The 1,140,078-nt window shown below is 50.8% G+C and overlaps 8 protein-coding genes, 1 long non-coding RNA gene, 1 other non-coding gene and 1 pseudogene across 53 annotated transcripts; 7 read left to right on the top strand and 4 right to left on the bottom strand.

The window, feature by feature from the left end:
• The first annotated feature begins 55,753 nt into the window (after positions 1-55,753).
• Positions 55,754-316,577, top strand: SDK2 (sidekick cell adhesion molecule 2). 9 transcript variants are annotated; one of them, XR_010408765.1, is made up of 47 exons: positions 55,755-56,162; positions 173,361-173,520; positions 201,116-201,222; positions 212,410-212,557; positions 218,255-218,388; positions 224,953-225,064; positions 227,210-227,400; positions 228,753-228,836; positions 230,742-230,936; positions 232,158-232,274; positions 233,961-234,128; positions 235,007-235,109; positions 241,141-241,317; positions 241,653-241,789; positions 242,394-242,541; positions 244,661-244,801; positions 246,768-246,949; positions 247,467-247,582; positions 257,191-257,386; positions 257,593-257,691; positions 258,087-258,278; positions 259,601-259,722; positions 260,522-260,631; positions 260,729-260,879; positions 263,301-263,538; positions 264,307-264,422; positions 265,088-265,277; positions 266,609-266,707; positions 267,391-267,585; positions 268,712-268,913; positions 269,815-269,918; positions 270,400-270,470; positions 272,168-272,303; positions 273,770-273,826; positions 275,089-275,190; positions 275,344-275,459; positions 280,653-280,839; positions 283,098-283,235; positions 285,593-285,754; positions 288,603-288,728; positions 292,447-292,611; positions 293,909-294,049; positions 294,327-294,465; positions 297,176-297,302; positions 306,805-307,811; positions 312,434-312,614; positions 316,034-316,577. XR_010408765.1 is itself a non-coding variant. In XM_064583643.1 (45 exons), exons 1-45 carry the CDS (start codon positions 56,099-56,101, stop codon positions 307,156-307,158), a joined length of 6,519 nt encoding a protein of 2,172 aa, XP_064439713.1. In that variant the 5' UTR covers positions 55,755-56,098; the 3' UTR covers positions 307,159-310,616. The 9 variants fall into 9 exon arrangements, 6 of the variants coding, with proteins under 6 accessions (XP_064439715.1, XP_064439713.1, XP_064439714.1 ...); XR_010408764.1 differs by lacking the exon at positions 316,034-316,577 and adding an exon at positions 313,307-314,718; XR_010408763.1 differs by lacking the exon at positions 316,034-316,577 and having other exon boundaries at positions 312,434-314,719.
• Positions 316,578-323,005: 6,428 nt separating this feature from the next.
• Positions 323,006-342,811, top strand: CDC42EP4 (CDC42 effector protein 4). Of its 2 annotated transcripts, none has more exons than XM_045888541.3 (2): positions 323,006-323,414; positions 340,829-342,811. In XM_045888541.3, the coding sequence occupies exon 2, from the start codon at positions 340,926-340,928 to the stop codon at positions 341,973-341,975; it is 1,050 nt and encodes a 349-aa protein (XP_045744497.2). In that variant the 5' UTR covers positions 323,006-323,414; positions 340,829-340,925; the 3' UTR covers positions 341,976-342,811. The 2 variants fall into 2 exon arrangements, with proteins under 2 accessions (XP_045744497.2, XP_054366699.2); XM_054510724.2 differs by lacking the exon at positions 323,006-323,414 and adding an exon at positions 324,013-324,430.
• Positions 342,812-356,381: 13,570 nt separating this feature from the next.
• CPSF4L (cleavage and polyadenylation specific factor 4 like) lies at positions 356,382-363,962 on the top strand. Of its 2 annotated transcripts, XM_045888012.3 has the most exons (5): positions 356,382-356,697; positions 357,261-357,311; positions 359,219-359,374; positions 362,287-362,382; positions 363,290-363,962. In XM_045888012.3, the coding sequence occupies exons 1-5, from the start codon at positions 356,595-356,597 to the stop codon at positions 363,385-363,387; spliced, it is 504 nt and encodes a 167-aa protein (XP_045743968.2). In that variant the 5' UTR covers positions 356,382-356,594; the 3' UTR covers positions 363,388-363,962. The 2 variants fall into 2 exon arrangements, 1 of the variants encoding a protein (XP_045743968.2); XR_010408739.1 differs by lacking the exons at positions 356,382-356,697; positions 357,261-357,311; positions 359,219-359,374; positions 363,290-363,962 and adding an exon at positions 361,716-361,922 and having other exon boundaries at positions 362,287-362,929.
• A 3,303-nt stretch (positions 363,963-367,265) lies between these two features.
• On the bottom strand, positions 367,266-381,808 carry MTNAP1 (mitochondrial nucleoid associated protein 1). Of its 9 annotated transcripts, XR_010408736.1 has the most exons (7): positions 381,571-381,777; positions 380,870-381,004; positions 377,710-379,224; positions 373,241-373,348; positions 372,566-372,670; positions 370,450-370,585; positions 367,266-369,046 (listed from the first exon to the last, which is right to left on the bottom strand). XR_010408736.1 is itself a non-coding variant. In XM_064583517.1 (6 exons), the coding sequence occupies exons 3-6, from the start codon at positions 379,196-379,198 to the stop codon at positions 370,551-370,553; spliced, it is 1,737 nt and encodes a 578-aa protein (XP_064439587.1). In that variant the 5' UTR covers positions 379,199-379,224; positions 380,870-381,004; positions 381,784-381,808; the 3' UTR covers positions 370,132-370,550. The 9 variants fall into 9 exon arrangements, 6 of the variants coding, with proteins under 6 accessions (XP_064439587.1, XP_064439585.1, XP_064439588.1 ...); XM_064583517.1 differs by lacking the exons at positions 367,266-369,046; positions 381,571-381,777 and adding an exon at positions 381,784-381,808 and having other exon boundaries at positions 370,132-370,585; XM_064583515.1 differs by lacking the exon at positions 367,266-369,046 and having other exon boundaries at positions 370,132-370,585.
• A 22-nt stretch (positions 381,809-381,830) lies between these two features.
• Positions 381,831-401,963, top strand: VCF1 (VCP nuclear cofactor family member 1). 2 transcript variants are annotated; one of them, XM_045890182.2, is made up of 4 exons: positions 381,831-382,209; positions 386,903-387,002; positions 397,316-397,378; positions 399,579-401,963. In XM_045890182.2, the coding sequence occupies exons 1-4, from the start codon at positions 381,989-381,991 to the stop codon at positions 399,810-399,812; spliced, it is 618 nt and encodes a 205-aa protein (XP_045746138.2). In that variant the 5' UTR covers positions 381,831-381,988; the 3' UTR covers positions 399,813-401,963. The 2 variants fall into 2 exon arrangements, with proteins under 2 accessions (XP_045746138.2, XP_064439598.1); XM_064583528.1 differs by lacking the exon at positions 397,316-397,378.
• LOC123854848 (U4 spliceosomal RNA) lies at positions 396,756-396,886 on the top strand (annotated as a pseudogene).
• COG1 (component of oligomeric golgi complex 1) lies at positions 400,824-413,694 on the bottom strand. Of its 2 annotated transcripts, none has more exons than XR_010408735.1 (14): positions 413,338-413,694; positions 410,855-411,099; positions 410,522-410,703; positions 410,209-410,379; positions 407,957-408,113; positions 407,024-407,234; positions 405,858-406,649; positions 404,895-405,041; positions 404,267-404,428; positions 403,361-403,488; positions 402,783-402,891; positions 402,230-402,383; positions 402,073-402,151; positions 400,824-401,013 (listed from the first exon to the last, which is right to left on the bottom strand). XR_010408735.1 is itself a non-coding variant. In XM_045888548.2 (14 exons), the coding sequence occupies exons 1-14, from the start codon at positions 413,650-413,652 to the stop codon at positions 400,876-400,878; spliced, it is 2,946 nt and encodes a 981-aa protein (XP_045744504.1). In that variant the 5' UTR covers positions 413,653-413,693; the 3' UTR covers positions 400,824-400,875. The 2 variants fall into 2 exon arrangements, 1 of the variants encoding a protein (XP_045744504.1); XM_045888548.2 differs by having other exon boundaries at positions 402,230-402,339; positions 413,338-413,693.
• Positions 412,923-816,516, top strand: SLC39A11 (solute carrier family 39 member 11). 10 transcript variants are annotated; one of them, XM_064583526.1, is made up of 11 exons: positions 413,117-413,255; positions 442,701-442,859; positions 491,300-491,418; positions 496,319-496,357; positions 534,654-534,812; positions 578,630-578,771; positions 667,434-667,604; positions 745,987-746,056; positions 811,259-811,357; positions 813,848-814,006; positions 814,817-816,516. In XM_064583526.1, the coding sequence occupies exons 2-11, from the start codon at positions 442,847-442,849 to the stop codon at positions 814,893-814,895; spliced, it is 1,050 nt and encodes a 349-aa protein (XP_064439596.1). In that variant the 5' UTR covers positions 413,117-413,255; positions 442,701-442,846; the 3' UTR covers positions 814,896-816,516. The 10 variants fall into 10 exon arrangements, with proteins under 10 accessions (XP_064439594.1, XP_064439595.1, XP_064439593.1 ...); XM_064583527.1 differs by lacking the exon at positions 413,117-413,255 and adding an exon at positions 441,715-441,861; XM_064583521.1 differs by lacking the exon at positions 442,701-442,859 and having other exon boundaries at positions 412,927-413,255; positions 578,630-578,750.
• SSTR2 (somatostatin receptor 2) lies at positions 433,505-439,994 on the bottom strand. The gene is made up of 2 exons (XM_045888552.3): positions 439,720-439,994; positions 433,505-435,779 (listed from the first exon to the last, which is right to left on the bottom strand). The coding sequence occupies exon 2, from the start codon at positions 435,686-435,688 to the stop codon at positions 434,579-434,581; it is 1,110 nt and encodes a 369-aa protein (XP_045744508.1). The 5' UTR covers positions 435,689-435,779; positions 439,720-439,994; the 3' UTR covers positions 433,505-434,578.
• Positions 646,959-647,063, bottom strand: LOC135363057 (U6 spliceosomal RNA). Its single transcript, XR_010408781.1, has one exon. It is a non-coding gene; the product is annotated as a U6 spliceosomal RNA (small nuclear RNA).
• Positions 816,517-854,027: 37,511 nt separating the features above from the next.
• Positions 854,028-1,065,888, top strand: LOC123853820 (uncharacterized). Of its 15 annotated transcripts, none has more exons than XR_006793209.2 (9): positions 854,028-854,578; positions 982,928-982,995; positions 999,220-999,282; positions 1,002,274-1,007,383; positions 1,012,994-1,013,223; positions 1,013,304-1,013,454; positions 1,050,207-1,050,483; positions 1,063,540-1,063,788; positions 1,064,238-1,065,611. It is a non-coding gene; the product is annotated as an uncharacterized LOC123853820 (long non-coding RNA). The 15 variants fall into 15 exon arrangements; XR_010408637.1 differs by lacking the exon at positions 999,220-999,282 and adding an exon at positions 1,065,748-1,065,888 and having other exon boundaries at positions 854,034-854,578; positions 1,064,238-1,064,870; XR_010408635.1 differs by lacking the exon at positions 999,220-999,282 and adding an exon at positions 1,050,829-1,051,038 and having other exon boundaries at positions 854,034-854,578.
• Positions 1,065,889-1,140,078: the final 74,190 nt, after the last annotated feature.

Here is a 1,140,078-nt window from a genome sequence, read left to right as displayed (position 1 = left end):
TTTTCTGTCCCCCCTATGTTTTTTCTTTATTAAAATATCTAATATTGGGCATAGTGTTTTCTAGCTTGCTTCCCTGCCAGCCCACTAACGGTTATATTGTGACCGTCCGGCCCCATCACTGTCTTTTCCGCAGCATGATTTTTAATAGTCACATTAATTTTCTTGGTCAGTCCCCTTTATTGGACTTTGGTTTGCTTCCAGTTCTCTAGGAGTATAAAGATGCCACGAAGAACATATTGTAGGTAGATCTTTGTGCAAATCAGATTATTTCCTTAAGATAAATGCATAGGAGTGAAATTATGCTGGATCAAAGAACATGGATATTGTTTAAGTCTTCTGGCACTTTCTACACTAGCTCTCCTTGTGTTCCACGTCTTTAGGAACAGCCAGATGTTTTTAGAATAACTTTAACCAATGATGGCTCTAGAGTAATAGCAGAGCAAGGAAAGTGACTTACTGTCCGTCATAGGCAGGATGGAATGATGCGTCTCTCTGCTTACACAGGCTGCTTCCAGACTCATGGTTTATTTCCTTTGGCTACAGAAGATCTGAAGACACAATTCTGGTTGGGAAGAATGATTCCTCTTAGAAAATGAACTCTGAGCCTCCAAACTCCTTCTAACTTTGTTGGATCTTTAGAATTTACTTACTTAAAAGGTAACATCAGACCTGCTCTTTGTTCTCCAAGACTATGGCTATGCTTAATTGTGTGATCTGGGGAGGGAGCTGGTCTGATCGAGTGTGAGAGGGAGAGGAATTGGCTTTGCTGGGGAAGACCCATAGAAGAGTTAAGAAGAGCAATTAGATGGGAAAGGGTTTGCAATTCCCTGGGACCAGAGAGAACACAGAAGCCTCTTTCCTGTTGCTGAGAAGTATGCAAGTTTGTGTGCACAGGCCAGTGATTGAAAGCTTAGGGTCTGCGTGGGTGGTCCATTTAAATGCACCTACAAAGTCAGGGCTGGAGGGAAACAGAGCAACTTCCCTCTGCCCTTTGCAATTTACTATCCATCCATCCATTCCTTGTTAAAGAAGTTTCCCTTGAGAGCTACACGTCAGGGCCCCCAGGGCCAGGAACAACCTTCTGGAAAATTGTAAATAGGTACAAAATTATCTTTGAGGTCCTCCAACCTTCTTGGTGGTGCCTTCCACACCCCCTCCCCCATGTCCCTCTAGCCCCCAGCCAAACCACCTGCTGCTGGCCTTTACAGGCAAGAACACAGACTTCCAGGCCAGAGAGACCTGAACCCAGAACTCCAGCTCTTGCTTCACTGTGCAACCTCAGAGAAGTTACTAAACCCTTCTGATCGCCAGTTTCCTCATCTGTACAACAGGAAAACAATCCTTGCCTGCTTCCTGTTGCTGTTGTGGGGTTAAACAAGATGCCTGATCAATGCGGAAGGGTCCAGCACACTGCTTGGCATGTAATAAATGCTCAGTGAACATTCTGTACCGTTCTTTTCCAATCTCCTAATCCAGGGCTGCCATTCCCAGGAGGGCTCTGAGCCCTGCATGGTGGCTTTGGCTCCAGCCTGCCTGCTCTAATCACTTTGGAAAACGATTAGATCCGCTACATGATGCTAAATGTTGATGATCCTTCCAGGAATTCATCTTAAGCAAATAATCATGGATTTGCTACAAAATTGTTCTTGACAACATTATTTATAATACCGAGAACCAGATGCGATCTAAATATCAAGATACGGAGGACTAAATATAATATAAAACATCCACAAAATAAACACAATTTAGTATAAATTTCAGTCTTCAAAGTAAAAAGATGGTAACCCCATTTTTGATATCCATTTGCATTTCCTTAATTATTTAGTGGATTGCTGAGCATCTTTTTTTTCATTCGTTTATTGTATTTCTTTTCGTGTGCACTGCTTACCCATGTCCTGTTACTTCTTTAGCTTTGGTTATTCAATATTTTTTTTTCTTTATGGGAGTCTGAGCTCTGAGTACATGAATAAATCAGCTTCTTGTCTTTGGATTTGGGTTCTCATTATTTTTCCCAGTTTGCCCTTTGTGTTTTGACCTCAGTTTGTCCCTTGCCTTTATTTTCCCTACGTTAAAGTTTTAGTTTTTCTGTACTAGTTTGATCAATCTTTTCCTAGATGGCTCCTGGATTTTGTGCCCCACTTTGAAAACTGGTTTCCATCACCAAGGTTGTAAATATATTTACTCAAATTTTATCCATTAGCTTTCATTACATCATTTTTTCTCTTTAACACTGAAATCCTTGATCCATCTGGGATGTATTTTGGTAGAAGCAGTTAGGTGGGGATCCAGCTTTATTTTTTTTTTCCTCAAAAGGTAGCCAATTATCCCAATAGCATTTATTGGATAATCCTCCTTTCAGACAAATTCTTTAAATAAATCCTTTTTCAAGGGGGTCACAGAATCCTTTGAGAATCTGATGAAAGCTACAAACCCTCTACCCAGGGAAAGAAAATGTACATATAATAGAACGCTAAATTTCACAAACAATTTCAGTGGAGCCCATGAACCTTCCAAAGCACATTCACTGACTCCCGGGCAGTCTGTAATCTCGGGCTAAAACCCCTTACTTTCAATGGAAGAAATAGTGCCTCCTTGGTGGGATTCCAGGCCCCAGTGCAGGTCAGTGAGAGAGCATTCCGCTTGGAGAATGTCTAGAAGAACAGCCTCAGGACCTCCTCCGGGCAGAAGTCTCCTTGGCCTATCCGCAGGTCTGTGGGTCAACGCCAGGATGCCACCCTCCCTTGTCCTTGGAGCTCAAACACTTCACTGTCTAGTCTCCTGGCTCAAAGCATCCAACAGATCCCATCAATAGCTGGGCAACCTTCTTTCCTGGAGGGCAAGAGGCTCTGGTCAAGCAACTTTCTCCTGAGCCCACGGGCAGGTGCAGGTATGTTGCTTCACGTGACTCAGTTTCCCTTGATTTGGCTTAAAACTCAGCTCATTTGAGACTTTTTTTTTACCCCAATCTGCCTACTAGTCCCAAGGCCTGCTCTTTGTGGTCAACTACACCATTTTTCACATGCTCACCCTTAATTCTCCCCTCTGCTGAAGGTCAGCACTTGTCCTTGGCTATCTGGTCTCCTGAAGAATAAAGGTTGGTGCTGAGCTTCCCTTGGTGCGCCCCCTCAAGCTCTGACTCCGTGGCCCCTCTGACCAGGCCACGGAGCTTGTCTGAATGGCCTTTCCTCTCTGATCCCATGGTGCTGCTCAGCCCCGGCTCAGAGGAGTCTCCAAATTCGCCCCTGGGAGCTTGTCAGGGATGCAGATTCTCTGGCCCCACCCAGACCCTCTGAGGCAGAAATTCTGGGGCGGGGGCTCAGCAACGTGGATTTTGACAAGCCCCTCAGGGAGAACCTGCCCCATCACTTGCAGGGCCCAGCACAAAATGAAAACACAGCGGCCCCATGTTCAAAAATTATGGAGAATCTCACGATGGCGACAGCAGCCCATGAAACCCTTCTGAGAGTGGGGTCTTTCCGGGCTCCCCGTGGGACTGCTCCAGTCACAGGTCCACATGACACTAACGCACACGCCAGGTTGGGGACCACATTCCCGGCCAGCACTGAGGCTCACCACTCCGTGTGCTTCTCACCTGGCTCCAGGGATAGTGCCAGCCCTGGACAGGGTCTGTCCTCTCATAGGGACCCCATTGTGGGGACCCAACGCACTCTGGAAGGCTCTTCTCTAGTCCTCCCTCCCGGTGCCGGCCTGTCACACACATGTCAACACTCATTCGCATCACTACTGTCAACTATGAGGATCCTATTCCTACCTCTGCTGGACTAAAGAAAATCTCAGATCCAGCTTACCTACTGGGAGAGAGAGATGTCTTCCTTCCACACACACACACGTATACATACACGTTCAAGGTGGATCCAGCGTGATCAGCGTGACAGCCAAGTTGTCAGCTGCCTGGCGTGTCAGCCCCTCGGCTTGTTTTGCAAGTGTCCGGTAGGGTGACGGGCCCAGGCACCTGATACCGTGGTCTGAACCTGTCCTCGTCACCCACTCTCCAGAAGCTTCCTCCTGCCGGTGCCCAGAGGCCTCTGTTGCCCCTGACAGCCCACGTCCAGGCCTGAGCCCAGGCCCCTTCCTAGCCCCGCTTCTGTCTCTTCCTTCTCTTCCTGTTTGGTGAACCTCAGGACAGGGACCTGAGCCTCTCAGACAGCGTCCAACTGAGGGGAGAAGAAGAGAGGCAGTGTCCTGGGGAGGGAGTTCTGATCAGGCGACCTTCTAGCTCAGAAACCCGTCTCATTGCAACAAACCTTAATTTAGTATCTACTTAGCTCCAGTGTGGGGGTCCTTAGTCTCAGGGCTGGGCGCCAGGGGACAGCGTTAGTAAAAGCCAGTCCGACTCTTCAGCAGCCCGCAGCCTGGTTCCTGCAGAAGGAGAATGAGGTCAGTCACACACACCAGAACTGGCTCGTACCGGCTCCTACCAGCTCACACTCCCCCGAACCAGCTTGTATGAACCAATCACCGAATTTTCAGGAATAATGTGAGACCATGGTTAAAGTGCTGATAGTGTGAAATTGCCATTATTGGAATATTTATTATTAGAATGTTTACACCATGGAAATTGGCAAATGCCACCAATCAGCCTTTCTTTTTTCTTTTTCTTTTCTTTTCTTTCTTTCTCTCTCTCTCTCTCTCTCTCTCTCTCTCTTTCTTTCTTTCTTTCTTTCTTTCTTTCTTTCTTTCTTTCTTTCTTTCTTTCTTTCTTTCTTTCTTTCTTTCTTTCTTCATTTTTGGAGGACCAGTGTGGCTGCAGGATGGTGGGCAGTTCATCAATCCTTTCTGAGCCCCCGTTGTCACCAGGCTGTTGTGAGGATACCGTGACAGCAACCACAGGCAAGCCGACAGTTTACAGCCGACACCCACGCCGTGCGCTCAGCCCCGGAACGCAGTGTTGCGGGCGCATAGACGAGGAAGGGGTACCCCTGCTTGGGGAAGCCCTGCAGGACAATGTGGCCAGGAAGAGCAGGTAGACCAGGAAAGGAGAGGCTTCCTACGGAGGGGATGGCACGCACAGAAGCAAGGAGGCGTGGAAGGGCTTGCAGACCGATCAGAAGCAGCCAGCACATGGACGGGCAGGGGAGTGGCAGGAGACAGGATGCCTCAGGCCCCACCCTGTCAGCCTTCAGGATGACTCACTCCCTCCAGAGACCGCAGGGAGGGTCCCCAGGAGATCACTGGCAGATGGAGCATGGGGAAACGTCCCTGCTGAGCTGCTACGCCAAGTCTTAAAAGTCGAAGGAGCACCAACCACTCTCTAAGATTCTCGAAGGCATCCCCTGTTATTATCCCAAGGCTTCTGATGCTGGCCCCCACCCCACCCCTCCCCAACCCACCCCCGCAGGCCCTTCTGAGATGTTCACTGTCTCGCTCACACCCTCCCTACACACTACATACTTCGAGTCTGCATACTTCCCTCTAAGAGCTGGGACATGTTGTTACTGCCACTGGGGGAATGACTCAGGAGACGAGTCATGATAGACATTCTCTCATCTGTCCACCCTCCCCCCGCCGTGACCCTCTGCCCCTGGCAGGACATCCCCCAAGAGCGAGCCCATGTCATTCCCACGGGCCAGAAGGGGCTACTGCTTCCATGCGCCCATAAACTGCCTGGGTAACAGGGCTTCTCTCCAGCCCACCTCCTTCCTCCATCTTCCAGCAGAGAGCCCACACCTCTGCACCCCGCCAACTGTGACGTCACCTTCAGAGAGACTCTCCTCTGAATTTCAGCAAGCAAGGATGGCTGAGGGGGCTCCATGCCAACTATGTTCTCATTCTATAAGCCAAACAATTGCCCTTTTGCTAGGTAGTGGTCAAGGTCTGCAGTTGGAGCTCGGCCATTGTCACGGCTATTAAAAAACATTTAAATAATATTATGTGATCATCTTTAATGCCACCACGATAGCCACTTAACACAGGGGGGACATGGGGCCAATTTTGTCCGTCTCCTATACCTTCAACATTCTAAGGAGTGCTCAAACCGAGATGGGTTGAACCCGGCTTCTGTTCTTCTGCCAGCAGGAAAGATCTGGGTGAGGATGTGTAAATATGTATAAATAAATGCCAAGCATGTCGACAATCCCCACTCCTGTGCCTGTGGCAGGCATAACTAATGGAGCCCTGATATTGTTCCCCAAGTCCAGATGCAGCCTCACGTCCTTTTCAACACAGCAGCTCCTTGAGCCACTACTGGTTTCTTCATGCCCGGATTTGAGATTACTTCTCTATCCTAGGTCAAGGTTTTGGACTCTGAACACAACTGTGGAAGAATGGTTTTCAAACCACTAATCTGGGCACAAAGCACAGAGAAGCATATGATAATCCGTGCGGAACACTGTGATTGAGTGGATTTAACTCTGTGACTTTGTGCTAAATCTTATCCTGTCTTATATGAGATCCAGTATTGATAGGGTGCCAAAAGACTGAAAAGATTTAGAGAAAAACTGAACAATTGAAGAAATTATGTATACTAACATGTTGTAATGCAAACTGAGAAAAGATCCTCTTTGTCCTACTTCACCAGAACAACAATCCAGTGTTTAGACCCTGACTACTCAGAGCAGGGACCAGGGACTGCAGCACCAAGGAAAGAACACAGGTTTGAAGCCAGGGGTAGGATTCTGGCCCAGGCTGCGCTGGAAATGCTGTGTGACCTTGGGCAAGATGCTTTACATCTCTGGGGCTCAGTTCCCTCATCTGTGAAATGGAGACCGTGACGTCTACTTTGCTTGGCTACTGTGGATTTTGAGAGTAGCAATGCACAGAAAGTGCTGTCTGAGTCCTGAATTGCTGCTTCTGGGACCTGGCTGGGTTGGGGTAGCAAACCTGAGCTGAAGCAGAGAAGACGGGTGACTTCGTAGTGCTGATCAGAAATCCCAGTGGGCACACGCTAGGTTGATTGGAGCACCTGCCTTCAGTGCAGTGGGGGAACAAAGCCCTGCATGCTCCCCCAGGGACAGGCTGGGTCTGCTCAGAAAGAGTCCCATCCATCTGCTTAACATTTCCATCCTTGCAAATCTTCTTTCTTCTCCTTCCTTTACCCCTTTAGTTCCCTCCTCCAGCTTCCGAGGGCAGCAGAATCTCAGGCCAGATCAGATCAGCGTATATGGGTCGAAGGTATCTAGGAAAGTGGTGGGGGGTCTGGTCTATGGGCCAGTCCATCAGCCAGGGCTGGCAAGGGACAGATGCATGCTCAGAGAGGGCTCTCAGGGAGAGTTTGAGAAAGGGCACACCTATGGAAGACCCAAAGGGATGGTGTGGTACCCCAGCACCCCATGTCTGGTCGGCGAGGGGAGGAAGCAGGTAGGGGCATCTTGGCGGGAGTAGCTGTGGCAGAGGGCAGTCCTGCAGGAGCTGTGGCCTCCGTAGAGGGACAAGGACAACCCCGGCAACTTCATGGAGGAAGCTGGGAAAACAAACACCCCACTTGCCTCTCCACTCGCCTCTGATCTCCAGTGTGCCTCCCACCCGCCTGTCCCACCTTGCAGACAGAAAGCAAAGTTGCGCCTTGACATCTCTGGGACAGCCAGGCCCTGGAGCACAGAGGAAGGTGGAGAAGGTGAGAGGAGATTGAGAACAGTGGACAGAGAATATCCAGCATAGCCAGGCACTAGAGAAATGCCAAAGCAGAGCAAGCAAACCTGGGGGCGGCTAGCAGATAAGGGTCCAAGAGAATCACAGATGCCTGGACAATGGAGAGAGAAACCTGTTTCAGGGGAGCAAAGGGAGCCTGGGAACCACCATTCACATCCACGAGGCTCACATTCCTGCCTCCCTTAGCGTTAGCTTGAGCACATACACCACCTGTGGCCAGTGGGACCTGAAGGGAAACCTTTTGGAGCTTATAGAAAAGGTTTTACCTCCTGATACAATGAGATGTGGGAGTACAAACTAACTCTGGCTGTGTGAGGTCAAGATGTTTGGAGCTATGGCAGCCTTTTTGCCACCATGAGGAGCCAAGCATCACACTGAGAGGGCAGAGCATGAATATGGAAAGAACCTGGGTCCGTGATAACATGGCTGAATCGTTACACAATTCTGGAACCACTTTGCCTCTAGGCTTTCTGTTAGGTGAAAAAAGAAATACCCCTGGCTTTTCGGCCACCGGCAGCTGGGTCTCCTGAGATGCAGTTGCAAGTATCCGAGCTGATATGTTAAAGAGGTGGGACTCTCGAGCAAATGGACTATATTTGTTTGCGGGTTGTTCACCACTATGTCCCGAGGACCCAGCAGAATGCTTGACACATAGTAGGTGTCGGTTGAATGTTGAGTGAATCAGCAATGATTGGACAGACTCCTGACATGTGAGTGTCACCAGGTGTCACCTCCCCCTTTTCTGTCTGCCTCTCCCAACAGCTCGGAGAAATTGCCTCTCCCCGTGGGAGGAGAAGGTCGGGGACAGCCAGAGTGTCTTCGGGGGTGGGTGCAGGAAGGCCATGCAACTACATACATACAGATGACTCATAAAGATGTATTTTTACCCCCTTCAAATGGTGATGTTCCTGTAATAAAGAATTTAATAACCTGCTGTGCCTGTGCGCAGAGAAAACTCATTTGTTTAATAGGCAGCAGTTTGGCTTTGTCATGTTCATTTAGTGTTTAATGACACACAGTTGTGCCAATATTGATTTTAGCTTATAGGGACTCAAAAAATTTATTGTCTAGATGGATCCAAGACTCAACCATTTCATCTTGCCTGCTCTGAAGACACATTGCCCCCTCCCCAGCCCCGGCCTGGGAGGGGCCCTGTGGCCGCGGGGCCAGCAGGGTGGCTGGAGGATTGATCACCTCTTCGTTGGCAACACCCCCCCCCCCCCCCCGCTCTCTGCCAGCCTCACCACTTGCCCTCATCAGATGGGAGTGAGGCTGCTGCCGTGGGAGGTGATATGTCTTTCATCTTGGAAAGCAGAGCAGGACTGTGTCAAGGAAACGGGAGTTAATTTTCCAGGCACAATCTCAGCAGCGAGTTATCAGTGCGTGTGTGTGCGCATGCGTGTGCACTTAACACCAGCTCAAGCCCAAAGCGTGCATCCCAAATAGGGACAGAGCCCTGCTGGTTATTCAGACTGCAAATGTCATGGGGGCCCAGTGGGCCTGGTCACCTCTCCTGAACGTTGCTTGCAATGTTGTTTTGTTTTTATTTTTAACTTGGGACGGTATAAAAATAGCAAAAGGGATTACGGAGAGAGCTGAACCTACTTTGTGTTTTCTGAACAGTCAATTTAAGCATAAATACATACAGTAGACCCTTGGTATTTGTGGGTTTGACATTTGTAATCTCAACCGTGGGTAGCTTCAGTTGTCCAAGAACAGCACTGAAGAATGGGGTGGGATAACCACATTCAGTCCATCCCATGAGCCAGGCACATAGCATATTGCAATTTACAGGATTTATGTCATTTAATCTCTACATCACCCATCTATGGCAAGTGGGTAGGTAGGGCTTTTTCACTCCATTTTAGAGGAAATCGCTGCTTGCAGAGGTAAGGCGATGGGGCCAAAGTCACAGAGAATAAAGGACACGAAATCTGGGTGCTCTGCTGTTCCGTGCACTTTTTTTAAAAATGATTTCTTTATTTTAGAGAGAGAGAGAGCTTGAAAGTGGGGGAAGGGGTAGAGGGAGAGGAGAGAGAGAATCTCAAGCAGACCCCGCTGAGCAGATGCCTGATAAAGGGCTCGATCGCACGACCCTGAGATCATGACCTAAGCCAAAATTAAGAGTCGGACGCTTAACCGTTTGAGCCACCCAGGCGCCCCCTTGCACTTTCAGTGGTACTGAGTTCAAGTCTTCACTGAGTGCTGTAAACTGGTGTCCAGAGTGTGTCCCTTGCCCGGCGAGCAAACCTAACTGACCAGGCAGTGTCCGCACCTGGGGGCGAGTGAGTGGGTGGACCAGGCCACGGCTCCACATCCAGGCCACGGCCACACACATAACATTTGCTTTTCTGCCGCAGCTTGAAATGGCCAGACTTCCCCCGGGGAGCCACGGGATATTTGCTCAGTGGTTGCCTTTCCTAACCCTTGTGTTGCCATAAAAGTAAGGCAGGCATTAGGGAGAAAAGAGATAGCTCTGTATATAGCACATTATGATAATGAATCATATTAAATATAATTTCATGTCATTGGCCTATTTAATCTATTTATGTAAGTTTTAGCGAGTGCTTTATTCATGACGGGAGAGTCATTGAGAATTGATTCTTAGATTTGCAGAATTTGAAAGGACCTATAAATCATCCATACGAGTCCTGTCCCCAGAGAGGTAAAGTGACCTCCCCAAGGTCATGCAATTAAATTTGAAGTCATGGCCTTTCTTAGGAAAGGTGGGCATCAGACCCCTCAGCAGGAATGCAACCCCACAAGAACCTTGGTCCTATCCGGTAATTGGTTTTTGCATGCGTCATTTCAACTTAGAACACCATTGCTAGGAGAGTGCTCACCATGCTCATTAACCACCCACCCACCACCCACAGCTGCTGCTTCCATGCCCTGCCACGGCTGGCTTCCATCACTCTCCTTCTGAACGTCTAGACCCTTAGCACCACACGCAAGGTGGCCCTGTAGGGTCCGGGCCCTGTGTTCCTCTCTGGCCACCCCCTGCTCCCCACCCTGCAGCTTCCTTGGCCTTTTTTCAGTGTCTCCTTCCTGCCACAAGACTTTTGCTCATGCCAGAACACTCCTCCTCTCACTCCCTGTGAAATTCCTCACTGCCTTCAGATCTCAGTCAACCACCCCTCCTCAGGGCAGCTTCCCTGACCTCTCTGGACTAATGCACTCTCATGGTTTTTCAATGTAGCACTGACCTCAAGCATCATTTTATGTTAGTTTGGAAGCGACTTTAATATCTGTCTCTCCTAGCAGAGTGTAAATTCCATGAAACATGTTCTAGTCACCTACTGCTGTATAGCAAATTACCTTCAAATTGATTGGTTTAAAACGACCACTGCATTTTGCTTATGCTTTTGTGGGTGAGGAATTTGGAGAAGGCTCGGCCAGGCAGCTCTCACTTGGATGTCAGATGTCAGCCGGGGCTGGGTCCTGCGGAGGCTTACCTAAGCTGGACATCCGAGATGGGGCACTCACGCACCCTGCAGGTGATCGCTGCCGTCTGGAAGCTCAGCCCAGCTGTCCACTGCAGTCTCCATGTCCCAGCATGGTAGTCCTGGGGTTCTTGAACTCCTTACAGCCCCAAGTGTGGGCTGTGTGGCTTTTCCTGATCCAGCCTTAGAAGTCATTCATGCTACTTGTCTTCACCTCCATGCTGCTAGTTACAAGCGAGTCACCAAAGCCACTCAGATTCAAACAGAGGGCTGTGGACCCCACCTCCTGGTGGGGGAGAGGCAAGACCCCCACTGCAGAAGAGCACACGGGATAGGAAGGGTTTCTTGCAGTCATCTTTGACAAATGCAACTTACCACCAGAAGCACAAAGCCATTTTCCCTCCCACCTTTGACTCCCTAGTGCCCAGCACAAGTCTTCCAAAATTATTTGATAAATAAGTAGATATGGATGCATGGATGGATTCATATACATATATATATATATTTATAGTACCATAGTCTGAATGTTTGTATCTCTCCAAAATTCACAGATTGAAACCTAATGCACAAGGTGATGGTATGAGGTGGGACCTTTGGGAGGTGATCAGGCCATAATGATGGAACTCTCAGAAATAGGATTAGTGCCCTCATAAATGGGGCTTCGGAGAGCTCCTTCACCTCTTCCACCATGTGTAATAAGAAGTCTGCAACCCGGACGAGGGCCCTGGGCTGACCGTGCTGACCCCTGATCGTGAACTTCCAGCCTCCAAAACTCTAAGAAGTAAGTTTCTGTTGTCTATAACTCCCCTGGTCTGTGGCATTTTGTTCTAACAGCCCCAGACAGACTAATTATGCGGAAGAAACCTGGACAGACTAACTATGCAGAAGAAAAGGCAGGCTCGGGAAGCGTAGTGAGGAAGGAGGTATAACCTAGCATGAGGGCAGTGGAAATACCCGTGGCCTGCAGGAAGACTCAGCCTCTTTAGCAATCGACTTCCCATGTTCCTGCTCAAGAGATGGCTCTCCTCCAGCCCCACCCAACACACTTGAGGATGAGGGCTTCTCGATGTGCGGGTATGAACTCAGGACGGTAACCTCATTTCCATATTATTCAGAGAAAGATAAAATCAGGGAAACAAATCTGCTGGAAAAAACACACACGACAACGAGAAACCAAAAAGCCTCCTGGTGCATTTCAAGGCCCAGCAGAAATATAATTTAATTATCTAAGCATCCTGGTTTGGCACCTGTCACAGCTGAGGGGTGACTGGGTCTGACACCGCGTCACAGAGCCGGGGGGCACTTGGAGCAGAGACAACGTATATGTTCCTAAGGCCAATGGTTCAACCACGGGGACTTCTTGGATTTACTCCCCGTGGTGGGTGGCACGTTAGTAAAACCTCAGGCAACTTGGTAAATGGCCCATCCCGGTGCTCATGGCAGAGTGGGGCTCCTGTGGAAATCGCAGCCTGAAGTTTGGTGTCGGCTTGGCCTCTCTCTCGACAGAGAGGGAGCGTCTCCCGGGGCCTGCGTCATTGTCCCCAGAGCCCCTCACAGGCTCCTGGGTGCTGGGGGTTGCGTGGGCAGCTGGGAACAGGCTCTGACCAGCGCACAGCCCCGCTGTGGGCGCAGCCTCTGCACCCCGCTCAGGCCACTGCCACGAGTGGGACGACAGGAGGCTGCAGAGCCCACCCGTTCACAGGTCAGGAGCCCCATCACTTGCACCCAGGCTGGCCCCCCACCTGCAGCAGGCACCGCCACTGTCAGAGACCCCGCGGCCCCTGGGTCAATTGTCCCACCCCTGGGACCCAGTGACAATTGACAGAAAATTACATTGACAGGCTGTTATTGAATATAATTACCGAACAGGAGCCATCCTGAATCCATCGGCTAGAGGGGAACTGAGCGGTGATTCCACGGGACTAAGGAACATGCCGGGTCAATAATTGTGTAGCACTGCTTGAAAAGGCTCGCAGCCTGGAAAATCCAAAAAGCACATTCTCTGTGCTGGTGTACGTCTTACTTACTTTAATAAATAGCAATCAACAAATAGCTCTTCTCTATTTGTAATTATTAGATACTTAAACTTCGATTTCATCCTTACAAGGCGCCTGGTATCACCTTTTACTTCCTGACGAGGAGAGTCAAGTTCAGAGAGATGCAAGGCGGTGGCATGGCTAGTGAGTGTCAGGAAGGAGACTGCCCGCCCCACCCCCCGACCCAGGGGTTGGGATTTGCAAACTGGAGCTCCCCCAAGGCGGCTTCCTGCTGAGGGAGGGCTCACCCTCCTCCTGGGGACCAGGGCGTCCTGTCCTGCCGTGCAGAGGCTCACCGAGCGCTTCCCTGGTGTGAATGGACCCAGGCCACAGTCCATTGGGGCTGGGGGCCTCCAAATGCTTTTCTGTGTTTCGAAAGTGGTCCTTGACCTTCACAGAGGCTCACCCTGGGATGGGAAGAGCCTCCAGCCTGAGCATTCAGAACCTGCTGGTATCAGCTAATGCCAGGGACAGGGACTGCCTGGGGATGGGACAGTTGTCCCAGGCACTGAGTGTCCCTGCTCTACATCCTAGTAACCACCCTGGGAGGTGGATGCTGTCGGTGTCGCATTTTACAGATGAGCAAACTGAGGCACAAGGAAAGCAGGGAACTTGCCCGGGGCCATGTGGTGTTGGACGGTGCAGACACTTAACTGATTCCCCCGCCCCCACAGTCACCCCTGCCGTCTCACCCCGGGGGCTGGCAAACAGAAGTCTCACCTGGTGTCTGCTGGGCCTGCCACGACAGAGTATTGCAGGCTGGCCCCTTAGACAACAGGAATTTATTTTCTCAAATGTCTGGAGGCTGCAAGTCCAAGATCAAGGTGTCCACAGGGTTGGTTTCTTCTGAGGCCTCAGTCCTTGGCTTGCAGGTGGCGCCGTGGTGTCCCTGCGTGCCCAAATGTCCTCTTCTTAGAAGGACAGCAGTCAGACGGGACTAGGGCCACCCTAACGGCCTCATTTTAGCTCCGTTACCTCTGGAAAGCCTCTGTCTCCAAAGACGTCACACTCTGAGGTCCTGGGACTTAGGGCCACAACATACAAATTTTGAGGGGACACAAGTCAGCCCACGGCATCTAGGAATTGGGGAGTGACTAGGACTGGGGACAGAAACAAGAGTTGAAAACATTGAAAATGCACGGGATTGTTTTCTGTCTTTCCAGAAGCTGGAATAGGTTTTCTTTTTCCTAAAAAAAAGGACAGTGGGAAAAAGAGCCCGCAAGGGTGGTCCCTGTGCAAGTGACTTAGGCAGACAGTGATCTTAAGGGGAGTGCACGAGGCTGGGAAGGAAGAGGGATGGGGGGAGGGCAGGAGGGCCAAGACAATGCAGGGTCTCGCCTCCGCCCGATCCCACTGGGAGCTCTAGAATGTGAATAGCACCACCGATGTCTTCTTTCCCCAGGGACAAGGAGCTGGGGACGTTGCGCCCGACATCAGGGGATCACTGGCTGTGGGCCACCCCACAGGGCATCTCAAAGAGAACAGCCCTCCGCAGAAGGTCACAGGTGAGTCTTCCTATCAGACCTGAGCGTCTGGGGGCACCGCCTGACTCAGGAGACCCAGCTGGGGCCTCAAGAGCATCTCCTGCAGGAGGGCAATCTGCTGGGTCCTCAGGCTGCAGCACCTGGTCAGTCCCCTGGGCAGTGAGAGAGAAACTGCCGCATCCCCCCCGGCCCCCGCCGCCCTTCCCCCAGAGGAACCCGCAGGGTCCGCCAGGAAGCAGCTGGAGAATGGCCCGGGGAGTATCTGCCCTCTGGGGACCAGCCTCCAGCATCGGCCAGCCCCCTCCTTCTACCGGGCTCTCCCCTCTAAGCCCAGACTCACTTTTGTGGCCACACGTAATCACAGACTCAGACCCGGACTCCACCCTCACTCCGCACAGACGGCCCCCCTCCCAGGGGCCGTGCGGACACTGGCTGGCAGGCCTCAGAGGTGATGAAAAGCCGGAGGGAGAGGGAGAAATGCCTTCGGAGCATTTCTTGTCACGTAGGGACAGGCAGCTGGAGTGTCTGCCGGCCTCTCAGACCCAGAGGGCCCTGCCGGCTGGGCACCAGGGGCCAGGCCCATGCAGGCTCCGTGAGAGCATGGCCCCGATGCCCAGTGCTGGGGGAGCAGTGCCCCCCTGCATCTCCACCTCCAGAAACAGACCGGAGGAACCACCTCGCTGGCTGGCCTCACCCGCCAGCAGCCGGCCCCGCTACAATGGTGAGCACTGGTATTGGCTGGGGTGAGCTCAGTGCAGACAGCCTGGCTGGCGCCGTGCAGGACCCTTCAGAGACAAAGCCCCTCCGTTAGGGCTGATGGTCCGGCCCGACAAGCAGCTGGGCCGCAAATGCTCGCTGAGACCCAGGTGGATTCTCCGCCGGGTGCAGACTGACTCCGTGTGGAAAGAGAGGGGAACCCGGCCTGCGTCTCTGGCTGGGCTCGGAAGTGCCACCCCTCACTCGGTCCTCCGCCTTGCTTCCCAAACTCCCAGTCCTCTCTCCTCAGCATCTCAGGGGGCTTCCTCACCGCGAGGACAGGGCTGAACAGAAGGATCCTCCACCAAGATCAGAACAAGAGAATTCAGTTCCAGGGCGAGGGGGGCCAGGCTGGGCCAACGGGGGACTTCCAATGGGCTTGGAATCACACAGAAAAGACTGCAAATCTTACCAACCACTGCTCACCAGCACAACAAGGAATGCATCTAAATCTTTCTATACCCCCCCCCCCCAGCCGTGGTGGAATGGGGGTAAAACATAGAGCAGTCAGTAGGCCTGGAAACAGAGGTGAATATACAATGTTCAGATGGATTATTGATAGTGCAATGATTGATAAATGTAGGTTTCCAGACTCAATGGCCACCCTGTACCACCCACTTCCCAGGCTCGTCGGAAAGCTGACACCACGAAGCAGCTCACGTCGAGTGCTCCCTGAGCATCAGACACTGTTCTGTGGGCTTTACTCTCGTTAGCTCATTCAATTCTCAAAAGAAGACTAGGGGACAGGGGCTACTTTGTCCTAAGGGATAGATGAGGACATCAAAGCATAAAGATGCTGCGTAATTCAACCAAGGTGACACAGCTGGGAAGTGGAGGGACGAGAATGTGAGTGGCAGCAATGAGGTCTCAGGGCCCACCCTCTTCTTGACCATCGATCGTGTTGGGGATCAGTTCGGCCATCTCCGACAAGGACATAACCAATGCCCCACACGTTGTGACCTGGGGGGGGTTGTCATGGACCCCAGAACAGAGCAGGTGTCTCTGATAGAACAGCGAAGCCTCCCAACTGACTTTCAGTCCCGTGTGTGCCTGTGCATGAGTGTGCATGCGAATGTGCATGTAGAGTTTGGGACCTATTGGAAAATCAGGTAACACTTGAACCGGACAGAGCGTGCACGGTTGTTCCCCCCGCTTATGCTTCCCAACCATTTCTGCGATGCCACAGGGCCCCAGCCAAGGGAAGGAGACAGACACGTTGTCACAGGACCGCGAGCCACGCTGTACTCAAGGCCCTTCGTATCCCCTGGTTTCACAAAGTACAAAAATAGGAGGCAAGCTCCAGACAGCTCAGATGCCGGGCTCAGACAATCGCAGCCAAGACAGAGGAGGGGAGGGAGGAGAGGAGGAATACAAGGAGAGGGAGAAAGGAAGGAAAATCGGCCACTTAAGGTCAAAGCAGTGAGAATAACATGAAAACACTGCCAACGGAACGGAAGCAAGACGCCTTCGAGGTTGGAAATGTGACAACAGAACTGTTGTTGCCTCTGGGCCAGTGTCACCGAGGATGGGAGGTTGGACAGAGGGCTGGGTGGGGGAGGCCGGCCGGTCTCGGGCACTCAGACAGGGGTGCCAGGGTCTTCCTAAGGTGGGGTGAGATGGTGCCATGTGGGCCTCGTCCATTCTGGAAGGCTGATGGCATAGAGCTGTGATGGATGGCATTGATGGGATGGCATGCAAATGTATGCAAACGAGGCCTCGGAGAACCGGTGGTGCTTTTCTTTATTTGTTTATTTAGTTGAGACAGAAGAAATATATGCTCATTGTAAACGAATCGGAAAAGACAGATACGCACAAAGAAAGAAATCAAAATCCCTCGTTAGCCCACCACCTAGAAAAAACAAAAAGCATTGCTAACATTCGGGTGTATATTCTTCCAGATAATTTCCTGCCCATACATATATAGTTGAGGGTTTTTTTTTCCCCTAACCAAAATAGGTTCTTACTTTACATACTGTTTTGCAACCTACTTTTTTTGCATTGAAAATACATCATAAATGTGCTCATGGCACTATAATTTATTTAACAAACTCCCTATTGTTAGAAATACAGATCGTGTTCAGCTTTCTTAGCCAAGGTTAAAAGACCCTGTGATTCAATGGCAGGAGGCAGGCTGAGCATTACAAGATTCAGGGAGCACCGCCCTTTAGAAAATTGTGTGTGTGTGGCAGGGATTGGGGTGCTCCGAAGAAGCTCAGACCATACAGTTATGGAAATAGAATTATTTTTAATCTCTCAGGGGCACAGGGAAGAAAAGTGCTGCCCAAAGCTCAGGCCTGAAGATCAGAAGCAAGTCACCTAGAGCCCTTTTACTCTTGCAAATAGGTCTCTCAGAGGTCCACCCAGCTGGAGGCATGGTTAGGCAGCTTCCCAGGGACAAGGGGAAAGGAGACACATCCCCGTAATTCACCCACCTCTCTTATATCAAGAATTTGGCAGACCCAGCACCAGAGCCCTATCCCAGTTCTCATAAGGAAGGACAAATAGAAGGACAAATACCCCCAGTCTGAGGAAGAAGGAACATACTGCAGTGTGAGAATACAGTGTTCCGTGCAAACTGTGTGTCCCAGAGGTAAAGGAACAGGTTGGAGGTTGGCTCAGTTAGCTTTGGTTGAACACCTCCTACTCCTCTGACTCTGTTCTAGACCCTTCTGCATACAATATCTCGTTTAATCCTAGGAACGCAGCTATGAGGAAGCCGACTTTCTGCGGATGGGGATGCTGAGGACCAGAGAGAGGGTCACGTGGGTCATTCAAGGGCAGAGTTCAAGTGTGGAGCCACATCCTCCAAGAACCCAGAGAGGCCCCACGTGGAGGAACGGGTGATCTGCAAAGGGTGGGATGCAGGAGGACAGGCTGCCGGGGAAGGTGACTTTGGAGAGCTGCTTTGCCCAAAGGAAGGGGTACAGAGGGGGGGAGAAAGGGACAGGTGTTAGGGGAGGGAGGGCAGCAAGGTGCAAAGGGGACAAGCAAACCCAGTGGGAGGGAAGGCAGCCGGGCGGGGGCTCTGAGGATGGGGCGAAGAAGACATGCATTCCTGAGCTTGGCTTGAGCAAGGGCGAACTGTCCCGGGAGCCCCGGAGGGCAAGTCAGAGCTGGATCAGAATGGTAGGAGAGAAGCAGCTGAGGTGCCTGCCCTCCACTGGGGGACTCAGGGATCAGCACTCAGAGCCAAGGCAAAGAATGTGAGGTCTTCCAGAGCCTGGCTCCTTGCTGCCTCCTCCCCCTAATCACAGCTTAGGGCCCCAAGTGAAAGCCGCTTTGGGCAAGATTTATTAGGCTTCTCTTTTGCACTTGAGCTTCATTTGTTTTGCTGCGTATTTGATGGTGGCTCTGACCCAGTATTAATGGCCTGTTTGGAGTCCACGATCCTCTCGTGTTCTCTCTGAGGCTGGAGGCGGTATCCGGGCTTTTTATTTGCCTGTGTAGCTTGCCTTTTAATTACGCCGAGTGGGCAGACCAGGGGCTCTGGGCAGAGCAGAGGGCCGCAGCAAATATTTATCATTATTGTTAGTATTTTCACTAATAATCCTAGCAAACGAGAAACTGTAATCCAGAGGATCAGGGTTGTTAATTGAAAAATAATGCTGAGACAAAAATACAACGTGGATAGAGCTGCAGAGGGAAACAGAGATGCAAGCTCACCCCGTCCTCGTGGTGGGGTTGGGATGTGCCAGGGTTCTTCCTGCCCAGCAGAGAGGGCTGAGCCATGCCTTGGGAATCCAAGAGAACATCATGGGTTTTCTCTTCCTAAATTCTGGAAAATGGGAAATGGGTTTGGGAGTATCTGTGAGCTGCAGCGACTCTTTAGGGAGGGGGAGGGGGGGGAGGCAAAGTTGGGCAGAGCTCAGAGGAGGCATACAGAGACTGCCTTCAGCATCGCCTCCTTAATGACCCACCCCCAAACCCCAGACTGGAGAAGGCCAAAGAAAAGATAACACACAATGTCAGTGAGGATAAGGGGCAATGACTCTCCACCCCGCTCACTGCAGTGGGAGAAAACACTGGTAGACCTTTTCAGGAAGCAACTTGAAAATAGGAATCAAAAACTCTTGTAAGTGTGTGTTCCTTTGACCCAGCAAATCTCAACCAGCCTCCTAGTGAGACAAGAGATAAGAGCAAAGGTAGAGTTATCAACAGGACTTGGGGACAAGAGAGAAGGATCCAGAGCTGTGCTGTCCAATAGGCTGGCCACTAGCCACAGGGGGCTATTTAAATTTATATTCATTAGCCACACTCAGTCCCTCAGGTGTGCTGGTCACATTTTAGGCACTTCACAGTCACGTGTGATGAATGGCCACCATATTGGACAATGCATAGATGGTGCCATCACCCAAGAAAGTTTTATTGGACAGCACCAGTCAGGAAGTCTACCTCCAATCCTGGTCTCCACTCAGCAATGCAGAAGGGTATTTGTTACAATGTAAATGTTATCATTCATTAACATATTGAAAATTCTGCAGTTCCTCCACATTGCCCTGAGAATAGGGACCCAAATCTTCTCAAGGGGTCCTCTCTGACCTCACACTGGGCCAATCTCTACCTTGTCAGAGTTCAGCAACACTGACCTCCCTTAGGCCCAGAACATGCAAACCCTTTACAACCCCAGGGCCTTTGCACCGGCCATTCCCTAAACCCACAACCTTCCCTCACTTCTCAGTCCTGGCAGGAAGAGGTGGGTGCAAATCTGGAAAACACGCCCAGAAGCAAATATAGTTAACCAGATCCTGGCAAGCAGGAGTCTGGTGAGTCTACCTACCACTCCCTTGGTAGGTCCGCTCTAGAAATTGGGGCCTTCCAGGGTGTCATCCTGGCTTTTATTCACCAAGGGGAAGGTTTAGGCTCGGAAGCAATTTTTGCTGGTTTGAAGACAGTGAATGTGATAAGAGAGAAGAGTCCAGAACTGTGCCCGCCCACCCCCCCCAACACATGTTTCTCCACCTTCCAATCTTGAATTTCAGTCATTATATCCATGTTTCCACAGTCATCATCCCGGGCAGTACCAATGAGTGTTAGCTATGGTTTTTATCAGCCAGTCTGGGTTCCAGGCCCCCTGGAGCTAGAACAAGCTGTCCTTCCCTCCTCTGAGTCCCCAGCACTTGGCCCCCACCCTGAGCAATCACTAACCACTCCCAGGACTGTCTCCCCGATAAAAGGCAAGCCCCTTGAGGACAGGGCCCTGTCATATTCCTCTGTACATTCCCAGGCCAGGTTGAGGGTGTGGCATTCAGCAGGTGCTCAATAAATGCTTAGTTTTGGGGGGTTTTTTTGTTTTTTGTTTTTTAATTAGAGAGAGAATGAATCTTAAGTAGGCTCCACGCCAGCAGACAAGCCCAACACAGGGCTCGATCTCACGACCCTGAGATCACGACCTGAGCCGAAATTCAGAGTCGGACGCTTAACCGACTGAGCCCCCCAGGCACCCCAAAAAAGTTTACTTTAAATGGTAAGCCCTCAAATTCAGCTTTACAAACCAGGCTGTTAAATTCAGCCTCACCAGGGGCGCCTGGGTGGCTCAGTTGGTTAAGTGACTGCCTTCGGCTCAGGTCATGATCCTGGAGTCCCTGGATCGAGTCCCGCATCGGGCTCCCTGCTAGGTGGGGAGCCTGCTTCTCCCTCTGCCTCTGCCTCTCTCTCTCTCTCTGACTCTCATGAATAAATAAATAAAACATTAAAAAAAAAAAATTCAGCCTCACCAGTCTGAATAAGACGGTCCTGTGAAAAGCTACAAGAAGTTTACAGCTGGGATACTAAATCAAGTGGAGGTGTTTCTAATGATCTTAATGGGTATTGTTTTAAATTAACTAATTAATCTGATTTTAACGTACTCCAACAACGTAGGCCCATCATCACCATTATCGTGATTTTATAGCTCTGACGAATCAAGCCTTCCGTGATAAAAGCATCGTCTCTGTTCACCTGGCGTCCTACCCTCATTGCCTATTTGTATACAAACTTCCAGGTTGCATTACAGACACTAATGTATATTAATAGCCATTGGACTACCATGTAAGTAATGCTATTATTCAAATCCCAGTGTCTGGAACATCATCAAAACGTCACTCCCCAGAGGGTAAGAGGAAGCCATGCACGGGGGATGGTGGGATGTTCGCGGGAAGGGTGCAAGCTCTCCGTGAGGTCCCTCTCCTGCCTCCTTTCTTCTTCACTCTTCCTGTGCATGATCAGGGCAAGCCCCCGTCCTCCACGCCGGGGCTGATGGCATCTTTCCTAGTTGACCTTCGGGCCCCCAGTTCTCCTGGAAACTATCTCAACAGCACAGCAAGATACGCTGTCCCAGATCCCAGCTCCAATCTGGCCCAGTCCTCTCTTCGGCCTACCCCCCCTTGCAGCCAAACTCCTTGGTGGCAGCCCTGGGCTGGGCACTGACATAAGGCTCGCCATGCCCTGAGGGCATGCACGGTGTCTCGGAGCAGACGGGTGTATAAATAGAGATAGAACACGATGGGACGAGTGCCAATTGTCGTGGATGTGAGGAGCCGTGGCACCCAGAGGAAGGGGCCTTGCAAGTCTTGGTGAAGGGAGGAAAGTCAGGGAGGACTTCTCAGAGGAGGTGGTGTTGGTGCTAAGTCTTGAGGATGAACTGTCGTCATCCAAGTCACGTGTCTACACCCACTCTGAGTCTTTGGGGGTCACCATTCTCTCCGCACACGCTTGCCCCTCTCCTCTCCACATACATGAGGTCTCCATCAGCTGCGACACACAGTCAGCTCAGTCCTACCACCCTGTAGGGGACCCCGGACACCCAGCCACGGTCATCTCTCCCCTGCCCCCCATGTCTCAGTCACAAGCCGCCTGCTGCACTTACAGCTTACCCATTTAGGGATTTGATCTTTCCAGAAAGCTGCAAACCCTTTGCTAAGTTCCCCTTGTCTGGGCTGTTCTTCCCCAACTGTCTCACCTCTTCGCCTCCTTCAGGTCTCCACTGCAGGCTTCCCTACACCAGGGCCTTTCCTGACCACCCTATTAAATGACCCCCACCCCACTGTGCACTCTCCATCCCCCTTCCTCAATAAAAAAAATATAAATAAATCTTTCCTGACTTACTTTGCTCCCTAGCTCTTATTGTCATGTAGTATAGTACGTATTTCATCTGCTTATTGTTTGTCTCTTTCGGCCCGTTCCAAAGCCTGTGCATTCTGCAACTGGTTGATTGACTGATTATCTAAGTGACCCTAGCGGTCTATATGAAATCAGTCTTCAGAAATGTTAATGTGCATAAGAACCACCTGGAGATCTTGTTAAAATACAGATTCTGATCAGTAGGTCTGGAGTGAGCCTGAGGTCCTGCATTTCTAACAAGCTCCCAGGAGACGCTCCTGATGCAGGTCCAGGGACCCCCCTCAGCAGGGGATAGTGCAGGGTGCTGATCTCTGAACAGAGGACCCTGGAGATCCCCAGAATTGCACCAGGAGTGGGAGGCAAGGCAGCAGGCTATGAATCCATGAAGGGAGCCAAATATTGCCTGAAATCGGAATCAATTACATGCCTTTCAGATATATGTATCAGTATTCCTCATGCTGTGGAGGATGAATAAAATACGTTCATTTAAAAGCATTACTGAATCCGTAGTTACTTTTCATTGTTGTGCATTTTCTCAACTGATAGATGCTATACATATGGGGGGTAGTGGAAAGGAGATCTAGGGGATCTTCTAATTAAAAAAAAAAAAAGGTTTTAAGCCTATCTGGAAGATTCAGTAGCCTTGTGTCCTGCTCTTTTCAGAGGCTGGTTGGCAGGAAGCAGGTGTTACAAAGGTGTACCCCCTGAGGGTACTGGTGGGAGACACACACACACACACACGCGTGCGTGCACAGAGGCAGGGCGTGGAGAGGCTGAAGGAGCAGCTTCTCCTGGAGCAGGGCAAAGGACGCCGTCACCCCAGAATGCTCTCTGGTTGGCATGGCAACAGTTGTCATTCACGTAAGTAGCTGACCCATATTTAATCAACAACAAGAAAACAAGGAGAGTGGATGGCGAGGGAGAGGGACAGACTGGCCAGCTCCTTGCCTAGCCTGGAGAGCTAGCGCCCACTCCCCCCAGTGGGACAGGGCTTCCTTCAGATGAGTGTGGCCAGGCAAGACTCTGGGGGGTGAACCGGGCAGGGCAGGGGCTCAGGGAACATATCTCTGCAGCAACAAAAGCAGCCACAGTGACAAGAGCTTTGGTGATGATTAACATTACCAGTGCCGGGCACTCTCACACTCTTCCCACCTATCACTTTATGCAGCCCAGACGGGGACACTGAGGTCAGTGCTAGTGGGATCCCCATTTTAAAGATGAGAAAACTAGGGGCGCCTGGGTGGCTCAGTTGGTTAAGCGACTGCCTTCGGCTCAGGTCATGATCCCGGAGTCCCGGGATCGAGTCCCGCATCGGGCTCCCTGCTCGGCAGGGAGTCTGCTTCTCCCTCTGACCCTCCTCCCTCCCTCTCATGCTGTCTCTCATTCTCTCTCTCACAAATAAATAAAATCTTAAAAAGTAAATAAATAAATAAATAAATAAAGATGAGAAAACTGAGCATGCAACGTTCAATGACTTGCCCAAAGTCACACGGCTAGTGAGTGGCTGCAGTGATCTGTGCATCAGTCACCCCTGTGTGGTGACTTTAATCCAGGTTGGCCATGGGACATATTTTAACCAATACAGGATAGGATAGTCAATGCAGCATTGATACAACATGGCGGCACCCAGCCTAAGCTTAAGAAAGCTTATAGCGCCTGCTCTGTACTCTCAAGAGCCCTGCGCTGCCATGGAAAGGGTCCAACTATCCTGCTGAAGAAACCACCCAGAGAAGGGGAGTCTTCGATGGCACGTGAAGAGAAGAGCCCAGTCAAGCCAGTGTCCCAGCTGAGCCTGGAGCCCAGCCAACCTACCACTGAAGACTGTCAGCAAAGCCAGAAGAAGACTCGCCCAGCAGAGCCCGGTCTGGATTGCAAAACCACGAGCTAACAGAATGGCTAATCCTTTAAGTCACTGAATTTGGGGGTTATCTGCTTCACAGCAATAGATAACGAACCCGAATAGTTTTCTCTGAGTGATCCATAGGACCCGCCCTACCCCTCTGGCCAGGCTCACCGCCAGCCACATTCCTTATCCCTCCTTCTTTCAGGGTGCACAGACCCACCACCACCTCCAGCCACAAAGGATCTCTCGTTTCTCCATCTTGTTGCAATACACATTTCACTAAACACAACTTTACCTCCACAAGGTGAATCAGATACTCTTTCCCCTCCACCCCTCATCCTAGCCCAGCCCCTGCCGTTTCTCACCTGGATGACTGTAAAACCTTCCAGCAGGTCTCACCACACTCCCTCTTGCCCTCTCCAGTCCGTTCTCCATGTCACCCTTTTTGTTTCTTCTTACCTGACCTATGAGACCCAGTCCCACTCTGCCCCATCTGCTGCCCCCTCTCCTTGCCCCCCAGACACATTGGGCTCCTCTCTCTTTCCCACCCCAACGGTGTCCCGAACGAGTTTCCTTCTGCCTGGAATGCTGCTCTCCTCCTCCTCTCCAAGGCCAATTTCTGCTCATTCTTCAGGACTTAGGTTTTTGAGGGGACAGGCAAGGTATATTTTACACACAGTAAAATACACAGGGCTTAAGTGTATATAGCTTGATGAGTTTTGACAAAAAAATGCACCTATGGAAGCACCACCCAAATTGAGATCTGTAGAGCATTTCCATCAACCGTCACGCAAATTAGGATATACAGAGCATTTCCCTTACAGCAGAAAGTTCCCTCATGCCCCTTCCTGGTTGTTTCTCCTTTATGATTATGGGTACAATCGCTATGAGCATTTGTGTACAAGGCCTTTTTGTGGACACACCTTTTCATTTCTCTTGCATAAATTCCTACGAATGGACTGATAAGTAGAAGAGTAGGTATACCTTAAGTGTATTAGAAACCAACAGTTTTCCAAAGTGATTGGACCATGTCACTTTCCCACAGGCGGTGTGAGTTCTGTTCTCCCCATACATGTGCCAACACTGGGTAGTGTCAGTCCTTTTAGTTAGTTTGTTTGTTTTTAAAGATTTTATTTATTTATTTGACACAGAGAGAGACAGCAAGAGAGGGAACACCAACGGGGGAGTGGGAGAGGGGAAGCAGGCTTCCCGTGGAGCAGGGAGCCCGATGCGGGGCTCAATCCCAGGACCCTGGGATCATGACCTGAGCCGAAAGCAGATGCTCAACAACTGAGCCACCCAGGCGCCCCAGTCCTTTTAGTTTGTATGCAGTGATATTGCATTGTGGTTCAATTTGAATTTCCCCGTTGGCTAATGACCTTGAGCATTCTTTGCTTTTATGGGTCACTCGAATATGCCCTGATGTGAAGTATCTGTTCAGGTAATTTACCCACTTTGAATCCTACTGTTTGTCTTCTTATTATCATTTTTTTTTAAAGTAAGCTCCACATGGGGCTCGAATTCATGACCCCGAGATCAAGAGTCATGTGCTCTACCAACTGAGCCAACCAGGTGCCCACGTCTTTTTATTATTGATTTGTAGATATCTGTTTTCATACTGTCTCAGAGTTCTCTCTGAGGGCATCTGTCACCCTGCCTCCTCACCGCCCCCCCCCCCCCCCACCACACACACACTCAGAGTTACGTCCCTCATTTATAGGCTCTCACAGGACCTCATGCTGGCCTTGAGACCTTGGTTATGCTTTGCACAAGTGACATAATCTATTACATGGTTATATGTTAGGCTCCTTGAAGACCCAGCTCCACAAGGGTCTGGACCACATCTTCCCTGGTTACTATTGAATCTCCGGTTCTGAGCATGGTTCTAGGCACAAAGGAGGCCCTCGATAATTTTTTTCACTCAACCAAGTTTTACTGAGTGTCTACTATGTGCCAAGCAACATTGCACTAGAGTAGAACAGTGAACAAGACAGGTGAACTCACAGGGCTGCCATTCTGAGATGGGGGACAGGAGTAAGAGAGGGCCAGTAAACAACTACACCCATAGATATAGGGGGCCAAGTGGTAGTGTTTTGAACTAAATAATAAAACTGCAGGAGACTAGAGAGTGACATTGCATACTCTGATCGAGGGTGCGGGGTAGTGGAATCTCTCTGATAAAGTACCATTTGAGCAGATACTTGAAGATGAGGAAGGGAGCCATGGGGGTGCCCAGGGTAGAGCGTGGCATAAGGGATGCACAGCAAGGTTTATATGGGAGGAGGGGAGTGAGGGGTGGGGAGTAAGGCAGAGAGATATGAGGTGGGGGGATATCACCTAGGGCTCTGTGTTTTAAACCTTTTTCACCACAATCTGCTGGAAAAAAAAAAAAATCCCTGCATATACACGCACACAAGCACACACTCAAACAAGTTTCCAGAAGTCAATTCTTATCTTTACTAGACATAGTATGCTCTCTGGTATTTTTTCTTCTTTGCTCTTCTGTTCCATTTTGTTCTATTTCATATAATCAAAATGCTGATCATGACCCACTACATTGATTTCATGACCTATTAATAGATTTCTATGTACATGGAGAAGAATCTCGATGAAAAGCTGCTGGAAGATTTTGAACAGAAATGTGATGTGACCTAACTTGCAGTTAATTTTTTTCATTAAGTTTTGTATTTTAACATTTTTATGGAAAAGTGTAAACAGACACAAAGGTATAGGGCATCTGGAATAATGCGTCCCACATATACTCTCACTCAGCTTTGACAACTACCAACATTTACTATCTCCCCTTCCATAACCTCTAACCACTCTTTTGCTGAAGCATATTAAAGCAAATCTCAGATATAGTATAATTTGCCCTTAGATATACCCATATATATTTCTAGCAAATAACAATCCAATTTTCATACCCAGCAATAATTTAATACTTTACCCAGCTCATGATCAATTTTGATTGTCTAAAAAACTGGTTTTTACAACTGGTTGGCTTGAATCAGCTTCCAAACGAGGTCCATATATCGCATTTGGTTGGGATTTTTCTTAAGTTCCTCTTCTCATTCCCTTCCCCTCTCTCTCTGATATTGAGGCTTATGCTACATAAAGTGAAATGAACAATTTGATGGGGTTTGACAATTGTACACAGTCATGCAGCCACCACCCTAATCAAAATTTGGAACATTTTGTCACCTCAGAAATGTCCTTGTTGTTCCTTACTAGTCAACCCACACTACCCTTACCCAAAGGCAACTGCGTTTCAGATTTCTAACATCACAGTTTGCTTTGCCTGCTCTTGAAGGTCGTAGAAATGGAATCACGCAGTGTGTTGCCTGGCCTCATTTGCTCACATGTCTGTGAGATTTATCCCTGTTGTTGTGTGTATTGGTATGGAGCTCATTTCTCCCTATTACGGAGTTGTATCCCATTGCATAGATGTACTATAATTTAATTATCTATTCTCCTGTTGATAGACATTTGAATTGTTTTCAGTTGTTGGCTACTAAAAATAGGCTGCTTTGAACACTCTTATTTACGTTTTTGTGGTTCCTGAGTAAAATTTTGTTGTTATTTTTAAGACTGTCTTGGTTCTTCTGAATCCTATTTTCATGTAAATTTTAGAAACAGCTTGTCAATTTCTATTAAGAAGCCTGTTGGGAGTTAGATTGGAGTTGTATTGAACATTGAATGTATGGATCAGTGTGGGAAGAATGGCCCTTTTAAAAATGTTGATTCTAGGGGTGCCTGGGTGACTCAGTCGGTTAAGCATTTGACTCTTGATTTCAGCTCAGGTCATGATCTCAGGGTTGTGGGATTGAGCCCTGCATCGAGTCCCATGTCAGGCTCTGCACTCAGCATAGCGTCTGCTTGTTCTTCACCCCCTGCTCCTCCTCCCATTCGTGTTCTCTCTCTCTCTCTCAACTAAATAAATAAAATCTTTTTTTAAAAATGTTGATTCTTCTAATCCATAAGCAGGGCATAGCTCTCCACTTAGTTCTTTTTAAATTTCTCTAAGAAATGGTTTGAGTTTTCAATGTGGAGGTCTTACACATCCTTTGTTAAATTTATTCCTAGGTATTTGAATGTTTCCCCCTATGTTATTTGAAGTCTTGTGGCTTTTTAAAAAATTTTATTCTCTGATTGTTCATTGCTGGTACATAGAATACAACTGAGTTTTGTATATCAACCTCGTATCCTGCTAAATTCACCTGCTAATTCTAGGAATTTTCTATGTTTGCAATCATATCATCTGTAAATAACAATAATTTCCTGTTTTCTTTCCAATTTTTATAGCTTGCATTTATTTTCTTACCTTATTACACTGGCCAGGTTTCTAGTACAAGCCTTAATAGAAATGGCAAGAATAGACATCTTTGCCTTCTTTCCAATCTAAGGGGGAAAGCATTAACTATGATTTGAGGGTATAGATGGCTATAGATATCACTATATAACCTATATAGATAGGTTGTAAATCATAGACGCCCATCATTAAGTTGAAAAAATTTGTTGCATTCTATTTTTTAGTATAGTGAGATGTTTTTTTATTATGCATAAGGGTTATATTTTGTCAAATGCTTTTCCTGCATCTACTAATATGACCAAGTAGGTTTTTTTCTTTTTTATTCTGCTATATGATCAATTACATTAATTGATGTCTAAATGGGAAATCAGTCTTGCATTCTTAGAATAAACCTATTTGGTCACAATACATTATTCTTTTTAAGTATTGTTGAATTGGATTTGATAATGTTTTCTAGAGATTTTTGCATCTAAATTCATGAAGGGTATTGATCTTTAATTTTTTTTTCTTGAAAAAGTCTTTTCAGAATTTGGTATCCGGGGTACACTAACCTTATGAATTGAGTTAGGAAGTATTCTCTTATCATTAAGTAGGAGTGATATTAATTCTGCCTTAAAAGTTTAAGAGAATTCACCAACAAAACTCTGCAACTTTTGTTTTCTTTGTGAGAAGAGTTTATTTTTCAGATTCAATTTCTACAATTGATATAAGGCTATGCAGATTTTCTATGTCTTCTTGTAAAAGATTGTGTTTTTCAAGGAATTTCCCTATTTCACTGAAGTTGTCAAATATATTGACATACAATTTTTGTATCATTATCTTTTTAATGTCCATGGGATCTATAGTGATGATGCCTCTTTAATTCCCAATACTGGCAATTTGTCTCATTTACCTTTTTCCTTTTTTTTTTTTTTAATTTAACAATCTTGCTGGGGTTTATCAGTTTTATTAATCTTTTAAAGGACCAACTTCTTGTTTGTTGGCCATCCTTATTGATTTCATCTACTGTTTTTCTATTTTATATACTACGGATTTCTGCTTTTTAATATTCGCATCCTTATAGCTTGAGGTTTAATTTGCTTTTTTCCCTAGCTTCTTAAAGGTGGATTTTATTTTTTTATTTTTATTTTTATTTTTAAGTAGGTTCCACACCCAGCATGGAGCCCAATTCAGGGCTTGAACTCCACTGAAATCATGATCTGAGCTGAGATCAAGAGTCAGACGCTTAACCAACTGAACCATCCCCTTAAAGTGGATTTTAAATCTTTCTTCTTTTCTATTATAAGCATTTAAAGCTATAAATTTCCTTAGAATACTACATTAGCTTCATTCACAACTTTTGATCTACTGTGTTTTACATTCAATTTTAAATATTTTCTAATTATTTTTGTGATTCTTCTCTTTGACCAGTGGATTATTTAGAAGCGTATTGCTCAAATTCCAAGTATTTACAGATTTTCTAGAATCCTGTTGTTACTGATTTGTACTCTAATTATGTATGCTTACAGTACCTACTCTGTGAGGTTTCATGTTTTTAGTCTTCGAGATTTAAAAAAAAAAAAACAGCTCATGGCCAATCTTGGTGAATATTCATGTACATTTGAAAAGTATGTGTATTCTACAATTGTGTGTAACTGTGATGTATAAATATCAGCTATATGTTGATTGTGAGTATTGTTCAGCTCTAAGTTGTTTGGTAGCATTGCTCAAACCCTATATGGCTATTATTCATGTTTTGCCTATTTGTTGTGTCAATTAATCAAGGAGCATTAACATCCTCAGCTATGATTGTGTATTTGCCTATTTCCTCCTTAGTTCTGTTTACTTTTGCTCCATGTGTTTTTAAGTCCTGTTGTTAGGTATATACAAATGTAAGGCTATTTGGTCTTCTTGACAAATTCATCCTTTTATCAATATGAAATGTAATGTGATAAAATACTAGCAATACTCCTCATTTTGAAGTCTAATTTGTCTGATAATCTCTAGGCACACCAGTTTTCTCATGCTTGGTGTTTGCATTGGGATGGCTTTTACTCTTCTCAGCTTACGCAGGACTTTAAGTTTTCTTATAAACATCACATAGTCATACCTTGCTTTTATCCATTTTGACTATCTGTCTTTAAATTTGAGAGCTAGATCCTTTTGTAGTTTTAAAAATTATTTATATGGTTGAATTTAAGTCTATTTTCAATATTTGCTATTTGTCCTGTTTCTTCTATATGTCTATTCTTCTTGTTACTTTCTGTTCTTCTATTCTCCATTCCTTGCTTTCTTTTTAGAATACTTTTCAACATCCCATTTTATCTCTTTTATTGATTTTTTTAAAGTAATCCCTTTTTGTGTTAGTTTTTAGTGGTTACTCTAGGTTATGATATGCATCTTCAACATAACATAATTTACCTCGAAGTCATTTTGTACTGCCTTACAAACAATGTAAAAATCTTGCTACCTACATAATGCATTCTTGCTGTTGCATATTTTACTTCTATGTAAGGTATACAACCACAATACATTGTTATATCTTTTACTTTAGTCAGTAGTCTTTTACAGAAATCTTAAAAATATTTTTTCATAAAATATGAAAATAATTTGTAATTATCCTCAGGTTTACACATTTTGGTGCTCTTCATTTCTTCCCAGATACAGGCTTTCATGTAGAATTATTTCCCTTAGTCTAAAAAACTTCTTTTAGCATTTCTTGTGGTGCAGTTCTGCTGGAGAAAACCTGCTCAGCTTGTCATCCGAAAATGTTTCTGCTTCATTTTTATTTTTGAAGAATACTTTCACTGGGCATAAAATTCTAGATTGACAGTTTGATGTTTTTCTTTTTAACACTTTAAACATATCATTCCATTATCTGCTGTCTTCCATTTCTTTTATAAGAGGTCACTTATTTTTCTAATTATTATCTTTAATGCGTTGCATATTTTTTAGGTGGTAGCTTTAAAAAGTTTCTCTGCATCTTTGGTCTTCATAGTTTGACTATTGTATGGCTAGGTATGTTCTTTTCTTTTTAATATTTACACTGATTGACGGGCACTTCGGTGGCTCAGTCAGTTAGGCATCCAACTCTTGATTTTGGTTCAGGTCATGATCTCAGGGTTGTGAGATCAAGCCCTGTGTTGGGCTCCACACTCAGCAGGGAGTCTGCTTGAGATTCTCTCTTTCTCCCTCCCCCTCTGCCCCTCCCCCCACTTGCACACTCTCTCTAAATGAACAAATAAAATCTTTTAGGGACGCCTGGATGGCTTAGTCAGTGAAGCGTCTGCCTTCGGCTCAGGTCATGATCCCAGGGTCCTGGGATCAAGTCCTGCATCAGGCTCCCTGCTTCTTCCTCTCCCACTCCCCCTGCTTGTTTTCCCTCTCTCGCTGTGTCTCTCTCTGTCAAATAAATAAAATCTTTAAAAAAATAAAAAATAAATAAAATCTTTTAAAAAAAATTTATGCTGATTAGCTTGTTAAACTTTTTGGACATGTGGATATCCTTGATCAATTTTAGAATACTCTTGACTATGCCTGTCCAAATACTTCTTCTGCTGCATTTTACTCCTCTTCTGGGATTCTAATTACACATACGTTAGATCATACTGATACCCCATAGGCTCAGATGATCTGTTCAATTTGTTGTTTTCTCTTTCTGCTTAATCAGATGATTTCTATTGACCTGTCTTCAAGTTCACTGATTATTTCTTTCATAATGTCCAGTCTGATATTAAGCCCATTTAGTAAATTCTTTATTTCTGACTCAGTAGTTTTCAGTTTCAGAAAAACCATTTGGTTCTTTTTTATAGTTTGACGCTGAAATTCGCCATCTGTTCACATATGTCATTCGCTTCTCACACTGGATCCATTAAAATATATTAAATTATTATTTTAAAGTTCTTGTTTGCTCATTTCAACATCTGGAATACATTAGTTCTGCTTCAATGACTTTTTTCCCCTTTTGATTATAGATCACATTTTTCTGCTTCATCAAGTGTTTTGTAATTTTTAATTATATTTCAGACATTATATATAAAGGAATGGTAGAGACTAAAGTACATAATAATTACTCACTAAAGTGGGAGGCTGAGTCAATTTAATTTGTGGTTGAGTTGAGTTGAGTCTGGGCTTCATTGCACCTTTAGTTACCTACTGGTCCACCACTGACTTTAAATGTTTGGAGGGTTGAACAGGACTTTTCCCCGCAGCTTGGGATCTGAATACCAGAAAGTCTTCTGAACCACAGGCAATCTCTGTGCTTCAGAGACCAAATGTTTTAGATCTCCTTGGGAGTCCTTTTTCTGTCCAGCTCCACTCCTGGCTTTCTTCCTTAAACGATCTCTCTCCACCTTGCTTCCCTGCCCATATACTTTGGCTGGATGTTGTCTTGGTGAAGGCCTGGTACACTGGTAGCATCTCTCAGCTCTCTTATCCTGTCTTCAGCCACCTCCATACTCTTGGGAAAGAATTAGAAGGTGTGATGGGGCTCCAAGGGATATAGATCTGTCATGTCGGTCTCCACACACCCATTAAAAGTTACTAAAGTTAGGCCTGATTCTTTTTCCTGCCATCTGTGGTGGGTTTAGTCTTTCCTCCTGCCATGCCCACAGTCATGGGTCTCTTCTATCCTAGGAACGACTTGTAAATTCCTACAATTTGTGTCCTCAGTTCTCTGATGGGTTTTCCAAGATGTGATTATGTGTTTTATCCAGCTTGTTCTCATTTTTAGGATGAAAAAGCAGAGTGAGGGGGATCTCTTAAAACTTTCTACATTCTAACTGATAGCATATCACCTTTCTAACCAGAAGCAGATGTCTTAATAAATCATTATTAAATGAATGAATGTTCCTGCTGCCTGGGCAGCTCTGTGCCCCTTGTCTGTCTGGAACATGCTCCTCCAGCCTTTGCCTTCCTCCTTGAAGTCTTTGCCAACTTCCCCAGTAGCCTTGGGCACTTCTTATTCTAGTCTCCTCTGTTCTTTGATCCTGCCTACATGAATGCTATTTTTCTTACTATGTCATAATTGTTTGCATGTCTGTCTTCTCTACTGAACTTTGAGTTCCTTGAGGGCAAGAACCCCATGGTTAATTAATTGCATACACACACACACACACACACAGATACAGTAATTACTAAACCAATATATGCTTACTGTAACAACACATGAATTTTTATCTTTTGTGTCCAAGTCCAGGTCCTAGTGTCCTGTATGACACACAGAAAGCATAAAATACATATTTGTGGATTAATGAATAAATAAATAAGTGAACAAACTCCCTGATTTTTGTTCTGAAGCTGCATCAACGTAAGATATGGTTACCACCTGCTCACATGTGATCTTTTACTTTCTGCTTGGCTGGGGAAAGGAGTGTGTGTGTGGGCAAGTATTGATTGGCATGTAAAAATCTGTAATTCAGCCTGAGTATTCTGAGTTTGTGGTGTTTGCTTTGAAGATTAAATTTTTGGCAGCACAAACCAGTGTCCAGTGATGGCAATAGGTGAAGGATTTTGGAAGATGCCCAAAGCCAGCCCATGGACAGTGAAATCTACTCTGAAAGGGAAACTGGGCTTTGAAGGTGAGATGCTGTGCCAGAATAGTCTTCAGCAAAGCAGGCGTTCCCTATTTCTATTCTTAGAATTTCAGATCCAGGGAAGGATAAGAGCACCAAGGACATCTATTCTAACCCCTTAACCAAATCCTCCTATCTCTCCTCTGCCCCCAGAATTCCTCCTTCTGACACAGCTGCTCAGTTATGCATGGGATTTGTAGTCAAACAGATCTGAATTCCAATCTCAACTCTCAAACTCTCTGAGATTGTTTCTTCGTCTGTAAATTGCGAATGTTGAAGCCTACCACTTTGGAGTACTCAGGGAAGTCCTGTTTGTAAATGCCTGCACTGAGTTTCTTCTCTTTCCCAGCATCCTCTGCCCACCTCAGTCTAAGCATCTCTCTGTTGTCACGAGAACAAATCCTGCCAAGGTAGGTTACCATGCTGTCTAGAAGGTCACCTTCACACCTTCCTTTCTCCATCATTACCAGTGCTACCTCATAGTCCAAGGCCACTCTGGGCAGGGCATGACCTAGGGAGAAAGATGCTGGGAAACTTCTATCATCAGGCTGCTGGGAACTCTGAAGTGACCAGGGAGAAAGAAAAGAAGAGAAAGAAAGTAGATAGAGATGATGAGTCGCAACATGCACACTAGAGGGAATGGAGTCAGGGCTGCCCAGTGGAGGGCACAGACAGTGCTTGCCCTTGCCCTGGGTGCAGAGACCCCTGCCCAGGTTCAGCCCTGTTACCCATGGAGCCTCCAAGCCAGGCTAAGCACACTAAGGTGGACAAAGAAGTGGGCCAATAGCTAAAAGCATGGCCAATAAAGACAGACAGACACATCATTTGATGGTGAAAGAGTCCTTACCCTCCAGCCACATGTTCATTTTTTTTTTTTTTGTCTTTCTTGGAAAGAGAATAGAGTGGAGAGTGTCTGGAAATGAAAGCTGGGAGTTCAGGTGGCGAGTCCTGACCCCTCCTGACCCAGCCTAGCAAGAACAAGCACAACGAAGCAAGAGGAACTGGGATTTATGGAACACCTGCTAGGTAGGAGCCAGGCATGCATGGACAGCATCTCTGATCTTCACAAAAGGCAGGTAATATCCCCATTGTACAGATGAGAAAGCTATAACCTGTCAGTAATAAAACCTGGATTTACTTCGAGGAATGTCAGATGCCAAAGCCTGAGCTGTTTCCACTATACCAGCCTGGTATGTGTGAATTGGGTTTGTACATGCAGGAAGGGATGAGCTCACAATAGCTGCTTCAGTCACCAGGCATCTCATTCCAAAGTGTTTTAGATCTTATGGCACTGAGTGTGACACTGTGTGTGTGCGTGTGTTTATGTATGTGTGTGTGTGTGTGAGAGAGAGAGAGAGAGAGAGAGAGAGGATAGAACACACATGGGTGTTTCTCTTCTTTCATAATAATGGATAGCAATTCTGAGAAAGTCCCCTTTGCAGGATTCTGGCTATGTTGGGGAGTTTGTTTTCCCAACTCCCTGCAGAAAAGTTAATCAATTTTAGAGCCAGCCCCTTCTGTGCCAAGACAACAACTGGGAGAAAAGGGACTGGTTTTTTAGCTGCTGGGTTTGCTGGGTAGCCCCCCTCCCACTTCCATGGGGCCACTTATTGACATTGAAATATCTCAACAATAAGCAGCTATTGATGGCCCCCAAGGTCAATACCAAGATTCATTGACTCAGGCTGCAAATATGGAAGGCGGCAAGTCCAAGGTCACTGTTTACCTGAAGGGATGAAAAATAAATCTTGATAAGAACCAAAAATAGAAATCAATATGCGTATTGTGGTGTGCATTGCATTACTTCTTTCCAGCAGGAGGCTATTTTAGGAGGCTTCAGGGGCCCCTCTGCCATCAGAAGCTGAATTCAGGACTGAAGAGGAAGTAGGAAGAGAAAATGATCCCTTCTCTGGGTTGCCTTGGCCAAGGAGAATGGGCAACCTACACCACTGGGGATGAGCTCAGTCTCCACAGAGAATCTCAGCTTCTGTGACTCCGCCCACTCTGGCCATGTCCTTAAGAAAGAGCAGAGTAGAATTTCCAAACCACATGAGCTGTGATGGGTGTGGCAAGATGGTGATCTCCCTAAAGCATATTTCATTGAACAGTGCCAAGAGAAGCACCAATCAGAGTGATTAGCATGACCTTCACCTTTCAGGAAAACCTATGCTTCTACCCTGGTGGGGAAGGAGAGAACAAGGTCTAATTAGTTGCTAGATGCAGGGTAAAGCAGGATTTAGATGGCCAGTTGTGGTGAATGCATCTTCCTTTTTAAGCATTCTAAAGCTTTAAGTTGCTGTGGTGTGGCATTTCCTCTCTTTCAAGGCTATTTTTATTACAATTATTTGTTTAGGCTTAATTAACTTTTTCCCAATTACAAAAGAAATTCATGTTCTTTGTAGAAAATGTGAAGCCTATTTATGATGATCCTTTTAATCTCACCCAGAATGCTCAGGCTCACCTATGCAATGAGGAAAGTATGGGTTTTGAATTCAGATAGATCCGGGTTCGAGTATCAATTCTACAACTTAGTGGTCTCAGGCATGGAAAGGAATGATTTTCTGCTTCCATTTCCTGATACATAAACCTCTTCTGTGATGTCGATATGAAGATTAAATCAGGGTTTCTGTAACATACCCAGCAAAATACTAAAAATACAGTAGACAAACATCTGACAAGTTTGATCACAAAATAAACATACACGCAATAAACAACTGTAGAAACAGAAATGAGAACATAAGCACTGAAGTGGATTGATTTTTTAAATTTTTAGAAAAGAAGCACAAGGAATAGCGCCCTGCCCTATTAGGTAGAAAAACATACAACATAGGCATTTGTTAAGATAACTTAGTAATAATGCAAGAATAGACAAGCAGACCAAATGAGCAAAATAGAGGCCATACACTCATGCAAAAACAGATACATTATGCAAGCTGATTTAGTTTGAGATTTAGCTGACATTGCAGCAGGAAAAGGTCAGTATAGGCAGTCAATATCCATCCCCTTCAGGGGTGCCTGGGTGGCTCAGTCGGTTAAGCATCTGACTTGGGCTCAGGTCATGATCTCAGGGTCCTGGGATCTAGCCCTGCATCATCAGGCTCCCTGCTCAGCAGGGAGTCTGCTTCTTCCTCTCCCTCTGCCCTCCCCCCACTCATACTTTCTCACTCTCTCAAATAAATAAATAAAATCTTTTTAAAAATTTAAACACCAGACCATTCTCATGGTAGAGAGAGTTTTCCTAAGAAAAAACATAGAACCTAGTAGTCATAAAGGAAAAAAAAGTAATACAACAAATGTTAAAACAAAAACAGAACAAAAAACAGACCCAGAACTAAAGTGCCAGTCTGGGAGAAAATATTTACAACAGAGTTAACCAATGAAGGAAGAATTCATACAACAGATAGAAAGCACCTACAAGTCAGTACAAGGAGCCAAAATACTCAATTTGAAAAATGGGAGAAAAGACGCAAGCAATTCGCAATCTTAAAGAACAAGAAAAGAGCTAATAAGTCTTTTTCAGACTACTTGCTATTAACTGGGAATCAGAAAAATGCAAATGAGGATGGGAAGCTATTTTTTTATTTGCTAGTTTCATTAAACGAAAACTGTAGAGTGCTGGGTACGCCCACTCACCTTCTGCAAGCCCTAGGTTAGGGCAACTCTGCCTCCTTCTTCCCTTTGGTTTCCAGGCTCCTAGGAGGGGCTGCCGTTTCCCACAGTGACTGGAGTAGGGTGACCTCAGCCCCCGGTGCACATTAATACCTGTGTTACCTCACTGTCCCCTTCTGCTCTTTCTACCCCCACCAAAACACCTCTATAATTAATTCTCTCAGTTAAATTCCTTCAACTTGAAATCTTTAATGTTGCTCTGTCTTCCCACAGGGGACTAATTCAATAAATGGTAGTATATTGGTACTATGCAAGGCTATTATGGCCATTTAAAAAAAAAAAAGGCAGACGTAGAGGTATTGTCATGGAAGGATTCCTGAGACATACCATCAAGTGCAACAAGTCACAGAAACATATGTATAGAATGATCCAATTTACTTAAAGTGTGCATACACACACACGCATGCGCACACACACAAGGTGACAAAATTGATACACCATCGAACTGCTGTCAGTGAGACCCCCTAGAAAAGGCAGAGAGGCTGAAAATAAATAATGGGAGAGATGCACTTTTTTTTTTTTTCTATTTCCTGCTAGCTGAAACGTGAGACATATTTTCTAAGAGATAAAGACGAGCATCTTCTGTTGTGTTTCCCAGAAGCAGAACCCCGGACACGGAGCCCGGTGCACATGATTTTTGGATAGAGTGCTCCTGGAGGGAGACACTGTGAGCAAATGGGGGACACGGAATAAGGAAGGGGAAGGACTTTCAGCACGAACATGGGTTTTGCTGAGGTCTAACCTCAGACGATGCCATGAGGTTCTCTGGAGCATGAATGATACCACAGAGCTGGCCCTTCCTGAAGCAGGGGAGTCAGTTTTTTGTTGTTTTTTTTTTTAATTTTTTATTGTTATGTTAATCACCATACATTACATCATTAGTTTTTGATGTAGTGTTCCATGATTCATTGTTTGTGCATAACACCCAGTGCTCCATGCAGAATACCCATCACCCATCACCCATCATTAATACCCATCACCAGGCTAACCCATCCTCCCACCCCCTTCCCCTCTAGAACCCTCAGTTTGTTTTTCAGAGTCCATCGTCTCTCATGGTTCGTCTCCCCCTCCGATTCCCCCCCTTCATTCTTCCCCTCCTGCTATCTTTTTTTTTTCTTAACATATATTGCATTATTTGTTTCAGAGGTACAGATCTGTGATTCAACAGTCTTGCACAATTCACAGCGCTCACCATAGCACATACCCTCCCCAATGTCTATCACCCAGCCACCCCATCCCTCCCACTGCCCCCACTCCAGCAACCCTCAGTTTGTTTCCTGAGATTAAGAATTCCTCATATCAGTGAGGTCATATGATACATGTATTTCTCTGATTGACTTATTTCGCTCAGCATAACACCCTCCAGTTCCATCCACGTCATTGCAAATGGCAAGATCTCATTCTTTTTGATGGCTGCATAATATTCCATTGTATATATATACCACATCTTCTTTATGCATTCAACTGTTGATGGACATCTTGGCTCTTTCCACAGTTTGGCTATTGTGGACATTGCTGCTATAAACATCAGGGTGCACATATACCTTTGGATCCCTACATTTGTATCTTTGGGGTAAATACCCAGTAGTGCAATTGCTGGATCGTATGGTAGCTCTATTTTCAACTTTTTGAGGAACCTCCATACTGGTTTCCAGAGTGGTTGCACCAGCTTGCATTCCCACTGATAGTGTAGGAGGGTTCCCCTTTCTCCGCATAGGGGAGTCAGGTTTTGTGCCCCAATATTAGAGTCAGCAGTTGCAGGCTTCCTCTGAGTGGAGAGTGTACATGACCTACTCCACCCACCCCCAGTGTCTCCAGACAAGGCAATTCCTGCTGGCCATGGTCTCAAGGTCCATCTCAAGGTCAGTTTTCTGGACAAGGACATAGCCATGACCTGTAGCCATCAATACAACTGGGGAATTAGTGCATCTTCCTGGTAAAAGGATTAAGGGCAGGACACTGGCAGTGGCCACAATTTCTGGGGAAACTTACAAGAGGAAGGTTGGTAGGACATATACTTTCCTTGCAATTAGTCCTGAAGCCATAAGTAATGCTCACCATCTCCCTCCTCTGGCGCCTACTCTAGATTACTCACCACTGCCTGCCCATTTAGGTGGCTTGCCTAGGAACTTGGAGCCCTTGGATGCCATGGTTATTAGGCCATGGTTGTATTTGCCCACTTTCAATTAAAAATATCCACGAGAGTGCCGAGAGCTGCCCAGGTTGGTCACCGAAGTGTCAATATATTCCTCCCTGCTCCCGTTATAGAACAGCTCTCCTCATGATGATCAGGAGGAAAACTACTTACCTTGCTGAACTAGTGGGAGGAAGATCCTCAAGGGAAGGGGCAACAGCCATAGCTTTAAATCACGAGACTTTCCTGTGTCCCCCGCTGGAATCATCCTCCCTCCGGGAGCTGTACTCTCGACTCACAGGCTGAGGGAGGCAAACGATGGGAAAGGAATTACTACCCAAGTGAGTGCCTGGGAGGAACAGTGACTACAGCAACTCCTACGTCCACCTCACGGTTTCTGAGCCCATGCATTCCGTCTACCGGAGAGGTGGCTCTATGTGACGATCGATGGCTTGAGGTGCATGCCATATCCTTCCCCATCCTCCCCGGCTGTCATCTCAAATCTGCACTTGGACCTCAGCTGCCCTTTTCAGAGGTCATCCCACAGCTCCATCACATCTCAGCTTTGGGGTGGTGCTGTGTGCAGAAGGAGGTCCCAAATGCAGCATTATTTTTTCTTTACTTTGGAGGGAATTTCCTAGCATGTGCCAGATCACTAGACTCCTAAAAACGTCACTGATGTCACAGACTCGTAAATTTTTACTGGGTTATTTCCTACCCCCTGGAGAACATATGTTCCTCCAAGGTGTCCTGAGCACTTGCCTTTCCTGCTTATGAGGTCCAATGATCATGCTACCACCCACATAGTGACCAGTGTAATGTCTGTAGGATGTCCAGACATCCAGATCCCCTTGAGACAGAGCAGAAGACCTCACGTAGCCCTGAGCCAAGACTGTGAATGTTGACTGTTGTCTGTCCCAGATTTATGTGAAATGTTTCAAATCCTCTTTCTTGAGGAGTATTGAAAAGAATGCAGTTGCCAGATCAGTAGCTGTGTATCATATACCAGAAGCTGGGTCATTTGTTCTATTAAAGATATTGCATTAAGCACAGCAGCCACGGTTGGAGACTGCTTAAGTTTGTAGAAGTGCCCTGGCATCTGCCATGGCCCATCAGGTTTGACAGGGTCAGACGACACAAATATGATGACGACACGAATACGATGAGGACTGCCACCCCGCATCCTGTAGGTCTCTGAGGCACTGATCTCTGCCATTCTCAGTCTGCAATATAGTTTTTGATTTATGACCTTGGTTGGGTGGGGGGTGGGATGGTCAGTTTCAAGGACTTCCACTTGGCCTTTTCCACCAGACTAGCTGTTTCCTACCACAATAGCATGAATTCCGTAGGCCGAGGAATAAGGTGAGGACCATGCCAGCTTCTAAGTATGTTAATTCTGGTTACATGTTCATGAACCAAGACGATGACCACCAGTTGGGTCCATGAACCTGGTGGAGTCACCGTGAGATGATCCTGGGCCAGAATTCCATTTATTGCTTTCTCCCACATATGCCTCTAACAGGGGAACAATGGCAATACTTTGGGTCCCTGGATATCACTGTCAACTTATTTCCAACCCTTGGAAGGCCTGGATACTCTTTTCCTGGTGTACAGTTGCCTGAGCTAATGGACCATCTTCTAACAAGGGGGACTGGGCCACTTCTCCAGGATTCCCATTTATAGCTACATGGGTATCGCATTCCTAGATTCTCAGACCCTACCCTGTTCTGTTCAGGGCCCTGACTCTGGCGTAGGAGACTTGTTGAGGCTGAGAATTCAAACTTTTCTGAAGTTCTGCACCTCTTAATAGTAGACACGGAGCCTGGATTTCAGCGCGGCCAGTCCTTCAGCTGCAGGAGATAAGGACCTCACTGACAAAGAGGTCCTACGACTTTCATACATTGCTCTGAATTGGTGACTAATTGACTTGATTAATGATTTTCTTTCTTTGATGCAATGATAGCTGTCAGAAACAGCCTCTCATTGCACAATCCTTATAATTACTCTCTCTGCTATACTGATCAAATGTCAGAAATATTGCAAAAGCTAGTGCATCCCCTTCCATCTGTAAGCTGTCACAGAAATTATACCACATGCTAGGAACTATTAATATCCCCTACCAGGACGCCTGGGTGGCTCAGTAGGTTAAGCATCTGTCTTTGGCTCAGGTCATGATCCCAGGGTTCTGGGATCCCAGGGTCCCCGCATTGGGCTCCTTGCTCAGCAGGGAGTCTACTTCTCCCTCTACCTGCCACTACCCCTGCTTGTGCTCACTCTCTCCCTCTGGCAAATAAAATCTTAAAAAAAAAAAATAATCCCCCCTACCATCACCGCCAATGTTAGGGTCCTCATTACCAGCAGGTCATCCAACTCCAGATCCCATCCTTAAAGTCTGCTTCTCCTGGCACCAACTGCTTTAGATCAGGTCCCCTAGACTGGTGGTTCTCAAAGTACAGTCCCTGGACCAGCAGCATCAGCATCACCTGGCTGGGAATCCATCAGAAATGCAAATTCTTGGGCCCCACCCCAGATCAACTGAAACAGAAACTCTGGGTGTGGGGCCCAGCAGTCTGTGCTTTAAGGCTGAGAAACACTGCCCTGGAAGCAGCGCCTGAGACAGGATTCTTGTGCAAATGATTTCTCGAAGGAAGGCTCTCAGGAGGAAGGAAGTGAGAAAAGCAAAATAAGGCGGAGGAAGAAGCCAAGCCCAGATAGGAGTTCTGCTGAAATTCTACCCCAACCCGATTCCACAGGAAGCTCTGAGCAAAAATAGTACCACGGAGTTGCCCCTCCCACCCGCCCCCAAGGCAATGAGGCCCAGCTTGGTACACCTGTGCTGCTAGCCATTGACCAAGTAACCACCCCACCCCCATCCCAGAGAGATTGAAGAAAATCTCCAGGCATCTCCAAGTAAGGCTGCTCCAGATGGCTGTGGGCAATTCTCTGAAGAAGGGACAGCTGTGAACTGTTAGCAGCCAACGCTTACAGCTCTTGAGGCATGAATACAAGGCTTGGTGAAGGGCATCTGGTTGGGGCACCAACAGCATCCACTACAAGGTGCCCAGCGCTTGTTAATTGTCTTCATAGCACAAAAACAGTGAGACAGAGTGGGGCAATAGAAACCGCCCTAGGCAAAACTGGGCAAAAAAGCGACACAAGTGGGATTTGATCCTCATACCAGGCTACGGCTGTGTGTCCTTGAGTTTGTCCTCAGCGCTCTCATTGATAATATGGGGCTAATACCACTTTCCCACGGTGGTGAATGTCATGTCAGTTAAAATATGTGAACATGCATTGCAAACGTTAAGCCATAAAGGAATATTGTATATTTTATGCTTTCTGTTGAGTAGAAAAGAAATTCACAGTTTACCTTTGGCGGTAAGGATTTATTAGTGAGGCAGAAGTGTCGGGCCACAGGGTTGAGTGTTTTCATCCTAAGTAGATATTGCCAAATTGCTCTGAAACGATATCAGTTTCTACTCCCACCAGCAGCAGTACGTGAGAATTCCCATCTCCTTCCAACCTGGCCAGTTCTCTCTCATTCATTTTAGCCAGTCTAATGGGGACAAGGGGCACGTGCATAGGGAGACACAAGTTCAAGTACACCCTTTCCAGCATTTTGTCAGAGATAAAATTGGAGATAAGCCAGATGCACCTCATTAAGGGAATGAATAAATCAATTGTGATGTATTCATACAGTGCATTGCTTTGTAACAGTTACAATGGATGAACTAATATATAATATGTATGCAGACCCACATATATATGATAATGTTGAATGGAAAACATAAGTTGTACAACATTATGTAGCATATTATGGCATTTACGTACATTTTTAAAAACACATAAAACAATACCATGTATTGTTTATGGATGCACACATTTGTAATAAAAATATTAAAAATATGCACTGGATACGTACCAAACTCATCGTAGTAGTTACTTATGGGGAAGGAAAGGGAGGCGCCTGGGGAGGGAAACACAGGAGACTTTTCTCTTTCCTCTAAATTTATTCCTTAATGAAAGAGATATGATCATGACAAATAATATGAAAAAAAAAAAAACCCTCACATGTGTGTATCTGGCATAGCAGATACATGGTTCTTGCATCTTTGGCACTTTATTTTTCATTTTAATTATTGTTTTAAGTGCCAAGGGCAAATTTCTTCAGAAAGGGACCAAGGGTGTGGTGGCCACCTCGTTTCACTTCACAACAGCATGCTGGGCGTTGGTATACACGCAAGTGGACAAAATAGCCATGAACTTGGCCCTCATGGAATGTATGGCCTCAGGGGGAAGACAGACCAAAATTGTGGTGAGGGCAAAGATGCAAGATTACAGGGTGCAGTGATAAAGTAAATTAGGGAGGTTAAAAGTAAATTGGAGCACTGGAAAGAGCATTTCTGGAACACTGGTTTTAAATTGAGGCCTGAGGGTTAGCAGGAAGTGGCCAGCGGGCACTAGGGAGAGCACATTGACTTCTGGGCCTCGGGAATGACACGGGAGAAGCCCCCAGGGAAGTCAGAGCATGAGGTCCTGGGGGGGGGGGGGGATGAAAGGAGCTCCTGGGGTAGGGAGTGGGGGAGGGAGTGTTGCATGGTGAAGACTCGAGGAGGGGTAAGTGGATGGCAGGACAGGAGGCCAGAAGCGTTGGCAAGGCAGGTTCAGGTTGGAACTTGCAAGCTGTGGTGAGGATGTTTGTTTTTGTTTTTTTGTTTTTTTGTTTTTAATTTTATGAGTAATGGAGTAGCTCTACTCCATTAGTTTATTCTGTAATCTGTTGAGTAATAAAGTATCCCTACAACTTGTTTTTTTAACTTTTTCACTATAAAGTTTTTTAAAGGTGTACAGAGGCAGAATAGTACGGTGAACCCCTGTGTACCCAGCTTCATCGTGACCAAGCTCACTTTCCTGGTCCACCCTGTATTATCTGGGTGAGAATGCAACACATCACATCACTTCACATAGAAATAGTGCAGGATGTACCTTTGAAAGAGAAGCACTCTCTTTTGGGGAAAAAATTCTCAAAATACAATATCACACCTGAAAAACAAATAGTAATTTCTGAATAGCATCAAATATTTGAAGAATTTTAAACAGGAGAATCATTATATGATTTACTTTTAATAAAGCATCCTGGTTTCCCTGTGCAGGGTGGACCTGGGGACTGGCAGTGGAGGCAGGGACTTAGGGGGCCATGGTAGAAGTCCAGGCAGGACTTGGAGGCTGGCCCAGGGCAGTGGCAGAGGAAGGAATGGAGAAAAATGTAGATGTCAGGTCTATTTGGGAGGTAGATGAATGGACTTGGTGATGGATGGAATGTGGAGAATGAGACAGGGACATGCCAAGGATTGCCCTTAGGCTCCGTCTGGAGCATGAGGGAGAGTGGAAGTCCCAATTGCTGAGACCAGGACAGGACCCTGGGTAAACAGTGGTTGGGCCTGCCACCCCTTGCCCCTCCTCCTCTTTCTCCTTTACACCCATGCAGGCTTGCAGCACATCCTGGGAGTAGGAGGCCTGGTATAAGTGGTGTGCAGGCTGAGGTTTTAGACCAGGGGAGCAAAGAAGCTGTACAGCTTTCCAGAAGGGCTGTGGATTGTCTGTGAACAGGGAGGGGCTTCACTCTCATTGGAGGAGTGAGTTTTGTCCTCTCAAACCCCCGGGATGTCTCCACACCCTGGCCCTGAGCAGTCATCTCTGAAGTATTTTCATGTCATGAGTATGAAAGGAGAATGGTGAGTTTTTCAAGCATTAAGGGAATCATACTGCTAAGATGCCCCCAAACTGGCATAAGTATTACAGAGAACATAGGAGATGTATAAGACTGCCAGGGGAGCTGCAAGCCCAAGCAATGCCTTTGAGTGAATTAGAAGAAAGTGTCTCCTCTGGCAAATGTAGCCTCCAGGCACATGATTTTGAGAGTGGACAGTATCCTTGTGAAATGAAGAAAAGGTGTTCCTTTTGGGGGTGCTGCAGCCCCTTGTCCAGCCGCCCTTGGGCAATGGAAGCAACCAAAGCAATTGTTCACAATGGCACTAGACTTTATCCTTGCCTAGAGTAGCTTTTAATCTGGTCGGTGAGATGAGGCACATGTTGCAATAATTCTATTATCTTAAACTTTGTCTTGGATTTCAGTGTGCACCGAAAGGAGGGTCTTGGTCAGGAACTGGATGAATTCAGTAGATCAGCACGGAACAGAATAGTCAGGAAAGACTCACAGAAGTGATCAGATTTGAACTGAAAATTTAGGGAAGATTGGGGGAGGGTATTCCCACTCCTTCTTCCATGGGATAAGGCAACACCACGGTGTCATGAAAGTCGAGGGAATAGCACAATCCAGAAAGGCCACAATGGTCAGTCACAGCCAGTGACACTGAAAGGCCCAGAGAAGACCTTTCATAAAACTTTTTACGAGCAGTGAGACAAAAGCCAGACAGATTTCAAGGGGTTAAGGAAAAGAGGTATATAAAGAAACAGAAGTAGAACCTGTTTTTCATGAATTCAAGAAATTTGGCAGGAAAAGCCAATTGAGAAATGAGATGGTAGCTGGAAGAGGCAAAAGGGTCAAGTGAAGCTTTTTCAAGTTGGGAATACCTGCTTCTATTTAAAGGTGTTATGAAAAATGTTAGTGCAAAGCAAAAGACTGAACACACCCGAGAGGCACAAGTTCACAAAGGAGGAGAATCCCTTGGGACTTAGAAAGTTTCTCATCTCAGACAGGAGGGACACCTGATTTCTAAGCCTGGAAAGATGAGAGGATGGCTCTGGGGACCAATGTGGTAAGTGACATTTCTTCAGAAGTGTATCTTTAATCATTTAAATCAAATATGAAGCGAGAGTGTATTAAAGCAGCATGTCTCCCAATGTACTGTGCATACATATTGCCCAGGGATCTTGTCAAAATACAAATTCTGATTCAGTAGGTCTGGGGTGAAGCCTGGGAATCTACATTGCCAGCAAGTACCCAGCTGGTGCCCATGCTGCCCATGCTGCCCATCTTCAGGTACAATATTCAACCCCTAAGAGTCTTAGGATGTGGGAACAGAGAGCGTGGAGAAAAAGCAATGATCAAAAACTCTAATCAAAGGAAAGTTCCTTGAGGAGAATGAACATCTCCAGAAAGAATGGGCTCCCTAATGAAAAAAGACCAACACAGCGATACATCCCAGTAAAATTTCAGAACCAGGGCCAAAAGAAGTTCTCGCTGGAGATAACTAACAGGTTGTCTGCAGAGCCATGAGAATAAAACTGGTATCATACATTTCATGAGAAATGCAAAGGCTCAAATACCTACAGTGTTCTCAGGGAAGGCTACTTTGAACCTAGAATTTTATATACCCAGCCAAACTATCACTCCAATGAGCTGCTACTCTGATGGAAAGCACAACTTACTCAGCAAGAACCTTATGGATTCTCTTTCTCATATCATCTTTCCATCAGCCTACTGGCAGAATGGCAATGTGAAATTCAGTAAAAGTAATGAAGTCCAGGGATACAGATCTGATTTTCTGACTTTATCCAGAGGAAGTCGAGAGTTGAACAAAAAAGAAAGAAAAATGAGGTAAGGAGAGGCCGATGGCAGAGACTGGAGGTGTTGAACTAGAAGTCGAGGCAGGATGGTGGGTGCTCAGTATTGAAGAGGCCTGCCCCCCTCCGGCACGGAGAAGCAGGAGTGGGAAGGAGAGGTGAGCCTGGTCTTTGGAATCATCTTTAGGGGAAATTCGGAGTTCCGTTAAGATACAGAAGCAGGGGCGCCTGGGTGGCTCAGTCGTTAAACGTCTGCCTTCGGCTGAGGTCATGACCTCAGGGTCCTGGGATCGATCCCCATATGGGGCTCCCTGCTCGGCGGGGAGCCTGCTTCTCCCTCTCCCACTTCCCCTGCTTGTGTTCCTGCTCTCACTGTGTCTCTCTCTGTCAAATAAATAAATAAAATCTTTAAAAAAATAAAAATAAATAAAATAAAACAATAAAATAAAAAAAAGATACAAAAGCAAACTCAAGTGGCAAAGAAATTGCTTTAGGGTAAAGGAAATGCATGCCCAGAAGGGAATGGAGTTCCACAGAATGCAGTAAATAACCAGGTTGTAGAAAGATCGATTTGCAGGGGATGAGGTGGGGACAAGACAGCAAGGACAGCATAGCCTTGGAGGAGGCAGTTAAGGTCAATCAGGACAAGGGAAACAGGGGGTTCCAGGGAACCCTTAAACTTTTTAAGTTTATAAGAATCGTGGAGATTTAGCCCTGAATAGCATACATGACAGAGATAAAAGGAAAGGGAAAGGGATCCACCTCCATGTTCCCAACTGAATTTCCTGGTTGTGTTGATGAGAATGACCCCCAGCAGGGCTTCACTGGCCACGGGCAGACCCAATCAGGGCCGACCTCCGCCAAGACCTTTTATATGTTGGGGTCTAGCGGGGGAGGGGGAGACACCTGATGAGGCCATGAGCACAAGCCAGCAAAGACAGGCATGGGGAGGAGAGAGTGTGAATGAAAGCAGAGGAAAGAGCAAATCCAGAGAGGTCTGTTAGGGCAGAGAGCATAGACCTGGAGTCTGCAGGGCCCTAGGGCAAAGAAAGTGGTATTTCTGTTCCCTGGCCCACTTCTTATATTGCATAAATTCCTGCTGGGTGTGATTTCTAGCCAGATAAAAGTCAGGTGACAGGAAGCTAGGATCATCTCCCATCCTTGAACTGCTGCCCTCAGATGGCTTCAGGTAAGTATGGATGGGCAGGCTGGTACTTGTACCTGCAAGATAATAGTATGAGCAGGTCCGAACGGGGTGCACGCTGTCAGAATCCGAGAGCCTAAGATGTGTGTGGGACCCCTTGCCTTCGTTTTCTTTGAGAGCAAGAGTTAGCACACTTTTTCTGGAAAGAGCCAGATAGCTAATATTTAAAATCTCTCTGATGCCACACATCAGTTCTCATCCACGCTTTCATTTTTCCCTTCTAAAAAAAATGCCTCCTCCATCTTATCCCAAGCATGGATAGATTTTGGTCTTAGAATGTAAATTGAATCACATTTTATTTTCTTTTATTTTTTAAAGATTTATTTATTTATTCCAGAGAGAGTGTGAGTGGGGGGAGGGGCAGAGGGAGAGGGACAAGCAGACTCTGTGCTGAGCATGGAGCCCAATGTGGAGCTCGATCCCACAACCCTGAGATCATGACCCGAGCTGAAATCAAGAGTTGGCTGCCCAACCAACTGTGCCATCCAGGCACCCCTTGACTCACATTTTATATGCGGTGGCTTTTAAGAAGTCTGTAGCGTAAAAATTTTTTTATAAAGTTAAGAGTCCCTTTCAGAAACTAAGGAAGCAGGCCTAACTCCACCACAGAACACCTTAGAATATGAATTGCATGGTTCATGAGAAGTACCCGCATGCCTAAAACTCACGCTACCTTTCAACTTAGTTCTGCAAAACCTTACTTCTTAAAAGTTAAATGAATGCATGCATTTGTATATGTTACAGATATTAGTCAGGGACTGGGTTAATCTTCAGGAAGTAGTGAATGTTTGCTGTAAATATAAATATCAGAAAATACACATTTGAGGTGTAAATAGCTTCATTTGCAAGGTCAAGGGAAGTAAAGACACAGTAATGAAATCGAAAGGCTGTTCACACTTCATAGACATTTTCCTGTTGTTTTGATTTCATGGAACATAGATCATCGCTTGATCTGATTTTGATTATTTTATACGCACAGAGCAAAACAGGCAAACATCCCTGCCTTCAAGGTGCTTACATTCAAATGGGGAAAGATGGGTAATAAATACAACTAAAATCAGTAGTATATCAGATGGGGGGCAAAGTGCTCAAGAGAAAACTGTAGGAAGAGAGAAAGAGAGAGGCCTGTCCTGGGTGGGGCATGGCTTTGGAACAACCAGGTGAGTGTGGCTGACTTGGACGGCACCCGGTCAAAGGTATGCACCCCTTTAGTTGTGAGATCTTGCCTTTGATGACTCTGAAAGGCAGATCCAGTTTCCTCTTGTACTGAGCAGATGAAGTAAACCCTGCTCAAGTTAGAGTTCCTTGCTCTGTGATTTTGAACGGCCCTAAATGATTCTAAATCTTTGTCCAATTTAAAGATCAATGTCCCGGCCACCCAGGAGCAGGCTTCTCCATGGTGCTTTTATTGTAGACGCATTAAAGACATTCGTGAGTAAAATGTGTGCTGGTTTCATTTCTGAAACTACCACAAAGTACACATTCTGCCCCTTCCAACTTCCTCCTTCCTGGACCTTCCAGCCATGTGTGTTTACAGCGCCCCCTCCTGGCTGGCATTAGCACCATGCTGCTGGACCAGATTTGGCTGCACCCCTCACATGCCCAGTCAGGGCCTCAGAGTGGCTGAAACTGGCCTAGATATAGAAGATGTCTATGTTTCCTCGTGCGTTCACTTTCTTCCCCAGCCTAGCCTACATTTAGCAGCTTTATTGTTTAAAAATGCTGTCTCCTGTGGTCTGTTAACCTCTGTTCTCTCCTGCTTGCATCTGGCTGCCGACCAGCAAGCTGCTGCACATTTCTACACCAGTATTGGTGGGTTTCTGCTCCATCTCTTCATGTCTCCTTTCCTCCTTTCCTGGAGAATTGGTGGGCGCGAGCAGGAAGGAACGTGGCAGATGGAACCCCAGATCCCAGGTCTTAGAGGTCAGGAGCTGTGTGCGTGGGGGCTCTGACCTTAGCACATAGGAGCTGAAGATGCAGGCTGCCCCCCAGCCTAGCCCATGACGTGCCTTGTCCTCTTAGGCTCTTCCTCCCACGGGAGTAAAAGCAAATTATAACAGGGAATTGAGGATGGGGGTCCAAAATCACATGTTGAATCCCTGCCTCTCCCCCACTGTGACATTTGGAGATCGGGTCATTGAGAGGTAATTGGGTTTAGATGAGGTCATGAGGGTGGGGCCTTTAGGATGGGACTAGGGTCCTCATAAGAAGAGAAGAGAGAGGGGCACCTGGGTGGCTCGGTTAAGCGTCTGCCTTCAGCTCAGATCATGATTCCAGGGTCCTGGGATCAAGCCCCACGTTGGGCTCCCTGCTCAGTGGGGAGCCTGCTTCTTCCTCTCCCCCCACCCCGTTCATGCTCTCTCTATCTTTCTCTCCCTCAAATAAATAAATAAAATCTTTTTTAAAAAAGTAACAAAAGAAGAGAAGAGAGAGTTCTGGTCTCTCTCTCTGCCATGTGTGGACACAGCAAGAAAGCAGCCATCTACCAGCCAGAAAGAGAGCCTTCCCTAAGAACTAAATCGGCCAGCACCTTGATCTTGGACTTCCCAGCCTCTGGAACTGTGAGAAATAAATTTCCATTGTGTGAGCCTGCAGTGTGTGGTGTTCTGTTAGGGCGGCCCGAGCTGACTCAGACGGGGACCCAGGGCCTCTCTCTTCTCCAATGGAGATTAATGAACCACTTCTAACCGTTCGACTCCTTCCCCTTCTCCATCTTCAAAACAGAACAAAATGAAGAAAAAAGAATGCCATTAATTATTTACTGGAAGACGTGTTTCAAGGCAATTAGTTGTCTGAGTTCCCTTCAGGTAGAGCAGGGATGGTTCTCGTGAGTCCCTGCTAGGGGATGGTGGGGGGGAACTCTTGCCCAGCCCTTGTGCTTGACAGCCCTGAGAGCAGCCTGGAATGGGATTCTGGAAAGGGTGGGGTTAGGAGGGAGGCACGGGTGTGGGACACACTCAGGCCCTGAAACCCCATCGTTTAAAGGCCATGTCCACCCTGACTCTCCTCTGGCCACTCAGTCATTTTCCTTCTAGGCTGAGTGCTTTTCCCCTCTTCCTGGTGCTCACTCTTTTCTGCAAAATAACCATAGGGGTGGACTTCTTGGCTGAGGGTGGCACCCAGTGCAACTTGGGAAGTGGGGATCAGGGGGTGAGGGAGTAGGGAGGAGGTGTGGGTAAGGAGCAGACACAGTGCCTCTCCCTGTCCCTGTCCGGTGTCACTGGGGCCTGCCTGGTCCCCGGGGGGAGAGGATGTGCCTGACCCTGTGATTGAATACTTTGTTCTCATTGCTGTTACATTTGAGATGGAAAATAGAAAAAAATATATACAATAATCATATTAAGAAGTTGACTCTGCCCTGCCTGCCCTTCAGTTGGTGTGTGTGAGATGGGGCAGAGGATGGGTTTGATGCCGAGGGGTAGTGGGGTGAGGCGGGTCTTGGGCTTCTGTGATGTCGAACAGCTCCATCTGACCTTCCTGGGCTCTGTCTCTACCCTTTGTTGGTGCATGGTGGGATGCGCCTCCCACCCAGAGCTCCCTGGCCAAGTTCTGTAGCAATGCTCTCTCCTTGACTCTACGTGCAGAATGAGAGGCTAAGAAAGTGGTCCCACTTGGGGTCCAATGAAGGTTTTCTTAAAAGGAAGGTAACGTTTTAAACACCCGTCATCAACCGGAAGGGGGATGGGAAAAGTGTGAAGCGACGCAGGTCTTTCCCTCTGTTTTGAAGTGAATCATGTTACTCTCTGCTGCTGTGCCCCCCCCCCCCCCCCCGTTTACAGAGTGAAATGTATGGGGGAGAGAGCCTTTTGAAAATAAAGCGCCTTCTACCAGTGCTGGCTCTGGGGGTGGAGGGAGGTGGGATACACATGAGGGACAAGCCCCAGATCCTGTCCCGAGTTCTCCAGGAGAGCTGAACACACAGAATCAAATTGCAAGAGGCAGGACTGCAAGGACAAGGCAGAGCGGAGCCTGGGAAAGCCGCGCAGCCCCCTCCTGATGGGGCACCCACTATAACTGCACAGTCTGCAACCTCTCATTACTCTGCTGGTGGCAAGAATGAGGTCATGGTGTCTGCAAGTGACTTTCCCAGTAACGAGCCCCTCTCAAAGGGCCAGGCTCCCTCCTCAGCCTCCTCCTGGGCCGGTAAAACTCGGGCAAGAAGCAAAATCAGATGGTTCTCTTCCTGGGGGTGTGCGTCCAGGCTGAGGCCAGACAGGATCCTCTTCTCCATCCCAGATGGCTGGAGATAGAGATTGCTAGACGAGCTGCAGGTAGGGTACCGTGCTCTCTGCTCTCTACCGTGCAGACATGCCTGGAGACCCAACCCCGGAGGAAACCTCCCTGACTTCCGCCCCCAGTTGGTGCCCTGCCCTGGCCTTTGGGGATTCAACTCCCAGAAGAAGGTACACAGGGCTACACATGGTTGTGCAACCATGTGCCTCTTCTCACAGAGCAAATGCCATCCAGAGCCCCAGAAGCTCCCCCGGAAGACTGGGCACCAAGAGGGTAGAATCCACCAAGGTTTTAGACCGTTGCGCTGATGTGGGCTCCCACCCTCGGAGAACTGAGATACAGCCTTCCTGCTGTCTCCTGGCTGGCTGAGGAGGAGTTTCCAGCAAATCCAGCTCTCAGGCCCCCTCTGTGAGCGAGGAGTGTAACAGCACCCTGCTCACCAACCTGCTCACGGGCTTCGCTCCATGGTCTGCGAAGGGCCTGAGCTCCAGGTGGGGGAGGTAAGAGCACGCAGGTGGCCTGTGAGGACACAGCTGGGCATCCCCAATAAGCCGGCAGTGGCGTGGCCACCAAGGGAAGGGAAGGCTGGCCATCCTTAGGCCGCCTGTCCTGGAAGCCCTCCCATCTACAGATCAGCTAGCCATAAGGGCTTCGGCCTGGGATGCAGCACGAGTCGCCAGGAGAAAAAGTAGTGAAATGTTTGAATCAGGCACTTGGAAGGGCTGTAAGGAAGGCAGGCTAGCTTCTCAGCCATTTTCAGAAAATGCCCACAGTTCTTTTCCCAAGGCAGGTGAAATGAGAATATAAAAGTAATGAAATGTTTGTGGGGGGACTGTGTCCACACCTCAGCAATCAATAAGGGGCTGCCCTCTGGGGTGGTGCGGGCCCTAAGAAAGGAGAGGCATCCGGTGAGGTACCAGGAAAGGCGAGAGCACTAGGGAGAGAGGAGAAAAGTGGCCTGGGAAAACCTGGAGGGTCTCAAGGGCTCTTAGCTCCCCAGCAGAAACCCAACAACGCAGGCAGGACAAGGTTGTCCATGTGGCTCGGCAGGCTCCAGGCCAAGGAGCACCATCTTTTCTTCGGGGCCCATGAAAATGTTGTAATTTCTTTTAAAATCAGAATACAATGAACTTTTAAGTTGAAAAAAATGTTTTAATATGTAATATTAATGTTTGTCTTTATGCCAACACAGTCTTAAAATATTATTTTTACATATATATAGAATTATTATTTTTTTAATGGAGAAAGGAGTCCACGGAGGCAAAGCTGTCTAGTGCCCAGGAAACTTTAACTGGGTCCTGCAAACACTAACCGCTTCTTCCATGGTGGGTGCTGGTCCTGCTCACTCCTCCGGGCCACAAGGGAGGAAACCTCCCACCCCTCTTCTCTGGAGCTCCCTCACCAATTTTCCGTTCTTCTACCCTTAGCAAACAGAGCTCAAAAGAAAAAAAAGAAGAAGAAGAAGGAACAAAGAATGCATACGCCTTGGCACCAATTTCACTTTCTCAGCCATCTGTGAGTCCCAGGCCTCTCTTTTGTCTTGCTCTCGGCCCTGAGCGTTTCCAGACTCTTGCAAGCCTGACCTGGGAGGGGAAACGGGAATCAACCAGTTGACCGACCCCCTCTCCCCAACACACCCTCCACCCGTGCCACAGGAAGGGTGGTGGGGGTCCGGGCTGTGGGAGAGACTGGGAATCGGACGGGGCCTGCCAAAGAGGCGGGGGGGTGGGGGGGGAGGGCGGTGCGCGGCGCGGGCTGGAAGCAAAAGCTGGCCGAGAGGGCGGAGGGGCCCGGTGCGCATCTCTCCCCCGCGCGGCGCGGGCTGGCACTGCTGCCCCCGGGCGGGTCCGGCGGCCGCGCTGCCCGGCCGTGCTTCTGCGGGGCTCGCTCCCGGGCCTGGCTCGGGGCCGCCGCCGCCCCCCCCCGCCCCCGCCTCCCCGCGCGCAGGCTGTCTCCAGTCGCGGCCACGGGGTAGCGCTCGGCCCCCCTCTCCGCGTCTCCGCCTCCGCCGCGCTCGTCCCCGGCTCACGCGGCCCCCGCAGCTCCGGCTCGGCGCAGGCAGGAGCGGTTCTCTGGACGCCGAGCCCGGGAAGCGGAGGGCGGCGGGCTCGGCGAGCGGCGGCGGCTGCGGAGGCGGACGGCGGCGGCGCGGCCCAGGCGCCGGGGCGGGCGCGGCGGCCGCTGCTCCTCGGGCCCCGGGCGGCCGGCGAGCGCCGGGCGTCCGAGGAGGCGCCGCGCACCCGCAGCCGGGGCTGCCCGCCGGGCTCTCCGTGCGTCTCGCCGAGAGCTCCGGCCAGGGCGCGGCGGAGGGCAGCGCCGCCGGGCTCCATCCTCGGCCGGCAGGAGGCTCCGTGCCCGGGCGCCGGCGACAGCCCGGGGCCGCCGAGCCCAGCAGCCGTCCCCGCCGCTCCGCAGCCGGCGCGGACATGGGCGCGCGAGGCTGCGCGCCGGGCCGCGGGACCCGCAAAGTTTGCTAGCCCGCTGGGCGCGGAGCCGAGGGCGCGCCCGGGCCCGGCGCCGCCGGGAGGGACCGAGCGGCCCCGGATTGGGCGCCAGGGCGGTGGAGCCGAGAGGGGCGGCTCGGCCCCGCCAGATGCCGCCTGCAAAGTTAGAGAGAAGAAAACTTCAGCTCCAGGGAGATTCGGCCCGCTATGCTAACCGCGCCCCCCGAAGCCCGCGCCCCTGAAAGAAGCCCCGCGCCCGAGTCTGCCGCCGCGCTCGCTTCCCGCCCGGCGCCGGGGGCCCGACGCCTGGAACGGCGGTGACTGCGTCCGCCGGGAGAACCCAACCAGGGGGCGGGGAGGGGGCGGGGGGCGGGCAACGTGGCCACGGGAGGAAGTTTCCTGAAGTTGCCGGTTTATTCCAGAGCCCGGCCCGCGACCCGGCGGGATCGCGGAGGCCGCCCCGCCAGGGCGAAGTCGGAGTTGGGGTGCTAGGGGAGGGAGGAGCCCCGAAGCCGAGAGCGGGCTTTTCCTCTTTCTCTTCGCTCGCCCCTCGCCTTCCGGGCGCGCCGCCGGGATCGGACTTGGACAGCTGACGAGAAGGAAGGGTTGGGGTCGCTAGCGTTGCCCCTCCCGGGCATATACCGGCCCGGGCCGGAGCCGCGTGGACAGTCTCCCGGGACGAAGCCGCGGGGTCCCAGGACCACCCCTCCGGATTATAAAACAGTGCGGAGGACACCCCCCCCCCAAGGCTGGTCACCATGTGGGGGCTGCTGATGTGGACTCTGCTGGCCCTGCACCGGATCCGTGCGACCGGAGCCCAAGGTACGGAGGGCCACCCCCACGTGGGGTTGGGGAGGGGGCTGGAGGAGGGGGGGCTCGCTGGCCTCACGGTGGCCTCCTGGACACCGGGCTTAGCCTGGGCAGAGTTCTCTCCAGGGAGTTTCGAGACCCTCTCCTCGAGTTTGGGGGGCTCTTTTTCGGGGGGTGGGGCCGTCTTTCTGAGACTTGTGGCTTCCTGAGGAGGGAAGGCGGGGGTCCGTGTTGGGAGGCGTCGTCCGGGGTGAGGTGAGGGGTAGCGACCCCCACCCGCCGCTCGGTGCCCGCCTGCCCGAGCTCCTCAGGCCGGGCTCCGGGTCCCCGCCCGGGGTCCGCGGGAAGGGCCAGGCCCTGCCGGGCAGGCGCTGGCCGCCCCGGGCCGAGGGCGGGGGGCGGGAGGGCGGCGGGCAGGAGCCCGAGTCGGGCGCAGGGAGCCGGGTTGGTCGCCCCGGGAGGGCAGCTGCCGGGCCTGGCCACGTACGGGAGCCCGCGCCTGGCCGTCTGGCCGCCGCCGGGGCTGGGGGTGCTCGGCGGAGGGGGGCCTCGAGCCCAGGTCGCGCGTACAACCCCGGACCCGGCGCGGGTGGTGCGCAGGGAGGGTCTGAGGCGTCGCCCCTCCCGCCCCCAGACGCACGCAGCATCGTGCCTTTGCGCCCCCTCCCCACCGGCCGCTCCTGTCTCTGACCTGTAGCTGCCTGGAGCAGCCTCGCGGTGGAGAAGGGCTGCTTTGGGGGGTGGGAGCGTTAGGAGGGATGAGGAGGCGTGATCGGCGCTGCCCCCCTCCAGAGGGCGGATGCCTAGACATCCCCCCCCTCCCAGTCCTCGGGCAGGTCCCAGCGGGGAAGGGCGGCTGCACCCGGCGCTTCCTTGCCTTTGGGGTTCGCAGATCCAGACAGTGGTGCGAGCGGTGTCCGAGCGGCGCCTGCTGGGGCGGAGGGAGACGAAGCCTGGACCGAGCTTCAGGACTCGGGGGGCTTGGCCTCCCCCTTCCAGGCTCGGGAGCATGCCTGGACCCACGGGGAGGAGGGGGTGCTCCGGAATGCGGAGGCTGCATCTCGAACCCGCCCCACCCCAGCTCGGGTCTCGGAGCAGCGGGGGTGAAGGGACCCCACTGCGCCCAGCGTCAGGCAGTCCAGAGAGCCAAGATCAAAGGGATGAGAATAATCCAGCTCTCACTCACAGGGTTGAGGGGGGGATTTTACAAGGCAATTTACGTTAAAGCACTTAGAAATTTTGTAAGGGGTCCTGTAAACGTAAGGTAATAAAAGTTATTAGTTTTATGGTCATCATAAAATCTTCCAGCAGGCGTGAACCTTAGAGGTTGGCTTACTCTAGCAACCATTTAACAGATAGGAAAACTGAGGTCCAGAGGCATTAAATGACTTGCCCAAGGCCGTTGGGTGATCTGGCGGCAGAGTCAGGGACCAGGTGAGTTCTGGGCCCTTGTCTCCCTTGGAACCAGGACCATCCGCAGCTGGAGTGGGTTTACTAGGGGCGGGCCCTTCTTCTGAGGGTCCTGAGAGGACCTTGAGGCTGACAGAATAGGCACGGGGTGTAGCCTGCCCTGGGGCACCTCACAGATTTGCTCTGAGGTGCCTGTGGGGCTACTAGCTGAAAGCCAGGAGACAAGGAGGGCTCTGGGGCTATCAGCCCGTGTCTGGAGGCATCTGACTTAATTACTCTTTGGACTCTGGTGTGATTTCCCTGGGGGCAGGTGGCTCACTACTTCTTGCCCATGCAAGCCCAGGCCCAGAAGGAGTCCCCGGGGCATGGGAAGGTCCTTCTTTCTGGGTCATCAAGCCTCTTCCATGTCCCAGCCAACATTGTCCCATCCACCTGAGGCCAAGACCGACCAGTCCAGCTGAAGTTAAGGTCTGGCCACCTCCTGTCTCTGTCCTCTTGCTGGAGGGGCTCACCCTGTCGTCATCGCTGAAGGTCTCTGATTGATTCCCTCCCTCTCTGGTTCTCATGTTTGCTGCCTTTCGGAGTGAGGCTGCCCAGGTCCCCTGCTGCTCAGTTTGTGTTCTCTGGCTCTGAGAGTGTTTTCCAGCGGCCATGGGTACTCTCCGTTTGTCTCCTGGCGGCAAACCATGCAGGGGATGGTGGGAACTTGGTCTCGCCCGGACATGGGGGCAGTGCTGGTTGTATGTAGGGGGCCGGGGGGGGTGGGGCAGGGACAGGCCACAGGGGCTCGGGGGGTCCTTTCCTGTCTGCTTTGGGGTTAGAGGGTGGAGTTTCTCCTTAGCGTCTGAGTTTGAGGCCATGCTCTTCACCCTTGGGGGTAGGTGAAGCCCCTGGCACTGTTTGTCCCTTCTGAGCCCATGAGCCCCGTTCTCCAGTCAGGACACAGAGTGAGGGAACAGGCGGCGTTCCTCCCTGGCACAGACCTCACCTTGGCCACCGCTGGATTTTGTCTAGGCTTTGGCGAGTGTTTTCAGCTCCCGGACCCGGGCAACATCACCTGCTTATACTGAAAGCCACCGTTGGACCATTTCCCCCGAAATTCACACGCATTTCCTAAACTAAGTGCAGTGATGTTGTAGAAAAGGGCGATTCCAGGTATTTGGGGGAGCCCTCAGCAAGTGCCCGGCACTTAGAAAGTGCTTAATAAAGGGTAAATGTTTTTACGATGACGGTGATGATTGTTTTTACACCATAAGCCAGAGGACCGTGAGGAATAGCCCTGGCCACCCACCAAAAAGGCCTTGCATGCCTTTTCCTCATCCAAGACGCTTCCTTTACTTCCTACTTCTTCCGAGGCTACATTGCTCTGTCTGCCATGGCCCTCCCGGGGTGTTGGGCTCCACTCCCAGGTACTCCGCCTGGAAATGTCTGGGTGAGCCTGGATGTCTGCAGTTTAGCCAGCTTCTCGAAAGATTTTTCAGGTGCCACGAAAATTAGTTGCTGGTGGACATCCCAAGGAGGCCCAGGGGCTGGAAGGAGGGCAGTAGCAGCCCAGCCAGCTGGTCCAGAAGGTTCTTTCGAGAGAACGGTGCCTGGGGGGAGGGACAGAAGGGAGTGTGAGTGGAGTAGAACAGGCAGTGTTGAGAAGCCCAGCTTTGGACGCTCCTGAAGCCTCCAAAGGGAGAAAGTTTAGTGCTGGGAGCTAATCACAATAAAAGCCAAACAGCACGCGAGGGAGCGGGATGAAAGTTTAATTACATGGTGTGGCTAAGCTGTAATTATTAATTACTGACAGCAAAAAATAACTTATTGATCAGGGCCTCTTGCTAATTACCACAAGGCCGAGTGTCGTTCTTGCCTGGGGCTTAGCGGGTACGTGTCAAAGCCCCACACAAGAGGGGGCCAGGGGGCATCCCTGCTCCCTTCCTGCCTCGTCGCCCTGCACCCCTCTCTCCCTCACCCTGTGCACCCCTTAGCTTCACCTGCGGAGTCTGGAACATTCTGGCTGTGGCCAGATGGGTGACACAGTTTGCTGTTTCTCCTGCCTATGGGATATGGCCCCTGCATGGGAAGAGAAAACTCAGGACCCCTACCCAGAGGCCCAATCACGCTGGCAGCCTGACACCTGCCTCCGAAACCCTCCCTCTCATGCATTTGTTCGGCAAATAGTTATCGACCGCTCTCTCCCTTGTGTCCTCTACTGGAAGGCCAGAGCAGGGGCCAGGAACCTTGTTCCATCAGGGAAGGGCGGCTGGGAAAGAGGCCAAATCCTTTACAGCAGTTCTCTGTTTAAACAGTGCCTGAACGGCTGACTTTAAAATGATGTGTTAAACTGCATATTGGTATGCATTTGACTTTGTACCATAGGACGCAGTCGGGCTGTAAGTTAAACAGTAAGGGAATGAACTTGTGTTCTGTCCTGAAGACTAGAATGAATCAGTGCCTCGGACTTGAAAGAAACACGAGAAGTCATCTAGTGTTGTCCTCTGCCCATAAACCTGGGACAAGTGGCCATCTGGTGTCTGCTTGTATACCCTTGGTGATGGAGGACTCACTACCTTACAAAACAAGCTGGTGGTTAGTCTCCCGGTGGCTGATGATCCTGAGATTTGGCTGCGGTTCAGGAAGCCCTCTGATTGGCTGGACCACCTCCTCCCCAATCCTTCTGCCTCCCTACCCCTCGGGGAGTCAGGAGCCTGAGCTGGAACTGATGTTGGCTGTTATGGCGCTGCCTGTGGGATTTCCACCCCGGCTCCTGGAGCACAATGCCACAGAGGGCCCCGGAGCTGCCTGAAACGGTGGGAATTCGTCATCATAATTCGGGGCCTTGGGATGCCAATAGCAACAAATGGGCCAGAGCGACTGCCGGCGGCAGCCCCGCTGCCTGTAATGGAAAAGAAAACAAGCCGGTTGCTGAGGCATCTCGGTTGCTCCTCGTGGCCGCCCCCTCTGCTGTCCGCACGCTGGGCAGAAGGCAGGGCCAGTGTCCAGCAAGGGGCCATCCGGGGCTGCTCTAGGTCCTTGCGGGGGGAGAGGGGCGCTGCATAGCTGGTCTCATCAGACTCCCCAGCTGGGTGTCTGGTCCAGAAAGCCCCACTCTGAGCCCTGGGAGCCCTGCGGGGGCCCCTCTCCTGCAGGTATTGGCAGGGACCTGGTTGGAGGGGGTGCTCCTGGCCCCTGCCTCCACCACCGAGTGACCCTGAGCTGAGACTCTTCTCATCTGTGGAATGTGGAGATGGTTAAAAATCACTATATCTACCTAGTAGGGTGGTTTTTTGTGGGGTTTTTTTGGATGTTAAATGAGATGATCCTAAATCACTTTAAACTCCTCTCAATAACTGTTAAGTGCTTATAATGCATTGGCCACAAGGCTGGGAGGATGTCCTAACCCACACCTCCTGGCTCTCCCCTCCTCCAACAACTCCACCCACTCTGTCCACTGCTCTGACCACCTCCTTGTTCCCAGAACTGCGCAGTCGCTCTCTGGCCTCCCACCTGGCACCTACCATCCCTGTGGCCACGCCCAGTCCTCCCAGATGTCTGCAAGGCCCACTTCTTGTTTCCTTCAGGATTTTCTCCTAATGTCCCTAATCCATCCCTAAGCCTGTGAAAACATGGCATCTCCAGTCACGAAACACCCCCCCCCCCCCCCGCAGTTTACCTTCTCTGTGGCACTCAGCTTCACCTGACATTTATTGACTTGTTTATTTGTTTACCGTTGGTCTCTCTCATGGGGCCAGGGGCTTTATTCACTGCTGTATCCCCAGTTGCAAGGGCAGCGCCTAGCATGGAGAAGGAGCTCGAGGAATGGGAAAGAGGGAATGAAGAATTAGTGAATGAACACTTAGCTAAGGAATAAAGCCCTTTGTCTTCTGGCCTCTCCCTCCTCCTCCAGCTTTCTCTCGGACCAGTTACCCAGTCTCATGGCTCCTCTGTACATCAGATAAGCCCCGTGCCATGGGGCCCTCACTGCACTGAGCTAAGCACCCTGAGGATGGGAGCCCTGGCCTGCAGAGATCCCAGCCTAGGCTCACTTAGAATGGGGTCGTGTTGTTCTTGAGCCTGGAGCCCACCTGCTCTGACTCACCTTCACTCCCCTGCCTCTGGTCCTACAGGTGAAGCTGCTTCTGGCCGTCTGGCCTCTGGCTAGGGTGACCCTTGGGTCCTTATTGAATCCCTTCTAGCTGCACTGAACCTTTATGAAATTGGGAGGACAGGTAGGGGGGTTTGGGGAGTAATGCCCACACGTGCGTGGAGGCCTCACTTGATATGCATAAGAGAGGGAGGAAGACTTCCACCAACAATTAAATGTTGTGGCCTTGATCACTTCCCCTTGCAACCCATTGGTCAGAACCGAACACATGGTCCCACCCCGTGGCAAGGGGGCTGGGAGGCGCAGGCTTCTGTGTGCTGGAAAATAGACCGGCATCTCGAGGCACACCGGTGATGTCCAGCATTCCTTCCTAACTGCGGAGATGACTCTGCGGTCTCTCCAGAAGGGCATTTCATACAGAGAATTACTTTACCTGGACGGGGCCATCCCTAAAGCATTCCCAAGTTAGCCCCAGCTCGGGGCTGCTACTTCCCTGCTTTCTGGGGCTTTTCCTTAAGCTGTCGAGTAGCATCCAGTATCTCGGTCGGTGCCTTGGAATTGGGGTGGCCCGGGTTCAAGCTCTGTCACTCTGTGCTGCCCTGGGCCACTTTGTGAGTTGTGCCTCACTTTCTTCATCTGCAGAGTGGGGAGAACAGGAATCCTTACCTTGTGGGGTCGTGACGGAGTTTAATAAGATCTGCTGCGTGCTCAGTATTCAGTGTATAGTGAACACTGAGGGAGTGCTTGTCATTGTCATTATTATCACCATCTCGGCCTTGGGGACGCAGAGTCAGCTTTGGGCCTGTGATTTGTTTGACACGTGCCCTGCCCCCAAATGCCTCTGCTGTCTTTAACTCTCACAGACCTGCCGGGGAGTCAAAACGTATGCTTTTAGGGGTTTATTTATTCGGTTAAGTTTTATGACTCCAACTTAAAATGCAAGTACACCACGGAGAACCCACATGTTAGCTGTTCTTAGCTGTTCAGGCCTTAAGGTGAATGTTTTTATTGGCTCCTTTCATAAAACCTCAAATTTCTGTGTGTAGCTTTCACAGACAACTGATTTTGCTTCTCTTCCCAATCTTCGAAGGGGTTTGGTCGGAAAGCATTCACGTTATTAACATTGTTCACATTGAAGTTCAGAAACATTCACTTGCCAAGGTCACTGGATGCGTAAGAAAGGGGCAATGAATGTGGGTCAGCTGCTTCCTAGGCTGCTGCCTTTGGTCTGGTCCAGAGCAGCTCACCATACTACTTGGTTGGACCACAAACTGGGCTGCAGCTTGCGGGGGGGACGGGGGGAAGGGGTAGGGCACAGGGCTCAGCCTGCAGTGGCCTCTCCTCTCTGTGAAGGAAGTCAGACCCCTCCTGGATACCCCATCTGCTCTAACACAGGGTCTTAGCTATAGGGTCTAGATGCTGAGACTGTAAGGTCAGCCCCTACGGATAGGCCCTTGCTTCCGTGGCTTTGCCACTGCTGTGGTATTTGCACCAAGCCCCCCACAGTCTGGCCCTACACACGGCCCCAGTCTCCCCTCCCCCACAGCCCTCCACATGCTCAGCTGCCCTCACCACCCCGAATCCCTCAGCACCCTGCCCCTCTCTCCCCTGCTCTGCACCCCTTGTTCTCCCCCAAGGTCTGACGGCTAGAACACATCCTCCCAAATACCTCTGAGCTCTCAGGATGCCGACAGTCTAGATGTCTCATTTGGTACTTTGGCCTTATTGGTTCTGAATTCTCTTTTCATGTGTGTGTGTGTGTGTGTGTGTGTGACTGATTTCTTTAATTATAAACTCCTTAAATTTAGATAATAACCTCCATCAGCAAGGGTAGAGGCATTAGACATAAATTATTGTTCCCAATTAATGAACTTAACTCTTTGAAGAGGGGCGCAGGGGGTAATCGTAACGTCAGGGGGATGGTAACACGCGTGATGCTGTGCGGGCCTTAGGAACCGAGACCGATTCTCACTGGGTCCCTCTGGGCCTCCCTGTCCTCACTGGGAAACGTGGTGTCATAAACACAGGGTGTCCCAGCTGTAGAGTGATGGACTTCAGTGGTAGAGGAGGATGGACACGTTCCCTGGGGGAGCTGGCCACGAGCCTGACGCGCCCACTAGCCACGTGACCTTTTCTTCCTTTATGTGTTCTGTTTTAAATATATGAAAATTTGCATTCCATTCCATAGTCTGTCTGAATTCTATTTTAACACACAAAGGGTATTTTAAAGCCAATTGGTGCTGCTGGGAGAGGTGGTATATCTGCCCCATGGCTTCCTGGACCCCCTGGGATCTATGTCAAAACTTGGCTTTGAAAAACTTGAATGAGATGTTCTCTTGGGTCACATCATCTGTTAGATTCCAAGATGCTTTACGTATTTCAACCGTTTGTGTTTAAACTTTTCTATAATGTTTTCTAGACATACGTACCTCCTAAAGTAATTGTGCCCCAAACATAATTGAACCTGGGCTACCATAACCACCCGCCGTGAGTGGTCTGTGGCTGTACCTTCAAGGGTATGGGTGGGAGTGTAAGGCCGTCAGCCCCTCCCTCGGTGACCCTGTTGCTTGGGTGGTCAGAGTTTTCGGGGGCCTGTCTCCTGGCCTCTCCCTGGACTGTCCCCCCACCGCCCCCCCTTTTCGTTGCCAGCCACCCCAGCCCATGAGCCCATTGTGGGGCAGGGCACTGACTGAATGTTCCCCTTGAGATCTCTCTTGAGGCTCTTGGGCTTCTGGAAGCTGAAAGCATCCATGCACTCCGAGGCTCCGTTGGGCAGCCCACCGTCCCCATCGCCGTTCACATGTCCCGCTGCCCTGGCTCAGGCACTCGACGCCTAGAATGGGGGAAGCGTTACTGCCCTGAGACCGTGCCCAGCACTCAGGCCTTCTTGCTCAGTCAACCTCAAAGTCTCCTCCCCCCCGGGCAGCATACTTTTGGCTTCACACAGCTCTGGCTGGCTCGGCCCAGTGGCCCTTGACCTTCCCACTCAGAGCCCCTTCTCCCTGGCCTGGCAGAGCCAATGGAGGCAGGGGGCAGGTTGGGGGCTGGCCGTTGTGAGGCCTGGAGCTGCCAGGGAGGGTCGAGGGGAGTTCCTCATTAGCTCTGCTCCAAGCTCATTACAGGGCTGAGCATCACTGGGTGAAAAATGGCTGTCATCGGGGCAGTAATAAATACACTGCTGTCAGTGTTGATCTGATTGCACTAATGAATAGACATCAGCCAGGGCGAGGCGAGGGGAGATGCTTCTGGCTGTGACTCTGGGTGGCTGGAGAGCTCTGCCCACTGCTTGCTGTCCCTGGCTGCAGCAAGACAGAGCCTGGGCATGAGTGGGAAGAAGAGAGGTGTTGGCATTTAACCCCTTTCTCCGAAGGCTTTGGTGGGTGATGAACCTAGAAGGTGCTGGAAGCCTCCAGGCAAAAGGACCATTGTTCGGCCCCAGGGAGTGAGGTGGGTGTGATAAGGGCCCCGGCCTCAGCCTGGGCCTGGGGAAGAGGCAAGCAGGGCCAGTCGGGTGGGCCTCTGTGCTTTTGATGGCTCAGCCTCCCTTGGAGCCCGGGTTGAGAGCACCCGCAGGGAGGCGTGGGGAGAAACACAAGGCCCATTGTCAGCGCGCCTCGCCTGCCACCTCGCCTGGAATGTTAGGACTTACTGTCTGTCCAGGAACTTGGAATGTCCAGCCCCAGGGTGCAGGGAGCAGGCCCCCAACTCCAGCTACTCTAGCACATCTGCTGGGGAAGAGCTCAGGGAGGCCTGGCTCCTCTGAACCCAGGCTCAGTGTCAGAGCTGAAGCAAAGACATGCCTCTGAGATACGGACACACACATGGGGGAAGGCGGTGGCCCCGTTTAGGGCCGGGCCTCGGGGCACCTGAGGATTGAGGGAAGGCCAAATGCATGAGGGGCGCCCTTGCAGCTGGGGCCCCAGGAGCACCTTCTTGGAGCTCAGGTGTAGCCTGCCTCGCGATGGAGGTGAGAGGGTGGTCCAGAGCAGTGGGGCTCACACCGGAGCCTGCATTCAGTCCCCTGGAGGGCTTGCCGGAATGCAGATTCCCGGGCTGCACCCCAGAGCTTCTGATGGGGCAAGTCTGGGGTGGGGCCAGGAGTCCAGGGGCCACACTTTGAGGAGGTCTAGCCTAGAGGTTGGAGGAGAAGTCGGGGTGCTTTGGTGGCGACTGCGTTGAGCCACTTCTGCTCTGGTGGGCTCTGCCTGCTGCTAGAGAACCGTGGGCAGCCCCCTGCTCGGCCTCGCACACGAGAGGGGCGCGACCACCGCTCCTTCCTTTCTTCCTTCCTTACCACCAGAAGCTGCTCTCAGCGTCCTTCCTTAAAAGAAAACAGCAACAAAAAGCCAGCCCAGGGGCCTCCTTCCCGGGAGAGGAAGGGCGGGCAGTGAACTTATCAGTGGCTAAAGCAGCTTTTTCTGGAAGCTCCAAAGTAACCCTACTCTGTGGGTAACAGAAGCCTCGAGCCTCAGTTTGCTCATCGAGCATTTTCTAAGCACCCGCTGTGCGCCAGGCACAGTGCCTGAGATCCAGTGAAGGCCACGGCAGGTCCCTGCTCTCTAGACTGTTCACGGTCAAGGGAGGCATCAAGCCTGTGGCTGCTCTTATGGGACAGTGTGGAAGGCGCCAAGTGCAGGTGCGACCAGGTGATCTGGGGCCCAGCGGGGTGACCCGAGAATGCTGCCCCAGAGGAGGTGACCTTGAAGCCTAGGTCTTGCAGGGTGGGAGGAGCCCCCATCTTCCTTGGGGGGCCCCAGGGGCTTTGATTTTGTTTTGACATCATAAACTGCACATACATAAAAAGTATATAACTGGATCATTTTGACACATGTATGACTTGTAAAGTCACCACCAAAATCAAAATAACAGATGCATCATCACCCAAAGTTTCCTTGTGCTCTTAGCAATCCCTCCATGCCCGGTAGAGATCTTTTTTCCTCCCAAACGTGTATCTAATTGTTTGGGGGTCATTTTTTGAGAACTTTCCATTCAGCACCGAGTTATTCCTGCATCTTTGTTGAAAATCAGTCACCCATAGACCTGCAAATCTGTTTCTGGACACTGTATTCTGGTTTATTTCTCTGTTTATCTTTATACTAATAGTACACTATCGTGCTTACTATTGCTTTAGGATAAGTCTTGAAACCTGGAAGTGTCCATTCTCTGACTTTGTTCTTTCTCAGAATTGTTTTGGTTATTCTAGATCCTGGACGGTTCCATATGAATTTTTGAATCAGCTTATCTGTCATTAGAATCAGTTTGTATTTCCCTATGCTTTTTAGAATCATATTTTTTTTTTTCCCCAAAAAACCCACTGGGATTTCTGATGGGGATCGCATTGATGAAATAGACCAGTGTGAAGAGTGTTGACTCCCTGACCATGTGAGTCTCCTGGCCTGTGAACATGGGATTTTCACTCTGTTCTGTAGCACTTTGGTGTCTCTCAGCAGCGTTTTATGGATTTCAGAGAACAGGTTTTGTACATTGTTGGTCAGATTTCTCCTTAAGTATTTCCTGGTTTTGATGCGATTGTAAATGTTATTTTTTATTATAAACTCACAGTTGTCTCCAGGATAGAGAAAGGCAGTTGATTTGGACGTGTTGATCTTGCACTCTGTGACTTGGTCCGACTGAAAGATTAGTTCTAGGAACTTTTTTGTAGACTCCATTGGATTTTCTACATAGATGACTGGGTTTTCTCTGAATGCAGACTGTGTAACTTCTTGTCCAGCCTGGATCCCTCCTTTTCTCTTCTTCTTCTTGACCCGGTGCACTGACCAGAGCCTCCATTTTCATCCTTTTCTGTTGCTAAGCCGGCTCACAGGCAGCAGGTACAACCGTAGTGGTTGCTGACCACTGAGGTCGAGCTGTGCTCAGCCACATTCTCCAGTGGCCTCCTCCCACGTGGCCCCAGCCCCGAGGGTGCTTCCACTCAAGGGCACACGCACTCTTTGGCATCGTCCATCTCGCAGAAGTTGTGGAAGCTCCAGCAGGGGAGCAGCAGACAAAAGCACAGTGACTCTCCCACCTGTTCACATCGGGGATGAGCGCATGCATTTGGGGTTTGTGGTCTTCCTCCCCATACGCCTCCTCAGCCCTTGGTCCTGGAGCTCCCTAAGGGGCAGTTGGTGAGCTACAACTGTAGGGGAACTCAGAGAACCACTAAGGTCAGATTATAAAGGGCTCCTCATTTTTTGTAGAGGAGGACATGGGGCCAAGAGAGCCAAGTGAGGTGTCCCAAGCCACAGAGCTTGGGAGCTCGGGATTTCACACCCCCTTCGCAGGCTCCATCCTGCTGCATTTGGTGGCCCTTTGGTTTTCACCTGAGCTAAGAGCAAGCCAGTGGCAGGGCTGTGATTTCTCCGACCCTGCTTTCTTTTTTTTTTTTTTTAAAGATTTTATTTATTTATTTGAGACAGAGTGAGAGAGAGAGAGCACATGAGAGGGGGGAGGGTCAGAGGGAGAAGCAGACTCCCTGCCAAGCAGGGAGCCCGATGCGGGACTCGATCTAGGGACTCCAGGATCATGACCTGAGCCGAAGGCAGTCGCTTAACCAACTGAGCCACCCAGGCCCCCCTCACCCTGCTTTCTCAGCTCCATTGGAGACATGGGGATGGGCACATCAGCTGGATTGGCAGCTGAGAGGACTGCTGTGCCTTGAGCCAGAGGAACAAGCAGCTGGGGTGCTGCGAGTCAGCCACAGAGTGGCCAGGGCCTTTGCTGGGGAAGGGAGGGTGGGCCAAGAGTCAGCCCCTGGGCTGTGGATTTGGAAGAGGGGCCATCTGCTCACCTTTCCTCTATGTGCCCCAGGGTCGCTCCGGAGTTTGGGTGTTTGAATAGCCCTTTGCAGGGTTGGGACCCCAGGAGGCAGTACGGATGGCCACTGCCAGGCCCTTCCCTCTCCTTTCCTTACAGGGGCAGCCGATCGCTAGTTTAGGCACCAAGCTCCCGGGCCCACCCCCAAGAGGTTTGACTTAGGCTCCCCTCTGCTACCCCAACTTCTAGCCCAGACACTTTGGGGTCATGAGTGTGGTGGGGGGAGCTTGCCCCCTAACTCTGGACAATTAGCTTTTGTGTAATAAGAGCTCCCAGGGACCGAGCCTTTTTCTGGAGCCAGACGTCCTTCTAAATGCCTTACATGGATTATCTGGCCCTCTCAACAACCCTGTGAGGAAGTATACTTTCCCCATCATATGGATTAGGAAACAAGCCCAGAGAGTACAAGCAGCTTGCCCGGAGTGGTATAGCTTATCAGTGGTGGACTCAGGAGCAGGCCTAGACCCAGAGCCTACGTTCTCAACCACCGCGCCATGCTGGGAGGCTGAGGCCCTGTCTGAGAGCCTTCTCTCTGTCTCCTGCTTCCCCTCTAACTGGGGATGAACAGAATAGCTTGGCCCCCTTTCCACGGTGGGCCCCTAATTTGGCCTCGATTGGGCCCCTTTCGGCTAAATGAATTTGGCCAAATTACTTTTCTGAGCCTCGTTTTCCTCTTCTGTTAAGTGTGGACTTAATACAAACAAAACTCCCTCACACTCACTGGGCTGTGGGAGGATCTTCTGAGATAGTACGTGGGAGCAGACCTGACACAGAGCCCGGAGGTTGGAGGATTACTGTGTGAGTCACAGGGGCTCCTGCAGGATCCCTGTCTCCCCCTCCCCACCCTGGCCACCACTGCCGCGTGCCTGCCCCATGGGCCAAAGACTATGCCAGCCTGTCACAGCTCTGCCCATGACTTTGCGTTCGTCCCCCTGCAGCATCCTCCCCGGGGAACCCAGGTGCTTGCCCCATCCAGCAGCTGGAGATCTCCAGGCCTTTTCCCACAGAACAGGGTGCTCAAGAGCACCCCAGAACTCCACTCACATGGAGGGAGGTGTGGCTAGAAGAGATGTAGTCCTTCCTATGTGTATGCTCATTGTCCTCATTGTCCCATGTTTGATTGACCTTAAGACATCAATTACGAGACACATCATTATTTTATGCGCTAATAAGAAAAAATACTGTCATTTAATCTGCAATAAAATACCTTCTGACTCCAGAGATGTAAAAGTGCATTTGGAATCCGGAGAGTGGCTAATAGCACCGTTTATATAGCGCTCAGCCCTTGCCAGGCCCCGTTCAGAGGGTCCTGTGTTTATGAACACATTTGTTTAACCCCCACAAGTTTGGATTTGACCATCCCCTCTGCCACAAAACAGGCTGGTGGAGTTGATTCAGAAAACGCCCACATGTCACAGACATTCCCTGGAGATCCCCAGTCCCTGGCCAGTGCTGACTCTTGTTGGTTGGGCCCAGGAAGGGCAAGTCAGAGAAAGGCTGAGGGGTTAAGGGGCCTCCCTGAACACTGCCCTTCTGTCCCCAGTCCCGGGACCACCGCAGAGCGGCCTCTGGGGCTTAGGCTTAGACCCCTGGGTGTGCCCCCAGCAACCCCCAGCACTCTCCCCTCCCCTATCCCTGTCTTCCTGGAATGTGCCGGGCCTATGGAAGCCTCTCTGCCTGTCCTGCCCCAGGCCCCACATTCCTTCCTCAGCTATGCCTGATGCCAACACCTGTCTCCGGGGGGACAGTGGCCCCAGAGGAATGAATGTCTGGCGTTGGTTCCTCACCAGGCCTCCCCTCTGAGCTGGGACTTCCGGGCCAGGCCAGAGCTTCTGAATCAACTCTGCTTGGCTTTTCTCTTCTTTGGCCAACCCTGAAAAGCCAAGCCAAGGGCTTGCCTCTAATTACTTGGAGACCCTGCGACAGGCTGGCAGAGCGGAGCACCCTGCATCCGCCCAGCCCTCAGGGTTTGGGCGCTGTTGGTGGTGGTTGCCTTGGAGAGGCCAAGGCCCTAAAGACAGCTGGCCTCTCTCCTCCCTCTCCTCCTGTCCCCAGCGCCGGCCAAGTCATTCGTCTGTCACCACAGACAGGGAGGACATGGAAGCTATTCTAGGCCCCCCTCAGGCACCGTTCTGGGCTGTTACTTTCTTGGCCCTCAGAAGGTCCTGCCTCTCCGGAAGTCTCTGTGTGCCCCAGGCCTTCAGGCCCCGGCCTGCCCTGCCACACGGAGCTCCGTCTCGCTCCTCACTGCCCAGTTACCACACCATAGAGAGCCCGGGCATGATCTCTAACCCACTGGCAGGATGGGTAACATAATTTGTGGGGCCCAGTGAGAAATGAAAATGGGGATCACTTGTTAACACATTAAAAATTCCACGATGGTGACAGCAGAGTGTCAAACGAGGGACGGGGGGAGGGGAGGTGGTATAACCCTCTAAGCATGAGTTACTCACCCAGGAGGCCGGCCCTGCCCGCTGGTGAGACCCCTCCTTCTCCTGGCCTCGGTTTCCCGGTCTGTAACAGCAGAGTCCAGCCACCTAGGATCCTTTTTCCCTCCTGCTGTCTTCCCTGAGCCCCCACTACCTCTCCTTGGGCCAAAAAGGCCAGGGCTCCCTTGTCTCAGGTCCTGGGGGTAAGACAGGGTGAGGCAGAATGGTGAGCAAGCGCAGAAATTTCCTCTGTGAAGTTCGCCAGCTTTGTCTGGGAGATTGTCTCCATCATCGTGGGCAGGCAGGGCAGAGAGAATGGAGGGGAGGGCTCTGGAACTCAGCCCGGTATCTCAGGGGCCTGCTTGTCTGGTCCTGCCTGGTATGTACGTTCTTGCTGCTTCTATCTCCTCATCCCAGAGAAGTCATGTACAAAATCCCACGGTCTTCAGAGCCCGGAGCATACGTTGGCTAGAGTCCTGGCCCTGCTGCTTGTGAGCCGTAGGACCTCAGTAAGCTACCAAAGCTCTCCCAGCCTCAGTTCCCCATCTGTAAAATGGGGCAGTCATATGTATGGCCCAGAAGACGTCAATCCCCCAAGTCCATTTTCCTCCTTCTCTGTCGACTCTTTGAGGGAGATCAGGAAAATCCTTCTGCAACACTGGATAGGTGCTCCTTCCTCGGTCGGCGGTGGCCTGGATCACCTGGCACATAGTAGGTGCTCAGTAAACACTGGTGACTGTTAACAGCATTAGCATCACCACCGCTGTTGGGGTTGTGTCTTCCCCAGAGTAAAGCCAGGTTCATTCGGGGCTTTTGGATGCAGCTCTGCTTTGAGGGGACCTTCCACCACTCGGAGTTGGTTAGAAATGCAGAATCTCAGGCCCTGCCTCAGAGCCGACAGATCAGAATCCCCTGGTAAGATCCCCTGGTAACGTGTACAAACGTTAAAGTTTGGGACGCACTGGTGCTCCTTTGCGGCCGATGCTGTCTCAGGTCAATCTTAAGAGGACAGAGGTCCTCCCAAAATACGTGCTGTGGGTTCCATCCGCTTTCATGGCATGTGTGTGGAGAAGTTGCTGGTTGCCTGAAGCTGGTCACATTGGAATCCCCATTCTCCCCGCTCAGAGGGCAGACGTCCTCCCAGCCCCCAGCGGCAGACGGGCCTGGGGAGGATCTGGGGCTTGAGCTGGCCCACCCAGCCCTCCTCCTGGAGGGACAACCCAGAGGCCTGACTTTGTGAATGGTCCGTCTGTTCAGGAAGGAGAGCATGGAATCACCCCCTTATAGAAACGAAACAGACTTCTCCAGGGGACAAGTACGGGAGCTCCCCTGGGGGAGCTCATCACTTATTTAAGGGTTAGTCCCTACCTGGCATGGATTCATTAAACTTCATGGAAGAGCACGGAGCACCTGGCCCACAGGCGAGAGGGAGCTAAGAACATCGGGGTCTGGGAGGAGGTGGGGTGCCCTGGAGTTGACCCTGCAAAGCCCTCTCTACTCATCCCTGCTTTTACGGAACAGAGAGGGACTGACCTGGGTGAGGGTATGATCTTACTTCTATAGCCCCTCCTCCCACTCGAGCTCTGTGGTTCGCCAGGGGGATGGCAAGGCCTCCTCCCTCCTTCCTGCCTTGTCCTCAGTTTCCCTATCTGTAAATTGGGGGGTGCCAGTACTTCTTGACGCTGTTCCAAGTGTTACACAAGTTATTTTTTGTAAAGCTCTTGGAAGAGCTTCTGGCGTAGAGTTGATAGCACGTAAGTGTTTGTGAAATAAATCAAAATGAAATAGGAAGCAATAATCAAGTGGGGAAGAGACACCTTCTCCCTGAGGGAGTCAGGAAGGATTTTGCGGGAGAGGGAGCATTTGCACTGGGAGCATCAAGAAGCATGCTTATTGGGAGCTGGTCTTTCTGGGGCCCTTGTCCCTGGGAGGAGAGGGTGAGGCATGGGAAGAAAGGATCGCCTCTCCCTACTTTGTCTAGGTGTCCTTTGCAAGTCACCATCCCCCCACCCCCCTCCCCCGCCAGGTGATGTAATGGCAGGATTTCAGCCTCGGCACCTGTCACAGGGCTCTCTGCCTCCCTCCACTCAAGGGAAGAAGAGGAAAAAGACCAAGGACTATTACTTCCCTCCCTGAGCTAAGAGGACTTGTCCTAGCCATAGACACAGGCCCAGTTCTATAATCCAGAGGGTCGTGCTGCAGGTCAAGAGGGAACCACGGAAGGAGTAGAGACCTCTGCATCTGGCTGGGGGAGTCAGCATCAGTGTGCACGTGGAGACAGTGGGGGCATGAGGGAGGGTCCTGGGTCCCCTTTCCAATGCAGTGCTGACTTTTGGGTATCCCAGTGATAAAAGGCTTTTCCCCCCTGTAGTTGACCTCTCTGTTCAGAGAGAAAAGCACTTACTGGCCATGGCTGAGCAGAAATGAAACTGGGAAAAGCTTTTTGAAGTTTGGAAATTTGGAGCAGAGCATCCCCTGCATACTATAGGACGAGGGCAGTGGGAGGCTGACTCCAGAGGACATGTGGCTTGATCCACCAGGGCTGTGCTGAGTCCTCCTTGTTCCATTTCTGGGACACACAAACCGGCATAGCCGAGAAGGGGACATGAAATCCTCTGCCCCCTTATCTTTATCTTTGGTTTTCAGAAGCTTGACTATACTGTGTCTAGGCCTGGTTTTATTTTCTTTGTATTTAGCCTGCTTGGTGTTCACTGACCCTCTTGAATCGGTACATTTGTCTTTCACCAAATCTGGGGAAACATCTGCCACTCTTTGTTCAAATATTTTTGTTCAGCCCCACTCTCTCTTTTCTCTCCTTCTGGGACTTGAGTAACACTTACGTGAGATGTGTTGATATTGCCCCACATGTCCTTGAGGCTCTGTTCAGTTTTTTCCATCTTTTTTCTTTCTGTTCTTCAGATTGAATAAGGAGCTGTTTTCAAGCTCACTATTTCCTCTGTTGTCTCCATTCCACTGCCAAGTCCATCCATTTTTAAATTTCATATATTTTATTTTTTTAAGATTTTATTTATTTAGGATGCCTGGGTGGCTCAGTTCGTTAAGCGACTGCCTTTGGCTCAGGTCATGATCCTGGAGTCCCGGGATCAAGTCCCCTCTCGGGCTCCCTGCTCAGCGGGTAGTCTGCTTCTGCCTCTCCCTCTGCCCCTCTTCCCTGCTCATGCTCTCTCTCTCAAATAAACAAAATCTTTTTTAAAAAAGATTTTTATTTATTTATTTGAGAGAAAGTGAGAGTGAGCACAAGAGGGGGGAGGGTCAGGGAGCCCAAAGTGGGACTTGATCCCGGGACCCTGGGATCATGATCTGAGCTGAAGGCAGCCGCTTAACCAACTGAGCCACCCAGGTGCCCATCATATATTTTATTTTTTGGTTCCAAGATTTCCATATGGCTTTATACATTCTAAAAAAATACTGTATTCTAGCTCTCTAAAGATTTACAGTCTCTTCATTCACTAAGAGCATATTGTCATGTAGCTCATTGAGAATTGTTCTAGTAGCTACTTTACAACCAATGCCAGCTAATTGCAACATCTGGTCATTTCAGGGTCAGTCTCTGTTGAGTATTTTTTATCTTGAGGATAGGTCGTATTTTCCTGGTTCTTTGTATGTATAGTAATTTTGGAATGTATCCTGGACATTGTGATTGTTAAGTAATGAAGAACCTGGACTCTGTTCTATTTCTTCAAAGAGTGTTGATTGTATTTTTGCTTTGTTGGGAATGAACTTAGTCGATTCAAACAACAAACTCTCCCTCTCGGGGCAGCAGCTCAAATATCCATTCAGTTCTTCTGTCTTCAGCTGGGTTACTTGCAATCTGCCCTGGGCATGCATGGCTAAAGGGTCAGAGACTTGGGCAGAGTCTCTACACAGAATTTGGGGGTTCTTCCCTTGGCTCTCTCCTTTCCAGGATTCACCCCTCACTTTTCATTCGCTGTCTTTGCCCCTTATTCTCTATACTTCGGACCAAAAAGACCCTGAGTTTTCTACTAGAGTTCACATGACATAAAATTAACCATTTTAAAGTGAATAATTTAGTGGCATTTTAGTACCTTCACAGTGTTGTGCAACTACCACCTCTAAGTTTCAAAAGACTGTCATGAGCCCAAAAGGAAACCCCGTACCCACCAAGCGTTGTCCCCCATTTCCCCTCCCTCCATCCCGTGGCATCCGTCAGTCAGCAATCTGTATCTAGAGGTCTCCCTATTCTGGGTATTTCATGTAAATGGAGTCATACAATATTGATCTTTTGTGTCTGGCTTCTTTCACTGGGCCTAATGTTTTTCAGGTTCATCCACGTTGTAGTATGTACTCGAACTTCATCCCTGTCTATGTCTGAATAATGTTCGACCGTATGTATACACATTTGTTTATCCATTTGTTAATGGACACGTGGGCTGTTTTCACTTTTAGCTATTGTGAACAGTGCTGCTACGAACCTGTGCGTACATGTATTTGTTGGGGTATCTGTTCTCAATTCTTTAGGTGGAGTGGAATTGCCGGGTCATATGGTAATTCTATGTTTAACTTTTTAAGAAACTGATAAACTGTTTTCCATTTTCCACCCTCACCAGCAATGTACAGGGGTTCCAATTTCTCCACATCCTTACCAACAATTACATTCTGTTTGTTTAATTATTTGTTTCATTTGTTTAATTAATTTATTTACAGCTCTCTTAGTAAAGTGGCACCTCACTGTAGTTTTAATTGGCATTTCCCTGATGAGTAACGATGTTGACCATCATTGTATGTGCTTGTTGGCCATTTGTGTGTCTTCTCTGGAGAAATTTCTCTTCAAGTTCTTTGTGCATTTTTAAAAATATTTTATTGATTTTTTTAGAGAGAGAGAGAACATGCATGAGTGGTGGGAGGGTCAGAGGGAGAGAAAGAGAATCTTAAGCAGGCTTCTCACTGAGCAGCCCCTACACGGGGCTTGATCTCACAACCCTGAGACCATGACCTGAGCCAAAAACAGGAGTCAGACGCTTAATTGACTGAGCCACCTAGGCGACCCCCATTGTGTATTTTTTAATCATATTGCTGGGTTGTAAGTATTCTTTATATATTCTGCATACTAGACCCTTGTTAGATAAATGATTTGCAAATATTTTCTCCCATTCTATTAGACTGCCTTTCCACTTCCTTGATAATATCCTTTGATTTTGATGAAGTTCAACCTATTTTTCCTTTTGGTGTCACATCTAAGAATCTACTGCTAAATCCAAGATTATGAAAATTTAACTGTGCTTTTTCCTAAGAGTTTTATGGTTTGGCTCTTATATTTAGGTCTTATATTTTAGGCTCTTATATTTAAAGGTTGTGTCAATTTTGGTATACGGTGTGGTGTAGGAGTTCAACTTCATTCTTTTGCTTGTGAATATCTAATTGCCTTGACACCATTTGTCGAAGAGACATTTTTTCCCATTGAGTGTTCTCCGCAGTCTTGTCCCTGGGCCATAGACGTACGGATTTAATTCTTACCACCTCAGTTCCTTTGGTCTCCGTGTCTGTCCTTACTGTTTTGATGACTGTAGCTTTGTTCTGTGGGGGCTTGAGCTCTCTGTGAGGTGCTGACGTCAGCCTGCTCTCAAGTTAAAAGCCATAAAAAACCCCAGGAAACTCATTGGGCCATGTGCTTCTTCCATGTATCACGTCCTCTCCAGAATCTGCCCACTTTGGTTCACTCTCCAGGGCCTTCAGGTAGTCGGTTTCTATGGATGCATTCCAGAGTTTGTCATTAGCTGTGGGATGGTTGCTCTGGCCACAGTCTACTTGGCTGGTTCCAGAAGTAGCTTTTAGTGACAATGGCAGAAGTGATAAAGAATGGGAAGGTACCTGCCCAGGAGAAGATTTCTTGCTTGGCCCATGCCCCCTGGAACATGAGTATAGAGGCGAGGGGCGGGGGCTGCTTTCCTTACACACCTGCTGCCCCATTCCTGGGCATGAAGTGGGTTGTAGATTTTGGAGAGAAATGCCCTTTGTGTTCAGAGGACAGAGGTGAAGGCTCCTTCTTGTTCCCTTCCTCTCTCAGCACTGTGCTATACACACAGTAGACTTTCAGGAGCCCCTCACTGTAAAATTAAGTGTCTGCAACCCCAGCAAGGGCAAAGGAGCGATGCTTCCATGATTCCAGCTGGCTCTGCAGCCCCCGAGATTGGCCTACTGCTGCCCCCCCAGGAGGATCTTGTTTTGGCAATTGGAAATGAACCAGCAGACGCATGGATGGCCATTTCTGCCCCCAGCCAGAAGCAAACCTTTGAATGTGGCCCAGCAAAGGTAGGGGGCTAATTAAGAGGGGCATACCTAAGTATCTGAACTGCGTCGTTTGCAGACTAATGAGTAGGTCTCCTTAGCAAATTACCATTTTCCCTACTTGCAGGTGAGGAAACCTGCTTGTTGGATCACGGTCTCCCTGGTTTGCCGTCGATTAAACTAACCACCGCTGTGTCCCTTAGCGGGCTTCGCTCCCTGACCCACCACATTCCACGGGCCTCTCTGGCTTCTTGGCATGCTGGGCTCCGTCTAGCGGTTAACTCATCAGAGAGCAGCTTGCCCTGGTTAGGACTTGTTTCTCTTTGTTCTGTGTTGTCCTGGCCATTTCGATCTTGATGGTTTCTCTAAACAGGGTTGTTTGTTAGCTTGTTTTATGTCCTTCATACAATCCTGCCCAGAGTCAGGGGGATGGAAGAGATGACTTCCAGAGGTCTTTTCAGGCTCCCTCTCCTTTTCTCCTGGAGACACATCAAGAATTCTTTAGTTAATGGGCCTAAAGTGCTTTGAAAACACAAACTGTTAAGTGGCATCGAGGATGGGCTCACTAATTATTTATGATTTCAGAAGAGCCAGTTAATTCAACAGGAGGAGGGGTTACATTACCAGGGATGGTAAGTCATTCAGAAGAACAACGCAAATAGCAGAGACGACCCCCCCCAAGCCCAGTGTCCCCCGGAGACCAGCCAAGCTGGACATGGGGAGCCCTCTGCAGCTGGGTAGACAAGGTCTCCAGGCGGCATTACCCGGGACCTTCGTCCCCACTTGGCCTGGACTTTGAAATCAGAGCCACGAGCTGGAAGGGACCCCAGGGTCCCTTCTCTGGGTTCATCCACTTGCCTTAGAGCAAGACTGAGTTGAAATGATCCTGGTCCCCTGAAAACTCCCCAGAGGAAAGCCCCTTTAGCGGCTCCCAGGGCAAGGATCAGAAAGGCGACTGGGTCCCTCGTGTGTCCCTGAGATTCACTCCTGAGCCCTCTCCGTGCTCTCTGCTGCCCTCCACCTCCTCCTCTGGGTGGGAGGCCAGCTGTCTTGCCCACCCCTGCCCGCAAGGCTGCTCGGGCTCTGGGCATCCATGCCTGCCTTCCATAACTGTGCAAACCCCTTTTCTCTCCACTCTGCCCGCCCTGCCCACCCCCTCCATTCTCAGCTGTCCCCACTTGAAAAGGGGCCTCACTGTCCTGAGCCTTGGAATCTGAGCCCTTCCCGGGGTGCCCCATCCCATCCCCTTGGAGACCTGGAAGGACACTGCCCTGCCTGCGCCCCAGCTGAGCACCGCCCACCATCTCTCGGGCACCTTTTAAGGACTGGATCGAGGAAGAAAGGAGCTTCGTATCCTTGTGACTCCTATTTTTCTGCCCAAAGTAGCTGTACTTCAAGGCTAGTTAGTTTCTTATCTTCCTTCTTTTATACCATCTTGGAACGTTAATTTTTCCCAGCACCAAACACCCACGACTAAGACTCCATTACTCTTAGAAAAAGGATGGACTGCCACGTGGTAACTCAGCCTGGAGAACAAAACCAAACCAAAGCAAACCAAGACACATATACATGCTCAGGGCTAAAAATTACAGGCCAGGGCCCAGGAGGCAGCCGGTCAGCCTGCCCAAGTGAAATGAAGTCATGCTGGCCAACCTCTTTCCTGCTCGTTCTCCTTCCTGAGCTGGCGTGTGCGCACCCCCTGAGCCGGCCCGAGAGAGCTGAGTGCCAGGGCATGGGGAGGCTGCCCAGCCCAGGAGAGAGGGGGCCGCACGAGGCAGGGAAGCAGCGCCGGGAAGCCTGGGGCAGCAGAGTGCGGGGTTTGCGGTGTCCTGGCCGTGCTTTGCAAGGGAACATCCAAGTGGCTTGCCCTTCTGGTCCCTTCGTGGTATTCCCAGAAGTGCCTGCTCCACGCAGCCCGGCAGGCGGGGATGCAGAGGGAAGAAGTGTGTGTGTACCTGTGTGTACGTGTGTAGGTATGTGGGGGGCATGGGTGTACATCGCGTGCGTGGGCATGTCTGTGTATGCAGGTTTATGTGCATGCATATGTGTGTTTGTGTGTGTGTGTCTATGTGTTGCTCATTTCACATGACCATGGCTTAGAAATGTGGCTTCTGAAGGGCGGCCTGACCACCTTGCCCACTACCCTGTCTTCTCCCATCCTGGTGTCACTGAGCTGCTGTGCTGGGAGCACAGCCACTGATGAGGCCCTGGGGTCACGGGTGGTGGACAGAGTGACGTGGAGAAAGGAACAGAGCCTGGGGAGAGTGTGTGTTTTCCCTCTGCCCTCGGTGAGTAGCACAGATGCAGTGGGTCTGCCTCGTCCCTTAACACGCTCTGAGTGTTCCACCGAGGACCGAGTTCTGCAAAGACACCTGTAAAGATTTTGTCCTGTAGGAGCATGTGGTCTGCGTGGACTTTGGCTTATGTAGAGGGGGGCATCCGGGCAGTGGGCATTGGTGGGACTCGAGGCTCTAGGCTCTTGGCTCAGCTCTGCCAGAGACCAACTCAGGGGCCTTGGACAAGTGACTTTGTCATTTACAACAGAGGTGTTCCATCAGTGATTTTTAAGGCTTTCTTCTTGCTTTATCTTTCTAAGATTCTGAATAGAAGCCCACGCTACAGGGTCAACAGTTCTAATATTTGTCAAGTATGTACTCAGGGTGTGCCAGGCATGGTTTCAGGAGCTGGATAAATAAAGATGAGAACAAGAATCATAGCAATGAGAGAGGTGGCCAGTACATAATCGAGCACTCATCCCATGTCAGGTAAGATTTGAACAGTCGACGTCCCGCCTCTATGAACCCTGTTTCCGTGATGCTACGACAGGTCATGTGGTCCCTGAGTTTGTCTGGTCTCAACACGTTGTCTAGTCTGGGGAGGACCAGGTACACCCAGTTAAATCCCATAGGATGTTTCATTCAGGTGGTAGGAAAGATGCATCAGTGGATCCTTTAGGAGAACCCTGTGACCCATCGTCGGGTCCAGAAAGCTTTCTGGAGGCATGAGACCTGTGCTGGGTTATGAGGTGGGGGGGGAACCAGACCATCAGGGGAAGGCGGCCGGGCACGCCAGGCTGAGCAGAGGCCTGGAGGCTGGGGTGGCCATGGCTCCCTGACTTGGGAAACCACACGCAGTTGAATTTTTAAAGCACAGGGCGGAGGGGTGGGAGGGAAGGGTGGGGAAGGACAGAGGCCGGCCTGGAGGCTTTATCTTCTGCGCTTGTGTGCCAAGGGGCTGGGGGCAGTGGTTTTTCTTTTGTTTTGGTTTTAGTAGTTGGATCTCTGTGCTGCACTGGGGAGAGTAAATTGAGTACAGGTCCCTTTGCTTCTCAGAGATCCCTTCCCGCTGCCCTCACTCTCAGAAGGTAGCTGAAACTCAGTTAATTCCTTCCCTGGGGAATCGGAGGTTTTCCACCCCCACCTCCAGGGTCCCCCCCCCCTCCTTTCAGGGGGCCCTGTCCTGCTGTGGGCCCCAAATAGAAGGAAAGGTGGGGCAGCTGTCAGAGGGACGAGGCCCGAGATGCCAGTGGATGGGGCTGGGCTGGCCAACAAAAGGGTCCAGGACAGCGTGATGGATGGAGGATCATTTGCCATCGGGGCAGGGGCGGGCGGGTGGGGGTGGGGCCTCACAATGGCTCCGATTTCAGAAACCTGCCTCCCAAATGCCTGCAAACAGCTGACAGCCATGGAAAGCGGATGAAATGGGATTAGAACATCCTTTCCAAAGAGAGCACGGACTGCGGAGCGTGACAATGCGGTCCCTGTCCTGCTGGCTTGGCGGCTAATTCCTCCAGCCTGGAACCATCTCTCTCCAGGGGCCTGGGGCCAGGGGCAGGGGGAGGTGAGCAGGAGACTCGCTGGCGTCTCCAGGGAGACAGGCTGGGAGGGTGGGTTCCTCCAAAGGTCAGCCTGTGCATCTCCCTGCCCAGCCACAGGATTATGGAGATCTTCTGGGGGGAAAACTAGTCTTGCTGTCTTTCACCCAGTCCTCACTTAACTCAGCAGGAGAGTCTCCTGGGTATCTAAGTCTTTTATGCCACTGCGTAAGCCACGCTCAGGACTGTGAGTGGGTCTGGGGGGTTCCCTAGAGGCAGAGTCTGGGAGCCTGGATGGTGCTGTCAGCTGGCTTGCACCGCCTGCTCCCCAGCATGACCTTGAGTGGGAGAAAGGACTCTCTGTGCCTCAGTGTTTCATCTATAAAATGGCTTTCACCTAGAAAAATATTTCCTACCCCATAGGGTTAGTGGAAGATCAGAGAACATGGAGCACAGAGCCTGATCTATAACAAGCATCCAGTGTCCACTGCTTCTCTTACTGTTTGTCTAGCTAGTCCTCTGGGCTCCCCCCCCCCTTGTGCATACATCTGCACCCCCAGCTCAGGAGTCAGGCTGGAGAGTGGGGCTTGACCCCCGTGATGGGTGGTGGGGTCCCGCCTGGGCCAGCTCCCAGCCGTGTTAAGGCTAGTGGATACTTGTGTTGATCTTCCCTGCTTGAAGAGCCTGCAGCAGGGGTGAAAGGCATTGATGTTTATTTTGATAACGACTCTTCAGTGCGTTTGCAAACTAATAAAATCAACTCATTAGGGCTGCATGTTTAATTCACAACTGTACTGTGGGGAGACTTCCCTGGTGGCTGATGGGTAACACTGGCTCCCTCCTGAGATGGGGAAAGTGTGTGGTATTTAAACTCTCCATGACAGGCAGCATGTGTCGGGGTCCTGTTCCCCGCTTCCCCTGAGAGGGGCAGTGGAGACCGGGTCCTGCAGACCCCGGAGTCCTGCCTGGGGGGCGCCTTCATCTTCACCCGGTGCTCTGGGGCTGCTCTGGGGCTGGAGCAAGCAAGGACTTGATCCCAGCGAGAGGGGTGTGGAATCATGGATCCCACAGAGCTGAAGTAGGCACAGGAGACCCCCTTTCTGAGCTACAACAACATTCAGACCGTTGCTGGGGTCTTTCCAGTCCTGCACCTTGGGGGAAGCAGCAGACAGCCCAGTGAGGGGTGGTACGGGGACCATTGCTTTATAGATGGGGAAACTGAGGCTCAGCTTTGGCAGTTCACACAAGCTCTCACAACTGCTTGGTACACAACAGGGCCAGATCTCAGACTCAGGCCTCAGTAACTCCGTGCTTGTTCCACTGACCACCTGAGCAGTGGCCTCGGAGGGACTGGTGTTGGGTCCCTCGAAGGCACCTGTCCCAGCTGGGGGGGGGGGGGGGCGGGCAGGGTGCAGGGGCTGTCCGCAGCACAGGAAGCTTTGTCTGGAGCTTTGTCTAGATGGCTCTGAGGAGCACCCGTGGTGGTCCGAGCAGGCCCTGACCAGGCCAGAGAGGGAACTTTGCCTTCATCATGGTCCCTCTGGAGAGTATTGGGTGCCAACGTGGGCTAGACTTTCTGAAGGTGGCACTCCTGCCCAGAGGGAGGTTCGGGGGCAGCGGGGGTCACAGCCCAATGCCAGGAAAGGGAGGGACAGAGCCCGGAAGCCTGAACCCCGGTGAGGGGTTCTTTGCCCTTCCACAGTGTCGGAGGGGCAGAGAGAGAGAGAAAGAGAGATGAGCTGTATCCCCCTCCTCGGGCACTGAGTCCGGGGAGGAAGGGGCTGGGAGAGAGCCCGAAGTTCAACCCCGTTCCTACCCATCTGCCTCCAACCTGTGACCTTGAGCCACATGATAGCTACTCTGAGCCACCACGTTTGTTGGAGCGTGATTACTTGGATTTCTAGTAAAATGTAATTTCTCTCTGTGCAAAACATACAGAATTGAGACCCATAGCTGATTTCACCTCTTCGGAGAGTTTTCCCATGATTCTGACAGATCCTCATGCTCATCCTGAGGGGGTTGCATCTCCCCTCCATGCCCTGTTGATCTCCACACTCCAGCCCCCCCATCCTCTAACACACACACCCTCTAGTCCTTCCTGGACACACATCACACACATAGTCACACGCTGTTTACCCAAATAGCATCACACACAGAAACACATCACACACACCAGTTGCATGCACACACACATTTGTGCATAAACACATACATTCGTACACACGCCTACTTTCCTCACAGCTGCTCTGGGGAGAATTAGCAATGCCATCAGCTCTCCTGGCTGTCAGCGTCCTAATTGCACCAAAGCAGCCCTGTGAGTCACAGAGACCCAGAGAGTGGCCCAGATAGTGAGAATCACACTGTCCCTGGGATTTGCAGCTGCTTAGCACATGTGATGGGACAAAATTCGGGCTGGTAGCAGAAGAGCCAATTGATTACCTTTCCCCTTTCTGCAGTGGCCGGGAAGGAGCAAGCAGCTTCTGGGCTTGGAGTGGGGGGATGGGGCGCATTTCGGGGTCCTTCAAATTCCTGGCTGGGCCTCTCTTTCTCTCCAGGGGACGTGGCCAACTTTGCAGAGCTGCTGAAGCCTGTGGTGGCGGGGGCGGGGGGTGCGGTTCAAACTCCTGTCTGGAGATCCCTGGATGGCAGTGGGTCCAAAGCATCCTAAGCTTGCAGTGCCCGCCAGAGACCAGTGTCCTTCCCCAGGACGTGGAGGAGGGAGATGGGGTGTCTTCCCATATCTCAGGGCTGGGGAGGTGCCCGGGGATATGGGGCACCCCCTTCTGCTCATGCCCGGGCATACGTGGGCACCCCCTTCTGCTCATGCCCGGGCATACGCGGGCACCCCCTTCTGCTCATGCCCGGGCATAGGCGGGCACCCCCTTCTGCTCATGCCCGGGCATACGCGGGCACCCCCTTCTGCTCATGCCCGGGCATACGCGGGCACCCCCTTCTGCTCATGCCCGGGCATACGTGGGCACCCCCTCTGCTCATGCCCGGGCATACGCGGGCACCCCCTTCTGCTCATGCCCGGGCATACGTGGGCACCCCCTTCTGCTCATGCCCAGGCATATGCGGGCACCCCCTTCTGCTCATGCCCGGGCATATGCGGGCACCCCTTTCTGCCTGGCCGAGCTGTGTGCGTCCTGTCACACCGGCCCCAGCCCTGCCGGCGGCCTTTGGAGACTCTTGGAGCTCCTAACAGCTGCCAGTTGATGGCTGGAATGGGCCACATGCCCCGCCAGTAGGGGCTTCGTCTCCTGTGCCCTGAGAGGTTCTCAGGTTTCCAGGGGGATGTCCGTGGTGTTGGTCCCTTTGGGATGTGGAGAGCTTCTGGCGCATAGAGATGAGAGGGCCCGTCACCTCTCTCTCTCAGGTCATCCCCATTAGCCGAGAAGCATGATTTCTTCCACCTCGGAAAACAAACCCCTTATACCGACATCTAATCCAGTAGAATAATCTAATTAACGGGATCTGTCTTATCAATGTGTGTAGGATCCTGCTGCTTCTCTCCATTTCCTCTGCTGTTGGCCGGCCGGGCCACCATCATGTGCGCCCTGGGCTCACCTCCAGTACTAAACAGTAGCTAGCCACAGTGATCCTTGCAAAATAAAAGTGATCCCTCTCCGGGCATTTTAAAAATAACTTTATAGAGGAGAAATCTGGTAAACACGCCCCTTGCCCTGCCCTCAGCCAGGTGATCAAGGTCAATGTCATTAGGGAGAAGTCAAATTGATAATGCATCCTCTTGATACGATGTGTTGATAATAGCACTTTACCTCTGTGGTCTTCCTCCCCCAAACCCATAACCACAGCCTAACCATGAGAAAAAACTTCAGATGAACCCGCATTTGGCAAACACTCTACAAAATACCTGACCAGCAGCGCTCCTCGACACTGTCAAGGTCATCAGGAAAAAGGAATGTCTGAAACTGTCAGAGTCTAGAGGGGCCTGAGGAGACATGACAACTAAATCCTGGATGGGGTCCTGGAACAGGAAAGGGACATTAGGGGAAAATGAGTGAAATCTGCATACACGGGAGTGAAGTTAATAGTAACATACCAGGCTGGTTCCTTAGCTGTAACCAATGTGCCGTAGCGTGTAAGATGCCAGGAATAGGAGACGCTGGGTGATGGGGCGGCTGGGGACTCTCTGTTCTAACTGTGCAACTGCTCTGTAATCTAAAACTGTCCCAAAGTCAAATATCATTTTAAAAACAAAAACAAAACACAACAACAGAAGCCAGAGCCCAAAGCCAAATAGTGTAAATAAAAGCCCCAGAGGAGGGGCGCCTGGGTGGCTCAGTCGGTGAAGCGTCTGCCTTCAGCTCAGGTGATGATCCCAGGGTCCTGGGATGGAGTCTCACGTCTGGCTCCCTGCTCCTCGGGGAGTCTGCTTCTCCCTCTCCCTCTGCCCCTCCTCCTGCTTGTGCGCGCGCTCTCTCTCTCGTTCTGGCAAATAAATAAATAAAATTTTTTTAAAAAGCCCCAGAGGAAAGCCATCGTCCTTACTGTGGCTTGTGAGGCCATGAGATCTGACACACTGTTGCTTCTTGAGCCCCTCAGCATCAGCCGAGTGGCCTCCATCCTGTTCTGTGTGCCCCACGCACCATGCAGCCCCCACGGGAGCACCTTTGGGCCAACTGGTCTGGCTTCCCTGAACACTCCTCCCCCCGAAAGCTGTTTGGTTCTATCCTATGTGCTTGCCCAGGTGTCCCCTTCCCAGCAAGCTCTAGCCTAGCTGTCACCTGTCCCCAACCCCTGCTGTCACACCCCCAGACCCCTCACTGGCTGCTTGATTTCTTTCTTGTTTCACATCATGTATCCCCTTGCAACACATTCGATCACTTGCAAATGTAGCGTGTGTATTGTTTACTCTGGTCCCTGTCACCAAAGTGTGAGCCTCTCAAGGGCAGGGACATTTTCTCAGGGTCCCTGTGTGAATCCCAAATGTCCGGAACAGCACCTGGTACATGGTAGGCACTGGACAGATGCATATCTGTTGAACAAATAAATGAATGAGTGTGACCCTCCCCTGCTTTCAGGCCAGGGAATAATTAAGATAGTTAACAGTTGGGGGCGCCTGGGTGGCTCAGTTGGTTAAGCGACTGCCTTCGGCTCAGGTCATGATCCTCGAGTCCCGGGATCGAGTCCCGCATCGGGCTCCCTGCTCGGCAGGGAGTCTGCTTCTCCCTCTGACCCTCCTCCCTCTCATGCTCTCTGTCTCTCATTCTCTCTGTCTCAAATAAATAAATAAAATCTTAAAAAAAAAAAAAAAGATAGTTAACAGTTGGTTAGTAAGTTAGTTAATAGCCACTCAGAGTGGGCACCTGTGACCCTGGGATTTATAGTAAGAAAATGTATTTGTTCTTCTTCTCCATTTCTGGCACAGGGCTCCTAAACCCCTTGGAATTTCTGAAGGGATGAGAGCAATACAGGTGTCTTCTGCTGTGTTGATGAGGTGCCTTTGGGACTGCACCTAAGCATGGGGTGGGTGCCAGGGGAGCCGGCCTTGTGATTGGAAGGTTCGAACTTTCAGTCCCACCCTTGACCTCTGGGGAAGGGGAGAGGGGCCGGAAGCTGAATCTGTCACCAAGAGGCTGATGATTTAATCAGTCATCCTATGTAATGAAGCCTCCATAAAAGCCCAAAAGGACAAAGGATGAGGTTCTGAGAGCTTCCAGGTTGGTGAATACGTGGCTATTTTGGGGAGAGTGGGTGCTTGGAGAGGGCACGGGAGCTCTGCATCCTAGTAATCTGGTAACTAAAATGTTTCCCTGAATTCTATAAGGTATCAAACCCAAGGCAGGGGGTCATTAGAACCGCCAATCATAGCCAGTGGGTCAGAAACAGGGTGGGGACAACCTGGTCTCGGGATTGGCATCTGAGGGAGGGGCAGGGGACAATCTCATAGGACTGAGCCTTTAACCTGTGGGCTTGGACACTGTCTCCGGGTAGATAGTGCCAGGATTGAGCTGAATTGCAGGAGAAAAACCCCACACTGACATGGGGCAGAAGAGTCCTTAGCACCTCCCCTGTGCTCACCTGCAGCCCTGCCTTCCTGCTTGGGTCTGTTCATGTCAGGACTGTTCTGGTGGGGAGGACAGCTTTTCCCTCCCTTCCTGAAGATCTGGAGGATCCTACTAAGCACTCTTGACCACTCCTGTCTACATCTCTTATTTGGCACTTGAATTAGTGGTGGCTCTTAGGGATGAACCTTCTCTCCCAGGGTAAGTGGGACAAGAGGCTACTCAAGGGAGAGTGTTGAACGAGTAAGGCAGTCAGGGACCGTCCTCCTTATGCTCTAGCTCAGAGCCCCCAAATACTGGAGACCCTCAAAAACATGGGCTATTGAGCTAGCCCAGTGCTTCTCATTGCGGCATCCTTAACTCCGTCTTGGTCCAGTTGCCGCTCCGTTGGACTTGACCTTGAGAACCTTCCCCTTAACTTCGTCTTCACCAGCTCCTTAGACTCTCAGCCTCAGGGCTTTCATAACGAAGAGTACCAGTGTTCTTTACTGATAGACTATATTGTCTCTTTCTTTGATTTCCCCTTTCTCTCCCCATTCTCTGGACTGAAAATCCGGATTCTCCATGGGGAGTAGATAGTGGCTTTCCAAAAGGAAATGAGCTCTGGGGTGAGCCAAACCGGGGTTAGAAACCTAATTTGACCGTTGGCTAGCCACATCACGTGAGTCAATTTACGGTACCCCATTGAGCCTCGTTGGCAAAATGAAAACAGCCATCCCCGCCTTCGCGGTTGGTGTAAGGGCTGGAAGTGATGTGTGGATGGGGGCCGCACGGCAGGTGGAAACCCTGACATTCATCATTCCCCGCCCCGCACCCAGAGACCCTCTCAGCTCTCTGCTCCCGGCCCCTCACCCGCAAGCAGTTCCCCTGGCCCTACCTCAGAAGAGGGGCTCAGCGGGCTACCCCTCACCCCCTGCCATGTCCCCTGCCATGTCTCACTTCCCCAGGGGGCTGCCTCCACCGGCTTCCTGGGCTCCGGCTTCCTGGGCTCCAGCTACTGCCTCTGAGAGCCAGTCTTTCATCACAAGTGCGTCTGTGGTAGTCGAGGCGTGAAGCAAAGTAATAATAAGAAACAAGCATGACGTGCCCCCCCAAGCGCCCCACAAATAAATAGGATGTTTGCAAAGGAAAACCAACACAGCCCCATCTCTGCTAATTAGACCTCATCAGCACTTCACCAGGGCCGCCTCATTTTGTTTGTTTGGTGTGAGTGGATTTTTTTTGTCTTGTTTTCCTTAAAACACAGGAACTAAAAAAAGCAAACTCTACAATTTTCTGTGGTCTCGCTGGGTTGGCAAGGAAATGGGGTGTCAGCTTTCTTAGACTTGGTGAATCCTGGGAGTCTGAGTCTCTAGATGGAGAGAAGAGGCGGTGGTCTGTAAGTCACTCAACAAGCATTTTGAGCACCTGTCACACGCCACGTGTGCCACGACGGGCTGGTGATGTGGGTGGGACCTGTCAGCACGTGCTGAGTGGTAGTGAGGCACCCAGATGCCCAAACAGAACTGCGGGCAGGGTGGGGGTGTGTGCGGGGCATTATTGGAACTTAGGGGAGTCACCGGAAACCCACCCAGGACTAGGTAGCCAGGAAACCTTCCCAGGGGAGGTGATGCTGGGCTGATGCAGGAAGGGAGAGAAGGGAAATCTGGGACAGGGTTGGGAGTCACTCTTACTCCCTCTGCCACCTTCTCCACTCCTTAGCTTGTGGCCCCACTTGCCTTCTCCAAGAGAAGAGAATGCACTTGACTCCTGGCAAACCTCTTCTACTCCCCATGTCTCTCTTCCACTCCCCTTTCCTGGGTTCCCGCCCAGGCCCTGCCCCTGAGCGTGGATCCCACCCCTCCCCTGCTCAGGTGCCCCCTGTCATCTCTACCTCCATCCTTTCCCTCTCTCTGATGGGTCCCTCCCAGCAGGGCACACCTGCTAATAAGTCTCTCACATCTTAGCAATTTCTCCTGACTGCTTTGGCCCCTTCTCTCTGTCTTTGCTTCATGCCAAGCCCTCTCCATCTGCCCGCCTCCCTCACTGCCTGCCCACCTTCACCCCTGCCCAGCCCCCTTGGAGCTTCCCAGGCAAGGTTGCCTGTGATCCCACGTCACTAAGACCAATGGACCCTTTTACAGACTTGCCCTCTTGGCCTGTAGTTGACCTTGCCCAAAGGGGACCTCTCCCTTCTTGGTTTTGACAACATTATGGTCCCCCCTGGGAGGGGGGGTCCTCCTGCCTCTCTAATTCCCCTTCCCAGGCCCATTTGGGGGCCTCCTCTTCCTGCGGCGGTCCCCTAAATGTGGGTCACCCCTCACCCTTACCCCTTGGCTTCGGTGGCCATTGCTGGGCTGACAGCTCCTGCCCAAATGTCTGAGCCAAAATGTGATGAGCCCCAGACCACCTGGACATCTCCATTTGAATGTCTCCTGGGTCTTCTCTTAGTACCACCCCTAAACTGAGCCCCCAGGAGCTCTACATCCGTGTGCCTGCTGTCTCAGTGAGAGACCCACCTGTCACCCAGTGGCTTGGGCCAGTCGCCTGGCCCCTCCCTTGGAACAGCTCATCCTGTCCTGCCCATTCTGCTGGATTTCTGCACCAGTCAGCTAGCTGCCCCGGCCTTCAGCCTCAGACTCAGCAGAGCTAGGAAAAAGGGGTATCAGTAGGAATCCCAAAGCCCTCGCTTGCTCCTTCAAGCCCAGCACCCACTGGGCCCTTGGGATGCTGTGTGTTGTGCGTGCATGTGTGTTACTGTGACACTTGTCAGTGGCCAGTGACTCCCCCGGAGCCAGCCAGGTCCCTTTCCGGCACTCTGTGTTCGCTTTGTCCTCCTGGGGAGGCTGGGAAGGATGTGGCGAAGGCGGAGTGGGGATGGCTCCGACAGGAGCGGGTGTGCATCTTGGAATGGACTTTTCCACCCTTCCCAGAATGCGGGCTGTGAGCCACGCAGGCGGGTTCACTGGACACGCTGAATGGGGCTCTGTTCCTGATGAACAGCCGAGGGCAGCTTGAAAGAGAGTGTGTGTGAGCACGCTCTTTCCACGGACCCCCACCTGGAAACCGCTCCCTGGCTCGCCCTGGAAATAAACACCGCCACGGCCAAGGAGGCTGACGTGTCGGCGCCCGTGGCCAGGAGCCGGCCGGGCCGGGCACTCCCCGCACATGGCAGTCTCGGACGGACCCGCTGCCCGTTCGGCCAGCCATTCTGAGACTGCTAGGTGACACTGTTGGTAGGTTCTGGGCCTCCCTCCTGGTCCCCATCCTCCTCTTTGACACCTCTTTCCCAAGGCTCCTGTTGGAAGGAGGCTCCCTGTGACCACCCCAGGAGGTGGCCCGAGGGGGGAGGGATGTCGTCCGAGGGTCTTGGGTGTGCTGGGGCCTGCATCGAAGGAGCCAGACAGACCCAGCTGGGAAGCCTGGCTCTACCCCTCACATGCTATGTGGCCTCCGGCAACTTTCTTTACTTCTCTGAGCCTTGATTTTCTCTTCTTTAAAGTGTGCTAATAATACTTCTTTAATAGGGTCATTTTAAGGAGTCAAGATAATGAGATAGTGTTTGGAAAGTAGGTAGCACAGAGCCATGCAGCAGAGCTGGGGGGCGGGAAGGGTCCCAGGGGCCCAAGCTCCCGGATACTCTGGGAAGGCCATCCTGCCTGGTGTGACGTCTTGGACGTCCCCGCATGCTGAGCATCTTGGGGCCCAGCGGTGGCTTCATTTCAGGGGAGAAAGGTGTTATTCCACTGTCTCATCAGCAGGCTAGCTGCTCAGAGCATTTTAGCATCTTCAGGGGGAAGAGTGAACCCTCCCTTCCAGAGCAGGAATCCCTTCTCCAGCAGAGGGTGGTCCAACCTCTGCCTGGACAGGCCCTCAGACAGGAAGCTTCTCCTTTGCAAGGCAGGTCCCTAGATCATCGGGCAGCAAGGATCTCCCCTCTTCCAGGATGCACGTCCACTGTTCTGCACAGATGGGGAGGCCTCCGAGTCTGTACCCACTGGGACCAACGCAAGGTGGCCTCATCCCAGGGTAACTTGACCCTCCCCCCCCAGGGACATGGGACAATGTCCACATTTTTGGTTGTCCTAGGTTGGCATGGGTACTCCCGGCATCTAGTGGGTTGGGTGGAGGTCAGGGATGCTGCTGACCACCCTACAGTGCACGGGACAGCCCCCACCATAAAGAGTGATCCAGCCTCAGCTGTCAGGAGAGGCTCACATCAACATCCCTGGTGAGGGGCCGTGCCCAGACCCAAACACAAAGCAACTTGTGTGGGTCGCTGGGATTTAAGAGATGAGAATGGGAAGAAAATCATCCAGCTTCATTTCCAGTTGGCATCCAAAAGGAGAAGTCTGCAAAGGAATGTCATTAAAAAGATTGTAGCCCTTTTTCTTCCCTATATTCACTTATTAGTGCCCTGTGGTGTGCTAGGGAATCCGAGATCCTCACTCAGAGTCTAGGAACTTTGGTGGAGGCCCGCTTCCAGAGGCTGGACTTGAGGCTGGGGATACAGTATGGGGGGAATGGTCTCCACTCTTCCCATGCTCGGCCTTCCAGCCCTGGCCACCTTCCTAACAGCGTGGCTGGAATGTGGGCCCCGTGTTCCTTGTTCCTTCTCCGTCTCCGGGACACATAGAAGGATTCTTGGAGGGAGTTTGGGGGGTGGGCTTTAAACTCCAGGCTCCATGCTCTTGCTGTCTTGTTCTTGTGACCTCAGGGTGAACCACTCCAGCTTCTGGGCCTCAGTTTCCCAAACCCACCTGTATCAGTCAGCATTCTCCAGGGAAACAGAATCACTAGAATATACAGACACGTATATTTATTGAGAGGAACTGGCTTATGTGACGATGGAGGCTGAGGAGTCCCGCAGTCTGCTGTGTGTAAGCTCAGATGCAGGGATGCCAGTGGTGTGTTTCCAGTTCCAAATGCAAAGGCCCGAGAACCAAGAGCGCTGATGTCCAAGAACGGGAGAAGATGCATCTCCCAGTTCAGCAGAGCAAATTCACCCTTCCTCTGCCTTTTTGTGCTGCTGGGGCCCTCAATGGATGGGATGGTGCCCACCCTGTCAGTAAGGGCCATCTGCTTTACTCAGTTCACCAGTTCAAATCCTGATATCTTCCAGGAAGGCCCTCATGGACACACCCAGATATAATGCTTCCCCAGCTGTCTGGGCATCCCTTAGCGCGGTCAAGTTGACACAGAAAACTAACCAGCCCACTGCCCGACCCACGACCCACCTGTAGGCGTTTCCTGTGGCAGCCACAGCAAAGTACCACAAACTGGGTGCCCAGAAGTGCACAATCATGGTGTGGGCAGGGTTGGTTCCTTTTGGAGGCCCTGAGGGAGAATCCGTCCCCTGCCTCTCTCTTGGCTTCAGGAGGCTCCTGGCAGCCCTCCGTTTTCTTGGCTTAGAGAAGCCTGCCTTCCGTCTCTGCCTGCATGCCACGTGGCCTCCTTCCCTGCATCCCTGCATCTCTGTGTCTCTGTGTTCAAATTCCCCTCTTCTTAGAAGGACACCGTCAGAAGCCCCACCTCATCCAGGACCTCATCTCAACCTGATTACAAATGCAACAACCCCATTTCCAAGTAAGGTCCCATTCTGAGCTTCTGGGAGAACAAGGATTCTGGGGACACTAACCCAGTACAACACCTCCAGGGATCGATGTGGTTAAACTCAGGTCGCTACTAAAGGGACAGGGTCTGAAGGCGTGGAGGCCTCTCTCTGGCCTGTTACCATGCACAAGACCCTCCCTCCTGTCTTGTCCCCTGGTGGCGCCAGCCTGGCTCGGACAGAGATTGGAATGCACAGGGGTGAGTGGCCCTGGATGCGTGGTTTTGAGCTGCTGCAAGGGCAGGTGCAGGATACCCCTGGGGTGGGGGGGGCGGGGGGAAAGGCGGAATGGGCCCGCTGCTGGGGGAGGAGACCCGTTTGTTTTCAGGACAATAAATGACTCTTGATGGCCTGTGGTTTGCACAGGGACTCCGTGCCAGATCAAGTTGTCCGCATTGATTGGATGGCCACAAAGCCCTGTCATGGAGCGGGAGAGGAGCTGCCCCCAGACTGTCCCAGGGCATCCTTGGAGTCACTGGCCGAGTGGCCAGAGCGGGTGGGGCTCTGCCCTGGAGAGGCCCTTTGTGGAACCCCGGGACGGAGGCCACTCTGCCTCCCCTCCTCCCTCCCCGAGGGCAGGTGGCAGCCTGTTGGGAAGGCGGCCCATTTTTAATGAACAAATTACTGTCCTTGTTAACAGCACGAACAGGGCTTTGGGGGATCAAGGGAGCCAGAGCTTGGGAAACAGCCCCTAATTTAATGAAGAGAATGGATTCCAGATGTGGCCTCTGGCCCAGCAGACAGCTGCCATCCTTGGATTCCTGGATGGGATGGAGGATGAGGTGGGGGCAGGGATGGCAAAAAGGGGGTCAGGCCGTGTGGGACCCATGGCGCTCCTTTTCCAGCACAAAGACCCACTTCCAGAGAAAGTCCGGGAACCCTGCTTGCTTGTGGCTGTTCATTTAGCAGCCGCTCTTTGAGGAAACACACGACAAAGGGCTGCTATGAATTCTGTATCACTTGTAAATGGATTTTTACCTTATTAATCACACCAGCCACGCACTTCTGACAAATGGCCGGTGGTGTGTGAGGCGTGTCGATTCTGCCAGCAGACAGGGCTTGGGGTGTGCGTGCGCTGGAAGCCTCCCCCCATAGGGGCTCAGGGGCCCTTGGGCCCCCATGTTGGAGACCCCAGGCTTAGCTCGCCGGATCCTGGAGCAGGCTGGGTTCCTCGGGGAAGGAGAGGGGCTGCCAGTGTTATTCTGGGCCCCATGAGGTAGAGGATGGCTCAGGGTGGAGGAACAGTTTTGAGCTGTGTTTGAAACTCGAGAAAGAAAGATTAATGTGTGTTCCCTCCCTCGTCCTCCCTCCCTCCGTCCCTCCTCTCTCCCCTCCTCCTTCCATACACACACACACACACACACACACACACGTATTAAGCACAGCTGGGGACACACCACTGGGCCAAGCTCATTGTGCAGGATACCACAAAGCTAAAGGCCCACTTGTAGCCTTCCAGAAGCTCCTAGACTTCAACTGGAAAAACAGGAAAAGGGTAATTCATCCAAAAGGAGGAGTCTGTCATTCCCACTTGCTCTGTAGCCAGAAAAGTCTCTTCTTAGCTGTCTTGTCTACTGGGATCTTATAAGATGTCATCTGAAGCAAGAGTCCACTACTTCAAAAAATCAAAGATGCAGAAGCCACGAATGCTGGGTCCCTTTCCTTTACTGTGTAAAATGAAGATAGACACCCACCCGGGTCTTACAGCTCAGAGTCCATGGCAGGCCCAGGCCAGGACCCAGCTCTGCTCACCACCTCGTGTGGGCCCCTCCCAGCCTCCCCGGCTGGGGTGGGGGGGGCCACCCATGTTGGCTGGGGGGCTGTCCTTGGCAGGGTCGGCTGCTCCCTGGAGGACCATTTGAGTCCCTTATAAAGACAGAGGCCAGTGATGCCTGTTATGTACCCAGAGCTTCACACTTCACTTGCAGCTTCTTCTCTGGGAGGGTCGTTTACTGACAATGACGGCTTTAAAGTGGGTCCAGTTCAGCAAGTGGTTTCTACAAAGAGCAGAGCCGCATCCCCAGGGAGTGCGAGCCAGGCAGGGGGGTGGGGTGGGGGCGGGGGAGCAGGCCCTATCTGTGTTAGGGATTTTATCGCCTCGTAAACAAGGCTGGAGAACAAACAATTAAAACTAGCTGATGCATGGGGCTGCCTCGCTGCCGGCTGGCCATCCGAGAGGCCCATGCCACCCGAGTTGCCCCACCCAGCCCCGTGCAGCTGAGCCGCCTGCCCCAGGAGGGCTGGGGGTTCGATTCTGGGGCTCCCCGCCTCCCCTCCCCGCACCCAGCGGAGCAGCCTCTGAGCGCCAGAGGACCCTTCCGCTCTGCGGGTGCTTGGGTGGCTCCCACACAGTGACGGGGGTGAGGCTGGGGCAGGGCCTTCACTGGCACCCCCCCTCCGGGGGTCTGCGACATTCGGCTGCCAGCTGGCCGTGTGATCTCAGAGGAACAAGGGCGTTTGCGCATGGGTGAGGCTGGATGGAGAATATTTAGCCCGGTAGGGATACGATCAAAATGAGGTGAAATAATAGGCACAAAGTGCAGGTAAAAAACACTCCTATGAAAACGTACCTCTGAGGATTATGTCTGAGGGAGACTGCAAGGGGGCGGACGCTGGAGGAGAGGCATGGCCGGTGAGCCCGTGGTTCCAGAAATTCTGTACCTTCCACGTGCCCTGTGTCCGCCAGCTACATGGCTAATCCCAGAAAGTCCTGTAAGCCAAGTGCTATGGTACCCTGGTTGACAAAACTGAGCTCACAGAAGTTAAATACTTTCCCCACGGCCTGACAGTTGCAAATGGCCGGGCTGAGATTTGATCATGGGTGTCCTGTGTCCTGAGTCCAGAAATCTTACTGCATCAGGCTTTCACCCTCCGCCCTGGTTGGCTTTCCCTCTGGTGGCAGCAGTGAGAGAGGCCGGAGGCCCATACCAGGCAAGGGGGGGGACCAGGGAGCTAGAACCGGGGGAGGCCCCACCCTGCAAGCCCCACCCCCACCCCCCGTGAGATGGGGGAGAGTGGGAAGTACTCAAAAGTTGGGAGAGTAAGTGTTCAAGGAAAGGGTGAGATGAGGAGCAGCCGGCTATTGGTAGGAATGAGCACAGGTGTAAAGCAGGTGAGCTGAGACCAGGTGCACCGGGCACAGCGTGGGTTAGGAGACGGTCCCTGGGACCCCCACTGCCCACCAGGGGCCCAGGAAGAAATTGGGCAGGGTCCTGCCTGTGCTTTTCTGGGCAAGGAGTGGATTGAGGCAAGTGGCCAGCCTCTGATGATAAGGTCAGCCTCCCTCGCCCCAAACCTGTCTCTGCTTCCTTTGATCAGGTGTAGCGAGGCTGTGACGAGACTCTGGAGGCTCTGGAGGGAGGATTAGGGTTGAAGACTCCCCAGATCCGCGTGGTGGCAGGAGGGTCTGTGGAGGCTGACACCAGCCTGTCCCTGTTCCTCATCACCCTGTGGGGGTGGGGGTAGCAGAATCAGCTGAGTGCCGGGCCCCCAGACACTGTGCCATAAGAACCAGGTTCACGGTCAGTGAGAGCCCTGCACTCAGAGGCCAGGACGTGGGACAGGGAGGAGATGCAGGAATATGAAACTGCATACACGTAAAAACAAATGCAGTGCATCAGGACAGGTGCTTTTGTTACAGGTGACCTCACTTCATATTCCTACTCACCCATTTCACAGATAAGGAAACTGAGGCTCAAGGGGGTTGAGTGAAGTGACCCACCCAAGGTCTCCAGATCAGGTGTGGCCTCCCCTGCGCTTTCATACCATGCAAGCTCTCCAGGTCACCCAGCTTGATGGAGTCAGAGTGGGGACGCAACCAGGTGTGCTGAGCCCCGTTCTGATCCCTTATCACCGTGCCAAGATGCCTTCTCTCGTGGGGACCCCCCCTTCCCTGTACACCCACACCATGGGCCCTTGCTCTGCCCTTCCTGCTGCTCCACGTGGTCTGATGGTTCTGCTCCAAAAGACCCGTCTTGGCAAACCTCTCACTGCCTCTGGCTGGGCCACCTCACCTGTGCGTCTCTGCCCAGAACAGCCCAGGTGTGTTGGCACTGACGGGCTGGTGGGAGGCCTGCCTGGAACACGAAGCCGGGAGGGCCTCTGATTCGGTGGGCTCCCTCTATCCCCGCAAAGGCCGGGGCCTGTGATTTCTTCAATACCATGTCCCAAGGGCTTCCTGCACCTGGGCCGTGTCCCTCATGCCCCCGGGCTGCTTGGCGGCTGGTCCTGAGCGGCAGGGAGCCGGACAGGATGGGGCCTGTCCGCAGCTCCCCCAGCTCCTCTCTCGTGGCTGCATCCATGCATTCCGGGGCAGACGAGCCCTTGCGGGGCCTTTGGGAGAGCTGGGGGACATCAGGCCCTCACTGACACTGCACCCCAGCTTCCTGCCAGTCCCTGGGGCGATGATGAGCAGCTGGGGCCATCAGGGGCTGATCCCTTGACTCCACACCTCATTAAGAAGCAGCTTGGGGTGCTGGCCATTTCGCTGACCCTGCTAGGCTACCCTGGCAATGTCCTTGTAGCAGGCAGCGGCCAGGGGCCCAGTCACACGCAGAGCTGAGAGCCACACGTGCAGCTGCTGATGCGGGTGTCTGGCAGCCGCGGGGGCCACGCCGGCACCAGGGAGGCCCCTCCATTCCAGCAGGTCCTACTACTTACGTTCCTGGAGCCTCGTGGTGGCCCCCAGACTGGGCCCCAGCGTCCACGGGCCCACCCTCGGTCAGGAGCCGAGGGCGAGAGAATCGCACCGCCCACAGTGTTAACCCACTGCCCCAGGCCCTCAGCACCCACCACTCTCAGGAGCTTGGTTGCATTCTCGTTCATTCCGCAAATGCTAATTGAACATCTGCTAGACTCCAGGCACTGTTCTAGCAATTGAGGATGCAGCCGTAGAAGAAGCAGAAATGGGCAAATAGCCCTGTTCTCATGGCCACTACATTCTGGCTGGGGAAATTACTAGCAGAATAGTTAGGTACAATTTCTCTATGCTAGATACTGGTAAGTGCAGGGGGGTGGGAATAAAGCAGGAAGGAGGAGTGGGCCTGTTGGGTGTGTGCCTGTGTGTGTGTGTGTGTGCGTCCATCTGTGTGTGTGTGCATGCATGTGTCTTCCTGTGTATGTCTGCATGGGTGTGTGTGGGTGTGTGCATGGGTGTGCATGGCTGCCTTGAGGTATCTGACCTAGGACAGCCTGAGGACATGTGACTCAGGCCTCAGATGCCCCACAGGGAAGGCAGCGCCCCAGCCCACTGTGGGTCAGGATCAGCTGGGTTTGGGGAGGGGGGTCCTCACGCGTCTTGACCCGTTTACCGAAGCCCACAGATCCACACCAACACTGCCTCCCCCTACCCAACATTCAGCCTCAGATGCTGGCAAGTGGGGATAGGCCACAGCTGGACCCAGAAGTTGGGGGAATTGGCCAAGACTAGGTTTGGGGGGACAGTTTTTGAGATGGAAATAATATCAAACAGATCTGGATTGGAATCCCAAATTTATTTCTTAACCATGAATCATGGGGCAATTCTTTTAACCTCTAAGCTTCTGTTTTTCCTTCTGTTCAATGGAGATGCTGAAATTGACCTTGTAAGTTTTCTATGAGGTTAAAGGTTAAAATGCAACATGTCTAACACAGAGCTGGCCATGTGGTCCATGCTCTTAAGAAGGAAGGACACTGAGGTAGGGCTGGGGTGGGTATGTGAGGGGATGGGGACAAGTTAGGAGGCAGCTGAGGACCCAGGAGGCCCAGCCCGCCCCCCCCCCGAGCACCCTGTCACCCTGCTTCGCCCCAGGAGGGAAGGGATTGGAAGCCAGCCCTTGTCACATGCCCAGGCCCCCATGCTTGCTTATTGACTAGCCACTCCTAGCCAGCGTCCCTTGGAAGCCGTCTGCTTAATCCAGTTAACGCCTCCTGTGATCTGATTATTTCGTGTAAGAAACCCCAAATCTGATCAGAAGGCACCATGTGAATGGTATGAGTTGGGGGCGCACTGCAGAGAAGGGGTTCAAGTTTGGGTGCCGCCTCCTCCTCCCCTGAGGCCTCCAATCCCTCCACACTGGGTGTCCACCTTTGGCAGGCCAGGCAGGTGCCACCTCTGTCCTTGCCCAGGCCCCCAGAAAGCACGTGCTGCCCCGGTTACCCCTAGTCCCCGAACACATGCCCAGCTTCCCTCAACAGCTCAGCCCTCCAGAGCCATCCCCATCGCCCACCCTGTGTCCTTAGAGTGGCGAGCATGCTGTTGGCTCAGTCAGGAGGAGAGTCCCCATCTGGAAGGAGGGGTTGGGGTGGGTCCTGAGGCTCCTTTGCCCTGCCTTCCCTAGAGTTTTGGGCATCAGGGTTGCCCAGAAACTTGAAGAATGTGGGTGTTTGGGTTTGAAGAACATAGGTATTTGGGCCCTTGCCCTGCATGGACCCTTGGGAGCAGCTCTGGATCCAGGGCTGGTGGAAGGACCCACAGAGCCCCACCTTTACCTGGGGAGTCAGGGATGTGGGCCTAGCAGGAGGATGAGGATGGAGCCCACCAGCCCATTCAGGGAAGATCTGGGCTGGCAGCTCTGTTACAGCTTCGGGGCCCCTGCTGCCTTAGGTAGAATGAGCAGATTGGAGCAGCTGAGCTGCGAGCCCTCCCCACACCACCCTGTGTGAACCTGTGAATCCACGCTTCTGTGGATAGCCCCGTGTGCTGCCAATATAGCACTCCTGGGGTGAGCTGAGGATTTTAGTGCCCCACAGTGTGCTTGGGAGGAAGGCATGTGGACGAGGCATGAATCTGTGACCCTTTGATTCTGTGCCTCCCCCAGAGCTCGTGGCATCAGGCAGTGCTTAAAAGAAGCCCTCCGTGGACGTTCCTTCTCACCCGTGCGTCCTTGGCAAGCTCCTTGGTCTGGGCAAGCTCCTTGGTCTGGGCAAGCCCCTTGGTCTGGGCCCGCCTGGAGCAGGACTCCTCCTGAAGGCTCCTGGTGTGTCCCGTTAGACTCTAGACCGCCATGTTTCTGGAAGCAAGCTAGCCAGGCAGGGAGCTGGCGGGGACAGATGGCTGGAGGTGTTGGCGGGGGGCATAGGGAGGAGGTCAGCCCATCCTCCACATGGCTGGCCTGCTTCACAAATCAAAAAGCCTCCAACCCTTTCCCTCCAATGCTCCCTCTTTGGCTGGGTTCCGACTCCATTTTGATCATTTTTATTTTTATTATCCCGATAAAATCTGCTCTTACACATTCTAATCATACAGGTTATAATCCTGATGGCAGGGCCAGGGCATCAGCGTGTCGCCAGCCTCTAAGTCCCACATGATGGGAGCAGAGTGGCCTCATTCCAAGGGGAAGGTGGTGCCAAGCTCATCGAGGCTTGGCCGTGGGCTGCAGGACATGGTCCTTTCCTCGGGCTGCGGATTTACCTTTCTCCTTTTGTGTTGAGGGGGCCATTGGTAGGACAAGTTGCAATTCTGTGAACACGTTCTTCGTGACGGATCCAGGCAGGTGCCCAGAATCATCATTAGGTTTTTAAGTTGAAAGGGGCCAACGCCCTCCTCTTACCCATGAGAAACCAAGGCTGGGCATGTTGGCAACGCCCACACTGTGTCCTTAGAGTGGCGAGCATGCTGTTGGCAGTCTCTGATCCCTAATTAAATGTCAGCTACGTTACCCCCGCCCTCTTGTCCCCGGATATTATCCCCATTTTGCAGATGAGCTGCCCCAGCCCTGCGGAGAACCAGAGGAGGCCCCAGCTGTCCTGGAGTCCAGCACACTTCGTTCTGTGCTGGGTTTTAGTTCTCGTGCACCTGGTATCTCCAGGTGGATAGGGGACCAGGTTGGTTACAGGAAGCCCAGGTAGATTTAAGTTGCAGATAAACATGAACTGCCCCGGACCTTGCATTGCCTGCAGGTGTGGAGTGCAGCCCCAGCTCTGCCGGTCCAGGGGCTGAAAGTTCACATTCAGTGGGGCATCTGGCGTTTTGCCTAATCTGGCAACCCCAGCATGGGGCCCAGGAAGAGTGTGCTGGTGAGCTAGGGAAGCAGAGACGGCGCTGGGTGACCAGAGCCCCAGCTGTGTCTCTCCAGGCACCAGGCACCAACCGTCCATAGTCACTCCCCTGACCTGACCTCAGTGGACCCCTCGCCTGCCCTCCAGATGTGACCCGAGACCAGGAGGAATAAGAACCCGCTGTCACCGGGCAAGGAAGCGGTGGGCATGGTGGTCGTGCCCAGGAAGGGCAGAGTTGGTCACGCCCTCCAGCCCCTGGGGTTTAGAGCCTTTGGTCCATATTTTCCCCAAGTTTGGACTGGTGAAAATCTCAAGTCACAGACCGAGGTCTGAGGGGGCAGAGTGCTCATCGTCTTCCGTGGATGGTCTGGGTTTTGGCACCTGTTCTCTGTGATAGGCAAGGCTGTTTTCGAGTCCTTGGTGGGGGCGGGGGGGGGTGTGAATGCCTGCGAGGGAGAACTCGCTTGCCAGGCCCATCCGTTCTCCCGTGATCCTGGTGCCTAGCCGCATTAGCTCACACCCAGATGATGGTAATAACCTCCTAGCTGAGCGCTCGGATCCAGCTTCTCGTCACCCCCCGTCCTGCAGACAGCTGTCTGATTCATCTTGATAAATGTCCTCTTGCATCGAACGCCTTCCCCTTCTCAGAGGACCCCACTGGCTCCCTGTTTCCTCTTGAGCCAAGACTTCTGTTGCCTCTGCTTTGAAGTCTAATCAGCTGATCCTTCCTGTCCCCTTGGCTTCCCCCAGCCCTCAGGCCATCTGAGAGCGGCCCCGTTCTGGAGAAGGGTGAGCTCCTGTGTAGATGTGCCCGCCAGCAGCAGCCTGCTCCCCTTTAAGGCTGTCCCCTTGGCAGTCCCTTTCCGGAGCACCTGATTAAGGCAAGGACAAAGGCGTAATTAGGTGCTAATGGCACTTAGCATCTTGTGACACCTGCTCATCTGCAGGGGCTCTTCGGGACCCCGCTCAGAAGAAATGAGCTGCTCTGCCCTGCTGGCCGGGAATGGGGCTCTGTTGTTGCCCAGACACACGTACTCTTGTTCACCTTGCCCAGTCTCACAGCCTGAGCAGGGTTCCAGGCTCCGGCGCCCAGACCAGAATCATCCGGGCCTCAGGAGCTGCCAGCACTGACTTGGGAGCAGCCTGGCAAACAGGGTGAGCGTCGAGTGCTTTGCTGTGACTTCCTGTTTCCTCCCCTGCCAGCGCTGTGTGGCAGGTAGCAACGTCCCCACATTGCAGGTTAGGAAACTGAGGCTTGAAGAGTAAGTGACTTGCCCGAGAGTCACACCACTGGTAAGTGGTGCAGCGGGACTCAGAGCCGCATCCCGCTGCGGAGCCACACGGCGTTACCCTGTGCTCTTCCTTCTGCTTTACTGGCCTCCCCTCCCCAGCTTGCAAATCTGACCCACTTCTCAAGGCCTAGCTCTTGCAGGGGCCTCCCTCGCCCCCATTTTATTTCTCTTAATGCGCGGAGCGCCTACAACTGCACTGTGTGTGTGTGTGTGTGTGTGTGCGTGCTCGTCTCTCCCAGCTGGAGTGTGAGTTCTTGTGTTGTGGAATTGCACTGCCATACCATAGAGCAGCTAGCTTAGGGAGAAGCATACAGTAGGCACTCAGTAATGACTCCTAGACTAAGTGAGCAAGAGGTTGCAATGCCTGCATTTTCCCTTTTTGCTTAAATAGATGGCCTAACAACATCCCAGCATCTCTAGTTAAAGGGACCATGCGTGGCGTCATGGTGAGGACACCGCTTCCGGGCTCCTGTGTCTGCCCTGTCACTCACAACTGAGACCTGCGCTGTAGGCTCCCCGTCTGGAAAATGGGTCCCCAGGGGAGGGCCCCACTCTAAGGGCTGCTCCTTGCACACATGTTCGCTGTGATCGTCCAGAGCTCTTGGGTTTGGGAGTCTGCCCCGGAATTATATTACTCTGGCCCTGGGAATGCTGGGGGACACTGTGACATCCCCTCACCCTTCTCAGATGCTCTGGCAGGATAATCCTAGCCTCGGTGGGTCTAGAGCAAGATTTTTCAGCCTCTGCATGGAGGCACTTTGGGCCGGATCGCTGTTCTGGGAGGCCGTCCTGTGCCGTGTAGGGTGTTTAGCAGCATCTCTGGTCTCTACTGTTAGATGCCCCTTGTGACAACCAAAATGTCTCCAGAAATGGCCACATGTCTCCTGGGGGGCACTCCTGGTTGAAAACCACTCACCTAGCGCATCAGCTCTTGCCCTTGAGCGTGGGTCAAAGTCCCCTGGAGGGCTTGCCGAATACAGACCGGTCAGCCCCACCTGCAGAATTTCTGCCTCCTCAAGTGGGGAGAAATGTAGGGTCCAGAACCTGCATTTCTACCAAGTTCCCAGGTGCTGCTGTTTCAGCTGTTCTGGGGACCCCCACTTTGAGAACCACTGGGTGAGCATACCCTACCCGGTCAGGCTTTAGAGACGGCGTGGTTAGAAGCTACCGTGATGCTGAGAAGAGGTAGGACAGGAGAGGCATTTCTTAGATGCCTCCCTGTGGGCATGAGGGATTATGAACACACTTGATTGTATAGAAAAAAATAATAATAATAATAACAACAGCTTCCATAGCGGTGAGAAGGCTTTAAAGGGAGAGCAGCTGCATGCTTAGGAAGGGAGAAGCTCATGACACGGAAATTCTGTGAGCAAGATCCAGAGAAGTCCGCCGGAGCATTTGGTGGGCAGAAGGAGGGCTGTTTGCCCGGGAGCCCGGACTGGGGAAGCCGGGACCCAGACGGAAAGGCCCATTTCCCGAAGGGCCCGCGGAGCCCTGAGTGGGGAAAGCAGCTCTAGGAGCTGCTCCCGAGTCCTGTCTCATCTATGAACGAGCTCCCACCAGGATGGCATGTGCCGTTCAAGGCTTCCCACGGCCAAATGGAAATTGCTGGAGACTCTCAGCTACTTAAGTGGAGCAGTGAGGGGGTGTCAGCAGGGCGCCCTGGGGTGGTTGCCGCTCAGAGTAGCTTTAGCACTACAAGTAAGCTGGCCCACGCTGGCCCCCCCCCCCCCGTGGCATGGGCAGCGCCTGGCTCCACCTCTGTCCTGGGGCTTGTGGACACACACTGGAGCGGGCCAGGGGCAGGGAACAGGTCAGGCTGAGCCTGCTCGAGGGACCTAGCCCAGTGACCCCAGGCACCAGAAACTCAGGATGGAATTCTGTGTCCAGGCTCCTCCGTTTGTAGCTGGAAGAATGGTCTTGGGTCCCTGAGAAGAAGAGCTCTGTCCTGTGCAGCATCTACCGCCAGGCACTGGCCTGGGCCCTTTCCATGTGACATTGTATCCCATCTCACATCAAAGCTGCAGGGGCCATTATCTTACCCCTTTGGACAGATGAAGATACTGAAGGTCAGAGGGACAGCTAGAAAGTGGCAGGGCAAGAATCCCATGCCGATCTGACTGTAAAGAACGTGTTGGACTTAGTTTTCCCATCTCTGAAAGGAGGTCCAGCCCCTCATAGAGCTGTCACGAGAACCAGATGGGGTAGAACAATTCAAAGGCGTTCTAGTGTCAGAGATGATAATCATGATGATTAAACTTCTGAACCTTTTGGTTTCAAGAGTAAGGCATGCTCTGCCTCCTGACATCGGGGGAGGCAGCTCAGTAAACCCACTTGGTCAACCAGGGATCTGATGCTGGGACTCAAGGTGGGCAGCCCCCCAGATAGGTACCCACCCACCCCACCAAGCCTGCTAAAGCATCAGAAATTAAATGTCACGGTTGGGTGCACAGACATACCAAGTCGAGCTCCATGTGTTTATGGCTCGAGGAGGAGATAAGATTTGATTAAGAAGACCGCTATTAATTTATGGCAAGTACACTCGAGCTAAGGGAGAGGCTGCTTTTAATTAATAGCCAGAAGGAATTTACGCTCTTGGTCTCAGCGAGGGGGAGAAGGGGTGGAAAGAGGGAGGCAGTTGAGCAAAGTGAGTGATGCAGATGAATTGATCCAGCCACACACACCCCTTCCTTTTGAAGACATATAAATAAATAAAGGGCAACGGAAAGACGAGCAGCATTCCGGTTCAGGAGACTGGCAGGTGGGCCGAGAGAGCCAGCCAGCTGGAGAGGGATAAGAAGGAGGAGAAGCGGCACTGACAATTTTTCGAGTACTTACTATATGCCAGGTATTATACTAAAACCCTTTATGTGGATCACCTTACCACAGCCCCATAAGCAGGTAGAAAATCTCTTTTAGAAGCATAATAGCATGCGGTAAGAAATGCAAACATTCCCAAAGAGTATCCAGTGACTGATAAATCCTTTCCCACACCCCCACTCCCAACCCTCCTCACCCAGCCCTACCATTGACCTTAATTTCCCTCTATAGATCCAACTGGCCATTTCTTCTACCTTTCCAGTGACATCCTGCATATGCCCGAGCCTAAATGGATGCATGTGGGTGAATGTGGATGGTAGTTTCCACTCTATCCTTTATTTTAGAGATAAGGAAATAGGGACTCAGAGGGGTCTAGTAACTTTCCCAGGGTTACACAGCTCCTAAGGGGAGAAGCCCCATTTCCAAGCTGCAGTGCATGGCTCCTAAGCCCTTTCTTGTCACTGCTGTCCCACTGTGGGCTCACACTGAGAGCTGCATTCAGGATGTGGCAGAGGGGGGCTCCCTATGGAGCCTGGTGGGGTGGGGGAGTCAGCCCTGGTGGAGGGCAGGAGGTGGTGAGGATGGGAACATCCTGATTGATGGGAGACTTGAGATTTTTGCCCAGAGCATGCCCTGATTCATGTCTTGGCCTCCTACTCAGCATTCCCTCATCCCGGGCTTCTAATAGTCATTACATTTTGAGATCCAAAAGGACCCCAAGTGTTCGGTGCTACTCAAGAGTACGGTCCATAGACCAGCAGCATCAGCATCATGCTGCTCTCGATCAACTGAATCAGAGCATTTGGGAGGTGGGCCCAGGAGTCTGTACTTTTATACCTGCCTCCCCCCCCCCCAGGTGATTCCTGTTCACATTAGTTCGAGAAGTACTGCATCATCCAGTTTACAGATAGTGCAATTGGACCCAGAAAGAGACCCTGTGTTGTCCAAGAGCGCACGGCTTGTTTATAGTGGTTGAGGTGGGGGGAGGCTAGCCTTGGACAGGCTCCTGATTCCCAGTCCCATGCCCTTTTCACTGAAGCACCCTAGACCCTCACTGCAGACCCTGGTACCTGGCATGGAGGGAAAGAGTACGTAGGGAAAGACAGATGTAGGTTCAGATCCTGGCTCTACCACTAGCTGTGTGGCCTTGGGCACGTTACTTAACCTCTCTGGGCTTCACTTCTTCACATCTCCAACGAGAATAGCACCACCTTCCTTGCTCGCTGGCTGGGCAGACTCAGTGGACTGTGCCAGTCAGCATGCTGGACACGGAGACTGTGAGAAGCCAGTGTTGGGTCCCTGCTCCCTGACCTCTCCGTGCCCGAGAGCTGGACCAGACCCCTGAGCAGAGGGTGGAGACGTTGACCATGCAGCTGGCTCTTTGGTCATGCTGTCTCTTTTCTGCCCCCTTCACCCCCACCCTTTTATCTTCCCTCGGAGACTGGTTTCTGATCAGTAGTGAGCACAGATGAGTAGCCACCAGCATCCATCACCTGTAACAAATGAACAGGCTCTGCGATCTTTGAACCCTCCTTTTTTAAATCACCCTCTCCTCCTCTTCTGTGGAGGCCCGAAGGCCAGATGGGGTGGCGGGAGGGGCAGCAAAGTCCCTCAAGCAGGAGGGAGTCAGAGAGGGTGAAGCACCCCTAGAAGGTCAGATCTGGGGGACCCCATTGGTATATGGAGTATGATCCTCAGATTTTACAGCTGAGGCCGCAGGCTCAGAGGGGGACATGTTCTGTCCCAAAGCACTCTGCAGGTTGGTGGCAGAGCAGAGTAAAGCCCCGGCTCCCTGGAGCCTGGGTCTGGAGCTCAGGGTCCTCGGGCCAGCACCTGGCAGGCACACAGAGGGTGCCCGGTGAGTACCTGCTGGTACTTTCCAAAGCCTCGTGCACGCCGGCGAGCAGGACAACACAGAGGTGGCACGCTTCTCCTGAGTGTTGGCTGTTGCCCTCTTTTGGGAGGAGGGGGGCAGGTCCTGCAGCTGGACATTTGAGTCTACAAAGTGGTGCCCTTTTTCTCCTGAAGATGACAACTTGTTTGGAAAAGATGGCTACTGAGGAGGCTTCCTATCTCCCTAGGCCTGGGCAGCCCTGCCCGACCCCCACTCCCGCCCACAACCCAAGCATCCCACTGTCCTGTCCTGGAGCTGGGAGAAGTCTGAGGCTGGGTCCTCATGCCCAACTGCCAGTTCTCCAGGTTGGCCCGTGTGCAGTACACAGCTGGGGAATAAGGGCTTTGCATGCTTGGGGTGCAGCTGGGGGCGCCCCCTCCCACACCAGCCTGGAGGTAGGAGTCCTACTGGACTGAATGGGCAGATCCTTCTGGGTGGCATCTCCACAAGCCCAGGAACTGACTTGTTTGTGAGCAGGTTCCAGGGTCGGGGACTCTCCCCACAGCCAGGACACACCACACAGGGTGGCCCATCTAACTTTTCCTCCCAGCCTTTGAGGTCTAGGGGGACAGCAACCTGCTGGGTGGGGGCGGCTGTTCAGATCCCTCCCTCTTCTGCTTTGGGGGGCTGAGCATGTCTTAGAACAGGGATGGGATGTGGTACCGGGATGCAGGGACTATTCCAGAAGAAGGGGTCATTCCATCCCCATGTCAGAGCCTAGTGCACCAGCAGCCCAAGTGCCCGCTTGAGTAGGGGGAGATGGGTCACTGCTGCTGTACAAGGTAAAGCCTGCGTGCATCAGAGCTGCTCCTGGGACACCCGCTCATTCTTCCCAGGAATATTTATTAAGTGACTACTGTCACTGATCCCTAAAGGATGTGTAGGAGTTATTAGGCAAAGAGGTGCGGGGTGAATGTCCTGGAAGAGGAGATAGCATGTGTCAAGGTCCTGGGGCAGGTGGGAGGGAGCTTGCTGTGTTTGAGGGACTGAAAAGATGCTGATGGAGAAGAGACTGTCTCAGCCCCAAGGAGCTCAGAAAGCGAGTAGGCTGATGATACACAAGCCTTCACCCCAATGCCCCCCCACAACTTCTATACATAAAGATGAGAGTGCAGTGCTATGGAGGGAACAGAATCTTCTAGAAGCTTCCTAGGTGTATGACTCTAAAGCCTATATATGAAGGATGACAGAAGCACCCAGGAGGAGAGGGAACTCTCTCTGGCCTGGAGGGGCCACTGACTTAGAGGAGCAGGGGCTGGATGCCCAGTCAAGGGTGTGTGCAGAGCCTGTCCCTCCACCGAGGCCACCAGGCAGGGTCACAGGTGAATGGGCAGGTGAGCAGGGCCCAGGCCCTGGCAGGAGCAGTGAAAACCCTTTCCGGCCCCTTGGTTGTCATGCTCTCTGCTTCTGGATAGGAGGCTGGGGGGGCTTCTGCATTATTAATAGTGACACGTAGTAAACATTTTGGTAATTGTCACAGCCACAGACTCCAAGATACAGCACCAGCTATTGCCAGCATGAGAAGAAAAGGCAAAACGCCTGCGCCTCCATGGCACACACCTCCAGACGTGCCTGTGCGCCCTGCTCTCCACCTTGTGTTTTCTCTGCCCCCCAACCCCAGAGATCAGACACTGCTGGGGTTTGGCCTGATGTGGGGTGCAAAAGAGGGGCTCAACCCATCAGAGCCCCAAGTTAGGGTTCCTGCACTGAGCCCTCCGCCCAGTGTGGGCCAGGCAGTACCCCAAATAACCCAATCTGCTCAGGCCAGGCCCCGCCCAATCCCACTGCACTCAAGAGGGGACTGGCCTGTCTGCAGGATCCTGAGTCAGGCTGGGGATGGACTGGAAAGGCGGTTTTCCCGTGGGAGACGAGGAGGGGCACATTCCTTGAGGCCCCCAGCAAGGCTGGAATTCGGGGAGTGGTGCAGGTGGATGCTTCTCCGGGGGCGGGGGAGGGGGGGCGGTGGCTGATGACCGGATGTGCGTCTGGAGAGAGCGAGGTCCAGCATGGTTGTGGGGGCCACCGTCCTTGGCTCTGCCTGTTCACCATTTCCGTCAGCCATCAGAGGAACACATAGGAGGGGTGCTATCTGAGCTGGGGTTCGGGGGACTTCAGATCAGAAACTAGGTTTCTCCCAGAGCTAAGGTGGTATGGAGGTGCAGGAGTGGATGTAAGTGCCCCCTGCCCCCCTCCCCCCCCCCACCCTGGGAGGCTCAAGAAACCAATGAGGAAGAGACTTACCTTACCAGTAGTGTTGGGGGAAATGACTTGGTGCCTGGCTACATAATTTGCAAGTCCCAGTGCAAAATGAAAACAGGGGCCCTTGTTTGAAAAGCAAGCAAAAAAGTGCCATTCAGGTTACTAAAATCCCAAGCTTTTCCTTTCTTCTGCATACCTCTTCTGCTCTCATGTGTGGGGCCATTGTCCCAATGCTCTTCCCTGACAAGGCACAAGTTTGAACATGACATTACTGAGCATTTTAGGACAGCGATGGCAGAGCTTCAGACTGCGTGCGGGGCCTCGTGTGACTCCAGGTCTTGGCCCCGCGGAGCTGGCCCTGGTTCCACGTGAGCCTTGCAGAGAAGTGAGTACAGCTGTGGCCCAGAAGACTGGCCCTACGAGGACAGCCTGTGACACCTTGCTCGGGATGGAGTACAGGATGCTGAGGGACACTGACCCCTGGGAGTGGGGGTGACAGGTTTCAGCACAGGGGACAAACCCTGTCCTAAGAGGGGCAGTGGAAGAAAATGGGGCTTTGCAGTCTGGCCAAGAAGACCGTGCGAGGACAAATCTGTACCCACCAAGAGGGAGAAGGACAGGGTGGGGCTGGAGGGTGATAGGAAGAGCCCAGCTGGTCCAGGGGTCAGGGAGGGGGAGGGCTGCTCGATCTCTGTGCTTAAGCTGCTGTCCTCATGCCACGGGCAGGGCGGCTTGACCACACACATGGATTGTTGCATGGTTCGGAGGGCCGGAAGTCTGAGGCCAAGGTGTCGGCGAGGTTGGCTTCTTCTGAGACCCCCGTCCTTGGCTTGTAGTTGCCATCTGCCTCCCCTCTGTGCCTTCACATGGTCTTCCCCCATGCGCATCTGTGTCCTAATCTCTCCTTATGAGGACACCAGTCATGTTGGGTTAGAGCCCACACAGATGATCTCATTTTACCTTAATTACCTCTGCCAAGACCCTATCACCAAATGCAGCCATGTGCTGAGGTCCTGGGGGTTAGGACTTCAACGTCCGAATTCTGGGGGTGGGGGGATGGGTGTTGAGGACACACGATTCAGCCCAGAATGGCTTCCCTGAGGAAGTGCTGTTTGAGTTCACATCTAAATGATGGCTGAAAGGTATTCAGTCTCAAGAGCGAAGTGGGAGACTTTCCAGACAGGGGGCATCATCTGGGAAGCCCCAGTGAGAGCATGCTGGGCACTGCCCAGGGCTGCTGGAGAAGATTCTAGCAATGACGCCTGGTGAGGTTGCAGAGTTGCAGGGGCCCGACCCGCAGACCCCGTAAGAACCAAGGTCTCTATTCTGGGAAAGTGGTAGGATTTGATCTTGGGAAACTCATTGCGATGTTTGCCTGTGTCGAGGACAATGGACAGTGTTTTAGTCTGGATTCTCCAGGAGAAGAGAGCCAACAGATCTCTATCTGTATGTACACATGCAAAAGGACAAAGACCAACATCCCTGCTCCAACAGGCAGGCAGGAAGAAAAGGGGGCAGCAAGGGGCAAATTCCTCCTCGCTCTGCCTTTTGTTCTACTCTTGCCCTCAGCAGGTGGGAGGACACCTGCCCACACTGGGATTCAAACACTAATCTGATCTGGAAACGCCCTCCCAGACACACCAAGATTTAGTCTTTCATCTGGGCAGCCCATGGTGCAGTCAGGTGACACAGAATTAACCTTCACCGCCTGCAAAGGTTGCAAGGATACATGGGGCCAAGAAAGAGATCTGGAGGGAGCCAGGCAAGAGATGGTGGCCGTGTGGGTCGGGCCATGGCAGCTGGGGTGCCAACCTGAGATGCATTCGCACTGTGCGCTTAGGCCCTCAATTTGCACAACCACCCTCGGAGGTGGGCACTGCTGCGGTGCACTTTCCTGTAGCTGTTGTAGCCAATTACCACAAGCGTGGTGTCTTCAAACAATACAGATTGGTTATCTCACCTTTTGGGAAGTCAGAAGTCCAAAATGGTCTCACTGGGCTAAACTCAAGAAGGCGGTGGGGCTCGAGGGGAGAATGCATTCCCTCGCCTTTTCCCGAGGCCGCCTGCATTTCCCTTACAGGGGTCTTCTACAGTTAAAAACCCCTGTAATTACCCTGGGCCCGCCTGATAAGTCAGGGTCATCTCCCTATTTTAAAGTCAGCTGATTAGCAAACTTCATTCCATCTTTGCCATGTAACAGGACGTATTCACGGGCTCTAGGGATTAGGACGTAGACATCCTCAGGCGTGTTAGTCTGCAGACCACCTATGATCCCCATCCCTCCTTTACAAGTGAGGAAGTCGAGGGAGGCATAAGATCAAGGAGTTACTCGGTGTCACCTGGTGAGTAGGAGAGGAGCCAGGATTTGCCCCCAGGTAGGTTGGCTGCCCAGCTATGTGCCAACCACCCCTCCCCATCCCCGTCTCTCCCAGGGAGGCCTAGATGCAGAACTGGGGTAACTGGCCTCTTGAGAAACAGCCCTGTAGAGTGGGGACCACCACCCTCAGTCTGCCCACCAGCTGCAGGGGCCTCCCCCCCCGCCCCCACTAAATGCCTGCATCTTGAGGGCAGGGGCTGTGTTTCTTTATCCCTGGCAGGCAGCCCAGCGCCTGGGATGTGGCAGGTTTTTCGTACAGGTTTGTTAGGTAAATGAAAACGTGAAAAACTAGGCCTAGCTCTGGGACTTTGGTGCTGACAGATGGCATTTAACAGTCTTTTGGATAAACTCAGCTGCAGACTTTATAGGTCTCTGAAAAGCCCTAAACCACTTGTGGACATTATTCTTTCATGCCCCTCGGTGCGTCTCTGGACCTGGATTCCAGCCCCAAGGAGCCACTCTCGGGCGGGTCATTCCAAGGCTCCATAACCAGGCTATCCTGTCCCCTAAGCTGGCCCTTACTGGGGGGGGGCGCTGCTTCCCAGAGGGAGAGAACAGAGGGGATGGTGTTCTCTCCTTGGGCATCATCCTCCACATGCTCTGTCATGGGAAAGGGGGTGGGAGTGCAGGTGGGGCTCGAGGGGCCTGCAGAAATGGGACCAGGGCCCCACTGCACTCAAAAGTCCAGGACACCAAGGGGGTGGCATTAGTGGTACCCCAGGGGTGTCGGCCACAGCCCAGCGGGGTAGTTACGGCCACAGGGTTTATGGCACTGGCTGTAAGAACTGACTGTTGGAGAGGGTGGGGGTGGGGAGGACCTGCAGGTGCTCGTGGCCTTGTCAGGAGGAAAGGAGAGGGGAGGAGGGGGACGTGTCCCAGGGAGCCCACAGCCCCATGCCGGCTGGCATCTCCATGGCCTCTGAGAGCTGGGAGGGGCTTTGGGGATCACGTCCATTCTCTTCCTTTAACCCAGAGGAACTGGGTCCCAGAGGGGTGGCCCGGGGCCTAGACTTGGACCTGGGTCTCCTGACTGCAGCGCAGGGCTCTCCTATGAACAGCCCAACAGTTTCCAGATGACAGAAGCAAGGTTCTGACCCCCTTGCAGTGCCGTGGACCCCTCCTGGGTGGTTCGGACCCATTCCAGGGAAGCCAGGTCCCTGCGCAGAGGCTGCCATCTGGAGGGGGTCAAGCAGGGTGGACCTCACCAGCGCCCCCCCCCCCCCCCCCAGCCCTGAGCCTCTGTCCTCGAGAGTCTTTCCTGCCTGGGGTCTCCTGGGCTGATCGAACCCTCTGTGGCCTGGCCTGGCCAGGGCTGCCAGCAGGGAAGGAGCCCGAACCTCAGGGAACATCAGCCCGCTTCCTGTCTACCCAGAGAAGAGGAGAGGCCTGCAGCCTCGTGCTCTCTGATGCTACGTTTTCCACAACCTTTGCCCCACACATCCCAGGAGGCCCCTTTGCCTTGGGATTTGGCTGCTGTTGGGTTCTAAGAGCCCGGCCCTGCTGTGGTCCTTGGTGCAAGCTTTTTCATCCTCCCAGGCCCCCGGTTCGGTGCCTGGCACACGGTGGGCACACACTATTCTTCACTGTGTGTCTCCTCTCTGGGCATCTGCAGCCCCTTGGAGCAGAGCCCACCTCCTCGTGAGCACCACAGTGCCAGGCTGGTCCTCATGTTTCTTCCGTCCCGGCGTCGCGGCAACCGGCAGGGTATGCGCGCTCTGGGTCCCACACCGGCCCGAGCGCCTTGAGCGTAGAGCTTGTCTATTCATCCTTAATTCCATAATTACAAAGGCAACACTCATCTAGTACTCACCAAGTGCCAGACACAATCCTAAATGCTCAACACACATTAACTCGTCTAATCCTTAGCACAACCCCGCGAGATGGATGCGGTGGCCGCCCAGTTCTGCAGGGACGGTCACGTGGCACAGATGGCTTATGTGTTCGCCCCAGGCTGCGAGACTAGCGGGAGGCAGAGCTTCACCCAGACGGGCGTGCGCCAGCATCCAGGCTCATGCCCACGTCACCACGCCGCCTTCTGTGCTCTCAGGCAGGGCCTGGCCCTCGGCAGGGGTCCGGGAAATGATGGATGGATGGATGGATGGATGGATGGATGGATGGATGGAATACTTGGTTTGGAGTGGCTTCTCCTGAGCGCCCTGGGGTGGCCAGGGCAGGTGCAGAGTCCACGAGGAGGGGAGACCTATCGATTGCCACAATTACCTGTGTGGCCAGGGCAGGTCAGAACTCAGCTGCTGCTGTGGTCTTTGCAGCCAGCACGAGAGGAAGGGACCATGAGCCCCTTCCGCGTGGCAGAGCCTGCAGCCCCGAGAGCATCAGTGGTTTGCCCGGGTCATCCGGGGTGAGTGGCCAAGCCACCAGGTTCCCAGCCTGGGTAGAGCCCAGCCTCCCACTCCAGGAGCTCAGGGAAGGCCAATGATCAGAGACTGTGGGAGCAGTTTATCAGCTAACCCCCCACGGAAACCTTGAGCGGAGAGGACCGACCGCTTCCCGAGGCCTCTGGCTGGGGCCTGCCAGGTGTGGGACCTGCGCTCCTCATCTGGTGGTATTTCCTCCCGTCCAGCCGCTTCTCGGGGTGTGCTGTTGGGTTCCCACTGGAGAGCTGTACTCCTCCAGAGTCGCGACTTGCCCTCTTGGTTAAGTGTTCCTTGGGTCATTACTGGAAGCATCTGATCTTCGGCACAAGCTGTGCTCATGGAGTGTCCGGAGCCGGGCAGAGAGTCAGGGGAGGTGCGCTCGGCACACAGGTTCATTGCCAGGGCAGGGACTTAGCACATCGCTTGGGTCTGAAGGGGAGGTAGGAGCACCGCGTTCATGGGGACATTGACCCCTGGCTGATAGCTGGGCCTGGCCACTCTCCCCCAACACACAGGTGACTGCCCAGAGCTGGTGCTGCTGGTAAAGGGAGAGAAAGGAGAACGGAGGTTCATAACCACCATGGCTCTAAGGGGTGAAGGTACAAATGGGAGAGCTGAAGGAAGGGAGGGGAGAACGATCAGCAGGCAGACTGTGTGTGTGTGTGTGTGTGATCACAGGGGTGATCTGGGCTGGGATCGGATGTGCCCCTCCAGACAAACTTGGCCAAGGGGGACTGATTGATTAATCAGTTAATTGACCCAAAAAATAATTCATGCATGTAATAAATATTTATTGAGCACCTTCTGTGTACAGGGGCTTGTTGTAGTCACTCTGGATGTAGGAGTGAAACGGTACAGACAAAATCCCTTGTCTCTGTGGGGCTCACATCCCCCAGGGAAGGGCAGAGACTATGGAAGTATGGAGATGGAAGACATAGTGTCCCGAAGGGACGAGACCCAGCCAGTGGGGGTGGGGAGTGGCATTAGGTTGCTGTGGCATTGGGGCGGGTCTGAGAGGGCCTCTGGTGTTTGGACAGGGACCCCGATGAAGGGAGGAAGAATGCGGAGGGGGCTGGGATTGGCATGTGCTGCGACAGAAAGGCCCAGGGCGGCCTGTGTGAGTGGGACATGGGAGGTGCTGTCCAGTCCTCATGGGGCCTTACGGGTCATGGTACAGACAGACTTTGGATTTTATTCTGCATGGGAGTGGGGCCACTGGAGGCTTTAAACAGGGCAGTAGGGTGATCCAGTTTATGCGTTAAATTGATCCCTGTGGGTGCCACGTGGGGCAGAGTGCAGGGATTGGGCACACCAGTAAGGAGGCTGTGGTCCAGGCCAGGGGCTTGCGGCAGGGTGGCAAGAAATGGTCGGATCCTAGGTTCATGTTGGAGGTAGAGCTGGTGGGATGCTGAGCCGATGGCTTGGATGTGAGGGAAAGATCAGAGTCAAAGACAGCTCCAAGCTTTGGGATCCTAGCATCCAGGTGAGTGGTGGAGGTGACCCAGAGTGACCTGTGGGGCACTGGGGAAGGCAGGGAACTTGCCGTCCACTGGCCCTGGGGTTGCTGTCGCCCGGTACCAGTGCCCCCGTCTTGGTGAAGGGGGGATGTAGGAATGTGGTGGTTGGGCCTCCAGCCCACGATGCCCCAGGGGCTCCTCTGTCACCTTCCTTAGCTGCATCACTGTCTTGTCATAAAGAGAGACCCTGGCCACTTGCTGTACCCACTTCCCATTGTCCCGCTCATCCCTCCTGGCCTGGAACATGTTCTCTGGAGAGTTCTGCTCAGGCTCTGGGAAGGTGTCAAGGGGGTGGCTGACTGGGAGGAAGCCAGAGGATGGAGAAGGGCCATCCCATGGCCAGGTCATCAGCCCAGAGCAGGTGGTGCTGCCTGATAGCGGCAGGGCCATAGTGTCCGTTCATTCATCCAGCACACCTGCACTGGACACCTGGGCAGGTGTGGATGCTAAAGAGGCCACACCTCTCCCAACGGGCTCATAAGCCAGAGAGGACACCACTAGGGACCATCACTTGTGAACATGTTGGACATTTGAGGGGGCTGGGCAGCTTCCTGGGGGAAAATGTCTCAACTGAAAGGTGAGGGACAGATAGGAACTAATCAGATTTGGGGTGCGGGGCAGATGGAAGAAATGTTGGCCATGAGGATTGGGGAATGGGGAAGGTCATTGACAATAAGATGTAGATAACCCTTCAGAAGGCTTTAAAGCAAGCTAGACATCGTCTGCTTGGACCATTCATTCATTCATTCATCAGACCTTTACTGAGCTCCCACTGTGTGCACGCACCAGGCTAACACCGAAGATGACAAAATGGACATGGTACCTCTCCCTGGGCAGCTCAGAGAAAAGTAGGGCAGCAGATAGGAGGCAAATAGAACTCTGATTGGAGAACGTGGTATGCTAAGAAGAAGAACTGGGTGATGAGAGAGAGGGAGTGGTGGGGAAGGGGCGCTCCTGCAGGGGGTGCCCCCAGGGTCAGGAGGCGGATGGGGGTTGGCCACAAAGAGTGGGCTTGGGTGCCCCTGGCAGAGAAAACAGCACGTGGGGTAGGTCAGTGGTTATTTTTATTTATTTATTTTTTAAAGATTTCACTTATTTATTTGACAGAGAGATAGCAAGAGCAGGAACACAGGCAGGGGGAGTGGGAGAGGGAGAAGCAGGCTTCCCGCCGAGCAGGGAGCCCGATGTGGGGCTTGATCCCAGGACCCTGGGATCATGACCTGAGCCGAAGGCAGATGCTTAACGACTGAGCCACCCAGGCGCCCTAGGTCAGTGGTTATTAAACAGTCTCCCAAGGAACCCAGAGCTCACAGAGGTGGCTCCACCCTCCTGGCAGGTATGGGAGGGGGGCAAGGGAGGGAATGAGGGGACAGCAAAACAGGTAGGCCTTGGGCCCCCCCTCCCTCACCCTAACCAGGATGAAGTATTTGCCCTTTGCTCTGTTTTATCTATTGGAGCCCAGAGAGGATTTTATTAGGATCAAGTTGAAGACAGTTTGAAAGCTCTGATTTGGAAGAGACAGAACATCTGGACCAAGCACCAGCCACGGTCTCACCTGCCTGAAGTTTAGGCCCCAGAAACATACCTCTTCCCCAACGATGATCAGAATACCCCCCCAAAGAAGGAAGGGAGTCTATCCAGGGACAGCCAGTGTTTCCAGGGTGTCGGGTGCCCCCCAGGGCAGTCTGTCCAGCTGGCTGTCCTCCTGGTAGGATGTCAGGCCAGCCCGGAATGTGAAAATCCCGGCTCGTGTTGTCACAGGGACAGCTGGGGTTCTGCCCCAGGGAGTAGAGAACCACTTGTGGTGGGAGACCCTGGTCGGAGAGGGCAGGGCAGCTGGCCAGGCCCCAGCCATCTTCCCCTTTCCTGGAAGGCAGGCCGGCAGGAAGCCGCGTTTCCAGTAAGAAGGCACAGCCCGCACTTGCTTGGCTCACACACCCCCTCGCTCCAAGAGGAGTGTGCTCTGAGCTCCTCGGTGGCCCTAATGAGTGCTGTGGAGAGCTGTTTACAGCTAAGTGAGCTGTAATGGCTTTCTGCGGTCATTAGACACAGGCTGTTGGGAGCGCCTGAGGGACCCCACGGGCTGGGCTCCTGCGTGCTTCCCCCCGGACCCGGATCAATAAGCTGGGAATGGGCCTGGGTGGGCCACCTGAGCATGCGCAGCCAATGTGGACTATGTTGGGGCTCACAGTACCCGCCCTTGCCACCCAGGCCATGAGCTGGCACAGAGTGGGGAGCTGCTGGGAGCAGGAACCCCAAAGGGGGCACAGAGCACATGGGCTCCCCCACATTGCTGGAGGCCTGGTCCTGGTCAGGGGCGGGGGGCATTTAGGATTGAATTTGATTCAGTCCAGCAGGGGTTTTGAGAAACATGGGAACAGGAGAATAGGGCTACTCCTGAGAGCTCTGCCGTTAGAGACAGATCTGGCTTTGGTCTCAGGGGGAAGCAGGATTATCTCCACGAGCCTCAGTTTCCCCATCTATAAAATGAAGCTAAAAGCACACTTGGTGGGGTGGTTCTGAGAATGCAATGAGTCATGTATGTGAAGTGCCTCACATGTAGTAAGTGCTCAGTGCAGGGTGTCTGCCGTGTCATCAGTGCCATCGTCAATGAATTATCACCACCACCACCACCACCACCATCACCATCACCATCATCACCACCATCACTGTCATCACCACCATCACCACTGTCATCACCACCACCGCCACCATCATCACCATCACCACTATTATCATCATCACCACCATCACCACTGCCATCACCATCATCACCACCATCACCATTACCGCTGTAATAACCACCACCACGACCATCACCATCACTACCACCATCACCATCATCATCACCACCATCACCACCACCACCATCATCATCATTGTCACCACTGTCACCATCATCACCATCACCACTATCATCATCGTCACCATCATCACCACCACCATCATCACCACCATCACCATTACCACTATAATCACCACCACCACGACCATCACCATCACTACTACCATCACCAGTACCACTGTCATTACCACCATCATCACCACCATCACCACTGTCATCACCACCACCATAATCATCGTTGTCACCATCACCATCACCACTGTCATCACCACCACCATCATCATCATTGTCACCATCACCATCACTACTGTCATCACCACCACCACCACCATCATTGTCACCACTGTCACCATCATCACCACCATCACCACTATCATTGTCACCATCATTACCACCACCATCATCATCACCACCATCACCATTACCACTATAATCACCACCACCACGACCATCACCATCACTACTACCATCACCAGTACCACTGTCATTACCACCATCATCACCACTGTCACCTCACTATCACCACCGTCACCATCACCACCACCATCACAGTCACTGCCACCATCATCACAACCATCATCTCATCACCACCACCATCCCACCACCACCATCCCACCACCACCACCATCACCGTCACATTATCACCATCACCACCACCACCACCATCACCATCACCACCACCACCACCATCACCATCACCACCACCACCACCATTACCATCATCAACATCATCACCACCATGACCACCATCACCACCACCATCACAATCATCATCACCACCCCCATCACCACAATCACCACCACCATCATGAGATGCTCAGTGAGTCTCATGGTCTTGTTTTTGTTTTTGTGTTTCTGGATAATCTAGTGTCAGGTGACAACGCTGAGCCAGACAGCAATGGGACCCCTGCCTCATTCATACTTACATGCATTCAGAGACTATTTATTGAGCAGCTGCTCTGCACTGGGCTTTGGGGAAACAGGGCAAGGGGCTCACAGTTGATGGGTCACATGGATTCAGGGCTGGGTGCACGGGGTGGTAGGGGCAGTGTCCTGAGCTGGGTTGGGTTTGGGAGGCAGGGTGTGAGCAGTGGCCGGGAGGAGAGATGGGTGTGGCAAGGCTGCACCCATGGGGGACTTACCCCATGTCTGCCTCGCCCAGTGCAGGCAGGACTGTGGATCGGTTCTGAGGGGCTCAGAGAGAGTAATGGGGGTGTCTGATGCTCTGCCTTCCTCAGCGAAAGCCTGGAAGAATTAGGGTTCTGAGGTCTTACTGCTCATTCTTCACCCAGAGTAAGTGTCCTGTGTCTGCTCCTATAGCTTTCCATAACTCAGGCCATGCTGTAGAGAGTCTCTTTGGACACTTTTACTGCCCCCGTATCTGCTGGAGCTGAGAGCTGGGGACAGCTGTGCACTTCCTAGAAATCTGGGGAAAAGACCAGGGGTGGAGGGTTACAGACTTACAGGTCTGGGTTAGAGCTTTGTCCCAAGGGCCTTTCCCAAGACTTCTAACTGCCCACCCAGCGGCGCAAGCAGCTCTGACCCAGTTCTCTTTCCCTGGTATTTTCCAGGTTGCAGCCTAGTGTACGTGAGGGTTCTCAACCCATGCTGCACCTTCCAATCATCTGGAGGGGCTTTAAAATTTTCCAGTGCCTGGACCCAATCCCCATTTGATTCTGATTTAATTCTCGGGTGGGAGTTATTTTCAACCCCCCCCCCCCAATACCCATGGATCCAGTGTACAACCATAGTTAATAGGCAGTTATATAAAGGGAAGAGAATGGGCTTTGGAGTTGGCCTTCCAACCCTGGCTCCACCACTTACTGTGTGATCTTAGGTGAGTTGCTCAACGTCTCTGAACCTTATTGTTCATTTCCATTTTTTAAGTAATTAAGAAATTAATAAGCAAAACAAAATGGAGACAAGAGTTCCTGGTTCTTAAGGAGGTAGCTGTGAATGTCAATTAAGAAAATGTATGCAAAGGCACTTAGCTCCGGCTAGGTGCTTTTGTAGCCTCAGCCCCCTTTTTGTGCACTTTTAAGACAGGATATTGTCATATATAATGTGCACGTTGTCTGCAGAGAGGTAGGCCCTGCTGCCCAGTGGTTTTTGAGGCAAAGTAGGAGCAATGGTCACTCCTGCAGTTTTTGGGTTAATGGCTCTAATGCTTTGTATTTATCCTACTTGGGATTCATTCAGCATCTTGAACTTGCAATTTGTCTGTATCCAAATTTGGGAGATTTTCAGCCCTTATTTCTTCAAATGCTTTTTCTACCCCTATTCTCTCTCCTCTCCTTCTAGGACTCCATTTATATGTATGTTAGACCTTTAGTCCCTGAGGCTCTGGGTGTTTCATTTTGTTTTGTTAGTCTTTTTTCTGTCCCTTCTTCAGGTTGGATATTTTCTATTGGTCTGTCTTCACATTCGCTGGCTCTCTCTTCTGTTCTCTTCAAGGCACTGTTAAGCCTATCCAGTGAATTTTTAATATCAGATATTGTATTTTTCAATTCTAGAATTCTTACTTGGTTCTTTTTAATAGTTTTTGTTTCTCTGAGAGATTTCCGGTTTGTTCACTCATTACAAGTATATTTTCCTTTATATCTTTCAGGACAGTTATAATAGTTGTTTTAAAACAGTCTGTATTGATTTCTGTTGTGCAGAGGTCACATTTCCCTCTTTCTTCAGGTGCCTAGAAGTTTGGGGCTATGTCCTAGACATTGTGGATGATATGTTGTAGAGACTCTGGATTTTGTTATGTTACCCTGAAATGCACTGATATCAAACAAACAAACAGTTACCTTGGCTGGACTCAGACTCCAACCTTTGCCTCCCCTGTGGTGACCAGTAGCAGATATCTCTGTGCAGCCCCTCCAGCCTGTGTTGGGGGGCTTAAAGCAGCCCTTGTGTGCATATTTCAAAGGTCAGCCTAAGATTTGGGAAGAGTTTATATACAGATTTTGAACCTTCTCCCTCTGGCTCCTGATTTGCTGATAATCCCACCCTGACTCTCCAGTTGCCTTGGTCACTTCAAACTCTGGACTGTAGTTCTGTAAGCCAGTGTGGGTTTTCTCTCCGGAGTTTAGCTGCCCCACTTAGCAGAGGCTGGAGCCTGCCCTCAAACAAAACCCCATAAACATGGGAAATTTACCTGAGTGCAATTTCTGTCTTCTGAGTGTTGAATCCCCTCTAGTGTTACCTGCTTCTGGTTTTTCTCCAATGCCTCAGGCGGTTGTTTATAATTGTTATCTGCAGGGCGGGGGGTGGAGTGGGGGGTGGGCAGAGAGCAGCTACCCCACCCTTACCCGAAGCCCAAGCCCAGATGTTTGGCTTCTTAAGGCCATGGGCAGGGAGGACACTCAGCATCCCTGTGGGTCACACCTGCATCCATTGCACAAGTTAAAACAGTTGTGCACAACGACCATAGAGCCCAGAGGCTCAGGCCCAGAGAGAATGCAGACGAGCCTCATTTTAAGTGGAAACTGACTCAGATAGACTTCGCACTCAAAGCCAGCACAGTCCAGTAGAACTTCCTTTGGTCATAGACGTGCTCTCTCTTCTGCAGGGCCCAACACGGTAGCCACTAACCACGTGTGACCGGTGCAGCTGAGAAACTGAATTTTTCATTTTATTTCATGTTTATTATGTTAAGTTAAAATTTAAACAGCTACTTGGGGCCAGAGTCTGCTGTATTGGATAATGCAGATCAAAGCAAATCTAAGAACTCGATGTCTGGATTTATGGAAAAAGAGGAAACAGGATAACTGCAGAAAGTTTAGAAAAAGATATACTGTAAGACTATAGAAGGAAAAAGAAAACTCACCTAGGGCATTTAGGGAATAGGATTTTATTTATTCTCCTCCTCCTCCCTAACCCCCCCAAAAATGAATACCTAAAATAGACCCTTTCAATGCAAAGTGCCTCATGGTATTTGAAACTGAGAGGTGTATTAGGAAGTAATTACAAAGGAACACAAAAGAAATGTTTTAAGTTGCAAATTCCCCTAGGATACCTGAGATATGACGTGATTTATAAAAATTAGATTTGCCTGTTACTTAGGGGGAGCACATTTCTGGCTCAATGCTAAGTTGCCCAGCACTGGCTTTGTCTCAGCCCAGCCTTGCTGAAAGCCATGAGGCTCCTGAGTGGAGGGCGCCTGCCCAAACCTACCCACCAACAGTGAGCTGAGCACCAGGATGGGGCTTGGCCTCCCTCCCACCCTCCTTTCTCCCTTCACGGGTGGTAAGAGAATTCAGGTCCAGGTCAGACCACCTGAGTTGGTATTCTGCTTCCACAGGGCTCTACGGCCCTCCGTGCTTCTGTGTGCCTTGATTTTCACATCTGTAAAATGGGGAACGTAAGTGGACCCACCTCCTTGGGCTGTTTTAGAATGAAATGGGTGAGCCTCTGTTAAGGCATATAGAACATGGATGCACCATTTACAACAGCCCTTGGCACGGGGTAACCTGCTCAGTATATCTTGGCGATATCTTTCCTTCTTTCTTACTCTGTCCTCTGTGCTCAGGTTCTGTCTCCCTCTCACCACTGTCTCTGACTGCCCCAGTCCCCAAGGCTCACCCCTTGTGTCCCCAGCCCTCGTCCAGGACTCTGGGGACAGACCCTGGGACCTGCCCCCGGCCCTCCCCCCTGCCTGCCCGTTTCTCCTGCTCTGATTCTGTTTCTCCTTTGGAGGCTTCTGGCCTCATGTTGCATCCGAGTCTACATATCTGCTGTTCTCCCATATTTTCGCCTTCCCTGATCCTTGGAGGGGTGTGGGCAGAACAAGTGAACTAATTGGATGTAAAAACAGAACAGAGCAAGAGCAGGGGGAGGGGAGGGGAGGGAATAGGGTGGGGTAAGTAAGGCCACTGTCTTCAAGTGCAAAATGGAAAGGGTGCCTGGAAGTTTGGGAATCAAGATAAATTACGTTTCAGTGCAATATTTTTAAAAACCCAAACTAATACCACAATTCCACAACGAACAAGATATCAAAATGTTCAATGAAGAGGAGATCTGACCCTGCACTTGCACGGCTGCCCGTCCTCGCCTCCCCCACTCTTGGCCCTGCCGGAGCCCGACTTTATGTAACATTTTGATTATTTTGTTCATTGTGAAATTTCTTATGTTAATTTGTGTTTTGTGAAATGTCGCATTAAAATATTATTTATCTGGATGACTAAGATTTTCGGCACCCCTCCCTTAAATGTGCACCCCTTCCTTACTTTCCTCACCCTGATCCCGGCCCTGGAAGAGAGAGCCTTAATGAGCAGAGACTCAGTCCAGAAGCAGCCAGCCCAGGGGTCTTGACAATCTCCAGGTGGCCTTCTGGCTCCCACCTCTCAGGCCAGTTGCTCCTAGTCCAGCCTTGTGGCCATTGGAGGCAGGCCCTGAGCCCTACACACAGGAAGAAGGTCCCTGTGGCACAATGATCCCCGAGTGCTCCCAAATGACCCCTGTGACATGCCCTCTAGGGCCTATGACAACAACCACACAGTACAGCCTGAGGAAGGAAGCTGACTTTTCCATGGCAGCCCAGAGAACCATGTCTCCCTGGCTGTTTCTCTGTAGCCACCTCACCCTCTGGGGACCTCCCAGGCCCTGGCTTGACTTCTCCTATCCCTACCCCAGCCCCTGTTTTGGTCTCTCTTCTCCACCTCTTACTTGCCCCTCGGTTTCTTCTTCATTTATGCTGAGGCCAGACTGGGGACTGACCGCAGGCAGGGTGGCTCCTGTGGGTGGAAGGAGCCAGAAGGAGGGCCCCCGCCCTGCCAGTCCCCTTCTTGCCTCCCTTGCATGCCTACCACAGTCCTCTTTCCAGACCCCAAATAGTTCTTCAGCCCCTCCCTTGGCTTCATCTCAGGGGTGGCTAGAAATGCCCAAGCCATGGGAGTCCGGGACGGAGCACTCACCAGATCCCCCCCCCCCCCAAATCTGGGCCAGTGGAGTCTCCACTCTTCCCGACCTGTGGGCAGTGCAGGGAGGCAGGGGTGCCTGACATGCTACTGTGCCTGCCTGGTCCATAGTCACCGTCCCACACAGCCCGCTTCCTGACCCCCAGGGGTGTCCTGGCTCCTGCAACAAGACCTCGTGGGCAGATGGGAGCTTTGGCCCAGATGCGGTCCCCTGGTGGAGGAGCCTGGGCGTTCCTGAATCAGAGCCAGGGAAGGAGTGGGAGCCAGCCCCTCGAGAGCGGCAGCTCCGCACAAGGCAGCGCGTGTGTGCCCGAGAGCAGCCACGCACGGTCACCCTGTTAGCAGGGCGCGTGGCCGCCCAGAGCCCCCCACCAACGTGCCGGATGTTCTTCTCTATTCACACAGCCAGGAAACAGCTGCTGTCCTGACATCTCCGGGACACCCCATGTTCCAGCGGCTAAAGGGGGAACCCGAGGCACAGACGCCTCTCAGGGGCACCCAGCCCCCTCCACCCTGTCGCCCGTGGCATTCCGGTGGAGTGGCGCCCGCCTGTTTCCGGTTATTAGCTATTCTCAGGGCACCTGTCTGTGGTTTATCGTCATGCCTTGGGGCAGGGCGGACTGGGAGGGGCTGTGTCCTGCAGAGGAGGACACCGAGGTTCTCTGGGTCTGAGCCATTTGCTGCAGGCTGGATTCGAACCTCGAACCTTGCTCTGCGTGGCTCCGGAGCCCGTGCTTGGGCTCAGTGTTACGCTGCCTTTCAAGCAGGGCTAAGGCAGGACTCCGGGGCATAGATCCACCTCCCCCGCATGACAACCTCGAGGACCCCCCCTCCCCCACCGTCCATGCTGACGAAAGACCAAGAGGAAATGCTCGTGAAGGGGCCATGGCGGTTAGCGGTGCCCAGCCTTTGGGGGAATCAGGCCCATGACTGAAGGGCCTGAGCTGTCTTGCCTTCTCTAGTGTTCCCTCTAGGCAAAGTCTTTGTGGCACCATGACTCGAGCACAGACATTTAGGGACACCTGTCTCTAGTAGGGCAGGGAGGTGTGCACAGAAAGAAGGGCCGAGAGGCTGACCTTAACCCGACCATCCCCCTGGGTCCACCCACCGGGCCATGGGGAGGCCCTTGGCAAGTGGGAAAGCAGCTAGGCTAACGCGTAGTTTCTAGAATAGAGAGGAGGAAGGGCAAGGGGGGGCAAGCAGTGCTGGCAGAGGACAGGGAACCTGCCTCCCTGCCACCTTCCTGCGATCCCGCTCAGGACTTTGAGCTGCAGCTCCTCCCACCCACCCCTTCCCCTCCTCCTATGTCAGCAGAACGTTCTCAAGCTCAAGAACCCACACGAAGAACTATAACGCATGTTATAACCCAATATATTATATGGTGTTGCATTATATTATATCATATTAAATTATATTATTTTCCATTTATCAGCTCCTTGCTTTGTGCCAGACACTGTGCCAACTGCCTTACATACGTTACCCCATCTGGTCCTCAGAGGCACCCCAGGGTCCTCAGTGTGTGCGCTTCAGGGGCATACTGTTGTCTTGCCGGGGTCCCTCTGTCTCCCGTCAGCCTTGGCCTCTGCGCCCCCAGCCTCTGCCCCTCTTTGCACGTCGAAGATGTTGCTACCGTGGCTCAGATGCTCGCAGATTAAACAACCAGCCACGCCCCTCAAGTCCCCTTTGGACTGGGACACGTACGTCCTGGGCATGGCCTTTGCATGCGGAGCCCGGGGGCAGGTGGGAGATTCCCGTTGAGCCGCAGACCAAAGCACCATTTGACTTCTCTGTCTCCCCACAGAGAAGGGGAGCAGCTCGCACTGAACTTCCCACGGGTGTTTTCCTGTCTCCCTTGGTTTCTTGGCTGAGTTTCTGTTCTTTGAAATGAGACCCCCGTCCCGGGAGCCAGGCCACAGGCTGGAAGAGTCAGGAGGCAGGCCAGCCTGGTCTCATCTCTTAGGACCCACAGCTTCTGGAGTCGGGGTCAGGAACCCCCATTGTGGGGAGGGTCAAGACCCCAACCAGCAGCCTTCCCTCCGGGGTCTTGGTAGTTCAACTACCCTTTAAATAAAGGCTTCCCTTTATTTAAAAAAAAAAAAAGAAAAGCTAGCATGGTGAAAGCTCGCAGCCCTCTTGGCATTATTCGTACTATTTAACTAAAGCTCTGTGCTGTTTTGCTCTGTTGATCTGTTTATTTGGAAAGAACCTGCCGCTTCTCATCCGCTGATCCACCTCAGTGACTGTGCCTTCATTCCTAGGGTCTGGCGTCATTAAGAGGGAGAGGAATAGGGCCTCCCCCCACCCCCCAGGATGGCTCGGTCGTTAAGCATCAGACTCTGGATCTCAGCTCAGGTCTTGATCTCAGGGTTGTGAGTTCAAGCCCCGCGTTGGGCTCCATGCTGGACGTGGGGCCTACTTTAGAAGTCCAATGCGCTATCCATTGCACCACGGAGCCACCCTGCCTACTTTAAAAATAAAAAAAGAGGGAGAGGAATGGAGCCTGAATGCGTCACTTCCTGGACGGGATGTCTGCTGAGTGCCATCACTCTGCCAACCGTCTGCCCCATGCCCAGGCCCCACGGGCAGCGGCCTTGTGTCTTAGAGCCCTGGGCGTTTCCCTGGAGCCTCTGAAGCTCGGGGTCCTCGGCACCTCCACAGCCTCCCTCCCTGTGGGGACTGCCCGCTGCTTCCGGCCGCCAAGAGGGCTGAGCCCCCCTTCTCCCCTTGCCCTATGCCTCATTCCCTGGACCCCCTTCCCGAGGTGCGAGGTGCAAGGCTCCAGCCCTCCCCAGGTGTTTGGAGTCTGCAGCATTTCAGTGTTTGCTTTTTATGAACGGGAAGCAGTTCTGTCTGCAGAATATTAAGTGGCTCGGGCAGCTTTGGGAAGCAGAGCCACTAATCCGCCGACATCTGCTGCTTATGTGATCTTGGCGCCTGGCGGCCCCACTCCCCTCTTCCTTGCGCTTGCACCCCTCCTTGCCCCAGGGTTTTAGGCAGAGGGGAGGGGGATGGAGATTGGGGCAAGCCCAGCCATGCCCACCTGATGGCAGGGGCTGGAATAGTGACCTCCAAGTGCTCTCTGAGGCCCAGGGCACTGGCCTGGCCGAGCCCAGTGACTTTGGGCGAGCTCCTTCCTCTGGGGGGCTTTAGCACCCTCAGGAGACAGAGGAGGGGACCGGCTGTGTGGAGCCCAAGGTCCGACGTGCCACTCCCAACGTGCACCTCCTCTGTCCCTGTGCCACGCCTTCACAGAAGCTGCTCTCCTCCCCCCGGGATGGGCTTCCTCCCTCCCTCACCCAGTTCAGGTCCCACCTCCTTCAAGGCCAGGTTAACACTGGTGTCCGCCATGGGACCCTCCCTGGCTCGTGTCTGCAGACCCAGCTGCTGCCGCTTCTACTCCCTCTGTCCCCACGGTGTCACCTGCTGCATGCAGATCTTCTGGGGGGCAAGACTGTGTGCCGGCAACCCCTAAGTGAGGGCCGGCACACAGCTACCTAATAAATGCTCTTGTGTTAACTCGGGGTCGAGAGGGCATTGGCGCTGTCCGGGGGACAAACCAAGAAAAGCTCCCCATTCCTTTTTCCTCCCAGCCTGGATCCCCAGCCAGTCTCGGGGCTCAGCCCCCGGCTGAGTTCAAAGCACATGGAGGGGCTCCTGAAGATGGAAGAGACACAGGCCTGGCAGGAGAAAGCTCACAGCTTCAATCTTGTACTAAAACCCACACCCAACCGACTTAGTAACACGTACAGAACAACCCAGGAAGAAGTGTAAATCCATCCCCCACAAACAGGACGCTGAGAGCCCCACAGAGTTACAGGGGAAAGAGTGGCTGTAATCAGGGCAGCCTTCCTGGAAAGGGTGGGCTTTGAGTCAGGCCTGGACATATAGAGGCCCTGTTTGCCAAGAAGGAAGAAGACAAATTCCAAGGAAGGGAAGAGATAGGTACAAAAGTGTGTGTAATTGTTGGCCAGAGATGCTGTAACATCAGCAGAAATTTATTTTCTCCCAGTTTCAGAAGATCAAGGTGTCAGCAGGGTTGGTTCCTTCTGGGGGCCAGTAGGGAAGGATCTATCCCAGGCCTCTCTCTTTGGTGTGTAGATGTCCATCTTCTCCCCATGTCTCCACGTGGCCTTCCCTCCATGCGTGTCTTTGTTCCAGTCTCCTCTTCTTATAGGACATTGATCATATTGGATCAGGGTCCATGTCAATGACCTCATTTAACCTTAATCACTGCTTTAAAGGCCCTGTCTCCAAATACGGTCATAATCCGAGATGCTGGGGGTTAGAGCTTCAACATATGACTGGTGGGGGGGACCTAATTCAGCACATTCCAGCATGGAAGTTGTTGTGCCCTGCTGTTGTGTGGAGTACTGATTAACTGCTCCTACATGCCTAGCATCTTGCAAAAGCATGCAGCTTCCAAGGGCAAGGACAATTTGGTCCTGTCCAAGGTCATGGGGAGAGCCCCCTTGGGAAGAACAGAAGACCTGAGAGGGGGCATCAGCAAGATCAGCCTGATGAGAGCCACAGGCTGGCATGTGAGTCCTCAGGGCATTTTTTTTTTAAGATTTTGTTTTTATTTATTTATTTGAGAGCAAGAGAGAGAGCATGCAGGAAGGGGGAAAGGGCCAGAAGGGGAGGGAGAGAGATCCCAAGCAGACTCCCCGCTGAGTGCAGAGCCCGATAGGGGGCTTGATCCCAGGACCCTGAGATCATGACCTGAGCCAAAACCAAGAGTCAACACACTGAGGACCAGCAGGAGGCCTGGAGTCAAAGGCTGTGAGGAAGTAAGGAGCAGTGTGGCTGCTCTGGAGGGAGGCATAGGGGTCCCAGCCCTACATGAAGGATGTAAAACCTCTCCCCACATGAGTTCAGGGCTCCAGTACTCCTAGGAACCCACTGTCTGCCCTGCCATCCCTCCCCCACTGGAGGACGTGCCCCCACTGAGAAGGAGCCGGGGTTCTAGGAGGACATGTGGAGACCCCCAAATGTCTCCCCCCCAAAGAGGGCCTCTGGAGACTAGACCGCACTTAGGGTAGGAGTCGGGAGCCATCCTGAGAAGCCACCACTCCTGCCTCCCTGTATTGGGAACTTCCTAAAGGGCTCAAGGAAAACTGAGGCTTCAGGCCAGAACGGGACATGCCCCTGCACCTGCACCACTCAGGAAGGGGGTGATTGGTGCCCCTGGGTCAAGGCCTGTGCTGTAAGGAGCCAGAGGGCTGGGGCTGCACCTGCAGGGGAGTGGCAAGCAGGGGGCACAGGAAGGAGGTCACAGGTGTGATGGGTGGTGTGGCCAGTGCATTGGCTTCGGGGTGAGCCGCCGCCCTCCCCTCTGTCCTCTCCTGTCCATCCTCCGGCCATCCTGTCTTTTTGGAGGGCAGCTCCTTGGGGGCTCCACAAGGTATGGAGGGTGTGCACCCAGCAAAGGCTTGGGGATGATCCCCACTAGGCTGTTCACTAGCTCAGTGACCTTGGACAAGACTCATTTGAACTTTTGGGGCCTCACTTTCCTCATCTTTGTCAGGAGAATAATAATATCCACTTTCCAGGGTGGCCATGGGGATTAACTAGGTAATGTATGCATAAAGCCCTTGACACGGAAAAGTGTGCACCGTTATCAGTTTCCCTACTGAAGGCAGCCTCGGTTCCCACGCTGGGCCCCAGTGGCCTGTCTCTCCCCTCTTGACTCTTATGAGTTCGGGATGAACAGACACCACAGAGTGAGCCCAGTGCTCAGCATCACCTCTGTGCCCAGAGCAGGGTACCCTCTGACCCTTCACTCCCAGCCTCTGCATCTGTCCATCCACAGGAGCAGCAAGGTGCTGGGACCATCAGCCGTGGCCTGGGAGCTGGCACCAAACCCCACGGGCTGGATTTGGGACACTCCCAAGAACCCAGGATGCAGACAGCCCTGAGTTTCTCCTGTAGAGCTATTCTCCAGACAGGCTATCTCTCTGAGTGCCAGCCAGAGGCTCAGGGTGAGGGCTCTTGAGTTGAGAGCTTGCCAAGGGGAGAACTTGGAGAACAATGTAAACAAAGCCAGAGTGAGAAGTGCACACGAGGCGACTCTCTGAGAAGCAACAGACCCCGAGGCCAGCCCATGGCACTGGATGCTGCCCATGGCTGCATCCTCCAAGGCTCTGGGGTCAGGGCAGCCTGGCTGGGTGCAGATCCTGTACGCCATGTCCTGTTGGTGAGATCTGGGACAAGTTGCTTAATCTGTTTGAGCCACAGCCTCTCCTGTCCAAAGTGGGTGGGACCACATTGCCTGCTCTGTTGGGTGCTGGGCAGCTAGTCCAGGGGACAGAGGATAGGCACCAGTAAGTGTTGGTCATCATAATTGGCTGGTTGGTGGGAGGGCAGGGACAGAGGCCCAGGGGTCCTTAAGTAAAGCCTGCTCTCAGCTCTGTAGCAACAGGCTGTCCTCTGCATGCGGTCTCGCCCACCTTTAATCCCTCCTCCAGGTGGCCCTGGGCTTTGGTTGTGTTACAGTGTAGCAGGATGATTTTGTTGGAGAATCTAAGCTTCTGCTTCCCTCCACGGGTGCAGAAGGAGCTGCATCTCTAGCCTCCCCTTCCCAGTGGCCATGGGGAACTCAGCCGAGCGGGCGCTGGATGCTGGCAGGAGGGGTTGGAGGAGTCTGGCAAAGTGAAGAGGATTGCACTTCTGGAAGGTTCTCTGGGGGCACAAGTTGGTGCCCTGGCAGAGCGCTCTCGGTCATCGCCTGGCCAGGTGGACGGCCACCTCCTCGCGTCCCTTGCCCCCTCTGATTTTCACTCATGACACAGATGTCCTGAGTCCTCTCCAAGCTGCCTTAACATGAGGGAATTCTATCTCAAATATGTTGCACAAATGAATAATAAAAACAAAGGAAAATTACCCTCTTTATTGAAACTCATTTTATGAATAAAACAATTATTCTGGTAATTGAAAAAATGTGTCGTTAAATTAAATGCAGTGGTTCCTATTAAAATTTTAGTGCGTTTTTGCTGCTGCCGGCTAGAGGCTGGTAATTATAGTCGAGAGTTTCGCTTTCTCTTTATTGTTTTTTAATCTCTCTGTGCTACAGCTCTCCGACGATATTTTATGTCAGAGAGATTTAGAGCCCCGCTCCCACCGGCGACTGGCTGGGGGGGGGCGGGGGGGCACCTACTCCGCAGCTGCCTCTGACACCGGACTGGCAGGCACTCTGGCTGCCCAGCGGCCTCGATTGGTCTCCTCGGTCATCTGTCAGCCTAGTGGCAGCCAATCACAGCCCTCCGAATCTAGTGCCCTCCCACCTGCTCTCCTCTCTGATCCCCTCCTCACTTGGAAGGGGTTGGGGGAGATGGGAAGCCTGGAGGTGGGTCTGGGGATGCCTGGGCCTCAGCTCCTTCCTGGAAACCCGAGTTTGGCAAGCAGCAGGGCGGGCAGACCTCCTGAAGTTCTTCCTGCCCTCGTGGGGGCAACCGAGGAAGGTTTGGGGCTGTGCGTGCAAGCACCATGAGGGCAGGGACCATCCCTGGCTTGCTCCCTATTGCATCCATAGCTTCCAGTGTAATCGGTGGTGCATTGGAGCTTTTTAACTCGTGTTGAGGAAGGGTGGGAGGGAGAAAGGTAAGGCTCTGGTGGGGTTAGGTAGGGAGTAACAGGACCGGAGAGTGGAGAACAGCCTGGAAAAGCTGGGAGTTTCCTTAACAGGCGCCCGCCCCGTACCAGGGATGGTAGGAAGGGAGCAAACCAAAGACGGCTCCATCTCCGTTCCTGGCAGGAGCTGCAAGGCTCCTCGGCTGACTCAGACAGTTGGTACCTGCCCTTGATGTGTTATATGTTTCCCTGGCTCAGGCTGCATTTCTGTTCTTTGTCTGGGAGATTAAGCTCCTGGTGGGCAAGGTTTCTGGCAGTGCAACTTGCCACTGGGAGCCTGATGAACGGGGCTGGGGCTGGAAGCTTCGGAGCATTTATCACCAGGGCACCAGGAGCTGGGAAGGAGCCAAATGCATTGTCCAGCGTTGTCAGATGAGCCCTTGGCACGGGGCAGAAAGGAAAGCAGGAGAGCATCTCTCAGACCCTGGCTTGCATGCTCTGTGGCTTAAGGTGACCATCTTGACTGTGCCATTTCTATGCCATTCTGGTCCTTCCTCTGTTCTGTTCTGTCCTGTATCACAGGGGGCTGTCTTGCTGGTTTCCCAGGCTCCCAGGTCAGCTGGCTCAGGCTGGCTTTGGCCAGTGGGAGGCTCGGGCAAGAGATAGCAGGTGCAAGGAAGGGAAGCCAGGATGCACGCCCTTCTCTCTGCCTCCCCTGGCATCCCTCAAAGCAGCTGTGTTTCATTCATGACTCCAGCTCCTGGTGGACAGAGTGCCCTGTCCTAGCTGCCCATGGTGATTTGCTGTGGGCTCAAATAATCCCCCCTTTTCTCCTGGACCCTTCAGCCCAGGATGGTAGAGTTTTCCTGGGTTGCTACTCTCTGGGTTGCTCACTGGTTCCCATTTGCCTTCTCCACTGTCCTGTCACCTGTAACCAGCTCCCTGTAGCAAATTCCTTCTGTGCTAATACATCAAGTCATTTCTGCTTTCCTGGTTGGACTCTGGCTATCCACCTGCCCTACGAATGTCCCAGGAAAAGAGACAGGTGGCGGAGGCATCACAGGGATGAGGGTGGGAGAGATTGCTGCCCAGGAGAGGTTGCTGTGTCCAGCCGCTCTCTGCACTGTGCCTTTCTGTCTCTCCAGACAAGTGGCAGCTCCTGTCCCGCCCACTCTGTTGATCATTTTATGCTGGTCCATCCACATGGGACAGTACCTCATTTTGTAATAATTGAGCTATTTTCCCAGCTGGGCAAAGGGTAGAAGGTTAGGGCCCTTTCCTGGGAATGCAGCATCCAGCAGAATAAATTACAGAACCATTAACCCTAGAGCAGAGTGGCTGGAAGGCCAGGGACAGCCCTGGCCCCCCACCCCTTCAGCCTGCCACCTCCCTTCCCCCATCCCCTTCTGTGTTGGTTTCAGCTTGAGTCACTTTAGCCACATCTCCACCAGTCATATTTTTAAGCCAGTCTGGCTCACCTTGATAGAGAAATAACCAGGGCACTAGACCAGAAAAGAGCTCGGGCAGGTCGTGGAGGAAAGGAGCCGTGGCGAGAGGGGCCAGATGGCGCAGCGAAATGCCAGCTGACCCGGCACCCGGGAAACAGAGGGCACGGTCCCACAGTGATGCCATGCAGAACAGCAGAAGGGCAGGCGTCAGCTGAGCACCTACTAGGTGCTGGGGACTTTCACCTTATCCTATTTAATTCTCTCCACCCTGAGAAGTAGGCATCACCATCCGCATTTGATAGATTAACAAAACTGAGGCTCAGAGACATTCAGTAGTTTGCCCAAGGTCACACAGCGAGGACCCTTGTCCTGCCTTTCTTCACTTAATCCTCTTCCTGAGCATCTCCCAGAAGACTTACTGAGTAGCCTGCGCTGGCCCCTTGCTCTGTCAAGTCATAGGATTCTGCGTACATAGAGTCTAAGACAGCCCACCCACAGAGGGGCACAGGTGCACGCCTCTATGTCATTCATTCACTCGTTCATTTATTCATTCACTCGTTCATTCATTCGCCAAACATTCACTGAGTAGCTCCTGTTTGCCCAGCACTGTCAGGGCACTGGGGGTAGAGCCGTGAGTTAGACACTCGTTTCCATCCTCAGAGAGCTTGCAGTTGAGTAAGGAAAGCTCACCCTGGAAGGCACATGCCTGGCGAGTCATGATGATAAAGCATGGTGAGGGTTAGGAGGGGTGAGGCTTCGCCAGCCATCCCCAACAGTCCGCTAGTTGGCCCCTGGCAGAGGCTGGGATCCTTTAGGGCTCAAGCCTCAGACTCTCCTTCCCAAACCTCTCCCGACTCCCCAGGTGGCTCATCTCCTGCCATCACTACACTGTATTTCTGCTCTCTTTCTCTGTCTCCCTAAAAAAAAAAAAAAAAAAGGTTAGGGGGGCACCTGGGTGGCTCAGTCGGCTGAGCATCTGACTCTTGATTTTGGCTCAGGTCATGATCTCAGGGTCATGAGGTTGGGCTCCGCACTGGGCATGGAGTCTGCTTAAGATTCTCACCCTCTCCTTCTGTCCCTCCCCAACCATTTCTCTCTCCCTCTTTAAAATAAGAACAGTAACAATAATAATAATAATAATAAAATAAGCCCTGTCTAGCCCAGCTTACCCTCCTGAGCACAGAGCCATCGTCCACCTTCCCACTCCCTTCCTTCCGCTTGAAGGTAGAGTGGAGGGAACGGGCCATGCTGTGCTGCTGAATGTCAACAGTGGGCTCCAGGCGTAAGTGCCCCACCATGGCCGACTTCAGGCCGCTACCCTGAGCACAGAGCTGGGAAGAGGCATGCAGGGTGAGTTTTGGAGAGCCGGTACAAGCTGGACAAGAGCACGTGGACTTGCTGCCTCCCTCCCCGGGCAGGCACCTTCTCCAGGGTTCCCGGTCTCGTTGGTACCAGCAGCTGCTGGTCAAGCCAGAAGCCCGGGAGACGTTCCCCCCTCCTCTGTCTTGGGCCACTTCCAACCAGCCACCAAACGCCGTCAGTTCTACCTGCTTCACCTCCCAGGTGTCGTGAATTCATAAGCCTCTCTCTGTCCTCTCCGTGCTTACCCACCACCTCCCTGCCTGGTCGTTGTCAGAGTGGCCCAGCTGGCCTCCCCTGTCCAGTCTCCACATTGCTGCCGGAATGATCTTTCCGGTGCAGGAATCTGGTCTGTCACCTGCTAAAACCTTTATTGCTTTCCCATTACCTCGCCTACCTCCTGGGCCTCTCTTCCCCCCACTGTCCCTTAATCCCTGCCCGCCACTCTCCCCCACCGCACACCCCAGCAACTGGGACCTGCCATGTTCCCTCTGGCATCTGGGTCATTGTGCGTGTCTGCCCCCGCTCTAGAGCATGCTCCCGTCTTTACTTGGCTGACTCCCATCTGTCCTTCAGGGCTTGGATACCCTCTCTTCCAGGAAGCCTTCCCTGATGCCTCCAGGCTGATTTAACCTGCTTGCCCCCCAGTAGCACTTCAGGGTGTCTTATCCAGATACTGTTTATGTTCACCCTCTTCCCCTGGTCCATGAACAAATTGAGGGCAGGGGCTTAACCTTTGCTCACAGTGCCCTGCACTTGCTAGGCTCCCAGAAAATGGTTTTTGGGTGAACAAATGAAGGATCAAAATACTTAAGTAAAAATTAATTAATCAAGTACAAACTAAAGGGCAAAGAGCACCTACAGAGTCCTGAGTGATGATGTTGCAGGAAGCTTTCTCAGTAAGCGACCCCAGGTGGCTGGCCCCCTGCTCTGCAGTAATCAAAGAAGGCTGCCTGGTGGAGGGGGCCACCTCCTCTCTTCCCATTCTCTCTTCTTTACCCCCTTCCTGCTCCCTACTCCACTTCTCCTGTCAGCCTCAGAGCTTCCTCACAGAGGAAGACGGCTGCTTGCTGGTTTTTCCCTGTGGCAGGGAAATCATTCCTTGATCAGCCGGCAGCAGGGCCTGGGCAAGGGCTCCTGGTGCCCAGCGTCTCCGCGAACAATGAGAAGGCCGATGGCATCACGGCGACAGGAGTCCTTGACTCGTCTCTTAAGGAGGCAACTGGGGTCTCATTGAAAGCCGGGTGCTGAGAAGGGAAAAGCAGACAGCAGCTGCTGGTGTGTGTGGTACACCCCGGGGCATCTGGGCCCGTCACCGAGGCCAGGGGGAGGCTGCTGGGCGGGCGGTGGGGGAACCACCTGCCGGATGCCCATCCTTCCTTGGGACAGCAGCAGGGCCAAGTGTACGGGCCAGAGGCTTCAGTCACACGAAGGCTGAATTCTGGCTTGGTGAGAGGGAAGCCTGAGTTCCCTCCGCGCTGGGTCCCCCGGACAGGGCCGGGCCCTGGGCCGTGTCCACCGCAGCCACGTCCTCCCCAGGGAGCAGGCACTGCCCTCTGGGCACAGTGAGGCAGCCGCCGGGAGGGCGGTGGACAAAGCCCAGCACTCCTGGGCCACTCCACGTGGACCTTGGGCATCAGTTTCAGTACTCCAAAATATTCCACAATAGGATGGCAATTCCGTGCCCACGCTAGGGGCTGTGAGCGCCCCGTACTGAGGAGGCTGCTGGGAAGCCAGGCGCGATGCTGCGCTGGCAGGGGGCGCCGCTCGGGGGACAGGTGGGAAACCAAGGCCACGCAGCGGGGCCCTCTGCCTCCCGGCAGGAGCATCACTGGAATCCTGCGAACTTTGGGGTAGCAGAAGGGCGCGGGCCCCGGGCCTGAATATCACCATTGCCATTTCCTCTCTCTGAGACACCGGACAGGTGACCTAAGCGCTCTTAGCCTCCGTTTCCTCATTCTATAGGATGGGCCAATAATACTTCAACTTTTCTGGTTAATTGAGATTAAAAAAAAATGTAAACAGCAAACAGCACAGTCTCTGGCATGCTGAACGGCTCAAAACACATGTGTTCTTTTCTTTTTCTCCCTTCTGACCAAGAGCCTGAAGGAGACCAGTGAGCCTTTAGGGACGTCTTCATGGCCTCTGCCCTCCCTCCGGCCTGGAGGGGAACGGGATGTAGGTCCTCGCTGAGCTCCATCCCCCCATCGGCACTCTTTAGGGGCTCCCCTCACTGCAGACCTGTCCTCTCTGAGCCCATGTCATACAATCAGCATAGACAGGATTGTGCTCCCTGCCCCCCCCACCCCGGTTTAATGGTCGGTGTAGCTTCAGAGCCTTTTACCCAACCAAGCCCAGAGTCTGCCACCTGTCCAGGCCTCCAGGGGTTGATACTGAGGGTCTGGCTGCTTCACTCAGCAGCCGTGTCCAAAAGAGGACCCTGGGCCAAAGCCAGGCTTGGTCCCCTAAGAGGGAGGAGACCAGCACAGCCAGATAGACTCTCCAGGAAATGCATCCAGGAGGGGGTGGGGAGGTGAGCACCTGGGCCCCAGGAGACAGCCCAGGGAGGTGGCTCCGTGTAAGCTGTGGGAGCGGGGGACTGGGTTTGCATCCCAGCTGTGCCCCTGATAGCCTGTGTGACCAGAGATAATAGGATGCCTGCCCCTCTGAGCAGTCCTGTTCTCTGGCACGAGACACTTTGAGTGGTTGGGTGTTTGAAAACAATCTAGGGGCTCCTGGGGGGCTCAGTCGGTTTAGCGTTCAACTCTGCATTTCAGTTCAGGTCATGAACTCAGGGTCGTGGGATGGAGCCCCATGTCGGGCTCCACGCTCAGCATAGAGTCTGCTTCTCCCTCTCCCCCGACTCTCTCCCGTGCACTGTCTCTCTCTCTCTCATACATACATAAATAAAATCTTTAAAAGAAAACAACCCACATGTGAATTCCACTCAAAATCACAGATCCTAGAATATCAGAACTGAAAGGCAAGGCCCTTCCACAGACCCACAAGGGCCCTAAGGTTCAGAGGCTGGAAGCGGGTCTCCCCACCAACACTGACCTGCTCCCCTCTGGTCACCCAGGGACAGACAGAGGAAATGTGTCCTGAGTCATGACCTAGGAGGCGGCCAGCCCTTCCCTGGCCCAACGATGGGCACCTGGCCTTGTCTTCCCGCTCAGCCTCTGCCCCTCTTCCTTGGGGGGCCGACCCCACTGTGCCTCCCTACAGCTTTAAGCATGTCTCATGCCATGGAAGAAGCAGCTGGCCCAGGTGTCATTTCAGAGCAAAAGGGCCCATTAAACCACGACCGGCTGCCAGGCCCGTCGAGTCCCAGGAGCGATGTTCGCAGACATGTCAGCCTAATGAGTTAATTGATTCTTTCCTCTCTGAGAGCCCAACACCTCAGCCTGCCCCCTGCCTGAGTCTGGGGAGGGGAGGGTGAGGACCCAGGCTTCCCCTTATCCCACCCTCTCCCTTCCCTTAGGACTCCCCCTGCCCCTTGCCTGAAACCTTTTCTTGGCCACTTTTCCCCAACCTGTCTCCAGTTGGCATCTTTTTTAAATTAAGACTTTATTTTAGAGAGGTTTTAGGTTCACAGCAAAATGGAGCAGAAAGTACAGAGTTCCCATGGGCCCTGTGCCCCCACACGTGCATAGTCTCCCCACTATCAACATCCCGAGTCAGGGCGTGCACTGGTTATAATCCATGAACCTCCATGGACACGCCATTATCACCCAGAAGCCCTAGTTCACAGTAAGGTTCATAGTTGGTCTTGTCCATCCTATGGGTTTGGACAAATGTCTCATGGCATTTATCTACCATGACGGTATCACACAGAACAGTTTGCCCTCAGAATCCTCTGTGCTCCACCTGTTCATCCCTCCCTCTCCCTCCCCCCTGGAAACCATTGATCTTTTTACTGTCTCCATAGTTTTGCCTTTTCCAGAATGTCATACAGATAGAATCATATACAGGCTGTAGCCTTTTCAGATTGGCTTCTTTCATGTAGTGATATGCATTTAAGATTCCTCCATATCTTTTCATGGCTAAATAGCTCATTTCTTTTTAGCCTTGAGTAATCTTCCGTTGTCTGGATGGATCACGGTGTATTTGTCTTTTCGCCTACTGAAGGGCATCTTGGTTGCTTCTAAGTTTTGGTGATTATGAATAAAGCTGCTATAATAAACACCACTTGCAGGTTTTGGTTGGACCTAAGTTTTCCACTCCTTTAGCTAAATACCAAGGAGCATTTCTGCTGGATCGAATGCTAAGAGTATGTTGAGTTTAGTAAAAAACGGCCCAGCTGGCTTCCAAGGTGGCCCTGCCATTTTGCATTCCCACCAGCCACCGGTGAGCTCCCAGCTGCTCCACGTCCCCTCCAGCATGTGGTGAGGGTCAGTGTTCCAGATTTTGGTCATTCTAAAAACAACAATCTCATTGTCATTTTAATTTGCATTTCCCTGATAACAAAGGATGTGGAGCATCTTTCCATGTGCTTATCCGCCATCCGTCTGTCTTTGGTGGGGTGTCTGTGAAGGTCTTTAGCCCATTTTTTTAATTAGGTTGTTAGTTTCCCCGTTGTTGAGTTTTAAGAGTTTTTTGTATAATTTGGATCACAGTCCTTCAGCAGATGTGTCTTTTGCAGACACTTCCTCCCAGTCTGCAGCCTGTCTGTTCGTTGACAGTTGTCATCTTTTGAGGTGGGTCCAGGTCCCTGGCAGGGGCCCCGCCTCGTCTAAGCCTGGGGTCACCCGAGCTCCACACACTGCAGCCTGTCACCTCCAGAACCCTTGTCTGAGCCAGCCCAATCCTGACAGGCAGAAGGGTGCGACCCCCGGCCCCTCTCAGAGACCCCCTCCTCACCCTGAGGCTGTTCCCTCAGCCTGCTCAGGTCCACCACATGAGAATCCCTTTGGGGCCTCTCCCTGATGTGGTTTTAAGAAAGCCCTAGCTTTAGGGAAGGGATGGGGGCAGCCTAGAGGCTACAGGGGCCCACCAGAAAGGGGAGCGAGGCCCTGGAAGAATGAGGCCAGAACCAGTCCAGAGAGCCGGGCTGGTGTCCATGGGGCAGCCCTGCAGAGCCAAGGGACACCCCTCGCCCCCCCCTCCGAGACCAGCTGGTGGTCACATTATCCTGTTCAGCGGGGCTTGCCATTAATCAGCCCTAATCAGGTTGGGGGAGCAGCGGGAAGTGGCAATGCTGTCCCCTGACCACCTCCCAGTGGGATATGCATCAGCCTCTGGGGCTTGGGACTGGGGTGATGGTGTGTGGCGGAGAGGGATTCTCTGCTTCTAGGGCTTTTGCCCACTTGAAGCAAGAGCCTCTTTAGCTCAGTGTCCTAGTGCCCTCGGTCCCTTCCCTGGTCCTTGTTCCTCCCTGCCCTCCATATTCCCAGTAGCCCCCCACATACACATTCATGAATTACAGAGAAAGTCTTCTGGAGAGAGGATGACAGAGTCAGCTCTCCGGAGCCCCCCTCCCCCTACCCCCGGGGCTGGCACAACCAACACAAGCGGGGGTGGGTGGGCCGCTGGGGAAGAAAGGGCGGGAAGTTTGGGGACTCCAGTAGGGGTGCACTCTCTGCATCTCACTCCCTGAAGTCAGAGGTGTCTTGGGGAGGGGAACCCCAACCAGACATAGAGGGTGTGACATCCAGCCTTGAGAAGAGGATGTGGGCTTCGGAGACCTTTCTCTGCAGGAGGACAAGGAGGGAGAATGGGTGAACTGTTCCAGTGGCTGTGACCTTGACTCACTCCTGCCTGCTAGAGACCTGCTGCCCCTGCGTCCTGGGCAACTGATAGGCCCTGGCATGGGCACCCGGGCTCCGACTCTGGCTGGTCCCCCAATCTGCCCAAAGGTCTCACGTGAGCCATCCCCCCAGCTCTCTCCTCACCCCCCTCCCCTCCGGTGAGCCTCTGTTAGCTACCTGTGAGATGAGGGGCTTGGGTTAGATGGTATCTGAGATGGTTCTTGGAATGATTCTCGGCAGAGTGTGACATGATGATTCTGGGGCTGTAGGTGTCTCCATGCATGCATGAATCATCTATCCACCCCTCTATCTGTCCATCCATCCATCCATTTACCCACTCATCTGACCATCCGTATATACATCCATCTGTCCATCAGTTCAAACGTGCATGCATACATCATCTATCTACCCCTCTATCTGTCCGTATATCCATCCATCCATCCATCCATCCATCCATCCATCCATCCATCCATTATTCTCTCTTCTGCCCATCCATTTATCCATCCATCATCCACTCTTCTGCCCATCCATTTATCCATCCATCCATCCATCCGTCCATTATCCACTCTTCTGCCCATCCATTTACCCATCCATCCATCCATCCATCTGTTCATCTGTTTGTCCATCCATTAGCTTGTCCATTCATCTCCCTACATACCTGTCCATCCATCCATCCATCCCTCTATCCATCCTTCCCTCCACCCTCCCTCCATCCTCCCTCCCTCCATCCAGTAGAGAAGCACCTGCTCCATACCAGATCCTATTGCAGACTCTGGCGATGACACAGTGATGTGTGAAGAGAGGAAGCTATGTGAACACACAGGACAGGTCCCAACCCACCTGCTGGGGAGTAGTAGGAGAGGCTTTGAAGGAAGTCAGCGAAGCTTCAGCCTGAAGGATGAGGGTGCCAGGCAGGCCTCAAAGTTTGTTGTGTGAATTTAAATGAGTACAGGGAGAGCAAAGGAAGTGGAGCGCCTCTCCATAAGTGCAGGTGACCATCATCATGGGACAGACCTCCCGCATCTCCTGGTCTCCAGGTGCCCTGACCTCCAGCTGCATCAAAGGACCTCCCGTTCTCCAAACACACCACATGCATTTCTCTCCTTTGCTCACCTTTCTGTTCCTCTTTAAGACCATGCTGAAGTGTGACTTCCTCCATGGAGCTTTCCTTGTGTCCCCAGAGGGTTCTACCTACTTGCAACTTCAAAGCCCTTGTGTGTGGCTTTGAGCCTCGGCAGGCAGGTGAGCCATGCCAGTCACATGGGTCCCATGAGGGCCTCACCCAGGAGGCGCCCAGTCCATGCTTGCTGAAGGAGGGCAGTGCCCAGGGTCCAGAGGCTGCCTCCCTCCTTATGCCCTGGGGCTTCTGGAGGATGGGCCTGGCTCTTGTACCCCCACCCTCCACTGGAAGCTGGCTAGGCTGGACTCTGGAAGGGGGGGGAGGCCGGCTAACCCCATCCCCAGCCTCCGTGACGGAAGGCAGGGGAGCAGGCCGAGTGTGGCCCCTCACACTGGCCTGAATCAATGGCTCTTTCTGGGGTCAGGTGCATGGGTGCCTCTGTGACCAGATGTGCTTCCTGGCCCACGTCATCTTCCGGAATAGTAACTCCTGCATGGACGGGGGAAAGGTTTGGGGAAGCTGCTCCTTACCTCTACAGGGCGGTTCCCTGTGTAGTGGGAGCAGAGAGGGAGAATCTGGCTGACGGTTGCTGAACCAGGGCTCTGGTTCTACACTCCAGGGTTGGGGGTGGGGTGGGGAAAGGATTGTGCGGGGAATCTGTCCTCGGAGTGTGAAAACTTTCCCGAGTGGTGGGTGTCTGCTGACCTCTGCACCCCTCCAGCATTCTCCCTGGGGACATAGGAAGGACACCCCCCATACCATACCTGAGAGGGAAGGTGAGAGCTGGCTCAGGTCAGGCAGCGTCACTGCCCTTGACCCCGAGCTTGCCCTCCCCCTCCATCCCTCCCTGCTCAACCCTTCTGGAGTCCCGAGTCCTAGACAGGAGGACAGGGAAAAGCAGGGGCTCCCTCCTCACCAGTGCCCCCTCAGAACCGATTAAACGTATTCATAAAATCTCAGAAGCAATAAAAACTTCTAGGAAGGATCACCAGGCCCCTCCTCGTTTGCAGATGAGGAGGCTAAGCCCTAGAAAGGAGACGTGCTTGTCCTGTCCTGGGATGGGTGGCCCGATGGACTGCCCACCCGGAGCTCAAGTCAGCCCCACTGCACTCGCAGGCCAGGGACCCCCGGGGCTGTGCATTCTAGGGGCACAGAGCGAGTGCAGTTTCTAATGAGTGGCATGACTTCTGAGCATGCGTGGGAGCACAGTCACCTCCGGGCACCTCCTGCGGTCGTAGGCAAATTCCTACCAAGCTAATGAGGCTTCAGGGCCCCTCAGCTGCACACCCCTCGGAGGCTTTTATACATAATTTTATTTGATATTTTATATCTTAAAGAGAATCACCAAATCATGGCTCTGCAAGCCTCAGGCCCCTTGCAGGCTTGGGGGTGGAGGCCGAGTGTCCAGAGGCCCAGACCCCAAGACCCCTCCACGGGGTCTCAGTCTCCCCGGCTGCTGAGAATCCAAACATACACCCTCCCAACTGTACGACACTTGACAGTTTGCAAGGGGCTTCACAGTCTCACGATACCCCTAAAAGAGATGCATTTGTCACCATTTAGTCGCAGAAGCTCCGAGAAGTTAGGGGCTGTCCTAAGGGTACATAGTAAAAACAGGCCAGGACTTGCACCCCAGATCTGAGACTCCAAGCCCCACTTGATCTCCACCAAACCACAAGCCCCCGTTGACTAGGCTCTCACTCTCATATCTAAACACAGCCCAAGTGTTCCGTGGGTGGATTCGTTAGTGACAGTCTGCTTTGAATTTGACGTCCGCGCCTTCCTGCCACTCAGCATGGGGCCGCCCTGCACTCCCTTCCCTCTGCAGCTCTGCATTCTGGGCAAGCTCATTTTCCTATCAAATCAAACAAAAGCAGACTAAATCAGAAGGTACGTCCACCAGGAGAAACGCACAGCCAGCAGGGAGAGACAGGGAGGGCAGGGTGAGGGACGGAGCTGGCCTCTGTCCCCTCGTGTGTGAAATGGGGGTGGTGGGCACCTCCTGCCGATACGGGTGGGATGCCGAAGGCGGTGAGCGTGAGACAGTCAGCAGCGTGCCCCACCTGCTAAGTGCGCGGTCAGGGTTCACTCGGGTCCTTCCGGTGTCATCTGCAAAGTGGGGACTGTCCGTGCCTCTGCATCCGTTCTGCCGGCGGGAGAGCTGGTGTCTTCGGGCAGGACACAGAGCCCTGGGCAGTAGTCTCTGCACGTGCTGCAGCCCACCCCTCCTGATCCCCTTCCCTGGCGCCCCCCACCCTCCGGCCCAGTGGCCTGTCCCCAACCAGTGCTGCCCTCATGGATGCTCTGAGCGTGCCCACACCACCCTGGCCAGGAGCAGGGAGGGGACATCAAGGAGGGGGCTTTCCCACAGCAAGGGCTGGGCCCCTGGTGGCTGTCCATTGACGGCTTGCTCAGCCGACACCACCCAGCCGACACCACCCATCGGGGTGGTGCGATGGGTGGGGCGGGGGGCCCAGGGGGCGGGCCTGGGGCGTGAACTGGCAACCAGAGCTTGGCTCCTCCAGCTGTGGCTGGGGCAGGGGCTCAGAGGGATGACCCTTCCCCCTGCTCTGGTGAAGATGCAGGACTCTGGCCTCCCAGGATCTTGCTCATCCCCTGCCTCCCGGACCAGGCTTGACTTGAGGGGTAGGTGAAGTCCCATGGAGCGGAGAGGCACAAGGAAGGACCCTGGCCTGGGGCCCAAGTCGGGGACTCTGCTACCAGGGATGAGTGTCTTCAAGCATAACCTTGCCAGCTAGCATCCGCGTCCTCGTTTATAAAGTGGGCGCTATACTAAATGTCATACCTAGTGCCACATTCTGTGAGGGACATCAGAGAAGTTATCAAAGATAAAACCCCATTGACACTACAGTGGTATCATGGCTGCAGCAGGAGAGATTGAAGTTAGACACAAAGAAGCGTGTTTATTTGGTATGTGGTATGCATGTGTGTGTGCACGTGTGTGTGTGCATATGGGCACATGTGTGTCAAATGTTCCTTCCCACTGGTCTTTAAAGATTACAACAAACCAGGCCACCCTCGCTGAGGGACCTTCTGCAAATACCTGAGGTCATGGAAATTATCAGCTCATCAAAAAAGAGGAAGTCTGAGAAATTGTCACAGTCTATACAAGCCTAAGGAGACGTGACGACCAAGCATAATGAGGCATCCTGGACGGGATCCTGGAACCCAAAAAGGATGTGCGGGAAACCCTAGAAAAGAAGCTTATAGATTATGCGGATGACATCGTGTACTTAATAAAAGAGATGTCAGTATTTGTCCCTTAGTCTCGACAAATATACCATCGTGATGTAAGATGTGAGCCCTGGGGGCGGCTGGGTGTGGGCTCAGTGGGAACCCTCTTTGTAACTCTTCTGTAAATCTAGAGCTATCCTGCCCCAAAATAAGAGGTTCCTTCAGCACCACCACCACCTAATGCTCGCTTCTATCAGGACTGAATGAGAGGTTTCTCTATTTCCTGTCTCAGATTTGTATATGACTTAACCTGTGTTAAACCACAGGGGGTCACAATAATGTTTCCCCAGACCTTGCTTCCATGTCATGTCTGTGTAATCCCCCCAAGGCCTGCCCACCAGAGGGGGTCCTGAAGGGCTTGGTCAGAGTTTTCCGGCGGCTGCAGGCAGCCCAGCCCCGTGCCAGAGAAGTAGCCGAGAAACTCCTTCCCTTGCTATAATTCAACAGCTGGGCTGTTGCTGGGCACCTGCCTGCTGCCTTGGGTCCCTCCTTCCACCCTTCTATCCTTCAGTGGAATGCTTCACCCATCTGTCCATCCATCTGTCCATTCGTCCGCCTGTCTGTCCATCCATCTGTCCATCCATCCGTCTATCCATTGTCCATTGTCCATCCATCCGTCTGTCCATCCATCCATCCATCCATTCATCCATCCATCTTTCCATCCATCCGTCTATCTATCCATTTGTCTGTCTATCCACCCATCCATCCATCCACCTGTCTGTCTATCCGTCCATCCATCTATCCATCCATCCATCCATCCGTCTGTCCATCTGTCCTTCCGTCCATCCACCTATCTATCCATTTGTCTGTCTATCCATCCATCCACTTCACTCCTTTGTTCACTGGGCACCTTCTCTGTGCCAGACCACAGAAAGAGGTTCTGGTTTTACTCCAAGGGCAGCAGGGAGCCATGGAAATGCGGGGTTTTTGGGGAAAAAAAAAGACTCCTTGTGGGGTAAAAATATACATAACATAAAGTTTACCATTTTTATCATTTTTTTCCCAATTGGAGTAGACCTGCCATGTGATATTATATTAGCTTTAGGCATACAACACAGTGGTTTGACAATCGCACGTCGTGCAGAAGCTCGCCACGATAAGCATAGTTGCCATTTTAACCACTTGTTACGTGGACAGGTCAGAGGCATTGAGTACGCTCACAGCGTCGTGCAGACCGTTCCCGCCATCACCCCCGGAGCTGTGCTCGTCTTCCCTAGCCGAGACTCTGTCCCCATCAACACGAGCTCCCCGTTCCCTTCCCTGCAGCCCCGGGCATCCACCGCTCTCCTCTCGGTCTCCATGGGTGTTTCGGCTCTAGCCACCTCATGTGAGCGGACTCACACAGTTCTCATCCTTCGGGCGTGGGCTTACTTCACTAGGCATGATGTCATCCTCAAGCAGCTGTCACAGTTTCCTTCCTTTTTGGGGCTGAATAATATCCCACCATACGGACAGACCATGTTTGGTTTATCCACTTATCCATCGATGAACATTTGGGTTGCTGGCCCCTCTCGGGTGTGAACGTGGGTGTGCACATACCTCCTAGACACCCCTGCTTTCGGGTCTTCAGAGCACACCCCCAGAGGTGGAGTTGCGGGACCATGTGGGAATTGGGATGGTGTGAAACAGGGGAGTGGACTGGGCTTGTTTGCTAACTTGTTACTGGGCTCGGAGTTTATTGGAGGAATCGGGTCGGGGACAGACTATGCTCTTGGGACTTGTAGGAGTTTCCTGGGGCTGCCGTAACAAAGTACCACAAGCTGGGTGGCTTAAAGTACAAGAAATTTCTTGTGTCACGGTCCCAAAAGCCAGAAGTCTGAACTCAAGGTGTCAGCAGGGCCACAGTCCCCCAAGACATGGAGAGAATCCTTTTTCACCTCTTCCCCGCTTCTGGGCAGCCCTTGGCATTCCTTGGCTCGCAGCTGCATCTCCCCCAGACTCTGCCCATGGCCTCCACCCTGCGTGTCTGGGTCCACATTCCCCTCTTCTTATAAGGGCACCAGTCATACTGGATGAGGGCCCACCTCAGTGATCTCATTTTTATTTGGTTACATCTGCAGAGGCCTTATTTCCAAATAAGGTCACAGTCATAGGTACCAGGGGTGCAGCCTTGAGGATATCTGTCTCCTGGGACACATTCAACCCCTAACAGGACTCTTGCTCCCACCCAGGCAAATGGCTTTATAACCCGGGGGCTGTGACCTGAGGCCCAGCCATCCCATTTGTGCCCCCTGCAGCTAGCACCCACCCGGTTCCCAGCTTCTGCGGCCTCCCCTCCCCCATGCACGGCCCCAGCACCCTCTCCCTGAGGCAGTGGTGCTCAGTAGAGCACGGCTGATCTATGGCAGGCGGGCAGGCTGAGTGTTTAATCTGCCTTCCTTCCCGTTGACCCTGCCCGGCCCTCAGGGGGCTGCCTCCCTTAGACTTGACTTCCCTTCTATGACAAACGAGTGATTTCTCACTCTCCCATTTATGGTTGTTTTTCCCCCGTAAGAGGCCTGCTCAGCCTGTCCAGTGAGTGATGGCCAGACAAATTTCAAGCGACAAGGAAATGTCCCCGAGGCTTCTCCTTAGTTCTTGGGGAGATTTGGAGGGGAAGGGGTAGAAGCGGAACTCCTGTCCCCTTTGGGGCTGAGGAGGAAAGGAGGCAGGGAAGCGCGGATGGTGCTCGGGACAGTGGGGGCCACCCCAACTGTCCTCTCTCTGGCCTTCTTCTGGGGTCACCTGCCCCTTTGTTCTTGGGGGGGTCGCTTTGCTCCAGAGAGCACATCCGGGGTGTGCAGCGAAACCAGAATGGTGGCTGATGGATGGGAAGGCAAGCCCTCTGGAGGTTAGGGCAGCAATGGGGTGGCCGCCAGAGCACGGTAGGGGTGGGGGTGCGGGCAAAGGGGTGGCCTGGAGGCCCAGCGTCTAGCCCCACTCTGCTTCTCCTGGTTGGTTCCCCCATCCAGGAGATGGGAACGCCATGACCAAAGTCCTCCCCTGCCAAGTCGTTTATGTTTGAGAAGAGGCAGCCCCAGTGGGGCCCACTCAGGCCTGGCTGTCCCTGAGCATGACCTTGTTTGACATTATTCATTAGGAGGCCAGAAGGTGGTTCGCTCGGCTACTCATCATCTCACGTGTCACCGTGCACATTGACTTATTTATGTATTTATTGAAAAAGCTATCCTTGCACATTTTAGAACCAGAATCCTGGTTTGAGGTCCCAAGGCCCCAGGATCACATGATGAGTTTCTGGCAGCAGGCCCTCAGTGATCCTTCTCCAAGGGGGCAGAGCGACGAAGGGGGAAGGGGGGGGTGTCAGCAAAGGAGAAACGCGAGGAGCCTGGTGCAGGGGCTTCCAACTTGGGAGCCCGACAGGCTGCTCTGCCGATTATTAGCTGTGACTTCGGGAAGCTGCTTCACCTGTCTGTGCCTCAGTTTCTCCAAGTATAACATGGGCACCGTCATGGTACCTACTTGAGACGAGTCTGTCTGGCATCTGAGCATGTGCTGTACTCCCAGCGCTCACTGACCCCTTCCTGCCAGCCCAGCATCCCCGGGTGTCACGAGTCTTCATCATCCGGGTACCAGTCAGTTGCCCCCGGGACAAGGTACCTGCCTCCGCGCCTGTCACCTCCGGGGTGGGAATAAGCCACGCCACCTGCAGGGTTCAATGGTGCTGCTGCTGACCCAGCAACAGGTACCCTGTGCCAGGCAGGGCTGAGCCGGCCAGGCCCACGTCTTCATTCCCTTCCCTGCAGCCAGTGGCATGTTCGTGGATGGACATGCTGGATTTTTCTCCTGATTCAGGGTCATTTGTACTTGTAAGAATGGGTTTAGGTGCTTCCTGGCAAGACAGTAGAGAGGGGCGGAGGGAATTTAAAGAGGGAAACTGAGGGCACCTGGGTGGCTCAGTTGGTTAAGCGACTGCCTTCGGCTCAGGTCATGATCCTGGAGTCCCGGGATCGAGTCCCGCATCGGGCTCCCTGCTCGGCAGGGAGTCTGCTTCTCCCTCTGACCCTCCCCCCTCTCATGTGCTCTCTCTCATTCTCTCTCTCTCAAATAAATAAATAAAATCTTTGAAAAAAATAAAAAATAAAAACAAAATAAAGAGGGAAATGAGTCAGTGCACCAGGGAAAGATGCCATAGGGAGAAGGCCCTTCTCCCCCCAAAAACAAACCTCCCTTTCTCTCCCAGCCTCTACCCTCCAGGCCCCATGGCCACCCTCTCTGCCCCTTCCACCCCCACCTCCTGCTCTCCGTTATCAGATCTGGAGCCAATCAAAGGAGCCCTTATGAGTCGGGTCAATAGATCCAACTTGGGCAGATAAAAGCATGGGGGTTGGGGAACAAAGTGGAGAACGAACGGAAGGCAGAGAGGCAGCAGTTGGGGCAGGAGGAGGGGAGCCATGGAGTTCTGAAGGCCCCAGAGCGAAATCACGGGCAGATTGAAAATCTGCTTTGATGGCCTCTCCGTTTATCTCCCTCGTTAACAGGCGGGTCCATTTGGCAGGGGTGAGGGAAGCAGGGCAGGAGGCTGGCCGAGTTTCAGTTTGATTTCTCAGGGCTTACAACCCATTGTCTCTTTGCATAAAAAGGGATTAATATCTGGAGCTGAGTATTAACTGAACATCCAGACACACGCGTGCACATGCACACACACACACATGCACACACACGCACACGCCTCACTGTCCCAGGCTGCCAACTCAGGCGGGCACCCATCCAAGATCCAGCCCCTATCTGCAAAGCTTCAGGGTAGGCCGGTGCTCCTGCACCCCAGATTTCACTCCTGCCCCCACCCCAGCTGCCCTCCAAGCTCTCTGGAGGCCTCCCCATCCCCATTATGTAAATAAAGTGCAGGGCAGTCTTGATCCCTTTGGGAGGGATTAGGGTGTCAGGAAGGGGGAGGTAGGGACCAAGGAGAGGAGGAGGGCTGGGCTGCAGTTACCTGTAGGCTGTTCCATAGTCTTCCAACATCAAAGAGGCCCCAGCAGCCCCTTGTCACCTGCCCCCAACGAGGGCGGGGGTAGGAGCTGGGAACTAGCTTTGTGCCCCCGAGTTCCCCCACTTGTTTGCTCCTGGAAAGGACACCCCTGTAGGCCTTGGGTGGGAGGAAGCAGAGAGGAAGTGATGAGTGATTCTGTGACCCCCTCATTAGTTTGGAGGGGGGGTGTCTGTCTCTCTGTGGCCTACCTAGGCCATTCTCCCCTTGTCCGAACAGACGTCAGCACGCCTGGCCCTGTTGCAGAGAGAGGTGGGGTGCCCGGGTGGCACACACCACCCAGGGGGCTTAGAAAGCACGGAGGGGAGAGGTGGGAGGCGGGACCCATACACCCAAGGCCTGTAATTGTCTCTTAACTAGAATGGGGGGAGCTTGGCGGTGGAAGGCAAACAAGAAATCAAGTCATAGCTTTTCCTGGGCTTGGCGAAGGGCCTCTGAACTCCGCAGCCCCCCGAGTCCTCCCCAGCCCAGCGCTGCTTACCTTCCCTGGGTGGAGATCGCCTGCTTGCTTCTCTGGCTCTCCCCCCAGGCCAGTGCTGCTCAAAGTGTGGTCCCTGGACCAGTGGCAACAGCGTCACCTGGGAACTTGTCAGAAAGGCAGATTCTTCCTGCTGAATCAGGTACTCTGGATGGGGCTCAGCATATCTTTTTCTAACAAGCCCTCCAGGGCATTCAGATGCTGCTCAGGTCCATAAACTCTGTGGGGCCAGGATTGGGGCCTGTTGGCTGGGTCAGCAGAGCACCTAGAACATGGTATGAGGTTAAAAGATGTGTACATCCTGTGTGTACAAAGGGAAGGAGTCAGGATAGAAGGGGAGGAATTAGGAAGAAAGGGTGTGTCTGGTGGATGGTATAGTCCTTACAGGGGGCGTCCATCCTCTAATCCCTCCCAAAGGGATCAAGACTGCCCTGCACTTCATTTACCTAATGGGTACGGGGAGGCCTCCAGAGCTTGAAGGGCAGCTGGGGTGGGAGCAGGAGTGAAATCTGGGGTGCAGCCCCCCTCCTCTCCCCTTCTGTGCCACACAGAGGCCTAAGTCCACTCATGGACAGTAGCCACCTATGGACAAAGCAGCCTTGTGTGTCAGGGACTCACCTGGCCTGGCCCAGGTTCCGGGACAGCCCCCTACCAGTTACACCCACCGGCAGAGAGATTTCTGCTCCCGAGTCCTACTTCGGTGAGACGCAGGCGCTGGTGGCCAGGGTTGGTGCTCGTCGTCGTCGTCGTCTGCCTCTCTTCCCGATCGCTGTTTAGGGGTGTCCCATCAAGAGCTTGGAATTGGCCGCGCTGGGAGTGTTTAGAGCGTGGAAATTTGGCAAACATGACAAATCGAGGCTTTTCTCTTTTTCCCGGAGAGAGGGCTGTGAACCGGACTGCACGCAAGGGACGGCAGGGGAAGAAGGAAACGGTCTGCTCGCTCCCGGAGGCAGCCAGCCTGGAGAACGCCCCCACCCCCTGCCCTCAGTCCGGTTCATATCTGCTACCAAGCACCGTGCTAAAAAGAGGAAACCGTCATCTTTGTCCTCACAGCCACCCCGTGAGCAAGGCGTTGACATCCCCATTTCACAGATGGGTAAAGAAGCTCAGAGAAGTTATGCAGTGTACCTTAAGCCACACAGTAAGAAAGCGGCAGAGGGGCGGTTTAGGCCCAGGCTGTGGGGTCTCCTGGAACCCTCCCTCAAGGAAGACACGCATACGGCTCGTACACCAGTGAGAGCAAGCCCATGTGTTTGTCACGGTGAGGGTTTTCAGTTGAGGTGACCTTTGGTTCCCTGGCCAGGGCTACAAGGGTTGGCTGCATCTTTGGGGATGTCACCAGGAGAGGGGTAGAGATGAGGTTCCACTCTTTCCCCTCCAGACCCCAGGCTGCCCTGCAGCTTCCCTCGCAGGAGCCCCAGCTCATCACCCCAGGGCCTGGGCAGGAGACCCTGCATCTCGGAGGCTCCTGGGCCCCGGGCCGGCAGCCAGCTGATCTCCTGGGGTGGCCATCCCTAGGGAGGCCCAGAGGATGCAAAGGAGTCAGGCAGCTGGCCCTGCGGCCCCGCAGCCCCCAGCGTAGGAGAAGGGAACTTGGGGGAATAGCAGCTTTTTTCTCTGAGATGAGAAAAAGGGAGGTCAGGGCCCAGGCTCTGCGCTCCCGGCTGTCTTGCAAATGGATGGTTTCAGTTGAGGCTGCCTTGGGCCACAGAGATTTCTCTCAGATGCAATCCCATCTCCTCACCCCGAGCCAGGGAGCCAGCACCAAGACTCCTTCCCTCCACCCGCCTGCCGCCCTGCCTCCCTGGTGCTCCTCTTTCTGCCCCTGGCTTCGTGCCTTCATCTTCCCACATGCTCCTTCCTGTCTGTCTTTTCCCCGTCTCGCTCTGCGCCTGCACCCCCTCACCCAGTACCCCAAAGGCCTTGCCGAGGTGCGGTCTCTGGCCTGCCCCTCAGGAACCCACCCCTCCCCAGCTATCCCCACTGAGTCATGGGCAGCTGCTGGTCCCGCCCTCCTCCCCCCAGCCACACACCTGGTCCCATCAACGCTTTGGTCGTCATTCGTGCGCTAGCCCGAATGAGTCCTTACCCTGAGCCGTTTGGGGGTACCGAATCAAAGGGCAGATTTGGGGAAGAGTGGGAGGGAGGAGGAAGAGGGGGAGGTGGGGAAGGAGGAGGAGGAGGAGGAGGAGAGGGGAGGGGCGGGGGAGGAGGAGGAGCCCAGTGCACCTTGTCTTCGGGCTCCAAGCAGAGGTGCAGATGTTGCCCAATCGCTGTGCTCCTCAAGCTGCCGTGTTGTGTTTGGAAAGTGATGAATTTCAGCACCAGCTAATTAGTCTCTAATTAGCAAGTGGAGTGTAAACAATCACAACAGATGGGGGAGAAAAGGCATTAGCAATGATGACCCTTCTTCTGGGGTGCAGCCTCAGGCACCTCCTTGAAGGTGCTGGAGGGCAGGCTGGAGGCGGGGCCGGGCGGTCCGTGCTGGCGGCAGGTGCCCAGGGATCCGAGGGGCCTGTGGAGGAGGTGCTGGCCGGTGTCTGTTACGGAGGGCAGGTCTGTGGCTCCAGTGCATCTATAGCTGGGGGAGCCCACAGAGCAGCACAGAGCATCCTGGGACGCGAGCTGCTGAATGGAGGGAGCTGCTATGGTTATGACGATGGCCAAGAATGTTAATTCGGAGCCGGGCGTGGCTCTTAGAGGCTTGTGTCCAGGGACTTGGGGTTTCCTAGACCTTTTACACTCTTGCTGGGGACACAAACCTGCGTCGCTGGCCACTGCCCAGGGACCAGACAGACTGCCAGGAGATGAGCTCGCCTGCTCTGGGGATGTCATCCTTCTGGGCTCGGCAGCCTGCCTGGAGCCAGGCCAGGCCACCGTGCCAGTGGGCCCAAGTTGGCCATGGGGCCCCAGAGCGTGCCCTGGCTACACGCCTCACTGGGTCCCAGAGCCGCATGGCCGGGGAAGCTGAGGAACCGGGCTGGGATGTGGTGGCTGGCACAGCCCCGTCAGCACTGCCAATGGAAGGGGATACTGAAGGAGGACTGGTCTGTGCCTTGCTCGGTGGAGGGCAGTTCTGCCTGGGTCCGGTGGGGGCACCAGGGTCACCCTGAGGGCTGGAGGGAGTGGCTCGGGCTCTGAGAGAGGTGACAGCAATGTGGGACATCCAGGGAGATGGCAAGAAGGACCAACACAGAACCCGAAAGGGGAGAGAGGGCCCTTTGATGTTTATTCTCCTCTTTATTAAATGCCTTTATCAAGGGCCTGTCTGGGCAAAGTGTGGTGCTGAGGGCTTACGAGAGCTAACTGGTCTACCCCCTGCCCTCGGGGAGCCTGGGGCTGACAACGGAGCGTCTGACCCACCCCCGCACCCGCACCCCCACCCCAGGCTGTGACAGTCTTCTTCCTCCTCTGGAAAGTGACAGAGCCCAGCCTCAGCCTCTGTCTCTGGTGGGACAGGGGAGAGGCCCCAGCCCTCTCTTTCCTTGGAAGAATTGTCCTCTCTGCGGCTGCCATTAGGGGCCTAATTAACAGCCTTGTTGTCTCATCAGCCTGGCAGTCAATGTTGGTAAGAAGGGCGGTTTCATTGTATGGCAACATTATCACAGCCCTGGCAACTTGTTAGCTGAATTGGTCACGTCCACCCTGGGCTCCTGGAGGAAGCTGCTTCTCTCTGAAGGGCTGCCTCCTACCCCGAAGCCTGATTCTCGGGGCCGAGAGACAGCGGCAGCCTTTCTTTGTGGCCTAGGCCTCACGCTTGGAGATGTCACTGGGTGTCACTCGGATTGGGGCACCATGCGGTGATGTTCCCTCAGCCAACATGTGTTGAGGGCTTACAACACGGCGGGCATGGGGGCGGGCTCTGGAGTGGGGACATGGGCAGATGTGGACCCGATGCGTCTCTAGACCAGGGGTTCTCAACCTTGGGATTGCTGACATTTGAGCTGGGTCCTTCTTTGTCATGGGGCCCTCCTGTGCGATGTAGGATGTAGGCAGCATCCCCACCCTCACCTCACGGGATACCAAGAGGACACCCCTGCCAGTGTGACAACCAAAAATATCTGGAGACATTGCCACGTGTCCCCTGGGTGTGGGACCCCTGCTTGAGAACCGCTGGTCTAGAGAGAGAGACAGATGTATAAGGAGATCATCCCGAGGCCACGCAGTGGAGGTAATAACATTGAGCTGGAGACGGGCACCCTCTGGGGGGCTGGGGCAGTGGTGCCCAGCGGAGGTGGGCGGGGAGGAGTCAGGCAGTGGGTTAATAGGAGCAAAGACCCAGTGGTAAGGATGTGTGGTTTGGTAAGAAACCACAAGTTGCTGAGTTCTTCCATTTAACCAGTATTTCCAGAACACCCACCATGTGTCTGGCATGACAAAAAGGCCTTGTGTTCCTTGTAAAGGAGTATTTTATCCTATATGCAGTGGGTACCACTGAAGGGATTGAAGCAGGAAGCACATGGTTAGAAATCCCCTTAATTAAGTAGATCAGGCTAATGACTGATGGCCAGGAGGCCAGTAAGGGCTCAGCAGACGAAACCTAGATTGGAGATGAAAGGAGATGGGACAGGGTGTCTGGGTGGGTGACAGGATGGGGGACACGGAGGCGAGGAAAGCAAAGATGGCCACCATTGCTTCCGGCTTGGACCACTCAAACACTACTACTCATAGTACTAGAGCATTAGAACACTACACGCTCGTGGAGATCTGAGTTCAGCTTTGGATATGTGAAACATTTGAACCTGGAGGTCATCAGAATACAGCTCGTTCATTCGGGCATCCGCCGCACGAGCATCCAAGCAGTAGCTGCTGCCAGAAGGAAAAAAAGTAGGTGTTTTCACCAAAAGAGGAGAGGAGAGGAATGGCAAGGCCAGAACAGAGACCCGGGAACTCCAACTCTTCAGAGCCCGAGGAAGAAAAAGAACAAAAAAGCAAGGAGGCAGGGAAGTCAGAGGAGAACCAGAAGAAGGCCATGGAAACCCAGGTTTGCAGAGTTTTGGGGAGGGAGTGGCAGGCATGGCCAGATGCTGTAGGCGGGTCCAGTGGGACTCCAGGGATGGTGAGAAGGAGGAATTGATGCCCCTGGTCAGAGAAGACAGGCGGGGCTCCCTTTACCCCTGGGTGGTTGTTAGCCAGAAGCTTTCCCGGGAGTTACCAGGGTTGTGGTTGTTTCCATTAGCACTTGACAAACACGGTTCTGTTCTGAAGATGAACATGGCGCCATGACATTTGGTAAGAGTCTGATGGGGGAGGGGTCCAAGGCAGCTATGTGAGAACAGGACTGTGACACAGAGAGAAAGGCGGGCAGATGGTGGTGCCCTTTTCACACCATTCTTCCCATCCAACCTGCAGTGTAGGCCCCGCCCCCCCCGCCCTCCAGCCCCTCCCCCAGTTTCCGGGTTACGGGGGGGGGGTATTCCCCGGATGCTGGAGACAAGAGTATGGATCCAGAGAGGAGGGGAGAAGCTGGAGCAAAGCATAAAGAAACCCGTTCCTACCTCTCTTCAAGTGTTGGTCCGAGCTCGAATGGGGCACCATGGAAGATGGTGCTGCCCCCTCCCTGTCCGCCTCTGCACGCCAGCTCGGCAGGAACGGGTCCAGTGCTTGTGGCTGCCATAACAGACTGCCACGCGTTTGCTGGCTTGAAACAACAGAGATGGATTGCCTCACAGTTCCGGAGCCAGCTGTCCAAGAGCAAGGTTGGTTCCTTCTGGAGTTTCTGAGATAACCTGTTCCATGCGTCTCCTCAATTCTGGTCCATTGCCAGCCATCTTTAACGTTCTGTGGCTTGAGAAGGCTCAAGTGGACAAAATGGTATAGGAGGACTCATGCAAGAGAGAAGAGGGAAATAGACAGCAAGGCGCAGGAGAGCTACCTGAGGGAGAGTTCAGGGACCCCCCCAAAGGAAGGCACAGGTGCATGGGGTAGGGCTGCTCCATCAGCTCCCTCCCTCTGTGCCTGGGTGCAGAGGGGAACGGAGGCACTGATTGGTCTGTGAGTTATCTGGGACAGGGCACGGCCAGAGGGGCTCTCCTCTCACCCAGAAACAAAAGCTTCGACCTTGAGGGGGATGGCTGAGTGTGGTGTGCATGGGTGAGCCACGGAGAGATTGATCCGCAGCTGCTGCTGTGCGTGATGACTCTGCAGCGTCCGAGAGCCAGCAGACGGTGGGTGGGAGAGGGATAGAGGATGGGAGGACTCAGCCATGGAGGGACAAGGAGCAGAAATGCAGGGCTGGGGGCGGTGAGCCCCCTGCTGTCCCCCTTGGGGCTCTTCCTCTGCCTGCCCCTGTGGGGTTTTCCCAGGAGCAGTGGGGTGCTGCCATATGCACCCACAGCCAGGGAGCTGCTGGGAATGTGGTCACCGTAGCCCTGCCCTCTGTGGGGGCTGGCGTGGGAGGCACCCTCCCAATTCTGGAACTGTCTTGGGAGAACACAGTTCAGGCAGCTGTCCCGGTTCCCCTGGGACTTAAGGAGGCAGTAGGTCTCCTTGGGATGAGAGCCTGGGCCGTGGACTTGGCCAGACGTGGGTGTGGATCCCTCCTTCGCTGCTCAGTCTTGCGTGATCTTGGGCAGATCCCAGCCTCACTGCACTGCTGCTTCCCCATCTGTTAGAGGGGCAATAATGACCTTGAAGGGTGATTGCGTCGATTTGGTGAGATGTGCGCCTAGAACACCTGGGACGACCTGGCAGGACGCGAGCACTTCCACGTGCGGGCGCGTGCACATTAGTTCTTCCCCTGTGCTGTGTTCTGCCTGCCTGCGAAGGGTCCACGGCGCCCAGAGCTGGTGACACTGGAGCTCCACTCGGCAGAGGCCACACAGCTCCCTCCCCACTGCTCCCCTCCTGCCTCTCGGAGGCATGCCAGCCCTGGCTACACTCCCCCTGCTCCAGCCCTGGGTTCCAGCGCTGGACACCCCACCTGGACATCCGGCAGGCCACAACACGCATAGGTTAGGGTCTTTCCACCCACCTGGCTTCTCCTCCTGCGTGTGGCTCTCAGGAGGTGGCACCATCGCCGCTGACCCTCTCCTTCAGACAAAGCCATTCTACCTCCCAAATAGCTCCCCAGTCCCCATACTTCCCTCCGCCCGCACTGCTGGCACCAGGGTCCAAGCTGAATCCCCTGTTCTCTGCTCCACATCTAATCTCTCTCTGGGCAGAAAATATTCTGCCCCCAGGCCTGAAAGAAAGCTGAGTCCCCCAAAGGAGGCATTTCTCCATAGAGATCATCTCTCTGGACGTGGGCCCCTTGCATGGCTGGTGCCGTGCCCACACATTCCCTTCACTCCATTTCCCTCTCCTCTTCTCCTCGCCTCCGGGGTGCTGGCCACAGGAGCCCCCTTCCTAATCCTAGCCTGACTTGAACGGGCCAGGCTGTCTGTCCCTTCAAACTCTGGCACACCTGTTCTCCCTTGTGCTGGCTTCAGTCTTGGCCGGCACGTCACCTTTGGGGAGGTCTCTGCTTTGTGTTCTGTGTGCCCACCACCCCCTACACCTTGCTTTCACGAACCTTCATTCTTGTAGTCCCTGGTTTAACACCTGCATGTCTTGGTAGAATCTAAGCTTCGTAAGCTCAAAGGCAGCCTGGCCTTGCTCCCCACTGTGTCCCGGCGCGTCCCAGGGTGGCCAGTGCAGAGCTAAGGGTCCAGTGCCTCTGGATTCATCAACAAGCGAATGACTCACGTGATGCTTCCCTCCTCCATGGAGCTCCCTGATTGCCCACCCAAACCTGGCCCCCACCCCCTCCGTCCCCATTCTGTGCCACATGCCCATCGCACCTGGTTCTCGCATCCACAGGTGCTGGATTCCTTGATGCCTCACGCCATTAGTCATCGCTGCCCCTCTGAATCCTATCTCCCCAGCCAGCCTGCAGGGCCTCACAGGGCCTGCCCATAGTCAGTGCTCACTGAGCGGGAGAGGGCAGCATGATGAGTCATGACCTTGAGACTGCCTACGCTGAGAAGGCGAGGGTCCTTCCTCCATCCCCATCAAGGGTCATTCAGCACCACCTGCCCCTTCTCTGTCTTCACCAGCTGGGTCTATTCTCCTCTGGGAAATTGGGAACAAAACAGACTAGAATTGGGAGAGCAGCACCCAAGTGGGTCCCCAGTGCCGACGTACACATGCACGGAGTCTCCCGTGCCCCTCCGCCACCCTCAGGGTGACACCCAAACTCCTCAGCACGCTGTATAAGCCCCTCGTTCTCTGGGACCCTGGCCCTCACCATTCAATCATTCACAACCCAGCAGTTGTGCCGGGAGCCAGCTCTGCATTCTCTCATTCTTCCCTCGCCACAGTTCTGTGAGGCAGGGGCTATTATCCCGTATCACTCGCCTCAAACGAGGAAGGCAGCTCCGAGGGGCTAAGTGGTTTGCCCAAGGTCATGCAGCTCCACATTGGAGAAGCCAGGGCTCGAGTCCAGGTTTGTCCCCCCGGGCCCCCTCGGCGGCCGCTATGCCAGCCAATCTCCTCTCCCGCCTCACAGCCCACACCCCCTGCACCCTCTCTCCCCGTCATGCCAAAACACCCCAAGTTCCCAGAAGCCACCATTCCTCGATCACTTGACGGCTGGTACAAATGGCACCCTCTGCCCGTGAGTTTGCCTGCCGCCCACCTCCCCCCCCGCCCGGTGCACGTCCTGCCTTCAGAGCACTGCGGGGGGCACCTGCCCTGATGGTCCACTGAGGCCTGGGGGCTGCGTGGGAGGCCTGATGCATCGCGGGCTTTGCTTGTTGTGTCTGGTGGCTCGTCCTCCCATGTGCCTCCGGGCAGGTGGAGGGCAGGCAGAGGTTTTCCCCTTGCTCTCCGTGACCTCTCCTGGCACATGGTAGGTGTCCGGACGGCATCTGCAGAACGAGTGGATGAGCGAAATGCACGCTGTGCATTGTGGCGGAGGCCAAGAGCATTTGGGCGAGGTGGGCACGAAGGGCAGCAAGAACCTAGGGAGGAGGTGGGGAGGATGGAGCCGGGGGAGCAGAGGAGGGGATGGAGGGGAGGGGAGGGGATGGCAGGAGGGTCAGGAGCCCCCCACCGTGCCACGCCACCCCAAAGGCCGCCTCCTCCTCCCTCCCCCTGCTCCTGGCTCTGTGAGCACCTTTCCCGCTGTTTCCCCCTCCATCTTGCCTTCTCATTCATCCTTGTGACCATCTTGCATGGGGCTTTTTTGGACCACATGTCTTATCCCTTGTCACCAGCCAAACAGCCCTGTTATCTTAATTTATTGTCCTTTCCGGTAACGTGAAGCCTTCCTGGAAACCCCTCCTTTCCCATGCTGGGTTTACCCATTGCCAAACCACAGCCCCCAGCGCGCCCTCCTGCTCCCCGAGCCCGGGCATGGCTGGACAGCGGGCAGAGGTCTCCTGCGACCCTCCTGGCCTCAGCCCTTCAACGGCGGCTTCTGGGGCCCACCCACTCCTTGTATCAGCTCCCCCCTGGGAGCCTGTCTTGGGTCTCACCCTGCTGGTGACAAGACCTTCACCCCTCCTGGTTTCCTGCCTCAACTGCCATCTCTCACTTACTCCTGAGCTCCCTGGAGAGGAATGGGCAAAGATGAGCCTGGTCATGACCTACTGGGAAATTGAGGCCTGGAGAACCAGCCTGGCCCACCCAGGGTCACACAGGTCCTGGGGAAAGTGAGTCTCTTGGCAGCCCCAACAATGTGCTGTGTGTCATGCTTTGACCTCCGCTGGAGACCTGGCCCTGCCCTTTTCCCTGTGACCCCAGGCCAGCCCACACCCATGGGAACTTTGTGCTTTATCATAGAAGATGGAACACTTGCCCCTGTTTCTGAGATTTGTGCCTGACAATGAGTGCCCACAAGTGGCTCTGTCACCTTTCGAACCCACTTTCCGTGTTCTAGCAGAAGGCGCATGGACTTGGGAGAGGGACAGCCCTGCACGCAAATCCCAGTGCCCACCCTGGCCTTCGCTGTAGCCAAGTAGCCAAGGCTAAAACGCTTCATGTCTCAGAGCATCTGTCTTCCTATCTGTACAATGGGACAGTCGTACCAACCTGGGCTCAGGGACCACCCACAGAGTGCACAGAGACACTGGTCCTCATAACCACAGACAGAGACTGGCCCTGGGGGTGCGGGACCCTGGCCAGGGGTCTCTAGCCAAGCCAGAAAGGAGAGGACAGTAAGTGTGTGACTCCCAGATCACCCTCTCTGGATGGGGGTGTCCCTGCAGGAAAAGGGGGACACAAGGAACATCTCTTCCACTTTCTGAGCCCGTGAAAGCTAAGCATCCTACCCACCGCCATGCCCCCATCATCAGGGGAAGGAGGGGAGACCAGGCAGCAAGCAGGGAGGCGGCTCCCATGCGCAGGTGGGTGGTGCAGGGGTCGTGCTGCTCTCCTTCCCAGAAAGGCTTGGTTTCCGGGGAGTGAATTGGAAATGGCCACGCAGGGCCATCAATCACGACGGCGCCTCCTGCCAACATGCCAATCCTGGCACTCGGGGCATCGTCAGTCATCCTTAGCGGAGCTCGGCCCTGCGACAGAGTGGCTGGCGCGACGTTGCTGGGGGGCCAGGGAGGGCACGCAGAGGCCTGGCATTGAAGTGATCAGAGAGAAGGGGACGTGACAGGTTGGGGGCAAGGTGGGTTAGGGATCAGAACAGAGCCCCTGGAAATAAGGTTCCCTTTCGTTCATTCCTTCATTCCTTCATTCTGTGTCGCATGCCCCGTCTGTGCACGAAGCCAGGTTAGGGACTGAAGGCACCATGGTGGCCATTATGAGATGCGTCCTCTAACCGCTTCGAGCCCCGTGGGGCTTTCTGATGGGTGGGGGTACCACAGGGGTCACTGGCGTGACAATGGTCGTGTACGTGGCTCAGTGAGCACGGGGGGGGGGGCTCCCTTCTGCTGGGGGAGGGGCATCTGTGAAACCCTCAGAGAGGATGGGCTCCGAGTCATGCTGGCTTTTTTCTGGGGAGGTGGTGGGCGATGGTGGGGGTGGGTGAGTTGCCCGGGGCTCATACACAGTGCTACCAGCCAGGTGGCTCAACAACAGAAACGTCTCGTCTCACGCTCTTGGAGGCCAAGTCCAAAGTCAGGGTGCTGGCCAAGCTGTGAGAGAGAGGGAGGGAGAACCCTTCTTCCCCTCTTCCACGTCCTGGTGTTGCCCGCAATCCTCTCTCCCTTGGCTGGAGCTGCATCCCACCCTTTGTGCTCACGTGGCATCTCTTCTCCGTCCGTGTCTCTGTCTGTGTCAGTCAGATCAGGGCCCACTCGTACGTAATGACTTCATCTTAACTTGATCACGTCTGCAAAGACCTCATTTTACAGCAGGGACACAGGCCAACAGGCAATAGGGATACAGCAGGAGTCCATGAGGAACATTCCAAAGCACCCCGACCTCATTCCATCGAGAGGGGCAGCTGGGACTCCCTTGGGGAAAAGAGGCCCTCCTAGCATCAGCCAGTCTTCCCCAGGAAAGCCCAGCTGTGGAAGCTAGATGTGGAAAAGCCCTCAGCCCATTTTATAGAAGGGAAAAATGAGGCCAAGAGCTTATCAAGTGAGATGGGGTGACCTGGTATCAGAAAGGCTGGGCTCAAGTCTTCCCTTAAACTTTTCTGCCTCAGTTTCCCCATTGACCAAGCAGAGGGGTTGGACTAGGTGAGTTCTACAAATGCTTCTTGTTTGAAATACTTGGAGCCCGTGGGGGGCCACAGCAACCAGGGTCTTGCCTGGTGTCTAGACCTCGCACCCAGAAAGGGTGACGCCCGAGGTCGGGAACACAGACCCCATGTCCGTGTGAGCCACGGTGCCATGGACATGCTCTTGGTTTATCGTGGCCTGTCTCTCGTTAGTATGAATCCTGTCTGTCTCTCTCATTTGTCCTGCGGTATTTGCTGCCAGGCCCAGGCTCCAGAGAGGGCTGGAGCCCCATTAGCTCTGGGGAACACGGTGTCGAGCCAGGGAAGCCAGGGGTGCTACTGGCCAGAGAGGAAACCACCTGACCTCCCAGGTGGACAACTGGCAGGGGATCAACAGCAGGGCGCCGATGCCATCACCTCCTCCTGCAGCCTTGGCTTTGGCCACCATGACTCACAAAAGAGAAGCTCTAGGTTTTCAAAGCAACCGAGCGAAGAGGCAGGGCGGGGAACCTGGCTGCTTCTGGGGCAGGGGTAAATTACAGGGAGGCCTGCCCCTTTTCCTCTGCCCCTTCCCTCCACCTCCCCTGTGTTCCACAGGCTCCCTCTGCTCCCCCAAGCAGGACCTCCGGGTGCTGCCCGGAAAAGCCACCTGCCACCAGGCCATGTGGGCCCAGCAGCCAGGGCAGTGGGGGCTCGGATAGCCTATAGTTGAACCTGATGCCCCTTGAGCTGTGCCTACCCCCTGTCTTTCACATCCTCAGAGTTCACACTCTGGGCTGCGTTCTATGGGAGGAGCAAGGGAAGGAGATCCTAGTGGCCGCCCACTTGTCCACCCAGGCCACTGACCGTAACAGTGACTCAGCTCCCCCAGCCTCCATGGCATGGACAGTAGTCCACGCCCAGGGCGATGCTGTGTGGCAGAAATAAGAGGATGCACAGTAGCAGTGCAGAGGCCCCACGTGTGGCCAGCACTTGGCCAGACCTTTGTGTTCCCTGTGTCTAGTGGATCCTAAAGAACCCCGGGCAAGGAGGGTGTTGCAGGACCCCTCCCTAGTGCAAGGGAGGAAGGGACAGCTCAGGAGACCCAGGTGCTGCCTCAGTGCCCACAGCCTGTAGCACAGAGATGGGGCTCACACCCCATCATCCACCTGCTAAGCCAGAGCTTCCAGTCTTCACTCCAGATGTCCTGTCAGCTTGGGCAGCTGCGAGGGAGGGGGCTTCTAGCCCCGTGCCCATGACACTGCTTGCAAACCCAGCCCCACCCTCCGCATCCCGGAGAGGTCCCAGCCGCTGACAAGGAAGTTGCCCCTGAGTGTCATGGCAGGTGAGAGAAGACCGAAGGGAAGGGAGGGAGCCAGGTGACCTCGGGACAGGAAGGAGCACGTACAACCTCTTGATCTTCTGATCTTCCTCCTAAACACTGGCTGGGGCTGGGGAGGCAGAAGGCGCAGTGGGAGCCCTGGAGGGGGGGTAAGCAGATGGGGGGGACGGGGAAAGACCTTTTGTACCAGATTTCCTTGTTTGTTCGTAACTGAGATCAGACTCATGGAATATAAAATCAGCCACTTTAAAGCGAACAATTCACTTGCCTTTAGTACTTTCACGGTGGCTTGCAAGCACCACCTCTGCTTAATTCTGGAACACTTTCATTGCCCCAAAAGGAGACCCCGTACTCATTAAGCATCCACTCTCCACTCCTCTCTCCCAGCCACCTGGCCGCCACCAGTCTCTGTCCCGTCTGTGGATTTACCCATTCTGGATATTTCACATATGTGCAATCCTACAACTCATGACCTCATTTTACTCTTCCGGCCTGGAGGAGAAGCCACGGCCGGAGCCCCTCTTCCTGGGCAATCTCTGGGCCTGCTCAGAGGAAGCTGCCCGGTCTGCCCCAGCGCCCCAGTGGGCCTCCCCCAAGTAGCTCCCGACGTGGAGCCCCCAGGCGAATGGCTGCCCCTCACGCAAGGGGCCCCAGTTACTACTGCACCCCCACAGCCCCCATGAAGTTTGGAGGAGAGAAACAGGGCTGCTCTTGGAGACAAAGGCACACTGCGGATCCAAGGAGATCCAGAACCCTTTCTAAAACAGGAGGGACTGTCGCACCCACACTGGGGGGCAGCAAGGGCTCGGTCTCTGCCAGGCCCCGGGGCTCTCTAATAGCGAGTGCCAGCGGAGGGGGCAAGGAAGACTTCGGGGCAGGAGCTGAACCCAGCGTCCAGGGGTGGGCGAGGGCCTGTCTCCCTCCAGATCGGGCCGCGCGCCCACGGGAGGGGCCGGGGAGGGGCAGGCACATGTGGCCTCTGCGTGTAACGCCTGTGTGGACTTCTTCGGCGGCGGCGGGTTCCAGCTCTCAGCCTCTGCCGTGGAGGCGGACCCGCCGCTCTGGTTTTCCCTTCCCCCGGGGCCCAGGCTCGGCCTCCTTTCCTGTGGTCTAAACACCGTGCTGACCTCCACGGAGATCGGAGGCCTCGCAGAGAGGCAGGCGGCCATGGGTTCGAAACCCCAGTGACCTCGCGCCGCTCTCCTCTGAGCGTCATCGATGAGAGAAATACAGGGTGGTAATGATGCTCTCCCCCAGGGTTGTCGGGGGCTAAATGAGAAAACACGGGGAGGTCAGTGTGGATGAAGTCTTCGGCAAACCCCTTTCTTTCCCTTCTCCCCGGGCTGAGCTGCTCGCTGTGAAGCCAGTGAAGGGAAGGCGAGGAGAAGCCCCTAAATTTGGGTGGCAGGCACCCATCTGGGGATGTTGAGGCCAAGGGGGAGCCCCCAATGTGCCCGCCGTGTGCCTTAGCTCTGGTGGGTATTAGGAAGTCGATGGCCAGCGCTAAGTCAGACCCCCACTTCTGTCTTCTCTCCTCTCCTGTCCTCCCTTCTTCAGGGACAATGGACCATCTCCTTTAGGTGATGACCTTTCTCAAAGGCAAGAAACAGGAGGGGAGGGGATTGCCCTTGGAGAGCATGCTAGCCAGAGCTTGGGACCGCTTGCCCACTGCTCCTGGCACCCAGGCCTCGCTGCCCTGTGTCTGGTGGTGCCATCACTGGGCAAGCTGGGCCCTGGAGACCCCCAGGCTGTGGGCTCCTGGAAGCATCCGTACCTCGGCTTCTTGAGGCCCGTGGGATGTGGATGTTTTTCCCTCACCAGAGCTTAGGAGACAGGCTGATAGTGGTATCCTTGTGACAGAGAGAGGTCACCCCAGGAATCTTCGAGACAGTCCCCTTGTGGGAGTGCCAGATGCCAGTGGGACGAGTCTCCGTGGAGTCACCCAGGCCTGGCCAGGCAGCTGACCCCCAAAGCTGAGCTGTGGCAGTCCCTTCATGGCCCGGGGTCTCCAGTCCCAGCTGTAAAACCAGAGAATTGCTCCAAATACATGTCCCGTCCTCGGGGGTCACCGAGGGGAAGACAAGCATCATCCACACAGCATAATGGAGCTTCTTGGGAGGAATTCCAGGAGTTAGTGAAAATTTTACTATCGCTGCTTTTATAGCTCAAGTGAATCTGAATACAGTAAAAGGATAATAGCACCGTTAGGCAAAAACATTCTAATCAATGGTATAAGTTTAATCTCTTAACCCTCCTGCTGAAATGTAAGAAAAGGCTCCCTTCCCCTCTGTTGCTTGCAAGATAAACCCATCAGAAATGAGAACCCTCTTTTTTCCGCATGAGGCTGGGGATGCTTTGGCGTTATCTACTGGTGTGGTCCCACGGGAGGCCCTGGCTTGCAAAGGTCACACCAAGTAAAGATGAGGATGGCCATTTGTGCCTGGCGCCAGTCTAAGCGCTTAGCCTTCTCACAAGGCCCAGGAGGCAGCCACTATCCGTACCCCAATTTTCAGGTTAGGAAACTGAGATGCAGAGGGGTTTCAGAGCTGCCAGGGGTCATGCAGCTAGTGAGTGGCTGAGCGGAGTTTGAATCCAAGGAATCCCACTCCAGGGCCCAACAAGGTCATAACCTACACCACTACTCAGATCTTGCAACCTTCAAGCCTGAAGGGAACGTAAAGATCACCCAGCGGTGTCAGCCGACAAGAGGGAGGTGACCTGGCCACGTTCAACGGCAGGTTCATTGTCCACTTTTTCACTCACGGATCTGGGCTCTCCTGCGTGCCAGATGCACTGCCAGGCTCTGGGACCGGGGAGGCGAGGGGACTGCTGTCCCTGTCTTCCAGTGGAGACTAGCCTGGGTGCCACCACACCTGGGACTATGATGTGCAGCTTCCAGGCTGTAAGGGAGGTAACCTCAAAAGTCTGAGAAATATGGAAGAGGACATCAGGAGAAAAGTGACAGAGGACAGGACATTTGAACTTAGAAGGGACAAAGGGCAGAAACTAACACAGATTTAATACCTCCATTTTCCCAGCAAAGAAGGAAAGAAGGGGCTCTCCAGGGAAAGTGAATGGCATAAGCAAAGGCCCTGGGGCATGGCGGACGTGGTGTGTCTGAAGAAGGTCGTGGTCCAGACCAGCAGGACTCAGGGCTCCAGACTCACTTGCCTAGTGCTCTTTGTTCTCCGGCAGGCTGACTTATGTGGAATGAGCAGACAAAAGTCTCTGTAAGGCGTAGTATTAGTTCCCTAGGGCTGCCATAACAAAATGCCATAAACGGAGTGACTCAAACAATTGTGGAGGCCAGCAGTCTGAAACCAAGGTGTTGGCAAGGCCACACTCCCTCTGAAGGCTGGAGAGAAGAATCCTTCCTTGCCTCTTCCAGCTTCTGGCGGCTCCCAGCAATCCTTGGCATTCCTGGGCTTGTAGAGGCACCACCCCAGTCTCTGCCCCCTCCACCCTATGGCTGTCTTCTCCCTGTGTTTCTATTCCCATGTCTCTCCTCCTATAAAGACACCAGTCATATAGGGCCCACCCTACTCCCTTTGGACCTCATCTTAATTAAGGACAGCTGCAATATCCCGTTTCTAAATAGGGTCTCATTCTGGGGTTCCAGCTAAGACATGAATTTTGGGGTGACACCATTCAACCCAGTTCAGGCATCAACTCGTCTTACCCTGGAAGTGACAAGATTGGCATCCCTTGGCTTCCATGTTGGGTCTCATCATCATTCATTCTCTACTCATGAGTTCATTCTTTCAGTTCCTGAGCATCTTCTTTGCCCTGGGTTCTGTGCCTAGTGCTGGAGCATAGAAAAACAGGAGGCACCTGCCCAGCCCTGGTGGCCTCTCCACGGTTCATATTCTCTGCGACTTTTTGGCTGAACGTACCATGGGCCAAGCTGGTTGGGTGGTGGGCTTGGGGCCCACGCCCTTCCTTCCCCACACGGGGCCCCTCCACCCCACTTACGGTTCCCCAGGGCCATGTCGGGGCCCAGTCACACTGGCTGCCCTGGTGTCTAGGCCCCCCCTAATCAGATTAGATGTGTATTCAAACGAATTGATGATCCGTTCCATTAGATGCTTTTTGAACATGCTTTTCTGAGCGAGAAATCCATTCGGCAGCAGTTGTGGAGACCGAGGCATAATTGATTGTCCCACCCTCCCAGGCCCCGGCATCAGAAAGTGCCTGGCTCCTGAAGGTCACTGGCGAGGATTAGATTAAGGAGGGCGAGAGCCTTCTTTCCTGGCTAATGAAGCACTTGGCATGCAGGCAGCACTGGGGCTGAGCTGGGCCAGGCAGCTGCCAGGAGACAGTGGAGGGGCATAAATTAACATCTCATTTGTGGGAGGCAGAAGGGAAGCCAGAAGGGAGGGCCTGCCGGGCCGGGGTACTGCTGCCCTGGCTGGATGGGGTAGGAGCAGGCTTGGCCTGGGGAGCATCTGTGGGTCCTGTGGTCTTTATCAGGCATTCAGGGAGTGCCTGCCAGCACCTGCCACTGGGCGTGCCCCCCAGACATCTCTGGAGGGCAGGGCCTCCAACAGGAGCATGCATGGCAGCCTCTCCGTGTGCCCACAGCACTGTATTCCGGAACCTTCTCTGGCCCGGCAGTTCCAGGCTTTGCACCTCCCCACCTGGATTTGGGTGGAAGAGGGACATCCAGGAATTTCTGACATTGTGCAGAACATCCTGCAGTTCCCACGTTTCTACCTCGTCCTGAGCCTTTGCTCAAGACCTTACAAGCCATCCTGGGCAAGACTCAGTTCTTGAGCCAGCTTGCCGTGGCCATGAGGCAGCTGAATTTGGACAGCTCAGATTTGAGAGATCTCTAAGATGCAGGAAATGGGGAGGGGGTGGTGATCATAGCACCCCCCCCGCCCCATTTCTCCACCTCCTCCCCGTTTGATCACCTCCAAAGGTCTGTTCTGCAGAGGGAACACCCTGGAGGTGCCAAGCATGGTACTCCAAACATGGTGTGCGTTGGCTCACTTGGCCTTCCCAGCAGCCTCTGGGTTTTACTGGCAGGCATTAGAAGCTGTTTTACTGGGCGCCTGGGTGGCTCAGTTGGTTAAGCGTCTGCCTTCGGCTCAGGTCATGATCCCAGGGTCCCGGGATCGAGTCCCACATCGGGCTCCCGGCTCAGCGGGGAGCCTGCTTCTCCCTCTGACCCTCTCCTCTCTCGTGCTGTTTCTCGCTCGCTCGCTCTCTAATAAGTAAATAAATAAATAAAATCTTTAGAAAAAAAAAAAAAAGCTGTTTTACTGGCAAGACAAGTAAGGCTCTGGAGTTAGTCTGCTCAGGGTCAAATTTTAGTTAGCACAGGAACTGGGACTGAAACCCAGATTCTCTTCTCCCGCCGGGACCTTCCAGCCAGACACCTGGGAAAGGTTGGCACCCAGAGGCTTGAGTGGTGAGCAGAGCTGTGGGGCGGGCGCCCAGTGAGCTCTAACCCCTGCTCTTCTTACTTGATCCTTCACACCTGCATCTGTTCATCCTCTGCACCATTTGGCCTCCCTTATTCCCAGGCTTCACTCCTTGCATCCTACTAGCTCGTGCCGCCCCCCCCATCCCGCAGACCCCACCCCGAGGAGGTAGCCAGTCTCCCCTGGGATGTTCTGTTCCCGACACATTCCCAGCCAGCATGCCTCTCATCCCTGGATCTCATTCTGGGGCCATGCCATTCGAAGCTGGTGTAGGAATGCCCCCGCCACACAACCAGTATGACCCCTGCTTGTGGCTTCGAAACCAGTGCCCAGAGACAGGCACCATCCCCCACTCACCACCCATGAGTCCACAGGTCCAGGTATGAAGAGCATGACAGCTGAGCATCAGCTATGGAAAGATCCGGAGCTCTGGAATCCACCAGATCTGACTCCATGTCTGGGAGGCAGAGTCAAACAACTGAACCTTCTCGAGGCTCAGTCTTCTCATCTGTAAACAGGGGGTAATGATAGCACCTTCCTTGGAAGTTCTCAGCACTCTTAACGGAGGTGATGGACATAAAATGTTCCCCGTATGGAAAGTTCCAGGAGAAGCACGAAATAAAGGCAGTGGGACTAGAAGTGAGGCTTGGTGATGGCGGGGGGGTGGGGGGGGGCTGCCCTGAGTCCCTGCTTCCTATGACCCAGGGCCTGGGCAGCTCCAGGGAACACAGGCTTTCCAGCTGGGACCAGCTAGGAGGTCAACCCAGACAAAGATGACGGTGCAGAGACCAGGGGATGGTGAGGAGAGAGGTTTGCAAGAATCCCAAGCTCCCCCCGGTTCCCGCGCATTCCAGAGACGCCCCATGAGTGAGCAGTTAGAGTTCCTGTGCGCCCAGAGAGGAGCTGCCAAGAGACAGGCCTTGGCGCGTTTCAGAGGCAGGAGGGGATTTGCCCCTGGAAGCCGGCTCCGGAGGGCGATAGGCATCTCCTGGCCATCCGGGTGGTGGGCGGAGGTCTTCACCCTGGCCGCCCAGACCCTGGCTCCAGGGGACGTGGGAGTCCCAGGCCTGGGCTGGCTTGGGAAGTCAAATCCCAGGAGCAATGGAGGGACTCCAGAGAAAGAAGGCATTATGTTGCTGGGGGGCAGGAGGGAGGGGAGAGGTTGGAGTTGAGATAAGCTTCTCTACGGGCCATGGAGCCTGGAGCCTGGAGTGGAAGGATGACAATGGGGGTATTTAGTGGGAATATCAAGGGCAAGGCAGTCAGGGGCCGCCGAGCTGTTACGGGAAACGAGAAGGAAGCCCAAGACTCTGAGGCCTCTTGTCCGCCTCTGAAGGCGGCTCTTCCTTCAAGGATCTCACACTCTTGGTGGTCAGGGACCCCCAGCCGTGCTACACCCCGTGTCCCATGCACACACAGGGCCTGCCCTTTCCTCTGTCCCTGGCAGGACCGGCCCGTGACTGCTCACCCTGCGAGCTCACATACGTAGATGCAGATGTGGGCATAGATCTGATTATAAATAAGTGACCCATCCCTGTGTGACACAACAGAAGTTAGCAGAAGGTACAGAGCGAAAAGTGAGTCCCCTCCCACCCAGTTCTTCTTCCTAAAGCCTCACTGAGCTCAGTCTCTTATGTAACCCCCTAGAAAAAGCCTCTGCCTAGACAAGCAAATATATTTTTATGCTTCAGTGAAAAAGAACACAAATGGTGGCAGATTACATGTCCGTTCCATACCTTGCTTATTTTCACGTAACGGTAGTTCTCTAAAACCGTCCCAAGCCTGATGCTGTGGAAGGTCCTCGAGTGTGGAAGTGGGAGCATTTCTGTAGCCAGTACCGGCTTGATGGACATATAGGTCATTTTTGAGTGTTCTCTGTTACAAAACATAATGCCGCTATGAAGTGCTGTCCCTTCGCCCATGCACGGGTGTGTGTGTGAAGGAGAAGTCTCTAGAAGAGCTGGCTGATAGGGGAGGGGGAACGCATGTGTAATTTTGATGGCCCCACCAGACTGCTCTCTGCAGAACTGCAGTCCCACAAAGCCGTATGCGCTCACGCCTGGGTCCCCGCGGGCTGCCTGGCACCGGGCGCTATCTCGCTTTCAGATCATGGCCCAAGTGATAGGAAAAAACGCTATCTTACTGAGTCTCGTTTGCCTTTCTCTTATCATGAGGTTCAGCATCTTTGTCTGTGTTTCGGAGTTATTTGTAATTCTTTTCTGTGAACCATTCATATCCTTTGCCCATTTTTCCGTTGGTTTGCTCATGTTTTTCCTTACTGATTTATGGGAATATTTTTTATATCGGGAAAGTGAACTCTTTGTCCATGATAGAAGTTGCAGATATTTTCCCCGAGTTCGTCATTTGTTGCTCTCTTGTTTATGGGTATTTTTTTTTCCATGTAGAATTTTTATATAGCTGAAGGTATCAATCTGTTTTATGACTTCCTGGAGTTTGTGTAGTACTTAGAAAGTACTTGGCAAATACCTCACCTCCTCGAGATTATATATTTTTAAACCTCTGTGACTTTTTTCTACTTCTTTTAGAATTTCATTTTTCATGCTTAAAACATTGATCCATCTAGCATTTATTTTGAGGAAAAGTGTGAGGAAGAGATTGAACTGTTTTTTTTTTTACCCCCAAATGGCTCCCTAGCTGTTTCAAAGTCGTTTGGCGAATAATTGATCATTTCCCCACTGCCTTGAAATTCTGCTTTCATCATATATCAAATAATCCCATATGTATTGGGGTCTATTTCTAGATTCTGAGTCTGTCATTCCATCAGACTATGTGTACGAGAACGCACTGTTTTAATTATTGCAACTTTATAATATAGTTCGGTATCTGGGCTAATCTTCTCTACCTACCATACTTTTTCAGAATTTCTTGGTTATTCTTTTGTTATTTTTTTAAATGTGAACTTTAGGATCACTTTGTCTAATTTTAAAAAATCTGTCTTTCGTGTGTGTGTGTGTTTTCAAAGTGAATATGGCTTGTTGTGTACAGTTATCCAAGTTGTATACTGCACAAAGGAGCAGCTGGTGCCCGCCAACAGGGCATGAGCTCTTCTCTCCCGTAGTCTGCCCATCTGCACATACATTCAATGGTAACAGTAGCCACGCCTCCTGTAGTGTGTTCCAGGCGCCGTTCTAACCTCTTTATGTTTTTAAATTTATTTAATCTACACCACAAACGTATCCCCCAATTTACAACTAGGAAATTAAAGTGCAAAAAGGTTGTAGGTAAGTTGCCCAAGGCCAATGATTTGTGTTACCCCCCGTGCATTCACGGCACAGAAACCTGTTCCTGCAGGTAAACACATACACAACACATGCACCCAGACACACACTTGAACACACAGACGCATAGATACACACATATGAAAACACACCTACACACATACACACAGACACTCAGGGGCATGTACACAACACGCACATGGGTACGCACATGCACACACACACACACACGGCTGTCCCCTGCCCCAGTATCCTTTCCCTATCAGGGTCTTGCCCCCTAGAGCCCCCACATGCCCTGCTATGCCCTGCTTTTGGAAGACAGCAGGCCTATCCAGGAAAACCAGCTAGCTGGACTCCTGCCATTGCTCAGGGCCTAGTAGGGCCTCCCTCCCAAATCCTTGTATCAGATGGCGGGGGCGGGGCGGGGGGCACCACACGGCAGGCCCTGGGGGAGGGGAGCCTGAGCCCCTCCCAGGCCTCCTTGTGAGGATAGCGTGAGATGAGGGATGCAGGGATGCTCCAGGCTCGGTGGTACCCAGCAGGTTCTCTGGGGAAAGGGCAGCCCCGCCCTCCTCTTCCCAGCGTCATTATCTCGGCAGCTGCTGGAATCAGCCCATCCCTGCGCGCATCGCTGGCCTCCTCCACGCTGGTGCCCGGAGAGCCGGAGGAATGAGCTGGCACATGCGGACCTGGGTGCAGGTTGCCCAGTGAGCCGCTGTACGGAGGCGAGGGGGTCTGGGTGCAGAGCGCGTGTGCACGTGTGCGTGTGCAAGCGCCCGCCCCGCCCACCCGCCCCTCTGATGTTCTGGCTCTGAGTCAGCCCTGCATCCCAGGGACTGAATCACTGGGGGCTGGGAGTGTTATTGTTTTAAAACAAACGGGTGATGACAGGAACTAACAGAGGGTTTTTAAAAATGAGATTCAAAGGGCTCTTGAACGCTGCTGGGGAATAGGAATGTGCCTTTGAAGTGCGAATGTGCCCATTTGTCAAATGGGGAGCAGAGCGGCTGCCTCAGCAGAGCGTGCTCCCAGCTCCCCGCAAATGGGTGCTTGCTGGCCTCTCTGCCCTCCGCTGCCACCAGAGGCGGGCGAAGGACCCGGGCCAGGGTGGGCGCTGCTCCCCCAGCCCACTCCCCAGAGAGGGCCTTCTGATGGGTTTTGTAAGGCCGTGAGCTCTGTGACTGTTATTAGGAGCCATGCAGAGGGTCAGGAGCAGGGATGGGGTGGGCTTCCAGGAAGACTCTCCCCAGTAGTCACAAGTTATCCACTCATGAGATTGAGACCAGGGGTGTGGGGTGGGGGCGCGATGCAGTCCAGCCAGTTGACCGGGCCCCAGACGTACATCACGGGTGCTGAGTCGTCAGACTGTGCTTGGGGCCAGGGTGAGGCCTTGACATGAATGTGAAGCCGCCTGCAGACCACAGACGCCCAATTCTGGCCAAATCTGAGCGTTAGAGGACAGAAGGATCAAGCAGCCTGGTGGTGGAGGGGGCCCACCGGATGGACTCTGCCCTTGATGTCTTTGAGGGGCTCCCCCAGCCTCGGGGGCAGGACCCAGGATACCTGTCACCTGCCACTGTGTCAACCCACCCCCCTGTTTTCCTTGTGACATTTATATTCCCTTTGACTGAAGTGCAGCAGGTTCCTCCCCCTTCCTTCTGTCCTGGAGGGAGAAATCCAGAAGCACAGGGTATCCAGTGGTTGGGGATCCAGAGGGGAGAGAGACAGAAAGTACCGGAAAGAGGGAAGGGGTGGCAGCAGAAGGAGTGAGCCTGGTGTGGTCTAGGAGGAGGGAGGCGGGGAACTGGTTGGTAGGCGTGGAGGAGTCACTCTGAAGATCAAGCTCTGAAGTCGGACCGACCCAGGTTCAAGTCCTCCCCGGCCACGTGACCTTGAGCAAGTGACCTGGATGCACCTGCTCTGTCTGCCCAGGGGCGTTAGGGCACTACGTGAGCAACCACCCGAAGGCAAGCAGGTGATAACTGGTGGCTTTGTGTGTCTGTTTCCCACAGATGACGTGGCCCCCTATTTCAAGACGGAGCCTGTGCGGACGCAGGTGCACCTGGAGGGGAACCGCCTGGTGCTCACGTGCATGGCCGAGGGCAGCTGGCCACTGGAGTTCAAGTGGCTCCACAACAACAGAGAGCTGACCAAGTTCTCCCTGGAGTACAGGCAAGCCTCGCCTCCCCTCCTCTCCCCTCCCCTCTCCTCCCTCCTGGCTGCCAGGGGAACCAGGATGGGGGCCTGCCTGGCAGTTTGGGGGCAAGAGTTCCCATGCCAGCGCTCCTGGGAGGCTGGGGTGGTGGAAGTTGGGGGGCAAAGACAGCCCTGCCCGAGGAGTAAGAGGCCCCTGCCCTGCTGAGCCCAACAGAGGATGTCTAGGGGGCGGGCCAGGGGTGCTACCCAGACGGAGTAGACCATGCAATAGGGAACAGAGCAGAGGCGATGGTCGGGGTAGGGGACTCCACCACCAGCCGCTGGGCTGTGGTCGTGCCTGTGACCAGAGCCCCTCCTCCCCAACCCCTGAGAACTCTGCTATCTCCTGGGGGCACTGGAGGGGTCTGGGTCCGACACACGGGTGGGGGGCATGTGGCAACGTGGGTTCAGTGAGAGAATATCTTGTATTTGGGGGCAGTGCAGGTGTGACATGGAGGTGGCCTGCCCAGGGCCTTGGGGCTTGTCCCCACTCCATGTTCATGCCCATGCCCGGAGCTCTGGACTGGCCCTTCCCTCCCCAGGACACCGCCAAGTGGGGAGAAAGTGGAGGAGGAATGGCACAGGGTCTCAGTGAAGCGCGTTGTTGCTCCTGGAAGCCCGAGCTACCCCCCAAGCCCAGCCGGGCCTCCAGCATTTTCCTCCTGGCAGTCCCCCCCTCCGGCTCCTATCTCCCATCTCATCTCTGCCTGTTTTTATTGGCTCCCAATCCTGTGGATGGTGATTAATCCCCAGGCCTGATGTGCATAATCGGGTTTGTTGGGGATACAAGATTGTCTTGCCCTGGGGATGTTGATACAGATCTGCGCCAGGGACCAGAAGGCAAATGAGAGGAGGGTGTTTAATTGCTTGAGGATCTGTCCTTTCTGGAGAACCATCCTTTTCTTAGCTGAGCGGGGAGGCCAGAGTTTGGGATGCCCCCCCATCCCCAGGCCCAGGTTCCTTGTGCCCCAACCCTGGACTGCATTGGCTGGTAGGTGTGGCCACTTTGTCAGAGAAGGGAACGGGAGGGTCCGGGACAGGAGGACCACCTTCCTCTCTAGATGTTGAGAGTCCAGGAAGCAGGAGGCCCTCCAGTGCTGGCCACTCTGGGGGTTGGGTCTCCAGGGAGCCCATGAGGGAGACTAGGGGTGCCCCCGTGAGCAGCCCCTATGGCGGTTTTCAGTTGGAGGCCCAGAGCTCTCCTAGCTGCTGCCTGGCGTCCCTTGGGCAGTTTTGACAGCCTCCGTGAAGAGCCGCACCCTTTGGATGGGGGACATGCCTGCATGGGAACGCCGGGAGCATGTAGAGCACGCCACAGGTGTAAGTGGTGTCAGGGCCTCCCAGCCTGCCCCTGACTTCTGCCTGCAGGGAGCCGGGCCAGGATCCGGGAGGAGGAGGAGGAGGAGGGTTGGTTCTTCATCATTCAGTCCTGCCAGCAACCCTATGAGTAGGTTCAATTAGTTGTCCCATTTGACAGACGGGCAGACTGCAGCTCAGAGACATTAAACACTTCACCCAAGGTCAGATTGTTGAGCTGGGCTTCATATACAAGTCGTCTGGCTCCAGGGCTGGAAATCCTTTACATCCAGCGTCTCATCAAGGAAGGACCGCTTCCTTAATATGCATCCCAAGCAACCTCCGCTCACCGTGCCCTGCGGGTTCTAGAAAACAGAGCAGAGTGGGGAATGCAGACACCGTTGACCCTTGAACAACATGGGTTGAGCTGCATGGGTCCGCTGACGTGGGGATGTTTTTGATAAATACAGAACGGCGCCATAAATGTGTTTTCTCTTCCTTATGGCTTTCTTAATAACATTTTCTTTTCTCTAGCCTACTTTCTTGGAAGAATACAGTACGTAATGCATATAACATAGAAAATCCGTGAGAACTGACTGGTTATGGTCCCGGTCAGGCTTCTGGCCAACAGTAGGCTATTAGTAGTTAAGTTTGGGGAGTCCAAAGTCATACATGGATTTTCGACCACATGGGGGTCGGCACCTGGCTCTTTAGGTTACTCAAAGGTCAGTTGGGTGGTTGGGTGGCAATTTCAGGGGGACACAAAGAAGCTTCCACTGGGGAAACTCCTCTCCCTACACTGCCTTCGGAGCTCTTCAGGGTTGCTCCTGATGGCACGCACCTTACCCCCTGCTGCTCCCATCTGAGGTGATACACCGAGACCAAACAGGACCCTCCCATCCCGGGCCCCATGGCAGCCCCCTGCCCGTGCCCTCTGCACTGCCTTTGTTCAAACCATCCTGTCCCCTCTACTTGCAATATTGAGTCTTCTAGAACCTTCTTTCTCTCTCCTGCAGGATCCCAGCTCCTTCAGAAAGCCTTTCCTCATAGTACACACGTGTGTTCTCAATCAATATCTCTCTGTCTCTGTCTCACAACACGTACACACTCACGTCTGCCTCTCTCTGCCCTTTGTGATCGTCCACAATACATCCCATTATACATTTTGCCTTCTCACCATTTATACGCAATGCTACAAGTAAGCCACAGACTGAGGTCAGGGCTTCAGGAGCCTTGGCATTTCCGGGGGTCTCGGGGCTCAGAACTAAGAACTTGGTTCTGCCGGGCGCTCTGTCTCCCCTGGGCTGCTCAGCGGCACCACCTCTGGGTGCAGACTTCATTCTCATGTGGTTAGTGACACTGAGAAGTTTGCGGTCACAGGCTTACAGTCCCATGATTTCAGGGCAGAAGGAGCGTCCCTGGAAGTTCCACATGGGAAGCCCTGGGGAAAGATTCTGATCAATCCAGCTTGGGTCATCCCACTTATTTTTGCTAAGTTATTTAAGAATTTGCAGACATCATGTCACTTCACCCCTAAGTAGAATTTCCCAAGAACAAGGCATTCTCCTACAGAACCACAACACAATGTTCACGCTGGGGAAATGTCCCATCGATATGGTACCCCTGTCTCATATGCGGCCCATATTCACGTATCTCTGTCCCAGTGATGTTCTTTGTAGCTATTTTTACTATTGTTTGATACAAGATCTAATCAAGGACCGCACAGTAAACTTAGTTGTCAGGACTCTTGGACTCCTTCAATCTAGAACCATCCCTCGTTTTTCTCCCATCTTTCATGGCATTGACATTTCTGAGACCTCAGCCAGCTTTGCAGAATGTCCCCCAGTATAGATTTGTCCAGTTCTAGCCTCATGATTAGACTCATGTTAAACCTTTTGGGCAAGAGTATTACCCAGATGTGTGTCCTTCTCAGCGCTTCGTACATGAAGGCACTCAGTATCATCTTACCCCATTATTGGTGATTTGGGTTTGATGAATTGGTCAAGGTGAGGTGCACCAGATTTCTCCATTGTCAAGGTATGGAGATATCCCCTTGCCTTTAGGGGATAACTGGAAACTGTGAATAGTCTCCTCCCCAGGAATCCCTCACCCGGTGGTTGAGTATCCATGGATGAGTCTAACCTGAATCCATTATTACCATTGTGGTGGTGATAAGCGGATTTTCTACTTCTATCATTTTTTTTAACTTATATTTGTCATTCTTTTGTAAAAGAGATCTTCCCTTTCTCATCTTCTTTAAAATAATATAGCATCAGTATGAACTGATGGATAATTTTTCCTATTCAATGTGTCTTGATCTATCCCTGTCATTATTCATTTTGATGCTCAGTAGTAACCCATAATTGGCCAGTGGAGCTTCTTCTAGCTGCATCCTGGGTCTTTTGGACATGTCCCCCCCCGGATTTCCAGCACTCTCTTGCCTTTTGGCTCAATAAAATGTTCCAGATTTGCCTTTGAAATACATGCACACCAAAAATTGCATCCCAGAGGAGGGTGGCCAGCTTCTCATCCCGTGGTTCTCTGAGCACTGCTTTCTACTTCCTAGTCTCTTGCAAACCCCAGGCTCTGAGTTGGGTGATAATATCCAATTTTCAGGCAAAAAGATGGCTGAATTTACTCAGCAAGTCAAGAGAAAATAAGATTCGAAGTGCCGCCATAAATTTCACTGTTTCCTACCCCGTCTCCAAAGGAAGAAGTTTGCATTCACATCCAGTTTCCACTGGCCTTTATTCTCAGTGGGATCTGTAGCCAAATGGGCGTGACGCACGTACACGCACGTGTGTGTGTGTGCACGCGTGCGTGTAACATCTACACAAAGGGAAGCCTGTGCATCCTTCTGAGCATGAGTGTCTGGGATGAATCTGTGGGGCCATATCCATCCCGGGGGGCAGAGTACAAATAGCATGGACTTCGGAGTTAGGGCCACCTGAATATAATCACGCTCCTATCACTTCCTGGCTCTGTGACCTCGGGCAGAATTAGCCACCGTGCACTTGTTTTCTTTTCCTGGAATCAGGCACGTGCCTACTTTAGAAGGTTACAGTAAGAATTAAATGAGATTCTATGGGACGAGGTCCGTCGCTGATGTCATGGAATAGATGGCACCTGCTAGGATTATACGGGGTGTTTGTCTCGACAGAATAACAGCACAGGTCTGGTAACAAACCTACCAGATCTCACGTGCAAGTGAGCACATCTCTGAGGTGGTCGCGGGGACCCTCTCCACCCATTCCAATGCCACTGTTATGGTCCGGGACCCTTCTTAGAACTCTTTTTGTCTTATCAAGTGCTGTGAGAGCCCCTTGTTGGTGACCTATCTTACCTGTTTTGTAAACCAGCCTTGAACCCCCAGTTTGAGAAATAAAGTGGCTGTAACAGTTTACAGGCTGTAAAGTGGGGGGTACCACTTGGGTACAAAGCACTATCGGACTCTAAGGAAATGAGATCTCTTTTCCCATGTGGGTGGGACAATGCATGGGAAGACCCTCCCAAAGCTTTGGGCGCCGTCCCCCTGCCCACTTCTGTCAGTCGAACAGGTGCACGGCTTCCCACAGTGACTCTCGGAGTGTGTGTTAGGGGTGGGTGGGAGGGGTGGGAGGAAGCTGAACACAATACTTAGTTGGAGGCCTAAGGTCTAATGTGTTTTTAACCTCTGTGCATGAGTGTGCGCATGGGGGTGGGTAAGTGGGGGGGTGTGATTCCTTCATGCTCTTGTATGCATGTGTAACCGTTGGGAGTCCGTGTCTGTGCAAAACACATTGGCGTGTTAGCCTAACTTCCTGACCAGGTGGGATGCTAACTCATGAAAGGTCGGGGCCTCCTGTGTTGCCCCTGGAGCCTCTTCCATCAGATCATTCCCCTCTACTCCCTCCCCTCAGCCCCCCTCCTCTGCCCTCCCTCCTCCTCCCCTCCCCTCCCCTCCCCCTGCCCCAGGCCATCTCCCCAGGCTGCATCCATTCTGCCTCCCTTTGCTTCCGCTAAACCAGCCAGGGCTGCATGGCTGGGGACAACCCACCAGCTCAGGAGCAATGGGGGAGGAGGGAGGGGGATGGCCCAGAACCGCCTGTCCTTGTGACCACATCCTGGCAAAGCCATCCACCAGATTCTGCTGTCCTGCCCTGCTTGTGCTGTCTCCCATAATTTTGCTCACCCTTAAAATCGAATCAGAAAAACAAAGCAGCTGGGTGGATCGCGCGCGCGCACACACACAGATTCCCACGCATGGTTAACTTAACATACACTTTCTCACAGCGTTATTACCCTCCTTTTGCAAACGAGGAGCCTGGAGCTCAGAGGGCTTCTGGATCTTGCCTGCGGGGTCATGAAGAGAGCAAGAGGCAGATTCAGGAGGTCTGTTTCCCAGAGTGTGTTCTTGTCCCACCTGTAGAGATGCACACGGGGTCCAGATCGGGCTCCTCCTGCCACACTCCTGTCCCTGTACGTCATTCTTCTGCCCTGAGAGGCAAGAAGCCAGAGGCCCCCTCAGGCCCCCTGACACGCAAGCGAGAGGGAGTGAGACCAGCAGAGGCCGAGTCCCGCCCCTGAGGCCACAGCTGGCCCCTGGCTGGCGTGGAGAAGAGCAGGTGTGTGGAGGGGAACCTCCGGTGAGCCAGGCAGGGCATCTGGCTGGCCCCAGGCTGGGTCCCCAGCCCCACTGCCAGGCTGATGTGCCTTGTGGGGGGAGCATGGTGTTGGGGCTCTGCACGCGGGCTCAGCGGCAGAGACAGTAAAGCCCCGCAGTAGAGGCAGAGACCCAGGCATGCCACAGCCTTTGAAATTCTTCAGAGGAGAGGATGAAGTGAAACTCTCCGCACCAGCTGCTTTGTCTCTGGCTTGTCCTCTGGCCTCCCCTTAGAAGTGAGAGCAGGTGGCAGAGGCTGGGGACGCAGAGGCCAGCGGGCTTCCCAGAGGGCACTGGAGCACCTACCACGTGGGTGCCCGAAACGGAGCCGAGCTCTTACCAACAGCAGTTCTGGGAGATTGGTGCTATTATTATCTCTGCCTCATAGCTAGGAGTCACAGCTCAGAGAGATTCAGCAACATGCCCAGGGTCACACAGCCAGACCTGGGGAGTCAGGTTTACCCAGGATCTTTTGGGCCCCAAGCCTGCATTCCACCCCCTGCCACTCCAAGCTGGCTGTCTGGCCTTGTTTGTCCTCTCCCAGGACAGTGGCACTGCTAGGACCCGCTTTCTGGGGATGGCCCCAGTCAGCCTTCTAAACCAGCAAAGGAGAGCCAGTCACGGCTAACACGGACACTTACATGGGCCCAGCCCTGTTTGAAGGGTTTCACATATGTTAACTCTTGAAAACGAGCACTCCAAATGACCAGCCACCTTGGGCCGGGCCCCGTGCTGGGCCCTTTCCCTTTGGCTCTGTTCTCCATCCCTGAACATCAGCAGCTCCTGCAGGAGAGGCATCTTGGTAGTGAGGGACGTGAGGCTCCGTGGCTTAGTTCCCTGAAGTCGTGGAAGATCTTCTCCCTCCCAGCCTGATGGATGAACGTCAGGAGAGGCCTACCTTTGCTCAGTCACGAGGCACAGATTTGGGACCTTCTACCCGCCGGGCACGGAGCTAGACCAGGAGGACAATAAGGAAGGGCAGGCCAGCCGTGCCCATCCCTCTGCCCTTTGCAAACCTTTGTTCTAGCCGAAGAGCAAGAGCCGTAAGGGCCTGGACTAGGGAGGGACGGCAGGTGTAAAGACCAAGAGAGGGTCCCAGAGAAGATTGGGGCCACCTGTGGAAGATGTTGAACTTGAACCGAGAGGGGAAGGGGCATTGGTGTGGATGCTCCCCCACCCCCGGCGCGCTGACACTGGGCGCTGAGTGAGCCCAGAGAGCCCTTGCCCCCATGGAGCTCGAAGTCTGGAATGGAAGCAGAACGCAGTCATTCTGCGCACGTATTAATGGACCCCAGTTTCAACGCGTGCTATCGAGGGAAACCACAGGTCGGACGTGTCACCGGGGACACTGAGACCTAGAGAATGGGTAGAGTTAGCAGGGGTGGAAGGGGGCTTGCAGACAGAGCCGTGCACACAGATTCTGAGGCTGGAGGAGCTGAAAGATGACCAGCTCGGACAGGAGGTCAGGACCCTGGAGGAACGGATGGGGTCAGTTAGGTCAGGGCTTGCTGGCTCTCTTAGGGGGCTCTTATCTCAAGCCAACAGCGACGTGGGGCCCCTGACTCATTTGTCACAAGGAAGGGACACCATCAGATGTCTGCTTTCAAACCGTATAGCCAGGCAGCTGGGTGGGGAGTGGGCTGGAGGAGAGCAGGTGGGAGCCGGGCTGGGCCGTCGAGGCAGGAGGTGGGTGGCCGGGCCATCTTGGAGACAGCGGGGATCAGAGGAATGGATGGGTCCGAGACCTACCTCAGAGGCTGAACTGACAGGCCTCGACGATGGGCTGAATGTGCAGGGGAGGGAGGGAGGCAGGTGGAGAGGCAGGTGGTGGGGGAAAAGCTGGAAGGGACACTGTGGGAGGTCTCCGTGCTCCCTTTGGGTGTTCGGTGAGACTTCAGGCAGCCTCGTCCAGCAGGCAGGAAGGAATGAAGAAAAGCCCACGCTGAAGGTCACCATGACAGCTGATGCCGTGGGAATGAGCGGGATGAGAGAGTGGACACGGCACAGGGGGAAGAGCCTCAGAACCCCAGGAGGCAGATAAACAAAAGCAGTGAAAACCTGCCCAGCAGCACGAAGCCAGGAGGCCACGATGGCGATCGGGGTGTCACAGAAGTGGGGGGCTTTAGAGAAGGACCAAGTGGCCAGCTGTGTCAGCTGCTGTGGGACACTTAACAACGGTCAGCTAGATTTAGGGACAGAGGTGACCTCAGGGAGAGAGAGGAGGGCTGGATGAGGGGCCTGTAGGGGGGACGATGTGGAGGCAGGGGTGAGCATGAGAACATTCTGGGCTGTATCCTGCAGGTGGTGGGTGGTCTCTGGAGGATTTGGGTCAAGGGAGCCTCAAGACCCTGTGTGTCCTGGTCCTGCCCTCTGTCCAGTCTCCTCTCTCACCAACACCCTTGGCTCAAGGGCAGAAGGAGCCCTTTTCCGATGGTCTCTGCTGTTCAGTACACCCTGCTTTTACCTCTCCCTGACCTGTCCTGTCCATACGCACCTTTGCTGCCTGATCTCTCTAAACTCAGCACCGGCGTCCCCCCAGTATGAATCCCAGTCCGGACCCTCAATGGGACCCCTGCCTCAGTTGCCCAATCTGTCAAATGGGAATAATGGCACCAGTCGCTACTTCCCAGAGGGTCGTGAGCGTCACGTGAGGTTAAGGGTACAGAAGGGTGTCTGGTCATCGGTGGCTGTGTGAGTGGAAACCGTGGCCTGGAAGCCAACCCGTAAACACCACCCACCCCCGTCCACCCCCCAGGCCAGGCTGTCCCCACTCCTCCTGCCTGGCCAGGGTCTCATTCCGGTGCTCCTAGGAGGTCCAGCCTCCTCTTCCACGACAAAGCCGGACCCACCCACCCCTTGCCGGCCTCTTTGGAGATGGACTCTGATTTGGCCATGAGTTTGGGCATCTTGTCTGAAAATTGAAGGCTGCCAGTGAGAAAGCCAGAGTGTAGGAATTAGTTATGATGGGCATAAATTGAATTTTAATAGAGATGTACGTGGCACAGAGCCAGTGTACTCAGGCAGAGGGAAGGTAGTAATTAAAAGTTAACGAGTTTAGAAATGTTGTAATCCTTAGGGAGGGATGGGGGAAGTGGGCTGGGAGGAGGAAGAGGCCCCCAGCCAAGCGTGCTGTCCTTCCCCTGACCCAGAGGCCCTCCTCCGGCTCCTGACGAGCCCAGGAGGGGAGGAGGGCTGCGGGGAGCCCAGCAGGCCCCGCATCCACACACACAGGGCAGGCTTCCAGCGACGGGCGAGGTAGCAGAGTTAGAAGGACCCCCAGAAAATGCTCACGTCGCCCACGAGGAAGACCACGAGAGCAGGGTTTCTCGGCCTGGGCACTGTTAGCATTTGGGGGCAGAGCATTTCTTGTTGTGGGGGCTGCCTCGTGCCCTGCACCATGTTTCCCAGCATCCCTGGCCTCCGCCCACCACATGCCAGTAGCTCCCTCCCCCCTCAAATGGGACATCCAAAATGTCTGCAGAACTGCCCAATGTGCCTTGGGGGGCCACATCCGCCCCATTGAGAACCAGTGGTCAAGAGCGAGGCACCCGTGCCCCCCAGACCCTCCCAGCTGGAGCCAGGGCTGCCCCTGTGTGTGCAGGCGTCCTGCCATGCTCGAGTCAGCGGCTGGCTTGGCCTGAGCACAACTGGCCGGGCATTAGAGGACCCGAGGGCAGAACGGGCTGGCCACCCTCGTGGGGGGCTCTCCTGCCCCCCTTCTTTGTCTTTTCCCGACAATCCAAGTAGCAACGAGCTGAGTCCCTTTGATGCTTTATTTGTTCCCAGGCATGGGATGAATGGGTGGGTAGGACAAATCCATGGCACGGATGAGAAGACAGAGGCTCGGAGAGACCCAGAGCCTGGCCCAAGTTCACTCACCCAGCAGCAGGAGGGTCCGGCTCCCCCGTGTCACTAAGGCACCCTCATCGGCTTTGGTAATCCTGCTGGGAGAGAACACGGCCTCTCTGTTACGGATGGCAGCCCCGACCCCGTCCCCACAGGTGCCCAGGAACACTGGGGTGCAGGCCTGCCCCCGCTTTAGGACAGGTTCTTCCTGGACCTGAGGGGGCCAGCCGTGACCTTGGGGTTTGCTGGTGAGTGACAGAAGCTGGGAGAGAGGCGACAGGGAGAGCCCTGGAAGGTCAGGGCAGGTGGTAGGCGGCGAGGGGCACCGCTGGCTCCCTGTGCCTCAGGCTGACATTGCAATAATTATGTCAATTAAGATGAATAAGTTCAAAATGTAAGGGGAAAAAGGGAAACAAGAAGCAAAAGTCTCTGAAGCATTGGCTGTCTCGGTTTCCATAGCAACCCGGCTCTCACATTCTCATTACTGGGTCCTGGCTGGGGGAAAAAGTGGGCCCCCCACTCCCGTGGAGGCCAGAGATGAATGGTGAGTGTCACCCTGCCGGCCCCTGAGCTGAGGGCGCGGAGCCTAGGGGCACACGCTCATGGCCTTGATGGACTCACACCAGGCCCTGCTGGTATGGCTGAGCCCTCGGTCCTACAGCTGGGACACCCTGTAGCCCAGAGGGGAAAGTGGCTTTGCTCCGAGACCAGACAGGGTGTGAGGGTCAGAACGGCCACTCAGACCCGGACCCCCTGCGCCCCCCGGCAGTCGTGCAGTGCTCTGGCATGATCGAAGGCAGAGACTCCTCGGTCCAGGTTGATTTGGTGACCTTTTCCCCATCAGGCAGGCTGAACCCCTCAGGAGGCGGGAGGGATGCGCTGTGTTGGGGGAGGAGGTGCTGGCCTCGCCTCTCTGTCCCCTTGGATGTCTGCTGAGTTCTCCTGGTGTCCCTGTGGGTTCACATGGGTTCCCAGCATCGCTCCGAGGTGTCATGACCCTGAGGGCTCTTGCAGGTGGGGCAGGGAGGACATGCCCATGCACCGTGGGCCCCCCTCAAGCTGGAGCAGGCAGGGAGGCTGCGGTGTTTCTTCTGCTGATGCGCTCCGTAGACACAGCTCTGGGTGTCCATCCACAGCCCACACGTGGGCACCCTGCAGGACCCATCACACGGGCGCGGACGCTGTGTACCCACGCGGTTCACTCTCACAGGCGGCCCGAGGAATCCACAAAGCAGTCACTAGGCTTCCCGTTTTATAGACGCAGAAACTAATGCCCAAGGGATAAAGTGACACGTCCAGGGTTGCACTGCAAATTAGGGATGGGGCGAGGGATGTGCACCGGCTGCCAGCTTCACTGCTAGAACATTCTAGAACACATAGATGTGCACACACAAGCCACACTCTCTCTTCTCCCTCTTCCCCTCCTCCCATTTTGTGGTGACTGACAGACTCTGGAGCCAGTCCCAGAAGCCCTGGGATGGGGAGCCGAGGTACCCAGACTCCCCAGAGTGCAAAATAGAACACGCGGGCAAAGCACTCGCTGCCACTTTAATGAAAGGCTCCCAAAGAAAGCTCCTCTGATGAACGGAGCCTATTTCTTTCTACCACTAGGAAACTTAACATGCAAATGAGGAAGGGCTTGATCATTCAGCACCTGAAATTGACAGACTTAAATCTGGCCCTAATCCCTGGGAACCAATGCACACAGAGGGGCGCAAGGTGGGCATGTGTGGCCCGAGGTCCTTGGGGAGGCAGGGAGAGGTGGTCTCCATCAGAGGCACATAGGTTTTTTATCTGGGATAGTCCAATATATGGAAATGAGATGTTCTTTCTTCCCACACAGCTGGCCTGGAGACCCCAGCGTGGCCTAAGAACTCCCCTTCCCCAGATCTTCCTGTGGGCCTCCCCTTCTCTGGCTTTCAGCCAGGACACAGAAACTAATTAGACCTTGACTTAGTTAGCACTCAGGCAGGCAAATGGTCTAGACAGATGCCTGGGGAGTTGGTAATGACCTCTGCTTCCTGGAGGCTGCCTTAGTGCCTGACTCCCTTCCCCCCACCCATACCCCTCAGAGCCCCTGCATGGGATATCGCTACGTGGGAGGGTTCAAGTGGTCTCTGCCCTGTGTCTTTGTCCTCCCAAGAGGAGTCTCTGCCGTGGCCTGCTTTTCTGCTCTCTGACTAATGGGGTGCCGAAGTGTTTGTGACTTTGAATTTCCCACCCTGGCCAAGGAAGAGACGTGCTCCCAGCCAGCTGCGCAAGTCAGCCACACAGAGCCTCTCGGAAGTGGGAGGAGGGGTGGGGGTTGGGAGCAGGGGTCTCAGCTCCAACTGGCAACCTCTGGGGGCTCAGTGTCAGCAGGGAGCAGGTGGGGGCTCATGGAGGGCTTAGGGAAGGGAGAGGCCATGCTTCCTGCAGAATGGAGTATAGTAACCAAGAAACACAATCTCACCGGAGATGGGGCACAGACCCTAGAGGTCAACCTGCAACACGTCCAGAAACTCCAACCATTGCACCCGCTCCTTTACTTTTGACCCCTAAGGAACGTACAGAGATGGGGGGTCCCCCGCGCACAGGAGCATGCTCAGCCTGACCTCGGCCACAGCCTCCGGTCAGATACTTATTGCTGCCCCGAAGAACATTCCAGAACTTCATGACTAAACAACCACGATTTCTCATTTTTCTGCTGGGCACACATGAAGGTACGTTCTGCTGGCCGTCTGCTGGGCTGGACTGGACAGCTGCGGTGCTGGTCTTTCTTCCTGTGGTTTACCATCCTTCATGGCCTAGTAGTCTCGGGGCCTGGTAGTCTGAGAGGGGAATGCAGAAGCTACAAGGCTTTTAAGGCCTGGGCTTCAGAATGTTCCACCAGATTCTATTGGTGGAAGCAAGTCACAGGGTCAACCGTGATTTAGCAGGAGGAATAGACCCCACACTTGACTGGAGCTGTTGCAAAATATTAGAGCCCTGCTCTTCAGGCTCCTAGCCTCAGATCTGGCTGGTGCCTGGCTGTGCACACGGATTGCCTTTTCCAGATGGCAGCTCACAGGCGGGTCCTCAGGGCCTCATTAACGCCGTTCTGGCCTGGTTCCCCCACCACATTTCCCTGAAGTCACTTCTGAGGGTGACTTTAGAAAACCCAAAGAGAATGGGCAGAGGTGGCAGTGAGTCATGCTGGACAGAGGCCAGGAAGTCAGGGCCGCTGGGATTGCGTTCGGAGCCAGCTGCCTGGGGCCTGAGCAGGTGTTTAGAAGGCTGGGGAGGGGAGGCGACTCTGGGCCGCCGGGGCTCAGGGCAACTACCATCACAGCTCCTAACACAAGCTGCCATGGTTTGAGGGTAGTGCTCCCTCCTCACAGGATGGATGACTAAGTGAAATATAGTAACATTAATAATCCTAGTGGCGGCTCATTCTCAGCGAGTGCTTTCCACACGCCTCACACTGGCCCTGTCTTAAGCCCATCACATGTGCCCCGTCATGACATCCTCACCACCTCACCCTCACCTTCAGGGAAGGACTAGAGCCTGGTGGTTAAGAGCACAAAATCTAGAGGCAGCCCCCTGGGGCTCTGCCACCTACTGGCTGTGTGAGCTCGGGCAAGTTACGTAACCTCTCTGTGCCTTGGTTTCCTCAGCTTCTTCATCCACCAACTTTGGATAAAATTAATTCTGACCTCACAGAGTAGTTAATGAGGAATAAATACTTTCGCATAATATAAGGTGCTTAAGATAGTACTTGGCTTAGGTTATTATTTATTATTATTATATTTCTATTTTATAGATGAGGATATGGAGGCCCAGAGAGATCAGACAACTTGCCCGAGGTCACACAAACGCTGACAGTCAGAAACCCTCCTTCTCCAGTGCCCACCGCCCCTTAGAGCATTTGCCCCCACAGCCCCTGGCATAGCACTTGATGCCGCTGGTACCTGGGGGCATGTTTCTGACCTCAGTGGAAGGGCAGCCAGGACTCTCGCGAGGGGAGATACACCGCAGAGCCAGGAGCACCCTGCCTGGGTGCCTGGCCTTGGAACTCTGGGAAGAGAAGCGCACTGACACCTGAAGCCTGGCCGCAGGTAGAGCGGAAGAACATCGGCCCTGACCTTGAGCCAGGTCTCCCCGAGGACCGAGGAACAGAGCGGGCATCTCATCACATGCCCCTCTCAGGATGGCTGGGGATGCCTCTTCCCAGCGTCCCTCCACCTGACCTGCCCGGGCCAGCTGGGGGGCCCCCGGGGGAGACTGGGGTGCATCCTGCAGCCTCATCAACGTTCATTAATGCCACAAACATCTGGCCTGGGAAAATCAGGAGCCTGCTGAAGCCCAGAGAGCAGGACTCGGCTGGGCAGGGCCTGACAGGGTCCACACCATCACCTGCCCTCTGTACCCACCCAGGGCTCCCCCCCAAGTGAATGCTGCCCACGCGCCCCCACCCCTTTAGTGTGGATTAGCCATTATCCTTAGTGGTGGTTGAAGGGGATGTAACAGAGTCCTTCCTGTTCAGAGATGAGCAAGTCCCTCCTCCCTTCTGTTCTCTGGGACTCGGAGATGCCCAGGGGCCAATGTTTAGCTCCAGGGGGGCAGCACGTTGTCTAGGCGGGGATAGCAATAGGAACGGAATGGACTGGAGGCGGAGCTGGGGAGCAGTGCGTTTCTAGGCAGGGGACAGCAGTGGCAATAACATCTCCTAAACACAAGGCAGCCCAGCACCGTGGACGCGTGGCCTTGCTATTCCGACTGTTGCTGCTGATCCTCAGCGCCTAATCCAGTGCCTGACACCTCGTGGGCCCGCCAGTTCGGGCCTAATGATTAATAATAATAGTACACGCAAGGACACATTTCTTGAGTGCTTCCCAAGTGTCAAGACACCGTGCTAAGCGCTTTGCAGTCAGTTCTGCTAGAATGTAAAAACCACCACGCTATGCAAAATCACGCAATAAAAACCACAGGGCTAATGGGGGAAATGGGGTGAGGGAACAGCATTCAGAAACTTCATTAGGGGCACATAAAAAAAAGAGAGCAACCCTCTAAAGACAGTCACACAGGCTCCCGCATGTTCGGTGGGTGAGAAATGTGTAAATACTACAATAAATCTGACACTCAACCTGGGAAAGGGCCCTTGGTCCGCTTGGGGAAGTGGGAGGCAGAGGGCTACAGCTGCCGAGTTATTGCGAGCTGGGGGAGGGAGCGGTGTCTGAGATGGAAAGGAGAGTTGTAAGACCAGACCCCGGGGAGCTGAGGATGCTTGGGGGACCCGTGGGGTGCATGGCTCTGCGTGTGAGTCAGCTGCATGCGGTTTTGTGCATTTACCTGGGGTTTCTTGCGGACGAATCACGCACAGGCAAATGCAGAACTCAGGCTGTGCTCACATTGTTCCCTGATGTGTCCCTGCAGAGTGGAGGGAGAAGGGTTCCCCCCCCCAACCCCCCCGCCCCGGCCCTCCCTCCAGCCCTCCCTTCAGCGGGTCTAATTAGGAGGCCGCTTCTCTGCCAGGGGCCCAGAGAGGCCATAAATGCAACCTCTCCCCCGTGCACCTGGGAGGCTGGGGAGGCTGGGAGAGAGCAAAGCAGGTCGGTTAGGTTACTCCGCCAGGCCTTCCACGATTTGGCCACGAAGCACAAACAGCTTGGCTCCTGGAGGCCGGATTTCCATGCAGCCTGTTACTAGGTGTAAGAAAAAAAAAAAGCCCCTGAGGAATCTCAGCTGGGTGTGGACAGCCCAGGACAAAGAGCTGCTTTGCTGCCCCAGAGGTGGAGGAAGCAGGGCGCCCTGGGGAAAATTCCTGAGCATCACTGCGAGCAGAAGACAGGCCCCACTTCTTGCCTCTCTGTTCTTCCTTTCTCTTTCCTTTCTAAAAAATAAATAAATAAATAACCACACAGCCGACCCCCGACCCCCGACCCCCTCAAACCTCAGGATTCCTTCTGTCCCAGTCATGTTTTGAAAATCCACCCTGAAACATCTGCAGGTTTGAACTCCTTGAGCCCAGACAGGTCTTGCGTCTCTCTGCTCCCGGAATAAAACCTGGTGTCCTGTCCCATTCTGCGCTTTGCAAAATGACCCCAGATCTTGTGACTACTGGCTCTTGGGTGATTCTGTCTGTGGGGCTCCTGGGTCAGGACAGGTTCCGGCACCTCCCAGCAGCTCCCGGGAGGCATTTCTCTCTGGGGTGTGCCCGCTGACCACAAGGGCACCAGGTCAGGGGCAGGCGTGGGGCGGGGCGGGTATGGGTTCAAATGGACCTGACATTTAATGTCGCTTTGCTGCCCTCTGGCTGGGTGACCTAAGGCAACTTGCTCAATCATTCTGAGCCCAGGGCCCTGGCTATAAAAGGCGGAAGAATCCCTTCCCTCCTTCCCTCTGCAGTGAGCGTGGAGGTGAACCAGATAATGTACTTTAGGTGTTTGTTCGGAACTGGATGCTCTTATCGTTGTTCAAGAGAGTGGGGGCAGTCCCCGCTTCCTTTCGCCACAGTGACGGTCCCACCTGTGCCTGCTGAGTGGCCACGTTGGGCCTCCCTCCCCCACCCACCTGTCTTCTTGCTCCGAGTCTGGGGGGACCACCCTGCTGATGGCAGCCCTTAATGAAGTCCTTTCCCTTGTTCATTGAGAGCAGTTAATTGGCCCAGAAGGTCACAGGGCGGACAGATGCGCTCCCCAGCCAACTCTAGCCTGGGCTGTCACGGTGTCAGCAGCCTCCAGTCGATAATGCCACCATCCCTCTCATTGACCACAGGCCCCAGGATAAATCCGGGCGTTGCGGCTTCTCCCAGGGGGAGCAGGGATGCTCAGAGCCACACACAGGGCTCCCGGGGTAGCGTGGAGGCTGGGACAGGGAGGGGAGGCCCTGCAGAGGGTCCTGAGCTGCCCAAACGAACCATCCATCAGAAGGTGGTTGTCCAAGCTCAGGAGGCTGTGTCTTGTCTGAGTAGCTGCCTCAGGCAGTTCTGCATCCAGCCCAGCTCAGCCCTCCACTGCCTGCTTCTTAGGGGTCTGCAGAGAATGGACAGCGTCCAGCGTCATCCCCCCCCCCCCGCCCCCCTCCACATTGTCCAAGAGACCTTCCTGGCCCCACCTCCATCCCCGGGCTGGAGGGGATCTGGCTGCATGAGTTTCCCACCGTCGCTGTAACAAATAACCATGCTTAGTGACTTAAAGCACATTCATTCTCCCACAGTTCCAGCGGTCAGAAGTCCTAAAATCCAGGTGGTGACAGGGCAGCCTTCCTGCTGGAGGTAGGAGGGGAGAAAACCCCTTACCTCCTCCCCTTTCCCAGCTTCTAGAGGCCGCCTGCATCCCGTGGCTCTTGCCCCACATCCCTCCAGCCTCTTCTTTTCTCCTCACATCACCCTTTTCTGCAGGATGCTTGGGATCACTTGGGCCCCGCGGAGTCATCCAGCATCATGCCCGCATCTTGGGTCTGTAGCTAAATCACAGCTGCGGAGTCCCTGCTGCGTCTGTGTGAGTTCTTTAGAGCTGCCGTCACAAAATGCCACAAACTGGGGGGGGCTTAAAGCAATAGACCTGGATTCTCTCTCAGTTCTGGAGGCCGGAGGTTGGAAATCAAGGTGTCCACAGGGCCCCTCTCTCTGAAGGCTCCCAAGCCCCTGTGCCCAGGCTCCATCATATGGCTCTCCTCTAGCTTCTGGTGTGGTCGGCCCTCCTTGGCCTGTGGCCCCGTCACTCCAGTCTCTGCCTCCAGGGACCCATGGCCTTCTTTCTCCCTGTGTGTCTGTGTCTGCCTCTCTTCTTACAACATCACCAGACATCTTGGATTAGGACCCACCCTAATCACCTCATCTTAACTCATTACATCTGCTAAGACCCTGTTTTCAAATAAGGGCACATTTACACGTTTTGGGGTTAGGATATTACCATATCTTTTTGGAGGACCCAATTCAACCATCATTTCCTATAAGGTGACACCCTCACAGGCTTTGGGAATTCGGATGTGGACATCTCTAGGGGGCATTCTGTGGCCTTCTACACTGGCCATCTCATCCACTCATCCAGAGAATGTTCATTAAGCATGTGTTGTTTCAGGCACGGTGCATGGGGACATGGGACCGTGTACTAGACATGAGCTCAGGGAGACCCCTACGGGTACATAGGACATTACATTCACTTGTGACAAATGCACCAGCTCTGGCAGGAGGGAATTCTGGGACAACACAGGGGGTATTCAGGAAGGCTTCCTGGAGGGGACATCCTGTTACCGAAACCCCAGTTCCCAGTTTGGCTGCCCGTCGCTCAAAAAGCCACTACTCAAGAGACGAGTTTTGATGGGAAAGGAATGTGAGCTTTATTCAGGAGGCCAGCCACCTGGGGAGAAGGTAGCCTCTTGTCCAAAGGCCAGCTCCGAGGTTTCTGCCTGGCCCAGAGATGTTTAATGGGGTTTAATCAGTTAAGGGAGTAGAGTGCTCTGTGATGTTTCTTGATTACATGCAGACTTGATGATGCCATGTGCAGAGTTGTGTCGGTGCTCGGGGGTTGTGGAAGAAGTTCTAGTTCCTTGATACCTGGGGAGGGGAGGGGTGTGTGTGCAAGCGAGCTTGGTGATGTGCACAAATGGTCTGTTACTTTCTGCAAAGGAGGGCAAGGTCTCCAGATGTGCCAGGGGAGGTCAGTAAAGTCATGGTGTGACCTTAAAAAAGAAAAGCATTTTGCTCAAAGATCGCTGGACTAATCAGAGAGCCCAGGCAGCTTCAACAGACTTGCTGGCCTCTGTGGCCTAGGAAAGTTCTGGTCCTTCATTCTCCAAGGCCAGTGGTCTGCAAATCTCGAAAGAAAGCAAATGAGCTCTGTGACAGATCAAGGGCTTTAGGTCAGCAGGCAAGGAGTATGTTAACCAGCCCAAGGGTGCTTACAGTCCTAGCGAAAGCGGAGAGGGACCCTGTGGGCTGAGGGGCCACCCATGGAGAGGTGAGGGGCAGCTTGTTTTCATCAGAAAGCACCAGAAGTCGGGTAAAGCTGGACAGTGGGGCCAGCGGGGATCTTCCCACTTCCTGGAGGCAGGGGTCTTCCCAAGCCCACCTGCCCAGCCCGGTCCCTGCAGGCTGCAGGTGCCGCAGACGCCTGCAGATGTGAGCGAGTCCCGGCTGCTCCCGCATCTCTGTCCTTTGCCTGCACCCAGAGGGGGGCCCGGCGCTCCCGAGGTTCCAGCCACCCCTGTGTGGCCGCAGGGGAAGCGCTGAGGCAGGAGAAGGGATGAGTGCGTAGGCCTAACACCTGTGGCCCAGCGTCCATCTCCCCCCATATTCTGTACTCAGAATTAGGGGTCCTCCTGCTGTCTGTTGTGGCACCCTCCACCCTGCAGCCCTCCAGGTGGGTGGGGGGGACACCCACTGTACCCAAGTCCTCCACTCTCCAAATGTCCGCGGTCTGTGAGGGGTGAGCCCATGACCATCTCACGTCTTCCGAGGTCCCTGGGGACAACGATGCTCACCTGGCCTGGGCCTCAGTGCCACCTGTCCTACTTCTGCTCCAGAGGACCCTCAGGCCTCACTCAAACCTCCCACCTGCCCCCCAGGCTGCCACCTCCCTTCCAAGGGCGACCCCTCCCCGGGTCGGAGCACAGCGGCTCCCTTCCTTCCCCAAAGCACCATTAGCACAAGCCAGTTGGGAGCTTAACACTCTTCGCGAAGGTGTGGGAGGGGAATTACAGCACAGGACAGAAACTGCTGAAAATAGACGAACAGCCATCAAGGTTCCTGAATCGCCCTGCCGGCCCTCACCACGGGGGGATCTTCCTGACATCCTCCTCCCGGGACCAGCCTCCCGGGACCAGCCGCCCTCGAGACCCGTCTGCTTCCTTTGTGGGGGCAGCTTGTGCTTCTGTGTGTCTGTCTGTCTGTCTCGCCCTGTCCCTCTCTCACTGTCTCTCCCTGGGTCTCTATCTCTCTCTGATTCTCTGGTTCTCTCTGTCTGCCCCTGTGTGTGTGTGTCTCTGTGTTTCTCCCCATCCCACCATCTCTCTGTCTCTCTCTGTCTCTCTCTCTCTCCCCCGCCCCCTACCCGCCTATGAATTCAGGATCCCTCAGGCTGCTACCCGAGGGAAAAATGCCACCAGTGATTGCATGTTCCCAATGCCTCTCCTACCGGATCCCCTTCCATCACCAAAAGTCCCACCAAAGAGTTTCCCTGGGCAGTCACGCCCCGGGCCCCTGCATCCCCACAGTGGCCAGCACTGGGCACCAGCTTTCTCTGCAGCTTGCCGCAGACCAAATCCTTAGGTCCTGCCCAGAAGCCCCTCCTGTCCCTCCATCAACAGTCTCTCTGTGTATAAGGGGAAATAATATAGATAGTCAGCACTTCCTGCTTCCAAACCAGCCCCAGAAAGGAGAGACCCCAAACGATTGGGTACACGTCCCCGTGAGGTCCATCCTCTCTGCATACCAGGTGGCCCCTCTGTGCGAGGTACTCGTTCGCTGTGTGACCTAGGGCAGGTTACTTAATTACTCTGGGCCCAGTTTTCTCATCTGTAAACTGAGCTTCCGTTAGCATGAGCCTCCTCCAGGATCGCGAGCATTAGCTGAGTTGATCTATGTTAGATACATGACGCTTTTTATCCTAGTGCTAATTACCTTAATTATATAATGGTACATTACTATTATCTATTTTCTGGTACATGTACTTTCCTCTTTAAATCACACTGGATGGAGTCTTGCTTTCTTTCCTGAGGAATCTTTGCAAATGCAAACCCACGAGGTGGGGCCCTTGTCCAGCCTGCCGCCACCCCGGTGACCTGCTGCAGGAAGAAGGGGTGCGGGGCGTGTGTCCGCAGGTCTGGGAGGACACCCACACACACACCAGGACTCGTTGTGTCTCCCATTGCCCAAAAGCCCGTGGGAAGAGGGGAGGAAGCCTGGTCCCCGGAGCTCAGCCACCTGCCGCTGTCCCCACAGCCTGTCAGCCTCGGACATCTGTGGTGACACCCACAGGCAGCAGGCCCAGAGCCCCTTGTGACACCCCCCCCAGTGGATGTAGAGGCTCAGCTGCTCCCCCACCCCCCTCTCTCTGAGCACAGCTCACTTGAGGAAAAGCAGCCTAGCGGGTGAGTCACGGAGAGCCCACACCTTAGTGAGGGAGCCCAGGGAAGGGGCACAGCTGGGGGGATCTGTTGGCCCCAAACCTCAGTTCCCTCCCTGTCCAGCTTCCCTCCTCCCCACACACAGCGCCTCTGGAGAGAAAAGCCCTAGCACCAAGGGGTCAGTCCCCGGGGGCTCCCTTGTCCCTGGAAGATGTGGTTTGGTGGGAGAGAATGTGTGTGTCTGTGACCGGACATCCGTGTGCCCTGAGTGCATCTGAATATGGCAGCCCACAGTGCCCGGGGCCTCAGTGTGAGTGGAAGAGTGCCTGTACCCGAGCAGGGTGGATTGGGGTGCCCTGGGTGACCTCAGATGGGAGTGGCTGGACATGGGGTCACCCCGGGATTGTTACCCGTGTGCATGAGTGTGTTTGCATGAGTGTGGGTGGGTGTACCCTGTTGTGTGCCCACATGCATGTGTGAGCATGTGAGTGTATGTCCATGTGGGAGTGCGTGCACGTGTGTACGCGTGAGTATGTGCCCGGGCTGTGAGTGTGGTGTGTACATGTGCTTATACACTGTGCACCGTGCGTGAGCGTGCGTGGGTGTGCGGGACCGTGGGCACAGTGTGTGCATGAGTGTGCGCGGGTGTGCAGGACCGTGGGCACAGTGTGCGCGTGAGCGTGCGCAGGTGTGCAGGACCGTGTGCACAGTGTGTGCGTGAGCATGCACAGGTATGCATGACCATAGGCACAGTGTGTGTGTGAGCGTGCGCGGGTATGCAGGACCGTGGGCACAGTGTGTGCATGAGTGCTCATGTGCTAGGTGTGTGTGCACACGTGTGTGTGTGTGGAGTAGCATGAGTGCACTTGTGGGTACACAACTGTGTGCGTATATGCATGAATGTGCATGCACGTGGGTGTAAGTGTGCACATGGGTGCAAACACATGAATGTGCATGGGTGGGCGTGCAATGGTGCATGCGTGTACACACGTGTGCACGTGCACACACACACCCTTCCTCTGTGTCAGCATCAGCACGTGCATCTCCAGGCGTCTGATTTATTAACGAGGACAATACAAGGAGAGTGTGCCTATTATTTCTGGTGTCCGCATCAGCTCCTGACAGCTTTGTGGAATTGAAATATCTTATTTAATGCGAGTAAGAATCATTTTAAATATCAACTGTGACACTCAAGGACTCGAACCAGAAAGGGCACTGTGTGTTTCCTCGTGTGCCAGAGAAGATGCCACATTTGTTAGGTCCTCATTTGCTCCCTGCCCAGCTCGTGTCTCTGAAAGTCCATTTATCTGTCCTGGCTCCTCCCCGCCTCACCGTGCGCCCTGCACCCTGAGCTCATCTCTCCATCTCGAGGAGTGGACTGAGCCGGCAGCTCCTGCCGGCCAAATCAGGACACTCTGAGGGGGCAGGGAGAACCGTGTGGATCCTTAGTGCATCTTCCTTTCTTTCCACCCTGGCCAAGCCCTGCCCCAAGGCTCTCCCCCCCACCAGCCCCCCACCCCTGCCTGCTCCATTTGACAGCCTGACGGGGACGAAGCAAGGCTTCCTCACCACTGGCCACTCAGCCACTGTTAGGAAGCCTGAGGAAGTTAGTTACATGCACACACGTGCAGTTATGGAAAGATCTCCTTGTCACATGCACAAAGCAAGGACCAGAACAGCCGACAGGAGGCCCCGAGTCTCCTGCTGAAAAGGGGAGGGATCGTGAACTTGCGTTTGCTTGTGTTTGCATTGAGAAGTTCTGAAAAGCTACTCAGGAAACTAGTCGCCGTGGTTGTGTGTGCGTGTGGAGCTGGGAGTGACCGGGCAGCTGGGGCAGAGGGATGGGAGAGACGTTTCCTGTGTGCCTTTTCTTTTAGTCTTTGCATCCTGTGAATATGTTTCCTAGAAGAAATCAATAAATAAGTGATCCTTCGAGGGGGCCTCGAGGTGGGTGATTCCGGGTGTCCCCCAGTCCCTCGAGCCATGACCTGTGACTCTTTGTCATTGGAGGGAGAATAAAGTTTCAGGTCAGCCAGGAAGAGGTGCCCCTTACCCACCGTCGCTGCTCCTCATCCCCAGAGAAGCCAGGGTCAGGCTCTGCACCCAGAGGACACAAATTGAGGTGACCAGGAGGTTGGGAGGTCAGGCGGGTGGTGGGAAGTTCACTGGGGTCAGGAAGCCGAGAGGAGCAGCCTTTGGAAGGGGCTCTGTCATTTTCACTGTCCTCAGTGTCCCCGAGGAGGCAGAAGAGGAGGACACCTCCCGTACTGGCTGCTGAGGGACTGAGGTGAATCCCCTCTACCAGTGAAGAGGATTGGGTAACCAAGGGGGCATGGCAGGTCCTTCGCTGGTGGCTGGGGACAGTTGGGGTTCACACGTCCATGGGGAAGCTGAAGAATTTGCCAGGCAAGGGACTCTGATGCTTGGTGTGGAGCCCCTCATGGATCCCCCCTCCGGTGGGGGGTTTCTGCCACACCCCGCTTGTCCTCCTCTCTGAATCTCCCCACCTCACCCCATACCTTCCACTCCCCGCCAGTGACTCATACACCTGCTCCCTCATTTGTCAGGCATTTGTGTGGCACCTGCTGTATGCCTGGCAATTATGTCTGGGGCCTCTTATAATGAGCCCATCAAAGACATCCATCATTGTCCCCATTTTACAGATAGCAAAACTGAGGCTTGCAAGGTTCCATAACATGCCCAGCCCACATTCCTAAGAAAGAGTAGAGAGGAAAGTTAAGCCTAATTTTCAGAGTCAGAAGCTCCAGTACTTTCTTCAATGGCATGCTCCCGCCTTGGGCAGATCAGGTGTGGGCCCTGCTGTGCAGGGCATTCCGTCCATCCCCCTGCCCCTGGAGGGGACCCAGACAGGGCTGGGCTCATCCACTTCCCTGCCAGGCCAGCAGCCGCAGGTGGGTGAGGCAGACGGAGCTGTGGGCTGAGTGTGTCCAGAGGGCCCAGAAGGGAGCATTTCAGGGATAATGAGCGCTGCTACTCTCATTATCAAGGTTGCGTACAGCCCACTAGATTTGCAAGCTGAGATGCTGGCCAGCTGCCTTGTCCACCCGCCTCGGAGGCAGGGAGACTCCAGCAATTGGGGCGGAGTGAAGCGGGCTTCCCTGGTAGGAAAGGCAGCGGGCGGAACTGTTACTTTAAATAATGTTGCCATCCAGCCAGAAATAGGTCTCCCAGGCGGGGAGGAGAGGGAGGCTGGAGGATGGAGAGGAGGCTGCACCCCACTCTGCCAGGCCAGGGAGCGCCTGGCCTCAACTGCAGGGGGACCAAAGGGAGGCCCAAGACCAGCGGTCCTCTTCTGGCCTTGGAGGGGGGGCCGGCCTGCAGCCAGTTGACCTTCCCCGGGGCCCCGGGGGTTCCAGGCTGAAGCAAACAGACCTAGAGCCTTCTGCAGAAATCTACTTTTATTAAAGTTTAAATTTCACCACGCATCACTGACATCAGCAAACAAATCCGCATCCAGTGAGTCCCTGGTGTCTGTTTTATAATGTATACTTAAATTATATGCTTAAAGTGCATTTTTACATTTTATTTTTAAAATAAAAGCAATATATGCATACGATAAAAGAAATTCTGGGGCATAAAAAGACGTAAAATGTAGACGTTTCCCTCCCTCCCCACCCAGCACTTCTCCCGAAAGGGAGGTAACAGGTATCCATCGAGTATCCCCATTTGGAAGAGGTTTTATGTATGTGTATCACGTATATGCAAATATATACATTTTAGGTACTTGTATCATATGCAAATATACACATTTTACATACGTGTGATCTGTGTATGCAAATATATACAAATGTGTATACTATTTCATTTACCCACATGGTATCATACCATTTACTCTTTTTTTACTGGTTTTTTTTTGGTCCACAAACTGAAGTTATTTTTATTGGGTCGATTTGCATGGTACTAAACATCAAACGAAGGGTTTGGTAGCCTGTGTGGGTACACAGCACCTTACTGAGAGCCATAACCGTCCGTCATCACTCTGGTCCCTGACGCCCAGCCGCGATACTGCTTGGCTTCTTCCTTCCTCGTGTTGTTATTTCCATAAGTATCTCCCCTTCTCCAGCTTCGACTTCCTTCCCATGCTTTGTGTGTCTCGGAGACCATTCTGTCTCAAACAGACAGGTGCTCCTCGTTCATCCTGCGGCTGCAGCATCTGTAACTGACCCAGTTGCATTCTTGACGGACGTCTAGGTTGTTTCCAGTTGCATGTTTATCTCTGCCATTCGAAGCAATGCCACCTTGAGCATCCTTACACCTGCTGTTTTGGGGGTTTTTTGTTTTTTGTTTTTGGGGGTTTTTTTGCCACATTATTGCAGTGTATCTAAGAGGCTAGCTCGCAGGCGTGCAGCCTCTGGGTCAAAAGGCTTACCTATTATCATTTTGATAGATTTTGCCCCAGAGGCTGGACCACTCTGCACTTCTACCAGCTGATCTGAGGGCCCGCCTCCCCGCCCCCACTCTGGCCAGCACTGCATGTGATCAAACATGAAAGTCTTCGGCATCTGATATGTGAACATTGTCTTGTTTTGATTGGCCTTTCATTGTGATGGAGGTTGAGCATCTTTTTGTTAGTTTGGGGGGCCATTTCTGTTCATATTCCTCTCCCTGCACCTTTTTAATAGTTTTCTGATTCCATTTTCAAAGATAGAGAGCCGTTCTAGCCAATCTTACCTTCCATCTCTCCTCTCAGGTCACCCCATCGTTTTCGAGGCCCAAACCATTTCCCTAAAGCTATCTCCTCTCCCTGCAGCCGAGGCAAGCGAGAGTGGTAATGGGCTTGCGGATGGGGTGGGAGGAGAACGGGAAATTTGCCAGAGCCTGGGCGCCTGCTATCTCCCCTCCATCACACCGTGCGCAGTAGCAAGGGACAGATAAGAACTGCAGCTGGTGGCAGAGATAAGAGGCTCGGACAGCCAGAAGGTTCTGAATCATGCTGCAGAGCCAGGGCATCTGTGAGTCCCAGGATGGAAGGGGGGTGCTTTGGAATATGACGTCGGTGTTTAACTGGTTAGCAGCTGAGCTTGGGGTCAGGCGGGCTCTGTAGAACCCTGGCCCTGCCTATGAGACCACCTATGAGACTGGCAGTGAGGAACATTTCTGAACCTCAGTCTCCCCACCTCTAAAATGGGGGTGCTGATAAATGTACCCTCTCCAAGGATTATGTGAAGGACTCTCATATATAGCCCCACAGCAGTTTGCCCTCGTTCACCTATGACAAGGAAAATGAAGCTAGTGTAGTGGGTTTGCATAAAATTTAAGTTTAAAATTTGTTAAAATTGCTTTTATGCTGAGGTTACATTTCTCTATGACCTCAAAATGTCCTTTTTAGATAAAATGCTGACCATTTCTGTTTATTTTTCTCTCCCTGCCTAGCACTTTTTAATATTATCTTTTTTAAGTTTTTGGTAGCTAGATTGTTTTTCTGTTTGCTTTTTGGTTGGTTGGTTTTAATGATCTTACTTGGCAAAGTAAAAAGTTGACAGTCTTATGTCAAGCCCCATTTTTTTGAGTGTTACTGGTCCATGATATCCAATAGTCTGCGAACTGCTGTGTGAAATGAAAAAATGAAGGGAAAGTACTTAAGACCAGGCCAGAGGAATAGCTAGTGCTCAGAAAGTGGTAGTTGTTGTTTCACGGTCGTGAGATGGTGACAATGGTGGGATGGTGGTGATGGAGGTGGTGGTGGTGAGCCCCGGCTGGAACTTGTGTAAAAGAAAACTTAGCAACTCTTGAGAATAAGGTTGCTCTGTCCCAGGGTTGGCATAGCCTAGAGGCAGGTGGCAATGAGCTTGTCCACCAACTCAGCTGGGCAAACACTTGGACACCCAAGGATGGGGGGGTGTCCTAGGCACAAGCCCCTTGATCCTCTGAGGTTCCTACTGGGCCATCCACTGGCCAGGGACAGGAAAGGTGATCACAGAGGGGCTACCAGGGGAACTAGCCCCCTCCATACCAGAGAGCACCACCTGCCCGTGTCTTACCTGCCAGAAGCCCCTCTCCCTGATTTGGCCTGGCCTCCTCCCTGCCTCTCAGCCAGCTCAGTGCCCCACACACCTGCTCTCCAGCTACCTTTCCCCCAACACCAGACTCTGCTGCCCTTTGGGCCAGTCACGTGCTCCCAGAGCAGGCTCCCAAGCGTCCTCCTCGGGTTTGTGCATCCTGGCCTCAGGGCCCACATGTACAGAAAGCCAACCTGTCCTGCTCGGAAGGCTCTGCCTTTTTCCTCCATAAAGCTGCAGTGGAACTGTCTCGAATGTTAAGGGTGAGATGATGCAAAGCATTTGGGGAAGCATGTGAACATTCCTGCCTCTGCCACCCCCATCCATTTCAATTAGTATTTACAGTACAGTCCTGGGCCTGGCCAAAATAGAATGCCCCCACCTTTTCCAGTCATGCGAGTCGCAGGCAAGGGAAGACAGCAACCTCCAGCGGAGGACCAGCAGAAGAGGCCTGGTCACAGCCAGGATCAAGGGCTCAGGCATAGCACTTCCCATCCACGGGAAAATGCAGGCTACTCCCTAGGCACCTGAGCTAAAGCCTGGTTGCCCTTGGGAGGGATATGTCTATTGATAGGGACCTTCCTGTGACTCCAAGACGTGGCCAGAGAATCCAGAACTCCCTGGTGCTCTCCATTCAGGAAGAGGGTGACCTGGCCACCTTCGCCCTCTGGTCCCAGTCTGACATGTGCATCCCTGCACCTGCCTGCCTTGCTCACTGGCTCTCTCGTCTGCACCCCAGGTACATGATCACCAGCCTGGACCGCACTCACGCAGGCTTCTACCGCTGCATCGTGCGGAACCGGATGGGCGCCCTGCTGCAGCGACAAACCGAGGTCCAGGTGGCCTGTGAGTAGGACGATGGGCGACTTGGGGGCAAGGAGGGTCTGTGCAGCGGGAGAGGGTCTGCAGGGTCCCCACCCACCGCCGTGCTCTGGGCAGAGCCAAATCCCAGCCGTAGCCTTCCATGCTCATTGGGTGCTGACAGTGGCCCTTTCTGCCTATCACGGGAGTGCCCTCGTTTTGTGGTGGACAGGTGCTCTCAAGGCTACACCGCTGATAAGTGACACACACATCTGCCAGCTCAGAGGTCAGCACTCTTTCCATGGGACCAGCTGCTTCTCTTTTTTTTTTTTTTTAATTTTATTTGTTTTTATTCTTATGTTAATCCCCATACATTACATCATTAGTTTTAGATGTAGTGTTCCATGATTCATTGTTTGTGCATAACACCCAGTGCTCCATGCAGAATGTGCCCTCCTCAATACCCACCACCAGGCTAACCCATCCTCCCACCCCCCTCCCCTCTAGAACCCTCAGTTTGTTTTTCAGAGTCCCTCGTCTCTCATGGTTCGTCCACCCCTCCGATTTCCCCCGCTTCATTCTTCCCCTCCCGCTACCTTCTTCTTCTTCTTCTTTTTTTTTCTTAACATATATTGCATTATTTGTTTCAGAGGTACAGATCTGAGATTCAACAGTCTTGCACAATTCACAGCGCTTACCAAAGCACATACCCTCCCCAGTGTCTATCACCCAGTCACCCCATCCCTCCCACCCCACCCCCCACTCCAGCAACCCTCAGTTTGTTTCCTGCGATTAAGAATTCCTCATATCAGTGAGGTCATATGATACATGTCTTTCTCTGTTTGACTTATTTTGCTCCAGCTGCTTCTCTTTTAAAAGGGGGCCCTATCACCCGGTTCAAGGGCCTCCTCTGGGGTTGGCTGGGCCTCACAGTTGGGGGTCTTCATGATGGCCCACCTGAATCTCTCCAGCTATGACACTCTTCTCCGCAGACTTCCTGGTGCCCCCCATGACCTTAACCTTTCCATCCTCCAACTCGCTCAGTGCTGGAGCAGTAACAGCAAGCGGGTCCCCTGATCTGCGGAGTCGTTGGGAGATGCCTCATGGTGGCACCATGACCCTAAGAGGGAGGGGCAGGGGTGACGAGTCTGGGTTCCTGGAGGAGCCAGGTGAGCAGACAGTTAAGTGTAGGCCCCTGTAAGTCCCTCCCCCGGTCCCCGGAAGGACTTTCTCAAATGGAAGGAGGGAAGGCAGCTTCAGAAGATCCCAAGTGCATCTCAGGGGCCAGGGCCCCAGAGCACCAATCAACACCCTCCCCCTGAGACTCAGCATCCCCTTCTCAGTCCTACCTCCCATCCTAAAATAGCTGCTGTGTGCTAGAAATGAGCCTCATTATGGGCTGTTTCATTCTGGGTTCTTCCAGGGGCAGAGGTCCAAGGTGGCACAGTGGGACATGGGAGTGTGGAAAGCTTTAGTGAGCCTTGAAATTTAAGAGAAAAAAAAAAAAAAGACACCTTCTCATCCAGAGCCTACAGGGGCTCGCCTCTGAATTAGCACAGGAGAGAGCTTGTAACTTGAACAGAAGTAGGGGAGAGAAATCTAAAAGGAAACCTCAAGCGAGGCAAAGAGTGTTGATAATAATTATGGAAAACAACTGTAATCAAAAGTGGAGGACGGATTGTCTCCATAAATCAGCGTTAAAGGCAACTCAGCTCACTCAGAGGAGCAGAAAAGCCCTGAATTAAAATGATGGATCAGGGCACTGTCAGCCGCTGGAGAGCTCCCGGGGAGCTTCATTTAGCCAGTGCCCAGAGTCCCGCGGGGCAGGGGCAGAGCCACGGGCCAGCCTCCAGAGACTGTGCGTGCATGCGTATGCCCGTGTGCGTGCAAGTGTGCGTGCGTGAGTGTGGGTTCATGCGCGCGCGTGTGTGTGTGTGCATGTCTGCTGCTTTGTCCCCTGCATGTGGGAGAGAACACGTGTGCACGTGTGTGCATATGCACGTATCCACAGATGTGTGTGCTTGTATGCATGCAAATGTGCATGCCTAGGTTGGTCTGCCTTCTTTGCTCACCGTGGCGCTGGTGGTAACATAGGTGCGTATGTCGGTGTGCATGCAGTTGGAAATGCCATCCAGGACACAATGTCCCCGACAGTCTAGGCTCGTCCAGAGAATTCCTTGAGCTCGTGTGCCCAACGCACCTAGCCAGTGCCTGCCCAGTCAGTGAGAGTTACTGCTGCAATTAATAGTCTGTAGCATCGTGCTAAGGCCAGAAGAAACAGGCCACAGAACGGAAGGGCTCCTGGCACACACTGTTCTGGCCAAATGCAGAGCAGTGAGCTGACAGTCACACCTAGGCCTTGCAGTCAGCCCAGTATCTGCCCCTCACCTGCCTCTCACAGGGGCGTCCCTACCCCCTCAAAGCCACGTGTCAGCCCGGGCTTCAGGAGCCTCTGGACATGGTCACAACCATCACTGCCACCAGGTTCTGTGGGGCTGCTGCTTAGCTGTGCCCATGTGGCTACAGGTGGTCCCTGGCAGAGAGCAGGGGCGTACCTGGAAGGGCCCGAAGGACCGAACGCAGTGGGGAGGCCCAGGTTCACCCCATTCCTGACCACCAGCTGCAGCCCCCAGGCCAGCCCCGAGAACCGCTCCTCAAACCGCACCGAGACGCCTTGCTCCATAGCATCCGAAAGCAGAAGTCACTACTTGCAGCCCTTTGGACCTCAAGCCAGAGGAGTGAGGGGAGCCCTGGGACTCCAGTGGGCAGTTGAGAAAAACACTCATCCTGACAAGTTAATGATGGTTTCACCCCACTCCGGTGGCCATGGCGGGATGGAGAAGGGGAACTCACCTCCCCATCCCCTCCCTTGCTGGACACGCTTGTCTCATCTGAGGGGGTCTCTCTCTCTAGTTACGGAAGTTGAAGAATTTGCTGTCCAACCTGTCCCCCAACCCCTCAAAACACCTTCCAGGATCCTGGGTTTGGGGAAAGGGGGACCTAGCAAAACCACCCCCACCCACCTCGCTCTTTCCCACCTGTTGCTGGGCAGTGCGCACCATTCTCTCCCGTCCTTATCCCACAAGGCTGCCTAAGTCACACAGTGATGAAGTACCAGAGCAGGAGTTGAACCCACAGCTGCCTGATTCCAAAACACCCCCCTTGCCACACTGCCATCTAAGGTCAGGAATAGAAAAATCAAAATGGGGTGGGGGTGGGGAGAGAGGGGGTTAGCTGCTGAGGTCAGGGTTCCCAGGGAACCCGGTGGGTGCTCTGGACTGGACTGTCCCATGTCCAGATAACGCCGCAAACGGATGCTGTGTCTACCTAGGATGGACGCCATCTCCCACCACGGGGTGGGGGTGACGTGCTCTTCTTGGCTGTCCGCAGAGGCGAGTAGATGAAAATGCTTACAAGGAATTCCTGGGTTCTTTTGTGCCTAAAACATGGCCATGCCATGGCGGGGAAAGGGGCTCAGGAGGTGTGGCTTCCAGCCCCAGCCTCGGCACTGAGTAGCTTAGGACTCTGGGCACCTGGTGTATGCGTGCAGGGGGGTGGGAGGGGGGCAGACAAAGGAAGAAGTATGGCCTCCATCCTCCCGGAAAGGTGAGCACGTGCCCCAAGACCTTTTGGAACAGACGCAGATTCCCTCAGGAGATGCCAAAGGAGATACGGCAGAGCCTCCAGAAGGATCCCTCCTTCAGTGTAATTGTGTGCCTGTCTTTCCTCCGTGGGTTCCCAGGACAAGTCTGAGAGGCAGGAAGGCATGTGGTACAAACCACATCTCGAGATGGGGAAATTGAGCCTCAGAGAAGGTAGAGGACAGCCCAAGGTCCCACAGCCAGCATTTCTACCTTCCACCTTCTCCTGCCTCGCTGTCAGGACACTGTAGGGTCTAGCCGTGAACCGTCCCCCCCGCCCCCCTCCCATTCAAATTCAGGCTCACCTCTCCCTACCTGTGTGACCTTGGGCAAGTTGCTTAACTTCTCTGTGCTTTCGCTTCCTCTCCCCTCTGCGTCCTGGAATAAACTCACCTTTCTCACTCTGGCCTAGCCACCATGTCTGCTCTCCGGAGCTGGGGCTAGGGTAAGGCAGGTGAGGCATGGAGGATGCAAAAGTGAAGGAGGCACTCCCCCTCAGGTACTCAACGTGCACTCACAGGACACCGATAGCAGCGTCTCCATAAACCTTCCATCTTGCTCACCCAGTCCCAGTCCAGGGGCTCTCCCCGCTGTGTGCCCACAGACCTGCATCTGTCTGTCTGGCCACCTGTCTCTTGTACAGTCACACAGATGCCCACAGGTCTAATGATGGGAGGGCAATGGCTGCTTCTCTGGACCCCTCCATCTCTCCTGGTGGGTTTCTGCATCCCGGGGTGGGGGGCAGAAGGCTTTGCCCTGGGGGCTCCAGGCAGCCGGTTCCCAGTGATGCTGCCCTTCCAGGCCCCTTCTGGGACTGGGCCAGGCAAGACCCACCTCTGGCTCCCACCCCCCTTCCCAAAGAGGACTGTGAATTGGGTTCTAACGAGAAATTAATAAGGCAGCTGTGCTAACAACTAAGATAATGGCAAAGTCGTTACAAAAAGATTCTTTACATGTTTTTAATTACAGCAATTAAGAGGAAGTCAATAAAACGTCCACCCCCCTCCTTTGCCACCAAAGCTCCCTTTCTGCCTGCACTCCCCACCCCACCCCCACCCCCGGTCTCTTCTTTGTTTCTTTAAAGTTGCCATACATTTCTGGCTTGCAGCAAGCTGGCTGAATGGCTGAGGGGTTTAGGAGAGCCTTCCTGGGTCAAGGAGCCTTCCCGGCTGTCCACATCCACATTCTGGGGGCAGCAAGCCCACCCATAGGCCACAGGGCAAAGGGTCCCTGCCCCGTGTGGAAGCCACCTGTACAAGATGGGACATGAAGATGGGGTGTCTGGGTGGCTCAGTCGTTAAGCGTCTGCCTTCTGCTCAGGTCATGATCCCAGGGTCCTGGGATCCCCACATTGTGTTCCCTGCTTGGCAGGAAGCCTACTTCTCCCTCTCCCACTCCCCCTGCTTGTGTTCCCTCTCTCACTGTCTCTCTCTGTGTCAAATAAATAAATAAAATCTTAAAAAAAAAAAAAAAAAAGATGGGACATGAGGGCATCGAGCCCGTTGCTGGGACTGACGCCCAAGATGCCACCAATGAGCCCGTTTTTCTTAATTCTTAACCTGAGTGTGAGCATTGAATGTGGACTATTTAGGGGCCATCTACAGTTCTAGAGAACATGATGGTGTCTTTTTGCCTGACTGTTTCATTCGCTCATGCAGCAACTATTGTTGTAGGCCCACTGCGTGCTGAGCTCTGTTCTAGGCGGTAAGGACACAGGCGACAAAACGGGGACACCTGTTCCTGCCCTCAGGAAAGTAGTAGGGTGCCATAAAAGTTAAAAGGTGAATATATGATAGAATGCAGAACATAGAAGGCCCATGGAGAAAAATAAAGTGCTCTAAGGAAAAATGAAGCCAAGTTAAGAGGGATGGAGGCTGGGGCAGGGGTCCTATTTGATATAGTGGCTGAGAGAGGCCATCTGGGGAGGAGACATTGACCAGAGTCTCAAAGGAAGCAAGAGGATGAGTCACACAAAGGGATAAGGTCTTTCCAGCCAGGGAACAGCAAGTGCAAAGGCCCTGTGGTAGGCTTGGGTGTCTGAGGCCAAGGTAGCTGGAGCAGAGTGAGGGAAGGAGAGAGTGGAAGGAGATGTAGCTGAGGAAGTGGGGCAGTAGGGACAGATGGTAGCATTCAAGAAGTGGTCGGCACTTTTGATGTTACTCACAGTGCACTGGAAATAAATATGCCTGGTGGGGGAAGAGGCATCATACGATCTGATTGGAGGGAGAAAGCACTGTTTCTCTAATAAACAAAACCACAATGAAACACCATCTCGTGTCCACCAGACTGGCAAAAAACGAGTCTGGCAAGACCAAGAGTTGCCAGAAACTCCCATCAGTGCTGGCGGGAGTGTGAAGTGGTAAATTGGTGCAGATTTGGAAACAGTTTGGCATTATCTCGTAAAATTAATGTGTGCATACCCTGCGACCCAGCAGTTCCATGCTTAGGCTCATGTTCTAGAGACTGTCTTAGCCCTGTGCTCCAGAAGATCTGCATGAGACTGTTCTTAGCAGGACAGCAAAACGCTGGAAACAGACCCATTTTGCAGGTGCACTGTGTTACCTCATCATGTGGACACCCAGGCAGCCGTGACAATGACTGAACTAAGTGTAAGCACATAGCTGGAGCTCAAAAAAAAAAAGCACCAAAAAAAACCCCCAAATCATGGTAAACGACATACAAAATAATTCCAGGCATATAAGGGCTTGGAACCAAACTATATTAACCCTAAATTGTTTAGGGATGCATCTCTGTGTGGCAAAACTTGGGGGGAAAGCCATGCATGATTGCCACAGCATTTGGGGCAACAGTTACCTCGGTGGGGGAGGGGGGAATGCCTGGGGTGGGGGACACCTTGCGGGGAGGCGGCAGGTTTGTTAATGTTCTGTTCCCTAAGCTGGGTGGTGGGTATGGGAGTGTTCTAGTCTTCTGTAAAGTATACATATAATTATATTCATTCTTTTGTATGCATGACATATTTCATGATTTAAAAAAATGTTTTAGAAATAAATAAAAGCAATGAGTGTATTCTGAAGTGGGATGTATACTTCACAAGACCTTTTAAGATGTAACAAAGACATCAGGAATTTCGAGGCCACTTCCAGCTGTGCCCCAGGCTTACATTTCTTTGCTCTTCGGGGAATTCGTTGGGAAAGGTAGATCAGCGCTGCAGGCATAACATGGTGTGTTAACAAGTGTGTGCCTCGGGGAGCGAAATAAGCGAAAACCCTTATCTGTTTCCGCCTTAGTGTGCTTGAGTTTTCCCAGGGGTTCCTGGCTCCCCAGGCTCTGCCAGTGTGTGGCCTTCCTCCTTCTAGCCTCCCTTTTGCACTGACCGGCTGAGTGGACGCCCCCTTGGCCCCTTGCTGCTGCTGGTCAGTGTGTGCATGCCTGTGCCTTGGGGCCCGTGAGCAGAGCTGGGGGCTCCTTGAGCAGGTCCCAGAAGCCCACTTGACTCAGTGCAGTGGAGAGACTGGGAGGGTTCTGGGGGGCCTGAGAGCCATGGTGAGGCAGGGAGATTGTGGGATGGAAACGTGGAGGAGAACATCAGCTGCAAAACTTGGACCAAGACCAGCTGTGCCCTTCCTTCCATCCCTCTCACCGTTCATACCTACATACCTGCACCCGTGTATAGTCATTTCATCCTCCTGCCCGCCTTTCCTCCATCCATCCCCTCCTTCTCCATCCATTCATCTCTTCCTCTCTTCCTCCAACCCTCCATTCATCCATCCCACAGTAGGGGCTCAGTAAGAGTCATTGCACGATGGCATTGGGTGAATTTAGAAGGAACCTACTGGGTGCAGAGTCCAGGGCTAGGTGCTTTGTAGGGACTTGCTGATGAACGCAACTGCCTCTTGAAGCTTACAGTATGGTAGGGAGAGATAAAGAATGTGTGTGAAGCACGTTAATGTAGGGGATGAGTTATGAAAGAAGCAGAGAGGAAATGCGGGGGGCGGGGGGGCAGATTTGAATGCTGGCCCTGCCCAGCCCTGACTGCTTAACATTGGATAAGCCACTCTATCTCCATGAGCTTTAATTTCCTCACTGACGAAATGGAGCTAATAAAACTCAAGAGGGGAGAAAGAAACACTATTACCATGAAATTGCTTTAAATTGTTCAAATATATCTTCAGAGTTCTGTGAAAAGTTTTTTAAATAGATAAAATTATTGTGAGAACTGAAATCAATGTGATTTATTGACATAATGTTTTATAGACAGAGCCAAGTAATGGAAATTAATAAATAAGTAAAAATGTGTATTTATTAGAGTCAAGCTAGCCGTGGTAGCATGAGGATTACATGCATGTGAAGTCCACCTAGGAAGAAATCCAATGGAGGGTCAGCGTGCAGCAATCTCTGTTCTTTAATTCTGTTTGGTGGCATGGGGTAATCTTTGCTGAAGAGGTCGATGTTTCAGCTAAGCTGTGAAAAACGTATACGATTCTAATATTTTAATACTACAAATATTAGATATAATTTTTAGCACTTTAATATATTCTTCCAGTTTCTGTGTCTGCATAAGAGATTACCCCAAAGCATAGTGGTGTATAGCAATCATTTATTAGGCTCACCGAGTATGTGAGCCTTGGATCTAGACAAGGCACAGTAGGGATGGCTCGTCTCCACTCCATATGACTGAGGTCTCCGCTGGAAGACTTAAAGGCTGGGGACTGAAATTATGTGAGGCGTCGAGGCACACATCAATTCACATGTCCAGTGTGGGTTCTGGCTGTCCTCTGGGGACCTCAGCTCCTCCTTTCATGCACCCTTCCCATGTCTGTGTGGGCCAGATTGAGCTTCCTTACAACATGGTGGCTGGATTCCAAGTAGATGTGTCTGGACAGAGAGATGGATCCAAGGGGAAGCTGCATCCTTTTGATGACCTAGCCTTGAAAGTTACACACCATCACTGCCAGCACATTCATAAGAAGGGCGTGTTGGATGGGAGATAAATATTGATGCAGCCGTCTGTGGAAAGATAGATCCTGACACACACACATGTAGTATCTCACCGAATCCTAACTACAACCTATGAGGAACATACTCTTCATAACTCCATTTTACAGAAGAGGAAATTAAAGCTCAGCAAGGTCAAAATTTTGCCCAAGGTCATGCCTAATAAGTGACAGAAGTAGGATTTGAACTCAAGTCTCAGAGTTGACTCCAAAGCCATTACCATGACATTTACTGCCTGCCAAATGTAGAACAAGGATGCCAAGAGCACATTCTCTTTCTTGAGATCCTTAATTGGCTGGATCCCTCGGAGATGCTGTTGAATCATGGCTTGGTGAATCATGGCTTGTTCTGGAGACTTTCTAGGAAGGGGCCCCACACAAGGACAGGCCTGAGATGGGAAGCAGGATGTAATTCAGCGTGGCAGGAAGGCACATGATGTGGTGTGGGCGTTAAGACAGGAAAGGTTGATTGGGGTCAGATTAGGAAGGGATCTTGAATCAAGCAAGGAGATTTAGACTTTCCTGGGACAATGAGGAGATCCCAAAGTTTCTGAGCAAGTCAGCCATATGTCCAGAAAAAATTAATTAGGAAGAGTGTGAGATGATGGGGGGGGGGAGCCTATGGAGACCCTGTTGGGGGGTGGTCAGAGCGGCTGGAATAACGGGGTTCGCTTGGTGGTGGGCCAGTGGGAACTAGGGTCGGGGGGCTTGGTAAATGAGAGAGCTATACCAGAGGAAGAGTCAGAGGACTTTGTGGGTACAGGGAAGGGAAGCAAAGCACCACAAAAGGCTCCAGGGCAGGTGCAAGCGGGAGCTATTTGCAGGCAGGTGCAGGTGGGAGCTATTGACAGAAGAAAGCAAGAAGGAGGTAAGAAATGCCAACATTTCTGTTGGAAATCGAGTTTTGGGTGTTGGAGCTCAGAGAAGAGCCAGAGCAGATATGAGAGTCTTTGTAGAGAGACTATGGTCAAAATGTTTAGATGAAGGGAGGCCTCCCAGGGGGCAGTGGGGCCAGGAGGAGAACAGAACCCAGGACTTTGGAAAAAGAGAGGATAGGCCCGTGGTTTTCAAACTTTGGCATGCAGCAGTGTCCTAGAGAGAGCGAATCAAGAACTCAGAGATCCAGGTGCATCAAATCAGGGCCTTTCCATGCCCTGGGGAGGAGCAAAGGATGAGAACAAATCTATGGGCTTACCGAGTTCCCAGGGGATTCTGAGACCCACCAAAGTACTATGAGCTGCTAGCTTGAGCCCAGACGGTCATTCTCCACCTTGGCTCATGTAGGAACTACCTGAGCAGCTTTAGAAATACCCACATCTGAGTCCCGCCCACCCTTTCGGGGGATTCTGACGTTTAGCCAGGCTGGGGGATGCCTGGTTGAAGGAAAGAGAGAAGAGGCAGCGATATTCAAGGGGTTGAGAAATAACGGTGAAAGCAGCAGGAGACCAGGTGGCTTGGGACGTGGCCGCCTTGGCCAGGGAGGGGACAGTGGGCAGTGGGGACATGCAGCTCAGTTTTCGGTGGTCGGAACCTGATTGCACATGGGAATGCTGATGGCCAGCTCACACACCCCATAGCGGTGGAAACAGAAGTCTGCAGGTGAGTTCTTGAACTTAGCATCAGCACTTTTTCTAACTGGTATGTGGCCAAGTTGGGGACAGTGATGCTTGTCACACTTGAATATGGGCACCCTTCACTGGGGGTCTGGTGAAGATGCAGGTTCTGATTCAGTAGGTCGGGGTGGGGCTTGAGACTCTGTATTTCTAACAGGCTCCCAGGTGATGCCCATGCTGCTGGCCTATGGACCACACTTTGAGTAGCAAGGATGTACATTAATGTTCAAAAGTCATGACGTTCAGCGCAGACCCCTTCCCGTGCCCCGTTGTAACCCTCTGCTACTAGAATCAAACCCCACCCCGATTCCAGCCGGCAGGTGGGCCACCAGAAGTTTCCTGCCTGCATCTCTGCTGCTCTCTTCCCCTCCGGGCCGGCATAGCAGAGCCGGGACAAATGTTCCCCTCCTTATCTGCCAGCAGGGTAGGCATGTTTTTAAAAGAGCAATATGGTGTTTCCATTCACACGTGCATGCAGCCCCATACGCTTCCCACCCAAGGCAGAGGAGGAAAATCATATCCATACTCTATGAGCATCCAAGACCCCACCGTCCCCAGTGTACCCAACCTTGCCTCCACCAAGAACCTAGGAAACCAGCCCCAAGATGTGCCCTTCTCCTCACGCCGAAACCCCGACTGCCCTACAGGGAGTGCCCTCCAGACTCCAGACTCAGATCTGAGTTCAAATCCTGGCTCTACCCCCTTCCTAGCCACGTGCCCTTGGACAAGTCAAGGAACCTCTCGGAGCCTGTTTGGGCAGTTTTTCCCTTTGTAAAATGTGTGAAATAATGACCAACCTCTTCGTGGTTGCTGGATGCATCGATTGGTTCATGGATGTATGGATGGAAACCCCCAAAGCACAAAGCAGGGCATGTCATGATGATGGGCTTAGAGGGGGGGGTGATGGGGTCGGGTGGGTGGTCTGAGCCCAGCGGCCTCCTTCCCCACGGCCATCCTGCTGCCACCACTCCCAGCACGGGATCTGGGCAGTCTGACCCACACGTACGCTCTTCCCTCCCGCAGACATGGGCAGCTTTGAGGAAGGCGAGAAGCACCAGAGTGTCTCCCATGGAGAAGCAGCTGTAATCCGTGCCCCACGCATCGCCAGCTTCCCACGGCCACAGGTGACCTGGTTCCGGGACGGCCGCAAGATCCCGCCCAGCAGCCGCATGTGAGGCCCTGCTCTGGAGGGGGACGCAGGGGGCTCGCCCTGTGGGAGAGGGGATCTGGGACCTCCCGGATGACAAGAGAAGGGTGGCCAACAAGGAGGGGCTTTCTGGGAACACGCGTGTGAAGACTTGGGGATACAGCTGCTCGGTGGCGTTCCTGGGGAGCCCCAGGGCGTCGGCCCCACTCTCAGCTGCCTCCCAAAGCACTGAAACCCACAACAGGCAGTGACAGAAGCCATCCCCATCCATGGGAGGGTGCTGGCATGTCCCTGGCAGGGTGGCCACCCGGCTGTTTCCCATGTGGGGTGAGGGTGTGGCTATGTGTGTTTTGGAGGAGGGGAAGCCAGGGAGGCCCGGCAGGGAGAGAAACACATGGCCCTTTCAGCATTAACAAGGACCCCTCTGTGTGGCCCAGGGCGTGGGTTGTGGCAGCCGGGCTTGTGGGCAGGAGCCATGGAGCCAACACCTCACAGAGGGCGAGGGGCAGAGCATTTCCTCCAGGGATGCTCCCGGCCCTCCCGATCCTGCCTCGGGGTCTGGAGCCAGCCCCAGCTCTCTCCTTTTGGACTCCAGCTCTCCCCCCTCAACCCCACTCCCCAGAAAACAAGAAAGACCACCTTTGTCCTGGTCCCCTCAGGCCACAGGTCAGCTGTGGGCGGGGCCCATCCTGGTCTCTGAGGGAAGCGGGAGCCAAGATGGACAGTTCTTGCCTCTGGGGTGAGAGAGGCCTCACAAGAATAACATGGTAACGTCCCGGCATGAACAGCAGCTGTCGTTCCTTGAGTGGCCGCTGTGGCCTCGAGCCTGGGCTAAGCACACTGCCCACATCGTCCTCTCCTCTGCGATGGGTGTGCACCTCCACGAGGGAGACGCTCTGTCTCGTTCCCCTTTCAATCCCCAGAGCACACACTCAAATAGTGGCCATTGGAGGAACGACCCTCACAATAGTCCTATGAAGGGGCTGGTTTTGTCTCCACTTTCTGGACGGTAGAGCCCCCCCAACCCCCGGAGTTGAACCACGTTGCCCGGTCTCACACAGCTGGTTCCAGCCTGGGCGACTTCAGAGTCAGGGTCCTTAATTCTGTCTTATGTGGAAATTATGTGCCAACAGGGACACAGACAAGGAGAGAAGAAGGATAAAGTGATTGCTCTCATAGAGAATTGGTCCTGGGACAGTGATTCGCAACCTGACTACCTGTTAAAATCGTTTGGACAATTTAAAATGCATTGATCTTTAGATCCTCCCGCCTGCACATTCTGAGTTTGTTGAAATGGGGTGTACCCTGGCACTTGGGGGGGCGGTTAAAGCTCCGCAGTGACTCTGACATGCAGACACAATTGAGAACCACTGTCCTAGACTATATCCGTTACCCACAGATACAGAAATGCTGCATAACAAAAAGTCCCAGGGACCAGAAGCAGTAAGCATTTATGAGTCATATGAATGTGCAGATCGGGACCTGGGCTGGGCTCTCTGATTTGCCTGGGGTCGGCTGGCTATTGACGGGTTAGCTTAGCGGGGGGACTCTGCTCCGCATGTCCCATCCCCCAGCCAGCTAGCCCCGGCTTCTTCTGGCCATTGCAGAGGAGCAGGAAGGAAGCAGAAACATGGATCTGCCAAGCCTCTGCTAACATCCCGATGCTCAAAGCGAGTCATGTGGTAGAACTCAGCCTCCAGAAGCAGGGGATGAACTCTGTCTCTTGAGTGAGAAGAGCTGCGAAGTCACATGGCAAAGGGTGTGGCTACAGAGCCAGGGAAGGATTGGAGTGGCCCCCCCAGGTTAACAGGTGGACAGGCTCATGCTGTATGAGTCGGCTCAGGCTTCCTCGCGCCTCATTAAGGGTCAGTAAAGCCAGCAGAGCCTGGTTTACCATTAACACAGACAGGCTGAACTGCAGAAGGGGGGGTGCTCCCCCACACAGGTACTGAGACAGGTGAGTCCTGAGCCCTCCCTAACTCCCTTCTCTGAGGTTATCACGCAGCTCCAGGTATATCCATGATGGCAGCCTGCAGGCCAGTTGGTTGGCAGAGGCTGCCTGGAATACTGTGTTGAGAAGGATGCTGAGGCCCCATCCAGACTCAGAGGCAAGAGCAGCTCCATGATAGTTCACAGCAGGTGCCGCGGCTGCAGGAGGGCTCGTGGACACGTCTCTACCGTGTTCGCTGTGGGGGATGAGAACCTCTCTCCACCCTCACTTGCATCACCCCTCGCCTAACACCCCTTGCCACCCCCTTTTCTCACTCCCGCCCTCTGTCCTCACCCCCTTTCCATTGCCAACAGCCTCTGGCACCGGGACAGAATGATCTTGGCGTGCAGACACATGCCCGCCTGCGTGGTCACACCCGCCGCCTTCCCACCCGCTCCAACACTCCAGCCAAACACATGAGACAAGGCTGTGGAGATTGTATCTCCGCAATTACAGCGGATTAATATTCATGGCTGAGAGGAAAGGTCCCTGGAAGCAAATTCTCCGGCGTCTGTTTGCCAGAGATACGTATCTGCTGAGCGCTATCAGCCGGCGGGGCGTGCGGGGCGCCGACGGGGGCGCGCTATCTCCGCAAGGCTGTTCTCACTGCCGGGGCAGGGACGCCGATTAGCCACACTTTGCCGTGGCCCTGGGGCTCGCTGTTGAAAAGGAGACAAGCTGCCCAACAAAGACACATGCTGGGGGCTTTGGGCAGGTTCTAGGATGATTTCTTTTATTCTTAATTAAATTATCAATTGGGCCCCCGTGGACCCAAGGGGAAAAAAGGACTGGCTTAATAGGAATAGATGGAAGGTGGGGTGGGAGCTGGGCCAGTGAGGGAAGTGGGAAAGATCTAGTCAACTGGAGCCCGAAGAGTGTGGCTGGAAAATGTACCCCCGCCCCTGTCCGAGAGTTGAACCCTGACCTCCGTGCCCCGAGAGCATTCCAGCAGCTTCTTTCAGAGTGGGTGGATCTGGGGTGCAGCAGGCCAGAAGCCCTTCTGAGTGCCAGAAACAGCTCTGTGTGCTTGGGAAGTGAGGTACAGGGTCATTCCAGAACCATCTATCGAGGGGGTGGTCATCCTGCAGAAGGCCGGAAGCCCAGGGACCTTCCGTAACCACCTGCTGAGGGCAGAGGGAGGGCCGGTCAAAGGCCATGAGGGCTTCGAAGTCCCTCTGCCACATTCGGAGCTCCATCCCTGGTCCTGAGGGCCCCAGTCCAGAGTGTCCTCCTTGCCTCTAGCGCAAGTTAAGGCAACACCAGCTGCCGTTACAGACAAGACCCCCAAACGCCAGGGACTTAGCACCGGAGAAGTGTATTTTTTTTTTTTTGCTCATTTAAAGTCCCAGCAGAGGCGAGGGAGGGGAAGGACGCTCCTCCACAGTCATCCGAGGGCCCTGGCTGGTAGGAGCTCTGCCGTCCTCAACCCTGGGCTTCAGAGTTGCCCAGCTCTGACAGAGGGGAGAACCTAGGAGTTGCACGGGGGGTCCTTAGGGTCTGAGCCTGGAGATGGTGCACATACCTTCTGCCATATCCCACCAGCCCAGCCCTGCTGCCCCACCTGGCTTCCCACCTGCTTACGTGGATGAACTGCCACCCGCTATGCCATCTCACCCAGGACAGGGCATCTCCACCACGGCACAGTCCACGCTTGGGGCCCGATAAATCATTGTGCGGGCTGTCCGGTGCTTTGTAGGACACTTAGCAACATCCCCGACCTCTGCCCACTAGTTCCTATCACAGCCCCACAGCTGTGATACTAACACTTGTCCAGACATTATCAAATGTCCCCTGGAGGGTGAAGCCCCCCTCCCCCGCACCCCCCGGTTGAGAACCACTGACCTAGAAGGATCCGTCGTAATGTGGATAAAATAGAGCAAAAGGAGGGGTTGGGGGATGAGGTGGTCTCTTCCTGGTTAAGGAGAGAAAACACTGGAGATGGGAACCCTCCCTGGAGGCAAGAGGGGGTTCAGGGCAGGCAGGTGCCCTGGGGAGTGGGGCCCGGCCATGCCCAGTGTGCCCACCCTCCAGAGACTTCATTCAGCCGGCTTGTCCAGGGCCGCCGTGTTGGAGAGGGTGGGGAGCTCCCGTCAAGTGGTCCAGGTGCACTGCTGCCCATCACATTAGTCCTGACCTTGGACTGTGGGCCAGGTGAGGGCTGCAGGAGAGGGAGGGTGACAGCCTCAGGCCAGATGCAGATAGGACCGAAGCAGTGGCAGGAATCAGAATCCCTCAACCTCAGGGCTGGGAGGGATCTTCACAAGCATTTCTTCTACCCCCTTCACAGATGTGGAGACTGAGGCTCAGCATGGAGGAGGATGTGTGCTCCTTAGAGGCTGTGGCCGGAGCTCATTCCAGAGCTGCGCCCGGCCCTTGACATGGCCCAGCCTTCCTCCCCGACCCTGGCCTGCCCCACAAGCTGCACTAAAGGACAAGGACCTCTGCAGGAGACTTCCTTGTAGGGAAACGGTCCCTGTTCCTGTCCCAGCTTGTCACTTTTAAAATATTTTAGCCTGGCTTTATCTTACTTTCCATCAGCTCATTAGCTGGAGAGGGGTTTTCCTCCAGAAAAAAACAAAAAATATCATTAGGATACCCAAGAATTGGGGGGAGAGGGCTTTCCCTTCCTACTTCCCAGAGCTCCACTGACGGTGTGAGACTCAGCCCATGAACCCCCCAAAACCAGGAAAGAGGGGACACCAGCACAGCCCAGCTAGAGAGGCATCAGAGGGGATGTTTATTTGAGAGCCTGTTTAAACTCTAACATTCCCCTAATGGGAAAATTTGAAAAGAATTCAACTGGGTCTGTCCTTGTTAAACTAACATTAAGGATGTTTAACAGCTGTCTCGGGCACATCACATTAGAATCCGAGATAGACTTGACAAACTAATGGTTTTGTTTGTCATCGAGAGAATGGGTGAGAGGGGGAGCCGGGCAGAGTGGGCGTGGGCAGCGCTCCTGGGGCTGTCTCCCCCGCATCAGATGGGGTCCTCAGCTTCCCGCCTGGACCGGCCCCTTTCCCTGCCTGCAGACCAGGTGCTGCGGGGCTGCATGGTGGGACCCCAGCAGAGGGGACCTGCACCCCACCGCCCAGCTGGCCTCCTTCCTCCTGCTCCCTCAGCCCACAGCCAGTCTCCATCCTTGTTGACCAGCTTCGGGAAGGGAGCACCTGACACCCTGAGAGGGGGCTGGGGCACAGAGGAACCCCCGTCATCGGTGTTACAGGCCACCTATGGCTTTGGAATCAATCCCAACAAACGTAGAATTAGGTTAAGGCATTGATTCTGGAATGATCCTCTTCATTTCTAAATTCATGATCATTGCTCATCATCCGTTCCTCGTTCATTCATTCCATTGAATGGATTTCTTTAGCGCTGGACCCTCCTGGTGTAGAGAGGGTCACACTCAGCATTGAAGGCGTGATGTGGGAGAGGACGGAAGGCTGTGGGGGCTCGGACGCCCGGGGCCAGGTGTGGGGTGGGGGCTGGGAAGCTTCAACGGGGACGGTCTCGGACCTATGTGCACATGCTGGGTTTGCGTCTGACCCCAGCCCTGGCAGCGTGTTGGGATTCTCGGCAAACAGAGCATGCTGAAGTTGAGGCAGTCAGTGGTCCTGGGAGCTGGGCTGGAGGAGGGGCTCCGGGGGCCACCAGCTTCTTGTCCCCGCGCCCATCCTCCGATGGTCAGAGCCCCTGGGCCCCTGTCAGACAGATCCTTTTCCTCTTCGCAGAGCCATCACCCTGGAGAACACCCTCGTCATCCTGTCAACAGTGGCTCCCGACGCAGGCCGCTACTACGTGCAGGCTGTTAATGACAAGAACGGGGATAACAAGACCAGCCAGCCCATCACTCTTGCCGTGGAGAGTAAGTAAGCGGCTGGGCCTGGGACGGATGGAGGAGCGCGTCATTAAATCTTGGGAACGGGGCTCCAGGGGGTCGTTGGGAAGATGGAGTGGTGGCAGAGGTGGGAGGCTAGAGTAGGGCAGCAGAGGGGCCTCCGAGGAATAGGAGGAGGAGCCCCAGCACTGGGAGTGTGAGGGTAGAAGCAAGGAGGGAGCTGAGTGCTGGACCCCGTTCCCATGACAAAGCTGAGTTCCTGCATCAGGGGAGGGGACGCTGAGCTGGCTGTGAGCAGGGCTGCTGGAGGCCCAGAGACGGGCGTGGGATGCGGAAGAGAGTATGCATGTGTGGGTTACGGCCACCTCTGGGGCTCAGGTGCCGACAGGGAGAGCATGCAGGAGATGGGGAGCTTGTTTCAAGAGAACTGCACTCACAGCTTCTACTCAGCTGGTCCATCAAAGCACTACTCAGAGCAAGGCTGTCTCCACTCGTGGGAACACAGGCTCTCCGCCCAGGCTCCTGCCTAAAATTGCCTCTCTGCCCATCCCAGAAACCACCCAGCACGCTGGAAGAGATGGGCCAAGCTCTCCCCAGGGGCAGAGAACAGATGTTAGCGAATGGAAAGGGGTGGCTCCTTGGGTCTCCTTTGGCAAAGAGGTATTTATTCGTCTAGCCGAGACTGAAGGCAGGTTTCTGATCCCTGATGGAAATGCTGGGATGCCCTCCCTGGCCTGATTCTTGCCAGCCAGCCTGGCCCCCTCCCTCTGCGCTCCATCCCTGGGTGAGAGATGGCGGGTGGGGTTGCTCCAGCAGCCGGCCCAGGCCCAGAAGCCTCGCCGAGTACGTGGTTACCCGAGCTTGCCGTAGCAGCCGAACAACCACACAAGCTGGGGGGCCAGATGTTCACGTCCCTCCACATCTGTACCACTCCTGCCCCAAAAGCAAGTCTCATTTATCATCCATGGTCGCGTGGGGACACAGACGCCTGCAGCAAGACCTGGGTGTGGGTCTGCATGGGGCCTTCCCTTGTCCTTCCCCTGATCCCTGCCTCTGTCTGCCGGTGTCTGGAAAGCCCAGAACATTCCTCAGCCCTACCGTGTCCATTCCTAGGCCTTCTGAGCACCAGCAGAACCCCTTCCCATATCCCCGGAATTAATCCCCTTCCCCAGCCCCAAGTTCCAGTTGGCCTAGAAAGACACCTGAATGCCCAGAGGAGGGTTCCATTCAGGATACTGACCTATCAGGGTCACAAGGGTGACCTCTGACATTGACCTGGGCCCCCCTATATTCTCCAGTGATCAGATACCTGGAGTCTAATAGAATTCAGTCACTGGGGAAGAGGCAAAGTTCACGGTCTGAGTCAGGGTGACTCAATTTACCCTGGGACCAGAGGTTGGAGCCCCCCACTCTGTGCTCCTCCCCAACACCTGACCTCCTCCTCATGGGCCTTAAGCCAGCAACCCTGCGGGCGGACTGTGGATGTCATTCACTCTGTGCTCCATCTCAGCTCCCCACCCGAACCCTCCATCTGGCCCGAGGGAGGCGGGTAGGACCCTTCCGGACGCCTGTGTCTACCCAAGCCTCCTCCGGTTGTCTGTTTCTCCCACCCCATCGCCCCTTGTCTTCTGTTCTCACGCGGCGATTTGTGCTGGATTAAGAGCAGAATCAGCTGATTCTCAGCTAATTTCTCCTCCCACGAGTGATTGCACTTCAAAACCCTGTTCATGTCACTGACACAAAATCCCCCAGCCCGCCTGCCTGCCAGCCAGGAGCATTTGCCCCTTTACCGACCACCAGCTCCAGCCCCCCTCCCTGATCTCGGGGAGGCTGGCCCCTCCCTCTGTTCCCCCCCCATCTCTGCCCTCCCCCCCCCCCGCCTCTGCCCTCGGGGCAATTCTATTTCTTAGAGGCCCTGGGGCGGGGAGGTGGGGTGGAGGGATGCCCATGCTCTTCAGAAATGCAGAAGTTAAGAACAAAGCCAGTGCCCACCCTGGAGTTGGGAGCTGACCCCTGCCCAGGGGTCACCCTGATGACCTCACACAGACTGTCAAGCCTGGACCGTGGCCCCACACTCAGGAATGGGGTAATTTACAATTTGCCAGTAGCCTCATTTTTAAAAAAGGAAAAAGCAACAGGAAATTAATTTTATTAACGTATTTTATTTGCCCCAACATATCCAAAACATTACCATTTTCACATATAATCGACGGAAAATATTAAGGAGGTACTTTATGCTGGGCTTCTCTTTCCTACTAAGTCTTCGAAATCTCTGTGTATTTTATACTTGGAGCGCATCTTTTGGTTGCTCACTTTTCATCTGAAATACGTGATCTGCATTTAGACTTCATCAAATTTACAGCTGGAAAGGTGATGTTGGATACCCGAGTTGTTCTACACATACTTAAAAGTGTTCTAATAACTGATTTGGGGATCTGTTTTTAATTAAATGTAAATTAGATCAAATTAAATCCCATTAAATCAAAGGGGCGCCAGTCACATTTTAAGAGCTCCTAGCCACCTGTGGTTCATGGCCCCCATGTTGGATGCCTACCCAGGAGAGGGGAGCAGCTCACCTCCCTGCTCCACCCCCCCACACGCTTGACCTGTGGCCCAGATGAGTTACCTGGTCCTTGAGTCTGTTTCCTGGTACCTCTGGCAAAAGTGTAGTTGGGAGGATTCGATGAGATGACCCCAGGAGAATGCATCACAGTGGTGTCTCCTCCTGGTGCCTGTTACCAGAATCACCCCAGGGCAGCAGGATCCAACTTTGTCTCTGTGTGGAGAGCCTCTGTGCTTTCTCAGCCCTGGGTCCTGTCCATGGCAGGCACTCACATGGAAGATAACTCTCCTCCTTGCTCTGCTTTCCATGTGATTTTCTGGCTTGACCTTTGGGCCCCATTCACCCCACTGCCCAGAGCATGAGTCCGATGAGGCAGATGTCCTACATTCCATCCCCAAGCATGGTCCGCTGTCCTCCTCACCCCAGCTGGTCATCCGAAGACCTGGCGAGCAAGGAGCTGCCAGCACAGGGCCCCCAACAGAGAGCACCTGTCAGCAAGGTGTGTCCTGCTTGGAGCCAAGTCTGTGCCACCCAGGCCCGTCTTGACGTCCCCAGTCCACCCCGAGCTGTCCTTCTCTACCTTCACACCACACCAGAATAGGAGGCTGGTGAGATCAGGGGGAGCCAGGGAACTGGGGGTGAGGGTGGGAGGGACAAGGACCATTGGCTTCTTCACTTCCGGAGACCAGAGCCGGGGAGAACTGTGTGAGGCACAGTGTAGTTGGTGGGTCCTGGAAGCTCAGGGAAAGGGGTGTTGGAGAAAGGGGTCCACAGAGCTAAATGTCCAGAGCAATCAAAGAGAATCAGAGTGGAGAAAAGGGGACTTGCAACCAGGAGGTCACGGGTGGCAGGGAAAGGAGAAGGCGTGCATGGGGGCCAGGGGGAAAGGGACCAGGGCTGAGGGGCTGCTCAGAGGTAGTTCAGACAACTTCTAGCAGAGCGGACCTCAGCCAAAAGGGAGATTTGTTTCCCTCTGCGCCCGAGCAAGGACTGAGCCAGAGAGATGATCTGGGGAGTGGTTAATGGCGCGGGTTTGCAGCCCCGGAGACATGGTCCCATTCCTGGTTTTGTCCCTCATTAGCGACTGTCACTGGGAAGTAAACTACTTAATGTCTCTGGCTTTCTCATCTGTAAATTGTGGATGACAATCATGACCAGCGTCCGGTGGCTGGTAGCCGTTGTGATGAGGGAGTAAAGTTCAGCAGAGTGCAGAGAAGGGGCCGGATGGGTGGGAACTCTTACCCTCAGTTGGAAGGCCCTGGAGGGTCTGTGGACTCTCACCTGCTGGTGGTCTCTGGGTCCATCACATGGTTTGGGCAGGTGGAGGGTGGGAGACAAGGAAGCTGTCCCCGAGCATAGGCAGGTACACCCCAAGGAGGACAGACTATGATTTACTGAGTACTTACTCAGCACCGGGTACTCTGCGCTCACCCCAGACAAGCTTGGCCACCCCCACCGAGGCCCTTCTTCCCAGCATCCATCCCATCAGCTCTAATCCGATAAATGTCTAAGCACTGATCTGAGATCCAGACCGTGCGCTCCATGATGACAGACCCCTATCCGCCTCACTCAGTGGGGAATCCCTGGTACCAGGCACAGTCTGGAAGGGACTGAGCCCTCACCCAGAGAAGATCTGTTGAGCAAGGGGCTGAACTCACAGAACCCTGTGATGCGGTCATTTTTATCCCCATATTGCCCCGGAGAAAATCAAGACCCAGCTGAGACACCCCCAATCCCCCCACCACCCCCTCACTGCACCACTGCAGGATGGCTGGGGCGGAGCAAGGTTTTGAACCAGGTCTTCCTGACCCCCCAGCCCTCCATCACTGGGTCCAGGGGTCCCCAACCACGGCTGGTCCCTACCCTCGAGCCCCAGGGCCGCTGCCAGGACCAAGGCATGACCTCCAGGGTCCCCGGATGGGTGTCAGTCTCCCCTCCACCCAACGAGTTGCCCTGAGGTCCTGGGGTGGCCCTCCTATTTTTAAACCCTGAGGGCTCTGTTTACCTGGCTCCACAGTGGGGCATGTCGCTTGGGCTCTAACTGTCTGTCTCCTCCTCCTGCCCCGTTAATCTGGGCTGTGGTACCTGTGCGCCCTGGCGTGTAATAAACAACTTAGAGCACACTTTTATGGATTCAGCTATATCAGCAGCTTTCAATCCGATCGCTCTTTATGGCACCTACATGAGGCTTTTATATTGTTGCAATTATTTTGCTTTATATGCTTCCTTTCTTCCTTCTTCATTTTACTTTATTTTTTAAATTTTTTTCACTTTTCTAGCAAAGCCTGAAGTCCAGGCAAGAAAACCTGCCCAGGGCTGAACGGGGTGGCCCAGAGCGGCAGTGGGGCCGTGACATGCTCTCCCCATAAAGGATGTCCTGTCACTGTTCCCCACCGCGCCCCCCCCCCCCCCGCCCCAGGGCCGTGCAGGTCATTATAGTCGGCTGCCTCCAGAACCTCCTGGGAAGGAGCCAACTGGATGGATTTTTCGTGAGAGAAAAAGCCCTCTGTGGCTCTACTTCCAGGAGCCCTGGAGCAGGTGCATGGAGAATATTGGAGTTTCTGCCAATATCGGGCCTGTGCTGACCCACCAAGAGCCTGGCCACTTCTTAAAGAACTCAAAAAAATACAAAAGGCGAAGCTACTGCCTCTGTTAGAGGAGTTCGGGGGATTGTGTTGACAAAGCCCACTCGTGATATGTTCTCTTGCATTTCAGTCACCGATCCTGAACTGGTGCAGGGCTAGCCCTGGGCCATTCGTGCCTTCACCGAACAAATATACGTGAGCCCCTGCTATGTGCCAGAAGTCTCCCTGGTGCTGGAGAAGGAGGCGGGAGCAAGGCTGTCTCAGCGCGGGCTGCCGTAACAGGCTACCCGACCAGGGGCTTCAGCACAGTGGTGACCTCTCTCAGTTCGGGGAGTCCAAGGTCAAGGGACCAGCATGGTTGGGTTATGCTGAGGCCTCTCTTCCTGCCTCGCAGACAGCTGCCTTCTTGCTGTGTCCTCGCGTAGGCAGAGACAGAGTTGTGGTGTGTCTTTCTCTCCTGATCAGAGCACTGGCCCTGTTGGATTAAGGCCCCACCCTTATGACCTCACTTAAGCCGATGACCGACAAAAGACCCCAACTCCAAATAGTCACATGGAGGTTAGGGCTTCAACATACGAATTTGGAGGAGACCTAATTCAGCCCAAGGCAAGGATTCGTGAGGTTCCTGCCCCGGGGAATGTATTATCTTCCTTGGGCTGCTGTAACAAAATTCTACAAACTGGGGGGGCTTGTGGCGACAGAAATGTACTCTCTAACAGTTTTAGAGGCCAGACGTCTGAAATCGAGGTGTCGGGAGGCCTGTGTGCTCCCGGAAGGCTCTAGGGGATGATCCTTTCTTGCCTCTCAGCTTCTAGTGGTGGCTGGCAATCCTTTGCATTCCTCCTTGCCTTGGAGATGCATCACTCCAGGTCTCTGCCTCCGTGCTCACCTGGCCTCCCCTGTATGTCCATGTGTCTGTGTCTCCATTTCACTCCTCTTGTAAGGATATGTCGTATCGGCCTTAGGGCCCACCCGGATACAGAAGGACCTCATCTTGACTTGATCACACCTGCAAAGACCCGATTTCCAAAGAAAGTCACATCCACAGCTGCCGTGGACATGAATTTGGGGGGATTACTATTCAACCCAGTACCGGGAGTTTGCATTCGGGTGGAAGAGGGGGCCAGTGAAGAAGTAAGCTAATAAGATAAATGTGGATGGAGGGAAGGATTTTGAAGGCACGGACAGGACAAGGGACTAAGGGGGAGGGTATGTTATGTGACAGGAAGGTGGGGAGGGCTCTGGAGGTCTCCAGTGGGCGCTCGCTGGACACTGCAGATGCCCATGACCAGAGGGAGGAGGAGAGGTGAGAGGGACCCCGGGGTCATGCTGCTTGGGTTGGTGCCCCGTGGTCACCTGTCCCACTCCATGAGGACCAAGGTCTCCTGAGTGGAGACAGGATTTCCGCCCTCTGTCTCCAGCTATCCCCTGACCTCTCCCCAGATGTCGGGGGGCCTGCAGACCCCATCGCCCCAACCATCGTCATTCCTCCCAAGAACACCAGCGTGGTGGCCGGGACCTCGGAGGTGACCATGGAGTGTGTGGCCAATGCCAGGTGGGTAGCACGGCCCCCGCCCCCGCTCCCCTGCACCTTTAACTCCAGCCAGCGCTCCTGACCTATGGGCTCCAAGGGGACCAGCCCGAGTTCAGGGAGGTCTGCAAGTGTCACGTGAGGACCCAGGAAAGGAGATGGGGCGTTTACCCTGGAGGAGGGGTGACCCATGGACGGGCTGGCTCGTTCTCCGTGGCCTGAGGGGAGAGACCGGGCCTGGGGGGGCGGGGGAAGTTACGGGGCAGCAGATCTCAGCTCGGGGTATCGACGCCTCAGTTATGGCCCTGAGGGCGATCTGGAAGGGGCAGTTTTGGTCCTTGTGTGCAGGCAGTCATGACAGGGACGCAGGGCTGGGAGAGGGCTCGTGTGGGGGCCTTGGCAGGAGGGAAGACCTGGGGTCAGACCCATCTGCAGCCCCTTCCTGGCCACACACGACCCTCACTTCCCTTACGCAGGAAACAGTTCAGTAATTACCGAGCCTCATCACATGTGGGCGCTGTACTGTACTTCCCGCATGATTTCTGTTCCTCCCACAACTACCCCGAAGCCCAGAGAGGGCAAGCAACCTGCCCAAGGTCACCCAGCCAACAGCAGGGTAGCAATAGAATAGGTCACCCCCCTGAGGCCCAGGCCCATTGCCATGATCTGGGCCTCAGTCTCCTCGGCTGTAAAATGGGAATGATTCGAGCACGCACCTCCCCGGTAAGGCGTGTAGGTGGAGTGCTGAACCCACCTTGTAAGTACTCAAGAAAGGTGCTCGCATGTGATAGGTGGGGAGTCAGACCAAGGGCCCCGAGGTCACCTCCTGCTGAAGAGTCCCAGAGAGCAGCCCTGTAGCAGCATTCCTATGCATGCGCTCCTGGAGACACAGGTTCCCCATGAGGGTGGGAAAGGCCTTGGTGTGGAGCTCGCTAAGGGCGCGGAGAAGACCTGCAGCCCAGAACCTGCCTAATGGCCCTCAAGCCAGTGTGGCCCACACATACTCAACCACGGGACCCTTTTCCACGGGACCCCTCTGCACACCTTGTGCAGCTAACACAGACCGCTTGAGGATGCGCCCAGCGCTAAACAGGAGAGCAGGCCATGGGGCACCTGGGTGGCTCAGTCGGATAAGCGTCCAGTTAAGCCTCCAGCTCTCGGTTTCGGCTCAGGTTGTGATCTCAGGGTCGTGAGATCGACACCTGCATTGGGCTCCACACTCAGTGCAGAGTCTGCTGGAGATTCTTCCTCTCCCTCTTCCCGCCCCCCACCCCTTGCTCGTGCTCACGCATGAGTGCTCTCTCTCTCTCAAATAAATAAATCTTTTAAAAATATAAAACTAAGATGAGGGACGCCTGGGTGGCTCAGTCAGTTAAGCGTCTGCCTTCAGTTCAGGTCATGATCCCAGAGTCCTGGGATCGAGTCCCGCATCGGGCCCCCTGCTCCGCGGGGAGCCTGCTTCTCCCTCTCCCTCTGCCTCTGCCTCTCTCTCTATCTCTCATAAAGAAAGAAAGAAAGAAAGAGAGAGAGAAAGAAAAGAAAGAAAGAAAAGAAAAGAAAAGAAAAGAAAGAAAGAAAGAAAGAAAGAAAGAAAGAAAGAAAGAAAGAAAGAAAGAAAGAAAGAAAGAAAGAAAGAAAGAAAAGAAAGAAGAAAGAAAAACTAAGATGAACAGGAGAGCAGGCCAAACCCAGTCTCGGGGTCTTGAAGGGCTGGGGTCGGTGATGGGGGTGGCGACTCACCCTCTAAGTTGGGGGGCAGGTATGTCCGTCTGCCTGCCTTTCCCTCTTCAGACCTTGGGTGTTCGTCTCGCGCTCCTCCTCGTCATGTCACCGCGCCTGAAACGCTGCGCTGCCCGCTGGCTCCCGTTCGGACGGGGCGCCGCGCCAGGCGACAGAAGAGCGAGACGCACGGCTCCGGCAGCTCCTGTCCTCGGGGGCCCCGCGCACCAAGTTAGTGCCGGCCTGGCCTCCCGGTGCCTCCCCTGCATTAGAGCATCCGGCCGCAGCACAAGCCCCCGGGGGCACAGCTGTCCCATTTTGTAGACGAGGAAACCGAGGTCCGGAGTGCTGTACCTCGAAGGGGCGGGGGCTGAGGCCCTGGCCTGCGCTCCCAGCCACCCCTGTCCTGGGCCCCTGTGGCTGAGAGCCCGCTTCGCTCTCACCCTCCAGGCCCCTGATCAAGCTGCACATCATTTGGAAGAAAGATGGGGTGCCGCTGTCGGGCGGCCTCAGCGACTACAACCGGCGGCTGACCGTCCCCAGCCCCACGGGCAGCGACGCCGGCTACTATGAGTGCGAGGCTCTCCTGCGCAGCAGTAGCATCCCCTCCGTCGTCCGAGGAGCCTACTTGTCTGTGCTGGGTGAGATGGGCAGGGCTGCTGGGGGTCCCCGCCCAGGGGGAAGGGGCCGTAGGGCTGGGGTCGTCTTCTTTTCTTTTTTTAATTAATTTTTTTTTTATTTTTAATTTTATTTTATTATGTTATGTTAGTCACCATACATTACATCATTAGTTTTTGATGTAGGGTTCCATGGTTCATTGCATTGCTCCATGCAGAACGTGCCCTCTTTAATCGCCATCACCAGGCTAACCCATCCCCCCACCCCCTCCCCTCTAGAACCCTCAGCTTGTTTCTCAGAGTCCATCGTCTCTCATGGTTCGTCTCCCCCTCTGATTTCCCCCCTTCATTTTTCTCTTCCTGCTATCTTCTTTTTTTTTTCTTAACATATATTGCATTACTTGTTTCAGAGGTATAGATCTGAGATTCAACAGTCTTGCACAATTCACAGCGCTCACCATAGCACATAACCTCCCCAGGGTCTATCACCCAGCCACCTCATCCCTCCCATCCCACCCCCCACTCCAGCAACCCTCAGTTTGTTTCCTGAGATTAAGAGTCTATTATGGTTTGTCTCTCTCTCTGGTTTCATCTTGTTTCATTTTTTCCTCCCTTCCCCTATGATCCTCTGTCTTGTTTCTCAAATTCTTCATATCATTGAGATCGTATGATAGTTGTCTTTCTCTGATTGACTTATTTTGCTTAGCATAACACCCTCCAGTTCCATCCACATCATTGCAAATGGCAAGATTTCCTTCCTTTTGATGGCTGCATAATATTCCATTGTATATATATACATACCACATCTTCTTTATCCATTCATCTGTCGATGGACATCTTGGCTCTTTCCATAGTTTGGCTATTGTGGACATTGCTGCTATAAACATCGGGGTGCACATGCCCCTTCGGATCACTACATTTATATCTTTGGGTAAATACCTAGTAGTACAATTGCTTGGTTGTAGGGTAGCTCTATTTTCAACTTTTCGAGGAACCTCCACACTGTTTTTCAGAGTGGCTGCATCAGCTTCCATTCCCACCAACAGCGTAGGAGGGTTCCCCTTTCTCCGCATCCCCGCCAACATCTGTCCTTTCCTGACTTGTTAATTTTAGCCATTCTGACTGGTGTGAGGTGGTATCCCATTGTGGTTTTAATTTGGATTTCCCTGATGCTGAGTGATGTTGAGCACTTTTTCATGTGTCTGTTGGCCATTTGGATGTCGTCTGTTCATGTCTTCTGCCCATTTCTTGATTGGATTACTTGTTCTTTGGGTGTTGAGTTTGATGGGCTGGGGCCTTCTTAAGGGTGACCCGAGCAGTGGTTGTATCAAGAGGAGCATGGCACTGAGCCCCTCCCCTGGTCCTTCCTCCTGCAGAACCGCCTCAGTTTGTCAAGGAGCCAGAGAGACACATCACAGCGGAGATGGAGAAAGTGGTGGACATTCCCTGTCGGGCCAAAGGTAACACAGTGGCAGAGTCAAAGGGGAACAAGGACCCCCCGCCCCAGACCTCTAGCCCTCCCTGTCCCTGCCCAAAACTTTTCTAAATTCCACTTCCTTCTCCAGGGAGCATCACTGAGCAGGAAGCCAGTCTGGCAGTGAGCAGAAACCCCAGGAAACAAACAGGCCAAATTACCATAATCTCAGGACTGGAAATCAACCCACGTTACCATAACTCGAGGGTTACAAATGAATCCAAATTACCATAATTTCAGGATAGGTGACAGACTGAAATTGCCCATAATTTGGGAGTTGTAGACAATGCCAAATTACCGTAATGTCAGAACTGCTAGAACTTGGGTACATCTCGCCTGAGATGGGTCTCATGAGCTCCGCCTGGTTTCTGGGTCATTTTGCTCCATTTCCTCCCCTACTCTCTCTACTTAACCCCCCTTTGTCAGAATTCCTGAAGAATTTCCTCTTTCCCCACCCCCAGCCTCCCTCTTTCTGGCCCAGCTGAGCTACAGGACAGCCTGAAACCAGGGTGAAGTCTGGGGTGATCGCATGGGAGGTAGAGAGCATGCACCATGGCCCGTGGTCTGATTGTGAGCAAAGGGGCAGAATGTAGCTCAGGCAGGAGGAGAGTGTCCGTGGAGGGCGTGAGTAAGGACTCCCTTTCTGAGACCACACAAAGGGAAGGGAAAGCTCCATTCATTCACCCAACAAACGTTTTTTGGAGGCTTTACCAAAGTGCGGATACTCCTCTCGGGCTAGGAAGGTGTAGACTGAACCAAACAGCCAAATCCTTGCTGTTACAGAACTTACATTCTTTTTTTAAAAAAACATTTTATTTTATTTGACAGAGAGAGTGAGCACAAGCAGGGGGAGCAGCAGAGGGAGAGGGAGAAGCAGGCTCTCCGCTGAGCAGGGAGCCCGATACAGGGCTCGATCCCAGGACCCTGGGATCATGACCTGAGCCAAAGGCAGCTGCTTAACGACTGAGCCACCCAGGCAACCCCAAAACTTACATTCTTAAGAGGAAGGCAGACGAACCAATAAACAAAGATACCTTATTTCATTTCATCGAAAATGGGTTGTGAGGTGCCCCATGATTTTATGTGCCACTAAGAAAGAAAAAAGACTGTCAATGAAATTATGACATGCTTTCGATAGTAAGACATGTCCTGATCACAGAGGTGTTACGTGGAAGAGTGTGCCCCGTGGAATAGTGAAATGCAGTGTCCTAGAATGTCAGCGTGGAGAAGGGCTGGGAAGAAGAAGGGAGAAGCGAGCAGGCTTAGGGGACTTGGAACGACGGGGTGCTCTTTTGAATGGAGAGCGGGAGCTCCTCTGGGGAAGTCGCCTTTGAGCGGAGCCCCGGGGCAGGGGGAGGTTGGAGGTACCTGCAGGAAGACCATGCTGGGCCAAGGGTGTATGACTTGGGCAAGGCTGAGAGACAGGGAGCCCCCATTCACCTCCCTCTGCAGACCAGGTAGGAGGGGGCTCCCAAGGGCCGCCTGAGGAACACTACCCCCTTCTTCATGCTCTTTGACATGGGACTCTGTGGTCATGTGAGTTTGGGAAACGAACCCCCAGTTGGAGGTTCCCAGAACATACCACAAGTTCTGCTAAATTAAATGGCAGTTAAAAAAAAAAATTAATGTGTCCTGTCCAGCATTTCCAAGCTAAACTAATCAAGCTAAATTTTCTTGGAACCCCTGCTGTTATAAAGAACTTAAGAAATGCCATGCTGAGAACATCTTTCACCTCTTCCAAGACCATTAAGCGGCACCTCTGAGAAGGTTCTAGAAACCAAGACACACTGGGACCCCCCCCACACACACCCCTTGCCGACTTCCAGGCTCAGAGGCAGGATGGAGGGAGCCAGGAGGTGGGCTAACTGTGGGCCCATGTCTGTCCCCCCAGGCGTACCTCCGCCCTCCATCAGCTGGTACAAGGACGCGGCCGTGGTGGAGGTGGAGAGGCTGAGCCGCTTCCGGCGGCTCGGTGACGGGGGCCTGCAGATCAGCGGGCTGCTCCCCGACGACACCGGCATGTTCCAGTGCTTTGCCCGCAACGGAGCCGGCGAGGTGCAGACCTCCACCTACCTGGCTGTCACCAGTAAGCTGGCCCTGCCCTGCCCCTGTGTCCCTCCCACCCAGGACGCCGCTTTCCTCCAAGCCAGCAGCCTCTTGAGAAAAGATGCTGCATTTTGCAGGGAGAGGATATGCCAGAAGACCGTCCCTGGGCAGCCGGGGTGGCTGTCCCCGGCTTTCACAGCCCCAGTCTGGTGCTTCGGAACCGTGAGCCAAGGGCGACTTCGCCGGCTCTTTGAGAGAAGCAGCTGTGAAACCCCAGGCCCCGCTCTGTCATCCAAGCTGTCCCTGGCTTCCCGGGCAGGGCTGAAGCCGCCCCGTCCCAGCGTCCCAGCAGAGAGACTTAATTCCCAAAGGGAGCCAGAACTTGAATCTCAGTCCCCACTTCGGACTTTTTGCCCTCTTGGAGTCTCTTTTGGTGGTTATAATAGTTCTCCTGCCCTCTTAATGGAGTTGCATGAGCTCGAAATGCTCCGTGAGTGGTCACACTGTAGACAGCCGGGCTCTGGGCGCGTGCAGAGCGACGCTGGGCTCCCTGTCTCAGCCACCAAAGGCAGGACGTATGGTCATGGGCCTCCTTGAGCCCCTCCAGGCTCATCACCCAGACCCACAGAGGCCCCCAAACAGGGCAGCCACGGAGCAGAGGGCGAGAGTCAGGGCAGAAGGGCTGCCATCTTGCTTCTTGCTTCTGATGAGTGCCGGGGAAGCTGGTGCTCGTCCCTCCCTAAGCTCCGCCCCCATGCACGACCGACCAGACGGTTCCCTGAGGGCTGGACTAGGGAAGGCAAGCCCAGAGCAAGAAGGCTGCGCTTAGCCTTGAAGAACCACAGCTCAGCCGGGCTGTGGACTCTCCAGGGCCAAGGCTTGTGCAGAGTGGGTCATGTTCTTCTATTGGCCATAACCACTTTTCCTCTTAAGAAACTGGAGCCTCGACGCCTCGACGTCATGTTTGGTGAAGGACGGATCCCATTTACCTTGTCATGGAGGGTGGGAGCTGCCCTCAGGGTCCTCGGTTTCCCCCAAACAGAGGCCTAAGAACCAAGGCTGGGGGAGTAGTGTAGCCTGGGTCCTCCCACAGGGCAGGGGGTACAGGGAGCCCTCAGGGGCCCCATCAGGACACCTGCGACCTTGTTTGCGGTGGGACCCACAGCAGCCAGGGTAGCAGGGGCAGGACAAGGACCTGGCCCTCTGGCTGTGGGGGCTCCTCCAGGGTGTAGCTAAGAGGCTCCACTGTCTCCTTTTGCAGGCATCGCCCCCAACATCACCAGGGGCCCCTCGGACAGCACAGTGATCGATGGCATGTCAGTGGTCCTGGCTTGTGAGACTTCGGGGGCGCCCCGGCCGGCCATCACTTGGCAGAAAGGTAGAGGGCTGATCTCCTTTGGAGGGTGTGACCCTGTGACCATCTAGGGCAGTCCTCAGAGCTCCGTTCTGGAGCCAGCCAGGTCGGGTTCCCTGTGTACGGTTGTGAAGGTCGTGCACTGCACACTCCAGGAGGGCATCCATCTCTCACACCACAGGATGCACCGCATGCCACCCTGCTGGGCTCAAGGCCCAGCTCTGCATCTTCTGACACCTGTGGACCTCGGGTGAATTATTTACTCACTCCGAGCCTTAGGGTCCCCATCTGTAAACCGAGGACTGTAGTACACATACCCCGGGCTGGCATGAGGACGAAACAGGAGCATGCGCGTGAGGAGCCTGCACCGTGCCCAGGCAGCAGGGAAGCCCGATGAATGACAGCTGCTTGATCATATTGTGGTGGTGGCCGCGACTGCAGGTGGCGGGGTTGGGGGGTTGGCGTCCATCCTCCCCGGCGACACAGGGCTCCAGAGGGCTCTGCACCAGCAGAGCTGAAGCGGTCCTGCCCCATGTGCCCTCTCCACTCCTGTGTCCAAAACTTGCCTTCCCCGCTCTCCCCATGTACACAGGCCTCCCCATGACCCGTCCCCCTCCCCCCGCCGCTTTACTTCTCCACCTTCTAATACACAAGATTACCTGCCTATCATGCCACCTACTGCCTGACCCCCCCGCCCCCCAAAGTCAGGGGTTTCAGCTTTGTCCGCGGCTGTCTCCCTGGGCCTAGGACAGGGTCTGGCACATGGCCGTGGCTCGGTGAGTGTGGAATGAGTGTAAGCACAGCCAGCACACAGATGGACACAGGCACCATCACCTGCCACACTCACTAGTTTGGTATTCCTGGCCATGTGTGCGGATGGACACACCCACAGGCTTGCACATGGAAACGCCCCTCTGTACAGACAAGGGGGAGTTTCTTTAAAATAGCTATCGGGGCACCTGGGTGGCTCAGTCGATTAAGCATCTGCCTTCGGCTCAGGTCATGATCTTAGGGTCCTGGGATCCAGCCCTGAGTCCAGCTGTGTGCTCAGCGGGGAGCCTGCTTCTCCCTCTCCCTCTGTGTCCCGCCCCCCCAAATAAACAAAACCTTAAAAAAAAAGAAATAGAATAAAATAGATACAGTGACCAAAACCTGCACTCTGGGGCTCCTCCACGGGGCACATCCCCACACCCCAGCCCCAGGCACCAGGCCTCCCCAGGTCCCACCGCAAGGGAATGCTGCCCCCGCCCCCGTCCCTCCCACCCCCGCTCCTGTCACTTTCTTCTGCTCTCCTGAAGGTGACTCTCCAGAAGCATCCTGCGGCAGGATGCCCGTCACCACCTTGTTAGAGCTGTCTGCCCCCCCTACCCCCCCGGCCCGGGACCAGCTGTCTCCAAGAGCTGTGCCTGGCTGCATCAGGAGACAGTCCCTGGCCTTCTCGGGTGAAGGGCAGACGGCACGGTGTGGGGAGAGACGCCAGGAGACCCGGGCTCTGTGACCGAGTGCCCTTGTGCCCATCTCCATGTCAGAGACCTAGCTGGGCCTCAGCCCCGACCCCGGCCTGGCCCTCCCGGCATTTCTAAAGCTGGGGGCCCACCCGAGAGCGCCGGCCCAGAGCCGCCCGGGGACGGGAGACGCGAGGTCTCAGAGAGCCAGGGGCTGCGTGCCGCGGCCTGAGCCCACCCCGAGCGCACCCCGTGTCGCCTCCAGGGGAGCGCGTCCTGGCCAGTGGCTCTGTCCAGCTGCCTCGATTCACACTGCTGGAGTCCGGCAGCCTGCTCGTCAGCCCCACGCACATCTCCGATGCCGGGACCTACACCTGCTTGGCCACCAACTCTCGGGGGGTCGACGAAGCCTCGGCTGACCTGGTCGTGTGGGGTGAGTGTGCAGAGTGGGAACACTTCACACGTCCGTGCGTGCGTGTGTGCTGAGCACGGGCTCTCACCACCAGTGCCTCCTCATCGGCACGGCTGTCTCACCAGGGCGCCTCTTGTAAGAAGGACAGGGCCAAATGAATCCAGAGGAGCGGGGCCACGGGAAGGCCAGGGTTCTGCAGACGGTGCCACGTGGAGGCCCAGATAGTAACTATTTTTGGCTTTGAGGGCTAGATGGCCTCGGTCCCAACTCCTCGACTGACTTGTCTCTTTCATCAAAAAAGCAGCAGTGGATAATACGTCAGCCGACGGACACGGCCGTGTTCCACTGCAAGTGTAATTTACCCGGACAGGCTACCAGCCAGACTTGACCCCAGACGCTAGGGTGCTGAGCCCAGCTTTCAGGAAACTTCTCAAGCCCCTAGCATCGTTAGATTGCACCACTTGGGCTCCGCACCCAAGATAGACACGCCCATGGGCCCCCTGGGGAGGCTGAGCACCGGTGGGCTGGCATGCGACGCAGCAGACGGGGAATCAGACGATCCTATTTTTACCCTGGCTGGACCACTCTTGTGCTGGTCATCCTCTGATTTCCATTTCTTCATCCCTCCCAAGGGTCTCTGGGGGAAGATTAAATGAGTCCCCACTCTGAACGTGGCTTCCAAGAATGCGAGTACCACAGAGGCACGTTGTTCTTGTTAGCATTCTGGGTCACCCACCGCGGTAGAGCCATCCACGTGCTGGGTCTGCCTTCCCCTGCCCATAGAATTCAGCCACACGGGCCCGGGTCACCTGAAGATGCCTTTTGCACACACCTGCATCTCACCTGTTCCTCTGCATCTACTCCCCTTCTCACCACCCTGTTTCCCTGTTGTCTTTCAGCCCGGACCCGCATCACCAAGCCTCCCCAGGACCAGAGTGTCATCAAGGGTACGCAGGCCTCCATGGTGTGTGGAGTGACCCACGACCCCCGAGTGACCGTCAGGTACTCCCTCTGCTATGGCCCCACAGAGGCAAAAGGGGAGGGCAGCTTTAGGGATAGCTGGTCAAGTATGGATGCCAAGCCACGGCCTTGGGGGGACCACCTGCAGAGCTAGTGCAGGGCTGAGCTAGCTTGAACTGAATTGGGCCGAGTCGGGGGGGGGGGGGCGGGGGGTCAATATGGAAAAACGGAGGAGGGAGGGATGCAGGAGGGAGCGGAGGAGAAGAAAGAGGCATTTTGGTTGGTGACATGTGGAGACTCTGAGGTGCTCTTGCTGTGACGTAGGACCCCACTCTAGCGCAATCTTCGACCCAGATCTTAGACCCTCTGCCCACCGGGTGGACAGCAGACGGGTCTGGGTAAACAGGCGTGGGAGCAGATATAGGCCAAGGCAGGAGACACGTGTGAGAGGAAAGCGCCCCAAAATGGAGCCACCCCCCCCACCCCGGGAGCTGGGACCTTGGTGAGCTACTCGGCTTGAAGGGAACCCGGTCCCCCTGGGGAAGCCACTGGAGACAGGTCAGAAGCAGCCAAGAAGGGTGTAAAAGCCAGAACCCCTCCCAAGCTTGGGCTGCGGACACCTGGACCCACCCCAGGAAAGGCTTCGGGGACTAAGACCAGGAGAAAATTGTCCCTTCGGGGCTCTCCCTTGCTCCGGGATGCTGAGTAAAAAAAAAATGCAACTGCTTCCTTAGAAACAAATATCCCCTCCATGTTGCTTCTGTGTTTTATGGCCAATATCTCACTGACAGAGCAACTGGCTTCGAGGCTGGAAGGGGCCGGGCACTGATGGCACTTGGGAGGCTGGGCCCCCACCGCTCCGGAGGCAGCTGTAGCCTGGGGCGCCATCTGGTGGCCGTTAGGCACATGACAGTCTATGCCGCCACACTGAATGGGCTTCCCCCGGAAGCCAGGGTTGGCATAAAGAGGACTAACTAGACTTTTAGACCCACACCCATTCTCCGAGAATCCATTACGGGCCCCCAGTTTGAGAAACACCTCCTTGCACATTAAACATTGACCCGTCAGGACAGTCATCATGTGGTGCCAGCATAAATGCAAGCAGGAGCCTTGAAATCACGTAGATGTCATTAAAATACTCTCAACATGAGAAATAGAATATGCTTATTCCTGGGATTATTAAATTTTGTAAAAAAAAAAATATATCGACTATAAAAATGTTCTCCAAGAGAACCCCCGCCTATCCCCCCCACCACCAGAGAATATCGCTGTGGGTTGCCGACCCACACCTAAGTGGTAGCTATAATTTTAGCACCTATTAATTGAAAAACTTCATAATAATAAAAAGCTATATTAATTCAGCAACACTTTAAAATAAATTGGTGTTTTATTTATTAAAATATTATCCAGCTAGCATTTGGAGAATATTTGCACGTTTTATTCATTCTCTAGACAATTCTTAATGAGCAAAGGGATTCAGGGACCTCTTGCAATATAGCTGCAGACCCACCTCCCAAGGACCCCTAGGGACCCACAGATGGGAAAACCCTATTCCAGTTCACTGAGGGGTCCTCGCCTTAGAATGGCACTCCCCATCTAGGGCAATCTTTACTCGGTGGGGAGAGAGAACAGAATTGGTCCCTCAGGCCCCAAAATTGTCAGTCTGGGGCCAAAGGCACCTGCATATCTCGCACTCCTTCCTTGGACTTGAAAATTCTGCTGGAGTTTTAGGAACAGACCAGGGGTTCCCTGAGCAGACAGGCTAGAAGGGACCCAACAAACAACCCAGTCAGATTCAAGTGATGGCCACTTAATTCTGTGCTCTGTGCCATCCTCAAAAATCAAGCCAGGGTCCAGGGGTCATGGCCTGAGCAGGTGCAGGTTGCCTGCCCAGAAAGCTTCCAGAACTGCCTTAGGAGAAACTCTTCTGTTTGGATTTGAGCCCAGATCTAGACCCACTCTGAGCAATCCACTTGTGGCCACTGTTAATACTAATCAATATTTCCATTGGCTTTCTTTGTTACACAGCTAATAGATATCCTTTTTAAGAGGGAAATATTGAAAATTTAGATAAGCCTCAAAAAATGGGGAAGGAAAGAGAGAGAGAGAAAGAAGAAAAGTAGGTTTATCTGTTTCTCTCAGTTAGAGATAATAATACTCGAGTGTCATTTATAAAAAACCTAGAAACACAGTTTCTTTGTCTGCTTTTTCCCTTAAGAACCCATTGTGAATCTCTTCCCCTGTCAATAAATATTCTTGTATACATCCACACACTCATCCATTGTGTGGATGTAACAATTTCTGTTACCAATTCCCTAATGCCGGATATTTGGATGGTTTCTCAATTTTTTGCTAATATTAAGAAACATCATGGGCTGCCTGGGTGGCTCAGTTGGGCATCTGACTCTTGATCTCAGGGTCATGGGTTCAAGCCCCATGTTGAGCTCCATGCTGGGCGTGGAGCCTACTTTAAAAAAAAAAAAAGAAACATCATGATGAATGTCCTTGCAACTAAATATTTTTGCACTTCTTTGATTTCCTGAGGACTATCTAATATTATTTAAAACTGAAAGGAGGCCTGAAAATTGCTCATCAAAATTGTTTAATAGCCAACTATATAGTTACAGATGATTTTGGAAAATTTCTACCCTGAATTAAATGGACTCATGAGTTGTTTCTTTCTTTTTTTTTTTTTTTTATAAATTTCTACGTGGAAATTTTCAAACATAGCCCAGAGTAGAGAGACCCAGATCATCAAGCCTTACATATCCATCTCTTTTTTTTATTTAAATTCAATGAATTAATGTTTAGTGTATTATTAGCTTCAGAGGTAGAGTTCAGTGATTCATCAGTCTTATATAACACCCAGTGCTCATTACATCACGTGCCTTCCTTAATGTCCATCACCCAGTTACCCCATCCCCCCATGTCCCTCCCCTCCAGCAACCCTCAGTGTGTTTCCTATGATTAAGAGTCTCTTATGGTTTGTCTCCCTCTCTGACTTTATCTTGTTTTATTTTTCCTTCCCTTCCCCTATGATCCTCTGTTTGGTTTCTTAAGTTCCACATATGAGTGAAATCATATGATAATTGTCTTTCTCTGACTGACTTATTTTGCTTAGCATAATACCCTCTAGTTCCATCCACATCATTGCAAATGGCAAGATTTCATTTGTTGATGGCTGAGTAATATTCCATTGTATATATATACCACATCTTCTTTATCCATTCATCTGTCGATGGACATCTGGGTTCTTTCCACAGTTTGGCTACTGAGGACATTGCTGCTATAAACATCGGGGTGCAGGTGCCCCTTCAGATCACTGCATTTGTATCTTTGGTTCTGTACCCATCTCTTGGCCTCAGCAATTGTCAGCATTTGGCTCACCTGGTTCCTCCTATACATGCCCTGCCCCCCCCACACACAGACACTTTTTTCACTGCACTATTTTAAAAGCAAATCTCAAGCATGACATTTCACCTTTAAATATGTCAATGTGCATTTCTTACTTAAAAGGACTTTTCTTTAAACATAACAACCATGTCCCTGTCACATGGAACACAATGAACCATCCCTTGATGTCTGCTAATACCATATTACAACATCCCTGATAGTCTGAGAGGTGTCTTTTTAAAAGTTGGTTGGTTTAACTCGGGGCCCAAACAAGGTCCACACGTGGCGTTTGGTTGGTGTCTCCTTAGCTCTACACAGTCCCCTCCCCCTCCTTTTTATTTTCGGTTTCATTGCTGCTTTGTTTACGTGCGTTTAATTAGTTGGAGAAACCAGGTTTTACAGGACAAAGGTCCAGCTAACTTTTTTTTATAAAGGGACAGAGAGTAAATATTTTAGGCTTTGAGGGCTAGATAGCTTTTGTCACGGCTCTCCAAGTCTGCCTGTCTGTGTTCCAATAAAACTTTATTTACACAAACAGGCAGGGGGCCACAGTTTGCTGACCCCTACTCTGGAAGACCCCACATTCCGGGTTTGGCCAGCTACTCTTTCACAGTGCAGTACACTTGTTCTTCTATCCCTTGTATTTCTAGTTAGATTCAAGGAACTGGCTGATTAGATTCGGGCTTAGTTGTTTGGGCGCAAACACTTTACAGCTGGTGATACACCCTTCCTAAAACACCACGTCCTGGGGCAAAGAATGTCTGCTTGCCATAGGCTGTTTCTTAAGCAGGAATTACTCTCTGCCCCTCCATTTGCTTTTAAGTAAAATTCTACACATGCATCAGCGCTGGCAAGGATGATTCTTCCCTAGCTACGGAGATGAATTGAAGGTGATTACTTCTGACAATTTGTAAATGTATATAAAAAGCCTTAAAATTTAACTCAGCAATTTCTCTGCTGAGAATTTATCCTTGAGGCAATGATTTAGAATGTATGAAAATATGCTGCAAGGATGTTCCTCGCAGCATTAACTATAATATCAGACAACAAGGAGCTACCCCGGCCGTCCAACGTGGCGGGAATAGTTGCAGAGTGACTATATGTGACGCGGTGTGCCACCGATAAAAACCAGGGCGTGGAAGTGTCACATTACAAAGAGTTTATGATACTCTGTTGGGTGGGGAAAGCAGCTTTAAAATCAGGACAGGGGCACCTGGGTGGCTCAGTCGTTAAGCGTCTGCCTTCGGCTCAGGTCCCGATCCCAGGGTCCTGGGATCGAGCCCCGCATTGGGCTCCCTGCTCAACGGGAAGCCTGCTTCTCCCTCTCCCGCTCCCCCTGCTTGTGTTCCCTCTCTCGCTGTGTCTCTCTCTGTCAAATAAATAAAATCTTTAAAAAAAAAAAAAAAAAACAAACATAAAATCAGGACGGATGGCTAGCTAGCTAGCTGTTGTTTACCTACATGTGCTCTGAGAGTCGAAATACATAATGATGACTAACTTCTATTGATCCCTTACTACCAGAAGCATTTTACATGAACTCACACCATCCTTATAACAGCCCAAAAGGTGGGTGGTATTATTTTTCTCGCAGGACACATGAGGAAACAAAGGCATAGGGAGGCCAAATAAACATACCCAGGATCACAAAGCTGGTAAGTGGCCAAGGTTAACACTTGCCCAGGGAATCTGAATCCAGAACACAGCACCACTGTGGTACCATGCCCCTTGGGGCAGGAGAGAAAAGTCTGGAAGGGAGATGCTCCCATCGCATCATGTTACCCATGATGGGAAAGCTTTTCAGTTTTCTTGCCCTGCATTTTTTTTTCCTATTTGTAATTGCAATTTTCTGATTTTTTTTTTTTTAACTTAAAAATATTACAGGCTCATCCTCCCTAGCAGCCTTAGATTCTCTAACACAGATAGTTCTCACACCTCGTGGCTCAGGCCACACAGTCCCCAGCTGAGTGAGTGACGGGTCATGTGCAAAGCCGCTCAGCCCCCCTCCTGCTCCCTGCCCTGGCTCCCGGCGCCCTGGCCAACCTTGCCAGGGGGGCGGGCATGAGCATGGCATGCCCCCTAGAGCTGCCACCCCCCATTACATGGATGACGGTAATATTGTATTTCCTCTGGGATCATTCCAGAGGAGATACTTCTTATTGTCAGGCACGGGCATATGTGTAATTTCTCAAGTCCCCCTTTGTACCAACTGACCGAAGCTAAAGTGATTTTTTGGACACTAAAGTCAATTTGTCACAGTGATGCATTGATCTAATGATTCCCCTCATAAAACTAATTCCAAAATGCAGTCTGTCCGGAAACTTGCTTTTTCCAGCTGTAATCTTTTAACATCTTTGGAAGATTACCTTTTGCCGTCTCTTTCATGCTGGCTGCTTGGCAAAGGAAACAGGGCTCTGACCGAGACCTGAGCTGGAGGTATAATGGCTTCGTGGGCTAACCCGTCCTGGACAGAGCACCCTGCGACAGCGATGGGGGGCTGCCGGCTGCGCGGGTGCTCCCCTCCCCACTGTGTTCCTGCCCAGGACCGGCCCTGGGGGCCCCACATCTCCTGGGGAGTGCCCTGCCACCCTTGGAGCTCTCCTGCAGACCAGCCCCAGGCTGAGCCCCAGCAGCCCCCCTACTTCCCGACCTCTCTTTACCCACTGCTGCTTCTTACCCTTAGGTACGTCTGGGAGAAGGATGGGGCCGCCCTGGGCACCGAGAGCAACCCCCGCATCCGTCTCGACAAGAACGGCTCCCTGCACATCTCGCAGACGTGGTCGGGGGACATCGGCACGTACACCTGCCGGGTGCTGTCCGCCGGAGGCAATGACTCTCGCAGTGCCCACCTGCGTGTCAGGTAAGGGCAGCCCCCCCCCCCCCGCAAAGGGGGGCCTAGGCCGCAACAGGAGGCTTATGTTGGCAGATGCCCGGGCCACATGTGACCTGGGACCACTCCCCTCTGGGAACATACCCAAGCCTCCTCCAAGGCCTTCCCTGCCCCAGCTCAGGCCCTCTGTCAAGAGCAGCGGAGTCTGGGTATGGCTTTGGGCAGGGGGGCCCCCGACCCAGAGAGAAGAGCCTCCAGGTAGATGGCCGTACGGCAGAGCACGAGGTTCAGGCTGAGCCCTGGGCGCCCGTGTGTCCCCTGACTGCAGGCCTCACAGGTGGCCCCACCACATCTCTCTCCTCCAGGCAGCTGCCTCATGCCCCCGAGCACCCCATGGCGACCCTCAGCACCGCGGAGAGGCGGGCCATCAACCTGACGTGGGCCAAGCCCTTCGACGGCAACAGCCCCCTGCTCCGCTATGTCCTGGAGATGTCAGAGAACAGTAAGCCTCCCCGCCCCGGCCGGCTGGGAGCATGGACTCGGGGAGTCGGCCCGGGGCCCCGGCTCTGGCTCCGCCCTCTTCCAAGTCCCGTGCCTTGGAGCAAACCTTCTGGAAGCTCCCGCTTCTCTGCAAAAGGAGCGTTGGCATGTGCCTCCCCGGTCGTTGTAACAGTTGCACACGATCAGGTGTGTGAGGGGCGGGACGCAGGGCCTGCCACTCCAGAGCCTCCCAGGTGATGGTGACTTTTTTGCTTTTTATCCTCCAAGACCCCAAGCTGTGAACTCCAAAATTAGCAGCCTCCTTTGAACGGTGTTTTAAATACAGTTTGCCTGGAGCTCATCAATTTGAGGGGGGAAAAAATAAAACCTAGAAAAGACATGTGCATCTCAGTTCCCGTGAGCCCTTGCTTCCTTCGCCAGGACGCTCCAGCCCCCTCGGACCAGTGGGCTAAGGGGACCCAGAAAAATGACGTGACCAGCCTCTACTGGACCGAGTGGGGGAGGGTCTCTGCTGGCCCAAACAGCACTGGGCCTCTGCTGGAATGGGGGTAAGGAGCGTGGCCTCCCGGGATGCCCACCTCCGCCTCCACCCTCTGTCCTGGTAGATGCACCCTGGACCGTGCTCCTGGCCAGTGTGGACCCTGAGGCTACCTCGGTGATGGTCAAGGGCTTGGTGCCTGCGCGCTCCTACCAGTTCCGCCTTTGTGCAGTCAACGACGTGGGGAAGGGACAGTTCAGCAAGGACACAGAGAGGTGAGGGGAGCAGGTGTTCTTCCAGAAGGGGTGTGGGTGACTCCATCGGAGGGAGGGGCTGAGGGGACGTCCAGCAGAGTCCCATGTGGCAGCGTGAGGCCTGTGGGCTTCGGTGTCTGAGTCTGTGGAATGGGGCAGCATCACTCACGCCTGCCTCACGGGGACGCCGTAAGGATGACAAGGGGGTGACACGGGAGGTGCCGTAAGCAGTGCCTGATGTGGGATAAGCACCCACCGGAGTTAGTGGTCCCTCTCACTGGGAGCTGGGCAAGTTCAGACTTAGCTCATTTCCACTCTCCCTCCTCATGGGCGCCGTTACTCTCATGTGGACGTGAGGTGTAAGGGACCACGGGACCCACACAGCTCTCTGTATCCAGTGACTTGCATGATGTCAGGGTCCATTAAGCTTTCAACAGAGCTTTTACAAAATGATGAAAATTAAGTAAAAACAGAGAGTCATCCATTTTCAAACACCACCCGGTAAGACCCACTTATGTAGGAGGCGATTCTGGGCCACCTCAGGCCTGTAGGATGAAAGATCAGAATGACAGCGACACAAATCCCATGCCCCCAAGCTGTGTGCTCCCCTTTCCTTTTCTATGTTTCTTTTTAATTCTTTCAGATTTATTGAGATGCAGTTAACACATAACATGGTGTGAGTTTAAGGTGGACAGTGTGGCGATTTGATACACTTAGAGAATGTAGTAGGATTACCACCATGGTGTTGGCTAAGCCCTCTATCCCATCACAAAATTACCATTTCTTTTTTGTGGTGAGGACATTTAAGATCTATTTTGTGGACACTAAAGTCAATTTAGACACTAAGACCAATGGAACAGAATAGAGAGCCCAGAAATAAACACTCATATATATAGTCAACTGATATTTTTACAAAGAAACCAAGAATGTACTTGGCTCTTTAAAAGATTCTCTTAGGTGTGTGTACGCAGACCTCTGGCTTAAATCGATTATTTGGTTCTGCCACAGTTCCAGTGAGCTTAAGTCTTTGTGGCTCTCGCGAGGGGGAATGCCACAGGGGTCGTGACACCCTAACCGGAAAGCGAGGTGGCAGGTAACAGCCTGGCAGGGAGGGTAACTACAGGAGGATTTATTCCCTCGCTGTTCGTTGAACACCTACTATGTGCTGGGCTGTGTGTAGACCATGAGGGGTACGGGGAACAAAGTGGATGCAGCCCCAGCCCTCCAGAACTACAAAATCCCAACAACAGAAATCCTCCAAGTGCCGGGAAGACCACCCCACTTTCTCCAGGTCTTTGGGCTTCACTTCAAGCCCCGATTCATCTTTCCTGATGAATCCTACTAATAGCCTTGAGTCACGAAGAAAAAGGTTAAATCACCCTCGCTCGCAGGCTTTACAAAGACATGGGAGTGTGCAGTACATTTTGGAAAGCTAGCCATCAGAAAGCAAAAACATAAAAATAAACTGAAAGGGAGAGACATCCATCAAAAATAATTAACTTCTGTTTTTAATGGATGCATGTCAGTTAGGCGAACAATACACCGCAATGGAACACTGCGTCCCCTAGCAATGCCAGAGAAAGAAATGCAGTGACGCTCGCTTCCGGAAGCGGGGGATGGGCCCCCCCCTCCACGTGCCTCCCCAGCCCCACCTGGCCTGCCCTGCTCACAGCCTGGGGCTCAGCTGGGCAGGAAAGGAAGCCTCGTCACGGGGCACCACCAGCCTGCAAGTGGGAAGTGACTGTTGAACACTCCTGCTTCTGAAATGCCTGAGGACTTATGACATCATCAGCCCCCACAGCAGCTTCTCTGACATCCGGGAAACTGAGGCACATGTCCCTCAACAGCACAGACAACACACACATCTGGGGCTTTGTGGTGTTGTAAAAGGATTCATCCATACATGGTGTTCCTTGAGCCTCAACCAGTCTTAGAAAGCAGCAAGTGGAGCTTTATTACACTCCTTTAAAAGATAAAAGAACAAGCTCAGAGAGGTTAAGCGACTTGCCCAAAAGCACACAGCAGCTGTACAGAGTCATCCAGAAACAGAGCAGCCTCCTCGTATCCCATCAAACTCCTGTATTTGCCCTCAAGGCTAAGAGTGGAAAGGCCCACCCACGCTTGATGTTTTCATATCCAGGGTCTCCCTCCCTGAGGAGCCCCCCACAGCCCCCCCACAGAATGTCATCGCCAGCGGCCGGACCAATCAGTCCATCATGATCCAGTGGCAGCCGCCTCCCGAGAGCCACCAGAATGGCCTTCTCAAGGGCTACATCATCAGGTAGGTGCCCCCTGCCTCCCCGGGGAAAGGAGGGGCAGCCCCCACCCAAGGGAAGGGTTGGGAGTGGATCGGAAAACAGCCAAGTCACGGCAGGTCCTTCTCCATCTCACAAGGACCAGGCAACAAGAAATGACTTCGCCCTGGTAGGAAGGACTCAGGTTAGACGTACAGAGGGACTTCCAGAAGGCAGAGTCTTGGAAAACAACGTGAAGGCTTGAGAGAGGAGGTACAGGGTAATGTCCTCGAGGCTGTGTGGATCGGCAGGTCGGCCACATGTCAGGGCTCCACAGGATAGGGCATAGGGAGATGGGTAACTATCTGAGGGGCCAACCATCCGGGAAACCAGGAATGCTCCATCTGAGCCTCCTGGGCCAAGGACAGTCAAACAGTGGACCTCCTTTTGTTGGTCCTCATTGTAAAATGAAGCCCAGTTAAGGAGACTTTTATGTCTACACTTGACCAAGGGTACTTCACCAGTAACCTCAAACTGAGTTATTAAGTGCTACTAATTTGGTGTCGTAAATTCAAATTAGCATAAGACTAAAGTTACTGAGCGTCCATCAGTATTCCGAATTCTGGCTGGCTGCAGAATGCACGTCTCTTTCCTGTATGTGTATACTCTCCCAGCACTGCTCTGCCCAGATCTGGAGGGAGTTATTGTTGACTTGACTGCTCCATGATCCGCTAATTTTGTGGTGGGTTTTTGGTGAACCCTAATGGGGAGTGGCCCTCGAAGGGTGGTCCCTAGACCAACAGTGGCCTCAGTTTGAATGCAAACTCTCAAGTCCTACCCCTGATCGTGGGAAACTTTGGGGTGGGCCCAGCAACCCGGGTTTCAACAAGCCCCCTGGGTATATCTGATGCATGGTAAGTCTCTGAGAACCACTGCTATGGGGTCTTGTAACACATCAAAATAATCTGGGGCCTCTAATTTTCCAATAACGTGTGTGTTGTGGTTCTCCTATGAGCTATCCGTCCCCCCATATTTTGCCCATACAGACCCCACTTCTGTATTACCACGTGTTCTTTTTCCAGTGGAAGGTAGAAATTGATAAAGTAGGTAGCTCAAGTTTGTTCTTTCCCCCTAAGTGAGTGACTGTCAAAAGAGGGAGCCACTCCTTTGGAGGGACAAAGAAAATGGGCCCAACCTTCGGACGTGGCTCTCCATCAATGACCCCTCCAAGGTGAGACCGATGTGATCTGCCCAGAAACTCTTAGTGCCCATGGTTAGCCAATCTCTCCAATGTCCAACTCCATCAAAAAGAACAGACACATCCTCTAGACCTGTGGTTATTTAAAACTATTTTTTTTTATTTTTTTATTCTTATATTAATCCCCATACATTACATCATTAGTTTTAGATGTAGTGTTCCATGATTCATTGTTTGTGCACAACACCCAGTGCTCCATGCAGAACGTGCCCTCCTCAATACCCACCACCAGGCTAACCCATCCTCCCACCCCCCTCCCCTCTAGAACCCCGTTTGTTTTTCAGAGTCCACCGTCTCTCATGGTTCGTCTACCCCTCCGATTTCCCCCGCTTCATTCTTCCCCTCCCGCTACCTTCTTCTTCTTTTTTTTTCTTAACATATATTGCATTATTTGTTTCAGAGGTACAGATCTGAGATTCAACAGTCTTGCGCAATTCACAGCGCTCACCAGAGCACATACCCAGTGTCTATCACCCAGTCACCCCATCCCTCCCACCCCACCCCCCACTCCAGCAACCCTCAGTTTGATTCCTGCGATTAAGAATTCCTCATATCAGTGAGATCATATGATACATTAGACCTGGGGTTATTTAATTTAAAATAAATAGAAGTACACGTTCCCAGCTGCACCAACCACATTTCAGGTGCTCGGCAGCCTTGCGTGCGCGTGGCTGCCATGTTGGACGGTCCGGGTGTGGAACGTTTGCAGCGTCACACGCGGCTTCCTGGGCCACGTCCTGCCTTCCTCCCCTCAGGTACTGCCTGGCCGGGCTGCCCGTCGGGTACCAGTTTAAGAACATCACGGACGCTGACATCAACAACCTGTTGCTGGAGGACCTCATCATCTGGACCAACTATGAGATCGAGGTGGCCGCCTACAACGGCGCTGGGCTGGGTGTCTACAGTAGGAAAGTCACCGAGTGGACACTGCAGGGAGGTGGGTGGGGATCGTGACCGCGGGGGAGCTGGCGCTTCTCTCTCTCCCTCCCCGGCCCGCATCTGTCGGGCCTGTACCTGTTTCCCCCAGTCCTGAGCTATTGCCCGCTGTGCCTGGCTACCCCGTAGGGCAGGAGGGTGCTAAGGGGCAGAGGAGTTGTGGGGGGGAGCATGATGAGGGCAGAGGCTTCAGGGGTATGGGGACCTTCTTCGGAGTCCGTGTTAATTGAATCATGAAACGGCTCGTGTCCAGGATTGTGCGTAACAACCTCCCCCAAGCACGTTCCTATCCACCACTTCTGTTTATTGGTACCTTGTGAAATGGGTCAGGCAAGTGTTATTACACCCAAACTAATCGAGAGAAAGAGGGTGCCTCAAGTCCACAAAGCAAAGGGGGGAGGGGGCGGCACAAAGCAGGAGCTGCAGACCCCATGCCTGTGTTTTCTCTACTTAACTGGGCAAGACTGACTTCGCTCCCTGCGCCGCCCCCCTCACCCCATCCCTCTGCTCTCCTCCAGTCCCCACCGTCCCTCCTGGCAATGTGCACGCGGAGGCCACCAACTCCACGACCATCCGCTTCACCTGGAATGCCCCCAGCCCCCAGTTCATCAATGGCATCAACCAGGGCTACAAGGTACGTGAGGCCTCGCCCTGCCCCAGGAGAAAGGCTGGGGATTCTCTGAGGGAGGCTGCAGGCCGAGGAGTGGGGAGGAGGTGAGGGACCCCCTGTGCTTCTGAAATCATTGGTTCAAGCCAAGCAGAGGACACGTGATCAAGGTGAAAGGCATGCAGGCTCTCTCTCAGGCCCCTTCCAGGCTGGGGGGGCGGGGGGACCGAGGGGGGTCTGGACACTGCCCAGCCTGTGACCCAGTGCAGAGGAACTTTCTCGGAGAGATTGGGTTATAAGCAAAACCAGGTTTGTTTCAGGCTCAGGAATACTTGGGCATAGCCGTGGCCTCAGAAAAATCCAGAACCCACTTCTTCCTGCCAAGCTGTGGCTCTTTTAGAACCACACATGTCCGTGGGCTGCCCTTGACCCCACAGAGAGTGTGGTTAAGGGCACGGGACTGGGACCCTGACAGATGTGGGTTTGAATCCTGGCTCTGGTTCTGCCCCTCGCTGGCTCCCTGGACACGTCCTACAGTCTGTCTGAGCCTTGCTCCTTCGATAAACGCTGATTGAGCCCTCCTGTGTGTACCGTTCTAGCTGCCGGAAAACCAGACTAAACTCCCATTCCCTCATTTGCGAGTGAGGGTAATAAGAACGCCGATTCCTTAGGGTTGCGTGAGGATCAAATGAGAGAATGTTCGTAACTCGTTGAACACAGTGATAGACACGTAAGTGCTCTGTGAGCCATCGTAGCCAGAGTTAGGGATGCGTTCGCCCGATCAGGCGGCCCTAACCAGGTGCCACCGTCTGGGCGCCTCCAGCAACAAAAATCTATTTCCTCCCACTCCCAGAGGCTGGCAGTCTGAGATCCAGGTTTGGGCAGGGCTGGTTCCCTCCGAGGCCTCCATCCTTGGTGCACAGGTGCCCCCTTCTCCCCGTGCCCACGCGTGGTCCCTCCTCTGCGCGCGTCCCGATCTCCTCTTCTAAGCATGCCAGGACTACGGCCCACCTTACTGACCTCATTTTAACTTCACTGCCTCTTTAAAGACGCTCTTTCCAAATACAGTCACATCCTGAGGCCCTGGGCGTTAGGACTTCAACATGTGAGTTTGCAGGGGGGACGCAGATCAGTCCATGACAACTAGCATAGCAATAATAGTAGCAGGTGTCGTTCAGCTGCTGGTATTGGTAACGGGGGCAGCGGCGGTGGTAAATCTATCGTTGTAACCGCGCTGCAAGTCAGGCCTTCCCAGCCATACCCTCTGAGATCCCAGACCTTCCTCCCATGTCTGGGTCTCTGCTCTCACCCCACAGGGAGCACCCTGCCAAGCTCCCCTAAGAGAACAGGAGACAGATTGCACAGCGTGCGGGGTGTGCAGCTGGGGCAGGAGGGAGGATGCGGTCGGCCCCCTCCAGATGTGGGAGGGCAAGCAGTGCATTGAGGGGTGTGCCCTGGGGAAGCAGGCCGTGAGAGAGAAACACCACAAGCTCTGGCTTTGAGCCCAGGGATCTGGTGACCTTGTGATGACCGCCGACACTTCCAGAAGGCTCCTGCTCTCGCTCTGGTCCATGTGTGCACGTGCGGGACAAGCGAGATGATTTCTAGGACTCGCAGCCTTAGCCGTTATTCCTGCGAGTGGGGGTGAGGAGGCTTGGGCAGAAAGGGACTGAGATTAAATCACCAGGAGAATTTTCTGCTGGTGTTGCAAAGAAAGGAGGGACGGTCTAGAGCTGGGTACGGCCCTGCCACAGCCCTCTCGCTCCCAGGAAGGCAGGGCACCAGGCCGAGCGGGGCTGTTCTGGGGCAGGGGGCTGCAGCTGACTGGCTGGCCAGAAAAGCCTCCTAATTGGGACTCTGGGGGAGGCAGGGGAGGGAAGGCAAGGCTTGCATAGCTCTGAGAGGCAGAGGAGCTGAGCTGGGAACAATTAGCTTCTTGCTGCCAATTCTGAGTTTTCTTTCACAAATTGGGGGTGGGGAGGATGGGGCTGGGCTGCAGACTTCTAAGGCAGATGGCTCCTGGCAGGCCAAGTGGCCAGGACCGTCAGGGCAACGACCCAGACAGAGCAGGAGGAGGCTGCAGAGGTCCACCTGACTGCCAGGTCTGCTTGGCGCCTAGCACCGTGGCTGCCCTGCAGACCTCCACGGGATGAACTGCCCAGATATGTTGAGCGCAGGAGGGCACTTTCACACTTGGCAGGGCACTCTGTGCAAGCCTGGCAGGAGGCTGAGGCTTGACTCACATTCTTCTCCCAGAAGAAGGAAGTCTTTTATCCTCACCCCATTTCACAGAGGAGGAAACTGAGGCACGAGAGGCAAGTAACTTGTTCAAAGTCAGAGTAACTGCAAAGCTCAGATTCAAACTTCAGAGTCTACACCTTTTCTTGCATTAAAAAGAAAATGCGTCGGGCGCCTGGGTGGCTCAGTTGGTTGATTGTTGTACTCTTGATTTTGGCTCAGGTCATGATCTCAGGGTCTTGGGATCAGCAGGGAGTCTGCTTAAAGGATTCTCTCTCTTCCTCTCCTCTGTCCCTCCCCCTGCTCACGCACTCTTTCTGTCTCTGTCTCTCTAAATAGGTAAATAGATAACATTAAAAAAAAGAAAATGTGTCCTGTGATTTAACTGTAAAATAATAACTGTGCCTTGATTTTTTTTTTCTAAGTACAAATGGATTCAAGCAGGGATTTTGTTTCTTGCTGCTTTGGGCTTCAGCATCACAGGGAGAAAACACCAGTGCATGGTCTTTGCGTTCCTCCAATGAGAATGGACCCCCCACCCCCTTGTAATTGTTAAAAATTTTCAAACATCTACCAAAGTAGAGCGAAAACAATAATAACTTTAGAAGACCTAATGTATCCCAGCTTCAACAATTACCAGCTCATGGCCAAATGTGTTCCATTCCCCAACCCTCTGACTCTGCCCTCGAATATTGTTGAGCAAATCCCAGGCCATCGTATCATTTCATCTGTAAATACTTCTGCCAAGAAGTATTGTAAAGCCTCTGTTTCAAACACAGCCACAGTACCCACACTGTCATCATCGTGCCTAAAAATATCATCAGCCCCCTTGATGTCATCAGATATGCAGTCAGCACTCACATTTCTTTGACTAGTTGTTTTATTTGCTTCAGGATCCCAATGAAGTCCACACGACTGCAATTGATTGGGTATTTTTTAGGTCTCAGCTGATCTATAGATTCTCTCTCTCTCTCCCTCCCTCCCTCCCTCCTTTCTCTCTCTCTCTTTCTTGTAATTTTTTTTTTAAAGATTTTATTTGATACAGAGAGTGAGAGAGCACAAGCAGGGGGAACAGTAGAGGGAGAGGGAGAAGCAGACTCCCCGCCAAGCAGGGAGCTCGATGCGGGGCTCTATCCCAGGACCCTGGGATCATGACCTGAGCCGAAGGCAGACGCTTAACCATCTGAGCCACCCAGGCGCCCCTCTCTTTCTTGTAATTTATTGAGTCAAGAAACTTAATCATTTGCCCTATAGAATTTTCCACAGCCTAGATTTTGCTGATTGCCTCTCTGTGGGGTCATTTAACACATGCCTCTGAATGCTATATTCGCAGTAAATTGGAACTTAGAACTAGAGCCTTGATCAGATTCAGGTTTGATGATTTTGTGGTTTTTTCCCAAATATTATTTCCTAGATGGTGCTGTGCATTTACATCAGAAAGCATAAAGTCTGGCTGTCTCTCTTACTATCGTGTGGTGACCATTGACCACCCTGTGTGATCTATTATTTCAATAGGGTTGCAAAATGGGGACAGTCAAATATTATAATTTCTCCTTGGTGTATTAGCAGAAACGTTTTCCAATAAAAAGAATTTCCCCCTTACCAACTCTTTGGTTACCTGAAGGTTCATTTCGTCTAGGAAAAGCATGGTCAAAACTCAGTCCTTTTCCATCACTTACCAATTTTCAGAGTAATGAATGTCATTCCTTAGCATCTTCTAAAGTGACAGATGAGTTTGGGTGGGGGAGGGGGGACATCTTTTTGTTTTATTCTTGATGTATTATTATGTACTCGAGGATTTTTAACTCATCTGGTATGTTTCAACCCATGGCTGTTATTATTCGTGTTGATGTCAGATTGACCCATCGTTGGCCTCTTTGGTTGCTGAGTCCTTTTGACAGGGCCCCTGTAGGCCGATAGCTTCCTTATAGTCTGACAGGATGGTCCAAGCTGTGACCAGTTCCTGCGCCGTCCCTGGGATCAGCCATGTCTTCAGGGAATCTTGTTCTTTTCAGTCGGAAATAATAATTGGACACTGCAATCCAGGCACAGGGGGTGCTCCTTATACCAGCACTGGAGGCTGTTTCTGGGCTCTGTTAATGGACAGCTCATAAATGCTTCTCCTTCTCCTTCTCCTTCTTTTCAGGTAAGACACATAGGGATTCTTCCAACTCAATTTCAGGGCTATAAGCTCTTTAATCATCTTATTGGTCTTTTGTCTCTCTTTTCTCCATACTGAAAATCCAGTTCCTACAACACCAATGTAATCACCTGCTTCCTTTATCCCAAAAACACCCACAACAGTTTCAGAACAGTCATCCCACCACGGTGACAACCGAAGATCGTGTCAGATTATTTACAGGGCTTTCCGTTCCTAGGGTGTATCCCCACGACGGATGTCCTCCCCCTGGCTGGGCTACAAAGTCTCTTGAAATAGTTTCTCTCTGTGTAAGTTTGCTACAGCTCAATCCACCATTAGGTTCATTTCTTTCATTTTGGTTTTGAATTTTAGGGATTGATTTTTTAATTTAATTTTGTTCTATAATTATGGAACATATTTACATGGTTCCAAATTAAACATACAAAGTAAATTCACAGAAAATCAGCCTGAATTCTGGTCCTTTCCCTCCCCCGTAGGTTTGGTTTCTTTTTGGTTTTTTTTGTTTTTTTTGTTTTTTAAATATTTTATTTATTTATTCATGAAAGACAGAGAGAGAGAGAGAGAGAGGCAGAGGGAGAAGCAGGCTCCCAAGGAGCAGAGAGCCCGATGCGGGACTCGATCCCAGGACCCTGGGATCATGACCTGAGCTGAAGGCAGACACTTAACCATCTGAGCCACCCAGGCGCCCGGTTTCTTTTTGTTTGCTTGGTTTGGTTTTTTCCTTTCATTTCTTTAATATAAGCAAATGCAAACGTATATAAATGTGTGTCGTCCCCTTCTTCCATAAATGACAACCCACTCTATACACTTTCTCCATCTTGCTTCTTCTTTTTTTCTTTTTTAAAGATTTCACTTATTTATTTGACAGAGAGATAGCGAGAGCAGGAACACAGGCAGGGGGAGTGGGAGAGGGAGGAGCAGGCTTCCCGCTGAGCAGGGAGCCCGATGTGGGGCTCGATCCCAGGACCCTGGGATCATGACCTGAGCTGAAGGCAGACGCTTAACCGACTGAGCCACCCAGGCGCCCCTCTCCATCTTGCTTCTTTATTTGCATTATATCCTGGGGATCACTCCATAGGAATATAGAGATTCCCGGTTCCCTTTTTGACATCTATACTGGACTCCATTATGTGGCTTTCCCATAGTTTGGTCAGTCAGCTTCCCAGCGATGACATTTGGGTTGTTTCCAGCCTTTTACTATAATAAACATTTCTACAGTGAATAGCTTTGTGCATATATTTTTTCATATTTTTCACATTTCACTCTAGAATAGATTCGTAGAAAGGAGATTGCTGGATCAACGGATAAATGTATATATAATTTTCCTACTACTGCCAAATCCTTCCATTATTTTTAAGGTCTTTTAATTTAATTTTTTAACAGGAAACGTATTTACATGATTCAAAAACCAATGAAAGTAAAAAGATAAACGTGTAGCAGAAATCATCCCACTCCAGTTCCTTATCTGCCTGGTTCTGTCCCACCCACCCAACCCCGAAACTCTCCCCACTCCTGGTAACCACTGTTGTTAATGTCCTGCATATCCTTCCAGAATGTTCTATGTGAATCCGTACACATGCAAAGAGATAGACAGGGAGAGAGGGAAAGACAAAAGGAGAAGGAAAGAGGGAATTTCCTCTATTTTTTGTTAACTCCAGCAGCTAGCAGGCTGTGTATACCCCCCACCCTCTCATCCCCATAACACACTGCCCCCTCCAGAAACAAAAGGCACGTCACTTCATCCCTCCTCCTGGCAGCCAGCAAGGCAGCCATCACTGTCCCCTATAATAGCCTGAGGCTCAGAGAGGCTGAGTGACTTTCCCAGGGTCACATAGCAAGGAGCAGAGCTGGGTTCTGTTCTTCTTCCTCTCCTCTGCTTTCCAAGGCAGAGTTGCCTGGCCCAGGAACCTCGATCTGGCGCTGCTCCTCAAGCCCACAGGCACCCGCATCCCCCAACCATGCTCACACCGGCCCAGTCTGCTTAGACTCTGAGACTGAGGGCCTGATAGAGTAAATCAGTGCTGAGCCTGGCTAACGAGAGCAGGCATGCAGACAGCAGAGAGAAACTCCGATGCTCACCTAGCAGCTGTGTGTACCTCGGGGGGCAGAGGCCTTCATCCAGGATCTGCGGGGCAGAGGGGGGGTCCACAGATCTGAAGCCAGCCCCTGGCAGGCCCATGTGCACCAGCCAGGCTTCAACCTTTGTGGTCCTCCGTTCCCTTCCTGCAACAGCATAGGGCAGTGATGCCCACATCCAGTCCTCACTATGATCATGCAGTGGGACTGCTCAGCGACGGGCTCACCCCAGTGCCCGACGCAGAGCACGAGCACATCAGACGGCAGCCCTGGGGTGCATTCACTCAAGCACAGATTCTATCCCAGGCCTGCCCAGAGCCCACCTCCTTTCAGGGAACGGAAGGTGCAGAAGGCAAGTCTGTAGTCTTCCTGGCCTGGGGGAGAAAGCTCTGAACCCTAAGCTTCCTCCTCTTTAGACGCAGCTAGAGAATGACAAGTGGATGACATCCCAGAGTAAATACTTTGAAGCTACCTCAATCCTGCTGCCATCGTAGGCTTGGAGCCGTAAGACAAAGTCGTTACGCAGAAAACCACAGCCCTGTGCACTTCTGGGTCTTTTTTTTTTTTTTTAAGATTTTTTTATTGGGCGCCTGGGTGGCTCAGTTGGTTAAGCGATTGCCTTCGGCTCAGGTCATGATCCTGGAGTCCCGGGATCGAGTCCCGCATCGGGCTCCCTGTTCAGCGGGGGGTCTGCTTCTCCCTCTGGCCCTCTTCCCTCTCATGCTCTCTGTCTCAAGTAAATAAATAAAATCTTAAAAAAAAAAAAAGATTATTTATTTATTTATTTGACAAAGAGAGACACAGTGAGAGAGGGAACACAAGCAGGGGGAGCGGGAGAGGGAGAAGCAGGCTCCCCACCGAGCAGGGAGCCCGATGCGGGGCTCGATCCCAGGACCCTGGGATCATGACCTGAGCCGAAGGCAGACGCTTAACGACTGAGCTACCCAGGCGCCCGGTTTCTTTTTGTTTGCTTGGTTTGTTTTTTTTCCTTTCATTTCTTTAATATAAGCAAATGCAAACGTATATAAATGTGTGTCGTCCCCTTCTTCCATAAATGACAGCCCACTCTATACACTTTCTCCATCTTGCTTCTTTTTTTCTTTTTTAAAGATTTCACTTATTTATTTGACAGAGAGATAGCAAGAGCAGGAACACAGGCAGGGGGAGTGGGAGAGGGAGAAGCAGGCTTCCCGCCGAGCAGGGAGCCCGATGCGGGGCTCGATCCCAGGACCCTGGGATCATGACCTGAGCCGAAGGCAGACGCTTAACCGACTGAGCCACCCAGGCGCCCCTTTTTTAAAATCTTTTTTTTTTTAAGATTTTATTTATTTATTTGAGAGAGAGAGAATGAGAGACAGAGAGCATGAGAGGGAAGAGGGCAGAGGGAGAAGCAGACCCCCTGCTGAGCAGGGAGCCCGATGTGGGACTCGATCCCGGGACTCCAGGATCATGACCTGAGCCGAAGGTAGACGCTTAACGACTGAGCCACCCAGGTGCCCCTTCTGGGTCATTTTTGAAGCCAATTGCCAGTGATATTCTTTTAGGGCACCTGTAAAGATATTCTTTGTCCTTTATTCCTACAATAATGGTAGTGATTATAATTGGCCTAAACCCAATAAAATAATATATTTTTTTAAAGATTTATTTATTTATTTGAGAGAGCGAGAATGAGAGAGAGAGAGAGAGTACATGAGAGGGGAGAGGGTTAGAGGGAGAAGCAGACTCCCCGCCGAGCAGGGAGCCCGATGCGGGACTCGATCCCGGGACTCCAGGATCATGACCTGAGCCGAAGGCAGTCGCTCAACCAACTGAGCCACCCAGGCGCCCCCCCAATAAAATAATATTTACCCAGATTTTGCACTTGCTGGGGAACACACCACACAATTATTTCTATTGGCGTAATTAATTCAAATTTACATTAATTAAATTAAATTAAAACATTAAACTTGTTTCTTTATCTATTCCAAAGAAGTTCAGCAATTTAATTGCTCTGAAACAAGATAACCAAAATAAGGAGAATATTTAACATACTTATTAAATGCCACTTAGTATTTCTGATTAGTATTTTTAGGGTCTAATTAGTGTCTAATTAACTTGCTATAGGCTATCTTTTCACAATACCAATTAAATCTCCAAACATCCTTTATAAACACACAGCTCCGAAAAGGAGAAGATGAAGCATTGTTATAGGGGCGAGTTAATCAGGAGACATCAGCATGCTATTGTTTTATATCTATAAATACCCGTACTTATTAAAACTCATCAAGTGTTGCTTTTCACCATTAATTGCTAGTTAATCAACTTCAAATGAACGAGGAAGTCTCTGAGACCAGCTGTCATTGTCGGAGACAGATGAAGGGCCCAGAAAGCAGGAGTGTGGGGTGACAGATCAAGAGGCAAGGAGAGAAGGAAGGGGAGGCAGGAAGGGCGTGGGTTACAGGTGCAGAGCGGAAGTCAGGAAAGCCCTGCTGCGTTTCCAGACGGGCTCTTCTCGCCGACACCCTGCCTCCAGGTTGGGTCACAGACTGAAATCCCAGCTTGGAACAAGTTGAAAAGTCTAGCGGGAGTGGCAGCTCTAAGGGGAAACTCCGAGGGAGACCCTGCCCAGCCTAGACAGAGAAAGCTGTAGGAGCCCCTCAGCTTCGCACTAGCTGTGTGGATAGTGGGAGTCGCTGAGCCTCTCTGAGCCTGGGTCCTCATCTGTAACACACAGGGCGGGCTCTGCGCTCAGAGGGACCCCCCCAACCAGCACCACCACCACCACCCCGTTCCGTTCAATGCTCGGCTGCCGTCACCTTGCATTTCTTAAAAATTTTTGAACAAGGGGACCCTCCATTTTCATTTTGCACTGAACCTGCAAATTATGCAGCCAATCTTGGTAGAAAACCTCCCTGGTGAGAGACCCCTCATGGAGCACAATGAGCCCGGTGCCTCGCTCTCAGTAAGTTGCTCAATGAACAGCCAGCACACCAAAGGGAACACCTAGGACGGACGCTCGTGGCTTGGAGGTGTGCGTGCACCCATCCCTTTCCTAGGAGGAGGGACCCTAGGGAGCTGGGCTCCTAGACGCTCTCTGTCCGTTGGCCCAGACTGTGGGAGAGCGCTCGGCCTCTTCTGGAACATTCTTGCTGCCCTGCCTGAATTGCTGGCCTCTCCCCAGCTGATTGCCTGGGAGCCAGAGCAGGAAGAGGAGGTTACCATGGTGACTGCCCGGCCCAACTTTCAAGACAGCATCCACGTGGGCTTCGTGTCCGGCCTGAAGAAGTTCACCGAGTACTTCACCTCCGTGCTGTGCTTCACCACTCCTGGCGATGGGCCTCGAAGCACCCCCCAGCTGGTGCGCACCCATGAGGATGGTAGGCACCACCCAGCCCCTGCCATCCCTGCCCCCCTCACCACCCACCCACCCAAGAGCCAGACTGAGCGTTCCAGATATGGGGCGATCCCAGCCTTGTCTCCCATCCTGGGGTGCCCCTGGAGCACCGCGGGCTGTCTTGCAGACAGTGGTCTCTCTCTGGCTCTAACATGCATTGGGTGGGGTGGGGGCCCTTTTGGGGTACAGTGCCTGGTCCTGTGGGACACCTGAGCTTCAGTGAAATCCTGGACACCTCGCTGAAGGTCAGCTGGCAAGAGCCAGGAGAGAAGAATGGCATCCTCACAGGTAAGGGTGATGGGTGGGCGTTCCTGAGCCCGGGGGCGAGACAGGGTCGTCCAGTCCATCCTGTTGACTGATGTTCATCCAAAGCCTCCCAGCAGGCCACTCTTTCTTAGAACATACTCAGAGGAGGTTCTCAGCCCCTCTGCTCTGTAGCACATCCCAGGTCCTCCACCACAGGCCTCAAGCACCCACCATAATGACTTGCTCCCTCCTACAGTCCCCACCCAACAGGGGCATCCCACCCAAGTTATACCTGGGGCCCCAGGCACGAGGTTCCCAGCTCCCTCGGCCCCATTGCTCCCAACCCAGACTAGTGAAAAAGGGAGAAGCAGAACAGAAGGGCCAAAGCCAGCATTTGGTCACAGCTAAGCTCATGCACAACTGGGGGCTCCCCCCAGGGTACCGGATCTCCTGGGAGGAGTATAACCGAACCAACACCCGCGTGACCCACTACCTGCCCAACGTGACCCTGGAGTACCGCGTCACGGGCCTCACTGCGCTTACCACCTACACCATCGAGGTGGCCGCCATGACCGCCAAGGGCCAGGGCCAGGTGTCCGCGTCAACCATCTCCTCCGGCGTGCCTCCAGGTGGGTGCCCACTCGCAGGGCAAGACTCCTGGCCTCTTGTGGTCTTCCTCCTGACCAAGAAGCTTACCTTTTTCTCAGGAATACTGGCTTTCTTCCCCCCCGAGCTCTCCCCTGCCTTGGGTCCATGGTCCCTTGAGCTTCCCCCAGAGCAGGCTTACGTCTCATAATCCCAGGTCTCTGTTTGGAGGCTCAGTGGACCCACTGCTGCCTCCTCCCATGGCTCTCAGAAAAGCAGAGTCCCCCAGAGGACTCTCCCCCGCCCCCGTCTCATCCACCCCCATGCCACACCAGGTTCTGCATCGAGCAATAGTATCTCTGATTCAGGGGAAGAATTCTCACTGTCTCCCAGAAAGTCCAAATGGGATTCCAGCCAGTGGAAGTGTTGGTTGGGAAAGGGTAGAGTAAGGTGGGAATCATCTTAAATCTGGTATAAAGAGCAAGCTGAGACCTACTCTCAGCCCTGCTTCTGCCAAGCTCTGCAACCTCAAGCAAGTCAAGTGTCCCTTCTGTGCCTCAGTTTCCCCATCTGTATCTATGGGAGGTCGATTAGACAACCACATGGTCCTGGCTGGGTCTATAAGTCTATGCTTACGGGACCCAGCTAGAATCCCTTGACCTGCGCCCCCCACTCTGCTCCCGAGATGGCTGAGACACCCCAGCTGACTCAACCACAGCTGATAACACCAACACATATTTGTGCCTGAAGCTAAGTGCTGTATCTACATCAATTCAGTGAGTCTTCACAACGACCCTGAGGTTGGTGATACTACCGTCACCGTTTGACCAAGGAGGACACTGTGGCACAGAAAGGTTAGGTGACTTGCCCACAGACACACAGCATGGAAACAGTGGGGTTAGATTCCAGCTCAAGACAGTCCGACTTCTAGACTCTATACTCTTTCTGTTCATCCTGAATCCCAAGGTTCCTGGTCAGAAATTAGGGGCTCCCTCCCCCCCCCCAGCTCTCCTTCTGATCTTCCTCAGCCATGATTGGGTTTGGGAGGGCTGAAAGGAGCTATGTGTGTGGACGGAGAGGAAGATTCTTTTGGGAAGCCCTTGCATGCCCAGCCCCTGTTCCCTGTTCCAACCTCCCTGTGGCCCTGGGAGGCCCTCCCAGCCCCCGACCCTGCCCCTCAGGCCCCTGGTCTGGACACAGAGAGCTGTGGATGCAGGAAGAAGACTGAGTTGGAGGGCGGAAGCCTCAGCCCAGCTCCTCCTACCAAACTTCTAGAAGAGTGACATAGCCCCCCACCCAGAGGCCTAGTCTATGTGGAAGGAGGACCTTGTCCTCAACGGATCTCCTCTCCCATCCTGTTTTCCAGAACTCCCAGGGGCCCCCACCAACCTGGGCATTTCCAACATCGGCCCCCGCTCCGTGACCTTGCAGTTCAGGCCAGGCTATGATGGGAAAACCTCCATCTCCCGCTGGCTGGTGGAGGCTCAGGTAAACCCTGCTGCCGGGGGGGCCCGCAGCCCATGCAGCCTGCTTCCTAGACATGGGCGCACGGCCACGCACTTGAGAGCAAACCATACGTGTGTTCACACCTGTGGGGATTTTCATATGCAACTGTCATGTGGCCAAATACCCCAAAATGCCCACCGTTCCCAGTTCTGCCTCCACTTCACCTGACCACTGTGTGCGTGCATGGACACACATATGCACGCGCACATGCATACACACACGCGTGAACACACGTGTGCACATGCACACACGTGCGGAAACACACACACACACAGCAGTCCCCGTGGGTCGGGCAGGAACTGGCCAGCCTGGAGAAATACACAGCTGCCGCCCACAGCCCCTAAAGTGGCGAGTCTGCTTTGGCTGCCCCCGGGGAGCATCCATCAGTTCCAACACCTGGGCCACACCCCCAGAAATTCAGATTCTGATGAAGCTGGGGTTTGAGAAGCATGCCAGGGTGTTCAGAATCCCCTGGGGAGCTTGGTAAATAGCCAGATTCCCGGGTACCACCCCCAGGGATTCTGATGGGCTCGGTCTAGGGCAGGGCCCTGGCATGGGTTTCTAGCAAGCATTCCACCAGATTCTACGCAAGACGGCTCGGGGTCATGCTTGAAGTCATTTTCAGGGCCTGGAAAGGTGGTGACCCCATGTGGGGCTCTCCAGGTGAGCCCCAGGATGGAATCAAGATCTTCATGGGCAGGGCTTTACCCCTGAGAACCTGGGGCACAGGACATCTCAGCCCCACAAGCTGAGCGGGTCTAAGAGCGTCTCCCTTTTCCAGGTGGGCGTGGTTGGGGAGGGAGAGGAGTGGCTTCTGGTTCACCAGCTCACCAACGAGCCCGACGCCCGCTCCATGGAGGTGCCCGAGCTCAACCCCTTCACCTACTACAGGTAACAGGGCAGAATGCGGGGGGCTGCCCAGACCCAGACGGGCATTGGCCTGGGGTCCTGCCCTCATCACCTTGCTCACTCCCTTCCCCCACTCCAGCTTCCGAATGCGCCAAGTGAACATCGTGGGCACCAGCCCACCCAGCCAGCCTTCTAGAAAGATCCAGACCCTCCAGGCACCCCCTGACATGGCCCCTGCCAACGTGACCCTGCGCACAGCCAGTGAGACCAGCCTGTGGCTCCGCTGGATGGTGAGGCTCCCACGAGGGCAATGGGGGTGGAATGGCTCCTTGGTCCTTGTCACCCTACCACGGTCATTGCCTCCGAGAGGGCCACATCAAGGAGGGGGGTCACCAGAATACCCACAGCTCCCTTCTCTTTTCCTTACACCTAGCACCTTTAAGGTGCCTGATAATTCATCTTAGCCAAATGAACAAATGCCTTCTGTAAGAAGGAACTAGAAAACGCTGTTTAGTGAGCATTGCCAGGTGCCAAGCATTTTACATGTTTTCTTCCATTTAATCCTCCCGGTCATCCTGCAAAGGGCACATTGCGACCCCAATTTACAGCTAAGGAAACTGAGGATCAGAGAAGTTAGGAACTCGCCCATGTCCACACAGCTCCCAAGTGGCGGGCCTGGGGTTCAGATGTAAGTCATCCCTTGCACCAAGTCAGAGAGTGAAGGGTTGTTTCTGAGGTTGTGGGGCAGGTGCGGGAGACCACCCCTCCAGGTCAGGGTTGCATGTCAAGGGCCATTACCCCAGGTAAGGCCCAGAACCCTCTCCACAGGCTTGTGACAGCAGAGTGATCCTGATCCCTACTTTACAGATGGGGAAACTGAGGCAGAAAGCGGTCAAATCACTGGCCCAAATCCCACCCACCCGCCCCTGCCAACATCCTCTAGTTAACAGCAGGGCTGGGTTTCCCAACCCGGGGAGTCTATTCCCCCAGAATCCACAGCCCTAACCACGGAGCACACTGCAGCCCCATCTTCCGGGGATCGGGAGAAAATGTGTCTGCCTGATGCCGTTCCCCCCAGGACAGTGTTTTCCCGACTACTGCTCCACACAGCAGCCATCCAAGAGGAGCTAGGCGCGTACAGGACTTCTGAGACAAACGAATGTGGGGGACAGCACCCCGCAGCCTGGCTCCTCTCCTTAGTGCTGGGAAGAGCCTGCCTGACCCCGCTTCACTGGCCGGTCTGGCCATGCGCGACTTGGTTTTGTTTCCACGTGAGACCTCTTACTACTTGCACAAAACACAATTTGCAAAACACCATGCTGTGGGATTGACTGGAAAGCCCTTTCCCCCTTTCATTTAGCTGGATGCCTGGTAGAAGGAGCTCATGGACATACGGTAGTTCGTGATTATGAGTCCCCTCCCAGGGGACCGGCACTGAGCAGAGCTGTCTTTCCCTCCAGCTCAGGGGCCCCACGCCCCATGGGCAGGCCCCCCCCCCCCCAGGGCGTGTGCAGCCCCAGTTACTGCTCGCTTGGCCCCTTCCTGCCTAAGCTCTGGCCCCCTCCGGGCCGGCTCCCTGCCTTCCTCCTGTAGCTCACTTTAAGGTTTCCAAACACTAAAAGACTAGAGACTGACTGATGCCCAGGGGGGCTGGAGGAGGAATAAAAAGGCAATTGATGCACCGCACAGGGCCCCAGGCACCTCCAGTCCCGCGTAATGGTGCACGGCCTGTTACCTTTCCCTAGCAGGTAAGGAAGCGTGCACTCCGGGCCCATTGATTAACTGTCTTAATGGTCTCTGGTCGGCTTCACTAAGTGTCTGAGCTAACAGGAGGCAGTGAGTATGCAGGGAGTGAGGCAGAGGCCGAGGAACGGGAGGAAGTGGGTCAGAATGTGAGGAGCCTGTGAACCGTGCCCGGGGACGCAGAACGGCAGGGAGGTGAGGGCCCAGGGTGCCTCTTCTTTGGAGAGAATCCTAAGGCGGAGTCCTCAGCTCACACCTACTCCGGATCACAGGTCCCCCCAACATGCACACACCCCCACTGCTTACCAACACTGCCCAGGTTCATCCAAATGACCTTGAGCCAGCAGCCACAGCCCCAGCCGCCTAGGAAAGGGATCTGTCTTTTCTGTCGGCTGAAACTCCCCAGAAGGAGGCGGCTGAACATGTGGCAGGAGAGATTCAGGCCTCCTGCTGGAAGGACTGCTGCCAGTGACTGGTACTCACTCCATCCATGCCCGAGACACTTGCTTCTCCAAGGGCGGCGGGCGTGAGCTGGGAGCAGGCATGTTAGAGGCAATTAAGTGTGTGTTGGCAGCCTAAGCGAGGGAGTTAAGTGGTAGAGACAGCCGAGGCCAGGGGTGCTGTGCTCATCTGCCTGTTGGACAGACAGGTTTGTGGGTCTCCTCTCCAGTCTCAGTGCCCCGGCCGGGTACTGAGTTTGCCCCGTGTGCGAGAATGGATGCCATCTCTCCTGGGAGCTTGGCACAGACAGAGAGGAGATGGGGCAGTGGGGGGGAAGCCTCCAGAAATATAGACTCACACATTCTAAGCCCCACCTGGCGAGAGCACCTCACATGGGCACGGACAGCTTGGACGGTGGGTATGATAATCCTGTAGGGCTCCCTGGAAGAGGGTGCACAAGCCAGATAGTCCCCCGCACGGGGTAGGCCTGGCCTCACAGCCGCTCTGCCACCCCCACCTTCCTGCAGCCTCTCCCGGAGATGGAATACAACGGGAACCCCGAGTCGGTGGGCTACAAGATCAAATACAGCCGGGCAGACGGCCACGGCAAGACGCTGAGCCACGTGGTCCAGGACCGCGTGGAGCGTGACTACACCATCGAAGACCTGGAGGAGTGGACAGAGTACCACGTCCAGGTCCAGGCCTTCAACGCCATCGGGAGCGGGCCCTGGAGCCAGATGGTGACGGGCAGGACCCGGGAGTCAGGTACTGTGGCCCTTGTACCAGCCCCCCCCGGGCCCCGCAGCCTGTGGCGGGGACCCCCCCCCCCACCTTGGTCTCTCTGCCCTCACAGCCTTCCAAGGGTACAAAGGCTGGAGCCATTGTTCAGAATAAGCCCAGACTCACTTTCCCGCTCATGCTCAACATCCCGGCAGAGTGCCCGACCTTGTTGCCGTGTCCCCCAGCGTATTCCCACTGCTCCCAAAATCGGGGGGTTGGGGGGATCCCCACCCCTGCAGGTTAGCCAGGAGGTCTTTCCCTACAAACTGCCCATGTCTCTGTGCCCTCACCTTTAACCCTGATACCCAGTAGTGCCTAAAAGAACCGGAGATGAGGAGGTTGGATCAGTTCTCAGAACATTCCAGAAGCAGAACCAGCAGCTCACGGGACCCTGGCAAGGGGTCACCCACAGAACATGAGCCCCCAGCCTTCAGGCAGCCCTCGTGCATCCACATGTGGTTCACCACTCTGAGGCTTTTTCCTGGCCCCTTTTGAAGGAGGTCCCCTCCCATCCCGGCCCCTCCCCAGCCCTCACTGCTGCACAGACAGGAAAGGGGGATTCATCCTCCCATTGGCCCAAGCAGAGGATAACGGGGAGGCTCCTCTGAAACCAGAAGCAGCATCTGCGATGTTCCAGAGCCACCAGGAATCACTGCAGGATAATCTGCTGCTGGGGACAGGGTGTCACACCCCCTTCCTCTGTAGGGCCGACTGGGTCCTAAGCTCCTCCTCTCTGCTCCCTCTCCCCCTCAGTGCCGTCCTCTGGCCCCACCAACGTGTCTGCACTGGCCACGACCTCCAGCAGCATGCTAGTGCGCTGGGACGAGATCCCTGAGGCCGACCGCAATGGGCTCGTGCTGGGCTACAAGGTGAGTCCTGGCTCCAAGGTCGCCCGCGTCCCCATCCAAGGTGCCTTGTCCTCATGACCCCTGGGGCCCATGTCTCCGCCTTCTGGAATGGATGCCCAAGAGCTCCCGGCGTCTCTGCTCTGGGTGGCACGGCAACCAAGGAGTCCTCCCTCAGGGCTGGAGGCTTCCAGGGGGGCCCAGGTCCTTGGGGAAGCCCCCAGGAGGCCCCACTGGCTGCCCCAGCCTCGCTCAGCCCACGGGCCCAGTTCCCATCATCTTCCAGAACTGCTCCCAAAGCTGCGCCTAACCGCAGGGTTCAGCCTTGGCCCACAGGTTGGGAGACGTGGCTTGATGTCCGTGCCCCCCCATTACTGGCTGTGTGACCTCGTGCCAGTCATGCCCCTTCTCTGGGCCTGTTTTCCTAGCTGAATGCTCTCTAAGGAACCTTCCAGCTCCCTGGCCCGGTGCATCTTTGTGTCCCCTGCTCTCCCAGAGCCCAAGCTCCACCGTATCCCATGCCCCTCAGGTTCACTTTGAGTAAAGCTCTGTGCAGGGAGCCACTCCAAGGAGCCCAGGGTCCAGCAGCTCTATCCCGCCTGCCTCGCTCCGGGGATGAGACGTGGGGAAGGTGCTGGCACGCAGGACCCAGACCCCAGGCCCTCACCCCCTGCACTGTGCTCTGGCAGGTGATGTATAAGGAGAAGGACTCGGATTCCCAGCCCCGGTTCTGGCTGGTGGAGGGGAACTCGTCACGCAGTGCCCAGCTCACAGGGTTGGGCAAATACGTGCTCTATGAGGTCCAGGTGCTAGCCTTCACGCGCATCGGGGATGGCAGCCCCAGCCACCCTCCCATCCTGGAGCGGACGCTGGATGATGGTGAGTTTGAATCCCTGCGCGCCTGAAGAGGCTGGGAGCTCCCCTCCCTCCTGCCTGCCCGGCCCTGCCCCTCCGGGCTCGCACTTTGCCCCAAAGGGAACCGTGGCGTCAGGCTTCTCCTGTGGGGGACAGGTCACCGAGGGCCACCAACCCACTGCGAGGGGATACACAACCCAGACTGTGCGTCCCTGAGGAAGAAGTGGAAGGCAAGGACAGTTTGACATCGGATTCAGTCTCTTGTGCACTCTCTGGGACAAGTGCACAGAATAGAGACTTGGCACCCATTTTGATTTGGGTTTTGCCTGGGGCAGGTGCACTTGGAGTAAAGGTCTGTGCAAGGAAGAGGCTTGCTTTTTCCTGGGCATGAGCCTCCTGGTCCCATTTGCAAAAGAGCGATGCCAGCAGGGCTCCAGGCATTCATCCCTGCAGCAGAACTTTCCGTCAAAGGCTGACCGACAGGTCCTTGGCTCCCTCCCCTCTCCCCACACGCGTACTCTGACTGCCCACCACAAACATTGCTGGGGTCCAGACAAGAGTGCAAAAGGAAGCATAAACACCGTGTGTCCATGTATTCTAAAGTTATAAATCAAGCAATTGATCTGTTAAATTCAGTATGTTTGACCCTCTTGCCTTGACCTGGAAGGCCAAGTTCAAGTCTAGAAATCTCAGACTTTGGGGGATTATCTGTTGGGATGAGGCCGCACGGGAAGTGTTGCCCACCCCCAGCCATCCTCCCCTCTGCCCTGTTCCCTTCCCCTTCTCTCCCCTGACACATGGTACTCAGTCTCCGTCCACATACCCCAAACAGCTGCCCCACCACCACCACCACCGCCCCGGCCATCCCTCAGTCCGGACGTGCAAGTCTGGAGGGTGGGCCTGGGGAACTGGCCCATGCAGACCCTGGAAAAGGAGTGTTTCAGGCTCAGGGTGGGCCCTGTGGCCACCTCACCCTATGGGTGGAAGGAAGTCAGAGTGGTGCCTTCTAAAGCACAGACCCAGGACAAGGCCCCGTTGCCCAGTTCTGAGGGCAGCCCTGCATGTACGTATATGTGCACACGGACATGGACACTGAGCCAAAGGAACTGGAGCCTGGTCCCTTCTGGTTCCTGCCAAATAATGCCCTTTTTTTGAGGACAGAAACCTCCCTGATAGCATCTTTGTGTCCCGTGTTGGATCGCAGCATCAGGCACAGAGCCGCACTCCACAGATCACTGAGCTCAGTGTGCCCTTCCCCGCAGCCTGCCTGCGTGCTCTCCCGGAGCCGGACCTGGGGTGGGGCTGGGGCTGAGCAGTAGCTGGGCGGCCACCTGCTTCTCCTTTGTCCCCTGCAGTCCCGGGGCCGCCCATGGGCATCCTGTTCCCAGAGGTGAGGACCACGTCCGTGCGACTGATCTGGCAGCCCCCCACCGCCCCCAACGGCATCATTCTTGGTAAGCCTCTACCCTCTCCGGTGCCCGGAGGCTGCAGGTAGGAGGAGGAGGCCAGAGGGAGACTGGGCCCAGGAAGTGTCCACATCTCCTCAAGAAGCACCATTTCACATTCAAGGATCCTCCCCTAACACACGCATAGACACGCATGCACACACGCAGCCCCTCGGGGGAAGGCTCACGGGGTTGAACTGGAGCAAGCGGGCTCTCTCACAGCCTCAGCCCCCTCACCCGTGAAACCGTGGCGGGCACTCCCTGTGCCTAGTGCGGGCTCTCAGAGCTGGCAGCCCGCAGTGCCTGCCCCAGAGGAAGGCCGCTCCTCAGAAGGCAGAGTGGAGGCCGGGAGGGGCCGGCGCCTTGGACTTAGACAGACGGGCTGGGATTCCAGCTCAGGCACTTCCTAGCAGGTGCTCTGGCCCCTCTGAGCCCCTGTCCCCCTCACCTGAGGCTGCCATGGGGGTCACGGACTCTGTGACCCCCATGGAGGGAGTGCCCCCCACAGCCACACTCCCCACGTGGCAGCTGAGGACACAAGAATGACCAAGAGGGCTCTAAGCTGACGAACCACAGCCAGGGGAGCTCAAGTGCAGACACTGCGGTGGCCCGGGAAGGATTCAACCCTTTCCCCGGGCACCGAGGGCAACTGCCCTGCCCCCCAGCACAGCCCATGTCCTTCCTTCCCGCAGCCTACCAGGTCACACACCGGCTCAACGCCACCACGGCCAACACGGCCACCGTGGAGGTGCTGACACCCAGCACCCGCCAGTACACCGTGACCGGCCTCAAGCCGGAGTCCGTCTACCTGTTCCGCATCACGGCCCAGACCCGCAAGGGCTGGGGAGAGGCCGCCGAGGCCCTGGTGGTGACCACCGAGAAGAGAGGTGACTGCCCACTGGGGCTGGGGAGGCCTGGGGGCAGCCGAGGCGGGGGCGGGGGTCCCGGCCAACGCAGGTGCCCCCACCTGACCTCGCAGGTGCCTGGGAATCAGCCAGTTAAGAGCCGCGTTGCCCTGACCTGGAGTGGCAGGTGGGCTGAGATCTCTGGGGTCAGGGTCAGCAAGGGCTCCAGTGGACTTCCAGAAGCTGGGCTGCGAGTCCCCCTCCCAAGGAGCCTGCTTTGCCTCAGCTACTGGTTTTCCGAAGAGGGAGGGTTGGTGAGACCAGCTTCCTTCCCTTCTCCCCTGCCCTCAGTGAAGATGGTGTCCGTTTGGGTGGTGGGTGGGGCTGCAGCGTGGAGCCCTGGGTGCCAAGGGCCTGTGGCCCTGAGCCGGTGACTCACCGGAGGTCGGGCTCCCCTGAAGCAGGCTGACACCCCGATTCCTATGAAAGTGGTTCGTTAGACAGTGTTCCCAGGAAAAACCAGTAGGACAGCGGTTCTCAACCGGGAGCTGCTTCGCCCCCCGGGGAACATTGGGCAGCGTCTGGAGACCCATTTGAGTTGTCGCAACTAAGAGGGAGCTATGACTGGCATCTAGGGGGTGGAGGCCAGGATGCTGCTAACACCCTACAGCACGTAGGACGGCCCCATAACACGGAATCGGCCGCCCCAAGTGCCGGAGTGCTGAGGCTGAGAACTCCTGCAGGAGGGCCTGGGGCAGCGAGAAGGAGGCCAGGCGTGGGCAGGGCATCCGGCAGAGCCCCACCGAGGGAAGCGTGGGCTCCATCCCACTCAAGCAGGGACGGCGCAGGCCCCATCTCAGCGCTGGGGCAGGCGGGGGACAAAGGAGCCGGGTGTTCGGACCTCCTCCCTGCCGGTCCCTGGTCGGGCTGCCCGCGGGAGATCTAAGTTCCCAGGTACCTGGGCCTCTAATGGCCTGAGCACAGGTCGTGGACCAGGAGCCACGGAGCCACGGGTGCTCGCTGTCGGGACCTGTGTGCACAGAGAGGGGATGGGGCCGCGGGCATCAGGCCTGAGCCCAGAGCATCTCCTTCTCTTCCTTGAAAAAGCTCACCCCCACCCCCTTCCCGGCTGACTTCCCTGCTCCTGTCCCCCTCCGCCACCTCCCAGACCGCCCCCAGCCCCCCAGCAAGCCGGTGGTGCAGCAGGAGGACGTGAAGGCTCGCAGCGTGCTACTGTGTTGGGAGCCGGGAAGCGATGGCCTGTCCCCCGTGCGCTACTACACGGTCCAGACCCGCGAGCTGCCCAGCGGCCGGTGGGCGCTGCACTCGGCCTCCGTGAGCCACAACGCGTCTGCCTTCGTGGTGGACAGGTGAGGCCCGGGTGGTGGACAGGTGAGGCCCGGGTGGTGGACAGGTGAGGCCCGGGCCGCCAGCAGCTCCGCCCCAGCCCTGCCAGCCCAGGCAGCACCAATGGGGCTCCCGGTTTGGGGGGCCGGGGCCGGGGGGCGCGGGGGGGCTCTGGAGCACGCTCCTGGAGCCTGCCCACCCCCGGACCCCCGCCTCCGGCTCTGTCCTAACCTCCCTCCCTGCTCTCCGGAGCCCTGTGAGGGCTGCCTCTTGATTATCTATTTCTGGAGCCTGGAGGCCCCCGCAGCGAGGCGCTTGCCCTTCCTCACTAGCAGTCCCTCCCAGCCAGACGGCATCTCCCTCTCCGTCTGGAACAGGGGAGCGGAGCTTGCTCCGAAATTCTGGCTTCAGTTTAATTCCTAGAGGGTCATCTTTTTTTATATTCCGGTTGACGTGACCGAGAGTTTTGAGTAATACTTTCCTCCTCACCCCCCACCCCCAACAAATCAAAAGGGAAGACGTTTGCCTGGAGAGGAACAAGGCTTATAGAGGTGAAGTGGTGGTTGACTCTTGAGAACCGGGACCCTTCCTAAGTTTACTAAATTCTAGAAAGGGGTGGCATTTCTGGGGGGAGGCGTTTGCTCAGAGGGAGAGTTATCCGTGCTCTCATAGCAGCTCGCCCCTGTGAGGCGGGAGACCTGTAGACAGGGCCACCTGGGGGCTGAAGGTGGGGCCACACCCAGACAGGCATCAGGACCCAGAGGGCCTGGGCCCCGTGTGCCCTCTGGAACATACCTTGTTGAGCCTTGGTGTTCCCATCTGTGTAACGGGTCAGCACACTCTGCCCCCACCTTTCCCAGGCAGAGGTGGTGGGGTGAGGCATTAGGGGATACCCCTGCTCATTGAACCCGATCGTGCCCATAGGCTCAAGCCCTTCACGTCCTACAAGTTCCGCGTGAAGGCGACCAATGACATTGGGGACAGCGAGTTCAGCGAGGAGTCAGAGCCACTGACCACTCTGCAGGCCGGTCAGTGCTGCCCTCCGACTCGGATCTTTCTCTTGGCCCACTGGCGCTTCCTGGGCACTGGGCATTCTCTTCAGAGGGGAGGGGCCCCCAAAGGTGGGAGGGGCAGAGGGCCCGCCGGGCCCTGTGTCTGGCTCCCTGGGCAGAGTCCCAAGGAGGTTTGGGCCAGAGGGGCCTTTGCCATGATTCGGGCACCGATGCCAAGCCCGGCATCCCAGTGTGTTCCTTCTCTGCTGTCCCCAAGCTCGTGGCGAACCCCAGAAAACCAGTGAAAGGGCGTGTGGGGGGGGCCTCAGCAGCAGCAACATCAAAAACCTGTGGCTCCAGGGACAAAGAGGAGGGGGGCTCTGGGCTCTTGGGTGCAGACTGGGGTCAGGGCTCCGGGCCCCCTCCCTCCACACTTGCAGAAGAATCTGCTCCCTGTGGCCTGCCAGGGGGCCTAAGGCCCAGTCCCCAGAGCTCACCTGTCTGTCTCTCTCCCCAGCACCCGACGAAGCACCCACCATTGTGTCGGTGACACCCCACACCACCACCTCCGTGCTGATTCGATGGCAGGTACGGGCCAGCAGCCAGCAGGCGGGGAGGGGCCCATGTCCTAGGAGGACTTAGACACACCCTGTGCAGGGACCAGAAAGGCAACAGCCCCCAGCAAGGCTGGAACATCATACACACATGCCCTCACTCTGCTCTCCAGATAATCCCTTCGGGCAGGCGCTGTTCCAATCCCCTCCTGCAGACGAGAACCCAGTCCTCAGGGAAGTGACATGAACGGGCCTGGTTACACAGCTAGTAAGTGGCAGGGTCAGGCTTAGTGCCCTCCGAGCTGCCAATCCTGGGACAGAAAAGTGCATGGGGCTTTTAGGGCCCCCTGAGTCCCCATGAATCCTGGCCCACCATCAGTGAAGGGATTCCTGATCAAACCAAACACAGGTGTACATACCTGGCCGGAACCCCAAGTGGGAACCCATCGTCCGGGGACAGAGAACCCCCTTCCTCTGCACACCCCACCCCCTCCCCCCGTTGCCTGCTCTCTGGTGGGCACTTTTTTTTTTAAGATTTTATTTCTTTATTTATTTGAGAGAGAGAGCCAGCACAAGCAGGGGAGAGGGGCAGAGGGAGAGGGAGAAGCAGGCTCCCGGCTGAGCAGGGAGCCTGATGCGGGGCTTGAGCCCAGGACCCTGGGATCCTGACCCTAAGCCAAAGGCAGATGCTTAACTGACTGAGCTCCCCAAGCGTCCCTTGGTGGGCACTGTTGTCCTGCCATGGTCTGAGGAAGACCACCAGACGCATCTGAGACCAGGCTGCCGGTCTCTGCCTGCGGGACCCTCCTGTACGCTCTCAAGTCCAGCCTCTGGACTCGGCAGGTCACCCACACGGGCCCCAAAGCAGCAAACCCTTGTCTCGCTTTTTGGCATCAGAGGGGCGGGCATTTGTCCACCACAGCGTCCCCAACGGGAGACCCCTTAAGAGGAAACAGGAAGGGGCCCCGCAGCCCCTCCCCAACCCGAGGCCGCACTGCAACAGGACCCTCCCTGGAGTGAAAGTGACCTTGTGCGGCCCGAAGCCAGGACCAGGCCGGCAGAGCCCCGGGCCATCCTGGCGAAGGGGCAGGGAGGTGTCAGTAGCCAGGGAGACAGTGAAGGATCTAATAAAAGGGTGAAGCACTTCAGCGGGATTTTAAAAAGAGGTATCCTAAAAAGTAGTTTTCACCTTCCCCTAAAGCCTGTTCTCCCACTGGGCTGTGGATGGGAGCAGAAAGCGAAGAAGTAGTAAAAGGTAGAGCAGGGGCAGTGCATTCAGGGATAGGGAACGGCCTCGCAGAAACCCCAGGAGACGCTGGTCTGGTGGGAGGTGGCGGGATCACCAGGCCCAGGGAGGCTGGTGCTGTGTGAAGGTATCCCTGGGCAAGGAATGGTCTAGGAGGAGAGCCCAATGGTGCTGTGTGTCCTTGGGCATATGCCTTACCCTCTCTGAGCCTCACCTTCCTGCTCTGGGAATGGGAATGGCATGGAGATTCCAGTCCTTCCCTGCCCCACAGAGAATGTTGCAGAGCTGAAATAACCTCACTGGATGTGCTTCTTAAGTTAAAAATGCTCAGTGTCATTTTGATTTCTTTCCCTGGTGGATGCTCAGGCTCTGCCCTATGGTCACAGGAGGCAGGATGGGGAGGGAGGAAGGGAGAGGGGCGGAGTGGAAGCGGGTGAGCCTCGGGGTTTCCTGCCCCTCCCCATTCTCCACTCCCTTCCCTGCAGCCCCCAGCAGAGGACAAGATCAACGGCATCCTCCTGGGCTTCCGGATCCGGTACCGGGAGCTGCTCTACGAGGGGCTGAGGGGCTTCACACTGCGTGGCATCAACAACCCGGGGGCCAAGTGGGCTGAGCTTACCTGTGAGTGGCATCCACAGGGGTCAGGGGACAGTGGGGCCGGGGACACTCCCCTCCCTGCCTGGGAGCTCTCAGCTTCCTGGAGGCACCCTGACCTGAAACCCGCCGCCCTGTCCTGAGTGCACCTCTCCCGAGTGCACCCCTCCCCGCCACCCCCGTTCCATTCAGTCACTGGGTGTTTATTGAGCACCTTCTACATGCCCTCGGACACTGGGGCACACCAGTGAACAAGACAGACGGCCCCTGCCCTCTCAGAGCTTGTGGGCTCAAGGAGGAACCTGCACTCAAGAAGTAAACTAACAATAAATGTCTAAGACAGTTGGCATGACGGCCTTGGGGGCCTTTTTCAGGGGAGTCAGTGTCAGGGAAGGCCTCCCTGAAGATGGCCTTGGCCATGACCCTGATGGATGATCCCAAGTCAACCCATTCAAAGCTAAGGGGAAAGCCCAGCAAAGGGCCTGAGGTGGAAAGGGCCAAGAGTCAAGCCTGCTCACCCCAATAACCTGCTGGCTGGAGGTCACTGTTCTGTCCCAGGGTCCTTGGAATCTGGCCTGCCTGTGGTGGCCGGAAGGAAAGAGCCAGGAGCCTGGTGGGAATCCCAGGGAGAGTCACAGCCAAGGAGGATGACGTGCTTGCCCTTTGGGGCAGGAGGGCGATGGCTGGCGGGGCAGGACCAGAGGCAGGGGTTCCAGTTAGAGGCTCCTGCGGTCACCGAAAGCAGGCGGCTGGGGCCAAGGCGGCGGCTCGGGTTGGACTTGAGGGCCAGGATGGGAGAGGCCGTGGGCTCCGTGACCAGCTCACGCAGGGGCGGGGAGTGGGCAGGAGAGAGGAGCCCAGGGGCCTGGGGTCCCCGGGTGGGTGGGAGACGAAGAGTATGCAAAGTGCTGTCCCGTAATTCTTCTAAGGCTTTCGTGCCTTGGCTTCTAACGAATACTAGCAGACAACAAAATGAGTGAACGCAGAGCAAGGGAATATTCACAGAACAACTCGGATGTAGCTGATCCAGCAGCTTGCACTATTTTTTTTATTTTTTGGCAGACATGTGCTTGTGGTTGTGATTTTATCTGCCTCTGGATAATGCCGGCCTATTTCCTGGAAGTAAAAGGGTTTCTTTTAAGAGGGGAAAATTAACACCCCACAGTTTCAGGATGGTTCTATCGAAGTCCCAGCTCAGACAAGGGAGCGACTGGGGACCGAGGGTCCCCCAGAGCTGCCCTCAGGGGTGCTGGGCTCCAGGGGGCTCGCGGTGCCCTGTGTCCCCCCGGCCTCATGGGCACCCTCTCTCACTCCTGCCCGGGACCCCTAACTCAGCGTCGGACACCCGGACACCCCTTCCGTCTGCATGTGCACTGCCAGGCCCCTCCCCCATCCCGCCCCTCTCCTCGGGGTCCCAGCAGAGCAGGGTGTGTGTGTACTAACCTCCTCTGTCTGCTGTCTCCCTCTGGCCCCCTCGGCCTCCCGCCCCGTAGCCATGTACTCCATGCGGAACCTGAGCCGGCCCAGCCTCACCCAGTACGAGCTGGACAGTAAGTCTCCCTGCATGGCGGCTCCCGAGTCGGGCCCAGGCCTTCCACAGGGATGGGGAGTGTGGGGCCTCTGAGGACACCGGAGTCCGGGCTGAGGGGCGTGCCCGCCTCAGGCCACTTGAAGAATGGGATCACCCAAAGCACACGTGACTTTCTGGAAACACACAGAAATGTAGAGGGTGACCAGGGAAGCGTGCATCCATCGGGTACAGAACGGAAGAGGGAGCAGCTCCGGTCTTGTGCTCTGTGGGGTGGCTGGGGGGATGACAGGAGGTCCGTGGGAGGAGCTCTGGGTCTGCTGCTTGGAAGGGCAGGCGTCCACGACACCGCCACTCCCCTCGTCCCGTTGAAGGCACTTTTCTGCATGGCTCTGTATTCCAGGCCAACCCCCCCCTCCAGAGTGAGCAGGACCCCCTCTGTCCCCCCAGGGACCTGGGAATGTTCCTGATGGGTGCCTGGCCCAAGTCTCGCTCTCCTTCTAAAGTCTGTGATTCTCGGAAGGGCAAAGGGGCCCCATTCTCTGTACGAAGCAGAAGCAAAGTGTGAGACCATGTTGTCCTTCTCCTTCCTTCATCGGCCAGTGGCCCACATGGTCTGTGTGGCCGGTTAAATGAGGGTGACTCCCCCATCCACATTCCAGCTGAGTGGCAGAACTCCCCCCGAGGAAGGAGAGAAGGGCAGGGTGCCCAGGGAGAACGGTGGGAGAACCTTCTAGCCTCCCCCGACCAAGCAGGGATGGCAACTCCCATCCAAGGTTTCGCGGCCCATTTTCCTGCAGCTGCCCTTTGTCTCTCAGCTTCTGTCCAGGTATCTCCACCCAGGACCCCCAAACTTGGCAAAAACATAGCGTTTCTTAGCCCAGAATTCACATCCAATAAGCCCCTTCCCTGAGGGGTGAGCCCCCTGTGTGAAGAGCTGGTTGATGGGGCCTGGGCAGCTGGGAACTTCAAGCATCTGCCATGGTGGGGACAGGGTGACCCGTGCGTGACCTGTGTGCCCGGGAGGACAGTATTGGTTCACACTAGCTGTCCCTGCATAAATATGCATAGTGTCTCTTTCAGTTTCCAAAGTGTCTAGTATGCTCTCCCTTGGCCGGGAAGCCAACCACAGGCATCCCGATTCCCGGCCACCCCACTCCTTACCTCTTCTTCCCTGAACTTCTGGCAGGAACTAGAATCCCGGGCGCATCATCACAGCCTCCGCCCCCCATGCTGGTTCTGCCCCTGCAGGCCAGTGACCTCTCTGTGCCCCCCCTCCCCCAGATCTGAACAAACACCGGCGGTATGAGATACGGATGAGCGTGTACAACGCCGTGGGGGAGGGGCCCTCAAGCCCCCCCCAGGAAGTCTTCGTCGGGGAGGCAGGTGAGCCTGCCCGCCCTTGCAGCCTCAGCCTTCCCCACCCAGAAGTCCAGCTAGAGGACGTACGGGATTCGGGGGCCCCACACCATCCCAACCCACCTCCTCCTCCCTGAAGCCCACTTGTGCCCCTCGCTCACGACCTCTCACTCCCTCCAGTGCCCACCGCAACGCCCCGTAACGTGGCTGTCCATGGCGCCACGGCCACACAGCTTGATGTGACCTGGGAGCCACCACCACTGGAGAGCCAGAACGGAGACATCCAGGGCTACAAGGTATGGGGCGCTCCGGCAGAGAAGAGGGTCCGGGGGTCAAAGGGCCAGCTTGGGGGTGGGAGTGACCCCTGGGTGGTAGGAGGGAGAGGTCGGCAGGTCTGCACCTGCTCCCTCGGCTGCTTGCACCCAATGCATCGGAATATTGTGCAGTGATACAAAACTACACCTGTCCTCTGCAGCATCCTAGCCAGGCTGAGCTCAGATGCAAGAAGCTCAGGCCTTGCTTCAGGCAAAACCCTCCACCCCAGTCCCCCAGCTCCCAGTGCCAGCAAAAGACCCCTCGAAGTGGTCATTTGGCCAACTCTAATTACACCGTTGATTTGGCCAAGCGGCAAAGGACCCCTGGCTAAGGATGTGGACATCTCTGTTTAAAATTATTTCCAGATCTTAGAGGATCTCACATGTTTGAACAGAATTCAGTTCATCTCCAGTATTCTCACAGTCCTGTAGAACTCCTTCATGCTCTTGAATGCTCTGTGAAGCGGGCAGATTAGAAACGTTTGCACCCATTGTACAGATGAGGAAACCGAGACCCGGTTTAGGTGGTCTGGCAAGATCACAAAGATAGCAGAGCGTCGGACGCCAGGTCTGCTAGCCCTCACCCTGTGCAGGGCAGGGGGGAGGCACGGAACACAATCCCCAGAGGAGGTGGTAGACAGAACAGTAATACTGTGTCTCCTTGGTCGGAGCCGTTGGCTGTGGGGGGTTGTTATTCCAGAGAGAAGCCCAGCGCAGTGACGGGGTGGGGAGTGTGGGGCCTCGTAGTTTACCTGCCTCAGCCCCGTCATTCCACAGGCAGAAACCGAGTTCCCACAAAAGCCAGGGGCTTGCCGGGGTCACATAGCTTGGTAACAGAGGTGGCCCCAGTTGAAGACAGAAACCCACATAGGAGTTTCTTTCCACCTGGGGTGAAGGAGGCAGGAGAGAGGAGGAAAGGCATCTTGCCAAGGGAGCTTAAAGAGGGATGACACCCCGCAAGCCTGCCCAGGAGTGCCCGCTGGGAAGAGCTAAGTACTGCACCCCTAGCATATGCCTCCCATGGGAAGGAGGAGGAGCCCGGGCGGAGCCTGCAACAGTTAGGTAGCCACCAGACTGTCAAGGTGTGGAAGTGTCCAGCAAACGTGCAGCCCCAGGAAACGTGCGGATGCCTGGACCGCGTGTATCCCAGGGCTGGTGTCTGCGTGCTTGGAAAACGTGGAGACTGTGGGCATTCTTAGCTGGGGACACGGGATGGCTGCATCCCAGACGTGCATTAACCTGCACGGTAATTAGCACGGACATTAATGGTGGGCAGACGTCACCAGCCAGTGAGCACAGCTCCAGTGAGCTTGATTTGGATCGGACTGAGCTGTGACGTGTGCACGGGCAGGCACGCCCATGCAGCTAGTCATTCAGGGACGTGTGTGTTTATTGAGCTGTTATTTTGTGCCCAGTGGTGTTTCTCAGTTTGGACATAAAGCTGTGAACAGAGAGGCAACTTGAGCTTAAATTTTAGGGGAAGAAGACCAGTAATGTACAAAACAAGTAGCCCCTCCAGAGGGTGGCAAAGGACACAGATGAAGGGCATAGAGAAAGCAAGCCAGGGCGAGGTTTGGCATTTTAATAGGGAATAGGGTCGTTAGGAAAGGATTAAAGCGAAGCAGACACCTGAGCAAAAATGAAGAACACGGTGAGAATCACATGTTCTTCTGGGAGGAGAACATTCCAGAAAGAGGGAAAGAAGAGCAAAGGTCCTGGGGTCAGTGGGTGCTTGGCGTTTACAAAGCTCAACAAAGAGCCAGTGCGTCTGAGTGTGTGTGGAGGGCAGTATGATGGGAGATGGGTCCAAGCAGTGACCTGGGCTATATCACCCAGGGCCCTCAAGGACTGGCTGTCACTCAGAATGAGAGGACAGCTGTGGACGGTTTGGGGCAAAGGAGGGCCACAGGTGACTTGGGTTTTTAAAGGGCTGTGCTGAGAGCAACCTGAAATGGGGAAAGCACAAAACCACAAGTAGGGGACTGAAACAACTAGGTGAGGCATGGTGGTGCTTAGGCCAGGCGATATCAGCAGGGAGAAGTGTTTGCTCTCTGGCTCCATTTGAATGGTGGAGCTGGTAGAATTTGCTGAATCGAATGTGGAGTGTGAGAGAGGATTTACAAGCAATTCGATGACGGAGCTTCCAGACACAGAGCAGGAAAAGACAAAAGAGTGTGGAAGGAGGAGGCTTGTTGGGGGAGAGCTGGAGTCAGCTCAAGACGTCTGTTGGACCCCCAAGGGGAGACACCAAATGTAGCTGGGTTTACATGTCTGGAGTTCAAGAGAGAGGGTCTAAGCTGGAGATGTGAATTGTGAGTCCTCAGTATATAGATGAAAGACCAGAGATTAGACACGTATAGACAGAAACCACAAGAAGACTGAAAACTGAGACCTAGGACCAAAAAAAAAGGGGGGGGGGGACTGAAGTCCCAGAACCTACATTAAGAATGTGCTCCTGGAGGAAGGAGGACTCTGATGTACCAAATACTACTGAGAGCTCAAGTAAGATGAAATCTAGGAAGCAACTGTGCAGGAATTGTCAGACTACAGCCCAAGGGCTCAATCTGGCCCCCCACTTGTCTTTGTAAATAAAGTTTTATTGGAACACAGCCACATTCATTTGTTTATAAATTGCCCGAGGCTGCTTTTGAGTTACCACAGAGATGTGTGGCCTGTAAAACCTGAGATATTTATTACCTGGCCCTTTACAGAGAGCTTGCTGAGCCCCAAATTATTGCATTAGCTAGCTCAAGTTTACAGGTGACTCTGACAAGGGTTGGGGGCCGGGGATGCCGGCTTGGAGGGATTCAAGAAAGAATGAGGGGAGGCAGCGAGTACAGATACCCCTTTTAAGGAGTGTTGCTTTAAAGGGAAAAGAAAAACAGGAATTAGAAACAGTCAACAGAGGGAGTTTTAAGACAGAAGAAATGACAGCTAGTGGATGTGCTGATAATGATCCCAGGAAGAGGAGAAATGTGATTCTAGGAAGAGCGGAAGCTGTGGGGGGGTGGGGGATGAGGTCCTGGAGGAAGTGAGAGGGCTGGGATTTCGTGCTCGAATGTAACATAGTCTTATGGAGGAGCCGACAGTGCAGACGTGGTGGAGGGAGGCAGGCAGAGGAGTGGACACAGAGACCCGGGGAGGTATAGGAGACGCCCGGAGATTGTGGAGAAAATCTCATCTGATTGCTTCTCGGTGAAGGAGCCTCAGCTAGGAGTGAGGAGGGGAGGGGCAGTGGGGGAGGAGTGGATGAGACCCGGATGCAGGAGATGCGCGCAGGGGAAGTGGACCAGGGCGGTGTAGCACGGTGAAAATTGAAAGTGTGAATTCCCAGTCGGCTGCGGCGTGTGGCTGTGGACCTGATTTAACTGAGGCTGCAATTGGCCTGTTGGATCCGATGAAGCCCGAAGGGCAGGGGATTGGAATCCTCCACCAGCTCCAGCCTGCATGAGGTGCTTATTCATTAGCAAGCCTCTGTGGAGCCCCAGCAGTGTGCCAGGCACGATTCTAGGTGCTTGAGACGCCAGGGAGCCCGACCCACCAGGACGGCAGCCCTCTGCGGAGTGCACTTCCTAGTAGACACCTGGCTACCTGTTGGTGTGCACCATGACGGCCGCGTGCCCCTTGGGCTGGCAGCCGTGTCTCTGGTTGGTCCCTTTATGGCAGAAATCCTCCAAACAATCTTCTGGGCCCGCCACCTCCAATCCCTGTCCTCCCAGGATCTCTTCAACCAGCTCCAAGTAGCTTCTCACCCCCGACGAAAGCCCTTCCTGTCCAGGCCTCAGTGATTACTAAGTTCGGTGGAAGTCAGAGGCAAGCCTCACCCTACCTGGCTCAGCACCCCAGTTTGACCTGGCAGACCTGTCCCTCCTCCAAGAAATGCTTTCTTCTCTCCGCTTCCCATGCTAGCTGTCCCAGCCTCTCCCCAACCCCTGAACATCGAAGCCCCCAGGTCCCCTTGCGACTTTCTACATTCATTGTCTCCATGTGCACTCAAAAAGTCCCATCTGTGTGCTGATGACACCCAGATCTCGGACGTTCACCTTGGCCTTTCCCCCCACGCCCCAAATTCAGCAGGAGCTTTGTCCACTGTTGTGTGCCCATCCCTGTGAACAGTACTTAATGAACAACCTTATCAGCTTTCTCTCTGATATCTACTCGTATCAGAAGAATGTTTTCCAAAGTGGGCGGGGTTAGATGAAAGCAAGGATTTCTGGGTGACAAGATGTCCTGAGTGCCAGGTGGGGACCCTTGTATTTAGCAGAGGAAGCTAAATTGAGAAATTGACGGCCTTCGCGCGCAGAAACCTCCTCCTTGGCCAGCAGGTGGCGCCAAATACTCGCTGCTCGTCCCCGGGGGCTTGCGGCTCGCAGCTTCCCCACGGGTTTCCCAAAGTTCCGGACACCAGTGAGGAATCTGAGCTTCGCTGCCCCTGAACACTAAGTAATCAGAACCATGTGGAGCGCAGCAGGTGGACTAAAACCTTCTTCGCTCCTTACCACCTAGCTCCTCCTCACCTTGGTCCTGGAAAGTGGGGTGTCTTAAGCCCCACTAGTCAGCCGACAAATCCATGGCTCAGGGGTGTCACCTGGTGAAGTCACCGTGCTCGTGAATGGCGCGCTGGGGTTCAGCCCCAGGCTGGCCTGCAGGTGAATTCCCGGGCAGGTGAATCACCAGGGGCCTTAACCGGCAGGCGCTTCGCAGCAGGTGCCGGGTGGGCCTGACATTCCCCATCCCTAACCAGCTCCCAGGTGATGCCATGAGCTGGTCCTTGCACTCTCCTCTTGGTTGGGGAGGAGTCTACCCACCCTGCACTTCCCTCCCCGGCTCAGGGTCCGGAGGGGCAGAATTGGCTTCTTCCTCCGCTAACCGTATTCCGAGGGCCGATGGGCCCGTGCTGTGCTAAACCCTCCAGGCCCATGGCAGACAGCTACGTGGGGTCTGTGCTCTCCTGGGGTTTAGTCTGGCAGAGACTGAAGTACTCGCTGTGAAAAGGAAGGCTCTGGAAGGGTTTCTAAAACCGCTCTTAAATACTTCTGTTCCTTGCGTGACTCACGCCCGTTGTGGGGGGTGTGGACGGTATGAGCGAAGGTGCCTCTGCGACCCTGGGGCTGGCGGGGGCAGGAGGAGAGTCAAGTGTGTCCCCCTCGCTCCCACAACTGGCTGTGCCCACAGATCTATTTCTGGGAAGCCCAGCGGCGCAACCTCACGGAGCGGGTGAAGACGCTCTTCCTGGCGGAGAACGGCGTGAAGCTCAAGAACCTGACGGGCTATACCACCTACATGGTCAGCGTGGCTGCCTTCAACGCCGCGGGGGATGGGCCTCGGAGCCCCCCGACCCGGGGCCAGACCCAGCAAGCAGGTGGGGGAGAGAGGCAGGAGGGGAGGGCGGTGGGGGGCCCCTGTGCTCCTGGGGCGGGGGGTGTGGTGGGAGTAGCTGTCTTATCGGCTGAGATGTCTGGGCTGGACACCCAGGCCCCACGAGACGGCCTCCAGAGGTGGGGAGCACAGCCCAAAAAGAGGGGCCTACATGAGAGGGCTAGGAAGACAGAGGCTGTCCCCAGAGAGCCTTGGAGGGAGCCCCCAGATGTCCCCAGCCCTCCCCACATCTTGTAGCCCGCCAGCCCAGGTCTGCCCATACCTTGTTCCTACCCAGCTTTCTTATACGGTGCCGGCTTTGTTCCTTCTACAAGTATTTACTGAGCATCTTCTAGGGACCCGCACTGTGCTAGATGCTGGGAACACAACAGTCAAGGTCCCCACCCTAGGGAGTGGGACAGATCATAAACACATATCTAGGTGAATCGGCCTCAGGTGGCGGTGAGTGCGAGCAGTAGAAGGACGGGGGCAGGGGTGGACACGTGGCCTTGGACAGATCTGCCTGCAGCGGCCTCTGAGGTTTGACAGCTGAGACCTGAGTGGGAAGAGACCAGCGTGGGAAGCTCTGGAGGAAAGGTTCCGGGCAGAGGGAGCAGCAGGTGCAAAGGCCTCGAGGCCGGAGGGGATTAAAGGAACAGCCGTGTGGCTTGAGAGGAAATGGCCCAAGAGGGTCAGGGACCCTTGGAAGAAAGTCTGGGATGGATTCTCAGAGCACTGGGGGATCATTGGTGGGTTTAAGCAGTTGGGCAACAGGATCCGGCTTATGTTTTTAAAAACTTGCTTGACAGCCGTGTGGGAGACAGACCAACAGAGGAGGGAGGCAGGGAGGCCGGTTAGAAGGCTGGATGGTGATGGTCAGAACCCTGCTGCCCGCACGTGCAGAGCTGGGCCTATATACAGAGTCCGAAGACACTTTTCGGGCAGTGATACGCTAGCTCCTTCCAGAAGCCCTGGCATGGGCAGGGCAGGTGTCACCCGTTTCAGTGAGTAGGGGTGGACTGGGCAGTGATGCTTCTTGCCCAGGACCCCCCGGCCCGCCAGTCGGGGAGCAGAGGTTGGAGGCCAGGGCAGGTGAGCTGGTCCTGGGCTGTCTTCACTGAACGGCAACTCCTTCGCCTGTCATGGAGCTCCCTCCTGGTGCATTAAATGCAAGCCTTTTGTCCTGAGCACCCCCACCCCCCCAGCATCCTTCCCAGCCTGCTGCTTCCCAGCCTGTAAATTAGCTTCTCTCTTAAAGAGAAGACCAGACCGTGGAGTCAGTTCTTAAGCATTGTTCTCTTTGGGGCCAAGCCATGGCTCTAGGGCAGCCCTTTTCCTCCACTGGCTCCCGAGGGTCTGATCTGTCTGTCTGCCTGCTTGTCCAGACCACTCTCCGTCAGTGTCATGGGGCGGATGTGAGCCCCTGGGAGCCTGGAAGCTTCCGGCAGCAGGACAAAGTGTTCTGACCCATGTCCCTCTTGCTTAGGGGAGGCAGGAAAGGCCCCTGGAGCTCGCCTCCCTCCTTCAAAGACTGCGGGCTGGGGCTGCCTCCCAGAGCTGGAGCGGAAGCAGGGTCCAGATTAGCTTCGGCTCAGTGCGGGGGGCGGCACCGGACAATAATAATAGCGTGGTCATCCCGCCTGAAGCCAGCTCTGCGCTTCCTTCCCTTCCTCTCTGTCCTCCCCATCCGAGTCCCCCACGGCCCCCAGGCTTTCAGGGTCATTCCAGGCTTCTCGGCCAAGAAAGCATCTCTTCCAGATGGTTTGACCGTCCCTATTATGGGCTGCTTCTGACAAGCGTGGTCTCTCCGTGACAAGCCCTGGAGCCCCAGGGACCGGAGAAAGGCCACACGGCTGCAGTTCCGTCATCTTCTTGTTCACCACCCGCCTCATGCTCTGAGGCCCAGGCGGCCCTGCCTTCTCCACCAGGGAAGGCCAAAGACAAGCCCTACAAAGCTAGGACCTCGCCTGGCCCCACAGCGACCCTGGAGGTTCAGGACCACTTAGCAGGAAGAAACTGAGTTTCCTAACTTTAGGGAAAAGGCCGTTCTCTTTCCTCCTCGTTCTTGGACTCTGGTATTGGAAAGAGAGGCTAGCAGTGTCAGTGGGGGAGGGGAGGGGCACGGATGACCTCTGACGACCCCCTGTCCTCGCTCTCTTCCCTGGGGCCCAGACCCAACCACCCCTGCTGGTTTCTGGAAGCCGAGCAGGGCTTTGAATGTCCATGTGAGAACAAAACAAACCCTTTGCTGTCTCCCTGCAGCCCCCAGTGCTCCCGGCTCGGTCAAGTTCAGTGAGCTGACCACAACCTCGGTGAACGTGTCCTGGGAGGCCCCGCAGTTCCCCAACGGTGTCCTGGAAGGTTACCGGCTGGTGTACGAGCCCTGCACCCCAGTGGACGGTGAGTGGGGCCCTCCTAGCCCGGCTCCCAAGGCCTTTCTCTCGCCGGGGTCACTGCACAGAGTCAGATGCAGTGAGCGTCTCCCTGGCTCGTAAAGGGAGACACGGGGGCCAGACGAGAAAGGAGCATTTCCCCACCAGCGAGCGGGGGGCAAAGCTGAGCAGCACCCTAGGTCTCCCAAATCCGGCCGAAGTGAGGAGGAAAGGAAGGGAGCCTGCAGGAGTTATGGCGCCGCCTGGTGGCCAGGCTGCTGTCAGGCCCAGGAAGATGGGGGAGCCCCGATGGCCCCTCCCGTGCCTGCCCCCCAAAATTTAGGGTGTCAGCCTTATTCTGGATAGGTCTTTGCCTCTCGTGGGGTCAGGAACTTGTTTGAGCCTCTCCCCAGAAAGCACAAGTTGGGGGGAGTCGCTGCACCCCTGTTCCCTTGTGAACCTCCGATCAAGAACCCCGATGTGCAAGTCACCTTCCTCTCAGCGGGAGCCCCATTCGTCTATCTGTCCTTAGAGCCCCCAGTGGCCCCTGCCCCACCCCTTCCTCCAGGCCCCTGGGGGGACCCTTCCCCACTCCCAGGCGCCCAGGCCAGGCTGTGCTAACCCTGACCGTGGATGTTAGACGCTTGCCAGCGCTCCGGCCCCACGCTGACGTGAGCGAGCCCAGGGCGAGCCCAGAAAGCACGGCCATCGACTTAGAGGGGCTTCTGGCTGCCTGGGTCCAGTTTCAGAGCCCAGCGAGGACTCGGGGGGTGTGGCTGGCTCACAGGTGGTGGCCTGATGGCCTGAGGTCACCTCCTCACTCTCACCTTTCCCTGACTACAGAGCCTGGCCAGAACGAGGGGCGGAGCCCTGGGAGAGCCACAGGGGCCAGCAGTCCCGGGCCAGCCGAGGGAACAATGGCCCTCAGTCTTCCCACCGTCACCTGCCTACCAGCAGCTAGTTCATTCTGCAAAGCGGCACTGTGTTCTGGGCCTCTGGCGGGGGGGGCGGGCCAGGAGATGTGGTCAGGTGCAGGCCCCGGGAAAGGGGCCGTCTCTCCCTCGGACAGGAAGGAGAGGGCAGAGGTCACGGGCACAAGATGCAGGCGGACAGGACAGGCTCTCCTCACAGTGGCCTCTGCCTGACCTACCCAGGGGGCTCCCAGCCCTTGAGAGGTGTGAGCACCTGGCCTTCCCGTTCCTCGGTCCGGCACGGTCTGGCCGCCTAACTAACTTCATGCGCTCGCCTAGTCCCATCCACTCTGCGATGGCCCCTGATGAGACCGTCAGGCCCTGGGTGTCACTGTGCCATGCCTCAGCCCAGGGTTCAAGTCAGCAGCAAACAGGCCTCACAAGAACCCAGCGATGACCCCCGCCCCTTTCCTGCTGGGAAAACCACGGCCCAGACTGATGAGGGATTTGCTCAGAAATGTCAAGGAACAGGTACCCAGCGCTGCTGTTCTGGGTGCCCCGCGGTGACTTCCTTCCTTCAGAAGGACCCCTCGAGCAGCCATCGCTCTGTCGTTGGGTACTTATTTATTCGTAAGATAGTCTGGGCAGATGCCAGGTGCCAGGTGCTCTTTTATTTAGCCTCATAACATCCTGTCTGTGATGCTATCCATACCCTCATTCAGTAGAACAACAAACCAAAGCTATGGCAGGGGAGGGCCCGCACTGGGCTGTGACCTGCAAAGCCCAGCTCCTAGGGGCCACCACCGTGCTTGGGAGGACAAGGGAGATCACCCCCAGTCCCGACCCCTGGGGAGGCTGGTGGTCGGGAGGATTTGAGCCATGAAGCATGGAGCACAAACCTCGACCTCCTGAAAACCATCCCAGCCTCCCCTCTAGTTGCTGTGATTTGGGGTGCAGTTGATGGAGGGCCCGCTGTGAGCCCCCAGCCCTTGCTGACGGACCCGAGGCTGTCCTCAGCTGTAGGGACTGGCTGCAGGTGTCTCCCCTCCAACTCTGGACTCAGGGCTTCTGTAGAAGAAGGTGATCCTTGGGATTCCAGTTCTGTGGAATTCGGGGGGCAGAATACATTTGGGGTACAATGGTTCAGTGAAACAGGTGGGGGGGTCATTTCCCACCAGATGCTGAAGGACCCTGTGATCCTTGGGATTCCAGTTCTGTGGAATTCGGGGGGCAGAATACATTTGGGGTACAATGGTTCAGTGAAACAGGTGGGGGGGGGGTCATGTCCCACCAGATTCTGAAGGACCCTGTGCGTCCTCCCCAGACAGATCGTCCCTGGCTCTTCTCAAACTTCTCCTGCCAAGGAGCCCTTTCTCCCGAGAACGGCCTGCAGGACTGCATGTTTGGGAAACACGGCTGCGTGGCCTGACTTGAAGGCCCCCCACAGCCACCACATGCTGTGCTTCCTTCCCAGGCGTCAGTAAGATCGTGACAGTGGACGTGAAGGGTAGCAGCCCTCTGTGGTTGAAGGTGAAGGACCTGGCCGAGGGGATGACCTACAGGTTCCGCATCAGAGCCAAGACCTTCACCTATGGGCCAGAGATCGAGGCCAACGTCACCACCGGCCCAGGAGAAGGTAGGGGAGCGCAGGACGGACAAGGGGGCCGCTGCCGTCCACACACCGCGTTCAGCCCCTGAGTCAGAAGGGGTTATCCAGAGCTGTGCTAGATCCTGGAGGTGCAGAGATGAGGGAGACGGGGTCTAGAGGGGACAGAGCCACAGCCTGAGAGAGTACAGGGGTGGGGCCTGGGGGGGGAGGAAGGGGGACGAGGGAGGCATTTAAAGGAGGTGATTAAGGAGGACTTCATCGGGGGGTGGCGTTCAGACAGACACACCAAAACACAAGCCAGCATTGGGAGTATCCTAAGGCAGCTCTGGCAGAGGAGAAGGGGGAGGGCTGGGCGGCCAGGTGCAAGGGAAGGCGGGCCTGGGCCCTGGAGGATCACCTGTCATCAGAGGGTTTCTTGAGGTGCCACATAAGTCAGAGCCCTCCAGGGTTCTGGGCCCTGAGCCCCAGGAAATCGGAATCTCCAACCATTCACCCTGGGAACGTGCATTTGAACCAGAGCTGGGGTGGCTCTTTGCCCAGTGCTCTGAGCACCCCTGCTCCCGGGGGTGGGGGCGGGCATCCAGGCCACAGGCAGGGGGACCTGCCAGGTTGCGTCCTCCCTAGACAGAGGTGACAGAGGGAAGAAAGGAGCAGGGCAGTTAGAGATCAGGCAGCGCACTGGGCCCGAGGGGGATGGGGAGGGGGACGCTGGGGACCAGGACCGCAGAGGGTTCTGTCTGAGCTTGTGACACTTCTTGGGGTCAGCCTTGAGCTGGGGGACTTGTTCAGCCGCCTGCTGTGGTTGAGGTTTGTTCTCCGAAGTCCTTGTCACCCAGGCAGGATGTCCTCTGCTGAACACAACCAACCTCTGCTCCCTTCTTCCCTGAGAAAGGACACAGCCCATCTCAGACTTTCCCTGAAATCCCTCCTCCTCCTCCTCCTCCTCCTCCTCCTCCTCCTCCTCCGCCTCCTCCTCCTCCTCCTCCTCCTCTTCCTCCTCCTCCTACTCCCTGCCCTGTGGGCCGAAGTGCAGCTTAGCTAGGCCTGTGGGAGATGAGCAGGGGGCCTGTCCTTGCCGCTCACCTGTGGGCAGATGCGTTCTCCCCTGCTGGGCTGGGCTGGCCACCCTGCACTTTCTCTTTGTGGGCACTTTCTGTTCTCCGCCCCGGGTTCTACAGAGAAGCCGGCTGGTTTCTAGGTTCCTGCGGAACGGAGCCTGCAGGGCCGCCGGAGGAAGCCGCCCCCCTGCCCTGCACCTGCCCCCAGCCCTCCTGTGCCGCCTCTTCACCTGAGCCAACTTCCCTGGGAAACAAAAGCAGGAAGCGAGCTGGCAGGGACAAAGGGAGGCAGAGTGGCGGGGACAGGAGAAGGCTGGAGGACTGGTTGTTCTAACCTGAGGCTTCTAGTGTCCCAGGCGGGGCGTGGGAAGGGGGCAGGCAGGAAGTTCGGAGGAGGCGGTGGGGGTCCCTCTGAAACAGAGCAGAGCTGTGCCCGGTGAGCGTGGGCGAGGAAAGGACGTGCCATCACGCATCCTCTTCCATCCAGACCAGGCAGTCGCCAGAAGTGCTAGAAGCTTCTAGTCCAGGAGTCGATGACAGCTCTCAGCCTTGAGTTCTGTCCTGTGCGGAATGAGAACTCGGGGTCCTGAGAGCACCCCCCACCCTTCACACCCCGCTTGGGCTCTGTCCCACACCCCCTGACCCCTCAGCCGCCTTTGCCCTGAGCTGTAGGCAGGATGTACATTGGGGAAGGAAGGAAGGAAGGAAGATGAGGCTCTCTGAGGTCACGGGTCGGGACTGGACACGGGCCGGGCGGTGGGCAGCCAAGCTCTGGTCGTGAGTCCCCGGCCTGCTGTCCAGCCTGCCAACTGCCCTGGGCCTGGAGGATCTTCAGTCTGGAGCTGGATTCCAGGCCCTTTGCCGTAGGCGTCCGTAGCCGACACTCGGCGCTCACTTGGCCCAGCGATCACCCCCCCACTCACTCACCAGCTTGTTCCCCTCGTCCCACAAGTGCCCAGCTCTGCAGGTGCAAGGCTTAAGGTCCAGTGATGAACAGGCATATAGGAGATGGACCGCAGGGTCAGGGCTCTGGGGACGGTCAGAGCCCAGGGGACGGGCAGCCCCAGAGAGGCGGGGCTCTGGACCCTCCAGAGCTAGAACTGGCTCACGCCTCGGGCTACGCAAGTGAGCTCTCCCCTGCTCCGGCTCCTGGGGCTGGTGTCCAGGTGGCTGACGTGACAGGCGGCCACTCTGACGGACCCGCCAGGACAGCCAGCGGCAGAGCCCACTCCACCCTCCTCCTGTACTCCTAGCCTCCTCCTTGGCCCAGTGAGGGTGGGCGTATTTCAGGCAGCAAGTAGGGAGGACATTGCCATCCTAGGCCAGGAGACAAGATGTCAGGGAGCCCTGCAGCCCCCCAAAAACCAACCCCCCACTTATCCTAGGCCCACTCCACCATCATCACACCCACCTCTACCACCATCCCCCCAGGACACATCCCTTCAAGCCTTACATTCCAAAAGGGTCTCACAGATGGGGAAACTGAGGCACTGGCGGGCTATGTGACTTGATCAAATTCACCCATCTAGTGAGTTCGGGTCTCCTGACTTTGCTCCAGGGATCTTCCTGGCATTACCCTATATACTTCTCCTGGCCTTGAATTTGGAACAAGGGGGTGTAGGTGACCCAGAGAACACAGTTGCATCAGCAGGCCCGGCCTAAAACCCCCTCCTCGGGCCTTGGCGCTCGCAGGGTTTTCGGAGACTCTGGCCGGGCTCGGAGCGGGGGGTGTTGTTTGGCTGCCCAGCCCCCCTGCTAGAGCACAGGGAGCTGGGCTGGGGGGCCGTACCTCCTCTTGCCCACCATGTGCTTTGCAGGTGCCCCCGGGCCGCCTGGAGTGCCCATCATCGTGCGGTACAGCTCTGCTATCGCCATCCACTGGTCCAGCGGAGACCCTGGCAAAGGGCCCATCACCCGCTACGTAATAGAGGCCAGGCCATCAGGTATGCGCTGCCCCAGGCTGAGTGCCTCCCTCTGGAGCGGGTTCCGGGTCTCGCGTTCTCCCGCTGGAGTCCCTCCACCTGGCGGCCTTGTGTCCTCCTGAGAAGGCACCTCCAGGTGAAGCTTCACCCCAGGTGAAGCTAGAGGGGGCCCTGGGGCGAGTGGGAAATGGAGAGTCGCACCCTCAGGTGGGGGACACCCCGGGGTTCCCTGGAGAATGGCACTTAGCACCAGGTGAGGACCAACTCGGATGGAAGATCATTCCAGAAACCAGAGGAGCAAAGTTTGCCCCCACCCCCCACCCCGATGAACCGCCAAGTCTTTCATGAAACCCCCCTGACCAGTGTCCCGTCGGGAGGCCGGCTGTCCCCCGGGGATGCTGGCCGCCTCCTTGAGGTCCGCCTCTGCCATCCTGATGATCTCAGCAGTTCCGGTAACGGTATCAGGGGGTGGTCAAGCCTGAAATCGAATCACAAGAGCTTCCAGAGCCATCAGGAGACCAGCGACTGATGAGTCGCTCCAGGGGGCTGCTCCCCGCGCTCCCCGCTTCATCCTTGTCGGTCGCCGTGACGCCCGCTTCTCCCTGCCAGCTAGGTTTCCCAGTTCACCAGAGGCGCCAGAGCCCACGGAGAGCTGGAGGCTTGTTCTTGGTACCCCACGGTCCTGTGATTAGCCGGCTGAAGTGGAGAAAGGCAAACAGCACGAATAGCAAGTAATAATCAGAATGGGAGGTAGTCAGGCATATCAGTAGCTAATACTTCTAATGAGAGCATCGAAGGATCCCGAAGGCAAGCTTAATACCTCAGGTATGAGCGCTAATATCTTAATAGCCGAGAGTTAATGCCGGCCATTCCAGGAAGCAGCCACCACCCCCCGCCCCCATTGCCCTCATCTTATGCTAATAATTGCAGCGCGAACAGCTATTTCATCTAGCAACTCCCATCCAGTGTGTAGCTGGAAGGTGTGTGCGGGGTTGGCTCCCCCCCCCACCCCAGATGGTCCCTCCCCGGCCCTCCGGTGCGGGCTGCTGAGTTGGCCAGGAGAGCGCCCCGTGCTTCTTCCCACCAGGGCCCATGCCTCTGCTCTCCATCCACGTCGGCAGGCCGGGATGCCCGGCTGTGGAATGTTGGCTCCAGACTCCGGGCCTGCTGATTTTCCAGCATGGGACCTGGGGCTGTGCCTTGGTGCGCACAGATGGATTCAAGGCAGGACCCCCTAAAGGGTCGGGATGGGGAGCAGTGCCCGAGAGCTGTGACAGAGATCGAAGGCTGTGAGGATGGAGTGAGTGGAGGGCAAGGGGAAAGCCGGGCCTCTCCCTGGGGCTGCTGGAGACATCTCCCCTCCTCTGTGCCCCCGGGCTGTACATCCTCCTCATCTCCAAGATGAAACTGCTCTTGTCCCATGCCAGCCCCGCCCCGGCATTGCCAGATAGCATCGCCAAACCTGCCCGCCTTCTACACACCGGGAACCGCCGGCCCCCGCAGGGCAAGGAGGGGGAGGGGCTCACTCTAGGTTTCCGGCCCCGTGGAACCCGCCGTGCGCATCAGCCCACTCCTGGGGCTGGAGGCCAGGGCCCCAGCATGACATTCCAGCAGCTTCGGGCCTGGCCCCGTTGCCGGGGCCCCACCGTTTGTTTCTGCACAGGGCAGAGCAAGGTGGGTCAGACAGCCGGCCGGAGGCCCCATCTTCTGCCAGGCAGCAGGGTCCTGGACGAGCCCGCCCAGCCAACACTGAATCCGCTGCGGATCTCGAAGGGCACCATCCTGGACACCCAGCTGGCGTTCGGTGCTGGGGGGAGCCCGACAGCTCTAGGCTGAAGCACCACCTCTGCCACTTAGGGCTGCCGGAGCCTGGGAGGACAGGTTCTCTCTCTCTCTCTGATCTGTAACATGGGCACAGTGGTTCTTCCTTTTCCCCGGCACTGCCATGGGTGTGGAAAGTAAAGCCCTTAGAACCACAGTGCTCAACGAGGGAGTGTCGTCACCATGATTGTTGTTGTCACTGTGACTGTCATTGAAAGGGAATGAGAGCTTGCAGGGGCATGGGAGGAGAATGGATTTGCACCCCAAAACTCGGATCTCGGGGCATGCAGTGCTGAAATCGGAGCACGTGATGTTCGGAGAAGGTCGGGGAAGAAGGTTTTCGTTCAGCCATCCCACCAGCACTTAGGGGACGCCTGGGCTGGGTGCTGGGCGCTGGGTGCTGGGCTGCAGAGGTGAATCGGGCACAGTCCTCGCCCTGGAGAGACGGCACAGCCTAGCAGGGGAGAGTCACAGGGTGCATGAGGCAGATGCCCAAAACAAAGACGTGAGATGGAAGCTGAGGCCAAGCTCAGGACCCCAAGCCTTTGTGAGGACTTCAGGACATAGACGGGGCCCCACGGCTGCCTTCCAGTTGGAGGGATCTGGACGGGTAGGACAACGTTCGGAAGGTGCCGGCACACTCTTGGTCCACAGTTCAGAGGTGACGAGGGGGGTGATGGTGCCTCCGCTAGAGTTCCTGACGTGAGTGGGCCGGTAACAAGCGTGGTGAAGGAAACCGAATCCATCAGCCCCTGGAAGAGGCTGGAAGGGCCAAGCTGGAGTTAGGGGGTAGCCCGTGGACCCGCAGGCGGCTCTTCCCAGAAGGAGCTCAGGAACGGATGAGGAGGAATAGTGCCTTGCTGAGGCTGAGGCAGGAGCTCGTCTGGGGCCCCAAGGTGACCTTCCTAGATGCACAGTATGGAGGACCTAGGAGCCCAGCCCACCGAGGTCCTTCTAAGATCTCTGGTCACCTGGGCCATGTGAAAAGGGTGGCCTGACGCTTTAGTTGCCAAATCAGCCTTTCCCCAGCACAGGCAGGGGGACTCACCGTCTTTCCAAGGGCCATGCCATCCCCGCTGGCCCCGCATGGAGCCTCTGGCCGGGGCCCCCACCCAGCCTCCCCATCACAGGGCCCTGCAGGTGCTTGCACTTCTCTTGTGTGGGGCAGCATGCTCGCCGCTCCTTCTGAATGAGGTGGAAATGAATTAGGCCCCAAGGAGGCAAGACCCAGAGAGCCGGAGAGCCGCGGACAAAGGAGCAGGCCTGAAAGGAAAGTCAGGAGCTCAAAGGGTGGGGGTGGTCGGGGACAACGTGGGTGGAGAACAGATGGGAGACCCCTCTAGGCTTGTCTGAGCTCTTTCTCCTCAGATCTCTGCTGCTCAGCAAGGAGACCACTGAGGATGGGCCCCGTAGGTCCACGTACTCACAGGCGAGCCCAGCCCCTCCTGCAGCTATTTAAAAAAAGGATCTTCTTTTTATCTGATGCCACCATCGTGTATATTTTGAATAGGAAGGGGGATGAGAAAAAGAGGGGCCCAGTTAAGGAAAGGAGGGTATACCCATGTGCTACAATCATAGGAAGCCTGGGGAAGTCACGTTGACCAGCACTTTTTAAGGATGCGAAAACAGGTGACTTGCCTACTTTTACATGGCTGCCAAAATGCTGAGTCTCCTCCTGCGGGTGGTGGCATGGGGTTGGTACTGTACTTTCTGCAAACTACAGGGTTTTTTAATATTTTACAGGCATTTTAATAAAGGGAACAAAGGGTCAGAGACTCCAAAAGGGATCTTTCGAAAACTCTCTGCTGAGATTCAGTGTTGACAGGGCAGACCAGATAGGCTCTGCTCTCAGGGGGCAACGGGCGGGATTGGAGGGGGCCCCCCCTCATGGGGCATCTCCCTCTCGACACTCTTGCAGACGAGGGGCTATGGGACATCCTCATCAAAGACATCCCCAAGGAGGTGACGTCCTACACGTTCAGCATGGACATCCTGAAGCCAGGCGTGAGCTATGACTTCCGGGTCATCGCCGTCAATGACTATGGCTTCGGTACCCCCAGCAGCCCCTCCCAGTCTGTGCCAGGTACCGCCAGTGGGGGGGGGGGGCACCCCATGGAAGACCCTGTGGCAGAGGCTGGTGGCAGGCAAGGAAGACCGAGGCAGACAGCAGGGCAGCAGATGCATTGGGGTGGGGACCAAAATGTATTGTCCTCTCAGTTCTCCAGGCAGTGAACTCTGGGCCAGGGCCTGGGTCAGCTTTGAGCTCCAGAAGAAGCTGGGGGCGGTCCATCTTTGGGGTTCCTTTGCAAGGATTCCAGAAACCCTGGACGGGGGGCTTAGTGGGGCTTGCTTGTGGACAAATCAGTGGGCCCAAGGTGAGCACTTCTGTGAGCTCATCACCCAAGAGATTCACCCAGGCCATAAACTACATGTTTCTATGGAAATCGCCCCAAAAAACAGAGTCAGTGGCCTATGAAGCAGTGTCCGGGGCTGGAGGGGATAGGACTGCCATCCCTCCCCTTTTTCCTCTCATCCTTCCCATCCAGCATGTCTTGGAGGACTCACAGAGGACTCTAATGCCAAAACCCATGACCCCAAATCCAATCACTAACCAACTTTTAATACCAATGCCCCTCCCCTCAAGACAGAAACATAGCTCAGAATTGTAACCCACTGGGTGAGTCTTGGAAACCTGACTGCCTCCCTCCTCCTACACACATTCTCCCTTGTCCCAGTTGATCGAACAACATCATGAGAGAGAGAAGAGCCAGCCCCTCGTCAGGTAGCCCCCTGGATTAGTAGTGGTTACGTGCAAAAAGCATGGTACTGAGGGCTTTGAAGGAAGGAGAGGCCTGGCTGGAGGAAGCATTCTAAAGAACCACTCACGTCCACCCTCCTGGCTCCCCTCGCTCTCAGCTACCGGAGAAAGATTGAATCCTATCCCTGGGGAGAAATTCTCCCAGACCTACCATGGGCCCGACGGGTACTTTTCCAATACAAATCTGGGGCCTGCCTGTCAAGGTAGCCCCTCGGCCATGGGTGGCAAGAAGGGGCGGGGGGGGGACGAAAAATAGCACGCACACTGCGGCTTCTCCGTCCTGTGTCTTTGGCGGACATCACTAATCAATCCCTGCACTCTTTCCTGGTGAGTCCAGAAGCAACCTCAGAACTCCAAGCAGCCCTCCAGGCATCCCTTTACTGAAGGATGAGAGCCGGCGCTTGAGAGTAAACTGTCCCTGCCAACCTTGTCTTAGGCTCTACCTCGTTGAGATGGCCCAGACCTTGCCTGGGGTCTGTGGTAGGGTCCCAGCTAGAGTGGGAGGTGTGGAGGCAGGAGGCGGCTGAGCAGCCTGGACCTGACACCCCCACTCCTGTTCCAGCCCAGAAAGCCAACCCTTTCTACGAGGAGTGGTGGTTCTTGGTGGTCATTGCCCTCGTCGGCCTCATCTTCATCCTCCTTCTGGTCTTTGTGCTCATCATCCGAGGCCAGAGCAAGAAATATGCCAAGAAGACAGACTCTGGTGAGCTGGCCCCAAGCCCAACCAGCTAGACGGGTCTGCCTCCCTTTCGGCAAGGTGGGGGTCGGGGGTTCCCTCTCTCTCCTAGGAAGGCACCTGCTCTGCTAGGTGGGGCAGCCCGGGGTCCCGGCATACAACCTCCATCTCCTGTTTGGTCTCAACCTGTAAGAGGAGAAAGAGAGCAGCTCGGCCAGGGCGGGAGGGGAGGCCAGAGGTCTGAAGGGATGGCATGAGTGACTGGATTCTGTCTCCACGTCCCCCACCCCCTGCCCCAACCCAGGGAACAATGCCAAGTCTGGTGCCCTTGGCCATGCGGAGATGATGAGCTTGGATGAAAGCAGTTTCCCTGCTCTGGAACTCAACAACCGGAGGCTCTCCGTCAAGAATTCCTTCTGCCGGAAGAATGGCCTGTATACCAGGTAGAGAGCTCTCTGCACGGGCGGGGGAGCAGAGGATGGAGGCTTGGGGGCCAGCAGTGCCCGGGGTGTGGAGGACTCCTGGCAAAGGCCACAGAACCAGTGCCCACTTGGTCTCAGTGTCCCAGCGATGGCATTCGGGCTCGGGCTGGGGACAGTCAGCAGGGCCCAAGCAGCACAACCAGGCTGGGAAGTCACAAGGAGGTGAGGACACAGGGCTTCTGCCAATGGCAGCCAAATGCAAAGACCTTGTACAATTTTGCGACCCAGCCTACTATTGTTGGGAGCTAGCCGCTTGGAGGGGCAGGCCTGAAGCATGGAGCGCCGCCCGCCCCAACAGTGGGGGGGCCGGCCAAGGTAGGCGAGGCCGACACACTTGAGTGACAGGTGCCAGGAGCCCCCCCCCCGCCCCCATCATGGATTATGCCTTAACCTGTCTCCTCCCCATTCTGGAAAGAAAGGGCACTCAGAGTGTGGACACCCTCTCCCCTGGGTCCTTAAGCACCCCTCTTATAGAGCAGTTTTCTCCTACTCACCCCACAAGTCTGTGCTTCCAGCGTTGTCCTCAAAGGGCAACATCTGAGAACAGCCAACCAGGAAAGGTCCTGGCTGGTGGTGCCTGCGACTCCTATTTCTTCCTGACTTCTCTTCAACCCTAGGTTCCCCCCCACACACATACACCCCGCCCCGCTCCCTGGGGCGGGCTGGGCTGCCCATTTCCAAGGGCAAGGGCAGCTGCTGGGGCCCACCTGACCCTCCCCTGATGTGACCTGGCAGTTTTATGCTCTGGGGAGCTCAGGAGAGCTCGGGAGGGCTTGCAGCCCGGGAGCGCCTGTCTGTTTGGCCTCAGCCCTATTAACATTCCCAGTTCATCGGAGGGGCACGGTGGCCAGGCACAGCTCACAAAGCTTCTCTCTGTCTCGTCCTGGAGGGAGGAGGCGATGTGTGTGTTTGTCAGGAGGACAGAGGGAGGGGCACGCAGGCCGGCAGGCCCCCCTCTCATCCCCCGCCAAAGCTAGCTTTCCAAAGAAAGAGCCATTTGAGGCCGAGGTGGTGGGCCCAGCAGGTCCGCCGCAGCCCCGCCGGGCTGGCTCCGGGGCCCTGCCACATGGAACAAGGGGGCGCTTCACGGATGGCCCGGCCTCGCCTGCCTCTCACGCCCCCAGAGTACACACACAGCGGCCCCCCACGTGTCCCCCACCCTGCTGTGTACACACAGAAACCCTGTTTGCAACAAACCAGCCCCAGACTCCGGGAGTCTGACCCAGCCCTGGTGACACCCTCAGCCCCCCACTCACCCTGCTTGTGGCCAAGACGGCCTGAGCCTGACACCCCGTTTCCTCCCTGCTCCCGGCGTCACGTTTTTGCCCATCTTGTCTACACGAGGCTACTGCCACTATTGTTATGGTTTTATTTTTAAGTAGTTAAGGATGCAGCTTTGTTATTTGGAATCAAATCAGTGCAGAATATAGTCCCAAGAGGTCGGAGGTGGCGGGGAGGTTGCTGGTGACATGCTCCCAGGCCGTGGGATTGTTCCCAGAACAGCATTTCTGTAGCAAAGCACTGCTGGCCCCAAGTGGGGCCAGCTGGCGTTCAGAGCCGCGGTCCCAGAGCCTCTTCCTAGAGCAGGCTGGGCAGACCTCAGGGCGCCAGGCCCTGGGCAGTGCCCCCCCTTGAGCCCGGTCCCGAGGAAGCAGGAACCAGGCAGGGTCATGAAAGACCCCAGCCACCTGCTCGGTGCCCCCAGGAGCCTGCCCAGCCCGCTCTCCGCAGCCTCAGCTCAGGTGGTGCCAAGAATGCACAGCCCTTGCCTCCAGCCTGCGGGCACCCCTGGCAGGTGGAGGGCTGAGGCGCCCTGTCCTGCGTGTTTGTGCAGGTAACACAGAGCGGGTGTCTAACTCAGTGGGAAATGTGCTTTCTCCAAGGCTAATTTTCAAAGGTAGGGCAGGACTCCGCGCCAGATTCCAGATTCGTTTCTGGTCTCTGAGCAGATCTGGAGGGAGGAGGCAGTGGTTTGCCTTTTTCACTTAACCCTTTGCGTTAACCCTCTAAAGCTCCCTTGGTGAGTTCAAGAATGATGTGGGGGTTTTGTCAAGAATGACAGTGCCGGGGGCGCCTGGGTGGCTCAGTTGTTGAGCAACTGCTTTTGGCTCAGCTCATGATCCCAGGGTCCTGGGATCGAGCCCCGCATCGGGCTCTCTGCTCAGTGGGAAGCCTGCTTCTCCCTCTCCCACTCCCCCTGCTTGTGTTCCCTCTCTCGCTGTGTCTCTCTCTGTCAAATAAATAAATAAAATCTTTAAAAAAAAAAAAAAAAAAGAATGACAGTGCGGGTATGCGGGCGTCCCCTGTGATTCTGACTCAGGAGGTCTCAGGGGGGCTCAAAGGGGCTTTGTAACATTCCCTGCCAAGTGATCCCGGTGCCTGAGGCCTTAAAACCACGAGTGGAGAATCCAGTGGGACGTGGCTTGCTGCCCCCCATTTCCCTGAAGCTGATTCAGGAGGTTGGTCCAGCTGAGCCTCTCCCACCCCTGAGGGGCCCCCCGCCCAAGGCTCCGCTGCTCAAGGCCCAGGCCTGTGGGGACCAGACAGAGAGGAGGGCTGTAGAACGGAGGCACCGAGGGTCGGTGCCCTTCCAGGCCCCGCTGCGGCCTCCCCAGTCAGGCCGGCCGCTGTGGGGGAGGCCACCACTCAGCCGCACCCCCACTCCCTCTAGGTCGCCTCCCCGGCCCAGCCCAGGCAGCCTCCACTACTCCGACGAGGATGTCACCAAGTATAACGACCTCATCCCGGCAGAGAACAGCAGCCTGACCGAGAAGCCCTCAGAAATCTCCGACTCTCAGGTGAGGGGCGGGAGGGCCAAGCGTCTTGGAGAGGGGACCAGAGCAGCCCCTTGCCAGAGTGCAGGCCTGCGTGGTGGCCCATCACCTGGGCTTCCTTGCCTCCTGGCCTTTATCAGGCCCAGGAAACTAGCCGGGAGTCATATGGGGACCCGCCGTGCCCTCCTAAGCTCTGCTCAGAGTTTGCTTCAGGGCTCATGGGGGCCCTGTAACCTTGACCAGAGAAGAGCCCCCAACAGCTCAGTCCTCTAGAGTGTCCGGAGTCTCCCCACATGCCCTGGCCTGCAGAGGAGCTCGTGAAGGTGAGGACAAGGAGGCCTGCATTGCCACGGCTGAGCTTAGCTAGTTCGGGTCAGAGTGAGCTCCAGAAACTGGGAGCTGTGAGTCCTGGAGCCCCAAGGATGGGGGGAGTAGTACCGACGAGCGAGGCCTTAAGCTTTGGAGGCTCCGGCCTGAGTTTGAATCCCGGCTCTGCTGCCTGTAGGCCAGGGCATCCTGGGTGGGGTAGGCAACCTCTTTGAGCCTGTTTGTCCATCTGCAGAAGAGGCAGGGACAGTAAGAGGCTCTGTCATGGGGCAGTGGGATTGCTGAGATGAGGCACAGAGAAGCTTAGCAAGCACACACAGCAACTATCCGATAAATGTCAGCCTTTATGTGAAGAAGGAGATGGTGCCTCTGGGCGACACAGAGCTTTAGAGAGGCTGCCATTAGGTGGGCCACACGGGGACACTGTCCCAGGCAATGGGGAGAGGGGGTTGAGCACATTCCAATGAAGTAACGTCATGGCCTCCCACCCAGCCCTCCTGGCCTTAGCCAAGCCTGGTGGTTGCCCAGGAAGGGGCCAAGAAAGGCCACTGCGTCCCACGCCCTAGACCTTTCTGCCCAGTGTGGGGAGAGGACAAGAGCCAAGGGATGCCAGCAGGGAGGCTGTCAGCTGGGTAGGAGGTGCCAGCATGCCGGGATCCGGTCGTGGGCCCGGTGGAGCCCGGGCCTCTGGCTCACTACTGTTTTGTTCAGCTCCAGGGTTACTGATGGGCTTGGCAGAGCCTGCAAGCCTGGAGCTAGCAACACCCCAGCTCAGACAGACCTGGCAGGGACAGAGACCCCAACTTAGCCTGGCTAACACAGGAACTCACATGACTCAGGTTATGGCTTCCTGTTTTAAGTACTTAACTCTTCGCAGCCATATACGTACTGGGACTTCCAAGGCCATGCTTCACTGAAACATGATTTTTCTTTCTTTCTCCCCAAAGAGGGCAATGAGCATTTAGGTTCGAGGAACTCAAGGGAAAGTTCAAAGAAAGTAAAGGGACTCCCTGTGCTCGTGAGGCTATGACAAGGGGCTCCTTAAGCCACGCTGCCGTCTATGGAGAGCAGAAGCAGTGGCCAGCAGAAGGGACTCCCCGTGCGGCTCCGATCAGCCCCCTTCAACCTTCCACAGAGGGCCTTACTCCTGCACACTCATTGGCTGGGCACTGACCTTCCGGGGACGGAGCCCTCTGAGTGCAGGAGATCCTGCCCAGGTGTCCTCAGATGGCCCGTGGCCATCTCCACATAAGTCAGGAGGAACCTCCTGCAGGACGCAGAGCTGGTCCCTGAGACCAGGCCAGGACCCCAGCCTTGAGAAAGCACTGAGAGAAGAATGCTCATCCTGAGACCATCCTATTTCAGTCACCACCAAGGCGGGCAGAGTCCCTGGAATCCCCCGCTTTGCCCCTAGTGTCTTTTGTCCAAAACAAGCCCATCACTTGAATGCCGTTTCCATAGCAATCTGGAACCAGGCACCTACGGGGAACACATGCCCTGGGGAGGGGAGGCCTCCTGGTTCCAGAAGCCAGTTGTCACAGCAGAACTCCCACGTCCCCTTTCAGGGGGCGCGGGGGAGCCCAGCCCAGGCCTAGAGCCCCACCTGCGGGCTTGGGGATGGTTTGAGGTTTGATTTGGAGCTCGGGTGGGTTTATTTATTTTAAGCTAAGTTCCATGAAGACCGTCCTGTCTTGTGACAGTCCTGAGGTCAGTCACCTCCCCAGTGTCCGTCTTGGCCCGTGGTGCGTGGCATTCTGTACGCTGTCGTTAAAGCACGGAAGGGTCGGTCATGGGAGAAGCTGGTCAAGCTAGTCAAGACCAAGCAGGTTAGCAGGAGAGACAAACAAATGTTCACGGTTGTCAAGCCATTCCTTTTGGACCAAGGTCAGAACACACACTTTCGGAGAGGCGTGGCCCTTCACAGTAACTCCGATGGCCATGGTCACGCCCTGGGGGCTGCACTCACCGTCCCACGTGCCTTACCACTTTATAATCACAGTGACCCTCCGAGCGCCCTTAGTGTCCTCTCTTTTGTACAGATGGGGAACTGAGGCTCAAAGAGCTTTACCGAGTTGGCTCAGGCCCTAGAGCCAAGAAGTGCAGCATACAGACCCTGCCCACGGGCCCTTCCGACCCAGAGCCCAGCTGGGCTCCTTGCCCTCCCCTGTCCCAAAGCCCGTGATGCCACCCTCACAGCAGACCTTTCTGGAAAGGCCTTCAGAACCAGCCAGTGAGACACTCTCGAGAACAAGTGACTGTGGGTTTTCTTGAAAGAAAAACAAAAAAAACAAAACCCAAGCTCGTCTTCAAAGGATGAAGACGCACGCTCAGAGCAAAGTGCCGTAGGCATTAAGGTCGTCCCCAAGAAGGGTGCCCTAGGAGCTTTGCCCAGCGGGTCACTCAGGTGATCAGCCGGCCCTGTCGGAGGGTGGCTCTGAGCAGGGAGACACTCGTTTGAAAAGCGGCGGCGCGTAGTTGTGGCTGGGTCCGGCGCTGGGCTTGAATCCCGGCCCCTCCCCTCCCTGACTACGGGATGGGGAGGGGTCCTTCGCAGCCCACCCCCCCACCCCCCCACCCCCGCTCAGCACCGTGGCACCCGGTCCAAGCGGCTGTTCTCGGAGTCCGTGGCGGGGGATGGAGTCGGGCCCGTGCGGTGCCAGGCTCGTCACGGGGCCCCGGGACAAGGCAGGCAGGATCGTTTGGGTCTGTTCGCTCTGGACTGGTTCCTGAAAGCCAGGCAGGTGGCTTTGGGGCCACTGCAGGAGGTCTGGGACCCAGGAGGCCATTGCCGGGGCACTGGCACCTTCAGAGGTGCACGGCTCAGGGGTCACTCAACACTCGTTCCTTGAGCGTAGACTCTGTAGGGACACAGGGGTGACGGACACATGACCCTGCCTCCAAGGAGCTCCTGGTGGGCTGGAGGGGACAGACTTGGAGACAGAGCAGCTGGTCTCCCTCGGATGCCCTTGTTGAAGACCTAAAGAAGCAGATCCTATTACTCCTCACTGGCCCCCGTGGGAGGCAGCAGAGCGACATGCCAGCCTCTGGCATGGAGAGCATCCGCCATCGCAGCCTGCGTTTGGGGCTCATGGCGGATGCCCCGCAAGCCCCCCGCCCGGGATGGCGTCTGCAGCGGCATATCCCTGGGGGTCAGCAGCGGGGTCCCCAGCTTTTCAGCGGCTCTGGAGAATGATGGCCTGACTTTGTGGAAGTACCCCTCCCCCTAGGTCCTCTGAGAGCGAATTCTGCATGGGCTGCCTGGTTTCTATTCCAAGTCAGACCACCCAAAACGGACTCTCCAAAATTGGCAGAAATCTGCCCAGCCCTTTTCCTGTGATATGGTAATAAACAAGAGTCCACGTTGCTTATAAACAAACACACATGATAAGATGTGAGCAAGGCCATAACGGGGCTGTGGGAAGACTGAGGGGGGGCGGGCGGTCCCCAGAGGGGTGCTGGTGAAGGAGGTTCCAGGCAGGGGACACACAAAGGCTGAGGTTTGAAGAGCCCAGGGCTTGTTTGATGCAACTTTTGAAAACGAAGTATGGCTGCATTCCAAGGTCATTTTCAAAGTAAGAGCCCAAGTATGGGAGAAAAATTACATAGTGCACAAGCAAATCTCAATGGAAAATGAATTCCCAGCCAATGGCACGTCTCTACGAATAAGTATTCAGTCTTTGTGATTTCCTGGGAAGCCCTGGGAAGCTCATTGTAATGAAATTAAGCCTATGTGGAAAAGTAAAATACACCGGACAAATTAGGCTTTCTTGAGCACCCCGTCATAAGGGTGAACATTTATGAGCCCTTATGGGCGGCCAGGAATGACCCTAAGGATTGTTCAAGAATGGTACGGCTTGGCCCTCAGAGCGCTCTGGGAAGCCTGAGTCAGGCTTCTGTTGCAGGAGTCAGGGAGCCTCCGACGACGACGAGGCCAGGCCCACCCACCTTAGCCCCCTGTACCCCTACTGTATGTCATGCTCGGATCAGGTGCTGGGCAGCACCTGGCTGGTTTTGTCCTCCCTGGAACCTGTTCATTCCTTTCTCGGTGCATTTATTCAACAACTATTTTTTCTGCACCCGCTAAACAGAACCGAGCATGGCTTACACATGGCAGCCCCATTAGTGAGCAAGACCGGCTCTTAATGAATGTTGCATTATGGTATGTTAGGACCCATTAGGGAAGACCACATGTTTCAAATAACCCCGTGTTTTCATCTCTCATTAAAATTTTATGGCACCACAGTATCTAACTTTAGGAGAAAAATGGGGAGCAGAAGGCTTCCTGTTTCTCATGGCACATGGATAGAAAGCCCTGTGAGGAATCTTGGGGGAAGGTCCCAGGGGGCTGCCTGGAGGAGGTGGCATTTCAGCTGGGCCTCCAAGTGTGAACAGGACTGGGTCATGCATAGAAGGGAGTGGTAAGGGTTTATAGGTTCGTGTTTGGCTGAGTGGTTCTGTCATCCCCTCCGAGTGTCTGGTTTTGTGTTCGTGTTTGCCTCTTGTCCATTGAGCTGGGCCATGAGTCTAAGAGATTCACTGAGGCCCGTCTCCTGCTTCTCCTTAGGCTGACCCATACAGGCTGAGGAAGCCCGAGCTTGTGCCAAACTAGAAATACACTCCGGGCAGGGCAGAGGGAGTCCGGGAGGAAGGAGGCAAAGCTACCTCTTGGGCCCTGCACTGTCCACATTCTCATTTAAAATCTAACCGTCCCATCATGCAAGTTGCAGGACGCCTGGTTAACAGTTGGGGGAAACTGAGGCTCAGAGAAGTCCAGCACCGTGCCCCTGATCACAGGGCTCAGAAGTGCAGGCAGTGGGGATTCAAATCTGGGTCTGGCCGGCTCCGACAGCCTGGCCTTGCCCAGATGCCTGGCACAGAAGGGAGATGGAAGGAGAGAGAGGTCTTCACTGACCCCAACACCTCCCATCCTGGTGACCTCCCATGAGGCCCCCAAATGCAAGCATGTCTGACAGCGGGGTGGGTGGGGGACATGTTGACTGTCACTTCACCTGTCAGGGGCACAGGTAACCTTGTGTCTGAGCTGACACTTTTTAAAGATTTATTTATTTATTTGAGAGAGAGAGCAAGAAGGGGGAGCAGAGGGAGAAAGAGAAGCAGACTTCCCGCTGAGCCCGACACGGGGCTCGATCCCAGGACCCCAGGATCATGACCTGAGCCGAAGGCAGACGCTCAACTGACTCAGCCAGCCAGGCACCCCTGAGCTGACATTTTTAAAAGGACATTCCTGGGAGAAGATTTCTAGCTGTTTTAGTACAAGAAGCCCAGATCCCTAACAAAATTGTGCGTAAAGGGGGCTTCCAGGGAGGGAGAATCAGCACATCCTCACCCCCACCTCTAATGCCCAGGAGAGGCCCACTGGCTCAAGGGCAAGGGTGCAGGGCTGGCCTCTCTGCCTAGACCCCCGCGGAGAGCCCCTGGGCCATAGGTGAGGGAGGGGCTCCAGCTTCCAGCCTCCAAAGGAGCGGGTACAGGGGACCTCCTGTCAACCGGGGCAACACATTCCTGCCAGACCTCAGGAGCCTCAACAAGATGAGGGCACCCTGCCTGGGCCCCGGGTCCCACGCCCATCGCCTCCTGAGTCTGGTGCAGGATCCCCACCCCCCCCCACCCCATGCTGGCAGCAGCAGGAGAACAAGAGGCTCTCCTTTGCCCCCCCTCTTTTGTTGCGGGCTCTTGTCGGGGTCCCCCCTCCCACTGGCCCCCTCCCCGCGCCCCTCCCCAAGCCTGGTAATTGCTGAGTGAGTGGCTTTGAGGAGCTGTTAAGAGGCCCAGAGCTGGAGCAGTCCCCTGATTGCCTGGCGGCCTGGCGGGACTGCCCCGTGAAAGGTCTCCTTTGTGCTGGGTCGGTTACTGGGAAGCTGCATTCAATTACCGAGGCCCACGTGAGAGTTGAAAGCTGGAATGGGCGCCCTGGGTCCCCCCTTGCCTGCTTTCTCCCCTTCTCACCCCACCCCCATGCAGAAAAGAAACAGATGTTGGAGGAGGTGGCGGCAGAAGAGCAGTCGCTGAGGCAAAGCACCCCCCTCTCCCGAAGGCTTCGGAGAGCTGGGGGTGGGGCAGGCCCATCTCTAAGCCCCTGCTCCTCCCCCCCCCCCCCCCGCGCAACTCTTGCTTCCCCCGCTTTTCCGTGCGCATCAGGAAGGCCGCCCCACAGTGTCCCACACACAGTAGGTGCTCAGCAGTTGGTAGCCGTCAGACCCGTGATGATGTGCATGAATGGGCTTTGGGGTTGGGGCCCCCGGGAGGGCCAGAGAGGCCCATCGCCACTCTAGTGATGCTTTACTTTTGGAGGGGAGGGCAGAAGCTGAACATCCTTCCCCTTTCCCGGCCGCCTGAGCACTGAGTCACCCTCTGTGACCCCAGCTCCTTCTGATCCCTCCTGGGGGGCCGCTTCCAAGCCTTTTTCACCCTGTGAATTGCAGGTATCTACCCATTTGACAGACAAGGATACTGAGGCTGGGAGAGGCCAGGTGATGGGTCCAAACTTAATCTAGCTAGCAAGGGACAGAGTCAGAACTTGGCCACACAGCAGTCACCTCCTAGATGGGGCTGCAGTGATGGGGACTCCCCTGCGGGGCTAGCCAGAGTTCTAGAACCTCTAACAAGGATGCTAGCAGCTATTCAGGCCAGCTGGTGGAGGCCCTTCTGGAAAGACCTGACCCATAGGCAGAACTGTGAGGTGGCCCTCTCCCATGTCCCGCACTTACAGACCCTTGCTGCTCCTGGACCAGGGCCTCCCCTCTCCGGCCCCCTGCCTCATGGCATCTACCACAGCCTGCTCAGACTTCTCCTGCCTCTGGGCCGCCACCTCGAAGCCCCAGGCCTCAGGTGCCCAGTCCTCAGCCCCCTCCCCACGTTTGGCATATGGAGCCCCTGTCTGTATGGCCCCTTTGTTCCCTCCTGGGCCAGCAGCTGGGCAGTAGGCAAGGAAAGGGGCTCGCATTGTGCTGTTCTGCGTCATGGGACGAGCGAGGGACTTTCCATTGTCTCTGGCAGCCAGTTCCGCTGCCAAGAGGACTGAGGTCCTGGGAGGGTGTGCAGGGTGGTGGTAAGGAGAGCAGCCAGGACTGTGGAGGGGTGAGGTGGAGGAGGGGAGGGGCCAGACAACAGGAATTTGCAGATCCAGGAGGGAGTACGCAATCCCTGCTGGGAGGGCAGAAGGGCTCTCGTTCCGTCTCCAGACAGGAGGGGGTTTGTTCAGAGCACGCGTGGGCTTTGGAACATCCGGCAGACCCGAGTCCCTCGGTTCTGTGTGTCTCGGGGCGAACCCTCACCCTCTCTGCACAGGAGAGAGAACTGGGGTTCTCCGTACTCGCGGAGTGGTAGCCGCCACCACCCCGAGGTGTGAAAGTTGACCACAGGTTCCTGCCGCCTGGCAGAGGGCCTGCTCCCCGACCTGGCATTGCCGCAGTTCTGTCCTTGGAGCTCTTTGCCGAGAGGGGCTCGACGCCCTACGGGCCTTCGGGCTCCTGAGGGCAGGTGCACCTTGCACTCCCCGTGGCTCCGACACCTTGCAGCAAGGTCAGCAGCTCTCCGTCTGCTCTACCTGTCAAGAAGGACACACACGCGTTCACTTTGGGCCCACTGGGCTCTCTTGCTGTTTTTATCCGAAGTAGGTTGATGGCGTTTACTGTCTCCGTGTATTCGGGCCGGGACGTGGTAACCTGACGCAGGCCTTCGGAGCTGCATTGCCCTGAGAGTGTACTGTTCGCTCAAATCAGAGCATGTCTCTTCCAGAGCATTCTAAGGGTGTTCCCATCTGTCCTCTTCTTGGTTCTCAAAACAGTGCTGGGAGCCGGGCGTGGGGGAGGGGCGCTTGATATTTTTAGCTCCACGATGCAGATCCGACCCAACGAGCGAAGGCTGTTTTACTTCACAACCCAGCCTGACTCTTGTCTCCTGCTGATTCCCCCATAGGCAGATGAAGCAACGGTGGGACATGGAAGTAGTGACAGTTTTAGGAATAATTTAATGTTTTGCGTTTAGGAGAAAAAGCCACAGGGCAGTCATCGTGTGAAATTCGGACCTTCTGTTGCTATTTTTCGCATGCTCGTTTTATAACTGAGGGTTGCTTTTATCCTGGGTCACACATGGGTGGGCACCAGCATCTCTCTTCGGAGCCAGGAGCCTCTGCAGGTCTGGCCCTGGCTCGGTCCCCAGTCACACCGTAAGTCAGAGGTAGACCAAGGGTGGAACTCAGTATATCATGCACGAACGGATCAGGAGATGACCGCCCTTGAAAAATCGAATTATTCACAGTTCCCAAGTAGAGGGGACATATCACACCATGCAGGGCCATTTTGGGGAGGCACCGGGGTCCCCAGGAATCAGAGGGAACAGGAGGGACATGTGGGCAGGAGCCTTCATTGTGGGAGCAGGCTTGGGTTTGTTTGACTAAATTCAGTGGGCTTTGGGGTAGAGGGGCTGTCCCTTGGTTGTCTGGTACCCGGCCCTGGGGTGACGAGGGGCAGGGGAGAGTGAGTCAGTGTGATAGGAAAAGGCATCGCTAGCTGCAGGGACCGACCAGCCCCGGGAGCCCATTTCCTCTCCAGAGTCAGCAAGGCCTCAGGTGCCAGAGCATCAGAAATACAGCAAATGAAAAGGCAGGATGAATTCAATCTCGAAAACATTACGCTAAGTGAAAGAAGCCAGGCCCATGAGCCACATACTGTACGATCCCATCTGTATGAAATGCCCAGAGTAGGTAGATCCCCGGAAATAGAAAGCGGGTCAGTGGTCACCCGGAGTGGGGGCGGGGAAGGAACGGGGAATGAGGGCAGAGGCTGATGAAACTGTTCTGGAACCACACAGAACAATGGCTGCACAACATTGTGAATGGACTAAAAGCCACGGAACCTTACGCTTTAAAACGGTTAACTTTATGTTCTATGAATTTCCCCTCAATTGGAAAAAAAAAAAAAAAGGATTAGAACTCAGGTCTTCCGAGTTCAGATTCACGTCAGGTGCCTGCAGGCCGTGTGCCAGCCCCACGGTAGACCCTTCGGCCCCACGATCCACTCCAAAGGCAGGGGAGGTGGGCCCAACTTTGCATCGGGCCCCCTTGGTGGTGAGGGGACGGTGGTGGCCCCTCGTCCAGGGCTTGGGAGATTCAGACTGGGGCACCTGCTGCAAGCTGGCCCCTCGGGGCCCCTGACTCCCCGATTCTCTGTCCTCCCAGGGAAGCGACAGTGAGTACGAGGCTGACTCGACCCACCAGAAGGCCCACTCTTTTGTCAACCACTACATCAGCGACCCCACATACTATAACTCATGGCGGCGGCAGCAGAAGGGGATCTCGCGGGCGCAGGCCTACAGCTACACGGAGAGCGACTCGGGCGAGCCGGACCCCAACACCGTGGCCAACAGCAACAGCGCCCAGCAGGGCAGCCTCTTCCGGCCCAAGGCCAGTCGGACCCCAACGCCCCAGAACCCCCCGAACCCCCCGAGTCAGCAGAGCACCCTCTACCGCCCCCCCAGCAGCCTCACCCCCGGCTCCCGGGCTCCTATAGCAGGATTTTCCTCATTTGTTTGACGTCGGAAGGGGGAAAGGAAAGAAAAAAAAAAAACGGCACCAAACTCCCCGTCCGCCCCTCCCCGCACTGCCTGCCAGAAAACAAAAACACCAAGAAACCAAGTCAACTTTTCACCTCCTGAGTTTATTTTTCCAGAGATTCCAGGGCCAGCAAAGCCGGTGTTGAGAAGGAGGAGAAGGAAGCCATGAGGGAGGCTCTGCGTGGCCGACGGTTGGTCGGCTCCAGATTGTGGGGTTCTCTGATCCCTTTGCAGACTGTGCTCAGAGTCGGGGCTGCTGGACCGGGCCTGAGAGAGGTGGCAGGGCGGCGAGAAAGCTGAGGCCAGGAGAGCTGTAGGGCAGCGTGCTGAGGGGACGAGAAGCTTCTGGAAGTCCTGACAGCTGCCCCTTCCATATGTGCTGGGGCCCTGGGCCCACGGCTGACTGCTGGTGTGCAAGGCTGGTGTGCAAGGCTGGGCATCCCTGTGGGAGGGCAAAGCTCACCTTCTCTCTCTGCACCCGCCCACCCCTCCCCATGCATCACTGGCAGGCCTCGGACAGACGGATGGACGGCCCGGCCCCCTGGCCTGCTCCTCACACTCTGCTGTCCCCTCCCTGGCTCAACGTCTCCACCAAGCATCTGGTTTATTTAGAAAAAGGAAACTAACAAAGGGGTGAGAGTCTGCCTAGCTAGCTCTTTGTTTCTTATACACTCTTTTTGTGGTGAATCCAAGGAAGAGGGGCCTGGGGGTGGGGAGGGTGGGGAGAGCCCCCCCCCCAGCACCACTGAACCCAGCTATGGCTTTACTTGAATTCACTTTCCTGAGCGCAGACCAGGAGAGGTGAACCCGGGGGGCAGAGGTACAGGGCACTGGCCAGGCATCACTGGGATAACTGGGCCCTAAGGCAGGAAATGAAGAACGTTAAGAAAGAAGCTTGACTTCTCTCTTTCTTCCCTCCTGAAAGGAAGCTTCTTAGACAAGGAAGTTCGGCAGGCACAGGACTGGGGAGCTAGGCAGGGTGAGGAATGGCCATCTAGGCAGACACACCCCTGTCCCTAGATAGATCCCTTCCTCCTGAGACACACACACAGGTCCCCCATGCACTTGGCAGGGAGAAGGGTCTAGAGATCCTCTCCAAGACAAATCCCTGTGGGTCCTAGCCAAACGGGACACTCACTCCACACACGGGATGTGTGGTCCCTCTCACTCTCACCCCAGAGCGATCCACATCTAAAACACATCCCCCCCCCACCCCGCCAAGCACAGGGGTACAGAAGCCCCGAGGGGTGGGCCAAGCCCCTGGTCTAGAAACCAGAGCTCCCAGAATTTGCCTGGTCAGCCCAGCACCCGGTTTACAAAGAGTCAAGTGCCCCCAGCAGGCCCAGCGCCGCGGGTTTGGGTGGACGGCTGCCTCCAGGAGAGGAGAGGGTCCTGCAGGGACCTGTTCGGTTCCGCGTGGGGCCCTCCGTGGGACAGGGCTCTCTGGGGGTGCCACACATAGGCCCCATCTCGGGGGCTGAGGGGAACGGTTAGGGGAGGCCTGAGAGGGGGATTTGGGGAGCAAGCCAAGGAAAGCGAGGGTCTGCACCCAGCCCCACAGGCCGACACCAGCTGAGGGGGCTCTGGGGAGGGAAGTTCACTGGCCCGGGCTGTGAGGACACAGGCCCGAGCTCTGCCCTGTACACACAGCTCATGTCTCCATGGTAGCACATCGGCTGGCGTGTGATCTCCCGCTTCCTCCTCCTTTTTCATCTCATCTTTTTTTAACAACCTCATCCTTTTCCTTATCTGCTGTGTGTTTAGCCATTTATGGAAGTTCCCAGTTTGCACTGGGGAATGAATTGAGCCCAGCGCAGGGGGGGCTCTGGGTGTGTGTGTGGGGTGGGGGGAGGTGGGACGAGTGAAGCCCTGTGTGTGTGTGTGTGTGTGTGTGTTTGTGCACGCGCATGTGTGTACTGCACACGAGGCCACATTTCCTTTGCCTTTCATGGATCGCCTGGGGCACTGAGATGTGCACCCTCCCCTCCCCACACGCTCCTTCACGCCCACACTGACACACCCATGCACACTCAGCAAGGTGCCCGTGCACGCCTGGGCTCACGCACACACACGCACACACACACACATCCAGGCGTGTGTTCACAAAGAGGCTTGCGATTCCTTCTGATGGCCGAAGCTGTCTGTGCCCCGTGAGGCCCGGGCAGCCGGGGTCCCTGCCCCCGAAGCCAGCCGGGATCGGTTGTCTCAGGCGAGGACACTGCGCAAGCCGGAAGGCAGACACGGCCCAAGGTGAACATCCAAGCCCTCAGTCCACATCCACCCACCCAAAATGTTGCCCCGCTGCCCCACCCACATCGGGAAGCCCAGGTCTCCCGCCGTGGAGCTCTAGAGTTCTTAGAGGACATCTCTGCCCTCGTTTACATATCTGCTGGGGCAGTGGAGGCCCTCCACCCCCCGGCCAGACCCCCGGCCGCATGAGAACGGTGTGCTGGGTGGGCACTGCCCGTGGGTAACAGGGAACTTCCCTGGGCCGATGATGCCGGGGCCCCTGTCTGCGTGATCACCTGCAGCAGGTTCACAGCAGGACCCCTCTGTGTCCTTGGCTCTGCCTCACCGTGCCCCTGGGGAAACCTGGGGTCCACCCGGCAACCTGCGCTTGGCCCCCCAGCGCCGCCCTTCCCCCTCGCGGCCACGCCTCCAGCGTGCAAGCCGTTCAGCACCCAGGCTGCCAAGACGAACCAGAAAGCGGCTCCGGTTCCAGAAGCACCTTTCTCCCAGGGCCCCGGGGAGCTTGCAAACCCAGGCCGCCTGTCTCGTCCCCTCACCTGACACTGCCGTGACTCAGAAGGAACAAGGACACTTCTGGCTGCCCCCGCCCAGAGCACCGCTGGCTCGAGGCCTTCTGTCTCTGCCCACACCTCCCTGGGCAGAGCTTTTAAAGGTGCCAGAGCCTCCCAGAGCCCACTTGGGGCAGGGGCTCCCCTCACCTTCCCATGGTGCCCATGGCGTGAGGGGCCGGAGGACAGGAACGGGGGCGATCTCCCCCCCCACCCCAACCCTAGCAGCAGTCGCCCGATCCGAGTGCCTCTGCATGGTCCTGCCCAGGTCCTGCCCCTCTCTTGGGACCACCCCCTTCTCTTTGTTTCCGTAAGAATAACCAAAAGCATTCAAACCTGTTACCTTTCTTCATACACATAGACTCCAAAAACAAAAACCCAACACAAATCTTTATTTTTTGATTTAAAAGATATAATAAATTATGGGGAGAGTATTCATTGTGGCAGGTGTCTCTATCTGTAAGAAAAAATATATATATCTATACGTCACATAGCTTGTTAGCGGGTTTATTTTTTAAATGAAAGGTAAGAACGAAATTGATTTGAAATATATACTACGAGATGTCCCATGGCCTGTCAAACTTGTCAGTATTTTATAAATAAACTTTTTTTTTTTTTTTTTTTTTTTTTTTTGGAGTTCTGAAGTGACATTTATTTATTCTTCTCCTCCCTGGAGGGTTAAGTGGGGACTGCTACCCTCGCATCATGCTGAAGCAATCCAGTGTTAGCCAGGCTGTGTTTTTGTAGCAACAGGGGTCCCACTCACTTGCCTTCTCAATTCGTAGGTGAGTGGCCATCCATGCCTTCAAATGAAGCGCGCTATTTTATTTATTTTACGCTTTGAGGATAAGAGCCACCCAGATCACAACAAATGAGAGGCAACACGGCACTGATGGATGACATTAGCTAACACTTGTGTGCCATTCACTGTCGGCCAGACACTGTTCTTACCGCTTTACACTGATTACCTCGGGGAGTCCTGACAGTACCTTCCGGAGGGAAACCGGATCAGGGAGAATTTAAGTGGCTTCCTTGAGAATTGGAAAAGCCGGGGTTTGCCCTAAAGCCGTCTGGCCCCAGAGGTGTTGGCTGCCTCTGTGATATTTTAAGGCCAGTTCCTTGCCCATGTTCATCTTCATTCCTACCAAGCCAGCACCGCAGACCCTGATGTGGGTGTTTCAGGAGCCACCGTGGTACTTGGTGGAATTAACCTAGTTAGTCCCCCTGGGTTGAGAGGGAGGGCTTGAATGGCTGAGTTTCTGAGTACCGTGGTGTTGGTATTACACGATCCCACATTTCTCCCACATATAGTCAGATTCAAATAGAAAGGGAACTAAGGACAAACGATGGGAATATTCATGGAAGGCCACTCGATGAGCAGACTTATTTTACAAAGTCGACTGTGTAATGTACATCAGACACTCCCACAGAGACTGCTCAACTAATCCAAACAAAGCAGGGAATTTAAAAATCTACATATATACACCCTTGCGCGCTATTTTTTCTTAAAACACACATGTAAATTCATTCACCAATCTGTTCATGTTGGGCCGTGGCGTTTTTCTTTTCCCAAGAATGCGCTCCATAGATACAGTTCTTTGTTGCTTTTCTTACATAAATCACATCTATCATGGATCATCAGTGAATTCCAGTCTGTTTCTTTAAAAGAAAGCAAAAATGTATAGAAATTATGGATTGAGGACTTGCAGTGTCCAGTTCCACATGCAGGGAGCTTGGAAGTCACCTAGCTGGAAAACGCATCAGTAGAAAACTCCTGAATCTTAGACATTGGGTGGAGGGGGGCGTCCCTGGGAGGAGAGTGAAGCCTGCTTTTCAGAGTGTATCACTCATGCTGGAAACCAACAGGATCCTCTAATTAGGGCCATTTAAGGAAAATGTTGCAAAATTGCAGTAAAGCGCCGGGGAGCTCAAGGAACACCACGGGACCCAAAGTCAAGATCACCTGGTGCCATTACCCGCCCAGGCCTGCAGAGGACGGAAGAGGAAGTTACTGGAACCTGCAGACAGAGGAGGCTGGATGGAGAGAGAGATGCCGCACAGGGGCCAGTTGGGAGCCGGAGAAGCACCACCTCCCAACCTGGGCCTGGCTCGCCTTCCGTCCGTCCTCCAGCCTCCCTTTTGGGCTCCTTATGATCCAAATTCAGCAGGAAGTCAGAGGGCGATGGGATGCAGTCCATGTGGGCCGGCCTCCCCCCGGGGGTGCAGAGAAAGGTGGACAGGAAGGTCACCCAGTGGCTGGCGGGCCCACAGCAGCGCTTAGGTGTGTCTTCTGATGCTCATGTCCCCGTGGAAGTTCCACCCTTCCACTCAATTCTCTTACTCTTTTTTCAACGTTGAAGAGTGGAATTAGACCCAAATAGGCTTGCTGGGAGCTTCCGCCAGAATAGGTGGGATTTTCTGGCATATTCTAGAATTTAAAAGGTCTTTGACTTTCAGTTGGCTGCAATCGCCTGCACTAGCCGGAGGAGCAGTTGACCTTTACTGACCGCATCCCACCCCCGAGCACTGTGCTGAAGGCCCCTTTCTGCACTCCATTAATCCTCACAGCGGCCCCATGATGCAGGAATTCGCCTCTTGCTCATTTACCAGAGAAGGACACCCAGACGTGGAAAGCCAGGTAAGTGTGAGAGCCAGAACTGGACCCCAGGCCTGCCTGGCTTCCCTGCGCACGACCCCTCTCCCCCCACCGTCCCTTAACCACCAAGCAGCCTCCAGCCAGGGGTCAGACACTGCTCGACCTAGACGTCTGGGGAGGCCTCCACATTCTGGAAGGATGCAGGCCAGGCAGGAAACATTGTTTCAAGATAGCGACCTTCACAGGGGTGGACAAACGTTTTCCCTAAAAGGCCAGGTGGTAAATATTTCAGGCTTTTCGGGCCACATGGTCCGTGTCCTAGCAAGGAAGCAGCCAGAGAAGGTAAATACATGAATGGGTAGCTGTGTTCCCATCAAGTTTTATTTAGGGACACTGAAATTAGAATTTTCTGTAATTCTCACGTGTACTGCAATATCATTCTGGTTTTTATTTTTTCTGGATCATTTAAAAAATGTAAAAATCATTCTTAGCGCATGGGTCATATAAAAACAAGTGGCGTTTGCTGACCCCTGTTCTAAAGTGGCTTCTGGTCAAGTCCATGTTTGCTGGAAGCTCTGTGGCATGACCCCCAGATAAGGGAGTCAAAGGTACCATAGTAGGTTGACTTATGAACCCCTGAAATCCATGTCCACCTGGAACCGCAGAACATGACCTTATTTGGAGGTAGGTTCTTTGCAGATACAATTATTTAAGATGAGGTCATACTGGCGTAGGGTGGGCCCTAAATCCAACAAGTGGTGTCCTTATAAGAAGAGGAGAGGACACAGAGAGACACACACGCGGGAAAGCCCATGTGAACACAGATGCAGAGATGGGAGTGGCGTGTCTACAAGGCAAGGAACGCCAAGGACTGCAAGAGCCACCAGAAGCTGGAGGAGGCCAGGAAGGAGGCTCCCCTAGAACCTTCAGAGCGAGTGTGGTCCTGCGGACACCTTGATTTTGGACTTCCAGCCACCAGAACCGGAGAGAATAAAATTGTGTTGGTCTCAGCCAACGCCCGTCTACAGTACTTGGTTACGGCAGCCCTGGAGAACGCATCATCGGCTCTCCCTGGAGCTCCAGTGTGTGCCTTTTATCTTGGAGGGTTTAGGTTCAACAGACTCACATAGGCTGGCAGTGTCCCAGGACCAGGCACCTCCCAGACCTCAGGCCTCCCTTCCGCTCCCACCCCCAGCTGTCTTAGCTTTCTGTAGAAGAGCACCAGCCAGCCCTGAATTAAATTGGCAACTATGGGATGCTTGTTTTCCTGTTTCTCCCCAACCTCCCCCCTTCTTAAATTGTTTCCACCTCTCAGTAAGAGCCAAATAACAGTCATTCCCTGAGGTCAGGAAAAACCCTCACCCGCCACCAATCTGCAAAATATTAATCACAGACGCCGGTGACCAGAATTCTTTGGCGGGGAGGCTCTCTCCCTCTGTGGCCATTGCTGGGTAAGTGCAGAGGGAGTGGCAGGACCTACCTGCTTGTTTGGGTCTGGCACAGTGCCTGGTAGGTGGGGACACCGCATACCCTCACAAAGCAAGGCTCCACATTCCCCAACTTCTGCTAGGACCCAACAGTACATCACCAGATGGAAGACACCCGGATGTGGTCAAGGACATGGGTACATACGAACAAGAGCTCACCCTTGGCCAAACGCTTTCCTAGCCACTTTGCACAAATTAACTCATTCTGTGTCACAAAGGCAGGAACTGAAACACAGAGGGTCCAAGTAACCCGCCTGAAGTGACAGGGCCAGGGCCCCCAGGGATGCCCCCCATGCCTGGGGACTGCCCCAGCCAAAACACCAGGGGTTCCAGCTTGAAGACAGCCCCTGGGGGTGAAGGGAGCTGCCCACACTCCTGCCTGAGACCCGGAGCTAGAGCCTGTCCCCTAACTCCCAGTGCTGGCCTGCTTCCCATCCATGGTCCCTTCTGCAGAGAAAAATCACTGGTCTAGTTCAAGGCTCCCAGGATGACCCTGAACTACAGTTGGCGATCTTGGATTGTTTACTTTGGTGGCATGGGTTGTAAAGGGATTTGGCCAATAGCAGGGAAGATCCGGAGGGCTCTAGAAAACGGATGGGAATGGTGGGAAGTCAGAGAAGCCACCTCAGAAGTGGTCCCCACGTCATTTCTTGGAAGGAAATCGGTGGGGCGGGGCCGAAGGAGGCGGAGGGTGGGCGGGGTGACCCGTGGGGGCGGGGCCGGGCGAATGACCACATCTGTTTGCAGTTTTCCAGCTCACCTCCCCACTCCTCCTCACCCTGCCCTCTGCAATCAGCCAGCTGTCTGTGCTTGTCCGGCCTTGTCCTCCTGCCTAGACCCATCCTGCATACACTGGGCCCTGAATCAGAGGCCGGCTCCTTTCCGTGGCCTTCTGTCACCTCTTGGGGTGGGGGGTGGAATTGTTTCCGTCCTGACACCGTGACTGCACCTGAGGGGGAGTTCCTGGGGTCCTGCCCCAGGGAGTTTCCTCTGCACAGCCTGGACCAGGGCTGCAAGGCCATACAGGAGAGAAGCAGGCTGAGTGTAAGGGACACACAGCGATGCACGGTGACAAGATGACAACTGACATTGGACCTCAGAGAAGGGAGACTCAGGAAGTGGGTCAGCGGCAGAACCCGCTGCCCTCCGGAAAGGGGCAGGTCTCCCTGACTGCTGCCACTGGGAGGGGGTGAGGTGGGGTGAGAGGCCCATGTTCCAGGCTTTTCTGATTCTTCAAGAACCAGAAACCCAAACTTTATGTGAATTTCCCTTATGCCTAAATGTTAACAACTATAGGTACATATATATATAGTAAGCTTTGTTGTGGCAGATCAAATCTTCCCCAAATGATTGCAAAAGATCTCCCATCTCATGTGCTCTTCTTATAATGTAACTCTGACACCCCTCCATCCAAAAATGGAGCCGATGTTCCCTCTCTGTGAACCTGGTTGAGGGGGGCATAGGACTAGAGCAGAAATGAGGCTATGTGACTTTCAGGGTCGTCGTTATGGGATGAACTGTGTCACCCCAAAAGATGTCTGAGTCCTAACCCCCAGGACCTGTGAATGTGACCTTCTTTAAAAATAGAGTCTTTACAGATGATCAAGTTAAGATGAGGTGGGTTCTAATCCAAGATGATTGGCGTCCTTATAAAAAGGGGAAATGGGACACGGAGAGAGAGATGCACAGAAGGAAGACAGTGTGGAGATGCAGGAAGAGGGCCAGGGGAAGACAGAGGATTAGGGGTGATGGATCTATAAGCCAAGGGATGCCTGAGTCCACCAGAAGCTAAGAGAGAGCATGGAACAGCTTCCCCCTCACAGCCTCAGAAAGAACCAACTGGGTTGGCAGCTTGATTTTGAACTTCTTTGAGAGAATTAATTTCTGTTAAATCACCTGTGTAGTTTGTTATGACAGCCCTAGGAGACCAATACAGTCATGAAAGACCATATAGTTTCTGTCTGGTTCTTTCAGGATGCTTGAGCTTTGGCACTTGGCCGCCATCTTGTGAGGAAGCCCAAATTACCCCACGTGGAAAAGCCATACATAGGAGTTCTGGCTGTTAGCCAGAATTAACCACCAGAGTGAAGGTGAGCCAGTCTGATTCTGGACCCCAACCACTGAGTCACACTACCCATACTCACCCACTTCTACCTGCCCCCCCCCAACCCTGTCTTCAGTCTTCCCAGCTGATACCTCTTACATCATGAAACAGAAACAAGCCACTCTTTCTGTGCTTAGTCTCAATTCCCGGGACCCATAGAATCTAGAAGCATAATAAAACGACTGCTTGAAAGGGGTTTGTTTTGCAATAATAGTAACCAGAACAGCTGTGCATGCAAACAGACTATATCTTCAGGCTGCATCCAACCCACAGGACACCAGTTTGCCTTTGGATCAGATCACAAGGTTGTCGTGGGCTCCGCAAGCCTAAAAAGTTGCCCAACCTGGAGCCATGCCTTCTCCATACCTTTGGGGAAAGGGGGCCACGAAATGAAATGAAAAGGGTAGAAAAGAATGGGGATGAGCTGGGTTGCTAGGACAGGGTCATCCAGGTGGGGACAGAGTGTGTGTGTGCAAGAAGTCACCCTCAACTAGCAATGATCCCATGTCAAGATCCCAGATTCCAACAGATGCTGCTTGCCTGGTTGTGTAGAAGACAGAGCTCTGCAAAGCACCTGCAGCCCCCATTGGGGTATGGGCTCACAGGGCTTTCTGGAGATCCAATGAACTAATATATGCAAAACCCCCAGAGAAGTGCCTGGAACCTTGTGGAAACTGACCTGTCCCGAGCGCTTACTATGGTTAGGATTGGTGTTGTAAATTTCAGTGTCCTGAAGCCTTGGGATCTCCCAGAAGACCCTCAAGAGGTAAAGCAGGTGGGGCTCTGGGAGCCTCAACCCACTGCAAATTCAGTAGGAGGACCACCTCGATCTGTTTTAGATCATGTACAGTTTCACTTGGGTCGAGAGGAGTCCCTACTTACAAAAACAAAATCTTTGAAAACCACCCATGCAGCAGGACAAGTGCTGGCCCAGGGTTAGAAGAACTCATGCATTGCCCCAGGTTCTGCTAGTAGAGGGCTGTGTGACCTTGGAAAAGTCCGTTCACTTCTCTGGATTTTATTTTCTGTTCTGTACAGTGGGTGGCCTAGGTGATTGCTAGCATTCTAATCATTAGCCCTAAAGTAGCCAAACTACGTGCTTGGAAAGAAGGGGAAAATATTCTCTCGTGCAAATTTCCATGCAATTATTTTATTAGAGATTTAATTACAAGGCTCATATGCCTCCTCATCCCGCTCTCTCTTTCGGTTATCTTATGGCCTTTGCATGAGCGAAGTTTGCTTTGCTGGAGGAATCCCTGCTTGCCACTCCGCCAAGACTTCATTTGTTACCCCAGAAACTCCACTGGTCTGGGCCTGGGGCTATCAGCTGCCTGAAACCCAGTCCTCATTGCTGGCTTACCTAACATGTCCACTGTCTTCGGCCACAACTGGCTTGTGAACGTGACAGAAGACTTGGGGAGAGGAGAAAACTAGCATCCTGTGGCATCAGGCCGGGAAGTGTAAATAAATTAGCCTTGACATCAGGCTGAGTTATTGTTATGACTCAAAGGCTTTGCAGGACCCGAGGAAAGACACACATACACATACACACACACATGCAAGACAACACTTATAGGAAACGGAAAACTCTAGAGAGAACCAACCCCGTAGCCACAATGAGGGGCTTTGACAATTACGCCCAGCCCAGAAACACGTTTTCTGGCACCTCTGCCTCATTCTCCCCACAAGAAGGGACACCAAAATGCCAGACCCTTTTCCACTCCTGCAGCTTCTTTGCAGTCACTGGCTGAAGACATAGTCACATCAGCTTGAATGTGGGGACAGAGGACAGAGGAGAGACAGATCTTTTACAACCTGTTTGTTCCAGAGGAACCTCCCTCCGGGTGCCCATGGGGGCTAGGAAAGTATAGGGAAATCCCGGGGTCAGAAAGAAGTATACAAGCCTCAGGTCAACCCAAGGATCTGGGATCTGGGGGGCTCCATGCAAAGGGAGGGAAGGAGGTAGGAGGGCCCCAACCAGAGGCATAAGCACAAGGACCTCCTGATTTGACGGGGCTGTTCCTTTAAGCGCTTGGAACATGTGGGCCCACGTGTCACATCACATAGGGGCAGAGAAGATGCTGAGTGACGCCTTTGGTTCTGGGTACCCTCCTCTTCACCCCTGGGCCATGCACTGAGCTCCAGGAAGGAATTTAATTGGGGTCTCTGGTGTGGATGTGGGCTGGTAGAGACAGGGTATGGGAGGTGGAAGAGGACATGGCTGGGGCCTCCCAAGAACCGCCTGGAGTCAAGGAGTGTCAGTTCTCCTTAACGATGTAGAACCTTCCTGGGCTTGATAGGGATTTGTGTCTGCTTGGATGGGTGCCCAGTCTCCCCTAGCGACTTTCACTTGCCCACTGTGACCCAGTATAGTCACAGGACCATTCATGCTTCAGCTGGAATCTGTCTCCTTTCCTGCTGTCGTGTGGTTTTGTGGCTGGAACCCTGGGCTCCAAGGCTTGACTGCTTAGGCTTTTTTCCAGTCTAGGATCCGGACTTACTAGCAGTGGGACCTTGGGCAGGTTGCTTAGCCTTTTCGGTTTTTAATCTGATACATGGGAGTAATAGCAACTACTCCATAGGACAGAGATGTAGAATTCTTAACTCAGAGTAAACTACTCGACAGGTGACAGCGACCTTGTCTTTTCTAAGTGCCCCCTTTAGGCTAGTTTGCCTCTGATCTGGGCTCTTGAGGCAGAGACAAGCCTTTTCTGGGCACAGACAAAAGCTCTTTCCTTCCCCCCAGTTGCTTTTCTTTCCACCTTTTCAGGGGCCCAGGAGGGTTTCTGGTTATCAGGGGCTGCCCTCCAGCAGAGCTGGGTGTCTGCCCACCCCTCTCCAGAGACAATTAGAGAAAGCTCTGGGAGAGCCCCTCCCCGGCCACCCCGAGCCCGACCGACTCCTTTATCAGAAGTCCAAGACTGCCTCTTATAGATAATGTCATTCATTCTCTTTCTGTTAGCTCGATTCTGGGAAACACTGATGGAATGGGCCCACTCTCTGCTCAAGGGGGAAGACGCTCAGGAACAAACTTAGTCCCAGAGGTCTAACTTGAGCCCTGCATTTTGAGACCAGCCAGCGTCCACATTGGGAGCCCTCGTGGGGCCCCAGCCTGATGCTGAACACTGGCCTGCATTATCTACCAACCTCATGCCAACTCCAAGTGACTCAAGTGACTTCTTTCAGGTCATACAGTGACATTTGGGATCTGAACCCACATGGGCCTCAGGCATCTGCTTTCCCAATCGGGACCTGCAGGTCCTCGGAGCGCCAAGAGAGGAGCCCTCCGTTTCTTGCTTTTCCCCGGGGGTGGAGGGGGGGGTTGTCATTGGTGGTTGAAGCGCTGGGCTTCAGAAATCTGGAGACCACATGAAACATTCCTTCCAGGGTCCCTGCTTCTGAGACTCACTGTCTTTAGCTGAAGTCTATGCTCATTTTCTGAAGAACCGGCAACCCTGACTGTATCTTTTTTGCCCATCCTTTTCTCCCTCCCAGATAAACAAGGTATTTCATATCATCTCCCACCTCCCTGGAAATGTCCCAGCTCAGTGGTCAGGGGCAGCATGTTAATAACCGGACAATGCACAGTGACATACAAAACCCCTAGTAGGGGGAGGGGGGCGCTCTCTGTCTTTTCCCGTGGCAGGATAGAGGAGGGGACCCAGAGGCTAAAGTCTGACTTAACAACAATAAGAGAAACCAGGGTCCCTTACTTTGGACTTGACAGTTCACAAAGCAAGGTCACATGCTTTATCTCCTTCCATCCTTCTGATAAACTCCTGAGGTCGGACTGTTGTTGTCCCCTCCTTACAGATATGACTCAAAGAGACTAAGTGACTCCCCCAAGGTCACACAACCCTGATGTTCTGACCCCACATCTGGACTCATTTCCAGTAAATTCCATGGCCTCTCTGCTCTGTCCCCACCCCTTGACCGCACCTCATCACCTTCTTCAGGTCCAGCTCAAGCCGACTGCCACCTCGTGCCTCCAGAGAGTCCCCAGCCTGGTGAGCAGCGTGTCTCCCTCACCAAGGAGGGCCAGGGGGCCTCTGAGATACAGCGCCTCCCTCAGCCCCTGAGCCCTGGGACCTGCCATCCTGGGAGGATCCCTGACCCTGGGGATGGCCCAGCGAGGTCACCGTGGGGTCACCAGCCAGAGCTCAGTTCAAGGCTGGGGTTGCAGGTGGGAGAAGAGAGGGATACAGGGCTCTGGACTCTGCTCATCCATGCATCTGCCCAATGTACGTATGCCAACCCACAATGGAGATTCCAACACCTACCAGACACCATCCTGTCCCCAAGAGCCTGTGGGGATGAATTGCTGGTTTCCTCTCTGGGTACACTGGCTGCCCCAAAGCCCGGATGTGGGTTAAATCCCTCAGAAGGGGGTTTATGCCCCTGGAGCCTGGGGCAAAAGAGCCCCCACCCCAGAGGCAGACTTTCCCCCAAGGTGGTGAAGGGCCTTGCCCTGACGGCAGGCTCTCTGCCAGTAGCCTGGTATCCTGGGGATCTTGCCAGGTTGCATGGCAGAGTTTCCCCCCGGCCCTGTGAAAGGGCTCCAGGTGGTTCCCTAGCGCAGGGAACCAAGGCATGAAAGAGCCCCGGCCCAGCCAGGTGGGCAGGAATAGCCAAGGGTGGGCAGGGTCTCAGATCACCAAGGCTCCAAGCTGTGATGCGCTGAGGGGTCCACCCTGGACCACCTCAGGCCCTGGTGATGCGCTGAGGGGTCCACCCTGGACCACCTTGGCTAACCTCAGTGGGGGGAAAATGGTGAGGGGACTCAGGATATAGATGGGAGGCCATAGGTCAGGTCCCTCCAGAAAGTAAAATGACCTGCCCAGAGTCATACTTTAGGGCAAACCTGACTAGAGTAACAGAAGTAGGATTAAGCAACCTAATGTAACGTACTCTCTTGAAAGCTGGGGCAAAAGAATATGAACTGTGGGCGCCTGGGTGGCTCAGTTGGTTAAGCGACTGCCTTTGGCTCAGGTCATGATCCTGGAGTCCTGGGATGGAGCGGGCTCCTTGCTCAGCAGGGGGTCTGCTTCTCCCTCTGACCCTCCCCCCTCTCATGTGCTCTCTCTCTCTCATTCTCTCTCTCAAATAATAAATAAAATCTTTAAAAAAAAAATTAAAAAAAAAAAAGAATATGAACTGAGATGCCCAGAACCCAATGTTAATAAAGCACGGAGGTGTGTGTTTGGGATGGGTGGGTGCCTTGGGAGGCGGCGGTGGGGCAGGCCCATGCAGTTTAAGGAGCACGTGAACACAAACCCTCAGCGCAGGTCCCAGCAGCTCCAACAGGCAGAGACACACGCCCAGGCCTAAAAGCTTATAGGTCAAGTTACAGCGAAGGTGCAGTTAAGACCTCAAATCCCTCTCCAAAGTCAGGGGCTTAGAGCTTGCCAGAAATTTCAAGGTAGCTATTCAAGCTTCAAGTTCCTCATTTTGCTAACTTCCTCCTCACACGCACCCCGTGTCCGAGCCGATCGGGCTGTGCGCACGGATTATCAGTAGACAGCTCTGGTCTGAAAGGTTGGAGCAAAACTTAGCCTCAGTAGATACTTAGGAGGCAAAGGCCCCTAGAAATTCACAGGTCTGGGACCATGAACATCAGGGACAATTAACACTGTCTTTCAATCAAGCCTCCCCACCAGGGTCCTGGCAGTGCAGTGGGGACCACCGTCTAGCAGCACCTACCACGCTCCTGGGGTGGGGGGTGGGGGGCAGGCGGAGAGACAGCCTACATCCCCTGTGGGCATCCTGAAGGCAGGGTTGGGTTTTACACATCTTTGCCCCAAAGGCAAACCACAATGAATGGCAAATGCTTGAGGAAGGAGCCTCCCCGGCACCGCACGCACTGAATTCTGATAAGGAGGGCAGAATTACAAAGGGGTGAGGACTTTGTCCTGGAGGTATGCTTAATTGCTGTGTAATCTAACTGGGAAGGGCAAACCCCAGACACCTGTAAAAAGGACAACAAATTGCTGAACAGCTGACCCTAAAAGACAAAATAATGTGTTAAAAATGGAGGGAAGGAGGGGGCGGGGGCGGTGCCCCAGCGAATCAGGTAAGTTTTCTCCAGACAGAGAAGACTAAGCTGTGGTTTCAGGACCGCCAGTAGCGGGGCTGAAGAGCTTACAGCTGTCAGCAGTGTGGGGTAAGGCACCAGCCCAAAGGGGCCCACGGCAGGATCCCACGGCAGGATCCCACGGAAAGCCACGTGGGCTGGGAGCGGAGGGAGTCTGCAGCCCTCACACTACCACGGCCTGACTTGCTTTATTTATTTTTACTTTTTTAAAAAGTATTTTTAAGTAACCTCTACACCCAAGGTGGAACCCCGGGATCAAGAGTCGCATGCCACCCTCCCCCCCCTCCCCCGCCGCCACTCCTGACTTGCTTTAAAACCCAGGGAAGCTAGCTGCCACAGCAAGGGAACTGCCACAATGCGCCTCGTCCACTTTCCTGGGCAGCACCTCCCCACTGGCGTTTATTACTTTGGTAATAACCATTTACAAGGGGAAGCTATTCCTCGGTGAATCGAGCCCAAGGCCTGCTCCTCTGGGACTCAGGAGTTCATCGTCCTACAGGTTCACTCCGAGCAGAACTTAGTCTCCGCGGATGCTCAGGAGGCCCAGGACTCAGGCCTCCGGAAAGCTGGCCGATCAAAGCCAGGTGACCCCGCCCAAAGCCCCTGTTACACCGGCTCCGGGGCTGGCCTGGGGCCGCCCCCTCCCCGGCCCTCTCGCTTCCAGTAAGAGTCCGGGACCGAATCCACGGCCTGGGCGCCGCAGACCGCCGGGCTCCGCTCTCCCGTCGGTGCCGGGCCGGCAGGCAGGGGGCGGGGGGCACTGGTTCCTGGCCACCGCCGGGTCTCCCCGGGACCCCACCGGCCCGGCTCCGGCCGCCCTCCCTCCCCACCCCGGCCCGGCCGCCCCGGCCGCCCCACTCGGAGCTCCGACGGTCTCACACTGGCCGATTTGAACCGCGGAGGCCGAGCGGCCGGGCGGGGGTTCGCAGCCGCCATTGGCTGCGGCGGCGCCGTGACTTCAGCGCGGAGGGCGCGGGAGGGAGGGCGCGGGAGGAGCCTGGGAGGGGAGTGTCCGGGAGGCTCGCCGCCCAGAAAGCCCGAGAGCCAGAGGGAAACCGACGCCGGCGCTGACATGGGCCTCCAGCCCCGGTGCCGCCCGGAGCCCACGGAGGGGACAGCGCAGCCGCGCCGGCCGGGCGCTCGCGTCTCTGGGGACCCAGGTAGGCGACAGCCGCCTGCGCCCTGCGAGGCCTGGGTGGGCTTGAAGCCCCCAGAGGGGCGGAGAGGATGGAAAACGCCTCGAGAGGGGGCCGAGGGGCGGGGAGGAGGGCTCAGAGACCCCCCCCACACACACACTCCTGCGCCCGCCCCCGAGTGGAAGGGTCGGGCCGGGGCGCGTGCGGGGCGGCCCGGGTGCTTGGGACCCGGAGCCGCGCACCCCGTGTCCGAGCCGATCGGGCTTTGGGGAGGAGGGGCGGCCGAGAGCCGGGGAAGCCGCGCTCCGCCTCGATTTCCTCTGCGCAGACTGGGATTCGGCGTCCGGCCCCAGGCGCTGCTGGAGCGGGTGACACGGGGCGGGGGGGGGGTCCCCGGCTTTAAAGATCTGCCCGCTGCCGGGGAGTGGGGTGTGCGCCGGGGTGGGCAGGGGCACCACCATCGCGGCGCGCCGCCCGCAGTTTCCGCGAGGGGGGGCGTGTGTGCGCACGGAGTTCTCCGTGAATAAGAACCGAATTCTTCGCCTGTAGTGGCGGAGGCGTGCACACACGCGCTCGCTCTCGTACACACACTGCAGCACACGCCACCCAGTGTCACCGGGCGGGGAGAAAAGAAGGAAGGAGCTGCTTGGAAGGGACCGGCCGAGGAAACAAATACTCCCCCGCCCCCGCCCGCCCCCGCCCGCCTCCTCGGAAGACCTGGAGGCCGCGGCGGGAGAGGCCCGGGCTGGAGAGGCCGCGGCGCCTCCGGGCGGGGTGGGGCGCAGCCGAGCCAGCGGCCCCGGGAAAGGGGCTACGCGCGGGGCTGGCGCGCCGGGTGCGCCCGGGGCCAAGCGCTGCTGGCGAGGCCGGCGGCCGCGAGCGGTCGGTTAATGATTTAATCACCCGCCGGGGGCGGTGGAGCCGCGGTCGGCCGTCTCTGGCTCCGCCCCCTCCCCGGAGCGCCCCCAGCCGGGGGTACAAAACTGCCCCTGTCCCCGGTGCGTCCCCCACCAGCTGCCCTGCGGCCTGGGCCGCCGCGGGTGAGTGCGGGACCGGGAGAGCCGGGCTGGAACCCGGAGCCGGGGTTGGAGGGCTGGCTGTAGCTGGGCGGGCTTCCTGGGAGAGGACTGAGCCGGAGCGGGGTGTGTGTGTGTGCGTGCGTGTGTGCGTGTGTGTGTGTGGCTGGGGGAGGGGTGCTCTGCTAACTCAAACCAGATTCCTGGTGTTTCCCGTAGAGATACTGCAGCCCCGGCTTGGGCAGTTTTCTTTCTGTCCCTGGGAGAATGGAGGGGAAATACAATGCTTTCTCTTTTCTTGTCACCCTTTGCAATCTGACTGGCTCCCACGCCCTCCGCTGAGTCCACGGCGCCCATTCTTTGCCCGTGTGTATCGGAGCGGTTGAAAGCGGAAGGGGTCCCCGAGCCGCTGAAGCCTGCTGCTCCGCTCTTGAGGGTTTGTGGTGCTGGAGGGAGGCTCTCCCTCATCCTTACCCTCAGCAGCCATCTGGACCAGGGAAAGCTTCCCCCCTGCAGCCAGCGTAAACAATGAGGGGCCCGGGTGCGGGAGGGCCTCCTATAATGCAACTTCTTCGAACAGTCTGGCTTTCTAATAACTCCCCGCCGCCTCCGCCCCCTTTCTGAGGCTGGGGTGGAGGAGGGGACCACCAGCAGGATGGACTGAATTTTAAGAGAACAAAGAACAGGGCACAAAGGAAGGGGAAGCCGAGCTGTGGATTTCCCCCAGAAATGGGGAGTTTGCGGGCCCAAGGCTGGGCCCATCCAGGCCTCTAGGTGGCTCCGAGGCTCCCAGAACAAGAATGGGGCATCCTCTGGAGTCTTGGGAGGCTCCATCCCTGTGCGGTAGCTAGGACCCTGCCCCGAGTGTGGGGGTGCCATGTGGGCTCCAGTGTTCACCAGCTGCCCTGTGTGAGCTGCCCATGTGACTAACTGATTAGGGTGGTTTATCTCCTCCAAATGTGGACTTCGCCCCTCTCCTCCTTGAGCACAGCAGCTGCTTTCCACAGCGGGGGGCTTCGGTGAACCTAGGGGAGATATCCCAGTGGGTTCTGGTCTTCCCAGGGGTCTCTGGTGACCCACGCAGGGACTGGGAGTGGGTTGGTGTGATAAAGTGAGTCTGCTCCCAAGAGGTGGCGATTTGGGGTGAATCCCAGCCCCCCTGATGTCTCCCTGAGATCACAGACCCTTGCTCGTTGATGAGCCAGGGTTCATATTAAACTCCCTAGCTCATGCCTCTGCTTGGAACATTCTTTCCATTATCTGAGGTTTCTGCCCTTTTTTCTCTTGACTCCTCTTTTTCTCTTTCATTTCTCTCTTACACGTGCCCACCCACTGATGCTCCTCCCAATCGAGTGTGCAGACCCCAAATGACTTCTGTCCCTGCTGCCTCTTAGAGACTGACCGTCCAGCCCTCAACAGGACTGGAGCCCACGGAGTCCCAAGCGAAGGAGAGTCTTATTTACAAAATGGGCTGGATCCGCCACCCCCACCCCGGGCGGATGTCAACCTGGGAGAGGAATCTTAGACCCTTCTTGACAAGTCAGGCGCTTTCCCAGAAGGGCCCCGGATTGGCTCTGCTTCAAGGATTCCAACCCCCTCCACCTTTGGAGGGGCTGATTGATTTCTGTGGGCCGGGACAGGCTGTGCCCCGGTGTGGCAGGCAAGGTGTTTGATATTGGCCGGGCTCCCTCGTCTGCTTTCTCTTTCTCATTCTCCCCCTCCCCCACTCTCCCACCCAGTCTTTCTTCCCTTCGCTGGTTTGGGTTGGTGGGAGTGGAGAGCCCAGGACTCCTGCCGGGCAGCGTGTCCAGCTTCCTTTGGCTGGACGTTCCACAGGCTCAGAGGAGCTTGGCCCTAGGTGGGGAGGGAGGAGTCTGTCCCTTGGAGGAGCAGGATCTGGGTTGATGCCAGAGATAAGGAAGGCTCGGGGGCGGAGGGACGGGGCTTGTGCAATCTTGCCCTGGAAGCTGAGAGAGGGCTGACCCAAGCTTAGGTCTTCTGACCTATGTACTGGAGGCTTTTCCTCCTCCCTCAACCTTGGGAAAAGGAACCAGACTTTGAAGCCAGCTGGCAGAGTCCTGCTCTAGTAAAGACTTCTGGGGTGCTCAGGGGAGGACAGACCCGTGCCAGCCCTCTCTGGACAGGGAGCTGGATGGTCGCGCCGGGAGGGACTGGTGTGTGGCTGGATGTGGCCCTTGTCTGCTCGCGGTGAGCGGCCAAGGAAGTTGAAGCTGTTACTTTCCCACATTCCCACTCAGTGTGTCCTCGAAGCTCCAGTTTAAAATACACCGCTTGTGGAGCCTTGGGCTCCCTTCCAGAAACGTACATCAGAGTCTCCCCTAGGCACTGCCCGCTTGCAGCTCGGCAAGGCAGCAGTGCCTGAGTGTGTCTTCGGGAACAGCCTCTCTCGCTCAGCCAGGTCCGCTCAGGCTACCGCCTTCTGCCCTGGCCATGGGGTGGGCGGCTGGGGCCAGCCTCCGGCTTCCCTGGGGGAGTCTCCAGGTTCTCCATACACCTGTGTCTACCCTGTTCTTGCAGTGACTGAAGGTGGGCTGCCCACCGGACCCCAGCTTCAGGTCTTCCCGGGCTGACCGTGAAGCCAGGCTCTGCCCTCCACCTTCTGCTCCTTGCCCCTCCTTCGTACCCTCAGGGGCCCACTGCCTGCAACCCTTCTCTATTCCTTACACTGTTGCCTTGACCCCGGGAGAACACAAAAGGAGCCTTCTCTGGGCTCCACTGCAGCTTCTACACCTCTGTTGAGAGTTGGATTAGGTCCAAAGAACCAGGCGGTGTTTTATCGGGGCTGGAGGGTGTGGAGGGTTTGCGCCTTATTTGTTGCTGGTAGCACCCAGAGCGCCCCAGATTCCTGAGTTATCCAGCCCTCATCCTAGAGAGGAAGGGCAGGGGGCTCTTTTGTCCCACCTTCGCTTCATTCCCTCCCCCCCCCAATCAAGCTGAAATCAGAAAGAGTATAAGTCCTGTCTGAGAGAAGCTGGGCTCTTCCCTCCTGCATCACGAAAGATCTGGAAGGAGGAAGTCAGATGGGCTTAGAAACCAAGTCTCAGGTTGCTGGACCCGCGGTTGGTGGGGGTACTACAGTCTGCCCCTGGGCCTCAGAAGCTTGGAGGACCCCTCCCCCCTGCAACGCCTCATCCCAGGGACCCTCCAAGGACTTTGAAAAGGGTCAGCCCTAGAGCCTTTTGGATGGGGTATCCTCAGGTGGCACTGATGTAGGTGTCCCAGGTTAATCATGGGTCGTCCTGAACTTGGCCAGGATGTGTGTCACTGGGGCTGCTGGAATTTTCCTCCTACGTCTCCAGGTACAGACAGGGGGTGTCCACTGAGAGCCAGAGGACACGTCTCAGCACCTTCATAGCACATAGGTGAGCGGCCACCTTGTGTGTGGTGCCAAGGGCTTGGCCTGTGGGAGCGTATTTAAACCTCGCAGTGACGCTGGGAAGTACGTAAAGCTAGAAGCTCTTGAGGGCCAGGCCCGGGGGAGGGCTGGGGTGGGGTGGGGGTCGCGTATGGCTCTGGGGTCCATGCTCTTCACCTCTGCCCCGCATGCCCCGGCAAGGCCAAGACCATTTGGAGTGAGTCCAGATCCGCCCGCTCCCTCTGGGGAGCCTGGAGTGTCCTCTCCGTCCCCACTCCTCCACTGAGCACCCCACTCTCAGGAGAAGGGAAGTGAAACCAAACAGGGCCTGGCAGATCTGATTTCAAGCCCAGCTGCTTGCTTTCTGAGGCAGAAGCTCTGGGCAGGAGGGAGGAGCAAGAGGGCCACTCCCAGGTGAGGGGGACCTGCCCCGTGCTGGGCCCCCACTCCACCTCACACCCCCCCGCCCCCCCGCACCTCTTCCTCTCTCCCAGCTCTTCCCTCTGCCATGGCAGCCGGGTGCTTGTGTCTGTCCGTCTGTCTGTCCGGTGGCAGGCTAGGGGAAACACGTCTCCAGGAAGAGCGCTGTAAACAAGCAAAGTTGCTAAATACCCTTGAGTCACCGGCTCTTGATCTTCTTGACTCCCTTGTAGTTTCCTGTCCACCCCCCCCCCGCAAAGGGTCACGGGTCATGCCTTCTCCTTCTTTCCAGGGCTGTTTTAACTCCCAGGAGGTGAGGAGGCTTTCTCCTCCCCACTCCCACTGCCTTCACCGCCTCCCTCCCCGGGCCCAGAGCACACAGTTCTGGGATTAGGAAGGAGGTGAATGCAGAGATAAAGGTGAGGCAGCTGCTGGGGAGAGTGGCGTGTACCCAGCCCTGGGGGAGCAGGACAGGGGTTCTGGTGGCAGGCTGTGGTCTGTGTTTCCCAGGATTTATCTGTACTTTTCCCTGGAGTGGTGGGGAATGGAGTGCCCAGGCTAGAGACATTTTAACCTGAAATCCTGTGTAGAACTGTGTATCCTGGGGTGCCTGGGTGGCTCAGATGGTTAAGCGTCTGCCCTCCGCTCAGGTCATGATCTCCTGGTCCTGGGGTCGAGCCCCGTGTTGACTGCATGTCAGTCTCCCAGCGCAGTCGGGAATCTGCTTCTCCCTCTCCCTCTGTGTCTCCCTCCTGCTTGTGATCTCTCTCTCTCAAATGAATTAAAAAAAAAAAAAAAAAGAACTGTGTATCCTTTGGGTGTTCATGCATCCAGAATCTTCAGATCTCAGAGGCCGGGATCCCAGCATGGCTTCTGACCCTCCCTGGTACCCCTTCTGGTGGAGGGGGGAAAAGCCCAGGGTTCAAAATCAGGCGGATCCTGAGACCCTTCTCTCTGCTCTGTCCCTAGCAAGTGTGTGTGGCTTGGTGAGGCACTGCTGTCTCTTAGCCTCAGTCTTCTTTTTTTTTTTTACTCTTTATTTTTTTATTATGTTATGTTAATCACCATACATTACATCATTTGTTTTTGATGTAGTGCTCCATGATTCATTGTTTGTGTATAACACCCAGTGCTCCCTTCAGTACGTGCCCTCCTTAATACCTACCACCAGGCTAACCCATCCTCCCATCCCCCTCCCCTCTAGAACCCTCAGTTTGTTTTTTAGAGTCCGTAGTCTCTCATGGTTCGTCTCCCCCTCAGATTCCCCCCCTCCATTCTTCCCCTCCTGCTATCTTCTTTTTTTTTTTAACATATAATGTATTATTTGCTTCAGAGGTACAGATCTGTGATTCAACAGTCTTGCACACTTCACAGTGCTCACCATATTAGCCTCAGTCTTCTTATCTGCAAGATGGGGATGATGATAACTCAATGGGATTGTGGGGAAGAAGACAGGATGGTGTTATTACTTGTTTTATTTATTTTTTTTTTTAAAGGCACTGTGGTCAAGATAAAGCAGCTGGTTGGTGCAGAATAAAAGCTCAGGGAATGTGAGTTCCCTTTCTCATACCATGGTCCAGGAAGGGCCTGTCCACCTGAGATCCACAGGTTGGGGCTAGGATATCCCTGCCCAGAGTAGGTTCCTAGGCACCGGCCTGAGAGCTGGCACAGCCCACTCTTGAGACATGTTATTCCACAGTTCCCTTGATCACAAGTCGCTGAGCAAGGTTGGACAGCTGCTTCTATGTTTTCCAGCCATTAAAGGGTAAATTAAGCTGTAGTGAGTTTTCCCTGGCTGGCTACGTTACTGGCTTCATTTTCTTATAAACTCTTAAGAACTATAAATTCTCTAAAATGAACAAGAATGAATCCGGTGGTGAGCATCACGATTAGCAGAGATCCCTCGAGAACAGCACTGCCCGTGGAGTACCCTGCTTGCCACGTATTTAACCTTCCGTCCTCCGGTAGCCACATTTTAAAAACTAAAGACGGGGGGTACCTGGGTGGCTCAGTCGTTAAGCGTCTGCTTTTGGCTCGAGTCATGATCCCAGGGTCCTGGGATCGAGCCCCGCGTCGGGCTCCCTGCTCCGCGGGAAGCCTGCTTCTCCCTCTCCCGCTCCCCCTCCCCTGCTTGTGTTCCTGCTCTCGCTATCTCGCTCTCTGTCAAATAAATAAAATCTTTTAAAAAATAATAATATAATAAAAACTAAAGATGGGTGAGATTAATTTTAATGTTTTATTTAACATAGTACATATCCAAAAGATTGCCATCTCACCACATAGTCATAAAAAATGAATGAGATGTGTTACATTATTTTATCATAGAAAGTCTTCAAAATCCAGTGTGTATTTTATTCCTGTAGCACATCCTCATTTGGATGCTAAATTGCACAGATATTTAATCTGAATCTGAGTCTCCGAAAATTCAGAGTTGAAAAAGCAGATTCATAAACTCAAGTGTGTTTTAAACATAAGTTTTTCCAAAAACTGCATCTAGCATCAATTTTTAAGTTTAAATATTTAAAATAAAGGATTGAGTCCCTTGGTGACATTAGCCACATTTCAAGCTCTCAGCAGCCCTCTGTGGCCAGTGGCTACTGTATCCGATGCCGGAGGTTGAGTATATTACGGTCAAGTGCCAAGAACAGAGGTGCTTTGTGTCAGCAGTGTTATTCGATATTATATTGGCAATTGTAGCAGATGTAATAAGATAAGATTAAGAAATAAATGAGACAGAATTATTATCAGTTGCAGATGATGGGCTTGTCTACTTACAAGGCCCAAATGTTCAACGGTAACGATTCAAGTGTGGGAGACAGTACAAGTTTAGTAGGGTGGACATTAAATATATATAAATCAAGATTGTAACCTCCCTGTTTACCAGCTATAATGGTCAGAAACTACAGCTATGGAGAAACAGGAGGAGACAGAACCCACTTACAACAACAAGACCCAAGACAACAATGACCCAGAATAAACATGACCAAGACCGTGTACGACTTGTAGGAAGAAAACCCACCACATTTAATGGAGGGTATCCAGAAGACTTAAATAAATGGCCTGATGATTTGATGTGGTGATCAAGTCTATTCTTCGCAAATGAATTTCTTACTTCCTTTCAGTTCCAACATAATCCCACCAGGATTTCTTTTTGGACTGATTGTTTTTAAAGTCCATCTGGAAGAGTAACAACATTAGAAAAAAAAAATTTGGAAAAAAAGTTTAGGGATGTTACACTACTAGATGCTCACACATGTTTTACAGAGGGGCAGTGTAGACCTGGTTTAGGAATCAACAGACCCGTGAACACAAAGGGGAGTCTGGAGATAGAGTCGTGAGTGGGAAGTATCTGTATATAAAGAATTTTGCTATCCGATGAAGGTAACATTTAATGCTTTACCCACATTTTATAACAATCCTATATGGAATCAGGAACGTTATTGTTATATTTTAATTGTTTTTCTATTTTAAATAATCCACAATCTTCTTTACTTTGTTGTATTTTCTTCTAGCATTTTTCTCTATGAATAGTTGTTCATTAATACCTGGTAGCTTTAGAAGAAGTGAATATTTTCATACTCTTAGAAGTGGGAAAGGTCTTTGCTTCATATTTCGAAAGCCACAAACCATGAAACAAATTTGGCTACGTAAAAATTAATAAGCACTCTGGAAAAGAAAACAAAATCATCCCAGTGTAAACGGGTATATGAGAAATGTGCAGAAATATTTGAAAAATATGATGGTAAAAAATGTAATTGCTTTAATATTTTAAAAAGTCCTACAAATCCATTGGAAAAGGTGAAGCCCCTTCCCCAGAAAAACGGGCAAATGATTTCAACAAGCAATTCCCAAGAGAAAGGATGCAGAAGCCAATGATAACAGGCTTTAAATGCTCACCGTCCTTAATAATGAAAGAAATACAAATCACAAGTTTGCAAGTGTGCTGGTTACTGTGTTTTTTGTGTTTCTAACTAAAGAAGGTGTAACACCTGGTACTGGACACCATCGTCCTGCGTTAGTGGGACTAACTTGGTTGAAATTTCTGGAGAATAAGTTAACAGTAAGAAACAAAAGTTATTTAATTCACATGTATCCTCTGGAATAAGGACTTGCGCCAATTTAGCTCGGAAGGATTTTTGTTACAGAGTTCAGACAAAACGGAAACAACCTGGCATTCCTTCGTGGCCCACTGGGTGTAAAATTTAGAGATTTAGTACTTAATTTAAAAGAACTTTAAAGGTTATTAACATGTAAATATTTTCGCCCAAATGTGAACAGTGGGTTGCTTTATTTATCTACCTGCCGTGGAAGGTACTGCAAGTTCCATATATCATTTCCATTTTTAATAACCACATTTTAAAAAGTAAGAAGAGATAGGTGAGATTAACATATTAGCCCAATACATTCAAAATATGTGGGTTTTTTTTGAGGCCGGGGGGGTGTGCGGGGTGGGCAGGCAGGGACAGAGGGAGGGGGGAGAGGGAGAATCCCAAGCAGGCTCCACACCCAGCATGGAGCCCAGTACGGGGCTCGATCCCACAACCCTGAGATCACAACCTGAGCCGAAATCAAGAGTTGGACTCTCAACCAGTTGAACCACCCAGGCGCCCCAAAATATTATCATCTTAACATGTAATCAATAGCAAAATATAATGAGCTATTTTACATTTTCTTTTTCGTCCTAAATCTTTGAAGTCCTTTTGTATATTTCACCCCTTAGCATGTGTTGATTTGGACTCCCCACATTTCAGATGCTCTGTAGCCACATAAGGCTGGTGCTGCCACGTTGGACAGTGTAGCTCTAAATTATTTAATAACCCCCAGAGAGGCAACAGAAGGCAGAAGTCACGGAGAAGGCGTGGTGCAAAGTATGTGGAGTTCACCCTGTGAGCCCTGCTCTGGCAAGAGCCTGGTGTCCTGATGAGCTGGGTCGGGCTCACCCTGCTCCCCACTACCCCATCAGGGATCCCCAGGGGAAGCAGGTCTTGGAACAGGGCCTTGTTCACTTTCCCTTTCTTCCAGGAAGCAGGGAGTGTCCATCTGCAGGACGTGGGATCTGGCCGGGCGTGGCTGGGCAGTGGCACCCTTGGGTCAGTGAGCCTGGTCGGGATGGGCAGGAAGGCAGGGGTGGTGGAGCAAGTACAGGGCGCCCAGCTTGGGTCAAGGTTCTGGTCTTCCTTCTTGGTGGCTGGAACAACCATGAAACACAAGATGGGGCCTAGAGCGGGGCAGGCATGAGAAACGTTGGAGGCAGGGCCTCCTGAGCCCACTCCTAAACATGCCAGGGGAGTCCTTCTGGGTGGTCCTCCCTACCCCCCACCTCTCCCCTCCCAGGGAATCCGAACATGGGGAGGTTCCTCCGAGCAGGAAGCTGGAATGAGATCCTGAGTAAGGAAGAGCCCATTTGAGCCATCCCTGAGAGCAGATCTCTGATGGGAAGTCCATCCAAGGGAGTCTTGATTCCAAGGGTTTTCCAGAAGCAGCCTCCCCAGTGCCATCCCACCCCCACAGGGACATTCTCGGCTGGGGACATCTGAATGGGCCGGGAGACATCACCTCATTCAGAAAACCGTGTGTCTGAGGTCGGCCAGAAGTTGGCTCAAGTCAGCATTGAGTAGTGGTGAGAGTGATCTGTGTGGGGTGAGGCTCACGCCATCTGAGCCTCAGTTTCCCTTTCTGTAAAATGGGGGCCATCTCGACACCCTCCTTGCAGGGAGAGGGGCACAAGTTTCCCCTGTCCTAGCACGATGCCTGGCATGCGGCAGACCCCGGTAAATGACAGGATTGCTCTGTCTGTACAGGACTTGATGGTTGGCTAACTGTGGGAGCATTGTGGTGCTGGTGGTCCTGCAGGACCTCAGCCTTTTTCTCTGCTCCCTTGCAGCCTCCAGAAGAGCTGAGCTAGGACTGTAGAAACAGCAGAAGCAGAAGCTTCACCTGCCCAGGGCATCTTGGATAGGATCCCACTGTGGGATCACCCACGTGGGAGGCTGGCCTCCAACTGGAGCTTTAGTGGCACCAGAAAATTGGCCTGTCTCCAGTGGACGGTGTGGAGGGGATGACTGTTATCTTCTCCTGCTCAGTTGAAGAGGCTCAGGCGTCAGGAAGCAGCTGTTGGGGAGTGAGTTCTTTCGGGGGAGTCCTAATCTCCGTATCTCCCCTTGATTCCAGGTTGCTATAGATTGCCCACTTTCTCCTCCCACACGACTTAGAATAAAATGCATCCAGCTTGGGGGGAGGGATAGAGGGAGGGAGAACAGACATCCATGGGGGGTGCATATTGGCACAGAGAGTGGACCCAAGACCCAAGGTGGGAGCCTTGCACTGAGCCTGAGAACCAGACTGTTCTAAGGTGGTGTTGAAATTAATGTCTTTTCCTTAAGCCTTTGATGCTTTGGGATATTATTATTATTATTATTATTATTACTATTACTAAAACAACATTACCACATTAAAGGAAACAAACAAAATACCTCTGTCCTCTCCAGCCTGACCTAACTCCTTTAAGCCTTTATTCATGTAGACTTGTGATCACTCTGTATAAACGAGCGGAAGCCCTGCCGGTTTTTTTCACCCCATGTGATGACATGTGGCCACCAGTGGTCCATGTGGCAGCCTGGTCTTCGTAAGCCCCCACTCCTCGTGGCAGCATGTCCGTCAGTTAACAGCTCGTCGTCCTCTCAACTAGTTCCTTATTCCTCGCTGTTAGGTGGTTTCCAGCCTTTTGAGATGATAAAGAAGGCTGCTGTGAATATCTGGGTATGTGACTTTTTCCCCTGCTTTGACATCGTTCCTGCTGGAGAAGTTGCTAAATCCTACTCACTTGAATGCCGTTATTTACAGAAACCACCGTGGTGGCTAGTGCCCCAAGACCACACTTCGGGTCGTGTGTGGCTAACTTATTGGCTGGAGCCCTGGTGTGGGGACAGAGGCCTGGCTCCCATCCATGACCTCAGGCGAGTCCCTCTCTGGCTTCAGCATCTCTGAGGCAGTGGTCGCTCCATACCCAGGATTTTAAGGAGATTACTTGACACAGAAACACACGTGGTACGGGAGGGGTCATGAAAGCTCATCTTCCCATCCTGCACTTTTTTTTTTTTTTTTTTTTGGGTGGCCGTTCAGGCTCAGATTATTTTAAGACCGCGCGTCTTAATCACCCAGTGCAAACAGCACACTTTCAAACCCAAGGGCTTTTGGCAACGCGCATGAAGGAAGTAGAAGGTTCCAAGTAGTACGAAAGTCAGCTAAAACGGCAGCGCAGCCCCCGTTGAGGTTCCTCCCGCAATGTAACAGTGTGGATCGAAGCGTCCACGGCTCGCTCCCATTCACGGCAGCCCTTGTCCCACGGCTGGAGGGAAGCTCTCTCCGGCCTTCGCCAGCACTTCTTATCTTTGCAGGGTAAGGCTGCCAAGTGTTCCAGAAAGCACCGAATCTTTCTCCCGCCACAAAAGCCAGAGCCCCCTAACCTCTTCCGGAGGGGAGCGGCCCCCGGAGGGGTGCGGCCCGCGTTTCCCAGAGCTTCTTGCACAAGCCCTTCTCCGTGTGACTCCAGCAGGCGGACGCTGGGCTGCAGGGTGCCTCCCCCGTTTCGGCCAAGTGAAGCTCTTCCTGGGTGGTGGGATGTTGGTTGCATGCCTGGGACAAAGGCCCATAGCCCACCAGGTGAGACCTGCCACTGCAGAAGCCCTGTGGGGCTTGGCGTGGGGTCTGGAAGGCCTGGCGTCCCCTTTGATTCTGCCCTTTCTGTTCCCCCACCCCCACCCCCCGCCCTGGGCCTCAGCAGCTCCTGATGTCCCTACCTCCAAAACATGCCCTGAATGGGCACCCCCCATCATCCGTCTCCTGGCCTCCATCCTCTTTGCCCTGAGCTCCTGCTTGCCCTCGTCCATGGCTGCAACCCCAGCTGCTATGGAAACCTCCAGACGCACAGATTGGATGACTTCCCTGCTCGGGAGCTGCCGTTGATTTCCTTTCATACCTAGAATGCCGTCTGAACGCCTACCTCGTCTTCCAGGGAGGGCCTGTGGGACCTGGCCCCCAGCCCCTGGGTTTTCGTTCTGTTCCTCAAACTCCACCAGCTTCTTCCCACCTCTGGGTGTTCACATTTGCTGTTCCGTCCTGGATTGCCCTTGACCTGCCTGGTTCCTTCGCATCATCCACTTCTTGGCTCGCAGAGCCCCTTCCTCGCACCCACATTCACACTACAGATGTGCCCCCGGAAGGCAGGGGAGCTTATCCACCTTGTGATTCTCACTGCCCCCCTGTCTTTAGGGCCTAAAAGAGTATGGAAAAATTGGTGGGTGTGCAGGAAGTCGATGAATGAATGAATGAGTAAATGAACAAGCCTCCGGTAGCCATTCCTAGCCATGACTGAGGTTGTCCTTCACCACATACCCCCTTCTGTTCAGCCACGTTGCTTGGGGCTGGCCCGGATGGGTGTTAGAACAGCTCAGCAGAGCTGATGGAGGGGCAGTTCCCCAGTGGCCGTGCAGGGGAGCGTTGAAGCGTGCGTCCTCTGAAGCAGGGTGAGCTGCAGGTCAGCTGCAGAGTGGGAAGCCTGCCCTGCCCCGGGAGAGCCCAGTTCTCTCTCCTGCCTTGGTCAGGCTGTCAGCCACCGGCCACTGCCTGGGGCTTTGGGAGTGCTTTTGTCCAGCCTGTCTTTCTGTCCGTCCAACTGCCGCTGGACTGGCTGATCTGGGAGGCCGGTGCTCTGTGTGCAGCATGCCAGCAAGCATGGGTGAGGGGTCCAGGCAAGGGCTGTCCCCTGGAGTCCCAGGAACAGAGCGGAGCTGAGGGTGTGGTCGGGCTCAACCAACCGGGGGCCTGGCCTTCCAGGGAGGGCTCACTGCGCCTGCCTTAAAGGAATGTTCTGTGGTTGGTGGGGTCAAGGGTAGAGGAGTCCAGTTCCATCAGAGGCTGGGGAGAGTGAGGGAGAGCCATGAGTTCCTGCTCGGTTTTCCTTTGCTCTGCCAGGAAAGTGGGATATGATGCTTCCGGGGTGGGGTGGGGAGTGGCCGCCCTGTCATCGGGCAGCCTATTTTAGCCACTTCCCCAGAGCTGAGTCATTGCACTTAGCAACGCCCCCTGCCAAAGACACAGCTCTCTTTGGCACGATCCCCTTCCTGGTGGGCTCTTAGGTCTCCTGACCTGCCCCCAGGACTGGCCCCGGGCCACCTGCTGGTCCTTAATCTTGGTATTTATCACCCCCACATTGTTCTGTGTTCAAAGCTTAGTGTTCTCACCAGCCCTGAAGCCTGCCCCATCTGGTCTGAGCTCTAGGATTCCAGAGACCCAGACCTTGGCCCGGCTCCAGGACTCCTTGCTGGACAAGTGAGATGCGTAGGTGACTCCATACAGGCCCCAACTCTCTCGAGACTTTTTCATGCTGGGTATTGGAGATGGTTTGGTTTTTTATAAGCCAGAAAGCCTCATTCCTACCCCCGGGGAGTGAGACCACAAGCAGCAGATAGCATTGGCTAGACTTTCGCTTTCTTTCTGGGGTGTAGGGCCAAGCCGGGTACTGGGGCCCTGGGGGCTGGCCTGCGGATTTCCCTGCTGGCCTCTCTTACCTCTTCTTCTGTTTTACCCGCCAGGATAGAAGTGGGGGCTGATGGGACCCTTCTGTCCCGTAGTTACGATGGCCAGAGTACCAGGTCCCTGTGAGTGGCCACAGGGCTCTTCACCAGGTCTGCTGAGGCCCTGGCAGTTGGGTCTGTGGTTCGTATTTCTCTTCTCTGTGAGGCCCACTTCAGATCGGGAAACCACAGTGCTGGATGGAAGCTGCTCAGTGGGTCTGGGGATTCCTGCTGTTACATCAAAACCCTTAACGCAGCTCTGGAAATTCATGTCATGTGTTCCCACGATTCTAGCCCTTTATGTCCCCTGCCCTGCCTCCCCTCTTTTTTTTTGTTTACCTGGTAAATAGCATAAGCTTTAGTTTCATAGCTGTGTTCTCGACCCGGGGCAATTTTGCACCCCCCTCAGTATACCTGTTTTCTGGGGCTGCCCTGGGTGTCCCTTTCCTCCCAGCTCTTTGAGATCCCAGGACTCTGTGACCAGAGGCAGGCGCTAGACTACAGGCAGGTTGCAGACATGAGCCCTTTCCATTCTTGCCTGGTGCCCACAGAAGCCTGAGGGATTCCCTAGTATCAAGATGTCGTTAGAAACCTGGTTTGGTTTCCTTCTGCTCCTAGCAAGTCTGAGGCCAACTGCAGACTCCCTTTCTCTTTTTTAGCCAAAGAAAGTTTTCCCCCAAAAGTTGGCCTGTGAACTCATGGTCACATAGGGTGACCCTCTTCTGAGAAGTGGCGAGGGGATGAGCCTGAGGCCAGTAGTTTCCATGAGTGTAAGAGTCAGCAAACTATGGCCCATGGGCCAAATCTGGCCCACAACTTGTTTTTATATATAAAGTTTTATTGGGACACAGCCATACCCTTTGTTTACATAGGGTCTGTTGCTGCTTTCCTACTAACTACAAAGACGGTATCTTCCACGAAGCCAGAAATCTTGAGTCTCTGGCCCTTTATAGAAAATGTTGGCCAATTGGTCTAGCTGATGCATGTCTAATTATTTAGAGGTTAGATCCCAGGACGTGGTCTGGAGGGAGGATTCAGGTTAGGGGTAAGGGAAGCTAAGTCGCCTGAGGGTTTGGTGGGGAGAAAGAGGAACATGAGGAGGGAGAGCTGACTGGCCATAGTGGGTCATCTCAAGGCCATCCAGGAGAGTCCTCCCCTGGCTCGGAGCCCAGCCCAGGTCACTGGTGTGGCAGGTCTGCCCCAGTGCCTGGCTCCCGCCTCACGTCCTACAGGACTTTGTTTGCCGGAGTGACGAGCATAGGTCTGCCTGGGGCAGGCACGGGGTTGGGAGCCATCAGACTGGGTGTCAGCAGCTCTCTCACAAGGAGTGAGAGCACTGGGGCTGGTGGGGGGGTGGTGGTGGTTGGAGGACACAGAGAGGTTGGGCCAGGAACCCCAGAGTGGTCTGTAGGCTGAAGTGAAGCCCGGAGGGCAGGATGGAGGTGCTGCCTTTCAACAAGGTCTGCTAGATGGGCTTCAGCGGTGAGCAGGCCCCTTGGAACCCCCTCTGGAAGCTCAGAGTCCAGTGGGCAGATTACAGCCCCGTGGGTGGGAATAGAAGGAGGGAGCAGTGCCTGCGAGAGAGGGGGCATCTGGAGTGCTGGGTGGCTGAGAGGGCGTTTCCCAGAAGTGACGTCTCCACTGAGCCCGGAAGGACGTTGGGTGAGCCAGGTGACAGGGTACTCTAGCAGGGACCTGCATTTGTCCAGTCCTGGAGTCCAGAAGGCAGACGCTCAGGGGCTGGGGCCGAGTGCAGAGGTAGGGGGGCAGCAAGGAATGGCATTGAGGAGGGAGGGAGGGAGGGAGGCGAGGACTGGTGGCCAGATCCAGGGGTCTGCACTGGGGAGTCCTGGATGGGTTTTGTTTTAGATAAAAGGTGATGAATGGTCTGGAGAGGGACAGAAGGGGAAAAATGGGGATCTGCTGGGCTGGTGTCAGGGGCCAGGCAGGATGTGGTGGGCTAGTGGGAGGCAGCCTTAGGGGTGAGGAAGAAACCAATGGGGTTCCCATAGGTTGTGCTTTGCAGTGGGAAGGGTGGGCCTGCCGTGAAGGTAGAGTTGAGAATCGTTAGCAAGACTGGTGGCCGACACCACGTCTCCCCACCCTGCTCAGCCCTGCACTACTGGGTTTAGCATTTGGGGCAGGTCGCTCCGGAAGGGGAAGGGGCTGGTTTGGCTCCAACACGGGACCTCATTTCGGTGCTTGCCAGGAGCTGTGTGTGTGGTACCTCAAACTTTCAGACGGCCCAGGCTCTCCTGGGGTCCCCTCTGCTGATCTTCTGTTCTGGTTAGCTTCCCCCCCCTGGCCTGGGTCTGCAGATCTCGGGGGCCAGACCACCTAGTCCCTGCCTTCCCACACCCTTAATGATTAAAGAAATCAGGAGGCAGTCCTCTTCATCCCCAAGAGGCACAGAGTGAGTCTTCGGCAAAGAGCTTGGCCCCACAGTAGAGAAGTCATAGGCGGGGTCCTCATTTATGGGACACCCAGCAAGGACTGGAAGGCTGGGGAGCTGGTTCTGTGGGTCCCAGCAACCCCACCCCAATTCTGATTCAGAAGGTGAGCCTGGCCACCCACATCTGTGGAGATGCTGGGCAGCATCTCTGGGGCCCGTCCTGTTGGCTCCCTCCTCTGAGGGCTGTGACTCAGGTTAAGGTGTCCACTGACTTCAGAGATTGAGGTCAGACGGCAGGAAGAACTTACAGCATGTGTCCAACCCTGAGCTGCCGCATGGACTCGCTTGTGTACCTCCACATCCTTCAATGTGGTTGTGTTTGCTCTGGCAGCATCTTGGTTGGGGGGAGATGACATCCTTCTCCCGGGTTCAGGGAGAGCGTGTCTGACCTCCACCCGGATTTGTAGAAAGCGCTCCCCTAACCCGAGTGCCTGAGCGTGAAGAAGGACGCAGGGTTATGACACCAACTGCCGGCTTATTTCACGGTGGTTCGTTTTGGTGGGAGAGCTGAGGTTTGAGTAGCAGCCACTAGGCCGGTGGGCTTTGGTGCTGTGTGGCCAGCCAGGGTTAACCCTTTGCCTGCTCTTCTCTCCTTGCAGCCCTATGATCTCCTCCTTGTCACCCCCTCCACCCGCCGGACTTCAGATCTGACCCCCGACCCGCCTGCCGCCCTCGGGAGGCCCGCCCCCCAGCACGATGCCTATCCTCAAGCAGCTCGTGTCCAGCTCGGTGCACTCCAAGCGCCGCTCCCGCGTGGACCTCACGGCCGAGATGATCAGCGCCCCCCTGGGCGACTTCCGGCACACCATGCACGTGGGCCGGGCGGGGGATGCCTTTGGGGACACCTCCTTCCTCAACAGCAAGGCCGGCGAGCTGGACGGTGAGTCCCTGGATGAGCAGGCCTCCTCCTCGTCCTCCAAACGCAGCCTCCTGTCGCGGAAGTTCCGGGGCAGCAAGCGGTCGCAGTCGGTGACCCGGGGGGACCGGGAGCAGAGGGACATGCTGGGCTCCTTGCGGGACTCGGCTCTGTTCGTCAAGAACGCCATGTCCCTGCCCCAGCTGAACGAGAAGGAGGCGGCCGAGAAGGGCTCTGGCAAGCTGCCCAAGAGCCTGTCGTCCAGCCCCGTGAAGAAGGCGAGCGCCGGGGAGGGCGGCCAGGAGGAGGCGGGCGAGGGCGAGTTTGGGCCTCGGCGGAACGGGGCCGCCGCCCCCCACTCCCCGGACCCCCTCCTGGACGAGCAGGCCTTCGGGGACCTGACGGAGCTGCCCGTCGTGCCCAAGGCCGGCTTGGGGCTCAAGCACGCCGAGTCCATCATGTCCTTCCACATTGACCTGGGGCCGTCCATGCTGGGCGACGTCCTCAGCATCATGGACAAGGAGGAGTGGGAACCGGAGGAGGAGGATGGCGGTTACCTCGACGACGGGGCCGCGGCCCGCCGCGGCGCCCTGCAGGCTCCCGCGGTGGCCGGGGCGGCCCCTCCCCGGGCCAGGCAGGAGGGCGCGGCCGGCGGGGACCTGCCCCAGGACGAGGGGTGGGCGGCGGCCCCCAGCCCGGCCTCGGCCCGCAGCGAGGGCAGCCACACCCCGCGGGACAGCAGCTCCCTGTCCAGCTGCACCTCGGGCGTCCTGGACGAGCGCAGCCCGGCCTCCCGCGGCCCCGACAGGGCCCGGGCCCCACTGGCCCGGCAGCCCGACAAGGAGTTCTCCTTCATGGACGAGGAGGAGGATGAGGAGATCCGAGTGTGAGTGAGGGGCTCCCGCGGGGCTCCGTCTCCTCCCTGCCCCCGGGGCCGCCGCCCCCTTCCCTGCCCCGTCCCGTGCAGGGCAGCCAAGAACCCTGGACTCTCCCGGGCGCGGGGAGCTGGCGGCGGCTGCAGGGTGGGCGCAGCCCTGCTGAGCGCTGCGGGACAGGAACCGGCCGTCCCTTTCCTCCACCCCGGCCTCAGTGGATGCCACTGGCGGCCAAGTTCCTGCCTCGTCTGGCCGCCGCAGCTCAGCCCCGGGGTGGCCGGGGGCCACGGCTAAGGACGCTCGGCTCACCTTCCCTCTCCTGGCGTCTCTGCTGCGACTGGTGGCGTGTGGCAGGAGGAAGGGTGGTCACGGCCCCCGGCCCCTCCGTCCTTCATCCCCAGCTCCTGCACCACAAGCCTGGAGCCCCTCGGAGCAAAGCCGGACCAGATGTGTGCACTAAACGCAGCCCCTTCCAGGGGACAAGAACGGGACGGGGAACGAAAGGAGGCCCCGGGCTTCTTGAATTTTCTAGAAGGGGCTCTTTCCAGGATGACACTAGGAACAGGCTGGGCGCTCACTAGCTCGGCCCCTGTTGATTTGTTTGTTCTTCTTGTTCTTCTTGTTTAAATCCTTCCAGAGCGGTATCTGGAACAGTGTTAGCAGGTCTGCCGCCAGAAGGAAAATCGATCCTTTTAGAAAACCTTTATACTAAGTGCTTCCAAACTTTATTTAGAACTGTATGGGGTGGGTGTCCGTGCATGTCTGTCCCTCCTCCCACCCCATAGCTACTAACAATTGAAGGCAGCCGGTGTAGAAAATTTCTGGAAGATGATTTTTTTTTTTTTTAAATATATCATTCCTATGGAGGGATAAAAAGCTTTTTTGACTGGATTACCCCGCCCATACACACACACACACACACACACCCTCTTCCTTCAGGCCTTTTCTGCCGGCAGGACCCCCTCCCCCACTCCTGAGGGCCCTGAGGGTATAGAGTTGCCAGATTTAACAACAGAACAAAACTAGAATGCTGACATAAATTAGAATATCGGGCATACAGAGGATAATTTTTTAGTATCCAAGTATGCCCTGTGCCACGTTTGGAACATACTTATGCTAAAAAAAAAAATGATCGGTTCTTTTGAAATTCGAATTTCACTCTGGCCCTTATCACCCTGCGCCAGGGGATTGAGTGGGAGCTTGGGTGTGTGGCCCAGGGTTAACGGATGCTGATTTTCCTGTCCCCGGAATAAGCTAACCCACCTTCTCCTGTCCCCTTGTAGCGGTGTGGGGAGGGGACAGACACAAGTACCACGGGCCCCAGGCCGGGGCCGGCGGGCGTAGCTGCTCTGGTCTGCCGTGTTTTGTCAGATCCTGATCCAGACACTAACTTAGTTCCTGATTCCAGCGCTGTTTCTAGTTGCGCAGCTCCCACTAGGGGAGGAATGAGAAGGGGCCGTGCAGCCCCAGCCAGCTACCCTTGAACCCCATGCAGACCCAGTGGTCAGTTCCAGATTCTAAACTGTATATTTTTTTCATGGTATTGTTAAAACAGTGAGGAAACATTAAAAAAAAAAAAAAGCCCTGTGGCACGCCGGGTGTCTGTCTCTGCTTCTGGGGAGAGCTGTTTCGAGAGGTGGGTGGGTGGGGGTGAGGGTGCTGGAGGGGGGGTCCTGGGCTACCTGTGTTTTCATGGCACTCGGGGCCTGAGGTGGCTTCTCTCCCTGTCCCTTTGGGGCCCTCCCCTCCTGCGCTGCTCCCCAGCCTCTGGAAGCACAGGGCTCATGTGCCCGTCTGCCTGGGCAGGCCCTGGGGGCTCTGGGATTGTGGTGCCCACCCCCTGCCACTTCCCAGTTGGGGGACCTTGGCTACCTAGTCCCTTAGCTGCTCATCTGTGATACAGGAATCCTGCCTCTCTTAACAGGGCTGGGCTGCAGACCTAGTCACTGCAATGGGGTTGGCAAAGTTGTTACTAAACCAGGGGAGGCTGTGTGCCCCCCCAAGCCCCCAGGTGCCCACATACATGGGAGTGGTCACCCCCGGGGCACAGCGGGTGCCACGGCCGGGAAAGGGGCTGCCGTCCCTTCTTTCCCGGCCTTGTACTGTCTGACCTGGAGAATGACCTTCCAGGCAGCCTGTTCTCTGTCCAGCCTCGTGGCCTTCGAGGTGGACTGTTGTCCCTGTTTTATAGAAGGAATGTGCTCGAGAGGCTGCGTGGCCACCTTCCCCAAGACACGAAGTAGTAGAATCCGAACATCATGGACTTAAAACCCTGTACCTCGCTGCTCACAGGCACCTCGAAGCTTCATTCCTTCCGGAAGTGAGGTTGGGGAGTGAGTCTGTCCTGGGTGGGGATCTCGTGACCCCTCCGGCATGCTGGCCCAGCTCCTGCCTTACCACCTTCCCTTGCCCACACCCACGTTCCCCCCGCCTTCCCCCCGTGTTCCCCTCCACTCACCCTCCTTCCCACCTGGGGGCCAGTATGGCTGAGTTCCTGGAAACCCTGCCTCTCCCCTCGAGCAGCCACAGAGAGATTTGGGCTTGTGCTCATCCTCCCTGGGAAGCAATTAGAAGCATAATTAAAGTGTCTCCCGGGTCCCTTTGCCCCTTCGGGGGCTCACTCTCAGCTATTGAGGGATGTGGCTGAGGGTGGGGGTTAGAAGCAGGGTGGGGTGGGGGGACAGGGTCCCTGGGGGCTGCAGTCCAGCCGCAGGACTACTAGGGAGAGGAATGTGCTGTTCACTGAAGCCAGGCAGGTGCCTCCCAGACCGTGGAAACCCCCTGGGCCCACCCGCAACCCGTCACCCAGGATTCTTGAGGGCCTGAGAGAAGCCAGCCACCCTGAGGCCACAGACCTGCTTTTGGACTCTTAGAACAGTGCCTGCCAGGCAGGAAGACCCAGGGGCCTATGGAGAGAGCTGGCTGGACCCACACCTTTAGGAGCACGCTTTCTAGCTGGGGCTCCGTGGACCCACCAGAGGATGGGATAACCGGGCAGAACCAGCCTAGCCACACCAGCTCTAATCCCAGTTTGCTGTGTGGCGTTGGGCCACTGATTTTTCCCTCTGGGTGGCTTCAGTTTCTCCATTTTAAAGTTAGTCAACAGCTCGGTTGTGTTCAACTTTCTACCGGAAACTTGACAATGAGATCGTGTGTTGAACCCCTATCCATAAACAGACTGAGCCAGAGACTCCCCAGATGGGTTTGGGGTGGGGGGGCGTCCTTACTCTCTCCCCTTTGATCTCTGAGGCTCACCTGAGAACCCCAGGTCCCCTGCAGAGCATTTCTCCCCTTAAAGATGTGCTGTGGGGTCCCTTCTACCGCCAGGAACCCAAAGCAGGGGCCAGGAACTGCGTCCGGGCAATAATTTCGTCATTTTAATTCAGGTCACAGCTAACATTTCCAAAAATGTGGTGGGCCCCCAAAGTCTCCTGCTCTGGGCAGGGCTGTAATCCTAGCCTAAGGCGCATGAGCACCAGCCCACCCTGGTCTGGCCATCATTGGGGTGTTTCCCCTCCACCCCTGTGCCCTGCATCTTCTCAGGCACACGCTGTTCTGTCCCATTACTGCGGTGAGGGCTGGGTGTCAACCATTAGGACCGCCCTGTGCCCAGCATGGGCCTTTGTATTGGCCCTATTTATCCTCATGACAACTCTGGGAGGCCCATTCTGTCTGTATTACCCCCATTCTACAGACGAGAACACGAAGGCGACTGGGCACAGACCTGGGCACAGTCTCCAAAGCCCCTCTTCCCCACCACTGTCCCAACCTGATGAGTTGCACTCCGGGACCCGGGATGACCAGTGGGGCCAGTGAGCTGGCTGAGCAGAGCGGCGCAGGGAGACGCCGAGCTGGTCGGGGTGTGCCTGGCTCGCCTGGGCTGCGTGCCCCAGGGAAAGGGGGTGCTGCTTGCTGCCGGGTTAGGAGCTGGCGGCTGCTGATTCACGTCATCCAAAGGGCCCGCCAGGAAGTGCGTAGGTCCTTCCTGGGGCCCCTCAGGGCTGGCCTCTGTCTCAGCTGGGCAGGACCAGGCCTCACAAGCCTGCAGCCTCGGGCCTGGGTTCTTGCTGGTGTTCAAGCTCACCTTTGACTCCGTTCTCCCATGTGCACAAGCCATTCCCCCCCTACACCATGCTTCCAGAAGAAAGAAAGTGGACGAAAGGAATAGAGCGTGTCAGAACACATGAGGGAGGAGTTCTTAAGATCTTTGAATTGTAGGGCCTGGTTCCCTCTCCACCCACCTCCGCCCGGCATTTTACAGATGGGCAGACAGAGGCTGCAGGGAAGAAAGCTGGCTGTGTCCCGTGAGCAAAGCAGAGCAGAGACTGAGGTGGACTGGACTGGACGGGCTCTGGCACAGCAGACGAGGGGCAAGCCGAGCTGGTGCATCGTGTGGGCGCAGGTGCTCAGTGTCCGGAGTGTGTTAGTGGTGGGGGTGGCTGGGGGGGGGCTGAACTTTTCAGGTGTAGGTGGCACACCCCACCCATCCCTGGCTCACCCCAGCCCTCACAACAGCCTCCCAAAGGGCCCCGCCTTTGCATACTGGGGCAGCCCCCACCCCCACCCCCCCCCAACCCCGCCCCCGCCCCTGGACGGCACTGATGCAGAGTATCCCGGGACCCTGAAGGCCCCCACCGAAGATGTGGGAAAGGCAAGTTAGGAAGAGTGATGGGAGAGCTTGTCTAGCTGTTTCCCCTTGGCAACAGCCAGATGGGAGATTGGAAAGAGCGTTGGGAGGGGGAGGTATTTGCAGGCAGATGGATATCAGCGGCTCTCGCTCTAAAACCTGTTGCTGTAATCCACAGAACTGCTGTTCTCCAAGAAGGGAAACTCCCAGGAGGGGACCAGCAGAGCCCGGGATAGCTGCCTTCCCCAGCAGGACTCTAGCCTTGAAATGACCACTTGGCACATTATAAAATACCCGCCAAGGCCACAGGGCTCTGCTGAATTTTGTTTTGTTTTTCTGCTTTGTTGCCAAAAGGATTGGAGGCAGCTTACAAAAATATGTAAAATACAATAGGGTAAAAATAGATCAGAGCGAAAACAGGGCTGGAACAAACAGTACAGTGAACCAAGGGGGTGGTATGCAGAAATGTTCTCCGGGTGGGGCTCCACAGTTCTCAAAGGTGGGCTGCACATTGGACCCTGAGCTTCCCGTCAGTCAGAGTGAAAAGGGAAATCCACCCATTACAAAACTCACAAGTCCACAAGGTTAAAGGGATCCCAGAAACGACTCTGCTTTTTCTAAGGTCTGAGAGGGATTCTTGTGAGATCATTGAAGAAGCCAGGAACACCGTCTCGGGCAATGTCCTCATCAAGAGTCTCCTACCCCATACACTCACACAAGCCCCATCAGGCTGCCTTTCTGTTCAGTGTCAATTGAGCGCTTGATGCCGAGGTGCAGATCAATAAAATCAAGTCTATGGAGAGGACCAGACCTAAGTGATCCAAGTGATTCATCCAAGACATATTACTGAGATTCTTCTAAAGCAGGGGTTCTCAACCTCAGCACTGTTGACGTTTGGGGCCTGACCGTTCTTTGTTATTAGGAACTGTCCTGTAGGACACTGAGCAGCATCCCTGGTCTCCACCCCCTAGGTGCCAGCCGCATCCCCCCAGCTGACTATGTCAATCCAAAATGTCCCCAGACATTGCCACAAGTCCCGTCGGGGACTGAAAATCCCTGCTCCTACAGGAATGCTGAGACACCTTTTTCTTTTCTTTTTTTCCTTAATGGCCAATTTAAGACAAAACTGTTTTCAGGTCTTGTGTTTTTTATTCAAAGCGGAAAAAGGTTTATGGAGTCCCGTGGGGAACAAAATGTATCTACTTGCATCTTAAATTACCCACGTTCCTGAGCAGCCTGGCAGGTCTCTAGCCAGCAGATCGTTACTCTAAAGGTTGTATCTGAGAAGTACCATACAGCTTTCTGGTCTCTCTCCCCCGTGGGGCCAGACCGAGCAATGCACTGGGAAGGTGGCTGCGGCCGGGGCGGCTCTCCACGGATCTAGGGTGGCGAGTGGACCGTGTCGCCTCCCAGCTGACTTGGAAAATGCTCCTTCAGTGTAATTTCTCGCAACCGGGGCTCCTGCCGGCCCCCAGAAAGTCAAATCAGGGCTGCCTGCAAGGCTGAGGTGGTGTTCTCTGAAGACGGAAATGGGCGGCATGGATTCTTCCAGCCATTACTGAGCACCTGCTGTATGCCTAGCACTGTGAGAGGTACAGGGACGGTGAGAGTATGCAAGGCAGTGGACAATCGGACACAGTCCCAGGACGGCACTACGGCTTTCCTGGGCCTCTCCGCCATAGACATGGTTTGAATTAGATTTATGACTGCGTTAGGAAAAAGATGCATGCATTAATATTATATATTGAAACTTTTCTTTGACCTAAGAGATTTTCACAGATTTTCTTCTGATTTTAAGGAAATTAAAACATGTTCATGGGCCTCTGGAGGTCCCGAGGGCCCAGGCACCGCACCTGCTGGGTCTGATGGAGAAGTCCCACAGTGGGAACATGGGCTTGGGGTGAGGCGGAGGGGCGGGGGGGGGGCGGTCAGGGGTACTAAATAGAGCACCAGCAAGCAAGAAAATAAGCCCAACAGTGCACTTGGCACCAAGGGCTTTGCAGGGATAAACTGGTGGGTAGTGAGACAGAGGATGACCTGGGTCTTACTTTAGAAAAGGCAATAGGGAGCTCTCCCTGAGAGAAGAGAGTTCGAATCAGACCCAGGGATGAGAGGAACCTATGATGTGAGGAGAGGGAGCTGCATGTTTGGGAAAGTGAGCTCGCTTTGGCCTGAGCATCTGGTGGTGGTGACATTCCTGAGAGGAGATGGAAAGTGGCAACAATTTCAGGAAAGCTAGGGTTGGTCTCAGACATATGGAAGCCCGTGCCCTGATCTTGGACTTCCAACCTCCAGAAACTGTGAGAAATTCAGCCCAAGCTGACTGAGATGGTGGGCAACCCCCCATGTATCAGCAGTTGCTCATCTAGATGGAGGCGTGGCCCAGAGATGCAATTCAAAGCCAAACCAAGAAGTTAGACCAAGGACAGAGCTATGGGTTTGATGAACCCCAGACCGGAGGCAAGGTCAGGACTGGTGAGCTTCTCCCCTCCAGCACCACTGAGTCTCCCAGCAGCCCCCGCACCCAGGGGTGGGGTGGTTCGTCCAGGCTGGGAGTGAGGCTGGGCTGTCCTCTGCTTGGCCTCTCCTGCCACCCACACCCCCTGGGCTTGGACACAAAGTGAGCACAATTGACTCCTCCTCATCAATAGTTGGGGCCTGGAGGGTTTTTCCATCCGTAATCTGTCTGTCTGCCTTGTGACCCAAGAATCATTTAGAAGTAACAGACTGGAGGGCAGTCTGCCGGGATGGAAATGGAGTTTTTCTTCCAGACTCAACTGACCCAGAGGCAGATCAAACCCATGACCTTGCACCCCCCACCCCCATCCATCAAAGTAAGTGCCCCAGGCCGCGGCTGGGAGAATTAATCCATCATGGTGTCAACAGTCAGTGGGCAGTTCTGTGTCCTAGAGAAACCTACCTCACCCTCCTGCAAGCGGGGAACAAGGGGGCGCATCCACCCCAGGAGGCACACAAAACCATCTCCTGGGATGCAGGAAGAGATAGGAGAACTTTGCTAATAATTATGGTTGATCCTGACCGTGGACGTTTTTCTCCTTTACAAAGCATAGTCGGCTTTAGGGCTGTGGGGAAGAGGACCCCCTTTCCTGGGACTGCTGGATTCTGGCATCCAGGCTGATGCAAGGCCTTCTTCCGGCCCTTCCTCGGAGAGTGGCCCCAGAGCTTTGCAGCCGAGGCTCTTTCTAAAATCAGACCAGGGGTGCCTGGCTGGCTCAGTCGGTAGACTCTTGATCTCGGGATCATGAGTTCAAGGCTCAGGTTGGGGGTAGAATAATAAAAATAAATAATGGGGGGGGCGCCTGGGTGATTCAGTTGGTTAAGTGTCTGCCTTCCGCTCAGGTCATGATCTCAGGGTCCTGGGATCAAGCCCCACATCGGGCTCCCTGCTCAGCGGGAAGCCTGCTTCTCCTTCTGCCTCTCCCTCTGCTGCTCCCCCTGCTTGTTCTCTCTCTCTCTCTCACACAGATAAATAAACAAACAAACAAATAAATAAATAAGGGGCGCCTGGGTGGCTCAGTCAGTTAAGCATCTGCCTTTTGATTTCAGCTCAGGTCATGATCTCAGGGTCGTGAGATTGAGCCCCTCATTGGGCTCCCCACTCAGCGAGGAGTCTCCTGGAGATTCTCTCTCTCCCTTTCTCTCTCCCCTCCCCCGTTCATGCGCACGTTCATGCGCACGCACATGCGCGCTCTCTCTCTCTCCCTAAAATAAATATTTTTAAAATCTATTAAAAAGAATAATGATAAATGAATGAAAGAATAAATAAATAAAATGCAGGTCAGACCCAGTGCTGTGAGGCTGGCTCCTTCAGTGGCCTCCCTGAGGCCGGGCTCCACGCTGCCCCTTACCACCTGATGACACTCTACCTGTCCGTAGCTTTGCTGCACGTCCTCCCTGAAGCCTTTCCTCACCACCCACCAGAGAGCTAGGTGTTTCTGTGGTAGCTTTGTAATTGCCTTGTTGGCCACCTGGCAGGGTTCCACTGCCTGTTTATGGGTGACTTCTCCCTGTCTTCGTGTCCTCTTTGGTACTAAATTGCTACGATTTTAGTAGCTTAAACCACCACACGTTTATTCTCTTAACAATCCTGGAGGTGAGAAGGCCGAAGTGGCTTTCACTGAGCTAAAACCAAGGTGTGAGCAAGTCTGCATTTCTCCCGGAGGTACGAGGGGAGAATGTTTCCTCCCATCTTCCAGCTTCTAGAGGCCACCGGCCCTCCTTGGCTCATGGCCCTTCCTCCATCCTCAAAGCCAGCAAAGTAACATCTTCATCTTCAAATCTCTCTCTCTCTCTTTTCCTCCCTCCCTCTGGCTCTCCTACCTCCCACTTATAAGGCCCCAGGTCATGACACTGGATCCGCCCAGAGAATCCAAGATAATCTCCCCATTTCAGGATACTCAACCACCTCCCCAAAGTCCCCTTTGCAACATAAGTAACATGTCCATAGGGTTCAGAGATTAGGACGTGGGCATCTTTGGGGGCCATTATTCTGCTTGCTATTCTGCTCAGAAAAGCTGTGTCTTATTCATTCTGTGTCCTTTGGCATGAATGGAAGTTCAACGATACTTCTGAGTGAGTACGTGAGTGAATGAATGAACGGCTCCCTAGAGGCTGGGCGGGGGCAGAAGCCATTGAGCGAAGCTGGAGGGGCTGTGAGTAAGTAGGAAGAAACCAGAGTGTAGCCTGAGCCGGCCCCCTTCCTGCCTCTTCTGCTAACTCAGAGTTGCTGGTGGTCTGGGCCTCTGCTCAGCCCAGAGGCGCTCTGGGTGCAGAAGCAGAGGACAGGGAGGCCTGACGACCAGGACACATGAAGGCGGCAACAGCAGAGGAAGAAAGCTTTCAGGACACCCCTGGGCCCCAAATGTCCTGTCTCCTTGACTCTCAGGCCAAAAGTGCAGCCTCCCGTGGCCCGAGCACGCCCTCTTCTTTCCAGCCCCGGGGCTGGGTGCTTTTCTGCACTGTGGCCAGGTGGACTGGCTGTGGGCCCTGCAGACTGAGCCTGGGATCTCTGGGAAGCTCACGTAAGTAAGCCTGTGAGCCTGTTTTCTTTTTCTTTTTTTTTTTTTTTTTAAGATTTTATTTATTTATTTGAGAGAGAGAGACAGAGAGAGAGCATGAGAGGGGGGAGGGTCGGGAGGGTCAGAGGGAGAAGCAGACTCCCTGCTGAGCAGGGAGCCCGATGCGGGACTTGATCCCAGGACTCCAGGATCACGACCTGAGCCGAAGGCAGTCGCTTAACCAACTGAGCCACCCAGGCGCCCGAGCCTGTTTTCTTAACTGTAGAAGATAATAATAATAATAATAATAATAATAATAATAATAATAATAATAATAATGGCTCTCTTTCTGGGGTTTTGTGGGAATTAGAGAAAAGATGGTGTACACGGTGGACCTCAACCGGTTAAGTCCTAGGAACTGCTAGTGAAGGTCCGGAGTCTCGTCCCATTCCGACATCTACCAGTTCTGTCGGCTTAGGCAGTCCTTCGCCCCTCTCAGCCTTGGTTTCTTAATCTGTAAAATGGGTAGAAGCAACTCAAACATTTGCAAGTGAGGATAGGAGGAGGCGCTGATGAGAAGTGTGGGTGGGTCGTTAGTCCCATTACTGTGCCCAGGCCCCTGGGGGAGAGAGATGCTTTCCCCAGTGTAGCGTTCCCAGAACCACCAGACTCGCAGAGACCAAGTTCTCAGGCAAGGTCACAGCGGGACCATCCCGGCTGCTGGACCTCCCTGCCCTGCACTCCAAGTGGCTATTGTGAGGCCAACAGCTGTCTCCGCCAAGTGGCATCTCTGGGGCACAAAGAGCAGTGGAGAGGGCAGAGCACACTGGCTCATTGTCCTTGGGGCTGAGCAGCCGCAGCTGGGGGCCACGGGGGGTTCCTCTGACCTCCACCCCATCCCGACACCATGGCTGTCCTGCCACCCAGCCCCGCCCTACTGGACTCAGAGCTTCCCCTCCGGCAGCACCTGAGCAGCATGAAGCCCCCTGTCTCCCCCAGCGCTTTTATCAGGGGCCCTTAGGAACAATAAGCTTGAGGAGGGTGACCTCGGACCTGGGGGCAGGACACTGGTCCTCGTTCCTTACGGCACCGACCTGGGAGGACGACTCTGATACAGCTGCCCCCTGGTAGCAGGCACCCACATGCGCTTCTCGCGGCTGGCACCCCCGGTGAGGTCACGCTGGGGGGTCCCGTTTCACTGGTGCAGAATCTGGGGCTCAGAGGGGTGATTAAATGACTGGCCCAGGGGGGCGCCTGGGTGGCTCAGTTGGTTAAGCGACTGCCTTCGGCTCAGGTCATGATCCTGGAGTCCCTGGATCGAGTCCCGCATCGGGCTCCCTGCTCGGCAGGGAGTCTGCTTCTCCCTCTGACCCTCCTCCCTCTCATGCTCTCTGTCTCTCATTCTCTCTCTCTCAAATTAAAAAAAAAAAAAAAAAAAAAAAAACCTTAAATGACTGGCCCAGGATCACAGGCTGGGGGCCAGCAGAGTCCAGATTTGAACCCAATGCCCTGTGCACAGACTCAGGGTGCCCGAGTGGGGCGTGGGGCAGATGTACAGACACCAGGGAGGAGGACCTGGCCACACTCAGCCCAGAAAAGCACGGGCTGCCATTGGCCAAATGGGTCGTTACTGCTAACTCATAGTTGCTGGCGGTCTGGGCCTCTGCTCAGCCTAGGAGGGGCTCTGGGTGCAGAAGCAATAACAACTGTACTAACGTTAGTACAAACTAACGAACAGGCACGAGGACCTCCCCCAGTTCCCAGCAGCCAGAGAATTCTAGAGCTCCCCGCACTCCCGCTTTTCAGAGCAGTGCATTTATAGAGGAAAAGGGGCAGGGTGATGATGATTCAGGAAATCTGCAGCCGGAGTTAAATGAGCGTCTCATAATGATGGTGATTAAAAATTAACACCACTGTTTGCAGAGCGATGCACGTCCACTCCGCAGCCATGAATTAATGAAACGATGTAAACACGGGCGCTGGGGATATGCTCCAGGGCACAGAGAGAGGACTAGGAGGTTCGAGAGGGGGACCTCCCAGAGCTGGGGCACCCGGCTCCCCACTCCAGCCCCTTCTCCGGGGTATCACCAGGGATTCTGTGGCTTGGGGCTTGATTTTTATCTTTGCACAATGGGAGTGCTGGTCCACTTGGGGAGCCTGGTTGCATACATGGGGGACAGCCCCCCGGTCTGACTGACAAGGAGACGAGGAAAGGACTTATGAGGTGGGAGACCCAGACCACCCCCAGTTGACACCAATTAGCTGTGGGACCTTGGCGGTCACCCACTTCCCTGTGTGTTTATTCGCTCTTCTGTTTGCTGGGGCCACCACAGCAAATTACCACAGAGGTGGTGGCTTGAGACAACAGACACGTACTCTCTCCCATCGCCACAAGTCTGAGACGGTGGTGTGGGCAGGGCAGGCTCCTTCGGGAGCCTCTGTGGGAGAACTGTCTCCTGCCTCTGTCTGGGCCTCTGGGAGTGGCTGGCCAACCTCGGTGCCCCATGGCAGCTGCCAAAATCCCGCCTCCTCCTCTGTCTTCATACAGCTCCTTCTCCACCTCTCTGCCAACCCTGCGTGTCCTAAACCCCCTCTCTTCTCTTGGGAGCACCCTAATTGCAGGCTGATCTCCTTGAGATCCTTCACTTAATTACCTCTGCAAAGATCCAATTTCCAAATTAGGTCACATTCACAGGTACCAGGGGTTAGGACTTGGTCTACCTTTTCGGGGGAGACAATTCAACCCGCCCCAGAAAGCATTTGCGGGAAGCAAAAGCCATGAATGCCGGGTGTTGCCACTCTTATGCCAAATCAACGATTGTGCACCGGGAGTGGGGGACTCGTCTTCGCAACATCCCAGCACACCCTCTGTCCGGCCAGGCGCTCGGAGGTGCCACAGGGAGTCCAGGTGGTGGGCAGGACCTTGACCTGAAGAGGAGGGGACGCTGGTGGTGGATGGAGGGAGGAGTCTGCACTGGGGTCTCCTCTACTGCTCGGCTCTTGCCAATGAACCCTTTCTGGCCACGGGAGTGCAGGGAAGCATCCCTGGAGATAACTCTGGGGGTCTAATTATTATTTTTATCATCCCTTACATAGCTGCCTGCCCTGCCTTTCCTCCTCCATCTGTTCTCCGGGGTGCTGTATGTGGCTCTCCTAGCCCTTCAGGGGGCACTCCGCTGGCTTCATGAGAGAAAACCAAGCCCTAAGAGATACTGGAGTTTCAAGTCCCTGCCTCTCCAACCTTGTCACCCACATCCCTCTGCTAGAAGGTCTAACCTTGACCTTTGACCACCTTGACCTTGACCACCACCCACCCCCTGCCATGTCACCTCATGCCCTGTGCCTTCCTATGGCTGGCCTCCCTTCTGGAATACTCCTCTGCTGCCCCTCGCTGCCCCTGCTTACCGCCCCCCCACCCCAGCCTTTACCATTTCTCACCCTCTTAGGCCCTCTCATCCCCTTGGACCATCGCATACTCCCCACTTGACTGGGCTGTCCCTGAGGGCAGGAAGACAGTCCTTCGTTTCGGGGGCCCCAGTCCCTAGTACACAGATGCTCTCTGGATGTTTATGGAAGGAAATCATCAAGAGACCCGGATTTGAATTCCCTCCTCCCCACCTTCCCAACTGTGTGCCCTTGGCCTCGCCGAGGCTTGATGTCCTCATTTGCCTCCCTGGCCTGCCGGGTTAGTATGTTGACAGACAAATGTGTTTCTGGGACTCCTAATTGATGCATAGGAATAGGGCATCTACCCCAGGGGCCCTGGTGCCCCAGCCTCCCACTGCCCCCAGCTCAGCATGCTGGAGCTGGGGGGGGAGGCCCAGGCTTCTGGAAACTCTTGGATCCCCTCCCCGCCCCGCCTCGGCTCCAGGTGTCGCTCTCTCTCCAGCTATTTTCTTTTGGGATCCAGAGTTCAAAAGAACAGCCCGAGCAGGAGCCCTGGGAAAACAAAAGCCAGCAGGCTCCTTCTTGCAGGCCAGCTCAGGCCTGCAGAGCGCTGCCCACCTCTCCCTGCTCCATCCGGGAAGGAGGGCATCGGGTCCTGTGGGTTCCAGTGCGAGACTCAGACTCGGAAAACATCAGCTCCAGTGGGAGGGAAGGCCAGTGCAGGGGGTGGGGGCCAGGGGCAGCCTGTCCTAGTTAGAGCCCTAATGCGCTCCTTTGAAAGCACTTTCAGATGTCCCAGGCCCTGGGGGCAGGGGTGGCGTAATAATAATAAAACAACATTTGCATAGAGATTTCATTTACAAAGCACTTTCTCAGGGGTGGGAGGCGCTCGGGTGGCCTGTGGAATCCTGGCGGGGAGGCCGGCCTCTGGTTGCTTCCAACCCCAGCCGAGCTCCCAGCTCGGGGATGTGTGCTTGTGTGTGCGGAAACAAAGCGCTATTCAGCAGACTGTTCCTGATTCCTCTGGATTTCGTCCCTTTTCCCCTCTCCCATGAAGAGCTCACTCAGGGCTTGTCACTCAGGCCAGAAAAGGGGTGTCAGGAGTCCCAGAGGGAGGGGTTGGCTAGGATCTGATTGGAGGGAAGCACCCCTGCCCCGCCCCCCCCCCTTACCCTTTGGCCCCCAAGCTCCTGGGAATGGGAGCTGGTTTATGCAACTCTTCTGACCTGTGGCTTTGTCTTCATGTTGAAAGAATGAGCACAGGTTTGGGAATGTCTGCGCATCTGTTGTGTGTATGTCTGAGGACCCGCAGAGAGATGAGCAGCGTGGGGGCCTTTGCTAATTCTTCCCCAGCAGCGCGCCTTGTGAGCGGGATGTCCTGTACTCCGTGCGGGGGCATGGGGCCCTGGGGCTTCTGCACCTGCATCCGGTGGGTGTGGTGAGACATCTGTGCCTGGAGCGTAGCCCCGATGTCACCTGGCCACTGGCCCCCCCGGGGATGAGGGGCGCGGCATCAGAGCCTGGCCCCTTAAGGGAAGAGCTATATAAGGTCCACCTGCAGGGGCTTGAGCAGGTTTTAGCAGCCCCGGCAGGAGGTGGAAGATGCAAGAGGTCATTGCTGGGCTGGAGCAGCTCACCTTCACCTTCGAGAAGGACGTAGAGATGCCGAAGGGCACTGGCCTCCTGCCTTTCCAGGGCATGGACAGTGAGTGAGGACAGGGTGTCAGCCATCCTTCTGGAGGAACTTGTGCCAGGCCCCCTCTCCCCAGCCTTCTCTGGAGGCTTCTCTGCTCAGCTCCTGAGGGGGCAGCCCCTTCACTGCCGCTCGCCAGGGAGACTGAGGCAGTGGGGCTGGGGCCGGCCACCTGTGATTCCCAGCTTAGTCCCTCCCTTCTTAGGGGCTCAGGCTTCCCCTCTTACATCCTCTCCAGGACTCCAGGAAAATGGGGCTGACTTCCAGGCAGCCCATTTCCCAGACTGGGCAAGCAGAGAGACACAGAAGGTGAATTGTGAGAAGCCAGGAAATTCCACACTGGCCCCCTGAACTCCCTTGTGCCCCTCCATCCCCTCTGTTTCAGAGTTGGGGGGGCTTAGGTGTTGAGGTCTCAGGGCTGGTTCTGGAGGCCAGCATCCAAAAAGCCAGGAACTTGGGGGCCCCCAGGCCCAAGCCTCGGGGAAGTTCGGGGTGGGGGGGCACTTCTTGAGTAGGAAAAGCCCCTCCAGCAGCTGCAGCCTCTGAAGAAGCTACCTTCCTTCTTTCCCTTCTAGAGTTGGGCTCGGCTGTGTGCAGCTTCTTCGCTAAAGGGCTCTGTGACAAAGGTGGGTCAGCAGGAGAACATGGCGGTGGGGGCTGTGTGTGCAGGGGCAGTCTAGACTACGGTGGGTTCTGCTTGGCCTGGACTGGGGTGTCGAATCTGCACCTGGGGAGGGGAGGTTGGAATGGAGTCAAATTTGTCTTGTAAGGAGGCAAAGGGCAGGTGGGTGGGTACATCCCTCAGGAAGCCTTCCCCTCCCCACTAAGGATTTCCCTGGCCCAGCAGCATTGATTAGGGTACCTACGGCTACCTGGAGGGGGACATTCCCTTCTTCCCACCTTACTGGGGTTGTGAGTGTTTTGGGGGTTTCAGCCTGTGTGTTCCCAGGAGGCCCCGGGCTTCTTGAGTTTCCTCCCAGCCAGGAAAGCAGTGCCCTTCTCCCCGCTCCCCTCCCCTTCTCACCCTCTGGATCAATATGGGACCTGGTCAGCTGTTCTCTGTAGTCTTTATGTCCTAAGCTGTGGCCATTTCCGTCTTTGAAATGCTACCAGTGTCATCTGTTTCTCCCCCACCCCAACTTGGATTAAGTGATACCTCCTTCTAAGCCCCTCTCCCCTGGTACAGGAGGCCTGAATCCAACCAGGGTTTTTCTCAACCTTTGGCTCATGAACTACTCACAGCCCCTTCCTGTAGAAATACACAGTTGCCCAAAAAGTCTTGTCCTCAATCTGGGGGTTCCCAGTCCCCCTAGAGATCCAGGTTAAATAACCCTGCTATTGTGAATGAATTTAGGACCAGTTTTTCGGATCTAAGTGATCCTGCTCTTGGGAAGCCAGGAGGCCAGGAGGGGCCCAGGCAGGGAGGGGCTGGGGTGTTATTGCCATGTACCTCGTACCGCATTTGGCGTGTTGGCTCTGGATGACGGGGTGAGAGGGAAACCAGCTCATTGCTCACTCGAGGCTCTATGCAGCCAGGACTGAGATGCGGCCTCGGGTCCTTCCTCCAAAGCAGTGGTTCACAGTGACACCCTCTTGCAAAGAAATACCACTGCTCCTGTGGGAGGTCACGCCCGAGCAAGTCACAGGCCCGGGTGACGGGAGGACTATGTACAAAGAAGCCCTTCACACTTTCCCTCCCCTTCTATCTGAGAGTCCGCCAAGCCTGAGGCTGGTCCTGCTCAGGAATTTAGGAACTGGAGCATCCTTCGTGCAGTTGGCAATACCCCAGTGAGAGGATAACAGAGTTACATAGAACATTTCCACTTCCTTCTAAGTTGTTACAGAGCTGGCTCTTAGGTCAGCACCTTAGGTCTCCAGACTCAAGAAACATAACCTTTGGGGGAGTTTTTGTTTTTTAAGATTTTATTTATTTATTTGACAGAGAGAGAGCATGAGCAGGGGGAGAAGCAGAGGGAGAGGCAGGCTCCCCGCTGAGCAGGGAGCCTGATGCGGGGCTCGATCCCAGGACCCTGGGATCATGACCTGAGCTGAAAGCAGACGCCCAACTGACTGAGCCACCCAGGCGCCCCTGTGGGAGTTTTTAAGACCTGATTTTAACAGGCCCTTCGGGAGCACTGGGTGCCCCAGACCGTGCTGGGTGGGAGCCCCGGGCTGGAACCGTGGCTCTGCTCTCTGGTAGGGGCCCCACCATGAGCCTGGAGGAGAGGGGGCCGTGGAGCCCCCTCCCAGGAGCTTCCCTGACCCCCTGGGGCTCCCCGGGGGTGGAGAAGGGCGACGGCAAGCCAGGCAGAGAGGAGAGTTTGGGCAGAGGCGTGGTCATGCCAACAGCCACCTGTCAGGACTACCGAGCATCCTCCATGTTGCCTCTGGCCCTGCTTCCAGCTCCACCAGGGGTCAGGTGATGGGATCAAGGGAGGGCAGCGGGGGTCTGATCCACAGCCTCTCCTGGGGCGTTCCTTCAGGGCTGAGCTGGGTCCAGGCTGTGGGCAGCTGGGTGCTCTGGTGTTCCCAGGGAAGCTCTGCCCATTCCGGCACAACGGGGGAGGGGGGGGGGGAGCTGATGGTAAGCACTGGCTCTGGGGCCTGTGTAAGAAGAGCGACCAGTGCAGTTTCTGGGACCAGTATGACATCACCAGGATGCCCGAGTGCTACTTCTACTCCAAGTTCGGTAATGCCCCTTCCTGGCTCCAGGCCTTGCCCCGGAGGTTGGCAGTGGGGACTGTGAGAGGGGCCGAGGTCTTGAGAGGGGGGCACTCAAAGGAGGCTGTGCATGCCTCGGGGGGCAGACCAGGCCTCTCTGAGCCTCGGGTGCCCGCTTCTCCAGCCCCCTAGATGCAGGGGAGCTGTACTCTGGGGTCCGTCCCTGTTCACTGCCCCGCAGGTCCCCCCCTACCCGGCCCCCAGGGAAGGGAAGGGTGTGGCTGGAATCAAAGGCTGAATTGTTTCCCTCATCACAGACCCGGACTGACTGTCCGGAAACAAGCCTGGAACGGGCCAACTCTCAGTGCCGGGGTGGGTCAGGGCCAGGGGGCCCCAAACTGGCATTTGGAAGTCACTTTCACGATGCTTGCCCAACACACAGAGCACCCATGCGTGCTACTGACCTGTCTGCTCTCTCCATTGTCTTGCTATTATTAAGTCTTATTTTAAAAGGAAACTTCACATTGCTTCCGTAAGTGGAAAGCTAGCATCTCTGATGGGCAGTGCAAGGTAACTGTAAACACACAGTCGTGAGGTTCAGAGGCCCTAGCCTCTCAAGTTATCTTGTGTGGTCAGGTCTGGACCGTGTTCTCCTGCCCTCTGGCCCCAGGACCTCCTTTTGTCATCCACGGGGCTGCAGGGGGGGAAGACACAGCCACTAGTCACCTCCTTTAAGAATGGTCTGCGAGTGTTTCAGATCTCATAAAATATCTTCCCAATAAAATTCTACAGCTCAGTTCTTTCAGGAGCTGGAAGGAGCCCTAGGGATTATCTAGTCTAGTGCTTTTCAAACTGTGTTCCAGAAGAGTGACCTGGGGGGAGAGAGCTGGCCCAGTCTGCAAGGACCTCTCTGAGACAGCTCCAGGAGTAGCTGTCCTTCATTAGTGCCAATGGTGGGGGGCGGTGGGGGGCAGTCCCGGGTTATGTGGGGAGAAAGCAAAGCATCCTCAAAGAGCTCCTCCCAGGCCAAAGTTTGTGTCCTGCCTGCTCGGAGTTGAGGTTCAGCTGCCCGCTTGTGTTTTTTTTGAAAGGAAAGACAAAGTTTATCTGGATTCCGGCTCCCCTTGGTCACCATCTAAACCTCTTTCATTTAAAAATGCCTCTTATTCATTCCTTCAGTAAAACTTGGTTTGGTTTTCTTTGGGGACTCGGATACTGTGCTGGGGACGGTCACAGGGATAGGACCAGGTTCCCTTCTGCCCTCAAATACCTCTCACTGTGAGGGGCATCCATATAAATCATTGATGGTAGTTTGTAACCTCTGTTTCTGCTCTTGGAGTAAATGAATATCTCTAATATCCTATCAAAGTAATTATCGTTCTTCTTGCAAGTAAGTTGTTTTATTTAGAACATTATGTTGGGGGCGCCTGGGTGCCTCAGTCGTTAAGCGTCTGCCTTCGGCTCAGGTCATGATCCCAGGGTCCTGGGATCGAGTCCCACATCGGGCTCCCTGCTCGGCGGGGAGCCTGCTTCTCCCTCTCCCATTCCCCCTGCTTGTGTTCCTGCTCTTGCTATGTCTCTCTCTGTCAAATAAATAAATAAAATCTTAAAAAAAAAAAAAAAGGAACATTATGTTGGGAGGTGGTGGAGCGCGAAGGGGCAGCTGAAGGGGGCCAGGGGCTTTGGGCCCTGCGGCTGGCTCCGAAACGCGGAGTGGAGGGTGGGGTGCGGTGCCACCTGCTGGCCGTCAGAGGAACGCGGAGACGTGCATCCAGGCCGAGGCAGAAAGGGAGCTTGGCACAGGTGACTTCCCACCGCCTGACCTGTCAAATGCTGACCAGCCCTGGGGTATGTCACTCCATTCCTCAGGAGGCCGGAGCTCAGAGTCAGTGCTCGGCCAAGGGCTGCACACAGACGCCGAGCACGTAAACCCCTCGTCAATGCGAGGAAGCCCGGTGATCGTGGCCGCGGCACTTCCCCTCTCTGAGCCCTGGTGTCCTCGTTCGTGAGATGGGAGGGTTGGAGGGAATAGTGGTTTAAAGCTCTTCAGTATCCGTGCACTGTTCTCCAGGTGAAACCTGCTTTGCAGAAGCACAGTGTAGAAAATAGATCTCTGGAGCAGTTTGAAAGCCAATGGGGTGAACCCCGTGAAGTTCCTTTTGGTTCTGAGAAGCACCAAGTTGTAGATTTTTAAGGAGGATGAGATTGGAGGCATTCACCGCTTCTCTACTCAAGAGGTGAAAAATGAGCCGGATCTTCCCCATGGCTCCTTCAAAGCCCCTGGGCCCCTAAGAGAAAACTAAGGGGGTTCTTACCACAACTCTCACGTGGTCTGTCCAACAGGGCTGGCTCCTTCGAGGGGACCTGAGTCCTGGGCCAACCCACAGACCGATAACAGCGCAGGCGTTGTGAAGCTACAGGTGTCCCTCATGTCGAGTCTGACATCATCCTGGTGCCAACTTGGGAGCACTACTCTGCTCTTCTTGGCATTTCCACCGAAAAGGACTGTGCGTGGTTCTGGAAACATTGTAGATGTCGTCGTGATGAAGAGGAGGGGGCTTTCATCAGCATCCACGGTATGTCTTCTTGGATCGTTCGCTGCCCACTCTGGGTCTCCCCTCCCCGCCTCTCCTCTCGTTCCTTCCTCTCTGGTGGCCTCCAAATGCCTTCAGTTCCGGCCCCTCCTTCTGGATCTCTGGCCCTGCCCCAACTCTTCCAGATGTGTTTATTCCCACCCAAGCCCTGCTTGGCATGTAGCATTGGGGTCCAACCCCCTTAGATTGCAGGAAGGATCCAAAAAACCTTGCTGTCTTGCAAAAGTGGCCAATGACAGACGGCAAGCAAGTGGCTTCTGTGCAAGGGGCAAGGTCAGTCCAGTTTGGGGAGGGCGGAAGTAACAATAAAGATGAGCCTACATTTAAAGAATGCTGGATTTTTCAGGTGATTGCAACAACAAGGAACGTGCCTTTCTCCACATGAAGCCAGCTTTCAAGACCCGAGACTGTCCTTGGTATGACCAAGGTTTCTGCAAGGATGGTGAGGCCCCAATGGAAAGGGAGCACTAGGTGATCAGGATGTGTGTGTGGGGGGGTCCCTGGCAGGGGAAGGAGGCATATTCCTGATGAAGCCCCGTGGGGCCTTCCCAACAGAAGGTCCTTCCATCGTTCTCCCCAGGCCCGCTCTGTGACATTGTTAACATTCAGCCAACAATGCAAGGACTGGCACAGAGCTGGCTTCTTGCAGCAGGCTTACCTGGGTTCCAATCCTGGTGACTTCAAAGTGCATCAACTGTGTGACCTTGAACTAGTTGCTGAACTCATTTCCTCACTTATGAAAAGGGGAAACCCCTCCCTTGTAGGGTTACGGAGTTGGTCAGATCTAGGACCCCATGGGAAGCCCTTGGCATAGGGGCCCACAGGAGACAGTTCATCTACATTCTCTTCTCTATTTCTTTTAACCCCCCCTGCCCCGGGGGTGTGCTGTCACTGAAGCTTGCTCCATCTACCCCACTAAGAAGCAGCTTCCCCCCATCACAGTCCCTCTGCTCTGAGGACTACGTGCTTTGTTTTCCGGCGAATTGCTCTGAGGCCTTGGCAGTGTTGGTTTGGGGGATTTTAGGGGAGAATAAGTAGGTTGTGGGGTTAGCCTTTCCCCAGCTGTACCTTCTGGAGCTAAATAAAGATGGCACATGACTGTCCTCAACCACATCAATTCACCAAGATGCAGTGTGCTGGGACGCTTCCAACCCCATTGTTCGGGACCCACCCCAACATATTCCGAGGTCTCCTTTCCCCTCTCAGTCACGCGGCTAGGAAGCAGGTGCTTTGGGCGGTCTGGAAGGGACAGGGAGATTTATGCACCCTGTGAGGTGGAGAGCCTGTGACTGCCATACCCTTCCGCTGAGCTTTGTCATGTGTGTTTCTGGCTGTTCTTTGCCCAGCAGGTCCCCTCTGTAAGCACTGCCATGTCCATAAGACAATGTGTGTTAACTACTTAGTGGGTTTCTGCCCCGAGGGCCCCCACTGCCAATTTGCACGGTAAGTATGACCCCTGGATCAGCAAATCCCACTTAGTACGGGGTCCGTTCTGTGGCTTCTAGATCTAGATCCTTCCATACCTTCACTGGCCCAAGGTGGGAAATGAAGTGTCTGGTGAGCATCTGCCCAGTGTTTTCCTTGCTAGCTTACCCGGCACACCCACACCCCCTTCCCCCACTTGGTGCTGCACTGAATACCCCAGGCTGATAATGTGTATTCGTGTTGGGCATGGACATACAGCTCTTCACAAACTGTTCTAGAAATGAGTAGAAACCCTTAACACCCACCCCAACCCTCTGCAGTTCTCCCTCATCCCCCTGGCTGGGGTATGGGCTCCTTTCCCACAGGGTTCAGAAATGGGAAATCTGCAGCAGGCTGACACGGAGCATGCTAATGAGCAGGTGACGGGGGTGAGGGTGGGGTGGGGTGGGTGGGGTGGGTGGAGCCAGGCTGTAATCATCTCTCTCTGCTTCCTTCAGTCCCAAGATGAATCTTTTTATTCAACTCGAGCTACACGAAGGTGAGTGCAGGCAGGAAGGGGGCAGGTGTGTCTGGCTCTCTTTACTGCGCATGCTCCCTGGGGAGCTCCCTCCCTCTCTCTCTCTCTCTCTCTGGCACCGCACTATGCCCAGCTGCCCTCTCTCACACAATCTGCTCCAAGTACCCACCCCAGGAAAGGCACACGCCACCACCCAAATCCCCTCCAACCTCTGTAACCTCTGCTTCTTGCAGGACTGCTCAGCTTATCAGCCCCTGAGGCTTTCCTTCTCCTTAGCTGGATAGTGCGTGCGTGCGTGTGATCTTTATGCCCACCATGGGGTTTGAACTCACGACCCCGTGTGTGTGTGTGTGTGTGTGTGTGATCTCTATGCCCAACACTGGGTTTGAACTCACAACCCCGAGATGAAGAGTTGCATGTTCTACCAACTGAGCCCACCAGGTGCCCAACGGGTGAGGTTTTAAAATAAAGAATGAGGGGCCCAGCTCCGTATTTGTGGTCCAAAGGTGTTATTCCGCATCCGGGCCCTCCTGGTTGTGCCCAGTCTCTCTGGGAACATATACCCTTCTTACTGCTATCAAGCACTGAAGAGCACCTCCCCACATCAGGGGTCAGCAAACTACAGCCTGTGGGCCAAATCTGGCCACTGCTGTCTTTGTACAGCCTGGCACCCAAGAACGATTGTTTAAGAAGCTTAGGGAAAAAGGCAAACAAAAGAACATATTGTTAACACGGGAAAATGAGAATGTCCGTTCTGGAAGTTTTACTGGATCGGGGCGAAGCTCACGGCTTCCGCATCCTCCAGAGCCGGTCTCGGGCCTACGCAGCAGGGCTGAGTGGCTGCCACAGAGCCCAGATGGCCTGCAAAGCCAAACATCTTCCTAGCTGGTCTTCCACAGAAAGCCTTTGCTGACCCCTGGCCTGGATGACTCAATGTTGGGCGGCCGGTGGGGTCAGAGAGGCCAGAACAGGCGTGGGAACAGGCCTCTGCTCCGCCGCCGTGCATCAGCGCGCCCACATCCGGCCCCTCCGCAGGAGGGAAGGCCCGCGCCGGCTCGGGAGGCGCCCCCTGCTGCCTCTGAGTGGGATCTCTGCTAGAAGGTGGGAAGCCTCTTCCATGACTCTGGGCCATTCCCAAGCCCATTTTAACTCTCATCTGGAGGCATGTTTTGGCAATGAAAGCTGTCACTAAGGGCATCTCGAAACCAGGTTTCCGCCGAAACACCTGGCCAGAGCCTCTGCCCTTGGTGTAAAGCCACCATGTCTGCAGTTTTCTCCTGACCTTAGCAGCTCGTCAAACGGCCATGGGGTTCAGCACCTCCTGCTTCTGCCTGGGAGCCTCGCAAGCCCCATTCCCCGACCACGGAGTACCTGCTTCTCCACCCTCAGGTGGCCCCAGGAGCCCCTGGTCTCCTATCGTTCGGGGCTCAGGGCACTGGAGCAGGGCCCGGGCTACATGGTGAGTCGCTGCGGACAGACCAGGCCACTGCCCCGCTGAGGGCAGGGGAGGGGGGAGTGGCTGCCGTTGGTCAGGTAAGACCACCACACTGGGGGACAGGGGTACAAATGAGGGGGGTGGGGAGCAGCGGTAACCCCAATGTTTCTAAGTCTCCACGACCTCAACTGACGTACATCTCCGGCCAGACAAGACTTTCTTTCTTTAAAAGCTAGTAAGTTAAACAGCTTTCACCTCCTCCTTTGCTGCCTACGAATTCTGAGTTCATACATGAAGATTCGGGGGGCAGGATTTGGTAAGGAAGGGAACGTAGCACCTTTTCTGGTTTTGTTGTGTTTTTGCTATTTTCTGGCTTATCAGAAAGAAAAACGTAACTTCATGAGATAACGTCTACATTGTCCTGTGCTTCTGACTCCTCTATACTGATAGAGAAGGCTCCATCAGGAGAGGGAAGGGTGCAGAGCTGCCTTTCTCATACGTTTGATTTTGGGGCCTCTGAACATCTGCAGGTCTGCTCTCTGGGACAGAAATCCTGGCTTGAATCTCAAGGTCTTTCAGGCCTGAGATGGAGCTTCATTTAAGAGAGCATCCATCAAACTCCTTAGAATGACAGCTAAACTAGCTCTCAGGATTCCCCAGACAGGTTAGGGTATTCCTCTTGGGATTTGAATTTACAGAAAGTCACACCACTCATCTCTTCCTTTTAGTGTCGAAGCGTGGGCCATTATGCCAGCCAGTGCAGTGAGACGCCCAACAGGTAGGAGTTATCAAAAAAGGAAGCCCTGCTCTGTGGGCTAACCGAAGACCTTCTAGTGAAGACACCCAATGGCCTTTCGGTGGGATCCTCTGGTCCCAGGGCCCAGTGAGCCCTCGTGTCGGCCTCCACGGGGCAGGGGATGCGGGATTAGCAGCCCGCCGCACGCAGGCTTATTTCCTCTCATCCTGTGAGGGAGCGAGCTGCTAAAAACACAACAGGACTGGAGGCAGATGGACTGTGGTAGGACACGGTACCCGTAACATGGGGGAGCAGAATGTGCGTACACCCCAAGGTCAGGTGCGTGGCAAGTGCAGGTGTCGCGCTCTGCGCGGTTAGTGCACGGCCGCCAAAGCCCGGCTGCACGCGGCGGTTCTGTGCGGACCGTCTCACCGTCTGCTCTCAACGATTAAACCCAACAGGTCTCCTTAGCACAGCAGCTGCTTCCCTGTCTGGCCCGTGCCTCATGTGAGGAGCTACGGGGAGGGAGGTGCTACAAACAGGGCTGACCTTGGGGAGGCAAGGGAGTGACGCGGCCCATTTAATGCAGTACTATCTATGCTGATGCCTCAGGCAAAGGCCACTGTGAGTTAGTCCACGGGGAGAGGAGCGGGGAGGCTAAGCCAAGCCTTTCGGGGAAATGGGGAAAACAGAAGGTGTGTGGTAGGACCAGCCTCCCTACGCTCTTTGGCGGATGGAGCCAGCTGCCTGGCCAACCTGGAGCTGGAGGGTAAGCGGCCAGGGCAGCCTGGAAGATGCTGGCCCACCTGGAGCTGGAGGGTAAGGGGCCAGGGCAGCCTGGAAGATGCTGGCCCACCTGGAGCTGGAGGGTAAGCGGCCAGGGCAGCCTGGAAGATGCTGGCCCACCTGGAGCTGGAGGGTAAGGGGCCAGGGCAGCCTGGAAGATGCTGGCCCACCTGGAGCTGGAGGGTAAGCGGCCAGGGCAGCCTGGAAGAATGCTGGCCCACCGGAGCTGGAGGGTAAGGGGCCAGGGCAGCCTGGAAGATGCTGGCCCACCCGAGCTGGAGGGTAAGGGGCCAGGGCAGCCTGGAAGATGCTGGCCCACCTGGAGCTGGAGGGTAAGGGGCCAGGGCAGCCTGGAAGATGCTGGCCCACCCGGAGCTGGAGGGTAAGGGGCCAGGGCAGGCCCACAGCACGGCAGCAGCACTGGGCTGCTGAGACCCACACCACGCAGCCTTGGAGGCAAACCGCCTCACGTCAAGCCTCCACTTCCTCGTGGTGAAAAAGGAGCAGAGCACCCGCCTCACAGAGTGGCCCGAAGGACAGAACGAGAGCACGCAGGTAAAGAACTCGGCACGGCACTTGGCTTTGACGGAGCAGGCACCCGAACGGCAGCCGGACTGCCGTGTGCATTGTGGTGCGGTCTTTCTGCTTGGTTCAAGTTTAGAATCTCAACACGGGATGACGCCACGGAGGTTTCAAAAGAGCTGTTATAATTTAATTCCTGCTTCATGTCAGCCTTTGCTGGAATTTACTGATGCGGGACTTCTTATCTCCCCGAATCTCTGCAAAGTACGTATGATCGTCCCCACCTTATAGTTCAGACCGACCAGAAAGGCTCCAGTAAGTTAGATAACTTGCCCAGGGCCACACCCACCCAACTCAAAGGTGAGGGGCTGGAAGAGGCAGATAGTAAGAGGGGAATTAAAAAAAATATATATATATATATATGTATATATATATAAATGTTGTTGTTCTGAAGAGTGGTGGTGATCCCATGGTGGAGGAGCACAGGGAACAGGGTAATTAGGATAATCTGTAAATCAGGACAAACAAGGACTAAGAACAATGGCAGCAGATAGTTTCTCATAAGGAGTAAAACACCCCTTTGCTAATAGAACAAATGATTATCTTTAATAGGTAAACACTTTAATGTGTATTAGACAAAAGTACTTTCCCCAGTACACTCAGGATTTCAGATATTCTCACTCAGGCTTAAATTCCAGGAGCTAATGCCAGGGTTAACCCACCCTGCAGACCACAAGGGTGCAGCCAGGGCATTGCGGCCTGCCTGCGAGGATTTTCAGCCTTCCAGAATGAGACCCTCCTTGCGAGTCTCCTCAAAGGTGGAGAGGAGCCTGGCTATCACATAACTCTGCTGCTGGATGGACAGGAAGGCGGATGGGGACTGTTTGTATGGATTCTCTGCCCACTGCTGGAAGACGTGTTGGCAAATTCACGCTGCTGAACTGGAAGCAAAACCTAAGCATTGCTGCTCACCCAAGGGGCTTCTGCCAGGACCGCGGAAGGTACAGAGCATCGTTTGGGGAGACAAAATCAAGGAGGCTGTTTTTAACATGGCCCATCAAGTTACGAGCATTCCTGACTTTTTCTTGGCTTTGTGAAGAGAAGAGCAGTTACTCCTGCCTCATATCTACAGGGCGCTGGCTTCAGGAGCTCAGGTTCACTTGTCTACATTTCCAGTTTGGAAAAGAATCTCTAGTCTTGCCGGATGAAGCCTTGCATCCGCCAGATCACATGCATGACTGGGACTGGCTGTGCAAATGAACTTATCTTGTAGGGATATTTGCATGTACAAGTAATAAATGTGTCCTCATAAACCAGAGTTACATTACTCTTGCAAGTGGGAGCTATGAAGTGTATCCCTTGATCATGCGAGTTTGTCTGGACCCGAATCCCGGAAAAGAATCCACAGTTGTCAGCTGACCTCAACGACTCAAGACTATTTGGGACATTATGAAGAAATCCTTAAAAGACTTGATGAAAGGTCTTTAAGCATACTCCTACCCCAGATGGCAGCAGTGAGCGGAAAGGAACTCTCCCTGTCTGGCGGTGGCCGTTACCAAGGAACTCCAGAATCCAGAGACACTGCCCATGGCTTCTGCGAAGTCCCCCGATCATTTAAGAATCCATGCTCAGTATCAAATTCAAAGACCTCAGTTAAGACTCTTCTTTTTCTTCATTCCTGCTACCTGTGAGTTAAGATTCTTGGTATTGATCACGTCAGATTAAAAATCCTCTTTTGAATGCTGGATCCTACCTTTGTCTTAAGCGTGGCAAAACGAAGCAGCTCTCCTTTTAGGGACTGGTGGGATCATTATGCAGTTCACTCTCCTCGTTAAGGAACTTATTTTCAGGGATGTAAAATATTTATTGTGACATATAAATTAAGTGAAACCTTTTCATTGTTCTAGCATTCAAGTGACAAGCGACACGTTTATTTACAGTAGTGGTCAAAGTGTGGAGCAGGCTGTGCTCTGGGAAGGCTATTTACAAAACAGAGAGAGGGCTGACCTGTGCAGAGGGCCACTGTAGCCTGCTGAGCCCGACTTGAGGGGTTTGGGGAAGTGGGCAGGAGGCCATCAATGAGGCCATCATAGACAGCATTGTCCTCTACCTTGGCAGCCTGAGCGTTTCTGACCTAGACTAAGGACCAAGGGGGAAGTGCAGGGAGAATCCCTCCCTAAGTGCCTCTTTTAAAGGGCATTTGCAAAGAATGGGCACAAAGTCCTTTCAAAATGAAAGCTACAGTTTTTGGAATTTCAATGAAGTTCTTAGTAATATTAGACTAAAATAGCCAAATGCAGTACTCTTCCTCAGCCGTAAATTTTTCCTTATGGAGAATTCTAGTATACCTTTCCCCTAACCATGAGCAACTGATGCAGAATTAAATTACTCCCACTGGGGATAATTAGAGAAGGAGAGAGACTGGGGGCTGGGATAGAAAAGGTAGATAAAGCAGAAGATAGAGCCAAAATTCAAGTTTTGAGAAGACAGAAGAGATGTACAAATAAATGCATGCTTGCCTTACAACAGCACACCCGCTTGTTTGTGGTTTTGAAGGAGCTGGGACAAAACAGGGACTGAGCTCATGTATTTGGCGAGGATATCACAAGCAAAGCTAAAATATGTGTGTGTGTGTGTGTATGTGTATATAAAGCAAACAGGTAGATATGAACAGATCTATGATAGATAATCAATCCCTGTGTTGGAAAAGGGACTGGAGCAAAAGTCATCCGCCTGTGCTATCCAGTTACTATCTATCTTTTCTAACGAGCTACTGTCTAGGGGCCAAAGCAGAAGCCATAAAATTAGAAAACAACACTGAATATTTGGATGGGGGAAGAGACACGGAAAACCCACCAGCCAAAAACAGTCCTAACGAAGTAAAAAGAATGTCAGAGTATTTCACAGAAATTCTTAGGAAGGGATGGGGTGGGATTCTGGAAGTTTCTAGGAGGACATGATAAACAGAAACCATTTGTTCACTATTATACTCACTTAAGATGAATAAAAAGTGATTTAAAATTCTGTTTAGTGTGTGATTTCATTTTAACCAACTTAAAACTATATTACGGACTTTTCATAGGCTCACCTGCAACTCTGGATCCATCTTACTTTCTTTTGTTTCTCACGCCTGCCAAGATCTGGTCAGGGACCCCAAAAGGGCCTGATGTAGGCTCATTTTCTGCCACTTCACACATACTCTTCTGGATCAGTAAGCATGTAGCCTGGTATATTGTATGGATGAATAATAAAATGCCAAAGCTTAGAGAATAATTTTAGGGAGAAATATTTAAAAGTGAGATTATTATTTACTGAGAACTAAGAAATAATTATTTAAAAAATTTTAGTGATGACCTTTGTCATCTTCATGCCTCCCTGAAAACCAGCAGCCTTTACGAGCACACAGAAGTCTGTTCAACCACTGTCACTCTTGAGAGCCAGCCAAAGAAATGTCCACCCAGAACTGGACCTGTCCACATTAAAAAAACGGACCTCCTCTGTAACTGTTTTAGATTGCAGTAATTTTATTCTTTTCACTCCCTCTCCCCCAAACCATTTTAAATTGTTAAATCTGCACTGCAGGTGGCCCCAGCATACGCTCTCTGGAGGCTCCAAGCTTCCGTACTCGGTGTCCAGGTCATCACTTACGCCAGCGCTGCAGCTCTTTGGATAAACAGACAGAAGTGTAAGGATCCACGAGGCCACTCCTAAAGACTGTTTCTGTCTCTTGCCTGTGGAGATCATTCCGTTTCCCCTTTGTTTTACAGATTCAGAAATAAAGTCTTAGGGGCAATCAGAAATTTCTGCTTCACTGTCTTCAATTCAAAGATGTGAAAAACAAACCTCAGGTATCAACCAACTGAGCCCTTTCAGACAGGTAAGCCTTTAAGGGGAGGCCTTGTCCCTGGGAAAGAAGTCAGTCAAGGTTTTTAGGAGTCTCCATGTATGCCAGGCTGATCAGAAAGGAACTCCTCTTTCTCATGAACAGACGGGTGGATGGATCACACACCACCTACCAGCTCCCCACCAGCCATGTGTAGGAATTTACCACAGTCCCATTTCTGCTACTTGACCTGTTCTCCCACTTACTAGACACCGAATCAGTCAAAAAATCCAATTAGAGTCAAGTCCTGTGTTGTTTTTTTTTTTTTTTCATTTAAGTAGGCGCCACACCCAATATGGGGCTTGAACTCACGACCCTGGGATCAAGAGTCACATGCTCTACTGACTGAGCCACCCCAAGTCCTGGTATTTTAGAAGTCCTATTAACCATTTGTGAATTACACTGGTATTAATGGTTATCCTGTACTTTTACACCAAAAGTTTTCAGAAAGCGACTGGGCTTTTTTTTTTTAATTTTTCTTGAGATTTCTTTTTTTTTAAAGATTTTATTTATTTGACAGAGAGAGACAGCGAGAGCAGGAACACAAGCAGGGGGGAGTGGGAGAGGGAGAAGCAGGCTTGCCACGGAGCAGGGAGCCTGATGCGGGGCTCGATCCCAGGACCCTGGGATCATGACCTGAGCCGAGGCAGACGCCCAATGACTGAGCCACCCAGGTGCCCCGGGCTTTTTTTTTTTTAATTGTGGAAAAATACTGGGCTTTTTTGATATTCTCCTCTATACAATGTCTTTTAAACATTTTAACTATAAAAACATTTTTATAAAAATGAGAAAAGTCATCTTGGACTAAAAGAGAAATGAACTTCAGATATTTTTCCTCCTGGTAAGACCTGATGCAAGCTCAAACTCCCAACTAGAAGGATGTTTTTGTTTTATGTGGTGAAAGTCACGTTAACTAAGATTTCTGTGACCCTCAGACACATGAATGAGAGCTGTATGGTTTTTCCTCCACTCTTGGGGTATAGAGCTGTTTGGTTTCAATGCTAAAAAGTTCTAAGGCAGGGATTAAGAAGGGTGCTGATCTGGCAGGCAAACGACTTTCAAAGGAGAAAGCACAAGACCACCAGATCATCAGGAAAAACCTCACGTGGAGCACAGGAGCAATTATGTAAATTCTAGTCAAATCTTATAAAGTTCATTATAACCATAATCTGTAATAAAAAACCAAAGGCAGTGGCTCATTCACGAGGGCATGTCAAATAATGCAACACTGTCCTATAGAAAGCAATTCAGAGAGTCCCCTGGAGGTCCCTGTAGTGGGACATGACCTGGGATTTTGGCTAAAAATATCAAAAAGGCTTACTCAGATGCCTGAAACTCCAGCTGCACCACAGGACGAAGTACCCCGTAAAGAGCATGGTGATGCCCCCAACTCCACTCCTCACCGTGGTGCTGCACCTGATCCAGCCTGTTTAAAAAGAAACATGTCTGGTTGCTATGGTGAACTGTAACTAGGGGCCTCGACCTGCCAGTTATGCAAGTTCTCCCAGTTAGCCTGGGTGATGGGCTTGTAATGCACAGAACTGACATACCACCACATAGGTATTTTTTAAACAGATGAAAAGGCTCAAATCCTGAAGACCACAATTTTAATACATTTAGTTATTCTTGTTTGGAGAGTTTAGTCGCAATCTTGAGTGGGGAGATTAAAACAGACTGGTTAACTCGAGGTGTAGAGTTCTCCTGGCTCTGGGACGATCAAGGTGGGCAAGGGAGAGATGAGGGTAGGTGGCAGGGGGGACAGGACAGAAATGAACTCTGTTCCAAAATGGCAGCAGCTGTTCTGCCGGCTTTGGTGCTCTCGATTATGTCAGATTCCAGGGCAAAAACAGACAAAGAGAAGAGAAGGAAGCCTACGCACTGGTCTCTTTCTCTCTTTCCCTTAGCCCTGCTGTAACAGCCATGGCTAAAGTAAGAGAAACTTCTCCAAATGCTTGGAACCAGCAACACAACCCAACAGTCCGTGACTCCAGCTCACCTTTCTGGACAGCTCCCAAGAGCCTCATCAGAGACAAGTTGGAGGTTGTAAGTCTGGTCGGGGGTTCCAAACTCCTGAGAGCAGTCGAGCTTCTTTCCAACAAAGGAACTACGGTTCCAAACAGAAGGCACTGTGATCGTTCATCTAGGTTCAGGCTTTTTCCCGCCACTCCGTGCCTGCGGTTCCCAGGGCCAGGCTGCAGGAAGGGGATCTGGGCTGTGTGGGGCTGCGGTTAGCTAAGTGCCCAAAGTCAAAGCCGGTGATTCCCAGTCAGAAAGAGGTTCCTCAAAAGGCTGAAGGAGCCCCTGGGGATCAGGACCCGGAGATGTTTTTTGATCTGATGAACATACTGTGCAGCTGATCCAGGTGTACATGCTTAATGAAATGACCTGTCTACATTTTCCACCATTTGCTAAACATTTTAGCAGAAGGCAGGACTTTCTACTATCGTAATACCTACTGCTCCTTGTTACTACATGTACTAGAATCGACATGTGTGCCCTATGAGCCCCACTACTACTGACCAGGCAACGTTTCTCATTTATGTTTAACACGTGAATAACGAATGTAGAATCAGAAGGGAGGGTTTAATGCTATCTATTTACAGCTTTCCTGCACCTGTTTTTGTTTAATGATAGGCACGGAATCTCTACTGTTGCTGGTTCTCTGGTCTTGGGTTCAACGGGATAAAGGATAAATGAAGCAAATATTTACGACAGGTTTAGCAGAAGAGTTAAAAGTTGCTATGGACATAAAAATGCTACCCAAATACTCGTTACATTAAGGAACAATGAGAAAAACCACGCTGCCTTCCAAGAAATTACACGGAAGATAATTATTTCACCAAGGTGAAGATTAATCTCTTAAACAAAGCATGACATGATCCATTCTTCTTGGAAAAAAATGGAAAAAGATGGGAAGAGACACTTTCGTGAAAACTCCCAATTATAGAACCACTTCCCCTGCCGTGTCAGGAACGGGGTGTCCCCTCAACTGTTCCTTCTCCAGCCAGCAGCCTCCTTCATTGAGTTCAAACTTTTATGAACATCATCAGTTCTGGCCCTAAGCTTGGGTGTAAAATAGCCTGAAGCCCAGGAGAGGCCAGCTCAGAACCCACAGAAGTTCTGTTAGAGCTTCTCCAGTTCATCCTTCCTGCTACTCAGGGACCCTGGGTTCTGGTCTACATCCCTTTCGGCCTGGCTGTGGGCCCAGGAATGCTAACACCCACTGCCATCTCCTGTCCTTGACCTGCCAGTGTTGACGTCCTTACATCCCATACCTAGTGACAACAGCTCTGCTCACAGAAACGCTGGAACCGTCCCGTCCCTACCTTGGGTACCTCTAATACTTCCTATTACCTCTCTGGCCTGGCTGGAACTCTGGACATGTGACTTGACTCACCCCTCAGGTCTCTCTGGCTGTTGTCACATGTTCTTTTATGTAAAACCTCCCCTTTCACAGCCTCCTCTACTAGCAGACTCATCCTGGCTTGTGCTACTCCTGTTCTGCCCTGATCCTGCCCCACATGTGCCGTCTCAAGCATCTCACCAGGATAGTTTATTTCTGGAAATGCTATTTGATGAGAGAATGGCCTTTAAAAACCCATGATGCAGGGCGCCAGAGTAGCGTAGCCAGTTAAGTGTCAGAGTCTTGGTTTTGGCTCAGGTTGTGATCTGAGGGTTGTGGGATTAAGTTCTGCATGGGGCTCCGCACTCAGTGCAGAGTCTGCTTAAGACTCTCTCTCTCTCCCTGCCCCTCCCACTTGTGCTCTAAGATAAAAAAAAATCTTAAAAAAACAAAAAAAACCAAAACATCCAAACCCATGACCTTGTAAGGTTTCATTTTTTTTTTTTAAGATTTTATTTATTCATTAGACAGAGAGAGAGCACAAGCAGGGAGAGGGAGAAGGAGAGGCAGGCTCCCCGCGGAGCAAGGAGCCCGATGCAGGGCTTGATCCCAGGACCCCGGGATCATGACCTGAGCTGAAGGCAGATGCTTAACTGACTGAGTCACCCAGGCGCCCCAAGTTTCCTCATTTTACCTTCTGCTATCCCCACCAGCCAAATTTTGCTTTCTGTAGTTCAATGAACTGTTTTTTCAAACCTCTCCCTCCCTTCCCCCATTTGCCAATACCCCCAATCCCCTATGTTGGGTCTGCGTCTCCTCGCTCCAGTGGCCTCCCCAATACCAGTGGTACTCTAAAACTTGGCTGCTCTGCACAAACACTTAAGACATGTTTGCAAACAAGACTGTTAGACCCTACTTCGGGACCAGTCTCTGGGGATGAGGTCCAGGAATCTTTAATCCTATGTGAAACTGTCAGTTGTCCAGATTTGGGACCCAAAGACCTAGATCTCTTCAACTCGAGTCCTGAAAGCCTAGGCACCTGAATTCAGCCAAGGCTCGGCCAAGCATCCCCAGCTAAGCGCGTGCAAGGCTTTCCTTTGAACAAAAGCCAATTTCTATTGCTGAGGACTCTTAAGACACTTGTATTTGCTGAGTCTCCAGGGAGTTAAATCCTGAACTTCTAAAATCTATTTTTGCTAATGCTGGGAGAACTGCTTTTTTTGGGTAGTAAGTCTGTGAAAATCCTTATTAAACCTCACAAGACGGCTCCTAATGCCGCCGAGTTCCATAAGCCTAATTCTCGTTCCCAACTTACTGAAACCCAACTCTGTGGTGTCCTCAGAACTATCAGTCTGCCAAACTAATCAGAGTACTGCAGACTGCAACCAATAAAAGAGAACAGAAGAGCTCTGAGCCTGGGGTGCCTGGGTAGCTCAGTTGGTTAAGCGTCCGAATCGATTTCAGCTCAGGCTCCGCACTCAGCGTGGAGCCTGCTTAAGGTTCTCTCTTTGACCACCACTAACTGTATTAACATGGGCACATCACTTAACATGTCTGGGGCTCAGATTCCTCACGTATAAAGGAAGGTGGGGCATTGACTTCAGTGACAGTCACCTGAGTTGTCATCAAGGTTGAATGAGGTAATAATGCCACATACCTAGCTGTGTCTGGTACAGTCATCACCTGACCAATGTTAGTCCCCTCCCCTTCTCTGAAATGACAAGTGCCTATATCAGAGACATTCCTCAGCACTATTAAAGACAGTACAGGAAATACAGAAGTCCCACTTGCCAGAGATTTGCCACGGGCCACTGTAAACCACAGAGAAGTGGAGATCTGACAACCACCTATGTTTCTAGTTAAGGCGCACTTTCTGCAATACGGTTTAGTGGAAAGCGCGAAATGTGGTCTGAAGAGACTGCGTTCTACCTGCTGCTCTACCACCTACTGGCAACATGACCTTGAACCAATCACTTATCCTCTCTGCCTGTTTCATCACCTGCCAAACAGAGAAATCGCTGCCCACTTCTCAGTGTGGTGAGGCTGAAATAAGAAAACGGATGGAAGCACTCTGAAAACAAAGCAACACAGATGTTAACAGTAATTCTGTCAACATGGAGAAGGGGCTTGGGGACCCAACTCTGAACTTGAGACAGACTACAACTCTGTAAAGAGGGCCTAGAGGTTAGGTCTGTTTGTAGGAAAACCGGTAACCACTAAAGCAGTCGAAGATGTAGCTTCAGCTAGCAACACTCTTCACTTACTACACTTCTGTTTTGAAATCTTTAGAAAGAAATAATTACCGTACCAAAAAAAAAAAAAAATGCTTTTCAGACCAGAAGACCTGGGATTTAGTGAATATGTAATAATTTATAAAATATACCAGAGAAGGAAAATATGTCCCTTTTAAGAAGAGAGGTTACAACTTTTTCAGGGGCAAAGCTATTCAGAGTTGCTACAGGTCTCCTGTCGAAGCTAAAAGCACTAGTAAATAATATACACACATGAAATCTGAATGCTTCATTAAACCAACTGTGCTTCTAGAAACCTGAAAAAAAGAGAAAAATCTAAAGCTTCCTGGTGAAGAAAATGAAGAAACTTTATGTACTGTAACTAGAGGTAGTCCAACAACTGAAGGTCAGGTCGTGCAGGAAAAAGGATTTCCTGAAATGCCAGGAACTTCCCAGCTCTTGTGGGGCCACTTAAACCATTCCAGGCACTGGCAAGGAGCCTCCGGACGGCTTCTGAGGAGACAGCCTCACAGTCTGTCTCTGTCCACGATTTCTTACTAGATCTCTTAAGACAGCTTGAACACCTGCCCAACATCTACTGGCCATGCCTCCTCCTGCTGCGGAAACGCAAGTGATCAATGTCACCGGCTGACCTGGCCTAGTCCGACCTTCAACTCTGCTTGGAGGGGAAGAGAGAATGATCAACACCACTGGTACTAATTCTGGAGCAAGAATTAATGTTTTCAGAATAATTTTAAGTCTGGTATACTGGAGTGCCTAGGTAAAAATAAGCTGAATGAGCAAAAATAGGAGTAGTCTGAGCCTTATTAATTCAAAAGTCACAGAGCTATATGGATGGGCTGGATGGCCCATGAAAATGAGCATGTTTACCTTTTGAGAGTCTCTCCCCCTGGGGACTGGTGAGCTGAGGCTTTTGGGCCATTGCATTCCAATATTGGGGCTTCCCTGGCAATACTCCTAGTCCAAGATAACCAGGATAGAGCTCTGGAAACCACTCCAGCCCCAGGGAGCTTGAAAGGGTCTTCCTATCAGCAATGCCAATCGGACTGAAGGGGCTGTAAGAGGCGTGAGGCAGGACTGAATGTAAGGTTTGCTGGCACCCAGGGTGTGACACTTGGGGCCCACAGCCAAATTTGTACTGCAGAGAGGCTCCTTCACCACTCTCTGTTAACACCTTCACAACAGGGACTCGGTTAGGACTGCAGGCTTCTGCTTTCTCTTCTTGAAAAAATCTGACAGCCAGAGAGGCAAGGCTTTGATTATATGACTGTGACACAGAAAGCAGCTCACTGCAGGTTGTCTCTCTTGGAGTGAACAAATTTAAACTGGGACCTTCATCTGGACCTTTCTTCTCTGTGGCTGAATCATCACTACTGATGTTCTTTGCATCACCGTTCACAGAAGCCCATTCCTGGATTGCTTTTACAGATACGCTTTTCTCTGCATTTCCTCTGCTCCCATGTGCCTCTGTTCCAAGGTTCAGTCCTTTTCCTTGGTTCTCCCTGACTGGGATATCTCCTACTGGGCTAACTTTAAAATTTAAAAATTGTGACTCCGTGTTCTTTTCTTGAGTCTCAGAGTCTCTAACATCAGAAGAGACTTCTGAGAGGTGGTCCCTGGCCTTGGACTGTCTCTCATTGCTTGACAATGTTTGTACTCTTTCAACCCCATAATTGAGATTCATGGGAGAACTGTGATAATCACCAATAGGCTTATCTGATAAATTTACTAGAAGCTTCTGTCTTGGGTGATCAATTTTGTCCAATCTTAAATCAGTAGAAGTGGTCCGAATATCACTGGGTAAAGCTGAAGAATATTTTCTATCTTGATTTGATAAAAAAGGTTCTACTGGGCCAAGAGGTAAAGATGTTTCAGTTTCTGGAAGGTTACTTCTACTTTCCCCTGATGGAGGCAAATATTTGGCAAGTTCTTTTTTAGGAGTGGTGTCCTCTGACGCATAAAACTGAGCCTCTGTTTCTCCCTGGAAAGTAATCTTTGGTTCGGTATTTTTCAACTTTTTGATGGAGCACTGAACTTGATTCTGGATGTCTTTATCTGCCTTTGTATTACTTGCTCTTTCCAAACCAAAAGCCAATAGTGGAAAAGACTTTGTTGTCCATTCTGGTTTGTCTTTTACCAAGTTGGTATTTCTCTTCTTACTCTCCGTCTCCAACTTTCTCTCTTTAGTGTTATTTAAGTCTGTGATGGGCCCTTTCATTTTTTTAGCGTGTGGGCGTGTAGCTGGCTTGGACTGACAAGCTTTCTGATCAGCCGGTACAGTTGGTCCTATCATCTTACAGTATGGTAAGTGGGATTTTAATCGTTTAAATGGCTTTTTACAGTAAGGACACACTTCCATCCTGGGTGAGTATCACTCTCCTATTCCTGAAAAAGGTAAATGGGAGATTATGAGGGGCACATAGTTGGTAGAGTAATTACTAACATTTCATTTACATGTGTACCTTTCATTTGGAAGAACCTAGGTTGAAAGAAGTTTTAAGAACTGTGTTTTGACTTTTTCTTACAGAGGTAGAAAATAAGAAGACATGGTTTTAGGATAAATATCCCTGGCTTCACTTCTGTTTACATTTCTTAAAGTCTTCCAAGAATCAACTGTTAGCAAAAAAACAACCAAAGGGATTTTCAACATCCCTAACTAGTAGATGAGGAAAGCCAAAAGACTTAAATCTAACAAGTTAATGGTTAAATTAATGGAAGAAAAAGTTGTACAAAATACCAGTAAGGGGGCGCCTGGGGGCTTAGTCGTTAAGCATCTGCCTTCAGCTCAGGTCATGATCCCAGGGTCCTGGGATTGAGCCCTGAATGGGGCTCCCTGCTCAGTGGGGAGTCTGCTTCTCCCTCTGGCCCTCCCCCTCCCTCCCCCTGCTCGTGCTCTCGCTCTTCAAATAAATAAAACTTCGGTATACCAGTCAGATTAAAATGTTTGCTGTTTAAGGTTACAGCAAGTCAACTGGTTATTACAGGAGAATAAAGAAATTGTTAAAACCCCTTAAACACATCATTTAAGGAAAAAATGGTAAAGAGTAAAAACTCAGGCCAGGATCTGAAGGCTGTTGCTTAGAGTCATGGTTTTCAAAGTTGTATATGGAAGATCCACTTCGGTGCAAGACCTTCCATCATTTCAGCATGAGAAATGAAGCTCTAACACCATATTAGTAATATGTGTATACACATATACGTGTATATGTAAAAGTGTTTATGATGTACAAATGATACATACGTGTAGGGGACAGAGTCCCCAATTTTTGACTTAAGGAGTAAGTACAATGGACTATGAGCAAATTCATTGTTTGAAATCTTTGTGATATTCATACCATGTAAAAACATGAAAAAATAATACCATGTATCATTTGTACCTCTTTGAGCACTGAGCCTGACATAGGATAGTTGAATGAATTCCTTTTCTAGACATAAATATGCAAATGCTATCATCACAGATGACTAACTGTGAATGTCTTCTGACTACTGAATAGGTCAAAAAATGAGACTAAAGCCATTTACAAAATAAATACATAGAATCCTGGCCAATCCATTTAGGATCCTATATGAGCTCAGGCAAAACGAAGCTGTTTCTGGCCAAAGAACTTTAATTATTCTTACTTTGGAGGTACCCCCTTGACAATATAATCAAAGTTATGGGCCGCTGACTTACAAAAATACAACTGAAGCCAGTCCACGGGCCTTGTACTAATAACTTTAGAGGGGGCTAGAGACCTCTTAGACATATCTGCCTCTACATTCAGGATCCTATATAAGCTCAGGCAAAACAAAGCTGTTCCTGGCTAAAGAACTTTAATTATTCTTACTTTGGAGGTACCCCCTTGACAATGTAATCAAAGTTATGGGCCGCTGACTTACAAAAATACCCACAACTGAAGGCAGTCCACGGGCCTAGTACTAATAACTTTAGAAGGGGCCAGGGACCTCTTAGACATGTCTGCCTCTACATTACTCCACCACACTTAATCCTACTGGAAAGATCCTGTACCCTCACGTGGTAACGTCTTACCGTGGGTGACGGACTACTTTCTTACTGGAGCTTCTCCACCAGAATGCTAATTTTGTGGTTGTTTCTCTTGGATCTCCACGCCTCACGATCGCAGTTTCCGAGTCCGGCAGAACAAACTCGATTTTAACTGTCAGCCTGCGCGAGACGCAATCAGAAAAGTAACTCGACAGCACACCCAGTGAATGGATGTGGCGCGGCACTGAACCAAGAACAAGCTAACTGGGTTATCGGCAGGACAGGTCCCCCTCGGCGCTCCGGAAAGCGAACAGTTAAGACCGCGCCCGCCTTTCGGGCGCAGAGCCCGTGGGACTCCTGCCAAACGCCTCCCCTCCCCCCACCCCGCCGCGGACTCCCCAACCCCTACCCCCCCACAGCCGCGATACCTGGCCCGCCCTCCTCCCGGCTCCCCCGCTTTTTCCGGAAGCGGAGCAGCTGCTTCCCGCTGAGTGGGCGGGGACCGCGGGGCAGCTTGAGGCTCCGAACTCTCCTCCCCTGCAGCCCCAGCCGGAGGCGCCGGAACCGCACAGACGCCGAAGGGGGCTCGTCCTGCCGCCCCGGGAAGCAACCCCCGCCCCCCCCGGCTGGCCCGCCATCCAATTGACTCTCTCTCATCCGGGGAAGACTCTCCCATCGCCGACCCAGGGCGTGGGCCAGAGGACACAGCACCACCAGCCGCGACTAGCCCAGAGCAGCATCCTCACCTCCCTAGGCGCGGAAGTTCCGGAAGCCCCCGCGACAAGCCCCCCAGCGCAGCCCTCGAGCCTCTTCCCAACTCCCCGGCGGCACGCGCTGCAGGCCGTCTGCGCCACTGCCTGATGCTTCTCAGCTGTGTTTTTAAAAAAACTGTACCGCACAGAGGCCTAACTCAAATACTTGTATCGTATTATGATGACATAATTTAAGTTAATTTAAACCTGGCTTGAATTTTATGCCGTCCCCGCTCGGCTACGAACAGGCGAAAGCTCAGGCCGCCTCTCGTGAGGTCCTCTCTCCCAGAAGCTCTCAGTCACTCCTCCCCACCCCGAGCCCGCCTCTTCCCGTGGGCGGGGTTACCGGTCGGCGCGGCCGGGGTCGCGCCAGTGCGCAGCCGCGAGAGGGCGGTACCACGGCGGCTGCGACATGGGGGGGCGCGGAGCAGACGCCGGAAGTAGCGGTGGTACAGGTCCCACCGAGGGGTACTCACCGCCGGCAGCGTCCACCCGCGCCGCGGCTAAAGCCAAGGCCCGAGGGGGTGGGCGTGGTGGCCGCCGGAACGCAACACCCTCTGTTCCCTCTTCTCGCGGAGCGGCGCCGCGTCGCTCCCCTCCACCGGCTGCCATGAGCGAGCGCCTCCGCCCCAGGTGAGACCACAGGGACCCCTTCTTTCCCAGCCCCTCGCCGGGGGCTGGAGCCGAAGGGGCGCGCGAAGCGGGGGTCCGAGCAAGCGTGGGCCCTGCGGGTCTCCATCTGGGTGCTTTGCGGCCCGGGGGAGGAGGGAGAGGGATGCGCAAGTACCTGGTCCCTGAGGTGCTGGAGGAGTGACTCGCCGGGGTCCACGTTTTCCCCACCCCAACCCCGTCTTTTTTCCCCCTCCCTCGTCTTTCCCTACTTGGAATGCAGACTGAACGATCCGAGAAGAGAGACCGTGGCCCTAAAGCTTCCCTGTCCTAAATTTAGGAGGGTGGGGGATGGGAGGAATGTCTGATCTTTGAGAGGGAGCCCCTAGGACGTCTTTGAGGGGCAGGGACGGGGAGCTGCCGTCTTCCCAAGGTCAGGAAGAAGGATTGGATTTAACTCTGTAGCAGGGAAGGATGGGGACAGATGGAAGAATTTGTGCCCTCGGACGGTTGTGAACGTAGAAGGGCAGATGACTAAAGTGGCTTGTAGCATTAACAGGCAGGATTCTAAACTGTTTGGATGCGGAGCCGTTTGACTCCGAAGGCGGGAGGTAGGACTGTATCGCGATGCTCTACTTTTCCACTGAGCCTGGCCTCGACCCGGGTCTTCACCCAGGGGTGCTGTGCTTGTTTGACGAGTGCAGAATAGAGTCCGGATCAAGCTGCAGTTTCTTTCTTCCTTTCTTTTCTCCTCGTTTCCTCCTGTAAGAAGTTGGAGGAGGAGAGAGTTAGGATTGGGTACCCCAAATGAAAAGGAGCAACTTTACTTCAAATTAGAAAAACCCCTCATCGTGGAATTTGAAGTGAAAACCTATAAATCACCAAGTCCAACACTGTCATTTTTCTGATGAGGAAACAGAGAGCTCAGCTGGTTTACTCGAGTCTTTCTAGGTTCACTGCACTTTCGTTATTTCCCGATAGTCTCACTAAAGCTCAAGTGAATAAAATAGGTTTGCCTTGGTAGATTATGCTGGATTTTTTTCTTGTTATTCCATATTTTCATTGGCTCTGAATGTGATTGACAGTCTTCCCACAAAGATCGTGCTCTGGAGGATGGTCAATTAAGGGATTAAGATTCTGGAAAGCATCCTGAGGTTATTTGGTCAGGTAGTGAAAATCTAGGGTCACCCATACTTTTGCATTGGATTATTGATTTGGGTATATAGTCAGTGGGGGCATAAAGCCTGCTTGTACAGAAAATAAGAGTGGACTAGATTTGAAATTAGGGGCCCAGTTACCGACTTGCTATTGGAATTAGGAACAAGATCCTTAGGTGTAGTAAACCAGATCCAACTGCCATTGTTTTCCTTCCCAAACCCAGTTTATACTTCTGATAGTCTCTTGTGATGTCTCATATTTGAAAAAGTCTAGATATTTTCTGCAGAAAGATTCCTTTTATCCATCACTGGATAAGCAAGTGTGAATGGGCTTATACTGGTAGCAGATGCCTTTTATCTGGTATGCAAATAACCTCAACATGTTTATACTGGTAACTTCATTGCTATAAAGGAAACCCATGTGATTTGGACAGGGGCTTCTTACCTATTTTTCACCCCATGTTCGGTGGAGTATGATGGACCAGCTCTGCCAGCTCTCGCTGTCATCATATCTCCAAGTCAGCTCAGTTTTCTGGATCTCTTTCCTCAATTTTAAGAAGAGGGGTTGGTCTTAGGGCACCTGGGTGGCTCAGTCGTTAAGTGTCTGCCTTCGGCTCAGGTCATGATCCCAGGGTCCTGGGATTGAGCCCCATATCGGGCTCCCTGCTCCGCGGGAAGCCTGCTTCTCCCTCTCCCCCTCCCCCCGCTTGTGTTCCCTCTCTCGCTGTGTCTCTCTCTGTCAAATAAATAAATAAAATCTTAAAAAAAAAAAAAAAGATAAGGGGTTGGTCTGAGATGGTGATTTTTCAGACTGTTTTAAAATATACTGAGGTGGCCATAGAGGGGTAGATGTATGCCAAGGAAACCCCTACTTTAACCAAAACAAGTCCTTTATTTCATATATATATTGAATGATTTTTTTTTCCTGATAGAAAAAAAGGGCTCTGTTACTATAAAAAAAAAAAGTTTGAAAAACACTAGTCTCCATACTCTTAAGGTTTCTTCTATGCTCAGTCTCTAGATGACAGGAAGATTGGAAAGAAATGAAATGATGAGCAGTGATGTAATCAGCCATCCTTAAAAGTAACAGATGCTAAACAACAATCTGTAACTAGATGCCTGGGGAGAACATAATCAATTATATGGTGGCTGCTAAAATTATAACCTGGTCTATGGCATTAATGGGGAAGGCTATAATCTGACTTTGTGGATACGGTTGAACATGAAGCTATAATCTTGGCAATTATTAACAATACTGTTGAAAGAAGTATGTTTCAAGGATAGAATCTACAAAGAGCCTAGAAAAAGAAGAACAGGAGGGCTCATTCTTATTCCGTACCATCCAAAGGAGAGGGCCTCCTACAGGAGCTGATTGGGGTACCTTGAGAAAGCAGCTGATTATGAGGCAGGGATATTTCATGGGACTTTCCCAGAGTTTACTTGAAATCTGCAAAACCAGCTCATCCTCTGTTCTCACAACCTTTTGGCCCGACAGCCTCCTTGATGTTCATTTTCTTTCACTGCAGAGATATGCCGTGGATTATAAACGAGGACATTGGAAAGTTTGGGTCAGGCTCATAAGTGGTTAGAGTGGCTCAGCAGCCCAGAGCACAGTCAGCTGCTGGCATATTGATAAGAGAAGAGTTTGGGGACCAGCATTTGGGGAGTTTCCCTGGGGTGGCAACTGGTCTTCTGTCGGACCTTGCTCTGTAACTGCAGCTCTTTTCCAAAAAAATTCTCTGATCATATCATGGTGAAAATAATAATTATTTGGTTCAAGTCTGTGGTAATAGCACATCCATTTAAGTGAGTATTAAACCTGCTTTTCGCCTAGTTTTTAACCTCTACATACTTCACAGTAATATGCGGTTAAGATCTAATGTCCTGAGAGAAAGGTTAGGGAGCAGAAATGATGATCTTAGAAACAACTGAGTCTTAGAATGAGGTCAGTGGTATAGCCCTTTGCAGGTTGGTTAATGCTTGATCAGAACCATACACTCCCAATTTATCATTCCAAGCCTAAACTGGGTCTGTACTCATTAATAAAGTTGCATGTATTCAGCGTACAGGAGTATTGCAGAATACAAGGAATTGAGCTCAGGGTGATAACTTAAATTTTCTCCAGTATCAAGACCTCAACTCAAAACCTTCGGATTATAGGCCTGCCCCACTATGCCACACTCCTCGCATAGAAAATATACGACTCTATAGAAGATACCGGGTGCTCAAATTCAATACTTTCCCCAAAGCTGTTTTTTCCTTTAGCTATAGAAATCTGAATCTTTAAGAGTTTTCATTATAATAGATTATGCTGCTTTGTATAAATTGGTCTCTTGCCAATGCGGTCCAGTGGCATTTTCTGTAGCGATGGGAATGTCCCCTGTCTATGCTGTCCAGTACAGTTGCCACTAGCTACCTGTGTGGCCTTTGAACACTGAAAACGTAGCTGGTGTGACTAAGGAACTGGATATTAAATGTAAATAACTGCATGTGGCTAGTGGCTACCGTATTGGATAGCACAGTTCCAGGCAGTTTGCCTTCAAATGATACCTCCTCTAATTTGTTTCTATTTTATGTCTTCTAAAGGGGGGCATAGAAGTCCTTCTGGGGGGGCGCCTGGGTGGCTCAGTTGGTTAAGCGACTGCCTTCGGCTCAGGTCATGATCCTGGAGTCCTGGGATCGAGTCCCACATTGGGCTCCCTGCTCAGCGGGGGGTCTGCTTCCCCCTCTGCCCTCTTCCCTCTCATGCTCTCTGTCTCTCATTCGCTCTCTCTCAAATAAATAAATAAAATCTTAAAAAAAAAAAGTCCTTCTGGGAACACTTAATTCTTAATGTGTAGTTTTTCCTTAAACCTGAAAATTTTGAGCAGCTCGTGCTGCAAACTCAAAGTAACCATCTGGTGACGTAACATACAATACTAGGTGGTGTAGAGAGAATAATGGAGTTAATGTGTCTCAGAGCAGCCTCTCCGGGGATGGTCGGGAAGGGTGATCTAATGCTTTAGAGGGCATTGAGCTTTTGTTGCATGTGATAATTGGGGGGAAATCAGGGATGAAAGAAAACTGCAGATTAGAGACCACATGAACCTCTGATGATATCCCTGTGTAGCACCATTTTCATTAGGATTTTAGGGGTACGTGGGCAGAGGCAGCCACTCCTGTCTTACATGTTGTCCTGTGGAAGGGAGTAAGATGAGGTAACCTGGAATTGTGATTTCAGGAAATGCAGAGGGAAGATAACCTTAATTAGGTGGAATTTGGAGGCTTAGTCATTAGCATCACCCTGCACTTACTTATTCCCAGTAGGCATTTAAAGTTGCCAAGCTTCTTTTTAGAAATCATTTGTACTAATTTAAGCTCGCCCCTACTGCTGCTATTTTATATTTTCACTCTTTTGCCCAGCGACGGTGTACTTCTAACTTTTTACCTATTGGGATAGCATATGATGAATTCTGTTTTCTCAGGCAAGAGGGCAAATTTGTTGTCATGATTTACAATTTTAAGCGTCTAAAAGATCAATTGTTGGATTTTTTTTTTTTCTTCTTGTGATTTAATTTCAGGAAAAGGAGAAGGAATGGCAATGAAGAAGACCATCATCTTCCCCCCCAGACCAAAAGGAGTAGTAGAAACCCTGTTTTTCATGATTCCTGGGACACAGAGGTAGGAAGTGTGTTCAGAGTCTCTGCTGTTTTCATTGACTTGAGCTAAATGACCCAGTTTCTTCATGTAATTAAAGTTATTCTTCGAATAAATAAAAGTGATCTTACTTGATTGCAGTGGTTTCAACTTCTTTTGAGTCATGGGCCCTTTGAGGAAGCTATGTACCTTCTCCCCAGCGAAGTGGTGTATGTCTGCACATACTAATACATACACACAGCCCAGAATTTGTTAGAAGTTTCATGGACCTTTGAAAACTCATCTTTGAGCTGTCTAGTTGAATTTCGGAAACGAACGGTTTTCTAATAGTGTATGAGCCATTAATTATCCTTAAGCCAAGTATATTTTGTTGCTTTCATTCACATGTCTTTATGAGGAACTATATAAACATTCAGAATAGGTAATGCATGTGTACACAAAATCCTGTTTTTAAGCATTACTGCTTTCTTATCACGTTGTTCTAAAAGAGCTCCTGCGGGAGGCAGGGTGGAGGGGAGCAAGCGGGGAGAGGGGGAAAGAGCTCCTGAAGTTTTGGTTTTCTGAAAAGAGAGCTTCAGTGTGCATACAGGTGGCAGAGTTTCTGTGTGCACTCCAAGGGCTGCCTACAGAGGGAAAGGAGGCTAACCTTCAAATGACGTCTCTGTTACTGGACAATTGTGACCCGTAACGAGTGGTCACCCTGATTGAGAAGCTCCTAGCTGGCAGAGATCTCTAAGCCTGAGCCTTGTAACTTAGAGCAGACCTCTGTGTGTCACAGAACTCTGTGTATCACAGTTTTTGCACAACCAAAATAATTCGTACTTTAATTAGTTCTCGATAATAGGATTTGACCTACATCCAGTCTTTACCGGAAATCCAAAGTTACTCCTCCCAAGGGGGGAAGAAATCAGTTAACTCTCACATAGGTCATACACATTCAGGGACGGTTGTTAATAAGTGCAGATTAGCTTCTTCTGTGTGGATACTTGAGTTTCTGTAACTCCTATCCCCCTTTTAAAAATCTTCTCTCATGCTTTTTTCCTTTTTCTTATGTTTTAAAAAATGATTAACAAAAAAGCAGTTGAGCTTTTGTTTAATGTGACGATTGGGGGATGAAAGAAAAGCAGAGATTAGAGGCTTCCATGAGCATCCAGTGATAAAACTGTGACAGTCATTGAGTTTCCATTATTCTTTTGGATTATAAGTCTGTTAAAACGTGTGCAGTGATTACTTTCACCATATCAGTGTTTCCTTACTTGTGTGTCTGTGCAGATCCTGCTAAGTGATGTTTACATTAGTTCAGAGGCTCAGTCGGTCTAACTCTTTGTATTGATTACTTGCCTTATGTTTCCAGTTGTGATGCCTGAGAACAGGATTATAAATTGTCATTTAAAAAAAAATGCAACACTTCTGCTCTCTTATTTTCAGTAAGACTCTTAATAGTTTTGTTTTAATCACTTTACCCCCTCTCTAAAACCTGTGCATTGATACCACAGAAGCAAACGATGTATTGTTATTCAACTTCTTGGTTCATGTGTCTCGTTCTTCCTTGTTCAAAGAAACAGAGCGGCTAAACCACTCTGTAATCATTAGTCTGAAAGATGGACTAGCTTGCCTGTGTTACAATTAACAAGCAGCGCAGGCACTTTTTATTTGTTGTGGTATCTGGACTCACTGGTAGACCCCACGTGGATGGTTAGGACCATCCCCTTCAGCCTTGCTGACTGACCGGTTCCCAGTGCTCTGAATGTGTGGCCTCTTGTGCTGTGCTTCTCCAGGGGTGGAATTAACCAGTAATGAGGCCGAGTCAACCAAGGGAAGGCTAGAGAAGCAAAGAGCAGGGGAAAACCTTTAAAATGGAAAGTTAAGCCCTGAACAATTGGAATAGATCATTGTGTTTATAGCACAAAAATATCAAGTCTAGGGGCACTTGGCTGCTTTTTGACAATTGTGTATAAAAAGGAAAATAATAAAATGATTCATTATTAGTGGATTATTATTTTTGTTAATTTACATAATCAAATGTTAATGAAAATGTTATTTTTTTAATTCTAAGGTAGGGCCAATGAGGTAAGTTTCCTTAAGCCTAGCTCAGTGAAGAGAAACTGTTTCTTGTGTCTTTCCTGAAATACTTAAGTAATTTTAGAATTCTTTTTCTTGTGACTTGAAGAGCTTTCATTTGGAAGGAGTTTGCTTTAATTCTGAGATAATTAAATTAAAGTTGTTTTTATAATTAATTTCCAAAAGTTACGTTTTTCTCCTAAATGTAATAATATTGCCAAGTACTGGGAAATAAGATGTAAGGTGTTTGAATTATGTATGCCACGTGTAAATCACAATTACCTATAAAATGGAGATAGTATATACCTCTTTTCCTAGATACTGTGAAGGTGAAGAAGGTGAACTGACTTGCCCGATTAGTTACATAAAGAGAAACTTTTAATCTACTTGTGCATTTTCTTCCTGTCATTTTTGTAGGCGGTATTATCTCTGCTTTTCAGATGGGAAAATTGGGGCACAGACAAGTAAAGTGGTTTGCCCAAAGATACCCAACTAATAAGAGGCAGAGTTGGTGAGCCCAGAGCTTGGCTGGTGAGCTCTTTGCTCCTGACCATGGTATGTGCAGTTGCACAGAATACAGGACGGAAGTTCTGAGAGATTTTGCTAAATATATCCAGAGGCAGCTAGGTTCTAGACTTCTCTCAAATCATAGGAACAGAGAAGAATAATTTTCCTCCTCCTATCTTTTAGCTGGAAAATAGTTTTCCGAGTACATGTTATGATACAGTATTAGCTTGAAAGCAATTTTAGATCTCTAGCTAGATTTGTGAAGAAATTGGGGTCTAAAGGTTTTTTTCAAAACTCTAATTGGTGTTTGAAACAAAGACCTTTAATTTTAACTCCAGTGACTTAGATTCAATCAGTTGTGAGCCTTAGGATACTATTTTAAAGTTGAGATATAATTTACTGGTATGGGAACAAATTTTTTTGTAACACCATGCTAGATGAATGTATAAGTCAGGCTCATTTTTCTCTTCATTGAGCAAAAAGTGAAATCATTTATCAATTTGTGTCTTCCTGTTGGGTCCTGTACAAAGGCAATGACATTCCCTGATCTTGGACAGGTATTTGGATGGGGAAAAACTAGGTAGATTTAGCTTTATTTAAATTTGTTCTCTTAGGGGTGGTCTTATTGGTTTGAATTTATCTTAATTTGTAGTAGAGGAATGCTCTTTGCTTTTAGTTTTAATATCTTTATCTGCAGACTATCCTAGACGTTTCCACATAAATGTGGCGTCTGTTACAAAGGTGCACGCCTTGGAAAAGGTGCTGCTACCTGAGTAAATAGAAGCGGGACATTTTTTAAATGCGAAAATCTCAGTTTGTGGAGTTGTTTTTTAGAGATCTTTAACCTACCAAGACCATTTTATTACTTTTTAAAAATTTTTTATTGTTATGTTAATCACCATACATTACATCATTAGTTTTAGATGTAGTGCTCCGTGATTCATTGCTTGTGCATAACACCCAGTGCTCCATGCAGAACGTGCCCTCTTTAATACCCATCACCAGGCTAACCCATCCTCCCACCCCCCTCCCCTCTAGAACGCTCAGTTTGTTTTTCAGAGTCCATCGTCTCTCATGGTTCGTCTCCCCCTCTGATTTCCCCCCTTCATTCTTCCCCTCCTGCTATTTTCTTCTTCTTCTTTTTTTTCTTCACATATATTGCATTATTTGTTTCAGAGGTACAGATCTGAGATTCAACAGTCTTGCACAATTCACAGCGCTTACCAGAGCACATACCCTTCAAAGTGTCTATCACCCAGTCACCCCATTCCTCCCACCCCACCCCCCACTCCAGCAACCCTTAGTTTGTTTCCTGAGATTAAGAATTCCTCGTATCAGTGAGGTTATATGATACATGTCTTTCTCTGTTTGACTTATTTCGCTCAGCACAATACCCTCCAGTTCCATCCACGTCGTTGCAAATGGCAAGATCCCATTCCTTTTGATGGCTGCATAATATTCCTGTGTGTGTGTGTGTGTGTGTGTGTGTATCACATCTTTTTTATCCATTCAACTGTCGATGGACATCTTGGCTCTTTCCACAGTTTGGCTATTGTGGACATTGCTGCTATAAACATCGGGGTGCACGTACCCCTTTGGATCCCTACTTTTGTATCTTTGGGGTAAATACCCAGTAGTGCAATTGCTGGATCATATGGTAGCTCTATTTTCAACTTTTTGAGGAACCTCCATACTGTTTTCCAGAGTGGCTGCACCAGCTTGCATTCCCACCAACAGTGTAGGAGGGTTCCCCTTTCTCCGCATCCCCGCCAACATCTGTCATTTCCTGACTTGTTAATTTTAGCCATTCTGACTGGTGCGAGGTGGTATCTCATTGAGGTTTTGATTTGGATTTCCCTGATGCCGAGCGATGTTGAGCACTCTTTCATGTGTCTGTTGGCCATTTGGATGTCTTCTTTGGAAAAATGTCTGTTCATGTCTTCTGCCCATTTCTTGATTGGATTCTTTGTTCTTTGGGTGTTGAATTTGATAAGTTCTTTATAGATTTTGGATACTAGCCCTTTATCTGATATGTCATTTGCAAATATCTTCTTCCATTCTGTCGGTTGTCTTTCGGTTTTGTTGACTGTTTCCTTTGCTTTGCAAAAGCTTTTGATCTTGATGAAGCCCCAATAGTTCATTTTTGCCCTTGCTTCCCTTGCCTTTGGCGATGTGTCTAGGAAGAAGTTGCTGCGGCTGAGGTCGAAGAGGTTGCTGCCTGTGTTCTCCTTTAGGATTTTGATGGACTCCTGTCTCACATTTCGGTCTTTGAACCATTTGGAGTCTATTTTTGTGTGTCGTGTAAGGAAATGGTCCAGTTTCATTCTTCTGTATGTGACTGTCCAATTTTCCCAACACCATTTGTTGAAGAGACTGTCTTTTTTCCATTGGATATTCTTTCCTGCTTTGTCAAAGATTAGTTGACCATAGAGTTGAGGGTCCATTTCTGGGCGCTCTATTCTGTTCCATTGATCTATGTGTCTGTTTTTGTGTCAGTACCATACTGTCTTGATGACAGCTTTGTAATACAGCTTCAAGTCCGGAATTGTGACGCCGCCAGCATTGCTTTTCTTTTTCAACATTCCTGAGACCATTTTAATTTTTCAGATCACTATGAAGTAACAAAGAGTGAGAGAATGTGGAGAAAAAACAGGAGTGACTTACCTCGAGCAGCCTCTGCCTGTTTTTTTTTTTTTTTTTCTGCTAGAAGGGGAAAGTTTTCATGTCATAACCCTAAAATTCCAAGGGTATTCTTAGTGTGATTGCAGAGACCTGACAAAAAAATAACCAGGGAACCCATGTATCATTACAATTAGGGTTCTCTAAATCCATGTATCTTAACTGCTAAGAATTAGTTGAATATCAGGTGATTTTTTTTTTAATAGTGTGAATTTAGATGACAATGGGAATATTGAGTATAATCTTTTAAAAAGTCTATTAAGGCTCTTAGTTTTTTGCCCATTCTTTTTTTTTTTTTTTTAAGATTTTATTTATTTATTTGACAGAGAGAGTGAGCAGGGGGGAGGGGCAGAGGCAGAGGGAGAAGCAGGCCCCCTGCTGAGTAGGGAGCCTGCTGTGGGGCTTGATCCCAGGACCCTGAGATCATGACCTGAGCCAAAGGCAGATGCTTAACCAACTGAGCCACCCAGGTGCTCCCAGTTTTTGCCCATTCTCATCTTCAGTCTGTTGTAGGGTAGTAGGTGTATCCTAAGAGACAGAACTGTTTTTGGTGAAACTATTAGGGTATGTGTTGTGTTTAAAAACCCTGTAGCAAATGAACTCTGAAATTACCTTCTAAAATGGTCCATTCAAAGTGGAGGAACAGGCCTTTCCAAAATTAGTCTGATTTTTAGCATATGTTTTAAGAAACTGTGCTCATGGTGTAAGTCCTTGAAGTGTTAGTAATACATCGCTTCAGCCCACAGCATAAAAAGCTGCACCAGGTGGTTTCTTATTGACACTGAATGTCAAGTTTGTTAAGAAATGAGTGTATGGGGCGCCTGGGTGGCTCAGTTGGTTAAGCGACTGCCTTCGGCTCAGGTCATGATCCCGGAGTCCCAGGATCGAGTCCCACATCGGGCTCCCTACTCGGCAGGGAGTCTGCTTCTCCCTCTGACCCTCCCCCCTCTCCTGCTCTCTCTTTCTCTCTCTGAAATAAATAAATCTTTAAAAAAAAAAAAAAAGAAAGAAATGAGTGTATGTACACACGTTTTTCTACAGGTCAGGATTATTTTTTGGCCTGTTGGTTTTAAACAAAATGAAGTGCTTGATCATAGAACATTTTAGTTCAGAAGGAATTTAAACCATTGTGCAGTCCTACTTCATCTCATAAGGGAAACTGAAACATAGGTTGTTTACTCAGGGACACAGAAGAGTGACCACCTGCATTGTCTTTCCTTGCATAGTTAGAAGAGATTTTCATTAGCCCACTGAATTCGTTCGGAATCTTACGGCCTCGCTGATACTAGCGGACTTGGAGCTCTCTCAAATTGTTGGGCACTTTGGAAGCAGAGTTTTCCGTTAGATGCTCTGACAGACTTGGCTAGGGTCATCTCTTGCACTTACTCCAGACTCTGCCGCGGATGTAGACGGTACTTCATCGTGACCCCAGGAAGGGCATGTGCGGTCGGGGAGCCGGAATTCTTGGGTCTTTTGAGGCTCGCATAAACGTAAAAGCACCAGTGAACGGGGGGCTGGAGGCGATGGGAAGCTGGGGTTTGAGAGAAAATGAGATACACTGCCAGTCTGCTTTTCTAATTAAGAAGAGAAAGCATCCAACTCTGGGTAATAGACACATATACTCTGGCTCTCCTTTTACGAAGCAGAGAGACTCTGTAATTAATCTTCCTACCTGGAGGGCTTTCTAAAGATTATTAGCAGGAATTGTCTTTAGAGTTGTTTTGTTTCGACCGTGGATATACACGGGCCCTCTCTTAAACTGACTTTACCCCCTGGGAAAATGGAACTGGGTATAGGCCGAGCCGAGGGGCCCAGAGTTCTTGACCTCTGCTGTGTAATTTGAGCCCTGTGGACTGAGAACATGAGCTCCTTAACGTCCCTGTCCTCTGCGTCAGGATTTATATATACATGTGCTCTTCCTTTCTGCTGGGGGAAGTGTCCCTCCGCCTTTCTTTGTCTACTCTCCCTCCTTGTCGAGGCCCCTGAAAGCCTCCCAAGTATGCCTCCCTTCTCTTACAGTCTCCCCAGTGTTGTGTCCCTTGGACACGAGCCCACGGAGGTGCCTGTCCCTTCCTCGAGGGTCTCTGCGCCGCCCAGCCCATCTGCAGGCTTTCTCCCCCTTTCCCAGCAGCTGGCCCATCCCTTCAGCCCAGCTGGCTGGTGTCCCACCTGCCTTCCCTCCTTCCCTCTCTGGATCCCGGTTTCCTTCCCAACACCCCTGAACCTTTGCTCAAGGCTCACCAGTGCTGTCTCCGTTTAGCAGATGTGCACTGAGCACCCAGTACTTGCCAGCTCAGTTGTCTCCTTCATTTCCTTTCTTCTGTCTCCCCTTGGGCTGTGACACATACCCTTGGATTCACATTGCTGTGGTCCTCCCGTGGGCCTGCTTTCCTGCCTGATGCATAGAACCCTCACTCCTGTGTGATCTGAGCAGGGCTTAGGTGCAGACTTCAGAGCACTTGATCATTGAGCCATAACCTCTCCTGGATATTTTGTCGGACCGACTGTGCCTGGAGTAGCCCACTGCACCACACTATTAGCTTTACCTCCCCAAACACTCCTTCTTCTGATTTTGCTCCTACCGCGCTCCCAGTTTGTCACTTCCCGCTTACTAAAACTCTTCCTCAATCTTCTAGGCCCGGTTCAAATACTTTTCATTTCACGGCGGCTCTCCTAGTTCTCTCAGCCCCTGTTGCTAGATTCCCGTCCCCACAGTAGCAGTGGTGGGATGATCGGTCTCCATGGCTGGGTTGCCACCATATTCTTGGTTAAGCCCAACACATTCTTGTTGACTGATTAAGTCGCCCTAGTGAAAATGCCATCTTGTACACAGTGGGCAGATGAACATTTGTGTGGACAGTGGTTGGCCATCAGAACAGTCTGTGCATACTCAAGCCACGTTTTCCAGAGCCACATGGGGCCCTGGCAGGTGCACTTTTTAAAAAGAGCCCACAGGTGATTCCTGAATAGACCGAATCGTGATAGTTCTCTTCTCTGTCCTTCCCCGGCATCCGTACTTACAGAGACACACTAGTACATTTCATGAGTGCTTAAGCTAACCTAGAGTCCTTGCTTTGCATGCACATCCTCTCCACGGGGACATGAGTTGCCTTGGTGTATTTAGAGAGATCCCTGTTGGTTGGAATTGGCATAAATTTAACTTTATTGTGCTTGTACACATGGATATGCAAGGGGTTTTTATTTCACAGAGTGTGGCCTTATTCTCTTTTGATTTGTAATATAAATCTGTCTTGAAAATACCTGGGTCAGATGTCAGCATGAAGCCTAAACTGAAAATCCAGAGGAAAGAGAAGGAGCTTTGTAACTGCCCACTGGGACACAATGTCTCCTGAGTGGTCTCTCTGAGGTGCAGGGGATAGGGATGGGGTTCCTGTTTGAGGACTCTTTCGTAGTCCCAAAGTCTGATAAAAGTATTCTTAAGAACAGTGCTAGTAACAAGGTAAACACTTCTGTCTTAGTTTGGCAGTTGTAATTTTTAAAACCGTGTACTATAAAGGAGTGCCCCCTCCCAAGCAATTTGATACTAAAAAGCTCCACTAAGTGGGGAAAATACAGTTTCTCTTTTCATCTTGTTTTTTTTGTTTTATAACAAAATGATTGACTTCTGTGCAGATTATAAAACATTGACGGAGACTTACTTTTTAGGGTTAGGAGGAAATAATGGTCTTTCCCTTGTCCCACAAAGTAGACCTCACGGGCAGTGTTCAGACCAACAACACTAACTTCCCAACTTTTTGACTCTGTCCCATAGGGATGTTTTATTTTGTGACCCAGCACACACCAAATATATTCATGAGCAGTAAAACAAGTTTCACTGAACGGTTACCCTTTTCATGTTCTGCTCTGTTTTCTTTTTCTATGCTGGCTGCTAATGGGTTTCCCCTCAGTTTCAAAACCCCTGGTTCATCCCTAGAGAGTGAGATACTCCTGAAAGCCTCCCTGGTAGTGAGAAGACTGGTTACAAGTGGCAGAAGATAGGAACCACAGCATCTTTGACAGAGATGTTTGCTTTTACACTTTGATGGTAGCAGTACTACATAGGTAATGTTTTGTAAATATTAAAATACCACCTAAGGGGCATCCACCCTGATTCCCAGGTTCTAGACGGGCTCTCGTTCATTAGTTTAAAAGTAGCATCGGCCCCCTCAATGCAAGTCCGTGTAACTGAAGCAGTTTTAGAGGTTCTTAAAAGAGATAAGCAAGTCTTCTGCACATCGTATTGACAAGATCAGTATAGTTTTTAAGTCTCCGTCTTGAAGTTAGAAGTACCTGAAGGTCTGTTTTGTAGCAACATTCTTTAGTTGCCTTACTTGTGATCAATTTTCTTTGCACAGAAATCTTTTGTGTAGAAGCTATATATACAAAAATACTATAAAAAAAATGGAAGGTCCAAATTCTAAATATTCTGGCATATATATATATATATATATATATATATATATATATATATATATGTTCTTCCAGACTGTTTTTGGTGTACACATATGTCTATACTAAAGAAGAACATTCAGCTTTGCGCAGTGGTGGTATCATAGCCAATGAGGTTTATCCGAGGCGCGATTACTGCTAATTGAAAACATTTAAAAAACCAGTTGGCATACTGTACATATGGTTTTGCAACCTGTAAAAAAACGTTGACGCCTTCTTTCTTGGTATATATATACATCTCTGTCATTAGTGTTAATAGCTGAGTAGAATTTCATTGTTAAAATTATAATTCACGGAGTATTATATGCACGTGTTATAACCAGTTTCCCTATTGCTAGACATGTAGGTGGTTCTCACTTTTTCACTATTATAAACAAGGCCACACTAAACATTTGTGTACCTGTCTTTATAAAATTGGTATAAACCATGTTTTTACATGAAGTTTCTAAAATGGGCTAGAAATCACAGGTATGTCTTTTCACAGTATTGTACAGAAATCTTTTCTAACCTGTTTATTTTAAAGAACTTTTACCTTTTGTCAGATTAGTGTCATCTTTGCTATTATAGTGTGAAATAAATAAAATTTGAGATGGAAACTTGACTTACTAGAAACTGATTCTAGTTCTTGCCTTAATTTTCAGACAGTACCTGTAACGAAAAACAGTAAAGAAAACAGACTAAGAGGAAACAAAGCGTTCTGCGCGGTGGGTTTCTTATCTAGTGTAGTAGCTGACTCGTTAACTACTCACGACCTTACTAGGTGCAGGAGCGCCACACATCTGGGCTGTTCCCCTCTAGGTTAGGAGAAGCTTTTATGGAAAACAATTTTTGGTTTTGAATTGTATTTGATTTCTTAAGTCTTGAAGTACATTTAAAAAAAAAGATTTTTATTTATTTGAGAGAGAGCACCAGCAGGGAGAGGGAGCCCCACGTGGGGCTCGATCCCAGGACCCTGGGATCATGACCTGAGCCAAGGGCAGACGCTTCACCGACTGAGCTACCCAGGCGCCCCCCCCCCCCCCGTCTTTAAATTTAATTGCTATTGCTGCTAACCCTGCCGTCTGACTCCATTCAGCCCATTATAATGCTTTTCATGTTTGTGTTTTTTTGTAGAAAGACAGGTTGTCTTTTACTATTTGTGGGCGTTGGGCTATGTAACCTGTTAAGTAGCTCCAGATGACCTATGGACCATGATGATCCTTCCTTTAAGTCTTATTAAGAATGAATTATCAGGGTGCCTGGGTAGCTGAGTCATTAAGCGTCTGCCTTCAGCTCAGGTCATGATCCCAGGGTCCTGGCATCGAGCCCCGCGTCGGGCTCCCTGCTCCGCGGGAAGCCTGCTTCTCCCTCTCCTACTCCCTCTGCTTGTGTTCCCTCTCTCGCTGTGTCTCTCTCTGTCAAATAAATTAATAAAATCTTTAAAAAAAGAAAAAATGGATTAAGTTTCATGGACATTGCTTTCTTTGCTGTTTCAGATGTTTCTGTACATATTGTTAGGGGCAACTTTTACTCAAAAATGAATAAACTAGTATTTTAAAAAATCACTTTTAAAGTATCTATCTGGAAACATTATTTATATGTTTATTTTTATAGTAAAATACATAATAACCACATTGCAAGAATATTATAGTAAAAGGTAGGGGAAAAAAAGAAGCAACTTAATCCCTCCATTTTTATTTATTTATTTATTTAAAGATTTTATTTATTTATTTGACAGAGAGACACACAGCGAGAGCAGGAACACAAGCAGCGGGAGTGGGAGAGGGAGAAGCAGGTCTCCCCTCGAGGAGGGAGCCCGATGTGGGACTCGATCCCAGGACCCTGGGATCATGACCTGAGCCGAAGGCTGACGCTTAACAACTGAGCCACCCAGGCGCCCTAATCCCTCCATTTTTAACATAACTACTATGGCCAGATTTTTTCCAGTCTTTTTTCTTACGTGTAGATTTTACATAGTTGTGTACAGACTTTGAAACAAATGTCTTTGTGTAAGGGAGCATGAATTAGATCAGAGGGCGAAGTTAAGAAAAGTATACACCAGATTGTTAATTACTAGAATTCTAACTTTCTCATGCATCGATTCTTTCCAGTACGGTATTGGGTTGAGTTGTGAATGGAGGAAGGGTGCTGCTCATTTATTTGAAGTGCAATACTTAAATTGTAACATACCGTAATTCTGAAATGGATTCTTACCATTGCCTTCCCTTTTGAGAACCCTAGTTCTTAGGGATCTCTGAGTAGCTTCTTCAAGACAACTAAGACACCAAATCATATTTGTTACATAAAAAAAAAATTAGGCACACTTGTGCACACATAGATCAAACTGCAAAATTGCTAATGTAACTTGATAAGAAGTATGTTGTATTCTTGCAAGATACGTGTTCTGCAGAGAATACGATTTTGTGTCCATGAGGTGAGAACCACGAAATTGCACAGATTTTTAAAAACTTGTGGCCAGAAGCCATTTTATGTGTTAAGGACACTTACACCCTGTACCCGTGATTGATACTTTCCCTTGGAGGCTGAGAACTTCCTCCTATGATTATTTGGAAATTACTGGAATGAACGATGAAAGCAGGTAGAGAAGATGTGTAAAGGAATTAGGATGTAGTTGAAGGGCGTAGCGGTCGGAAGGCCTGAACCTAGACCCTGCCGCTCCTTGGGGAGGTACTGGGGATCAGAATGCCGCTCAACCTCCCGTGGCAGTCATGAGCATAGAATGAAATGTCTCAGGTGAACGTACTTTGTAAAGTTGCAAAGCCCACTCACTGGACGTTCTGATGCCGGTGCTCCTCAAGCCAAATGGGGAGAACGCTCTTACGTGGGGTCTTGTAAATGAAACCACAGTGAAGTTCTTAAGAAAGCAAACTGCCTAATCGCGACCCTGTTTCTTTTCCCTTCCAGTCTTCAAGCAGCGACAGCGGCGGGAGCAGCGGCGGGAGCAGCATCAACAGCCCGGACCGGGCAAGCGGGCCGGAGAGCAGCTTGAGCCACGTGGCGGCCGGCTCCGGCCCTAACACCCCTCAGCCTGTTCCCGAGCAGTCTGCACTGTGCCAGGGCCCTTACTTCCACATCAACCAGACCCTGAAGGAGGCCCACTTCCATAGCCTACAGCACCGAGGACGGCCTCCGACATGATGTGCCGCCAGTTTCTTGCCTTCTGTGAAGGGACAGCGCTGTGCAGATTTGATATTTCAACTTAGGATGTTTTAAAAAATTGCACAAAAATATGCCTGTTGGCTTTTCAGTCTATATTTGAAATAACGGGTTGACAGGCAGTTGTTTACTTGTGGTTTTGCTGCACTATTGCAATTTCAAAGGGGCTTTGAAGCAATTTTTTATAGGATTCTTTTGAGGGTGGGTATCAAATCCATGTCGAGGTAATGGTATGAGGAAATCTCATCTACGTGTTGAATCCATAGTTTGTCCAGTTCCGAATGATTTCCAAATCTGTCAATTAGAAATTCTACTTTATGTAAAAAGGCCTTTTAAAAATGCGGGATCTTCAATTTTTTAAATTCAATAAACTAGTAAAGAGTATCTAGTTTCCATGAAAAAACCTAAGTTGTTTTCCAAAATATAGAAAGCTTGATTCAGTCTTGCACTGAAATTAATTGCCATACTACCTCTTAGTATGTAGATGTCCTGTTGAAAGTACTCTCTCCTCTGTAACAGGAGAACAATCAGATCCAAGTTAGACTGTGTCAGTGAAGCAGCCTTGCTAACTGTCTTCTCTCTTTGTTATATATTTGTATTTCCAGAGAGAATGTCTTTCACACTTGTATACCCAGCTCACTTCTGCTACCGTTACTCCTCCAAAGCCTCCATCTCAGACTTAGTAGGAAACACGGCACAGTTCTGACAGTAGAGAAGTATGTAATGACCTTTGTCTCACTCATAGACTTGTTCTATCAGCAGCTTCCGTGATCTCGCCGGGAATCCGCCTTGGGGTTCAAGAATTAAGGCGCTGAGGAATGCTGGCCGAGTATAAGCTATCTGAACTGCTGTCTAAAGTCACAAGTATTGTGGAACCGTTGGACAAGGATTCACTGTATGCTTAAAGGAACCCCTAACAGTAACTGGGGGCCCACATTCCACCGCTGAAACTGGAAAGACTGGTGGCTTAGAAACAAACAAGCAGAGGCACCGTTAGCAGAAATGATGTAGTATTTATTTAGAGAGAGACGGATATGTTCCCGTGTTACTTAGTCATACTAGAGAGCCAACCTAGCTTGAATAACAAAGGCGTGGACGCGTCTTCTTCCTCACTGACCAGCTGTCGGAACAAGGAGCCAGGCTGCGTTGGGTCACCTGCTCGGGAGAGTGCCGGGGGGACAACCTGCCATGCATGTAGAGGAAAGTGCCTTAGAGTCTACCCAGACCCTCCTGCCTGCTCACACCCGCCACGGCACGCGGAGTCCGCACGGCACACACAAGCAGATCTCAGAAGCACGGATAGCTCTAGTCAGGGGACTCTGCCCTTTGTCAACACTGGCAAAAGACATAGGGGACAAGATGAGATCTTCTTATGGGACAGAACTAACATCTGAGGATGAGGACTATCCTAGGAAAAGGGTAAACACAGGTACCTCCTTTCTGCGGTCTGAGCCTCTCCTACGGACAGAACGTACAGGTCAGTTACTTGAAGTAGAGATTCAGAGTCCCAGCCTGCGGAGGGGAGGGCCTGTGCGGGAGCTGTGCTTTTCACTGCCGCCTCCCATGATGCACAACCAGAGGTTTAAGAATTTTGGTCTTACTGGGTTTGATGGCAGGGAAGGTGGAAAGGACACGTTGCTAATATTTTGTCCACCAAGAAAGCAAACAGAACTAAACGCTGTAAGGAGACAAGCTGTTGGGGCTCAAGCACACACGTACACAACACAACTCAGAAATACCCAGGAGGACTCCTGCGGGCTTAATGGATGGCAGTCGACTGAAATAAAACGTGTATTAACAAGAAAATGTCAAACTTGCGGAAGCAAATTCCCTTTTATTTCCCACCCAACCAAGAAATGGAAGATGAAACCACCACCAGAACAAAAGTTTTTTTTCCAAACAAGTACAGTCGTCGTGCTGGGTTAAGTGGTTAACTCTTCCACCCTACGAATAACAAGAAATAGTCTCCATCCTGTCCTGCTTGTTTTCTACAGCCTTGGCAGCCTGAGATAACGTTTCTATTATGAGGCTACTGGATAGTGTAAATGGGCATCTTTTAAAACTCCTCTCAGCTCAAGCTAGTGAAACCCTGTACTTCTATATTGCGCCGCCATTAAAAGCAGCATTAGTGCATTTTGTCATTTGGTTCTTTATCGGTTATTTAAAGGGGAGCTAATTGGGTGGTTTGGTGGCAGACGGGGACAGGATCCATCCGGGTGCACCCCCTGCTCTCTGCACTAACCTGGGCTTTTGTTTCGATGCTTCTGCTGGTTGATTTGGCCTTTCGGGTAGTTGTCATGCTCAGGGGAAGAAGTCCAAACCTCCAAGACCAGATGAAGAGTGTTAGTGGCATGAACAGGAAGCTCCGGGGCCCAGCAAAAGCATCTTAGAATCCTTACCTGATCTGACTCGACGCCAGGGGCAGTATGTTATGGGGTTCTTGGGAGTTGAATGTGCAGCTCCTGGGGGTGAAATGATTCTCTGTTCCAGTGACCAATCCAAATAGAACCTGGCAGACAGGAAACAGGGCACAGTGACAGGCTGGGTTTGTCCCTGTCAGGTTAAAAGAGAAAATCCGTTTACTTGTTTCTCACCATCCTTTGGGGGAATGTTCCTTGCAGCGTGTTTATGCTTCAGAATTACCTTTTTCACTGCCCACAGGTCAGAATCTCAGAGTCACGGCGCTCTTTTGTTTTATTCCTCTTTCTGAGGCCTTGATAAAACCTTAATCCGTTAATCATCCTTATCTACAACTAGAGGGGTGCGATCACGGTTGCCTCCGGAGTGAGATTTTATCTAATCCTCTTTCGGCCCTTACAACTAAACTGAGCTATTTGCATCCCACCTTCCTCCCAACTGCCTCCTAGAGTATTAAGTGCTGGAGCGGGTTTACCTTGTCATTTGAGCCTGTGGCCCTGCGTTCACCCTGAGCACATTTCTCACATGACTTACAGAAGTTCGTTGCACCAGGCGATTAAGGTTGCTGTTGAGGTGTGGTGTGAAAACATCCAGGTCAAATGGGTCAATGAGTGCTTCCAGATAGTCAGCCACTTTCTCAATTCTGAAAAAGAATTATGATTATTCTCCACATTTTTTAGGTCAAAAACCAACCTTATGGCATTTCAATGCTAAAGAAACCCCAGATTTGGATTTATTCTTACTTGCTGGCTTGGTACCACTTGTCACTGCCCATGGTGCTTAAGTAATCCTCAAGAGTTTTAACCAGCTAAGATTTCTGAGTGAAGTCCTTTCCTTCCTCATGTTGTCAGGGACAGCGCCAGAGGCTCAAATTAAACCCAAGATAGGTGGACTCAGAATTCTGAGAGTGGAATGAGATTCCACCTACCACACTTGACCATGGCATTTATCCAACAGGTGGCCATTATTGATCTAGCTGGTAATGTGAGCACTTCCTGGTTAAAGCTAACAGCTACTGCACAACGAGAGGCTATCTCTTGGTGGCTTTCTGGAAAGGCGCTGTGTGCCCTCGGCAGAGGTGGCACTGGGAGAGCCCGCTGGGGTGAGCATACCTGGAGTCCTGTTTGCTGCGGCCACTTTTCACCTCCTCACCCCGGGCTGTCAGAACAATGCTGAGATAACGCAGATCATAAAGCAGCTGCAGGGCCCGATTCTGGGTCATCGGGAAGGCACCTTCTTTCTGTAAACGAATGTCCCATCCCCACCCATGAAGGGAGAGGATTTGTTAAACAGCTTACTGTTTGGTTGAGATACAGCTTGTTGCTTCAGAAGCAGCACCTTGTATACTCAACAAGGACTGTTTGATGTCACAACAACGAGTTATATTCAAAACTTGGTCTTAAACCAAACTAAAAACCTTCAAACAAAGGCCTCGGGTGCTGCAGACTGCCCTTTTAGAAGAAGAAAAGCTCCTCGCATGAAGGAGAGTCATTTTGAGGAAGCTCAGGAGACTTTCCTGAATTCTTTCCCAAATCAGGAGCTGGTCCTGTCTTAAATATGTCACTGATGAAATGGGAACACCCACCAAGGGCAAAACACTTCGGGGAAGGGGCAAGGGCGGTGGGGGGCTGGGAGACAGGAGCTCCCTCAGCCTGTGTGTGCCACATGCCGCCCTGGGCATGCTCACCCCCCACTCCTCCCAAGCAGTTCTCCAAGGGACCACACTTGACCCCGGAGAAACTGAGAGAGCTTCGTGATTTGCCCAAAGCCATAGCGCGCACGTGGCAGTGCTGGGGTCGGACGCCAGGCCTTTTCCGCTTCCTGCTGAACTGCCCTTTAGTGCAGACCCGCTTGACCCTCGAGAGGGGGCATGATGAACTCGCAGAGCGGGACGCCACTACCACTCAGCCGGCACTGAGGGCAGACACTTGGCATCCTTGCTGGGAACTGCCCAAACCCGAGAAAAAAACCTCAGGTTTTTATTTCTGTTTTTAGTGGGAAAAAATTCAAACACCTACCTTCACCTGTTTTCCTTCTGCAAGTTTCTCATAAGCAGCCACCACTTGGACCATACAGCTTCTCAGCATCTCCTGCAGCGTCACTTTTGGCAAAGCGTGGCCTCCAACCCGATTAATTTCCTGGCAGAGGCTAAACAGGAAGGACTGGACATACCAGGATGGCTAAGAGAACAAAGGATGTTGAGTCAGCGACTTGTGCCGACTGAGTGAGAAGTGGGTCCATATATCCTTACTAGGCTCATGCACCAGGACCTGGACCTCCCCAGGCAGCCCCTTCCAGCAGGCCAGTTAATAGATGAAAGTGACCATAGCTGTCACTGGTTTGGTGGCTGGGGGCTGACTTGGCAGGTGGCACTATGCGTTATGCTGTTTTCACTTTGGGGTGAGCAGCTCTCCAATGAGCAGAGCCCAGGCTGCACAGAAAACAATCATTAGCTGACTTCTCAAACAGTCTGCTACCTACTCGGCCCTATGTCTACTCTACCCCCGTGGTAGAAAGTTATCAACACCAGTTTGGCTCTTGCTCGGAACTGTATGTTGGCTGATTTTCCTGTCTTTCTCCTCTCTGCAGAGTGGGCTGTTTGGCTCGGTCCAGCCCACAGGCACTCTCCTGGGGGCACCTGCTCACCTGTATAGGGAGTCGGATTGTGGACGTGACGCTGCTGCCAGACTCTGCTTCCTCTTGGATTTCTAACTCCTCCCAGCTGGTGGCTGTGGCCAGCACTGAGCCGGCGTCATCTAAAACTAACGACTGGGTGAATCCATGAGCCAAAACCTGGTAATAAAAAGCAAATATCCAATAGGCCACTTAGTTCCTTTAGAGAGTGTTTCAAACCACTTGAGTAATCTTGAGCCCAGCTTCTGCTACGTCGGTCACGTGCGGGGTGGCAAGTGGAAACGTCACTTTTCTCAGGCTAATTACCCATGTCAGCCACGGGAATTTTGTTGTAACTACCTTACAAACATCCAGGGCCACCTCTTAAGACCCCAGGGGAAACCGTAGGGAATATGACATTCGGGTGGAAGAGCAGGAAATCTAGACCCTTGTCCAGGGAGGTCTTTCCTTCTTATCAGACGGAAAGACAAAAACCCAGAGTTTGTGTCTATAAAATCTAGGCTAAACATTTGAATGGAAAAACTTTTACATTTGCGCTATCTCACTATCGCAGAGAAGTGAAAGTAACTGCATGAAACAAGAACTGTTATTCCCTTGCTATGAAAAGACCTCCCTGAGCATGTGATGTGATGAGCACTGGGTAGTCTATGACTGATGAATCACAGACCTGTACCTCTGAAACCAGTAATACATTATATGTTAATCAACTGAATTAAAGAAAACAAATGCAAAAAAAATTAATAGACGTAGACCTGAAGGATATGCCTTGTTACAACTGACATTCTCACTAGTTTGATACTTACAAGTACATGATAGAGATATAAAATAAAATAAGTTTTATTAAATTTTTCTTGGAAAAAAAACCAGACAGACAAGACAAGACCTCTCTGAGGTTGGCCAGCCTGGAACATGATGGAAAGGAGCCAGGATGGGGTTGCGCGGTGAGCACGGGCAGACTGTGTGCGTGTCACTCACCTTCACAACTGCTGAGCTCCAGACTTGGTAGCCCATCACGCTGTGCTGGAGGAGGAGTTCCTTAACTTCTTGCCATTTCGCCTGCATAGGAATTATTTCCCGCGCTTTCCCCTTTCCCTGTTTTTTCAGAGCCCTGGGATCCCTTGCTGGTCTCTCGGAGCTTCCCGACTTTCCCAAGATGCACTGCTTCAGGTGGGGACACAGTTCTCCCAGAGACTGGCAGAGTCTGGCCATGAAAAGGACTGAATGCCACTTGACACCACTGAGGAGATCCTGCTGCCCCTGCACCACCTGTTCGATGCTCTGCAGCTCTGCCCGGATGTGGTCTGTGATGTGCTTGATGCACGCCACCGAGTGAGTCTGCAGCATCTCCCGCACAGTCCCGGCATCCGCATACCTGTCAAAGGCACGGCTCTGGGCTGGCACAGGGGAGACGTCCTTGGGCAGGGACGCGTCAGCAGAGGGAAGGTAAGCCAGGAGGTCATCCAGCTTCACCTTCAGTTTAGAATCTAGGGCAGAGCAGAAGTTCTGGACACAAGGGCTAACGGCCTGTGCTTTCATGGAGAGCCCACTGGCAGCAAAATGCCCCCGATGCGCCACGCTGACCCAGGCGGCGTCGGGAGGCAGGTCTTGGGGGCTCTCGGACCAGAGGAAGAGAGACATGTTGTGCTCAAAGTGGAGGTGCTTATTTGAAGTGGAGTTGCTGGTGTTGCCCTCAAGCTCCTGCAGGGCTGAAATGAGCAGTTCCTTAGAGCTGGTGGAGATGGAGTCAAAGCCTTCTTTTGTCAGTGTCTGAAAGGAAGCGAGAGAAGAGTTCCAGTCAAGACTCCTGTCAGGAAATCTGAAAGCAACAACCCCAAGTGGCAGTCCATCCTGGCACTCTGCGTGTTCTCCAGGATGCTCAGGAGGATGACATGGTGTTAGCAGAGAACAGAGTCGTCACTGATGGCCACAGACACGTTCCCGACCACGTGACAGAGGCCTGGTCTCTTTCTGCACCAGAGTCTGGATCTCTGCTCATGTCTAGGGCTCATTCTCCAGAAGAGCCATCCCTGGGTCAGTAAGGAGAGAAAGAGTACACTCAGGAGTGACAGAATTCCCCCCAGACAGTCAAAAGACCATGCTAGGATTGGCCAGAAAACAACTGGACCATGTGATCTCTTCACCTGTAATCGGTCAAGGAACAGCTGCTGCATCAGATCCTCCCAGAACAAGAGAGGCTTCTCCAGAAGCCGCTGACATATCATATCCCAGCTGTGATTGGTGGATTCATTGGTAAGTAATTCCCACATGGCATCGCGGATCCCTGCGAGACCTCTCATGCTCTTCACGTACATAAGCAGGTTGGTGATCCCATTTTTAATGTCTTCATTACACCTGCAACAAAATCATTTCTCTTGGGCCTTATTAGATTCATGGTTTTCACACCTTTATTAAGAAAAACAGGGCACCTGGGTGGCTCAGATGGTTAAGCGTCTGCCTTCAGCTCAGGTCATGATCCCAGGGTCCTGGGATCGAGCCCTGCATCGGGCTCCCCGCTCAGCGGGGAGCCTGCTTCTCCCTCTGCCTCTCTCTCTCTGTCTCTCATGAATAAATAAATAAAATCATAAAAAAAAAAAAGAAAAACAGCAGCACTCCATTTGAAAACCTCTTACCTGGGTCCCAATATAAATATTTCTATCTCTCGGAGTTTTTATAAATATGTATAAACAGCATTTCCGGCTACATGGGGGGGTGGGGCCTACCCTTGCCCCCTGAGCTATCTGTCTGGAAGGAAGGCTAGAGCCCCCCAGAATGGCTTCAAAAACCACTGCACTAAATAAAAGCTTAGGAGTGGCAGAACTCTTACACAGAATTTTAAATCCTGTAGGTAGTATTTTGAAAGGCGAATTCCCTCTTGGTTCTCCCACAGTGGGGGCTAACCTGCCACGAAGGCAGTGACCAGTGGCTGAGCAAGTGCCTGGCATGACCCAGTGGGCAGCAGGCAGAGCATCATCCAGAAGATGAGGCTTCTCCCTTCTTCCTCAGTGGCCCTCATTGGCCCTGGTGTGGCTACACAGGTGGTCCCTGGCCACCTCAGGAAAGTTCTGGCTACTTACATGTGGATCCATTTCTGCAGCGTGTCTTTCAGGTACTCCTGGCTGATGGGCTGCGCCAGGGTTCGGAGAGCCGGCTGGAACTGGACGATGGACGCCGGCAGGTGTTTGAACCAGCTGCAGAGCTTCATCTCCTCTTGCAGAACGCCAGCACCCTTTCCTAAGAGAAGGCCAAGTGACAAGTAATCAGGGCCATCCTTTGAAAGGCATATTAAAAAATGGACCTAGAAGCAACCTCCAAAAATCATCTGGTCTTCTGGGCAGGTCAGACTGGACCCCCGAGAGAGGGGGAAAAGGAAAGTATAGACTGTACGCCCATTGGGGAGCTGGCAGCTTCGTGCCAACTCTGGGCACCATGTTGGTAGAGAAGGCGAAGGACAGGGAGGAAGGGAGTGGGGGCGGGGCAGGGAAAGAAAGCAGTACTGAGCGCTGTGCGGCCCTCGACGTTGTCACAAAGTAAAAGGTGACAGTTTCCTTTTCCTCACCATCCTCCGACCAACCTGGAAGAGCTAAGGAAAGAATGAAAGACCACTCATCCTGATCGGTGAATTGTAGCTCTTCAGAGGTGACCTCCCAAGAAGGACACAGGCATCTGTGGGGCAACTCTGGGAGGCCCATTCACCGTGTTCTGTGCGTGAGCACCCCCCGGAGCTTGAAACACAGGGGTCCTTCTAAGGTCGCTTGCACTTGTTGTCCAGAGCCATGACACATTAGCCTGTACTCACCTTTCACAAGGGAGGTAAAGCATTAAGTGGAAGCACCTAGAAGAAAGCCAGGGCATAAGGGAGTGGCACCCTCGTTGAAAGATAAATAAGCCCAAGAAGGGGCTACATACGGGCACCTGGGTGGCTCAGTCGTTAGGTGTCTGCCTTCGGCTCAGGTCATGATCCCAGGGTCCTGGGATCGAGCCCCGCATCGGGCTCCCTGCTCAGCAGGGAGCCTGCTTCTCCCTCTCCCACTCCCCCTGCTTGTGTTCCCTCTCTCACTGTGTCTCTGTCAAATAAATAAATAAAATCTTAAAAAAAAAAAAAAAAAGAAGAGGCTACATCATACATCTCTCTCTCTGAAAATGACCAGGTGGCTGTCCCCACGTTCTACCTGTTTCTCTTCTACCTTTGGGACTGTGTCTCCTCCGCTTGACCCCTGAGTTCTGGAGTCCCCTGAGGCACAGTCCTCTGCCATCCTCTCTTCTTCCTGATGATGTCCCCCATCCCCATGGCTTCAGACAACAGCCACATGCACAGATGTGTGTCTCCAGCCAGACCTCTCACTGCTCTGTTCTGGACCCACAGTCACCTGCCCACTCCACATTCCCGTTCCAAGGGCTCAATCATCTCCAAAGCAATATTTTCAAGAGCGAACTCATTATCAGCCCTTTCAAACCAGCTGCTTTTCTAGTAAACCTGGACACCTCCTTCCTATACCCTCCCCACCAATACCAAATCCCCTGCTAAACAGATGTCCAAGTTGTCCAGTTAGCCCCCATCGTCTGCCACCTAGGTCATGATGACAGCCTTCCAAGTGAGCTCTCAGCATCCACTCCAGACCCCATGAAGATCCACTGCCACATAAAAGCCAATGGTATTTAATTCCAATTAGGATAAATGCTATTAAATAAAAGCACAGGATGTATGGGGACATAGAACAGAAGGACGAACAAGCCTGGAAGGTCCTAGAAGACTATCCATTGTTCTCTGGATAAAGTCCAAACTCCCTAGCCTGGTCCGCACAGCTCTACATTATCTGGTCACATCCAATAGACTGGCCATTATCTCTTCTCATGCTGCTCTTCCTCCACCCAATACCCCTTAGCCTCACCTGCTTGCTTTTAGTTTCTCAAATATACTAACATCTTCCTTGCCTCAAGACCTTTGCACATCCCATCCCCTTTGCCTGGAACTCTTTTCCTTGCCTTCCTCACCTGCCTAACTCTTAGTGAACTTTCAGGTTTCAGTTTAAATATCATTCTCCAGGGAAAGCCTCACTGGTGAGGTCCCTCCTTTCAATGCTCCCAAGTCAACCTGTACTTTGCCTTTATAGTAGTTGCCACTGTTGTTTTTCAATAGATAGGTATGTATTTGTGAGTTCAGTAGTTGTCTCTACCCTTAGACCGTGACCGCCACGAAGGTGGGGTCCCTATTTGTCCAGGGCACTGCTGTATCCCCAGAGACCAGCACAACAGCAGGCAGGTGGCAGGTGCTCAGTAAATAACAGCTGAATAATCTGAAAGTAAGAAAGGCTGGCTAAGAGCTCACCGGTAGGATGCTGGCCTGTGATGGTCTCCAGAGTTGAGAAGAGCAAGCCACACGGCAGGGATGGATCTGGCAGCTGACCTTCCGGTGAAGTGTAGAAAAGAGCATGAGCTTGGTTCAAAGTGGTGGCCAGCAGCTCCACTAATGAGCAAACCTGGGCCTTGACGCTGGCACCTATGAGAAGAAACCATCCTCCTGTGAACAGTTTCCTTTAGTAAAGTCAGAAACAAGAGCACTCTCTAGGTGCTTCAGGCTCCCTCGGCTCCCCCTTCTCCATTCTCTTAAGAACCATATGTTGGAAAGAAGCCAGATCTACCATGGTGCGGCTGGTCGAGAAGTTTCTGAATAGCTGCCTTTCTGGCCAACAGGAAGTCTGTTAGGGCTTGGCGGGGAGAACTCTCTTCTAAGAGCATTATGGAGCACAGGGCCTCCGCTACAGCTTGGTCAGACACGGCTGGGCCTTTGAGCAGCATCTTACTTTCATGCAGAATAGTTGACCTAGAAAGATGATGACAAAGAGCAATGGGGAATTTTTTAACATCTTGGGAAGAAGAACCCTGGTACATGAGGATAAAAGACACATTCCGTAAACCGGTCAGGGTGAAGCGCAGCCATCCCTAGAGCAGATCTTTATGCTGGATCTACGTACCGAAAGTGGCTGGCTGCTGCGACCTGCCGGATGAGTATGGGGAATCGTGAGAGGACGGGGCTGAAGCGGGAACTAGAAGAATCCAGCTGGAGCAGGTTGTGAAGGTGGCAGCAGAGCAGGTAGAGCTGTGTGGCGTGGAGATACTGGGAGGCCTCCATCGAGCTCCAGATCTTCTCGGGAATTTCTAAGAGTAGCTTGATCTGGGCAGCCATGCTGTAGAACTTCTCCTGGGATGGCTGCTGGGGCTGCAGGGAAAGGCACAGAACGAACGCAGAACCACTGCAAGCTCAGTGTCTGGCAGGCTTGGGGAGAAATGTGGGGGTATTGCAGGGTACAAAGCTTTTATTATGCCCGATTTGATGCCACTTGGCAAGGTTTCCAAGTTAGGTGTAGTGGGATGCCTGGAGTCAGGAGCGCTGGACAGCCCCACTGGATTGTCCTCCCAGTCATATGGAGATGCAAACTTAATCTGGTCATCTCAGTCTGGTTATCTATGACCCTCGAGATGTCTCCACAGCATGGAGCCCTACAGACCACCACTCAAGTGAGCTTTCTCCTTCCCTGTTCTGATGTTCAGCATCCCTACATTTGCACCTGTTTCTTTGAGTGCCTGATGGACTTCTTTGTTACTCGTCCATCAGATCTTCATCTGGTGCAGTCCTCACGCCTCTCCCCATCTCAGTCCACCCTCCTACTCCCAGACTCCTACCCTCCAGCCTCACCTCTTAGCAGAACACCACTCCCACCTCTTTTTTAGTCCTCACCACTCCCGAGTCCCACTGGAGCCTTTTCTGCTGTTGCCCTGCTAAGCTTCTCTGCCATTCCATAATCAGTATGTTCAAAACTAAATTCATCTCCCTACCAAAAATTTTAGTCATCTGACCTCTATATGTATCTTAGCATACCACCACTCTGCTCCCAAGTCCCCAGGAGATTCATATCCTTCCCATGGTTCTGATCTGGAGACATGAGGACGGGGAAGAAGGGTACTACAGGTGTCTAGTGGGTTGAGGCCAGGGATGCTTATAAACATCCTAAAATGCACAGGGCAGTCTCTACAACAAAGAATGATCCAGCCCCAAATGTCAAAAGCACCAAGGTTGAGAACTCCTGCTTTAATTAAACTGATTACCTGTTTTTAATTGTCTTTTCATACTCCAGATCCATATTCCAAATCTCATCTGTCATGAAGGCCCCTCCTTACTGAGAAGGACTCAAGCCTGAAGTGACTTCCTTCAGAATTCTTATGGTAAAGGTACGGAAGTATTTTGGAATCAATCACACAGTATCCTAAAATGCTTTCTACTGTTATTCTGAATTATTCACATTTTTCTCATCAACTTTCCATGGATTTAATTCCTTGACTAGACTGTAAGCTCCTTCAGAGCAGGAATTAGGGGGCTTCTGTCTCTTTGTGCCTGAACACACAGAGGGCACTCAAATTTTTGTGGGTCTGACGGAGAATAAGTCAGATATAACGAGTATAAAAAACACATACATTTCTAAAGTCAGGCATGGTACAAGTTAGCTTTTTAATAAACCATGAAGCAAGACTCAGTTATAGGAAAGGCTGGCCACCTAGGAGGGGGCAGGTATAAATGCACAGCTTACAGAGGAGAGGGATGAGGTCTCTCGTTTCAAAAAGTATTTCCAACCTTCTGTGGTTGTGTTGTGTGAGCCCTGCCTACTAATCCGGATTCTTCTAAAACACAGGTTGTATTAAAAAGTTACAAACGGGAGCTAAATTGTACTTCTGCAAGTTCTTCCCCGTCCTATAAGGTTCTTCCCCGGGGTCGTTAAGAACAAATTCCAGGTTTACCTTTCTCATCCTCCCTACCCGTTCACTTAGTCATCCCCTTCTTTAGGAATGCAAAATGCTGCTCGAGTATTAGGATGTATTTAGGGCTGAATCCTTGCACACCAGGTCTGATCATTAGGGTTTGGAGGGAAAAAAACAGGGTAACTTGATGAGAATAACCTTAGTTGCCTAAAATGAAACTGTTCCGCTATTGAAAGAAGGGGGCTTGATGGCTGGAACTGTCATTCAACAACTCCACCAAAGGGAGAAGAGCGCTTTGGGTTTGTGGAGGTTGTTCTTGGGACTGGCGGGGGGAAAAGACTGGGATGAGGAATGAACGGTATGAGGGGAAGGTGTTAAGTGTCAGGGAACGTTACACAGGCGGCGAGCCGAACTGTCTAGCGAGACCCCTGGCGTCTTCATCTCAACTTCGGAGAGCCCAGCGAAGCCACGAGAGAGGTGAGGGAGTCAGGGCCCGGAAGTCAGGGGAGGCTCCCGAAGGGAGCTGCCGAACGACGGGCCAGCAGCCAGCGAAAGGACCGCCGGCGCCCTCCCCCGAGGAAGGGAGTCCAGAAATTGGCGGCAGGCTCTCCCCGGAGGCAGGTGAGGCTCGCGCGGGGGGCGAGGACCGACCGGCGGCCGCGTCCCAGCGGGGCTGGGGCGGGACCGGGAGTGCGGGGCTGACCTGCGGGTCCCGTGGCGGCCGCGGGGCGGCCGGGCCGGCGAGGCGGAGCCGGGCGCAGTACTGGTCGGTGGCCTTCACGGCGTCCACCAGCCCCTCGGCGCAGCGGCGCATCTGGCCGATGGTGTCGGCCGCCTCGATCAGGTCGCGGTACCGCTCGCCCACCATTTGCCGCAGCTCCTCTTTCTTGTGCTCGATCTCGGCCCGAACCTGGCGCTCCAACCCGCGGATTTCCTCCGCTCCATGCGTCTCGAAAAGCGCCCCGGGGTCGCGCAGATCCAGCCGCTTCAGCGCGGGGGAGGCGGCCGTGGCTGCCATGACGGACCCGTCAGGCTCCCGACGGGTCACTTCCGCCCGGAGGCCCGCCCGGCGGCCATGTTGGGGGCGGGGCCACTTCCGCCCCGCTGCCGGCCATGCTCGTGCGGGGCTCATCCGGGCGGCCCAGGGGCGGGGCCGGGGTGGGATGGGCGGTGGTTTTGTTGTTGCTGTTGTTGTTTTTTATTTTTTTTTTTTAAGATTTTATTTATTTATTTGAGAGAGAGAATGAGATAGAGAGAGTATGAGAGGGGGGAGGGTCAGAGGGAGAAGCAGACTCCCTGCCGAGCAGGGAGCCCGATGCGGGACTCGATCCCGGGACTCCAGGATCATGACCTGAGCCGAAGGCAGTCGCTTAACCAACTGAGCCACCCAGGCGCCCTGGTTACTATAATTTTATTTTATTTTTTTTTTTAAGATTTTATTTATTTATTTGAGAGAGAGAGAGAGAGAATGAGAGACATAGAGCATGAGAGCGGGGAGGGGCAGAGGGAGAAGCAGGCTCCCCGCCGAGCAGGGAGCCCGATGCGGGACTCGATCCCGGGACTCCAGGATCGTGACCTGAGCCGAAGGCAGTCGCTTAACCAACTGAGCCACCCAGGCGCCCTGTTGTTGTTGTTGTTTAAACTCAGGCGGGGCGGGTGGGGTAGATCGCTGGCGTTGGCGGTCTGCGCGCGCAGCGTCGCGGGATCCAAAGTCCCGCCCAGTGCAGGTGCAGCCTCGCGGCGTCCGAGCCCTGCGCCCGCGGTGCGACTGCGCCGTCTGCTCGGGACGCCCGAGGGCCCCGCACGGCTCGACCGCTTCGCTCGTTGCGGCGCCTGCTGGCCCCGGGCGTGCAGCCTTGTGTGGCATCGTTGTTACCGTTGTTTTCTGGGCCCATGACCGAATGCGGTGCCCGGGGTGGAGTTGGGGTCCGTTCGTGTTCATGGGCGAGAGCAACTTCGCACTTGTTCCTGACTGGCTCTTCCCTAAGGCGCGCGTCCGCTCGTTTTGCTTCGGTTTTTCTTTTGATGTCCATCAGTTCGTTGGGGCTTTCGTTATTTCAAGCGCGTATTTTTATCACGAAGGATGCACTTTCACCCGCGTGGGGTGGAGGGTGGTGGACCTAGAGGAAGGGGCGCAGTGCCTGAGAAACAGCGCCTGGGAGTGCGGGGCGGGGAGAGTGGGGCTTGTTTCTTCTACTACTTCCAAGACCCTTCGTTTTAAAAAACCGTTTATTATGGAAGAGTTCATACTCAAACTAACATGGAGAGGATGGTGTAATGTGCCCACCCTCCAGGTTTAACACTAACCCATGGTCAGCCATCTCTGTATTCCTACCCTTTCCTCTCCTACCCACTGCCTCTGTTATTTTGAGGCAAATCCCAAACAGCAACGATTTCAATTTGTAAATCAAACCATTCATTTGTACCTCACAATAGCCCTGCATTTTACAGATGGGCAACCTGGAACCCCGACGGGCAAAAGGGTTTACTCAGTAATAGTATAATTTTCGAAGCCTGTATACAAAATTAACTAATTTGGTATACACATCAGCCTTGCGAAGTAGGTAGGGGTATTTCTATTCCGTGCATATTCCATGCAAAAACCCAGAGAAGCTTATTTGCCCACCTGAGTTGCATAGCTAGTAAGGGATGGGATCTCACCGAGATTTTTGAATTCTTGGCTTGTGCCTTTTCTGCTTTGTCACACGGCTTTCCACGGACTCAAAACACTCCATGGTGCCAGGTCTGCAATTCGCTGTCACATCAGTTGCATTCTGTAAGGGACATTTTGTTGATGTTGGCTGCCCAGCATCTGTGGAATGTCTTTTCTGTATTTGGGGAAATGACGTTTGTGTGGCAAGATCTTTTCCAGGGATCCCTTACAGCTATGGTGCAAGCCTGTGGGCCTGGGACTTTAAATGGAGAGCCAGTGATGTCAAGAGGCAGCAGGGGCATTGAATCCAGCTGGGGCTCCCAGCTGCCCGTGCTGGCCGTGCTGCTGGTGGCAACTATGGGTGACCACAGTGAGGCCTCTCATCAGAATTGATTGCCCAGTGGCATGCTTTGATTGGGTTCTGAATGTTTTTGCTTCCCTTTGTTCCCGTCTGTCCCCTGAGCCTGGTTCTCCAGCTTTCCCAGAGATTGCATGAGCTATCCAGTATCTTACTGATAAATTTCATTTCTTTGAAAATCAAAATCAGTTTTGGTTGCTTGCCCTAGAGTCTCTAACCAACACACCCTTCTGAGTTTCCAGCTCCAGAGGAGTTTGGCTGAGCAAGAGGGAGGCATGCCCAGGCGTCAGTTTTGGTGGGGGGCCTGGGGGTTAGTATGAGGGGGCTTGCACTATGCACACACCTGTCATGTCAGGTAGAGAAAAGGCCAGCTGGGGGCCACAGACATCTCCACTTCAGGGTGTGTTCTAAAAGGAGAGCGTCCCCTCTGCTTCCCCAGCCAAGTTCTTCTGGCTGCCCTGAAGATGTCACTGTTGCTCTTCTGCATGCGGAACTGAGCCCCTAACGGAGGCTGTTACCAAGCCTTCCTGCACTGGAAAGAGCGCTGGAAAGGCTCTGGGCGCTGGAGGTAATGTGGCTATGACTCTTTACTCTCTTTGTCTCCTTTTCTTTTCCCTTCTGCATCAAGGTCCCGCGTCCCCTTCCTCTTCTGTGGTTTCTTTGTTTGTTTTGGTTTGGTTTTGGTTTGGTTTGTTTTTGCTGTCTGGCCCTCTCAAAACCAGGATGGAGGCCCAGAGCTTCAGCAGCTGGACAAGGCAAGTGCTGGGGACAGAGGGGCAGAGATGAGAAACTAGTCTTTTTTGTTTTTCTCAAGGAGGCACATGAACAAAGAGCACTTCGAGTTTTATCGCCATCATTTTGTTTTGATTTAGGGAGGAGTGCGTGCCCTTCGTGTGGGGGGTGGGAGGGTGTCTTCGTGTCATTTTCTTCTTTTACTTTAAATCTTTAGGGGTAGAAGACATCCAGTGTTTACATTCAAGAGATTATGTTTAGGTCACCCTGGGCTTCTGAAATGAAACCCGGACATTCTGCCAATTACAATAGTTGTAATTTTGAGCCCCATCTAGGCACTTTGCATATGTTACCTTTAATCCTAACAATAATCCTACAGCATAGGTGGTCTTATACTTGTTTGATAGATAAAGCCAGGTTCGGCAGAACCAAGTAACCTGCCTGAGATTACACAGTCAGCAGCCAAGCCTGTCTACACATCCCGGTCAGCCCAACTCTAAAGTCCTTGGTCTTTCTACTTTGTCACAGAACATCAAGAGACAGATGGGCCTGGGGCGCCTGGGTGGCTCAGTTGGTTAAGCGACTGCCTTCGGCTCAGGTCATGATCCTGGAGTCCCAGGATCGAGCCCCGCATCGGGCTCCCTGCTCAGCAGGGAGTCTGCTTCTCCCTCTCCAGCTCCCCCCTCTTGTGCTCTTTCTCTCTCTCACTCTCTCTCTCAAAAAAAAAAAAAAAAAAAAAAAAGACAGATGGGCCAAACAATTCTGAGCAACATTCAAATGGTGCCTGCGCTGCTTCCTACCTTCTGCAGTTGTCTCGGCATTTGGGACCTGAGCTGGAGTGTGATTTGGGGGCACGTGGCACCTGCCGGCGTGGTCAGGCCTGGTCGCCAAGTGTCTGTGTGCTGGAGGGCTCACTTTCAAAACTGGGAATTTGTCTTGACATGTTTGCTTTCTCTGGGCCCACTGGCATTCTGGTTTCATTCAGACTATTGAGGGGACAGATTTGTCCTTACTTTTTAATAGAAATACAGAAGGCAAGGCAGCATAATGCCTAAAATAGAAGAGTTCTTACCTGGTCTTTGCAGAGACCGCACATTCTCCTTCCCTTGTGCGATATGTGGTCTAGCATCTGGGAAAGGGTCCTGGAGACCTTGGCTCCCAGGCTGAGTCAATAAATATTTGCATGATGAATGAATAGTGTCATGCTTCAGAGTGTCACAGAATCACAGAGTATCAGCTCAAAGGGTGCATTGGAAAAGGCAAAAGGATCTCCTACCATTAACTACCTAATAGTCAAAATACTGAAGGCAATGAGACAGTTCTCACCCATATCACAGCCTCCTCACCGACTTGTTTCAGTCCCTCTCCTTTGACGTTCGGTGGCTGCAGGTTGGGCAGGTCCCTGTTCAGTCTGAAGAGCGAAGCTGAAGAAGACTCACCCCAGGCCCCCCGATGATGTTGGAGGGAGGGGCATCTCCTCACAGATTTGGGATGAGATGGGGGCTGGCCACACCCAGAGAAGAGAGAACAAGTGGAAGAAGCAAGCTTACCTGGGAACATTAAAATAGGTTCACCTCTGGCTGCGCTAGAAGAGACAGAAAAGGAGAGAGAGAAAAAGAGAAGGAGAGGCAGCAACAACAGATTAACCGGGAGGGGAGGAAAGATCGGGGAATTTGATGCGGCAAAGGGCAGACCCTGTCGGTAAGAGGAATGCCGGGGCTGGCCCGAAGCTTGGACTCCGCTGCACCGCGGTCTGGGGGGATTCAGACATTGGGTGTTTGCTCTGGGCCGAGATGCCAGTGGGATAAAGAGCCTAATGCAGTCGTCTTGACGTCTTATCTTTAGAGCCCTGTTCATCAGCTGTGTCTGCTGGGGCTGACATTTGTGGTCAAAGGGGTGGCTATTTGACTTAACTGTTTGCAGATTCCTGAGACTCTGCCTTGGACAAATAGGCAGGCCTCACCCCTGATGAAAGGAGGCTGAATGTCTGGGCTGCACACATTCTCAATACCTTGACTGAAAAAGAAAGGTGGCAGAAAGGTGATGAAAAGTTCACGCTGCACCCGTGATGTCCTTAATTAGTGTGTAATTGAATACTGTGTTCACGAGCTCTGTGCTAGATGCTGTGGAGGATACAGAAGACATTTGATTAACAGTTGGTGGTTCTGTAACAGGCTCAGACTTCTTTTCAAGTCCCGTATGTTGTCTTTTCCCTTCCCTACGGTTCCAACCTAGCTGCTGAGCCTTTCCTGGCTGTATTGAGAAAATCGAAGCAATCAGACACAAATGTCCTCGTGTGAAATCCGCTGCATCTACGGGCCTGCTTGAATATATACTTAGACCTTCTACGCGCTCTCTTGTTAGAGCAGAGTGTTCCTGCTCCTTTGACCTCCCCACTTGACCTCTGGATCTCACTTCCTGCCTCTCAGAGGCTTTACTTCCTTCTCTCTGCGGTATAAGTTTCTCCCACTCAGCCGGATCATTCCCATCACAGGCATGCCCCGCTTTTCAAAAGTTTGCGTTAGGCCCCTTTGCTTTTAAGAAAGACCTCCACTGGTACCTGTTTTCGCTCACCAAAAGACATCTGAAGAGGATTTTCACTTTTATGAAAAACAGGCGAAAAGCGCAAACAGCATCCAGTGTCGGTTTTGCAGAAGCCAGGCCCTGATAGAGGCAGCGCCCCGGGGCAGCGAGAGGGGCACCCAGCCCCTTTCCCCTCCTCCCCCAGGACACGCTCAGCATCCCAGCAATCAGCCGCTGCAGCTCTGAACGGAGTCTGTGAGCATCTGGGCTATATCTCCACCGGTTTTGTGTGTCCGTTTGTGTGGACACCAAGATGTGTCCCAAAGTATCAGAAAAGACTAAAAGAGGTGATTTTTTGGATGTGGCAGCGCCCCCAATTTTTCCCATATCAATTAATGTAATTGCTTCTTTGCGCCATTTCGGTTACTGAAAGGCTCTGTAGGAACGCTCAGCTTTCGGATGGTAGGTAAAACCTGGATCTTAAAAATATTCTCTGGTCTCTGCCATCTTACAAACATGCTCTGTTGTCTGCACGCCTCCTGTCTGCCCCTGTCCATCTCTCCTCTCCGCATCAGGACAGGATGTCTCCAGGCCCCTCCGGTTCTCTTCTTCAGCTCTGCCCAACAGGGCTTCTCACATCACCGCCCCGTCCAGTAAAAACGACGAAGGCCATCTTGCCAGCTTCAGCTGCTTCTCAGTTTCTGGGCCTTTCAGCGTAGCTGACCTGCCCCTGTGGACACTGTTTCCTCTTGGCTCCTGCGACATGCCCCGGGGCCTTCCCTCCTACCTCATGAGGCACTTCTCCATCATTTTGCCATCTCTTCTTCCTGTGCTTGACTTCTCATGCTGGATGGGCCCAGGCTCGAGCTTTAGCACCTGTCCCTTCTGGGTCCGAGTTCTCTGTCCAGGTGATCCCCCCCACCCCTGCCCCGTGGCCCTAAGAGTTAGAGGGTCACTGCAGTGGTGGAAATGGAGAGAAAGGAACGGTGTCTGCAGGTGATGCCTGCATTTGTGACTCCAGCCTGAGTTCCTGCAACACCCCAGGCTCATCTCAAGCTTCACATGTCCAAAATAATAACTCTGGCTGCCACCCATCCTGCTCTCTCCCCCAGCGCATCCCCATCTCAGGAAATGGCACCACCCAGTTATTCATGGCTAGAGACCCAGAATCATCCTCGACCACCCTCTCTCTCACCCACACCCCACCTACTTACAAGTCCTACAGACTCTTTTTCCTCCAAAATAGGGGTTGATGAACTTTTGCTAGCAAGAACCAGGGTCAGTGGGCTTTGCATGCTCTATGGTCTCTGTCACTATTCAACAAGGCCACCATAGCAGGGAATCAGGACTAGACAGGATGTAAATGAATGGACATGGCTGTGTTCCAATAACACTTTATTTACAAAAGTAGGCAGTGGGGCCATCTTTGGTCCATGGACCATAGCTTGCTGATCCCTGATCTACAGTAGATCCCTGTCCTTCCTGTCCATCCACGTCCATCCTAGTGCATCCCCTGCTTCAAACCTCCAATGGCTTTCTGCCCCTTGGGGGCAGAGGCAAATTCCCATCAAAGACCACCAAATCCCTACATGGCCTCACCTGTCCCTAGCCCTCTACTCCTACCTCACCCACCTTCCTTCTTTTTCAGAAACAAGGCGTGGCTCACTTCTCCCTAAGGTCTTCACTCTGGCTGTTTCTTTTCTTTTTACTTTAACTTTTTTTAGAGAAAGAGTGTGGGCAAGGTGGGGGGAGGGGCAGAGGGAGAGGGAGAGAGAGAATCTCAAGCAGGTTTCACACTGAGTGTGGAGCCGGACGTGGGGCTCCATCTCAGCACCCTGAGATCATGACCTGAGCTGAAATCAAGAGTTGGATGTTCAGCTGACTGAGCCCCCCCAGGTGCCTCCTCTGGCTGCTGCTTTTACCAGATCTCTACATGGGGGTCACCACCTCTGAGAAGCCGGCCTGGGCCACCCCCCTCTAAAGTAGGAAGAGCTGACTTTCACTGGGGCTCACTTTATGTCAGCCACTGTTACAGACTCTGAATATGAACAAACTACTTTATTTCATGCTCACAGTTTGCTGAATGCACAGATCCCTCTGAACTAGATCCTGTTCTTATTCTTACTTTATCAAGGAGGAAACTGGGGCCGAGGGAGATTATATAATTTTCCCCAAGTCACTCGGGAAGTAGCAGAGCTGAGATATAAACCAGACTGTCTGGCTCTGGGGCCAACGTGCTTAACCACCTGTCTACTGTCCATGTATTTTCAACAGAGCATCTGTCACTATATTGCGACTTCGTGTTCCCTTATTTGTTGTATTTGTTTGAGTGTCTCCCTTACAACAAGAAGGGAAGACTTGGTCTGTCTTTCATCTCCCTGAATTCCCGGCTTCCAGAACAGTGTCTGGCAACATGGTAGACACTCACTATGTTCTTACTGCACGGATAATAATTTACCTTCGTAATAGATTAATTTATTGGTATGCTAACAAATCAGTAAGTATTCAAAGTACACCTTAGCTTAGAATTCCTATGAAAGAAAGAAAATAATCAGCTTTACTCGGATTTCAGAAGTGTGGAATGAATTCACCTTCTGATCAGTCCTCCCCTCTCCCCCAGATTAGGTGAACTCTTTGCATTTTTGAAGGTTGCTTGTGGAATTAGAAAAAAACGAAACAAAACCTCCTCTCCATCTTCACCATCTTGTTCCCTTATGTTGGTGCTTCGGGGCTGTGTGAGAGTGTGGTCACACAGGTCAATACCCTAGGACAGCGATACCGGGGGTCAGCAGAAGTTCAAGGGGAGGTGGTCACTGCTGACCTGGTTGAATGTCTTCAGCTTGAAGAAGCAGATCAGTAAGAGAAGCTGTTCTACTACAATCCCGCTGCCCTTGCCTCACCTAGAAAAGAGCAGTAGCCTCCCAGGCATGCACAGCCGCCACCTGAGAATATTCAGCTGGGAGGATACAGTTTGGTGGGATGTTTCCCTCTTGGATAGGGTGCATCTGAAGGAATAGCTTGGGAAGAAGCATTTTCTAGTCTGCCTTTCCTTGGGATGAGCCACTCGTAGGACTGTGCCCTGTCTTGGGATTCACTCGACCTAAAATTTTAAGTATCAGCTGACGTGGGCTTAGGACATGTCCATTTCAGAGACTCGGGCCCGCGGAAACAGAGCTCTGGGGAAGCTGCAGAGCGGTAGAAGGAGTTGCTGTGTTTCCAGGAAGCTGTGCTGGGCTCTACCTCTCCTAGGTTGGGGATGCATGTTTGTGTGGTGTTTTGTTTATGTCCTACCAGGTAAAGAGACACATCAACCCTGCTTGGCCCAAGACTAGATGATAAAAAACTCTGGATCCTTAGACACAAGAAAATGTGAAGTTTGGGTATTTGCAAATATGGTTTGGGAGCACATGCAAACAACTGGTTAAAATCTATTGAATAGCCAGTTTCATTTTTTCACTTGCTTTTGGTGTAGGTAGGGGTAGGGGAAGAGTATCCTACTTGACCTTGACATTTGAGAAGTTGTGTGCAGGTGAATTGATACCTTCCAAAGGAAGACCATAAAATTGTATTCTGAAGTGTGAGTGTCCCAAGCAGAGTTAAATCTTTGGGAGCTGAGCACCCGGAATGCTCTGTGGGTGGAACTCAAACCCTGGACCCCTTTTGCATCATCTAAGCCATCCGATGGTTATTTTCTGAAAATCCAGTTTATCGTCTTAGGAATTTGAGAGTGCTGCTGACCCTGGAAGGCCCCCAGGGCCCTTCAGCTGCTCCCATACCTAAGGTGCCAGTGTTTCTGAGCTCCCTCCAGCTTTGCTAGTAGAGTGTGGGCAGCCTGGAGAGTGCTGGGGTCCCGACACGGGGGTTGGCCCGTGCATGGGAGTGCTGGTGATTCTCCATGTGCCTCCTCCCTTGCCGCCCTGTCCCTGCTCTGTGCCCCGAGGCGGGCCTCTGTGGACTGCCTCCCTAGGCTTTCTTACCCTCTGGCTCGGGCTGAGCTCAGCCGTGGGAGGAGATCAGAGGGGTCCGCGGTGACTCTGGCCCTGGCTGAATTACTTCACAGCTACATCTCCCGTAGAGTCCCACCTTCTCCATGGCTGTGGCTCTCACTGGGCCCCAGTGACATCATCCGCCCCTTGTCCCTTCAGCTTGAGGGCTGGTAGAGGTTTCTGCCTGTATGGAGTGCCCAGGAGCCTCATCCGTCTCTTGCTGATGCCCTTACATCCACCCACACCTCTGTACACAGTTCCTTCGTTACATTCATTTTAGTTAACCCCCTTTGAGTGTGCCATCTGTTTCCAGTTGGACCCAAGAGCGATACAGATGGTTACAGACCCGGGATTAGCAGCATGATCCTCTCCTTCTGGCTAAGAAGGTGAGGCCCCGGGCCGACCACAGTCTCACACTGGAGGAAGAACAAAGAACGAACTCAGCAGTTTCTAACATGTCACCAGCTGCTAAGTTTCTAGAATGTTTTGGCAAGAGGAGGCTCTGTTTTGGGAGGTGGGACATTATATCTCCGGTCCATTCTGGAGGAGACCAAAGTTTAGTTAGGCTTGGCAGGGGAGGAAAGCCCCTTCTCCAGAAAGGAACACCCTGTGTAGATAGAAAGTGTGTACACCTTATCGGCAGACGCATAATGCATTTACTTTTCTGCCCTAGACCGGCTTTCATCTTGCATCACGTGCTTGGTGCTGATGTTAGCACCAGCTAAGCTCTCCACTAATGGCAGGATTAGAAGCGATAGTTTAATATTAGCCAATTTGGAGAACGGTCAGTTGTTTAACAACCGAAAAGTTTCTGGTCTTTTTTTTTTTTTTTTTTTTTTGCTGTGATTGAAGGCGAGGGAAACCTAATATTTACTGGGTACCTCTGTCTGCCTGATAATGTGATACATTTTAAAAAATATTTTCTTTCATCCAGTCTCTTACACAACTCTGTGAGGTTCACGGTGTTATCCCTGAGCGTGGGCTCGGGAAGGTCAGGAACATCTTGTGGGTAGCAGGGCGATGCGGTAGAGCGGTTCAGAGCGCAGGTTTGGGCAAGGGATGCAAGTCCACCACGCCTCAGTTTCCTCGTCTGTTGAGCGGGTATTAGCTCCTGGGGGAACTGAATGAGATGACGCCTAAAAAGTGCCCAGCACAGAGATTGGTCCACTGTGAGCACTCCAGATATTACTCATTTCTTTTCTGGTGTCAGCAGATTTGTAGCTTAAGACCCTGTTTTCAGCAGCTAGAAATTTTCATTATGTTTTGATTTTGAGTGAATGAAAAGATGAGAAGGTGATAAAAAGCTCTTTTCTTTGACCTAATTTTAAAACACTTGGTATTTCCCTATCATCACTTTTGCCATTAGCAGGACCGGGCAAGTCCTCATGGCACATTGAGAACACCCCCCACCCCCACCCCTTCACCATGCTTTACCGTCACCTAGCCATGCTCTTCCAACCGGGCTCCAGAATGTGGAAGCCATCACATGGGCTCATGAAGGATCAGTCTGTGGACCAAATGGGACTTAGCAGAAATAGACTTAGTTGTCTATTTCAAAGTGTTGTTTTTCTTTTGCTACCAAATGATTGCTAAGACATCTAGAAAATGTCTTGTGGGCTTTTCCTGGGGCTTAGAGTTTAAAAAAAAAAATCCTAAAGTTTCCAGGTTCAGTGTTTTGGGAAACCTGGAAAGTGTGGGTTATCTTGTGACCTAGGACCGTGGCCCATTTTCCTGTATGTGTAGAGTCTTTTTCAGAGGTAGATGGGAGCAGAGGTGAGCCCACACAGGTGGCCTAATGAACAAACTTCAGTCTGAGTCCCTTTGGTGGGGAGTATGATTTCATGGGAATAGTTTATAGAGCAGTCCACTTGCAAATAAAAAAAAATAATAAAGTCACTAAAAAGCAATGTTTGCTTTTTGCTTTCTAGCATACACAGTCAATTATAACAGCAAAGATAGAGGCCAATTTATCTGACATACAGAGAAACAGACACATTCACAAAGATAGCTAGCGTTGAAGGCAAAGGCAGTTTTAGCAATTTCATCTCAATCCTGGACATGCAGGAATGACATGTTAAGAAGAATAACCACATTCACAATACCACTGGAATAATAAAAATAGCTTGCATGCATACCTAGTCTTGACATGTTAAAACCATCCATCACATCATAGCATCGACACTGGTTTTGGAGTTGGGGCTGCTGAAGGCTTTTTTTGGATGTTTCCTGGTTTCCTTGTGTCCACAGCATGGAAGGAGAAAGAGAACTCCGTGAAGCCTTCACAGACGTGGTAGGAGGGGGTCTGAAGGCTTGGATTTCATGACCTCCATCGCCCCTAGGAAGGGGGACGGCAACAATGTCCGCACCCAGCACCGCTCAGAAGAACAGAGAGGAGTGAAATGCAGTGTGAGTGCCCTCGTAGGACGAGTCTTCAGTCTCCTGTGAGAATGATTGATAGACTGTTTGTAAAAACCCATTGTCATTTCCTAGGGGGTGACGGACAGATTAGGGAACATGGAGTAAGTCTACTTTTGGAAAGATGCCATACACGTTAAACTGTCGTTGAACACGTTGTCAGAGTCAGCTCCATACTCTGTTCTTTATTATTGATGTGGTTTCTCAGGCTGTTGGAAAGTGGAATGGAGATTTTTTTTTTTTTTTCCTGGAGAAAAGGCTTCTGAATCATTCTGGAGAGTCGAATCGTCTGCTTTTGCTTGCCATCGGATAGGGTGAGCTTGGAGGCTGCTCACGGCATTTGGTTGTGTGGCTGGGCTGGCTGATTTCCTCCTCCAAACAGATGGAAAAGCAGCCTCCATGAGCTGGTTGTTCTAACCAGGGACTGTTTTCTCCTGTTCAGCTGCGTAGTGGACGGCTTCTCTCTGAGGCCAGGCCAGGACCAGAAGCCGGGATTGATGGGGACAGGAATGAGGCCTGGCTCTGCATCATCCATCCGTAGGATTAAATGCAGACTATTTCCTTCAAAATCGCTTCTCACTTTCTCATTTTGTGAAAACTAAAGCATGCCTTTCTCTTGTTTAAAGGGGGGCATTGTGGATTTGCCAAGAGAAGGCATTTTTAAAATTTCGATATATGTCTATCTTTCAATAAACATTAGAGAACACTCTTTTGAAAGACAGATGGAGGGAACGGCTAACGGATGTGAACTCTGATGAGCTAAATTTTTACAGAGTGAGACTCCCTGCTCGAAGGTGCCCATCTCCTATGTTGACACTACCCAAGGACCTCTGGACCTCAGCTGACCTGGCGTTCTGGATGGCGAAGCCCACCTCTGACGTTAGGCTTCACTGCTGATGCAGTCTATCACTTCAGTGTCTTGCTTTGGTGCTTGTCCAGCAATGAGGGTTGACTTCATTGATCCTGGAGGCAGCGAAGGAAGCCCGTGAAATCCCAAATCCTCTAAAAACCCATTTCCATGCTGACCCAACAGCCTAGAACCATGTTGCTGATGGCAAACCAGATTTTGCATCTGCTCCGTTGGACTAGAAATGTTCTGTTTAAGGTTGAGGAGGGATGGGTTTCCTCGGCTGCAAAGACTGCCCCCAGCAGAGGCCACATGCAGCAGGGCTGAGGATACGATGCCATCACCTTCTAGCTGGTGGACCCTTTGGAACCAGGAGAATGCAAAAGGTGGTTGTGCGAAGGTGCAGGGGAGAGGAAAAATGAACCATCTGTGGTCTGTTGCTTCCCCAAGCAAGCCTGATAAATACTACAGTGCCCATCCACCTGGGAGTTAGGAAGAGAGATTCAGGAGACTATTTTAATCTGCTAAAAAGCATTTAAGCTGAAGGCAAACAGAGTGAGTCTTTATCCAGCTGAGTCTTTGCTCCAGAAGTGTCTGGATTGCAGATGGTGGCACAGCTCTCTTCCCCATCACATACCGGCAGGTACTCAAAAAGCACACGGAAGGAGCTGACATAGATATCCCGAACCCCGGAACTGCCCTGTAGCGGGATGATGGACAAGGGGGAGACTTCTTTTATGTTGGAGAGCCTCTTTGTGGAGGTGCTTCATGCCTGGGGGAGAGAACTGCAGTTCATTTTCTTGGTGGCCAAGCATCTCCGCTTCCCCCAAAGTGTTCAACCTCAGATTTGTATCAAGCATGGGGGCACAGAGCTATCATAATCAAAACAGTATGGTAATGGCATAAAAACAGACCCATAGATCAGCGGAACAGTATAGAGACCCCCCAGATAAACCCACGACTATATGGTCAACTAACCTATGCCCAAAGAGCCCAGAGCAGACAATGGGGAAAGGACAATCTCTTCAATACATGGTGTTTGGAAAACTGGACAGCCACATGCAAAAAAAATAAATAAATAAAATTGGACCTCTGTCTTACACCACACACAAAAATCAACTCAAAATGGATTGAAGACCTAAAAGTAAGACCCGAAAGCGTAAAACTCCTAGAAGAAAACATAGGCAGTAAGCTCCTTGACGTTGGTCTTGGCAATGATTTTTTTAAAAAGATTTTATTTATTTGAGAGGGAGGAAAAGAGAGAGAGAGAGCAAGAGCGGGAGGCGGGGGTGGGGTGGATAAGCAGACTCCCCGCTGAGCAGGGAGCCCAATGTGGGGCTTGATCCCAGGACCCTGGGATCATGACCTGAGCTGAAGGCAGATGCCCAACAACTGAGCCACTCAGGTGCCCCTTGGCAATGATTTTTTGGATTTGACACCCAAAGCAAAGGCAACAAAAGCAAAAACAAACAAGTGGGATTACATGAAGGTAAAAAGCTGCGGCAGAGCAAAGAACAAAATGAAACAGCAGCTCACTGACTGGGAGAAAACATTTGCAAATCATCTATTTGATAAGGGATTACCATCCAAAATATATAAGGAACTCATACAACTTAATAACAACAAAAATGGGCAGAGGATCTGAATAGATATTTCTCCGAAGAAGACATACAGAGAGCCAGCAGATACATGAGAAGATGCTCAACATCCCTCATCATCAGGGAAATGCAATCAAAACCACAATGAGAATATCACCTCACACCTGTCAGAATAGCTATTATCCAAAAGACAAGGAAGAAATGTTGGCGAGAATGTGGAGAAAAGAGAACCCTTTTGCACTGTTGGTAGGAATGTCAATCGGGGCAGTCCCTTGGAAAACAGTATGGTGGTTCCTCAAAAAATTAAAAATAGAACTACCCTATGATCCAGCTGTCTCACTTCTGGGCATTTATCCATCCAAAGGAAATGAAAACAGGATCTCAAAGAGGTATCTGCACCCCCATGTTCATGGCAGCATTAGTTATGAGAGCCAGGACATGGAAACAACCTCAGTGACCATCAATGGATGAATGGATAAAGAAAATGTGATATAAATATATATATATCATACACACACACACACACAATAGAATATTATTCAGCTATATAAAAAAGAATGAAATCTTGCCATTTGTGACAACACGGTTGGATCTTGAGAGCATTATGTTAAGTGAAATAAATCAGAGAATGATAAATATGATATGATTTCACTTATATGTGGAATCCAAAACAAAAAACCTACAAAACCAAGCTCGTAGATACAGATGACAGATTGGTGGTTACTAGAGGTGGGAAATGGTGGGGGTGGGGGGGACGGTGGTAGACGAAATGGATGAAGGGGCTCAAAAATACAGATTCCCAATTATAATGTCAGTCAAGGTGATGTGTAAGGTACAGCACGGCCACTGTAGTTAATAATGCTGTATTGCCTATTTGAAAGTTGCTGAGAGTAAATCTTAAAAGTTCTCATGACAAGAAAAAGAAAATTCTAGAACTACCTATGGTGATGGATGTTCAATGGACCTGCTGTGGTGATCATCTCATAATGTGTGCAAATATCAAACCGTTATGTGGTACACCTGAAACGAATATAATGTTGTCTCTCAGTTAGACCTCGATGGAAAAAAAGCCAGCAGCACGGGGAGGCGGGGGGTGGGAGGGGAGAAACGACTGTTAGAATCTGTCCTCAGTGAGCATCCATTTGAAAATAATTTTGAGGGATTTTTCTCCAAAGAAATTGTGTGTTTTTTCTTATGCAGAACTATTGCTGTTAGCAGAACACGTGCTTCCAGGAGGTGGACTAGTGGGGATGATTTGTAGTTTTGCCAACTGTACCTTTTTTTTTTTTCTCTCTCTTTAATTGAGGTGGACTGTTATTTGCAGGGACAGACAGCAGGGTGGGGCCAGGAATGCAGTCAGTGGTCAGGCATGGAGTCTTCTCCGTGAAAAATTGGCTTATACACAACGTCCCCCTCCCCATAAAAAAAAAAGAAGAAAAAGAAAAAGACAGTGTATATCCCTAGACTTCAAATGCATTAGTCAAATTATAGTTCCGTCCCTCCACTGAAAGCCCTGGAGAATCTCTGCATCGGAAGTCTTGCCTACAAGATATAGAAGGTGTTTCGCGTGTGAGCACGTGTCACAGCGTGTACCATGCACACCAGTGAACGTGCCCCTCACGTGTGAGTGCCACGCGTGTACTCCATGGTGCCGCCCGTGTGCCCTGCATCGCAGGGGCGCGTGTGCTTGGGAGCACAAAGCGTAGCGAGCCTTAGGGGAACGTCCCTTTGTCCTGAGAAGTAAGATGCTGGTGAACGTTGAGAAAACAACCAAGCCTTGGTTATGTTATGAGAGAACCACTCAGGTTTCTTGTTAAAAATAATACCCATGAGGAAAAATATCCGCCCTCTCAGTAATGGCCACTCTCCCTCGCCTGGGGGCAGGAACCTCCACAGGGACTGGTACCCCAGCCATTGGCGAGGAAGTGGGGGGAGCATGGCCCAGGAGTGGGATTGCAGCTCCTCCGAGGTGCCTGGTGAATCGACAGGTGGTCCGGTAGAGCTGGCCTGGTGAGTTGACAGGTAGTCAGGTAGAGCTGACCATGGGGCTTCCTCTTGCGAGCCTGGCAGTTTCTCTGTGGGGCCCTGTTCTGGCCACTTTGCAATCTGATCTTTGTAAGGACCTGGGACAACTGTGTCTCCCCCTGAGCCCAGGGTTAAAGCTGTCTGATTGGGTAGGACAAGTGACTGCCCTGCAAGGGACCTGCTCTGTGGCTTAAGTGATTGGAGGCTCCAGTCACTGAATAATGGGAGTGGGCGAGGCTGTGGGATGCCATTTCAGATTTCTTTTGGAGTCACGCTCCTCCACAGGCTTTTCTACAAGGACAGGGCCATTGTATGTGTGACCAGCCCTTGCAGGCCCAGGGGCAGAAGGGAGTCACCTTCCCTCACCAGACACCAGTATCCTGGCAAAGAGGTCTTCTTCTCTCCCTCGTCTGTCCCCTCAATAATGCCAGGGAAGAAGAGGGGTGAAAACCGAAAACATCTCCCCTTCCCCTCCACCCACTTGAGGTTGGGTCTGTGTGATCCATCTCCTGCTGAAAATCTCTGTCCACTGGGAGGCAGACATCCATGGAACCCAGTGAGCAAGCCACAGCATTTCATTTACTGTGATACTCACTTTTAATCTCAGGGGAATCAATAGTTTTATATTCAGCTTGGTTAGGTCTTGGCTAATATTTAACTCTGTTTTGAAGCCTAGCCCAGATACATACAACCTGACACATCTAAGGGGGAAAACTAGGTGATCGGCCCACAGGCTGACACATCTGGTCACTGCAGAGTTAAAGGAAGTGTGGTGGCCAGTGGGGGTGGGAGGCATGGACACTTGCCCCGGAATTGCTATTCCCAACCCTAATGGTCTGCTGACTGGGGTCATGGACCCACGAAAGCTTTTCAGCTGGTAAATGGAAAATAATCCCTGGTGCCGACTTTCCAGATGAGCTGCTAGAAAAAAAATGTGAGACTCTGCCTATGGGAATGTTCTAAGAAATCCACTGTTAGAAAGGGAACAACCCATTTAGGTGAAGGTTCACTCTGCTAGAACATTTGATAGGAAATTTGCTGGTTTTGAATCTGGCAAAAGTGGGGATCAGACAAGTGACCAAATATAAATTATGACTTATAAAGCTCAAATGCTTGGCTTGCCACCTATGGTGATTTTTTATGATGCCACATGGTCCAGAAACACTAATGGGACCTTCCCAACCATATTATGGAGCCTTTTGGGGATTCTCTTGCCATCTTCCTTCAACTAGGCCAAAGTTCACTTCTGCTTTCCCTCCTAACTTAGCTGTCTTGATTGGACAGTCACTCTCGAAGCTGATTAGGAACACGTATCCCGACAGACATTCCTTCTGACTGCTCTCAATGACCAGACTGTACACTCTTCTGGCCCGGGGCTCCTCACTAGCCATCAACACTTGTATTTGGCCACAGAGAGGAGGTTAAATCAGTGCAAGCAAACAGACTCTGGTTCCTGGGCAGCTCTGGAAGTCCTGCACCACCAGCCAGCATTTTCTTCTCTGCCTACCATTTGTGATAGATAAATAAATCCATGCAGAAATAAAAAGAGGTATAGTTTTAAAATGAGACTATAGGAAAAGCTGTGAGCCCACAGTGCATGCAGTAAAATCCCACACTCTTACTTCATGAGAGGTTGGCTGCAAGTTCCCCTAGGACTTCCTAGCAGCCACACTAATGAAGAATAATGTTTCCTCCTCCTCTTCCTCCTCCTCTTTCTTCTTCCAGAAACAGAAGAAGGAGATGCAGTGTCCCTCTCCTTGTCTGCCTAGACTGTCCCAAGCTATGGCATAAACTCCACCAAAGATCCAACTCCACGTTCCATATTCAGCTCTCTGTGTTACTGAAACACAGACTAACACCATTCAACACAGGCCACAGTGTCACATTCTCTCTCCTGATACCTCTCTCGCCAGACCCACTTAGGTGCAACCAGTTCTTAACCACCCATGCTAATGGGTGGGTTAAAGAGTAGCTTGCATAATCCAAATGACCAGCTGCCCTCAAATCAATGGAGTGGCCTTACTTTTTGTTCTCACCCAGCATCCAGCAGATTTATGTTCATAATTAAATGTTGAGTGGAGGTTCAGCTTACATTTCGGAATTAAAATTGTGTTACCATTGGAATCAAAACGTTCATTCCCTCTTTTGGAAGAACGAGAACCACCAGAGAGCCAGTTATCCTTGAACGAGATATTTCAAAAAAGTGGAGAACTCCTTTTCAGAGAGTAGCAACCTGCCGGCTGATATGGACAGAATTATAGCTTCAGTCTTCAAGGCCCCTTAGAACAATCATCGTACTGATGAGCACCGACCGCCCACCTGGATAGGCATGTTGCATGAAGACCAGATGGCTGCTGTGGGCCGTGGCCTCCTTGGAGGAGGCAGCGTCTGATGGCAGGGGCCTGAGTGCTACACAGTCAGTCTGTCTTCCCTGAAATTATGTCCATCCGTTCTTGGTCCCTTGGAATCACTTTCCTAAGTAAAAAAATCAGCCTTTATTCAAAGACCCGGGAACATTTCATATTATTAGTAATGGTAACGTTGGGTTTAAAGCATTTCCTTCCAAATCTTTGCTTGGGCTTTTTAATGGGCGGGGGAGGAGGAGGGGGCGTGGTCACCTTCTATCAGTTGTGGCTGCTAGGAAGTCCTGAGCGAACTTGTAGCTGACTTTTCCTTTTAGTAACAGTGGGAGATTTTACTGCGGGCACTTTTGGGTCACAGCTTTCCTTAGAGTCTCACTTTGTAATTGTACCTCTTTTAATTTTTGCATGGATTTACTTATCTATCATAATATTACCGAACACATTTTTCTAGGCCTCAGTAAGTACTTTTGGGAACGAGGTGGTGTGAATAATATAGACAGAATGAAGGCAGCCCATTAACAGCGGGCGCCACAGGTGGAGTTCTTAGTCATTGTGTCAAACAGCCCTTCCTCGGGGAGCCGGAAGAGGAAAACTCATTTTTACAGTCAAATCTATATGTGAGACACTAAGAGTGAGGCTTCCATAGGAACCCAGAGATGATGGCATCCTCACAAACACCCAAGTGTATATTTCTTCAGACCCTGGTGATCGGTGAAATGGGCATCATCTCTTATCTTATTGTGTGTAGGTGAGCTCATCTACCATTTCAGGAACAGAAAAGTGTCACTGACGGTGTGAAGTGTCTGTCTATTATAACCGTGCTTGAGGAATAGCTCAGAGAGTCAGTGGCATTAAAGGTGGATGTTTAATGTGTCTACTGGGCAAGGAAGGTGGTACAGGCATACCTGTGAGGGACGGGACTCCCTCCAACACTCCTCCTCGTGCACCTGCTACATGCTACTTATTGCCGGGCTGGTGCACGTGCTCACGTGTTAGGAACAGGGTCCTCAGGTCTTTAGTACACTGTGAATTTTTTAGTGCCTAGCTTTGTATCAACTCCTTAAAAAAAAAAAAAAAAAAAACCATGGAGGAGTCATTGAACTATATTTCCAGTTTCTTTCATTAGGAAGCCATATCTGGCATTTTTTTTTTTTTAATATTTTATTTATTTATTTGTTTGTCAGAAAGAGAGAGCACAAGCAGGGGGAGCCGCAGAGGCAGAGGGAGAGGCAGGCTCCCCGCGGAGCAAGGAGCCCGACATGGGACTCGATCCCAGGACCCCGGGATCATGACCCAAGCCGAAGGCAGACACTTAACCAACTGAGCCACCCAGGCGTCCCTGGCATTTTTTTTAAAAAAGAATCTCATGGTTTCTCATAAAGGCATATTTTTGCTTTATTCTTACTCATTTATTTTCACGGTGGGGAAAAAAATAAAATGCTTTCCCCATGACAATTGTGGTCCTTTTTTTTTTTTTCTTTTGCCTTTTGTGTTGGTGATTTCGTCCACTCTCCCCTTCCATGGCTCCCTAAGAAAGACTAAAGCAAATTAAGGAGGAAAAAAATGCGATCTTATAACAAAGCAGGCTTTGTTTTGATAAATACAGTAATCAATGGCCCAACCATTTATGTCGTTTTGAGGAAATGAGTAATTCTTTGATTATATCCAAGAAAAGAAAACATACGAATTTATGTTCTGGGTCCTCAACTATCTTCTCCCTCTCCCTTCTTCCTTTGATCTACCTTGCCTGAAATTAGTAAGGCCAATACCCAGGGACAGAGGTGGGTTTGAGAGACTAGAAGCTTTAAGGAGACCTCTTTAAGAAAAAGAATACAAAAATATCTTACTTTTATAATTTTTTTTCAAAAGCATGTGATCATGTGAAAATACTGCCCAAGCATGAGAGATCCCTGAAGCTTAAACTTTATTGGCTTTATGGCAAGTCCATTTCTGCAGGTACCATACCGTAAAAAACGTCCACCTGTACTAGTCACACTTCAATTTGCTACTCGTGTACTTTTGAACACTGGAAACATAGGTAATGACTATACAGGGGCTAGAGAGGAGTAGAATAAATATAAATGTAAGACCACAAGGTTACATATTAGGTTTTAAACACACAGATATACTTTTTCTATTTTTGTTGAGCTTCACCATTTCTACAGATCATACCCAAGCATGATCTCTTTTTCTCCTGACTTGGAATTGTCTGCCTGCATTTAAATGTTCACTTTAAGGGAAGGGGGGATGGTGTAATCAATTTAATACGTTATCATTCACTCAGACAAGCCGACTCAAGCTCTGTTCTCTGATTGGACTCATGCTGAGCAATTCCCTATTCTAGAAGGCAGGTGTGATGGGTGGGAGGAAGGAAGGGGGTGGGGGCAGGGAGCACATGCTGCTTGGCAGAGCTTGGTGTGTTATTTATTTATTTGTCAGGCAGTTCAGATACTGGTCTGGAGGTCTCCATTGAGGAGGGTCCTCTGGGTCTCCGTGGTCTCATTCAGCCGGGATTTGTCCTGCTTACTGTCACTCCGTTCCCCGTCATCTGTGCCGCTCACCTTGACCAAGCAGAGGACATTCTGGAAGCTCTTCTTGAAGTTGTCAGACAAGAAGGCATACAGGATAGGGTTGGCGCAGCTGTTAGCGTAGGTGAGGACCACCACAAAGTCAAACATGCCTTTAAGGGCTGGGGTGGGACTGATGGCCACAGAGACGGAGGAGACATTGAAGATGTAGAAGGGAAGCCAGCAGAAAATGAACACAGCAACCACTATGGACACCATCCGTGTGACCTTCTTCTCAGACTTTTTCCTCTTGGAGGAACCCACACGGATTCCAGAGGACTTCACCTTGATGATAATGAACAGGTAGCAAAGACAAATGATGGTGAGGGGCACCAGGAACCCCAAGATGAAGGTGTAGATAATGAACCCTGTGTACCATGCCCCAGATTCACCTGGCCAGTTGATGGTACAGCTGCTTCTCCCCCACTGGTTGCTCCGAAGCCCAGCATATATCATGATAGGCAAGATGACCAGCAGGGAGACTCCCCATACGGCCACATTGACCATCTTGGCCGTTCGGGGTCTCCTCCACTTGGCAGACTTGATGGGGTGGACCACAGCCAGGTATCGATCGATGCTCATGACTGTCAAGCAGAAAATGCTGGTGAACTGATTGATGCCATCCACAGTCATGACCACCCGGCAAATGGCCTTGCCAAAGGGCCAGTGGACCAGAGCCACCTGCATGGCCAGGAAGGGCAGACCCAGCATGAAGAGCTCATCTGCAATGGCCAGGTTGAGGATGTAAATGTTGGTGATGGTCTTCATCTTGGCATAGCGGAGGATGACATAAATGACAAGTGTGTTGCCACACAATCCAATGATGCAGACCACAAAATAGATGAATGTGAGGACTGCATTGCTGGTCAGATCATAGTATGGCTCTGTCTGGTTTGAGCTGTTGGCCGCCACCACAGAGCCATCAAGGTCAAAGGGAGGGGAAAGCCAAGTGCGGCTCTCATTGAGTAGCTCATACTCCATATCCATGGCTGCCTTACCCTCTTAGGTTAGTTCCAGCCAGCCAGAGATCTTATTCTCACCTTGATGTGTCCTGGAGGCCAAGGATCCACTGTGACATCTGCAAGGAGAAAAGGAAGATGGGCCTATCAGTCAGAGGCTACTTAAGCGCTCACCAGCCTTCCATGTTTCTGGTTTACCCTCTCAGACAGACTCTTCAGTTGAAAAGTGTGTTATCTTGCAACCTCAGTGTTAGAGCCTTCAGCTCATTCTCATCAGTGTGCAGACTGTTTGAGTTGTTTTTCCAATGGGGGGAAAGGTTTGGGTTAAGTCATCATAGTTTATCTTGTCATCTTTGGTGACGCACATGTGGGAGATGGCTGTGGCTGGAAAAAAAGAAAAAAAAAAAACCAACAAAACCCATACTTTGATTCCTAAGAAGTTGACTGGTCCAGCCCCTGACTCAGAGGGATCTGACACCAGAATTCCTGGCCTGCTCCCCGTGAGGACATCTCCGCTGACCTGCTGACTGCTTCCGAGTCTTTCCATTCTGAAAGCCCCAGAGTGGAAAAATCCCAGACTTTAGAGGTAAAACAAGCCAGGGTTCCACCAGGAAGCCCATGTGACCTCGTGCCAGGCACTTAACCACTCTGACTCTCATTGGTTAAAATGGCAGCATCCGGAAGGTTAAGGGATGAAATATATATGTGGAAGCGCCTAGCATTGTGCAGGGCTCATGATCAGGACTAAGCAAATCTCATATTTCCCCCTTTTCTCCTCTGCCATCTCATTTATCTGTAATCTACTGAAAGCTGCCCACAGAATGAACAAATTTATGGTCTTAAATATTAAAAATAAAGATCTAGCTTGCTTTTATATTTAAAATGCATGATTTAGTTTATTTTGTTTCTTCTGTTTTTGTTTCTCCAATACCCAGTGCTTGACCTCCACATGCCTCAGAGAGTCTCTCAGGGGGATGCTGCTCCAGGATGCTCATCTTCTAACACTCCAGAGGATTTGCCTGGGATCCCCCTGATGAAGGAGGAAAACAGGAACCAGGCGTGAGGGAGGCAGACTCATGCACAGAAGTGAATTCCAACCACGACCGTAGCTCATTCACGCTCATTATCCCCTTGATCTTCCCAACCGTCCTATGATGTGGGATAACCATCTCCATTTTACAGATGAGAAACCGAGGCTTAGGGAGTTTAAGTAATTTGCTTCCATCCCCTGTATATAACTGGTGGAGCTGAGATTTAAACACAGGACACCCGACCCTTCTGCATTTTTCACAGCATCCTATCTGCTGCTCAGTGGGCTGGAAAAACGAGTGACTGAGAATTGGGCTTTGGTTTAAAACAGCTGACTCCTGTTTTACCATCATGCTGGGAAAGTAATTGTAACACTACTGGCTTGGCTTAAGATCTAAAACAATAGCTCATCACATAAGTAAATGATTTATCTACGGTCATGCAAAAACCAGTGCTGGGGGGCTTCTTTGTTCTGCACACCAGGGATACAGGCATGAAGGAGACGTGGCTGGTGCCCTCTAGGAGGTGACCATTTAGGAGGGGAGACAGGCAGAGGAAGCCAGCTCATCTAGGGTGTGAAATCCGTGGAGAAATGAACACAGGGCTTAAGGATGCCCTCCTTTCCTGGAGGATTCCAAGGAGGCTTCATAAGAGGAGTGTTTGGGCTGGGTCTTGAATATATGAAGAGTGAAGCAGGGAGGGCAGGAAAGAGGTCGTTCCAGAAAGAGAGAAGATGGTAAAGAGGTAGTGTACTCAGCACACGGTGGGAATAATTCACTTGGCGGACACATTTCTCCTGAGCCAGGGCACTTTCCCCGGTGCCCGAGTGAAGGTTAGAGATTGCTCCTTTATGCTTGGAGAGACTGCTAATTAGCTAGGGGGGACTTCGCCAGCAACAAGTACTCGAGGACCCTTGCCCACCTTTGCCTCTGATTCATTCTGCACTGCCAGGCGCACTGTTTACCCTCTCTGTGCTAATTTCCCTACCAGACAACCGTCTGTAAAGTGGGGTCTGGGCTTTGTGGCTGACCTTTCTGCTAAGTACTTTGGGGACCCAGGATTTAATGTCTGCATTGGGTAAAAAGCATAAACTGGCAGCTATCAAAAAGAAAAGGGGCGAAGAAACCATTTTTGGTATCCCTGGATTAATTTGGGTTGTTCCCACTATTTTTCTAGCTGTCTTATCAGTACTTTAATTCTACAGACCCAGAATCCCATTGAGGCCGCCTGCACTGGAGTGCACATTAATCACTAGCATTTCCAGGGTCCCGTCTATGTAACATGCAAGGTCACACTCCAATATCTGCGTGAGTCTGAAGTACCCTGGGTGGCAGAAGCTCTAGAGCTTTGGGATAGGGATGATGATGGTGCAGGTGGGTGAGGGAGAGTCAAATGCTGACCTCCAGCCCTAACTCTGCCTTTTTGGCTGGAGTCTCAGTCGGTGGCATGGAATTGCATGGGGTCAATGTTTTTCTAAACAGGCTGAGAAGCAGCAATAGAGAGCGTGCAGAGCTCAGTGAAGGTGGCGGAGGAGGTAAGCTGGAAAGCCAGTCCAGAGTGGGGAGGCTCCTCCAAGGAAGAAATACGTTTAAATCACAGTGACTCTGATTTCATTAACAATGAAGCCTGCTGCCTGAGGTCTCCGGGTGACTTCTGCTTCATTTGGGTCCCAGTGAAAGTGGAGCCCAATGCCAGGCTATCAATATTTCTTGGATTGTGGTTTGGTTAAACGCACAAGGAAGTTTGGTTTTCTGCTTGCTGTATTTTTCAAGCCTAAGAGATACAGACCCTGGAAATGGCTGGTTGTTGGTTTTCTCTGAGACTGAGTCTGGGCTGTGTTGGAGAGGAGGGTGAGAATGGTCTGGAGCATCCCTTCCTTTTCCCAGAGCTGAAGAATTGAGCGTGGGGATGGGGACTGGGCATCAGGAACCCTGCTAAATCCTGTTCGACTTTAGCTTTTCCTTTCTCTCCAGCATTCCACCCCCGCATCCCTCCGCCACCCCCATTCCTTCCCCGCCGCCACTTTTCCAGTGGCCTGCTAAACCGAGTAGGTCTCAGGCCGCCAGAACTGAGCCCCACCTGCCAGAGAGACAATAGCCAGGTGCGAGCCACCGCGGCGCTAGAGCACCTAAGGAAAGCCCAAGCAGCGCTGGCAAAGGGCATGGGGGAGAGGTGAGACTCATTCAGTTCCCCAGACTGGCACAGAAAATCCTCATCACTTAGCTCTCAGATCCAACGGTTTCCTAAAGAATTCCCTATTTCCAGGAGGACAATGGGGGAGGTTAAAGACGGTCAGCGCCCCAGTTTCTAAACGCGGGGGGGGGGTGTCGAGACATCAGGGACGGTTGGGAGCAGGGGACAGCTGCCTGGGGACTTGGCCAGCCCCTCGGGGGCACGGGCCACTCAGGGATTCAGTCTTTCCTAAGATAGGCAAACTGTCCTCTCCTTCTGGGCGCTGGGGGAGCGGACTCTAGACCTTTAGGCATCCGTCTCCCAGGCGGGGAAAGGAGGAACAGAGAAGCGCTCCCTTTTCTCTGCTCCGCTGCCTGCCCCTCACAGCCTCGGCTCTCCGGATGCACACCCGCCCGCAGAAGGCCCCAGCAGGGACACCCCCCCTCCCCGCCCCAGCTGTCTCGCTCTCCTCGCGTGGAGGCTCTTTTGCAGGTGGCTGGGAGAGAAGTTGTCCCTGTCGCAGCTACCACCTGGACGAGTCGGCTGGGGGACGAGGACTGGACAAGGGCGCATACCACGCACACCAGCCTGCGGTGGTGCGGGCACGTCCGTTCCTGCACACGCCACCCACAGCCCCCACTCACGCCGGGACAGCCGCTGTCGTTCATTGCCACGAAAATCACCCCGCAAAAGGCACAGGGCTGAGAACCACACACCGTGCCTCCTCTCGGGCACCCCGAGGCGCGCACCACCATGCAGCGCAGATGCGGCCGGGTGGGTGCTCAAGTGCGTCTCTCTTTCTCTCTCACACACACGCGCGCACACACACACACACATACACACTCCCACACGCCTCACCTTTGCTTTTCCGCTGCAATCCGCTAGCTCCGCTCGCTGGCACCCAGCGACTGTCCCCAACCCAGCCGGGCGCCCAGGCGCGCCGCAGCTTGACCGGCACCTGGCGCTCGGCGTCCTGCGCTGCCGGCTCCCGCCCGCCCCTCGCGCCGCCGGGAGCCCGAAGGGCCCGCAGACCCCCGGCGCCGAGCGCGGACTGGGGTTCGGGGCGCGGGTGGCCGAGCGAGCGCGCGCGCGCGCGGGTGGCTGCGTCGCCGGGACTGGCCCCGCGGAGCCCCGGCCCCTCGGCACATTTCCCCACGCCCCCCCCCCGGGTTACGTCACAGCAGCCTCGCTCCGCCCGCCGGTCGGTAGGAGGACCGGGCTGAGCCGCGTGGAGAATCCGCGGGGGGCTGCGGGGGCGTGCAGGGTCAGCGATCTCGGCCGCCCCGACACTCACGCTCGTGGCAGGGACACGCGCTGCTTTCCCTCTTACCGCTTTCACAGAATCGGTTGTGTTTCACCCAGCGTATTCCAGGCAGCTGGGGTGGCGGCCCCGGGGGACCCAGACTCGCGCCGGGACCCCTGCCATCTCCTCCGCCAAAGGAGCTGGCAAAGCTGTGTCTACTATTGGTCGTCCCAGGACGCAGGGCTGGGGCAGAGAAGGGAGGAAATGGGTCTGGGGCAAAGCACTTCTCGCAGTGGCCCGCACCCCTCCCCACCCACCCACCCAGTGAGCGAAGCCACACATGGGTTCCAGAATTCGGTTCAGGGAGCAGCCAGAGGCTCAGCAGAGCAGCGACTCCTGCCCTCTCCCAGCTGTCCGTGCTCAGAGGTGCCCCGGCCATACAGCCAGTCGCCCGGCTTTGTAAGCCTATTGGTGGGCACCTGCTGGTGCGACTCAGCTCGGCTCCCCTTGCTACGTGCTGTGTGCGAGCAAAGGGGACACGCAGGAAGTGGGAGCTGAATCGCCCCAGTTAAAGCGATTTCATTTTTTACTGTGATGATTCAGCCTCTGTTCCAATAGATTAATAAGTCATAATCCTGCAGCCTCTCCTTCCTCATCCTCCTCCAAGTAACATGCACACACTCACCATCCTGGGTCCAGTTTTAGAAGATGGGGAATGGAAAGCAAACAGCAATTCCAGTTTTCTCTATAGGCTGAGCTGCCTTGGACTGTCCATCCTATTATCTGACTTCCAAATTCCCCAGTTAAAAGTTAAAGTCCAGGGGCTGTTTAGCAGGTAGGGTGAGCCCTAGAGATGGGTGAGTGACCTGGGAAAGAAACCACCAGGGAAGGTAGGAGTCAGCTGCAGGTTTCTCTCTAGGTTACTCTGTGTCTTGGGGTACCCACTGCTGGGGGTGGGGATCAGGGCCTTTCATTGGATTTGTCTCTTTCTGAGATGTTGGTTATGATGGGGCTTGCATCCCTCATCCTGGAGCTGAGGAGCTAGACAGAATTTGAGCCAGTGGTTGCCTCTTGTTCCAAGCCATCTGGGAGCCAGCTTCTCCTTAGACTCCTCTGTGTAGGGTAGAGAGGCTGGGGCAGGTCGCTCACTCGAGGGGGGTGCCCCTGCTCACGAGCGGCTGGGAGAGATGGGGTGGTGAGAGTACCAGGAGGGCAGAGTGGAACTGGGCTCAGAACTCCACATGCTCAGGGCACACAGTTACTGCTGCAATACCTTTTGTCATCTCCAGTTTAAAACCAGTGACTCAACTGGTTTCTAGGAAAAGGAAGACCCATAAAGTGCCCACTCCACTCTCAGATGTCTTTCCTTGTGATATTATCTTTTCAAAAGTCTTGAACATGTCTTTTTTTGTTTGTTTAAAGTAAGCACAGTTTTGTAACCTGCACAAGAAATGAACCACTGGCCTTCGATTTCCCGATCTGCACCGCCCCCCCACCGCCCTGACAAAGTGACCCTGATGGGACGATGCTTGGTTTGTTTTTATTTCTATTTTAGTATAAGTATGATACCAGCAAAAGCAAACTGCTTCCAAAAGATCAAGATCATCTTCCTTCAAGGCTGCTTGGGTGGTTCATGGGCACCCCTCCGTGTGCTTGCTGGTTTGCAACCTCAGAGTTCCCTGGGTGACATCTGAAACTGGTCCCTGTACACGGAGAACAAAGAGAAACTGAAGAAATAGGCAGGCCGCTCCAGATTGGTAGGTGGCAGTTTTAGGAAGCAACAGAATTTACTTAGGAGGCTTGTCTTAGGTACTGTAAGATGAGTACATCTCTGCACCCATGGCAAAACTCTTAGACGTTTATATAGAGGCTTTAAAGGCCAGATGGTCTCAATGATACGTTGTTCTCTCAAGGCTGCATCTTGGAAGTGGCTCCTAGTATGGGAACAATGTGTGGAATGTACATTCCAAGGACAGGGAAGGAGGGTAATGGGCCTCCAGTTGCCCGAGGCCAGCTTTCTGGTCAACAGGCAGTCACATCCTCCCGGTGACCTACCTCCTCCAACAGTGTTCTTTATCTTGGAGATGGACCAGTGAAATGCCCCTTCCAGTCCTTTTCTAGTGACGTCTCCTCTCCTTGCCTAAGTCAGGTTGGGTCCTGGAAAAAATACTGGCCCGATCTATCTCAGGTGCACCTGTCTCTTCTGTGGGGCAGGGTGAATGGGGACTGAATAGCATTGACCTTGACAGCAGAAAACGTGTAATCAAGAATGATTGTTGATTTTGTCTAGATAATGGACGCCTCCCCCTCCCCGCTTTGAATGCCTGTTTGGCTTTGCTGCCGCCTGTATTCAGCAGCCACCCTGAGGCTCCGGGTCCCTGTTTGACTCCTAATGGCCATTCTTTTGACTCCCCCCCTCCCCATCTGCTGAATGAAGTCTGCACCGCCCCAGCTGGGGCTGCCTCTACTTCTCTGCAGCTCAGTTAGTAACTAAGTAACAGAACCTTGAGCCAGGAAAACCGAGCGAGTGGGGAGGAGATAACCCCGGAGCTGGCTTGTTTGATATCTTTTTAAATAATACCCTTCCCTCTGTCAGGACTTATCAGAGAGACAATAGACAACAGGAAATCAAGAACAGAAGCACGACAAAGGGCCAGGCGGGTGCTCAGCCTGTAACCTGGGGAGATGCTGCTCCGTTCGCTGTTTTGGTGAGAAGTTCACAGTCGAGGAACACGGTCGTGGATGCAAATCCCAAGTACGTCATTGATGTTTCTTAGCGGCTTAGTAAGTTAAATGGGGGAAATTAGTCCTCTGCAATCAGTCTAATGGACGGAAGTCTCTCAATGAAGCCTGGAGGAGAAGTAGGAGATAGAAGCGTTGGACCTGGTTGGGAGTGGTGGATGCCAATCCAAGCATCCAGTATGGTTTTTATGATCTCCGTGGGAATGATGAGGATGAAGTTTGCCATTTCTATTTCTGTGGAAAGATCAACACTCCTGTTGTGGAGAACATACTGATGTATAGAGGAAGAGAAGGTTCCTGGGTGTGATGATCATATTACCCTGACTACCTGGAGGGACATTCCTGTTTTCAGCTGTTCTGTCCCTTGTCAACCCTAAACCAACTGCATTTCCCCCCAAAATTGCTATGTCAGCTTCCACATCCTGTTGCTAAGACTGCATCTTCTACCGGGTGCCACAAAAAATCCTTTCCGACATTGTGGTCCTGACATTTAGTTTGGAAAATATGGAATATGGTCACCAGATTTCTTTTAAAAATCTGGCCATTTGGCAGAGCGGGTTTCATGGTCTCTTCAGATACAGAAGGGGTTAACTTGAGGACCAGTCTTCGTTTCTCTCTCTCCCACCCCTTGACAGGTGCAGTTTGGCTCGACACTTCACCCTTTCTCTCTATTCACATCCTCAATCCATACGGAATACAGTGGCAGAGTGAGTGAGCAGGCAACAGAACCTCGGTGGAAACCACTGTAAATAAATGTAGCATCAGGGACCATGGGTAGAAGACACCACGGGTTAGACATTATTCCCTTTTCTCATGCCTCCTCCATTTTGACAGAAATGCACAGAAACAGAATCCTGGACCCAGAAGGGAGTTGAGGAATTCTCAAGTTTATAGCCCACCTCCCATGTTTTTTTTTTTTTTTTAAGATTTTATTTATTTATTTGAGAGAGAGAGAGAGAGAGAGCGCACATGAGAGGGGGGAGGGTCAGAGGGAGAAGCAGACTCCCCGCCAAGCAGGGAGCCCGATGCGGGACTCGATCCTCGGACTCTAGGATCATGACCTGAGCCGAAGGCAGCCGCTTAACCGACTGAGCCACCCACGCGCCCCCACCTCCCATGTTGATACAGGGAAAGATCCGAGGCTCCAAGAAGCACCGTGACTTGTCGGGCTCACCAGGCTAGAGAGTGGCAGAGTCGAGTCGAATCAGCTCTTCTGGGTCACAGACACGTGCCCCTTCCCCAGGCACCCCACCGCACATGGTGTGTGGGAGCTGGAGGAGACGATCCCCAGCTCCTCCCTTCCAGCAGGACATTACTTCCGATGACCAAATCCCTGCTGCTTGCACCCTGGCCGGGCTCCTCTTTTTCAATCCCTTGGCAACAGGGTTGGAAGACGTGTGGCCACCCTGTTCTGTGATTTTTTTTTTTTTTTTCCAGAATGTTTCCTGGAGCACTGATTCGGCAAGATGCTCTGTAGAAAAAGAGCACAGGGGGCGCCTGGGTGGCTCAGTCGTTAAGCGTCTGCCTTCGGCTCAGGTCATGATCCCGGGGTCCTGGGATCGAGTCCCGCATCGGGCTTCCTGTTCCGTGGGAAGCCTGCCTCTCCCTCTCCCACTCCCCCTGCTTGTGTTCCCTCTCTCGCTGTGTCTCTCTCTGTCAAATAAATAAATAAAATCTTTAAAAAAAAAAAAAAAAGAAAAAGAGCACAAGTCTGGAAGATGCTCCTCCTTCTCTTAAAGATCCACCGTGCTTTATTAATGATACTCATAAGTAACATTTCTTAAGTACCCATTATGTGCATGGGGGTGGGGGCTGAGGGTCTCGTGCATTCTTTATCTCACGTAATCCTCCCAATTTTTGAGGTGCATACCATCATTATTATTAATATTGTTATTTTTGAGAAGCTTGCAGTGAAGGAGGCTATCTATCTCAAACTCCGTGTTTCCTCGATTTATTTAGCCATGGGAACTTTGCCTGTGAATAATTTTCAGCACTAATTAAGTGTTCACTGTGTGCCAGGCACCGTACTAGACACTTTGTTATTTACTCATTTATCCTCACTGCAACCCTATGAAGCACATCACCATTATTACTATCCCCATTGGTGAATGTAGCAACCAAGGTTCAGAGAGGTTAAGTAACCTGCCCGAGGCCACACAGCTACCAAGTGACAGAGCTTAACCACTCTGCCTTCCCAAGTGCTGAGGCATGGTTATGCAGAGCCAAATGTGTTGGAGAAGGGGCTCCTTCCCACCTGTAGTCGCTCTCAGAGGCTGATTAAGGTGGGGGAGGGACTTCTCCTTCCCCCATCAATAGCCTTGATTGTTTTAAGCTCTTTTCCTTTCACTATAACCCCTCCCCCCACCTCTCCCCCACCGACTGCCAACAATCTCACGATGTGTGTTGGTGAGTTCTTCCAAGTTCTCTGAGGCCCCGACAACCATCCAGTCCTCCAAGGACCCGTTTTTCCTCCCTGTTCCGTACAGAGCCAGGTAACAACGGGTATCTGGTGCTGTCTGGTGCATGACCTGGCTCCCCATGCCGAAGTGCCCGATTAGCCTGCTCCTGGGGCAGCCCTTTCCTGGCAAAGGGGAGCTGCCTTTAGGGTTGGATTTATAGACTCACAGAAGCCCATTGGCCCTCGAAGAGCACCTAGCTCAGGACTTTATAACCAGGCTGCACACCAGGATCACCTGGGGAGTTTTATAAACTAAAGATGCCCTGGCTCCATCCTAAGCAATTTTGCTTTAATGGAGCTGGGATGGGCCCAGATAGTTTTTCAAAGCTCCCTAGATGATTTTAATGTCAGCTAGAGCTGAGCACCACGGATAATACCACCTTCTCATTTCACAGGTAGAGGAACTTTGGATGGGGGGGCGGGGGGGGTGAAAAGTCTGTCCCGGGTCAGACAACATCCCACTCGGTCTCTTTATTCCAGAGCCACTGTGGACTCACAACCCACCCCCTAAGCCCAGGAACCCTGCTCCGTGGCTAGAGGAAGCACTGGGCAGGGTTTGTGTAGGCTCGGGCCTGGGAGCTTCAGCTCTGACGGCAGATGGGATCACAGCTGTCCCTGTCATGAGGAAACACCCTGTCGGGTGGCAAAAGCTCTCGTCCCATGGTGAGATGTCGGGGTGAGATGGGGGGAGCACCTCAGTTCCCCTTGGCGAGTGTCCGTTGCAGATGCACTGTCTCGTGTAGGAATGGGTATTCTGCAGCTATGAGAGGTGGGCAGCGATTTCACAAATGGGCCAGAACCAGCAAATGGGTCAGAACCAGCAAATGGGTCTCAGTGGTTTCATTTTTATTAAGAGCAGGGAAGATCAGAGCCAGATTTCATCCTGGCCACAGTGCTAGAATCACCGCACTGAATCACACTCTTCTTTCTGGCATGTTCTTTAGCAAGGTCTGTGCACCTGTGAGCAGCCAGGGATCTTGCCGAGGAATCCCACCGGGTCCTTTCTGCACGATAACTCCTGCCAGCCCTGGACATTCTCCTTGTCCTTTTCTCCCTGCTCTAGTGGCTAAAATGATAGTTCTTCCTTAATGGGGCATAGAATATTTACACTTCAACAGGATTTGGGGGAGGCACAGGTCCATAGGAGAGGCTCTCCGAGTGGAGATCTGGCCTGATGTTGGCAGCGGGGTCTTCACTCCTAGCATCTCTGACGGCAAAGCAGTAGCTCTCTCTTCTAAGGTCAGAAATTTCTGTTGCCCAAGGGCCTCTGTTCCCCAAGAAGCAAGAGCCGCCCGGAGTTAATCCAGTAACTGCGGAATTAATCCAGTAACTGCAGGTAATAGATTTAAATCCTTTTTCCAGAAAGGCTGCAGTTCCTCGGCTGGCCTCAGGGTGGGGTGAGCGCACAGAACTCACCGCCCCATCGGGCCTCTGTGCACTTGGGCACCAGGCCTTGCAGGATGGGGCCCCAAAGCCCACCTCTCCACTTTTCTCACACCCCCCTCCTTCCCTCTGCACCCTCCTCCAATCCGGGGAAGGGATGAAGCCCGGATAGAATCAAAATGACTGCAGAGCCTGGACCCGTCGTCGTTCGGTGTGTCCCCTCCGGCATCACTGACGAGGAAAATCTCCTCTCTCCGTGGCCCCTGTGCCAGATCAGGGTGGCCTGGCTGGGAGTGAGGCAGCCACAGCTTCTTGCTGCCTTGGCTGGGCTGAGATGAGGAGGCATTGAGGACCAATGCAGGTTGTGCCCGGGGAATTTTTACAGCCGAATGAATGGATTTGGAAAAGGATCTTGAAGAGCTGTCTCGGGGAGCTTCATGCCTGTTCTTGGGCTGCGTGCTGAAGCCCCAGGTGAGGCTGTCATTGAGCAGCGCAAAAGTTTCTGCAAGGCAAAGAGGACGGATTGTCCTTCCTCTCCCCAGGCTCGTGGGCACTGACAGGGGTCTCAGCTGCAAGGGCAGGAGGGGCTTCGTTGAGCCAGGTGAAGCCCCAGCGATGAGCCTTGGCCATTTCCGAAAGCGAGAGTTGACTGAGGGCTTCTCCCTTGTGTGGGGGAGGCAGCCTGTTGGTTTTGTTTGCTGGTCCCGCTGCCAGTCCCCAAGCTTCATGGTGCCTGCCTGCCTGCCTGCCTGTCAGAGCAGAGCAGATGGCTGGGCTAGAGATGGGGGACCGGGGGTTTCCATGTCCCCACGAGACAGCGTGTGTCCCCCCCCCGTCACCCCCATAGCCGCCAGTGGCTGCTTCTGCCCCGTCCTCCTTCCCCACCTCCCCCTCCTCCCTCTCCCACCCCGCTCACCTTCTGTAGCCAGCTCTCTTCTCTGACAGATTGTCCCTGTGGCTGCCGCCAAAAACTAATTTCTCAGTGCCACTTTAGACACTCAATCTTTTTCCCTGGCAAGACCTTTTTATTAGAGGGTACGAAGCGTGACAATTCCTGGGTTTTGTTTCTAGCCTGCTGGAACATGGGACCCTTTTGAGTAATCGGAGTCAGGGCTTAGGAGGGGTCTTCGCTCCCGGTAGAGGTGGGCAAGCCCACGGTGGGGCCCGAGCCCAGGCAGACCGAGCTGGTGACAGAGGAGATAGGACTTGACCTCACCAGAGGATGCTACAGAACGACTCACTTTAGGGTGCTTTCAATCGTGGATTCACTTAAACAGAACTTCAGAAATGTTTTTTCTATACAACTCTTCTATGTATACACGGTGTACACAAATTTTAAGTTACTTATCAAAATACTGCTGGTTCCAAATATCAGACCATCCCTAAAAAAAAAATGATGATTTGGCACCAGCGGGTCTGTTCTAAACATTGTGCTTTGGACTCCAAAGTGAATTTTCAAAGAAGAGTTCCAAAAATGGCTTGGCAGTGGTGATACTGAGTGTGTCTTTCGTTTTCCAAGAGGAGCACCTCTCAGCGCTGTTAGATCGTCAGACTGTTCGGGAATAGCCAATCCTCACTTTGGCGTTCAGCTCTGATGTGATTGGCACTGGCCACGTGATCATGCTTCCGAAGATTACACCTGCACGTGCACCTCCTACAGAGATACACATTTTCATTCACTCATTCATCCCTCCGTCCACCCATTCATTCAATAAACAAAAAGAGCCAGTCAGAGGAAAGGGGAGAAAGATTGTTTCCCAAGCTCTGTGATCAGACTTCTGATCGTGTCCTCTCATGGTGAGGAAGCTCAGCAATGCCCACCTCAGGCCCTCGCTCCTTAGCAAGTGCTCAAGAAGCATGGGGGGCAAGAATTGCATTTGAGGTGCCTCTGTGGACCTTTTGGAAATCAGGTATTTTTTTCACGGTCCCTTATATCCCACACAGGAGAGAGGCGAAAACCGTCTTTGTCTCCGTTCTTGGCATGTTGCCACGATGCTGGCAGTCCATCAAAAAGTAATTAGTGGTGCATGACTTAACGAGCATGTGATGCATTTCTATAGTGGATTGGGGGGCAGCGCTGGAGCCCTGAGCAGACAGAGGCTGCCTAGTGGGCTGGAGTTACTCATCCTGGCTAAATTCTTCCAAAATGATATCACTGCCTATAATTTGAGGTCCAGGGAGTAAAAGATAGGCTGACAAAATAGGCTGATCTTTGGTTCCAGCTGATAGAAGGATTTGTTCAGCCAGTAACATCTTTTTATTTTAAATTTAATTTTTGTCAAGTCCGATACGTACGTGGTCAACAAGTCAAGTGGTAGGAGTAAGCTTCTAAAGTAGAATAACAGATCGCTGCTCCATCCTTTTCCATTTCTCATACACTGCCGGAGGGTGACCGCTTTCATTCCTTTTTGGCTTTTTTCCCTACTTTTTACCTCCATGTTTACAAATGACATGTTCACCCTTCTGTTTCTTGATTTTCCTGTTTTCGATTCTTTTGACTTCCTCCGAGGAAAGATCCCCAAGTCACCATTAAACAATGCATTTCCCTCCGGCCCCCTTCCCTCTTGGTATAGTTACAATCCTTTTGGTCAAATCAGTGGTCAGTGTTTGCATTGTTATAACTATGTAAACATTACTTAAAGCTGACCCAAGCACTATTCTCTGCCGGTCTCTTCTTTCTTGTAGAGCCTATGTTTTCCATGGAGTTAATGATTACCTCTTTTTTTTTTTTTTTTTTTTTTTAAAGAGAGATGAAAAATCTTGCTCACTTTTCTATGTAACTATCCATAACTCATCCTCAAATTCTGGCCGAACTGAAAGTCTTCCCTCAAGGTGTTTGGCCTGTTGGTTTTATTTTTGGCTTGGAGGCATCCTTCCTGGATCTCTTGGTCCTTCTGCTCAGTCTGGACTGATTGTCCTGGATGTCAGCCGCCTGTCTCCCATGTCGGGACTTCTCTTCACCATCATCCTGAGGCTTTTCTTTCTTGCTTTCCAGTGTTAGTTCTCTGTTCCTTCTCCCCTACTCTGTGTCTGGATTGCTTCTTCATTTTAGTGGAGCAGTTCCTCCAGGAGCTTCTTGAGAAAGGCATGTGGTAGCCAGCCTCTAAGACAACCCCCAGTAATCCCCATCTCCTGGTCCCCTCCCACATTGTATTGGGATTGGTCTACGCGACCAATAGACTATGGCAAAAGTGACGGTATGCCACTTGGGACGTTAGAGGGGATACCAGACACTGTGGCTTCTATTCTAGTGACTGGCTTGCCCTCCCCTCCCCTTCTTTCATTCCTCTCCCCCTTTCCCTCCCCTCCTCCTCCTTCTTGTTTGTCTTCCTCTTCCTCTATCTCTCTCTTTCTCTGATCATTCTTTCTGAGGACAACCAGTTGCCATGTCACGGGCAGTCCTTCGTGGTGAGAAACAACAACCCTATGAGTGAGCTCCAGTCAAGTCTCAGATGACTGTGGTGTACCTGACACCTTCACGGTCCCTTCATGGGAACCCCCCCCACCAGTACCACCCAGCTCAGCCATTCTCAAATTCCTGACTCACAGAAAGTAGGAGACTATACATGTGTAATATGTTAAGCCACTTAAATTTGGATGATTTGTTTTGCAGTAGTAGATAAGACAGGGGTAAATTTTTTGGATACTGATAATCTTAAAATTATCCTCACTTTCAACTGACGATTTGACTGGTGTAGAACTCCATTCTACAGCTGGAAGTCCCCTTCCCTCAGAATTTTGAAGGCAGTCATATATCGTGTCCTTGCTTCCAGGGTGGATGTCAGTCTTCCCTCTTCCGACTTTTCCCCAAAACTGTTTTGAATCTTCTCTTCATTACAGGTGTTATGACATTTCATGAGGTTATGCTTTGGTGTAAATTACTTCCGTTTTTACCATTTGTTGTGTTTGGCCTCAATTCAGCAAGCCTCTTTAATCTGAAAACTCATGTTCCTGTTTTTGAAAGATGCTGTTACATTCATTTTTTGGAAGTTGTTCCACTGCTGTTGGCTCTGGTCTCCCTTTCTGGAACTTCTATTGTTCAGATAGACCATTTCTCCAATTCTCTTGGTATTTCTCTATTTACCATCCCTTTGTTGTTTTTTGTTTTACTTTCTGAGTGATCTTTTATCTTCTGTTGAATCTTTTATTTCAACTGTTGTATTTTTAATTTCTAGGAGCTGGTCCTCTTCTCTGAACATGCTCTCTTTTTTTTTAATTTTTTTTTAAAGATTTTATTTATTTATTTGAGAGAGAGAATGAGATAGAGAGAGCATGAGAGGGGGGAGGGTCAGAGGGAGAAGCAGACTCCCTGCTGAACAGGGAGCCCGATGCGGGACTCGATCCCAGGACTCCAGGATCATGTGACCTGAGCTGAAGGCAGTCGCTTAACCAACTGAGCCACCCAGGCGCCCGAACATGCTCTCTTTAATAGCCTTATGTTCATGGTTCATGGGTGCAATGTTTTACTCTCAAGTTTCTAAGGATTTTATTTATTTTCAGTTTTCTTCTACTTCTTGCTTATTTGTTTCCCATAGATTCCTTTTCCTTATTTATTATTATCTGTATTTCAAGGCTTTCTGCAGGTGTCCTTGGTGATTATTGATTATATTTAAGAGTGAAACATTAAAATGCCTATTGAAGGCTCTCTGTACACAGGCATGGCTGTCGAGTGGTGGATTCACTGTAGAATTTTCAGGTGGGGGAGACCAGGTCACTTGGTTGAGGATCACCCCTAATCTGTAGACTGTTTTCGTTAGCCTGCCAGCTTTCTGGAAAGACCCCAAGCTAGATCTTAAGGGCTTAATAAGCCTGGCAACCATGCTCTTAGGAGCCATGAAGGAGATGGTTGAGGATTTTACTAAGATTTAGACATTCAGACATTTGTTTAGTTTCCCTGTTGGCAGTATGGTACCATATCCTGACCCTTCTGTGGACCTGACGTCCCCAAATACAGAGCCTGGCTGTTTCAGCCACTTCCCTGGGTAAACATCATCATTTTATTTTTTAACTGGATTAGAGGAGGCTGTACAGTGGTGGGGAAGGGATCTAAGGTTCTGAGCACTTTTTTATTGAGCTATAATTGACATAACATCATATCAGCTTTAGGCATACAATATGATGATTCACTACCTGGAGATCTTACAAAATGACCACCACCATAAGTCGAGTTAACATCCATCACCATACAAAAAATTTTTTTGTGATGTCTAAACACGTCTTACAAAGTCATCCAACCATCCTCTTCTTTCCAACCCTACCTGGAGCCTCTGACTCCTGGATCTTTCTGGAGATCGGCAGCTTGAATTGGCTTTCTTTCTAGTTGGCTTTACCCATTCAAGGTTACATTTCATTTTCTCTATCCTATAGAGTCAGTTACCTTCCTGGCCCCTTTCCAACTTCCTTTTTTTTTTTTTGACATTTTCTTGTGTATTGTCATTTCCACTTGTGTACTGTCATTTTCTTGTGTATTGTAATTTCCACTGTAGTTCTCTTTACAAACTTTTGCTTTTTAAAATTTCTTTACCATCACTTTAGGGGAATCGGGAAGCGAAGAAGGGAACTGCATGTGTTTAATCTGCCATGTTTGACCAGACGCCTTCACGGGCAGTCTGCACTGGAGTTTTGTTCACTTGTTTGTTTGGTTTTATCTTGTTTATATATGTGAATGTCTTTCATTCTTGTTTGTTTGATTGTTTTTAACCAGCTAAGTATTAGTGACTTTGTTAGCTTTGGACTTGGTTATTGCTGTGGTTCACTGAGTATTACTGATCATGGATCAGCTCCCTGCTTGGTCGTCACCCACGGGATGACTTGCTACCCACTCTGTTCTGCATTCATTCATCTGGTAGTGGTGGGGATGGTGGCCACTGAAGCCTCCAGCCCAGAGCAGAACTGTTATGGTGTCCATGATGCTTTTTCCCTTTGGACTGACTTAATCTCTGATGAACATATCCTTTGCTGGGGTTGGTTGGGACTATGACTGGCAAAGTAGAATGGCTCCCTCAGATTTGTGAAAATGTAACTTTGTTCTAATTAGGACACTTCCACATGGTAGATGATCATCCACTGGCCTTCAGGGCCAAAGAATATAATTGACCAGTGCATACTTCTTGAATTTTCTTCCTTGAACTGTCCTTCTAGCTAGCTACCTTCTCTTATTTTCTTTCTCCTGACTCTCTGATCCCTCATCTGTCCATCTATTCACTCAACCAGTACTTCTGAGCATGTGCTATGTGCCAGGTCCTGTCTGGATAAGATACAAACACTGACATCATGATGTTTTCACAGAGGCAATGGTGCCCATGCTATGCACATCATGCTAAGGAGTCTGCATTTTATGCTGAAGGAAATGGGGGTGTTGGGGATTCTATGAGTGTGATGTGATGAGACAGTTGGTCTGGGTATGGAATAGTAGATCAAGGGTAGATGACACTGGTTGGGGGAGAGGGTACCAGAAAAGTCTTTTGGGGGGATTCAGGACAGAGTTGTTCAGGGCTTGAACTATAACAAATGAAGTGAAGCCAGCTACAGAGGAGAGAGTTAGGAGGGAAGACTCTGGAGAGCTAGAGACTTATGGGGTTTAGGGAATGTGAGAGTGGGGGGTGCAATGGGGAGATGATCCCAGGTTTCTGGCTTCAGTATCTGGATGGATGGTGGTACCAGTTACTGGAAGAGGAATAGAGGAGGAGAGCACAGTGTGGGCAGAAGAGAGCGAGTTCCATTTTGGTTGTACTCAGTTTGAAATGCCTATGGGACAGCTGATGAAGTGCCCAGTGAATAGTTTGATCTGTGAGTCTAGATACCTTGGGAGAGAGAAACTGAGCTAGACATTTAATTTGAGAGTTATTCTCTAAGGTGATAGTCAGAAGTGGCGGAGTAAATGAGGTCATCCAGAGAGAATATAAGGATGAGACAAGAAGAGAATGGGGAATGCCAATGTTTAAGAGACAAGTCCTCCAGGAGAGTAAGGGAAGGAAGGAGGGAGGGAGGGAGAGAGAGGAGCACCAGTGCCAGAGAGAGAAAAGCAGGAAAGGAGCCTAATCATTGTCTTGGATGTAAAGAAAAGAGTCTCCCAGGCAGGGAGGGCTAAAGAAGTAGGGTTATGAAGAGGAGAACTGAAAGATGCATGTTGGATTGAATACCTAGGAAGTCATTGGTGCCTTCGGAGGTGGTGTGGGCAGAAGGCAGATGGCAGCATGTTGAGGAGGGAGGAGGCATGGATGGAGAGGTGGTAGAGATGACAGGTGCATTCCGTTCTTTCAGCACCTTAGTTGGGAAGAGGAAAGCATCTGGCTGAAAAGAGTGTTGTTTTTTTTTTTTTTAAGATGGTAAATGTTATTAAATGTAACAGGAGGGAGAGAAGAGGGAGATTGAAGACATAGGAGGAAGGATGGCCCCGAACAGCAAATGGGACTTCTCTTGCATTGTGTTTGGAAAAGCTCACTCATACAGAAGTGACTGCAGGCATCAGAGGTATGCAGGTGTTAGTGTGGATGTGGGGCGCATATGGAAGAAGCAGGAAGAATATGAGACGGATGCTTTTTATTTTTTGTCCAAGAATCATCCCTATAACATTTTTTCTGAGCATTTATTCAGTTCCAGACACTGAATTTCTTGCTGGAGATAAGGAAATGAAAAACTACCCGGCCTTAGGGAGCTGTCTAGTGGAGCAGACCAATGTCAACAGACAAGTGTTCGAGATGTAGGCGGAATCCCGCCTATGGACTGGGGTGGGGGCAGGACGCTGGTGCCTACCCTGGAGTGAGGTCTAAAAGGATGAAAATTTTCCGAGTGGACAAAGGGAGAAGCACACACTTGGCCATGCAGTTTAACCATAAATATTTACTAAGCACCTGTACGCATTAGGCACTGTGCCCGGCATCCTGGATGTAAAAGCAAATGAGATGCTACTCCCACTGAGCAGTGTACCACATCTGGTGGAGGAGACATGCAAGTTTCAATGTAATGTGCTAAACGTTCAGACAGTAGAGTGGGTGTCCTTTGGGGACACAGAATGTAGTTCGGTGTAGAAGGAACATAGAATACAGGAGAAGGAGAGGCAGGCAGGGCTAAGGTCAAGGTTTAAAAGGTTTAAAGGGTCTTGGGTACTATCGTATAATGGGTTGGCTCTCTGGATTGGCTGCAGATTGTGGGGCAGAATCCTATTTTTATATATGGTCTGGCCATTGTCTGTTTGCGTATTCAGTCTCTCACAAGTGAAGATGAGGTCATTAGGGTGGGTCCTAAATCCAATATGACTGGTGTCCATGTAAGAAGAGACACAGAGACAGAGACACACAGGGAGAAGGCCATGAGATCATGGAGGCAGAGTTTGGAGTGACACATCTTACAAGCCAAGGAACACCAAGATTGTGGGCCACACCAGGAACTAGAAGAGGCAAGGAAGGACTCTTCCCTAGAGCCTTTGGAGGGATCATGTTCCTGCCAACACCTTAATTTCAGACTTCTAGCTTCCAGAACCATGAGAAAATATATTTCTTTGGCTAGAAGCCACCAGTTTGTAGTACTTATTATAGCAGCTCTAGGAAACTACTGTGGGTATCCAATGGCATGTTAACTGGGGAGGGGCAGAGTTTCTCGTGCATGTGGTCTGTGGGCTACCTGCTTCAGACTTACCAAGGGACTTCCTGAGGATGTTGATTCCAGGCCCCTTGCACAACCCTTGGAACTGGAAATCCAGAGGGGGTGCTGGAGAACCTGGATTCTAGCAAGATTCTCAGGTGATTCTTCCGCTCACTGAAATTCCAGACCGTGTTCGTGGGGCATCAGGGAAGGGCTTGAAGGAAGGGAGTAACGCCATCAGATGGTGCCTAAGAAAGGCCATCTATCTTATGGGACAAGCAGTCTGTTTCAACAAATATTCTACAAGGAATACAAGAACAAGATGGAGGGGAAACCTGTAGATTAAAAATGTCTGAAAAGATATATGAGCGAATTTAGTGGTTAGTAAGTGACAGAGCCAGGCCTGTCTGTCCCTGAAGCACGCACCCCACACCAGTTCTCAGAGAAGCCTTTCTGACCCCTCATGACAGAAATGCACCTCCTCTTTTGTGTGGGGAACAAGGTTTGCTCCTGGGTCCTTCACAACAGGCTGTTTCTCATGTCTTTTGTCTCTCCGCTAGTCCTCAAACATCAGCGTGCACAAGAATGGCCTGGGACACTGGTTCAGACATAATTGAGTGGACGGGGAGGGGCCCAAGAATTTGCATTTAAATCATCTCCCCAAATGATTTCTCTAAGGTGAGCTGGCTCATGGTCTGCAGTGCTGGGTGGGTGAGCCATGCTTGCGTCAGTTCCCATTTGTGGGCGGGATGCAAGCCTCCACTCCACCCAGTCCTGTTTCCATATCTTGCCGCCTGTGTTAGTCTGTTTGGACTGTAAGAAAGCACCACAGTGTGTGTATTTGGGGGTGTGGTGGTGGTGGTGGTGGTGGTGGTGGTGGTGGTACTTAAACAACAGACATTTATGGTCTCACAGTACTGGAGGCTGGGAAGTCCAGGATCAAGGTGCTGGCAGGTTCAGTGTCTGGCGAGGACTCTCCTGGCTCTAAGCAGACAGCTGCCTTCTGACTATGTCTTCACTCAGAGAGAGCCCATCTTTCTTCTATCTCTTCTTCTAAGGGCATTGGTCGCATTCCTGAAGGGAGTGACCTAATCACCTCCCAAAGACCCTACCTCCTAATACCATCACATTGGGGGTTAGGACTTCAATGTGGATTTGGGGGGCACACAAATATTGAGTCCATGTACCACTCCAGGTGGGAATGAAGCTTTGGGCCATTTTGGGGGGATAGGGTGGGAAAATCCAGTCTTATGTTCTGTCCCTCACGTACATTTCCAAAAGAGTCCTCGCTTGCCCTCCTCCTTCCTAGCCCTGATTCCCGCTCATACTCACTTTCCTGTTTCCTCACAGGAGCACATCTCTTCTTAAAAACAAAAACAAAAACAAATTATTATTAATTTTTAAGTATAAAAGAATTGTGTGCACAATGAAAATACCTTAAAAGCACAGAAAATGAGAGTAAAAAACTCAAACCAAGAAACCCGGGATATCCTCTTACCCAGACCCAACCTCTGTAAAAATGCCACGCATGGCCTTCCAGTCTTTTCGGTGCATGGTGTAGCTTCACATAAACACATCCTCTTCCTCCAAGCTCATCCAGCAGCTCGGTTTCCCCAGGCTCCCCACTCTCCTTGGCATCCCACTCGCTTCTCTAGAATTCAGACCCATCTGGGCCATCCGCCGGCTGCCCGCTCCTCTGCTCGCTCGCTCCTTCCATAGGAATCACTGTCTTTGGGGGACACATCGCAAGCTGATGATGCCAAGTGCTTTACTGACAGTACCTGATACACTGCCTTCCCTTCTCCTGTCCTCCTCCTCCTCCCTGCCCATGGACTGGGGGGTGGGGGTGGGAGACATCTTCTATATTAATACTGTAAAATTTCGTCATAGCAAGTGAAAAAGGTCAAAGACCTAGGTATTCCCTCTGCTAATTGAGAATTAAACATCTCTGCAGGGGGGTTCCCTCTGTCCTTCTCTTCCTTTAGCAGAGCTGTCCTCTTAAAGTCTATACACAGGCTCTGTCCAATCTCTTGTTGAGAGCACAGAGGCCAGTACCCGCCCCCTACAATCCGTGTGTCTACTGTTGCCATCAAGTCACCGGATCCAAGTGCCTGGAGAGAGTTATGGTTTTATCTGGGGGTAATAAACATGAGCTGCTTTGGAACCGAGAACAAATCCTGTTTCCATGCAAATGTAGTTTGTCATAAAACCCTGCCAGGACAGAGTATGGGGGCTGCTCTTCCCAGCAAATTGCTCCCTTTGACAGAACATTCTTCAGAGTTATCCTGGGAGTGATCAAAGCAGCTGTCGAAAAGGTTTGCATCTCAGGGATTCGGGTGCGAGGCTACTGCTGTTGAACCCCGAAGTGGCAGGGAGGCAGGAAACTGGGCGGGGTGGTGAGGGATTGTAGAATGTAAGGCAGGCCACTGGCTCTCTTGCTTTCTCCACATTGTCTGCAGAGCCATATTTTGAAGTCGTATGTAAATCCCTACATTAAGAGTCCTTCCAGAGCGGGCAGAATGAGGGCTTTATGGAGTCTCAACTCTGAAGGGCACAGAGACTGGGTGAAGGAAGAGGGCATACAAATTCTGCTCTTGTTCTCTCTGCACCTCCCCCAGTGATGTTGCTTTAGGCACAGAAGACCGGCGAATCCTCAAAACAACACAGGGACTTATGGCCCCGGGAGACATGAACGCCCCATCCCACTCCAGAGAGGTCAGTGCCTGCCTTCAGTTCTTGCAGCTAATAATGGTGCAGTCAGAACCACTCGACGCCGAAGCTGGAGCTCTCTTCCCATGCTCTTGCTCATTTCCCCTGATCCCGATGGATGGAGCCCAGAGAGAGAGTCAAGGTTACCCCAGAAGCTCAGAGAGGATGCTATTATCTCAAAGCAAGAGCCCCAACTCTACCTGGGACCAGAGCGGGGTTTTCAGGAAGCAGAGCAGAAAGCGACTAAGACCTGAGAGGTGCTTCTAGAGGAGGGCAGTGCCCAGGAAGAGGGGGGCAGAGCCTGGTGGGGTGACGGCCAACAGATGGCTCAGGCCTCACTTCATCTTCCTGACCAGCTGTCACTAGGAAAATGCACCCCAGGCTGGAAAGAGGCCAGATGAGGAGAGGAGAGAAATTCAGCATCCAGAACTTATTTGCTTTTCATTCTCCTCCTCCCTTCCCCCACCCCGCCCCCCAACTGCCAGATGATGGTGGGTCTTCATGGGGGTAGAGAGGGCAGCAAGAGAATTCCAAGTCAAGCAGGTGTTGGCTTGCTGGGCTCTGAGGGTTGCGTCTCTAGTCCGTGATTCGCCTGCCCCGCCTACCACCCGCACTCACTGTGGGGTCACCTCCTGTGGTCCATGGTGCCAGGCTGCTGTTTGCATATGCAAGCCCTGGCCATGTATCTGGCCAGCAGGTGATTGCAGGACCCGAAGGATCATAGCAGCATTGCCAGGCAACCCTGGAGGAATTTCCCACAGATCTGAACTCAGCTACTGCAAAGCCCCATCTCCGTCCAATGTGCTGCAGGGCCCGTTTCTATGCCAGGTCAGAGACAGCAGGCCTCTTCCACTCCTTGAACTGATCACAGGAGAGGTGATCAGAAGCACTTTGTTTTTTTGTTTTTTGTTTGTTTGTTTTAAAAGATTTTATTTATTTAAGAGAGAGAGCGAGAGAGCGAGAGAGTGAGAGAGAGAGCACAAGCAGGGAAGAGGGGGAGAAGCAGACTCCCCGCCCACTGAACAGGGAGCCCGATGCGGGACTCAATTCCCAGGACCCCGGGATCATGTCCTGAGCCGAAGGCAGCCGCTTAATCGACTGAGCCACCCAGGCACCCCGAGAAACACTTTGATTAACAGGACGATTATCGTCGCCAAGTACCATGTGTGATATATGTGGAATGTGTTTGAGTCAGTAATTTTGGTGGACCATGGTCTCAGGTTCACAATATTTTACAAGCTTTTTTGAAAAAGATTTTTGTCTTTTGAGGTTTTTTAAAATGATTTCCTCCTTATTTAAAAATTTCTGGTTACAAATAATTTTGGGGTTTTTCTGGGCATATAACTTCTGCTCTGTGCTCTTGGTAATCATTATACTTGGAGACCCTTAGGTGTTCAATAACAGAGGCTTGATGAAATGTGCCATTTTTGTAAAAATAACTAGATCCGTGCATGAGCAAGATTCTGAAATAACAGCCAGTGTTTTGGAAACTTATTTTATAGCAGGTGTCTGCTCAGGGATTGGCAGGTCTTGTTTCATTTAACCCATACAGTCCTGTGAGGGAAAGGACATGAATGTTTTCTTTTTTTTTTTTTTTTTAATTTTTTTTTTTTTTTAAGATTTTATTTATTTGCAAGAGAGAGAATGAGAGACAGAGAGCATGAGAGGGAGGAGGGTCAGAGGGAGAAGCAGGCTTCCCGCCGAGCAGGGAGCCCGCTGCGGGGCTCGATCCCAGAACCCTGGGATCTTTTTTTTTTTAAGATTTTACCTATTTGAGAGAGAGAGAATGAGAGAGAGAGAGCACATGAGAGGGGGGAGGGTCAGAGGGAGAAGCAGACTCCCCGCCGAGCAGGGAGCCCGATGCGGGACTCGACCCCGGGACTCCAGGATCATGACCTGAGCCGAAGGCAGTCGCTTAACCTACTGAGCCACCCAGGCGCCCCATGAATGTTTTCTTTTAATAATAAATGGGAAAATGGAGGGCAGAGAAGTCAAGGGACGTGCCTTAGGTTGTGGGGGTTTTACTCGGGCAGTTGAAACCTAGAATGTGGGCTTGAAGTCACTGTCCTCGAGCTCACACTGCCTGTCACTGGGTGGTGAGACTGGGAGCATTTTTAGATTCGTCTTGTTGTCTGTATTTTCTTACTTTTAAATGCACATGCTGTTTCCACAAGAGGGAAAAATATCCCAAAATATATATTAAAAAAAAAAAAAAAAAAGAATCTGAGGTGCCTGGGTGGCTCAGTTGGTTAGGTGTCAGATTCTTGATCTCAGCTCAGGTCTTGATCTCCGGGTTGTGAGTTCAAGCCCCACGTTGGGCTCCACACTGGGCATGGAGCCTACTTAAAAAAAAAAAAAAAAAAGGGAGCGTGAGTTTTTTGGACCAGGGGGAGTTTAAAAATTTCCAACCCACTTTCATCCAGTTATTCATACTTCATTGTTTTGGTCATGCCCCATCAGTTTTAAAATTTTGCAAAGTTATTGCAATAACCAAGTATGTATTTATATCTTATCTTGGTATACGTCTCACTTTGTCACATACCCTAATTTGTTTTTAGGAATTGATGGACATTAGTCTGTTTGTAACTTCTCCCCGTGCTGTACACAGAGCTGGAAATAGTGAATTGGAAATAGATTAGAAGTAAAAAACCAGGGCGCCTGGGTGGCTCAGTTGGTTAAGCGACTGCCTTCGGCTCAGGTCACGATCCTGGAGTCCCGGGATCGAGTCCCGCATTGGGCTCCCTGCTTGGCGGGGAGTCTGCTTCTCCCTCTGACCCTCCCCCCTCTCATGTGCTCTCTCTCATTCTCTCTCTCTCAAATAAATAAATAAAATCTTTAAAAAAAAAAAAAAGAAGTAAAAAACCACAAAGTAAGAAAAAATGGAATTATAGAAAAAATAAAATGTTATAAAATATCATAAAACCACTTCAGGGTGTTCCAGAATTGCTAATACTGGGGAGCCTTTGGGCAGTAATTTGGATCAGATTGGTATCTTGACAAAATTATATTCAAATATATCCAAATCACATTGAAATGGATACTTGTTTTTGTGGTTGTCCACCATGAGAACTGCTTTGTGTATGGGGACTTTTCTGCCTTACGAGACAGAGCTCACCTCTGGAACAACCAAGTATGGGGGACTTCATTGGGACTGGGGCACGGGTGCTGTGGTATGGGAAATGCTAATCATATAACCTACACTGGGTTTGGATGAGAAGTTGGTGACGGAAAAAAGCAGGGACCATGCTGAATCCATTCTTGCCAGGGTGGTAACAACAGCAGTGATTATGTCCAGGTTCTAGAAATGGTGTCCAGGGCTCTTCTGGTGATACACATGGCCGTGTCCAACCCCTGGTGGTTGCAGCATGGCTGTCCTCACTGGGTTAGTTCTATAGTGTAATTATTGGATTGTGCCTGGCTGTTTAATCTTTGTTCCTCCTGAGGATTTTGCCAGCAACTCAATAACCATTCAATAAAATTTATTTCTGTTTAAATAAACCAGAGTTAGTTTCTGTTACATGCAAATAAAAACTCTGATGGATACACACATGCTACCATTTACTTACATATATTTACCATGTATATTTTTAATCTAATGCTTTATGCAATAAAATGATAGTGGGGAAGTGCATTAAGGACCAAGAGAGTTTTTTGAAATTTTGGAGCCTTAAAAATTAATAAAAGATATTTGCCTGATTTGTAATTGATGAGTGATTTAAACTTAAGATTTTATGGTAGCCCCTGAAAAGTATTCTAGAGGGATCTTATTTCTTTTAGCCAATAAATTGGGTCATGTATTGAAAGTTTCCAAGAGCCATGAAGGTTGGGATGAAAACATTATTTATAATGAATCTCATACTTCGTCATTTTCCCAAGTGGTGGTGCATTTACATAATAGTGGGAGTTTTGTGATGAAGTCTTTTGATTTTCTATGTTGCGGCAATGCCAACTCATTTAGTCCAATACCATATTATTAATAACTCATCCTTGCACACCGTTGAAATCTCAGTATCTGGGGGATATCCAAGGAAAAGACAATATTCTTTTCTTAGCTATCCTCTCCTTCCCTTACAAAAGTATAAAATTACATTTAGGTGTACTTAGGTCAAGGATTTTGTGAGGTTTTTTTAACCACGATTTTATTGGGGTTTTACATGAGGTTAGTGAGGGGAGGAAGTTCATGGGCTAGACTCTGGAATGTAGGGAGTTGTTCGTATATGCAGCAAGCATCCCTGCAACAAACTTCCCCTGAGTCCTTCTCGAATGCCTCAGCACCTCCCTGCTCTAGGTGCTCAGGTCAGGCATAACATGATTAAGTTCAACTCCAAGTAATAGAAACCCTAAAGAACAGTGGCTTAAATTAGATAGAAAAAGGTCTATCTACAAGTAGTCCAGGGCTGATATTGTGTCCCACAGTATTAGTGACCCAGTCTCCTCATGTCTTATTGCTCTGCTGGGGGTGCTTTCAACCCTGAAGTCCCGTGTGGTCCAAGAGAGTTGCCACAGTGACAGCCATTGCATTGCATTTCCACCAGCAGGAAAAGAGGAAGCTTCCTCCTTTCAGGACATTTCCTGGTTAGAGCATAGTCAGATGAGCTCACATAGCTGCAAGGGATCCTGGGAAATGTAGTCTTTATCCCAGGTGGCCATGTTCCCAGCTAAGAATTGGCATTTCTTTTTAAGATTTTATTTATTTATTTATTTATTTATTTATTTATTTATTTATTTATTTATTTATTTATTTATTTATTTATTCGAGGGTGGGGGCAGAGGGAGAGAGAGAATTCCAAGCAGGCTCCAGGCCCAGCATGGAACCTGATGCGGGGCTCAGTCTCACGACCCTGAGATCATGACCTGAGCTGAAATCAAGAGTCCTACGCTTAACCGACTGAGCCACCCAGGTGACCCAGAATTGGGGTTTCTGTAACTGAGGATAAAGAGGAGAAAGGATTCCTGAAGACAGCTAAACAAAGAACAGAATGTTTTTTTTCCTAAGGAAGGAAATCATCACGTACACTTGTTGACTGCCATGCAATGTATTAAATGTGCTAATAGTGATGTATTCGAAGGACTATGGGAAGGTAAGAAGGGAGAGGCAGCGTGGAATAGGGTAGAGGTCCACAAAACCTGATTTAGACTTGACCACCTGGGCTTGAATTTGTTTTGACATCTCATAGCTGTGTGACCCGACCCCTGCTTCCTAGCATTGCTGCATAAAATACAGGACACCTGGTGTCCCAATACTTGGGACATGCTTATGCTAAAAAACCTGTTATTTATCTGAAATTGAAATTTTACTGGGAGTCCTGTATTTTTATTTGCTCTGTCTAGCGACCCCATCACCCCTTCCCCAACTGTAAAATGGAAGTTATTCAACTTCACAAACAAATGTATATTCCCTGGGAGTTTACTATATGCTGTATGCTGTTCTAGAAATGGTGATAAAACTTGGGCTATGGGGTCATTAGAGGGTTAGACCAGAAAGCTCACGTAAAGAGCCAGGCCTGGCCCAGGATCAGAGCTTATTGACTAGTTATACTGCTGCCGCCTCTGCTCGTAGGTCTGGGGGAGCTCTGCTGGGGAAGAGGCTGAGGGATCCCAGCAGAACAACTTCTAAAGGGTGATGCTGGGGGACCCGTGACCGAGTAGATGGACACAGGTGTCTGGAGTGGCCACTGGACGTGTCCTGCCCACCCCAAGATCTAGTCCCGGTTCTTGCTTCTCTAGAAAGCCTTCTTGGGCTACTCTGACCAAAAGCCCTCTCCTCCTGCTTTGGTCTCATGGTATGTGTTAATACCTCTCCTTTTGCCATTAGGAAAAAAAGTCCTAACACCTTTCATTCCATACAAGATTTGAGGTAACTTAGTTGGCAATTTCTCATTGACTGCATTGGCACGGCTCTTTTATCTCTCTCTCTCTCTCTCTCTGAGCTCTTGCATTGTTATTTGATGTTCTGTGGTCTCCCCTCCTTGTTTGCAATCCTCCTGCATTCCAGGGCCGTGGACCACAGTCCTTGAGAAACAGCCCTTCCAGGTTCAATAGCTGGGAGGTGCCTGGGCATTTCCTAAGAGGTAAACCCCACCAATCTTTCAAGTCTTTGGGTGAAGAATAAGTTTCAACCGCCCACGCCCCCAATGTTCTTCTCCCTGGGCATCCACTGGGGTGGAGGGGGGTGCTGTGGAGCCTCCCCTGGTCTGATCACAAAGCTGTCAGCCCACTGTATGGCTCTGGCAGGAATGACCTCAGAAGGTGCCATGGTGGGCGGAGGGAGCAGAAGGAGGGAGAGAAGCCCTGCTTTAAGATACTTTGAATATTGAGCCTCTCTGTGACATCTTAACTGAAGAAAGGGTTGCTTGACTGAATAAAAGGAAAAATTAAAGCCTCTGTTCTAGATGAAGCGTTAACCATCTGGTTGGTGTCTATGGATACATTTCAAGGCACCGTGTATCCCCTGAATTTATATGCAAAATTGGGATGTGTATATATGTTTGCACCGTTCTGGAGAGCGCATCCATAATTTTTGTCAGCTTTTCAAAGCAGTCTCTACCTAAAGCAGTTTAAGTGATTATTTTTAGGGACAACTCCTATTTCTTATGTGCATTTCAACTTTCGCCGGGCCCTGTATGGTGCGGCCCATTCCTTTGGAGTTCAGCTCCCTTCTGAGTTCACCTCTGCCTCCCCACTTTGCAATCCATGGGGTGGTGGAGGGTGCTCTGGGAGTGTGGATGCATCTTAACATCAGCCTAAGTCATACATGATTAGCAAGATAAATCTGCTTGGGGGATGGAGGGAGATGGCCTACTCCTATTGGCATCTGAAACCAACTATAAGTGTTTTGTGTTATCTGCAGCTTGGGATTTTCTGGGCCATTGCGTGCACAGTTGGGAGTTGGCTGAACTAGGACGTGGAACATCAGAGAAAACAAAAGAGAGCAGTGGACTTGTTGGTCTTGGAAGAAGGAGTGAAGCATATACCCTCCCCTCCCACGGCACGCTGATTTCTTTCCCTAGAGCAGAGGCCAGGCAACTTCTGCCCATGGTCAAAGAGTAAATGTGTTCATCTTTGTGGGCCATGTGGTTGCAACTACCCCATCTTACTTGTGCAAAAGCAGCCACAGACTACATGTAAGTGAGTGACCGTGGCTGTGTTCCAATAAAACTTTATTTACAAAAACAGGTGGTGACCAGATTTGCCCAGTGACCAGGATGCTCACCCATGAACTAAAGTGTATGAGGGCCCAGTTCACCCTTGCTTCCTCCCTCCCTTTGGAAGTTTCAAATAGTGGGGGTCAGCATGCCACCGTGGCCCCCACTCAGTCCCTCCTGGGTTCCATTGCCCTCTAGGAGAGACCCACTTTGATTATAAATTGATCCTGACTCTTTCTGGGTGGCATTTTTTGCAGCCAAGTTCTTGGCAAAGAGTGTGTTCGCTGACTCTTCTTGTTAACAACTCTGGTTTCATAAGCCTGTTTGGATGGTCCCCCTGCAACTCCATCCAGTGATATAACATTTTTCCAGTCTGTGCTGATGGGCTCCTGGAGGCAGGAGATGGAGCTCAGGCTCAAGGGCGTTGCTGTCCAAAGCCTCACCAGCCAGGGTGGTCCGAACTCAAAGCTAGGCAGCGAGGCTTTCTTAACTGTAGCCACTCCCTCCAAGGCCCACTTATGAAAAAAAATTGAATATATGTAATTACATGCTCATCTATATACGTGTCTATAGCTTTTTAAAATTGTGGTAAAAATTGGGGCGCCTGGGTGACTCAGTCGGTGAAGCGTCTGCCTTCGGCTCAGGTCATGATCTCGGGGTCCTGGGATTGAGTCCCGCATCTGGCTCCCTGCTCAGCGGGGAGCCTGCTTCTCCCTCTCCCTCTGCTGTTCCCCCTGCTTGTGCTCTCTCTCTCAAATACATAAGTAAATCTTTAAAAAAAATTGTGGTAAAAACCATCTAACATCAAATTTACCATCTGTAAGATAATAGAAAATATATATCTTGGTATCTGTCCCCAGTTCCTGGCCTAGAGCTCCAAAATCCTTGTAGTCTCCTAAGTGATAAGAACACTAGGAGCATGTCTTATTCTAATGTTTGTCTTTGGCCCTGTGCCTGACACAGTCTCCTGAATCCCTTGGGAATTCCTAAGTGCTAAGCACTAGGAGGATCTTTTGTTCTGATGAGGTGACTCTGGGTGGGCTCTGCATGGCTCCTGGATGGAGGTTGGTTGCTAGAAAGACCAAGCCATGATTAAAAGCTTTGGTATTTCAAAAAAAAAAAAAAAATCTTGTTATTTCCAGCCCCGTCTCTCACTTCTCTAGACAGGGGAGAGGGGCTGGGCATGGGATTCATGATCAATCCTGTCAATATGAAGAAGTCCCCCCAAAACCCTGGCAGTACTGGGTTTGGAGAGCTTCCGGGTGGGGGGAACACATCCTCGTACCGGGTCACACCCTCAGCTCCATGGGAACAGAAGCTCCTCCATTGGGGACCCTCCTGGGTCTTGCCCTATGTGTCTCCTCACCTGGCTGTCCATCTGTATCCTTTCTTATATCCTTTAGGGAGCTGGTAAATGTTAAGCATTTCCCTGAGTTCTGTGAGCCCCTCTAGCACATTACATGAGCCCAAAGGGGGAGGAGGTCATGGGGAGCCCCAATTTGCAGCCAAGTCAAATGGATATTGTGGGTAACCTGGGGAATTTCCTTCATGTGGAGGCTGAAAAATAGTCCATTGTATGTATGTTCTACATTTTCTTAACTCATTCATCTATTGATGGACCTTCAGGTTGCTTCTACCTCTTGGCTGTTGTGAATAATGCTGCAGTGAACATGGGGGTGCAAATATCTTTTCAAGACCCTATGTGCCGTCCTTAGGGACGTATACCCGGAAGTGGATATAAGGGTTTGCTGGATCAAATGCTGATTCTGTTTTTATGTTTTTGAGGAACTTCCACTCTGCTTTCCATAACAGCTGTACCAGTTTACATTGCCAGCAACATATTTATAGCTTTTTTTTTTTAAGATTTTATTTATGTATTTCACAGAGAGAGAGAGTGAAAAGCAGGGGAGTGGCAGGCTAGGGAGAAGGAGAAGCAGACTCCCCACTGAGTAGGGAGCCTGATGCGGGGCTCAATCCCAGGACCCCGAAGTTATGACCTGAGCCGAAGGCAGACGCTTCACCGACTGAGCCACCCAGGCGCCCGAGCTTTTTTTTTTTTTTTTTTGAAAGGAAAAAAATGGAAGTGGGATAGTCTATCTTTTTATTTAAAAATATTTACTGAGCCTGCCCATGGCTAGGCACTGTGGTACAGTATTGGACCAGGTAAATCCTTGCTGTCTTGGTGTTCCAGTCTGGTTGTAGAGACAGTCAATAACTAATAGACGTATGCTGCCACTAGTGAAATAAAAGAAAAGTTTAATTTTGCCGTTTTTGGTAGGGGGGAGTGGCACTGGGGCTTCCAGGAAAGAAATGGAGGGGGTGGACCCCCTTACCACTCACTCTTCCTTAGCCAAATAAATGCATCTGCAGAAGCCTACAGTTGGAGCTTAACTATGGGAAACCTACTTACCATAGATTTTTTAAAAAATTGGAATGAAATTCATGTAACATAAAATTGACCATTTTAAGTGAACAATTCAGTGGCACTTAGTACATTCACCATGTTGGGCACTGCCAGTTGTATATGGTTCCAAACCATTTTTGTCATTCCAAAGCAAGACCTTATACCCATTAAGTAGTTACTCCCCATTCCCCTTCTTTCCGGTCCCTGACAACCACCAATCTGCTCTCTGTGTCTATGCATTTACCTGTTCTGCCTATTTCATATAAATGGACTCATACTGGGGCGCCTGGGTGGCTCAGTTGGTTAAGCAACTGACTCTTGATTCTGGCTTAGGTTGTCATCCTAGAGTCATGGGATCCAGCACCCCTCCATCCGCTCCACGCTCAGTGGGGAGTCTGCTTGCGATTCTCTCTCTCCCTCTCCCTCTGCCCCTCCTGCTTGTGCTCTCTCTCTCTCTAAAATAAATACATAAATCTTAAAAAGTAATAAAGGGACTCATACTATATGTGATCCTTTATGTCTGGCTTCTGTCACTAGTCTCATATTTTGAGTTTCATGCACGCTGTAGCATGATTCAGTACTTCGTTCCTTTTAATGGGCGAATAACATTCTGTTGTATAGATAGACCCATTTCGTGTATGCATTCATCTACTGATGGACACTTGGGTTGTTTCCACCTTTTAGCCACCTAGGATAGTGCTGCTGTGAACTTCTCTGTACAAGGATTTGTCTGAGTGCCTGTTTTCATTTTGAGGGAGGGAGGGATCACAGATATTTGCAGCTTCGTGACCACTCAGGTTCCATCCCATGATAGGAAGCAGAGCGATGGCGTGAGCTGCCCCAGGGAGCTGGTGGGAAACCGGGAACCGGGCTACACTTTTGTTACTTCCGTTCCTTTCCCTCCTGGCTGGGCTGGTGTTCATTCTCTCCCTCCTGCTCTGAATCTTGAAAAGTCCCTGCCCTCCTCACACAGTCCCCAACTCCCATAAGCCACCTTTACTCAAAGAGAAGAGCAATCCACGGTCAGCCATTCTGGAGCCCCAGAAGGCCCTGCCCACTCTGGCCGCCTGGTCCCCATCTGCAGCCTCTGCAGGGGCCTTGCAGGGACGGATGTCTCCTGATGCACTGACTTCCCTCTGTGGTTCCCAAGGGAACGGGAGGTAGGACCAGGCTATCCTCCAGGGTGACTTCACATCTGCCCCCAAATAAGTCCTTTTGTGAGGCATCCTTTGCTTGGGGGCAGTGATAGATGTTATGGGCCAGGGGAGAGGATCAGGGGATGTTGTGGAAGCCCCTCCCCCTGGAGGAAAGCACGCCCTGCCCCCCCCCAGGTGGATCCCCTCGCTGTACTGGATCTCTGCCTCCCTCCCCGCCCCCCCCCCTCCCGGATTTCCCAGGACAGGGAAGAGATATTTATCTTGAGATTGAGGTTCTGAAGATTCCAGGATTCTCTAATCAGGTGGCAGAGGAGGCCTAAGTCCTTGGTTCTGAGCTTCTCTTTTTAAATGCTTCTGTTTCAAGGTTGAGTGATTTGTTAAATTCCAAGGATCACTGTTTGGTGACACCTGAGAGTGCCATCCCTGGCCGGGTTAGATATAAGCCAGAAGACGGAAAATGGAGAGTGGGAGAGAGAAAAGAGCAGAGCATGCACAGTAGGAGAAGACACACACCCAAGAGAAACATACGATGGTGGAGAGGGTCATGCCCTCCATGGGTTCAGTAGCCCTGTTGTCTCCGTCTTTGACCTTGAGGGGGCTGACTTTTCTCTAGTGTTTCAGCCTCCCCAGCACTCAGCAAAAACCCAGCATGTGGTAAATGCTCAGTAACGAGTCAATTACTATAACTGTGATGAGGCTAGGATGGGGCACGCAGAGCTGACCAAGCTCCCACCTTGGCCTAGACCATTGGATTTCCCCGCCCCGAAATGGTAACTCATCTGTTGGGCAAGCAAGTAACACAGTTACCTCTGCTCCAAACAGAATCAAAATGAAATGTCAACTAGTAGTTTGGGTTCAGGTCTGGAAACAATCATGTTTCCTGCCCAGGTCAGCCTGCCTTCAGGTCCTCAACAGTCTGACTGACAAGAGTTGCAAGAACTCTGTATTTGCTTATTAGTCTAATGGGCAGACTGGAAGGTGGCTTCCCAGGGCAGAGCTGCTTTTATGTTGTCCTGTTTTCCTCGGGCATAACTTACCACTGGGGAACATCTGCATTATCTAATTTATTCCTTTGAAGCATTTCATTTTCGTTGATTGCTGCTTAAAGGTCATTTCCAAATAAACATGGAAAGAAAGGTCACCGCACCCAGTGGAAAGATCGGCTTTGGTCCTGTCCAATTCTAATGCGGACCTCCTCTCCGGCAGAGCCTGTTCTTTCAGTTGTACGTGGCTAATTGTGTTGCCCTTTGATTCTCGGCTCTGGATTTGGGGATGGGGGCTAGCAGTTGGATGGCAACAGGTGCAAATCTCGCTGCGAATCTTTATTTATGGAAGTGTGGGCGAAGGTGTGGGGGCAGGAAATGGGGATTAAGTCATTTCCAGAAATCACTAGGTAGTAATCCAAGTTCTGGCTGGCATTCCTGAACAACTGTGTTCCTGGCCTAGATGAATTGGATGCCTCCAGACTTGTAGATGAAATCGTGGGTTTGCTGAGCAAGAACACAAGGAAGGGAGATTATGGCAAAAGACCAGGGATGTTCACCTTTGTCTGTGTTTTCCAAATGGTAAAGAAGGAAAAGATTTCAAACCAAGGCTCGTTGATTTACTGCCAGGCTCGGGGTGTGTTCTTAGAACCGATTAACTGCAGATGGTTTGTGTGCACAGAGAGGAAAGACTTGAGCTACAAAGAGGAAGCTGCATTGACATTATCCATTTATTTTCGCTGTTGGCTTACTTGGTAGATACGCTGTGGACTGGGATCATGGGATTTTAACAGGGCATTCACTATGTGGGCCTGAAGCTCGGGCAAGCTGGTGGGGGGGCGGGGGAATCGAGAGCTGCCCACAGGGGCCACATCCCAGGTAGGTGTGGGTGAAAATGAAGGGAAGGGCATCAGCACGTAAAGATGGGTCGCCAGGATGAGGAAAAGGATTTGTGGTCGGGAAGATCAAGAGGATTAAGGAGGAAGATATAAAGGCAAAAAATAGTGGGAGAACCAGAAGTGAACTAGGTTGCTGGGAGAGGTGTGTGTATGAGACAGAGAGAGAGAGAGAGAGAGAGAGAGAGGTGGCTTGTGTAGAGCGTGTGGGATTCCACAGGCTAGCCTCAATGTCAAGAGTGGGCCAAGGCTCTGTGCCGAGGGCTTTCCCTGTGCCCTTCCCGCGTCCCAGCAGCTTTGAGTTCTCCCATTTTATAGATGATGAACTAGAGCCACCAGTCCATGAGAGGTAGAGGTGGGTGGGAATCCTGGGTGTGGGATACCGGGTCTCACACCCTCCAGCACTGCACCGCATGCCTCTCTGAGGACCCAGCTGACACCTGAGCCCAGAGGAGGGCCTACACACTGGGTGCCACACGACGGGCCATCGTTGTCTATCCGATTTGGCAACCACAACAACAGAAGAATTCCCACTGGCTGATAATGGAAGTGGAATTTGGAGACCCCCTTCAGAAGTGTAGTTCGGCTGTGTCCATCAAGATAAAACATGCTCATACCCTATGTCCCGACTTGCTCCTCCAGGATTGGCTCCTGCAGAAATGTCCTCAGCGGCGCTTAAACACACGAGAGGAATTGTTAGAGCGTCATCTGTCCTAGCAAAATATTAGGAACATCCTAGAAGTCCTTCAGGAGGTCAATTCAAATACAGTTCATCTCCTCAATAGAATTGCTGCAGGGAACAGAAGGAAGAGGTGGAGTTATGTGGGATGGGCTTGGGGAGAGGTCTGTGGTGAGAAAAGTTGTAGGATAAACTATATATGATATCGTACAATAATCAATCATTACATAATCATTATATTTATATATTATATAAATGTATTTATTTATTTATTATTTATTTATTTAAAAAAATTTTTTTTTAAGATTTTTTTTTTTTTTATTCATGAGAGAGCGAGAGAGAAAGGCAGAGGGAGAAGCAGGCTCCCAAGGAGCAGGGAGCCCGATGCGGGACGCGATCCCAGGACGCTGGGATCATGACCTGAGCCGAAGGCAGACGCTTAACCATCTGAGCCACCCAGGCGCCCAGTATATAAATGTATTTTTATTTACACAATTTTTTAAAAATATTTATTTATTTATTTATTTATTTATTTATTTATTTATTTATTTATCAATCAGTCAGGGAGAGAGAGAGAGAGCACAAGTAGGGGGAGGAGCAGAGGGAGAAGCAGGCTCCTTGGGACTCCATCCCAGGACCCTGGGATCATGACCTGATGGCAGATGCTTAATTGACTGAGCCACCCAGGTGCCCCTATTTATACATTTTTTTAAGGAGGCTTCACGCTCAGCATGGAGCCCAACGCAGGGCTTGAACTCACAACCCTGAGATCAAGACCTGAGCTGAGATCAAGAGTCGGATGCTCAACCGAGTGAGCCACCCAGGCACTATTTATATATTTTTTATATAAGAAAATACACGTAAATATACATAACATTATATAATTTGAAATTATATGTATATATATGTTTGTATGTATATATCTGTGTAAGTATATAGATATATGAAAATGCACATGTAGGTATATAGATACATATATACTTTTTTTCATATATCTATGTACTTACGTATATATACACATACACACACATGTACAGCTATGTGAACTTTTGGGGGATGATGTAGAGGATGCTGGTGCATTTTGATGTGCCACGCAGCTCAAGAGATGACCACTGATTTGGTTCAGCCACTGACTTAGATAAACTAAGGCAGTGGTTCTTCCTCTGTCTCTGCCCTGACACACTAAAGGATTTGTGGCCCTCTGCCCCCAACAGCGTCCCCAGGGCAGTTATTCTCAATTACAGGATCTTGCCAATCGAGAGGTTATCTCAGACACTCTGGTCATTAGTGTGGGATCATGCCTCAGTCTCAGTCTCTCATCTGTAAAGTGGGCATGGTACAGATGAATAAGGTGGTTCTGAAGATCAGATACATTGCAATAGGTAGAGTACTTAGAATGGCACTTCGTGCAAGGTCACGTGGTAGCTCTTATATGTAATTTAGAAAAATTCCCAAGATGGTCCCGCTACACCTCCCTGCCCTCTCCACCCCATCCCCAACCTGACTGGTCAAGAATCTCCAGTCTAAGCTGGAAGGAGGTCTTTGAACCAATGCATTCATTGGTGAACTTAGCAGATTTATTTAGTGAGCACCTACTGTGCAGATTCATTTCCGTAGGTGCTGGTGATACAAGGCTGTGTGCTTGGAGCTTTGATTCTCGTAAGGAAGACACACACCAATCAGACACAACACAACAATAACCCTTCCCCTGGCTCCCCACAGCTGAAAACAGATCAATTACATGTTGCAAGTGATTTAAGTGTTCGTATGCTGATCCCAAGATCCCCACCCTTATCCGTGCTCCCTTCATTCAATGACTATGTCATGATCGCCTCTAAGTATTTACAGTCCACCGTGATGTGCAGTGCCCTCTGCCGAGCCCCCAGCCTTGATGGATGCCTCAGGTTCTTGAAGTCTGTCTTGCTGCTGAACATCCTAATTCCCTGAAGCCCAGCAAAAAGGAAGGGGCCGCCTCTCCCTCTGGGCCAGGCCAGCGGGCTCAACCGTCTATTGCTCCCCATGACACATTAGCCACTGGGCTCATGCCCCAGTTCCCTCTAGGTTGTCCTGATCTGGCTGTAAAGCAATTATTTTAGCCTCTAGTCAATTCTTGTTGGGTCACCAAGGGACCTCAGAGCTCCCACAGGCCCCAAGAGAGAAATCTGGTTGAAAGGTTGGGCAGTAGATAGCTGGCTGCATAAATGTCATCTAGGACTGCTTATCATGCTGATGTGCTTGGTGCTCTCTCTGGTCTCCTGACTCACTTGAGAACTCTGGGGTTCTGGGTCCTAAAGAGGGGTTCGTGCCTGGTTCTCAGGCCCTCACAGATGCCCCAACTCAGCTCGTCTTCAGGGGCGGAAGCCAGCCTCTGCCAGCAGCACCCAGCTGTGCTCCAGATGTCTAACTCACTCGGCCTGGCAGCTCACTGCACACTTTGTTGTAGCCCCTCTGTCATTGAAAGGGGCCTCGATTGGTTGGAGGGAATTCAGAGGAAGCCACAGCAGTGCTGCGAGGATGGGGACATGGGACTGATGTAGGGTTCAGTGGGAGAGCCCAACGAAAGATAGGAAAGGTGAGAAAAGGTCCATCCATCATCTTTGAGCATGTAATACATCATTGTACAGAAGGTAGTGACTACCTGTGGTCTAGCCATGCTGAAGAAAAGGTTTAAACTGCATCATAAGAGATTTCAGGTGGACCAAGCAAAGTGAGATCGCACAATACTGCATTTTACTGAACCTGAGACTCCAGTCACCCAAGGATGCACTAGGAATGCATCAGGGAAGAAAAAGAAAAGCATACTGCCAAAACCAATATGACTTACTTATACTGAGAAATTTTCAGTTTTACTCATTGAAAGAACTCTTTTCTGCTTAGTTTTATATTATAAATACACGTAAAGGAAAAAATACCTATATGCATACCTACATATTATATATATATATATTATAGATACATATAAAGGAATAGAATTAAAATTAATTGCAGGAAGAATCACTTCTTGAAACTTCTTCATATTTGAGACTGATGTTTCTCAGCCCCTTTTCAGGTTATGTATTTTTTTCCCCTCATATACAGTATAGTCCCTATCTAGAGTGTTGCTGCTGTAGAATTTCTTAAAAGAATCCATAAAGAAGGGGCGCCTGGGTGGCTCAGTCTGTTAAGCATCTGCCTTCAGCTTAGGTCATGATCTCAGGGTCCTGGGATCGAGCCCCGTGTTGGGCTCCCTGCCCAGCAGAGTCTGCTTCTCCTTCTCCCTCTCTCCCTCGCCCCTGCTTGTGCTCTCTCTCACGTGCTTTCTCTCTCTCTAATATATAAATAAAATAAAATAAAAAAAGAATCCATAAAGAAATAAAAGCCATTGGGGCTGATCTCTTGATGTAAGCCAACCTTGTATATTTAAGCCAAATGCGTGGAGGAGTGCTTCCCAGCTTGAACAGCGTCAGAATATCCTGAAGGGCTGGCGGAAACACATGTTGTTGGACCCCACTCACAGATTCTGGCTCAATCGGTCTGGCATGTGGCCTGAGAATTTGCATTTCTTGCAAGATCCCAGGTGATGCTCATATGCTGATCCAGGGACTCGTGTAGGACTGGGCCACTCTGCTCCCTCCAGGAATGTTACTGAAGACATCCGATTTCCCACCTCTATGCTCCCTGACCGTCTATCTCCTAGGGGCCAGAAGAGTTCCCCTCAGCTTCTTCCCCACCTGCAAGGTCCTACTGAGCGTTTCAGGCCTCCGCTTCCAATGTGGGCGCATGATTAGGCTTTGATGACTGCTTCCCACCTGCCACCTGGCTGATGGCAAAATGAATCAGATTTCCGAGAGGCCAAAACGGGGGTGGGGTGGTGGTGCGTGCATCTTAGAATCAACACAATACAATAGTTAGCCCTGTCTACATGCCTTGAGTGAGGGTGAGGCTCAGGCCGGCCTGGAGCCAGAGGTGGGAGCTTCTCCCCTGTCCCCAAGCCTCCTGGGGCTACTCAGACAGAAAACAGCATTGCCAGCAGTAGGGTCCCCCTTATGTTACCAGGGCTGAGGACTGGGCCAGATGGCTTATTTACTCTGGTGATTCTAACATACATTAGCCAGCATTTTTTTGTTGTTGTTAACAGTGCTGTTAGAAACCCTCCAGTATCATTCAGCATGGCATTCCAATAAAAAGGCGAAAAGGGCCTTCCTTGTGCTCTGCCAGTTAAATAATAAAGAGCAGCTGTAAGCAGAGAGGCAGGCAGCATGAACTTGATGGCAGTCGGGCTGCTTGTCTTCATTAATGTCATCTACAGAAAGCTTTGCCTTAGACGTGAGTAGGCCCTTAGGCCACCCAGCTGGTTCTCCCCAGGGGCCTGCAGGGATCAGCTTGGCCTGGTTTTTGAGACTTTAACGAGCTCCCCAGCAGGCAGACCATCTCCCTTCGCTTCCTGTTGCCCTAAGAGTGCCTCTTCTTTGTCTAAGATGGTGGTTCTCAGCTGGGAGCTGTTCGGCCCCTCAGGGAGATGCCAGGCAATGACTGGCGACATTATTGGTTGTCACATTGGGAGCGGGCGCTCCTGGCGCCTAGTGGGGCGAGGCCAAGGATGCTGCTAAACATCTGACCATGCACAGGACAGCTTCCCCCACTGTAGAGAATGAAGTGGCAAATGTCACTAAGGCCGTGGTGGAAAAATGCCTGCCTAATAAAGCAACCACTGGATCCAAGATGCTTGTGCTGGACTGTTGCATTATCCTTGAAATTTGGAGGAGAGAACCAAGAGAGAAAATAAAACGATTCTTTAGGCAGCATCGCTCCGCAGCTTTCCTGCTGTGTGATGCTGTAATTGCTAATAAAAAGCTATAATTCACTTGGCACCACTTTTGGATGGTTTCCCCTGATATTTAAACAATAAAAGAAACGGCGCATGCACAGACTCACAGACTGTTTAAGGAACAAATTTTATGCAAAAATCTCATGCTCCTGACACTTGAGTGTATATAGGAACATCCCCCCGGGGAGGGGGGTTCTGCTTAAACTGTTTGTTCTGGTTCATCAGGTCGAAATGGGGGCTGGGATTCTGCACCCCTCCCAGGCTCCCCACCTGGGAGCTGCTAGATGGGCCTATGCTGCAGGTGCATGGCTCACACCTGGAGGAGCCAGGTACTGACGGCCTTCAGCTGCCCTTCCTGTGTGTGATGTGATGTGGAGGGACCCAGAACCGTTCTGAAGAAAACCAGAAGTCTTGCATCCGAGACACCCCCCAGTCCTTTGAAACCAGGACGGTTGGTCACTCTATGAGCCCCACCATATCCCCAGGGGAAGGACAAGTTTGGACCGTTCAGATTTCCTTTAACGAGGAAGGTCTGAGTCCCATGCAGTGGGAACTCAAGGGAAGCTTTTTATGTATTTTAGTCTCTCTCCCATTCTGGGGAAAGAAGCGGGTATGAGTCAGGAAACCCAGCTGCTTGACATCGGGGCACATTTTTGGTATCACCAGGAACTGTGTTTCTCATCCTCTGTCTGTGAAATGTGCTGTTCTCTGAAAGGTCTTTCAGCCTCTAGTCTTTTCTTCTTCCCATCCCTGTTACCCCTGCTTCTAGATTCTTCCCTACCTCCTCCTTGGAACAGGCCATTCCCCTGTGTCAAACTTCCAGTCTTTCCTGACTGATAAAGTTCTTGAGGGTTTTGCCCACAAGGAAGTAAGTTTTGCGGTGGGTAGAAAGTGTGAGATGTTTCCAAACTCTTAAGTAGCTTATGTTCTCAATGGGTGACAAATACACATGACTTATTTTTTAAAAAGGCCTGAGATTTTATATAATAAAGAGCTCCCATGCTGCATGGAGCATAGAGTCTGTGTTGATGTGGATTTGCAGGTGAATTAGGGTAGACTCAGGACGCACGCCATCCAAACCCTCAGTACTATGGTTTGGCCAATTTCCGGGGAGTTGGCCAAACACTCTGGTTAATTTCTGCTTCTGGGCATTTGCTTAAACTGGTCTCCCCATCATGATTGTGTTTTCCTCTCCTCCCTGTCTACCCACATCGCTCTCTGTCCTATAAGGATCCGGCCCTCACCATCGCCTCCACTCTCCCAGCCCTTAACGACCTCTGCTCTAGGACTTCGGCATCATCGGCGTGGCCCGTTTCCAGCTGATAGTAACCACCACCTGGACGGATGAGGGTTCGGAGATGGGAAAGCCTCCAAGAGAAGAGGATGAATTAGCACTTATGGGGGGGAGATTATCTGAGGGTGAGCTCCTCCCCAAACCCCCCACCAGGCTTGTCACCTCAAGCCCCATGGGCCCCCTGGGGCGGCTGCTGCACTTCTTCTTTGATTAATCTTGTGCTCTGGGGTTTTCCTGAGGTCGTGTTCGGGAAGTCTTGCCTAGGAGTGTGTACTGTAACAATGAAGAGTCTTAGAAAATAGTAGGTCACCCCTCATTTATTTGACAATTATTTATTATTTTCTCTGTTCACCAGAGGGATAGCACGCATTCATTAGAATTCCCTTTAGAGTTGAAAAGCCTAATTGGCGTATGTATTAGAACAGCAGTGGACAAGGGCTGGGAGCTGCTCACATCGTTAACTGTTTTGCATCGATATATTTACATTGTTCTCCTGGTTTCTGGAAGCCAGGAACTGTGTGTTTCATTTATTCTTTACCCCTCCACAGCTGTGATTCCCAGCTTGGGGTTCTTGAGCTTGAAGGAGCTACCTAGTATCGTGTTTATCAATTATTAATATTTCCAAAAGCCAAACGAGGCAAAGGCAAATTAGAATCTAATTTCTTTGCTTTGGGCTGGAATGATAGCCTCTCAGCTCTGTAGCTCTGGTATCTCATGTCGATCTGAAGCTCTGATCAGTAGTTACATCAGTGTGTCTTTAATGAATTTTAAAATGGGGAAAATAACGCTGGCTTAACATCATTTGGCTGACGAAATTCTTTTAAACTGCTTTGGGGGGGATGGGGTTGGATAAATAATAACAGGTAGCTTCTAGTCAGCACAGAGATAGTTACACACTGGATAATCAATGCTTGTTAAAGTGAACACAAAGTAGGTTTTGGTATGAACATGGACCAGAGAGTGCTTTCCCCACCATGGCTATAGAAGGTTCTGGAAGAACTCAGAACAGCCTTCTCAACCCCAAGTGGAGGCACCTCAGGGGACGACATTCTGAAGTCCGACTGCCTTGTGACCTCCTGACAGCAGTTGGGTATGTGTCAGGGGTCCTGCATGAAGCGCCTCTTTTTGTACTTCCGTGGAGCTGGAGGGAGGAGAACGGGAGCGTCAGTTGCCCCATACTTATGGGTACTTGCCTGGGAATACCTAGGGAGCATTTGGGATGGCCAGAGGAACAGGGCCTCTGGCGGGCAGTGGGAGCTCACCCGTCTGTGGGCGCCTCAGGGCTCAGATGTTCTGAGCCGCGGCGCCGCCAACCATCTGTCTGTGAAACTGGAAGGCAAGAGTGTGACAGGCCCGCCTGGTAGTGACAGGCGGTCCCCAGGGGCTCCAGGAGGCGCCTGTGCATGTGGGAGGGAGGGAGGGAGGGAGGGAGGGAGGGAGGGAGGGAGGGAGGGACCTTCCTTGGGCCTTCGGTTCTCATCACTCAGAGACTACCTCATTCTGCAGCTGACCTGGTGAAGAGCTAATGAGGTGAAGACAATTCTTGGAAATGACTGATTAAAATAAATCGTGGAAAATTTCCAGGGAACCTGGCTTTCCAAAGACCTGGGTGTTTTAAACATCCAGGTGGCTTGGGATGCAAGCACAGAATCTATTTTATGGACTGATAGATAGTCTTCTGCTGAGAATTCGTAGAACCTGGCTGGGGTTCCTCTACTGGCTTTCGGTGTCATGGTTTAAGCTCAGTGAGCCTTGTTTCCTGTATTCGCTTTCTTTTATACCTTATTAAAATATTTTTAAATTATAAAAGGAACGTAGCATTACAGAAAGGGGGAAAAGCTCTACATTCTCATCACCCAGTGCCCCAACTAATTAGTATGAATTCCCTACTAGTCTTCTGTTACTTGTGTATTTTTTTTACTAGTGTGATAACAAAGTGGCATATTTTTGTCTATTGCTTTTATCGCAAAATATGACATAAATATTTCCCATGTTGCCATGATATTTATCGTTTTTACTAACCGCATGAAAGTCTACAGCATTTATGTTCTATAATTTATCTTTTTGTTGAGCATTAGGATGACCAATATCTTTTTCTGTCTGTAATTTTAAATAGTTTTATTAAGGAAGTTCCTGAGAAATCATACTGATGAGCCAACCCCATTAACAGGAGCAGAAGGCACAAGGTAATATGTGAGCCTCCATCATTCCGTTTAATTAGGCACATGATTTATTCGAGTGCCTTTTATGTGGAAGGGCTTTCTGTCTGTATTATTCTTGCAGATCCCCGTTGACAGTTCCTGAATGTGAGGCAAGATTATAAAGCTTTGCCAATTATGCCCACTGTAGGTAAAAGACCAGTGTGAATCCGTGTAAAGTTTCAATTACATCATATTTTTTAAAAAAAATTTAACTACTTCTTTTTAAAAAAGATTTATTTATTTATTTGAGAGAAACACAGAGAGAGAGCAGGAGGAGGGGCAGAGGGAGAGGGAGACAGAGAAATCCTCAAGCAGACTCCCCGTTGAGCACAGAGCCTGGGGGCAGGACTGGATCCCAGGACCCCGAGATCGTGTCCTGTGGCCAAATCAAGAGCAGAGGCTTAACCGACTGAGCCACCCAGGCGCCTCTCAATTATGTAGTATTTTTATACAATTTTAGAACTCTTACTGTGAAAATAGCTACAGTATTCCACACTCTTGCTTTGGGGATGTGTTAAGACACAGAATGGGAATGTCAGTTGTTTGCAGTATGCCCGGAAAGGACCTGAAATATTTTTATTAGCTGTGGTATCCTGACCCATGTCCCTGTAGTTTTGCTTAAAATAATCATTTTCATGGTTGAGCTGCAAGGCTGTGACTCTGATCCAACAGCTTAGGATGATTAAGGACTCACAGATGTGTGACATGTGGGGGAGATGGGGCCAAGGGGAGGCCTGGGGTCTGCCCCCCGATTCTGGCACAAACCACCTGCCAGCCCAGGGTTTGCGCCACCATTGGGGAAGGAAGAGGCGTGGACCAGAAGCTCTTGGAGGTGCTTCCCAGCACAAAATTTCATGGTATAAGCCACGGTGACCTTCTGCCCTGTGTTAGTTTGCTGGAACTATCATTATAAAGCACAACAGACTGAGTCGCTTCGACAACAGAAATTTGTCATCTCAGTCCTGGAGGCTGGGAGTCTGAAATCAAGGTGTGGGCAGGGTCGGCTCCTTCTGAGAGTCCCGAGGGAAGGATCCGTCCAGGCCTCGCTCCTCAGCTTGCTGGTGGCTGTCTTGTCCCTGTGGCTCTTCACGTCATCTTTCCTCTATATGTGTCCCTGTGTCTGGAGATTTCCTTTTTATAAGGACACCAGTCATATTGGGTTAGGGCCCATCCTATCATGATCTCACCTTGACTTGATCACCTCTGTAAAGACCCCATCTCCAAATATGGTCCTATTCTGAGGGACTGGGGGTTAGGGCTCCAGCATGTGAATTTCAGTGGGGGGTGGGGTGGGGTGGGGGACCGGACACAGTCCAACCGATAAGGAGCCCAAGGGTGGAAGCTGAACTAGGAAGCCTGGTGACCTCCTGTCAGGTCGAGAAAGTCCTTTTTAGCACAAAGAGATGGCTTCCTCCCTCCCCCTTTGCTCTGTCCCTCCCTCCTTCCCCCTCTCATCTCTCTCCTTCTTCCCCCTCCTCTCCCCCTCTCCCCCTCTTCCTTCCTTCCTTCCTTCCTTCCTTCTTTCCTTCCTTCCTTCCTTCCTACCTCTTTCTTTCTTTTCTTTCTTAAATTAGGACACAAAAGAACTCCTCAGATACACTTGGGTAAAACCTTGCTCCCAGTCTGTGGTCTGGCACTGTTTTGCTTTGGCAATTCAATCAGGGAATCCATACTCAACATAGGAGGAGCCTCAGAGGTCACCTGGTCCAGCCCTTACATTTTTCAGTTTCAGAGAGGGAAAGAAACGGGCTCAAGATTGCCCACTGAGTTATTGGCCAAAAAGAACAATAAAAAATAAAAAAATGTGGAGCTCAAACAGCAGTACCCTGATTCCTTAGAAGGAGCCTGCATGCTTCCTCCCTGATTGCTTCTGTCACTGCTGTCGCCCTGGCAGGTCCCTGAGGCCAAGGGCACACCTGGCTTAAGTGACAAATGCCTCCGTTCATGCTCACCTGGGCGCTGTCATGCACAAGCCCACAGACCCAAAGGAGGGCTTTCCTGAACGAGAGCTCAGGTGTCTGAGGAAACTCTCTGGCTAAGAGGTATTTCACTCTTTTTATTCACCTGCCACAGACATATTTTGGGAAAGATGTGAAGGGATGTGTTTAAGGATGAATTAGGTTTCCTACAGTGACTTGTAGGGGGGACGGTTGGGGGCTGCGAGGGGGAGGTGTGGGCATGGAAGAGACAGGAATCTTGGCCCAGCCGGCAGAAAGGCTGGCGGGAAAATAGGACATGGGTTCATTTACGGATGGATCATTCGGGAAAATGGAGAGCCCAGTCAGATGTCTGGGGATCCGGCACCCAACTGCCTACTCAGCCCTCTGATGGTGGCAGAGGGATGGGGAGGGTGTGGTCGTTGTGCATTTTGCTCAGGGCAACTCCTGGTGCCTGGGGGCTTCCCCACCAGCTTGTGGTAGAAATGATTGGAGTCAGGGTGCCTTGGTCTCCCGGCGGCCATAGCAAAATACCCTAGACTGGGGGCCTGAAACAATAGAAATGGATTCCCTCATGGTTCTGGAGGCCAAAAAGTCAGAAAGTGAGAAGCAGGCAGGGCCGTGCTCTCTGAAGGCTCTGGGGGAATCCTCCCTTGCCCCGTCTAGCTGGTGGTGGCTCCCGGCCCTCCTTGGCTGAGGCCCTATTACTCCGGTCTCTGCGTCTGTCTCCACATGGCTTTCTCGTCCCTATGTCCTGGTCCTCTCCCCTCTGTCTCTTGTAAGTACACATGTCACTGGATTTAGCACCACCCGCTTAATCCAGGATGACAGCCCCTCCAGGTCTTTACATCAGCAAAGACCCTTTTCCCCAATAACGTCCCATGCACAGGCACTGGGGTTAGGATCTGAATGTATCTTTTGGGGGTGACCATTCAGGGCACTACATGAGGCTTCTCAGATGACCCCACACTGCACCCACACATCTCCAGTCCTGGCCTTGTTCCCACCCAGCTCAGTCCGATGGGACCTGGAGAGACTCGGGGAGTCTGCTCCTCCCTTTGACTGTGGACGGTTGAGGGACCACCTCCCCGCCTTCTTCCCTTCTGCACATGAGGCGGGCTCCCTCCCCACCAGCCCATCTTCTGTGGCTCCTGCTTTGCTGGTGCCATTCCCTGGGGGGTTTGACAGCGGGAGACCACTGTCCTTGCTGGAGAGGTTCATCCACCCCTATCATCAGCCCTCCTCGAACCTCTGCTGATGAGATGACTTTTGTTTCTGCTCCCTCTTGGAGAGAGGAATAAACTTTCTAGCATTCCTGCCTCCTTCCCCATTCCCTGGGGCCTCTTAGGATCTTTGCAGGCCCCTAAAGAACTCCTGCATTTTTTAAAAAAGATTTATTTATTTATGAGAGAGAGAGAGAGAGCACGAGTGGGAGGTGCAGAGGGGGAGAGAGAGAGAGAGAGAGAGAATCTCAAGCAGATTCCCTGCTGAGCGCAGAGCCCCATGTGGGGCTCGATCTCACGACTCTGAGGTCAGGACCTGGTCCAAAAACAAGAGTCATGGGCTTAACCAACTGTGCCACCCAGGTGCCCCAAGAAGTCCTGCATTTTGAGATCTTACCGCATATTGCACCAAGCATATTAAAATGTTCCCACATTCCATATTAAGTATGTTCTTCCCCCTAAAGTGATCAGGAAGATTTCTGTAATTTTGCCTTTGAAGTCATTTGGCTCTAAGCTTATTTAATTTATGATTGGCTGTGGTTTCTTGGCCATTATTGTGCATACTTAAGAATTCTCCTGAAGTGAGAAAAGCTAAGCCTCAGATTGTGTTTTGAATGTAATTAAATTTTTCTGAACACCAAGGTCAACAATTAATGAAGGTTTATAGACATTTAGTTAACCACTTATTAATTTAAATTTCCAGTTTTTTTCTTATTGAACCAAAAACCCAGTATTTTTTTACAACTCTTAACCATGTCATAGGCCCCTGGAAAACTTGGGGAGCCCAGATATTGGTCCACTAGTTTCTGATTGCTGAGATGGGTCTGCTTTTCCCCTTGCTGTGTCCTTCCTTCCCACAAGAATGAAATTTCTCCTTCCCAAAGCCCAGGCTTCCCAGCAGGGTGTCTACCCCTCTTTCCAGTCTCCTGGGACTGCCTCTGTCCCCTCCTCAGGCTGGCTTACACCAGCACCTTTGGCTCTCACCTCTGCTTTCCCTCCATCCTGAACATCCTGGTTCCGAATCTCTCTGTGGACCTTCTTTTTTTTTGCTGAATAACCAACCCTGGCACGATTTCCTCGTTTTGACATTGTGGCCTTCCTCCATCCTGACCTGCCACCCCAGCACCTGTGACAGGGCCAGCTTCACGGGTGTGAGACCTGCACATGTGTGAGGGGTTCCTCCATCGGAAAGGCTCTGCTCTTGGCTTAATGCCCTGCTGTCACCATCTTGAGATTTCCTAATAATTTTATCTCTTAACTTGGGTTTTGTAAGCAAAGTCCAGGTGGGACACTGGAATCCTCAGTGAGCAGAGGAGAGATGCAGAAGAAAAGAAGGGCTTTATTAATTAGTACTTTTTTTTTTTTAAGATTTATTTATTTTAGAGAGAGGGAGAGAGAGCAGGGGGAGGGGCAGAGGGAGAGAGAGAGGATCTCAAGCGGACTTCATGCTGAGTGTGGAACCCAAGACGGGGCTCAATCTCAGGACCCTGAGATCATGACCTGAGCTGAGATCAAGAGTCAGACGCCCAACCGACTGAGCCACCCAGGTACCCCAATTAGTACTTTTGAGGGCATTTTTTTCCTGCCTTTTGAATAAGTGGCCTCCCGTTTTCATTTTGTGCCAGGTCCCACAAATTATATAGTCTGTCCTGCCTAGTCATGATGGTGGGCAGGGGCCGAGTGTGGGTCCTGGTGGTTCCTGGTGCCACAAGAGAAAGGTAGCAGTGAAACTTGATGCTTCCATGCAGACGGGAGTGTGTTAGTTTCTGAAACAAAGTACCGTAAACCTAGTTGCTTAAAACACCACAAAGGTATCATCCTACAATTCCGGAGGTCAGAAGTGCTAAAATCAAGGTGTTGGCAGGACTGTGCTCCTTCTGGAAGCTCTAGGGGAGAATCTATTTCCTTGCCTTTCCGGCTTCTAGATGCCCGTGGCATCCCTTGCTCTGACCTCTGCTCATGTCCTCATGCCTCCTTCCTCTTTTCCCTGATGGGGACCCCTGTTATGACACTGGGCCCGCCCAGATAACCCAGGATAATCTCCCCACCTCAAGATCCTTCACTCAGTCACAGCTGCAAAGATCCTTTCTCCGTGGGAGGTCTCTATTCACAGGTTTCAGGGATGAGGACATGGACATCTTCATGGGGGTCACTGTTCTGCCTACCAGAGGAAGCTATTTGCTTTCCAGCTGAAATCTCTAAGTATGCACCCAGGGCATGTCAGGTTTTGTGGGTTCTGAAGTGTATGCAATTTTAAGGGTCTTCTCTAGGGAAAAAAAAATAGAAATGTTGGTATCAAAATGAATATTACTTTAGTATGAGGAAGAAATCACAAGATCTTAGATTGAGGTCCTTTTCTTCTGAGGCCTCTGGGAAGTTATCAGCAATGACATGAGCCCCGGTCTCCTCCCTGCCTAGAACACTCTCCACTCCCAGCAACCTAGGTGCTTAGTTGACCTGGGGGTAGCAGGGACCCACAGAGTGCCTGGCACTGAGGCTCCTGAAATAGCCATCTTGTGAAGGCAGGCAGGCAGGAAGGAAGGAGAGAGGGCCAAGGGATAATCTTTCAGGCTGCCATGATGGGTGCTGGGCTGGGTGTTGGGGGCTTCGCTCCAGTCACTGTCTCAGGATAGGGAGGCTGAGGCTGGGAGGGGTTGGGTAATTTGTCCAAGGAAATTCATGTGCCAAGCTGGGATTTGTCCTAGGCTGTCAGATTCCAAAGCCTGTCCTTAGCAGCTATAGGACCTTGTAAGAGATACCAAGATCTCAGACAAGGGAGGGAGGGCAGAGCGGGAGGGGGGAGGGGAGGGAGGGACAGGGAGAGAAAGAAAGACCCAGGATCGGCTGCCTCCACCCACACCTCCACCCCACCCCCAGGCTCCAGTGGCTTACCCAGATCAAGCAAGCCACAGTGATTCCTCTGGAAAGGGCCACCATCCCACTGCCCTGGGGTTCCTTTGCTGACTGTCAAGATCAGTTAGTTTTATGGGCTTTGGATACTTGAGAGGCAGCCCTCATTGCCTGCCTAACACCCTGCCCCCCCTTTCATTTGTGCCTGCTCTGGCCTATTCTTGCACACCCCCTCCCTCCTCCCCTGTACCATTTATGGAGGCTGCAGGGCACCTTTGCTCTTTGGGGAGAGACTTGGGAAGGACAGGGGTGGCTGGAGATAAGAGCCAGTGTACTGAGCTTTAAGGAAACAACATTCTCTTCTGTCCCCACTGTGAGCACTTCTTACCATGAGGGTGTGTGAGAAAGACAGGCAGTTTGGATGTTTGGCTTAGTGGTGTGTGTGTGTGTGTGTGTGTGTGTATGTATGTGTGCAGGGCTCATTGAGGGAAAGGAGGGAAAAGGTGGGGTTTGTCCCTTGGGAGTTGGCCCCCCAGCCTGAGGCCCACCCAGGGCTCTGCTGACTAGGTTGTTCAGTCTGTGAACCCTGTGTGTCCCATGCAGGAAGGGTACCATCTCTGGAGTCAGCTGGGCTCAGATTCCCTCACTACCCTGTCAACCTGGGCTCACTACAGAGCTTTCTTGAACCTCAGTCTCCTTATCTGTAAAATGGAGTGTCTCAGCCCATTTGGGCTGCTATAACAAAATACCACAAGACTCATGGGGTGGCTCGTACACAACAGAAACGTGTCATGTCACAGTTCTGGAAGTTGGAAGTCCCAGATCAGGGTGTCAGCGTGGTGGGCTGAGGGGCTTCTTCTGGGTCACAGACTTCTCACGTGTCCTCACACGGCAGAAGGCAGAGGGAGCTCTGCAGGGTCTCCTTGGTAGGACACCAATCCTACGCAGGAGGGCTCCACCCATGAAATGCATATGTTGCAGCCCAGACCCCCCAGTGTGAGTACATTTGGAGATAGAGCTTTTTGGAGGTCATTAAGCTTAAATGAAGCCATAAGGGTGGGAGTCCTCATGTGATCGGTGGCCTTACAAGAAAGAATAGGAAGGGAGAGAGATCTTTCTTTCTCCGCATGAGAACAGCGAAAAGCCAGCTGTCTGCAAGCCGGAAAGACAGCTCTTACCAAGGACCAAATCTGCACCTTGATCTTGGACTGATCCTGGACTTCCTGCTTCCGGAACGTGAGAACATAAATCTCTGCCGTGTAAGCCCCCTTGGTCTGTGGTCAGACAGCTGAGTCTGGCTCTCTCCTTGGTCTGAGAATCTCCTGAGGGCAGAGAGCACCCTGCAGTCTCCATGCCATCTTCTTTCCCGACACTCCACGCACGTGGGGCCATCATCAGCGCGGATGGCCGCCTTTTCCTGGATAGAAGCCAGCTCCTATTGGATCCCCTGCTCTGTGGCCCCTGTGATGATGAACAGTTTGTCTGAGCAGGTTACCCTCTGGTAGGTTCATGAGATACAGTATGGGCCACCCGGTTAAATTAGGATTTCTGGTAAACGACAAATATGAAGTATGTGTTGAGCCTGAGTATGTCCCAAATATTGCCCAGGACACACTGACAGAACAACACCCTCTGTCATTTATCTGAAATTCAAATTTAACAGGGCATCCTGTTTGCATTTTTGCCTAAGCCTAGAAGTTCCACCCTCTGGTCTTTTTATAGAAGGCCTGGAGAGCATAGCTCTTGACCTGCAGCAGTGGTTCTCAGAGAGGGGTCCCAGGACCAGAGCATCAGCAAATCCTAGTTCAGAACAGAAAATCTCTGTCTCCACCCAGACTTCCGGAGCTAGAACCTCTGCGAGGGCCAGCATTCTGTGTTTTTGACATTCCTCCTGGGAATTCTGATGGGAGCTATAGTTTGAGGGCCATTGACCCCAGAAGGATGCTAACAGTAGGAGGTCCCCCCCCCCCCCCCCCCGCCAATCTTCCCCTCCCTCCCCCCAACACATCCTGCTCTGCTGCTCACTCAGGGCCTCGGACTCAGCTGCTAAGTGTAGTGACATAAATGATGTCAGGGACGTTACAAGGTGCTCTTTGCGGGATTTCTGTGGCTTCATAGGAGACTGTGCAGTCTTAGGCATGCGGAATGCTCTCCGCTTGGCCTCCGGGCTCTGTTCTACCCGCCCCATCTGTTCCCGAGCCTGCAGAGGGCTGTGAACCAGAGAATTTATTCTTCGGGCGGGATCTGCCAGTCGCAGCCGGGCGGGGAGGGGCCTGGTGGCTGGAGGGACACGTGTGCCGGGAGGGAAGCAGGAAGTGACTTCGGGAGTGGAGCCGGCCGAGCCAGCGGCAGCGGGGCTGATGGAAGTGGAGTGGGGGCTTGAGAGGGCACCGTAGTGAGTCAGCTTTTTCTCCCTTCAGCGCCTTGGTTGGGCTGGAGGCCCGGGGTCTGGGGCCAGCAGGAGAGCGTGGGACTTGGAAGGGCGAAATGGAGTTTGGAAGGGGGCGCCCCCGGGGGTAGAGGAGGGGGTCGGAGGAGAAGCAGGGCGGCTGTGGCAGGTGGCCGAGGAGGGCAAGGCCGCCCGGAGCCCCCTCTGCCTCTGGCCAGGGTCCGATGGAGGGTGTTGACCTACCTTCCTTTGACAGTGGCTCACCAAATCCTCTTTGTTCAGTGCATCCCCGTGGGCATGTGGGGGCCCCCCGGAGCCCCGGGAGCAGAGGTGGCTACGATTCCAGCCCTTCTGCGTCCCCTCCCGCTCATTCTGGGGGTCAGCACGGCCTCTCGAACTCGACTGGAAATCTGGCGACCATGCAGCAGGCCTGAGCTTATGCATTGCTATGCTAACCCCTCCCTGGGTCCGTGGTCCGCGGACCGCACTTTGAGCAGCGAGGTATTAGAGAACTTTTCCTACAGTCCCATCGGCCCAAACCCGAGTCCCGTTGCTGGATTCTCCTCGTGGAATCGGGCCGTGTATGTGTGCAGTTTTATTAGGTGCTGTTCCCACCTCTGCAACATCACCAACATCTTGAGGCTCTTGGAAGCAGGGCAACAGGTTTGCGAGGAGAGAAAAGCAAGAAATCCTTTGTCAGGGTCCCCTCCTCCGCGGTCGTAGCAGAATGTGGACACAGGTTGGGTGGTGTTGGCATCTTTAAAGTTGGGGAGGGCAGGGAATAATCCTCACTCTTGCAAACTAATCAAGGTTTATGTGTTAACATCTGGCTCACAAGGAAGTCTGAGCCCCATCGTGGAAGCTGATTTTGAGGGGCTGTGACTGGCGCTCCTGTCCTCCAGGTGCTACTGGTCGGCCTATTGGAGAAAACGTTTCCTTCTCTTGAGATTCTGCGTCAGCCTGGCCAGTCCCTCCCTTGTAGGGCAGGAGAACTCACTTTCAAAGCTCTGGGTCTCTGTCGTAGACTAGTGCTTTGCACTGCAACGCGTGTGAGAATCCCTCCCGGAACTTGAAAAAGATGCAGATTCTGATTCAGCCTGAGAGCCTGCATTTCCCAAGGTGGGACCAGCTCAGATCACCCTTCCAGGAGTGAGGATTTAAAATAGCAAATGGAAGAAACTTCTCCTGGGGGCACTGGGCTGGCATTATCATTGGTAAATACTGTGACTCTTGGGATGGAAAGGATGTGCATGGCCTTGCTGTCCCTTTTCCTTATGTCTCGGGTGCTCAGGTAAATGGAGACAGGCTAGGATAGTGCTTTCCCTCCCACTAGCCCCCAGGAACACCCAGAGCTCTCTTGTTGGCTGGCCCATAAACCCCACGTTGACTTTGGCCTGTTGGCAAATGGAAATGGCTTCCTCTTTTCTGTTTTCTTAGCTGTTGAAAGGCACATTCAGTACTGAAAAAAAAAAGGTTGTTTTTCTTTTTTGACCTGTCTCAGATGATAAGTACTAAGAGGATGATAGCTATAGGCCTTTGTAAATGCTGTTTCAGATTTTATCCACAAGCAGCTAGAAATAAAAGGGTGGTGCCATGATCCAGGTGTCTTGGTTTACAAACAAACATGAACCACTCATTTTAGGGTGACACTTAACAAGATGAAGTATGTAGATAGGCGGGCTTTTAAAAAATACAGTATTTTTTCTTTATTTGGTACAGTCACCGTCCTGAGTTTTATTCAGACACAGTCCGTATCCATAGATGCTATTTCTCCTAGAGGCGTCCTGGCTTTGGAGCTGAGCCTGGGCTCACCTGGGCTCACCTGGGTTTGCAGAGACTCACAGCCTTACCAGGTTGCAATCCTTGGCATAAGGGCCCCGTCCACCCTCTGCCACAATTTCCTTATAGGGTTAACAGAGTCAGTGTCTCTAGCTCTTGAGCTGCAAGCCCAGGGTTGCTGGTTGCTCACACAGTGCTGGGACGTGGCAGGTCTGAGCCCACTGGGTCATGTCCAGCTCTGTGGGTGCTGGAAGACCAGTGGGCAGCTGAATGAGCCCTTTGAGATGAGGCTCTGAGCCCTGATGTTTGTGTACACAGGGCTTTTCAACAAATGGGTTTCTCTGCCCTGTAACTTTCCACAGCAAGAGCCTGATTCCCTGTCATTTCAGAGCTAGAATTTCAAATGTGCTAAAGCCCAGAGGAGGTTCTCTGAGCAAAACCAAGAGGAAATGGTACTTCCCTTTCTCTCCTTGGTGGGCAGTGGTAGAAGTTCCATTTCAGCAGTGGTGTGCTCAGTTGACAGGGAAATGCCACTTAGAGCTCCATCTCCTTGTCCTTGCTGAGTGTCCTATCAAGGTAAGCTGGCTCTTTTCGATACAACAGGTATTTTTCAGGTGCCAGGAAGCCCGATTTTACTGGGGTGCCAAGTGTGAGAAGGCACTGTCCCTGTTCTTCAGCTAACGATATCAAAGATGAAGGAGGCAAGCCTGCACAAAGAAGCACCGCAGATGGGCACTGGGATGGGAGTGGAGGGGGCTCTGGAAAGCATGGAGTCCACACTGGCATCAGGTGGGCAGCAGAATCTGCCCTGGGTCGGCTGGCGGCAGGTGGGCAGCAGAATCTGCCCTGGGTCGGCTGGTGGCAGAGAAGGAAGGACGAAGGCATTCTGGGAGGGAACTGGATGCAGAGTGACTTGGAGCCGGGACCATCTGGGACTTGTTGAGGGTGTCATCAATGACTCAGCTGAGCTAGAGTACAGGGCCCACATAGGGGGTAGTGGTTGAAGAGTCGACGGGCTAGTTGGACGGCAGTTGGGGCATATGCCCTTGGCAAGTCACAGGGGGGCTGCCACAGGAGCCTCCGTGGGGAGCCATTGAAGGTTTGGTCAGGACTTAGGAGGGAGAGGTTCAAGGGAGAATCTGAGTTCGTCACCTGTATTCAGAGGAGAGAGAACAAATGATGGACAAGGGCAGATAAGAGTAGGCAGAATGTGCTGGAAGGCTGTAATCAGACCCTCCTGTGCTCTCTTCCTCCCAGCTAAATAATCCACATTCTGTGAGCTTCTTCTCTTTGGAACTCTGTCCCAATGTCCTAACCTCTTCCGTGGGCTCCCCTGGCATCTCCCTAGGTAGCCCCAGGTCTGTCCTTTCAGGGTTGGATGAATTCTGACATGTGGTGGGCCTGGATGGAGAGGCTCGGCCTGACTCTGTGGAGGGATGGCGTGGCCGAAAGGTGCATCGCACCGACCCAGATTACAGGCCAGCCCAGGTGGAGGGTGTTAGGACACCTTAGCGCATGTGGGCGTCCCTGAAAGGGACTGCGGGTGGCTGACCCTCTCCTGTTCTTCTGCACACAGCCGTATCCAGCATGCTCCAAGGCCAAAGCTCTGTGCTCCAGGCGCTGCTGGGGACTTTATTCACATGGGGGCTGACGGCAGCCGGGGCAGCTCTCGTGTTCGTATTCTCTAGTGGACAGGTGAGTTGCTTTGCTTCGGTTCTGAGGTTTGGGGGCGGGCTGGGGGGTACTTTTAGCAAGCTGGAAAACCACAACCTTGGCCGGGTTGCAGACTCCTTCTTTCATGCCACTGGCCACACCTCCAGGTTGTAGGGGATGTTTGTTCTCTGTCCTGTTTTCTTCTCCTGCTCTCCCTACCAGGCCAGGAGGGCAGGTGTCTGCAGCTACTTCCCTCCCGGTGTGAAGGGAGTAGGAAGGGTTATTAAGTTATTAAGCCTCCTTTAGCCCCTGCGTGGTTTCTAGCTTCTGGCTAGTCTCCTTCAGGCCTGGTGCAGGTGCTCGGTTTGGTTGTTTAGCTGGCCTGGCTGGGGTGATGGCAGACCCTGGGGGGGAAGGAAGGGTATCTGTTCTCATTTATCCCATCTTTTCATTCCCTCCCCGGCCCGCTTTGGGATGAATACACACAGACTCATCTCCCCATGCCCCTGCTGACTCCCTTCCCACCCCTCACCCCTGCACATCCTCTACCCTTCCCCCCCAGCACCCTCACTCACCCTTGTGCCTGCATGCCTCACCCCCACATACCCCATGGGCCCCTATATCCTGTCTCCGCACATTCTCCCTTCCCCATACTCTACACACGCCTACATACCCCACACATACTCCTATGCCCGACACATACTCCTATACCCCACACATACTCCTATACCCCCATCCCTCCACATGCACACCCCAACCCTCCATATGTCCCCCACCCCGTACATCCCATATACCCTCACATAGCCCACACGCATATCTCACAGCCCCCGCACTCCCACTCATCCCCCACAATACACGCCACATACCCCACCCCACTCCTCCACAACCCCCACCTCCCTCATCTGCCTGAGATTCCTTTCCTTTCTCCAGCCCTTGATCCCCTCAGGCCATAGGCCTAGAGCGATGGATCCGTCTGTGTCTTGAGGAATACAAAGTCCCTGCATCGTTCAGCAGGCAGCCTTAGAAATTGGTAGCAGTGATAAGCGAGTAAGGGATTTAAGATCCATTTAAACATGCTGTGAGCCGGATCTGGAAACGAAAACACAGTCAAGGAAGTTGGCAAGCCAGATGCTCTTGTGTTGGAGACCAGTAAGACAGGTATTTGATGTCACGTAAGATCCAACGTTCCCCCACCCCTCCGTGGGAGGTTTGGAGCCTATCAGAAACACAGAACTCAAGACACACAGCCTGGATCCCTGCTTGCTGTTGATAGGTAGTGAAAACTTTCGAAAGCCGGTCCCTGAATGAGAAACACGGAGGAGGCAGAGGAGAGGGCCACCAGGTCACTGAACCTTCTTCCTCCTTCATGACAGCCCAGCCATGCCATCTTTGTGCCCTTCTTGGGCAGAGAGGCCCATGGTTTCGTCTTCCCCAGTTATTTTGCAATGAGGCGAGGCCTGAGCCGCACTGGGCTGGGCTGCCCTGTGGAGGGCTGGGGAAAAGGCAGCACCGTGGTGGGTGGGGCCCCGGAGCCCCATGTGGCCCTGGCCAATGCTGTGGGGGCTCTTCGGGAGGGAAGAGGTGCCTTCCCTTCTTCACAGAGGTGCCCCCATCCCCTTTGGAGCCTCAGAGCCCCTAATTTGTCTCGTGTTAGTGTAACCACCGGGATCAGCAGGAGAAATTGCTGGAAACTTCTGTGTGCAAGGCATATTCCCCAAGACCACCACCACGTTTGGTGATTCACTAGAAGGATCCATGCCACTCAGCTTATAGTTGTACTCACGGCTAAGGTTTAACATTGGAAGGATCAGCAGGAGAAAGAGACAGGCGGAGTCTGGGGAAGTCTGGGCACAGGCTTCTGATGCTCCCTCCCTCCTGTGAGGGCCACACTCTGAGTTCTCCTTCCCCCAGAAACAAAAATACAGTAACACATGTGTGATGTGTCCACCCAGGGCACCCTTCAGAGCCTCAGCCTCTGACTATTCTACCTGGGGCTGGTCATGAAGGCGCTCTAGGCTGCTGAAATTCGAGACTTGAGGGAAGAAAGCAGGTGTCCCCTACCTGTCACCTTGTTTGGAAAACAGTGTAGGCACACGGACCCACCCTTACCAGCGAATGGAAGGAGCGGTTCAAGTCCCAAGTCCCCAGGAGCCAGCCAAGGACCAGCCTTGCAAGCAGGACCTTGCAAAGGGAGCAGGCTGGGGGGGGGGGGGGGGCGGGGGGGGGGCGGCTACGTTAACCCTTTCTGCACAGGAAGTGGGCGTGAGGAGCGGGAAGAGGCTTGCTGTTGGGAGAAAGGTGGCCCAAGACAGGAGACCCCAGAGATGTGCTCTGGCGCCCTGAGCTGACCTCCGTTTTCATTCGGCTAAGGGGGCGCTGCAACAAGGATCCCCTGGGGTGGTAGACACGCGGACTCTGCTCTCCACCGCTGCTTTCCGAAGTGGCTTCACTCAAAATTTGTTTTCTTGCTTTAAAATATATTTTAATTGTAGGAAGCTTGTAAAGAATGGAAAAGCTTAAAGATATAAAATGTTTCTTTTTAAATTTATTTTTATTTATTTACTTTTTATTAGTTTCTGGGGTAGAATTTAGTGTTCCTCAGTGGCATAGAACTCCTAGGGCTCATTCCATCACGTGCCCTCCTTAATGCCCATCCCCCAGTTACCCCATCCCCCCCCGAACTCCCCTCCAGCAGCCCTCAGTTCGTTCCCTATAGTTAAGAGTCTCTTAGGTTTGCCTCCCTCTCAGTTTTCATCTTATTTTATTTTTCCGTTCCTTCCCCTGTGTTCATGTTTTGTTTCTTAAATTCCACATATGAGTGAAATCATATAGTATTTGTCTTACCCTGACTTACTTCGCTTAGCATAATACACTCTAGTTCTGTCCACGTTGTTGCAAATGATAAGATTTCATTCTTTTTGATGGATGAGTAGTATTCTATAGTGTATATAACCAAATAACTACACACACACACACACACACACACACACCTCGCCCCCCACATCTTCTTTATTTCTTCATCTGTCAATGGACACCTGGGCTCTTTCCATAGTTTGGCTATTGTGGACGCTGCTGCTATAAATAATAAACAATTAAAAAAGTGTCTGATCCCACTTCTCAGAAAAAAAACCTGAACCTATTTGTTCAGATTTGTTCGGTTATATTTGAGTATACACAATTTTATGCCTGTTTCTTTACATGATAGGGACCAAATGGTATGTAATGTTTTATAACCAGTTTTCCTCACTTGATATCACAAGCATTCCTCCTACATCCCTAAATGGCTTTTTGATGACTTTGATTATTTCAATCACTTGGGTTACTTAACTGGCTGTGTCATGTTCTGTCCTAAGGATGCATTATAGTTTAGCCGTTCCTCAACTGTTGGACAATTAGGTTATGTCCTTTTTTCTTGATTTTTTTTTTTTAGAAATACCTTTATGATGGACATAAACCTTTGAGCACGTATCTGATTAATCCCTTGAAATAAATGTCTAAAAGTGGAATCAAGGCTTTAGTGACATTTAAAAAAGTACATTTTTTCTCCTTTCAAGATCCAGATGAATGCTGGTAGAATAATGTTACCTGACTTCTTTATTAGATCTGTTCGGTTTGATTTAATTATTTGGTTAGGCCAGCTTTGCTCCTGTCATGGCATGCCTAGAGAAGAATGTCATTTGTGCGGCTGCCTGGAGTCAATCCTTTCCATCTACCCTGCAGCCACTCAGAGGAGGGAGAGGGCTGAGCCAGTGGTCCTAGCTACCCAGCGTCACTGGGAGTCTCAAGGGTTGGGACCATCAGCAACCCAGCATGCCTGTAACATGTCCATGTGGCTATAGATGATACCCCTAACGTAGACTATGAAGTTAAACAAATGTTTTTAAATTGAAATATAAAATGCATATAGAAAAGTGCATATTTTACAGCCTGATGATTTTTCATGGCTTCTATGAAACTAGTACTCAGCTCAAGAACTAGAACAGTACCAGCCCCCCAGCAGCCTTTCAGGCTCCTTTCCAGTCCCTACCCCCTCCCCCTGCTCCCCCACCCCCTGTCCCCCCCCCCCCCCCGCCTTTGCCCCCACCGACCTCCACTGCAAGGGCAGTCCCTCTCCTGGTCTCTGACAGCAGAGATTAGTTTTCCGTGTGTTTCTACATTATATAAATGGAGTAATCATATAGTATGTGCTCTTCTGTGTCTGGCTGATTCCACGCTGTTTATTTTCCAGTTTACCCTGCCTGATTATGGGCTTCATTCATATATATATCGTGTGTGCTCTCATTGCCATGAGGCATTCTGTTGTATGAATACCTCCTAATTGATGTCTCCATTCTACTGTTGGTGGGCATTTGGGTAGCTTCTAGTTTGGCTCTCCCAAGTACTGCTGCTGAGAGCTTTTCTGTGCCTGTGTTTGGTGACTCCAAGTATGCGTTGCCGTTAGGTGATGATTTCACTGCTCAGGAGCGGCGCTGCTGGGTCATAGGGGACACCTATGTTCACTGCTAGTGGATGCTGCCAGTTCATTTTTCCAATGTGGCTGTGCCATTTTGTACCCCCAGCTGCACCGTGGGAGAGTTCTGGTTGGCCCCCCTGGTCCCCATGAACACTTGTCAATTTCCATCTTTTAGGCCAGCTACTTAATTAAGGTTTATAGTTATAATTCACAGGAGAGCCAGGTCGAAGGCAACGTATGGGCCAGTGGAAGCCAGGCGTCCCTGAAAAAACACTCTGATGGGCTGTGGGATGGATGGAAGGTTCAAACAATTTTTTTTTCCCTTGGTTCTTGGCCCACGTTATAAAGGCTCTGGTCCAGGCCTGCAGACAGGTTGGCAAACTCAGGCCCGGGCCAGTCTTTATTCGTGTAGCTCTCTGAGGTCTTATGGTTTCCTTTTATCCCCAGAAACATCCCTTAGAATTTGAAACATCTTGTTTATATTTTCAGAGGCGGATCTTGGATGGAAGTCTTGGCTTTGCTGCAGGGGTAAGTAACGTGTGGTAGGAGCGATGTAAACAGAGATGTGTTTATTCTGACATTTCTCTGCCAAGGGGGTATTTCTAGGCTCTCTCCATGCAACCCAGATGCATCTCTGTGGTCTCCAGGTCCCTTTTTATCTCTGCCCCTACTTATTGGCCAGCTTATTGAATGCCCCTGCCTCTGAGACCAGAAGGGAGGCTTGCTTGTTGGGCAGCTGTCTCAGCACTTGTGAAATAAGATGGTATTTAGGAAGGGCCTCAGGTTCTCCTTGGTGCTAATTAAATATTCTTTCTTTCACCTTCCCCTGAAAAATCCTTTTGTTACTGACATCTCCACGTAAAAAAAAAAAAATGGACAGAATCCCCTGTAGCCATCATTCAGCTTCAAGCATTACTGATTTGCTAATCGCATTTCTTCTGACTTCCCCCAACCTTCTATTTTTTTTTTTTTTAAAGATTTTATTTATTTGACAGAGAGACACAGCGAGAGAGAGCACAAGCAGGGGGAGTGGGAGAGGGAGAAGCAGGCTTCCCGCTCAGCAGGGAGCCCGATGCGGGACTCGATCCCAGGACCCTGGGATCATGACCTGAGCCAAAGGCAGACGCTTAATGACTGAGCCACCCAGGTGCCCCTTCCCCCACCTTCTTGAGAGGTTGGAATATTTCGTAAAAGCAAATCCAAGACATCATGTAATTTTACCTGTAAATTCAATCCACATCTCTAACTGAATGACTTTACTTTTTTTTTTTTTAACAACATAATCCTCTTATCACACTTACCCAAATTAGCAATTCCTTATTGTAACCTAACACCCAGTCCACGTTCATAATGATTCCCACCATTTTTTTTTCAAAGGGGTCATCGAAAATTGTTTTGTTAGAATCGGCATCCGAACAAGATTTTCACATTGAATTTTTGTTATATCTTTTCAGGGTCTTTTTATTCTTGAACAATCTCATTTTTTTTTTTTTTTTCCACTGTAGTAATTTGTTGGAGAAACTGGGTCATTTATACCCATAGAGTATTCCATGTTGTGAATTTGGCTATTTGGCTAATGGCTTCCTGGGGGGTGGGGGGCTGTCTCCCTTGTTCCCCAGGCCCCCCTGATCTCCTGTGAGCTGGGCATTAGACCCTGGGATTTGGTGACTTCAGAGCCTGTTTTCCAGGCATGAATGTGCCCTGGTGATGCCGCGTGTTCCGAGTGTGTCCGTCCCACCAGAAGTCATGTAACATGTGGTTTTCTTTTCTTTCTTTTTTTTTTTTTAAAGATTTTTATTTATTTTTTTAGAGAGCGAGCGAGAGGGAAACAGCATGAGAGAGGAGAGGGTCAGAGGGAGAAGCAGGCTCCTCGCTGAGCCGGGAGCCCGATGTGGGACTCGATCCCAGAACCCTGGGATCATGACCTGAGCTAAAGGCAGACGCTTAACCATCTGAGCCACCCAGGCGCCCCAACATGTGGTTTTCTCTTTTGGTTAATCAGGATGTGGTTCCTTTGTCCTGTTTGTACAGTCCTATGATCTGGGGTCTCCCGGAGGTCACCTAAGTCAGCAGCCATCAGACTGGGGTCCATGGACCTTCCAGAGCACACAGAGGTCTTCCGGGTGGCACACAGGGGAACGGATAGTGTTCACAAAATCCATTTCCAGGTCCTCAGCATCCGCAGGCTCTCTTTCTTAAAACCGCTCTGCCTGAGGATGCTCTGGCAGCCGGTTCCCCTTGCCCGCATTCCCTTACCCGTTTGCTCTCCCCCGCTTTCCAAAAGAAAGACACACTCTTCCCTTATTACCTTGTCTCTGGGTGGCAAAATCTCCACGTGTAAGGGGGACCCTTGGGATGTTGTGCTGATGTGGAGAAAGTGAGTCCTCTCATCACTGATCCCTGGGCACAAATCCTCCAGTGGTGCAGATGCTGTCTTGGTCCTTTGACTGTGGATCTAATCCAACTGTTAGCACAGAGATCCTTAAAAGTAGTTTTCCTTGATGGACCTCTGAGATTTGGGGCCTGTAATTTGGATAAAATTCAGAGAACAAAAGGACAGTATTGTAACAAAGTATCTATTTTTTCCCCATCCTCTTCTTTATGTGAACACATTTTCTTTTTGCTTACATTTAAAAAAGAAAAAGAAGAAGGAAAAGAAAAATAGAAATAAAATTGATTCCCAGCTGTCCCTGATTCTAGCGATGACCACTTAATATTTGTCCATGGATATCTGAATGAATTGAAAAAACAAGGAAAAGGGCACATCCATGGAAATATGCATTTCAAAGAATATTTTGCTTTTTAATGCTTAACAGTTATAAAACTGTGTTATATTTTTGTGGTTAGAGATCTATTCCCTACCACTTATAGTTGTAATGGTAACTCAATCCAGGAAATTGTTACTTAAGCAGTTAGAGCCCTAGGCTTACATGGATTTTCCTAAAAATTAAATTATATTGCAAAGAAGTAGGGTAAAGAAATCAATAATAGACTTTCTAGCATAAAATATAAGTTGCTTTAGGAGAAATTCTGTGGGGAAATGGAATTGAAACATAAATCTAGGAGAAAAAGGAATGATGTAAGTTTTTGGACTTTTGAAGAAGGGCTTGCTTGTGCTTTTTTGTGTGTTTAGAAAGTAGCCTGTGAACAGAAGAGTACATAACACATGAACATACAGTGTAGTTTATATATATTTTTCAGTGGATAATGGTGGGAATCAAATCCCTCTGCCATTTAGATCCTAGCAGATACATTTTTTTTTTTTAAGATTTTATTTATTTATTTGAGACAGAGAGAATGAGAGACAGAGAGCATGAGAGGGAGGAGGGTTAGAGGGAGAAGCAGACTCCCTGCCGAGCAGGGAGCCCGATGCGGGACTCGATCCCGGGACTCCAGGATCATGACCTGAGCCGAAGGCAGTCGCTTAACCAACTGAGCCACCCAGGCGCCCCTAGCGGATACATTTAATTGACCGATGAAACAGTTTTATTTAAAGAAATCACTTTAGGCCAGAAATTACATCTTTTGCAACTCTTTAAACTCAAGATGAAAATATTTTAAATGTCAATTTTAAAAGAAGTGAGGAGGTACCTAGTCTTTAAAAATTCTTACAAGGGTTACATAGATACAGAGTTTGAAGAACTCTGTTCTGTGCTGTCTTTCTGCTTTTGACTAGGCATTTGTGTCTCCTGTTCTAGTTTGTTCTTTTTTTATTGTTTTTTTAAGATTTTATTTATTTATTTGAGATAGAGCGAGAGAAAGAGAGAGAGAAAGCGAGAGCACAAGCAGGGGGAGCGGCAGGCAGAGGGAGAAGCAGACTCCCCACTGAGCAGGGAGCCCGATGCGGGACTTGATCCCAGGACTCCGCGATCATGACCTGAGCTGAAGGCAGATGCTTAATGACTGACCCACGCAGGTGTCCCTCAAGTTTGTTCTTTTAGGGCAAAAGCCACTGTAAGATTTACATAGCAAAAATCAAAAACCGATGTGAAACAAGAAAGGAAATAAGCAAAAGCAGAGGACAATAGTCTTCAGGACATGTCAGAATGAATTTGGGAAGCATGAAACATGAACATTTAAGATGAAATCATCAGGCCAGTGTATTGTGGTCATTTAAGTATGAGGATCTAAAACAAAATAGTTTTACTTCTGATTTTTAATGTAGTTAGTTAAAAAAAGAGATTCTAAAAATTATCTGTGTGTGCGCGCTGCTTCTTCTTCTTCTTCTCCTCCTTCTCCTTTTTCTTCTTCTTAGCATTTTCTTTTCTGAAACTGACCTTGAGGTAGTTCCATAAGAGGAACTCCTGGAAGGTCAGCAGATACATGGAGAAAAGTAAAAGCATGATGTGGGAGACAGTTGAGGCTCAAACGCAGGAGATTTCAGTGGCCTTGGTGACTAGTAGTGAGTTCTCATAAATGCTTCCCCAAACTAGGGAAAAGGCAGTAGAGCCCCGGGGGCCTGAGCTATAATAACTGCTTGTAGTAATCATGGAATAATTTATAATGAATATGGCCATTCTGCTGGTTAGGACGGTAGTTCTCAACTGAGGGATGCTTTTACCCCCCGGGGGACATTTGGCATGTTTGGTTGTCAAAACTGATATCTAGTGGCTAAGGGCCAGGGATGCGCACCTAAACACCTTCCGGTGCCCAGGATGGCCCCCACCACAAAGAATTTTCCAGACTGACATATCAGTGGTGCCATGCCAAGAAATCCAGGTCTAGAGCATTTTGATGTGTCCTCTCTAGTCACAGAGTGGAATGTGTAAAAAGACAGATGTATTTAAAGTTAGAAGAAGAAGGAGAAGGAGGAGAAAATCATCCTGCCTCTCCCCCTTGCTTCCCAGAGGTCGCCACTGTTAGCCCTGAGCAGATCCTTAGAGAACTTTTATCATGCACATACAAGGTATCTGGATAAACATGACATAGTGCTTGGTATCCTTCAACACAGCTTTTGTATTTATTCTTCACAGCTCTGAGACACTTTGAATAAATATCTTGGAAAGGGAAAACTAGCAGGGCACCTGGCTGGCTCAGTCGGTGAAGCATGTGCCTTCAGCTCGGGTCATGATCTCAGGGTCCTGGGATCAAGCTCTGCATTGGGCTCCCTGCTAAACTGGGGGTCTGCTTCTCCCTCTCCCTCTGCCTCTGTCCCCCCACTTGTGTGCGTGCTCTCTCTCTCAATTAAATAAATAAAATCTTAAAAGAAAAAACGAAAAGGGAAAACTAGCCATCAGCCAGTTGACTGGGGTCCCACCGTACCCAGCACAGATGTTAACACGTTTTCATGGGCAGCTGTGTATACGTTTATGTGTGTGTGCGCTGCTTCTTCTCCTTCTCCTTCTTCTTCTTCTTAGCATTTTCTTTTCTGAAATACGGATCTGGTATAATGCTGCAGTAACACATCTCTACAATATATAATTGTGCACTGAGAAAGGAGATTCCTAAGACTAAGGACATGTCATTTTAAATGTGCTTAGCGGGATATTTCACAGGTGGTTTTTTCTCATTAGTAAGGCCTTGGAAGCATTAATCACTTCTCCTTAAATGACTCCTCTTAGAATCCATTTGCCTTTTCTTCTTTTCCCCCTGACTCCTTAAATCACTCTTTAAGTCTTTAATAATCATTATCTTGTTCTTCTCAGTACCCATGTCTGCCCTTGATTCTTGCCTGAGGTGTGAACTTCATGGGGAGAAATGTTACCATTAAAAAAAAAAAAAGGCAGAAAGTGAAACCTAGAATATTACAACATTAAAGCAGGAAAAGATTTTAGATGGTTATAATAGCTAATATTTATCACGCCGTTTTTTTTACAAGGTGCTCTGCTGAGCACTTCACATAGATCATCTAATTGAATTTTTGTAATGCTCTATGAGGTATACAGCAGGTACTGTTATTTACCACTTTACAGAGGAGGAATTAGGCATAGTGAGTGTAAATAAATCATTCTGGATCCCAAGATGAGCAGAGTCAGGATTTGAACACACAGTCTGACTCTAGGGCTTCCGCTCTTAAACCACAGTGCCTCCCAGCTGAGGTCTGGTCCAGTTGCCTCTATTTACAGGCAGGAAACAAATCCAGAGAGAGTAAATGACTTACCCAGAATCAAAAATTGCTAGATAGGGGTGGAGTTGGGACCGAACTCAGACGAGAAGTCAGGGGCTGCCAGCATTTAGCTGTGTGACCTTGGGCAAGCTCCTTGGTCTTCCTGAACCTCAGTTGACTGCTGAGAGCTGGCACTGGATTCATGAAGGGCTTCTTGGTTCTGCACTGTTAAAGGGGCAGGTTCCAGCGCTTGTTAGCATGTGTCCTTTGCTCGTAAGGCGACTGTGAAGCGTTGTGGTTAGTTTTGGTTCATCTACTCAACCTATTCAGTGGCAAATTTAAACATGCAATTGAATATCTTTTTATCTGAATGAGAAAGAAGTCATTGTCCCAAAAGATAAACGTTTAGATGAATTTGAAGAGGCCAGAACATCCAGGGTCACCATTTTAATTTTCTTTGCCCAGGTTCTGATGTCTCTTTTTAGTGACACTTACATTAACTAGGAATCTCTGAATCAATATACATTTTCTCTCGAGGAAGAAGCACTTGTGTGGAATAAATAGGACCAGGAACCTGCAGAAGAGAGAGACAGCCTACCAATCAAGCAGCTTACTTGTAGGCACGAAGAGGCAATTTCATATCTATTATTTAATCCCATAGGGAGCCGGGTTCTTATGAAAGACATGATTTTCTTAAGGAGATTTTGGCTGAGTCTGTTTTTGTGCAGCACGTGGTGAATAATATTTTCTCCAAATAACTGGCTCCCTGTTGGAAGTTAATGACGCTCTCCAGTGATGGCCTTGGAGTCTGGAGGGATGCAGGTGACCAGCTGTTCTCCATTTCCGTGGAGAAATGGATGCGCAGAATGGACTCAATTTGTAGCATGAGGGATTCAGGGAGGAGGTTTCAGGTAATCCACTGGAAAGGTTTATTGTAGAGTAAATAGTAGAGAGAGAAGAGCTGGGTGTGGGGAGCAGCCATTGAATGGGGTCTTCAGAAATCCTAGCTTTCATGCTCCTGGCCCCACAGATCCCGGACTGTGTGTAGTAACTGCTTGATACCTTTTCTCCATCTTCCTGCCTGAGAGGTAGAGAGGCCTGATACGTCCTAATGGAGATTTTTCAATGTGAGGTCTTTTGGGCGACACTGAAATGGGCTGGGCCACAGCCAGTGTAACATAGGACGGCGTGAGAGGAGCATGCAGACAGGCCCTGATGGGGCTCCTACCAGGAGCATTGCTCTCTGTTTCTCTGAGCCATGATTTTCCTCTTTATGAGGCTGAGAAGAATGGAGGGCCCCAGGATGACCCCTTGGGGATGTTGACCATGCTTGCACCTAGAGCAGACCCTGTCCCAGCATCATGTTGATTGGACAGACCACCTGGGAAGCATCAAGGCAGTTGTCCAGAGCAGAGCTCCTCTCTTAAATTTGCTTTTTCAAGCTTTGGGGAACTGAGGAGCCCCAGGGCCTCCTCGATCCTGTTCTCTGCAGGTTGTCTTGTTTTGCACTGAGATGCAATGACCGGGGAGGTGATGCTAGTCTGTTTTAGGATGAAGACCGCCCTTGAGGTTGGTTCTCAGCCAAGAAGTGAGGAAGAATACCAGGTTGGCTTGATGGGGCTGGGAGCTACCTGCCCCTGGGGTCTCATTTGACCAGCTACACGTAGCATGGTGTGTAGAGAAAAATGCGGGGAAGGGCTCTTCTCTAACCAGGACTATTCCCAGCCTCCCTCCAGGTTCTTGGCACGGTTGGTAAGGGGTACCCACCACTCCTGCCACCAAAGATTCTTGCGTAGCGACGCTGCAAGACACGTTCAAACTCATGGTCAAGGGGTTGGGGCCCTGAAGGTTTGCATGATGAAGCATTTTATTATTTTATTATTTTTTTGGGGGGGGTGGGAAGGAACAGAGGGAGAGGGAGAGAGAATCTTAAGCAGGCTTCACGCCCAGCACCGAGCCCGATTCGGTGCTCGATCTCACGACCTTGAGATCAAGACCTGAGTCCAAATCAAGAGTCGGACGCTTCACTGAATGAGCCTCCCAGGTGTCCCACGAAGCATTCTATTTTTAAAGGACTCAGATGGCCAGTTTACAATGGGAAAACTTCTGTGTCTCGGCTGAGTGTTTTTAAACCTTGCCACGCACGGGCAGATGCCGGACGCAGCACAGGAGACAGGACTGACTTGTGACTTGGTTCTCCTGGACCCCAAACAGCAGTGTTTCTTTCTTTCTTTTCTTTTCTTTTTTTTTTTTAAGATTTTATTTATTTATTTGACAGAGACACAGCGAGAGAGGGAACACAAGTTGGGAAGAGGGAGAAGCAGGCTTCCCTCTGAGCAGGGAGCCTGATACAGGGCTCGATCCCAGGACTCTGGGTTCATGACCTGAGCCCAAGGTAGAGGCTTAATGACTGAGCCACCCAGGAACCCCAAACAGCAATGTTTCTTGTGGGCATGAGGGCGATATGGTGGCAGGTCTGTCCCTTGGCCTTCCCTTCCTCTGGTGTGACATGTGCCGGCAGGATGAGGGCCTTCTTTCCCGGCACATCCTGACCTTGACTTGATGTTGGGAGGAAAGCCAAGTCTTGCTGCAGGAAGAGGGGTGGCCAGGTGAGGGAGGAAGAGAGGAGAAAGGGGAGAAAAGCACTCAGGAAGGAGACAGACCATCACTATTATTATTATTGTGCTTTTTCTTTTCAATTTCATGCTTCAGATTTCCTATGTCATTATAAACAGTGTGTGGGGGGGCAATGATATACATTACCTTCTGTCTACGGTGATGGAAAGTAACAGCGTTTGTCTGCGTGGAGGAGCCTACATGTATTCTCCTGCCCCGCTAAGCAGCAGGTCTGTGTGGCTCCGAGGCCCGCCCAGAAGCCCCTGGATGGTTGCTTGGATTCTCCGGCTTCCCCACCTTCCCCACGTGCATCCTCAGGCTCCACTCCCATGGCCTGGGAACCCCTGCATCCCTCTTGTCCCCTCTGCCCTTCCTTGCAGACCTGGGCCTTCTCTACAGATCTGGCCAGGCACTCTCCTTGGGGAAACCCTGTTCCTCTTTGTTTGGGGCTCCCTTCCCTGTTCCCATGAAGGGGGAGGTGAGAGTGTATGTAAATGACCAGCAGATTAAAAAGGGCTTTGAGATTGAGTTTCAGTAGTCAGGTGTGAATGCCCCCAAAGACAATAAGTCTTACACATCTCCCTGCAGGAGCAGGTGAATGTATAATAGATATTCCTTTAAGATGATTGGCTCATTTGTCCTTCATCTGTTCGTTCGTTCATTCATTCATTCATTCATTCATTCATTCATTCATTCATTCATTCATTCCGCATTGATAGAGGATCTGTTGTATTCCAGGCATTGTGCCAAGTGCTGAGGATTTGAAGAAGTGCTAGGAGGCGGTCTCTGTCTTTAAGGAAGTTATGATCTAGTGGAGAGGTGGGCGCACTGCCTGTTTTTGTAAGTAGAGATTTATTGGAACCCAAACAGACTTGTTTGTTCACATTGTCTGTGGTGGCTTGTGCAGTATAATGGCCCAGTGAGGAACCACAACGGGGGCTGTGGTGCCTGCAAAGCCTGAGGTATTTACTATCTGGCCCTTTACAGAAGTTTGCCACGCCCCGGGTTAGTGTTGACAGGTTTTCTGAGGCCTGGTTGCAGGGCCAAGAGCCGGAGCAGGTGTCCACAGCTCTGTGTCCTGCAGGGCCCGGGTTGGCCATCTCAGACCATTCCTGACCGGGTGATCTCCTGGGGGAGCTGGGTTTTGCTGGGGCGGGGGGGTGGGGCCTGGCCTTGGCTTGTGAAATTGATGCTCCTGCTGCCCCTTAGCTGGGGTGGGCCTTTGAAGACTCTTCAGGGGCTGGCTTTGCAGGGAAGCATGGGAACGACATGGACCATTTTGCTCTGATCTCCTTGTCACATAAGGCACGCTGTGTCAAGACAGGTGGCTGAGGACAAAAGTGTGCAATTTGAGATTGTGAGCTAAAACGAGGTTTCCCAGCTCCAGTCAACCTCAAGTTGGCAACTGTCCTCGGCATCCATGGTCTAGCAGAGGGAGCTAACTTGGCCTCACATGCTGGGCAGTTCGGTTCCAAGGAGCTCTCTCTCTGGCTTTGGAGAAACTCCCTTCATTCTGATGCAGTGGTTCCCCTTGGGCTGCATGGTAGAACCATCTGGAAAATTTTTAAAGGCCCGGTGCCCCTGACACAGCCTGGACTAATACATCCAAATCTCTGGGGCTGGGATGAGGCTTCAGTAGTTTCTTGAGCTCCCTTGGTGATCCAAGTGTGCAGCCCGCACCGAGGGGCCCTGTTCTAATGGGGACCACTGTGTAATGAAGGATGAACTGGTGTTTGGAAGCAGCAGACTCCTTTCAGAGGTTCCAAGTAGCTGTGGGGCTAAGAGTTCACCTGAGCCCATATGTGGGGGTGGGGCCCTGGTTTGAGGGCACTGGGTGTGGAGGATGGAGCCTTAGAACCTGGATGGGGGAACCCTGGGGTCCTACTGCCTTTGGTCCCCTGCTGCAGGCCTGCCTGCCGTGGGCTGCTGGGGTGGTCCACCCCGTGCTTGACAGTTGTCTTGGCCTCTAAGGCTGGTTGGTTTTGATACCAGCCTGGGTTGGAGGGGGCAGGTGTACTCACAGCTATGTTTCCCAGTTGGTCAGGTGATACTGGACAGCTACCAGCTGGGAACTCAGGCTCTTCCTCTGGGCTCCTTGGCACGTGCAAAAGAAAGACGCAGGGCTGGATCTTTGCTGCTTGGAGAACTTGAGCATGAGCTGAAATTCTCACTTGATGCACAGGCCTCCTTAGATCGCACTCTGTGTCTGAAAAATCTCAGCACGGGCAGGGCCTTTTGGGGGTTACCTCAGGCATCCCTGTGCCATCTGACAGGGCAATGTTTCACCAAACCCAGACAGCTGGTGGGAGTGTAGCTTGCTCCCCAAGACTTTTATGAAGCCAGTCTCCACTTTTTTTTTTTTTTTTTGGTAACCTAATTGAGTGTTTAGCTAGCTTGTTAGAAACTTATCCAACCTAAATGTCTTCTGCTGCAATTTAAATAAGAGAGAGTCACTGACATCATTTTTCATAGACATCCTAGTACAAATCACATCACAAAGCATTTGCTGAGGGTCAGCTCTTTTGCACGATACTCCAAGTACAAGGGATCGAAGTTAATATTGGTTAAGTCTTGTCCTTTAGCCTTTGCCTGCCAAGACCAAATCTCGATACATGTTATTAACACAAGTGCTTTGTGGAAAGCCTGCCATGGGATGGCTCATGATTGCTTTTCAGGGGGGGCTCACTCACAAGAAGGGAGAAGAGCCAGTCATCAGAGCTTTGTCAAGGGCCTGTGCAATTTTAGAGATGGCCCAGACACGTGTTCTGCTTGCAGAATAACCATTAATTTCCTTCCTTCCTTGGGGAGTGGCTGCTTGGAAGGTGGGAACAGGGAGAGGATTGTCTTCAGGCCAATCCATCTATCGGTTAGTGAGCGCCTCCTGTGTGGTGGGCATTGTGGGGGTATGTAAAGAAGCAAGATGCAATCCCGCCCTTCAAAGGGCTAAGCTTGGCTGGGTTCCTGTCACTGTGAGATGGGTCAGCATGTGGTTGTGCGAAGGTCATGTACACAATGAGATGGGAAGCCTTGGACAGGGAGGTTACTTCTAGTCGGGGAGTTAGGGGAGATTTCTTCAAGGATGAAATCCAGGTTGGAAAAATAAGTAGAGCTTGGGGATGGGCACAGAGCAGGGGAAGGAAGTGAATTGTGGGCAGAAAGAACAGCATATTGAAAGCATAGCCATGGAAAACACAGGACTGTTGAAGGCATGGCAATTGGTTTGGTTGGAAGGTGATGGCTGAAACGTAGGTTGGGGCCCTGTGGAAGGGAGTCTGCGCTCTGTTCTCTATTTTTTTTAAAAAAAAAGATTTTATTTATTTACTTGAGGGAGAGAGAGAGCACAAGCAGGGGGAGCAGGAAAAGGAGAGGGAGAAGCAGACTCCCTGCTGAGCAGGGAGCCCGACGTGGGGATGCATTCGAGGACCCCAGGGATCATGACTGGAGCCAGAAGCAGATGCTCAACCGATTGAGCCACCCAGGCGCCCCTGCGGTCTGTTCTTTCGACTGGTGGGGAAATCCTAGAGGTTTTTGAGAGGGTGAGGGGACCAGAGTTGTACTTTCAGGAAGTGCATTCTGTTGGTGGCAGAGAGCGTGGCCGTAGGGAGCGTGCAGGGGGAGGCCATGATAGAGAGGCAGATCAGAGCCTCTTGCATTACTTTAGGTGATGCCTGGACCCCTTAGCACCTTGAATCAGGCAGAGGCAAGAGAGTTAGGAAGGGAGAGAGCAAAGGACGGTCCTGCTGGAGAACTGAGAGGACCTGGCAGCCCTCTGATTGCGCAGGTAGCCAGAGAGGATCAAGCCCATCACAGCTACTGTGTTCCTGGGGCTCCTTCCCCTGGGGCTGTTGGAGAATTTGCTGTTGCCTCCTGGCTTATGGGCTGAGTGAGGGGGACTCTGCCAGAAACAGAAGAGGTGGAGTTTACATCGGGCCTTTCTCATTTGAGTGGGTTTGTACTTTGGAATCTGTGTGGCGGGGTAGTCTCCATGGCAACCAGACACCTACAGCTAGTTGTACTGATGGCGATGCTTCCTTCTGCTCACTCTGCTTTTGACTGAGAGTAACTGAGACCCCACCCCCACCCCAAATAGTGGCTTCAACAAGGAAGACTCTCATGCAGAAGAAATTCAGAGACCGTGGCTGGAGTCCCCAGGGATCTAGGCTCCTTTTTCCACTCAGTGCTTTACCCCACAGGGAGGCCTTCGCCTTTCTGGCCCAAGGTAGCTGCTGGAGCTCAGGTCATCACATCCACCCTCCAGATGGTAGGTGGGAGGGAGATTCCCTGCAAGTCTTGCCTGACAGCTCCACTTACAGCTCACCAGCCAGAACTTATTAGAAGACCCCATCTCTCTGCAAGGACGGCTAGGATACATGGTCTTTCAGCTGTGCTGCCATGTGCCCAGCCAGACAGTGGGATTCTGTTACTGAAGGATGGGGGAGAATAGAAACTGGAGCAGGCAGTTAGCCCTCTTGGCCATACAACCCACTGCAGAGAGAACTTTGAGCCCTAATGCTATTATGGATTTACCTTCTCTGTGTACATTTTGTATATATTCTTCTTTTAAATGAGCTGCATTATTCATTCTTTAACTAGTTTCCTTCAGAGTGGAGGAGTAAAACATGAACTTGGCAAGAGATTCAAGTAGTACAGAGGGTATGCAGTAAAAAAAAAGTCCCTCCATCTCTGTTATCAGCCAGGGCTTTGGAGGCCATGGATGATGAAAAATCTAGCTCAATCTGGCATAGGACAAAAAGAAATGTACTGGCCCATGCATTTAAAATACCAGGCATAGAACTTGACTCAGATAATACTGTTAGACTCTGTAGATCCAAAGATATCACCGGGGCCTGGGTTTTTCTGTTTCCTGGCCTTGTTCTTCCCTGTGTGGCTCCACTTTTGGATATTCTTTTGACATCCCCTCAGTCTCACATCCAAGGGGAGGAGGAGTCTTCCTTCCCCAGCTTAAATGGCCTTGGAATTGACTTTCATGGGCAGGGAGTCACTTGGGTTGTGTGCTCATCCCTGGACACAAACCGCCATGGCCATGGGAATGTGGCGTGTTGATTGGCCAGGCCTGGGCGACCTGTCCACATCTACTGGCCGCCTCCTCCTCCCAATAGATGAAAAGCAAAGACTAAAAATGATGAATAATGGGGGTGGGGGAGATGTTTCCTCTGAAGCAAAATCGAGGTGCTGTTGCCAAAGTAGGAGTAATGGAGGTTGGGTGGTCAGCATATAGCAAATGTGCCCACATGCTTCAAGATACAGCAAACATCTCCCACACTCCTTGTGCCAGTTAGGAATCACCCCAAAACCTAGTGGCTTACGGCAACAACGATTTGTTATTTCTTATGATTCTGGGTTGGCGGGGCTCAGCTGGGTGGGTTCTTCTGGTCTTGCGTTGGGTCACTCACGAGGTGGGGTCTTCTGGTGGTGCAAATAGGCTGGAGGGTGCAGGAGGCCTTCCCTCACAGTTGTGGGCACTTGGTGCTACCTGTCCTCTGGGTCTCTGTCCCACATGGTGGTTCATGGGTCAGTAGGTGGAAACTGTAAGGCCTTGGAAGCCCAGACTCAGGAGCTTACACGAAATCTCTATTCATGTTTTATTGGCCAGAGCAAGTTGCAAGGCTCACCCAGATTCGAGGGTTCTTGGTGGCAGGAGCCTGCAAAATATCATGGTTCTGCTCCACCCTCTACCGCCTCACCATGCATGCAGAGGTGATATCTGTTGATAGTCTACCCTCCCAGGATCAATATTCCTTTTCTGTTGCTGGCTGCCTTTTTGTTGCCATTTCTAGAAGTCCCTGGCCCCCAACGCTGGGTCTCCCTTTGTCCTATTTTCTCCATCCTGCTTCTAAGTTTCTCTTTGGGCATCACTCCCATCGAGTGAGAGGAAAGTCTCTTTCTAGGTTTTCATTCCATTTGCTAACAAACACCCAAAGAAGACATCTGAAGACCCAGTGAAGCTTAATTCATGCTCATGCTCTATGGGCGGCAGAGAAGCAGAACCTTCATGGGCCCAGATTCGTCATGGGTGTGTTCTGGTCTCCTGAGAGGAAAGTGTTTGGACTAGCTTCTCAGGACGAGGGCTACGCTGTTCTCGAAGCAAGAACTAGCATGGGTGAGGTGACATTCTGTGGCTAACAGTAATGTACTCTCCTTGGAATCTTTTCTTGGGGACATGTGACCTTTTGGGAGCGGGTATGTCCACACTGTGGAATTGGAAGGGCCCGGGACAAATACCAGTTCTTCACTTACATTCCACGCCTCAGCATTGCTTGGCTTCCTTAACCTATATGACTTTGATTTTTTTTTTTTTGAGGGTCAAAAAATTCCCTTTTAAATTCAGGCATCCATTCTACTCCGTCTTTCCAGGGGAGTCTCTGCCTCATTTTAGGAACATAATTTAAGGATATAAAGAGCACGTTGCTGAGGGCAGGGCGGTGGAGGGAAGGTCCCTCCTAGTGTTTCTCTGGTGGGAGTGCGGGCAGAGCAGCTGAATGGTGCTGAACTATGGATTTATGCCTCTCTCTGCTCCCCGGGGGTGGTGAGTACATGGAGACCGGAGACGCTATCCTCAGAGGCTGAGGATCCTCAGCTGCCTTCTCCCAGGGCCTGGAGAGGTGTGTCAGACTCAGGCTCTCCCTCCTGGATGCCTCCTACCCCAAGGAATGGGACCTCAGGAACACCTCTGTAACACCTCCACTTGCCTGGGCGAGAGGAGCCCTCTCTGGGCAGCTGAGGCCAGGACTCAGAGCTTGCTCCTGCACAGTAATAAAGAGCGCTGGGCTCAGACAGTGAGGCGGGAGCCCTGGGTTGCATTTCTGGCCGAGCTGTTTACAATCCCTGTGATTAGCAGCAAGTCCTGTAACCTCCAGGCCTCTCCCGGCTTCATCGAGACTGAAATCCTTCCCCTCCTACCTTGTGCTCGGAGTGGAAAGGGAAAATCAGGGCATGACTGCTTAATACCTCTGTGCCCTCCAGAGCGAAGCGAGAACAAAATACCAGGGAGACAGGAACCTTAATAGCTTGCTGGTGGACGCTGATCTTTGCTGTCTTGGTGCCCTGGCTTTTAATCCCACATTTGACTTCGGCTCTGGGCCACGATGAGCTGTTTCTCCAGACTTTGCCAAACAGCAATCAGAATAGAACCATCAGGCCTGATGGAGAGTGAGCGCCATGAGAATTGTGCATTTGACAAGTGAGCGAAGGGAAGGAAGGTTTCACACTTACCTTGCACAGATTTTTTTTTTTTTTTTTTTGGTAGCGTTTCTTTGGAAACCTCTTAGTTTTCTGAAGCCCTGGTCTTCTTGTAAGAAATTAACCATGACAGCCCTGGGGCTAAGTGAGTTTGTTGTTCTCTGGGGCGGGGGTGGCGGGTGGGAAAGGGGGGTTAGAAAAAAAATACATATCTGTTAAAATGCATAAGCAAGGGGAAAATAGATTAGTATTGTATTTAAGGCAGGAAGAAGGGGCAAAGATTCATTGGCTGTGCATAAGCTTTAAGTAGATTACCCATCTGAATTTGCAGAACACTCTGTAATTATGCATGAAGAGATCTGCGGGGTGGGGTTTGTCCATGAGCTGACTGCAGGGAACACTTCATCTTATGGGCTCCTGAGTCCCAAATATTATTATGTGACAATGGTTTATTGCTTCATATTTTTCAAAGCTTTTTCCCATCCATTACCTCATCTGACCCTCATAATAATCTGGGTGCTGTAGGCTTTCTTTTTTGCACATAATAGATGAAGGGTGTGCCACCTCCCATGCTGGACTTCTTTGTGTCATCTGTCCATGGGATGCATGGGACAGCGTGGAAAAGAAGGAAGTCTCAGTCTCCCTGAGGTCCCCCCAAGGTCCTCCCAAAGTCTCCCCAAGGTGCGCCAAGCATTGAGGATACACAGTAAACAAAGCAACCCCAAATTCCTGCTCTCGTGGGACTGCCATTCTAGCAGAGAGAGTTACGTGATGCAGTCTACATGAAAACATACGTATGTCAGACAGAGATGAATGTGAAATGAGCACAGTAAAAAATGGAGGAGGATAGAGAGTACCCTGGGAGGGGTGGGAGTCATGACTGTTACAATCTTAAAAAGAATCAATCAGTGAAGATGCTGGGGAAGTGTTCCTGACATATGGAAGGCTCTCAATAAATTTTTTTGATGTATTGAACAAATAAACCAATGCTCAAATGGATGGATGGATTGGTGGGTGGGTGGATGGATGGATGGATGGATGGATGGATGGATGGATAGAAGAGGAAGAATGGGTCCTATCCACCCACTCACCCCTGCCCCCATAGACCTGTGCTTTCTTTGAGAGCCTTCCTGTGCCTACACATTTTCATATTCCCTTGCTCTGTTTCATGAATCAATGTGGAGTACCCTAAGCAGGACCTCATCTCATGTAACCCCTGGAAAGGATGAGCCCCTCCCTGCTGGAGAGAGCTAGCATCCAGCTGGTTTGAAATAGGAATGCTCCTGGTTCTATGCAGGTTGAGTTGGGAGGTAAATTGTTGCTAACTGGTCAAGGGAGAATTTGCCTCTCATTTATTCGAACTCAGTCTTGTCACGATGGACCTCATTTCCCAAGTCCTGAGGGTTTGCTTGCTCTGTCTTTCTGGGAGTCTGGTCCCTTCCACATCCTTGCCATTGAGACTTTGCTCCTTAACAGACTGAGCATCTCATTTTCCCCTTCTTCATCTACTAGCCCCTATCTGAGATAGGATTTCCTTGACAAGCATTTGAAGCTCTCTGCTTATTCTATGTAGTACTTATCGCCAGATACTAATTGTTTGTTCATTTTTTTCCCCCCTCATTTCCAAACTGGAAGCACCTGGAAGGCAGGGGCTGTCTTTTTCACCATTGGGACTTGGTCCCTAGTACAGGAACTCCAACGTAGTTGGCACTTAAAAAATATTTTTAATATAAGCGTTGAATGAGCTGGTGAGTGCATTAGAGGTTTTCCTTGGGGGGTTGGATGCCCTTAGGCCCAGCCCAATTTCTCCAGACCCTCTGTGTGCACTGAGGCACAACTCTGGAACATCAGGATGAAATCTCAAATTAGGCAATGAGAAACCCTGTGAGTCTATAAGGAAATCCATCTTCCTGATTCTTCCAATGAAGGAAGGAATTAATTGAATGTAAACTCATTACATCTCTGGAGCACTTTGAAAATTTCCCCATGATTTAATTACGATGAACTTCTCAGGATGTAGTCATGCCAGGAAATGTCTCAAACTGTCAGTGGCATGGGGTGAGCCAAGGGCAGGGGGCATTGGGCACTGCGGGGTGGGGCCTTTTCTCTAGAAGGCCTGCACTCTGGTATTATAATGAGCTCTGGAGTCACCTTCTTGGGTTTGAGCCTGGTTTCTCTCCTTACTAGTTGTATGAGCCCAGACTTGGTAAACCTCGGTTTCCTTGTCTGTAAAACAGTACTATCTCCTCTATAGGGTTGTCGTGCACATGAAATGAGTCAAAATACCTGAAGCACTTAGCACAGTGATCAGCACATAGTAAATGCCTAATACATTTTGATTACTATTATCTCCTGTCAAGGGAAGTGGGCAGAGGACACACGTGGAATTTGGAATTGACCTAAGTGAGCGAACGTGGGCATTACGGTTTGGGAACAGCTTTCCTTCAGTATGTGGCCCCCTTGTTGCTAAGCAGCCCTTGTCCACCCATAGCTGATTATCTTCCCTACACAGACTCGTCCCAACTTTCTTCTCAGCAGCGCCATCTTGGATGCTTGGATACATTTGGAACTTGGATAAACTTCTTTGTTTGTACATAACTTAAAAAGAATGGGATTGTACTGTACATAACATTTAAAAACACGTTCTTTCACTTAGTATTTCCCGAACGTTTTCTTGTTATCTTGGTGCTTGCATGGTTCCCCATCACAAGAACTGGCCATATCAGTTTTCAGTGTTATCCAGGTATAATTGAAATGCGCTTAACTGCGAGCATAGCCAGGATATTTTTAGCTAATGATTTGTTGCTCATTTTAAGTTGGACTTGAGTTTTTGAATCGTTGTTTACTTTTCTCAGGGTCATCGGTGCACATGTCTAGAAAGAACAAATGTTAATAAAAGGCTTTAAAGAAGAAAACAGCATTCCCCTCCCCTGCTTCCCACAGCCCTCTTTCCTAAAAGTAACCACTTTTGTCTGTTTCTTGAGAAATGTTCCCCCATATTTCTAAACAAATCTATTCTGCAATTTTTTTTTTTTTAAGATTTTATTTATTTATTTGACAGAGAGAGACACAGTGAGAGAGGGAACACAAGCAGGGGGAGTGGGAGAGGGAGAAGCAGGCTTCCCGCCTAGCAGGGAGCCCGATGTGGGGCTCGATCCCAGGATCCTGGGATCATGACCTGAGCCGAAGGCAGACGCTTAACGACTGAGCCACCCAGGTGCCCCTATTCTGCAATTTTTTGATTTGGAAACCAGTATCCTTCAGTTTGGGTCAGTGTTATCTTTAGGTTTCTTTAATAGTTTCTCCCAGTGGTCCTCTGCTCTCTCTCTCAATTAATCTTATTAGTTGGCTATTGGGCTTCCTGCATGAGTCTCTCGTTTTCCTCTCTTCTCTCTTTATTTTATAATCTCTCTGCTGTTTTGTTCTGCATGGTGGGAAGTTTCACTGACTTCAACTACATAAAAAGAGCAAATGTGTCTTTTTTTTTTTTTTATGTTTTCGTAGTTTCAGTTTCCAGAAATTTGTTGTTCTCCCCGTTTCTTTTCCCTCCCTCCATCACCCTGTCCATTTCCATGGATTTATTTCATACATTTGTACCTCTTTGATATAAATGATAGATTCTTCTCTTTATAAATGTTGCTTCCCTGAGTTTTCTGAGGTCTCTCTAAGAGCCTTCTTTCTTCCTGTTTGGTTCCTGAGGGCCCCTGGGGTAGCACTGGGGACATGCATTTATTTTATGATTATTTTTTAAGACTTTATTTATTTGAGAGAGAGCATGAGCGGGGCGGGGGGTGTAGGGGCTGAGGGAGAAGCAGACTCCCCGCTGACGGATGCTGATGTGAAGGAAGATGCTTAAATGACTGAGCCACCCAGGTGCCCCGTGGGGACATGCATTTAAAAACAGTTTCCAGGGGCACGGGGCTGGCTCAGTCGGAGAGCATGTGACTCTTGATCTTAGGGTTGTGAGTTGGAGTCCCATGTTGGGCATAGAGCTTCCTTAAAGAAAAAAAAAAAAGGTAAAACCAGTTTCCAGCTGGGTAAAGAAATGGTGCCTTACATTAGTACTGGCCAGCATTCTGAGTACCCTGTACGTGCCGCATACGTGTGTTAGCTCATTTAGTCCTCACGACAACTGGACGAGCTGGGGGCTGCTATTCAGTTTTGCAGATGATAAAACGGGGCTTATGGAGGGGACAGGATGTGCCCAGGCACTGTTGGAATTTGTCTGAAGTCAGTCTGATTTTGGAGTCTGTGCCCTCAGCCCGGTGATTCACATTTCTCCGATTTTTCTTGGATCACAGGTGAGGTGAAACATCTTATTAGTTCCTTAGTACCCTTAGGCATGTCTTTGGTGATGAGCTGGTTATTTATATCCATTGCCCAGTTTATGTTTCTAAATTATTATTTGCACCAGAGGCTTCTGAAATCAGTCTCGAGTTTCTGCCTGCCCCTCACCCTACGCCAGTCCCCTCTGCACCTGCCACCTCTGCGCAGTTCTCCCCGCTCCCCCTGTGGCAGCTGCCGCCCCTGCCCAAGCCAGCAGGTGCCCCCGTAGCCTCCTCACGGGCTCCTCGCCTCCGCCGTCAGCTGTTCCTTCTCCTGTAGCTGGCCGTCGGATGGACTGCTCACACTTAACAAGTTCAGCCCAGAGCTCTCCACCACCCTACTTCACTTCCTTCCCCATCCTGCACTCCACCTCTGCTGTCCCCAAGTCTTCTCTTCTCAGTCAAGAGCACCATTTTCTGCTAAGCGGCCACAGGCCCCAAACTGGAGGTCACCTCGATGCCCGTCTGCACTAGGTTGCATGGTGTCCCCCCGCCCCACCGCCTCCCAGTCTCTGTCCACTTAGAACCTGCTGATGTGATCTTATTAGAAAATAGGGTCTTGGCAGATGTAATCAAGTAAAGATGAGATTGCACTGCTTTAGGGTGAGCCCCGAATCCCATATGACTGGTGGCCTATGATAGGAAGAGGGAAATTTGGACACAGACTTGGAGACATACAGGCAGGAGATGGCCACATGACAGAAACGATGTGCCTAGGAAAGGAGCCAAGGCATACCAAAGATGGCTCAAAGCCCTGGAGGCCAGAAGAGGGAAGGGAAGTTTCTTCTCTAGAGCTTTGAGAGGGGCCCTGGCACTCCAGAGTCCTTGATTTGGGGCTTCTAGGCTCCAGAATCATGCGAGAACACATTTGCATTGTTTCAAAGCCCCCCAGTTTGTGGGTGTGGCCAGGCTGCCGCAGGAGACTCACCCACTCTTTCTTACGTGACCCTCCTCCTCCGTTCCGCCGACAAGCCCTGCCTCTCCCTTCGGAGGACAGCCCAAACTCGACCCTCCTTCTTCACCTGTGCCTTCAGGTCTGGGCCATCGCAATCCCCCAGGCACGCCAGGGGTGGGTTCTCTGTGTCTCTGCCTTGGCTGCCACCTCCCTGCCCGCCCCGCCTCTGCACCCCTCATCCACGGCAGCCAGCGTGAGCTTCTGAGAGTGCACATCAGCCCCATTGCCTCTGCTGGAGAATCAAGTCCCAGCTCCCCCACGGTCTGCGAGGACCTCGCCCTTCTCTCTGTCCTCAGGTACCTTTCCCCGCCTTGGTCACCATGCTTCAACCACGGCCATTTCAGTCCCCAGCTTGTTCTGACCTCAGGAATGTATTCCCTTTACTTGGAACTGAGTCCTGCCCCTCTCATCATTCAGACCGCAGCTCAAATGTCACCTCCCCCGAGAAGCCTTCCCTGACTACTCACGCACAATAGCTCCTCCCCGTCACTATCCATCTCAGGATGTTGCTTTATTTCCCTCCATTTCATTCATTGTTCTCCGAATTTCTTTATTTGTTTTCTTGTGTGTCACCTGTCCGCTCTTTAACTAGAGAGGAAGCTCCTCTTGGGCAGAGTTCTCCTGTCTTGTATAATATTTCTCATAATATGAGCCTCAGTGCCTGACTCGTTAACTGCTCCCTGAGTTAATTAATGCTGCCCCCAGAATCGTCTTCCTAAATCATATTTGAGACCCTTTCCCATGCTCCCCACGCCCCATGCCCCGAAGTTCTGCACGGCTCCCTGTTTCTTTACTGAATAAAGTTTAAACATATTGGCACAGTATTCCCAACTGTCCTGCCTGTCCTATCACCTTTCTGCGCTTCCTATTATATGTGTGTTCTACCTGGACCTTGGCTGTTCCTTGAACCTGCCCTGCCGCTCCTGGAATGCTGAGTTTCCCAGCCCTAAGCCGCATGTCAGGTTTCACACACCCTGGGGCATAGCGCTCTGTAGGAGGTCTCCCCCACACCCCTCATCCCTCCAGCCTGGGCTTCTCCCGCCTGCGATGCCTTTAGCCTCCTGGATTGTCTTCTGCCAGCTTCCTGCCCTCCCTGAGACGGGCTAGGATTCCAGCTCCCTGCCGCCTGTCTCCCACGACTGGGTGGCACGGTTCTTTCCACATCTAGGCGTGTGAGCACAAACAGACCCATCCGTCCATGTTATTGAAGTGGATTAAAACTTAGGGTGTCCGTGACCCGGGGCTGGGGATGTTGAGGGTCCTCTGGTGGCTGGGGATGTCTCCCCTCTGCCGTGTGTTCTACATGTGGATCTGCCTGGGTACACAGCCCATACTTCATGCTTACACGCATTTTATTATCCACTCGCAGACACGTGTCTACACTCCGTTGTCACGATGGGTAAATGGGGCTTCTGTCCCTAGGAACTCTCATGTTTAAATCATAAGGCTTTGATTTAAATTCTTTTCTCAAATCTAATACTCTAATAAGAGTAAAAAGAGAGACCTATAACAAGCATTATAATATCTAGTATTTGTCATGTTTTGTGGCCCGTTTTTGTGTTAGGCATTTAACGTGTGCTATAGTATTAATCCTCACAGCTATTGTAGGCGAGAAGCACCACCGTAGGGACAGTGTCATGCCGGAGAGCAGGGACTCAAGAGCCACACAGGCTGGATTTGAATCTTGGCTCGGCCACGAACTATGTGACCTTGTCCATTACTTAACCTCCCTGTGCCTCAGTTTCCCCATATATGGAGTAGGGACAATAGTAGTATCTTACTTTTAACGTTGGGAGGATTCAGAAAGTTCCTGGCACGTGGTCAGTCTATATATAAATGTTGTTATCATGATTAATTCCATTTTACTCATGGGTGCCACTCTTCCACTATTGTTTCTGTTTTCCATGTGAAGAAATAGTAGCCCTGGAGATATGACTCTTTTCCCCAAGGTCTCCCAGCTTGGAGCTTAGATCTGGATCAGGAAGTCCGACTCCAGTGTCGTGCCTTCTATCTACTCTGCTGCACTGTGTTTCATAAAGAGGGAGGAAGAGGGGGGAAAAAATGGGCGGATGTGCCCCAGAGTAGCAGGTAGGGTTAGCCAGGCTTCCAGATAAAATACACATTCCTAGTTAAATTTCAGATAAACAAGAAGTCTTTCATATATGTGTGTCCCAAATGAAAAAAATATTCGTTGTTTATCTGAAACTCAAATTCGGCTGGGCCTGTGTTAGTCTTTGCAAAATCAGGCAACCCTAGGTGAGGAGGCTCTTTCATACTTCGGTCCCTTCTTGAGATTCTGTCCCACCGTTCCTGCCCTCCTGCCCTCCAATTGCCAGGGGTCATTGCCACCGTGCTGATGGGAATCTCTTGCATTCCCCAGGTGAGTTAGGGCAGAAAACACTTTGAGAACCCACGTTTTCATGCATGGTAAAAATGAAATGTGATTTTGTCTGCAATCAGGGATGGCCTCTTTCCTTCTTGACCACGAAGACTGTGTCCCTAAGCCTCCCTGCTAATTTTCTCTGAGCCAGGAGGTCAGGGATGGCCTCTTTCCTTCTTGACCACGAAGACTGTGTCCCTAAGCCTCCCTGCTAATTTTCTCTGAGCTAGGAGGAGAGGCACAAAGCCAGTACTTTGGTGGTTTCTTGCCACTGTTGAGGGAGAATTGTGCAGTGGGAGAAAATCCTCAACTAGATCTTTGAGTTTTTCTCAATGGAGCCAGACAGCTTACTCTTCTCTCCTCTGAATGTTGGCAGGAGCTGCTTCCTTAGCAGCCAGATCTGGGACAGATTGGATCAGCGTGAGTGAGTGGTGGTGTTGGGGTGGGGGAGGCTTGACCAACTGGTGCGATTGTCCATCAACAGGCCGAAGTTGAGAGGGTGCTGATGGATTGGTGGCTGGGTGCCATGGAGAGGTTTGCTTTGGGCAGCATCACGTTCTCGCTCTCTTGGTGGCCAGCTGGTGAAGAGGTCTAAGAAGGGTGCCTTTCCCACTTTCAGAGTCCATGGCGTTAATGATTCTGGCAGGCTGAAGGATTCTGGGAGTCCTCCCTTATCTAGCTAGTCTGAATCCGCCTTGAAAGGACCCAAGTAATTAGTATACTCACACCTCTCCATTATTCAGAATCATGGGTCTGTGGAAGAGGGATGGTGCCCCCAACCAATCATAGTCTAACTATGATCTGACTTTGGAGCACCGTGGTCTTATTCTAGGGGTAGCTGAGATCATTGCAGTAGGAGCATCCAGCCCAGGGGGGCACCTTACACCATAACTGCTTAATAAATGTTTGTTGAATTGAGTTGCACTTGGAATGGGAACAAGAACTTAGGTTTAGAGCAGGACTGAGCTTGAGGATTTTTTCAGCTCTTTTCCCTCTGTTTTGGCAGGGCACGTTGGAATTGGGTTGTTGGTCAGTAAATTGGAAGCCCAGATGTGCCTTGGGTGATGATTTTTGCTTTGTCCTGCAATCTAGGGCCTCAGCAGTGGAGCCCTGTGGTCACTGAGAACAGATGCTAGGAGGTCCTTTTGGGTACGATTAATGTATTTGTCTAATACTGCTGGCCCTTCGTGTTTAATAATGGCCTGACTGTTGGCTCTGGGCGTAGGCTGTGTCAGGTCCTTGGTGACTGTGTGGGATCACCCAGGCCTATCCCCAGAGGGACCATTTTAGGGTGGACCCTAGAACCTGGATACCCAGTATATTAATCACAGCACAAATGTGGCTCATCAAAAAAAAAATAAAAACACCCAAAATTTATATATGTATTTATTTATTTAGAGAGTGTGAGTGGGGAGAGGGGCAGAGGGAGAGAGAGAATCTCAAGTAGATGCTACCCCAGCACAGAGCCTGATGCAGGGTTCAATCTCACAACCCTGAGATCACAACCTGAGCTGAAATCACGTCGGACGCCCACCTGACTGAGCCACCCAGGTGCCCCCTAAGAGTTTTTTAAAAAGGGATATCATTTGCATATAATAGCATGCCCAGATCTTACAGTGTCAGCCCAGTGGGTTTTGACAATTGTATACACCTGTATGACCACCACCCAAAATGAAATAGAGAATATTGTGTCACTCTAGGAAGAACTTCTATTACCTAAGTTGGTTCTTCCTCTCTTCCTAGGCAACTACTTTATGATTTCTATCACCATATGGATTTGCATATTCTTGTGCTTAAATGATTGCATTAGTTAAATCTTTGCATTATGATTGCATTAAATCTTTGCATTATGATTGCATTAAATGATTGCATTTAAGCACAAGAATATATATGTGTGTGTGTGTGTGTGTGTATTTAGGGTTGTCAGGCTTCTTTCACTCAATGTAATGATTCTGAGGTTCATAAGTATAGTACAGTGTGTTTATCCATTCTTGTATTGATGGACATCTGGGTTCTTTCCAGGTTTGGGCTATGAATAAAGCTACTGTGAACATTCTTGTATAATTCTTTTATTTTTTAATTTTTTTATTTAAAGATTTTATTTATTTGACAGAGAGAAAGACAGCCAGAGAGGGAACACAAGCAGGGGGAGTGGGAGAGGGAGAAGCAGGCTTCCCGCCGAGCAGGGAGCCCGATGCGGGGCTCGATCCCGGGACCTTGGGATCATGACCTGAGCCGAAGGCAGACGCTTAACGACTGAGCCACCCAGGCACCCCATTCTTGTATAATTCTTTGTGTGGAAGTATTTTTAATTTTTCTTGGGATAGCTATCTGAGAGAGGAACTACCAGGTCATAGGGTTTTTTTGGGTTTTTTTTTTAACAGGTATTTTCTTTTTTAAAGATTTATTTATTTACTTGAGAGAGAGCACACACATGAGAGTGGGAGGAGGGGCAGAGGGAGAGGGAGAATCTCAAGCATATTCCCTGTTGAGTGTGGAGCCTGACACGGGGCTTGATCCCATGACCTGAGATCATGAGCCAAAATCAAGAGTCGGACGCTTAACTGACGGCACCTCCCAGGCACCACTCAAGCTCATGGCTCATATGTCCTTTCCTAGTTTGGTGACTGAATGCAAACTTGTAGGCCAAGACCTTGCCCATCATTTTCACTGAGAAGGTGTAGCTAACAAGAGTCAGGTCATTGAAGCAGGTCTGCATCAATTAATAACTGTAATTGAGGCTAAATATAAATTATTATAATTTTGAGTTGTTTAGAGTTAGGTCTACAAAATTATGTGAGGCTGGTCTATTATGAGAGCTTTTTGATAAAAGAAAACTAGGTAAAGATATAGCCTCCATACGAATTTGATTCATGCTTGAGTCATGAGTAATAATTGACCTGCCAAATTTGCAAGCTGGCTCAATGCAGAATACCTGTGGCTACCCATCATGGGTTTCTACTGGGTGGCTCAGTATTGAGTGGACATGGCCAACCTCATTCTGCAGATTTCTCCCTTCTTCGCAGTCCCTGTGCCTCCATTCCGGTCAGGTCTCCACCTGTTGGTTTCCAATCTAGGCGAGTCTGTTCCAGTGGATCATAGAGGGGCCTTGGCTTCTGTAGTTGAAAAACTCCAGGTGATTCTAGTGTGCAGCCAGAGTTGGAAACAACCCACCCGTATCTTGAGTCTAAGCCATTCTGCCTGGCTTCTGAATCGTACCCAACTGTCCCAGGGGACCCCAACACACACCCTCTCTTCCAGCCGGGTTGATCCCCCTGCAGTCCCCACAACATAAGCTTTGGCACGCTTACGTCCCAGACTGTTAGAGACGGTCCTACCCTTGTTTTCTTTTCCAAACCAGATCCAACTGTCAAGAGCCCTTCACCACGTTTCCTTTGATGTATTACTTTTTTTTTTTTTAAGATTTAATTAGTTTATTTATTTAGAGAGAGAAAGAGCATGTACACATGCACCTGGGAGCGGGGGAAGGGGCAGAGGGAGAGAGAATCTTAAGCAGATTCCGCACCGAGCATGGAGCCCAACGTGGGGCTTGATCTCACGACCCTGAGATCATGACCTGAGCCAAAATCAAGAGTCAGACTCTTAACCTACTGAGCCACCCAGGTGCCCCTGATGTTTTACTTTTTTAACAGTGTTGCCATTCTCCTTTCTTGGGATGACGGGAGGCTTCCTTCATGTATTGTTTCAGATACCTTCTCCACTTATTTCGGGCGTCTGCCATAGTCTCTCTTATTATGGTACACAGCCTGCTTCTCAAAGGCAGGACCCAGGTCAGCTTCCTGCCTCCCAGCCCCCTAGGATCCAGCATAATGTTGGGCCTGTAATAGTCACTGATGAAGTACTTATCGATTGACTTTTAAAAATTAATTTCATATTTGATTTGGGGACAGAAGTTGGAGACATTCCTTGGCTTGTGCACTTTCGGAGTCATTATTGCCTTGACTTTATGGGTTGCAAGTTTGTGCCTATTGCTTTTTTTTTTTTTTTTTTAAAGATTTTATTTATTTATTTGAGAGAGAGAGAATGAGAGACAGCATGAGAGGGAGGAGGGTCAGAGGGAGAAGCAGACTCCCTGCCGAGCAGGGAGCCCGATGCGGGACTCGATCCAGGGACTCCGGGATCATGACCTGAGCCGAAGGCAGTCGCTTAACCAACTGAGCCACCCAGGCGCCCTTTTTTTTAAGATTTTATTTATTTATTTGAGAGAGAGAGAGACATAGAGACAGAGCACGAGCAGGGGAGGGGAGGAGAGGGGCAGAGGGAGAAGCAGACTCCCTGCTGAGCAGAGAGCCCGATGTGGGACTCGATCCCAGGGGTCTGAGATCATGACCTGAGCCGAAGGCAGATGCTTAACCGACGGAGCCACCCAGGTGCCCTAAGTCTGTGCCTACTTCTTAATTCCACAGTGGCCTTAGAGGTTAGAATCCACGTCCGTTTGCTTCAACAAACATTTAAGGATGAACCTACTTCCTTGCAGCATGGCTTGGGTTGGATGCTATTATTTTGAACTCTGTGCTCCTGTCTTCTGTAGAATTCAGTGCACTTTCCTTAGATGCGTGCACACTGAATAACGGATACTGATAATCATTGCATCGTAAATGGTCTAAGTGAAATGATTTTCTCTCCCCTTTTCATTAAGAGGGAAATTTTGTTCTGTGGCTTGGATTTTCTTCCAGTCTTTAAACTGTCTTTCCTATCATAAAAGAAATGCTTAGCTGCACTCATCATGCTGGAATATTCTGATCCTTAAGGAACTCTTTACAAATTCATTTGTATTTCCAGAGTGGAAATTGTCTCAAAATGAGCCCTGAAGCAGAAATGAAAAGATTTGCCTGCTGTGGTCCAGATGGTTAGCTGATTTTTTTTTTTTTTTAATTCTATGCTGGTACCTCTGACACCAGAGGGAAATTAATAGCATTATAAAGTATGGATCCCTGTGGCATTTTGCACAATGCTTTGAGAAAAGAAGTTTCGGGTTTTGCTAGTTTGGGGAACTGCAGAAGGGAAATGGGGGATTTTAGTCTCTGGCAACATGAGAAAGAGCTTGCAACTGTCTGCTGATTTTAAATGTCTCCTCTAGTCCCTTTCAGCCTCCTGGTGTTGAGGGTGTGATTTAGGGGAGCCTTTGGCAAAAACATGCCATCTGGGGGGTGTCTCATTATCCTGCAGAAGCATTTCTGGAAATGGAGTTCTTGTACATAGGATCCTTTTCTCCTACTGGCTTTTCACTGTGCAGTCAGGGTCTCCTATTATTAAAACATTTGGAAATTGTATTATACGTTTATTTATAATATTTACTTATATATTTAAATCTCTTTAAATGATATTATCAATTTATTTTGAGATTCTCCCCAAAGATATGTGCATATATAGTTTAAAAAGTCAAGTTGTGGGGCGCCTGGGTGGCTCAGTCAATTAAGTGTCTGCCTTCGGCTCAGGTTGTGATCCCGGGGTCCTGGGATCGAGCCCCACATCGGGCTCCCTGCTCACAGGGAGCCTGCATCTCCCTCTCCTCCCCGCTCGTGCTCTCTCTCACTCACTCACTCTCTCTCTCTCTCAAATAAATAAATAAATAAATAAATAAATAAATAAATAAATAAATAAAATCTTAAAAAAAAAAATACAAAGTCAAGTTTTCCCGGTTCCCCGCTCCTGATTCGTACTTCTCAGGGATGAGCATGAATGGCCCACTTTTAGCTGTTTCTTTGTCTGTGTGCCTCTACATTTCTCAACTGCATGCTTACTCCACAGCTTGACTGTTTCAGCTTTAAACGTAGCCAGTGACTTGCAGGTGTGGGAGATGAGGACCTGGTTCTCTTATCTCCAGCTGCATCCTACACTGTAGATACATTATATTTTTTTAGATTAGTTCAGTAGTTACAGCTTAATAGTGGAATATTATGGGGCCATTATTGAATGCAACTGTGACAGCTGCTGCAATGTGGATGAGCCTCAGAAGCATTATGCTAAGTGAAATAATTCAGATGCAGGGGGCAAATAGTGCATGATTCCACTTACACAAAACATCTAACATAGGCACATTCGTAGAGACAGAGAGTAGAGTAGAGGTTCCCAGGAGCTTGGGGGAGAGACCAGGAGAATGGGGAGTTATTGCTCAGTGGTTACAGAGTTTCTGTTTGGGGTTGTGAGAAAGTTTTAGAAATAATGACACATTTCACAACATGTGAAATGTAATGAATGCCTCTGAATTGGCTAGACTCTAACATGGCAACTTTTATGTATATTTTCTCACAATAAATAAGTAAATTACTTAATAAGCCCAAAATCAGTCTGCTTACATGAAGACTGTAAGTATTATTTATGAATTTCCTTTCTTGTGCAATTGTGTTTTCCAGCATTTAGTGAAGGTCTCCATTTTCCCCCTTTGCTGGCCACCCGTCTCCCGTCTGGAGGTCTATAAATCTCTCCTCCAGACATTCACATTGGCCAGGGGCTCTACGATTTTGCCCTTCCCAGGAGCCTCCCTGCCCCTCTTCTCCTCTGGGCTCTTGAACCCCAGGCCCTGCTGAGGTACCCCAAAGGGTGCCAGGAGGTGAAGTCTTCAGCCGGCTGCCCCAAAAGCAGAGCCTGGCCCGGAGTCACGTGTGCAGGGAATCTGGGGAGGCAGTGCTCTGGGAGAAGCTGCCCAGGGGGTGGCCCGGGCGGCAGCGGGGCTGGGACGTGGGAGCACGCTGGGTGCTCCCGTTTGGCACACACGCTTTCATGTTTCCTTATTTTCAGTGTGGTGCTCCGCCCCTAGCTGGACATGGGGTGGGCTAGTTGCTTGGCCACATGAGGTACAGGAAGAGTCTGGGGTCCGATGGCTCCTTAGCCACATTTTCCACCAGGCCTCATTGCCACCCCATCTGCATGCCTGTTTCTCATGGATCCAGGCCCCTCCGTCCCTGGGCTGATCTGGGTTCTAGGGGTGACCCATCTTACTCTGACTCAGGGGTCAGCCTCCTTGGGGTGTCTGTCAGTCCTTACCTGCTCCTCCTCTCCCTCTCCTTTTGTCTTTGTGGTTGAGATCCTTCCCATCCCTATACTTTAAGTCCGGTGGGAATTCGGGATCCAGCAGCTTGTGTTTGATTGGCAACATTTAACTATAAGTTCCACAACTTACATTCCACGATATTCCAAAATGGGCTAGGATTTACACGTCAGCACAGTAAATACTGCTATCATGAACACGGTCAACACTGACAGTTACATTTAGGGGGAATCATTCTCTGGTTGGACGCACTGAGTAGGTGACATTGTGAATGTTGTTGTTTCTGAGGAATTTCAGATGTCTAAGAGATGGAATGGAGCTTTAGGATTAAGAGCTTGGCCTGGGTTTTAGATCCCAGCTCTGTCACTTCTTGCTGGGTATCCTTGGGTGACTTACTCAACCTTTCTGAATCACAGGGAGGAGGCTGTAGGTTTCCCTGATGTGAAGCTTGTGAGGCATGCAGTCCCCCCCACCCCCCAACTATCACCCCACCCAGTCACTGCTGACCCTACAAAGCAAACCGTGGGCCCTCTTGGCCTCAAGACTTTGCTCACACAGTTCATGTTCCTTAGCTGCCATGATCCCCCTCAATCTTCTCTCAGGCCCTGGTAACTGTTACTATCAATTCTTTTTTTTTTTTAAAGATTTTATTTATTTATTTGAGAGAGAGAGAATGAGAGATAGAGAGCATGAGAAGGAGGAGGGTCAGAGGGAGAAGCAGACTCCCTGCCGAGCAGGGAGCCCGATGCGGGACTCGATCCTGGGACTCCAGGATCATGACCTGAGCCGAAGGCAGTCGCTTAACCAACTGAGCCACCCAGGCGCCCTGTTACTATCAATTCTTAATAAACTCTTTGGAAGTATTTTAGATTTTGAGACAAGTTTCAAAAACAGCCCAGGGAATTTCTGCATACTCTTACCCAGTTTCCCCTAACCATGTTACATAACCACAGCACATTTGTCAAAGCCAAGAAATTAACATTGGTACATCACTGTTCCCTCAGCCCCAGATGCTAGTTGGATTTCACCATTTTTTCCCAATGCTGTCCTTCTTCTGTTCTCAGCATCCGGGCCAGGATAAACGGATAAATGTGTTTCATCTGGAGCGTTCGTGTTTTAAAATGCGGTCTGCAAGAGAGGAAGGTGCGCCTTTCATTCAGATCCCTGCACCGAGAACATAATATACATAGACTTTGTTTTGAACCTGCCGGCTTGAGCCATGCTGCTAAGGGGGTGTTGTCTTTTGAGCGACGGAACTGCTTGTTTCCCTACCTCTAAGGCAGTCCTGGGCTGTGGGCTTTGATTTTTAAGGTTTATTTAGGTTTGTAAGGTCTGATGAATCTTGCAGAGAAAAACGTTTAACAAGATCATTTCTCCTGTTGATGAGTTGCCAAATATTTCCTAGTGCTGCGTTTTCTTGAAGCAGGTTATATCCCCATGGTGGCGAATGTCCAGGGGATCAAGGTTACATCTGATGATTGCTAAAGCTGATACATCCCAGCTGTGGCTCTGGGATGCTTTGTCTGGTGATAAGGGAGGCACTAACTTCAACTTTGTCTTCACTCTGTAGTGAATTTCTTTTTTTTTTTTTTTAATTTTTTTAAAGATTTATTTATTTATTTGGGAGAGCGAGAACGAGAGAGAGAGAGAGTACATGAGAGGGGGGAGGGTCAGAGGGAGAAGCAGGCTCCCCGCTGAGTGGGGAGCCCGATGCAGGACTCGATCCCGGGGCTCCAGGATCATGACCTGAGCCGAAGGCAGTCGCCTAGCCAACTGAGCCACCCAGGCACCCTGTAGTGAATTTCTTAAAGGACTCAGGGTCAGTGGAGGGGGGAAGGATGGTACGAACTTGATGTGGGGCTGATGCGGTTATAGCTTTGGATGGCACCAGCTTGCTCTGGGGCTTTGAGAAGATCCACTGGATCCCTTCAGGTCTCAGTTTTCCCACCTGTTAAATGAAGCATTTGGACTGGGCAGGCTCCTGAAACCCCTTTCAACTCTATCAGTAGACTCTATTCAACAGCTCTTCTGTGACACTCTGCAAATGCTATACCACCTTCTTTCCACACCTAAGAAAAACTCCGTTATGTTAAACAATGACTCATCCAGTGTTTGTCAAAGGAGTGACGGCCTTTGAGCATGAGCCTGTATAGTACTTAATTTGGAAGGTAAAATCACTTTAAAATTTAGGTAGTAGACTAAAAAAATGAGTGTTGAATCACTTCCTGATTATGCCTTCTTTTGATTTCTCCACCCCCATTGCTCCCCATCATTAGCAGGGATAACAGAAAATTCATTTAGGCAACCAATATCGAGGGTCTGCCTCAGGACCACTCAGACCTGTGGTGCCAGGAGACAAAGATGCTCATAGCAGGGCCCTCATCCTAGTCCCCGGGGCATATGGACACAAATAATGAACCCAGTATGTTGGAAAGGGGCCACCGTGGAGGAGGGGGAGGGAGCAAGATGGTGCTGAGGTGGGGAGCATGCTGAATGCAGGCTCAGGGAAGAATCCAGCAATACCAACTTAACCCTTAACTTCCCGCCGGGAACTAGGTCAGTGTGGTATATGCATTGCCCCATATCGTTTTAAGATGATCTTGTTATAGAGTAAGCATTGCCCCTATGTTTGGTTTGGTCAAAACTGAGCTGCAGAGAGCTCTTAAATTATTTGCTTGGGGCTACCTAACCATTAAGTGGCAGAGCCAAGATGCGAATTTGGACCTGATCCTAAGTCCTGCGTTTTCCCACCCATTTTTGTGTGTATATATGTGGTAAAGGGTTTTGGATGCTTGGAAGAAAGGGCATGAGAGGTCTTGGTGTTTTGGCATTTTTGCGGATAGAAGTGCTTGGGCCAAGGGATGGGGGGGCGGGGCTGGAGGGTTCAGCACGTGGCGGGGGTCAGTTGTGCAAGAGAGGGTTCTAACGGTTAAGGCTAGCTCAACTTTCATTTTTTTAAGTTGAGATAAAATCCACATAACACTCACCATTTTATAGTGTACATTTAATACATTCACAGTGACCTCTGTCTGGGTCCAGATATTTTCATCACCCCCAAGGAGGGCCCTGTACCCGTTAGGTAGTTGCTCTCCCGTTCCCGGCCCCCATCATCCCCTGTCAATCACTAATCTGTTTTGTGTCTAGGATTGACCCATTCTGGATATTTTGTGTAAATGGAATCATACTCTTTTATTTATTTTTTATTTTTCTTATCTTTTATTTTTTAAATTTTATTTAAATTCAATTAATTGACATATAGTGTATTATTAGTGTCAGGTAGAGTTCAGTGATTCATCAGTTGCATGTAACACCCAGGGCTCATTACATCACGTGCCCTCCTTAATGCCCATCCCCCGGTTACCCCATCCCCCCACCCACCTCCCCTCCAGCAACCCTCAGCTTGTTCTCTATAGTTAAGTCTCTTATGGTTTGTCTCCCTCTCTGATTTCGTTTTATTTTTCCCTCCTTTCCCCTATGATCCTCTGTTTTGTTTCCTAAATTCCACGTATGAGTGAGATCATATGATAATTGTCTTTCTCTGATTGACTTATTTCGCTCAGCATGATACCCCCTAATTCCATCCACGTCATTGCAAATGGCAAGATTTCATTTTTTTTTTTGATGGGTGAGTAATATTCCATTGTGTATGTATACACCACATCTTCTTTAATTGGAATCATATCCTATGTGACCTTTTGTGTCTGGCTTTTCCCACTTTGCATAATTAATGTTTTTGAGGCTCCCTTAAATTGTAGTATGTACCCAGCACTCCACTCCTTTTCATGGCTGAAAAGTACTCCATTGAGTGGAATATTTTGTTTCTCCATTCACCTGTTAATGAACATTTGGGCTGTTCCCATTTTTTGTCAACTAGGAACAAAATCAACATCCATTTTTTAAAAATTAACTCAGATCATCCATTCCTTCACTCGCCCCTCTGCAGGGATGGACGTTTGGGTCAGTTATGGGGCTGAGACGCCCTGGGCAGTGTGTCAAGAAGAGAGCCAGGGCAGGATCAACCTTGGTCATGGGAAGTGAGGAAGAGACACAGCTTCTCACATGTCAGCTTGTCTGACAATCACTCTGTTTCACCTTCAGGTTTCTGGGCCCTGCAGTAGGCCTCCCAAACTAGCCAGACAGAAGGGAGATACTCGGTCCTCTTTTAAAAAAAAATGTATTTCCTTCTTAGCTCTTTTCGCAGAAATTGTCATTGTTATTGAAATGCTTGCTCCCTTGAGCTTCTCCGATTATTTAGCAAAAATTTGGGTCGCTTTGGTCTTAGCAACACCTGGCTTGGAGGATGGGCTTCACACAAGCTTTCCCATAGTGCATTTGATTGATTGGGCTTTACTTTTTTTTTTTTTTTAAAGATTTTATTTATTTAATTGACAGGGAGAGAGAGAGAGAGACAGCATGAGAGGGAACACAAGCAGGGGGAGTGGGAAAGGGAGAAGCAGGCTTCCTGCCGAGCAGGGAGCCCGATGCGGGGCCCGATCCCAGGACCCTGGGATCATGACCTGAGCCGAAGGCAGTCGCTTAACCAACTGAGCCACCCAGGCGCCCCAAGGGCTTTACTTTTTATTTTGGCAATAAAGAGGCAAGAAAAGGGCTTTGGGGGAACAGTGAGGCTCCTGCCATGTGCCCTAAAACCTGATTATGCATTCCTGTTCTAGGCAAAGGTGGGGAGAGGAAGGTGCTCGTTGTCTGCTCCTCATGCTTCTATCCCATGTCTTCAAGGCTGGTGCTGCTAGACTAGTTTTTGCCTTTATAAGAAGCGCAGTAGGAGGGCTTTGGGTATCTGTCGTCTGGGGTCATAAAGGGACTGGCTGGCAAGGACCTCCCTGTGGAGCTCATTACCTGAAGTCTTGGGCCCCCTTCTCACCACCTTCTCCTCCATAGCCTGTCCCCTCCAGGCCCTGCTTCTTAGGAGTAAATGAGGGTTAATCAGATGCGTGACTTCCTGCTACTGTATCAGCTAGTTAATGTCCCTGCATCCAGATCAAAAAATGCTTAACATTTAAAGGAGCTTTGTTAGTATTGAGAGTTTCAAGCCAGCCACCTACGTGGGGGGCAATTATTAAATAAGGCTTAATATACAATCCAGCGATTGTACTCCTTGGTATTTACCCAAATGAGCTGAAGAGTTATGTCTACACAAAAACCTGCACACACATGCTGATAATAGCTTTATTCATTATTCATAATTGCCGAAACTTGAAAGCAACCAGGATATCCTTCCGTAGGTGAATGAGGACAAACAAAATGTGGGCCATCCAGACAATGGAATATGATTCAGGGCTAAAAAGAAATGAGCTATCCAAGCCATGGAAAGACATGGAGGAATCTTAAAAGCATATCACTGAGTGAAAGAAGCCAATCTGAAAAGGCTGTGTGATCTCAACTGTATGGCATTCTGGAAAAGGCAAAAGACTATGGAGACTGTAAAGAGATCAGTGGTTGCCAAGGGTTGTGGGGAGGTAGGGATGAAGAGGCAGAGTACCCAGGATTTGGAGGGCCGTGAAACTACCCTCTAATGATACTGGAATGGCGGGTACCTATCTTTACGTATTTATACAAGCCCATAGGATGTACAGCGCCAAACCTGATCTCTAATGTAAACCATAGACTTCGGATGATAATGGCGTATCAATCTATTGCAACAAATATGCTACTGAGGTGTGGGGTGCCCATACTGGGAATTTGTGCAAGTGTGGGGCACAGGACTTCTCTGTACTTTCTGCCCTATTTTGCTGTGAACTTATAACTGCTCTAAAAAAAAAAAAAAAAAAAAAAGTAACCTATGCCTCCAAGGGCTATATTAGTTTCTTGTTGCCACTGTAAGAAAAATACCACAAATGTAGCAGCTCAAAAGGACATACATATGTGATCTGAAAGTCCTGGAGTTCAGAAGTCCAAAATGGTTCTTCCTGGGTTACAGTCAAGCCTTCCTTCCAGACGCTCTAGGGGACAGTTTGTTTCCTTGCTGTTTCCACTTTCCGGAGGCCACCTGTTGGTTCATGACCTTTCCTCCATGCTTCAGGCCAGCCCGGCAGCATCTTCCAGTCACTTACTGACTGTGACCTCACATCTTCTCTTTGACGGACCCTTCTTGTCTTCTCCTAAGAACCCTGGGATCACATTGGCTCCGCCCAGATCATCCAGGATAAGCTCCGCATCTCAAGGTCCTTAACTTCATCACAGCTGTAGAGTCCCTTTTGCCACGTAAGGGGGACATAGTTCCAGGTTTTGGGGATCAGGATGTGGCTGTCTTTGGGGGGAGGTCATCATTTTGTCTCCCACATACACCCTCTAAATAGCTTTTCTTTGGGCCCTGTTGTCACTTCGGACAGGCAACCTGGTTCTATTTCACGATTGTTCTTTGGTCATTTTTTTCCAGTTTATGTAGGAGGTCAGGAGTCTGGTGAGGAAAAGAAATGAAGGAAATCCAGTTGGGTCCTGGATTTCACTGGAAGGATAGAGAACGGTGATGCTCGAGGAGGAGCCCATCTGAATCATCCGGCATCCTCTTCTCTTTCAAGCATCCCAGCATCCCAGCACCCCTCCGTTGAGAGGCACATCTCTTCCGTTCTACCTCCTGTCACTTGTCCATGGGAACATTTTGTATTTCTTATCCGCAGGGGCAAGGAAAAAGTTGGCGTCCAGGGATGCGGAGGGATGGAAGGGGGCTTGGGCAGAAGAGGTTCAACTTTGTGTGGAAGAGGTGGATGGGGAGCTGACCTGAGGAAGTGCCCCCCCTGCACCCCCCCTTCCCCGCCGTGGCATCAACAAGGATGGGATGCAGGGAGGGATTGGAGGATGAGATGAGTGGCCTTCCTGCATGGTGCCGCCTTAGGGTCGCTGATGGTGGGGCTGTTTGTGAGGCCCTGGAATGTGCACACAGAGAGGTTGCTGGACAGGTGTGGGCAAGTCCTCCTCGGTGCAGAGTTTACCATGAACAGCAGCTCCCAAGGGCTCTTGAGTTCTAAAACCAGTGAGACAAGAGTCTGGGAAAGGGACGGGTTAGGCTGTGGCACGGGGAAAGAGCCCACAAACTTCCTCGGATGATCTCATGGAGCTGAACTGATGAGGCATTTTCTTTCTGGGAGTTTCTGAGGTAAATACAATCTTTCCGTGGGTGGCACTAAGACTTTTGCCGGGAGAATGGGGCCCACAGCAATGACTGTGTGTGGTTGATGGTTGGCAGAAGGAAAATTACTTTCTGCATGGATTTGTTCTTTATTGTTGCTTTTGTAATACCTGGTTCTGTCACTCCAAATGTTATTTTGGAGACAGGTGATGCAGATGTTTTTTTTTTGTTGCTGTTGTTTTTTAAGGCAGGGCATAATTAAATCATTTTTAGAAACCCATTCAACATTTTACATGTCAGTGATGACTGTCATATGGTTACGATGGGTAGTGGGTGTACTCTTGCCAAGAAGATGTCACAGCATCTTTAAGAGTAAACAGTCGTGGATGAGCGTTTAATTCAGTAAACACTGCAGAAGTTTTATCCAATTGACCTCACTGAGATTTGGGCTCAGCTTCATTTTTCTCTTCCCTTTCATGGTTCTGCCCTTATTCAGGTGATTATGGTGCTATTTGCTCAGGTCCGTGAATCTGCCATTTATTGGTGACGTGACCTCCTGCACATTATCTTATTACTTCTAGACTCAATTTCATTATCTGTGGATAGCAACAGAAAACAGCATCTGCCTCCCAGGGTTGTGGCAATGATAAAAGAAGATATCAAAGATCTATTTCCCTGGACATAGTAGGTGATCAATAAATATTAGTTCCCCTTCTTTCCTTTTAGAGATAACAAAGTTGGCAAGGCCAAGCTGACATTGATCAGCGGTTGTCTCACGTATCCTAGAGGAAAGATACCTTCTTTGGTGCTCCAGAGAGCAGACGTAGAGCTAACAGGTAAAAATAGAAGGGAGACAGATGTGTGTGACGCATGTCTACTGTGACAACCAAAAATGTCTCCACACATTGCCAAACATCCCCCAGAGGGTAGAGTGGCCAGCGGTTGAGACCCACTGAGTTAGAGGCTAGATGAGAGCAAACTGGACTCCATCCTCCCAAGGTCACCTCCATCCCGTGCCATATTAGGTTCCTGTGACATTCTGGTGGTAGCTTTGTGGTTTGAGAGAGTACTGAATGTTGAAGGCAAAAGGCCTAACACTTGTGTAGGGTTCGGTTTGGGCCACAGAGAGCAACTGAAGTGGGCACTTGGAAGGCCTTTTGGGGTTGTGGTTGGTTTAATGGCTTGTTCACTGTGGTTTTGCAGGTCATGTTAGCAGCTTCCTATTGGTCTCTCCTGGCCCCGGCCGTTGAGATGGCCACGTCCTCCGGGGGCTTTGGTGCCTTTGCCTTCTTCCCCGTGGCCATTGGCTTCACCCTCGGAGCTGCTTTTGTCTACCTGGCTGACCTCCTGATGCCTCACCTGGTGAGTACCACTCTTCAGACTTGACATACCCACTCGTGGCTCTGTTGAGTAGCCAGTGATATAGAAATAGATATTTCAAGCCATTTAGGGCTTTTACCTAGAAGTTTACCGTGAATTGGGACTTTTTTTTGTCCTAAAAGAAAATAAACTCTTGGTAATATGACTAATCATCCCCTTAGTTACGTTTTGCTAAGTTCAGATTTTAAATGTCAGATTTCATTATAAATAGAGAGCTCGGCTGACGTTGTACCGTGTGGCACTGTGTCTGAGCGGACCTAGCAACTGGGAGAAGTGAGTGATTATGATCATGGTCTTGACCCTTAGGAGCCTACACTGTCATCACGAAGATGATGACACACCCAACTATAGCATAAGACCATTGACAAAGCATCACATCGGCAAGGACTTATTAACAGGAGGATGAGGTGGGGACACTGGGCAGCAGAGCCCTGAGTTCAAGTTCACTTCTGCCGTTGCCTGGTTGTATGCCCCTTGGCTCTAGTCTTCCTCCCTATAGCTTGAGGATAACTCCCTTTAGGGGCTGCAAAGTAAAAATTTAAAAATCTAACAAGGCACCAGAATTGGGGGCAAATCAGAGATTTTAGGCTTTTTTGCTGAAATGGGGCTGGTGGGTTAGGTTTGGAGAATGACCGGGTGCTTACTTGTCCACGTGGAAGCATGATACGAACCACAGCCTGAAATCTGGCCATGAGATCGTAACCGAATGCCATTGGCTAAAATCAGTAGTGTGCATATGCTAGGTGTAGAGAAGGGTCAGTGTCTGTAAGAACCCAGTACAGAAACACAGAACCTTGCCCAACCAGCCCTAGAGGTAGGCAGAAGTCCTCTGTGACATCTGAGCTGGTGCTTGAATTCTCTGATCACCCAGAAAGAGAAGAGGCACAAGAAGGACGCTGTAGGGGAGAATGGGGTTGGAAGTCATTTCTTCTGTTGGACTGTGACGAGCTAGGATCAGGTCAGGCTCACTGGAGTCGCTGGACATCTAGCCCAGGACGTAGTCTGACATTCTCTTCCCTGCCTACCTGCCTTCTTTGCTGCTGTAAATTCCTGACGAAAGAGAAGGAAGGGTCCTTGGGAACTTGTCCTTGGGACCAATGAGAAACGGATTCCTCATGTCACAGAAGGACCAGCCTCTGGACCAGACAGCTGGATGTGACGGTTGGATGGAGAGTCACAACATTGTCTTGGCGGAAAGACCATGTGTCATTTTTTTCATCATAAGCTTGAATGTCAGTGTCGGTTTCTGGCCCCTGAACCCTTGGCTTCCTTGCCATTGATTATATCTGCATGATATGAACTTCGAGAGGTTCTCTGTGTGGGCTGCCATATTCGGCTCTTAAATCCACCCTGGTCATGTGTGAACTTGCCGTTGGGATGTATTCTACTTGCCCTGGCAGGAAGATCTTACAGCCGATGGCCTTACCTCTTGGAACAGCAGACCAGGGACTGGCTCAGCGGCTCTGCGTAGCCCCCGTTGGGTCTCATTCTGCCCTTCCTACCTGGGCCCCTCTGGCCTTCTAAGACTGTATCTTGTGGAGGGCTCTCTGCAATCACGATGGGTCACTGCTCACCAGTACTGGGGGTGGGGACGGGGACAGGTATATTTGATCAGCTGTCTGAATGTGGGGACTTTCTCTGGGCAGTGTAAATAGCCATTGGCCAATTTGTGCTGGGCGGCATCATTGTTTTAACCTTTTGCTTGGTGTTTGTTCTAATATATGCTTTGAATATGGAGAAGATCCCAAGGGAAAGTCGTGGACAGACTGCACAGAAAATTAGGAATGGCTTGGGAGTGGTGGCTGAGCATCCAGGGAGAGAATTTGAAGGGGCTTGAGTACGGACGTAATAACCATGAATGCCCAGAACCTCGCTAATTGGCAGAAAGATCAGCCTGACAGTAAACATCTGTTCTAGGACATTTGAAAAGAAATTAATTTTTGCTGTTGATGTGAGAAGGGGAATTTGTTCTGGAAGGTCTATAAACAGATAAGAATTATTTATAAGTGCTACAGTCACTGAATACAGATGTTGCTGTTGAGAGTCACAAACTCAGGCCACCGTCGCTCTGAGACAGCATGAGGTTCCCCTAGGTTTCACTCTTAATGTGCTTTCCAAACCCAGAAAGGGCAGCAGTGTGGATCTATCGAAGGTGCTTCGTGGAGTGTGAGTTAATGGGTTTTGATCTTGCGTCCATGTGGTTATCCGACACTGACTGAGTGCCCACGGGGAAGGTAGCCTTCCCAGGCAGCTAGAAGCCGGTTTGAGAACCCAGACTCTTGGGTTTGTGGGAAGGAGATGGTTAACCACCAACTCTGGTCTCCCAACTCTATTTCTGTTCGTTCAGCTTTTCAGATTTATCTGTCCCCCTGTTGGAGCCGAAGCAAAATACTGCTCATGAAAAGGGTTTTACTCATAACAGCCTGTCAGGTTGAACCCGTTGCAGCTTTGTTAACTTCAGATACATCAAATTGCTCTCTGAAATGGGTATTTGTTTTCGTTTCTTTATCTGTGAATAAAGTAGAGAAGGCTCAGGCAGTAACCGTTAATGGGAAATGAGCTTACGGAGATTTATGGAGATTTTGCCAAATGGTATTTTAATGGGAGAGGGACAGAGGCAGGGGGTAGGCACGGAGGTAGCCAGCTGCTGGACCCCAGGAAGAGGGCTGCCAAGAGGGGGCTGAAGGAGAATGTGACTGGGGCCAGCCTGAGCCCAGGCTTTCCCTCCGGAGGCCCTAGGGAGAGATGGAATGGATAGTAAATAGCTGTTTGGAGACATTGACATTTTTATGATCTGTGCAGTTCTGCTTCTGTATGAAGTTAAGGATGACAGTAGGTAGGTGGCCTTTACCTTGAGTTTAACAGTATTATTTCCTATTGGTGGGTAGAAAGATAGGGTTGGGAAGGATGGTAGGGTGTGTGTTTCCAAGGCCTCCTGTCTTTCTTTTTAATCGTATTAGTATTACAACGATACAACACAAAAATCTCATCATAAAAACTAAAAAAAGAAAGAAAAATTATGTGAAGGTCCCTTCCTGCTATAGACTTATGCCCCCTCAAATTCATATGGTGAAATCCTAACCCTCAATGTGATGGTATTAGGAGGTGGGGCCTTCCAGAGGTGATCAAGTCATGGGTGTGGTGCCCTTATGATGAGATTAGTGCCCTATAAAGAGGTCCCCAAGAGCTCCCTGTTCCTTCTGCCATGTGAGGACACACAGTGACACATGGATGCTGTCTGTGAAAAACAAACCAAACACGATTCTGCCAGCCCTTTGATATTAGCCTTCCAGCCTCCAGAACTGTGAGAAATACATTTCTGTTGTCCATAAGCCACTCGGTCTATAGTAATTTTTTAATTTAAAAAAATTTATTTATATATTTTTTTCAAAAGATTTTGTTTATTTACTTAAGAGAGAGAGAAATCAAGAGACAGAGCACAAGTGGAGCGGGAGGGGCAGAGGGAGAGGGAGAAGCAGACTCACCACTGAGCAGGGAGCCCCACGCGGGGCTCGATCCCAGCACCCAGGATCATGACCTGAGCCGAAGGCAGATGCTTAACTGACTGAGCCACCCAGGCGCTCCTGATTTTAATAGATTTTATTTTTTTTAGTAATCTCTACACCCCACATGGGGCTCGAAGCCACAACCCCAAGATCAAGAGTCGCACTCTCCACTGACTGAGCCAGCCAGGCGCCCCCTAGAGTAATTTTTTATAGCAACCCTGAAGGGACTTAAGACACTTCCATCTTCCTGTCCTGTCCCCAGACCAATCATTGTTATCAATTTAGTGGGTATCCTTCTAGATTTTTTCTCTTTTCTTTAAGGAAATGAACTATGTTGTGTCTTTTAAACACTGAAATGTAAACACTTTCCCCATTTGCTTGTATTACTCAAGCATGCTTTAAATCCAGTGTATAGTGATCCAAGCTCTTCCTCATTTCGAGCTCCTGTCTCTTGTGTGCGCACGTGCAATGGGTTTTCTTTTTTTTCTTTTAAAGATTTTATTTATTTATTTGAGAGAGAGAGAGAGAGAGCGCGCACATGAGAGGGGGAGGGTCAGAGGGAGAAGCAGACTCCCCGCTGAGCAGGGAGCCCGATGCGGGACTCGATCCCGGGACTCCAGGATCATGACCTGAGCCGAAGGCAGTCGCTTAACCAACTGAGCCACCCAGGCGCCCCAACGTGCAATGGGTTTTCATACCATCAGAACCAGTGTGTGCATCCTCTTGTGTGTTATTTTTACATTTGAAGTGACTTTTATCTACACTCATTCTAGTACTTATGCAGCGTCCTGTCCCACCACCTTACTGTATGTAGTTCGCCTGATAATTTCCCCATCATCGAGTAGTTGGATTGCACCAGGCCTTTACATATGTATCTATGTACATCTGGAAATGTAATTTTGTTTTGTGTTTTCTGAAAAACACATGGTAACATACTGTCTATGTTGTTGCTACTTGCTTTTTTCAGTTTGCTTTTTATCTTGGCAGTCTCCCCAGGAAATGTGTGCTCCCACCTTCTCCCTCCCCTCTCTTGGGATGTGACATCTTGAGGAGTCTGCCCAGGGACTGCCAGGGATAGGGGAAGGTGGTGGGTCTCGGCGATTCCGTTTGAGATCTCTCATCTGAGAGAGAGTGGCTGGTGGTCCTGCCCAGTCAGGCTCTGGGGGGCAGGGCCGATTCGCAAGTGGTGGGGGGTACTGCCTTCTCCGCTCCCTCCTTAATTTATCTGTGTCCCCAATTCTGTTGAGTTTCTTCTCTTTGTTGGCTCTGTAATGGCAAAGAAGATGCTTCTGCTGAAAACTTGAGCGAGCGGTGTGTGCCGTACTTTTAATATGCGGCCAACACTGGCTGATGTCAATGTTGGTTGGCTGGGGGGGGCGCCTGGGTGGCTCAGTTGGTTGGGCAACTGAGGGTCTGGATTTTCAGCTCCTGTTGTGGGAAGAGCTCTTCATTCTCTATCACCTGTCAGAAAGTGGGCAATTCCCTAGATACGAAGGGGTTCAGATAAAGCACCACTGAAAGAAAACCATCCACTGTACTGGGCAGTGTTCATCCCAGGACCCATAAAATGGGTCCATGACTTCCAGTGGGTTCTCAGAGGAGTTTGCATTCGCCAACATACTAAAAATGGCTGAAGATTGCTCCTTAGGGAGTGCTTATTACACATGTATAAACCTCCCTCTAAATAAAAGGGCGCGATAAAGCCTTGGTAATGAGAACCCTTTGATGGTTGAGGTTTCAAGGTGTTCAGCAGGTTTATTAATGATGAGCAGCCCCCAGAGGAACTTACCCTGCAGAGTGCTAAACCCTATGAGATTCCTGGATGGAGAGGGTCTCTTTGAGCCCAATCTGGTTTTAATTAATCTCCCAGCAGGCCTGCAGAGTGGGAAGATCAGCTGTTCTTGCATTCCAGACAAAGGCAGGGTGGGGAGAAGAGCACGTTTTTGAGGGTGGCATGAGGGAATGAGAGCTGGCCAGGAAGGGAAGAATATAATTTGGATAACTGATAGCTCCAGAAAGAGACAGTCGTGTTGTCACAAGGATGTGTGAATTCTCTTTTCTTGTCGGGGTGCATCCGGAGCTGCTAGGGCTTGAGTGGTTGGACACCACCTTCCCGGAGGGAGATGGGGCTGTACTTGGGTTCGCAGACCTGAGACCTGTCCCCTTCTCTGCATCATCATTGTCATCTTTGTCATGTTGTCGTCTTTCTCTGTGAGACCCCAAGCCACTTCTCATATATGCCTCACTCACCTCACGAGGCAAAAAAAAAAAAATGCTAACTACCAGCTATTTAAAACTGCTGCTCTTCTCCTTGAATGACTTTACTGTGGTTATTGTCACAGAAAATGTCATCAGCTCTGTTCCATCTCGGAGTTGGCAAGGCTCGTGTGTGGCCTGGCTTTCCTTGCATCTTCGCTGAGATGCTTCAGCAGGGACCCTCGGACTTTTGCTTCCCTTCCCCACCCTGTTCTGTGGTTCAGTAGGATTGCATGAGCTTTTATCCGGGGATTGGGTGGGGGATACCCCAAAGTAGCCCCATGTGTCAGGATCACATTTCGATGGTGTCTGGACTTGCAGGTTTTTGCCGGGGGTTGCTTTCTTCCCAGGCTGTGATTCTTCTTCCCTTTTCCCCTTACTGCCCTCTTCCCACCAGGTCTTTTTTCCTGTGGTTCATTCAGTGCCAAATTTTGGAACCAGGCATTTCACTAGTGCCAGGGATCAAAAGTCTTATAATTACATAAAAAGCAATTACAGAGCAGTAATTGCTGTGATGGAAAAGAGTAGAAGATGGGGGCGCTGATAAATAGTGACTCAGTTAGCTTGGGGGAATCATAGGAAGCTTCCTGGGGTTGATGCTTATGTTTAGACTTAAAGGTGGAGTTGGGCTCTGTCAGGTAGATGGCCTTGATCAGCGGTGGGGTATACATTTCAGACAAAGGGAACAGTGTATCTAAAGATACACTGCAGTGGGCTGACTCGTTCATTGTTGCTGTGGTACAAAGTGTATGTATTAGTTAGCTATTGCTGCATAACAAACAAGCACACAATCTCAGTGGCATGCCACAGTCAATAAGGACTGATTTCCCAGCTGTCAGCAAATTGGCAACGTGACAAGATTGCAGATAGGTGGGGTGGCTCTGCTCCAGAGGCTTGTCTGCCTTAGACCAGAGCATGTTCGTCTCCTCGTGAGGGCAGCGACATTAAAGCAAGAGCAGAAACAAAGCCCCCAAGGGCCCAGGCACAGAAGTGACACATTGATACTTCCATCCACATATCACTGGCTCAACAAGTCACTTGGCGGAGTCCAAAGTTGAGACCTGGTTGTCCAGGGGCTGGATAGGAATCCCCTCAAATTCATGTCTTTCCTGGAACCTCAGAATGGGCCTTTACTTGGAAATAGGGTCTTTGCCAATATAATTAGTTAGGAGACATCATGCCAGAGTAGAGTGGGTCCTGAATCCAATATGACTGATGTCCTTAGAAGAAGAAGAGAAGAGACACAGGATCAAAAGGGGGATGGAAGATGGCCATGTGCAGGTGGGGCAGAGATTGGAGCTGTGCTACCACAAGCCTGGGAACGCCAAAGATTGCCCAGAACCATCAGGAACAGAATAGACAAGGAAGACTCCTGCCCTTACAGATGTTAATAGGAGCATAGCCCTGCCTGCACCTCGATTTCAGACTTCTGGCTCCCAGAACCACAGGAGAATACATTTCTGTTGTTTTAACACCCACCCCTTCCCCCAGTTTTAGGCCTCAGTAGTTTAAAACCTCTCCGGGTGATTCTAATGAGTAGCCAACTAATGATAAAAGGAAGCATTTAAAATTTGATAACTTTAAAGGAAACAAACAAGAAACTTCTCTATGACAAAAGACACCAACAAGTTAAATCCAAGTCAAAGCCGGTGAGATGTTTGCAGTGCATGTAACTGACAAAGTATTGGTGTCTAGAATATATAAAAATCAATGGGAAAAGGACAAACCGTACTCAGTACAAAATGAACCAACTATTTGATTAGGAATTCGGAGAAGGAAACCCTAAAGGACCAACTAGTTCACGAAAAGATGTTCCACATCCCTAGTCATTAGGGAAATGCAACTTAAATTCTCACCCATTATATTTGACAAAAAATGAAAAAAGTTTGACAATACGAGGTGTTGACAAAGCAAGATCTGGGCAGATGGGAACTTGCATGTGCTGTTGGTGGGAATGCAAATTGATACAACCATCCCGGTGAGTAATTTGGAAATATCTAGTAAAACTGAAGACCAAGTAATTCATTTTAGGTATGTGCTCTCTGAATGTTCTTGAATAATCTTGAATAATGAAATTGCACTAAATTCACAAAATGGTATGCTAAACAGCAGTTAAATGCATGAACCAGATCTATATATCAACACAGATAAATGTCCACTATTTAGCAGAAACCAAAAGTAAGTTGCAGAATGCCACATATAGTAAAATACTGTTTAACTTAAGTTTGAAATTATGTAAAATCACATTATGTATTTTTATGGGTTTATAGGAATCTCTAAGCATGTCTATTAAAAGTGTCAAAACGTGGCTAGCAAAGGTCCTTGTGAGCTTTTCCAGAAATTTAGTACCTCTAAGTGTGTGTATGGGGGGAGGGAGCTCCATTTCTTTTTGCAATATTTTATTTAAAAAATCTAAATCAACTGTAGTAAAAGGTTTGCCTTTATTAAATTAAGGTGGTAGGTACATGGATGTTGAGCTTGTTATTCTCTGTGCTTTTCTGCACCTCTGAAATAGTTCTTTAAGAAGGAGTGTGAAAAACTATAGGGGGTGCCTGGGTGACTCATTCCCTTAAGCGTCGGACTCTTGATCTCAGCTCAGCCCTTGATCTCAGGGTCGTGAGTTCAAGCCCTGCATTGGGCTCACACTGGTCCTGGAGCCTACTTAAAAACAAACAAACAAAAAACCCTCCAAAAACTATAGATAAAATTGTAAATAATAAAAATAAGTGACATTGAAGGGAATGGGAAAACAGTGGATCAGTGGGCTTCATGTTTTCATGTAATCATTACCAAGACATCTCTCTCACATTTTGCAGTAATGGTCCCTGACCTTGGATGGTCATGTAATTCAAGTATGCTAAAGTTTTTGTATATAGCCTACAAAAGAATCTGTCAGATTTTGGAATGAGAGAGCGAGAGAGAGAGTGCACATGTGTGTGCATGTGCGTGTTAGGGGAGGTGGAGGATTATTACAAAATACCAATATTAAAAGGAGATGCCTACCTTGAATGTGTTCACACCATTGTACTTGAGCCCCTCCTGTATTTTCTTCCTGGTCATTTTTTAGTGACTATCCTTACATTTCTGATTTTGATAACTACCGAGAATCAGGTTGTCCATATTTGGCAGTCTTTTGAATTTGTAACTGGTTCTAATAATTTATCCATAGTAGTCATCAATGTAGTGCATTAGTGCGAATCTCAGTGTTCTAACTTTGAAACCAAGCAGGACACAAAGGTAGTGCATGCCATCAATTCTTATTTTATTTAATTAAGTTTTCAGCCTCTACTTGCTTCTGAGATGGAATATTTGTGATGTTATGCCTTTCATGTAATGAGACGGATCAGCCATTTATAGCATCATCTGCAAATAGTCTGATAATATGTGCAGTATTATCCATTTTTATGCTGGGTGATTTAGGATGACTTCTCGTCGAAAGAGAAAATTGCTCTAGTGATGAAGACAAAAGAAATTACCGAACCACCTCTTATAAGAACATTCATTTCCTCTTAGGGGACAGTAATGTCCCCAAATAATTTTTATGATATCCATATGTGAAGCCCATTGCTGGAAGAGCGGCATCGCAGAACCCAAACATTGATGGATACTCCATGCAATGGCCTGTGTTTAATTTTCAAGGTGGGACCCTATTATTTTTCTTTTAATAAATGCGGAAGTCTATACCTTGAAACAGTAGAATAAGGAAAACTATCTTTACTCAAAGCCTGGCTCGATCAAGTGCAGGAGGTGAGGATGCATGGCAGCTTGTCGTTACCAGTTAACATACTTCCCAAGTACAATGGTAATTTCTTAAAACAGGAGCTGCCCTTTAAAAATTCTCTTAAAAGGCAAAAACAAAGATACCAGACTGGATCGTTTAAAGGTAATCTATATCCTTAAGACATATCTGGCAATGGCGTAAGCAGAATGATCTGACATAAATGCAGTATTTATACCCTTGCTATTACTGTGTTATAAGGCAAGATAATTGCTCCAAGCAATTTAAGAAAAGCCTGTACCACTCCTTGTTCATTGTCATCCCGGTAAAGTCACTTCATTGCAAATAAAAGAACTAAACAATTAGAGGAAAGGAGATCCCAGAGTAAGGGAAACAGGGTAACATGGAGCCAAGATCCAGCTGTGCTGTTAAACTCCAACCTCCAACCTCTAGCATTTAGCAAGGACGGCCGGCTGTTCTCTTTGTTGTCCTTGTTTTGTTTTTCTTTTTGCTTATTTTTTTTTAAAAGATTTTATTTATTTATTTGAGAGAGAGAGAATGAGAGAGAGCACACGAGAGGGAGGAGGGTCAGAGGGAGAAGCAGACTCCCCGCCGAGCAGGGAGCCCGATGCGGGACTCGATCCCGGGACTCCAGGATCATGACCTGAGCCGAAGGCAGTCGCTTAACCAACTGAGCCACCCAGGCGCCCTCTTTTTGCTTATTGTGGTAAAAAGCACAGAACATAAAACTGCCCATCTTAACTATTTTTACTATACAGTTCAGTACACTTAAGTATGTTCACCGTCTTGTGCAACAGATTTCCAGAACTTTGTCATCTTCCAGGTCTGAAACTCTGTACGCATTCAGCAGCGACCCCCTCCCCCACGATTTTCTCTCTCCCCTGCCTCCTGCCCCCCCCTCCCCCCCCCCGGTTAACCACCCTCCTACTCTGTTTCTGTGAATTCGACTACTTCAGATACCTCATATATGTAGAATCATATAGTATCTGTCTGGCTTATTTCACTTGGTGCAACGTCCTCAAGGTTCATCAATGTTGTAGCTGGTGTCAGAATTACCTTCCTTTTTCAGGCCTAGTAATATTCCACCATATGGATTTGCCACCTTTAGTTTAACCACTCATCTGTTGCTGAATGCTTGGGTTGCTTCCACCCTCTCGGCTATCGTGAGTAGTGCTGCTGTGAAAAGGAGCGTGTAAATATCTCACTGAGACCCTTCTTTCCATTCTTCTGAAAGTCAGAAATGATATTGCTGGATCATAAGGTAGTTTTATTTTTAATTCTTTGAGGAATCGCCATACTGTTTTTCACAGCGGTTGTCCCATTTTACTCACCAATAGTGCACAGGGTTCTAATTTCTTCATATCCTCACCAGCACCTGCTGTTTGCTGTTTTCGTTTTGTTTTGTTTTTTGTTTTTTTGATAGTAGCCATCCTAATTAGTGTGAGATGATATATCATAGTGGTTTTGATTTCTCTGATGATCAGTGATGTTGAGCATCTTTTCCTATGCTCGTTGGCCATTTGTATGTCATCTTTGGAGAAATGTGTATTCAGGCCCTTTGCCCATTTTTTAATAGGGTTATTTGAATTTTTTGTTGACTGTTTTGCCATCTAGGCTTTTCAATTTAACTTACTGGGACGGGAAGTTTTTCAAATATGGCACTTCCATTTTTAAAAGTGAAAATCAATGACAAAGTTAGAATCTTCTTTTAAAAAAATTGACCGTTTATAGTTAGCCTTAAAAAAAGGCATTGATTTCATAAAATGAAAAATAGCTATACTTGCAAAATGAACACTTGGCTTTTTGAAACAAAACCCAGGTCTGGGGACTTTTTCATTTGTTTTAGTTCTGCTCCACTAGCAAAGAAACAGAGCAGAAACTGGTTGCTACTTTGCACGTGAATCTCTTCTGGTTTGTAGACACCCTTTTTAAAGAAAAAAGCTGGGCTCATTGTAGTTGGAGATAGTAACTAGGCCATCCCTTGGTTTTTGTCTGGGGCTAGATAGCACTTACTGGGTGCTTAGTATGCACTAAGCAGTGTTCTAACCCTGCCTGTGTGTGAACTCATTCAGTACTTAGTCCTGTGAGGCAGGTACTGCATTATTCCCATTTTACAGATCAAAGAGTTGAGTCCCAGGCGGGTGATGTGAAGAAGCCCAGCCTCAGTGCCCGTGCTGATGATAGTTATGCAATGCTGCCTCTTAAATCCCTCTAATATAATTCTCCTTTCCTCTTGATCATTTGTCTTACGTTCATTGAGCATCTGCAAGTGCTTTTCGCACCTGAACGCGTACAGTGTTCATCTGGAGGGCTGGTTAAAATGCAGATTCTGATTTGGCAGGTCTGAGGTGGGCATGGGATTCTTTACGTCTCATGAGCTCCGACGTAAGGCTGGTGTTGCTGGTCCGTGGGGCCCTCTTGGGGGCTGGGGGTGGGGTGGGGTGGAGGATATAACAGTATAGCAGCAATGGAATCCCACAGTTGGAGGGGCCCTTGAAGATTCTGTGAACCATGCCTGGCAGGTGGCATCTCATACCTGACCCTTTGATATTCTGATTTAGGAGGCCTGGGGTGGGGTTCGGATGCCCGTATTTCCAAAAAGCTTCACAGAAGGCTTCAGACACATAGCTGGGTTTGGGAACCGGCCAAGTGCATCCAGCTTCCCAACTACAGTTTGGATCACTGCCTAAACGTCTCACCCTAAAGGTGGTGCGGACACTGGACAGCCCAGCTTTCAGCGGTGGGTCCCAGGGCCATCCTGCCTTCGGGGGGACCTAGGGTTTCACTGGAGAGTGTATTAGTTTCCTAGGGCTGCTGTGGCAGAGGACCACAAAGTGAGTGGTTTAAACAACAAATTTTTCCTGCCAGTTCTGGAGGCTAAAAGTGGAGATCAAGGTGTTGGTGGGGCTACCCTCCTTCTGGAGGCTCTAGGGAAGGATCTGTTGCAGACTTCTTTCCTGCTTTCCGGCGGTTCTTTGGGTGGTGATGGCATAACTCCATACTTCCCCTGGCATTCCCCTTGTGTGTGCGTCTCTACTCCTGTAGCCACATTTCCTCTCTTTTTTTTAATTTTAATTTTAATTTTTATTTATTTATTTATTTATTTTTAAAAATTTATTTATTTGAGAGAGAGAGACTGAGAGAGAGAGAGAGCATGAGAGGGGGGAGGGTTGGGAGGGTCAGAGGGAGAAGCAGACTCCCTGCCGAGCAGGGAGCCCAATGCGGGACTCGATCCCGGGACTCCAGGATCATGACCTGAGCCGAAGGCAGTCGCTTAACCAACTGAGCCACCCAGGCGCCCCACATTTCCTCTTTTAACAAGGACATGGTCCTATTGGATTAGGGCCCACCCTAATGGTCGCATCTCAGCTTGATCATCTGCAAAGACCCTATTTCCAAATCAGGCCATGTTCACAGGTACTGAGGGTTGGGACTGTGACATATTTTTGGGGGACACTGCTCAACCCGTAACAGGAAAGGTAGGGCATAGATAGTTGGAGGCTTAACAAATGCAGTATTAAATGTCATACATCAGTGTTGCAGGAAGTGGGAATGAAAATTGGAGCTCTGTGGAAATAAGAAGGGTTTGGATGGAAATGGATACCTCAGATAAATACCACTTGACAGAGTGGGGTAGAGCAGTCAGCTCTGTCAGCAGAGATGTAGGCAGACTTCAGAGAGCTATGATGTGACTTGTCCTTCCCTCCACAGGCCCCTCTGGCTTTTTCTGCCCAGCCCTGGTGTGGCTGTCCCTTGCAGGCCCCTTCAGCTACAGCAGATCATGGCCTGGTGCCTGGTGAGGGGGTGGGCATCAACCATGCTGAGTGGTTGCACTCCTAGGAGGGTTGCAGCCCCAGAGGAGTTGCTATGCTTGTGCCTGGCTCCAGCCTGGGCCTCCCAGCACCCTGATGAGCTAATCAATGCAGGCTCTGTTGTTAGAGGGAGAGACTTCTTTGTTCCTAACCAGAGAAAATCAATTCTGTAAGAGGGTTATTGCTGCTGCACATAGTTTGCTGGAGTTACTGGTCGGCAGAATCATTAGCTTGAGAAGTAAATAAAATAGGCTTGGGATATTGCTATGTTTCAGATAAATAATGGCCCTCCTACTTATTCGTTTAGTATTTTCTTTCCGGGGGGGGGGAAATGGTGGATGGCCCATAAAACCCTTGGTGGCACAAAAGAGAGGCCACCAGATGATATGTGACCGTGCTTTTCTTGGCTCCCATAAAGGGCTTTGCCTCATTGTGGTGGTCCTTATACTTTCGCCTGTGAATCAACCTGGATGTTGATGTGATCAACCCCCAGAGTGTCTGGTTCAGGAGGTCTGGAATGGGGCCTGAGAATTTGCATTTCTAACAAGTTCCTGGGTGTTACGAGGGACCCCACTTTGAGACTGGCTGCCTTCCTGAATAAAATCCAGGCTCTCTTTGTTGACCTTGACTTAATGGGTTGTTTGAGTAACAGATGCTCTGCATTACTGTTCCCTGTAACACTTCGACTGCCTGTTGTCAGCTCACCCAGCATCCGTTGTCTGTTAGCGCAAGTATTTATGCCGGTTATAGTTGTTGCAATCATTTGATTTAACCAAATATTACAAAAACTGATGAAATAGGGTGAAAAGGAAAAGAAGTTTGGATGACAGTTTGGTCGACTGCTTTGAATAGATTTGCTAATGTTGAATCACCAAATTTTCATCAAATAAGGCACAGAAGAGACAGCTGTCAAAAGACTGGGCAACAAATTCAAAATACTGAGAATAGCTATTTTCCAATTTCTTCCCATGTGTTAAGTCCTTTCACTACTTCAAAGAAACCAAATCTGAAGGCGGTAAATGAAGTATTACGGGTAAGGTTTTTGCAAGATCGATGAAGTCGAACTCGATCAGTTAACCTATATGTACCAAAATGGCCTGTGTGTTACATCATAGATTGAGCAAATTAATGCACATTTATTTATTTATTTATTTTTAAAGATTTTATTTATTTATTCATGAGAGACAGAGAGAAACAGAGGGAGAAGCAGGCTCCCAAGGAGCGGGAAGCCCGATGCGGGACTCGATCCCAGGACCCTGGGATCATGACCTAAGCCGAAGGCAGACGCTTAACCATCTGAGCCACCCAGGCGCCCTAATGCACATTTATTTACTTGAAATTAAAAAGTTGTTTTTGGAGGGAGAGTCTTCTCTTTGTCTACTTTAAAAATTAACCCACTAATGACCAGCTAGGGCCGCATTGGAAGACAGAATATCTACTGAGTACTGAGTGCATTTAGGTCCATGTGAACAGGTCAGTGGTATAAACTCCTAAGAATAGGATTACATGATGTTTTGTAAATTTTCCATTTTTGTAGGAATTTTCAAGTTGCCCTCTGTAGAGCTTGTACTGATTTACACTTTGACCAGCAGTATTTGAGAATGACTTTCCCCACACCCTCATCATTATGAGGTTTTAGCCTACGTTTTGTTAGTAGGGGTAGGTGAAAAGGGTATTTCATGGAGTCTGGGCATTTTTCTTCTCATAAGTCAGCTTGACCATCTTGCCATAGGCTTCAAAGCCATTCACGTTTCCTTTTCTGTGAACTGTATCTTTCTCTTACTATTCTGTGCACTGTTCATCTCACTCGGGAGCTGCTTATATATTGAGGAAATGATCTGTCATCCTTTCAGTTACTTTCTCAGTTCGTCCCTTATGACTTTGTTTATGGTGCTTTTGACTACGTAGATGTTCATTTAATTTGTACTTATTTGAACCTACTCGTTTTTCTTGAGGCATACTTAGTAAAGTTTTCCTCATTCCAGGATGATTACAAATATCATCTGTCTTTTCTGTGGTTTTCCCCCCTACGCCTGGGTTTTCCATTTAAGTATTTGACCCATCCAGAATCCATTTAGGTGTAAGAAGTGAGGTAGGGATTATGATGCGGGTATTTCCAGATGTCTGCCAGAAGTCCTAATACCTAATTTGTTGAATAATACACCTTCGATATGAAATGTCAACTGGACTGTTTACTAAATTAGAGAATATATTTATTGATTCATTTCTGGATTTTGTAGATGTAGAGTGGATAATGTACTAGCCATTAGTCATGTGTAGCTATTTAGCACTTGAAATGTGGTTGGTCCAAATTGAGATGTGTTGCAAACATAAAAGACTCACAAGATCTTGCAGATTTACTAAAGAATTTATAATATCTCGGTAATTTTTATTTTGGATTTTATGGCTGTTTTACCATAAAGTGGAAGTTACATGTTGGAGCTATACTATTTTGGACATACTGGATAAAATATATTATTAAGATTAATTTCACCCATTTCTTATTACTGTGCTTACTTACTTTGGCTACTAGAAAGTTGAAAATTGTATTTGTGGCTCAGATTATATTTTTATTAGGGAACACTGCTTTAATCTTTTCTGCTCTATTCGTGTTCTCTACTGTTTCAATGATCAGAACGTTGTGTTATTATCTATTAGATATTGCTTTTCCTTTTCAAAAATTTCTTTGTTATTCTTTACAGCCTGTTTCTCCATGTGAACTTCAGAATCAGCTTTTTCGTTTCAAAAACATCCTCTAGGTATTTTTATGGAGTTTGTTTCATGTTTATAGATTAATTTAGGCAAAAGTGGCAGCTTATAATGCGGAGAGTTTCTAAGAACAAGGTGTGCCCTCTCTTTATTCAAGTCATTGATCATGTCCCTCGGTAACATTTTACGTTTTCCTCATAAGGATCGTTTATATTTCTGGTTGAGTGTATTCCTGGGTATCGCATTTCCTTTTGTTTCTATGGCAAATGAGATCTTTTCTTTCATGATATAGTCTATCTGGCTACTGTCATTGCATAGGAAAACCACTGATTTTTCTAAGCTCTCTGTACTGAACCACCACACTGAATACGATCATTGGTAGTGGTTGTTCTTTAGATAATTCTCTGAAATTTTTTATATAGATACAGTAAGATCATCATAAATAATGATTTACTTTTGTCCCCCCAATCTATACTTTTTTCCCCCAATTTTTATACTTTTTATGTCTCATTTCTTTTTGTCTCTCTTCTCTCTTGTCTTTTTTTTTTTTCTTTTAAAGATTTATTTATTTATTTGAGAGAGAGAGAATGAGAGATAGAGAGCAGGAGAGGGAAGAGGGTCAGAGGGAGAAGCACACTCCCCGCCGAGCAGGAAGCCCTATGCGGGACTTGATCCCTGGACTCCAGGATCATGACCTGAGCCGAAGGCAGTCGCTTAACCAACTGAGCCATCCAGGCGCCCTCTTCTCTCTTATCTTATTGCACGGATAACCCAGCTTTGAATGATCAACTCTGCTGCACTATTCCATAGGTTTACTTCAATCCTTTTTCCCCACTGCTACTCAGTGAAGGGTTTACATTTCATTTTTAGTGTTTGTGCTGTTCTTTGTAACCCCTTCCTGAAGCATTAACCTGAGTGATGGGGTTGCCTGCCTGGGAACAGCAAAAAAAAAAAAAAAAAAAAAAAAAAGCCTGTGCATACATTGAAGTTCTAGAAAATAGCCCAATAATTCAGACCACTTGATGCTAAAATTAGGACAGATGTGGGGAAGTTCATTAACACAAGACTTCTTCTTCTTCTTCTTCTTTTTTTTTTAAAAGAATATCTAAGGGATATTTCAGCAGCTCTCATGTGAGCACTAATGTTTTTGTTGTTATGCTATTTTAAGAACATGCAGTCTAGGAGTTTTATGGCTGTTTCACTGTAAAGCCAAACTTTGAGAAGAGAGGGACTATCTCCCTCTGTGGGTTTATATTACCTTTCATCCTAAGTTCAGACCTTTAGAGTCCACGGTATATTTCTTGCTCGGTTCCAGCAAAAACTGTGAAGGCAGTGCCGCTCCAGACATGGTAGAAAAATAGAGGAGAGAGGGAGGTCCACATCCTCCAGGAAGGTACAGACTCTCTGAGGAGACAAGAGCCACATGCCAGGAGGGCAAGCGGGCAGTTGGTGACATTAAGCAAGCCGGAGGGAGAGGGGTTGTGTGCACTGCACCTCAATGTGCTGTGTGTGGGCATCTTTGAGCAGAGCAGGGAGGTAATGATGAGCAGGGGCCTGGAAGAAGCACAGGTCTGGGCTGCCAAGAGGAGGAAAGGGCCATCCAGGTCTGGGGAGCACTTCTCCTGGGCGGGCCTGTCAGTCAAGGGCAAGGTGGGTGGGGGTGGAGTGGGGGCTCGTGGTGGCCAAGGCAAGAAAGGCACATGATGGGGGCATGGAACCTGAGACCAGTCTCCTTCTGCTCTCTCAGCAGCTGGAGGTCAATGTCAGTTATTATTATTTTGCTCATTTGATTTCTTCTGTCCCTGGACTCTTTCTATGGACATTCTCTCTCTTTGACACCCAGCTGAAGTGACACTTCTAGCAAAGCTTCGCCGGCGACCTCAACCCCCTTCTGACCCTCTGATAACATTTTTTATTCCATCCCCGTCCACGTGGCACTTTTCCGATACTGGGTTTGTGGTGTCTTCATTTGCATGCATGGGTTACAGAGACTGTTTGCAATGCTTCTTTGTCTCCCCTACAACTGCAATTTGGTGCTTTCAGAATACTGGCTGTTCAGCAGATATTTGGTTATTGATCGGAAGCAAAAGGGGAATTGGGAGCAGGTGCAGTGGGGAGGGCGGCAGGAAGTTGAAGGCTGGGTGAAGAATTGCCAGGCATGTCTGGCATGGGTTGTTAAGCTTATGGGACTCAGATCTCTCTTGGGGTGTGTATTTTGTCCAGGAGCAACCTACGGACCAGGAGGAGGCGCAGAGACAGAGTGTGTGGAGGGATGGGGTCGGGGAAGAATGCACGTTTTATGGATGCCCTTGGTGGCCAGGTGCTGGGAGCAACACAATGCGCAGGCAATTTTATTTAAACCTCAGAACCGTGAGCAATATTCTCTCCTTTTTTACAGTCACTGAGACCTTAGTTTGGAGAGGAACAGCTAAAGTGTGGTGGGACTGTGCCTGGACCCCAGTGCTCTCTGACTCTAAAACCCCTAATCCTCCTTTTTCAGGACAGTGGAGACAATTTAGTGTTCACTTTGGTGAGGCCAGCTTCGTGGAAGGTTGGGTGTCTGTGAATCTATATGTCGGAGGAAAAGGAGCCCTGAAACTGAGGATAAAGTGCCCTGTGTGGGGAGGGAACCAGCGGGGAATATGTGAGCTACAAGGATGAAGCCTAATGGCAAAAATGACCTGGTGGCCCTCAGCCGAACATTCTATGCAGTGCAAAAATCTTGGCTTCACCTTGTTTAACAGGTGGTCATCCTGCCCTCTGCTCTGGACAGTTTTGTGAACTGGAAACCTACTATTTTATAAGACAGCATATTCTGTTTTGGGGCGATTTTAAAATTAATTTTTAAGATTTATTTATTTGAGGTGGGGGAGGCATGAATGGGAGGAGGGGCAGAGGAAGAAGGTGGTGGGGGAATCCTCAAGCTGACTCCCCGCTGAGCATGGAGCCCAAATCGGGGTTTGATCCCAGGACCCTGAGATTCATGACCTGAGCTGACAACAGAGTCGGCTGCTTAACTGACTGAGCCACCCAGGTGCCCCTAAAATTAAGGTAGTCTTCTAATTTCGCTGTTAAAATGAGACCAAGGAGTGGGACAAAGGAGAATGTGAGGAATGGATTCTAGAAAACTCTTTGGCTTCAGTGAGTGGATTTTTCTTATAAGGCAAGCCACATGAAAACTCTGCAGCTTTCCGTAGATGCCACGCTTGCCATCAGAGAGCTCTTTTGAGCAGTTTAATGGCCGGATTCCCAAACAGGGACGCGGTCTTGAGTTTTATTACTGCTCAGTGTCCCAGTCTTGGTGGTGGAGGACCAGTTGGAGGTCAGAGGAAATCTGTGGCTGGGGCAAATAATTTCTTTTCCTTTTCAATTCACATGGGATCGTCTCTAAAAGAAACACAATCAGAGGAGACCCCACCCCCCCACCCCCAGAGACCTCTCAGCATCCTGTTTCTGTCCGTGCTGCTGGCTATAAACTCTGTGGCTAAAGGTGGGCCTCCATGTACTTATTGAGAAATAGATGTTTGTAAGGACTTTGCCTCTTCGATTTGTTTCCCAACCCACGGAGGTTTTCCTGGCTTCAGCAATAACCGTTTTTTTTTGTTTGTTTGTTTGGTTTTTTTTTTTAACCACAGGCTTTCTGAGTCACTTGAGGGACAGAAGGCATTTTGCCAACCAGGAAACCTAGTTTAGGATGTGTCCATTGGAGACCTTTTAGCAGACTGCAGAGTGTCTGCAGAGAAAAAACCTAGAATGCAAAAGCATCCCAAATGCCAACCAGACTAAAACCTCCTTCAACTACAGTGAATATGCTTGATGCCAATCAATCAGCCATTCGACATGCTTTTCTTTGACTCAGCCGGGGCTTGAGGATCGAGGGGGCAGTGGCATGGCCGCTTCTGGAGTCTCTGGTTTTGTTGTGTTTTGTTTTAATCCTTAGGTTCTTTTGGTAAAGACTCACCAGATTGCAACTGGAAAGGGAAAGTAAACAAAAAGGGTTTTTCAGATGCCCCACGTAGGCAGAATGGGGTTCCTTTAGTGATGGTTTATGTAGTGATGGCGGGCTCCTGAGGTGATGGGTCTCAAAGCCACAGTGAGGTGTCACCCCAGAAGCCTGGGGCATGGTTGCACATGCACATCAAGAAGAGAGAGCTGTGCTTCATACCTGGATTGACCAGGAAACAAGTTCATCGAAAACTCTTCTGGGATGGCCGTTGTTGAGCTCACTAGGGATTCCTGGGGCAGACCCTTCTTGGAGGGCTCCTGGCAAGATTGGTGGTCATCTCTTCTTCCCGACACAGTGGTGGCCTCTCCCACCATTTCCTGTTACTTCGGAGTTAATGTTGGAACCACAGTCATGGTACTCACGGCATCTTTTGTGGTGGGAGGTGGCATGGGAGATGGTTACAAGAGTAGAGGTCTGGAGTCAGATTGCTGGCTTTTATCTCCCAACTCCTCTGAGATTCGCCGAGGGTCCAGCCCTCTGAGTTTTAGCTTCCCCACTGGAAGAACAAGGATAGAAATACAAGTTGCCGCCCAGGATTGTTTGATAGGACGGAATGAAATCATCCACTTAAAGCATTACTCTCCGTGCCTGACATTCAGTTGGTCTTAGCTGTTGTTATCTTCAGTGAGACTCTCCTAGCAGAAATGACTGGCTTCTGATGGAAGCAGAGCCAGGCAACCCGAGGCTTCAGACTGTGGGGAGACCCCATTGCCAGCACCTGAGAAAATCCAGTCCTTTCCCCAACTTTCACTTTTGATTAATATCACTCTCCCTTTAATCTAAAGTTGGACTTGAACACCTGGTTCTTCTGAGATAGGCTGACATTTGAAAAGACTTTAACTATTAGGAGAGGACAACAGGGAGATAAAAACCTAAGGGCAACTAGCTTGCAAAGTGAGATCTAGGCCTTGCAGCTACTCTGGAGAACAGTATGGAGGGTCCTCAACAAGTTAAAAATAGAACTACCCTATGGTCTAGCAATTCCACTATTAGGTATTTACCCAAAGTGTGCAAAAATACAGATTCGAAGGGGCACCTGCACCCCAATGTTTATAGCAGCATTATTTACAATAGCCAAATTATGGAAAGAGCCCAAGTGTCCATTGACTGATGAATGGATAAAGAAGATGTGGTGTATATATAATGGACTACTACTCAGCCATCAAAAAAGAATGGAAACTTGTCATTTCCAGTGGCGTGGATGGAGCTAGAGTGTATTATGCTCTATTAGCAAAATAAGTCAGAGAAAGACAAAGACCATATGATTTCACTCATATGTGGAATTTAAAAAACAAAACAGATGTGGGGGAACCTGAGGGGCACAGTCGCTTAAATGTCCGACTCTTGGTCTCAGCTCAGGTCATCATCTCGGGGTTGTGAGATTGGTCCTGCACCGGGCTCCACCCTCAACAGGGAGTCGGCTTGAGACTCTCTCCTTCTCCTTCTGCCCCTCCCTCCTGTGTTCTCTCTCTCTCTCAAAATAAGTAAATAATTTTTTTAAAAAAATGTGAAGTTTAAAAAAACAAAAGAAACAACACAGATGAACATAGGGGGAAAAGAAGAGAGAGAGAGCTGCAAACCAAGAAAAAGATCTTAACCATAGAGAACAAGCTGCTGGTTGCCAGAGGGGAGGTGGGTGGGGGGGATGGGGGGAATAGGTGATGGGGATGAAGGAGGGCACTCGTGGTGAGGAGCACCGGGTGATGTCTGGAGGTGTTGAATCACTATACTGTACACCCAAAACTAATGTTACACTGTATGTTAACTAACTGGAATTTAAATAAAAACTTAAAAAAAAAAATGAGGTCCAGTCCCAGGACCTTGGGACCTCACTCTTGCACATGACCCGTGCGGTGTCTAGGATCCAGGCCCAGAGCGCCCGCACAGCCTCACAGGTATGTTGCTTCTATTCTTTCCTCCCTCACTCCAGCTCTTCTCTGTGTGGGGGCCAATCAAGGTGAAGGACCCCAGAGGGTGAGGAACCCCCCAGGGCACTTTTCTCTGCCTGAAGATTCTCCTTCAGGTGCCAGACCTCAGAAGGTCTGGACTTTGATGACAGACTGTGGCCTCCCCTTACATCTTTGTATTTCTTCCTCCTTAGCCCCCCAAAGACACATGTGACCCTACAGTAGGAAGCATCCAACTGGCATATTTGCATTTCTTCCTGATTTCTCTAGGTCCCCTGATACGTTGACTCTCTGCTCAAGGACACAGCACCTGTTCCCTCTGGCAGGTGTTTGCCCCTGTGTGGTGTTCTGGTTATACTCTGGCTGGGAGTCCAGTTAGGTGACAGCAGGACGGAAAAGGGGCTTCAGTTCCTAATGTGTCTTCCAGCCCTGCATCGACTTAGGGCTGGGAATATTTGTGACAAGTGGACTGTTCCACCCCTCGTTCATCTTTGGACACGGGGAAGGCAGTCAAGTTGAGTAAATGTTATTAGGGGTGTCCTCTGGCTCCCCCAGCAATCCTGGGGGCAGAGCGGTGTTTTGCTGTTGACTCACTTATGTTGCCTGGTGGGTTCTTCTGGTCAGCTCTGTGGACGCTGGCTTGTGTTACAATGACTTGAGCATTTCCCTTAGGCGAACCCCATTGCCAGGACCACTCTGCTGAGAGCCTGGGGCCTCCTTCCTTTGGACATCTTCAGAGATCCAGGTGCCGGGGGTGGGGCGGGTCACAGGAAGTGAGCATGCTGCTTTGTTTGGGAATCTGCCAGCTGGTTGGTCCGGGGTCTTAGTTTCCTGGCGCACCACCTGGTTTAAGCATGGGTTAGGTCCGATGTCGGAGGTGGGATAGCGAGTGAGCCCTGTTGAAGGGCCTCTCCGCAGTCAACGGAGTAGTGAGAAGGCACATCATTCTAGAACAATGCACAGCATTGGATGAAGTCCATTGGAATGTTTTCCTGTCTCATCTCTGCTTCTCAAAAGCCGGGTGAAGATGGATGAAGCTTCCCCACCTGACACGCTCTCAGAGCTCACACCCCTCTCTCAGCACTGCCCTGGCGTGAAATTCTCAGCGTGGCCTATTTGGCCCTGAGTGTGCGCCTCTGTATTTAATCTTTATTTGTCATGTGCCTGGTGTGATGGTCCCCCGTTTGGGGGCAAGAACCAGGCCTGACACCCCCTCATGTCCCAGGGCTGTGGGCAGCACCTTGTCCAGAGTCGGCACGCAGTGAGCGTGGATGGGAGTAAAGATGAACCATCATTTCCTCTCAGTGCTGCTGGCTCCATTCCCAAAAGGGCTGCCGAATCCATGCACTCCTTTCCACCTCCACTGCCGACATCCTAACCCGTCATCGACTCTTCCCTGGAAGTCCCTCTGTAAGCGCCTCCCTACAGGTCTCCCTGCTTCTGTGGCCTGCAGCCCTGTCCAGTCATTCTCTGGAGCGCAACCAGAAGGCTCTTTAACACATGTAGATTGGCGTTCCAACCCCAATAACCTCCCCCTCCCCCCCCCCCCCGCCCACTGCCTGCCTAGAGCCCTCTGACAACTTGCCTTTGCACTTAAAACCAAGGACAGATGTCATTCCACAGCCTCGGCTCCTACATACATGTCCTGTACCATCTCACACGTACCCCCCCCAACCTGCTCCAGCTCAGCCAGCCCCCCTGTGCTCTTTGAGCTCACCAAGCCGCCCTGTCCCACCTCCAGACCTTTGTGTCTGCTACTCCTTCCGTCTGATTTAGGCCTCCCTGCAAGTATCAGCCCCTCCCTGCCCCCCTGCAGCGTGCCCGGCTCTTCCAGTTCCTTCCTTTCTGGAACCTGCCATCATCTTTCATTATCCAGTCTTTACCTTGTGTTTGCTTTTCTACATCTTTCCGGTCTGTCCTCCCCACTAGACTGTAGGTTCCTTGAGGACACGCACCTGTCAGCCTTGTTCTCAGCCCAACTGTCAGCCCCCAGCAGAGGGACTGATGTCGGTAAATGCTCAGTGAGTCTCAGATGAAGGAAGGAAAGAAGGAAAGCCCCAGGGCCAGGGAAGATGAGCGCTATTCCTGGGGTTTACAGATGGGGGCCCAGGCCCCAGGAAGTGAGGGGCTACCGGGGTCTCTATGTGGTTTTGTCTGCACCGCAGGCTGGAGAAGGTCCTGGAAGCCTCCCAACGGCCGTCCCAGCCAGGAAGCCAGCGATGATGGAGAGCCCTGGGTACTGACACTCTGTTTGCTTTTCTCTGGTGGCCCCGTGACTCATGGCTGGTTTTTGTTCCCACAGTTTTGCAGGTTGGAGAGGCTGCGGGGAGCAAATGCTGATGGAGCCTAATTCCTGGGCACCTCTGCTCTCTGAGGCAGCTGGCTGGCTGATGGAGTTTTCCAGGGCATCTCAGTTTATTGCTTTATTGAATGAAAGCATTCATTCACTTGGGGAGCTGTTGCCCTTTGGATATTACCACTAATGTGACTCTCATTTTCCCAAACTCACTGTTGCTGTGTAGGTTTCTATGACAGCTGTTTATTTTGTGTATATTATATAAGGGGCCAGTGCCTCATGGTTATTTTCCACACATCTTCCTGAGTCCCTTTCCCTGGGCACTGTGGGGAGCTGCTCGTTGTCTCTTCCCGTGCTCTGATGCTTTTGCAGGTGGTTCATCTAAACCTTGTTACTGGTTTATCTCACCAAGGCAAGGGGGTGCTCTCCTACTGCCTCAGTGATGTGCAAGCCGGGTCTCGTCTGCAGGAATTAGGCCCCGGGCCACACCTCTTTCCCTGCCCTGGTGTGTTAGCTTTATCTTGCTGCATAACAAATGATCACAAACTTGGTAGCTTTAAACGGCACCTATTTGTTAGCTCAGAGTTCTCTAGGTCTGAAGTCTGGGCCGACGGGCTGGGTTCCCTGCTTGGGTCTCAAGCTAAAATTAAGATGGCGACCAGCAGTGTTCTCATCTGGAGCCTGGAGTGCTCTTCCAAACTCATTCCTGCTGGCAGAAGAGTGGGGTCCCTCCATTCCCTTGCTGGCCGTTGGCCAAGGGCTGCTCTCAGTTCCATAAGGCCACTCAAGTTCCTCCCCACATGGCCTCCCATCTTCAAACCAGCAGTGGTACATCAGCTCCTTCTTACCTTTGAATCTCTCTGACATCACCCCAGAAAGCTCTCTGCTTCCGAGGGCTCATGTGACTAGAGGAGGCCTCTCAGGTCATCTCCCTTCCTAAGGACAACTGAGCCATACAACCTACCACAGTCATGGGACTTAGAGCCTGTCTTAGTCCCAGGTTCTGATGTTTAGGGCAGGACATCTTTGGGGGCTGTTTTAGAAATTCTGCCTACCACGCCTGGCCCAGGAGTCGTTGAAATGTGTGATCCAGGGACTTAACAGAAAAACTTGCTTGCATTCCTACAAATTAAGACCTCCTCCCCCAATGTACTTTTCTGAACAGTGGTTGCCAACAGATGACTCCTGCTTCCTCCGACATGTCAGTTACTACTTTATAAAAGATTCTGTAAGTGGAAAAGTGGGATGGGAAGTGAATGCTAGGCCTCGGGGGCCAAGTTACGTTACCACCCGTGATGTCCAGACTCCTTTGTTCATTTACTAGGGAGCTGTGACCCTAACATGGTAGTTCTCAAAATGTGGTCCGGGGACTGGTCTCGAAGTTCCTCGAGATCCCTTCAAAGGGGAGATGGGAGGTTAAAATAATAATAATAAATTGAATCATGAAAAAGTGAGTTAACTTTATAACAATACAAAGATTTTGCTTTTTTCACTCTCATCCCGAGTCCTCCAAGCCTGAGTCCTCGCTGATACCTGCTCTATTCTCCATACCTGCCCTAGATCAACTGCTAGGACCTTTTCCTAAGAAATAATCTCTTGTCCTTAGGCCATTGCTAACTTTCTATTTTTGTTACAGCAGCTGAATGGATGCCCTGCCAAACATCCACATACCCGACCTTCCTTTCTAATGGAACTCCAATTTTGTTTGACCTCGTGATGTGCCCAGCTGGAAAGCCTCAATCTGGCAGCTTCCTTTGCGGCTAGACCCAGATGACGGGGTTGGTGGAGGTCTTTAGGGGGTGACTTTCCTTCTCATCTTCTCCTCACCCCTTCTCCTTCATGGAACAACAGGGTAGCACCTGGGGATGCAGCCCACATGGCTAAGGGCGACAGGGCAGGAAGCCAGAAGGAGCCTGGCTCCTCTGGGCCGTTTTGGGGCCACGGAACCAGCTTGATTATTGACCCCAGGACTTCTTGCTGAGTGAGACAGATAAGCCCTTTATGTGTTTAAGTCACTACGATAGGGTTTTTTGTCTCCTCCTTCTCCTCTTCTTGTTCTTCTTTTTCTTTTCTTCTTTTTTTCCTTCTTGTTCTTGTTCTTCTTGGTCTTCTTCAAGATTTTGTTAATTTATTTGAGAGAGAAAGCGGGAGCATGAGCTGGGGAAGGGGCAGAGGGAGAAGAGAATCTCAAGCAGACTCTGCACTGAGCACAGAGCCCAACACGGGGCTCGATCCCACAACCCTGAGATCATGACCTGAGCCCAAATCAAGAGTCCAATGCTTAACTGACCAAGGCACCCAGGCGCCCCAGATTTTCTGTTTCTTCTAGTCAAACCTAGTCTTAACTAGTTATTTGAACTGACTTTTATGCATGGAAAAGAGGGCTTCTGTCATTTTTCTATTTTACCATTACTTCAAATTCCCTTACAAAAAGGACGAGCAGAACCATGGAGGTATCCATGGCGGGCACAAGGGCTTAGCTGGAAGCCTGTGTGGTCGCTCAAGAGGAAGGAGCCAGGTTGAAGGAGCTGGTCATGGCATCTAGCAGCCCACAGCATCCTCCACCTTCCTGCCCGACCTCCCACAGAGTCTGCTCTTTGTTTTTTGAGTTCTGGACAAAGAAAAAGAATGTCCAATGGGAGGTCTGCCCAAAACCTGACCCTGGCAGAGAAGGTGGGGGGCAGGAGCCCAGGCAACCAAACATGATGACTAGAGCACGTTCCTTGTGTAGAACAACATCCTTTTCTGAAGTCAGCCCCGCAAGGTCCTGTGCGGACTGACTTTGGTGGCTGCGGTCTGGGAAATAATCCATCGTTGGCAAATAGAGGAGAACAAACTTAGAAACAGCGACCTTTTCTTTTCAAGCTTCTCTGAGGGAGGTAACAATGGAAAATAATTATTAAGTCTCCGTGGGCCCAGGGCCCCTGAATGGAAGCAAGCGAGGGGTATTGATTAGCTCAATGGCTCTTTAAAGAGCTGGCTGTATTTGCCCTCATGCCTCATAAGCAGGCAGCCTCTCTTCTGTCTCCATACTTATCGGATTTTAGATGGCAATGCACACAAACACTGCTTTTGCTGGGTAAATACTAGGCTTATGGTTGGATGGGGAGACTGCAGAGGGAATCTATCAAATGGAAGGATTGGCAGGGGATGGCTGTCTATATTGTAATGCCCAAACCTGGCCTGGCTGTGCACCCTCCCCTGCCTCCTTCCGTCCACTGAGCCTCACCCTCACTTTCCTAAAGTGACAGGCCATGATGGAGCCATCATCCGCGGTGAAAGGAGAACATGGCGCTGGTCACCGTGAAATGTCTTGTTCTCTTCTGTGCTGGGAGCCTGACGACACCGAGTCTGTTTTCTGTCCCTGTCCCTGTGGTTTCTACTGCGAAGACAGCCCCAGTCACAGTACTCCATGTAATAATGAGATGATGATAATCACAGCAATATTAATTGGGGCTTATTACATGCCAGGTGTCCTGCTAAAATCCTTACATAAATGTCTTCACTCCCATTCCAGAGAGAAGCTCACGTCCGAGCAGGTTGGAAGCAGAACTTGCATCTGCACACTTTGCCTAAAGTCGGGATTTCAGCCCCTTTTTGCAAACCAGAGGTGCTTTGTTAGATAAAATCTTGACTCCCCAAATGGCTGCATTGGAGGTCCCCTCCACCACCTGCGGCTTCTCTTCTTTAGTTAAACAGACTACAAACCAGTTTAGGTCTCATGTACCCAGTTATACTGGGTTGGGGGAGCCCTGGGCTCCTAGAGCGGGGGGTCGCCCTTCTGGGGAAGGAAGAGTTTGGCCCACAGGTGCACTCCTGGGGGTTCAGGCTGAAAGGGAGCTGCTCAGAACCTGTTCACACTTGTTGCTCTGTGCTCGAGTCAGAGCCAAACTTCCTTGAAGAGCTACTGATCACAGGGGCTGATGGCGGTCTCACTTGCGTGATTTTAATGCTTGCTCTCTATCTGGATGGAAAATAGGAGAAATCACATTCTCTGTCAGGGGTTTGGGAATAAGAGGTGAGGTTTTCATGAAAATTGGGGATATCATGCCATTTCCTATGGGAGATAGAGTTGCATAATCAACCCAGAGCTGATTTCTGGCCACCTGAGAAATAAACTGATTTTCAGAGAGAGAGGGAGAGGAACTGGGTGTGTGTGTGTGTATTTGTGTGCATGCGTTGGGTGAGGGATGGTGAATACAAACCTGATGTTTTTTTTTTTTTAAGATTTTTATTTATTTATTTGACAGAGAGAGATAGCGAGAGCAGGAACACAAGCAGGGGGAGTGGGAGAGGGAGAAGCAGGCTTCCTGCCGAGCAGGGAGCCCGATGTGGGACTCGATCCCAGCACCCTGGGATCATGACCTGAGCCGAAGGCAGACGCTTAACGACTGAGCCACCCAGGCGCCCCCAAACCTGATGATTTCTATAAGCAGGCTACTGAAAGTCTCATTTTAACTCAGGTTCTCAACCACACCCACACCTGTCTTAAGAGAGGGCCATGGTGAAAGAGCACTCACCATCACTCTGTGGTTTACCTTTTCTCTCCTCCTGCCTCGTGCTTTGGTAAGCAGAGACTGACGGAAAAGCATGAAATTCGAGAAACAAGAGGTCTGGCTGATTCAGAGGCAGGAAACTCAGCCTCTTGGTGATCCTGTCCGGCAGCGCAGGGAGGTACTGCTGGCCGTCAGCCTGCGCCCTGAGCACTGGAGAGGTGAGCAGGAACACTGAGTCCCAAGCCCGACGGGGGTGGCGTGGACAAGGAAACACACAGGAGAGCCCGTTGGGCCCGGTGAGGTGAGCTTGCAGGAGTCCCTTCAGGAGAAATGACTTTCTACTGGTTCTCTGCTTTGCTTTTGATGGGGAGCCTTCCTCTTACCCCCTTGGAGAGGTTAGAAGCCCAGCATGACCCCAGGACTCACAGTTCTTTGACTCAGGCCCCTCCTGGATTGCTGTTCTCTTAACTAATCCTCCAATCGCCTTTTTAATAGGCATAAAATAAGAGCCTCCTGGGGCAGATCCTGGTATATTACAGTGGACTTAATTCTCTTTGATGAGTTTTGCCCTCAGCAAGATGTCAACGCTTGATTTTTCATGTAGATATTAAGTTAATAGGGCTGTTATATATGTTCTGTTATTAGCACCTTCTCTGGCCTGCCTGTCTGGCAATTCAACGCATACACTCAGGATTCTCTTTGTTTCAGGCATAAAAGGGAAATCCTGTATTAGTATGGTGTGGCTGGTTTCTGAACGTACAGCTTCTGATGATGGGCTTGTCACCTGTAATGGGCTCATGTTTCCCAGCCCAAATAAATAGTACTGCAAATGTAAAGGTGAGAACTTACAGCCATGAGAAGCAGAAAGTTGCAAGCTTACGCAGCAGGTTCCTGGTTAAGAGGAAAAATTTAATTTAATTTTTTTTTCAGGGGAGGGGTTTCAGTGCAGGGAAGAGAGAGTATTGATCTGTTGGCATCTTTTCTCTGACCCCACAAAGGACCCTGACTTATGTAGTGATTATTTGTCTTATGTTTTAAAAGCTGGCTTTTCAAATGTTGAAAGCATAAAGGTCCAATGGTTTGGGACTTTTGGGACTTCCTGTGGGTACTGGGAAGCCCTGGCTTGTGGTGCCGGATGCCCCTGGCCTCTTTCTCCCTGGGGACCAATCCCCGGACTTTGGCAGGATGAGTCCACTTTGGGAGGAGGAGCCCCAGAGGCTGGAATGCCAGGCTTGGGGAGAATATGCTAGAGGCCGTGATATTCTGGGATGAACTCTACGTGTCACGTATGCCCTCTGGGCTTCATGATCTTTACAAAATATTACAGAACGACATCCATTGTCTTCGATCACCATCTATTCTCAGGGTCTTGGTCTTCCCAGAAATCTGGGAGATGAGTTTGGTGTGACTCCTTTTGGATAGTTTTTCCTGTGTATTTACAGGAGTCTTGAAAATACTCATAGAAAATATAGTGCGTGTGTGTGTGTGTGTGTGTGTGAGAGAGAGAGAGAGAGAAAAGGAGAGAGGGAGAGGGACACACATACATGCACAGGGAGGGGGAGGGGAAGAGAGGAAAAGAGGGAGAGAGCCCGTGAGAACACATGTGACATATTGTTCACGCCTACGGTTCCCTGGCTGGTGCTGTGGAACTCTGGAACTGCCCTGTTTTTTTTGTCCCAGGGGGTTGTTTTAGGGGACGGTTGCCGTGGCTCATATCTTCTGTTCATCCCACCCCCTGTCTCTCTCTCCCGCACTGGACCCCCTAAGAAGGTAGAGCCCTCCCTGGGAAGCCCTCCTCTGTGAGGCTGGAACCAGCTGGTTTGCCCATCCTTCCCTTAGGCCAGGCCCTGGTGTTGGGCTCCCTTAACACATCTAAACTTCCCCGTGGTCCTGCTTCCTGCCAATAGCGTGGCCCCGTAACTGGGGGAATGTGCCCCAGGCATGGGAAGGGCACTAGGACTCTGCGACCTCCCCTTCCGTGGCACTGGCTTCCCGTGCAGACCCATGAGGTGTGCGTTTCAGGTGGGGGAGTCAAGGTAACTGGATTTGATCCCCTGCTCCTGCTGGGGGCTGCTTAGGGCCAGAAGAACCATGGCTTGGGAAGTCAGTGCACCGCCCCCCCATAGTAAATATATTTTTTTTCCCTTTAGTTAACACTTTGGGAGGCCCAGGGTAGAATAATCTGGGGCTGAGACTGGTTACATCTTGCTTGCAGTGAAACTCTCGCATTTTCCCCCTGCGGCCTCACCGACCCGGTGCAGAGGGCTCAGGCATGGGTGTGCGCGGCAGGCGGGGCCGCTGTGGACACATGCCCCACTCCCTGGTCCCCCAGGCAGGTGGGCGGCAGTCAGGGGGCTGGAGGGGGGCTATTGCTGCCCGTTCATCTTCTCTCCTGAAGTAGCCCTTCAGACCCTCACCTAGATACCTCCACACAAATGTCCTAGTCTTAGAAATGGGGGTAAAAGACAATGTCAAGCAACCAGTTTGCAGTGAATCCGTCCATACTGTTTCCTGCACTGAGCCTTGCACTGTCCGTATTTACCTTTGTGGAGATGCCCCTCTTAATTCAATAATGGACACCTTCCTTCCTGCTTGGCCTCTTAGCTCATGGGATTTGGGGGACAATAGGTAATTTTCCAGGTATGCATTTGTTCCAAATCCGAACTTTGCTTTCTAGGCCCCAGGGGGAACACATTAATCTTGCCTTCTTGTGCCCACCAGGCATGCAGGATGCTGTTCCAGGTCAGATGAGGGATGATGCGCGGGGTGGGGAAGGGGGGGTTCTGACTGATATTAGTTGCTCCCCTGAAAAAACAACAAGGAGGGTGGAAAGGAACAGAGCCCTCAGAGGAAAGCGCTCTCTTTAGTCTAGGGACCAGGACACAGTTACCCTGCATATTAACCCTCTCCTTGATCCCACGCACCCTGACAATGACTCTCTCCAGCCAGCACTCTGGTTAAGCCGAGGCTGATTTGCTGGCCTCCTGCATCTGCTCGGAAGGTGTTCAGTGGGAATGCCTCCCCTATCGTTCCACCTGCACATACGTGCTAGAGGAAAGCAATCAGTTCCTTTTTGCCTCCGACCAGTTTGTGTTTTTTGCAAAGGCTCTCTCCCCTGACTGTCGGAGCTTTCCATGATGGATTGTTTTTCTAGTTTGGGAGGAGACGATTATGCTTTTTCTCTCTTAAATTAGTCTAACCCTCCTGGTTACCTGTGGACACGTCAGCCCTTTGGTCTCCTTCCTGGGAGGGCACTCTGATGTGGAAGCCAATTTCAGACGTCCACCGGGATATATTTGTTATCTGGGTGTTCCACATAACAGGGACACAGGCACATAACACATACTCGTATGCAGATTCATCTCAGCAGGGTGCTGTTTCTATAATAAAAAGGTATGGTTTCTCACTGTAGTAGGTCCGTGAACTTCTGAAAATACCATCACCTTCAAAACCTGCATATCTCCCAGCTGTGGGTATTTGCTCAGCTTCCCTGTGGGGTAGGGAGGCAGTTGTGGTCTACAGATAATCCTCTTGGGAGAAGTGCCCATGCCTGAAAGCTAGTTGGGCTAGCTTGTGTGGGTGTCCCATTTTTCTCAGCCTTGAAACCCAGGGAATCCATCCTCAGGAGAGCTGGGTCTTCTTCCTCTTGCAAGCCCTCCGGGTGTGATGTTCCCACGAGGAACCTCTGCCCGAGAAAAGACAGCCCTGCAACCTTATTGCACTGAAGATGGCAGCCACTGTCCCCCTTGATGCCCCTTTGGGTCTAGATTCACCTGTTGTTGCCCTCTGCTGGTCTTGTCACCTGGCGGGCTCATCACCCTGATCCAGCTGGGATGAAGTCCCACTTTGCAGCCGAGGGCTTTTTGCTCAAGATGCACCATGGAAGTGTCTTGGAAAGTAACGGGGAGGAGTGGCTGGTGGGGTTCTCCCATGGAGAGAGCATATGCCTTTGTCTAGAGTTAGACATTTGTAGATTTATCTAAGGTTGGGAGTAGAACAGGCCTTCCGCATTGTCCGCGCCAAAGTCCCTTGTTTTACGAGCATGAGTTGAAGTGTGGTATCAGCAGAGCTTTCTTCTGGTTCAGGCTTCACGACTCTTGGGATGGCGTTGACCCTGCCATCTCTGCAGCTTCCCGTGGTCGTCCATCCTGCCCTCCTCCCCACCCAGGAAGCCCCTCCCTTATGCTTTTATCTTGATGTCCACTTTCCCCAAGTCTTGCTGGCATTTCTGTACCCCCTTCATCCTACCGCCTAGGTATCTCCCACTAATACTTAACTCCAGTTAAAGCAAGTGACACACAATTTTTTCTTCCTCTTTTCCTTTTTAATGGGATTTCTAATAGGATAAGTGTCTTACGGACATTGTTAGTAATGAACAGTCTTTTTCCCATTTTCTGGTGTTTTGAGAAGGATTTTAATTGCTTCGGTTATATCCTTACCTCCCCCTGGAGGCCATTGGCTCCCAGCTGTGAGGTAGTTGATGGGAATTAGGAGTCCAGGATAACCATGGACTTTGACAAAACCAAGTGGCTCATCCCGGTACCAAACATGGCCTTATTAGCCCCGTGTTTATAACTTGGGGCTAATTTGTTCCCCTCACACTAATTAGCATATCAGCACAGTCCTGCAGTGGCCTGGGGACTATCCTGGTTTGTCACTTAGTCCAAAGGTCAGCGTTGTAGGACCACAGGCTTGACTGGCTCCCCTTGCCCCGACAAGCTCTTTTGCCCTTTGTTAATCGCCGCAGAGCTGTGCAAGGAAAACCAGCGTGTACCCCAAAGAGGCACCACAACCTGGCTTACCTTTGGACTTTCATGGGCCCCTTCTTCTACCAAAAAAGACTAAAAGTTATATTTTACAGCTAGGTTGGTATAAAGATGAATATAATACAGGCTGGATTCATTTTTTTTAAAGATTTTATTTATTAGAGAGAGAGAGAGAGCACACGAGCAGGGGGGAGGGACAGAGGGAGAAGCAGACTCCCCGCTGAGCAGGGAGCCCAATGCAGGGCTCAATCCCAGGACCCTGGGATCATGACCTGAGCTGAAGGCAGACGCTTCACCAACTGAGCCACCCAGGTGCCCTGGATTCATTATTATGCATTCATTATCACTCTTTTTTTTTTTTTTTTTTGAGATCGTGGCTTTGATTTCCTCCCGAGGAGACCCTGAGCAAAGGACCCAGTTTAAATGTACTCTTGGATTCTTGACCTCTGGAAACGGGCATAGGAAATGATGGATGCTCGCCGCCCCTGACCGGGTGGGATTTTGTGCAGCAGTGGTAACCTCATAGGAGCAGGCTGTGTGTCTCCCCCTGAGTGTGTGCTTTGGAACTTAGGCTTAGGGAAGAAAGAAAAGGGGAAGATGCGGGTCTCCACCTCCCCACAGCAGGAAACAGAAAATCATTCCTTAGACGCAGGCAGCTCCAGTTGGCGTTCAGCTGCCAAGTGCTCATCAAGCCCAGATAACGTTGAATAATTAATTCTGCTCCGAGCAGAGTGATGCCTTGGATAAAGCCCCATTAAAAAAAAAAAAAAATCAAGTCTGTTCTTCAAAGCCAGAGCTTCTCTTTTGAAGTGGTTTGCATGCCATTTGCATGCTGTTTCCTTAGCATAAAAATGCTCAGGGGTTTGCACCCTCACCCAAGGTACCCCCCCTCCTCTCTCTGCCCTCCTTTGAGTCACTAAGGGGCCCCTGATTCCACCTTTTCCAGCTGGCTTCCTCTGGGCCCTATACCCTGGTCACAGTCCCGTGTAGGAAGCTGTGTGTCTCAGCCTTGGAGACACAACAATTGGGAGACAGACAGATGATTTTCAGAAACGGTTTGAGGCTTCAGACCCTGGTGGTCGAGGCCCCCTGGGGACCGGTGCTGCTGAGTGGGGCAGGAGGCTGAGGGTCTGATGATGGAGGGTGAGGGGGGTGACAGTGCTGGAAGGCCTCCCCACACTCTGGGGGGGGCGGGCACCACCGTCCTGTCCCCACCTCCCCTGTCCTTCTGGGCCACTCCCTGGTGGGCTGTGGGAGAGGCCGTGCTCTGCCGAAGTGGCTCAGGACAGAAACACTGATGCTATGTTGAGGTCTCAGCCCTGCTCTTTCTCTCCTCCTCTGTCGGAGTTAGTGCTTATGTCTCTAGTTCCCTGGATGGATAGTTCAGTGCCCCCGACTTGGTGCTGAAGGCACCTCTGTCCCTTCTGACCTCTGTGTGTGTCTTGCTTTCCGTTGTAGGCCATCTTTATTGGCGATAAGATTTCTAGGTTCTTCTCTTGTTGCCTGGAGACCCAGTTATGAGGTTGGGCCATTACCCCATAGAATCTTGCTGCAGTTTCCATCCACCTGTACCCATGAAGTGAGTGTTCACAGGCCGTCATGTGTAGGCTGAGACGCTGAAGGTCGTGATTCCCCGTCTCAGGGATTGTGCCAGGCCTGGAGAGACACAGGGCACCGATTACCCCTGTGCGAACACCATGCTCAGACAACTCTCCCCGCCGAACATAGCGGCACCCAACCTTGCGCCTGGTGTGTGCTCGTGTTCCCGCACGCCTGCCTTGGGTCAGTATTGGTGGGGTCGCTTCTTGAGGTGTACGTTGCCTTAGTACATTCCTGGTTGACCACAGCCTGGTGGTAGGAGGAGTAGAGAGATTTGGAGTCAGAAGTTCTGGGTCCAAATCCTGCTTGTGCCTCTGACTAATGGTGTGATGTTAGGTAAGTCATTAGCTTTTATGACTTAGTTTCCTCAAATGTAAAATGGGGGTGCGGGTTTGCATCAGTCAGCTTGGACTGCCGTAAAAAAAATACCACAGAACTGGTTACCTTAAACAATAGAAATTTATTGTCTGTTCTGGAAGCTGGAAGTCCAAGATCAAGGTATTGGCAGAGTTGGTTCCTTCTGAGGGCCCTGAGGGAAGGATCCATTCCAGGCCTCTCTCCTTGGCATGTCGCCCACTATCTTGTCTCTGTGTCTTCACATTGTCTTCTCAGCACGCATGTCTGTGTCAGATTTCCTCCTCTTATAAGAACACCAGTCAGATTAGATTACATCCCATCCCAACAACTGCATTTTAATTTAATTAGCTCTTTAAAGGTCTTACCTTCAAATAGAGTCCCATTCTGGGGTCCTGGGGGTTAGGACTTCAACATAGGAATTTTAGTAGTGGGGAAGTTCAGCCCATAACGAGGGTGATGATGCTACCTGTCGGTCAACATCAAAAGAAGATATGGAGGGGGCACCTGGGTGGCTCAGATGGTTAAGCGTCTGCTTTCGGCTCAGGTCATGATCCCAGGGTCCTGGGATCGAGTCCCACATCGGGCTCCCCGCTCAGCGGGGAGCCTGCTTCTCCCTCTGACCCTCTCCCCTCTCATGCTGTTTCTCTCTCGCTCGCTCTCTAAAAAATAAATAAAATCTTAAAAAAAAAAAGATATGGAGGATCACATATGATAATGTCAGAGGGCACGTTAGAAGCTGAGCACAGTGTAACAAGAGGTTTTGTGCAAAGAGAGGTGCCTTCTCTAATACTGGTTCTGGCACGTGTGTCCAGTGAAAGCTGCTGGATGGAGTCAGCTCTCCAGCTGCTGTGCTAGGACTACTTGGAGGCCTCTATCATCTGTACGGAGCTCCACAACATCATTTGGTCTCAGCTTGGCTTAAACATATAATCTGTCTGTTGAATCTGCGCTTTCGCAATTAGCTTGGACCGACTCGATCGTAAACACAAATGCAAACAAAGGCACTGAGATCGAGCAGTAGGATTTGGTTATAAAGGGGTCACCTTGGTGATTCAGATTGTTAGTATTGTTTTTTTCTGTAGATTATCATTTAAATGAAAATACAAAAGTAAAAAAAATTTTATGTAAAACTTTCAGACCTCTGCGAATGTGTCCTTGGGTCCCCATCAGAGAAGCACTGTTTTGGGCGAATGAGTGGGTTTACTCGGGAGCAGTTGTTTATAGGCTAGATACGTGGGGGGCTGCATGCGGTTCGCGGGCTCCCTGATGTTTGGTGCAACATTTGATGTATCTGTACATATGTGCTGTGGTAGATCGCAAAATGGCCACAGATCCCTCCCCTGTTGCCATCCGTACTCAGGCAACATGACACTAGATCTTTCCAACAAGAGGTATAGTTGACTTCAGTGGTCACTGACTTGGCTGCGGTCAATGGGATGGTAGCAAATGTGATCCCGGCAGAGACTTGAACGGCACTTGACATTGGACGTCACCTTATCTCGCAGCCCCTGAAACCCTGAATTCGCCGTATGAATAAATCCACTGTCGTCTGCTAGAGGATGACAGGCCACATGGAGAAGAATCTGCGTTTCCCAGCCAAGAGTCAGACAACTCCTGGCCAGCAGCCTGCGGGCCGCCAGATACATGTGCCATCCTGGACCGTCCAACCCCTGGGTAAGCCAGGAGTCCAGGCAACATTGCCTGAGCCCAGGCAGCAGATCGACAGCAGCGCCCCATTGACTGGAGACTCACGAGCATTAATAACTGTTGCATTAAGCTACTGAGTTCTGGGGGTGTTTTGTTACCTACCAATAAGCGTCTGATACACATGCTTTTTTTTTTTTTCCCCCTGGGAAGAGAAATCTTGTCTTTTAGCAGATTTCTAGAAGGATCTGATATCTTTCAAAAGGAGAACATAGGTAAGAAAGAGTTGCCTGAGACAGCCCAGCTGGGGGTTCTCAAACTGCTGAGAAGCCAGAAAAGGTTCAGTGTGGATCATAAGGGTGTATTTTAATGAATTCCAGGACTAGGCTGAGAGGTAGGTTAAAAATGATGATTATCCTTGAGGGTTGGAAAGAAAAGACCTCATTATACCTAGGTACCTGCATTTCTTTATATTTGTATTTTTGTTTTAAGGAAAAGTTATATTTTGAGTTATAAGAAAACACATAATAGTTTGGAAAACTCTGCCAACCCCCATCTCTATCAGCCATGCTAGCAGAACGCTTGACTCTTTGGAACATAAGTGCAGAGCCGCTTACCTGGACCAGCGATGGGAGGGCTGTCTTTGCAGGCTCTCGGAGAGCTGTATCTTTGCAGAGCTGTGTGGTGCTTTAAAATCTGTTTTATATGATTAAATTGGCTTGATTACGAATAGTAATTTGGCATCAGAAATAGGAGAAGGTTTTGTCCCTAAAAAGATAGCAGACTTACATAGCTTAAATATAGCTAGAAGTCCGTAATTAACTTCTGCCGTTGTGAAGCTCCAGGCTGAGGTCACGGAGGACATGGGCAGGAAGGGGGAAGACGTGGCCTTGGAGGGGTCATGGGCTTCAGACTGGAAAGGTCTTAGCTTCAAGGGGAGCAAGTTGGGCTGTCCCACTCTGAGCGCTCTTGCCAGGAAGGGGCGTGGACACGGAGCCTTTGGGTGGCGAGTCGCAGGGTAGGGGGCTACCCATCCTCACGTGGTCTCAGGGCTGGTGTTGAGGGTCAAACGTCATCATCAGGAGGGCAGAAGTGGATGTGGGTGGGAAGACCTGCTTCTTGCCTTTAGCTAGACCGCCTTGAATACTCTGAAGCCTTTGCTTCCCCATTCTGCATGGATCCCTCTTTCTTTCTTTCTCAAGGCCTAAGCGTTTTGTGGTCACCTAGGTCTTTGTGTTGTATGTTATGCAACATTTCCCCTCTCATTTTGGAGGTTTGGGAATATTGTTCATTCCTGGAAATTAATGGGGTTAGTGAACGCTGACACAGTACTGAGCCCTGACAGAAGAGCCAGAAGACATGGCTCCCACTTTGAGAATCCCTCGGTTTTGAGGTAGCCAAGGACGCCGGAAGTTACCATGTGCCGTTTGGTAAATGTTGTGACAGAAGCATGTGTGGGATGTCCGGGGAGCAGAGAGGGAGGCATTTCTAATCCAAACGAGGCTGGGTCTATCCAGGAAGGCTTCCTGGAGGAGGGAGCTCAGTCTTCTTCAGCCCAGATTTTAAAAGTCTCCAGTATCGAGCAATTAGAAGCTTGAAAACCTGCCTTGCTGGCCATTGATTGGATGCTGTGCTGTCGTCATAGGGAGAGGGGATATAGACTGAGTTAGAGGTGCAATCCTAGTGTGCTCAGGCAGGGCAAACCAGGGGGGACCAAGTTCTTTGAGCTGTGATTTTCCTTGTCTGCAAGGCTCCTGGTAATGACCCATGATCCCTGAACACATAGGGAAACTGAGGTAAGAAAGATGGCAGCATCCTGCCTGAGAGAGCCGGAGGCAGGATTGTACCCTCTACCTCCGTGTCTACACCGCTCTGTGTCCCTGTTGGCTTTGGGGCCAGCCAGGCCCTGGGCAGCAGGCTGCTGCCCGGCTCCCTGGGAGAGAAGGTCGTCTATTATGTAAGTGTCATCCCTATTCTGGCCAGTGATCAGCGGGTGACATTTAATTTTTTTTCCATTATGTGGGATAATTTAAGATTGTGTTATGAGTGTCATTATTATTGTAATTTCCCGGTAATAAAAACAGCATCAATTATTTAATGTCACCTTATGTGTCTGGGTTAAGTGGGGATACTGGGAGGCAGAGGCTGGGTGCAGAGGAGGAGGCACAGCCTCCAGGGGCTCTGGGCATCTTCCCCAGCATCAGCTTGCCCCGAGTCTCCCAGGGGAGGGGCTGTGGCCCCGCTTGGACCCTCGTTCCTTCCCCACTGGGGTGTAACACTGCCTCGCTTTACCTGTGGCTGGGTGGCTGGCAGGGGCCCCTGTTAATCCTCTGACCTTTCCCTGCACCCCTCATTAGACAGCTCTGACCTATGGGCCAACCTCAGTTCAAGAACCCACACTCCGTGGGGCAGGGGGAACTCAGAGTCATCCCAGAACTCCCCCAGCCTGAACGACCGTGGCAGGCAGCGCACCCATGAGTATCAGAGGTTGGAATGCTCTGCCCTCCCTGGCAGGTGTTCGTAGCAGTTGACATCCTAGTGGGGGAAGAGCCAGAGGCAGGTGGACACGTGGAAGTCGGCCACTGGGACTTGGAGCAAACACATCGAACTGCTTGCGATGAGTTTTGGGGCCTGCAGCGCTTTGGCTCCTAGTGACCCATGTCCAGTTGCGCTTTGGCAGGGGGCTTCCGTTTACCTTTACAGACTTCTTCATCCGGACATGGCTGCATCCCCCTGGCTGTGCTCTAGGCTTTTCCTTGTGGGACTCATTTCTTTGGGGCTCTAGAAACTTCAGTGAGCAGCAATTGTCCCCCTCATGCCTGGGACAGCAAGCCCCGATGAGCGGCGCCTGGATTGTTATTTCTTAGAGGCGATGTATGTATTATTTTCTGAAGCCTTTATGTTCTCATGGAAAGGGCGGGCTGCTTTCCTGGGGGGCTGCTTTCCTTCACCCTCCCCCCATTTTATTTCTTCCTTCTTCCCTTTCCTCTCCATTCCTTCTCTTTGGCTTCTGGAAAGTGTTAATTATTCTCCATCTCCTGCCCCTTTGTGCAGCCCTTCCAGAGTGGGTGGAAATGGCTGTGTTTGTTCTGAACCAGACACTTGCTCTGAGCCAATAATAATAATAAATAATAATTCTGTCACAAGAAGACAGCAGTCTCAAGTTTGGTGGTCCTGGGTGGTGTTGCCTGGTGTCTCCCAGCAGCCCCCTCCCTGCTTTCAGGACCATGCTGGATTTTGGAGGGGTGGGTGGGGATGGGGGAGAGGGGCTGGAAGAGGGCTTGCGGGGAGGGGGTGGTGCTGAAGAAAATCAAGACCTGTACTTTGAGAAGGAGCCTGCATGTCTGGCACCTTGACAGTCTGGTGACAGAGCAATGCAGGAGCCCAGTCAGAAGTGCCAGACCCTTTCCCGCTGACGGGCGGCTGAGCCAGCTCTCAGGGCTGTGATGGAGAGTCAGGAGCAGCTTGCATTAGTCAAGTGTCTGCTCTGGAGGGGATCATGCTTTCACCTTGCTGTCCTTGCCAGAGCCGGCAAGGATCGAGTGGGGAGCACAAATGGAAAAGCTTTGCAGAAGATTACAAAAGAATAGAAAAGCCCCAGAAATGTGAGGCAGTGATAACAAGTAAAGAGGGCTGTCTTGCCATCAGCAGAGCAAGAGGAAGATGTAGAGAAGGAATTTCTCCCCGGGGTCTTGGTCACTGGCGGACAGACCTGTGTTCAAGGTAGCGCCCCCTCCACCTGCAGTCTGTGGGCTCAGGGAGTGGCCAGGGCTCCAGGGAGTGAGGGGTGGGGTCAGCTCTGCAGGTCACCCCTGCAGGTGCTTCCTGACTTTTCCCCCACCTCCATGGGCATTATGAGCGAGCCAACAAAGCAGCATTGGCATCTCCCATGGGAGCCATTCCTTGAAATTCCGAGGGATGTATTTCTGTTTCTGTTGTCCTCATCAGCGGTTGAGTGGGGAGGGTGGGGACGTTGAGAATCCCAGAAGGGAATGTGGAAGGAGTGCTGGGAAGCCAGCCGTGTCTGGGCTCAGAGACACATAGGGAGCGTTGCCAGGCATGGGGTGTGGAAGCAGTGCTGGGCTTCACCCTGTGGGTGCGCCCTGCAGCTTTCTTGCTGCTCAGTGGCCCCAGAAGGGGTGTGGGGTGGGGAGCACGGGAGGGGGCCGGGCCAGGTGGGATGTGCTGGGTCCTTGTCTAGCTTTTAGAAGGACAGCTTCTAAGTGAGTTGGAGGTGGGATGAAGTGGTGAAAGGAGATGGCGGGACAGGGGGACGCTTGCCTCGCTGGGCCTTGCCGGAAACACGGTCTTCAGAAATCATTGTGGCTTCTTCCCTGACATCCAGGTCTTTGCTCAAATGCCACGGTCTCAGAGAGGCCTCCCTCAGCATCTTATCTGGAGGGGAGTGCTCCATCCTTAACATTTCCCAGCCGGCTAGCACACCTGTCAGGTGCTGGAACAAAGCCTCGCCGGACACCAAAACCCAGGGCGCATCCCGCTCTGCTGACTGGGACTCCCTTGTCTTCTTGCGTTATCACTTCCTGGCACTCTGTTTTGCATTTATTGTTACTTTGTTGTCTGTGCTGGAAGGAGAACTCAAGATTCATGAGGACAGGGGACCCGGCTAACTTTGTTTTGCCAGAACCTGGCACAGCTCTGGGACACGGTTGCTGCTTCGTAAGAATTTGCCAGAATACACGAAGGCAGTCAGGCTTCCTAGAAAAAGTGGCAAAATTCTTACCTTCACCATAAAAAAAGGGTCTGAGAGTTTATGAGTTTCCAGCATTACCAACAATGTGAGGAGCTTTGGGGCCCTGACCATCCTAAATCGTTCGAAAGCAGTGTTCCTCAGCATTCAGATGCCCGATGCTGCTCACTTGGCCCATTGAGCAAGGTGCCGCTTAGAGAGACCGGTTTTCACTGAGAACGGTAGTTTTCAGCCTGCATGATTTTGCACCCCGCCTCTCCCCCGGAACACTGGCAATGGGCACTGAGGCAGAGAATTAGAAATAATTAAAGCACGTAAACAAAGGGCTGTGACTCCCGTCCACGGCGCGGTGCAGACACCAGCTGTCACCCGGGGGTGCCGACAGGGACTTTCGACAGGGGAGAGACTGGCCCTCTCCAAGTCCCTTCTGTCCCCGCGATCCAGTCCATCTGTAGTGCCAACCTCGAGTGTGATCTGGCGTGACAGGCCGCCTCTGTCTGTGCTCCTCCCAGGGACAGAGCAGGGGAGATCCTGCAGCCCCTGGGACTCCACAAAGGGACCCCACGACCGGAACGAGGGAAGCTCAAACAGAGCCATGAGGCTTTCCGCCCCCCAACCCCAGCTTTAAGCAACAAGGTTCAATGAGGTGTCGTCATCCTTATTCAAAGTGTGTTATGGAGGACGTTGCCAATAAAATGATTAGGACAATATTGATCTATTGGACAAATGGGAAGATATGAGAGGAAAGGCTTATGTTTTTATTTTCAGCATATCATCGGAAAGAAATAATGAATTAAAATGTCTGAATTATTAGATTCTCTTTCTGCTTCTGATCCACAGTGACATTGGAAAACAAGGAGGCAACTTGTGCATGCGTGTGTGTGTGTAAGACACAGCCAGGCATAACTTTGATGAGATTCCTTCATGAAAGCAGCTTAGCCAGGACTTTTAGTAGTTGCTTATAAATGGATGCATTTCAATGATCGGATCATCAGTCTTCTCCTCTCCCATATTAGAGGTACATATTTTAAATGGAACCTTCTGTTTGGAACTATTTTTGCCTGGATTTCAAAAAAATATCTTGGTTTTTTTTGCCCACCAAGATGATTCTACTCAGCTTCCCTTAGCGACTAGCATCAGTGTGTTTGGATGAAGTTGGAGGATGCAAGCCCTTTTGGGGGTGCTTACTCATCTTCCTCATCCCCATCGGGATCCTGTGCATTTGTAAGCCGTCAGCAGGGTTGGGGGGTTTCCACAGATGCCTTTGGAAGAGAAGCTCGGCCCCATTATGGATTCATTTATCTGTTCCTACTGGAATGTAGGCTTCATGAGAAGCTATGACTTTGTCTTATTCACCAAGGAGCCACAAAGTTGGCGGTCTATAAGTATTAAATAAACATCGGGGATTGAAATTGAGATTTTGCCTAGTTAATGTAGAGACAGTCACATTAACTAGCTACAGACAAAGCACAAGGGTGACATGGCCGTCTTAAGGTCAGTCTGGACTTAACTCCAAATATGTTGGGTCCCCGCGACTGTCGCTGTTTCCTTCTTTTGAGGTGCTTTTGTTTGGATTGCTTCTCCTTTGGATCTCATGAGAAACATGAAGGTGGTCAGTTCCTAAAAATGTTGACCTTGTTCCTGTATGCGGCAAGGCTGCCATCCGAGAGAACCTACCACATAGCCTTATTGGGACAGTTCGGGAGTTGAGTCCCTTGTGCCCTTTGCCCTGCGGTGATGAAGCGTGGGCTGGGGGCCCCCCTCTTTCCCAGTACGTGTTCTTCCCATTTCTAGGATCAGCATCAATCGATCCTCAGATCCCAGGGGTTTTGTCACCCCAAAAGCTCTACAGCCAGAAAGCTCGTCGTCTTCCTTGTGAGCCCAGCCCCGGCGCTTTTGGGAGAGACCGGCCGGCTGACCGGGTGGCTCTGAGCTGGAGGGGTCTGGGGAGTGAAGGTGGTGGGGGTGTTACAGTGACGTCACTGCTTCTTGTTTCAGGGTGCCACAGAAGACCCCCCGACGGCCCTGGCACTGAACTTCGCCCCTGCGTCGATGAAGAAGTCTGACACTGAGGGTCCCAGGCTGCTCTTCCCAGAGAGTGAACTTTCCATCCGGATAGGTAGAGCTGGGCTTATTTCAGGCAAGCTCCCTGCAGACCTTGGGCTGGGTCAGGCAGCCTAGGCTTGGGCCTGGTGGCAGAGGAAGGACAAGGGACAGACCCATGTTCTGTCCTGTCCATGCATGTGACTTACCCCACCGTGGCACAGGGCCGAACCGGTGTCTGGCCCTGTGCCTTCCTTCCCTGTTGCTCTCCAAACCACCTGCTTACCACACAGGAGCTCACAGGGCCTTCTCTATGTCTTCCCAGCTAGGCCAAGTGCACCAGGACCCCTCTGGTGGCACTGGGCTGATTTGGGTTACAGCACCTAGCGTTTGTCCCTCCATCTCCTGCTGTCTGATGGACCGTGAATGCTCCTTTCCATCCACATGACTTTCCTCTTTTTGATGCACCTGGGAAGCTGTAGCTGTTTCTCTCACTGATTCAGTTGGGAGCCAGAAAACCCCCAAACACCTTTTCTCTTAAGGTAGAGGGAACACCCTCCCCGAGAGGGAGCACCTCGCAGTTGCTAAATGCCGGGGAGGTGCAACCGGGCCGTGGCCCACTGACAAGGAGTGGAGGGTGCACTGGAAGGGGTACATGGTTTTTCAGTCTCTGGGGAAGACTGTCCCTCCTTGTCTCATCATTGCACGCTCATTCAGGGCATTTGGCTAATTGAAGGGCCAGTTAGCACGAGGAGCGGTAGATGTCTTTCTTTCCCTTTGAATTGATTGAAGTCCCAGGCTGTGAAATGTATGCCCCCTGCCCTCCCCACTTCTTCCATAGACCACAGAGTTGGGGCTAAAACCACGGAAAAGATGCTGAGAATGGGGAGCCTCCTCCCTTGCACAAGGTTCTCTCTTGATGAATCGGGGAGAAACAGACCAGCTCCTGGTCACTGTCTTCGCATTAGTGATTCAAGGGAGGAGAGTCTTTCACGTTTCTGTGCTGGCATTTGAATTTGATGTTTTTACCACATGTAGGCTCAGGTGATCTCTAGACCCTCAGGGGGAGTAAATGTGCTGAAGTTACAGCGATGCCCGTTCTCACCGATCTGTGTTCCGACTGTGTCCGGCACGAATTATTCATGCAGAACTCAAATATCTTCCCCACTTGGGTTGATCCTCACTGCCTCTTACAACTTCCTCGGTGGGACGTAGTCAGCAAGTGCAGACTCACCAAACATCAGCTGAGAGGGTTAGCACGAACATCCTGCCCCCTGCCTCCAATCACACGTGCCATTCATACTCGAATCAGAGCGACTTAGGTGTTTTCTGGTGTTCCCCTTCTGTTGGAGAGTCCGGAACTATCTGGAGCCCCATCCTCCAGGAAAGCTTGTCATTTGTCATGCCAAACCGTGGGAACACAGAGACAGAAGGCTTTTGTCAAACCTTACTAGCTATATGATGCTACTCTCCTGCAGACCCTTTTGAAGACCTCATAAAAGTTCTGATTCTGAGCCTTCTCTCGGGTGAAAAAGTTGGCCAGATTTTATTCTATCCCTTTTTTTTTTTTTTTTTTTTATCTTCAAGGCCACAGTGGGGGGATTCAGACCCTGTCAGTCAAAGAAGGTGAACAGTGGCAGTCCCTTGGATAGACCCTGTCCAGTGGGGCCAGGAGAACATAGGGCCAGTGAGAGTTGGCTCTGTAGGAGAGCCTCCCGGGACTGTTGGATCTCAGCGGTGAGTGGGGGGCCATGTGGGAGGGAGATGCAGTCCTGTCCTCTGTTGAGGAACACACACCTAGGCCCAACCTGCGACCAGGCTACCCTTGGTCACCCTTGCTAACTGGTCAGATGTAAGGCGAAGATCCCTTGTGAGAACACAGAGATGGTTTGCCGAGCCTGAGGGAGCCCAGCCATCTCCAGAAAGGTTGCTCTTCTGCTCACCTGGCCACCCCTGGGCGGGGGGTCAGGCATTTGAAGACTCTAAAGCTGACAATGGCTATTTGCTGACTTGCCGCATGCAGATCGAGCCCAAGGATGCATCCTTTGCGCTATCTGGATTTGCCCTTAAGCTGGCTGTAAATGGAGCAAGGAGATCAGTTTAGTGGGTATTTAGTGAGTAACATCGGCCTTTAAAAAATAATATTGGTGCTGCTGTTATAATGTTCCATAATTGGTTCGGTGAGAGGAAAAGCCAGGAAAGCCACACTGTGGTAGAGGGGGTTTAGCTGCTCTGAGTGGCGGCGGCAGCCCCACCGGGCTGGGGAAAGCATTTATGAGATACTTTCCTATTTATGTCTTGCTGCCAAATGTTTTACGATATCAACTGTTTTCAAGGCTGGGGATATTTTGGGACTTAGCTAGACCAGAAGTTTATTTTTTTAAACCATAAGTCTCTCTCTCTCTCTCTCTCTCTCCATTCAGCTACTTATTTATCTCTCTCCAACTAGTTTTCTTTTAATTAAAAAAGTAATAGCATGGATTAAAAATAGAAAAGTAATTTTTCTGCCAACTTCAAGCCCTTTATGGCCCAGGCTTCCATCTCAGGCACACACACTGTTTCTAGTTCCTTGTGTGCCCTTTCAGAAATAACATGTTTATACAGTCATTCTTGGCCCAATGTTTCTTACCTTGTGTTTTTCAGTGAAAACACATTTTTGGCCTTTGTTTCCTGGGGTGCTCATAGATTCATCCCATTCTTGTTACTGGCCATGATCTTACTTAATTAGTCCCCTCTTGATGGCGCTCTAGGTTGTTTCCAGTAATAGGCTTTTATAAAGAATGTGGCAGAGAGCCTTTTTATAGGTACCTCTCAGTGGGCAATTATATTGTTGAGTAAATTCTAGAAATTAGGCAGAGATTCTATACCTCTGGGGGTCCATGAATGGGCACCAAAGGGTTCATGTATCTCTTGACATTTTATGCAAAATAATATGTGTTTTTAGAAGTCAAAGGTCTGTAACATCCATCACACTTCAGATGGCTCCATGACCCTGAAGTTCATCTAGATCTTGGGTTTTTTGTTTTGTTTTGTTTGCCTCAACCGTCCCCATTCAGCTGCCCGGTTAGATTTTTATTTTATTTTATTTTTTTTACTAGCACTCCCTCTAGGTTCAAGAAGGGTAGTAAAAAGTGAATCAGTCCATTCTTTTACTAATTGTTAGCTGCCCATTTCAGTCTGTTGTTTGTTCTGAGGGAGGATGTTGAAACTCTTCTTCAAGAGTGAGGTTTTTTTTTTGTTTTTGTTTTTTCCATTGACCCATTAGCATGGCAGATGGAGAATCGTCTGTAATTCTGTGTATCTGTGGAAGGAACAGGAGTAGGCATTATTTTCCAGTAGAGAAAGAGGTGGATTTAATTTGGGGAATTATTTAGTTATGAAGGGGCACCTGTTTATTTTCTGTAAGCCTTTCCAAAGCTTGTCAAGGGAGTAAGTGAATGGGGACTTGAGTCAGGCAAGCATAAGCTATAAGAAACTCTAGTTAGAAACAGATTTTTCCTTAATGTCCTGTTCTTTTACAATAGGAGAACTTGCCGGCAGGAATAACTTTAACTTAGAAGCCATGTTTTGCAAAATGAAACCAAGGCAGACCTAGTGTTCAGTGGGTTATAGGTTTGCATGAGTTGCCATCACCAGCCCATTGGCAGCATTTATTTGTTGTTATCTTAGTCTAACATCTCGAATTCCTTCTTGGCTATGCTACTGATTGCTGGATAGTATCCTCCTATGGAGATGGAACTGATTTTGGGGGAGAGGATTTGCCTCTTCTGACTCAAGGTTCCCACGTGCCTGACCCCCAGATTAGCACCCAGTGGGGCTTGCCCATTCAGAACCAGGATGGAATCCATGTGTTGTTCTCTGATGCCTTTGTCCCTCCTCAGGACACCCTCATTTGTCCTCCATGGATTCCTACTGTCCCCTTTTAACCTTGGGCTCTCCCCTCTTTTCCCAGTTAAACATCCTCCCTTAGGCACCTCTGGGAAAAGACTGAATACAACTCTGAGCACCGAGGCATCCAACAATCCACAGTGTGTTACTCCTGCTCATGCGTTTGCATTTTAACTGGGGACAGATTCTCTAGCTGGGTGATGAAACTGCTAGGTGGATTTTCATGCTGGTTGATCTTTGGAGGATTCTATTTTTCGATAGAGGTGGGGTACCCGGGGAGGGCACTGTGCAGGGAGAAATCCCCTCTTGGAAGACAGCTGCCTGTTCTCTCTGTAAGCCCATCTGCGTGTTCAGCTCCCAACTGCTACATTTCCTTGGCACTGAAATTCCTTGCAGTAGTCTAATCCTAGGGAGGCAGAGAGGACTTATTTAAACAGCTTCCAAGCTCCTGTGACAATCACTTTTTTCTTCTTCCATATCTTCTAACTTTTAGAGTCTTCCTCAAAGGAGATGCTCCTTCTGTCACCAATACTTAGAGTCAAATTTAGTCAACAGAAATCTACCAGGAGTCAGGTAGCTCCTAGAAGAAATTCTGAATGTTTCTTTGTAATCAGGTCTCTAAAATCACATGTTTAGTTTTGTTATGAGATGTTTCTTAGTAACTTTGACTTTTGATCAGTAAGATCTCTAAAGAAAAAAGAATAATTTCACAGTTTTTAATGTAAATTTTATGTTTTGGCATGTGGTTTTAGCAGTTAGGCTCTTTTTTTCCCCTTCTATAACTGGTTGGTGAGGGGATACTTCAAAGTCTTCTCCTGGCCTAACTGAGAGTTGTCTGGGGCCTGGAAAATATGCAGGTCCTGGCATTGACCCCTCCTTTTTGGACTGGGGCCTGTAACCTTGGTTTCTTGATTAAAAGGTTGGGAATGAGCTAAACCTCCCAACCCATGGCAACAGCCCTGGGGCTATTAAAATGCGCCACACCTTAATACAGGGAAATAGGAAAATATTTTGCAGGAGGGCGAAGAGCAAAGTGTTCAATAAAAATAATCACTGGGAGTGCTTTGGCATCGTGGACTTTGAATAAAAGAAGGAAGTCACACCGAAATACCCGCTTGGCCAGGGCTCTGAGTGGGTGGGACGAGCAACCATTCACACGTCCCAGCTCCTGGAAACATTATTAGGTGCATACATTTTATAAATTCTTGTGCTTCTGGAGAGCATTATATTTCACCCAATATTGAACACTCAAGTAGCACTTTTCCCGTCTGTGTTGCCTTTTCCTAAGCGAGACAGTCATTTGGGGCGTGTGCATTTTCACGAGGCCGGGGCTTAGAGGCAGTTTGGATAAATCTGTAGAGGCTGCCATAACAAAGTCCCACAGACTGGGCGGCGTAAACAGCAAAAACTTACTTCCCCCCAGTTCTGGAGGCTGGAAGTCTGAGGTTGAGGTGTTGGCTGGACTGGTTTCCTCTGAGGCCCCTCTCCTTGGTTTGTAGGTGGCCACTTTCTCCCTGTGACCTCACGTGGTCTCCCCTCTGTGCGTGCAGGGTCCTTATCTCTCCTTACCAGTCAGATGGGATTAGGGGCCCACCCCAGTGACCTCATTTCCACCTAATTACCTCTTGAAAGATCCTGTCTCCAAATCCAGTGACATTCTGGGGTACAAGGTTTCAGGCTTCAACATAGGAATTTGAGGAGCCCACAGCCCCTCCCATAGCAGCACTTCACAGTTTTTTTAAAAAGTCATTTTCCCATGGATGGGATACCAGGTGGTGAGAGAATGGGGTTCTCCTGGTTTCTTTCTGTCTTTTAGATCCTCTCACCGTATTTCTGTCTCCTTGTCTGTTAGACTCATAGCCGGATGGGCTGGGGACGCAGAGAAAGGGGTACGGAGCAGGGCTGAATGAAGCTGAAAACATCCTCAGGGTCAGCACCAAGAAAGGAGGTCGGGTGATTTGAAGTCTGATCTTCTAAGGCTGCTGGCAGGTGCACTGTCTATACTAATGACATTAAAGGGGGCGGGACAAAGCTGGCCGTCCCGCGAAATGATAGGCTCAGGTATCTTTGGGGGAGACCAGTACGAATGCACAGACACGCTCTCCGGACAGTATTCATCTGCTACGAGGTGCCGTAGTGTCGTATGGCAAACTGCTGGCTTCCAACCACAGAAACTTACACTCTCACGGATCCGGAGACCAGAAGTCTCAAATTCGTGTCAGCAGGGCCACGCTCTCTCTGAAGGCTCTGGGGGAGGAGCCTTCCTTGGCTCTGATAAACTTCCGGCGGCTCTGGCGTTCCTTGGGGGCCTGTGGCTGCACCCCTCGGGTCTCTACCCACTGTTATTGCCGCATGGCCTCGTTCCTCGTGTGTCTGTGTCTGATCCCCCTCTTCTTTCTCCTCTAAAGACACCAGTTGTTGGATTTAGGACCCACCCTAATCTAGTATGACCATCTCTTAACTAATGACATCTGCAGTTCCGTCTCTGTTTCCAAGTACGGTCACATTCTGAGGTTCTGGGTGGACGTGGAATTTTCGGGGGAGGGAGACACTTCTCAACCCAGGACGCTGACCAGTCCCTTCCTCTGATCACTCCCTGACCAGGCTCCAGGAACCTGGTTAGTCTGGAGGGGCTTGTGTGTCATGCACAAGTGAGGGAGATGGGAGAGGTCGAGAGGCGACAAGAGGAGCTAATCCTGGCAGTAATAAAACCCCATTTAATTCATCAGGAGCCTGTGAAGCAGCTACCGAGGCTTTTTGTTTGAAATATTCATTAAGTGTCTACTGAGGAGTTAGGGATACTGTCTCCTTATGCAAAACTTATCATTTGCTGGGCTAGCAGGTTCTATCATATTTATAAGATTTCTGACACGTTCATTTCAGCTCATAAGTCCATTACACTGGGAAATGTGTTTTTAATGTGCTTTTGGGAAACAGAGCAGACAAGTGGCTCGGGGAGTGCCAGCCCCCCATTAGGATATTCCTGCCAGGCTTTTATTACCCGGATATGGAGGGGGCTGCTGCCAAAGCCACACAACCCGGGCTCCCTTCCTACCATTGTGTTTTGTTTTTTGGATGGGATCTTTTGCAGAAGCCCCGTAAGCCGGAGAGAAGCACAGCGTAGCAATTTGGTTTCAAGTATTTGAGATCTTGAGGAGTCCCTCCACGTATGCACTCCCATCTTCATTGTTTGTTTATTTATCTTTTCCTTGGGCCTGTTACGGAAAGTGCCTACGAAGGAATAGAAGCTGGCTGTGAGCCTGCAGAACTGGGAGGTGCCACTCACAGAAACAGGCAGCCTTAGAGAGGGCAGGGGCTGCTGGGCAGTGGGAGGAGAAGGGTTTGAATCTGTGTAGTCAACACCAACAACTCTAGCTTCTGGGATGGGGTCAGTGCAATGCTGCCTTAAGGAAAAGGAGTCTGTGATGAGCTCCATTCGTCCCGGGCATTCTTTGTTAGCACGCACGGTCTGTCTGACCTCCCTTCTCTTATTCAGGTTGTGCGCATTATGGTATTTTGGTCTCCTTTCTTCTCTCTAGTGCGTTTCTCCTCCTAGGGCTGGAGAAAGAAAATAGCTCCAAGTGTCTTAAAACTAAATCAATTGTCTCAATGAAATGTGATTTCAAGGGTTGTAGCATTCTGAAGCTGGAGCTATTAAGGGATGTGCCAGTGACTTCCTATTTGATCATCCCAGACAGAACTAATTCTCAGGGCTTCTTGACTCCTTGATTATCCCAAACTAATCATCAGCTGGTAGGGGAAGCAGAGGCGTTCACTGGGGATGGCAGGAGAGGATGCATAAGATGTCTCTTGCAACTCTTAGATACAATGGGCCAGAAGTCTGCTGTCTTTCTGAGCAGATCAGGCTCCCCTCGTGATTTCACAGGGCCCATCCTCAGCAAGCCTTGGTAAGGTTTGCTCAAGTCAACCGTAGTAAACGTTGATTATGTTCTTTCCAGTAGGGATGCTCCTGTTGTACATATATAAACAATTAGGAGACATTGAGCCCTCAAGGAGATTCAAATCTTCTTGGAAAACCAATGAGCCATTTTATATGGTTTAATGAAACACGTGGAAGCTTCTAACAGTCCCATAAGTGGGTCTTGAATATGTTCTTGGTGCTCCCATGCAGAGCCCTTCATTTTGAGTTATTTATTTATTTTTAGATAAGGAGTGGGATACAGTTTGAGGTTCAGCTTTTTCCATATGGATGTTCAGTTGTTGCCACACTATGTATTGGAAACACTGACCTTTCTCCATTGAATTGACTTTGTGCTTTTTGTAAAAAATTAATTGACCATATTTGTAAGGGTCTATTTTTGGACTCTACATTCTGCTTCTCTAGTTTTATGTGCCTCTCCTTTTACCAATATCACACTCTCTTAGCTTTATCGTACATCTTGAAATCAGATATTATGTGTTCTCCCACTTTGTTGTTTTTCAAAATTGTTTTGGTTGTTCCTTTGCCTTTATATGCCAATTTTAGAATCAGCTTGTTAAAATCTACAAGAAATCCTGATGGGCTTTTGGTTGTGATTGCATTGACTCTATAATTCAATTTGGGGGAAATTGACATCTTAATAATATTAGTCTTCTATTTCATGAACATAGTATATCTCTCTATTTATTTAATTGTCTTGGATTTCCTTTATCAACATTTTGTGGTTTGCAGCATATATATCCTACACGTATTTGGTTAGATTTATAGCTGAGTATTTCCTCTTATGGTGCTATTATAAATGATACTGTATTTTAAGTTTTGACTTTTAATTGATCATTGCTATTTTCCAGAAATATAATTGATTCTTGTGTGTTAGTCTTGTTCCTGCAACCTGGGTAAACTCATTTATTAGTTCTAGGAGGGTTTTTTTTGTAGATTCCTTGGGATTTTCTATGTCCTATGTGTGAATAGTGGCTGTTTTATTACTTCCAATTTGTATGCCTTTTATTTCTTTTTCTTGTCTTATTTGCATTGGCTAAGACTTCTAGTACATTGTTGAATAGGGGTGGTGAGAATAGACATTCTTGTCTTATTCCTAATCTTAGGGAGAAAGCATTCATCTTTCACCATTAAGGATGGTGTTATCTATAGGTTTATGGTAGATGAAAGGCATACATATTTGAAAAGCCACCAGGTTCCTAAGAGATGGCACAACACAGAAATGATACAGAGTTGGAATGGGCCAGAAAATAGGTTCTACAGAGGCATTGGGTTTGAATTCTGACTCCACCCCTTAGCAGTAGACGTTGGGCAACCTTCATAACCTTTTCCCCCTCAGTTTCTCTCTCCAAAATGGGGGTAACAGTAATTACCTCATGGAGCTGCTGTGAAACTAGGTGAGGACAATATGTGTAAAATGCTTAGAATAGTGCTTAATGTTTTGTGTGCCCTCAGTGAATATAAGTCATCGTTATTCTAGAAGGACAGCTGCTCAAATGGCCCAAGAGTTCAGGGTGCCTGGATGTGTGATTTTTTTTTTTTTTTTGGCCCAGATTGTGGAGGTTTTGCTGCCCATATTAAAAACTACAGAAAGTTTGGGTTTGCATATGTATTCTCCAGTCATTGAGCGCGTTCTGGTCTGTAATACTCTCAAGGTGCTCAGACGGATGTACGGCATTTACATTCGGGCCAACTCAGGGATAGAGTAGCCACACTGGGAAAGAACAGATTATCTCTGAGCTGGAAGAGGACGTTTCTCTGAGAAAAAGGAAATCCCTAAAGAAATTCAAGAAGCATTAATGTGGTTAAGGAAAACTATATCATGAGATAGATGTGAAAAATTAGAGAACTGGGAAGTGAGGAGGAGAGAACGTGTGTGTGTGTGTGTGTGTGTGTGTGTGTGTGTTGAAGAACAAGGGGTAGAGTCGGGGTGTGGTAGCAACCTGGGCTCGTGGTTCATTAGCATGAGAATGGACTTCTCGCATCTGCCATTTTTTCTCTGCCAGGACCTAGAACAGTGTCTTACCTCAGAGAACTAAAGTTGAAGTGGTAAGCACTGGACCGGTGTTGCCCATCACTGGAAGGATTCAAGTACAGGCTAGGTAGGGAAGTTATAGAGGGGCTCACTCTGCAGTGTGGAAGTTTGGGCTGAGTAACTTGCTGATACCCCCTTCCTGCTCCAAGATTCCTCATCCCTGAGCCTACCAAGGACATCTGGGACAAGGCCTCCTCTGCCTGTCAGGCTCCTGGGACCTGAAAGTCTGGGGCAGCAGCTTCTGGCCTGAGATCCTGGAGTTTGCGAGTGGGAACTGGGGCACCGGCCACCAGGCAGTGTCACAGGCTAGCAGGAGCGGCATGGGCGTGGCCATCAGGGGCTGCAGGTGCCTTCTCTGGGCCTGCGCTTGCTGCTAGGTGTTGCCATGGTTACCTCTCCCCTCCTCCCCACAGTCCAGCAGTACCTCGGAGCCTGGTTAACAGGAAGACAGCTCCCCTTGTCTGGTTTCATCTCATCTCGTCTCTTCTCTCCTGGTCTCTCTCACTCACCTCTTCGGATCTCACCCTTGGAACTTCTCTGTGCCCACACCCCTCCTCATCTCCTCTGTCCACCGCGGCCCCAGCACAGCCCTTCCCAGGAGCTGCAGGGCAGTTGGAAAAGCTCTTCAGAGGCACTTGCTTCCCCCCTGTGTCTGGAGAGCCACGTGGGCAGATGCCACCCCCGCTTCTTTCTGGAGAATCAGGTCTGGGTGAAGTTCTCCCCCAGGCCTTTGCTTTGGGCTGGCGTTGTGGAGCGGAAGCCCATTAGCTTGCAGTGCTAATTAAACTCATCCAGGGCGATCTGTTGTCAGGGTCCCTGCCATACGTTTGGGGTGGAGCCCTGTGAGAGTCTAGACGCCTGCCTTTGAGGTTTATTACAGAGAACAAGCCTGTCCTGGAAGTCGTCCTTCTTAGTGCGTGTCTTGGTGACAATGCTTTAACCCACCCATCATCCAGCCCTACTTGATTAGAGGTATTAACCACTTTGTGTCAAAATGGGCTTGCTGCTTGTATGTCTGCCGCAGCCAGGGGATAAAGCTTTGCCATATTCATTTTCTTTCTTCGCAGGGTCTTAAGATCCAACACTGCTCAGCCTGAGGAGGCTAATTGTACTGCGCTTCTCCCCTCTGTGCTCTCTCCTGCTCTCAGCGTGGAAAAGAGCAGTGGGGACGAGGGTAGATCCCGCGCTGGTATCTAATGGGACCCTATTAGCTGACCGAGCCTTCAGAGCCAAGGTTTGCCAGTGATCGGATCGCAGGGTGCTGGCGCTCAGCCAATTTTCAGGACTGGGCGCAGGGAGTGAAGCCTTGGGGTGGGCGTGGGGCCGCGCTGTTGAACACCAAAGGGAAGGAGCAGGAAAGGCTGCAACCAGGACCGGACTGAAACGGCTCTCCCAGAACTAATGAGCTGCTCCTGGCTTCCCTGCCGGCCTGCTAATGGGAAGTCCTGGGGCTCCAACAGCTTGTTTAAAATTCTGAAGGCAGAAGGCTGCCTGGAGGCAAGTTTTGATCCCACGACTTGACCAGCAGGACAGGGCGTTTTAACTGCAGACCTGCACTCTTCACAGCACAATGTCGTCTTTTTTTTTTTAAGATTTTTTTTATTTATTTACGACAGAGAGAGACACAGTGAGAGAGGGAACACAAGCAGGGGGAGTGGGAGAGGGAAAAGCAGGCTTCCCGCCGAGCAGGGAGCCCGATGCGGGACTCGATCCCAGGACCCTGGGATCATGACCTGAGCCGAAGGCAGACGCTTAACCATCTGAGCCACCCAGGCGCCCGGTTTCTTTTTGTTTGCTTGGTTTGGTTTTTTCCTTTCATTTCTTTAATATAAGCAAATGCAAACGTATATAAATGTGTGTCGTCCCCTTCTTCCATAAATGACAGCCCACTCTATACACTTTCTCCATCTTGCTTCTTTTTTTCTTTTTTAAAGATTTCACTTATTTATTTGACAGAGAGATAGCGAGAGCAGGAACACAGGCAGGGGGAGTGGGAGAGGGAGAAGCAGGCTTCCCGCGGAGCAGGGAGCCCGATGCGGGGCTCGATCCCAGGACCCTGGGACCACGACCTGAGCCGAAGGCAGACGCTTAACGACTGAGCCACCCAGGCGCCCCCACAATGTCGTCTTTGAACCAGTTAGCAATTATTTCCTTTGATCTGTAGGGAGCTTAACAGAAATGAAATCCACGGTTCCCAAGGGTTCCAAGGGCCCTGGGGCCCCACCGGAGGGGTCCAGAGGGGAGGTGAGTCATCGGCCTTGACTAGCAAAGGGGCCCGATACCAGTTCTCTCCCTTCAGAAACAGAGATGCGCCTTTAAGCTTAACATGTAACATTTCAGTATTTGAAAAATTTTAAATTAAATAGAAATGGTGGCTCAAAATCAGGTCATGGTTCTTCTAAGGTTTCTATGATGTCTGTCTAGGTGCTCTGAAGTAGCTACTCGCCTCTTATTTATTTGGCCCCTCACATGATGACCTCCCCCTTCCCCTCGACCCCAACCCATCATCCTCAGGACATCTGTCTTGACTGTTTTGTGGGGAGGAGACCACCCGAGCACCTGATGAACACCATACGCTGTTGGGTTATTGGCATTTGGGGGCAGGATGGTTCTTTGTGGGGCTGCATTATATGTTGCTTAGTAAGCCCTGGTCCACACCACTAAATGCCTGGAGTACCCCCTCGTCAATGTGACAGTGGGGCAGAAGCGCCCCAGATATTTCCAAAGGCCCCCTGGAGCGCTGTGCACAAGGGAGCAGATAAGACAGGGCAGGCTGGGTCTTGCACAAGGATGCCAACTCAAAGAGTTTGCATTGCAGCCTAGCTTCCGCTTGTGGAGGGGTCAGCCTGGGGCCGGGCTGGGGCTGCTCAGAGGAAGGCACGCCTTCTGAATGTACTGAATGTACATTGAGTACGCTATGGGCCACCTGCCGTCCTGCCATTGCCCCTGGCTGAGACCCACTGCTGGAGACCCTCTCCCCAGAGAAAGCACACGTATGTGGGTTCACACACCTTTTACCTTCGATTGCCAGCACGTCAGGCCTGGCCAGCACAGTGCCTGGCGCACCCCAGGAGCTAGAGGTGTGTGTGTGTTGACTGAGTGAAATAAAGCCCATTCATGGTTCTATCGGCTGGTCCAAAGACCCTTGGTGATGAGCCCCGATGCATGCACTTCCCTTCGTTTGCCTCACCTCCATCTCGAAGGCATCTTGGTCTTGTACTCACACTTGGAGTGCAGACGGTAGGAAGCCGTGGCACAGGTAGGTACGCTCAGGCCGTGAGACTCTTGGCATGGACTTGAAGAGGAGAGAGACTGCAAACCAGCAGAGAGGGCACTGAGGACCTGGAAGCTCAGTCTTTTCCCTTTGAAGGCACAGCCTAGGCTTTTTGGTTTTAAGAGTCTCGGTCTCTGCTTTCCCCTACCCACTGCCCTGTTTGGCTTCTCTTTCCTTCCATCCCATGCTCATCTCCTCTCCTAACTTCTTCATGGGATGTTCTGGTAGCATGTGTTATTCTTGGAGCTTGGAGTAAGGATTCCCCATTATCCTTCTGTTTCCTTATCTGCCCACCAGGTTTCTGGTGGGGTAGGACCAGCTGCAAAGATTCATTGTTTTCTTTTCCTTTGGTGAGGCACGTTCATGTTCTTCTTCTTTTTTTTCCCATTAGTTCATTAAATTAATTGATCCATACTCCGTCAGGCCAACCACTCTGCTGGGCTGAGTCTAATCCGTGAACTTAGTCTCTATCTTCAAGGATTGTGGTAGCAGATGCCTAAAACAGGCCATTACACAGCAATTACATATAGTCTTACTATGATTTTGATGCTTGATTTCTTTTATAGTCTGGAGGGTGGTGACAGTTGTCTAAGAAAGAACCTGGGATCCTTTTCTTTGTAGGAATTTTATCATTATTTCTGGATCAATTCTACCTTATTGAGAATCAGATGGTTTCTTCCTTTATCAACCCATGTTCTTTAGACTGAGGTATATGCTTCAGGAGGGTATTGCAAATACTACCTTTCATTGATATTCTCTGTGTGTGTAAAGGAGGAATGAGGACACTCTAGTGTGTGTGTGCATACATGTGCACATGTTTGCATGCATATGTGTGCATGTATGTATATGCATGTTTACATATTTACTTCCTGATAGAATTAAATATTCCTGCACATAAGCAATGAGATTGCCTATTGATTTGATAGACTATTTGGGTCCATTGCACTTTTTTCCTCAAACCTGATAGGAAAACGAAAGGTAACTAACCGTTCACGGGATGCTGGCTAATATGCTTGTAGGCAGGGGAACATGACTGCAGTATGGAGCTGGCATTCCCAGTAGTCCTTGTCAATGAATGCTCACTTATGAAATACGTGTGCTACTTTCTATAAGCTTTAAAATCACTAGAGTTTTGTTTTGTTTTGTTTTTTTTAAAAAAACAAACAGTGTTTCTGAAACTCATGGGCTGCCTTCCAATCCTCGTAACATCAGCAAGATCCTCTTTAGAATACGTGTTGAGACGTGTAGACATAAGAACATGGTGACAGGCTTGGAAATGTTTCCGTGAACACTGGTTCAAATCAGGGGTTGGAGCACCAGATATTGTCACCTGAAGGAAGCTTGGCATTCAGGGCTCTCTCGATGTTGGGTGCTGTTCAAATTAGGATAAATGGTCTCTTCTATCCAAGAGCTTGGATCCTAGCTCACATGGGGCATCTCTTTGCTACCAGAAGACTTTGAGTCTGCTCTTCACCCCAGCCCTGTCTATAAGTGTCTCCTGGAGAGCTGGGTCAGGAGCAAAAAGAGGCACTAGGGTCCACATGCCCCTGAGCTCCATTCTGAGGTGCTCTGTAATCCCCTTTTGAGTCAAAAGTAACAACTGATTAAAAAGTAATAAGATTGATAGGTGAGCAAACACTATAGAACTGCTCTGAATGCATGAGTTTGGACCCCCCTGGAAGTGATCCATTTGGGATGATGCCAGAGACTTCTGGAAGTTTCTTCGGGCTTCTCTGGGTTGATTTACAATCCAGATTTACAATCTGAGTTTAAAAAAAACCAAACCAAAACAAAAGTCTATTTTTGTTGTGATTGGGCATGATTTTAACAACAGCAGCATTCTCAAAACATTTTTCTTTCCCCAAATCATTTAAAATCATTATTCCAAAGCCAGAAAGGCCTGTACTCATTTGTCCCAGCTGCTCTACAGGGATTCCCAAGGCACAGTCGTTCCCTGGTGCTGGATTTTCAGGCCATTTTCTCATGTCTGTTTGGCCTCTGTGGCTTTAGCAGGCCTTCCCCTGGTCTCTGGAGTTGTCGATGTTGGTGAGAAGAGAGATGAGGATAAACTCTAGATCCATTTTTTTTTTTGTCTAAAACATGGATGGTTAAAAAAATACATATCATGGTTTGAATTCTTGTCTTCAGCGTTATTAAGTTTCACTGCTAGCTGACTCACAAAGATGATGGCATTTGCTCAAAATTTGAAGAAGTATTTATATAGAGTCAATTGTGCTATAGTCTTCTTCCCAGGAAAGATGAAGATTTAAAGGCCTGAGGGCCCACATGTGACTCCAGGCATATTCCTTGCATTAGATTGTGTACTGCCAAGACTTTTAGCATTGACTTCATTTATCTGAGCATAGAAGGCGGTAAGAGTCAGCTTTGCCTTGTGCTGAGCCACTCTCAAATCTCAGAGGCTTCCAACCACAAAGGTGTGTTTTTGCTTTCAGGGTACATACAGGCTGCAGGTTGGCTGTGTCTCTGCTCCACCTGTCTTCTCCTTCTGAGTCCCCGCTGAGGAAGCATCCCCTATCAGGATATGCCCAGTGTCATGGTGGACGGGAAGAATAAGAGAGCTGGTGGAAACAAGGCATGCCTTGTAAGAATGCTGCTTGGGTATGGTGTTCATCTCCACTCACGTTCTGTTGCCCAACAGATCATGTGGGAACACCGGTCCTTGTACAGGGAGGTGTACTTGATATTTAGGGATGCACTGCAAGTCCAGGTGGGAATGGAAAAATCCTCTATAGGGGAGACAGGCATGAATCATTGTGAAGGTAATACAGTTTGCTACAGTCTTCCGTCTCTGTCACAAGTAAACACTTCCATTCCTTCCATCCACAAAATAAATTCCGTATTGACCGAACGAAAGATACCTCAAAATTCTCATCCATTCATGGAATCAGGTGTGAATTCCAGGATCTTATGGTAACTTAGGGCTCTTCCTCAGGTCTGGATTTGGTTGCTCTTGATCTGGAGACCCACCAACTAAAAAAAAGTCTCCTGTCCACATGGATAAAGGATACAGCCTTCCACTTGGAAGGAGGAAGAATGGCAGCCAGGTAGCCATCACTGATACGTATCAATTCTGAAACCCTATTGGGTGAGAAGTCCAGAGCATGTGGAATTTTTCTTGCGTGGGTCTGTTCCTGCACCCTGGAGGAAGATCCATTGTTCCCCATGGCTCTGGACTTCTCACTTTGGGAGATCCTTCCTTTGTGATGATTCCCTTTGGACACATCTGAAAAAAGAGGAGAGCATATTCCTTCCTTGGGGACTTGGCAGCTTTCTCAGCCTGTTCCCTGCCTGTAGACATTTGGGACCCCTAGAGTTATTTTTAGGTGTCCAGTGGTCACAGTCTCTTTTATGCCAGGGTGGTGTCTCTTTTGGTAGTATAACTCATTCTAAATCATTTTCATTTGATTTCAGTTATTCCATAGGCCAGTAGCCACACCCACCTTCCTTTTTGAGATATCTTTTCCAGACATACCTCTCTCTCTAGATTTAATTATAGGCACTTTGGGCTCATCAGGTGTTGGTGAAACTATGTCACGAATCACTCTTCCTGTGGACATTTTGTCCAGGTATAGAAGGATTTGCCAGGTGTCGGGTGGGAGGGGGTGTATCTTAATCCATTTAGAGATCTTAATATGCCCTTGGTTTTGTGTGTGTCCTGAGGCTAGGTCTTAGTCATCTTCCCTTCAGAGACTGTTTGTCTTTTTTTTTTTTTTTTTTTAAGATTTTATTTATTTATTTGAGAGAGAGAGAGAGAGCACAAGTGGGGTGAGGGGCAGAGGGAGAAGCAGACTCCCCACTGAGCAGGGAGCCCAACATGGGGCTCGATTCCAGGACTCTGGGATCATGACCTGAGCCAAAGGCAGACGCTTAACTGACTAAACCACCCAGGCGCCCCTCTTTTGTCTTTACTGTAGATGAGAAACAGTTGCAGCTTTCAACCTATGAAGTTCCAAATTTTCTGGATTTCCTTTTCTTCTTTCAACCTTACTGCAAATGAGCTAATACTTTTCTGAGCTCTCCTCTTTACTGTAGCACTTTGTCAAATGCATAATGACTAAGTCACATTTCTGGCTCTTTGTTCTGCAACTTTTTCACTCAAGCTATACCATCAGCCATGCTGGAACAACACACATCTCAGTGGCTCACGGGTGTGTGTGGCTGGGTGTGGTTCTGCTGTGCATGAATTCTTGTTCTGAGACTCGGGTGCCAGGAATAGCCCCTGTTGGTCACACCTGGTGATCCCTCTTACACCTTCTGCTTGGATGCTGTGACCTTCACATCCACTCATGTTCCATTGGCCCAAGCAACTCACATGCCCAGCCCTGACGGTGGGGGACTAAGGGAAGTGGAGATGGCCTGTAGCCCCACACACCACATGGCACTGAGTAGGGATGTATAATTCTCCCACAGCAAAGGGGAGGAGTGAGTAATTGTGAATAAAAATTAGAAGCTATGACCAGGCCTATTCAGTGTTCAATATAAAATGAGAAGAAAGAGCTGAATGGTGACACCAGAGCTTACGATAAAGTCATACCCATCTCACCAAATAAGCAAAATTTGGGAGAGGGGGGAGTTTGTAGTTTTCTTGGAGAGATTTCTTTCAGGTTACCTCCTGGTGGTGGTTTTACTCATGGAGTTCCTAAAAATACCCAGTACAATGGGTATTTTTTCTCAAGACCTCTCTCTTCCGGGCGCCTGGGTGGCTCAGTTGGTTGGGTGGCTGACTCTTGGTTTCGGTTCAGCTCATGGTCTCAGGGTCCTGGGATTGAGCCCCGCATAGGGCTCCATGCTCTGCGGGGAGTCTGGGGATTTCTCTCCCTCTCCTTCTGCCTCTCCCCCTGATTGCGCATGTGCACTTTCTCTAAAATAAATAAACCTTAAAAAAAAAAAAAAGACCCCTCTCTCCTCACCCTCTACAGTGCGCTGCCCGACCCGACCTTCCAGGACTCTCTCTTTTGTCAATTCTTTGATAATAGGGACGTGTTTTAAGATTGAGGAGGCACCATGCACCTTTTGTTTCTAAATCCCACTTTCAACACGGAGCACTAGGTGTTCGGGATCATTAAATCCCGTTGAATATCTGTTTGTTGAAGTGAGAGGAGACTATAAAGTTGATGGGAAAAAGAGAGTCCTTAGAATCATAAATGCGAAACTCCGCTCTGGGCGTTTGGAGGTTTGTTTGCCACATTGCTCCCGATGCCAGCCGGGTGCTTCTGCAGTCATCTGAGACCCGAATACTTACTCGTCTGCACCACCCAGCCTCGTGGATGGCGAGGGGTTCTTGTCCCGCCCGGTGCTGTAAGATCCATGGAAGTGGAGCCACGTCTCTGTTGGGAGGTAGCATGCTGACGTGGGAGGCTTTCAGACAGACCTAGATGGGAATTCTTGGAATTCTGGCTGTGTCTTCACTTATAAGATAGGAAAAAATAATATGTGTTGCCCTGGGACTTCAGTAAAATGTGTAAAGGGACTCGCACAGTGCTTGCCAGACACCACAGTTTACAGATTCAAAGACTCACTCTTTTTTGTATTTTTAGTGTCTCTGAACTTAGTCTTTGTCTTCCACGACCGATGGCTTGTCATAGCAGGATTGACATACTGCATAAAATTAAGGTGCGTCGAGGGGCAGAGGGGACGGGGAGCCTCCTGGGAGAGTGCGTGCTTGGTGGAGAGAAGCCAGGCACACGTGGACCCGGGAGGCCAGCCTCAGTGGCCACGGGCAGATGGGCTCTTGGGCTCTTGTCCCTTGAACTTGGCTCCCAGTGCAGTTCGGACTGTTGCATTCCTGCCCAAGTACTAAAGCGAGAGAGAGAGAGGAGAGTGACATTCTGAGAAGTCGCTGTGGCACCTGGCTGAGCTGTTGCTGCGGGGACAGCTGGACGTGCTGCCTCTTGTGCAGGAGGCCCAGACAGGAGGACTGGGAAGGAAAAGGGAGCTGTAGGGCTTGCCACCTGCACAGCGACGGGACCTCGGTGCAGCCCCTGGGGCTGGCCTGGGGACTTCTGGAGACACCTGCACGAGCCTGGAGCCGTGCCTTAGCTGGTGGGGCAGGAGGTGGTGATGCGTGGTTATATTCATAGTTAAGGTGATCAAGTAGCGTTGTGAGGTCTGTTTTCCCCTTCTGCTCTAAGGCTTCGAGTGTGTGTGTGACTGTTGGTGCAACTTACAACATGTCACGTCCTGGAGATGAAATGTAGTATTGAGATTAATGGAGCGTTCAAATGCAATTAACTTCAGGGCTTGCTAACTGACTGAACAGAAATTCCTATTGTTCCAAAAGATGGAGTGGCTCCCGCACGTGATCCCCTTTTGAAAAACAGAAAGCCAGATCTTCGGGCACGGGAGTATTCCTGGGTAAGGCCAGACATGTGCATGCGGCTCTCTCAGTCGGCGGCACTAGACTTCAGCATATGGTCATGTGGGTGTAGGTGGCTGGTTTATGTTTGTACAAGGAGACAGTGGAGGTTTCTGAAAAATGTCTGCTTAGCAGACTAAAAAAAAAAAAAAAGAATTCAGGGCATGTTAGTTAAAACAGTCGCAAAGGGTGGGGGGTGCCTGCGTAGCTCCGTTGGTAGAGCGTCTGACTCTTGATCTCAACTCAGGTCTTGATCTCAGGGTTGTGAGTTCAAGCCCCGCATCAGGCTCCATGGAGACTCCTTTAAAAAAAAAAAAAAAAAAAGTCACAAAGGTGTGAAAAGGAGCTGCTTTGGTGAGAGCGGTTCCAGGCCGCTTGTGCTTGGGACCATCTGGGCCCCTGGTATGTGGCTGCTTATCAGACTGGCTCAGCCAAGTCTGATTGTCCACTGCCAAGATTAACAAGGTGCTAGCACGTGAGTTAGTTGTGGGGTGACGCGGGATGGGGCTGGGGTGGTGATGGCTGGAGAAAGGCTAATGTGGGCGGCCATGGGGAGTGGGGTGCCTCATCAATCCTGATGGGATTTTAATTTATGGAGGTGACTGAGTGATACCACTCTCTGCATTCTTCCTTCCCAGAGCCAAGCTCCATTTCATGGCCTATGAGGCCCTGTGCACTCTGGGTCTAAGCAACCTGTCCAGCCTCAGCTTACACCCTCTCCCCTCCGCTCACTTTGCTCCAGCCATTTTGGCCTTCTTTCTATTCTACAAACACACCGAGCTCATTCCCACTACAGGGCCTTTGCATGTGCTGGGCCCTCTGCTTAGAATGTCTGTCCCTCTGCCCTTCTCATGGCTGGCTCCTCTTCCTTCTTCACACATTAGCTCCTATTATCACGTGCCATCTCTCTGCATTAACTGTTTCTCACTCAGTACTTATTCTCCGGAAACGTTCTTAGTTATTTATTTACTGACTTTCTGTCCACCTCCCTTATTAGAATGCTCAGTTCCCTGACGGCGAGGGTCCTGCCTGTCCATCTTTTATTTTTTATGTCTTATCCTGGGGCCCAGAGGAGCGCTTGACACATAGTAAGTGCTCAGGGAATTTTTGTTCAGTGACTGAGTGTAGGACCCAAAGACCACTCTTGGTTTATTCACTGTCTTCTCTGTACAATATCTAATCCGATCTCAGTTCTTCCCAGAACACAGCAAGGCACAGAGGTGCGAGGTGACGGAGAACACGGGATGTTTACAAACAATGTTTCAGTGGTGAAGTTTTGAAAAACTGCTCAATCTCCAAATCTATATGGTGGGGGAGGTGATACTGTGTTTTCCGTGGGTGGGGAAGGTCTATTCCTGATGGTGTAATTACTCTGTTACCTATTTAACAAATGGGTTTGGATACGTGTTAAGTGAGAGAGAAGAATCTGTCTCGAGTTGGGAGTAAAAGTCCCACAGAGACACGGTGGGAGGCGTGGCTGGTAGGATGTGCTGCAGAGAATGGTGGTTTAGAAACCAGGAGATTCAGGTTCTAGTCCAACCTCCTACAGCAACTGCCAGAGAAGCTTGAGTAAACTGGCTCCGTGGACCTCAGTTTCCTGATTTGCAAGTAAGGAATTTGGCCTAGACCAGTGACTTTTCATCTCTGCCACTTCGGCCCTGTGGGGGACTCACTGGATGCTGAGGACCCTCTCCCCTAAAAAAATACCCAGATGTACAATTTTGTCCCTTTAGGATTTGGGACAGTTACTGGACCTTTGAAGCCCAGCTTATGAACCCCTGGATGAGCTCTTCCTTTATAATTTTTCAGGTTGGTCTCCCCAGAGTGTGTTCCATGGAGACCCTTCCATTGGATGCTAGTTGATGAGACACTTCAGTTCAGTCCCGGGTCCCACATACATGGATAAGATGGTGGATACATGGCCTGACTGGTCTCCAATGGCTTGGAGAATGTGAAAACATCCCTAGTCATGGTTTAAAGTTTGGAAACTTCTCTGGTCAGCATCCGTTCTTGCCTCAGTAGATCTGGTGGTGGGTCAGTGTCAGGATAGCTAGAGGACTCTGCTACCCATCAGACTGAAATTTGCCACCGTTTTGGACTGCATGTTTGTGTCCCCCCAAAACGTGTATATTGAAACCCCGATCCCCATTGTGGTAGTATTGGCACGGAGAGGTACTGGGGTACCTTTAGGAGGTAACTAGGTCATGAGGGTGAAGCCCTCACGATGGGATTAGTGCTCTTGTAAGGAGGGACAGGAGAGAGCTTGCTTTTTTCTCTGCCCTCCACCATGTGAGGGTATGATGAGAATGTCTGGAGGTGCTTGGGGGGCTCAGTCAGTTAAGCATCCGACTCTTGATTTCGGCTCAGGTCATGATCTCAGGGTTGTGGGATCGAGCCCCGTGTTGGGCTCTGTGCTGAGCATGGAGCCTGCTTGGGATTCTCTCTCTCCCTCTCCCTCTGCTCTTCCCCCACCCCCCAACTCACATTCACTCTCTCTCTAAAAAAAAAAAAAAAAAAAAAATGTCTGTAAACCAGGAAGAGGTCCCTCACTGAGAACCAGATCTGCCGGTACCTTGATCTTGGACTTCCAGGCTCCAGAAGTGTGAGAGATGAATGAGCCACCCTGTGGTCATTTGTTGTAGCAGCCTGAGCTGACTGAGATGGACGCTTTGACTCAGGTTACAGATCTTACCCACATGCTGCAAGTCGCCATCCTGGGGTCCCCTTACCCTCTGTTATGTAGCACCCACCTGGTGACATCCTGTGGCTTCCCCTTCTCTCTTACTGGACACTGGTGGTCATTTCCATCAGATGTAGACGCTTCTTCAGAGACCCGTTTACCTTGATGACCCGCGTGGATCTACTTTCATCGAGAACAAGCCTGGCCAGCCAGGGCTCTCTGGATGGTTCTTCTGCTCTTGGCAGAGACAGTGGGGTCATGTCACACAACTAACCATGTACTATCTTGGTCCGGTATAATCATATTGTTTAGGTTCTAAGGTGTTGAACATGGCCCTGTCCTTACGCGATGCAGGTTGCAACAGGGATCTCAAGGGGGCTGTAAGCCCTTACCTACCCCCGAAATCTCTCTCCCACGATTCCTCCTGTTTTCTACCTCCAGAAGAATACTATTAAAATGTTCCTATTTGAGAAAGGATGGAGGCTCCTAGGTTCCTCCCGCTCACACCTGTGGATTCATTAGGCTGGGTAGTTCATATCCCAGGAGGCAGAAAGCACCTGTCCCGGGGGGTCTGGCCATAGAAGCCTCGGGTTTCAGTGAGACAGACACAGCAGCGACAAGCCCGGATGCCAGGGGACAGTCTGGGGTCTCGCCTGTGGCAGGTCCAGGAGAAAGGATCTTTTTGGGAGAAAGAGAAAGGACAGAAGGAAAGTTCCCGCACTACAGTGCTAAAGAGGGCTAGCCCGCCCTGAGATCTCACCAGGGACATCATGGAATGCTTTGAGTGTTTTGGGGAACAGGTGAGAGCCAAGCTCCTGGCTGATCAGCCGGTCTGTTCCTTCTCCCCCTTGTGGCCTGGGACTCGCGTGCTGAGCTTTCTGCGGCAGAATGTCGGGGGCTACAGGTCACATCTGCGGAGGAGGACATGCCCGGACCTGCTTCGGGGGAGCAGACCCGGAGCCCCTGAGGTGGGATGGGAGCAGTTGGATCCGTTGGTTGTTCTGCGGGAGGAGGGGAGAAAGGGCAGCTATTCTGGAATGGGTGTGAGGCCGAAGCATGGGCTCCAGTTTGCACTTGGGTTCTGCCGGCTCCGCGTGGGAAGGAGGTGTAATGCTGCCTGCCTGAGTCATTCTCTTCTGACGGTGTTTTCCTTCCACGCCCCTAGCCGGACCGGGAGAAGTGAGCAGGAGAGAGCTGCCGACTGAAAACCCGGGACATATCACTGTTTCCCAAATGTCAGCTCCCCCGTGCACATGCCCCTCCTCTTGTGACTGTGGGACTCCAATCAGCCCATCTCCCTGCTTCTAGAAGGTGCTCTCTTGCCCTGTGGTGGGGTTGGCTGCCAGGGCTTTTTCAGGCAGGAGCAGGTGTTTTGATCAGGCAGCCCTGGCTTTCAGGTGCGGCAGTTGGCTCGGGGGCACTGCTGGTGGGATGTGTCCCTCGAAGGGTGGTCTGTCACGTTTACGTGGCGGGTCTCCCACTAGACATAATGAGGAGGCAGAGAAGAAACGCTGCAGCGATCTGTAAAGGTTGCCGTAGAGGGGAAGGATTTTCTGGGACATAACTGGATTTTGACTTTAGGCCTTTAATGAGATTTATCTCAGGAAGCTCTGCCAGCGGATATTCTTCGGAGTTGCCCATTAAAGCCGTGTTTCGATAAACAAGGTCTGTTTCAGATGAGTCGCCTTCTGTCCTCAGTTGGAGGCAACAGGACTCAGCGCATATCTCTTGCAGCCCAACAGGCCAACTGAAACACGCTTGGCATGGATGCCCTTCCAGGCGCCCGGGCCGGAATCACCTGGCACCGACCTCCCAGCACCCCTGCTCTGGCGGTTGTCCACTTTCTCCTCTGGTAGGCTCAGATACAGCGGATCCGGCCGTTGGAGGCTCAGACCACTGCCTGACCCCCTCTCCTTCTCGGCTGGACTCCTAGGCAGGGCTCTGGACACAAACCCCCAGCCAGTTTCCCATCTGCTTGTTTTTGCATCCCTGACCTCTTTGCATCTGATCTCTTTCCCACGCGATTTACAGGATCCTCTAGATGTCCTCTGGCCAGATCTCCCCGTTCTGGCCCTTCACGTCTGCTCTTTCGAGCCGTGAGCCTAAAACAAGCTTTCGGTATTGAGACATTCTCACTCCTGATGCCAGGAGTGCTGGTCGCAGGGCTGGGGCTGAGATGAGATGTTAGCAGCACAGAGACCACGTGGCCAGCGCAGGGGTCTGGAAGAGGCTCAGAAGCCCCGGTCTTGGACAATGAAATTTAAGAGGTCAGGTGAGGAGAATCCGATCCGAGGAAAAGAACCAAGGTGACTTGGAGCTGGGGGCTGGTTGGAGACAGCGCGTCCACAGAGGCTCACCTTTATACCTGCTTCATTGACCCCGGGAAACGTTTCCTGGGGGCACGTGCCCCCTGCGAGGCCTGTGCCCCTGCTCCCGAGTTGCTCAGTGTAGAGAATACACCTGGAATAGTGCCTTTTATAAAGAGCTTTACGTGCACCGGAACCTCGGGTTGCAATGATTTTTCTGAAGACACACGGGGTCAACATGCCCCTGTACTGAACAAGCATGAATTATCTAGATGGACGGGCATGTGGGTGGTAGGTGACATGGAAAAAACTGGCAGAGCTGGGCCTGGGACCCAGGGCGCTGCTGTCCGTGGGACAGCTGAGGGCCTGCTGGGCACCATCTTTTTTGCTTGGCTTCCCTCTCGGCAGGGGTTCCTTCTGTATAGTCCAGGGGAGTCTTATTCACGGCGAGGAGGGGTGGGGCGGAGTGGGCGGTGGGAAGGGGAGCTTGCTTCGATCTCGCTGAGGTTTTGTCCCCTCTGGGTGGGCAGTCCAGTGTGGCTCTTGTCCGGGGGCCTGGTGGTCCAAACTTTGGTGTTCCCAGGAGTGACAGATGGGAACGGGGAGCAGAATTCTGGGGAAATTCCTCCCTCCCGACCCCACTCCCCATTGCCGGGCCGTCCGCAGAACGGACTGGTTGTGGCTTTCTGCACAGGAGGGCAGCACAGCGGCGGAAGCTCAAGAACCGTGGGATGAGAAGCAGGGAGCCTGCTTCTCCCTCTCCCACTCCCCCTGCTTGTGTTCCCTCTCTCACTCTTGCTGTCTCTCTTTCAAATAAATAAAATATTACTAAAAAAAAAAAGAATGGTATATTGCAGTTAGGAATGGGTTGAGAAGGAGGGTCATTAAGAAGCTCCATCGACATATACAGCAAGGGGGCATGGATGGAACACACGTGTGGGGGCAGGTCTATGGTGGTCCAAACTTTGGTGTTCCCAGGAGTGACAGATGGGAACGGGGAGCAGTCCGTTGGACTGCTGGAGCTTGACCCACGAGCCGCTGTGACCCAGAGCGGCATCAGCCACTGTTGTGTTCCCCTGCTGTCAGTGGCCACTCCTCCCCCCGAGCCACCCAGAGTACAAAGGCCTGAAGATGGGCGACACAGACTCCCTTCCTTGAACTTTTCGTTAGCGGCCATTGAGTGCGCTTGGCCCGCTGAGCCCGGTTTTGGCAAGGAATCCTGCTAAGTCAGTTTATGGGGAGTCCCCTCTTCCCTTGTTATCTGATCAAGTTTCCGCATCTGGGGGCTGCCAACGTAGAAGGACATCTTTGCTGAATGCTTCCTATTCTGGTCACTGGTTGGGGAAAATCCAGTAGACAGAGGAGGTATCAGGCTCCCTCGCCTGAACGGCCCTTCCCCCTCTGTCTTCTTTCAGGCGGCTGTAACAAAAATACCACAGACTTTTATTTCTCACCGTCTGGAGACTGGCAGAAGGAGCTCAGGGGCTCCCTGGGGTCTCTTTCATAAGGACACCATGTCCATGCTCGAGGGTGGAGCCAATCACCTCCCAAAGGCCCCACCTCCTCTTACCATCACATTAGAATTAGGTTTCAACACCTGACTTTTGGGGGGACACAAGCCTTCAGTCCGTAGCACCTGTATTCCTAGAAAATCCTTCCCTGGGCTCTCCGTCCCCGGGCTCACTGATTACCTTTTTAGATGGAGCCTTCCCCGGTCACCGCTCCATCCTCGTCTTCCCTTTCCCCAGCAAGGCTCAAGCTGTATCTTCTTCCTTTCGGGGTCCCCTGTGCCTGGCACGTGCTGGGTGAGTGACCAGCATATGCTGCTACCGTGCCCAGCAGCAGGACTTGGGGTCAGCAGAGCATTTTCCTGCCCGGAAGCTCATGGGCTCCCATTCTGTACAAGGCAGGAGTGCGGAGGAAGGCAGGGCAGGGGTTTTAAGGTAAGGGTGGCTGAGTTTGGGGCTCTGGGAGGAGGCTGGTTATCGAGACCTCAGGATGTCCCCTATTCCTCCAGGTACGCAAATTTTTTCAGACAGAAAGAAAAAACCAATTAAGCCCAATTACTTTGAAGAATTCTGATTATTTCCCTCCATTATCTGCTCCCCCTTCCACTAACCCCCTTCAAATGTAATGGGAAAAAGACCATGAAGATAAATGGTCTGGGCTCCTAAGCTCTAGGAGCTCTTGTGGCCGCTAAGGACCCTGAGGCTTGGCTGGCCCTTTGTGCTGGGGGCTGGCTCAGCCTCCTGTGGCCGCGGTCCAGCAAACAAAGCCTCTCGAGAGACTCAATCGCTGGGATCATTACAAGTGGTCTTGCAGAGCACGAGCAAGCTTCAGTTATTTTTCTTGTGCCTGACAAGAGGCATCGTGGAAGCTAGGAAATATTACAGATTGGGATGGGCCTGAAAGACGCCCCCCCAGCATCGGGGGCTGAAATGGGGTTTTATTGTGGAATGTTCAGCCAAAGAGCTAGAACTGACCCTGCACGTGTGTTCCATCCATGCCCCCTTGCTGTATATGTCGATGGAGCTTCTTAATGACCCTCCTTCTCAACCCATTCCTAACTGCAATATACCATTCTTTTTTTTTAATAATATTTTATATATTTGAAAGAGAGACAGCAAGAGTGAGAGAGGGAACACAAGCAGGGGGAGTGGGAGAGGGAGAAGCAGGCTTCCCGCTGAGCAGGGAGCCTGATGCGAGGCTCGATCCCAGGACCCTGGGATCACGACCTGAGCCGAAGGCAGACGCTTAACGACTGAGCCATCCAGGCGCCCCCAGGCGCCCCTAGGCGCCCTTGCAATATAACATTCTTAATCAAGGGGAAAAACAACAAAATGATTCTCAGGTTCCTCTGCCTATTTGTTAGTCTGGATCCACTCCACAGTGGCCATGGGGAGAGAGAGTGAGTGCCAGGGAAAGGCCCTGGGTCTTGCTGAGCGTCCCTCCTGGGCAGAGGGGTGCCCACCAGAAGAGAGCAGTTGTCCAGCTAATACGACACCTTCTCAGTTACTTTCACTAGCTGCATGTTAAGTGTTTCTCTTACTGGCTTTCAGAGCATGGACCATGATTCGATCTGCGTGCCCTTTCCCTTGGCATGCTAAGTATGGACCAGCCTTCCCTTCCCCTTGCTCCTTTGTTGATTCATTCACTCTTCCCTGAGCTGCTTTGTTAGTTTCCCAGGGCTGCCATAACTGATTACCCCAAACCTGACAGATTTCAAACAACGACGTTTATACTCTCCTAGTTCTGGAGGCCAGAAGTCTAAAATCAAGCAGTCGGCGGGGCCATCCTCACTCTCTGTGTAGGCTCTAAGGGAGGATCCTTCCTTGCCTCTTCCCAGCTTCTGGTGGCTCCCGGCAATCTCGGCGGTCCTTAGCTTGTAGGTGCATCACCCCGATCTCTTGCTTCTGTCTTCACATGGCCTTCTCCCCTGTGTGTCTCCTCTTCTTACAAGGACATGCTCGTTGGATTTAGGGCCCCGTCTGCTCCAATGTGACCTCATCTTTATGACATCTGCAAAGGGCCTGTTTTCAAATAAGGTCCCATCTGAAGCCCCAGATGGACATGAGTTTTGGGGGTGGGGAACGCCTACAGCTGCTGTTCATCAAAAAGCTTAGCTCGTGCCAGGCCCTACACCTCTGCTGGGGGTATGTTAGTGTGCAAATACAGATGGGGCCCTGCCCTCCCGGGACGCACAGTCTGGTGGGGAAGACAGTGACTGTGCTGTACGCGCACATCAGCTGCAAACTGGAGCTTCTCTTCTCTGGCCCGCGTTTCCAGCCCTGCCATCCAGGTAGCTGTCTTCCTCCGAATCTCCGCCAGACCTCCACTTCCAGTACATGGAGTCAGTGCACGTCCCATCCTATCATCTTTGCCCCCAGCCCAAGAGGACAGGGCTCCTGTTGCCAGTCCTTCTCTCCCACCCCCCACTTCCATGGCCGTGCACGCCTCTGATTGCCTTGGGATTGGACACTGAGCCATGTACGGATCACCTTCAGGGTGCCATGGGCCTTCACCCCAGCGGAGGGAGATCACCTGTGGCCCACATTGGAATTCCAGCCGCTCAGGCCACCTCATTGGCTTTCAGCCTTCATTCTCATAAATCTGCAAGGGGAAAGCTTTCTCTCCAGCTTTGCTTGAACCCTGTTTCTCCAATTTCATCAGCATTGCTGATAATCTGATGGATTTTCGTTGGTGCTAGAACCTCCTGCAACATAATCCTTCTGGGGACCGACGTGCTTTCTTTCTCTAACGGACACAGACTCGTGGGTGATACTTTGAAGCTTGGGTTCGGCTTGGGAAAAGGAAGATGCTAAGAACAAGGGCACCCCTCTGCACTGTTGCTGGTGGACGCCAGACCCTCTAATTGCTGCAGTTCTGTAATTAGTGTCCACTGTCCTGGCAGTCACTTGGAAATGCCTGGAAGCGTGGATTCTGTTGTTTATTGTTGTTGCGTTAATGACCACAGATACTGATAAGGCTTTCCCTAAATAACTGCTCCCAGTTACTTACTACCATCTTCTGTGCCCTGGAGGGCGGTGCCTGCCTCCTCCCTTACCTCCCTTACCCTCTGTGCCCACCCTTCCCTCCCACAGCCAGTTCTCTGCCCAGCCACCAGAGTGACCCCAGGAAAATGCAAACCAGGTTGCACCTAGCTGTAGACTTCCAGGTCCTTGGCGTCAGGCTCTTGCTGCCCCTTTGACCTTACCTGCAGTCATCCTGCCCTCTGTCCTTCCTCCACCCTCACCAGGCCAGGCGGGTCCTCAAGCACACCCAGAGCCTTCCTTCCAAGAGCCTTTGAGCTTGCACTTCTCTCGGGCCATCCACGAGCTTGTTCCTCCTTCACGGATTTCTCTGACCCAATGACCCACTGGAGAGGCGAATGCTTGTCTCCAGGAAGGTGGTGGGCCATCCTCCCTCCACCTCCCTGTCCCCCTGCGCCTCCCCCACCATGCTCACAGCGTGGAGGCCCATCAGACCTGCGGTTCTTGGTTGCCAGCTTCCCTCCTGGACCGAGTCGCGCGAGAGCTTGGGATGTCTCTGTTTTGCCGCCACCATCATCCCCGTGCCGAGACTAGTGCCTTGCAGGTGGGGACTGCGGGTGAGGGGGGCTGTGCTCTTGACCTGAGGAGAGGAACGAGACAGACCATCAAGTTGACCAGACCCTGGCCTCCCCTCCTTGAATTAGGATTCGACACAAAGGACATGGGATTTTAGGGGGAAAGAAAAAAGAAGCGAGGTGGTTGTGGCGGTTAGTTTGAGGATGAGCAAGCCAAGCGGGATCCAGGATCTGGTCTGGTTCAGGAGGCCCAGCCCACAGGGACTGTTTCAGCCTGGGCTCCATGCAGCACGGCACGACTTGCACCCACTGCAGGCGGTCCCCGTGTTTTCCTTTGCCGTGTTTGGGTTTGGAAAAAGCCATTCGAGTACCTGGGGACGCCAGAGAGAGTGCCTGCAGCCCACTTCCGGGGGCTGATGGGGTTTGGCAAAGTGGCTTTTACTGAGGCCATTCTGGACCCTCAGCACAGCAGTCCAGCCCGGGCCCTGCATCATCTGTGAAATGTTACCTCCTGCCCTGGCACGAAACCCGCCTGCTCCCTCTCCCGCAGTCACTGCCCTGGGCGCCGAGCAGCTGCTGTGGAGGAGAGGGCTGGCTCAGGAGTCAGATCTGCGTTCTCAACCGGGCTCTGCAGAAGAGGAAAGGGAACAAGGAGGGGGGTGTGCATGTGCATATATGCACGCGTGTGCGTGTACACGAATGTGCGTGTACGGCCATAGGCTCATATGTGTACGTGTGTGTGTGCAGGACTATATGCATGTGTGTGCCTGAGTGCAGGTGTGCGCACGTGTGTAGAGTGTGTGCATGCGAATGTTGAATGAATGTGTGTGTTCATGAACATTGTATACATTTATGCGTGTGCACACATGTTCATGCGTGAATTTTATGAGTGTGTATGTGTGTGCACACCAGTGTGTACCCATGCTCATGTGTATGCCTGTGGGTATGTGTGTATGGATGTGTGTGACTGGGTATATTGGTGTGTGTGTGTGTGTCTGTGTGTTTGTGTTCCTTCCTTGCCAAGCTCAAGAGCTTTCCAGTGAAATCGAATCCCTGCCTCTAAGCCACAGCGGGTTTGTGCTGTATTTTTCACTGGGATTCTTGGGTTGGGTTTAGGTAAGGGGAAAAGCCCAGTAACTTATTCCTTCCCTCTTTCGGGGACCACCTTGGGGCTGTCCTAAAATGCTGATACGAACAACAAAACATTCCTTCCCTAACAGCAGTGGTATAACAAGGAGTGGGTTCCCCAGGGACCTGAACTGTTCTGATAATTCTGCGCTCATGAGATCGGGTGCTTCAGCCCCTCAGAAATGCCCCGTGAGTCCCCACTTTTTTGGAGGCTGCCGGTTGAAAACGAACATTTCCTTTGTGGTGATGAGCTTAGTTGTCTTTCCACCATCTGTCCACTGGAGCTGCTGTTACTAAGGTGATTTCTTAACTGCTAAATGCAATGGATGCTTTTCAGTGCATTGGTCAACTTCCTGCTGCATTTGGTTCACTTGGCTATTTATTCTTTTTTCTCATAAAATTATCCAGCCTTGGCTTTACAGGTACCTTTTTTTTTTTCTTGCTCTCCCCCTCTGCTCTGTTTTTCCACATTGTCCTGTCCTTCTGTGGACCCTGTTCTCCCATCCATCCCTTAAGTGTTGCCTTCAGCACCCCCATTCCATCCTCTGCCCTCTTGTCTCGGGTGAAATCCTACCCATCCCAGTTGTTTCATCTGCTCTCAGGATGCATTTCCTGCTAGCTCTGTTGCCAACCCACGCTTCTTGAGTGCCACATGCCCGTTTCCACCCACCTGTCAGGCATCTCCAGGACACCAGACTCTCCCATCAAACTCTGTTGTCCAAAGCAGAGCTCACCAGCTGCCCCAAACCCATGGCTCCCCTGGCGTTTGCTTACATTTATGCCACCACCATTCACCTGTTTGCCTCAAGCCTGCAAACTTGGCTCTTCTAGACCAGCTCTGTTCGGTAGAACTTCGTGTGTTGATAGACGAGCTTTCTAACCGCACTGTCCAGTATGGGAGCCACCGGCCACGTGTGGCTACTGAGCACTCGAAGTGTGCCTAGTGTGACTCATTGAAATCCAGTGTCATTTAGTTTTTTTTGTTTTTTTTTTAAAGATTTTATTTATTTGACAGAGAGAGAGATAGCGAGAGAGGGAACACAAGCAGGGGGAGCGGGAGAGGGAGAAGCAGGCTCCCCTCTGAGCCAGGAGCCCGATGCGGGGCTCAATCCCAGAACTCCGGGATCATGACCTGAGCCAAAGGCAGATGCTTAACGACTGAGCCACCCAGGTGCCCCGATGTCATTTAGTTTTAATGACTTTCTATTTAAACGGCTGCGTGCAGCTGGTGATTGCCACGCTGGACGGTACCCTGCAGATGGCTCCTTGTCCCTCACTCTCCTCACTGGATTTCCCACAGTTCAGGCCTCTGGCTTCTCTCTCAGGAATGATCCAGTAGCTTCCAAGATGGTGCCCATGGTCTGATCCTTTCCAAATGTGTGCTCTTGGAGTGGGCTCTCAGGGCTTTGCTTGAGTGTCGTCTCCCCAGTGAGGCCCTTCCTTCTTTCACTCCCACGAGTAGGTAGACCTGAGCCCTTTCTCTTCCGTGTCTCTTTTCCTACTTCTATTACTACAGTTAACGATTGTGTTATACATTTGATTTTTTTTTTAAAGATTTATTTGAGAGTGTGAGCGTGTGTGTGTGTGTGCGGGGCGGGGGCGGGGCAGAGGGAGAGGGAGAGACTCTCAAGTGGACTCCCTCCTGAGTGTGGAGCCTGACACAGGGCTCGATCTCACAACCCTGAGATCATGATCTGAGCCAAAATCCAGAGTCGGCTGTCTGACTGAGCCACCCAGGCGCCCCACGACTGTGTTATAAATTTTAAAAATACAGCTGTGCCCCCTCTGTGAACTCTTCACGAAAGGAGCAGCTTGGTGTTTATACATCTTCTGGTGTGTGTGGGGTACAGCACTAATAAACATTTACTGAGTGAGTTCTTCTGATAATTTGTTGTAAAATTCCATCTCTTGAAAAATCATGTAACTTGAAAACTGAGTTTTCATCGTACCATAGAGTAAGTTAGATTCACCGAAGACTGCATACACACACCAAAAAAAAATTTTTTTTTAATCTTTAATAGGGCTTTGGGATTATGTGCACTTCATTAAGCACTAATAGCACTGATTCTTTCCAAAAAAAATAGCAATTTGTGTATGAGCTATATTAGCAATTTTCATTTAACTACAGTAGTTGGTTAAATAAAATGCCCCTTTCCAACCATTCTTCACAGAGAAAGAGTTTCTTGAACATCCTCAACTGGGTTTCACTGAAGGTAATGTTGAAATGGAATTTTCTTTCCTCGAACTCACAGCCACTGTGGTGGGGGACACTGACCCGGCAGAACAGAAGGCAGTGAAGGAAGGAGGAAGGATGCACTTCACTTCTCTTCAGAGGAAGGGTGAAAGAGGGCTTTTCTGGATAGAAACAGCATGTGTAGAGGTGTCTTTAGTCCACGTGGGCTGTTTTCAAGCCAGGTCAGGGAGCTTTTCTTCTCCCCGTGCACTGAGGTCTCAGGAATGTGTTTCCAAGCTGGCTTCCCTCCATCCCACGGGGGACCCCCAGCTTTCCCTGCCATCTGCCCGTCCCTTCACATGCCCACCTCATTCCCCACAACTGCTAGCTGTGTTTACCTCAAAATAGGCAAAAGAATAGTCTTCCGTTTTTAGTCAATTGAGCAAAGATATGGATGTTTGTTCAGGCACAGTGCTAGGTTCCGGGGGAGGAGGGTGACCAGTAGGATGGATACGGACCCTCATTTATAATACTCCCTAGATCCTAGATCCGTCCGTGCTGCCAATAGGATCAAGCCCAAACCCCAGCTTTGCCTAGGAGGCCTTCCCAACCCGCCTTCACCCTTCACCCTAGATGCATCTTCTGCAGCCCCGTCCCACACGCTACACTGGGTCTCCCTCCTTCCCCGTACTCCCTCCTCCACCCCTGCTCTGGCAATTCCAGTCATTCTTCCAGATTCAGCTTAAATATCCCTTCTCTCTGAGGCTTTTCTGACTGATTGCAGCTGAGGCATCAGCATCTTCTAGAATCGACATCCCCCCGGCTATTATCATTAGCATTGGTTATTTTGTGTTGTACTTGATGAATTCTCATATTGATCTCACTCACTGTGGTTCTTGGAAGTTCAAGTGCAGTGTCGTATCTGTCTTCATATCCCTGAAACAGTGCCTAGTATGTGGCAGGTATTCAGGACATATCTAAAAGGAGAACAGTATACTTATTGGGGTCGCACGTGACCTGTCGCCTAAGACGGCTCACTTCCCGTCTCTCTAACGCGCAGTGACTTATCCAGCCGCATTTCTGTCTTTTGGTCCCTTCTGCTTCCTAACAGCCCATTAGAATAGTGGCGTCAAGGTTTAGAACTGTGTCTTTTTAAAGTTAATCTCTCTCTTTTAAAAAAGATTTTATTTATTTATGAGAGAGAGAGAGAGAGAAAGACAGCACGAGTGGAAGGGGCAGAGGAAGAGGGAGAGAGAGAATCCCAGGCAGATTTCCTGCTAAGCATGGAGTTGGACTCGGGGCTTGATCCCAGGACCCTGAGATCATGACCTGAGCCAAAACCAAGAGTTGGACACTCAACCAACTGCGCCACCCAGGCGCCCCTGAAGTTAATCTCTTTTTAACCATGTTTTTGTCATGTGTGTGTTGTGGGTTTTGACAGCAAAGTAAAGCTCCCCCGCCACCCCTTTGTACCCATTATTCTTCCTGACATAAGACTCTCAAGCCATCTAGCAGGAATGAGATTTAAAGAACAAATTGTGTAGCATAGCTAACCAAGGAGCTTACTTCTGTGTTGAGCTGCTGTGGTCCACATGCTTTTACTCAATAGCATTGGTTTCTTTTTCCTTTTATCTCTTATTTTTTGGGGGGAGGGTGGGGGTGGGGAAGATGGGTTGAGGGTATTGTTGTCTTAGAACTTTGGATAAATGATCATTTTGACAAAGGAACAAAAGCCCTCATTCTGCTTGGCACCATATTTGAAATCAGAGTCATAGCTATCATTACAAAGACCTCATTTCCTGGTGATTGATTTAACATAATTGCTTCTTGGAGAACTTACCCCTGAAAAACACACTGATGCTGGCAAGGAGCAACAAGCTGCACTCATTCCTCTCCCTCCCTCCAACTCATCTTTTGGATCCGATGAAGCCATTAGTTGGAGGAAGCAGTTTGGTGAGCGGTGGCCAAGAAATCTCCCAGAACAGAGTCACACTGAGCTCTTTCTCACTCTAAAAATTGTGCACCTAGATGCATGGTTTGTGCATGGTTTGTGGACCAATTTCTTGCACACTCTGTCATCTCACCTAGAATCCATGGAAATTTATAGCATCTTTTATCCCTGGAACTAAGAGATTCAATTTAGTCCACTGCTCACTTAGACAAGATAGGAAAAAATCGCCCCGAATCAGTGGGGAAATCAGCGCCTCGATCTGGAAGAAGCAGTGCAATATTATTAAACTATTTCTCTCCCTGCTTCTTTTACCACAGGAAGATAAGTATTTCATTTTTTTCCCTCCTGAGACTCCAAAGAGAAGGAGATTCTATATTTTTCTCTATCATTTATGCTGGTCTCCCAATAATGTTTATAATTTGAAAAGAAAATTACAAATGTCTTCCCTTCTATTGCCGTGAAAGCTCATTTCATCCTATGCAGCGCTTGCCCAAAATCAAGATTCTTGTCTCCACATGTGTCCTTCAGTGCATTCGTTCAACCAATCTTTACTGAGCACCTACTGTGCGCCTTCCTGTCCAAGGTGAGGCTCCTTCTCTCAGCCCTGCTTGCCACGGAGCCAGGGGGCTGGGTTCATAGCACTCTTGTTTTGACCCTTAATTGAAAGCCCTTCCTCTTTGAGGCCTGTGTTGTCTGCCTTTAGCATTTTTGTTCTGGTGAGCACAAGCTAATTGCTGTAATAGCCTCTAAAGCCCCAGGGTGGGTTATCTCTTGCTCAAGCAACAGTCCCACTGAGGTAGGTTGGGAAGGGCTGTTCTGCTCCATCCCTGCTCCATGTGCTCCTTGCTGTGTTCTGGTCCCCAGACTTTGTTCATCCCGTGGCTCCCACCGTCCTGAGGGTCTCCCCTAGATCCTGTGCCTCTGGCCTGCAGACACAGAAAGAGCGTAGCGAGGAGGATTTTTTTTTTTTTTTTAAGATTTTATTTATTTATTTGAGAGAGAGAATGAGAGACAGAGAGCACGAGAGGGGAGAGGGTCAGAGGGAGAAGCAGACCCCCCGCTGAGCAGGGAGCCCGATGTGGGACTCGATCCCGGGACTCCAGGATCATGACCTGAGCCGAAGGCAGTCGCTTAACCAACTGAGCCACCCAGGCTCCCGCAAGGAGGATTTTAAGAGAGGTTTTTTTAGGTGCCAAGTCTAGAAATGTTGCATATCTCTTCTGCCCGCATTCTCCTGGCCAGAACCAAGTCACGTGGCCCACCTGACAGCCGGGAATGCTGGGAAGGACATGCAGCTGGATGCCCAAGAGGGAGAAGGGATGGAATTTGGTGAGCACAGAGCAGCACCTCCCCACCGCCGTCAGCTTCCACATGGCCAGTTCTCGGTGCTTCCTTCACGGTGCTCCTGTGAGGTCCTCGCCCAAAATCAAGATTCTTGTCTCTACATGGGTCACTCCCTGAGCCTTGTTCTCTGCTCAGACTTACGCTTCAGTATCCTATCCTCTGCCCTCAGTGTCCTCTCTCTCAACACCCCCTGTCCTGTCCCTTCCCTTCCTCCAGAGACCTCTCGTTGAGACGTGTTCTTATGGTTCTCGTGCCTTCTTTCCCTTCTCTGCTCCCCAACTTGGGCTGCCAGGGCTGCTGAGAGCGATCCCATCCAAGCATTCCAGATTCCAGGTCACCCACCCAGCCACCTCTTTCCATCATGCATTCGGTGATTACTTAAAGGTCCACCAGACCCCCGGACCCCCTTCTCAACCTTCATCCCCCTGACTCTCAGCCAACAGCTTCATACTACACAGTAAGGCAAGGGCACCCCCTCTTCCTGCGGCACTCGCTCCAAACTTACCCATTTCCTAACTGCCCCCTTTTTATCAGCCCCAGAAGATGAGGCATCTGCTCTGCCAACACAGGGTCGGTTCTTTCTTCTTCCTGCCCTGTGTTCTTCCCCTTCTTCCTCCCTCCATCGACTACCCCTTTGTCCTCTCTACCCCCACTCCCCCCGGCTCTGACAGTCCGTCCACACACACTCCTATATCTTTTATCTTGACCTCAACCCTGCTGTCACCCACTTGTCTCATCTTTCCAGCAACACTCCAGAAAGGAGAGATTCACATTCGCTGTTTCCATTTCTTCGCCTCCGATCACCTCCTGACAAGCGAATCCTAAACATCAAATCTACTGGGAAATTGTGTCACTTGACTGACATCCCCAGTACCTTTGCAAAGTTGAGCCTCTGCTTCTTCTCAAAACTTTCCTCCCATTGCTTGTGGGCTGCTTCCACCCCCTGGTTCTCGGCCCTCCTTTCTGGCCCTGCCGTGCCAGCCTCCCTGTGGGGTGTCTGTCCACGAAATTAGGGTTGCCCCTCTTCGTCTCTTATCGGCAGCTTCTTTTCCTTTTACTCACCTTCTCTCTGGGGGCTCTCACCCAGGCTCAAGGTTCTACTTAGAACTTAGTCAGACTTCGTTGTCACGGATGCTGGAATCAAATGTCCCCTCCCAGTGAGGATCTTACTTGCTTGTCCAACAGCCACTTATATGGTGTGGGCCTAAAAGAGAATCCCCGACGTCCCTTTTCCCTGACCTTAGCCTTCTCTGTCTCCTTTATTCCTCATATCAGGAAGAATGTGATGGAACCGAACCCACTTAGCCTCTCAGGCAAGAAATCTCAGCATCATTGATCTCTCTTCCTTTTTCCTAGTCCCCCAAAGCCCCTTGGTCACCAAACCTTGCTGATTGTGCTTCATAAATATTTCTGCTCTGACTGGTCTAGTTGAATCCCTCATTACAACTTGCATGGACCATTCCGACAGCATCCTTATTATGCACCTCCCTGCCTCCAGTCTTGCCTCACCTCTTACCCACCTGAGTCTGTGCATTTACTTGCTCTCAACCCTTCACTGGGTCGGCATCTGTTGCTCTTTACTGGCAACCAAGAATACCACACGTGGTTACCTGGTGCAGATCAAATATACTTCTCTAGGAATGAGTCAAAACAAAGCAGAACAACTATCCTATCCTGGTGCTGTGCCATGCACGTGGGTCCTTGTGGCTCAGGATGAAATTAGTGACAGTATCATATGTGGATTATGAAAGAGCTGAATTTTAAATCACTTAGATGAAAGTAAAAAGTGCTTTCTTCAACTGTTGCTGTTGACATTGTCTGATGACTCAAGAAGCCTGTCTTGGGGATGCCGCCACACTGGTGTTAAAGACCCAGAGATGAAATGTGAGAATGAGCAAAAGCAGCATCTCTAAGGTAATATATTATTTTATATGATTTAAAAAAAGACAGGCATCTATGACTCAGTTAATGGATTATACAGTAGAAATAGACATCTGACTATCCCATCCACATCCGCATCTTCACAGGCTTTTATATCCAGTTGGCCAGTTCCTTCCTTTTTGATGGGAAATTGGAGACTTGCCTGATAGTCAGAGTTAGTGTGGATCTGGGCAGTATTCATTTATTTCAATATTTTGTTTATTAGGATTTTGTTTGACTACTGGGCCTCGTCTTGAGTGTGTTTGAGGTCGATGGCGCCATGCCTCTGTGACTGTACCTAGTTCCTCCTTGGGGGAAACCAGCTTAGAGCTAATTAGGTGGGCAGAGTGGTATTGCAGCATATGGGATCATGCCTTGTAAGACGTGTAGAAGCTTCTCTGTTTGGTCCAGTGGAGGTTCCAGAAGGCCTTTTGAAAGACCTCTTATTCCTAAATCCAAGCCAACCAGCAAGCCCCACCCCATCTGTTGGCAATGTAGACCCGATGCGTTTGGGTTGTGCTGAGTGGTTTTGTTCTCATCTGTGAAGGTGCCTGTGTTGAAAGTTAGTGTGTCAGAAGTCTATGCAGCCCTTATCCTAGTGCTGCATTAAGATACCAAAGAAAGAGAAGGCATATTTTAGACCTTTGAGTCCCTTGTAACTTAATGGAGCCCAAAAGGCAGGAAAAAAAAGAGTGTCAGTCTCAGAGTCTGGAGAGGAGTGTAGAAGTCCTCCGTCCCATACACATCTTCATCTCGATGTCCATGGAGTAATGATTCAGGCCTGACTCGTAGGACTCTGGCAAGAATTTTCCAGTTCTTAACAAAAACAGAAAAAAAATGCGTATTTTTAGAAGTCATGATTTGAATGCAAGAGAAATGCAGTTTCCAAGGCAGGATGGGAGCCATGAGGGGAAATTTCATTTCTAAGTCCCCACCGGTAACAGTCAAGAGATGGGGGAAATCATTCTTTTCACAAGCACGTTCCTATTTAGGGTTGAGGTTTGTATTGAGTGAGGACTGAAAGAACAAATGGGAGCAGGGATCTGCTGAGGGGAGCTGGTATTTTTAATGAGGTTTTTTCCCCCCTTTCTATATTTGCTGTCGCCCAGGCAAGCATGTACACAAATAGCCACGATTTGTAAATTGTTCCTGACATATTTTCTGCTCTTTGAATTCCCTGAGTGCCTGCAACATAATTAGAAAGAAGGAATCTTTTACATCGGTAATAGGAAAAAGGACATGGTTTTGGCATGCAAATAAGATGTTACCTCAACAGAAAATTATAGATGCAGCAGCGAGTGTTCTCATCATGGAGACGGAATGGGAGCTGTTGGCGGCAGTGGGAACGGCTCCTAGCTCTGCACACTGACGTTTCCCTCTGTTGCGCCGAGCCACCTACTGCATACGCAGGCACCGGAAGACAACGCAGATGAAAGAGCAGGAAGACAGAAGCCTCCAGAGAAATGCACACGGGTTGGAGGCTCTCAAGTTGAAAACAAGAGTTTTTGATGTGCTTCCTCTGCCCTGTTGCAGAGTCCCCCTTCTGATGCAGATGCAAGAGCTAGACAAGCTTCACGAGGGATACAACCCCTAACTTCAGTTGATGGCCAGTGGATTGATTGACTCATTCATTCATTCATTCACTCATTCATCCACTCACTCAGTGAGCATCTATTTGGTGCTATCCCAAACTCTGGGGCTGCATCAGCATACTGAAAAAGAGAAAGGACTTCCATCTAGTGGGGAATGATGGGGGATTGATTTTCTCTGGTTCTATGGGGAAAAATAAAGCAGAGTACTAGGATGCACGTATGACTGGGCTGTTTTTTTAGATAAGGTGCTTAGGAAGGCCTCTCTATGAAGATGGTTTTTGAGAAGAAGAAGGTACCACTAGAGTGTTTGTGGAGAGGGTATTCTGGTCAGAGGGAACATCCTCATTAAAGAAAGCATCAGTGAGAAGGTCCTGGAGCTGGGAAGTGCTTCATGTCTTTGAGGGACAGCCAGGACACCAGTGTGGATAAGGAGGATGTGGAGAACAGGCAGGCAGCACAGGGGACAGGCCTCGGACCACTAGGGCCTTCAGATTTCATTCTGACTATGATAGGAAGCCATCAGGAGGTTTCGATCAGAGGCATTAAGTGAGTTGACCCAAGTTATACAGTACTGATCTGGTGACCAGTGTGGGAACTGGAGGACAAGGGTAGAGTTGGGTTATCAGTTGGTAGGGTATGTTCATAGTAGAGGAGAGGGTCACTCGGACCGAGGAGAAAGGGGTGGAGTTGAATGTTGAACTGATGGGATGCGCTGATGGATGAGGTCGTGAGGGAAGGGGAAGGACCAAGGGAGACTCCTAGGCTTTTTTGGATTGAGTGACTGGGTGGGCTGGGGAACAAGCTTGGGGTGGGAGGAATCGGGAGTTTCATATCTGAGATGGCTCTTAAATATCCTTATAGCAGAATTGAGGAGGCAGATGGAACCATGACTTGGTAGTTCATAGAGATATCTGGGCCAGAGATGTAAATTTGGAAATGGTGAAAGCCATGGGGTTGGCCGAGATCACCTCGGGAGTGGGCGTAGGCTGGAGGGAGGGAGGGCTGAGGACTGAGCACCAGGGACCTCCATTCAGAAGTCAGCAAGTTGAAAAGAGTCCAGAGGAGGAGACTGATGAGGAGTGGCCAGTGAGGACATAGAAATGGTGGGAGGGGATCATGTTTTGGAAGCCAGGGGAGGAGTGTTCAAAAAGGAGGGACTGTGGGCCATGTGAAATGCCGGGAGGACAAGCAAGATGCAGTCTGGGCAGTAGCCATTGGGTTGGGCCAAATGGAGACCAGTGGTATCCCTGACAAGAGCGATCTCAATGGAATGGTGGAAATGAAGGGCTGATTGGGGAGGGTCAAAGAGAGAAGGAGAGATTGGCAAGTGAAGATAGAATATAGATTCTGCTGAGAAGTTTCCTTTGTAAAGGGGGGGGGCAGAGGGATAAAGGGGTGTGGATAGGAAGGTGTATGCTCATAGAAATAATCCAGTAGAGAGAGAGAAATTGATGACCCGGGAGAATGACAGGAGCATCATTGCTGGCTAGGTGAGAGAGGATGAAATAGGCATGAGGAGCTGTTCACCAGGACAGAAGGCAGAGCAGATGGTGCGGACACAGGAACATGGGTGCACTTGGTAGTGACAAGCTGAAGAATTCTTCCTTCCGATTTCTCAGGGAAGTCAGAAATAAAAAGAACACCAACTGGTAGGGAGGAGGATGGGAGAACTGAGGAGAAAGGAGGTATGCAGTAGACACTTTTGGAAGTGGTAGCATGTCTTCTTGAGGGGACTGTAGTAGAAATTCCAGACAGCCCAGGGAGATTTCAAACCAGGCCAGGCACCATGCTGTTATGTTTTTCTCCAGCCACCTTCAGCTTTTGGGGAACAGGGGCAGAGAAGGTGGAGGGTTGACACCATCACCAAGGCATGTGTGAGGGTGTGTGCCAGGGGGTGGTTGTGACACAGGACCACTGCTGGATAAGGTGAGGACAGAGGGTTGGATGTGAAATGGTGGTTGGGTCAATGGAGTAGAGGTGCCAATGGGACCAAAGAATTCTTGGATGGAGGGTTCCGAAGAAAGAGTTGGAAATACAGAAGGCAGGTGGTTGGCCATCTGGGATGCCTCAAATGGACATTTTGGAGGTAGTTCCTTTATTGGGGTTAGTTGGCTGAAAGAGTGTGTAGGACAAGTTCATTGAAGGTGAGGACGGGAAAGTACCAAAGAAGGACTGAAACCAAAGTATTGGGCGGTTTATCTATGTGAACCAGGAACGCTGACATCGTTAATTATGGGTTGATGATGGTGCTTGTGTCTTCAGTGAATGGAGGAAGGGCCTAGGTGAGAACTAAGTGATTGCAAGAGGTGACCTCTTAGGCAACAGTAGGAGAGAGGCATAAAAGGTCAATGCCAGCTTTGGAAGAGCTTCACAACTGCATAGACGGACCCAGTGCTTGAGCTGAATAAATAGGAAATTTGAGTATGCAGGAAGCATGGGCATTTTGGGCTCCATAGCAAGCTGTTTGATCTGAAGGTGGTGAGGAAACAGGAGCCAAAGAATTGCGTGTCTGAAAATGTAGGAAAAATCTAGAAGTTTTGTTTACAATCTGAAGCTAGCCCCCAGGAAATCTATTTTGATAACCTGCAGGTATCGTCAGAAGTCCTTGAGACAACTGGTTAAGAACTGCCATGTTTTGAAGGCAGTCTGGAATCGTACACATAAAATCATTTAATTGCTATAGTACTTAATGTTGTAGGCTTTTTAAGGTGATGGCAAACCTGGAGAAAGTTAAGTCTCCTTCTACAGCAAAAAAGATGTTTTCGCGATTCTTTTTTTTAATCGTCTGTTTCGTGATGAGTCCTACTCACGCTGCATTTTCTTTTTCCAGCTGAGCTCTAGAATCTCTATCCACTTAAAACATGTTATTGTTATTTTGACTGGAATTAGATTCAAGTTCTTAATTTGAAAAGAGTTAGTAGCTTCATGGTTTGCAACCTTTCTGTTCAAGAACACAGAATGCCTCTTCTTCATCTGCTTTGTAGTTTGTATATTGCGGTTTGTCCCGTGTTCTCCTTTTTATGAACACCCACCGTTCCGGAATGACCCCCGAACTTCCCTGCTTGCATAGCCCCACCATAGCAGCAGGGTCTGATCATTAAGATACCGAATAGGATCAGTTAGCCAAGGAGGCTGCTTGACAAATCTAAAGCAAGGATGGCATAGATAAATTAATGGGCTGTCTGTTTCTTCACATGCAATGCTAACCGAAGCTGAGAGTGGATTATCCGCTTCCGGGTAGTTGTGCTTTGCTGCCACTCTGTGCATGGGGCTAGATTATCTTCCAGAAGAATTTAAAACACGAGGCCTCTGAGCACAGCCTCATCCTACAGTAGATGCAGAGCATGGTGGATGGAAATAATGCTCTGAGGATTTTACTGTCTGAAATGCAATGGGAAGTGAGTCATTGTTCCTGCAAGTGTGTGGGTGACAGTCCAACAGGACAGGGACAGGCGCCTCACAGGGCCATCAGCAGTGACAAGCTGCTAATAGAGCCAAACTGTGGGGCAGCCAGCAGGCTCCGGGCCCTGTGGTCTGCTATAACAGGTACTCCGTAACCTGGGCAGAGGCAGACCAAAGACTGGTCTCTACGTGGGCCCAGGCTGATGGTCATACTTCAGTCTTTTGAGCTGTGATGGCATTTCCTTCCCTCCAAAATAAGGAGGGATGGGGGGAGGGATGGGGCACGTATGATAACCATTTTCCTGGCTTGCCACTGCATGATTCTTCTTGGTGAGGCCAGAGCACGTTTCCCTTGTCTGTTTCTACCTTACAACTTGCCGATGATGGAAATGGGAGGCCCCTCACTCTGGATCAGTCACACGCACCAGGAGAACAGAGACTTGAACCTCGAATGCCTTACTTGTAACTAACTGGCTCCTACCTCCATGAAATTTTAAAAAGCTTCAGTTTTAATGATGCCTGAGCATCAGCTTTGCGCCATTTAAGCATCACCCAGGAGCACGCCTCAACTGGCTCCTATGTCAACATGGTGCCATTCCGGGTTGTCTCTGATTTTCATCCAGATTTTGGGCAGCGGCCCTCGGTGGCTTTATAGAGGATTTGAATGGGATGCGGTATTGAGAAAACAGAGCGGGCTCAGACAGCTCTGATACCATCCAGGCCTGCAAGCACAGGCAGACTCAGGTATGCACCTGTCAATAGTGGGCGGAGGGGTCAGTAGCAACTAGAACAGTGCTCTGCGTCAAACACAGCCCTTGACCACGTTTTGTGCAGTTGTCGCTCACATATGCATGTGATTCCATGGAGCCAGTCTGCCCAAGTGACGCGTGGCCCAGGGACGGACCCTCAGTGATGAACCCGTTATCCTTGAGTGGATAATTCCACTGAAAAGCATCTTCTGCCTCAAGCAGCCTGTGAAATCTTTCATTAGGAAAAGCGGTCGACCCAATCCTGCCAAAGTCAGACATTATTCCTTGCCAGTGCTTACAGCTGCAGATCAAACTCAGACTACCAGATTAAATGATTGCAGTTAAGTGCCTTGAATAAATGAAACAGCGGAGCAGGCCGGCTTAAAAACATGGTTTAAAGATACCCACATTGAGCTGCAACTCAGGATCAGTCCTGGAGCAAAGAAAATAGGAACAGAGCCATAAAATGTCATCCTAAGAGTTCAGAAATGTCTTTTTTTTTTAAATTTAATTTTATTATATTATGTTAATCACCATACATTCCATCATTAGTTTTTGATGTAGTGTTCCATGATTCATTGTTTGCGTATAACACCCAGTGGTCCATTCAATACGTGCCCTCCTTAACACCCATCACCAGGCTAACACTTCCCCCCACACCCCTCCCCTCTAGAACCCTCAGTTTGTTTCTCAGAGTCCATCATCTCTCATGGTTCGTCTCCCCCTCCGATGTCCCCCCCTTCATTTTTCCCTTCCTACTATCTTTTTTTTTTTTTTTAACATATAATGTATTATTTGTTTCAGAGGTACAAGTCTGTGATTCATCAGCCTTACACAATTCACAGCACTCACCATAGCACATAACTAGAGGGTATTATGCTAAGTGAAGTAAGTCAACCAGAGAAAGACTTGTGTCATATGATCTCACTGATATGAGGAATTCTTAATCTCAGGAAACAGAAATGTCATTCTGATCATGGCACTTGGATTATCTGGCCTTTTCCCTTCTCCCTGTCTCTTGAATTGTGGGTATATGTAGTGTGTCTCTTAAAAAAAGGAGTTGAAAAAGCAGCTGCTTTAATCGCTTCCTTAGAATGTATATTCTGCGGGGGCGCCTGGGTGGCTCAGTCGGTTGAGTGACCAACTCTTGGTTTCGGCTCAGGTCATGATCTCAGGGTCCTGGGATTGAGCCCTGTGTTGGCGTCTGTGCTCAGTGCAGAGTCTGCTGGAGGTTATCTCCCTCTGCTCCTCCCATGCTCGCTCTCTCTCTCTAAAATAAAAATAAATAACATCTTTATAAAAAAAAAGAATGTATTCTGCAGTGCTCAGAAAATTGAGTACTATTATTATTGACAATAGCAACCACCTCAAGCTGATGTCTTGGGATAGAGGAATAAAACAGACTACTCTACTACATCCTAGTCAACAGCTTCTTATTTAATCGAAACTAGGGGGAAAAAATAAGCATGATCCGAGGCTACAGGAGAGAAACCAAAGTAATTCTGCAGCCTGGGAGGCAAAGTGCACACATTTATTCGGGCACCTGGGATGTTTTCACATATACCAGAGCAGGTTTTTTTTTTAATTAGGGGCCTCTCTTGTTTTGAAGACAATGTAGAGGGCATCTTCTTGCCATTTGCCGCTTATAAATTTCTAAATCAACAACAGATTTTGCCATAGCTCCCCAAAGTGATCCATGGGATGCCAGCTCTGTGAGATACTCATTAAAAGAATATGAGGGGAAGAAAAGATTCTGTGGCAGTATATGTTTGGGAAATGACATAGATTGTATCTCTTTTGGCAGAATAATAATGCCCACCTAGAGGCTCTGGAAACCCTACAGCGAAGAAACTCACTCAGCGTGATTTAACCCAGCGTTTTCCAGATGCTTCCAGTAGCTTTACTGACATCCACTTGACACACGATAAAACAGTACACATTTAAAACATCACGTGATGTGATGATTTTTGATCTTCATGTACGCCTGTGACTCCACCACCCCAATCCAGAGAGTTCCTTCTTGTTTCTAATTTGAACTTCCTTGTGTGCCATATCAGGTACGTTTGTCTGTTCACTTACTGACAGACATTGAGGTTGCTTCCAGTTTGGGGCCCTTCCCAACAAAGCCGCCGTGAACATTCGTGAGCACGCCTTTCTGTGGACATACGTTTTCATTTCTTCTGGATGCAGACCTAGGAGTGGAACGGCTGGGTCACGTGGGAGGTGTATGTCTCACTTTTTACCAAACCGCCAGACTGCTTTCCCAAAGTGGTTCTGCCATTTCAGCAGTGAGTGAGCATTCCAGTTCATCCACACCCTCACCAACACTTTTAGTATGTTCAGTCTTTGTAACTTGAGCTCACTAGGTGTGTCATGGTTTTAATTTGCATTTCCCTGGTGACTAACGATGTTGAGCATCCTTCCATGGGCTTCTGTGGTACCAATGTTCTCCTCAACTCAGGGAGTCTGCCAGGCTTCACCGGAGGTCCCTCTCCTCGCTCTGTATCCTGGGACCTCTCCAGGCGGTCAGCTGGGAAGGTCACAGGCCTCCCTTTATTTCTCTCCCTCAGAAGTCACTGTCTTTTACTGCCTGTTGCCCACTTGAAAATGGTGGTTTCATATATTTTTGTGTTTTGTTCTGTTGGCTTCAGGTGGGGGAGTCCACCCCATCCCCGTTATTCTATCTTTGCCATAAACAGGAGCTTCTGATCATATTGCTTATGTTGATTTGATTGAGAAAATCAGTTTTTCTTGTCTGGTTTTATAATCCCACAGGACTTTTGTTCAATGGAACACAAATTGGCAAAGATGAGATTATATTAATATCCTTGGTCAGGGAGCCCTGTGATTTTAATTAATGTGCCAGATTCGTTTTAATTATAGTCACAGGAACACTTTCTGGCATTTTCATTACGTGAAATGTATGTGAATGTATGTTTTGTGTTCACACAGCAGGTTTGAAATTGAGACAGATGTCACCTTTTCCATTTTAAAAACAGGGGAAGAATGTCACATACGTTTTTAATGAACATTCTCTCAGGCATACTGATCCTCAGGGAATATAGGTCTGGAAATATCCTTTTGGCTTTATTCTGCTCGTGTTGAAACTTCCACGGGATGGACCACTGGATTTCAGGACCAATGTGGATTTGATCTCTAATCCATCACATACTGATGTGAACTTTGTAAAAAAGCCGAATCGATGCAATGACTTTTCTATTTAGAAGCTTAACATTTCCAGCAGGTGCGGGATAAAGACCAAGATCCTGAATGTGACATAAAAGCTTTTTATTACCTGTGTTTGTGGGATCATCTCTCATTTCCCCCCTTATACACCCTACAGCCCAGCCCCACAGGGCTACTTCTCTTCTAAAAAGAGTACCTCATTTTCCTTGCCTGAAGAAATGTTCCTTCTGTCTACAGAACCCCCTCACCTTCAAGATGGTTCAGGAATCTCTTCTGATCTTAAGACTTCTTTGACTTTCCAGGCAGGATCAAGCATTCCTTTCCTTCACTACACTAGTGTCTCAGCGAACCTAATACCAATGTTACCATTTCGTATGAAAACTGCCTCCCTCCTTCCACCACATGCTCTAGACACTGAGTCTTTTAAAGGTAGCGACTTGGTTTCTGTTTGTCCCTCCAACTCCAACATGCCTTCAACAAAGGCTGAGATGCAGGGGCCCTCAGGGATTAGATGCACCAACACCATATTTTCTTCCTAGCACAGACCTAGACTGTCGGGAGAATGAGCAAATGTAGGCAAAGCCTCCTAAGGGTGCACACTTCATGTGCATCTGTGGCCTGTTTGAGCCAGCCGGTCAGTCCGACCAAGGCTTCTTAGAGTTCAGAGCGGCGGATTCCTATGGGGGCATATCTCTCCTTGGACAGTCTGTCCCGAGGGCATTCGGGATGTTGGATTTTACGTCCAAGTCTCTCAGTGCCCTTCCAAAATTCTACAGAATGAGGTGGTGTTTTGGTGGTGGTGGTGAAGATTTGTTTATTGTTTTGGAAGAGGTTGTGCATTCTGGTGTTGAACTTGGCCCCCATGCTGGCTCAGCACAGAATATCTTGCTCCATGTTTAAACAAGGGTTTAAGCCTTGTTCCAAGATGTTTTCCTGAGTGGAGGTAGTCACTCTCACAGGTGTCCAGGGGCACCACATTGCAATGAAAAGGGATGTTTTAGGAAAATGAGAGAACATGGGGATTTTTTTTTCTTTTTACCGGCAGAGATTCAGATTGATGCCACCATGTCTCAAAAATATTTTTAAGTATTCATTCTACAAAGGTACCATTTCGAATGTACTGTTTTGCCCCTCCACATCATTTATTCTACTTACTTGCATTACTGCTTTAGACCTAAATAGTAGCAGATGTTGAAAATCTTAAGTATCCATACTATAAACTGTACCCTTTCTGTGTGTGGTTAACTTATCTTTGGATTTAAATTTCAAGTCTAAGGAAAAACTTTAAGTACGGTTAAGAAGCGAACTTCCCTTTGCTCAGAATTTGATGTTGGCTTTCTAGTTGGTTGATTTTCAGACTCCGCTGAGCATTAGCTCCAGGATGTGGGGTAAGGATGGGGTCTTGCTGGCCCAGGACCCCCTTCACACAGCATCATGGCCCTTTCCTGCCATCCTTGGCCCCTAAGACAGGAGATGATAACCCAGGATTAATTAATAACCATCTGGAGTTGCAAGAAATGTTTGTGTATACGTACATTTTTCTAAGGGGATGACTGGTACCTTTCAGCAAATTTTCCAAGACATTTGTCATCACAGGAAAAGTTAAAACTCACTTTTTAGGGACAAGATGTGGGAGCCATCTGGATAAAGATAAAGGCTAATATCCATTTGGCACCGTGTTGATGTGAAGTGACATCCACTGGCAGGTAATTTGTCCTTGCTCTTTGAGCAATGACATCCAAGGGCCTAGCGTCAAGGTAATGCCCTGGGACAGAGCCAAGGGTATAAACACAGAAGTAATGACACCACCAATTGGAGGGTTTTTTTTGGAGTTCCTATTCATCCAGCAAAATCTCAAATTTCTTAGGTTGTCAGGAAAAGCTAATCCTGATCTTTTCAAGAATCCACTTTGGAGGGGCGCCTGGGTGGCTCAGTCGTTAAGCGTCTGCCTTCGGCTCGGGTCATGATCCCGGGGTCCTGGGATCGAGCCCCACATTGGGCTCCCTGCTCCGCGGGAAGCCTGCTTCTCCTTCTCCCACTCACCCTGCTTGTGTTCCCTCTCTCGCTGTGTCTCTCTCTATCAAATAAATAAATAAAATCTTAAAAAAAAAAAAGAAAAAGAATCCACTTTGGAGACAGGAACATACTGAAACGTGGATTAGCTCCGGGCTCCAAAGATTCCGACTGATAGCAAGTACTTCTGACAGACCCAAAACCAAAGCAGAAACTCTTGATAAATGGAATGGTTTTGTTTTGTTTTGTTTTAATCCCAGGACCCTCACGCTCTCTATGATAGATGAAAGAGCCACTTAGATGTTGGCACTTAGCATCCTAAATTTATCTTCCTAATTGAAATTTAAGGAACAACAGTACAGACCACTTAAGATGTTCAGAACATTTAGAACAAATTCATTATTAAAGAAGAGTAGGGATTACTTTAAGCCTGTTTCCGGAGGAAGAATGCAGAACTAACAATTGCCGAAAGGTTTGGAAGTGAGAAAGGAACGGGGATCGCTAAAACAGGGAGGACAAGAGAGACCCTTACCCTTGTATTACCTTGAAATACCACCACTGCTCCGCTGCTCTGTCTGGGTCTAGGGCTCCCAGATGGGCCATATTTCCATGGGCTTTGAAGGAAGATTTCTGTGGTCAAGCAATGGAGCCAATATGGTAGCCACACCCCGTCCCCCAACTATTTAGGAACTCGTTTTAGGAAAGAATCAGAGCTACAAGTCATTCTCTCCTTTTTCTACATGAAGCTGTTGGAAGAAGCAACTCGTGGAGCTAAAATCTGTCCCATTCCCCCAGGAATATGAAAACATTCATTAGGGGACAGCTTTGCTACCCACAGGTTCTCCTGGAGAAAGACCACAAATGAAGCCCTGTGGGTTTCTTAAAGTTCAGTCTCTGAACTCAGATAATATTCTGTCATTTTATACCTCTCAAAAAAAAAATAAGACAGGGTCAATCGTGGTGACTTTAGGAACTATGTAAGCAGAGAAGCTAATTAGCTTGCTTCTCTGTGTCATCTCTTCTGAGGATATGGGTTGCGTGTACATCCACTATAGGCCAGTTGCCGTTCCTGGTCCTGCCCTCAGGTCCTGCAAACCAGTGGTAGAAACAGATATGAAATAAACACATGGAAATAGCTATCACTTTTGAGGGCCATTGTGACAGAAATAAACAAGGTCCTAAGATTAGGACCAGAAGGAGATCTATTTTTTTTTTGTCATTGTGAATTATTTTCACAGAAATAATGCATGCTCTTTGTAGATATTTAAGCAATATAAAGAGTCCAGAGAAAAAGTAAAGAAATCTCCCCAAGTCTCACCTCCCAGGAATAATCAATATAAACATTTTGTAAACATAATTCTGGACATCTGTCTCTGCATATTTATAGATAAAAGGTTGGATGGATGGAACGAATTAACATAGAAAGGGGAGTACATGCTGTTTTAAAATAAGTATTGAATTTGATTATATTTGAATTTAGCTGCAGCAAAAGAAAGTCTAGCTAAAGGAGTTGCTAAACTTCAGATAAATATTTTTTTGACTAAAAGATATTCATAAAAAAACCTATAAAGATAAGAAAAAATAGTATGAGAACTATTTGTATATATTTTCTGACTTCTATTTTCGCTTGTTTTTGGAAAATAGGAGTAGAATTGCTGGATCATAGGGTACATGTGTGTTATACCATATAAGAAACTGCCAAACGGTTTTCCAAAGTGGTTGTACCATTTGACACATCTACTCGAGGTATATGAGAGATCCAGTTGTCTCACATCCTTGCCAACATTTGGTGTTGTTGGTCTTATTAGTTTTAATCATTCTGTATCCTAGTGTGTATGAAATGGTAGCTGGGAGATCTGTTTCTATTTCTCTGATGACTGAAATGTTGAGCACATTGCTATGTTCTTATTGGCTATTTGTATATCTGTTCCTGTGACTTGTCTGTTCAGGTCTCCCATTTTATTTTATTGGGTCCTTTGTCTCTTTCTTATTGATTTGTGAACATTCTTGATATATCCTAGATAGAAGTCCTTTGTTAGACATATGGATTGTGAATATATTTTTAAACCGTCTGTGGTTTGCCTTTTCAGTTTTTTAATGGTGCCTTTTGAGGAGAAAACATTTTTAATTTTGATAAGGTTTTATTTATCAAATTGTTCTTTTAGGATATGGGCCTTTTGTGTCTTCTCCAAGAAATCTTTGCCTACCCTCAGGTTGTGAAGAAATTGTCCTGTTTTTTTTTTTTTTTCCAGTTGCTTTATACTTTTAGCCAGTTGTTTAGTCAGGCAGTTGTTTATGTCTATAAGACCTTGTTAATTTTTGTTTGTGGTGTGAGATAGGGATCAAGATTTCAGGTTTGCTTGCTTGCTTCCTTCCTTCTTTCCTTCTTTATCTTTCTTTTTACATTTTGAAATCCAGTTGTTCCAGCACCATTTTTGGAAAAGATGTTCCTTTCCTTATTAAATTTTTTTTAGACACCTTTGTCAAAGATCTGCTGACCACCTAAATGTGAGGTGGGTAACAGGTTGGCTCTGTAGCTCCAGCAAGACTGTGCTAAGGGGTCCAAACGTCTTTGGCAAACTGCAAATGGCATGTGCCTCCTCTGGGTCAGTAAGGCTGTTGCTTAGGAGGGCTCGTAACTACTACTAGCTTCCTCTCAGCCCACGTCCCACCATGCTTGGAGATGACAGGGAATGGGGCATATGCAGGAGGACAGAAATCCCAGGGCGGCTCCGAGAGCTCATCGGGTTCTATACTTAGGGACGGTTGTTCTCTGCATTCACCAGTGCAGTCAAAATGCCTCCAGCCTGAACTAGGACACCCCTTTTCTGAGAGGGGGAGTTCCCAGACGCCTCCTCTTCCCTCCTCTTTGCTCATTTCTTCCCTGCGACACCGTGTTCCTTCCTCATTTGTAAACTCCACGAAGAGTAGGATTCTGCCTTGCTATCTCCAGCCCTGTACCCCGCCACCAGTGGGGGGGGGGTTTGATAGCAGACAGGGACGAGGAGATGAGCGAAACCAAGCTTCTGCCTGAGCCATCGCTGTGATTGAAACCTGCCACTTTGTCTGGGGAGGGGGGGCAGTTTCTGATGCTCTGTGATCCTGGCTGGATTCTTGCACAGACGACTCCTGGAAACAGCCTCCCACCCGCAGTCCAGCTCCTCTGCCTATGTTCATTGGCTCCCCATGGTGAATGTCACCGGCTCCTGGCTGTGCTCCCGGCGCAGGCCTTCAGCAGAAGGCTACCATCCCACCCTCTCAATGGTTTTGAACACGTGGTAGTGTTCATTGGTATGGAGGGCAAGCGCTTGCCCACCCGCCATCCATTGCATGTCAGCTGCTCGTGGCTGTTAAGTTCCTGTTAAATTTCCTCTCAGTCTTCTCTCCCCCTTTTCTACTGAATAAACTGGGAGAAGAACCTCCGATAAATGGTCAGGCAGTTGTTTGTCGTACTTTGCTTTACCCCTGGCTGATGATCAGCAGAGTCACGTGTAATGCCATACGTATTAGATGCATATGGAATGTTCCATGGGCAACTCTCTGCTGAGTCCCCAAGAACATGCACAGACCTGGGCCGGAGGGCTGGACCATCTTGGGTCCATTAGTTACAAGGCAGGTTGTTGCCCTTTGAAGCTTACTTCTCCCGACAATTACCGGAAGAGCGTTGAATTTATTACCACTATTGTTATTTTGGAGATTTCTCCCTTTGATAAGGTCTGCTGAAATGAAGCCAAGGTACCAAGAGGCATTCGTTACAAATATTCAGAATGAATGAAACAGTTGGGGAAAAAGCGTAAAGGCACTGAGTAAGCATGAGTCACTGTTTCTGATGATGTCTGTTCTCCACAAAGGCTGCCATCGCAGGTTCATACTGAATCTGGAACTGCTGGGAGGATGAACATTCTTGGGATTCCCAAACCTGGATTTCTGCTCAGAGGCGAGCCCTTAGACTCTGGTGGGGTCCCAGACACCGTCTCCAACTAGTGAGTGTCCGTGGAGCTGGGGCAGTGGGGTGCAGCAGTCAGGAGGATATGACCATGGCCAGGCGGCAAGACCTGGATTCCTGGGTAATTCTGGGCAGGAAAGCAAATGCAAAGCAGTACTTGATAAGGGAACAGTGACTTTTGTTCCTTTGTTGGATGTCCCAGGGATAAGAGGAGGGATGTAGGTTTTTTTTTTTTAATTGAAAATAAGACTATGCAAAATCTAGCACAGTTCAACTATCCTCTCCAAACCTTCCCTTCCCCATATGCTAATTCAAGCTTTTAGGGTGTTTTGTTTTGTTTTGTTTTTTAAGATTTATTTATTTATTTTAGAGAGCAAGAGAGAGAGTGCTGGTATGCAAGCAGGGGGATGGACAGAGGGAGAGGGAGAGAGAATCCTCAACAGACTCCTCACTGAGCTCGGAGCCTGACTCAGGGGCTCCATCCCAGGACCCTGAGATCATGACCTGAGCCGAAACCGAGAGCCAGCCGCTCAACTGACTGAGCCACCAGGCGCCCCTAGCTTTTAGTTTTTTAATGGAGAATTCATGGCATCAGTTACTGCCATTGGGAGAGGTTTTGTGAGTTGGCCACTTTCCTTAACCTGATCTTTTCCTGGTCTTCTGGTCCTTACTTTGCATCCTGCATAGTACATCCCTTTTGTCTCTCAACATACCCATCAGCCAAGGTGGGCGGAATTCCAGGTCCTCAGCTCCAGAGCATGGTCTGTATTTTTCTTGTAACTCATTGTGTTCCTTCCACATATTATTATGTGAGGGGCCAGGGGACCCACCCCACCGCGTCCACCCTTCCGGAGCACCTGCTGGGGTGGAGCCAGCCAATGAGCTACCAGTCCAGACCTCGACTGGACTCCACATGTGGGCCTTCCAGGTGGGAAGCTGTCCTTGGGTTCCAGTCAAGGGAGGGTTCCAGTTCAAGGGAGGGTTTTAATCCTGTGTGAATTGGGAATACCTTCTGAATGCTTTCCGAAGCCAACTGTGAGTCATGAATACCTTCTGATCCCATGATGACGGTTTTTAGAAATAGTTCTCCTCTTTGAAACAGACTTTCAAATCCATTCCACAAGACTTTTTCAAATCCCAGCCCTTGAGGAACGTGTGCTTCCTGTTTCTTGACCATTCCTGAGGTTGTGTTATCCCGTTTTTTCTCTGCATCGAGACTTACTATTTTTTTTTTCTTCTGGGAGGTTTTATGGATAAAGTTCTTCCTTCATGTTTAAATGCTGCTGGTGCAAACAAGCTGCTCTCAGATCATTGGTGTTGTGGAATGCCTCATACTGTGTGAGTTATACAGGTTTTAATGTCCATTCATTCTTTGATTTATTCAGTAATTATTCACTGAGCATCTGTGTGTCAGGTATCGGTGATATAGTGCTAAACAAATGGACAAAACCCCCTACCTTCCTAGCGCTTGTGTTTGCAATGGAGGGCATATGTGATAAACTAAAAAGGTAGAACATGTAGGAACTGCATAGCATGAGTGCTGTTTGGAGAAAAAGAAGGCAGGAAAGAGGATGTTGGGAATGTTGATGTTTTAAATGGATATTGAGACTATTCACCACAAAGATGGTCTGTGAATAAGGGTCTGCAAGAGGTAAGGGGATGAGCCATAGGGATGTCTGGAGGAAGAGAATACCAGATTGAGAGGGAAAAGCAGAAGCATAGGCCCTGAGGTCGGAGCAAGCTTGGCGTGTTCAAACAGCAAGAAGACCCTGGGGCCTGGGTGTGTGTGTATTATACTAACGGGCTGTCATTTTCCTGAAATTTCCGAGAGAAGTGAGCGTCAAGAACGCTTTCCACAGCAGGGACAGAAGCTGGCGGGATGGAGTGAATGTGTCTCTAAGACTGTCATGTATTACCATGGAGGGGCCCTGGTTCTGAAGAGGAGGGATCCCCTTGTGCCATTTTCAGAATGAAGATGGCCCAGCCGCTTGTCCTTGGTATGAAAACACGAGCCTGCCACGGAACCGGGATAAAGCATGCTTGTCTCAGGGCTCTGTTCAGATCCATCATGACCCAGGCGAGCACGCCGGACAGGCTCCCCGTAGGGGCATCTGAGTCCAGGGACTGGCACGAGCCCTGTCACTGAAAATCACCTGCAATTTTTCCCTCTTGCCCCACTGCAGATTTTTTCCACTCCAATTATCTCTCATGAATAAGTGGGGGAAAAAATGGATGTGTTTCATGTGGGCATCACAAGCCTGCCGCAAAGGAAAGGTTTGGACCTCTTTGTCCCCATTTCAATGTGGCACTGACAAGAGTGACAATAATTGTATCAGAGGGTCTAATTGCCTGCCCTTCAAAGGAATCAGGGAAATGGGCCCCATTGTAAAGCCACCCATCATTTTGCCTCGTGTGTTTCCGTTCAAAGACCCAGTGGGAAAGATGTTTGTGAAGCGACGCTGGACGGGGTGAGGGGGGAAGGAAGCAAGCCTAGAAGAGAGGGCGAGAGCGAGGCGGCTTAGATTTGAAAGGTGCGGCCGATAGGTCTCAAAGCCTTTTCCAGCATTTTCCTTCAAAAGCACACCCCTAACACGCACCAGCTTTCCTCAGTAAAACTCGAGGCTGGCATGTCTTTCTCAGATGCCGACAATGGTCTTTGAAACACCTGTTGCTGCTCTTCCTTACTGAGATGGGGATGCTTTTCAGTCTTTTGGTAAGATGGTACTTAATGAGGTTTTTTTTTTTCTTTTCCTAAACCAGGTGGAGCATTAATTCACATTACACGTTTTCTCTTAGCTCACCTCCTCACCGAGGACCTAAACGTGCTGGGGGCCTGGCGGAGGCCCGGGGGCTTATTTCCTGGCTGTGGGTGCAGGGAAATTGAAAAGGTCCCTGTAGGCTCTAAGTCTCTGTGGTTGCAGCCCCAGTAGCCCTATATGCTAACAAATGCAGTCAAATGTTTAGAACTTAATAATAAGCTCCCTTGGCTCGTCTCTGCTTGACTTTGGTCTTGGGGTCGGGAGGAGTCAGGCCCCTCCCTGCCGTGAGTGCGCCCCAGCTGTTCTTCATTTATTGTTTTCTCGACCATCATAACCCAACCTTTATTTCCACCCAGAGATCTGGACATTTTGGGCCATGACAGAGCATGAGATGGTGTCTCAAGAGAAAAAAAGGAAAAACTCCAAGTTTGACTTTGACCCCCCAAGGAGGAGGTGCTAATATAGTAAAGCATTGAAAGTGCTTTAAGGAACAGACAGGACGTGAGTTAGGGAAGAAGCCCTGACTGCAGGATGATCATGAATTCATGGACACTCATGAACTGGGTAATCATTAAGAGCCACATGAATGCAGGATGATGGACACATGCCTGGCGGTGAGTGTGCATTGTGCGCTTGCGTACTCTGGTGGAACATGAGCAAAGGAAGGATGGGTGGATCAGAGAGCATTTGCCATCACTGGATTTGAATAGCTTCTCCACAGATCTCTGTCTTGCTTTGCAAGTTCTTCGGCACATGCTGGAGAGCCTCGGGGGGTGAGGTACGGGGTGTCCAGGATCCCTCTGCCCTCCTACGAAGTTCTCAGGAAGGTGGCGTCTGTGTCCAGAAAGGTGGACCATTATAAAACTACATCTTTCTCATCTGGCAGCTCTCAGGGACATGAAAAATGCTCCACTCTGCCTGGGTGTAATTAAACTTTGGGCTAGGGGCGCCTGGGTGGCTCAGATGGTTAAGCGTCTGCCTTCGGCTCAGGTCATGATCCCAGCATCCTGGGATCGAGTCCCGCATCGGGCTCCCTGCTCCTTGGGAGCCTGCTTCTCCCTCTGTCTCTCTCTCTCTGTCTTTCATGAATAAATAAATTAAAAAAAAAAAATCTTATAAACTTTGGGCTAGAGTTTTACCCTGCAGCTTTGCTGGCAAATTCAATAATGATGAATTAAGTAGAATTATCTGTAGTGTTAATGCGAACAGGATTTAAAATAATATATACAGTTCACTTAATTACATTCCCTGTGACTTCCCTCCACCCTCCAAATGTTAGCTCGGCATCCAGTCTAATTGCACCAGCTTTTCTGTCTCAAAATAGCCTGGTCTCTTCCTTTCCTCTCTCCACGGTCATTTACTCTCTGTGTTTGTCTCCCATCCTGTCTGAGATCTGTTTGCCCGCCTGGGTGTTTTGGTTGTGAGGTTCGCTTTCTTCCCCCAGTGTACTCAGTCTGCAGCCGCTCGAACATTCCTCAGCTTTACTGGGGGGTCTAAAATGATTAGGCTGTGTGTTCAGGGGCAAGAGCTAGAAATGGTGGCCACTTCGTCCTTCCACTCAGCAGGAGCACCGCTGCTCATCTGTCCTCGGCTCTCTCCTCTCAGACCCATCCCTGGGGGTTTTTTTGGGGGTGAGGTTTGGAAGGTGAAAGTAGTACATTTTCTCTCTGGACTGGTAACTTCTGACTCCTCTGTCAACCCCTTCACTTGCAAAGTGGGAGGGATTTATAGGACCTTGGATTATCAGGAAGCAGGGTTAACCCCTTTCCCCTGGTGCCCGAGCTTTGCTCAGCATTCCTGCGACAGCCTTGCAAGTAGGTGCCTCGCGGGTCATGGGCTGAGTATCCAGCCTTGCTTAGGGGGGAGCTTTCTCACCACTTAGGCACCAAACTGCAAGAGGGAACTGCTTGGATCTGAGGTGGGAGACAGTCAGGAGAGGTGCCCTGCGTGCAGCAGAGAATGCAGAGTGGACTCTGGACTTGTCTCTTTGCTTTGGAGCAAAAATCGTCCGTGCTTCCCGGCCCCAGAGGCTTGCTTTCACTGGGCAAACATTTCAGTGCTTATTTCCAACCTGCTGTTCTCTTGTTCGGCTGACAGCTGTCAAGACTTGATCAAACCTGCGGTTTTCTCTTGATCAAGGAAGGAGCTTGTGTCCAAAGGGGAGGCAAACCCACTTCCGACTAGCTAGGGGAAGAGGAGAGAGTGCATTTTAAGGACACAGAATCCAGGGTGAGGGGGATCAGCCGTCTCCAGGGATGCTGGAATTAGGAAGTGGGAAGCCAATGGCGCATATCTATTCATTCCTCCCTGCCTCTCCGCCAGTGTCTGTCCTTTCCGCTTTCCGTCTGCATTCTTCACCCTGCAAGCTTGCTTTCTCAGCTGTGCCCTAGCCAGTTAAGGGCTCCCCTGTGGCTCCCGGGTCACTGTGCCCACAGTTCAATAGAACATGGAGGCTGAGAATCTGGCAGAGTGGGTGAATTGTACCTGCCTGGTCCCTTGACCATCTCTGGGGAGCAGAGTAGAGCACGCCTACCCCAGGCTCTCCTGCGTGGGGTGAAGGCACCCCCAGAAGATGCAGGTGAGATGGGGGTCTCGGCTGCCAGCTCCCTTCCCCTTCGAGGTCCTGTCTGCTGGATGGGAGCACCTGCCTTCCTTGGCGCTAGGCCAGGAGCAAAAACACCATCCTTGGGTGTCACTGTTCCTCTTCCCGTGCAGATCTTCCAGGCACAGGCATCATTGCTGCAGCCAAGGAAGGGGGGATCTCTGAGGATTTTCAGAGATAATTAGGTGATGGACATCATAGGCTCATTAGCAGGCAAAACTTTTCTAATTAAAAGACTAGGGAGGCTGAGGAACAACGCTTCAGGCCTCTCAACAGTATTATCTTTGGGGCCACTTAACGGTCAGCCAAAAATCTGCAGAAGAGTACAGCCAAAGGAGTAGAGGGAGAGAGGTCCCTGCACATCTGGACAGCATCTGGGGCCATGTGGGACCATTCTCTCGCTTGCTCCCTTTGCTTGGGCCTGGAGCCATGATTGAAAATGGGTGAGTGGAGAGCTGGAGATCTACCCACGAGGCTTTGTTGGATGAGCGAATGACCCGTGGGCACACCATTTTCAGAGATAAAGCCAAGAATAATTTCCTGCCGGGTGCTGCCTGACCCCCAGGCAATTGTCCTGAGACCGTTGCAGGTAGAAACCAAGTCTGGATGGGAATATTTACCCAGTTGCCCTGTGACAGGATACGCAGAGCTATTGTGTAAATGCAGCGTGTTCAGAGGTATTCTGGGGTCCTGCTTGTGAAGGAGGTGTGGAGGGCATCTCCAAGCCTCTGCAGGGACAGATGCCACAGCCAGAGAGGGTTTCAGGTGAACACACCTGTCTTCGGGTCCTGATTTCTCAGTGTGGTCTGCTCATCCGCCCCCCACTCCCCACACTGCCCCGTCAGAATCACCGTAAACCCTGATTGAAAAATGTGATTGCTTCCCTGCTTTAAACCTATTTACATGAACAGGGTAGGTTTTTAAAATGCAGATGTAGAAAAATCTACGGGTTATAGTAAACAAAAAAAGCACACTATAAAACTCGAAACAATATCATTCCTTTTGAGTTTAAAAAAAAAAAAAAAAGGAACTGTTGGAGAGGACATATTTTGTCCTGGTATTAATGTGGTATTTTTTTCTGGAAGACTACATTAGAATCTGTGATGGCTGGTTACCTTGGAAAGAGACACTTGGGGCGGGGAGAGGGAGACTCCTGGTTTTCAGCTCAACCCTTCCTGTTTGCATTTCTAACCACGTATCTGTGTTACTTCCATGCTCTTAAATGTCATCAGGGATTATCTGGGCAGTGGGAATACACACCATTTTCTTTTCTTCTCTGTGCTCTTTTTGTGTTAAGAAAATCAATTTTTAAAAATGCACTTCACAAAAATGAACCTGTCACTGGGTGACAGGACCAGATTCTCTGAGGAGGAAATCCCAGTGTTGCATATTTAACATGCACACCGATGTTTGAGAATGTGGTGGATCAGAGCCTGCCACCCCAAAATGTGCCCCTGCACCATACCTACGATTTGGAACAGACGCTTGAGAAACGGGCAGATGCAGGAAGGGCTCTCCGACCTCCCCCTCCTACCTAAAAACATGACAGAAGATTTCCTGTAAAGGCCTGAGCCTCGCCAGAGATGCTGGTCAGCCCCGGGAAGTCCCCATGAGGTGCCCGATGAAAACAACCCTTGTCTCCCATGGGTTCCTGCAGATATTTACCTTCCCACCATCTGTCACCCTTTTTTTTTTCTTTTAGACTTTATTTATTAGGAGGGAGAGAGAGAGAGAATGCACGAGCAGGGGGGAAGGGCAGAGGGAGAAGGAGAAGCAGACTCTCTGCTGAGCAGGTAGCCTGACATGGGGCTCGATCCCAGGACCCTGAGCTCATAACCTGAGCCGAATGCAGATTCTTAACCACAGATGCTTAACTGACTGAGCCACCCAGGCGCCCCCTACCATCTGTCACCCTTAAGGGCAAATTGTGCTTTCCTTTGTCTTGTCATTTTCTTACAAAGCTGTCGCTCTTTGTTAAGATGCTCCATAAGCCCCAAGTTCTAATCACCCCTTTGAGTTACTCATCACCGAGCTTCCCCCACGTATATATGTGCTGCACATGTTCATAAACTGTTTTTCTCTTGCCAATCTGTCTTTTGTCTATTTAATCTCCAGGCCCCAGCTACAGAACCTAGGAGGGTGGAGGAAAAGTTATTATTTCTCTCCTATAAAAACCTGATGCTTCCCAGATCCTTCCAAATGGGCATCTTGACAAACACCAGAGCAAACACTGTCTGGTGTTTTCTTGTTCCTTTCACTGCTACCACTTGGGGATGGCGACGCTGGGCATGTTTACTCGGGGATGCCTACTTCACTTGCACATTTCTGAGCCTATCTCCTGAGAAATCGCTGGCTTCCTCTTCAGTAACCAGTTGGAGAAAACTCTTTTAAAGAGCTCATGTGATGAGCGGCCTACCTGGCTGATCTCCCTATTTGAAGGTCAATTTTTTGTAATCATAGGAGTGAAATCCATTGTATTCAGAGTCCCAGATTATGCAAATTGAGCATACAAGGGGGAGGGAGTATTTTGGGTGCTATCTTTAGAATTCTGTCTAGAATGCTTAAGAGAACTTTCCTATTTTTTTTTTACCATTAATATATTTACTATAGATTTTTGATAGATAACTTTTGATAGAAACTAAACATAGCCTCTTTTTACCCACAACAGTTTGCATCTATGTTCTTAAGTGGATGTGGCTTAAATTTTTTATTTATGTTTTGTTTCTCTGGTTTGAATATTAAGGTTACACCAGTATCATCCAGTGTCAAGTTGTCCTTCTTCCCACGAGGCTTTGTTGGATGAGCGAATGACCCGTGGGCACCCCCGCCATTAATTATCTGGAATAGTTAGCACGGAACTGGAATTATTTATTCTTTGATAATTTGATAGTGTAGAGGAAGGGAAAAATCTTTATCTCTACTCTCTTATGTTCAGTGCCTGGGACCTGTGAATTAAACTTACAAAAGACAGGCTAACAGGAGAAAAGCATACACATTTTATTTTTAATTTTACATGCACCAGAGCTCCACAGAAAAGACGTGAACACCCAAAGCAGCATTTAGTTTTGAGAGCTTATATACCATTTTGACATGGAGTAATTCACTGTGGAAAAATGACTAGATAAAGGAAAAAAGATCTGAGCTTTTAGGGGCCATACATTGTGGGAAGAAAATATCTAGGGGAAACTAATGGTAAAGAAGAATTATTTCATAAGGTTTGTTATGCAGATTCTAGTCACCGCTGGTGTTCTCCTCTTTCTGGTACGGGGATGGGAGGCACCATTATAAAGGGTGATTTATGCCCTGCTTTTAGGCAGAAGGGGACAAGTCAGAGAGTTCTTCCTGCATCTGCTGTTTCTCAGTTGCCTTAAGCACAAAATAATCTTTTTGCTAAAATGGTATATTTTGGGGTGGCATATTCTGATCCCCTTTAACCGTTTTTACGAATAATGCCATCTTGCTTCTGATGTGTATGTGTGTACGCTTCGTCAGTACCCCAGGGGCTGTGCGCTTTGGAGATGCGCTGTGGGTGTTGGTAGGGCCTCATCCAAGATCCATAGTGCTTCTCCATGTTTTATATTGGTCTTTATATTTACCAAGTATCTTCTCCCCTCTTTTGTACTTTATGGGTTTATTGACTTCTCTACATGACTTCCTCCTTTTTCCCTCACCCTTTATTTGTTTGGCAGTTTTAAATTCAGTTTCTCTTTTGTGGCTACCTTTAATGTTTTAACATGCATAATAGACTTAAGGATGTTCAAAATTAATTAGTATCTCTCCCCTTCTCCCTAGCAATCTTTCAGGACCCTGGATTGCTTTAAGTTGGTTTACCCTGACATCTTCCATATTATTATTTTTCTAATATTTTAGTTCTATGGTTTTTTTTTTGATACCTTCAAATTAGCTACTAGTATTATTTTATTTTATTTTTTAAAGATTTTATTTATTTATTTGACAGAGAGAGACACAGCGAGAGAGGGAACACAAGCAGGGGGAGTGGGAGAGGGAGAAGCAGGCTCCCCGCGGAGCAGGGAGCCCGATGTGGGACTTGATCCCAGGACCCTGGGATCATGACCTGAGCCGAAGGCAGTCGCTCAACCGACTGAGCCACCCAGGCGCCCATATTATTTTATTTTTTTTGAGGATTTATTTATTTGAGAGAGAGCACGCGGGGAGAGAGGCAGAGGCGAGAATCTCAAGCAGACTCCCTGCTGAGCAGGAAGCCCGATGCGGAGCTCGATCTCATTACCTATGAGATCATGACCTGAGCCGAAACCAAGAGTCAGACGCTCAACCGACTGAGTCACCCAGACGCCCCTTATTGTTGTATATTAAAGAAAGAAAAAAACTTTAGACTTTATTTTTTAGAGCGACTTTAGGTTCACAGCAAAACCAAACTGAAGGTTCAGAGATTTCCCGTATACTCACTGCCCTCACTCATGCACACACCCCCCACCAGAGAGGTCAGTTTGTTCCATTTGAAGAACTTCTATGGACACATCATTACCACCCAGTGTCCACAGTTTACACTGGGGTTCACTCTTGGTCTTGTACCTTCTTTGGTTTTAGACAAATGTATAATGACATGTATCTACCATTATAGTATTGTGCAGAGTAGTTCCACTGTCCTAAAAATCCTCTGTGCCTCACCTGTTCCCTCCTCCCTCCCCATTCCCCCAATAACCACTCATCTCTTGACTGTCTCCATAGTTTTGCCTTTTCTGGACTGTCATGCAGTTTAACACATACAGTCTGTGTTCACATATAGTCCTTTCATTATTGGCTTCTTTCACTAAGGAATATGCATTTAAGGTTCACTCATGTCTTTTCATGACTTGATAGCTGATTTCTTTTCAGCGTTGAATAATATCCCATTGTCTGGATGTACCAACATCTGGATGTTTATCCATTCACTGCCTATTCAAGGCCATCTTGGTTGCTTCCAAGTTTTGGCAATTATGAATAATGCTGCTGTAAACATCTTGTGCAGGTTTTTATGTAGACATGAGTTTTCATTTCCTTCGGGTAAACACCAAGGAGCGTGTTTACTGGGTCATCTGGTGAAAGTGTGTTTAGTTTAGTGAGAAACTGCCAAACTGGCTTCCAAGGTGGCCATGCCATTTTGCATTCCCACCAGCCACGAATGAGCTCCCTGCTGCTCCACGTCCCCTCCAGCATGTGGTGGGGGTCAGTGTTCCAGATTTTGGCCATTCTAATAAGCGTGTAACAGTATCTCGTTGTTGTTTTCATTTGCATTTCCCTGATGACCTACCACATGGAGCGTCTTTTCATCTGCTTATTTGCCACCTGAAATCTGTTGTGAGGTGTCTTTTAAGGTCCCTGGCCCTTGTTTTAACTGGTTTGTTTTAACTAGTTTGTTTTCTTACTGTTAAGTTTTGAGAGTTCCTGGTATATCTTGGGTAACTGTCCTGTATCTGATGTGTCTTTTGCGAAGATTTTCTCCCAGTCTGTGGCTTGTCTTCTCCTTCTTGATGTTGTCTTCGGAAGAGCCCAAGTTTTTAATTTTAAAGACATCCTGCCTATCAGTTACTGTTATTGTTTTATAAGATCAGTGTTTGCTTGTATTTTCCAGGACTACTGCTTATTTCTCTGCTCATCATCGCTCCTTGCATTGACCTCCTGTCCATTGTCTTTCTTACTTTAATATTTCCTCACTTAAGATCCACGGGGATAAAAATCACTCAACTAAAAATATCTGTATTTTGCTCTGACCCTTGAAGGAAGAACTGAGTTGCATCTAAATGCCTCGGTTGAGAGCAGTTTATATTTCCTTTGGCAATTTGGCAACATCATTCCATATCCTTGCACTTAGACCGCGTCCATCAGACAAAAGAGTTGTGTTGCGTGTTGTGTTCTCTGTGAGCATTATAAAATTGTATCCAGCAGTAACCTCATTTACATTTTCTGTCTTTCTCTCAGCTGCTTATCCATCTTTTTCATTTGTCTCTGGTGTTTCTCAGTTTCAACATGATGTGGTTTTGTGTGTACGCATACACACGTGTTGTTCTGTGTAAGTCTTGGAGTGCTCTTTTAAACTGAATACTCGTTACTACTACTACTACTACTACTACTACTACTATTATTATTATTATTATTTCTGGAAAGTTTTTATCAATTGTCCCTTCAAATTGACCTTCTCCCTCATTGTTTATTTCCTTCTGCAGCACTTAATAGATGTTTATTCTATGCTCTTATCTCCCATGTGTCTTACACTTTTCTTGATGTTGTCTATCCCTTTCACTCTCGGTGGGCTCTTCTCTGGTTCACTGATTAGTCAACTAAGCTGATTCTAATCTCCTATTTAACTTGTCTGTTGAATTTTTTTTTTAAGATTTTGTTTATTTATTTATTTAGAGCATGAGCAGGGTAAGGGGCAGAAGGAGAAGTTGAGAGAGAACCCCAAGGAGACTCCATGCTGAGTGCGGAGCCTGACTCGGGGCTCAATCCTGCTACCCCAAGATCATGACCTGAGCCGAAATCAAGAGTTGGATGCCCAATGGACTGAGCCACCCAGGCGCCCCTTATCTGTTGAGTTTTTAATTGCAAGGACTACAGTTTTTATTTCTGAGTTGTCCTAGTGGGTTCTTTTTTTACTACGTCTGCTTTTCCTTTGTTACAACTGGTTCTTATGGTTTTGATTTCTTCTTTTATGTCTTTAATCAGGTTAGGCATATTTTGTATTATATTTTCCATGGTACGTCTGTTATAGAAAGCCGTGTTTCTCCTTCATTGTGTGTCCACAGGCTCCATTTGTGGTGTATTGTTTTCTCCAGGGCTTTGTCACTTTTTAGATCATTACTTCTCTAGTGGGGCATGTTTTTCCTCAAAGGATTCCCAGGGCCCTAGATCATGCGAGAACCCTTTAGCATGGTTCTACGTTTGCTTCTGTAAGACTCCTTTATAGCGATGTTAGCCTGGAACTGATGTTTATAGTTATGTCCAGGCGGGGGTTTTCCCAGTCCACACAGAAACTAGAAACTCAGCACTCTGAACTGTTTGAGGTGAAAGCCCATGGTTTTCGTTCTTCAAGCATTTTTTTTTCCTCCAGAAACCAGGTATAAGCATGTCATCATCCTTTTTATCTCTCTCTGCAGCTGAATGGGTATTTTTTCCTAGTCCCTGCTTCCATATAGGGACAGAATTTTCGTGACTCTTGCATTTATAGAATTTCACCTCCTGCCTCGTGTGGCACAAGGGCCTCCTCTTTGCCCCAGGTAGACAGTCACACCCAGAATCCATCCATGGGATCTCCTTAATCCCTAGGCTGCATCTGAACCGGTTTTGGTGTTTCAGCTCCAGTTTATAGCTTCCTTATCATTAATGATCCCCTTTCTTTGTTGTAAGCTCAGATGTGCATCTAAAACCTTTTTGTTTATTTCATCTGTCATTTTGAGGCTGTTGTGGAGGGAGATTTTGGTTTTATCATAATCTCTAGTCTTGCTGGAAACAGACGTATCTCCAGGAGAAATGGAAATTTGCACAACAGTTGTGCCTGTGTTCTGTCTTCTGTCCTTCACCAGATCCGATGTTTCCCAGCCTCTGCCCTATAAAACAGGCCAAACCACTTTAGCTCACAAACTCGTATCTCTTTCAAGACTTGTGGCTCCACGTTTCCACAGCTTTGACAATGAAATGAAAATACAGACAAGCGTTCGCATTTGACAGGACTGATGTGAGCGGCAGGTTAGGACTTCTGTTAGGCCATTCAGGCAAGGAGGGAATTTTTCAGTGGGGACTCATTTTATAAGTAGTGAGTACATTTGTATATATTTTGGGTTTAGGAGCATGTTCGCTTTCCCATTCCACCTTACGATTGGAGATGTTTTCCATCACATCCAGAACCACATGGTAGGGAACTTGGCATTGCAGTAATGGGGGTGGGGGTGGGTGGGAAATCTCCTGTTAACCCTTTCACGACCCAGGGCTAGTTTGGTGGGCCACTGTAGCTGAGCTTAGCCTGCCCCATAAAGGACAGATCTATAGGAGAAGCCCAAATTGTAGCCCACATTTCTCAAGGGTGGATCTTGATGTGTTACCATTGGGATTCCTTGGGGCACTAGAGAAAAAAATACAGATGCCTGTGCTCTGCTCCTGATTTGCCTAAATCAACTTTCTTGGGAAGGGCTGGTGAAGTTCCCAAGGTGATTCTCAGTCCTACTGCAGCATGAGAATATTTGTCCCAGGGTGCCTCAGTGGGGTGGTGATGCTGAAGCCAGTGCATGCCTAAGAATCTTTTTGGTAAATAATTTCCTTTGAGATGGATAGGCTACTCACAGAGAGAACAGGATCTTAGGCTCTGCTTGAGTGCAGTGTAGGGGAGGGAGATTCTGCTCAGTGGTTTATCAAGTCTTATCTTGGCATGTGATTTTCTTTTTGGGAGGAAGGGGATGGTTTAACGCCACTTGGTGACATGAAAAAAAAGGGGGGGACAGAGGACAAGAGAAAATCTAGCTGAGCATTAACTTCTTTGGGGCTGATGCTAAAATGTTGCCCGGGTTTCAATTAGCAGAGCACCTTCTTCCCCATCCCTGGTCCATCATGAGTTGCCATGGCGGCAGGCACACTGCTCTCTGGATAGCCACCCCTGCTACCTGCCTCTGCCAAGGGCCATCCTGTAGTTTGGCTGAGCCCAGACCTGACTTCTCCGAAGGCTCCGGGCTGCAGTGGAATAAAGTGGGACAGATTTTGGTGGGGAGGTGAGAACCTGCCACTTCGGGTGGTTTATGGTTTCGAGAAGATGTGTCAAGCAGCTCTGTCTTGTTTGGATGTTCTGTTTCCACTCACGTGCTTTGGACTGGATTCAGGAACTTTATGAGCAAAGGCATAGCATGTTATCCCACGGGCAGGCACACCTGTCACTTCCCTTTGGCACTCACTCACCCAGTGTCTGTCTGTGGGTTTCCTTTGCTTGGGTCCTCCTGGAACAGGGTTTTTCAGAGTGGGTTCCATGGGCTTTCTGCACTGACGCTTGTTCCCATGTTCCTGGGTTGGTGAGTGAGGAAGATTATGGAATCTGTCATTCTAATACAAAGTACGAGAGAAGGAACATGCTTTGGGCATAAGGCGATGTGTTCCCTTTGGTGCAAGGTGAGCAAGATGTTAAGAGCCCCAAGTGAAGATTGCCAGTAAACACTTGCCAAGAGATCTGGGCTGAACGTAACAAACTTGGGAGTCCATTCTCAATGGGTTTCCATTGTGTTTTTCTGGATCTTTCTTTCTCCTCTAAACTGTGTTCCCTAGAGTGCCTGTCACACCTGCTGACTCGGCTCTCCCAAAAGTTCCAAGAAACTGCACTTTGGGGGAAAAAAAAATTTAAATATGATTTTTTTTTTTAAAGATTTTATTTATTTATTTGACAGAGAGAGACAGCGAGAGAGGGAACACAAACAGGGGGAGTAGGAGAGGGAGAAGCAGGCTTCCCCGTGGAGCAGGGAGTCCGATGTAGGGCTCGATCCCAGGGTCCTGGGATCACGACCTGAGCCGAAGGCAGACGCTTAATGACTGAGCCACCCAGGCGCCCCTTAAATATGATTTTTGTAAAAGTTATTTAGGTGACACTTCTTTTTTTTTTTTTTTTAAGATTTTATTTATTTATTTCAGAGAGAGAGAATGAGAGAGAGCACATGAGAGGGGGGAGGGGCAGAGGGAGAAGCAGACCCCCTGCCGAGCAGGGAGCCCGATGCGGGACTCGATCCAGGGACTCCAGGATCATGACCTGAGCCGAAGGCAGTCGCTTAACCAACTGAGCCACCCAGGCGCCCGACACTTCTTTTTTAAATTTTATTTTATTATAACCTGAGATCTACCTGCTTAAAAATTTTGAAGCGTATAATCCATTATCATTGACTTTGGTACGGTGTTTTACAGCAGATCTCTACACCTTATTCATCTTGCTTAACTGAAATGTTATGCCCATTAAGTAACTCCCTCTTTGAAAAATGTGGAATGCTTCACCAATTTGGGTGTCGTCTTTGGACAGGGGCTGGGCTCATTTTCTTGGTATCTTTCCAATTTTAGGATATGCACTACTGAAATGAGCAGATTTACTTGTCTGCTTATGTACGTACCTACGTATGTGTTTTTGCATGCTCAAGTTTGAGAACCACTATGGAAGACTCACTTGATCGTGGCTCAGTTAGGGTCTTCTTACCATCTAGCTGCTCGCAGACGGCCCCCTGCACATCACCGCGCACAGGCATGTGCACGCACTCACGCATGGGCACTGCTTCAGCACCGCACCTCTCTGTGTAGTGAGAGCTCCCATGTGGCTTGAGATAACTGGCACTCCACCTTCCAGCCCTCTTTCACGTTGATCCGCTTTTACATTCATGGTCTATCGTAATCTGGGCGTCACTTGGAGAGTCTGTCCTTCTGAAGCCTTCATTTTCATCAAAGCATTTCTGCTTTTAGTGGAAGCTGAAGGAATACAGAGCACTCACCAGCCGTGCGTCTCCCTTTCTCCAAACCTCTGCTGGATGGCGTTTGTTTTCCCACTCGAGACCAAGCCATTCTTCACATGTCCCTTGTGGTCACTGTCTGAGTAGGGACAGCATGAGGAGGTCTGTTCCCCAGCCTGCAGACATTTCTGCTCTGCCCTGTTTAATCTTATCATTTCACCAAGCCGGGGTCGCCCTTGAACATGAGGGCAGCGCTGATCTTATAGGTAAGCCCCACTCCATGTGACTTCCCATGGTTTTTATCCCTGCTCTCTCAGAATCAGGGTTTTTGTTTTGTTTTTGTGTTTTTGCTTTGCTTTTTAGCTCCAAGCGACCTCATGTCAGTACAGATAGCTTTGCTTGTCAGTCTTCTTGCGTCTGACCCAGCACTTCTGCTTCAGAAGACAGAGGGCTCAAGAAATAAGCTTCCCATGCTGGGGTCCACGCTGGGGTCCATGCAGAGCATCCTCCAAGGCAGCTGGGTATCTGGGCGTAATGCCCCCCTGGGTTCCTTACACAAAGACAGCCACCCTTTGAAGATGTGGTAGACCTCAAATCTTAACCACAAATGGTAGAGGGGTACCTGCATGGCACAGTCCTTTAAGTGTCCGACTCTTGGTTTCGGCTTGGGTGGTGATCTTGAGACTCATGTTGGGTTCAGCGTGGAGTCTGCTTGAGTGGGATTCTCTCTCCCTCTCCCTCTGCACCTCCTGTTTGTTCTCTCTCTCTCTCTTTAAAATAAATAAATAAATCTTTAAGAAAATGGTAGAGAAAGAGATGTGTCTTCCTCCTTCCTGGGAGCTGCATGGATTTCCAGAAACCAATTTTCTTCCTGGTCATTCCCCTTCTAACTTACGTTTATGGCAGATCTAGGGGATAAAGAATGGTGCTCATTCTTCCTGGCAATTAGCTGTCGGATGCTATTTCACCAAACCATTATGTTTCAGTTTCCAAGGTGACTTTTTAAAAATTATATGTATATAGTTTTTAAAGACACTAAATTTAAAAACAGAAATATAATGGCTTAATGAAATAGCATTGAATATATAATACATATAATATATGGATCATGTATGTATTTATGTAATCACGTGTGTACATGTACAGTTTGTTGGTCTATCTATCTATCTATCTGTCTTATCTATGGATTGATAATAAGCAACCATCCAGCGCACTTCAGGGATGCTGGTGACCTACTTTATCCCCATCTCTCTGGTAGTACCATTTTTTTAGGAAGTGCAAACTGGTATTAATGTTAGTCTACATAAACTACATTAGATGAATAAATCCGCTATTCAAAAAAGAAAGAAGGAAGGAAAAGGAAAGAAAAAAAAGAGAGAGAGAGAGAGGAAATTACTTTGTATTCCAAAGCAGCATAGACGACCTTAAAGGGCACTAGCCCTCTCCCTGTATTGATGGAAAGTCTCTATTATCTTTAGCAGCTGGTGACCCTTTGTGAAAGTTGAAAATGTCAACATGACTGAATCTTAAAAAGCATTCCCAGTACAGCCAAGGCTTGGCCTTACTCCACAAACATGGAGTATGGGGATCTGAAGGCATTTGAAAAATCTGCACCAGATCCTATGGTGATCTAATTTTTTTCTCCCCTACCATGGCCCTCCTGCCCTTTTGGATTTCAGTTGAGAACGGATTAGGTGTACCAAGCACTCCATTAGCCTTTCTTTTTATATTTTTATAAATACAATTCAAGTTCATTGTGGGAACCACTAAAATATGGTTTGTGTTGCCCTTGATGCGTGCCGGCCAGGGAGGCCCGCGCCCACTCTCAGCTACTCCCCACCACAGTCCTTTAGGGCGGGTAATATTAGCATCCCAAATGGCAAACATGGAAACTGAGGCACAGGGGGTATCAAGTGACAGGTGCAAACACACATAAGCAGGAAGCGGTAGGGCTGGGATATGAACTGGCGGGGAAGCCATGAGTGAATGAAGGTTCTCAAGTCTCCAGAACCATCCTTCCTTTTCCTTTCCATGTAGTGACACCGAGAGTCCTCTCTGTCATTGCTTTGGGGAAAAAAGGGGAAGAGAAAAGTCTGAAGAGGTAAGAAAAGAGGAATGTGCCAGAGAGTCCACCGTGGACTTTCCCCTCGTGTCCCTGGTGTGTAATGCCGGAGGACAGGATGCCATCGGCCAGCCTGCCGGCTGCTTAGACTGCATCTACCTTGCCCCTGCCTGCCCACGCCATCCGTCCATCTCTGATTGACCGTCCCCAGGAGAGGGTCGGGAGAAACTACCAGACCACCTCAAATCAAATAAATTGGTGATAATCTGCATGTGGGCACACATGCATATTCCCTCTTCCTCTCGCTCTCTCTCATGCACACACACACACACGCACGCATACCCATGCACACACACAGCATGCACATGCCAAAAAAAGGTGAATAAAAGGAAAACTTTTGGGACTCACACCCATTGTAGCTTTCCTCCCCGTTAATCCTGGCAAGGGAAACAGGTGGCTTCTGTGTCCGAATCACTTTTACTGCTCCGGTGAATGGGGAGGCGGTGGCGAAGGTAGGAGAGTGGTACCCTGGCTGCCAGGCATGTTTGCCATGCATCCCTCTGGCAATGACACCAGATTTTTCTCTTCATAGTCCACCCAACGCCCGCGAGTCAGACCTTGGCTGAAGTTTACCCAGATATGATGTGACTTGTGTTCTTTTTTGCAGAGAGCACCCATGAGTCTGGGGGTGTGGTTTTTCTATATTAGTTTGGTCCCTGTTCTTGTAGAGCTGTTTTTTTTCTTTTTTTTAAAGATGTTATTTATTATTTATTTGAGAGAGAGAGAGAGAGAGTGAGTGAGAGAGAGAGAGCATGAGCATGGGGAGAGAGAGGTTTGAGAAGCAGGCTTCCCGCTGAGCAGGGAGCCCAACTCCAGGCTCGATCCCAGGACTCTGGGATCATGACCTGAGCCAAAGGCAGACCCTTAACCGACTGAGCCACCCAGGCGCCCCTAGAGCTGTTTTTTTCTTAACAGTGGGTGGCTGTGCTGAAGTTTACCTTTGCACTCTATCTGAAATGTTTCTGGAAGAGATTAATAGCGTGAGAATATTGCTGGGGAAATAGTTAACTAATGAAGAAAAACTTTCAGAGACAAACATTTAGCTGCATTTACATGATGTGTAAATTATTCGCATCTCGATGATGTGCTAATTGCTCTTTACTTATAAGCCCAGGCTGATTGGAAATCAGCCCACCCAACCTGAGAATGTCTTTGACGGGGCTTCACCTTTCTAGATTTGCAGGGCTGCACTAACCACAGAGGTTCTCTACCTGTAGGAATACAGGTGCTTCTGCCCACTTCAGGTTCTGTGGCGGAATGTACTTTGTCAGGAGCGCATCCTCTCCCCCAGAAAAGTGTCTCTGCTGATCCTTGGGGAGTGCTTGTGCCATTTGCTCCCCTCCTTTATCTGCTGGGATGTCTTCCTGGCCAGTAAGCTCGTCTGCTGAGATGCAACTCATCCACTTGTCCCACCTCCAAATAATCCCTTGTTGTCCTTCATGTGGCTTTCTGTGAATCTGATCCATGTCTGGGAGGCATCAGTCTTGGCAAGGGAGGGCTTTCTCGAGGCAAAGGAGAAGAAGCCCTAGGAGGACACTGTGCTTACTTGCACACGCTGCCCTTCTCCTAAGCTCCCCCGGGCTCCTCCCGTCCCGAACCTGCTCATCTCTGGATAGGCTTTTGGACTGGGTTGAAATGTGGGTGGCCAAGGACCGGGACTGGCTGGGTTGCAAAGACTGGCTGCTTTCAGGGGCTGAGTGGTTGATGTGGCCCGACCTCATGGCCAAAAGACCGCGTGGGGAACTGGGGACTTGCACAGGCAGCGAGTCCTGGGTGAGAAGGTGGACCCCAGGCTGAGCCGGCAGGCTAAGTTTGAGTCCTCTTGGCCCTGAAATGTCTGTTCGTTTTGGCAGCCCGGGGTGAAGTGTGCAGAGCTGACAGTCACCTGAAGCTGGCCATTTGCTGTGGCAATCTCAGGGTTCTTGCAGAGACCAGCGATAAGCAAGGCTAGGAAGATACAGGTGCCTGAAGAACAGAGAGCATCAGCAGCGCTCTGAGGAGGGTGGTCTCGGGAGGGGGCGTGGCAGCAGGAGGGGCTGATGAAGTGGGGCATTCCCAGAGCCTGTTCCCCGGGCAAGGACGCCGATGTTATGTGATCCAGTGGTTCTCACATGCGGGCCGGCTGGGGGCCCCGCTGCATCAGCCCCCACCCCAGAGCCTTCAGAGATGCCCATTGGCAGCCTCCTCCCCGGGAGGTACAGACCCGCTGGGTCTCCTGCCGAGGCTGGGAATCTGGGTTTTTTAAAAAAATTTTCAGATGATTCCCACCTGAGGCCTGTTTTCAGAAGCGCCAATCCAGTCCTTTCAGGAGGCTTCCCCGGCAACAAGGCTCCTGGAGCAGGTGCATCCTCCCTAAGCCTCTCCCTGTCCCACTTGGGAGCGAGTGCAGGGAACTCCGTAGCTGCAGCAGGCGCAGTGGTCAGGGGCGTCCTGAGGCACCTGCATGGTAGAAGGAGCGTTCGTGCCCCAGGTGCTTTGGAGAGTTAGTAGGTCAAGGGGCTTTGGTTTTTTGGGGAGGTGGAGGCTCTACCAGAGGGGGAAGATGGTGCTGGAGGGACGAGTCGAACCAACCCCAAATGCGCAGTCAGGAGCTCGGGGTTGGACTGTCCGTCCCACTACTTGATGGCGGGGCCGTCCTCGGGATCACTCACCAGCTGAGGGCTTCCTGTTTTAGTCAGACCTCTTTTTTGGTTGCTGGTGACAGGAATCAGCTCAACCAGTTAAAGCCAGATCAACTTGGGGAGAGGTACTGAAAGCCTGCAGAATAGGGGCGGGGAGGGAGCCTGCAGCAACAGGCCTGGGCTCTGAACAGCGAGGCCGCGCCGTCGAGATAGCCTCTCCAGTGGGCGCATTTCCCATGTGTTTGCTCGCGTGGCTGGGCTTCAGCCCAGGGGCCAGTGTCCACGGGGCAATATCCGTAGACCAACGGCTCCAACTGGTGGGCTTGAGTCATATGGGTCAGCCCCCGAGCTGACCACTGTGCCCCGCAGACTAGATCAGGCTTAGGGTCAGCGGCTGGATTTGGAGAGGCCTCGTGCTGAACGTACCCCAGTCTTCGCTGTCTGAGCTCTGAATCCACTTTAAGATGCAAAGGAGGCAGAGGAGAATAAAAATTCCACCCTTATTGCCAGCGAAGATTGGGCTAGAGGCAGCAGCTTTGATGTGCATCAGAGCGGGATTTGTAATGCTGGACTGCAGAATTAGGCCGATTTACCCACCAGCTCACAGACCTACTAGGGGACCCTGTGCACCTTGCAGCATGGAGGCCTAGACCGGAAGTGGGACACCCTGGCACTCAGGGCAAGCAGGCGAGGCTGGGTGGACCTCCCCAAATTCATCTCTCAAGAAACTCATTCTGTCTCCACGGGGAGGTGTGAAGTGTGGGACAAAAGGCCAGGAGTATTTAGGGGAAAGTCCCTCCTTAGGGAAACAGGAGTGGGGAAGAAACATTCCATATCCTACCCAACAAGGGGTAGACTGGTCAGTTCCATGAAGAAGGCAGAGCCAGGAATAATGGCCGGGTGGCTAGTTGAAAGGAAGAATGTTGGGGTAGGTCACTGAGCTAACCTATTCCTTTCCATGACATAGGATTTGAAAGAACCTACCTCATAGGGTTGCTTCTAGGATTAAAGAAGGTAAATTCTCCAGGTAGCTACACATGTGGGGTCTTGCAAGGTGCAGAATAGGCACTTAGTCAGTGGTGGTTGAACCTGAATTGGGGAGGGAGAGGAGGTCATGAGGCAAGGTCCTGAGGTCATCTTGGGCCGCCATGTGTCATGGTGAGGTCGGTGATTACACAAGCCTTTGAAGGTTAGATTGTCCTTTTTCCAGGTTGTCCTCTACTGTCCCTGGAACTGCTCTTCCCTCCTCTTTCTTCTTTTCTTTGTCCCCTGGTGGGGATGAGGTCAAAGTAGTGTCTTCTGTTAGTAGGCACCTCTAATAGTATGCAGAAAAAGTCCACAGTGAGATTTGTCTAGTTCCACCCACTGCATAGTGTTTCCTGGAAATCCAGGTACGCTGAACTCAGGTTCGTCCATTGGTTTATCAAGCCCCTGCCGAGCCGGAGTGTTGGGGGAGAGAACAGACAGCCCTCACCAATGTCAAGGCAAACCATTGCATGGGCACCACAAGGGTACCTTCTCCATAGGACACAGCATTCTGTCATGGTGGCCACTCTCTGGACCCTTCTTTCGAGTTAGTCAAGCTGACCAGTGATTTCCATGGTGATTTATACGTAGCTGGATTACCCACACCAGCAGCTAGGTGGACCCAGGTAATTAATTTCCTCGGGGAACAGAAAGGCTTTGGAATAATTCTCATGAGGGCCACCAGTGACCAAGAGATATGAATCTTAAATAAATCTTAAAAATCCTGCTTTTAATAATCTGTATCAGGGGCCAGCAGAGTATATAGCCTGCAGGCCAAATGTGGCCTGCTGCCTGTTTTTGTAAAAAGAGTTTTACTGGAACACAGACATACCAACTCATTTACATATTGTCTCTGGCCCACTTTGTGCTACAACGATAGAGTTGAGTAGTTTGCCAGAAAGACAGAATGACCCACAAAGTCTAAAATACTTATTATCTGGACCTTTACCAAAAAAGTTTGATGACCCTTGAGATGTATGTCCATAAGATAGGCATTTGGATAAATAAATGTTGGTCTGTCAGTGGATAGGATGCTGCAGAATGAGAGTCTTAACCTTAAATAAAATCATGAACTCTCTGAAAATACGAGCAAAATGTTCTGTGTACACTTTTCTGGGAAAGAGCGCCATTGGCTTTCGTTATCCATTCCACAAATATTTAAGTACCTCTTTTGTGCTTGGCACTAGAGATAAAATTGTGAGCCAGATGGACTCAGGCACTCATGGTGCTCACAGACCCAAGAGGTGGTGGACCTGCACACAGACAGCAAGCAAGTGATGCACTGGAAAATGACTAAATATCATGGAAATCAGGCTGCAGAAGAACCTCCCCCCTCCCCCACCCCCCATCCACCACAATACGCATGTTCTTTCTAATACAGCATTTAAATTGAACCTGAAGAGGGAAGGGCTCAGAAACCACACTGAAGATAACATTTATATCATGGAAGTCTCAGAACAATAAATATTGACCCTTCTAAGTTCAACCAACATTTAGCCATTTGTCAAGTACCTGTTTAGAATTCCTGCCCAGCTTGCTTTTATTACTCTCAACACCAAAGCTCATTGGAGGCCTGGAAGGTAACTGGTTGTGCCAGACTTTGAAATGATTTGGACAGTCCACACATCTCTTCTTCTAACAAGAAACAAATCTTGAGTATATATTCTTAGTTCTCTGGCCACTGGAAATTCTGCATTGTTCACGTCTTGACCTCTAGCAGGTCATGGAAATTTGGTTGAGCACCATCGACATGGGAGACTATATTATGATCTGGAGTATGTTCACACTTGACTGCTACATGAAGTCACGTTTCAGAACTGTATGATCCACCTAAACGTGTGCGTGCTCATCTCTACAGATACAGTATAAATATAAAGAGTGTCAGGATTTTTTTGAAGGTGGTCTCCTCTGGGTAGTGAAGGTTTTTTTTTTTTTAGTTTTCTTCTGCCCTTTATCAGTATATTCTGTATTTCCTGTAACGTATGGGGAGCTCTTGTATTGTCAAAAAATATTTTAATACATTTAGAGGGAAAATAATGCTTTTCATTTTAGGGCACAAAGAGATGTCAATTCCTCTGGGCAAATGAATTTGTTCCTCATGTGGTGGACGTTCTTATTTTATGAACAGTTGGAACGTGTTGTCCCTGAAACTCATCTTGGGGAATTTCTTGAGCTAGAACAGAGTTCAGTGAACACTGGTGATGGAAATAGCCCCTCTCTCCTACTCACCTGGATGAGTGATCATGGTAGGCCGGCTGTGGCAGAGCATAGAATCAGCGCTGGAAGGGGCCCTGAAGTCTGCCTCGTTCTGCTCATTTAAAGTTGGAAGAAGCCTAGACCTTTAGAGGTTGGGACTTGTGTAGGGTTATGTACAAATTGGAAAATTGGAGATAGAGTTGACCTGAGAGTGCTCTACCATGGTTTAATTCATTTAATTGTGGCTTTCTAAAGAGAGCAGGAAACCTGGTGGAGATTTAATATGACCAGTGTATCAAAGACATGAATGTCCAAGGACATGCATAAAGCTCCCCTATAGTAGTCTTCCCTACTCCTTCCTTTCCTCTCTCCCTCCTTCTCCCCTTCTAGCAGCTTAGCTTCTGAACTCCTTGACTATGTTGGAGACTCTCCCTTCCCTCCATCTTGGGTATCTTGGTGGAAGACAGAGCCTGGCTCTCAGGATAGAAGTTGGACTTCCAGCCTCTCTCGTAGCTAGAGCTGACCATGGCTTGGCCAGTTAGATGGAGCTGAGAGCAAAGTCATTCCAGCGAGAGTGGCCAGCATTCAGTGCCAGTGACCTGAGCCAGAGCATTTGGCGTCCAGCACTAAGGACAGAGGTGCTGCCACGCGGGTATGTGGTGGCATTTTGGTGGAGCAGGAGTCCTGGTCTCCCTTGGCTCTGTTGGGGTTCCAGGGTGGGTTCTGTGGCCTCCCTGGGTGGGGTTCCACGAGCCCCCCGGTACACTTCCGGTGATTGACTTGGTTTCTTTTGCCCTTCACCAAGGCCTGTGCCCGATAAACTCTCCCTGCTGAACGTGGATGTGGACTTAAATTCTCCCCAGCATCCAGATAAAGTCTCAGCTCTCTGACCTTGTAACAAAGACAGAAAACAAACCATGAATCTTCCGACTTGTGCTTATCTTTTCCTTCCTGCGTTCCAGGGTCAACTGTTTGTATCCCGAAAAGCCAGAAAATCCCCCAAACCAAGAAATGTTTATGCAATTTGAGTCTCACATGAACCTCTCCAGCACTGCGTTTTCCATTCAGTTACATGGCCTGTGGCAAAAGGAAGATTTCGTTTCCTCTTGTAGTTTGCAGACGATGGTGCTGTGTGTTCGCGCTGACCACGTGTGTGCTCTCTTGCTGTAGCCGCTGACAGTGCTCCTTGCTAGTGTCAGCTTGATTCCTGGGGACCAACTCCTAGGACAAGAGAGGAACTGGGAGATAGAAATAGTGGGAGGGTTAATGTAGACAGAAACCCTGCAGAGACTCTGCGCAGACCCTGCATAGACATAGAGACCCTGCAGAGACCCTGCAGAGACCCTGCAGAGACCCTGCATAGATCCTGCAGAGACCCTGCGGAGACCCTGCGGAGACCCTACAGAGACCCTGCAGAGACCCTGCAGAGACCCTACAGAGACCCTGCAGAGACCCTGCATAGATCCTGCTTAGACCCTGCAGAGACCCTGCATAGATCCTGCATAGATCCTGCATAGATCCTGCATAGACCCTACAGAGACCCTGCATAGACCCTGCAGAGACCCTGCATAGATCCTGCATAGATCCTGCGGAGACCCTGCGGAGACCCTGCGGAGACCCTACAGAGACCCTGCAGAGACCCTGCAGAGACCCTACAGAGACCCTGCAGAGACCCTGCATAGATCCTGCTTAGACCCTGCAGAGACCCTGCATAGATCCTGCATAGATCCTGCATAGACCCTACAGAGATCCTGCATAGACCCTACAGAGACCCTGCAGAGACCCTGCAGAGACCCTGCATAGACCCTACAGAGACCCTGCATAGATCCTGCATAGACCCTGCAGAGACCCTACATAGACCCTGCATAGACCCTACAGAGACCCTACATAGACCCTGCAGAGACCCTGCAGAGACCCTACAGAGACCCTGCAGAGACCCTACAGAGACCCTGCAGAGACCAAGGGAAGATGAGAGGATACCTTGGTTTGGGGGAATTGATTTTTTTCTCAATTATTCTGCTGGTGGTTGTCTTTCCTTATGATGGTCCATATCCTCTTTAAAAAAAAAAAGGATTTTCATTTGATAAGGAAATGATGGTTTCGATCAAGACAATACAATTACTTTTCACCTTCTCGTCTTAAATTCCTTTGCCTTCCCCACTGTGTGTTTGGCAGAATCCTATGTCTTCTTAGGTGCCCAGAGAGAACTAAGGATCAGGTATATCCCTGTATATGACCTCGAGATATCTAACTGGGTGGTAATATTTGGACTGACGTAAATTTAGAGACTGAGGAAGTACCTGGATTAAGTACTACTTACATGGTCTCAAACATTAATTTTTCAAAATTCAGTCTATATCAGAATTGCCTTGGGGCTGAGGGCGGGAGAGGGCACACGGCAGATTCCTGGGCCCCTCTCTCACAGACACTAATCCAGTAGCTCTAGGATGGGCTCCAGAAGGTGGGTTTTATAAGTTCTCACCATGACCCAGCAATGGATGGTCTTCACTTCACACTTGGAGATACAGTGGTCTAGGCTGTTAATCTTTATTTTCAGAACCAGAGGGGATGGCAGAACAGCATTACCTCAAAGGGGAAAGTAAGCCAAGCGACTCTTAAGTTAATATTAGCTATTGGACGCAAGCCCTGAAATGGGTGCTGTTCTCCCAGATGCCTCCTCCCTGACCTGATCATTGACAACCACATAAGTTAAGGGCACGGCTCCCATCTTTCTGGAGTTGGCTGAGAGTCCTTTGCAAAGCTCTTATAAGCACTGGCGTTTTCCAGAATGCCCTTTCTCTTTCTCTCTGATGAGTGGGCTGGGACCTTTTTTTGCAGCAAATGTCTTTTGCTGGTGGACTCCCCCAAAGCTGTGATGATCTCTTTCTCATGGGGGCATTTGTGCTGGACACTAACGTGCAGGGTGGACTAAGAGCTAGCAAGATGGCTCTGGAGCCCACCTGGGATTTAGTTTTAGACCCTAGTCAATTCATCAGGAATGCGATCATGTTGATTAACTGGTTGTTTGTGCCTTCACAGCAGAAGCGCTGACCTGGTAGGTGGACGTTTTAATCTTATTGGATGTTTTGGCTCCCTTGCCTGAGAGTAGAAATTATTACCTTAGTTAGACATCTGGAACAGGCAGTGCTTTAGTGGGTAGTCTGCTTAATGGATGAGAAATCTTCTGCTAAGAGTAAACCCCTCTCTTCTTCTGATGTATATTTAATTTTTACCAGTTGTGCAGATCTGTTTGGGTCTGCGTTGTCGCTAAGCAGTTGCTTGCCCAGTTGTAAGCGTCCTAGGTGAGGCCTGGATGACTTTCAGTGCCTGAGAACTATGGACTGAAAGGACAAGGCAGTCAAACCAGCCTCCTTACCCGGGGGTAGCATTTGACCCTCTGATAACCCTGTGGCTGGTGATCTTTCAAATGATAAATGGAGACATCTATTCTAGTTACAGAGATTGTAAATATGTTTTGCATCCTATTTCTGGAACTCCAGATGCTTCTCTGCCCAAAGTTTAGTAACTAAGCCTAATAAATGCTTCGGTTATCTTCTCGTGAAGTTCCCTTCATCTTTTCCTGCCCTGGATTACACGTGACCCATGCAGTGCCTCCTTAGTTTTGCACTGAGTATGTGGCTGCTTTCAGAGTAGAGTGCATCAGTGTGCACGGCGTCTCCCCCCCCCCCCCCCCAGAACTCAGACCTTGAATGGGGCACAAGTAGGCCTGTCCAATAAAATACAGGTATCCAGTTAAGTTTTAATTCCAAGGAAAGAATGCTTTTTAGCATAAGTATATCCCAAGCAATAGTTGGGATATACTTATACTAAAATAAAAGTTTCGTTTTATCCAAAACTCGGGTACAGCTGAGCACCCTGTCTTTTTATTTGCTAAATCTGGAAGCCCTCGCAAGGATCCTGTCCACACTAGATTTGTCTCACCATATATAATGTTCGCAGGACTGCTGTGTTGCTCACAAGAAACCTAGGGTCGTTGGGTAGAAAGAAGACTAGGGAAGCAAGCTCTCACATACCCTGCTTTTGAAAAATGTAGTGTTTTAATATTGAGGGAGAAAAGTAGCTTTCGGACCATACCAGCTAGCAGCATAAATAAAGCAGATGACCCCTTTCTCTCTCTCTCTTTTTTTTTTGTAGGCACTATGCTGACTTGAGCAATGTCAAAGAGGAACTTTTAAAAATGGAGGCTAGAGGGGCGCCTGGGTGGCTCAGTCAGTTAAGTAGCCGGTTCCTGGTTTCGGCTCAGGTCATGATCTCAGGGTGGTGGGATCGAGCCCCGCGTCGGGCTCTGCGCTCATCGGGGAGTCTGCTTGAGGATTCTCTCTGTCAAGTAAATAAATAAATCTTTAAAAAATAAATCAAATAGAGGCTAGAGCCCCAAGTTGGCCAGGTGGGTACATCTGTCTGGTGTGTGAGGTCCGCTACTCTCACTGGCCATCCACAGGCAGAAGTGAATCACTGGGAGATTACCCACGGCTGCAAGGAATTAGCTAATCATGTGTCATTAAAGAGGCCTCGTTTGGATAGAGGACCTTGCACAAAAGAGGAAAGAAATATGCCTGACACCCTGAAAAATGTTCAACCTCACCTGTAGCCAAAGAAATACAAACCAAGGGAAATGTCATTTCCTTCATAAAGGAGTACGTTTATTTTTAAATGCGAAATACCCATGCTGATGAAGAAATGCCAGGATGAGAACGTGCAAACTCTACCTTACGGGAGTGTAAATGGCATGGCCTTTCTGGAAATTAATTAGCCAAATGTATCCCAGCCCTCTGATCAGCACTGACTTCCACTTCTGGGAATTTTGTTCAAATTTCTCGTTGTTTATACAGGTGAAAGGTTTTGCAGTGATATTTATAGAAATAAAATTAGAAATAGCCTAACTGCCCAACAGTATGAGAATGTAAATAATAATTTGTATTGCTTGAAATGGCTGTAAGAGTTTTCAGTCATAGAGGGGAAATGCTTATGTTATGTTTAGCGAGAACAAAAAGCAGTCTACAGTCATATAATATGGTATCTCTGTTATGTAAAAACCATACAAAAAAGCACGGAAGGAAATGCACCAAACTCCAAACATATATATATTTTTAGGTGATGTGATTATGTACGATTTAAATTTTCTTCTGTATATTTTTAGGTTTTTCAAGGTTGCTTTGATATGCACTTACATCTTTATAGTCAGAATGAGGTTACTGGCAGGAATATTGTATTCGGGACACCTGCCCAATGGTGAGGGGGACATCAAATGGCTGGCCAGCCCTGCTTTGACTACTGAAGCCCATCAAACTTATGAAATGGGCAACATTTAAGTGAATGGCATGCTGTTGGCTTTCTGCCAGGACTTCACATTTGCTGCATTTATGCTGGCATTTCTAAGGGCTTCTGGAAGATCTAAGGACACTTGTGGGTGAGGGCTCAGGGAAGCTGAGGAGCTTCCTCCCGGGGGAAGGCACCATGAGCATCCTCTTGGCTGCCCTGTTTGCATGGAGAGAGAGATTGCACTCCTTCGCCAGCCCCCAGCACTCAAACCGTCCCACTTCCTGACAGCTGAGTCGTGTCTCAAGTGCCCCATGGGTTCTAAAGACGGCATTTGAGGCAAAAAAGGTCGAAGAGTCAAAATGACCCCCTCGAACATCCTTTTTCTCCCTTAAACCACCAAGACCTGCCCCTCCCCAGAACATCAAAAGCCAAGAATTAAATTTTCTTACCATTTTCAACAAACATCTCTCTCTTTCTGGGAGCTCGAAGCCCAAATCACTTTGAAAAGATAGTGGAAGGGAGCAAGGGAGCGATGGATACATGAAGGGAATTTTCATGCTGTATCTTCAAAGGCATGTACCTGCATCTGCATTTGTAAAATGCGCCCATGATACAGCTCCACCGTAGTTCAATTTTAGCAAACCAGTTGTTGATCAACAATGAGTTATAAGCAAGCACATGGACGATTTAAGGGTCGTTGCACAAAGATTCCCCGTCTGCAATAGGAACTTTTCCTCACATGCTGGGATGTGTTTCCTGGGATAGGTCAACCCTGTGCTCCCATGGTCTATATGAATCATGAAGCTATAAAACAATTAGTGCCTGAGGTCAAGAAGATACTTCCCCTGGGTGGGTGCCCATTCTGGACGGGAGGGAGCAGAAAGAGTATTCCTCCACGTGGCAAGACGGGGCACTGCATCTTTTAGTATCTGGAAAAGAGTGACCATTCAAACTTGAATAGAAGGAAATGGTTTTGCAAATGATGGGCTCAGAACTAAGGTAAAGTCCCTCAAGGCATTAAAAACTAGAGTCACAGAGGCTGAGAAATGTAGGAAATATTTCTGTAGTTTTAAGTGAAACAAGTGGAATATGAAGCTGTACATTAAGATGTATAATCGATAGGCATTGCTAACATTCGTTGTGCTTTTCATGTGCTGGGCACAGTGCCAAGCACTTGACCTTTATTTTAGTTCTCATAAACAACCTTACTAAGAAGATGTGATTATTAAACCCATTTTAGTACAAAGGCACTGAGGCACAAAGCCAGCATTTACCTGAAGCCTTATGGCTAATGATTGACAGAGCCACGATCCCATGGTTGGCAGAGCCATGATCCCAGGGTTGGCAGAGCCATGATCCCATGGTTGACAGAGCCACATCCTGTGGCAGGCAGTGTGATACTGCATCTATTCTCACCATTTGCCATTATGCAAAACATGAATGTGCATGAACTGGACAAGGCATAAGAACAAATGACAGTCATTGTGGTAGGGATATTAAGGCCTTTTCTTTAATGGGGTTATGTTTATGGCTTTATAAAAGGGAAACAGTATGAGTGTGGATAGGTTGAGAGACAGTTAGAATCTTTAGTTTTGGAAGTCTTTGAGCTGAAGTGTCATCTGCCAAGACTGGGGGGACCACCTGGCTCTTTCTGAAATTTCCATGGGGCTGTCAAGAAGGGCCTCCGTGGGCCTTGATTTCTCTACACCATTTTGCATTTCTGGACTGACATCGACTCTTCCATCTCTAAATGTCCTTCCTCTTTGCCAATCCTACCCTCTGTCGAGTCATTATTTCATGTTCAAATTAAGCATTAATTACATAAAGGAGGTCATGCTAATCCCATAAATTATTAAAGAACAGGACCAAATTCTTAGCAAGCTTTGTCACACTCACGATGGTAATTGAATTTCTTCCCCCAAATCATTCTGATTCTCTGGGAAACAAGAAGGAAGGAAAAATCTAAGTAAATAGATCCTCCTCTCTCCCTGCTTTGGATCGGTCTTTTGATCTTGCTTGTGCATATCTAGTACGTAATGAATATGTATCACTGACTACTCTTCATTTTATATTTTGTAAGTGGGGGTTTAGAAAAAAGGTATTTCTCCAGAGGTTTGAAGTTTTCTGTGCTTTGCAGATGAGGATTTGCCTGTTTGTGCTAATTCAACCAGATCATTTCCATTGATGTCTTGGGGATATTTTTAAAGCTCTCATGGCTGGTGATCTATTAATTAGTGTTGCCACATTCACTGGGGACTGAGGTTCCATCATTGGGCTGGTTACATCATCAGAGGGACAACATCCTGTGTCCCTGGGGGACTGGGCCCATGGGTTATGAAACCAAAGGTTAACATAGTGTTCATCTTGTATTACGTTCTCGGTCTGAGGTCCTCGAATCCATAAGGATTCAAAAATTTTTTCAAAATTGTATTTTTGTTGTTGTTGTTGGAGAGAGGATCATAGCTTCCACTGTACTTTCAAAAGCAGTTGCTGATGCACAATGGTTTAGAGCCACTGATCCAGAGACTTCAGCACCTTTCGCTTCCCCGGGGAGGAAGTCAAACCCTGAGGAGGATGGGTCTTCCCCACGCAGCCGGGTTCGTGGTGGTCCCCCAGCTTGTGCCCACAGCACCAGGGACAGCTTTGCCCTATAATACGATGTACTGGGATGAGACTCACATGCGCTATTGTGCGAATGTCACATAAGTTCACCCTGTGATTCAGCAGGAAGAATGAGCCTTGGACAGGTCTGTCTATTCCCCTGTGGTCCTCAAATGCAGCAATGCCATGCCTCCCCAGAAAAGACGAAATTGGGGGACGATAGGCCGAGCCCCAGCAGTGAGTCCCTTTGTGTGGATTCTTAGATGCTGGAGCCTAAATTAAAAAAAAAAAAAAAAAAAGAGCTCTTTGGATAATGGGCAGTTTTGAAGTCTTTTCTTCTACCTTCCTGAAAGAATTGTAACCCTGTGTTCCGTGCTTGGTATTAATAGCTATTTTCTACTTACAGCTGCTTTACACTTGGAAATAGTAGAGCTAAGGGGTTAAGAAGCACTATTTTTGTGCATCCTTTCCAAGTTTGTCTATGAGTGGGAATGAAAATAGACAGGAGATCTCCACAGAGCCTTTCCCACCTCTGGGGTCACAGGATGCAAACTCACCAGACCCTCTCTGCACCCTGAACATTTCCACGACAAACATCTGGGATTTCGAGCCCCTAAATGTCACGGCAGTGACTGCTCTCACTGCCCTTCTTGGGGAGCAAAGGAGCAGATCAACACTCCACCACCCCCCACCCCAAGTCAACAATGGGACCCTGGTTAAGAGGTCACCTCTGCAGGCAAAGACCTGGCTTGTCTCCTGAATTCATCTGGGACAGGTTGTGTGACCTGGGACCAGTTAACTTCACCTCTCAGCTCTTCCGGTTCTTTATTTGTTAGAGGGAATGATCTCTGGTTTGTGGGGCCTTTGGAAGGATTGAGGAAAAGTTCTTAGAACCACCGATTAGTTGATGTCACTGACACCATTTTGCATTTCTGAACTGACATCGACTCTTCCATCTCTAAATGTCCTTCCTCTTTGCCAATCCTACTTCAAAAGTGCCCGGACCTTTTCCCTCTCAGCCAATCTCACAGGGTCTTGTCACTGTGGCCCACACCAGGCTTGGCGGTTGCCTCCATGAGGTGGTCACCCTTTGCCCACGGCGCTGGGTGTTCTGCTTCTTGGCACACAGTGGTTGAACTCGCCTTGCTGGGAGAGGCAAGAAGATTCATTGCTCAGGAGGCATCTGTACTCTCTATAGTGATTTATTTGGACTAATTTTCCTTGTTGCAGACTCATTAGAGGCTGTTACCGAATGGTGGCTTATTTACCTTGAACAAGCCCGTCAGGTGTTCACAACCCCCCCCCATGTCCCACTAGGGAAGGCGCCGATGGCAGCTTTCACATGCTGGGACCCCCAGGCGGAGCGTGCAGCTTTACCTCCATTAACAACTCTTTCTGCTTCTCGATCGTTCGCCGCTGGAATTCCCTAACGGTGCCCCCATCCCTGTTGCTCTCTGTGCATTATTTGCGGGAGATTCAGAGTCCGATCCTTTTGTGACCCTGACAAAAATAAGCGCCTGCTTCAGAGATTGTCAGTGTACATTTCTGCCCTTGGATTTAAAGGAATTATTCATGTCTTCCCTGTCTGTTCTCTCTTAAATTGTAAAATCCCAAACCCACCGCCCCATCAACGCACATTGGAGGGCTGGGTCAGGTGTGTGTACTCAAAGGAAGCCCAGTGAATTGGTGGTATTTTCGGACTAGTCTGGGAGGAAGGCGCGTGCCCTCCTCCCCCGGCCCCCCGCCACCATGTGGCTTAGTTCCTGGACAGCGCTCGGGCCTGCTTTGCTTGCATCTTCAGTGTTCATGGACTTGAGGTCCCAGATGTTTACTCAGTTTTCTGTCCAGCCTCTGCAGCCTGAGTCGTCAAGTATTGTCAGCTTAAAAGTTGACACCCTCTGGGTGTTGAGAAACAAATGTGCATATGTGCACAAAGACTGTGTGATCTGTGAGGTACCAAGTGACAGTTCTGTGCTCGTGTGTGTGTGTGTGTGTACGTCATCACGCACGTGAACACACACATGGCGTGGAGACCACGCAGTGAGTGTGTTTAGCTTCACCCCGTGCAGACAGCATCTGGGACGTGTCTCTTTCCAGCAGTTGCCAGAGACCGGTTATATGTGCTGTGGCCGCTGACGCTTGGGGGCTGGTATTCCTGCATTTTGGAGGATCCACAGAAGGCCCCTTCTCCCTCCGGGGCCTGAGATTCAGCTGTTGTGAGAGAGAACAGGTCGGGGCCTGGGGAAGCCTGAGTCCGCCTGCCTTTGGCACTTGCTTCCTCCTCAAGCTGACCTGCTGGATTTGAGTGAACAAACACAACATGATTTTCAAACGAAGTGTTTTGGCTTTGTTGTTTATTTTTGTTTTGTTCCTGTTTTGGAAATAGAAAGCAGTGTTCACTTAGGCGGGTTCATCCGAAAAGGGCATCAAAGACCCGACCAAGTTTATGTAGCGAGATTCTGGTCTTTAAGTGAAGCCCCTGAGAGGGTAAGATGAAGGACCCCTACCTTGCTTTACACCAAAGAAGTAAGGAGAGGTGCCGCCAGAGGCCCACGGTCATGGCCAAAGGGGTCCTTACGGTTGCCCGTTTTCTCTTAATTTGACTTTGGGAAACATTTTCTGCAACTTTCAGCTTAGAGATGAGAATTCCTTTGCTTATGGAAAATCTACAGAGAAGGGAAGCAGAACCACTGCAGAGAGTCCCTCCTACCCTTCAAGTTGATGACCTCTGCAAGCGATGGCCCCCGGCACAGCCGAGTATCTGTCAAGCTTCTGCTGTTTCCTGAAGCCGGAGAAGCCACACTGTTTACTGTCCAAACCAGGACGCTTTGAGTGTGAAAGGGGACAGTCCTCATCCCCCCGGGATGGCGAGCCCATCCTGGGAGGTATGGTTGCGCTGCTCACGATGAGGAGCCTACAAACACGTTCGGGTGTCCTGTCCATGACCTCTGAGTTATGACTTGCAGGTCCTTGTGTTCACTCGTGGTAGAGAGACTCTCCTTTGCATTCCTGCCCCCACATGTCTGCCATTTGCTCAAGACCCTGCTCCTTCGGGACGCCGCTCGCACAGACGTACCACTGCGGTCTGGGCGCTCTGCCGCAGACCCGGGCCATTTCCCTCTGTTAGGAATGCGCACATCTGACCCAGGAGACCATGGGTAGTTGGCATCACCTCTTGGCCTGTGAAATGACACCCTTCAAATATATCCCCCAAGGGGAAGGTTTGAAAGGAAGTTTAGCTGGTTAGCTCATGAAATCCAGTGGCTGCGTACCATAGTCAGCCCATGGGCATCAGAATGTCCTGCGGCACTCAGGCTGCCATTTGTCTATCTGTCTGTCTGTGTGTGTGTCCGTCTGGCTGGCTGGCCTGCTGCATCATTTCCCGTCTCTGCGTGCCTGTGTGCATCTGCTTCATTCTATCATCTGTCAAGTTGCTTCCTTGTTCCCTTCCTGCGTGGGATGTCAGGCTGCCCGTACGTGACCTTTTGGATTGAGAATCTGCACTTGAATCACAAGGCCTGTCCCAACTCCAGTCTCCCACCTCCCGCCCCCCCCCCCCCGGTCCCCGGGGAGGGATTCTGATTGGCTGGGCCTGGCATGTGGATGGGTTCCCATAAGGCAGCATGACCAGGAGAGCAGGGTCACCTACGGTGTCATGCCGTAGGGAGAGAGAGAACACGTGACGCCTCGCACTTAGCAGCAAAGCCCTTGCCTGGAGCCTCTCATTTAATCCTCGCAAACCCCTGTGGGATAGGTACTAGGGCACAGAGAGTGTAAACAGCTCGTTTAATGCCACACAGCTCATAAGTGGACGAGTCAGCAGTGAGCCCGGCAGCCTGGCTCCCGAATCTGAGCTCCTAATCACCGCTCAATATTGCCTCTCCCTAATAAGCATTGCTAGGGCACCCCCAGTTTCATCTTTTTTATCCCTTCCTGGCCCTGTACACTGGGCACTGAGTGTCTCAGTGAGTGTTTGCCGAACGAGTGAGCGAGTAAGCGAAGGGAGGGAGGGAGGAAGAAAGAGAAGAACACGGGGTCCGTTAGGAAGTTAGGGAGGAGACCCTTCCCCAGGGTGGAAAACTTCCCCCTGCTGCTGCTTATCCAAGCACCAGTGTGCACATTTTCAAAGTACTCTCTCTTCCTGTCCCGCTCTCTTTGCTCAGACAAGAGCGAGAACGGCGAGGCCTATCAGAGGAAGAAGGCGGTGGCCACCGGCCTTGCCGAGGGCCCTGCCTCACCGGTGCCTCCTCGAGGGAACCCGGCGCAGCCTGGCAGCAGCAGCTGGAGGAGGATCACCCTGCTCATCTTGGCCATCACCATCCACAACATTCCAGGTGAGGTCCTGCCCCCACAGGGTCCGGCTACTGGCCCGGAGGGAAAGTCGCTGTCAGCTCAGCTGCCTGGCCGGAAGAGGGGCGCCGACCATCGTGATGTGGGTCCTTTTGTTGAGGGGCGCGGGGACAGAATGCAAATCTTCCTTGACTTTATTTTTAACTTGCATCATCACTGTGGGGTGCAGCTGGTGGAAGCGCGGGATGTCTCTGGTTCTGCATAATGCCCTTTTAAAATACTGAGCTCCGTACAGTTTAGCACTGATGGTCACCTTACCTGCCTCTTTCCTGTGGGACACCGGTCTGAAATGCCCTCGCCAGTCCTATCCTTTTTAGCATGCTGCGGTAATTTGCTTTGCATCTCTGGATTTGTTTTAATTGAACAAAATGTGTTGGCATTCTATTTCAAAATAATATTATGCTTCACTTAGAGTGACAAGAAAACACAGATACGCATAAAAAAGAATAAAGATATTCTTAAAAAAAAATAAATTGAGGGAACCTGAGGAACTCCTTGGGTCACATCTTGGAATTCCAGCTCAGCCACTTACTCGCTCGTGTATCTGGACAAGTTACCTGAGCTCTCTGAGCCTTGGTTTTCTCGTCTGTGAAATGGGCACAAAGCTACTACTGAGAGAAGCAGGATGTCATTTGCAAAATGAATTACATTTTATTTCGATACTTAAATGAGATGCTGTAGTGCGCATGCACACACACATACACAGATTTTGTTGTAGTACTTGGACCACATGAGCATTTGGAAAATGGTAACGGTAATTAGCATTAATAATGGTCCTGTTCTCCCTTCCGGCTGTGACTTCCTCAGGCTTGAGTTCTTCAACGTTCTGATCCATCACTGGTTGTGCTGGAACTCAAGTTCTAGGAATAACCTCGCTGAGGGAATGTTCCCGGGTGATACAGATATTATCTGAGCTCTTTGCACTGTTCATAATGCCAAACCCATCACCCCATTATGGGGCAGTGACCAGAGGCACGTTCTTCTCTTCGAAGCTCTTGTAGATGTTGCTCCATGATCCTCTGGCTTCAATACTGGGGGGTCTAAGGCCATGGCCAAACCGAACTTATTCCTCTCTGGGTAATTCAATATCCTTCTGCTTGTACAATGAGGACTTTTGTGTGTTTTTTTGGTCATTTTTAAAGAATGAAAATTTTGATATGTTATATATTCCAGTACATACTATACTAAACCTGTCTAGAACACTATGTTTCCAATTGCTTTTTTAAAAAGATTTTGTCCATTTAGTTATTTTAGAGAGAGAGTGCGTGAGCAGGGGGGAGAGGCAGAGGGAGAGGGACAAGCAGACTCTGCGCTGAGCACAGAGCCTGATGTGGGGCTCGATCCCAGGACCCCAAGATCATGACCTGAGCCAGCTGCATAACCAACTGAGCCACCCAGGCCCTCTGTTTCCAACCAATAAAGCTCAGGTCTTCCCCTAGATGAGAAGCACAGTCCTTATTATTTGTATCCTGGTCTTGGGAAGTTCTATCATATGATTGTATAGGCTGGTTTGCCCCCCAGTTTTTCTTCAGCGTGTTTCTCTCATTTCCCTGTTGGCTCTTTCCCTTTGGGTCATGGGCAGACTCTCTGGTTTTTCTAAAGCTTGCTATTCAATATTCCTTGAGACCAAGTCTTATGGGGGACCCCAACACACAAAGCTGACCACAGGCAGATTTGTCCTGGTGGAAGAGTCTGACCACATTCACCCCCAGACTCTTAGCAAGCTCACTGGAAGACCTAGGGCTTGGCAGAAGACAGCTTGAAAAACCTCCACAGTTGGCTGCAACCTGTTAAATCCTACTCAGTAGAGAAGAGAAGGTACTTACCTGTCTTTTCAGTCGTAATAGTAGCGATCTTTCTGCCCCTCAAGGTTTCTCTAACCAGTTGAAAATGAATAAAGATCTGTCCATTGGGTTTACAGTCACATAAGATGACTCTACTGGCTTGAGGTATCCCGTTGTGATTCTCTGTCTCCCTGAAGAATACGAAAGTGTTCTAAAATCCAGATTTCATAGCACAGGGCTTTGAGAAGCCAGGAATAAACTTTCCTCTGAGGAAGCCCTTCCTATCTCCCACCTGCCTCTACCCTTCTGTGTTCCCATGGACTCAACTGGGACTGTGTCCTGGCTCATTTTGACAGAAGGTTAGGGAGAATCAGAGTTCACATCTTTAAATGTTTATTGACTTCAGTGAGAGCTTGGATTAAGGCCAGAAACAAAAGTGTGTTAGCAGGAAGGTGCATGGGATGACACCAACATTTGATGATCCACAATCAGCACGAATTCAAAGGTTGCTTCTTCCCTGACAATAGGCCTTCTTCTGGATCCTTGGCATTCCCAAGTTCATGTTCAACCTGTGTCCCTATTATGGTGAATGTGGAAGTGTCTTTTGAAATGAGGGTTGAGTGGCTCGTAGGAACCTCAGCTGATTTGGCTTCATCAGAAGCCCAGTGTAACGGTCCATGACCTGGGGAGCATCTAGCTTGCTGGATCGAGAAGTTTGAGGGTAAATTTCTTCCCCAGTCTTGCCTTTTTCTGAATTGCATTTTAGTAATGAATTCTAGGTACTTGAGTTATGTCAGTCATAAAGCAGACCAAGATCCCTAGCCTCCCGTAACTAACATTATAGCAGGGGGATAGACAATGAACATAATATTAGTAAGTGGATTATATGTTATGTTTGAAGGTGGTTGGGGCTATAAAGAATGGACAAGTCCAGCAGGGCTGATGAGATGCTAAGGTGTTACAGAAAGGAGGTGCAATTTTAAATAGAGTGGTCAGGGTGGGTCTCACTGAGACCTTGCATTTGAGTTAGACATGCGGCTCTCTGGGGCAGAGTGAGTTCCAGGCAGAGGCAGCGGCCAGTGCAAGGGCCCTGAGGCAGAAGCCCGTCTGGACCCCCGAGGAGTAGCCAGGAGTCCAGCATGGAGTAGGAGTAGGGTCAGTGGGAGGGAGAGGCACAAAGTGAGGACAGAGAGGTCAGCCCTGACCCAGGTGGAGCTCACAGGCATTGTAAGGATTTTCCTTTTTACTCTAGGAGATGGGCCACCCCAGGGTTTTGAGCAGAGAGGCATATGATCTGAATTGTGCTTCCCAAGCTTCTCTCTAGGCACTGAATTCAGACTGGACCCAGGAGCGGCGAGGGCGGCCGCGGGGAGACCGGGCAGAGGCCATGGTAGGAATGCGAGCTGCAAACAGAGGTGGCTGAGACTAGGACAGGTATGCCAGAGGCACTGACAAGGGCCCCCATCTTGGCGTCCACTCAGGGTAGAGCCGTGGGGTTTGCTGATGCAGCAGACGGGGGGTGTGGACAAAGACGGGAGCCAGGAAGGACCCCGACGTTTCGGGGCTGACCGGCTGCAAGCATGGAGTCGCCACCAGCTGGGATGGGGAAGACCTCACGGGGGCAGGTTTTAGAAGGGCACATCAACAACTCGACTTTGGATGGTGAGGTTTGGTTGTCGGCAGACATTCGAGGGGAGACGCCGATCAGGTAGTTGCACATATGAGTTGGGAGACGGGAGCAGAGTCTGGGTGGCAGAGAGAAGTTCGGACCGGGCATGAGTTGTCGGCACGTAGGTGTCGTTGCAAGCCCTGGCGCCGACGACGTCACCAGGGTCTAACTGCAAGTAGACGAGTCTCCGAGGCCCCCCTGGGGCCCATCCCCAGAGCCTCGGGCTGCTAACTCCCGTCCAGCTTCCTGCCCTTTGATGGGAACCATATCGAGAGCTTATCTGTCGCCAGCTGACCTTTGAAAAGGTTTCTTTTTTAACGCTATCCTTTATACTTTATTAAAAATTTAACTAGAGCTTTGACGTTCCCCGAGACTCTGGGCTTGAAGATAGACTTTTCACAATGACTAAAAGGATAATTGATTTTTTGTGAAGTTTTTTTTATCTTTGCTGGTTCAGTTTTATATGTCCTGGGGATGACATTTTGTTAATTTTTTTTTTCTTTTTTTAATGTGGAAGTAAAAGGAGAGCTTGTTAGCGAGTGTCCTGTCCTCTGGAGGTTTCTGGCGTGTGAGGACACACACACACACACACACACACACACACACCCAGGGCAATGGGTTAACATTTAATACACGCGTGCAAGGACGGATGTGTTCTTAAACTCCTGTGGCTCACCGTCGTCCTTGAGAACCTGGGAAGAGCTGGGGATCCCCTCACACGCAGCTCACAGGCAGCTTGGGGTGTTCATGGGCCTCACGAAGACCATCCACAGCCCTGGAGCAGGGAAGAAATCTCCGCTTTCCAGAAACAAAGGCCCAGTCATGCAAGCAGCTTGAATGATTTAGGAGGAAACCGTCATGGCTGATGTAGACCATCAGACGCAAGCCCCTCCGGCTTGTGTGGGAGACACAGAATCTCCGCAGGTGGAGATGCTGTTCCCCCGCATTCCACGTCGCTTCTCTGGCTTGGCCTGTGTGCATCGGCGGGTTGGGGCGCTCGAGTCCTTTGGAACATGGTATCCTGAGGAAAGGACGTGTTTTCTGCGAAAGCAACTCTGTGGCCTTCGGAGCATTGTCTCTTAAAGTGATTTCCATGCAGTTATCATTCAGGCTCAAGGGCTCTGAGCCTTCCAGAGGTTCCCGGGCCTTTGGAAAACAAGCTCCCTCTCTGGGTCTGAGTGGAATTAAAAATCAGCTAGCAATTCAGTTCCTACTAATCTCTTTTCATGAGTGGCTTATGGTCTCTACAGTGCACTATAGCATTGCTTTGTATGCCGGAAAGTTAAATTGAGAGCTTAAAGGGATCTTCCAGAGGTTATCTCCTTCAAACACTATTCCATTTGGTGATTCAGGGCGCGTGTGTGCACGCACGCATGTGTTAAATTATGGCTATGATTCCTTTCAGCCCTGGCATTGGAGGAGTCTGTGAAAAATAATACAGACAGTACAATATTCTTTTCATGTATTTTACAGTGTTAATCATCCCTTCCTTTGTGACGCCGTGCTGTATCCTGCGTCTGCGTCTGTCGTGATCTTATCAGGCTGAATGGTGTCTCCCCTCCCCCGAATGGTGGAGTTGCTTGCAGGAAGCTCCATGCCGGCTGCCTTTTAGGAGCTCGCATATTACATGTTGGAGCTCAGGATCTATTCGAGCATGTGGAATGACCGGTGCACTTGGTACCTAGACTCCATCCTAGCAGGAGGGGGGTGTCATTCGAAAGCAGGGGTCCCAGTTCTCCTTCTCCCTTGGCCAACCAGACGGGCTAAGGGACGGCATTCAACTCCTATGGGTCTCCGGGGCTTTCCTTTGCATTCGAAATTTATTTATTAATCCACAGAGGAGGCGAGCTGAGTCCTATGCTTTTTATTGTCCTCCCATTAGAATCGAGAGTCAAGTTCACTTTGCTGGTTGCTGCCGTGACCTAGAGCGAGCTAGGGTCATTGCCTATGTCTCCAGAATAGCATGACAGTTGATTTTAATTATTTGGCTTGTCTTCATTGATGGTTCCTATTAGGCTACATTTCATGGCTTTACGTGAAATGCTTGAAATTTTAATCAGAAGGGCTTTTTTTTTACCCCCCCAAGGAACAACACCCCACAAATTCACACACTAAAATATCGACAGTGGTTGGTTATTCCTGGGACTGTGGCTGATTGCTATTTTCTTCATGTTTTTGTGAGATTTAGCAACTTATCTATCATGAATGACTCATAGGATAAAAATGGTCTTGGGAAGGAGAACCTCCAACACCTAACCACCTCAACATCCCTAACCCCCAAAACATACACAAAAAAGGGTGTTACAAAAAAAGTAACAGTTATCCCTTTATGCCTGAGATAATCTTACTGAGGTTGTTTTAATGACAGGTTGGGAACAAAATGGAGGATTTTATTAGCTTCTGGTGGCTAGTGTAGCCAATGGTCACAAACGGAATGGCTTAAAACAACCCAAACCTATTCTTTCCCTGTTCTGGGGGCCAGAAGTCCGACATCGGTTTTCCTGGGCTAAAGTCACAGAGCCGGGAGGGCCATGCTCCCTCTCGTGGGGACAGTCTGTTCTTGCCTCTTCCAGCTTCCAGAGGCTGCTGGCCCCCTGGCCTTGTGGCCGCACCTGACTCCAGTCTTGGCCTCCGTGGGCACATTGCTTTCTCTTCTGTGTCTATTCTGTTTCCCTCCTTTTTTTTTTTTTTTAAAGATTTATTTATTTGAGAGAGAGGGAGAGTGAATGCATGAGCAGGGGTGCGGAAAGGGGCAGAGGGAGAGGGAGAAGGAGAGAAGCAGACTCCCCAGGACAGTCCTGTCTGCAAAGTCTCCTTCGTCACGAAAGGCGGCATTCACACGTCCCGGGGCTTGTTGGTGGCACGAGCCTGGGCATCTACTTTCCCCTCGCATCCTCTCCCCCTGCAAGGGCAGCTTTGGAGGTCCAGTGCTTAGAGCTTGCAGGGAGGAGCCAGGAGCTAGAAAGGACAGCCTTCTGACTCTGTTTTCCTGGGACCAAGACCGGATAGAAAATTCGATCATTAGATAGGGACCTTTCCAGTGAAATCACTGAAGCAACAGCCTCTCCTTCACATTGTTCTGCTTCCAGAAAACTGGAGGAGTGTTTTGCACAGCCAGAGACCCAGGCTCAGGTCACGAGTGTGGGGAACACCACTCAAGGCCACAACTCATCGGTGGTAGCAAGAGCAACTGCTAATGTTGGAGGCTGACACTCACCGGGGCCTTAAGTGCCCTGCATATATGAGTTAGATATTTATACCCTGTTTTACATTTTAGAAACTGAGACCCAGGGAGGCTGAAGAGGAGGCTCGAGGTTGCGTGAGCAGGCACAGAAAGAGCTTGACTCATGCTCCGTCCCTCCGTTGCTTCCAGCCCACCCCTCGCTCTAGTGAGCTATGCTTCCGTCCTTGCGGCGGACCACAGCGCTTTCCAGAGCCAGTTACAGAGACGTTCAGGAAATGCTTCTCCTTTTTTCGAAGCTTGCCACGTTAAATGTTAACGTCTGCAGCACCACTCCGGAGTGTTGGTGCGATCATCACCCCAGATGCCGCGGCTCAGTTCAGCAGGGAGGTTTCGGCAGCGGGGGCAACGTGAACCTCTTCAGGGGGTGCCCTGCGGAGGCGTGTGCAACGAGCCCCCCGCAGCCCCCACGAGGCCCCCCACGCACCGGCCGTCACCACCACCGCCAAACGAGGACCATCCAGGACCCGGGCAGGTTGTCAGCCTTTTCACATGTCAAGGAGGGTGATGTGGGGAGAGGGAACAAGCCCAGGAGTTAGGAACAGAAAGGCCAAGCCACCCCCTGCTTTCGGAGCTGGGTGACCTTAGGTAGGACTCTGGCAGTTTCAGTGTTCTTGGCTGTAAAGCGGAGATAATACCCATCTTGCGGTTCAGCGTTAAATGCAACGAACAGTGCCAGCCACCAGCAGGGCTACTCACCGTGTCCCCTGCTGTGACGCGTTCATCTCGGGGGCTAGAACACGGTATGGCCGGGAAGATGGTAACTCCCTCACACCTCGTCCTCTCCCCCTGCCCCTCCTCCCTCCTACTTTGCCTTCACTTTGCTCTGATCCTGAAAGATGGTTTGGTGCTGGCCTTGGTGGTCTCCCAATGGAACGTCTCCAGCCACTTTAATTTCTATCTCCATCAGGTTACATTTGAAGAGGCTTCTCCTTTACCCCGGGAGTTTGGAAACACTGTAATATTCTCCTCTAATTATCTGTGTCTCAGTGGGAAGCCTGACGCTGTCATTAGCTCAGGCTCCTGTCTGGGATGACATTTCGCTCAGCATATTGTGTCCCTGGGTGTGCTCTGTATCAGAAGCTGGTAGCATGCTCCCCAATTACGCTGTTGGGTTCGAGCATGAGAACTGGCACAAACGCCCCGAGGGCGAAATCGTAGCTCTGGGATTCCTGCAGGATCCAGTGCACCCCCACCCCCACCTCCGTAAAGCAACGGGGCAACTTTCAGATGGGCCGGCAGCTCCTGCCACCGGCTACAGACCCATCCCTGTGCCCTACCGACTGGCCTTCGGGTCTCGTGAGCTGTGTCCTCAAGCTGCGTGGGGACTGGGGTGGAAATCCAGACTCATTTCCACATCGATTAGATTATGTCATCCTCCTACCTATTATGTAAATGAAAGGAGAAAATTAAGGCAAGAGAATTTGAACATATTTTTGTATTAAGACTCGAAGTTTCTGGTAAATTCCAGTTGTCTTTCTCCTCTGGCCAGGCAGATATCTGCTAGAACGTGGTTTTGCGAAGTCCTTCTGGACCTGCACTGCCCAATACCGTGGTAGCCAGCTAGGTAGCTAGCAGGACAGGCAAGCAGAGGCTCTGGAGTCAGAAAGGCTTAGATCCCAGAGCCACCAAATGCTCTACTATTTATTGATCAGATTTGAACAAAATGCAAAATTTAGAGCCTCAGTCATACCTAGCCACATGTCAGGTGCTGAGTAGCCAGCCATATGCAGCTAGTGGCTACCATATTGGATATCACAGGTACAGAACAATTCCATCACCACAGGAAGTTCTATCGGATGGCACAGCTCTAGATCCTTGGCAAAAAGAAAAAATAAAAAATGCAACTCCACAAATTATCTAGAGCCTACCCAAGCTTGCCTTGGGCTGAGTTCTATTTAGGAGAGGCATTCTGTTTGCCCAGACAGGTGTTCTTAGCCATGGGGTGTATCAAACATAGATTATGAATAAAATGCCTTAAATTTCAAAATTCGAAAATAATTAATTTTTTCACTAAGTTAAGGGTAGCACGGAGTCACCGCTGTGGTGCCATCATCTTGTTCCCATTGGTTCTGACCTGGCTTCTTGTCTCTTGAATGGGGGACAGCACGGGGTGGGGAGTGGCTTGTGTAAGAACATCACAGCGGGCTTGTCACCACGTCTGATGTCAGGGGAAATGGAAAGAGCTGCTCCAACGATGGGCTTGTCATCCTGTCATCTGGGTGACACACACCCATCCCCCGAGCAAGGCAGCACGTTGGTTCTTGCCAGCTTAGCCCTCTCCCAGAACACCTTCACCTGCCTCAAATCGAGTTTCAAAGGAAGGACATTAACTGTCATGTGAAAATCACCCCAGCATTTATTGTCATTTTTTTTCTTCTTTTCTCTTTTCCTTTTTTTTTTTTTTTTTTGCTGGGGACAATGCCCAGTTCATCCCCCAGTGCTCCCAAATAGGATATTTATTGTAGAATGATGCACTCCCTGAGAAAGCTTCGCCTTCCTCACGGACACGACATTCATAATTGATTGTGTGTGACATTTCTTTTCTCCCTTGGCTGCCAAGAAGCCGCTGTGATGTGAATGAAGTGCATTCTCGTGGTCTCATCATCTGAGTTCTTATCTCCCTTTACAACCTATTGTACTGTACTTTAATCCATTTCAAAAGGAGGGACGTGATTCATTAATTGGCACACGCAATTTTATTCCTTTTTGTCCCCGGTTTTCTTTGTGTCCTGGGCACAGATTTGATTTCTAATCCCGATACCCCAGCCTGAAAAATGCTTTCCTCTGGTTATAACGGAGACTGGGGACCCGGCGAGGGCGACAGAGTCATCTGTTTATAATGTTCAGCCAAACAATCGACCCATACTCTCCGTGGGGGAAGCCGCTAGATCCCCCGCGTCCAGTAGAAATACGGGGCAAGCCACAGATCTTTGGTCAGCTTTCCAGTGGCCATGTTTAAAAAAAAAAATAAAAGTAAAAGCAAGTGAAACTAATTTTTAAAATCTACCTTCTTGAACCGAAAATAGTCAAAATAGTATTATTTCAACATAGAATCAATATAAAAAATTGAGACACTGTACATTTTTTTTTTTCTCACGCTAAGTCTTTGAAATCCAATGTATATTTTACACTCTGGCACATCTCAATTTGGATGCTAAATTTTTAATGGTTCAAGCGAAATGTAGTCCCACCAAAACAAAGCTGTGCGTAGTGGAGGAAAAAAAAAAAAATTTCTACTTCTTCAGTTTTTAAATTCAAACTTAAATTAATTAAAACGAAATAAGAGTCTCCCATTTTCTCCGTCCCGCCAGCCAAATTCCAGGTGCTTCACGGCCACACATAGCTGGTGGCTGCCACATCAGATGGCACAGGTCTCAATGCTCCGAGAGATCCAAAAAAAAAAAAAAAGGAATGAAAAACAGCCCCTTGCCTTGAAAGAGCTTCCAGTCTGACAGAGGAGATAAAGTTTATAGGGGCACGTATTATAATGCGGTGCAGAATGAATCCATCCTCACGGGAAGTCAAAACAAGGGGAAGGCCCCAGGCCAAGGGTGTCATTTCTTTCGGCTCCGTGCGTTTTAAACAATAATATTTACTGCCCTCAGACTTGGGATTGAACCCAGGCCCTGGAGGACTGACAGGCTGCCAGTAATTCTACCCCCAGACACAGTAGAGGGGATGCGGGAGGCAGCAGGAATGTCGTGCTCAGCCGCCTGCCCTCGGGAAGGGTCAAGGCCACGGGCTTGATAGGCGGCCCTTCGTTCTCTATCTTTCTGCGAGTTAAGGGGCAAGTAGGAGGTATCTGGAACCACAAGCACTGACCCACCTGCAGGGGGCCGTGCAGATCAGTCTGCGTCGGGAGGCATGTTTTCCTCCAGAACTTCATCCCTGCGGCTCAGTTCAGCAGGGCAGCCCCACCCTAGGCCAAGGCTGCACAGCGAAACCCCTTCAGACCTTTCCTCTCCCTGGAGAGGCCACACCTACGACAGTTCCCACTGCAAACTGGCCCCCAGCTCAGAGACGTTGTTATGTGCAGAGTCTCACGTGATCCGTGTTGGCTTTACCCCCAGAGCTTGACTTGTCTTGGCTTCCCCGTAAAGAGGATTGCAGCTTTTCTAAAACTTTGGTTTATGAAAACACCCTGAGCCTTTGCCTGCACGATGGTCCTTGGGGGAACGTCTCACCAGCTGATGAGTCCCTGTGCCCCGAAGAGATGGCCTCATTTGTTCAGAAGACGTAGCAGAAAGAACAGGTTTAATCAGGTGATCATTTTGGAGGTGCAGACTTTGTAATAGTCCCAGCTCATCCGTATTTATATATGCTAATTTTAGGGCATATTAATTATGTATTTAATAAGTCTCTGTTTATTCTATTTTGTCTCCATTCCCTTGATAGCTGTTATGGTGTGGAGTTGAAAATAATTAAAGTGTTATTTGTGTTCTGCAAATAACAATTATCCAAGGATGAATTCTGAAATCAAAATCCTGTTCTCTTTCCCTTTCTGTCATTAAGTATGGGAGTGAAATGATACCTAAATGCACTTGCAGGTCCGTGCCACGTTCCTCGCTCAGTTGGAGGGTAATTACTCCCTTTTCCGGGTGGATGACCTGCCTGAAACAGCTTCCGAGGCCTTGGGCCCCTCTCTTCTTATTGGCCTGGAGACACACACTCAGGGGCGGTGAGCTCGGTATGGGGCTGTGGGAGAGGACAGGAGGAGGGAGGCTGTTCTCCACAGAACACATGAGGAGGGAAGTTGGCGAGTTCCGTCTGTAGGAAGCCCCCCGGGTGGGGGGAGGGCTGTGTTGGACCCAAGCTTCCTCCAACACCTGGATTTCCAAGCCACGTCAAACTACCCATGCTGCCGTGGCTCAGCCCCTTGGAGAATAGGCAACCCCATGGCCTGTGTTTTTTGAATATTACCTGCCCAAAGGGTGGCACCACGGCCTCATGCAGGGTCTCATCCTGGTCAGGCACAATTCTGCCTGCTCATGCAGTGGTTGGTAGCTTCTGGGAGTAGACGTTGGGCCCCATTTCCTTTTGTCTTGGATTTTGTGCCTCATTCCGCCGTCCTGCCAATTGCCAGCACATTAGTAACTCTTCCTGCCCCTAATCTCTTTCTTCCCCTACTACTTCTTCTTTTTCCTAATCCCGGGAGTGGCCCCAAACTGTCAATCTTTGCAGCCCATCCCCAGGGCTTAAGCCCCGCCATCAGCTTTGTAGAGCACGGATCCCTCCACTTTAGCCAAGTAGCTATTGGAAGTGGAACTCACATGAGCGCTCAAAAAGGAATTCATTGCCCCTTTTAGTCAGTAATTCCACTCAAAGGAAAATGCACAAGGAGAGGAGTCTCAAACAGATCCGCCTTGCTGATGCGCTACCGAAAAAATTTAATTAGAAAATAACTCAAAGCTCATGGAATTTGGGATGTGGAAACTGCCTTTGAATGATAGCAATTGAGGCTAGCCAAACTCTCCCTTACGACCGGTAAACAAGAACTAGGACTCAGATTCTGTAGTTTTTACCTTGTTTTGAAAATAACCGTGTGGTTGTGCTTTAGCAAGTTGTGATTTCCAGATCTGTGAGGGAGGATGAATCATTCTAGCCCCACCTCCCTGCCTCACAGGTGATACGAGGATAAACTCGGGTCTTGGACATGAGCCTGCCGGAGGAGTAAAGGGACCAGAGAGACAGCAGTTTCCCTGATACAGCGTTTAAAAGCAGTGTTAGTCCACACCTTCTCCTCCCAAATCCCCAGTTCCTTTCAGCCGCAGAGCTATGCACTCATCTTCTCTCGCTCTGATTCAAGTTCAGAGCTGTCATTTCCAGAGATGTTCATTTGCTCCTCTTCTATGTATTCTCAGAAATCCTTCCCGGCACAGAGATGTTAGGGAAGAGGTAGGGGCGTGCTGGTGGGAAAAAAAAGAAAAGAAAAAAAAAAATCCCTGACTCCTGTTTTCAGACAGTCTTTTCAAGTGTCAGTCCAGCAACAGAGGCATATTCTCTCATCTGCTTTTAATCAAACGCTTTTCTCCAGCAAAGCCATTCGTTTACAAGATCAGCAAGTCACAGAGGCATCTTAGCTTTCCTTCCTGGGCCCTGGTCTCAAGGGGCAGCCTCCCCTTCATAGTTGGGCCGTGCAGGGCTTTCCTGTCGGGAGTGGGGTACATGATGAACTGAGCCACGGACCCCTCCAGAGGACAGAGGGAAAAGTCAGGGGAGGAGAGTAGAGAGGTGGAATGTTAAGACACTAAGGGCGTGGGGGGGGGGGATGCTGGGTTGCATGTGGGGTTTGGTGAGAGTATCTGGAGCCGTGCACCTCTCCATGCTATTTGGGCTGTGCCCCATAAGGGACATGCTCTGCCCTGGTTTGCTTGGTTTCTGGGGGTTCAGGATAAGCTCTGGGTTTTACCTCCCTGTCATTCTAAAGAGTGCCCTGTTGCTTAGAGACCTGGGATGGTGCCTGGAGTGAAGATAAGGTTGTCAAGGAAACCAAGCCACAAATTCCCTTGTTTTTCTCCAACTTGCTGGACAGAAGAGTGAAGGATTTTTGTTCTGACAACTGGAAGAAAAGTATCTTCTTTTCTGTGTATGTTTTAGACAAATATCAATTTGTTGTTTAAGACACAGCCAAGTTAGTACCTGAGTTGACAAACAGGCTTGAGTTTTGCATTGTTTTTTTTTGTTTTGTTTTAAAGATTTTATTTATTTATTTGACAGAGAGAGAGATCACAAGTAGGCAGACAGGCAGGCAGAGGGAGAGGGAGAAGCAGGCTCCCTGCTGAGCACAGAGCCCGATGTGGGCTCGATCCCAGGACCCTGTGATCATGACCTGAGCCGAAGGCAGATGCTTAACCATTTGAGCCACCCAGGCATCCCTGCATTGTTTTTTTGTTGTTGTTTGTTTTGTTTTTGTTTTGTTTTGTTTTCCATCAGTGAGTGCTTTTTATTTTTTTAAGTAGGCTCCATGCCCAGCGTGGAGCCGAGCACGGGGCTTGAACTCAGGACCCCGAGATCAAGATCTGAGCTGAGATCAAGAGTCAGACGCTGAAGTGACTGAGCCGCCCAGGCACCCCAGTGAGTGCTTTCTGATAGAGACAGAATTCAGCAGTCATTTTAATGGTTTGGGTTTTTTTCCAGATGTGTGGACGCTGGGACCCAATCCCTCTCTATTACACAACTGAGCTCTTTTGAATTCTGGGTTTTCATTTTTTGCCCCAACTTTTCTCTTTGTGTGGCATTGCGATGATCTTTCTGGAAATTCGCAGCAGCAGTGACCCCCTTTCTATCCTTCATCTCTGAATTATTTGCATGTTTCACATGGCAGGGATCAATAAATCCAGACATTTTCCTCTCAACTCTGGTGTTCATGATTCAGAAAAAAATTCCTTTTGGGGGTCATCCTTAAGGGATCCCTTGTCGAAGCCACAGAAGTTCACGTCTGCTCTATGCTCTGTGTCCGTGGATGGCAGAATTGGAGGGTCCACACGGTGGTGCCCCAAATGCCCCCTCCCCTTTGGGAAGTTCTGGGCTAGGTAAAGGTTCTTCATTTATATGTGATGGCAATTTTAGCTCCTGCTGGGAGCTTGGAGAATCACCTGTGTGTGTGTGTCTCCCCTAACCTTCTGTAGACTTATACCTTTTCCGCCTTGTTAAGAAATGCATTCTTGGCCTCTCTCCTTTTCTCCCCACCTCCTGCCTGTGTATTCCTCTGGAGCAGTAATACAGGTTTTCTGAGCCCCTCTGATCTGTTTCTTTGTGCCATCCCCTGACCTCACACAGAACTTCTGGGCCATTCGGTGGCCTTCCTTAACACACTCAGTCCTGCCCCTTTCTTGAGTTCTTGGAACTGCTTCAGCCCTCTCTGCAGACATGGGAGGGTCACTCAGGCCAAGTGAGGGGGGTGAAAACACAGCCAGGGGCAGAGAGGAGGCACCGGTTAACTCCATGTCGGGGGTGTGAGTACTGTGGGGAGCTGGGGAGGAAGGGCAGACTAGGGCAGTCAGACAGTAGAAGATGCATAGAATTTTGATGAATAGAAAGGGGAGAGAGAGGAGGGCCCTGGGTCTCTCTGAAACCTCAGACGTGGCTTGTTCTTCGCTAAAATACCCCTCCAGTGGTAACACACTGTTTTGTCCTGACCTCCAATGGGGGGCTGAGGCTGAGTCTTTTTTCAGGTTTTTCCCATGATCCCCTTCTCCCATCCAGTGTCCCAGTGCTTCTGCATTCACACACCAGCCCTAGCAAACATCCTGCTCGGGGAACCCCATGATCTGATCTCTCTGGAGACTGCCATAGCCCCGCCCTCCTCTGCCCCCTTCCTTCCTTCTATACCCCCATATCTGGCCCACCTTTTCACCTGGCTTTAGATTTCTAGATTCTCCGAATCCAGACAGACATTTGCAGACAGTGGCTCACCTTATTCATGACTGGGGTTGGTTTTGTTCCCATCTGAAATGGGCAAGAGCCTTGTACAGTCCCTGGTGAGCAGGGAGCTGGGATAGGGGAGGAAGACATGCAGAGCTGAGAGGGACCCAGGGTTGCTGAGCAAATCACCACAAGCCGGGGGGCTTAAAGAACAGATTCTCACAATTCTGGAGGCTAGAAATCCAAAATCAAGGTGTCCGCAGGGTTGGCTCCTTCTGAGGGCCCCAAGGGAGGGATCCGTCCAGGCCTCTCTCCTGGGCTTGCAGATGACTGTCTTGTCCCTGTGGCCCTTCTCGTCCTCCCTCTGTGCATGTCTGTTACAGAAGGACACCAGTCATGTTGGGTTAGGGGCCCACCCACTGCATTATGACCTCATCTTAAGGAATTACATCTACAACAACCGTATTTACAAACAAGGTCACATTCTGAGGTCACATTCAACATATGAATTTGGGGGGGCGGGGACATGATTCACCCATAACATCCTCCTTTCAAGAAGACCAGACAAAAATGTCTAACCTGCCTCTCCAAAACTTGTAATGTGAACAGAAGCCAAATATAATCTAATTAATCACTCAGAGCAGCCTGTCGGTGGCATTTCAGTCTGTAGCTGACACGAAGCTGGGAGGGACAGGTAATTTGTGGGATGATTAAATCATTAAACCAGAACATCTCCACATGCTGGAATTCTGATATGCTCTAACAAGGTGCAAATGAACAGAAACAGGGACCTAAGTACAGTCCCGAAATTAGATCTCCCCCCACCCTGCAAACGGGTGATAAAAGTGTATTCAGGAGGAGGAAAATGAATTTGGGTTCTAGTTCAATAAGGAGCTTCATCATCCATTCGGTCACATCTTGATCGAGATGTTTGCTGCTCACCTTTTTTCTGTGAGGTTTGAGATAGCCTTGGGAGTCTAAGTCAACCAGGTGAAGTCGTTCCTCCCAGGATTCATGCTATGCCTGCCATCACTTGGACAAGGGGAAGCACAAGGAGGGACACCCTCCTCTGAGAACCCAAGAATAGAAGAGAGCCCCCACATCCTTGGACTTGCCGATGAATATCCCCCTACCATGCCGGGCTGGAAACTAAGATGGGAGCAGTGATGAAGATCACTGGACCTTTTAGACCAGAGCGAAGAAGATGGGGTTGGTGCTGGCTACCTGAGGTCTTGGGAGGACCACCATGGGGGGCATGTTCTGTCCTCGCTCCCAAGCTGGAAGTAGAATGAAGGAGTGAAAAGTATAGGGGAACAGACGTTAGCACAGCACAAGGAATAACTTTTTCACAGTTAGAACTGTCCAGAGATGAAATATTCGGATTTATCTTGGGAGGTAGTGATGTTGTAATAGCCAGCATCATGGAGCACTTACGTGCTCTTAACATTTTCCGGGGAAGGAGACCCTGGGGATCTGCCCTCGTCAGCCATTCCTCCATCTGATATAATACAGCCTCCTTCAAGAACCCCTGAAGTCAGAAAATGCTCACGATCAAGCTAATTGCTTTCTTTCCCAGACCACAGAGTTTGGAAGGAACTAGTTCCTTGTTCATTAGTGGATTCGAAGTAAATTTTTCTTTTGGAAAAAGAACTCTCTTCTTGCTATCTCTCCACGTTAGCTTGGGCTGGGCTGAGGTGTATGAAATCTAATCTCCTACCAGGAAACGATTATTTACTTGAGTGCTTCCTCCAAATCCATTAGGCACTCGGGAGCGTTAGCTCGGAATGAGGTATCTCATAGCTGTGCTCTGAGAAAACACAGGGTTTGTTCTAATTCACACAAGCCCTTCTTCCACGTGTGGCCAGCAGTGGGTGAGAGGATTAGGAGGGCCCCCAGCCGTGATTGACAGATGCCTCTACAGATCTGGATTACCCTATCCACTAGCTTGGAACATGTTCTCTGACCCCCATTGCTTTCCTTGAAATGCTAACTTTGTGTCCATGGATAATTTGCAAATGCTCTTCAAGTGACTGCCACTGGCTTTTCAAATGTTTTGTTCCTTCTAATTAAGAAAGGGAATTGGATGTACTCTTGCCTGGCTAATTTTTTTTTTTCTTCCCAGGCATGGGATGGGGGTGGAAAGGAAGAGCAAAAAAAATAGCTAAGAGGCACCTGGGTGGCTCAGTCAGTTAAGTGTCTGCCTTCGGCTCAGGTCATGAGCCGGGGGTCCTGGGATTGAGCCCCACGTCGGGCTCCCTGCTCAGAGGGGAGTCTGCTTCTCCCTGTCCCTCTGTCCTGCTCATGCTTTCTCTCTCTCTCTCAAATAAATAAATAAAATCTTTTTTAAAAAAAGAAATAGCTAAGAGATGTTTAAGAAAAGAAGTCTGATGCCCCTAGTGATCAAAGCTGTGTCTGGGAGTTCATTCCTATGAGAGAGGCATAGGGATCCCCAAGTTCAAGTCCAGTCTGAGGAGCGCATTCAGGGAGACAGGAATACACTCTGCAGCTGGGTACCCGCCTCCAGGCATGTCTCTCGGCCCATGGAAATGTGGGCAGATGACTCTGAATGGAGCATGCAGGATTCGAAGACCAACATGTAGAACCTCACTACGGCTCTCTGCCTTTCCAGCTGGGATAAGGGGTCAGCTGCATATACAGAAAACCTGAAGCAACAGCATCTGCTCTCATTTAGAAATCCAGAGACAGGCAGTTCATCATAGGATGATAACTATAAAATGCATTTAGAGACGCAGGCCCCTTTTCATTCTCTGCTTTGCATATGGCTTCGGTCTTGAGTTACCTCATAGTCAAGGTCGCCATTGGAATTCCAGTCATCCCCGCCCCCCTTCAGGTAGTACAGAGGACAACTTCAAACTCTTGCTTTGCCTTCTGGGAAGTTCTAGTTCACAGTGTTCCCCTGCTGAGGAAAGGGGAGAATGGATATTGGAAGGCAGGAGCAGTCTCTGTCCTGCCCAGACAGTGGTCCCTTGGAGAGTCTTGGAACCAGTGGTGTGCCTGAGTGACCTCGTGTTAAGGGGTCCCCATTCAAGAGCACTCCTTGCAGAAGCAGCAAAATGGTGGTTAAGAGCCCACCTGAGTTTGAGCCTGGCTCATCGGCTCACTGCAGTCTTTGGGCAAGTTATTAAACTTTTTTGAGCCTCTGAATTTCCCTCTGCATAAAATGGAGCAATTACCCATGCCTCCCGATGTTCCTGTGGCCAGTAGTCTGTGTTCCAAAGCGGACAGGTCACCCTGTCATTGTTAATTTAGTGCTCTTACCATCGCCTCCTTGTGGGCTAATTGCATCCCTGCAGTCCTCCCGGGGCTGCACTTCTCTCATACATTCCTTCTAGAACCTTCTGAGTTTGTAGGGCGAAATCACAGAACGGCTTTGTAGTGTGTCTGTCACTGTCAATCTGACTGCTCTAATGGTTCTCCCTTCCTGCCCCTGGATGATTTTATGGGCAGACATCTAAATGTTCCAGCACATTCGAGGTGGATGAGCACTTTTGATTATCCTGTTTGATGCTGATTGATGAGTCAGTCCGGTAACTTCAGTCTCTCATTCAGTATAACAAATGTCCTTCTCTCCACTCATAGCTTCTCATCTGATTAGCCTTGGAAGCCTGCCGTGGGTCAGAGGTGGGTAGTCTGTCTTTTCCTTGGTTTGTTACCCTTTACCCTGCTCATCTTGCTGGGGGTGGCTCAGCCATGCCAAGGAATTGGAGGAAGAGGGAAAGAAGAGGCGGTGATGGGTTATATAGAGTTGGTGGTGGGTGCCAAAAGGTCTCCCCTAAAGATTACAGTTGTAATTTAGTGTTGCACCCTCAAAGTGGCAGATTCTCAAGCGTGGACCCTTTGTCTCGTGGGGTCCTAATTTTGAGGGCTCTTCCAAGCCTCCACTGGGACATCTACTGGTATAGATAGGGTACCCTGTGGTTGACCACTTACAAGTTCCCTCTCCTCCCCTGGTGGTCCTCTCTGCACCAATTCCACTAGAAATTCCACTTGCCCTTGTAGGTGGACCTCTGAGGGGAGAACCTTTCCACGTTGTATTGGGTCACCTTCCCAAATGTCAGGTTGGCCCTTTGCCCTTTGGAAATGCAGGCTGCTTCCAGAGTAGCCCTCTCTCCTCAGTCAGCCACTGGAATTCTCCCAGCCACCTTCTCCCCCTTGGGACTCTTCCAGGAGATGGTCAGAGAGCACTTCTATAGGGAAACATGCCAAGGTTGGCAAGCTGATTTCTTGGAGTGGCCTTTTACTTGGCTTGAGTGCAGAGAAGTTCCCTCATCCTCGGGACACACTCTGATAGCTCTCTCTCCAGGGGGTCCTTGATGCCGTTGTCCTCCTTACGTCCCCCACTTTCCATGGGGCCATTGGGAGCAGCACCATTTTGGAGGGACGATTCCCCTTTAAGACCCACATAGAGTATCAGGCACCTCTGTGTAGATCAGTACTGTCAAATAGAACTTTCTATGATGATGGAAGTATTCAGTGTATGCATGGTCCCATGCGGTAACCACTAGCTACCATATTGGATATGCAGATATGTAATCTTGTTACGTTTTAGTTAATTTAAATTTAAATAGCCACATGTGGCAACTGCATCAGACAACAGTTTTAGAATGAGAAGGTAATGCCAGCTATTTTCCTTAGCAATGGTTCTGAGACTAGGTAAGTCCCAATTAGAGACGTTGTTCTGCTCTTTCTAGAAAGTCATCCTCAAAGTCTCTCCCAACCATAAATAAGTAGCACTGTCAGTGAGAAGTTTTAACTGTTGGTTCCCAAAGCCACATTGTTAGGGAGATTAACTTTAGTGTTTGTTACTGGGGAGTAGGTGTCTTTCTTTGAGCCTCCCTCTGCCCCACTCTGCCCTGACTGGAGGCATTTTACCCTTTTGAGCGTAAAGACGGACATCTTAGCTCTGGTGTATCTTTTGACCATCTATTAAAAAAAAGCTCATTATTTTCCTGAAAGAATTACTCCCAGCGGTGCCATAATGGGGTTTGGCTGAGTACTCTGCTTCTGCTTTTCTCCCCAGGAAGTGCTTGGTAGATCGGAGGCTGCCAAGGGTTGCCCAGGATTCTGGTGGCATCCATGATCACAGGGAAGGACAGAACTAGTTCCAGAGTGTGATACTTGAATGCAGTTGACCTTAGTTCAGGTCCAGCATATGATGAAGAACAATGCTTGTTTGACCATATTAATCTAGTATAGTCTACAGTAGCAAAAATTAAGATTATGATTCTCAGTGCGCAGTAGCTCTATTTATTCTAGAGGAAATAGATGTCTTATGAGACCCCAGAAATCTAGTTTTTTTTAGAGTACTTTAAAATGAATTAAGTTTTACTAATTCAAAGGATAACCTAAGGTCCCACAAGGGATCAGGAAAGAGTTCTGGGTCAGTTAGGATTCTTTAGTAGCCGGCAACAGAGGCCAACTCTGGCCAGCGTAATCACATCAAGGAGATTATCAGAAGTATAAGGAGTAACTCAGACAGTCAGAGGGAAAGTGCAATAGCCAAGCCTTGGAAGACCATAGTGAGGCATCCCAAGATTTGCAATGATAGAGATGAGCTAATGGGCACCTCTTGAAAGGGCTGACACCAGGATGACTCAAGAACAACTGTTTTCTGCCTCTGTCATTCAGCTCAAGATTCAGTTCTGGAAGAGAAAATCTGATTGACCTAGTCCAGTGAGGTTGGGGGTGGGGAGGACATTCTCAAAGAAAAGCAGAGTGCCATCTTCAAAGACAGGGGGTAGGGGTTCTGAGCATATGAAATCTGAGCCCTTCCCAAACATAGTGTCTCTTTAATTAGTACTGAAATAGTTACACAGACACTGGAGGGAGTTAAAGAATCAACTTTGTGTTTATCTTTGCAATTTTTATCCATGTATCAGAAAATAGTAAAGTTCATCGTATAAAAGAGACTTTGGAAATTATTTCGTTTCCCCTAATAGGCCCACTCTACAGATCAAGAAACCGGACAACTTGTCCAGGTTTCCACAGCTGAGTAACACAGAGATGGGACCAGAAGCAGTTCTACTAATGCAGTTAGGATGTTCCTGCCACTATACCAACTTCTCTGCCTCTCCCAACAGCAAATGCTTTTCAGTTGCTTAAAAGCACATTGTCTTCATGTGTTGCTAACGATTCCTTTTTCTTTCTTTCTTTCTTTCTTTTCTTTCTTTCTTTCCTTTTTTCTTTCTCTTTTTCTTTCTTTTTTTAAGATTTTTATTTATTTGAGAGAGAGAGAGAGAGAGAGCATGAGCAGGGGGAGGGGCAGAGGCAGAGGGAGAAGCAGGCTCCCCGCTGAGCAGGGAGCCTGACATGGGGCTCAATCCCAGGACCCTGAGATCATGACCTGAGCCAAAGGCAGGCACTTAACCCACTGAGCCACCCAGGCGCCCCTAACCATTCCTTTTTAATTTTCCACTTGTAGTTCAATGGCTTACCCATCTCTGTAGCAGCACTATCCAATCCTAGACTCTAGGTTCTAAAGCATTCAAGTTCATATTACTTTTTATTATTGCTCTGATTTCAAATAGCAACCAAGATGTCTAGGATACAATGGTGATAATTCTTAATCTTGCCTCTGGGGGAAGATCTGCAGAGAGAAAAACCCTGCCAGACCCTCAGATTGGCGGCCCAGATACTTTCCCCTCACAAATGATCTGTGGTTAGAATAAGATGACCTTGGGGAGTAGCTTTCTCTCCAAACATAATATGTGTTGTTTTCTTGTTTCTAGCCAAAGGAAATAGAATATCATGTGTGGGCCAAGTTTGGGGTGGGGGGAAACAGGCAATTTCTTCAGTGGCCCATTAAGTTGGCTAGTAGAAATAGTAACTCTCTCCAGACTCTTATATTTTTAGACACCTTTGCTGATGAGATTTTTATTGTGGATGCTATTTCATAGTTTTATAGATATAAAGTTTTGTTCTAGATCCAATATACTTTATGGCAAAATAGGTTCTTTCACCTAACAGCATGTGCTATATTCATCTCACTGAGATAGTTGAGTACAAAAAACATGAGTGATATGGTCTCTGACCCCTGAACGCTTTATCTGGTCGGTGGTAAGAGGGTAAAAGCAAAGGAATCCTGTGTCTGGTTGAAAAGGAGGAAAGAGATAACATGTCTTTTGTTTAAGGGAAAAAAACAAAACAACAACAACTTTTCCCCTGTGGTCATAGAATTTTAGAATTGGAATGGACCTCAGAGGTAATGTACGTCACCCCCTCTGGTTTTAAGAGAAACTCAGAGAAAGTATGGCTTGCCAAAGATCACAGTGCTGATTGCCGAACCAGGGGGAAGGAGGAGGATTGAGCTCTGCGTGTCAATCACAGCATCTCAATGACCGCACCTCATCTCCGGTATGCTAAGATGCCAGGCCCTCCCCTTACTTCTGAGATCCAGGTAGGTTTCTGGACACATCAGATCCTCCCCAAAAATCTTTTCCCACAAAGCTTTAAAATTACAATCAGTGATATTTTATTTTTTCTCTTTATTTTAAGATTTTATTTATTTATTTGAAAGAGGAAGAGAGCATGTGCAGGGGGAAGCAGCAGAGGGAAAGGGAGAAGCAGACTCCCTGCAGCAGGGAGCCCTACACAGGGCTTGATCCCAGGACCCTGAGATCATGACCTGAGCCGAAGGCAGACGCTTAACCAACTGAGCCACCCAGGCGTCCCAATTTTTTTCTCTTTTTAAAGGCAAGTTATAACATATGTACAGTAAACAAATCTCAAATATACAGCTCAAAGAATTTTTATATATGTATGCATTCCCGGAACCACTATTGAAATCAAAGGATGCAAAACATTTCTAGCCAACACAGAAGGCTTCCTCCTATGCCTTCGTGGGCGGTAACTTCCTCTAAGAGATAAATACTTTTGTAACTTATTTTACCCACAGATGGGTTCTTCCCATTCTTGAATATCATTTAGTGGAATCATCCTGCATGTTCTCTTCTTTATCTGGTTTCTTTGGCTTTGAGATTCATTTACACCTCTGTTGCATTAGTTGATTAATTAAAAAAAAAATTATTTATTTATTTATTTTTTGCTATGTAGTATACCATTGTATTTACATACCACAGTGTATCCATTCTGCTGTGGATAGATACTTGGGTGTTTCCAGTTTGGGGCTATTAGGAGAAAAGCCACAGTGAAGGTTTTATACATGTGTTTTGGTGGGCATGCGCTTTCATTTTTCTTGTATGTGTATCCAGGGATGGAACTGCCTGGTCGTAGGGTAGACCTATATTTGCCTTGAATAGATTCACCATTACTGTTTTAGAATCGGGAAAGACATTTTCTTACCATAGTATTCAGTAATGATTATTATTGGTGGCTCTTCTTTTTTTTTTTTCACTTAAATATAAAAACAATAGAACAGAGGCTTGGAGTTAAGCTGACTTCCTTTAAATGTGGTAGATTTAGCACATGCATTTCTGCACCTTCCCCAAATCCCACTAAAATGACAGTAAGGAATTAAAAATCGGTACCTAGAAGGACAGAGACCTAGAGTGGTGAGCAGTTGTTTGATAATGGAAAACAGATGAAAACGTGCTAATTGACCAGCTTCAAGTGGAGACAGACGTAAGCACCTGCAGAAAGGAAGCCACCAGGAAGCTAGCTGACGTGTGCTGCATCCATCCCGGGAAGCCTCAACAATCTTGGGACTAGAGTGGGGACAAGAAGGGACAGCCAACAGGGTGGCTGGTCATCGTCATCTGTATCAGGAGTAGTTAGATCTTTATCACACATCTCGCAACTGGATGGTCACCTCCCGTGCAGCACGGCTAGAGAAACGTTTATTATCCACGTAAACGAGTCCAGAGAGGCATCTGACTTGATAGACCAGGAGAAAATAAAGACAATGATCCAGGTCGATATAGGGAATGATAGTGAAACCAAGAGCATAGCATCCAAGGAGGCAAGGGAGGGACTCTTTGCTGGGGAAACAGAAGAGTCTTAGGCAAATGATCTTCAGGCACTGACACATCGCGGAGTCTGCCTACCAAAAGGCTGCTGCCGCCATGCAGTCCTCTGGGCTTTCATCCAGTACCCGACAACCCCCATCCATCCTGGGCCTCCTGTGAGCTTTTTAATGTCTTAAAATGAAATACGACTGGACAGCCAGAGTTATTCAGACTTCTGAGGAATGCCTTCCTTATGAAAGATAAAGTCCAAAATCTAATTTGGAGATCACAGAAACAATGCAGCAATCACAAGAAAACATGAAAACAAACAAAAAGGTTAATATCCTCAGAGGGAGAAGAGGACGCTGTCACTAATAAAAAGAGATGATCTGCCGGAGAAGGAGCTCTTGGAAATTAAAAACAAGATAGCTAGATTTAAAAAGTAGAAAGGTTAAAAGAGCAAGTAGGGGCAATCTCTAAGAAAATAGGATAGAAGACAGAATGCCACAAAGCGTGAGAAAGGAAGATTAAAAATGAGCAGGTGAATCCAGCAGGACCAGCTGCTGACTAATCAGCATTCCAGAAAGAAAGAGAAAATGGAGTTTCATACAAGCCAAAGTGGTCTGATAAAAATGTCCCCAGACCAAAGTAGACTCACCTTGCAGACTGAAAAGGAACCCTGAGTGCCAGCCCCATAAATAGAAAAGGGACCCTTTCCAAGAAGTGACATCATGAACTTTTAGGGTGCCATCAACAGAGCTTGCAGAACGGGGGACACGGTTCTGAATGAGAAGGACGTCAAACATCCCAATAGCAGTGCGTCAAATCAGAGGACGGTTGAAGGACGTTTTCATGTTTCCCAAATCTCCAACTTTCAAAAGTCTGAGGATTCTGAAACTGACACCGTTCTCTCTCCTCTCCATGCTTCGAAAGACCAGAGGCCAGAGCAGTTTAGTGCAAGTTAGCACCCTGTCACTTCTCCTGGTCCCCACTGTTGGGGTGTCAACCTGACCTGGGAGCCCACCTGACCCCAGAGCAAACTGATTAGGTGGTGTGATGAGCGAGGCTTGAGCCTGTGTCTCACTGGTCAAGGGACAGAGGGAACACCAGCCAGGCCTTGTGCACTCATGAGCGTGAACACACCATCCTTAGAGGCCCGACAGCATGTATGACAACCAGGACATCAGGCATCTTATGTGGCCAACTCCACGCCCTAAAGGCAAAGCTGCTGCCACCCAGGTTCACCCATCAGCCTGCTTTGCACTTGGCCTTTGTGGAGGCAGGGGTGTCTACCAGGCTGGGGCAGTTCTTCAGGCAGGCGAGGCTCATGTGCAGTCTGGAAGTGGGGGTGCGGTGGGGTTTGTTCCCCAGTTCCGTCAAGACAGCATGGGATGGAGGTGGGGGTCCTCAAAGAAAGGTGGGGTGCTGCCACCAAAACTAGGGGGTAGGGATGCTAAGTATACAAGAACCAGCCTCCCACCCCAAACCCACAATGCCTCTTCAAATAATATCAAAACTGTTATACATACAGGAGTGTGGGGTCACTTGCCGAGCCCTATGCTGGCGGGAGTGTGGGGTCACTGCCGGCCCAGGAGTCGGGAAGCGTTGCTGGCGCTGCACCCTGGGGGATGGGCTGCACTGGGGGTTCTCAGCAAGGGCAGCAGGGGAGGGAGGCCCAGGTGCTTCGGGGATAGTGGGGGGCTTAAAGCAGCAAACCCCTTCATCCAGCCTTCCAGCCCTTGGGGACTCTCCTTCCAGCCTCCTCTGTCAGTGCTCCCCGGCAGGAGGCTCCCTGCAGAGGCAGCATGAAGGAGTGGTAGTGAGCATCACCTTGAAGCAAATTGGGTTTGGGTGCTGACTCTGCCACCCACTGGCTGGGGCTGGACACTTGATACCTCTGAGCTGCGGTTTCCCACTGCGTAGATCTGGACGGCACTGGTAGCATCTGGAGGGAGCAGGGAGGACTGGGCAAGGCGGTGCAAGCCCAGTGCCCGGCACTTACAGACAGCTCGGTAAATGCACCTGCCGGCAGGTGTAGGTAAGCTACATCAATTAGCCTTTGCCCGGCCCTTTCTTCCTCTATTCCCCAGAATAAACAGTACCCCGTCCTTTGAAGCTCTCGTCGAATGCCACCTTCTTCTTGCCTCATCGCCTGGGTGGAATGGAAGGGGGAGGAAGGAAAGGCATTCAAGTGCCCTGCACCTGCCAGTGATCACCTTCTTCCTTATCTTATTCCGCCTTACTCCTACAGCCCCATTCTACAGATGTGGAAACTGAGCCCAGCAGGGGCTCCCTATTGCCTCCAGCAGTAGAGTAGACTGCTTGGCATTCCTCAGGCCCATCGTTGTTATTATTATTTATTATTATTCACAGTAACATGGTCTCACACGCTGCTTTGGATCACAGGTGTTCCATGCATGTGTGAATCTTATGTCCTCAGTAAGCTCATAAACTCGTGGTGGGCAGATCCTTGTTTTGTATCAGGCCGTTCCCGCGTGTGCATGCACGCAATCCTCACACACAGGCATTTCCCAGCCGAAGCACTGTTGTCTGGGAGTCATCTCCCCCAGAGCTCTGCAGACAGTCAGGAAGTTTCAGCCCCAGCTCCCTCGGGAACTCTCAGGGACTGCCTTAGCCTGCAGACAGCTCCCTCCTGACAACTCTTGTGTGAATTGCTTATTTGGCCTGTGGCATCTGCCATCTCATATATATTGTCATTTATCCATTTCGCATGTGTGTTGTTTTCCCAAGTGACTTTGGCGATCAGGAGCTGGGGTAGTGTCTTTGTTTTTATATTGAGCACTTCTATTATCTTGCACAGGGTCAATGCTAAGTCAGTATTGCGTATGATGCAGTGATATCATTGGACGTTAATGTGTGTGGTTTGTCCCTGGACACACCCACACACTCTCCAGGGTCTGGGTTCTGTTTTCCCAGCCTCCCCTTGTAATATGCTGTCCGTCCTGCCCTCTCCCTCCCTTTCTGCCACCATCCACCTCTGCCTCCTGCCCTCCCTCTCATCTGGCATTTCCCCAGGGGAAGGTAGAAGGTTCTGCCTGCAGAGGCCACATCTCAGGCTTCTGCTTAATTGTTGATGACAGCCCAGCTTCCCGGGGAGGGCGTACTTCCAAGAATCTGGAGCAAGGATACTGGAAACAGCAGAGAGGCGAGCCCCCATTTCGTACAGGGTGACCCAGAGTGAAGGGGGCAGGGCACACAGACTGGCTGGCTTCATTGGGTGCTGTGGATGGGAGCAAGTGGATTTGAAGCCTGTCACTACCAGGAGGATGATGATGGAAGCCTCATTTAATAAACAAGATGTGACTTCCAGGCTCCTCTGTCTCATGTACTGGAAAATGGGATTTCTGTTGTGCCCAGAGGTCTGCTGAGCCAATCTGAGGAGCTTCCTGCTGCCCGAGGCTGAGCCCAGGGCTCCGTCCTCATCACTCGGAGCATCTGAGCTGCAGGTCAAAGACATGGAGGCTGACTGGCCTGCTGCTTGGGATGGAATTAGCATTTCATGACATTGCCCTTGTACTGTATGAAGCTCATCCCTGTTTTTATTTTCCTTTAGTCATTTTCTGTATCCTCCTCCTTTCTCCCCCTTCCTCATTCCTGCATTTGTTAGTTGTCCCATTTGTTCACTCATTGATTTTTTCATTCATCCAATAAATATGTGTTGACCCCTATGATATACCAAATGCTGTGTTATTCACCAGGGGTATAACCTGCAACTGTCCTTGCCTTCATGGAATCCTGTATTTAGAGAGACAATACCCTGCAAATCACACACATAATTAGATACATGCCATTGTGACAAGTAGTAAGAAGTGGCGTGACCACTGAGCCGTCGAGCAGGGAATCCTGGCCTCATATGCCAGGAGGATGTGGCCGTTTTAGAAACAGGTCCATAAATTCTTTGACATTCCTCCCTTTAAGAGGTGGAGCCTAATTCTCCTTCCTCTGGAAGGAGAGCACTGGATTTAGTGATCTGCTTCTAACCAAGAGGGAAAAGCAGAAGTGATGGCGTGCCACTCTGGAGACTAGGTCATCAAAAGTCTCTATGGTTTCCATCTTGGCTGCTCTGTGGATCTCTTTCCTTCTTGGATGACTTGCCCTGGGGAAAGCCAGCTCATGAGCAGCCCTGTGGAGAGACCCATGTGGTAAGAAACTGAAGCCTCCAGCCAGCAGCCATATGAGGGTGCCATCTTGGAAGCAGGTCCTCTAACCAAGTCCAGGCTTCAGATGACCACAAGCTTGGCCAACATGTTGACTGCAGCCTCATGAGAGGCCCTGAACCAGAAACACCCAGCTAAGCCACTCCTGAACTCTTGACCCACAAAGCTATGAGATAAGACATGCAGTAAGTCTTGGGCTAATTTATTACATAGTAATAGATAATTAATGCATAGTATGATGGAGATTAATTCTTTGATGCCCTACTTATCTGAAAAGTCTGTATTATACCCTCACTTTGGACTGATGCCTGGACTGTGTATAGAATTCTATTCTATGCTAGAAATCCTCTTCCCCCAGAATTTTGAAAGCATTCATCCATTGTGTCCAGTGTGGGTGTTGATGTGTCCAAGACCTTTCTTACCCCACCCCCATCCCACAGAAACTGTATGAGGTCATAAATTGTTGTTTTAAGCCTCTAGATTTTAGGGTGCCTTGGCACACAGCAGTAGATAACTAACACAGAGAGGCAGAGAGAAGAAGGGGTTGATGGTGGGGACTTGCTCAGGGAAGTGAAAGCTACACCAAGCCCTGCAGGCAGAGAAGGAATTGACCAGGTGAGGCGGTGGTTGGGGGGGCAGGCCAAGGGCACAGCACATAGGAGCCCCACACCGCGAAGGAGGGTGATGAGATGAAGTTAGAGAAAGGGGGCTCATTAGCTGGAGTAGAGAAGGAGGGGCAGAGAGTGGCTGGGGATCAAGGGGGAGGACAGGGCACTAGGGCCTCAGGGACATAGGCTGCCACCCTTGTGAGCAATGAGAAGCCAAGGTGTTCGTCAGGAGGGCAGCATCACCAGCTTTTCTTATCAGCCTAGCAAAGTGAGTGCCTGGGACCCAAGAGAAGACGATCTGGTCGTGGTGCGCTAGTCGTGGCCTGCCCTAGCCGGTGCCACAGCTGGACCAGCCTTTGCAGCTCTTACAATTGCAAGATTCTTTTCTGCAGTAACCATCAGGAACCGTTCACGAAAGAGGTTTATTACCTACACAACCTGGGCATTAGGGAGCCCTCTAGCGGCCAGGAGGGGGTTTGTGGAGAGAGAGAGAAAGAGAGAGCAGAGATCCAAGAGCCAGCGCATTGGGCCTTGGGTTCTGTTTTTAATGGGGTCAAAGGTGGGGCCTAGGGCTCTGTGGGTTCACTCTTTATTGGCAAATTTAAAACCTGAGAGCAGGAATTTAAAGTGTGGGAAGAGAAAGGCCAGTGGCCCAAATGGCCAGTCATCAACATCAACCAAGATCTCTAAAACAAGGGAGCCTCAGCGTGGGGCGGTGGCCTGGCTCTCCATCTGTGGCTGGCCATGTGTTTATTCCAGAGAGACATCTTTGAAGTGGATGCCTTCTTTGAAGTGCGTGTTTAGGCAGTTAAGGCTTAAGCCATACATTTGCATGACAAAAAAACTGGGCCTTACACCACAGATCCCCACTGCGCTGGTCCTTACTGCCCCTGGGGGTTCCTCTGCTCTACTCTGTTCCCCTAGGCGATGCTGCCTTCTCTGGAGCACGTTCTTTGCCTTACTCTGGGTGATTTGTACTCCTGAGCCGCAGGGCTGTGCTGAGCATGAGCTTCTGAATTTTCTCTTTCTAGGCTAGAGATGGTGCCGGGACCCACTGCGAACAGTATACGGTGACTGTTCGCAGGTGTTACCGCCAGCAATAGGTGCAGTCTCATTTCCCCCGGATGGGTGAGGGTGCTCTTGGGACAGCGCCGCGAATCCCAGCCACAGCTGGATGCTAACGGCAACCCAGATCTTGCAGGTTGCTATTACCGGTTGGAGACAACACCGTGGGTCCCTCAGGCTTCCTTCCAGCCTGCAGACTCTTTTTCCTGCCCGCTGGCCTGGGCAGCTCACCTGGGTTTGCATCGCGGGAAACTGTAGGAGGTCTTCCTACGCCGCGAGGGCTGGTTCATGTTTGCAGAGCAGGACTGGGTTGTTCTACTGGCCCCGTGTGAACCCGCTGAGGTCCCCCCTAAAGCTCAATCCCAGAGAAGTAGAACTTGTGTGCCACTGTTGTTCCTTCCCTTTCTGAGTGACTTATCCGTTCATCCAGACAGAGCAACGTGCACATCGAGGGACATTTTATGTTCTACACACCGCCCTACTCTCCTCCCTTGCTTACCCATTCTTCTGTTCCACACAGGTCATCCTGTCATCAAATGCTATGTATTCAAGAAAAATCTGTTCAGTCCGAGGGTCACAAATATAAAAAGGCTTGGTGGACCAGGCCAGCTCGTAGAAGACAGCAGTGGGGTGTGGGCCCTGCGGCTAACAGGAGGATGCTTGCCCAGCTACAGGACTTTTTTTTGCTACAGGACTTTTTAAAATGTGCCTTCTGTGGCCTACCTCTGGTCCCTGTTTGGCTGGCACCCTGGGAGTCAGGGACCCTGCCCCTGGTCATTGACCCCTTCCTCTCTCAACAGCCTTTTGTCTGGAAGCCTTACCAGAAGCCCACCCTCATCCCAGCTTTGCCCACCTGCTGTCCCCAGAATCACCTTCCGCAGATGGCCGATCTCATCCATCCCCCACGAGGGCCTCTGCTGACGCACGAGAGCCTGCAGGGTGTGAGGCTGGTCTCAACACCTCGGAGCTGAATAGAAGCCCCTTGCAGTTTTCTCCCAAAAGCTCCGTGTATATTTCGGTTCTCCGTCCCCGGCTGGGAGTTTCTCGGGGCCCCGTGGTTTTAACATCGCCCTGGCGTGCCTGGCACCGAGCACGGGCCTGGCAGAAGGAGTCAGTGCTGTTTGCTGAGGGAGGGGCTATGCAGCGCATGCGGGACATGTGTGCGCCCTTGCCGATCTGCAGCGGGGCGTGTGGAGGGGTAAGGAGGAACCTCCACCGCGCGATGGAGCACGTGAAGGCAGACCCTTGACCTTGGCATCTGCAGCCCCCTGACACAGCCTGCTGCTTCACCAAGTGCACGTGGGCCCGGGAGGGATCACGGCGAGTCCACCAGCAGGGCGAGATGCGGTTCGGGGAAAGGCTATGGGGACTCCGGGATCCATGGGCTTCGGTTCCAACCCTGACGCTGTCACCCCCTACCACGGGACCTTGTGTATGTTAAAGCCTGAGGTTCTCCGTGCTACCCTGATGTCGCTGAGCCTCAGAGGGCTCCAGAGTTCTAGTCGCGAGTTCCCTGCTCTCGTTGGACAGGCTCCGCACCCAGCGGGGTGGGCTCCTCTCCCTGCCAGTCCAGCTGCTGTCCGCCTGGTCCTCGGCCTGCCCGCACACACGTTCAAACAGGCCACTCACATCCGCCATCAGGAATCAAGAGCCGCTCCCCGCTCTTAGGATGAAGCCCCCCCCTGCTGCCCCTTCTGGTTCACTCTGTCCCAAACTGCAACCCCCAGGTGGCTCTTTGTGGCAGGTGGTGTCCCCCTCCACTGGCTGTGAGTATATGTGACTTAATGAACTGCTGTGAATCTCATCCATCCAGTGGCCGGTGTCCTCTGTTTGGCCATCTCATACTGCGTAGGGTGGGGAACCCCTCCCTCACGACCAGGTGAAGAGGAGGTGGTCAGAGGACCTTGTGAGAGCAATCTGACCTCTCTGAGCCTCAGTTTCCTTCTCTGTAAGAGGAGAGGTTATCATAGTACCTCCGTCATAGGGTGCCCGTGAGCATTGAATGACATAATTATCTATAAAGCACCTGAAACACTGCCTGGATCACAGGAAACACTGCATTTGATGTTATGATGTGCTATTATTGACCTAGTGCAGTGGTTCTCAAAGTTGGGGCAGCATCAGGATCACCTGGAGGGCTTTGCTGCACCCCACCCCTGGAGTGTCTCTTTCAGTAGGTCTGGGATGGGGCCCAAGAATTTGTACTTCTAACAGGTTACTATGGTGCTGATGCTGCTGAGCTGGGGACCCCACTGGAGAACCACTAGGTTCACGGGGAGATCTCCCAGCAAGATCTCCCAGCCAGATGTGTCCTTGACTTGGCTACGTGACTACGTGGACCTGGTTGGTCTGGCTGTTTGCATTTCAGCTTCCCTTCCACCTCCTGTCCAGCATCCCACTCTAAGCGTAAATGTGATAGAAATCCCAGAAGTCCATCGCTTCCTTTGAAAGACGGCTTTTCGTCTTATGAGCTCCCTCCTTGGACATGCAGTTTCAGGTCTCTCCACGGCGTACAGAACATGCTGGCCGGGGTCCACGTACCACCCCTGCCGTCTCTCCTCTGCGGGCTGCCGTTCTTTCTGGAGGGAGGGCCGCCTGCTTCCTTCCTTCCCAAGTTCCGTTTGTCCAGGTCACTTGGTGTGTGTTCTGGTTGTTTGTTTGTCTGAGCTTGGCCACGGGCAACCAGGATGGAGTCTTTTTCATAGTCAGAAAACGTCTAGCGGGGTGGGGGGTGGGACGCCTGGGTGGCTCAGTTGGTTAAGTGTCTGCCTTTGGCTCAGGTCATGATCCCGCGGACCTGGGATCAAGCCCCTCGTCGGGTTCCCTGCTCAGTGGGGAACCTGCTTCTCCCTCTGCCGCTCCCCCTGCTTGTGCTCGCCTTCTCTCTCTGTCAAATAAATCAATAAAATCTTTAAAAAAAAATAAGAAAAGAAAACCTCTGGGATTATCCCAGCCTAGAGTCCTGGATGTACCAGTATGTTCTCTTGGGGGTGCCAGAAACATCGACTCTACCTGGTCCTCAAGGTCCTCATCTACAGAAAGAGGAGAATAAACAGAGACTCGTCCCAGTTAGTAATTGCCAGCTCCCCTCTATCCCCAAGTAAGCAGGCTTCCTTGCGTAGAGTATAATCGTGTTCCATCGTTGAATCCTTGGCAGGGAATAGACTTGTTTTATCATAGCAGCCTGAGTTCCCCCTGGCCTAATCTTCCGCCCTCTGGGGGATGGCAGAAAACCAAACTAAGGTCAGATTCCCTACACAAGCATCTCGGTTCATCAGAGCAGACATGGAGGGTGAAGCTTGATCAGGTTCATCCGTATTTATTCAGCATGATGGGAGGCCCATACCTGTCAACAGATTTCTCCCCCTTCTCCAATAATGCTTGAGCACCGGGCCTGGACTTCTGGAGGTCAATGCCTTTACGCTGCCCCAGGAATGAGGTTCCATAGATTCCCACATAGGAAAAGGTTGTATCTTATAGCTAATTCAGATGCTTCAGAGCGAGGGCGACTTCTACCCGGATTGCTGTTTTAGACCACGTGTCTAGACTACCCAGTGTCTGCCACACAGCGGGTGACTAGTAAGCGATGCTCACATGAGCAAAAGGGTAGAATCGGAGGGCTAGCCGTTATCTTCCAGGTCACCGATCTGCTTCAGGGGTGGTTCTCACCTTGATGACACTGAACCTGCTTCCACATCGAATCACAGAACCATTCTTCATCTCACACACCCTTTGCCCCAACACAGTCTTCTCTGACTTGGGTTTCAAGGTGGCCAATCCTGTATTTTCTTCACGGTTCCCCAGCATATGTGCAAAGGTAATAACAAATGTGGAGAGATTGTGTGGCGTGGGTAGGGTAGAATATTGCTGTGCCCGCAAAGTCTTTGTCTCTGTCGATGACCAGGAGAAAGATGGAGCGCTGACCTCTGAGAACTTGATACTCAGTCACACGAAGATAATGCCATCAGGACAGACACGAGAAAACAGGCCAGAGTGAGACAGCTGTGCCCTGCGCTCCCTCTGCACCCAGCCTTCACACAGCATCCTGTCCCAGTGCTTGGGATCGGGGTCTCTGCCACTGGTGTCATAAGGGGCCTCTGCTCAGGTAGGGGCAGATTACTTTCAATACACACCCCTGACACATGTCCTCTGTGGGACATGGGTGGGGTGGGGTGATGTTTCCCATCAGATCCCAGCTGGGTGCCCAGGCCCAGCTTTTGGATGGGGACATTGTTTGGCCATTATAATGATAAGCCCTCCTGTGTCTCAAAATTATGTGTGTCTCATTCTTATACTCCCTTTTCTGGGGTCAGGTTATTGAGCATACTGCTGAGAAAATGGGACTTGAGAAAGTGATACAGAGAGAAGAGTTGCAAAATTGAGGGATAGAAAGCATAAATTGGAGCTGCTAACCAGTTGTGTGGAGGCAGTCAACTTCCTTGACTTTTTTCTTTCTTTTCTATATAAAAGAAAATGGATGGGGGTGCCCGGCAGGCTCCATCGGTAGAGTGTGTGACTCTTGATCTCAGGTTTGTGAGTTCAAGCCCCATTCTGGGTGTAGAGATGACTTAAAAATAAATAAAATCTTTTTTTTTTTTTTAAAGAGTGAAGAAAATGGATGAACACTAACTAATCTTCAGAAACGTTCCAGATGCTAATATAGTATTCTCAGATGAGAAGATCACTAGAGGGAATTGTTAACTCACAGGGACAGGGAAAGGATGGATTCAGTTGGAAGTAGCTATCAGGAGAGCGTGCTGTATGCAGAATGGATGCTAAGAAGGAGCTAGATCAAGACAATTCTGACTGAGGGATCCGGGAGGTATGGAGGAAACGGCCCCGGGTGCTAGTTGGGGTCTAAGCAGCGGGGAAAGGACCTCGGTTTCCCAGGCCCAGAGGATGCAGTTAAAGGTGACTTGACTTTCAAAATGCTGGGGAAACAATGATTCATAAATTAAAGGCCACTCGAACTGTGCTGAGTGTTAGGGATGCAGCAGTTAGTAAAACATGCTGTCCCTGCCCTAATGGAGATTTATAGTTCAGTGGGGAGAAGAATGCTAATTAAAGAATCATACAAATAAATGTGAATCTTCAACCCTGAGAGATGTACAACAGAGAGGTGCACGGTGCCATGAGAATGCAAAATGGCAGGACTGGCCCAGAGAAGGCATCCAGGGAAGGAGGAGAAGAATCAGCTGGGGTAGACAGTGCATCCCAGAAGGGGAACAGGATGTGCGAGGGAAGAGGTGCATGGTGACTTTGGTTTGGGCAGAAATACAGCTAGAGAGTTGTGTTTAGCTGGATAGTGTTCGATTCTCTCCGTACTTGACTTTGGCTACTTTCAAATTACCTTTACCCCCAAGATTCAACAGATATTATTGGCTGAGTGTATGATAGTCTGAATAGTTGGAAGGAAAGGCTCTGCGAGAAGGGGAAACCACTGTAGAACCCCGAGATTTCAACTTAAAAGAGGGGAACTGCCTTGGAACTTTGGACGGATATGGCAAAAGTGACAAATTGTAAATGCCGGAGGTATGCTATTTCAGAGTCTCTTGAGGCGTATTTGTCCCAATAAGCTAATACCAGGTCCTGTGCACTCCATCTGAAACATAGAGAGGCTGCCTCTAGGACCCTGGTCTGTAGCATCCCTCACTGCTCCCAGCGTCCCCATCCCTTAATCTCATTGTCCCCTCAGAGGTACCTCCCACCTCCTACCCACACAGAAGGAAGGGGTCTAAGACAGATCAAGACACGGCTATGCCTGGTCATCGAGGAATATCCTGGGTGTGTTCTAGTCTAGTAAAATACCCCAGAGTTCATCCTGACATCTTCTGTTCTTGTAACCAATTGAATATTTTGAGGCATAGGGAAGGGGGCTTATTTCGGTATCTAGGACTCCTTTCCTATCTTGTTGAAAAGGCAAGATGTGATGTATAAAATAAGACACATATGTGGGAGGCTGTATGGAGCATTTGCCTTTGAAATTGGGTTATTTACAGTAAGACAGGAAGACAAATGTAAAAATTCCCCCGGCACCAGCTGTAGGTTAATGGTCTGGAAGAGCCAGGATCAAAGGCATCTGTAGTTACAGTATTAACTAAGAATACAACTTTCCATTGGCTGTCCTGGCACACTCAGAGTCTTCAGGGAAGCTCCCATATGTTTGTAGGTGGGTGGGGTGATGTTTCCATCAGATCCCAGCTGGGTGCCCAGGCCCTGACTCCTGGTTTCCCACCCAGTAAATTACTAGGATCCAAGTTTATACCCTGAGCCCTCAGCCTGTGCACACCACCCTTTGAGGGTGTTTTCAACCTCCCTATAGGTTTCTGATAATTATGATCCGAGGATGGGGGAAAGAGCTCATCTGATGAGGTAAAGAAAATGAATATTCAGCAGTCTGAAGAGCGGGCTTTGGTCAATCCAATTAAACGTTTTTTGGAGCATAAAAGATCATTTCCAGCCGGGCTACTATATTTTCCTGGCTCGAAGTGTTTTTCATACCTATATGTGAAATGCATTTAGCATCTCTGAGTGATGAGACAAGACCCGGAAGATTCAGATACCTACCTACCTTACCCTTGAAGCTCTTCCAGTTCAACTGGGAACACAAGGAAAGCACCTGGAAGGAAAGAAAGGCGTTTGCCCAGCGTTCCTGTACTTGGCCTCTCAGTTCATGTCCTCCCTCCCAGCAGACCCCTGACGCCTCCACTGAAGTCCTTCCGCCTCTGGTCTTGATCCCTCTTCAGAGCTGGAGGAGCCCAAATATTGCGGGGCTGGAGCCTCCCCACGTCTATGGCCTTTCCCGCCATCTTTCCTCAATTCTCTCTCTCCCAAGTTTTGTGAGTTACTCCCTTGCCACGTCCGTTCCCCTGCTCCGGCTTCTTCCCATCAGCCTACAAACAGCTCTTGTAGCCATAGAGGAAAGAGGGAGGGAGGGAGAGAAGACATAAGGAAGGTGGAGGGAGGAAGAAAGAAGGGGAAGGAAGGAGAGGGGATTATCCTCGGCCATAATCGCTCCTCAAGCTCTCATCCTATTTCCTCACTTCTTTTCATCTCCAGACTTTTCCAAAGGAGCTCAACGCCCTAGAAAATGCTCCCTCCGGCTGTGCTCCCTGTGTTGACATTCTGGGGGCAAACCCTCTATCTTGGGCATGTTTGCTCTGCCTTGTTTGTCTTCGGAGCACTTCTGAATACTCCATTCGTGCCTCCTTTGCTTTTACTCGCTGCCCGAGTTACCCCTGCGGCCTCCTGTTCCCAGCCCACCCGTTTCTACTTTTGACCCACCCTGCAATCACGAGGCAGCCCCTGCTCCGGCTCCTGGAAGACCCAGTCTTCCATAGAGCCTTTCTCCACCGGCGGAGGCAGGCTCCGGAGGAACTGAGACTGCCTAGCTCTTTCGGAAAAGCTGCACTCATGACTGATTTTTTCTCTTCCTAATTCTTCAATCCATCACATTCAGACTCAACCGTTTATTATCCCTGCCTGGGTTCCCTCTCCTTTCCCTTTGCAGATTGTCTCCCACCTGTCTTTTAGAAGTTCATATTCCATTTGATCTGATCTGTAATTCTCTGGATTTATTGTCTCGTCCTGGGCATTTTTATCTGCCGCCGTGGTTTCAGACTATCTGTAGGTTGATAACTCCCAGATCACTATCTACCATTTAAACTTGTCTCTCCTGCTCCAGGTCATATTGCTCATTGCCTTCCAACTACCGGGCTGGGGCGGATTCATCTGAATGTTCTATAAGCTTCAAACTCAACGTGCTAAAACCTTGAGCCTATTTCACTTGCCATAAGCTCAGTTTCTGTTCATATCATAACAGTGCATTTCCCCAAGAAAGAAACATGTTGTCCTTGATCTGTTTTCTCTCATGTATAATATCTAGTTGATATTCAGATCCTCTCAATGATACCTTATAAATGCCTGTTACATGCATCTCCTACCTCCCATCTGTTCTGCCTCAGTCTGCCTTTGGTTAAAATCATCCGAGCAGACGTGCAGTGGGTCCCCCTCCGTGCTTTGCTACAAAAGGCGAGTTAGACGTGCCCCCTGCACTTCAAGGAAAGGAAAGAATCCCCCAGATGGATTATTTCAAACCAGTGTGATTGGTGTGACCATGAAGGCAAGTGTGCTCATGTGAGGAAGGCACAGAGGAGGGGTGTGGGGGAGGCCAGAGAGGGTCCCCTGGAAGTAGGGACATCTGTGCTGAGTCTAAGGGGAATGGAAAGTAGAGAAGAAGGAAGGGGGTGAGGAACAGCAAGCCGTATTGGCCAGAAGTAAAGCAGCCCAGGCTCACCCTGTGGCTACAAGCGGTTAGGACTCTCGGAGGAATGACGTCTGAGGGAAGGTAGGCCCGGCGGGGCGGCCCGTGCCCAGCTCCAGAGGGTGTCCTATGCTGTTTGTGGGAGTGGGGGCTTTCTCCTGTACGGGCGGGACCCGGCCCTTCCTGCGGGTCACTTAGCGTCGTGGGGAGAAACTGTCTGAAAGGTGGTTGGGAAGCCATGGCAACAATTCGGGCTGAAGTTAAACAGCTCCAGTGTTATTTAGGGTGCTGCCTGAGGGCCTGTCACAGGCCCCTGAAATACAGTGGCTTATGTCAGATAGAAGTGTGTTTGTGTTTTGGTAGTTTATATACTTTATTCCAGTTACCGGGGAGGCTAGAAATAAAGTCTCAAGCTTGACAGCCCTGTGCTCAGAGAAACTCTACTCCTGGGGAAGGAGGGGGAAGGGACTGGCTCCCACAGTCACAGTCTTAGGGGCATCTGCTGAGTAGAGTCAGCATGCGCTGGGCTTGGCGGTCAATGGGTGCGGGAAGCCGGAGAGAGGGTGTCCCTGAAAATGGCCCCTGTCCGGCTCGGGCAATCAGGTGTTGGCCTCGGGAGAGGCAGGAAACACAGCGGAAGGAGGGAGCACAGAGGAGAGACCATTCGTGCTGGTTGGGGTCGTTCGCTTGAGTTTCCAGTTGCTCGTTGGGGGGAGCCGTCCAGCTCTTAAGCTTGAGAAGCCAGCCTCGAGCCAACTGGAAGGGAGGTCCTGCCAGTACCCTGCTGACAGCTTGGGCTAAGATGATGAGCATGGGATAGAGAGAGAGAACTTTAGGAAAGATGCTGGAGAAACAGTGACTGCTGATCTCTTTTAGGAGGAGAGAAAAGGGAAGGAGCAGTCGCCGGCTCATGATGAGCTCGCGAAGTCCAGGGGTTACTTCTGTGCCCCCAGTGCTTCCAGAACAGTGCTGGGGGAGGGAGACATGGAGTAATCACCCACCCAGCAAAGATTTCCCCCCTCATCCTGACTGTCAGCTCTTAAAGCAAAATTGAGAAATTCTTGCTGGGCCTCTCAGAAAAGCAATATGTCCTCTCGATGGTTGGTTGTGGCTCAGTTCAGGGATAAGCAGGTCAGGCCCCAGACCAAGGAGATAGGAGGTCTTGTCTGGGAGGTGTTTTTGGAGAAGGCCTGCTTGGCCAAGCATTTACCCTGTAGCGAAATCAGTTTCTGCTCACTTCTTTCTCTGAACAGGGCTGGCCCACTCAGAGCTCTTCCTCTCTTTTGCTTTTTTCTCACTAGAGTCCACAAACTGGGTTGAACTCAAGAAATTAGGGTTGAGCCCTCCTTCACCTTGGACACTTGGTAGGCCTGGGGTGCACAGACCAGCAGGACAGTCACGGCTCAAGCACCACGAGAACGAGGTCCAGGCCGGCCTCGCACTGGGGCCCAGGGCCTTTGGGAACAGCATCCCCTGATGCCACATGCTCAGAGGAGAAGGGGTGTGGGCCGTAGGTAGTTGTGCCTCCCGGGGCCCGTGGACTCCTTGCCTTCGTGGGGTGGGGGGGAGCAGCTGTAGGACCCCCTAGGAGGAGCCCTGTTATGGCAGGGCCAAGAATGGGCGTGATGGCCCTGGTCTGCAGGCAGTTCTGGGTTTGGATGCCCCTCACCATGGACCACGTGTGCCGCTGGAACACATTCTGGGGACCACACATTTCAGCAGGAATGAGGCAACTGAAAGAGGAGACCGGAGATGTGAATCTCCGCTTGAACCTGAGATGCTGCCATGACTGTCGAGTGGAGGGAGGTGCAGGGGTGCGGGGGCGGGGAGAGGGCATTCTTCCCCAGCAGCTGCAGCGTGTGCAGTGAAGGGTTGGGACAGTCAGACAAACCACCTCCTTAGCTCTTATGCTGGAAAAGTAGAAGGCAGCCTAGAATGTCTTAAATACCTCTTATGTCCCAGGTTTGGGGGGAGCGCACTAAGCCAGTACCCCAAGTGCCTTCCAAGGGCCAGCCTGCCACCTGGAGAAACAAAATAGATGGACGGCAAGTGAACACTTGTTTTTCATTCTGCGAGCCCAATATAATTCATCCCCTGCCCCAGAAAGTGGGTGCTTATGCAGCTCAGTAAGGTTACGGGGGACGGTAAAAGCTCTTTCATCATGAGTGCTGCTAGATAATAGGAAATTAAGGGTAAAAGTCCTCCGCATCCCGAGAGAGATCAGAAAAACCCGGAAGCATGCGGATTTGACCCATAAGAGAACCTGAGCCTCTGCTCAATTCTAAGAGAGTTGGTTATCCGCTTCCTGAACCTTTATCAGATGAGGAAGAAAAACCAAACGAGACATGAAAGGGGAAGGTCTTGCTTTATGTGAATCTCCTCACAACTGTGAGATAGGAAGGCAGATGCCCTAATGACAACGAATGGGACATAAAATCAATGACATGTGTCATTCATGCAGATGCCACCTCAATAAATAGGCCAGCTGGGGGTGGCTCTAATGAGGGACCTGACGTTCCCTCCTACCTCCAGATGTCCAAGGCCATCAGGTTTCATGTCCTCACACAGTAAGGGATGTCTCTGAGATGAGTCTGAGTCATCAACGCAGAAATTAAATTTAATTAAGGATGCGGGGAAATGAGGATCGGCTTTGAGAACAACCACTGTCAACATAAAGGACAAGATCAGTGCTTAAGGGTGGATGCTCGGCTATAGGAAAAACCGCGTTCATTAGGCTGTCTGGCTCCCCCGTGGTTCTGAGTCGCTGAGTTTCTCTCCATCCACACAGGGCGTGGGCAGTGGTAGCTGGCCGTGGCCGGCCGGGAGAGGGGCAGAGGCGGCCCTCCACAGTCGGGCGGCCCGGCGGCGGAGCCCGAGGCCGGCAGATCAGGCCGCGAATCATGCCATGTTTGCAGAGCCGGGTGAACTGGGCCAGGTTCCAATGCCTTCCTAAGCCTCACGGTCTTCTCTGTGAAATGTGGTTCCGATTGTTCTCCCTCATCAGCTGATGGAGAAAATGCACCTGAAGCACAGAGCCTGTCCCAGAAACTTCTATTACTATTTGTATTCATTTCCTACGGCTGCCAATCCAGGTGGCTTAGAAGAACAGAAGTTTTATTTTCCTACCGTCCTGAGGCCGGCACCTGAAATCAAGGGGTCGGCAGAGCCGTGCTCCTCTCAAAGGCTCTGGGGGTGATCCTTCCTTGGCTCTTCTAGCCTCGGGTGGCTGCTAGCAAGTCCTTGGCCCATAAGACACATCACTGCAGTCTCTGCCTGAGCTCACATGGCTGGCTTCGCTCAGGGTCTGCGTGTCTTCTCTTCTAAGGACATCAGCTGTTGGCTCCAGGACCCACCCTACTCCACGACAGCCTCCTCTCCATTAATTACCTCTGCAAAGACCCTGTTCCCAAATAAGATCACATGCTGAGCCTCAGAGTGCATGTGAATCTTGGGTTGAGGGGGGAACACTATTCACCCCAGTATAGAATTCCCTGATGTGATTTACAATTTTCTGAGAGGGTCCTGTCAAATATAGAACTCCCTTCCCCTCCCCTCCCCACCCCAGTCTCCATCACCTCAACAGGCCACATGAGACCTGAAGCCTGTGGCTAGAACTTCCTTCATTTGGCTTAAAGCTTTGTCCCCTATTCAAGTGCCCACAGGTCAAGGAGGTTGTTGTCCTTGTGTTAGTTCGGGCCTCATCCCGGATCCTACCAATAATGCAGTCCTCAAAGCAGACCCGTGTCACCTCAGCCCATCTTCCCAGCCTCCTGTAGACCGAGGCAGGTGCCATATGTCAGATGAGAAGGCTGTTGAGAAAGGTCATGTGCCGTGAGCTGTGAAAGCCGACTGCAGAGCTGTTACTCCTGCAGGGGGTGGTGACCAGGTAAGAAGTGGGTTCCTTGCTTTACCAGACAAGCAGGTGACTGCATCTCTCTGAACCACTGTTGTTCCACCTGTAGAATGGGATGGATCGCATCTTCTTGGACATGCTGCTGTGAGAATTAGATTAGACACATGTATGTAGTATTGCAAATTGCCCAGCGAGTGCTAGTTTCTCTCCTCCTCTGTCTCGTAGTTATATTATTAGCAACCCGTCTTCCGGTTTTTGCTGGCCGCCTGCCTGCCTTGCGTGGTCTCAGGAGGGTTTGCATTTGGGAAGTGGAAAGTGTGCTGGTTGGGGTGTGTGGGAAGGGGAAACATGGACACCACGGTTGTGGCACCCCCCCACGATCCTGGCAGCTTTCTGGGGTAGGTGCCAAGTGGACTTCCTGGAGGGGGTGACTCCACCACCGTCTGGCATTTGCAAATGTATGTCCCTATCCTGCTGTTTGCAATCACATCTCCCCCAAGCAGGGGAGCTGGCCCATCTGTATTTCCTAATTCTTCCCAGACCAGCCTGATCCAAGGAGATGTAACATGTGGCCGCTCTGTGGGATCTGCTTGGAAAAGAGGATTTCATAAATAACTTAAAGCCGTAGGGTACCTCGGGAAGGGCTGGCAGAGGAGTTCCGTGTGAATATGCCTGTTCGTTCAGAAATAAGTATGGATCCAGTGTGAGCGAGCTCCAAGCTCTCTGTAGCAGAGGCACAAGAGCTAAAATCTCATCTCTCATTTCTAGCCCAGCTCTGCGATGGGTTTTCCCAACACTGGACTCCAGAGAAGTGTGTCAGTTTGGTCCTTCAAGGCAGACTAGTAGAAATGCCTTGAGGCAGAGGGTCCGGTCTTGAGCTCAGGGCGGAGTAGTTCCTGTGTGTTGAGGTTTGAGGGTCACCCATTGAAATGAGCAGGTACCTTATAGCCCAACTTCCTGCAGCTGCACCCAAGTAATGACTCCGTCTGATTGGTGCAGTGCCCCTGTGATCATCTTGCGGGATGTAATCCTTTAGGAAAGACTGATTCTGGAGGCTTCTGTTGTAGATCTTCCTGATGCATTGGGTGGATATAAGCTCAAAGAGCTCACCTTTTTACCTTGTCTGATTGTGCCCTGGACCTGAGGCATCTGATGGGCAGTATTAGAATCACCCTGACATGCTGGTGACATACACAGCATCCCTGTCCCTTCTGTGTCCCTTCACAGAGCCCAGGGGTGTATTTTTGGGGAGAGTCACAGATGATTCAGATTCAACCCATCCAGGGATGAGCCAGCAGACCGCTCCTAGAATGGTGGCCAGTGGGGCACCTCAGCTTCCTGAAACTGGGCTGCAAGGGGCCGGGATCATCAGAAGGGGCTCCAGGCTTAAGGCAGAGAAGCTCTTAGCTGCTTGGGGTGAGCTCCATAGTGGAGGGTCTTGGGGCTGTAAGTGGGTCTGTTGAAAGTGAGCGGAGGAAAGAAAAGAGTGGGGCAGCAGGAGAAAGGACTGCTCACAACATTAGCCAGAGCTGGGTTGTTTTGTTTGGGGTATTTTTTCCTTTTTTTTTTTTTTTTTTTTTTGGTGATGTGTAGCCAGGCACCATTACTCCTTTGACAGTGAGCGCCTGCAAGTTAGACAGGCATGAATGGAAAAATAAGTGAAACAAAACAGAGGCGGGGTGCCTGGGTGGCTCAGATGGTTAAGCGTCTGCCTTCGGCCTACGTCATGATCCCGGGGTCCTGGGATCGAGCCCCATATGGGGCTCCTGGCTCAGCGGGGAGCCTGCTTCTCCCTCTCCCTCTGCCTCTCTCCCTGCTCCTTCTTTCTCTCTCTCTCTCTGTATCTCTGTGTCTCAAATGAATAAATAAAATCTTTAAAAAAAAAAAAGAAAAAGAAAGAAACAAAACAGACGGGAGATGTCTCATGCCTGAGCTCCAAGTCACCCTGGGCTCATGGGATGAACCCCTGACCTTACTTAGAAAGAAGAATAAAGCAATCTAACGTCAATGGCAAATGCATACGGCTAGATCCAGACAGATGGGGGATGTTCAAGCCAGGGGCCACTGTTTCCTTTCCAAAGAAGCTTTTTTAATTGTTTTAAATAACGAATGGGACACACGAAATGGCCCATTTGTGAGCAGTCCATGGGGTCACTGCCTGGCTGATTGGATTCTTAAGGCCAGCTGACACACCCAATTAATGCAAGGTTGGGAGCCCCCTCCCCTGCCCTAGGCATGACGTTAGACTAGTTTACTTTTGTTTAGTAAGAAGCGGTCTTTGCAAGGTCTTAGGTTATCCCAGAGAGATGGAGCCTTGGCTAATTTAATTACATGCTGCTCTGGAGCCACTGTTTTGCCAACCGCAGAGCTGTGATGGAAGACCTGTTATCTGGTTGCTTGGAAACTCGTGCTTTTACTACCTAAAGTCGTCACCAAGACCTTCTGGGGAGGCAAAGCAAGCTGTGACAAGCCCTCCTAAGTCGTAAATTTCTCAGGAGCCAGGCATACACTGTGTAGCAAGACGATGGAGATTTGGGTGGTAATTGTCCCATTCCAGACAACTTCAGTCCCTGCAAGGAACAGGAGCCAGCCTGCTCCCCGCTTCTGGCTCCGGCCATCTGCTCCACAAGTCCACCCTCGTTTGTTTGCGTTCCCCAGACCAAGTCACCACACCGTGTGAGGATGGCTGTTCCAGAGAACACCAGAAATCAGGAGTGACTCTATGATCTTCTGCAACCAGAGACACAGAGGCCCAGAGTGCTTAGTCGGGAGCCCAAGCAGCTTTGGCTTCCAAGTTGGTCCCCACTTCTGGCCTTACTAATATCCCTTTGCTCTTTGCCTTTTCAGTTACACGTCCAGGCTGATAGGCAATACCTCCCAGGCCAGGCTGCATCTGTGGGCCAGTCTGCTCTTGTCAGTTCAGAAGCTGGCGGGGAGGGGGAAGGTCAACGCTTTGGCCTGCAGCCCCCACCCCTCCTTGAAGTGTCTATGTTGTTGATGGTTAAGCCTGGGAAGGATTTTCTAGGTCTACAGGTCAGCGATGGTAAAATCGTTCAGGTCCTATTCTCGTGGTTGTGGAGGTGCTCACGAGCTGCAGTCAGCCTGGCTCAAGGTCATAGCCTCTGCTCTTGGCCATACTGCAGTGGACACCACATCATGATATCCCATGTGCGTGTGTCTCAGCTCGTCTATAGAAGGTAACATTTCAAAGCGGCAAACCAGTCTGGGGCTAACGCATGCCTCTCCCCAGGTGAGTTTCAGGATAATTTGACCGTGCCAAGGCATAGCTTCTACCAGTGTTTCCAGATCCAAGAATATCTGTGCCTCTCTCCTCCATCTTCCCCCTTTTCTCTGCTCTTTTCATCGTTCCTTCTGTTCATTTCACTCCTTGGCTTCATTCATTCGTTCGTGCACCCGCCATGAGCCAAGCCCTATGCTGTGGGCAGCAGGTCTGTAGTGTGGATAACGAAGCAGACGAAGTCTCCCTCCGTTTCTGTCTCTCCCCTCAGCCGAGCCCCGCCACGCGGGGACTGGGATCGCTTATGCAGTTTCTCACTCCGCCACAACCACAGACAGTATTTTGTCAAGCAGGATCAGTCGTTCGTCATTCTGCCCCTGAGTTCTGACCACTCACTGTGTGGCTTCCAGAGCCGTTCAGATATAGAAGATGCCCGAGGCATGGTCCCCAAACCCAAGCAGCTTAGAGTAGGTATTAAAAATTAGAGAAAAATAAAGGGAGAAGGTGTATGTCATTGTGCTAAGCCTGGGGGTACTGGTGGGCTGGATAGTCCCAGAATGGTCTTTTTTTAAAAAATATTTATTTATGAGAAAGAGAGAGAGAGAGACGGGGGGAGGAGCAGGGGGTGAGGGAGAGAGAGAATCTCACGCAGACTCCCTGCTGAGCACAGAGCCTGATGCAGGGGCTCAATCCCGACACTGAGATCATGACCCAAGCCGAAACCAAGAGTCTGGCACTTAACCGACTGAGCCAGCCAGGCGCCCCCGGGAGGTCTTGAACTTGGATGTGCAGGTAAGGGAACAGAGTGCTCAGGTGTAATGAAGAAGGAACAGGTATGGCGTGAAGGATGGGAACCCCAGATCTGCCGTTACTGAGGTGGAGGGATGACTGCAGATTTGGGTGGGGGTATCTGGGAGTGAAGTACAACCCTTTCCAAATGACTAAGTCATTCTTGCTCAGCCCTGAAACCCAGTCTCGCAGTGAAGGTTTGTTGAGTGAACACTTACCCTTGTGCAGTGTTATTGGGAAGGGCTCTCAGGGAGGAGGGAGAGCCCCAGGAAATAGCTTTTCACCTCGGGTGTGTCCCCAGGCCAGGTGAGTGAATGACCTGGAAGAATAGAGAGCCAATGTGTCTAGATGCTCTTATTTCCATGAGAGAGGGGGTTGGGAGGCACAAAGGATGGGGCCGGTGAAGATGGAAGAAGGCCTCACAGGAAATGGAGCCTTAGCTGGTGGAGAGGTAACCCCCTCTCGACAGGCGGGGCTGAGGGTCAGGACACGCTCTCTGCACCATCACTTTCTCTTTCTCTCTAGGTCTTCGGCAGCAGCTCCATTCCTTTCTCTGATGACTAGTTTATTGAGTTTTAAAAATTAACACGATGTGAGACGACACATTTTCCTTGATCGTCTGACATCCAAAAGATAAAAATGGTTCTCTCTGTAACTCACACGTGGATTATTCTCATTTCTGTATCACGGTTGGCCTCAGCCGTAGCTGACGGGCACATTACAGCACAGTCTCGTTTTATTAGGAATCTGAGCTGTGTGCTTTATTACCCGTTGTCATGTCTTCCCATTGAAGGCATGTGGTGTGAAAGCAGAGGCAGCTGCATGAAACTTTAAAGATACCCCTTCAGACCACAGAGCCTCTCGACTCAGAGGCTCTGTCATCCAGGGCAAGGCTGATTCGCAGGGAGTGTAGGCAGCCTCCTGCCAGGTGAACCTGCAGGTGCAGGAGTGCTGTGATTCCCCAGTCCCTCCTCTGAGCCGACTCCTGGAGAGCATGACACACCAAGCAGCTCCCAGCGCCCATCTGTGTTTCTGGTTCCTCATTGTTCCCTAAAGCACAGTACTGTTTTCAGGGTTGTTGTTGCTGTTGTTTTTTTAAATGAGCAATCCATGAAAAGTATAGAACAATACCTGACATAGAATAAAAGCTAAATGACGTTGACTGTTATTTTTACCATCACTAATTATCACCAGGTTATACATTGATAGTAATCCTTTGCGGTTTGCTCATGGGAAAGATACGGATGAGAATGACAGCCTGCCTTGGAAGTGGGGGTGCGCATGTGCTTGCCACCAGTTGGGGGGGCTTGCTACACATTTATTGACCGGGTAATGTAGACGTTAAACTGTTGAGTTCTGGAAAACATTTAAGGCAATTTTTGCTGTTCTTCCAAATGCATAGTGCTCACTCTGAGTGTGTATATTGCTCTGCATGGCATTTATTGGGCGTTTCACTCTCTTTTGGCCAGTGTGATGGTGCATCAGCTCAAGTCCTTCGAGGAGCGGGTGCCAAGAAGGGATAGATGTGCAAGAGATCTGTTGGGGGACATAGCTGTAAGGATAGAGGGAAGGGAGTGGAAGGTGGTAGGGAGAGCCTTCCAGCCTGTGGTAAAGGTCCGGCAGCTGTGTAAGGAGACAGGGAAGGAAGAGTCTCCACCTGCGGCACACTTCCAAGGATGTCTCAGCCAGGACAATGTAGGGGCAGGTCCTCCAGCCACGGGAGTCCTCTAAGAAGAGCCCCATGTCCTGTACTGGTCACTCCACACTCAGTCACTGGCTGGAAGCAGCTGGGAGGGGGAATGGGGATGTGGTGGTGGGTTCTGAAAAGCAGCAGCTGAGGCCACCAGTCACTGTGTTTCCCACAGCAGGAGATCTGAAGGACTCATCTTCATGGCTACTACAGATGGTCAGTGGGACAGGCTATAACCTCTTGAAGACACGGAATCGATTGTCTCTGGTTTTCTTTTTCCTCCTCTTTGGTTTCTACTGCTCAGCTGTATGTAGTAGACAGAGCTCTGGGTGTGTTTGCTGAGGCTTCCTCAGGAAGAAGCAAGAGACTGAGCATGTCCCAGGGCTGGGCAGGGGGTAGAGGTAAGACAAGGAGTTATCAAGGATTGGTTGCAGGGCACTGTCCGGCAGCCCTAGTGCTGAATTCTGATAGAAGGACAGCTAGTGGGGGCACCTGGGTGGCTCAGTCGGTTAAGCGTCTGACTCTTGATTTCAGCTCAGGTCGTGATCTCAGAGTCATGGGATTGAGCCCTGTGTTAGGCTCCATGCTCAGCTCAGAGTCTGCTTGAGATTCTCTCTCCCTGTCCTGATTGTGCTCTCGCTCTCTTTCTCTCTAAGATAAATAAATCTGAAAGAAAGAGAGAGAGAGAGAAAGAAAGAAAGGAAGGAAGGAAGGAAGGAAGGAAGGAAGGAAGGAAGGAAGGAAGGAAGGAAGGAAGGAAGGAAGGAAGGAAGGAAGGAGGGGAAGGGGAAAGAGAAAGGGAAGGGAAAGGGAAAGGAGAGGGGAGGAGAGGAGAGGAGAGGAGAGGAAGAAAGATAGCTAGAACTAACTGCTTCCTAGGAGAATTGGTATCCCAGGAAAACACTGACTACATTGGCCACAACCCTTTGGCAGATAAGGAAACTGAGGCTAGGAGCCAGAATGACACATCTGATTTGCCACCACCACTGCTGCCATTTTGTCAGTGGCCACATCTGAGAATTCACCTGGCTCCCGGTCCACTATCTCAAGCACCATGGGGATCACTGTAGTTTAGTGGAAGGATGACTTACCTAGAAATCTGAGTATCTAGACTGGCATCCTGTCTTCCTAATGAACTTGCTGAGTGGTTTATTCAACCGCATGTCAGGGTGGGAACCCTTCTCCATTGCTATTGGAGATTACCAAGGCATTAAGAGCAAATCCCTGTCCCCAGTGTGCCTGAGATATTCACCACCAGTGTAGCCTGTCTATAAAGTGATGGGGGCGTTGGGGGCGATATATGGAAATAAAGGAGGTCTCTTTCCTATTTCCTTGGTGGTTTATCAAGGAATTGATTTCTTTCAAAATTTGTTACGTACGGTGTAAGTTTTACATCTAAGAGGTCCCGCGTGTTTTTTTTTCCCCCTGCACCTTGTATTTTTTATTGTGATAAATATATATAACATAAAATTTGCCACTTTAGCCATTTAAAGTCTATAGTTCCGTGGCTTTAAGTACATTCCCATTATTGTGCAGCCATCACCACCATCTGTCTCCAGCATTTTTCCATTTTCCCAAACCGAAACTGCGCCCGTAAGACAATAACTCCCCATCCCCTCCTCCCACCCTGTCCCTAGCAACCACTGTTCTGTTTTCCATTTGTATGAATTTGGCTACTCCAGGTGCCTTGTATACTTGGAATCTGACCATGTCTGTCCTTTTGTGACTGGCTTATTTCACTTAGTAAATCTCTTTAAGGTTCATCCATGTTGTAGCAGGTGTCTCAGTACTATTCCAGTGTTTGTAACTCACGGGTTCTCAAAGGTTGTGAACCTCTGCTCTGTTGTTATCATAGGTGAGAGATACGCTGGAAAGATGCTCACTATGCAGGCCAAAGGGTGGTTGACTATCATGGGCTCTGCGGTCTCACCGCCTAGTATTAAGGTGCTTTTCTGAGTCAGAGCCAGTGGCTAATCGTGTGAACTCCAGGCCACTTAAGGAGGGTGGTGGGTGGTGAAGGATAGAGGTGAGAGAGGAGGCAGTGGAGAAGTCTGCTCTAGAAGCCAAGCAGCGGCCCTGCTCTCTCACACTTGGTCCTTCTCGGAGGCTGGCTGGGATCCAGCTGCTAATGACCATGCCATATGCCAGCATCAGAGAGGCGAGGAGAGGCGCAGAGAATGGAGGGTAGGTCTGGTGGTGGGAGCGGGAAGGCTGCTTGGCTCAGGGCTGGGAGACTGCTCTCTGACTCTGGGGTTCCTCCAAGCTACCCTATGGGCCCAGAGGTGGCCACGGGGACAGAGAGTGCTAGGGCTCCTCGAGGGCAGGATCATTTCATTTATCCATGTATCCTATTATGTGCCAGGCATTCACCTTGGTGCTGGAGATTCACATGATGATGCATGAAAGAGACACAGGTACCTCTTACCCAGAGCCCACAGTCCAGTGGAGGTGACAGATGTTTATCTAAGCCACCTCTTCTATGAGGCTCCAGGGGGATCCCATTGAAAATAGCTCCCCATGGAATACTCTTTCCAGCCCTGAATTGTTTATGACACTCATCATTACCTGACCTTATATTCTATCTCTTTGTTAATCTGGTCTTCTCTTCCTCCTCTACAAAAAAAGCAGACTCCTAACGGGTGTGATATGCTTTATTAACTGATGTTTCTCAAGCACCAAGAGCAAACTCCAGCCCAGTAAAGATGCTCAATAAATACTTCCTGAGCCAATCAACAAAAGAAACACTTGCAATCAACATGCAGTTCACACTGTGGTGAGGGACAAGTAGAAGGTGCTATGGGGCCACATAGTGGGTGTGCCTGACCTAGCTGGGGGGCTGGGGAAGGCTTCTCTGAGGAAGTTACATGAAAACTGGGGAGAGGGAGAGACACAGCCAGAGGATGCAACAGCCCAAAGGCTGTTGGAGGAAGCAAGAGTCCTTGCAAAGTCCAGGTAGCTGGAAAACAGAACATGGGGCTAAGATAGACAAGGCCAGATGTGCGGATTATCATTTTCACTTCCCCCTAAGTGCAGGGGGAATCATTGGAGGGTTTAAAGCAGAGGAGAGTGACGTTGATTTTGGTTTTCAAAAGATGCCACTGACCCAGCAATTCCACTCCTAAGAATATACCCCAAAGAATTGAAAACAGGTATTCAAAGAAATACTTGTCCCTGAGTGTTCACAGAAGCACTGCTCACAGTAACCAAAAGGTGGCAGAGAAGCCAAAAGTCCATCAGTGGGTGAGTGGATAAGCAAAATGTGGTTTGGCATATAGAGGAGCATGGCTCAGCCGTTAAAAGAATTGAAACATGGCTAAATGCTGCAAGATGGGTGAGTCTCAGAAATATTATGCTCAGTGAGGGGCGCCTGGGTGGCTCAGTCGTTAAGCGCCTGCCTTCGGCTCAGGTCATGATCCCAGGGTCCTGGGATCGAGCCCCACATCGGGCTCCCTGCTCGGCGGGAAGCCTGCTTCTCCCTCTCCCACTCCCCCTGCTTGTGTTCCCTCTCTCACTGTGTCTCTCTCTGTCAAATAAATAAATAAAATCTTTAAAAAAAAAAAAAAAGAAATATTATGCTCAGTGAAAGAAGCCAGAGACAGAAGGTCACATCTTATATGAAATATCCAGAAGAGGCAAATCCACAGATACAAAAGCAGACTGGTAGTTGTCAGAGGCCGGAGTGAAGGGAAGGAATAGGGAATGACTATTTGGTCCTCTTTGGGTTTGGGAGCAATGAAAGTGTTTTGGAACCAGATAGAGGTGGTGGTCGTAAAACATTATCAATGTACTAAATGCTACTGAAGTGTATGCTTTAAAATGGTGACTTTTTTTGTTTCTTCAGATTTATTTATTTGAGGGGGGGAGGGGCAGAGAGAGTCTTAAGTCGACTCTGCACTGAGTGCGGAGCCGGACACGGGGCTTGATCTCATGACCTGAGCCAAAGCCAAGAGTCGGCCACTTAACCAACTGCGCCACCCAGGCACCCCTAAAATGGTGACTTTTATGTTCTGTGAATGTCACCTCAGTAATAAGAGAAAAGGTTCCATTGGCTTCCAACTAACTGTTCAGCATCGAAGGGGGTGCCCTGCCCTAGCAGGCTGTCAGGGAAGCGTTTGGTGATGAGGATAAGTATGGAAGGAGCCACTAAGACATCCCGTGTGCCCAATTACCTCCATGGCATAAACACTACCCTACCTGAGTCCGTCCTTGAGAGCTTGGAGACAAAGGACTGAGCCCGCCATGGCCATGAGTCCGTGACACATGGGCATTGCTGACTTACTGACCAGCCTGTCTTCACCGTCAGATGGTGAGGGTAATGGCCCATCCACAGGTGGCAAAACCAGGTGCCTGTCTGGGGTGGATGCAGGCTGCGGTGGCTCCTTTGACCCTTGGTCCACGAGAAGATAAAAGAATGCATGGTTTCTTTACCTATCCTTCTTTCTAGAAGAAAAGTGAGTCCGTGAAAGCCAAAGTTTCAGGGACTGGAAAACAAGACCTTTACCCAGAAGACATGTTTAAAATGACTGAATCCCTAAGTTTTCTTCCATCTAGTGATGGATAGGGCTATGATTAGACCCCCTTTGGGCCAAGGTTCCTTCGGGAATAATTGTCTTTCCATCGTTAGTGCAGCTGAGCAAGGGATGGAGGTAACAGCCTATATCACATAGTGCTTTATAGTTGGAAACCTTTCATACACCTTTTGTCTCCCTGCATCCACACCCCAACCTTTGGGGGGGGAGGTGCATCCACTCCCCACCCCCCAGTCTAGTGCTGAGGCCCTTCGATAAAAAGTGATTCTCTGAAGGATACTCAGCTGGTGAATGAATGATCTGAGTCCCCTTGGCATTATCCTCATTCATCCCACTTCCCGCCATCAGGCCTTGTGGCCTCTTTTGCCAGAAGTTGCTCCGAGCAGCGTGGTGATCCCCATCCATGCTCTAGCTGCCGGCGGTGGAGGATCCTGGATGGGCTGATAGCTGGAGGGGTGTCTGGGCTCTTGAGGTTGATGAAAAATTTCCCATTATCTTGCAACCAGCACTGGGTCAAGTTCTGAGTCAGACTGTCCTTTGCAGGATGGGGGGGGGGGTGGAAATCTCTCCTTGGGGAGAACCTTAGAACGCAGAGATAAAGATTAAAACTGACAAATATGTCATTACCAGATTAAAAAATAGCCAGCTTGTGGTTGGCCTGCTTTTAAAAGTTTATGGCTGCAATCAAAAGGAATGAGATCTTGCCATTTGCAATGATGTGAATGGAACTGGAGGGTATTATGCTGAGCGAAATAAGTCAAACAGAGAAAGACATGTATCATATGACCTCACTGATACGAGGAATTCTTAATCTCAGGAAACAAACTGAGGGTGGCTGGAGTGGGGGGTGGGGTGGGAGGAATGGGGTGACTGGGTGATAGACACTGGGGAGGATATGTTCTCTGGTAAGCGCTGTGAATTGTGCAAGACTGTTGAATCTCAGATCTGTACCTATGAAACAAATAATGCAGTATATGTTAAGAAAAAAAAAGAAGAAGAAGGTAGCAGGAGGGGAAGAATGAAGGGGGGGAAATCGGAGGGGTAGACGAACCATGAGAGACGATGGACTCTGAAAAACAAACTGAGGGTTCTAGAGGGGAGGGGGTGGGAGGATGGGTTAGCCTGGTGGTGGGTATTGAGGAGGGCACATTCTGCATGGAGCACTGGGTGTTATGCACAAACAATGAATCATGGAACACTACATCTAAAACTAATGATGTAATGTATGGGGATTAACATAATAAAAAATTTAAAAAAAAAAAAGTTTGTGGCTGCAGGGCCATATTGCTTTTTATTGTGATTTTATTTGAAAGGAAAGCTCCCCAGCTGTGGCTGGCCCAGCTCCCCAGAGCTCCTGAGCATGGTTCCCTGGGTGCCAGTGGCAGGTACCCCAGCCAGCCTGACCTGATTCCACCCTCGCTAGACAGATGACCCTTTGTGGCAGAACTTTGTACCCGAGCCTCTGCTCCTACCCCCACCCACCCACACCCACCCCGTTATTCAATTTTCTCTCCTATTTCTGGGCTACAAACTGCACACGTGTAATACAACGGCCACAGGATGTAGGATCCAACCCAAACTCATGGGCTGGGAGCACCGAAGTCTGGTAACGTGCCCTCCGGGTCCCCTGAGCTTATGTCTGCCCCCGTCCCCTGCTCACCCCGTCCAGCCCCAGGCATCCATGGGCTGCCTCACTGGTGGTGCCACTTAGGCTCTTATTGCATGAGATAGGGGCTACCTTGGGGGCGACGGAAGGGCATTGAAAGGGCATAGGTGGGCTGGCAAGCTGTCATTCCCCCTAACGATGCAGTGCCTGTAACCACTCCTATGGTTACCCACCAGGAGTGTCCACTTCTGTTATGGTTATGGATGAACCAAGGGAAAGTGAGGAAACGTTGCACCAAGCTGTAGAAATCTCCCTTGGCCCTGGGCAAGTACAGAGGAGCTTTGCCTGTGTTTCCACCACAGCTTCATGGCCATGAAGGTCCAGGGTTTGAAAACCGAAGGGGGCAGAGCAGTGCACCCCTCCCCGACCTGTCTGCTTTCTGCGAGTCACAGTTTCCAAGACCCTACTTGGTCTCCCACCTCCCCGTAAGGTCGGCCATCCTGACAGTCCCTCGTCTGCCCCACGGAACTGCCTGAGCCAGATACCTGCATGCATTCAGAGAAAGGCAAGAAGACAGAGGGCAAAGGGGTCTGTAGCTAGTGACCCTGAGGTCCCCACCGGACTCTAATTGGGAGTATATGGCAGAGTAGCACCCCACCCGAAGGAGATCAGGTGCTGGGTCCACATGAAATTGAATAGACCTTCCCCAGGGTAGCCGGGAGAGGACAATGGGAGCAAGCGATGCATTCTCATGGTGCCTGGCGACCTCGAGGCTCTGGAAGGTAGGCTCTGAGAGTGCACCGAGGCATGAGCAGGTGAACTGGGTTTGCCTCGCTGGACTGGGTACTGGCCATCAGCCTCCTGGCCTGGAAAAATCCACGTAAACCCCAGCTCAAAACTCGCAACTCCACGCAGCCCTCACTGACCTCCTCTGAGCCACGGTGGCTGTCCCCTTGAGCAGAACACTCCTATTCCCGCTTGTCCCCAGTTCTGAGCAGACACTCTGGTGCAGAGTGAGCGCATAAGACACGGATGAGTGAATTTCCTTTTATTCAAATAAAAATGATGTGATAGTGACGAAGGCGGGTTTGCTAAAGGCTCAGAAACCTCTTCATTATTTTTGATCCTCCCCGGCAGCATTTCCCCAAATGAGTCCCACAAAGCACAGGTTCTGAGAGATGTAACAGGTGTCACCTAATAAAAGGGTCCCATTGTCAAATATGTTTGGAAAACAAAGCCATGCAGGTTTCTCTGGTGGGGAATTATTCCAGCCTTTAAAATGCTAACGCGGATTCTGAATCTCCAAGAGAAGAATATGGGAGGCTTTCAAAACTCATTAGGTCGGACCAGATGAAATTGCTATTTTATAGTTTAAAAAAAAAAGTGCTTAAGTAGCAGTAATTTCATAGGAGTCAACCCACTATTTGACTATTGGATCTTTTTAAATTGTTCCTGGTGTTCCATGGAACGCAGTTTGGGAAACGTGGATCTAGGACGTTGGTTTTTCTTTGGAGGTGAGGGAGGAGACGGAGGTGCAGGGTTCATGGAGGAGACTCTAAATTCCATTGAAAGCCTTTTCACAGTGCACATCCCTAGACTCCTGTCCCGGGAGAGTCTGCTCTGCCTTCGAGGTTGTGGGTGGGGTGCGTCTTAGAGAATTCTCTCCCTGGAGGTTCAGGTCTGACTGTGCCCACCTCCACCCCACGGCAGCCCCCTGAAAGCCACAGCCTCTGGAGAGAACCCCTAGAAAGGCCAAAAGCATGTCTGCCACAGTCAAGGCTTGTTTCCTCATCCCAGACAAGCAACAGGCTATCTGGACCCTTACATTACATTACAGCGAGCAGTAATGAGCATGAGTGATCAACAGTGGGCCACGGGTGAGGCTAGAGCTTCCTGGGCCTTCTGGTTGAGGAAGGGGGTTGTGTTTGCGTATGAATGGTGGGCAGGATATGGTGGGTCCGAAGGAACAAGGTCGTGGCTGCACATACCACTCCTTTGGGGGAACCCCAGCAGCGACACCTCCACAGACCCCGGGGTCCTTATCAGAAGGCCAGGCTTTGCCAACTCATCATCTCTGGAATATCCCAGACTCTCCTAAGGCTGGCTCTACATCGGCTGTCCACATCCACTCGTAATTCACCCCAAGATGGAGCTCTGGTCCTTGATTCACAGTGGATTTCCTGTACTCGTCCCTCCCCATTGTGGAAATAGTGTGGCGCTATCCTCTTCCTGCTTTGCCCTTGCCCTTCAGTGCCCGTCGATCTGAGCACAGCTCTGTGCTTGTAAGGACCTTGCAATCAGCCAGCACACAGGACTCCTTGTCCCTGGGGATGAATGGCGATGGCTGCGAATTCTGGACCAAACCCACATTTGGAGGTTAGACAAATGGAGAGGAGCAGATGGTTGGGGCTGCACAGACATGGGTGGAAAGTCTTGTATGACCTGGAGCAAGTTACTTACCCTCTGCTTTCTGATCTTTAAAATGCAGACATTGATCGTATGTATCTCCACCCCACAGTCATTGGAAGGATTATGTCTGTGAAATGTGAAATAAAGTGGCTTAAAAATAGTGCTCAACAGACATCCCCATCCCCTTTCATGACTCCTGAGGTTTGGCATGGTGTTTCAGCTCTTCCGCTGAGATGCTTCAGCGGAAAAGTTGGGAGGCCAGGGTAGAGCTTGGTTAATACGTTTTATTTTACTTCATTTAGTTGACTGTACCTGGGGCGTGCACTCTACAGTTTGCATTGTGTCGTAGATTAGGTCAAGAGTGAGTACTGGGGAGCAGATGACTCCGTGGCTGTTGTTAGGACAGCTGTGTGACAAACGGGCAGTCGTGGCCATTGAAGGAGATTCAGGTAGGACAGCTGTGTGACAAAGGGGCAGTCGTGGCCATTGAAGGAGATTCAGGCAGAAGGACTGGTCAAATAAGTTGAACAGGTGCCTTTGCTGGTTTATGCTTTGGGGGTTTCGACGGTGGAGAGGTCGAAGGCAGATTGTGGAGCCACCCCGTGGTGGATCGTTGGTTTGAGTTGCTGCAGAGCTGGTTCTGACGTGGCCGTGGGGCGGAGGCTGTGTTGCTCGCCTCCTCTATCACGAATACCGATCTCAGTCAAAATGAAAGGATGCCTCATGCAGTGATCCCGCCAACCCCACTGACATCTCAAGGCATTTTTAAAAATTGTTTCCAACAGGGGGCAATGTTTATGCCAAATCAGCCCCATTTTCACACTCAGCACTACTGAGAGGATAGTGCGTGGGCTGTAGGTGGCGGGGCTTAGAGATGGAGCCACGGAATGGCCACAGGGCAGCTCAGTGTCCCATGTGGGAATCCCAGCCGTGTATGTGTCTTACAGCCCAGGGCCCAACCTCACAAACAGGAGGACGCAACTGGCTCAGACATCTTCGACACACTCTTTGCAGAATGGAGATTGTTTTTCTAAGCAGCATATGCTAAAACAGGCTCCACAAAATCCATATATCCTGGGATCTTCAAAGAAAAAAGCCAAAAAGGATTGCATGGCCAAAGACACTTGGACAGTCGCATACTCTGTATTTCTGTGGGAGATTCACAAAACGTGCATACCAATTAGACATCTGCTTCCATACCCACACGTTTATATGCATATATATGTGCACACCTACATCTTTGTGTATGCACACATATGTACGTATGTGCACATATATATGGTATATGGGTGTATATGTATTTAGGGTCAAATATATTTGACAGGCACTTCCATGAAATATTTGTAAACATGCACCAGACCTTGCACTCCCCAGAATTCACTTTGGGAAATGCTATCCTAGACCACTCATTCTCTGGATTGTACATGAGCCAGACTGCTGACTAGAATTCTAGGCAGTGCCGGGCTGATTTGAAAATATGTCCCCTACCAGACATAACCTTAAAGGCCCATCCAAAGCAGCATTCCCGAAGGAAAAGCCTGTTGACGTCGGGCAGGTAAATAAATCTGAGGCTGGGCCAGACATAAGTGTTTAGGGGGTGGTAGCTCGTTCAAGGACCGGAAAGGACATGCACCACCTAAAGGCATTTGGCGTTTTAAGCCCGTGAATCTCCTTGTCGAAGAAGCTGAACTCTGTTGTGAATCCAGCACAGCCGGCAGAGAAAGGGCCTGAGGCCTTCCCCCTACTTCAGCTGCCACGGGAAGTTTCAGAATAATACAGGTGTAGGGTCGGGGGAGACATCAAATAGCCGAACTTTCCGTAGCGCAATCAACCATGACGCCCCTGAGGTTCTGTTTTCTGCCTCCGCCAACACATTTCTGGTATGGAAAAGCCCTGATTTCCAGGGCACGTGATCTGTGCAGATAACTCTGATCACCAGGGGGCGCCTCATTGTACGGAGCCAAGAGCTGGCCACCTCCGTCTTCTCTTGGGCTGTTCTTTATACCTTATACCTAATTTCGGGGTGTTACACTTGCTTTTCTTAGACGCCATATTAGAGCTAAGTGTTTCACTCATCGTCCACCCTTTACGATTTCTCTATCGCGTGTCTGTTGAGCATACAGTGTTCTCAGTGTTGCGTTTTCTCCCAGTTTTTCCTTCTGTGTCCCCGCCGGAGCTGTTGATGTTCACACTGGACAGACAGTAGCAACAGCCGAGCCATGTGGCTTAGCTCTCCCCCCAGGGCTGCACGAATTCGTGAACTGACACCTACTGAGTGTAGTCATTTGGCCAGTAGTGAACGCAGTTACCCGCACCACGATGCATTATTTTTTTTTTTTTTTTAATTTTTTTATTCTTATGTTAATCCCCTTACATTACAACATTAGTTTTAGATGAAGTGTTCCATGATTCATTGTTTGTGCACAACACCCAGTGCTCCATGCAGAATGTGCCCTCCTAAATACCCACCACCAGGCTAACCCATCCTCCCACCCCCCTCCCCTCTAGAACCCTGTTTGTTTTTCAGAGTCCATCGTCTCTCATGGTTCGTCTACCCCTCCGATTTCCCCCGCTTCATTCTTCCCCTCCTGCTACCTTCTTCTTCTTCTTCTTCTTTTTTTTTTTCTTAACATATATTGCATTATTTGTTTCAGAGGTACAGATCTGAGATTCAACAGTCTTGCACAATTCACAGCGCTTACCAGAGCACATACACTCCCCAGTGTCTATCACCCAGTCACCCCATCCCTCCCACCCCACCCCCCACTCCAACAACACTCAGTTTGTTTCCTGCGATTAAGAATTCCTCATATCAGTGAGATCATATGATACATGTCTTTCTCTGTTTGACTTATTTCACTCAACATAATACCCTCCAGTTCCATCCACGTTGTTGCAAATGGCAATATCTCATTCCTTTTGATGGCTGCATAATATTCCATTGTATATATATACCACATCTTCTTTATCCATTCATCTGTCGATGGACATCTTGGCTCTTTCCACAGTTTGGCTATAGTGGACATTGCTGCTATAAACATCGGGGTGCACGTACCCCTTCGGATCCCTACTTTTGTATCTTTGGGGTAAATACCCAGTAGTGCAATTGCTGGATCATATGGTAGCTCTATTTTCAACTTTTTGAGGAACCTCCATACAGTTTTCCAGAGTGGCTGCACCAGTTTGCATTCCCACCAACAGTGTAGGAGGGTTCCCCTTTCTCCGCATCCCCGCCAACATCTGTCGTTTCCTGACTTGTTAATTTTAGCCATTCTGACTGGTGTGAGGTGATACCTCATTGAGGTTTTGATTTGGATTTCCCTGATGCCGAGCGATATTGAGCACTTTTTCATGTGTCTGTTGGCCATTTGGATGTCTTCATTGGAAAAATGTCTGTTCATGTCTTCTGCCCATTTCTTAATTGGATTCTTTGTTCTTTGGGTGTTGAGTTTGATGAGTTCTTTATAGATTTTGGATACTAGCCCTTTATCTGATATGTCATTTGCAAATATCTTCTCCCATTCTGTCGGTTGTCTTTTGGTTTTCTTAACTGTTTCCTTTGCTTTGCAAAAGCTTTTTATCTTGATGAAGTCCCAATAGTTCATTTTTGCCCTTGCTTCCCTTGCCTTTGGCGATGTTTCTAGGAAGAAGTTGCTTCGGCTGAGGTCAAAGAGGTTGTTGCCTGTGTTCTCCTTTAGGATTTTGATGGACTCCTGTCTCACATTGAGGTCTTTCAGCCATTTGGAGTCTATTTTTGTGTGTGGTGTAAGGAAGTGGTCCAGTTTCATTCTTCTGCATGTGTCTATCCAATTTTCCCAACACCATTTGTTGAAGAGACTGTCTTTGTTCCATTGGACATTCTTTCCTGCTTTGTCGAAGATTAGTTGACCATAGAGTTGAGGGTCCATTTCTGGGCTCTCTATTCTGTTCCATTGATCTATGTGTCTGTTTTTGTGCCAGTACCATGCTGTCTTGATGATGACAGCTTTGTAATAGAGCTTGAAGTCCGGAATTGTGATGCCACCGGCTTTGCTTTTCTTTTTCAATATTCCTCTGGCTATGCGGGGTCTTTTCTGGTTCCATACAAATTTTAGGATTATTTGTTCCATTTCTTTGAAAAAAGTGGATGGTATTTTGATGGGGATTGCATTGAATGTGTAGATTGCTCTAGGTAGCATCGACATCTTCACAATATTTGTTCTTCCAATCCATGAGCATGGAACGTTTTTCCATTTCTTTGTGTCTTCCTCAATTTCTTTCATGAGTATTTTATAGTTTTCTAAGTAAAGATCCTTTGTCTCTTTGGTTAGATTTATTCCTAGGTATCTTATGGTTTTGGGTGCAATTGTAAATGGGATCGACTCCTTAATTTCTCTTTCTTCTGTCTTGTTGTTGGTGTATAGGAATGCCACTGACTTCTGTGCATTGATTTTATATCCTGCCACTTTACTGAATTCCTGTATGAGTTCTAGCAGTTTTGGGGTGGAGTCTTTTGGGTTTTCCACATAAAGTATCATATCATCTGCAAAGAGTGAGAGTTTGACTTCTTCTTTGCCAATTTGGATGCCTTTGATTTCTTTTTGTTGTCTGATTGCTGTGGCTAGGACTTCCAATACTATGTTGAATAGCAGTGGTGATAGTGGACATCCCTGCCGCGTTCCTGACCTTAGGGGGAAAGCTCTCAGTTTTTCCCCATTGAGAATAATATTTGCTGTAGGTTTTTCATAGATGGCTTTTATGATATTGAGGTATGTACCCTCTATCCCTATACTCTGAAGAGTTTTGATCAAGAAAGGATGCTGTACTTTGTCAAAAGCTTTTTCTGCATCTATTGAGAGGATCATATGATTCTTGTTCTTTCCTTTGTTAATGTACTGTATCACATTGATTGATTTGCGGATGTTGAACCAACCTTGCAGCCCAGGGATAAATCCCACTTGGTCATGGTGAATAATCCTTTTAATGTACTGTTGGATCCTATTGGCTAGTATTTTGGTGAGAATTTTTGCATCCATGTTCATCAGGGATATTGGTCTGTAATTCTCCTTTTTGATGGGGTCTTTGTCTGGTTTGGGGATCAAGGTAATGCTGGCCTCATAAAATGAGTTTGGAAGTTTTCCTTCCGTTTCGATTTTTTGGAACAGTTTCAGAAGAATAGGTATTAATTCTTCTTGAAATGTTTGGTAGAATTCCCCTGGGAAGCCATCTGGCCCTGGGCTTTTGTTTTTTGGGAGATTTTTGATGACTGCTTCAATTTCCTTAGTGGTTATAGGTCTGTTCAGGTTTTCTATTTCATCCTGGTTCAGTTTTGGTAGTTGATACATCTCTAGGAATGCATCCATCTCTTCCAGGTTATCTAATTTGCTGGCATAGAGTTGCTCATAATATGTTCTTATAATTGTTTGTATTTCTTTGGTGTTGGTTGTGATCTCTCCTCTTTCATTCATGATTTTGTTGATTTGGGTCATTTCTCTTCTCTTTTTGATAAGTCTGGCCAGGGGTTTATCAATCTTGTTAATTCTTTCAAAGAACCAGCTCCTAGTTTCGTTGATCTGTTCTACTGTTCTTTTAGTTTCTATTTCATTGATTTCTGCTCTGATCTTTATGATTTCTCTTCTCCTGCTGGGTTTAGGCTTTATTTGCTGTTCTTTCTCCAGCTCCTTTAGGTGTAGGGTTAGGTTGTGTACTTGAGACCTTTCTTGTTTCTTGAGAAAGGCTTGTATTGCTATATACTTTCCTCTTAGGACTGCCTTTGCTGCATCCCAAAGATTTTGAACAGTTGTGTTTTCATTTTCATTGGTTTCCATGTATTTTTTTAATTCTTCTTTAATTTCCTGGTTGACCCATTCATTCTTCAGTAGGATGCTCTTTAGCCTCCATGTATTTGAGTTCTTTCCGACTTTCCTCTTGGGATTGAGTTCTAGTTTCAAAGCATTGTGGTCTGAAAATAGGCAGGGAATGATCCCTATCTTTTGGTACCGGTTGAGACCTGATTTATGACCTAGGATGTGATCGATTCTGGAGAATGTTCCATGGGCACTAGAGAAGAATGTGTATTCCGTTGCTTTGGGGTGGAATGTTCTGAATATGTCTGTGAAGTCCATTTGGTCCAGTGTGTCATTTAAAGTCTTTATTTCCTTGTTGATCTTTTGCTTAGATGATCTGTCCATTTCAGTGAGGGGGATGTTAAAGTCCCCCACTATTATTGTATTGTTGTCGATGTGTTTCTTTGCTTTTGTTATTAATTGCCTTATATAATTGGCTGCTCCCATGTTAGGGGCATAGATATTTACAATTGTTAGATCTTCTTGTTGGATAGATCCTTTAAGTATGATATAGTGTCCTTCCTCATCTCTTATTACAGTCTTTGGTTTAAAATCTAATTTGTCTGATATAAGGATTGCCACCCCAGCTTTCTTTTGGTGTCCATTAGCATGGTAAATGGTTTTCCACCCCCTCACTTTCAATCTGGGGGTGTCTTTGGGTCTAAAATGAGTCTCTTGCAGACAGCATATCGATGGATCTTGTTTTTTAATCCAGTCTGTTAGCCTGTGTCTTTTGATTGGGGCATTTAGCCCATTTACATTCAAGGTAACTATTGAAAGATAGGAATTTAGTGCCATTGTATTGCCTGTAAGGTGACTGTTACCGTATATTGTCTGTGTTCCTTTCTGGTCTATGTTGCTTTTAGGGTCTCTCTTTGCTTAGAGGACCCCTTTCAAGATTTCCTGTAGGGCTGGTTTTGTGTTTGCAAATTCCTTTAGTTTTTGTTTGTCCTGGAAGCTTTTTATCTCTCCTTCAATTTTCAATGACAGCCTAGCTGGATAGAGTATTCTTGGCTGCATATTTTTCTCATTTAGTGCTCTGAATATATCCTGCCAGTCCTTTCTGGCCTGCCAGGTCTCTGTGGATAGGTCTGTTGCCAATCTAATGTTTCTACCATTGTAGGTTACATATCTCTTCTCCCGAGCTGCTTTCAGGATTTTCTCTTTGTCTCTGAGACTCGTAAGTTTTACTATTAGATGTCGGGGAGTTGACCTATTTTTATTGATTTTGAGAGGGGTTCTCTGTGCTTCCTGGATTTTCATGCCTGTTTCTTTCCCCAAATTAGGGAAGTTCTCTGCTATAATTTGCTCCATTATACCTTCTGCCCCTCTCTCTCTTTCTTCTTCTTCTGGGATCCCAATTATTCTAATGTTGTTTCGTCTTATGGTATCGCTTATCTCTCGAATTCTGCCCTCATGATCCAGTAGTTGTTTATCTCTCTTTTTCTCAGCTTCTTTATTTTCCAGCATTTCATCTTCTATATTACTGATTCTCTCTTCTGCCTCATTTATTCTAGCAGTTAGCGCCCCCAATTTTGATTGCACCTCATTAATAGCCTTTTTGATTTCTACTTGGTTGGATTTTAGCTCTTTTACTTCTCCAGAAAGAGTTTCTCTAATAACTTCCATATTTTTTTCAAGCCCAGCTAGTATCTTTAAAGTGATGATTCTGAACTCTAGATCTGACATCGTACTAATGTCCGTATTGAGTAGGTCCCTGGCAGTCGGTACTGCCTCTTGTTCTTTTTGTTGAGGTGATTTTTTCCGTCTCGTCATTTTGTGCAGAGGAGAATAGATTAATGAGAGAACAAAATGCTAGCAGAGTAACCACGTCCCCAGAAAATATACTCTAAACAAATCAGAAAAGACCTGAAGCAGTGGGATAAGAAGGGGAAAGAGAGAAAAAAGAAAAAGAAAAAAAAAGAAAAAGATAAAGATAAAAACAAAAACAAACAAAACAAAACAACAACAACAAAAGAAAAACCAGAATGTGATCAAATATGATCTATATGGTATATAGATCAGTGCCACACACTAGATTTGGGGTGTGTTTTGGTCTTTTAGAAGAAAGTGTCTCCCAAAATTTTAAAGAAAGAAAAAGATATATGTACAAAAATAAGGGTTGATATGATGAAGGGATAGAAAATGACTGTAAAAATGGAAATTATAAAAAATTTTATAAAAGGAATTGATAAGAAGTTGTTTGAAAAAGAAAGAAGAAGATTTAAAAAAAGAAAAAAGAAAAAGAAAAAAAAAGGGAGAGGATGTGATCAGGCAGGGGAATAGAAAACACCATATACTAGAGATTTAGGGTATATTTTAATCTGTTAGAAGAAACTATCTCAAAATTTTAAAGAGAGAACAACTTATATATATAAGCCAAAAATATGGGTAACTACTATGAAGGGATAAAATATGACTCTAAAAATGAAAAATAAAAATGTTTTTTTTTTAAAAAAAGGGATTGATAAGATGTTGTTTGAAAAAGGGAAAAAGAAAAATTCAAAAAGAAATAAAAAGACAAAAAGACAGTTAAAAAAAAATTAACTTTAAAAGACTAAGGAATCATGGTAAAAAAGCCGTGAATTCTATGTGCAGTATTCCCCTAGCGCTGGAGTTCTGCCGTTCTCATTGATCGGTAAACTTGGTCTTGGCTGGCTGTTCTCGCTGATCTTCTGGGGAGGGGCCTGTTGCCGTGGTTTCCAAATGTCTCTGCCGGAGGCGGAATAGCCCCGCCCTTGCCCCCTCCCGGCTAAGTCATCTGCTCGGGTTTGCTCTCCGGGGCTTTTGTTCCCTGCGAGCTTTCCGTACCGCTTTGGAGGCGGAGCGTGAAAATGGCGGCCTCCCAATCTCCGCCCCGGAGGAGCCGAGAACTCGGGTCTGCTCCTCAGTGAGCCCCCAGAGAAAAGCCGTCAGTCACTCCCGTCTCCCCGGTCTCCGGCTGCACTCCATGCTCAACCGGCCTGTGACCGCGCGTTTCTATCTCTGGCACCGGACCCGGTCTGGAGTCTCCAAACCCAGCAGATCCCTGCGGTGCCCTCCCGCGCGGCTCCTCCCGGGGGAGGAAGGTGAGTCTCCCCGGATCTGCCGCTTGTGGGGTCCCTGCTGGAGGAGCAGGGGCCCGGCTGTGCCGCAGATCACGGTTTATGGCCACCCCGAGCTGAGAGCCCGCGCCTGGGCTCCGCCTCTGCAGCCGGCTTCCCCGCTCCGATACCTGGGAGCTCTGCCGCCCTCAGGCACCCCCGGTCCTTCTGTGACCCCGAGGGTCCTGAGACCACACTGTCCCTAGGGTTCCACCCCCCGCTTAGCCACCAGAGTGACGTCCCTCGGCGGAGCAGACTTTTAAAAGTTCCGATTTTGTGCTCCGCGGCTCTATCACTTGCCAGAAGCGGCCGACGGAGGCCCCTCCCCCGCCGTCTATCCTCCCGAATATCGCCTCGGATTCACTTCTCCGCACGTCCTACCTTCCAGAAAGTGGTCGCTTTTCTGTTCAGAAAGTTGTTGCTCTTCTTTTCTTTGATCTCCTGTTGGGTTTGTAGGTGTTCAGAATGGTTTGATCCCTATCCAGCTGAATTCCTGAGAGGAGACGAAATCCAGGTCTCCTACTCCTCCGCCATCTTGCTCCCCACGATGCATTATTTTATCCTGTTCATACAGTATTGTGAGAACCAAGAGCGATGGTGACATCCAGATACACGATAAATTTTTATCCTTTGCATTCCCCTGCTTTCCCAGTTGCATTTCCATCAAAAGAGTTTTGTACTTCGTGTGACACGAATTGTTCATGAATCCATGCTGGTGTCTCTTGATTGCCATTCCTGTTTGTTTTAGAGATTTGTGAACCAGATTTTTAATAATCTATTTTTTATTCTTTTGGTGGAGGGTCACTAACAATTTATTTGGTCACCGTCTGCCATCAGCTAACTCTTGGCTCCCTGCTGCCCTGGGAGCCCCCACATCTGTGTTGGATCTCCCTCATAAAAAAAAAAAACAGGTTTTCACATGCCAGGCGCAAGAGCAGATCCTCCGCGGTGTGACTGAGAAGGACAGCCTGCGTGTGGGGCCTCGTGATGAAGCTGCTGGTCGGGAGGATTCTCCTGGTGCCTGCCGATCTGTCTCGGGAGTGTCTTGGATCAAATCTGACATTAATGAAAAGAAGGCCCCAGGCTTTGAGCACCTTGCTAGCGAGTTACATATTTTATTAGTTTTTGACAGTTACGCTGGACTTTAAATGGGCCAAATGTTTCACCGTGATTTATGAGCTCATCTCCACCGCCGCTCTGCTGGACGGTACATCGTTCAGCCACTGCGCTGATACACCAGGCCACCCGGGGCTGGTCTCCCACACCTGCTCACACCATTATTGCACCCTTGTGGGTGTGAGCTCACACCTGCTCACACCATTGTTGGACCCCTGTGGGTGTGAGTCACATCTGCTCACACCATCACTGCATCCCTGTGTGGGTGTGAGTCATACCTGTTCACACCATCACTGCATCCCTCTGTGGGATTGCCATAAAGTTTTTTTGTTTTGTTTTGTTTTTAATTTAAATGGATAGACTGCTAAGAACATTCCAGATGAAGAGCCGAGCTGATCATTAGGGATGTTAAGTAGAAAACAATCCTCCAGTTCACAGACACGAAGTCCAAGATGTAAAATATGAGTCAAGATGCCGAGAAATATTTCTTAAGCTGAAGAAAACGCACAACCTTGCAGATTTAAAGGGCCCACGTAAAGCTGAGTATGAATGCATAAAGCCTCCCCTTCAGATAGACCTTGGTGAGATTTTAAAACTCCAAAAACAAAGATGAAAACATGTAAGAGCTTCCAGAGAGAAAAATCAGTTTAACCGCAAGGACCTGAGGATTGACTTAACATCGGCCTTCCCAGCAGCAGCCCTGGATACTGGAAGACAGTACAACAATGCCCTCAAGATGTTGAGGAGAGGTCATTTGGGACCTAGAATTTTCTATCAGGCCAAACTATTAAGTCACGGAACAAAATCAGAATTATTTTTACACACACGAGGACTCAGAAGTTTATCGCCATTCATCCCATGGGCTCAAGGAGGCCCATAACGAAATGAAGAAGGAACACGTTACATCTGAGAAATATGGCATCACAAAAGCTGTGTGATTCCTCTTGTTTTTTTAAAGATTTTATTTAAGAGAGCAAGAAAGCGAGTGTGAGTGGGGGGGAGGGGCAGCGGGAGAGGGACAAGAAGACTCCCCACTGAGTGAGGAGCCCAAAGCAGGGCCTGATCCCATGACCTGAGCCGAAGGCAAACGCTTCACTGACTGAGCCACCCAGGAGCCCCTGTGTGATTTTTCTTATATGAGATTATTAGAAGAGTCACATTCATAGAGATAGAGGTAGGGTGGTGGTTGATGGAAGCTGGGCTGGAGGGGGAAATGGGAGTTAGTGTTTAATGGAGGGCTGGTTTCAGTTTCGCAGGATAAAAAGAGCTCTGCAAAGGTGGTGGTGGCAGGTGCCCAACCATGCGAAGGACCTTAATACCACTGAACTGTACACTTAAACATGGTTAAAATGATAAATTTGATGTTATATGTGTTTACTGCCATTAAAAGAAACAATATAGGGAAGGGAGGGAAGAAGGAAGGATAGATGGATGGATGGAAGGAAGGAAGGAAGGAAGGAAGGGAAAGAGAAAGAAAGGAAGAAAGGGAAAGAGAAGGTATCTAATTAATATCCAGAAGATAAAATGAACACCAGAAAGAATCAAGAAAGCATCCATTGGGCCTTGATTCCTGGGACCACTTTCTTCCAATGGGATGAGTTTAAAATCTTAGGAGTATGTTGCCTTCTCTTCTGATAGCAACCTGATATGTAAAGAATATATGGTAGCACCCCACTATCGTAAACTCCATTTTTTTTGGATTGCCATTTTTTGAACTGACCTGGGAATACACCTTAGATGAGCTGTATCTGCAGAACAAGTACCCAGTGGGATAGCTTTCATAGAGTAGAGGTGGAAAGAGAGCAGAGGTGGGAAGAAAGGACACTGAATTCTTCAACTTTTACAAGGCTCAACAGAGTAGGAAGCAACAGTGCTGTCAGCCAACTCAGTGAAGATTGTGATACATTAAAGAAACAAATGTATTAATATTTAAAGTTATGTAAAGTTATAGTGGTACCCAATGGAGAAGGAAAAGCTAGAACTTTAAAAAGTACATTGCCTCTTAGGCATGGAACTAGGGGTTGGGAGCAGACATGGGGAAATTTATTACTTTAGATTTTGCTGAACATGATGTTTTCTTCCATGTGTAGGTGTATTGCTTTGCATATGTGAGATACACAAGCAGGGGGAGTGGGAGAGGGAGAAGCAGGCTTCCCGCTGAGCAGGGAGCCCGATGTGGGGCTTGATCCCAGGACCCTGGGATCATGACTTGAGCTGAAGGCAGATGCTTAACTGACTGAGCCACCCAGGTGCCCCTAAAATAACCATTTTTTAGGTTCAAAGTCAGAATATAAAATGAAACGTTTTTATGTGCCTAAAGGCTTAGGAAAAGTAAAAGGATGTTCGAATATACGGAGATAGTAGCCGCTGAAGGAGTAGGAGTGCTAAAGAGGAATCGAGCGGGAGTCATGGAAGGCAGTATGGGCAAGGGGGAGCACGTGGAGCCTGGGCTGGAGATACCAGTCCCCACGTCTCTAAAAGGGCTAAGAGCAGTACCAATTTCATGGGGTTGTCAAAAAGACCAAATTAAATATGGTGCCCCAATGGGTGCTCTTGTTGGCATTAACACCATTCTCAGTCCTTTGAGTCCTAAGCAGGAGGGGAGGCCTGATGGTTAACTAAACAAAGGAGTCAGTGTGGTGCGCTATGAAAAAGAAGGAACGCATAGGCTGAACCTCTTAAGGGCTGTGTGACTTTGGGTGTGTCGCTTGACCACTCTGAACCCCGGTTTACCTCTCTGAAAGATATGATAAGAATATCAATTTTGCAATTGAATTAGGGTTAGATTAGACCAATTTAGATAATCAACATAGAGCACTTAGGGCAGGCTTTGGCTGAATTATTGGGTGTTTTGGTTGCAAGTTGCAGAGCAAGAACCCAAACTGTTTTAGGAAAATAGTGGGGTGTTGAAAGGATGTTGACGTATCTCACATACGCACAGGAAGGACAGAGGTGCAGCCAGGCTCCTGGCTTCAGGGATAAATGAAAAATAGACCCAGATACTTCCAGGGTCCAGTTTGCTTTATCTGTCGCTGCTTCTCGTCACACGCTGGCTACACCGGCTCCTTCTGTGGACCAGTTTCTTCTACGAGACACAGAGGAAGGCTAGTGACAGTTCCTGGCCTTCCTGTCCTGGCCCTCTTCTTCATTTGCTCTGCAGAAAAATCCCAGCCCTGATTGGGCCCACTTGACCAAGTGCCCAGTCAGCCATGGCCAGGAGGACGGGTTTGCCCGCAAGCCACCACTGGGCCCACGGCGATCGCAGAGCTGGGGTGGAGAAGGCAGGCGGTTATTTTCCTCTTCTGTTAACATTCTTGTGAAATGCTCCTACTCCCTTTAAGAAAAATACCGCCCCCACCTTCATACCGGCATCGTATTATAGTCCCTGCCATCGGCGGAGCAAAACCCAGCTGTGTGGCCTGAGACATCACTCCTTGCCCAGCTTTTAGAAATACTTGGGTGGGAGTCAGGTACAGGGAGTGATAAATGAACCTGTACCTTACGTTATTCATCATCCTGGAAGAGCTGCCAGAGTCTAATTTCGTTCCTAAGTTCTTCGAGGGGGTTAAAAGAGTTCTTCCCTCCCGGTTTCTTTAGGCCCTCCAGTCCATGTGAGTTACAGACCCAGGAGTCAGCCCCCCTCATACCTCCAAGGCCCCGCATTCCAGCGTGTCCAAGAGCTCGCCGTACCCCGAGCACGGCCCGCGGGACAGAGTGCACGTAGGTGCACCAGTGCACAGCTGTGCTTCCGAGGCAGGTGGCCCCAGGCTGCCTGTCCCTTCAGCAAGGCAGCTCCACCCTGGGGGACCGAGACTGCAGCGACTCTTCATGCGGAACCCGGGGAGGGCTAGCGGGGGTCAGCCACTGCCTGCCTGCCTAGGGCTGCGAGATCTCTGGGCAGGGTGATTCCCACGGAGTCAGGAGGGGTGACAGCCAACTCCCTGCTCCCCTGGCTTCGCCTGACCCCAGGAATCCCCAGTCTTTTGGGGAGAAGCCCGGGAGATGCCGGGCTGTTAGCTGCGTGGATATGTGTGCGTGCCATCAGCTGTGGACACTGCCGGGGAGGCAGGTTCTCGGGCTGAGCTCCTGCTGTGACTTCCTGCCAGTGGTCGGTGGGACTTTGAGACAGGGACAGTGCCCTGGGGTGGCTTTGGCCATGCTTTCCCCGCTCTCTCCTGGAACTCTGTCCCACCTCAGAGTAGTCTTCCCGAACTGAGAGATGGGGGGAGGGAGGCTTCAGAGTGCAGCGTGGTGCTGGGGGGCCTCCTCATTGCCTGGGGTCAGGCAGCACGTACCAGAACTGCAGCCCCAGCTGCAGATAAGCCCGCTCATGGCAGGATATGCTGGTGCTGGAAAATCATTCTCCGCCGGCCACGCTGTAGACTGCCTAGTGTCCATCGTCCTGCCTCTTCATGGTTGTAGAGCTTCTCAGGTTTTCAGTGCTGCCCAACCCCCCCAAAAAAGGATTTTTGGTAAATTACAGAACAGAACCTTATGCACTTAAATAGTGTGACTTTGTCAGATCTGAGCAACCAGATGCTTCCCTGCATGCCAGAACCTTTGGAAGTGGGGAGAGGAAGCTCAGGGACCAGGTGATTGGGCAGAGGCTCAAAAGGAGAGACTACAGTGCTCTCTGGCCCCTACCTGGTCTGACCCTCTACCACACCTGGTCTGACCCTCTACCGCACCTGGTCTGACCCTCTACCACACCTGGTCTGACCTTCTACCACACCTGGTCTGACCCTCTACCACACCTGGTCTGATCCCACTACCACACCTGGTCTGACCTCTGTCACACCTGGTCTGACCTCTGTCATACCTGGTCTGACCCTCTACTACACCTGGCATGTCCCTGGGCCTGAAAATTAATCCTCTCGCTGGAGGGCAACCCCTGCTGTGGCCGCAGGGGTGCATGGTGAGGGGAGCTGGCTGGAGGCCTCAGTCTGGGCATGAAGCAGGGCTTGTGGGTTGGACTATCTCAGCATTATCTGTAGCAGCAAAGGCATTCCCTCCCTTTTTCTCCACGGAAACATGGGGATCTGATCTTTGGTTGCTGAAAACTGAAGCAAATTGAAATTGACTCTTAGATGTGGGTATCAAACAAGATGCCTTCACTTGCTGTTTAAAGATGTGGCTGTGTCATCTGTCCACATTCCCACCAACGAGGAGATGCCTCCTGCTCGGCCGTCTGCTGGGGTGGGAGGTGGCAGGGACCACAGGACAGCAATTTCTCTGGGTCCTTCACTGGAGAGAGTAGAATATACCAAAAAAGCACACTTGGAAACATTAATTACAGAGTGCTTATTTTAATTAGAGGGTGATCCCTGTTGGAGTATCTTCAGTTATCAAGATCTCTTAATAAACTCTTAAGGCATGACTATTGACATCGATAGGAATGTGAGTTAAATTCAACTCTTCTGGAACACCTGTGTTTCTCATCTTTCCCAACACTTGACTTTACCCAATACAAATAGTAGGGCTAGTAATCCATATTAGAAAGTGTGTTGAACTACTTTTTCAGAAAAATGACACTAAGTAGATCATTTTTATCCTTCATAGGGCATTTGCCAGACTCCACAGGGATTCCGTGGCAATACCTGGCTGGTTGTACCAACATCTTGTCTAATGAGCGTGTAATATGATATGAGATCCCACCTTCCTGGTTTCCCTTCCTGCTGGAATTCTGTGTGCGGCCAAAGATGGGCCAAGTGGGGAAATCAGCATATTGTGGGCCAGTCTCCCCAGAAGGCTCAGCCAAGCTGAGGGTTCAGAGTAGAAATAAAGACAGCACGTGTGTCTACGCCAGATGGGTCAACCCTCCCAACAGCCAAAAGCAAGCCCTTACAGCCAGGAAACCCCTCCTGGAGTATGATGGATACTGCCTCTCTCCCAGCTCAGAGACAGTGCTCAGATGGGCAAGAGCGAGGAGGAATCAGAACTGAGCTGGCCCAGCACCCATGAAGGCTCCCAATGCCACTGGGGGTGGGCATGCCGCCTTCCTTATGGGCCCTATTGCCCACATGGTCCCCTCCAGCCACAGATTCTCCAGATGGTTATATCTCTGGGTTTTTTTTGAAGATTTGTTTATTTTTGAAAGAGAGAGAGCACATGTAAGCAGGGGGAGGGGCAGAGGGAGAGAGATAATCATTAAGCAGACTCTCCCCTGAGCGCAGAGCCTGATGCAGGGCTCCATCCCAGGACCCTGAGATCACAACCTGAGCCAAAACCAAGTGTCAGCCGCTTAACTGACTGAGCCACCCAGGTGGCCCTCTCTATTTTTCAGAAAGTAGCCCATGAGGACCTGGGAATGTGTTAAGTAGCCACTTGACCTTGCTCCTAGGACTGAGCCCATATTTAATGTTGAAGCGTCATCTGGCCAGAAGGGTCATCTTGACAAGGCCAACCTCCCCATTCCTTTCAGCCCAGCCTGCTCTCAGCATCCACGGTCATCCCAGCCTGGGGAGCAGCTCAGTAGCTGCAAACACCCCTCTTCTCCCGGGGAGGGATATTCTCAACATCCCTTCGAGGAGGTAGACGTTTCAAAACCCTCCTCCCTCAAGGTAATTTCTCCCCCTTGCCTAAATCCCTCTGGCTGCAATTGAGAGCCATCTTCCTCTTGTTCTGTCCTCGGTGGAGATGAGAATAAGGAAGTCATCCTATTTCACATCATTTCTCCACCTTTGGGATTGGTGGTCGCGGTGGCAGCTATGTTGCTTGTCGGTTGGTATTTATTTTTAAGTAATCTCTATACCCGACGTGGGGCTCGAACTCACAACCCTGAGATCAAGAGTTGCACGCTCCACTGACTGAGCCAGCCAGGCGCCCCTGCAGCCGTGTTTAATATTAAGCCCTCACGGGAAGTGAGCCGCTGTCTTACTTCTCATACTTTGTAAGTCAAGGAGAAAAAGTCATAACCTCACCCCTCATTTCCTGTTGGCCATTGTGCTGACCTTCTCTAGACGGCTTTTGGCTGTGCCATCTGGAACCGATAGCACGAGCGCTCCCACCAGAGAGCTGAGCGGCGCGTACCCGGGAGACCCTGTGGCCCCCGCGGCCCCCGCAGGACCGCCCTGGGGTGTAAAGAAGGAGCAGCGCGGGCGCCGGATGGAGAACTGTGGCTTCCCAGCAGCGCCCAAAGCGAACAGACTGAGGTTTCAGTTCGCCGTGAGCCCAGTAGCAGCCCCCCCCGCACGAAAGCCACCCAAGAGGCATGTGATCAGGAGCTGCGGTGAGACCGTCGCAGAGCCCAGAGCAGGGAAATGAGACGCCCACCGTCTTCAGCCCTGGCCGGAGCGCCCCGGACACCTGGGTTGTATTTCAGACGCCTCTCTCTCCGAGGCCACGCTACAGCTGTGCCCACGTGCGGAGGAGCATAACCAGGCAGGAGGGGAAGGGTGTCCCCACAGCAGCTCTGCTGAACCAGACATCGCATTTCTCTGTACCCCATCCTGGCATTCCCTCCCATCCCCCACGAGATCTGCCAGCCGTGAATGTCAGGCAACGCTGAAATGTCACAGATGTCACTGTTTCGGAGGCTTGCAAGGTCTCCTGCAGAAGACCTGTGAATTTAAACCCTCCCTCCTCCCACCCCACGCCATGACCTTAAAAGCGAAGGAATGGCTAGCCCTTGATGGAAAAAGAAAATATTGGTTACTGTGGTCTGAATGTTTGTATCCCCCCAAAATTCATACATGGAAATCCTAACCCGCAACGTGATGGTATCAGGAGGTGCTTAGGTCACCAGGGTGGAGCTCAGAGATGAGTGTCTTATTGCAGAGGCTCAAGAAAGGTCCCTGTCCCTTTGACCATGTGAGGACACATCTATGAACCAGGAAGGCCAAGTCTGCCAGCATCCTGGTCTCGCGCTTCCCAGCCTCCAGAACCATGAGAAATAGATCCATGTGACTTATCAGCTGCCCCGCTTACGGTATTTTGTGATAGCCGCCCAAACGGACCAAGACACTCGTTTTTAACTGTTCACTTTCCTACCACCTACTTAAACTCTTAGAGTGTTCTAGAATAGTTTAAAACTGAGGAAAAGTACCTCTCAATGGGAGGCCAGTGGTTCTCAACAGGGTACGATTTTTCCCCCGGGGACACTAGGCAGTGCCTGGAGACATTTTTGATTAGCACAACTCGCGGGGAGGGGGCGTTGCCAGCATCTAGTGGGCAGAGGCCGGGGGTGGTGCTCACATCTGGCGATGCACAGACCAGCCTCTTAAAACACAAAGTCAACAGTGAGAAAGCTGCGCTGAGCACATCATCCTGTATGCAAAGCATTGTTATCCTTTCATTATTCTAAGAACCTTGAACAATATGCCAGGACTTGAGCCATAGCCTCTTTGTTCTCTTCCGCAGTGGGTGACAAGGAGGGATGGAGATTCAGGAGGACGGGGAGCTGAGGAGGCAGACACCCCCGCACAAGAGTGGAGCAGGTGGGCTGGGCCTGAGAGCCTGTTCTCGGGCTGGTCCTCAGGACTCTGCCTCACCCTGCCTCTGCCAGACGCCCATCTACAGGCCTGGCGTTTATCTTCTCTCTCTTTGCACCCGAGTTAATAGCAGTAGCTGTGAAAAGAGGCAATGGCTTACTGATAATATTCCAGTCACTTTGGTTTCTTGTCTTAATTACCTTCCTAATTTGCACTTTGGGTGGAACACCTGGGGTGTGAGCTCCAGTCGGCAATGTTTTCCTCTGCTCCTTTTCCACCCAGCGGGTTCTTTCTACCATCTGTTGATCTTAAGTATCTGCCTTAATTCTCTTATTTATGTTCTTTCCGCGTGGGTAATTTGTCTTCGTCTCTCATTAGTTTCTCTCCCGGGTATTATCCTACCTTCAGACAAGGTAGCCACTGCATTCCTTTTCCCCAAGGTTCTCTCCTTCTGGCAGGGAGCGGGGGAAAGGCTTTGGCCCCCTCCCACAGGCAACTTGTGCTTTGGAAGCTGGGCTCCCCCAGAGGAGGGAGGGGCTCATTTTACAATTCATCAGAGCAGGTTCCCTCACTGTTGGCCCAGGTACAGGGTGGGGGCAGAGGCACTATGCATTCACTTTGCTCCAAACCTCTTTGGGGTACAGATTCAGATACCAGCTCTTGCCACCCATGCCTGGGAGAAAGCCACAAGCCAGGTTGGCAAATGGGTGGGGCCGGGGGAGAGTGGGGGACTGAGATTCGAGGCCTGGCTCTGCTTCTTGAGGCTTGTGTCTCTTTGAGCAGATGCTTTTTCTCCTGCCTTAACTGGGTACTCCCCTGCCCAACCTCCCAGAGCCACTGAGGGCATTTATATAAGTCAGAGTGCTGGGACTTTTGCCAAATAACAAGAAGGGCTTAGTTTGCTAATTAATATAGGTCCTGTGGCTCTGGGCTGCACTATCATTTACATTAAAATGACTAATTAGAGCAAAATCTTTAACAAAAGAGCAGACCAACTGTTGTTTATAGTTTAGAAAAGGAAATTTTTTTCAGAGGAAGGGATATGCCCCTCTGGCGTCGTAAAACACCCCTTAGTCCCTCCCTAGCTTTTGGCACCTCTCCCCGGTGGGCCAGGGGTCCCTGGTGAAGCTCTTTGCCTTGGAGACCCACAGTTACCTCTGAGAGAGGGTTGAGGGCCTGTGTTGGTACAAAACAAAGTTGAGAACAGCAGCCTTGTAAACACTGGACTCTGATGGTAGGAGACTGGCCAGGTGGAGGCATCTCAGATGTCCTCCAACTTTCTGAGACTCAGAAGATGCATAAAAAAGGCTTCCTCCATCCTGCTGGAAAGGATGCCTGGAACTCCCAGACATATCCATCGCAGCCCGCCCTGAAATCCAGCCCTTCCCCTAGGACACTCCTCCTTTGGGAAGCTTGTCAGATGCATCAGGCAAATCTGGAGATGGTGAACATGCGTCCAGAGCCCTCCCTGGAGCTGTGGCTTCCTCCAACCTCAGAGGACTTTTCTGAAAGAGACGGAAAAGAACGCACGGCCAGGGAGAGCAGAGCCTGGACCTCAGAACCAGAGCCCGCCTGGGCTCTCAGACCAGCTCCCCCTCCCCTTTCCTCTCTGCTGTGGGAGCAGAGGTGACGATCCCCACCTTTACTTCATGCTTCTAGCCTGGCGTGTGGCCCACAGGTGGCCACCGGCCCCCATTTCCAAAAGAAAGACCACAAAGACGCTAAGATCTTGAATACAAGGCCTAATTTAGAATCAGAGTCATCTCAGAGGAAGGACTTGCTGAATGAAGCCTCAGCCTTTGTGAAGAATTTACATCAGGAGCCTTAAAAATTGAGCAAACATAAATCCATTTTTAAAAAGCTTGATATGAAACGTCTGGTTGCTCTGGCAGCCCTGACTTGGCCGGCCACCTCAGCCCCGGAGCTCGTTAGAGGCACCGTCTCGGGCTTCTCAGCAGTCGGCTACGGGGTGAGCCACACGTGCTGGGAGGATGCTGCCTGGTTTTGGAAAGACACCCCCCCAAACCCCTAAATTCTGAGTCTGACAGTGGCCCAAGAGTCATGCCACATGATCTGTGGGGTTTCCTGCACCTCTACAGTCCTAGGATTCTATATCCCATCATTGGTCATTATGAGAAATATGGGAAGATATTTGATGGAGCATCAGAATCCCAAATTCTCAATCAGCAGCCTCCAGTGGCTATAGCCACCTGATAAGGTCCCCACAGGAGACTGAAGCACAGAGGGTAAACTGAGGCAAACAAAGAGCCCTTTATGCCTTAGCAGGGTCTTTGGACTCCAAACCCCACTGTGGTTTCTTGGTGAACCAGACTGGATTATAGGTGAGCTCTTACGCCTTAACCCGGGACAAGTCTGAGCAATCCTTTGGTCTCCAGGTGTCTCCTAGAGTCATCATTGCAAGCCCAGCATCCTTGGCCCACCCCAACTAAACAGGACACAAAGGACAAAAAGAGGCATTTCAGAGAGACAGTGAATCCCAAAAGAAAACAAGCCCTTCTCACTCAGTAGATTTTTCCCTTCTTCTCTCTTTACAACACAAAAGTTCCTCCTGGCCCCAAAAGCCCTTGGTCTTGATTCTGACCAATATTGGTAGTCCTCTTTCTGGCCTTGATTCAGAAGGGGTCTTTAAATTCTCCCACAGATATCAGAAAGTGTTTTGTTGTTGTTGTTTTTAAAGATTTTATTTATTTGACAGAGAGAGACACAGTGAGAGAGGGAACACAAGCAGGGGGAGTGGGAGAGGGAGAAGCAGGCTTCCCGCTGAGCAGGGAGCCCGATGCAGGCCTCTGTCCCAGGACCCTGGGAACATGACCTGAGCCAAAGGCAGACGCTTAACGACTGAGCCACCCAGGTGCCCCGAAAGTGTTTTAACATTATGGGACTAGCCTACTGATCCCAGGCCACTGGGACAGTTCCATTTTTCCATAATCTTTCCCTCTCTATCAGATACTCATAGACCAGCATTGTCCTCCACATGTGATCAAAGTCAGGGTTTGGTAAACTTGGCCGGCTCACTAGTCCCTCTGGAAAGGACTTGGGGAATCATCTTGTACATCCTCAAGCTTAAGCTAGACTATAGCCACACCTTCCCAGAGTAGACTGGGACAGTCTACCATTTCAAGATGGCTCCTCAAACGTCTGGGAAGACATCATTGGGCTACCACATCAACCTTGGATATCTTGTCGCTTGAGCTAATAAAACCCTATGTGTTTAGCTCAGGAGTTAGTCATCAAGCTCTTTCTGTAAAGGGCCAGACAGTAAATATTTTAGGTCTTTAAATATACGGTCTCTGTCACAACTACTCATCTCTGCTGATGTCGCGCAAAACCAGCCGTAGACAACTTGTCAACCGATAAGCATGGCAGTGTGCCAATGAAGCTTTGTGAACACTAAAATTATATAATTGTCATGTGTCATGAAATACTACTCTTTCTTTGATTTTTTTCCAATTATTTAAAAATGTAAAAATCGTTCTTAGCTTATTAAGAACAAAAATAGGCAGTGGGCTAGGTTTGGCCCCCAGACCATTGTTGGCCAACCCCCTGGTTGAAACTCCTGTTATGTGGATTTTCTGTTACTGGCAGCCTCATGCAGTCTCACCTGACACAGTGATGGCGATGAACCTTATTTGAAAATTGCTCCTAACCCCTCATGGTTTTTTTTCTATGTCTGTTTCAGAGGGTCTTGCTGTCGGCGTTGGGTTTGGGGCTGTAGGAAAGACGGCATCAGCCACCTTCGAGAGTGCCAGGTAAGCCAGGACCCTAGAGCATGGCGCGGCACCCAGCGGTGCTCTGGAAATGCTTGTTACCTGGACGGGCACCCCCAGCCCCACTGGTGGAAGTGGGGGCAAGGTCAGGTGAGGCTTACCTGAGAGAGGAACTCCATCAAAGAAGCAGGTGTACGCCATTTGTCAGATAAGCTATCTAATGGGTAACCACTTTGAAAACACCCATATGGATATAATCACCTGCATCCCCCAAATCCTTTAAATGTATAAAGACTAAACACCAAAAACAAAACAAACAAAAAAAACAGAGCAGCTCTGATGCTCTCACCTGCTCCCTCCTTTCAAAGCCCCCCCCCCCTCTTTCTGGACACTGCACTCCCCTCCTGTCCCCCCTTAGTGTCTGTTCCTCTGCAGGTTCTCCTGCGGGCTTCTCACCCTGTGGCCCCTTTGGAAATGTCAATGTTGCCCAGGAGCCATCACTGGGGCTCCCTTTCTCCCCACTTAGTGCAGTCCCCTTGGAGAACCTTCTCCATTTCCAAGACTTTATTTTCCATCTGTTTTCTGGGGATGCCAGCGTTGGTCTTCAGCCTTGATTGTTTGCCGGAGCTTAGTCCTCCAGGTCCAGCTGTCTTGCAGACATCTCCACTTAGATGTTTCTTGGGATCCCCACATTCAGCTGATTGCCTCCCCCCTCCCCATCTGCCACCTGGCAAAACCTGCCCCTCCTGCAGGCTTCCCCAGCACCGCCTTGCCCCCAGCTGACCAAACCAAACTCACTGCTATCCCCCACTCCTTATTTCCATAGGCAGTCTTCCATAGATAATCACCATACCTTATAAATTCTTCTTCCCTTCTACCTCCCTGGCATTACAAAGCGCCTAGATGAGGCTACAGCCTTGGGACCACAAAAGGGCTTATCCTTTGGCCATCATGGAGATGGGCTCTACACGGTCCCCCATGCCTACAAAACCATGAATACTACAGCCTCCAGGCTGGAGGAGAGCAGGGAGGAGCCTTCCATCCAAGGCTGGCAAAGTCAGGTGACTTCAGGAGACTAAGGGGCAAGAAAACACGTGGACACAGTCATTGGGTAGAGACCATTGGGAATGGTAAGGATGGAGGTGAATCTCAGCTAGGCAGTGCATGCACTATCGAAGGGCACAATTATTTTAAAAATGAAACTCACATTACAGAGATGGCCCAGGGGCCACTGGTTTCTGACCCCTGCATCTAGCTCATTTCACTGCCTTCTGATTGAGGCAATCTCAAAATCGACCTTTTCTTTCCCTCCCATGAGGCAATGGTCCCGTCTCCTTCGGCGATCAACCCTGTGTCTATCCCGCATGCTTGTCAGGAACTCGCTTCTCCCAGAGCCCCTTTCCTGTGCTTCCCGGCGGCCGAACCTGCGTGAGGCCTCTTTATGCCCCATCACCTCCATCTAGCTATCCCTTGGCTGACATGGGGTCCCTGGGTGTTAGGTGTAGCCTCTGCCCGTCTTTAAATTCTAATGCTGCGTGTTAGGGGACATGTGTGCTCCTTGAGGCCCCAGATGTGTGTGTGGGCTGGCATGTTCCAAGTCGAAATTTTCCCTGTTCTCAGCTTCTCATTCCCACCTGCCAGGCCCACAAGTCACTCCAGCGTCATCTGTTAACATGATGTCCATTGTGAAAACCAAATGAGAGGTAGATGGGGGGGGGGGGGCGGTGGGGAGAACTGTATAATGTGAGAAATGTCACCAAAATCAAGGGTGAACGGTGAATGATAATGCCCTGCAGACTGCTCTTCTTACATGGGGTGGGGGGGATTGGGGGCGCCGGGGAGTGTGGCTCTGTGTCCCCCGCACAGCCGTGTTGATCTTGGCCTTGCCTAGACCACGAGAAACTTCCGAGTCAGTGGGAGCTAGGGAGGCACAGCGGCCCCGAGGGGCTGGCCCTGGAAGCATCCACAGGCCAGGTCCTCCCAGGGCACAGGCACCACGCACGTTGCAGTAGGTCTGTGGCCCGCAGGTGACAGCCCTGGCCCCCGTCCCTGCGCTCACAGGCCAGGCCTTCAGTCCGGTGGCGCCGTGTCTCCTGGGACATCGAGATGTCAACTCGGATGGCCCTCTCTTCTATCACTTGTACTTTCTGCTCATCTTGATAAATATTTCTGAAGAAAGTAGAGCAAAAACCTTTCCAACCCAGCTCCTCCCTTCCCTTTGACGAAGCAGGCTGTCTCGGAGTTATATAAACCCTCCACAGGACCCTCCCCATCCCACTGGGAGTGAGCTGGGGCTGCAGGCCTCAGGATTTTCAGCCTCACAAAACCCCTGCTGAATGAACTGCTGGGCGGGAGGCGGGGGGCGGGGGCGATTCTCATGCCCCCGCACTGCACCCACCCCCAGCCACAGCCTGGGGGGCAGAGATGTGAGAGCTCTGGCACCATCACTGCTATGTCCAGAGGGTCTCCCTCAAGCAGACCCCACCCTTCAGCCCATTTTCCCCACCCAGAAATCCATATCTAGTTCATGATTTGGGTTTCTCCTTAACAAATGCCTGTGATCTTACCCTTGAGTGGGGGAAACCACACAACAGCCCCCAGGCTTGTGAGCTTTCTCGGCCCTTCGCTCACAGTACAAATGAGTTTCCATGGGAGGATGGGGACCAGCGGGCGGTCGTCGAAAGGGAACGAGGGAGAAGGAGAAAGAAAGCGACAGGCGAATAATGCCGGAGGGTGGGCTACAAGAGCTAAGTCATCAGATGATTAAACACATCTCGTCAAAGAGACAGGTTTTGCTTGATAAAATTCCAGCCCCCTGTGATACAGAGGCGGCTCGCTTCACACATGACACGGGGAGGTTGAAAATAAAGGCACGAGAAAAGATACAAGGTACACGCTGACCAAAAGAAAGCAGGAATGGCAGTTTTAGAATCAGACAAAACAGACTTTGAGGCAGAAAGCCTCATAAAGAATAAAGGCCAGTACTTCCCAAGAAGAGAAACCGCGCCCCAGGAGGCTGTAACCCCTGTGCATCTGTGTGCACCTAGCAATAGTAAGTCTCAAACTGGTTAAGAACAATGGTCAGAATTGCAAGGAAAAAAAAAAAAAAAAGACAAAACTGCCGTCCCGGTGAGTGGTTATGATCCCCCTCTCCGGCACTGAGAAAACAGATGAAAAGTTAGCACCATGTCCATCACGGACGGATGCAGGGCCCCAGACTAGCAATTAGAAAACTTCCATTCTCTTTAAGCACACATGGGCGTGTTTCCCAAAATTGAGGCGAGAGCTCTGCCGCAGAGGTCAGAGTGCCCCCAAATCGATACTGTTCAGACCACGGTCTGACCTCAATGCGACATAACTGAAAATCACAGAAAAGATAGCCAAAATAGTCGGTGAGCGGGCCATAAGATTAGCGGAGCGTGAGCGCCGAGGGAGGGATACAAACCCAATGTGTGTCTCTTCCCTCCCGTCGGGGGCGCTTCCGAGAACGCGGGGTACTTCATCAGGAGTGTGGGGACAGGCATCCCGGAGAGGTGGAGATGACAGAGACAGGGGACACTGTGAACAAGTACCCACATTGGTCCCCAAGGCGTTTTTAGGGCCAGGTGAGGATGGAGTTCACATGGTGCTTCCTAGAAGACAAGCCTGACAGCTGAGGAAGCCCATCATTGAGCAAGAGGTTGGCAGCTAGGGTGCATTCTGATGCAGGGACATGACAAAACCCAAGAGGTGATTTGAACAGCGATCTGGCTCTGATGGGACAATTTTGGGGGGAAGGGGTAGACTGACCAGTGTGAAGAATTCAGCCCTCGAACAGATCGGTATTGACTACCCACAGCTTTGCGCCTTCATAGCTCCCAGGACGACGAGGGAGGCGGTGACGGTGTGGGAATGAAGAGGGACCAGTGGGAGGAAGAGGTTTTCAGTGCAGAACCGCCCGACGGCAGCTGTCGGCTGATTTTGTTGTCGTGTGGAAGGGAGAAGGGAGAATCAGGTCCAGGCAACAGGGAGATATAGGTAATCACGTGGCGCTGTGGAAGGGTCCCCAGGGAGGCAGTACGCATTTGCATGGACTTGGGAACGAAGGTAGCTGGCATGTGCCTGGGCTACGCATGGGTCAAGCTCGCTGCTGTACATTTCGTGCAGGGGGTCAGCAAACTGCAGCCTATGGGCCAGGTCTGGCCCAACACCCGGTTCTGGAAATGGCATTTTCTTAGAACACAGCCAACACCCTTGTGTTTTACCTATCATCTGTCGCTCCTTCTGTGCTGTGTTGGTTGAGTTGGGTAATTGCCACAGAATCTCGAGGCTGAGGCTGAGAATATTTATTATCTGGCCCGTTGCAGACAGTCTGTAGACCCCTAATCTTGTGGAAGACCATAATTTTAGTCCAGATCTGTCATCAGACGCTCTGATGCATGCCCGCTAACTTTTGTACAACCTCTTTCTTGTGCCCTGTGTATAATGCATCTGGAAGCAGGAGGTTCTCTTCCCACCCACATGGTATCGCAGCCACCAGGAAAGAAGAGAAAGGTACAAAGAAATACTCCCTAGAAGGCACCAGCTTCAATTCTGACCTGGACTCGGGCAGACCGCAGGCGTATGATTTGTGTTTGGCTTCTGCCACCTAGTGTTCAGACGCTGTCACTTCACCTTTATGGTGCCCTCCCCAAGGCCCTCCTGAGCTCCCTCCACCTTTCCTTCCTCACTGGACAGCTTGCCTGGTGCTCTTCATCTGGAATTCAGCGTCCCCCTGAATTACAAAGAATCTCAGGCCTCAAAGGGCAGCCCATAGCTCAAGGGAAACACGGCTTTCTTCTTTCTGATCTGGCCCCATAGCAATTTCTTCTGGTTTCACCACAAACAAATTCTTCAGACCACATGTCCTTGGGGTGTTTGCTGCTTAAACAGTTTTCCTTTCTGAAGTGGCATTACCTCCAAAGAACGTGTTCCCCAGAGAGGAAACATGCCCTCCGCTCTCACTCAACTCTGTGGCAGGTATAATTCAAACCAGCAGGGAGAGCGAAGCTGCTTACGCATAAGCATTTTGCTTCACATACCAATTCCTATGTAGGCTTTGACTCAGCACACCCGTTGGGAGGTGTCTGTCATCTTTGAACACACCCCGACCAGCAGGTGCAACAGGCTTCGTGGAGCCGAGGAGGCTGGCTGGCTGCAGATTCATAGTATGCCATGGATGATCCACAAGCCACATCCCCAAGGTGCGCCTGGACGTGTGCCCCAACCACCTAAGGCTAACCCACACCCAGATGCTTGGGAAGGGATGCCAGGTCGATTAGCCTGCCTTCCGACCAAAGATGAGGTCATTAAGTTACGGGGGGCAGCGGGGACATCAAAATAAAATTTTAAAGTATATGTTTGCCTCCCAGATCAAGGAGTAAGTCGTAAGTCAGATATATGCTTTCCCCGGCTTGAAAACCAATACATACGTTGGTATATTAATGATCACTTAAGACAGCAGTCATTGGTCAACTAAGTAGCCATTTGTTTAGAAACAAAAATGGCAGGAGACACATTTTCCTGGTCATTAGTCAACAGTCTCCAGTTGGTGAGTAGGTCTGTATTTGGAAGTCACCTATTACTTACGTGCTTCTATCTGTCCAACTAGTTCCCCTACTTCGGTTCCAGTAAATTCTTGAAAACAGGTTTGCAAATTAAATGTAGGGCAGGTCAAGAGCAGGCGTCACTGTTGTGGTGGGGAGGGGTCTTGGAGAACTGAAGTGTAAACTTCTCCATCATAGTTCACTCACACCTCCTGTAACCGCCTCCACAGGTCAAGCTGCTCTTACGAGGCCCCTTGACCTCTCTGTGGCAGGACCAGCTCCCAGACTTCCAGAAAGTTCTCAGGAGACTGTCCTTCCTCAGGCTGCTGGTCTTGACCTCCCCACCCACCCATGGAGTTGGGTCTTACCATTCCCCCGAGGGGAAGCCAGAGCCCAGCCCGGTCTCTCTGGAGAGTGGTCTTCAGCCTGAGAAGCGGAACCCCAGCATGGGAACAGGCTACCTTGCCTGGAATTCTAGAGTTATCTATTGGCAGTGCTGTCTCTGAAATTGTTCTTTCCAGCCCTCCCGCACAGTGATCACTTTACCCTGAATGCTGAAGAGACCGGGGAGTTTGCAAGCAGCAGGCAGGTGGCACAGAGCGCCACCATGCTGTGGTTTGACATCATTGTCACCAGGTGATGTACAAACAATGACGGAGGGACAGAGGGGGCAGGAAGCAGTGGAGACACGTTGATGTCAGAAGCAGCAGGCGTCCTCCGCAGAAGTCATACCTACAAAAGCTGAAGACCATGTACTATATACAAGTTTATAAAAATCTGGTGTGCATTTTCATAGCATCTTTGTATTCCATCTGATAGTTCATTCAGTTCAGCACCGAGGGCTCTTCCCCCGCCGTCTTACTGTCCCGCCTCAGCCTGACACCAAGGCTTTGGTGTGGCTCCCCCCCACCCACCCGCCAGGAAGGAGGGGAATACGGAACGACAGGGAAAGAGCAGGAAGCCCCTCTGCCCGTGACTGTGGCACCTGGAGGAAAACGGTGGTGCGAACTGATCTAACTGCAGAACACCCCAAAATCTGTTAGTGTTTTCTTTAGGACATTTTAGGGGTAACGCATTTATTTTTCTAATGACTTTTTTAAAAAAAGTTATAAAAGTTATTATATTAGTCGTGAACGTAACAAGGATGAGCCTAAAAGCCCGCCACACACCTGGGTGGAGCCAGACGCGGACTGAGCAGTTCCTCGGGACATTGCAGAGCCCTTCACTCCGCAGCGCTATTCCTGAGCGCTCCCCACAGGGTTTTGTGTGGGGTTGGTTTTTTTTTTTTTTTTTTTTTTTGACATTTTTTTCCCCCTTGTCCCCATCGCACCTCAGGAAGTGCCCCTCCCATCCTTGGAACACCTGGGGGCTCTGGATGGAACCTGCCTCCGGAGAACAGTCTGCAGGCGCATTGCTCCAGGAGGCTTGACCACCAGGAGCCAGAAGGGATGGGGGCTGGGAAGTGAGGGCCAGAAAGGAAATGTCTCGGCTCCGTCTTCAGGGTCCTTGTCCAAACCCCAGCGTTCTTACTGCCCTCTGCCACTCTTTTTCCCAGCCCCTTCTTCCTTCCCGTGGGTTTTTATGCTTCCTGCAAGAGCAGGTGGGACAGAAAGCAATGAAAAAAGTAACCACATCCTGACAGTAAGGCACCTCCAGCTGTGTTTTGTCCCCTAGTCCTGCCAAGGTTTTTCTTTGACCAGGTTATCCTCTCGGGGGGGTAGGGGCGTCCTCTCTGACACTTTGCCCTCCATGTCCCCCGGTCTGTGCAGACAAATGGATGTCATTGTTACCTGGAGACCCGGGAACTCTCCAGCTGATGAGGCAGAGAATCCGGACCTTCACAGCCATTCATTTGGGAAACATGCCCCTCGGGGGGCCTGCTGCCCTTACATCCTGGCATTGGCTGGATGGAGAGATGCACGCACGGATGAATGAAAGTCTGCTGATCACTTACCTGTCACCTGAGATTGTCCGTGAGAAACTGTTTCATCTTAGTCTGGCTTCACCCACGTATCTGGCAGACTTTCCACACTTCCCAGGACAGCTGTGACAAATAACATCATTTTAACAAAGGAGCACCCCCCCCCCAGGAAAGAGACAAAGAGAAATCCGATTGGTTTGGGGGTGTTCTGGAAGTCAGGACTCTTCACACCTCTGCTCGCTGCGCGTCTAAGGTGACCATCCGCTGTGTTGGAGTGACCTCGCCAGGAAGCCCAGCAACGGTCATTCATCCCCTCCTGCTGGTACGAGATTGGGGAGCCATATCTCACTCTGAAAGATGGTTTCCCTTAAAGGATGGGGACATTCTCTGATGTGAATCTCCAACGGCTGTGTGTGCCTACTCACACATCCATCCCTCCACACACACAGTTCTACAGAGATAGAAAAATGCCTGCGAGGATTACTAGGAAATGTGCTCATTTCAGCACACTGTCCTTCCGGTGGTACCTCTGGGTCAAGCAGGTGGGACTCGGGTGAGCAAGCCCCTGGCAATCCGACCGTGTCCTTGACTCTTACTGCTTACACCGCAGTTTCCATGGGCATTGCATGAAGAGGGGTGGGGTGTATCTGGGGTCCTGGCACTGTTGGGCTTTTGTGGGACATAAAAACATCCCCTGTGTATGTGAAGACGGACATAGAACTGCCACCTTCTATGTTTTGCAAAGTAAAGACATTGAAAGAAAGTCACTATCACAGGCTCTCACCATTCATCAGTTCTTTTATGAGGGATCTCTCTGTTCAAAATGTACTCATCACCAAAGAAATTAGTTCATATACTCGGGAAAAAACAAAGTCCTTTCTACCTTCCAGATAGGGATTTACTTGTCTTCATCTTTCCCGCTCTCTCTCTCTCTCTCCATTCAAATTCAGAGCAACGTATAACATGAAAAGCTTGTAATTATGTTCTTCATACAGATTAGTGAGGTTGAGCCCCACTGGACAATGTAACAAGGGCATCTTGGCCATCCACTCTATTCTACTGTGTATCAAGCTCTGCTGAAAATCTTACAGTGTTGTAAACTGTGTTGAAAATCAGTTTCTCTAAATCGGGATGATGTATTTGCAAATATGTTCCTTTGCGTCCTCCTGCCCTATCATCTTCCCCTGTATACAGAAGCCATCCCGGAGAGGAAGCAGGGTGACAGAGGGAGGTCTTACCAGGGATCTTGACACTTGAATTCCTGGCATTACCCGGAAAGAGAACACCTTCTCTTGGAGAAGGACCTGATACCGGAAGGCACTGAATTCCTTTTAATTGACTAATTCTGTTTCTGCTACTGTGTGGAAACGAGGTTCTCCAGGACAGGATAATATCATAGGAAAAAAGATTAATTTTTAACGTACATCTGAATTACAGGGTGTAAATCCTGATACAGACACACACGGAGTGGAGTGCCTGTTTGCCCGATGTGGGTTTGGGATATGATCTGAGAGAAGGCAAGGAACAGTGACACAGTCAACCCCAGACCCTTGTGCACCTGCTTCCAAGGCCACCAAGATAGCAGGTGTCACTCACGGGGAGGGAGATAGAGCGCCTCCCACCAACAGCTGCTCGCATGCGCAGGGCACGGTGAGACAGGCCTGTGAGAAGGCATGGGGGCGGGGTGTGGCTGGTGCAGCCCCCGCCCCTCCCCAGTCTAGCGCACCTCAAGAACACGTGGAATATTTAAGAGCATGGATCCCGGAGCTAGACCACCCAGGTTCAAATCCTGGCTCTGCCACTTGCTGTACAGCCTGAACGGGTTGGTTTTTGTTCTGTGCCTCCATTTCCTAATCTACAAATTCCCACAATATTAATAATCATCAATAGTCATAGTAGTAGTAGTATCGATAACAGTGTCTTTGGCCTGCCCACTGCAGACACTCCAGATAGATGCCCAGCCCATTCCTGTCCCAGCCCATGGTCCAGGACAAGAGCTCCCAGCCCCCTGCCTCCCAGAAGGAGAACTGGTTTGGAAGTGGCTTCCACAGTCTACATGGGACCACACAGGCCTGGACGCCCCAGGCCAGGAATGTGGGGGTCTCTCGGTGTGTGTGGCTGGCCCTGACATTGCTTCTGTTGACCAGTGCCTTGGGCCCCCTGCCTAGCATCCTTTCCCTGACTTCCCCTTGGCCCTCCCAGGCTGATTTTCCGGTCATGTCTCAGCATGGAGTCTTCATGCTCACTGTCCCTTGCTCTGGGACTGCTCAGCCTTTATTGTGCAGCATATGCTTTTCTCTGTCCTGCACCCTTGCCTGGAATGGAGCCTGAGCCACCTCTTCTGTTCTCTGCACGGGACCCAGGTCCGGGCTGTGCATGGTCGGCTCTGCACCCGGGATGGTGGGGGTGGGGGTGTGGTGGTTGACAGCCTGCCCGGAATTCTGTAGATGGTTTCGTAATGGACAGCCCCTGCCAAGGGCATGAGCCACTTCCCCGTTGCCCCACAATTCCCTGGACTCCTTCTAGACCTCGAGTGGCTTGTCCCAAGCTGTGCAGGGGGATGGACAGGGCGGCAATGGGAACGGAGGAGAGAAAAGTCTGTGTCGTCTCCAGCGCCTGGGAAAGCCACAAAGAAACCACACTGCTGTTCTCAAAGAGCTTTGTAGGGTCCGTGCCTCCCCCCAAGCCCGCCGCAGGCTAAACAGAGCACACGTTGTGTGGAGATCGGTCCCCCGTGCCAAGATGTCCAACCCTGTCGCCAGGGACTTGGGTGGGGGTGGCTGGAGGCAGTGGTGGGGGAGGAGGGGGCCACAGTGTAAACGGCCCCTTGTGTGGCCGACAGGGAGAAGTGGCTGCTCCCAGACAGAGGGCGTCGCCTGCATGGGTGCGTTTGGAGGGGCCCATCACTGCCCCCGTCCGGCCTCCCAAAGCAAGGAGAGGTGGAGATCCGCAGCATCTTCCAGAGCAGACGCTAAGGGAGCTCTAGGCATGGCTTGGTTGGGGTGGTGGTCTTCATTTCGGTTCGTTTGCCCTTGTGACCCTCTTAGGGTCGGCTGTCGTAGTCCTCGCTGCCATCCCAGGATGGAGACGAGGACGCAGAGCCTGGGAACTTTGTGTGAGGTCAGGCTCATGGCAAGTGGAAGACTTAGGGTTTTTTTTTTTTTTAAAGATTTTATTTATTTATTTCACAGAGAGAGAGACAGTGAGAGAGGGAACACAAGCAGGGGGAGTGGGAGAGGGAGAAGCAGGCTTCCTGCTGAGCAGGGAGCCCGATGTGGGACTCGATCCCAGGACCCTGGGATCCTGACCTGAGCTGAAGGCAGACGCTTAACGACTGAGCCACCCAGGCACCCCGAGACTTAGGGTTTAACGGAGGTCCGGCCAATGCAGAAGCCCATGTTTAGCCACCACCCCACTCCCTGCCTCTGGCAGCCCCGGGACAGTCATGAGAGCTGACACTGACGGAGTGCTTTCCGTGTGCAGACCCCGTGCTCCTCGACTTGTGTATCAGCCACTGCTTGAGGCCCCTGTGAAATGGCCATCCTCATCTTACAGATGCAGAACGCGCCCGGAAACACACGAGGAAAGGGCAGAGGTCGGATTTGCACCCCGGCAGTCTGGCTCTGGTGCCTGTGCCTTAAATCACTGCCCCCCAAGTCACCTACCTGCCGTGACCACAGAGACTTCAAAACTGACCCCCCAGAGTGGTGCAGAAAAGAGTTTCTGCTTAGTTGTAAAAAAAAGCGTCTAACGCCCTATGCAGAGGCCCTCCAGTTGGCGGTAGGAGGTATGATTCCATTGTCATACGCCTCTCTAACATCCTGTCTCATTGGGCATGTTGGGAATTAGAGGCGCATATAAACTCTCCGCAGTGAGGGACAGACTTTCTAGACAGTCCCACGGGCAGCAAGTGTTTATGTCAAAGGTCATGCTGCCCGTCCCTGCAGTAAGAACCCTTACCCCTTGCCTGGTGTCTCCGTGCAGCCAGATGCTGAGGGAAGGAACTGGGGAGAGGAGAAAGCTCCGAAGAGAGAGGACAGAAATCCTCTGGGTGGCCATGATGTCATGATCCACTTCCCCACCTCACCTCCTGGAAAGCATGGATGGTTGGGCTACGTCACTGGGAAGATAGAGCAAGTTACCTGTCCTGTGGGTTCCAGAACAAAAGGAGGTGACAGGCTGCTTGGAAAGAAGCCCCGGGGTTTTTGAGCGATGGTGTTGTGGTCGAATTGTGTGCCCCCCCGAAAGGTGTGTTAAAGTCCGAGCCTCCCACACCTGTGAATGCCATCTTACTGGGCAATAGGGTCTTTCCAGGTGTAATTAGTTAAGATCAGGTCCTGCTGGATTGGGGTGGGTCCTAAATCCAGTATGACCAGTGTCTCTACAAGATGAAGAGAAAAGACACACACACATGGAGCAGAGTGCCCCATGACAACACAGAGAGGGAAGACTCCGGCCCCATGAAGGCAGAGGCAGAGGTTGGAGTGATGAGTGAAGTAGCTACAAGCCAAGAAATGCTAAGGAATGGCAAGAGCCGCCAGGAGCTGGGAGAGCCAAGGGAGCATCCTTCCCCAGTGGTGTGGGAGGGAGCGTAGCCCTGCTGACCCCTCGACTCTGGACGTGTGGCCTCCTGAGCCGTGAGAATAAATCTCTGTGGTCCGAAGCCACCCTGTTAGTGGCACTGGGCTCCGGCGACCACAGGCAACTCACACGTCGGGACTCCGCCCTCCCCATCTGCATCCTCTCCATCCTCAGACCCACTTGGTTTTCTTCGGCTCCACCCACGGAGGACGCGGAGCCCGGCACGCCGCTTCTGATCCACATTGCTCTCTATCCGGATGCATGTTTGTTTCCCTCACCCCCTGGGGAGCTTTCATATATATATATTTTTTTTAATTTCAGGAGGAGGTTATGGTTCTGTTTTGTTGGATTCCTTAAGTCTCTCTTGGTTCAGTTTGGACCAAACTGGAGGAAAGCGGTGGCTTTCTTCTTTGCTCAGCAGCTGCCTTCAGACATGGGCCCATGGGAGAGTCAGGGCTGTCCCCCGTATTGGAGCTATTAAACTGTCGTAAGAAAGAGGCCTTTGTCGTGGGGAGCACAGCACTCGGCTCAGAAACAGAGACAGATTGTGCTAGAAAACAAACAACAACAACAAAAAAGGTTCAACCACAGAATTCTTTGGGGCTTCAGTCATCAGCCTGTCGCTTGTTCTTAAAAGACAAATTTGCTTTCCTCGGTGTAATTCCATCAGATAGGCCGTCGGGCTTTAATTCTGCCCAGACCCGGGGCTGGGGGCCCCGCCCAGACCACCTACACCGAGCCTGCATCCCACTCCCTGCTGGGGTGACCACCCAGAGATCCACCCCCACCCCCCACCCCGGGGCCCGGCTGCTCAGGGGGCTGCACAGGAGGGAGAACAAGGACCTGAGTCCACTCAGGGAGAAGCACTTGGAGAAGCCACGGAGGCCACGTTACAGGTGCTTTAGCCCACGAGTGTGAACATTTTCAGAACTTTGCATTCGACCTGGGAGAGCCTCATTTTATGCAGGAGGAAAACGGAAATAAAGTGACTTGCCCAAAGCCCTCCCCCAACCCCGCCCCCACCGTTCACTAAGGTCAGACCATACCTGCCCGCCGGGGACCAGAGGCCAAAATGCCCCGTGTCCCCACATGACACTCAGGGACTGCCGTGGGCCCTGAGGCCCGGAATAGCTACTCTTCTGCCCGTTGGCCACAGAGCCTCAGCCACTTCCAGCCAGCTCCCCACTTGACCACCTCCGATCACAGCAGAGTTAGCATCCCCGGTGCTACTCGGTCGGCCAGCACCAGGCGCCCCCCAGACCCTGGGCCACAGACAAGATGAAGACAGCTGAGGGAGGTGCTTCACCTGGGCCTCAGGGAGGGGTCTGCATCTGGCCGAGGAAGTCGGGGTTTGTCGCTTCTGTCTTCTCTAGATCCCAGAGCGGCGCTTCTTGACCCCTGGCTCAGGACCAGGCGTGACAGTCACACCCCAGACAGGGCCCACGGCGGCATTGTGAGCACGCTCCCCTGTGCTGTGGGTGCGACAGGGAGGAGGGGAGGGAAGCCCCCCGTCTCAGCTGTCCCTCGTGAAGGCGGATATGCTTCCCCAGCCCGCGTCTCTGGCCGGAGGTGAGCATTTCATTACAGACGAGCGACAAGGAAGGAAACGCCGGCTTTATTTTCCATGAGGGCAGATTATTACATTACCTTCAGGACTTTACACAAAATGAAAATGCAGGGTCCCTTGTTCAAAGAGGGGAAAAATGGGGCGCCTGGGTGGCTCAGTCAGTTAAGTGTCTGCCTTCAGCTGTGATCTCGGGGTCCTGGCTCAGCGGAGAGTCTTCCTCTCTCTCTGCTGCTCCCCTCTCCCCACCAGCTCGTGCTCGCACGCGCGCTCTCTCTCTCTCTCTCAAATAAATAAAATCTTTTTTAAAAAAAGAACAGGAAGGGGCGACTGGGTGGCTCAGTTGGTTAAGCGACTGCTTTCGGCTCGGGTCATGATCCCGGAGTCCCGGGATCGAGTCCCGCATCGGGCTCCCTGCTCCTTGGGAGCCTGCTTCTCCCTCTGCTCCTCCCCCCTCTCATGTGCTCGCTCTCTCTCATTCTCTCTCTCAAATAAATGGATAAAATCTTTAAAAAAAAAAAAAGAACAGGAAAAAAAAGTTTTTTCCTTTTTCCATGAGGTCTCTCTCAGCCCCTCACGGTGTTTCGTTTTGTTGTAAAATTTGTTAATTGCAGTAAAACATAACATAGCGTAAAAATCTACCGTCACAACCATTTTGAGTGCAGTCCGGCGGCATTCCGTACATTGGCACTGTTGAACAACCGTCACCACCATCCCTCTCCAGAACTCTCATCTTACAAGATGGAAACTCTGTCCCCATTAAACAAGAGCCCCCGAGCCCCCCTCCCCTGAGCCCCAGGCCCCCACTAATCTACTGTCTCTGAATTGACTACTCCCTCTATACCTCACATGAGTGGAGTCGTTCGGTCGGTTGGCCCTTTGTGCCCGGCGTATTTCACAGAGCCTGAGGTCGCCAGGATGCATCCGTGGTGCAGCAGGTCAGAACTTCCTTCCTTTTTAAGGCTGAATAATATCCCACCGTCCGGCCATACCACATTTTGCGGACCCATTCATCCGCCCGTGGACACCCGCCTGCTCCCACCTCTTGGCTCTCATGATAAGGCTGCTATGAACATGAGTGCACGAATCTCTCTCCAGGACCCCGATTTCAATTCTTTGGTGCATATACCCAGAAGTAGAATTGCTAGATCACAGGGAATGATTTTTTGAGGAACTTTGCCCTGGTGTTTCTTATTTGCCAATTAATGTTGGGCCGCATCAAGCACACAGGTTCTGCCCAGAGGAGCGCAGACCCTCACAGGCTCCCAGGGCCCAAGCCCTGGACCCTGACCGGGTACTGGGGGGGTGTGCTTCCAACCTGAACTTCCTGGTCCCCCAGGCCCCTGAGTGGCTGTGCTGTTCGCTTGGCCCTTCATGAGGGAGAGTAGAAAGGAACTGGGGAGAGACAGTGAGGCCAGGTGAGGTGATTTGGAATATGTGCATATAAAGATCTGTGATTCCAGACTTTTCTGTCAGTTGTTTGGCCAAACGAACCTTTCATTGTTGGCCTCATGCATCCAGCCACATTCCCTCTTCAGGTAGATGGGAAGCTCCGTGACCCCAGATCTGAACCTGGGGTAGTGACAGAAGTGCACATCATGGGCTCCAGGGGGGTCCCGCCTTCCTGCCAGTCTGGGGGCAGCAGCTCCGTAAACACAACGGGGTCTTGTCTGGAGCCTAAGCACAGCGTTCACACTCACGCTTTCTTCTCTAAGCCTCAGTTTCTGCATCTGTAAAAACAGGGTTGCATTGAGGAGTAAATAGAAGTGAAGGTCAAGGTCTTGGGTGGGGCTCCACTGTGCAGCTGTGGACACACTCAGCAGCAGGGGCGTGGATGTTTATGGCTGTGGTTGCGTTCCTTCTCCGGTGGCTGGAGCGTGCAAAGGCAGGATGGGGTAGAAGCTTCTCCATGGACTGGCTCGCCGCTGGAAGAGCAGGTCTCTCTCTTCTGACTTTACGTTCTTCGTGGCATCTGCTGTTAGTAACACACAAGCAATTTATGTCATTAAATATGACTGTGATGTCATCGCTATGACTGGCGTGCCATATAATGTGTGGACATCTTCAGTAACTCCACATGACCCATCGGGGCCCATTCCCCAACTGAAGACCAAAATAAAAAGGGTACCTGACATAACATGCCTCTCAGTGTGCCAGACAATGGTTTAGAAATTAACATTTATTATAGCCACTATAAATAGACCTAATAACATTTTGTGTAACAGCTTTATTGTGATATAAGTCACACAGTATATAATTCACCCATTTATAGGTGAATAGTGTGCAATTTTTAAAGATTTTATTTATTTATTTGAGACAGAGAGAATGAGAGACAGAGAGCATGAGAGGGAGGAGGGTCAGAGGGAGAAGCAGACTCCCTGCCGAGCAGGGAGCCCGATGCGGGACTCGATCCCGGGACTCCAGGATCATGACCTGAGCCGAAGGCAGTCGCTTAACCAACTGAGCCACCCAGGCGCCCTATAGTGTGCAATTTTTAGTACATTCACAGAGTTGTGCAGCCATCACCACGATCAATTCTAGAACATTTCATCACCCCCAAAAGGAAGTCTGTACTTCCTTTAGCCATCGCTCCCTGCTCCCCATTTCTTCTCAACCCTTCAATCCCTGGCAACCACTAAGCTAATTTCTTCTCTATAGATTTTCCTGTTTGGGACATTGCATATATATATGTATATATCCTATAACACGTGGACCTCTGCAACTGGCATCTTTTTTTTTTTTTTTTTTTAGATTTTGTTTATTTATTTGAGAGAGAGAGAGAGTGAGAGAGCATGAGAGGGGGAGGGTCAGAGGGAGAAGCAGACTCCCCACTGAGTGGGAAGCCCGATGTGGGACTCGATCCTGGGACTCCAGGATCACGACCTGAGCTGAAGGCAGTCGCTTAACCAACTGAGCCACCCAGGCACCCGCAACTGTCATCTTTAACTTAGTATAATTTTTACCAAGTTAATTCATGTTGTAGCACATACCAGTACTTTGCTTCTTCTTATGGCCAAATACTATTCCAGGGTATGGATGCACCACATTTTGTTTATCCATTCATCAGCTGATGGACATTTGGGTTGTTTCTACTTTGGGACAATTGTGAAGAGTGCTGCGAGGAACATTTGTGTGCAAGTTTTCATGTGGAAATTATTTTCAGCTCTCTTGGGTAGACACCTAGGCATGGAATTGCTGGCTCGTATGGTCCATCTACGTGTAACATTTCAGAGCTGCCATACTGTCTTCCAAAGCAGCTGCACCATTTTCCATTTCCACCAGCAGGAAACGAGGGTTCTGATTTCTCTCATCCTCACCAACACTTGTTGTTGTCTGACTTGATGACAGCCATCCTCGAGGGGAGTGGGATGCCACTGTAGTTCTCATTCGAAATTCCCTGATGGTTAATGACGTTGAGTATCTCTCCAAGTGTTTATTGGCCATGTGTATGACTTCTTAGGAGAAATGTCGATTAATGTCCTTTGCCCAGTGTTTAAATTGGATTATGTGGCTTTATTACTGAGTGGCAAGAGTTGTTGATGCATTTGATCCAAGTCATTTATCAGATATATGATTTGCATATGTTCTCCTATATCAGGGTTGTTTTTCCACTTTCTTGATGGTGTTCTCTGAAGTACAAATTTAAAAAATTTTGATGAAGTTTAATTTATCTCTTTTTTTTTTCTTTTGTTGTTTGTGCTTTTGGTGACATATCTAAGAAACCATTGCTTGATCCCAGGTCATAAAGATTAACTCATTTTCCTCTAAGCATTTTATAGTTTAGGCTGTTAAAGTATTTAATTCATTTCGAGTTAGTATTTGTATAGGGTATGAGATAAGGGTTCAACTTCATTCTTTTGCATATAAATGCCCAATCTTCCAGTACTGTTTATTGAAAAAAGTCTTCTTTTGCCTTTGAATTGATCTGGCACCCATATTGAAAATCAGTTTACTATGAATGGGAGGTGTTCTTTTTTCCCCTGAACTCTCAGCTGCATTCCATTGATCTCTATGTCTATTCTTATGCCAGTGTATCACAGTCTTGTGTACTGTAGGTTTGTAGTAAATTTTTAATTCAGGAAGTGTTAGGCCTCCAATTTAGATCTTCCTTGTCAAGATTGCGTTAGCAATTCTGTGACCCTGGTGTTTCCATATAAATTCCATATAAATAAGATCAGCCTATCAATTACTGCAAAAAAAAAAAAACATCAGCTGAGATTTTGAAAGACTTTGCATTAAATCTGAAGATCAATTCAGGGAGTGTTGTCATCTTACCAATATTAAGTCTCCAATCCATGAACATGGATATTTTTCCATTTGTTTTGGTCTTCACTTTCTTTCGGTAATGTTTTATAATTTTCAGTGTACAAGTCTTTCACTTTCTTGGTTAAATTTATTCCTAGAGATTTTTAAATTCTTTTTAATGATATTATAAATAGAATTATTTTCTTAATTTAATTTTCAGATGGCTTATTGTTAGTGTACAGAAATACCCCTTTTTTGGGGTATCTTTATCTTGTATCCTGAAGCCTCTCTGAACTCATTTATTAGCTCTCATAATTCTTTTTTTTTTTTTTTAAGATTTTATTTATTTATTTGAGACAGACAGAATGAGAGACAGAGAGCATGAGAGGGAGTAGGGTCAGAGAGAGAAGCAGACTCCCTGCCGAGCAGGGAGCCCGATGCGGGACTCGATCCCGGGAATCCAGGATCATGACCTGAGCCGAAGGCAGTCGCCTAACCAACTGAGCCACCCAGGCGCCCAACTCTCATAATTCTTTTTGGTGGGTTGCTTAGGATTTTCTATATATATGCTTATGTTATCTTTTTTTTTAAATTTTTGTATTCTTATGTTAATCCCCATACATTACATCATTAGTTTTAGATGTAGTGTTCCATGAGTCATTGTTTGTGCATAACACCCAGTGCTCCATGCAGAATGTGCCCTCCTCAATACCCATCACCAGGCTAACCCATCCTCCCACGCCCCTCCCCTCTAGAACCCTCAGTTTGTTTTTCAGAGTCCATCGTCTCTCATGGTTTGTCTACCCCTCCGATTTCCCCCCCTTCATTCTTCCCCTCCTGCTACCTTCTTTTTTTTTTTTCTTAACATATATTGCATTATTTGTTTCAGAGGTACAGATCTGAGATTCAACAGTCTTGCACAATTCACAGCGCTTACCAGAGCACATACCCTCCCCAGTGTCTATCACCCAGTCACCCCATCCCTCCTACCCCACCCCCCACTCCAGCAACCCTGTTTGTTTCCTGTGATTAAGAATTCCTCATATCAGTGAGGTCATATGATACATGTCTTTCTCTGTTTGACTTATTTTGCTCAACATAATACCCTCCAGTTCCATCCACGTCGTTGCAAATGGCAAGATCTCATTCCTTTTGATGGCTGCATAATATTCCATTGTATATATATATATACCACATCTTCTTTATCCATTCATCTGTCGATGGACATCTTGGCTCTTTCCACAGTTTGGCTATTGTGGACATTGCTGCTATAAACATCGGGGTGCACGTACCCTTTCGGATCCCTACTTTTGTATCTTTGGGGTAAATACCCAGTAGTGCAATTGCTGGATCATATGGTAGCTCTATTTTCAACTTTTTGAGGAACCTCCATACTGTTTTCCAGAGTGGCTGCACCAGCTTGCATTCCCACCAACAGTGTAGGAGCGTTCCCCTTTCTCCGCATCCCTGCCAACATCTGTCGTTTCCTGACTTGTTAATTTTAGCCATTCTGACTGGTGTGAGGTGGTATCTCATTGAGGTTTTGATTTGGATTTCCCTGATGCCAAGCAATATTGAGCACTTTTTCATGTGTCTGTTGGCCATTTGGATGTCTTCTTTGGAAAAATGTCCATTCATGTCTTCTGCCCATTTCTTGATTGGATTCTTTGTTCTTTGGGTGTTGAGTCTGATGAGTTCCTTATAGATTTTGGATACTAGCCCTTTATCTGATATGTCATTTGCAAATATCTTCTCCCATTCTGTTGGTTGTCTTTTGGTTTTGTTGACTGTTTCCTTTGCTTTGCAAAAGCTTTTTATCTTGATGAAGTCCCAATAGTTCATTTTTGCCCTTGCTTCCCTTGCCTCTGGTGATGTTTCTAGGAAGAAGTTGCTTCGGCTAAGGTCGAAGAGGTTGCTGCCTGTGTTCTCCTTTAGGATTTGGATGGACTCCTGTCTCACATTGAGGTCTTTCAACCATTTGGAGTCTATTTTTGTGTGTGGTGTAAGGAAATGGTCCAGTTTCATTCTTCTGCATGTGGCTATCCAATTTTCCCAACACCATTTGTTGAAGAGACTGTCTTTTTTCCATTGGACATTCTTTCCTGCTTTGTCAAAGATTAGTTGACCATAGAGTTGAGGGTCCATTTCTGGGCTCTCTATTCTGTTCCATTGATCTATGTGTCTGTTTTTGTGCCAGTACCATACCGTCTTGATGATGACAGCTTTGTAATAGAGCTGGAAGTCCGGAATTGTGATGCCGCCAGCTTTGCTTTTCTTTTTCAACATTCCTCTGGCTATGCGGGGTCTTTTCTGGTTCCATACAAATTTTAGGATTATTTGTTCCATTTCTTTGAAAAAAGTGGATGGTATTTTGATGGGGATTGCATTGAATGTGTAGATTGCTCTAGATAGCATTGACATCTTCACAATATTTGTTCTTCCAATCCATGAGCATGGAACATTTTTCCATTTCTTTGTGTCTTCCTCAATTTCTTTCATGAGTATTTTATAGTTTTCTGAGTACAGATCCTTTGCCTCTTTGGTTAGATTTATTCCTAGGTATCTTATGGTTTTGGGTGCAATTGTAAATGGGATCGACTCCTTAATTTCTCTTTCTTCTGTCTTGTTGTTGGTGTATAGGCTTCTGTGCATTGATTTTATATCCTGCCACTTTACTGAATTCCTGTATGAGTTCTAGCAGTTTTGGGGTGGAGTCTTTGGGGTTTTCCACAGAAAGTATCATATCATCTGCAAAGAGTGAGAGTTTGACTTCTTCTTTGCCGATTTGGATGCCTTTGATTTCTTTTTGTTGTCTGATTGCTGTGGCTAGGACTTCCAATACTATGTTGAATAGCAGTGGTGATAGTGGACATCCCTGCCGCATTCCTGACCTTAGGGGGGAAGCTCTCAGTTTTTCCCCATTGAGAATGATATTTGCTGTAGGTTTTTCATAGATGGCTTTTATGATATTGAGGTATGTACCCTCTATGCCTATACTCTGAAGAGTTTTGATCAAGAAAGGATGCTGTACTTTGTCAAATGCTTTTTCTGCATCTATTGAGAGGATCATATGATTCTTGTTCTTTCTTTCGTTAATGTATTGTATCACGTTGATTGATTTGCAGATGTTGAACCAACCTTGCAGCCCAGGGATAAATCCCACTTGGTCGTGGTGAATAATCCTTTTAATGTACTGTTGGATCCTATTGGCTAGCATTTTGGTGAGAATTTTTGCATCCATGTTCATCAGGGATATTGGTCTGTAATTCTCCTTTTTGATGGGGTCTTTGTCTGGTTTTGGGATCAAGGTAATGCTGGCCTCATAAAATGAGTTTGGAAGTTTTCCTTCCATTTCTATTGTTTGGAACAGTTTCAGAAGAATAGGTATTAATTCTTCTTGAAATGTTTGGTAGAATTCCCCTGGGAAGCCATCTGGCCCTGGGCTTTTGTTTTTTTGGGAGATTTTTGATGACTGCTTCAATTTCCTTAGTGGTTATAGGTCTGTTCGGGTTTTCTATTTCTTCCTGGTTCAGTTTTGGCAGTTGATACATGTCTAGGAATGCATCCATTTCTTCCAGGTTATCTAATTTGCTGGCATAGAGTTGCTCATAATATGTTCTTATAATTGTTTGTATTTCTTTGGTGTTGGTTGTGATCTCTCCTTTTTCATTCATGATTTTGTTGATTTGGGTCATTTCTCTTTTCTTTTTGATAAGTCTGGCCAGGGGTTTATCAATCTTGTTAATTCTTTCAAAGAATCAGCTCCTAGTTTCGTTGATCTGTTCTACTGTTCTTTTAGTTTCTATTTCATTGATTTCTGCTCTGATCTTTATTATTTCTCTTCTCTTGCTGGGTTTAGGCTTTATTTGCTGTTCTTTCTCCAGCTCCTTTAGATGTAGGGTTAGGTTGCGTACTTGAGACCTTTCTTGTTTCTTGAGAAAGGCTTGTGTTGCTATATACTTTCCTCTTAGGACTGCCTTTGCTGCATCCCAAAGATTTTGAATAGTTGTGTTTTCATTTTCATTGGTTTCCATGTATTTTTTTAATTCTTCTTTAATTTCCTGGTTGACCCATTCATTCTTCAGTAGGATGCTCTTTAGCCTCCATGTATTTGAGTTCTTTCTGACTTTCTTCTTGTTATTGAGTTCTAGTTTCAAAGCATTGTGGTCTGAAATAGGCAGGGAATGATCCCAATCTGTTAGTACCGGTTGAGACCTGATTTATGACCTAGGATGTGATCGATTCTGGAGAATGTTCCATGGGCACTAGAGAAGAATGTGTATTCCATTGCTTTGGGATGGAATGTTCTGAATATGTCTGTGAAGTCCATTTGGTCCGGTGTGTCATTTAAAGTCTTTATTTCCTTGTTGATCTTTTGCTTAGACGATCTGTCCATTTCAGTGAGGGGGGCTGTTAGAGTCCCCCACTATTATTGTATTGTTGTCGATGTGTTTCTTTGCTTTTGTTATTAATTGCCTTATATAATTGGCTGCTCCCATGTTAGGGGCATAGATATTTACAATTGTTAGATCTTCTTGTTGGATAGACCCTTTAAGTAGGATATAGTGTCCTTCCTCATCTCTTATTATAGTCTTTGGTTTAAAATCTAATTTGTCTGATATAAGGATTGCCACCCCAGTTTTCTTTTGGTGTCCATTAGCATGGTAAATGGTTTTCCACCCCCTCACTTTCAATCTGGGGGTGTCTTTGGTTCTAAAATGAGTCTCTTGCAGACAGCATATTGATGGGTCTTGTTTTTTAATCCAATCTGATAGCATGTGTCTTTTGATTGGGGCATTTAGCCCATTTACATTCAGGGTAACTATTGAAAGATAGGAATTTAGTGCCATTGTATTGCCTGTAAGGTGACTGTTACCGTATATTGTCTGTGTTCCTTTCTGGTCTATGTTGCTTTTAGGCTCTCTTTTTGCTTAGAGGACCCCTTTCAAGATTTCTTGTAGGGCTGGTTTTGTGTTTGCAAATTCCTTTAGTTTTTGTTTGTCCTGGAAGCTTTTTATCTCTCCTTCAATTTTCAATGACAGCCTAGCTGGATATAGAGTATTCTTGGCTGCATATTTTTCTCATTTAGTGCTCTGAATATATCCTGCCAGTGCTTTCTGGCCTGCCAGGTCTCTGTGGATAGGTCTGTTGCCAATCTAATGTTTCTACCCTTGTAGGTTACATATCTCTTCTCCCGAGCTGCTTTCAGGATTTTCTCTTTGTCTATGAGACTCATAAGTTTTACTATTAGATGTTGGGGTGTTGACCTATTTTTATTGATTTTGAGAGGGGTTCTCTGTGCTTCCTGGATTTTGATGCCTGTTTCCTTCCCCAAATTAGGGAAGTTCTCTGCTATAATTTGCTCCATTATACCTTCTGCCCCTCTCTCTCTTTCTTCTTCTTCTGGGATCCCAATTATTCTAATGTTGTTTCGTCTTATGGTATCGCTTATCTCTCGAATTCTGCCCTCGTGATCCAGTAGTTGTTTATCTGTCTTTTTCTCAGCTTCTTTATTTTCCATCATTTGGTCTTCTATATCACTGATTCTCTCTTCTGCCTCATTTATCCTAGCAGTTAGTGACCCCATATTTGATTGCACCTCATTAATAGCCTTTTTGATTTCAACTTGGTTAGATTTTAGTTCTTTTACTTCTCCAGAAAGGGTTTCTCTAATAACTTCCATGCTTTTCTCAAGCCCAGCTAGTATCTTTAAAGTGATGATTCTGAACTCTAGATCTGACATCGTACTAATGTCCGTATTGAGTAGGTCCCTGGCAGTCGGTACTACCTCTTGTTCTTTTTGTTGAGGTGATTTTTCCCGTCTTGTCATTTTGTCCAGAGGAGAATAGATTAATGAGAGAACAAAATGCTAGCAGAGTAACAATGTCCCCAGAAAATATACTCTAAACAAATCAGAAAAGACCTGAAGCAGTGGGAAAAGAAAGGGAAAGAGAGAAAAAAGAAAGAGAAAAAGATAAAGATAAAAACAAACAAAAACAGAACAAAACAAAACAACAACAACAAAAAAACCAGAATGTGATCAAATATGATCAGGCTGGTATATAGATCAGTGCCGCACACTAGATTTTGGGTGTATTTTGGTCTGTTAGAAGAAAGTGCCTCTCAAAATTTTAAAGAAAGAAAAACTTATATATGTACAAAAATAAGGGTTGTTATGATGAAGGGATGGAATATGACTGTAAAGATGGAAATTATAAAAAATTTTATAAAAGGAATTGATAAGAAGTTGTTTGAAAAAAGAACGAAGAGGATTTAAAAAAAGAAAAAAGAAAAAAAAAGGGAGAGAATGTGATCAAGCAGGGGAGTAGAAAAAAACCATATACTAGAGATTTAGGGTATATTTTGATGTTAGAAGAAACTATCTCAAAATTTTAAAGAGAGAACAACTTATATATATATATGCCAAAAATATGGGTAACTACTATGAAGGGATAGAATATGACTCTAAAAATGAAAAATAAAAATGTTTTTTAAAAAAGGGATTGATAAGATATTGGTTGAAAAAGGGAAAAAGAAAAATTCAAAAAAAAAAGAAAAAAAGACAGTTAAAAAAAATTAACTTTGAAAGACTAAAGAATCATGGTAAAAAAGCCATGAGTTCTATGTGCAGTGGTCCCCTAGCGCTGGAGTTCTGCCGTTCTCATTGATCGGTAAACTTGGTCTTGGCCGGCTGTTCTCGCTGATCTTCTGGGGAGGGGCCTGTTGCCGTGGTTTCCAAATGTCTCTGCCGGAGGCGGAACTGCCCCGCCCTCGCCCCCTCCCGGCGAAGTAATCTGCTCGGGTTTGCTCTCCGGGGCTTTTGTTCCCTGCGAGCTTTCCGTACAGCTTTGGAGGCGGAGAGTGAGAATGGCGGCCTCCCAATCTCCGCTCCGGCGGAGCCAAAAACTCGGGCCCGCTCCTCAGTGAGCCCCCAGAGAAAAGCCGCCAGTCACTCCCATCTCCCTGGTCTCCGGCCGCACTCCGTGCTCGCCCGGCCTGCGACCGCGCGTCTCTATCTCTGGCACCCGACCCCGGGCGGAGTCTCCAAACCCAGCAGATCCCTGCGGTGCCCTCCCGCGCGGCTCCTCCCGGGGGAGGAAGGTGAGTCTCCCCGGATCTGCCGCTTGTCGGGTCCCTGCTGGAGGAGCAGGGGCCCGACTGGGCCGCGGATCAGGGTTTATGGCCACCCCGAACTGAGAGCCCGCGCCTGGGCTCCGCCTCTGCAGCCGGCTTCCCCGCTCCGATACCTGGGAGCTCTGCCGCCCTCAGGCACCCCCGGTCTTTCTGTGACCCCGAGGGTCCTGAGACCACACTGTCCCTAGGGTTCCACCCCCCGCTCAGCCACCGGAGTGACGTCCCTCGGCGGAGCAGACTTAAAAGTTCCGATTTTGTGCTCCGCGGCTCTATCACTTGCCAGAAGCGGCCCACGGAGGCCCCTCCCCCGCCGTCTATCCTCCCGAATATCGCCTCGGATTCACTTCTCCGCACGTCCTACCTTCCAGAAAGTGGTCGCTTTTCTGTTCAGAGAGTTGTTGCTATTCCTTTCTTTGATCTCCTGTTGGGTCTGTAGGTGTTCAGAATGGTTTGATCCCTATCCAGCTGAATTCCTGAGAGGAGACGAAATCCAGGTCTCCTACTCCTCCGCCATCTTGCTCTGCCCCCCATGCTTATGTTATCTTTAAGCAGAGAGAATTTTACTTCTTCATTTCCAATCTAGATGCCTCATTTATTTTTCTTATCTTATTGCTGGCTAGGACCTCCAGTATAGTGTTGAATAGAAGTGGTGAGAGTGGTAATCTTTGTCTTGTTCATGATCTTAGGGGGAAAGCATTCAGTCTTCCACCATTAAGTACAATGTGTGATGTTAGCTGTGGATTTTTAATAGATATAAAGCATCTATTAAAAAAGAAAGTTCCCTTCTATTCCTAGTTTGTTGAAGGTTTTTTATCATGAAAGGGTATTGGGATTTTTGTCAAATGCTTTTCCTGTATCTGTTGAAATGATTGTGGGTTTTCCCCCTTTTATCCTATTGATATGGAATATTACATTGATTTTCAGATGTTTAAAACCCACCTTGCATTCCATGCATAAATCCCACTTGCTTCTGATGTGTAATCTTTTTTTATATGTTGCCAGATTTGGTTTTAGAACTTGATGGAGGAATTTTCTATCCATATCCATAGGAGATATTGGTCTTTACTTTTATTTTCTTGTGATATTCTTGTTTGGTTTTGGTGTCAGGGTAATACTTGTGGTCCAATTAAATGTAGGAGATGTGAACAACTAGAAACCCCCCCCCCCCTTTTTTTTTGGATTTGTACAGCAAGGTAGATTTTAGTGCCTCTCACAGAGGTTGAGATTCCAAGGGCGGAAGAAGAGAATGACGAATCTGACGATTAAGATCAGGGTATGAGAACGATTTGGGTTTTACCCCTGTTGACCTAGTAATTGCTAATTTGTTTTAAGAAAAGTGTGGTCCACAGCCTCCACTTTCTCCAAAACAGTTGGCACCTACCCTCAGAAACTCCCATCCACCTTCTGGTCCAAGAATGCAGGAGTGGTTATAAAGATAAGATACATGTTCAGTATCGAGGTGAGACCTTCGGTCAGACCCCTCAACTATGCCTCGTACCTCGTTACTCCCTTTGTGACCTTGGCTTCAGGTCTCTGGCTCTGAATTCTTTCAGCTTGGATCCTGACCCCATTACCCACCTGGTCTGTGGATACAGAAGTCCTCACCTTGCTTTCCATGGGTGCTGAGCCTCATCACCCCAGGCTCTGATGGCACATTCTGCCTGCTTGAACCTGCTTCTTCTCTTCTACCTTTCTTTTTACCTGGATTCTTCAGACTCTCTTGTCTGCTTGAATTTTGAGCTGCTAACCTGTCTTTCCTCATTGGTGCTACCTGTTTCCACTGCCCCCTTATCCCCAGAATCGTGACTTTTGTTTCCCCACCTGGACTTAACTCATCTTACATCCCATCCTGATACCAACTGACCTCACCTCTCCCCATTCCTCCCACCTGTCCATATTGTTGGTTCTGGATTTCCCTGGCCTGTCCCATCCTGCTTCTGATCATGTCAACTGTGACCCCATGGTATTGACTTTCAAGGTAAAAAATTCAATTTGTTTCCCTCTGTGGTTGAGTTAAATATGTGAAAGTGACCAAGGGTCTTTTTAGATGGAGAAACAAGGAAGTGCTACAGCTTTCCAGGGGAGGATTACCTTTAAGCTCTGTGGAAGGTTCCTCATATCACCCAGCAAAGCATTGGAAACCTTTCAAAGCAGACTGAAAACTCAAACCTCAGAATCACAAACACTGCTTTCTGGTAGGGCCATATCCAAGGTTTTAACTGGATCCAAGCCATCCTGCGAATGTTCTCTCCATGTTGCCTTTCTATTTAAAAAAGTGAGAAGAGGGAAACAATAGATTAAAATGATATACAGGGTAAATAATTGGTGTAGTTGGCAGGACAGATCACCCTGAGATTTCTACATGTTCCCAAAGAAGCAGCCAGATCCATTTGAACAGGAACAACAATCCAAGTATAATTAAAAATACAACTTCTGGGAACTGGGCGGGGGGAGGGGTGGATATCTGAGGATGCAGTGTGGGAGGACTTACCACATTTCAGGTAAATTTAATGAAAAGAAGCTCACAGTTAGATGTACGTGGAAAATTTTCTGTATTACAAAAATAAATAAAATGTCACAAACCCATCCAGATAGAAAAAGCAGGTTACTTATAAAAGAATTAAATACAGATTGATCAGAAACTAGCTCAAGGGAAAAGGGACATTCATTGAAAGGACACAGGAAATTCGGAGCAAGAAAACCCACAGCCTCATAAACAACTGAAATTGGGCCTAGGAAATCTCCTCCTTCTCTTTCCTCCTCCTTCCTCCTCCTTCCTCCTCCTTCCTTCTCCTCCTTCCTCCTCCTTCCTCCTCCTTCCTTCTCCTCCTTCCTCCTCCTTCCTCCTCCTCCTTCCTCCTCCTTCCTCCTCCTCCTTTCTCCTCCTTCCTCCTCCTCCTTGTCTTCCTCCCTCCTCCTCCTCCCTCCTCCTTCCTCCCTCCTCCTTCCTCCCTCCTCCTTCCTCCCTCCTCCTTCCTCCTCCTTCCTCCCTCCTCCTTACTCCTCCTTACTCCTCCTCCTTCCTCCTCCTTCCTCCTCCTGCTTCCTCCTTCTTCCTTCTCCTCCTTCTCCTCCTTCCTTCTCCTTCTCCTTCTTCCTTCTCCTTCCTTCTCCTTCCTCCTTCTTCCTTCTCCTCCTTCTTCTTCCTCCTCCTTCCTCCTCCTTCTTCTTCCTCCTCCTTCTCCTCCTTCTTCCTTCTCCTCCTTCCTCCTCCTCCTCTTTCCCTTCCCTCCTCCTCCTGCCGCCTCCTTCTCCCTCCTCTCCTCCTCCTTTCTCTCAAATGCACACACATACTCACATACTTCATTTTTTGTGCACAGCTCAATAAAGCTGTTGGCCTGTAATTTCTTTATCCAACAACCACTGTTCATTGGGTACACCTCTCTTTGTCAAATTTTAATTAACTCTAAGAGAAAAGATATGTGGCTCAGCTCATCTGTGTTCAGGAAGAACCTTAAACAACAGGTTGAGGACCAGTCTATGTATCAGTTCACCTTGGACCAGGTTCCCACTCCTGATCCCATTATTCTGGGCTCCAAACAAAAAAGAGCTCAGCTCTTTCCTGGTTAAGCAAATGACTTTAAAAAGAAAAAGCCTGGGGTGCCTAGGTGGTGTGGTCGGTTAAGTGTCTGACTCTGGGTTTTGGCTCAGGTCATGATCTCAGGGTCGTGAGATCGAGCCCCATGGTGGGCTCCGCACTCAGTGGGGAGTCTGCTTAATTAAGACTTTCTCTCCTTCTGCACCCCCTCCCACTCTCTCTCTCAAACAAATAAATAAATCTTAAAAAAAAAAAAAAAAAAGAAAAAGTCTGATTGTCTTGGCCTGGATTTCTTAGAAACCAGAACCAAAGGCAAAGTTTACATGCTAAAATGTATTGATTGGGAGGTGTACTCCCAGAGAAGCAAGAGCGAGGGGGAGAAGGAAGTGAATGGCATGAAGAAGGCAGGAAAGTAAATCTGAGGCTGAGCTGGTCGTAGCTTCTCAAAAAAGTAAATCTGGATGCTCCAGCATGGTTATGAAGCGCTTCTTTAAAGAGACAGAATGGGACTGCTGAGTCTCAGAACTGACTGTTGGAAGGTGCAGAGGGGGTGAGAGAAGAAATGTGCACGTGATTTATCTCATAATGCCTTCTCATCCCCTGCCTCTTTGGTCCAAGCCCACCTCCCCCATGCTTCCGAGTTGCATTCCCCATCCCTCCAGGCAGCTGCTGTGGGTCTAGCCAGGGGCACATGGGCACTGCACCTGCTGTGGGCCCAGCCGCCATGGAGAGAAACTGAGTCTGTACTTCTGAGCAGCCTGAGACCATTCTTGATGTAAGGAGGTAACCAGCTGCAGGTGAGACTTTAGGAATGGCACGTTACATTAGTCATGGTTCTCCAGAGAAATAGAGCCAATAGAATGTGTACATAAACTGAGAGAGATTTATTATAAGGAATTGGCTCATGTGCTTATGGAAGCTAGCAAGTCCAGACTTGCAGTACGGGCTGGCAGATGTGAGAACCCATGGTACCGTTCTGGTCCAAAGGCAGTCTGCTAGAGAATGTTTTCTTACTCTGGGGAGGGTCAGATTTTTTCTTCTAGTCAGCCCCTTCAACTGATTAGATGTGGCCCACCCACATTATAGAGGACAACTTGCTTTAGTCTACCAATTAGATGTTAATCTCATCCAAAAACACCCTTGTAGAAACAACCAGAATAGTATTTGGCCAGATAACTGAGTACTCCATGTACTCGTCAAGGTGACACATAAAATGGACCATCACATCTGAGAAATTGCTCAAGAAATTCTCTGCCAAGGTTCAGAATTTGGGCAGGATCACAGGGAACTGGGGCGGAGCAGACTGGTCCCCGACACTGGACTCAGCACACAAATTGACCACCGTGTCTGATACAAGATTATTACCATATGATTCATTATTGTTGTGCAGAGATTATCAGTGATCATGTGTTTATCTTTAAGTTCTATTGACTTCCCTCTTGCTGATGAAAACTTTATTATTTAAACCAGTTATACTTTGAGGATATTTTTTGCCATGCTTGAGAAGAATGGATAAAAAGAATTTTCAAAGCTGAACTTTCATCTTTTGCTAGGAAACTATCATTCCAAGCTGTAGCCTTTGCCTTCCTAATCATGTTTTCTTTGGTGGCAAGAAAATGAGCCATGGCCTAACCCTGATATGCTAGAACAAGCATACCGTGTGAGTGTGCCAAGGTAGATGATTGAGAATATATGTTCCATATAAATGGAAATGATGCTGTCTTGAGGACATGTAAGGTTGTCTTCTGTCTTTCTCTTCCTCGAGTGACTCCTTACAGATTTTGACCTGCCCCACAGCACCACCCACATGTTCCTGCCCATCCACATACACACATTCTCACTCAGGACAGGGCCTGCATTGTTTCGATCGTAAGCAACGTAACAAAATTGTTGAAGATGTAGTTCAATGCAACAAAATTGTTAACGGTGATATGGCTTGCATTCTCTTTTTCATGCTAACTCTTGGAAATCTGGGGTGCATTTTCCACTTCCAGCACATCTCAATTTGTATTTACCATGTTTCAGATGCTCAATAACCACACATGGCTCATGGCTGCCATATTGGATAGCGTTGCTCTTGAGCAGTGGATCTAAACCTTGGCTGCATGTTGGGATCTTCTGGGGCTTTAAAATACTGACACTGAGGTCCTCTGCTGCAGTGATTCTGATTAGACCTGGGCTCCTCAGGTGACTTTTATACTCAGGCTTGAGACCCACTGGTCTATAGGGCGTTCTCCCTGGGAAGGTGAGTCCTGTCCTTCCCCCTGCCCTCCCCCTCCTGCTGCTCTGGCCAGACCTCTCTTTCCCTCCATCCCCATGAGACCCACACTGTAAACAGAAATTAAGCAAGCTCTAACTTGGGTCATGGGAAGAAGAAAAACAGAAACAGGATGGTATTAAATTCTGTCTGACAGGCAAGAGTGAACAAGCTGAATACGTTTGTCTTCTCTGGGTCTGTTTACCAACAGGCTTGGTAATTATTTGCTTGCCACTGCCCTTTATGTTTGCAGTGTGTTTCCTGATCTCTCTTTGCCAGAACATTCTCGGAGAATCGAGAATCACTGATGGACACTAGAGATTTGGCAAGATTTCCCCCTATGTTCCACTGGGAGCTCCCAGAGGGACCAGAGGCATTCTGTGGGGAATCCGGGTTCCCGGAGCCCCTCCAGGAAACCAAGAGAATCGTGACTTCTGCAGAACCCATTTTTCTCTGCGCCCAAGACAAGCAAACTCTCCTTCTCCACAAATAGAAACCAGCCCAGACAAACCACAGAGACTCGGGTTTCCAAATGCATCCCGAAAAGATTGTTTCAGGGAAGTGGACAAATGAGGCATGAGTAATTCAGTCAGGGAAACAAACAGTGATGCCCCACATCTGAAACCCAGGGTGTCAGCAGGCAGCTGTTTGGCAGTTCCAGCAGCCCACAAACACCTGGGGCCCCATCTGCCCCGCCGGTCCCTCACATCCAAATTAGACTGCCCAGGGAGGGCACAGAGCTGGTGACCATGCATCTTGAGGAACAGAAAATTGCTGAGGGCTTTCTGGGGGCTGAACAATATATGGAGGATAGAATCACTGGGAAGATGTCATGAGTTGCTTGATTTTTACTCTGTTTGGATGTTCTCAATCTGGAATTCATAAAGTAAATAACTGGCCTACGCAAGAGCTTTTTGCTTTAGCGAACATGCCGGGTACACATAGCCCAGCCTTTGCCACAGAGCTGACTAGCTCTCCATCTGCTAGGATGCCAGACCCTTTATGTTGACCTTCAGGTAGAGGAAATGGGACACGCCATCCACTCTTATCCATCCAACCTCTCACCCAGAGCCTGTAATTGCAAACGCCAGTTGGTATCAAGGGTACAATGTGGCTGTGGATAAGACAATCGGTAGAGCTCAATGAATAACACACAGTAACGAATCCCATGAATTTACTAATGACATCCAGAGATAATCACCTTGCCTACCAACACGGTTCACATAAAGTCAACCATATTCCCTATGCTTTCCTAGAGTCTGCGTTCTCCTTTCATGTACAGGTGTGGGGAGAGGGAGCGGGATCTTGAGGACCAAACTTTTCCTCGCTCTGTTCCCAACCAGCATAGTGTACTTGTGCAACTGTTTTAATGAGATATTTTCAGTGTTCATTTATGTCATTTGTAAGAAACAGAACCACAGTTCCTATCGTCCTAAGCTAAAAAGAGAATTAACAGATTCACAGAGCTGAAAACTCCAGGGATTCTAGCCAGCTTCAGGCACGGTTTGGTCCAGGAGCATCAATGATATCATCAGGCCTCTGCTTATTTTTCTCTCCTTCAGCTCTGCTGTCCTCAACGTTGGCTTGATTCTCGGGTTCTCTTTTGGTGGCAAGATAGCCTCCTGCTGACAGCTCCAGCCCTGTGAACCTCCCAGGTTCAAGTCCAACAGAAATAAGGCCATCTCCTCTCAGTAGCTCCCTTGAGGTCTGATTAAACCGACTTATATCACAAGTTGAACCAGAATTATACCCATCATCCAGAGTAGGATCATAGTCTGCGTCCTGGAGCCCAGAATGGAGCCGAGTTCAAGTCTAGGCTGTGCCGCTGACTAGCCAGGTGGCCGTGAACAAGATACTCAGGACCTCTGTGCCTTGGTTTCTTCATCTGTAAATTGGGGATGATAAGATGATCTCCTTTATATTAATGAGTTAGTACATGTCAAATGCTCAGAGCAGTGTCTTACATCTTGCAGGCACTCTGCAGTGAAAATAATAGCTTTTACTCTTATGAAGTGGGTTCCTCTGTCCGGGGGTCACCAAACAGAAATTAATTTCTAAGCCTCTCCCAAAGAGACACTGCGGTACGAGGCATTCATTCTGGGTCTTGGTGTCTAAAAGCCCCGAGTCTATCTTGTTGGCAACGGAACGTCACCATTTTTTGAGAGGGATTTAAAAACTCGGACTCGGTCTGGCCTTAGAAAAGCTACTTTATTTAGCACATCAGAAAAGTAGTTCAGAGCAAGGAACTCTGAACCTGTGTGCTTCACAGGCCTGGTGTCAAGACCCAGGCATGACCGGGGCCCGTGGGGTAAAGATGCCCTGAGAGCCTGACCCAAGGGTGTCACCCCTGGTGGTGTCACCTCCACCCTGGCAGGAAAATGCTCCTTCAGAGGCGTTCTTTTGCTCACTGTGTATTCTTATCCTAACAGCCCTCCCACCTCTTGCCCCCACAGAACTGCTCTAACGAAAAGGCCATCAGCTCTGCACATCATGACTTGGCCGGGAAAGTGGCTGCAGGTTGGGGCTTGTGCCTGGAGGGATTTGGTTTTGATTCACAGGCCTTGTGTTGTCGCCTCTCTCCCTCTTGGAGCATAGACACAACAGGAGTATGAGTTCCACGGGAGGGACTTTTCACTGCCTTACGGTTTGGACAGGATCCACTGCTGATGGAAACCCCCAAACATTTCAGGGAAAACCTGGGCAATAAATCTGAGCAGGAGGAAGAGGCAGAAGAACGGAGACGCGACATTCCGCAGCCTGGTGACGCAGGGTGACGCGGAGCTCAGGGGACCAAGCGGCCCGTTTTAGTCTCCCTCGCTACCCCCCAGCCCCAGACTCCTAAACCCACAAGGACAGCTGGAATCCATTCCTAAAATTCCTTGGAAAGGAGAAATCCACACCCTCTCCCAGGCCTGTGTGCAAAAGCGATCGCCAGAACTGGGCTCCATCAGTCTTTGGGACAGATCGTTCTTTGTCGTGGGGACTAGCCTGTACATTGGAGGCTGTCGGGCAGCATCGCCGGGCTCTACGCACCAGCTGTCAGGGTCCCACTGTTGGGGCCTCAGATGTCTCCGGACCCTGCCCACTGTCCCCTGGGGGTGGGGCAGATCTCCCCGGTTGAGAACCACCGCCCTAGGTGGTACATCCTTCCAACGCTTGAAGGCCGATTGTGCGCCAGGCTTGCGCCAGGTGCTGGTTAAATCAAAAACAGTAGGCTCCTATCCTCGGACTCAGAAGAACAGAGTTGAAATCACGTGCAAATTAGCGTAAACGCATAGAGCATGGATCGGTGCATCCAGGGTAAATGAGTCCTGCGTTCACACCAAGAAACACCTATGTTCCGTTAAAGGCGTAACTTATCTCCCGAAAGAGCCCCCATTGGCCTCAAGGCCTTCCTACTTAGCCACCCCTCGAAACCATTCTGCATGCCCTCCCCCAGTGGAAAGGGAGCAGCTGTTCCCAGTCTCCTGAAGAACCACACTTCAGAGGCTTGGCCAGCGTCCTCCGCGCCTCCCTCTCTCCAGGCAGAATTCCAGGTCTCTAACCTCCTGGGAGGCATTATGGGTAATGCCGAAATCCTGCCAAACATCTGGATGAGAACGGCAAGATGTGGCCAGTTCTTCCAAAGTTTCCACGCTGTGCCGCTGGGATAGAATGTGAAAGTGTCCCTCCCCCCTGTGCCGGGACATCCGAGCGGCAGCCCCAGGCTTCCAGCTCTGCAGGGGGGCCCCACACATCGGCTCCACTGCCCTCTCCCCACTTGCTTGGCCTGCTCAGCTTGCGTGGGACCCGAGGGCAGGGACAGTGCCATCCTGACTCCTTTGGCCCCTCCCCTGGCAGCCCCAGCCCCACTTTCTTGGTAGTGTCTCGAGGAGATGCTCAGAATCCAGTAAATGCCTCTAGGTGTTTGATGTGATGTAGATAAACAGTCAGACGTCCCCACTGACACCTTAGCTTCCCCCAGTTAGAGAGGAACGATTTATGATTCTGAGACTTAGCGTCACTTCTCCATCCTAGTTGTTGATGGAAAACTATCAAGAAAACCTGAACCAAGTTCCCTGTCCCAGTTGAACTCATGAGGACAATCACAGATGCAAAATAGGAGCTCTCAGTTAAAAAAAAAAGCAGCCGGCCCAAACCGTGCCTCTCTCCTGGCCGAGAAGCCGGCGGTACCGTAGTGCTCCAGCCTTGGAAGGGCCCCAGAGACCTTCAACCTGAAACCAGGGTTTCCACATCCCTGACCTTCCTCTCCCAAGACCTTCTGTCCTCAAAGAGACCCCGTAGCTTATTTTCTGCGTGGCCTTGGGTAAGATATCGGAGGAAGGGCTCCAGGGCCGGCTGACTCCCCCCGCGGGGTTTCCCGTGGACTGACTGTTAGGTTTGGGACTCCAGTTTCTGGAAACGGCCTCCTGAAGGTTGCACATTTGTGGCAACCCAGAAATCTGGTCATTCCAGGCTTTCAGCTGCCCGTGCCCAGGCCAGTGAAGATGAATCACGGGTGGTGCAGTTAACAGAGCACGGAGCAACACAGAAGGCTTTTGTCCCCTGCTCCGAAGCTGAGAATGTTCGCAGCCCCGGCCGCCCTGGCCAGCCTCGATCTCGGGGTAGCTCCATCCCCAGAGACCTTTAAAAACAGCGTAGATAGCTGTGTGTCCTGAGCGTTGCTAGCATGGCCCCCCAAGGTGAGAGGTGCATTGGACCCCCCCCCCAGAAATGCCTTTCGGCTTTAGGGGGATGGCTGTTATTGGTGAATGACATGAATGAACAGGTCCCGACTCAAGTGTGGGGGCTCCCTGAAGCCTCTCCCCTCTGTCCTGCTCCAGAACTCTCAGTTGCAACAGACGATTTCTGAGAGGCCGGGCCAGAGTTGCCCCCACCCCCTCACCCCCAGGAAAGTCCGGAGGGATTGCGTTTCCCACCGCAGATCCTCCCCAAAGGAGGAGGGTAGCCTTCCTTGCTGGGGAAGCCCACCCAGATATTCGCCCTGGAGGAATCTTTACACTCTGAGGAGCCAGGGACCCCTTGTCCTGTCCGACGCCATTCCCCAGCACCTAGGACAGTATGTGGCACGGAGAAATATTGGTTGAATGAATGAATGAATGAATGAGGAAAGGGGTTTTAAGGCATTACTTTTCAGCCAAAGTCCTTCCCCTCCCCCCCTTTTACCCTGGAGTGTTTTAAACAAACATATGGGAAGGAAAATGTTATCATAAATCTCCATATGCCCATCACCAGCTTCAGTAATTATTCAGCCAAATTCGCCTGGTTTTATTTTTTGCTTTTATTATGGAAATGTGTAAACATACATAAAAACGGGAGACTACTGTAATAAACCCCATGCGCGCATCACCCAGCTTCCACGGTTGTTGGCGAGAGCGACCCAGCCTCACCATACTGAACGCGCTGGACACAGTTTTAGAGCCCCCTTCCTTTTGGGAGTAACCAAATCAGTTTATTTCTGGGCTGTTTAGAGAGAAACAAACCGAATATCTTATAATTACATCCAACTTCCTTTCTGGAAAGAGATCCAGAAAGCGGCTTTTTTTTTTTCCCCCTTCTTCTCCCTTTGATCTGAGAAGCAGCCCCCAAATGTCAGGCTGTGTGTGCAGAGATGCAGACATGGAAACACATATGAAAGCACACCCCCCCCAGCAGGCCATTATCTGTGTTTATCTTATCAGGATACTCCTAAACTGGGCCCACTTAGAACAAGGCGTCCCCAGTTCAGTTTATAAATCCCCCGTTGCAGGCGGTAAACAATGTGAAAGGCGGCATTGTTTCTGGACAAGTCTGTGACTGTGATAGCAGAGCTTATATGGCTCTTGTCTGCTAATAAATTGCCGGCCCCGGGGTCATGGCCAGGGACCTTGGCAGAACGTCGTGCCCTGTGTCTTCTCCTTCCCAGGCCCATCATCCCAATGGCCACGTAGAGATCCAGTCAGACAGAAGAGCATTTACGGAGCTCCTGGGATCCTGGGGTCATGGATTCTGCTCTCAGGGGCTTGGTCCCCACCGTGGGACATGTCCCTGGCCGTGACTCCGGGCTTCTCGGAGGGTGGGCTCAGCTGGGGAGATCGAATCCAGGGCTCTGCCCTGTGGTGTTTCGAGCTCCTTGTTGTGGATACTTGGCTTTTTGGTTTCTGTGAGTTGGTATGGTGGCAGTGGGCACGGATGGTGATTGTGGGAGGTAGTGGGCCAAAGTCCTTCCCGCCTCCCTCCCGCGACCCAGCCTTACCCTGGGCCCTTACTGGGAGCACGTTGAGAGACTCTTCATCTAGGGGCCGTCCGGGAAGATTTTGCAGTCAAAGTACATATACAAAAGTATTTTGTAAAACCATGAAAGGCCATGTGAAAGTGGATGTCGTCGTTAGGGGAAGAAACAGACAGGAATTCTGTGGGCAAAGCGTCGTGCAACACACACGGGGTGCAGGTGGTCATCGCCAGCCTCAGGCCGGGGTCCTAAGTCCCGTGTACAAAATGCAGATGCTGAAGCAGATCTCGCAAGGCTGCAGCAGAAATAAGCCAATAATATATGTAAAGCATCTAGGACAGTACAGAACACGCAGCGGGGCTCAGAAAAGATAGGCAATGGTAAAGTAACAAGATTATTATAATATTTTATGTGTAATATAATTTACAATGTGATTATTAAAAGCAAGTTCAAAGGGGCGCCTGGGTGGCTCAGTCGGTGAAGCGTCTGCCTTCAGCTCAGGGTCCTGGGATGGAGTCCCGCCTCTGGTTCCCTGCTCAGCAGGGAGCCTGATTCTCCCTCGCCTCCCTGCTTCTGCTCTCTCTCTCATTATCTCTGTCTCTGTCTCTCTCTCTCTCCAATAAATACATAAAATCTTTAAAAAAAAATAAAAGCGGGGCGCCTGGGTGGCTCAGTCGTTAAGCACCTGCCTTCGGCTCAGGTCATGATCCCAGGGTCCTGGGATCGAGCCCCTCATCGGGCTCCCTGCTCAGCGGGAAGCCTGCTTCTCCCTCTCCCTCTGCCTGCCGCTCCCCCTGCTTGTGCCGCTCCCCCTGCTTGTGCTCTCTCTCTCTCTCTCTCTGGCAAATAAATTTTAAAAAAAATCTAAAAAAAATAAAAAATAAAATAAAAGCAAGTTTATAGAGGTGCTAAAAAGAGGCGAGTAAGTCTGTATGGGTAAATTGGAAAATTCTTCATGGGGGAATGGCAGTAGATTAGAAGAAATTTTCCATGGAAATCAGAGTTAGGGGCAATGAGGTTGCACTAAAGAGTATGGGTTTTTTTTATGCCAGGCAGTGGGCAACCCCTGAAGGCTCTTGATTGAGACAAGCATCTGGTGAGGAATGTCCGTGAAGCCCCGCGGGAAGAGAAACAGGCTTTGGAGTCTGATCTTGGTGTAACCATGCAAGTGTCCTTCAAGCTCCCGGCCTTGGGTCTTTGATCTGTAGAGTGGGAATTAATATCAGCCACCTCCCATCCTGCAACTCTCCTGGTAGGACACCTTTGAAATAGTTGCCATTATTCTTCATGCTCTGGAAAGATCATCTGTCAGGGCAGTGGAAAATGGGGTTGGTTTGAAGGAAGGAGCAATGAAAGGCAGGGGCTAAGGGTGGGGTCCAGGTGGGGACCCAGGTACAGGCCTAAGCTCTGCTGCTCCTTCCCATCCCTGAGACCCCCATGGAAATGCCAGCATCTCTGAAAGGCCCCGCCTTCCCCTCCACCCCCGCCCCCACCCCCATTCACTCTTGATCCCACCAGCCAACCTGTTTCCTTCTTAGCCCTTCACAGGCTGTAATTATATATACTTTACTCTCTCCTTAATTATTATCTGTCTCTCCTCGCAGACTCTTTGCCCCACACCAAGGTCTGTTTCGCCACACCTGGCGTCCAGGTGTTAGAGATGCCCCCTCCCATCCCCCACCGCCCTGGACTAGTCTCCGCAGGCTACTGTAACAAATTACCGCAGACCGGGGGCCTTAACCCAACAGAAATGTGTTCCCTCCCCGTGCTGGAGGCTGGAAGTCTGCACTCAGGGTGTGGGCAGGGCCGTCCTCCCTCTGAAGGCTCTAGAGGAGAATCTTCCCTTGCCTCTTCCAGACTCCAGTGGCTCCAGGCAACTCTTGGTTTTTGGCGGCGTTAGTCCAGTCTCTGCCCCCGTCCTCACGTGGCCCTCTCCTCTTCTTTCTGTGTGTCCCTCCTCTTTGTGTGTGTTCTACAGACACTTGTCATTGGATGTAGGGCCCTCCCAGATCATCCCGGTCGATTCCATCTCCAGACCCTTAACTTAAATACATCCACAAAGACCCTTTTTCCAAATAAGGTCACATTCACGAGGTTCTGGGATATGGGTGTCCCTTTCTGGGGACCAGCGTGCAGCCCATCATGCCCTCCTTTGTGCAACATTCTCCTGGAATAAAGATGTTTTGAGCAATAATGACTTGCCAAGCATCCGCTGGGCACAAGGCACCGTTCCAGGCCCAGGACCCAGCCACATGTGACCCAGGAAGTGTCCGGCTCTCAAGGAGCTTACCTTCTTTTTAGTGTGAAGGGACCAGTGACAAACGAGCATGAATGTGCCAGATAGTGGACAAACCTGCCGAGGACAAAAATCAAGCCGGGAGTGAGGCAGAGCACATGGGATAAGTGGTGGAGGTGGACTCTACTTAGATTGGCACTCAGGGGAGGCCTGTGGGGGTGGGGAGGGGGGAGTGGGTACAGTAATCAGAAGTAGATTTCCCATTTCTGCCCTTCTTGGCATTCCTGACCTCTGACCTCTGTGTAGGCCATTCCCATGATTTCTAAAGAGAACCAAAGAATTCAGTACCAGACCCAGGAAAGGGGAGGAGAGAACAAAGGAAAGACCAGGGGTGGGTCTGGGGAATGCTCCCAGAATGGGGGGATCTGAGTCTATAACCCCACAGAACTGGCTCTTTCTTGAGGAACCTCAAAGCCAGGTCAGCTACCAAACCAGGGGCTCCGCAGTGGTGAGGGCCACGGAGGGGAGTGCCCTGGAGGCGCCCCAGGGGTAGCAGAGTGACGAGCAGCTGAGGTCACAGGGACTGTGGTATCTGGGAGACGTTGAGGAGACCGTTCCTTTGAAGCCCATAAAACAGGAACCAGAGCAGGAAGCTGCAAAGGATACCAGAGCTCAGGGAAGTGTCCCGAAGGAACCAATTCCAACTTTTCCGACTGCGGTTTAAATAAGCAAGAAAACGATGCAATCTCCGAATGAAGTACTGTCTTCAGCCTAAATGTGCATGTTCTGCAGCCCAGGGGTGACCTCGCAGTGGATTTTGTGAGGTCGGCCACACAGCACCTAGAGACACGGGTCTTGGTCTTGGGGGCCGGCACATCTCAGCAAGCAAGTGGCTGCAGGCCGAGGACCCCAACACCACATCCTCTCTCTCTGTCTCTGTGTCTCTCTCTCTCTTCTTCCTCTCCTTCCTTCCAAACTCCCTGAGCATGGCACAGACTGAGACTGTCCTCTCAAGAGTCAGAGCAGGAAGGAGGGCACAGCAAGCTGACCATCTTTTTCTCTAAAAGAGCCAGAGAATAAACATTTTAGGCTTTGTGGCAATTATGCAGTTCTGCCCTTTTAACCCCAAAGCGGCCATAAATAGTAGAAATGGATGGGTGTGGCTGGGTGCCAGTTAAACTCTATTTACAAAAACAGAACAGGTTAGGTTTGGTCCGTGGCCAGAGTTTGCCGACCCCTGATGTAGATAGTGGGGAGCTATGGAGTGTTTTTGAGCAGAGGAATAGTCTGCTCGGGGAAGAAGACGGCTGTGGCAGCCGTGGGTGGCAGAGACGGGCCCGGGGCAGGGAAGACTGGCGTTCCCTTGGCTCGGGGTCTCCGACTGAGCACTGGGCTCCTGAGGACGCAGCAGTTTTCCTAAGGTAATGCAGCATCTACCACACTTCTGGAAAGCAAGATGCTTGCTACTCTAGGACCACCCAAGGAGCAGACAGTTTACTGATCTCATTTTTAAATAAAATATTTTAATAATGTTTATGAGTTCTCTCCAGGCCAGGACCCTCCCGGCATCTGGGCCGCGTCTGGTTAAGAGCGCTTTGCGGGGGCGGTTCTGTGGGTCTTGGAGTCCTTGTGTTTGGATTAAAGATGGGAGGGAGGGAGGGAGGGAGGGAAGGAAGGAAGTCCCCCGGGCCACAAGCATGCTGGACGGTCGGTCGGCGGCCTGCACAGATTTGGAGAAAAGCAGGGCCTGTGGGGAGCCAAGTGCTCACACACCCTCTTGGGGCTGAGGGCAGCCAGAGAGCAGGTTAGGCCCAGGAGAGGGGCGGTCGAGGTACCTGCTGAATTGGGAGGCTTGCCTTTTGACCTCGATTGGGGCAGGGCGTCAGGGGCGGTTTGCTTTAGATTCTGGTTGTTCTTTCTTTTGTTCCCTTTTCATCTGGGGACTCTCCCTAATTTAAAATTGATCCAGATGTTTGGTTTATATGAAAATATTTGGCATCTGATAAAGCCCATGGATGCTGACGGAATTTAATATTCTTTTAGTGCTGGGTGGACCCAAATCGTGTTACCACCACCCCTTCCTGGCAGACAGCTTTTGCCTGAGGAAGCGGACCCTGCAGAGGCCAGAGCCCAGTTCAGGCCCCGAGAGCGGGTGAGGCAGCAAGCCGCTGATAGGAAAGGCCATGGCATTCTCTCTGCTCCCCTTCTCCCCGCACCCCCCCTCGGGCCTTGTGCACAGCGGCTTGAGGACACTGAGTACCTGTGTCCATCCCTGCTCTGCTCTCTCTCCCCACCCTATCTCGTGGCCCAAGGATTTGAACAGTTTTACGAAAATGCACTCAGCACAGATGGATAGACATGCAGTCGAGGCAGGCAGGGGGAAAGACTGCAGTCGGCTCCTGGGTTCGGTGCGAGAGGTTTGTTCCCCTGTCCCCTGATTCCTCAAGGCCAGGAATCACACCCCCTTCGAAGCCCAACTGACCCCATTTTGACAGCGTCCTAGCTGGGAGGGAAGTGTCTGGTCCAGAAACCTGTAGGTGCTCAGGGCCCTGTGAATGCTGCAGAGAAAACTTCCACGAACAAAAGACGTCTGCACGTGAGCATGAGTCAAGGGTGAGTCAAGTGACATCACTGGCTTTATTTAGATTTAGTTTCCACTGGGGAGTAATTCTCAAAAATGCCACCAGTTTACTCTTGTGACGTTGGCGACATTAATCCTCAATGGCTGACATTATTTCAGGCACTGTTTCAGCTGCAAACAGTGTTTGATCCAGCCCCCAGAAGGTAAGTGTTCCGAGGAAAAAGAAAAAAAAAAATCAGCTCTTGCATTTCTGGCTAATACATAATTTTGGTGTCAACCCTTGTATCTAAGTCTGTTGGTGGGTTGCCCAGTCATCCGTTTCCAAAAGGTTGGACTAGTTTACCACTTAAAAAAAAAAAAAAAAAGAGTAAATCTCAGAAAGGCTAGATCCAAGGTCAGGTAGAGATGTATACAGATATATAGAGGATGCTTAGGACACGGTGCAGTACGTTGTACACAGAGAGAAGCAGATACGGGGAAGGTAGTGACTTGCCCAAGGTCACTGCTGGGGGATGGGTGAGCCAGGACTTGAGCTGAAGGCTCAACTCTGTCTCTTCCCCACCCACGGGGGCCTCAGTGAGGACTGCACTTCTGCATCACTTGGGGAACTTGGTCAATAGGCCTCATCCCCAGGAAGTTGGCATCCACGTTTTGAAAAAGCTCCCAGGTGCTCCCCCATCCCTAGGCTGCCCTTCCGCTTAGAATCTCCATTTATAGGATCACTCCTTTGAGACGAGGCTTCAGGAGGTCTCGAGATGTGCGGAGACAAGATCTCACATAAAATGGGGTGACCTTTTCCATACTTGGCCCTTCCCACCAAGGGCACGCTCCCTTACGTGTTTGGAATGTCTGGTCTGGTTTTTCTGCTCTGGAGGTTTCCACGGCACTGCTGCTCCCCTGGGCTGTGCTTTGTCAGCCTCCCTGCCCCCTCTAGCGTGCCTGAAACCATCCCTTGCCCTGTGGGAAATAATCTGGCTGTTAAGAGGCCACTGTGAAGTCTACCTGTGAGCTGCTTCTGCCCTAACGATCTCCTCCCATTGCTAGCTGACGCCCTGTTACACTCGGGGAGCCACTAGGGGACATCCAGGGGGCAGCTAGTGTATCTCACACACGCACACACGCACGCACACATGCACACATGCACACTGTCTGGAAAGCAGCCTTCAGAGAGGGGTATTGCTCTCAGGTGGAGGGCAGCCCAGCTGTGGATATACTCACGCCTGGCCTGGGTTGAGGTGCTTGTCCAGCATGAGGTCACGGCTGTGGGGTTTGCAGTTAGAAAAGTTGCATTGTTTGCCCAGAAAAATATTAACCTCTTCCCTTTCCTGCAGTAACGCTTGGCTGCCGGGCCGCCCTTTCCTTGCCTGGCACGGCTTCCGTCGCCGACAATGGCGACACTTTGTACTTCCCCTGGGCCCTTCATTCAGGCATCTTAGGGCCTATTCTTGTTCTGCGGGCGCCTGCAAAGCACTGCTTCCTCATTCAGAGGGCGGAAACAGGCCCCAACAGGCCTGGGAGAGATCGGTGGCGTCAATGCACACTTGTCTTCTCTGAAGTTCACAGTTAATCAGCACAGAGCCTTTGACAACCGGCTCAAGTGGCCTCTGAAGCCGCTGGGCTCATCCCCATTTGGGGCCAGCTTGGGCTGTTGTTCAGCGGAGTCATGCAATCCTCATACACCACGATGCCACTGGTTTTTAGCGGGTCACCCCAAGGGGCGGGCCATGGCTCTCCAGGAGGTGTGTGGCCTTGGGGACATCACTGAGCCTCTCAGAGCCTCAGTTTCTGCTTGTGTCCAACTGGAGTAACACACTGGAAAGATCTGGAGGCTCAACAGCAGAACACGCAGAGCATTTATCTCGGTCTGAGCCACACTCACTCAGGAGAAGGTAGCTTCTGTTACTGTTTTGTCATCCCCGTCATTGTTAGCGTTGCGGACCTTCTCCTTTCCATGCCTCACCCTCACGGGGGCCGTGGCTCGCTGCTTAGCATCTCTGCATTTTCAGCCAGAGTTTGCACACCGGGTCCCACAGAGATCCAAAGTCTCCGTGGCGGAAGTGGGAGCCGGGCTTTGCTCTCATCTGTTTTAAATATTGTGCTCCTACCCAAGAACTCATCTGAAGAAAAGGATTCCCCAGCCTCATGAATTTGGAAAGTAGCTATTCTAGAAGCTTCTAGAGGATTTGTTTATTCCTTTAGCCAGGCTTACTTGCCTGGCCATAAGGCAGTGGGATGGATGCTTGGCCAGGCAGCTCAGCACTCCTTTAATGGCAAGCAGCAGAGGGATGGACCTGCTTACCTGTGGGAGTCCCGTTATGCCCCTGTTTCAAGGATGCCCTCATTTAAACCCCCTTTACTGCAACTTGAGCCCATTCAGTAGAGAAATCTGCCGGCCATCAGTCTGCTTTCAAAATCCCTTTAGAAACTTGAAGGCTAGTATCTCAGGTGGGCACCCTGGGTAGTTATATCTTGGGCCACCATGGACATTCACAGCGGCCACTGGAGTAGAGGTAGACAGAGGCCTGGCCCTGGGAGTCAACCTCCTTCCTCCATGGACAGAAGCCCCCAGGTACCGTGCGGAGAGGGAGCTCCACATGCCAGGCCAATCCAAGGCGTTGTTTGGAGGAAAGGGCCCTCCAAGGTGCGGACAGGAAGGGCCACAGGCAGGGAGAGGCTACAGGTGTCTTTATCAGCAAGAACCAGCCAAGAGTAACACGTCCCCTGGCGTCCTGGAGCCGGGTGGAGCGTGATGACGGTGGGATCCAGGATCAAGCGCTATTTGAAAATGCGGGCAGACCAGAGTCGGCCTTGTGAATGTTGTTGCCACATAGCAGGATTCTAGACATTGGACTGTGTCTAACGGGGCTGGGGCTCTCAGAGGAGGGGCAGGTGACAAAGAGCAAGTAAGGTGAGGCACCAATCCAAAATCCCTGTGTCAGACCGTGAGCGTGCTGGCGATGGGTCTGGGTCGCAGGGGCTCACTCAAGCTTAGAATAAAGGCAGGTGCCCTCTCTGCAGAACTTCAAAGAAGGGATGTTGAATCTCACATTATTGGACTGGAAACTCCCAAGTGTATCTTGTGGTAAACTGGTAATGGCCCTGGGGACGAGAATCGACCCTGCAGGTGGGGAGCAAGGATAGATTTGATGCAGAAGGGGCGTCTGGGTGGCTCAGTCAGTTAACCATCTACCTTCGGCTCAGGTCATGATGTCAGGGTCCTGGGATCGAGTCCCATGCTGAGCTCCCTGCTCAGCGGGGAGTCTACTTCTCCCTCTCCCTTTGTCCCTCCCCCTGCTCATGGTCTCTCCCTCTCTCTCTCAAATAAATAAATAAAATCTTAAAAAAAAAAAAAAAGATTTGATGCAGAAAACAGAAATCTGGCTGTTTCAACATCAGAAAGTTGCCAGTGCTCCTAAATCAATCCTTGACCCTCACTGACCAATGTGCATCTGTAGGTGTTACAAGGAAAGCCAGCCAAAACGTCTGAGAGGTCTAGTTCAACCCCGTCGTGCCTGACATTAATCCTCTTGGGGCTCCTTGCATTTGGAATAAAGTTCAAGTTCACTTCCACCCCCACCCCCCATTCCTCAGTAGACTCCAGATACTCAGAACATCTTCAGATTTCTTGAACGTGAAGATCTTGCTCACCTACAGGCCTTTGTTCTTGCTTTGCCCTCTGTGGGGAGCACTCATTTTCCCTAATGCTCACTCTCTAAACTGCTTCTCCCTCCCGTTCATCCTTCAACTCTCGGTTTCGATTTCACCCCTTCACCGAGTCTGACTCTGGCCACCCTATCTCCGTGAGGTCCTCCCTGAAATTCCCCATCGGCTCCCACAGCCTTGTCCCTCCCAGCCCTGACTACAGGTCCCCTGCGTTAAAGTGTTTGCTTGCTGGCTTTTTACTGTGTTTCCTGCCCTCATGAAAACATGGAATGGGGCACCTAGGAAGTGCTCGGTAAATGTTTGTCGGCTAAATGAGTGAATATCTGTGCAGCAGGGTTTAATAGAAGCCTTTTCCTGCTCAGCATGGCTTCCATCCGTTGCTTGGTCCATCCTGCATCAGTTTAGTTGGAATCAAAGGTCATAAGGTGGTTCATGAGCTTAATGAGTCATCACACCCCCCCCAGGTGGCCTGGGACAACTCTGTGTACCACAGATATGCTGGCAAGTTCTAGCTGCTGGGGACCCAGGCAGCAAAATGCCACATTTACAGTAACGTTGTAGGGTCTGGAGGAAAGTCCTCTGAGTTGTCCTTGACCCTTGTTGTCAAGACTGGCCGTGCAGGCCTACCCCCAACCTGGGGTGGTGGCTCTGTTAGGTTCCCTGGTCAGAAAGAAAGGTCTTCTGTCCGGGCTTGTTGGCTCCTTAGTGTTTGCTGCTTACTTTTATGATGTGTTACTTCGCTCGTAAATTGTCTGCCTGTCCCATGAGCCTGGGCAGAGCCTCCAGACCACAAGCCGGACACTTGTACCATTGACTTCACCAGGATGTGGTGCCCTAAATGTTCCGCTGACCTCTGGTGTGGTGAGTCCAGATGCTTCCCAGGCGAGGGAGTAGGTAAAGGAACCCGGTCTCTGACTCATGAGCTGTCCAGGGAGGCTGACAAATCCACTTTTGGACACAGCCTGCAGATAATCTCGAGCTGTTAGCAGACCTCCAGGAAATGACCCTTGGGGGCCAGAGCTAGAGTAGAAAATCTCTCTTGGGAGTCACTGCAAATGTTTACCCTCGGAAGTTTGATTGTGAAATCTTCTAAGCTCTTGGATGGCTCTATTCCTCTTCCCAGGCTAAGCCCTAAGCCGCCAAGATTTCCAAGAGGAATCCTGGGGCCCAGGCTCCTCTAGGACAATGCAAGTGATGGAGTTGCAGATACTCTGAGAACATCCTCTAGTGGCAAATCTACCAGCTGCACTTTGGTTTCCTGGCTCTGTGTTACCTAAATGGGATTCTCCCCCAGATCAACCCTTTACCTCTGAGGAGGAGCTTTTATAGGCCAAATGCCAGGTGCAAAATCCCCTGCTGTCCTCACCACTATGCAGATCCGCCTTGAAGAAATGCAGCAGCAAACCCAAAGCAGTCATGGCACTGGCTGTCTTTCTTCTTTCTTCCATGGGGGTGTCTGTCTGATGTGTTCATTGGCGCATCCTTCCTTCCCCCCAACCAGGACCTATGGAAAACGGGCTACGTGGGAAGGTGACAGTGGGGCCTTTGCCCCTAGTCGCTTGTGGTGAATTCGAATGTAGAGGGCACCCAGAAGATTGTGCAAGAAGTAAAGCCTTCTTGAGAATCCACTGGTGACCTGGCCACGTGGCCCGCTTTCCATCTGAGGATCTGGTGCCTGCCCTTTCCTGCACTGCTCCCAGGACAGAGCGGGAATGGAAATGGCTCCTTGTAAAGAGTGTGGGCGAGAGTCCCCTTCACAGATGCTAGCCCCTGCAGAGGGGCGAGGAGTTCCGGCGGTGGACGGTGGTCATTTTGTTTCATTTTGCTGACATTTTGTTTGTGCCTCGAGGTAATGCTATAGGTCTTAGGTTATTCAGGTTTGAACTTTTACCCTGTGCTTGAGATTGACTCATACGTCAGGCAGTTATATAAATAATGGGACCGATAACAAGACAGCTGAGGCTCCGTTTGAATGAATAGCTTCCTTTAGGGTGGAAATCACCTCCCATTTGGAGGCAAAGCGCCGAGCCGTACAGCCCCAGTGCAGGCAAGAGGCTGGAAGTGAGGTTCCCTCAGACATAACGGGGGCTCCACTCGGCCAAAAGAGCCCATGAAAAGCTCTTGGAGGCCAGTGAGTTTCTCATAGTCCAGCTGGGAAGAAGTTCAAAATCAGCTTCACGCGCCCGCCTTGCCTGCAATGGGCTCTGCTCTTGGCTCACCTGTGATTTCAAGGGAAAATATCAGCAGGGAAAATGGCTCTTTCTCACTTGTGCCCCACATCGGGGAGTCTGCTTGGGATTCTCTCTCCCTCTCCTTCTGCCCCTCCCCCGGGCACTCATGTACTCGCTCTCTCTCTCTCTCTCTCAAATAAAGAAATAAATCTTTACCAAAAAAAAAAAAAAAAGAGCAAAGTTCTGATACACGATACAATATGGATGAACCTTGAAAATGTGCTAAGTGAAGGAAGCCAGATGCAGAAGGTCACGTAGTGTATGATCCCACTTCTATGCTCCTGAGACAGAGCAGATTAGTGCTTGCCAGGGCTGGGGAGAGAGGGGGATGGGAAATGACGGCCAATGAGTGTGGGGTCTCCTTTCGGGGTGATGAGAATGTTCTGGAACTCGGTAGTGGAGGTGGTTGCACGATATTATGAATGTGCTAAATACCACCGAACTGTACACTTAGAAATGGTTGGGATGGTAAATTGTATGCCATGTGAATTTTACCACAATTAAAAAACAAAATCCTTACCGGGCCCTCCGAGCCCACCTCACATCAGGCCACTGTCCCCTTGCTCACGCCTCTCGAGTCCTGACGAACACAGGGCTTCATCTCGGCGCCTGGCCGGCCTCCCTCAGGAAACCCTCCAGAGGCCCAGCGTCTGGCCTGCTTGTCCCTCTCCGGTTCCATCAGCTCCTGCCCTTCCCTGCAGCATGGATTCTCTGGGGGGTTTTGCACTTTGGAGTCGGCAAGCCGACTTGGCTGAGAGAGAGAAGAGGAAGTCAGCGGTGACTGAGGATTGATGAATCCTTGAATTGCTTCATGCTCGTGACCCCAGCGGCTGAGGAATGTTCTCCTTGGAGTTTGGAATTCCTCCCGTCTCCGCGTTCTCTCTCATACTCATTTCTTTAGTGCTTTCCTGTTGCCTTCCCACTGTTCAGAGGGAAAACAAACATGTTCTAAACAGTGATTCAGTTCCTGACCTCCCCCACAAGCTTGACGTAAGCCGTAAGGGACTTAGATACTTAGAAGCCATTAACGGCTGAGTAAAATGGGCTTTTGTCAGCTGAGCGGGCACCCAGCCTGCCATTTACAGCAGAGCTTTATAGGGAAACTTGCTGGGAGCTCAGAAAAGGTATAAATATTGTATTGCAAGAATGCCATTTCTATGCGGGCTCACTCCGTCTGTGAACGGGATGTGAGCTGATGGATATGGTTGTCCCTGCTCTGAGGCACGTGGAGGGAAAAGGAGCTGGAATGAGCCTGGAATTTAGGCTAAGAGAGGAGGGCAGTGGGCCCGGCTGGGCTTTGTGGGTGGTGACACTGTCTCTGTGTTGGTGTTGGTGGTGGGGAAAGGCCCTCTGTGGACCTCCTGTGCGGCCTCCCTCCTTACGCACCACGGTGCGGGCTCCTGAGCTAACTGCATCCTAGCCACCCTCCAAGGAGCATGGCTAAGGACTCTTCAGTAATTGGATGGAGACCTTCCAGCTCCGTCTTCCCACTCTCCCAAGTCCCCGCTGATGCTGTGCCTCCCGTCTTCAGAGCCTGCCATGCACAGGTATAGAGTGGGCTTTCTCATCCCCTCCACACTTCTAACGCCTCGAAGCAGAGACTTCTGTGTCACGGGGGGGGCGGGGGGCCAGCTTGTGTGCTGTGGGATGGTTAGCAGCATCCCTGGCTTCTTCATACTAGATGTCAGGAACCCGGCCGCCGCTGTAACAACCAAAAAAGTCTCCACACATGGCCAATGTCCCCTGGGAGGCTGAGTCAGCTCCAGTTGAAAACGCTTGGTCTGAGGAAATAGGAGGGACTGTCCCTCTTCTGGATGTCTGCAGCCTTTCCCGGAGCTCAGAACTCATGCCCACCTGCTGGGAGAATCCCCCCAGAAGGGCCAACATCCCACGGGTGTGAAGGGTCGCATCTGGACTCTGGCTTGGGCTGGGATATCCCGCTACTGTCTGCATGCTGCAGGTGCCTGAGACAGGGCGGGCACGTGCATCTTCTTGGAAGGCTCTAGAACATTTCCGTTTCCCCAGAACTCTGCCAAGACAGCCTCACTGGGGCAATTGACGAGCCCACCTCCCCGCTGAGCCTCTCCCGAGCCCGGCCTCCCCACACAGCTGCTGCCCATTGGAGGGGTGGATTCATGAAAGTCTCATTGCCCAGGGCCGCTCACGCAGTTTGGGGCAGACCGTACTTCCTCCTACGCTGCAGAGGCCCGTTCATTCTGATTGTGATGTGTGAATCTGTGTCTCTGTGTCAGTGGTTCTCAAAGTGTGGCTCCTGGCAGCTCAATGTCACCCATTCAAAGTGTATATTCTCAGGCCCCACTCGTATGTACCGGATGCTCAGGGTAGGCCCAGCAGTCTGTGCTTTAACAAACCTTCTCGGTGATTCTTATGGACCCTCAAGTTTGAGAACCTCTCTTGTCCATGAATTTAGCCTTCATTTGCCTATGGTAAACATGTGCCATTTAAAGATCATCCTGTCACCTCTAGTCTTAAATGTGCTCAGCTCGGGTTATAAACACGGGCAATTTGAGACTCCCCCTCCCTCTTTTCCTGTTCCCTAAAGGAGCTCTGAATTCTCAGCATTAGATCTCTCCTGACCAAGGGGAGCATCTGGTGGGATGCTGTCCTTTCTCCTTTGATCTTCTCTGGGATGTGACGGGCCCACCTGGTGTCAGGCATTTTCTCGAATGTGCCTCCATTGCTGGTCCCTGTGGTCCTGTGGTGACCTCTGGCCTTGGGCTTCATGTACTGAGCCTCTTCCAGTCCACCAGCCCTCTCAGCCCTTAGCCCCCCTTTCCAATCCACTAAGGTCGGGAACCCTGGCTGCCTCCCACTCGCAACCCTAGGATGTGATGGGTGCTATGTGCAGCTTCCCTTTGGTCCAGCCATAGTCACCGCTGTTACTTCTTACATTGGAGGTCCCCAAGCCCACACCAATTGGGTGATTCAGTGTAAGGACCCACAGGACTCAGCATTCGGTCGTACTCACAGATAAGATGTATTATAGGGAAGAGATAAAAAGCCAAATCAGCAAAGGCAAGACATATGTGGGGCAAAGTCTGGAGGAAGCCAGGCACAAGCTTCCAGAAGTCCTTTCCTTTGCCAGCTCCCAGGGTGTGCTTAATTCCTCCAGGGATGAATCTGTGACAACACATGCAAATTCTTGTCTACCCAGGGCACTCATGAGAGACTCCGTGCCCAGAGATTTTATTGGGGGCTGGTCACATAGGCACCCTCTGACTATTGCATACTAAAACTCCAGACTCCCAGAAGTGAAGCAGGTGTGCGACGTGAACAATATGATTTGCATAAACAGTTTGGGCACAGAGAGACACCCTCAATCAGGTTCCCAGAAGCCAGCAAAGGGCCAGCCCTGAAAACAGACCTTTCTAAGGAGGTCTGTCTCAAGCCCTCCTTAGACTTTATTTGTACTGAGAACCCCTCCCCCCTCAAAAAAAAAGATATCAGGAATTTCCATCTGGGATTTTGACTTCAGCAAGTGGCAGGGGGCCAGGGACCCTCACTGGACCATCCACCCAGACACCAAATCTGGGTGTCTAGATTTACATCACATCCACACCTACTCACTATTTCTGATTTGCTTTCAACATGTTTACTTCTGCAGTTACTTTTCTGTGTCAGGCAAATAAGGCAGGTGTTTTTTTTCCCCTTACGAAGATATTACGATTTTATTTAAAAGGGCATTTGAAGGACAAAAGGTGGGTTGATTTAAAGTAAGTAATCATGGCACACATTGTGAAAGTTGATGGGGAGTGACCAGGCCCGGGAGGCCCACCTTGAAGACCTTGGCTGGACGGGATACCAGGAGTCAGGGGACATCTGGCTGGGGGAGTGGCTCACCCGAGTGCTCTGTCAGTTTGCCGGGCTTCCTGGGAACGTGCCCAGCCTGTCGGCATTGAAGTCCTTCCCAGGGTGACTTGTCATGTGGAAGCCGTGAAGGCAGAAGGGGAGGCTGGGCGACCGAGTGTGTTTGCTGCAGCTTTGGGAGGGAGTGCAGTGGTGTGTTGACGACTGACTCATTTTGTGTGTATGTGGAGAGGGAGGGGCTGTGTGTGTGTATGTGTGTGTGTATAATAAGACTATTGTTCTCTCCATAGATAGATAAATATACATGCACAAACACACACATGTACTTTTCTTCCCCACTGAACCATTTGACATTTCGGGGCCCCTCACCTCTATATACTTCAGCTGCATCTTTTAAGAATAAGGACATTCTGATTAAAAAAAAAAAAAGAGGAAAAGACATGACCAGTATTCACAAAAGAAGTATAAAAATGGCCTTCCAGCATGTAAGAAAAATGCTGAAACTCCCTTCTAATTAGAAAAATGCTAACTAAAGTAGCACCAAGAAAAAAAAAATCGCACCAAGATAGCATTTCTTACCTATCAGATGGGCACAATTTTAAAATATGACACCATATTCTATGGTGAGGCTGTGGAGAAACCAGCACCCTCCTATATTGCTGGTGGGAATGCAAATGGACTCAGCCCTTCTGGAGAGAAACTTGTCAACATCTAGCAAAACTACATTTGCCTTTCCCTTTTGATCCGGGCAGCCCTTAGCAATCTACCCTGCAGATATACCTCTAAGACTGTGAAAATGAAGACATGCACAAGGTTATGTGTTCATTGCAACATTGTTTGTGATTGCAAGGGATTGGAAGTAACCTAAATGGGGTTAAATAAACTCCACTACACCACCAGTGGAGTAGTATGCAGCTGTAACAAAGAATGGGGAAGAGCTCTGGGAACTGATTTGGGGTGATTACCAGGACATACTGTTAAGTGAAAAAAAGCGAAGTGAAAAAGAGCATCTGTAGTATGCTAACATTTATGTAAAAAAAAGAGGGGAGAGGGAGATAATAAAATAGAGATGTATCTGCTCATTCGTACAAAGATAAACCAGAAACTAAGAAGACTGATTACTCACAGGGAGTAGTGGGAAGGGAGGGGGAGGGATGGGGATCCTTCCTTCTTTTTCACACCGATGTAAAATGTTACTCTCCTGGTTTTGATCGTTGTACCCGTGGTTATGTCTGTTGTTCTGGGTGATGGGGACACAGGAAATCTGTACTATTTCTGCAACTTTTCTGTAAGTATCAAATTATTTCAGAATAAAAAGTAAAAAAAAAAAAAATACAGAGTACCTGGCACATAGTAAGGACTCTCTAAATATTTGATGAATGATTAAATTTGTATATTAAGTTATTTGAGAAGTCTCAGAGCAAAGCAACCTACTTAACTTCGAGGGAAAAAAGAAAGGATAAAGACATTCTCTCCCATAACCACAAAATGATTATCTCACCCAAGAAATTCAACCTAGATCTAATGAAATTATCTAGTACACTGACCCTATCCAATTTTTGTAATCACTCCCGAATGTCCTTTATAGATGTGTCTGCTGATGTTTTATTTGTTGGTTTTGGCATTGCATTTGGTTGTCACGTTTCCTTAATCTCCTTTAATGGAAAGCAGTTTCCTTGCCTCTCTGTCTTGGATGACATGGGTGCTCTTGAAGAGGCCAGAGGACTGGCTGTTTTGGATAGGACACAGCGGGGAAGGCAGTTTCTCCATAATCTCCTATGCACATGGGACGATCCTTAAGTCTCAGCTCTGACTGGATGGGCTCTAAACCCCCCGTGTCCCTGAGTGATTCCTCGGGTGGGGACCAAGCAGCTCTTGGTATGATCGTGTGATGGACACTCTCAGCCCTTTCTCCTTCTTTTGTGCCCTCTCAGAGCCTGTGGTTATGCCCTCCCCTCACTCTGGACTCGCACTGCTTAGTTATCCCTCAGAGAGAGCGCAGGGGTCAGAGATGAGAGGGTTTCATTGGCTTCCTCCCACCAGGAAGGCTAGGGATTCCTGGCACCTTGGGAATGGCCCCAGGGGCATCCATTTGGAGGCCACTGAGATCTACAGAGTAGCCAAGGAATTCTTTATAGTTACTGACCGAGAAAAGGATGCTGGGTATGTGTCAGAACCCAGCCATTCGTTTGAAAATACTGGGAACCTCTTTTGATTTTACACATAATTAAAGAACATGAATATTTTAAACCAACGGGATCTTTTACAGTGTTTGTGCTAGGCCCCTGTCCCTAACCCCTGCAGCGGAAAACTGGTACCAGGCGGCTTCATGGTGTGAAATACTGCCCATAATCGCAGGTTACCCCTCATAAACGGAGACCACAGGAAGATCCACCCTCGCTCTGCAAGGTTCCTACAGGAGTGTGGGGGTCAGCACGTGGAGGTGAAGCCCATGAGCTCTAGAATCAGCAGATGTGAGCTGGGATTTCAGCTACTTGGGGGCTCATGAACTTGGGAGAGACACTTCACCCTCTCTCTAAGCCTCAGTTTCTGCATCTCTGAAATGGGTTACTAGCATTTCTTGTGTAGGGTCATTGCCAGAGTAAAATGAGATGACTCATCAGCAGCACTTATCTCTGGATCTGGTGCAAAGCAGGAGCTTATTAAATGAGCCGTTTAGTGCTCTTGCCACGGTTGCTGTTAGCCAGGCACCTCTGTGAGCAGCACCAGCTGTTTCTAGAAGCAGCGGCGCTGATGAGGGCGGCTTCGCCCCCATCTTGGTGTCATTGGTAGCATGCGCAGAAACTCCCAGCTGATGATGATCCGCAGCTCACCTCGTTGGCACTGGTTTTATGGACATGCATCTTGCACTCGCCCTCATCCCTGCTGAGAAGCCAAGAAGACACAGTGGTTTCCCAGCAGCAAAGCTCAGCATCCCCAGCTGGCCAGGACAGGGAAGGAAAAGATTTCTTTTTTGTTAGATTTCTTTCCAGCGCCCCGCCTGGATTTCTTCACATCAGCGTGCACTCAGAGGCAGCAGGCTGTGAGCTGTGGGCCGTGAGCTCTCAGTGCTGTCAGACTTGCGAGCAGAAGGCGGTGGTCTCATGGATGTAGTGTTCTGAGTCTTGGAGAGGTGCCGCGGTTCAAGGGTGAGGGTCCAGGGCTGGGGCTCAGGACCATAACTCTCTGGGTCTTGCTCCTGCTCTTCACCTGCACCCACAAGAGACCTCTAAGGAACGACAGTGAGGGACGACCAGACCCCCTAACCCCCAGGTCTCCACCTACCCTCATCCACTCCTTGCAAGTGTCCTCAGTAGCGTGCATGAGATTGACTCATTGCACACGCTTTGAGTTGCAGCTCGAGCCTTCCCGTGCTCCAAGTTGTCTTGGCCATCAAGCCGTTGACATCACTGGCGGTGAACTTGGAAGTGGGTAGAAGCGCACATTTCCCTGCCTCTCCCCCACTCCCTGCACTGCTTATCTTTGCTAGCGAGGAGAGATAGCAGGAGGTTCAGAGCCCCTGAACCTCATTTCATTTGCAAAGGAATATCATTCCTCTTTGTTCTGGGGGCCCGGGCTAGTTGTCCCACAGCACACATATTGACAGGCGGCTTTCTCTGCCCAGCTGCAGTCAGAACTGCATGCAAATTGCCCGCGATTTCTCACCAAAGCTCAAAGCTCCCTGTTCGGCCTGTTCAATTGCTCTCCCTGCAGGAGGAGGAGCAGGTGGTGTTCAGCTTTGAACTCGGTCCACATGCCCCAAGGATAAGTGAAGGTATCGTTTGGTCTTAACAAGCGAGTTGGGGGGTGGAATAAAATCCCTGTTCTCTAAGTTTTGCATTGGCCAGGAGCCAGGCAGAGAGAGCAACGTGACAGAGACTGCAAGTCGAAGGCTATTGAGAGCGTATGGTATTCAGCGGCAGAGCATTCAGCCTCCAGCTTCGTGCCCAGAAGATTGTTTTGTGGGTGGAAAAGAAAGGAGCCTTTCAGCCCCTCTCCTTTGGCATGCACCGCGGTTTTTCGCTGAGCAGCCGTTTCGGAGTTTCCTCTTGGAGTGATTGGTTTATGCTGTCCAGATGTGCACAAGGCGATGGTTTTGTTTTTCGGCTTTCCAGATGTGCACGGCCAGGAAAATGAGCTTTGGCAAACGGGGAAGCCTGTCTCTGCAGTCCCGGGAATCTGGAGAGCCCACAAAGCCGCCCTTGTGTAGGAATCGCAGAGCTTAGGATCTGGAAAAGAGCTTATGGGTCACCCGATTCAGCCTCCTTATTTTCGAGCAGAAGACACCACGGCCCAGGGAGTTGGGACATGCTCGCTGCTGATTGATGACCTGCAGCTGGGAGCAGACAAGACATCGGCCTTGCTGGGGCTCCCGGGCCTGCATCTGCGCACATACCTGTTTCATGGCTTTGTGCACCTGGCACTCTTGTAGGTGCTTGGGACACATCGGTGAACAGACAGAGATTCCTAGCTTGTTCTGATGCCGGGTCGGACACGGGGGAGAGAGCGAACCATACACAAGAAAAATGAGTACGTTGTACAGTATGTTGGACGGTAGGAATTGCTCTTAAAAAAAGAAGGAAGAGGAGAAGAAAAATTGACTAGGCTCAAAGGGGAATGGGAGGGCTGGATGGTTTGTAATTTTAGATAAGGGGACAAGGGCAGATTTCATTGGGAAGGTGACTCTTACAACTGTGGAATAACCAAATGGCTCAAAGTTTGGTGGCTCAAACCAGTAAACATTATGTTGTGTTCTTTGTGGGGTCGGAATTGGAGAGTGGCTTTGCTGGGTGGCCCCTGCTCTGTGTCCCTTCTGAGGTTGCAGTCAAGGAGTCATCTGGAGCTATACTCATCTAAAGGCTGGAGGACCAGCCTCCAAGATGGCGGACCACATGGCCGCTGGCTGGAGGCCCTCGGTCACATGGGTGCCTCTGAGCGGCTGCTTGAGGGTCCTACACCATGGCACCTGGCTTTCCCCAGAGCTAGTGGTCGAGAGACATAGACGAAAGCCACAATGTCTTTTATGACCTAGCCTTGGAAAAGTCAGATGGCCTAGTCTTGAAAGAGGTGCAGAGATAGCCACAGATATCCAAGGAGGAATATTCCAGTAGAAACACCCAAAGCAGGAGCAACCAAGCATGCAAAGAGAGAAGGGTAGAGAGAGAGACTAGACAGCTGGAGTGGAAGGAGCCAGGGAAGAGGAATAGAGGGGGTCAGAGAGAGGACAGAGGGCGGGGACATGTAGGTCGCAGCAAGCCAGGGGAAGGACCTGGGTTCTACCTCTGGGTGAAAGGGGTAGCCACAGCAGTTTCAAGCCAGGGAGCAGGTGTGGAGAGAACAAACGGGAGGGGCAGTGGGAACAGCAAGGAGACCAGGCAGGATGCTGCCACTGTAAACCAGGCAGGAGAAGGTGGCGGTCCCCACCTGGGCGTAGCTGTGGAGGGGGTAGGAAGTGCCTGGATCTGTACAGGCTTGGAGGATAGATCCCCAGGATTCCCTGTCAGGTTGTGTGTGAGGAGCGAGAGAGAGTGGCCAAGAATGACATCAAGGTTTGTGGTCTTCCTTCCCCAAAGCCGTCACTGGCCACTTTTCTCCCCGCCTTCCATGGTTTTATACAGAGATGGCGTATGGGGAAGGCTTGGAACCCAGCACAGGTTGTCTTATTGCAGTGACCCCATGCTGTGTTCAGATTATCACCTCCCCCTTTGTGGGACCTTGGTTACTCTGTCTACAAAATGGAAAATGAACTTACACCCCCTAAGTGAAAGAAAGAATAAATGTTTATAAAGGCACTTACTTAAAGCTCTTTAGAAGAAAGTACCAAAATGCTGGAAAATTTTTTAGTGACTTGCAATGGTATTTTTTGTGCTAGAGAACAAAATGTTTTTGTTGCATCCCCTCCCCTCAAATGTTGATCCTGCAGTTGGAGTGACTGGAGCAATCAGCGAATGAGAGACTGGAGTGAAGGATGGCAGGGGGAAGAACGGAGGTATCCCAGGAAAGACCCTACACCGAGGGGTCTCCAAACCTATGGCTGGGGGGACACCGCCCGCATGCCAAGTTTGCAAAGTGTTCAGCACGCATAACCCTCATGGGATCCTCCACCTGGGTCTTGTAGGGCCCCCTAAACTATTCACAGAATGTCCCCAAGCAGGCACGACCAAGTTGAGCTATTGGAAGTGAAGACAGGGGCTCCTCTTGGAGAGCAGGGACCCCGGGATTGGAGGCTCATGGGGTGCTCAGCATGTTCTGTTTCTTGAGCTGGGTGTGGGTTTCGTGATGATCAGTAAGTTTCTGAAAATTCATCAAGCAGAACTCTTAGAGTATGTGCTCTTCTCTTCATGTACATCAGCTGCGATAAAACGTCTTTATTAAAAGGCAATAGGAAGTTATTCTTGTCCCCAGAGTGTGACCCCCACCCAGGACCTGAAGTCCTACCTTGAGAGCATCTGCATTCTCTGCTAGAATGCATTGTTTTTAAAAATCAGGTTTTTTTTTTTTAAGATTTATTTATTTATTAAAGATAGAGCTGGGCAAGGGGCAGAGGGAGAGGGAGAATCTATAAGCAGACTCCTCCCTGAGCAGGGAGCCCAATGTGGGGCTTGATCCCAGGACCCTGAGCTCATGACCTGAACCAAAACCAAGAATCGGATGCTAAACCGACTGAGCCATCCAGGCGCCCCTAAAAATCAATTACTTTAAAGGAGAACTCACCAATAAACTGTTGCTTTTGGCCTCTGACGCCTCCTATCAATTAGCAGATAAGAAGACGTAGCTCGGTTTTGTCCCATTTGGGGAATTTATGTGACTAGAAGCCCACAGAATTCATGATTTGTGTCTAGCCTTTTTTGCTCATGATTTTGCCTCTGAGATGCTCCTACTGTTGCAGGTAGCTGTAGATCGTCCGTTCTCGTTGCCAAACGCCATTGCATGGGGGGGAACAGACCACCGTCGCTTTATTCATTCCATCCTTGATGGGCGTTTGCTTAATTTTTGGTTTGGGGGCTACTGATACAGCCACGAGGAACTTGGTAGAGCCTTTTTATGAGTATGGAAACACGCTGCTCTGGGGTCCATACCCCCAGGTGCTTTTAACCAACTGAGCCACCCAGGCGCCCTTCCCCCAGGTGCTTTTAAATCATGTGGAGGCAGCCTCTTATCTGGCCTGTAGGGAGGACTGACTTATTTGCTGGGAGACTTGGCAGGTGAGGATCCCCAGGGCGTCCCTTGGGGAGTGAGAGATCCCCTCCAGCCCCAGGAGGCTATTCCTCAAGGAGAGGTGTGCAGTCATGGTCTGAATCACCCTCCTACGCCACCCTGCCTGTGGCTTGACTTCCTGGGGCTCTTCCCCGCTCTCTTTGAGAAGGGCTGCCCACTTTAAGGGAAAGGATGGGTCATCTCGGCTTTCCAGCCTGGGGCAATAAGCCTCCCAAAACCGAGAGAAGGGGGTGGGGGAAGATCCCTTCCGTGCTAAGCCAGCTCCACGGAGCAGGTAGGGCCCCGGCAGCCCCGCGGGGAGCATCCAGCCCCTTCCCACCTGCAGGCTCATCAAACACCTCCAGTGGCAGCCCGAGTGGGAAGCTGGTGATGTCACCGCTGAGCCTGAACACTCAGGCCTTTCAGGGCAGGAAGATAACGATCAAAACAGTATGTAAGGGCCTGCCACACAAGAACACACACGCTCGCGGCCCAGGGGAGGATCTGAGGGCCCAGGTGAAGCGGGGCTTGTCAGGAATATGCTGTTCTCCTTTCATTATTGGCGGGCCAGAGAACATAGCCTGGAGAGCACGCTGCGGGTTGCAAGGACGCTCACCTGCCAACTCTCAGGGAAATCACTGACTCTCCCTCCCGTAGTAGCCTCCCTGGGGACACCTCGCCTCCAACCACAGAACTAAACCCGTTGCTGAGCAATAACCTCTGGTTGGGGTTCAAGCAGGAATGTCCCATTGCACAACTCCGGGGGGGTTCCACTCACAGAGCACACAATGTGCACGGTTCCCCCAGAATCGTGCAACTCCAGGGTCCCAGAGCTACTGCCTTAAGAATGAGGGAGCGGGGGCACCTGGGTGGCTCAGTCGTTTAGTGTCTGCCTTCGGCTCAGGTCATGATCCCAGCGTCCTGGGATCAAGCCCCACATCGGGCTCCCTGCTCCGCGGGAAGCCTGCTTCTCCCTCTCCCACTCCCCCTGCTTGTGTTCCCTCTCTCACGGTCTCTCTCTCTCTCTGTCAAATCAATAAATAAAATCTAAAAAAAAAAAAAAGAATGAGGGAGCGGAGGCCCGGTCATTTCCCAGTGTTGAGTGTACCCTGAATCCCAGGAGTCTGTCCTGCCACCGCTAAGTTCCCGAGAAGACTCAACTCTGCCGAGCCTAGAAATTCTCAAATGAGATGAATGAGATCAGATATTGTCCTTGCTGGGTCCAAATCATTTTTTCTGGTGTTCAGATACTTGGTGAAGAAGTCAGCTCTCCTAAGCTGTTGCTTACTCTCGGTCGGTGGTTCTCAAGCAGGGGTGATTTGCCACCTAGACCCCCCCCCCCAAGATGTTCTGCAGTGTCTGAGACATTTTCGGTTGTCAGGACTGGGAGGATGCTCCTGGCATCTGGTGGGTAGAGACCAGAGATGCCTCTACATATCCCACAGTACCCGGGACAGCCCCTACAGCAAAGAACGATCTGACCTAAAACGTCCACAGTGGCAAGGCTGAGGACCCCGGCTATAGAGATGCTCCAACCCCCTTAACTCTGGAGGTCTCTGGTTAACACCTCCTCAATCCGGTCTGCTCTCCTTGCCTCCAGAGTGGGCCCAACCCGCAGGTCACTGCTGAGTGGGCATAAGGCAGCACCGGAGCCCGGGATGGTTTGATGGGTCTGCATGAGGCCCAGAGGACCCGAAGTATGTGACCACTGTCACTCCGTGGCTGGGTGACCTTGGGGACAGCTGCTTGTGCATCAGCTTCCCCATCTGTGAAACGGGGATATTAAGGGTAGGAAACACAAGGTGGCAGAGAGGACTAAGGGTTTGCTACGTGTAAAACACCCACAACCACGCCTGACCCTTCCATCGCCTGCAGTAAATGGCAGGGATGATTATGACCGTTTCTATTCCAGCCGGGGGACCTTAGGCACCTTCGGATAGGCCTAGTATCTGGAGACGGGAGATGAGAGATGAGCTGACTTTGGCCACAGGTCATCGCATGGGGACTGTGTGCTCTGTGATGTTGCCCACAGGGCACACGCTGAAAGCTCTCCCCAAGTTCGAGGCCCGAGATGTTAAGTGAGAGGTCTGAGTGGGTATGGCCAATAAGTGGGTCTCAAGGGAACCCTCCAGGCATCTCATTCAGCAGGGGAGTCTGCATCCAGACGTGGGCTGGACACCACTGGGGTGCATGCCCACACTTGGCTTTGGGGCGACCCCTGGGGTGGGGCTGAGGCCGGGGCACTAAGCACTCAGGTGTGCCCTCGAAAGCCAGCAGACTCAGCGGACGGTGATGCTTTCCTGTGCGTAGGAATGGTTTTTACAAGTCTGATGTCTGGGAGAGCTGGGCTGTGACTTCTGCGCATGTCCTGTGTGCGTGCATGTGTGTGTGTGGGCTTTGAACTGGGGAAGGGGCAAGAAAGAAGGCCTGGATGGCCCGGCCTACCATCTCATACACTGGCTTGCTCTGTTCCTTCGTCCCACAAGACGTGTGTCTCCTTATCTCTCTCTGTCCATTTAAGGGGTCCCCATCCTTCAGAGTCCATCTTGAACGTCACGTTCTGTCTCAGATCCTCTTCCTCTACTGGAATGTTCTCCGTGCGGGTTTTGTGCTTCCCTTACGGCCTTGAGCCAGTTGGACTACATCCTGTAGTTCTTTGTAGGCAGGGGTTTTGCCCTCGATTCAACTGTAAACTCCTTGAAGATGATGGGGCGCCCTCCCTCACATCTCTCTTCACATATGACATAAGCTCTCACATGCGGCCAGGGCTCAGTGGTGGATTCGGAGTCCCCCTTGAAAGGGGGCTCCCACCTGGCTGTCAGTTGCTATTGCTGGCCTTGTGACCAGGAGGAGGTCACAGAATCGAGAAGGTTGAGGAGCGTGAGTTGGAGAAGAAGTTCGTATGGGGTTGGGAAGGTCACCAGGCGGTGTGGGGAACAGCAGAGCCCGAGTGCCGCCTCATTCAGGAACCTCGGGCAATTTTTAATGGTAGGACCAGCTCTGGGCTGTGAGCTGTGAGCGGCACTTCACAGCGATTGTCCACAGAAGAACCCCGAAAAGGAGGGGAGTTTGTGCCTGGTTCGCAGACAAAGTGAAGGCCGAGTTGCGTCCCCCCCCAGGTCTGTCTGGCACACCCACTGTCTGTCACACCGTCTCCAAAGACATGCAGCTTCTCTGTGCCATGAAGGTGTTGAACAACGGGGCCTCCAACGACCCTGTAACCCGAATGTTCTCTGACTTTTACTCTGGGGGCTGAGGAGGAGGAGGATGCAGATGAGAAGCCAGGCCTGGTCGAGGGGAAACGGGGTTAGGCCTCTAGTTGCTTCCAGGCCTCTAAGAAAAAGCAGAAACAACTGCCCACCGGCATGGCCTTTCCTCTCGTCGCTCATCTCTTGGGATCAGCGGTATCTGAAGGTAAGGGCAAGGAGGCCCCTCCTAACTAGCAGCCGGGAGGGCCAGCATTGCACCTGTCAGGCCCCGGCCCCCCTCCACCCACCTGCTCTCCACTCGCCCTCTCTCCTCCCTGCCCCTGCTTTCCCCACAGACGTCCTTTGCTGGCCTTTCTCTCCCCTCCCTGTTAATCCTGGTCCGGCTCAGGTGACAGATCACTGTGGGGCTTGGCTTGACACCAAAGGGAAGGGGTGCTGTCAGGGGAGAGCTTGTGGTTTCTTTTCTTAATGAGCCCTTCGTCCCCACCTCCCTGCCGCTCATTTGCCACAGTCTAGACTGGTGATGGTGTCTTTGTGCTCCCTCCGGGAAGAACAAAACACAGAACACAGCAGCTTCACTGTCTTGGGAAGGCCAAGGTTTGGGTTTTCCCCTTTGCTTTTTGAACCCTGTTTGGAATCTTCATAGCCCATCCTGGAAAGGAAACCTCTCATCTGGGCTTTCCGTCCCCAAAGTTGAACGCAGGAGGGGATGGCCCACCAAACCCCGCTCCCTGGGGATGCGCTTCCACAGGCACGCAGGGGGAGCAGAGTAGGGCTGCACGAGGGAGGGTGCATCTGGGGCTTCCTTCCTGGAAGGCTGCCCTTTTGCAGCCCAGCCTGCTGCTCTAGCCCCCACCCCTGCTTAGTCAGCTCCGAGCTCCTGCTGCCAAGGGACCAACCCTGCCAGCCTGAGCCCCTGCCATCCTTCTGCTTCTTCGCCCTGGGCACCTGCAAGCCACTCTCTTCTTCTCTGCTCTTACTAGTCTGTCTCCCCAGCATCACCCCCACTTTGTTGCTTCTGTTCTTTGTTCTTCAGGATCCCCTCCAGGGCCCCCCAGTTCGGGTTTCATGCACAGGAAGGACCCAATCTGCAGGCCAGCTGGTGCATTCACAAGGAGCCGCTGGTGTCCTCAGCTCCGACCTGGGGCCACCCCCCCATGCTGCTGGGCGCCAGGATAGCAGGGAAGGGGCTTCCGGTTCGGAGGTGGCCATTGCCACGATCCTCGTCCTCACCCACTCTGATGATGTCTTAGGTCATTGGCTCTCAGTGCCGTCAGCTCATTCTTCCAAGTCTGCGGATCTGGAGCCCAACACCATAGCGATTCACTGGAGTCTCGAGGGTGGGCCCAGGCATCGGCATTTGCTAGTGCATGGCCAGGGCCGAGGGCTCTGGGTTTTAATTCAGTCCCGAGCTGATGCAAGTGACGAAGTGGAACAGGGGGTGCAGAGGGGACCGAGTCCTTCTGTTGAGTCTCCCCTAGCTAGTTGAAGTCTCACGGATGCAGGGCATCCAGCGGAGCAGGGGGACGCGGTGGGCGAGCACGTGTATGCACGTGAAGAGCAGAGCCGAGTTAAGAAGGGACATACAGGAAGATGGGAAGGGCGGAGAATCCGCAGTCTGGACCTTGTCGGGGGGTGAAGGAGCCCAGGAGCACTCAGGGGAGATGTGGTGATCACCTGGCAAGGTGGTGCCCTGCTGAGGACGGCCTGGCAGGATCCCGAGGGTGTGGCACCTGGTTGGGCTGGAAGCGCCACGCCAGAGCCAGGGTGGGGCCGAGGTAATGTGGCTTGCCAGGGATAGAAGAATGGGGTTTCTGTGCTGCTTATCAGGTTGGTGGCTCCCAGACAGGACGTGGAGGAGGCTTCCACAGTCCGCCTGGTGCATGGCTGCGGTCAGTGCTGTGTCAACGTGAGGACTTTGGACGGGGAGCCCCACCTCTGACTTGCTGGTGACATGGGGCTGGCCACTCTGGAGTTAGGCTGGGGGGACGGCGTGCGCCTACCTGTGCATGGGGCGGGCAGGCGATGGCCGTGGGCACCGAGCCCGCCACAAAGGGCTGTTTCCATGGTCAGGAGAGGGGTACTAGAACTGGCCAGACACTCTGATCTTCCTCATGAAAGAAACCGTGATTCAGGGCTTTGCAAAAGGTCAAGAAAGGTTGTATCCACTTATCTATCTGGGAGTGGGGAGGGGATACTGGAAAAGTGTCGGGAAAAGGATGACCCCTTTGAGGGTCTGTTTGAGAAGGCAGGGCAGGGGCCAATGAAATATTGGCAAATGGACCCTTAAGGTTCATTTCTTAAAAAGAAATATATTTCAAATGCCCCCATGACACGGATAGCAGAAGCCTCTAGAACAAGCTGTATTTCTGCCCAGGGCTGGTGGGAGCTTATAGGGTCCTGTGACTCGAGCAGGGCTGGCCGGTATTATCCAAAGCTGGGTTTGGATTCCTAGACCTGGGACCCAAGAAGTGAGAAGTAAGACTCTCGACCCTGATCCCAAGGCCGGCCCTTTTCACCCTCTGCAGATAGTGGGCAGTTTGTCCTCGAGCCTGACCAGTTCCCAGAGCCCAGCCCCTCTAAGTCCCGCAGGAGCAGAGGAGGGAGGATCTCGGTGAGCACCGCAGGGGCCCAAAGAAGTGTGGTGCCCGGGCCAGACCAGCAGGGTCGGCGGGATAGCCGAGCCCAGGAGATCATCAGTGTCCCTGTTGGAGTCTGCTCAGGACTCCCCTGTCCCATTCCTGAGATTGCCTCTCAATAAAATGCCATGTACCCATCTCCATGCCGTAGGGAATAAAACCACAATGTACTGAGAACCTCACACGTGCTGGGAACTTTACAGGCATGAGGTCACTGGGCCACATGGCCATGAGCAGTCCTTCTTGGGAGAGGTTACCATCCCTGGGCAAGCCCGGCTGTGTTATTCCTAAGGATCTGAGATGTCCAACGGTAAATGGTTTGCACAAAGTTATGCGGCTAAGCGGCAGACCCCGGTCATCCTCATGCCCAGCCAGCACGTTCTCTGCTCACTGCGGCCCCATAAAGATCGAGCATCCCTGGGGACCAGGGACAGCAGGAAGGGGTAGACGGTCTGCATCAGCCCATTCATCTCCGTGTGCCCTGCACCTCCACACAGGCCCTGAACTCTCTCCTTTCTGCACCCGTCACGGGTCTCACCTGGATCTCCCACACCCAAGGATGGTGTTGCGTCTAGGCCAGGGGGTCCTGTGTGTGTGGGGGGGGGGGGGCGGGTGTTGCCTTCATGTGCCTTCTTGCTCTTTCAGGAATTTAGCCATTGGAATCGGGATCCAGAATTTCCCAGAGGGCCTGGCTGTCAGCCTCCCCTTGCGAGGGGCTGGCTTCTCCCCCTGGAGAGCCTTCTGGTAAGTGCTCCAGAGTGTCCGCTCTCAGAGGCCGGGGTCGTGTCTGATGTAAAGCTCAGAGCAGTCCTTCATACGGGCTTCCTTCTCCGAGAGCGCCTCCTCTGACCTGGAAGTGACCCTGGAGCTTCTGCTAAAATGCCGACAATCTGTTTGAATCCTGCACCCCCAGGCGTGGAAGGAAGCTCAAGAAGCTCATCTCCTGACCTTTGACCTTTACATAAACCAGCCCCAGTGGTCATGTTTCCTATTTCAAAATGCCTCCAGGTGTAGCCACGCCATGCCCATTCAGTGTTGGGTTTTCTCCCTGTCGAGTAGGAAGTAAACCAGTGTTTACTCGCAATGTCACATGCCTTTACGTAGGCCCATTCGACCACAGCCTGTCTCCAAGAGTCATCACATTGGCCCGGCTCAGAACCCTTGTCAACGTGAAGACCAGGATTGTGTTAGGAGGGTCTGGGAGATGATGCCTCTTGCACTCAGAAAACGTGTTTTCGTAGTCCCCATGGTCTTTCTAGTCTATTCCTTAGTGTTACTTTTTCAGTGACACGTAAGGTGAGTCCTCAGTTTTCAGAGGCGAGAACCGTGGCCCAGAGTGTCAGATGACCAGCTCTCGGTGGTGACTCCGAGACCAGAAGTCTAATCTGTCCCTCAACTCAGGACTCCGAGCCCCAGAATACCTCTTTGTTAAAACAATCGCCACTCTAGAATGTACAGTGAGGGCGTTTTAAAAGATTGCTAATAACAACAATTGAAAAATGCCTTCCATTTTATGGGACCTTATGACTGACAAGTTCTTACTCATACTTAAATTATTTTATTTTACCCTCTCTTGTCTCTTTCTCCATTGTTGGAGTCTACGGAACAGAGGACGGGGTGAGGGCAGGGCAAATGGCCTTAGAGATGTGGTTTGAATGTGAGTTCCGGGAGCCCCAAAGCTGTGACTGTTGTTTCGTACAGGAGGGGCACCACGGGATGGGAGGCGAGGGAACGGGGGGGCCTCGTGCTCAGCGTCTGGACCCCGAGACTGAACTTTTTTTCTTCTCATTCCAGTCTGGGCTTGACGTCAAACTCACTTTTTTCCCCCAAGTGACAAAGCCGAGCCTGGGAGTTGTACCCACACCGCAGAGCTGCAGAGGTCTGCCGACCTGTGCACACAGCCTAAGTCAGGAAGTGGTGTTCCCTTAGAGGGTCCTGCAGTGTAGACAGTGTCTCCCCCATGCCAGCTGTCTGCTCCTGGCCAGGGAGAAGCGGGGGGAGTGGGGGGCTTCACAGCCCTGTCCTGTCACTGGGGAGGCCAGCTGGACAGGGAAATGCCCCAGGGCACTTCGGGTTTCCTACCCCCATTTTACAGACAGAGAGATTGAGGCTCACGGGCAGTGCATCTTGCCAGATGCCCACACCCGGAATAGTGGGAAAGGTGTCCCAGCTCCCCTGTCTGTTGGTATTCAACCCAACAGCCGGCTGGGCTCAGCTGTGGGGATCAGGTACCAGCTTCTCTCCTGCTCTCTGAAGCCTCAGGGCTCACGTGGGCTGCTATTTTCATCAGGGCTTCTGGGATTGCAAGCAACAGAGACCCACCTGCTCAAATAAAGGGATTCTTCTTTTAAATGAAGAAATCTCACCTTAATCCAAGATGGGGGTACTGGGGGCCAGCCCTCAGGAGATACCTGGCCAGGTAGGTCCACCTCGTCAGCAGAGGGGCGTGGGTGCAGCTCCTTCGGAAGGGGTGCAGAGGTGGCCCGAACCCCCAAACCTAGCAGGCACAGCCGTCCTTGGGAAACGTCCGCACCACTCCTAACCAGTGTCCTGCCCGTCAAGAGACAATGCCGACATCGGCTGGCGAATGGATAGAGAACACGTGGTGTGTCCGTACAGCGGGATATTACTCATAAAAGGAATGAAGTGAACGCCGATATTGTGTTACGACATGGGGGCACCTTGAGAACATTACGCGAGATGAAATAAGCCAGCATTGCATGAGTCCCTTTATATGAAATATCCAGAATAAGCACGTTCGTAGAGACAAAAAAGCAGATAGGTGGTTGCCGGGAGCTGGGAGAGGGATGCATGGGGAGTGGCTGCTCATGGGTATGGGGTTTCCTTTTGCAGTGATGAGAATGTTCTGGAAGCAGGTAGTGGTGATGGTTGTGCAACCCTGTGACTATGCTAAAACCACTGAACTGTACACATGAAATGGGTGTGCCCTATGGTATGTGAATTAGATCTCAATAACGCTGTTATGGAAAACAGACAGCGGGGACAACTTAAAACCCCACGGGACACCCGGAAGGAGGCACCTGCCGTGTCGGAGGAGGTCGGGGAAGAAGGCGGTGGCTGAAGACACAGCGAAGTCCTTTTGCACTGCCAGGCGCAGATACGACACGGAAGGAAAGGCGTCTGTTTTCTGGGGCTGAGTCAGCAGTCTGAGCATGCTGGCTGCGTGTCCGCTTGACCCTCCCCTGGTGGCACGTGTCTCTGGTCTCTCCTTAGGTACGGGCAGCTGAGCGGCATGGTGGAGCCACTGGCCGGGGTCTTGGGCGCCTTTGCCGTGGTGCTGGCTGAGCCCCTCCTGCCCTACGCCCTAGCCTTTGCTGCGGGCGCCATGGTCTATGTGGTCACGGACGACATCATCCCGGAGGCTCAGATCAGGTTGGAGAGTGAACCGTCCCTCATCTCCCCCTGGCCAGGTTCCCAGTCCCAGGGCCCCAGCCTCCAGATCTTCTCTTTCTTCATCTGTTACTCCTTTCTTTGCTCCCACCCCTTCCGGCCCCTTCCCAGGATCATCCCCATCACCTTCTCAAATGTGCTCTCAGAAACAAAAGAGATGAGCAGGGCGGGTGGAGAGACCGACCATTGACCCTAGGCAGGGGCATCTACACTCCCCTAATCCAGATGATTAGCCCCGTTTTGTGTATTGCCCCTTTCTCTCCCACCCGTCCCTTTGTGGATTTTTCTGGGGCTGCAATGAGGGGAGAGGTGAGCTCTGATAGGCAAAGCTATCCATCATAGTCTCATTGTGTTGCTATGGGCTGGGTGTCAGGGGGTAGGGGCTTGCTTTCTTTGTTTCATTTGGTTTTTATAGCAGAATGATGTTGAGGCTAGATTAAAAGGTCAGACTCAATAATATCATCAAGAATTTAATTGCCACTCTGTATTATTCAAGCATATATTCCAGAGCCACGAGAGGCATCTTTGGGCAAGTTACTTCTGTATGCCTCAGTTTCCCCACCAGTAACAAGGGAATAATGACAGTGCCGACCGATCTCATGTGATCATCCTTTGGGGTTACATGAGTTAGTTTGCCTGGCATTTAGCAAGCCCTAAGAAGTGTTACTTGTCAATATTGTTCTTATTAATCATAGTGGTGTACTTTCTATTGGAATTGGACTTCACAGAGGATGCTTTCAGCTTGGATGGTGTCCCAGAGTGCATTAAGGTCTTCCTTCCCTTCCTTCCTAGTGGTAACGGGAAACTGGCCTCCTGGGCCTCCATCGTGGGATTTGTGGTGATGATGTCCCTTGATGTTGGCCTGGGCTAGTGCTGAGATGCTTCGGACCCCAGGAAAAATGGCACCAGGAAACTGCAATGGTTGGCTTCAATGGGACCACAAGCCTCTTCCTTTACATTAAAACACTTTTCCTTTCTCTCCTTTTCATCTCATTATCCTGATTGACTCTGATTATAGTAAGACAGTTTTTACTCTTCTTTGGAGGGAGATCTTGGTTTCATTTAGAATGTCAAGGTGTCACGGAACTCCATATTTTTGTTTGGCCACTGCATAGAATCTTTCTTTGGTGGGATTACCAAGGACACCCAGATCAGGGAAATCTCTGCTGTCATACTTTCAGTCTCCGTCACTGGGCTCAGTGGCAGCTTCTCAAGGTCACCACCTACAGGAGCAAGCTACCAAGAGAGAAGCTTCCTAAGCATTTTTGCCTCGTGACTCAGAGCAGAATGTCCAGGACATCTCTCATCTGTCCCTCCTGATCGTTCACCATTGATCATCTACCCATGAGACCGGAACTGGAACGTCATGAACATAGCAACCCACTCTCCAAGGTCCAGCCAGCCCAAGAAAATATGCCTTCCTCTGCATCCCCCGAAGGAGATGCTGTATGGGAGGGGACACAAAGGGAAGGAAATCTGTTAGCCTTTTTCTTTCATTTTTTATTTTTTTAAGGCAAAATTGACACTATTGATGTTAAGGGAATTAGGGAATTCAGACAACTGTGAACACAGAGTGTGAATGCAGCTTTGATTAGAAACCTCTGCACTCTATGGATCCCAGAGCAAAGGGGTTTGTCATGGTGTCCAAATCCCCTAGACATTTATTTCGATAAATTTATAGCCTTCAGTTTTCCAAGAGACTTGGGGACACCAGAGGATGGTTGGAACTCAAATCCTTTTGTAGTTATGGAGGGAGCCACTTAAGCTAACCTAAGTGAGAGAGAGACATTTGGGAATCTGCAATAGGTCCTTCCCGGTTGACCATGTGACTTGTAACCTCACCTTGAACCCTTAGGCTATCGCAAGCTTTGCTGGAGTTTGGCCGGAGAGCTTAGGATGAAGAAGGAAGAAGGCATAGGAAGAAAAAGAGATTTTTTACATTCCCCTTGTAGGGTAAATCTTAGCCAAGTCATCATCTTGAAATGACTCTAAAGGATGACTTGAAGTAGACTAGAAGCCAATCTGCTCTTTCCTACACATAGTTTCTCCAATAGGGGTGATATAATTTGTCTGCTTCAAACAGAGCTAAGTAAGGCCTACTGTCCTCGTTGGTCAAAGGAGTATGTGGGACCTTGAGTGGGCTCTGCCATTAAGGCAGGCAGCCCAAGACCCAGGCGTTCAGGTGTTGTGTTTATCAATGCCTGCCCTCTGAGTTTACATGTTGAATTGCTTCCAGGGGTGAATACCCTGCTCTGTGAATGCTCTGACACCTCCAAAGCCAACCTTATGCTGGGTCTATGTATGTTCTTCTGGAGCACTGATGATCAAAATGGAAGACATTCAGGGGCTTTGATTGGTTGAAGTTAATGGGTTTGGTGGTTAGTGTATGTGTATTTTTATGTCTTCGTATGTAGTTCTACATAATGCAAACTTTCTGATGGACAAGACCTCATAACTGTGATTAATATCAATAAAGGGGATATTATTGTGGATGAGCTGTGTTCAGTCCTTCTCCAAGCCGCTTCTTGCCAGGGTTGATAATATAAGAGCTAACTAAAGTTAGTCCCAACATCTCCCCTACCTAATATTAGTATAAGCCAAGGAAAGAGCCCAGCTGAGATAGGCTAGTTAGATTCATGGTTTACAACAACAAATCCAACTCCAGCTAACTTAGACAGGAATTTAATGGAAGGCTTTTGGGAGCTCATAAAATCTATAGGAGAAACAATCTTGAAAATGGGCTGGATCCAAGAAAGCTAGAGATCTGGGACCACGACCCATTCGCATCTCAAAAGCAGCTCGGTTTGGGTGCCACCGATGCTGGTCCCTGGACTGAAAACCACTCCTCAAACTGCTTCTCCTTGGTTCTACCACCACCACCGTGGGGATGAACTCTAAACTGACCCTGATTCTTTGTGTCCTCATTCCACATTCAAAGTTCTGGGCAGTAACATCTAAGCTGGCAGAGCTTCCGTCCTGTGTCCATGTATGACCATGAACTAGCTGGTCATGCCTCCCTACCAAGACTCACCAAAAAATGGATTTTCAAATTTTGGAATGAGTTCAGATAGTGGAGACCCAAAAGAAGAAAGAAAACAAATTTATTCCATTTATTAGTCTCACTCTTTTGCTGTTCCACATCTACACACACACGGATTTCTCTGTTCACTTTTAAACAAAGCTTTCTGCTTAGATAATGGAGCTCTCCCTCATGCAATCGAAACTTCATTCTTCCCCTTTCCAAATGGAGCTACCCTAATTGCCAGTTCCCCCAGTAGTGGAGCATTCCTTTTTTGGATTCAAAACCTCTAAACCGGTGGGGTCCAAAGGTGAAGAGAGTGAGTTGTTAGGTAAAATGGAGCAGGCACCATCCCCACTCCCCCATCTTCCAGACCTGCTTAGTCTGGCTCTGGGAGAAACAGCCCCACGTATTGATCCCTGGTTCTGAACACTTGTTTTAAAGGACAGTATCTCAACTTCATTAGATACTGTCTCAGAGCTAGTCCTGAAACCATATCTGCAGTAAATCAAGTCACAGTTCAAAACAAATCACTGCTCCTGGGTGATAGGCTCAAATCACAAGGGTATCCACCCGTTGCCTTCCCTCTTTGATGGTAAAGTGAATTCCATGGTCAGAAGCAGCGTCACATAGAATGCCATAGTGATAGGGAAGCAACTGCAAATCCAGATATATGAGCCTGCTTCAGTGGGGTGAAATCTGTGCCTCGTCCACAATGGAAGAGGTCCAAAGTAATCAGTCTTCAACTAAGTAGTCTGTGGGTGCCCTTGGAACATCACCAGCACTCAGGGTCCGGGCCCAGTCGGTATAAACCATTTCCAATTAGCAATGGAATTTTATGAGTGTGTTAGATGACCCATACATAATGGACAGCCTGGGTCACACGTGACACTCAATACTTTAGGGATAATCACCTGCTGTCCTATGTTTCTCATGCTAGCACAGTAACCCTAGGACCTCTGTAACAATTGTATGTCAATAAATTGAGACTCATTTAGACTTATGTTCTTCCCTCCACTGTTGAGCATCCTAAAAATCTCTTCCTACCCATATTTCCCCCCCCAATTTATCAGTAAAATGAGAAAAATCCTTGGGGAGGGTATGTGCTATGGTGAGCACTGTGAATTGTGTAAGACTGATGAATCACAGACCTGTACCCCTGAAACAAATACTACGTTATATATTAATTTTTAAAAAAAGACCCCAAAAAGCCACCCATTTTTGTCATTTACCTGAAATTTAAATTAAAAAAAAAGAAGAAGAAGAAAGAAAAATCCTGAAGTAATGTTGGTTTCAAATCCTTATTCTCCCCGGTTTGAGTTTGCCATTGCCCTTCCTTTGGAGGCATGCTGGGATATAACTCTGATCATTTCCGGAGACAATACAGGGTAGTGCATGAGGAGAACTGGCTTTCTCTTGGAGGGTGACTCCTTCAGGCAAAGCAATGACAGCGTCTTCAAGAAGTGTTTCAGAAGGCCGGAGGAAGGGCAGTGTGTTTCAGCTGACAAAGGAGGCTCTTTGAGGATTTAGAATTCAGAAAATTCCAAGGTTTCCAAATCCTCCCATATATCTCTGTTTTGCTTTTCTGGGTCCCACTGCTTCCTGACCAGTGCTTTCTATGGAAAACACAGCCACCACCAGCACAGATATTCAGCCAAACATGGGGATCAGATTTTGCATTTGTTTTTCTACCTTCCTCAGCCTTATGGACACAAGAGGTAAGAGGATATTTAAGAACTGTCATAAGAGATCTCTAGGTTTCCGTCTTTTCCTTGAGCTCAGATTTCAGGACTGGAGCTTACAAGTGTGTTTTCTCTAAGCTGTTATTAGCACTGCTTGAGGGGACTGCCTCTCAGTCCTCATGTCCTTGACTGTTTGATGGCCGAAACTTGTTCCCTCAAGGCTTTGTCTTTGATGGGCCCTTCGTTCCAGGTGACTGTAATTGAGAGATGGGGGTAGGTATTAGCCTCTGGATCTTCTCTGGGGACCTATCAAAGACATTCTCCTCTGCTGTTCCGAGGGAAGGACCAAAAGGCCATCAGGTGAAGACTGTGGGCCAGACGGGGTGCTGCTATGTGCCCTAGTCGCCTCCTTTAAAGCTCGACTTCCAGATGATTGCCCCACTTGGCTGACGAGGAAGGTGAGATCCAGGAAATCTTACTCTGGCCAAGATGGTGATAGGCAGTGGCAGGATTGGTTCTGCTTTGCACGGAGGAGGCAGAAAGTGACTTCCCGGACCCTGCTCCCTAAAGCTTTCCAGGTGCAACGTTCTACACCCGTCCACCATGTAATAAATGGTTGAATCTGTGAAAGTTGGAAGCACTTGGGAGCCCAGGGGTCGTTCTTTTCCCCCCTTCCTTCTTTTTTTTTTTTTTTTTTAAAGATTTTATTTATTTTTTAGAGAGCGAGCGAGAGAGAGGAACAGCATGAGAGGGGAGAGGGTCAGAGGGAGAAGCAGGCTCCCCGCTGAGCCGGGAGCCTGATGCGGGACTCGATCCCAGGACCCTGGGATCATGACCTGAGCCAAAGGCAGACGCTTAACCATCTGAGCCACCCAGGCGGCCTCCCCCCTTCCTTCTAAACTGAGGTATGATATATATATAACAAAGGCACAGACCTTAAGTGTATACAGTTCCACCCATTTTTACCTACACGCCCCTCGGCCGAGCCCCGCGACAGGGTCTTGGGAAGCCACAGGCGTGGGCTCCCCAGGTCTCAGGTGCACTCCCCCGCCCTGGCTACGTGCCCTGGTCAGCCGCCCGGCCCGCAGGTGCCACCCGCCTGCCCCGCCAGCTGAGGTTGGGCTGCCTGCGCGGGCGCCGGGTCACTGGGAGCCTGCCGGGCCGCCTCCCCCGGGCGCCTGGCGCGACGCCGGGCCGGTCCCCGGGCGGGCTCCGCGGGCTGCGGGCGGCTCTTTACCTGCGCGGGGCGGGGCCGGGGCCGCGGGGCGGGGCTCCCGGGACGCGCTGGGACCCGCCCCTCTCGGCCGCCCGCCTGCAACGAACTCGCGAGGCCTTCGCCGGGTTAGGCTGCAGCGAGGCCGTTCGGGCTCCACGGAAGAGACCGCTGGCTTCCCGGGACTCTGCTGTCTGCAGGCTTGTCCCTTGCAGCGGTGGACCCCGACTGGGGGGATCCGAAGTGCATACAATTTGAGGAGCGCTCTCTGGGGAAAATAAAAGGACACACACACAATTAGGCACAGGGCTTTGGAAGGGGCACCTGAGTCCAGCGCCCCTGCGGTGCAGGCCTGCCTCGCTGGCTGTAAGGTAAGTTCACCTCTGTAAGTACACCCCGAGCCGTAACTGACCCTGCCTGACAATGCTAGGGGATCTTAGAGGTTCCAGAACTTCGGGAGTTTTATTGAGTGAGTTCACTTTGTGATCATCTTCCTAACCCAGCCCAACCCCTGCAGCTGTGACAAGGGGTGGACTTGTGTTCACAGGCAGGAGGAATACTACTCAAAATTGTGCTGCTCTGTCCAGGAGCAGAAAGAACTACACCTGGAAGAAGTTGTTTTCCTTCTTCCCGAAGAAGGAGGAGGAGGAAGGCTGGCCCTGGGCTACAGGGAGCGAGGGCGGGAAACAGCAACCCTAAGCCTTCCTTTGGATCCACTCAACCCTCTTCCTTTCTAGTTCTCCTCCTCTTGATAGTGTCTGGGCTTTGCCAGCGACTTGATAGCAAAGGGGTCCCGCATGGCCACCATCTGTCCCCAAGAGCTGAGATCTATGCGGCTTCTGATGGGGTTGCTCAGCCTCAGGATCCCCAAGTGTCCTTAGGGCACTTGGCTATGCCCTCTCTTCCAAGACATGGAAGCCGTAGGTGGATGGATAAGTGAAAAGAGCAGCTGGATTATGTAGGCCCAGGGAAAGGCCTAGGATTCTTTTTGCACAGGGTAAACCTTGGGACCTGTATCCCAACACCGCTTGCTTCTTCCCCCGATTAAAAGATCAGATCGGAAATTGTGTGGCATCCCCTCTGATGTATTTGCCCCTCTCTGGCAGACTTACAACCACAACGTTAACAAGTCTTTTAGTGGCCTTGTTGTCTAGCAAGGAGGGGTATGCATCTAGAGTGTTTGGAGTTGGTGAGGATGGAGTTTAAGGTCAGGCTTAAGTCCCTTCGCTGATGGCGAGCCATGACCTCCAAGAAGTCCAGGATGTGTCAGGGAAGAAGGAAAAGGTAGGACAAGCCTGGCGGGAGCATGCAGAGCAAGGGGAGACCCTTAGGCATAGTTTGGTTCTGTTTTCTAGGTGTGCAGTAGGGGTGTTGGAGGTGTACCCCCTTCTCTGACCTTGCCTTTTAGCTTTAGGGTTGCATATGCACTTGGGTCTGCAGTCCACGCTGGTCACTACCACACTGTGGGGGGTGTCCCATCGCAAAGAACAATCAGCTGTTTTAAGATTAGTACTTAGATTTCTATTCCTTCATCAAAGTTTCTCTTGAACAGGAACCTGCTCCCTTTGTGCTCTTTCAATGAAAATGCTGATTGAACTTACTCTGTGAAATTATGGGGGATGTAAAATTGGTCACTTACTAGCAAGTCCATAATATAGGTTAAAAGAAAAAAGACCTCAGTCTCTTAAATAAATGGTTCATGAATCTATAGATTTCCTTCCATGTGGGCATTGTTCATATTTAGTAACCTGGTGGGAGATGGTCACTGTCTGAGTTTTCTAGTGTTATGTAACTACCACCAGCTGTGTGGCTTAAAGCAACCCACATTATTGTTTCAATTTCTCTGGATCAGGGGTCTGGACATGGTTTAGCTGGATCCTCTGCTCAGGGTCTCACAAGGTTGTAGTCAAAATGTTGGCTGGGCTGTATTCTCTGGAGGCTCGACTGGGGCAGAGTCCACTTCCAAGCACATGCGGGTGGTTGGCAGAATTCAGTCTTGGCAGTTGGAGGACTGGGAGCCCAGCTCCTTGCTGACTGTTGGCTATGGGCTTTCCTTAGCTCTGAGGGGCCACCTGTGGTTACTAGAGGCCACTCACAATTTCTTAGCCCATGGGCTTTCCCAAGCTGGCTGCTTTCTTCTTCACACCGGCCTCTGCGGGAGTGTGCCAACAAGAGGGAGCCTCATATCATGTAGCAGAATCACAGGAGTGACATCCTATCACCTTTGCCACGTTCTCTGGGCTCATGAACTAGGTCACATGAGTTGATTTCATAGGTTCACGGTCGTCTTTTTCATCAGTCAGGCTAAGCATGGCACAGAAGACCACGTGGGTAGGATATGACTTTATTCTCTCGCATATCCACTTAAGAGTGGTGTGCAGTGAAAAATTGGACAGATTGAATGAGTAGGGGGGAGGCTGGAGTCAAGGGTGCCCACCTGGAGAGATGGACTGTCCCCCGTGAGCCCTGGGGATCCTGGTCCTTCTGCCCTCCTCGGAGGGATGTCCATGGGCTGATACCCCAGAACTGTGGGTCAGAGCTGTGGCCAACTCTCGACTTCTTTATACGCCCCAGCGGCAGGAATTGGGGATGCTGAGTGCTTGGGGAGAAGCATCGCAGTCTACTCCCTCCTGCCCCATCCTCTCTCATTAGCAGGGGTAAGTAGACATGCTTCAGAGTCCAGGTAACAGTTTCCCTACAGACACGGGAAGAGGCTGAGATGCTTGAATGTCGGTCACTCTCTTTAGTTTGGTCTAGAAGCTTTTACAGATCAGCTCCTGTTACATATTTCATGGCAGTGGTCGTCTGTGTCTCAGCCATTGGCTGTACTTGGCAGACAGGAGGGAAGGAAGGGAGACACAGGGACAACAATCACCAAATACCAGTCTACTACCAGACCTTTAAGAGCGTATAGACCTAGCAACCTCCCCGGGATTTTTTTAATGTATATCTCTGTACATTCACGCCTTGTGTAAATAGACTTCTATAATAAAAACAACAACAACAAAAACCTTGTAGATCAGAATCAAGCCTTAACTTTCTTGCTTTGGAACCCAAACTTTAATGTCAGGGAGATGTGAGATGCGTAGACTTTTGGGTCATCTGGCAGAGCTTAAAGTGGACCATGCTCTGGAAACTAGAAAGGTTTGTGAACCTATATTGTCCTCCTTCCTAGAGCTGTTTCTTTACCCAATAGGTTATGCATCTTTAGGAGGAGGGGTGAGGTAGGCGTGTGTGTTTGTTTAATGTAGAATTCTTGGCAAATGTAAATTTCTTGGCAAACCTATCAGTTTGGCAGGTGCTGAAAAGTTCTTTTTCCAAACCAGGAAAACTCCGCTGCCACTTTCCCCTCATCATCTTCCCAACTCCACCAAGCAGAGCGCCCACCTCTCTCAGCTCTCGGTAGACCCAGGCACCAGCCACGGCGACAGTGTCTGGGTGGATGACACAGCCATCAGGGTTCGAGCTTTTCCTCAATGGGCTCTGTCATTCTGAACATTCGTTTCCCAGCTTTGAAAGACAAGGGTGTAGATGGGTGGGTGGTTTACCCTCATCGTAGGGTTTGGGTTGTGGTGGGGTTGGGAAAGAAGGGGCAGGGCAAAGAGGAAGGAGAGAGGGACGTTAACAGGGATCCAGACTGGGACTGTTGGCACCATTGGAGAAATGTGCTACCATAGCCCGGAATGGCCAGATGTCATCATGGCTGTGGGCAAGGGCAGGATCCTTGAAGGCAGGTCCCTGAGAATTCACAGCGCTGACTGCATGTCCGTGTGAGATGACAACGCTGATAGTCTGGCAGATCGTGCCCAGCCTTGGCAGGGGAGCTCCAAGCAGGGCTTTGTGGTTTGGAAAAGCGCAGCAAACAAGTAGGGCACAGGACTGCCTGGGCAATACCACCTTCTGTGCCCAGGGCTGCCGCCGCCACCCACACACCGGCTCCTCCCACCGAGAGACCCGCTTTCCTTTCCTCCCCACTTGCATTGATGGGGGAGGCGGGTCCCACCTGTTTGGCCCCTGGGGCTGTTACCCATAAGCACCCGATGTCTTGCTTTTCGCTGGGTCATTGACTTGCTGTGTTGCCCGTGCCCCGTGAATTGGTTAGCACCACTCCTCCTAGAGATTTTGTTGGCAGGTGTAAAGAGGAATCGAGCCAGCCTGGGGGATGAGATGTCTACATAAGCAAAGGAGGGTAGGATCTCGCCAATCGGAAGGAGAAAGAGCACCTATGCGCCTGGATGTGACTGTGACAATTCAGGGAATGGATGGGTGATTTTTGATATTCCTTCTAATCTTCATCTCCACCGGCATAATCCACTAAGAATAAAAACAGCAAGAGGAAAAGATTCAGTGGATCACATCCACTTGAGCAGAGCACCAGTTGAAAGTGGAACTCTTGCAGACAGCCCACAGAAATGATAACAGGGTCCTTCAGGTTATGTGGGATGCTTGGCCGAGGGGGGCTAGGTGATGACACGGGATTTTGCCGCCATTATGCCTGGCTAGGCTGCCTTTCGTCCTGCTCATAAGTCTCTGTGACAGCCGCCTTCTGAACCATGCCTGCGGCTTTGACCAAATGTGTCCCGTGTTTGGGAACGGTCTCAGTGCATCTGATCTCTGCCGTGACATAATCTGGTGCTACAGCAGAAGTACTTGGAGAGTAGATGTCACCAGGTGTTGCTGTTCAGTCCCACCAAAAATGATGAGTGGTTTACTGTCCAACCCCGCGGGAGCCGACTCACCTTTTTGCTGCCGTCTGGTTAAAACAACAACAAGAACAAGTCTACTTTAGCCGCTATAATTTCAAAGCAAGGCCAGATCTGATCATTTGCTTTACGATGCATATGGAAGTCTTATGTTGGCAGATTTAGTCTTTCCTCTGTGTTTTCAGTCTTTATTTTTTATTTTTATTTTTATTAATTTTTTTATTGTTATGTTAATCCCCATACATTACATCATTAGTTTTAGATGAAGTGTTCCATGATTCATTGTTTGTGCACAACACCCAGTGCTCCATGCAGAATGTGCCCTCCTCAATACCCACCACCAGGCTAACCCATCCTCCCACCCCCCTCCCCTCTAGAACCCTGTTTGTTTTTCAGAGTCCATCGTCTCTCATGGTTCGTCTACCCCTCCGATTTCCCCCGCTTCATTCTTCCCCTCCCGCTACCTTAAAAGTTGTTTTTGTTCAAATTTTATTATGGAGAATTTTGAACCTACACCTCAAGTAAACAGAATGGTGTCATGAACCCCCTTGTATCCATCAGTCTGTTCCAGCAGCCACCAACCTGTCTGGCCACCTTCACCTCCGTCTTCCTCATTATTTTGAAGGGAAAAAAAAAAAAAAGAAGGAAGGAAGGGAATCCCAGACATTTGTGTCATTTTATTCATAAACAGGTCAGTATGTCTCTCAAAAAAGGAAAGGATTTATTTTTTACGTGACCCTGATACCATTGTTATACCCCCCAAAAAGTGACATTATATAATTTGCTTTAAATACTGCATATACCTTATTCCCTCCCTTTAAGTTGAGTGGGTGGCCTTTGGCCAAAAGCAATAAAATCTTACCTGATATTATTTAGCTCACATATCCTGTATTTCGAAAGGAATCGGTGCTTTTCTCAAAACTCATTCACTGGCTCATCTCCCTTCCCTCAATAAGCCCGAGGGGGTAAGTGCGGGGAATGAGACCCAGGGAGTGTGGCTTGCAAGCAGCGCAAATCCTAACCCTGAACTTGCCTTGCCCCCATGGCCTAGGCAGCTTGTGCCCATGACCCCACCCAGAGGGACAGCACGTTTGAACACACCCCTCCTTGCTTGTCCCTCCCTCTGTGCTGAGCGCCAGAGCCCAGCTAGGAGTCCGCAGCGGAACAGTTGTTTGCCGGAGGAAAACGCTTGTATATTCCGGGCCAAGTGGCTAGCCAGCATGCGGATGGAGAGTGGGCAGGGAGGGGGCACCGGACAGAACCAGACAGCCAAGAATGGTTTGCAGCACTTGTCGGGAAATACACATCCTGACGTGGACAGCGGCCACACCGGCTCCCTCCAGGCTCTCCTTGGCCGCAAAGTCCCCCAGCTTCTGTAGAGCCTGCCACCTCTCTGGCTGCAAAGGACAGGGGCACACCTTTCTGGTTATTGTAGGGAATCTCATTTGGAAATTTATCCTTCCGTTTTCCCTCTTCCCAGACAGGGTTGTTTCTTTTTAAACTGCCAGGCACAGGAGCTGGGGGTGCGCACTGCATCATGGCTCATCATGTCTGTTACCGTAGCTACAGGAGCCCTCGTCTCGCCTGGAAAAATGATTTTTCTTACTGCAGCTGTCTCGGGGCTGGTTTTGAGAAAGGATGTGTCAGAGTTTCAGGGGCACCTTCTCTGGCCCTGGTTGGCTTCTGCGGATCAGAGCCCAGCGCCCCCCTCCCCTTAGCCCCACCCCAACCCAGGTCCCCACCCCGGGCTTTTAGGTTGACTGACACTTTGCGTGTCAGGGAGAGCTGCCTGCTGCAAGCCTGGGGCTTTGCTGGAGAATGTGGATCATAACTTGCATTGTGTTCATCGAGGGCCCTGACAAGTGCTGATGGATCTGGCTTCCTTGCGAAGCCTGAGCTCTGGGCGGGGACAAAGGGGAGCATTGTTTGGCAGGGCAGGCCTCTGCCTGTGAGCGCGCTCATTTGCCTGATGGTGGAGACAGGTGTATTACACGCTCGGCGTGCCGGAGCGACGCTGGGTGATTAAGATCTTGGCTGTGTTCCCCAGGGCCAGGCGCAGATGTGCAGAGAGGAACGGCTGTGGTCACTCTCCTCTCCCTGGAAACCGGCCCCTGGCTTTTCTTCTCTTAGCTTGCTCTTCTGAGCTCTGCTCCTAAAAATGGCATCTCGTGGGGGACCAGGAAACTCTGGATCCTGTCTTGACTCCCTGCCCTTTCCAGCTCGAGGGAGAGCAGTAGGGCGCTGGGCGCCGTTGAGAGGGAGGCACCCTGAAACCTCCTGGGTTGTCGGCATAAGTGTGTAAAACCATTTTCATCATTTTTAAAATGAAAATGTTAGTTTATTAAGTACCAGGTAAGTAACGCTTAATCAATCAAATGGCGTGACAACATTTGTAAGGAGTCAGTCATGCTCTGCCCTGTTCTTCCTCAACGGTGAATCTGCTCCCCACAAACACCTTTTTCAATTCCAATTATATGTTTCTTTTGATATTTACCTCTGATTTCCCAATACCGTGCTTGTCCTGGCATTTCTCCCTATTTAGGATACTATCTATTGACTTCTTACCTTGAAAAGTGAAAGTTCCCTTAGCCTCACGTCTGGGTTCAAGGCTAAAAGCCTCCCTGCAGTGTCTTAACCAAATAAGGAGATGTTTCTCTCGAGTAACTGGAAGCCTGCTCGAGGCTCAGCCTGGGATGGGAGCAGGGGTCCCGCAGTGTCACTGGGGACCCTGCCTCCCCCTGCCACACCACGCTGGAATCCTCAGCACGTGCCTGCCTGACAGCCACTCTTCCTCTTCTCAACAAAGTGACCCCGATTCTGTACAAAGCCACAACATGCCTAGGATCGTAGGCAGTGATGTCTGCGTTCTAGTCCCCAGAACCCGTGAGTATCTTCTGTGACAGGCCTGAGAAGCAAGGTTGCCAGCAGAATGAAGGTCTGCTGACCTTGAGATGGGGAGATCCCCCTGGATTATCAGGATGGGCCCAGGTTCACCACAAGGGTCCGCATGAGTGGAATTGGAGGGGAGGACACTGGAGGGATGTGTTGAGAAAGACTCGCCTGGTCATCACAGGCTTTCAGGGTGAAGGGGATGGTGAACCGAGGACTACGGGCGGCCATCAGAAGCTGGAGGGGCAAGCAGGTGGGTTGTCTCCTGGAGCCTCCAGAAGGAGGTCGGCCCTGCTGATGCTCCCTTCCCTGCTCAGGGCCCCTGCTCCTGGACGCTATTCAGATTTCTGGTCTTTCGGACGTGATCTCTTTCCCTCCTCTCTTCACCTCCTACCTCCCTCCTCAGAAGGTCTCCTTTTCATTCCTAATGGGCTGAAATTTTGTGATACCGCTTCTTGGTGTGGATCTGGTTTCATTCATCACGCTGGGCCCTTGCCATGAAACTTTCAACCCTGGAAACGTGTCCGTTTTGTTAAATTATTTGTCTCACAGTTTTCTTGCCCTCAGTTTTTTCTGTTTCTCTTTTGGAATTGTTATTTGGTGGATCTTGAAACTCCTGGCTCGACCCTCTTTCTTATCACCCCTCTTGTATTTACCATGTCCTTCTCTGTCTCTGCTTCTCAACATTATCTTCCAATTCTGCCACTTTTTTTAAATTTCTGCAGTCACATTTTTCATTTCCAAGAGCTCATATTGCCGTGATAAACCTTCGTGTGGCCTCCTCACTTCTTGGATGCAATACTCTCTTCTGTCTCTCCCAGGGTGATAATGAAAGGAGTTAGTGGGTTTTATTATGTTTTTGTTTTCTTCCACTCCCTGCCTCAGTTTCTTCTGGGTTTCTTTCTTCTCCCTCTACCCCATTTTGTTGTTTTGGTCTCTGTCTGTCCTACTTGGGACTTTCCCCAATGTCTGGTGATGCCTTATTGAAAGCTTGAGCAGCAGAAAGGAGGACACAGAAATAGGGTAAGGCCACGTGAAGACAGAGGCAGAAATTGGAGTGATGCTGCCACAAGCCAGGGACTGTCGGGAGCCACCCAGAGCTGAACTTGGCAAGGAAGGAGTCTCCCCTAGAGCTTTTGGAAGGAATGTGTCCCTGCCGACACTTTGAGTTTGCACGTCTGGCTTCCGGACCGTGAGAGAAGACGTTGCTGTTGTCTTAAGCTGCCGAGTTTGTGGTCATTCTTCGTAGCAGCCCTTGGAAACAAATACTCTATCCAAGGCTGCAAGAAGAGAGGGGAGGTCAACGCCAGCAGCATCCCTCCCGTTTGTTAGGAAAGCCAAAGATTTCCTAGAAGCAGTCTCCCTGTAACGCCTCCTTGGTCAGAAATATGTAAAATGGCCAATCCTCGCCGCAAGGAAGTCTGGAAAAGCCAAGAGTAGAATTTCGTTTTTCCAGATACGGTGGTTCTGAGTTTTGATGACTCTCTGTGCTCTGGTTGTACAAAAATGAGTCCGCTTATTGCTTCCCCGGAGCCAGGTGCCTATGGAATGTCTTCTCTCTGCAACCCCCTTTTCCTGTCACCTCCTTCCTCCTGTTTTCTCCTGTTTCTCTAGCAGCCTCCATCCTGTACGTAGCTCAGAGGAGTGCCTTGAATGTTAACTAAGATCATAGGCGGTGAACTTGCGCTGCGTATCGTTTGTGCTCAATAAGCTTCTGGGGGAAGGAGGCTTATGCAGGTGGGATTAGATGTAAAAAATGAAAGTGAGAATTGACTTTGTGAATGCTGAGAAAGGAGCAGCCTTAGAGGTGTCTAAGAATCGAATGAAGCACCATGTGCCTTCGATTAGTAAATGCAGTGCTCCTGGAAGCCGGGTCATGATCTGGACCAATGCTCTTGACACTTGAATGGGCATTTAAAAACCAGACATAGGGGCACCTGGGTGGCTCAGTCGTTAAGCGGCTGCCTTCGGCTCAGGTCGTGGTCCCAGGGTCCTGGGATCGAGCCCCGCATCAGGCTCCCTGCTCGGCGGAGAGCCTGCTTCTCCCTCTCCCTCTCTCTGCTGCTCTGCCTACTTGTGCTCTCTCTCTCTGTGTTAAACAAATAAATAAAAATCTTTAATAAAAAAACGGACATAGAATTTGCCAAATGCAGATTCCCAGGTTCCTGCGCCATCCCCTCCTTATTGGATGGGTCTGGAACAGGGCCTGGGAATCTATTTGTAATAAGGCCCCCCCCCCCCCCCGGTGGTCCAGCCACTTCCCATCTGCGACCAGATCCCTGAGATTCATTCCAATCCCAGGATTGCGAGCTTCCGTAAGCGCTGCCTGAGTTGATGGTCAGGTGCTTTTTGGAAGAAGCAGGAGACAGTGCTCCCTCCCTGGCTTTTTGGCAGGGATTGGGGCCTAAGAGGCCTTCAGTCTCCAAGGAGCTCTGCACAGAGGAGGCTCCGGTGGTGTATTTGGACTGCCTGGGAGCTGCAGGCGCATGGGGCCCGGAGGCGGGGTGCGCCTGGTTGTTGCAGGATGGGTGGGACGAGCCACAGCGTTCTGTGCATGGTCTGTTATTACAGGCTCCTGTCAACCCCCGGGGGCGTGCAGACAGGGATGCACGGCCACCTGCTAGAACAAAGGGAGAGAGGTTTCTGCGGGGTGGGGTGGGAGGGGGGAGACTGTACCTGTTCCCCGAGCACAGGGTTCCAAGGAAGTGGGGTGGGGGGGAAGCTGGATAGAAGCGAAGTTGGACAGTGTCCCCTTTTAACATTCCAGCAATGATGATTCCTCTGCCTTGCCCTGTCCAGACCTGAAGAATGTTCCCGTCTTGTTGTGTGAACGCCTGCATCTCTCCACTACCCGTTGGCTTTATTCGCTCTCTCCGTACCACAGCGCGCAGTCTCCCAGATACATCTGCTTCCCTCCCTGTGACCACCTCTTCCGTCTTCTCTTCTATGCAGAAGGTGCTAGAAGCAGAGCTCTTAGATCAGCACCGAGCACATGGGAAGCAAGCGGGAAGCACCCGCATCGATTCGTTGTTTGATAGGCCTGGGCACACCTCTTGCTGACCTCAAGCTCACCCAGGTCTCCCTCGCCGCCCCCTGCCCCTGCTACCCTCCGCCCACCCCCCTCACCCACTCCGCACCCCTGCCCTTCCCAGCTCTGTGGGGTCTGGCACTGTTTTATTGCCAGCCCGTTTCCTGGCTACACAAAGGGGGCCTTTGTTACAGGTTCCTTCCAGATGTTGAGTATTTGGAAAATATTCCAATCAGAAGGTGTTTGTCCTCTAGATGCCCTCAGAAGGGTCCAGGACAGGGGTTCAGGAGTGGCAGTCCCAGGCCTTGGGAGTTGGGACTCCCTGAGAGAACTGGGGAAATCGTGAGTGCTTTTTAGTATCGTTTCCCCCGGCCCCATCAGTTCGATCCCAATCAGTGCACTCACCACTTAACCAATGTGCCCGTGAGGCCCCACACCCCGCCTCTCTCTGGCGTGGGTGAGCCTTTCAGGTGACTAAGCTGGGTCACGTGCCTGTCGTATGTGATCCAACAACAGCGAGAAGCCCAAGGTGCCGTGGACTGAATTCTGCCCCTGAAATTCGTGTGTTGAAGCCCTAACCCGCAGTGTGACAATTATTTGGAGATGGGGCTTTCAGGGAGGTGATCAGGGTTTAGTGATGTCATGGGGCAGTGTCTTAATCCAGTAAGATTGATTGCCTTATAAGAAGATGAAGAGAGAGGTTTTGCCCGATCGTGCTCTGTCTCTCTCTCTGCCATGTGAGCACCCCACAAAAAGGCAGTCCTCCACAAGCCTTGAAGAAAGCTCTCATCAGAACCTGACCATGCCGGGACCCTGATCTCAGACTTCCAGCCTCCAGAACTGTGGGAAGGAAATGTCTGTTGTTTAAGCACCGCCCCCCCCCATTGTCACAGCCACCTGAAGTGACTAAGGCATAAGACAAGAATTGTGATTCACTCTCAAGCACAACCATAGCTTCAAGAAGATGGGCAACTTTTAGATGGAACCACATAACCAGGACCCGGTGTTCTGATTCCAAATTCAATGCTCTTCCATTACAACATGCCTCCTTTTTATCATTTCTTAAAGAAAAAAATATAACATATCATCCCTTTTGGAGGTTCACCTGCAAGGTGGTGACCAGATGATCTATAATGGTGCCTCCTGGCTCTAGGTGGCTGTCTTGTTCACCTTCCCCCTAAGTCCTGGGAGGTCAGGAAGCTGATTCATAAACACAGAAATTGAGGCCCAGAGAGGTTGGACAGCTGGCTGCAGGTCACACAGCAGGTAAGTCAGAGGGAGGGCAGGACTGGGATCTGGTCCAGCGGGTCAGCACAGGGCCCTTTTCTGAAGGTCTGAAGTTATGGAAAGGTGGGAAACTCAGGGGCGAGGTTCAGCCATTCCCAGCCAAGCCTGGCCAGTGAGTGGGCCATGCCAAGCTGTGCTGGGCATCCTCTTTCCTGTCTCTTGGGGACTCCACCTAGTTATAGGCTAGCCCCTCTGTTTCCAGAGGTTAGCCCTCCTCTTTCCTGTGTCACTCTCTGCTCCACCCTGGCCTGAGAGCTCCTCATTCCTCATCAGCAAGCACCCCCTTTAACTGCTCTGGACCTCAATTTCTCTCTTTACGAAGCACCTATTCTCCTCCAGAGGGCCGTTTATAAAGACCAGGGAGGAAGGACCTCAGGAGGGAAGGGCTTAGGAGGTAGGGGTTTTGGGAGAAGTGGGGCAGCTGGAGAGAGGTTCTCCCACCGGCTGTGTGCATAGCTGCTGAGAAGTTGCTTCCCGTTCCGGAGGTGTGTGGATAATCATCATCGTCATAATACCTAGTTGGGGGTTGTTGGGAGGATTGAGGGGGTTGTTGAGGTTGTTAGTCCCCAAACCATCCTACAGGACTGAGGGATGTCCTGGGATATGAGACCTTCAGTGCTAAATCCAGAAGAGTCCCGGGGCACCTGGGTGGCTCAGTCGGTTGAGCGTCTGCTTTCGGCTCAGGTCATGACCCCAGGGTCCTGGGATCGAGTCCCGCATCGGGCTCCCTGCTAGGCAGGGAGCCTGCTTCTCTCCCTCTGCCTCTGCCTCTCTCTCTCTCTCTCTCTGACTTTCATGAATAAATTTAAAAAAATTTAAAAAAAAGTAAAACCAAGAGAGTCCCAGGCAAACCAGGATGAGTTTATTTAGTTACTCTGTCTGGAACAACCCTCTAAGGGAGGAGTTACCCCATGTTTTTCAGGCAAGAACTAAATATTGTATGTTGCAGAGGGCCTATCATAGTGTGGATTCTTGTGTCGTTTATATATATACCCCCACCCCTTCCCACTATTCCTGTACCATGAATGTTGGCCTTGGCCATATCACTTGCCGTGGCCGATGGAATGTTAGCAACCATGCCAGGAGAAGGAGGCCTCAAGGTTTGGCTTGGTTTGGTTTCCTGCGGTCTACCTCAAGAAGAGCACATCCCAGGTCGCTACGGGCCCTTCAGTCTTGGATCCAGAGAAAAACACAAGTGGAGCGGTTCTGAACCCAACTGTGGTAGATCATGTTGATAATTAACTCTCTGCCTTGCCCCATCCCATGAATCATGCCACCCCGAATCCATGCTCCTTTGCAATGTGAAGTTGCCGTTTGTGTTATCGAGAGGGGAAGCCTATTTCTACTGCCCTGCCTGCTTGAACCTGGGCTGGCCACCCTGTGACTTGCTCTGACCGGGAGAATGTGGCCAAAGTGATACGTGTGGATTCCAGAGCCCTTAACAGACCGTGCTCACTGGACTCTCGCTCTTTTGGAACCCTGAGCCCACCACGTTGCACAAACGTCAGTCTAGCTTACTGAAGAATGAAGCTGTGTGAAAAGAGAACCAGTGTCCCCAGAGGATCGCCAGCACCCATTGCTGGACATGTGAGTGAGACCACCTTGGACCCTAGACACCTGAGTGAGCCCAGGCAAGATCAGTAGATCTGCCCAGCCAGCCCCAAGAATCATCATCAGAAAGAAATTGTTGTTTTAAGCCATCAGGTTGTGGGGTGGTGTTTTAGGCAGCAGTAGATAACTGTAGTTTTCAACCCATAGCCCAGGATCCAAGTTCAGCCAACAGGCAACATCAGGTCAAGTTGCCCAGTTGAGTCCATCCCAGATTGGCAGAACCACAGTCCACCTGCAGGCCTGCAAATGTGGGAATAAATGCCAGTTACTGGAGGACAATAGTATTCCATTGTTTGTAACTCTGTTGTGCCAATAACTTACACTAATACGGGGAGATTCAGCCCAGGCGAGCCTGACTCCAAAGCCCAGTCTTTTTTTTTTTTTTTTTTAAGATTTTATTTATTTATTTGACAGAGAGAGACACAGCGAGAGAGCAAACACAAGCAGGGGGAGTGAGAGAGGGAGAAGCAGGCTTCCCGCCGAGCAGGGAGCCCGACGCGGGGCTCGATCCCAGGACCCTGGGATCATGACCTGAGCCGAAGGCAGATGCTTAACGACTGAGCCACCCAGGCGCCCCTCCAAAGCCCAGTCTTAACCACATTGCAGTCCTGTGCTGTCTGTCATCTCATATCCGTGAAACATCCAAGAGATACTGACCTGGGTGCCCAGTGACATTCCCAGTCGGCCCAAAGTGCCCAGAAACCCTGTGCCAGCATGGGTCCCCTTTTATTTTATGGTCCTCATTGTAGAGAACCTTCCACATTGCTAGAAAATGGAGGAGCTAAGGGTTATATACCCAAAAGAACCGATGGGTGAGGAACTGTTTTTATAAACTGTAAAGCCTTGCAAACAATATATCCTTCAATATAAATTAAGACAGCATAGATTATCCCCAGGAGTGCTAGAGCAAAGAAACACATAAAAAGTAGAGGAACAGAGAAGAAAATCTCAGAAAATATGTTCACGACTTCAGGGTAACAAAGCAGCAGACTCCATGGAACATAAGACTATTTTAATGAGGTTCAACAGCAAAATAGAGTAGCATGTCGTTTAGAGATCCGCACATATGTGTTAAAATTGCAATGAAAATAAAGGGAATAATAAACAGAATTCGGTGTATTTGTCCGTCCGGGGAGCAGGAAGAAGGACACAGACCTTGCTCACTGGACTCTCTTTTGGAACCCTGAGCCCACCATGTTGTACAGACGTCAATCTAACTTGCTGGACAGCTGGGAAGGACTGCACAAGGAATAGCAGTGGTCTTGGTCATGCTCTAGATCATTAAGCTGGGTGGTGGATTCTGGGTGCTCCTGTTACTGTTGCAGTAAGAATAACAACATCCACACAGGAAGCGGGAGGATATGATCTGTAGGTGTGTGGACTCTGTCTGGGTTTGAATCCTGGTTTGCTACTCACCGGGGTCTTGGGCACGTGACTTAACCTCTTTATAAAATAGTCCCTAGGGATGCCTGGGTGGCTCAGTCGGTTAAGCGTCTGCCTTCGGTGCAGGTCATGATCCCAGCGTCCTGGGTTCAAGCCCCATGTCAGCCTCCCTGCTCAGAGGCTCCCCTGCTCCTGCTCTCTCACTTGCTCTATCTCAAATAAATAAAATCTTAAAAAAAAAATAGTCCCTAGTCTCTTCATCGGTGAGTAGAAATTAATGGCCACAATACCTACCTCAGAGTTAGGAGAAAAAAATGGCTGGAAACAGTGCCTGTCAGGTACATGCGGTGAGTTATGTATATTATTTTGTATCTGTCAACTCTCATTCAACAAATGAAGTTGAGCTGGAAAGGATGCACATCTGTGTTCATTCACCCATTCATCATGGATTAAGGTTTAGGCATGTGCTCTGAACTAGACTCAGGGGCTGATACAGATCCACTGAAATACACTGGTGAGTTACGTGGTAATATCAGTTACTGATTTGCAAGCAAGAGCTTAATGCAGCCTGTGTGGTTACAAAGTCGCTCTTGCACGGAGGTATCTGGAACAGAAGGGTTGGGAGAGGTTCATGGAGGAAGAGTTACCCTCCACTGCTTCGAGCCCCCTCTGGGGCTGGGACTGAACGAGCTCCCCCTGGCTAGTCTATGATGACCGTGAATTCCACTTTGGCTTTGAATGGGGGTTATTGTCGTGTGCGTGGGGGAGGAGCAGGCTGCAGAGTTCAATAATTAATTTGCCACAATTAAACCAGAGACTTCTGTCTCCAGCCCCAGATAAGCAGGCGGCGAGCTAACAACGGGGAAGGGAGGGGCAGCTTTGACAAACCGGTGGTGAAGGGCAGGCGGGGCTGATTGAATGGTGATAGTGGTCCGTCATTGCTTTATGGTGGCAATAAGTTGTCGTCATCGGGGCATCTGGGGGATTTAGGAAGCAGGCGTCACCTGTAGGCATAAGGGAGGAAGCTCCAGCCAGGCTTTCTCCGCAGTCTGATGGGCCACCAGGGAAGGCTTTGGGGGCCCTAGAGGTGGCAGGTTGGTCATCAGCTTACCTTGTTCCTTTATGCATCTGGGCCAGGTGGACCAGATGCCCCAGCTGCTATGTGGGGGTCTGACATCTCCACCGAAAGGCCACTGGAGTCAGAGAGGACTCTGTCAGGCAGAGATGGTGATCAGCCCAGGGGGAGGGGCTTTCCTTGGGAAGCAGGGAAGGGAGCAGGCTGCCTTAGGTTAGACTCCAAGAAGAACCCTTCCCCCAGAGCAGTGATAATCAGATCGCTTGCCCTCTACCGAGTGCTTGCTATGAGCCCAGCGCTGGGTACTTTACATATATTCACTAATTCCTGTAACCTGCACGGTAGGCGATTTTATTATCCCTTTATAGAGATGAGGAAATGGAATCCGACACAAGTTAAACACCTTGCCCAAGTTCACATAGCTCCAAAGTAGCAGAGACAGGCATTGAACTCGGACAAGCCTTTTCTTGGGAGTTTCTAGGCTCCAGATATCCTGGGTCCCCAAAGGTACCCATCGGAGATGTTTTAGGACAGTCTTCTCTCTGGAGTCTTCCTTGGTCCTCTTGTTCTGACATTTATCTTCTGTGGCCCTACACACACGTGCATACATCACCCACACATATGCAACACACGCGAACATACATGTAACACACTGCGCACGCACACGGTGTATCACCCTCTCCCGCCTACGCACACACACCTCTGAGGACCCGGCGTGAGGGCAATGGAGGCATTGACCCGACAGCAGCAGGTTGGCTGCCCCGGGGGCAGCTGGGTAGGATGGTCTTCCTGGAAGGTGCGGAGGCTTGTGCTGGACCACCAACGCTCGGTGGCCACAGCCACACTGGAAAACAGCTCTCATACTGGCCCTTGATGTTGTCCACGCTTGCTACACACTTGGCCACACTAATTGGGTCAGGCTTCATCTTGGTAGGAGGTCTGCTGGGAGCACGTCACACTCCAGAAAGAGCTCGTTGAACTTCGCAGTGGTCTTGCGAGGGTGACTGGGGACCATCCCTGCCCACACTGACTTTACTAAATCGAGGCCCCCGTGAGGGTGAGAGTCACGTGTGAGATTGCTTGTCTAGGGAGCAACTGATTCGGTAGGAAAAAACAAAATAACCCCAATCACAGCCTCAGGCGCCCCCAGAGTCGGCAGAGACTCGGAGACAAAGTGATAGGTGGCCACACCCACCTGCTTGGTCCTGAAATTCCTCGGGCAGTCTGGTACATGATCAGACAGTGACTGCGAATGATGCTGTCACCGATGTGCCTCCTCTCCCCGGGGTGGGGGTTGTGTCTGCTCCTTGGTTCGGTTCCCAGAGGTACTCCGAAGGAGATCGATGCATAACCGCACGTGCGGTTCTAGCATCTTCCTCCCTCACCCACCCTGGAAGAACGGGGCGGGGAGGGGGGTTTCTGGAACTGTTCTGGGCTGGCGGGCTGACGGATGCCATCTACAAAATCCCCGCGGCTGGGGACGGGGCTCTGGGGTGGAGATTTACAGTAGGATTTCTCAGCTTCAGCATCGGGACGTGTGGGGCTGGATCAGTCTGTCTCGTGGAAGGCTGTTCTGTGTTGTAGGGTGTTGAGCAGCATCCTGGCCTCTACCAGATGCTAGTACCACCCCCCTGCCAGGGGTGACAATGAAAACTGTCTCCAGACATTGCCCAATGGGCCCTGGACGATGGGGGGGTGGGAGAGATGCCCCCTTTGAGAACTGGTGGTATCGATATATTGAAACTGGGGGGTACGTCTGTCTTCATGCCCACCGTTGTGCCCCACCTCTTATCCCTTCACCCTCTCCATCCACCCCTGCCCTCCCCATCTGTTCAGTGGGCATCGTGGTGGCAGAGGCCGGAGCCTCTGCTTTGGGGGTCCGCAGGATAGCAAAGCTCCTGTTCCACCTCACAGAGCTGTCACCACCAGCAAGTGTGGGGGCCGTTGGTAATTTCAGGAAGCCAGCCGGGCTGCAGAGGGCCGGGCCTGGCAGCAGCCGAAATGGGGCTTTCTTTTCTCTTCCCTCAAAGTCCTCATTCTCTGCAAGGTCCGCAAGCGTGGCCGGCGGAGACCCGAGGCCGCGCTGCAGGCAAGGACGGGCACGAGCACAAGCGCCCCTCTGTCCTTTCTCCAGAGGGAGTCCGCCTTCCTCCTCCTCCTCCTCCCCCTCGCCTTCCAGAGACTCTTGTTTTCTTCCCATCCCGTCCCCTGGCACCACCACCCCTCCCCCACCCCGTCCCGGAGTCCTGGTACACCTGACTTATTTATTTATTTACGGCCCGAGTATTTGAGCTGAGGGTTAGTTCGGGTCTATTAAGTTTGCTCCTTTTCCTGCCTGGGGACCCGGGTAATGAGTAACCATAGCGTGCTCCAGGCAGCTGTCTCGGACAAACCCAGAGCCGCCTGTGGGAGCTGCATAAGGGAGCGTTTGTTCTATCCCTTCTCAATAGTTCCTTGTGCAGGAGGCAGGGTGATGGGAGGGAGGGAGGGCGGCAGGGAGGAAGAAAGAGACAGACACTAAATCACTGCACTTGTGACAATTCCTCTCTTCTCTCCTCCCCACCCCCGCCCCCATCCTCCTCCCACCTACACCCACCGTCATGGACTGGAGGCTTTCAGACTCTTCCCCGCTGGCTCATCCAAACCTTGCGGGGCACTTTTTGGTGAGTTGCAGATGACATGGAGCCTGAGGGCTGATTTTTACCATGGGGATGGTTTAGGTGCCCTGGGTCCCTCTCTCACTGTGTAGACTAACACAATGCCCATTGTCGTCCAGTTCATTTAATGATCCAATAAATCTCCAGATATCTATTCCCAACCCCGTGTGCCTGGCTGTGCTATAAAGCTGTTTGAAAAGTGCTTCCATAAAGCAGTTCAAGTATATTATGGGCTTAGTCATATGCACCACAATCACTGTGGGGCTCATTAGGGCTGTACTTGATCCGTATTATTGTGGAGACCAGAGAGACAGACCAAGAAATATATTGCCCCCTTGGCCCTTGGCAAATCTCCCAAGTGATAGTCACATCCATTCATTCAGTGTGTGGGTATTAAATATCTACACCAAGCCAGCCGCTAGGTACTAGGGACATCTATAGGAATGAATAGGGCATGATTCTTGCCCTCAAGTTTACAAAGTGGTAAGGAAAAGAGGAAAGAACTCTCATGGATTAGGGTTGTATAAAGTCGAATGGGTTATATGCCCTAAGAGGAGTACAAACAAAATACCCTAGGAGAGCGGAGGAGGGAAAAGATCAAAATCTTTGGTAGCATGAAGGGAGGTTAGGCTCCAGGAAGTAACGATGAAGGGTGGTCCGTCCTCCAGGCAAAGGAAAAGCTTTAGCGGAGAAATTGAGGCAGGCAGGCGTGGAGCATATTTGGGTAACAAGGAGGGGCTGGGTCAGTTAAGTCACGGGCACATGAATCAAGATCTGCGTTCGGTTTTAATTAATGAGGCTATGGTGTGTAAGATGCATTTAAAGGGGAAGACATTAGCAATGTGGAAACCAGTTAGAAGGAGATCCTCCAAGAGAGAAGCAAACGAGAAAAGAAAGGGTGGGCAAGACAGTGAGCAGTAAGATGGCGGGAGGTGAGGAACCATGGAGACCACAGCATGGAGGGGCGCTGAGCTCTTAGCCTGGGTGGCCGGGAGGACAGAGCTGGAGAAACATAACAAATCAGGAGGTCCAGCAGAGGATCAGAACTGAGCAGCAAGATGAGCCGTGTGGTTTGGATGTGTTGGCTGTGAGAAGCCAACAGGACACCAAGGAGCACCTGCCCAATAGCCAGTTGGAAATGGAGCTCTAGAGCTTGGATGGGAAGTCAGAGTTGCCCTCACTCACTAGATTTCCACTCTAACGCTTCCCTGATGAGGGAAACAGGGGACTGGATCTCTTCCCTTGGCCTGTCATCATCCTGTCTCCACCCTTCCCCACCCTGCTCCCTGCCCCAAGAGCTGCCCTATCTGGATGGCATCAACAGGCTCTCTTGGCCTCTGGACTCCAGTTGGATTCAGCAGCCAGCAGAACAACAGGCAAGAGGTGGACCGTAAGAGGAACGTAGCAACAGTTGTCAGCAGGGAGGGGTCTCCCTGTGTAGCTGCCCTCTCTAGATTCTGGAAACCATTGCTCCCCTTGTGTCCTCTGCCTTAGTGGGGGTCAAGCCTCATCACTGGCTGGTGCTGAGGCCCTGTGCTCTCCCTCACTGGTTTTCCTGAATCTCACCCGTCCCCTTGTGCCCAGTCCCTGCCTTGAACTCTCTTCAACCCCACAATTGGGATGGCCATCTGTATCCTATCAGGACCCTGAATAATACAAAAACTAAAGAGTCAGGGACACAAGGAACACATCCTATCTCTCTCTCGTGGATGATATTCCTAACCAACAGAGACCTTCTAAGAAATGGACAAATAATCATTACAACTGAGAAAAGCTCTACAAGCTGAAATGATTCACCCGTTTTCTAGGATTTGCCCATCATTCTGAACATTAACGGATCGGTTCCTGGTCTTTTGCTTTCTAACATTTCTAGATTCTTCTCTGTCATACTGTGTCTGTTCCCAGTCACCAGGCAACTTCAAAGTTTCTTCTTAACACTGAGATGAGTTGCTGTTTTAAGTCACAGCTCTGCCTTTTGAGCAGCTTCTACCTTCTTTCCACGGTGCCCACGGAGATGCTCTTTGCTATGGCGAGCCCCCTAGAGTGGAGCCAGCCTCCCGTAAGCAGAAAGGGATTCTGAGCAGGAGCATTTGCTTTTTTGCTTTTTTGTTCAAGTTTATTAAAACTTCTTCCAAAACTCAGCGAATTTCTAGCTGGAAGATAGCCTCTAAGTATCCGTCTATTTTAAAATGCGTGCGTGCCCATCCTGCGATGTTTGCTGTCCTGCCTCGGTGGTTGCCGTGGCTCTCTTATTGTGACCTCTTCACACGTGGTCTGGGAGTTCATAGCCTTTTTCATTTTAAGTGATAGACACCCACATGGAACTAACATGGGCCCAAAGAGGAATTTACTGGAAGGATTTGGGGCCAAAAAAATTAAACCCAAACGAAAGACTGACATATCAAAAGGTTGGAAAGGATGTAGTCCATGGGCAGAACACGCATGGCACTGCTTTGCTCTGCACGTGAGCTTGCTTCTTGTCGCAGATCTGCTTTCTCCATGCGGTAGGAAGGAGTGGTTCTCAAAGAAGGGAGGGGTAAGAGGCAAATTAACGTTCATCACAGGCATTGTCCAACAGCAGTTATTTTTAGAAGCAAAGTAATGAACATTAAGGCTCCACAAACACCATTTGACGTAGTCACAATTTAATAGACAGAAGTTATCAGTTAAGCAAATAAATAAATCAGGTAATTGGCAATGTCATTATTTTCTGATTGTTGATGGATGCGCCTTAGTTATTTGATAGGGTGGTGATTGAGGGTGTACGATAAATGGACCATAAATGAGATCACACAGGTTTAAGCCTTGGCTTATGTGACCTTGGGCAAGTCACTCAACATGTCTGACCTTGTTTCCTTATCTACAAACATGGGAATAACGGTACTGTCACCTCAAAGTGCTGACGTGAAGTTTGAATGATGTAATGTTTGTAAAGTGGTGTTGCAAAGCCTCTTAGGGTTTAAGATAGAAGAGGGAAGACACTGTGATCGGTACATCCCAGCACCACTCAGGTTTCTGTAGACCCTTTGCTTCTCATTGGTTTTCAGAGTCACCTTGCAAAATAAGGACAGATGGGAAAAATTATCCCCATGTTTGAGATGGAATAAACAGGTCCAGAAAGGTTGGGTGACTTTTTGAAGATCTCACAGCGGAGTCAGTCCCAGAGTGGGCTACATGTCCAGACTTCAGCCTGGTGTAGTCAACGTGACTGGTCATCAGTCAAGGATGCCTTCTGTGTGTAAGTCACACAAATCCTGCCATAGCCTATAAACAGTGAGGACTCATCCTACGTCACATAGCAAGAAGTCCAGAGGTAGGATGGGCTCCAGGACTAGTCGATTCGATAGATCAATGATGTCATCTGGGACTCCGGTTCTCCCAGCCCCAGTGTCACCTTTGTCCTGAGGCTGGTCACTGGCATGATTGCAAGGTGGCTGCACCTGGCAATTGAGGCTGCATGTTTTAGATCAGGAAAGAATGTCCCCCCCCCACCACCACCACCATTTTCATTTTATCGGTGAGTTCTGAATGCCGAGCCAGAAGTCACATGGTGGACTAGAAATGCAAGACTTGATGCACTTCAGTGGAGGGAACTCAGATGGCCAGGAATGGAGGGCAGACTGACTTCTCAGTTCCTGGCTTGTTAGAAATTTCTGGGTCTCACCATTTGCCATTAAATATGTATTCCAACTGTTTTAAATATTTTCAGTGATGCTGGTTTTATGGCATTACCACTTTAGGTGACAGTGAAATTGCAGTGTTTCCCAAATGTGCCTGCATTTGCAAGGTCCAGAGGGAATGCCAGAATGTAGCCAGCCCATCTCTCGGATGTAGCATCTCATTCCACAGGGAGGACTTACGTTTCCCTTCTCTCCTTAGTTCCATGTCTCCCCCAAGCCCCTGGCCATCACCAACCTACTTTCTGTCTCTATGGATTTGCCTGTTGTGGACATTTCATACAAATGAGATCATGCAACGAGTGGCCTTTGTGTCTGACTACTTTACTTAGCATATTTTCAACGTTCCTCTATGTTGTAGCATGTATCAAAACTTCACTCCTTTTCATTGCTGGATAATATTCCATTGTATAAACATAACACATTTTATCGATCCATTCATCTGTCGATGGATGTTTGGGCTGTTTCTACTTCTTGCTGTTATGACTCATGTTGCGATGAGTATTTGTGTCCAAGTTTTCCTTGTGTGGACATACGTTTTCACTTCTCTTGGGTAGATACCTTGCAGTGGAATGCCAGGGTCATATGGGAACAATATGTGTAATCATGGGAAGGTTGCTGGACTGTTTCCAGAGTGACTGACCATTTTACGTACCCCCCAGTGGTGGCTGAGCATTCCAGTTTCTCCGTATCCTCATTAACACGTGTTATTATCATGTCAACTTTAAATAGAGATAGTTTTACTACTTCCTTCCCAGTCTGGATACCTTTATTCTCTTGCCTAATTGCCATGGCTGCAAACCCCAGCACAATGTTGAGGACAAGTGGTGAGAGGAGGCATGCTTGTCTTGTTCCTGACCAGAACACATCCAGTCTTTTACCCCAAAGTGTGCTCTTAGCTGTGGGTTTTTCATAGATGGCCTTAATCAGGCTGAGGGAGTTCCTTGCATTCCTAGTTGGTGGAGTGTTTTGTTAGGAAAAAGTTTTAGATTTTGTCAAATGCTTTTTCTGTGTCAACTGAAATGATCAGGTAGCTTTTCTTTTTCTTTCTTTCTTTCTTTCTTTCTTTCTTTCTTTCTTTCTCTCTCTCTCTCTCTTTCTTTCTTTCTTTCTTTCTTTTCTTTCTTTTTTTCAATTCATATAGTGAATTGCATTGATTGATTTCCTTATGTTAAATCAACTTTGCCCTCGGGGGGGGTAAAAATCACACTTGGTCATGGTGTACTATGATTTTTATGTTGCTGAATGTGGTTTGCTAGCATTTTGTTAAAGATTTTTGCATGTATATTCACAAGGGGTATTGTTCTGTAATTTTCTTTCTTTTGTCTTGGTAACAAGGTTTCTGGAAGAGTTTGTGAAGGATTAGGCATTTGTGGAGATTTAAATGTTTGGTAGCTTTCACCCGGGAAGCCATCGGACTCCAGGCTTTACTTTGTGTGTGTGTGGGGGGGCGGTTTAAATTACTAATCTGATCTCTTGTTATAGGTCTATTTCAATATCCTGTTTCTCAGATGGTTTTTGAACACAGGTAGGTTAAAAGTCAATTTGCCAGATAAAACAATTATTTATTTATTTTTTTTAGATTTTATTTATTTATTTGAGACAGAGAGAATGAGAGAGAGAGAGCACATGAGAGGGGGGAGGGTCAGAGGGAGAAGCAGGCTCCCCGCCGAGCAGGGAGCCCGATGCGGGACTCGATCCCTGGACTCCAGGATCATGACCTGAGCCGAAGGCAGTCGCTCAACCAACTGAGCCACCCAGGCGCCCCTAAAACAATTATTAAAGAGGTACACTTTCCATTTAAAAATACTGCTGTTGATGGTGTTGGATTTCCAAGCAGGCTTCAAGTGGTGAAAAGCACGGAACGAGACCCCTCCCTGCTCTTCAGAGCCCAGCTCTGCCACTCATCATCTGTGTCACTATGGACAGGTCACTCTGTCTCTGAATGCGCGGTTTCCTCATCTGCACCTGCTTCGCTGTGGGTCCTTGAGGAGTTGCTTACCTTCTCTGGGCCTCCCTTTCCCTATATGTAAAATGAAGTAATGCACAAATTCCTTAGGAATGTCCGGGTTGACTTGGAAGCCTCTCAACAACTATTTAATTGAATAAAGGAATTAAAATGTGATGGTTTGTTATTCTCTCGCCTGGGCCTTTTCTCTGGAGCCTATGAAAAACCCTGGAGGCTTATGGCCTCATCGGCCACCTGTACATAAGGCCAGCCCCTTGTGTCCCTGCTGGGAACCCAGGCTCTGTTAGTTAAGGGCTGACCCAGATCTTGAACCGGAGCCTCTTCCTTCCTTCCACCTGATATTTCTTCACTGGACAGCCATTCCTTTGGGTGGTCTGACTTCTGGCAAGCAGGGAGGCAGGGATTGTCAAGGGAAAATCAACAGGTCGTACAGAATAACTGATATCCAAAGCCCGCTGAGGCACACATGACCTTGGTCAAATTCTTCAGCCCTCTCTAAGCCAATTTTCTCTTCTGTATGGGGGCGAAGGGCAATAATGGGCAATGATGGGTGGGGGGGGCAGGCTTACATATGCATGTCGGCCCTTATTAACTACCCCTCCTTCCTGCCGCTCTCTTCCCCCCTCCGCAGTGAAGGAGAAGGAGGGGACAGAACTTTCAGTGTTGGATGAGGTAAGTGAGGAGGCTGATTTCAGAACTGCCAGCAAACAAAGCATCAGTGTTGCAAGGGGAGTGCCTGTGTGCCCCTCCCCCTTACTGGGGGGTGCGGGGAGTAGGGTGGGGCTGAGGCTTTTTCCCAGCACTGCTCAATCACATCTCCCGCCCTTCTGACCTGCTCCCTGGAATAGAGAAATGAGAGAGAGAGAGAAAGAGAGAGAGAGAGAGAGGGAGAGAAGAGAGGGCATCTCAGGTGAATGCCTTTACGATGTCTTGGAGGGTATTTGCATTACAAAGCTTCTTGCAAAATCTGGGTAGGGCTTCCTGCTCACCCAGGGGAGGAGCCCTGTGCAAGCCTCAGCCTCTGTGTCCCCTGCACACAACCATACCCCCTGCACGGATGCCTGTTTGGCTTTGCCAGCTCCGTGGAAGCTAAAAGGTGTAGTCTAACTGCCCATCCCCACCCTCCGCCGCCTTGTGCAGGCACGCCTGGGTGTCTGGGGCTTTCTGAAGTCACCCCACTGCCAGGGGAAAGTGGGGGTTCTTGGTTGAGCAGCTTTCTGCCATCGGTGGGAGACGTCGCAGCTGGCTGCCACATTTCCCCCGGACTTGGGATCCTCTGGCAGGGTTCCGACCATGCTCTAGCGGGAGAACGTAGCCATGCCTCCCTTTCCCGCCCCCAGCGGGCACCTCGCCTCCTGTCATCCTTTCAACAAACTTCTCTGCCTGCTTTTATTTTTTTTATTTTTATTTTTATTTTTTTTAAGATTTTTAAAATTTATTTCACAGAGAAAGACACAGCGAGAGCAGGAACACAGGCAGGGGGAGTGGGAGAGGGAGAAGCAGGCTTCCCGCTGAGCAGGGAGCCCGATGTGGGGCTCGATCCCAGGACCTGGGATCATGACCTGAGCCAAGGCAGATGCTTAACGACTGAGCCACCCAGGCGCCCCTGCTTTTATTTTTTTTTTAAAGATTTTTTAAATTTATTTATTTTAGAGAGAGAGATTGAGTGAGCAGGTGGGTGGGGGGAGAGGGACAGCAGACTCCATGCTGAGCCCAACACGGCTCAATCTCAGGACCCCGAGATCGTGACCTGAGCTAAAATCAAGAGTCAGATGCTTAACTGACTGAGGCACCCCTCCGTCTGCTTTTATTTATTTATTTATTTTTAAGATTTTATTTATTCATTTAAAGAGAGAGAGAGAGAGAGAGAGACCACAAGCAGGGGGAGGGACAGAGGGAGAAACAGACTCTCCCACTGAGCAGGGAGCACGATGTGGGGCTCGATCCCAGGACCCCGAGATCACGACCTGAGCTTAAGGCAGACGCTTCGCAACTGAGCCACCCAGGCACCTCCCTGTCTGCTTTTAAAAGAGCCCCTCTGCCTGCCTCCCCCAGGAAGCCTTCCCTGACTACCCCCGTTGCTCACACCACCACCTCAGATGTATGTGTCTGCGTGTGCTGGTGGTGGTCTAGTTTTGATCAATTTTGTGACTTGTCCTTAGAGAAGCCTTTCCAAGTCAGACCCTCTTTTTCTTCTATTATAGCCTTTCTCCCTATACTTGTTTATTTCTGCCCTTGTTTATTTCATATCGTGATCTGCAATTATTTAATTTGGTTGTTCACTTATTTATTATCTGTCTCCCCGACAAGGACAAGGGCCTTGACTGTCAGCTTTGTAATTATACCCCGGTGGCTAGCATAGGGCCTGCTGCTCGCTTGGTGCCAAAAACGTCTGTTGAATGAAGGAAAGCAGGAATGAATGGTCACCATTGTTCAGTCTAGAGACAGAAAGCTATCAACTCTTACTCTTCCTGTACTTCTAGGGCAGGCACTATCCTTTTTCTATATGGTAACACCACCAACTTTAACCCCCTCATGTTGCCATCAACCAGCAAAAATATTGATGGGTAGGATGACGCTGGCATATAGATGCAGGTGAATTAATTCTACCCGCTTGGGCAGCTTGCTGTAATATCAAGCTTTTGGGTGGAGCTTTGTGGACTCCTGGGGATTTAGTATAACGTGGGGAATGAATAAGTTTGTCCACCATTTACCTGCATTTACTTTGTTGGCAACGTGAGCTTGTCAGTCACATGAAACCAGCCAATGTTTACTGAGCCCCTATTAAGGAGATTTTTTTTTTTTTAAAGCATAGGATATAGTCCTTGACCCTAAGGTCCTTAAAATTTATCTGAGGAGCAAGAAATATACATGTGTAAGTAACAAGTGCTGAAAAAGAACATATTGCCAGTGTCAGATGAATGTAGATAACGTTGTAAAGGAAGTGTGAAGAGAACCATCGTTGGAATGGGATGGCAGGGAAGACCATCCCAGAGGAGCCTTGAAGGACATGCCTAGCGCAAGGCTTGGCATAGAGGAAAGGACAAACCTGGCAAAGCCTGAGGAGCATTCCTGGCAGATGGAATGGGTTGAGTAATGGTGGTTTGTCAAGGTGGGAGGTTATAAGGACCTGAACTAGGGTGGGAATAATGGAAGAATGGAAATAAGATATGTCAAAGCATGAATCAGAAAGACTCAGAGAGGTAGAAGGGATAGAGAAAAGAATAAAAAAGGATTCGGGATTTCAACCCTGATGTCCGGGAGATGTAGAAAATCATAGGCATAGATGAAGAATCCAGAAATGCAGACCAACTTGTGGGTGGGGTCTTATTTTGGATTCGTCTCAAAGCAGACACACATATTTGGGTGTAAGTCATCGATCAGAGAGTTAATCTTCGGAAGCACAAGTGAAGGGTTGGGGGAGAGTGAATAAGAGGGAGAACAGACAGTAAAAGGTGGGTTAATGAGAAGTTACCCCGTGGGCATACAGGGCTGAATCTCCCTGGAGATCCTCTGAGCAACTGCATAAACTTCAGAATTGCAGAGTCGAAGGATTATCCCATGACTTCCTTCTTTCCCTCATTGCGTGAGGGTTGTCCCTGGAGGACACGTTTGAGATGCTCCTACAAGGGGCTGAAGAAGCCCCAGAGCATCAGGAGAGAGAAAACACAACCAGAGCTTGCCGAGCAGGAAGCAGTGACTTGCTAGAATGGCCCACTGGTGGCGAGGTCCTGTTGGGGGACGCATCAACAGTATACGTGAGTAAAGGTGCTGGTTCTTAGGCAGCCTGAGGTGGAGACTTCTAGCAGGCAGGTGGGAGACAGCTGAGGTCACACCGAACTCCTAGTGGGCAGGACTGGTTGTGAGAGAGGAGAAGGCACCCAAGGAGGGAGACAAGTGGGCAGCTCGGCACCAGAGCCTGGCACGTGCCCCACATTTAGGGGGCGGGGATGGTGGCCCAGTCGGTGAAGAGCGCAGACACGGGTGCCTGGCACATTACTGCAGAAGCCAAGGGAGGGAGGGATTTCGAGAAACGAAGAAGGCTTCCACAAGCACCCGGAGGCAGAGGAGGGGCTGAGTCTGGCTGATACAGCCAGGAGCATGGAAGTAGGAAGGTGGCGGGCCAGGCTGTTGGGCCCCAGGCAGGTTACCCTGTGTCACATCTATAAGACAGCAGTGATCTTATTTCCTATCTTTTAAGGTTACCGAGAGCATTAAATGTTGACATGCTTGGCAAAGAGCCCGGCATTTAGTAAGTGCTCAATAAAATTTTTTAAGAATCAGTTATTCTTGAGAGCTAAGTCTGTTTCAAAGCAGAAGCGGAGAAGGTGATCTTGTGACTGGAGAGAGCGTTGTGGGCTCTGATGATTCCTCACGTGGTGGCCCATGTGACCACACACACACACTTGGAATTGTCCAGAAATCGAATGGCCTGGCTGATCCTTCCTGAAACTTCTTGGTGATTTTGGTGCACTCACTTCCATTCAATGATAGCTTTTTTTTTTTTTTCTGAAATGTGTTTGAGTTTGCCTGTCTCTTAGTTATTTTAATGTCTGTACCAAGCATGGAAACCCCAGCAAGCCGGGTTTCATAATTCAAGCTCTCAGATAGGTGCTGTCACTTCTCAAACATACCCCAGGACCTTTGGCTCTTTCCTTGTGCAATCCCCGCTTTGATATATTTGGACATCGGCACCAAGTTCATCTGTATATTTTAGCTTGCCAATATGCATAGCCCGTGATCTGGGTTCACGCGGAGTGGGCCATCGGGTCGGTGCTGGACTTTGTTGAATTTCCTTCATGTCAAGCTATTTCTGAACGCTGCGTCTCCCTTGAACTGCTAAGTGGAGGAAGGCTCTCCAAAGCGTATTGCTAAGAAGAAAAAGGATATTGCAGAACGAGACGTAGGGTATTGTTCCATTTGTTTAAAATCAACACCCTGTCCAAGCCTCTTCATTCTTTCAAGTAGGATTATGTATGTATGCAGGATTATTGCAAAATCAAAGATGCAGCAGACGGTGCAGGTGCTGATGTCTGGGGTGAAGCCTGAGAGTCTGCATTTTGAGACCACCTTGTGCGTAGTCCCAGTGCTGCAGCTCTGTCTGGTGGAGCTTTCATCAGTGATGGAAATGGTCCATATCTGCATTGCCTGGTGTATTAGCCACTAGGCACCTGTTGCTACTGGCTAGTGCGACTGAGGAACTGACTTTTGAAGTTTATTTAGTTTTCCCTATTTTAAATTTAAATAGGCCCACGTGGGCTCGTGGCTACCATAGGAGACAGTGCAGTTCTCAGCTGTAAACTTCCCAGGGGCCGGGATTCTGTCTCATTTGTCTGTGTACCCTCTTCAGGATTTGCACGTTGTGGGAACAATGATGATGCCGATAACACTTCCTTATATTACACCCAGGTTGTGTTTTAGGGACTCCTTTCGTGTCTAGGATCTTCTCGAAGCTTTCCGACGGTCCTATTATTGCCTTCGTGGAGTCAGTATTTACTGAGTGCTTGCTTCGGGCCAGGCACTGTCGCACGTGCCTTCCAAGTGCTAACTCATCCGGGCCTTGGAACAACCCCCGGATTAGCCCCACTCTGCAGATGATGACATTGAGGCACAGACCCATCAGTCCCCTCCTTACGTCACTCAGCTAGACGGTGACAAAGCTGGGCTAGGAGCCTAGGATCTAGTCTGGCTCAGGTCAGGTCACCCACATTTAACCTGATGCTTTATTGCCTCAGAATGCACCTCCTCCTCCACACGGGGTCCCTTTGTAACAGGTGGAACAGTGGAACTTAGATTTTTCCCAAAGGCATGACCTGAAGACCAGTGCCCTGCTCCCACGGTTTATGTATGTTGATTGCTGGCGACAAGAAGACTGTCTCTGAGCACTCCTGTCCCAAGCCAGGTCCCACCATCACACTGGCCCTCTGTCCTGTGCTCGGGCCCTGTTACATCCAGCACCCCACTGGTCGCCATCACAGGACCTTAGGCAGCATCTCCTTTCAACAAGGGAGAGCAGAATGGGTGATGGAAGAGCATGGGCGGGCAGGGAGGGGACAGAAAGAAGGAGCGGAGGACAGGCGGGACTCACCAATGGCTAACATTTATGGAGCACCTGTGATGGTCAAGGCCATGCTGAGTGTGCTTTCTACGCATTCAGCCACATTCTTCCACCAGCTTGTGCAGAGCGCCCGCTGTTCCTGGAACGATCCCCAGGGCAGCGGGCACAAGAGTGAGAGGATTCAGCCCGTGCTGCTGAGAGGTTTATAGACACACCATCTGGAACCGTGGAGGATGTGGAGATGTCGCGGAGAGGACTTTGGGTTCGAGGCTGAACTCTGCTCCTTGTTTGCTCTGGGACATGAAGCAAGTTGCCTAACAGCTCCCAGCTTTGATTTTGTCTCTAACGTGGGGTTAATACAGCACCTACTGTTGGCTTCTTGGGAAATTATAGGACACGATACATCACAAACGTTCGGGACAGTGCCTGGCACGGAGCAAGCTCTCGGGAAACGTCAGTGTCTGTGGCCTGGGTGTTGGTGCTATCTGTCACAACAAGGGGACCACTGGCACCGAGAACCCCATTACAAGCACCAGAGTTAGTTTCCAAATACTTAACAAGCCTCTATTATGTGCAATACCCCCAACGAAGCAGACAGGAGGATCATGATAAAGAGGAATAAGTGCATGACTTTCCGAAACGTGGTCTAGAGCAGACTCAAAGGGTTTGGAGGTTGAATGGAGTTCTCTTGGGTCATGGGCCTCTAAGAGGACTATCACGGAAGAGGAGGCATGTGAGCTGGCCTTGAAGGGTAGGTAGAAGATGAGTACCGAACTCCCTAAGTAGAACTGGTGGGCGTTCTGGGTGGAGGAGGCGCAAGGAGCCGCAGTGAGGACCGGAGAAGTCCGAGGTGAGCAAGTATTCCAGTTAGCTCGGGGTTCAGGGGGGTTTGTTGGCAAACGTGGAAGACAAGGATGAAGAAGAGGGTTCAAGTCAGACCGTAGAAGACTCTGATGCCAGGCTGTCGAGTCTATATGTAATTTTTGTGGTCAGTGAGGGGCACCTGGAGGTACTTTTCCTCCACAATTTTCATTTCTATTTACTTGAAATCTGACACACATTCTGCATTTAATATGTAAAGTAGGGGTCCAAGAATAGCCAAGAAACTCTTGAAGAAGGACAAAGTGGGCGAAACAGCCCACAAAATGTTAAGATATCAGAATTTTGTGAGAGTTAGAGCAGTGTGGTGGGAGTGCAGAGTTAGAAAAATTGACCAGTGGGACAGAGCAGAAAGCTATGAACCTGCCCCCAAAATATGCGAACATGATGCACAAGGGAGTTGGTATTACAATTGTTTTATCACCTATGTATGTGAGGTATTTAAAAGATGTAAAACACATTTTTAACTTTTAAAATAATGTTTCAGTTTTTTGTTTTAAAGATTTTATTTATTTATTTGACAGAGAGAGAGAGATAGCGAGAGCAGGAACACAAGCAGGGGGAGTGGGAGAGTGAGAAGCAGGCTTCCTGCCGAGCAGGGAGCCCGATGTGGGACTTGATCCCAGGACCCTGGGATCTTGACCTGAGCCGAAGGCAGACACTTAACGACTGAGCCACCCAGGTGCCCAATAATGTTTCAGTTTTAGAATAGATTTCCAGAGCAAAAATAGTAGAGAGTTCCATACACCTCAAACCCAGTCCCCCTATTAGCATCTTTAATTAGTATGGTGTACTTGTAACAATTAATGAATCGATATTGATACATTGTAATTGACTGAACTCCATACTTTATTCAGATTTCCTTAGTTTTGATCTAGTATCCTTTTTCTAGGCCAGGATGTCTCTGGGCTGTGACAGTGTCTCAGACTTTCCCTGTTTTTGATGACCTTGACATTTTTTGATGACCTTGACATTTTTTGATGACCTTGACATTTTTGAGGGGTACTGGTCATGTATTTTGTAGACTGTCCCTCCACTGGAATTCTTCTCTTGATTAGATGATGACGGGGTTACAACCACTCCCCCGTCCATACTTTACTCTTGGAAGGAAGTCACTTTTGGGCAGCCTACACGTAAGGAGTAGAAAGTTATGCTCTACTTCCTTGAGGGCAGAATACCTACATAAATTTTTAAAATTATTCTGCACAGATTTATTTTCCTCCATACATGAGTCAGTATGGACTCATGAATATTTATATTTTTTTACTTTGGGTTATAATCCAGTACTACCGTACTTACGTTGTTACTCAGCTCGTTTCCCAGCTTTGGATATTAGGAACACTTTCAGGTGGTTTCTGTATCCCTTTGATGTACCCCCATCATTGTGGGTGTGTGTATGCTCATGCTTTCTTACTTTTTTAACATTTTATTTATTCATTTGAGAGAGGGAGAGAGTGAGAGAGCACAATCAGGGGGAGTGGCTGAGGGAGAGGGAGAAGCAAAATCCCCGCTGAGCTGGGAGCCCAATGCGGGACTCGAGCCCAGGACATTGGGATCATGACCTGAGCCGAAGGCAGACGCTCAACTGACTTAGCCACCCAGGTGCCCCTCTTACTTTCTGGCACTACCGGATGGCTCCAGTCTCACCTTGTATATTACCTGCCACAAACCTAAACTCAGCCATTTCTTTGAGGAGCCCTGGTTCCTTTCATTGCCCAGCGACATGAGAAACAAACCATGGATCTAATGCTCATTGCTGCTGGGGTGTCATTGTTTCTACATCCTCTTAGCAGAGGGAGCAGGGAGGTCTGTGTGGATAGGAACCCGTGTACACATATGTGTAAATATCCTCCAGGACTCTGAGATGATAAACGTCTGTCACTCTAAGCCACCCCGTTTGTACAGCTGCCGTAGGAAATTGATCCAAGACCCTTCCCCTCCTCCCCAGTGAGTCCCCCCTTCCTTCTTTTATACCCTCATGGTTTCTCCCACACAGCCAGCTGTCTGCCTGCCTTTGTTGTTTTGTGTTTTGTGTGTCTCTTTGTTTGGCTACTTCCTACCCATTCCTTCCAGACTCTTCTCAGACACCAGCCCTCTGGACGCCTTGGCTGATGCCCCCAGGAACCGTTAGGTGCCCTGGTCCACACAGTTACTGCAACGTCACTGCCTCCTCTCACTTGACTGTGGGCTCCTTGAGGGAGGACTCCTGCCTTTGCCAGTGTGTGCAGGTGCTCAGGTGTTGGAGGCACGGGGAGGCAGCTGCAGAAACTGAAGCCTGATTAAGCGAGTGGCAGCTCCAGAATTTTAATCTGGGCCGGAGGGGGGGCGGGTCCCAGGATGGAATTTGGTTTTCAGAGGTGGAGCCTCGAAACCACATTTGCTTAGCACTTAACAAAGGTAAGGAAATTACAGTTCATGTTAGAGATGGGGAGATCAGGCCCCCCTGTGCCGGCGGGCCAGCAATGAGTGTGCTCACCTCCCTCTACAACCCCGTGGAAGCAAACTGTAATATCCTGTGTGTCCGATGAAGAAGCCGAGGTATACATCGTAACTCCTCGTTGGCAGGCTGGGACTGCGACCTAGCTGGCTTCGTCTGACTCCAGCAGGGCTACCAGGTCTTGTCATCCTGGGCGGCATTTAGCCAAGACCTAACGAGGTTGACAGCGAGGCCCGCAAGGGAGCGCGGCTGTTTCGGGCGGACCCCAACCTTTCCTACAGCTGTTCTGCATTTGCCGTGACTAGGTGGAAGGAACTACACCTCCCAGGAAGCAGTGCGGCCCCCTGGCTGCCCCTCCCACGCCCCGCCCACACCGCCCCGCCCCTCCTCGGGCCGGCTAGTATATAAGGGCCGCATGGCCCGCCGCCGCAGAGCGCGGAGGCAGTGCGGGCGCGCGGCGCACGGCTGCGCCCGGGAGGAAGCGGCCAGCGCAGTGGGCGCCCGCGGCTCCGCGCTCCTCCCCCCGCCACTCCTGCCCCGCGGCGCCCACCCTACGGCGCCCGGGCCCCGCGGACCTGAGACCCTGAGGCCGAGAGCGGAACTGCCCTGGGCGCTTTCCCGGGCTTGGCGGAGAGGAGCCCGGCGGGGCTCTCAGGGCTCGCGCTGGCAGTGCGCAGCGAGGAAAGGAGAGCTGCGTTCGGCTGGGTGCCCTCGGAGCGCCGGGAGGCGGGGTGCGCTCGCCCCCAGGCTGGGGGGGGGGTGCTGCCAACTGAGAAGCCCCGCGGCGAGGTGCTGTCATCTCCGCGGGGCCTGAGCACAGAGCCCGGGGCTGCCGGCGCTTTGGCCTTGGACGGAAAGTGGGGAAGGGCTCCGGACCCCCTAACATGGATTACTTGGTGTGTGTCAGCCGGGCTCCGAAGACCCACGACCGCGTCTCCATCCTTGGATTGACTGATTCTACCTAGCAGTCGGGTCGCTGACCTGGAGGTACGTTTCCCTGCGGGATTCGAGGGAGGGGGTGTGAGTTGACTCGTCTCCCCTCCCGCGCCCCCCACCCCATCCTCCCCCGCGACGCCTTTCTGAAGGTCTCGGGTTTGGATCGAATTTTTCGCTCTCGTGTTGACATCTCCGCAGAGGTCAGTTGGCCATCCCTGTGCCTCCGGGCGGAGCCAGTTTGGCCCGGCTCGCGGGGGTCAGCGTTCCTCCGGGCGTTCCGGGTCCGCGCCGTCCGGCTGCCCCGCGGGGCAGACCCCTCGCGGGGGGAAAGGCCGCTCGCCCCTACCGTTGCCCTCGTGGCCCTCCGGGGCCCGTTACTTCGGGAGCGGTGCCGCCTCGGCGAGCTCCCGGCCTCTGCTCACGGGCGACCCAGAATGCGGCTGGGCCGCCGCGCCTCTCGCCGTGGGGGCTGGGGCTTTTCTGGATGTCCCTGTCGCCGGGCCTAGGGTGAGCAGCTGCACCGCAGGGCCACCGGTCAGGCGGACGCCGGGGTGGTGTGGACAGGGCTTTCTGAAGGGGTGGAGATGGACGGATTTCGGTCCACTGCGTCCACGCGCGCCTCTACCCGGTACCCCCGCCCCCGCCCCCAGCGCCGTCTGTTAATGGAAGGGGTTCAGGGCCAGCGTGGGGAGGGGGCTTAGTCTTGAGTCCTGAACAAAAAAGCAGACCGCTTCTGTACCCGTAGCTCTGTCCTCTCCTTGTCCTTTGGCGTCCGTGCCTGTCACTGAGTCTGCGCCGATTAGATGTTTGTTGAATGAATGACTGAGCGAGTACGGTCTTGATGTACAGATAAACCGGGGTCCTCCTTTATCTTCTCCCTCCTTGCCGCTTGTCCTCGACTCCAGGACTCCCCCCGCACCTCCCCGAAGATGGCTTCCTGGAGATGCTTTCCCCAGATGTGGGATTCCCTTCTCTCCCCACAACCCTATGGTGATGATCCATTTCCTGCCCAGAAGTCCCTCCTGCACAGACAACTTCTGGTCGCTGTCAGGGGTCTCCCTGGGGATGTTCTCAGAGCGCCATGCCTCCAGTGAGCACCTGCTTGGGGAAGCGGGGAAGGTCAGGCGCCACAGGAGGAGAAAAGGTGGTGTGTGTTGGTACTGTACCCTCCCCCCAGGAGCCTGTTCCTCTGGCCACACCCAGGTCCCTGGAAGTGCTCAGGTGGGCCCTTTCCCACCCTTTTCCCCTGCCAGCCCCCCCCCCCAGACGGACTCTTAAACTGTCCCACGATTGACCTGCAGCTCCACCTCTGCATCTCACTTGATTTTAAAAGTAATTCATGCTCGCTCTCTTCTTTAGAAAAGCACAAAAAAGTGGAAAAAGCAGGAAGAAATAACCCAGTCCCGAGTAGTGCCGACTATTTGATGCATTTCCTCACTGCTGAAACCCTGCAATGTCTACAACTTTGGGTACTGCTTTTTTCCTTTCGATTTTACTTGAACAGTCCCCAAATAATGATCGTATTCCTCTGCCCGCATCAAATCCTAATCTGACAGTTGCCCTCTTGTTGGACACTAAGGTATTTCTGTATTTTTACCCTGAGAAGTAGTGCATTGGTGAGCATCTTTTGTACATAAAGATTTGTCCACTTTTTGGATTATTTGCTTTGGAGAATTCCCAGAAATCACTCTCTTTGCTTTAAGTCAGAGTCACGTCTGGAGTGAGAGGAAGGCCCCTCTGGCTGGATATTTCCGAGGTGGGCCTACAGGAAGAGAGCCCCACGTATCCATCACTTACTACCACGGCTAGGAGCCAGAATATGGTAGGCGCTGGGAAGACACTTGCTGAGTAAATGCAGTGTTGTGTTCATTTCGGTTTTCCTGAAGCCAGTATTGGTATGAGAATCACTTAAAGTTTGCATCCAGGTCTACGATGTAAATTATTTTAGCAAGGCCTCAGGGGAGATTTAGTAGGCAGCTGGATTAAAAATGCTGTCCTTTTTTTTTTTTTTTTTTTTTTTTAAAGAGAATTCACTTTTGATTTTGATAGAAATCTAGATTTACAGGAAAGTCACAAAAATAATACATGGAGTTCCCCTATACCCTTCACCCAGCTTCCCTAAATGTTAACATCTTACTAGCCACAGCGTGGTGGTCAAAGCCAGGGGATTAACATTAACAGAATACTTGGAACTAATCTTCGGGCCTTATTCACATTTCTCCAGTTGTCCCATTAATATCCTTTTTCTGGTCCAGGATCCAATTCACAACCTTGCATTGCAGAAAATTCTGTCTTCTAAAAAAAGTGGAAGTTGAGAGGGATTCAGAAGATGCTCTTCTTTTTTTTTTTTAAACCACCTTATTGAGGTGTGACTGATGTACCCAAAGCTGGACAGATGTAATGTATAGAACTTGATGAGCTTGGTAATGAGTGGACGCCGTGAGACCTTTACCACAGCCTAGGCCATAAACAGGCATTGCCTCCAAAAGTTTCCTCCCTCCCTCTTTATCATCATTATTATTTTGTTGATAAGAACACTTACCAGAAGATCTTCCCTCTTAGCAAATGTTTAAGTATACAGTGCAGTATTGTTAGCTATGGACGCTGAGCCCTATGGGAGAACACTAGGCCTTATTCATCGCAGCAGAGTGTCTTTATTCTGGAGAAGATTTTAAATCGAGCCTTCCTCCACCACTTTCTTCCCCAGGTTAACTCGCCCCTCGTCCCTCCTTATTTAGGGCCGGCAGCGCAGCTGAGACCCATCAGGGCCCGGAGGGGAGAGGAGCCCGGACTGGGAACGGCAGGAGCTTCTCTGTGTCCCCCTCCTTCCTTCCCCTGACACCTCCACGGGGAGTGAGTCGTTTAGTAAAAATGGGGTTATAGCTTGATCTGTCCTGACACGTCTTCCAAGGGGTAGGTGGATGGATGACATCCGGTGTGCGTGAGAGCGAGCCGCTCTCGAGCCGCGATCGAATCCACTGCTGGCAAGTCCACTGCCGTGCAATACCTGTGCGCGTGACTCACGGCGGCCTGAGTAGCAGGTGTGCTGGGCGGCTAAGCGTGCAGACCCAGCAGAGAGTGTGTTTCCTGGTTATCTTGGCACATTTAAAGGAACAAAGGGTTCTGCTCTTCCCTTGGACTGGGTTTTGGGTATTGTCAAGCCATTAAGGGCAGGAAGTGATCCCCCTTCTCTTTAGGGGACTTCTTTCTCCCGAGAGGGGTGAGGAGAGCCAGCCCGAGGGGGTTTTGGAAGCGGGGCCGGCTGCCGAGGATGGAGGCTGGCCCCAGGGACTTTGCATAAGAGAACGCCCGAGTTCACCGTGGAGGAAGCCCATGATGGAGGCCCTTCTGCCCCTATAGCAGAGGCCACGTTAGCCTAAATCGCCTGCCAACAGCACACACTCGAATTAGGGCCCTCTCAGCTTGGGGTGGCTGCCCACACAGAGCGGAGGGAATGTTTGTTTGCGATCAGGGAGTTTAGAGTTACCTGAATCTCAACATAACAGACTTCGCTTGTCCAGATAGAGTTTCGGTGGGGTGTGGTGAGGGCACGGTCGCCTAGAGTCAATTTTTCTTTTCCTCTTTGTGGCACTTGCAGCCTTCCTATCATCTCTCGTGAGCTGGAGCTACTCGTCCTCTCTCCCTCCCGCTCTCTCCGTGCACCGGCCCAGACGTTTCTCTGCCACCAGGCAGCTCCAGTGAGGAGCCTAACAAGAAGTCTTGGTGGGAGCCGGGTTGGGGATGTTGTGACTGGTTCTGGAACACCTTCTTGTGTCTACACCTGCCTAGTCCCTCTCCTCAGTGACTCCTCATGGGCCCCCCCTTCTCAGGAGCCTCTGCTCTTCCCGGCTCAGACTCTTCACTTTGAGCTGCCCCACCAGTCCCTCAAGTTGTGGTTTGCACAAGAACGGATTGCTTGGGGAACTCGTTAAAAATGAATCCTCTCAGCAGCCATCTTGCCCTTCCACCCCCTCCTTATGTATGAGAGCAGGGGGCTGCTCAGAGGCCTGCATTTTTAACAGACTCCCCAGGCCATTCCAGTACAGATGGACACTTTAAGAATCAGGGATTGGACTGACTTCTTGGCCAGCAAAAGCGTGAACTGAGACTTTTCCCCACTGAAGCTGCTTTCTTTTTGCTCCTCCAGGAAGCCTTCCAGCCTTACCTCCACCTGGTCTGGGCCCCCCATGTGCACTTACTTGGTTTGTTGGTACATGTTTTGAAATCAAAGGCTTGCAATCAGGTATCCGTTGTGTTTGGTGAGGATAGAAATGGCTGTGTTTGGGTGAATGATAAAGGATCAGCAGTGTGGGCTTTGGGAATAGATGAGATCTGCAGGCTCTCCCCTCCATGGGTTTGTGAGTTCCCCGGGAGCTGGAAGAAGATGCCCCGTACTGGTACTTTTGTTTGTTGTGCCCACGCAGACTACTGCTACTTCTGTTTCTGGACATTGGAGCCGGTTGGGGTCCTCCACGGCGGGGTAGCACCCCCTTCTTCACATGGGAGATGCACCCAGCTCACTTTATAGGAGGAAGAGAATGGTCCTGGATGAATGTGCTCGCTTTGATCCATGCCATCGGCTAAAGATGCCCCGTACAAAATCGCACGCTTTGCAGACTAGGTTTGTGCCTGGAAAGTCTTTACAAAACCAAACCAATCTCCGTTGATCACATGACGTGCAAAAGGCCTGGAGGAAGCATCCGAGCGAGCGAGCGAGCGAGCAAGCGAGTGAGCAAGCGAGTGAGCAAGCGAGCGGAGGAATGCTGAAAAGGCTAGTTTCTGTCGAAGCATTCTTTTTGTGATGTGAATCATCGCCTCCTCCCGCATTTGGTTTGTTGGTACAGGTTTTCACATAGAAGTCTTGAAACCAGGTGCTTTTTGGGAGTTGGTTAAGACAGCAGTGGCTGCATGGGGACGGATGATCAAGTCCTGGGTCTCCAGAAATGAGTCAGACCTTCAGTCTCTCCCCTCGGGTCTGTGAGCCCCCCGAGCTCCCATCGTCGTTTGGAAAATGCCCCTTACAAGGGTCTGGTTGTAGTGATTTTCGGACCCCTTTCCTTTCCTCAGAAGTGACCTTGTCTCACTTTAGAGTCGTCTGTGCTTTCCTTGGGCCGGAGAAGCCCCGGTGGGACCATCTCTGCTTGTGCTGAGATCCGGCCGACGAGGCATTCGCCACTCACCGCCTGCCCGGTGAGCCCTTTCCCTCACCGCAGACACGTGGCCCGTCCTTTGCCAGCACACTCCCTCTCTCGCCACTTCTGCAGGTATTGAGCGCCTGCTGGATGCTTCCTCAGACACCGCTGCCGCCCCTTGCGTCCTTCTCCTGCGGCCGTGGGGTTGGCGGGAAGCTGGCTTGGTTTCGCTGCCTCTGCAGGGGAAGGTTCTGCCGTGCTTTAGGCGTGGAAGGGAAGGTCTCTGAGAGGCTGGCCTTTGGGGACCGATCCTTGGGCGTGTGGGTGGGTGCAGGCCTCAGGAGCTCTAAGTGACAATGGTCTCAGCAGTTGTACTTTCTTCACTTGGCTAATTTAAAAGATTTTCACCTTTTATTATAGCGGCAAATTTTACCAGGGTAACCATTTTTCTTTCTTTCTTTTTTTTTTTTTTTTAAGATTTTCTTTATTTATTTGACAGAGGGAACACAAGCAGGGGGAGTGGGAGAGGGAGAAGCAGGCTTCCTGCGGAGCGGGGAGCCCATTGCGGGGCTGGATCGCAGGACCCTGGGATCAGGACCTGAGCCGAAGGCAGGTTCATTGCTTAACCAACTGAGCCACCCAGGCGCCCCCAGGGTCACCATTTATCATGTGCTCAGTTAATGGCTTTCACACTGCCTTTCCGCCTGGCCACCCTCCATCCCCAGACCTTCCTCAGCCACCCCAGCTGAGACCCTGCGCCCTTTCAACACTAACTCCCTGTCCTCCTCCCTCCACCCCTGGCAGCCACCGTTCTGCTTTCTGTCTCCATCAGAAGCGCAGTCACAGAGTATTTGTCCTTCCGTGTCTGCCTTACGTCACTGAGCGTCGCGTCCCCCGGGTTGACCGGTGTTGTAACAGGTGTCGGAATTTCTTTCCATTTGAAGGCCGAATCACTTTGCATGGTGTGTGGAGACCACATTTTGTTTATTCATCCTCCTGTTGATGGACATTTGGTGGCTTCTACCTCTTGGCCACTGTGACTAATGCTGAGTGAACTTGGGTGTGCCAATATCTGTCCCCGTCCCCGCTTTCAGTTCTTCTGTGTATATGCCCAGAAGTGGGATTGCTGGACCATAGAGTCATCTCATGTGTGATTTTTTTTTTTTTTTTTTTTTTTTTGAGGAGCCACCGGCCTGTTTTTCCACAGCAGCTGCAGAATTATACATTCCCACCAGCTTCCCCACATCCCTGCCAACACGTTTCTTTTTGTTTTTGATAATAGCCATCCCATTGAGTGTGAAGTGGCACTTTAATTTTCAAGGCAGATAGACCAGGGTGGTTAGATTGTTTCCTGCCCGGATTTACACTCAGGATGTCTGTGGATCTCCTTTTCTCTTTGAGGAAGAATCTTCCCTGGGAGCTAAGTGCCTCCCGGGGAAATGAGGAGCAGGGGGTTTAAGCAGGCAACACTCAGGTCCGGGTCTGCTTTGTACATTAAACCGTTTGGTGATCTAGCGAGTTCTTTAGGTCCTGCTTCTTTGCACTGGAGCTTTTCAAGTGATTTTGTGTCCATATCCCATCTGGTACCACCGTCGACCTGGCGACACAGCCAGGTATCATCCCCATTTTCCAGAAGAGGATATCAAGGCACAGGTCAGTGATATGATGCAGAAAGAAACCGACCCAGAAGGACCAGCCCATCTCCTAACCCAGCACACACTGTGAACAGTGAGCGGAAAGCCTGCTTCTCCCTCTCCCGCTCCCCCTGCTTGTGTTCCCTCTCTTGCTGTCTCTCTCTCTGTCAAATAAATAAAATCTTAAAAACAAACAAACAAACAAAAATGTCCTTTTGAGCACAGTCGTGCTTCATCAGATTTCTGTCGTGGCTCCCGTGGAGAGCCCCAGTTAGCGGCTGGGTCAAGATGCCCAGCTCCCTCCCTCGGTTTTCTTCCCGAAGCCTCGTTTGAGCCCCAAAAACTCACGCTTTCCCGGTTGGTCATCGGACATCCCCAGTGTGCGTCCACCTCAGGGGGCGGGAGGGCGGTTAGGTGTTTGTAGTAAGTGGTCTTCTTGGCCTGGGGACCGATTGTGGCTGGTCTTCAGCTTTGCCTCTCCCAGCCTCTGCAGTTTCCCCCAAGGGGCAGAAGGAGAGGCACCTTCAGTCCTAGGAGCCATCATGAACGTGATTCTAGTTCATTTCGATTTTTGTCATTCTGATGTTTCTTTTTATTTTTATTTTTTATTTATTATTATTTTTAAAGATTTTATTTATTTATTTGAGAGAGAGAATGAGATAGAGAGCATGAGAGGGGGGAGGGTCAGAGAGAGAGGCAGACTCCCTGCTGAGCAGGGAGCCCGACGTGGGACTCCATCCCGGGACTCCAGGATCATGACCTGAGCCGAAGGCAGTCGCTCAACCAACTGAGCCGCCCAGGCGCCCTGTTTCTTTTTATTTTTAAAATGAAGCAGCAAGAAACAAAGATGTTATTCCTGTGCATGGGGTGACAGAATAGGATGTTCCCCAGCCCCGGGAGGCTTTCTTCTCTCTGGGAGGGGAAAGGAGGAGGTGCCTGCCCGTGACCTCTCCCCACCCTGGCCCCTGCCTGTGAGCCTTCCTCCTATGACTTCGCACAAGGCTTGTCTGGTGGCCTCAGGGTCACCCTGGGGGAGGCTTCTCTGAATTTAAGGGAATTCGTGGCCACTGGCAAGCCAGTTGGGAAATTTAGATGTTTGGGTTTTTAATTAAATTTCTTAGGTAGAAACCAGGACTGTGGTTAACCAGAGAGCTGAGGCGGTCCCGGTTTCGAATTCCACCCTGACCATGGGGCTTCTCCACCTTTCCTGGAATTGTTTTCCTGGTCACTTCCCGCTGACCTGTTTTTATCCTGTTCTCCCCCACATGTTGTCTTGGAACGAACACCTTTCCTCTTTTCCAGATTCGTTCTCTCTGCCCTTGTCTTCCTGGCATCTGTCTGTAGGGCGCCGACTTGAGGAAGAGGCCTGTGGGGCTGCCCTCCTGGTTCGCAGTCGGAATGGCCATTTGATAGCACCTGTCCCCTAAACTGGGACCTTGCCCCGTTCCTTCTGCCTTCCTGGGGGAGGGGTCAACATATACGGTCCGCCAACCACTGGTTATATTGGGATGGGGAGAGAAGCCAACCCTTTTGCAGGCTGGGGGCAGGTGGTTCCGGCGTCTCTCTCTTCATCCTCATGGACCTGGGTGTAGGTGAGCATCATTATCTCTGATGTCAGAGGTTTAGAGACCTTAAGGAATATCCTTAGGGCTCCAGATCTTTGAAGGATGGAGCCATGGTTCAGACTCCGGTCTTGGCATATGCCCGACACTGGGGTCCCATCCTGGCCCAGTCACCAACCTCTGTGTGACATGGTGCAAGTCACCAGCTCCCTCTGGGCTCCATTCCTCATCCCTAAAAGAAGAGTCTATTTTTAGCTTGGGTGCTTTTGGTTGCAAGTTCCAGAGAAACCAATTCTAACTGGCTTAAATCACCAAGTTTTGGGTTGTTCATTTGACTGGAAAGTCTAGGTGTTGTGCTTTTAGGTGATTTGGGGTGCTTTGGCTCTCTGTTTTTCTCTGGTGCTTTTCGTTCTTGTGTTTTAATTTCTCGGTGGAAACAGAAAGGGCAGAAGTATTTGCAGACCCCTGCCTCCACAGACCCAGAGCAAGAGAATGCTCTTTTTCTCAGCTTTCCAGAGGGCTGACCCCACGGGAGCTCACCCCCGGATCCATCTGTGGGGCCAGGAGGTGGGGGCCAGTGATTGGCCAGCCTGCGCTCACATGCCTCACAGCTCATCTGTGGGTGGAGGCAGCTTCCCTCCTCAGAGCCACTGGGATGCGCCAATGGAAATTAGGGCCTTAGGAGCAGGGCGGGATGCAGGGAAGCATCAGATATTTGCTATGAATGAGCTGGACCACTGGATAATCTGCCGGAATGAATGGTGGGTGGGCAGGGAAGTCATTGTGCTTCCCGTTGTATAGCTAGGACCTAGGAGGTGTAGGGGCATGGTAATGCTCAGTGACAGGTGGCAAATGGACGAACCTTACCAGTTCTTTCCTCCTCTGAGTTTCTGAACTCGAGAGTCCATTTTTTTTTTTTTTTCCATGGGACATCATCTTGCTGCATCAGGGAGCTGGGGCTTTGGCTCTTGGATCTCCAAGTCCTGCCTTGCCGGGGGTCGCCCATGGCTGGGTTCTCATTTACCTGCATGACAGAGTTGTCCCCGGAATAGCCACTTGATGCTTGGAATGACCGCTCTCACCTGAGACTTCCTCAAAATAGAAGGAAAACACCTCCCCCGATCGTGAGCCCCTCCAGGCTAATGGTGTTGCTCCTGGTCTACCTTGCAGAGGCAGATTTGGTCCTATTCCTGGTGTGAAAAGCGCAGCGATGGGAGATGGGGCTAATGGGTTTGTGCAGACTTCTCGCTGAGCTCCTGTGTTTGGCAGCCCAGGGAGGAGACCGAGCACCCAGGTAGATCAGACAGAGGGCTTGTCCTGGACCAGCCGCCCATGTGGACTTACTTCGATGGTGTTCACACACACGGCTGCCAACCTGTGCCCCGGCTTCTGGGGGCTCTGTGTTAGAGGGACGGCTCTGCTCTCTGGGCTGCTGAACTCCAGCTGGGGGCCGTCCTTGCTTGCTTTGCACGTTACACAGGTGGGCTTTGTTTGGGGAGCAGTGACTCATGCATCTGGGTTGTGCGAGCTCTTAAAGGCAGCTGTGCGGCCCTGGCAGGTGTTCCTGGCTGTCCTCATTTGCCTTCCGTGAGGAAAAAGGCTCATTGTCATGGTGATAGATGATTTCTACTCCAAAGCTGGAGTGTCAATAGCCTCTTTCGGATGAGGGGGGTGCAGTGGAGGAGAGGGGTGATGGTCATGTATTAAAGTGATGGAAGTCCTAGGACATGTGCTAGCTACTGCATTTAGTATTTCCCCACTTACTAGACAAGGAAGCTGAGGCTCCCAGGGCTTAAGTCCCTTGTCAAAGTTACCTTGCCGGTCCGGGGAAGAGCCAGACCTTGATCTGCCCCCAGGTTGGCGCATGACTGCATCCCTCTAGCTTCTGGCTGCAAGCTTGTCCCCCCAGCCTCTTTTGGAGAGTGCTCAGAGTCACACATAGACTTGATAACGTCTCCATAGCTCTGATTCATCCTTCACCTCTTGCTCCTGAGTAACCCATGGGCGAGTTTGAAACAACGTTTCCTTCTCCCTTCTCAGTGAAGTCAGCGTTAAAAAAATTTACACCAAATCCATTGAAAGATTCATCTACTAGAGTTTCCCCGATGAGGACCTGTCACTCACTGCTCCCTGGGTTCCAGGCCTTTCCCCGAGTTCTACCTCTTCTGCCTTGCCATCCTCCCCTTCCTCTCTGCAGATACAAACTCCGGTTGGGAGAATAAGTCCTTGCGCCCTGGCAAGCATGGAGTCAGGCTCCGGATGCAGGTCTCTTTCGTTTTGAAACTACTACATTTCCCTGTAGTATTGTCCTGACTCTGTGCACTTAGGCGATGCTCGTGTCCCGGGCACGCATCGACGTCATCCGTCCCCTTGTCGTTGACATCCTGTGAGGGATGCTCAAGCCATGGCATACCCAGTTGGGTTCCTGTCACATTTTCTATCTCCTACCATCATCAGCATTTAGAGTGATGATTCTGGGGCGGTCTAGCCTCCTCACTAGGGGAACCTTGTAAGGTTGGGTGCACCTGTTTGAACAGGACAGGGAAGTAGACTGACCCACAATCAAGGCGTTCGATGGAAATGCTGTGTTGAAGGGGGTGTAACTCTCCGTTACCGGGACAGCGTAGTGTGCACTTTACTCCTTGAGCTCAAAGCTGAGCTGAGCTTTCAGACCACACCTGTAGCTAGGCCTGCCCTTCTGATGTTCTACTTGGAAATTGGACAGAGTTGTCCTGGGCTGTATCAGCATCACCTCCACATGGGTTAAGGTCAGGGGAGAAATCCTTGCCTCATCTGGGCTGCACTCCCATTAGCCACCATGCGCTCTGTCCTTTGCTCAAAGAACCTTTTAATTGACATGATTGGGAGGGTGGAGAATGGAGCCCGTGTGGCCTTGGGGTGGGGGTGGGGTAGCGGTCAGGGTGTGTCTAGTTCGCAGATCAGATGGACTGAATCTTGGATTCTTCCTCCCCCTTCTTTTCTTGCCCCTCCTTGGCTTAAAACCCTTATCAGTGTTACAGAAATGGACGCGCTCCTTGGCTCTGTCTGCTTGGGCCGTAGTTGTCTCTCTGTGCTTGGCTGCTGCTGGATTTAACTGGGGATGAACATTTCCACTTTCTAGTCGAGAGGTCTAGTTCCCTTTGGGTTTTCTTCTTGGAAGCGAAGAACTTGGGCTGCAATGGGTAGAATTTGGGAAGCCCAGCACGGGGCTTCCATTGGCTTGACTGCAGCGACCCACGACTGTGGTGACCCGCCAGCCCCAGGAGCCCTGTTGGCCTGAGTGGATGGACGGCAGTGGGGTGTTGGGGAGGAGGCAGTGAGGGGCCCTCGATGGTCCTCCTTCCTGGGGGGTCTGCAGTGGGCTTGTCTCAACCCACTCTTCCCTGTGACCTGTTAGTCACAACTTTTGCTGAGGGGCTGTGTCCTTCTTGTCTCCTTCCCCTGCTCTCCCCGTGCTTAGTCAGTGACACTCACAGGTGGAGGGGACCTGGAATCCAGTATTGCTGTCCAGTGGTTGTTTAGGTTGTCCTTAAACTCACCGATGGGCGCTCACTCTCTATTTTTGCTCCTATCCGATCTCTCCCTTCCCGGAACGTCTGTATTGCTAACAGTCTAATATATACTGCCGGGATTGGTTCACATACGTGGATTTTTCTTCTTCAGTGCAATCAGAAGTATGCATCATGGCACCTGGCCTGATGCCGACTCCAGTATAAACAGTATCTACTCGGGGAGGTGACAGGTCAAAGGCCCACGCTCCCCTGCCATCTTGTTGCTGTGTGTGGCTGTGGGTGCGGGGTCCGTGGACTCTGGCTGCATCATCCGGACACATTGCATTGAGAAAATGGCCACGCAACGCACCTTGCCTTTTTGGAAGGTGTTACTGGCCTTGCTCCAAGTGGTCCTGGGCATCGCACGCTTCTGTCCCTTGTGCCTAGAACTGGGGGCTCAGCCAAGAGCCCTGGTTTTGCCCGTTTTCAAGTCTTCTGATTTGCTTTGTGGCTTTGGGCAGGTTCTGCTGCATCTTGGGGCCTCAGCTTCCTCCCTGTGCACCTTAGAGTGTACTCGGTGGTTCCTTGATTCATTTCGGCTTGGAGGGTGTCTGCTTGTTTCCCTTACTGTTTTCGGCAGATGGCCCGGAGCAAGGTAGGCAAGAAGAAACGCCCGATTGTTCTTGGTGGACACATCACTCCCCATTCTTTCTGCTGAACCTCTCAGCTTCCTGGAGAAGTACTTCATTAAACAGAAACGAAATCAAAACACACAGCCGTCTCGTGGGGCGACCTTTATAAAACATCATTTGTGATCGTTTGGGATGTCTTCCGAAATAAGTTAGGGTGACCTTGTACCAAAATAAGCAACTAGAGGAGTAAATTACGCTCCTTGCCCGGTGGCTGGAGAGAATTTTATTTATGGAAGGGCCTGGGGGTGTCCTGCCTCCCCCTACCCTTTCCACAGGGAACCTTTGGACTCAAGCTGCCTTCAATCCAAAGGATCAATCCTTTACTACAATGGAGTGAAGGCCCTTCGCGTAGGTCAAAATGAGATGCTTTTCTCCTTGCTGGCGGTTCCCGACCTGGCTTTGGGAGGCAGACCCAGCTCCAGCGAACACAGCCATGCCAGCAGGAACACAGCCTCTGCTCTGCGGGGTGGTCTCTCTGGGGCATTTCTGGTGCCCTCGAGGCAGAGATGCCTGGTTATAACCTGAATTGTTCTGGGAGGGAGAAGTCCTCACCACGCCCCCTTTTCCTCCCGCCCTAACTGCCCTCCCCTCCTCCTAGGAAAGAAAAAAAATCATTCCCCCTTTCTGCATCTGTGTCTTTAAGAATTCCCTCCATTGTAGCCCGGGGACAGAGACCCTTCTGTGAGAGTCTGTTGGAGGCCTGTCCTCCGTGACACCCCGCCCCCCATATTAAAAGACCATCCGAACAAGCTCCCCATTCTCCTCTGGAGAGGGTCCCTCTGTCCCAAGCCAAGCAACTCTTAAGGGAGCGTTTATCCTGGGATACTCAGCTTACAAAGCCGGCTGCAGCGTCACATAAACTCGCTCAGACCCGCGGGGAGAAGGACAAAACCCCCTTTATTTTCACCCCTGCAGGGAGACCAATAGAGACTTTGTGCCGGAGAGCAGGGGTCTGAGCAAACAGAGGAGGGGTCTGTGGTGGGGCTGGTAGGGGAGAGCCTTGTGGGCCATTATCTTATCAGCTTATCCTTAGGGGGAATCTCAGCAGGGGGCAGGGGGCTCTAACTCAGCCAGAACCACCTTGGCTCTCCCCTCCAGGTCCCCGAGAAGCTCTTGGGCGAGTCTGTCTTGGTTTGCCAGGAGGAATCCCTCCTTTCTTTCTTTGACCTGTTTGGACAGGGCAACACTCATGCGCTGGGTGTGCGCATGCGTGTGTGTGCATCTGGGTGTGGTTGTGTGCGTGCGCCCCACCTGGGGGTCTGCGGGGCCCACCCTCCGACCCCCCCATGTGGCCCCTGCCGTAACTCTGGTGTAGCCTTTGTTAAATGTGGCAAGAGGTTTGCACTCAGTCACGTAAACCAGAAATTTCTGTGATTGGGTATTTGAATGGGAGGGGGTCTTGTTAGTTGAACACCTACTGAGTGCTCTGCAGATCTGGGATGGAGGCCCAGAGAAGGACGGTGCCTGGCGTCCCGTCACCAAGCAGTGGCGAGCTTGGGGTTGCAGCCCTGCCTTGTCTGAGCCTGGAGCCTCTGCCTACTGCCCAGCAGGAGGGCCCAGCACAGCTAAAGGGCCGGTGGGGAGGAGCTGAGGGATTCAGGGGCACAGCCGAAGGAGGGTGCTGCCAGGCCCTCGCCTTCTGGCCTGGCTTGGGTTTGGGGCTTTTCACTCCCTCCTGCTGCTCCTTGCTCCCTTCACCCAATACCGGCTGGAAACCTGCTCTTTAGTGCTGGAAAGCTCTGCCCTGTGCCCTCGGGGCGCTCGGCTCCCACGTGTGCCTGCTCTGGTGGGGAGCCTGCAGAGAGGCTGCCCGGCTGGGGCTGGGAGGGAGACGCCTGACTGCTGCAGCAAACAAGCTGAGTTAAGGAACCTTGCCAGAGCCGTGGTCAAGAGAGAACCTTCTCCATGAATGTCTGAGGGAGGGGAACCCAGCCCCAGCTCCCAGCCCCCCTGCCCAGCCCCAAATCTGTTTCTTCCCATTTTCTTTCCTCAGGGTGGTGGGTTGACCTGTATGTGGGAGTTGGGGGGGGGGGGCTCCTGAAATGCCTAAGTTGCCTGTGTCCCATCTCTGCACAGCCCTTCCCAGGAGTGGGTGCCCGGAGGGGCGGGGTGGGGGTGAAGTGGCAGCCAGGAGGGCTCTCCCAGCAGGGCTTCATGGCCGAGTTCAGGGTCCCTATGACACATCACAGCTGCCAGGGCAGTCAGGGCCTCGCATCCCAGGGCGGGAGGCTCCTGGGCCTTCCCCTTGTCTGGCGGAGCCTGCCTCGCCCACGGCCGGCGGGCTGTGCCCTGGGTCTGCCTGCAGGGTGAACCAGGAGGACGACAGTTGCCCCTAACCCCTGGGAAAGTGGTGGAGGAGCCACCTTGGTGAGAACTTGACCTCCTACAGACAGACAGACAGATAGCAGGACCCCCGGGCTCTGCAGATGCACTTCCTGCAGGAGGAGGAGGTTGGGTCTCAGAGTAGGTGCTGGGCACGAGTAGGGGTCCGGGAGAGGGAAGAACAACAGCTCCATCTCGGACAGTTGGAGGGTGGGTCTCTGCATCCGTGGTGTGTTCCTGGACTAGTCTCCCAGGACCGGACCGAAAAAATGAGTATTACTGGCCTGGAGTCCCCACCGACCGTGGGCTCCAGAATATTCCCCGGGGACATTTACACCACAGTGGCAACCTGCACCAGAGGGGGCCAGGGGCAGGTGGGTGTGGATCAGGGTCACTCCGGGCAGCGCAGTGGCTTTCACGGGTGTGCCCTGGTTGTGTAGAGGTTTGGGTGCCTCGATCTATAGACTGGTCGTCGAAAGGGGGCTGAAAGTTGTCTTGGATCCAGGGTCTCCATACCAGCTTGCTACTTCCCAGGAGAGAGAGCTCGGAGAGCTCACCCTGCCTCTCTGTGCCTTTGCTCATTTCGTAGGCAAAATACTGAGATGTGCTCCAGGGTTCCATCCGGCTCTAGAAAGAACACGGTCACGTGTTTCGTGATGGGCATACACGTGGCTCTGTGTGTCTGGGTTTGCGCACGGACTCTCTTGGCTCCCGGTTCTTCATTCGCATTTCCCTGTGCCTCGGGTCCCTCCTGCCCTGGTAGGCTGGCATCCCACCTCTCCAGCCCTGCGCAGAGGAGGGTGGGACCCCTGCCATGGCCACAGCGAGAATGTGAGAACCCACTGGCGCATACGGCCTGGCCGAGGGCAGGGAGGGCCAGGAGCATCAGCTTGGGGTCAGAAGTCAAGGTGCTGGTCTCCTGGAGGGTGGCTGGCCTCTCTTGTCTCGGCCCTGCTGGGGGGCTGGCAAGCAGGCAGGACCGTGCGTGAAGTCCGGGCTCCGAGCGGGTGACTGAGGAGGTAGGGCAGCTGCTCTCCATCGCCTTGCGGCTTCTTTCACACCCAAGGAAAGCTGGAGGCTCCGGGGATTGCTTTGGAGGCTGGGGACAGCGCACGTGGGGGTCTGTGTTTGGGCAGGATGACGTGTGCCGTCCTTTGGCTCCTCGCTCCCGCACACCGGCGCAGCCCACATTCAAGCCCTTTTCACTGGTGCTCGTCCTTCCCTGGCGCCCACATGCCCTCCCACCCCGTGCCTGGTCGACCTCATCAATGTGACCGGGAGAAAAGTCGGTCTGTGCTTGGCTTAATCCGTCCTGTCGTTGACTTCGGCAGTGGGCGAGGGGAGCCCTCTTGATGAGAGGCGTGTTTTGGCAAGTGGACTGAGCATCCTCCTGCTTTATCCTCGGCCTTGTTAATTGCCACCCCCCTGTGTTTGTTCCCCCTCCCCGGTTCCAGGCCTGAGTGGGAGGAAGGGGGCTGGGTTTTGGAGTCGCCCACCGACGCGGCCTCTCCCTGGACTGCACCTTCACGCACTCACACTCACCCCTTTGCCCGGGCAGGTTTCTCTCTCCCCTGGACATAAGCCTCCTGTTCTTGCGCTGGGGGAGGGCGACACTTAGCACAAGGGAGACTTCAGCGGGGAAGGGGGAGCTGGGCGGGCTGGTGGGGTAAGTGGCAGGGGGTGGGAGAGTGTTGTCATTTATTAGGTCCCTGAAAACAATACGGGGTTTGTCTCTGGGGGACGGTGGTGCCTGGGGAGGCAAGCCAAGATGGGCCCAAGCAGAAAGAAAACAAGCACAGGTCTGACGAAAATGTGGTGACCCCGAGGAGCAGGGAGAAAAGCACCTTTGTTTAGGGAGGTCAGGGCAAGCAAGGGACGGGGAAGCAGGGGGAAGGCATGTGGGGAGGACTCCCATGCAGGATGGATCGCAGTTTCTGTGTCGGGAACATGGGCCCCTCGAAGGACAACAAGCTCCATGGCAGTTTGTGGGGTGGCTGGCCCCGATGCCTTGCATTCTGGGCTGGGTTCGCCGGATCCGTTCCTCATCCGCTCTGCTCCCTGAGGGGGGCCCGAGAGAAGATCCCACATGAGAGTCTTCTGGGGTTTTTGGGAAGGAGGATGGATAGAGGGGTCTGTCTTCTTTTGGGGGCTCCCGGTGGGCTACAGTTTTGCTTCCCACTCGGCCTGATTGAATGGTCTGACTCTGAGCAGAGAAGCCCCCTCCCCCCCAACCTGGAGGCAGGCCCTATGGGACGTGGGGAGAAGGGCACTCGTGGGACACCGTTCACCTGGCCACAGGTAGTGACAGAGACCTCGGGTGTCTGGGGGCTGCAGGAGGAGGCATGAGACCTTCTTGCTGGACCGCTTTCCACCTTGGACCCTCCATGACCACCCCTGCGCACTTCCCTGATTGCAGACGCCCTGCTGCCCCCTGTGGATGGGTCTCCCCAAACCCAGTGACTCACTTTGGTTCCTAACTAATGATTTCTTGGTTTTTAACCAGAGGGGCTTTTAGAGCCCCCGCTGGCTTCCCATGTCCTGTCTCTCTTTGGCAGAAGCAGTGCCCTGTCTGGTACGACCCCTGCAGTTTTTGGTGTCGCGGTGCATTTGCCCTTGTTCAGGCGCTGCGTGCTTGAGGACCCCAGCAGGAGACGCAGTCCCGGGGGGTGGTGAGAACGGGGCCCCCCGCTCTCCAGTGAGGGGTCTTGTTCCCAGGACAGCAGCCCTCACGGCCCACAAGGAGCCCCCCTCCGAGCTGGGTGAAGTGGGACTGCCAGCCACCTGCCAGTGGGAGCCGTGATGGAGAAGCCTGCTGGTGGCTGTGGACCCTCAGCTCTGACACACTCGGCAGGGGTGGGGAGGGGGCGCGGGGGGAGCAGAATCGCACTGGGCTGGTTTAACCCCGTTCTGAGAGAGGAGTTCTGCACTGTTGAAGTTCTGTGCTTGAGAGTTAACAGCTAGTGCTCATACTCTTAGCTGGTAACAGCAGTTGCTCGTTCTGTGTTCCCAGCATCCATCGCTGTGAGGCGTGCACACAGCCATGCCCACATGGGCCTACGGGGAAGCTTGCTCGGACACGTGTGTACGCAGCCATGTACGCTCACGTATTCCTCACGATGGCCCTGTGGGGAAGGCATCATCCTTACCCGTGTTTCCCCGAGGAGGAAGGTCAGAGATCGCCCAGCTGGCCGGTGGTGCAGGCTGGTCCTGGGCTCAGAGGTGGTGCTCTGAGTGAACCGAAGGACTGAGCCGGGGGTTCCGTGGTCATGTCAGCCCTCCCCGCAGCCTTGCAAGGCCTTTGTGTGTCCTCCTCTTGCAGTGACAGAGCTCACCAAGGTCGAATGACTTGGCTCGAGGTCACCCACCTGCCCGCCAAGCTCTGTCGACCCTAAAAGCCGGTGTTCCCTCGCAGAGACCTGCGGGGTGGTTCCCACTACCTGTTGGCAAGTGGTCTTGCAGGAGTGTTGAGATCATTATGTCGGTATGTGTTGTGTTTGAGGGACACGCAGAAGCCGGCGTGTCCGTCCCCGGCTCACGAGGGCGGTGGTGGGAGGAGGACGGGGTTCGCTCTGCCCTGCCGCTCTCCTGGCTCGGCCCCCACGGGCCATTTCCTTGGCTCCCGGGGGCCCAGCCTCCGTCTTCATCATCGATGATGACGCATCAGCCTCGCGAAGCTGCCACCGCGGCTGGGACGGGGCCGAGCGGGACCTGCTGTTCTTGAAGGAAATCGGTTCGGCTTCCCTGTGGTTTGGGGCCTGCTCCGCTTAGCGGGGTCTCCTTCATTGTTTGCGGGGGGATCTGGAGCTAAGGTGGGAGGAAGGGGAGCAGATGGTACCCAGGGGCTGGGTTTGTGGTCTTGAGCTGTGGGGTCCAGCAGGTTTCCTGAGGGAGGCAGGGGAGCTCGAGGACATGGTATTGCTCAGGGCTGGTTATTCCAGGCCTCTCCTGTGGGCCCTTGTCTTCACTGACTTGGGGATCTCCTCCCGCCCCTTCCGCTGGCCCTCCTGCCCCCTGCGCACCCTCCCTCTTCTTCCTCGTCCTCCCTCCTCCCCCTCGTCCTCCCTCCCCCCCCCCGCCGCGTCCTCCCTCTCCCCGGCGCCCTCCCTCCCCTCCTCGCCCTCCCTCCCCTCCTCGCCCTCCCTCCCCTCCTCGCCCTCCCTCCCCCTCCTCGCCCTCCCTCCCCCTCCTCGCCCTCCCTCCCCCTCCTCGCCCTCCCTCCCCTCCTCGCCCTCCCTCCCCTCCTCGCCCTCCCTCCCCCTCCTCGTCCTCCTTCCCCCTCCTCCCCCTCCCTCCTCCCCCTCATCCTTCCTCCCCCTCCTCGCCCTCCCTCCCCCTCCTCGTCCTCCCTCCCCCTCCTCGTCCTCCCTCCCCCTCCTCGTCCTCCCTCCCCCTCCTCGTCCTCCCTCCTCCCCCTCGTCCTCCCTCCTCCCCCTCGTCCTCCCTCCTCCCCCTCGTCCTCCCTCCCCCTCTTTGTCCTCCCTCCTCCCCCTCGTCCTCCCTCCCCCTCTTTGTCCTCCCTCCTCCCCCTCGTCCTCCCTCCTCCCCCCCGCCCTCCCTCCCCCTCCTCGCCCTCCCTGCCCCTCCTCGCCCTCCCTCCCCCTCCTCGTCCTCCCTCCCCCTCCTCGTCCTCCCTCCCCCTCTTTGCCCTCCCTCCCCCTCTTTGTCCTCCCTCCCCCTCCTCGCCCTCCCTCCTCCCCCTTGTCTTCCCTCCCCCTCCTCGTCCTCCCTCCCCCTCCTCGTCCTCCCTCCCCCTCCTTGTCCTCCCTCCCCCTCCTTGTCCTCCCTCCCCCTCCTCGTCCTCCCTCCCCCTCTTTGTCCTCCCTCCCCCTCTTTGTCCTCCCTCCCCCTCTTTGTCCTCCCTCCCCCTCCTCGCTCTCCCTCCTCCCCCTTGTCCTCCCTCCCCCTTTGCCCTTGCCTGGCTACCTCTCCTTAAAAGCACAGGCCCCCGATGATAGCGGAGCGCCTACCATGTGTCGGGCTCTGCCACGTTCCTTCCACGTGCCTCGTCCTGACACAAACATTGGAAGGGATTCCAGTTTGCGGCTGGTTTTACCGATGCGGTTTGAGGTGTTCAGTGTCCCGTTGAGCAGCTTCACAGCTGGTGAGGGGCCGAGCGGGGGATTTTAAACCGGGTCTCAGGACTCGTACTTCTCTGACCCTCCGGCCTCCATCAAAGCCAGCTCAGCCCCCAGGTCCTCTGAGAGGCGCTCCTGGGGACCCCTCCCCTCCAGGCCGCGGCTCAAAATTTGGATTTTTTAACACTTACTTTTTAGACCCTGGTTGATGTTTTCTTCTCAGCTACCTTGAGCTGCTTTTTTAGTGTATGTACAAGGTTGTAAACTTGAAAACACAAAGCACTTTTTCTATTACCTTTGTGTCCCCCAGAGCATCAAACACAGGGCCGGGCACACTGCAGAGATCTCTTTAAGTACTTGTTAAATGGAAAGAGAAAGCACCAAAGTGGCCTTTGAGTGTGTATGCCATGCTCCCTTCTGGGGGCATTGCACGTGCGGGTGAATATTAGCCTCATTTTACAGATGAGAAAACAGCAAGGCAGACCCGGGATCAGACAGCTGCTGAGGGGCTCGGCTTGTCTGACCTGGAAACCCACGGTCTGTGCAGAGACCCATCTCTGTGGGCGACCTGCCCACCACCACCGGCGACATTCCTGGGAAGGCTCGCTGGCCTCCGGTGGCGGCTCTGAACGTGATGTTTCATTTTTTTTCCCACAGCCTCCTACGTGGACACCAACTCCTTTTTTTAAAACCACCTTTATTGAGAAATAACTTACATCCTATAAAATCCATCTACGGTAATGTACAAGTCAGTGAATTTCAATAAATGTGTAGACTTGTGTGACCATCACTGCAATGTAGTTTTTGTCCCACAAGGCTCTTCTGAAACATTTATAGCAACCCCCCCCCCCCCCCCCCCCGCCAACTGGCCCAGATTTCCTGGTGCCTGTTAGCAGCTGGCCCCCCCTCCCTGGCCAGCCCTAGGTGACTGCTGATCTGCTCTGGAAATTTGCCCTGTATGGGCATGTGGTGTCCACGCAATGATACAACATCACTTAGGAGGATTCTGAGAAGTGGCCAAGTGGCCACCGACGACTTTTCAGTGAGTCGTGTGTGTGTCCAGACTTAAATACAGGGCCTCGAATGGGTTAACTGGAAACGTGCAACACAGGTGGAGTTGGGGTGGGGGCTGCACCTGGGGCTCTGAGCGGTGTCTCGTCTTCAGTGCTTCCTGCCGGGGCTCCTGATCCGCACGCCCCACCTTGCCAGCCAGCTTTAATGGACCTGGCTTCCTCCTTCCGGGCGGTTTCGGCTTAATTAAGTCATAATGACAGACGGAGGAGCTCTGTTTCCTGGCAATTATAATAAGTGGAAGATTGGAACTTGGGCCCGCCCTCTGCCCAGCCGGGAAGGACTTGACCCTCCCAGGGCCTCCTTCCTGCTCCCCAGAGAGGGTCTGGGAGGATGTTGGCAAATTCCCTCCTCTCTCCAAGGCTCCCCAGGGCCGTAGCTGAGTTTTCTCTTCCCTGGCTGATTCTCAAGGCTGTGGCATACAAGGGTCAAAAAAAAAAAGACCGTTTAGATGTATTTTCAGGTGTTTTTCCTCTCTACCTCCCCAGCCCCAGCCCCCATCCAAGGAGACAGGGAGAGAGGAGCCGTTTATTCATTCAGCAAACTTGTCCTGGGTGTCTGGCATGGGCAGGGGAGGAGAGAGACGGGAAGAGAGAGCCAGCCTCAGCGCCAGTCCCAGCCCCGCTGGGAGGGGAAGGGAAGGTGCGAGGCGCTCAGCCCGAGGCGGCGTGAACAAGGGTGTGGGCTCCCCAGTGGGGGAGAAGACCACGGTGCTGCTCCTTAGAATGGTCAGGAGGCAGTGGACACAGCCTGAGGGCGAGGTTTGGGGGGGACAGGGCTCTGGAAGAAGGCGTGACAGTGCGGGCTGGCTGGGGGCGGGGGGTGGGAGTGGGGGGCGCACGGCCAGAGCAGGTGGCAGAGCTCTGCCCCGAGGCAGGTCGTCCACAGAGGTGCCACCAGGGGGCTGCAGGGCTGTGGCCCCTGCTGAGCTGCCTTCAGCGGGAGGAAGCTGGGGGCAGACGCCTGGTCACACATTCTAGATGAGTGTGGGCTGTGGGGGAAGCCCACCGCCACCCGGGACACGTGGTCATGCTTTCCTGGGCCGCCATCCCCCGGAGGTGCTCTGGTGAGGTTCCTTCTGTTTTTTTTGTTTGTTTGTTTGTTTTTTTAGGATTTTATTTATTTATTTGACAGAGAGAGACACACAGAGAGAGGGAACACAAGCAGGGGGAGTGGGAGAGGGAGAAGCAGACTCCCTGCCAAGCAGGGAGCCCGATGCAGGTCGATCCCAGGACCCTGGGACCATGACCTGAGCCGAAGGCAGACGCTTAACGACTGAGGCACCCAGGCGTCCTGAGGTTCCTGCTGTTTTCCACCACGATTCAAAGCACGCTTGCTTTTCCGGACCCCTGTGTCCTTGGAAACAGTCTCCGTAGAATCCCGCCTCCCGGCCACGCATTTTCTGGTGCTCATTCCCCTTCCGCATCTGGGATTTGCAGAGTCCCGATCTCAGAGCAGGTGGTTTGATTCTCGTTCTCAACGTCACCTTGGGTGTTCGTTTTTTTTTTTTTTTTTTTTTCCTATTCTTACGTTTCTTGTGTTTGTGTGTCATTTTCTTGCCAGTGTGGTATCTGCAAAACCAGTATCACGGTTTGCTTCATTCCGCGCAGACCACCGGCTGTCGTTTAGTCTCATATAAACGAGGCTGTCAAACTTCTTTTTCTCCATTTTACCTGTTGGTCAAACCGGGTATTTCAGGAGCAGGATGCAAGTGGCTGGCGCCTTTCCTGGCCTCTGGTTTCTCCTTTTTCCTGCTCTCGAGCTACACATCCTGGAAATACTACTTGGAGATGCTTCGGTTTTGTTCTTGGACGAGCCTGGCATGCAGCTTGGCTGAAGGACCGTTCGTCCCCTTAAGTGGATTTCCAGGCTCTAGGTGGGGTGTGGGATTCTTCACATTTGAAGGATAAAGTTGAGTCTCAGGCTTGCTCTGTGTCCCCGGGGGGAACCCCCCTGTCTGTGTTTCCACATTGGCTGTACACCTCTCTCTTCCTCTCTTCCTGCCTTTCCATCCTGGAAGGACCACTGGGCACAGGAGGGAATGGAAAGAAGGGAGCAGCCTGCACTGGGATTCCTTCCAGGCGTTGAAAAGTCTTCCTCTTTTTTGTAACTGGGCCCGGGCTCAGGAGCTCTGAGCATTAAGCAAACACCCCTTGAAAGAGAAAAGCTGCTTTGTGCTCCCAGTGCTGATGGCCTGGCCTCAAGTGCCACCAATTGCCCTGACTTGAGAATCGGTAAGTGGTCCTGCAGGATGCGTGTGCGTGTGCATGTGTGTGTGTGTGGGTGTGAGCATGCATGCAGATACGCACGAACACGTTTGTGGTGGGGGTGGCCGAGCATTTATTCCAGAGATTTCTTCTAGGTACCATTGTAAGAGGAGGAAGGTGATGGGAAATGTCACAGAGGAAAACGTGACCGTGAGGAACACGGAGGCTCTTACTGATCATTCTCCCGGCAAAGGACATACTAACACAGTGTCAGGAAACTTGAGCACTTGGCAGTGGCCTAAGGATGAAATATGTCTGCTGTCTCCTTGGTGTGCTTGACCAGAGACCCGCATCACAGCGGTGTGACATCTCCAAGTATGGATTCTGTTCTTCTGTCACTTTTACAACAAGGGAGATTTCCCTGTGTCACGGGGAACGTTGACCATGATCCTAATGGCCTGAGAGCCACTGTGTCAATGGACCGTTGTTTTCTCGGCAAGTCCCCAACGCTGTGTCTTTGGGTTTCCATTTTTCACCCTAAGGCCATCATAAACGTCTTTGTACTTTCTTTTTTAATAGAGCATCTGAAGTGACCAGGTGAGATGGGTTTATGGCCAAGACGGTGGAGTCCCCGCTCACCTGGCTGCTTCTAGAATTCCCGTGATCTAAGTACCGAGTAACGCTCGGCTCCCGGACCCTGGAGGATGGAAGAGAGGGGAGGATGTCGCGGGGTGTGGGTGCGGATCTGGTTTTGTGCGGGCGCACGTCCCCTGGCTTACCCATGGCCCTGACCGTGTTGAGTGCTTGCCAGTGACGTTGGATGGTGTCAGTCATAGAGGGCTTCGCTTTCCCTTCAGAGTGCTCTCCTGCCTACAGAGGGGAGACAAAAATAAAAGGGAGCGAACGATAGAATGTTCCTTGGCCCTAAAAAGAGTGACACGCTACAGTGTAGATGAATCTTGAAAACATTATGCTCAATGAAAGAAGCTGGGAACAAAAGGACCACATATTATATGATTCTGCTTCTATGAAGGAGACAGAAAGCAGGTGAATGGTCGCCAAGTCCTGGAATAGGGTGGGGGTGAGGGGGTGGGGTGTCCTTTGGGTGGGATGGGAATGTTCTGGAACAGTGTGGGGATGGCTGCACAACTCTGTAGGCGTGCTAGGTGCTGCTGAACCATACACATTAAAATGGTTAAAATGGTGAGTTTTTTTTTTTTTTTTAAAGATTTTATTTATTTATTTGAGAGAGAGAATGAGATAGAGCATGAGGGGGGGAGGGTCAGAGGGAGAAGCAGACTCCCCGCCGAGCAGGGAGCCCGATGCGGGACTCGATCCCGGGACTCCAGGATCATGACCCGAGCCGAAGGCAGTCGCTTAACCAACTGAGCCACCCAGGCGCCCATAAAATGGTGAGTTTTGTGATATGAATATTCTAAGGAAGATGGAAGGGGGACGCATGGAGCTTTGCGATAGGATTTGTCTCAGGAGAGAAGGTTCAGAGTTTCATCTACTTGGTTTTCTGGCCCCATCCAGTCCTCTGTGCTCTGTGGGAAGGAGTTCTGGACCCGGAATTGGATGAGGCCCTTGGCAAAGTGGACCCAAGTTTTGAAGAGTCTTCTCGGCAGCGGGGAGCTCTGTGAGCGACGCGGACCCCGTGTCCCGGGGTGGTGGGTGCAGAAGCTCTACCCTCAGGGCAGAGAACGGGCTGCTGCTGAGAGGGGGGCTTCCTGGGGCCCACTCGCAAGGGTGCCTAAGCTGTCGTGCTCAGGGACCCTCCCTCCCAGGCTGCTCCCGGCCTCATGCCGACTTCCCGAGGCGCTTCTGCCTTCCTGGGCCTCCTCCTCCCTAAAAAAACAAATCAAAACCAAACAAATGACTGTGTTGGTATCAATACAAACATATCAACATTATATATTAAGACATTTCCTTCAGCCTACTTGTTTGTGTTCTTTTTTCCTTCTGATTTCAAAATAAATTAAAACCTTTCCATGGCCCTTAAAAGTACCATGGACCTTGCCCCTGGGCTTCCGGCCCCCATTACCATGACCAAGCCTCTTCGTCCTCAAGGAGTGGTTATAACTCTCCCCAGGGGCTCAGCACCGAGACCCCCCGACTCCCAGCCGCAGGGTGCCTCGGGGGGACAGTACTGAGGGTGGTGGCTGGGAACGGGCTCTCCTGCGGCTGCAGGCACAGGCCCTACTGAGCCGTGGCCTACGCATTAGGTGGATGTTCTTGGGCAAAGAATATAGTTAACCTACCCAAAGCAAAGCTTGTTTCCAGATCCCTCGCTCCCAGCATTTGGGTTCACGCATCACGGGGGGCACAGGGAGAAGCAGGGCTGCCCCCTCCCAGGAACGACAGTGTATTCACGCTGGCTGACCTTGTGTGTGGCCCAGAGTCTCAAGGCCGCGTGTGACGCCGGCCACCAATGTGGACCCGGCGGGAACTCACAGGCGCCTGGGGCTGGAGTGGGGGTAGCTTTCGCGACGGGCCGGTGAGGGATCTTCAGGGACCTACATGGGTTTCAACAGACTCATCCGTCTTGTGGATGTCCGAAGGGTTGACATTGTCATTCTCTGCACAGAAACCATTTTGGAGGATTGTTTTTGGCATAAAATATTTATTAGGACAGGACAGAAAGAGAATAGGTACAGAAGATTGGAGCCAGAGTATTTAACCCGTGTTTTTGATCCCGGTGTGCAGCAGCTGTGAAGAGTGGTGGCTGCTCCTTGGGCACTTTTGTCAGGGGGCTTCGGAGCCATTGTCCTATGTCAGGTGCCCGGGGTGTGGGGCTGGGTGGCAGGGAGGCCACGTTCTGCTGTCAGCCTTGGGGCAGGAGCACCATCTGGAGTGTCCACTAGTCCTCAGGGCTTGCACACCTCTGGATTTAGCAGGTGCCTTGTCTCTTTCTTGTATTTTCCACATTTCTCTGGGGGCAGCACCTTGCCGGGTGGTGAAGGGAAATAGGGCCCTGGCCACGGTGGCCGGACTGGGTGCTGGGAGGGATGGGTGGGTCTCGCAGGGCCCACAGTGGAGGGTGGGGAGCATGCACTGACGCCCACACCCATTCCTACCTTACTTTTATAGAGTGAGATCCAGCAGCAGATGTGACGTCATGGGGGGCTCTACCTGCCAATGTTTTTAGGAGCAGAGGGAAGTCTCAGGACAGGTAAAGGGGCTGCAGACCTCCAAATGGTGGCTTCCTCCCCGCCCCCACCTCCCTGTTTGCTGGCAATGGGCCAGGGCTCCTGGGGACCCGCCCTGGGCTCTGTCAGCAACATTCACCCCAGGTTTATCCCAGCTCCGGGTCACTGAAGCCAGGTCTCCTGAGAACAGGCTCATGTTTGCCTTTTGGGAGGTGCTTTGCTAACGCGAAAACCACCCTGGCCTGGTGGTGATGCTTCCCCAAGCTCTCGGCCAGCAACCGGCCCGGACTTCTGGCCATGGAAGTCACTTTGCACTTTCGGGATTTACGCTCCCCATCTGTGAGTGCGGTGATGGAACTCGCCCTCCAGGGGGCTGGGGCTGGTGTCATGAGGTGGTGTACACCTGTGCGTGTTGGTGTTGGGCGGGGGGGGGAGAATGTTCTGTAAAGTGATGTGATCTCAGATGTGCCGTGGCACCGTCTTTTTTTTTATCCTCAAAGCACTTGGCAAGTGTGGGAATTTATGCAAATGCAGACTGAGGGGCCCGGGTTTGCAGCCCTCCCTGCCCCCAGGTGCCTACTTCCTGAGCCAGGCTGGGCGGGGCCTGCATCTTGCAGCATCTTGCAGCTCAGATGGTTATGGGGTCTGGAAGGAGCCTTTTTCTTATGGGGTGTTTCTGCCCCTGCAGCCTGGGGGTGGCCAGCCAGACTCTAGGGATATGGTGCCCTCTGGTGTTTAGGTGAGGGTATTGCAGGCGCTTCTCCAAATTGTACTAACTTTAGGCTGGGACTGAAAACCTGAAAATCCAAGCTGCCTTTTCTCTCCCCAGTTGGATGTTGCTTTAAAGAAGTTGTGTGCCTTTGAGGGCTCCTGGGTGGCTCAGTCGTTAAGTGTCTGCTTTCAGCTCAGGTCACGATCCCAGGGTCCCGGAATCGAGTCCCACATCGGGCTCCCTGCTCGGCGGGAAGCCAGCTTCTCCCTCTCCCACTCCCACTGCTTGTGTTCCCTCTCTCGCTGTGTCTCTCTCTGTCAAATAAATAAATAAATAAAATCTTAAAAAAAAACAAAACTGTATGTCTTTGCAAAATGTTAAACATACTTATACCTGGCCTTGTTGCCAAATGAATTTAAGACAGTTTACTTACAATCTTATTTTTATAAATAAGGCAAATAAAGGTAGAAAAAAGATGAAACTGTGAACAAAGCGAGGATAAAGCGGTCTACTGTAATCGCTGTAGGTGGCATGGATACGGTCTAGAGTAGTCTAGAGCTTTCTAGATCTGTTCTATTAATTCTCCGTAGATGACATTGTCCATGTGCTTTGGTAGAGTTGCCTGGGCCCTCCGGGCTCCCCCCAAACTGCCATGTGGCCGAGGCATCCTGTTCTTACAGAGAATTTGGACTTTCAGGGAACTTCTGGGTTCATTCCCTGTCACATCCCACCTTCACGGGAAAATGGAGGGACTCGCGAGAACGGGAGGCCTTGTCCCTGCTCTGTTCCAGCTCGAATGTCTCCAGAAAACGCACAAGTTGCAAGAGTAACAAGCTCTTTTGAGTGCCAAGGTTTGGTCACAGGCTGTCGTATCTTAGCCTAGAAACAATTTTCAAGCACTTGTTCCTAAACATTCACCTTGACCCTTTAAAAAAAACCCCACCTCTCAGTAAAGCAAGGATAAAACCCATTGCAACATTGCCGTACAAATTCCTGGGGTCTCCCTCAAGATACAGGACATTGCCTAATGTCCCCCCTGCATAAGGGGGCGGTCTGCTATGGTGGGTTCTTTGAAACTGGTTAGAGGCTGAGACAGTCTCCCAGGAACCGAGTCTTCAGTTCTCGGAACTGGACACAGAGCAGGGCAAGTGTTCATTAGGCTCCTTTTAGGCTTGCCACAGTAAGACCATATCCTCTCCATATAACGGGTTAGGGGTGGGGGGTCGAGGGGCGGGTAAATATACCCCTGCAAGAGGGCGAAAAACCATCAAAAAAATGGCAAACATTTCCGAAGCACTGATTTAAGTGACTTTCACCTGTTAACTTATTTTTTTTAAAGATTTATTTATTTTAGGGAGAGAGAGCACAGCAGGAGGGGCAGAGGGAGAGGGACGGAGAGAATCCCAAGCAGACTCCCCCGCCTCTGAGCGCGGAGCCTGATGCAGGGCTCGATCTCATAACCCTGAGATCACGACCTGAGCTGAAACCAAGAGTCAGGTGCTTAACCGACCACGCCACCCAGGTGGCCCACCTGTTAACTAACTTAATCATCGCTGTGCAGCTAGTGGGCTCAGCCCTGCTCCCAGCTCCAGGAGCTGGATGAGGAAGGTGAGGCCCTCAGCTAAGTCAGGTGCCCCTGGTCACTCAGGAAGTGACGGAGCTGGGATTCAAACCCAGGCAGTCAGGTTCTCGACCTGGAGCTCTTGCGGTTTAAAAGATGGGGGCCAGAAGCTCTGCTGCCCACAGTGGTGACTGTGAGTATGCTTGTCAAGATGAGTGTGTGTGTGTGTGTGTGTGTGTGTGTCTGGGGGGTATGCTCCTAGGTAAGGAGCTCAGAGCCGTCTACGGGTTTCTGCCAGTGGCCAAGGAAACACTGACTGGCCTATGAAAAGCTTTGCTGTTGGGAAGTCTGAGGCCAAGAACAGTGTCTGAGCCCGGGATGGCCTGTGTCCTTCTTGCATGCACAACCTCTCCTTGATATGGGTGGGGTCTGTCGCCACCTAGTGGCTCTTCCCTGGATCAGCTCTCAGCAGAACTCTCCAGTGATGGGGATGGCGAACCTGTCTGACAGAGGACCCCTTCCAGAAGGGGGCTCATCTCCTTCTAGATCTGTTCTACTAATTCTCCGTAGATGACATTGTCCATGTGCTTTGGTAGAGTTGCCTGGGCCCTCCGGGCTCCCCTCAAACTGCCATGTGGCCGAGGCATCCTGTTCTTAACAGAGAATTTGGACTTTCGGGGAACTTCTGGGTTCATTCCCTGTCACATCCCACCTTCACGGGAAAATGGAGGGACTCACGAGAACGGGAGGCCTTGTCCCTGCTCTGTTCCAGCTCGAATGTCTCCAGAAAACACACAAGGAGGGCACTGAGGTCTCTGATAGGACGAGGTGCAGGTCTTCCATGGTTCTGGTCTCGTGGACAACAGCTTGTGCTTCAGGACCAGCCCTGGATCAGAAGCACACCTAATGCCATGGGACTCAACTTCCCCCACTGCCCGTTTCCCATTTATAGGGAGGCTGGTGCTCGAGGTGGTTTGGGAATTAGAGACCATCAGTTGCCTGGCACGCGGTAGCTGGTCCTTTCGTGATGGAGCATGGATCTGTTTGTATACAGCTTTCTGGCAGCATCCTTTCATATCATTCCTGGGGTGGGGAGTAGGGTAGATAATGGTTTTGGCCAGTTATCCACCTGTTGGAGCAAGTACAGTTTCAAAAATAAACTTTTTCTTTATTCTCTAATAATTCTGGACTTACCAGGAAGTCAAAGAGTTAGTACAGAGTGTTCCTGTAACAGCTTCCGTAACCCTGGGATAGTCGTTGAACTAAGACATTAACATCTGTGCCATGAACTACAGACTTGATTTGCATTTCCCTAGTCTCGACATCAATAACCCTTTTCTGCTTGAGGATCCAATCTGGAATCCCTCGCTGCATTAACCTTCTCTGGTCTGGGCAGTTTCTAACGACCTTGACGATTCTGAAGAGTACCGGTCATGTGTTTTGAAGAATGTCCTTCAATTTTGGTTTGTCTGATGTTTTCTCATAATAGACTGGGGTTTGGGGAAGAATAGCATAGAGCTGAAGTATTCTCCTTGCTTCCCATCAGGGGTATGTGATGTCAACGTGACTTCTCCCTGGTGACATTGACCTTCATCTCTCGGATCAGGTGGCTCAGCCAGGTGCCTCCACTGCACATTAGCTGTTTCTTTCCCCTTCCATACTCTGTTCATTAAAAGAGAGTCACCAAGTTCAGCCCACGCTCAACAGGAGGGGAAGCCAGCTCATTTCCTGGAAGGGGGGAGTACCTGCCTATATTGTTTAGAATTCTTCTGTAAGGGATTTTGTCCTTCCCCCTTCCCATTAATGTATCTGTTGGGTTGTTTATTTATATCAGTATGGGCTCATGCATGCCTTTTAAAATGCATTTTTTCCTGTCTTGATCATGGATTAACCCTTTCCAAGCTTAGAGAGATAATAATAACTCTTTCCAAGCTTAGAGAGATAATAATAACTCTTTCCGAGCTTAGAGAGACCTTCACATAGGTCTTTGTTATTAACCCTGAGAGCACCCTGTGAGCAGGACTCAGGCATTGCTCCATATTCCCAATGAGGAAGCCGATAGGGCAGACTGCTCAGGGTCCCCTGCAAGGTCAAGGCCAAACCATGGTAGGACTGGATCTAGATCATCACCCACTCATCACATCTTAGCCTGAATGGTTTCCCTGGTATCCGCAGTGGCACCTCGCGGGGGCTGCTGACCTCTGGTAAGTGTGGGGCCACCCCTCACCCCTCCCCTCGTCCTCCCCCCCGACCCTCCGGTGCCCCAACATGAAGTGGTAGTCTCGGCTGAGAAGCAGGGGTGACCCCAGGGGGTGAGGGAAACCCAGAGGGAGTCAGAGGCCTTGCAGTTCTCCAGGGTTCGGGTCCTGGCTCCATCAGGATTGGCGACGAGCAGGCGCCTGGAGGAAACAGGACGGACGTGCACATTCTTGGGAGCCCCTGCCATGGCCACCCGCCTCCTGGTTTCAGGGCAGCTAAGAGACCACCTTATAATCAGGCTGTTGCCTGGTGAACATAGGCTTAGCAGTTAGAGGGAGGTGCCCTCAGTCTCCGGGTTGGAGCGGGCCATATACTGCCTGTCAGCGCTTTGAACGGGGGGTGAGTGTGCCGGGGGGTGGGGGTGTGTGCATGTGCGTGTGTGCGTAGAGGATGAGTGTGTGTGTGCACAGGTGTGTTTCTGTGAATGCATGTGGGCGGGGCATTGCAGGCGACTGGGCGTCACAATCCCACTCAGCGAGGGGACTGTCTTTTCTCCTTATCTGCTTTAATTAGCTTGATTTCACAAGAAGCCCTTTTTCTTGTTTTTTTTTTTTTTTTTCAACTTTCTTGGGAGGCACCTCTTGTGACCATCCCACGCGTCCCTTACACAGAGGTGTCCCCTCCCATGAGCCCTTTTGTGTCTTCCCGTGGCTAAAATTTCACTGACATCTATTAAATACAAGTGGACATGATGCTAGTGTCCTTCACGATCAGCTCCTAAGCTGTGGGTCAGGAGCCCAGCTTGGGGCCAGTGTGCATAAGTGTGCGTGCACGTGCATGTGTGAGCAGGTGTGCATGCGTGTGTGAGTGCACCCACACGTGCAGGGGAATGTAAAAGGAGGAAATGCTGCTAGGGGTGAGGGAAGAACTGGGTGAGGCAGGGGCTTTAGGAGTTGGAAGGAGATTCTCTTTTGCAAGAGGATTCCACCCCACTCCCCAGGAGTTTATGGGATGGTTGGGCTAAAGCCAGCATGGTCACAGATAAGTGACATAAAATATACCAGGAATTCTCTGGGAGAAGGGACTTCACCTCTTTCAGTGGGGATATGAGGGAGGAGCCAGCAACAGTGGGGCTTCTATGGGGTTGGTGGGAGGGGAAGTCAAGTCACAGCCCACTGGTTTATTTCAAAGGGGACATTTGCATGTGCAGTGGGGTTAGGGACATGGATGTTAGGGACGGTCCTCCAGGCAACCCCCTAGACCCCTTATGTAGGGGTGATACCGGAGGTCTAGGAGTGAGATGATCAGGAAGGTGTTGAGGGCGGGCAGTGGGGCAGGAGGGTCCCGTGAGGCTTTGGCTAACAGTGGAAGGGCCAGTGTAGACGAAGGTGATGTGGCATCACCGCTTAGGCCTCAGCAAGGAATTAGGTCTCCTTACAGCAGGAAAGACTTTAACTGAATCCGGAGATGGAGAGCAATTTAGAGGGTGTCCTGGTTAGGTGCCCATAAAAATACATTCATTTAGGACCTTCTGAGCTAGGGAGCCAGACTGCCAAGAGCAGAGGGATGAACACTAGCTATGGGGAGTGTCAGGCCCAGCCTAGGGGGTGCCCTGCTTAACTTTATGGACTGGAGGGGGCGGGTCAGCGCGGGGTGGGGGTGGGCGTGAGCTTGCCAGCCCGAGGAGAAGAGTCAGACTTCCATGGTAAGCGGACTCTGTGAGTGAGTAGACAGTAGACTTCTAAGTTACCCAATTGTGTGCACTAGGTTGTGGTAGAAGGAGTTGGTGCACAAAGTAGATTTTTACACTTTAGATGCTGCTGGGCAGGGTGGGGAGGTGGGTGGTGAGGGCGGCTTTGGGAGGGCCTTCCATGCTGACTTATGGTTTTGGCCTTGATGATGCTCACATTGGCAGGCACCGGGAAGGCTTTGGACGGGGGTGCTTTGGGGAAGATGAATGTGCACCCGGTCTGTGAGGGTGGGTTGGGGGTGTGTGTGTGGGGGGCATGGGTCAGAGGCTCTTGTCACTGCATAGCAATGTGAAACTGTAACCAGGACAGTAGGCGCCCAGCAGGCCGGCCCTCACGTTGGGGGTGATCCAGTCCAGCAGAGAGGTCCGTATTTCTACAATGGTTAACTTAGACCCTGCCTTCACCTAAAAGAGACTTGAGGTGCTATGTCATCACCTTGGCATCTACTTTTCTTGCTCTTCACTCGTTCAGCAAATATTCAAGTACCTCATGTGCCAGGCACTGTTCTTCGTACTTACTTGTATTCATAACCAAATGCTGCATAACAAATGACCCCAAACTTCACAGCTCGAAACAGCATGTATTGTCTCAGGCATCTGTGGGGCAGGAATCTGGGTGTGGTGCAGCTGTCCTTTGATGTAGGGGGTCTCCGGAGGCTGCAGTCAGGGGGGTGACCGGGGCTACAGCCATCTGAAGGTTCGAGTGGGGCGGGGTCTACTCCCAAGCTCACTTGAAGGTTGTCGGCCAGATTTAGTTCCTTACGGGCTGTTGGACTGAGGGCCCTGGGTCCTTGTCACACAGGACTCTCAGTAGGACAGGTCACATGGTGGCAGCCGGGCTAAGAGCAAGAGAGAGCGTGAGAGAGGGGCCAGCATCATGGAAGTCACAGCCTTGGGTATTCTTGGCACCTGCATTCACGGAATGCTGGACAGCTAGCTGGACAGTGAATTCTCTCCTTTTGTTTGTTTTAAAATAAGAGTAATTAATGTTTGCCACATAATAATCATGTTTTGGGCAGGATGTACTAATTGAAGAGACCTTGGGTGTAAAATAGAAAGAATACCACATGTGTCTTGGGGAGAAGTAATAGAAATTCTGGCTGATGGCACTGTCATGCTAAAATCCTTTCCATTCGCTTATCACATCTTCACATAGAAAGGTAATTAGAATAGAGAACACATATAATTAATATGCAGTAAATATTTCATTCCCTTCCAGAGGTGATGTGCTGGGCCTTGGGAAGCAGTGGTGAAAAAAGATGGAATCGTGTCTCATGCTCAGCTTGTGCTGGGGGGTGGAGGCAGGTATTTAAATGGATTATTGCCTCGACAGGTGGGGGTTATGGTTCAGCTCTGCATTAGTAATGGGGAGGACACAGAGGCAGGAGGGACCAACTGGCTTTGCAGACTGGAATGAAAACAGCATCCTCGTGAAAAACCCAGATGCAAGGAAACCGTCTGCAGGCCTCAGGGATGGGTGGACTCCCCCCCGCCCCCCAACTTGTGAGTATTGGCCTGAAGAATTGGGTTGTGGCCTCTGGATGACTCACAGGACTTTTATAGGATTGTGGCTTCCTGCTTTGTGGGAAGGAGGACACAGGTTGAAATACATACATTTTCCATCTGTAAAAACCTGCCTGACAGATGACAACCTCAGGATCCCCCACCCAGGAGTGGCCCTACCTGAGCAGGGCCAGTGTGTCCTGTAGGTGCAAGAGGCCTGGGGCTCAGGGCCCAGGATACTTTTCAGGGCCCACAAAAGTGTTTCAATTTCAGTTTCTTTTAAAATCAGAAGGAAAATGAATATAATACATTATATGTAATAACGTATCCACCGTGGATTACCTTTATGTTGTCTTTCTACCCACACAGTGATAAGATACAATTAAAACTTTTTTTTAATAATTTTTTTTAAATGAAGGAAATGGCCCTCAGAGGCAGAAGTGTGTCCACCAATGTCAGAAGGCGACCCCATGAATGCATCCGCATCCTCGATGTGGCCCCAGCCTTGAAAGTCTAGGAATTATCAAATTCCAGAATATCCAGAGAGGATATACACAGCCTCCGGGTTGGTCCTCGGGGAGGAACTCGCAGAAGGTCCCTATGACATAGCAACAGTGTTAATGATGTCATAGAGGATAAAGCAATTGTAAGAGCTGAACACCTTTTGACTGCCGATAGTGTATCAGCCGGTTGTCGTTGTTTATTTGTTCGTTTGTTGATGAGGGAAAGGACTCCTGTGCTTGGCACATAGGAGGTCCTGAGAGAATGAATGTTGCAGATGGCTCTAAAAGAACCATTGCCTCATGCTCTGTGTTTTACTTTGCATACACTTGTAAGATGTTCAGACTCTGGATACACAGTGAAAACTAACTAAATCCAGGGCGCCTGGGTGGCTCAGTTGGTTAAGCGTCTGCCTTCGGCTCAGGTCATGATCCCAGGGTCCTGGGATCGAGCCCCACATCGGGCTCCCTGCTCGGCGGGAAGCCTGCTTCTCCTTCTCCGTTTGCCTGCCACTCCCCTGCTTGCGCTCTCTCTCTGTCAAGTAAATAAATAAAATCTTTAACAAACAAAAAAAGAAAACTAACTAAATCCACAGTGACCAAGGAAGAGAGGATTCTTGTCTCTTCACTTAAAATGAGAGAGACTCCCCTGCACAGATTCTCACCTGGGAGGCTGCACTGGGAGCTGGGTGGTTGCCTGGTGAACACGGGACCCGGACGTTGGCAGGGGGGCTGAGTCAGGGACCCCTAGACCACCCCCAGTTTCAGTGGTTGACTGGAACTCACAGGACTTGGCATTGTAGCTGTCCTTACAGCTACGGCTGATTTCAGTGAAAGGATAAAAAGCAAAAGCCAGGCGCCTGGGTGGCTCAGTCGGTTAAGCGACTGCCTTCGGCTCAGGTCATGATCCTGGAGTCCCGGGATCGAGTCCCACATCGGGCTCCCTGCTCAGCAAGGAGTCTGCTTCTCCCTCTGACCCTCCTTTCTCTCATGCTCTCTGTCGCTCATTCTCTCTCTCTCAAATAAATAAAATCTTAAAAAAAAAAAAGCCGCCAAGGGAAGGGGGGGTGCAATCTGGGGGAACCCGGGCACAGTCTACCCAGCGTACTTTCCCAGGGGAACCCCCTGGGGTATGGTGTTTTGCGGTCGCCAGGCGCCGCACACATGAATCGAGAGGTGCTCTCAGAGCGGAAGTGCACACTGGATTTCAAAGACTCACTGTGAGAAAAGAGCACAATAGCTCATGAATAATTTTTTAAAATACTCATTTCGTGTTGAAGCGATAAGACGTGAGATGTATTGGGTTAAATAAACGTTATTAAAATTCATTTCGTATGATTCTTTTGAGCTCTTTATTTTCTTTTATTTTAAGATTTTATTCATTCATTTGAGAGAGAGAGAAGGGGGGAGAGAGAGCGAGCACAAGCCAGGGTGGGGAGAGAGGGAGAAGCAGATTCCCCACTGAGCAGGGAGCCCAACACGGGGCTCGATCCCAGGACCCTGAGATCCTGCCCTGAGCTGAAGGCAGATGCTCAACTGACTGAGCCAACCTGGTGCCCCTCTTTTGAGCTCTTTAAAGTGGCTGCTAGAACATTTTAAATTACTTGTGGGGCTCACGGTCTACTGCCCTTGCTCAGTGCTGGCCTATGTCAGGTCTTAAGATTTTATTTATTTATTAGAGAGAGACACACAGAGAGAGGGAACACAAGCAGGGGGAGTGGGAGAGGGAGAAGCAGGCTTCCCGCGGAGCAGGGAGCCCGATGCGGGGCTCGATCCCAGGACCCTGGGTTCATGACCTGAGCCAAAGGCAGACGCCCAACGACCGAGCCACCCAGGCGCCCCTGTCAGGTCTTTCTAAGCCAGTTTATTCCCCGCCCCCCGCCGCCGCTCTGAGGGGAACCCCACCCTTATCCCAAGATACAGATGACAGAGTGAAGGCACCGAGAGGCGCTGTAACTTGTCCCCAGGGTGTCTGGTTCCAGAACTCACTCTCTTGACCACGGCACTCTCTCACCTTTCAAGATGGTACTGCTCTCAGAAAGCTCACCACGTAGCCCGGGACACAGGAAATAAATCCAAACGTTGTAGGCTTTGACCAGTGCCGCGATTGGGGCACACACAGGATACAGAGGGAATTGGTCTGTTTTTTGAGGAGGCATCCTGGAGGGCTTCTAAGAGGAGGTGACGTTTGCATGGGCTCTGACAGTAGTTGGCAGAGAGAGGAGGGGGGAGCCTGCCAGGTGATGGGATAGTGTGTGCACAAGCACAGAGGGGAGAGGAGCCTGGTGCCACGTTTGGGAAATGCAGATAGTTTGGGATGTCTGAGTGAATCATAATCGTAATCCTAATCCTAATCCTAAAGCAGGGGGCTTTAAGGGGCAATGAGGCAGGCACAGGGGAGACAGGAGTCTCCCGGTCCTGGGCTTTGTGGCTGGGCTGACCCTTACACTGATGGAAATGCAGACGTTGCGTCTTCAGCAGAGAAATAGCATAATCTGAACTGTGTTTGAGGAAGCTCGCCCTTCTGGTGAGGAGGATGGGTTGGGGGCAGCGGGGATGCAAATCATGTCGGAGGCTGGTCAGAGGTCTGGGGCAAGATCAGGAGAACCTGGGCACGAGCCAGAGGGGAGGGCACGGGCTGAGGGAGGGAGATCCTTGGCGTGGTTGATGGATCCCAGGGAGACCGTTGGTGCAGTGGACGGTGGATTTGGGATGAATCCTGGGTTTCTTGTCTCCATATAGTGTTGCCTGTGTCATTCAGAAATCAGTAACGGGAGGGCACGTGCTTGAGGGTGATGCCATGAGCACTTGAGACAAGACGAGGTCCTCAGAGGGACCACGGGTGAGGTGATTCTGCAGGCGCTGGAACTGGTCATCTGAGGCCTCGGACAGAGAGATAGACTGGCCCTTGGGGCTGACACTGGCCCTGCTGTGTGCCGGGCATCCTACTAAGCACTCTGCATATATTATGTCATTTAAGCTTTTAAATAACTTACGGCGTTTCATCCCAATTATACAGAAGAGAAAATGGGCTCAGAGAGGGTGACCGACTTGCTGATGGCCACACAGCTCTTAAGCGGGGACGGGGGTTAATTAACCTGGGTCTGGCTACTTCAGAGGTTGTGCTCTGTCCTCTGCCAGGCACACCTGGACATTGAAGGAGCAGGTGACCGGAGCTCCACCAGTGAGGAACATAGAGAAACAGTGGCCGACGTTGAGAGGAAAACTAGAACGTAGTGTCCAGGATCCCCGAGGAGAAGAGTTTGTAGGAGGGGAAATGTCGGGGCCAGGACACTCATTGTACTTGGCAGTTGGGGTGTCATTGGCGACCTTGAGTCAAAGCACTTTCAGGGACAGGTGGGGCATGGCTGTCCATTGCAGAGGCCAGAGCCGTGGCTGGGAGGCGTGGATGCGGGGTTGGCAGGAAAACCGGCTGCAGGGGGAGGTGGGGAGAGCAGAGGTGGATCTACCTTGGAGGTAATGAAGCAACAGCCCCTCACCTGCATGGGCCCTCTGCACCCTGCACTGAGCGATGCATCTCTCATCTCCTGTGCATTTTAAACCTCATTATTCTTCTTAAAGAAGCTGCTCCTCCCTCCAGAAAAAGGAATAAGCTTCAGGTCCCACTAAATCTGAATCCACCCCTGGGAGACGGGGGCTGGATGGAAGGAGGGGGTTCAGGAGGCAATAAGAAAGGGAGCGGGCTCCGGGCTCTGAGATCCAGGCAAAGCTTTGCTGATCAGCCGCAGAACTTGGGCAAGTTATTTAACCTCGGAGTACTTCCCTTTCCTTTTCTGTGAAATCTCCTAAGGTAGTTTGCAAGATTAAGCAAGATAGTGTGTATAAAGGAATTAGCACGGTCATTCACACGTAGCAAACACTCCGTGCCTTTGCTATGATTTCCTGTTACATAATATTCTTATTAAAATGTATTTTCCTGGTTGGGGTTCTGAGGATTTGTCCTTTTCCTGTGTGGGGTTCCTGCTGCGGTTTGTGGATGGAGGGCATGTGTTCCTCTCCTGCGATCCCCCGTGGTCTGTTTCGGAGGACCAGATTCTGTCCCGGGACGCGCACACAATCATGTGCCGTGTCCCAGGAGAAATGGCGTCCGCGTTTGTGGCCCTTGCAGGGCTGTGGGCTGTGACCCAAGCCCACTCTCTGGGAACACGTACCGAGTGGCCTGTCACACGGGCCTGGGGCCACGTACCTGACTCACTGCTGTTGTGTGTCTCCGCACAACCCCCGAGGGTGTAACCGGCAGTCCTGCTGCCCATCAGATCTCCGCTTTGCTCTGGCCCCACTCTTCTTGGGAAACAGTCCTTTTTAACTTGGAGCAAGTTGCTGGAGGAGCGGGTGGGTCTGGGATTGCAAAAGCAGCCCCCCGAGCATCCTCCAGGGCCGCCGGTTCCTGGCCAGCCCTGGGTTGTGTGGTGCGCCTGGACAGCTGGTGTCCGTCTGCAGGCTCCTGCCTGCGGGCCTGGAGTGACAGCTTGGCAGGCCCAGGCCCGGGCTCCAGACCCTCCCCCAGAGCCTTTCGGGGCTGGGAGCCCTGGACCTCTTTCCCAGGCCCCGCGCGGCCGTTCTGCGGGTGGCCGCTTGATGGCGCTGTGGCTCCACCAGGCGCGGGCGGCCCCGGCCGGTGCTGCCGGTCACCCCGGGCGCCTGGCGGCTCTCCCCGGCTCGGCTGGCGGCGCGGACCCCCGGCCGCTTCTCCCGGGAGCACACAGCCCCCCGCCCGGGGCCCAGCGCCTCCCCCCACACACCCCGCATGGAGAAGCTCGGGACTTTGGGGTTCTTGCCCTTGCCCCTGTCCTGGCAATGCAGAGGCTCCTGGCCCCTGACTTTCTTTTTTCGTAAAACATGTTTCATTTTTTTCTTGTTTTGTTTCCTTGCCTGCACCACGTTTCTGCGGTCTTACTAATAGCTATTTCCCGGGTCCGTTGCCCCAAGCCCCCCGGGGCCTGCTGAAGAACTACAATTTAATTTAATCTCTGTGCTGATTTTGGGGAGGAATTGAAGGGAGAAATGGCCGGGCTGGCCTGTTTCCTCTTTTCAAAAGCTTTCCTGTGGCTCTAACTTTGCTCAAAAAAAAAAAAAAAAAAAAAAAAAAAAAAAAATTCCTTCTTCAGGGCTGGTGCTTGGGAGAGAAAGGCGTTTGAATATAAAGTGCAAGCAAACTGGCTAGCATGGAAAGCAAAGAAGAAAATTAAGAAGAAAGGAAGCTTTTTAAAAGTGGACTTTGTATCTGACATGCTACAGTGCACTTTTATAAGACAGTGACAAACACAGAGGAAGAAATAGAAAGCATTCATGATTTTTCACCCAGAAATGACTTCTACTTCAGGATCTTCTTCTAAGATAGAAATTGTCATCGCATGGATCCGTCCTCCCTAATCCCCCACATTGGATCCGTCGATTCCTGGGTTTGGTTGCCTGCTTTTTAATTTAATACACCCAGTCCTCTTCTCCTTGGGCAAGCCGGCTTTTGGAAAGGTGAACTCAAGCAGGTCCACTTTGGAACTTTTACGTGCAGACGGCTCTCAGCGAGGTGTCTGCATGAAAAGGTCTCCTAGAAGCCGAGCTGCAGACGTTTGGGAGAGGTTGACTGAGCTGCAGCTTCCGGGGAGGGCAGAGTTGGGAAGATGCGACACGTTCGTTCGGAAGGCCAGAGCGGCCCCGTTTCGATTTGCAGAGTGAGCAGCCCCACTGCACTCGGCAGCTCTTGGAACACCCAGTGCAGGGTGTTCAGGCCCCTGAGCTCTGGGCTGGCCTCGCAGAACCTCGGGGTGCCTGTGCACAGGCCGGAGCCTCTCCAGGCTGCCCCGGGTCTGGGGGCCAAGAGGCGGGGCTCGGGGGTCCCTGATGCAGGCCCTTGTCCATCTGCAGGATCGTGGGGCAGAAGCGGAAGGCCTATGTGTGTGTGGGGGGGGGGGGGGGAGCTGTCAGGATGCTTCGCCCAGGTCCGCCTGCCCTCCCTCAAGGCTGCCCCAGCCACCTGGCCTGTCCAAACCCAGGACTCAGCGAGCTTGTGCTCCCGCCTGGAGCTGCACAGGGCAGGGACAGATAAAGGCTGCAGCTGGTACTGCCTGGTCCCCTACCCTGAGGGCAGTGGGGCACCAGAAGGGAAATGTTCTTTTATTTGTCTTCTTTCTCTCTTTACTTTCTTTTTTTTCTGCTGCTGCCACACTGCCTGGCCACCTCCTGGAGGCACGACGGGTCCTGTGGTTTCTCAGGACTCTGGGAAGAAATGGCAGGGGACAGGAACAAAAGGAAATGGAGCCGTGATGGCCCAGATGGCATTCAGGTCCCCTGTGCCTCCGGTGGCCCCGAAGCTGGACCGGGGGGTGGGAGGACAGCATTCTGCAGCCACACTGACCAGAAGTCACAGCCCGGCTTTGCCTGTCTCCAGCTTTGTGTTCCTGGGGGAATCACACAACCCTCTCGGCTTTGGCTTTCTTATCCGGAGAATCCAGAATCGTCGACCAGTCCGTAGGCTTGGTGTGAGGACAGCTCAAGTCCTGGAGGATACTTTCTTTTTTTTTTTTTTTTTTTAAGATTTTATTTATTTATTTGACAGAGAAAGACACAGCAAGAGAGGGAACACAAACGGGGAGTGGGAGAGGGAGAAGCAGACTCCCTGCCGAGCAGGGAGCCCGATGCGGGACTCGATCCAGGGACTCCAGGATCATGACCTGAGCCGAAGGCAGTCGCTTAACCAACTGAGCCACCCAGGCGCCCCTGGAGGATACTTTCTTAAAAGCTGGTAGTTCTCGGGGGCGCCTGGGTGGCTCAGTTGGTTAAGCGACTGCCTTCGGCTCAGGTCATGATCCTGGAGTCCCAGGATCGAGTCCCACATCGGGCTTCCTGCTCAGCAGGGAGCCTGCTTCTCCCTCTGACCCTCCCCCCTCTCATGTGCTCTCTCTCTCTCATTCTCTCTCTCAAATAAATAAATAAAATCTTAAAAAAAAAAAAAAAGCTGGTAGTTCTTAGATGCTTCCCATGAGCCACAGACTGCGTAAGGGTTTTGCCTAGATTATTCTAGTGAATTCTCACAGGACCCCAATGACAGACACGTGGGGAATGGACACCCAGACAGGCCATAGCTACTGTGCCCAGAGTCATCTAGTGTCAAGCACTGGATCCTCTGAGCTCGACTCCGACATGTTTTGCTGAGTGGCTGTGCCCCCAGCCTCCCCAACGTCCCTCTCCCCCACTCCCCGCTCCGCGCGCACGCTCCTACGTGGGAGGCAGCCAGTCAGACGGCAGCGCATCCCACCCCTTGCCAAGGATCTCGGGTTTGGAGCTTTGTGGGTTTCTTCCTCCAGAAGTCATGGGATCCACTTCCTGTTTCCGAAACGACACAAGAAAACAACTCAGGGGCTTTGAATAAGGGAGCAGAGTGTTCAGTAACGAGTATGCACGGTAGTGGTCATAAGACATGAACAAAGGTCTCCACTGTATCTCATTTCCACCAAGGAAGAGCATGCTTTCCACGGATGTGTGTGTGTGTGTGTGAGAGAGAGAGAGAGAGAGAGAACACGCATTGTGCGTGTGGAGAATCCTCACCCCTGAAGGTGGAAAGTGCGCAGGAGCCAGAAGATGTGACCCAGGGCATCAGGTAGACAAAGCATCTCCCAGGAAGGAAGGTGGGGGCGGGGTGGGGAGAAGCAGAGGAAGAGCAAGCCTTCCAGGGCAGGATGCAAGGCCTGGGGTGACTTCTGGGGCTACCCCCCCCAATTGCCTTCTGTCTCCTTGCTGCTGTGGTCCCTCAGATCCTTTAAAGAAGGAAAAGTCCTTGCATTTGACTCTCCGGGGCAGGCTTAGGGGGCGGTGCCTGAGGTGTCACCGGAGTTTTACTTAAAGCAGAGTCCTCGGGGAGCACTGCGTGCCTTCATCCCAGCCATCAGTGAGGATGACGAGGGCGATGAAGAGTTGTGGCCTGGTGGCTGGCAAGAGGAAGGCAGACACACGGCAGGCAAACGTGGGGACCCGACTCAGCCAGGGGGATGTTACTCTCTGCCGGGCCAGGTGTCTGGAGGGAGGGGACCTGGTGAGAGAGCCATTTCCTTTCTAGAGCTAGCCGGCTGGACTGCAGTTTTCTCCCGAGGATTTGCTGTCTGAGGTATCTTTCCAGCCTGTGTGACAAAGCGTGGGAGAGAGAACGGTACAGTAGTTTGAGAAAACACACACACACGCATACACACCACAGGTTGTTGACGGGATACATGTCTGGCTGAGCTGGGAGAGAGTCATAGCCCGTGAAAGCCATAGGTGGCCCCAGGCAGACGGAGATGGCCCCTTGAATCCCCCCATGTCCCACCCTGAAAACACACATTGGGGGGGGGTCCCACATTCCCCCGATGTTCCCACAGGTAACTCTGTGCTTGGTGAGGATTATCACTGTTCTCATGATGCCCGGGGCTGGCCTGGGGATTTACTGCCGGGATGGAGACACTGGCCTTTCTTTTCGCTCTAAACAGCCCCACGGTGGAAGTCTGGGGAAGCGTGAGGAAAATGGTTTTGGGTGGATGCTGGCATTCCCACCATCTGTCTCAGGTGGTGAGGCCGAGGCTCCTGTTGTGTTAGCGTGACTCTCGGGGGCCTGCCCCAGAGACCCCGCGCACGAGCAGGTGTGTGGGTCCCGATGCATACCGCTGCGTGCAGCGAGGGCAGGGTATTCCCGTGATGCCGTTTGTGAGAAGCCGCAGCCGGGAACAGTACTTCATAGAAACTGAGAGAGACTGCCTGCCCAGGCTTATCGTCAGACGCTCAGCGTAAATACGGTTAAGTCATAGCTGCTGTTTATTGACTACACGCTATGCCCGGATGGTGTTCTGCATACGTTATCCTGAGATCTTTCACAATTCTGGATGGTAGGAGTTATTTACATGTTATGAACGAAGAAGCATATTCCGAGAAGTTAAGCAACTTGCCCGAGGTCGCACAGCTTGCTGGCGGCAGAACCAAGAGCCTGACTCTCATCAGTCTGCCACTCTAGAGAGGAAGTGCCCTTCCTGCTCAGCACCAGGTGATGCTGGGGTCTGGAGGCAGGGCTATGACCCCCAGGAGGGGCTCCAAGCAAGGAGATGACTGGCTTGCTCAGCTTGACCCCCTTGAGAGCCTGCTCCAGCTAGAAATGCCCCATTGGACTGATGCCAGAGCCCACTGCCTTGCTCCCGGGGGTGGGGGTGGGGTGCTAAGGAAGGGGGAAGTGTGGACTAGCCCTCGGGGCAAAGATGACAGAGGAGCATGTGTTTGTCTCCTGAGATTTGATCTTTGTCGTCTGGCAGCTATTCAAAAACCAGCCGGACAGCTACGTGCTGTGGTCGGACCCTCTGGGGTTTCTGCGTCCCCATGGGATCTGCAGGCAGGAGAGTGTCTAAGACATAACCCACTGACCTTGTGGTGACAGCCATGTGCACATACCTGAGTCCGCTCATCTCTGGATGTCGCAAGCAGGAAGAGCTCGCTGCCCTTCTCCCCGCCTGTTGACTCGGGTCCGGAGTTGGCTTCATCCGCCTGCGTTTTCCTGCTCGAAGACTCTCTTCTCCTTGGATCGAGGCATGAGAAGCCAAGATGACGCTTGCTTGGGCTTCGGACTCAAGCCTTAGGTGAATACACTTCTCCTGCACCCCTCCCTCCCCCTTCCCGAGTTCCTTCACGTAGCAGAGGTCACTCTCTGAAGATTGTAAGTAAGCAAGAGTGAAAAGCAGAGCAGGTGTTTGCTTGGGCGAGCTAGACAGCGGAGAGATTTGCTTGAGCAAATCGCAGGCTGAGTACCATCCCCACAGACTGCCCTCGGGTGGAGGTGTGGGTCTGACACTTGTAAACATCTGCACCTGGAATGAGTTTTGATGCGTGTTTTGGGTTTGAGAAAAGAAACCCTTCTATCTGTAGATCTTCCTGGGAGAAATTTATTCATCTGTTAATTTATTCAACAAATATTTGTTGGGTATGTACTATCCCCCTGGCCCGGTGCTGCATGCTGGGGACACAAAGACGCCTGCAGATATGTGCCCTCGAGGGCAGTCCTCAGGTAGTAGGCAGGCTGACTTGGGAGCCAGAAATTATAGGGGTGTGTGGTCAGTGGCAGAAGGGAGAAGTCTGGGCTTCTAGGGGTCTGCCGAGCTATGTGTGATGCGATCTGTGGTCAGCAGGAAGACTTTGTCAGGGATATTCATTCAATAGGCCTTGAAGGATGAGAGCTGTTCCAAGAGTGTCGCGTGGAGGAAGAGAGAGGGGAAGGGCATTCCAGGCAGAGGGAACAGAGTGTGCAGAAGCCCAGGGGCTTAGAAGGGAGAGTTTAAGGAATAGCAACACCGGAGCTGGGCATATACCAGGGGCGCGGGTCTGGGGGAAGAGAACACGAGATAGGGCAGGTAAAGTGCAGAGCTGGGTGCTAGGAAGGAATGCTCTAAGAAAAGGTTTGCTCAGTCTTTCTACTATTAAGAGAACATCATCATTTCCCTCTTCTCCCCTTGTGAGAGTTTTTCTTCCTTCCTTTTGTATCCTTAATATATTTTTTGGTGGTAACATGAGAAACTTTATGATGACAGTTGTCAAAGGAAAACTTGACAGAAAGCATTCCTACATATCTCAGAGTTTGGAAGGGGGCTTTATTGGGAGGGCTTTGTCTGAGGTCGAGGGAGAGGCCAGAATGGATGGATTCGAGGGGAGCTTGAAATTGAGATACACAACCAAGATACAGAAGACATTGTTATCCTTTAAGGAATTTTCAAGTTTTAACATCAAAACCCTCCTGGGATGTTATAGACACAAAAAGGAATGGATATTCTCAAGAGGTCTAGTGAGTTGGCCTGGGCATTACTTTGCAGCCTGGAAATTTCTTGGAAGTCACCTTTATTGATTCTCAAAATTCCTGGGAATTCTGCAACCTATTCCCCCGTGAAATGTCACATTTCACAGTATACTCATTGTGTGTTTCCAGTGCCCTCTTGTCCCAAACCCCAGCACTGCCTGAGAAGTTACAAAGGGTGCTTCCTTCCTGACCTCCCCCTCTCTATTAAATTAATTAATTAAAAGGCACAGACCCTTCTAGCCAGAGAACATTCTCCATTTCTTTCAGTTGACTTCTGTGCTCACAACAAAAATCTTCCCACCATTTGGGTTACTTAGGAGCTGCAACCTGCAACATTGTTTCAGGCTTTGTTCTTAACATGGGGTGGGGGGGTGCTCCAGATAGCTCCAGCAAGGAACTTTGTCTATTTGTTTGTTCATAAAGTGCCTATGTAGGTGGAAGGGAGAGGACCTCCCGTTCTTTTGAAAGAAGAGAGATGGAAACGAGAAAGAAGGGATAGCCAGGGAGCCCACCTCCTGCAAGATAATCAAAATGGAAAAAGAAACAAATGTGTTGACAGAGAGTTACTTTGAAGCATCGCATCAGCTACAGGATTTCAACCAGTGGGGGGGTTGGGTTTTCAAGTACATAGAATAACCTCTCTTGGGTCCTTGCTTGCGCTCCATCTATCTCTTCTGCTACCTCTTGGTCCACAGGCATGAGTGAAAAAATATCATTAGGAGTATTTTCTCTGTCTCCCAGCCCCACCCCTGTGAGATGATCTGAACACCCAGCCTTACAGGGTCCCTCGGTGGATTGTGCAGACCCAGCGTTTCCCAAATAGCAGAGGGAGGAGGGGGGGGCGGCGAAGTTCCCGTCCTGTCTGGGTGGGGCTGCTTTGGGCAGTTAGTTCCGGAGGCCACGTGTCATTCTCTTTTGCTGTCCCTCCATTTTCCAAATTCTCGGGTTAATTAAGAGCAAAGCAAGAAACATGCTAGAGTTTACACCCTGAGCAGTACTGTGCCTGACTGAGAGTTGATGAAATTGATAGATGTTTATTTTAGGGTGGGAAGGTTGATAGCTTCTTGTCTTGTGGAAACAGTGACTGGACTTACCTTTACCTGTGCCTTCCTACAAATGAATCTTGCTGCACCCCGGGGTGTGTGTGTACACACCTGGGCCCATGCTTCCTGGCTGGTGTGTCTGTTTGTGCACAAACATGTGCAGGATTATAAATAAAACCCACAAATGAATGCCTTTGAAACAGGGCTACTCTTTCTGTTTTGTGCGGTAAATGAGGCATGCAAATCTCCCAAGTCCGAGGGGGAACAGCCGCTCTGGGAAGGGGTGAGCAAGGGGGTGCTGCGGCTCCCAGGGCCTCTGTTTACCCAGTGGGTGTATTTCCCTTGTATGGACTTTAAGGATGAATCCTCCTTTGATGCTCCAAGGTAACATGGTGTGAGCCTCAAAGACAGGCTGGTCCTTCTCCCACGTGACTTCCAATGGGTGACACTTGGAGGACCTGTCAGAGGGGCTGTGCTGGGGACTGACCCTAGTGAGCAGGTATAGTACATACAGTGAGCATTGTTTGAGCGCCTAAGGTGTACTGAGCCCTGGGCGAAGAGTGTTATCTCAGAACTCAGAGGACGACCCTGGGAGGTAGGTTGTATTGTCCCCAGTTTACAAATAGAGACAGCTTCCAGGAAGGCCAACACGTCACCCCTGTCTCCTAGATTGAAAGCAGGGCTGGGATAATAACCCGGTGGAGGGGGGTGGGGGTGGGGCACAGTGCAAAGCCTGCACGGATCCGGCGTCATTTCCCGCCCCTCAATGAAAGGGGATATGTACTAAAGGAGAAGCTGAGTCAGTGCCTACTGAATAAATGAAATATTAGAGAAGTCTGAGAAGTTAAAATACTCTCTCTTTTCAAGTTCATGACCTAGACATTAGCTGTGCACGTTTAGGAAGGTGATTCAGCTTCTCTGTCTCCGTGTCTTCACTTGTACAATGGGTAGACTCAAGCTGGCACGCACATTTGTCAGGATGAAATGGGGTACTGATCACACAGCACTTGGGCTTGGGGTGCCTGGCACGCGTGGGGCATTTGCGCTGTTCTGGTTACCGTTGGGCGTCGTGGAGGCACGTGGGCAGGAGAGGGAGAGACTGAGCATCACGAGCAGGGAATGGCACGTAGGAGGCCGAAGGCAGACGGGGGCTAGTCTGATGGGCGGCTAGTCTGCACGGGATCAGGTTCCTAAGAGGGAAGGCTGACATGGGTGAGACACAGGGTCCAGGACAACACGTGGGGGGGAGGGGTGTGACAGGAGGGAGATGGGCCTTGCCAGAAAGGTCCGGGCCCCAACCTCTACGAGAGTTGTTACCCCAGAGATGGGTGAGCCTGAGAGGGATGCTGCTCCCCTAACCGTCTGTGAAAATGCCAGCCAAGGAGAGCACATGCAATTCGCTGGGGCAGTTGTCCTGGGAGGAGGCCAAAGAGGAGCCAGATCAGTGGGTCTGAGCTGAAGAAGCATCGAAAGAATGGATGGTGTTGGGTTTGTGAGGGGGCAGCCTGGGAATTGAGACAATGGAGGGAAAGATGAGGAGAGTTCTGCAGGAGCCCAGGTCTAGGACCCCTGTGCAGTGCGGTACCAGGTTTCCTCTATGTGAGCCCGGGTGTGTTCCGTGGAGGGGGCTAGAGAGTGTGTGTGTATGGGGGGGAAACGAGGTGGGGGCACCTCCCAGCTTAGGTAGACCAACTGCAAGGGCTGTGTAGAAGCAAGATGACATCGGGAAAGTGGGCAAAGTGAGTTGGTGGAACGCGGGGCATGAGAGTGAGGGTTTGCGAGTTCAGGAAGATGAAGGCTCTGGGTGATCACAACGGGAGCTGGGTGTGGGTTGGATGGGTCTCAGGGAGACCTCTGTGTCTATACCCCAGAGCCAGCCTTAGCCCATGTTCCCAGGGCACATCACTTTCTGCTGAGATGCTTCCAGCACCAACTCTGAACCTCAGCCCCGGACCCTGCCTCTGGTTCTGAATCAAATACATGCTTGTACTGACCCAGGGGCTGAGTGTGACCCACATCAGGATGGTCACTACATCAAACAAAAGCATTACATTTCCCAGAAAAAACATTAGCAAGACCAACGGGGACAAGAGGGTTGACAGAAGAGAAAAGTTCACGAGACCAAAGAACAATCTCCTGATTGTGTAGCAGGGGGTTGAGAGGTGGTGATGGACGTGGAGAAAGGGAGTCTGGAACCTTGCTCAGACTTCTGATAGTTGTACAGGGTTGAGAAATGTTGCGGGCAACAAGCGTCCTGATTTCAGGAAATATGATGGTCCTTTTTGGTGTGCTTCTGGAGGAGATGAAGAATTGCAGGGTGGATGGGAGAAGGCTTCATTGTGTCTGCATCCCCCGTTGTGCTGGTGGGTGGACTGGTTTTCGACCATGTGGGCATCTGCCGTTGTTTGGATGAAGACTGGAGCTTTCAGATACAGAGATGGCCCCAAGCTGGGAGGACAACTGGTACACTAGACATTCCGGTTCCCAGTGGCCACCAGGGGCAGGGACCATGGGATGAAACCAGCAAGACGAAACTCAGCGATGTTAGGTCCTATGCAATTGCACAAGGGAAGAAAAGGGGTGCATCTTTGGAAGTCAGTCATACGATTAAAACATCAAACTGCAGCAAGAGAATTCCAGTGTCCAGGTAATGAAAAATAGAGTCAAACAATTCTGGGCCATACAGAGCACGAAGAGCCTTTGGTTATTTTGGGGTCCTATAAATTGGAGTGTATTTGGAGGAGGGTAGCCAGGACAGTGAGGGGGGTCTGAAAAATCATACGCGTAAGTAAGAAATAGTTGTCATATCGCTGTCTTCTGATAAATCTGGTATGTTGAATGAGTGAATTGTCTGAATGAGACAATACCGACAGATTTTGCTCTCTGAAAGGCTGCCACATCAAGAAGAGAACGTCCACGCCATGTCATCCTCTAATGCAGGAAGAGGACACCTTTGTTAAAGTTCTCAAGTGACAGATTTCAGCACGATTTGGGGAGAGTTTGGTGAGAATCTCTAGTTCCTTTTGTCATATGTTTCAATCAACTGTCCTGCAAACCCCATCCAAACAGGGTTTGACTGGGGTTTCAGTTACTCTCCTTCTGACCTGTTGGGAGCGCCAGCTTGGATAGCAGGAGTGTGGGGCTCAGGGGAGGAGAGGTAGGAGCTTGGGAGAAGGAATTAACTGTTAATGGGGACCCTTTTTAACAAACAGCTTGGCTCTCGGAGAGCCTGTAGGGCTTTAAAAAAAATCTGTGTGTGGAAAAATAATCTGTGTGTATATGCATGTAAAGTAACTAAATATTAAATGTAGAGCTTAATGAGTTTTTACATATGTAGACATGCATGTAACTACCATCTAAATCAAGATATAGAATATTTCCAGCAATCTAGAAGGTACTATCTTGCCAATCCTTCCCCACTCTCCCCAGATGACCATTCCATGGTTCATTGTAGTGTTCTGTCGTAGAAAGGAAGGTTTGCATGCTCACAGCTAGATGGTCAGCAGACAAGCCCAGCCAAGAAAGAAAGAAGGAATGGCTTCTTGTGGAGGTATGTCTGAAATGAAATTAAAATGGAGCTACAGTTTGAGTTAGAACGAATCTTGGTGGATCCCAGGACCTTTTTTTGGCTGAGATATTTAGACACTGTGTTTTAAGAAAACTGTTTTGCTCATGTGTAGACTTTTATCTGGCTAGGTTTCCATCCGGAAGGTTTTCCTTTCTACTTATCTGACAAACCATAAATTTTATTTCTCTTTAAGGGCAAAAAACCAACCTTCGAGGGTGTTCATGGCCCAGATTTTAAGAGCCAACTGTCCTTTCTATCCTGTATCTCTGGTTAAACACGTTTTCTTTTTCTTGGAGCAGAAGTCACAGAGAGGGGCCAGTCAGACGTATTCTTCTGGAGAGAGCTCCTGCCTGCCCTGTAGGAGAAGAGGAAGCCCACGTTCTATCTCATTCCACCCCGGTAGCCCCGTCCCTCCTGCTAGAAATCTTACTCCCGGGCCAGAGGGGTCCTCTACCCACCCTTTGTCACTTGTCCTTTCTTGTTTTGGTTTGTTTTTCTTTCTTGGTTTTTTAATTCATTTTCCTCTGCCCCCTTTAAAGAGTGGCAGACTTTTGGATGAGGGACAATTCACGTGCCACGATCCACGTTGATCTTCAAGAGTCCAGTTGCTTCCAGGACTGCAGCCTGCTTCTCCAGTGAGCTGCCTGGTGATCAGTTGATGAAATGAAAGGAGTAGTTAGTCTCAGAGCGCTGGGGAGGGCTCTAACGCCCTGCGTGTCATCTCCTTGCCTTGCGTTTGCGAACTTAGAGACGCGGGGATAGGCACCAAGACTTGGAAATGGCGTCTTTCAAAAGTCTTCCCTGCATCTTGCCCTGTTGGGAATGAGGTGGTTGAAAATGTAGCTTTCTCTTTGAGCATAGAGGTTTCTTTTTTCACTATTTATTTACCTATAATTGTGGTGACATTCATACTTAATATAAAATTGAGCATTTTAACCCTTTTTATGGGTACCGTTCAGTGCCAGGAAGCACAGTCACATGGTTGTGCAAACATCACCACCATCCACCCACAAAACCTTTTTCATCTTGCAAAACTGAAACTCTGTCCCCGAGAAACAATAGCTCTCCATTCCCGGTGCCCCCTCCATGCGCCCTGACAACCACCATTCTTTGTTTCTCTGTGACTCGACTGTTCTAAGTGCCTCATTTAACCGGAATCATACAATATTTGCCCTTTTGTGACCAGCTTATTTCCCCAAGCATAGTATCCTCAAGGTTTATCCGCATTGTAGCACGTGTCAGAATTCCCTTCCTTTTCAGGGCTGAATAATATTCCATTGTGGTTAGACCACACTTGGAGCATAGTTTCTAATGCAAGTGCATCACGGACCCAGTCTTCTTAATTTCACGTATATGGAGTGCCTACCACGTTCCTGACCATGCACCTGTTGCCTTGGGGGACCTCCAGGTGTGTCTTCAGTGTTTCAGATGGGGACAGTACGCATGGGTGAAGCTAAGCTCTTTGGGGGACATAGCCCCTCGAGCTCCTCGTTTCCAGTGTTTGTTGTTGCAGAAAGCTTTGAGGTGTGGTCTAATACTTCTCTGTTTTGGCAAGCCACCCTTCCTAGCTTTCCAGAAATATGATTAGGATTGTTTTTGTGGGCTTCACAGCCACAACCAGTGACGTGGTTTAGGCAAAGGCTACTGGCAAGGCTGATGGAATGTGGGATCATTGTCCCCTAAGTAAGTATTGTCTGCAGGCTTTTAACGTGATGTGTAAGATACATATATATATATATGTGTGTGTGTGTGTGTATTTTTTTCTTTTTTTTTGAGAAAGACTAAAACGCAATTTTTTTTTTTAAAGATTATTTATTTATTTGAGAGAGAGAGTGAGAGAGAGAAAGAGCACAAGAGGGGGGAGCGGGAGAGGGAGAAGCAGACTCCCTGCCGAGCAGGGAGCCTGATGCGGGACTCGATCCCAGGACTCCAGGATCATGACCTGAGCCGAAGGCAGTCGCTTAACCAACTGAGCCACCCAGGCGCCCTAAAATGCAATTTTAAGGGAATTGAAAATACCAAGGAATGTGAGCAAGCTGAAAGCCAGGCCCAACTCTTCTGTTAATTCATTTTGAGACTCTACGGAAGCTTTTCATTGTGTTTTCTAGTTTTCTCCTTGGTCAAATATGAAGAATAATCCTGCCCTTCCTGTGTCACAGAGGTCTTCATGGGGAAGGATGGTTCAAAGCCCAGAAACCTTTTTTTTTTTTTTTTAAAGATTTTATTTACTTATTTGAGAAAGAGAGAGAGGGCAAGCATGAGCTGGGGGAGAGAGGGGGAGAAGCAGACTCCCTGCCGAGCAGGGAGCCCGACATGGGGCTCTATCCCAGGACCCTGGGAACATGACCTGAGCCGAAGGCAGATGCTTCACTGACCATGCCACCCAGGCGCCCCAAAGCCCAGAGACCTGTCAAACAGGGTTTCCTGTCAGTTCGAATGGAACTCCCAGCCTATCTCCAGCCCCTTGATCTGTATAAAAAAATGTGTGCTCAGGTCACATGCATTGATCCACCTCCTAGTTTTCCCTGAAAGGCTTACCTTCCAAATCCATTCACCTCTTCATCAAACATTCACTGATGGGTTCCCTGTGCTAGACACCAAATTAGAGAGAGGGGGTGAACAAAATTTCAGATTCAGAGGGGGGATGAACAATGAGAGGGGGTAAGCAAAATTTCACACAGACGTGTATGTCGATCAGACTTTTTCTGGGGAAAAAGGAGGATTCTGTGAAATCATACCTCCAGATTATTGTAATGGTCAGAGGTTAATTCGCACTTTATTTGCAGCCTTTCCCTCTCCCTTCCCCTCCACCAAAAAAAAAAAAAAAAAAAAAAAAAAAAAAAGCTGAGTTTGACTCTTAGCAGCTCTTTGTCCCGTTTGGATGAGTGTCCAGTGCGTTCTGGATGCTCACAGATATTATTACTTCAAGGTCCTGGATGCAAACAATCTTTCTGTGCCTCTAGAGTTTATCAGAGGGGGGTATCAACAGGTTATGGATACTCAGGGATTGGTGGTGATTTGAGGGAGCCGGGGTGTGGGGCAGATGGATTTTGGTAGATATTTGGTGCAGGGGTCCCTGCTCTCTGAGAAAGAGACTCTCTGAACCCAGACATTCCAAGTTCTTTTTGCAAATGATACCTTCCCCTTGGGACTGAAGCTGTGACAGCCACAGCTAGTTCCTAAACCACCAGTCCCGTACTAGGTAAGACTCACATGATAAATAACCAGAGCTAGTCCTAAAGATGCACTTTTCTGAGTAGGGATCATGATTGCACCCTGAAAATAAGAGCTGGGGCAGAGATGCATGTGAAGGGAGTTGGGGCAAAGATCCATGTGAAGAAACCTTTCTGTGAGGTGATTTCTTGGCCCATACAACAGGAGACAAACCTCACTGGGGCGCTGCTTTAAGTCACGGAACGAGACGAAACGAGTGACCAATAACCCGGGAAGTGCTGGATGCACCTTGGGGAGACCTGCCTCTCCCCCCTGGGGTCTCTGCTTCCCCACTGATGAAATGCAGGAGGTTGACCAGTTGGCCCTGTGGCTCTTTGCGTTCTGATCCTTGCATCGTGTTTCTGGTAGTGTTGACCAGCTCAGCTCTTGGGCATAGCTCCTCGGGCCTGTAGCACGGTCTCTGGTACACGCCTTTGGGACCCGTTTCAGGAGAGTGCTGAATACACAACCCTGAAGACTCTTACGAACCTTTCTAGGTAACACTTACTTCATTGCACTTTTAAAAAATGAGAAACAAAGAACACACCGCTTAGCAGACTCCTGGTAATCGGGGCTGACAGATGTCACTCAGAATTTTATTATTTAAAGCCACAATGATTTTCCAAATAACCTAAAAATATATAATCCAACCTCAAAATAGTGTCCTGTAACACTGGCCAGGGAACCCTGTAGGAAATGAAGTCAGACTTTTGGCACCCCTTAGGTGCTGGTTCAATGGCTTTGAACACTTTCACGTCCTCCCAGAACACAGGCTCATGGAACCATATCAAGTTGCTCAGACTGGTGCCAAGCACTCAGAGAGCAGAGAGGGTCTTGGGTGTCTCACTCTGGTACTTCAGCCAAGGTGACACCTCTGGTCCCCACGGGGAGCTGGCTCCCCATTCTAGGAGAGCAGGGGTGGAGATATAACAACGTTAACACATTTAAAAAAAAATTAAGCCCCTTTCAGCCCGTCGGTTGTTCTGCTGTATTCAGCATCTGGGCAGGTGGGCAGCATAGGCAGTTATAACAGGGATCTTTAGAGTACCTGCTCTGATCCAGGCCGTGTTCCTCGTGTAGCCCTGGTGTTTATTTTCTTCCTCATAATTATGTATTCAGTATCATTAATATTCGTATCAATGACATTAGCATAGGATTAATGATAAGTAACATGTTCATTAAACGGCTTTGTGGGAATTTCTGTCCCATTCTGCAGATGAGGAAGTCAAGGCCCAGGGACGTGGTGAGGGCACTTACCCCATGGATGGCAGCTAGGAGAGGGAAGAACAGAGGGTTTGAATGCCAGGAGGGGGTGTATTTGGGGTTTGGGAGTTGGCATGAATTTCATGGCTGGCTGACCGTGTCCTGAGGCAGGAGCCCCAGGACGGTGGGTGGGACCAGCAAGCTGTCTTTCTAGGACTAGGAGATGGCAGAACTGGTCTGGTTTGCAGTGGGAGGGAGGACAGGCACTGGGCCCCGTCGCCTGGGCCCCGCCCTTTGTGAGGAGGCATCAGAAGCCAGGCCCTCTGTCCCCAGCGGCAGCCGGGCTGCCCAGATCCCGCAGGATGCTCTCTCTCCAGATTGATCTCTAGGAAGCATCTCCCATGGCTTCGGCGGGCAGAGGCAGGCGGGGCTGCCAGCATCTGACTGGCCCGTATTTGGTTTTCTCTGACTAGATCTTTGTTTCCCTGAAACCCTTCTCTGCTGAGGCTCTCGTGCCTCGGCTTAATCGCTGCCGCATGGAGCGCTAGCCTGGTTAAGTCAACACCGTTGGAATATTACCTGTCTGTTAACCTGTCAAAATTGCTTTACAGCCCCCTTTTATCTCCCCCCCATGGAATTTCCCCTGGAGTTTTCTGCCTGCTCTCTGGTTCCTTTCCTCGTTGCCCTCCATCCTGCAAAGCCTCCCCACCCCCTGAGTCATTAAATATTGTCAGAGTTCCACCACTTGCCGCGGCCTTGTTTGCCCAGTGCAGATAGATTGCTGTTGACTCTGTGATGCAGACCAAGGACACCAGGCTCCCGGTCCCAAGAAAGGAACCAGGATGCCTGCCAGGTGTGTGTGTGGGGGGGGGGGGCAGGGGGGCTACGGGTCTGGAGCTGCCCCAGCCTTGGGGGAGGCTGCCCGGGGAGGGAGCCCTGTCTTCTGGTTCCCCACATCACCTCGGAGGGAGCCAGCACTCCGCGCACGCCTTCTTTCTTCCCTCTCTGTCCACCCCACCCTCTCTATAAACACTGAGTTTATACACTGGAGGGTCTTAGTGGGGGGAACATCCAGTTCTGAGTCTCAGAGAGGCTAAGACCTGGCCCTGTGGGTTGCTTTCATGCTCGACTGAATCAGTTCAAGGATCCTTTGGAGAGTCACTTTTTTTTTTTTTCAGGTCATGGTAAAATACATATAATGTGAAATGTATCATTGTAATCATATTAAAGTGTACAGCTCCGTGGCATTGAATACATTCACAGTGTTGTGCAACGCTCACCACCATCTATTCCAGAACTTTTTGAACCCCCTCCTCCCCGAAAGGAAACCCCATACCCATTAAGTCATTCTTCTCCACTCCTCCCTCCCGCCACGAGCCCCTGGCTACCGCTAATCTACTTTCTGTCCCTATGGATTTGCCTGCTCTGCATTTCATGTAAATAGGGTCCCACAGTCTGTGGCCTTTTGTGTCTGGCTTTTTCCCCTTGCATAATGTTCTCAAGGTGTTGGAGATTGACTTGTGTCTTCTGCTCAGGGTGGGGACTCCTTTAAAGAACAGGGGGACAGTTGCTGGGGAGCCCCTGGGTCTTGTTCCTGGAAGGCTTGAGCCTCTGATCTCTCCCTCCCGTGGCCTTTTCCCCCTGAGACGGTCCACGGTCTCCCTGGGGAGGCCATTTTGACTTCCAGTGAAGCTACCGGACCCTCACTCTCTGCCAGGCTGGGCAGAGGTGAGTCTGGAGCTTGCCCCAGGGGCAGGGGAGGACTGCGTAGACAGGGACCTCTCCTGAGCAGCCCTGCATCCTTGTGATCCAGCCAAGTGCTACTGTCCTTCCATCCTCTGGATCAGAAATCTGACAAGTCCTGGGACCAGTTCCTCTTTGGACAGTGAGCTCAGCACGTTGCATGGAAGAGCCCTCACTTTTTTTTTTTTTTTTAAGATTTTATTTATTTATTTGAGAGAGAGAGAGAGAGAGAGAGAGAGAGCACAAGAGGGAGGAGCGGGAGAGGGAGAAGCAGACTCCCTGCTGAGCAGGGAGCCCGATGTGGGACTTGATCCCAGGACCCTGGGATCATGACCTGAGCCGAAGGCAGTCGCTTAACCAACTGAGCCACCCAGGCGCCCGAAGAGCCCTCACTTTTAATCAGAGAGTCAGGGTAACAACATCAGGGGCGTGGGCTTCAGAGTCCGCAGGGCATTTGAGTCTTCTCTCTGTCATCTCTTAGCCGCATGATCTCAGTTTTTCCACCTGTAAAATAGGGATGACAATGTCTTTCCCTTAAGGCTGTGTGATGATTCTATGGTGATTGAATGAGGCACTAACTATAAATCACTTCGCGCTGAGTGTAGAACCTGGCATTTAGGACACGTACAGTAATTGGTTATTGTTAATAAAATCTAGGATACATTAATCAGTACTTTGCCCCCGCCCCCACCCCACGTTAACCTTTGCCATTCTAGAATTCTGCAACTTCTAGAAAGTATACAGGGCTTTGGGGTCTCGTTTAATTAGATGCATTTGCTGGTTTTCAGGATTCTGAAAAGCTCTAAACTCAGATCATGGTTTGGTCTGTGACAAGGAGAAAACCTTGCTTCTATTCAAGTCAGCAACAAAACAAAATGTCCCCATTTTTTTTTTTTTTCTTCACCATTTTTGGAATCTCAATTCTTAAGGCCATTCCCAACTCATTCATGTTCCCGTTGTGGTAGGCTGACCCCTGGGACATTGGTGACACGGCACTCATTAATCACATGTGACACAGAGGGGCTGCAGAAAGTGGGGGGGCGGGGTCGATATGCACCCTGAGTGCCCAGTCCCTTACATGGCAGCCTGGCATGGGGTCAGTGGAATTCCGTGAAGTTTCTTTTTTTTTTTTTTTTAAAGATTTTATTTATTTATTTGACAGAGAGAGACACAGCGGGAGAGGGAACACAAGCAGGGGGAGGGGGAGAGGGAGAGGCAGGCTTCCCGCAGAGCAGGGAGCCCGATGTGGGACTCAATCCCGGGACTCCAGGATCATGACCTGAGCCGAAGGCAGTCGCTTAACCGACTGAGCCACCCAGGCGCCCCTTCCGTGAAGTTTCTTGAACACCTACTATGTGAGCGTGCACAGCAGGCTGTGGGGATGGATGTTGGCGGGCGCCTTGGTGATTCCGTTTTTTGGCTGTTGTGAAACCTCTTGGTTTGGTCCCACGTCTGTGGATCATTTGCCCTCAGCCTGTGTGTGCCTTGTTGATAGGAAGAGAGGGCTCCTTGCCCGGCACCTGCTTCCCACTCTCGGCTGGTGCTCTGTGGGCCTTTCAGGACACCTGGGTAGAACCAGGCCGGGGCTTCTAGCTGCAGGCTCCTTGGAAGGCTTTCTTGGCAGCTTTTTATTTCTTATTAACATTTCAGTCAAGCAAAAAGATGCAGATTTCCTTCGTATTTTTTCCCTAGTTGTCTGTGTGTGTGTGTGTGTGTGTTCATTTTTTCTTTAGGAAGGATGAACCTGTAGATCTTTTTCTAAACTCAGGTTTATTGAGATCTAATTGAGTAACACTCACCTTTTTTTTTTTTTTTTTTTTTGGTGTTCAGTGGATTTTCATTTTTAACGCAAGGCACCCTTCCTGTAACATCCCCTGAAATCTGGTTGGGAGCCCCGTGTATCCAGTATGTGTGCAGATTTGCACAACTGGGAAGATAGTGCCTGGTGACCAGCCCTTGAGGTGAAGTTGTTTCAGATATAATTAGAAAGTGGTCCTTGAGGGGCCGATAAAAACAGGTGTCTTGTGGGAGAACTGAGGAACAATTGCTAGGCGTTTGCCCTGGTATTTTAAGGAAGACCGTAAGCAGAGAGCTGAGCCGGAGGAGGTAAATTGTATGTCAGCAGGATGGGTTCAGGTAGACTTGTCACAGCTTCCAGAGGCTGACCCTGGCTCTGAGTTACCTGGAAGGTTCCTAAACCACCCACACCAGGGATCCAAGAAATGGGGAGGGCGGGCCTGGCTCAGCCCCTCACTGGGTGACCTCATCCTGCCTTCAAGAGACTGGACCTCATTTTCTTCTTAAGCTGTAAAAGGAGTTTCCTGGGGCATTGAGCTCTGGGCAGAGGCTGTGTCTTCTTCTCCCCGTGTCTGAGCCCCCTAGGCAGTGTGCTATGGGGTGTGAGCCCCAGTGACCCCCAGTGCCTTCCAGTTCACCGGCTCGGTGATAACGTTCCAGCGGGTTTTCGTGTTGTGTTGCTTGGAAACGGGTGGAAATAGGCCAATCGCCATCCAAGTGGGGCTCCTGAACTTTCTGGGACCACCTTTGTGCTGTAGGCTCCCTAGCTGCACTTTGCTGGTTCCTTCCCTGGCCCTGCCTCCTGAGGAGAAAACAAGCAGAACTCGGTCCACATTCAGTTGAGCTGCCTTCAACAGGAGGGGGGACAGAAACAGAGACCCGCTCTGCCTTTCCCAGCGGCTGCCGGCCTTCCCTTCTGGGGCCAAGGCAGGCGATTGTCTTGCCTTCCAGCCATCAAGAGACCACAGCCAGCCTTTGAATGTCCACTTGGGGAGCGTGGCTGGGGCTGCAATATGCCTGTCAAACCAAAGGGAGGGTGCTTCAGAAGGCTCCAGAGAATGGCTTTGTCTCTCCCAGCAGCTCGTGGGCTTGCAGCCATATCCTGGCTGAGCGATAGTGCATCCAGCCTCTCGGGGGCCAGGCTGAGTCACCATGAAACCCCCACAGCGTTGGCAGTGGCTGCTTAAAGAGACCCCGCCTGCAGTAACGGGAGCGCTCCGGGGTTTCTCAGGGATCGGGCTAGATGAGGGAAGGCAGAGGGGCAGAATCTTATCAGAATCTTCCAGCATAAATGAGTGATCCCAGAGCTCCTGCAGTCAGCCTTTCTGCCATCTGGTAGACCCCAGCTCCTGCCTGGGCTGGGTACAGGCAGAGTCAGGCCCCCTGAACATGGGTGGCCGAGCCCCCGCCCTCTTGAGCGATGAGCATGGGGGCTCAGCTGTGCACTTGACACCATGTCTTCGCTGCAGCCCAGAGGCTTCCGTGGCCGATCCAGGGGTGCCGTGTCTCTCCCTTCTGCCTCCTCTCACTGCCCACCTCTAGATAGGCCCAGTAAGGAGGGCTGATGAGACGACCCCAGAGTTAAATCACTCCTCTTGTCTTCTGGAAGGGTAGAGGGGCAGGGACAGACAGGGAGTCAGCCTTGGGATTAGGTGTCCCCCGCTTCTCTTTCTTCCTTGTTCCTTTCTGCCCAGCTGCAAGGAGCACTGAGCACTCAGGCCACTTGATGGGTTCTGGCCACCCCTGTATTCCTTTCCTGAAGAGCCCTGTACTCCAGATTGCCATCTGATCTTTCTGCTCTGGGATATGGGAAATGTGACTCCTTCCTCAGGTCCAGGCAGTGGTGGTGGTGGGGGGGGAGTCGGGCGGCAGTGGGACCCGAGAGCAGGTGAAGGGAGAAGGGGGTGGGTTTTCTGGAAGCCCGTGTCCGTATATATCACCTCCCACACTTCTGTGATGGATCCCGGCCCGGAAAGTCAACTGTACACTGGATAGAACAACCAGACTAAGTTCTGAGCCACCAAAGGCACCCTAGGGTTCCTGCAGACATTAGCTTTAAATGCAAGGGCATACACAGGTCGAGGGATTCCAGGTGATATGAAGGCAACTTGGCATCTTTAAAGCAGGAGGGGCCCAGCTGTCCTTGTATTACACCTCCTGGCTTCTCTGACCTGGACACTCGGGGAGGAAGGGGACCTCTGAGGTCCTCCGCCCCCTTCCTTCCAGCAGGTGCCCCCTTGCCAACTCCCCGGGCTTCAGCAATGCCACCTAGTGAGGTTGGAATCAGAACCCTGAGAGAAGGAGTCATGTGGTTTTGTTTATCCTGTGACACAGCCCCAGGATAGCATTCGGAATCCAGGCTGCCTGAGTTGGAGTCCTGGCTAAAGCCTCTCTAATCCAGCCTCTAGAGGGACTTACAGGGAGTTCTCTGCTCTCCCCAGGCCCCCCCCACCCATCTGCCCCCCGCCCCCACACCCCCAGATCTGACTTTGAGTCACCTCTGTGGGAGGTTTGTCTTTTATGCTGGAGTCGTGTGTAGTGCAATAACACTATGGTTATTCCTAAATGTCAAGCCTAATTTGCTGCAAGTTTTATTTGATTCCAACAGCATGTTTTATTTACAGTACGAAGGTCTGTCCATGTATCCTCCCTCTTTTACAGTTTGTGCTTACAGAGCATGCATAACTCTTCACAATTAAGAGAAAACAAACACACACAACACGGAGGGAGTGTTGCCTACAGCCCGGGTCTTTGGTTAAAGCGTGGTCACTTTACAAATTCTGCTCCGTGATAAGGCACACTTAGATACCCTCCCGCGGTTAGAATCCTAGGGTCTGATCTTGTCATGGCTTGGGTTTTAATTTCAGGCTGGTAGCTTGAATCACCTAAACGTCAAACATCTCCAAACTGGCCTCACAAGGCTCCGTTAGCAGCAATGTGGGGCTTCACCCAGCAAGACACGTACTGAATAATGGTGCCTTGGTTTTTAAGGCTTTAGTTTCTCTGTGTGGTTACTTGCTCCTATTGAATTATTATAGTACTGTATCAGCTAACAAGGGAAAGTGTCCCCTTCGTCTTAAAGCCTATTTTTTTTTTTCTTCCTTGCAACCAGATTCCATAAGGTGAAGTCCTCTCCTCCCTAATAGCGAGGGGACCCTGTAGGGAAGGGAGGGAGTCTTCCGGGCAGGCCCTACATCCCTGTTACCAATTCGATTTTTCTTTTCCCGGGGAAGATCCTCTTGTAGTTTCTGGGCAGAATTCAAAAGTGAAATGGGTTTTTACCAGCCACAGAACCAGACCACAGAGGCCCCAGGGAGCTAACAAGCTGGAGACCTTGGGCATTGTTCTTCTTGGGGAAATGAATTGGCATCCTTTGCCGCAAAGACTTGATCCCTCCTGACCTGAAGGTGTGGCCTTGACCAGAGTGACAAGATTGCAAACATTGGGGTAAAGAAAGTATCTCATGTTGCAGCTCTTTTCCTCCCAGAATATTCTGAACTTCCTGTCGTTTTTAATCAGTTGCGTTGAGAGGAGAAACTCTGAGTTTAAAGCAGTGTTTCCCCCTTTAAGAGGTTGTGTTGTATATTAATTCAAGCTGAGCTTGGCATGGAAGAGCATTCCCTCTGACCAGTAGCTTGTTTTTTCTTTTTCTTTCTTTCTTTTTTCTTTTTGCAGGCCAGGATGGCACTTAAGAATTCCCCAGCATGGGGTCTGGCTCCACTTCTCAAAACCTTCCCTGCCACCCTCTTTTGCAGGCTTCTCAAATATATAACATTTTACAGTGCTAAGCATGGGGACAAAGTGTTTTGCATCGAAGAACAGGAGTCTCAAAATAAAATATGGGCTTCTTTTAGAAGAGAGACGATTCCAGTTAGCATGCTGGGCAGGTTCCTGGTCTGGCTCACTGCGAGCCGAGCCCTTTCTAGATAGGCAAGCCGTTTTGCGGTCGCCACCCCTCCCCTTATTTCTTTCACTGTAAAAAAAAAAATAAAATAAATAAATAAAGTAAAATAGAAGGCATACAGCTTTGCTGACTACCAAATCCTTTTGTCCTTCCTGTTGCATGCATTACTGCCCAGGCCTGCTCAAGCTTTCCTCCAGGGAGCTCCCGTAGACACTACAGAGGGATGAGAAGGAAATTAAACCCGGTGGGGGTTGCCCCCGCACCCCAAAAGCAATTCCATGGTGGAAATGCCGAAGATCTGAAGATACCTCTCCCTGTCAGACCTGGAGAGAGGAGAGTGGGAGTAGCTTGAGCTGAAGGGAATGAAGGTTTAATTTCTGGGTGGTTCTTTGAAATGATGAGTCTGGTTTTCCGGGGGTGGGGCGGGGTGGGGGGAAAATGCCTGTCCTGAATGTCCATTAACTCTTTCCAGTCCCACGGTTTTCTCTCTAGGGTATAGAAGAGTCTTTTCTTGTCCAGGTGAATTTGAAGTGTCGCATCTAAGGGTGATAAGGAACATGGGCTCAGGCTTTCTGGGAGGAGAGTGTGAAAAACCGAAAGCAACGGGGTGTCCTTCGAGAAGAGGGGGATCGCCCAGCCATTGAGTGGATGGTGTTAGGAAGCTACAGAAAATAATGCTACAGATTTCTATTCGTTGACTTAGAAATACGTTCACGGTGCCTACTGTTCAGTGAAAACAATCCGTTTACAAACTTTGAGCCCTACAGTATGGTGCCCCAGACTGGATCCCGAAACAGAAAAAAGACGGTTGAAAAACTGGGGTAATCCACATGAAATCTGTAGTTCACAGTATCATGTCCGTGTGAATTTCTTAGTTTTGATAGATATGCCATGGTTATGGAAAATATCCCTAACGTTTTATCTTTCCTGGGTGAAGGACGTATAGGAACTCTGTACTGTCTTTGCAACTTTCCTGTAAATCTAAAATTACTCCAAAATAAAAAAAAATTTTTTTAAAGGCACATGAGCACACTTAAAAATTTTGTAAGGATTTTTAATAAAAGATGAACAGATTACCTCCGAGTGCTGTGATTATAGGTGATCTTAATTTTCTAGTTTGCGATGAGAATTATTTTATGTTAAAAAAATCAGGGAAGCTTATTCCCTTTGGGGACAGAAAGTAGAATGCAGTATAATTTTGTTGTCATTGCTTTGTTATTATTGCCTTTGTCTCTCCCCATTAGACTTTGGGGTTAAGGATTTTAGTTCACTCTTTTTTTAAAGATTTATTTATTATTTTAGAGAGAGCACACACATGCACTTGCGTGGGATCGGGGAGGGGCAGAGGGAGAGGGAAAGAGGATCTCAAGCAGACTCCCTGCTGAGCACAGAGCCCGAAGCTGGACTCGATCTCACGACCCTGAGGTCGTGACCTGAACTGAAACCAAGAGTCAGATGCTCAATCGATTTCGCCCCCCAGGGGCCCCTGGTTCACTCTTCTGGGCACAGCCAGGCAGGCAAGGTATGTCGTGATCAAAAGCATAACCTTTGCTCTTTTTAAAAAAAAATTTTAAATCTGTAAAATGGGGTTAGTGACTGTTCTCTTGAGTCCATGGCAAAAGCTAATCAAGTCTGTACAGTGTTACTAACAGGGGAGGCCACAGTCATCTAGGGGACTTTGTCCCTGGTGGCCGATGGTGTTGGCTGTATGTTACCCCGATATATCCCTTCTGAAAGCTTAAATGCTAATTGTTACCACTTCTATGATAGGCAAGAGTGTGCATTATATTTATTTGTTAATTCACTTAATAAGAATTTATGGGCTGTTACTCAAACATTAAGTATTTGAGGACCATGATTATGCTGTTCCCTCCCCATCCCACTGTCCCATGCTCTGTGCCCAAATAATCTTTGTGGGATGTGTTTTGTATATGTTGTGTCTAAATTAGGCCAGTTGAGAAAAATCCTTCAGAGGTGTGATTTTTTTTTTTTTTCTGAGCCCCAATTCCCTCATAAAGTTTCATTGACTCCACATGTCCTCACCCTACCTTACCTCTAAGCACTTGTGGAGTCTCCGAGTGTCCCTGGGGAGATGGCCATTGCCATCATCCCTAGTGGTGGCTGATAAAAGACATTTCTGTAAACTCGCAGGTCCAGGAAGGGTGGCCCTGGGATCGTCAGCTCAGAGCTGGACCTGGCGATTCCCTGCGGAGACTAGAATGCTCTGCACATGGCCTTGGAAGCCACGCCCCATCCCACCGCCGCCCCGCCCCGCATCCTGATCCCAGCGGGTCACTGCTTACTTCTCGAGCAAGGTCACCAGAGCCTGTCCGAGCCTCACTCTCCTCCACAGTAGCACCCTGGCCACTTAGGCTTCCTGGGTCTAATGTTCCACGATTCTAGAACATTTGGCAAGAAAGAGGCACCATCCTCACTCGGCCCCCAGAATGCAAAACAAAAAACATCCCGAACCAACATCAGAGGCTCAAGGGCTTTGAACATACCATTTCAAAATGTTTATTTAATATTGGATAAAAATATACTGCTTTACCTTTGAAAAAAATAATTAAATAACCAGGAGGACTTCAAAGCATTTCCTTTCCCCTCTGCTTTCCAGGAGGAGAAATATTTTTCAAAATCATTTGCATATTAAAGAGTGGGGCCCCAGAAACCCTCGGTGTACGGGACTGAGATCAGCAAGTCAATCAAGTATTTCTCAGAACAGTGGTTTTGTGCACAGTTCAAACCAGAGACCCTTTTCCCACCTCGTGACGTCTCCTTCTCCCTTTGTATTTTGTTCTTGAAACCCATATGTGTGCTGAGAAACTTAATCCATTTGTTTTCTGATTCATTTACACTTAACTCACCCAAACGCTATTTAGGGAGAGGAATTTCAAGTCCAAGAGGTACTTCATCCCGAGGAACAGGAAACTGCGTCTTGCACGGAGTGACTGAATGCAGACCCAGGACGCCATGACTGGTCTTAACCCAGACTGTAAAGTCAGTCTCTGCACTGGGAGGCTCTGGGTCCAGTCCTGAGCCCTCAGAAGCTCTCCCGGTCCCTGCTCTCTCTCTGCAGCCTCCTACACGGGTTTGTGGAAGCAGCTCTGAAAACTCAGCACACTGATGCGCTGTTCACATGAGGCTGTTTTGGGGTGCCCTTTCATTTTCTCCCCCCCAATATTTTATGATGGAAATTTATAAATACACATAAGAGTCGAAGGCATTCTGCAGTGAGCACCCATATACCTGCCACCTTGATTCCGTGCTTGACTTTTGTTTATCGACTTAGTTGATCACACAGCTGGCCTGATGTCCATGCGTCTCTCTGTCCCATTTTCTTTGATCGGTTCCAAGGAAGTTGCAGACATTAATTCCCTCCAAATACCACAACATGCAGAGCATTAAGTGGAATTCAACGTTTGGTTGCGGGCATTTTGCTTCCTTTAAGGCAACACTTGCATGTACCGTACTGCACAAATCTCCAGTGTCCCGTAGACATGGATGCCAGCAGCACCCAGCACGTTCCCACCTGGCCTTTGCCAGTCCATCCCCACCCCCATGCCCCCGGTGGCAACTGCTCTTCTGCTTTTATCTTGCTCCCTAGATTCGTTTTGCCGGTTCTAGGGGGAACTGCACGTAAATGGAGTCCTGCCCTATGTATTCCATCGTGTGACGGCTCTTGGACTCGGTGTAATGTTTCTGAGATGCAGCCCATCACTGCGCGTCTAGGGCTTCGTGCTTCTGCTGCTGGGTGCTCCTCTGTGCAGTGACCGACCCACGGTCTCTTTATCCGTTCTCCTATTGATGGGCACCTGACCCTTGTAACCAGGCTGAGCCCCTGAGTCCTGGGGTCTCTCCCCTCAGCTGGCTCCCCAGGTCCAGCTGAGTCAGAGACACATAGTAGATGCTCAGTAAATATCTAAATGAAGGGGGTAGAGTGGCCTTTTCCCTCTTGCAAGTTTTTATCCATTTATTTCAACAAACATGGTCTAAGAATCTCCTGTTTGTGGTGCTAACCCAGAGGCTGAGGGTCATGTGGAAGTACGGAAGGCCTTCGGGAGCTCTGTCCTCGAGCAGCCTGACTTCTGGGCAGAAAGTGCTGTGAGCATCACAGGAAGGAAGCGCCTTCAGCCAGGGTGCTGTCACTTGTCAGCCCTGTGACGTGTCATGTTGGCTCATCCTCAGAGCCTCCATGTGCTCACTTGGGCAATGGGATAGTAAGGTGGCTGTGGGGATCAGAACCCCTGCCTAGAAGGCCCTCAGCATGATGCCTGGTACACAGTGACACTCGGGAGGACCAGCTCCTGGTCTCCTTAACGTTCACAGGTGTGTCTCAGAAGAGACCAAAGCCACCGGAACTCCAGTGGGTCAGTTGGCTCTCCCCCAGCAAAGGTATCAGGTCCTTAAAAGCGGGGATCGCCCCGTCTGATTTTTCTGGGCCCTCCTCTTGTATGCGGCGCTGAGTCTACGAGGGCAGACCAGATGTGCTTGCCATGGTAAACGGAGATTAATGTGTAAGGGAGTTTTTTCTTCTTTTTTTGAAAAAGCAGCCTAAGATCCCACAAAGGGCGCGGCGTTGGCTCTGCCCGCAGACCTGGGTAGTGTCAGACAGGCTCTTCAAACCAGGGCTTTTAAATTGCGTTACAACAACGGATGCTTCATGAGGATTTGCTGATATTCTTGGACGTGGGACCTAGACTTCTCTTCCTGCCGAGCCGCAGGCTATTGGGCTCACCCGGCGGAGTCTCGTCTCTTCTGAGCAGCGATGATTGTAAATAATCACCGTGAAATGCCTACCGGGGACGAGCCTGTGCACAGGATTGAGTCCCAGTCCTGCTTCTAAGAATATGGGCGAGGAGGGACACGGTGAGTGGCTGTGACCCGGGCAGGGCACTCTGGAGCCGGCCCTCCTCCCTACGACGTTCAGTTCACTCTTGCTTCGCCTCCCCGGGCTCCCCAGATCGGGTGGCCCTTTGCAGTTGCCTTCGCCCACCTCGCCAAGCAGGTCCCGGCTTCCCTTCTGGGTCACGTATCCTCAGCGCCGCTTCCAACAGCTGGGCCTGATGTCAGCGGCACAGAACTGTCTGGATTCCTGTCCCCGGCCTCCCTCCCCACCGCCCTTTTGATCCAAGATTGAGTAAGAGACGTTGGCAAGAACCGGGAGAGACAACTCAATTGTTTCAACTTGCAGAGAGGGGGAGATGGGTTCTCATCTGCAAGATGACTCATGCCCCCCCACCCCCAACCCCTCCCGCCCCTCCCGCCCCACCCTGCCATTAGAAAGTTCAAAACCAAATACAAAACCAGCAACAAACCACAAGCAAGTTGCCCCCTTCTCTGTGCACACACTTGGGAGTTCAGAGAGCCCTCGGAGAGAGGCTGTCCAGGAGGAGCTCCTTCTCCTGGGCTTTGTATTTCCAGCTCTGGGGTTCAGTTCTCTGCTTTGGGGGTTTGCGCTTTGGAGGCAGGGCCACCCTGGTCAAAGCCAGGTTAATCGGACTGGCTCTCGTGCGGCTCGCTCCCCCTGCTGACTTGCTCCCCCCCCCCCACCCCTCCCAGGTCCCTTCCCAGCGGAGCTCTGAGAACAGCTTTTTCTCTGTTTCCTGGACTCTGAATGCAGTAGCTGTGGTCTCTGGGCCTGCAGTGCGGGCATATCACGTAACTCCTGCAGGCTTCATTCCTATGCAGGACAGGTAGGCTGCAGGCTCTAACACGCCGCCCGCCAGGCTCCACTGGGGCCTCGGCACCAGTGGAAATTAAAAAAAAAAAAAGAGGGAGCAGGAGGGAGTGAGTGAGAGGGATTATTTTGTTTCAACGTGTTTGAAAGCGGGATCTGTGGCCAGTTGGGTTTTTTTTTTCCCCTCCTTCCCCCACCCCCTTATTTACACAGTCTGTTCGGAGGCACACTAGGGCCTGTTTGGGTTGGGTGTTTGCTTCGGAGCCCGGCCAAGGGTTCCAGCACTTCGCGTTGGTACTGCCGCCTCGGTGGCACCAGGAGGCCCAGTCGGTCACAAGACCTCACGGGGCCTGCTCGCTCTCTGCTTATCCTCCTTTTACCTCCCCTTCCTCCCTTGCAACGGGGCGGCGGCAGTCCTGGGCGGCTGTGGGGCGGTTGAGGCTGCCTGCCAAGAGGGCTTCACCTGCAGAAGGAGGGCTGTCAGAGGCAAGGGCTGGGGAGAGACAGAGAGGGGGGCTGGGGTGCAGACCCTGGGGTCGACGCCTCTCTAGAAGGTCTGGACCATCCCCCCTTCCCCCCCCACCCCCCGGGGGTCCGTGATGATTTGTGCAAGGCGTGGATGAGTTCCACGTGTGGGGAGGTCAGCGGTGGCCGAGCCCTCTGGAAATCTGCATCAGGGGTGTTCTCTTGGGGCCAACGAGCTGGACTAAGGCTTGTCTGGGGAGGCAGTGCAGAGCAGAGCCCGCCAGCATGGTGTTCCAGATCATCGTCAGGCCAAGTGTGATTCAGCCTCAGCATCAGTTGGGGGCTTGCTAGAAATGCAGACTCTCAGGCCCCACCCACACCTAGGGAATTAGAACCTGCATTTTAACAAGATCCCCGGGAGCTTCAGGCGCGTGCTGCAGTTTGAAAAGCACAGTTCTGGGCCCACAGTTCCCCAAAGGGTGTGGGGCTTCCTGGCATCCTCCTCCTACCTGGAGATGCTCTTGGACGAAAGGATCCTGTGGCCAATATGTCTGGAGAGTGTTGCAACATGCGCCTTCCACCCTTGGAGATGAATGTGCTTCCCACACCTTCTGCAGGAAGAAAGCTGTGTAGTTTGCTCAAACTCAGGATTTACCACGTTTGATTCAGATCATCTACCATTCCTCTCCTGAGGAACACGTGTTGTTATTCTTTTTTTTTTTTTAAGATTTTATTTATTTATTTGACAGAGAGAGACACAGGGAGAGAGAGAACATAAGCAGGGGGAGGGGAGAGGGAGAAGCAGGCGCCCCATGGAGCAGGGAGCCCGACGCAGGGCTCGATCCCAGGACACTGGGATCATGACCTGAGCTGAAGGCAGACGCTTAACGACTGAGCCATCCAGGCGCCCCCACGTGTTGATATTCTTTTTTTTTTTTTTTTTTAAAGATTTTATTTATTTATTTGACAGAGAGCGAGAGAGTGAGAAAGGGAACACAAGCAGGGGGAGTGGGAGAGGGAGAAGCAGGCTTCCTGTGGAGCAGGGAGCCGGACGCGGGGCTCGATCCCAGGACCCTGGGATCCTGACCTGAGCTGAAGGCAGACGCCTAACGACTGAGTCACTCAGGCGCCCCACGTGTTGATATTCTTGAGAACTAGTGGTATGTGGCTCTCCTTGGAGGGAACATGGCCCCAGTGGATCAAACAGTGTACCCTTGGGGTTTTACAAGGAGCTTACCTTCTCGGCAGATCAGTGGAATAGGGCATCGTGGTTACGATGTAGACTCTAGTTAAGGACCTGGGTTCTAATCCTGCCTCAGCCCCTTGAATAAGGGAGTGGCTTTTGCCATGTTACACAGCTGCCCCAGCCTTAGTTTTGGCCTCTGTAAAATGGGAAGGATGACAGTGTTGACTAGATAGAGTTGTGGTGAGGTTTAGATCATTCTGACTTAACATCAGAAAAGCGCCTGGAACGTAGAAGCCCCCTAATCAGTCTTGGCTAGCGAATCATTTTGTGTCTTACTTCCTGGGGGTTGCCGCCTCACGAGTAGTCTTGATGAGTAATCTCAAACCCAGTTGGGCATCAGAATCACCCATGGAGTTTCCAAAGCCCCATGCCAGAGCCCCCGAGTCAGTTTCTAGCAGGAGAGCCTGGGGCTCTGCATTCCATAAGCTCTGGGGCTGATCCCAGTGCAGCAGGCTTTTCCTTAGGTGGCCAGGGAGCACCTGCTCCAGAACCAGGGTTCTGTAGCTAAGTAAGGCCTGCCCTGATTGCTCACACTGGTTTCCGGCTAACGTGTCCCTGAGGGAACAAGCAGTCTGGCCTGGGGGACCTGGGGTTGGTGGTAGAACCTTCTCTCTGTACATCCTTCTCCTCCTCTATGAAATGAGAGAGCCATGCAAAGTGTGGTCCTTGGATATCCAGCAGTAGCCTCTCTTTGGGACTTGCTAGAAATGCAGACTCTCAGGCCCCAGCCCAGAACTCCCAAAGCAAAACTGCATTTTCCCAAGATTCCCCAGGAGGTTCTTGTTAAACAGAAACAGTGGCACCCCAGAAAAGGTTGAGACAAATCAGTTTGCAGAAGTCAAAATGCAGTACCCTTCTTTTCCTGGTGAAAAGAGAATTCCGTTAAGCCAAGGGTGGTACCACATTGGCGGACATGGGGACAGTGACCAGCTGTTATCCATCCGACTGGGTAAGAGGAAACAGGCTTCAGGAGCCTTGGGGACTATAATCAGATTGGTGAGAACATTTCCTGATGGTGAAGCTTGCAAGTTCCTAGGAGGGCTTGCAGGAATAAGCAAGCTTTGGACCAGCTTCTCTAGCATCTATTAAAATCAGATCGATTGCTATGTATCCATTTGACAAATGTTTATGCAGATGCCAACTATGTGCTAAGCTTGGGTACGAGTAGGTTGTAGATGGCAGTGATTCTGTATTGCTGTTTATATTCACACTTTTCATCACTCAGGATGAGCATGTACCTGCCTGTGCACGGAGCTTTGCATGGACCAGCAGGGCACTCTAGTGTAGCTTGATGGCCTTGTGGAGGTGAAACAGCTATCTGTTGCTGGGTAACAAACCACCCAAAACTTGTGGCTTAAAACAGCAACTCTTTCATTTGTTAATGATTCTGAAATCTGAGCTGGACTTGGTTGGCCAGTTCTTCTGCTAGTCTGGTCGGTGGTGGTTACTCAGGAAGCTTCATTCAGCTGGAGAGTTGGCCGGGGCTGGGCTCAGCTGGGACCCTGGGACCCTGGGGCACTGGGCCTTTCTCTGTGTCTTTATCATTGTAGGGTGTCTCTTTCCCCATGTGGTCTCTTCACATCGTCCCTCCCGTAGGGTAGTGTGGCTCTCTCGGATCTCCTTGAGACTTAGGCCTGGAACCAGCCCAGCATTACTTCTGCCACATTATGTTGGTGAAAGCAAGTCCCAGGGCCAGCCTAAATTCAAGGGTAGGGGACTAGACAGAGGCGTAGTGTTAGGGGGCAAGTTTCCCTGGGAGCCCCCGACCTCACGGTTAGCACGGAAGTTGCTACTGTTAGTCTCCCGAGAGCCGGCTGATGGGAAGGGTCTCATTTTGTATCTGAGAATGACGAGAGTGTCTCTGAACCACAGCTGGGACTCTCTGATTAGCTTTTCCTGTCCCCTTGATGTTTCTACCTAAATAATTTGGGGGCTAAACTCCCCTTCCCCAGTGTTGTTTTTTTTATGAATGGTAGTACCATCATTCTTCTCGTTATGAGATTCGAAAATAAGGAATGGGATTCAACCCTTCCTCTTTCAGCCTCCCGGCATGGTTTCCTGTCCAACCAAACACAAAAGGGTATCGAGAAGGAATTGGCAGGGCTCGGTGGCTGATTTCTGTTGGTACTGGAGGCTCTTACTCACTGTGGCTTATGGAGAGGACTTCTAACTGACCCCTCACCCCACCTGCCCTTGTCCAGTCCATTCACCCCTGAAATGACCGCTTTCGTCTCTCCTGCACTCAACCTGTGGTGGGTTCTGATGCCCTGCAAGATAGATTGGAATTCCTTGGGTGATAGATGAACTCCTTCCTCAGTCCCGTGCAAACCGCCTTTTTAGGTGCCCCCCTCTTCTGCTCTGAACAGAGGAATCCTGTGATGCATCCAGGGAGCTCTCCCCTGTGCCCCTCGACTTGGCTGGCTGATTCTCCCTTCTGCACACTTGACTTTGTTGCCCTCTTCCTCTTTCCTCCCTGCGTGCTGATTGGAATCAGTTCCATCCCTGAAGCCCGGGGTCCTGCTTTCTTCATGACGCCAATTCTGAACACTTGAGTCACAAAGAGTCTCCCATGGCGCCCTGATCTTGGAACACGTGTGATCGTTACTTGTTGTTTGGTGTTCCTCATAGTCTGCTTTATTCTATTCATCCTCTCTCTTCTACAACATTGCGGCCTTTGAAACAATGCCTCTATCTTAAAAAAATAGTAGTAAAATAAAACGCTTCTTCATACCACTACCTTCAGAGCTATAGCCCCCGTAGGGAATACTTCTTAAATAGCTTTTCTCTATTGGAGAGACACACTTGTCGTCATTCTAGATCGAGATCTGTTCTCTACATGCTGAAGTTACTAGAAGATGCTGCCCACAGGGCAACCAGTCATTGCACTGGGAGGGAGTCCACATGGCATAAAGAATGTCTCTGAAGCCGCAGGATGGAGTGGTGAGAACAGCCGGGCCTCTCGAGGCTGGCTTGCCCCAGTTCGGATGCTGGCTCTGCCTTTGCTAAAAGAAAAAAACAAACACAAACCCCGACCCCCAAACCAGTGTTTCTCACCTGGGAAATGCTGTTGGCATTCAGGTGGGGAAGTCCTGCCTGAAGCGGGTATTCAGCATCCCTGCCCCCTGCCTACCATGAATTGGGACAACCCAAGATGCCCCCGCCCTGTGTTTCCCCAGATCCCCCCACTTAAGAACCTCTGAGACGGGCTCGATTAATTTCCTTGGGCAAGCTCTTCTCCCTCCCAAGATTGTTCAACCGAACCTTGTAGGGCTGCTGAAAGAATTGCCGGAGCTCATGTCAAGTGTCTGGTACGTCGTTAATGTTTATTGAGCACTTAGGTTATTAACTTATTGAATAATCAGAGGCCCTCGGGAAGTTGGGTTTTGGAGGCTTACGGTCTGGAACAGGCCCTGCCTCTCGCCTCTCCATCTGCCCTCTGCCCAGGTGGCCTCAGGACCTCTTTGGGCCTCTGTTCCCTTGTCTGGGGACACCTGTCTCTGCATGCCCTGTGGGGTGGGGTGAGATTACACATCCTGGGTTGGCGCTCGGGTCCTTCCACAGCAGCTCTTTGCACACGGGAGACTCTGCGCTTATACAGGACATTCGACAGGTGTGTTTATTGAGCGCCAACTGTGTACCTGCCTGACAACGGTCTAGACAGTGGGTGCTGAGGCCAGGAGAAAGTAAGGGGGCAAATTTATTCCCAGCCGTGTTTGTTGCTACATTGTTTCTACCTGTTGACTCTTGGAATTGGTGAATGGCTGTGTACGCGAGCCGTGGTTCGTACGCGAGCCGTGTGTTTAATGAGGGCCGTCGGAGAGAGGGAGTGAGGGCGGAGGCGGGGAGATGGTGTCGGTGCCCCACGGTCGGGGCAGGGGTAGAAAACAAGAGGTGAGTGGCCCGCCTCCTGAGCGGGGTCCTAGGCAGCTCAGGAAACTCACGTGTGGAGGGGGCGCCAGTGGGAGAGCAGGTCTGATTTGCCAAAATGGGAGTGTCTCCTCATTGATGACTTCTTGCGCGGATAAATTGTTTTTCAGGTTGTGCTTAACTTCACCAGATGTAGTCAATTCCAGTGGATCCTGCCAAGTGCAATGAGGCCCGGGGGCAGAGCCGGCGACCTGCAGTAATTAGGCGACACCTCCCCGCCAGATGTAGAGGGGAGAACAAAAGGAGCTCAGCCCCATCAGGTGGGAGGAGGCACCTTGTCCGAGGTGTTCATGACGGTTAGGGTTTTCGGTGTCATGTTGCCTTATCAGGGTAACAAAGAGGGTCGTGGATAAGGAGGGAGCCCGTCCACGTCAGAGAGGAGGACTGTGGTTCTCAGCTGTGCCTTTCTGGAGAGCTGTCGTGGTGATTTCCATTCGGGTCTGCTCTGTGCTGCCCCAGAAGGCAGCCTCTTGTGAACATAATATGCCGAGTCCACCTAAGTCAGAGGTGGTCCTATCCAGAGCCCGTTCTGGGGCCAGATCCGATCTCTAGATGTGTCTTGTTGGGCTGACAGTGTTCAGGGGTTTTTTTTGTTTGTTTGTTTAAAGTTAGTTACCAACATTACAAATTGCAGTATCTCATAAAAAAAAAAAAATCCAGTTTTCCAGCTTCCCTTGAAAATCAGAAAATCTGGCAGCAGTGGGGCCTTCTTTCCCATATGGCAGAAATCAGCAAGCTGAGTAATAAATGTTCCTCTAAGACTGGACATTCGCTCTCAATTTATTCAAATCCCCACCACTCCTGACCTGATCCCCACCCTGCCTGGCCCTCTGGTCTGATTGAAGTTCCTGCTGGCCCTATGGGCGTTTGGGCCTGGGCTCCCCGTCCAAATGCAAGCCATCTCCTCTCGGATGCAGGGGAAGGTGGTGATCCCCACACGGCTGCCGGTTTCCTGGGGCCGGTGGGACTGGCAGGAATGTGAGTCTGTGCTGCTGGGTCAAAAGACCCTGAGTTCAGAAGTCCCGTTCCAGCTGTGCCCTTGACTTTAACGATGACCTGTCAGCAGTCATTTAACCCAGGTCGAGCCAGGTGGCAGTGGGCTGGATACCAAGACTGACTCATACGTCTGCCCAGGAATCATTTAAGAAGGGGGAAACGTCACTGTACGTCACTGTATGAATTTTTAATGACGTCCTTCTCTTTACTCATTCTTCCCCAATGTCTTATATCTTGGGGGCAAAAATTGTTCTGGGAGTCCAATGGAAAAATCATTCTAAATGGATATGATCACTTTATTTATTTATTTATTTTTTAAAGATTTTATTTATTTATTTGAGACAGAGAGAATGAGAGACAGAGAGCATGAGAGGGAGGAGGGTCAGAGGGAGAAGCAGACTCCCTGCCGAGCAGGGAGCCCAATGCGGGACTCGATCCCGGGACTCCAGGATCATGACCTGAGCCGAAGGCAGTCGCTTAACCAGCTGAGCCACCCAGGTGCCCGATCACTTTATTTTTTTAATTTTTTAAAAATATTTATTTTGAGAGAGAGAGAGAGCATGAGCAGAGGGAAGAGGCAGAGAGAGAGGGAGAAACAGACTCCCCACTGAGCAGAGAGCCTGACGCAGGGCCCGATCCCAGGACCCCAGGATCATGACCTGAGCCGAAGGCAGCCGCTTCACCGACTGAGCCAAAGAGGCACCCTGGATATGATGATTTTAGAAAACTGTTTGGCAGCACTCACCCAAGTTGAGTGCACATACACACACACACACACACACATTTTGTGTACATTGATCTATAACCCAGCAAAAATATGTTCACATTTTGCCAAAAGATATGTACTAGAATGTTCATAGCAGCCTTGTTTGAAATAGCCCCAAGTTACAAAGCACCCAGATGTCTGTCGATAGTAGAGTGGATAAATAGACCGTGATATACTCATTCAACGGAATAGTATACAGCAGTGAAAATGAATGAGCCACAGCTCTACACGACAGGAGAGATGCATCTCCCAAGCGTAATGCTGAGTGCGAGGAAAAGACTACTACACTGACATGAAGTTCAGACACAGTCTGCGGTGGTAGAAGTCGGGAAGCGGTGTCCTTGTTTGGTTGTGATGACGGGAAGGTGGGCCCCTGGGAGTACTGGTTACATGGGTGTGTTTACTTTGTGAAAATTCCATGAGCTGTACTCTCATGAAATGTACATTTTTTTCTATTGCATATTTTATTGCAGTAGAAAATGAAAATTAATAAAGGCAAGAAACAGAAAGAGGAAAAAATCCAACCCAAGAGACACAGTGTTGTAACTTCCAAGTTGCCGTGCTAGGATGCTTGCACAGAACCCTATCTCTATCACAGTCCTTGTGTGCAAGCTACAGAAATGACCGCTGGCTAAGTTAAGCCAAAAAAGGATTTATGGAAACCAGATTGCATTCGCTCAGCATCTCCACGAAGGAAGGGAAACCAGGTTTGGAGGCTCTGCATCCAGGAACGTGTCTCAAATGGTGCAGAGCTGGTCTGATGACAGTGTCACCTCTACCACTGGGCATATCTGTCACAGACTATGCCACTGACGCCCGGCACGGGAGGCCGAAGTAGAGCGGCTGCCTCCGCGAGCGGCCATCATCCCGGGGCAGCTGTTAGCCCAGCTCACCGGACGGGGTCTCTCAAGAGACCACTGCTCTGGGTTACGGCTTCATGCTCAAGGTCAGGCCTCAGGTGTGACTGGTGCGGGGAACCTAAGCCTGTTGCTCTTGCCCTGGATGCAAGAGAGGCTGGGAAAAGAAGGACCCACATCCTCGGCTTAGTAGCAGCATCAAGCTCTACCTCGTGAAGTGGGGCATCCCCCACACGCAGGAGGTGGACACATGTCCACCAGCGTGGCGATCTGCCTGCTGATGTCCAGCTCCATCTCTTGACTGCCAGGGGAAGGGCACCTGCTTCAGCCTTCCGCCCACTGCAGGAATTTTCTGTTTATTTGATCACATTTCATGGTGCCCAAGCCTTTCTGTTGTTTTAAAAATAAATTTATGTATCCCCAAACTTAGCCATAGAGGAAAAAGAAAGTATTTTTTCAGTGGTCATAATTGAGCTCCTCTCTATATTAAAATTACCTGTGTTTGGTGGTGGGGGCGGGGGTGTGCCTGGCTGGCACATAAGCGTCTGACTCTTGCATTCGGCTCAGGTCGTGACCTCAGGGTCATGAGAGCGAGCCCCACGTCGGGCTCCACGCTGAGTGGGGCATCTGCTTGAGATTCTCTCTCCTTCTCCCTCTGCTCCTCCTGCTTGTGCTCTCTCTCTCTCAAAATAAATAAATCTTTAAAAAAATATGTGTGCTCAGGGTTGTTAAAGGTCGATATGGTTGCTAATTTGTACTTGTGCTCTTGTTATGGATTCACTGGGGGAAGTGACCTAGTCTTCCTAATAATAAGCATGAGGCTAGTAAGACTGTTGAGAGAATGAACGATGAGGTGGCTGTTCAAACTAGTGGTGAGAATGAATGGGTTTTAGTGATCCATACCCTGGAGAGTTTGGAGATAAAATGAGATAATGTAATAGAGCACTTAGCGCTGGGTATGGTTTGTAGTAAACACCCAATAAATTATAATAACAATAGTGATTATTTACAGATGCAGCATGCGTGCTCTGAGCTGTGCCACTTTATTGGTGGGATGGTAAGCCAGACAGACTGTGGGAGAAGGCTCCTCCATTCCCGGACTCTCCCTCCCCCGGCCTGCTCCCTCAGCTGACATCCTATTATACAGACGAGGAAACTGCCCGGTCCCTCTTTAGCTCTCTAGTAACTGCCCTGACTTTGGGCAAAGCTGGGAGAAACACATGGCCGGGCTCTCCATCTGCAGAGCCAGCTCGGCCGGCTGGAAGGATCCATGGAGCGCTCTGGCCGATCGAGGACCAGCCTGCTGTGCAGAAGCCCGTGGATCTTTGGGCCGCAGGATAAACAGGATGGAGGGAAGGCAGGGTGCTGGGGTGGAGGGGGGGCACCACGTGTGGCCAGTCTTCCTCTTCGTCCCCTCCCTCGACCGGCTCCTGTGCTTTTGCTCAGGCCACACTCCAGACAACCTGATGGGAGGGCAGCCTGTTTCCAGGGACAGGAAGATGCCTCGCTGGAAGCCAAGCCTTTGCCAACAGTCCCGTACACCTGAGCTGGGCCCAGCAGGGAAAGCTCTGTGACTGCAAGAGGTTAAAACTTGCCCCTGTGTTTACTTTTGTTGGCTGCCACACGGCATAATAATCTGTCAGCACGTCAGGTGCGGATTTATTTGTGCATTAAAAATTGCCTAGAGCGGACGGATGCAGATGCTCTACAGCACGCTGGAAAATGTGCCTCCAACCCCAAAACAGCCTCTCCAAATACTTCACCCTTTTAATAAGTGCATTTAATTAAAGTCATATAACTTTTTTTATTATATTAAAAAAACACTTTTCGCTCGCTGAGGCTGAAAGTAAACTTTAGAACACAAAGAGCGGGTGTGCTTCTCTGGTCCCTATTCTTTACGACGGAAAACTCATCAAGTGTGTTCCCTCTTGCCTTTTCCAGGCTCATTAGAAGAGGGTTTGTGATGGCTTGGGTGGGGAGTGGGGTGTCCCATGTGGCCCCGGGGAGTGTCCCCACTTCGCATGGAGACACAGTGTTTTGTTGTGTGTTTCGTGTTGTTTGTCAAGCGCATGGGTATGAGCTTGACCCTGTGTTCATAGCCCAGGTAGGTACAGAAAGGGGGTTGGCCATGGCATCAGCCTTCTAGAGACAGACAGCAATTTTGCACATTTATTTTGAGGACAGCCCTGCCCCAAAGCAGGAGGATAGAAGAAATGCCCTCTTCAGACCTTCCCTTCCAGTCGTGGGATTGTGATTTTCACTGGAGTGGCAGGGGAGGGAGAAGGAGAAAGAGGGAAGGAGACAGAGGACAGAATCCAGATGAGAGAGAAACCTTCCTTGTAGTCCCTGCATTTTCCCTTCTTCCCACCATAGCTTTGAAAAGGCTCTAAATGGGTTGAGACTAAGTTTGGCTCCGAGGTGGTGACAGCAGGGCTTTGTAGACTCGCTCTGCGTTTGCCAGCGGATTAGGGAATGAGTCGGGGTGAGGGTGGCGGGGGCGGGCCCCAGGACTGCTGTGTGGGGACCCACGGTTGGCGAGGTGGGGCGGGGGGGTGGGGAAGGAAGGGTGGGGATGTGTTGGCAGAAGTGGCGCCGGTGGGGAGGGGGCTCCAGGGCTGTGTTTGGGAGTGGGGAACCACAGCAGACCGGGCTCGGCGGCGCCCGAAGCCCGCTAATTATGCAGCCCAAGGGAGCAATGTGGACCTGCCAGAGCTGCCCAGAGGAGAGGCGACTTGGAAAACCTCAGAAGGGGTCTGTGTGCCTTGGGTCTGCCCAGGGAATAGCCTCAGGGGTGGGGCTGCTGAGCCTGCGGGGGTCGGGGGGAGTGGGGGACAGGACTGCATGCTCTGGCTGCTTGCATGTCAACAGGAACGGTTTTCAAAGCTAGGGTTCCTGGAGGTTCTCCATGCAGGAGAGGTCCCTGGAGCTTCTGAATTCCAGGATGCCCATTCCAGAAATTCTTCAGAACCAACCACCTTGGTCTTTAGCATGCTGGTTCTCACTGCTCCCCTGTGAATGCTCATTAGCTTCTTTTCCAAGGCCGCAGAAACAGAAATCTCCCAGGGTGGTTACTCAAAAGGCCACCCAGAAAGAGCCAGGTGACCAAAGACCAGGCAGGTTTCTTTTTAAGTTATTCTTCTCCGAACATCTTCTAATGATATGGGAGTGTTGCTATTTAGGATTATTTTCCCTGTTTGTGGAGGGTGAACACATTCAGGCTTCAGCCCTCCACCTTCTTTTTGAAGTAGAAACCCCCATACCCAGCCTGGGTTTAGTGTTAGGACTTTGCTACTTTTTTTTCCTATGGCTTTAAAAAAAAAAGTCTTCATCAAAATGATCTGGTATCGCTGTTACTGGTTTTTGCAAATTTAATCCCTCCCCCACTTCCCAGAAGAAAATAAATTTCATTTTAGGAGTCGTTACTCTGGACCTAAGCCCAAGGTATGCCCCAAATATTGTTCTCTGTGTTGTGGAGACAGTATTGCACGTACGAGCTGGAGAAATACGATGCCCGTGTATCTGTACATATCCACGTAATCTGCACTATGTAGTCACAGAAAATTAGAAATAGAGGAGGAACCCAGAGAAGAAAATAAAATCGCTGGTATTTACCATTGTCTTTGTTTTTTGTTTTTTTTTTTTAAAGATTTATTTATTTATTTATTTGCGAGAGAGAGAGAGAGAGAGAGAGAGAGAGAGAGAATGAGAGACAGAGAGCATGAGAGGGAGGAGGGTCAGAGGGAGCAGCAGACTCCCCGCCGAGCAGGGAGCCCGATGCGGGACTCGATCCCGGGACTCCAGGATCATGACCTGAGCCGAAGGCAGTCACTTAACCAACTGAGCCACCCAGGCGCCCTACCATTGTCTTTGGTAATCTGGGTTTTTTTTTTTTCCCTTCTCCTCAGTGAAATTGTGAAATATTTGTCTACAGCCATGGTTCTCCCATTTTCGTCTCAGGACTCACTCAGAGATTTCCGAGAGCCCAAAGAGCTTTTGTATGTTGGTTTATCCTTATTGATATTTAATGTATTCGTAATGGAAACCGAGAAATCTTTAAAAGTTGTTTATTCATTGAAAAATGACAATAATACAGGCATTACTAAAATAATGATAATAAAAAAGGCAATAATACATTACATTCTGACCTTATAAGATTTTTATGAAAGATAACTGTATTTTCGAAAACAAAAAATTGGGAGGAGTGGCCTTTTTTCCTGCCTTTGCTCAGCGCCCTCTTGTCTGGCTGGATGGTGGGATTTGCTTCTGCATTCAGTCCCTAGACATACATGTTGTTGTGGCATTCGTGTAGAAAATCTGGCTGCAGCCAGATACGTATTACAAGAAAGTACATTCATAGCCTTTTTAGATCATCGTGGATCTTCTTCGATACTTCACCAAAACTCGACAAGTGGTTGGTTTCTGTGTTTGGTTTTGTTGTAAAGTTAGTTGCAACATGAATTTGAAACCAGTTTAATGAGCGTTCTTATTCTGGCACATTGAGGTCATTTTGGGTACCTTTGCCTCTTGAGGGTACACTTCCTTTCCCAGCGTGGTCCTCGGGCTCGAGTAACAAAACGGTGATGGGCTATTTTTGACGGAAGGCTTAGGAAAAAGAGCTGCCATCCTAACTGGTCTTTGCAAGCATCCCAAACGAATGCAGATGGAAGTACTGTTTGGCTTTGAAGGACAAAGTTTTTTTTGTTTTGTTTTTGCTTTTTTTCCTTAATTTTCAAATTCCCCTGTGACTCCAGGTTTTTTTTTTTTTTTCCCTTCCTATTAATGCCCCCCTGCATCAAAACCCTGAAGACTATTCTATTTACTTATTACCCTGCCCTGAAGAAGCTCCATGATATTACTCGCAGAACTAATGTCTGGAAAAAGCGGGAATAGGGAGAGCCTCATTTATCCCTTACAGAGAGGTCAGAGCTTGCCAGTTATAAAAGGTCCTCTTGCACTCATCGGGGCTGAGCTGAACGACAGCTACTGGTTGACCAAAAGCTGTAATGCATCTACACAGAGGGTCCTTGGATCTTAGAGTTCCTAAAGAAGAGGTCCGGCTGGATCTTCCTTTGTGACTTCAGGGTCATGAATGTCCTCAGGTGTGTCAGGAACATGGCAAGCCTTGGTGGCAACCATGTACTGGGAGCCCCTGGCTACCCAGGGGAGCATTGGCCTGCCAGTCAGCGTGACCTCCGTGTGTTGAGGCATCCCAAATCGTCATTCCTTGCTCATCTCAACTTTATGTCTTGAAGAAAGTGCTAGCAATGGGGAATGCAAAAAAAAAAAAAAAGAAAAAAAAATCCAAAAAACACCAAAAAACTGGTCACTCATTAAAAATTTAGGGGCATTTTAGGCAATATGCTTTAGCCAACAGGAGCACAGGAATTTCCCTTCAGAGAAAAATCCCATTTTTTCCAAAGACAAATCGTGATGGACTTCTAACTCATGGAGCCAATGTGATATGTATAAAAGTCCATGGTAGCCCGGAGGGAGGGTGCAGGAAGACTTTTTATTTGCAAACAATGCTCTGGAATTAAAATATAGTAGAACATTCTAGACTTTCTCTGCTTTTGAAGATGAGGACTATGTTTTTTTTTTTTTTTTTTAAAGATTTTATTTGAGAGAGAAAGCACAAGCAGGGGGAGCAGGAGAGGGAGACGCTTGTCTCCATCTCAGGACCCTGGGATCATGACCTGAGCCGAAGGCAAACGCTTAACCGACTGAGCGACCCAGGTACCCCAGGGACTATGATTTTATTCATTCCACTCAGATTTTTTAAGAATCTACTATATGCTAGGCATTGTCCTTGCTGGGGTCTTGATGGTAAATAAGCAGAATGATCCTCTGCCCTTAGGAAGCATACATTCACATGGGGGAGACAGATGATATCCAAGTAGACAAATAAATGTATAATGCTGCTGAGCAATAAGGGATGTGGAGAAAAAGAAAGCAGGGCAAGAGGTGAGAGAGGGATATGTGGAGGGTTCAGGAAGGACCATTTTGATGGAGTTGTTCTGGAAACCCCAAGGAAGTGATATTTGGGCAGAGCAGATGTCTAATAAAAGTATTAATGAATGAACTCACAACTCAAGCCCAGAGTGCCATGTTTTGTGCTAAATAAGCCATATCCACGGACAACATGGTTGATGAGAAATGGGGTTGGATGTGTATTCATTTCCTAGGCGCGCTGGAACAAATTGCCACCAATTGGGCAAAATAGCAGGAATCTATTCTTTCATGGTTCTGAGGCCAGAAGCCCAAAAGCAAGGTGTCAGCAAGGCCGTGCTCTGTCTGAAGGCTCTCGGGAAGCATCCTTCATTGCCTCTTGCAGCTTTAGGTGGCCACAGGCTTTCCTTGGCTTGGGACAGCATCGCTCCAATCTCTGCCTCCATCTCCATGCATTCTTCTCCTCGGCATGCCTGTCTTCTCCTCTTCCTGTCTCTTGTAAGGATGCCTGTCATTGGATTTCGTGCCTACTTGAGTAATCCAGGATGATCTGGTCTTGAGATCCTTAACGTAATTCCATCTCCAAAGACCCTTTTCCCAAATAAGGACGTGTGTGTAGATTCTGAGGGTTAGGATATAGGCATATCTTTTGGGGGCCACTATTCAACCCAGTAAAGGGTGCAATCTGGGAAAATCCCTCCAACAGCAGCTTTTAAATCAAAATGAAACGTAGCTCCCGACCGGAGTCCTGGTGCTTCTTACCTGTAAGCCGCTGGGTTTCCTTGGTGACGGGGAAGAAGCAGCCCGGGGCCCTGGAGACATGCGCAATGCAACAGCGTCTGGCTACTGCATTGCTGGGATGTGGAGCCACTGGGCGGCCTAGTGAGTCTACCACGCTCAGTGGGCATCTAGTTAGACTTTATGACCCGGGGGGGAAATCACAGCAGTAAGACACGGGGCTGTGGGAGTACCTCGTAGAACACATAACAGTTCTTCCAGAGAAAATACTGTCAGGCCCAGAGGAACAGAGCAGAGAGGTAGTTAAAGCAGAGTCTGGGAGAGGGGGGCAGTTGCATTCTGTCTGGACATTTCCCAAGCACAAAGGTGAACAATACTCCTGGAGGCAGGAGACTGGGTATGTTGCAAAAGTCAGCAGCTTGGGAAGCTGGGACCTGAGCCTAGGAGGAGATTTTACTACATTGAGCAACCGACTCTTCCGGGAATGTCCTTGCTGGGGTGTGCAGGTGTGCCAGAGGTGGCCGTGGCATTGAACCCACCCCCAGAGGGCGGCCCCTCTGCTCGAAGACTTTATTGCTTAGTCTTTTCTCAGGCAAATCTTTTGCCACAGGAAGGCAGGGAGGAGCAAGTCAATATGCCCGGAGTCTGCCTGAGTTGGGGATGATGTTTGCTCAATTCTGTGCAACCCCAGCTGTTGCTCCAGGTGCTAAGTTAGAACCTTGGTAATTAGCAGAGCTAATTTATTTAATCATGTTTGTGCTGTTTTTCTTCTCCCAGTTGTTCTTCTTGCCCTGATCCTTCAGGTTTTCCTGGATCTACTCCCAGGTGTGTTTGTTGGAAGGTGGTGTTGAGGGAGGATGGATGCTCACTGATGCCAGAGATCAGAACAAGCTCTGGCTTGGCAGTCGTGGTGAGGAGGGGGAGGGGATGCTCGCCTCCTCCATGTTCTAGATCAGAGATTCTCAGCCTCAACACCATTGACCTGTTGGGCCAGATAATTCTCTTGGATGTCATAGGGGATGTTTAGCAGCATCCCTTGGCCTGTGCCCACGAGGTACCGGCAGTGTCCCCGTGTCCACTTATGACAATCGAGAATGACTCCAGACATTACCACATGCCCCCTGGAGGGGTCAGAATTGCTCTCAGTGAGAACCCCTGTTTGAGTTATGGTCCTGATCCCTGATGTATTTCACTTGGACTTTCTGGATGAAAATTAGTCTTCAAAGTCCATGCAGTAGGTTGGGATGATGAAGGCCATTTCTCAACCATCTCCCATGCCTCTTCGTGGGCCATCCCTGGCTTGACAAAATGAAGCCGTCAGCCAGGGAAGGGGTTGGCTGAAGGGACAAGGAGCTACAACGCAATGTCCTCAAACACAGGTTCTTTTCTCCAAGGTGTACGATCCCTGTGTCAGATGAGGAAGGAAAAAAGAAAGCTGTGGTATATAGAGAGACAACTGGTGGTGGTTAGTGTCACCAGGGAGAGAAAAGAACCAGAAAAGCCACTTGTGTGTTGAAAGTAAAAACTAAGCTTCCCCAGCTGCCCACATGGAACCGATCCAACATGGCGGCCAAGCCTGGAAGGGAAGGGCGTTTGCAGTTTCTGTGTTGGTGGGTTCCCTGCAGCTGGCTCTCTCGACTTCACTTCTTAAAGGGGTAAGCCAGGTCCTCGGAGCCTTGGCCTCCTATCCATGAATCTGATTCATTTTGGGGTCGCCCACAGATCCCAACTTAGTGTTGTACGTGCAGAAGACATCTTGAATGTCTTTGGCAAATGATTTAAGATTGATATACTCTTTCAAATGATCCAGATAATCTGAGGCAGCTCTGCGAGGAAGGGAGGAGGTAAGGTAGGAGAGAGAGAGCAGAAACTGAGAACCATTAGCCTAGAGCAGCATTGTCCTGTAGAAGTAAAACTCAAGCTATGGGGGCGCCTGGGTGGCTCAGTCATTAAGCATCTGCCTTCAGCTCAGGTCATGATCCCAGGGTCCTGGGATCGAGCCCTGCATCGGGCTCCCTGCTCGGCGGGGAGTCTGCTTCTCCCTCTCCCACTCCCCCTGCTTGTGTTCCCTCTCTCACTGTCCCCCTATCTGTCAAATAAATAAATTAAAAAAAAAAGAAAAAGACTCTCCCTCTCGGGCGTCTGGGTGGCTCAGATGGTTAAGCGTCTGCCTTCAGCTCAGGTCATGATCCCAGGGTCCTGGGATCGAGTCCCGCATCGGGCTCCCTGCTCGGCGGGGAGTCTGCTTCTCCCTCTCCCACTCCCCCGCTGCTGTGTTCCTCCTCTCGCTTTGTCTCTCTCTCTGTCAGATAAATAAAATCTTAAAAAAAAAAAAAAAAAACCCTCAAGCTACATATGTAATCTTAAACTTCTCAGTAACCACATTTAAAAGAGGACAAGAAAACAGATGAAGTTGATTTTAATAGTACATTTTCTATAACCCAGTTTATCCCCAATTTTATCATTTCAACATGCAGCTGATATAAAAGAAACCTATTAGTGAGATATTCTACTTTGTTTTTGTTTCTACTACTTTATTATTTTTTTCATACAAAGTCTAGGAAATCTGGTGTGTATTTTAGCCTCCAGCACATTGCAGTTTGGACTTGTCACATTTCCAGTGCCCATCGACTGGTGACGTCTGTACTCTACTGGACAGCGCAGGTCTGGAGAGGAAGTTTAAGTGGTTAAATTTGGGGAAGAAACCATTCTCCACAAGCAAGAATAGAAAATGACTTTAAAGACATGTGGACAGATTTTGTCCACAAATGCTCATTACTGCCTTGGTGAGCCCCTGTCCCTATAGCGCCTCCTTTTCCCCCAAATGGGGTCCGTTCGCAGGAATCCACTGCTTGTCCCTCTCCCCTCCCCCTGACCCCTTTGTAGCTCACTCTGTTCGCTTTTGTTTCAAAGGAATGAGCACAAAGGGCCCGCATTCCGTGGTGCAGTCTGATTCAAGCATGGCATGCCTGCATCTTCTCAATTAATCGGGAGGCTGCCCCCCATTCCTTTCTCCTCCTGTTTTCTCAGCCTCTTTATCAGGGTCCTAGCTTGGCTCCAGCGTCCAGGATCTTTTCAGGGGCCAAACTGGCACCTGCCCAGGTAAATGAAAACCAGCGTAGGCCTTTTGAGACGTCTCTTTCCTCCCATGCTAATGAGAAACCTTCAGCAGACTGTCCCTTAGAAGGGACGGAAGGACACGTCGGCAGAGGGGGAGGGAATGATGGTGGACAAGTCATCTCCTTTATGAGGTGAGGATTTTAGAAGGGGCCTTGGCTTCTTGGAAAGGTTTCCGTTCAGCTCTCACTCCACAGCATCTCATCCCTATGCCCCCAAAGAAGATGGAGCGCTCTGGCAAGCAGATTTTGCCCTGGCTTTTTCTCCTAGTGGAGAAGGCCGTTTCATCCTCTCTGCTGCTATCACCTTGAGGTTTCCAAAATGCCCTGTGGTCAGACTTTCACAGGTAAGCCTGATCAGGCAGCTGCCCCAGGTGGTATGATTTGATGGGGCCCCTGCTCCCAAGTCTCTCTCGCCACCACCATTATGTCAGTGGTCTCAACCAGGGGTCATCTTACCTGCCCCCCCTCCCCCTGCGGGGGTCTCTGGCGATGTTTGGAGACATCTTTTGATTGCCACAAGTTGGGGGAAAGGGGTACTCCCTGGCATCTAGTCGGTGCAGGCCGGGGATGCTGCTCAACATCCTACAGTGCACAAGGCTGTCCCCTCAATAAAGAATGATCCAACCTAAAATGGGGGTCCGAAGTGCCAAGGTTGAGAGACCCTATGTCAGAACAGCTTTCCTTTGAATTGTTAAGACTGCTCTCCCTGAAATAACCTTTTAACCTGTAAAAGCCCCTGGGAGGGGCTGGCTACACTGAGGCATATAAATGGCTAAATTACTACCTTGTTTATCCGCTAACACCTTCTAGGGCCCCGTGGGCAGCCCCGGGGCCAGGCTGGGTGCCTGAGGGAAGGGTGGGTGGCCCTGTTAGATAATGAACCAGCCTTTCCTGATGTTGCAGGGAAGGTGCCTGCGTGGATCAGGCAAGGACAGCACTCAGTACCTCCCACTGCTCTCAGTAAGGTCAGAGCCAGCCAGCAACATCTGCTTAGAGGTCTGTGGGGAGAAAGGGGAAAATTAAAATTAAAATAAAAAAAAATCATCCTCCTGGTCTACCAAGCCTGAAGTGTGGGTCGACCCGTGAAGTGTATTCAGGGCGGGTGGAGCCTTTGGAGCTTTTGTGCTGGGCCACCTGGTCTGGAATTCGTCTTCCTCCAGACCATCCCTGGTTCCATGAGATTCTCGCAGTTGACGTAGGCGTGGACTCTTCAGAAACATGCATTCCACTTCCAGGCCACTCAGTCAAGTGGCCTCCGGTGTCTGTCACCAGGGTGGGTATATCCTGGGTCCAGGTGTGGAGACACATCTTTCTGAGCGTCTGAGGGGGTCTGGAGCCTGAAGACCCCAGGGCCACCTTGACTGGGTGTTGGCCCCACCCAGAGGAAACTCCTCCCAGAGGAGCCACTTGGCTGACTTGGCCGCTGGGGAGTTTATGCAGAGGGTTTCTGACCAAGCTGCAGGAAATCTGGAGTCCCTCACGTCTGACAAGCTCCTGCCCCCATCTCCCCTCCTTGTGTAGCTGCTGGGAAGATGGAAAGGCATTTGGGGCCTGAAGGGAAGGGAGAGAACAGAAGTCTGGGATGCTGAGCAGGGAAAAACCTCTCCTGTCGTTGAAAAAAAAAAAAAAAAAGATTGGACTTAGCCGGATCCCTGTTCGGCGGCTTCTGTCCCAGTGTCATCTGAGATGCGCTTTGCAAAAATCAATTTGACCTGAAGATTTTTTATTTTAATTGTGAATATTGGCATTTGTTCTCGATTAGGAATTTTTTTTTTTTTTTTTTGGCCCACCCCCAAACAACCTCGGCAGGTGTACTTAACGGAGGAGTAATTCCAGACTTGGGCCGAGAGGATCTGTCACTAGCTAGCTGTGTGATCTGGGGCAAGTCGTCTGACCTCTCTGGGCCTCGGTTCCTCCTTCATCAGGTGGAGTCCTGCTGTCCCTAGCAGAGCTGATGCAAGGATCGAATGAACTCATGCCAGCGAAGGAGCTTTGTGAAGTATGACAGACAAGTGTCTGATTACCTGGACTAGGGGATTTTTTACTCTCCCCCTGTGGAGACCTTCTCGGGGCCTCAGGCGGGGGCCTTCACCAGCAGGTGTGTCCCTTCTAAGACCTCCCCTCACTTTCTCACCTCTGGCCTCCTGGCTTCAGAGCAGTCCCTTATTGGAAAAGACCAGAATCGCGTGGGAGCAAGCAAGGGGACAAATTTGGAGTCATCGTAGTGGTGGTCCGATTACAGATTCTGGTCCCTGTTAGTCCTGGAGCCGTGTGCAAGGAGCAGAAATCATTTGTGCCCCCCTTAAGGGGGACCCGTTCGCCCTTCCCCCGTGCCCCCACCACCACTGTCTGCTCCATTCCAGTTTTTCACTAAAGGTGGGATTATTCACTTTAATAAGTTCTTTCCCCAGGAAAAGCCAGGTGGGAGCCTGGGCCCACATCTGCCAGGCCAGCCCCTTCCAGGCTGAGGCCACCTCCTCTCCTGCCCACTCAGCCTGTCCCTTTTGTTCTTGGACCGTTTTGTTGGGACCGGTAGCATTCTGCCGCCCTGCCTACCGGCTGTCCCTTGGAGGAGGAGGGAGCAGAGGCGGGAGAGGGTGAGCAAACGCGGAGAGGAAGAGATTAGAAGGAAGGGGAGGCACGGCAAGCCATTAAGGAGAAATAAATTCTGCCGAGGGGAAGCGAACGTCCCTCCCCGTGTCTCCGTAAATCACCTTGCTTCATGGACGGGATGCAGAGGGGAGCGGGGGATGCCGTGGCTCTGATAGCGAGGGTCGTCTGTCCTGCTTATGTCTGTCTGCAGTTTAGGACATTCTGGCCGAGAACCATCTCGGGCCGTGAGCCTCTGGGGCTCCTCTCCCTAATTTATTGTGGCGTTATTACTCCACACTCGGAACTGCCGTTACTTAAGGGGCACATTTTAAGAGCTTTATTAGAAAAACATGACTGGTTTGTTTCTACTGTCTGTTTTCCCCAGATGCTCTCCATCCTGAGCTGCTCTGCGGGCATTGTGGCCACAAGGATGGGATTTTGAAATTGCCTCACTTTTAGAAGACCCATTTTATACTTTCAGACCCAAAGTTCGGTAAGACCTCAGGGCCTCAGACCTGGGTTCCCTTCGTCTCGCTGGGTCCTCTTTGTCAAGAGTCAGAATGCACTCATCTGTGGCCCCCGAGACCTGGGTGTGGTGTCTTCGTTTTTTACTTAAACCTGTTGCCATGAAGGTTTGAGTTAGTTGCCGATACTTAAGTTGTGGGTATTCCATAGGAAATTTTGGATCTCTGGCTTTCCTAGGGAAAGTGAGGCACTTGAGGATGGAGCCAGTGTTCCCCTTTGGCTGTAGACTCTGGGAGCAGCTGTGTGCCACCTCCTTGGGACCGTTACAGCTCCCCCAACCTCCTGATTCATTCTTCTGCTCAGCCAGCTTCACTCATGTCTATGTTGCACCTGCTCCTGAGTTTGAGACCCCTCTGTCTTGGCAGAAGCTTAGAGTTACCCACTGAAGGAAACGAGGTGGATGGAGGAACCCATGGATGCAGTGGGGGTGCTGTGGATGGAGGAACCCATGGATGCAGTGGGGGTGCTGTGGATGGAGGAACCCATGGATGCAGTGGGGGTGCTGTGGATGGAGGAACCCATGGATGCAGTGGGGGTGCTGTGGATGGAGGAACCCATGGATGCAGAGGGGGTGCTGTGGATGGAGGAACCCATGGATGCAGTGGGGGTGCTGTGGATGGAGGAACCCATGGATGCAGTGGGGGTGCTGTGGATGGAGGAACCCATGGATGCAGTGGGGGTGCTGTGGATGGAGGAACCCATGGATGCAGTGGGGGTGCTGTGGATGGAGGAACCCATGGATGCAGTGGGGGTGCTGCGGGGACCGTCTCAAATGTGGACTTGATCGGCAGGTGCAGGTGTGTTGGCCACTTTGGAGGCAGACCTGCCGTGCCCTCACCAGTAGCTGTGTGTCCTTGGACAAGTCCCCTCCCCTCTCTAGGCCTCACTCTTCCCTTGTGGAAGCTGAACTGGCTGGAGTATATTAGTAGTTTTTTAAAACTATGTAGCCACTTATCCCTTTGTGGAAACAAAATCTTGCGTAGAAGTCAAATAGATGGAATGGTTGACTGTGGCAGCTGAAGGGGACCAGCGGGTCGGGAAAGGCATACTTGGGTTTTCCGCCCTTCCCCAGGCTCCCACGGCAGATCTTCAGAGGTGCAGAACCTACGTGCTGTGAGCAAAGGTGAACCTCGCTGCCTCCCAGGTGGCCACCTGTAAGGGCTCAGAGCCTGTGCTGGCAATTGCTGCATGAGAAAAAGAAAAGCATATTTATATATCCTCATAAACATATATGCTCACAATGTACGGGTGGCTGCTATGGGCTGAGTGTTTCTTCTAGGCCCAGAAGTGTAAGATCTGGTTCCCATCTTCATGGGGCTAGCAGACCAGTGTAACACACGGCGGAACATATGAGCAGTAGGTTAGTGATCCAGGCGACGTCAGTGGAAGCCCGAGGTAGGCAGGAGTGTCTAGGAGAGGTCTAGAAAGTTGTCGGAGGGGAAGAAAAGCTCTGAGGAGGCCGTGGAGGATCAGCGGCTTGTGAGCATGGGTCCAGAGGTGGGTCTGGGCAGGGCTTCCCAGTAGCTGGATAGCGGCTGGAGGATCCGAGCGGAGGAGATGGGGTCAAAAAGTAGGAAGATGTCAACAGCTGGGCCTGGGAGTTTGCAGAACCAGGAGGGCTTTTGAGCTGGGGATTTGACTTTACCTGCCCCGCCCCCCCTCCCCCTCCGCAGCAGGATGAGGGGTGGGATGGCCGGTGAGCAAGGAGCTGGTCACTGGACCGTGGAGCCAGGAACAGGGAGTCAGCGATGGTGGAGAAAGGAGGTGGAGAAAGGAGGTGGAGCAGGCGACCTTGGCGGTGGGTGAAATTGACAATGTGGGGACGGAAGGCTTGTGGGGGGGGGGGGGAGTGAGAGGGATGCATCCAAGATGATGTCAAAAAGGTAAGCCCAACCCTAAACTAATGGGTGAGTCCTCATGATTTCCCTTTATTGGATGTCTCCCATGTGCTAAGATCTGGGTGTAACGAGGAAACCAGGATAGAGAACACAGGAGGGGTTACGGTGAGTTTCTGGAACTGCCGCCATGGTGTACTTGCACCATAGGAAGATGTCTACTTGGCCACTGGAGATGGGAATTTGGAGTTAGGGAGAGAGGCCCAAGGTAATGCTTTATTTGTTTAAGCATTTACTGGGTTCCTTCTCTGCGTCAGATAATGCCAGAGAGAAACGCACGCGTGGTGTTTCGTTGCTTTGGGAGCCTAGCAAAGACCGATGGAGGCAGAGAAACATATGAACAGAGAAATTATGAAGGGAGTAGAGCAAAGGATGCAGGGAGGCCCGGGGACACCGGGGAGCCTGGGGACGTGCATCTACACCCAGGAAAGATGTCGTCTGGGGCGGGCCCATGCCGGGAGGGCTGGTAGCTGAAGGAGAGGAGAGGTGAGGATGGAATCCTGGAGAACATGGTGTGGAGGAGGAAGCCAAGAGTGTGCAGGGCGGTGGAGGAGGAACAGGGCCTCATAGTCGGGATGAGGACTTGTCATAATAATAAATATTCATCACCCCTGGTTGCATGTGAACTGCGGGCCACCTGCTCTTCCAAGGTAGAAGTGGCCCACGCGCCACTTCATTTCGTTCATTCAACCACTGTGAGAGGCACTGTTTCTACCCCATTTTACAGATCGAGGCCCAAAGAGCAAGAAGAGGTAGCTGACTCCCAAGATGACGGTTCTCTTGCATTTTGGGTGCTCATAGCCCGAAGAGTCACTCTCTGATCAGAAACCGAGGCCCTCGGTGCTCCTAACCCCAGCTAATGCCTCCTCTTGAACTCAGCTGCACCTCACCCGTTTCCACCTGGCCTGCCCTGACCTCGCCACACAAAACTAGCATGCCAGCAGAGGCCCCGGGGCGGGGCGGGGCGGTGGGGGCAGTGCTGTGTTAGAAATGTCCCGTCTGTTGGGTCAGAGGACTTTGGCTGTTCCAACAAGCCCTCTGAGCCCTGGCGATTCTCACTGCAGGAGAGGGGACTTGGTCTTTGCGTGTCGGGCCTGAGCGGAGTGAGGCAGGGAGGGCGAACCCCGCAGGTGGGGTTGCTGGCCGGGGTTTGCTGTGTTTGACTGCGCAGTTCACTGCTAATGACAGGGCGCTGGCAGGTAGGAACATGACTGAGCCCTTCGGCTTGCACATGTGTGGTTGGGCAAAAGACAATCGCAGATGTTCCTGGAATTCCCAAACCGGATACAAAATTGCTAGCAGGATGCAGAGAAAGAGGAAGGAGCCAAGCGTTTTACATAATGAGAAGCTCGCCTCCCGCCCCAGTGGCCTGTTGCAGCGCCGCGGCGGGTCGGGCCTCCTTTTCCTGAAGGCCCGGGGATTAGGAAACCCGCGTGTGTGTCTGCAGGGCAGAGCCCTGCTCCAGCAGCCCGCTTTCTCTGGCTTTTGGTCCGCGTCTGTCCAGGATCCACGGCGTTCCAGCGGGTGTGGTGGGCTCGCAGGCAGCCAGGGAGTGCTCTTCCCCCAGATGTGCCTTTGCTGCCCCGGACAGAGAAGAAATCGGGCAGCGGCCCTGAAAGGAACAGAAAGCAGCTGCTCAGCTCTCTTCCCTGTTCCCACCCCCTCTTGAACGGAATTCTGTCTGGGTGGCAGCAGAGAGGGGCTCAGCACTGAGGGTGTTTTGCATCCAGCTTAGACGCCTGCATCGGGCAGAAATCAGGAATATTTGGGAGACCAGAGTGTCTGGTCTTGTGGGGAGTTGCGTGTGGGCAAAATCTGGGGACCCCAGGGTAGAACCTCAGGGGCCAGTGGTGCATCCACCAAGAGCTGAACATAATGAGCTGAGACCGGCTCGTGTCTCTGCAGTTTGCCCCTTCACCGCACTTCTTTCTACGGCCCACCGTATGAGGGGGCACTTCGTTTGGAAAATGCACCACCCTCATCCCTCACCTCAATTCTGGATGATTCCCGGAGTCCCTTCAAGCTCTGTTGCACTTGGGCGAATGTTGGAGAAGGAATTGGTGCAGGAAGGGGATGGGTGTCCCCCCCTCAGCGGTGGCTCTGATGGGAGGCTTTTCTGAACCTAGTCCTACAAAGCCCCAGGTAGCTGGCATTTCATCACATCTTCCTTAATATATTCCGTTGCTTAAGGATGCCGAAGGAGTGCCTCCTTATCTCTGTCTGGAGTCAGACTTCTGATTGGTGAACATCCTTGCTACGTGAACTTGGCACATTGTCTTCTTCTAAGATTTAGTTTCCCCATCTACCCAACTCTACCTACCTTGGGTGTCAATACCAGCGAGAACAAAAGGCCGTTTTCTTTGTTGGGTCCTTCTGCTTAATCAGAGCTCAGTAAATGTTCGCTATTCCTATCATTATTATTATATGGCTTTTCGAAAGAAAGAATTCACGGAGGGCTTCCTTTTCCATGGGCCCAAACCAACCTGCCACCTGTTTGCGTGCACCTCATGAGCTAAGAATCCAACACGTGAAAATGATACATTTAAATCTCAGTGTCCATAAATAAAGTTTTATTGGAACTCCGCCGTGCCCTTCCGTTTGCACGTTTGCCCGTGACTGCTCTGTCGCTACCAAGGCAGAGGTGAGTAGGTGTAAGGGAGAGCATACAGCCCACGAAGTTGGAAATGTTTGCTGTCTGGCCCTTTGTAGAGAGCTGGCCAATCCTTGTTCTAGACTGGGGATTATTTAAACAGGGCAGGTAGGTGTAGGCACTCAGAGCAACAATTAGAGGGTTTCATGCACTTTGGAAGCAAGCCCGCTAACCATCAGAAAAGTCAATAAAGCTTTGCTACGTTAAACTAAGGGAAGAGGAAACCGTGTCGGAGATTCGGAAATTCGACAGTGATGTTTATGACATATTCTCAGGAGTAAGCTCTGAGTTTTAGGATCGTGCGTGGGCTGTTCGCAGTGCTGTGCGTTCTACAGTCCCCTTAAAGAGAGAAAACCCCAGGTTATTGAGTGGTCAGTTCCAGTGGGGGTGGGGGTGGCGGTGGGGGGTGGGATGGGACAGAGGGCAGGGGGGAGGTCCAACATATCTCCATCTCCCCTTCCTACAAGTGGGGTCCACTTGTAAAAACAGAGCTTGGGGGAGCTTGTTTTATTTTCCCTGTGGCGCATATTTGTGTGTTGATCCTCTGCCTCCTTCCACCTTGTTCCGGAAAGGATTTATGGCAGCCGGGACCCTCAAATGTACAAAATCACAAATCCCAGAAGAGGCAAAGCTTAGAGGCTGTGGTTGAGAAGAGTAAGCTGAGTAGAGTGTCACTGGTAGTTTTAAGAAGGTGACCTTGGAGCTCAGCTTCAGATTTCTCAATGGAGGGAATGTTGTTTTCATGCCTTTCTCTTTGTGCCCGCTGTGACCCCCATCCCCACTCCTCATAGGACCAGTTGCGTGTGCCTGGGTCTCGTCGACCGAGAAAAGAGGCAGAACTGAAATAGAACAGAAGCATTTCTTTGGGGTCTTAGAATTGCAGTTTGGGGAGCACAGAGTGAGGGAGCAACCCAAATTGTGTCCCCTCGAGGAGGACACAGGGGCCAGGGGTCGTTATTTGCAAAGTGGGAGAAGTATTGGGCAACTCACACAAGTTGCTTTCCAAAACTTACGACCGGAAGATACAATTACATTTTACAGTTCATCGGTGTTCTGAGTGCATTATGACAGTTACTAGAAGAATATATGTTGCAAAGTGTCCAATTCTTATCAAGAATGCAGGTGCAGCAGCTGTCTGTTCAATCCTACCCCTTTGCCCAGTTTGACAGCTAAGTGTGGTGTCTTTTAAAAAACCAAGAAGCAACATAACCAGGATGAAGTTGTAGTCCCCAAATAGAGTCTCTCAGTTTATGAATCACCCCAGCAGTGGCTCTCTGCTTGCATATTCCCAAGGGAGCCAGTGTCTGGGAGACGTGATGTCGTCACTGGGAGGACAGTTTCAGCCTGTGTGGCCTCAGAGGAACTTGTTCCTGTGAGTAACTCCCAGATCCTCGGCACGAAAAATCCCAGGCAAAAGGGATGGGGCTCTGAACCCTCCTGTGTATGTGTGTGTGCGCGTTTTAAAGGACACGTCCTGTCCATTCTGGGACCTCATTATTAGCTTCTGACTCTGGCCGTCGAGGGTGGTGAGAACCCTCGTCTGCACAATCGTGGGGGAGGAGGTGGCTCTGATGGATAGCCCGCCCGCCCTTAGCCATCCCAGCATTTTTCTCCTAGACTCTCCGTCCACAAAACCCTGCTCCAAACCCATGATTTGCACGAAACATTCCCTGTTTGACCGCGATGTCTCCTCATTTGGCATGCACGCTCCAGTCGTGTGGTTAGAGGGGCTGGCCACCTTTAATTGATTTCAGAAAGGCACGGCCAGCCCTGTGCAGACTGCTTACTTTCTCCCAGCCTGAGAGCGCCCCAACTTCTTCCATATAAATGGGCCCATCAGGCCTCCTTCCCACACTGATGGTTGATAGAGAAGGAATAGAGCTCACGGTAGCCTCACACCTCTGCACTTTGTCTTATGCACTTAATACGTGCCCCGAGCAAACCAAAGCAGCAGATGCCATATATCTTTTCCCTTTGCACTGTTACCCGTCATGGCTTAATTTTATCATTCTTTTATCCTTTTATAAAATCTTCACTCTCCTCACCTGTGATGCTCTCCTATTAAAAAGGCTTCTTCCTGCCTTCTTGGGGAGAAAGAATATGAAAACCTTCAAAATGTATTGTCTCATAGATAACGGAGCCACAAAGCGGACGAATCTAATGTATGCCTTCTTAACAATTAAATGAAAGCCCGGGCTGGGGTGGGGGGGGGGGCGGCTGAGATGGGGTTCCAATGAGGGTCAGTGGCGGGGCGTGTGAGCTGGGGGCACGATTGGGTTGGGGGGAGCCCACCGATCTGTAGCACTTGCCGTTAGCTGGTTTGCAGTGCTTCCTAGCACACGATGCTTACCGAAAACAGAACAAAGTTCCCTAAAAATAACAAGCAGCAGTTACAAATTCGTCTTTACGAACTCATCGTTTCACGAGTCTGTCTGTGCGCGATGGCCCCCACGGGTCCCTTTGGAGGTTCGTCCTAACATGGACGGGGAGAATTTTCCAGTGAATCCCTTGCTTCCTCGTGTTCTTTGTGAGCAGGTGTTGCTTTCGCGGCTTCCCAGTTCCTCGGAAGCAGAGAGGACGTTTGCAGATGCTAAGCTAATACCCAGGAACCGGGTTTGGGTTTGTTCGCCCCACCCACTGCCGATGGAGACGCAGATAGAATGACCACACCGTGGGCACAGCAAACAGAACTGACCAGCACTGTGGGGACAGGCGGCCCACGGGCCGTGGCTCTCTTTGGATCCTGGAGCGTTATCTGAATCCTATTTGAAAACCACTTTCCTTTTTGTCTAATCACAGCCTTTGCTTTCTCTTTCCTTCCTGCCACGCTCTTCCTGAACGTGAAAACTTGTGTCCAGCTAACCTGGTCTGGGGGTTGATCTGCAGAGCCTCTGGGGCCGCCGGCCTGACCGCGCTTTCTTCGTGGAGGGCTGCCTGTCGGGCTCAGCTGTTTTCTAGTTTATTCTGTCTTGCGACAGGTATGAAGCCCTGGTCAGTTTTCTCATCTCCCGAAGCTGCTGCTTTCCTGACACCATGTAAGCAATGAGGGTTACACAGGTGGGTTCCTTCCCCTCCTGTCATCCTTGTCACCTGGACATTACCATGGCGATAATCCTCCCTAAAACAAAAATAAGGGACAGAACCGGTTGGACAGAACGTGTGACCGCAGACTCTTCCCTTGAGAGCAGGTGGTGAGGGAGCGGGAGGTGGCCCGGGGCTCCTCCAGGCCGTGTGCAGAGGAGGTCGAGAGAACAGCCAAGGATTAGAGTTCCATCAGACTCTACTGTAGGGAAAGCTTCAGTTGGGTTCCTTCATGGATTAGGTGGGAGGACTTTCCTTCTGCAGCCGGCAGTCCTGTCTGGTGTCCCTTCTGCCCTTGGGAGGAACAGAACAGTAGATCCATAATCTGTCAGTGGAGATGAGCTGGGCTGTGAGTCACAAGGCGGGGAGGGAGGCCCGGGGATTATAATCTGCTCTGCAGAGTCTCCCAGGCTGGGTGATGGTGGGGGTTCTGTCTACTGGAGAAGCGCCGAGGTTGAGGAAGGCAGGTTTCACTATGTCAGCACTGAGCAACCGGTTTGGAGTTTAGGGAGCAAGGACCCACAATAGGGGGATGAAAAGAGGTGGATTTTATTCTCGGCTGAAAAAATGTATTTGCTCAGTCTCCGGAAGAGCCGCGACACTGTAGCTTCTGGTGGATGGAGGGTGAGCCATCAGGAGTTGCTTCTTTTCTCTTCTCTCTGTTAGAGCCCTCTGTGGAATGTTCTAAAGGGGTTGGCAGGTTCTAAGAGAAAATGCTGTTGGCTTACGGGATCTTCTCAGCAGTGGTACAGAACAATGACCTGGGATCACTACCAATGAGCATTTCACTGTCTGGTTTCTCTGGAGATTCTCGAAAGACAGAGGAAAAAAAAACAAACAAAAAACAAACCACCCAGAGATCTGTTCAGGGCAGCCTCCCTCGGGGCAGGGAGGTGGTCTGGTAACCTGGCTGACCTCTGAGTCTTCCCTGTTTCTAAAGTACGAGACACATGCACGGCTGGGTGACGTGGACCCATGGATGGGGCAGCTGCTTCTTCATTCACCCAGCAGATAGTCACTGAGCGCCTACTAAGTGCCAGGCGCCAGGCACAAACAGAACAGAAGATATCTTGGCATCACTGGAGGGGAAGCGGACTACCTGTGGATCAACAAATAGATCCAGAAGCGATAAATGCTATGAAAAAAATAAGAGAGGGATAAAGGGATAGAGTGATGGTGGATATTATTGAGTGTGGCTGGGAAAGGTTTCTGTAGGAGATAACCTTTGAACAGAGACCAGGAGGGTATCTGGGGGAAGAATGTTCTAGGCCAGTGGTCAGCAGATGATGGCCCTCGGGCCAAAACTGACAGCCACTTGTTTTTGTAAATAGGGTTTTATTGGGACTCAGCCACTCCCCTGTGTTTATGTATTATCTGTGGCTGCCCCCCCCCCCCCCGCCTCCCCCCCGCCCACAGCAGGGTTAAGTAGTTGTGGCAGAGATGGCCAGGCCGACGTCTGGCCTTTGACAGAGTTCACCAACTCCTGATCTAGGCAGGAGCAAAGTGCAAGGTGCATGCGCAACTCCGTGTCTCCTCTCCTTGTGATGGACACCTGAGTTGTCCCCAACTCTGGGGCACAAGATGCAAGTCTACAATAAGCATCCTTCCCATGTCACTGGGTTTACCTCTGTGAGATCCCAGGAGTGGAGATGTTTTCTTTATTAGAGGATGAGCCAGGGAACATAAAACTGCGGACCGGAGATTTTAATCACGTTATAAAACCTGCCTCGTCCTGCCGTACATCCTGCCACCAGGACTGTTGATTCTCTCCGGGGCAAATGTGGCTTCTTTGGGCTTTGTCAGGGGACGATGAGAAACCACTGGCTCATTCTCAGGGATTTGTGTACATGATCAAAAGGGACCAGGTGGGGCTAATAAATGTTGGGGGTGGGAGAGAGTGATCTTCTTAACCTCAGACTTGTGACTTATCCATAGTACAGGTTTTAAAAATCTATTTATTTCTCACCTTCCCTCAACATCTCCCATTCTGTACCGAAAGCTTTCTGAGAGTGGGATCTATTCTTTCTATTCCCAGGGCCTAGCAAATCACCGGCGCTAAATAGGGGCAGAAGAGATGCTTTGTGAGTGAGGACCTGCCATTTCATCTCTGAAGCTCTTCTAAGCAAAGTAGAGATGTAGTACTTAAAAAAAAATCATTTAAATCCATTACTTTCTAAAACCGAAGAGAAATGAGTGCAGGTACTATTTTTTCTTCTTTTTGTGTTTGGTGGAGATGTCTCATGCTTAAGAGACCGTTGAGAGCTTTCTGGATGCAGTTGATGGCATAAAGCTGAGCAGCTTCATTGCCTGGTTGCAGAGAATGCAGACAAGGGCACGGAATTATGTGTTCTTACCTTGTGGTCTTGGCCCACGTCCATCCTCCTGCGAGGAATAGCCCGGCCTGGGTCCTCTATGCAGGCCTGTCCTTCCCTGACCATTCCAGACCCAGCTCTTCCATAAAGAAGCCCTTCCTCAGTCCCCAGAGATTTTCCTCTTGACTTCACAACATTATTGAGTGTGGCCGGGAAAGGTTTCCGTACAACATTTAGTAGCTGTGCCATTCATTTGGCCACAAGTCACACATCGCCCCATGGCATCTCTCTAAGTGGATGCTAGGATGCAAGGTTCTCAGGGATCAGACCCTGGCTATGTGTCTGGCTGGTCCTTGGAGGGCTGGCTCTGGGCTCTCTTGTGGCAGGCTATGTGAATACTGATTTATGGATTGATAGGATCGCCCACAGATGGTATAACCATTGTAAGTTGCCATGTCAATGTCGGTCACTAGCCCGCATTGGTCTGATTCTCCAGATCACAAAGTAGACAACTTGGATGCGTGGCCTTCGGGTTCCTTGTCTGAACGATGGGAACAGGAAAAGCTGCTTCCCCAGGCTGGCCTCAAGGAATGCACAGAGCATAAGGTGCGAGGGGTTCCCGCCACAGGGCTCACGTGCTGTGAGGACGTGCTCTCCACGTCTCCCTCGGGTCCTTTCTGCTGATGGTTCACAGAAGCTGCCCCTGGGAGTTGTGACTTTGTTTTCGATCCCTGGTGCTGGCCTCCGAGACAGACAAGGATTTCGGGCCGAGCTGACACCAAATTTTCGCAATGAGACTGTTTTTTTCTGCTCTCTGTGTAATTGACAGCCTCAACTTTGCGTGAACCAGGAAGTTTGGCCATTTAACTTCCTTGTGATCTCGGGCGAAGGGAGGTGAGGAATGCCAGTGCCACATAGGAGAGAGAGACGGGGAAGGAAAACACCCCGCGAAAAGCGCAGAGATCGCCACGCCAAGGAAGCCGTGACTGCAGCTGCCGCCGCCTGTGACTAGTGGGTGCCGGGGCCATCGGTGGTGACGGCATCGGCGTTCCTCGTGCCGCCTGGGCGGCTGCCAGGACAAGCTTTAATTCGTTCTTTGCTATAGCTTTGCTGCCGCCGATGTTTCAACATTGCAAGCAGCCCATTTATAAGCCCTGCGCCTCATAGCGCCGGTCTGAGGGCAGCGATGTTTTCTTTAGCCGGCCCGTTGCCGCGCGCTGCGCGGTGCTGGCGAGAACGCGCAGCCCAGGACGCCTTGAGCCCCAGGCCCGTTTTATTACAGACCGAATCTGGCCTGCGACACATCACGGAGCCTTTCGTCCCGGGCCGCAGCTCCTCCGTTGGAAGGAAGAAGTAAGGCATCTTGTCAGGCCCTTCTGGGGCCTCCGAACCTTTCTGAACGGGCTCCGCCCATGTTTCCCAATGACGGCCCTGATCCTGCCCTTTTTCTGGCTTCTAGGCAGTTAGGCCAGTCGTGACAAGCAGGTGGCCACCGAGGTCTGGAGATCCGATAAGCGGGGCATGACCCCGCGGAAAGGCCTGGAATGAAAATGGTTTCTAAACACTGTTGTTTGTGACTTCCAGAAATGGGTGAAACTCTTGTCCATCAGTCAGCTGCTTCCCTGTTTTACACAGTTTCCCACACTGGAGCTACTTCCGTTCACTCTTTACTACTAACATCTGTTTTTGTTTTTTAAGCGAATTGAACTAAAAACTGTGGTTTTAGTCGGGGGGAGGGGAGGGGAGACATTGGATAATGTCTAGACCGATTTTTGGTGGTCCCCACTGGAGTGGAGCGATGCTGCTTGCTGGCACCTAGTGGGTAGACAAGGCCAGGGAATGCTGGGTAAACATCCTACAATGTGCAGGACAGCCCCCATGGCAAAGAAGTATCCAGCCCCCCGCCCCGCCCCCGCCCCAGTGCTGATGGCTGAGGGTGACAAACTCTGGTTTAAAGAAACGTTATTTTAAAATGAAATGTAGTGAACCCGTTACGACTTCCCGCACAAAGTAAATCTAAAAATGATGAGCACGGCGAAATCAAAACCCTGTGTGTAAATTCCAAGGAGATGGCCTTGTCTGCCAAGCCTCTGGCCTTGAGATTATCTTTCCCTTTGCCATGAAGGGAAATGAGCACGTGGAGAGATGTCACAGACCTGGCTTGCGTGGATCTGACCCTGTCCCCTTAAATGCCAGAGGTAGGATTCAAAGAGAAAGTAAAGAGAGTGGCTTCCTTCCTCCATGATTTGGTGCTGGGTAGTGCTATCTGCCTGGCACCCCCCATGGTGTTCCCCATCCCAGACTTTGGGAACTGCTGCCTCAGAGCCAGGGACGTAAGTATAAGCTGCCCAGAGTAATTGCCCACAAGGATCTGCTCCCTGGACCTCTGGTTCTGTGGGTGCCAGGAGCTGATAATTAGACATAGATTCCCATTCTCTTTTCCCTTTTTTTCCACAGGTAGTTATAATAACAATAGCCCCCTTTAGGCACGGGCTTTTTCATCTTCAAAGCGCTTTATAAACATGAGCTAATCTCCCTGCTCCCCAGTGAGGTCAGGAGTCCCACGTTTTACTGGATGCTACCACCAGGGCAGGAGAGATGAGTGAGTCACCAGCTATCCCGGCTGGGGAGTTAGGTGAGGTTAGAGCCGGGATTCAAGTTTTCTGTTCCTGGCCTCCTGGACGTGTCCTTCCGCGGGCCACACCTTTCTCTTGGCCAGCCCCGTGCTGGTGTTTGAGCCAAACCTCAAACTCAGGCGGGTCTGGAGAGGGAGAGGGGTGGGTGACATTTCTTTTCCCTTACTCTCCCTAGGCTGCTCTTACAGGGGCAGCTAAATGCTTTTCTTTAAAAAAATAAATAAATAAATAAATAAAATTAAAAAAAAAATAATGACTCCCCAATGGCAGGTAAACCCCCCAAACCAGGGAGTTACTTTAAGAAAATATTTCCCTTGTAGACCCTGTTTCCCAGGATGGTGGGAGGCGTGGAACAGAAGCAATGCTTCTTTTCAAAGGCTCTGTTTGAAGACGTCTGTGGCTGGCAGGGCCCAAGCCGTAAGGACCGAGGGTGTCTGGCCGCGGGCCGTGACCGCCCCGACAAGGACCACCATGGCGTGCGCAGCCTCTGGGTGCCTGTGGGCGCTGGGGTATTTCCTTTGCGCTCATCCCAGACACTCCTGGACCTGGCCGGGAGGGGAGCCAAGGTGAGGTGTCAGGGAGAAGCAGTGGGGCCGGCTTGAAAGGCAGAAGCAACGGGCAAGGGCAGCCATTTCATACTATTTCCCAAGGGTTTAAAAAAAAAGAAAGGAAAAAAGTAAAATCTGGAGCATTCAAGAGATACTGAAATTTGCCCATGGATCGCCAAGGGTCTCTCTGGGTCTCCTGCCTCCTGGGGAGATGATGATCCAGTCGGAGGTGGCCTGGGGCCCCCTGCACAGGACCGAAGCAATCCGGAAAATGTACATTGAGTTCAGAGCGACTTTGTTTATGTTATCATCCCACCAGCTTTGGGCTGAGTGAACTTTGTGTGGCACAGAGCCCCTCGAGTGGCCGGCATAAGGCTTCCGACGTGAGGGGTTGCTTTAAATCTTGTGGGCGGAAGAGTGGACAGCCCCCCCAAGACTTTACCTTTTGTCTTAGCTTGGGCTGCTATGAACAAAATATCCAGACTGGTGGCTGAAACAACATTCATTTCTCCGGTTCTAGAGGCTGGGAAGTCCAAGATCAGATTGCCGGCACGGTCAGGTTGTTGGTGAAGGCTGTCCTCGTGGTTTGCAGATGGCCGCCTTGTCACTGTATTCTCCCATCATGGGGGGTGGGGGTGGGGGGAGGAAAGCAAAGCTCTCACACCTCTTCTCACAAGGAAGGGCTCCAGTACCATCATGGGGTCTCCATCCTCATGACCAAAGGCCCCATCCTCAAATCCCATGGCACTGGGGCGTAGGGTTTCAACATACGAACATTGGGGGGCGGGGAGGATGCATTATGCAATCTGCAGCACCTTGCTATTTGATTTTGGGGTTTCGAAGCACTGAGTATGGATGGGGATAAGGATGCAGAGCAAGCAGCGACTCGCTAAGACCCCAGAGCAGCGGCAGAGTCTAGGCCAGGTTTCTCCTGCATCCTTTGACAAAGTAGATTGCTTGTTACTTACAGGATGCGAAGAAGGACCCGGCAGGGGAGCAGGGCTGGGGTGATCCTGGGCACCTGGGAGTGAGCTGGCAGGAGGCACATGAGCCTCCTAGCACAGAGTCCCCAGAGCTGGGCTGCTATTGGGACCCTGCTCTTTAGTCGTGCCTGGTCCACAGCTGCGGCCAGCTTGTTTGTCCAGTAAAGGTCAAATCCGGCCATGGGATGGTCAGCAGCAGCCTGCTGGGCATCTCACTCTTTGTTGCAAAAAGGATCCAGTTGCCCAGAAAACAGAAGTGGGGCCCCATGAGGCACGGTGGCCTCCTAGCATTTCAGTCATTTCTTCATGCTTCCTGTTGCCATGGTTTCTCACTGAACCCCGTAAATGATATGCAGGTAGAATGGGAGGAAGACAAGGGATGGGATTCCCACTGGGATTAAAAAAAAAACAAACCCTATCAGAGCACATTGCCTGGTCTCCTCATGTCCTCTCCACTCTACGCAGGCTCTGCCCACCGCTCTGCTCCTTTTCCCTTATCCCACTTAACCCCTTCCTTCCCCAAGTGGCAGGTAGTTATGGACTGAGAGGGCTCAGCCGCCCTGCCTCTCAGGTGTGGCTGGGCCTCCTCCTCACCCGGACCCATTTTCCAACCCATTCATTCTGTCTCTCACCGGCTCCGCCAACCTGTCCGAGGGCCTTTCTGAGCTGAAAAAAAAAGCGTTCTCGGACATTGCCCATGGCTTCTTTCCCCCTCCTTGTACAGAGAGGTAAAAATTTCTGTGAATCCTGTATGTGATTTCAACAGCTCACCCATCCCTTCCCCTTGGAAATCCCACTCCGGCTTTTCCCACTCTTCTGCGCGGTTCCCTCCAAACCACTTCAGATCTAGTTGCCTTTTCTTAGTTCTTCCTGTGTTCACTCTGGCCTGTTCAACACTGACCACCCACAGATTCCCCCCATCCTGCCTCTGCTCACAGGGGATGAGCTTCAGCCCTAGGTTTCTATTCTAGAGTCCAATCCGTGCCAGGCTTTTGGCCACACCCCTCATAACACACACACACACACACACACAGCTCTGAAACTTGCATCTGTAGCCTTGGAATTTCTTCAAATGTCAGCTCTGTGTATCTCTTTTTCTACCCACCTCCTCAAGTTCATTACCTTTGAAATCCGAGGTACTCTTGCCCCCAGGCTGGGCTCTGCCCTAGGTTTCTTTCTTGGGGTAAAAGACATCAGCATTAAGTTTTATTATCCATTTACCTTTTGGCTGGCATTCCGCTGGTCACTCTAATTTAACATATAGCTGCAACGTTGGCTCTTGAGAAACAAGGGTTATTATGTCTTGCGCCTCTCTGCACTTCCTGGGAGTGCGTTCCACTCTGCCGTCTTTAACAAACGTGTTATAATTAAACTAAAAGTATTATTCCCCAAACTTTTACAGCCCTTTTGATCCACCCTTCCTCTCCCCCCCCTCCCCCACCCTGCCCCGTTCTCCGCGGCCCTGCCCTCCTCAGGAACTTGACACCTTATATCTCCAGAGCTCCTCACCCTTTCGAATGTGAAGACCTACATTACTATTACGTGTTTTCAGACCCGTTGACTGAGTCATGACTTAATATTTTATCTACTAAGTATTTGAAAAACACAGCATGTTTGCGGGAGGCATTATGTTGTCAATCTTTGAACAATGCTTAGTGCGCCTTCCTCTTGTGGGACACTGATCTTCGTTTTGTGGCCATTAGGCAATTACCAACCTAGACTTTGACAGTGGCCCCCAACTGGTTTTCCTGGCCAGGTGTCCATCTCTCCAGTCTGTCCCACTCACTAGTAGGTTATGCATCTTTTCACTTAAGCCACCTGCTGTTCCTACCCTACACTTGATCCCGAAAGTAAGCTCCTTAACCTGCCATCTTGGTCCACCGCTGGCTTTCAGTCTTTCCAGCCTTAGAGTCCGTTTGGGGAAGTATTCCGCCTACCCCCAGTAGACACTTAGGTTCCAGTTGCTTGATCTTGGCACCTGCTCTTTCCTTTGTCTGGAAAGCTCCACCTTTTTAACTCTGAGAGCTACCTGGCTGTAAGACCCGCATTAGACCTTCCCAACTTTGCCAGTTGGCATTCACTCTGCTCTGAGTGGCTTGTCCCACAGATTTGTGCTTAACGTATGCCTGTGTGCTGTCTTGCTTTTATACACACATGCGCGCGCATGCTCGCTCATTTTTAAACTTTGAATGGGGAAATAATTCAAACATTCTAAAAATGGTATGAGGCACTCCTGCACCTTTTACCCAGATTCACCTGTTTTTAACATTTTACCCTATTTGCTTTATCATTTACTCTCTCTCTGTATTGTTTTTGTCCTAAACCACTAGATTGTAAGTTACATACACCATGGGCCTTTGCCTCTAAATACATAGATGTGCATTTCCTAAGAAGAGGGATGCCCTCGTAAGTAACCACATTTTAGCGACCCCCTTCATAAATTTATACTCATGGGATACTTTTATCTACTCTCCAGCCATGTTCTGGTTTTGTCAGTTGTTCTAATAACATCCTTTATTATACTATTTCCCTCTGGTACAGAATACAGTCTAGACTCAGTTACTGCATGGAGGTGTCCTGTGTTCTTAGCCCCCTTTCATCTGGAACATTCCCACAGCTGTTGTTTTTTATGACGTGGGCGTTTTTGAAGAGTACAGTTGCCCCCCCATCCCCCATCTCCATTTTATTAATGGAAAAGTCCTCATTTTGTGCCTGAAGTTTTCTTGTGGTTAGATTGAGGTTATGTGGTTGGAACTACTGGATAGATGGTATGGTGTCTTTCTCAGCATGACACATTTGAAGGTACCGGTGTCTATCTGTCCAGGATTGGTGATGTTCCTTTTTTTTTTTTTTTTAAAGATTTTATTTATTTTTTTGACAGAGAGAGACATAGTGAGAGCAGGAACACAAGCAGGGGGAGTGGGAGAGGGAGAAGCAGGCTTCCTGCAGAGCAGGGAGCCCAATGTGGGACTCGATCCCAGGACCCTGGGATCATGACCTGAGCCGAAGGCAGACGCTTAACGACTGAGCCACCCAGGCACCCAGTGATGTTCCTTTTGAACCCCCACGTAAGGTGTGGTCTGATTTCTCCAGTGTATAATTACTGTGTTTTTTCTTCCTTGCAACTAATAAACAGTCTTACTGGGGAGATATGTTAAAGTCCTGCAAAGATCCTCATCAAAATTTCCTCCTAGAATTAGCATCCAGCGATGATTCTTGCCTGTCCAATCTTTACTGCGATTGGTTGCAAATAATTTTCCACCTCCAGTGCTCCCTCAACATTTGTCATTTGGTTCTTGGCATTCTACTGTTAGAAAGAGTCCACCCGCTTCCCTGTTTGTCTAAACAAATGAGTCTGCTCATCCTTGGCATGGACTCATGAATACCTAGCTATTCAGTGGTTTATAATTCACTACTTTACTTAATTATTTTGGTACTCAAAATGTCCTAGATTTGGCCAGTGGGAGCTCCTTCAAACTGGTTCCTGGGTCCTTGTACAAACACACATTTATTGTATTGTAGCCCCTTGAAAAGATCATAAGGCCCTCGAGAGTACATTAATAGTGTGATCCACCTATGACAGTAAATGTGGGGGAGAGAGAGATGACTTGTGTCTGTTGGATGCTTTCTTGGGTCCCTTCATTCTGCTGTTAAGTAACATCTATAACGCACAGATCTAAGACACACCTGCTCAAATCATTTCACAGTCAAAGACTTTGAAGTATCATAGCACTAAAAGTTCTACTGGCGTGCACCAGGAAATCTAAGAGGAGCAGTCACTGATGTTATATCTTCTCTTATCTTTGATCCCCTTTTAACCACGCTATGTTATTTCTATGTAGGTAGGAGGACTGAGTGGATCAGAATCCATCTTTGACATTGCCATGAAAGAGATCAAATAAGAAGTATCTAGTGGAGATGCTTTTTGACCAGGACTTATAAATTTAAATGCCTACAGGGACCACAAAGGTAGCCCAAGAAAATGAATGAGGCTGGTGCTTTCACATAGTATAGATTACAGGACGCAGGAGAGCACATGCCTCGCCTTCAAGAGGCAGCTGCTTCTCAGGTAGCTACTCTTCCTATCCTATCGGGTAGGAACACATGTATGGGGTTGCGGATCTTCTCATTTTTCCAAGACCATCCAGAAATCTGGATTTTTAGGTACAATCTAAAAATCGCCCATCTTTATATCTCATCATGGAGTTCCAAAAGAATGTCAAAGCGCACCCCAGGTCTATACACTGAGCCAACTAGCTGCATGCCTCATGGCCCCCCATGACATCAGAGTACAGAGGCAAGAATTGATAGTTGACCTCTTGTGAATCTTCTGGAGGACATAATTCGGCAATTCTGTAATTTCTCATCCAAGGAAGAAATTTTTCAGGTTCGTCTCAAAGTTCCATTTGAAGAACAGAATGAGATATAAAATGTGTATATGTACAACCCAAACCATGCAAGTCCCAAGCGTGTCGCTCATGACCTCCCCCAGAGCAACAGTTCTCGCTGGCTTACTGGATCCAGTTCTCATGCAGATGTAGGTATGTGACTTGATGTTTGGAGATGAATTATCCGCCTCTTCTCTGGAACTGAACAAAGGTGGATTGTGGTGACCACTGCCCCTTGTTGGTCCACATGCCCAGCCTGTCACCTCGCCAAGCCATTTCCAGGGGGAACATCTTCAGTATGTGCAGTTGGTCACGACTCCACAAATATTTCCACTGAATTGTTACCAAGAAAACCTTTGCCTTATGAATTTTTGTTTTATTACTTTGCTAAAGCAAATACACTCCAAAAAGACATGCGGTATTCTACTTCAGTCAAATGCTACGCCTAGGGCTCAGGCTCTCTCTCTCTCTCTCTCTCTCTCTCTTTTTTTTCCCCTCTAGAGAAATAGCAGAAGAAATGCCAACTTCTAACACATCGTGTTTTTCAGAGGTGCATGTTATTTTCTCTCTGCTTCTCGCTATGGGATAGGTCAGCTGGACTTCTGATTTCAAAGGCTCCCAAGCCCCACTAGTTTTTTGACCCACAAAATTAAATAAAACCTATGGGTTCCTATTTGGAGTAGACAGACCTGTCCGCTTCCACTTGACCCCTTTGCCTCTTTTCTGAACTTCTCCCCATCTCTTGTTTCTGGATGAATGATACCAGCGAAGTAGATCTCATGATGGGATTTTTAGAATTCTTTCTGACCCGAAGACTTTCTCCCTCCAGGCTGGTGTCCTACCTAGTTGGAGTCACTGGAGAACACTGCTGGGGCCACCCCCCCGGGGCCGGAGGGGGGCCGGGCTCTGAGTGATTCTGGATAAGGGGCCAAATCCCCGCATTCCGGTCCTTACGCTAAAATGTCCAGAGGACCTGGGCCTGTCTGTCCTGCTCAGAATAGCATCCCTACCTTTAGGAAAGCTATCTATCTCCCGGTGTCTCCTTGAAAAGGGCAAACAAGTCTCTCTCGGCCCTGGTTTTGCAGACTCAGCCTCAACAGGGCACAAACCTGAAACGCGGTTACTCCTGCCCTGTGTTGACTTTTCTTCCCAGCCACATCTGGAGGCCAAAATTCATAAATGTATCGCCAAGCCTGACAACAGTTTACTGAGTTCATACGTTAAGAGAAGGGGGGGAAAAATGATCTCCTGACTCGTCGGGTAGGAGATGGATGGAGAAATCGATGGGCAGACCATAAACCCCAACTGTGTTTATTAGCATCTGCGGCCTGTCTGCAGACGGTGCAGGCGTGAGCCGGCCGTGTTTGTCTTGGGGGTTTAGCCCGGGGCGCTCCATGCTGTCCTCCCCATATATATACAGCCAGGCGTCTCTTTAACCCTCCAGAGACCGAGGGAGGGAAACAAGGGCCGTTCAGAGGTGGAGGACCACGGATCCGATAGGGGGAGAGCGGCGACGGACACCCGGCCGTGTTTACCATCGGGGCGGTGCAGTGGGTGGGCCAATTCTTGTGACGTACTTGAGGCTTTAAAAAATGGTCATAAATCTGATGTGTGTCAAACAGGGCTGGCATTTTCTTTTCCTTTCACAACCGGGTTTTGTGTGACCAAAAAAAAAATTTTTTTTTTCAAGAAGAAATGCACTAAGTTCCCGTGAAGAGCGCCCCTCTATCCCACCCTTAGCGCGGAACCCCCCCTTCCACCACCACCACCAGGAGCACATTGGAGGATTCTGGTGGGAGGCTCATGGGACGGGGGAGGGTGTTGCCGTTATGTTTTGCACTTTTTCCAGAAATGTCGGGCTGGATGCCGCAGCACTGACTGACTGAGCCGAGGACCTGAAGACCTTGTGTTCAACGGCTTTGGCTCCCACCAGAGATTTGCCCAACTTGCTCTGGGTCAACCTGGAGCACCCCCAGGAAGCCAAGAGCTCCTCCAGGCAACTGCCCTCCGGCCTTAAATAAAGCAGGAACCAAGGGAGCACCTCTGGAGGGCTTGGGGCAGGGGCGGGGCGGGGGGAGGACGTGCTGTTTGTGGCCACCAGCCATGGACCCTCCGACTAGAAAGAAATGTGCTGGGGATGTCCTTTTAGCAGGCGGTTTGGCTCTCCAGCTCCTCACGTCTGAGGTGAGCCCGCCAAAGAAAAGGGCACTTTTTGTGGTCAGAGCCTGGGGCTTGGACGAAACACTTGGACGGAGGGAATATGTGCCTTGGGAAGGCGTGGCCCACCGAGGAGGAGAAAAGCCCCCCTGTCTGTGAGGAGGGCGGCTGCCAGGCCTCTCCGCGCAGGGAACAGTGAGCAACTGTTGGAGAGCTTGGCCTGCCCCGGCGTCCAGGTGTGCCCTGGCCGGTCAGGTGTGTCATCTCATGCAAAGAGGCACGGAGGTCCTAGTGTCCACCCTCGGCCACCCCCCACCCCCGCCTTCCCATGCCACAGCTTTTGGCTCGCTTGGGAAGCGCCCCCTTCGAGATCACCCTGTGTCCCCTGGCGCTGGACCCTCTGCTCGGAGGCCACCGGCTTGCAGGGTGTGGAGGGCTCCTTACCCCCTCCCCCGACCCCCCCCCCACCCCCCCCCCACTCCGCCAAATCTTCATGTTCGTTCCTTTTCCACACCGGGCGGTGTCCCAGCCAAGCTGCGAGCTGTCGGATCTGAAGAGCTCACTGCATTTCAAGGCATTTTTCCTGGCCTCTGGCCACACTTGACTGCTTGGTTATTTGGGCAAGGTTGTTCCAGGCTGTGAAACCAGTCAGGCCAGAGAAGGAGGTTGGGGCTCAACCCAGTGGGGTGGGATTTCCCTGTAGGGTATGGGTGGGAGGGGAGGGTGCATAGACATGTCTCCAGTAGGGACCCCTGGAAGAAACCCAGCCATTGAGATGCTAGTACTTTTCCATTGGCAGGTGGGGCCGGGAAGAGGAGAACTTTGAGCCCCAGTGACCTAGCGGCCGAGGGATTTTCCAGGCTTGCCTTGGGGGTTATACCAATGGAGGACAAGGAATCAGGAAGCCTTTATTTTATTTATTTATTTTACTTCATTTCAACCAAGCTTCCCGCGTAGTGATAAAATGTTGAGTGGTCATGCTCGAGGCCCTCATCAATGCCCTCCCAGAGCCCAGGGGACCGGAGGAGTAAAACCTCACAGTTCTGCTCGGTTCCTTTAAAACTCAGTTCAGCGGTAGGTGCTAGAATGAGGTACTGCTCTCAAGGACTCTCTGAGTTTCTTACCTTACCTTGAGGTCATGCCTACACTTTGTTCAAACAAGTGTTCCCCTGGCTTGTATCCTCATGGGTCTTGTGTTTTCTCAAGTCTAGTTATTTTTTGCTTTAACTGTTTCAGAATTTCTGCTCTGTGCAGTGTGGCCTGGGAGTGGGGTCCACCCCAGTTTTGCCTGGGGGACAGCCAAAGGTGGCAGCTCCCTGTGTTCACTCACGTGGCTAACTTAGTCTCGTTAGGTATCATGTCAGTCCCCGAGAGGGGCCTTTGCTGTCGCTATAACTCGCTTCCCACCCTCCTGTTGTTCTTCTGTTCTTCTTCCCAGAAGCTTCATGATTTATCATTGGATGCTTGCGTTTACTTGCTCACGACCGGTGTCCCTGCCTGGGATATAAGCAAGCGACATGGGCAGAGGCAGTGTCTGCTGTCTGAGGGACGAAGCCCCAGCTCCCAGCACGGCATTCGACTCGCCGTCGATGCCCAATCACTCTTGGGGCTCACACCTCCAGGATGGGAGCTGGCGGAGCGAGGTGCGTGGCCGTGGCTGGGCAGTTGTGATTTCTGGCTCCCTACACCTCTGTTGGCTCTGGTTTATGCTTGGCTACTCCCAGAAAAGGGAGAGAAAGAGGATTGCTATTTTACATTCAAGCCTCGTTATCAATCTCTCAAACTATGGTTGTGATCAGAAGTGTGGGACGAAGGTATATTTAGTTTAGATGGAAAAAAAATGGAAGCAGGATCATGAATTCGGTGTATTTGTTGTTGTTGTTGTTGTTGTTGTTATTGTATATTGCAGAGGTGAATGATTATGGGGCATTTTTCTGAACCAAAAAGATGGAGCTGCAGTCTCCCGGCCCCTTGGCAGTATCTGAAAGTCCTGGGTTCTGATTTGGTGTTAGTATAAGGTGACTCTCTAGTTCCTTCCACTGTTGGCTAGTGAGAGGCCACGCGTTACATGAACATGTTGGGTGGGCGCTTCTGGCAGAAGGACCCAAAAGGCTTTGTGTGCTTTGTCACTCACCAGAGCATCCTTCTGCGTTGAGGGTTTTCCTCTCGTCGTGAATTCCCAAATGCCTGCGTATTGGAACTTTGGAGGCTGCTCTGAGCCCCTGGAGGTAGCCAGAGCCTTCTGGTTGAAAGGCCCAATGGTATGAATGTCTGCACAGGAGGCCAGGCCATTTTTTAAGGGGGAACAGTGTGAATCCTACAGGCTCTGAGGTCTAGGTAGTAACACCTGTGCTCAGCTCCCTGTGTTCCAGGCCCTGCTTCGCCTCCACCCTGGGGCCTCCCTCTGGGCAGAAGCTGGGCACCCAAGTTTCACAGCTGGAGACCGACCCTGTAGACAACCAGAGAATACACAACGAGCAAATAGTGAATTTATACAATTTGTGAAGATGTACGAATAGCAGGCATATAAAGATGTATATAAATGCTGATGGCGGGGGCGGGGGGGGGGGGCTTGTTTTGTTTTTATGGCCCGCCTTTGCCATCCGTGACCATCTCCGAAGGAACACATATTCTTCAGCAAGTCTGTCTGTCTTGGGGCGCCTGGGTGGCTCAGTCGTTAAGCGTCTGCCTTAGGCTCAGGTCATGATCCCAGGGTCCCGGGATCGAGCCCCACATTGGGCTCCCTGCTTGGCAGAAGCCTGCTTCTCCCTCTCCCACTCCCCCTGCTTGTGTTCTCTCTCTCGCTGTGTCTCTCTCTGTCAGATAAATAAATAAAATCTTAAAAAAAAAAAAAAAAAAGTACATCGGTCTTTCCTACCCTGCAAGGAGCTTTAAGACAGTCACCAGAGTGGCAAATGAATTTGTGATGGTGTATGAGTTTGCCAGGGCTAATATAACAAAAAGGACAGCCAATAAAATGGCTTACACAACAAAAAGCCATTGTCTCACGGCTTTGGAAGCTGGAAGGTTGGTTCCTTCTGAGGGGTTTGAAGGAGATCTGTCCTGTGCCTCTCTCTGGGCTTCTGTGGGCTTGCTGGCGATCTTGGGCCCCCCGTGGTGCACTGAAGCGTCACCCGGTCTCTGCCTCACCTTCACACGCTCTTCTCCCTGGGTATGTGTCTGTATTCAGATTTCCCCCTTTTATAAAGCTACCAGTCCTATCGCGTTAGGGGCCCACCTTACTTCAGTGTGACCTCGTCTTAGCTGATTACCTCTGCCACGACCTTCTTTCCAAAGAAGATTGCATTCCGCAGCATGAGGTACTGAGGATTAGGACTCGAATCTACAAATTTGTTCCGTGGGGGGCACAATTCAATCTGTGACGGGTGACAAATGACCCACCTTTACAACAGAGCTAGCGAGGGAACTTGGTTTCAAGAATTTCCAAATTACTAATCTCACCTCCTGTCTTGCGGTTCGTGTGAGGCACCCAAGAAAATGTCCAGTGGGTAGTTAGAAATCGGTGGGGGAAGGGCGGCGTGAACCCTTCCAGCGCTTCCTAAGACTTCTGTGATTTTTGCCATTTGGCACACATACTGTTATTTTCTTAATATTTTTCTACGTGGGTTCATGGTTTACTTAAATAAACGTACGTTAAGAGGAGAATCAGCATCACTATCATAATGGAATTAGGAGGTCACTGGACATAAAGGGAAAATGCAGTGAAATCATAAAAGATTGAAATTTTGTGGTTTTCCCAAGTCTCTAGGCCTGAGACTTGCTCTGTCTTCTTATAGTCGGGGTGGCAGAGGTATTACTTAAAGCACCAAATGGGGATGTTTCTCCTGCTTTGATCAGTATGGAAAGAGACCAGAAAAGGGAAAAGCATCTCTGTGTGACTCAGTCTTATTTAACGCCATGTCTGAGTGTGGCCAACAGTTATCTCAGGTACCACTAGGGGATGCCTCACCCCTAGTGATGGGAAACACTGGTAGAGTCCAGTGTCCTCATCTCGTGGATGAGAACTTTAAGGAACAGAGACCTCTGACAGCCTTCAGATCCCATTGCTAATTCATGGCCAACCTGACTCTCTCCTGTGGTTCTCAACCAGGGGTGAATTTGCATCCTCCTGCCCTCGGGGGACACTGGATGGTGGTCTGGAGACAGTTTTGATTTTCACAACTGGGGGATGTTCTGGCCTCTAGTGGGTAAGGTCAGGGAGGCTGCTAAACATCCCATATCCTGTAGTGCACAGGACAACCCCTCCGCCACAAAGAATGATCCAGCTCCAGATGTCTCTAGTGCTGAGGTTGAAAACCCTGCTGTAGGGGAAGCCTTCTTGCCTCTTGTCTTCTGTTCTCCCCCGCCCCCTTGCTCCCTGCTGCCTCTTTTACTTGACTACAAATGCTGTGGGTTTTCAAAACTAACCAGTAGCTATTGCTTGACCAAAGAAGGGTTGGAAGACATTATCTTCTTGAACTTAAAGGCTTCTAAGCCACTTGATGGTACAAGTTACAACCTCTGATTCTCCAACCATCTCTTGACCACGTAGTGTTAAATTTTGCCTGTTATTCGTTGGAAATAGTCTGGAATCAGATTGTGGCAGAATTGGACTCCCCTACATCTTCCTACACACAAAACAGAGTGATCTCCATCCTCATCCTGAATGGAGGAAGTTTCGGGAAGTAGGATTTCCGAAGGTGGGATTCTGAAGGGTTTTACGTTAATCCAATGGCACAAAAAGATGAGTTGGCCTATGGACTATGCCTTCAAGGGGCATCCATCCTAGTAAGGATAGTAAGACAGCTCCCCTAAGTTCTTATAATACAGACCCAGCTAGAAATTTTCGGGAGCCGTGGAGAGCTGGGCGGAGCAGCTAGGGAGGAGGAGATGAATGTCCACCAAGTATTACTGGAAACCACTGGTGCTAAAGCTTGAATCGATACCTGTGCAAACATTATTCTATCCAGTTCTTTCTGAAACATCTAAGACAATGGGCATACCCCATCTCGCCCCAGTTATGAACTTGACTTTTCATCTCCGTAAGTTAATAAAACTTTGCTTGCTCACATCTTGGTGTAATGCATGTCTCCACAGCCTGTATCTGTATGCGTTGTGTGCCCTGTAGAGTTGGATTTTGTTGAGTTTCTGCATCAGGCTCTGGGCTGTTGGATGCAAGGCATGTTTAGTCTGTGATCCTTTGTATATATGCCATCATGTGGGATCACTGCTCCCTGGTAGACTCTTTGACCACATGTTTGGGGGTTTCTGAGCCTTTTGGCAGGAGGTCGGACCTCTCCCAGTTTACCCTCCACCTCTCCAGAGCCCACTGCCCCACCCCCCAGCCTTCCTCCAGAGTTTACACGTGTCTGTCGATGGGCTCGCAGGTTCGGCCGAGTCCCGACAGGTCCTGGGTCTCATTGGAAGCCTGGAATGACCTCTGACTCTCAGTTTTAAGTAAGTCCCTCTGAAGATTATACTCCAAACAGAAGCCAGTGGTGTCATGCTGTGTGAGGAGCCAGGCTGGGTCCCTGGGCTGCCTGGTTCCAGAGGGAGGCTGGTTGCCGTGGGATCGGGGAGCCAAGTTCAACAGCCTTGTGATCTGTCCGGCCCCTGGTTACAGCTCAAGGCTTTAAAATCGGCCAAGCTTGGGAAAGGAGGTGTCATGTTATGGGGCTTTAGGAATTCCGTTTAATATTGTAAAATATCTGCACATTCCTTCCTGGTCTCGGTTAAATAACCTCTCTTCTGTCAGGATTTCCTGATAAACCCGAAGAAACCACAGCCATTGCCTACACATGGCTTCCACGAGTAAAATAATCATCCTTTCAGCTCATGGCTTGCCTTTCTTCCGAAATCACACATCTCTCACCCCACTGTCTGCCCCAGCTTGGTTCTCATGTGTCCCCAGACATCCCCGGGAGACAGGAAGGAGGAGGAAGGATGGCCCACATTTTGCCGATGGGGATGATAAAACAGCATAAATGCAGGGTCGGGGCTGTGCTGCCACCGGGCTCCCAGGAGGGCCTCTCGCTTGCTCGTCTGACTTTGAGCACAGCCAAGTTCCTCCCGACGGCCTCATTTGAACAGCACCTCTGCCAAGCTTCCTCGCTTCCTCTCCCTTGGCATTTAATTGGTCACCTACTGCCCGCCTGACACTTGTGGGGTTGTCTGTGCATTATGCGCTTTTTACTGATGCTCAACAAAGTATTAAAAACCCTGGTGCCCAAGGTTCTACAGCTAGGAAAGTGCCAGACTTGTAACTCCTGTGCAGAAATGCACTCCATCATCCTCTCCACTAAACCAAGCTAACCTTCTGGCGAATGATCCCGTAGCCATTTCCCTTTTCCCCGGCCCAGATGCCCCCCGTCCTGCCAACCCTGGGATCTCCCCCAGCTCCTCGCTGCTGTGTGTATACGTATAGACGTCCATACGAATGACATGCATATTATAACGCATACTATACACACACTTTTTTTTTTTTTTAAAGATTTTATTTATTTGGTAGAGAGAGACACAGCGAGAGAGGGAACACAAGCAGGGGGAGTGGGAGAGGGAGAAGCAGGCTTCCCGCGGAGCAAGGAACCTGATGCGGGGATCGATCCCAGGACTCTGGGATCATGACCTGAGCCGAAGGCAGATGCTTAACGACTGAGCCACCCAGGTGCCCCTATACACACACTTAATACAGATCACAAAATAGGAGCATCATCTTTTCTACCAGGTTTTCTGGGGCGCCTGGCACCTGCCTTCTCTGCTTCATATCTCTGGTGCCTGTAGGAAGACCTGGCATGCAGTCGGCGCTCCATTAACACTGAGATGCGCTAGTGGGTGTGCAGTGATTTTAAATAAGGTCTGTGCCTGCCTGTGTTGTATTTTGTTGCTCTAAGTTTGCTGCGAGGCCTTGTGGTGGTTTTTCCTTAAGAAAACCCCTCCTTCCCTTCGGGGTGGTGGCTGCTGCCGGCCTCCATCATGCAGGCAGGTCACGGTGTGGGGCTGAGGAAGGGGGCTGGGTGGTGAGCGTGCACCCCTGCACCAGCCTCATGCCTCTCCCCCTGGCTAGCCATGTGTCGTCTGCCTGCCCCTGGACACGGGGGCGCCTGGAGAGGGGGCCCGCCGCGCTCCGTGCAGCCTCCCGGGAAAGCTTATTTGTCTTTCCATAAAAGACTTTGTGGCGTGGGCAGGCTTACGGTGTCAGATGGAAAGTTCAGGGCCTTCAGTCCCCAGAATGAGCAGTGGCTGTCCCAAGTTGTGCCTGGGACCCGGCTGGCTGGCTGGGCCTTGGAGGGGCCTTGGTGTCCCCTCACCCCACCCCAGAAACAGGAGACTGGGGGGAATGAGCAAGGCCCGGTCCTCAGTGCCCCTGTCAACCAGGGCAAATTCAACTCTGTTTTCGCTTAAATGCCGGGGTCCTTATTCCTGTGTGTGTGGGGGGGGGGTGAGGCGGGAGGGCTTTTAAACATAGAGCATTTGTTATGCCCCAGATGCTGTTGTAAGTGCTTTACCAATATATTTTTTTAAAGATTTATTTATTTTAGAGGGAGACAAAGAGAGAGAACTCAAGCAGGGGAGGGACAGAGGGAGAGGGAGACTCTCAAGCAGACCCTCCCCCCGAGCGTGGAGCCTGATGTGGGGCTCGATCCCACGACCCTGAGATCATGACCTGAGCCAAAATCCAGAGTTGGACACTTAACCGAATGAGCCACCCTGGTGTCCTGCTTTACTAATATTAATTTAACCTTCCAAACAACTGTATAGGCAGGTATTACACTTTTTACACAAATTGCTGACAGATGAGGAAACTAAGGTACAGAGAAACCCAAGACTTAGAGTAAATGGTGGGGGTGGGGTTCAAACTCATGCAGGCCAGCCTGGGTCTGGGTTCTGCTGCCTTAAGAAAGAAGTTTGAGAGTTTAAGAGCCTAGTCCCCACTGCCCCCTACTCCTAAGTTTGCTGAAATAGGAGCCCCCCCCCCCATTGGATATTTGTGCAGGAAGAAGCCCTTCTCTGGTAGAGAGGGGGGCACGGATGGGGTGGTGCGCAGCCTGGAGCAGAGTTTGGGAGGTCCCGCAGTGTGGCCCAGGGGAAGCTGGTTGCTGGGTGTTGGGAAAGGGGAGGAGGATGGAAGAAGCTGTGGCAATGCCCTGGGGGCACTTCCCTCTTCACCAGCCCAGACACCAACCCAGGGAGGCGGGAGCCTCTTTCTCCCCCAGCCTTGCTGTACAGCTATTAAGTGGGGATTTGCCAATCAATAAATCAAGGCACCTGAAAAATGAACTGGGGAACCACACTGGCTCCGTCCCTCTTCTTGATTAAAATAAACAACATTATGAAATGTCAACCTGTCAGTCGTTTGGAAAGTTTGTGGCATGGAAAGGCGATTACCCAAATGACTTTTTAAAAGTATGAGAATTTGCCTGGCTGAACGGTTTTTAATTAATGCCCCGAGTTAACGTTAATAACTATTCATAGCACAGTGAGCTGGGCTTGGGGTGGGTTTAGGAAACATTTGGTATCTCTGGCAGAGGCCGAGTGTTGACCTGGCTGCTAAGGGGGCCGTCGGCAGCTTTTGTAAACCTAAGGGACCTCAGGGTCCGTTTGCGCCTCAGTGGAGAGGAGGCTGTTTGCAGTGAGGGCGTGGGTTCAGGTAGCATCATGACTTTTCACGGCACCATGAGAGTTGCTGCTGCCCAGGGCGGGCCTCTAGGGTCAGGTCTCCCCAGATAGGTACCCGCACCCCCAAACCTGGTGAACAAGCCTCTCAGGGGATTCGTTGGGGAAAAAAAATGTGGCTTGGGGTTATACCATTTAAACTTACCTCCCTGATTTTCTGTGATCTCATTTTCCCTTAAAATATCACTGGAAAAGTGTTTCTGAGTTGAGCCTTTTATTTTCCATTAAACACGGTGAAACCGACGCAAACGGAGGCCAAGGCTTGGCGGGAGGGCGAGGGCGCGCGGGCCACACACCTCCGCGGGTCGGCCGTCAGCAGGCGCTCCACCAGGGACGCATCCCGATCCCTGCCCAGGGCCGCTCCACCGTGATGCTCTGGCTCGGGGGGGGGGGGGTTACTGACACCGTGGGCAGGGTCCCCAGGCGCAAAGATGGGGTTTTTCAAAAGAAAACCTGATGGGCTCGTAAACTAACTTTCTTTCTTTCTTCCTTCCTTCCTTCCTTCCTTCCTTCCTTCCTTCCTTCCTCCCTTCCTTCCTTCCTTTCTTTCTTTCTTTCTTTCTTTCTTTCTTTCCTTTCTCCCTCCCTCCCTTCCTCCCTCCCTTCCTCCCTTCCTTCCTTTCTTCCCTTCTTTCCCTTTCTTTTTCTTTCTTCCTTCCTTTCCCTTTCTTTCTCTTTCTTTCTTTCTTTCTCTTTCTTTCTTTCTTTCTTTCTTTCTTTCTTCCTTTCCCTTTCTTTCTCTTTCTTTTCTTTCTTTCTTTCTTTCTTTCTTTCTTTCTTTTTCTTTCTCTCTCTCTCTTTCTCTTTTTGTCTCTTCCCCCCCCTCCTTCCCTCTCTCCTTCCCTTCCTTCCTTTTTTCCTTCCTTCCTTCCTTCCTTTTCTTCCTTTCTTTCTCTTTCTTTCTTTCTTTCTTCCTTCCTTCCTTCCTTCCTTCCTTTTCTTCCTTTCTTTCCCTTTCTTTCTCTTTCTTTCTTTCTTTCTTTCTTTCTTTCTTTCTTTCTTTCTTTCTTTCTTCCTTTCTTTCCCTTTCTTTCTTTCTTTCTTTCTTTCTTTCTCTCTCTCTCTTTCTCTTTTTGTCTCTTTCCCACTCCCTCCTTCCCTCTCTCCTTCCCTTCCTTCCTTCCTTCCTTTCTTTCCCTTTCTTTTCTTTCTTTCTTTCTTTCTTCCTTTCTTTCCCTTTCTTTCTCTTTCTTTTCTTTCTTTCTTTCTTTCTTTCTTTCTTTCTTTCTTTCTTTTTCTTTCTCTCTCTCTCTTTCTCTTTTTGTCTCTTCCCCCCTCCTTCCCTCTCTCCTTCCCTTCCTTCCTTTTTTCCTTCCTTCCTTCCTTCCTTTTCTTCCTTTCTTTCTCTTTCTTTCTTTCTTTCTTTCTTCCTTCCTTCCTTCCTTCCTTCCTTCCTTCCTTTTCTTCCTTTCTTTCCCTTTCTTTCTCTTTCTTTCTTTCTTTCTTTCTTCCTTTCTTTCCCTTTCTTTCTTTCTTTCTTTCTTTCTTTCTTTCTTTCTTTCTCTCTCTCTCTTTCTCTTTTTGTCTCTTTCCCACTCCCTCCTTCCCTCTCTCCTTCCCTTCCTTCCTTCCTTCCTTTCTTCCCTTTCTTTTCTTTCTTTCTTCTTTCTTTCTTTCTTTCTTTCTTTCTTTCTTTCTTTCTTTCTTTCTTTCTTTCTTTCTTCTTTCTTCTTTCTTCTTTCTTTTCCCTTCCTTCCTTCCTTCCTTCCTTCCTCCCTCCCTCCCTCCCTCCCTCCCTCCCTCCCTCCCTCCCTCCCTTCCTCCCTTTCTCCCTTTCTCCCTCCCTCCCTCCCTTCCTCCCTTCCTCCCTTCCTCCCTTCCTTCTGCACAGTAGGTTGGCCTGTCTTTAGGCTCCTGGTAGAGACCCTGCTCAGGGAAGACCCAGGAGAGAGGTCAGAGTGACACTACTGCTCCAGGGGGAGGGGGGCTGTTGGGAGAGACTTGAGGAGCCCGAGGGCCTCCCAGAGCAGCAAGGCCAGCCGCTCTGGCTCGGCAGTCAGGAGAGAGCTTTGCCCTTGTCGCGGCCAGCCACCCACCTCTGTGGAGTACCGCGGGCCGGGGGGTAACCCATGGCACCACGGTTCCTCTCATGAAGGTGTTGTATGCTCTACGGGGCTCTGGGGAGCCACACACAGGAGGCATATGCCCACCCTAAAGGAATTTAAGATCTCCTTGCGGGGGAGAGAAGATAGGTAACCTCTCCCATCTGTCCTCATGTTTGGTGCCCATGGGGGCGGGGGGTACGAGCAGTAACACTGCAGCTCAAGGGCCAGCCACCACTGAGGGCTGGAAAGTGAAGTGGCTTCTCGTAGGAGGCGGTACCTGGGCCGGGCCTAGAGGGAAGGTGTTAGGGAGGGGCAGAGGGAGGGAGGCCTTGCAGGTGTGGGGAGCGAAGATAGATAACAATGGAGAAGTCCTGCAAACAAGTCTGGGGAGAAGAGGGACAGAGCACCGAAGGCCTCTGATTTCAGGCAGGCGGGTTTGGTCTGTGCATAGAAGGCAGTAGGGAGCTGCTGACGACTGTTGAGCAGAGTTAGACGTAACCGATATTTCAGAAGGATAACCTGGGGGAGCAATACAGAAGGGGCTGGCACAGGCAAGCTGAAAGGGGGGGTGGGGGTTTACAGCGGCAGCAGAAGGCAGAATAGCAAGGGCATTGCCAGTTTTACCCCTGGAGCCAGAGGAGCTTGGTACAAATGTGGACTCAACTATTTACTAGCCTTGTGACCTTGAGCTAGTTTTAAATCTTTCTGTAGGTCAATGACCTCATCTTCCACATAGGGATACTAATATTCACTCGTTTGTTTGACCGAAAGAGGGTTGCATTCTACAATGGATGCTGATCATACAGTGGAGAACCAGATACGTTCTCTGCACGCAAAGACACAAACTAAAATTAAATAAACACATGCGATCATTTCAGATGCGGTCAAGTGCTGTGAAGAGTAGGGTGGCTCGTACTGCTTGGGTGGCCCATGTCTTAGGGTCATCATGGATGGCCTCTCAGAAAGTGCAGTCTGAGCCAAGGCTCTGGAAGTTAAAGTGTTCCCGGCTTAGGAAACAGTAAGTGCAAAGGCCCCGAGGCACCAAAGAGTGTGAAGCTTTTCAGCCCAGAAGTAGAGCTAGTGTGTGGAGGGATAGATAACAGGGTGAGACGCGGCACAAGGTGAGGGAATTAAGTAAGGGAGAGCATGTAAAGGGCTGGGACACAGTAAGTACTCAGCAAATGACATTTTTATTATGTGGACATTTTGGACCAGAGGTTAACAAGAGCCTCAGCTGTGGTCATGGTTGTGGGGACGTAAGAGAAGATGGATCATGAACCACATTAGCAGAACTGACCGGAGGTAGTGATTCATGTGATTTGGGGGGATATTGAGAGAGTAAGTTAAAATCACTGAAATGGGAAGGTGCTGAGGGGAGCCTGGTTGAGGGGGAAAGAAGGAGTTACCACTGGATGTGGAGAATTTTTCTTTGGAAATCGGTGGTCAGCCTGCCCTGCAGGCAGGTTGCACCCTGGGGCTTAGGAGAAAGGACAGGGGCAGGGATTTGGGGAATCTTCAAGGACCAGGGGAGAGGATGGACGTTCAGCCGGGCTGAGGTTGGAGCCTTGGGGTCCCCCTAATACTGGACCCAGGAGGAAGAGGAGGGGGGGAGCTCCCTGAGCCTGGACACCCAAACTAAAGCCCACGAGGATCCTGGTTCTCAGGCTCAAATCCACTCTCGCTGTCCCACGCTGTCACAGAGCAGCAGGCCCCTTATTTCTGGCGTGGCCTCGGCTGTCTCCATGGAGCTTGGCCTCTGTTTCCAGCCAGGGGTTATGTAACAGGCTCCGGGAAGTGCACAGAACCGCAGGTCCTGCACCAAAGCGGTTGATGTCATCAGAGCCCTCTGGGTGTGAGGGCACAGGTATTTGGAAAATGCCACGGAGCAGGTCTGTTAACCCTCTGGCCTGCAGCGTGTCAGCTGGGTTAGGATTCTTGGTCAAGTTTACAGTCCAAGCCAGCATGGACTGCATCCTTCAGTGGGAAGTGCTACTCTCCAGTCAGTGAAGTCTATGGCTGCCTCCGAAATCACCCACACTTGCCACCTGGCGTGCGACTCACCCCTGGTCTGTGGATCACACAGGAGGTCCCAGGTGCACCCCTGCCGGATCTCACCTCGAGCTGCAACTGGGGGACAAGCTTGCCATATCTATTCCTGATTTCACAAGCAATCCTGCAACTTCTATTCTGACTGTTCTTTTTTAAGATTGCATGTATAGTTTTATTTCTGATTTAAGACGATGGATGTCCATTTGATTTGTATTACCTTTTTAAATACCAAGGCTTTCTTTTTTCTTTTTACCCTTCACCAAACAATGCCTATTCACTTTAGACACATCGAAATAAAACACATTGCCCATACACTCGCTACCCAGAAATGACAGTGGTTAACCTTTTGCCTTCTCCTTCCAAGTTCGTTTTTGTAAACTATGCAATTCTGTAATCTATTTATTTTTACGTTGCTAGCAGTTAACACTTAGCAGTTCCTTACCGCTGACTAGGAAACATGCTACGCAGTTGAACGCGTGGCTTAGTTTAGTACCAATACCCAATGTGTGAAATACAGACCAGCATAATCCCATTTTCCATCCTCAATTGGAAGTAACAGGAATGGTCATGGCTAACAGTTGTGGAAGGCTTACTAGTGACAAAGAATGGTCACTACTGTGGCTCCCATTGTTCAGGTGGGAAAGTGGATACGCAGGAGGGGATCCAGGCTGACGCAGCTAGTTGGTGGCCAAGCTAGGATTTTAGTCTTAGACTCTCTGACTCTAGGACCCATAAGTGTGTGACATCATTTTGCTTATTTACCAAGACTCTCTGTCATCCATTTGCAGCATTTCTGCTGGATCCTCGACATCCCCTTGTCTGTCCTCTGTGCTCATTGCCCATGCCTGGAATGGGGGCAGTTTTGCAGAATGAAGTCCGTGTCAGTGTATTCCCTGTTCAGGAAGAGGGACACTTTCCTTTGCCGCTTTGGTCCCTCCTCCAAGACTCCTTAATATAGTCGGCATGGGATGGATGTTTATCTCCTTCCAGAAAGTGTATACTTGCCTCAACCTTTTTGGAATCAGAAGCTGAGATTTGGCTAGAACTCTTTACAAAGATTATAATCCAGCTGACAATAAGTTGGCACATTCCAGCGCCCCTCTCGTCCTCATTCAACTGGGTCACCTGGGATCCGTATGGATTAGGAGCAAGGAAACAAGATTTCCGTTGTTTCAAGTCAAAGACTGTTGTTTAGAACCGGTTGGCTTTCCCATAAAGTCACTGTCCTGGACCACACTCATACGTGCATAGCCACGTGCTCGCCCATACACACACGCTCACCCATACGTATATTTTTGAGGTGAGGTTGCCCCATATACGATACATTCCCATGCCACTTTGATTAAAGAGCAAAAGTACCATAGGCTCCACTGTAGGCTCAGGAGAGCCAGGTCAGTCTCCTAGAGAGGCACATAGAGATGATTTCATGGGTAGATCACGCTGCACGGAGTGCTCCTCGGCCTGTGTACTTCCGCATCACCGCCTCATTCCTTAGACAGACCTCGCTTTGCAGTAGCCATGAAGGTGTGAGCGCTAAATCCCCCTGGATTGACCGGAGCTTCATCCGTCAGTGGCGGTGCTGACTTAGGAGTCCAGGTAGGTAGGGAAATTTTTTTTTCCCCAGGGGAAAGCCCCAGGAAGGTACACTAGGAAAGAGAGGGAAAAGCCAGCTGCCTTGCCACAGTACTCATTTTGGTGAGATGAAGGATAATCCTCACTCAGTGTCTACTTGTCCTAACATTCCAGTAACAGTTCTTTGGTGTTCTAGCTGTTTATGAGCTAAGGAGATGGGCACCGACTCCTATTAAGAGGCATCTCGTCTCGAGAGACTCCTTGGAGGGGAGGTGGGAGGGAGATGGAGGGAGGGGGAGAGAGAGAGAGAGACGGTGTATTTAGGGAAATATGCATATATGAGTGTTCTCCAAGTACGCATTTCACAGTTGGGCCAGAATAATTAGGAGGTGAATTGCCATCTGGGCATGTCAGTCCTTTTGTTTACTTGTACTGAATTAGTGCCAATTAATAAAGCCCTTGATGTGAGTTTGGAATGTCCCAACTTTTCTTTTGTGAAAAAGTAACTGTCTGTCTATCTATCTATCTATCTGTCTATCTATCTATCTCTTCTGGTTGGGGCTCTGTTTGATTTTAGCTGGAGTGAGTGAGTTTGTGGGTAAGACCAGTGGGCAGCTGACCCATCTGAAAGCCAGACCGGGATGGGATGGGGAGGAGAACAGGGTGGGCAGCAGAGAACGTCTTACCACCCTTCCTCAGCAAGAAAATTAAAAAAGATAAATAAACCCTAATCCTGACCTGGGGGCATATCCCATTAAAGAGCCAGGTTAATTTTTCCTGCCGATACAACCCTTGAATTCATTGTACGAATTAGACGGTTCCATGGGCCTCATTTGCCAGATCAGATTGTGTAATTATCTTTTATAGGCCTGGGTGTGATGTATGCTCGGTGTTTACGCTGCAGGGGGCTGAGCGTGTGTTTGGACTTCGGAGGTGCTGGGTTTACCTGCCAGGCTGAGCCGCTTCCACACGACGGGGGTGGGAGCTGGGGTGTCTGCCTGGTCCCAAGCAGGCCCGGCGCACCTGCATGCAACAGACGAGCTGGGGACGGAGTCAGGGGAGCGTCGCTGGGAGGCACTTAGGGCTGGGGCGGGGGGCTCCGGGAAAGAGCAGTGGTGTTGAGGATTGCCAAGGGCCTTCAACAAAGGGTCCGCGTAAAGGGTGGCGAGTTTGGAGGTTAGAAGGAAGTCAGACTCCGAGCTGGATTAGATGCTCGTGACCTTAGGCACTTTTGTCTTCATGAGCCCCTTCCAACATTAAAAAAAAAAAAAAAAGTTAAAAATGACATTTTATGATTGCAGTGGTGTAAGGATAGATTTGTTGTTATATAGGCATTCATATTATATTCGTTTTATTCCTTCTAATTTTATAAGAAATTAGAACACTTCCGCGGATGGGGTCCTGGGCACTGCCTTCTGCGCTCAGTGGGCATCAGCCTTAGGTACGTGCCTCGAAATGGGACCCAGTGGTTTGGCTTCCTGCCAGCTACTTGACCTGCTCTGTGGAAGTCACTCCCCTCTGACGTCGGACCCGTTCAGAAGGTCCAAGAGTTCTCCCAACCTGCAACCCTTCTTTTGGCCAAAGAGGGGCCGCTCACTTATAGAGTGTTAAAAGCCCGTGTCTGAGCTCGCCTGTGTGGCCTGCCCTCCCCTGGCCTACCCTCCCTCTGCGGCAGTGCGTGGCCTTCCGTTGTCTGCATGACTGACAGCCTAGGCTGTGCGCTTTCTGGAGAGGTGGTGGGCTGGGGTGGGACTGGACGCGTTCCAGGCCAGTGTCTTCTTGTGGCCGCACCTGCTGGGCCTTTTGTTCCTCAGTCGGAGGGATCCTGGAGGACCAGCCCCCTTCCATCTTGGCTGGAGGTGGTTGGGCCAAGAACCACTAGGTGGTGTTCGGCTCAAAGCATCCCTGGAGGTACCCGGAAGGAACTAGTTGGGGTGGGGGGTACAGATGGAAAGGAGGGACCGTTGGGGGCCGGCTGTGGGCAGCCCGTGGCAAGCTCTGGCCTCCCTCAGAGGTCTGGTGCCAGGCATGGCCTGCTGCCATTGGCCTGTTCCGAGGGAGTGCCATCCACTCCGGGTCCTGCCGTGGTCCACCCTGAGGACAGAAAGGCAGCGGGGTGGGTGTGTAGGGCTCTGTGTGGCGGATGCTGAGCCAGTGTGCCGTGGACAGGGGGAGGCTGCCTCCACGGTCCCCCCTGGCTTCCCGGAGGCCCTGCAGCCTGCCTGCCCTGGATGGGCCCATGGACACAAAAAACAAAGGGGAAGAGCCCCGCTCATTTTAAGGAACAGGGCAGAAACAAACCGTTCTGTTGATCGCCGTGTTTATCTTAGAGTCTGTTTCAGGCTGGGGGTTGGATTGCCGAGAACTGGATTAAGGGGGAGGGGGGCAGCTGTCTCTTGGGATGTGAGTGATGTCTCTCCCCATCTGGCACTCCGGAAGTCAGCTGGGCGGGTCTCGGGGCCTACTGGACAGGCGGTGGGGAGGGTAAGAAGGGTGGGGTGGCATCCGTTTGCCTGAGGTTTCTGGGGAAGGGGACATAAGGCGGGTGTTTGGGGGTATCCCTGCTAAGCCCTGGCTACCCAGAGTGTGTTCTGTGGACCACCAGTGTTGGGTTTACCCAGGAGCTTATTAGAAATGCAGGTTCTCAGGCTGCCACCTCAAACCCATTGAATTTGAATTTTAACAATCTCCAGATGATCCTTCCATTTTGATGCATATTAGACTTACCTGGGTAGCTTAATTTTTTTTTTTTTTTTTTAACCCAATGCTCAGACCTGAGTTTATGCCAATCAGAAACCACTGGGAGTGGGACCTGGGCTTTAGGATGATTTTCCAGCTGCCTGGGGGGAGGAGACAGTGGTTTCAGCAGGTAGCCAAGTCTGGGAACCTGGACTATGAGAACCCTTTCTCCCCTCCAAATCTTGTCCCCCCTACCGTAGGGTTTAAGTTTCCCACTTCCCCACTCCCCAAGGTCTGCTCCTACATTGGTTGGATTGAAATGTCTTGGGGCCGGCTGAGCTTAGATTGACTTGTATTAAATTTCCTATCTCCCCTGGAAGGGTAACCTGGAATCATTTCCATTCCTCTAGGCTTTAGCTTGAAGGAGGTTATGGGATGCTCCCCACCTAACAAACTGAACGTGGGTTGGGCGTGGGGGTGGCGTTACATAAAGCAGTAACAGGAGCAAGAATCCATTCTGCTGCCCGACTTGGAGTTGGAGGGTATGTTGTGGTTTTGCTTGCTTCTTTTTGATGAGTTTTCTAGCATGGGCAAGGCATCTAGTTAGGTCTCGGGTGTTGCATGGTGCATCGGAGCTAAAATGCTTGAGTTCCTTGCCCTGTAGTCAAGAGCCCCACGTTGCATTTGAGGTTGGTCTTGGGATAAGTTGGTGGGCATGGTGGAAGAAGCTGTCCCAGCAGACGTGTGTCTGCAGGTTGGGGGGGGGTGTTTCTGGGGCACAGGGGATGCTGCCCTGGTGGTAGGCATTGGTTGCTGGGGTTGGCCACAGAGTACCAGCCTGGACCCTGTCCTCTGTAACTCTAGAAACCACGGGAGTGATCCAAGCCCCAAGATGATGTATGTATGTGTGCATCCAGCGAAAGAACAAAACACCACCCAAACAATCCTCTCCCTTGTGAGTGAAGGTTACAAGTTTTCTGTTTCAAATCTGATGGTATTATTTTTCCCCTTTTTTCTTTCTTCTCTGTTTTCATTTGCCAGCCTAGGGGTCTAGAGTGATTTCTTTGAGCCTAATGATGGGGAAGCTTAGAATGGGGCTATTATCTTAAACACCTTTTGAAATACTACTCTTCCTGGTGTCTGAATCAGGTTGGACAGAGGTCGGATTTAAAGATTAAATATCTATTTTAGCAGCAGCAGCAACTCTGCTGGTAACCTTGCACGTTTGCTTAGGAATTATAGGGATGACACGCAATGGCCTTGCACTCCAGAAACTTAGAAAGGAGTAAATGAAAGTAGAGCTAATAAAGATAGGGACCGGGCACAGAGCTAGATGTTCCTTATGTGCTATCCCATGTCATGAGTTCAGATGTGCCATGAGGTCAGAACATAAAAAAATTCAGAAAAGTGTCATGTAAAAGGGCCCCCCAAAACAGTACAACTCAGGACTGTGGCAATAGATTATTATTATTATTATTATTTTTGGTAAAGGTCCACTGTAAATTTGTTTTAGCTTGGAAAAAGATTGCTATCCAATGTAATATTCATTTCATTTTCTTGTAGGTCTGGGTATTAGGATGATCACCTGTATTTCTTTGAAAGTATCCTTCCCGCTTGCCATGTCTGTGACGAACAGAGGAAATGGATTTTTGCCTTGATTCAGAATGAATGCAGTTTTATTCTATATTAAAGACTAAACAATTATTGGGGCGCCTGGGTGGCTCAGTTGGTTAAGTGACTGCCTTCGGCTCAGGTCATGATCCTGGAGTCCCTGGATCGAGTCCCACATCGGGCTCCTTGCTACTTGGGGAGCCTGCTTCTCCTTCTGACCCTCCCCCACTCATGTGCTCTCTCTCTCAAATAAATAAATAAAATCTTTAAAAAAAAAAAAAGACTGAACAATTATTAAACTCCTATGTCCTTGGGAGGTTGGCTGGCATTCAGAGACTGCTCCCTCTGTATTTTAAGTTTGAAGATGAGTTTTACTATGTTCTTTCTGGGTCTAACTCTCCCTTCTTTTTCTAGGTGAAATCAGAGGTGTGAGGCTGACCTGGGGAGGTGCTCCGAGCCAAGAAAGAAGGATAAGAAAGAAGGTGAGTGGCGGGCGGTAATCAGAGAGGAGTCACACCCTTGCTGCTCATGTTGCTCTGGGGGTTTTTATTCCTTCTGCAGCAAACCTCCTTTTCCCAGACATCCCTACTGCACCTGCACCCACATGCGAGCCCAGAGGGCTGATTGGCAGGCAGGAGCCTTGCAGTTAGCTGTCGGAGAAGGTCCAGAGACACAGGTTAATAAATACTAACAGTCATTGCAGTGAATTCCAGGTGGCTGGGTTCTCACAGCGTCTACCTGGGTAAACTCGTTCTCACCTCACCAGCGGGTGAGCATGTCATACCCAACCTACAGATGAGGAAGCAGAGGAACGCTTCCTCACCCGGGGTTGCCTTCTATCACTGCCTCCTTCTCTAGGCTGCTGACCTTCACTTCCCTAGCCCTCGGTTTTCCCATCTGTAAAATGGGGACAATGAAAGAGCCATCCCGGCCATGTCGTGGCATGAGATGAGAGGATTCAGGGTGAAGTGCCCGGCATAGTGCCTGGGATGGGTTAAGGACAGAGTTAATGTCAGCGGGGTTTTTGTTTTTTGTTTTTTTCTTCGTTAGCTCTGGATAGGATCTTGGGTGGATTATTAAGCCTCTGTTTCCTCACCTAGAAGATGGTGATGCTGATACCTTGTCCTCAGGGGAGGTCGTGAGTTACATGAGATAATACAATGAATACCAGTAAAAGTCTAGACCATGACAGATGCCCTATCTCTTCCCTTCCTTATGTATCTTACTCCGCATGGATCAGGCAGAAGGAAGATGTCCAGTGGTGTTAACTCCTCCATCCTCTAGGACACTAAATCCTGGCAATTGCTCCCCGGCAGTTTTCGGATTTGATCCTTCACCTCCCTTCTCCCAGCCACCTTGTTGATCCTGACTTTGGTAGCACAAGCTGGGATCCTCACGAGGGGCTCCAACCTTTGGATTTCCAGCCTTTCTTTCCCAAAATAATCCTACCTGTGTCTTCTCTAAACTTTTTTTTTTTTTTTTTTAGATTTTATTTATTTATTTGACAGAGAGAGAGACAGTAGAGAGGGACCACAAGCAGGGGGAGTGGGAGAGGGAGAAGCAGGCTTCCCGCCAAGCAGGGAGCCCGATGCGGGGCTCGATTCCAGGACTCTGGGATCATGACCCGAGCCGAAGGCAGACGCTCAATGACTGAGCCACCCAGGCGCCCTCTAAACTTCTTTCTTAAACCCAGTATTCATCATGCCACTTTCTGATTTAAAAAAAAAAGGCAAAACAAAACCGAAAAGCAACCTTATCATAGTTCTCTACTGGTTATCCTGGCAACCGATTCTCACCGGATACTTAATCTTAATTGCTACCACTTCCTCCCCAAATTTGGATCCTCACAGCCAAACTGACCTGCTTTGTATCCTCCCCCCAAACCTGGAGTATTTCCATTCCTGCCTCTGTGCTCACCCCCGGGTCGCTGCCATGTTGCCATCTATATGCTCACCTCCTCAAAACCCTACAAGCACAGAGGCCCACCCAGGGCACTGGATGCTCCTTCAGCTGGAACATCAGCTTCCGTTCTCCTCCCCCCTGGAGCCTTGACAGCGCTGGGGGCGGACTGGGGTTTTCTGTTACTTGGGTGTTTCTTCTACCCCGTCCCTCTCTTCCTGCATGTTTTCTGCAGAGACGAGTCGCTCAGATGATGGTGTGGGTCTCAGGTGGGAGGGCGGGCCTGGGGAGGAGTCGGTTGGTGAAGGGGTTCCTTAGCGGCTGTGTGTGCTTGGGTAACTGGCAGGCTGTGTGTGAGTTGGGGCGGGGGTGTGACTGAGTGACTCCAGGGGAATTTCCAGGCCGATTGTGGGCACTGCCTTTGTGAACACATCCTCCGCCTTAGCCCGCCCTCTGCCTTCCCTCCGCAGGTGACCTCAGCCTGAATAGCAGGTCATGCCCTAAGATCCAGGGCCCCTTGCACCCTTGGGAATGGCCTAACAGAGCGCTATGGGAGGCCCACTGTGTGCCAAGACTGTTCTAGGCAACAACACCATCCTGCTGTCGTGGGACTGGCCTTTTAGTGTGGCGGAGGGTAGATGATGAACAGCAGAATAGTAAATGTGTTAATTATCTCACACATAAGGTGATAGTGTTGTGCAAAAGAGCAGACCTGGGGGCAGGAAAGGCAGGCCAAGTGCGCAGGGCAGGGACGGGAGGGCAGGTTGCAGTGTTGAACAGGGCAGGCACCTCGCTGAGGAGGTGACCCCGAGCACAGGCTTGAAGGAGCCAGCCCGTGAACACGTTGGGGAAGAGTGTTCTGCAGTGGGAACGGTGACATTCAGGCTGAGGACAGGAGCACTGGTGGGGTTGGAATGAGGCCCAGGTCAGGGAGAGCCTGGGGGGCGGGGCGGGGGGGCGTCAGGCTTTCCCACTGAGGGACCTGGGAGCCACAGCAGGATCCTGAGACAAGCGTGCTGTGGTCGCACCTCCTAGGGGCTGGTATGGAGACCGAGAGGGGCAGAGCAGTGGAGGGGCGATGGCACGCACGGAAGGGGCATTGAGGTGCTTGTTCCTGTCCGGCCCGATCCCATGCATGTGACACGGAATGGCATTTACAGTGGGGATGAGCAGAGAAGCTTCCAGGCCCGTTCCTCAGGGGCTGATTCTCAACAGCTGTGATTGCCTAATTTAGGATGGCCTCTTGCACCGGGGTGGTGGCTTCCCATGAGGGTCCGTCTCCGCTCTCCCTGCCTGCAGAGCTACCAGGCGTCAGATGGGCCCGCTGCGGGGTCAGCAGCAAGGAAGAGAAGGGAAAGGGGAAACAGAAGGGAATGCGGGGAAATTATGGGAGGAGGGAGACCAGAGGCCCTCGTTGTCCCGTTCTAGTTGTGGGGAGGGCAGTGGGGGGAGCAGGCTGCCCTCGGAGCTGCAGCTCGAGGCTGTCCCTCGTGGTCCCCGCACAGCTCTCTTGGGGGCAGGGGGAGGCTCTCCCTGTTTCCCTTGCCTTTGCCTCATCTTCCTCCTCCGCTGACAGTTGCAGGAATGTCATGTCCTCATTCGCCGTTTGTCCTTCCTGTCCTGTGGTCGCCGTGACCATCCAGGTGGGGCTGGCTCAGCGTGCTCCTGAGCTCACGCCTAACACAATGTCTCTTTCTCATAATGCTTCCATGAGGACCTGGTCTTGGTGGTTGTTAGCTAATGTCCTGTGATCCTAAGTGCACCGAAAACTTAAGCCCGTAAGGGCACACGCCTCGCACCTTTCTCGGGGGACTTCTCTGTCACCTGTGCATATGGTGGAGGAACCAGCTGAGGACGGACGCCGGGACCTCCTCCTCCCCAATAAACCCTAGTAAACTCTTAGCAGCGTGTATGGGTATTTCTGAACGACTCATCCGAGCTCCTGGGCACCGACTCTGCTGGGGACACTTTCTACCCATGGCCGTGCTCTCCTCTTCTTCCAGACCCATGGCCCCCGGGGACGTGGAGCAAGATGGAGACCCACATGGCCAGAGTCCAAAGCAGTAACGACACGGTGGTACCCAATGGCGCTGATTTAGTGCACTTCCTTTTAAAGCCCTGTCACAGTCACTGCCTCTTGGCCCCCCGAGGCTCCTGTGTGACATCATCAGGAGGAAGAACTTTTTTTTTTTCTTACAGATGAGAAAGCCTGACATGCAGGGAGGACGCTCTCCGCTCGGGTCCATCCGTCCTGTGTGTGCGGGGCCGGGGGGGCTGCGTAGGGAGAGGTGCTGTGGCTGAGATGAGGATTTCTGCCATAACCATAATTGAGAGTGGAACGCCGGGGCTCTGGGAGAAAGAAGCAAGTCCCGGTTCTGAGCAGCAGTGGGGATGACCTCACCCCAGGGGACGAGAGCCGTCCAGAGGACTCGCAGATGGAACTTCCCCTCGGGGTCCAAATGTGAGTCACCGTGGCTCACGTCTGTGCAGCGGGCTCCGTCCCCAGGCCTCCCACTTCACCCTGGGACATCATGGTCACCGCTCAGGCCCGATGACTCACTTGGTCTCCCCGAGCCAGCCACTGGGGGTGGAGCCTCTCTCCCCTCTGGCATCTGTCACCTCGGCGCTGGGGACGCAGCTTGGCCGGCCGCGTCCCCGGACACGATGTGCAGGACGTGTGTAGCGGAGAAAGCCCCTCACGGCCTGCAAGTGTGCATCACGGCGACTGCTGCCAAAGCCGATTTCCAGATGCAGTTTGGAAAGTCCCGGGGGGCTCCGTGGGGCGCCCAGCGCTGCAGCCGTGCTTTCGGAACCCCGTAGATGGGTTGCACTCGGATACCTGGGAGGTGGGGGATGTGCGGCCGGCCACCCCCAGGGAGCACCCTGTCACCCCATGGAGACAAGAGGGGTTCACCCGAAAGGCCAGCGGCTGGCGGGGTGTTGTCAGGTTTCCCGCCACACCCAGGTGCGTGGCCTCTCCTGTCCTTCCCCCTCCCCCTTGGTTTTCATCTTCTGATGATTGAAATAGTGTCATCTCTTCTCAACCTGTCAGTCTCACACCTGCCGGGCGCCCCTGGCGGCGAGACGCCCAGCGCTGTCCAGCCTGATGTCATCTGTGTTTATGGTCTGTTTTAGAAACCAGGTAGTGGGAGGGACTTTCTGAGAATTAAAAAAGAGTAAAATCCCCAAACTGTTTCATTGAGGTTTTGGGGTTTGTTTGTTTTTTGTTTTGTTTTGTGTTTTCTTTTTTTGCCTCTTTTTAAAAAAATTTTTGTATTTTTTTTTTCTCTCTCTCTTTCTCTTTTGAATAAAAAAACCTTCTTGTAGGAAAATACCATACAAGAGTGGGGGAAGGAAGGGTTCCCTGACGGTTTGTTCTCCCAGGCGAGGATTTTTTATTTAATATGTGTCTCCAGAGCACATGGAACCTGGTCCTGGTCCTGCCAGGCCAGGCCTGCCTCCCACCTGACAGAGCACGCAGAGAGCATGTGGACAGTCATGGGACTCAGTTTACCGCCCCACAGCCTCTGTCCTTCCCCAGAGTGATGGAGCTAACATGGCTTCACAGTTTTGTCCCTTGGCTCCTCATCTAGAACTTTCCACGTCCAGTCTTCCCTTGTTTGCCAGCGGAGGGGTGGGAAGATATGAGGGCGCTCTTTGGGGTGAAGGTCCAGGGCGACAGAGACCTAACCCAGCATCGGGCCCGGGGGACCACCTGTCAGGCAACCCTCCCTCAGACATCTCTCCAGACTCCTCGGGCCCCTGTCACTGTCCCTGCAGAGGGAGTGGGTGGGGCGGGGGCAGGGCAGACGCCGGGTCACGGGGGACGCTGTGTGGCCTCGGCCATGAGGGTCGGCTTCGCAGGGCCCAGCTGACCGGAGAGTAGGGGGTCGAAGGCATGGGCACGAATGTGACTTGGCCCAGGTGTGAGAACTTGTGTGGAAGGCTCGGCCTCAGGGTGACTCAGTCTGCTAGCAAACTATAAAAGGGAAGTGACTCACTGTCAACCCTGAACGAGAACTCCTAAGGCCAGGCCGTCAGCACCTGTCTGGGACGTGGTTAGTTATTAATGCTGCCGGTAAGGGTGTCATGGGAACCGGACGCTGGCCTAGATTGCTGGAGGCAGCTGGGCTTTCCACAGCCTGCACGCCAGCCCCTCGCCGCCTTAGGGTGCCTCTCTGGCCTGAACTCGAAGGCGGAGGAGCCCATGCAGCTCTGGGTTGCACCTTGTCTCCCCAGGTGCTTTGAGGATGACACAAAACTCCACACGGGACGAGGAAGGGCACCGAGAAATGGTTTGATAAGGGGAAGCCTTGGCTGGAAGATTAGGTCCCAGGAGCCAGCCTGAACCCGGGCATTCTAGGCGGAGTGGGCTGTGGATGGGGCTGGCCCTGCCTGCCCTCCCCTGCCCTGCAGGTGCCGCCTACAGAGTCCTGGTTCCTGGGCCTCCACCAGCTCTGCTGTGATTGCCTTTGGGTGGTGCGGGCTCCTCATGCCAGGGGCCCCAGCCAAGGAACCCTGCCTCCTCCCCTGGAGGCCTGACCCGAGGGTCATTAACTCAGCAACCCTGCTGACCTGTGGCCCCAGAAGAGGGTAGTGTTCTTTTCGCTCTTTCCTGCCCTGAAGTCACCCAGCCACTTCCCGGGGCTGCTTGAGACAGCTTGGTGAAACAGAGGGCCGGCTTTGAGAACCTCTGTGGGGCAGGTCGGCAAAGCTCAAGAGCCGAGCTAGGCCTTCGGGTCTCTTTCTCCGTGCCTGGAAAAGTACACATGTACACAAGAACTTCTCCTTCCGGATCCCAAAAGGCATGCTTCGCCGCTCTTGGGAGAGGCCCAGCCCAGACCCAAGTCCTGCCTGCCCCTGGCGGTCCCTGCCCTTCTACTTCCAGCCATCAAGCAGGAGGAGGAAGGTGGATTGAATAGGAAGAGGTGGGAGTTTTAGGAAGTCATGCTCCCCAGGGTCCCAAAAAAGCAGCCCAGCACCCAGAGGGAAGAGCCACCCCCTGATATTTGTTGTCTCTCGTGTAAAGCCCTGAAGTACTCGTGGGCCGCACAGGGGCGGTGGGGATGCCATTTGCCTTCCTGGACTACTGACAGAGCGCCCTGGGCTACCGCCTGGTACACATACTCCCTGGGTGGCCCCGAGCAAGTCCTCGAACGCTCAGGCGGTTTCCCCATCTGTAAAGTGGGAAGAATAACATCACTTGTCCTGCTTACTTGCCAGGGTCTGTGTGAGGCCAGCTGAGATCACTGAGCCATATGGCAAGGCTTTGGGAGTGGCTAAGGGCCACCCAGCTCGGGGGTGAGGCACCGTGGTGCTTATGGTGATTAGCAGCCAAGCAGGGCCCGAGGTCTGTGCTCCCCTGGGAGGGTGGCTTTCCAGGCACCCACCTGGGGCTTAAGAGCTTCGTGGGCCTCCCACAGCTGATAAGTCACCACCTGGTAGGTGTGCTTTGTCTGGTCTGCAGCAGGAACGGAGAGCCTGCCCTTGGCTGCAGCAGAGAACGTTCCTCTGCCTCCTCTCCCTTCCCCAGTGGACCGAGAAGGAGAAAGGAAGGGCCTTATCTCTTAGACTTTCCTGAGGAACCTGCCACCTGCCCATATAGAAACTCTGGGGGTGCTGAGTCTCAGTCCACATAGTCATGGAGGTGCTGATTTAGGTGTCTCTGGCCATGTGGTCTGTCACCGTCTTACCATGAAAGAAGAAAGAGGCATATAGTTATGTCGGATTGTATCTCGTAGTGCGGTTCACTGTGGAGGCACTCCACAAATAGTCGTTGAATATACAATTCGTCAGATTCTTTGTTTTGTTCCCAAACGTTCCACGCATTCATTGAAAGGAGGAACGCTGAGGTTTGCGGGGGCCTCTCTGGTGGGGCAGTAAACATCTGGTGAGTGCCTGCTCCTTGCCCAGCACCGTGCCAAGTGGCTTGGGTTCCGTCCTTGCTCTCGCAAAGCCAGACTCTCCCTGACCATCTCCTTCCATCTCCCATCCAGCCCAGGATCTCCTCTGAGTCTTTCCGGAGAGGTGTCCTCTGTGGGAACCCTTGCACAGTGGAGAATTCCATCTCTCCTGAGGCCACCCACCCTCGTCCTTTCAGGAGACTCTGGCTGCCTCCAGGTCCTTCCAGAAGGGACCGGGAAGAATCCAAGAAGACCTTGTGGAGTTGCTGAGACCTGAAGTAAAGGAAGCCAAGGAGAGAGTGTCGCTGCAGGCCATCTGCAGTGCGTCGAAGAGCGTCCCCCAGAAGTCACAGCCACTCAGAACCTCAGACGTGACCGTGTGTTTGCAAATAGGGTCTCTGTAGATACGATTCATAAAGGACCCACTGACAAGTCCTGGGGGAGTGGGAACCGAGAGACACAGAGAGGATGGGGATCTCCAGATGGGAACAGAAATTGGAGGGAGGAGTCCACAGGCCAAGGACAGCTAGCCGCCAGCAGTAGCCGCTGGGACATACCCCTGGAATGGGTACCCCTCCCGGCCTCTGGAAGGAACCAGCCCTGCCCACACCCTGATTTTGGACTTCTGTCCTCCTGAACTAGGAGAACAGAAGTGTCTGTTGCTTTTTGCCACCAGACTGTGGCCATTTGTTAGGGCAGCGTCAGCAGAAGAGTATGAGGCAGACGAGAACGTGCTCTGCGGCGGGTTAGGGGAACAGGCTTGAGGTGAGGGGTCCAGGGGACCAGACTGCGTTTAAGGAGACAGGACTGGTTCGTATGTCAGGGGCGAGAGTCTGCAGGCCCGTTGGCCCATGGGTGGAGGGCCGTGATACCAGGCTGAGGTGTGTGTGGAGCAGAGCCCTTCTGCCAGGGGACAGTCTTCACAATCCTGAAAGGTGCTGACCCTGGATTCTTGGACTCTCTCTGACAAATTGTGACTTATAGGATGACAGGGGTAGTTATAGGGTGCTTAGGGTTAGAAAATTTTATAACAGGCAAGGAAAATACTTAGGACCCATACTCGGTTATATATCCATCCCTTGTTTTTTTAAAAAATAACATTTCAGTGTTTTCATGGTCGTATAGTATTTCATTGTAGGACCCACGGCATAGTTATGGTTGAACAGTTCTTTGATGTTTCCCACGTTTCTTCTTTTGCTGTGAAAGGCTCTGAAGACCATCCTGGTAGCAAGAACTCGATCCATATCCGTCCTAGTTTCGGGGGGCTGCTGTAACACGTCACCACCAACTGGGTGGTTTAAAACACCACAAATGTAAGGTGCCTGGGTGGCTCAGTCGGTTAAGCATTCAACTCTTGATTTTTGGCTCAGGTCATGATCTCAGGGTCGTTCAAGTCCCTCATTGGGCTCCTGTGCTGGGTACGGAGCCTACTTGAGATTCTCTCTCTCCCTCTCCCTCTGTCCCTCCCTGCCACCACCCTGCTGGCATATGCATGCTCTCTCTCTTAAAAGCAAAAACAAAAACCACAAATGTGCTCTCTTACGGTTCTGGCAGCTGGAAGTCTGAAATGAGTCTTATGGGACTAAAATCAAGCTGTGGGCAGGGCCGGTTCCTTCTGGTGGCTCTAGGGAAGAGTCGTTCCTGGCCTCCTACAGCCTCTGGAGGCTGCCACACTCCTTGGCTTGTGGCCACATCACATCAGCCTCTGTCTCGGTGTTCACGTCCGTTCTTTTTTTTTTTTTTTTTAAAGATTTTATTTATTTATTTGCGAGAGAGAGAATGAGAGACAGAGAGCACGAGAGGGAGGAGGGTCAGAGGGAGAAGCAGACTCCCCGCCGAGCAGGGAGCCCGATGCGGGACTCGATCCTGGGACTCCAGGATCATGACCTGAGCCGAAGGCAGTCGCTTAACCGACTGAGCCACCCAGGTGCCCCGAGATTTTTTTTTTTTTAAGATTTTATTTATTTATTTGAGACAGAGAGAATGAGAGAGACAGAGAGCACATGAGAGGGGGGAGGGTCAGAGGGAGAAGCAGGCTCCCTGCCGAGCAGGGAGCCTGATGCGGGACTCGATCCTGGGACTCCAGGATCATGACCTGAGCCGAAGGCAGTCGCTTAACCGACTGAGCCACCCAGGCGCCCCACGTCCGTTCTTCTCTCTGTACTCAGCCCTACGTCTGCTTCCCTCTGAGAAGGACCTTTGTGGTGGCATTTAGGGCCCATCTGGATAATCCAGGATCCTCTCCCCATTTCAAGACCCTTAACTTAATCCCACCTGCCAAGTCCCTTTTGCCACATAAGGTGACATTTACAGGTGCCAGGGGTTAGAATGGGGACTCTCATTTTTGCGGGGGAAGGGGGTGTTGTTAATGAGCCTGTCCCGATGTCCATGACTGTTTTCTCACAGTAGATTCCTGTATGTGGAAACACGGGGCACAAGGGTCCGACTGATGTTGCAGTGTGAAGCCTCTGCAGAAGGCACCTCGCGTTGCGTAGAGTGACTGGCGTGGTTTGCTACTGTCCCTTTAAGAGCCCCTCGTAGCCCTCCTAGGAGTCCGACCCCATAGGGAGGCTGGGGACTGAACTCCCCATTACAGGAATCATTTAGAGTCAGCCTCTGGGAAGCTCGGGGCTAATGAGATAATTCACATTAGGAGAGGAAGGAAGTGAAGGTGGCCTGACATCCTTTCTGTCTCTAATTTATATGATTCACTGAAGCCTCCCCCTCTCCCCCACCGTGGGGCCAACCCTCCTCCGGCTGCCCCTTTGAATTCTGGTTCCACTGTCCACCCCAGTCCTGCCAGCCGGGGCTCTGGTTTCCGGCAAGTCCCAGCATGCCGAGGAACCTGGGAAGGCTGCCTTCTGCCCAGATGAGGCACTCAGGCTCTTTTCTCCACGGCTGCGCCGCAGACTCTGTTCTTCACCTCTTTCTTCTCTTTTCCCAGAGCCTCACCCAGCTCCCCTCCACCCCCACCCCTGCCCCGACCAGTGACCAACCAACTGGTATCTGCGGGACCAAAGGAAAGAGAAAAGCTTTCAAGAGAACACAGGCAGGCTCCAGGCTCCAGGGGACCTAGAGGCCCAGGCTGCCAAGATTTTGTCTGCCCCCTTGCGCACCCCCGCCCCCCCGCCCTCCTGCCCGTACTTTTAGAGGGAAGGGAGAGAGAACAAGAGAGATCGTTCTCTTCCTGTTTTGTTCCACTGCCTACTCTTTTGGTCAAAGCTGTCTCTGCAAACATGAAAATCCAGTTGGGGTTTTAATTAGAAAAGTGTGAAGTAACCCAAGTTTCAGGCCGCTGGGAGTTCAGATCCAACCCTGGGAGCCTCTCTGGGGGCTGCATGCAGAGCACGGAGAGGGGAGGACCCGGTCTCATCGTGGGCACCCTGCTCTCAGTTGCCCATTTTCGGTAGTGACACCCGCCTGCTTTTCTCAGACCTGCTGCCTGGACCGTTCCAGCCTCCCCTCCCCCAAGCCCGGGAAGGGTCCCTGGCGCCCAGAGGGAGGTGTGGCTCTCTCTTGCCCCTGGTTTATTCTTTTCCTCCTCTCATCCTCCCTGAGGGAGGCCATATGGTGGAGTGTTCCGAGTCAGGGCCAAGGGCCAGAGCCGTGCTGGCCCCGGGGACAGTCCAGCAGCCCTGATGTGCCGTGTGGGTGGCCCGTCCCGTGAACTTGCTGCCTGACTTCCCCAGCCTCCGAGAGCCCAGCTGCAGCCTTGGGTAGCAGCCTGGCTGCATCGTGACGGGTGGGTGCCGAGGCCCCGCGTCCTCCCTGTGCCCTTGGCACCCGGCCACATGCCGTCCGGGCGGTGCTGGGCCCGGGCCCCGGGAGCCCCCTTTCCCGTCGGGGTAGCCTGAGCTCGCTCGCCAGGTGCTAGTGTCTCCAGTGAGGCGGAAAGAGCGGGCGGCCCAGAGGCTCCAGGAGGAGTGCACACAGGTTGGAAGGAGGAGAGATGCAAAGGCGGGACCCAGGCACTGGAGGCAAAGGACGTCCATGCACTTCCAGGTTGACCCGCCGCAAAGCTCGCGTCCTCACCGCAGCCCCGTCCTGAGCTGTGGCTGCCTCGTTCACCGTGGGGGCTCTTGAGGAGGGGCTGTGTCACCTGCTCCCTGTATGGGGCGTGCACCCCCACACGTTTTAGGGAGGGAGCACGTAAGGGACCTAAAGGCTACAGACAACGTTATTGATTTCAAAAGGAAAAAAAAAATACCGTCAGATGGGCCTGGAGTTCCTGTACACCTGTGAGGTCTGGTCTGGACCAGGAAAATAACCAAGCAGTGACTCATCGTCCTTCCTTCCTGGGAAGCACACTTCTGTATTTTTTAGTACAGATAGGGATAGAGGTGATGATAGTGACAGACAGACTTACGGAGCCGTCGGTCCCCACGACAATCCTACGACGGACTATGTACTGCTCGTATTCCCGTTTAACACGTGGGTGAGAGAGAATTGAGGGAACTTGCCCGAGATCCGGGACTTGGGGCTTGATTTGACTCCGTTTCTATAAGCAGAGATGTCTCTAGTGCGATGTGCTTCCTGACTGTTCTCCTGTCCGTAGGGATGAGTGTCCGTGGCCCACCGCCCTCCCACACCTGTTGAGATAACTAGCCTATGTTGCTAGGGATTCGCTTGTTCAGTCACTCACACTGGCCTCTTCGGGGCCAGCCACTAAGCCAGGTACTCCGGACACAGAAGGGAAGCCTGGTTGCTGCAGCGAGCCTCCAGCTGCCCCGTGACAGACCTGCGAGGTGCTGAGGAGGAACATTCGGGGCCCCCGAAGCCTGCCAGCGCCGCAGTCCTTGAATGCACATGCTTTCTCTCCCACGTGTTTGACAGTCCTTGGTGTTCCAGATCCAGACAAGTCAGAGGTCCCGCTGTGTCCTCACTGCAGGCTGGCCACGGGCCCTCACACGTCTGGGTAGACGGTAGAGTCCCGCAAGGGACTTCAGGGACCCGGTGAGAGCACCTGTCCGTTTATCCCTCCTGAGGAAAGAGGGTAGCACCTGTCATCCTGTGGAGCCCCATCCCTGGCATGACTCACAGAGGACAGAGGAGCTCCTGCAAGGCCTCCAAGTAGGTGTCTCTCTGTCCCCGTGGTCCCCATTGTTAGAGCAGAGCTGGACCCTCTCGGGCCCAGTCCCCTATTTGCTATTGTTATATTGGCCATCTGGAGAAGGAGAGGAGAAGGGCCTTGTGATTGGCCATTAGGTGGCCCCTGAGGGACAGGCTGCATGGTAAGGAGAGGACGGAGGGGAGTGTGGGACTGGGGTCCCTATTATCTTTAAAGTCCATCTTAGGAACAATCTCCTGCAGATAAACAAGGGACCCAGGTTGGCTGGTTCGGAAGGGTCTTTGATCCACCTAGAAGTTAATGCTTTTCAATGGAGAACCGCAAAGCAGCCCCACCCTGGGCCACAGAGATAACAGGCTGGTGCAATCACAAACCACCAGCCTCTTGATAATGCCCGGTTTTATTGAGGTCTGGTTTTCACCCAATGGGAACACATCCGGCGAGCATCAAAGGGAGCAGGCATCACCTTGTGCAAAGAATCCTCTGCCCTCAGGTGTGTATGTGCTGGGAAGGGTGCGTGTGGGGCCGTGTGTGCACAAGGCTGCCCGTTGGCAATTTCCTTTCTATAGATCAGAGGCCACCAGCCCCAAGGGGCCTTGACCAGCCGTGAACACCATTCCCCTCTTCCGGCTGGTCCAGCTCCTCTGATGTCCCTGCAGATGGTGATTTCACCCCATACATGTAAGGGGCGCACTGTGTCATTTCGTGCTCGACTCCGTGTCAAAGGCAGTTGGTATAAGGATGTCAGGGGAGCCATGGGGTGGGTGCTCTGAGGACACAAAGCCTGAAGGCCTGTTGTTCAGTGATCTCAGGCTTGGTCTTTTGGAGGCCTCTGCACTCCATGGAACAGACCCCAGGGATGTATGTCTCACCTAGGAGAATGGAAGGAGCGGGCCATGGGGGATGGTGGAAGAACAAAAGGGAAGCATAGGGTCGCATCTTTGCAGGGGGAGGGTTGATGGACCAATTGGTTGAGTGTGGTCCCACGGGAAGGAGCATCCTCCTCCCCTACCCCTGGGCCGTGCCTCTTGGCTGCCTCATATTTCATCTGGGCAGTCAGGATGCTGGACATCATGCATTGGCCTCTGGAGACAGGAGCAGAGAAACAGCACCATGCAAACAGAACATCTGGAAGCTTTTTAAAGTTTATTTTTTAACACATTTGCAAGAGTCAGGACGTTTGCACATGAGGTTTACAGGCTGGAAGGAGCCAGGGGTTTTGTCAAGTGGGGGGATTTTGAGGCTGGAGAAGGGCGGTGGTATAGGGAGAGGGATGGGGGAGCACTGGAAATGGCCAGTGTCAGCAGCCAGTCCTGCACGCTTTGGACTGGTAGCCCAGGAACCTGTTAAAACAGAAAAAGGACCTGAGTTCCTTCCTTGCCTCTCCCATACCGCTGGTACAGAGCAACTGGAGTTCTTCTACCTTGTTCCAATCGGCCGCATGAAGTGGGCTGAAAGAGCAGAAGGCAGGACCTCTGAGAAAGGATGGGAACGTGCTGGTGGGCTCCATTGCGCTGAGCCTTAGCCTCTTAGAGACTCACTGCGGGGTGGGCGTGGGGGCTTTTCTGCTGAGGGTTACAGACTCATACCTGTCTCTCATCTTTGCATCTGGGCTAGCCAGGCGGGGCTGCCATAGGCAGGAGACAGAGAGGCCAGCTCATCTGGGTGCTGCCATGAAGGGGGGGATACCGAAGAATGTCAGAGCCCTGTGAGCTTCTCTCTCGCCCCGCCTCCTCCTCTTCCTCCTCCTTTTCTCCATCCCCCCACCCCCCCCGCCCCCAGCCTCCCCCAGTGACATGCTGGACTTAATGGTTTGGGCCAAGGGAAACGAGGAAGAGCTTGGCTCAGCATTTCATGCAGGGCAAGCAGGGAGGAAAATAATGGAGGAAAAGACAGTTCCCAGCAGGACAATTCACACATGACTTCATCTTTCTTTTCAAGGAGCATCAACCTGTTTGCCTCTCCCTTTCTTCACTGCTGGTTCCTCATTGAATTCTTTCCTTCCTTTCTGCTCCAACCCAGTGGCGGAGCCCTGGCCAAGCTGATTTGCAGGGCTACGTTCAGTATATGGGAAATCTCTCCTTGCTCTGAGTGCATCCTTGTGGGAGGATTGTGGTGTCAGCGCCTGGGGAGTTTACCAATTGGAAGGAGAATTAATGCTCCCCGTTTCTAAATAGGCCCCACTGCCATACCCCTGTCTTTATTAAGACAGTTCTTTTTGTTGAATGAGCTCATATTTCTAGCTCATGGGAGCGGGTTCATTGTGTGCTGTTTATTAGGGGAGGGAACTGAGGCTTTGTGTGGTTATTCATGGGAGACACTGAAAGGCGTCCGCCCGGTTTTGATGGGAAATGAGGTGACACAGCCACCAGGAATTCCTCCCCATCTAGTCACCCCATCTGGCGACTAGGATGCCCGTTCCCGGGTTGACAGCAGTAATGCTTTTATAGCGTCTGCTTGGGAGCATCTCGTGTGCTTCCCATAGTCAGGATAGTGGTGTGTCACCTTCCCCGGCTCAGAGCCGTCTCTCCTCCGGGCCTGTTGGCCCTCTGCGGTGTGCAGTGTCTGTGCAGTGTGCATTGGCCGCACATTGGAATCACCTGGAGAGCTTTAACTGCCACCTTGTCCTGCCCTAGTAGATTCTGATTTAACCCCACTGGAGGGAAAATTGGAATTTTGAGAAGCGTCCCAGGTGATGCTAATGTGCAGCCAAGGTCAAGAATGGACCACCCCCAAGAGAAAGCATTTCTCAACTGGGAGTGATTTTGCTGACTCTCCCCTTCCTGCCCTGACTCACAATGTCTGAGACACTTTTGAGGGTCACACGGAGAGGAGAGCGCTACTGGATCTAGTGGGTAGAGGTCAAGGATGCTGCTAAGCAGCTTACAATGCACAGGACAGCCCCCCCACCCACCCCCACGATGAAGAGTTATCCAGCCCCACATGTCATTACTTCCAGAGTTGAGAAACTTTGCTCTAGAATGGTGGTTCTCACACTTGAGTGTACCAGAACCACCTGGAGAACTTGTTAAAACACAGACTGTTGGGCTCCGCTCCCAGGGTTTTGGATTCAGTAAGTCTGGGGTGGGGCCTGAGAATTTGCATTTCTAACAAGTTCCCAGGTGCTTGCTCAAGCTGTCGGTCCAGGGCTACGCTTTGAGAACCCCTAGTCTAGACTGACTCTGCATCCTGTTTTTCTAGATCTGTGATATATCCATTGTGGTTACTAGAAAACTCTAAAATGGCAATGACTTAATAACTAAGAAGAGCATTCTCTCCCACATAACAGAATTCCAAAGAAAGGCCATCTAAGGCTAGTGTGGTAGTTCTGGAGTTATCAGGGACCCAGGTTCCCATCTTCTTGTTAGATCATCTTAGTGCATGACTCCCATCATCAATGTCCCTCATGGTCCAGAATGGCTGCTGGAGCACCAGCCATCATGTCCTCCTTGAAAGCAGAAGGTAGGAAAGGCAGACAGGGGAAAACAGTGGCATCCCTCCAACACCTTTTGAACACACTTCCCATGGCACTTTTGCTTATATCTCTTTGGCCAGATCTTGGTCACATGGCCATAGCTACAAGAAAGGCTGAGAAACATAATCTTTTTATTTTGGGCCACAATGTGCCAGCCAAAACTCAGTTATGTTACTAAGTAGAAAAGGGAGGATACATGGTAGAGTAATCAACTGAACCGCTTCTGCCCATATGTGCATCCTTTCGAAGAGTTACCATTTGTATCTGTATATTTGGCATCTGCCCTGTGCTTTTCATGCAGTATATCATTTAATCCTAACAGCTCTGCAAGGCAGATAATAATATCATCTCTGTTTTTCAGATGACGGACAGAACCGAGACTTGCAGAGATTAAGCCATCAGCCCAAGTTGACAGTCACAAATGGTATAACTTGAGAGTCTGCCTCTAAGCCTGGGCTGCTTCTTGCCTTGGTTGCTCTCAGGGACCTGACCTTTTCCTTCTGAGCCTGCAGGGTTTCTGTTAGACATTTATAAGCCCAATGCGGGACCCTGTCCCTTCTGACCCGCTGCATTCCATTGTCACCTATATCTGCACCGTGATCCCCTCTTCTGTAGATCTACTGAGCGACAGAGGCGTGGTATGCCCGATGGACAAGATTAGTTCCCTATGGCCGTCGTAAAATTACCACAAACTTCGTGGCTTAAAACAACGCAAATTTATTCTCATACATCCTGGAGGCTCATTCCACTGGGCTAAAGTCAAAGTACCCGCAGGGCTGGTTCCTTCTGGAAGTGCTAGGGAAGAATCCATTTCCTTGCCTTTTCCAGCTTCTGGAGGCCCCTGTGTTTCCATTTCCTCCCTGAATCACTCCAGACTCCTGCTTTCATTTTCACATTTCACTCCCTCTCCTGTGTCACATCTCCTCCCCAGCCCCCACCCCCACCTCCCTCTTGTAGGGACCCTCGTGGTGACGGTTGGGGCCCACCTGGGTCTTCCAGGATCATCTCTGCACATCAGACCTCTTCTGCCGCCGAGGGTCACATTTACAGGCTGCCTGGATTAGGACGTGGGTGTCTTTGCGGGCTAACAGTCAGCCAGCCACAGGGGCCCTCTTGGTCCAGTGCTGCCTTTCCTGGTCCCCAGCTTTGCCTCCGTGGGCTGTTCCCGACACAGACACTGCCTACATTTCACTCGGGGAGTTGTTAGGCCAGAGACAGGTTCTGGAGGGCACGGCGGTGTGTCCGAGGTTTGTCTAATCAGCCCCACTGGCCATGGCAACAGGCATGAAAACACTCAAGTGGAAAAGGAGTGGGGGAAGGGGACCCTGCCCTGGAGGTGGCAGAGTGACTTCACCTGGGCATGATGCACGCCGGACAAGCATAAACAGCAGGTACAGTCAGTCACCCGGCGGCAGGCTTTGCAAACCCTCTGGGCCGCGTGTTTCTAGGTCACCTTGCAAACCTCTAGGTGCCTGCTAATCTGTGAGCCCCCCTCTCGCCTTTCCCTAGGCTCGTGCAGGCTTGTCTTCGGCCAAATACAAAGGCTACACCTAGCAGGGTTTATGGGAGGAGGGAGGGCGGCGGGAGTGTTAGGCTCTGTTGGGCTGGTTCTGTCCTAACCTTATTTTCCTTCCCTGCAGTGATTCCCTCGTCTCTGTCCCCCCCACCCCATCACAGCCACCCCCCGACCCCCAGCCCCGCCTTGGCTGGGTCTGCCGGGATGACTCTGGGATATTGTATGTTTTGCTTTTTATTTTCTTTTGCAAGTGCCTCCCAACATTCCCCTCTGTGTTTCATGTCCCCCTGCCAAGTGCATGCAGTTGCTGGGCAACAAGAAGGAAGTCCCTATGTGATTCACCCACTGCTGCCAATTAATTTGCTAGCTGCGTGCGTCTCCCCGGGGAAAAGGTTCCTCCTGGCCCTCTGTGAGGGCTGCTGCCCCGGAGGGGAAAGGGAACCGGAGGAGAGTTAGCAGAGCTTTGGGGCTCTTCAGGGTGTTTTCGGTTCCAAATGAAAGAGTGTCTGGGTGAGACTTAGGGGTTCCTCTTGGCGGCCAATCAGAGAGCCTCTCGGAGCCCAAGAGTGCCTCTGCGTGGGCACGCTGGCTGGCGCTTCGTGGGTAGGTGGCTCTAACACGCAGACCCCCGCCCCCTGCAGCTCTCTGGCAGAGGAATGTCTTCTGTGTTCTCTCTGCTCGGTCTGCCCACCCCCCACCCCCCGGGGCAGGCCCTGACTGGGACCTCCTCCCATCCCTGACAGTTAGTGCCTTGTCTCTGGGTGTCCCTGCCTGGGCGGTAGCCAAAGCCCATGGGAAGGAGAACACCCCTGCGCAGGCTAGGCTGCGACCTCCGTAGGTCTGCAGAGGGGCCCATGGGAGCCTGTTGGCCCAGACCGCCCCCAGAATCTCCAGTGTGTGTCCCTCAGCCATCGGTGTCCTTCCGGCCTCGTGCTTCATCAGTATCCCCTCTCTGCTAAGGCCTGCGAGGCCGGGGCTTGCCTGCCTGCTCTGTGTCCGTTTTCACGGCATCTCACCCGGGCTGGTCCTTGGGCACGCGTGCATCTGCAGGTGCCCACGTTGTTCCGTATGGGTGGACGGTGACTGCCGCAGCCGTGAGGCCTGGATTATCCGTGTCTGGGAGTAGGCCCCTGGCTTGCCTCGCTGGGCCTCGTCAATTTTAAAATGGGGAAGTCCCCTGGGGGCATTTGGTGGCACTAGGTATATTTGCCCCTCAGAAATGGGGGTCACGGGGTGGTGGGAAGTCAGGAAAGTATGTGGAGCCCACGTCCATCTTCGCTTATTTGCAATCAGCATTAGGAAAACAAATGTGTTAAGCCGAGTCTTCCCGTTTCCTCCCAGGGACCCCTTTGTTCTGGGTAATTTCCTAATTCGTGGTTAAGGGATTTGTGAGAACAGACAGACGTCCAGCTAAAGTGAACATTAGGTTAGGGACCAGGCCCTTGCCATCCTGTACTAAGAACACCAGCAGCCTCTGTGCCTCAGTTTTCCTGTCTGTAAAGTGGGTGACCTAACACCTCCATGCTTCCTGCGCCGAATCTCACGGACAATGTCGTGACATGCTGAAAAACAGAAGCTTCCACTTCCTCTGGGCTGGCTATATTCAGTGTTTTCTGGGTTTTTTTTGTTTTTGTGTTTGTTTGTTTAAATCAGCTATGTGGTTATAGTGGTGAGATCTGAGTGGAGGGTTCCTGGTGGTAATTCAGTGTAGGGGGAGTTCCTTGAGTGGTATAAATAGGGCGCCTTTTTTTTTTTCCTGTCTTAGCTCAAATAGTACTTTTTGCACTGTGGGTTCTGTTCACTGGCTAGAACATTATGGACTAAAGACAGGAGAGTCAAGCTCACTGCTGAAAGAGCAGAAGGCAGAATCTAACTCTGATGCTGTGTTTCGGTCTACAGGCCTGGAAAAGAGCAGCGGCTAAGGGCCGCTCTTCCTCACTCCCACTTGCCACCAGGAAGCTGGGGGGAGCCAACGTACGCCATTGGGACCTCTCAAAGTACCCGGCTAATATGGGACCATCTCTTAAGAGGCAAGAGCTCTGGCTCTGATTAAGAATTCTTATTTTGGAGAAAGAAGAAACTTCTGGATTTAAGACATTGGAAGAGAAAGTAAAGACCTTTGCACTGAGGAATAGTGTATGTCTGGACCCGCACGAGCTGGACGCAACCTACAGTTGACGAGTCACCATCATCACAGACCTTGTCCTTCCTTCTTGTGGAAAACATTTCCTCTTCTGCTGCCTGCCCTTAAGACTCCCCCGCACCCCCCAGCCCAATGCCCGGGAACCAAAGGGCTTTCTACCACACCCTTTCTTGCCCCCCAGTTCCCCCGTCTGCTGTGCCTTTGGACTCGGCAATTCTTGTTTGCTCCATTATCTTCCAGCCGGATACAGAGTGAATTGTTAACCACACTTAGGTCAAATGGGATTTTAATTTTTGTTCCTGTTCCTTCTAAAGAGGCCAGTGTTTGTGTTGCTATGTGAGCAGCATTGGAATAGAATGTCCTCTCGCTTCTTTGGGATCTGGCCCCTCAGGTTCCAGAGTGATACGGGTCAGTGCAGAAGTTCTTCGGGACCTCAGATGTCAGGGATGTTGCCGGGGGGGCCTCCTGTAGGGGCTCTGGTGTCCTCCATGTCAGCTTTCTTTGCTTGGATCCCACCCAGATGTTTGTCCGGAAGAGCAAAAAGTGAATGCTGTGTGTTCATCCCCGCTATCTGCTCTTTTTTTTTTTTAATGTCATTTGATGTATAATTGACATAGTATTCTGTCCATTTCCCACCTGTCTTCTGTTGACGCAGACGTACCACCAGCTGTGAAGACCCCTTCCCTCAGATGGCAGATGGGGCCCCGGCCAGAGCATGGGGCTTTGTCACAGACCATCTCGCTACCAGAGCTGTGTGTTTATTGAAGACCCTCTGCCCCTCGGATGCTGGTGTCACTCCTGACGGCAGACCGGGCCCCTCGAAACACGAGTCCTGTTTGTTTTGTCCCTCCAGTGCCACCGTGCACGTGGCTGAAAACACTTCTAGAGTCAACCTTGTCTCAATTGCAGAGCCGAAGATGTCCGTTCGTTCTACTTCTAAAGCAAACGATGGCTTGCCTTTGTAGGAGGAATTAAAGCCATACACATATATCTTCTCTTTGTTTGTGGGTGAAGTGTTTCTGTGACCATAGAATGACCTCCGTGTCTGCTCAGGGGAGCAACGGGGTCCTTCTTGGCCTTAGATTCCCCACAAAATAAGCAAGGAGAACCTCTTGAGGTTGTTTCCTGCTGTTGAAATGTAAGGCTCGTTCATGGGCTTTGGTCTTCCTTCCTTGACATGCACACAGACTTGTTGTACTGGTTAGAGTCTTTCAGGTTTCAAGGAACAGAGACCCCTTAGATCACCTGCATTAACGTGGGTTTATTCCAAGTTGCTCTGGAAGTAAGGTAGACAGGAACGGTCTGCCCAGCAGCTGCCCAGCGAGGCCTTTCTAGAAGCCCAAAGTCATTCAAGACATCCATTCGCTAGACAGTTTCCAGAAACAGCAAGAACTCTGATGCTGTGGTCATTTTGATCATCTGCTCAGCAGCACGACTCACTGCTCCTGATTCTGGAATTCTCCTGTGATGATGAGCTGAGGGTGCTGGCTGTCCCAGAACACACAACTTTCCGTGATAAACCTGGGACAGTCCTGGGCAAACCGGAACAATTAGCCACGCTCCTGGGTTACAGAGTTACCTGCCATAGTTTGCTGATGCTCTTGATTAGCCCAACCAGCTGCCATTCAGAACCCTTGTGTCTGACCACATTGTTCACCACTGGGCAGGCTGTAGATGGAGGCCATTGGATCAAGCACCCAGTCCTGACCACATCAGGTGTTTCCCGGGTGGTAGGGTTACATGATATTGAATAAAAACCTGGATGTAACAAACCAGCTGAGACCACTTCCTTCAGAAGAAGTGCTGTGGATAGTGGACCTGGGAGCCATTCAAGGTATCAGGGATTCCTCTCCAATCCAGTCCTACTTAAAAAAGGCGATGCTAATAACCTTTCTTGTTAAGAACAGAACAGTTCCTTAGGAAAGAAAACTACCACGGCCACTGGGAACGGGGGTGGTGGTGGGGGAATAAACTACACGTGTCTGAGAGACACGCATATACCACGTAGAATGAGCCAAGAAGAAAACTCTGCATCTTCGCTAGAGAGAGTAAGAGCTAAAATCATCAGGGTAGGGTTGTCTAGGGAGCAAAGGAGTTGGCTGGAGGACTTCCTGAGATTCCTTTGAACTCTAGGATTCTTTGAAATATCAAGGACCCGTAAATGGGGCCCAAGTGTGTACTTTCCCTCAGAGTCTCTGGATCACCTTTGAGTTCCACTCCGATCGTGTTGAATGGGACCTCCCAGCTCCCTCTTCCCTCTCCAGGCACTGCCTCTATCTGGGATAAGGGAGCAGAACTTGGTGGTGGTTGTGGGCGGTGGAGGCAGATGGGAAGGTTGTACCTGCCCAACTTTTGGTGTTCTTGACAAGTAAGAACAATCTGAAGGCAAATTACAGGTACTTTTCAGGTTAGTCAAAGCCAGGCTTTCGGGCTTGCATGCCATCCTGTAGCTGTTGCTTCTTGTCAGGGGGTCAGGCCTCCGTCGTTTCTGTTGAAAGACGGGCATGCGCGTCTGCAGTGTTCTAACGGGAGCCTTCAGCCCGTCCCGCCCCTCTTGCACGCTGTGGCCATATGGGGGGTTATTGCCTGCCAAGGTAGAGATGAGCATGCAAACATCGAGAAACCCAACTCTCATTACCACTATGCAAAGATCGAGATCCCCCATGCACCCGAGTCTTTGCCCTGTTCTGGCTCTCTGTGCCTTCACTGTCATAGAAGGAAGGCTAGCCCAGCGCCTTGGGCACCACTTTTCTTTTTAAAAAGATGAACTCATTTCAGACGTTCCCTTCATTCATGTCCCATGTACGGTCTTTGGTTCCAGAAGAAGTCTCATTGTTGTGCCAAAGGCAACAATCTCCTCTTTCTCTCTCTCTCCTTATCTTCTTGTCCACATAGAATCCCAGAGTTCAAAGTGGTCTAAAGGCATCACCTTTATCTAGATTTACCTCTGACTGAGGCAGGAATCCCCTTTCCAGCATCAGACGAGGGATCACCCAGGCCTGGGGGAGGCAGACTTTATGGCAGAACGGGAGAGGACTGTGAGAGAGGGGTGAATGATACTCAGCCTGGTAAGGGAAGCGGTAGGATTGTGAAGAGCGGCTCGTGGGCTGCCTAGAGACCACGAATGTCAACTTCTTAATGAGATTTTGAGGCAGGTGCACTGTGCCCCCTCCCCAGCATATTTCGGTCTCTTCTGGATCCAGGGTGCCTTCCGCTGATAAAAAGCACAGAGTGGGGAGACAAGGAAATCTGAGATTTTTGTCTCCAAAAGCTCCTCATCTTCGTTCCTTCCCTGCAAAATGGAGGAGCCGGGCCACGTGATCCCCGAAGCCCCTTCTGTCTCTGACATCCACAGTGCCGTCGTATTTAATCAAGTCGGTGACTTGAAGGTTTGCTTGTTTTTTGCTCCATGTGAGAAGAGTAAATCAGATGTTGCCCAAGGTACGGTAGAAAGGCATCTCATCCACATGCTGAACATACTCATCTTGCTGTGATCCATTATGAACATAACCTCAAGTTCCGGCCCTGTCCCGAGATTTTGTTCAGGCTTTCCTGTGAGATTTTCCCATGGCATCAAAACTTGACCCACAGGGACCTTTTATCCTCTTCAGAGGGTCCCCCAAACCCCAGTGTTGATGGAGAAATAGAAGGTTCTAATGGTGAAGTATGGCCCTCTGCTCAGGGGAATATGGTTTAAAGGGCATAAGGGTGACCTTGGGATTGGCCACTGACCTTGGACAAGACCCTCAATGCCGGGCTGGTGGGAGGCAGGGCTGGTGGGAGGCAGGGCTGGGTCCCCCTAGCTCTGCTTCCGAGTGAGACCTTCTATGCCCAGGCTGACAAGAGCTCTGAACTGGGGAGGGGAGGGGGGTGTCTGGAAGTCTGTACTTTAGTCCTACCTTAACTTCAGCCCCAGGGTCCTTTTCTGTGGGTCTCAGTCTTCTCATCCACAAAGTGGGAGAGAGAGGGATAAGTGGGTGGTGTGGATGGTCCTCTAAGGTCCCTCCCATGTGTCAAGTTCTAAGCCTCGCCAGACCCAGCTGAGGCCTGCCTATTCTCTGACAAGTAGCTCTTCTCCTTTTGCCTTCGGCTGCACAAGCCAAAAACAGGGCTGTCCTGGGAAGTCCATTACCGAAGAATACTTCAAAGCTGTTTGCACTCATTGTCAGTTGCACTGAACTTGAGTTTGTTGAGGGAGAAGGCAAATAGACATACAGACTGATGGCAGGCACGGGGAAGGGGGACTGCTATTTGCCTGGGGTGACGGGGGGCGGGGGGGATTGCCTATAGTTTTGACCAATAAATAAAAACTGGGAGCTCTGCGTGGTTACAACTGGAGGGGATTTATTAGTTTGCTTAGTGAAAGGCAAATATTAAGTCTTAAGTTGACCCATCCTGGGACCTGCCTTTTGGCTTTTGTATGCCGTCCGGCACCGATCACTGTGTACTTCGGGTTATCAAGTTCTGTCAGAGGGTTTTTTTTTTTAATTGTTTTCTGTCTCCTTCTCCTTTCTTCCCTCCTTTGCCTGCCTTCGCCCCGCTGTTACCACAACTCGGGGCTGGGTTTTAGAGACGTAAGGAAAGCAGAATGTGGAAGACACCTTGTCGCATTGTCCTGTTTACGAAGCTGGCTGTGTTCAGGGCTCCCGCTGGCTTCGGAACTGCCCGGCTATGGGGCAGAGGCTCAGGACCAGGAGGTCCTCGTGGGTCCCCTCCATCCTCGGCCCTGAGCATAAGTCTGGGCATCGGAAAAAGATACCCATCGCCCGTTTTTCTGTGTTGTAACCTTTCCTTCCTATGTGACTGTTGGTGCTGAACAGTGACTGGTGATCTCAGCCAGATGCCCTGCAGAATGAGCCACTGAAGGTAACATCGTGAGGGCATTATAATTGGGGTCTGACCAGGGTTTGTCACCATCCAGGGAGTGAAATGTCCAGACCAGAGAGGGGCTGGACAGGTACCCGGTCTATCCAGTTTCCAAGTATGAGCTGCAGTGAAGCTAAACGATGTGGAACATTCCTTACCCTTTGCCTCAAACGTCCTCAGTGCAAAGCCAGTCTGTTCTGAAGCATTGTGGTTCTTGGGGTCTTTGGGCCTCATGGGTGGGGCTTGCTGATACCCACCACTATGGGGTCTGGCCCACCAGGGCACCCTAAGCCCCCAACCAACCTGGCAACGGTCCACAGAGGGTGCACCTCACAGGCCAGTTCAGGATATCATGGCTCACCACCACTCCTCCTATAGCCAAGAGTTGGGAATGTTCTGGAATTGCTTAATTAAGAAAGTTGCTTTCACATTCCAGTGGTGATTTTGATTGAACTCAGCATGATTTTTAACCCTCTGGCAATTCTTCCTGGATGAGTCTTTTTTTTTTAAGATTTTATTTATTTATTTGACAGAGAGAGACATAGCGAGAGCAGGAACACAAGCAGGGGGAGTGGGAGAGGGCAAAGCAGGTTTCCAGCGGAGCAGAGAGCCTGATGTGGGACTCGATCCCAGGACCCTGAGATCATGACCTGAGCCGAAGGCAGACGCTTAACGACTGAGCCACCCAGGCGCCCCTGGATGAGTCTATTTTTTTAAAAATTCAATGTTGGGGGTTACCCAGGCTACTGAAGTCCTCCTGGTCCTTCAAGGCTCAGTTCCCAGTCTCCCTTCTCAGGGATGCCTTCCTGAATTCCTTCTGCCCTCTCGACCAGGCGCACGTTCTTTTAACGCATTTATCTGGCACTGGATAGGTACTCAAAAAGTGCTGATCCCTCCTTCCTGGACCCCAGTGCTTTTCATATGGCATTTACTGTGCTTACACTGAACTTGTTTGAAGTACCTCCTCCTCCCCAACCCTCCCTCCCTTTCCCCCTCCCCTTAAAAGAGCAGGAGCCGGGTCACTCCTGACACATTGAAGTTTATCCCTGAGATGCCCACTCATGTTCACGATCATGTGGCAGGCACTGTGATTGACCTTCGATCCTCAGAAAACAGAATCACATGGACTAATCACTTGGACCAAGTCTTACATGTGAAAGTTGGGATCAGAACCACGGTCGCTAAGGGGCCTCAGGTTCAGAGCCCTTCAGTTTTGGCATGGCAGTTTGGACGAGGTAGATGTACAAGAAAGACGTTGGGTTGACTTTTCCTACTAATGACCTGTGGCTTCGTGTCCCACCAAATTTGCTGGTTTCGCATTTGCCCATTATTCATCAATAAAGTGTTTTCTGAACAGTGGAGAAAATGTGCTTGTTCCTTGATAGGTTGCTTTCCCTGCAGAAACCTTTCTTGAAATAATATGTGTCTGTTTTTATGCTGATTATTTGAGAGCTGGGTTCATTTTTGAGGTCAGAATGAGAAATTTAAACTCAGAAGTTTAGGTCAGAATTCCTGAGGAATTTTACAGTGTCTAATAGGAGAAACACAGAAGGGGGAAAAAAAGGAAAAAAAAAAAAACCATATATGAGATGCTCCCTGCCTTCGGGATCTTACGTACAATGTTAATCGCCAGATGAACTCTTTGGTAGGGTTCCTGGAGACTCTGGATGGATGATGCTGCCTACCCTTCACTGTAATGCAAACTTTTCCAGTAAAGTCACAGGCAGAGAAGTTGGGTAACGATGGGCAGATCCCCTGCTACAGGGGATGGGCCCGGGCTCCAGGGAATACTACCTGGGGACTGAAGGTAAAGACGGAAGAGGTGTCACTCAAAAGCAAGCAGGCTCCGGGAGAGAGGGTCTGTTCCCATTTGCTCTCTGATTAACCACCCTTCCCACGGGGAGGAGCGCAGAAAGGAAAAGGGAGCAGCAGAGATATAGGCGGGAGGTCCACCTTCTTCGGGAAGAGGGGAAGAACCCAAAGTCCACCCCCTCTTCTCACTTGGTACACACTAGTAGAATTAGAGTTTTGGACAAAGGGGATGCTCTCTGCGGGCTTCGGTCACCGGCACAGTTTCAGACATTTGAGAGATGATAGGACGTTCAGCCAAGAAAAATCAGGCAATCCAGGAAACTGTATGTCCCGTGTTCTAGAGGGCTTTACAATTCCACAGCTTCTCGTTCGAATCTCAGCCACTTTGTGAAAGGTATTGAGACCTCGTTGTTACAGGTGAGGATACGAAGCTGAGGGGGTCAGTGACTCACCGTGGGACACACCCCATCCTCCACGCCCTGTTCTGCTTTCTCGACCGACATCTCCGGAGGGACTGAAAACGCAAGCCATATCAGTCCCAGTTGGCTGCTGTAACAAAACACCCCAGGTCTCTGAGTTTTTCCCATTTACACCTCAGCGGTACATGAGGAGGCAGTGGTGGGGACAGAGGGCTCTTTTTTGTGCAGAAATTGAGGAACTCTGGTGACTATTTTAGGATGCCGCAACCTTAAAGAGAGGCTAGCTGGAACGCCCTCTGGCTCCAGGCCACCTTGGCCGGAACCGTCCCTCCCACTCTAGCCCTGAGACCTCTAGGGAGTAACATTGCCTCCCCGGGCCTCAGTTTCCTTCTCTTTAAACTGCTCCGTGGGGCTGGTAGCCAGGCGTCCATGAGTTATTGCAGGCACGGCCCTTTGCCCAGCGCCAGCAACTCTGCGCTCAGGCAGCGTGCCCTCTGTACTCTCGACACGGAGCCCAGTGGCCTGCCTGCCATGACTCTTGGCTCGGATGATCTCCGTGCCTGGACGGGAAGAGAAACTTCCAGGGTGCACTCCGCCACTGAGTCTGTGTTTCCCTGATGTGCCAGGGCGTCGCTGATTCTCTCTGGCTGTGAGCAAGCTCTTTGGCCTGTTTGGTTCAGTCCTGGGGAGAGAGCTGAGCTGCTGGCCAGGAGTATTGATGGGGGTGATGTCTGGACCCTGACTCTGGGAGCAGTGATCTCTTTCCTGAGCTCACTCAACACCACATTCCCTTTGGCCAACTCTACTACCGGTCCCGCTTTTTCTCCCGAGGGCCACGTTCTCTCCAGACTCTGTGCGGGGCCTCTACCGTCCAAGGGGCCCCTACCAAATACCCCATTAGGCATGCACCTTGGGTACCTGAGGCCTTCCTGTTGCCTCCTGCCCAGGTTGCAGAGAGAAGAGCCGATTTCACAAGCCCGACAGGCTTCTCCCCGTTTCCACACCTGGAGTTCACATCCCACCCTTCTTTGCTGTGGCCCAGCAAGCGCCCCTCTCTCTCGGACCCCCGGCTGGGCGTGGGTTCTTGAGGCCGGGAGACCTCGGTGGCCCAGGATTCTGGCGGCAGCTCTGTTCCGTCCTTGGCTCGCCTGGCACGGCTGGAGAATGGAAAAGCTGCTCTGTTTACAGGACCCAGGGCCAGAACAGCATTAAAAACTAAGGAGCAAATAAAATGTTGTAAACAAATCTCCTTTCCAGTAAGGATCACTCCTCCCCCCGCCCCGCCCCCCTGCCGTCCTCCAACACGCACCATTTTTCTCATGTGTTTGGATAAACTTTCATCCTGTGCAATTACCATTCCCAGGGAGGGGCGCCTATTTCCGTTGGCTATTTATTTTGATTTTGACCATTCGCCTGCCTTTTGAGCATCACACACCTAATAGGAAAGAAAATAAGCTCCCTACTGGGACCCACGGAGCAGCTCTTCCCTACCCTTCCTTTGTCCACTGGAGTGTTCCCCTCTGCGCCCAACACACCCTCACCTTCTGACTTCCCCTCAGAGTGTAGACATGGTGGATGGTTGGCTCCAGCTGGATGCCATGCTCCTCCCGCAGAGCTGGTAGCACTGGGGAGGTGAGGAGGAAGGAGGGGAGAAGATGAAGCAGAGGAGAGACATGGTTTCACAGAAAAGCTGGAACAGATACAAAGGGGTTGTGTGTGTGTGTGGGGGGGGGGTGACCATCTCTATGCACAAGCTCTTCTGTACGAATCCTCCATGTAGTGCGTTTTTGTGTGAGCAGAAAGCTCTTGAGCTCAGGTTTCCTGACCCCAGCAGGTAGCTTATTGTAAAACAGTTCATCCAGAGGGGGAAAAAGACCTTGTTTCAGCATTTTAATTTTTTTTCTTTTTGGTCTGAACCAGATTTGTGAGAAAGGAGATAGAGAGGAGTAACTTGTTTTTTTTTTTTTTGCCTGGCTCTGAACTACATGAGATTGGAGAGAAAACAAAACAAAACAATCCCCCCCCACCAAACAGTTTTGAACAATGATTATATTTGTTTATAAACGTGCTGCGTTATATATATAGGACCACATAGGACCCCTATATGCATATTTCCAACTGTCCCTCTGGTCTCCACATTCCCCTCTGCCCTCTGTTGTCCTTCCTTGTTGGAGCGGAGGAGGCTCACCCCATGCTGTCAGCCATCCGTGTTGGTAATCCCCACTTCCTATGTAAGTTCACTTTCTAAATTCCTTGCCTTTGCCCAGTTGGATGAATTGGCATTCTTGGAGGTGCTGGATTCAGGGAGGCCATGAAGGGCAGGGTGGCGTGACTCACGGACAAGGCATGGAATCCGTTTGACTTCAGATTCCTTCAGATTTAACTCAGTGGAGGCACCAGGAAGGGTCCTGGGGTGGAGGGGGGGTCTGCTACCCCCCCCACAGCTCCCCACTGAGCCCCCCAGCCTCCTCTGTTCTTCCTGACTGCCACCTGTACACCCTTCTACCAAAGACGTCCTAGAGCTGTCTCAGGGTCCCCTGACCGAGGCTTGGTCCCTGGGTTATGAGTTGGTGGCATGATGAAGGGGGCGAGCTGGACACTCCCCTTTGGAGTATGTGGGCCTTCTTCACAGCCCAGTCTTCTGAGGGGCTGAAGGATTATGATCTGTATTGCAGAGGGTGTGAGAATCTCATTAATAAAACCTGGTTGACATCGGAATGATTCTCGGTGTGCGTGTGAAATGCACAGGACCGTGTGCTGTGCCTGGATCCAAAAATATGCCTGCTTCCATGCCGGGTCTGTTGGAGCTTTGGGTAGACTTTTCCAGAATGGAGGAGGAATGTCGCAGGATCCATCCCCGGTCTGGTGCCTGGGTCCTCTTGAGAAGGGCAGGAGACTCTAACTTAATACAAACTAGCATTCAACAATCTAATGTGGTAGGAGAGAGACTGCAGTCCTTGTTCTTGGACCTTGGTTTTGGCAACGCTGGGGTTCGGGTGGGTCAGTGGGTCAGCAAGCTAATGGTGAGTGTTGATGGGCGTGGGCCTCTGAACCTCGGCCTGGAATAGGGTCCCCTAGGTGCCCCCAAGGGTAAATGTAGGGAGAGGAGGCCTGAGAAGGCGTCCGAGATGCCTGGGAGGGAGGCGGGGTCCAGCCCAGGCAAAGTGCTGCAGAGGCAAAATCCATTTGTGGTGGCTTCGCGCCTGCCGTCAGGGTTGGGCGCTCCCGGGTCAAGAATGCTTTGAATAAGAGGCGCTGGGGGTGGACCAGCCCTCCATGGGGGACGCCGGGCTCCCCAGGGAGGGGAAGACTTCATCCGGGCTGCGGCCCCATTCTCAGTTCCGCTCTATTTAGAACACTTTTTTTTTTTTTCTGGAAGGCAGATTACTGAGGAGGGAAGCAGCAGGCCAGTGGAGAAGATGATTCTGCGGTGCTTCCAGAATAGGGGGGCGGGGCGAGGCAGAGAGAGAGGCCAGGACCTAGCGCCTGCGGACTTCTCCCCTTCCTCTGTCTCTCGGTCCATCACCCTTCTCCAGCCCAGCAGCCCGACTCCAGACAGAGCTTATAAAGGCAAAGTAGAAGCATCTGGAAGTATTTCTACTTGTACAGGTAAGACAGGCAAGCAGTGGTTTTAATTCCGTGCATCCGTGCAATGAAAGCCTCACTGCGGTAAACGTCCCCTTCTGTAGCGTCTATTGCGGAACGGGACTCATGACACAGCAGGCCAGGCTGCCTGGGTGCAGGATGGTGTATGACGTGGTTCTCTTCTGGAGATGTGGGCCGCCTGGGTTCAAGGTGATCCCAGAGCATCGTGGAGGTGCTCACCAGCAAAGATGGCAGGTGAGGTGGTTGGCGTTTTGCTTACGGGCCTTGGTGAATCCTTCTCCCCCTGCCCCCCACAAAGGGACAGCTGTGTTGACTATAGTTTAGGTCACTGCAGACTCTGTAGACTGAAAGTGGTGGGTGGCCAAGGGGGTCTCTGAAAGCAGTGTCTTTAAATACCCTTCCCCAATCACCCCGCCTTCTCCTTAGTCTTTGCCTTGCAAGAGAAACTTGGGGCCTGAGAAGTGATTCTCATTGGCCCTACCTGTGGCTCGTATTGGAGCCCAGCGAGGCAGGTGGCTCTACCCACGGGACTCCAGGTGGCATCCAGATGTGCCTCGTCTGGAGAATTCTTCCTTGAAATGGACCATAGTCACTCACCGTCCCAGCCAAGGCAACTTTGAGACCAAAGGCAACTGTTTTTCCAGAGCTTTGGAAGCAGTGTAGCTCTGTACCTGCTTGTTAACTGACTTCATTCTTAGGGCTTCCTAATCAACAAGATCCTGGTCATGTTGGCCCTGTACCAGTGGGTGGCTTCCTGCTGAGGTCCTGGTAGCGTCATTAATGACCAGCAAACGTTCAAATGCATGAGCTCCTACAGTGAGCTCAGATGTGACTTTCAAACTCAGCCATGCTCCTGATTTTAACCAGTGGTTCTCCACCAGGGGTGATGTTGCCATCTAGCCCCAACCCCGGGGCCATTTGCAACGTCCAGAGATACTTTCAGGTGTCATCGCCAGAGGGGAGGGTACTATAGGCATGTAGCAGGTAGAAGCCGGGGAAGCTACTAAAAATCTTAGGATGGACAGGACGGCCCCTCCCCCCACTACAAAGTATTATCCAGCCCCAAATGTCAATAGCATTGGGCTGGAGAAATGTGTTTTAAATCTCTGCTGCAGGGTTGAACCATGCGCCAACCCCAGCCCCCTGCACCCTCACTCTCGCTTTATTTACCAAAGGGGGAAAAAAAATCTGTTATTTTTTCCGAGTGCATTTCCACCTGTATCTTATCAAGAACCACCAAGTTCAGCACACCCTTGATTAGTCACTTCCATTAACAGTGTTTATTTTGGGGTTTGTGTTTATTTTTGAAACGTAGTCTCCTTCTCCCTGCCCTCTCCCTTACGCACCAGTGGTGCTCAGCCAGCCTCCTAGAGAGGTCTTGTCCACACTTTTCTGGGCCATCCATAGACCTCCTTGGCCAACTTCTGAGGACAGAACGTCTCTCCTCCTCCCTTCCTGGCGGGGGGCGGGGGGTGGTTGGGGGGTGGGGGGCAGTGCGGAGGGGGGAGTTGGGGGAGGTCTGCAACTTAAAGCAGCAGTTGTCTTCCCCCCTACTTATTTCCCAGATACGCTTGAAAATCCTTTTCATTAGTGACTCCGTTGACCAACCGACCCGTGACAAAGCTGAGACTTTATTCCTAGCTGTCCACATTCCGTGAAACCAAAGACTCTCGGTGGTTTTCTGCACTGAGTCAGAGGCAAAGAGGTTTTTGCTTTGCTGGGTCCCTCCTGTTTCCCTGCACCGCTCCCTTCCTCACTGCAAGCTGGTCTCGGGGCTATATTTAAGTGTTTCTGAGTCATAGAGAACTGGTCCCTGTTCCTCCCTGCTCACCCACCCATCCGCTCTCCGAATGGCATCTAGCACTCCATCCCCAGTTGGAGGGATTTCAAGGCTTAGGGCTGAGTAACAAGGAGCTCAGAGAGGACTCCACACAGGCTTTGGAGGTCTTCCCCTTTGACCGAGCCCCGCCCAGTGTCCCGGCCTCCCTCCCCCTGAGCTCTAGCAGCCAGAACCTCCCCGGAGGTGACTAACAGAACCTCTTAGCCCATGGAGTCCCTCTCCATTCTGATGGGTCTCGTTGCTAGTGTTGCACAGAAACTGGTCCAATATTTGCAAAGAAACACTGGCCCAAGGATGCTTCGAGGCAGGCACCCAGCAGAGAAGGCCCAGAGTGCCCTTCCTCCTTCCCCCACACTCCTTCCTGGGACATTTATTTGAATACCACCGGGGAGTGGGTCACTTTGGGGTATTTATTTGTTTAAGCATGGGTGGTTCCTGCAGAGGAGGGTGTCGGGTTTCAAGGTTGGAGGACCAATGCAAACAGAGAGTGGGTGGTCTGGAAAAAGAAGTGGGCAAGGGGCAGGGGTTGAGAGAACCCATTCGCCCTTTTATGTTTGTAGGTGGAAATGCTGAATGAAGCGTGACCTTATGTATGACCCAGTTATCTCTGAGACAGAGCAACTTGAGGGGGGGGGTGTGTTCAGACTTTTCGTAGATTGTTGAAGAGTATTTGGAAATCATTGGGCAATTATTTAGGGGCAATAACTCTCTTATTAACTTATCTCGAGGGGTCTGGTGACTATCTGAGTGCCTTGGGGAGGAGCGGAAGTGTGGTTAGAACCAGGCTGGACTGTTTCTAACGGCAGACCCAACTCAGGGATTCTGGAAGATTCCTGAAAAGCTGCTGGGTGCAGTCGTGGGATGAGGTGCCGGTTGTCGGCCAGAATGAATGGTCCCGCCTTGTGTCCGAGGGCCCGCCTCATTTCTGGGTTAAAGTAGTCAGAAGAATATCTCTGATTCGTTTTTGGGGTCACAGCAGCCCTGACTGGCAGAGCTCAGAGCTTTATATTCGGCAGGTCACTGTCAAAAACAAAACAAAACAAAAACAAAGAGAAGATGAAGGAAAACCAGGAGTGAAGGTAACATTGCGTCTCTCCGGTCCACAGTATTCTGAAACCCAGCGGCAAAGAGCAATGGCAACCTAACCTGTGGTCCGTAAGGCCATCCCAGAGTTCTCGACTACAGAATTGGACGTTTGTCATAGCGGGCTCACCATTAGTCTTCACAGATGGGATGCTGAAGAACTGAAGGGTTTGCCAGGAGGGAACACACCAGGGAAGCTTTGGGGAATATGGCGGTATCCAGTTAATGACATTGTTAAATACAAGAGCTGCAAGGGAGATACAGTGAGTGGCCATTGTCCCCATGTCCTACCAAGGGAAAGAGGAGGTGGGGTTCACGGAGCAATGTGGAATGAGGTCAAACACCAGAAATCCTCCCCTAATCCTGAAAGTGACAGCCTCAGAGAGCCCAGGGCATCAACTTTTTTTTTAAGAGTTGGAGGGAGAGGACCGCTTTTTACCAAGTCCTAAGTACCGTTCCCTCTGGACAGAAAAGAAGACTCTCGCTAGATGAATAGCTGCACCAATTGAAGACCTTGTTAGAAATTAATGATGTGTGTAAACGAAGTGTTTAGGGATGAAGGGGCCGGATGTCCGCTGTTGACTTTGACATGCGTTGAAAAAGTGAAATAGGTTGATGGATAGATCCGTGCACAGGTATGTGATGAAGCAAACATAGCAAAATCTTGACAATCATAGAATCTAGGTGTGTGGGTACAACGTTTCTCTATGTTTGAACATTTGCAAATAAAGCTTGGAACAAAGTACCAATCCCTGGGCCACCCATGGTGATTTCGATTCAGGGAGATGGGGATGAGATCTAGGAATTTTTTTAAGCATTTCAGGGGATTCGGATAGAGAGCCAAGTTTGGTCAGACATCTGTGGAATAGACTGGTATTCCTCCAATTGGATGGACACAGGAATCCCCTGGAGATTCTGTCAAAATGAGGGGTCTGATCCAGCAGGTCCGGGGTGGGACCTGAGAGTCTGCCTTTCTCACAAGCTCCCAGGTGATGTTGATGCTGCTGGGGAATGGACTCCCACCTTGAGTAGAAGAAAGAAATGAGAGGACTCTCTCTTGTTCTTTCCACCTATGTAGTCCAGTGGAATCCTCTGGAAAGCTGTAAAATTGATGCATGAGGGTCTCACCCCCAGCGATTCTGGTTTAAGAGATTTAAAAAGCTCCGCAGATGATTCTCACGTGCAGCCACTGACTTTACGTCATGAAATGAATCCAGGGAATATTAAATTTTAGGAAATGAATTTTTTGCACGAAAGACACAGACCCTCATCACCAAAGGTGCAGGGGCTCTTCCAACAGCAATGGAAGACTCAAAGCCGCCCCCGCTGCGGGATTCCACTTAGTTCCCCCCATGATGAGAACTATTAGTGTTTATGGAGTGGCCGACGCCTTAGATGGTTAGGTTCCATCATCACCATAACCGGGTGAGGGAGGCATGATTACTCACTGAAGGTGGGGACACCGAGCTTGGTTAAGTGGCTGGACCAAGGTGACCCAGCTATTAAGTCTTGGACAAAGACTGGAACTAGGTCTGCCTGACTTCAAAGCCCATCGTTTCATTCCATCGTCTTCATTCCACGTCTTCCAGTGTGTTGGAGAACTATAGCCTGTGGGCCAGATCTGGCCAGCTGCCTATTTTTATAAATAAAGTGTTTTTTTGTTTTGTTTTTACGATTTTATTTTTAAGCAATCTCCACCCCCAACACGGGGCTTGAACTCACAGCCCTGAGATAGAGAGTAGCACACTCTACCCACTGAGCCAGCCAGGCGCCCCTGTAAATGAAGCTTTACTAGAACGCAGCCATGCCCGCTCTTTTCCATATTGTATCCGCTTTTGTGCTAAAGTGGGAGAGTTAAGCATTTGCGGCAGAGACCCCCATGGCCCCAGAGTTGAAAATATTTGCTATCTGGTCTTTTACATGACAGGTTGGCTGACTTTTGATGGATTGGTGAGGCAGCCAACCAGAGCCAAGGTGCAATCTTTGGCAGTACTTTCGAGCAAGAGGAATAGCCCCGTGGAGGATGAACTTGAACTCATGATCACTGCAGCTCGGGTTTCTGCTCAGACTTTTTACTTCAATCTCGTGGCCTGCCTTTCGCTCCGAGGGTTACTTGCTTCCTTTCAGCATATTTTATTTTGATGCCAAAATTTCTGATCTGTTTTCTTAAGAGCAGGAGGTCTTGATCCCAAAGCCAAGGCCATCACACAGCTCTCTGTGGAGTGGGGTGAGGGAGGCCAGCTGCTGGCCACCTTCCACTCCCACACCGTGGGGGGCCTTCATGGAACCGCTCTGAGCCCCGCTGCTCCTGGGAGGTGGCAGCAGCTAGGGGCTTCCCTCCCATCCCATCAGCCATCCACGGAGAAACCCTGCGGAGAGGTCGGGGAGGGGAGGAAATGCCAATCAGTCCATCAAAGCCCCACCCTCCTGGCGGCTTCTAGCCTCTGATCGGGGCCTGAGGACCCTTGGCCCACCCCCAGGGGCCGAGGGCAGGGCAAACAGGGGAAGTGCATTTGGTAATGATTCTAGATTTCCTGTTTGGGTTCTGTCCAGGGGGCTTTGGGACATGCTAACTTGTACTATGTGTGTTCACACGATGATGTTCCTCTTCTCCTGGTTTTTTTTTTTTTTTCCTCTAGAGCTTGTTTGCATTTTTTTTTCTTTTTATTATTGTTAAATGATGTGAGGCAGAGCAATGGGCCAATTCCCAGCCTCCTTTGAGGGAAATTTGTGGAAACGGAGAGGTGAGAGGTAAGGAGAGGCCAGGATACCCTGCCTGGATTCCTGGGGATTTGGCTTGGGTGCCAGATAGATCCTGCGCCCCCTGGACGTACGTGGTTGTAAGGTTGTAATGGAACTGTTTCGGAGGACACCTGGGTGTCTCAGTGGGTCTAGCATCTGCCTTCCGCTCAGGTCATGATCCTGGGGTGCTGGGATCGAGCCCCGCATCTGGGCTCCCTGCTCAGCAGGGGGCCTGCTTCTCCCTCTGCCTCTGCCCCTCCCCCTGCTTGTGCTCTCGCTCTCTCTGACAAATAAATAAATAAAATCTTTTTAAAAAGTTTGTTTCAGTAAACATTTATTTAGTTCTTCCTATGTGCATGGGATACAAAGGCACACAAAGAAAGCCTAGTTTTGTCTGGTAAGAGGTCAAAGGTGGCGGGGGGGGGTGGGAGGAGAGAGAGAGAGAAAGACTTCAAAGTAGTATAATAAATGCAGTAAATAGCAGAAACAGGCAGGGATCGAGATGGGGCTTTGGGGGGGGGGGCATGTCAGGATCCTTTAGTTCAGCTTTCTCTTCCTAGCAGGACTGAGCCCTAGTCTTGAAGATGGTGAGGGCACCTCTCACCAAACAACCCGCAAGCAGTGCTGGGTGTCCCCGTGTCGAGAAGTAGGGCTGACAGTCTCAGTAGCCACCATTTGCTCCCTGGGATGCAGCCTCTGTCACTGCAGGGCCTGGCGGGGAGGGAGGGGGGACGCTGGGGCCCTGGGGCTATCTAGCCTCCTAGTCTCAGGGAGCCTGAGGCTCCAGGAGCCTGCACTTCCTTGGGGGCACAGAGGTGATCTGCCTCCTTTTCATTACGTGAGAGGACTTTGATCCCTCCAACGGGGAGAGAAAGAGAGCACTCCTTTTCAACACCTTCCCATATCCTCCCCCCTGGCTATGCCTGGCCTCACTGTCACCTCACCTTGAAGGAGACAGGATGTGTTTCCAGCTGGGCCCTTTCTCTTCACGATTTAGATGGCGAGTGAGTGAAGTTTATTAGATTGTGGCCCAAGCTGTGGGGCTCAGGTTGTCCCTGCAAGCAGCAGGTAGAGGGGAAGGGGCAGAGACCCAGGGTTCTCAGCTCAGGTTTGCAGGGGTGGTGGGAGTGCTGCTGGGAGTGGTGCAGCTGGGGGACCTCAGTTCCCCGGGACTGCAACTCAGTGGGTCCAGCAGGAGTCATTGCTTCTGAAAAGCCCTCCCTGGGCCAAGCTGCATGTGTCACTCAGAGCAGCGTCTGGGTTTCCAAGCTGGCGGGGGAGGGGATTGTGACCCCATTGTCATCTCCCCTCTTCCCCTCCTGTCCCCTCTCACCTGTTGTGCTAAATGGTAAATGGTAAGAAAAAGAATCCTGGGCAGGATGCTCTGATGTGAGTGTTTTCGATTTGCGTGGGAACTCGTCACCTGAAGTTTCGGAGCTGGAGAAGCCTGAGCCAGTCCGTGAACTCTGAACTGAGGGAGGGCAGGAAACTAAATCAAACGCTGCTGCCTCGGTGTATCACAAAGCGCACCTCAGAATGCCCATTCCGTCCCCTTGGGCTGGGGTGCACCCCGGAGCCTCCGCAACCCTCAGCCTCCCGCGATGCATGGTGGGACCAGGGCAGGTGCGCTCTGCTTCCCGCTAGAGAGAGTGCAGCAAAGCTGGGTGCAAGAGTCTTCTAGAAGTTCTGGGGTTTCCCCGGAAATGAAAGGATCTCAGAAGCACACGGATTTCCTGTTGCTTTCCCATCTGTCAATGCAGTCTCTCTGGATTTTCCTTCTGCACGCATTCCCTAATCCTAGCCTTGTAGAGAGGAACGTCACATTTGGTCATTTTGCGAAGTGAGGATTCTTGTGGAAATGTCAATAATTACCTCCCAATGTATCTCTTTGGAAAATTCATATACGTATATGTACACACATGTGTTTATATATATATATATATATATACACCTTCTGTGTACATATATAATGTAGAAAGAATTTTACAAAGGAGGGAAGCCCCCTATATACAGTAATATCTGGTCCCCCCAAGATTCATATCCTGTGCCTGGAAGGGTGACCGACGTGTCCCAGTTTGCTGGGGAATGTCTCTATTTGAAAGCTGGAAGTCCTACATCCCAAGATGACACTGTATGTTAGATGGGTTGTATGGAGAAGGACCTTGAGACAGACTTGTCGAGTGAGTTGCCCAAGGTCACATGGGAAGTCAGTGGTTGAGGCAGAGTTTGCACTTAGGCCTAATTCTACGACACGTGCATGTTTTATAGGGACACTTCAGATCTTGCAAATATAAACGAGGAAACCCTGTTGAAGATCTAGAATGATGGGCAGTGGCTATAGGGGTTGGAAATCTGGAAATGATGAGCTTTCAAAAGGGAGGGCAAAGCCAGGAGGAGGAGGATCCAGACACTCAAGGCTCTCCAGCCTGGCTTTCTAAGGAGGATCAAGGACTAGCCTGGGGCCCCAATTAACCTTGCAGATGGAAGGCCGCCCTCTGGATGCCTGAAACTCCTCCCTCGGTCCATGCGGGTCCAGCTCATGAGCCCACGAAGGTGGTACCAGAGGAACCAGGATGGGAGAAGTGAGAATTTGCTAAGAGCTCCACTCAGGCGAGCAGCCGAGCAGCCTGCATCCCTCTCCCCCTCAGCCCCCAGTCCCATCCCAGCCCTTCCCCTTCTGCTCCCCCAGGGGCTTCCAGAACAGGTCTTCCTTGCCTGTTGGCCAGACCTGCTGCTGGGGGCGGGGGGGTGGGGTGGTAAGAGATAGAGAGCTAATTACTGTTTTCTCTTTTCAGTCCCTGTAGCTCTGCCAAACGAGGATCCCCATTCTGTAGGGACCCTAATCCTCTGCCGGTGCCTGGAGGTGTCCTAGGCAGATTTCCATCTTGCTCATTATCATGGGCCCGCTTCCAGAACATGTCCACTCCTGGTTTCTGTGACTCTGCCTACCTCGGACACGTGTACTTCCTGTGGCAGGCTGCCCCCTCTCCGCCCCCCCCGCCCCCACCCCAGCCACCTAGAGGAAGGAACGGTTGGCTTTCTGGGTCTCCTAATCGCCAGTGTGGAGCTGATAGGAAACCAGGCCAAGCCATTCCACCTACTGGGCCGAAAGAGCAGGAGCCCTCTTGGGAGTTTCCTAGTTTCAAAAGAAAGGGATGTCAGAGGCCTGGGTGGGGTGTGAATGTCCTGGAGGACAGAGCTCCCCGGGATAAGCAATAGTTCCAGAAAATTCGAGGGCCAGCAGGAACCCACCTCGGGACAATTTCCTGGGCTGCTGCACCCCATTTTGAGGGAAGAAGCCTAGCTCTTGCCCGTGCAGCTGGGTATGGTTCGCCGCCCCCCGTCCCAGCCCCATCTGCCCCCATCCCGTTCCCATTGAAATAATCACAGGGTAGGCCGGGCCTGGCAGTGTCGTCATGACAACTGCTCTAATTTCTTTTAATCCCAGTGTTCCTTCCCAAAGGGACCTCTTCCAGCCCCCACTCCCCCCTGCAACGTGTTTTAATTGTAATAACTCCTGGGTTTTCGGGAGGTAATGACCGTGTGTGGGGAGCCGGCGTTGGCCTGGCTCCATCCCCAGAGTTGCCCGCCCAGCGGCGCCAGGCAGCCCTCCGCCTCCCAGCAGGAGTCCTGGAGGAGCCCAGGGCAGGCTCGGGCAGGGTCTGCCAAGGGGGTCTGCGGCCTCGGCGCTAATGAACACAAGCCGGGGGGAACCTCAGCCCTGCGGGGTCTGTGTCCCGAGGACATTTTATGGCACACCACCCCTTACCCCCCATCTGCACGCTCTCCCCCACCGCTGGGCACACCTTGAAGGGAATCCACGGGCCATTACTCTGCTCCAGGCCCCAGCCAGCCACACTGCTTCAGAGATGTGCCCCTGAATGTGGGCTCAGATCACCTGGGGGCTTGTTATGATGCCGTTTCCAAGTCTTGGTGAGGCCCAAGAGCCTGCACTTCTCACCACCTCCCTGGGGGATGCCCAGGCTACCTCCGACCCAGACCACGTTTCCCATAGAAAGACTCTGGAGTGACCCTGTCCAGCAGATCTTGCTGCAGAGAGGGAGATGCCCAGTATTTAGACTGTGCAATGTATTCACTAGGCATTACCCCCTGAGCCTAATGAGCAGTTGAGCTGTGGCTAGCGCCGCTGAGGAAGGGAACTGTCCATTCGATCTCATGTTCATCCATTTCAATTTAAGTAGCCATGTGGAGGCTGGTGGCTACCATACTGGAGAGCACAGAAGGTCCAATGCTCAGTGCAGGTAGGACTTAGGTTGAATGGTCTCTGCAAAGGATGCCTTTGGATGCAGCCACCCGGTCAGCGTGCAGCCTGCCTCTCCCCCCCCCCACCATCTTCTGTCCCCTTAACCCTGCGCCGCAGAGACAACCCCCCTCCCCCGCTCCTTTGCTCCACGCAGTGCTCCTCTCTGGTTTCCATCCCGCTGAAAAGGGACTGCGTAAGGTCTGATGGCCTGCCTTGGAAGCCAGAACCTGAAGTCTGACCAAAGCCTGCAAAGGTCTGCAGGACACCCAGCTCTTCTGGGAAGCCGGTTATTTTCAAAGCGGCGCTGAGGTGCCCGGGCCGCTATGGGCCATCGGATACTGTGGCGACCGCTCTTTCTCTAATAACCTGAGGGACAGTTTGGGGTTGACACAGTAATTGCTACAGGAACACTTGGCCCGCTTTGGCTTCCACCAAAGCCTTCCCATTCGCACACTGAAATATTAGATGTGCAGTTGGGAGTCCAACAGCAAAATATTTCTGAAATTGTGTGTGTGTGTTTCTCTTCTAATTTAATGTGCCAGACAAGCCTCCCTGTAATTAAAACCAGAAACAAGGACCAGACTTAGACAGAGATTTGAAGGCTGTAAAATTCTAGGACAGGTTTATGTAAAGCAATTAAAAAGGGAGTTAAAAATTGTTAAAAAATTAAACACTAATTACTTTTTTTTTTCTCCTCTCATTTCTGCTGAGCTGTTTTGGCCGTGGAGCTCGAAGAACGATATAAAAAGGAGAAAGTTTTGCCTCGTTGCTGTAAATCATGTTCAACAAATGCTTCTCTGCATTTTGCAGCCGAACCCATCTGCTGTCAATTAGCCTAAATCATGCCTTTTCAATTAAATGGGCTTAGGGAAGTCTGGTAGCGAAACGGGTGTGTGTGCATGCGTGCGTGTGCGTGTGCGTGTGTGTGTGTGGAGGGGGCCGGGGCCGTGGTAATGGAGGGCGGGAGAAAGGTGAAGTCTGATTTCAGTCTGTGAGGTGGAAATATCTTTTAAAAAAAGGTGTGATCCTATTTTAGTGTTTTCCATATAAAACAGGGTATTATTTGCTGTGCTGTGGGGAGCAGTGAAGGGTAGAAACACCGTGAAGGAGGTGAGCCTTGAGAATTGGGAGTAAATTAATTCTCGTGAGCTCCAGGGGAAGCAGCCGAGCTAAGCGTGCTGCCTGGACGCGGCATGGGGGTGGGGGGTGGGGGGGGCTCCGAGGCCACTGGGTTCGGGGCATCTAAGGAGGATAGGGAGCAATGGCTGCAACCAGGGGCCCTTGGGGCTCACAGAGGTTCCTTGCAGAGACAGTGGGCTGAAGTCGAGGAGCGGGGGACACATTCTGGCACAGGCCAGTGAGCAAGGAAGGAGGGGGAGGTGTTACAGTCTTTCAAAAATAAAGTAGACTTCCAATACCAGTAGATGGTCTGGGCTTGGTCCCGGAAGACCCTGTCACTAGGGACTTCATGGGGATTATCTGTGTCTGACTCTGTTCCTTTTAGGGTCCCCAGGCCATGTGGCTGTGTCCAGTGTCCTGGGGAGGGGGAGGTCGAGTTGGGTTGTGACTCCTCCAGAGGCCATTGAGTTTCGAAGCAGCTTGATGGTCGTGTGCGTGTCTTTGCATGGGGGACCCTTCTGGGTGCTCCTGTGCCTACCTCTGGCTTCCCAGCCTGGGATGGTCCCCAACCCTCCTGGCTCCTTCCCAGCTCCGGGGTCCATCAGGAGAGGCTGCACCTGAGACGAGGTGACGTTCGGGGTGGTCCTTGGTGGCACTCGCCTTTGATTTCCTGTGGCGTCCCCTCCTTTGAAGAAGAAACACGTTTGCCTCGACTCAATGTGGATGGAGAAATTTGCGTTCTCTCCTCCCATCCGCAGAGGGAGGGGCAGGAGATGAAGTGTGTGGTCTGCTGATGAGTGTTTATTTTTAGTCACCCAGCCTCCTCTCCAACTGGTCTCAGCTCCCACTGCGGGACTGCCCCAAGCAATCAGCAACCAGCTGGGAAACCTGCAACTTGTTTGGGGTTTAGAGGGGGGATTTGGTAAGGGAAGGTCTGGTGACAAAGAGCTAAGGCTTTGAGATTCGGGTTGATGTTGACTTCACCAGGAGTACCGATAGCTCACATTCCTCGAACACTTACAATGGTCAAGCACCGGCCTAAACATTCTACCCCAAATCCCTCATTTCCTTCTCCCAGTCAAGCTCCTAGGATAGACCATCCATAGCTCTGTTCTTCGTAAGAGGACACTATGCCCCAGAGAAGTTAAAGACATTTGCCCAAAGTCCCACAGCTCTTAAGTGCAGCACCAGGTTTTGAACTCTGCCGCGTGCTCTTGACCCCAACGCTTCACTGCCTCTTAGAGTCGGGGTGGCCTCTGAGAATTTCCACGCCATCTGCTGCGGTGCCCCCAGGGAGGAGGGGCGGCAGTGCCCAGAGGTGGTCTTGGGTATGATGGATGGAGTTCTGACTTTGGAGTTAGGAGCACCTAGATTTGCATCCTAGCTGGGCCACCTGCGGCTCCTGTAACCGCCACCAAATCACCGATTATCTTGGCCTGGCCTGTGAAATGGGCCTGACCTCCCTGGAAGGGTGATGCTCCACGTGTGTTGAGTATGGCTGGCGTGGAGAAGACACTCCATAAACAGTGGGCTCTTTGCCTTCCTTCCTGGTGGCCTGATTCCATGAAGCTTGACCTGGTTTCTTTCTGGCTCTTGGCCTGTGATTTCCTGTAGGATACAGTTTCAGGTCTCTTTCCAAGTGATTCACTCTAAACAAGACCCGGGTGGGACACCGTCCACGGCGCAGGCCCACACCCCTCCACAGGGACTCTGACCACGCGGAGCTTTTCTTTCCCCGGGAAAGGCCACCTCCACACCCCAAGGGCCCTGCCCTTTGTGGCAGCTGGAAGGAAAAGGTGAAGCCATGTCACGCCCTGTTCTCTGTCCCCAGCTTCTTCAGGCTGCCTGGCATCCCACTAGCTGGGCAGACGAGGGAAGGGCCGCCTGGCCTTGCTCCAGAGCCACTCGGCAGGCCCAGCCATGCAGGCTGCCCTCCTTCTGAGCCCCTTTAATCCGATGACTGAGTGCAGTGATCCGTGCCTAGGCCTTCCAGGAGCCTCCCTGAGCCAGGCACCAGTGTTCCCAGCCACCTCCGAGGGTGGTGGAGAGCTTGCTGCCTGGCTCCATGTAGCTGGCAGGATGTGGAGGAAAGGACCGGGGGCCAGAGGCTTCACTTGGAGGCGCAGAGGTGCCTGGTCCCCTGGGAGGTCCTGTCTGGGTCAGGGGAAGGAGAGTGGGACCTGACACTGGGAGAGGGTGCCGGGTGAACACGGGATGGACGAGCTGGGAGAGCCCACTCTGCAGGTGCTGCTCCCTTACGGGCCACGGGCTCCCCATCCTCCTCCCCCACAGGCTGAGCCCAAATGACTGCATCGTTGAGCCTTGCCCAGCTCTCGGTCACCCACTTCCTGTCCTTCTCCCCTTCCCTGACGTTAGGACAAATTGAAAAGCTACCTTTTGAGCAGGGACACTGGTGTCACATGAACCAGGTTGTGACCTCGGTGCTGTCACTTGGGCTGGAGGACCTTCGGCAAGTTGCTTAGCCTCTATGAGCCTCCGTTCCTCCACCCACCCCGGTGTGGTCACCACGGACCCCGTTCCACGGGACGCTGTCAGAGCCTGGTGGCCAAGCTGTGTCTGCCTCCCCTTTGGGAAGAGCCAGGCTGGGCCAACACGCTCCTCGGCCTGTAGTCGGTCAGGATGGGGTTGAAATCAAACTCAGAGCGGCTTGTCCCATGCTCCTGGTGGCCAGCTGGGAGGTGGCCCTCTTTCCTGTGTGAGACACAGTCTCTGGGCACGGCCGAGCCTCGCCGTGACTATGGGGAGAAGCTCGGCGTCTGGAATAACACGGCTGGCCTTGAGGTTTGCACTGCGTCTCCTCATCTGGGAAGGTAGCCAAGCCAAATCGGCATCTCGCTCTCCAGCAGAGCCAAACTGGTGGTTTCTCTGCTGGTCCCCATGCCCTCGCTCCCTGGAGGCCCCCGTCCCGAGTAGCCCATCTCCGGGGTTCTTCCTCCCAGCCAGCACACCACCTTCGTGAGGACAACTGTCATTGGAACCCTCCCCGCTTGCCTCAGCTTCCTGATTCTAGGGAAGCCCTGATGCTAACCCCGGGGAGAGGGCAGACCAGCTACCAACGGGGGAGCGGGGGCCCCAGGGACCCTGGTAATATTCCCGGGAGACCGCACCTACTGGCATGAGCTTAAGCGTCTGCCCACGTGGGCTGGCCCAAACGCAGCCAGCAGCGCCCTGATTGGAAACAGAATTTGATCCAGGTGTTACAATTCCGCTCCAGCATCACCTCCTCCAGGGAGCCTTCCCTGAGTTATAGGTGTTTAAAATTTTTTTGCCCCTGGGTTATAGTTTGCCCTATGCTTCCCCCCTCATATGAATCCATTTGAATAGGAATGGTTTCCTTGTCCCTTTCACCCCCTAGGCCGTGCGCTCCTTGAAGACGCAGACTGTATCCTAGGCGTCTACCAGTCCTTGGCTCGCAGGGAGAGCTAAATAAAACGCCTGTGGAATGGACACGTGGGAGGGGCAGGGGGGAGGTCATCACGGTGGACACGACAAGGGCTTTAACGGGGAGCCAGGTACCCCGAATGTGCTCCTCGCAGGCAGAGTCTTGGGTTTGGCTGCGTGGGTCTCAGGTGTCTGGGAGACTTACCTGTGCTGGGAACATAAGGTGGGCAGAGCACACAGCAGCCGAGAGACGCTGCCGGTGGCCCCCACGCGAGGGACTGACGTCGGGTTAGACACCACGTGGCAGGACGGTTGCCCAGTTTCTAAAGCAGGGAGAGAACGGGGCCTGGTCTGGCCGGAAAGCCGCTCTGCCCGCTAGCCCAGGAGCCCAGGGCCGCGGCGGCGGGGAGGAGAGACGGCCCGTGGTGTGGCCGCACCTTCCAGCACAGCCAGCATGAGTCAGGCTCCTGGGCTACTTTAAAGGGGAAAAATGGGAAGCATAGTTCAAGTTACCAGGTCTTAGACAGACAAACACTATTTTGGACTCAAGAGCTGGGGTAATGGGAGGCCCTCTGCCAGCAGGCCTGGGTCTCTGGGGTTTTTGGTATCCTGGAGGGGAGGATTGGAGCTGGTGACTCTCTTGGGAGGCTCAGACCGCAGTGTGGGAGAGCCAGAGGCCCTGGGTGATGGCAGGCTTTGCCCCAGCATCGCTGGGTGGCTTTGGGACAGTCCCTTAACTGTCGGGAGCCTCACCTATGGATTGCAGTTGGAGGACTCTGCCTCACGTAGGTTCCACGCTTGGCATGAGAGGTACGTCAGATGGTATGTGTTTAAACATACCTTCCAAAAAAAAATACTCTAAAAATGTCAGGTGCTGTTGGTGTTGGTTTCAAGGGGTGGTTAGCAGGGCTCAGGGGAGCTCAGCCCTGACCCCCACCTGCACCCCCTGACCAGCACCTTTAGCTGGGTTCTCTGGAACTTTCTCTAAATCAAGAAGTTGGTTTTGCCAGTTTGTTTTGGCTTCCGACAGAGATGAAAGCCTCGTGAGAGGCGGAGAGCCTCCTGTTAGCCAGGCCAATGCCCAGGACGTCTGGCCTGGACACCACCTCCGGGAAATTGGGGCTCTTGTGACCGGTGACACCGCATGGGATTTCTCTGCGGAAAGTAGGTGGACGTGCAGTTTGGCAAGCTTATTGTGCCATGGACCCTTCCAGCTTCTCCTGGAAAAGGTCTGGCCCGCGCCCCTAGGGGAGTGATGGTCCCTTTGAGCTGGGCCAAGTTACTGTTGAACCTGTTCCTGGGTTATCCTGTCCCTGCCCAGTTGTCGTGAAATACCACATAAGCCAACAGTACTATCTCCCTGGGGCCTCTGACTTAGCCCAAACCCTTCGTGTTAGAGTATTGGCAACTATTTATAAAGAAATACCATTTTATACATTCAACTTGAGTGGACCCTATAAGCCAACATACAGAAGAAGTTGATGAGTAAATTAGTGCAAAAAGTACAAAGAACAACAGGCTTATGTTTCATCTCAGGGACCGACAAATACGAACTTGGACATGAAATGTAGTGTAGCAGAGGGATTACGAGGCAAGACTCAAATCCATGGATGTTTTCAGATCTCAGCAACCCCTACGCTTCTTATTTTTGGAGGACCCACCCTCATCTTATCAAAAGTCTTAAAATGTCCCCACACCCTACATTAAATATAATTTTATGGGGAGGGGGAGAACAAGAAGACTTTTATTATTTTTTTGAGATTTCAGAATAAAGGTCTACTCTCGTGATTTAAACTTGATTATATTCATTAATAACTATTTGAGAATTGAGTTAAATTACCATTGGCCGGTTAACAAGGTTATTTTGAAGATACTTAGCTAAACATTTGGTAAAAATAGGTTTGATAGTTATGGAGCCAATATTTTTTCTTTACTTGAAGGGTTCGAATGTTTCGTCATGGGGCCATGAAAAGCCTGTCGACTTAAGTCCCTGCGCCTATATCTCCTAGAGAAAGAAAGTCTTGCTGAAGTCAGGAGGCCTGAGTCTGATTTCTGGCTTCGTAGAAACTATTACTCACTGGGTGATCCGTCTCAGCCTCCCTGTCTCCATCTGTAAATGGGACTGATTTGCTCTTGCTGTGAGGGTTAACGGAGAGAATAAATGAAAGCACAGAGCCCAGTGCCTGACTCCTACATAGAAAGCTATCCCGTTAAATATGTTAGTGTTAAAAACTCTATATTTAAAAAAATGGGGCTCCTGGCTGGCTGGCTCAGTCAGAGGAGCAGGCAACTCTTGATCTCGGGCTTCTGAGTTCAAGCCCCACGTTGGGTGTAGAGATGACTTAAGTAAATTAAAAAAAAAAAAAAAAGAAACCCTGTAAAAAAAAAGACATATGATTCTAGAGTCTGAAAAAAAATTAATTAGGACAATTTTATCCCTCTAGTAAGGCCCTGAAAGCTCAGATTAAAATATATATATTATATATTTAAATATATATTATATTTATATCTTTTATACATATAAATTTATATGTATTATGATATATAAATATAATATATATTATATATATATAATATATATATACACACACACAGTAATTATCAGGGATTTCATTCATTAAGAATTCAGAATAATTTCACCATGTTTTAGGTTTACCTCTAGATTTCCTATGATAAAAAGCATAGCCCAGGGAGTTAATGACAGAAACAATATTTGGTAGAGAGAGGGAGGGTTTTGGTCTACTTCAGGGAACAAGCTTCTCAAGCCTTTAGAAACAGGTACTTGGAAACAATTAGTGTGTTAATTAGGGAGGATTCTTATCAGATCTCACAGAACCTCTTCTTAGCCACGCCCTCTTAGATGAGGTACTCTGCCGTTGGAAATCGTACAAGCATCCGTCTTTGGCAGCTTTTTGTACCTGGGTGTTTTCACTAATTCAGACCAGCCTTCCTCCCTGAGTTTGACCTTGGGAGCTGTGTGGAGGTGGACCTTGATGGGCAGTGTCATGGGAGTCCCGAAGAAGGCCTTCCCTAGGCACGTGATGAACACGCACGTGATGTGAGTCACACCTAAACGACTTCAGGTAGTTTACCCAACGTGATACTTGGCAGTCCTATTTCTTATCTTTCTAATTGGAAGGGCAGAAAGGAGGGTTGATGGCTGGGAGGCTGTAAGCTGGAAAACATGTGGGCATTTCAGGGGAGGTACTAACGGCCATGTGGCACCATTTTGGTCGGTCAGTTTCTGTTTCAAGGCTATGTGTCTCAGTCGTCTAAATGTATTCTTGATGGTGTGGGATTCAGGACACTTAAATTCCACTGGGATCCTGATAATAATAAGCTGGGTGGGCTTTCGATAAGAAACTATAACTGTGGATTAGCTAGGGTTTATGGCATAGTGAATTCAATAGGAATGATACATTGGGGAACATTAGATACTTTCAAAGAGCAAGCTCGAAATGAATGAGGTTGCATCTGACTTTATCATCTGGTCAAAAGAGTAAATGTGAGCCGGATAACAGTTTTGTGGGGCAGATCCCCAGATAGTTAAACAACCATACCCGAAGTATCAATCAAAGCCTCTTTGCAAACATAGTTGTGATTTAGGCCTCCGTCGGCCTCTGAATTTTTATCAGTGACCTGACGAAAGATCAAGAAAGTCTCAAGATGACCGTAGACTAGAATTGAAGCCCAGATGATGGATGCAAGCCTTAGCATCCCTGATAATCTCCGTAGACCCAAATGCTCAGCCAAACCCAGCAAGATGGAAGACTTTCAACTATTGCTGTTCAGTTTCGTGTGGTTTAAAATTCAGAAGCACAAGAAGTAGATTAGAGAGCCCTCCGTTGGCAGCAGTTCACATGAAAGAGATCTGGAGGTTTTAGTTGACCACAATCCTAATATGATCCAACAGTGTGTCTGTTGCTAAAAATGCTAAAATCCTTGTTGGCTGCTTTAATGGACATATGGTATCCAGATTCAGAGAGGTGATGCTACAGGGTCTCCTGGACCGGGCCAGGCCATGTCTAGAGGAGTATGTTTAATCCTGAGCGTCACATTTAAAGAGAAACTAAGAGCGAACGTTGGAGGCATGCAATGGTGGTAAAGCTGAAGACATCGAAATGGATTAACTGGTATGGGAAAGACCCCTAGATGCTCTTCATCCCACGTTCTCTTCCTAGGTATGCTGGAAGTCAACATTTACCGACCTCCCCTCCAGCCCCCCCCTTAGTTAGTTTGGGCCAACAGCCGACTAGCTTCCGGATGATGGACTATGGGTAGCTCTGATGCACTCCCTTTCCAATGCCCCCTGAAATGTCCCCATGATGCTACTTCTGTGATTGCTCCTTCCCTTCCCTGGCCCTGAGAGTGTGACAAAACAAGATCAAAAGAGTTGGGCACCCCGACTCATCTGAAATCCCACTTGGAAGGCTCCCTCTCAAACACATCCATTTGGTCTGTGACAAGAATGAAAGATACACGTTTCCAGTGTTAAGCCACTGAGGTCCGGGGAGCGTTTGTTACAGCAGCTTGCATGAGTTGCCCTGATTACTCTGATATGGCTGAGAAAGAAAACCCAAGGGAGACGTGATGGCGTTATACCAACAATGTGCGTCTCTTGAGATACTGCCTTGTTCTCCCGACCTCAGGGCACTGAAAAGAATGAAAAGGTGATTTTATCCTCCTGGAAATATTCCTGGAAAACTCCCGTCTCACCCCCCTCTCCCTGAATGCCCTCCCCATGACAGTGTCTTTCTAATCCTATTCCCCCCACTTGCCAATTATATGGCCTCCAAGCAAGCTACTTGAATACTTCGTGCCTCAGTTTCTTAATCCATAAAAATGGGCACAAAACAGTGCCTACTTACTGGAGCTCCTGCAAGGGTTGAATGTGTTAATCATATAACATGCATTAGTGCCTACCTGTGTTAGTTTTTATTGATTAAAAAAACACACACACAAAACCTTGTTTAAGGGGCTGTCCTCAAGAAACTCCTCACTCAGTCTTTAGAAAGTTGGGCACATCAGGTTCTTCACCAATGAGAAAGAGATGGGTTTTAGTTTTTCCATGGGTGATGGAGTCGAGGCCTGGCTGGCCCTTCAGCGCCCCGGATAAGGGAGAGTGGGGACGGCAGGGATTCCTGCAGGAGAGGGGTGGAGGTGGGGAAGCAAGGGACCAGATGCTCAAGCTCGGTGGGGGAGCCCTTGTTCGGGTCGGGGGAGGACCGGGTAGAAGCAGCTGCCTTGAACCCTGTGCTGTGAACCTAAATGATGGAAGCCGCTATCTGGGACACAAGGACCAGATCCTCCCCTGTGTTCAAGAAGCCGCATGAGCCCCAAGATTTGGAGAGCATGTCTACGAAGGGTGCTACTAGTCAAAAGTGGGGATTATCCAGCCCTGGGGTAGATCAGTATGCAGATAAGGGGCCACACTGGATTGCTGAGGGTGAGAGCCTCATGCTACTCCGGCTCTCCCGCCCCCATGACCTTGCCTTATAGTTGCTGTGCGTCCTTGGAAAAGCCGCCTGACCTCTATAAGATGGGGCTGACAGTACTGCTCTGTCATCTGCCAGAAGAGGTGATGTTGAGTAAGACCATGGATAGAAGACTTGCAAACTCACTTGTCAATCACAGAGCACTCCCCGCCCAGTGCAGGCATCTCTCCTGTTTTAGCTAAGAAGGAACTTCCTAACCTCCTCAGGGGACTCAAGATGTTTTCCCAGGCAAGGGCACCCGGGAACCAGAAATGACCAGACGCCAAGGATGCAGGGCAAAGGGTTTGGGCAGGAGTGGTAATGGAACCAGCCGTACCCTGGGCTGGTCCTCTTCTTGGGGAGTGTTTTCAGTGCAGGAGCCCTTGAAGGGGCTGCCGCCTTGGGACCGGGTCCCAGCCCCGTTTTGACCACACCACGCTGCACTCACTTCTTGGCCCTTCTCAGTCCTCACCTGAAAGGGGGCTGTGCCCATGCACCCCTCAACCGGCGGCGTGGGCAGGTGGTGGTGGTGGGGGTGCTGTGGGGAAGGGGAGAGCCCTGGCGCCTGAGCATCTCACATCATAATTCAAGACTGCCTACAGCCCAGGGAGCTGTTCCACACTCTGCAGAGGCAGATAATGAAGCATTCTTCCAAAATAAGAGAATGCACCTTTTCTTCGCGGCCCCCCCCCCCCCACCTTTCCCAATAAAATAATTAAACAGGGATTTCTGGAGGCCTGACACCTCAGCACCCTCCCAGTTTCTGGCAGTTTCTGCGGGGAGGGTGAGGGGAGGGGAGAGGCTGGGCTGGGAAGGGGCCTGCTGGTGACAAAGAGAGAGCAGGCCTACCGAGAAGGGTGTGGGGTGTCAGAGGGCACAGGGGAGGGGCCCGCTGATTTCTCACCACCCCAGATGACATATGACTTAGCACGTCCCCAGGTCTCCCGGGCTGCAGCCTGCTGTGTACTTACAACATGTGTTTGGTATTATCAGTGTTTTTATAATAATAACTGTGGTCTTGAAAGAGACTAAAATTAATTAAAATGCAGCACTCTGCCACATTCTACATTATTATCATAGGAATGCTTGCCTGGAAAGGACCTCCCTTGGCGGGGGGGGCGGTCATCATGCCCATCCCCATCCCTCTGGCTGGGTCTGTACCCCAGTTGGCCCTACCAGCCAGCCTGGAAGGTTGCCAGTGGGGGAGAGTCTGCCATCTTAAAGGTTAGATTCTCTCTTTTAAGGAACTCTTTCTTGGTGTGTTAACGACAGTTAAGGAAGACAGAGCAAGCATGCAGACGTGGTGCTCGCAATAGCAGGATTACACCGAGGAGGCTGCTTGGCTGTGTGTATCAGGCTCTGCTTCAGACTCTCAGCAGAAGGCACCTGCCTGAAATCATCCCGTGGTTCAGAGGTGCCCGCTGCGATCCCTGAAATCAGGAACCAGCTGGGGAAGAATATTCAGGAAATCTGGGGTGGGGCCCGGGCCGGGGATTTGCATGTCGAACATGTTCCCAGGTCAGGCTGAAACCGTTGGTCTGGGCGCCCCACGTGGACAGCCCCAGCTCCGAGGCCCCCCTTCTCGGCACTGCTGACATTTGGGGCCCCGATCACCTGGGTTGGGAAGCCATCCTGCGCTCTACAGGATGTTTGGCCGCATCCCCGGCCTCCACCCATTAGATGCCAGTAGCCTCCCCCTAAATTGTAAAAAACCAAAAATGTCCCCAGAAATTGCCAAATGTTCCCTGGGGCGCAAAATCGCCTCCCGTCGAGAACCACTGATTTCGGGAAAGGCTCTCTGGAGTGGCTGCCGAGAGGCAGGTGTCCAGGTGGAGAGAGGGGCTGTTCGTGGTTCCAGAAAACCCTGCCCCACGGGCCCACCTCCAGGGAAGCAGCTCTACTCCAGGGAGTGGTGACATGAGAGTGTGTCACTGTCCCTCGTGAGGAGGGGGACAGATGACTTGCTATGAATAATATGCTGAGGTTTGTGATTCACCTTTGAAAACAAATTAGAGCGGGTACTAACACAGGAACGCCGCTCGCAGCCTCTTGAATTCCACTGTGGTTTTCCGAGCGGCCAGAACTGACCACCGCTCCAGGCCCGTCTCATGGAGGTCACAGCCTGGATTACAGGGGCAACTTTTGCTAATATGCCCTGAGTCGTGTTGCAGTTACAAATGACTGCCCTGTCTCACTGTTTCGTCACATCTGGGTTCGTCTGGGGGACCATGCTGCAGACAGGACAGCCACCCTCCAACCCCATGGGGAAGAGAACCCCAGGGCCCTGGGTGGTGCTCAAGGGGCCATGGGCCCTGCTGGCTCCTGTCCTGTACCTCTCCTGTCACTCGGGGGCTCTGCCTCTAACACGCTTCTCCCTCCCCACACCACCTGGCACCCTTTCCCTGGTCCTCAGGGCATGGCTGACGCCCCCTCCTCCTTCCTGTCTTCCAATGTCACCTTCTCAGGGAAGGTGGGTACACTTGACCTCTAGCTAACGTTGTCCTCTTTTGCCAAGTCCACGGCTATCATATCGCCCTAATCTCTTTCTGGAACACCTGTCAGTCACCGTGGTTTGTGTATAGGGTGGGTTCCCTGGGAAACAGATGCTGAGATGGAGTTAGGGTTTATTGGGGAGTAACACCCATAAAGGAAAAAAAAAGGGGGGGAGAGCAGGCTTGGACAGGTGGGGCCATGAGAATGTGAACCTGAAAACTCTCTGGTAGCCCACGAGGAGTTCTAGAGCGGAGATTGCGCGTCGGAGAAATCCCCTGTGGGTGGAAATGGCTTGGCTCTTGGCCCACCACCTTGCTCAGGCATCGGCCAGGGGCTTCCCCGAGAAGAGCATGACCTCAGCTGGACAGCTGAAGAGGACCTTGGAGATACCCTGGCTGGGGGCTGCGAGCCAGTCACGCTCCCTCAGCCAGGCCAGGGGTCCTCGGAAAGGGGATCTGAGCAGGATCTGAGCAGCACGGCTCCGTGTCTGCCCTTCTGGGCGAGAATGTACATTCTCCGAGAGCACGGATCTTGTGGATCTTTCTTGTAGCTGATCCCCACGCCCCAGAACAGAGCCTGCTGCAGAACTGGTGCTCAGCACTGCAGAAAGACAAATGCCTATTTGGGGGCTGGGCCGAGAACAGGTGCTCTGAGGGTATTCAAGCTCTTTCGCCCCGCGATGCCTCTCAGGTGTTAAAGGCTTAAACAACTATCATGACGTTGGGGTGGCGGGCTGCTTGCCTCGTGTAGGGTGGCCTCTGGGAGGGCGGGGGTGACATCTGTTGCGCCTGCGTGCTGAGTCAGGGGCGAGGACAGCCGGGGAGGGGAGGGGAGCGGCGGCCCAGGGATCCCAGAGGAGAAGGAAAACAGAACTATCAGGTGGGCCAAAGGCACATACCAGGGGGGCCGTGGGTGCCTGTCAAACCGGAATGGTTATCTGGTCTGGCAGAGCCCAGCACCTTGGGTGGCCAACAAACCTGAGATACGGTGTTCCCAGAGACGGCGGGTGGGGGAGATTGTCCTTTTCTAGTTCAGCCTCCCTCTCTCCCTCCCGGACATTTTCCTCTGCCAATGGACCGGGCTGGGATGGACTTGTCGCCAGAGCTGCTGCCCTTGTGGGGAGGCACCTTGAAGCCCAAGGTTCAGGCCCCAGTGTGCAGCACCCTCTACGTATGCGGAATCTTCCTGGTGGCAGAGACGCCTGTGGGGCAGGTTCTCTGGGGGCTTAGGGAGAGGAGTGGAGGGTGTAAACTCGGTGCACCCAGAGAGGGGAAAGGGGGGCGGGGGTCTGTCCTGGAGAGATGCCTGGCTTGGAGAACAGAGGTGAGCGTCTGTTTACAAAGTCAGAAATGCAACAAGTATGGCTTGATTTTCTTACAACTGCATTCTACCAGGACATTTCAGCCCCCCGCCCCTTTTCATTGGGGCTGCATCGAATTTCAGGGGACGAGGAAGGTTAACAGAGCAGAGTGGCATTAGGAGCTGGTGGCACGCTGCGTCTGCGTCATCGTCCGCGCTGGCCTCTCCCAACACTTCCATCAACTAGTCAACTGGCCATCAGTCCCCACCAGTCACTGCTGAGTCATCTTTTGTTCCCAACCTGAGACCCTCGGGGGCCACAGGCGTCCAGTTACTACTTCAAGGAGCCTTGGAAGCACCCCTGACCTGGTTCCCAGAATGTTGACGCAGTCCCTCCCCCCGGCCCCCACCCCTAGCACAGGGAATCTCTCTTAGTCCTTATCCAAGAGCTTCTTGGCTCTTCCTCATCCTGTTTTCTCCCAGATGTGTTGTATTTGCCATACATTTCCAAAGCCTTCTTTGAAACTCAAACTGGAATTGATTATTTCTTTGGTTTTCTGCTGTGCTGTCCATTCTCTGATGCAGTGGATTCCATCGGGCCTCTCCCACTAGCCGTGGAGAAGCCAAGGAGGGCAAGGCAACATTGTATGGGGGGCAGGACTACGAGCATTGGTTAAGACGGCCAGAACATTACCCCACCACACCTGCTTTGGGGAGCTTGACCTACTTAGAGCCCTGCTCCTTTCCAGCCTCACCTAAACTTCTTTCCCCGGTCTGTGCAGGTCAGGCGGGCCTGGCCTGGAGGACTAAGCACCTGGTCCTCTTCCATCATCTCCATTGCTTCCCTTAGCAAGTCCTTCCTGTGCCCTGGCCAGACCCCCTTTTACTGGGGAGGGTGGACAGTGTGGTACAGCCCACGGAACAGAAACCTACCACGTGACACCATGTTGGGACCTCAAAAGCCGTCAGATCCAGATTTAGTGCCCCCGAATCCACATGTAGGTAGTGTGCTGAGGTGGATGGGGCCAGGGCTCCAGAGTGAGAGTGACTCAGGCTTAAATAGTGACTTTGCAGGTTAGCAGTGACCCTGGGGAAATCAATTTCCTTTCCCAGCGAATGTCTCCATGTCCACATCTTTAAATGGGCATAGTAATTGTGATAACACACAAATGATGTTTATGAAGCCCTTTGGCCAGTCTATTCATGACCGATATTGTGCGTTCCCTCCTTTTTCTCCTAGGATGTCCGCAGATGAGAGGACAGCTCTCTTCTCTCTGATCTTGAGCATTTAATGCTGAGAATTCACAGGGCACTCAGATAACCCCCGAGAGTGAAAATCAACCAAATGCGGAGGAAGAATGACTCAGAACTTTCTATCTTTTCTTTTCTAGCTCTAATACCTGGGAAGAAGGGTAGATGAGTAAATCATCTTGGCACAGGCCCCAGCCTGGTGTGACTCAGTCTCTTGCAATGCCCTGCATTGCTGGGGACTTATTTCATAGCTGAGAGCCTCTTGCTAGTAAGACACGTTTCCTTATTCAGTATCAATTTCTTTAGCTGATTGGCACCATCCCATCCCTCCTTGTTATGGGCGCTCAGCTAATAGAGGCACAGCTGTAACACTGTAGAAGGAAATGCACAATAAAACTCTTGCTTTAAGGGAACTCCCCATCAACTGAAGCCCAAAGTCTGCAGGAAGGGTGGTGGGGAGTGATTTTTCTTTAAGTCATGGAGGAAGCATTTGCAATCACCACTGCAGCTCCTTCTAGGCATGAAGCTGGGTTCTGTACCCTTCTAAGTCAGATAATTTCTCGGGTTTGGGGCGCTCTTGGTTCAAGGTCACTGCTGAGCTTGTTTGGAGGTTCTAACAGGGGAGTGCAGCTACTCGTAGACCCTGGACCGAAGAACGGTCCTCCTCTATCGGGGAAGGTTGTCCTCTTTGACCGAGCGCGTAGCTCCGGGAGGGACGCACATGGGGTGGTGAGGGAGGAAGGGGACACCCGCCTAGCCAGCCAGATCAGCCAAATCAACCCTGGCAATCAAGGTCACTGCTGAGAGCTCTTCCGCTCTGGAGAGGTAAAGGAGGAGTCCTGGGGATTTCAAAGGAATGGCTCGTTCCGTGAGGGAGGAGAGCTCAGAGCCTAAGGCCTCGGAGGGGCAGGGCCAAACCACAGTGTGGTCACTTGGGTACTAGACCATCCTCCCGTTTGGGTTGTAAGGGGCTCAAAGAAAAGGTGTACCACGCATTACATTCCTCAGGCGTTGAGTCTTTGGTTGAGGAATGAGGCAACGTTCTTCGGGAATTGAACTGTCTTTATTCTGACTCAGAGGGTAGGGGCTGAGCGGGGCATAGAGGAGAAAAATGGCTCTGGACTAGGTGAAAGTCTGGTACCTATTTTTACTTTACCCAATCACCTGCCCATTGTCTGAAAGCGGTGAATTAGTAAGACTGTCTGTGGGCTCAGTAGTGTGGATCCCACTTATTGTCCTGGAGCACCGGCAGTGGGGGCGTTAAGGATTGTCCCATTTTTGCAAAGCAGTCCTTCAAACTTGGCTGCTTCCCTGCTGCCGAGGAGCTGACAACTGTCCCCTGTACTTAGTGGCCACGGAAAGGGCTCAAGGCTCAGGCCGAGCTCTAGACTCACACTCAGGGAAGTTAGAGCTGGAAGGCACCTAGAAAATAATTAGATCCACTCAACACCCTCATCTTACACATTAAGACATGAGGGGCTCGGGACTGGGGTAGGAGGGTGTCCAAGGGCACAGAACCAGTTAGTGGCGGAGATGCATGCATATCCAAGTAAGTGGCTGTGTGATCCTGGAGCTCAAAGTCCAGTTGTGATCAGGTGTGTCTTCTGTATTCAAATGGACAACCGTGCGTGCGCATTTCCCGTTTGCCCCTCTCCACCCTGCCCCACCTGCTCTGTGCCCCAGGAGACTGACCTGCATGAACTGCATCAAAAGGCTCCCTGCCCTGCGGCCTTCTGGACATAGACTCTGGACCATGGCGAGTTTTGGAGAAGATGGGAGAGAGGGAGGACAGTGAAGCCGGGGTGTTCAGCACCTCATTCTATCGCCCTGTGTTCACTGGGCCGCAGTTGAGCCCCTATGAATGGTACCACCCCTCCCGATTTCCCTACACCTGCCCTCACCTTGTAAAACAACCCTTTACTAACTCACGTCCAGTTATCTAATTTGAGTGTGTCATCCATTTCCTGCCGAGACCCTGACCGACCCCATAACTGGAAGTTTGATGGAAGAATTTAGAAATTGCAGTGGCATGTATGGATCCCTTTTGCTTCCACATTCCTTAAGAGTAAGCTGAGCTTCTGAGAGCCTCACCCAGGAGAATCTGGGGAGCAGGGAGGGGGAGGGTGGACAACACAGAGATATCACAGGAACTAGCAAAAAGCTAGCGACTCTCTTCTGTTTTTGTCTTTTATTTAATACTGTTGTTGCTATTCTTATTGTAATTGAAATTAGGCAGGCGATGTAAACAATACAAGTGCTTGCAGGGCAAATAATTCAGTGCCTCCTTGTGCCATTACCTCTGTCTTTCATCCTAGTGACTTTGTTCTAGTCTTTCTTTCTAGGTATTTTTGTACACACACACACACACACACACACACACAGCTTGTAAAACAGAACTTTGACTCATGCTGTATGCATCGTTCTGTCATTCTCCCTATCAATGTATGTGGACCCCTCGTTCTTTGCTGCATAAAATTCCATCACCTGGATATATAATCAGTTATTTAACCATTTTGTGGATGTATAAGCTTTTTGTAGTTTTTCCCTGGTAGCCACAAGATTGCAGTAAGCATTCTAACACGTATGCACCCAAAGGTGGGTATTTCCTAGGGATAGATGTCTATACATAGAATTAGGTTGAAGAATATGATTTAAACTTGGTAGATCTGCCCAACGGACTTCCAAGAAGCCCGCATCGACAGTGCGAGCCTCACAGTCCTTTCTAAAGTGTGGACTTCCGTGATCTCTGGGAGACTGAGCATCTTTTCCTGCGTTTTGCCATTTGGATTCCTTCCATACGTCCCCTGTTCCCTTTTCTTCAGGCTTGTCTTTCTCTGGGGTGGCTCTTTGACTTCATTATCTTCCAATATGGAGACAAGTATACGTAGTCTTCAGACTGTTCTCTGGAGCTATGTCCAAATTCAAAGCATATGGTTTTGCCAGACTTTTCAGCAAGTGTCCAAAGTGAACCATGATTAAGAAATGAAAGAGGAAAAGCCAAATCTTAAAACACATGGCTCACATATCCCCTCATGTTGGCTTATATAATTTTATATTCTATTTGAGATATTTAATTACAGATTTTATCTGTCTACCTACCTAACATCTACCTACCTACCTACCTACCTACCTACCTACTTTTTAAATTTGCTCGGATGTTCTCTGCCATGTTCTTGGGATACAACACACAAGCATACATATATACGTACATACCCCACTATTGATTCTGTTTTTCTGGAGAACTCTGCTGATCAGAGTGTTACTCCCTTGCCCACCTTTGCATTTTAAGAAGAGGAATCTGGAAGACCCAGAGGCTGCTGAGACTGTAGAATAAAAACTCATGAGGCCGGTCTGGACCACGTCCCACCTGCGACTTCCAGACACACGTCCCCAGTCCCGTTCCTATCCATGCTCAGTCATATTCGGCCCCTGGGTTTCCTCACTGGCTGGTCCCTGGTCCTCCTCTGTCAGCAAGAGCTCTTCTCTAGTCCTTCCTGGTGTCAGCGAAGACTATCCCCGTGACAGGTCTGTTTGGCCATTGTGCAGTCCTTGTCATCTGCGGGGAAACATGCCTCAACAGGCTGCCCCCTCTGACTTCTTCCAAGTCACTAGCCCCAGGAGTGTGCCCAGCTGTCTCCATTGGATCAACTGCTGGCATTCCTCCCCCACCCCCCCCACCCCCGGCAGCTTCTCCCCCCGGGGGCTTGTGCCACGTGAGATCTGCAGAGGTCACGTGTCAGGTAAGGGGAAAAGGGGGCAGACATCGGGCACCATGCTCCTATGCCCCCTGAACCATCAGAGCAGACATGCCTCCCTCTCACTATAGCAAAATGACACACACACACACAAAAAAAACCAAAACAAAACAACGTATCTCGGAAGAGATTTGCCCCATTTAAAAAAAATAAGTAATAAAAGGAAAGCCTCTCAGGCCATGTCGCTTTGGGGTAAGGAAGAGGTGGAGATCTCGCCAGAGTAGGCCTCCAAAGCTTCCTGTTTTCAGGCAAGCGGGAAGCGTAGTGCAAACATCCTCCTTCATTTATGGTCTTTGTTCTTGCTCAGCCAGTGTGCTATTCAGCAGGGTGGCCTATCAGACGCATGCTCCCGTCTGCGTTATCTGCTTCAGATCAAAAGAGAAAATGCATGAGAATGCGCTCGGAAGGCCTGGTTACCACACACATGCCAGTTATAATCATAATCATAAATGCTTGCGCTGGGACCTCTTGGGGAATCTAGGACTGTGTCTCTCCCTGCGATCCGTCTCCTCCCTCGAGCTCAGGCCGCCCGCACTGACTACATATTCATGTGTCAAGCGCTAAGCTGCACACGGGGAGGTGGGGGGACTCACTCCCCAGTAGGACTCTTGATGAGCCCAGTTAGAGGACAAGCGTTTCCATTTCTCCCAGGCAACACGGTGACTGAGGGATCCATTCATTCTGCCCCTTTGGGCATCCAGTTTTCAAATGCTGTTTGAGAAAGTGCACCTGCCTTCTCCCTTCTCCTTTCTCCCCCAAGATCTAGAAAATGCAAAGCCACACCTCCCCATTTGCTCAAGACAGTCCCAGTTTACATGGGTTTTCCCAGTGTGGTTATTAATAGCACATTTCTGCTCTTCGAGAGTGTTCTAGTTTGGGTGGACAGGTCTGTGGGCTCACTATTTGTAACCCTTCTGGGCAGCCAAGACCAAGTCAAGGACCTTTTCCAGGAGCTAGCACAGAGCCTGGCACCGAGAAGGACCCTTGGAAATGCCGATTATCAAACCCATTTGGCTGTTGGATGATCTTGGCGATTTGAGACCTGTGAAAAGTACAAGACCGGGGGTCTGGGCACCATCGTGTGGGTTTCCCGTACTGCCCTCGAGTAGTTAAATGTGCAGAAAGCGTAGGCGGCCAGAGGAGTGCGGGGGGGACGTTTGTGTGGTAGCCTCACACCGTGAAAAATGAGCCCCAGCTTTGAAACCCCGTCAGCCGGGTGCCTGAATCACATCAAGGTCTTTTTGGGGAAGAAACCGGGCTTTAGGAAGATGGCAGAGTTGAGTTAAAACACAAGCGTGAGCGGAAGCGGTCTCTGAGCCTATTTGCGGCAATCCGTTGCCACACGCCCAACGGTCTAGAGGCTAGGAATATGTGTCATTGATTTTGAACTTTGCACGGAAGGAAGCGTATTTGCATATACCTTGCTCTGAGCTGACGGCACTGGGAGGTAGGGAAGATCGGTACGCTCATCCCCACTTTTTTTTTTTTTGGGGGGGGGGTTGGTTGGGTTTTTTTGTTAAGACAAGGACTCTTTTGCAGTTGCGCAGCTCAAGGGTGGTAGAATCCAGAGTCTTGAGTAGCGCTCCACCAAGTCCGGTGCTCTTTCCATTCGTTATCATAGAAGCAGCTGCTCTGGAGGGCCGGCAGAAGCACTCTGCCTTCTGATGGGTGTTTAGATGCTCTGTGCAGGGCGAGTTTGCTCGTGGGACCAAGGTTGGGGTTCTGTTCTAGCAGTTCAGGCAGTGACCAGACAGATGGCGGGTGGGGGGCAGGGGGTCACGCCCGCTGATCTCCCTGCACGGGGGGAGCAGAGGACAGAGGCCCGCGTGGGCCACACTGGTGCTCCCACTACGTGATTGGGAACATGTGAGGGCAGGGCGAGTGAACTGCGGGTGACCCCGCGGAGCAGGGAGGCTAATTAAAGCTTCTCTTCCCCGCACTTCAGTCACAAGCCCCCCTGCCCTTCCTCCCGATGGTGCAGCTGATAAGGAGGGATTGAATTTATGAAAAGCGATGAAGATGTTTGGATAAGCCACAGTACCAAGGCGAGCCGGCCCGACGAGTTAGGGCCTGACAAGGCAGCAGGGCCCTGAGAGCTTCCGAAGGGACCAGGCCGAGAGGAAGGGGAAGAGCCAAGGTGGTTGAACTGAAGGTGACACCGTGGGGGCGTGGCCTCGGGCCGCACACCTCTGCTGGCAAGGTGGAAGCGCGCCTCCTGAGCGCTGGGCCCGCAGGCAGACGGTCTGGCGTGGCCCCGGACTTCCACACCTGCCACCTGTGTCCCACGTTCCCAGCAGAGCCCATGTGAGCTGAATACACAGGAGACCGTAGAGCCGATGAGTAAGGAATGGGTGGGAGGCGAGGAAAGAGCACCTCCCTTCCAAAGGTGAAGGGGTTGAGACCGCCCCCGGAGGGCAAGAGGCAGGAAGATGAGAAAAGCCATCGATTTTGAGCATTTGCCATGCACCAGGCACCGTGCGGCGGGCTTTAGATGAAGTTTCTCACTTAATCCTCTGATATGAGTGCTGTGGTTGTTATCATGCCCCTTGTGCTGATGTGGAAAAATGAACCTCAGAGAGGGCAGGTAGCTTGCTCAAGGCCACACAGCTAGATCTAGGAATCAAAACCAAGGAGTGAATAAAAAAAAAAAAGGGAGACTCTGGGGCCTTTGTTCTAAATTAGCATGCCCGCTGCCCGTCCACTGTGCCACACGGCAGGGTGAGGGCAGGTGGCTCTACCAGGATTGGAGGGTGAGCTCCATCTTCTGTCCTAGGGTGCCTCGACCCGTTCCGTAGCTGGGCTCCTTAACTGTCTTTCTCCACTGGTCCCTCTGGTCTTCCCCAGGGAGTAGATGCTATCTACCTGCCGGCAACACCCCCAAACCCTCAATCCTGGCTTGTTGAAGCATAGCTTCGAAGGTGTTTGGAGTGAAACGCCCCGATAGCTGCCTCACCCCAAAGACCCATGCCCTCCTGTCACAGACAAGCCTCAGGATCCTGTGGCCAGCTGGCCTCCTGGTCCGGCCCACATGTGCCCGCCCCAGGGCACCCAGAGGACCTGGGCTGTCCGTAGCTGTGTTTCTCCCAGATGCCGCCCACCTGCACGGAGTCTGAGAGTCTCAGGCAGAGGATACAGGCTGAGCAGCTGTCTTGGGCTATGTCTCTGAGGCCAGGGGCGAGACCAGGAGGAAGGCAGGCTGCCTGGCGTGAGTGTGGTGTTCTGTGGGATGAATGCATCCCTGACTTCTAAATTAAGGGAGACCACCAAGCCCAGCATGCTTGGGAAGGGGTAAGGACAGCAATGGGGCAGGCTTCTCATCCTTGGCAGGGTTTCTGCAACTCAGGCCTCCTGGATCCTGACTTTCTCTTGCTTCCCAGAGGCCAGCCTGGAGGAGGTGGGAACGGTAAGCAACACCTGCTGACTTGAGGCCTCCCTTCGGGAGAGCCCTCCTAAAACAGGGTACCCCCACCTTTTTTTTTTTAACCAAAGTGAAGACTCCGACCATTTGAATGAGTCCATTCTAACACATGCTCATCATAACTGATTCCAAAGTCACACGTAGTACGTTTTTTTCTACCCTAGATTTTCCATGAAATTTCCCCTTTGTTGGGAATCCCTTTTTACCAAGGAAGCAGAACTAGGATTCCAGCAATGAAGGCTGGGACCATCTGGTGTGGTCTGGTCTGATCCAGCTGGTGCTAGGACGGAATCAGAAAGAATAAAGCCAGGGTGGGAGAAATGTCTGTGCATTTTGGTATAAAATACCCTCCATGCTGGTTAAATGCAAGGCACGGTGTATAAATCAGCCTGGGTCACTTAAGTTAACAGTGCAGACTTGGTTTTAATATTGGTCATGGTGCCTGAGACTCATTTCATTAGTGTCCGTTTAACAGTTGGGTACATGGGCCAGGGGTAATATTAATGATTACTTGTTAGTTAAGTGGACAGGGAGCTCTTACCTAAAATGCCAACAGCACAGAGACCTTCCCAGGCGCTGTTTCCGGCAGGCGCTACCCTCAGCAGGCACCCTGGTAGGCAGGGTGCGGCCATGGGTCTGGGAGAGCTGGAGCTCCCAGGAGGATGGCTTATGAAGGATCCCCTAGACCCCAGCAGGCCTGGCTGGGCCTCACCTGGAGCTCGGCCCAGGAGGCCCCTGGAAAAGGTGAGCTGCCACCCCTTTGGGGCTGACTCATTGTCTGAGCAAGAGATTTCTCTACACAGCCGGAGAACAGCCCAGGGGGCAGCTCCGTAGGGTCCAGAAGAAATGAAGGGAGCAGCCCCTGGGCCTCTCTCTTGGGGAGGAAGCCACTTTTGCAGCCTGGGATGGGTTTCCTCTGCCAAGATGGGAATGCTGACCAGTGATTTATGCAGACATTTATAGAAAGCATATAGGCTTGTTCAGTCATAAAACAGAAGAACAGTGTGTTTTTGCCCTGGCAGGGCTCTGGGGCAGCTCTTAGGGTAGCGTGGCTGATTGTAATCGTTGCTGGAAATGTCCACCTCTTTGCCGTGGGGTGTGGGGGGTGCACAAGGTTGCACGGGAAGGGGCCACAGATGGAACCTCGGTACAGGTCACCTGCCCCAGGGAACAGAGCTGAACTGAACTGTTAGTGAGGATACTTTCCCTCTCCTGTGGCCCTGGGGCCCTCCCCTTCCCTCAGGCCTTCCCTCCGGAGACTCTTCTGTCTTCCAGAGCTTCCTGGCTGGTAGGGGGCTGCAGCCAGGGACACGTGACATGAGCATAAGAGGGCCGCCTTGTTGGAGCACTGAAGGAAGGGTATTCTTCCTGGCCTTGTCTGATCTGTCAGGCCAGAGGGTTCTGGGGAGCCTAACCTGCCTGTGGACGCCGGCCCAGTGGGGCTTCAGGCCTGGCCCTCCCTGAGCAGCCTGCGTCCTGGGTTGAGCTGACTGGTGACTCACCACACCCGTGTCCTCACCACGCAGTCTTGCCTGCGGGCCTGGTGGGTGGGTGGGCCGCAGAGAACCAGTTTGTCAGAAGGCAGGGACCCATAAATAGTGATTTTATTTCAGTGTTGCTCTGACCTCCCAGCTCTGGATGCCAAGTACTAGGCCATGGGTTTTGGTGGTGTGTGGGCCACGTGACAAGCGTGGGGGGCAGTAGACCTGGATTTTTTTTTTTTTTTTTAAGATTTTATTCATTTATTTGACAGAGAGAGAGAGAGAACAAGTAGGCAGAGAGGCAGGCAGAGGGAGAGGGAGAAGCAGGCTTCCGCTGAGCAGGGAGCCCGATGCGGGGCTCGATCCCAGGACCCCGGGATCATGACCTGAGCCGAAGGCAGCGGCTTAACCGACTGAGCCACCCAGGCGCTCCTAGACCTGGATTTTTTAAGTGAAAAACAGAATCCGGGCAAAATGCAAAGTCCTATTTTTTGTGTTTTTCACCATCCACTTTTGAGCCGAAGGCTTAGAAATGGGAAGCTTGGACCAGATGAGCCCTCTGGATCTTGTTCCTGGAGGAGCGGTACCAGCAACACCTCAGCCACAAGATGCTCTGGAAAGATCCATGGGAGCCTTGAGCAGGGCAGGAGGAACAGAGACAAAGAGAGAAAGGAGAGGGGAGAAAGAAAAGTCAGGGTAGGAGCCAAGAGGAAGGGCAAGTCTGCTTGGGGTTCTCTGACAGAGCACCACAGCGCGAGCAACTTCAACCACAGACGTTTATCTGCTTGCAGTTCTGAGGCTGGAGCTCCAAGGTCAAGGTGTCGGCAGGGTTGGTTTCTTCTTCGGTCTCTCTCCTTGGGTTGCAAATGGCCGTGTTCTTGCTGTGTCCATTCAGCACACACATGTCCGTGTCCTAATCTCCTCTTCTTACAAGGCCACTGGTCAAGATTAGATTAGGGCCCACCCAGATCATCTCATTTTGCCTTCCTTACCTCTTTAGCGGCCCTACCTCCAAATACAGCTCTGATTTCCACGTCCCAGGGGATTTCTCTGGGCCAGAATGAGCAAAGCACCGGTGGGAAATACGGTGTCTAATTTAACCATAACACAGCCCTGAGGTGGAGGTATCCTTGTTCCCATGTACAGAGGAAATAGGCTCGTGGGACCTCAGGTTGAAATAAATTGTTCCGGTTGCCTGATTTCCAAAGCTCCACCTCTTAAGCAAAAGAAAAATAAAAGGTTGTGGGAGGGAAAGAATTAAAAAAACAAGGTTTCCAGGGGGCTGGCATCAGAAACACCCCTGCAGCCACTCTGTGGGCCTTTGGCGTCCCCGTTTTACTTGGGGAGGGGAAACTGAAGGTCAGGGTTAGTCGCCATTCCCTGTGGTCCTGTGATGGGGGACCATCCTCCAGCCAGGACTGCCACCCATGTTGCAAGAGCAGATAGTCTCCTAATCTGTACATCTTGTCCTTATTCTGACCCCAGAGAGAGGGATGCAGGGTGTCACATGAATAGGTTTCCTTCTGCTGGGACATCTGGAGGCCTCCTCGCCCTGCTTTGGGCGTGGTTCCTGGACACCTGCCCTGGTCTCGTCAGCATCTTAAAGTTGCTCCAACAGGGCCCTGGGGCTCGTCCCACTCTTTGCTTTTGGACGTTGCCATAGTCCTCTGCCTCATGCTGGGGCCTGTTTCAGCGTGAGACCCTCAGCAGGGTATGCTTTTGAGCGTGTAAGGTGAGTGGAAGTGAAGAAGAGCCCAGAAATACCTGCTTGCTTTGGTTTGCTTTCTGCCTACATGAACTGACCACATCAGAGAGTGGCCAGGATGCTGGCATCCAAACGCCTGTTTGTGTGACCTTAGACAAGTCTCCTGATGTTTTGGGAACTCAGTGCCATCATCTATAAAATGGGAGGAGGAAAGCCTTACCCAAATGTTGTGGGTTTTTTTTTTTTTTTTTTAAGATTTTATTTATTTGACAGAGAGAAAGCACAAGCAAGGGGAGCGGCAGAGAGAGGGAGAGGGAGAAGCAGGCTTCCCACCGAGCAGGGAGCCCGATGCGGGGCTCGATCCCAGGACCCTGGGATCATGACCTGAGCTGAAGGCAGATGCTTAACTGACTGAGCCACCCAGTTGCCCCCCCAAATGTTTTTTATTAGGAGATCATGTGAGGGGAAAGAGCAATAGTGCAAAGACTTAGCTCCAGTGCCAAAAACGAGGGCAGTAATAGGGACTCCTGTGTCCAGGCTGCTGAAAACTCACAGAACTCCAAGGTGCAAGGAAATAGTACCTTCCCACCTCTGCCCTGTGCCTCTAAACATTTTTACTCCCTGCAAATGAGCCTTTTCTGTAGTCATTTGTGTGACTATGTGTCTTATGTTGTTAATGGTTTGTGTCAAGAGGGGCTCATGAGTTCCTTCACAAAGCAGATTCCTCTCCCCAGAATGTTGGAAAGCTGAGCCTTGCTTCCCCCAAACTCTCCTGCCTTCCCAAAGTCTTCAGCTGCCTCATGATCCCATTGGAACACCCAAGTGAAGAAGGTCATTTTGGTACCAATTTAAAACATGATATGCATTTTAAAAGGGACGGGGACTTGTCACAGAAGTCAGCTTGAAGGAGCGCTCCCCTTGGCCAAGTCTGGCACAAATTTTAACACCACCACCATGATCGAGTACAGGAATGAATTATTATCTTAGCTCTGGCTGCTATAATAGAAATACTAGAGCCTGGGGGGCTTACACGGCAAACATTGATTTCTCACAGCTCTGGAGGCTGGGAAGGCCAAGGTCCAGGCACTGGCAGATTCAGTATCTGGTGAGGGGGGACCCGCTTCCGGGTTCAGAGATGGCCATCCCCACGTGTGGAAAGAAATGGAGGGCTCTCTGGGGTCTCTTTTATAAAGCTACAGATCCCACTCATGGGGGCTCCACCCTCATGACCTAATCCCCTCCCAAAGGCCCCACCTCCTCACAACATCACACCGTGGGTTAGGATTTCAGCATAGGAATTTGGGGCACAGGGGGACACAAGCATTCAGTCCATAAAAATTGCAAACCATTAAAAAATAGAAATTCACGAGTCCATGCTACTGATCTCGCTAGACAGCTGATAGATGACGGATAAATTGCCAACACAATTCTGAGGGCCAGAGGGTAGATGTGGGGGAGGCAGGAAAGCCTGAAAACCACCATTTTGAAACCATTTGTTATTTTTAGCCACGGAAACTTGGGTGTTACTCGTTATCTTAGCATAACCCATCCTGTCCTATCCTTACACACTACGTCTTTGCAAATGGGCTTCCCTCTACTTAGAATATCCCCCCTCCTTCCACCTGGCAAATTTTTATTTGTCTTCCAATGCCCTGTTCAGGTATTACCTCCTTGCTGATGTCCTCCGAAGACAGAACCATCGTTCTAGGCACTGCTTCTCTTCGGCCATGCGGCAAGAATTTATTGATCGTCTGCTGTATACCCGGCAACAGACAGGGTGTCCATGAATGCAACCGAGTCCCTGTCTTCCCGGGGCTTTCGAAGGGGGACATTGTCTGCACAGCCTCAGTGTACTTTCCTTGATGGACATGCCGCGAGGGCAGAACTCAGACTTAGCCATATTTCTATTTCAACACCTACCACAGAGTAGGAAATCAGTAAGTATTTGCTAAAATAATGGATGTTCACTCCTTCCCTCGTGTGTCTCCAGCCCTGATTCATAACGCTCATGTGTACAATTTGCACATATTTTCATGACCCTTGTTTGGTCTCCCTTCCTGGAGGTGGGCCCCGTGGGAGCCTGGCTGTGCCTTCTGGTTCAGTGTGCGTCGGGCCTGTTGGTCAAGGGGGAGCTGGATGCGCGGTAGATGTCTGCAGGGCGACTCTTGCTCACACCTCATAGGGACGGGGCTGGAGATCATCATCTGGGTCCAATAGCGTAATGACTTATGCAGAAAATGGTAAACAGGCGATGCCGAGAGGGAAGGCTTTCTGTCTTCCAGAGAGAAGACACTGGCTATCACTGTGTCACGGGCTGGTCTCGAAGAATGAACAGCGGGCAGGAGACAGAGTTCTGGGTCCAGCTGCAGACCTGTTGGTGACTCTGTTGGTCCTTTGGCTGGTCCCTTCCTTCTCTGGCCTTGATGCCCACATCTGCAAAATGGGGAGTGGACGTGGATCTTGGCTTCTTTGTTTCGTCAAAGGCGACATAGGTGGGTCCATGTGGGACAACTCCGGAAAGACCTCCGAAAGACCACTGGGTGGGGGGAACCTACATGTTTTGCACTGTTCAAGGGCGGGGAGGGGGCCGCCCTGGCCTGGTCTGAGCCCTGGGACACACCATTCCGTGGCCTGGACTCCTGGGAACATTTTTGGGAAATAACACTGCTTCCCAGTCCCAAGAGAAAAATCTGGCAGAAGAGAGCCGTGCATACTCACCCTCCCCTCTGCGTGGGGGTAACACATCAGTAGGCGCTCTACCGAGCCAGCACCCCTCCCTGAAGCCATGGCTTGTTTGCTTCTCCTAGGAGCCTGGCACCGAGCCCTAGATACTGTCATTGTCTTGGGGACAGACGCCCCTCCCCCAGCACCTTAAGTGGCCCACACTGCCAGGCTTCGCCCCGAAGCAGGCTCCCACCCTGGAGCACCTAGAGCATTTCCTCCATCCCCGGGGATGCTGAGGGCAGCATAAATGGGCTCAGCTGGTTCCGTGTGAGTGTGTGCGTCTTTCTGTTCAGAAAGTTCTCAGGCTGGGTTGGTGGGGGCTGCTCTGCAGACACTTCATTCACAACTTGTTGGTTGGTTTTTCTCTTCCAAGGGAGGGGGGGGAGTGACTGCAAAATAAATCTCAGGGTTTTTTCTTCTCCCCAAAGAAATCGTTGTGTTGTAATGCAGGGAGAGCCCAAGCTGATGACATTTTTATGGGGCTGCTTCTAGTGAAGACTGTAGTGTCTGCTAGGGCCATCCAGAGAAGCGGTAGATCTCTCTCTCCCCCCCCTTTGCCATCGCCCGCCCTCTTTCTCTCACAGCCATACAACTTGAGCTCGATACTTGTCTAGAATTCTCAGTGGGGCTACCTAGGCCAAGAGGGGGTGGGGGTGGGGGAGATGACATCATATCCTCGCGGGCCGATTGGCTGCTTTCAGCCTTCAGGAATGATATCATCTCTGCTTCTGTCTCCCCACCCCCCTTTACTTCCAGTCCTTTCCTGGCCGGGCAAGCCCCCCTCCCCAGCACCCCACCCCAGGACACCCCGTTGCCTTGGAGACCACGAGTTTTCAACCTCGTTGTCTGAAGGAATGGTAATTCATTATATGTCTGACATGGGGGTGAAGGGTACAGGGAGGGAGACCCGGGCTGGACGGTTGTGAGGGGAGGTTGTGGACAAAAAAATAATGAACAAAAATATGTTTCACGCATGAGAAACTGTCAAAGATGGTGGAGAGGGGAAAGGTCATTGCAAACAGCGTTTGTGAAATGAAAAAATGGAGACAGAATTCTAAAAAAACAAGCAGTGGCCAAAATATGGTTGAAAATGCCCCCCCCCACCTCACCCCCCCCGCCCCACCTCCCCAGACAGCTCATTAGGAAGGTTTTGGAGAGAGAATCACTGGCGGTCCGGGGCTGTTGTGTTATCTTTGGAGGAAGGGCCATCCCCTCGTCCCCCACTCCCTAGGTGTATACACTGAGACAGCTCTCCCTTCTCACAGGCTTTGCTCAGGGACCAAGCCGTTTCTTGCACAAAAAAAAAAAGGACCAGATAAGGATCCACCCACACCCTTGGTGTTTGTGGGTGTCTCCAAGAATGGAGCACCAATGCCTTGGTTTGAATCCCCAGGAAACCAAGGCAGGAGTGAAAAATCCCCTGTTGAGGTTGCATGCTTGTGTGTGTGTGTGTGTGTGTGTGTGTGTGTGTGTGTGTGTGAATTATCCATAGATTCCCTGTCTACATGGATCTTATTCACTAGGGGGTAAGTCATTCCCTGATTTCCCTGGGGCAGTTTAAAGGCAACATGCAAATTCCCCTTGGTCCTACCCAATCTCATCTTGTGTCTTCTTCACTCTCTTTCCTCTGCAAGGCTACTTCTTTTCTCCAGGTGCTGGGGATACGTGTCTATTTGTGGTTTCCCCTATGTGTGTTCAGTGTTTGTTTTCTTGTCGGGAACAGAGTCAGGAATTCCAGATGTGTGGTTTAGAATATTGGTGGCGGGGCACCTGCCTCCTTTGGTCCCTACTCTTTACTCCTAACCCCCAACTGCTGTTCCTTCTTGGTTTTCTTGGTCCCTTACAGGGAATTCTGAATCTACAGTGGTCTGGGTCAAAGGAAAAGAGCAAATGATGAAGAGAGGCATTAAAGATGTACTTGCTGGGCAATAAGGGGAAAGTCTATAGGTTTGTTTTAGGAATAGACTCTTTCAGATGTGCTTACGTGTGGCGATTGATGACTTTTTTCCTATATGCCCAGAATATACTAACAACTCGATAAAAGTTGGGTACTGTTATCTTCTTATTTATTCATACAGATTCTTTCGCTAAAAATGTATTTTAAAATACCAGCTAGAAATGGATAAAAACTATAGCTACATAAATATATATACACATACACATGCATACACGTGCACATGGATGTGTAGGTCTGTGTGCGTGTGTGTGTGTGCGCGCATATGGGATTACATTTCCTTATTTCTGTTTTTGAAGTTTCCAAATGTCTTGCAGTGAGTAGGTATTACAAATATAATCAGAAAAAAAAAAAAGCTATTTAAAGAAATCAGTCATTGGGCAGGATGTTCCAAAGGGCAGATGAATATAACTCCCAAGATGAAGTAACCGGATGTCTGTCAACTCAGCGTTGCAGAGAAAACAAGGTATGCATTTGTCCCCAGTGGGGTGGTGACGTGTACATCTCTGGAGTCCTGTGGCTTCTCTTCCATTCTGCCATGGCCTAATTTCTCAGCCTCAGAGGGAAAGCAAAGTCACTGAGTACTAGGATGGAGGTGATCTTGGGCAGCCTTCCGAACCACCCTCCTCCCATCTAAATTGGACATTTAATGGCTCTTGAAAAGTGAGTATTAATCTGAGATTTACACAAGCTGTGGCCACATGGCCAAAACCTAAGTCATAATTTCCCAAAACCGTCTCCTACCACCCCTTAAAGTTCCCATGTCTGCCCCCAGAACCACTATTTTTGTCCAAGCTAGAAAATTTGGAGTCACTTTTGATTAATCCCTAAATGTCAGTCTCTAAGAGATCTGTCAAGAACAGTTTGTTTTTCCTTCTAAGTCTGTCATTGCCTTCATCCTTTCCAATTTCCCACTGTGCTAATCCAATCCATCCTTCAACTTCCAGCTAAAATACTGTCTCCTCCATGAAGGCTTCCATGATCATTCCTGCTTTTACGGATAAACATCTGACCCAAATTCCAACAGGATGAATAGACTTTAGTTGTACTATCCACCCTGGATCCTGCAGCCTTGCTTTGTTTGATGGATTTGACTTGGTTTCCCACCCAGACCATATGGCTCTAGAGAGAGCAGGGACTTAAAAAGGTCACATTATAGGAGCTTGAGACGATCTACTGATTAAACAAGAGGAAACCACCTCCTCTCTTGACAAACCATGCTGGCGTTTCACCTTGCTCCCTTTATAGGTATTTTGCCAAACACCTGATCCGAACAGACAACTACATTTTAACTTAAGCAAACTTTTCTCCTCTTACATTTCCATTTAGTCTGATTTCTTATGTGTTCTTATCCTTGAAAATATCAATTAAAAGCTACCTGTAGATTTTAATTATTCTCCTAATAAATAGTTCCAAATTATCTCAATCGATTTAAAAGGCAGGATAGTCTAATGTTTAAGAGTGTGGATTCTGGAGCCAGACTGCTTAGATCTGGGAGTCCAAATATGGTAGCCACTAGCTGCATGTGACTACTCCAATTTAAATACATTAAAATTAAGTAAAATTAAGGGTTCAGGTCCTTAGTCACACTACCCTCAAGGGCCCAGTAGCCACATGTAGCTAGTGGTTTCCATATTGGAAAGCACTGATATGGGACATATCTACCCTTGCAGAATGTCCCATTGGATAGCTCAGGCCAGATCCATATCCCAGCCCTGCCACTCACCATTTGTATGAGCTTAAGCAAAGTATTTGGCTTTCTGGGTCAATTTTCTCATAGTGCCTAGCTCCTTGAGTTGTTTGAGCCTCATATGAGTTAATACACATCCAGAGCCTAATAACAGATCAATCATAGTTAGCCATGATGGTCTGCACCAGTCTCCTTCCCCAGCTGTTGACTCATCTCCATCACCTGAACTCTAATCCGTGGATCCATATCACATTTTTCATAACCACATTCTCACTACCTCCTGCCAAGAGTTCTCTTTGATCTCCCTTAAAGTACAGCATCATCTGGCCAGAAACTCTTCGTGGAGACCACCTCCTTACTCACTCCCATTTCAATTACTCTGTAAAACCATAGGCAACCCTGGGAAGTGAGAATCACTTTATGTTGGACCCTCATGGCCTTTAGGCTGAGCTCCTGGTCTTGGTTACAACCCATCCAGTTCTTCCTCTCCCTTGGATCTAGGGCGGCGAGTGGAGAAGCTCGAGTGTCGTTGAACCGGGCTGAGCATTCTTCACTGGTGACTTAATGAGCCGGCATGACTAAATGACCATTAGCTGGATGTTTGTGTGAACTGCAATAGAAAAGTTCCTCTAAACTTCCTGAAAAGGAAGATAATATATCTAAATAGCTTCCTGCCTCTCTGCTGCCAAGCAGCAGCAGAAGCAAAATAGACTCTCCAGCAGGGAAATATTTAGCACGTTGGGTGCACTCGGCCCCTCCCTGTTGGACGAGGGAACCAAGCAGGGAAATGAGGGAGCCTCCAGGTACTCCCAGATGCCTGTGACATTTGGCAAATTGTTTCTGAGCGGGGTATGGAAGACATTGAGGGTGTATGGAAGGTAGGAAGGGACATGGAACAGAGATGGGGTGACCTTGAGGCTCCTATTGCTCACCTTGACATGGTGTCATCCGGGCCTGGAGCGATCTTTTCTTTGGTTCTTAGAAACCTCAGTTCATGTCTTAGCAGGACAGGGAAGGACAGATTGCTTCCTGCCTGCTGGATGATTGCTTCCAAGCCTCTGTGCGTGCTGCTCTGGAAGACCTTTCCATTGCTATTAAAAACATGTTTGGGGGCTTGACTTTAAATAGAAACGGCTCCTAACATAGCCAAACCACAACACGGATGCCAGAAAAGCCCCTCTTCCATTTGCCATGGTTGAGTGTGGGCATGTCAGAACTTTCTCAGAAGTCCACATCATGTGTCCCTCCAACCCCCACCCCCTGAGGTGTTTGCAGTGGGGCGAGGCAGGTGGTTTGAGAAAGACAAAGCGTGCTCTGTCCGTGCTGCCCCACCATCGGCATCCCTGGGGACTAGCTCGTACCATCTGCCCTGCTCCCTGGGGTCAACTCTGCTGGAAATGGGCCAGATGTGAGCTTTGGGTTCCTCTCTCAGCACCCCTCCCCAAGCACCCTTTCTCCCTTTCTCTGACTGCCGGCTACCCTGAGCCCCATCAGCGGCTGTTCTTGGGATCTAGACCAGAGGTTGGCAAACTTTTTCTTAAAGGGCCAGAAAGTGACTATTTTAGGCCTTGCAGGTCAAGAGGCAAAGTCAGTTCTATTATGTAGGTACTTATATATAACCACATAAAATCTAATCCTTTAAAACATTAAAACAAACAAACAAACAAACAAACAAACAAACCCAAACCAAAAACCTTCTTAGCTTGAGGGCCATGTGAAAGCAGGTGGGGGACTGGCCTTGGCCTGTGGGCTGTAGTTTGCTGACCCCTGATGCCGGGGGTAAACCATGATGAAGAGTTGCTGTTTCACAGATGACAAATGTTAACTGAGAAGTTACTGGGTGCTGGATGCCATTCTGGATGTTGGGGACACCACTGAAAAGCCAAGCAAGGTCAGACACTGGCTGTGTCCTCAGGGTTCACTCTGTAACAGGGATGATAGGTTGATAAAAAGATTGTTCAGAGACAAATGCAGAGAAGCAGGTGTTCACAGAGACGAGGTTGCAGAAGGGTCTCCAGCCCAGCTCTGGGGTGGGTGGTGTGCGTGTGTGCATGTGTGTGTGTGTGTATGAGAGAGAGAGAGAGAGGGTAAGAGGCACTAGAGAGGAAAAGAAACAGCTTCTCAGTTCAGGGGATTCTCAAGCTGAGCCTTTAGGATCTCTTGGATTAAATAGGAACCATTGGGACTGAGGCAGAGAAGCAGGGAGGCAGGGCGTTGTGGGCAGAGGGGAAAGCACGGAGATGGGAAACAGCACAGAATTCTGGGAGCAGAAAAGCAAACCAAGAAGAGTGAGACTGTGGAGTGGGCCATGCTATCCTCTGGTGGAAGGGGTCACTGGGGGCCCCACATACGTGCTGGGGACTTGGCATCCATTATCAGGGCCTCAGACACAACCCTGAGGTGTGCTTGCGTGATTGTCTAGAACAGTACTGAAGAGTTAAGTCACGCACAAAGCTGCACAGAGAGAAGACGGGACCTCATTCTAGTGGAAGCCTGTGTGATCCTTATGCTAAACCATCCTCAGTCCCTCACTACCATCACAGAGCCACCAGACTCTATGGCCGTCCCCTCAGTGGCTCTGCCAGCTCAACCCACAGGGGTTTTGTCAGGAGCTCCAGTGCTCCAACCATGAGCCATGAGCGGCTAGCGGCTGCCATAGTGGACCATTCTACTGGATGGCACTGGTCTACAGGACCTGAACTGTGTTCCTAGCTTGGCTTTGGGGAGCAGTTAGACAAGGAAGGAAGGGAAGAAGGAAGGAAGGAGGGAAGGAGGGAAGGAAGGAAGGAAGGAAGGAAGGAAGGAAGGAAGGAAGGAGGGAAGGAAGGAAGGAGGGAAGAAAGAAAGAAAGAAAGAAAGAAAGAAAGAAAGAAAGAAAGAAAGAGAAAGAAAGAACGGGGGAGGGCGGGAGGAAGGAAGGAAGGAAGCAAGGAAGGAAGGAAAGAGGGAAGGAGGGAAGGAAGGAAGGAGGGAAGAAAGAAAGAAAGAAAGAAAGTAAGAAAGAGAAATAGGAAGGAAGGAAGGAAGGAGGAAAGAAAGAAAGAAAGAAAGAAAGAAAGAAAGAAAGAAAGAAAGAAAGAGAAAGAAAGAAAGGGGGAGGGCGGGAGGAAGGAAGGAAGCAAGGAAGGAAGGAAGCAAGGAAGGAAGGAAGCAAGGAAGGAAGGAAGGAGGGAAGAAAGAAAGAAAGAAAGAAAGAAAGAAAGAAAGAAAGAAAGAAAGAAAAAGAAAGAAAGGGGGAGGGCGGGAGGAAGGAAGGAAGGAAGCAAGGAAGGAAGGAAGCAAGGAAGGAAGGAAGGAAGGAGGGAAGGAAGGAAGGAGGGAAGGAAGGAAGGAGGGAAGAAAGAAAGAAAGAAAGAAAGAAAGAGAAAGAAAGAAAGGGGGAGGGCGGGAGGAAGGAAGGAAGGAAGCAAGGAAGGAAGGAAGCAAGGAAGGAAGGAAGCAAGGAAGGAAGGAAGGAGGGAAGAAAGAAAGAAAGAGAAAGAAAGAAAGAAAGAAAGAAAGAAAGAAAGAAAGAAAGAGAAAGAAAGAAAGAAAGAAAGAAAGAGAAAGAAAAAGAAAGAAAGGGGGAGGGCGGGAGGAAGGAAGCAAGGAAGCAAGGAAGGAAGGAAGCAAGGAAGGAAGGAAGGAAGGAAGGAGGGAAGGAAGGAAGGAGGGAGGGAAGAAAGAAAGAAAGAAAGAAAGAGAAAGAAAGAAAGAAAGAAAGAAAGAAAGAAAGAAAGAAAGAAAGAAAGAAAGAAAGAAAAAGAAAGGGGGAGGGCGGGAGGAAGGAAGGAAGGAAGCAAGGAAGGAAGGAAGAGAGAGAAAGGAAGAGGGAGAGAGGGAGGGAGGGAGAGAGGGAGGGAGGAAGGAAGGAAGAAAGGAAAGAAGGAAGGAAGGCAGGGGAAAAGAGAAAGGAGTAAAGAAAAGCCAGCTCTTCTTTACAAAACAGGCAGTCCCTCGTGATGTGGGAATGTCAGGGCCTCTCAGTGAAGTGAGCAAGACAGAAGAGAAACAAATGGGGCTGAGGTGAGGACTTGGTGTTTTCCCCAATATTACTAAGCAACCGTGTCCTAAAATCTGCAGAGCCAGCAACAGCATTTTGTTTACCAGGAAGAAAACACTTGAAAAGGAGAATATTTGGCGGAAATGCGCTTGGGATTAGCAGGGTGTTTTTTCCCCCCCCCCCTTTCTTTCTTTTTTTTTTCTTTTAATGCTGTTTTGTTTTTCTTCTGGGTTGTTCAAGGTACTGACCTAGCGCTCAGCCCCCTTTGCCAAGAAACTCCTTCCCGGCCTAATTAGCCTGTGGTATTGTGCACGGGGCTGGGGAGGAGGGAGGGTGGCACAGCCAATGGGGGCCCGCAGTTGGCCCTGGGGAGGTGGTTGGGGGGGCGGCTGGGCTGGCCATTAGATGCCGAGGTCTTGAAAATCCCTCTGTAATTAATTTTCTCCTGCATTAATTAGAGAAATGTTGGAACGGGTGCGGGAGGGAGGGGTTTGTTGCCCCTGGGTTTCTTTTCAGGGCGACTTTAGGGAAAGATGGTAATCTGGGGGAGGGTCAGAGACGTGGCCGGGGCTTTCAGGAGACTCTCCGGCCGGTGGGAGGGGAATCCAGTTTAAACTGGGGCCATGAGGAGGCACCAGCTTTATTTTACCTTGGGCTGCATGATGGTAGGCACCTCTTCCCAAGCCTGGGGTGTCTGTGGGCGCGTGCATGTGCGTGCACACGCACACTCACACACACGGATCACTGCTTCTCCATCATTTGCCCATGCACTCTGAATACACAAACATTCAGCCCAGTTCTCCAGGACGAACCCCAGTGCCCCCCTCCCTTGCCCCATCCCACAAGTAGCTGCACTTAAATATAAATTGGCGCACTCCGTGCTTGTATCCCCTCAAATGGCTCCCCTTTAGCCCGCAGGGAAGCTTGAGGTCATTTTCCCGTGCTTTTTCTCTGCTTTTAAAGGATCCTCTATGATGACCCGCCTGCAAGGGAGTTTCTAGCCCCGTGGAAACGACAGCCCTGAGGAGATTCTAATAAAAGCTTCTGGAATCTTCCAAGCCCACAGATTTTTCTATCCTGATTCCCAGTGTGTTGAAAATGACGTTTGGGAGGCAGGAAGCCAGCACACTTCTAGAATTCAATGCCAATTCCCCGGTCCTGTTAGCCGCTTTTATGGAAATTTGAATTGAGCCCAGCTTCTTCTAGACTCCAGGCCCGTATGGATTTTATTAATTCCACCAATGGCTTCATAGTTGTGTTCGAGCTGGTGGGCCACGTCCAACAAGCAATAACCCTGTGTCTTCAGGCCTGTCCCCGGGGCCAACACCTTTAGTTAATAGTTCGATGCAGTCCTCCCAAAGACGGAGGGCCAGGTTCGGTCTGTTACTGTTCTCGAAGTGGTCAAACCAGTGCCTCGGAGGGAACAGTTTAAGCTCTGGGCTCACACGCAGGAGGCTTCTTCCTTGATCGCTAACTAAAATGAGTACACCTTCAGTAGAAAGAGGCCTCCTGGGATGGACGGGCCTGTTGCTGGAATAGAAGGAGGTGATGGCCAGCTTACCTGGCTGAAGTTCTTTGACTCAGGTCTCTTCCTCTACGGGCGGGGCCCAAGCAGCTGGACCGTGGCTCCCAGCCATTCCATCTGCAATCATTATTGCCCGCCGAATGCACTGCTTCCTTAAACCTTTCAGAGCTCAGGATTGCCTCCCCGGCTCCATTCCCTGCTGCTCATCACCAACAAGCCTCCCAGTGGTAGGAAGGATCTTTGACCCTGTTCTACTCGGCCCATGTGACTCTTATCTCCCTGGAGGGAAGGATGAGCCGAGAGAGGACAACAAAAGAAATGAGGAGCTTGTGGGGCAAGTTCTGGGCAGGAAATGGGGCTGGGAGTGAGGGCGATAAGAACAAGATGGAATCTCCTGGAAGCTATCAGCACCTCTGGGAAGCTGTCCGTGCCCTCTCTCTCCCTGGGCCCATCCCCATTGCATTCTTCATAGCAGCTGTTTCAACTCTTCTCCTCCCTCCTTGGGCCTCCAAATCCACCCCCATCATTCACAGCGGATGACTTCACCTCCGGCCCTACCAAGAGGATGAAGCCACCGGTCTATACGGATGGACTCCGGGCGGCCTGTGAGTCCGGCTGTGCCATCAGGGAGGACTTGGGTTCCAGTCGGGGCTCTGCCACCTCCACAGTTGCTCACGGGCAGTTGACTCCGCCTCCCTCAGCCTCAGTTTCCCCACCTGTAAAATGGGTGCTGGCGAGGTTTCAATTAATGCTCGGAACTTGCATGTCAACAAGTCATAGTCGCTATTAAGTGTCGTGAATTGTGACAGATGAGGGCCACCTCTACTGGGACCACACCGTTACCACCATTCACTCCCTCAACTTAACGGCCCCTGTCCTATTACAGCTGCACTTCCCCCCGGCCTTCTCGATGATGGGGAGTCCGGCCTCTTGTCTATTGTCCCCTCTTCACTGCAGCAGGAACCATCTGCTTCTATCGGATTCCTCATGAGCCACTCCCTCTCATCTTGGTGCTCAGATGCGCTCAGGTTCCATTTAACTCCCTCCGGTGCTGGCCTTCTCTTGATTACTCCCTCAAACCACAGTCCCATCTCTTTCCTTCCTTTCACTAACAGATCCATCCAAAGAATCGTCTGTGCTTGTTGACACCACTTCTTGGCCTCCCACTCCCTCCTCAGCCCACTGCAGTTTGCCTCATGCCCCGATGCTCCGGCGAAATGGAGCTTTCAGAGGTCTTTCTGATGGCCCTTCGCCAGCCTACTCACTCCTTTGGGAACGTCTGGCTCTGTGGATGCAAACGGCCATCCCCCAAACTCTCTTCTCCCCGGGCACCCATGATTCTGTTTCTGCCTGGTTCCTCATCTCTTTTGCTCATGACTCATTATCATCTGCCAGGGAGCCCCGAGTGTCATCCTGTTTGTCCTCTTCCTGGGTGGTCTCCCCCCCTCCTTCTTCAGCCACCATTTTACCCACGAGTCTGCCAGACCCAGGTCTCCAGCTCTGACCTCTGCTGTACTCCGGATTCGCATTTCCAGCTCCTTGCTGATCCCTCTCCACAGAGTGTGTGGCTCACCCCACTGATTCAACTCACCTAACACTAAAAACACCAGCCACCGCCCGTGCTCTCTCCTTCTCTCCTCTCCCAATGCATAGGTCTTGTTGACCCTACCTTCAGAGGGGGTCATTGATCTGTTTCTTTCTTTCTGTTCCTGTTGGTTCTCTGTCTTTGGAGACTCTCATTTCCTACCCGGATACGCGAAGTGGCTTTTGAAGGGATCTCTTCGGGGCTAGCCTCTTTCTACCCCAGTATCTTTCTCCCATTGACAGCAAGGTGAAAAATTCAGGTGGTACATCATTCATCGTCCGAACGCATTAATAATTACACAGCCGGACTGTCCTGGGCAGATAGAGATGCAGGCTCATCCTGTCAGCGTGACATTCTGATGATGCAGTTTCCTGGGTTCGAAATCTCATGGCCTCCATAATAACTCGGGGTCTCAGCACAGCGCTCATGGGTCCCTAGTGATCTGGCCTCCTCGGTGATTTCAGCCTACCCGTCTTTCTGGGCTCTCGTGTTCCTGACCGAGCAACCCTGGAATGCATCATCATTGCTTGAAATGCTTTGTCCATTTCTGTCTCTAGCCTGTGCTCTGGCAGGTCCCTGGCCCAGAAGCGTCTCTGGCATCTCCCTCCCTGTCCCTTAAGGCTCAACTGAAATGTCACCCCCCGACCCCAGAGGCTACTGATTCTACTGGCTAGAAAGACTCTCTCCCTCTTCTCTGTTCTCACAGCACATTCCACAACCCTTCCTGGCATACCCCACCTTTCAAATAACCTGTGCCCATAAATCTTGCTCCCTAAAGATCCAACACTCGTGGTGTGCAGGGAGGTGGTAGGGCCATGTTCCGTTCCTCCCCACATCTCTCAGAGTTATTAGCACCATTCCTTGCTCAAAGAAGGGAAGAGGGAAATGTTCTGTCCTACCCTGGGCGCTCACATGCGGGCTCTCATTCCGACTCTGCAACTTGGCGTGACGAATATCATTGGGGCTCCCACCCCCACACTGTTCTTTTTTTTTTCCCTTCAAATAGAGGAAAGATAAGGCTGGGGAGATTAAGTAATTCACACAGCTGGGAAGTAACGGAACTGTATTTCAAACTGGGGCCTCTCTTCTGTGGCAAAAAAAAAAAAGATGCCTAAAAAGCAGGCTGCATGAATTACTTCTAATCCTGTGGGCTTTCAATACACGCGGCTGCTCCCAATATTTGTTTATTGAATAAGATTTAATAAAAAAAAAAAGAGGGCCTGGTGTGCAATAGTATGACTCATAATGGGCCTTCAGCTCGCCCTTGTTCTGGACGAAACAGGAATCAAATGCCTCCGTCCGGGGCAAATCAGAGTAAGACCTGCATTATAGTCTTGAACAGGAAAACAAGTCCTAGGCAGGCAGCCTAATGCAGAGCGTGAGGGTTTGGTGTAAATATTTTCTGTCTTAGCGAGGGTGTGAGAGACATTTTATGGGTAAAATAAGCTACTGGGGCTTCTAATTTTTTTTTTTTTTTTTAAAGCAACATCTCCTTGTTCTCCTCTCTTCCCTTATCACTATGTAATTTGCCAGGATGGTGGAGTCTTGATGGAAAGCTGGCCCATGACAGTGCCTGTTCTGCGGGACTCACAGCCTGGATTCAGAGTTAGGAGAAAATTCGACAGGCCGAGCCGAGTCAGAGGAATCAACCCCAGAAGCTGGCAGAGGACTTCGGGAGAAGCCCCCAGTGACTGCTTTTTCTTTCCACTGGGGCCGTTCTCACTTGGTTGTTCTCAACTTGACATTTGATTTGGCGACATTTGATTAGGGAAAAGGGACAAGGTAATAAAGAGCCCTGGAATGTCACTTTGATTTTATAGCCTCCTGTCACGTCACTGGGTCTGATGTGCAGGCTGCTCTGGGATGCTGTTCCTGCCCCCAGACAAGCGTCCAATATCCACAGCGGTTTAGGGCAGGTGTCCCCATTGGAAACACACAGCCGGAGTTGGGGCGGGGCAAGAGAGGAGGGAGTGGGGAGAAAGACCACCCATACCGCGATGACCTGTGTCTATGCCAACGTGAGTGAGAAGGACAAGGTGAGTGGGAAGGATTCCAATCCCAAGAGGGGAAATTGCAAAGCTTTATATCATACCCAAGTGTACATACAAATGCATCGTGTGCTCTCACCGAGGGCTCAGTTTGTCTGTCTACAAAACCAAGCCCAAAAAACATCTCTTTGCACCCCTTTGAACGTGGCTTAGGATGCAACTAATGTGCGATCAACCTTCCAGCACAGTGACCAGAGGAAAACCTGACAACAGACCTAGGACTCTGGGTGCCTCCAGCCACTTGGATGACAGAGAGTGGAAATCTTGAACCAACTATCAGCTGTGCCAAGTCTGCAGCCCTCCTGCTGTCATCACTTCAACTTCTGGCTTTCTTCACTCCCCACCCCACTGTCTGCATGAAGGGCTAAAGTGGGTGGTGCAGAGCATCCTACTTGGAAGGTGGTGCTGGGGATGGGGACGAGGGAACACCTGTCGTGGTGAATCAGCAGGGCCCGTGAACAGTGCCCTTCGCTGACTGCTTCTGAATAAAGGTTTCACGTTGATTGACTATCCGGAGAATGGGGAAGAGCTTTGCCTCATCCGATTCTCCTAGAAGTCTCTCCCAAGTATATTTGCTTGAAACTATAGATTATTTATTTATTTATTTATTTATTTATTTATTTATTTATTTATTTATTTATTTATTTTAGGCTGGGAGAAATTCAAATCATCTAGGCCAGGGGTCAGCAAACCAAGGCTATGGGCTAAAAGGAACTTGCTGCCTAATTTTCTAAGTAAAGTTTTATTAGAACACAGCCATGCCCACTTGTTGACGGATTGTCTATGGATGCTTTTGCCATACGAAAACAGAGTCGAGTAAGTGCAACAGAGACTGTGTGATCCGCAGAGCTTGATACATTTGCTATCTGGCCCTTTCCAGAAAATCTCTGCAACCCTTGATCGCCCATTGTTTAGGTTCTGGACAAGGTGCTATGGCAGGACAGGGACCGTGCTGAGCTACCTAGAAACATATATAAGGCCACGTGAGCTCTTAAACAATTTTTTTTTAGTTATAAAATTATGAAGAAGAAAATAAAAAGGCACTCATAATTCTATCACCCTCTAATAAGAACCATTAATATTTTGCTGTGTTTGCATCTAGCCTTTTCCTATGCACATATAAAAGTATAAATATATATCATTATATAATTAAAATCCTCCTGTGTTTAGTTTTGTATCCTGCTGCGTGTGCTTGTGTTTCCCGTTTTATGATGACCACTCTGCGTGTCCTCGAATATTCCTTGTTCACATGACTTTTAATAACTTGTTAATATGTGTCACGGCATCCCTGAACTTCTGGGTGGTTTTACTTATTCACAAATCAAAATACTGTGTACTAGACCAAATCCCATGGAGCAGAAATCTGTGTCCGATTCTTTGATTATTTCCTTGAGATAGATTCCCAGAAGTGAAATTACTGGGTAAAAGGGTAAGGACAATTTTCAGGGTCTTGATAACATATTGCCAAATTGCTTTCCAGAAAGACTGTACCAATTTATGTTCCCACCAGCAATGTACGAAATTGCCACCTTACCCTACTCTCACCAGCATGGAGTACTATCATTAAAAAAAGTTACCAAATTGATAGGCAAAGATTGCATTTTGTTGTTTTGATTTGGATTTCTTTGATTACCAGTGAGGTTAAACATTTTTTTCATCTGTTAAACACTTCTTCATATGTTTATGGCCAAAGGGAATCTTAATAATGGTCTTCAAGTGTGCAAAGGGGTTATTTAGTAGATTGGGACCAGCTGTTCTGGAGAAGAAACTGGAAATGTTGAAACTTGAGCAAGAAAGCAATCGGCTGAAGGTCCTTCAGTGGAGGATGATCCCAAGAGTGGTCAAAGGCTCATGGAAGTCGCCATGGTGCTCAGAGCCTCTTCTCTCAAGGTACGAGGTAACAGATGACAAGTAGCTACAAACTGTCCAGTGCTTACAAGTGCTAGGAAGGCTGCTAACATTTACATATGTTTGCATTTAAATGCTCACAGAAGCCCTAGGAGAAACAGGGGGCTTGGGCGTAATTTATTATTAATTATCCCAAGCAGGACTGAAATCCTCACCCCAAACCTTGGTTCCATAACCACTTTACTGCCCTGCCTCTGACAGAATGGATTAAATGAAAAGTTCTGGCTGAGGGGTTTTGCACATTCTTCATCAACAAAATGAAGGAAGTGTGAACCAAACCTCCCATAAGACCTCAGCAAGACCTCTCCTCTTTCACACAAATCACGACATGGTTGTTTGCTACCAAGAACCTAGTCACTGCTCTGAGGCTTGTGCTTTTTTATTTTTGTTGAATACATGAGCTTGCATCGCTGGGCTTGCTTCTTTCTTTTCTCATCTTTGTCTTCTGTCCCCACCCTGCTCCAGAGCTGTGTGCCCCACTATGAACTGTCATCCTCGGCAGTGCATTGACCAGTCGGGCTATGCTTTCTTCCTTCTGCGTCCTCCCCTGGCCATGGGGATGGGGATCAGGGTAATGAAAACCCTCTCTGGGCTCTCCTCCTTCTCACCACTCAATGGGAGCTTTGTCTTCACAAAGAACAAACCTGAAACCCATCCGGCCGTGGTAATTGTTGTCTGCATACTCCTGGGCCATTTGGATTCTGACTCTGTTAGAGATCTTGTAATTTAAACTTCAACCTGCTTGTTAGAAATTCAAGGAAATCATCTAATAATATTTTAAATCTAAAGAAAAGCAGCCAAAGCCTCTCCTCCCCCATCCCCCTTCCTTCGCCTGTCCCTCACTTCTCCTTTTAGAGGTGCTCTGAGATCTGGGTTCCAGACAAGGTGATGGGAAGTTACTCATCTCCCACAAATACAGTGAATTGCTCCAGTGAGCAATGTCCAGGGTCACAAGAACAGGATGGCCAGAGTTCTTTTATTGGGGGTGGGGGGAAGGAGCTGAGACCACCAACTCTGCCCTCTTTGGCTTTCAACTGAGAATTTTAGTCGTCTCCTCTTCTAGAAGCTTGGAGTTCTTTATCCTGTGTGGTCCAGCATGAGTTATTGCTCTGAGAAACAATGATCCTTCATCTTCCCTACTTGCCCATTTCCCACCCTCTGTCTCTTTGGAGTGCTTACCCTCGTGAACCCGTGTGTGTGTGTGGGGGGGGGGTGTCAGGGGTGGATGGAGGGAGGGGCCATGTTGTATTCACTTCCTGTTGAGATGACAATTCAAGCATCATCATTTCAGGAATGGGCTTGCTTCTGCTCTCCTCACCTCTGAGCACCTGTGCTCCCTCGAGCAAGGAAGAATAGTTCTGCTACTATAGAAAGAGCCAGAAGATGGAGGTCATTGTGGCTCTGCCCTGGTTTGCTGTGTGAGTTGCTTTCATCCACTGGGTTCACTTCCTTCCCTTTTACAATGAAGGCATTTTGGCCACCATAGTCCATTTCATCTCCCAAAGCCCATATCTCCACAGTAGGGAGCCATTTCTGGAGGAGCAGGTGACTTGTGTGCCCAGTGTCAAAGTGCCAGACTCCTTGGCTTTCCTGCTCTAAGCTCAGCTCAACCTTCCCCAGCTCTTCCATCGAGCTCTGTCTTCCATCTGAGCAGTGAAGGCAAATTCCTAGTGATGGCTTGGGCGCCTTGGTTGCATGGAGGACACTCCTCTGGGGGGAGTGGTTCTTCAAGACATGCCCAGGACCAATGGAATCTCATCACCTGGGAACTTGTTAGAAAGTCCTACTGAACCCAGACCTACTGAATAAGGCACTGTGGGGATGGGTGCTAGCACTCTGAGTTTTAACATCTAGGGGATTTGAATGCATGCTCAAGTCCCGCACCCACTGCTCTGGGCTAAATCTGGGCAGGAGAATCCAGACACATCCCAGGTCCCCTCTGTCCCATGACACACTGGCAAAGAAAAGGGACAGGATCTTTTGTCCTTCCGTGCATGGGAGGGGAGCCAGATCCTGCTGGAGAGATCTGATATTTTCTAAATGAGCTCAGGCTCTTTAACACCACTTTTTTTTTTCGCCCTGGAAAAAATGGGCTTCTCCTGACTCTGGGGTGTGGCAGTAAGAGTGTTTGGATTTGGGAAAACAGCTGCCTAGGGAGTGAGGATACAGTAAATAATCAAATGGAGACAATAAGGTTTTCAGTTGGGCCACACAATTTAACATTAACTGATGGTTTAGCAGTTAATCATGATTAATATTCCTTTAACATGTATTATCTCAGAAACCACAAGGCATGGCTGAGTTGAAAGGAATTGAGGTGCAGAAGAAGACACGGCCCCATGGGCAAGTTTGATGTTGAGGCATCCTGACTCCTTGTTTGTGGCAATGAAGGTGGTTATGCCAGGGACATTCTTTCCTTCAACTGCTCTCACAGGAACTGAATCTATAAGCAGTTGACTGTTAGATCCTTGATACATAAAATGTTATTTATTAAATGTTTGCCTGTGGACATCTCAGTACTGAGCATTGCTAAAAACAACCAACCAGACAAATGAATGAAACTCCCAAATAAACAAAGAAGGTCTTACAGAGCTAAACATAGTTTTACCATGCAATCCAGCAAGCATGCTCCTGGATATTTACCTAGCTGATCTGAAAACTTACGCCATGCACACAAATGTTTATAACAGCTTTATTCACGATCGCCAAAAACTGGAAGCAGCTGTGATGTCCTCCAATAGGTGAAATGGATCAAAAAACCGTGGTGGGTACCTACAATGATCAATGGAATGCTATTCAGTGGCAAAAAGGAATGAACTCTCAGGCCACACAAAAGCATGGGTGGATCTTACATGTATATTGCTAAGCGGAAGGAACCAGTCTGAGAAGGCTACATGCCATGTGATTCCATTTTTATGATATTCTGGAAAAGGCAAAAATACAGATGGCAAAAACAGAGAAAAAAAATCAGTAATTGCCAGAGGTTCAGGAGGGAAGGACAATTGAATAGGCAAAGCATGGGGGGAATGTTTAGGCCAATGGAACGATTGTGTTAGATTCGATAATGGTGTATACATGACATTGTGCATTTGTCAAAACCCATAGAACTTTACAGTCCAGAAAACAAACCTTAATGTATGCAATTGAAAATAATTATTTGGGGGGGGGGTGTGTGCCTGGGTGGCTCAGTCAGTTGAGCTCATGATTTCGGCTCAGGTCATGATCTCATGGGTCAGGGGATCGAGCCCAGTGTCAGCTCAGGGCTCAGTGGGGAGTCTGCTTGAGGTTCTCTCCCTCTGTCCCTCCCCTCTGCGTTCATCCTCTCTCTCTCTCTCTCAAATAAATAAACAAATCTTAAATTAAAAAAAAAGAAAAAAATTATTTGGGAGGTTGGAGGATCCTAGGATGGATTGCAAAATGTGATAGAAGAAACTAACCCTGTTGGAAATATACGCAACAATCTCGCGGAAGGGTTAGGGAGTGAGAGGTGTGGACCTACCTGACTTTGGAAATGCCTCTGTAAGACTAAAAAAGGCAAAAGGAACTACACATAATGGTACTGTGGTTCATAAAGTTGGTCCCCGTGGGGGCATGGGTTAATAGTTCTCAGACTGCTATACATGTTTACTGGAACTGAGCAAGTAAGTAAATGGACCATGGATGGTAGGAACCCAGCTTCTCACTGTTGGAGTGGGCTTTTCAGATAAGCAAAAGGAGGAGGGTAGAATGATCCACGTGGTAATGGATTGGAGTTGGAAATATCAGTATGAACTCATGTTTAGCTTAATATAGATACAAATATATAGAAATATTTATAAATTGTGTGTGTGTTTGTGCACAAACATGGTTTAGTAATATACATATGTTTCCTTGCTCTGTCTATTGAGAGGATTTAGAATTAACATTGCCACACTGCCAATGAGCACACCGAACGCCCTTTGTTTCTGGTCCTATTCTCCAGTAAGAAGAACCAGGGTCCTAAGAGAAATGGCTTATCCCGGGGCTGAGGCAGGAAATATCCAAGATGAGCCTGGAGCATCTGTAGTGCCAGAAAGTAAGGGAATGCCTAAACTACAAACAAATAAAACAAAACAAAACCAAAACATACACAAAGTGATGAGGGTATGTCAAAGGAACACAGGAACCAAAATGAAAGAGCTCTCAATGGTCAAAGCTGAAACAATTTGAGCAAAAAAAAAAATAATGTGGTATTGGATTATAAACCAAAGTATAAAATAAATATCCATGAGTCCATACTGATGTAAATAAATGATTGAATAAATAAGTAGTTGGGGAAGACCATTCTCTGTGCAGAAGAATTTCAAATAACTTACATAGATATTCTACCATCAAGGAGATAGGACCTAGTGACTTCCCTCCAAAGAGCATAGTCAGGAAAGGAGAGGAGAGAGGGGGCTTCACAGTGGAGAAGCCTGATGGACTATCTCAGCCAGGAGGTCAAGGTCAGTATCAACAGCAAAAAAACATGTCGAGAGCATGTAGCCTTGAGATGAGATGATGAGGATGGCATTTCACCTCCATGGTCTTCTTTCCCCAAACTCATAACTCTGGGCTTACCAGGAAAACAACGTCAGACAAATAAAACTGGAGGGAGATTCTACAAAATATCTGACGGGTACTCCTCAAAACTGCCAATGTTGGGAAAAACAAGGGAAGCTTGAAAATGTTGCAGCCAAGAAGCATGTGAGGAGACGTGGTGACTACACGTGATATATCCTGGCTGAGAAATTGGCACAGAAAAAAGGACATCAGGAAGGACTAAGGGCTTCTGAAAAATGTATGGGTTTCAATTAATAATAATGCATCAATATTGGTTCAATAAACCATAGTAATGAAAGGTGTTCATGATAGGGGAAATGGGGTGGGGTATATGGGAACTTGCCATACCAACCACACAGCTTTTCTGTGAATTGAAAATGATTTTAGAATAAAACTCCCTGAAAAAGACCCGAGGAAATTCTTGCCTTTGAGATTAAACTCAAGGTCATGGACACTGATGTGGAGTCATCATAAAATACTGAGAACAGATTTGATATTGAACTGTGAACAGAATAAGGGAATGAAGTGAATGTAGTTGATATCCAAGGAACTATGTCAGCTCACATGAGCTCCGTGAAAGTAACAGCTCATCAGTCTCTTTAGCTGCCACATCCCCAGCAGGCGAGGGGATGGGTTGCTTGGGAGTCCCGGGGGAGTTGCAACTTTAAATATGGTGTTCAGAGAAGATGGTGCTAAGAAGGTGACATTTAAGTAAAAATCTGAAGGACAGAATAAGCCAGGTGTCTTTGGTGGGGTAGCAAGAGGGGGACTGAGCTTGATACCATAGAAATAATATTTTTGTTCATCTAATCATCCCAGGATAAAAAAAAAAAAAGCAATAATGGATTTAAACAATGAATAAGTGTTCTGCTGTATGGAAATGACCATACCTGTAATAGAATTTGATGAAGGGAAATGTCATTGGGGGTTGGAGAAATTCAACAAGGCTTTGGGGAAAGCTGAGTTTGCACTGGGACGGGAGGAATGGGAAGGGAGTGGGGAGAAAGATGCATACCGCACAGGAGGACGTAGCAAGGAGGCATGATGCAGAACGCAACGGGACAGGACACACCTTGGGGGACGCGGGAAGTCAGGCTGCCAGTGTGGGAAGGGGAAATATGAGAAAGGGGAGTTGAGAGTCAGGGAAAGTTCTCGATTCTGGTATATGTAGCATCAGCGTGGTGTCCAGGGAATGTTGTCTTGACAGGAGGAGATGGAAGGATTGAAGGAAGAAGATGAGAAGACCAGGGTCTTTCTAGGGTGTGTGGATGAAGGATGCTGGGCAATTTTCGGGCGGTGGCGGTGAGCATGGAGAGGGCATGGCAAGTGGGGGATTAAGTATTGAACTGGGCCAGGGAGCATTAGAGAGCTGATGGAGAGGGAGGGGCTGGAGAGGAGGCCGGGGCTTCTGCGAAAGGCTCTTAGAATTGGCAAGAGGAGGGAGCGCCTGGCTGGCTCGGTCGGTAGAGCCTGCGACTCTTGATCTCAGGGTCGTGAGTTCAAGCCCCATGTTGGGCGTGGATCCTATTTAAAAAATAAAAGGAAATTTTAAGAAATTGGCAAGAGGAGGACAATGGCAATAAATACGCTCCATCTTTGGAATCGATAAGAAAGCCTGTGGGCTGCTCACCTAATGCAGGCGCTACCGGAGGTCAGTGGGCCAACCTCATCACCCGATTGAATTGATTGGTTGTTGTCACTGAAGAGAATCGGAAGAAAGCTGGATGTCTTCACCGTAATAGTTATGATCCTTCTAGCCCTATCTAAACCTCGTACTGTTCTGAGTATTCTGTATCAGTGGTGCTCAACTGGGGGCGATTTTGCCCCCCAGGGGACATGTGACAATGTCCAGAGAATTTTTGATGGTCACAGCTTGGGGGAGGGTGCTTCTGGCATGTAGCAGGTAGAAGCCAGGGATACAGCTAAATACACAGCGCACAGGACAGACCCCTGTGATAAACACTCATCTAGTCCACAGCGTTGATGGTGCTGAGCTTGAGAAAGCTTGCTCTCTGTAGAAGGAAAATCCCTAGGCTCTCATGACCTGGACAAAAGGATGGTCTCTTTCTCATTCTAGAGTGAAGTTGAGACTCAGAGTGAGCCAATGGCTCTCCACTAGGTAGGGCACTATCCCCTAGGGGATATTTGGGATGTGTGGGACGATTTGGGGGACCCTTTGGGAGGGTGTTGCTTGCAACGAGTAGGTGGGTGGGTTCTAGGGATGCTGAGTGTCTTATGATGCATGGACATTCCTGCCAATACCCTCCTCATGGAGAAAGCTCCGGAATCCACGTGCCCAAGGTCAAATGGCTGTTGGGGGGTGGGGCACGGCAGAGCCAGGCTTGGAACTTCGGCCTGAGCACCTACCTCTTCCTCCTCCGGGATATGTTTCCTTGGATCAGGAGAACTCACAACTCCATGAGCACCACCCCCTGCCAACTATGAGCAGAACTCTTCCCAAGAGGACTCTCCTTTGGCCAAGATGCTCCAGATTCCCCAGCCATCTATCACTAATATCACAGACTACCTAACGTCCTTGTTTGCTCACCCGTAAAGAGGAGGAAACAATAGCACGAGGATGAAAGGAAATTGTCATCAGAGAACCAGGAGCAGAGAGCCCAGCACCTTTCAAAACCATATGGCAGTCGTCCACAACTTCAGGTCCACAAGTGTCCTCTGCAGGGCATCGGGGAAGACCTGGGGAAACATAGTAATCACTAGAGACCTGCCGTGGAGTGTAAGCTGTTGTTGGTGAGCGGCTCTGGTTCCTGGGCTGCCATAACAAACCCCAGGTCAGGGGGCTGAGACAGCAGGAACGTGATGCCTCACAGTTCTGGAGGCTGGGAATCCGCTATCCAGCTGTCCGCGGGGTTGGTTCCTTCTGAGGATGAATGGGAACCTTCTATCAGAAATCACTGCCCTCTTTAGCCCATGCAATTCCTCTCTGTACCATGCTGAGACACGCGTGCACGGAGGGTCCAGCGTTGAAGGAAGCCTAGAATCTGGCCCCTTCGTGGCCAAGTGCAGCCCCAGAGCAAAGCAACAGTGCTGGAAAGAGAGCCCTTCCAGAAGACTGACCTTGAGGAGAGAAACCAGAACTGCGGGGACCCATTTACTGCCACCCCTGAACCTCACGCCAGGGAGCTCATGCATGTGGCAAGAAGCCGATCCATCCATTCTTTTGTGCCTTTGAGTTAGGTTTCCCCTTGCAGCGCTAGCCGATGCTATACATAGTGGAGGCATGCAAATAGTTTTGCATTGGGTGTTGCTCGCGGAAAGTGGAGAATCACATTTGGTTAAGTCCAGTCTGCACCCTGATTAATCCCAGCTCCCTTTTTGCTTTCACACGGTACCTCTCACCCTTATCATTTCCTGCTTTGGGATGCCCTTGCTCTCTATCCCCAGGTTTCTGTTGTTCCGTGGCAATGAATTACTCACTGCTGTTATCTCATGCAAATAAGCAGGGACAGGTTGGGGGATAGCTGGTGGGAGGCACCTGGGCAAACTTCCCTGTTCCCTGGGCTCCGCGCTCAGCAGCTACCATGCAGGTTGCAAAGGGGATAAAGAGAGGAGTCGAAGGCCAGGGCAGAGCCCTGGTGTGGTCAGCCTGGGCTGTTTCTGCACAGCTCGTGGAAGTCAGGAGCTGCTGGCCCCCGAGAGGGCAAGAACCTGCTTCTGTGACCATCCAGAGCCATCCCTTCCGAGGTGACCCGGGGATGCTGCGCCCCTGCCATTTCCCGCCCCGCAGGAGGACCGTCCCAAGTCCCTCTTGGCCCTGGCTGCCTCCTGACCTCATGCCCACCCTTCCCCTCCCTGGGCTTTAGCCGTAGGCCCGTACCATTCTGCTGCCCCGAGTGCTCTTCCCCTAGAAGGGCCCAGGGCTGGGCGCTGTCTGTTCGAATGTTCTCTCCGCAGGGAGGCCCTCCCCGTCGACTTTGTGCACCATGGCATCTCACCAGCTCACCATCACTTGCCGTGGCCTATTCTGCTTTTCCTCCTAGCCCTTTGTACCACTCACCTTACTTCTCTCCGCGTTGTCTGCTGGCAGCATGCCCCAGCGGCCTTGACCTCCGTCTCTCTGGTCACCACCGGGACTGGCCCGGAGGAGGCCCGCTGTGCCGATTTGAAGAACGGACAACTAGATCGCGCTCTCCCATTTATGAGGCTCTTTCTTTTTAAGATTTTATTTATTTATTTGAGAGAAAGAGAGGGAGAAAGAGCAGGGGGAGCAGGAGAGGGAGAAGCAGGCTTCCCCCTGAGCAAGGAGCCCGATGTGGGGCTCGATCCCAGGACCCTGGGATCATGACCTGAGCCGAAGGCAGACTCTTAACCGACTGAGCCACCCAGACGCCCCTATGAGGCACTTTCAAGAGGACATGTCATTTGTCCCTCACAGTGGCCCTGCGAGGTGTGCACTGTAGGAGGGGTGAAGGCCTTTGTGTAGACGAGGAGCACATGGGTAGAGGGTCTCTTGGTCTGAAGGGTCGGTCAGCCTAGAGTTTGAATCCCGGGGCGGTGCAGCCGAAGAGAAACTATATGACCTTCCATGGAAGGCAGGGATGAGTCCACTTTTGGTCTCATAAATTGTTGGCAGATTAACTGAGATCTTTTTTTTTTTTTTTTTTTACTGAGATCTTGAAGGTGAGGTGCTTAGCGTCTTGCTGACCCAGAAAGCCCTCCAAGCGGCGACTTATTCTTACTATCGCTGTGGTGGTGGTTATTTGTGCTCTCCTGGCTAGTGTCCTCTAGCCGTTGAGGCAGAGTGGCGGTGAGACGTTAGATCCCGTGACTTTTCCTCTGACACCAGTTCTACCGCCCACAGAGGGGTCCCCGTGGCGGCGGTGGCGGCAGATGTGGACTGGGTCAGAGCAAGTAGGGGACTCATGGGTCTCACCTGCATGTGTCCCACCCGGCTTCACGACGTCTCTTTCCCATCAGATTCCATAAATATGCTTCTGTCTTGTTCTATTCTTTCTAGACTTGTCCATCATAAGTCTCCTTTATTTCCTCATTTCCTGCTGCATTTTGAATCATCACTCTTTCTTCTCTGATCAGATTGAGTTGGTCATATCATCTTTATAACACATTTTTATATAACACAGCCAGCGACTGTGCCAAGGTGTCTTGAACTCAGCGCGGGGCAATCCAAAAGGGATGCTCATGCTTCTGCAGTAGACTGCTGGGGAGGGCTCAGTCCGAGTGCTGGGTGTCTCAGGCTGGTGGTGATGCTTTCTCTGAGCTTTGAAGCTTTGGTGTCAGCAGAGAAATATGCTCTCATTGACTTCATTTTGTATTTCCCAGCTTTTCTTGGTAAGTTTTAGACTTTACATTTTAAACTGTGCCTCTAGATGGCTGGAGCCCCTATAATCTGTCTTAGCAACTGCTTTGGGGAACAAAGGGGAGGACTGATAAAAGATACTCTGGTTCCCGCTCCCACTTCCGAGGCACCATCTTGACTTTGTTTTGCCTCATTGCTGGGCATTCACATCTGAGTTTTCTGCAACTCTGTAGCTAATATTTTAGAAAAATCACCATGTTGTATTTTTATACGATTTGGAACAGTTTTCTGAGATTTCACTCTACATTGGTGTAAAGTTCTTTTCCGGAGGAGTGCATCTCCAGCTTCTACAATAAATGTCATCAGGGAAATACGATTTGATCCTTAAGACTGTGCTTAGGGGAGCCTTTCCAGGAAAGGGAGATGCTATAAATGAGATATTCCTATCATGGCCCGGGAGTGATTTGGACAGATCGTGTTGCATTCTGATTTTATTATAGCATTTATTTATTCACTTAATAAATATCTGTTGTGTACTTATTATATGCTAGGCATTAGGCATATAGCAGGGAACAAAAAAGCAAAGTTGGTGCCCTTATGAGGTTTATGTGCAGTGAGGGAGACATAATAAATACATTTGAACCATTCATGTCAGAAAGTGATACACTGAGAAAAAGAAATAAAGCAGGGTTAGAAACCACAGGGCTGTCCCAAGTAGAATGGCCGGGGAGCCTCCCCAGAGGGACACAAGAGGGCAGAGACTTAATGAAGTATGGGAACAAGCCATTGGCATGTCTGCAGGAAGAAGAACACTCCAGACAGAGGGAATAGAAAGTGCCAAGTCCCTGAGGCAGGAACATTCTTAGCATGTTTAAGAATCGGCCAGAAGACCGGTTAGAGTGGAGTGAATGAGGCAAAAGTCATGTGGTGTGTGTTCAGAAAAGTAGGTAGGGACCAGATCACATAAGGTCTTAATGGTCAGAGAAAGGAGGATGGATGTTATTGTCATTTTAAAATACATTTGTTCATCTGTTTTCTGTACGGACTCTGCACTCCTGGAGAGGAAAGAAGGGAATATGGCTTCTTTGTTTTGCATTTTTGGCATCTGGGGACAGAGTGAGTGTTCAGTAAATATATGTTAAGGGGTCTCTTATGCTTCAGTGTTAAAATCCAAGTGGGAATAACTTCTCTCCATGGTTTGTCTCCTTTTGGCCCATGAGCTCGGAGGAAGGGTGTGGCTGCCACCAACAGAGGAATCCAGAATGTCTTTAGGATGCAGCCTCTATGGCAGAATCTCCTATCACCGCTGTCCATTCTTCACCATTCTTTCCCTGAAACTGGCAATAAACGCAGACAGCCCTCTGAGTGTTCTCCACACGCTAGGCACCCGGTGGGGTGTGTGTCTGTGTGGACCCCGGGGGCAGAGAGTCCCATTGATCAGGATGGAGAATAAGAACGACAGTCCACTTTGCATCGGTTTCCAGCAGTTTATTTATTTATTTTTAATGATTTCACTTATTTATTTGAGACAGAGAGAGAGAGAGGGAAAGAGAGCACGAGCAGGGGTGGGGAGGGGCAGAAGGAGAGGGAGAAGCAGACTCCCTGCTGAGCAAGGACCCTAATGCAGGGCTCGATCCCAGGACCTGAGTCAAAAGCAGACGCTTCACCGACTGAGCCACCCAGGCGCCCCCGTTTCCAGCCAGTTTTTAAAGGACTTTTACTGACATTGTCTAATCGGCTGCTAATGGGAGTGAGTGTGTGGTGGAGGTGGGAGGTGCGGTAGGGGGTGTGTGGGGTTGAAATCTGGGAATGAAACTTGCACGCGGGCGGTAGCTTGCATGAACCAACACGAACGGTGGCTGAGAAATCACAACCAGCACCAAGCATTTGCCTTCTCGATTCCTTGAAGGTCCTTTGAAAGCCGGCTGGATTCGGGTGTGGACACTGTCCTTTGCCTGGTGGCACGGCGTACAGATGGGACTCAGCAGGGGAGAGATGGTGGATTTCTCTCCTGAGTGACTCCAAGAGCCAGTTAGTCTCAGCCTCTGACCAGAAACTCAGATTTATTTCTCACTGGCCTGAAGAGAGTTATTTCAAAATCTTCTTCCTTCATTACAAAACTCCCCCGGGGAGCTTGGTTGGCGAAAACTACCCCAATCTTGGTTTCTCTGTCTTCGATGCATCTAGAGTTACATGCTGAAAATGAGGGTTTGGGTTCTGGAGGGGTAGGCTCGGGGTCCCTGCCGTCCCTGAAGCTGTCAGCTTGGCCGCCTTGGAAACGGGCGCCCGGCTTCTGCAGCATTCTGGAAGTCCCCGCCCTCTTGTTGTGCGTGTGGGTAAATAGTCCCTCTTGGCAGAGAAGCCAGCGCAAACAAACCTCCAGTAAAAGTGTAGGGTTTTTTGTTTGTTTTTACATTTCTACTTTATTTTGTGTGTGTGTGTTTTTGTTTTGCTTTGCATAACTTTCTCGATAGAATGCTCGATTTTTAACCACAAGTAACTATATTTGAGTCCCAGGAAGCTGGGGAATGTTGGAGCGAAGAAGATGAACCATCCACATCGGAGAAGCAATGATGTGTCCGCTGCATCCTTTTTTGAATGATGACCAACGTTTGTGCCTGTGTTCACGGGCTGTCCGGCCCTGCACCCTATTCCTTATATTCCTTATAGCTTTTAGAACCATCTGAAGATACGATATAGTTACTTGGTGGTTTGTGTGTGCTCCTGGCCCCTTCCCGTCCCCATTAGAATATACATTCCAGGGGTGCCTGGGTGGCTCAGTCAGTTAAGTGTCTGCCTTCAGCTCAGGTCGTGGTCCGAGGGTCCTGGGATCGAGGCCCACATCGGGCTCCCTGCTCTGCAGGAAGCCTGCTTCTCCCTCTCCCACTCCCCCTGCTTGTGTTCCCTCTCTCGCTATGTCTCTCTCTGTCAAATAAATAAATAAAATCTTTAAAAAAAAAAAAAAAGAATATACATTCCACGAGGACAAGGAGTTTATTTTCTTTTGTTCGATGCTTTATTTCCAGTACCTGGAACCAAACCTGTCCGGAGCATTTCGGACAGCATTTAGCAATCACTAAACATTTCGTGAAAAGACAGACAGATGAGCAGTTGCCAAGCTCTCAACTGTGGGCCTAAAACCATTCTCTCACATTTTCTTTGTTTTTCCTCTCCAAACTCTTATCAGCGAGGCGTGGGTATGGTCCCAAGTTTTGGGATGAGCAAACAGCCTTAGAGAAGTGACAGCACAGGGCAGGTGCGTAGTGGAAGGGACCCGAAGGCTGGCGGTGGGACCACCACTCGGCGGAGGCAGGGGACCCTGAGCGTGAGCGCCTTGTCCAGCCCCGCCCGGCTGCCCACCCGCGGAACCCGAGCTCTTCCCCGTGGGATAGAACCGTCTCCCCGTGTAGGGATTATTCACATACACTCACACACAATTACATGTGCTCACCCCCATGCTCACACATGCTCACCGACTTAAACACTGACACATTCACACTCACACAACCGCTTGCACACTGACACGTTCACACTCATACATGTGCACACCTGCACACTACCGTGTTTGTCTTCACATGTGCACACCCCGGTACACACTCACCCACAAACACAGTCTCATATTCACGCACGCACACCACCTTTAAGAGCGATCGTGGCCTTCTGGTCTGACTTCTCCTTACCGGGAGCCAAGAAATGGACCCGGATCAGCTACCTTCCCAATTCATATCATAAACAGGAAAAATTACTCCTTTGGGCCTACTGGCTTTAGAAGAACACCTTCAACCCCGTCGAAATGAAATTTCCTCCAGCTAAGCCTCAAAGAGGCCTCGACTAGGGGTTCCCGAATCTGGAAGCTTCGACAACTACCTGGATGCTCGTTAACCAGAGCTCCTCCCAGGCCCCAGCCTCAGTTCTGGGCGGGATCCAGAGTCCAGATTTCTCCCCCAAGTGACGCTGGGGCTACCAGCCTGGAGCAAACTGAAGGAGGTCTCCTTAAGGATAGAGCAGGCCGTTGGCGTCCAAGAGAGAAAAGATGCTGAGTTTCACTGACTGCCAAATGAGCCGTGTACCCCTAGAGGACAGGTACGGCTGAGTCACATTTTAGCACTACAAGATCCTCCGTAAATATTTGTTGACGCCATTTGCCATCAGAGAAGGGAACAGTAACCAATTCTGAATCATTGCCCGCTCTGTAAGTACACAGGGCTTCTCCCAACTTCGTCTAGACGTTAGCAGCATAAAAATCTATCCCGTGCCCGAGGCTACCTACCGCTACCCCCATTCTTTTTTTTTTTTTAAGATTTTATTTTATTTATTTGACACAGAGAGAGAGACAGCTAGAGAGGGAACACAAACAGGGGGAGTGAGAGAGGGAGAAGCAGGCTTCCTGCCGAGCGGGGAGCCCGATGCGGGGCTCGATCCCAGGACCCCGGGATCATGACCTGAGCCGAAGGCAGACGCTTAACGACTGAGCCACCCAGGTGCCCCCGCTACCCCCATTCTGACTTAACTGATTAGGGCTGGGCCCACATCAGTAATTGTTGCAACTTCCCCAGTGATTCTAATATAGTGCTAAGGTTGTGACTCTTCTAGACCTGAAGCCGGCAAACATTTCCTGGGAAGGGCCAGGTTTTGGGGGGGTCACGGGATCTCTGTCGCAATAACTCAATTCTGCCATTGTATTGCAAAAATAGCCATAAACAATATATAAACAAGTGGGGGTGGCTGGGTTTCAATAAAACTTTATTTATCAAAACAGGCAGTGGGCCACCTTCGGCCCCCAGGCTATAGTTTGCCAATCCCTGTTCTAGGCTATCCTAGCCTCCAAAAATGTGTGGTCAGAATCATCAGAAGGATGTTTTAAAATGCTGATTTCCTGGCCCCCTTTGATGGCCTCCGAAGTCTGGAGGGAGGCCCAGCAATCAGTATTGATCTGAAGCATCTGGGGACTATTCGGAGGTGGGAGCCGAGGACTCACACTTAGAAATTACCCGACAAGCATCTGGCTGATCCGCGGAGGCGCTAATCTTTCTCCAAGCTTCCCCCCTGCCAAGGCCTCTCGCTCCAGAGGTGAGGGACCACCTGGTCAGTGTCGCCTTCCTTCTCTCTTCCTTTTGTATTCTTTGTGCTTTTGTCCATGAAGCGCTTCCCAGACATCAGTTCCTAAGTCACACCTGTGTGAGGGGAGAGGCGGTGCCTGGTCTTTCGGCCCCAGAGGGCGGGAGTGGGGAGGAGAGGTAGGTGGGGCCTTCCTGCTGCTGCCTGTGGGGACAGCAGGAGGGTGGTCCCTTCGAGGCTGCTCTGGAGGGCCCTTTTCATAGCTCCCCTTGCCCCCCCCCCCCCCCCCACAGGCGCGACTTTGGCTCCTTCTGACTTTGGCAAACTCCGCGCCTCTGCACCCTGCTGGTTATTGCTGGCCTGTTTTCACAGGTGAGGTGACAGGAGCCTCTCCCAACTTTCTGTTTCATGATAAGATACTTATCTCCCCGGACTTCTCCAAGCTCCGGGGTGATGGCTCTGTGGAGTTCTCAGCTTCTGCTCGGTTGTTCTTAATTAAATCTGAAATTGACTTGAACAAGAGGGCTTTGGGAGCTTGGTGGGCTGTGGGCCAAGGGCCTGAGCAACTGCCACAGAATAGCACCACCTCCCACGGTCCTGATCCCTGGGACATGTGTACAGATTAGGGAGAAATCCTCCTGCAATGAAGTTATGTTAACTCTTTCACCTGGGTGCTGGATTTCAAAAGCAACCCCAGATCAAGGACCGAGGATCCAGCTGGGCTTGCCAAATATATGGAGGGGTTATCTGGGGCCACAGGAATCAGGATCCCCCAGAACTCCCAGTGTGATGACTGGGGGCGGGAGGGGGGTCCTCAAGTTCTGAGACACGATTCACCCCACCAACTGTATCTGCCCAACGTTTATTAGAGGGTTTTCCCCTTAAAGTGACCCAAGGAATTGATATATTCAGAACAGAATATTTGGGGCTTGGGGTACCTGGCTGGCTCAGTCAGTTAAGGGTCTGCTTTCGGCTCAGGTCATGATCTCAGGGTCCTGGGATTGAGCCCCACATTGGGCTCCCTGCTCAGCGGGGAGTCTGCTTCTCCTTTGTGCATGTTCTCTCTCTCTCTCTCTCAAATAAATAAAACTTTAAAAAAAAAAGGAATATTTGGGGCTTAAAGGAAGAGTACAGGGTGCAGAGGTGGGCTTCTAGGAACAAGGACAAGAAGTCTGGGGCTGATTCGGGGTCAGCACTCAGAGGGGAACATTTCCTGGTACGTCCATCTGTGCGGAGCGACAAGTGCTGGGGGCACTGGTCATCCGTCATACACACAGAAAACAGCAGGGAATCCCAGCCTCACTAACACACACACACACACACACACACGTTTTACATATGCTCTCTTATTGAATCATTACAATAACACGGAAGCTCACCATCATTTCCACCGGAAGATGAAGAAACCAAGGCACAGAGAGGTTAAGTGATTTGCCCCAGGCCAAACAGGTGGTAAGTGATGGAACTGGTGTTGGACTTCAGGTTAGCTTGTTGCCATAAGAACTACAAAATGTATTAAAGGTGACAGGATCCACGCCCTGGTCACAACTGGATGGCATTTCTAGGGCAGCCCAGCAAGGTCGCATGATGGGCTCTGGAGGGCGTTCAGTGTGCGAGCCGGTTATTAGGGTGACGGAGGACTTGGAGAAGGGCAGTTAATGAATACCTCCACATCCTACCCCTTCCCATAGTTGCCGATCACTGGTGTGCCCATGCTACCCGAGGGGTGGGTGCAGAGGGGAAGTGGCAGCAAACAAAACAGCAAAGTGAAGACCGGGAAGGACCACCAGGCGCTGAGACTGAGTGTGTTTCCCTCTCCCCGCCGCCCCTGGGGCTACTGATCCCTTCTTTCAGGGCCCTTGCTGACCAGCAGCCTTGCTTTCTCCTCAAGCCTCTTTTGTTTTGCTTCTGTCCCGAAGGAGGGAGATTGGTTAATAGGGGGGGTTAATTGTACTGTGTCCCCCCGCCTCAAAATTCTCACGTTGGAGCTCTAACGCCCCATCCCCCAGAAGGTGACCGTATTTGGAGATGGGGTCTCCAAATCAAGTCAAGGTGACATCACGATAGGATGGGACCTAACCCAATACGACTGGTGTCCTTATAAAAAGGGGACATTTGGACACAGGGACACACATAGTGGAAAGACAACGGGAAGAGCCACAGGGAGAAGAGAGCCATCTGCAAGGCTAGGAGAGAGGCCCTCGGGGCCCCCAGAAGGAGCTGACCCTGTTGACCCCTTGATTTCAAACTCCCAGCTTCCAGAACTATAAGATGATACACTTGGGTGAAACCACCCAGTCCGTGATACTTAGTTACTGCAGCCCCAGCAAACTGAAGCAGTAAGTGATTCATACCCCAGCAGGGCATCAGGGTTCCAACAATTTCATGAGCATTTTAAATTTCAAAAAAGAGAAAAAGGTCAAAGAAAATGCATCGGCAGGGATGGCACCCAGGGCCCTCTGAACGGTGGTGAAGCAAATGCTGGGGTGGGAGCGGGGGTTGCAGATCTCGGCAGGCCTTGGGCTCCCTTTCACTCGCTGCCTGATTCTCTTCTGAGAATTTGGTGTCTGGTTGGCTGCTTCGTTTTGGTATCCAAGAAACCGAGCCAGGCTAGTGCCACCACCTTGAGCAAGCGGGGCTCCCGAGAGCTGTGACTTCTGGAAACAGAATGTTCCAGCAGGTTAAAAAGCTCCCTGGGCTCACTGTCTCCTCAGTGGCCAAGGGGTCGTGTCCAAGCTCCGTTCGAACTTCCATAGCCTGGGGTGTTCGTCATGGGGCCCCCAGGGAAATCTGGACGTGCACACATAGAGGTGAATAAATCATTGAGGCAAGGTTTGGGAAATCTTTGCTGCTGTCTTTCTCTGTGTTTCTCTGGGACAAGCCGAAGTCGTCTGTTCAGCCCCATGTTGGGGATGAATGAGTGAATGAGTCTGACCTGCTCGCCATCCGTCTAGGAAGGAACAGCCACTGTGACGGCAGATTTTCAGATCTGATGATGGTTCGGGAAGCGCAAGTGTTGGGCCCAGGTCCCCTGCTCTTCACCTGGTGCCTGTGGTCCTTGGTGTGTCTGTTTCCAACAACCTTAGATTATAAATGTTGAGGGCATAGTCACGCTGCGGGGATACTTCTTCCCAGAGGCTTTTCATGCTCTGGGTACTGGGGAGATGGTTCCTGGATTAGGGGGACGGCCCAAGGATATGCGTTTTTCACAAAAAGACCCCCACCCCAGTGACTGTGATGGTTGAAATGTGTGCACCGCCGTTCGAGTATGTTCTCCTAGGATCAGGGGCCACTTGCTATTTTTCTTTGTATTTCCACAAAATAAAACAGAAGACAGAAAACTGTGAAAAGTGCAACTGGCCATTGTCAGGGAGAAAACAAAATTATTTTGCTGAAACTAGCAAGTCAATTAAATATTGGTTGGGTTGAGTTGGATCCCTGCCACCATAGGAGGTTTTTTTTTTTGAGACTTTTTTTTTTTAGAGCAGTTTTAGGTTCACGGCAAAACTGAGACGAAGGTACAAAGATTCCTGGGCATATATCCCTGCCCCTCGAATGCACAGCCTCCCTGACTGTTGACATCCCCACCAGAATAGGACGTTTGTTAGAATGGATGAGCATCTGTGGATGCACCATTATCCCCCAGCATGCCCAGCCTACATGAGAGTTCATTCTTAGTCTTGTACATTCTAGGGGTTGGGATGAAGGTATGAGGACATGTACTTGCCATGACAGTCTCATGCAGAATAATTCTATTGCCCTCCAAACCCGCTGTGCTCCACCTCCTCATCCTTCCCTTCCCTTAACCCCTGGCAACCCCTTGTCCTTTTACTTTCTCCATAGTTTTTCTCTTTCTCTGAATGTCATGGAATTGGGATCATACCATATACGTCCTTTTCAGATTGGCTTCTTTCACTGTGTGATATGCATTTAAGGATCCTCCATGTCTTTTCACAGCTTGTTAGCTCATTTCTTTTTAGTACTGAATAATATTCTGTTGTCTGGATGGACCACAGAATATTTTCCTGTTGTTTTTTTTTTAAAGACACCGAGGTAGATGGTATGGTGTTTACATTAGCCGTGGGTCCCTTTTCTTTTTAATAATAAAGAGCCATAAGAGTCTCGAGCTTTACAGTGTTTGATTGAAAAATTTTCCATCACAGATACATGTTTAGTCACTTGGATTCCTTTGATTTTTGTAGGATTGGGAGCTTGTTCATCACAGATCCTGGACTCTAACCTGGACTGAGACACCAAGGTAGGTGAATAATGTCAGCCACAGCAAGGTAGGTGGATAATGCCATCCTGAAGCATGCAGGTGACAAGGGATGGAGAGCTGTGAGGAAGTCAGTGTCCCCCCAGAGACAGAGATGTGGGGGTCATGCCCCAGGTCTTCTGCATTGTCCTTACACGTTGTATCATCCTAGGGGCCAAAAGAGGTGAAGTCTTGCCAGCCAACTGGGTTGCTGTGTGTCTTAGGTAACCTCCTTGCTCTCTCTGAGCTTTGGTTTGCTTATCTGCAAAGCAGTGGTACCCAGGTACGGCTCTAAGTCAGACGTTATATGGCGTAACCACACCAAAACCAGGTCAGCACCCTGACCTCCTTGTTCCCATCCAAGCTGCCCTGGTCCATTTATCAGCCTTTATCGAGAACAGCGTGAGACACAGAGTAAGCACTCAGTACATATCTAGAGATGGCTCTGTGGCTCTCGGACCTGACCACTCTTTTTATCTGGCATATTTCTGAAATATCGGAGTAGGTTAGGAAGAAGGAAGCTGGAGACAGTGATATTTTTTTTTTCCTTAGGGATCCCCCTCCTTTTCCACCAGCCCCATCCAGCTGGGGGCACCCTGGGCCCCCCTGAACCTGGAGCCGATTTCCCTCCCACTTCTTCTGACTCATATCTTTCATCACGTCTCAGGAGCGCGGCATCTGTCACTCCCTCTCCTGGGGGACAGGAGGGCCTTGCGCAGACTCAGCTGGAACTCAGCGCGGCCAGGACCAGGCAGAAGCCTGGAGCTATTAGCAATTAGCGTGGGCCCCGTGCACATCTGGGTGAAGGAAGTTTCCTGCTTTCTTAGCCACCTTCTTCCCTTCCCCGTGAAGCGTGAATCAGGAAGAAGGAAGCATTCTTGCTTCTCTTCCCTCTCCTCCTTGAGCTGTGACTCTGAAGGACACTACAGATGATTCACTCTGCTGTGGAGGCTTCTGCATTTTTCACGGGCCGCGCTCTGCAGCGCTGAGCCCGCTCGGGCCCGAGTCTGGAAGTTAGAATCGCTGCAGTCTCACCTCCCTCCACACCTCCAGCCTCTTTTCCAAGAGATTTCCAGGCCCGCTTTTTTGCTGAAAACCCCACCAGAACCCTTGCCAATGTGTTTGGGAGAGGAAAGCTTACTTTAGATGGGCTTCCCAGGGCTTTTCGATAATTACAGCTTGATTCTAAAGCACGAAATGCTTATTATTATAAAACCAATGTGTTTGCTGCCAAGGCAATAGGAAAGGCACCACATAAGCCACACCGACACAAGGTTCAGGGAAATCAAGACTTTTTACTGGATTTGAGAGGAAGGCATACCGGTGAAAACAGAAGACGGGGATCGTTAGCCGTGTGTGCAAACTCACGGGTTTGTAGGGAGACAGGAGAGAAAGAAGGAAAGAAACCGAGGAGAGAAACACCTTCGGACTGGAGACAGAGCGGTGACTTTGGGCACACAGACACAAAGCCAAATAACCATTTGCAAGGGTTCTGGAATATACAGACAGCTGTGATGTGGAAATGTGTATTTCCCCAAACTCTTACTCATTTCAAAGTGTTTTTATAGCTCACTATGTGCCAGGCTTTCTCCCTAACCCTCTACATATGTTAACTCATTTAATTAAATTTCCATTGAGTTTCACAGTTTCTAGATTTATGGAATTTTCACCTGGAGACTGTTAGTGAAATCTGTGATCACTCCTCACCCAAAGAAGCTCTTGGAACGGTGACAGATCATTCTAGATTCCAGCCCACACTTTCCCTGTTAGCACCTGTCCCCCTGCCACCTGGCCTCTCTACTGAGAATGTTTAACCCTTGGTCTGGGGCTGGGCAGGACAAGCACTAGTGAACAGGAAAGGGGAGGGAGGAGAGCCTAGAGAATGTGGGAGGGGAGAGGTCAAGGGGGTGGGGAAGAAAAGGACCCCAACCGGCAGACGAGCTCAGAGGAACTGGGCAGCCTAATCAGTTGAGACTCGTTTTCCAAAGCCCTACCATCTCAGCAGCAGGAGGGAGGTCTGTTCAAACCAGCAAGGTTGCTGAGAGCTTCTGCCACGCCTCCCCCTTAGCTCCTTCCATGCGAGCAAGGAAGTTCTGATGAGTTAATGCTTCCAGGAACTGAGTAGGAGGGGGTTGCCCTTCTTGCCAGGGCATTATCCCACTCTTTGAAGGGTTGGTTTTGAAGAAGGACCAAACTCAGGCTTGACGCGGCAGAAACAGGGCACACGGAGGCATTGCTTTGACCCTGGGCTGCGTGTCTGTCCCTCTCCAAGTTCCCTTTCCGGCCTCCCTTCCCCACTTGGCACCATCAGTGTGTGGGGGGGACTGACAGCAGGGAGGGGAAATTCTTCCCAGGAGATCCTTCCCTTCACTGTGGCCCCTTCTGCTGGTTTTGAGGGGCCTGGAGCAGAGTGGAAGGATCACAAGGCAAAAGCAAAGCAGAAGCCTATTAAGAGTCAGAGGTCAAATTCCGAGAGGTCACGCTCAGAGGGCCAGAGGTAGGATACTCTGGAAGAGTTCCGAGCGCCCTAGTGATTGAGAGGGCGCCCGGTTGGGGATGAAGCAGAGAGCACCCTAGGCAGTCCCGGGGAAAGGTCTAGGAGATTTCCCTTCAGCGGTGCATGCTTGGGGCTGGTTGGAGGTGTCAGAGGCGGGTGGGCAGGTGTCCCTTTTCCCTTAGTTTCCTTATAGAGCAAGGCAAAAAGTCTCTGGTCGCGGTCAAATGACCCAATTCATGACAAGTGCCCAACAGAGTGCTGGATGTAAATATTAGGTTGGCTTCTAAGATTCTATTTTGTCTTTAGAGGTCATAATAAAATTCACTACTGGAAGCTGGCCCACTTACCAACAAACACATGGTGACATTTGCTTGAGGTAGCAGGAAATAGCCGGATACATTTTCTTCACCTGGAATGATAGTTTTGGAGTCCCGGATCGGTGGGCCTGTGCTAAGCTTGGCACAGAAGCACGTGCTGTTGAGTTTGGGGAGCTGCAGAAAAATCTGGTTTCAGGTTTGGAGATTTGAAAGAGGAGTCACCAAGAAGGTGGCACTTGTCTTTGGCTGTTCTACAGAAGTAGCTTGACAATGACTTGGAGAAGGAACGGAAGAGGCTTGGTTTATATATATTTGAACTCCAAGATCCTTTTGGTGTGTCTGAGGGTGGGGGGCAGAAAGGAGGGGGTGAAGAGCTGGGAGGTAGATAGTGGGGGGGCTCCTCCCTATGAAGTCGTCCAAAGCAGTATTCCCTAACTGCGGGCGCACCCCAAATTAGATGAAATGGGCTAAAACACATTAGGATTCCTTGCTCTAGAATAAGTGGTGACACGATACAATTCTTTTTTTTTTTTTTTTTCTTGAAGTCATTTCTCTCATGCTACCTCCTTCCATGTGGCTCTGTTCCCAGGAGCCTTGCTTGTCCAGAGTTCTGGAAAAAAAGCAAAATATCTCAGATGCTGGAAAACCAGACTGGAATCGGGGTGCATCCCTTCCTGGCCAGCTCCCCCTGCATGCTCTTGTTCCCCCAGCCCAGCTTGGCTTCTTGCTAAGGCACCCTGGCCCCATCTCCCATCTCTGCTGGACTGGGGCAGTGGCTGACTCCTGCCATGACCAACAGGAAGCTTCAGTTTCAGGAAATTTGAAGTTAGGGTAGAAAAGGTCTGTGGGAGCAGCAACCCAGCACGTAGGGGGCCTGTCTGTTCTCTGGAGTGCAGACCGATCTGCTCCAGGAGCCACGGTCCAGTGGCCAGATGCTCAAAGGCAAGGCCTTTATTTCTGGGGTGGTGGGGAAACGGAGTCAGAGGCTCAAGGAGGCTTAGCACACAGTGAACACTCCGCGGATTTGGAGGATGATTTGATATCAGCAATCCCATACCTCAAATAATAGGGACTCACACGTAGGCAAGGGCCTTCTTACAGTAATCCCATGCTAGTTATATGATCCAGTTTGCAAAACAATATTCTAGATAAAGACCTTCATATATGGACCAAGCTGCATTTATTGCTGTGGTCCCCTTCTCTTTCCTTCTGCTGGCACATTTGTTCTCAGTTGTATATATTTGAGATGAAACACTGGGAGCGGTGTTTCTTCTTTTATTTCATTTATTCATGTATTCGCTCCACGAAATTTTATGCATGCTCGCTGTGCCCGAGTCTAAGCCCTGGGAGCATGACTCCTTCCTTGGAAGAAAGAAAGGGGCAGATAAACAACCCTGAGGCCATGTGATAGAGTGCCAGAATCTTCTGGTGTGGTCAGGAGAGGTTTCTCAAGAGATGAGACCCCTCCCTGTCCAAGACAGGCAAGAGGGCAGAGGGAGACAGGGTTAGAGATGAGAAGCCCACATGGCAAGGCACCGAGGTAGTCAGAGCACGGGGTGGTGAGCAATTACGGATGCCTGGAGAATCACACACAAGAGGGGCCGTGGTGAGATGAAACCAGGTAGGAGTGAAGGGGCCAAGCTCATGGGAAGTTCAATGCCATGAAAAGAAGAATACCTTTCATCCTACTGTCAGTAAGGAGCCAGTAAAGAGCTTTACATGCATGGGGATGAGAGGATTGTGTTTGCAGACGGGAAGGATGAGAGGCTAGAATATAGGGAGTTAGGCCGGAGGCAGGAAGACCAGATAAGGACATTTTCCAAATTCCGGGCTAAGGAAGTTGACAGTAATGATATGCAGGTGGGGGTACAAGGGGGGGTGTTTGAGAGAGTTCAGGATCAACTAGATTTAATTGCCAATTACATGTGAATAATCAGGGAAGCATTCAGCATGGCTCTTGGTTTTCTTAATCAGACACACAGTGGTGGGGGTTTCTATTCATGGAGGGAGGTAGAGAAGCAATGAGGGGAGCCAGCAGTTAAGGGGGGGTCTCTGAGGAGCTCCAGGGAGGTCTCGGTGTAGATGTCCAGCGTGCTGCTGGCTCTGGGGGTACAGAGCCCAGGGGAGGAGTGTGGGTGGGGACAGCCATTTAGAAGTCGTTAGCATGTGGGTGGTGGTTACCGTCTCAGTGTGGGTGAGTTACCCCTGGGACAAGTGAGAAAGTTACCCCTGGGACAAGTTACCCCTGGGGCAAGAGAACCGAGTCTTGGGAAACAGCCACATTGGCAAGATGGGGAGAAAAAGCAAAGTCCCCATAGAGCTAAGGGGGCAGGATGGGTGTAGAAGGGAGCTGGTTCGGAGGTAGTGGCCAGTGTCCTAAAAGGAAGCAAGAGCACATCCAAAGGAGGATGCGTGGATAACATGGAAGGCATAGCAGAAAGGGCAAACAGGACCACCGAAAATCACTCTTGTGTCTGGGAGTCAGCAGCCCACATGGGACCTTGGAGCGAGTTGTTTTGGTGCAGAGGAGGAGGGGACACATCCAATGAGCTGAGGGACATTGACAGTGAGAAAGTAGCTACCCTAAATGTAGGCTTCACTGCAGAAAACCTGGTAGTGTGCATGCAGGGAGACAGAACGGTGATTGATCAATGGATAGGTATGTGATAAGTAGACAATGAACCATATTTAGAGGGGATGCAAAGTTAATAGACCGTTCAAGATAGAAAACTCCTGAATATGTCAATAGACCAACAGGAAGAAGTCAATGGAGAGAGAGAAGGAAAAAAATGCAGGGACGTTATGGGAGAAATGGGCATGATACATGGGTGCTCTTTGGATGGAAGGCAGGTACCACTCGTATTAGAGATGCGGGAAGGAGGCACGGATGCAAGGAGGGTTGGGCACTGAGTGAGGAAGTTCACATCCACTTGCCTCTTTTTTCTTTCCTTTTGTTTTTGGTGAAAATAGATAAGGTCCCCTCTACTAGGAAAGATGGCAGAAGGGGCTTCGATCCTGGCATTGCTGTGAGGAGAACGGGGCATGAGGTTGATCAAAAACTTGCAGGAGGATGGCTCAGCACTAAGGAAATCATCCGGGGCTGGCTCTTGGCACTCTGTGGTCCTGCCCGGGTGGGGGTCTGTGAGCAATTCTCGGTGGTACTGGGCCCCCCGGGATGTGGGGGCAGAGCAGATCTGTGGTTGGCCGGGCGCATGAGTGGGGCTGGAAGCAGAAGGACACCATCACTGATTTAATGGTTGGCAGGAGTGTGGCCTTGGCTGAATGGGCTTACCCGGGGAGAAAAGGATAGGAGGGGAAAGGTGACAAAGTGAGAGAAAAGGGAGGAGTCCAGGGTCTGGAAAGCATGATGAGGTGAGATTGAGCAAGAGAAAGAACTGGAAAGATGGGACACTGTCTCAGGGATCTCAGGTTTTAAATGTCAGAAGGCAGGACTATTTTGGAATGATGGCAAGTCCAAGACTCGGCCATAAAAGTGCGTCAGTGGAGAGCAAAGACAGTGACATGCATTGAAACTGGGGTCCAGGAACCAGAAAGCTGTAGTGCCCCCCGGACTTCAACCACCTCTGGGACACTCGCGGGGACTGTCTTAGGAAGAGGCCACAGGGCAGCAGGTGTGACACTGAAGGGCTCAGAGAACTCAGAGACGAGTCTCATGCTAGTGAGAAAGACTCTACGGTCAGAATTCTTGATCAACATGGTGTCCTGAGCAGAACAGATGAGGGGCAGGGCGGGCCCCTTCTGCTTGGTTCCATCGCCCTGAGCCTGTGGACCTCTGCTTGATTTAACAGTCAAAGGGCAAGGCTAGTTATTTCCAGCATCCAGAGAGGTGGAAATTTCGACAAGACTGTGGGTGACTTTGCCCAAAATGACACCACCGAAGGGCTGACCTCAGTCTGTCACTTCATTTCCCTCTTCCTCCCTGCTTGGCTTCCTCTCTCACGTTTGACCAACTGCAGCAGAGCTGGTCCTGACGGGCCTCCTCGATGCACGCCCTCCAGAGATTTGGCATTGAGAGTTGATACAGGGATGTGGAGGGGAATTTTCCCACTTGGCAGAGTGGTGTGAAAATCAGGAGGGAATGTTTTTCCTGCTCAGCAACAAGAGGTATCAGATCATTACTTCTTGTTTCTCCCTCCAACTCTGTTGCTATTTATGTACATGTATCAGTTCCCTAACAATACCTTTTGCTGGGAAACAGCCTTCTCTTACTAAACGTCAAAAAAAAAAAAAAAAAAAAAAAAAAAACACAAAAAACCCCAAAAACCCTATATTTTTTCATTCCAGAAGTAGACATGTTCGGTTCTCTTTCCACTTTCACTTTTTTAAAAACAATAATGATCTATATATGCATTTACCTCCCACCAATCTGACCCTTGCATCGATCTGAGGTCTTTGAAGGTTGGGATCTACTGTCTCATTGATTTTAGAACCTCCTGAACTCTTCCAGTCCGGAACACATGGCCAGTGTTTGTTGAGTGAATAAGGTATGTTCACTGAATGAACAGTGATTTTGCCCACTGCTCTAACCAGGTGTTTTGAGGCTTGAAGAGCTACAACAGTATTCATTCTGCCCAGCTCCTGTCTCTAACTCATTGTTCTCTGTGGTAAAGGCAACATCTCTAGTAAAAAGAAAAAGCATCTGGTCTCAAGACAGCTAGGTTTAATCTTGGCTTTACCACTGGCTGCGTAGCCTCAGGTAAATCTTCGAGCCTCTGAATCCAAGTTTGTTTGGGTGAAAACGAAAAGAAATAATACCTCCTTCGTTTGAGTATTAGGAGGGTTAAACGTGATGATGTGTAGCCTGGTAACTGAAATCTCGGAACTGATCAATTGAGAAAAGATTCTTGACTCCCATCCATATAGACATCCATCTACCTGTCTTTTGGTCTCGGGGCAAGTCTCTCTGAGATGCCGAACTAATTAAGAGATGGTTCCTGAAGCTTTGGAACAACTTTGTGCTCTGTATGGAATTACCCTGGGACTGATTTCATGATCGGGACCCAGGACACGCCGTGCTCTGAGAACACTAATTCGCTCAGATGCCCATGTGGGAGAATTGAGGCCGAGGATAGAAGGTTCCCTATAAATCACTGACTCTCCTGTAACCAGGTGGTAGCTTGGTTAAGAACACAACAAGAGGAACCTCTTTCTTAAAAGGGATGAGGAGACATGCCCGTGGTGACCAGGAGCCTCAACTATCAGGAGAAGAACATGGGAACTTATTTCTTGTGGGTGTTCACCATGTCTCAGGCGCTGTGCTAGATGTTTTCAATTTATAACATCTTTTAATTATTTTATTTATTTATTTTTAAAGATTTTATTTATTTATTTGACAGAGAGATAGCGAGAGCAGGAACACAAGCAGGGGGAGTGGGAGAGGGAGAAGCGGGCTTCCTGCCGAGCAGGGAGCCCGATGTGGGACTCGATCCCAGGACCCCGGGATCATGACCTGAGCCGAAGACAGACGCTTAACGACTGAGCCACCCAGGCGCCCCATCTTTTAATTATTTAACAACAGTCTTTAAAGGCGTTGGGAAAGCTGGAATCCTGGAGGGAAGGAATTCTGGATATGTCAAGCTTTCAGACTACCTCTGAGTTTTAAAATGTATGAGTACAGATTGAATTGTGCAAAGCTGTTTTATGCAATCTGGCCTGAAAGGCATCAGAATCACTGTAGTCAGGCATGTTCCAGGACATGCTCTGGACTAACAATAGACTGTAAGACACAAGTAGTCAGGGATCTCCTCTGTTTGGCTCCTCCTTGTACAGTGCCTAGCAGACGACAGGTGCTCAATACAGGCTTTGATGTTTGGAGCTGCAGTGGCCATTTTGTGACCATGAGGAAAAGAGAGGAAAATTTCAGGGACTTTGACCCAGAGCCCTGACATACTCAAGCTGCCAAATTAACTCACCCTGGGACCACCCACCTTCAGATCTCTTACTCTATGACAAATTAAATGTATTCATTTCTCAAAGTCACTTTTCTCGGGCTATTTTGTTGTTGTTGTTGTTAAATCATGGCCAGAAACATCTTAATTCACCCAATCTCTGAATATGAGCTTGGGCTGGCCATTTCACATTTCTGTGCTTCAGTTGGATGAGCACAATCATGCTCTTTTTTTTTTTTTTAAGATTTTATTTACTTATTAGAGAGAGAGAGCACAAGAGGGGGGAGCGGGAGAGGGAGAAGCAGACCCCCCGCTGAGCAGGGAGCCTGATGCGGGACTCGATTCTGGGACTCCAGGATCATGACCTGAGCCGAAGGCAGTTGCTTAACCAACTGAGCCACCCAGGCGCCCCACAATCATGCTCTTTAATGGAGCCACACATGATGGGAATGATGGCAGGCGCCTATTTCTTAAGGCTAAACTATAAAATTTGCTGAGACCCTTGGGCTGATCTCCCCACCTTTAAACAAACTCTCATTTCATACAGAGTTGGATTCCTGGCAGTGCAGGTGGCAGAGAGTGAGCCTGGCGGGTTCGTGTTTGGTTTGTCAGGATGCCACATGGAGCCGGGTGCCAGGGCCATGTTATGTGATCGGGGCCATCCCTCTGACCCGCCCACTGCCAGGCCTCATGGCAGGCCAGCTGTTGAGAGAAAAGCATAGTTTGCATTCTTCCCTCTCCTGGAGAATTCTAGGAGGAAAGACACCTGAACTGGTCTAGGAGGGCATTTTTCCCACCCTTTTCCGGTGGGATCTGCAGTCTCTCAAACATAACTGGGGTGGGAGGGAGCATTGGTGTGACCCAAAGCCTTATTAACCAGTCATCAGAGAAGACGGTGATTTGAGTAAGTGTTTGGGGCAGATATTTAGGAGTGTCTGTGACTGTGGTGGGTGAGCATCTGTATTTCGTGCCGATGAAGCGATCTGACTTCTTTTCCCCAAACACGCTACCCTGACATGCGGCCGGCTGCCTGGGATGAGCTATCCCATCCTAGTGGCCACTGTGTCCCCCTGTGATCTCCCCTGTGGTGACTCAAAGTTGTAAGGATAAAGAGATGACACGAGGCCTGGAATGTATCTCAGAACTGCTGCTAGAAGGTTTGTTAATATTGGACAAGTAGGGGCTGTGTTTCCAGCGCCTCTGTCATTGTCCCCATGAGCTGCGGGCCATTGGGCTCCACAGAGAGGAGCAGAGAGAAGGTCCGGGTGGGACAGACACACAACCGCACCCCCACAGCCACAGCCAGTTTTCTGGGCAGCGAGCTGTAGGGGAGCAAAGGAGCAAAGCCTTCCCCAGGACCCCACTGGTAAAGTCAAGGGTATACGCTCAGTGTCTTGGAGCAGAATATCCACATCGAACCACAACACCAGGACATCTGGTTTACCTTCACCGATTATAGAATCAAAACAGGCTCTTTGGAGAGGAGGAGCTGAGCAGGACCCACTTGAGAATCTTGTGCATCTCCTCTCTGCTTCATTGACATGAAGTTGCACAGGCGAGCCCGTAGCTCCCAGTTCAAGTTCGGGCCCCCTCCATTGTACTCAACCTCTTTGTCTTGATAGAATCCCAAATCCAGTTCCCTCACTACTACCTTTTGATATCTGTTTCTTGTCACCCTATGAGGCCTTTTTTTAAATTTTGGGGTTTTTATTTTGAAACATTCTCAAGCTTACAGAAAAATTACAAATACAGTACAAATAGCTTTTGTTTTAGGAAGCACTTGAGAGTTAGTTGCCAACATGATGCCCCATCATCGTGAATGTTAGTGTGTAATTTCCACAAGTAGCCTAGATTCCCACACAGCGGCATATACATAACTGCATCCTGCATAAGGTAGGATACAGCCAACCTATCCTGACATTAGCACCCGAGGCCCATTCATATTTCACCACTTGTTCCAATAATGGATCCAGTTGTCGTGATTGATGTGTCTTGTTGGGCCCTATTGAACCATCACAGTTTCTTAGTCTTTCCTTGACTTTTGTGACATCAGCAGTTTTAAAAAAAGATTCATTTATTTATTTCGAGAGAGAGAATGAGCGGGAGGAAGAACAGAGGGAGAGAATCTCCAACAGACTCCACACTGGGCACGGAGTCTGACATGGGTTCTCGATCTCATGATCCATGAGATCATGACCTGAGCTGAAACTAAGAGTCGGATTCTTAACGAACTGAGCCACCCAGGTACCCCTGTGTCATTGTAATTTTAAAAACTACAGGCTAGTAATTCTTAGAATGTCCCTTAGTTTTAGTTTGTGTAATGATTCTTCATGATTACCTTTAGGTGGTGCACGTATTTGGCAGACGTTTCATAGAAGCAATGCTGTGTTCTTCTCCTTACATCCTGACACATGATACACAATGCTGAGCACTTGATGAAGGTGGGCCTACCAGATCCCATCACCAGCAAATTACCACTTTTCCCTATGTAGTTAGTAAATATTTTTCCTGCATGGGGAGGCATTTTGAGACAATGCAAATAATTTTGTTCCTCATCAAAATTTCAATTTATTTCTATCAGTATGGACTCATGCATTCTTATTTTCATTAGTCATAAGCCATTGCTTCATTGATTTGGTTGTTCAAATTATCCCAGATTTGGCAAGTGGGAGCTCCTTCAAGCTGACTTTTTGGGGCTTTTCCACGCTGGGCCTGAGGACTCAAAGATTTGCTGCAGACAAGCACAGGATAGCAATGTTTCCACCTCCGTTCCTCATCATATCCCTTCCCTGCCCCAAGATTCTTGAACTATGTAAATCCTTCCCCAGAGAACATAGTGGCATGGTCATAACTTGTTAAATACCGTAATTAAAATAGTTCTCTTATTAACTTCGTGATAATGCTTTCCCCCCCTCCTCCTCGAAATTACATGTTAGCATTTTGTTAATTAAATTTCCAGTTCCAACAGAACTTCTTGCTGCTGCCATGAGGTTTACAGGGGGCCCTCTTCCTGGAGGGTGGGAAGGTGGCCCAGCAGGTCAGACAGGCTCTCGAATCTTTTCTGCTGGAAGGTTGAGGGAGGGAAACAGAAGAGATTGTCAAGAGTCTGTGCCTAAATCAGGTGGCCAGATTAAATAAATACAAAGAAAGAGCACTCCATTAAATTTGAATTCCAGACATAGAACCAATAACTTTTTAGTGTAAGTATATCCCCAAAACTGCGTGGGACATATTTATGCCGAAAACTTCATTGTTATTTCTCTGAATTTCAAACTTAGCATGTTGTCCTATACTTTCTTGGGCAATCTTACACCTACCTAAACCTTGGCTCATCACTCCAGAGGAGAGAGGTTTTCCACTCTTCTTTCAATGTATGTTGGCTCTGTAATTACTGAATTGGCATTGGAGGTTGTTTGTATTGTTTTGGTCAGCTCCTTAATGTACACATTCTCCAAAAGATTTTATAGCTACCTGTTTTACTAATACCAGTGGGATGATGATTATGGATCCATTGATCTATTAATCATTTAAACAGTGTCGGCAATGCACCAGGTGCTGTGTGAGTTGCTACAGATACAAAATCCAATAAGACACGAAACCTTGACCTCAAAGAGCTCACTGCTCAGAGCAGAGGTCCTAGGCCCGACCAAATGGAGCGCCATCTTGTTTTATAAATAAAACTTTATAGGCACACAGCCACGCCCATTTTTTTACTACTGTTTCTGGATGCTTTCACCTATAGTGGCTGAGTCAAATAGTTGTAACACAGACCCTGTGGCCCCCAAACATAAAATATTTACTTCTGGCCCCTAAGAAAAAAAGTTTGCTGGCCCCTAGCCTTGAGGAAGAACTAGTCAGCAATAGGAATAATAGGCTAAGAGAGATATAAGAAAGCACATGGAGAACACAAAGAAGACAGCACCTAGTTCTGTCTCTGGGGTGCTGTACCAGTTTGTCAGAGCGACATCGGAACTGAGTTTTAAAGGATTTGTCAAAGGGTGAGTAGGGAGGGGAGCTAGGATCCTAAGTAGAAGAAGCAGCATGCGGCAAAGGCACAGAAGCTACTTCTGGGCCCTGATCCAGGGATGTGGAAGGTGTATGATGAGGCTTAGGAAAATAAATCTGGAGGGTCTCCACATGTCAGGTATGTATGGATGTTCATCTACATGCATCTACGTTCATGCACACGGTAGGGCTTGGAGTTGAAATTAGAATTCGTACTTTACAGATGAGTAAGTGAAGGCTCAGAAAGGTTCAGGAAACTGTCCAAAGTCCCACAGAAGGAAGCAGAGGAGTCAGGACCCTAACTCAGGGCGACCCCACGGAAAAGCTCATGTCTTCAGCATCCCCCATGCTGCATTGCACAATCACTGTCCATCACTTCTCACAAACCACGGGCAGGCTCTCAGAGGCCGGGGAGCATATGTTATCCTAGAGCAGTGGTTCCCAACTGTGGATGATTTTTTCCCGCTAAGGGACATTTGGCAATGTCTGGGGACATTCTTGGTTGTCACAACTTTGGGGGGAGTTGCTACTGGCATCTAGTGGGTAGAAACTGGGGATGCTGCTAAATATCCTATAACGCATAGGACGGGCCCCCACGACAAAGAATTATCTGCAATATGTCAATAGTGCCACAGTTGAGAAACCTCCTCTGCATCCCTGTGCCCAACACGGAGCTTGGTAAATAAAAGGGAACTTAGTAATGTTTGCTGAACTGGAAAAAAAAAATTGATGTATTTAGGGAATGGGGGAACCACAGACCAGAGGTGAGTGAGTAGAAGACCGGGCAAGAACGTAGATTAGAATGGGGCTATTGGTATGCAAGGACTGACATCAGAGAGGTTTAATTTCTTCTGAAAGCGTGGTGACATCAGCAAGGCAATTGAGTCCAGGAGAGTGACACAATTAGATGGATTTGTTGGAGAGTCACTGACTCTAGCATGAAGGCGAGATTCAAGTAGGGAGGCCTGATGGCAGCCTTGACGAGGCAGTGCCAGCAGGAAGAGAGAGGTAGAAAGACCCCTGTGAGAGGTGGGAAAGTAGATTCAGCAGGATTTGGGGTGTGTGGGGTGAGAGGAAGGGTCATGAAGACACTTGTTTGAACAATTATAAGATGGGCTGAGGTAAGGAATATAGAAGGGTAGACCAGGTGTGTGGGTGCAGGGTAGGGAGAATGAAGATTTTGGATTTGCCAATTTTGAGGTGGCTGTGGGATTCCTGTGTTCCCATGTTGCAATTTTTAGTAAGCCACTGGGAATCTGAATCTGGAACTTAGAAAATGAAGCTGGGATGAGAATATCAATCTACATATCTATCTATGTATGTTTCTCCCATTGATGTCATTCTTTCTTACCTCGTTTTGCCCGTTGTCCCTCAGCAGACCATAAATCCTCAAGGTCAAGCATGATGCAGGGATTATGAGCTCAGACAGGATGGAGTTTGAATTCTGGCTCCACCACGTCCTAGCTACATCATAATAGGATCTTATTTTGCTTCCGTGAGGCGTAAAATTTCCTCATCTGTAAAATGGGGATGATATTAGCTACCTATAAGGTTGTGGACATAAAACACGTAGAATGCCTTCAGTGATGGTAACAACTTAGTATCTTACTCTCTGGTCCCAGTGTGCAATGTGCACACCTGCGTGTGCATGCACGTTCACACGTGCAACCTAGCGCATCTTAGCAGTGACCACGTGCTCTTGAAGTTCTTGGCTGGGGTGTTCATCTTCCCCAAAGACTCTTCCAGGAGAGGTGGTTACCATTGTGTCCTCAATACCTGGCACTGCTCCTGGACCATCATGAGGGTTGGCATGGCATCATGGTATCATGAAGTTTCGATCTGAGGCTGAGCCACATGCTCAAGGTTGCACAGCTTGTAATGGGCACAGCTGAGGCTTGCCTTGGCAATATTGACAGATTGAACTGTCTCTGATCCTTCTGGCCAGCAGAGAATCCAGAAAAACAGCACCAGTGATTAGCTTTGGAACACACATACTTAACTTTGCAGGTGAACTCACACAAACAACTGTACACTTTTCTCCGGGCTGGTGTGAGGATGAGTTTGCACTCCTGAAGTCCGCCTAGCTGGACAGTGACAGGAAGAGGTGAGCCTGAGACATCAAACTCCTCCCAGGGGAGGTGAGAGTTAATTGGGTCTCACCTTGGTGTGGGCTTGGCCACTTCCAAGTCTGGCCCCTGGGGACTCTGGGTACTTGGATCCCACTCTGAGCTCTGTTGCTGACTGAGTCATTCTGGAACACACATTGCCCCACCCAACACATCCGCTGCCTTCTGACTGGCACCATGTCTCCACTGTAGAACGGGAATGAGCCTGCTTTCTATGGTTTGCTCAGCCGGAGATACCAACCTGTCCACTTCTGGATACCTCTTGCTATTTAATCCGCCTGTGGCCTCACTCACAGACCCTTTTCTTTATCACCCTGGTTAAAACAATGAGCAAAGTCAATCTGATGAAACAGCCCTAAAAAGCACTCTATGATAGATCTCCAAGTCAATCCAAAGTTATTTTTCGCCTCACCATTACCACAATTTATTTCCTCTTTGGTATGGCAGTAGCCCCCAGGAGGGGGCAGACAGAGGTTCTCCTGGTTTAAATCAACACACATTTATAGAGCTGCTACTATGTGCCAAGCCCTGTGCTTGCTTTTCCCCTGGGGATTCTCAGCAAGAGGCAGCAACATCTGTCTTATCCTTGGTACTTAAGTAAGACATCCTGTCGTGCCCTGGGAATGTCAAGCCCTGGGGTATTTAGGTGTGTTCCGCACTCAACCCCAGGGAGCTCCTAAAGCCCGAGTTAAATTCTGCCGCCTCCTAGACTTTTTGAAGGATCCAACTTAGGATGCCGAGTACTGCAGAGTTTTAGGACTTCCTACCTCGGCACCCTGCGGTGTCTCATCAAGCAAGGAGGCTCCCCCCTAAGCCTGCAGGCTCCTTGCTGTCTGACCCCAGCCATCTACCCTCGCTTCAAATTACAAGTAGGACTGGAAGCCAAGAGCCAGCCAAATGCATCATGGTTCCCACTAAGGAGACAAACCAAGCTGCCAGCCAGCAGGGCTTGGCTACAAAAGCCCAAGAAGCAGCGAGCTTATCCCAAGAAGGTGATTTCGTGTGTTTGTTTCTACATGTCGCTTCTCTCTCTGTAGAAGCTACGCATTTCTCCGACTGCTTTTCTATTTATAGATGAGCAGTGTCGCTGAGGTGCCATGGGGAGGGGGTTAACGCGGCATGCAACCGCCTAGTTTAATTGGCTTCATTTAAGGTAAGGACACCATCATTGGTTCAGTCCCCTTTAAGTTCTAATTAGCCTTGCTGTGATCTGCAGGCATGAAAGGCACTACCGATCCAGGGTGGCACTTTATGCATTCATCGATGAATAACCTCGGTCCAAAACGGGACCTCACATAAAAGGATGTGTAAGGATTACATGCTCAATCTACTCATGCCCTTTGCGAGCAGCTTACCTCCTCCCCGCCCCCAAAACACACACCGGAACTACAATTTGGTTCGTCGATCACTGATATTCCTGTGATGGGTGGCGGGGGGTGGGGAGGGGGGAGGACTCATTAAGGAGAACCCTGGGGGTTCTAATTCTCAGCAGAGGTGGCCACGTCTGGGATCCTGGGCGAGGACTAGCGCTGGGTGGGTTATGAACTGGGTAGGTAGGGATCCAAGGTCTTTCCAACTGGTTATTCTGTCGCTGTGAGTTCACTTTGGAATCCAGAAACCCTGCAAAGAGAGAGCTGCCCGTTCTCTGATTTCGCAGTCATTCATTGATTCATTCATTGATTCATCAAACGTCTGCGGCCCTCCTCCATGTGTGGCCCAGACGCAGCACTTCCCATTTGAAGTAGGTCAGTTTCCTAGACCATCCTGGGGGAACATCCTTGCCATATAGGTCAAAAGGCCCTGGGTGGGAGTCTGGAGATGAAATCTGTCTTTGCTGGGGGACCGTGAGCAAGTCACTTTCCATCCCATGGATTCACATTTCTCCTTGCGGTGCCTCGCCCTACGGCTCTGGGTTTCTGCTCAGTCAAGCAGGGAGGGCAGGGACGCCAGGTCCAGCCTCCCTCCGCCTTCCGCTCTGGGCAAAGACAGAAGGCCAGGCCTGGTGGGGCCAGCCCCACTCTCCCTTCAGGCTTGTCCTGGGGGCTTTTGCCTCCCCCTGATCCTCCCTCACTGCAGAGGTGAGGAACAGATGAAAAGAGGAAGAGGGACGTAGAGAGAAAAAACAAAACACAAAATAACTTGTGACTTCCTGTAGCGAGGTAGAACTCTCAAGTTTCAGCCTGAGCAGAAACATGCCTTCCTGCTCCCTGGCTATTACCTGACTTTGGAGTCCAAATGGGTGTTCTCTGTCAAGTCAGCGATTGTGGTTCAGAGTGAAGACCTACTTCTATACACATCACCGTGACAACGTTTAGGCAAACCGGCTAAGGATGGATATTATGGGATAGCTTCCTTTCCTTTTTTTTTTTTTTCTTTCCTCTCTTAACAGTAGCCTAAGGTAAAGAACAGCTGAGTTGGATTAATTGACTTCTTTTTAGAGATTTCTTACCTCCGGATGTATTTGGCTCTGGAATTGTTGGAGATTCAGCTAAGGTTGTCAGCCCAAGGCATTTGGGGGTCCTTGAGTTTTATTGATAAGTAGAGGGTGTGATTGATGAGTCGTGTTGAACATGACTGATGATAAAACTAGAGGGTGTGTGTAGTTCTGCTTGTGTGTGTGTATGTATTTGTGTGTGTTTGGATCTGTGTGTGTGTAACTGTGTGTGTATGTGTGCATGTGTGGATATGGACGCACGTGTGTGTGAGTGTATTGGAGTGGGGATGATGGCGTGACTTTAATTCAGATGTCTCCATTCTCCAGATACCATCTTCTGGTCCCAGATTCCCCCTGTAATGGTCATGTCCAGTGCCACCCACGTTGTCTTTTGTCTGCTTAGCCAGAATTTGAGCCACTGTCTATCTAGTACCCCATGATCACACAAAATAACAGGATCCCCAGAACACCAAAATGAGCTTCCTCCAGAGGGGCCCTGAGAAGATGCAGGAGATAAGCTGATACCCCTTATCCCCTCTGGGGGTGGACACTAGAGACCTCCAAAAGCTTATATTGAAAGCAATGAGTCTCTTGGACTTCCCTGGCTATTTTATTTAAATTATTGCTTTTCTGACCTTGACCTTCAGGTTGCAGGCTTTAAAACATTAAGCTTACCTGCATGTAAAAAGATTGGCCCAGGGCGCCTGGGTGGCTCAGTTGGTTAAGCGACTGCCTTCGGCTCAGGTCATGATCCTGGAGTCCCTGGATCGAGTCCCGCATCGGGCTCCCTGCTTGGCAGGGAGCCTGCTTCTCCCTCTCCCGCTCCCCCCTCTTGTGCTCTCTCTCTCTCACTCTCTCTCTCAAATAAATAAATAAAATCTTAAAAAAAAAAAAAAAAAGATTGGCCCAGTAAATACTGATAAAGGGTTTCTGGAGCTCATCTTCTAGCGATGGGTGGGCAACCTTTAAGGAAGAACAGAAATCTCTGTTGCCAGGGCTCCCCAAACCCTACAGACGTGGGCTTTGGGGAGGAGACCCACAGCTGCAACGGGCAGAATTTGGTGAAGCCAATTCTCCACTCTACTTCCTCCCAATCTCCCCTGTAACTAATTTTAAGTTTGTGAAGGGTAATTTTAGCTGTCTTATCAAATGGGGTAAAGATTTTTTTCCCCAAAGACAAAACATCTGAAAAGTTACAACTTCTACAGATGTGCGCCTTCCATTTGCAATGGACAGGTGCTTAGACATCCATGTGGATATGGAAAATTTGAAGTGGGTGCATTTTACATATATTTAAGGAAACCACCAGAGGAAATCTTTGGTGATTCCTTCCTAAAGTGTATTGTTTCTTTCGATATTCATTACCCAGATCTTTCTGCCTTAGATTAGATGGGACTAGAGTGTCCCAAATGGGCTTGGCCTGGGTAAAATTCAGAGTAAGCTAAAAGGTCTTTGGCACCCACATATCTCTCCTTTTGATACCTACTTAGCATTTTTGGGATGTGTGGACATTTTTTCTACCAGTCTCTGCAGTTGCTTGGGTCACATTTCTTCTTCTTTTTTAAAAAAAGATTTCATTTACTTATTTGTCAGAGGAGAGGGAGCACAAGCAGAGGGAGAAGCAGGCTCCCTGCTGAGCAGGGAGCCCGATGTGGGGCTCGATCCCAGGACCCTGGGATCATGACCTGAGTGGAAGGCAGATGCTTCACCGACTGAGCCACCCAGGTGCCCCACATTTCCTCTTTATAAATCAAATGCCCTGGTCAAAAATTCTTCAATTTTAATTTTTTTTTGGTTTGTTTGTTTGTATTTTAGAAGCTTCTTTGGCACGGAGACTCCCGAGAGACTGAGAGTTTCTAGAATCATCTTTAACGTATTTTCAGCTTTAATGTATAATCTCCTCTTCTGAATAACCTGCATTTTTTTTGCCATCTCTGATAATAAACCCTATTTTAATATTCAGATTATTTAATCAACAACTTCAATAGGAAGAAGTGATAGGAACTAACCAGAAGAAGCTTGCAGGGATACCGAACAGGGATGGCATAAATCCATCTTAGACGGTGGAGTGCCTTCCGGCTCCAGGCTTGAGTCCATACGGAGCCCCCAGGACCCTTCCAATTTAAAGAGCTAGTAGCATCTCTCCTTTGGTCTTTCCTGGGCTCTGATTGATTTAAATATAACTCAGCTCTTGGCAATGTAGACTTGGAAGCCAAAAGTCTTTATACTTTGATCCTCAAGGAAATTGGAACAAATCAAGTTGTTTATTAAAAAAAAAAGCCAAGGGTGAGGTCCCCTGGGGTGTGGTGTGAGGATTGTGCTGGAAAAGGGAGGCCATGGTCCAAGCAAACACTGCTGAGAAAAGTCTTCCAGTTGGACTGGGTTCCTAACAATTTCTCCGGGCAAAGGGGAGATGCACTCCCCGATAAAAAGCAGCTCATCACCATCTGAGCAGCAGCTGGGCGGACAGCCAGGCTAGGAGAACAATGATTTCCTCGCTTTTAAATTTGATTATTAGTTCCTATTTATTGGAAGCCTGTGATACATTTAGCCTCGTAGCCAACATGCAAGAGGAGGCAGCCCTAATGGGATTCATTTTTTCCTATTAACTTTTTCCATATTTCATCAACTGAGTCAGCATCTCACTAGTTAAGAGATGTTGAGCCGAATCTCATCTCATCGCCATGCAGTGACTAAAATGACTCTTGCCCACCTTGTCATCCTAGCCCCCTGTCAGACTGGCCTGTGCCTGCCCCCCCGCCCCTTCTGCATCAATTATCAATGAGGTGAAATGGCCAATTTCATTGAAAATGCCTCTTCTATCAGGGGTTTCCTATCATTGTCTGGAACAAACCATTCCAGTGTTTAATGTGGTATTTTAACTAGATTTAGGGATAGAAGGAAAAGAAAATCGGTCAGGATTATGAGCATTTTCCCCCCGTTTGTTTGTTTGTTTGTTTTTAATATTGACTGAGGGCTACTGTCTGTTGGACTCAAGCTTTGTGAATTCTCTCGCCCCTCCTCACAAGCCTCCTTAGGAAACAGGCCATGATTTTGGCCCCATATCACAACTGTGGAATCGGAGGCTAGGAAAGCTATTGGAGATTTCAAGGCCTGGAGGTTGATGTTTGTCTTCCCACCAACAGCCCCGGATGACCCACTCTGCATACTGTCTCCCATGGTTTTGGACACTGGTCAGAGCCCGGTGTCCTCAAACGTCAAAAGTTGATGGAAAAACACCAAGTGGCATCCCCACTGTGCCTTTAGGAAAAGAATTGGGCAAGTGCATTTAAAACTCAGGTCTGTAGAAATGTTTATGGTTGGAGGTGTGACTTGTAGGGTATCTTGAAACAAAGCATCCGTTTCAGAATGCACGCTCATGCTCGAATGTGCTGCTATGACCGAACTGTAGTTGCCTTATTTTCAAACTGCACTTGTTAGCAGTGCATTGAAAACCCAAGTTGCCATGGGATAAGCTCGGCTTGGAGGCACCCAGGGGGAGAACTGCTGGAGCCCTTGTTGAACAAGCTGGTGGCTGTCTGAAGGTTGAGCAACCTCACCCTGCGAGTCCAAATGGAGCGTGTGTTGGCGATCATCCCTGGGGATTACTGGTACTGGTGCTACCTGAGGTTGACCCTAATGAGGAGTTGTTTCAACTCCCGTGTTTGCCCATTAGATGAGCTCGGGATGAAACAATTTGGGTATGAGTAAGTGCTATAGGGGTTTGCATATGAGGCCAAGATTTTAGCAATACGTTGATGTTTATTCTTCTGGGGCTACAGTGGATTGTGGTTTATTGCCAGGTGCAAAGCCATGATAGACCGCCAGCCATAGTAGAAGCCAAGAGCAGAGGGAGCTGATGGCAAAAACGGGGTCCTCTGGGGTATTTGACAAATGGCCTGTGGTTGTGCCCGAGAAAATCAATGTAAAACATATAAAGCAAGTTTCCATACACATCACTCTGGGTCCAGAAGAAAGGTTTCTTATGACAGGAGATGAATTAAACAACTTGTCGGTTCCTGAGACAGCACTGGTATTCAGTAGGGTCTTGGTGGGGGAGCTAGTTGGACAGGAGTGGGGTGATCTCTTGTTTTCAGAAGGGGTAGTAGATACCTGTGTGATCCGGCAGGAGTCCTGGTGCCCATGGGTCCTTTCTAGGTGATCATCTCCAAAACAAGACTTGAGTGCAAGAGGCAGGCATCATTAGATTGAACTCCGGGGGGTGAAGCAAGGCAGACCCCAGAGGTTCCGCGATTCTAGCAGGCTGGTCAAACAAGCTCTTCCTCCCTGAGCGGGTGGGGCCCCATAGCCATACTCAGTATGATGCCCCTGAATGGGGTAGATGGCACAGTTCGTGCCAACAGCCACCGACCGGTCAAGTTCCAGACTGCTCTGTGGACAATGCTAATGATATTACCCAAGTCTACCAGTGTTGAGCTCATGGGTAGGCGGAAGTGTTGGTTCTGATGGACTATACGTAGTTCTAAATCTGTTTAGATTATGTCAAGACAGACCTGCAATTTGCACATATTTGTCTTTGTATTCTTGTAGCCTCTTATGTCTAGCCCATATCCCCTCTTTATCCCGTAAGTATTTTAGCTGGTGAGATTTCCTGTTAATTCCTCCCACTGGACCTAATATGAGAGGCTACAAAGAGTGGGCATGTGCCCAATTTTACTGATGGCCTGAGATCTTTCTTCTAGATGTTCCATTCACCTGCTATACGCCCTTGTCATTGACCCCATACCTGGGAGGTGGCATTCTAAGACCAATAGCCAGTCATTGTCCCAATTCCACATAACTAGGGGAAAGTTTGAAAACTTCTTAAATCTCCCTTTCCTCCCTGGTGAAATAAAAGGGTCATTGTTGGAGATAACATTTATCCCATGCTCATCTGTGTGACCTCATTTAATCCCTGTGATGACCCCATGAGATTGTGCTGGGTATTTTCAGTTTGCTCTTCAGATCCTCCCTGTTCTATACCCCAGGAGGACAGCCTTGCTTTTGGCTTCTAGTTGGTTTCAGCCAAGGAGGGCAGGAGATGAAGGTGAGCCAATCCCTACCTCTCAGAGTTACGCTGGCTGGTTGCATCCCTCCATCGGAGTTCACAACTACTGTTAGGGCGTGTCTCTCTTCTTCTACATTCTTGTCCTTCAGTCCTGGGTGATGGCTCTGCTCTTTCTAGCCCTAGGGTAGTGCACTATCCCCCCTATTTCCCTATACTTTGCTCACTCCTTTGTAAGTAGTTCCTTCATTAAACGCTCCTTAAATCACCTAATTTGAGTGTGTCATCTGTTCCTGTCAAAACCCTGACTCTACAGAAGTCATTACTAATATGATCCCCATTTTACAGGCAAGGAAACTGAGGCTTAAAGAGAGCAAGCCACTAAGGCCAAGGGCTCCCGCCTAATAAGAGGTGTTCAGATCCTGGTTTGTCTGAGCTCAGAGTCTAGTGACTGAAGCTCAGCACTTGGAGTCCCTTACTGTGGAGTCCCTTACTGTGTTGGCAGCCCCTGATGAAGACACCAGTAACTCACCAGCCATGGACCATTGCTCTCAAGGCCTACTCCATACCCCCTGTCCCTGGAAAGGGGAATCGTGCAGATCCACCTGCTCTCTCATTCCATCACATTCGGGACAAAAGATGTGAGTCCCCGTGACAGACGATCTGGTCTGGGATGCAGATGACATTGCATTGCTAAGAAGCCACTCGAAGAGTGACTGAGTCTGGATTCACTGACTCTGTGTCCCCTCATCTGAGGGGCATGGCATGGAGGGAATGCTCCATGAGGTGCAGGAATTGCAGAGCTGTTCACCTTGTACTGGAATCATTCCTCGGAGCATATATTCACTTCTAGGGGGCCCAAGGAGTTGGCTCAAACCCTGTCCAACACTTCTTCAGGGCTGGGTCGTAGAAAATGCAGGTGCACATGGTTGAAAGGATGCTAGGTGCTCTCCTCCTTTTGTGCATCTTCATTATGCTCTTTTCCGTTGATGCTTTGACACCAGTGGGCATAGTTTCATTGGTTAATACACTTGATATGCAGTAAGCTCTCAATGTTGTTGAAAGAATGAATGAATGGGATAAGAGATCATACTCTGAGAGCACTATGAGGTTCTGGAATCACTTCCCATCCCTATTTTAGAGCGCAGATTAAGGGCAGGGCCAAGAGAAAACATTTGCTGGGAAATTAATCATGCTGGGAATACTTTCTCGAGAAACAGGAAATGATAACAGTACCGTTTTTGAGAGTGTAATACATACCAGGCATTGTGCTAAGGTTTAACAGGCAACATCTCGTTTAATCTTTACAACTCGGTGAGATTGAGAGAACTATCCCATTTTACAGATGAAGAAGTTGAGGCTCAGTGAGAAAATCTGCACTGCATCCAGACGTACATTTCTAAGTGGCTGCATTAGCATGAAAAGCCAAATCTGTTTTCAGACCTCAGAACTTTGGCTAATTATTCAAAACTCTGGGTTGGATGCCTGGCATTTATGGCTTGTTAATCTGATCTTGGGGGTACGGTCTAGATGCTGCCCTAACATCCCCCCACACCTATAACCTCACCACCCAAGCAATTTCTCTCCCCACATGATTCCTTCTCACCCTGTCCCCTTTTCCTGAGGTTTCTTTCTTGCCAGTTTCCTCTTCTCAAATTGTGAAACGGTTTTCTCTCTGTTGCTGCCTGTCCCAGCCCTTAGGCGAGAGGCACTGAAATGGATTCGCGAGCGTTTGCCCTGACCTGTCTGTCGCATCTCACAGCACACCGGGGGATGCCTTGCTTCTCAGCCTTATTAATCATTTCAATTTGACATTGTGTGTGTTTTATGGTCTTCACTTCCGCCCCCACTTTGCCCCCATTCAATTATGTTTACCTTTTAAAGCAGCCCTGGAAGGGAAAAATCTATTTCTCCTGCCAGATGTTAAAAAAAAAAAAAATAGAAAAGAAAAATACTCCCCCCCACCCTCACTCACACACACATTTCTGCTTCCAGTTTTCCTCTTTAACACACACAGATAAATAGGAGAGGTGCGCAAGCCCCACCTCCTTGTTTTTAAGAATGAGCAACAGGACGTTGTCCCGGGTATGAGGATCTAAAGCAACATGTCCTACACTTCAATGTGCGTATAAAGCCCCGATGGCATAATGTGAGAATTCAGATTCTGATCCGGTAGATCTTGGGTGGAACGTGAGATTCTGCATTTCATACCGGGGCAGGGAAAGCAAGGTAAAACTTTAAGGAAGGCTCCAGAGTTTTCCCCCCATCCTGTTCAGAGCGCCTCTGCAGCCCTGGGCCTGATGCTTCTCTGTTCCCCACTGCGCAGGGAAGTGCATGTCCTTGCCGCGGAAACCCTTGGGGGCTCCCCAGCTGGGCCACGTCTCCCACAAATGCTGCTCCTAACTCAGTGGCATCGCCTTTTTTTAACGGCTGAGGGCCTTTTATGGTTTAGGTTGGGAGTCTCCCTCCTAAGCCTTTCGGAGGATAACAGTTAGTTGTCACTGGCTGGGAGACAAAGGAAATGCATTTTGCTGGAGCCAGTTTTTCCCCAAACGCTAATGGTGCCTTTATCTCCGGGTAATTAAAGCTCTGACTGATGAATGCATAATTATGCATAAGCCGGACTGAAATGATCACCTTGGTCTTTCATCTTTTCGCTTACTTCATTGGGAGGTAACAGTCTCCGGCCTGCTTCAGAGAATAGCTGGTTCGAGGTATCTGAGGTGGGTGGGGTCCCCAGGGGCCCAGCCGCCAACACCGTGACTGCGGGCTGTGAAGGCCGGAGCTGTCTCCGTGGCCATGATGGAGTGGCTTCTGGTGGCATAGAATGCGTCAGGATTTGCCAGGCTGTGTGGAAGTTCAAGCTGTTGCCCGTGGGTCTGGTCCAATTCTGCCTCCGGAGAAATGAGGTGACAGGGCTGGGCTCAGTCTCTGTTACTCCGGCCACTGACCTCCCCTTAGCCCCTCCCTGTTTGGGAAAAGGTTCATTCTTCATTCTGGCTGCCCTTGAACATAGCTACGGGAATCTCATCACTGTCATCCTGTGACCATCCCACCTCTCACGGCAGGCCCGCGGCTGACTTCAGCCTTCTCTCCTCCGGGGCAGGCATTCACGGAGCAGGGAGAGCACAATGAAAGTTCCAGGTCTCCACACACCTCAGGAGAAAGAGGCCCATAGAGTGACAGCGCAGCTCATGGGTTTTAGACCCGAAATGAGCTCCAGACCCTCTTCCGCCTCCCATGAGCCCTGCACAGTTTGAGAAACTCTTCTGAGCCTCCTATTTCTTGTGTGTGAAATGGAAAAGATTGTTATGCCAACGTCCTAAGATGAATTAAGGGAAATAATGTCTGTTTGGGCTTAGCACGTGGCCTGGCTACCGTATGGGAGGGCCCTCGTCTACTCCTTAGGCACTGGAGGTCTGTAGGAACGGTTCCAGTCAACACTTTTGAGGGTTCTCTCCCCTGCCACAGGGCCCCCAGAGCTGCTGGGAAATCTGCAGCCACATGGGATTCAGGGCACAGGTGCAATCAGATTGTTGCTTTAAAGGGTTGGTCTGGGTTGACAGTGAGCCCGCATTTGATCTCCACGAGCACCGGGACATTCATCTGAGGGGCAATTGGCTAGGCCTATAATTGCATGATGAAATGGGAGACTGCATGTGAAGGCACTGAGGAGTAAGTAGATGTTTGATGGGTAACTAGGACCTGACAGGCTCCGTGCTGTGTATTTTCACACATATTCATTTATCTTCGCCACGATCCCACATGGTAGATATTAATACTTTTCATTTGACACACGAAGATACCAAGACTATCACACTGCTAACTAATCCGTGTAGGGCCCCCCATCCCAAGCAAGACTTTGACATCACTGTCCTCTTGGGCTGACTTTCTAGCTCCTTTTTTCTTTTTTAAATTCATATACAGGTTTCTCAGATGTACCTCCCTTCACCTATTTTTTTTTTAAATTTAAAAAATTTTTTTTTTTTTTTTTTTTATTTATTTGCGAGAGAGAGAATGAGAGACAGCATGAGAGGGAGGAGGGTCAGAGGTAGAAGCAGACTCCCTGCTGAGCAGGGAGCCCGATGCGGGACTCGATCCCAGGACTCCAGGATCATGACCTGAGCCAAAGGCAGTCGCTTAACCAACTGAGCCACCCAGGCGCCCCTCCCTTCACCTATTAATTATTCTTCAATCCCCTTAAGGCAGGCTTTCATTCTCAGCCTTCTGGTGACACCGTCTCTCAAAGGCCAACAATGACCTATCTCTTCATTGTCAAATTCAATTACCTTTTCTCTTTTAGTTTTCATTTCTGGCACATTCCACTGTTGAAAGAAGCTCTGTCCTTGGGCTCGAAGACAATGTATCATACCGATTTACTTCCTCCTTCTCTCTCTCTCCTCACCACTTCTTTTTTCCTCTGCTGCCTCTTCTTCCCTATTCGTACTTATGATTTGGGTCTGATTCTTCTAGCACATTCCTTGACAAGCTCATCTAATGTCACAATTTCAACTCTATCCTTTATGCTTACCATTGTCCGAACTTCTGTTTTTCGACTTGTCCTCTATTGAGCTACAGGCATGGACACCCCAACTGTCTTTTGCTAGATGTGTTGCCATGATCTCCAGCTTCATAATTCCGAAACAGAGGTCCCTCTCTCTCTTTGATTTCTCATTCACTTGCTGACGTCTCTGTTTTGGCCAATGTACCACGGCCATTCACAGAGAAATCTCAGTCACTTTGGACTACTCTGTATCCCGACCCTCAATATTAACTCAGTGTTTGAATCCTACAGCTTCAGGTCCTCACCCCTCGGTGAGTCCCTGTCCCCTTAGTGAGGCCCTGAACACCTCACTCCTGGTTGATGGGCATGATCTTCCCTTAGTTCTCCAGACTGGGACACTCTACAAAACACAGCCAGAGTGTTTATTCCTTGGGAAATGCCACTTTTACCATACTTGTCTGCCCAGAAACCCTACAAAATCACCAACAGTTGCCTTAACTTGATTCGAGAAGTTCTCCATGATCTCCATTTTTCGCCCCCGACCTGCTCTCCCCCGATCACCTACAGAAACCTGGCTCAAGTCAATTTAGACTATGTTCTAATTAGGATTAAGTTCAATTGCCAGTAACACTGAAGCCTAAAATAAGCATGACTTAAACTACACAGAAGCTTATTTCTCTCTCATTTCAAAGCCCAGGACAGGGGCACCTGGGTGGCTCAGTCAGTTAAGCATCTGCCTTCAGCTCAGGTCATGATCCCAGCATCCTGGGATTGAGCCCCGCAACAGGCTCCCTGCTCTGCAGGGAAGCCTGGCTTCTCCCTCTGCCTGCAGCTCCCCCTGCTTATGCTCTCTCTCTATCTCTCTGTCAAAAAAAACCCAAAAAACAAAAAACCACAACAGAAAAACAAAACAAAACAAAAAACCTTAAAAAAAAAAAAAAAAGAGAGAAAAGCCCAGGACAGGAATGATAGCCGTGCTTCACCAAGCGCCCAGAGATCCAGGCTCCTTCCATCTTGTTGCTCTCTTTTGTGTGACCTCTGTTCCCAAGGTCACCCTGGATACAGATTAGCCATTTCAGGCCCCACTGTCAAATCCACAGTCCGCCCAGAAAGAAGTAAGAAAGGGTGAAGAAGGACACTTTCTGGAAGTTGTAGAGACAGCTTCCATTTAAATCTTATTGGTTAGAATTTGGTCACATGACCACATCTGCGCACAAAGGAAGCTAGGAAATGTATGCTTTACTATGGCTGGGCATTGTGCATGCCTGGCTAAGACTCAGGGCTTTATTACCAAAACAAGAAGGTGGGAAAGGCTGTTGGGAACAACCAGTAATCCTTGTTAGAGCCAACCCTTTCATTTCCTCACAAAACATGGTATTTTGGTAATCGTGTTGTGTTGTATAATGGTCTCCCTCGCCTGACACACTCTCCTGTTTATCTAAGTCCTGCTTGTCACGGAAACACTCTGACTGAGGAGGATGAGCACTGACCCTGGAGTCACACAGAATGGGGTTCAAATCCTGGTTTTACCACTTTCTCTTGCCGTGAGACCTTGAACTCACTCCATGTCTCTGAGCCTCAGTCTTCACCTCTGTCAAATAGGATGACAAAATTCATGTTGGTTATTACATGAGAATCCCATGGGGCAGTTTTGATTAAGCATATAACACTGGGTCTGGCACAGCCTGCGCAGTTAAGAAAGAAAGGCAACTTGTCTCATCAATAATCATGAGATTTACCATATTTTCTCAAAAGGCTCAACTCAAATCCTTTTTCTTTGGCAGAGAATTTCTTATCCGTTTCAGATCAGGACAGCCATCCTTGCTTTCAGCTCTTTCCAATAATAGAAACACCATTTAAGACACCCAGGTGAAAGTGAACATAGCCTGCTTGTAACTTATTTATTTATTACCCTCAGAAAAATTGAAAGAATAGGGCTTTGACTTTTCTGGAATTGTTACCTTAAGGTATTACGTCTTCATGCACACATGCCCGGTTTTCTCAACTTGAGATGAACTATCTCTTGACGTCAATGCCTATTTTAAACGGGAAGTTTCCTTTGTTTTTGATCCTTTGCTTTTTTTTATCCTTTTAGTACCTCCAATGCTGCTTAACAAAAATGTGCATTTCACTTTTCCTGTCTCTGATGATTTCCAGGGATGTCTGAACAGCTGAAGGTAACAAGGAATGTACAGGATAAGATTTTGAGACTTATTGAAATTGTCCATTATTGCTTTCAAGGCACCTTCCGCAGGCAGATGTGTCCTTCTGTTGCTTCCTTGTACATATCATAACACCCTGCAGTATTCTTAAAACAAACAAACAAGCAAACAGCTGCTAAGTGAGTGAACGAGTGAGTGAATGGCTAGAGATCCGGCGTATGGTGACTGGCAGCAACTCAGGTGGTCAGTGAAAGAGCACAGACTGGCCGTGCATGAATCAAGGGCTCTAAGCTACGTCCTACAACAGTAAGCTCACCCAGAGGCAACAAATGGTCCTGAAGACGCTTTGGACAAACCTCCCCATTTTCCTTAGGGAAATACAAACTAATTTCTGTGCCAGTTCCCTCTTTTAAAAGAATTGTATTGTTAGGATATATTCTCCAAAGGTCTGCGGGAGCTTGATTGGTTATAATTGATTGTCTTTCTTTCATGGACACTGCAGGGGGTTAAGATGACCTCCCAAAGACAGTCAGAGAATGACAATCTCCTTCAGTAATTTACTCCCTTGGCATAGCTGTGGTCCCATCTATTCTGCAGTAGGTGGGAAGGGCTTAGAGGCTGGAGTAAAACCACTCCCCAGTTGTGCACTTGTCAATGACATGTGATAAAGCCATATGCAGTGACAAGTGCATACATGACAAAACTTCCAAAGTAGGAATCATTATTCCATCTTGCAAATGAGTTTAACTGAGGATCACACAAGATCACACAGCTCCCAGGGGGCAGAGGCAAGATTTGAACCTTGGTTTGTTTAAGCCCCAGCTTTTTTTTTTTAGTTCTACTGTGGAAGATCCCCCATGAATATTTCATTAACAGAGAACATGTTTCAGAGAACAGCCACGAAGCCAGTTTGCTCTAGCAGGTCCGCAAACAGGAAGTGAATATGCAGTAATGTTTCTCTTCAGTAATATGCTGGTCAATTTCTCACCCCACCCTCACCCCTCCCTCACTGCCCTCCCAGAAAATAAACTGACACTAGGTGGCAAGGAGAATCTTTTGGCTTGTTCTTTGTCCGGGTTCTTGAAAGCAAGAATTAAAGTAGTCATTCTTTATTTTCTCATGTTTTAATTATTTCTACTTTATGAAATGGCCTCTTCTCAAAATCACTGCTTGGCTGGAGATGATCATCACAGGGTGCCCAAAGGCTAGCTTGCCCAAGAGAAAGCAAACTCTCACTGAGTCAGAAGTATTTGCATTCTAGCCTCTCTCTCTGGCACGTAGTCTATATATTTTAGAGTCCGTAATATGCATGTACACCCATGACACACACACGTAATAAACCGAGCAGGTACAGTACATTATTATGCCTTGTCTAGATCACCAAATAACGTCCTGGCGGAACAAAGGCTTTTAGCAGAAAGATTGCAGAGTATGTTGTCTTTTGTCTTGCTTTCCTCTCCTCTTCTTCACTCTCCCCCGCCCTCCACCTGCCCCTCCCTCTCTGGCTCAGAGCACTCCATGTCAGGGCTACAAAGCATCAAATTCCTCACCAGGTTTAATCTCTGCAACGTTCCGGCCTTGGAGTTATTAAGAGGAGATTGTGCAGAGCCATGATGACGGCTAGATGGAGATTTGTCCAGGATAAAAGGTCCTTGCCTGGGATTATCTTTACTTCATTTGCAGTAATCCCACCACCCCTCAGCTGATTTTGCCGTTTTGGGGGCTGGCTGGCGTGGAGGCAGGTGCTTAGCAGGGCCCGCAGAGTGGATAGCCATTAGGGGAGTGAGCTGGGGTGGGGTCTGAACGAGGTCCTGTTGCAATAGCCTGGGTTGGGGGGTGGGGGTCTCTAACACTTTTCTTCAGAGTGCAAAAGGAGGCTAAACCATTTGGTTGGCTTTGAGGTTGATGTTAACAGCACATCCCAGGGTGCTGATGGGCAGCGCCCAGGTCTGAAATAAGCAGTTTCGCTTCTGTTCCAGCCCTTTCCATGCTTTTTCCACCTGCGACCTCCCATTGTGCCTGACAGGGGCGTGCCTTTCTTTCATGTCTCCCTCTTTCCCCAATTACTTGATTATTTCCATGGATGTTCAAATAGGTAAAGGGGACAAGGTATATGCAAATTAAGATTTTTAAAGAGCTCAAATGTGATTTGTCCTTCCTGCTGATGGGAGAGATGGGGAATCACTTGCTGATAAGGATTTTAGATGTGGACGGCAGAAGATTTCTTGTCTACGAATAGGGTATTGTGGTAGCTATGCGATCGCGCTGGCATCGAGTGCTGAGCAGATGTCTGGCATGTGGTAAACAGGGAACAGGTGGGGGCTACTTGTGGCTGATGAGACTGAGAATGTGTCCCAAGAGATACCGTGACCACAGAGACCACCACCCTTTGAACGCCCACTGGGTGCAAAGGGTTTTTCATCATGGCAGAACATCAGGATTACCTGGGGGAACTTATTAAATATATGGCATCCCGGGGGGCGCCTGGCTGGCTCAGTTGGTTAAGCGTCCGACTCTTGATTTCGGCTCAGGTCATGATCTCAGAGTCCTGGAATCCCTGCTCATCTGGGAGTCTGCATGGGGATTTCTTTCTTTCCCTCTCCTTCTGCCCCGCCCCATGCTGACTCTCTCCCTACCCCACTCTAAAATAAATATATAAATTTAAAGAATATATAACATCCTGAGCGTGCTTGTTTCAGTGTGGTTTTGTTTTAATTTCAACAAACTAGTGCTCCCGGCTGGTATGAGGAACGCTTGGGATGGTGAGAGGACAGGAGCAGGGAGAGAACAGAGGCCGGGAGTTACGAGACTGGTGGTCCAACCACAGTGGGCAAGACCTCTTCTGTGTGGGTAGCAAATAGAAAGGGAAGGAAAAGATAGATACATGAGACATTTCAAGGAAGAAAGGGCACGTTTTAGTTACTTATTGCCTGTGGGAAGTAGAGAGGAGAGAGAAGTTCTGTGCCTTCAAAGCTGAGTGCCGGGGAGGGGATGGGGAACCATGGAAAATGGATGGAAGGAAACAGGGACACTGGGAGGAGAGCAGGATTTGAGGGAAGATCATCCAGATAGGTAAAGGGTCACAGGAGAAAGTGTAGAGACTAATGAAAATACCCAACGGGAAGCTTGGGTGGAAGTGTAGAACTTGACCTACAAACATGGGAACCACGCACACAGGTTATAATCAAAGCTCTAAGAATGAATGAGCTCTCCGTGGCTGGAAAGAAGAAAGATCACATTACTGAACTAACACTCTACACTGAGCACTCATCCCTAAAAGCAGGGGAGAAAACCAAACCAAACCCACGGAGAGCTCTTATTGTGAGCACACAGTGAGCCCACAGGGTACCCAGCACGACAGAACGAGAACAGTGTCTCTCATAAACGCTGGGGAACTCTCATGGCCACTGAATCCCAGAAGGAACCCAGTGAGTGGCCTTGAATGTAGCCACCACAGGCCTGTTTCCTCTCAATGCAGAGACCAGATTTGGAGTGTCCAATTTCCTCCTCAATGCCGGACATCTGGCTTATCAAATTTCCTCTTGATGTCTTTCCTGGAAATATGCGATCCTAATTTCTGCCCCTTCTCTAAAACTTACGCAGCTAGAGACCCCCCACTTTGAGGGCATTTGCAGATGCCTTTAACTTGTGGCACTGGTATCTAGAACTATTTTTCCTCCTCTGGGTTAAATGTTTATTCTAGTCATGTTGGTGTTCTAAGAGAAGGGGCTTCAGCGTAGAAGAGGTGCCTCAGTGTTCTACATCCAGAGATGAATCATGCAATTTCTCTGAGTCTCATTTTCCTCATCTAGCTAGAAAAGAGGTGGAACTAGATCTTTGGAATCTATCCATCACATTCTCTTTCAACAGTGCTATATTAACTTGTTTCTTTGTATCTGATTTATCTTTGCATCTCCCATGCCCGTTACCCATACTGAATTCTCAATAAATGTTTGTTGAATGAATAATCGAGGTATTGGGGTACAAAGGCCAAAGTCAAGTAAGATATGGTTTACTCCTAAGCCCCCTACCATACCTCCTTCCTTCTCTTTTAGCTCAGGGTTTCTCAAAATCTGTTCCTCAAAATTCTCACTCTGTGGGATCAAATATCACTGTGACATTATCAAGTGGTGGAATGTGTTTGTATATGTAATTTCTTGTACGGGAAGACTGTGTTCTACTTCCTTTGGGAATTCTGTGTTCAAAACAGCAAAGAGCAAGGCTCTCTTTCTGCAGGACTTCTCAGAGCCTTTATCACACGAACATGTATTGTGAATTGCTAGAACCAGTATCATATAGGCAGCGTTTCCCAATTACATATGATTGCAGGAATCACTCCCCACCCATTTTTAAAGACTATTTCAGGGAACTAATTTCCTGCATATTCCACTTTGGGAATCACTCACTAGTTGCTAGGATATAGAATTGAAAGGAAAAAATATGTATACTAGAGTTGTGCTAAAACATCTAGGTTCTTTTTTTCTTAGTTGAGATCTTTCAGGATCCCAGGCTTCAGATGTTTCTTCTTTCCCAAAGTGGAATTTGAAAGAAGCAGCAATGACATAAGTTTTTAGTGGGCCGCAGGATCAAGGTATTTCAACTAAAGTCTCGACAGTGTCCATATAGATTTTTGAAGCATGTCTCATTCCATTCAAAATAGTGTTTGTACTGCAAGTTTGAGGCTCCTGTAAAGAGAAGTGAAATCAAACCCCTGGCACACCCTGAGTGCTATAAAATTACTCAGGAGAAACTTGTTGTCAATTACGAGAGTAAAATAATAGGGCGTTTTTTCCCTCTCTTTATTTAAAATACCACTTCTCAGCCAAACAGTCATGAGAGTGCCATCAAGGGCCGGATGTGTTGTTTCCCAGCAGGGTTGGACAGGTTGCTGGGGCTCACCCAATGGGTGGATTTATGGCTTAGCTGGCATTCTGGGTGACACAAGGCAGTCTCGTGAGGAGCTGATGGAAGAGAGAGTCTGTGCATGTGATGGGTCCCATTTTCTTTCCTAAGATGGTACCAGCCTCCTGGCCCCACAGTGGCTGTCTGTGCCCCTGAAGATTTCTGTTCTGACCTTGATAGGCTTTCTGTGAGCATGCTGGCATGCCTTCCCCATGCTGCCTATTGCCACCTCCTCACTGTCGAGATGAATGGAGAGCTCCCACAGCCACTGGGAAGCTGCCATATTGGTCTCTGGAGAAAGCGCTCTTTTTCTCCACTCTCAGGATTGATGGGAAGGCAACAAATGCCTTGGAAATTGAGTTGGGGTTTGTTCATGGCTCAATCCAGATGGAAAAAAGGAAAATCTCAATGAATTCACCATATTATAACATTTATAAACACCCTTGAATCACTAGCTCTCAACTAGCAAGAAGCATTAGCTAAGAGAACCAAGTTATGTTCTTGACTATTTTATTCACTAGTCGCTCGAACATTATTTCACCTCTTGAGTCTCATGTTCTGAGTTAAAGAATATCGACATTTACAAAGTATCATTTACAAAGTATTTTCTAGCACTGAATACTTTTACTCATAGTCTATAAGCATGATGTTTACAACAATACTGTGTGTTGAGTGTTATCATTTTATGTCATCAACAGTGGGGAAGGGAGGCTCAGAGAGTTCGAGTAACTTGCCCAAGATCACACAGGGAGTGAAAGATTCAGGAACTAAACCCAAGTCTCTGACTCCAAATTTTGCACCCTTCTTCATCATTTTACTGAGAAAATTGAACTTGACAATTCAGCTTTTAACATCATCTCACTGTAGGGTTCAATGCCTGCCTAGAAGAAGCTGTCTCCTACACACAGCGACCAGCGGCCAGAATTCAAGAGGACCATCGGAGGTCATCTCAGCCTTTTATCCAGTAATAAATGGAGTCAGAGTTCCCTCTTCTAATGTAGTCCTGAATCATTTGGTCTTGCTTTCAATCAGCCTCACTATTGATGAGGCATCTTTCCTGGCACCTCTTCTTTACTTTCTTCTGCTCCAGAGCTCAAGACAGTTTTAAATTTTCACTTATTTTTAGCCATTGGAGCTTAATTACACAAGTCATTAGTTCAGTAAATGCTATTTTTCATCCAAGACAGAACACATACTCTTCAATAGCCAGTATTGACTCTCCCCCTTTTGATGGGACTTACTTTTTTCTCTTACTTTTCTCATGTGTGGTTTCCATCTGAATCCCTCATGTGCTGCTCCCTCCTTTTTAAGGCTTCATGTGTGCCCTGGTCAACCACTGACGCGGTCATGACACCATATTGTTCTCTTAGCTGCATCCGACCCCTTGAGCTTTCTACCTTCACCCTTCCTGACTCTCCTTCAGGCTCTCTTAGGTATCTTTCAACTTCTAACTTCCCATGTTGCCTCCAGCACTTTACCCCTTTCTGTCTTGCTGTCAGTTCTCAAGCCTACATGCTAAGAAGAAAAGTGAAAAAGTGAAGAGTCTGAAATCTGAAGCCCAAGCAACCTGTCCAACCCTGTCTCCTGGTATAGCAGAGGCTGACATGCCCGCACCACAGAGCAAAGAGGGGGTGACGGGCACCCCTCTCTTTCACCTTCATCTGACAAATGCCTATCAACACCCACAGGTCAAGAGGTCAAGGCAGTTCCAGATTGGTATTTCCCATTGTATGGTTTGGGAAGGACCTTATTCTCCTTGGAAAAGGAATGATCGAGGTGGCATGAACTAAACAGAACCTTATGTTCTGGGAGGAGAGGAAGAACTCAAGTCTCAGTGACAGGATTATAATCCTGGACATACCCTCAGTTAGATAGGAGACCACTTACCCTTACCATCCATTTAATCACTCGAAACCTAGAGATTACAATGTCCTCACAAAGACTGGGAGATTAAAGTTTTCAAGAAGTGAAGGGCTTTGAGATAAGACGTACATCACACGACTGCATCGGATAGTTACTCTTCTCACAAGCATTGCTTTTTGTGGGTGGAGTCTTCAAAGGGGAGGATCAGATTCTCATGGGCTTTCCCCATTGGCTCTATACTCTTGTGGTTGATTGAAAAGACCAACTGATTTTGATTTATTTGTGCTGTGTTGTGTAATCTATTTGTATCTGTTTACAGATGTGAGAATGATCTGTCACCCACTGATCACAGGGTTTATCTGAATGATCTGGCTGGCTAAATGAGCGACTATTTTTTTTTTTAAAGCACATCCCTCCCACATCCATTCTTCCACAGAAAAAGCCAATTTTTCCATCAAGTTATGTGAGTAGCTGCCCTCCCCTGTTAAAACCCTCACCTCTTGTTTGCTGTTATTTTGCAGTTATATGACACATATCACACAAGAGGGGAAGTTTCCAGAACTCTTTTAGTGGTTCCTTCTACTTCTATCTCATGTCATCTTGAGGAGGCGCTCAAGGCAAGCTTTGTTCCTAGAAAGAAGACCCTATAAAACCACCTCTCAATGATCAGTTTGCAGTGAGATAAACGGAGGAAAGATTTTGTCGTGAGCACTACCTAACTGCAGCTGTTACCACCCAGCCCTAATGTGTGTTATCCGCTCCTAATATACTCTCGTTGTATAAGTAAGTCTCTGGGATCCAGCATATTTTAATATAATAATTCCAGGATTATTATTTTCAGAAGGAAAAAATCTAAGCCATGCTATTAGGAGGGATTTGTGTTCCTCATGTAAGACCAGATGGGGCATCTCTGAGAAAAATACAATGTCGCTGGCTTCGAAGGTAACTTGTGCGTATATCAGTGGCCGCTTCCTATGGAAGAAAGTGTGATGTAAACTTGAGCTCCCACCTTCTACTCAGCTCTTGGGACTCATCTCCTTGAGTTTCCAAACGCACATAGATGAGATCCTCATTAGCATCTAGTAGAATGCTACATGCGCTAGATCTAAGTAGGAAGGGAGGGGAAGGGTGGATTTCTTGAGGAAAGGGTATGGGGTGCATTCTGGAGGATTCTATGGCAGAATAAGGAACACGGGGAAAGGGATGGGTCAAGAGAAGAGGAATCTCCACGTGGGATCTCTACTTTCTTGAGTTCTGTAATACCTCTTCATCTTGGTATGGTATAAGGAAATAAGGAAGGCGAAGTCCCCAGTATCGCTCTTTGAAATCTTCCTGACCCTTCAGTGAAAAAATGTGGATGTTCAAAAAATGTCAGTGATCAAGATGGATCGGGGAAGACCGGAAAGGCAGAGGGTCCCAGGGCAGGGAGGGATGTCTGCGTCCCCTTACCTTGTGGATTGCTCCAACTGATAGGGGGGTGGGGAGAGCACCAACCCTCACCCGTCACCTCTGTGGATCACCAGCCGCATCACCTCAGGGTAGGAGCAGTTGTGGAGGGACAGAAGATAAGCAGCAGCTGAGACAGTTCCCCGAATCCAGGGAGGCATTAAAGTTAATTCTAGGATGCTCCTTCCCCTCCTGGCTCAGAAAGGAAAACCCCCGGGAGAAAGAGCCAAGAGTTATATACTATGCAGATTCTTCCTGTGTGCAATCTCCATGCCCCATCCTTCATATTCAGTCCATATTCCCCCCACTCATCATCTCCTTGTTTCCATTGCACAGCTAACACATGATCGAATGATGCACAGTAGTATAAATGGGAGCCAAAGCAACTCTAAACAGGTAGAGAAGCCATTGCAAAATAAAGCATATGTCGTTGATCTCAAAATTCAACAAAACTACCTCTTCATAGACTCTGTGTTAGTTAAACTTTGTTCAGGTAGATAATCAAGAGTAGCCTTTAAATCTCCAAGTATGTACATGAGGTGTTGTTCTTGGTTTTGTCTGTTTGTTTGTTTCTGTATGGTTCAGCCAAGATTTGCTAAGAAATCAGAGACAACTGTGACCAACGCCCTGTCACTTTTCCACGGATCTCTGAGCTCTGCTGGAGTCATTGGCTGGGCTTCGGTGGCTCATCCAAGGGTTTTTTTGTCTTTGTCTTAGAGGATGGGACAGGTTGAGCTGGTTGTTGCCAGCCTCTTGAAAACATTCCCAGATTGGAGTGAGTGTCTCTGCCAGGTGGTTGGAACAGAAAGAATTTCTAGAGAGGAGTTCATGTTGGGTCTAGTTTTCATTACTAATTAAAATCTGTAGGTAATGGGTTACTAATTTGTTGGTTTCTTTTATCGTACTACTGCTTTTTAAGGACTTGGGGGCTAAGAAGATTACATTCGTGTAGCTCCTGTCTGATTGGGGTGTAGGGATCTGGCCATGGTCTCCAGAGCATCTGCCCTTGGTTTTCTTTCTCTGGCCTCGTATTCTGGCTGAGAGAATTCAGAAGGGCCTTTGCTTCTGGGTCCCTAACCATTGGAAATCCAAGCCAAGCCGAACCAGGTTTCTCTTACGTTTAAGCAAAAGAGAATCATAGCTCATTGAGCAACTCTCCTTTCCCAGAAGGAAATTCATAATCCATTCCCATCAGCCCATTTGCCGGTCAGCTTTGCAGGAAGAGGGTCCAGGCTAGGGTGGAAAGTCTGAGCAGTGAGCTGGGCATCAGAAGGCTTGAGTTTGAATCTGGACACTGTCATATGCATCTGGGAAAGTCATTTGGATTTTCTGAAACTCGATTTATCTGTGAAACCAGAGTAAGAATCCCTCCTGTTGCCCACTTCAGAAGGTTGTCAGAGGGAAGAACATTAAGATGAAATATTGTTTGTGAAAAGGCAGTGGAAAGCATAAAGTGCAAGACATAGTGAGATGTGAAAATTGCCCAGGGAATGAGAAGCCAGAGCATGTTATAACTTATAAACGTAATCCAAATAAAAGATGCACCACCCCCAGCTCATTCCTTAATATCTCCTCTCATCTGCGGCAACCCTCGGAGGACTTTTGCTAGAAATGTTGAGTCTTGGGCGCCTGGGTGGTTCAGTCGTTAGGCGTCTGCCTTTGGCTCAGGTCATGATCCCAGGGTCCTGGGATCGAGTCCCACATCGGGCTCCCTCCTCGAGGGGAAGCCTGCTTCTCCCTCTCCCACTCCTGCTGCTTGTGTTCCTGCTCTCGCTATCTCTGTCTCTGTCAAATAAATAAATAAAATCTTTAAGAAAAAAAAAAGAAATGTTGAGTCTTGGGTCATGAGAACAGCAGATTTGTTCTTGATTTAACACTTCTGCACCTCCCTGCTATACAAAGACAGCCGTGTGTACACAGGGACTGCTTCCTAGTGGCTTCAGGGGTGAGTTCAGATGGACTTGGACATTTCTACAGCACGCCCACCTCCTTATTGAATTCTTTGCTTTTGGAGCTTCATACGTCAGTGTTGTAGTGCGAGTGGCTTCCAATGGCGAGTTTTCCAGTAACTGCTGGGGAAGTGGAAGCAGATCTCAACAGGCTGATGAGCGGGCAGGTCCAGCACCAGCCACAGGGAAGAACCTCAGGCCAGCTGCCAAGTTTCAGCCAGGAGGGAACATCTCTTCTGGAGTTTATAACCCTACAAAGGAGGGAGTCAGTAATGAAAAAGCTGCACCACGCCCTTAATACCACAACATTACTCATGAACACCTTGCTGTTAATTAACAGCGGTAAATACCACTGTTATTTCATTTTGCTCACCAGTCTGCTCAGGTAGCAGCCCAGAGACACCCGGCTGTGGGATGAGGGACAGCTTGTCTTCCCAAAGTTCCGATGGTCCTGCTGACAGGAGCGCCCCAGTGGTTCCAGTGGGTCTCTCATCAAGGGGCAGACTGAACCCTAGTCTAGCGGCCTACACTCTTACACCAAATGTAGGATATATGGCCGTAACTTCTCTGGAAAGTTCAAGTTGGAACCTGCTGATTTTTGAATACTCCAGCAAGTGCTTATTTGATATAAACAAGTCTCCAATCGCCTGTGAGCCTCCCTGCTCCCCGAGAGGGCCTCTGGAATGATGGGGTAGCTCTCACCCAGCGTTGACTTGTGGTCGTCCCCACTGCCCATGACCTGGAAGGTCTGACTCAGGGAATAGTTTTCAACTCCCTACAACAACTCGGGTTTCCCCGTATAGACACGTCCCCATTGGATGTTCCAATTGGACAAGGCCTGTAATCGTTGTTTTTCCTTTTCTTTTTATTATTTCCTTCAGTCTGAGAAACATGCATTGAGGACGACTTCATGCCAGATACTGGAGAGACAAAAGATGAGTAGGATAGGATCCTGGCCTCCAGGAACTCATGGTCGAGCAAGGTATCCATCTATCTATCCAGATGGGTAACAAGTTCAACCAGAGTGTTAAATCATATATATGACGATGGTAGAAGTTCAAGGTGCAATGGCAATTCCTGGGAAAAGCGGTCATTTTGGGGGTGAGAGATGAAATGAAAAGTAAAGTTTGAAGGCTGAATAGGAGTTTTCTAGAAAGATAAATCTTGTCATTGCAGGGAGAGAAAACTCTAAATGCAAAGATCTCAAGGTACGAGAAAGCAAAACATGCTTCCTACAGTGAGAACAAGCAGATGGTGACTGCTTATCCCTGGTGGGGCTTTTCTTGAAGACTTGTCTGGTTCTCTGATTCCTGCTTCCCTATAGAACCTATAGCAGACATTCTGCTTGTGCTAACGGGTTTATTCTAACGTGAGATGTGTCTGTAACACATTTTCATAACGCCCAGCAACAACACTGAGCTGCTTTTATGCTTTGTTTCTTCTTCTTCCTTGCCTTGAAATATGGGGCTCAATCCCCATTCTTCCCAGACTGACTGCCTCTGAAGGTAATAAGTTCAAATGCTTCTCTTTCAAAATTCACCTCGATGCCCCCTTTTAACTTGATGTGTAGGAGTGGGGTTGCAGGAAAGAAAGAAGTGTAAAGAGACCCGTTGCTTTTTTCCCAGCTCACAAGCCATTTCCCTCCATTCATCCCTCATGGGACAAATGTCTAGGTCTTCCAGTGGCTGTTTCTCCCATTCTGTGGATCTCCAACCACAACCTTGGCCTCATGTCTCATCTCCATGCTCCATGGACACAGCAAGCGTCCTCCATGAAGTCAATGTGACAAATATGAGGGCGGAGAAGGTTCGAGGCACCAGCCTCATGGGACTACAAAGGTCCATGAGGTGCTTCTGATTTGTTTATTCCCTCATTCATTCTTTCACCTGTTGCGCTCCAGGCAAACTGCTAGGTGCCCGAGTTGCCGCACTGGAAAAAGCAAATGGTACCTGCCTCTGTGAAGCTTCCACCCACAGGAGCCTGAGTGGGAGCTCTCCTGCTGTGGCCGCCAGTCAGGCTCAGGTACAGGCTCTCTGGTACCCAGCCACCTGCCAAGAAGGGCACTGCCCACACTGGAGAACTGCAGGTGCCTTTGGGAGGGCTCAGCAAGCAAGCCACCATGGATCTGGGGCAGCCACAGCTTCCAGCGAGGGGCAAGGCAGCCTCCGAAGTGGCCCGTAGGTTCCGAGGAGCAGGGCCATGAGGAGAGGATGCTCCAGAGAGTTTTGGGCTCCAAAAGGCTTTAGAGTGACTATTTCATTTGGGCCAGAGATTTGGAGATCCCACGAGCATTGGATTCATTCATGGAAAAGATGCATTTCAACGTGGTCTCAACTCAGACTCTTGCCCCCTGTGGTCTCGAAACCATACACATCTAAGTCCCAGTAGCAGTTTTGGGAAAGGAGTGTATAAAATGAATAGTTTTTTGCTTGTTTGTTTAAAAATTATTTATTTATTTGGGAGAGAGAGCACAGGCGGGGTGGAGCGGCGTGGGGCAGAGGCAGAGGGACAAGCAGACTCCCCACTTGAGCAGCGGAACCTGACTTGGGACTCGATCCCAGGACCCCGGGATCATGACCTGAGCCAAAGGCAGACGCTTCGCCGACCGAGCCACCCAGGCGCCCTGGTTTGTTTGTTTTTTTAATGAGCAGGGTTATGCCTGACTGACGGACCTGGGGGCGGGACTGGGGTTCCACATGTGTGGATATATCTGCCACCAGCCTCTGTCCTCACGCTTTTTTTTTTTTTTTTAAGATTTTATTTATTTATTTGAGACAGAGAGAATGAGAGAATGAGAGAGACAGAGAGCACATGAGAGGGGGGAGGGTCAGAGGGAGAAGCAGGCTCCCCGCCGAGCAGGGAGCCCGATGCGGGACTCGATCCCGGGACTCCAGGATCATGACCTGAGCCGACGGCAGTCGCTTAACCAACTGAGCCACCCAGGTGCCCCTCTCCTGTGCCCTCTACCTGGGGCAGGGGATTCTGTCTCCCTCCCTCGCTGCCACACCCCCAGCGCCTAGAACGGTGTCTGCACCATAGTGAGTGCTCAGTACATTTTTGTGGGCTGAGTGGTTGAATGTTCGTTTTGACCCAGACACAACCACCCAGCTGCCAACACCTTGTGAAAAGGAAGGCGAGGTGCTTGCTCTTCTCTGGCTTAATAACAGTCTACAGGAACTGTTGTCTTTTATATGCCTGCTTAGCTCATTGTGAAGGCCCAATAAATATTAATTGATGGACAAGAAGCTCTAGGGTTTGGCTTCAGCCAGATCCAAGTACTGTTTTTTTGAGGAAGTTTATAAGAGCAGGGGAATGTAGGGTGTTGTGTTGTGAGTCTGGAGACAGGACCCCGGTCCTCCTTCTCCCTTACCTAAAGCCTGGGAGAAGTGGGTGGGGACAGTGGGGAAGTGCCTAATTATATTCGTGGGTTATGTAATAATTACACTTTCAGGTTCCCACTGGTGGTGGGTTTTAAAGAAGCTTTGAGTAATTTCAATTTTGAAATGCTTTGTTTTCCTGGGCTTTGTTTTACCCATCCCTTGCTCATCATCCTTGATCTTTCCCTGGTGCCCTCCAGTGGGAATTATCTGGAGATCAGCAGATACTAAGTTACCTCATTGGGCCCGCCGATGGACTTGGTCTCTGCACCCAGCAACACAGAGATCTGGAGAGACTCACTTGCCAGTGGTCTCATGGTGGGACTCAAATACCCTGACTCAAGCCCATGCTCCTCACTCTGTTCAAGTCCCTTTCACTGTCTGACCTCCTGAGCTACTAAAAGAGTGCTTCTCCCAGTCTTGTCCTCAGCAGCCTCAGCAACACCTGGGAACTTGCTAGAAAGGCAAATTCATGGGTCCCACCCCAGAACTCCCAGAAACTATAGGGTGGGGCCCAGCAGTCTGTCTTTTAACAAGCCCTCCAGGGGATTCTGATGCATGGTAATGTTTGGAAATCACTGCTCTAGATTCTAGAGTCTAGAACAACGATTCCCAGGCCAGGCGACCGTGTTATAATAATCAGCTGCCTGGTGGCCACCCCAGACCTACTATACCAGAATCCTCAGGAGTGTGGTCCAAGCATCAGATTATTGTTTAGTTCTTTTAAGGGGTTCTAATGATGCACCATCATGACTGGGAGCCTCTGCACCAGACTAACACCCTTTGCACTGGACATAAATCCTATTCCCATGAGCAAAACACTACAGAGGAGGTGGTGGTAGGAACAAAGGTGTGGGCCTTCCAGATCCTGCCCAAGAACATAACCAACTCCTGCACACTGACCACATTGCGCCCCAGGGCCTGACTGCAGCCAGCAAGGCCACCTGCGAATATGTAGAAGCTGGGATTCAGGGACCTGTGTTCAGGGACGGCATCAGGGCACGGTTTCATGAGGAACTGAGATGATTCTTACGACATCTCAATTTGGGGAGAGAAGCCTGTTGGAATCTGTAGCTCCATGGGGGCAAAAGACCGACAGAGAGAGGGAGGGAGGGAGAGAGAAACAAGAGGTCAGCAGTCAGAACTTCAGCCCAATTTCTGCATCTCTTCCCCAAGGCTCCAGTCTGTGGGCCTCCTCCATCAGTGGGGAGTCTGCTTGAGATTATTTCTCCCTCTCCCTCTGCCCTTCCCCTTGCTTGTGCGCATGCTCTCTCTCTCTTTTTAAATTAGGAAAAAAAGGGATGGGGTTTCACTTTCCAAGATTAGGCTACCAAAAAACTGGGATTTCCATCTTGCTTGCTCTCTCATTCTCTCTGTATTAATCAGGGTTTGCTAGAGAAACAACCAGCATGACAGATGGATAGATGATAGATGAAGAGATTTTAAGGAATTAGTCCATGCAATTGCAGAGGCTCTGTGAGTTCAAAATCTGATGGAGGAGGCCAGTAGGCTGGAGCCTCAGGGAAGAGATGCAGTTCAAATCTAAAGCCCATCTGCTAGCAGAACTTCTTCTTTCTCTGGGCATTTTGGTCTTTGCTCTGTTAAGGCCTTCCCATAATTGGATGAGGCCCACCCGCACTACAGAGTATAATCTGCTTGACTCAAAATCCACCCATTAAAATGTTAGTCTCACCCAATGAGCATCTTCACAAAAACATCCAGATTAATGTTTGACCAAATATCTGGGTGCCATGATAGGGCCAGGGTGACGCATCAAATTAGCCATCACATTTGCCCTCCCTTTTTTTTTTTTTTTAACTTTTCTTTTCTTTTTTTTTTTAAAGATTTTATTTATTTATTTGAGACAGAGAGGATGAGAGAGAGCACATGAGAGGGGGGAGGGGCAGAGGGAGAAGCAGACTCCCCGCCGAGCAGGGAGCCCGATGCGGAACTCGATCCCGGGACTCCAGGATCATGACCTGAGCTGAAGGCAGTCGCTTAACCAACTGAGCCACCCAGGCGCCCATTGCCCTCCCTTGTTGTAAGGGAAGCCAATTGCTAGGCTGTGAGCCATGCTCTGGAGAGGCCCACATGGCAAGGAACTGAAGGAGGCTTCAGGCTAATGGCCAGTGTGGACCCAAGGCCCTCCATTCAGGAGTTGTGTGATCCTAGCAGAGGGGGTTAGAAGCAGGGCCTAACCCCCACTCCCGGAGTCGAGGCTGGAGATGAATCCACTCTGTGAGCGTCTGGGCACCCAGCTGAGCTGAACCCAAATTTCTGACCCACAGAAACTATAAGATAATAAGCGTTTGTTGTTTGAAGCTGCGGAGTTTTAGGGTCATTTGTTATACAGCAATAGATAGCTAATACATTTGCTGTGCTGCTTAAGCAGGTTCTGAGATTTTTCCCGAACGTTTCATCTTAAATATGGGTGTGTGTACTGGGTCTCCAGTAGAGAGAATGGAATACATTAGAGTAGATTGACTCAGTGATATTTGTAGTGCTCTCCCTCCCCATCCCCATCTTTACTGTGGACAGTTTTAATCCAGTTCCCAGAGGGGGAAACTGAGTTTGGGGTGGCCTGTCCAGAGTTACAGAACAGAAGCTGTGCCTCCCAGGACTGGGGTTCACATTTAGAGCTCCTCAGCCTCATGGATCGACTCTTCCCATGTCAAAGCACAGCTTTCCTTCAGTCAGGGCCCTTCAGCAAGGGGGACATGATCAAATTCGGTACTGAAGTGGAGACTTACTGCATCTGGGGAAGGAATTCATTCCGCTGAGCGCTCAGCAGTGGGGCCCTCGCGGTAGGCAGTCCATCCACGTTAATAAATGTCTCACCTACCAGACAGCTTCAATAAGGTGAACCGCCAAGGGGAGGTCATGCTTGTCAGTTTAGTTTTACTAAGACATGGAGCGCCCGTCTGATGAGGCTCTGGAATTTAGCTGTTGTCCTGAAGGAAAGACAGACTGGCAGCTTCTTCCCAAAGACCTGGCCCCCTCCCTTCCCAGACACGTTCCTGTTCTGTTTCCACTCTTCAAGTCTAGAGACCACGTGAGTCACGTTGCCCTGTGTGTATGGTACACACGTGTGTATTATTAGGTCTAATATGTGCAGAGCTTTTCTATTTTTATTTTTTAAAAGACTTTACTTATTTATTTGAGAGACAGTGAGAGAGAGCACGAGAAGGGGGGAGAGGGAGAAGCAGTCTCCCCGCTAAGCCAGGAGGCCAGCAGGGGCTCAATCCCAGGACCCCGGAATCATGACCTGAGCTGAACGCAGATGTTTAACCAACTGAGCCACCCAGGCACCCCAAGCCTTTCTATTTTAAAAAATGCTTCCCTAACACCTCCCTCATTTGTTGTCCCAATAGATAAATTGCAGGGAATACTCCCCCATTTTACAGGTGGGTACAACCGAGTCTCAGAAGTTACCTGCTTCCCTTGGGTTACACTGTCCTTGAGGAGGGCTCCCCTCACCACTTAGGATGCCTGATCACCAGTCCTCCCAGGGACTGTGTTCTCTTCTTGGACACAGTATCCCTTTGTATCATCTTCAAAGAAAATCTTAGGGTTCAGGGGTTCCCTACGGCTTCTCTGTGCTCCAGATTTTCATGAAAGGAAGTAAGTAGCAGAATACCCCCAAGCTTGTTCGCATGTGGGGAAATCAAAAGAAAAGCAGAGTGGGTCAAGGCAGAATTCGACAATAAGAAGGACTGTAAGAGCCCCTCACTTGACAGATGAGGAGACAGAGATGTGTATGGGAAGGTGAGTCAGGCAGGTCAAGACTGAACTGTGGTCCTGAGTCCCAGCCACGGGCACAGCACCATGCTTCCGACACAGACAGAGAGGTTTCAATGGCCTTGAAGGATCTGCATCAGTACCTGTGTCTTCCTATTCCCTCCTCCCCACGCATATGCACCCCTGAAACTCTCTGCTCTGCTCAGCATCAGCTTTGCACTTGCTCTGGAGCCTGGCCTTATTGAACTTCCCTTCCCGCCCAGCTGCCCCTGCCCCCAACTCTCCTGGATTCCCAGAGTCTTCACCTGCCCCTCAGGTCTCCTCTTCTCCCTCTGGCCCTCCTCCCCTCTGTTCACTTTGTCGGGTTATGAGTAATGGTGCCTCTCCTTGAAAGAGGAAAAAGATTGATGACAGAGGAAAAGGCCAGTGAAGATCCCCCCTGCTTCTTCAACTCCAACAGGAAATGTGCCTGTTGTGTGTTGGTTTATGAAGTGGCCCCATCTTCCCCTTCCAGATAAAGCCTGGCAGAAACTCGCCTGCCCCCAGTCACGTGTCCTTTCTGCAGCCAGGTCCAGAGAAAGATTCTCCAAGTTGGGGGAACAGGAGAATTCCACCAGCGGGGAACAGGGGAATTCCACCAGCGGGGAACAGGGGCTACTTTTTTAGATGAAGAGAGATCTAGACAACCATACATTCTCTGGTCTTCCAGTCCAGCCTGACTTCTGAGAGCACTTCAGTAGGATTCACTGAATCTGAGAGCAGATTCAGTAGGAGATCTGCCCTTTTTGTTTTCAATTACAGGTCAAATCCTGTTCCAAGAAAATGGAATAATTCTGTACCATGAGAACATCTCTCTGGGTTTTTTCCTTATGTGATCACCACCACCTGAAGATAGTATTGTCAAAAAAGATACAGGATCCCCAGGTAAATTTGAATTCCAGATAAACAACCAGTAAATTTTTTTTAGTATAAGTATATCCCAAATATGACATGGGATATACTTATACTAAAAGTGCATTCCTTGTTGTCCTTGTTGCTAAATCTGACAACCCTACCTGAAGAGCCATATGGCTTGTCTCTCTTTGGTCTGTGTTCTAAGGATGAGTTTAAAAGCACTTTGGGGCAACAAAAATTCCCTAGATTCGGGCCCTGGGGCATCCTTCTTTGTATTTCCTCCCTTCCTATGTCCCCCATGGCCCGGCTCCTCCTGCCTGTCCAGAGAAGGCCCTTGGACAGCTAGCATGGTCAGGTTGATGGCATTCACTGGAGGAGGTGAAAGGGAGAACAGTGTTTTCAACTGGGGAGGATTTTGCCTCCGGGGGGACATTTGGCAATGCCTGGGGATACTTCTGGTTGTCACAGCTGGGTGGGGGATGCTGCTGACATCTTGTGGGTAAAAGCCAGGGATGCTGCCGAATACCCTGCAATGCACAGACACACACACAAGATCACACACACACAGATGCACACATACCACTGATCTGGCCCCAAATGTAAATAGTGCTGCAGTTGAGAAACTCCAGAGTGAGGGAGAAAGGAGTTTTATTTTTATTTTATTTTTTAAAGATTTTATTTATTTATTTGTCAGAGAGAGAGAGAGCACAAGCAGGGGGGCAGAGGCAGAGGGAGAAGCAGGCTCCCCACTGAGCAGGGAGCTGGATGCGGGACCCTGGGATCATGACCTGAGCTAAAGGCAGATATTTAACCAACTGAGCCACCCAGGTGTCCTGAGGAACTAGTTTTAAACTAAAGGGCTTGGGGCTCCTGGGTGGCTCAGTCAGTTGAGCAACGGACTCTTGGTTTCGGCTCAGGTCACGATCTCAGGGTTGTGAGATCGAGCCAGGAATCAGGCTTTGTGCTCAGTGGGAGTCTGCTTGAGATTCTCTGCCTCTCCCCCTGCTCTTTCTCTCTCTCTCTCTGAAATAAATAAATAGAATCTTTTAAAAAAATACAATACAATACAATACAATACAATACAATACAATACAATACAATACAATACAATACAATACAATACAGGTCTTGAGTAAGCTCTATGCCCAGTGTGGGGCTTAAACTAACAACTCTGAGATCAGGAGTTGCATGTTCTACTTTAAAAAAAAAAAAAATAGTAATAATAAAATAAAGGGCTTGAGGCTTGAATATAAACCTTCAGCCTCAAAATACCCTCAGGCCCCTGGGCCCCATCCTCAAGGATTGGAGAGGTAAACTGGGACCAGTGACCCCACCCCCTCCTCCACTCAGACCCCCGAGGCTACAAGACCGTGCTTCTGATTTCCCCTTCAAGGCTACCCTGGGTTAACTTTAACCAACTTCCACGCCAAGAACAATGTTAGGGGCTGGGCAGACTACATAAGGTGGGCTGAACCCTTTTCTCCAGCTTCCTGCCCTACCTGGCCACTTGGCCTCTTGGACATGAGCCATTTAAGGCTCTGCTCTGATTCCTGCAACCCCTTTCCAATGAGCCATTGTAGGTTCTTTCTTCCCGCATGGAGGCTGAAGGTGAGATGTCCCCTTGCTTGCTCCCCATGGGAAATTGGAAAGTCTTGAGGCAACAAATATCAGGCCTGCTCTGCTAAACCCTCCCCCTGCCCCCACTCCCCAGCACCAGAGTCCCCAGGCAGGACACTCCCAGAGTCAGGATTTATCCTGGTCTGGAAGTTACCCCAGCAAAGAAGAACTCTCACCTTCAGCAAATGAAATCAATTCTCAATAGCTTCTAGTTCAGGGAGGTTTCCAAGGTCAGCTCTCCTGCATGCCTGTTCACCCTCGTTTTATTCTTATGTGGCCCTCAACAGAGATGACCCAGAGCTGAGCCCTCACACCCAGCAGCTGCTAGCCTGCCGAGGATGGAAATATGAAAACGGCCCCATCTGCTTCTCTAAGAGTCCCCCATGTGGGGTGGGCAAGCGAAATCTAGTCCTTCCCTAGAATGCAAAAAAAACCCCAAACCAAAAAACAAGCAAACAAACACTAAAATAAGAACAGAACAAAGGCAGAGACAAAAATAAGGAACCCCCAAAGCAGGGAGCTTTGCTTTTTTACGTAAAATCCTGTGATACATAACCTTGAACTTGTTTTTGGAACTCGTGGAATTAAAGAATGGTCTCATCTTACGAATTAGATTTCCCACAGCCTCCTACTGCTTCACCGATCACTGGAGAAACAAAATACTGCACTTTATGTGACTTGTGACTTTCCCCTCTACCAAGCACATGCACTAGTGGTGGCCTGTTGGATTTTAGCAGTGAAACTCAGAACAGCCCCCACCCGCCCCATCCTGACCCTTTCTCCGTCTACCCTTCACTTTGCCCCCCGCACCCCCCCACTCCGCCCTCACCGAAAGATTTATAGAGCAGAGTGGCTTGAGAACAAATGAGCAGACATTAGGCTGATGTGTTCTGCATACTAATGACAAGATACGGCTTCTGTACCTAGGGGCAAAGCCAGGTCAGGCCAGTTTAACCATAAACTTTATTTATGGGCTTATAACCTTGCAGCTGCAGGAGCTCTGCCCAATCTTGGGGCCGAGATCCATCTCTCTCTATAGATTCATACATACCTCCTCAAACAAATCTGGGGGATGGGGGAGATCCAAGGAGTTTAAGCCAAAGGGAAACGTTGTGAGTCAGACAAGAACATCGTAGCAGTAAGAACAGTAGCAACAACTGTGGTACTAATACTTCTCATAAAATAATGATTACTCCCTCAGAGCTCCTGGACGAAAAATCTGCTCTATTACGTCTGAGTGTTCCACAAGTTAATGTTTAGAGCGACTCATCTTGGATCATGAATCGTGGGACGAATCACCTGCTTTGAAATGGCTCAAGACCCTTCCTTCCTTCCTGCAGAGAATCTTCTGAGTTTGACTGCCTTTCACGCATCAGCAGGCTGGTGCCTCCATCCAGAAGGTGCGAAGCTCTAAGCGCAGTGACGGCTCACCTTCCCTCCTTGGGTCCTCACCAGACCCCTCCTGCATTCCGATTCTGTGTTCCAACCACGTTGGCCCAAGTTATGTGTTACAACCTCATTAGTGCAGCAGAAGAAAGTGCCCGGGGTCATCGCTTTGGTGCCCACTGAAATGGATTGGTCTTGCTTGGTGTCGGTGCCTGGACTCAGCTCTGGGATAGAGAAGGTGTAGAGAGTCTCTGCCACTCATTAAGGTTGGATGGGTCACCTATGTGCCAGGCACTGTGCTTGGTGTCAGGGATACCACAGTGCACAAGATACAGTGAGCCTCTCCCTGCGCTGAGCCCAGCGACGTAGGGGAGACCACTCTTACCGCTGAGCACACATTTCAGAGCGTTTGCTGGCCCCTCTCTGGTTTATGACCTGTTATTTGTATAGCATGTCTGTCCTATGGGTTCCAAGACGAGCGGCATCAGCTAGGTGGTTGGATGGCAGCCTCAGGATCCTGGGGGCTTGGGTCATAATCGTTACCCATCCTCAGAGCGGTTAATCCATTTTATCTTCCTGCACTTCAACCTGTCTTTCAGAAAGTATCCAAGACATCCTGAGTAAAGAGCAGGAAGAGTTAATGAACACTTGTGGCCTTCAAGAGAAGCTCAGGAACCTCACGGTCACCCTTTGGCCCTGCTGCTTTTCTCAGGTACTGGGAATTCGCCTGTCAGTTCTGCTTCCTCTGAGGTGGGAAGTTGGATGAGGCCGTTCCTTGAGATTTGCTCATAGCAAAATATTCCCCTCTGGGGAAGGACCCTGGTCAACCTGTCACGAGATGCCCAAAACGGTTCTGTCAATACAAGCGCTGGTTCCACATGGCTCGGGTGTTTAGTTGCTGCTTTGTGTTGAAGGAAGGTAGCGAAAGATTTCTCCAATGGTTCTTTTAGGGAGTCTACTCCAATTTCCATCTCCCCCTTCCTTGTTTATCCCCTGGAAGTGGTAGGGGATACAGTATGGAAGACACCAGAGGGCCATAGGGGTGTGGGAGGATGAGAACAGGGGAGCTGATTTGTGTGTACCTAGGAGATGGGTGAGGCAGTGGGTTGGGGCCACAGAGCTTTGGAATTGGGCCAGATTCACTTGCCTCATACTAAGAGATCCACGGGAGAAGCCCTGGCCATTACACTGGGAAGATGTCTGCTGAGCCTCCATGCTCCACAAGCGAGAGGTAGACTAGATCAGCTCTGGTTCTTGGATTGGGAGCTATCTCATTTTGCTGGTCACAGGAGTAGAAATTGCCAAGCATTTCTAGGAGAGGCCATTCAGTTTTGAAGTTCTAGGAGAGGAGAAGGAGACTCTCATCATTGCATGCTCAGTGAGGAAGGAACTGTGGATTTCATGTGGACAGAGAGAAAAGATTAGCATATCAAAGCTCTGGGGACCTGAGGGTAGTGGAGGGAACTGGAGGCTAGTGGACAGGCCTTGGCTTACCAACTGTGACCTTGGACAAATCATCTCACTTACCTGAAGCTCAGCGTACAAAGATTTGAGATGGGTACTTTAATAATTCCTGTGCTAGGTACCTTGCAAGGCAGGAAAAGTATTTGTAAGGTCTATGTAAACTATAAAGTACTATAAAAATGTTAGTTTTTTGTTGTTGTTGTTGTTTAGATGGCTACTTGGACAGTGGCAATCAGATACTGTTGAGGATTTGTTGTATAAATGAATGCACAAACAATTGGAGAGTTTGAGGTCCCCACAGTTTAGTCATACTGAGTCAATGCCTATATATATATATGTATATATATATACATATATATATATATATATATATATATATATAAATCTATGTGGTTACGATCACTTGTTAAATGACTTCATTGACTCTCCTGGTGGACATACATGTACTTGCGTGCTAGACTCCCAAGGAGAACATGAGGCTCCTTTGGGAAGGAAGTAGGTCTCTCCCTTTGCTGATGTTCCTCCAGTGCCTGCTATGGAGGGCTGTGCTCTCAGCTGGAAGTGACTTCCTTGGCTGACCAATCAATTGATTAACAAACTAGGAGTAGGGATGGACTTTCATGGACATAGAAATATGTCTTCTAGTCTCTTAATGTCTATGACATGCCTGTGAGATCCCTGGAGTTGGCATCTATAGATACTGACTGGAGGATGGTGGGGAGTGCTACAGCATATTATGCTATTTGCTGGCACTCGCACTGAATATGGCTGAAAGGTAACATGTGGATCAAGATTCCTTTACACCTCTCCCCCCCACACACAGTTAGTTTTGTCTCTGCTACTTCAAAATGAAGAGATCTTGAAGGAGTCACTTTGCTCTCTGATTCTTAGTTTGCTCATCTTTAAAATTAGATCACTAAGAGCTACTTTGCAACTATTGTGTGGTTTGGAAATAGTATGTGTAAAGATCCTAGCATGATGCCTGGAGCATGGTAATGCTCAATAGACATTCTTCTCCCTGTTGCTTTGGTACTGATCCAGACTCAATTCAAGACTGCATTTGCTAAGTGTAGAAACCAGTGTTTAGGTTATCTGTTTGCTTCCCTGAGAGACAAAGGACCATCCTTTTTATATATCCGCTGCTAGCTACATGGCTCATGCATCTGTTCCATTTATCCCATTTCATAGCTCCTGAGGATGTTACTTCTGCACTTCAACAGACCCCAGAGGATTCTTTTGTCATACATTGTTCATTCCTCATTTCATTCATCCATCAAACATTTATTAAGAACCTTCTGTGTTTCACATGCTATGATGGGCATTAAGATACTGCTAGGCCAACAGCACTGAGTTCAGAACATAAACAAACCTATAAATAATCTACTTCTAAACTCAACCCACAAAACCTTGATAATAAGGAAGGTTCCTATTGATCCTCTGTTCACTGCCTGAAAGGGAGAATTTTAACTCATTGCTGAGGTTCAGGATGCCCTTATTCCTTTTTAGATCATGTCTTCTTTCCCAAAGCCAACAAAGAGAAAGAGATCATTGAAAGCAGGGTTGAAAGAAAGATGCTCAGCAATTTAAACTCTGCATCAGGGATCAGAAAACTTTTTCTGTAATGGGCCAGGTAATAAGTTTAGGCTTTGTGAGTTGTAGTTTCTGTTGCAGTTACTCAAGTCTGACAGTATAGCATGAAAGCAACCACAGATAACACATAAATGAATAAACATGGCTACAGACCAATGAAATGTTATTTATAAAAACAGGCAGGAAAACAAAAAACACCAATGGGGGGAAAAATCAAAGATTTAAATAAATAGAGAGCTATACCATGTTCATGGATTAGAAGACTCAATATTGTTAAATGTCAGTTCTTCTAACTCGATCTATAGATTCACCACTATTCCAATCAAAATCTCAGCAAGCTATTTTGTAGATATTAATAAACTGATTCTAGAGTTTATATGAAAAGGCAAAGGACCTCAGTTAGGCAACACTATACTGAAGAAGAAGGGCATAGTTGGAGGATTCACACGATCAGATTTCAAGGGTTACTAAAGGGCTAGTCAGGGGAGCCTAGGTGGCTCAGTTGGTTAATAGCACCTGCCTTTGGTTCAGGTCATGATCCCGGAGTCCCAGGATTGAGCCCCTCATCAGGCTCCCTGCTCAGCGGGGAGTCTGCTTCTTCCTCTTCTTCTGTCCCTCCCCTGCTCCTGCTCACTCTCTCTCTCTAAAATAAATAAGTAAATCTTCAAAAAACAAAAAACAAGACAAAAAAACCTCAACAATAAGAAAGCAACCCAATTAACGAGTAAACGATATGAACAGAACTTCACCAAAGAAGGCGTATAGATGGCAACTCAGCACATGAAAAGATATTCAGTATGTCATTAAAGAATTAAAAATTAAAACAATAACCTTTTTCTTCATATCTATTAAAATAACTAAAATACAAAAACTGACAATCCCAACTTTTGGCAAGGATGCAGATCAGCAGGGACTCTCATATGTTCCTGGTGGGATTGCAAAATGATACAGCCTCTTTGGAGGACAATTTGGCAGTTTCTGATAAAACTGAGCACAGTCTTACCCTACAATTCAGCTATCACACTCCAGGGATTACCCAACTGGTTTGAAAACGTATGTCCACACAGAAATCGGCCTGTGCATAGCAGTTTTATTCATAATTGTCCCAAACTAGAAACAACCAAGATGTCCTTCATAGGTAAAGGGATAAATAAACCATGGCCTATTCATACAATGGAATATTATTCAGCAATAAAAAGAATTGAATCACCAAGCCATCAAAAGACATGGATAGATCAAATGCATACTGTTAAGTGAAAAAAGTCTGAAAAAGTATAAGATTACAATTATATGACTTTTGGGAAAGGCAAAACTATAGAGATGGTAAACAGATGAGTGCTTCCCAGCAGTTCAGAGGGGATGGATAGTTGAAGAGGTGGAACACAGGGAATTTTTTAGGGCAGAGAGATTGTTCTGGATGATACTGTAATGATGAGTACAAGACATTAAACATTTATCAAAACCCATAGACCTTTACAGTGCAGAAAGTAGACTTTATACAAATTTTTAAAAATCACTTAAGCATTTGGGGGAATCCTGAGGTGGAATGTAGAATGCAACAAAAGAATCTTCAGTATATTACAAATGTAAGCAAATAATGAATGAAGTTGGGGAACAACGTACTGACCTAATTAACTTTGGAAATGAGTGGAGTTTGTAAGACTACAGGCAGATGAGTTAAGAACTCTGAAGCTGGGTGCCTGGGTGGCTCAGTTGATTAAGCATCTGCCTTCGGCTCAGGTCATGATCCCAGGGTCCTGGGATCGAGTCCTGCATCGTG

This window comes from Mirounga angustirostris, unplaced genomic scaffold (assembly GCF_029215605.1).
Source record: "Mirounga angustirostris isolate CCGP_5_RB_7025 unplaced genomic scaffold, mMirAng1.0.hap1 SCAF_17, whole genome shotgun sequence".
Taxonomy (NCBI): domain Eukaryota; kingdom Metazoa; phylum Chordata; class Mammalia; order Carnivora; family Phocidae; genus Mirounga; species Mirounga angustirostris.
The sequence above is the reverse complement of the archived record's forward strand: the minus strand, read 5'-3'. Positions and strand labels throughout refer to the sequence as shown.

Bases quoted from the DNA above. Each gene is read 5' to 3' on its own strand.
- SDK2 (XM_064583643.1), top strand. From the start codon at position 56,099: ATGTGGGGGCTGCTGATGTGGACTCTGCTGGCCCTGCACCGGATCCGT. The intron at 201,223-212,409 runs GTGAGTAGGACG...TCCCTCCCGCAG, and splicing joins AACCGAGGTCCAGGTGGCCT to ACATGGGCAGCTTTGAGGAA. The intron at 260,880-263,300 runs GTGAGGCTCCCA...ACCTTCCTGCAG, and splicing joins GCCTGTGGCTCCGCTGGATG to CCTCTCCCGGAGATGGAATA.
- CDC42EP4 (XM_045888541.3), top strand. From the start codon at position 340,926: ATGCCTATCCTCAAGCAGCTCGTGTCCAGCTCGGTGCACTCCAAGCGC.
- CPSF4L (XM_045888012.3), top strand. From the start codon at position 356,595: ATGCAAGAGGTCATTGCTGGGCTGGAGCAGCTCACCTTCACCTTCGAG. The intron at 356,698-357,260 runs GTGAGTGAGGAC...TTTCCCTTCTAG, and splicing joins GCCTTTCCAGGGCATGGACA to AGTTGGGCTCGGCTGTGTGC. The intron at 362,383-363,289 runs GTGAGGCCCCAA...TTTGCCCAGCAG, and splicing joins CCAAGGTTTCTGCAAGGATG to GTCCCCTCTGTAAGCACTGC.
- MTNAP1 (XM_064583517.1), bottom strand. From the start codon at position 379,198: ATGGAAGTGTGTCCTTACTGTAAAAAGCCATTTAAACGATTAAAATCC. The intron at 373,349-377,709 runs GTAAACATGCTC...TTGGAACCGTAG, and splicing joins GGGGGAGAGACTCTCAAAAG to TTCCTTTGTTGGAAAGAAGC. The intron at 370,586-372,565 runs GTAAGCCTTTTT...ACAATATACCAG, and splicing joins CTGGAGTTTCAGGCATCTGA to GCTACATGCTTACTGATCCA.
- VCF1 (XM_045890182.2), top strand. From the start codon at position 381,989: ATGGGGGGGCGCGGAGCAGACGCCGGAAGTAGCGGTGGTACAGGTCCC. The intron at 382,210-386,902 runs GTGAGACCACAG...ATTTAATTTCAG, and splicing joins AGCGAGCGCCTCCGCCCCAG to GAAAAGGAGAAGGAATGGCA. The intron at 397,379-399,578 runs GTGGGTTTCTTA...TTTCCCTTCCAG, and splicing joins GAAACAAAGCGTTCTGCGCG to TCTTCAAGCAGCGACAGCGG.
- SLC39A11 (XM_064583520.1), top strand. From the start codon at position 412,979: ATGAGGAATGAACGGTATGAGGGGAAGGTGTTAAGTGTCAGGGAACGT. The intron at 413,256-491,299 runs GTGAGGCTCGCG...TTCTGCACACAG, and splicing joins CAGGCTCTCCCCGGAGGCAG to CCGTATCCAGCATGCTCCAA. The intron at 496,358-534,653 runs GTAAGTAACGTG...GTGGTTTTGCAG, and splicing joins GTCTTGGCTTTGCTGCAGGG to GTCATGTTAGCAGCTTCCTA.
- COG1 (XM_045888548.2), bottom strand. From the start codon at position 413,652: ATGGCAGCCACGGCCGCCTCCCCCGCGCTGAAGCGGCTGGATCTGCGC. The intron at 402,340-402,782 runs GTAAGTCATGTG...CCTGTCTGCCAG, and splicing joins GCCTGGTGCAACGAACTTCT to GTTCTATTTGGATTGGTCAC. The intron at 402,152-402,229 runs GTAAGGATTCTA...CTGGTCTTGGAG, and splicing joins CTGGCGTCGAGTCAGATCAG to GTTTGGACTTCTTCCCCTGA.
- SSTR2 (XM_045888552.3), bottom strand. From the start codon at position 435,688: ATGGATATGGAGTATGAGCTACTCAATGAGAGCCGCACTTGGCTTTCC.